General features: G+C 49.8%; 1 protein-coding gene across 3 annotated transcripts; it reads left to right on the forward strand.

The window, feature by feature from the left end:
• The first annotated feature begins 178,688 nt into the window (after nt 1-178,688).
• LOC140403691 (tolloid-like protein 2) lies at nt 178,689-905,502 on the forward strand. Of its 3 annotated transcripts, XM_072491868.1 has the most exons (21): nt 178,689-178,924; nt 491,424-491,534; nt 668,528-668,605; nt 717,459-717,599; nt 730,897-731,014; nt 731,875-732,053; nt 732,814-732,919; nt 743,919-744,043; nt 764,624-764,739; nt 777,542-777,644; nt 795,255-795,371; nt 800,678-800,823; nt 810,535-810,730; nt 830,963-831,088; nt 832,594-832,754; nt 838,161-838,341; nt 839,146-839,271; nt 844,214-844,341; nt 847,090-847,303; nt 876,305-876,555; nt 903,978-905,502. In XM_072491868.1, exons 1-21 carry the CDS (start codon nt 178,822-178,824, stop codon nt 904,110-904,112), a joined length of 2,961 nt encoding a protein of 986 aa, XP_072347969.1. In that variant the 5' UTR covers nt 178,689-178,821; the 3' UTR covers nt 904,113-905,502. The 3 variants fall into 3 exon arrangements, with proteins under 3 accessions (XP_072347969.1, XP_072347970.1, XP_072347971.1); XM_072491869.1 differs by lacking the exon at nt 668,528-668,605; XM_072491870.1 differs by lacking the exons at nt 178,689-178,924; nt 491,424-491,534 and adding an exon at nt 660,854-661,185.
• Nucleotides 905,503-1,153,433: the final 247,931 nt, after the last annotated feature.

Raw genomic sequence — 1,153,433 nt, forward strand, 5'->3', positions numbered from 1 at the left:
GAGATGGATTTGTAGTTTGAGTGGAAGTAAAGATAGCAGTTAAGGGTTACTGTGTCGCTGTATTGATTAGCATTGTTTGAGGGGTAAATGTAAGCTATTTTCTTAGTAATGTTAAAGATTTTTAACATTGTGTGAGTAATAAAGTTTGTTTTGTCATAGAATCACAGATGTTACAGAGCAGAAAGAGGCCATTTAGCCCATCGAGTCTGCACCGGCTCTTGGAAAGAGCCCACACCTCCACCCTGTCCCTGTAACCCAGTAACCCCACCTAATCCTTTTTTGGACACTAAGGGGCAATTGATCATGGCCAATCCACCTAACCTGGACATCTTTGGACTGTGGGAGGAAACCGGAGCACCCGGAGGAAACCCACGCACCCACGGGGAGGACGTGCAAACTCCGCACAGACAGTGACCCGAGTCGGGAATCGAACCTTGGACCCGGGAGCTGTGAAGCAACTGTGCTAACCACTGTGCTACCGTGCCGCCCATTTTAATACACTGTTCAGGACCTCCCTGTTTATTCCTCTATTTCCCTTTTCTTTTATTTTGCCCTTATTATTTTTGATCCATGGATGATAGTCCCAGTAGGATATGTATCTTAATCAAGCAGCAGAGAGAAAGAGGAATTCAGATGTCACAGGAGAGAACACTCTACTAGTTTCTGCTAGTTTGAATAGGAAACCCTAGACTTTTCAGCACCAGAGAGAGAGAGAGATGGGGCGGGAATCAGTTTGATGAATTGACCCAAAAGGCCGCACTCTGCCCGGTAACAGGCGGTGATTGGATCATGTCCCAGTGGAATGATTTTCAGAGTCTCAAGGAGCTCAGTTTGAGTCCCAGGCACAAAATGAACAGGACCTACACTCTCTCCCCCGTATTTCCTCCGGAAGGCTGGGAATGCTGTATTTCTGAACTGCAGAGAAACACAGAATCACCGACGCATGAAAAGCACCTGACCTGCCCACCGAACCCATTTTCCAGCACTGGGCCCACAGCCTTGAATGTTAAAATGTGCCAAGTGCTCACCCAGGTCCCCCTCGTAACTGACCCTTAAACTAAGGGGAACAGCTGCTCCCTATCCACCCTGTCCGTGCCCCTCAGAATCTTGTCCACCTCGATCAGGTCGCCCCTCAATTGTCAGAATGGGAACTTGAATGTATGAATCTGCAGTCTCTCTCTCTTCTCTCTTCGCTCTTCTCTCTCTCCCTCCTATTTTGTTTATGTTTTTTGTTATCCCTTTCCTCCCCTCTGTGTTTGTCTGTCTTGTGTGTGTAGAGAGTGGGCGGAGGGCAAGTTAAAGCAGGGAATTAGGAATTAGATAATAATATACCGGTTGTATTTACTGCAGATTTCATGACCGTTCTTATAATTAATAAAAAATAATTGTGTTTAAAGTTTCAAACCTTGTGACTGTAATTATGAGGCAGCCAAGGACCAAAGTCTTTGGGAACTTTTCGAAGAATAATTGGTTAATTCACTTGTATTGTGACTCGGGTCACAATGGGCTGGAATTGACCTCACGCTAGCCCAGGGTGTTGTAACAATATCATATCGATATTTGGCATGAAATGACTCCTGGAGAGAGATAGTCTTACAAAATCTAAATAAAATATTGGTGTTTCTGTGCAGTATCCTAGTCACTGTTAGGGTCTCATCTGGGATAATAAGAAGTGCTTGTTAGGTGAATTAGACATCCTGAATTCTCCCTCTGTGCACCCAAAGAGGCTCCGGAATGTGGGGACAAGGGAATTTTCACAGTAACTTCATTGCAGTGTTAATGTAAGCCTACTTTTGACACTAGTAAAGGTTATTATTATAAGAAGGCAACAATTCCTCACACTCACTGCCTATAAATTCAATAATCCCAAACCAACCGAGAAATTATATCTGTAATCCCGGAAAGGAGCCCCCAAAATTGTTAGGATACCGAACAAGATGTCAACATTTGTTAGGATCATGGACGATAACTCAAAAAAAATGTTTTATTTAACTTGTAAAACTGTGAGGAAAGGATATTTCAACCCAGGAGTGATGGGTCTGACGAGTAGGTATCTTTAACATTAAAACAAACTTTAATTTAACCAGAGAGTTAAACTACAGAGAGCATGTGGCGCAGTGGATAGCACTGGGACTGCGGCGCTGAGGACCTGGGTTCGAATCCTGGCCCTGGGTCACTGTCCGTGTGGCGTTTGCACACTGTCTGCGTGGGTTTCACCCCCACAGCCCAAAGATGTGCAGGTTAGGTGGAGTGGTCACAATATATTGCCCTTGAATTGGAAAAAAAAATAACTGGCTACTCTAAATCGTTTTTTTAAAATAAATTAGTAAATCACCTCCACTGGTTCTCCTTTGGGCAGCACGGTAGCATGGTGGTTAGCACAATTGCTTCACAGCTCCAGGGTCCCAGGTTCAATTCCGGCTTGGGTCACTGTCTGTGCGGAGTCTGCACATCCTCCCTGTGTGTGCGTGGGTTTCCTCCGGGTGCTCCGGTTTCCTCCCACAGTCCAAAGATGTGCAGGTTAGGTGGATTGGCCATGATAAATTGCCCTTAGTGTCAAAATTTGCCATTAGTGTTGGGTGGGGTTGCTGGGTTATGGGGATAGGGTGGAGGTGTTGACCTTGGGTAGGGTGCTCTTTCGAAAACCGATGGACCGAATGGCCTCCTTCTGCACTGTAAATTCTATGATAATCTATGAAAACAGGGTTACTTGCTTAGCTTGCGTTGAGATTTTTGGAGAGCGTTATTTCAAGAGCAGATTCAGTACATTTCTGTCTAGACAGACGCAATTCATGTGACAAATTGCAAAACTACCGACAGACCTGGCTCCTCCCATTTATTACATCATCTCTATCCCATTAAGTTCCATGATTCACTTAGCGAGGATGAAATGGAATCGTTCATACATTATCTACAGTCCAAGAAAGCGGCAGCGATCAAAACATGATTCAATTAGCCATTTACCTGTAACTACATAAGGGATTGGAGTGAATGATTATCACACCTTTATGATTCTTTAATGGCACCTTCAGCAGACATACTGCCTATATGTATCTTAAACCAGGGTTTTAAATATCATTACTGCAACAAATAAAACATATTATATATAACGATTTCCTATATTCATCATATGACGGTCAGACTGGCGCTATCCTGGGACATTGATGGTCAGAATGATTTTGTTCCAGGTCAGTCATAGTCAGTGTGTCTCTGTCCCGAACAGTGATGGTCAGTATGTTTGTCTCAGGACAGGAATGGTCAGTGTGTCTCTGACCCGGGATAGTGATAGTCAGTGAGTCACTGTCCCGGGACAGTGATGGTCAGTGTGTCTCTGTCCTGGGACAGTGAGGGTCAGTGTGTCTCTGTCCCGGGACAGTGAGAGTCAGTGAGTCACTGTCCCGGGACAGTGATGGTCAGTGTGTCTCTGTCCGGGACAGTAATGGTCAGTGTGCCTCTGTACCGGGACAGTGATGGTCAGTGTGTCTCTGTCCCAGGACAGTGATGGCCAGTGTGTCTCTATTCCAGGACAGTGGTGGTCAGTGTCTGTCTGTCCCGGGACAGTGATGGTCAGTGTGTCTCTGTCCCGGGACAGTGATGGTCAGTGTGTCTCTGTCCCTGGACAGTGATGGTCAGTGTGTCTCTGTCCCTGGACAGTGATGGTCAGTGTGTCTCTGTCCCGGGACAGTGATGCTCAGTGTGTCTCTGTCCCTGGACAGTGATGGTCAGTGTGTCTCTGTCCCGGGACAGTGATGGTCAGTGTGTCTCTGTCCCGGGACAGTGATGGTCAGTTTGTCTCTGTCCCGGGACAGTGATGGTCAGTGTCTCTGTCCTGGGTCAGTGATGGTCAGTGTGTCTCTGTCCTGGGTCAGTGTTGGCCAGTGTGTTTCTGTACAGGGACAGTGATGTTCAGTGTGCCTCTGTCCGGGGACAGTGATGGTCAGTGTGTCTCTGTCCCGGGATAGTGAGGGTCAGTGTGCCTCTGTCCCGGGACAGTGATCGTCAGTGGGTCTCTGACCCGGGACAGTGATGGTCAGTGTGATTCTGCCCAGGGACAGTGAGGGTCAGTGTGTTTCTATTTCGGGACAGTGATGGTCAGTGTGTCTCTCTCCCGGGACAGTGATGGTCAGTGTGTCTCTGTCCTGGGACAGTGATGGTCAGTGTGTCTCTGTGCTGGGACAGTGAGGGTCAGTGTGTCTCTGTCCTGGGACAGTGATGGTCAGTGTCTCTGTCCCAGGACAGTGATGGTCTGTGTGTCTCGGTCAGGGGACAGTGGTGGTCAGTGTCTCTGTCCTGGGGCACTGATGGTCAGTGTGTTTCTGTCCCGGGACAGTTATGTTTAGTGTGCCTCTGTCCCGGGACAGTGATGGTCAGTATGCCTCTGTCCGGGGACAGTGATGGTCAGTGTGTCTCTGTCCCGGGATAGTGAGCGTCAGTGTGTCTCTGTCCCGGGACAGTGATCGTCAGTGGGTCTCTGACCCGGGACAGTGATAGTCAGTTTGTCTCTGTCCCGGGACAGTGATGGTCAGTGTCTCTGTCCCAGGACAGTGATGGTCAGTGTGTCTCGGTCCGGGGACAGTGATGGTCAGTGTGTCTCTGTCCCGGGACAGTGATGGTCAGTGTGTCTCTGTCTCAGGATAGTGATGGTCAGTGTTTCTCTGTCCCAGGACAGTGAGGGTCAGTGTGCCTCTGTTCAGGGACAGTGATGGTGAGTGTGTATCTGTCCCGGGACAGTGATGGTCAGTGTGTCTCTGTCCCAGGACAGTGAGGGGCAGTGTGTCTCTCTCCCGGGACAGTGATGGTGAGTGTGTCTCTGTCCCGGGACAGTGATGGTCAGTGTGTCCCTGTTGCGGGACAGTGAGGGGCAGTGTGTCTCTGTCCCGGGACAGCGATGGTCTGTATGTCTCTGTCCCAGGACAATGTTGGTCAGTGTGTCCCTGTCACGGGACTGTGATGGTCAGTGTGTCTCTATCCCGGGACAGTGATGGTCAGTGTGTCTCTGTCCCAGGAAAGTGATGGTCAGTGTGTCTCTGTCCCGGGACAGTGATGGTCAGTGTCTCTGTCCCAGGACAGTGATGGTCAGTGTGTCTCGGTCCGGGGACAGTGGTGGTCAGTGTCTCTCTGTCCCGGGACAGTGATGGTCAGTGTGTCTCTGTCGCGGGACAGTGAGGGGCAGTGTGTCTCTGTCCCGGGACAGTGATGGTCTGTATGTCTCTGTCCCAGGACAATGTTGGTCAGTGTGTCCCTGTCACGGGACAGTGATTGCCAGTGTGTCTCTGTCCGGGACAGTGATGGTCAGTGTGTCTCTATCCCGGGACAGTGATGGTCAGTGTGTCTCTGTCCCAGGAAAGTGACGGTTAGTGTGTCTCTATCCCGGAACAGAGGTGGTCAGTGTATCTCTGTCAAGGGAGAGTGATGGTCAGTGTGTCCCTGTCACGGGACAGTGATGGTCAGTGTGTCTCTGCCCCGGGACAGTGATGGTCAGTGTGCCTCTGTCCCGGGACAGTGATGGTCAGTGTGTCTCTGTCCCGGGATAGTGAGGGTCAGTGCGCCACTGTCCCCGGACAGTGATGGTCAGTGTCTCTGTCCTGGGGCAGTAATGGTCAGTGTAGGTCTGTCCTGGGACAGTGTTGGTCAGTGTGTCTCTGTCCCGGGACAGTGATGTTCTGTGTGCCTCTGTCCCGGGACAGTGATGGTCAGTATGCCTCTATCCGGGGACAGTGATGGTCAGTGTGTCTCTGTCCCGGGATAGTGAGGGTCAGTGTGCCTCTGTCCCGGGACAGTGATGGTCAGTGTGCCTCTGTCCCGGGACAGTGATGGTCAGTTTGTCTCTGTCCCGGGACAGTGATGGCCAGTGTCTCTGTCCTGGGGCAGTGATGGTCAGTTTGTCTCTGTCCTGGGACTGTGATGGTCAGTGTGTCTCGGTCCTGGGACTGTGTTGGTCAGTGTGCCTCTGTCCTGGGACAGTGAGGGTCAGTGTGTCTCTGTCCTGGACTGTGTTGGTCAGTGTGTCTCTGTCCTGGGACTGTGTTGCTCAGTGTGCCTCTGTCCTGGGACAGTGATGGTCAGTGTGTCTCTGTCCCGGGACAGTGATGGTCAGTTTGTCTCTGTCCCGGGACAGTGATGGTCAGTGTCTCTGTCCCAGGACAGTGATGGTCAGTGTGTCTCGGTCCCGGGACAGTGGTGATCAGTGTCTCTCTGTCCCGGGACAGTGATGGTCAGTGTCTCTGTCCTGGGGCAGTGATGGTCTGTGTGTCTTTGGCCTGGGACAGTGTTGGTCAGTGTGTTTCTGTCCCGGGACAGTGATGTTCAGTGTGCCTCTGTCCCGGGACAGTGCTGGTCAGTATGCCTCTGTCCGGGGACAGTGATGGTCAGTGTGTCTTTGTCCCGGGATAGTGATCGTCAGTGGGTCTCTGACCCGGGACAGTGATAGTCAGTTTGTCTCTGTCCCGGGACAGTGATGGTCAGTGTCTCTGTCCCAGGACAGTGATGGTCAGTGTGTCTCGGTCCGGGGACAGTGATGGTCAGTGTGTCTCTGTCCCGGGACAGTGATGGTCAGTGTGTCTCTGTCTCACGATAGTGGTGGTCAGTGTTTCTCTGTCCCAGGACAGTGAGGGTCAGTGTGCCTCTGTTCCGGGACAGTGATGGTGAGTGTGTATCTGTCCCGGGACAGTGATGGTCAGTGTGTCTCTGTCCCGGGACAGGGAGGGGCAGTGTGTCTCTGTCCCGGAACTGTGATGGTGAGTGTGTCTCTGTCCCGGGACAGTGATGGTCAGTGTGTCTCTGTCGCGGGACAGTGAGGGGCAGTGTGTCTCTGTCCCGGGACAGTGATGGTCTGTATGTCTCTGTCCCAGGACAATGTTGGTCAGTGTGTCTCTGTCACGGGACAGTGATCGCCAGTGTGTCTCTGTCCCGGAGCAGTGATGGTCAGTGTGTCTCTGTCCCCGGACAGTGATGGTCACTGTATCTCTGTCCCTGGACAGTGATGGTCAGTGTGTCTCTGTCCGGGACAGTGATGGTCAGTGTGTCTCTATCCCGGGACAGTGATGGTCAGTGTATCTCTGTCCCGGGAGAGTGATGGTCAGTGTGTCTCTGTCCCGGGAAAGTGATGGTCAGTGGATCTCTGTCCCGGGACAGTGAAGGTCAGTGTCTCTGTCCCAGGACAGTGATGGTCAGTGTGTCTCTGTCCGGGGACAGTGGTGGTCAGTGTGCCTCTGTCCCGGGACAGTGATGGTCAGTGTGTCTCATTCCGGGACAGTGATGGTCAGTGTGTCTCTGTCGCGGGACAGTAAGGGGCAGTGTGTCTCTGTCCCGGGACAGTGATGGTCTGTATGTCTCTGTCCCAGGAAATTTGTTGGTCAGTGTGTCTCTGTCCGCGACAGTGATGGTCAGTGTGTCTCTATCCCGGGACAGAGGTGGTCAGTGTATCTATGTCCCGGGAGAGTGATGGTCAGTGTGTCTCTGTCCCAGGAAAGTGATGGTCAGTGTGTCTCTATCCCGGGACAGAGGTGGTCAGTGTATCTATGTCCCGGGAGAGTGATGGTCAGTGTGTCTCTGTCCCGGGAAAGTGATGGTCAGTGGGTCTCTATCCCGGGACAGTGATGGTCAGTGTGTCTCTGTCCGGGACAGTGATGGTCAGTGTGTCTCGGTCCGGGGACAGTGATGGTCAGTGTGTCTCTGTCCCGGGTCAGTGATGGTCAGAGTGTCTCTGTCTCAGCATAGTGATGGTCAGTGTTTCTCTGTCCCAGGACAGTGAGGGTCAGTATGCCTCTGTTCCGGGACAGTGATGGTGAGTGTGTATCTGTCCCGGGACAGTGAGGGGCAGTGTGTCTCTCTCCCGGGACAGTGATGGTCAGTGTGTCTCTGTCCCGGGACAGTGATGGTCAGTGTGTCTCTGTCCCGGGACAGTGATGGTCAGTGTGTCTCGGTCCGGGGACAGTGATGGTCAGTGTGTCTCTGTCCCGGGTCAGTGATGGTCAGAGTGTCTCTGTCTCAGCATAGTGATGGTCAGTGTTTCTCTGTCCCAGGACAGTGAGGGTCAGTATGCCTCTGTTCCGGGACAGTGATGGTGAGTGTGTATCTGTCCCGGGACAGTGATGGTCAGTGTGTCTCTGTCCGGGACAGTGATGGTCAGTGTGTCTCTATCCCGGGACAGTGGTGGTCAGTGTGTCTCTGTCCCGGGACAGGGATGGTCAGTGTCTCTGTCCCAGGACAGTGATGGTCAGTGTGTCTCGGTCCGGGGACAGTGGTGGTCAGTGTGTCTCGGTCCGGGGACAGTGGTGGTCAGTGTGTCTCTGTCGCGGGACAGTGAGGGGCAGTGTGTCTCTGTCCCGGGACAGTGATGGTCTGTATGTCTCTGTCCCAGGACAGTGATGGTCAGTGTGTCTCTGTCCCGGGACAGTGATGGTCTGTATGTCTCTGTCCCAGGACAGTGATGGTCAGTGTGTCTCTGTCCCGGGACAGTGATGGTCAGTGTGTCTCTGTCCGGGACAGTGATGGTCAGTGTGTCTCTGTCGCGGGACAGTGATGGTCTGTATGTCTCTGTCCCAGGAAAATGTTGGTCAGTGTGTCCCTGTCACGGGACAGTGATGGCCCGTGTGTCTCTGTCCCAGGAAAGTGATGGTCAGTGTGTCTCCATCCCGGGACAGAGGTGGTCAGTGTATCTCTGTCCTGGGAAAGTGATGGTCAGTGTGTCTCTGTCCCGGGAAATTGATGGTCAGTGGGTCCCTGTCCCGGGACAGTGATGGTCAGTGTGTCTCTGTCCGGGACAGTAATGGTCAGTGTGTCTCTGACCGGGGACAGTGATGGTCAGTGTGTCTCTGTCCTGGGACAGTGATGGTCAGTGTGCCTCTGTCCAGGGACAGTGATGGTCAGTGTGCCTCTGTCCCGGGACAGTGAGGGTCAGTGTGCCTCTCTGCCGGCACACTGAGGGTCAGTGTGCCTCTGTCCTGGGACAGTGATGGCCCGTGGGTCTCTGGCCCGGGACAGTGATGGTCAGTGTGTCCATGTCCTGGGACAGTGTTGGTCTGTGTGTCTCTGTCCCGGGACAGTGATGGTCAGGTTGCCTCTGTCCCGGGACAGTGATGGTCAGTATTCCTCTGTCCGGGGACAGTGATGGTCAGTGTGTCTCTGCCCCGGGATAGTGAGGGTCAGTGCGCCACTGTCCCCGGACAGTGATGGTCAGTGTCTCTGTCCTGGGGCAGTAATGGTCAGTGTAGGTCTGTCCTGGGACAGTGTTGGTCAGTGTGTCTCTGTCCCGGGACAGTGATGTTCTGTGTGCCTCTGTCCCGGGACAGTGATGGTCCGTATGCCTCTATCCGGGGATAGTGATGGTCAGTGTGTCTCTGTCCCGGGATAGTGAGGGTCAGTGTGCCTCTGTCCCGGGACAGTGATGGTCAGTGTGCCTCTGTCCCGGGACAGTGATGGTCAGTTTGTATCTGTCCCGGGACAGTGATGGTCAGTGTCTCTGTCCTGGGGCAGTGATGGTCAGTGTGTCTCTGTCCTGGGACTGTGTTGGTCAGTGTGCGTCTGTCCTGGGACAGTGATGGTCAGTGTGTCTCTGTCCCGGGACAGTGATGGCCAGTTTGTCTCTGTCCCGGGACAGTGATGGTCAGTTTGTCTCTGTCCCGGGACAGTGATGGTCAGTGTCTCTGTCCCAGGACAGTGATGGTCAGTGTGTCTCGGTCCCGGGACAGTGGTGATCAGTGTCTCTCTGTCCCGGGACAGTGATGGTCAGTGTCTCTGTCCTGGGGCAGTGATGGTTTGTGTGTCTTTGTCCAGGGACAGTGTTGGTCAGTGTGATTCTGACCCGGGACAGTGATATTCAGTGTGCCTCTGTCCCGGGACAGTGCTTTTCAGTATGCCTCTGTCCGGGGACAGTGATGGTCAGTGTGTCTCTGTCCCGGGATAGTGAGCGTCAGTGTGCCTCTGTCACGGGACAATGATCGCCAGTGTGTCTCTGTCCGGGACAGTGATGGTCAGTGTGTCTCTATCCCGGGACAGTGATGGTCAATGTGTCTCTGTCCCAGGAAAGTGATGGTCAGTGTGTCTCTATCCGGGGACAGATGTGGTCAGTGTATCTCTGTCCCGGGAGAATGATGGTCAGTGTGTCTCTATCCCGGGAAAGTGATGGTCAGTGTGTCTCTGTCCGGGACAGTGATGGTCAGTGTGTCTCTGTCCCGGGAAAGTGATGGTCAGTGTGTCTCTGTCCCGGGACAGTGATGGTCAGTGTGTCTCTGTCCGGGACAGTGATGGTCAGTGTGTCTCTGTCCCGGGAAAGTGATGGTCAGTGGGTCTCTGTCCCGGGACAGTGATGGTCAGTGTGTCTCTGTCCGGGACAGTGATGGTCAGTGTGTCTCTGTCCCGGGACAGTGATGGTCAGTGTGTCTCTGTCCCGGCACAGTGATGGTCAGTGTGTCTCTGTCCCGGGACAGTGATGGTCAGTGTGTCTCTGCCCCGGGACAGTGATGGTCAGTGTGCCTCTGTCCTGGGACAGTGATGGCCCGTGGGTCTCTGTCCCGGGACAGTGATGGTCTGTGTGTCTCTGTCCCGGGAAAGTGATGGTCAGTGTGCCTTTGTCCCGGAACAGTGATGGTCAGTATGCCTCTGTCCGGGGACAGGGATGGTCAGTGTGTCTCTGTCCCGGGATAGTGAGGGTCAGTGCGCCACTGTCCCCGGACAGTGATGGTCAGTGTCTCTGTCCTGGGGCAGTAATGGTCAGTGTAGGTCTGTCCTGGGACAGTGTTGGTCAGTGTGTCTCTGTCCCGGGACAGTGATGTTCTGTGTGCCTCTGTCCCGGGACAGTGATGGTCAGTGTGTCTCTGTCCCGGGATAGTGAGGGTCAGTGTGCCTCTGTCCCGGGACAGTGATGGTCAGTGTGCCTCCGTAACGGGACAGTGATGGTCAGTTTGTCTCTGACCCGGGACAGTGATGGTCAGTGTCTCTGTCATGGCGCAGTGATGGTCAGTGTGTCTCTGTCCTGGGTCTGTGATGGTCAGTGGGTCTCGGTCCTGGGACTGTGTTGGTCAGTGTGCCTCTGTCCCGTGACAGTGATGGTCACTGTGTCTCTGTCCTGGGACTGTGTTGGTCAGTGTGTCTCTGTCCTGGGACAGTGATGGTCAGTGTGTCTCTGTCCCGTGACAGTGATGGTCAGTTTGTCTCTGTCCCGGGACAGTGATGGTCAGTGTCTCTGTCCCAGGACAGTGATGGTCAGTGTGTCTCGGTCCCGGGACAGTGGTGATCAGTGTCTCTCTGTCCCGGGACAGTGATGGTCAGTGTCTCTGTCCTGGGTCAGTGATGGTCTGTGTGTCTTTGTCCTGGGACAGTGTTGGTCAGTGTGTTTCTGTCCCGAGACAGTGATGTTCTGTGTGTCTCTGTCCTGGGACTGTGTTGGTCAGTATGCCTCTGTCCGGGGACAGTGAGGGTCAGTGTGCCTCTGTCCAGGGACAGTGATCGTCAGTGGGTCTCTGACCCGGGACAGTGATAGTCAGTTTGTCTCTGTCCCGTGACAGTGATGGTCAGTGTCTCTGTCCCAGGACAGTGATGGTCAGTGTGTCTCGGTCCGGGGACAGTGATGTTAAGTGTGTCTCTGTCCCGGGACAGTGATGGTCAGTGTGCCACTGTCTCAGGATAGTGATGGTCAGTGTTTCTCTGTCCCAGGACAGTGAGGGTCAGTGTGCCTCTGTTCCGGGACAGTGATGGTGAGTGTGTGTCTGTCCCGGGACAGTGATGGTAAGTGTGTCTCTGTCCCGGGACAGTGATGGTCAGTGTGTCTCTGTCCCGGGACAGTGATGGTCAGTGTGTCTCTGTCCCGGGACAGTGATGGTCAGTGTGTCTCTGCCCCGGGACAGTGATGGTCAGTGTGTCTCTGTCCCAGGAAAGTGATGGTCAGTGTGTCTCTATCCCGGGACAGTGGTTGTCAGTGTATCTCTGTCCGGGACAGTGATGGTCAGTGTGTCTCTGTCCGGGACAGTGATGGTCAGTGTGTCTCTGTCCGGGACAGTGGTTGTCAGTGTGTCTCTATCCCGGGAGAGTGATGGTCAGTGTGTCTCTGTCCGGGACAGTGATGGTCAGTGTGTCTCTATCCCGGGACAGTGAGGGTCAGTGTGTCTCTGTCCCGGGAGAGTGATGGTCAGTGTGTCTCTGTCCGGGACAGTGATGGTCAGTGTGTCTCTGTCCCAGGACAATGATGGTCAGTGTGTCTCTGTCACGGGACAATGATCGCCAGTGTGTCTCTGTCCCGGGACAGTGATGGTCAGTGTGTCTCTGTCCCAGGACAATGATGGTCAGTGTGTCTCTGTCCGGGACAGTGATGGTCAGTGTGTCTCTGTCACGGGACAGTGATGGTCAGTGTGTCTCTGTCCGGGACAGTGATGGTCAGTGTGTCTCTGTCCGGGACAGTGATGGTCAGTGTGTCTCTGTCCGGGACAGTGATGGTCAGTGTGTCTCTATCCCGGGACAGTGAGGGTCAGTGTGTCTCTGTCACGGGACAATGATCGCCAGTGTGTCTCTGTCCGGGACAGTGATGGTCAGTGTGTCTCTGTCCCGGGACAGTGATGGTCAGTGTGTCTCTGTCCGGGACAGTGGTTGTCAGTGTATCCCTGTCACGGGACAATGATGGCCAGTGTGTCTCTGTCCGGGACAGTGATGGTCAGTGTGTCTCTATCCCGGGACAGTGATGGCCAGTGTGTCTCTGTCCCGGGAGAGTGATGGTCAGTGTGTCTCTGTCCCGGGAAAGTGATGGTCAGTGTGTCTCTGTCCCGGGACAGTGATGGTCAGTGTGTCTCTGTCCGGGACAGTGATGGTCAGTGTGTCTCTATCCCGGGACAGTGATGGTCAGTGTGTCTCTGTCCCAGGAAAGTGATGGTCAGTGTGTCTCTATCCCGGGACAGTGGTTGTCAGTGTATCTCTGTCCCGGGAGAGTGATGGTAAGTGTGTCTCTGTCCCGGGAAAGTGATGGTCAGTGGATCTCTGTCCCGGGACAGTGAAGGTCAGTGTCTCTGTCCCAGGAAAGTGATGGTCAGTGTGTCTCTACCCCGGGACAGTGGTGGTCAGTGTTTCTCTGTCCCGGGAGAGTGATGGTCAGTGTGTCTCTGTCCCGGGAAAGTGATGGTCAGTGGATCTCTGTCCCGGGACAGTGAAGGTCAGTGTCTCTGTCCCAGGACAGTGATGGTCAGTGTGTCTCTGTCCGGGACAGTGATGGTCAGTGTGCCTCTCTGCCGGCACACTGAGGGTCAGTGTGCCTCTGTCCTGGGACAGTGATGGCCCGTGTGTCTCTGTCCCGGGACAGTGATGTTCAGTGTGTCTATGTCCTGGGACAGTGTTGGTCTGTGTGTCTCTGTCCCGGCACAGTGATGGTCAGTGTGCCTTTGTCCCGGGACAGTGATGGTCAGTGTGTCTCTGTCCCGGGACAGTGATGGTCAGTGTGTCTCTGTCTCAGGATAGTGATGGTCAGTGTTTCTCTGTCCCAGTACAGTGAGGGTCAGTGTGCCTCTGTTCCGGCACAGTGATGGTGAGTGTGTATCTGTCCCGGAACAGTGATGGTCAGTGTGTCTCTGTCCCGGGACAGTGAGGGGCAGTGTGTCTCTCTCCCGGGACAGTGATGGTGAGTGTGTCTCTGTCCCGGGACAGTGATGGTCAGTGTGTCTCTGTCCCGGGACAGTGAGGGGCAGTGTGTCTCTGTCCCGGGACGGTGATGGTCAGTGTGTCTCTGTCCCAGGAAAGTGATGGTCAGTGTGTTTCTATCCCGGGACAGTGGTGGTCAGTGTATCTCTGTCCGGGATAGTGATGGTCAGTGTGTCTCTGTCCCGTGAAAGTGATGGTCAGTGCATCTCTGTCCCGGGACAGTGATGGTCAGTGTGTCTCTGTCCGGGACAGTGATGGTCAGTGTGTCTCTGTCCCGGGACAGTGATGGTCAGTGTGTCTCTGTCCCGGGACAGTGATGGTCAGTGTGTCTCTGTCCCGGGACAGTGATGGTCAGTGTGTCTCTGTCCCGGGACAGTGATGGTCAGTATGCCTCTGTCCGGGGACAGTGATGGTCAGTGTGTCTCTGTCCCGGGATAGTGAGGGTCAGTGCGCCCCTGTCCCCGGACAGTGATGGTCAGTGTCTCTGTCCTGGGGCAGTAATGGTCAGTGTAGGTCTGTCCTGGGACAGTGTTGGTCAGTGTGTCTCTATCACGGGACAGTGATGTTCTGTGTGCCTCTGTGCCGGGACAGTAATGGTCAGAATGCCTCTATCCGGGGACAGTGATGGTCAGTGTGTCTCTGTCCCGGGATAGTGAAGGTCAGTGTGCCTCTGTCCCGGGACAGTGATGTTCAGTGTGCCTCTGTCCCGGGACAGTGATGGTCAGTTTGTCTCTGTCCCGGGACAGTGATGGTCAGTGTCTCTGTCCTGGGGCAGTGATGGTCAGTGTGTCTCTGTCCTGGGACTGTGAAGGTCAGTGTGTCTGGGTCCTGGGACTGTGTTGGTCAGTGTGCCTCTGTCCCGGGACAGTGATTGTCAGTGTGTCTCTGTCCTGGACTGTGTTGGTCAGTGTGTCTCTGTCCTGGGATTGTGTTGGTCAGTGTGCCTCTGTCCTGGGACAGTGGTGGTCAGTGTTTCTCTGTCCCGGGACAGTGATGGTCAGTTTGTCTCTGTCCCGGGACAGTGATGGTCAGTGTCTCTGTCCCAGGACAGTGATGGTCCGTGTGTCTCGGTCCCGGGACAGTGGTGATCAGTGTCTCTCTGACCCGGGACAGTGATGGTCAGTGTCTCTGTCCTGGGGCAGTGATGTTCTGTGTGTCTTTGTCCTGGGAGAGTGTTGGTCAGTGTGTTTCTGTCCCGTCACAGTGATGTTCAGTGTGCCTCTGTCGCGGGACAGTGCTGGTCCGTATGCCTCTGTCCGGGGACAGTGATGGTCAGTGTGTCTCTGTCCCGGGATAGTGAGCGTCAGTGTGCCTCTGTCCCGGGACAGTGATCGTCAGTGGGTCTCTGACCCGGGTCAGTGATAGTCAGTTTGTCTCTGTCCCGGGACAGTGATGGTCAGTGTCTCTGTCCCAGGACAGTGATGGTCAGTGTGTCTTGGTCCGGGGACAGTGATGGTCAGTGTGTCTCTGTCCCGGGACAGTGATGGTCAGTGTGTCTCTGTCTCAGGATAGTGATGGTCAGTGTTTCTCTGTCCCAGGACAGTGAGGGTCAGTGTGCCTCTGTTCCGGGACAGTGATGGTGAGTGTGTATCTGTCCCGGGACAGTGATAGTCAGTGTGTCTCTGTCCCGGGACAGTGAGGGGCAGTGTGTCTCTGTCCCGGAACAGTGATGGTGAGTGTGTCTCTGTCCCGGGACAGTGATGGTCAGTGTGTCTCTGTCGCGGGCCAGTGAGGGGCAGTGTGTCTCTGTCCCGGGACTGTGATGGTCTGTATGTCTCTGTCCCAGGACAATGTTGGTCAGTGTATCCCTGTCACGGGACAATGATCGCCAGTGTGTCTCTGTCCGGGACAGTGATGGTCAGTGTGTCTCTATCCCGGGACAGTGATGGTCAGTGTGTCTCTATCCCGGGACAGTGATGGTCAGTGTGTCTCTGTCCGGGACAGTGAGGGTCAGTGTGTCTCTGTCCCGGGACAGTGATGGTCAGTGTGTCTCTATCCCGGGACAGTGATGGTCAGTGTGTCTCTGTCCCAGGAAAGTGATGGTCAGTGTATCTCTGTCCCGGGAAGTGATGGTCAGTGTGTCTCTATCCCGGGACAGTGGTTGTCAGTGTATCTCTGTCCCGGGAAGTGATGGTAAGTGTGTCTCTGTCCCGGGAAAGTGATGGTCAGTGGATCTCTGTCCCGGGACAGTGAAGGTCAGTGTCTCTGTCCCAGGAAAGTGATGGTCAGTGTGTCTCTACCCCGGGACAGTGGTGGTCAGTGTTTCTCTGTCCCGGGAGAGTGATGGTCAGTGTGTCTCTGTCCCGGAAAAGTGATGGTCAGTGGATCTCTGTCCCGGGACAGTGAAGGTCAGTGTCTCTGTCCCAGGACAGTGATGGTCAGTGTGTCTCGGTCCGGGGACAGTGGTGGTCAGTGTCTCTCTGTCCCGGGACAGTGATGGTCAGTGTGTCTCTGTCCGGGACAGTGATGGTCAGTGTGTCTCTGTCGCGGGACAGTGATGGTCAGTGTGTCTCTGTCCCGGGACAGTGATGGTCAGTGTGTCTCTGTCCCGGGACAGTGATGGTCAGTGTGTCTCTGTCCCGGGACAGTGATGGTCAGTGTGCCTCTGTCCCGGGACAGTGATGGTCAGTATGCCTCTGTCCGGGGACAGTGATGGTCAGTGTGTCTCTGTCCCGGGATAGTGAGGGTCAGTGCGCCCCTGTCCCCGGACAGTGATGGTCAGTGTCTCTGTCCTGGGGCAGTAATGGTCAGTGTAGGTCTGTCCTGGGACAGTGTTGGTCAGTGTGTCTCTATCCCGGGACAGTGATGTTCTGTGTGCCTCTGTGCCGGGACAGTAATGGTCAGAATGCCTCTATCCGGGGACAGTGATGGTCAGTGTGTCTCTGTCCCGGGATAGTGAGGGTCAGTGTGCCTCTGTCCCGGGACAGTGATGTTCAGTGTGCCTCTGTCCCGGGACAGTGATGGTCAGTTTGTCTCTGTCCCGGGACAGTGATGGTCAGTGTCTCTGTCCTGGGGCAGTGATGGTCAGTGTGTCTCTGTCCTGGGACTGTGAAGGTCAGTGTGTCTCGGTCCTGGGACTGTGTTGGTCAGTGTGCCTCTGTCCCGGGACAGTGATTGTCAGTGTGTCTCTGTCCTGGACTGTGTTGGTCAGTGTGTCTCTGTCCTGGGATTGTGTTGGTCAGTGTGCCTCTGTCCTGGGACAGTGGTGGTCAGTGTTTCTCTGTCCCGGGACAGTGATGGTCAGTTTGTCTCTGTCCCGGGACAGTGATGGTCAGTGTCTCTGTCCCAGGACAGTGATGGTCCGTGTGTCTCGGTCCCGGGACAGTGGTGATCAGTGTCTCTCTGACCCGGGACAGTGATGGTCAGTGTCTCTGTCTGGGGCAGTGATGTTCTGTGTGTCTTTGTCCTGGGAGAGTGTTGGTCAGTGTGTTTCTGTCCCGGGACAGTGATGGTCAGTGTGCCCCTGTCGCGGGACAATGCTGGTCCGTATGCCTCTGTCCGTGGACAGTGATGGTCAGTGTGTCTCTGTCCCGGGATAGTGAGCGTCAGTGTGCCTCTGTCCCGGGACAGTGATGGTCAGTGTCTCTGTCCCAGGACAGTGATGGTCAGTGTGTCTCGGTCCGGGGACAGTGGTGGTCAGTGTGTCTCTGTCGCGGGACAGTGAGGGGCAGTGTGTCTCTGTCCGGGACAGTGATGGTCAGTGTGTCTCTGTCGCGGGACAGTGAGGGGCAGTGTGTCTCTGTCCCGGGACAGTGATGGTCTGTATGTCTCTGTCCCAGGAAAATGTTGGTCAGTGTGTCCCTGTCACGGGACAGTGATCGCCAGTGTGTCTCTGTCCGGGACAGTGAGGGTCAGTGTGTCTCTATCCCGGGACAGTGATGGCCCGTGTGTCTCTGTCCCAGGAAAGTGATGGTCAGTGTGTCTCCATCCCGGGACAGAGGTGGTCAGTGTATCTCTGTCCTGGGAAAGTGATGGTCAGTGTGTCTCTGTCCCGGGAAATTGATGGTCAGTGGGTCCCTGTCCCGGAGCAGTGATGGTCAGTGTGTCTCTGTCCGGGACAGTAATGGTCAGTGTGTCTCTGACCGGGGACAGTGATGGTCAGTGTGTCTCTGTCCTGGGACAGTGATGGTCAGTGTGCCTCTGTCCAGGGACAGTGATGGTCAGTGTGCCTCTGTCCCGGGACAGTGAGGGTCAGTGTGCCTCTCTGCCGGCACACTGAGGGTCAGTGTGCCTCTGTCCTGGGACAGTGATGGCCCGTGGGTCTCTGGCCCGGGACAGTGATGGTCAGTGTGTCCATGTCCTGGGACAGTGTTGGTCTGTGTGTCTCTGTCCCGGGACAGTGATGGTCAGGTTGCCTCTGTCCCGGGACAGTGATGGTCAGTATTCCTCTGTCCGGGGACAGTGATGGTCAGTGTGTCTCTGCCCCGGGATAGTGAGGGTCAGTGCGCCACTGTCCCCGGACAGTGATGGTCAGTGTCTCTGTCCTGGGGCAGTAATGGTCAGTGTAGGTCTGTCCTGGGACAGTGTTGGTCAGTGTGTCTCTGTCCCGGGACAGTGATGTTCTGTGTGCCTCTGTCCCGGGACAGTGATGGTCCGTATGCCTCTATCCGGGGATAGTGATGGTCAGTGTGTCTCTGTCCCGGGATAGTGAGGGTCAGTGTGCCTCTGTCCCGGGACAGTGATGGTCAGTGTGCCTCTGTCCCGGGACAGTGATGGTCAGTTTGTATCTGTCCCGGGACAGTGATGGTCAGTGTCTCTGTCCTGGGGCAGTGATGGTCAGTGTGTCTCTGTCCTGGGACTGTGTTGGTCAGTGTGCGTCTGTCCTGGGACAGTGATGGTCAGTGTGTCTCTGTCCCGGGACAGTGATGGCCAGTTTGTCTCTGTCCCGGGACAGTGATGGTCAGTTTGTCTCTGTCCCGGGACAGTGATGGTCAGTGTCTCTGTCCCAGGACAGTGATGGTCAGTGTGTCTCGGTCCCGGGACAGTGGTGATCAGTGTCTCTCTGTCCCGGGACAGTGATGGTCAGTGTCTCTGTCCTGGGGCAGTGATGGTTTGTGTGTCTTTGTCCAGGGACAGTGTTGGTCAGTGTGATTCTGACCCGGGACAGTGATATTCAGTGTGCCTCTGTCCCGGGACAGTGCTTTTCAGTATGCCTCTGTCCGGGGACAGTGATGGTCAGTGTGTCTCTGTCCCGGGATAGTGAGCGTCAGTGTGCCTCTGTCCCGGGACAGTGATCGTCAGTGGATCTCTGTCCCGCGACAGTGAAGGTCAGTGTCTCTGTCCCGGGACAGTGATGGTCAGTGTGTCTCTGTCCGGGACAGTGATGGTCAGTGTGTTTCTGTCCCGGGACAGTGATGGTCAGTGTGTCTCTGTCCCGGGACAGTGATGGTCAGTGTGTCTCTGTCCCGGGACAGTGATGGTCAGTGTGTCTCTGCCCCGGGACAGTGATGGTCAGTGTGTCTCTGTCCCGGACAGTGATGGTCAGTGTGCCTCTGTCCCGGGACAGTGATGGTCAGTGAGTCTCTGTCCTGGGACAGTGATGGTCAGTGTGCCTCTGTCCCGGGAAAGGGATGGTCAGTGGGTCTCTGTCCCGGGACAGTGATGGTCAGTGTGTCTCTGTCCGGGACAGTAATGGTCAGTGTGTCTCTGTCCCTGGACAGTGATGGTCAGTGTGTCTCTGTCCCGTGACAGTGATGGTCAGTGTGTCTCTGTCCCGGGACAGTGATGGTCAGTGTCTCTGTCCTGGGGCAGTGATGGTCTGTGTATCTTTGTCCTGGGACAGTGTTGGTCAGTGTGATTCTGTCCCGGGACAGTGATATTCAGTGTGCCTCTGTCCCGGGACAGTGCTTTTCAGTATGCCTCTGTCCGGGGACAGTGATGGTCAGTGTGTCTCTGTCCCGGGATAGTGAGCGTCAGTGTGCCTCTGTCCCGGGACAGTGATCGTCAGTGGATCTCTGTCCCGGGACAGTGAAGGTCAGTGTCTCTGTCCCGGGACAGTGATGGTCAGTGTGTCTCTGTCCGGGACAGTGATGGTCAGTTTGTCTCTGTCCCGGGACAGTGATGGTCAGTGTGTCTCTGTCCCGGGACAGTGATGGTCAGTGTGTCTCTGTCCCGGGACAGTGATGGCCAGTGTGTCTCTGCCCCGGGACAGTGATGGTCAGTGTCTCTCTGTTCCGGACAGTGATGGTCAGTGTGCCTCTGTCCCGGGACAGTGATGGTCAGTGTGTCTCTGTCCTGGGACAGTGATGGTCAGTGTGCCTCTGTCCCGGGACAGTGAGGGTCAGTGTGTCTCTGTCCCGGGACAGTGAGGGTCAGTGTGCCTCTCTGCCGGCACACTGAGGGTCAGTGTGCCTCTGTCCTGGGAGAGTGAAGTCCCGTGGGTCTCTGTCCCGGGACAGTGATGGTCAGTGTGTCTATGTCCTGGGACAGTGTTGGTCTGTGTGTCTCTGTCCCGGGACAGTGATGATCAGTGTGCCTTTGTCCCGGGACAGTGATGGTCAGTGGGTCTCTGTCCCGGGACAGTGATGGTCAGTGTGTCTCTGTCCGGGACAGTGATGGTCAGTGCGTCTGGGTCCGGGGACAGTGATGGTCAGTGTGTATCTGTCCCGGGACAGTGATGGTCAGTGTGTCTCTGTCTCGGGAGAGTGATGGTCAGTGTGTCTCTGTCCCGGGAAAGTGATGGTCAGTGCATCTCTGTCCCGGGACAGTGATGGTCAGTGTCTCTGTCCCAGGACAGTGATGGTCAGTGTGTCTCGGTCCGGGGACAATGTTGGTCAGTGTGTCCCTGTCACGGGACAGTGATCGCCAGTGTGTCTCTGTCCGGGACAGTGATGGTCAGTGTGTCTCTATCCCGGGACAGTGATGGTCAATGTGTCTCTGTCCCAGGAAAGTGATGGTCAGTGTGTCTCTATCCGGGGACAGATGTGGTCAGTGTATCTCTGTCCCGGGAGAATGATGGTCAGTGTGTCTCTATCCCGGGAAAGTGATGGTCAGTGTGTCTCTGTCCGGGACAGTGATGGTCAGTGTGTCTCTGTCCGGGACAGTGATGGTCAGTGTGTCTCTGTCCTGGGAAAGTGATGGTCAGTGGGTCTCTGTCCCGGGACAGTGATGGTCAGTGTGTCTCTGTCCGGGACAGTGATGGTCAGTGTGTCTCTGTCCCGGGAAAGTGATGGTCAGTGGGTCTCTGTCCCGGGACAGTGATGGTCAGTGTGTCTCTGTCCGGGACAGTGATGGTCAGTGTGTCTCTGTCCCGGGACAGTGATGGTCAGTGTGTCTCTGTCCCGGCACAGTGATGGTCAGTGTGTCTCTGTCCCGGGACAGTGATGGTCAGTGTGTCTCTGCCCCGGGACAGTGATGGTCAGTGTGTCTCTGTCCCGGACAGTGATGGTCAGTGTGCCTCTGTCCCGGGACAGTGATGGTCAGTGAGTCTCTGTCCTGGGACAGTGATGGTCAGTGTGCCTCTGTCCCGGGAAAGGGATGGTCAGTGGGTCTCTGTCCCGGGACAGTGATGGTCAGTGTGTCTCTGTCCGGGACAGTAATGGTCAGTGTGTCTCTGTCCCTGGACAGTGATGGTCAGTGTGTCTCTGTCCCGTGACAGTGATGGTCAGTGTGTCTCTGTCCCGGGACAGTGATGGTCAGTGTCTCTGTCCTGGGGCAGTGATGGTCTGTGTATCTTTGTCCTGGGACAGTGTTGGTCAGTGTGATTCTGTCCCGGGACAGTGATATTCAGTGTGCCTCTGTCCCGGGACAGTGCTTTTCAGTATGCCTCTGTCCGGGGACAGTGATGGTCAGTGTGTCTCTGTCCCGGGATAGTGAGCGTCAGTGTGCCTCTGTCCCGGGACAGTGATCGTCAGTGGATCTCTGTCCCGGGACAGTGAAGGTCAGTGTCTCTGTCCCGGGACAGTGATGGTCAGTGTGTCTCTGTCCGGGACAGTGATGGTCAGTTTGTCTCTGTCCCGGGACAGTGATGGTCAGTGTGTCTCTGTCCCGGGACAGTGATGGTCAGTGTGTCTCTGTCCCGGGACAGTGATGGCCAGTGTGTCTCTGCCCCGGGACAGTGATGGTCAGTGTCTCTCTGTTCCGGACAGTGATGGTCAGTGTGCCTCTGTCCCGGGACAGTGATGGTCAGTGTGTCTCTGTCCTGGGACAGTGATGGTCAGTGTGCCTCTGTCCCGGGACAGTGAGGGTCAGTGTGTCTCTGTCCCGGGACAGTGAGGGTCAGTGTGCCTCTCTGCCGGCACACTGAGGGTCAGTGTGCCTCTGTCCTGGGAGAGTGAAGTCCCGTGGGTCTCTGTCCCGGGACAGTGATGGTCAGTGTGTCTATGTCCTGGGACAGTGTTGGTCTGTGTGTCTCTGTCCCGGGACAGTGATGATCAGTGTGCCTTTGTCCCGGGACAGTGATGGTCAGTGGGTCTCTGTCCCGGGACAGTGATGGTCAGTGTGTCTCTGTCCGGGACAGTGATGGTCAGTGCGTCTGGGTCCGGGGACAGTGATGGTCAGTGTGTATCTGTCCCGGGACAGTGATGGTCAGTGTGTCTCTGTCTCGGGAGAGTGATGGTCAGTGTGTCTCTGTCCCGGGAAAGTGATGGTCAGTGCATCTCTGTCCCGGGACAGTGATGGTCAGTGTCTCTGTCCCAGGACAGTGATGGTCAGTGTGTCTCGGTCCGGGGACAATGTTGGTCAGTGTGTCCCTGTCACGGGACAGTGATCGCCAGTGTGTCTCTGTCCGGGACAGTGATGGTCAGTGTGTCTCTATCCCGGGACAGTGATGGTCAATGTGTCTCTGTCCCAGGAAAGTGATGGTCAGTGTGTCTCTATCCGGGGACAGATGTGGTCAGTGTATCTCTGTCCCGGGAGAATGATGGTCAGTGTGTCTCTATCCCGGGAAAGTGATGGTCAGTGTGTCTCTGTCCGGGACAGTGATGGTCAGTGTGTCTCTGTCCGGGACAGTGATGGTCAGTGTGTCTCTGTCCTGGGAAAGTGATGGTCAGTGGGTCTCTGTCCCGGGACAGTGATGGTCAGTGTGTCTCTGTCCGGGACAGTGATGGTCAGTGTGTCTCTGTCCCGGGAAAGTGATGGTCAGTGGGTCTCTGTCCCGGGACAGTGATGGTCAGTGTGTCTCTGTCCGGGACAGTGATGGTCAGTGTGTCTCTGTCCCGGGACAGTGATGGTCAGTGTGTCTCTGTCCCGGCACAGTGATGGTCAGTGTGTCTCTGTCCCGGGACAGTGATGGTCAGTGTGTCTCTGCCCCGGGACAGTGATGGTCAGTGTGCCTCTGTCCTGGGACAGTGATGGCCCGTGGGTCTCTGTCCCGGGACAGTGATGGTCTGTGTGTCTCTGTCCCGGGAAAGTGATGGTCAGTGTGCCTTTGTCCCGGAACAGTGATGGTCAGTATGCCTCTGTCCGGGGACAGGGATGGTCAGTGTGTCTCTGTCCCGGGATAGTGAGGGTCAGTGCGCCACTGTCCCCGGACAGTGATGGTCAGTGTCTCTGTCCTGGGGCAGTAATGGTCAGTGTAGGTCTGTCCTGGGACAGTGTTGGTCAGTGTGTCTCTGTCCCGGGACAGTGATGTTCTGTGTGCCTCTGTCCCGGGACAGTGATGGTCAGTGTGTCTCTGTCCCGGGATAGTGAGGGTCAGTGTGCCTCTGTCCCGGGACAGTGATGGTCAGTGTGCCTCCGTAACGGGACAGTGATGGTCAGTTTGTCTCTGACCCGGGACAGTGATGGTCAGTGTCTCTGTCATGGCGCAGTGATGGTCAGTGTGTCTCTGTCCTGGGTCTGTGATGGTCAGTGGGTCTCGGTCCTGGGACTGTGTTGGTCAGTGTGCCTCTGTCCCGTGACAGTGATGGTCACTGTGTCTCTGTCCTGGGACTGTGTTGGTCAGTGTGTCTCTGTCCTGGGACAGTGATGGTCAGTGTGTCTCTGTCCCGTGACAGTGATGGTCAGTTTGTCTCTGTCCCGGGACAGTGATGGTCAGTGTCTCTGTCCCAGGACAGTGATGGTCAGTGTGTCTCGGTCCCGGGACAGTGGTGATCAGTGTCTCTCTGTCCCGGGACAGTGATGGTCAGTGTCTCTGTCCTGGGTCAGTGATGGTCTGTGTGTCTTTGTCCTGGGACAGTGTTGGTCAGTGTGTTTCTGTCCCGAGACAGTGATGTTCTGTGTGTCTCTGTCCTGGGACTGTGTTGGTCAGTATGCCTCTGTCCGGGGACAGTGAGGGTCAGTGTGCCTCTGTCCAGGGACAGTGATCGTCAGTGGGTCTCTGACCCGGGACAGTGATAGTCAGTTTGTCTCTGTCCCGTGACAGTGATGGTCAGTGTCTCTGTCCCAGGACAGTGATGGTCAGTGTGTCTCGGTCCGGGGACAGTGATGTTAAGTGTGTCTCTGTCCCGGGACAGTGATGGTCAGTGTGCCACTGTCTCAGGATAGTGATGGTCAGTGTTTCTCTGTCCCAGGACAGTGAGGGTCAGTGTGCCTCTGTTCCGGGACAGTGATGGTGAGTGTGTGTCTGTCCCGGGACAGTGATGGTAAGTGTGTCTCTGTCCCGGGACAGTGATGGTCAGTGTGTCTCTGTCCCGGGACAGTGATGGTCAGTGTGTCTCTGTCCCGGGACAGTGATGGTCAGTGTGTCTCTGCCCCGGGACAGTGATGGTCAGTGTGTCTCTGTCCCAGGAAAGTGATGGTCAGTGTGTCTCTGTCCGGGACAGTGATTGTCAGTGTGTCTCTATCCCGGGACAGTGGTTGTCAGTGTATCTCTGTCCGGGACAGTGATGGTCAGTGTGTCTCTGTCCGGGACAGTGATGGTCAGTGTGTCTCTGTCCGGGACAGTGATGGTCAGTGTGTCTCTGTCCGGGACAGTGATGGTCAGTGTGTCTCTGTCCCGGGACTGTGATGGTCTGTATGTCTCTGTCCCAGGACAATGTTGGTCTGTGTGTCTCTGTCACGGGACAATGATCGCCAGTGTGTCTCTGCCCCGGGACAGTGATGGTCAGTGTGTCTCTGTCCGGGACAGTGGTTGTCAGTGTATCCCTGTCACGGGACAATGATGGCCAGTGTGTCTCTGTCCGGGACAGTGATGGTCAGTGTGTCTCTATCCCGGGACAGTGATGGCCAGTGTGTCTCTGTCCCGGGAGAGTGATGGTCAGTGTGTCTCTGTCCCGGGAAAGTGATGGTCAGTGTGTCTCTGTCCCGGGACAGTGATGGTCAGTGTGTCTCTATCCCGGGACAGTGATGGTCAGTGTGTCTCTGTCCCAGGAAAGTGATGGTCAGTGTGTCTCTATCCCGGGACAGTGGTTGTCAGTGTATCTCTGTCCCGGGAGAGTGATGGTAAGTGTGTCTCTGTCCCGGGAAAGTGATGGTCAGTGGATCTCTGTCCCGGGACAGTGAAGGTCAGTGTCTCTGTCCCAGGAAAGTGATGGTCAGTGTGTCTCTACCCCGGGACAGTGGTGGTCAGTGTTTCTCTGTCCCGGGAGAGTGATGGTCAGTGTGTCTCTGTCCCGGGAAAGTGATGGTCAGTGGATCTCTGTCCCGGGACAGTGAAGGTCAGTGTCTCTGTCCCAGGACAGTGATGGTCAGTGTGTCTCTGTCCGGGACAGTGATGGTCAGTGTGCCTCTCTGCCGGCACACTGAGGGTCAGTGTGCCTCTGTCCTGGGACAGTGATGGCCCGTGTGTCTCTGTCCCGGGACAGTGATGTTCAGTGTGTCTATGTCCTGGGACAGTGTTGGTCTGTGTGTCTCTGTCCCGGCACAGTGATGGTCAGTGTGCCTTTGTCCCGGGACAGTGATGGTCAGTGTGTCTCTGTCCCGGGACAGTGATGGTCAGTGTGTCTCTGTCTCAGGATAGTGATGGTCAGTGTTTCTCTGTCCCAGTACAGTGAGGGTCAGTGTGCCTCTGTTCCGGCACAGTGATGGTGAGTGTGTATCTGTCCCGGAACAGTGATGGTCAGTGTGTCTCTGTCCCGGGACAGTGAGGGGCAGTGTGTCTCTCTCCCGGGACAGTGATGGTGAGTGTGTCTCTGTCCCGGGACAGTGATGGTCAGTGTGTCTCTGTCCCGGGACAGTGAGGGGCAGTGTGTCTCTGTCCCGGGACGGTGATGGTCAGTGTGTCTCTGTCCCAGGAAAGTGATGGTCAGTGTGTTTCTATCCCGGGACAGTGGTGGTCAGTGTATCTCTGTCCGGGATAGTGATGGTCAGTGTGTCTCTGTCCCGTGAAAGTGATGGTCAGTGCATCTCTGTCCCGGGACAGTGATGGTCAGTGTGTCTCTGTCCGGGACAGTGATGGTCAGTGTGTCTCTGTCCCGGGACAGTGATGGTCAGTGTGTCTCTGTCCCGGGACAGTGATGGTCAGTGTGTCTCTGTCCCGGGACAGTGATGGTCAGTGTGTCTCTGTCCCGGGACAGTGATGGTCAGTATGCCTCTGTCCGGGGACAGTGATGGTCAGTGTGTCTCTGTCCCGGGATAGTGAGGGTCAGTGCGCCCCTGTCCCCGGACAGTGATGGTCAGTGTCTCTGTCCTGGGGCAGTAATGGTCAGTGTAGGTCTGTCCTGGGACAGTGTTGGTCAGTGTGTCTCTATCACGGGACAGTGATGTTCTGTGTGCCTCTGTGCCGGGACAGTAATGGTCAGAATGCCTCTATCCGGGGACAGTGATGGTCAGTGTGTCTCTGTCCCGGGATAGTGAAGGTCAGTGTGCCTCTGTCCCGGGACAGTGATGTTCAGTGTGCCTCTGTCCCGGGACAGTGATGGTCAGTTTGTCTCTGTCCCGGGACAGTGATGGTCAGTGTCTCTGTCCTGGGGCAGTGATGGTCAGTGTGTCTCTGTCCTGGGACTGTGAAGGTCAGTGTGTCTGGGTCCTGGGACTGTGTTGGTCAGTGTGCCTCTGTCCCGGGACAGTGATTGTCAGTGTGTCTCTGTCCTGGACTGTGTTGGTCAGTGTGTCTCTGTCCTGGGATTGTGTTGGTCAGTGTGCCTCTGTCCTGGGACAGTGGTGGTCAGTGTTTCTCTGTCCCGGGACAGTGATGGTCAGTTTGTCTCTGTCCCGGGACAGTGATGGTCAGTGTCTCTGTCCCAGGACAGTGATGGTCCGTGTGTCTCGGTCCCGGGACAGTGGTGATCAGTGTCTCTCTGACCCGGGACAGTGATGGTCAGTGTCTCTGTCCTGGGGCAGTGATGTTCTGTGTGTCTTTGTCCTGGGAGAGTGTTGGTCAGTGTGTTTCTGTCCCGTCACAGTGATGTTCAGTGTGCCTCTGTCGCGGGACAGTGCTGGTCCGTATGCCTCTGTCCGGGGACAGTGATGGTCAGTGTGTCTCTGTCCCGGGATAGTGAGCGTCAGTGTGCCTCTGTCCCGGGACAGTGATCGTCAGTGGGTCTCTGACCCGGGTCAGTGATAGTCAGTTTGTCTCTGTCCCGGGACAGTGATGGTCAGTGTCTCTGTCCCAGGACAGTGATGGTCAGTGTGTCTTGGTCCGGGGACAGTGATGGTCAGTGTGTCTCTGTCCCGGGACAGTGATGGTCAGTGTGTCTCTGTCTCAGGATAGTGATGGTCAGTGTTTCTCTGTCCCAGGACAGTGAGGGTCAGTGTGCCTCTGTTCCGGGACAGTGATGGTGAGTGTGTATCTGTCCCGGGACAGTGATAGTCAGTGTGTCTCTGTCCCGGGACAGTGAGGGGCAGTGTGTCTCTGTCCCGGAACAGTGATGGTGAGTGTGTCTCTGTCCCGGGACAGTGATGGTCAGTGTGTCTCTGTCGCGGGCCAGTGAGGGGCAGTGTGTCTCTGTCCCGGGACTGTGATGGTCTGTATGTCTCTGTCCCAGGACAATGTTGGTCAGTGTATCCCTGTCACGGGACAATGATCGCCAGTGTGTCTCTGTCCGGGACAGTGATGGTCAGTGTGTCTCTATCCCGGGACAGTGATGGTCAGTGTGTCTCTGTCCCAGGAAAGTGATGGTCAGTGTGTCTCTATCCCGGGACAGTGGTTGTCAGTGTATCTCTGTCCCGGGAAGTGATGGTAAGTGTGTCTCTGTCCCGGGAAAGTGATGGTCAGTGGATCTCTGTCCCGGGACAGTGAAGGTCAGTGTCTCTGTCCCAGGAAAGTGATGGTCAGTGTGTCTCTACCCCGGGACAGTGGTGGTCAGTGTTTCTCTGTCCCGGGAGAGTGATGGTCAGTGTGTCTCTGTCCCGGAAAAGTGATGGTCAGTGGATCTCTGTCCCGGGACAGTGAAGGTCAGTGTCTCTGTCCCAGGACAGTGATGGTCAGTGTGTCTCGGTCCGGGGACAGTGGTGGTCAGTGTCTCTCTGTCCCGGGACAGTGATGGTCAGTGTGTCTCTGTCCGGGACAGTGATGGTCAGTGTGTCTCTGTCGCGGGACAGTGATGGTCAGTGTGTCTCTGTCCCGGGACAGTGATGGTCAGTGTGTCTCTGTCCCGGGACAGTGATGGTCAGTGTGTCTCTGTCCCGGGACAGTGATGGTCAGTGTGCCTCTGTCCCGGGACAGTGATGGTCAGTATGCCTCTGTCCGGGGACAGTGATGGTCAGTGTGTCTCTGTCCCGGGATAGTGAGGGTCAGTGCGCCCCTGTCCCCGGACAGTGATGGTCAGTGTCTCTGTCCTGGGGCAGTAATGGTCAGTGTAGGTCTGTCCTGGGACAGTGTTGGTCAGTGTGTCTCTATCCCGGGACAGTGATGTTCTGTGTGCCTCTGTGCCGGGACAGTAATGGTCAGAATGCCTCTATCCGGGGACAGTGATGGTCAGTGTGTCTCTGTCCCGGGATAGTGAGGGTCAGTGTGCCTCTGTCCCGGGACAGTGATGTTCAGTGTGCCTCTGTCCCGGGACAGTGATGGTCAGTTTGTCTCTGTCCCGGGACAGTGATGGTCAGTGTCTCTGTCCTGGGGCAGTGATGGTCAGTGTGTCTCTGTCCTGGGACTGTGAAGGTCAGTGTGTCTCGGTCCTGGGACTGTGTTGGTCAGTGTGCCTCTGTCCCGGGACAGTGATTGTCAGTGTGTCTCTGTCCTGGACTGTGTTGGTCAGTGTGTCTCTGTCCTGGGATTGTGTTGGTCAGTGTGCCTCTGTCCTGGGACAGTGGTGGTCAGTGTTTCTCTGTCCCGGGACAGTGATGGTCAGTTTGTCTCTGTCCCGGGACAGTGATGGTCAGTGTCTCTGTCCCAGGACAGTGATGGTCCGTGTGTCTCGGTCCCGGGACAGTGGTGATCAGTGTCTCTCTGACCCGGGACAGTGATGGTCAGTGTCTCTGTCTGGGGCAGTGATGTTCTGTGTGTCTTTGTCCTGGGAGAGTGTTGGTCAGTGTGTTTCTGTCCCGGGACAGTGATGTTCAGTGTGCCCCTGTCGCGGGACAATGCTGGTCCGTATGCCTCTGTCCGTGGACAGTGATGGTCAGTGTGTCTCTGTCCCGGGATAGTGAGCGTCAGTGTGCCTCTGTCCCGGGACAGTGATCGTCAGTGGGTCTCTGACCCGGGTCAGTGATAGTCAGTTTGTCTCTGTCCCGGGACAGTGATGGTCAGTGTCTCTGTCCCAGGACAGTGATGGTCAGTGTGTCTCGGTCCGGGGACAGTGATGGTCAGTGTGTCTCTGTCCCGGGACAGTGATGGTCAGTGTGTCTCTGTCTCAGGATAGTGATGGTCAGTGTTTCTCTGTCCCAGGACAGTGAGGGTCAGTGTGCCTCTGTTCCGGGACAGTGATGGTGAGTGTGTATCTGTCCCGGGACAGTGATAGTCAGTGTGTCTCTGTCCCGGGACAGTGAGGGGCAGTGTGTCTCTGTCCCGGAACAGTGATGGTGAGTGTGTCTCTGTCCCGGGACAGTGATGGTCAGTGTGTCTCTGTCGCGGGCCAGTGAGGGGCAGTGTGTCTCTGTCCCGGGACTGTGATGGTCTGTATGTCTCTGTCCCAGGACAATGTTGGTCAGTGTATCCCTCTCACGGGACAATGATCGCCAGTGTGTCTCTGTCCGGGACAGTGATGGTCAGTGTGTCTCTATCCCGGGACAGTGATGGTCAGTGTGTCTCTGTCCCAGGAAAGTGATGGTCAGTGTGTCTCTATCCCGGGACAGTGGTTGTCAGTGTATCTCTGTCCCGGGAGAGTGATGGTAAGTGTGTCTCTGTCCCGGGACAGTGAAGGTCAGTGTCTCTGTCCCAGGAAAGTGATGGTCAGTGTGTCTCTGTCCCGGGAAAGTGATGGTCAGTGGATCTCTGTCCCGGGACAGTGAAGGTCAGTGTCTCTGTCCCAGGACAGTGATGGTCAGTGTGTCTCGGTCCGGGGACAGTGGTGGTCAGTGTCTCTGTGTCCCGGGACAGTGATGGTCAGTGTGTCTCTGTCCGGGACAGTGATGGTCAGTGTGTCTCTGTCGCGGGACAGTAAGGGGCAGTGTGTCTCTGTCCCGGGACAGTGATGGTCTGTATGTCTCTGTCCAAGGACAATGTTGGTCAGTGTGTCCCTGTCACGGGACAGTGATCGCCAGTGTGTCTCTGTCCGGGACAGTGATGGTCAGTGTGTCTCTATCCCGGGACAGTGATGGTCAGTGTGTCTCTGTCCCAGGAAAGTGATGGTCAGTGTGTCTCTATCCCGGGACAGAGGTGGTCAGTGTATCTCTGTCCCGGGAGAGTGATGGTCAGTGTGTCTCTGTCCCGGGAAAGTGATGGTCAGTTGGTCTCTGTCCCTGGACAATGATGGTCAGTGTGTCTCTGTCCGGGACAGTGATGGTCAGTGTGTCTCTGTCCCGGGACAGTGATGATCAGTGTGTCTCTGTCCCGGGACAGTGATGGTCAGTGTGTCTCTGTCCCCGGACAGTGATGGTCAGTGTGCCTCTGTCCCGGGCAGTGATGGTCAGTGTGCCTCTGTCCCGGGACAGTGATGGTCAGTGTGTCTCTGTCCTGGGACAGTGATGGTCAGTGTGCCTCTGTCCAGGGACAGTGATGGTCAGTGTGCCTCTGTCCCGGGACAGTGAGGGTCAGTGTGCCTCTCTGCCGGCACACTGAGGGTCAGTGTGCCTCTGTCCTGGGACAGTGATGGTCAGTGTGCCGCTGTCCCGGGACAGTTATCGTCAGTGGGTCTCTGACCCGGGACAGTGATAGTCAGTTTGTCTCTGTCCCAGGACAGTGATGGTCAGTGTCTCTGGCCCAGGACAGTGATGGTCAGTGTGTCTCGGTCCGGGGACAGTGATGGTCAGTGTGTCTCTGTCCCGGGACAGTGATGGTCAGTGTGTCTCTGTCTCAGGATAGTGATGGTCAGTGTATCTCTGTCCCGGGAGAGTGATGGTAAGTGTGTCTCTGTCCCGGGAAAGTGATGGTCAGTGGATCTCTGTCCCGGGACAGTGAAGGTCAGTGTCTTTGTCCCAGGACAGTGATGGTCAGTGTGTCTCGGTCCGGTGACAGTGGTGGTCAGTGTCTCTCTGTCCCGGGACAGTGATTGTCAGTGTGTCTCTGTCCCGGGACAGTGATGGTCAGTGTATCTCTGTCCCGGAGCAGTGATGGTCAGTGTGTCTCTGTCCGGGACAGTGATGGTCAGTGTGTCTCTGTCCCGGGACAGTGATGGTCAGTGTGCCTCTGTCCGGGACAGTGAGGGTCAGTGTGTCTCTGTTCCCGGGCAGTGAGGGTCAGTGTGTCTCTGTCCCTGGGCAGTGATGGTCAGTGTGTCTCTGTCCGTGACAGTGAGGGTCTGTGTGTCTCTGTCCCAGGACAGTGATCGTCAGTGTGTCTCTGTCCCAGAACAGTGATGGTCCGTGTGTCTCTGTCCCGAGACAGTGAGGGTCAATGTGTCTCTGTCCCGGGACAGTGGTGGTGAGTGTGTCTCTGTCCGGGACAGTGATTGTCGGTGTGCCTCTGTCCTGGGACAGTGAAAGTCAGTGTGTCTTTGTCCGGGACAGTGAGTGTCAGTGGGTCTCTGTCCCCGGGCAGTGAGGGTCGCTGTGTCTCGGTTCCGGGACAGTGATGGTCAGTGTGTCTATGTCCCGGGACAATGATGGTCAGTGTGTCTCTGTCTGGGACAGTGAAGGTCAGTGTGTCTTTGTCCGGGACAGTGAGGATCAGTGTGTCTCTGTCCCGGAACAGTGATGGTCACTGTGTCTCGGTTCCGGGACAGTGATGGTCAGTGTGTCTAAGTCCCGAGACATTGATGGTCAGTGTGTCTCTGTCTGGGACAGTGATGATCAGTCTGTCTCTGACTTGGGACAGTGATGGTCAGTGTGTCTCTGTCTGGGATTGTGAGGGTCAGTGTGTCTCTCACCTGGGACAGTGATGGTCTGTGTGTCTCTGTCCCGGGACAGTGATGGTCAGTGTGGGTCTGTCCCGGGACTGTGATGGTCAGTGTGACACTACCCCAGGACAGTGAGGGTCAGTGTGTCTCTGTCCCGGGACAGTGATGTTCAGTGTGTCTCTATCCCGGGACAGTGAGGGTCAGTGTGTCTCTGTCCCGGGACAGTGATCGTCAGTGTGTCTCTGTCCCAGGACAGTGATGGTCAGTGTGTCTCTATCCCGGGACAGTGACGGTCTGTGTGTCTTTGTACAGGGACGGTGATCGTCAGTGTGTCTCTGTCCCAGGCCAGTGATGATCAGTGTGTCTCTGTCCCGGCACAGTGATGATCAGTGTGTCTCTGTCCCGGGACAGTTGTGGTCAGTGTGTCTCTATCCCGGGACAGTGATGGTCAGTGTGTCTTTGTCCGGGACAGTGATGGCCAGTGTGTCTCTGTCCCAGGACAGTGATGGTCAGTGTATCTCTATCCCGGGACAGTGATGGTCAGTGTGTCTCTGTTCGGGACAGTGATGGTCAGTGTGTCTCTGTCCCGGGACAGTGATGGTCAGTGTGCCTCTGTCCGAGACAGTGAGGGCCAGTGTGTCTCTGTCCCGGGACAGTGATGGTCAGTGTGTCTCTGTCCCTGGACAATGATGGTCAGTGTATCTCTGTCCCTGGACAGTGATGGTCAGTGTGTCTCTGTCCCGGGGCAGTGATGGTCAGTGTATGTCTGTCCCGGGACAGTGAGGGTCAGTGTGTCTCTGTCCGGGACAGTGAGGGTCAGTGTGTCTGTCCCGGGACAGTGATGATCAGTGTACCACTGTCGGAGACAATGAAGGCCAGTATGTCTCATTCCCGGCACTGTGATGGTCAGTGTGTCTCTGTTCCTGGACAATGATGGTCAGTGTGTCTCTGTCCCGGGACAGTTGTGGTCAGTGTGCCTCTGTCCCGGGACAGTGATGGTCAGTGTGTCTCTGTCCCAGGACAGTGACGGTCAGTGTGTATCTGTCCTGGGACAGTGTTGGTCAGTGTGTCTCTGTCCCTGGACAGTGATGGTCAGTGTGTCTCTATCCCGGGACAGTGATGGTCAGTGTGTCTCTGTCCCAGGACAGTGATCGTCAATGTGTCTCTGTCCGGGACAGTGTGGGCCAGTGTGTCTCTGTCCTGTAACAGTGATGTTCGACGTGTCTCTGTCCGGGACAGTGATGGTCAGTGTGGCTCTGTCCCGGGACAGTGATGGTCAGTATGTCTATGTCCCGGGACAGTGAGGGTCAGTGTGTTTCTGTCCCGGGACAGTGATGGTCAGTGTGTCTCTATCCCGGGACAGTGATGGTCAGTGTGTCTCTGTCCCAGGACAGTGATCGTCAATGTGTCTCTGTCCGGGACAGTGTGGGTCAGTGTGTTTCTGACTCGGGACAGTGATGGTCACTGTGTCTCTTTTCTGGGACAGTGAGGGTCAGTCTGTCTCACTCCCGGGACAGTCATGTTCAGTGTGCCTCTGTCCCAGGACAGTGGTGGTCAGTGTGTCTTTGTCCCTGGACAGTGATGCTCAGCGAGCCTCTTCCTGGCACAGTAAGGGTTAGTGTGTCTCTGTCCCGGGACAGTGATGGTCAGTGTTTCTCTATCCCGGGACAGAGATGGTCAGTGTTTCTCTGTCCCGGGACAGAGATGGTCAGTGTGTCTCTGTCCGGGACAGTGATGGTCAGTGTGTCTCTGTCCCGGACAGTGAAGGTCAGTCTGTCTCTATCCGGGACAGTCATTGTCAGTGTGTCTCTGTCCCGGGACAGTGATGGTCACTGTATCTCTGTCCCGGAGCAGTGATGGTCAGTGTGTCTCTGTCCGGGACAGTGATGGTCAGTGTGTCTCTGTCCCGGTACAGTGAGGTTCAGTGTGTCTCTGCCCGGGACAGTAATGCTCAGTGTGACTCCGACTCGGGACAGTGATGGACAGTGTGTCTCTGTCCCTGGGAAGTGATGTGCAGTGTGTGTCTGTCCCGGGACAGTGAGGGTCAGTGTGTCTCTGTCCGGGATAGTGAGGGTCAGTGTGTCTGTCCCGGGACAGTGATGGTCAGTGTGCCTCTGTCGGAGACAGTGATGGACAGTGTGTCTCAGTCCCGGCACTGTGATGGTCAGTGTGTCTCTGTTCCTGGACAATGATGGTCAGTGTGTCTCTGTCCCGGGACAGTGGTGGTCAGTGTGCCTCTGTCCCGGGACAGTGATGGTCAGTGTGTCTCTGTCCCAGGACAGTGACGGTCAGTGTGTACCTGTCCTGGGACAGTGTTGGTCAGTGTGTCTCTGTCCCTGGACAGTGATGGTCAGTGTGTCTCTGTCCCGGGTCAGTGATGGTCAGTGTGTCTCTGTCCCGTAACAGTGATGGTCTATGTGTCTCTGTCCGAGACAGTGATGGTCAGTGTGTCTCTGTCCCGGGACAGTGATGGTCAGTGTGTCTATGTCCCGGGACAGTGAGGGTCAGTGTGTTTCTGTCCCGGGACAGTGATGGTCAGTGGGTCTCTGTCCCGGGACAGTGATCGTCAATGTGTCTCTGTCCTGGACAGTGAGGGTCAGTGTGTTTCTGACTCGGGACAATGATGGTCACTGTGTCTCTGTTCTGGGACAGTGAGGGTCAGTCTGTCTCACTCCCGGGACAGTGATGGTCAGTGTGTCTCTGTCCCAGGACAGTGTTGGTCAGTGTGTCTTTGTCCCTGGACAGTGATGCTCAGCGAGCCTCTTCCTGGCACAGTGAGGGTCAGTGTGTCTCTGTCCCGGGACAGATATGATCAGCGTTTCTCTGTCCCGGGACAGAGATGGTCAGTGTGTCTCTGTCCGGGACAGTGATGGTCAGTGTGTCTCTGTCCCGAAGCACTGATGGTCAGTGTGTCTCTGTCCGGGACAGTGATGGTCAGTGTGTCTCTGTCCAGGACAGTGATGGTCAGTGTGTCTCTGTCCCGAGACAGTGATGGTCAGTGTGTCTCTGTCCCGGACAGTGAGGGTCAGTGTGTCTCTGTCCCCGGGCAGTGAGGGTCAGTGTGTCTCTGTCCCGGGGCAGTGATATTCAGTGTGTTTCTGTCCGTGACAGTGAGGGTCTGTGTGTCTCTGTCCCAGGACAGTGATCGTCAGAGTGTCTCTGTCCCAGTACAGTGATGGTCCGTGTGTCTCTGTCCCGAGACAGTGAGGGTCAATGGGTCTCTGTCCCGGGACAGTGATTGTCGGTGTGCCTCTGTCCTGGGACAGTGAAAGTCAGTGTGTCTTTGTCCGGGACAATGATGGTCAGTGTGTCTCTGTCCCGGGACAGTGATGGTCAGTGTATCTCTGTATTGGACAGTGATGGTCAGTGTGCCTCTGTCCGAGACAGTGATGGTCAGTGTGTCTCTGTCCCGGGACAGTGATGGTCAGTGTATCTCTGTCCCGGAGCAGTGATGGTCAGTGTGTCTCTGTCCGGGACAGTGATGGTCAGTGTGTCTCTGTCCCGGGACAGTGATGCTCAGTGTGTCTCTATCCCGGGACAGTGACGGTCTGTGTGTCTTTGTACAGGGACAGTGATCGTCAGTGTGTCTCTGTCCCAGGCCAGTGATGATCAGTGTGTCTCTGTCCCGGCACAGTGATGATCAGTGTGTCTCTGTCCCGGGACAGTTGTGGTCAGTGTGTCTCTATCCCGGGACAGTGATGGTCAGTGTGTCTTTGTCCGGGACATTGATGGCCAGTGTGTCTCTGTCCCAGGACAGTGATGGTCAGTGTATCTCTATCCCGGGACAGTGATGGTCAGTGTGTCTCTGTTCGGGACAGTGATGGTCAGTGTGTCACTGTCCCGGGACAGTGATGGTCAGTGTGACACTGCCCCACGACAGTGAGTGTCAGAGTGTCTCTGTCCCGGGTCAATGATATTCAGCGTGTCTCTATCCCGGGACAGTGAGGGTCAGTGTGTCTCTGTCCCGGGTCAGTGGTCGTCAGTGTGTCTCTGTCCCAGGACAGTGATGGTCAGGGTGTCTCAGTCCCGGGACAGTGATGGTCAGTGTGTCTCTGTCCCGGGCCAGTGATGGTCAGTGTGTCTCTGTCCGGGACAGTAATGGTCAGTGTGTCTCTGCCCCGGGACAGTTGTGGTCAGTGTGTCTCTGTCCGGGACAGTGATGGTCAGTGTGTCTCTGTCCCGGGACAGTGAGGGTCAGTGTGTCTCTGTCCCGGGACAGTGGTGGCCAGTGTGTCTCTATCCCGGGACAGTGATGGTCAGTGTGTCTCTGTCCCGGAGCACTGATGGTCAGTGTGTCTCTGTCCGGGACAGTGAAGGTCAGTGTGTCTCTGTCCGGGACAGTGATTGTCAGTGTGTCTCTGTCCCGGGACAGTGATGGTCAGTGTATCTCTGTCCCGGAGCAGTGATGGTCAGTGTGTCTCTGTCCCGGGACAGTGAGGGTCAGTGTGTCTCTGTCCCGTGACAGTGATGGTCAGTGTGTCTATGTCCCGGGACAGTGAGGGTCAGTGTGTTTCTGTCCCGGGACAGTGATGGTCAGTGTGTCTCAATCCCGGGACAGTGATGGTCAGTGTGTCTCTGTCCCGGGACAGTGATCGTCAATGAGTCTCTGTCCTGGACAGTGAGGTTCAGTGTGTTGCTGACTCGGGACAATGATGGTCACTGTGTCTCTGTTCTGGGACAGTGAGGGTCAGTCTGTCTCACTCCCGGGACAGTGATGGTCAGTGTGTCTCTGTCCCAGGACAGTGTTGGTCAGTGTGTCTTTGTCCCTGGACAGTGATGCTCAGCGAGCCTCTTCCTGGCACAGTGAGGGTCAGTGTGTCTCTGTCCCGGGACAGTGATGATCAGCGTTTCTCTGTCCCGGGACAGAGATGGTCAGTGTGTCTCTGTCCGGGACAGTGATGGTCAGTGTGTCTCTGTCCCAGGACAGTGATGGTCAGTGTGTCTCTGTCCGGGACAGTGATGGTCAGTGTGTCTCTGTCCCGGGACAGTGATGGTCAGTGTGTCTCTGTCCGGGACATTGATGGTCAGTGTGTCTCTGTCCGTGACAGTGAGGGTCAGTGTGTCTCTGTCCCGGGGCAGTGATGGTCAGTGTGTCTCTGTCCGTGACAGTGAGGGTCTGTGTGTCTCTGTCCCAGGACAGTGATCGTCAGTGTGTCTCTGTCCCAGGACAGTGATCGTCAGTGTGTCTCTGTCCCGAGACAGTGAGGGTCAATGTGTCTCTGTCCCGGGACAGTGGTGGTGAGTGTGTCTCGATCCCGGGACAGAGACACACTGACACTTAGTGTCCCGGGATAGAGACACAATGACCACCACTGTCCCGGGACAGTGGTGGTGAGTGTGTCTCTGTCCGGGACAGTGATTGTCGGTGTGCCTCTGTCCTGGGACAGTGAAAGTCAGTGTGTCTTTGTCCGGGACAGTGAGGGTCAGTGTGTCTGTCCCGGGACAGTGATGGTCAGTGTGCCTCTGTCCGAGACAGTGAGGGCCAGTGTGTCTCTGTCCCGGGACAGTGATGGTCAGTGTGTCTCTGTCCCTGGACAATGATGGTCAGTGTATCTCTGTCCCTGGACAGTGATGGTCAGTGTGTCTCTGTCCGGGACAGTGAAGGTCAGTGTGTCTCTGTCCCGGGACAGTGATTGTCAGTGTGTCTCTGTCCCGGGACAGTGATGGTCAGTGTGTCTCTGTCCGGGACAGTGATGGTCAGTGTGTCTCTGTCCCGGGACAGTGATTGTCAGTGTGTCTCTGTCCCGGGACAGTGAAGCTCAGTGTGTCTCTGTCCCGGTACAGTGATGGTCAGTGTGTCTCTCTCCGGGACAGTGAGGGTCAGTGTGTCTCTGTCCCGGGACAGTGGTGGCCAGTGTGTCTCTATCCCGGGACAGTGAGGGTCAGTGTGTCTCTGTCCCGGGACAGTGATCGTCAGTGTGTCTCTGTCCCAGGACAGTGATGGTCAGTGTGTCTCTGTCCCGGTACAGTGATGATCAGTGTGTCTCTGTCCCGGGACAGTTGTGGTCAGTGTGTCTCTATCCCGGGACAGAGACACACTGACCCTCACTGTCCCGGGACAGTGAGGGTCAGTGTGTCTCTGTCCCTGGAAAGAGGTGGTCAGAGTGTCTCTGTCCTGGGACATTGATTGTCGGTGTGCCTCTGTCCTGGGACATTGAAGATCAGTGTGTCTTTGTCCGGGACAGTGAGGGTCAGTGGGTCTCTGTCCCGGGACAGTGATGGTCAGTGTGCCTCTGTCCCGGCACTGTGATGGTCAGTGTGACACTACCCCAGGACAGTGATGGTCAGTGTGTCTTTGACCGGGACAGTGAGGGTCAGTGGGTCTCTGTCCCGGGACAGTGATGGTCAGTGTGCCTCTGTCCCGGCACTGTGATGGTCAGTGTGACACTACCCCAGGACAGTGAAGGTCAGTGTGTCTCTGTCCCGGGACAGTGATGTTCAGTGTGTCTCTATCCCGGGACAGTGAGGGTCAGTGTGTCTCTGTCCCGGGACAGTGATAGTCAGTGTGTCTCTGTCCCAGGACAGTGATGGTCAGTGTGTATCTGTCCTGGGACAGTGTTGGTCAGTGTGTCTCTGTCCCTGGACAGTGATGGTCAGTGTGTCTCTATCCCGGGACAGTGATGGTCAGTGTGTCTCTGTCCCAGGACAGTGATCGTCAATGTGTCTCTGTCCGGGACAGTGTGGGCCAGTGTGTCTCTGTCCTGTAACAGTGATGTTCGACGTGTCTCTGTCCGGGACAGTGATGGTCAGTGTGGCTCTGTCCCGGGACAGTGATGGTCAGTATGTCTATGTCCCGGGACAGTGAGGGTCAGTGTGTTTCTGTCCCGGGACAGTGATGGTCAGTGTGTCTCTATCCCGGGACAGTGATGGTCAGTGTGTCTCTGTCCCAGGACAGTGATCGTCAATGTGTCTCTGTCCGGGACAGTGTGGGTCAGTGTGTTTCTGACTCGGGACAGTGATGGTCACTGTGTCTCTTTTCTGGGACAGTGAGGGTCAGTCTGTCTCACTCCCGGGACAGTCATGTTCAGTGTGTCTCTGTCCCAGGACAGTGGTGGTCAGTGTGTCTTTGTCCCTGGACAGTGATGCTCAGCGAGCCTCTTCCTGGCACAGTAAGGGTTAGTGTGTCTCTGTCCCGGGACAGTGATGGTCAGTGTTTCTCTATCCCGGGACAGAGATGGTCAGTGTTTCTCTGTCCCGGGACAGAGATGGTCAGTGTGTCTCTGTCCGGGACAGTGATGGTCAGTGTGTCTCTGTCCCGGACAGTGAAGGTCAGTCTGTCTCTATCCGGGACAGTCATTGTCAGTGTGTCTCTGTCCCGGGACAGTGATGGTCACTGTATCTCTGTCCCGGAGCAGTGATGGTCAGTGTGTCTCTGTCCGGGACAGTGATGGTCAGTGTGTCTCTGTCCCGGTACAGTGAGGTTCGGTGTGTCTCTGCCCGGGACAGTAATGCTCAGTGTGACTCCGACTCGGGACAGTGATGGTCAGTGTGTCTCTGTCCCGGTACAGTGAGGTTCAGTGTGTCTCTGCCCGGGACAGTAATGCTCAGTGTGACTCCGACTCGGGACAGTGATGGACAGTGTGTCTCTGTCCCTGGGAAGTGATGTGCAGTGTGTGTCTGTCCCGGGACAGTGAGGGTCAGTGTGTCTCTGTCCGGGATAGTGAGGGTCAGTGTGTCTGTCCCGGGACAGTGATGGTCAGTGTGCCTCTGTCGGAGACAGTGATGGACAGTGTGTCTCAGTCCCGGCACTGTGATGGTCAGTGTGTCTCTGTTCCTGGACAATGATGGTCAGTGTGTCTCTGTCCCGGGACAGTGGTGGTCAGTGTGCCTCTGTCCCGGGACAGTGATGGTCAGTGTGTCTCTGTCCCAGGACAGTGACGGTCAGTGTGTACCTGTCCTGGGACAGTGTTGGTCAGTGTGTCTCTGTCCCTGGACAGTGATGGTCAGTGTGTCTCTGTCCCGGGTCAGTGATGGTCAGTGTGTCTCTGTCCCGTAACAGTGATGGTCTATGTGTCTCTGTCCGAGACAGTGATGGTCAGTGTGTCTCTGTCCCGGGACAGTGATGGTCAGTGTGTCTATGTCCCGGGACAGTGAGGGTCAGTGTGTTTCTGTCCCGGGACAGTGATGGTCAGTGTGTCTCTGTCCCGGGACAGTGATCGTCAATGTGTCTCTGTCCTGGACAGTGAGGGTCAGTGTGTTTCTGACTCGGGACAATGATGGTCACTGTGTCTCTGTTCTGGGACAGTGAGGGTCAGTCTGTCTCACTCCCGGGACAGTGATGGTCAGTGTGTCTCTGTCCCAGGACAGTGTTGGTCAGTGTGTCTTTGTCCCTGGACAGTGATGCTCAGCGAGCCTCTTCCTGGCACAGTGAGGGTCAGTGTGTCTCTGTCCCGGGACAGATATGATCAGCGTTTCTCTGTCCCGGGACAGAGATGGTCAGTGTGTCTCTGTCCGGGACAGTGATGGTCAGTGTGTCTCTGTCCCGAAGCACTGATGGTCAGTGTGTCTCTGTCCGGGACAGTGATGGTCAGTGTGTCTCTGTCCAGGACAGTGATGGTCAGTGTGTCTCTGTCCCGAGACAGTGATGGTCAGTGTGTCTCTGTCCCGGACAGTGAGGGTCAGTGTGTCTCTGTCCCCGGGCAGTGAGGGTCAGTGTGTCTCTGTCCCGGGGCAGTGATATTCAGTGTGTTTCTGTCCGTGACGGTGAGGGTCTGTGTGTCTCTGTCCCAGGACAGTGATCGTCAGAGTGTCTCTGTCCCAGAACAGTGATGGTCCGTGTGTCTCTGTCCCGAGACAGTGAGGGTCAATGGGTCTCTGTCCCGGGACAGTGATTGTCGGTGTGCCTCTGTCCTGGGACAGTGAAAGTCAGTGTGTCTTTGTCCGGGACAATGATGGTCAGTGTGTCTCTGTCCCGGGACAGTGATGGTCAGTGTATCTCTGTATTGGACAGTGATGGTCAGTGTGCCTCTGTCCGAGACAGTGATGGTCAGTGTGTCTCTGTCCCGGGACAGTGATGGTCAGTGTATCTCTGTCCCGGAGCAGTGATGGTCAGTGTGTCTATGTCCCGGGACAGTGAGGGTCAGTGTGTTTCTGTCCCGGGACAGTGATGGTCAGTGTGTCTCTATCCCGGGACAGTGATGGTCAGTGTGTTTCTGTCCCAGGACAGTGATCATCAATGTGTCTCTGTCCGGGACAGTGATGGTCAGTGTGTCTCTGTCTGGGATTGTGAGGGTCAGTGTGTCTCTCACCTGGGACAGTGATGGTCTGTGTGTCTCTGTCCCGGGACAGTGATGGTCAGTGTGGGTCTGTCCCGGGACTGTGATGGTCAGTGTGACACTACCCCAGGACAGTGAGGGTCAGTGTGTCTCTGTCGCGGGACAGTGATGTTCAGTCCGTCTCTATCCCGGGACAGTGAGGGTCAGTGTGTCTCTGTCCCGGGACAGTGATCGTCAGTGTGTCTCTGTCCCAGGACAGTGATGGTCAGTGTGTCTCTGTCCCGGGACAGTGAAGGTCAGTGTGTCTCTGTCCGGGACAGTGATGGTCAGTGTGTCTCTGTCCCGGGACAGTAATGCTCAGTGTGTCTCTATCCCGGGACAGTGACGGTCTGTGTGTCTTTGTACAGGGACAGTGATCGTCAGTGTGTCTCTGTACCAGGCCAGTGATGATCAGTGTGTCTCTGTCCCGGGACAGTTGTTGTCAGTGCGTCTCTATCCCGGGACAGTGATGGTCAGTGTGTCTTTGTCCGGGACAGTGATGGCCAGTGTGTCTCTGTCCCAGGACAGTGATGGTCAGTGTATCTCTATCCCGGGACAGTGATGGTCAGTGTGTCTCTGTTCGGGACAGTGATGGTCAGTGTGTCTCTGTACCAGGACAGTGATGGTCAGTGTGCCTCTGTCCGAGACAGTGAGGGCCAGTGTGTCTCTGTCCCGGGACAGTGATGGTCAGTGTGTCTCTGTCCCTGGACAATGATGGTCAGTGTATCTCTGTCCCGGGACAGTGATGGTCAGTGTGTCTCTGTCCGGGACAGTGAGGGTCAGTGTGTCTGTCCCGGGACAGTGATGGTCAGTGTACCTCTGTCGGAGACAGTGAGTGCCAGTATGTCTCATTCCCGGCACTGTGATGGTCAGTGTGTCTCTGTTCCTGGACAATGATGGTCAGTGTGTCTCTGTCCTGGGACAGTTGTGGTCAGTGTGCCTCTGTCCCGGGACAGTGATGGTCAGTGTGTCTCTGTCCCAGGACAGTGACGGTCAGTGTGTATCTGTCCTGGGACAGTGTTGGTCAGTGTGTCTCTGTCCCTGGACAGTGATGGTCAGTGTGTCTCTATCCCGGGACAGTGATGGTCAGTGTGTCTCTGTCCCAGGACAGTGATCGTCAATGTGTCTCTGTCCGGGACAGTGTGGGTCAGTGTGTCTCTGTCCTGTAACAGTGATGTTCGACGTGTCTCTGTCCGGGACAGTGATGGTCAGGGAGGCTCTGTCCCGGGACAGTGATGGTCAGTGTGTCTATGTCCCGGGACAGTGAGGGTCAGTGTGTTTCTGTCCCGGGACAGTGATGGTCAGTGTGTCTCTATCCCGGGACAGTGATGGTCAGTGTGTCTCTGTCCCAGGACAGTGATCGTCAATGCGTCTCTGTCCGGGACAGTGTGGGTCAGTGTGTTTCTGACTCGGGACAGTGATGGTCACTGTGTCTCTTTTCTGGGACAGTGAGGGTCAGTCTGTCTCACTCCCGGGACAGTCATGTTCAGTGTGTCTCTGTCCCAGGACAGTGGTGGTCAGTGTGTCTTTGTCCCTGGACAGTGATGCTCAGCGAGCCTCTTCCTGGCACAATGAGGGTTAGTGTGTCTCTGTCCCGGGACAGTGACGGTCAGTGTTTCTCTGTCCCGGGACAGAGATGGTCAGTGTGTCTCTGTCCGGGACAGTGATGGTCAGTGTGCCTCTGTCCCGGAGCACTGATGGTCAGTGTGTCTCTGTCCGGGACAGTGAAGGTCAGTGTGTCTCTATCCGGGACAGTGATTGTCAGTGTGTCTCTGTCCCGGGACAGTGATGGTCACTGTATCTCTGTCCCGGAGCAGTGATGGTCAGGGTGTCTCTGTCCGGGACAGTGATGGTCAGTGTGCCTCTGTCGTAGACAGTGAGGGACAGTGTGTCTCAGTCCCGGCACTGTGATGGTCAGTGTGTCTCTGTTCCTGGACAATGATGGTCAGTGTGTCTCTGTCCCGGGACAGTGGTGGTCAGTGTGCCTCTGTCCCGGGACAGTGATGGTCAGTGTGTCTCTGTCCCAGGACTGTGACGGTCAGTGTGTACCTGTCCTGGGACAGTGTTGGTCAGTGTGTCTCTGTCCCTGGACAGTGATGGTCAGTGTGTCTCTGTCCCGGGTCAGTGATGGTCAGTGTGTCTCTGTCCCGTAACAGTGATGGTCTATGTGTCTCTGTCCGAGACAGTGATGGTCAGTGTGTCTCTGTCCCGGGACAGTGATGGTCAGTGTGTCTCTATCCCGGGACAGTGATGGTCAGTGTGTCTCTGTCCCGGGACAGTGATCGTCAATGTGTCTCTGTCCTGCACAGTGAGGGTCAGTGTGTTTCTGACTCGGGACAATGATGGTCACTGTGTCTCTGTTCTGGGACAGTGAGGGTCAGTCTGTCTCACTCCCGGGACATAGAACATAGAACAATACAGCGCAGTACAGGCCCTTCGGCCCACGATGTTGCACCGAAACAAAAGCCATCTAACCTACACTATGCCATTATCATCCATATGTTTATCCAATAAACTTTTAAATGCCCTCAATGTTGGCGAGTTCACTACTGTAGCAGGTAGGGCATTCCACGGCCTCACTACTCTTTGCGTAAAGAACCTACCTCTGACCTCTGTCCTATATCTATTACCCCTCAGTTTAAAGTTATGTCCCCTCGTGCCAGCCATATCCATCCGCGGGAGAAGGCTCTCACTGTCCACCCTATCCAACCCCCTGATCATTTTGTATGCCTCTATTAAGTCTCCTCTTAACCTTCTTCTCTCCAACGAAAACAACCTCAAGTCCATCAGCCTTTCCTCATAAGATTTTCCCTCCATACCAGGCAACATCCTGGTAAATCTCCTCTGCACCCGCTCCAAAGCCTCCACGTCCTTCCTATAATGCGGTGACCAGAACTGTACGCAATACTCCAAATGCGGCCGTACCAGAGTTCTGTACAGCTGCAACATGACCTCCCGACTCCGGAACTCAATCCCTCTACCAATAAAGGCCAACACTCCATAGGCCTTCTTCACAACCCTATCAACCTGGGTGGCAACTTTCAGGAATCTATGTACATGGACACCTAGATCCCTCTGCTCATCCACACTTTCAAGAACTTTACCATGAGCCAAATATTCCGCATTCCTGTTATTCCTTCCAAAGTGAATCACCTCACACTTCTCTACATTAAACTCCATTTGCCACCTCTCAGCCCAGCTCTGCAGCTTATCTATATCCCTCTGTAACCTGCTACATCCTTCCACACTATCGACAACACCACCGACTTTAGTATCGTCTGCAAATTTACTCACCCACCCTTCTGCGCCTTCCTCTAGGTCATTGATAAAAATGACAAACAGCAACGGCCCCAGAACAGATCCTTGTGGTACTCCACTTGTGACTGTACTCCATTCTGAACATTTCCCATCAACCACCACCCTCTGTCTTCTTTCAGCTAGCCAATTTCTGATCCACATCTCTAAATCACCCTCAATCCCCAGCCTCCGTATTTTTTGCAATAGCCTACCGTGGGGAACCTTATCAAACGCTTTGCTGAAATCCATATACACCACATCAACTGCTCTACCCTCGTCTACCTGTTCAGTCACCTTCTCAAAGAACTCAATAAGGTTTGTGAGGCATGACCTACCCTTCACAAAGCCATGCTGACTATCCCTGATCATATTATTCCTATCTAGATGATTATAAATCTTGTCCCTTATACTCCCCTCCAAGACTTCACCCACTACAGACGTGAGGCTCACCGGTCTATAGTTGCCGGGGTTGTCTCTGCTCCCCTTTTTGAACAAAGGGACCACATTTGCTGTCCTCCAGTCCTCTGGCACTATTCCTGTAGCCAATGATGACATAAAAATCAAAGCCAAAGGTCCAGCAATCTCTTCCCTGGCCTCCCATAGAATCCTAGGATAAATCCCATCAGGTCCCGGGGACTTATCTATTTTCAGCCTGTCCAGAATTGCCAACACCTCTTCCCTACGTACCTCAATGCCATCTATTCTATTAGCCTGGGGCTCAGCATTCTCCTCCACAACATTATCTTTTTCCTGAGTGAATACTGACGAAAAATATTCATTTAGTATCTCGCCTATCTCTTCAGACTCCACACACAATTTCCCATCCCTGTCCTTGACTGGTCCTACTCTTTCCCTAGTCATTCGCTTATTCCTGACATACCTATAGAAAGCTTTTGGGTTTTCCTTGATCCTTCCTGCCAAATACTTCTCATGTCCCCTCCTTGCTCGTCTTAGCTCTCTCTTTAGATCCTTCCTCGCTACCTTGTAACTATCCATCGCCCCAACCGAAACTTCACACTTCATCTTCACATAGGCCTTCTTCTTCCTCTTAACAAGAGATTCCACTTCCTTGGTAAACCACGGTTCCCTCGCTCGACGCCTTCCTCCCTGTCTGACCGGTACATACTTATCAAGAACACGCAGTAGCTGATCCTTGATCAAGCCCCACTTATCCAGTGTGCCCAACACTTGCAGCCTACTTCTCCACCTTATCCCCCCCAAGTCACGTCTAATGGCATCATAATTGCCCTTCCCCCAGCTATAACTCTTGCCCTGCGGTGTATACTTATCCCTTTCCATCATTAACGTAAACGTCACCGAATTGTGGTCACTGTCCCCAAAGTGCTCTCCTACCTCCAAATCCAACACCTGGCCTGGTTCATTACCCAAAACCAAATCCAACGTGGCCTCGCCTCTTGTTGGCCTGTCAACATATTGTTTCAGGAAACCCTCCTGCACACACTGTACAAAAAACGACCCATCTATTGTACTCGAACTATATATTTTCCAGTCAATATTTGGAAAGTTAAAGTCTCCCATAATAACTACCCTGTTACTTTCGCTCATATCCAGAATCATCTTCGCCATCCTTTCCTCTACATCCCTAGAACTATTAGGAGGCCTATAAAAAACTCCCAACAGGGTGACCTCTCCTTTCCTGTTTCTAACTTCAGCCAATACTACCTCGGAAGAAGAGTCCCCATCTAGCATCCTCTCCGCCACCGTAATACTGCTCTTGACTAGCAGCGCCACACCTCCCCCTCTTTTGCCTCCTTCTCTGAGCTTACTAAAACACCTAAACCCCGGAACCTGCAACATCCATTCCTGTCCCTGCTCTATCCATGTCTCCGAAATGGCCACAACATCGAAGTCCCAGGTACCAACCCACGCTGCCAGTTCCCCTACCTTGTTTCGTATACTCCTGGCATTGAAGTAGACACACTTCAAACCACCTACCTGAACGCTGGCCCCCTCCTGCGACGTCAAATCTGTGCTCCTGACCTCTATACTCTCATTCTCCCTTACCCTAAAACTACAATCCAGGTTCCCATGCCCCTGCTGCATTAGTTTAAACCCCCCCAAAGAGCACTAACAAATCTCCCCCCCAGGATATTTGTGCCCCTCAGGTTCAGATGTAGACCATCCTGTCTGTAGAGGTCCCACCTTCCCCAGAAAGAGCCCCAGTTATCCAAAAATCTGAAACCCTCCAGCCTGCACCATCCCTGTAGCCACGTGTTTAAATGCTCTCTCTCCCTATTCCTCATCTCACTATCACGTGGCACGGGCAACAACCCAGAGATAACAACTCTGTTTGTTCTAGTTCTGAGCTTCCATCCTAGCTCCCTGAAAGCCTGCCTGACATCCTTGTCCCCTTTCCTACCTATGTCGTTGGTGCCAATGTGGACCACGACTTGGGGCTGCTCCCCCTCCCCCCTAAGGACCCGGAAAACACGATCCGAGACATCACGTACCCTTGCACCTGGGAGGCAACATACCAAACGTGAGTCTCTCACGCTCCCACAAAATCTCCTATCTGTGCCCCTGACTATAGAGTCCCCAATTACTCCTCTCCCCCCTTCCTTTCTGAGCAACAGGGACAGACTCCGTGTCATAGGCCCGTACCCCATGGCTTACCCCTGGTAAGTCGTCCCCCCCACAAGTATCCAAAGCGGTATACTTGTTTCTCAGGGGAACGACCGCAGGGGATCCCTGCACTGACTGTTTTTTCCCAGTCCCTCTTACAGTTACCCACCTATCTCCAATCTTTGGTGTAACTAATTCCCTGAAGCTGCTATCTATGACCCTTTCTGCCTCCCGAATGATCCGAAGTTCTTCCAACTCCAGCTCCAGTTCCCTAACTCGGTCTTGGAGGAGCTGGAGATGGCAGCACTTCCTGCAGGTAAAATCAGCAGGGACACTAACAGCATCCCTCACCTCAAACATCCTGCAGGAGGAACATTGCACTCCCTTCCCTGCCATTCCTCTCACTTTCTACCAAGATCTGGCTAACAACTAAATTAAATTTTTTATAAAAAATAATAATATAATAAAAATATGGTACTTACCTCAGACCAATGGGTTTTATTATTAGGTTAGAGGAGGAGGGTGGGTGGGAGACACTACACGTGTAGTGTCTCGGGTTTCCTCTCCACCAGAATTTATTGGTGAGGGTCTTCCCAGACGTCCGCGGGTCGACTTCCTGTTCCCGCCTAAAAAACTGATTTTAAAAAAAAAAGAAAAATTCTCAGCTCCTGCTGAAATTGACTAACCAGCGAGCTCCACTCCCGCCGAAATCGACTGGCCTGCCCCTGCAAAGAGAAGTGCTTTTAAAGGTTGATTTACCTCCCAGCAACCTCCTTCCGCAATGCTCCCGCTGAAATTGACTAACCAGCGAGCTCCACTCCCGCCGAAATCGACTGGCCTGCCCCTGCAAAGAGAAGTGCTTTTAAAGGTTGACTTACCTCCCAGCAACCTCCTTCCGCAATGCTCCCGCTGAAATTGACTAACCAGCGAGCTCCACTCCCGCCGAAATCGACTGGCCTGCCCCTGCAAAGAGAAGTGCTTTTAAAGGTTGACTTACCTCCCAGCAACCTCCTTCCGCAATGCTCCCGCTGAAATTGACTAACCAGCTGCTCTCACGCCGCCGAAATCGACTGGCCTGCCCCTGCAAAGAGAAGTGCTTTTAAAGGTTGACTTACCTCCCAGCACCCTCCTTCCGCAATGCTCCCGCTGAAATTGACTAACCAGCTGCTCTCACGCCGCCGAAATCGACTGGCCTGCCCCTGCAAAGAGAAGTGCTTTTAAAGGTTGACTTACCTCCCAGCAACCTCCTTCCGCAATGCTCCCGCTGAAATTGACTAACCAGCTGCTCTCACGCCGCCGAAATCGACAGTGATGGTCAGTGTGTCTCTGTCCCAGGACAGTGTTGGTCAGTGTGTCTTTGTCCCTGGACAGTGATGCTCAGCGAGCCTCTTCCTGGCACAGTGAGGGTCAGTGTGTCTCTGTCCCGGGACAGTGATGATCAGCGTTTCTCTGTCCCGGGACAGAGATGGTCAGTGTGTCTCTGTCCGGGACAGTGATGGTCAGTGTGTCTCTGTCCCGAAGCACTGATGGTCAGTGTGTCTCTGTCCGGAACAGTGATGGTCAGTGTGTCGCTGTCCGGGACAGTGATGGTCAGTGTGTCTCTGTCCCGAGACAGTGATGCTCAGTGTGTCTCTGTCCGGGACAGTGAGGGTCAGTGTGTCTCTGTCCCCGGGCAGTGAGAGTCAGTGTGTCTCTGTCCCGGGGCAGTGATGGTCAGTGTGTCTCTGTCCGTGACAGTGAGGGTCTGTGTGTCTCTGTCCCAGGACAGTGATCGTCAGTGTGTCTCTGTCCCAGAACAGTGATGGTCCGTGTGTCTCTGTCCCGAGACAGTGAGGGTCAATGGGTCTCTGTCCCGGGACAGATGTGGTGAGTGTGTCTCTGTCCGCGACAGTGATTGTCGGTGTGCCTCTGTCCTGGGACAGTGAAAGTCAGTGTGTCTCTGTCCGGGACAGTGAGGGTCAGTGTGTCTCTGTCCCCGGGCAGTGAAAGTCAGTGTTTCTTTGTCCGGGACAATGATGGTCAGTGTTTCTCTGTCCCGGAGCAGTGATGGTCAGTGTGTCTCTGTCCGGGACAGTGATGGTCAGTGTGCCTCTGTCCGAGACAGTGAGACAGTGTGTCTCTGTCCCAGAACAGTGATGGTCCGTGTATCTCTGTCCCTGGACAGTGACGGTCAGTGTGCCTCTGTCCGAGACAGTGAGACAGTGTGTCTCTGTCCCGGGACAGTGATGGTCAGTGTATCTCTGTCCCGGAGCAGTGATGGTCAGTGTGTCTCTGTCCGGGACAGTGATGGTCAGTGTGTCTGTCCCAGGACAGTGATGGTCAGTGTGTCTCGGTCCGGGGACAGTGATGGTCAGTGTGTCTCTGTCCCGGGACAGTGATGGTCAGTGTGTCTCTGTCTCAGGATAGTGATGGTCAGTGTTTCTCTGTCCCAAGACAGTGAGGGTCAGTGTGCCTCTGTTCCGGGACAGTGATGGTGAGTGTGTATCTGTCCCGGGACAGTGATGGTCAGTGTGTCTCTGTCCCGGGACAGTGAGGGGCAGTGTGTCTCTGTCCCGGAACAGTGATGGTGAGTGTGTCTCTGTCCCGGGATAGTGAGCGTCAGTGTGCCTCTGTCCCGGGACAGTGTTCGTCAGTGGGTCTCTGACCCGGGACAGTGATAGTCAGTTTGTCTCTGTCCCGGGACAGTGATGGTCAGTGTCTCTGTCCCAGGACAGTGATGGTCAGTGTGTCTCGGTCCGGGGACAGTGATGGTCAGTTTGTCTCTGTCCCGGGACAGTGATGGTCAGTGTGTCTCTGTCTCAGGATAGTGATGGTCAGTGTTTCTCTGTCCCAGGACAGTGAGGGTCAGTGTGCCTCTGTTCCGGGACAGTGATGGTGAGTGTGTATCTGTCCCGGGACAGTGATGGTCAGTGTGTCTCTGTCCCGGGACAGTGAGGGGCAGTGTGTCTCTGTCCCGGAACAGTGATGGTGAGTGTGTCTCTGTCCCGGGACAGTGATGGTCAGTGTGTCTCTGTCGCGGGCCAGTGAGGGGCAGTGTGTCTCTGTCCCGGGACAGTGATGGTCTGTATGTCTCTGTCCCAGGACAATGTTGGTCTGTGTGTCCCTGTCACGGGACAATGATCGCCAGTGTGTCTCTGTCCGGGACAGTGATGGTCAGTGTGTCTCTGTCCTGGGACTGTGAAGGTCAGTGTGTCTCGGTCCTGGGACTGTGTTGGTCAGTGTGCCTCTGTCCCGGGACAGTGATGGTCAGTGTGTCTCTGTCCTGGGACTGTGTTGGTCAGTGTGTCTCTGTCCTGGGACTGTGTTGGTCAGTGTGCCTCTGTCCTGGGACAGCGATGGTCAGTGTGTCTCTGTCCCGGGACAGTGATGGTCAGTTTGTCTCTGTCCCGGGACAGTGATGGTCAGTGTCTCTGTCCCAGGACAGTGATGGTCCGTGTGTCTCGGTCCCGGGACAGTGGTGATCAGTGTCTCTCTGACACGGGACAGTGATGGTCAGTGTCTCTGTCCTGGGGAAGTGATGTTCTGTGTGTCTTTGTCCTGGGAGAGTGTTGGTCAGTGTGTTTCTGTCCAGGGACAGTGATGTTCAGTGTGCCTCTGTCCCGGGACAGTGCTGGTCCGTATGCCTCTGTCCGGGGACAGTGATGGTCAGTGTGTCTCTGTCCCGGGATAGTGAGCGTCAGTGTGCCTCTGTCCCGGGACAGTGATGGTCAGTGTGTCTCTATCCCGGGACAGTGATGGTCAGTGTGTCTCTATCCCGGGACAGTGGTTGTCAGTGTATCTCTGTCCCGGGAGAGTGATGGTAAGTGTGTCTCTGTCCCGGGAAAGTGATGGTCAGTGGATCTCTGTCCCGGGACAGTGAAGGTCAGTGTCTTTGTCCCAGGACAGTGATGGTCAGTGTGTCTCGGTCCGGGGACAGTGGTGGTCAGTGTCTCTCTGTCCCGGGACAGTGATGGTCAGTGTGTCTCTGTCCGAGACAGTGATGGTCAGTGTGTCTCTGTCGCGGGACAGTAAGGGGCAGTGTGTCTCTGTCCCGGGACAGTGATGGTCTGTATGTCTGTCCCAGGACAATGTTGGTCAGTGTGTCTCTATCCCGGGACAGTGATGGTCAGTGTGTCTCTGTCCCAGGAAAGTGATGGTCAGTGTGTCTCTATCCCGGGACAGAGGTGGTCAGTGTTTCTCTGTCCCGGGAGAGTGATGGTCAGTGTGTCTCAGTCCCGGGAAAGTGATGGTCAGTGGGTCTCTGTCCCGGGACAGTGATGGTCAGTGTGTCTCTGTCCGGGACAGTGATGGTCAGTGTGTCTCGGTCCGGGGACAGTGATGGTCAGTGTGTCTCTGTCCCGGGACAGTGATGGTCAGTGTGTCTCTGTCTCAGGATAGTGATGGTCAGTGTTTCTCTGTCCCAGTACAGTGAGGGTCAGTGTGCCTCTGTTCCGGCACAGTGATGGTGAGTGTGTATCTGTCCCGGAACAGTGATGGTCAGTGTGTCTCTGTCCCGGGACAGTGAGGGGCTGTGTGTCTCTCTCCCGGGACAGTGATGGTGAGTGTGTCTCTGTCCCGGGACAGTGATGGTCAGTGTGTCTCTGTCGCGGGACAGTGAGGGGCAGTGTGTCTCTGTCCCGGGACAGTGATGGTCAGTATGTCTCTGTCCCAGGAAAGTGATAGAACATAGAACATAGAACAGAGAAAATACAGCACAGAACAGGCCCTTCGGCCCACGATGTTGTGCCAAACCTTTGTCCTAGATTAATCATAGATTATCATTGAATTTACAGTGCAGAAGGAGGCCATTCGGCCCCTTGAGTCTGCACCAGCTCTTGGAAAGAGCACCCTACCCAAACTCAACACCTCCACCCAACACCAAGGGCAATTTGGACACTAAGGGCAATTTATCATTGGCCAATTCACCTAACCCGCACATCTTTGGACTGTGGGAGGAAACCGGAGCACCCGGAGGAAACCCACGCAGACACGGGGAGGACGTGCAGACTCCGCACAGACAATGACCCAAGCTGGAATCGAACCTGGGACCATGGATCTGTGAAGCAATTGTGCTATCCACAATGCTACCGTGCTTCCCTTAAGAACAAATAAATCTACACTATATCATTTTCCCGTAATCCATGTACCTATCCAACAGCTGCTTGAAGGTCCCTAATGTTTCCGACTCAACTACTTCCACAGGCAGTGCATTCCATGCCCCCACTACTCTCTGGGTAAAGAACCTACCTCTGATATCCCTCCTATATCTTCCACCTTTCACCTTAAATTTATGTCCCCTTGTAATGGTGTGTTCCACCTGGGGAAAAAGTCTCTGACTGTCTACTCTATCTATTCCCCTGATCATCTTATAAACCTCTATCAAGTCGCCCCTCATCCTTCTCCGCTCTAATGAGAAAAGGCCTAGCACCCTCAACCTTTCCTCATAAGACCTACTCTCCATTCCAGGCAACATCCTGGTAAATCTTCTTTGCACCTTTTCCAGAGCTTCCACATCCTTCCTAAAATGAGGCGACCAGAACTGTACACAGTACTCCAAATGTGGCCTTACCAAGGTTTTGTACAGCTGCATCATTACCTCATGGCTCTTAAATTCAATCCCTCTGTTAATGAACGCGAGCACACCATAGGCCTTCTTCACAGCTCTATCCACTTGAGTGGCAACTTTCAAAGATGTATGAACATAGACCCCAAGGTCTCTCTGCTCCTCCACAATGCCAAGAACTCTACCGTTAACCCTATATTCCGCATTCATATTTGTCCTTCCAAAATGGACAACCTCACACTTTTCAGGGTTAAACTCCATCTGCCACTTCTCAGCCCAGCTCTGCATCCTATCTATGTCTCTTTGCAGCCGACAACAGCCCTCCTTACTATCCACAACTCCACCAATCTTCGTATCGTCTGCAAATTTACTGACCCACCCTTCAACTCCCTCATCCAAGTCATTAATGAAAATCACAAACAGCAGAGGACCCAGAACTGATCCCTACGGTACACCACTGGTAACTGGGATCCAGACTGAATATTTGCCATCCACCACCACTCTCTGACATCTATCGGTTAGCCAGTTCGTTATCCAACTGGCCAAATTTCCCACTATCCCATGCCTCCTTACTTTGTGCAGAAGCCTACCATGGGGAACTTTATCAAATGCCTTACTAAAATCCATGTACACTACATCCACTGCTTTACCTTCATCCACATGCTTGGTCACCTCCTCAAAGAATTCAATAAGATTTGTAAGGCAAGACCTACCCCTCACAAATCCGTGCTGACTATCCCTAATCAAGCAGTGTCTTTGCAGATGCTCAGAAATCCTATCCTTCAGTACCCTTTCCATTACTTTGCCTACCACCGAAGTAAGACTAACTGGCCTGTAATTCCCAGGGTTATCCCTAGTTCCTTTTTTGAACAGGGGCACGACATTCGCCACTCTCCAATCCCCTGGTACCACCCCTGTTGACAGTGAGGACGAAAAGATAATTGCCAACGGCTCTGCAATTTCATCTCTTGCTTCCCATAGAATCCTTGGATATATCCCGTGATGGTCAGTGTGTCTCTATCCCGGGACAGTGGTGGTCAGTGTATCTCTGTCCGGGATAGTGATGGTCAGTGTGTCTCTGTCCCGGGAAAGTGATGGTCAGTGCATCTCTGTCCCGGGATAGTGATGGTCAGTGTGTCTCTGTCCGGGACAGTGATGGTCAGTGTGTCTCTGTCCCGGGACAGTGATGGTCAGTGTGTCTCTGTCCCGGGACAGTGATGGTCAGTGTGTCTCTGTCCCGGGACAGTGATGGTCAGTGTGTATCTGTCCTGGGACAGTGATGGTCAGTGTGCCTCTGTCCTGGGACAGTGATGGTCAGTATGCCTCTGTCCGGGGACAGTGATGGTCAGTGTGTCTCTGTCCCGGGATAGTGAGGGTCAGTGCGCCACTGTCCCCGGACAGTGATGGTCAGTGTCTCTGTCCTGGGGTAGTAATGGTCAGTGTAGGTCTGTCCTGGGACAGTGTTGGTCAGTGTGTCTCTATCCCGGGACAGTGATATTCTGTGTGCCTCTGCCCCGGGACAGTAATGGTCAGTATGCCTCTATCCGGGGACAGTGATGGTCAGTGTGTCTCTGTCCCGGGATAGTGAGGGTCAGTGTGCCTCTGTCCCGGGACAGTGATGTTCAGTGTGCCTCTGTCCCGGGACAGTGATGGTCAGTTTGTCTCTGTCCCGGGACAGTGATGGTCAGTGTCTCTGTCCTGGGGCAGTGATGGTCAGTGTATCTCTGTCCTGGGACTGTGAAGGTCAGTGTGTCTCGGTCCTGGGACTGTGTTGGTCAGTGTGCCTCTGTCCCGGGACAGTGATGGTCAGTGTGTCTCTGTCCTGGGACTGTGTTGGTCAGTGTGTCTCTGTCCTGGGATTATGTTGGTCAGTGTGCCTCTGTCCCGGGACAGTGGTGGTCAGTGTGTCTCTGTCCCGGGACAGTGATGGTCAGTTTGTCTCTGTCTCGGGACAGTGATGGTCAGTGTCTCTGTCCCAGGACAGTGATGGTCCGTGTGTCTCGGTCCCGGGACAGTGGTGATCAGTGTCTCTCTGACCCGGGACAGTGATGGTCAGTGTCTCTGTCCTGGGGCAGTGATGTTCTGTGTGTCTTTGTCCTGGGAGAGTGTTGGTCAGTGTGTTTCTGTCCCGGGACAGTGATGTTCAGTGTGCCTCTGTCGCGGGCCAGTGAGGGGCAGTGTGTCTCTGTCCCGGGACTGTGATGGTCTGTATGTCTCTGTCCCAGGACAATGTTGGTCAGTGTATCCCTGTCACGGGACAATGATCGCCAGTGTGTCTCTGTCCGGGACAGTGAGGGTCAGTGTGTCTCTGTCCCGGGACAGTGATGCTCAGTGTGTCTCTGTCCGGGACAGTGAGGGTCAGTGTGTCTCTGTCCGGGACAGTGAGGGTCAGTGTGTCTCTGTCCCGGGACAGTGATCGTCAGTGTGTCTCTGTCCGGGACAGTGATGGTCAGTGTGTCTCTGTCCCGGGACAGTGAGGGTCAGTGTGTCTCTGTCCCCGGGCAGTGAGGGCCAGTGTGTCTCTGTCCGGGACAGTGACGGTCAGTGTGTCTCTGTCCCGGGACAGTGGTGGCCAGTGTGTCTCTATCCCGGGACAGTGAGGGTCAGTGTGTCTCTGTCCGGGACAGTGATGGTCAGTGTGTCTCTGTCCCGGAGCACTGATGGTCAGTGTGTCTCTGTCCGGGACAGTGATGGTCAGTGTGTCTGTCCCGGGACAGTGATGGTCAGTGTGCCTCTGTCCGAGACAGTGAGGGCCAGTGTGTCTCTGTCCCGGGACAGTGATGGTCAGTGTGTCTCTGTCCCTGGACAATGATGGTCAGTGTATCTCTGTCCCTGGACAGTGATGGTCAGTGTGTCTCTGTCCGGGACAGTGATTGTCATTGTGTCTCTGTCCCGGGACAGTGATGGTCAGTGTATCTCTGTCCCGGAGCAGTGATGGTCAGTGTGTCTCTGTCCGGGACAGTGATGGTCAGTGTGTCTCTGTCCCGGGACAGTGATGGTCAGTGTGTCTCTCTCCGGGACAGTGAGGGTCAGTGTGTCTCTGTCCCCGGGCAGTGAGGGTCAGTGTGTCTCTGTCCCGGGGCAGTGATGGTCAGTGTGTCTCTGTCCGTGACAGTGAGGGTCTGTGTGTCTCTGTCCCAGGACAGTGATCGTCAGTGTGTCTCTGTCCCAGGATAGTGATCGTCAGTGTGTCTCTGTCCCAGGACAGTGAAGGTCAGTGTGTCTCTGTCCCGGACAGTGATTGTCAGTGTGTCTCTGTCCCGGGACAGTGATGGTCAGTGTATCTCTGTCCCGGAGCAGTGATGGTCAGTGTGTCTCTGTCCCGGGACAGTTGTGGTCAGTGTGTCTCTATCCCGGGACAGTGATGGTCAGTGTATCTCTATCCCGGGACAGTGATGGTCAGTGTGTCTCTGTTCGGGACAGTGATGGTCAGTGTGTCACTGTCCCGGGACAGTGATGGTCAGTGTGTCTCTCTCCGGGACAGTGAGGGTCAGTGTGTCTCTGTCCCCGGGCAGTGAGGGTCAGTGTGTCTCTGTCCCGGGGCAGTGATGGTCAGTGTTTCTCTGTCCGTGACAGTGAGGGTCTGTGTGTCTCTGTCCCAGGACAGTGATCGTCAGTGTGTCTCTGTCCCAGGACAGTGATCGTCAGTGTGTCTCTGTCCCGGGATAGTGAGGGTCAGTGTGCCTCTGTCCCGGGACAGTGATGTTCAGTGTGCCTCTGTCCCGGGACAGTGATGGTCAGTTTGTCTCTGTCCCGGGACAGTGATGGTCAGTGTCTCTGTCCTGGGGCAGTGATGGTCAGTGTATCTCTGTCCTGGGACTGTGAAGGTCAGTGTGTCCCGGTCCTGGGACTGTGTTGGTCAGTGTGCCTCTGTCCCGGGACAGTGATGGTCAGTGTGTCTCTGTCCTGGGACTGTGTTGGTCAGTGTGTCTCTGTCCTGGGATTATGTTGGTCAGTGTGCCTCTGTCCCGGGACAGTGGTGGTCAGTGTGTCTCTGTCCCGGGACAGTGATGGTCAGTTTGTCTCTGTCCCGGGACAGTGATGGTCAGTGTCTCTGTCCCAGGACAGTGATGGCCCGTGTGTCTCGGTCCCGGGACAGTGGTGATCAGTGTCTCTCTGACCCGGGACAGTGATGGTCAGTGTCTCTGTCCTGGGGCAGTGATGTTCTGTGTGTCTTTGTCCTGGGAGAGTGTTGGTCAGTGTGTTTCTGTCCCGGGACAGTGATGTTCAGTGTGCCTCTGTCGCGGGCCAGTGAGGGGCAGTGTGTCTCTGTCCCGGGACTGTGATGGTCTGTATGTCTCTGTCCCAGGACAATGTTGGTCAGTGTATCCCTGTCACGGGACAATGATCGCCAGTGTGTCTCTGTCCCGGGACAGTGAGGGTCAGTGTGTCTCTGTCCCGGGACAGTGGTGGCCAGTGTGTCTCTATCCCGGGACAGTGAGGGTCAGTGTGTCTCTGTCCGGGACAGTGATGGTCAGTGTGTCTCTGTCCCGGAGCACTGATGGTCAGTGTGTCTCTGTCCGGGACAGTGAAGGTCAGTGTGTCTCTGTCCGGGACAGTGATTGTCAGTGTGTCTCTGTCCCGGGACAGTGATGGTCAGTGTATCTCTGTCCCGGAGCAGTGATGGTCAGTGTGTCTCTGTCCGGGACAGTGATGGTCAGTGTGTCTCTGTCCCGGGACAGTGAGGGTCAGTGTGTCTCTGTCCCCGGGCAGTGAGGGTCAGTGTGTCTCTGTCCCGGGGCAGTGATGGTCAGTGTGTCTCTGTCCGTGACAGTGAGGGTCTGTGATTCTCTGTCCCAGGACAGTGATCGTCAGTGTGTCTCTGTCCCAGCACAGTGATGGTCCGTGTGTCTCTGTCCCGAGACAGTGAGGGTCAATGTGTCTCTGTCCCGGGACAGTGGTGGTGAGTGTGTCTCTGTCCGGGACAGTGATTGTCGGTGTGCCTCTGTCCTGGGACAGTGAAAGTCAGTGTGTCTTTGTCCGGGACAGTGAGGGTCAGTGTGTCTGTCCCGGGACAGTGATGGTCAGTGTGCCTCTGTCCGAGACAGTGAGGGCCAGTGTGTCTCTGTCCCGGGACAGTGATGGTCAGTGTGTCTCTGTCCCTGGACAATGATGGTCAGTGTATCTCTGTCCCTGGACAGTGATGGTCAGTGTGTCTCTGTCCGGGACAGTGATTGTCAGTGTGTCTCTGTCCCGGGACAGTGATGGTCAGTGTATCTCTGTCCCGGAGCAGTGATGGTCAGTGTGTCTCTGTCCGGGACAGTGATGGTCAATGTGTCTCTGTCCCGGGACAGTGATGGTCAGTGTGTCTCTCTCCGGGACAGTGAGGGTCAGTGTGTCTCTGTCCCCGGGCAGTGAGGGTCAGTGTGTCTCTGTCCCGGGGCAGTGATCGTCAGTGTGTCTCTGTCCCAGGACAGTGAAGGTCAGTGTGTCTCTGTCCCGGACAGTGATTGTCAGTGTGTCTCTGTCCCGGGACAGTGATGGTCAGTGTATCTCTGTCCCGGAGCAGTGATGGTCAGTGTGTCTCTGTCCCGGGACAGTTGTGGTCAGTGTGTCTCTATCCCGGGACAGTGATGGTCAGTGTATCTCTATCCCGGGACAGTGATGGTCAGTGTGTCTCTGTTCGGGACAGTGATGGTCAGTGTGTCACTGTCCCGGGACAGTGATGGTCAGTGTGACACTGCCCCATGACAGTGTGTGTCAGAGTGTCTCTGTCCCGGGTCAGTGATATTCAGTGTGTCTCTATCCCGGGACAGTGAGGGTCAGTGTGTCTCTGTCCCGGGTCAGTGGTCGTCAGTGTGTCTCTGTCCCAGGACAGTGATGGTCAGTGTGTCTCTGTCCCGGGACAGTGATGGTCAGTGTGTCTCTGTCCCGGGCCAGTGATGGTCAGTGTGTCTCTGTCCCGGGCCAGTGATGGTCCGTGTGTCTCTGCCCCGGGACAGTTGTGCTCAGTGTGTCTCTGTCCGGGACAGTGATGGTCAGTGTGTCTCTGTCCCGGGCCAGTGATGGTCAGTGTGTCTCTCTCCCGGGACAGAGACACACTGACCCTCACTGTCCCGGGATAGAGACACACTGACCCTCACTGTCCCGGGACAGTGAGGGTCAGTGTGTCTCTGACCCGGGACAGTGGTGGCCAGTGTGTCTCTATCCCGGGACAGTGAGGGTCAGTGTGTCTCTGTCCGGGACAGTGATGGTCAGTGTGTCTCTGTCCCGGAGCACTGATGGTCAGTGTGTCTCTGTCCGGGACAGTGAAGGTCAGTGTGTCTCTGTCTGGGACAGTGATTGTCAGTGTGTCTCTGTCCCGGGACAGTGATGGTCAGTGTATCTCTGTCCCGGAGCAGTGATGGTCAGTGTGTCTCTGTCCGGGACAGTGATGGTCAGTGTGTCTCTGTCCCGGGACAGTGAGGGTCAGTGTGTCTCTGTCCCCGGGCAGTGAGGGTCAGTGTGTCTCTGTCCCGGGGCAGTGATGGTCAGTGTGTCTCTGTCCGTGACAGTGAGGGTCTGTGATTCTCTGTCTCAGAACAGTGATCGTCAGTGTCTCTCTGTCCCAGAACAGTGATGGTCCGTGTGTCTCTGTCTCGAGACAGTGAGGGTCAATGTGTCTCTGTCCCGGGACAGTGGTGGTGAGTGTGTCTCTCTCCGGGACAGTGATTGTCGGTGTGCCTCTGTCCTGGGACAGTGAAAGTCAGTGTGTCTTTGTCCGGGACAGTGAGGGTCAGTGTGTCTGTCCCGGGACAGTGATGGTCAGTGTGCCTCTGTCCGAGACAGTGCGGGCCAGTGTGTCTCTGTCCCGGGACAGTGATGGTCAGTGTGTCTCTGTCCCTGGACAATGATGGTCAGTGTATCTCTGTCCCGGGACAGTGATGGTCAGTGTGTCTCTGTCCCTGGACAATGATGGTCAGTGTATCTCTGTCCCTGGACAGTGATGGTCAGTGTATCTCTGTCCGGGACAGTGATTGTCAGTGTGTCTCTGTCCGGGACAGTGATGGTCAGTGTGTCTCTGTCCCGGGACAGTGAGGGTCAGTGTGTCTCTGTCCCCGGGCAGTGAGGGTCAGTTTGTCTCTGTCCCGGGGCAGTGATGGTCAGTGTGTCTCTGTCCGTGACAGTGAGGGTCTGTGATTCTCTGTCCCAGGACAGTGATCGTCAGTGTGTCTCTGTCCCAGCACAGTGATGGTCCGTGTGTCTCTTTCCCGAGACAGTGAGGGTCAATGTGTCTCTGTCCCGGGACAGTGGTGGTGAGTGTGTCTCTGTCCGGGACAGTGATTGTCGGTGTGCCTCTGTCCTGGGACAGTGAAAGTCAGTGTGTCTTTGTCCGGGACAGTGAGTGTCAGTGGGTCTCTGTCCCGGGACAGTGAGGGTCAGTGTGTCTGTCCCGGGACAGTGATGGTCAGTGTGCCTCTGTCCGAGACAGTGAGGGCCAGTGTGTCTCTGTCCCGGGACAGTGATGGTCAGTGTGTCTCTGTCCCTGGACAATGATGGTCAGTGTATCTCTGTCCCTGGACAGTGATGGTCAGTGTGTCTCTGTCCGGGACAGTGATTGTCAGTGTGTCTCTGTCCCGGGACAGTGATGGTCAGTGTATCTCTGTCCCGGAGCAGTGATGGTCAGTGTGTCTCTGTCCGGGACAGTGATGGTCAGTGTGTCTCTGTCCCGGGACAGTGATGGTCAGTGTGTCTCTCTCCGGGACAGTGAGGGTCAGTGTGTCTCTGTCCCCGGGCAGTGAGGGTCAGTGTGTCTCTGTCCCGGGGCAGTGATGGTCAGTGTGTCTCTGTCCGTGACAGTGAGGGTCTGTGTGTCTCTGTCCGTGACAGTGAGGGTCTGTGTGTCTCTGTCCCAGGACAGTGATCGTCAGTGTGTCTCTGTCCCAGGACAGTGATCGTCAGTGTGTCTCTGTCCCAGGACAGTGAAGGTCAGTGTGTCTCTGTCCCGGACAGTGATTGTCAGTGTGTCTCTGTCCCGGGACAGTGATGGTCAGTGTATCTCTGTCCCGGAGCAGTGATGGTCAGTGTGTCTCTGTCCCGGGACAGTTGTGGTCAGTGTGTCTCTATCCCGGGACAGTGATGGTCAGTGTGTCTTTGTCCGGGACATTGATGGCCAGTGTGTCTCTGTCCCAGGACAGTGATGGTCAGTGTATCTCTATCCCGGGACAGTGATGGTCAGTGTGTCTCTGTTCGGGACAGTGATGGTCAGTGTGTCACTGTCCCGGGACAGTGATGGTCAGTGTGACACTGCCCCACGACAGTGAGTGTCAGAGTGTCTCTGTCCCGGGTCAGTGATATTCAGTGTGTCTCTATCCCGGGACAGTGAGGGTCAGTGTGTCTCTGTCCCGGGTCAGTGGTCGTCAGTGTGTCTCTGTCCCAGGACAGTGATGGTCAGTGTGTCTCTGTCCCGGGACAGTGATGGTCAGTGTGTCTCTGTCCCGGGCCAGTGATGGTCAGTGTGTCTCTGTCCCGGGCCAGTGATGGTCAGTGTGTCTCTGCCCCGGGACAGTTGTGCTCAGTGTGTCTCTGTCCGGGACAGTGATGGTCAGTGTGTCTCTTTCCCGAGACAGTGAGGGTCAATGTGTCTCTGTCCCGGGTCAGTGGTCGTCAGTGTGTCTCTGTCCCAGCACAGTGATGGTCCGTGTGTCTCTTTCCCGAGACAGTGAGGGTCAATGTGTCTCTGTCCCGGGACAGTGGTGGTGAGTGTGTCTCTGTCCGGGACAGTGATTGTCGGTGTGCCTCTGTCCTGGGACAGTGAAAGTCAGTGTGTCTTTGTCCGGGACAGTGAGGGTCAGTGTGTCTGTCCCGGGACAGTGATGGTCAGTGTGCCTCTGTCCGAGACAGTGAGGGCCAGTGTGTCTCTGTCCCGGGACAGTGATGGTCAGTGTGTCTCTGTCCCTGGACAATGATGGTCAGTGTATCTCTGTCCCGGGACAGTGATGGTCAGTGTGTCTCTGTCCCTGGACAATGATGGTCAGTGTATCTCTGTCCCTGGACAGTGATGGTCAGTGTGTCTCTGTCCGGGACAGTGATTGTCAGTGTATCTCTGTCCCGGAGCAGTGATGGTCAGTGTGTCTCTGTCCGGGACAATGATGGTCAGTGTGTCTCTGTCCCGGGACAGTGATGGTCAGTGTGTCTCTATCCGGGACAGTGAGGGTCAGTGTGTCTCTGTCCCCGGGCAGTGAGAGTCAGTGTGTCTCTGTCCCGGGGCAGTGATGGTCAGTGTGTCTCTGTCCGTGACAGTGAGGGTCTGTGCGTCTCTGTCCCAGGACAGTGATCGTCAGTGTGTCTCTGTCCCAGGACAGTGATGGTCCGTGTGTCTCTGTCCCGAGACAGTGAGGGTCAATGTGTCTCTGTCCCGGGACAGTGGTGGTGAGTGTGTCTCGATCCCGGGACAGAGACACACTGACACTCAGTGTCCCGGGATAGAGACACAATGACCACCACTGTCCCGGGACAGAGACACACTGACCCTCACTGTCTTGGGACAGTGAAGGTCAGTGTGGGTGTGCCCCGGGAAAGTGGCGGTCAGAGTGTCTCTGTCCGGGACAGTGATTGTCGGTTTGCCTCTGTCCTGGGACAGTGAAAGTCAGTGTGTCTTTTTCCGGGAAAGTGAGTGTCAGTGGGTCTCTATCCCGGGACAGTGTGGGTCAGTGTGTCTCTGTCCCGGGACAGTGAGGGTCTATGTATCTCTGAACAGGTCCAGTGATGGTCAGTGTGTCTCTGCCCCGGGACAGTTGTGGTCAGTGTGTCTCTATCCCGGGACAGAGACACACTGACCCTCACAGCCCCGGGATAGAGACACACTGACCCTCACTGTCCCGGGACAGTGAGGGTCACTGTGTCTCTGTCCCGGGACAGTGGTGGCCACTGTGTCTCTATCCCGGGACAGTGAGGGTCAGTGTGTCTCTGTCCCGGGGCAGTGATGATCAGTGTGTCTCTGTCCGTGACAGTGAGGGTCTGTGTGTCTCTGTCCCAGGACAGTGATCGTCAGTGTGTCTCTGGCCCAGGACAGTGATCGTCAGTGTGTCTCTGTCCCAGGACAGTGAAGGTCAGTGTGTCTCTGTCCGGGACAGTGATTGTCAGTGTGTCTCTGTCCCGGGACAGTGATGGTCAGTGTATCTCTGTCCCGGAGCAGTGATGGTCAGTGTGTCTCTGTCCCGGGACAGTTGTGGTCAGTGTGTCTCTATCGCGGGACAGTGATGGTCAGTGTGTCTTTGTCCGGGACATTGATGGCCAGTGTGTCTCTGTCCCAGGACAGTGATGGTCAGTGTATCTCTATCCCGGGACAGTGATGGTCAGTGTGTCACTGTCCCGGGACAGTGATGGTCAGTGTGACACTGCCCCACGACAGTGAGTGTCAGAGTGTCTCTGTCCCGGGTCAGTGATATTCAGTGTGTCTCTATCCCGGGTCAGTGATGTTCAATGTGTCTCTGTCCCGGGACAGTGATGGTCAGTGTGTCTCTGTCCCGGGCCAGTGATGGTCAGTGTGTCTCTGTCCCGGGCCAGTGATGGTCAGTGTGTCTCTGCCCCTGGACAGTTGTGCTCAGTGTGTCTCTGTCCGGGACAGTGATGGTCAGTGTGTCTCTGTCCCGGGCCAGTGATGGTCAGTGTGTCTCTCTCCCGGGACAGTGAGGGTCAATGTGTCTCTGTCCCGGGACAGTGGTGGTGAGTGTGTCTCTGTCCGGGACAGTGATTGTCGGTGTGCCTCTGTCCTGGGACAGTGAAAGTCAGTGTGTCTTTGTCCGGGACAGTGAGGGTCAGTGTGTCTGTCCCGGGACAGTGATGGTCAGTGTGCCTCTGTCCGAGACAGTGAGGGCCAGTGTGTCTCTGTCCCGGGACAGTGATGGTCAGTGTGTGTCTGTCCCTGGACAATGATGGTCAGTGTATCTCTGTCCCGGGACAGTGATGGTCAGTGTGTCTCTGTCCCTGGACAATGATGGTCAGTGTATCTCTGTCCCTGGACAGTGATGGTCAGTGTGTCTCTGTCCGGGACAGTGATTGTCAGTGTGTCTCTGTCCCGGAGCAGTGATGGTCAGTGTGTCTCTGTCCGGGACAATGATGGTCAGTGTGTCTCTGTCCCGGGACAGTGATGGTCAGTGTGTCTCTATCCGGGACAGTGAGGGTCAGTGTGTCTCTGTCCCCGGGCAGTGAGAGTCAGTGTGTCTCTGTCCCGGGGCAGTGATGGTCAGTGTGTCTCTGTCCGTGACAGTGAGGGTCTGTGTGTCTCTGTCCCAGGACAGTGATCGTCAGTGTGTCTCTGTCCCAGGACAGTGATGGTCCGTGTGTCTCTGTCCCGAGACAGTGAGGGTCAATGTGTCTCTGTCCCGGGACAGTGGTGGTGAGTGTGTCTCGATCCCGGGACAGAGACACACTGACACTCAGTGTCCCGGGATAGAGACACAATGACCACCACTGTCCCGGGACAGAGACACACTGACCCTCACTGTCTTGGGACAGTGAAGGTCAGTGTGGGTGTGCCCCGGGAAAGTGGCGGTCAGAGTGTCTCTGTCCGGGACAGTGATTGTCGGTTTGCCTCTGTCCTGGGACAGTGAAAGTCAGTGTGTCTTTTTCCGGGAAAGTGAGTGTCAGTGGGTCTCTATCCCGGGACAGTGTGGGTCAGTGTGTCTCTGTCCCGGGACAGTGAGGATCTATGTATCTCTGAACAGGGCCAGTGATGGTCAGTGTGTCTCTGCCCCGGGACAGTTGTGGTCAGTGTGTCTCTATCCCGGGACAGAGACACACTGACCCTCACAGCCCCGGGATAGAGACACACTGACCCTCACTGTCCCGGGACAGTGAGGGTCACTGTGTCTCTGTCCCGGGACAGTGGTGGCCACTGTGTCTCTATCCCGGGACAGTGAGGGTCAGTGTGTCTCTGTCCCGGGGCAGTGATGATCAGTGTGTCTCTGCCCGTGACAGTGAGGGTCTGTGTGTCTCTATCCCAGGACAGTGATCGTCAGTGTGTCTCTGGCCCAGGACAGTGATCGTCAGTGTGTCTCTGTCCCAGGACAGTGAAGGTCAGTGTGTCTCTGTCCGGGACAGTGATTGTCAGTGTGTCTCTGTCCCGGGACAGTGATGGTCAGTGTATCTCTGTCCCGGAGCAGTGATGGTCAGTGTGTCTCTGTCCCGGGACAGTTGTGGTCAGTGTGTCTCTATCGCGGGACAGTGATGGTCAGTGTGTCTTTGTCCGGGACATTGATGGCCAGTGTGTCTCTGTCCCAGGACAGTGATGGTCAGTGTGACACTGCCCCACGACAGTGAGTGTCAGAGTGTCTCTGTCCCGGGTCAGTGATATTCAGTGTGTCTCTATCCCGGGTCAGTGATGTTCAATGTGTCTCTGTCCCGGGACAGTGATGGTCAGTGTGTCTCTGTCCCGGGCCAGTGATGGTCAGTGTGTCTCTGTCCCGGGCCAGTGATGGTCAGTGTGTCTCTGCCCCTGGACAGTTGTGCTCAGTGTGTCTCTGTCCGGGACAGTGATGGTCAGTGTGTCTCTGTCCCGGGCCAGTGATGGTCAGTGTGTCTCTCTCCCGGGACAGTGAGGGTCAATGTGTCTCTGTCCCGGGACAGTGGTGGTGAGTGTGTCTCTGTCCGGGACAGTGATTGTCGGTGTGCCTCTGTCCTGGGACAGTGAAAGTCAGTGTGTCTTTGTCCGGGACAGTGAGGGTCAGTGTGTCTGTCCCGGGACAGTGATGGTCAGTGTGCCTCTGTCCGAGACAGTGAGGGCCAGTGTGTCTCTGTCCCGGGACAGTGATGGTCAGTGTGTCTCTGTCCCTGGACAATGATGGTCAGTGTATCTCTGTCCCGGGACAGTGATGGTCAGTGTGTCTCTGTCCCTGGACAATGATGGTCAGTGTATCTCTGTCCCTGGACAGTGATGGTCAGTGTGTCTCTGTCCGGGACAGTGATTGTCAGTGTATCTCTGTCCCGGAGCAGTGATGGTCAGTGTGTCTCTGTCCGGGACAATGATGGTCAGTGTGTCTCTGTCCCGGGACAGTGATGGTCAGTGTGTCTCTATCCGGGACAGTGAGGGTCAGTGTGTCTCTGTCCCCGGGCAGTGAGAGTCAGTGTGTCTCTGTCCCGGGGCAGTGATGGTCAGTGTGTCTCTGTCCGTGACAGTGAGGGTCTGTGTGTCTCTGTCCCAGGACAGTGATCGTCAGTGTGTCTCTGTCCCAGGACAGTGATGGTCCGTGTGTCTCTGTCCCGAGACAGTGAGGGTCAATGTGTCTCTGTCCCGGGACAGTGGTGGTGAGTGTGTCTCGATCCCGGGACAGAGACACACTGACACTCAGTGTCCCGGGATAGAGACACAATGACCACCACTGTCCCGGGACAGAGACACACTGACCCTCACTGTCTTGGGACAGTGAAGGTCAGTGTGGGTGTGCCCCGGGAAAGTGGCGGTCAGAGTGTCTCTGTCCGGGACAGTGATTGTCGGTTTGCCTCTGTCCTGGGACAGTGAAAGTCAGTGTGTCTTTTTCCGGGAAAGTGAGTGTCAGTGGGTCTCTATCCCGGGACAGTGTGGGTCAGTGTGTCTCTGTCCCGGGACAGTGAGGATCTATGTATCTCTGAACAGGGCCAGTGATGGTCAGTGTGTCTCTGCCCCGGGACAGTTGTGGTCAGTGTGTCTCTATCCCGGGACAGAGACACACTGACCCTCACAGCCCCGGGATAGAGACACACTGACCCTCACTGTCCCGGGACAGTGAGGGTCACTGTGTCTCTGTCCCGGGACAGTGGTGGCCACTGTGTCTCTATCCCGGGACAGTGAGGGTCAGTGTGTCTCTGTCCCGGGGCAGTGATGATCAGTGTGTCTCTGTCCGTGACAGTGAGGGTCTGTGTGTCTCTATCCCAGGACAGTGATCGTCATTGTGTCTCTGGCCCAGGACAGTGATCGTCAGTGTGTCTCTGTCCCAGGACAGTGAAGGTCAGTGTGTCTCTGTCCGGGACAGTGATTGTCAGTGTGTCTCTGTCCCGGGACAGTGATGGTCAGTGTATCTCTGTCCCGGAGCAGTGATGGTCAGTGTGTCTCTGTCCCGGGACAGTTGTGGTCAGTGTGTCTCTATCCCGGGACAGTGATGGTCAGTGTGTCTTTGTCCGGGACATTGATGGCCAGTGTGTCTCTGTCCCAGGACAGTGATGGTCAGTGTATCTCTATCCCGGGACAGTGATGGTCAGTGTATCACTGTCCCGGGACAGTGATGGTCAGTGTGACACTGCCCCACGACAGTGAGTGTCAGAGTGTCTCTGTCCCGGGTCAGTGATATTCAGTGTGTCTCTATCCCGGGTCAGTGATGTTCAATGTGTCTCTGTCCCGGGCCAGTGATGGTCAGTGTGTCTCTGTCCCGGGCCAGTGATGGTCAGTGTGTCTCTGTCCCGGGCCAGTGAGTGTCAGAGTGTCTCTGTCCCGGGACAGTGATGGTCAATGTGTCTCTGTCCCGGGACAGTGATGGTCAGTGTGTCTCTGCCCCTGGACAGTTGTGCTCAGTGTGTCTCTGTCCGGGACAGTGATGGTCAGTGTGTCTCTGTCCCGGGCCAGTGATGGTCAGTGTGTCTCTCTCCCGGGACAGAGACACACTGACCCTCACTGTCCCGGGATAGAGACACACTGACCCTCACTGTCCCGGGACAGTGAGGGTCAGTGTGTCTCTGTCCCGGGACAGTGGTGGCCAGTGTGTCTCTATCCCGGGACAGTGAGGGTCAGTGTGTCTCTGTCCGGGACAGTGATGGTCAGTGTGTCTCTGTCCCGGAGCACTGATGGTCAGTGTGTCTCTGTCCGGGACAGTGATGGTCAGTGTATCTCTGTCCCGGAGCAGTGATGGTCAGTGTGTCTCTGTCCGGGACAGTGATGGTCAGTGTGTCTCTGTCCCGGGACAGTGAGGGTCAGTGTGTCTCTGTCCCCGGGCAGTGAGGGTCAGTGTGTCTCTGTCCCGGGACAGTGATGGTCAGTGTGTCTCTGTCCCGGGACAGTGAGGGTCAGTGTGTCTCTGTCCCCGGGCAGTCAGTGTCAGTGTGTCTCTGTCCCGGGGCAGTGATATTCAGTGTGTTTCTGTCCGTGACAGTGAGGGTCAGTGTGTCTCTGTCCCAGGACAGTGATCGTCAGTGTGTCTCTGTCCCAGAACAGTGATGGTCCGTGTGTCTCTGTCCCGAGACAGTGAGGGTCAATGTGTCTCTGTCCCGGGACAGTGGTGGTGAGTGTGTCTCTGTCCGGGACAGTGATTGTCGGTGTGCCTCTGCCCTGGGACAGTGAAAGTCAGTGTGTCTTTGTCCGGGACAGTGAGGGTCAGTGTGTCTGTCCCGGGACAGTGATGGTCAGTGTGCCTCTGTCCGAGACAGTGAGGGCCAGTGTGTCTCTGTCCCAGGACAGTGATGGTCAGTGTGTCTCTGTCCCTGGACAATGATGGTCAGTGTATCTCTGTCCCTGGACAGTGATGGTCAGTGTGTCTCTGTCCGGGACAGTGATTGTCAGTGTGTCTCTGTCCCGGGACAGTGATGGTCAGTGTATCTCTGTCCCGGAGCAGTGATGGTCAGTGTGTCTCTGTCCGGGACAGTGATGGTCAGTGTGTCTCTGTCCCGGGACAGTGATGGTCAGTGTGTCTCTGTCCGGGACAGTGAGGGTCAGTGTGTCTCTGTCCCCGGGCAGTGAGTGTCAGTGTGTCTCTGTCCCGGGGCAGTGATGGTCAGTGTGTCTCTGTCCCGGGACAGTGAGGGTCAATGTGTCTCTGTCCCGGGACAGTGGTGGTGAGTGTGTCTCGATCCCGGGACAGAGACACACTGACACTCAGTGTCCCGGGATAGAGACACAATGACCACCACTGTCCCGGGACAGAGACACACTGACCCTCACTGTCTTGGGACAGTGAAGGTCAGTGTGGGTGTGCCCCGGGAAAGTGGCGGTCAGAGTGTCTCTGTCCGGGACAGTGATTGTCGGTTTGCCTCTGTCCTGGGACAGTGAAAGTCAGTGTGTCTTTTTCCGGGAAAGTGAGTGTCAGTGGGTCTCTATCCCGGGACAGTGTGGGTCAGTGTGTCTCTGTCCCGGGACAGTGAGGATCTATGTATCTCTGAACAGGGCCAGTGATGGTCAGTGTGTCTCTGCCCCGGGACAGTTGTGGTCAGTGTGTCTCTATCCCGGGACAGAGACACACTGACCCTCACAGCCCCGGGATAGAGACACACTGACCCTCACTGTCCCGGGACAGTGAGGGTCACTGTGTCTCTGTCCCGGGACAGTGGTGGCCACTGTGTCTCTATCCCGGGACAGTGAGGGTCAGTGTGTCTCTGTCCCGGGGCAGTGATGATCAGTGTGTCTCTGCCCGTGACAGTGAGGGTCTGTGTGTCTCTATCCCAGGACAGTGATCGTCAGTGTGTCTCTGGCCCAGGACAGTGATCGTCAGTGTGTCTCTGTCCCAGGACAGTGAAGGTCAGTGTGTCTCTGTCCGGGACAGTGATTGTCAGTGTGTCTCTGTCCCGGGACAGTGATGGTCAGTGTATCTCTGTCCCGGAGCAGTGATGGTCAGTGTGTCTCTGTCCCGGGACAGTTGTGGTCAGTGTGTCTCTATCGCGGGACAGTGATGGTCAGTGTGTCTTTGTCCGGGACATTGATGGCCAGTGTGTCTCTGTCCCAGGACAGTGATGGTCAGTGTATCTCTATCCCGGGACAGTGATGGTCAGTGTGTCACTGTCCCGGGACAGTGATGGTCAGTGTGACACTGCCCCACGACAGTGAGTGTCAGAGTGTCTCTGTCCCGGGTCAGTGATATTCAGTGTGTCTCTATCCCGGGTCAGTGATGTTCAATGTGTCTCTGTCCCGGGACAGTGATGGTCAGTGTGTCTCTGTCCCGGGCCAGTGATGGTCAGTGTGTCTCTGTCCCGGGCCAGTGATGGTCAGTGTGTCTCTGCCCCTGGACAGTTGTGCTCAGTGTGTCTCTGTCCGGGACAGTGATGGTCAGTGTGTCTCTGTCCCGGGCCAGTGATGGTCAGTGTGTCTCTCTCCCGGGACAGTGAGGGTCAATGTGTCTCTGTCCCGGGACAGTGGTGGTGAGTGTGTCTCTGTCCGGGACAGTGATTGTCGGTGTGCCTCTGTCCTGGGACAGTGAAAGTCAGTGTGTCTTTGTCCGGGACAGTGAGGGTCAGTGTGTCTGTCCCGGGACAGTGATGGTCAGTGTGCCTCTGTCCGAGACAGTGAGGGCCAGTGTGTCTCTGTCCCGGGACAGTGATGGTCAGTGTGTCTCTGTCCCTGGACAATGATGGTCAGTGTATCTCTGTCCCGGGACAGTGGTGGCCAGTGTGTCTCTGTCCCTGGACAATGATGGTCAGTGTATCTCTGTCCCTGGACAGTGATGGTCAGTGTGTCTCTGTCCGGGACAGTGATTGTCAGTGTATCTCTGTCCCGGAGCAGTGATGGTCAGTGTGTCTCTGTCCGGGACAATGATGGTCAGTGTGTCTCTGTCCCGGGACAGTGATGGTCAGTGTGTCTCTATCCGGGACAGTGAGGGTCAGTGTGTCTCTGTCCCCGGGCAGTGAGAGTCAGTGTGTCTCTGTCCCGGGGCAGTGATGGTCAGTGTGTCTCTGTCCGTGACAGTGAGGGTCTGTGTGTCTCTGTCCCAGGACAGTGATCGTCAGTGTGTCTCTGTCCCAGGACAGTGATGGTCCGTGTGTCTCTGTCCCGAGACAGTGAGGGTCAATGTGTCTCTGTCCCGGGACAGTGGTGGTGAGTGTGTCTCGATCCCGGGACAGAGACACACTGACACTCAGTGTCCCGGGATAGAGACACAATGACCACCACTGTCCCGGGACAGAGACACACTGACCCTCACTGTCTTGGGACAGTGAAGGTCAGTGTGGGTGTGCCCCGGGAAAGTGGCGGTCAGAGTGTCTCTGTCCGGGACAGTGATTGTCGGTTTGCCTCTGTCCTGGGACAGTGAAAGTCAGTGTGTCTTTTTCCGGGAAAGTGAGTGTCAGTGGGTCTCTATCCCGGGACAGTGTGGGTCAGTGTGTCTCTGTCCCGGGACAGTGAGGATCTATGTATCTCTGAACAGGGCCAGTGATGGTCAGTGTGTCTCTGCCCCGGGACAGTTGTGGTCAGTGTGTCTCTATCCCGGGACAGAGACACACTGACCCTCACAGCCCCGGGATAGAGACACACTGACCCTCACTGTCCCGGGACAGTGAGGGTCACTGTGTCTCTGTCCCGGGACAGTGGTGGCCACTGTGTCTCTATCCCGGGACAGTGAGGGTCAGTGTGTCTCTGTCCCGGGGCAGTGATGATCAGTGTGTCTCTGTCCGTGACAGTGAGGGTCTGTGTGTCTCTATCCCAGGACAGTGATCGTCATTGTGTCTCTGGCCCAGGACAGTGATCGTCAGTGTGTCTCTGTCCCAGGACAGTGAAGGTCAGTGTGTCTCTGTCCGGGACAGTGATTGTCAGTGTGTCTCTGTCCCGGGACAGTGATGGTCAGTGTATCTCTGTCCCGGAGCAGTGATGGTCAGTGTGTCTCTGTCCCGGGACAGTTGTGGTCAGTGTGTCTCTATCCCGGGACAGTGATGGTCAGTGTGTCTTTGTCCGGGACATTGATGGCCAGTGTGTCTCTGTCCCAGGACAGTGATGGTCAGTGTATCTCTATCCCGGGACAGTGATGGTCAGTGTATCACTGTCCCGGGACAGTGATGGTCAGTGTGACACTGCCCCACGACAGTGAGTGTCAGAGTGTCTCTGTCCCGGGTCAGTGATATTCAGTGTGTCTCTATCCCGGGTCAGTGATGTTCAATGTGTCTCTGTCCCGGGCCAGTGATGGTCAGTGTGTCTCTGTCCCGGGCCAGTGATGGTCAGTGTGTCTCTGTCCCGGGCCAGTGATGGTCAGTGTGTCTCTGCCCCTGGACAGTTGTGCTCAGTGTGTCTCTGTCCGGGACAGTGATGGTCAGTGTGTCTCTGTCCCGGGCCAGTGATGGTCAGTGTGTCTCTCTCCCGGGACAGAGACACACTGACCCTCACTGTCCCGGGATAGAGACACACTGACCCTCACTGTCCCGGGACAGTGAGGGTCAGTGTGTCTCTGTCCCGGGACAGTGGTGGCCAGTGTGTCTCTATCCCGGGACAGTGAGGGTCAGTGTGTCTCTGTCCGGGACAGTGATGGTCAGTGTGTCTCTGTCCCGGAGCACTGATGGTCAGTGTGTCTCTGTCCGGGACAGTGAAGGTCAGTGTGTCTCTGTCCCGGGCCAGTGATGGTCAGTGTGTCTCTGTCCCGGGACAGTTGTGGTCAGTGTGTCTCTGGCCCAGGACAGTGATCGTCAGTGTGTCTCTGTCCCAGGACAGTGAAGGTCAGTGTGTCTCTGTCCGGGACAGTGATTGTCAGTGTGTCTCTGTCCCGGGACAGTGATGGTCAGTGTATCTCTGTCCCGGAGCAGTGATGGTCAGTGTGTCTCTGTCCCGGGACAGTTGTGGTCAGTGTGTCTCTATCGCGGGACAGTGATGGTCAGTGTGTCTTTGTCCGGGACATTGATGGCCAGTGTGTCTCTGTCCCAGGACAGTGATGGTCAGTGTATCTCTATCCCGGGACAGTGATGGTCAGTGTGTCACTGTCCCGGGACAGTGATGGTCAGTGTGACACTGCCCCACGACAGTGAGTGTCAGAGTGTCTCTGTCCCGGGTCAGTGATATTCAGTGTGTCTCTATCCCGGGTCAGTGATGTTCAATGTGTCTCTGTCCCGGGACAGTGATGGTCAGTGTGTCTCTGTCCCGGGCCAGTGATGGTCAGTGTGTCTCTGTCCCGGGCCAGTGATGGTCAGTGTGTCTCTGCCCCTGGACAGTTGTGCTCAGTGTGTCTCTGTCCGGGACAGTGATGGTCAGTGTGTCTCTGTCCCGGGCCAGTGATGGTCAGTGTGTCTCTCTCCCGGGACAGTGAGGGTCAATGTGTCTCTGTCCCGGGACAGTGGTGGTGAGTGTGTCTCTGTCCGGGACAGTGATTGTCGGTGTGCCTCTGTCCTGGGACAGTGAAAGTCAGTGTGTCTTTGTCCGGGACAGTGAGGGTCAGTGTGTCTGTCCCGGGACAGTGATGGTCAGTGTGCCTCTGTCCGAGACAGTGAGGGCCAGTGTGTCTCTGTCCCGGGACAGTGATGGTCAGTGTGTCTCTGTCCCTGGACAATGATGGTCAGTGTATCTCTGTCCCGGGACAGTGATGGTCAGTGTGTCTCTGTCCCTGGACAATGATGGTCAGTGTATCTCTGTCCCTGGACAGTGATGGTCAGTGTGTCTCTGTCCGGGACAGTGATTGTCAGTGTATCTCTGTCCCGGAGCAGTGATGGTCAGTGTGTCTCTGTCCGGGACAATGATGGTCAGTGTGTCTCTGTCCCGGGACAGTGATGGTCAGTGTGTCTCTATCCGGGACAGTGAGGGTCAGTGTGTCTCTGTCCCCGGGCAGTGAGAGTCAGTGTGTCTCTGTCCCGGGGCAGTGATGGTCAGTGTGTCTCTGTCCGTGACAGTGAGGGTCTGTGTGTCTCTGTCCCAGGACAGTGATCGTCAGTGTGTCTCTGTCCCAGGACAGTGATGGTCCGTGTGTCTCTGTCCCGAGACAGTGAGGGTCAATGTGTCTCTGTCCCGGGACAGTGGTGGTGAGTGTGTCTCGATCCCGGGACAGAGACACACTGACACTCAGTGTCCCGGGATAGAGACACAATGACCACCACTGTCCCGGGACAGAGACACACTGACCCTCACTGTCTTGGGACAGTGAAGGTCAGTGTGGGTGTGCCCCGGGAAAGTGGCGGTCAGAGTGTCTCTGTCCGGGACAGTGATTGTCGGTTTGCCTCTGTCCTGGGACAGTGAAAGTCAGTGTGTCTTTTTCCGGGAAAGTGAGTGTCAGTGGGTCTCTATCCCGGGACAGTGTGGGTCAGTGTGTCTCTGTCCCGGGACAGTGAGGATCTATGTATCTCTGAACAGGGCCAGTGATGGTCAGTGTGTCTCTGCCCCGGGACAGTTGTGGTCAGTGTGTCTCTATCCCGGGACAGAGACACACTGACCCTCACAGCCCCGGGATAGAGACACACTGACCCTCACTGTCCCGGGACAGTGAGGGTCACTGTGTCTCTGTCCCGGGACAGTGGTGGCCACTGTGTCTCTATCCCGGGACAGTGAGGGTCAGTGTGTCTCTGTCCCGGGGCAGTGATGATCAGTGTGTCTCTGTCCGTGACAGTGAGGGTCTGTGTGTCTCTATCCCAGGACAGTGATCGTCATTGTGTCTCTGGCCCAGGACAGTGATCGTCAGTGTGTCTCTGTCCCAGGACAGTGAAGGTCAGTGTGTCTCTGTCCGGGACAGTGATTGTCAGTGTGTCTCTGTCCCGGGACAGTGATGGTCAGTGTATCTCTGTCCCGGAGCAGTGATGGTCAGTGTGTCTCTGTCCCGGGACAGTTGTGGTCAGTGTGTCTCTATCCCGGGACAGTGATGGTCAGTGTGTCTTTGTCCGGGACATTGATGGCCAGTGTGTCTCTGTCCCAGGACAGTGATGGTCAGTGTATCTCTATCCCGGGACAGTGATGGTCAGTGTATCACTGTCCCGGGACAGTGATGGTCAGTGTGACACTGCCCCACGACAGTGAGTGTCAGAGTGTCTCTGTCCCGGGTCAGTGATATTCAGTGTGTCTCTATCCCGGGTCAGTGATGTTCAATGTGTCTCTGTCCCGGGCCAGTGATGGTCAGTGTGTCTCTGTCCCGGGCCAGTGATGGTCAGTGTGTCTCTGTCCCGGGCCAGTGATGGTCAGTGTGTCTCTGCCCCTGGACAGTTGTGCTCAGTGTGTCTCTGTCCGGGACAGTGATGGTCAGTGTGTCTCTGTCCCGGGCCAGTGATGGTCAGTGTGTCTCTCTCCCGGGACAGAGACACACTGACCCTCACTGTCCCGGGATAGAGACACACTGACCCTCACTGTCCCGGGACAGTGAGGGTCAGTGTGTCTCTGTCCCGGGACAGTGGTGGCCAGTGTGTCTCTATCCCGGGACAGTGAGGGTCAGTGTGTCTCTGTCCGGGACAGTGATGGTCAGTGTGTCTCTGTCCCGGAGCACTGATGGTCAGTGTGTCTCTGTCCGGGACAGTGAAGGTCAGTGTGTCTCTGTCCGGGACAGTGATTGTCAGTGTGTCTCTGTCCCGGGACAGTGATGGTCAGTGTATCTCTGTCCCGGAGCAGTGATGGTCAGTGTGTCTCTGTCCGGGACAGTGATGGTCAGTGTGTCTCTGTCCCGGGACAGTGAGGGTCAGTGTGTCTCTGTCCCCGGGCAGTGAGGGTCAGTGTGTCTCTGTCCCGGGGCAGTGATGGTCAGTGTGTCTCTGTCCCGGGACAGTGAGGGTCAATGTGTCTCTGTCCCGGGACAGTGGTGGTGAGTGTGTCTCGATCCCGGGACAGAGACACACTGACACTCAGTGTCCCGGGATAGAGACACAATGACCACCACTGTCCCGGGACAGAGACACACTGACCCTCACTGTCTTGGGACAGTGAAGGTCAGTGTGGGTGTGCCCCGGGAAAGTGGCGGTCAGAGTGTCTCTGTCCGGGACAGTGATTGTCGGTTTGCCTCTGTCCTGGGACAGTGAAAGTCAGTGTGTCTTTTTCCGGGAAAGTGAGTGTCAGTGGGTCTCTATCCCGGGACAGTGTGGGTCAGTGTGTCTCTGTCCCGGGACAGTGAGGATCTATGTATCTCTGAACAGGGCCAGTGATGGTCAGTGTGTCTCTGCCCCGGGACAGTTGTGGTCAGTGTGTCTCTATCCCGGGACAGAGACACACTGACCCTCACAGCCCCGGGATAGAGACACACTGACCCTCACTGTCCCGGGACAGTGAGGGTCACTGTGTCTCTGTCCCGGGACAGTGGTGGCCACTGTGTCTCTATCCCGGGACAGTGAGGGTCAGTGTGTCTCTGTCCCGGGGCAGTGATGATCAGTGTGTCTCTGCCCGTGACAGTGAGGGTCTGTGTGTCTCTATCCCAGGACAGTGATCGTCAGTGTGTCTCTGGCCCAGGACAGTGATCGTCAGTGTGTCTCTGTCCCAGGACAGTGAAGGTCAGTGTGTCTCTGTCCGGGACAGTGATTGTCAGTGTGTCTCTGTCCCGGGACAGTGATGGTCAGTGTATCTCTGTCCCGGAGCAGTGATGGTCAGTGTGTCTCTGTCCCGGGACAGTTGTGGTCAGTGTGTCTCTATCGCGGGACAGTGATGGTCAGTGTGTCTTTGTCCGGGACATTGATGGCCAGTGTGTCTCTGTCCCAGGACAGTGATGGTCAGTGTATCTCTATCCCGGGACAGTGATGGTCAGTGTGTCACTGTCCCGGGACAGTGATGGTCAGTGTGACACTGCCCCACGACAGTGAGTGTCAGAGTGTCTCTGTCCCGGGTCAGTGATATTCAGTGTGTCTCTATCCCGGGTCAGTGATGTTCAATGTGTCTCTGTCCCGGGACAGTGATGGTCAGTGTGTCTCTGTCCCGGGCCAGTGATGGTCAGTGTGTCTCTGTCCCGGGCCAGTGATGGTCAGTGTGTCTCTGCCCCTGGACAGTTGTGCTCAGTGTGTCTCTGTCCGGGACAGTGATGGTCAGTGTGTCTCTGTCCCGGGCCAGTGATGGTCAGTGTGTCTCTCTCCCGGGACAGTGAGGGTCAATGTGTCTCTGTCCCGGGACAGTGGTGGTGAGTGTGTCTCTGTCCGGGACAGTGATTGTCGGTGTGCCTCTGTCCTGGGACAGTGAAAGTCAGTGTGTCTTTGTCCGGGACAGTGAGGGTCAGTGTGTCTGTCCCGGGACAGTGATGGTCAGTGTGCCTCTGTCCGAGACAGTGAGGGCCAGTGTGTCTCTGTCCCGGGACAGTGATGGTCAGTGTGTCTCTGTCCCTGGACAATGATGGTCAGTGTATCTCTGTCCCGGGACAGTGATGGTCAGTGTGTCTCTGTCCCTGGACAATGATGGTCAGTGTATCTCTGTCCCTGGACAGTGATGGTCAGTGTGTCTCTGTCCGGGACAGTGATTGTCAGTGTATCTCTGTCCCGGAGCAGTGATGGTCAGTGTGTCTCTGTCCGGGACAATGATGGTCAGTGTGTCTCTGTCCCGGGACAGTGATGGTCAGTGTGTCTCTATCCGGGACAGTGAGGGTCAGTGTGTCTCTGTCCCCGGGCAGTGAGAGTCAGTGTGTCTCTGTCCCGGGGCAGTGATGGTCAGTGTGTCTCTGTCCGTGACAGTGAGGGTCTGTGTGTCTCTGTCCCAGGACAGTGATCGTCAGTGTGTCTCTGTCCCAGGACAGTGATGGTCCGTGTGTCTCTGTCCCGAGACAGTGAGGGTCAATGTGTCTCTGTCCCGGGACAGTGGTGGTGAGTGTGTCTCGATCCCGGGACAGAGACACACTGACACTCAGTGTCCCGGGATAGAGACACAATGACCACCACTGTCCCGGGACAGAGACACACTGACCCTCACTGTCTTGGGACAGTGAAGGTCAGTGTGGGTGTGCCCCGGGAAAGTGGCGGTCAGAGTGTCTCTGTCCGGGACAGTGATTGTCGGTTTGCCTCTGTCCTGGGACAGTGAAAGTCAGTGTGTCTTTTTCCGGGAAAGTGAGTGTCAGTGGGTCTCTATCCCGGGACAGTGTGGGTCAGTGTGTCTCTGTCCCGGGACAGTGAGGATCTATGTATCTCTGAACAGGGCCAGTGATGGTCAGTGTGTCTCTGCCCCGGGACAGTTGTGGTCAGTGTGTCTCTATCCCGGGACAGAGACACACTGACCCTCACAGCCCCGGGATAGAGACACACTGACCCTCACTGTCCCGGGACAGTGAGGGTCACTGTGTCTCTGTCCCGGGACAGTGGTGGCCACTGTGTCTCTATCCCGGGACAGTGAGGGTCAGTGTGTCTCTGTCCCGGGGCAGTGATGATCAGTGTGTCTCTGTCCGTGACAGTGAGGGTCTGTGTGTCTCTATCCCAGGACAGTGATCGTCATTGTGTCTCTGGCCCAGGACAGTGATCGTCAGTGTGTCTCTGTCCCAGGACAGTGAAGGTCAGTGTGTCTCTGTCCGGGACAGTGATTGTCAGTGTGTCTCTGTCCCGGGACAGTGATGGTCAGTGTATCTCTGTCCCGGAGCAGTGATGGTCAGTGTGTCTCTGTCCCGGGACAGTTGTGGTCAGTGTGTCTCTATCCCGGGACAGTGATGGTCAGTGTGTCTTTGTCCGGGACATTGATGGCCAGTGTGTCTCTGTCCCAGGACAGTGATGGTCAGTGTATCTCTATCCCGGGACAGTGATGGTCAGTGTATCACTGTCCCGGGACAGTGATGGTCAGTGTGACACTGCCCCACGACAGTGAGTGTCAGAGTGTCTCTGTCCCGGGTCAGTGATATTCAGTGTGTCTCTATCCCGGGTCAGTGATGTTCAATGTGTCTCTGTCCCGGGCCAGTGATGGTCAGTGTGTCTCTGTCCCGGGCCAGTGATGGTCAGTGTGTCTCTGTCCCGGGCCAGTGATGGTCAGTGTGTCTCTGCCCCTGGACAGTTGTGCTCAGTGTGTCTCTGTCCGGGACAGTGATGGTCAGTGTGTCTCTCTCCCGGGCCAGTGATGGTCAGTGTGTCTCTCTCCCGGGACAGAGACACACTGACCCTCACTGTCCCGGGATAGAGACACACTGACCCTCACTGTCCCGGGACAGTGAGGGTCAGTGTGTCTCTGTCCCGGGACAGTGGTGGCCAGTGTGTCTCTATCCCGGGACAGTGAGGGTCAGTGTGTCTCTGTCCGGGACAGTGATGGTCAGTGTGTCTCTGTCCCGGAGCACTGATGGTCAGTGTGTCTCTGTCCGGGACAGTGAAGGTCAGTGTGTCTCTGTCCGGGACAGTGATTGTCAGTGTGTCTCTGTCCCGGGACAGTGATGGTCAGTGTATCTCTGTCCCGGAGCAGTGATGGTCAGTGTGTCTCTGTCCGGGACAGTGATGGTCAGTGTGTCTCTGTCCCGGGACAGTGAGGGTCAGTGTGTCTCTGTCCCCGGGCAGTGAGGGTCAGTGTGTCTCTGTCCCGGGGCAGTGATGGTCAGTGTGTCTCTGTCCGTGACGGTGAGGGTCTGTGATTCGCTGTCCCAGGACAGTGATCGTCAGTGTGTCTCTGTCCCAGAACAGTGATGGTCCGTGTGTCTCTGTCCCGAGACAGTGAGGGTCAATGTGTCTCTGTCCCGGGACAGTGGTGGTGAGTGTGTCTCTGTCCGGGACAGTGATTGTCGGTGTGCCTCTGCCCTGGGACAGTGAAAGTCAGTGTGTCTTTGTCCGGGACAGTGAGGGTCAGTGTGTCTGTCCCGGGACAGTGATGGTCAGTGTGCCTCTGTCCGAGACAGTGAGGGCCAGTGTGTCTCTGTCCCAGGACAGTGATGGTCAGTGTGTCTCTGTCCCTGGACAATGATGGTCAGTGTATCTCTGTCCCTGGACAGTGATGGTCAGTGTGTCTCTGTCCGGGACAGTGATTGTCAGTGTGTCTCTGTCCCGGGACAGTGATGGTCAGTGTATCTCTGTCCCGGAGCAGTGATGGTCAGTGTGTCTCTGTCCGGGACAGTGATGGTCAGTGTGTCTCTGTCCCGGGACAGTGATGGTCAGTGTGTCTCTGTCCGGGACAGTGAGGGTCAGTGTGTCTCTGTCCCCGGGCAGTGAGTGTCAGTGTGTCTCTGTCCCGGGGCAGTGATGGTCAGTGTGTCTCTGTCCCGGGACAGTGAGGGTCAATGTGTCTCTGTCCCGGGACAGTGGTGGTGAGTGTGTCTCGATCCCGGGACAGAGACACACTGACACTCAGTGTCCCGGGATAGAGACACAATGACCACCACTGTCCCGGGGCAGAGACACACTGACCCTCACTGTCTTGGGACATTGAAGGTCAGTGTGGGTGTGCCCCGGGAAAGTGGCGGTCAGGCTGTCTCTGTCCGGGACAGTGATTGTCGGTTTGCCTCTGTCCTGGGACAGTGAAAGTCAGTGTGTCTTTGTCCGGGACAGTGAGGGTCAGTGTGTCTGTCCCGGGACAGTGATGGTCAGTGTGCCTCTGTCCGAGACAGTGAGGGCCTGTGTGTCTCTGTCCCGGGACAGTGATGGTCAGTGTGTCTCTGTCCCTGGACAATGATGGTCTGTGTATCTCTGTCCCGGGACAGTGATGGTCAGTGTGTCTCTGTCCCTGGACAATGATGGTCAGTGTATCTCTGTCCCTGGACAGTGATGGTCAGTGTGTCTCTGTCCGGGACAGTGATTGTCAGTGTGTCTCTGTCCGGGACAGTGATGGTCAGTGTGTCTCTGTCCCGGGACAGTGAGGGTCAGTGTGTCTCTGTCCCCGGGCAGTGAGGGTCAGTTTGTCTCTGTCCCGGGGCAGTGATGGTCAGTGTGTCTCTGTCCGCGACAGTGAGGGTCTGTGATTCTCTGTCCCAGGACAGTGATCGTCAGTGTATCTCTGTCCCGGGACAGTGATGGTCAGTGTGTCTCTGTCCCTGGACAATGATGGTCAGTGTATCTCTGTCCCTGGACAGTGAGGGTCAATGTGTCTCTGTCCCGGGACAGTGGTGGTGAGTGTGTCTCTGTCCGGGACAGTGATTGTCGGTGTGCCTCTGTCCTGGGACAGTGAAAGTCAGTGTGTCTTTGTCCGGGACAGTGAGGGTCAGTGTGTCTGTCCCGGGACAGTGATGGTCAGTGTGCCTCTGTCCGAGACAGTGAGGGCCAGTGTGTCTCTGTCCCGGGACAGTGATGGTCAGTGTGTCTCTGTCCCTGGACAATGATGGTCAGTGTATCTCTGTCCCGGGACAGTGATGGTCAGTGTGTCTCTGTCCCTGGACAATGATGGTCAGTGTATCTCTGTCCCTGGACAGTGATGGTCAGTGTGTCTCTGTCCGGGACAGTGATTGTCAGTGTATCTCTGTCCCGGAGCAGTGATGGTCAGTGTGTCTCTGTCCGGGACAATGATGGTCAGTGTGTCTCTGTCCCGGGACAGTGATGGTCAGTGTGTCTCTGTCCGGGACAGTGAGGGTCAGTGTGTCTCTGTCCCCGGGCAGTGAGGGTCAGTGTGTCTCTGTCCCGGGGCAGTGATGGTCAGTGTGTCTCTGTCCGTGACAGTGAGGGTCAATGTGTCTCTGTCCCGGGACAGTGGTGGTGAGTGTGTCTCTGTCCCGGGGCAGTGATGGTCAGTGTGTCTCTGTCCGTGACAGTGAGGGTCAATGTGTCTCTGTCCCGGGGCAGTGATGGTCAGTGTGTCTCTGTCCGTGACAGTGAGGGTCAGTGTGTCTCTGTCCCAGGACAGTGATCGTCAGTGTGTCTCTGTCCCAGGACAGTGATGGTCCGTGTGTCTCTGTCCCGAGACAGTGAGGGTCAATGTGTCTCTGTCCCAGGACAGTGATGGTCCGTGTGTCTCTGTCCCGAGACAGTGAGGGTCAATGTGTCTCTGTCCCGGGACAGTGGTGGTGAGTGTGTCTCGATCCCGGGACAGAGACATACTGACACTCAGTGTCCCGGGATAGAGACACAATGACCACCACTGTCCCGGGACAGAGACACACTGACCCTCACTGTCTTGGGACAGTGAAGGTCAGTGTGGGTGTGCCCCGGGAAAGTGTCGGTCAGAGTGTCTCTGTCCGGGACAGTGATTGTCGGTTTGCCTCTGTCGTGGGACAGTGAAAGTCAGTGTGTCTTTTTCCGGGAAAGTGAGTGTCAGTGGGTCTCTATCCCGGGACAGTGTGGGTCAGTGTGTCTCTGTCCCGGGACAGTGAGGGTCTATGTATCTCTGAACAGGGACAGTGATCGTCAGTGTGTCTCTGTCCCGGGCCAGTGATGGTCAGTGTGTCTCTGCCCCGGGACAGTTGTGGTCAGTGTGTCTCTATCCCGGGACAGAGACACACTGACCCTCACAGCCCCGGGATAGAGACACACTGACCCTCACTGTCCCGGGACAGTGAGGGTCAGTGTGTCTCTGTCCCGGGACAGTGGTGGCCAGTGTGTCTCTATCCAGGGACAGTGAGGGTCAGTGTGTCTCTGTCCCGGGACAGTGATCGTCAGTGTGTCTCTGTCCCAGGACAGTGATGGTCAGTGTGCCTCTGTCCGAGACAGTGAGGGCCAGTGTGTCTCTGTCCCAGGACAGTGATGGTCAGTGTGTCTCTGTCCCTGGACAATGATGGTCAGTGTATCTCTGTCCCTGGACAGTGATGGTCAGTGTGTCTCTGTCCGGGACAGTGATTGTCAGTGTGTCTCTGTCCCGGGACAGTGATGGTCAGTGTATCTCTGTCCCGGAGCAGTGATGGTCAGTGTGTCTCTGTCCGGGACAGTGATGGTCAGTGTGTCTCTGTCCCGGGACAGTGATGGTCAGTGTGTCTCTGTCCGGGACAGTGAGGGTCAGTGTGTCTCTGTCCCCGGGCAGTGAGGGTCAGTGTGTCTCTGTCCCGGGGCAGTGATGGTCAGTGTGTCTCTGACCGTGACAGTGAGGGTCTGTGTGTCTCTGTCCCAGGACAGTGATCGTCAGTGTGTCTCTGTCCCAGGACAGTGATGGTCCGTGTGTCTCTGTCCCGAGACACTGAGGGTCAATGTGTCTCTGTCCCGGGACACTGGTGGTGAGTGTGTCTCGATCCCGGGACAGAGACACACTGACACTCAGTGTCCCGGGATAGAGACACAATGACCACCACTGTCCCGGGGCAGAGACACACTGACCCTCACTGTCTTGGGACATTGAAGGTCAGTGTGGGTGTGCCCCGGGAAAGTGGCGGTCAGGCTGTCTCTGTCCGGGACAGTGATTGTCGGTTTGCCTCGGTCCTGGGACAGTGAAAGTCAGTGTGTCTTTTTCCGGGAAAGTGAGTGTCAGTGGGTCTCTATCCCGGGACAGTGTGGGTCAGTGTGTCTCTGTCCCGGGACAGTGAGGGTCTATGTATCTCTGAACAGGGACAGTGATCGTCAGTGTGTCTCTGTCTCGGGCCAGTGATGGTCAGTGTGTCTCTGTCCCGGGACAGTGGTGGCCAGTGTGTCTCTATCCCGGGACAGTGAGGGTCAGTGTGTCTCTGTCCCGGGACAGTGTTCGTCAGTGTGTCTCTGTCCCAGGACAGTGATGGTCAGTGTGTCTCTGTCCCGGTACAGTGATGATCAGTGTGTCTCTGTCCCGGGACAGTTGTGGTCAGTGTGTCTCTATCCCGGGACAGAGACACACTGACCCTCACTGTCCCGGGACAGTGAGGGTCAGTGTGTCTCTGTCCCTGGAAAGAGGTGGTCAGAGTGTCTCTGTCCTGGGACATTGATTGTCGGTGTGCCTCTGTCCTGGGACATTGAAGATCAGTGTGTCTTTGTCCGGGACAGTGAGGGTCAGTGTGTCTCTGTCCCGGGACAGTGGTGGCCAGTGTGTCTCTATCCCGGGACAGTGAGGGTCAGTGTGTCTCTGTCCCGGGACAGTGATGGTCAGTGTGCCTCTGTCCCGGCACTGTGATGGTCAGTGTGACACTACCCCAGGACAGTGAGTGTCAGTGTGTCTCTGTCCCGGGACAGTGATGTTCAGTGTGTCTCTATCCCGGGACAGTGAGGGTCATTGTGTCTCTGTCCCGGGACAGTGATAGTCAGTGTGTCTCTGTCCCAGGACAGTGATGGTCAGTGAGTCTCTGTCCCGGGACAGTGATGGTCAGTGTGTCTCCGTCTCGGGACAGTGATGGTCAGTGTGCCTCTCTCCTGGACAGTGATGGTCAGTGTGTCTCTGTCCCTGGGAAGTGATGGGCAGTGTGTGTCTGTCCCGGGACAGTGAGGGTCACTGTGTCTCGGTTCCGGGACAATGATGGTCACTGTGTCTCGGTTCCAGGACAGTGATGGTCAGTGTGTCTATGTCCCGGGACAGTGAGGATCAGTGTGTCTCTGTCCCCTGGCAGTGAGGCTCGCTGTGTCTCGGTTCCGGGACAGTGATGGTCAGTGTGACTAAGTCCCGAGACAGTGATGGTCAGTGTGTCTCTGTCTGGGACAGTGATGATCAGTCTGTCTCTGACTTGGGGCGGTGATGGTCAGTGTGTCTCTGTCTGGGACTGTGAGGGTCAGTGTGTCTCTCACCTGGGACAGTGATGGTCTGTGTGTCTCTGTCCTGGGACAGTGATGGTCAGTGTGTCTCTATCCCGGTACAGTGAGGGTCAGTGTGTCTCTATCTGGGGCAGTGATGGTCAGTGTGTCTCTGAACAGGGACAGTGATGGTCCGTGTGTCTCTGTCCCGAGACAGTGAGGGTCAATGTGTCTCTGTCCCGGGACAGTGGTGTCATGATATTCAAACACACACATCATGATAGACACACCAACAGACAAATCAGAACACACAACACCACAACCAATGACAGAAAGATATAAAAGCACAGACACGACCCCCGGTGGTCAGTATTAGCTGCAGAGGAGAACCAGGACACATCTATTGCCAAACACACGCAGGGAGACAGCACGTGCAGAGTATCCAGAACGAACTGTATTATAAGAGTTATAATAAAATAGAGTTGTACCACATACAACTGTGTTGGCTCATCTGTGCACCAGAGCACCCAACACCACATGGTACAGGAGTGGATCGATACCTGCCGGCATACTTCAGTGTACAGAGACAACCAGCAGTGCCCAGGCATGATGTACGAGCTCCCGGTTCCGCAGGCGCTCCAGTGCCACGGCGACCTCCACGAAAACTGGCGGCGATTCCGGCAAAATTTCGAATTGTTCCTGGTGGCAGCTGAACTCCAAGACCTGGATGATAGGGAAAAAATTGAATTTCTCCTCACCGTCGCCGGTGCAAGGGCAAGAGAAATATTCACAAGGTTCAGGTTCTTCAGGAGGCAGCAAAGGTACGATTACCAGGCAGTCCTGGGCAAATTCTCCAAGTACTGTGAAGAATACGCAATCCAATGGGCAAGTAAAGGTAAGAAAAGCTGCAGTACTCACCTCGTGGCTGGGATCCCGGAGCCCGAAATCCCGGGCCTGAGAGAAGGCTGGGTCGAGGTCGGCGGCCATCTTGCTAAAGGTATCACGCTAGCACAGTTGCGCGAGCAGTGCGCAGAACCGGAAGTTTCGTTTGCGCATGCGCGAGATGCTGCGCATGCGCAGTCAAGAAAACGGCCGTCGGTAAATGAACAGCGATCTGAGCATGCGCAGTCGCTTCCTACGTGCTACATACCGAGCGTCAGGATGTCAGAGGCCCCAGACTGCACCAATTTAAAAGGGAAATGTCCCAAATCCAATTTAAAAGGGAAACGTCCCAAATCAAAAAAACAAAAATCTGTTAAAGCTGTAAAACAACCTTCCCTCACCTGGAATGACAGCACAGTGCCGCAAATTGACCCAGGAGATGAATTTGACCTCCGAAGAACCCTCCGACAAGCAGTTACCTACGCACAAGCCGATGATTCCGACCTTGAATACTTCGATGACGATTTTTACAGTGTTTCCGGACCTCGCGAGCCCAATGATAGCTCCGTGGTCCTATATGACTATGACTCGGACGAACCTTTCGTGTTGCACATTGGCGGCCCCCACATTGAATCCGACGCAGATGCGGATTCATTTTTCGGATTTGAGGATCTTCAATCCAGCAGATATGACGTTCCAACTTATCAGTACCGGATGATGCTGCAGCCTGACATTAACAGACAGGGAGCGGTGCAAGCACACGGAGAGTGCCCTGCTGCCACACAGAGCGTGGTCCACGTCCCGCTCAACGTTCCCGACTCTATGAAAGAAGACATGCAAGACTCCAGAGTGCAGTCCTCGCATGAACCAGAAGTGACTCCAGTGTCACAAGCTTCCACAGCAAGCTCGTGGACAGACTCCACAATTGCAGAAATGCAAGACTCCAGAGCGCAGTCCTTGCACGGACAAGAAGTGACTCCAGTGTCACAAGCCTCCACAGAGAGCTCGTGGACAGCCTCCACGATAGAAGCAACGCAAGACTCCAGAGCGCAGTCCTTGCACGAACAAGAAGTGACTCCAGTGTCACAAGCCTCCACAGAGAGCTCGTGGACAGCCTCCACGATAGAAGCAACGCAAGACTCCAGAGCGCAGTCCTTGCACGAACAAGAAGTGACTCCAGTGTCACAAGCCTCCACAGAGAGCTCGTGGACGGACTCCACGATGGAAGGAACGCAAGACTCCAGAGCGCAGTCCTTGCAGGAACAAGACCATGAGGGTCTAGCAACCTCTCCTGACCAACCAGCGGCAGACGATGCAAGTCTGCCATGCTCACGTGAACAGCAAGAAGGCTATAACAGCCTACCATGCTCCACTACACAGCAGCATGACCATGACGGTCTCTCATGCTACAATGAAGGGCACAGCGCTGAAGACTGTTCAAGCCCAACTGAAGACAAGCCAAAGGAATCGCCTCGTCCAAGCCCGAAGAAAAAATGACCTTCAGGATCATTGTAGCCGAACAGAGATTAATAATGCTGCATGGCCACAGAAGGATGCTGAGGATTTGCTAACGAAATTAATTGAATGTTTAACTTGCAAGGAGCAGACTGAGAATTGCCAGTGTTTTAGTACGGATCGAAAAAATGGACAAGACATTGATCCTCAGGTAATGGAAATAACACAACCTGAATCATATCTACAGTAGGGACAAATGTCTCCCTTCAACACAATGCCGCAAAATCCCAACTTCGGAGACCAGCAGTTAGTCAGTAATGACTCTTCAAACCTTGAGGGGAACATTAATTGCATTGAACCTATACACACTCCACTGATTATTGAGCAGAACATTGGAGATAGAATCCTGAGGACACCGACATCGAGTAGCCAGATAACGAATTTAAAACCCACAGCAGTTTCAAGTGAACCAAGTGTGCTTTCCACTAATGGTGAAGATGCAGATAAGGTCGACCCGATTATCCATTGTACCACACTAACCCCAGTGATTAAGCAGTTATGCATGGGGAGTATAATGTGGGCAATTGAGAACAGTAAAAGAGAGACTGTGACCATGCCAGTCCCAGCAAAATCAGACCCAGAGACCATGAAGGCATGTACATTAAACAAAGTTACATATGAGGTACCTGAGAAGAAAAGTGAAACGGAATGTTCTTTGGAAAATGGTACAATGTCGATAGAAACAGTGGATCCTATATTCGAGACCATACATATGGGAGAATTTGGGGGTAATAAACAAGGTTCTGCAATGTCTGGGGGAAGATTTAAAGTTCCAAAGAAGAAAAGCCCAAATGAAGGACAATGGCAAGACAATGACAGTCCACCGACATGGTGTGCACCACCAGATGAAAACTCTGACAAGTTACCCAACCCTAGTGAACAGCAAGCTGCTAATGACGATCTATCCACGGGATGTGAGACGAGTGACGACAGCATCCCACTTCCCATGCAAAAGGTGCAAGGTGACAGACCTCGCCTAGTGCGTACCGAGGCACTCGACGATCACGGTGGGACCACTGACGACTGCGGTGGCGGCGCACCGCTTCCACCCTCGATGGCTCGAGCCTCTCCACTGGTTGGTGCATTCCTGCATGTTCCGACTCCAGAAGTGCAGCTTCAGGGAATCTCGGCTGCCTCCAGTGAACCTGTTGGGACTCCGGACGGGGGGCATCGACGGAAGGCAGACCGGACTCCAGATGGGGAGCAGCCAAGCGCCGACTCTGATTTGCGCACGCCAGACCTTGCTCCGGACGGGCGGTGTCGCGGCCTCGGTGATGGCACGCTCAGGGTGACGGCAGATGCCACGGCGACAGGGAATGGATCGCGTGGCAGTCCCACTGGGTCGGCAGTGGCAACCAGCACCGGCGGTCCAAGATGGACACACCAATTCGCGCCATCGCCAGACGTTGATGCGAGCAACAATTCTCTCTCCAAGGCGACATGCTTCGACGTTTCTCTGCGGAGTCGCCCTTCCGGCACAGCAGGTGGCCGGAACCAGCGTACACGGTCTCGGCCAACTTCCACATCTGGCACAGTCATCGCCTTGCATGATATTAGTGATGGTGCTACTTCGATGGCAACGACCCATCGGCTACAAGATGCCGTCCACCACAAACATAAAAAGAAAACAGACTCCACCTTGTTCCTGGCATGCAGGGCGGATGGATTGGTGCGTAGGCGCAATCAGCGGGCTTTGTGCCGCCTTCCACGCTCGCAACTACACCGTACGCACACGCCGGATCCTCCACTGGTTCCCAAGGATGACTTCGTGGAGATGCCACGGATCATGCCCCTTCCATCGCCACCAGAACCAAACCACAGCCAGGGCACCACTAACAAAGATGTTGAATGTTATATTTGCACGAATGAAAAAAACCAAGCACTGCACGAAGTACAACAAATGGTAAAGTAGAGACTTCGGCAACAGCATCACGTCCAACAGTCCAAGGTGAACCAGTGTGACCCCAAATCTCCACAGCTGAACCGGCTTGAGGACCAGCCCATTCTTGAGGCGGTCACCCATTAGACTGGACTTATAACGCTGTTCATACGTTCAAAAAGTCAAACACTTCTGTATTATAACCTGTTGTTGTTTATTGTTCCAGATATCGTCTGACCGGACCAATGTTCAAGTTTTTTTTTTTCTCTCGCATCCAAGTTTTGTTATGGTACAACCTTGTTAGTGTGACGCACCCGACATCGCCCCATGTAAATAGTTACGTCATAAACACACGCTGTACACAACACACACACACACTCTTAGATGCACTCACGACACAATTATATTTATAACCACGTAGGCACTTATCTTTGTAAAAAGGGGGGATGTCATGATATTCAAACACACACATCATGATAGACACACCAACAGACAAATCAGAACACACAACACCACAACCAATGACAGAAAGATATAAAAGCACAGACACGACCCCCGGTGGTCAGTATTAGCTGCAGAGGAGAACCAGGACACATCTATTGCCAAACACACTCAGGGAGACAGCACGTGCAGAGTATCCAGAACGAACTGTATTATAAGAGTTATAATAAAATAGAGTTGTACCACATACAACTGTGTTGGCTCATCTGTGCACCAGAGCACCCAACACCACAAGTGGTGGTGAGTGTGTCTCGATCCCGGGACAGAGACACACTGACACTCAGTGTCCCGGGATAGAGACACAATGACCACCACTGTCCCGGGACAGAGACACACTGACCCTCACTGTCTTGGGACAGTGAAGGTCAGTGTGGGTGTGCCCCGGGAAAGTGGCGGTCAGAGTGTCTCTGTCCGGGACAGTGATTGTCGGTTTGCCTCTGTCCTGGGACAGTGAAAGTCAGTGTGTCTTTTTCCGGGAAAGTGAGTGTCAGTGGGTCTCTATCCCTGGACAGTGTGGGTCAGTGTGTCTCTGTCCCGGGACAGTGAGGGTCTATGTATCTCTGAACAGGGACAGTGATCGTCAGTGTGTCTCTGTCCCGGGCCAGTGATGGTCAGTGTGTCTCTGCCCCGGGACAGTTGTGGTCAGTGTGTCTCTATCCCGGGACAGAGACACACTGACCCTCACAGCCCCGGGATAGAGACACACTGACCCTCACTGTCCCGGGACAGTGAGGGTCAGTGTGTCTCTGTCCCGGGACAGTGGTGGCCAGTGTGTCTCTATCCCGGGACAGTGAGGGTCAGTGTGTCTCTGTCCCGGGACAGTGATCGTCAGTGTGTCTCTGTCCCAGGACAGGGATGGTCAGTGAGTCTCTGTCCCGGTACAGTGATGATCAGTGTGTCTCTGTCCCGGGACAGTTGTGGTCAGTGTGTCTCTGTCCCGGGACAGTTGTGGTCAGTGTGTCTCTATCCCGGGACAGAGACACACTGACCCTCACTGTCCCGGGACAGTGAGGGTCAGTGTGTCTCTGTCCCGGGACAGTGGTGGCCACTGTGTCTCAATCCCGGGACAGTGAGGGTCAGTGTGTCTCTGTCCCGGGACAGTGGTGGCCACTGTGTCTCAATCCCGGGACAGTGAGGGTCAGTGTGTCTCTGTCCCGGGGCAGTGATGGTCAGTGTGTCTCTGCCCGTGACAGTGAGGGTCTGTGTGTCTCTGTCCCAGGACAGTGATCGTCAGTGTGTCTCTGTCCCAGGACAGTGATCGTCAGTGTGTCTCTGTCCCAGGACAGTGAAGGTCAGTGTGTCTCTGTCCGGGACAGTGATTGTCAGTGTGTCTCTGTCCCGGGACATTGATGGTCAGTGTATCTCTGTCCCGGAGCAGTGATGGTCAGTGTGTCTCTGTCCCGGGACAGTTGTGGTCAGTGTGTCTCTATCCCGGGACAGTGATGGTCAGTGTACCTCTATCCCGGGACAGTGATGGTCAGTGTGTCACTGTCCCGGGACAGTGATGGTCAGTGTGACACTGCCCCACGACAGTGAGTGTCAGAGTGTCTCTGTCCCGGGACAGTGATGGTCAATGTGTCTCTGTCCCGGGACAGTGATGGTCAGTGTGTCTCTGTCCCGGGCCAGTGATGGTCAGTGTGTCTCTGTCCCGGGCCAGTGATGGTCAGTGTGTCTCTGCCCCTGGACAGTTGTGCTCAGTGTGTCTCTGTCCGGGACAGTGATGGTCAGTGTGTCTCTGTCCCGGGCCAGTGATGGTCAGTGTGTCTCTCTCCCGGGACAGAGACACACTGACCCTCACTGCCCCGGGATAGAGACACACTGACCCTCACTGTCCCGGGACAGTGAGGGTCAGTGTGTCTCTGTCCCGGGACAGTGGTGGCCAGTGTGTCTCTATCCCGGGACAGTGAGGGTCAGTGTGTCTCTGTCCGGGACAGTGATGGTCAGTGTGTCTCTGTCCCGGAGCACTGATGGTCAGTGTGTCTCTGTCCGGGACAGTGAAGGTCAGTGTGTCTCTGTCCGGGACAGTGATTGTCAGTGTGTCTCTGTCCCGGGACAGTGATGGTCAGTGTGTCTCTGTCCGGGACAGTGATGGTCAGTGTGTCTCTGTCCCGGGACAGTGAGGGTCAGTGTGTCTCTGTCCCCGGGCAGTGAGGGTCAGTGTGTCTCTGTCCCGGGGCAGTGATGGTCAGTGTGTCTCTGTCCGTGACAGTGAGGGTCTGTGGTTCTCTGTCCCAGGACAGTGACCGTCAGTGTGTCTCTGTCCCGGGACAGTGAGGGTCAGTGTGTCTCTGTCCCGAGACAGTGAGGGTCAATGTGTCTCTGTCCCGGGACAGTGGTGGTGAGTGTGTCTCTGTCCGGGACAGTGATTGTCGGTGTGCCTCTGTCCTGGGACAGTGAAAGTCAGTGTGTCTTTGTCCGGGACAGTGAGGGTCAGTGTGTCTGTCCCGGGACAGTGATGGTCAGTGTGCCTCTGTCCGAGACAGTGAGGGCCAGTGTGTCTCTGTCCCGGGACAGTGATGGTCAGTGTGTCTCTGTCCCTGGACAATGATGGTCAGTGTATCTCTGTCCCTGGACAGTGATGGTCAGTGTGTCTCTGTCCGGGACAGTGATTGTCAGTGTGTCTCTGTCCCGGGACAGTGATGGTCAGTGTATCTCTGTCCCGGAGCAGTGATGGTCAGTGTGTCTCTGTCCGGGACAGTGATGGTCAGTGTGTCTCTGTCCCGGGACAGTGATGGTCAGTGTGTCTCTGTCCGGGACAGTGAGGGTCAGTGTGTCTCTGTCCCAGGGCAGTGAGGGTCAGTGTGTCTCTGTCCCGGGGCAGTGATGGTCAGTGTGTCTCTGACCGTGACAGTGAGGGTCTGTGTGTCTCTGTCCCAGGACAGTGATCGTCAGTGTGTCTCTGTCCCAGGACAGTGATGGTCCGTGTGTCTCTGTCCCGAGACAGTGAGGGTCAATGTGTCTCTGTCCCGGGACAGTGGTGGTGAGTGTAACTCGATCCCGGGACAGAGACACACTGACACTCAGTGTCCCGGGATAGAGACACAATGACCACCACTGTCCCGGGGCAGAGACACACTGACCCTCACTGTCTTGGGACATTGAAGGTCAGTGTGGGTGTGCCCCGGGAAAGTGTCGGTCAGAGTGTCTCTGTCCGGGACAGTGATTGTCGGTTTGCCTCTGTCCTGGGACAGTGAAAGTCAGTGTGTCTTTTTCCGGGAAAGTGAGTGTCAGTGGGTCTCTATCCCGGGACAGTGTGGGTCAGTGTGTCTCTGTCCCGGGACAGTGAGGGTCTATGTATCTCTGAACAGGGACAGTGATCGTCAGTGTGTCTCTGTCCCGGGCCAGTGATGGTCAGTGTGTCTCTGCCCCGGGACAGTGGTGGCCAGTGTGTCTCTATCCCGGGACAGTGAGGGTCAGTGTGTCTCTGTCCCGGGACAGTGATCGTCAGTGTGTCTCTGTCCCAGGACAGTGATGGTCAGTGTGTCTCTGTCCCGGTACAGTGATGATCAGTGTGTCTCTGTCCCGGGACAGTTGTGGTCAGTGTGTCTCTATCCCGGGACAGAGACACACTGACCCTCACTGTCCCGGGACAGTGAGGGTCAGTGTGTCTCTGTCCCTGGAAAGAGGTGGTCAGAGTGTCTCTGTCCTGGGACATTGATTGTCGGTGTGTCTTTGTCCGGGACAGTGAGGGTCAGTGGGTCTCTGTCCCGGGACAGTGATGGTCAGTGTGCCTCTGTCCCGGGACAGTGATGTTCAGTGTGTCTCTATCCCGGGACAGTGAGGGTCATTGTGTCTCTCTCCCGGGACAGTGATAGTCAGTGTGTCTCTGTCCCAGGACAGTGATGGTCAGTGTGTCTCTGTCCGGGACAGTATGGTCAGTGTGTGTCTGCCCCGGGAAAGAGGTGGTCAGAGTGTCTCTGTCCCGGGACAATGAAAGTCAGTGTGTCTTTGTCCGGGACAGTGAGGGTCAGTGTGTCTCTGTCCCGGGACAGTGATGGTCAGTGTGCCTCTGTCCCGGGACAGTGAAGCTCAGTGTGTCTCCGTCTCGGGACAGTGATGGTCAGTGTGTCTCTCTCCTGTACAGTGAAGCTCAGTGTGTCTCCGTCTCGGGACAGTGATGGTCAGTGTGTCTCTCTCCTGTACAGTGATGGTCACTGTGTCTCGGTTCCGGGACAGTGATGGTCAGTGTGTCTATGTCCCGGGACAGTGATGGTCAGTGTGTCTCTCTCCTGTACAGTGATGGTCACTGTGTCTCGGTTCCGGGACAGTGATGGTCAGTGTGTCTATGTCCCGGGACAGTGATGGTCAGTGTGTCTTTGTCCGGGACAGTGAGGATCAGTGTGTCTCTGTCCCCTGGCAGTGAGGGTCGCTGTGTCTCGGTTCCGGGACAGTGATGGTCAGTGTGACTAAGTCCCGAGACAGTGATGGTCAGTGTGTCTCTGTCTGGGACAGTGATGATCAGTCTGTCTCTGACTTGGGGCGGTGATGGTCAGTGTGTCTCTGTCTGGGACTGTGAGGGTCAGTGTGTCTCTCACCTGGGACAGTGATGGTCTGTGTGTCTCTGTCCCGGGACAGTGATGGTCAGTGTGGGTCTGTCCTGGGACTGTGATGGTCAGTGTGACACTACCACAGGACAGTGAGGGTCAGTGTGTCTCTTTCCCGGGACAGTGATCGTCTGTGTGTCTCTGTCGCAGGACAGTGAATGTCAGTGTGTCTCTGTCCGGGACAGTGATGGTCAGTGTGTCTCTGTCCCGGGACAGTGATGCTCAGTGTGTCTCTGTCCCGGGACAGTGATGCTCAGTGTGTCTCTATTCCGGGACAGTGACGGTCTGTGTGTCTCTGTCCCGGGACAGTGATGCTCAGTGTGTCTCTATTCCGGGACAGTGACGTTCTGTGTGTCTCTGTCCCGGGACAGTGATGTTCAGTGTGTCTCTATCCCGGGACAGTGATTTTCAGTGTGTCTCTATCCCGGGACAGTGATGCTCAGTGTGTCTCTATCCCGGGACAGTGACGGTCTGTGTGTCTCTGTCCCGGGACAGTGATGTTCAGTGTGTCTCTATCCCGGGACAGTGATGGTCAGTGTGTCTCTGTCCCGGGACAGTGATGTTCAGTGTGTCTCTGTCCCGGGACAGTGATCGTCAGTGTGTCTCTGTCCCGGTACAGTGATGATCAGTGTGTCTCTGTCCCGGGACAGTTGTGGTCAGTGTGTCTCTATCCCGGGACAGAGACACACTGACCCTCACTGTCCCGGGACAGTGAGGGTCAGTGTGTCGCTGCCCCGGGACAGTGATGGCCAGTGTGTCTCTGTCCGGGACAGTGAGGGTCAGTGTGTCTTTGTCCGGGACAGTGATGGCCAGTGTGTCTCTGTCCGGGACAGTGAGGGTCATTGTATCTCTATCCCGGGACAATGATGGTCAGTGTATCTCTATCCCGGGACAGTGATGGTCAGTGTGTCTCTGTCCGGGACAGTGAGGGTCAGTGTGTCTCTGTCCCCGGGCAGTGAGGGTCAGTGTGTCTCTGTCCCGGGGCAGTGATATTCAGTGTGTTTCTGTCCGTGACAGTGAGGGTCTGTGTGTCTCTGTCCCAGGACAGTGATCGTCAGTGTGTCTCTGTCCCAGGACAGTGATTGTCCGTGTGTCTCTGTCCCGAGACAGTGAGGGTCAATGTGTCTCTGTCCCGGGACAGTGGTGGTGAGTGTGTCTCTGTCCGGGACAGTGATTGTCGGTGTGCCTCTGTCCTGGGACAATGAAAGTCAGTGTGTCTTTGTCCGGGACAGTGAGTGTCAGTGGGTCTCTGTCCCCGGGCAGTGAGGGTCGCTGTGTCTCGGTTCCGGAACAGTGATGGTCAGTGTGTCTAAGTCCCGAGACAGTGATGGTCAGTGTGTCTCTGTCTGGGACAGTAATGGTCAGTGTGGGTCTGCCCCGGGAAAGAGGTGGTCAGAGTGTCTCTGTCCTGGGACAATGAAGGTCAGTGTGTCTTTGTCCGGGACAGTGATGGCCAGTGTGTCTCTGTCCCAGGACAGTGATGGTCAGTGTATCTCTGTACCGGGACAGTGATTGTCAGTGTGTCTCTGTCCTGGGACAATGAAGGTCAGTGTGTCTTTGTCCGGGACAGTGATTGTCAGTGTGTCTCCGTCTCGGGACAGTGATGGTCAGTGTGTCTCTCTCCTGGACAGTGATGGTCAGTGTGTCTCTGTCCCTGGACAATGATGGTCAGTGTGTCTCTGTCCCTGGGAAGTGATGGTCAGTGTGTCTCTGTCCCTGGACAATGATGGTCAGTGTGTCTCTGTCCCGGGACAGTGGTGGTCAGTGTATCTCTGTCCCTGGACAGTGATGGTCAGTGTGTCTCTGTCCGGGACAGTGAGGGTCTGTGATTCTCTGTCCCAGGACAGTGATCGTCAGTGTGTCTCTGTCCCAGAACAGTGATGGTCCGTGTGTCTCTGTCCCAAGACAGTGAGGGTCAATGTGTCTCTGTCCCGGGACAGTGGTGGTGAGTGTGTCTCTGTCCGGGACAGTGATTGTCGGTGTGCCTCTGTCCTGGGACAGTGAAAGTCAGTGTGTCTTTGTCCGGGACAGTGAGGGTCAGTGTGTCTGTCCCGGGACAGTGATGGTCAGTGTGCCTCTGTCCGAGACAGTGAGGGCCAGTGTGTCTCTGTCCCGGGACAGTGATGGTCAGTGTGTCTCTGTCCCTGGACAATGATGGTCAGTGTATCTCTGTCGCTGGACAGTGATGGTCAGTGTGTCTCTGTCCGGGACAGTGATTGTCAGTGTGTCTCTGTCCGGGACAGTGATGGTCAGTGTGTCTCTGTCCCGGGACAGTGATGGTCAGTGTGTCTCTGTCCCTGGACAATGATGGTCAGTGTATCTCTGTCGCTGGACAGTGATGGTCAGTGTGTCTCTGTCCGGGACAGTGATTGTCAGTGTGTCTCTGTCCGGGACAGTGATGGTCAGTGTGTCTCTGTCCCGGGACAGTGAAGGTCAGTGTGTCTCTGTCCCCGGGCAGTGAGGGTCAGTTTGTCTCTGTCCCGGGGCAGTGATGGTCAGTGTGTCTCTTTTCCTGACAGTGAGCGTCTGTGATTCTCTGTCCCAGGACAGTGATCGTCAGTGCGTCTCTGTCCCAGAACAGTGATGGTCCGTGTGTCTCTGTCCCGAGACAGTGAGGGTCAATGTGTCTCTGTCCCGGGACAGTGGTGGTGAGTGTGTCTCTGTCCGGGACAGTGATTGTCGGTGTGCCTCTGTCCTGGGACAGTGAAAGTCAGTGTGTCTTTGTCCGGGACAGTGAGGGTCAGTGTGTCTGTCCCGGGACAGTGATGGTCAGTGTGCCTCTGTCCGAGACAGTGAGGGCCAGTGTGTCTCTGTCCCGGGACAGTGATGGTCAGTGTGTCTCTGTCCCTGGACAATGATGGTCAGTGTATCTCTGTCCCGGGACAGTGATGGTCAGTGTGTCTCTGTCCCTGGACAATGATGGTCAGTGTATCTCTGTCCCTGGACAGTGATGGTCAGTGTGTCTCTGTCCGGGACAGTGATTGTCAGTGTATCTCTGTCCCGGAGCAGTGATGGTCAGTGTGTCTCTGTCCGGGACAATGATGGTCAGTGTGTCTCTGTCCCGGGACAGTGATGGTCAGTGTGTCTCTGTCCGGGACAGTGAGGGTCAGTGTGTCTCTGTCCCCGGGCAGTGAGGGTCTGTGTGTCTCTGTCCCGGGGCAGTGATGGTCAGTGTGTCTCTGTCCATGACAGTGAGGGTCTGTGTGTCTCTGTCCCAGGACAGTGATCGTCACTGTGTCTCTGTCCCAGGACAGTGATGGTCCGTGTGTCTCTGTCCCGAGACAGTGAGGGTCAATGTGTCTCTGTCCCGGGACAGTGGTGGTTAATGTGTCTCGATCCCGGGACAGAGACACACTGACACTTAGTGTCCCGGGATAGAGACACAATGACCACCACTGTCCCGGGACAGAGACACACTGACCCTCACTGTCTTGGGACAGTGAATGTCAGTGTGGGTGTGCCCCGGGAAAGTGGCGGTCAGAGTGTCTCTGTCCGGGACAGTGATTGTCGGTTTGCCTCTGTCCTGGGACAGTGAAAGTCAGTGTGTCTTTTTCCGGGAAAGTGAGTGTCAGTGGGTCTCTATCCCGGGACAGTGTGGGTCAGTGTGTCTCTGTCCCGGGACAGTGAGGGTCAGTGTGTCTCTGTCCCGGGACAGTGGTGGCCAGTGTGTCTCTATCCCGGGACAGTGAGGGTCAGTGTGTCTCTGTCCCGGGACAGTGATGGTCAGTGTGTCTCTGTCCCGGGACAGTGATGGTCAGTGTGTCTCTGCCCCGGGACAGTGAGGGTCAGTGTGTCTCTGTCCCGGGACAGTGGTGGCCAGTGTGTCTCTATCCCGGGACAGTGAGGGTCAGTGTGTCTCTGTCCCGGGACAGTGATCGTCAGTGTGTCTCTGTCCCAGGACAGTGATGGTCAGTGTGTCTCTGTCCCGGTACAGTGATGATCAGTGTGTCTCTGTCCCGGGACAGTTGTGGTCAGTGTGTCTCTGTCCCGGGACAGTTGTGGTCAGTGTGTCTCTATCCCGGGACAGAGACACACTGACCCTCACTGTCCCGGGACAGTGAGGGTCAGAGTGTCTCTGTCCCGGGACAGTGGTGGCCACTGTGTCTCTATCCCGGGACAGTGAGGGTCAGTGTGTCTCTGTCCCGGGGCAGTGATGGTCAGTTTGTCTCTGTCCGTGACAGTGAGGGTCTGTGTGTCTCTGTCCCAGGACAGTGATCGTCAGTGTGTCTCTGTCCCAGGACAGTGATCGTCAGTGTGTCTCTGTCCGAGGACAGTGAAGGTCAGTGTGTCTCTGTCCGGGACAGTGATTGTCAGTGTGTCTCTGTCCCGGGACAGTGATGGTCAGTGTATCTCTGTCCCAGGACAGTGATGGTCAGTGTATCTCTATCCCGGGACAGTGATGGTCAGTGTGTCTCTGTTCGGGACAGTGATTGTCAGTGTGTCACTGTCCCGGGACAGTGATGGTCAGTGTGACACTGCCCCACGACAGTGAGTGTCAGAGTGTCTCTGTCCCGGGTCAGTGATATTCAGTGTGTCTCTATCCCGGGACAGTGAGGGTCAGTGTGTCTCTGTCCCGGGTCAGTGGTCGTCAGTGTGTCTCTGTCCCAGGACAGTGATGGTCAATGTGTCTCTGTCCCGGGACAGTGATGGTCAGTGTGTCTCTGTCCCGGGCCAGTGATGGTCAGTGTGTCTCTGTCCTGGGCCAGTGATGGTCAGTGTGTCTCTGCCCCTGGACAGTTGTGCTCAGTGTGTCTCTGTCCCGGGTCAGTGATATTCAGTGTGTCTCTATCCCGGGACAGTGAGGGTCAGTGTGTCTCTGTCCCGGGATAGAGGAACACTGACCACACACTGGTCAGTGTGTCTTTATCCGGGACAGTGATGGCCAGTGTGTCCCTGTCCAAGGACAGTGATGGTCAGTGTATCTCTATCCCGGGACAGTGATGGTCAGTGTGTCTCTGTCCGGGACAGTGATGGTCAGTGTGTCTCTGTCAGGGACAGTGAGGGTCAGTGTGTCTCTGTCCCCGGGCAGTCAGTGTCAGTGTGTCTCTGTCCCGGGGCAGTGATATTCAGTGTGTTTCTGTCCGTGACAGTGAGCGTCTGTGTGTCTCTGTCCCAGGACAGTGATCGTCAGTGTGTCTCTGTCCCAGGACAGTGATTGTCCGTGTGTCTCTGTCCCGAGACAGTGAGGGTCAATGTGTCTCTGTCCGGGACAGTGATTGTCGGTGTGCCTCTGTCCTGGGACAGTGAAAGTCAGTGTGTCTTTGTCCGGGACAGTGAGTGTCAGTGGGTCTCTGTCCCCGGGCAGTGAGGGTCGCTGTGTCTCGGTTCCGGGACAGTGATGGTCAGTGTGTCTAAGTCCCGAGACAGTGATGGTCAGTGTGTCTCTGTCTGGGACAGTAATGGTCAGTGTGGGTCTGCCCCGGGAAAGAGGTGGTCAGAGTGTCTCTGTCCTGGGACAATGAAGGTCAGTGTGTCTTTGTCCGGGACAGTGAGGGTCAGTGTGTCTCTGTACCGGGACAGTGATGGTCAGTGTGACTCTGTCCGGGACAGTGAAGCTCAGTGTGTCTCCGTCTCGGGACAGTGATGGTCAGTGTGTCTCTCTCCTGGACAGTGATGGTCAGTGTGTCTCTGTCCCTGGGAAGTGATGGGCAGTGTGTCTCTGTCCCGGGACAGTGATGGTCAGTGTGTCTCTGTCCCTGGACAATGATGGTCAGTGTGTCTCTGTCCCCGGACAGTGGTGGTCAGTGTATCTCTGTCCCTGGACAGTGATGGTCAGTGTGTCTCTGTCCCGGGACAGTGATGGTCAGTGTGTCTCTATCCCGGGACAGTGATGGTCAGTGTGTCTCTATCTGGGGCAGTGATGGTCAGTGTGTCTCTGAACAGGGACAGTGATCGTCAGTGTGTCTCTGTCCCGGGCCAGTGATGGTCAGTGTGTCTCTGTCCCGGTACAGTGAGGTTCAGTGTGTCTCTGCCCCGGGACAGTTGTGGTCAGTGTGTCTCCGACTCGGGACAGTGATGGACAGTGTGCCTCTCTCCTGGACAGTGATGGTCAGTGTGTCTCTGTCCCTGGGAAGTGATGGGCAGTGTGTGTCTGTCCCGGGACAGTGAGGGTCAGTGTCTCTCTGTCCGGGACAGTGAGGGTCAGTGTGTCTCTGTCCGGGACAGTGATTGTCAGTGTGTCTCTGTCCCGGGACAGTGATGGTCAGTGTATCTCTGTCCCGGAGCAGTGATGGTCAGTGTGTCTCTGTCCGGGACAGTGATGGTCAGTGTGTCTCTGTCCGGGGCAGTGAGGGTCAGTGTGTCTCTGTCCCCGGGCAGTGAGGGTCAGTGTGTCTCTGTCCCGGGGCAGTGATGGTCAGTGTGTCTCTGTCCGTGACAGTGAGGGTCTGTGATTCTCTGTCCCAGGACAGTGATCGTCAGTGTGTCTCTGTCCCAGGACAGTGATCGTCAGTGTGTCTCTGTCCCAGGACAGTGATGTTCCGTGTGTCTCTGTCCCGAGACAGTGAGGGTCAGTGTGTCTCTGTCCCGGGACAGTGGTGGCCAGTGTGTCTCTATCTCGGGACAGTGAGGGTCAGTGTGTCTCTGTCCGGGACAGTGATGGTCAGTGTGTCTCTGTCCTGGAGCACTGATGGTCAGTGTGTCTCTGTCCGGGACAGTGAAGGTCAGTGTGTCTCTGTCCGGGACAGTGATTGTCAGTGTGTCTCTGTCCCGGGACAGTGATGGTCAGTGTGTCTCTGTCCCGGGACAGTGGTGGCCAGTGTGTCTCTATCCCGGGACAGTGAGGGTCACTGTGTCTCTGTCCGGGACAGTGAAGGTCAGTGTGTCTCTGTCCCAGGACAGTGACGGTCAGTGCATCTCTATCCCGGGACAGTGAAGGTCAGTGTGTCTCTGTCCGGGACAGTGATTGTCAGTGTGTCTCTGTCCCGGGACAGTGATGGTCAGTGTATCTCTCTCCCGGAGCAGTGATGGTCAGTGTGTCTCTGTCCGGGACAGTGATGGTCAGTGTGTCTCTGTCCCGGGACAGTGAGGGTCAGTGTGTCTCTGTCCCCGGGCAGTGAGGGTCAGTGTGTCTCTGTCCCGGGGCAGTGATGGTCAGTGTGTCTCTGTCCGTGACAGTGAGGGTCTGTGGTTCTCTGTCCCAGGACAGTGATCGTCAGTGTGTCTCTGTCCCAGAACAGTGATGGTCCGTGTGTCTCTGTCCCGAGACAGTGAGGGTCAATGTGTCTCTGTCCCGGGACAGTGGTGGTGAGTGTGTCTCTGTCCGGGACAGTGATTGTCGGTGTGCCTCTGTCCTGGGACAGTGAAAGTCAGTGTGTCTTTGTCCGGGACAGTGAGGGTCAGTGTGTCTGTCCCGGGACAGTGATGGTCAGTGTGCCTCTGTCCGAGACAGTGAGGGCCAGTGTGTCTCTGTCCCGGGACAGTGATGGTCAGTGTGTCTCTGTCCCTGGACAATGATGGTCAGTGTATCTCTGTCCCTGGACAGTGATGGTCAGTGTATCTCTGTCCGGGACAGTGAGGGTCAGTGTGTCTCTGTCCCCGGGCAGTGAGGGTCTGTGTGTCTCTGTCCCGGGGCAGTGATGGTCAGTGTGTCTCTGTCCATGACAGTGAGGGTCTGTGTGTCTCTGTCCCAGGACAGTGATCGTCACTGTGTCTCTGTCCCAGGACAGTGATGGTCCGTGTGTCTCTGTCCCGAGACAGTGAGGGTCAATGTGTCTCTGTCCCGGGACAGTGGTGGTTAATGTGTCTCGATCCCGGGACAGAGACACACTGACACTTAGTGTCCCGGGATAGAGACACAATGACCACCACTGTCCCGGGACAGAGACACACTGACCCTCACTGTCTTGGGACAGTGAATGTCAGTGTGGGTGTGCCCCGGGAAAGTGGCGGTCAGAGTGTCTCTGTCCGGGACAGTGATTGTCGGTTTGCCTCTGTCCTGGGACAGTGAAAGTCAGTGTGTCTTTTTCCGGGAAAGTGAGTGTCAGTGGGTCTCTATCCCGGGACAGTGTGGGTCAGTGTGTCTCTGTCCCGGGACAGTGATGGTCAGTGTGTCTCTGCCCCGGGACAGTGAGGGTCAGTGTGTCTCTGTCCCGGGACAGTGGTGGCCAGTGTGTCTCTATCCCGGGACAGTGAGGGTCAGTGTGTCTCTGTCCCGGGACAGTGATCGTCAGTGTGTCTCTGTCCCAGGACAGTGATGGTCAGTGTGTCTCTGTCCCGGTACAGTGATGATCAGTGTGTCTCTGTCCCGGGACAGTTGTGGTCAGTGTGTCTCTGTCCCGGGACAGTTGTGGTCAGTGTGTCTCTATCCCGGGACAGAGACACACTGACCCTCACTGTCCCGGGACAGTGAGGGTCAGTGTGTCTCTGTCCCGGGACAGTGGTGGCCACTGTGTCTCTATCCCGGGACAGTGAGGGTCAGTGTGTCTCTGTCCCGGGGCAGTGATGGTCAGTTTGTCTCTGTCCGTGACAGTGAGGGTCTGTGTGTCTCTGTCCCAGGACAGTGATCGTCAGTGTGTCTCTGTCCCAGGACAGTGATCGTCAGTGTGTCTCTGTCCGAGGACAGTGAAGGTCAGTGTGTCTCTGTCCGGGACAGTGATTGTCAGTGTGTCTCTGTCCCGGGACAGTGATGGTCAGTGTATCTCTGTCCCAGGACAGTGATGGTCAGTGTATCTCTATCCCGGGACAGTGATGGTCAGTGTGTCTCTGTTCGGGACAGTGATTGTCAGTGTGTCACTGTCCCGGGACAGTGATGGTCAGTGTGACACTGCCCCACGACAGTGAGTGTCAGAGTGTCTCTGTCCCGGGTCAGTGATATTCAGTGTGTCTCTATCCCGGGACAGTGAGGGTCAGTGTGTCTCTGTCCCGGGTCAGTGGTCGTCAGTGTGTCTCTGTCCCAGGACAGTGATGGTCAATGTGTCTCTGTCCCGGGACAGTGATGGTCAGTGTGTCTCTGTCCCGGGCCAGTGATGGTCAGTGTGTCTCTGTCCTGGGCCAGTGATGGTCAGTGTGTCTCTGCCCCTGGACAGTTGTGCTCAGTGTGTCTCTGTCCCGGGTCAGTGATATTCAGTGTGTCTCTATCCCGGGACAGTGAGGGTCAGTGTGTCTCTGTCCCGGGATAGAGGAACACTGACCACACACTGGTCAGTGTGTCTTTATCCGGGACAGTGATGGCCAGTGTGTCCCTGTCCAAGGACAGTGATGGTCAGTGTATCTCTATCCCGGGACAGTGATGGTCAGTGTGTCTCTGTCCGGGACAGTGATGGTCAGTGTGTCTCTGTCAGGGACAGTGAGGGTCAGTGTGTCTCTGTCCCCGGGCAGTCAGTGTCAGTGTGTCTCTGTCCCGGGGCAGTGATATTCAGTGTGTTTCTGTCCGTGACAGTGAGCGTCTGTGTGTCTCTGTCCCAGGACAGTGATCGTCAGTGTGTCTCTGTCCCAGGACAGTGATTGTCCGTGTGTCTCTGTCCCGAGACAGTGAGGGTCAATGTGTCTCTGTCCGGGACAGTGATTGTCGGTGTGCCTCTGTCCTGGGACAGTGAAAGTCAGTGTGTCTTTGTCCGGGACAGTGAGTGTCAGTGGGTCTCTGTCCCCGGGCAGTGAGGGTCGCTGTGTCTCGGTTCCGGGACAGTGATGGTCAGTGTGTCTAAGTCCCGAGACAGTGATGGTCAGTGTGTCTCTGTCTGGGACAGTAATGGTCAGTGTGGGTCTGCCCCGGGAAAGAGGTGGTCAGAGTGTCTCTGTCCTGGGACAATGAAGGTCAGTGTGTCTTTGTCCGGGACAGTGAGGGTCAGTGTGTCTCTGTACCGGGACAGTGATGGTCAGTGTGACTCTGTCCGGGACAGTGAAGCTCAGTGTGTCTCCGTCTCGGGACAGTGATGGTCAGTGTGTCTCTCTCCTGGACAGTGATGGTCAGTGTGTCTCTGTCCCTGGGAAGTGATGGGCAGTGTGTCTCTGTCCCGGGACAGTGATGGTCAGTGTGTCTCTGTCCCTGGACAATGATGGTCAGTGTGTCTCTGTCCCCGGACAGTGGTGGTCAGTGTATCTCTGTCCCTGGACAGTGATGGTCAGTGTGTCTCTGTCCCGGGACAGTGATGGTCAGTGTGTCTCTATCCCGGGACAGTGATGGTCAGTGTGTCTCGATCTGGGGCAGTGATGGTCAGTGTGTCTCTGAACAGGGACAGTGATCGTCAGTGTGTCTCTGTCCCGGGCCAGTGATGGTCAGTGTGTCTCTGTCCCGGTACAGTGAGGTTCAGTGTGTCTCTGCCCCGGGACAGTTGTGGTCAGTGTGTCTCCGACTCGGGACAGTGATGGACAGTGTGCCTCTCTCCTGGACAGTGATGGTCAGTGTGTCTCTGTCCCTGGGAAGTGATGGGCAGTGTGTGTCTGTCCCGGGACAGTGAGGGTCAGTGTCTCCCTGTCCGGGACAGTGATGGTCAGTGTGTCTCTGTCCCGGGACAGTGGTGGCCAGTGTGTCTCTATCCCGGGACAGTGAGGGTCACTGTGTCTCTGTCCGGGACAGTGAAGGTCAGTGTGTCTCTGTCCGGGACAGTGATTGTCAGTGTGTCTCTGTCCCGGGACAGTGATGGTCAGTGTATCTCTCTCCCGGAGCAGTGATGGTCAGTGTGTCTCTGTCCGGGACAGTGATGGTCAGTGTGTCTCTGTCCCGGGACAGTGAGGGTCAGTGTGTCTCTGTCCCCGGGCAGTGAGGGTCAGTGTGTCTCTGTCCCGGGGCAGTGATGGTCAGTGTGTCTCTGTCCGTGACAGTGAGGGTCTGTGGTTCTCTGTCCCAGGACAGTGATCGTCAGTGTGTCTCTGTCCCAGAACAGTGATGGTCCGTGTGTCTCTGTCCCGAGACAGTGAGGCTCAATGTGTCTCTGTCCCGGGACAGTGGTGGTGAGTGTGTCTCTGTCCGGGACAGTGATTGTCGGTGTGCCTCTGTCCTGGGACAGTGAAAGTCAGTGTGTCTTTGTCCGGGACAGTGAGGGTCAGTGTGTCTGTCCCGGGACAGTGATGGTCAGTGTGCCTCTGTCCGAGACAGTGAGGGCCAGTGTGTCTCTGTCCCGGGACAGTGATGGTCAGTGTGTCTCTGTCCCTGGACAATGATGGTCAGTGTATCTCTGTCCCGGGACAGTGATGGTCAGTGTGTCTCTGTCCCTGGACAATGATGGTCAGTGTATCTCTGTCCCTGGACAGTGATGGTCAGTGTGTCTCTGTCCGGGACAGTGATTGTCAGTGTGTCTCTGTCCGGGACAGTGATGGTCAGTGTATCTCTGTCCCGGAGCAGTGATGGTCAGTGTGTCTCTGTCCGGGACAATGATGGTCAGTGTGTCTCTGTCCCGGGACAGTGATGGTCAGTGTGTCTCTGTCCGGGACAGTGAGGGTCAGTGTGTCTCTGTCCCCGGGCAGTGAGGGTCTGTGTGTCTCTGTCCCGGGGCAGTGATGGTCAGTGTGTCTCTGTCCATGACAGTGAGGGTCTGTGTGTCTCTGTCCCAGGACAGTGATCGTCACTGTGTCTCTGTCCCAGGACAGTGATGGTCCGTGTGTCTCTGTCCCGAGACAGTGAGGGTCAATGTGTCTCTGTCCCGGGACAGTGGTGGTTAATGTGTCTCGATCCCGGGACAGAGACACACTGACACTTAGTGTCCCGGGATAGAGACACAATGACCACCACTGTCCCGGGACAGAGACACACTGACCCTCACTGTCTTGGGACAGTGAATGTCAGTGTGGGTGTGCCCCGGGAAAGTGGCGGTCAGAGTGTCTCTGTCCGGGACAGTGATTGTCGGTTTGCCTCTGTCCTGGGACAGTGAAAGTCAGTGTGTCTTTTTCCGGGAAAGTGAGTGTCAGTGGGTCTCTATCCCGGGACAGTGTGGGTCAGTGTGTCTCTGTCCCGGGACAGTGATGGTCAGTGTGTCTCTGCCCCGGGACAGTGAGGGTCAGTGTGTCTCTGTCCCGGGACAGTGGTGGCCAGTGTGTCTCTATCCCGGGACAGTGAGGGTCAGTGTGTCTCTGTCCCGGGACAGTGATCGTCAGTGTGTCTCTGTCCCAGGACAGTGATGGTCAGTGTGTCTCTGTCCCGGTACAGTGATGATCAGTGTGTCTCTGTCCCGGGACAGTTGTGGTCAGTGTGTCTCTGTCCCGGGACAGTTGTGGTCAGTGTGTCTCTATCCCGGGACAGAGACACACTGACCCTCACTGTCCCGGGACAGTGAGGGTCAGTGTGTCTCTGTCCCGGGACAGTGGTGGCCACTGTGTCTCTATCCCGGGACAGTGAGGGTCAGTGTGTCTCTGTCCCGGGGCAGTGATGGTCAGTTTGTCTCTGTCCGTGACAGTGAGGGTCTGTGTGTCTCTGTCCCAGGACAGTGATCGTCAGTGTGTCTCTGTCCCAGGACAGTGATCGTCAGTGTGTCTCTGTCCGAGGACAGTGAAGGTCAGTGTGTCTCTGTCCGGGACAGTGATTGTCAGTGTGTCTCTGTCCCGGGACAGTGATGGTCAGTGTATCTCTGTCCCAGGACAGTGATGGTCAGTGTATCTCTATCCCGGGACAGTGATGGTCAGTGTGTCTCTGTTCGGGACAGTGATTGTCAGTGTGTCACTGTCCCGGGACAGTGATGGTCAGTGTGACACTGCCCCACGACAGTGAGTGTCAGAGTGTCTCTGTCCCGGGTCAGTGATATTCAGTGTGTCTCTATCCCGGGACAGTGAGGGTCAGTGTGTCTCTGTCCCGGGTCAGTGGTCGTCAGTGTGTCTCTGTCCCAGGACAGTGATGGTCAATGTGTCTCTGTCCCGGGACAGTGATGGTCAGTGTGTCTCTGTCCCGGGCCAGTGATGGTCAGTGTGTCTCTGTCCTGGGCCAGTGATGGTCAGTGTGTCTCTGCCCCTGGACAGTTGTGCTCAGTGTGTCTCTGTCCCGGGTCAGTGATATTCAGTGTGTCTCTATCCCGGGACAGTGAGGGTCAGTGTGTCTCTGTCCCGGGATAGAGGAACACTGACCACACACTGGTCAGTGTGTCTTTATCCGGGACAGTGATGGCCAGTGTGTCCCTGTCCAAGGACAGTGATGGTCAGTGTATCTCTATCCCGGGACAGTGATGGTCAGTGTGTCTCTGTCCGGGACAGTGATGGTCAGTGTGTCTCTGTCAGGGACAGTGAGGGTCAGTGTGTCTCTGTCCCCGGGCAGTCAGTGTCAGTGTGTCTCTGTCCCGGGGCAGTGATGGTCAGTGTGTCTCTGTCCCGGGGCAGTGATATTCAGTGTGTTTCTGTCCGTGACAGTGAGCGTCTGTGTGTCTCTGTCCCAGGACAGTGATCGTCAGTGTGTCTCTGTCCCAGGACAGTGATTGTCCGTGTGTCTCTGTCCCGAGACAGTGAGGGTCAATGTGTCTCTGTCCGGGACAGTGATTGTCGGTGTGCCTCTGTCCTGGGACAGTGAAAGTCAGTGTGTCTTTGTCCGGGACAGTGAGTGTCAGTGGGTCTCTGTCCCCGGGCAGTGAGGGTCGCTGTGTCTCGGTTCCGGGACAGTGATGGTCAGTGTGTCTAAGTCCCGAGACAGTGATGGTCAGTGTGTCTCTGTCTGGGACAGTAATGGTCAGTGTGGGTCTGCCCCGGGAAAGAGGTGGTCAGAGTGTCTCTGTCCTGGGACAATGAAGGTCAGTGTGTCTTTGTCCGGGACAGTGAGGGTCAGTGTGTCTCTGTACCGGGACAGTGATGGTCAGTGTGACTCTGTCCGGGACAGTGAAGCACAGTGTGTCTCCGTCTCGGGACAGTGATGGTCAGTGTGTCTCTCTCCTGGACAGTGATGGTCAGTGTGTCTCTGTCCCTGGGAAGTGATGGGCAGTGTGTCTCTGTCCCGGGACAGTGATGGTCAGTGTGTCTCTGTCCCTGGACAATGATGGTCAGTGTGTCTCTGTCCCCGGACAGTGGTGGTCAGTGTATCTCTGTCCCTGGACAGTGATGGTCAGTGTGTCTCTGTCCCGGGACAGTGATGGTCAGTGTGTCTCTATCCCGGGACAGTGATGGTCAGTGTGTCTCGATCTGGGGCAGTGATGGTCAGTGTGTCTCTGAACAGGGACAGTGATCGTCAGTGTGTCTCTGTCCCGGGCCAGTGATGGTCAGTGTGTCTCTGTCCCGGTACAGTGAGGTTCAGTGTGTCTCTGCCCCGGGACAGTTGTGGTCAGTGTGTCTCCGACTCGGGACAGTGATGGACAGTGTGCCTCTCTCCTGGACAGTGATGGTCAGTGTGTCTCTGTCCCTGGGAAGTGATGGGCAGTGTGTGTCTGTCCCGGGACAGTGAGGGTCAGTGTCTCCCTGTCCGGGACAGTGAGGGTCAGTGTGTCTCTGTCCGGGACAGTGATTGTCAGTGTGTCTCTGTCCCGTGACAGTGATGGTCAGTGTATCTCTGTCCCGGAGCAGTGATGGTCAGTGTGTCTCTGTCCGGGACAGTGATGGTCAGTGTGTCTCTGTCCGGGGCAGTGAGGGTCAGTGTGTCTCTGTCCCCGGGCAGTGAGGGTCAGTGTGTCTCTGTCCCGGGGCAGTGATGGTCAGTGTGTCTCTGTCCGTGACAGTGAGGGTCTGTGATTCTCTGTCCCAGGACAGTGATCGTCAGTGTGTCTCTGTCCCAGGACAGTGATGTTCCGTGTGTCTCTGTCCCGAGACAGTGAGGGTCAGTGTGTCTCTGTCCCGGGACAGTGGTGGCCAGTGTGTCTCTATCTCGGGACAGTGAGGGTCAGTGTGTCTCTGTCCGGGACAGTGATGGTCAGTGTGTCTCTGTCCTGGAGCACTGATGGTCAGTGTGTCTCTGTCCGGGACAGTGAAGGTCAGTGTGTCTCTGTCCGGGACAGTGATTGTCAGTGTGTCTCTGTCCCGGGACAGTGATGGTCAGTGTGTCTCTGTCCCGGGACAGTGGTGGCCAGTGTGTCTCTATCCCGGGACAGTGAGGGTCAGTGTGTCTCTGTCCGGGACAGTGATTGTCAGTGTGTCTCTGTCCCGGGACAGTGATGGTCAGTGTATCTCTCTCCCGGAGCAGTGATGGTCAGTGTGTCTCTGTCCGGGACAGTGATGGTCAGTGTGTCTCTGTCCCGGGACAGTGAGGGTCAGTGTGTCTCTGTCCCCGGGCAGTGAGGGTCAGTGTGTCTCTGTCCCGGGGCAGTGATGGTCAGTGTGTCTCTGTCCGTGACAGTGAGGGTCTGTGGTTCTCTGTCCCAGGACAGTGATCGTCAGTGTGTCTCTGTCCCAGAACAGTGATGGTCCGTGTGTCTCTGTCCCGAGACAGTGAGGGTCAATGTGTCTCTGTCCCGGGACAGTGGTGGTGAGTGTGTCTCTGTCCGGGACAGTGATTGTCGGTGTGCCTCTGTCCTGGGACAGTGAAAGTCAGTGTGTCTTTGTCCGGGACAGTGAGGGTCAGTGTGTCTGTCCCGGGACAGTGATGGTCAGTGTGCCTCTGTCCCGGGACAGTGATGGTCAGTGTATCTCTGTCCCGGAGCAGTGATGGTCAGTGTGTCTCTGTCCGGGACAGTGATGGTCAGTGTGTCTCTGTCCCGGGACAGTGATGGTCAGTGTGTCTCTGTCCGGGACAGTGAGGGTCAGTGTGTCTCTGTCCCAGGGCAGTGAGGGTCAGTGTGTCTCTGTCCCGGGGCAGTGATGGTCAGTGTGTCTCTGACCGTGACAGTGAGGGTCTGTGTGTCTCTGTCCCAGGACAGTGATCGTCAGTGTGTCTCTGTCCCAGGACAGTGATGGTCCGTGTGTCTCTGTCCCGAGACAGTGAGGGTCAATGTGTCTCTGTCCCGGGACAGTGGTGGTGAGTGTGACTCGATCCCGGGACAGAGACACACTGACACTCAGTGTCCCGGGATAGAGACACAATGACCACCACTGTCCCGGGGCAGAGACACACTGACCCTCACTGTCTTGGGACATTGAAGGTCAGTGTGGGTGTGCCCCGGGAAAGTGGCGGTCAGAGTGTCTCTGTCCGGGACAGTGATTGTCGGTTTGCCTCTGTCCTGGGACAGTGAAAGTCAGTGTGTCTTTTTCCGGGAAAGTGAGTGTCAGTGTGTCTCTGTCCCGGGACAGTGTGGGTCAGTGTGTCTCTGTCCCGGGACAGTGGTGGCCAGTGTGTCTCTATCCCGGGACAGTGGTGGCCAGTGTGTCTCTATCCCGGGACAGTGAGGGTCAGTGTGTCTCTGTCCCGGGACAGTGAGGGTCAGTGTGTCTCTGTCCCTGGAAAGAGGTGGTCAGAGTGTCTCTGTCCTGGGACATTGAAGATCAGTGTGTCTTTGTCCGGGACAGTGAGGGTCAGTGGGTCTCTGTCCCGGGACAGTGATGGTCAGTGTGCCTCTGTCCCGGCACTGTGATGGTCAGTGTGACACTACCCCAGGACAGTGAGGGTCAGTGTGTCTCTGTCCCGGGACAGTGATGTTCAGTGTGTCTCTAACCCGGGACAGTGAGGGTCATTGTGTCTCTCTCCCGGGACAGTGATAGTCAGTGTGTCTCTGTCCCAGGACAGTGATGGTCAGTGTGTCTCTGTCCGGGACAGTATGGTCAGTGTGTGTCTGCCCCGGGAAAGAGGTGGTCAGAGTGTCTCTGTCCCGGGACAATGATAGTCAGTGTGTCTTTGTCCGGGACAGTGAGGGTCAGTGTGTCTCTGTCCCGGGACCGTGATGGTCAGTGTGCCTCTGTCCCGGGACAGTGAAGCTCAGTGTGTCTCCGCCTCGGGACAGTGATGGTCAGTGTGTCTCTCTCCTGTACAGTGATGGTCAGTGTGTCTCTGTCCCTGGGAAGTGATGGGCAGTGTGCCTCTGTCCGAGACAGTGAGGGTCAGTGTGTCTCTGTCCCGTGACAGTGATGGTCAGTGTGTCTCTGTCCCTGGACAATGATGGTCAGTGTATCTCTGTCCCTGGACAGTGATGGTCAGTGAGTCTCTGTCCCGGACAGTGATGGTCAGTGTGTCTCCGTCTCGGGACAGTGATGGTCAGTGTGCCTCTCTCCTGGACAGTGATGGTCAATGTGTCTCTGTCCCTGGGAAGTGATGGGCAGTGTGTGTCTGTCCCGGGACAGTGAGGGTCACTGTGTCTCGGTTCCGGGACAATGATGGTCACTGTTTCTCGGTTCCGGGACAGTGATGGTCAGTGTGTCTATGTCCCGGGACAGTGATGGTCAGTGTGTCTCTGTCTGGGACAGTGAAGATCAGTGTGTCTTTGTCCGGGACAGTGAGGATCAGTGTGTCTCTGTCCCCTGGCAGTGAGGGTCGCTGTGTCTCGGTTCCGGGACAGTGATGGTCAGTGTGACTAAGTCCCGAGACAGTGATGGTCAGTGTGTCTCTGTCTGGGACAGTGATGATCAGTCTGTCTCTGACTTGGGGCGGTGATGGTCAGTGTGTCTCTGTCTGGGACTGTGAGGGTCAGTGTGTCTCTCACCTGGGACAGTGATGGTCTGTGTGTCTCTGTCCCGGGACAGTGATGGTCAGTGTGGGTCTGTCCTGGGACTGTGATGGTCAGTGTGACACTACCACAGGACAGTGAGGGTCAGTGTGTCTCTTTCCCGGGACAGTGATCGTCTGTGTGTCTCTGTCGCAGGACAGTGATGGTCAGTGTGTCTCTGTCCGGGACAGTGATGGTCAGTGTGTCTCTGTCCCGGGACAGTGATGCTCAGTGTGTCTCTATCCCGGGACAGTGACGGTCTGTGTGTCTCTGTCCCGGGACAGTGATGTTCAGTGTGTCTCTATCCCGGGACAGTGATGTTCAGTGTGTCTCTATCCCGGGACAGTGATGCTCAGTGTGTCTCTATCCCGGGACAGTGACGGTCTGTGTGTCTCTGTCCCGGGACAGTGATGTTCAGTGTGTCTCTATCCCGGGACAGTGATGGTCAGTGTGTCTCTGTCCCGGGACAGTGATGTTCAGTGTGCCTCTGTCCCGGGACAGTGATCGTCAGTGTGTCTCTGTCCCGGTACAGTGATGATCAGTGTGTCTCTGTCCCGGGACAGTTGTGGTCAGTGTGTCTCTATCCCGGGACAGAGACACACTGACCCTCACTGTCCCGGGACAGTGAGGGTCAGTGTGTCTCTGCCCCGGGACAGTGAGGGTCAGTGTGTCTCTGTCCCGGGAGAGTGGTGGTCAGTGTGTCTTTGTCCGGGACAGTGATGGCCAGTGTGTCTCTGTCCCAGGACAGTGATGGTCATTGTATCTCTATCCCGGGACAGTGATGGTCAGTGTGTCTCTGTCCGGGACAGTGATGGTCAGTGTGTCTCTGTCCCGGGTCAGTGATATTCAGTGTGTCTCTATCCCGGGACAGTGAGGGTCAGTGTGTCTCTGTCCCGGGATAGAGGAACACTGACCACACACTGGTCAGTGTGTCTTTATCCGGGACAGTGATGGCCAGTGTGTCCCTGTCCAAGGACAGTGATGGTCAGTGTATCTCTATCTCGGGACAGTGATGGTCAGTGTGTCTCTGTCCCCGGGCAGTGAGGGTCAGTGTGTCTCTGTCCCGGGGCAGTGATATTCAGTGTGTTTCTGTCCGTGACAGTGAGGGTCTGTGTGTCTCTGTCCCAGGACAGTGATCGTCAGTGTGTCTCTGTCCCAGGACAGTGATTGTCCGTGTGTCTCTGTCCCGAGACAGTGAGGGTCAATGTGTCTCTGTCCCGGGACAGTGGTGGTGAGTGTGTCTCTGTCCGGGACAGTGATTGTCGGTGTGCCTCTGTCCTGGGACAGTGAAAGTCAGTGTGTCTTTGTCCGGGACAGTGAGTGTCAGTGGGTCTCTGTCCCCGGGCAGTGAGGGTCGCTGTGTCTCGGTTCCGGGACAGTGATGGTCAGTGTGTCTAAGTCCCGAGACAGTGATGGTCAGTGTGTCTCTGTCTGGGACAGTAATGGTCAATGTGGGTCTGCCCCGGGAAAGAGGTGGTCAGAGTGTCTCTGTCCTGGGACAATGAAGGTCAGTGTGTCTTTGTCCGGGACAGTGAGGGTCAGTGTATCTCTGTACCGGGACAGTGATGGTCAGTGTGACTCTGTCCGGGACAGTGAAGCTCAGTGTGTCTCCGTCTCGGGACAGTGATGGTCAGTGTGTCTCTCTCCTGGACAGTGATGGTCAGTGTGTCTCTGTCCCTGGGAAGTGATGGTCAGTGTGTCTCTGTCCCTGGACAATGATGGTCAGTGTGTCTCTGGCCCGGGACAGTGGTGGTCAGTGTATCTCTGTCCCTGGACAGTGATGGTCAGTGTGTCTCTGTCCGGGACAGTGAGGGTCTGTGATTCTCTGTCCCAGGACAGTGATCGTCAGTGTGTCTCTGTCCCAGAACTGTGATGGTCCGTGTGTCTCTGTCCCGAGACAGTGAGGGTCAATGTGTCTCTGTCCCGGGACAGTGGTGGTGAGTGTGTCTCTGTCCGGGACAGTGATTGTCGGTGTGCCTCTGTCCTGGGACAGTGAAAGTCAGTGTGTCTTTGTCCGGGACAGTGAGGGTCAGTGTGTCTGTCCCGGGACAGTGATGGTCAGTGTGCCTCTGTCCGAGACAGTGAGGGCCAGTGTGTCTCTGTCCCGGGACAGTGATGGTCAGTGTGTCTCTGTCCCTGGACAATGATGGTCAGTGTATCTCTGTCCCAGGACAGTGAGGGTCAGTGTGTCTCTGTCCCTGGACAATGATGGTCAGTGTATCTCTGTCGCTGGACAGTGATGGTCAGTGTGTCTCTGTCCGGGACAGTGATTGTCAGTGTGTCTCTGTCCGGGACAGTGATGGTCAGTGTGTCTTTGGCCCGGGACAGTGAGGGTCAGTGTGTCTCTGTCCCCGGGCAGTGAGGGTCAGTTTGTCTCTGTCCCGGGGCAGTGATGGTCAGTGTGTCTCTGTCCCCGGGCAGTGAGGGTCTGTGTGTCTCTGTCCCGGGGCAGTGATGGTCAGTGTGTCTCTGTCCATGACAGTGAGGGTCTGTGTGTCTCTGTCCCAGGACAGTGATCGTCAGTGTGTCTCTGTCCCAGGACAGTGATGGTCCGTGTGTCTCTGTCCCGAGACAGTGAGGGTCAATGTGTCTCTGTCCCGGGACAGTGGTGGTGAGTGTGTCTCGATCCCGGGACAGAGACACACTGACACTTAGTGTCCCGGGATAGAGACACAATGACCACCACTGTCCCGGGACAGAGACACACTGACCCTCACTGTCTTGGGACAGTGAATGTCAGTGTGGGTGTGCCCCGGGAAAGTGGCGGTCAGAGTGTCTCTGTCCGGGACAGTCATTGTCGGTTTGCCTCTGTCCTGGGACAGTGAAAGTCAGTGTGTCTTTTTCCGGGAAAGTGAGTGTCAGTGGGTCTCTATCCCGGGACAGTGTGGGTCAGTGTGTCTCTGTCCCGGGACAGTGAGGGTCTATGTATCTCTGAACAGAGACAGTGATCGTCAGTGTGTCTCTGTCCCGGGCCAGTGATGGTCAGTGTGTCTCTGCCCCGGGACAGTTGTGGTCAGTGTGTCTCTATCCCGGGACAGAGACACACTGACCCTCACAGCCCCGGGATAGAGACACACTGACCCTCACTGTCCCGGGACAGTGAGGGTCAGTGTGTCTCTGTCCCGGGACAGTGGTGGCCAGTGTGTCTCTATCCCGGGACAGTGAGGGTCAGTGTGTCTCTGTCCCGGGACAGTGATCGTCAGTGTGTCTCTGTCCCAGGACAGTGATGGTCAGTGTGTCTCTGTCCCGGTACAGTGATGATCAGTGTGTCTCTGTCCCGGGACAGCTGTGGTCAGTGTGTCTCTGTCCCGGGACAGTTGTGGTCAGTGTGTCTCTATCCCGGGAGAGAGACACACTGACCCTCACTGTCCCGGGACAGTGAGGGTCAGTGTGTCTCTGTCCCGGGGCAGTGATGGTCAGTTTGTCTCTGTCCGTGACAGTGAGGGTCTGTGTGTCTCTGTCCCAGGACAGTGATCGTCAGTGTGTCTCTGTCCCAGGACAGTGATCGTCAGTGTGTCTCTGTCCGAGGACAGTGAAGGTCAGTGTGTCTCTGTCCGGGACAGTGATTGTCAGTGTGTCTCTGTCCCGGGACGGTGATGGTCAGTGTATCTCTGTCCCGGAGCAGTGATGGTCAGTGTGTCTCTGTCCCGGGACAGTTGTGGTCAGTGTGTCTCTATCCCGGGACAGTGATGGTCAGTGTGTCTTTGTCCGGGACATTGATGGCCAGTGTGTCTCTGTCCCAGGACAGTGATGGTCAGTGTATCTCTATCCCGGGACAGTGATGGTCAGTGTGTCTCTGTTCGGGACAGTGATTGTCAGTGTGTCACTGTCCCGGGACAGTGATGGTCAGTGTGACACTGCCCCACGACAGTGAGTGTCAGAGTGTCTCTGTCCCGGGTCAGTGATATTCAGTGTGTCTCTATCCCGGGACAGTGAGGGTCAGTGTGTCTCTGTCCCGGGTCAGTGGTCGTCAGTGTGTCTCTGTCCCAGGACAGTGATGGTCAATGTGTCTCTGTCCCGGGACAGTGATGGTCAGTGTGTCTCTGTCCCGGGCCAGTGATGGTCAGTGTGTCTCTGTCCTGGGCCAGTGATGGTCAGTGTGTCTCTGCCCCTGGACAGTTGTGCTCAGTGTGTCTCTGTCCCGGGTCAGTGATATTCAGTGTGTCTCTATCCCGGGACAGTGAGGGTCAGTGTGTCTCTGTCCCGGGATAGAGGAACACTGACCACACACTGGTCAGTGTGTCTTTATCCGGGACAGTGATGGCCAGTGTGTCCCTGTCCAAGGACAGTGATGGTCAGTGTATCTCTATCCCGGGACAGTGATGGTCAGTGTGTCTCTGTCCGGGACAGTGATGGTCAGTGTGTCTCTGTCAGGGACAGTGAGGGTCAGTGTGTCTCTGTCCCCGGGCAGTCAGTGTCAGTGTGTCTCTGTCCCGGGGCAGTGATATTCAGTGTGTTTCTGTCCGTGACAGTGAGCGTCTGTGTGTCTCTGTCCCAGGACAGTGATCGTCAGTGTGTCTCTGTCCCAGGACAGTGATTGTCCGTGTGTCTCTGTCCCGAGACAGTGAGGGTCAATGTGTCTCTGTCCGGGACAGTGATTGTCGGTGTGCCTCTGTCCTGGGACAGTGAAAGTCAGTGTGTCTTTGTCCGGGACAGTGAGTGTCAGTGGGTCTCTGTCCCCGGGCAGTGAGGGTCGCTGTGTCTCGGTTCCGGGACAGTGATGGTCAGTGTGTCTAAGTCCCGAGACAGTGATGGTCAGTGTGTCTCTGTCTGGGACAGTAATGGTCAGTGTGGGTCTGCCCCGGGAAAGAGGTGGTCAGAGTGTCTCTGTCCTGGGACAATGAAGGTCAGTGTGTCTTTGTCCGGGACAGTGAGGGTCAGTGTGTCTCTGTACCGGGACAGTGATGGTCAGTGTGACTCTGTCCGGGACAGTGAAGCTCAGTGTGTCTCCGTCTCGGGACAGTGATGGTCAGTGTGTCTCTCTCCTGGACAGTGATGGTCAGTGTGTCTCTGTCCCTGGGAAGTGATGGGCAGTGTGTCTCTGTCCCGGGACAGTGATGGTCAATGTGTCTCTGTCCCTGGACAATGATGGTCAGTGTGTCTCTGTCCCCGGACAGTGGTGGTCAGTGTATCTCTGTCCCTGGACAGTGATGGTCAGTGTGTCTCTGTCCCGGGACAGTGATGGTCAGTGTGTCTCTATCCCGGGACAGTGATGGTCAGTGTGTCTCTATCTGGGGCAGTGATGGTCAGTGTGTCTCTGAACAGGGACAGTGATCGTCAGTGTGTCTCTGTCCCGGGCCAGTGATGGTCAGTGTGTCTCTGTCCCGGTACAGTGAGGTTCAGTGTGTCTCTGCCCCGGGACAGTTGTGGTCAGTGTGTCTCCGACTCGGGACAGTGATGGACAGTGTGCCTCTCTCCTGGACAGTGATGGTCAGTGTGTCTCTGTCCCTGGGAAGTGATGGGCAGTGTGTGTCTGTCCCGGGACAGTGAGGGTCAGTGTCTCTCTGTCCGGGACAGTGAGGGTCAGTGTGTCTCTGTCCGGGACAGTGAGGGTCAGTGTGTCTCTGTCCGGGACAGTGAGGGTCAGTGTGTCTCTGTCCGGGACAGTGATTGTCAGTGTGTCTCTGTCCCGGGACAGTGATGGTCAGTGTATCTCTGTCCCGGAGCAGTGATTGTCAGTGTGTCTCTGTCCCGGGACAGTGATGGTCAGTGTATCTCTGTCCCTGGACAGTGATGGTCAGTGTGTCTCTGTCCGGGACAGTGAGGGTCAGTGTGTCTCTGTCCCCGGGCAGTGAGGGTCAGTGTGTCTCTGTCCCGGGGCAGTGATGGTCAGTGTGTCTCTGTCCGTGACAGTGAGGGTCTGTGTGTCTCTGTCCCAGGACAGTGATCGTCAGTGTGTCTCTGTCCCAGCACAGTGATGTTCCGTGTGTCTCTGTCCCGAGACAGTGAGGGTCAGTGTGTCTCTGTCCCGGGACAGTGGTGGCCAGTGTGTCTCTATCCCGGGACAGTGGTGGTCAGTGTGTCTCTGTCCGGGACAGTGAGGGTCAGTGTGTCTCTGTCCGGGACAGTGATGGTCAGTGTGTCTCTGTCCGGGACAGTGAGGGTCAGTGTGTCTCTGTCCCCGGGCAGTGAGGGTCAGTGTGTCTCTGTCCCGGGGCAGTGATGGTCAGTGTGTCTCTGTCCGTGACAGTGAGGGTCTGTGTGTCTCTGTCCCAGGACAGTGATCGTCAGTGTGTCTCTGTCCCAGCACAGTGATGTTCCGTGTGTCTCTGTCCCGAGACAGTGAGGGTCAGTGTGTCTCTGTCCCGGGACAGTGGTGGCCAGTGTGTCTCTATCCCGGGACAGTGAGGGTCAGTGTGTCTCTGTCCGGGACAGTGATGGTCAGTGTGTCTCTGTCCGGGACAGTGAAGGTCAGTGTGTCTCTGTCCGGGACAGTGATTGTCAGTGTGTCTCTGTCCCGGGACAGTGATGGTCAGTGTGTCTCTGTCCCGGGACAGTGGTGGCCAGTGTGTCTCTATCCCGGGACAGTGAGGGTCACTGTGTCTCTGTCCGGGACAGTGAAGGTCAGTGTGTCTCTGTCCGGGACAGTGATTGTCAGTGTGTCTCTGTCCCGGGACAGTGATGGTCAGTGTATCTCTCTCCCGGAGCAGTGATGGTCAGTGTGTCTCTGTCCGGGACAGTGATGGTCAGTGTGTCTCTGTCCGGGACAGTGATGGCCAGTGTGTCCCTGTCCAAGGACAGTGATGGTCAGTGTATCTCTATCCCGGGACAGTGATGGTCAGTGTGTCTCTGTCCGGGACAGTGATGGTCAGTGTGTCTCTGTCCGTGACAGTGAGGGTCTGTGTGTCTCTGTCCCAGGACAGTGATCGTCAGTGTGTCTCTGTCCCAGGACAGTGATTGTCCGTGTGTCTCTGTCCCGAGACAGTGAGGGTCAATGTGTCTCTGTCCCGGGACAGTGGTGGTGAGTGTGTCTCTGTCCGGGACAGTGATTGTCGGTGTGCCTCTGTCCTGGGACAGTGAAAGTCAGTGTGTCTTTGTCCGGGACAGTGAGTGTCAGTGGGTCTCTGTCCCCGGGCAGTGAGGGTCGCTGTGTCTCGGTTCCGGGACAGTGATGGTCAGTGTGTCTAAGTCCCGAGACAGTGATGGTCAGTGTGTCTCTGTCTGGGACAGTAATGGTCAATGTGGGTCTGCCCCGGGAAAGAGGTGGTCAGAGTGTCTCTGTCCTGGGACAATGAAGGTCAGTGTGTCTTTGTCCGGGACAGTGAGGGTCAGTGTATCTCTGTACCGGGACAGTGATGGTCAGTGTGACTCTGTCCGGGACAGTGAAGCTCAGTGTGTCTCCGTCTCGGGACAGTGATGGTCAGTGTGTCTCTCTCCTGGACAGTGATGGTCAGTGTGTCTCTGTCCCTGGGAAGTGATGGTCAGTGTGTCTCTGTCCCTGGACAATGATGGTCAGTGTGTCTCTGGCCCGGGACAGTGGTGGTCAGTGTATCTCTGTCCCTGTACAGTGATGGTCAGTGTGTCTCTGTCCGGGACAGTGAGGGTCTGTGATTCTCTGTCCCAGGACAGTGATCGTCAGTGTGTCTCTGTCCCAGAACTGTGATGGTCCGTGTGTCTCTGTCCCGAGACAGTGAGGGTCAATGTGTCTCTGTCCCGGGACAGTGGTGGTGAGTGTGTCTCTGTCCGGGACAGTGATTGTCGGTGTGCCTCTGTCCTGGGACAGTGAAAGTCAGTGTGTCTTTGTCCGGGACAGTGAGGGTCAGTGTGTCTGTCCCGGGACAGTGATGGTCAGTGTGCCTCTGTCCGAGACAGTGAGGGCCAGTGTGTCTCTGTCCCGGGACAGTGATGGTCAGTGTGTCTCTGTCCCTGGACAATGATGGTCAGTGTATCTCTGTCCCAGGACAGTGAGGGTCAGTGTGTCTCTGTCCCTGGACAATGATGGTCAGTGTATCTCTGTCGCTGGACAGTGATGGTCAGTGTGTCTCTGTCCGGGACAGTGATTGTCAGTGTGTCTCTGTCCGGGACAGTGATGGTCAGTGTGTCTTTGGCCCGGGACAGTGAGGGTCAGTGTGTCTCTGTCCCCGGGCAGTGAGGGTCAGTTTGTCTCTGTCCCGGGGCAGTGATGGTCAGTGTGTCTCTGTCCCCGGGCAGTGAGGGTCTGTGTGTCTCTGTCCCGGGGCAGTGATGGTCAGTGTGTCTCTGTCCATGACAGTGAGGGTCTGTGTGTCTCTGTCCCAGGACAGTGATCGTCAGTGTGTCTCTGTCCCAGGACAGTGATGGTCCGTGTGTCTCTGTCCCGAGACAGTGAGGGTCAATGTGTCTCTGTCCCGGGACAGTGGTGGTGAGTGTGTCTCGATCCCGGGACAGAGACACACTGACACTTAGTGTCCCGGGATAGAGACACAATGACCACCACTGTCCCGGGACAGAGACACACTGACCCTCACTGTCTTGGGACAGTGAATGTCAGTGTGGGTGTGCCCCGGGAAAGTGGCGGTCAGAGTGTCTCTGTCCGGGACAGTCATTGTCGGTTTGCCTCTGTCCTGGGACAGTGAAAGTCAGTGTGTCTTTTTCCGGGAAAGTGAGTGTCAGTGGGTCTCTATCCCGGGACAGTGTGGGTCAGTGTGTCTCTGTCCCGGGACAGTGAGGGTCTATGTATCTCTGAACAGAGACAGTGATCGTCAGTGTGTCTCTGTCCCGGGCCAGTGATGGTCAGTGTGTCTCTGCCCCGGGACAGTTGTGGTCAGTGTGTCTCTATCCCGGGACAGAGACACACTGACCCTCACAGCCCCGGGATAGAGACACACTGACCCTCACTGTCCCGGGACAGTGAGGGTCAGTGTGTCTCTGTCCCGGGACAGTGGTGGCCAGTGTGTCTCTATCCCGGGACAGTGAGGGTCAGTGTGTCTCTGTCCCGGGACAGTGATCGTCAGTGTGTCTCTGTCCCAGGACAGTGATGGTCAGTGTGTCTCTGTCCCGGTACAGTGATGATCAGTGTGTCTCTGTCCCGGGACAGCTGTGGTCAGTGTGTCTCTGTCCCGGGACAGTTGTGGTCAGTGTGTCTCTATCCCGGGAGAGAGACACACTGACCCTCACTGTCCCGGGACAGTGAGGGTCAGTGTGTCTCTGTCCCGGGGCAGTGATGGTCAGTTTGTCTCTGTCCGTGACAGTGAGGGTCTGTGTGTCTCTGTCCCAGGACAGTGATCGTCAGTGTGTCTCTGTCCCAGGACAGTGATCGTCAGTGTGTCTCTGTCCGAGGACAGTGAAGGTCAGTGTGTCTCTGTCCGGGACAGTGATTGTCAGTGTGTCTCTGTCCCGGGACGGTGATGGTCAGTGTATCTCTGTCCCGGAGCAGTGATGGTCAGTGTGTCTCTGTCCCGGGACAGTTGTGGTCAGTGTGTCTCTATCCCGGGACAGTGATGGTCAGTGTGTCTTTGTCCGGGACATTGATGGCCAGTGTGTCTCTGTCCCAGGACAGTGATGGTCAGTGTATCTCTATCCCGGGACAGTGATGGTCAGTGTGTCTCTGTTCGGGACAGTGATTGTCAGTGTGTCACTGTCCCGGGACAGTGATGGTCAGTGTGACACTGCCCCACGACAGTGAGTGTCAGAGTGTCTCTGTCCCGGGTCAGTGATATTCAGTGTGTCTCTATCCCGGGACAGTGAGGGTCAGTGTGTCTCTGTCCCGGGTCAGTGGTCGTCAGTGTGTCTCTGTCCCAGGACAGTGATGGTCAATGTGTCTCTGTCCCGGGACAGTGATGGTCAGTGTGTCTCTGTCCCGGGCCAGTGATGGTCAGTGTGTCTCTGTCCTGGGCCAGTGATGGTCAGTGTGTCTCTGCCCCTGGACAGTTGTGCTCAGTGTGTCTCTGTCCCGGGTCAGTGATATTCAGTGTGTCTCTATCCCGGGACAGTGAGGGTCAGTGTGTCTCTGTCCCGGGATAGAGGAACACTGACCACACACTGGTCAGTGTGTCTTTATCCGGGACAGTGATGGCCAGTGTGTCCCTGTCCAAGGACAGTGATGGTCAGTGTATCTCTATCCCGGGACAGTGATGGTCAGTGTGTCTCTGTCCGGGACAGTGATGGTCAGTGTGTCTCTGTCAGGGACAGTGAGGGTCAGTGTGTCTCTGTCCCCGGGCAGTCAGTGTCAGTGTGTCTCTGTCCCGGGGCAGTGATATTCAGTGTGTTTCTGTCCGTGACAGTGAGCGTCTGTGTGTCTCTGTCCCAGGACAGTGATCGTCAGTGTGTCTCTGTCCCAGGACAGTGATTGTCCGTGTGTCTCTGTCCCGAGACAGTGAGGGTCAATGTGTCTCTGTCCGGGACAGTGATTGTCGGTGTGCCTCTGTCCTGGGACAGTGAAAGTCAGTGTGTCTTTGTCCGGGACAGTGAGTGTCAGTGGGTCTCTGTCCCCGGGCAGTGAGGGTCGCTGTGTCTCGGTTCCGGGACAGTGATGGTCAGTGTGTCTAAGTCCCGAGACAGTGATGGTCAGTGTGTCTCTGTCTGGGACAGTAATGGTCAGTGTGGGTCTGCCCCGGGAAAGAGGTGGTCAGAGTGTCTCTGTCCTGGGACAATGAAGGTCAGTGTGTCTTTGTCCGGGACAGTGAGGGTCAGTGTGTCTCTGTACCGGGACAGTGATGGTCAGTGTGACTCTGTCCGGGACAGTGAAGCTCAGTGTGTCTCCGTCTCGGGACAGTGATGGTCAGTGTGTCTCTCTCCTGGACAGTGATGGTCAGTGTGTCTCTGTCCCTGGGAAGTGATGGGCAGTGTGTCTCTGTCCCGGGACAGTGATGGTCAATGTGTCTCTGTCCCTGGACAATGATGGTCAGTGTGTCTCTGTCCCCGGACAGTGGTGGTCAGTGTATCTCTGTCCCTGGACAGTGATGGTCAGTGTGTCTCTGTCCCGGGACAGTGATGGTCAGTGTGTCTCTATCCCGGGACAGTGATGGTCAGTGTGTCTCTATCTGGGGCAGTGATGGTCAGTGTGTCTCTGAACAGGGACAGTGATCGTCAGTGTGTCTCTGTCCCGGGCCAGTGAGGTTCAGTGTGTCTCTGCCCCGGGACAGTTGTGGTCAGTGTGTCTCCGACTCGGGACAGTGATGGACAGTGTGCCTCTCTCCTGGACAGTGATGGTCAGTGTGTCTCTGTCCCTGGGAAGTGATGGGCAGTGTGTGTCTGTCCCGGGACAGTGAGGGTCAGTGTCTCTCTGTCCGGGACAGTGAGGGTCAGTGTGTCTCTGTCCGGGACAGTGAGGGTCAGTGTGTCTCTGTCCGGGACAGTGAGGGTCAGTGTGTCTCTGTCCGGGACAGTGATTGTCAGTGTGTCTCTGTCCCGGGACAGTGATGGTCAGTGTATCTCTGTCCCGGAGCAGTGATTGTCAGTGTGTCTCTGTCCCGGGACAGTGATGGTCAGTGTATCTCTGTCCCTGGACAGTGATGGTCAGTGTGTCTCTGTCCGGGACAGTGACGGTCTGTGTGTCTCTGTCCGGGACAGTGATGGTCAGTGTGTCTCTGTCCGGGACAGTGGTGGTCAGTGTGTCTCTGTCCGGGACAGTGAGGGTCAGTGTGTCTCTGTCCGGGACAGTGAGGGTCAGTGTGTCTCTGTCCCCGGGCAGTGAGGGTCAGTGTGTCTCTGTCCCAGCACAGTGATGTTCCGTGTGTCTCTGTCCCGAGACAGTGAGGGTCAGTGTGTCTCTGTCCCGGGACAGTGGTGGCCAGTGTGTCTCTATCCCGGGACAGTGAGGGTCAGTGTGTCTCTGTCCGGGACAGTGATGGTCAGTGTGTCTCTGTCCGGGACAGTGAAGGTCAGTGTGTCTCTGTCCGGGACAGTGATTGTCAGTGTGTCTCTGTCCCGGGACAGTGATGGTCAGTGTGTCTCTGTCCCGGGACAGTGGTGGCCAGTGTGTCTCTATCCCGGGACAGTGAGGGTCACTGTGTCTCTGTCCGGGACAGTGAAGGTCAGTGTGTCTCTGTCCGGGACAGTGATTGTCAGTGTGTCTCTGTCCCGGGACAGTGATGGTCAGTGTATCTCTCTCCCGGAGCAGTGATGGTCAGTGTGTCTCTGTCCGGGACAGTGATGGTCAGTGTGTCTCTGTCCGGGACAGTGATGGCCAGTGTGTCCCTGTCCAAGGACAGTGATGGTCAGTGTATCTCTATCCCGGGACAGTGATGGTCAGTGTGTCTCTGTCCGGGACAGTGATGGTCAGTGTGTCTCTGTCCGGGACAGTGAGGGTCAGTGTGTCTCTGTCCCCGGGCAGTGATGGTCAGTGTGTTTCTGTCCGTGACAGTGAGGGTCTGTGTGTCTCTGTCCCAGGACAGTGATCGTCAGTGTGTCTCTGTCCCAGGACAGTGATTGTCCGTGTGTCTCTGTCCCGAGACAGTGAGGGTCAATGTGTCTCTGTCCGGGACAGTGATTGTCGGTGTGCCTCTGTCCTGGGACAGTGAAAGTCAGTGTGTCTTTGTCCGGGACAGTGAGTGTCAGTGGGTCTCTGTCCCCGGGCAGTGAGGGTCGCTGTGTCTCGGTTCCGGGACAGTGATGGTCAGTGTGTCTAAGTCCCGAGACAGTGATGGTCAGTCTGTCTCTGTCTGGGACAGTAATGGTCAGTGTGGGTCTGCCCCGGGAAAGAGGTGGTCAGAGTGTCTCTGTCCTGGGACAATGAAGGTCAGTGTGTCTTTGTCCGGGACAGTGAGGGTCAGTGTGTCTCTGTACCGGGACAGTGATGGTCAGTGTGACTCTGTCCGGGACAGTGAAGCTCAGTGTGTCTCCGTCTCGGGACAGTGATGGTCAGTGTGTCTCTCTCCTGGACAGTGATGGTCAGTGTGTCTCTGTCCCTGGGAAGTGATGGGCAGTGTGTCTCTGTCCCGGGACAGTGATGGTCAGTGTGTCTCTGTCCCTGGACAATGATGGTCAGTGTGTCTCTGTCCCCGGACAGTGGTGGTCAATGTATCTCTGTCCCTGGACAGTAATGGTCAGTGTGTCTCTGTCCCGGGACAGTGATGGTCAGTGTGTCTCTATCCCGGGACAGTGATGGTCAGTGTGTCTCTATCTGGGGCAGTGATGGTCAGTGTGTCTCTGAACAGGGACAGTGATCGTCAGTGTGTCTCTGTCCCGGGCCAGTGATGGTCAGTGTGTCTCTGTCCCGGTACAGTGATGATCAGTGTGTCTCTGTCCCGGGACAGTTGTGGTCAGTGTGTCTCTATCCCGGGACAGAGACACACTGACCCTCACTGTCCCGGGACAGTGAGGGTCAGTGTGTCTCTGCCCCGGGACAGTGAGGGTCAGTGTGTCTCTGTCCCGGGAGAGTGGTGGTCAGTGTGTCTTTGTCCGGGACAGTGATGGCCAGTGTGTCTCTGTCCCAGGACAGTGATGGTCATTGTATCTCTATCCCGGGACAGTGATGGTCAGTGTGTCTCTGTCCGGGACAGTGATGGTCAGTGTGTCTCTGTCCCGGGTCAGTGATATTCAGTGTGTCTCTATCCCGGGACAGTGAGGGTCAGTGTGTCTCTGTCCCGGGATAGAGGAACACTGACCACACACTGGTCAGTGTGTCTTTATCCGGGACAGTGATGGCCAGTGTGTCCCTGTCCAAGGACAGTGATGGTCAGTGTATCTCTATCCCGGGACAGTGATGGTCAGTGTGTCTCTGTCCCCGGGCAGTGAGGGTCAGTGTGTCTCTGTCCCGGGGCAGTGATATTCAGTGTGTTTCTGTCCGTGACAGTGAGGGTCTGTGTGTCTCTGTCCCAGGACAGTGATCGTCAGAGTGTCTCTGTCCCAGGACAGTGATTGTCCGTGTGTCTCTGTCCCGAGACAGTGAGGGTCAATGTGTCTCTGTCCCGGGACAGTGGTGGTGAGTGTGTCTCTGTCCGGGACAGTGATTGTCGGTGTGCCTCTGTCCTGGGACAGTGAAAGTCAGTGTGTCTTTGTCCGGGACAGTGAGTGTCAGTGGGTCTCTGTCCCCGGGCAGTGAGGGTCGCTGTGTCTCGGTTCCGGGACAGTGATGGTCAGTGTGTCTAAGTCCCGAGACAGTGATGGTCAGTGTGTCTCTGTCTGGGACAGTAATGGTCAGTGTGGGTCTGCCCCGGGAAAGAGGTGGTCAGAGTGTCTCTGTCCTGGGACAATGAAGGTCAGTGTGTCTTTGTCCGGGACAGTGAGGGTCAGTGTATCTCTGTACCGGGACAGTGATGGTCAGTGTGACTCTGTCCGGGACAGTGAAGCTCAGTGTGTCTCCGTCTCGGGACAGTGATGGTCAGTGTGTCTCTCTCCTGGACAGTGATGGTCAGTGTGTCTCTGTCCCTGGGAAGTGATGGTCAGTGTGTCTCTGTCCCTGGACAATGATGGTCAGTGTGTCTCTGGCCCGGGACAGTGGTGGTCAGTGTATCTCTGTCCCTGGACAGTGATGGTCAGTGTGTCTCTGTCCGGGACAGTGAGGGTCTGTGATTCTCTGTCCCAGGACAGTGATCGTCAGTGTGTCTCTGTCCCAGAACTGTGATGGTCCGTGTGTCTCTGTCCCGAGACAGTGAGGGTCAATGTGTCTCTGTCCCGGGACAGTGGTGGTGAGTGTGTCTCTGTCCGGGACAGTGATTGTCGGTGTGCCTCTGTCCTGGGACAGTGAAAGTCAGTGTGTCTTTGTCCGGGACAGTGAGGGTCAGTGTGTCTGTCCCGGGACAGTGATGGTCAGTGTGCCTCTGTCCGAGACAGTGAGGGCCAGTGTGTCTCTGTCCCGGGACAGTGATGGTCAGTGTGTCTCTGTCCCTGGACAATGATGGTCAGTGTATCTCTGTCCCAGGACAGTGAGGGTCAGTGTGTCTCTGTCCCTGGACAATGATGGTCAGTGTATCTCTGTCGCTGGACAGTGATGGTCAGTGTGTCTCTGTCCGGGACAGTGATTGTCAGTGTGTCTCTGTCCGGGACAGTGATGGTCAGTGTGTCTTTGGCCCGGGACAGTGAGGGTCAGTGTGTCTCTGTCCCCGGGCAGTGAGGGTCAGTTTGTCTCTGTCCCGGGGCAGTGATGGTCAGTGTGTCTCTGTCCCCGGGCAGTGAGGGTCTGTGTGTCTCTGTCCCGGGGCAGTGATGGTCAGTGTGTCTCTGTCCATGACAGTGAGGGTCTGTGTGTCTCTGTCCCAGGACAGTGATCGTCAGTGTGTCTCTGTCCCAGGACAGTGATGGTCCGTGTGTCTCTGTCCCGAGACAGTGAGGGTCAATGTGTCTCTGTCCCGGGACAGTGGTGGTGAGTGTGTCTCGATCCCGGGACAGAGACACACTGACACTTAGTGTCCCGGGATAGAGACACAATGACCACCACTGTCCCGGGACAGAGACACACTGACCCTCACTGTCTTGGGACAGTGAATGTCAGTGTGGGTGTGCCCCGGGAAAGTGGCGGTCAGAGTGTCTCTGTCCGGGACAGTCATTGTCGGTTTGCCTCTGTCCTGGGACAGTGAAAGTCAGTGTGTCTTTTTCCGGGAAAGTGAGTGTCAGTGGGTCTCTATCCCGGGACAGTGTGGGTCAGTGTGTCTCTGTCCCGGGACAGTGAGGGTCTATGTATCTCTGAACAGAGACAGTGATCGTCAGTGTGTCTCTGTCCCGGGCCAGTGATGGTCAGTGTGTCTCTGCCCCGGGACAGTTGTGGTCAGTGTGTCTCTATCCCGGGACAGAGACACACTGACCCTCACAGCCCCGGGATAGAGACACACTGACCCTCACTGTCCCGGGACAGTGAGGGTCAGTGTGTCTCTGTCCCGGGACAGTGGTGGCCAGTGTGTCTCTATCCCGGGACAGTGAGGGTCAGTGTGTCTCTGTCCCGGGACAGTGATCGTCAGTGTGTCTCTGTCCCAGGACAGTGATGGTCAGTGTGTCTCTGTCCCGGTACAATGATGATCAGTGTGTCTCTATCCCGGGACAGTGAGGGTCAGTGTGTCTCTGTCCCGGGTCAGTGGTCGTCAGTGTGTCTCTGTCCCAGGACAGTGATGGTCAATGTGTCTCTGTCCCGGGACAGTGATGGTCAGTGTGTCTCTGTCCCCGGCCAGTGATGGTCAGTGTGTCTCTGTCCTGGGCCAGTGATGGTCAGTGTGTCTCTGCCCCTGGACAGTTGTGCTCAGTGTGTCTCTGTCCCGGGTCAGTGATATTCAGTGTGTCTCTATCCCGGGACAGTGAGGGTCAGTGTGTCTCTGTCCCGGGATAGAGGAACACTGACCACACACTGGTCAGTGTGTCTTTATCCGGGACAGTGATGGCCAGTGTGTCCCTGTCCAAGGACAGTGATGGTCAGTGTATCTCTATCCCGGGACAGTGATGGTCAGTGTGTCTCTGTCCGGGACAGTGATGGTCAGTGTGTCTCTGTCCGGGACAGTGAGGGTCAGTGTGTCTCTGTCCCCGGGCAGTGAGGGTCAGTGTGTCTCTGTCCCGGGGCAGTGATATTCAGTGTGTTTCTGTCCGTGACAGTGAGGGTCTGTGTGTCTCTGTCCCAGGACAGTGATCGTCAGTGTGTCTCTGTCCCAGGACAGTGATTGTCCGTGTGTCTCTGTCCCGAGACAGTGAGGGTCAATGTGTCTCTGTCCGGGACAGTGATTGTCGGTGTGCCTCTGTCCTGGGACAGTGAAAGTCAGTGTGTCTTTGTCCGGGACAGTGAGTGTCAGTGGGTCTCTGTCCCCGGGCAGTGAGGGTCGCTGTGTCTCGGTTCCGGGACAGTGATGGTCAGTGTGTCTAAGTCCCGAGACAGTGATGGTCAGTCTGTCTCTGTCTGGGACAGTAATGGTCAGTGTGGGTCTGCCCCGGGAAAGAGGTGGTCAGAGTGTCTCTGTCCTGGGACAATGAAGGTCAGTGTGTCTTTGTCCGGGACAGTGAGGGTCAGTGTGTCTCTGTACCGGGACAGTGATGGTCAGTGTGACTCTGTCCGGGACAGTGAAGCTCAGTGTGTCTCCGTCTCGGGACAGTGATGGTCAGTGTGTCTCTCTCCTGGACAGTGATGGTCAGTGTGTCTCTGTCCCTGGGAAGTGATGGGCAGTGTGTCTCTGTCCCGGGACAGTGATGGTCAGTGTGTCTCTGTCCCTGGACAATGATGGTCAGTGTGTCTCTGTCCCCGGACAGTGGTGGTCAATGTATCTCTGTCCCTGGACAGTAATGGTCAGTGTGTCTCTGTCCCGGGACAGTGATGGTCAGTGTGTCTCTATCCCGGGACAGTGATGGTCAGTGTGTCTCTATCTGGGGCAGTGATGGTCAGTGTGTCTCTGAACAGGGACAGTGATCGTCAGTGTGTCTCTGTCCCGGGCCAGTGATGGTCAGTGTGTCTCTGTCCCGGTACAGTGAGGTTCAGTGTGTCTCTGCCCCGGGACAGTTGTGGTCAGTGTGTCTCCGACTCAGGACAGTGATGGACAGTGTGCCTCTCTCCTGGACAGTGATGGTCAGTGTGTCTCTGTCCCTGGGAAGTGATGGGCAGTGTGTGTCTGTCCCGGGACAGTGATTGTCAGTGTGTCTCTGTCCCGGGACAGTGATGGTCAGTGTATCTCTGTCCCGGAGCAGTGATGGTCAGTGTGTCTCTGTCCGGGACAGTGATGGTCAGTGTGTCTCTGTCCGGGGCAGTGAGGGTCAGTGTGTCTCTGTCCCCGGGCAGTGAGGGTCAGTGTGTCTCTGTCCCGGGGCAGTGATGGTCAGTGTGTCTCTGTCCGTGACAGTGAGGGTCTGTGATTCTCTGTCCCAGGACAGTGATCGTCAGTGTGTCTCTGTCCCAGCACAGTGATGGTCCGTGTGTCTCTGTCCCGAGACAGTGAGGGTCAGTGTGTCTCTGTCCCGGGACAGTGGTGGCCAGTGTGTCTCTATCCCGGGACAGTGAGGGTCAGTGTGTCTCTGTCCGGGACAGTGATGGTCAGTGTGTCTCTGTCCCGGAGCACTGATGGTCAGTGTGTCTCTGTCCGGGACAGTGATTGTCAGTGTGTCTCTGTCCCGGGACAGTGATGGTCAGTGTATCTCTGTCCCGGAGCAGTGATGGTCAGTGTGTCTCTGTCCCGGAGCAGTGATGGTCAGTGTGTCTCTGTCCGGGACAGTGATGGTCAGTGTGTCTCTGTCCCGGGACAGTGAGGGTCAGTGTGTCTCTGTCACCGGGCAGTGAGGGTCAGTGTGTCTCTGTCCCGGGGCAGTGATGGTCAGTGTGTCTCTGTCCGTGACAGTGAGGGTCTGTGATTCTCTGTCCCAGGACAGTGATCGTCAGTGTGTCTCTGTCCCAGAACAGTGATGGTCCGTGTGTCTCTGTCCCGAGACAGTGAGGGTCAATGTGTCTCTGTCCCGGGACAGTGGTGGTGAGTGTGTCTCTGTACGGGACAGTGATTGTCGGTGTGCCTCTGTCCTGGGACAGTGAAAGTCAGTGTGTCTTTGTCCGGGACAGTGAGGGTCAGTGTGTCTGTCCCGGGACAGTGATGGTCAGTGTGCCTCTGTCCGAGACAGTGAGGGCCAGTGTGTCTCTGACCCGGGACAGTGATGGTCAGTGTGTCTCTGTCCCTGGACAATGATGGTCAGTGTATCTCTGTCCCTGGACAGTGATGGTCAGTGTGTCTCTGTCCGGGACAATGATGGTCAGTGTATCTCTGTCCCTGGACAGTGATGGTCAGTGTGTCTCTGTCCGGGACAGTGATTGTCAGTGTATCTCTGTCCCGGAGCAGTGATGGTCAGTGTGTCTCTGTCCGGGACAATGATGGTCAGTGTGTCTCTGTCCCGGGACAGTGATGGTCAGTGTGTCTCTATCCGGGACAGTGAGGGTCAGTGTGTCTCTGTCCCCGGGCAGTGAGAGTCAGTGTGTCTCTGTCCCGGGGCAGTGATGGTCAGTGTGTCTCTGTCCGTGACAGTGAGGGTCTGTGTGTCTCTGTCCCAGGACAGTGATCGTCAGTGTGTCTCTGTCCCAGGACAGTGATGGTCCGTGTGTCTCTGTCCCGAGACAGTGAGGGTCAATGTGTCTCTGTCCCGGGACAGTGGTGGTGAGTGTGTCTCGATCCCGGGACAGAGACACACTGACACTCAGTGTCCCGGGATAGAGACACAATGACCACCACTGTCCCGGGACAGAGACACACTGACCCTCACTGTCTTGGGACAGTGAAGGTCAGTGTGGGTGTGCCCCGGGAAAGTGGCGGTCAGAGTGTCTCTGTCCGGGACAGTGATTGTCGGTTTGCCTCTGTCCTGGGACAGTGAAAGTCAGTGTGTCTTTTTCCGGGAAAGTGAGTGTCAGTGGGTCTCTATCCCGGGACAGTGTGGGTCAGTGTGTCTCTGTCCCGGGACAGTGAGGATCTATGTATCTCTGAACAGGGCCAGTGATGGTCAGTGTGTCTCTGCCCCGGGACAGTTGTGGTCAGTGTGTCTCTATCCCGGGACAGAGACACACTGACCCTCACAGCCCCGGGATAGAGACACACTGACCCTCACTGTCCCGGGACAGTGAGGGTCACTGTGTCTCTGTCCCGGGACAGTGGTGGCCACTGTGTCTCTATCCCGGGACAGTGAGGGTCAGTGTGTCTCTGTCCCGGGGCAGTGATGATCAGTGTGTCTCTGTCCGTGACAGTGAGGGTCTGTGTGTCTCTATCCCAGGACAGTGATCGTCAGTGTGTCTCTGGCCCAGGACAGTGATCGTCAGTGTGTCTCTGTCCCAGGACAGTGAAGGTCAGTGTGTCTCTGTCCGGGACAGTGATTGTCAGTGTGTCTCTGTCCCGGGACAGTGATGGTCAGTGTATCTCTGTCCCGGAGCAGTGATGGTCAGTGTGTCTCTGTCCCGGGACAGTTGTGGTCAGTGTGTCTCTATCCCGGGACAGTGATGGTCAGTGTGTCTTTGTCCGGGACATTGATGGCCAGTGTGTCTCTGTCCCAGGACAGTGATGGTCAGTGTATCTCTATCCCGGGACAGTGATGGTCAGTGTGTCACTGTCCCGGGACAGTGATGGTCAGTGTGACACTGCCCCACGACAGTGAGTGTCAGAGTGTCTCTGTCCCGGGTCAGTGATATTCAGTGTGTCTCTATCCCGGGTCAGTGATGTTCAATGTGTCTCTGTCCCGGGACAGTGATGGTCAGTGTGTCTCTGTCCCGGGCCAGTGATGGTCAGTGTGTCTCTGTCCCGGGCCAGTGATGGTCAGTGTGTCTCTGCCCCTGGACAGTTGTGCTCAGTGTGTCTCTGTCCGGGACAGTGATGGTCAGTGTGTCTCTGTCCCGGGCCAGTGATGGTCAGTGTGTCTCTCTCCCGGGACAGAGACACACTGACCCTCACTGTCCCGGGATAGAGACACACTGACCCTCACTGTCCCGGGACAGTGAGGGTCAGTGTGTCTCTGTCCCGGGACAGTGGTGGCCAGTGTGTCTCTATCCCGGGACAGTGAGGGTCAGTGTGTCTCTGTCCGGGACAGTGATGGTCAGTGTGTCTCTGTCCCGGAGCACTGATGGTCAGTGTGTCTCTGTCCGGGACAGTGAAGGTCAGTGTGTCTCTGTCCGGGACAGTGATTGTCAGTGTGTCTCTGTCCCGGGACAGTGATGGTCAGTGTATCTCTGTCCCGGAGCAGTGATGGTCAGTGTGTCTCTGTCCGGGGCAGTGATGGTCAGTGTGTCTCTGTCCCGGGACAGTGAGGGTCAGTGTGTCTCTGTCCCCGGGCAGTGAGGGTCAGTGTGTCTCTGTCCCGGGGCAGTGATGGTCAGTGTGTCTCTGTCCGTGACGGTGAGGGTCTGTGATTCGCTGTCCCAGGACAGTGATCGTCAGTGTGTCTCTGTCCCAGAACAGTGATGGTCCGTGTGTCTCTGTCCCGAGACAGTGAGGGTCAATGTGTCTCTGTCCCGGGACAGTGGTGGTGAGTGTGTCTCTGTCCGGGACAGTGATTGTCGGTGTGCCTCTGCCCTGGGACAGTGAAAGTCAGTGTGTCTTTGTCCGGGACAGTGAGGGTCAGTGTGTCTGTCCCGGGACAGTGATGGTCAGTGTGCCTCTGTCCGAGACAGTGAGGGCCAGTGTGTCTCTGTCCCAGGACAGTGATGGTCAGTGTGTCTCTGTCCCTGGACAATGATGGTCAGTGTATCTCTGTCCCTGGACAGTGATGGTCAGTGTGTCTCTGTCCGGGACAGTGATTGTCAGTGTGTCTCTGTCCCGGGACAGTGATGGTCAGTGTATCTCTGTCCCGGAGCAGTGATGGTCAGTGTGTCTCTGTCCGGGACAGTGATGGTCAGTGTGTCTCTGTCCCGGGACAGTGATGGTCAGTGTGTCTCTGTCCGGGACAGTGAGGGTCAGTGTGTCTCTGTCCCCGGGCAGTGAGTGTCAGTGTGTCTCTGTCCCGGGGCAGTGATGGTCAGTGTGTCTCTGTCCCGGGACAGTGAGGGTCAATGTGTCTCTGTCCCGGGACAGTGGTGGTGAGTGTGTCTCGATCCCGGGACAGAGACACACTGACACTCAGTGTCCCGGGATAGAGACACAATGACCACCACTGTCCCGGGGCAGAGACACACTGACCCTCACTGTCTTGGGACATTGAAGGTCAGTGTGGGTGTGCCCCGGGAAAGTGGCGGTCAGGCTGTCTCTGTCCGGGACAGTGATTGTCGGTTTGCCTCTGTCCTGGGACAGTGAAAGTCAGTGTGTCTTTGTCCGGGACAGTGAGGGTCAGTGTGTCTGTCCCGGGACAGTGATGGTCAGTGTGCCTCTGTCCGAGACAGTGAGGGCCTGTGTGTCTCTGTCCCGGGACAGTGATGGTCAGTGTGTCTCTGTCCCTGGACAATGATGGTCTGTGTATCTCTGTCCCGGGACAGTGATGGTCAGTGTGTCTCTGTCCCTGGACAATGATGGTCAGTGTATCTCTGTCCCTGGACAGTGATGGTCAGTGTGTCTCTGTCCGGGACAGTGATTGTCAGTGTGTCTCTGTCCGGGACAGTGATGGTCAGTGTGTCTCTGTCCCGGGACAGTGAGGGTCAGTGTGTCTCTGTCCCCGGGCATTGAGGGTCAGTTTGTCTCTGTCCCGGGGCAGTGATGGTCAGTGTGTCTCTGTCCGCGACAGTGAGGGTCTGTGATTCTCTGTCCCAGGACAGTGATCGTCAGTGTATCTCTGTCCCGGGACAGTGATGGTCAGTGTGTCTCTGTCCCTGGACAATGATGGTCAGTGTATCTCTGTCCCTGGACAGTGAGGGTCAATGTGTCTCTGTCCCGGGACAGTGGTGGTGAGTGTGTCTCTGTCCGGGACAGTGATTGTCGGTGTGCCTCTGTCCTGGGACAGTGAAAGTCAGTGTGTCTTTGTCCGGGACAGTGAGGGTCAGTGTGTCTGTCCCGGGACAGTGATGGTCAGTGTGCCTCTGTCCGAGACAGTGAGGGCCAGTGTGTCTCTGTCCCGGGACAGTGATGGTCAGTGTGTCTCTGTCCCTGGACAATGATGGTCAGTGTATCTCTGTCCCGGGACAGTGATGGTCAGTGTGTCTCTGTCCCTGGACAATGATGGTCAGTGTATCTCTGTCCCTGGACAGTGATGGTCAGTGTGTCTCTGTCCGGGACAGTGATTGTCAGTGTATCTCTGTCCCGGAGCAGTGATGGTCAGTGTGTCTCTGTCCGGGACAATGATGGTCAGTGTGTCTCTGTCCCGGGACAGTGATGGTCAGTGTGTCTCTGTCCGGGACAGTGAGGGTCAGTGTGTCTCTGTCCCCGGGCAGTGAGGGTCAGTGTGTCTCTGTCCCGGGGCAGTGATGGTCAGTGTGTCTCTGTCCGTGACAGTGAGGGTCTGTGTGTCTCTGTCCCAGGACAGTGATCGTCAGTGTGTCTCTGTCCCAGGACAGTGATGGTCCGTGTGTCTCTGTCCCGAGACAGTGAGGGTCAATGGGTCTCTGTCCCGGGACAGTGGTGGTGAGTGTGTCTCGATCCCGGGACAGAGACATACTGACACTCAGTGTCCCGGGATAGAGACACAATGACCACCACTGTCCCGGGACAGAGACACACTGACCCTCACTGTCTTGGGACAGTGAAGGTCAGTGTGGGTGTGCCCCGGGAAAGTGGCGGTCAGAGTGTCTCTGTCCGGGACAGTGATTGTCGGTTTGCCTCTGTCGTGGGACAGTGAAAGTCAGTGTGTCTTTTTCCGGGAATGTGAGTGTCAGTGGGTCTCTATCCCGGGACAGTGTGGGTCAGTGTGTCTCTGTCCCGGGACAGTGAGGGTCTATGTATCTCTGAACAGGGACAGTGATCGTCAGTGTGTCTCTGTCCCGGGCCAGTGATGGTCAGTGTGTCTCTGCCCCGGGACAGTTGTGGTCAGTGTGTCTCTATCCCGGGACAGAGACACACTGACCCTCACAGCCCCGGGATAGAGACACACTGACCCTCACTGTCCCGGGACAGTGAGGGTCAGTGTGTCTCTGTCCCGGGACAGTGGTGGCCAGTGTGTCTCTATCCAGGGACAGTGAGGGTCAGTGTGTCTCTGTCCCGGGACAGTGATCGTCAGTGTGTCTCTGTCCCAGGACAGTGATGGTCAGTGTGCCTCTGTCCGAGACAGTGAGGGCCAGTGTGTCTCTGTCCCAGGACAGTGATGGTCAGTGTGTCTCTGTCCCTGGACAATGATGGTCAGTGTATCTCTGTCCCTGGACAGTGATGGTCAGTGTGTCTCTGTCCGGGACAGTGATTGTCAGTGTGTCTCTGTCCCGGGACAGTGATGGTCAGTGTATCTCTGTCCCGGAGCAGTGATGGTCAGTGTGTCTCTGTCCGGGACAGTGATGGTCAGTGTGTCTCTGTCCGGGACAGTGAGGGTCAGTGTGTCTCTGTCCCCGGGCAGTGAGGGTCAGTGTGTCTCTGTCCCGGGGCAGTGATGCTCAGTGTGTCTATGACCGTGACAGTGAGGGTCTGTGTGTCTCTGTCCCAGGACAGTGATCGTCAGTGTGTCTCTGTCCCAGGACAGTGATGGTCCGTGTGTCTCTGTCCCGAGACACTGAGGGTCAATGTGTCTCTGTCCCGGGACACTGGTGGTGAGTGTGTCTCGATCCCGGGACAGAGACACACTGACACTCAGTGTCCCGGGATAGAGACACAATGACCACCACTGTCCCGGGGCAGAGACACACTGACCCTCACTGTCTTGGGACATTGAAGGTCAGTGTGGGTGTGCCCCGAGAAAGTGGCGGTCAGGCTGTCTCTGTCCGGGACAGTGATTGTCGGTTTGCCTCGGTCCTGGGACAGTGAAAGTCAGTGTGTCTTTTTCCGGGAAAGTGAGTGTCAGTGGGTCTCTATCCCGGGACAGTGTGGGTCAGTGTGTCTCTGTCCCGGGACAGTGAGGGTCTATGTATCTCTGAACAGGGACAGTGATCGTCAGTGTGTCTCTGTCTCGGGCCAGTGATGGTCAGTGTGTCTCTGTCCCGGGACAGTGGTGGCCAGTGTGTCTCTGTCCCAGGACAGTGATGGTCAGTGTGTCTCTGTCCCGGTACAGTGATGATCAGTGTGTCTCTGTCCCGGGACAGTTGTGGTCAGTGTGTCTCTATCCCGGGACAGTGAGGGTCAGTGTGTCTCTGTCCCTGGAAAGAGGTGGTCAGAGTGTCTCTGTCCTGGGACATTGATTGTCGGTGTGCCTCTGTCCTGGGACATTGAAGATCAGTGTGTCTTTGTCCGGGACAGTGAGGGTCAGTGTGTCTCTGTCCCGGGACAGTGATGTTCAGTGTGTCTCTATCCCGGGACAGTGAGGGTCATTGTGTCTCTGTCCCGGGACAGTGATAGTCAGTGTGTCTCTGTCCCAGGACAGTGATGGTCAGTGAGTCTCTGTCCCGGGACAGTGATGGTCAGTGTGTCTCCGTCTCGGGACAGTGATGGTCAGTGTGCCTCTCTCCTGGACAGTGATGGTCAGTGTGTCTCTGTCCCTGGGAAGTGATGGGCAGTGTGTGTCTGTCCCGGGACAGTGAGGGTCACTGTGTCTCGGTTCCGGGACAATGATGGTCACTGTGTCTCGGTTCCAGGACAGTGATGGTCAGTGTGTCTATGTCCCGGGACAGTGAGGATCAGTGTGTCTCTGTCCCCTGGCAGTGAGGCTCGCTGTGTCTCGGTTCCGGGACAGTGATGGTCAGTGTGACTAAGTCCCGAGACAGTGATGGTCAGTGTGTCTCTGTCTGGGACAGTGATGATCAGTCTGTCTCTGACTTGGGGCGGTGATGGTCAGTGTGTCTCTGTCTGGGACTGTGAGGGTCAGTGTGTCTCTCACCTGGGACAGTGATGGTCTGTGTGTCTCTGTCCCGGGACAGTGATGGTCAGTGTGGGTCTGTCCTGGGACTGTGATGGTCAGTGTGACACTACCACAGGACATTGAGGGTCAGTGTGTCTCTTTCCCGGGACAGTGATCGTCTGTGTGTCTCTGTCCCAGGACAGTGATGGTCAGTGTGTTTCTGTCCGGGACAGTGATGGTCAGTGTGTCTCTGTCCCGGGACAGTGATGCTCATTGTGTCTCTATCCCGGGACAGTGACGGTCTGTGTGTCTCTGTCCCGGGACAGTGATGTTCAGTGTGTCTCTAATCCGGGACAGTGATGGTCAGTGTGTCTCTGTCCCGGGACAGTGATGTTCAGTGTGTCTCTGTCCCGGGACAGTGATCGTCAGTGTGTCTCTGTCCCAGGCCAGTGATGGTCAGTGTGTCTCTGTCCCGGTACAGTGATGATCAGTGTGTCTCTGTCCCGGGACAGTTGTGGTCAGTGTGTCTCTATCCCGGGACAGAGACACACTGACCCTCACTGTCCCGGGACAGTGAGGGTCAGTGTGTCTCTGCCCCGGGACAGTGAGGGTCAGTGTGTCTCTGTCCCGGGAGAGTGGTGGTCAGTGTGTCTTTGTCCGGGACAGTGATGGCCAGTGTGTCTCTGTCCCGGGACAGTGATGGTCAATGTGTCTCTGTCCGGGACAGTGATGGTCAGTGTGTCTCTGTCCCGGGTCAGTGATATTCAGTGTGTCTCTATCCCGGGACAGTGAGGGTCAGTGTGTCTCTGTCCCGGGGCAGTGATATTCAGTGTGTTTCTGTCCGTGACAGTGAGGGTCTGTGTGTCTCTGTCCCAGGACAGTGATCGTCAGTGTGTCTCTGTCCCAGGACAGTGATTGTCCGTGTGTCTCTGTCCCGAGACAGTGAGGGTCAATGTGTCTCTGTCCCGGGACAGTGGTGGTGAGTGTGTCTCTGTCCGGGACAGTGATTGTCGGTGTGCCTCTGTCCTGGGACAGTGAAAGTCAGTGTGTCTTTGTCCGGGACAGTGAGTGTCAGTGGGTCTCTGTCCCCGGGCAGTGAGGGTCGCTGTGTCTCGGTTCCGGGACAGTGATGGTCAGTGTGTCTAAGTCCCGAGACAGTGATGGTCAGTGTGTCTCTGTCTGGGACAGTAATGGTCAGTGTGGGTCTGCCCCGGGAAAGAGGTGGTCAGAGTGTCTCTGTCCTGGGACAATGAAGGTCAGTGTGTCTTTGTCCGGGACAGTGAGGGTCAGTGTGTCTCTGTACCGGGACAGTGATGGTCAGTGTGACTCTGTCCGGGACAGTGAAGCTCAGTGTGTCTCCGTCTCAGGACAGTGATGGTCAGTGTGTCTCTCTCCTGGACAGTGATGGTCAGTGTGTCTCTGTCCCTGGGAAGTGATGGGCAGTGTGTCTCTGTCCCGGGACAGTGATGGTCAGTGTGTCTCTGTCCCTGGACAATGATGGTCAGTGTGTCTCTGTCCCGGGACAGTGGTGGTCAGTGTATCTCTGTCCCTGGACAGTGATGGTCAGTGTGTCTCTGTCCTGGGACAGTGATGGTCAGTGTGTCTCTATCCCGGTACAGTGATGGTCAGTGTGTCTCTATCTGGGGCAGTGATGGTCAGTGTGTCTCTGAACAGGGACAGTGATGGTCCGTGTGTCTCTGTCCCGAGACAGTGAGGGTCAATGTGTCTCTGTCCCGGGACAGTGGTGTCATGATATTCAAACACACACATCATGATAGACACACCAACAGACAAATCAGAACACACAACACCACAACCAATGACAGAAAGATATAAAAGCACAGACACGACCCCCGGTGGTCAGTATTAGCTGCAGAGGAGAACCAGGACACATCTATTGCCAAACACACGCAGGGAGACAGCACGTGCAGAGTATCCAGAACGAACTGTATTATAAGAGTTATAATAAAATAGAGTTGTACCACATACAACTGTGTTGGCTCATCTGTGCACCAGAGCACCCAACACCACATGGTACAGGAGTGGATCGATACCTGCCGGCATACTTCAGTGTACAGAGACAACCAGCAGTGCCCAGGCATGATGTACGAGCTCCCGGTTCCGCAGGCGCTCCAGTGCCACGGCGACCTCCACGAAAACTGGCGGCGATTCCGGCAAAATTTCGAATTGTTCCTGGTGGCAGCTGAACTCCAAGACCTGGATGATAGGGAAAAAATTGAATTTCTCCTCACCGTCGCCGGTGCAAGGGCAAGAGAAATATTCACAAGGTTCAGGTTCTTCAGGAGGCAGCAAAGGTACGATTACCAGGCAGTCCTGGGCAAATTCTCCAAGTACTGTGAAGAATACGCAATCCAATGGGCAAGTAAAGGTAAGAAAAGCTGCAGTACTCACCTCGTGGCTGGGATCCCGGAGCCCGAAATCCCGGGCCTGAGAGAAGGCTGGGTCGAGGTCGGCGGCCATCTTGCTAAAGGTATCACGCTAGCACAGTTGCGCGAGCAGTGCGCAGAACCGGAAGTTTCGTTTGCGCATGCGCGAGATGCTGCGCATGCGCAGTCAAGAAAACGGCCGTCGGTAAATGAACAGCGATCTGAGCATGCGCAGTCGCTTCCTACGTGCTACATACCGAGCGTCAGGATGTCAGAGGCCCCAGACTGCACCAATTTAAAAGGGAAATGTCCCAAATCCAATTTAAAAGGGAAACGTCCCAAATCAAAAAAACAAAAATCTGTTAAAGCTGTAAAACAACCTTCCCTCACCTGGAATGACAGCACAGTGCCGCAAATTGACCCAGGAGATGAATTTGACCTCCGAAGAACCCTCCGACAAGCAGTTACCTACGCACAAGCCGATGATTCCGACCTTGAATACTTCGATGACGATTTTTACAGTGTTTCCGGACCTCGTGAGCCCAATGATAGCTCCGTGGTCCTATATGACTATGACTCGGACGAACCTTTCGTGTTGCACATTGGCGGCCCCCACATTGAATCCGACGCAGATGCGGATTCATTTTTCGGATTTGAGGATCTTCAATCCAGCAGATATGACGTTCCAACTTATCAGTACCGGATGATGCTGCAGCCTGACATTAACAGACAGGGAGCGGTGCAAGCACACGGAGAGTGCCCTGCTGCCACACAGAGCGTGGTCCACGTCCCGCTCAACGTTCCCGACTCTATGAAAGAAGACATGCAAGACTCCAGAGTGCAGTCCTCGCATGAACCAGAAATGACTCCAGTGTCACAAGCTTCCACAGCAAGCTCGTGGACAGACTCCACAATTGCAGAAATGCAAGACTCCAGAGCGCAGTCCTTGCACGGACAAGAAGTGACTCCAGTGTCACAAGCCTCCACAGAGAGCTCGTGGACAGCCTCCACGATAGAAGCAACGCAAGACTCCAGAGCGCAGTCCTTGCACGAACAAGAAGTGACTCCAGTGTCACAAGCCTCCACAGAGAGCTCGTGGACAGCCTCCACGATAGAAGCAACGCAAGACTCCAGAGCGCAGTCCTTGCACGAACAAGAAGTGACTCCAGTGTCACAAGCCTCCACAGAGAGCTCGTGGACGGACTCCACGATGGAAGGAACGCAAGACTCCAGAGCGCAGTCCTTGCAGGAACAAGACCATGAGGGTCTAGCAACCTCTCCTGACCAACCAGCGGCAGACGATGCAAGTCTGCCATGCTCACGTGAACAGCAAGAAGGCTATAACAGCCTACCATGCTCCACTACACAGCAGCATGACCATGACGGTCTCTCATGCTACAATGAAGGGCACAGCGCTGAAGACTGTTCAAGCCCAACTGAAGACAAGCCAAAGGAATCGCCTCGTCCAAGCCCGAAGAAAAAATGACCTTCAGGATCATTGTAGCCGAACAGAGATTAATAATGCTGCATGGCCACAGAAGGATGCTGAGGATTTGCTAACGAAATTAATTGAATGTTTAACTTGCAAGGAGCAGACTGAGAATTGCCAGTGTTTTAGTACGGATCGAAAAAATGGACAAGACATTGATCCTCAGGTAATGGAAATAACACAACCTGAATCATATCTACAGTAGGGACAAATGTCTCCCTTCAACACAATGCCGCAAAATCCCAACTTCGGAGACCAGCAGTTAGTCAGTAATGACTCTTCAAACCTTGAGGGGAACATTAATTGCATTGAACCTATACACACTCCACTGATTATTGAGCAGAACATTGGAGATAGAATCCTGAGGACACCGACATCGAGTAGCCAGATAACGAATTTAAAACCCACAGCAGTTTCAAGTGAACCAAGTGTGCTTTCCACTAATGGTGAAGATGCAGATAAGGTCGACCCGATTATCCATTGTACCACACTAACCCCAGTGATTAAGCAGTTATGTATGGGGAGTATAATGTGGGCAATTGAGAACAGTAAAAGAGAGACTGTGACCATGCCAGTCCCAGCAAAATCAGACCCAGAGACCATGAAGGCATGTACATTAAACAAAGTTACATATGAGGTACCTGAGAAGAAAAGTGAAACGGAATGTTCTTTGGAAAATGGTACAATGTCGATAGAAACAGTGGATCCTATATTCGAGACCATACATATGGGAGAATTTGGGGGTAATAAACAAGGTTCTGCAATGTCTGGGGGAAGATTTAAAGTTCCAAAGAAGAAAAGCCCAAATGAAGGACAATGGCAAGACAATGACAGTCCACCGACATGGTGTGCACCACCAGATGAAAACTCTGACAAGTTACCCAACCCTAGTGAACAGCAAGCTGCTAATGACGATCTATCCACGGGATGTGAGACGAGTGACGACAGCATCCCACTTCCCATGCAAAAGGTGCAAGGTGACAGACCTCGCCTAGTGCGTACCGAGGCACTCGACGATCACGGTGGGACCACTGACGACTGCGGTGGCGGCGCACCGCTTCCACCCTCGATGGCTCGAGCCTCTCCACTGGTTGGTGCATTCCTGCATGTTCCGACTCCAGAAGTGCAGCTTCAGGGAATCTCGGCTGCCTCCAGTGAACCTGTTGGGACTCCGGACGGGGGGCATCGACGGAAGGCAGACCGGACTCCAGATGGGGAGCAGCCAAGCGCCGACTCTGATTTGCGCACGCCAGACCTTGCTCCGGACGGGCGGTGTCGCGGCCTCGGTGATGGCACGCTCAGGGTGACGGCAGATGCCACGGCGACAGGGAATGGATCGCGTGGCAGTCCCACTGGGTCGGCAGTGGCAACCAGCACCGGCGGTCCAAGATGGACACACCAATCCGCGCCATCGCCAGACGTTGATGCGAGCAACAATTCTCTCTCCAAGGCGACATGCTTCGACGTTTCTCTGCGGAGTCGCCCTTCCGGCACAGCAGGTGGCCGGAACCAGCGTACACGGTCTCGGCCAACTTCCACATCTGGCACAGTCATCGCCTTGCATGATATTAGTGATGGTGCTACTTCGATGGCAACGACCCATCGGCTACAAGATGCCGTCCACCACAAACATAAAAAGAAAACAGACTCCACCTTGTTCCTGGCATGCAGGGCGGATGGATTGGTGCGTAGGCGCAATCAGCGGGCTTTGTGCCGCCTTCCACGCTCGCAACTACACCGTACGCACACGCCGGATCCTCCACTGGTTCCCAAGGATGACTTCGTGGAGATGCCACGGATCATGCCCCTTCCATCGCCACCAGAACCAAACCACAGCCAGGGCACCACTAACAAAGATGTTGAATGTTATATTTGCACGAATGAAAAAAACCAAGCACTGCACGAAGTACAACAAATGGTAAAGTAGAGACTTCGGCAACAGCATCACGTCCAACAGTCCAAGGTGAACCAGTGTGACCCCAAATCTCCACAGCTGAACCGGCTTGAGGACCAGCCCATTCTTGAGGCGGTCACCCATTAGACTGGACTTATAACGCTGTTCATACGTTCAAAAAGTCAAACACTTCTGTATTATAACCTGTTGTTGTTTATTGTTCCAGATATCGTCTGACCGGACCAATGTTCAAGTTTTTTTTTTTCTCTCGCATCCAAGTTTTGTTATGGTACAACCTTGTTAGTGTGACGCACCCGACATCGCCCCATGTAAATAGTTACGTCATAAACACACGCTGTACACAACACACACACACACTCTTAGATGCACTCACGACACAATTATATTTATAACCACGTAGGCACTTATCTTTGTAAAAAGGGGGGATGTCATGATATTCAAACACACACATCATGATAGACACACCAACAGACAAATCAGAACACACAACACCACAACCAATGACAGAAAGATATAAAAGCACAGACACGACCCCCGGTGGTCAGTATTAGCTGCAGAGGAGAACCAGGACACATCTATTGCCAAACACACTCAGGGAGACAGCACGTGCAGAGTATCCAGAACGAACTGTATTATAAGAGTTATAATAAAATAGAGTTGTACCACATACAACTGTGTTGGCTCATCTGTGCACCAGAGCACCCAACACCACAAGTGGTGGTGAGTGTGTCTCGATCCCGGGACAGAGACACACTGACACTCAGTGTCCCGGGATAGAGACACAATGACCACCACTGTCCCGGGACAGAGACACACTGACCCTCACTGTCTTGGGACAGTGAAGGTCAGTGTGGGTGTGCCCCGGGAAAGTGGCGGTCAGAGTGTCTCTGTCCGGGACAGTGATTGTCGGTTTGCCTCTGTCCTGGGACAGTGAAAGTCAGTGTGTCTTTTTCCGGGAAAGTGAGTGTCAGTGGGTCTCTATCCCTGGACAGTGTGGGTCAGTGTGTCTCTGTCCCGGGACAGTGAGGGTCTATGTATCTCTGAACAGGGACAGTGATCGTCAGTGTGTCTCTGTCCCGGGCCAGTGATGGTCAGTGTGTCTCTGCCCCGGGACAGTTGTGGTCAGTGTGTCTCTATCCCGGGACAGAGACACACTGACCCTCACAGCCCCGGGATAGAGACACACTGACCCTCACTGTCCCGGGACAGTGAGGGTCAGTGTGTCTCTGTCCCGGGACAGTGGTGGCCAGTGTGTCTCTATCCCGGGACAGTGAGGGTCAGTGTGTCTCTGTCCCGGGACAGTGATCGTCAGTGTGTCTCTGTCCCAGGACAGTGATGGTCAGTGAGTCTCTGTCCCGGTACAGTGATGATCAGTGTGTCTCTGTCCCGGGACAGTTGTGGTCAGTGTGTCTCTGTCCCGGGACAGTTGTGGTCAGTGTGTCTCTATCCCGGGACAGAGACACACTGACACTCACTGTCCCGGGACAGTGAGGGTCAGTGTGTCTCTGTCCCGGGACAGTGGTGGCCACTGTGTCTCTATCCCGGGACAGTGAGGGTCAGTGTGTCTCTGTCCCGGGGCAGTGATGGTCAGTGTGTCTCTGCCCGTGACAGTGAGGGTCTGTGTGTCTCTGTCCCAGGACAGTGATCGTCAGTGTGTATCTGTCCCAGGACAGTGATCGTCAGTGTGTCTCTGTCCCAGGACAGTGAAGGTCAGTGTGTCTCTGTCCGGGACAGTGATTGTCAGTGTGTCTCTGTCCCGGGACATTGATGGTCAGTGTATCTCTGTCCCGGAGCAGTGATGGTCAGTGTGTCTCTGTCCCGGGACAGTTGTGGTCAGTGTGTCTCTATCCCGGGACAGTGATGGTCAGTGTATCTCTATCCCGGGACAGTGATGGTCAGTGTGTCTCTGTTCGGGACAGTGATGGTCAGTGTGTCACTGTCCCGGGACAGTGATGGTCAGTGTGACACTGCCCCACGACAGTGAGTGTCAGAGTGTCTCTGTCCCGGGACAGTGATGGTCAATGTGTCTCTGTCCCGGGACAGTGATGGTCAGTGTGTCTCTGCCCCTGGACAGTTGTGCTCAGTGTGTCTCTGTCCGGGACAGTGATGGTCAGTGTGTCTCTGTCCCGGGCCAGTGATGGTCAGTGTGTCTCTCTCCCGGGACAGAGACACACTGACCCTCACTGTCCCGGGATAGAGACACACTGACCCTCACTGTCCCGGGACAGTGAGGGTCAGTGTGTCTCTGTCCCGGGACAGTGGTGGCCAGTGTGTCTCTATCCCGGGACAGTGAGGGTCAGTGTGTCTCTGTCCGGGACAGTGATGGTCAGTGTGTCTCTGTCCCGGGACAGTGAAGGTCAGTGTGTCTCTGTCCGGGACAGTGATTGTCAGTGTGTCTCTGTCCCGGGACAGTGATGGTCAGTGTATCTCTCTCCCGGAGCAGTGATGGTCAGTGTGTCTCTGTCCGGGACAGTGATGGTCAGTGTGTCTCTGTCCCGGGACAGTGAGGGTCAGTGTGTCTCTGTCCCCGGGCAGTGAGGGTCAGTGTGTCTCTGTCCCGGGGCAGTGATGGTCAGTGTGTCTCTGTCCGTGACAGTGAGGGTCTGTGGTTCTCTGTCCCAGGACAGTGATCGTCAGTGTGTCTCTGTCCCGGGACAGTGAGGGTCAGTGTGTCTCTGTCCCGAGACAGTGAGGGTCAATGTGTCTCTGTCCCGGGACAGTGGTGGTGAGTGTGTCTCTGTCCGGGACAGTGATTGTCGGTGTGCCTCTGTCCTGGGACAGTGAAAGTCAGTGTGTCTTTGTCCGGGACAGTGAGGGTCAGTGTGTCTGTCCCGGGACAGTGATGGTCAGTGTGCCTCTGTCCGAGACAGTGAGGGCCAGTGTGTCTCTGTCCCGGGACAGTGATGGTCAGTGTGTCTCTGTCCCTGGACAATGATGGTCAGTGTATCTCTGTCCCTGGACAGTGATGGTCAGTGTGTCTCTGTCCGGGACAGTGATGGTCAGTGTGTCTCTGTCCCGGGACAGTGATGGTCAGTGTATCTCTGTCCCGGAGCAGTGATGGTCAGTGTGTCTCTGTCCGGGACAGTGATGGTCAGTGTGTCTCTGTCCCGGGACAGTGATGGTCAGTGTGTCTCTGTCCGGGACAGTGAGGGTCAGTGTGTCTCTGTCCCAGGGCAGTGAGGGTCAGTGTGTCTCTGTCCCGGGGCAGTGATGGTCAGTGTGTCTCTGACCGTGACAGTGAGGGTCTGTGTGTCTCTGTCCCAGGACAGTGATCGTCAGTGTGTCTCTGTCCCAGGACAGTGATGGTCCGTGTGTCTCTGTCCCGAGACAGTGAGGGTCAATGTGTCTCTGTCCCGGGACAGTGGTGGTGAGTGTAACTCGATCCCGGGACAGAGACACACTGACACTCAGTGTCCCGGGATAGAGACACAATGACCACCACTGTCCCGGGGCAGAGACACACTGACCCTCACTGTCTTGGGACATTGAAGGTCAGTGTGGGTGTGCCCCGGGAAAGTGTCGGTCAGAGTGTCTCTGTCCGGGACAGTGATTGTCGGTTTGCCTCTGTCCTGGGACAGTGAAAGTCAGTGTGTCTTTTTCCGGGAAAGTGAGTGTCAGTGGGTCTCTATCCCGGGATAGTGTGGGTCAGTGTGTCTCTGTCCCGGGACAGTGAGGGTCTATGTATCTCTGAACAGGGACAGTGATCGTCAGTGTGTCTCTGTCCCGGGCCAGTGATGGTCAGTGTGTCTCTGTCCCGGGACAGTGGTGGTGAGTGTGTCTCTGTCCGGGACAGTGATTGTCGGTTTGCCTCTGTCCTGGGACAGTGAAAGTCAGTGTGTCTTTTTCCGGGAAAGTGAGTGTCAGTGGGTCTCTATCCCGGGACAGTGTGGGTCAGTGTGTCTCTGTCCCGGGACAGTGAGGGTCTATGTATCTCTGAACAGGGACAGTGATCGTCAGTGTGTCTCTGTCCCGGGCCAGTGATGGTCAGTGTGTCTCTGTCCCGGGACAGTGGTGGCCAGTGTGTCTCTATCCCGGGACAGTGAGGGTCAGTGTGTCTCTGTCCCGGGACAGTGATCGTCAGTGTGTCTCTGTCCCAGGACAGTGATGGTCAGTGTGTCTCTGTCCCGGTACAGTGATGATCAGTGTGTCTCTGTCCCGGGACAGTTGTGGTCAGTGTGTCTCTATCCCGGGACAGAGACACACTGACCCTCACTGTCCCGGGACAGTGAGGGTCAGTGTGTCTCTGTCCCTGGAAAGAGGTGGTCAGAGTGTCTCTGTCCTGGGACATTGATTGTCGGTGTGTCTTTGTCCGGGACAGTGAGGGTCAGTGGGTCTCTGTCCCGGGACAGTGATGGTCAGTGTGCCTCTGTCCCGGCACTGTGATGGTCAGTGTGACACTACCCCAGGACAGTGAGGGTCAGTGTGTCTCTGTCCCGGGACAGTGATAGTCAGTGTGTCTCTGTCCCAGGACAGTGATGGTCAGTGTGTCTCTGTCCGGGACAGTATGGTCAGTGTGTGTCTGCCCCGGGAAAGAGGTGGTCAGAGTGTCTCTGTCCCGGGACAATGAAAGTCAGTGTGTCTTTGTCCGGGACAGTGAGGGTCAGTGTGTCTCTGTCCCGGGACAGTGATGGTCAGTGTGCCTCTGTCCCGGGACAGTGAAGCTCAGTGTGTCTCCGTCTCGGGACAGTGATGGTCAGTGTGTCTCTCTCCTGTACAGTGAAGCTCAGTGTGTCTCCGTCTCGGGACAGTGATGGTCAGTGTGTCTCTCTCCTGTACAGTGATGGTCACTGTGTCTCGGTTCCGGGACAGTGATGGTCAGTGTGTCTATGTCCCGGGACAGTGATGGTCAGTGTGTCTCTGTCTGGGACAGTGAAGATCAGTGTGTCTTTGTCCGGGACAGTGAGGATCAGTGTGTCTCTGTCCCCTGGCAGTGAGGGTCGCTGTGTCTCGGTTCCGGGACAGTGATGGTCAGTGTGACTAAGTCCCGAGACAGTGATGGTCAGTGTGTCTCTGTCTGGGACAGTGATGATCAGTCTGTCTCTGACTTGGGGCGGTGATGGTCAGTGTGTCTCTGTCTGGGACTGTGAGGGTCAGTGTGTCTCTCACCTGGGACAGTGATAGTCTGTGTGTCTCTGTCCCGGGACAGTGATGGTCAGTGTGGGTCTGTCCTGGGACTGTGATGGTCAGTGTGACACTACCACAGGACAGTGAGGGTCAGTGTGTCTCTTTCCCGGGACAGTGATCGTCTGTGTGTCTCTGTCGCAGGACAGTGAATGTCAGTGTGTCTCTGTCCGGGACAGTGATGGTCAGTGTGTCTCTGTCCCGGGACAGTGATGCTCAGTGTGTCTCTATCCCGGGACAGTGACGGTCTGTGTGTCTCTGTCCCGGGACAGTGATGTTCAGTGTGTCTCTATCCCGGGACAGTGATTTTCAGTGTGTCTCTATCCCGGGACAGTGATGCTCAGTGTGTCTCTATCCCGGGACAGTGACGGTCTGTGTGTCTCTGTCCCGGGACAGTGATGTTCAGTGTGTCTCTATCCCGGGACAGTGATGGTCAGTGTGTCTCTGTCCCGGGACAGTGATGTTCAGTGTGTCTCTGTCCCGGGACAGTGATCGTCAGTGTGTCTCTGTCCCGGTACAGTGATGATCAGTGTGTCTCTGTCCCGGGACAGTTGTGGTCAGTGTGTCTCTATCCCGGGACAGAGACACACTGACCCTCACTGTCCCGGGACAGTGAGGGTCAGTGTGTCTCTGCCCCGGGACAGTGAGGGTCAGTGTGTCTCTGTCCCGGGAGAGTGGTGGTCAGTGTGTCTTTGTCCGGGACAGTGATGGCCAGTGTGTCTCTGTCCCAGGACAGTGATGGTCATTGTATCTCTATCCCGGGACAGTGATGGTCAGTGTGTCTCTGTCCGGGACAGTGATGGTCAGTGTGTCTCTGTCCGGGACAGTGAGGGTCAGTGTGTCTCTGTCCCCGGGCAGTGAGGGTCAGTGTGTCTCTGTCCCGGGGCAGTGATATTCAGTGTGTTTCTGTCCGTGACCGTGAGGGTCTGTGTGTCTCTGTCCCAGGACAGTGATCGTCAGTGTGTCTCTGTCCCAGGACAGTGATTGTCCGTGTGTCTCTGTCCCGAGACAGTGAGGGTCAATGTGTCTCTGTCCCGGGACAGTGGTGGTGAGTGTGTCTCTGTCCGGGACAGTGATTGTCGGTGTGCCTCTGTCCTGGGACAATGAAAGTCAGTGTGTCTTTGTCCGGGACAGTGAGTGTCAGTGGGTCTCTGTCCCCGGGCAGTGAGGGTCGCTGTGTCTCGGTTCCGGAACAGTGATGGTCAGTGTGTCTAAGTCCCGAGACAGTGATGGTCAGTGTGTCTCTGTCTGGGACAGTAATGGTCAGTGTGGGTCTGCCCCGGGAAAGAGGTGGTCAGAGTGTCTCTGTCCTGGGACAATGAAGGTCAGTGTGTCTTTGTCCGGGACAGTGATGGCCAGTGTGTCTCTGTCCCAGGACAGTGATGGTCAGTGTATCTCTGTACCGGGACAGTGATGGTCAGTGTGACTCTGTCCGGGACAGTGAAGCTCAGTGTGTCTCCGTGTCGGGACAGTGATGGTCAGTGTGTCTCTCTCCTGGACAGTGATGGTCAGTGTGTCTCTGTCCCTGGGAAGTGATGGTCAGTGTGTCTCTGTCCCTGGACAATGATGGTCAGTGTGTCTCTGTCCCGGGACAGTGGTGGTCAGTGTATCTCTGTCCCTGGACAGTGATGGTCAGTGTGTCTCTGTCCGGGACAGTGAGGGTCTGTGATTCTCTGTCCCAGGACAGTGATCGTCAGTGTGTCTCTGTCCCAGAACAGTGATGGTCCGTGTGTCTCTGTCCCAAGACAGTGAGGGTCAATGTGTCTCTGTCCCGGGACAGTGGTGGTGAGTGTGTCTCTGTCCGGGACAGTGATTGTCGGTGTGCCTCTGTCCTGGGACAGTGAAAGTCAGTGTGTCTTTGTCCGGGACAGTGAGGGTCAGTGTGTCTGTCCCGGGACAGTGATGGTCAGTGTGCCTCTGTCCGAGACAGTGAGGGCCAGTGTGTCTCTGTCCCGGGACAGTGATGGTCAGTGTGTCTCTGTCCCTGGACAATGATGGTCAGTGTATCTCTGTCCCGGGACAGTGATGGTCAGTGTGTCTCTGTCCCTGGACAATGATGGTCAGTGTATCTCTGTCGCTGGACAGTGATGGTCAGTGTGTCTCTGTCCGGGACAGTGATTGTCAGTGTGTCTCTGTCCGGGACAGTGATGGTCAGTGTGTCTCTGTCCCGGGACAGTGAAGGTCAGTGTGTCTCTGTCCCCGGGCAGTGAGGGTCAGTTTGTCTCTGTCCCGGGGCAGTGATGGTCAGTGTGTCTCTGTCCGTGACAGTGAGCGTCTGTGATTCTCTGTCCCAGGACAGTGATCGTCAGTGCGTCTCTGTCCCAGAACAGTGATGGTCCGTGTGTCTCTGTCCCGAGACAGTGAGGGTCAATGTGTCTCTGTCCCGGGACAGTGGTGGTGAGTGTGTCTCTGTCCGGGACAGTGATTGTCAGTGTGCCTCTGTCCTGGGACAGTGAAAGTCAGTGTGTCTTTGTCCGGGACAGTGAGGGTCAGTGTGTCTGTCCCGGGACAGTGATGGTCAGTGTGCCTCTGTCCGAGACAGTGAGGGCCAGTGTGTCTCTGTCCCGGGACAGTGATGGTCAGTGTGTCTCTGTCCCTGGACAATGATGGTCAGTGTATCTCTGTCCCGGGACAGTGATGGTCAGTGTGTCTCTGTCCCTGGACAATGATGGTCAGTGTATCTCTGTCCCTGGACAGTGATGGTCAGTGTGTCTCTGTCCGGGACAGTGATTGTCAGTTTATCTCTGTCCCGGAGCAGTGATGGTCAGTGTGTCTCTGTCCGGGACAATGATGGTCAGTGTGTCTCTGTCCCGGGACAGTGATGGTCAGTGTGTCTCTGTCCGGGACAGTGAGGGTCAGTGTGTCTCTGTCCCCGGGCAGTGAGGGTCTGTGTGTCTCTGTCCCGGGGCAGTGATGGTCAGTGTGTCTCTGTCCATGACAGTGAGGGTCTGTGTGTCTCTGTCCCAGGACAGTGATCGTCAGTGTGTCTCTGTCCCAGGACAGTGATGGTCCGTGTGTCTCTGTCCCGAGACAGTGAGGGTCAATGTGTCTCTGTCCCGGGACAGTGGTGGTTAGTGTGTCTCGATCCCGGGACAGAGACACACTGACACTTAGTGTCCCGGGATAGAGACACAATGACCACCACTGTCCCGGGACAGAGACACACTGACCCTCACTGTCTTGGGACAGTGAATGTCAGTGTGGGTGTGCCCCGGGAAAGTGGCGGTCAGAGTGTCTCTGTCCGGGACAGTGATTGTCGGTGTGCCTCTGTCCTGGGACAGTGAAAGTCAGTGTGTCTTTTTCCGGGAAAGTGAGTGTCAGTGGGTCTCTATCCCGGGACAGTGTGGGTCAGTGTGTCTCTGTCCCGGGACAGTGATGGTCAGTGTGTCTCTGCCCCGGGACAGTTGTGGTCAGTGTGTCTCTATCCCGGGACAGAGACACACTGACCCTCACAGCCCCGGGATAGAGACACACTGACCCTCACTGTCCCGGGACAGTGAGGGTCAGTGTGTCTCTGTCCCGGGACAGTGGTGGCCAGTGTGTCTCTATCCCGGGACAGTGAGGGTCAGTGTGTCTCTGTCCCGGGACAGTGATCGTCAGTGTGTCTCTGTCCCAGGACAGTGATGGTCAGTGTGTCTCTGTCCCGGTACAGTGATGATCAGTGTGTCTCTGTCCCGGGACAGTTGTGGTCAGTGTGTCTCTGTCCCGGGACAGTTGTGGTCAGTGTGTCTCTATCCCGGGACAGAGACACACTGACCCTCACTGTCCCGGGACAGTGAGGGTCAGTGTGTCTCTGTCCCGGGACAGTGGTGGCCACTGTGTCTCTATCCCGGGACAGTGAGGGTCAGTGTGTCTCTGTCCCGGGGCAGTGATGGTCAGTTTGTCTCTGTCCGTGACAGTGAGGGTCTGTGTGTCTCTGTCCCAGGACAGTGATCGTCAGTGTGTCTCTGTCCCAGGACAGTGATCGTCAGTGTGTCTCTGTCCGAGGACAGTGAAGGTCAGTGTGTCTCTGTCCGGGACAGTGATTGTCAGTGTGTCTCTGTCCCGGGACAGTGATGGTCAGTGTATCTCTGTCCCAGGACAGTGATGGTCAGTGTATCTCTATCCCGGGACAGTGATGGTCAGTGTGTCTCTGTTCGGGACAGTGATTGTCAGTGTGTCACTGTCCCGGGACAGTGATGGTCAGTGTGACACTGCCCCACGACAGTGAGTGTCAGAGTGTCTCTGTCCCGGGTCAGTGATATTCAGTGTGTCTCTATCCCGGGACAGTGAGGGTCAGTGTGTCTCTGTCCCGGGTCAGTGGTCGTCAGTGTGTCTCTGTCCCAGGACAGTGATGGTCAATGTGTCTCTGTCCCGGGACAGTGATGGTCAGTGTGTCTCTGTCCCGGGCCAGTGATGGTCAGTGTGTCTCTGTCCTGGGCCAGTGATGGTCAGTGTGTCTCTGCCCCTGGACAGTTGTGCTCAGTGTGTCTCTGTCCCGGGTCAGTGATATTCAGTGTGTCTCTATCCCGGGACAGTGAGGGTCAGTGTGTCTCTGTCCCGGGATAGAGGAACACTGACCACACACTGGTCAGTGTGTCTTTATCCGGGACAGTGATGGCCAGTGTGTCCCTGTCCAAGGACAGTGATGGTCAGTGTATCTCTATCCCGGGACAGTGATGGTCAGTGTGTCTCTGTCCGGGACAGTGATGGTCAGTGTGTCTCTGTCAGGGACAGTGAGGGTCAGTGTGTCTCTGTCCCCGGGCAGTGAGGGTCAGTGTGTCTCTGTCCCGGGGCAGTGATATTCAGTGTGTTTCTGTCCGTGACAGTGAGCGTCTGTGTGTCTCTGTCCCAGGACAGTGATCGTCAGTGTGTCTCTGTCCCAGGACAGTGATTGTCCGTGTGTCTCTGTCCCGAGACAGTGAGGGTCAATGTGTCTCTGTCCGGGACAGTGATTGTCGGTGTGCCTCTGTCCTGGGACAGTGAAAGTCAGTGTGTCTTTGTCCGGGACAGTGAGTGTCAGTGGGTCTCTGTCCCCGGGCAGTGAGGGTCGCTGTGTCTCGGTTCCGGGACAGTGATGGTCAGTGTGTCTAAGTCCCGAGACAGTGATGGTCAGTGTGTCTCTGTCTGGGACAGTAATGGTCAGTGTGGGTCTGCCCCGGGAAAGAGGTGGTCAGAGTGTCTCTGTCCTGGGACAATGAAGGTCAGTGTGTCTTTGTCCGGGACAGTGAGGGTCAGTGTGTCTCTGTACCGGGACAGTGATGGTCAGTGTGACTCTGTCCGGGACAGTGAAGCTCAGTGTGTCTCCGTCTCGGGACAGTGATGGTCCGTGTGTCTCTCTCCTGGACAGTGATGGTCAGTGTGTCTCTGTCCCTGGGAAGTGATGGGCAGTGTGTCTCTGTCCCGGGACAGTGATGGTCAGTGTGTCTCTGTCCCTGGACAATGATGGTCAGTGTGTCTCTGTCCCCGGACAGTGGTGGTCAGTGTATCTCTGTCCCTGGACAGTGATGGTCAGTGTGTCTCTGTCCCGGGACAGTGATGGTCAGTGTGTCTCTATCCCGGGACAGTGATGGTCAGTGTGTCTCTATCTGGGGCAGTGATGGTCAGTGTGTCTCTGAACAGGGACAGTGATCGTCAGTGTGTCTCTGTCCCGGGCCAGTGATGGTCAGTGTGTCTCTGTCCCGGTACAGTGAGGTTCAGTGTGTCTCTGCCCCGGGACAGTTGTGGTCAGTGTGTCTCCGACTCGGGACAGTGATGGACAGTGTGCCTCTCTCCTGGACAGTGATGGTCAGTGTGTCTCTGTCCCTGGGAAGTGATGGGCAGTGTGTGTCTGTCCCGGGACAGTGAGGGTCAGTGTCTCTCTGTCCGGGACAGTGAGGGTCAGTGTGTCTCTGTCCGGGACAGTGATTGTCAGTGTGTCTCTGTCCCGGGACAGTGATGGTCAGTGTATCTCTGTCCCGGAGCAGTGATGGTCAGTGTGTCTCTGTCCGGGACAGTGATGGTCAGTGTGTCTCTGTCCGGGGCAGTGAGGGTCAGTGTGTCTCTGTCCCCGGGCAGTGAGGGTCAGTGTGTCTCTGTCCCGGGGCAGTGATGGTCAGTGTGTCTCTGTCCGTGACAGTGAGGGTCTGTGATTCTCTGTCCCAGGACAGTGATCGTCAGTGTGTCTCTGTCCCAGCACAGTGATGGTCCGTGTGTCTCTGTCCCGAGACAGTGAGGGTCAGTGTGTCTCTGTCCCGGGACAGTGGTGGCCAGTGTGTCTCTATCTCGGGACAGTGAGGGTCAGTGTGTCTCTGTCCTGGAGCACTGATGGTCAGTGTGTCTCTGTCCGGGACAGTGAAGGTCAGTGTGTCTCTGTCCGGGACAGTGATTGTCAGTGTGTCTCTGTCCCGGGACAGTGATGGTCAGTGTGTCTCTGTCCCGGGACAGTGGTGGCCAGTGTGTCTCTATCCCGGGACAGTGAGGGTCAGTGTGTCTCTGTCCGGGACAGTGATGGTCAGTGTGTCTCTATCCCGGGACAGTGAGGGTCAGTGTGTCTCTATCCCGGGACAGTGAGGGTCAGTGTGTCTCTGTCCCGGAGCACTGATGGTCAGTGTGTCTCTGTCCGGGACATTGAAGGTCAGTGTGTCTCTGTCCGGGACAGTGATTGTCAGTGTGTCTCTGTCCCGGGACAGTGATGGTCAGTGTATCTCTCTCCCGGAGCAGTGATGGTCAGTGTGTCTCTGTCCGTGACAGTGATGGTCAGTGTGTCTCTGTCCCGGGACAGTGAGGGTCAGTGTGTCTCTGTCCCCGGGCAGTGAGGGTCAGTGTGTCTCTGTCCCGGGGCAGTGATGGTCAGTGTGTCTCTGTCCGTGACAGTGAGGGTCTGTGGTTCTCTGTCCCAGGACAGTGATCGTCAGTGTGTCTCTGTCCCAGAACAGTGATGGTCCGTGTGTCTCTGTCCCGAGACAGTGAGGGTCAATGTGTCTCTGTCCCGGGACAGTGGTGGTGAGTGTGTCTCTGTCCGGGACAGTGATTGTCGGTGTGCCTCTGTCCTGGGACAGTGAAAGTCAGTGTGTCTTTGTCCGGGACAGTGAGGGTCAGTGTGTCTGTCCCGGGACAGTGATGGTCAGTGTGCCTCTGTCCCGGGACAGTGATGGTCAGTGTATCTCTGTCCCGGAGCAGTGATGGTCAGTGTGTCTCTGTCCGGGACAGTGATGGTCAGTGTGTCTCTGTCCCGGGACAGTGATGGTCAGTGTGTCTCTGTCCGGGACAGTGAGGGTCAGTGTGTCTCTGTCCCAGGGCAGTGAGGGTCAGTGTGTCTCTGTCCCGGGGCAGTGATGGTCTGTGTGTCTCTGACCGTGACAGTGAGGGTCTGTGTGTCTCTGTCCCAGGACAGTGATCGTCAGTGTGTCTCTGTCCCAGGACAGTGATGGTCCGTGTGTCTCTGTCCCGAGACAGTGAGGGTCAATGTGTCTCTGTCCCGGGACAGTGGTGGTGAGTGTGACTCGATCCCGGGACAGAGACACACTGACACTCAGTGTCCCGGGATAGAGACACAATGACCACCACTGTCCCGGGGCAGAGACACACTGACCCTCACTGTCTTGGGACATTGAAGGTCAGTGTGGGTGTGCCCCGGGAAAGTGGCGGTCAGAGTGTCTCTGTCCGGGACAGTGATTGTCGGTTTGCCTCTGTCCTGGGACAGTGAAAGTCAGTGTGTCTTTTTCCGGGAAAGTGAGTGTCAGTGTGTCTCTGTCCCGGGACAGTGGTGGCCAGTGTGTCTCTATCCCGGGACAGTGAGGGTCAGTGTGTCTCTGTCCCGGGACAGTGATCGTCAGTGTGTCTCTGTCCCAGGACAGTGATGGTCAGTGTGTCTCTGTCCCGGTACAGTGATGATCAGTGTGTCTCTGTCCCGGGACAGTTGTGGTCAGTGTGTCTCTGTCCCGGGACAGTGGTGGTCATTGTGTCTCTATCCCGGGACACTGAGTGTCAGTGTGTCTCTGTCCCTGGAAAGAGGTGGTCAGAGTGTCTCTGTCCCGGGACATTGATTGTCGGTGTGCCTCTGTCCTGGGACTTTGAAGATCAGTGTGTCTTTGTCCGGGACAGTGAGGGTCAGTGGGTCTCTGTCCCGGGACAGTGATGGTCAGTGTGCCTCTGTCCCGGCACTGTGATGGTCAGTGTGACACTACCCCAGGACAGTGAGGGTCAGTGTGTCTCTGTCCCGGGACAGTGATGTTCAGTGTGTCTCTAACCCGGGACAGTGAGGGTCATTGTGTCTCTCTCCCGGGACAGTGATAGTCAGTGTGTCTCTGTCCCAGGACAGTGATGGTCAGTGTGTCTCTGTCCGGGACAGTATGGTCAGTGTGTGTCTGCCCCGGGAAAGAGGTGGTCAGAGTGTCTCTGTCCCGGGACAATGAAAGTCAGGGTGTCTTTGTCCGGGACAGTGAGGGTCAGTGTGTCTCTGTCCCGGGACAGTGATGGTCAGTGTGCCTCTGTCCCGGGACAGTGAAGCTCAGTGTGTCTCCGCCTCGGGACAGTGATGGTCAGTGTGTCTCTCTCCTGTACAGTGATGGTCAGTGTGTCTCTGTCCCTGGGAAGTGATGGGCAGTGTGCCTCTGTCCGAGACAGTGAGGGTCAGTGTGTCTCTGTCCCGTGACAGTGATGGTCAGTGTGTCTCTGTCCCTGGACAATGATGGTCAGTGTATCTCTGTCCCTGGACAGTGATGGTCAGTGAGTCTCTGTCCCGGACAGTGATGGTCAGTGTGTCTCCGTCTCGGGACAGTGATGGTCAGTGTGCCTCTCTCCTGGACAGTGATGGTCAATGTGTCTCTGTCCCTGGGAAGTGATGGGCAGTGTGTGTCTGTCCCGGGACAGTGAGGGTCACTGTGTCTCGGTTCCGGGACAATGATGGTCACTGTGTCTCGGTTCCGGGACAGTGATGGTCAGTGTGTCTATGTCCCGGGACAGTGGTGGTCAGTGTGTCTCTGTCTGGGACAGTGAAGATCAGTGTGTCTTTGTCCGGGACAGTGAGGATCAGTGTGTCTCTGTCCCCTGGCAGTGAGGGTCGCTGTGTCTCGGTTCCGGGACAGTGATGGTCAGTGTGACTAAGTCCCGAGACAGTGATGGTCAGTGTGTCTCTGTCTGGGACAGTGATGATCAGTCTGTCTCTGACTTGGGGCGGTGATGGTCAGTGTGTCTCTGTCTGGGACTGTGAGGGTCAGTGTGTCTCTCACCTGGGACAGTGATGGTCTGTGTGTCTCTGTCCCGGGACAGTGATGGTCAGTGTGGGTCTGTCCTGGGACTGTGATGGTCAGTGTGACACTACCACAGGACAGTGAGGGTCAGTGTGTCTCTTTCCCGGGACAGTGATCGTCTGTGTGTCTCTGTCGCAGGACAGTGATGGTCAGTGTGTCTCTGTCCGGGACAGTGATGGTCAGTGTGTCTCTGTCCCGGGACAGTGATGCTCAGTGTGTCTCTATCCCGGGACAGTGACGGTCTGTGTGTCTCTGTCCCGGGACAGTGATGTTCAGTGTGTCTCTATCCCGGGACAGTGATGTTCAGTGTGTCTCTATCCCGGGACAGTGATGCTCAGTGTGTCTCTATCCCGGGACAGTGACGGTCTGTGTGTCTCTGTCCCGGGACAGTGATGTTCAGTGTGTCTCTATCCCGGGACAGTGATGGTCAGTGTGTCTCTGTCCCGGGACAGTGATGTTCAGTGTGTCTCTGTCCCGGGACAGTGATCGTCAGTGTGTCTCTGTCCCGGTACAGTGATGATCAGTGTGTCTCTGTCCCGGGACAGTTGTGGTCAGTGTGTCTCTATCACGGGACAGAGACACACTGACCCTCACTGTCCTGGGACAGTGAGGGTCAGTGTGTCTCTGCCCCGGGACAGTGAGGGTCAGTGTGTCTCTGTCCCGGGAGAGTGGTGGTCAGTGTGTCTTTGTCCGGGACAGTGATGGCCAGTGTGTCTCTGTCCCAGGACAGTGATGGTCATTGTATCTCTATCCCGGGACAGTGATGGTCAGTGTGTCTCTGTCCGGGACAGTGATGGTCAGTGTGTCTCTGTCCCGGGTCAGTGATATTCAGTGTGTCTCTATCCCGGGACAGTGAGGGTCAGTGTGTCTCTGTCCCGGGATAGAGGAACACTGACCACACACTGGTCAGTGTGTCTTTATCCGGGACAGTGATGGCCAGTGTGTCCCTGTCCAAGGACAGTGATGGTCAGTGTATCTCTATCCCGGGACAGTGATGGTCAGTGTGTCTCTGTCCCCGGGCAGTGAGGGTCAGTGTGTCTCTGTCCCGGGGCAGTGATATTCAGTGTGTTTCTGTCCGTGACAGTGAGGGTCTGTGTGTCTCTGTCCCAGGACAGTGATCGTCAGTGTGTCTCTGTCCCAGGACAGTGATTGTCCGTGTGTCTCTGTCCCGAGACAGTGAGGGTCAATGTGTCTCTGTCCCGGGACAGTGGTGGTGAGTGTGTCTCTGTCCGGGACAGTGATTGTCGGTGTGCCTCTGTCCTGGGACAGTGAAAGTCAGTGTGTCTTTGTCCGGGACAGTGAGTGTCAGTGGGTCTCTGTCCCCGGGCAGTGAGGGTCGCTGTGTCTCGGTTCCGGGACAGTGATGGTCAGTGTGTCTAAGTCCCGAGACAGTGATGGTCAGTGTGTCTCTGTCTGGGACAGTAATGGTCAGTGTGGGACTGCCCCGGGAAAGAGGTGGTCAGAGTGTCTCTGTCCTGGGACAATGAAGGTCAGTGTGTCTTTGTCCGGGACAGTGAGGGTCAGTGTATCTCTGTACCGGGACAGTGATGGTCAGTGTGACTCTGTCCGGGACAGTGAAGCTCAGTGTGTCTCCGTCTCGGGACAGTGATGGTCAGTGTGTCTCTCTCCTGGACAGTGATGGTCAGTGTGTCTCTGTCCCTGGGAAGTGATGGTCAGTGTGTCTCTGTCCCTGGACAATGATGGTCAGTGTGTCTCTGTCCCGGGACAGTGGTGGTCAGTGTATCTCTGTCCCTGGACAGTGATGGTCAGTGTGTCTCTGTCCGGGACAGTGAGGGTCTGTGATTCTCTGTCCCAGGACAGTGATCGTCAGTGTGTCTCTGTCCCAGAACTGTGATGGTCCGTGTGTCTCTGTCCCGAGACAGTGAGGGTCAATGTGTCTCTGTCCCGGGACAGTGGTGGTGAGTGTGTCTCTGTCCGGGACAGTGATTGTCGGTGTGCCTCTGTCCTGGGACAGTGAAAGTCAGTGTGTCTTTGTCCGGGACAGTGAGGGTCAGTGTGTCTGTCCCGGGACAGTGATGGTCAGTGTGCCTCTGTCCGAGACAGTGAGGGCCAGTGTGTCTCTGTCCCGGGACAGTGATGGTCAGTGTGTCTCTGTCCCTGGACAATGATGGTCAGTGTATCTCTGTCCCGGGACAGTGAGGGTCAGTGTGTCTCTGTCCCTGGACAATGATGGTCAGTGTATCTCTGTCGCTGGACAGTGATGGTCAGTGTGTCTCTGTCCGGGACAGTGATTGTCAGTGTGTCTCTGTCCGGGACAGTGATGGTCAGTGTGTCTTTGGCCCGGGACAGTGAGGGTCAGTGTGTCTCTGTCCCCGGGCAGTGAGGGTCAGTTTGTCTCTGTCCCGGGGCAGTGATGGTCAGTGTGTCTCTGTCCCCGGGCAGTGAGGGTCTGTGTGTCTCTGTCCCGGGGCAGTGATGGTCAGTGTGTCTCTGTCCATGACAGTGAGGGTCTGTGTGTCTCTGTCCCAGGACAGTGATCGTCAGTGTGTCTCTGTCCCAGGACAGTGATGGTCCGTGTGTCTCTGTCCCGAGACAGTGAGGGTCAATGTGTCTCTGTCCCGGGACAGTGGTGGTGAGTGTGTCTCGATCCCGGGACAGAGACACACTGACACTTAGTGTCCCGGGATAGAGACACAATGACCACCACTGTCCCGGGACAGAGACACACTGACCCTCACTGTCTTGGGACAGTGAATGTCAGTGTGGGTGTGCCCCGGGAAAGTGGCGGTCAGAGTGTCTCTGTCCGGGACAGTCATTGTCGGTTTGCCTCTGTCCTGGGACAGTGAAAGTCAGTGTGTCTTTTTCCGGGAAAGTGAGTGTCAGTGGGTCTCTATCCCGGGACAGTGTGGGTCAGTGTGTCTCTGTCCCGGGACAGTGAGGGTCTATGTATCTCTGAACAGAGACAGTGATCGTCAGTGTGTCTCTGTCCCGGGCCAGTGATGGTCAGTGTGTCTCTGCCCCGGGACAGTTGTGGTCAGTGTGTCTCTATCCCGGGACAGAGACACACTGACCCTCACAGCCCCGGGATAGAGACACACTGACCCTCACTGTCCCGGGACAGTGAGGGTCAGTGTGTCTCTGTCCCGGGACAGTGGTGGCCAGTGTGTCTCTATCCCGGGACAGTGAGGGTCAGTGTGTCTCTGTCCCGGGACAGTGATCGTCAGTGTGTCTCTGTCCCAGGACAGTGATGGTCAGTGTGTCTCTGTCCCGGTACAGTGATGATCAGTGTGTCTCTGTCCCGGGACAGTTGTGGTCAGTGTGTCTCTGTCCCGGGACAGTTGTGGTCAGTGTGTCTCTATCCCGGGAGAGAGACACACTGACCCTCACTGTCCCGGGACAGTGAGGGTCAGTGTGTCTCTGTCCCGGGGCATGATGGTCAGTTTGTCTCTGTCCGTGACAGTGAGGGTCTGTGTGTCTCTGTCCCAGGACAGTGATCGTCAGTGTGTCTCTGTCCCAGGACAGTGATCGTCAGTGTGTCTCTGTCCGAGGACAGTGAAGGTCAGTGTGTCTCTGTCCGGGACAGTGATTGTCAGTGTGTCTCTGTCCCGGGACGGTGATGGTCAGTGTATCTCTGTCCCGGAGCAGTGATGGTCAGTGTGTCTCTGTCCCGGGACAGTTGTGGTCAGTGTGTCTCTATCCCGGGACAGTGATGGTCAGTGTGTCTTTGTCCGGGACATTGATGGTCAGTGTGTCTCTATCCCGGGACAGTGATGGTCAGTGTGTCTCTATCCCGGGACAGTGATGGTCAGTGTGTCTCTATCCCGGGACAGTGGTGGCCAGTGTGTCTCTGTCCCAGGACAGTGATGGTCAGTGTATCTCTATCCCGGGACAGTGATGGTCAGTGTGTCTCTGTTCGGGACAGTGATTGTCAGTGTGTCACTGTCCCGGGACAGTGATGGTCAGTGTGACACTGCCCCACGACAGTGAGTGTCAGAGTGTCTCTGTCCCGGGTCAGTGATATTCAGTGTGTCTCTGTCCCAGGACAGTGAGGGTCAGTGTGTCTCTGTCCCGGGTCAGTGGTCGTCAGTGTGTCTCTGTCCCAGGACAGTGATGGTCAGTGTGTCTCTGTCCCGGGACAGTGGTGGCCAGTGTGTCTCTATCCCGGGACAGTGAGGGTCAGTGTGTCTCTGTCCGGGACAGTGATGGTCAGTGTGTCTCTGTCCCGGAGCACTGATGGTCAGTGTGTCTCTGTCCGGGACAGTGAAGGTCAGTGTGTCTCTGTCCCGGGACAGTGATGGTCAGTGTATCTCTCTCCCGGAGCAGTGATGGTCAGTGTGTCTCTGTCCGGGACAGTGATGGTCAGTGTGTCTCTGTCCCGGGACAGTGAGGGTCAGTGTGTCTCTGTCCCCGGGCAGTGAGGGTCAGTGTGTCTCTGTCCCGGGGCAGTGATGGTCAGTGTGTCTCTGTCCGTGACAGTGAGGGTCTGTGGTTCTCTGTCCCAGGACAGTGATCGTCAGTGTGTCTCTGTCCCAGAACAGTGATGGTCCGTGTGTCTCTGTCCCGAGACAGTGAGGGTCAATGTGTCTCTGTCCCGGGACAGTGGTGGTGAGTGTGTCTCTGTCCGGGACAGTGATTGTCGGTGTGCCTCTGTCCTGGGACAGTGAAAGTCAGTGTGTCTTTGTCCGGGACAGTGAGGGTCAGTGTGTCTGTCCCGGGACAGTGATGGTCAGTGTGCCTCTGTCCCGGGACAGTGATGGTCAGTGTATCTCTGTCCCGGAGCAGTGATGGTCAGTGTGTCTCTGTCCGGGACAGTGATGGTCAGTGTGTCTCTGTCCCGGGACAGTGATGGTCAGTGTGTCTCTGTCCGGGACAGTGAGGGTCAGTGTGTCTCTGTCCCAGGGCAGTGAGGGTCAGTGTGTCTCTGTCCCGGGGCAGTGATGGTCAGTGTGTCTCTGACCGTGACAGTGAGGGTCTGTGTGTCTCTGTCCCAGGACAGTGATCGTCAGTGTGTCTCTGTCCCAGGACAGTGATGGTCCGTGTGTCTCTGTCCCGAGACAGTGAGGGTCAATGTGTCTCTGTCCCGGGACAGTGGTGGTGAGTGTGACTCGATCCCGGGACAGAGACACACTGACACTCAGTGTCCCGGGATAGAGACACAATGACCACCACTGTCCCGGGGCAGAGACACACTGACCCTCACTGTCTTGGGACATTGAAGGTCAGTGTGGGTGTGCCCCGGGAAAGTGGCGGTCAGAGTGTCTCTGTCCGGGACAGTGATTGTCGGTTTGCCTCTGTCCTGGGACAGTGAAAGTCAGTGTGTCTTTTTCCGGGAAAGTGAGTGTCAGTGTGTCTCTGTCCCGGGACAGTGGTGGCCAGTGTGTCTCTATCCCGGGACAGTGAGGGTCAGTGTGTCTCTGTCCCGGGACAGTGATCGTCAGTGTGTCTCTGTCCCAGGACAGTGATGGTCAGTGTGTCTCTGTCCCGGTACAGTGATGATCAGTGTGTCTCTGTCCCGGGACAGTGGTGGTCATTGTGTCTCTATCCCGGGACACTGAGTGTCAGTGTGTCTCTGTCCCGGGATCGAGTCACACTCACCACCACTGTCCCGGGACAGAGACACACTGACACTCACTGTCCCGGGACAGTGAGGGTCAGTGTGTCTCTGTCCCTGGAAAGAGGTGGTCAGAGTGTCTCTGTCCCGGGACATTGATTGTCGGTGTGCCTCTGTCCTGGGACATTGAAGATCAGTGTGTCTTTGTCCGGGACAGTGAGGGTCAGTGGGTCTCTGTCCCGGGACAGTGATGGTCAGTGTGCCTCTGTCCCGGCACTGTGATGGTCAGTGTGACACTACCCCAGGACAGTGAGGGTCAGTGTGTCTCTGTCCCGGGACAGTGATGTTCAGTGTGTCTCTAACCCGGGACAGTGAGGGTCATTGTGTCTCTCTCCCGGGACAGTGATAGTCAGTGTGTCTCTGTCCCAGGACAGTGATGGTCAGTGTGTCTCTGTCCGGGACAGTATGGTCAGTGTGTGTCTGCCCCGGGAAAGAGGTGGTCAGAGTGTCTCTGTCCCGGGACAATGAAAGTCAGTGTGTCTTTGTCCGGGACAGTGAGGGTCAGTGTGTCTCTGTCCCGGGACAGTGATGGTCAGTGTGCCTCTGTCCCGGGACAGTGAAGCTCAGTGTGTCTCCGCCTCGGGACAGTGATGGTCAGTGTGTCTCTCTCCTGTACAGTGATGGTCAGTGTGTCTCTGTCCCTGGGAAGTGATGGGCAGTGTGCCTCTGTCCGAGACAGTGAGGGTCAGTGTGTCTCTGTCCCGTGACAGTGATGGTCAGTGTGTCTCTGTCCCTGGACAATGATGGTCAGTGTATCTCTGTCCCTGGACAGTGATGGTCAGTGAGTCTCTGTCCCGGACAGTGATGGTCAGTGTGTCTCCGTCTCGGGACAGTGATGGTCAGTGTGCCTCTCTCCTGGACAGTGATGGTCAATGTGTCTCTGTCCCTGGGAAGTGATGGGCAGTGTGTGTCTGTCCCGGGACAGTGAGGGTCACTGTGTCTCGGTTCCGGGACAATGATGGTCACTGTGTCTCGGTTCCGGGACAGTGATGGTCAGTGTGTCTATGTCCCGGGACAGTGGTGGTCAGTGTGTCTCTGTCTGGGACAGTGAAGATCAGTGTGTCTTTGTCCGGGACAGTGAGGATCAGTGTGTCTCTGTCCCCTGGCAGTGAGGGTCGCTGTGTCTCGGTTCCGGGACAGTGATGGTCAGTGTGACTAAGTCCCGAGACAGTGATGGTCAGTGTGTCTCTGTCTGGGACAGTGATGATCAGTCTGTCTCTGACTTGGGGCGGTGATGGTCAGTGTGTCTCTGTCTGGGACTGTGAGGGTCAGTGTGTCTCTCACCTGGGACAGTGATGGTCTGTGTGTCTCTGTCCCGGGACAGTGATGGTCAGTGTGGGTCTGTCCTGGGACTGTGATGGTCAGTGTGACACTACCACAGGACAGTGAGGGTCAGTGTGTCTCTTTCCCGGGACAGTGATCGTCTGTGTGTCTCTGTCGCAGGACAGTGATGGTCAGTGTGTCTCTGTCCGGGACAGTGATGGTCAGTGTGTCTCTGTCCCGGGACAGTGATGCTCAGTGTGTCTCTATCCCGGGACAGTGACGGTCTGTGTGTCTCTGTCCCGGGACAGTGATGTTCAGTGTGTCTCTATCCCGGGACAGTGATGTTCAGTGTGTCTCTATCCCGGGACAGTGATGCTCAGTGTGTCTCTATCCCGGGACAGTGACGGTCTGTGTGTCTCTGTCCCGGGACAGTGATGTTCAGTGTGTCTCTATCCCGGGACAGTGATGGTCAGTGTGTCTCTGCCCCGGGACAGTGATGTTCAGTGTGTCTCTGTCCCGGGACAGTGATCGTCAGTGTGTCTCTGTCCCGGTACAGTGATGATCAGTGTGTCTCTGTCCCGGGACAGTTGTGGTCAGTGTGTCTCTATCACGGGACAGAGACACACTGACCCTCACTGTCCTGGGACAGTGAGGGTCAGTGTGTCTCTGCCCCGGGACAGTGAGGGTCAGTGTGTCTCTGTCCCGGGAGAGTGGTGGTCAGTGTGTCTTTGTCCGGGACAGTGATGGCCAGTGTGTCTCTGTCCCAGGACAGTGATGGTCATTGTATCTCTATCCCGGGACAGTGATGGTCAGTGTGTCTCTGTCCGGGACAGTGATGGTCAGTGTGTCTCTGTCCCGGGTCAGTGATATTCAGTGTGTCTCTATCCCGGGACAGTGAGGGTCAGTGTGTCTCTGTCCCGGGATAGAGGAACACTGACCACACACTGGTCAGTGTGTCTTTATCCGGGACAGTGATGGCCAGTGTGTCCCTGTCCAAGGACAGTGATGGTCAGTGTATCTCTATCCCGGGACAGTGATGGTCAGTGTGTCTCTGTCCCCGGGCAGTGAGGGTCAGTGTGTCTCTGTCCCGGGGCAGTGATATTCAGTGTGTTTCTGTCCGTGACAGTGAGGGTCTGTGTGTCTCTGTCCCAGGACAGTGATCGTCAGTGTGTCTCTGTCCCAGGACAGTGATTGTCCGTGTGTCTCTGTCCCGAGACAGTGAGGGTCAATGTGTCTCTGTCCCGGGACAGTGGTGGTGAGTGTGTCTCTGTCCGGGACAGTGATTGTCGGTGTGCCTCTGTCCTGGGACAGTGAAAGTCAGTGTGTCTTTGTCCGGGACAGTGAGTGTCAGTGGGTCTCTGTCCCCGGGCAGTGAGGGTCGCTGTGTCTCGGTTCCGGGACAGTGATGGTCAGTGTGTCTAAGTCCCGAGACAGTGATGGTCAGTGTGTCTCTGTCTGGGACAGTAATGGTCAGTGTGGGTCTGCCCCGGGAAAGAGGTGGTCAGAGTGTCTCTGTCCTGGGACAATGAAGGTCAGTGTGTCTTTGTCCGGGACAGTGAGGGTCAGTGTATCTCTGTACCGGGACAGTGATGGTCAGTGTGACTCTGTCCGGGACAGTGAAGCTCAGTGTGTCTCCGTCTCGGGACAGTGATGGTCAGTGTGTCTCCGTCTCGGGACAGTGATGGTCAGTGTGTCTCTCTCCTGGACAGTGATGGTCAGTGTGTCTCTGTCCCTGGGAAGTGATGGTCAGTGTGTCTCTGTCCCTGGACAATGATGGTCAGTGTGTCTCTGTCCCGGGACAGTGGTGGTCAGTGTATCTCTGTCCCTGGACAGTGATGGTCAGTGTGTCTCTGTCCGGGACAGTGAGGGTCTGTGATTCTCTGTCCCAGGACAGTGATCGTCAGTGTGTCTCTGTCCCAGAACTGTGATGGTCCGTGTGTCTCTGTCCCGAGACAGTGAGGGTCAATGTGTCTCTGTCCCGGGACAGTGGTGGTGAGTGTGTCTCTGTCCGGGACAGTGATTGTCGGTGTGCCTCTGTCCTGGGACAGTGAAAGTCAGTGTGTCTTTGTCCGGGACAGTGAGGGTCAGTGTGTCTGTCCCGGGACAGTGATGGTCAGTGTGCCTCTGTCCGAGACAGTGAGGGCCAGTGTGTCTCTGTCCCGGGACAGTGATGGTCAGTGTGTCTCTGTCCCTGGACAATGATGGTCAGTGTATCTCTGTCCCGGGACAGTGAGGGTCAGTGTGTCTCTGTCCCTGGACAATGATGGTCAGTGTATCTCTGTCGCTGGACAGTGATGGTCAGTGTGTCTCTGTCCGGGACAGTGATTGTCAGTGTGTCTCTGTCCGGGACAGTGATGGTCAGTGTGTCTTTGGCCCGGGACAGTGAGGGTCAGTGTGTCTCTGTCCCCGGGCAGTGAGGGTCAGTTTGTCTCTGTCCCGGGGCAGTGATGGTCAGTGTGTCTCTGTCCCCGGGCAGTGAGGGTCTGTGTGTCTCTGTCCCGGGGCAGTGATGGTCAGTGTGTCTCTGTCCATGACAGTGAGGGTCTGTGTGTCTCTGTCCCAGGACAGTGATCGTCAGTGTGTCTCTGTCCCAGGACAGTGATGGTCCGTGTGTCTCTGTCCCGAGACAGTGAGGGTCAATGTGTCTCTGTCCCGGGACAGTGGTGGTGAGTGTGTCTCGATCCCGGGACAGAGACACACTGACACTTAGTGTCCCGGGATAGAGACACAATGACCACCACTGTCCCGGGACAGAGACACACTGACCCTCACTGTCTTGGGACAGTGAATATCAGTGTGGGTGTGCCCCGGGAAAGTGGCGGTCAGAGTGTCTCTGTCCGGGACAGTCATTGTCGGTTTGCCTCTGTCCTGGGACAGTGAAAGTCAGTGTGTCTTTTTCCGGGAAAGTGAGTGTCAGTGGGTCTCTATCCCGGGACAGTGTGGGTCAGTGTGTCTCTGTCCCGGGACAGTGAGGGTCTATGTATCTCTGAACAGAGACAGTGATCGTCAGTGTGTCTCTGTCCCGGGCCAGTGATGGTCAGTGTGTCTCTGCCCCGGGACAGTTGTGGTCAGTGTGTCTCTATCCCGGGACAGAGACACACTGACCCTCACAGCCCCGGGATAGAGACACACTGACCCTCACTGTCCCGGGACAGTGAGGGTCAGTGTGTCTCTGTCCCGGGACAGTGGTGGCCAGTGTGTCTCTATCCCGGGACAGTGAGGGTCAGTGTGTCTCTGTCCCGGGACAGTGATCGTCAGTGTGTCTCTGTCCCAGGACAGTGATGGTCAGTGTGTCTCTGTCCCGGTACAGTGATGATCAGTGTGTCTCTGTCCCGGGACAGTTGTGGTCAGTGTGTCTCTGTCCCGGGACAGTTGTGGTCAGTGTGTCTCTATCCCGGGAGAGAGACACACTGACCCTCACTGTCCCGGGACAGTGAGGGTCAGTGTGTCTCTGTCCCGGGGCATGATGGTCAGTTTGTCTCTGTCCGTGACAGTGAGGGTCTGTGTGTTTCTGTCCCAGGACAGTGATCGTCAGTGTGTCTCTGTCCCAGGACAGTGATCGTCAGTGTGTCTCTGTCCGAGGACAGTGAAGGTCAGTGTGTCTCTGTCCGGGACAGTGATTGTCAGTGTGTCTCTGTCCCGGGACGGTGATGGTCAGTGTATCTCTGTCCCGGAGCAGTGATGGTCAGTGTGTCTCTGTCCCGGGACAGTTGTGGTCAGTGTGTCTCTATCCCGGGACAGTGATGGTCAGTGTGTCTTTGTCCGGGACATTGATGGCCAGTGTGTCTCTGTCCCAGGACAGTGATGGTCAGTGTATCTCTATCCCGGGACAGTGATGGTCAGTGTGTCTCTGTTCGGGACAGTGATTGTCAGTGTGTCACTGTCCCGGGACAGTGATGGTCAGTGTGACACTGCCCCACGACAGTGAGTGTCAGAGTGTCTCTGTCCCGGGTCAGTGATATTCAGTGTGTCTCTATCCCGGGACAGTGAGGGTCAGTGTGTCTCTGTCCCGGGTCAGTGGTCGTCAGTGTGTCTCTGTCCCAGGACAGTGATGGTCAATGTGTCTCTGTCCCGGGACAGTGATGGTCAGTGAGTCTCTGTCCCCGGCCAGTGATGGTCAGTGTGTCTCTGTCCTGGGCCAGTGATGGTCAGTGTGTCTCTGCCCCTGGACAGTTGTGCTCAGTGTGTCTCTGTCCCGGGTCAGTGATATTCAGTGTGTCTCTATCCCGGGACAGTGAGGGTCAGTGTGTCTCTGTCCCGGGATAGAGGAACACTGACCACACACTGGTCAGTGTGTCTTTATCCGGGACAGTGATGGCCAGTGTGTCCCTGTCCAAGGACAGTGATGTTCAGTGTATCTCAATCCCGGGACAGTGATGGTCAGTGTGTCTCTGTCCGGGACAGTGATGGTCAGTGTGTCTCTGTCCGGGACAGTGAGGGTCAGTGTGTCTCTGTCCCCGGGCAGTGAGGGTCAGTGTGTCTCTGTCCCGGGGCAGTGATATTCAGTGTGTTTCTGTCCGTGACAGTGAGGGTCTGTGTGTCTCTGTCCCAGGACAGTGATCGTCAGTGTGTCTCTGTCCCAGGACAGTGATTGTCCGTGTGTCTCTGTCCCGAGACAGTGAGGGTCAATGTGTCTCTGTCCGGGACAGTGATTGTCGGTGTGCCTCTGTCCTGGGACAGTGAAAGTCAGTGTGTCTTTGTCCGGGACAGTGAGTGTCAGTGGGTCTCTGTCCCCGGGCAGTGAGGGTCGCTGTGTCTCGGTTCCGGGACAGTGATGGTCAGTGTGTCTAAGTCCCGAGACAGTGATGGTCAGTCTGTCTCTGTCTGGGACAGTAATGGTCAGTGTGGGTCTGCCCCGGGAAAGAGGTGGTCAGAGTGTCTCTGTCCTGGGACAATGAAGGTCAGTGTGTCTTTGTCCGGGACAGTGAGGGTCAGTGTGTCTCTGTACCGGGACAGTGATGGTCAGTGTGACTCTGTCCGGGACAGTGAAGCTCAGTGTGTCTCCGTCTCGGGACAGTGATGGTCAGTGTGTCTCTCTCCTGGACAGTGATGGTCAGTGTGTCTCTGTCCCTGGGAAGTGATGGGCAGTGTGTCTCTGTCCCGGGACAGTGATGGTCAGTGTGTCTCTGTCCCTGGACAATGATGGTCAGTGTGTCTCTGTCCCCGGACAGTGGTGGTCAATGTATCTCTGTCCCTGGACAGTAATGGTCAGTGTGTCTCTGTCCCGGGACAGTGATGGTCAGTGTGTCTCTATCCCGGGACAGTGATGGTCAGTGTGTCTCTATCTGGGGCAGTGATGGTCAGTGTGTCTCTGAACAGGGACAGTGATCGTCAGTGTGTCTCTGTCCCGGGCCAGTGATGGTCAGTGTGTCTCTGTCCCGGTACAGTGAGGTTCAGTGTGTCTCTGCCCCGGGACAGTTGTGGTCAGTGTGTCTCCGACTCGGGACAGTGATGGACAGTGTGCCTCTCTCCTGGACAGTGATGGTCAGTGTGTCTCTGTCCCTGGGAAGTGATGGGCAGTGTGTGTCTGTCCCGGGACAGTGAGGGTCAGTGTGTCTGTCCCGGGACAGTGAGGGTCAGTGTGTCTCTGTCCGGGACAGTGATGGTCAGTGTATCTCTGTCCCGGAGCAGTGATGGTCAGTGTGTCTCTGTCCGGGACAGTGATGGTCAGTGTGTCTCTGTCCGGGGCAGTGAGGGTCAGTGTGTCTCTGTCCCCGGGCAGTGAGGGTCAGTGTGTCTCTGTCCCGGGGCAGTGATGGTCAGTGTGTCTCTGTCCGTGACAGTGAGGGTCTGTGATTCTCTGTCCCAGGACAGTGATCGTCAGTGTGTCTCTGTCCCAGCACAGTGATGGTCCGTGTGTCTCTGTCCCGAGACAGTGAGGGTCAGTGTGTCTCTGTCCCGGGACAGTGGTGGCCAGTGTGTCTCTATCCCGGGACAGTGAGGGTCAGTGTGTCTCTGTCCGGGACAGTGATGGTCAGTGTGTCTCTGTCCCGGAGCACTGATGGTCAGTGTGTCTCTGTCCGGGACAGTGAAGGTCAGTGTGTCTCTGTCCGGGACAGTGATTGTCAGTGTGTCTCTGTCCCGGGACAGTGATGGTCAGTGTATCTCTGTCCCGGAGCAGTGATGGTCAGTGTGTCTCTGTCCGGGACAGTGATGGTCAGTGTGTCTCTGTCCCGGGACAGTGAGGGTCAGTGTGTCTCTGTCACCGGGCAGTGAGGGTCAGTGTGTCTCTGTCCCGGGGCAGTGATGGTCAGTGTGTCTCTGTCCGTGACAGTGAGGGTCTGTGATTCTCTGTCCCAGGACAGTGATCGTCAGTGTGTCTCTGTCCCAGAACAGTGATGGTCCGTGTGTCTCTGTCCCGAGACAGTGAGGGTCAATGTGTCTCTGTCCCGGGACAGTGGTGGTGAGTGTGTCTCTGTACGGGACAGTGATTGTCGGTGTGCCTCTGTCCTGGGACAGTGAAAGTCAGTGTGTCTTTGTCCGGGACAGTGAGGGTCAGTGTGTCTGTCCCGGGACAGTGATGGTCAGTGTGCCTCTGTCCGAGACAGTGAGGGCCAGTGTGTCTCTGTCCCGGGACAGTGATGGTCAGTGTGTCTCTGTCCCTGGACAATGATGGTCAGTGTATCTCTGTCCCTGGACAGTGATGGTCAGTGTGTCTCTGTCCGGGACAGTGATTGTCAGTGTGTCTCTGTCCCGGGACAGTGATGGTCAGTGTATCTCTGTCCCGGAGCAGTGATGGTCAGTGTGTCTCTGTCCGGGACAGTGATGGTCAGTGTGTCTCTGTCCCGGGACAGTGATGGTCAGTGTGTCTCTGTCCGGGACAGTGAGGGTCAGTGTGTCTCTGTCCCCGGGCAGTGAGGGTCAGTGTGTCTCTGTCCCGGGGCAGTGATGGTCAGTGTGTCTCTGACCGTGACAGTGAGGGTCTGTGTGTCTCTGTCCCAGGACAGTGATCGTCAGTGTGTCTCTGTCCCAGGACAGTGATGGTCCGTGTGTCTCTGTCCCGAGACAGTGAGGGTCAATGTGTCTCTGTCCCGGGACAGTGGTGGTGAGTGTGTCTCGATCCCGGGACAGAGACACACTGACACTCAGTGTCCCGGGATAGAGACACAATGACCACCACTGTCCCGGCGCAGAGACACACTGACCCTCACTGTCTTGGGACATTGAAGGTCAGTGTGGGTGTGCCCCGGGAAAGTGGCGGTCAGAGTGTCTCTGTCCGGGACAGTGATTGCCGGTTTGCCTCTGTCCTGGGACAGTGAAAGTCAGTGTGTCTTTTTCCGGGAAAGTGAGTGTCAGTGGGTCTCTATCCCGGGACAGTGTGGGTCAGTGTGTCTCTGTCCCGGGACAGTGAGGGTCTATGTATCTCTGAACAGGGACAGTGATCGGCAGTGTGTCTCTGTCCCGGGCCAGTGATGGTCAGTGTGTCTCTGTCCCGGGGCAGTGGTGGCCAGTGTGTCTCTATCCCGGGACAGTGAGGGTCAGTGTGTCTCTGTCCCGGGACAGTGATCGTCAGTGTGTCTCTGTCCCAGGACAGTGATGGTCAGTGTGTCTCTGTTCCAGGACAGTGATGGTCAGTGTGTCTCTGTCCCGGTACAGTGATGATCAGTGTGTCTCTGTCCCGGGACAGTTGTGGTCAGTGTGTCTCTATCCCGGGACAGAGACACACTGACCCTCACTGTCCCGGGACAGTGTGGGTCAGTGTGTCTCTGTCCCTGGAAAGAGGTGGTCAGAGTGTCTCTGTCCTGGGACATTGATTGTCGGTGTGCCTCTGTCCTGGGACATTGAAGATCAGTGTGTCTTTGTCCGGGACAGTGAGGGTCAGTGGGTCTCTGTCCCGGGACAGTGATGGTCAGTGTGCCTCTGTCCCGGCACTGTGATGGTCAGTGTGACACTACCCCGGAACAGTGAGGGTCAGTGTGTCTCTGTCCCGGGACAGTGATGTTCAGTGTGTCTCTAACCCGGGACAGTGAGGGTCAGTGTGTCTCTGTACCGGGGCAGTGAGGGTCAGTGTGTCTCTGTCCCAGGACAGTGATGGTCAGTGTGTCTCTGTCCGGGACAGTATGGTCAGTGTGTGTCTGCCCCGGGAAAGAGGTGGTCAGAGTGTCTCTGTCCCGGGACAATGAAAGTCAGTGTGTCTTTGTCCGGGACAGTGAGGGTCAGTGTGTCTCTGTCCCGGGACAGTGATGGTCAGTGTGCCTCTGTCCCGGGACAGTGAAGCTCAGTGTGTCTCTGTCTCGGGACAGTGATGGTCAGTGTGTCTCTCTCCTGTACAGTGATGGTCAGTGTGTCTCTGTCCCTGGGAAGTGATGGGCAGTGTGCCTCTGTACGAGACAGTGAGGGTCAGTGTGTCTCTGTCCCGTGACAGTGATGGTCAGTGTGTCTCTGTCCCAGGACAGTGATGGTCAGTGTGTCTCTGTCCGGGACAGTATGGTCAGTGTGTGTCTGCCCCGGGAAAGAGGTGGTCAGAGTGTCTCTGTCCCGGGACAATGAAAGTCAGTGTGTCTTTGTCCGGGACAGTGAGGGTCAGTGTGTCTCTGTCCCGGGACAGTGATGGTCAGTGTGCCTCTGTCCCGGGACAGTGAAGCTCAGTGTGTCTCCGTCTCGGGACAGTGATGGTCAGTGTGTCTCTCTCCTGGACAGTGATGGTCAGTGTGTCTCTGTCCCTGGGAAGTGATGGGCAGTGTGCCTCTGTCCTGGGACAGTGATGGTCAGTGTGTCTCTGTCCCTGGACAATGATGGTCAGTGTATCTCTGTCCCTGGACAGTGATGGTCAGTGAGTCTCTGTCCCGGGACAGTGATGGTCAGTGTGTCTCCGTCTTGGGACAGTGATGGTCAGTGTGCCTCTCTCCTGGACAGTGATGGTCAGTGTGTCTCTGTCCCTGGGAAGTGATGGGCAGTGTGTGTCTGTCCCGGGACAGTGAGGGTCACTGTGTCTCGGTTCCGGGACAATGATGGTCACTGTGTCTCGGTTCCGGGACAGTGATGGTCAGTGTGTCTATGTCCCGGGACAGTGATGGTCAGTGTGTCTCTGTCTGGGACAGTGAAGATCAGTGTGTCTTTGTCCGGGACAGTGAGGATCAGTGTGTCTCTGTCCCCTGGCAGTGAGGGTCGCTGTGTCTCGGTTCCGGGACAGTGATGGTCAGTGTGACTAAGTCCCGAGACAGTGATGGTCAGTGTGTCTCTGTCTGGGACAGTGATGATCAGTCTGTCTCTGACTTGGGGCGGTGATGGTCAGTGTGTCTCTGTCTGGGACTGTGAGGGTCAGTGTGTCTCTCACCTGGGACAGTGATGGTCTGTGTGTCTCTGTCCCGGGACAGTGATGGTCAGTGTGGGTCTGTCCTGGGACTGTGATGGTCAGTGTGACACTACCACAGGACAGTGAGGGTCAGTGTGTCTCTTTCCCGGGACAGTGATCGTCTGTGTGTCTCTGTCCCAGGACAGTGATGGTCAGTGTGTCTCTGTCCGGGACTGTGATGGTCAGTGTGTCTCTGTCCCGGGACAGTGATGCTCAGTGTGTCTCTATCCCGGGACAGTGACGGTCTGTGTGTCTCTGTCCCGGGACAGTGATGTTCAGTGTGTCTCTATCCCGGGACAGTGATGGTCAGTGTGTCTCTGTCCCGGGACAGTGATGTTCAGTGTGTCTCTGTCCCGGGACAGTGATCGTCAGTGTGTCTCTGTCCCAGGCCAGTGATGGTCAGTGTGTCTCTGTCCCGGTACAGTGATGATCAGTGTGTCTCTGTCCCGGGACAGTTGTGGTCAGTGTGTCACTATCCCGGGACAGAGACACACTGACCCTCACTGTCCCGGGACAGTGAGGGTCAGTGTGTCTCTGCCCCGGGACAGTGAGGGTCAGTGTGTCTCTGTCCCGGGAGAGTGGTGGTCAGTGTGTCTTTGTCCGGGACAGTGATGGCCAGTGTGTCTCTGTCCCAGGACAGTGATGGTCATTGTATCTCTATCCCGGGACAGTGATGGTCAGTGTGTCTCTGTCCGGGACAGTCATGGTCAGTGTGTCTCTGTCCCGGGTCAGTGATATTCAGTGTGTCTCTATCCCGGGACAGTGAGGGTCAGTGTGTCTCTGTCCCGGGATAGAGGAACACTGACCACACACTGGTCAGTGTGTCTTTATCCGGGACAGTGATGGCCAGTGTGTCCCTGTCCAAGGACAGTGATGGTCAGTGTATATCTATCCCGGGACAGTGATGGTCAGTGTGTCTCTGTCCGGGACAGTGATGGTCAGTGTGTCTCTGTCCGGGACAGTGAGGGTCAGTGTGTCTCTGTCCCCGGGCAGTGAGGGTCAGTGTGTCTCTGTCCCGGGGCAGTGATATTCAGTGTGTTTCTGTCCGTGACAGTGAGGGTCTGTGTGTCTCTGTCCCAGGACAGTGATCGTCAGTGTGTCTCTGTCCCAGGACAGTGATTGTCCGTGTGTCTCTGTCCCGAGACAGTGAGGGTCAATGTGTCTCTGTCCCGGGACAGTGGTGGTGAGTGTGTCTCTGTCCGGGACAGTGATTGTCGGTGTGCCTCTGTCCTGGGACAGTGAAAGTCAGTGTGTCTTTGTCCGGGACAGTGAGTGTCAGTGGGTCTCTGTCCCCGGGCAGTGAGGGTCGCTGTGTCTCGGTTCCGGGACAGTGATGGTCAGTGTGTCTAAGTCCCGAGACAGTGATGGTCAGTGTGTCTCTGTCTGGGACTGTGAGGGTCAGTGTGTCTCTCACCTGGGACAGTGATGGTCTGTGTGTCTCTGTCCCGGGACAGTGATGGTCAGTGTGGGTCTGTCCCGGGACTGTGATGGTCAGTGTGACACTACCCCAGGACAGTGAGGGTCAGTGTGTCTCTGTCCCGGGACAGTGATGTTCAGTGTGTCTCTATCCCGGGACAGTGAGGGTCAGTGTCTCTCTGTCCCGGGACAGTGATCGTCAGTGTGTCTCTGTCCCAGGACAGTGATGGTCAGTGTGTCTCTGTCCCGGGACAGTGATGGTCAGTGTGTCTCTGTCCGTGACAGTGATGGTCAGTGTGTCTCTGTCCCGGGACAGTGATGCTCAGTGTGTCTCAATCCCGGGACGGTGACGGTCTGTGTGTCTTTGTACAGGGACAGTGATCGTCAGTGTGTCTCTGTCCCAGGCCAGTGATGATCAGTGTGTCTCTGTCCCGGCACAGTGTTGATCAGTGTGTCTCTGTCCCGGGACAGTTGTGGTCAGTGTGTCTCTATCCCGGGACAGTGATGGTCAGTGTGTCTTTGTCCGGGACATTGATGGCCAGTGTGTCTCTGTCCGTGACAGTGATGGTCAGTGTGTCTCTGTCCCGGGACAGTGATGCTCAGTGTGTCTCTATCCCAGGACAGTGACGGTCTGTGTGTCTTTGTACAGGGACAGTGATCGTCAGTGTGTCTCTGTCCCAGGCCAGTGATGATCAGTGTGTCTCTGTCCCGGCACAGTGTTGATCAGTGTGTCTCTGTCCCGGGACAGTTGTGGTCAGTGTGTCTCTATCCCGGGACAGTGATGGTCAGTGTGTCTTTGTCCGGGACATTGATGGCCAGTGTGTCTCTGTCCCAGGACAGTGATGGTCAGTGTATCTCTATCCCGGCACAGTGATGGTCAGTGTGTCTCTGTTCGGGACAGTGATGGTCAGTGTGTCTCTGTCCCGGGACAGTGATGGTTAGTGTGACACTGCTCCACGACAGTGAGCGTCAGTGTGTCTCTGTCCCGTGCCAGTGATCGTCAGTGTGTCTCTGTCCTGGTACAGTGAGGGTCAGTGTGTCTCTGCCCCGGGACAGTTGTGGTCAGTGTGCCTCTCTCCTAGACAATGATGGTCAGTGTGTTTCTGTCCCTGGGAAGTAATGGGCAGTGTGTGTCTGCCCGGGACAGTGATGGTCAGTGTGCCTCTGTCCGAGACAGTGATGGTCAGTGTGTCTCTGTCCCTGGACAATGATGGTCAGTGTGTCTCTGTCCCGGGACAGTGATGGTCAGTGTGTCTCTGTCCAGGGACAGTGATGGTCAGTGTGTCTCTATCCGGGACAGTGATCGTCAGTGTGTCTCTGTCCTAGACAGTGATGGTCAGTGTGTCTCTGTCCCTGGGAAGTGATGGGCAGTGTGTGCCTGTCCCGGGACAGTGATGGTCAGTGTGCCTCTGTCCGAGACAGTGAGGGCCAGTGTGTCTGAGTCCCGGGACAGTGATGGGCAGTGTGTCTCTGTCCCTGGACAATGATGGTGAGTGTGTCTCTGTTCCGGGACAGTGGTGGTCAGTGTGCCTCTGTCCCGGGACAGTGATGATCAGTGTGTCTCTGTCCCAGGACAGTGACGGTCAGTGTGAATCTGTCCTGGGACAGTGTTGGTCAGTGTGTCTCTGTCCCTGGACAGTGATGGTCAGTGTGTCTCTGTCCCGGGACAGAGACAGTCAGTGTGTCTCTGTCCCGTAACAGTGAAGGTCGATGTGGCTCTGTCCGGGACAGTGATGGTCAGTGTGTCTCTGTCCCGGGACAGTGATGGTCAGTGTGTCTATGTCCCGGGACAGTGAGGGTCAGTGTGTTTCTGTCCCGGGACAGTGATGGTCAGTGTGTCTCTATCCCGGGACAGTGATGGTCAGTGTGTCTTTGTCCCAGGACAGTGATCGTCAATGTGTCTCTGTCCGGGACAGTGAGGGTCAGTGTGTTTCTGACTCGGGTCAGTGATGGTCACTGTGTCTCTGTCCTGGGTCAGTGAGCGTCAGTGTGTCTCACTCCCGGGACAGTGATGGTCAGTGTGTCTCTGTCCCAGGACAGTGGTGGTCAGTGTGTCTTTGTCCCGGGACAGTAATGCTCAGCGAGCCTCTTCCTGGCACAGTGAGGGTCAGTGTGTCTCTGTCCCGGGACAGAGATGGTCAGTGCGTCTCTGTCCGGGACAGTGATTGTCAGTGTGTCTCTGTCCCGGGACAGTGATGGTCAGTGTGTCTCTGTCCTGGAGCACTGATGGTCAGTGTGTCTCTGTCCGGGACAGTGATGGTCAGTGTGTCTCTGTCCGGGACAGTGATGGTCAGTGTGTCTCTGTCCTGGAGCACTGATGGTCACTGTGTCTCTGTCCGGGACAGTGATTGTCAGTGTGTCTCTGTCCGGGACAGTGATGGTCAGTGTGTCTCTGTCCCGGGTCAGTGATATTCAGTGTGTCTCTATCCCGGGACAGTGAGGGTCAGTGTGTCTCTGTCCCGGGATAGAGGAACACTGACCACACACTGGTCAGTGTGTCTTTATCCGGGACAGTGATGGCCAGTGTGTCCCTGTCCAAGGACAGTGATGGTCAGTGTATATCTATCCCGGGACAGTGATGGTCAGTGTGTCTCTGTCCGGGACAGTGATGGTCAGTGTGTCTCTGTCCGGGACAGTGAGGGTCAGTGTGTCTCTGTCCCCGGGCAGTGAGGGTCAGTGTGTCTCTGTCCCCGGGCAGTGAGGGTCAGTGTGTCTCTGTCCCGGGGCAGTGATATTCAGTGTGTTTCTGTCCGTGACAGTGAGGGTCTGTGTGTCTCTGTCCCAGGACAGTGATCGTCAGTGTGTCTCTGTCCCAGGACAGTGATTGTCCGTGTGTCTCTGTCCCGAGACAGTGAGGGTCAATGTGTCTCTGTCCCGGGACAGTGGTGGTGAGCGTGTCTCTGTCCGGGACAGTGATTGTCGGTGTGCCTCTGTCCTGGGACAGTGAAAGTCAGTGTGTCTTTGTCCGGGACAGTGAGTGTCAGTGGGTCTCTGTCCCCGGGCAGTGAGGGTCGCTGTGTCTCGGTTCCGGGACAGTGATGGTCAGTGTGTCTAAGTCCCGAGACAGTGATGGTCAGTGTGTCTCTGTCTGGGACTGTGAGGGTCAGTGTGTCTCTCACCTGGGACAGTGATGGTCTGTGTGTCTCTGTCCCGGGACAGTGATGGTCAGTGTGGGTCTGTCCCGGGACTGTGATGGTCAGTGTGACACTACCCCAGGACAGTGAGGGTCAGTGTGTCTCTGTCCCGGGACAGTGATGTTCAGTGTGTCTCTATCCCGGGACAGTGAGGGTCAGTGTCTCTCTGTCCCGGGACAGTGATCGTCAGTGTGTCTCTGTCCCAGGACAGTGATGGTCAGTGTGTCTCTGTCCCGGGACAGTGATGGTCAGTGTGTCTCTGTCCGTGACAGTGATGGTCAGTGTGTCTCTGTCCCGGGACAGTGATGCTCAGTGTGTCTCAATCCCGGGACAGTGACGGTCTGTGTGTCTTTGTACAGGGACAGTGATCGTCAGTGTGTCTCTGTCCCAGGCCAGTGATGATCAGTGTGTCTCTGTCCCGGCACAGTTGTGGTCAGTGTGTCTCTATCCCGGGACAGTGATGGTCAGTGTGTCTTTGTCCGGGACATTGATGGCCAGTGTGTCTCTGTCCGGGACAGTGGTGGTCAGTGTGCCTCTGTCCCGGGACAGTGATGATCAGTGTGTCTCTGTCCCAGGACAGTGACGGTCAGTGTGTATCTGTCCTGGGACAGTGTTGGTCAGTGTGTCTCTGTCCCTGGACAGTGATGGTCAGTGTGTCTCTGTCCCGGGACAGAGACAGTCAGTGTGTCTCTGTCCCGTAACAGTGAAGGTCGATGTGGCTCTGTCCGGGACAGTGATGGTCAGTGTGTCTCTGTCCCGGGACAGTGATGGTCAGTGTGTCTATGTCCCGGGACAGTGAGGGTCAGTGTGTTTCTGTCCCGGGACAGTGATGGTCAGTGTGTCTCTATCCCGGGACAGTGATGGTCAGTGTGTCTTTGTCCCAGGACAGTGATCGTCAATGTGTCTCTGTCCGGGACAGTGAGGGTCAGTGTGTTTCTGACTCGGGTCAGTGATGGTCACTGTGTCTCTGTCCTGGGTCAGTGAGCGTCAGTGTGTCTCACTCCCGGGACAGTGATGGTCAGTGTGTCTCTGTCCCAGGACAGTGGTGGTCGGTGTGTCTTTGTCCCGGGACAGTAATGCTCAGCGAGCCTCTTCCTGGCACAGTGAGGGTCAGTGTGTCTCTGTCCCGGGACAGAGATGGTCAGTGCGTCTCTGTCCGGGACAGTGATTGTCAGTGTGTCTCTGTCCCGGGACAGTGATGGTCAGTGTGTCTCTGTCCTGGAGCACTGATGGTCAGTGTGTCTCTGTCCGGGACAGTGATGGTCAGTGTGTCTCTGTCCGGGACAGTGATTGTCAGCGTGTCTCTGTCCTTGGACAGTGATGGTCAGTGTATCTCTGTCCCGGAGCAGTGATGGTCAGTGTGTCTCTGTCCGGGACAGTGACGGTCAGTGTGTCTCTGTTCCCGGGCAGTGAGGGTCAGTGTGTGTCTGTCCCCGGGCAGTGATGGTCAGTGTGTCTCTGTCCGTGACAGTGAGGGTCAGTGTGTCTCTGTCCCGGGGCAGTGATGGTCAGTGTGTCTCTGTCCTGGGACAGTGAGGGGCTGTGTGTCTCTGTATGTAACAGTGAGGGTCAGGTTGTCTCTGTCCCGGGACAGTGAGTGTCAGTGTGTCTCTGTCCCGGGGCAGAGATGGCCAGTGTGTCTCTGTCCTGGGACATTGATGGTCAGTGTGTCTCTGTCCGGGACAGTGATGGTCCGTGTCCCTCTGTCCCGGGACAGTGATGGTCAGTGAGCCTCTGTCCTGGGACTGTGAATCTCAGTGTGTCTCTGTCCCGGGGCAGTGAGGGTCAGTGTGTCTCTGTCCCGAGACAGTGATGGTCAGTGTGTGTCTGTCCCGGGACAGTGATGGTTAGTCTATATCTGTCCCGGGTCTGTGATGGTCAGTTTGGGTCTGTCCCTGGACAGTGATGGCCAGTGTGTCGCTGTCCTGGGACAATGATGGTCAATTTGTCTCTGTCCCAGGACAGCGATCGTCAGTTTGGGTCTGTCCCGGGACAGTGATGGTCAGTGTGTCTCTGTCCCAGGACAGTGAGGGTCAGTGTGTCTCTGTCCCGGGACAGTGATGGTCAGTGTGCCTCTGTCCCGGGACAGTGATGGTCAGTGTGTCTCTGTCCCGAGACAGTGATGGTCAGTGTGTCTCTGTCCCGGGACAGTGATGGTCAGTGTGTTTCTATCTCGGGACAGTGATGGTCAGTGTGTCTCTGTCCCGTGACAGTGATGGTCAGTGTGTCTCTGTCCCAGGACAGTGATGCTCAGTGTGTCTCTATCTCGGGACAGTGATGCGCAGTGTGTCTCTGTCCCGTTACAGTGATGGTCAGTGTGTCTCTATCTCGGGACAGTGATGGTCAGTGTGTCTCTGTCCCGTGACAGTGATGGTCAGTGTGTCTCTGTTCCAGGACAGTGATGCTCAGTGTGTCTCTATCTCGGGACAGTGATGGTCAGTGTGTCTCTGTCCCGTGACAGTGATGGTCAGTGTTGGTCTGTCCCGGGCAATTCCGGGCCGCTGATTGGCTTTGCCGCGCATTAATGGGAGGAGCTGGGTGGAGTGGGACCGACCCGGGACAGAGAGGCTCAGAGAGCGGCTCAGACTGCAGCTCCGCCAGGGACCCAGCAGTTCCGCCAGGGAACCAGCAGCTCCGCCCGGGAACCAGCAGCTACACCTGGGATCCAGTTTCTCCCGGGATTCTGTCTCTCCCGGGATCCGGGATCCAGTCTCTCTCCCCCGGATTGGTGATGATTCTCTGGTTGATTCTGGCTCTCTGCTGGCGGGAGCTGGGATCGAGTCCCGGGCCGGACAGTCCAGATCAGATCGACTACAAGGATCCCTGTAAAGCGGGTGAGTGGGGACAGGGGGCGCGGCCCGGGGATCCGCTGGCATCTGGGATCCACCCGGGAACTGGGATCCACCCGGGGACTGGGATCCACCCGGGGAGTGGGATCATCCCGGGAAGTGGAATCATCCTGGAGTCTGGTATCATCCCGGAGTCTGGGATCATCCCGGGGAGTGGGATCATCCCGGAGTCTGGGATCATCCCGGGGTCTGGGCGCATGCCGGAGTCTGGGATCATGACGGTGTCAGGGATCATCCCACGGACTGGGCTCATCCTGGGGAGTGGGATCTCCCCTGGGACAGGGATCTCCAGATTCTGGAATCTCCGAGAGCTACGATTATTGGATTCTGAGATTTACAGATTCTGAAATTTCCGGATTCTGGGATCTCCGGGGTCAGTGATCTCCAGATTCTGGGATCTTCGGATTCTGAGATTTCCGGGGGTCTGGGATCCCTGGATTCAGGAATCTCCTGGGAAGTGAGATCCACCAGGATCTGGGATCTCTGGATTCTGGGAACTCCATATTCTGGAATCTCCAGATTCTGGGAACTCTGGGATCTGGGACACCCGGGGTCTGGGAGCTCTGCAATTTAGGATCTCTGGATTCTGGGATCACTAGGTTCTGGGATCTCCAGATTCTGGGAACTCCAGGGTCTGGGATCTTCGGATTCTGAGACTTCCAGGGGTCTGCGATCCCTGGATTCTGGGATCTCCTGGAAAGTGAGATCCCCCAGGGTTTGGGATCTCTGGATTATGGATCTCCGGAATATGGGATCTCCAGATTCATGGAATCTCCCGGGTTCTGGGATCTCCGGAATCTGGGATCTCCCAGGGTTTGGGATATCTGGCTTCTGGGATCTCCAGATTCTGGGATCTCTGGATTCAGGAAGCTCTGGATTTTGGGATCTCCCTGGGTCTGGTGTCTCCGGATCCTGGAATCTCCAGATTCTAGGTTCTCCTGGATCGGGAATCTACTGGGTCTGGGAATTCCAGATTCTGGGATCCCTGGATTCTGGGATTTCCAGATTCTGGGATCTCCGTATTCTGGGGCCTCCGGATTCTGGGATTTCCAGATTCTGGGTACTCCGGATTCTGGGATTTCAGGATTCTGGGATCTCCGGATTCTCGGGTCTCCGGATTCTGGGATTTCCAGATTCTGGGATTTCCGGATTCTGGGATCTCCGGATTCTGGAATCTCTGGATTCTGGGGTCTCTGGATTCTGGGATCTCCGGATTCTGGACTCTCCGAATTCTGGGGTCTCCGGATTCTGGGATCTCTGGATTCTGGAATCTCTGGATTCTGGGATCTCTGGATTCTGGGGTCTCCGGATTCTGGAATCTCCAGATTCTCGGATTTCCGGATTCTGGGGTCTCCGGATTCTGGGACTTCCAGATTCTGGGATCTCTGGATCCTGGGATCTCCGGATTCTGGAATCTCTGGATTCTGGACTCTCTGAATTCTGGGGTCTCCGGATTCTGGGATCTCCAAATTCTGGAATCTCTGGATTCTGGGATCTCTGGATTCTGGGGTATCCGGATTCTGGAATCTCCGGATTCTAGGATTTCTGGATTCTGGGGTCTCCGGATTCTGGGGTTTCCGGATTCTGGGATCTCAGGATTCTGGGGTCTCAGGATTCTGGGATTTCTGGATTCTGGGGTCTCTGGATTCTGGGATCTCTGGATTCTGGAATCTCCTGCTGATTTCTTTGCCCTGGTCTGTAGCCCCCCCTCCTCACGCCCTCTCTCTCTGAACCAGAGCCTGGGTTCCGGAGGAATGGCCACACTTTCCCTGCTCCTTCCCGGGAATAGAAAGCAGATCCCACATCCTTCCCAATCTACAAACATTGGAGAAACGAGAAACACTGAGTGTGGAGTTGGAGAGTGGTTTTGGGAACCTTTTGAGAGAGGTAAACAGGTTCTTGATTAATAAGGGGATCAGGGGTTATGGGGAGAAGGCAGGAGAATGGGGATGAGAAAATATCAGCCATGATTGAATGGCGGAGCAGACTCGATGGGCCGAGTGGCCTAATTCTGCTCCTATGTCTTGTCTCATGTTTGTGTCTCACTCTTTGCGTCCATAAACCTGGGACCAGGTGTGAGGGTCTCAGAGTGACTTCAGTTATCAGCCTGTTCAATGTGTTTCAAATCTCTCATCGTCACCCTGTGTGTGTGACCCTCAGTGTCTCTGACACTGTGTGTGTGACCCTCAGTGTCTCTGACACTGTGTGTGTGACCCTCAGTGCCTCTGACACTGTGTGTGTGACCCTCAGTGTCTCTGATACTGTGTGTGTGACCCTCAGTGCCCCTGATACTGTGTGTGTGACCCTCAGTGTCTCTGACACTGTGTGACCCTCAGTGCCTCTGACACTGTGTGTGTGACCCTCAGTGCCTCTGACACTGTGTGTGACCCTCAGTGCCTCTGACACTGTGTGTGACCCTCAGTGCCTCTGACACTGTGTGTGTGACCCTCAGTGCCTCTGACACTGTGTGTGTGACCCTCAGTGCCTCTGACACTGTGTGTGTGACCCTCAGTGCCTCTGACACTGTGTGTGACCCTCAGTGCCTCTGACACTGTGTGTGACCCTCAGTGTCCCTGACACTGTGTGACCCTCAGTGTCCCCGACACTGTCTGACCCTCAGTGTGCGTGTGACCCTCAGTGTCCCTGACACTGTGTGTGACCCTCAGTGTCCCTGACACTGTCTGACCCTCAGTGTCCCTGACACTGTGCGTGTGACCTCAGTCTCTCTGTTGGTTGTGGGGGAGGGGGGGGGGTCACTGTTTGTGTTTCCCAGTCTATTACCACTCGTGTGTTATTTTGTGAGGTTCATTTAAGTTTATTCACCACATTCGAAGACACGCTGGCATTAACCGCGTCCTCTCCATGATGTTTGACTAGCTACAACTCTATTGCGTTGCTACAGTTGATGATTGAATGGTGACTACACTGGACCCCCAATGCTTGATGTTTATCGGGTGTGTTTAGCCACCTGCAGCCTATGGAGCTGTAAAGCTTGTCTCAAAACTGACTTCCAGTCATCGAGTCTTGGGTGAGGAGTGAACAAGTTGAGAATGGGTTAAAAAAACGTCTGCAAGATCTTTGGTTTGATGAACTGAGACAGCGAGAGTCCGCTGCAGCAAAGTTGTGCAGAATGTTATCAACCAGTGTTCGGTGTGAACCGGGGTATGATGGCAACTTCGTTGCTCTGGGCTGTTAACAAGGGTGTAGAGTTGATTACCCCCCCCCCCCCCCCGGGAGGGGGAAGATCCCAGTCTGGGTAGACTGGAGAAGCCGGGATTGTTTCTGCTCCTTGGGAAGGGGAGAGGTGTTCATACCGTCCGTTGTGCTCGGAGCAAATGATCTTTCTCAAGTACTCATCCAATTTCTTTTAGAAAGTTACTCAAAATTTGCTTCCACTGCCCTTTCCATCAAGAGAACTCTACACCGCAGCGCGCTGAATCCACAACATCCCCCCCCCCCCCCCACCTGGGTGTTTTCTTGATTTGTGTTTATAACAAATCAGAAAAGGTTAGAAAACAAAGGAAAGATCTACATAAACATGAAGCGTAATCTCGGGAAACTCCAACTGATTGACTACAATAACCATATTATTAAGTGTAAACATGTTGCCCCGGGGTTTCAAACCAGTCCAGGTGTGTGTTTGAGGCCACAGAGGGGTAGGGGTAACCTGTAAGTTGCCGTGGCAGCAACATTAGGTTACTTCCCCCCTCAGTACCCCTTGGCCCCTTTGTTTTTGTTATCCTTGCCCTCTGGGCGTGGCCTCCCCTTCCCCCCTCCCTCTCCCCCCTCTCTATTCCCTTGTCTAGTTCGGTGTTACCCCCCCCCAACTCACACCCTGTCTCTCCCCCCGCCCCCCCAGTTAGTTGCTGGTCGCGGACAGGCCCTCGAGGCTGGTGAATTGCCTCCAGCACCTCCCTGAGGTACCTCCGTTCGACTGTCTTTCATGCATCGGTGCAAACTCGGTGGGCCAAAGGGACACTTTGTCTCTGTATTATTCTGTGACGCAGCTGAGGTCTCCCCTCAGGATGAGCTGGTGGGTGATGAGGTCGGGGATCTCTGCCATTGTTGCCCTTTATTAAGTCAGCGACGTCCCAGTTGGGGTCTATATATTTACAAACTCCACCGACGTCCCTTCCAGGATCTCGCTAACCATCATGTGTCGTCCCCCTCGGTCCGTCACAGTGTTTGTCCTCTTGCTAAACAGTATGGCCACCCCCCTTCGTCCTCATGTCGAATCACGCATGATAAGTCAGTCCTATCCAGCTTTTCCTTACCCGCAGTGGGTCCTCCTCCCTCAGGTCTGTCTCTTGGAGGAAGACAATGTCGGCCCTCAGGCTTTCTCGAAGGGCGAAGACTCTGGGTCTTTTCGCCGGCCTGTTAAGTCCTCTCACGTTCCAGGTGACAATTGTGATGGGGGTTTCTGCACCCCCCTCCTATGTGGCTGCCATACTTACCTGGCGGACGTGCCCCCTGCACGTTGATTTCCCTACATTCCTTGGCTATCCATGATTGCCACCATTGGATGGCCACCCTCCCCAGCCCCAGCCCCCCCCCCCCTCAGATCTTGCAGGTGTAAAGGGAACAAAACAAAAGTCAAGATTGAAAGTTACTGATTGTCTCTCATTGTTGCCTTTCAGTCCGTTCTTTCGGGTGGACCCGTCCGCTTCCTCTGCCACCTTAATGTTCTCCGCTGTTAAACGTGATCCACAGTCTCTCGGGGCACAACATGCCAAACAGCACCTTACTTTTAAATAAAGCCGCTTTGGCCCTGTTAAACCCCACCTGACACTTGGCTGTGTTGGCTCCAACATCTTGCTCGATGCAGAATGTGTGTCCTTCCCACATACACGACCGCCTGCTCCTCGCCCTGTTTAGCACCCGCTCTTTATCTTGAAACTTGTGCAGTTTCACCATTATTGCCTGCGGTGGTTATCCTGACTTGGGCTTTTTTCTGGAGCGACCAGTGGGCCTGGTCCACCTCTGGGGATTTGGTGACGCCTTCCTCTCCAACCAGTTTCCCGGGCATCCTTGTGACATACTCCGTCGGGTTCCTGTCCTCTGGTAGCCCGACGATTCTCAGGTTCAGTCGACGGGACCTGTTCTCCTGATCGTTGACATTCCCCTTGAACATAGAACATAGAAAAACAGCACAGAACAGGCCCTTCGGCCCACGATGTTGTGCCGAACCTTTGTCCTAGATTAATCATAGATTATCATAGAATTTACAGGGCAGAAGGAGGCCACTCGGCCCTTTGAGTCTGCACCGGCTCTTGGAAAGAGCACCCTACCCAAACTCAACACCTCCACCCAACACCAAGTGCAATTTGGACATTAAGGGCAATTTATCATGGCCAATCCACCTAACCCGCACATCTTTGGACTGTGGGAGGAAACCGGAGCACCCGGAGGAAACCCATGCACACACGGGGAGGACGTGCAGACTCCGCACAGACAGTGACCCAAGCCGGAATCGAACCTGGGACCCTGGAGCTGTGAAGCAATTGTGCTATCCACAATGCTACCGTGCTGCCCTTGAGAACAAATAAATCTACACTATATCATTTTACCTTAATCCATGTACCTATCCAATAGCCGCTTGAAGGTCCCTAATGTTCCCGACTCAACTACTTCCACAGACAGTGCATTCCATGCCCCCACTACTCTCTGGGTAAAGAACCTACCTCTGATATCCCTCCTATATCTTCCACCTTTCCCCTTAAATTTATGTCCCCTTGTAATGGTTTGTTCCACCCGGGGAAAAAGTCTCTGACTGTCTACTCTATCTATTCCCCTGATAATCTTATAAACCTCTATCAAGTCGCCCCTCATCCTTCTCCGTTCTAATGAGAAAAGGCCTAGCACCCTCAACCTTTCCTCGTAAGACCTACTCTCCATTCCAGGCAACATCCTGGTAAATCTTCTTTGCACCTTTTCCAAAGCTTCCACATCCTTCCTAAAATGAGGCGACCAAAACTGTACACAATACTCCAAATGTGGCCTAACCAAGATTTTGTACAGCTGCATCATCACCTCACGGCTCTTAAATTCAATCCCTCTGTTAATGAACGCGAGCACACCATAGGCCTTCTTCACAGCTCTATCCACTTGAGTGGCAACTTTCAACGATCTATGAACATAGACCCCAAGATCTCTCTGCTCCTCCACATTGCCAAGAACTCTACCGTTAACCCTGTATTCAGTATTCATATTTGTCCTTCCAAAATGGACAACCTCACACTTTTCAGGGTTAATCTCCATCTGCCACTTCTCAGCCCAGCTCTGCATCCTATCTATGTCTCTTTGCAGCCGATAACAGCCCTCCTTACTATCCACAACTCCACCAATCTTCGTATCGTCTGCAAATTTACTGACCCACCCTTCAACTCCCTCATCCAAGTCATTAATGAAAATCACAAACAGCAGAGGACCTAGAACTGATCCCTGCGGTACGCCACTGGTAACTGGGATCCAGGCTGAATATTTGCCATCCACCACCACTCTCTGACTTCTATCGGTTAGCCAGTTTGTTATCCAACTGGCCAAATTTCCCACTACCCCATGCCTCCTTACTTTCTGCATAAGCCTACCATGGGGAACTTTATCAAATGCCTTACTAAAATCCATATACACTACATCCACTGCTTTACCTTTGTCCACATGCTTGGTCACCTCCTCAAAGAATTCAATAAGATTTGTAAGGCAAGACCTACCCCTCACAAATCCGTGCTGACTATCCCGAATCAAGCAGTGTCTTTCCAGATGCTCAGAAATCCTATCCTTCAGTACCCTTTCCATTACTTTGCCTACCACCGAAGTAAGACTAACTGGCCTGTAATTCCCAGGGTTATCCCTAGTCCCTTTTTTGAACAGGGGCACGACATTCGCCACTCTCCAATCCGCTGGTACCATCCCTGTTCACAGTGAGGACGAAAAGATCATTGCCAACGGCTCTGCAATTTCATCTCTTGCTTCCCATAGAATCCTTGGATATATCCCGTCAGGCCCGGGGGACTTGTCTATCCTCAAGTTTTTCAAAATGCCCAACACATCTTCCTTCCTAACAAGTATTTCCTCGAGCTTACCAATCTGTTTCTCACTGTCCTCTCCAACAATATCGCCCCTCTCATTTGTAAATACAGAAGAAAAGTACTCGTTCAAGCCCTCTCCTATCTCTTCAGACTCAATACACAATCTCCCGCTACTGTCCTTGATCGGACCTACCCTCGCTCTAGTCATTCTCATATTTCTCACATATGTGTAAAAGGCCTTGGGGTTTTCCTTGATCCTACCCGCCAAAGATTGTTCATGCCCTCTCTTAGCTCTCCTAATCCCTTTCTTCAGTTCCCTCCTGGCTATCTTGTATCCCTCCAATGCCCTGTCTGAACCTTGTTTCCTCAGCCTTACATAAGTCTCCTTTTTCCTCTTAACAAGACATTCAACCTCTCTTGTCAACCATGGTTCCCTCACTCGACCATCTCTTCCCTGCCTGACAGGGACATACATATCAAGGACACGTAGTACCTGTTCCTTGAACAAGTTCCACATTTCACTTGTGTCCTTCCCTGCCAGCCTATGTTCCCAACTTATGCACTTCAATTCTTGTCTGACAACATCGTATTTACCCTTCCCCCAATTGTAAACCTTGCCCTGTTGCACGTACCTATCCCTCTCCATTACTAAAGTGAAAGTCACAGAATTGTGGTCACTATCTCCAAAATGCCCCCCCACTAACAAATCTATCACTTGCCCTGGCTCATTACCCAGTACTAAATCCAATATTGCCCCTCCTCTGGTCGGACAATCTACATACTGTGTTAGAAAAGCTTCCTGGACACACTGCACAAACACCACCCCATCCAAACTATTTGATCTAAAGAGTTTCCACTCAATATTTGGGAAGTTAAAGTCGCCCATGACTACTACCCTATGACTTCTGCACCTTTCCAAAATCTGTTTCCCAATCTGTTCCTCCACATCTCTGCTACTATTGGGGGGCCTATAGAAAACTCCTAACAAGGTGACTGCTCCTTTCCTATTTCTGACTTCAACCCATACTACCTCAATAGGGTGATACTCCTCGAACTGCCTTTCTGCAGCTGTTATACTATCTCTAATTAATAATGCCACCCTCCCACCTCTTTTACCACCCTCCCTAATCTTATTGAAACATCTATAACCAGGAACCTCCAACAACCATTTCTGCCCCTCTTCTATCCAAGTTTCCGTGATGGCCACCACATCGTAGTCCCAAGTACCGATCCATGCCTTAAGTTCACCCACCTTATTCCTGATGCTTCTTGCGTTGAAGTATACACACTTCAACCCATCTCCGTGCCTGCAAGTACTCTCCTTTGTCAGTGTTCCCTTCCCCACTGCCTCATTACACGCTTTGGCGTCCTGAATATCGGCTACCTTAGTTGCTGGACTACAAATCCGGTTCCCATTCCCCTGCCAAATTAGTTTAAACCCTCCCGAAGAGTACTAGAAAACCTCCCTCCCAGGATATTGGTGCCCCTCTGGTTCAGATGCAACCCGTCCTGCTTGTACAGGTCCCACCTTCCCCAGAATGCGCTCCAATTATCCAAATACCTGAAGCCCTCCCTCCTACACCATTCCTGCAGCCACGTGTTCAACTGCACTCTCTCCCTATTCCTAGCCTCGCTATCACGTGGCACCGGCAACAAACCAGAGATGACAACTCTGTCTGTCCTGGCTTTTAACTTCCAGCCTAACTCCCTAAACTTGTTTATTACCTCCACACCCCTTTTCCTACCTACGTCGTTGGTACCAATGTGCACCACTACTTCTGGCTGCTCCCCCTCCCCCTTAAGGATCCTGAAGACACGATCCGAGACATCCCTGGCCCTGGCACCCGGGAGGCAACATACCTTCCGGGAGTCTCACTCGCGACCACAGAATCTCCTATCTATTCCCCTAACCATTGAATCTCCTACAACTATTGCTTTTCTATTCTCCCCCTTTCCCTTCTGAGCCCCAGAGCCAGACTCAGTGCCAGAGACCTGGCCGCTAGGGCCTTCCCCCGGTAGGTCATCCCCCCCAACAGCATCCAAAACGGTATACTTGTTTTGAAGGGGAACGGCCACGAGGTATTCCTGCACTTTCTGCCTGTTTGTTTTTTTCCCCCTGACTGTCACCCAGCTATTCTTGTCCTGTACCTTGGGTGTGGTTACCTCCTTGTAACTCTTCTCAATCACCCCCTCTGCCTCCCGGATGATCCAAAGTTCATCCAGCTTCAGCTCCAGTTCCCTAACACGGTCTTTGAGGAGCTGAAGTTGGGTGCACTTCCCGCAGGTATAGTCAGTGGGGACACCGGTGGTATCCCTCACCACCCACATCCTACAGGAGGAGCATGTAACTGGCCGAGCCTCCATCCCCTCTTACCTGACAGAATATAACTGCCCTGTGGACTAACTAGATCTCCGCCCTCCGACCCTGCCCCCAGTCAGCTACACTTTCTGTAAACTCCTGGCTCTCTTCGCACTCTTTGCGGAAATGTCGGAAACAAAACGAAAGGAGCACCTTACTCCCTCCTCACCTAACTCCCTCGGTCACCAAACTCTTACTATAGCACTCAAATGCACCAAATTCAGCACTCCCTCGGTCACCAAACTCTTACTATAGCACTCAAATGCACCAAATTCAGCACTCAGTGCAAACAAAGTCTGCACTGTAGGGGATCACTTTTATACTGTGAATCTAGCCTCTGAAAACTGGCCTAATCCAATTAACTAATTAACAAGCTCCAGCTGCAAGTGCCTACAAGTAGAAGCCTGTTTAAAGCTTATTGAAAATTCACCTTCTTCTAAACCAAACAGCAACTTTTAAGTTAATTAACTAAATAAAAGAAAGACTAAACTTTAGATAAAAATGAAGCCTTATACTCCCTCGGTCACCAAACTCTCACTATCGCACTCAAATGCACCAAATTCAGCACTCAGTGCTTTCCGGGTGGAAACTAACCTTGCCACCTCGACCTCGAGCGAGGTGATTCCCTTGGCCTAGTCAGTGGTCTCTTTCTCCAGGTCGTGCACCCTCTCTTCCTGGGTCTTCAGCCTCCTTCATGGGGCCAGGACCAAAGTATGTATTTAGTTGCTCAGCCATTTCTTTTTCCCCCGATTATACATTCCCCAGTTTCTGACTGTAAGGGACCTACATTTGTATTCACCAATCTTTTTCTCTTCAAATACCTATAGAAACTTTTACAGTCAGATTTTATGTTCCCTGTAAGCTTACTCTTGTACAAAGAACAAAAAAATTACAGCACAGGAACAGGCCCTTCGGCCCTCCAAGCCTGCGCCGACCATGCTGCCCGACTAAACTAAAATCTTCTACACTTCCGGGGTCCGTATCCCTCTATTCCCATTTTATTCATATATTTGTCAAGGTGCCCCTTAAATGTCACTATCGTCCCTGCTTCCACTACCTCCTCCGGTAGCGAGTTCCAGGCACCCACTACCCTCTGTGTAAAAAACTTGCCTCGTACATCTACTCTAAACCTTGCCCCTTGCACCTTAAACCTGTGCCGCCTAGTAATTGACCCCTCTACCCTGGGAAAAAGTCTCTGACTATCCACTCTTGTCTATGCCCCTCATAATTTTGTAGACCTCTATCAGGTCGCCCCTCAACCTCCTTCGTTCCAGTGAGAACAAACCGAGTTTATTCAACCTCTCTTCATAGCTAATGCTCTCCATACCAGGCAACATCCTGGTAAATCTCTTCTGCACCCTCTCTAAAGCCTCCACATCCTTCTGGTAGTGTGGCAACCAGAATTGAACACTATACTGCAAGTGTGGCCTAACTAAGGTTCTATACAGCAGCAACATGACTTGCCAATGTTTAGACTCAATGCCCTGGCCAATGAAGGCAAGCATGCTGTACGCCTTCTTGACTACCTTCTCCACCTGTGTTGCCCCTTTCAGTGACCTGTGGACCTGTACACCTAGATCTCTCTGACTGTCAATACTCTCAAGGGTTCTATCATTCACTGTATATTCCCTACCTGCATTAGACCTTCCAAAATGCATTACCTCACATTTGTCTGGATTAAACTCCACCTGCCATCTCACCGCCTAAGTCTCCAAACAATCTAAATCCTGCTGTATCCTCTGACAGTCCTCATTGCTATCCGCAATTCCACCAACCTTTGTGTCGTGTGCAAACTTAGTAATCAGACCAGTTACATTTTCCTACAAATTATTTACATATACTACGAATAGCAAAGGTCCGAGCACTGATCTCTGTGGAACACCACTAATCACAGCCCTCCAATCAGAAAAGCACCCTTCCATTGCTACTCTCTGCCTTCTATGACCTAGATAGTTCTGTATCCATCTTGCCAGCTCACCTCTGATCTCGTGTGACTTCACCTTTTGCACCAGTCTGCCATGAGGGACCTTGTCAAAGGCCTTACATGTTTCTGTTGTCCATATAGACAACATCCACTACCTGCATCAATCATCTTTGTGACCTCCTCGAAAAACTCTATCAAGTTAGTGAGACATGACCTCCCCTTCACAAAACCGTGCTGCCTCTTGCTAATATGACCACTTACTTCCAAATGGGAGTAGATCCTGTCGCGAAGAATTCTTTCCAATAATTTCCCTACCACTGACGTAAGGCTCACTGGCCTGTAGTTCCCTGGATTATCCTTGCTACCCTTCTTAAACAGAGGAACAACATTGGCTATTCTCCAGTCATCCGGGACATCACCTGAAGACAGTGAGGATCCAAAGATTTCTGTCAAGGCCTCAGCAATTTCCTCTCTTGCCTCCTTCAGTATTCTGGGGTAGATCCCATCAGGCCCTGGGGACTTATCCACCTTAATATTTTTCAAAATGCCCAACACCTCGTCTTTTTGGATCTCAATGTGACCCAGGCTATCTACACACCCTTCTCCAGACTCAACATCCACTAATTCCTTCTCTTTGGTGAATACTGATGCAAAGTATTCATTTAGTACCTCGCCCATTTCCTCTGGCTCCACACATAGATTCCCTCCCCTGTCCTTCAGTGGGCCAACCCTTTCCCTGGCTACCCTCTTGCTTTTTATATACGTGTAAAAAGCCTTGGGATTTTCCTTAACCCTGTTTGCCAATGACTTTTCGTGACCCCTTTTAGCCCTCCTGCCTCCTTGCTCTATTTTTGCACTCTACTTTCCTCTTCTTAATCAATCCCTTTGTCCTCCTTTGCTGAATTCTAAACTGTTCCTAATCCTCAGACCTGTTGTTTTCTATCCAATTTGTATGCTACATCCTTAGATCGAATACGGTCACTAATTCCCCTTGTAAACCATGGATTAGCCACCTTTCCCATTTTAATTTTGTGCCAGACAGGAATAAACCGTTGTTGTAGTTCTTCCATACGCACCTTGAAGGTTTGCCATTGCCTAACCACTGTCATCCCTTTAAGTAACGTTCCCCAATCGATCAAAGACAATCCACGCCTCATATTATCACAGTTAAGATTCAGGAGCCTAGTCTCAGAATCAACTCCTTCACTCTCCATCTTGAGGGAGAATTCTATCATGTTATGGTCACTCATCCCCAAGGGGCCTCGCACAATTAGATTGCCAATGATTCCGTTCTCATTACACAGTACCCAGTCTAGGTTGGCCTGCTCTCTAGTTGGTTCGTCAACGTATTAGTCCAGAAAACCATCCTGTATACGCTCCAGGAATTCCTTGGTATTGTGGCTAATTTGATTTTCCCAATCTACATGCAGATTAAAATCACCCATAATTACAGATGTTCCTTTCTCGCATGCGTCTCTAATTTCCTGTTTAATGCCATTCCCAACATCACCACGGTAGCGTGAGGGCAGCATGGTAGCATTGTGGATAGCACAATTGCTTCACAGCTCCAGGGTCCCAGGTTCAAACAAAGAACAAAGAACAAAGAAATGTACAGCACAGGAACAGGCCCTTCGGCCCTCCAAGCCCGTGCCGACCATGCTGCCCGACTAAACTACAATCTTCTACACTTCCTGGGTCCGTATCCCTCTATTCCCATGCTATTCATGTATTTGTCAAGATGCCCCATAAATGTCACTATCGTCCCTGCTTCCACCACCTCCTCCGGTAGCGAGTTCCAGGCACCCACTACCCTCTGCGTAAAAAACTTGCCTCGTAAGTCTACTCTAAACCTTGCCCCTCTCACCTTAAACCTATGCCCCCTAGTAATTGACCCCTCTACCCTGGGGAAAAGCCTCTGACTATCCACTCTGTCTATGCCCCTCATAATTTTGTAGACCTCTATCAGGTCTCCCCTCAACCTCCTTCGTTCCAGTGAGAACAAACCGAGTTTATTCAACCGCTCCTCATAGCTAATGCCCTCCATACCAGGCAACATTCTGGTAAATCTCTTCTGCACCCTCTCTAAAGCCTCCACATCCTTCTGGTAGTGTGGCGACCAGAATTGAACACTATACTCCCAAGTGTGGCCTAACTAAGGTTCTATACAGCTGCAACATGACTTGCCAATTCTTATACTCAATGCCCCAGCCAATGAAGGCAAGCATGCCGTATGCCTTCTTGACTACCTTCTCCACCTGTGTTGCCCCTTTCAATGACCTGTGGACCAGTACTCCTAGATCTCTTTGACTTTCAATACTCTTGAGGGTTCTACCATTCACTGTATATTCCCTACCTGCATTAGACCTTCCAAAATGCATTACCTCACATTTGTCCGGATTAAACTCCATCTGCCATCTCTCCGCCCAAGTCTCCAAACAATCTAAATCCTGCTGTATCCTCTGACAGTCCTCATCGCTATCCTCAATTCCACCAACCTTTGTGTCGTCTGCAAACTTACTAATCAGACCAGTTACATTTTCCTCCAAATCATTTATATATACTACAAAGAGCAAAGGTCCCAGCACTGATCCCTGTGGAACACCACTGGTCACAGCCCTCCAATTAGAAAAGCATCCCTCCATTGTTACTCTCTGCCTTCTATGACCTAGCCAGTTCTGTATCCACCTTGCCAGCTCCCAACTGATCCCGTGTGACTTCACCTTTTGTACTAGTCTAGAACAAAGAACAAAGAACAAAGAAATGTACAGCACAGGAACAGGCCCTTCGGCCCTCCAAGCCCGTGCCGACCATACTGCCCGACTAAACTACAATCTTCTACACTTCCTGGGTCCGTATCCTTCTATTCCCATCCTATTCATATATTTGTCAAGATGCCCCTTAAATGTCCCTATCGTCCCTGCCTCCACTACCTCCTCCGGTAGTGAGTTCCAGGCACCCACTACCCTCTGCGTAAAAAACTTGCCTCGTACATCTACTCTAAACTTTGCCACTCTCACCTTAAACCTATGCCCCCTAGTAATTGACCCCTCTACCCTGGGGAAAAGCCTCTGACTATCCAAAAGGGTATGTATACCATGAGGGACCTTGTAAAAGGCCTTACTGAAGTCCATATAGACAACATCCACTGCCCTACCTGCATCCATCATCTTAGTGACCTCCTCGAAAAACTCTTATCAAGTTAGTGAGACACGACCTCCCCTTCACAAAACCATGCTGCCTCTCACTAATACGCCCATTTGCTTCCAAATGGGAGTAGATACTGTCTCGAAGATTCCGGCTTGGGTCACTGTCTGTGCGGAGTCTGCACATCCTCCCCGTGTGTGCGTGGGTTTCCTCCGGGTGCTCCGGTTTCCTCCCACAGTCCAAAGATGTGCAGGTTAGGTGGATTGGCCATGATAAATTGCCCTTAGTGTCCAGAATTGCCCTTAGTGTTGGGTGGGGTTACTGGATTATGGGGATAGGGTGGAGGTGTTGACCTTGGGTAGGGTGCTCTTTCTAAGAGCTGGTGCAGACTCGATGGGCCGAATGGCCTCCTTCTGCACTGTAAATTCTATGATATACAAAACCTGCATTTTTTGCTCCTTGGTGTTCACACGGGCAGGAAGACACACACGCACGTGCAAACACACACACGTGCAAACACACACACGAACAGACACACACACATACCCAGGCAGAGGCATACACACACACAGGCACACACACACACAGGCACACACAATCAGACATACAGGCAGGCACACACACAGGCACACATAGATACACAGGCACACACAGGCAGACCCACCTGTCTTCCAGCTGCCCTGGGTAGGTTCCCACATGGTGACACTGAAGGTCCCAGGTTCAGTCCCTGCTCTGTCCTGTACCAGCGGATCCCAAGACCACAAAGTCACAAGCTCTTCACCCCTACCCCCCGAAAGAACCCCCCATACCCCAAATGTGTGTAAGTGAAGGTGTGGCTTGTTTGTGATGCCCTTCATGGTTAACCAGCCTGCTGACGTTCATTCTGGTGATGGACCCTGGTCCAGTTACTGGGAGGCTGTGGATCAGACACAAGAGGTGGCCAATCAGCCCCTTTTCCATTCTGTCAGACCTGCTGGTCAACTCCAAGTCTCTGCATTTGCTCCAACTCTCTTGATACAAAAGTCAATCAGTGCGCGGATCACAGAAGCTTTAGCTGAGAGCTTGGCTTTTGCGATTGCAGTGTGTGTTGGTTGGGGCAGTATCAGGACAGAGGGACTGCCTCTCCCCCCAGCCCGTAGTGTGTTGTCTGGAGAGAGATGCTGCTCGGTTATCACTCCGCCTGTCTGACCCGGACCTGTTAGTGGCTGTGAGTGTTTGGGGCCGTCAGTGACATTGTGAGTGAGGGGGGGGCTGGGAGGAGTGCGGGATCTTTGTCTGTGTTGGGGGTTGTGATGTCTGCAACCTAATTTCTAGGTTGGAACTTTTAATAGGTGTAACAAAAGCAGGGGGGGGGAAGATCAAACGCAGCTTTATCGTTCCAGCTAGCTGTGTGCCCTTTACTGGGGAACGAAAACAGGAGCAGTTTTAATTAGAATTTGCCTTTCGAAGGAGACTGGAAAGATGAAGCGAGGTGTTAAGTGGAGCTTCCCATGAAGGCGGCGAGTGAGTGTTTGATACACCTCTTCAAACCAGCTGGCTGGGAAAAAAACTACCGTTAAAATAAATTCTTTAATTTAATAAATAAAACTACTTTAAATAAAATCCTGCTATAAACACTTGGCTCGTTTTAATGTCAAATATCCCCGATAAATATCTGTTCCTTAAATAACAATAATAATCTTTATTATTGTCACAAGTAGGCTTGCATTAACATTGCAATGACCTTACTGTGATAAATCCCCTAGTCGCCACACTCCGGCACCTGTTCGGGTACACAGAGGGAGAATTCAGAATGCCCAATTCACCTCACAGCAAGTCTTTCTGTGGGAGGAAACCGGAGCACCCGGAGGAAACCCACGCAGACACGGGGAGAATGTGCAGACTCCGCACAGACAGTGACCCGAGTCGGGAATCGATCCTGGGACCCTGGCGCTGTGAAGCAACAGTGCTAACCACTGTGCTGCAAATGTTCCCTTGACACAAAGTTTATAAAAACTAAATTTAGAGTATCCAGTTTTGTTTTTTTCCAATTAAGAGGCAATTTAGCATGGATGACCCACGTACCCTGCACATATTTTGGGTTGTGGGGGTGAGACTCACGCAGACATGGAGAGAATGTGCAAACTCCCCACGGACAGTGACCCGGGCCGGAGCGCTGTAGGCAGCAGTGCCGTGGTGCCACCCTCCCCTTAATACAAAGTGGCCCCTTAGCCCACCTCGCCCCCCTCCCCACCCAAGCTCCCCACCTTCCCCAGTCAGCTAAGATATGTTTTTTTTTAACAAATATGACAGATGTAAATTTCCCAGTGGGGAGCATGACAATGGGATATTGCGATTGATTGCTGAGATTTCTCTTCATGGGGAGCAGGTGCTGTCTGGAGGATGGGATGCGCTTCCTATTTTGTGTGGGGAGTCTTTGCAAGAACAGGGAAGTGTAGACAGGACCCAGCAAAGTGTCAGGAGCGCGGCCCAATGTCAGTGTCAGGAACAAAGAACGAAGAATAAAGAAAAGTACAGCACAGGAACAGGCCCTTCGGCCCTCCAAGCCCGTGCCGACCATGCTGCCCGTCTAAACTAAAATCTTCTACACTTCCGGGGTCCGTATCCCTCTATTCCCATCCTATTCATGTATTTGTCAAGATGCCCCTTAAATGTCACTATCGTCCCTGCTTCCACCACCTCCTCCGGCAGCGAGTTCCAGGCACCCACTACCCTCTGTGTAAAAAACTTGCCTCGTTCATCTCCTCTAAACCTTGCCCCCTCGCACCTTAAACCTATGCCCCCTAGTAATTGACTCCTCGATCCTAGGAAAAAGTCTCTGACTATCCACTCTGTCTATGCCCCTCACAATTTTGTAGACCTCTATCAGGTCGCCCCTCAACCTCCTTAGTTGAGGCAGGAGCGGAGCCCAGCCCAGTGTGAGGAGCGGGGCCTAGCCCAGTGTATGATATCAGACTTGTCTGGGCTAGTATGATGGCTGGAGTCCATTTTTCACTCGCAGTATAATTTCTATCCAGAACACGCTGCCCGCAGTTAAAGACTCTACTCCTCAGGTCGTACTCTCATTTAACATTTGTGTTTTTGATGTGTTTGATGCTGTTGCCTGACAATTTCCGAAGGGCACTGTCTTAATCCAAACAAAAGTCCACTGCCCCAAACTTTTATGATGCTTTAGTTGTGAGGATACAGTTTACTTGTATGTACAAGCTGGAGTAGGTAAGGATGTTAAAATCTTAAGGGATACAGAAGCAAGTCAATCTTTAATGGTGAGAGATAAGGAGATATGTAGTTCAGAAGGAGTACTACCAGAAAAGGTGGTAATATGTGGGATTAATGGTGAAGTGAGTAGCATTCCATTATGTAAGGTAAGGTTAGAGAGTCTGGTGAAAAGTGGTGACGTGGCGGTAAGAGTATTAGAGAAATTACTGTTTTCAGGGATAATGTATCCTGGGTAATGATATAGCTGGATCACAGGCGGGAGTGGTGCCTATTATGGTTGAAAATGGGCAGCACGGTAGCATAGTGGGTAGCACTGTTGCTTCACTGCTCCAGGGTCCCAGGTTTGATTCCCGGCTTGGGTCACTGTCTGTGCAGAGTCTGCACGTCCTCCCCGTGTGTGCGTGGGTTTCCTCCGGGTGCTCCGGTTTCCTCCCACAGTCCAAAGACGTGCAGGTTAGGTGGATTGGCCGTGATAAATTGCCCTTAGTGTCCAAAAAGGGTAGATCGAGTTACTGGGTTACGGGGATAGGGTGGAGGTAGGGGTGTAGGTAGGGTGCCCTTTCCAAGGGCCGGTGCAGACTCGATGGGCCAAATGGCCTCCTTCACTGTAAATTCTATGATTCTATGAAAAGCCGGTGGAAAGTCAAACAGTTGAGGTGTTGCAAGAAGCCTATCCTGGGGTCTTTCCAGATTGTGGGAACAAGATCACAAAGCAACAGGTTGAGACAGGAGGAAGAGAAATCAAGGAGGAAAGACAGAGAGGCTGAAGGTCAGGTATCAGTAATGACCTTTGGCCAGATTATTGATAAAGAACAAGGATGGTTCAGGAAAATTGGTGGAATTACAAATAACGGATCCAGAAATAGAGCAGTTGGGAAATATACAGTAAATGGCGGAACCCTTAAGAGTATTGACAGTCAGAGAGATCTAGGTGTACAGGTCCACAGGTCATTGAAAGGGGCAACACAGGTGGAGAAGGTAGTCAAGAAGGCATCCGGCATGCTTGCCTTCATTGGCCGGGGCATTGAGTATAAGAATTGGCAAGTCATGTTGCAGCTGTATAGAACCTTAGTTAGGCCACACTTGGAGTATAGTGTTCAATTCTGGTCGCCACACTACCAGAAGGATGTGGAGGCTTTGGAGAGGGTGCAGAAGAGATTTACGAGGATATTGCCTGGTATGGAGGGCATTAGCTATGAGTAGAGGCTGGATAAACTCGGTTTGGTCTCACTGGAACGACGGATGTTGAGGGGCGACCTGATAGAGGTCTACAAAATTATGAGGGGCATAGACAGAGTGGATAGTCAGAAGCTTTTTCCCAGAGTGGAAGAGTCAATTACTAGGGGGCATAGGTTTAAGGTGAGAGGGGCAAAGTTTAGAGGAGATGTGCGAGGGAAGGCTTTTACACAGAGGGTAGTGGGTGCCTGGAACTCGCTACTGGAGGAGGTGGTGGAAGCAGGTCCGATAGTGACGTTTAAGGGGCATCTTGACAAATAAATGAGTAGGATGGGAATAGAGGGATACGGACCCAGGAAGTGTAGAAGGTTTCAGGTTCGACGGGCAACATGGTCGGCGCAGGCTTGGAGGGCTGAAGGGCCTGTTCCTGTGCTGTACTTTTCTTTGTTCTTTGTATCAGAAAGCATACCTAGGAATAAAGTGTGAGTGTACACCACAGTGTCATTGCATTAAAAATAATGTATTAATGAGAAAGTGGAGACCTTTACGTATTCAGGCAGATGTGAAATGGGTAGAAGTTCATCAAGTTGCACTCCGGTGGGTTATGGAAAGGAGGCTTTGTAGGTTGCACATGAGGTTCCAGTAGGGGGGCATTGTCTGGAAATGTAAGGAAAACTCGAGCATAAATGCAAAAACATATTTATTGGCCTGGTCTGCATGAGGATGTCGTTGGATTTTGTCGTACATGTCAGGTGATAGGAAACCCTCAGGCGGTAATCAAACCACCCTTAATGCCCATTCTGGCATTTGAGGAATCTTTTACTAGGGTCCTAATTGATTGTGTGCCAATTGATGCGAGTGATGTGGGGTTTGGTGCTGTACTGTTACAAGAAGACGACAAAGGTATCGAAAGACCCATGTTTATTTTTCAAGAAAACTAAATGTTCATTAAAAGAAGTATTCGACCATCCAGAAGGGAGCATTGAGTTTGGTATTAACGTTGCAACATTTTGACATTTATGTTGCTAACAATTCATCAGAGGCAATTGGTTATACAGATCATAATATACTGAAGTTTCTGGAGAAGTTTAAAGATCGAAATTCAAGACCGATTATCTGGAGTTTAACTTGAAAGTTGCCATGTCTCAGGAAGAGAAAACATGACTGCAGATGCTTTATCAGGGCTTTGAGTTGTGAGACGTGTGATGAGTGTAAAAATAGTTATATATTGCACTGGATTTCCCGTTTGGGAGACTAAGTCCCCATGCCTGCATGAAAACAATGGTGTTTTACGCCAGGAAAACTGGTGCAAAGCGACCACCGACTCAGTACGTGGACCCGGACCACAAAAATAATACACCTCTTTGGCCGCTCGTGCGCCCCGGACCACCCCCCCACAGTGCCCCCAGCCCCGAATGAAGCTCCTCCTGCCCACGGATCAGCCCTCCCCCGACTGTGGCAGTGCCGGACTGAGTCCGCAGCCACCACGCTATGTTCACGATGGGTGAGACCATGAGAGTCCCACACCGTCGGGAATGCGGCCAGGCGGGACGGAGCATCACGGTTGCCTGAGGCCGTGGATACAGCATGCGGCATACTCCTAGAGTATTCCGCTTTTCAGGGGCGGAGCATCGCAAAAACGGCGCCACCCTCGATTTTGGCATCATCGGGGATTCTCTGCCCCCTCGCCAAACACGATTTTGGCATCGGGGATCGGAGAATCCAGCCCATTATATTTTATATCTGTGCAGTAATGATTTTAAAACGCCCTGGGTTATGGCATATATTTGTTGGAGTAACATTATTAAAGAACCTAGGTTAAGGTACCCAAACTGTGCATGTGCTAAAGCTGTAATTAAGGACTCGTAAAAGAGTGAGGTAATTATTGATTTTAATCACTTACATGTTGACAGATAAAGGGCTAATTTAATCGTGTTTTGATCTCTGGAGTTTCCCTTCAGTATAGATAAGTTATGAGGGGATTGGTGTTTGGTCCTAGCTAAGTAGGCCATGGAACTTAGTGGGTTACAGATGATGTAATTAATGGGAGGAGCCAGGTCTGTCAGTAGTTTTGCAGTTTGCCATATGAATTGAGTCATATGAAATTTGATCAACGGATCGCAGAACAAGAGTAGGTGCCAATGTTATCCCAAATGTAAGTCCCCTATAAGGGAACATTTATGTGTCACTATGATAAGTAACGGTTGTGACTCTGTAGCCACATTGATCTGTAGCTATGTCTTTGAAAAATCTATTTTGCTAAACTTTTGGCTTCCTGAGAGTCCAGCGAATAAACCTTCAATAAGTGGGAGAGGATAATGGTCAGCACACAATACTGGGTTGATTGTGCTTTTAAAATCCCCACATATTCCTCCAGAACCATCCCTCTTTAACACAGGAACGATTGGTGTCACCCATTCACAGATAATAACGGGCTCAACACACCTCTCAACTAACCTCTCAAGTTCTTCTTCTATTTTGGCTGGATGGCATAGGGTATGTACGTGCTTTAAAACCCTTAGGCACACTGCCTGCCTTGATCTTGAGCTTTACTTCCACTCTAGTCATGGATCCAAGTGACCCTTCTAATACCTTAGCATACTTATTCATGAGTGGCTGTAGATTGTAGAATCAACGAGTTGTTTTACAACGGCCCAGTTTAGCTTTATCTTCCTCAAACATGATCGACCAAACAAAGCTGGAACGTACCACTGGACAATGTGGGGAGGCAACTCTGCTTTTTGACTGTTAACTTCCACCTTGATGTGTCCCTTCAATAGCACAACCTCCTCGGTGTATGTCCGCAGGATTACCTTGCTGTTTGTAAAGGTCGATGTTTTAAGCTTCTGATTTTTATTGTCTCAGGCGTGAGTGAATTGCAGTGCCCCATACCCATTCCAATCTTGATTGTGTTGCATTGGTCACTGAAAGGGGCAACACAGGTGGAGAAGGTAGTCAAGAAGGCATACGGCATGCTTGCCTTCATTGGCCGGGGCATTGAGTATAAGAATTGGCAAGTCACGTTGCAGCTGTATAGAACCTTAGTTAGGCCACACTTGGAGTATAGTGTTCAATTCTGGTCGCCACACTACCAGAAGGATGTGGAGGCTTTAGAGAGGGTGCAGAAGAGATTTACCAGGATGTTGCCTGGTATGGAGGGCATTAGCTATGAGGAGCGGTTGAATAAACTCGGTTTGTTCTCACTGGAACGAAGGAGGTTGAGGGGCGACCTGATAGAGGTATACAAAATTATGAGGGGCATAGACAGAGTGGATAGTCAGAGGCTTTTCCCCAGGGTAGAGGGGTCAATTACTAGGGGGCATAGGTTTAAGGTGAGAGGGGCAAGGTTTAGAGTAGATGTACGAGGCAAGTTTTTTACGCAGAGGGTAGTGGGTGCCTGGAACTCGCTACCGGAGGAGGTAGTGGAAGCAGGGACGATAGGGACATTTAAGGGGCATCTTGACAAATATATGAATAGGATGGGAATAGAAGGATACGGACCCAGGAAGTGTAGAAGATTGTAGTTTAGTCGAGCTGCATGGTCGGCACGGGCTTGGAGGGCCGAAGGGCCTGTTCCTGTGCTGTACTTTTCTTTGTTCTTTGTACTTTGTTCTATTAAGTTTTGATGAACCCAAAAGCAATGCTGATCTCTTTCAACTGATAAGACACCAAGCTTGAATCCTTTAAGCTGAATTGACACATTGTACTCTAGTGAGTCTTCAGTTCCATCACTTAACTTGTAAACCAGTCTAGCAGACTGGGCTGTGTTTTTCCTGATACATTTCTTTTGGGCTGGTGAAGGTTGGTGTGACCAACATGCCTTGACGATGTGGCCTACTGTACCGCAACTTTTGCATTATTCTCATTACTTCAACATTCTCCTGCTGAATGTCCCACTTGAGCACAGCGATGACACGGTGGCTTTTTCGCAGACCTGCTTCTCTCAGTCTCCGCCTTGCAAACCTTTGCAGGCAGAGCAGGAAGGAGGGTACATGAGGTAGTGGATGAAATTCTGTGTGTGGATAGGGAGCAGTGAGTGATCCAATGCCAGAGTTCTTGGCGCACAGGAAGAAGCTGCACGTGCAGTTTGACCGACTGTCCACAGGATGGGTGGTGCGACATCCGTGGTGTTTAAAGGGGGCGGTCTATGGGGAGAAGGCTAGCCTCCAGTTCGCTCATTAGTTAAGGTGCCAATAGGCTGCCGGAGAGGTGGTGCAGTGCGGGAGCCCTGGGGGGGGGGGGGGGGGATTGTTTAGGTTACATTTCTGTTATTGGGGCTCCTGTTGCTGTTGTTGTTTATAATTTTTGATGCATGTGGTGGTGCAGTTTTAGTACAGACCGCAACAGCAGTGTTGGTACTGACTGTGCTGGCAGTGTTAGTAAAGACTGTGATGGCAGTGTTAGTAAAGACTGATGGCAGTGTTAGTAAAGACTGTGATGGCAGTGTTAGTAAAGACTGTGATGGCAGTGTTAGTAAAGACTGATGGCAGTGTTAGTAAAGACTGTGATGGCAGTGTCAGTAAAGACTGTGATGGCAGTGTTAGTAAAGACTGTGATGGCAGTGTTAGTAAAGACTGATGGCAGTGTTAGTAAAGACTGTGATGGCAGTGTTAGTAAAGACTGTGATGGCAGTGTTAGTAAAGACTGATGGCAGTGTTAGTAAAGACTGTGATGGCAGTGTCAGTAAAGACTGTGATGGCAGTGTTAGTAAAGACTGTGATGGCAGTGTTAGTAAAGACTGATGGCAGTGTCAGTAAATACTGTGATGGCAGTTTTAGTAAAGACTGATGGCAGTGTTAGTAAAGACTGATGGCAGTGTTAGTAAAGACTGTGATGGCAGTGTCAGTAAAGACTGTGATGGCAGTGTCAGTAAATACTGTGATGGCAGTTTTAGTAAAGACTGATGGCAGTGTTAGTAAAGACTGATGGCAGTGTTAGTAAAGACTGATGGCAGTGTTAGTAAAGACTGTGATGGCAGTGTTAGTAAAGACTGTGATGGCAGTGTTAGTAAAGACTGATGGCAGTGTCAGTAAAGACTGATGGCAGTGTTAGTAAAGACTGATGGCAGTGTTAGTAAAGACTGTGATGGCAGTGTTAGTAAAGACTGATGGCAGTGTCAGTAAAGACTGATGGCAGTGTTAGTAAAGACTGTGATGGCAGTGTTAGTAAAGACTGTGATGGCAGTGTTAGTAAAGACTGATGGCAGTGTTAGTAAAGACTGTGATGGCAGTGTTAGTAAAGACTGTGATGGCAGTGTTAGTAAAGACTGATGGCAGTGTTAGTAAAGACTGTTGGCAGTGTTAGTAAAGACTGATGGCAGTGTTAGTAAAGACTCATGGCAGTGTTAGTAAAGACTGATGGCAGTGTTAGTAAAGACTGATGGCAGTGTTAGTAAAGACTCATGGCAGTGTTAGTAATGACTGATGGCAGTGTTAGTAAAGACTCATGGCAGTGTTAGTAAAGACTGATGGCAGTGTTAGTAAAGACTGATGGCAGTGTTAGTAAAGACTCATGGCAGTGTTAGTAATGACTGATGGCAGTGTCAGTAAAGACTGATGGCAGTGTTAGTAATGACTGATGGCAGTGTTAGTAAAGACTGTTGGCAGTGTTAGTAAAGACTGATGGCAGTGTTAGTAAAGACTCATGGCAGTGTTAGTAAAGACTGATGGCAGTGTTAGTAAAGACTCATGGCAGTGTTAGTAATGACTGATGGCAGTGTTAGTAATGACTGATGGCAGTGTCAGTAAAGACTGTGATGGCAGTGTTAGTAAAGACTGATGGCAGTGTTAGTAAAGACTGTGATGGCAGTGTTAGTAAAGACGGTGATGGCAGTGTTAGTAAAGACTGATGGCAGTGTTAGTAAAGACTGTGATGGCAGTATTAGTAAAGACGGTGATGGCAGTATTAGTAAAGACGGTGATGGCAGTGTTAGTAAAGACTGATGGCAGTGTTAGTAAAGACTGTGATGGCAGTGTTAGTAAAGACTGTGATGGCAGTGTTAGTAAAGACTGTGATGGCAGTGTTAGTAAAGACTGATGGCAGTGTTAGTAAAGACTGATGGCAGTGTTAGTAAAGACTGATGGCAGTGTTAGTAAAGACTGTGATGGCAGTGTTAGTAAAGACTGATGGCAGTGTTAGTAAAGACTGATGGCAGTGTTAGTAAAGACTGATGGCAGTGTTAGTAAAGACTGATGGCAGTGTTAGTAAATACTGATGGCAGTGTTAGTAAAGACTGATGGCAGTGTCAGGAAAGACTGATGGCAGTGTTAGTAAAGACGGTGATGGCAGTGTTAGTAAAGACTGATGGCAGTGTTAGTAAAGACTGTGATGGCAGTGTTAGTAAAGACGGTGATGGCAGTATTAGTAAAGACTGTGATGGCAGTGTTAGTAAAGACTGATGGCAGTGTTAGTAAAGACTGATGGCAGTGTTAGTAAAGACTGATGGCAGTGTTAGTAAAGACTGTGATGGCAGTGTTAGTAAAGACTGTGATGGCAGTGTTAGTAAAGACTGTGATGGCAGTGTTAGTAAAGACTGATGGCAGTGTTAGTAAAGACTGATGGCAGTGTTAGTAAAGACTGATGGCAGTGTTAGTAAAGACTGTGATGGCAGTGTTAGTAAAGATTGTGATGGCAGTGTGAGTAAAGACTGATGGCAGTGTTAGTAAAGACTGATGGCAGTGTTAGTAAAGACTGTGATGGCAGTGTGAGTAAAGACTGATGGCAGTGTTAGTAAAGACTGATGGCAGTGTTAGTAAAGACTGATGGCAGTGTTAGTAAAGACTGATGGCAGTGTCAGTAAAGATTGTGATGGCAGTGTGAGTAAAGACTGATGGCAGTGTTAGTAAAGACTGATGGCAGTGTTAGTAAACACTGTGATGGCAGTGTCAGTAAAGATTGTGATGGCAGTATTAGTAAAGACTGTGTTGGCAGTGTTAGTAAAGACTGTGATGGCAGTGTCAGTAAAGATTGTGATGGCAGTGTCAGTAAAGACTGTGATGGCAGTATTAGTAAAGACTGATGGCAGTGTCAGTAAAGATTGTGATGGCAGTGTCAGTAAAGACTGATGGCAGTGTTAGTAAAGATTGTGATGGCAGTGTCAGTAAAGACTGTGATGGCAGTGTTAGTAAAGACTGATGGCAGTGTCAGTAAAGACTGTGATGGCAGTGTCAGTAAAGACTGATGGCAGTGTCAGTAAAGATTGTGATGGCAGTGTCAGTAAAGACTGTGATGGCAGTATTAGTAAAGACTGATGGCAGTGTCAGTAAAGATTGTGATGGCAGTGTCAGTAAAGACTGTGATGGCAGTATTAGTAAAGACTGATGGCAGTGTCAGTAAAGATTGTGATGGCAGTGTCAGTAAAGACTGATGGCAGTGTCAGTAAAGATTGTGATGGCAGTGTCAGTAAAGACTGTGATGGCAGTGTTAGTAAAGATTGTGATGGCAGTTGTCATGATATTCAAACACACACATCATGATGGACACACCAACAGGCAAATCAGAGCACACAACACCACAACCAATCACAGACAAGAACACCAACCACATAAAAAGCACGAGCACGACACCTGGTGTTCAGTAGGTCTGGGGACAAAGAAACAGAGAAGAGCTGTTACAACATCACAAGCAGGGAACCCCCACGTGCAGAGTGAAAAGACAAAACTGTACATAGTAAGTTTGAATAAAATAGCGTTGTACCATATACAACCGTGTTGGCTCATCTGTGTGTCAGAACACCCAACACCACATGGTACAGGAGTGGATCGATACCTGCCTACTAACCTGCCATTCTGGACATGGACCGCACCGACAAACCGCAGCCGTTGCAAGTCGCGGGGAACCTAGGTACCAATTGGAAGCTCTTCAGGCAGCGATTTGACCTGTACATCCGTGCCACCGAAAAACAGAGTGCCTCGGATGAAACGAAGATTGCAATGCTCCTCTTCTACGCAGGTCAGCACGCCACCGACGTCTTCAACTCACTGGTGTTCGAAGAAGGCGAAAACCAATCCAAATATGACACGGTCATCCTCAAACTGGACCAGCACTTTCAAGTTGAAGTAAATGAAAGTTTTGAAAGATACCTCTTTCAGCAACGCCTGCAAGGTAAGGAGGAGCTTTTTCAACCCTTCTTGACGCACCTCCGGATTCTAGCGCAGTCCTGCGGTTACGGCACCACCACAGAGTCCATGATCAGGGACCAGATTGTTTTTGGCGTTGCCTCTAGTGGCCTACGCCAGCAGCTTCTTAAAATAAAAAGCCTCACCTTAGCGTCTGCTGTGGAAGCCTGTGTCCTCCACGAAAATGCTACCTGCCGTTTTGCCCGATTTCAGGCGTCCGAGTTGGCACGGAGGGGGTCCCCAGCCGTCGAATCGGCAAGCCAGGCCGCCCACGACGTCGAACGCATCCAGGCCGTCGATTACTTCCCGACCCACGGCCCGGACGACAGCGGCCGCTTCCCGCGCTTTTCGCGGTCTCCCGCGCAGGTGCGCGCCAAAAACAACGGCCACAACGAGGGACGCACTGCGCAGGCGCGCCCACCGCAAGATCGCACTGCGCATGCGCAGTGGCGCAACGAACGCCGTGACGTCATGACGTGCGGCAATTGTGGAGCTCTACATTTAAAAGGGCAATGTCCTGCAAAAAACCGACAGTGCCTCAGATGTGGCAAGATGGGCCACTACGCAGCCCGCTGTCGTGCGGCTCAACCCATGGATCCGGCGCATCCTCGACAACCTCGCAGACAAGTCAGGACCGTCCAGCCCACGCATCAAGACTTCCAGTTAAGTGATGCAGATGACCAGGATGCCTTCCGCGTTTCCGTCATCGATGTCAACAAGGTCAATGCCATCAATCCAGCCGATGAGTGGTGTGCCACCCTGACGGTCAACCGATCGCGCGTCGCCTTCCGTCTGGACACCGGCGCATCCGCCAACCTGATTGCATATTATGCAGTCCAGGCCATGAAGGTCAAACCACCCATCACGCCATCCCGGCTCAAGATGGTTGACTATAACGGGAACGTCATCCCGTCCATAGGATCTTGCCAGCTACAGGTAACTCACAAGATGCACACGGCCACACTCCCCTTCGAAGTTGTCGGCTCATCAAAGGACTCGTTACTGGGCGCACAGGCGTGTAAGGTCCTTCACCTGGTACAGCGCATTATGTCTCTCTCTCCAGATGAGATATCCGACTTCCCGGATGCTGAGTTCCACGCAAATCTCCATTCCCTCCTTGCTCACAACCAGGAGGTTTTTGAAGGCATGGGGACATTGCCATACACGTACAAGATTCGACTCAGACCGGACGCCATCCCTGTCGTTCACGCACCTCGCAGGGTTCCTGCGCCACTCAAAGACCGCCTCAAGGTACAACTGCAGGTTCTTCAGGACCAAGGGGTCCTATCCAGGGTCACGGAGCCCACGCCATGGGTCAGCTCCATGGTCTGTGTAAAGAAGCCCTCTGGCGAGCTCCGTATATGTATAGATCCTAAAGATCTGAATAACAACATCATGCGGGAACACTATCCCATCCCGAAACGAGAGGACCTCACCAGCGAGATGGCGCGAGCCAAAATATTCACCAAATTGGATGCGTCCAAAGGATTTTGGCAGATCCAACTGGACCCGGCCAGCCGAAGACTATGCACATTCAACACCCCTTTTGGCAGATTCTGCTACAACCGGATGCCATTCGGCATCATTTCAGCATCTGAAGTTTTCCACCGCATTATGGAGCAGATGATGGAAGGCATCGAAGGGGTACGTGTATATGTGGACGATATCATCATTTGGTCCACCACTCCGCAGGAACACATGCATCGTCTACGACGTGTCTTCACCCGCATACGACAAAATGGCCTGCGTCTCAACCGTGCGAAGTGTGCCTTCGGCCAGACGGAGCTGAAATTCCTCGGGGACCACATCTCAAGGTCAGGGGTCCGTCCCGATGCAGACAAGGTTAGCGCCATCACAGCCATGCCACGACCGGCTGACAAGAAGGCTGTCCTAAGATTCCTGGGCATGGTCAACTTCCTTGGGAAGTTCATTCCCAACCTGGCTTCTCATACAACAAATATGCGCCATCTCGTAAAAAAATCGACAGAATTCAACTGGCACCAATCGCATCAGCGGGAATGGGAGGAGCTCAAGCACAAACTGGTCACGGCACCAGTGCTGGCCTTCTTTGACACGACTCGCCCTACAAAGATCTCAACAGACGCCAGCCAATCTGGTATTGGAGCGGTACTCCTGCAAAAAGACAGCACGCGTCATGGGCCCCGGTTGCATATGCCTCACGAGCCATGACCCCTACCGAACAGCGCTACGCGCAAATCGAAAAAGAATGCCTGGGCTTGTTAACTGGACTGGACAAGTTCCACGACTATGTGTATGGCCTGCCACGATTTACGGTCGAAACTGACCACCGCCCCCTGGTCAACATCATTAACAAAGACCTGAACGACATGACTCCTCGCCTCCAGCGCATCTTACTTAAACTCAGGAGGTACGATTTCGAACTGATCTACACTCCGGGGAAGGATCTCATCGTGGCGGACACTCTTTCCCGAGCAGTGAGCACACCACCAGATGCGGAGGGGTTCGTGCGTCAAATTGAGGCACACGTAACTCTGACAGCAGCAAATCTGCCAGCTGATGATCCTAGTCTGGCCCACATACGCGCAGAGACGGCAACTGACCCCCTTCTGCAGCGAGTGATGCGCCACATGACGGAAGGGTGGCTCAAAGGGCAGTGCCCCCAGTTTTATAATGTGCGAGATGATCTTACCAACATAGACGGGGTCCTTATGAAATCAGACAGGATCGTTATTCCGCACAGCGTGCGCCAGATGATTCTTCATCAACTACACGAAGGCCACTTGGGCATCGAAAAATGCAGACGAAGGGCCCGGGAGGCGGTATATTGGCCGGGTATTAATGAAGACATAGCCAACATGGTGCTCAACTGCACAACCTGTCAGAGGTTTCAGCCGGCGCAACCTCCGGAAACACTTCTACCACACGAGATGGTGACGTCCCCCTGGGCGAAGGTGGGTGTTGACCTATTTCACGCGCTCGGCAGAGATTACATCGTTATTATAGACTACTTCTCAAACTACCCGGAAGTCATGCCTCTCCATGATCTGACGTCGTCCGCAGTCATTGGGGCCTGCAAGGAAACATTTGCTCGCTATGGCATTCCAAGGACTGTCATGTCAGACAATGGACCCTGCTTCGCCAGCCGTGAATGGTCGTCCTTTGCCGCAGCATATGGTTTCACTCATGTGACATCCAGCCCTCTACATCCACAATCGAACGGGAAGGCTGAAAAGGGTGTCCACATCGCCAAGCGGCTCCTGTGCAAGGCGGCTGCTGCCGGATCGGACTTTAACCTTGCCTTGCTGGCCTATCGATCGGCCCCGTTATCCACGGGCCTCTCGCCAGCGCAGCTACTAATGGGTCGCTCCCTCAGGACGACGGTACCTTCCGTCCTGGCACCGACAACAGACCATGAGGCGGTTCTTCGGAACATGCAAATGCAGCGTGATCGCCAGAAAAGTCGGTACGACACACGAGCGACGGACCTGCCCCCCCTGTCCTCCGGAGACAAAGTACGCGTCCATCAACCGTATGGTGGCTGGTCAGCACCGGCCGAAGTCCTCCGACAAGTGGCTCCCCGCTCGTTCCTGGTTCGCATGCCGGATGGTTCAGTGCGTCGCCGCAATCGGCGCGCCCTTCGCCGACTTCCACGCTCACAGCCACACAGTACGCACACGCCAGATCCTCAACAGGCTTCCGAGGATGACTTTGTGGAGCTGCCGCACATCACGCCCTTTCCATCGCCACCCATGGCCATGCCTGCACAGCAGCCGGTGGTTCTTGATCCACCCTTGAGGCGGTCAACCCGAACTCGTCGCAAGCCCATTAGACTGGATTTATAATACCGTTCATATGTTTAACAAGTTGCACAATTTTACATGATAACCTGTTGTTGTTTATCGTTCCAGATGTCGTCTGACTGGACAACTGTTCAAGTTTTTTTTTTCTTCTTCTCTCGTTCGCATTTATGTTATGTTATGGTACAACTTGGTTCATGTGACGCACCCGACATCGCCCCATGTACATAGTTCCGTCATATGCACATGCTGCACACGACACACACACACTCTTAGATGCACTCACGACACGATCATATTTATTACCACGTAGGCACATATCTTTGTAAAAAGGGGGGATGTCATGATATTCAAACACACATATCATGATGGACACACCAACAGGCAAATCAGAGCACACAACACCACAACCAATCACAGACAAGAACACCAACCACATAAAAAGCACGAGCACGACACCTGGTGGTCAGTAGGTCTGGGGACAAAGAAACAGAGAAGAGCTGTTACAACATCACAAGCAGGGAACCCCCACGTGCAGAGTGAAAAGACAAAACTGTACATAGTAAGTTTGAATAAAATAGCGTTGTACCATATACAACCGTGTTGGCTCATCTGTGTGTCAGAACACCCAACACAGCAGTGTTAGTAAAGACTGTGATGGCAGTGTTAGTAAAGACTGTGATGGCAGTGTTAGTAAAGATTGTGATGGCAATGTCAGTAATGACTGTGTTGGCAGTGTCAGTAAAGATTGTGATGGTAGTGTTAGTAAAGACTGTGTTGGCAGTGTCAGTAAAGATTGTGATGGCAGTGTCAGTAAAGATTGTGATGGCAGTGTCAGTAAAGATTGTGATGGCAGTGTTAGTAAAGACTGATGGCAGTGTTAGTAAAGACTGATGGCAGTGTTAGTAAAGACTGATGGCAGTGATAGTAAATACTGTGATGGCAGTGTTAGTAAAGACTGATGGCAGAGTTAGTAAAGACTGATGGCAGAGTTAGTAAAGACTGTGATGGCAGTGTTAGTAAAGACTGATGGCAGTGATAGTAAATACTGTGATGGCAGTGTTAGTAAAGACTGATGGCAGAGTTGGTAAAGACTGATGGCAGTGTTAGTAAAGACTGATGGCAGTGTTAGTAAAGACTGTGATGGCAGTGTTAGTAAAGACTGTGATGGCAGTGTTAGTAAAGACTGTGATGGCAGTGTCAGTAAAGATTGTGATGGCAGTGTCAGTAAAGATTGTGATGGCAGTGTTAGTAAAGACTGATGGCAGTGTTAGTAAACACTGTGATGGCAGTGTCAGTAAAGACTGTGATGGCAGTGTTAGTAAAGACTGTGATGGCAGTGTTAGTAAAGACTGATGGCAGTGTCAGTAAAGACTGTGATGGCAGTGTCAGTAAAGACTGTGATGGCAGTGTTAGTAAAGACTGATGGCAGTGTTAGTAAACACTGTGATGGCAGTGTTAGTAAAGACTGTGATGGCAGTGTTAGTAAAGACTGTGTTGCCAGTGTCAGTAAAGACTGTGATGGCAGTGTTAGTAAAGACTGTGATGGCAGTGTTAGTAAACACTGTGATGGCAGTGTCAGTAAAGACTGTGATGGCAGTGTTAGTAAAGACTGTGATGGCAGTGTTAGTAAACACTGTGATGGCAGTGTCAGTAAAGACTGTGATGGCAGTGTCAGTAAAGACTGTGATGGCAGTGTTAGTAAAGACTGTGATGGCAGTGTTAGTAAAGACTGATGGCAGTGTTAGTAAAGACTGTGATGGCAGTGTTAGTAAAGACTGTGATGGCAGTGTCAGTAAAGACTGTGATGGCAGTGTTAGTAAAGACTGTGATGGCAGTGTTAGTAAAGATTGTGATGGCAGTGTTAGTAAAGACTGATGGCAGTGTTAGTAAACACTGTGATGGCAGTGTCAGTAAAGACTGTGATGGCAGTGTTAGTAAAGACTGTGATGGCAGTGTTAGTAAAGACTGATGGCAGTGTTAGTAAAGACTGTGATGGCAGTGTTAGTAAACACTGTGATGGCAGTGTCAGTAAAGACTGTGATGGCAGTGTTAGTAAAGACTGTGATGGCAGTGTTAGTAAAGACTGATGGCAGTGTTAGTAAAGACTGTGATGGCAGTGTTAGTAAAGACTGTGATGGCAGTGTCAGTAAAGACTGTGATGGCAGTGTTAGTAAAGACTGTGATGGCAGTGTTAGTAAAGACTGATGGCAGTGTTAGTAAACACTGTGATGGCAGTGTCAGTAAAGACTGTGATGGCAGTGTTAGTAAAGACTGATGGCAGTGTTAGTAAAGACTGTGTTGCCAGTGTCAGTAAAGACTGTGATGGCAGTGTTAGTAAAGACTGTGATGGCAGTGTTAGTAAACACTGTGATGGCAGTGTCAGTAAAGACTGTGATGGCAGTGTCAGTAAAGACTGTGATGGCAGTGTTAGTAAAGACTGTGATGGCAGTGTTAGTAAAGACTGATGGCAGTGTTAGTAAAGACTGTGATGGCAGTGTTAGTAAAGACTGTGATGGCAGTGTCAGTAAAGACTGTGATGGCAGTGTTAGTAAAGACTGTGATGGCAGTGTTAGTAAAGATTGTGATGGCAGTGTTAGTAAAGACTGTGATGGCAGTGTTAGTAAAGACTGATGGCAGTGTTAGAAAAGACTGTGATGGCAGTGTCAGTAAAGACTGTGATGGCAGTGTCAGTAAATACTGATGGCAGTGTCAGTAAAGATTGTGATGGCAGTGTTAGTAAAGACTGTGATGGCAGTGTTAGTAAAGACTGATGGCAGTGTTAGTAAAGACTGTGATGGCAGTGTCAGTAAAGATTGTGATGGCAGTGTTAGTAAAGACTGTGATGGCAGTGTGAGTAAAGACTGTGACGGCTGTGTTAGTAAAGACTGTAATGGCAGTGTTAGTAAAGACTGTGATGGCAGTGTGAGTAAAGACTGTGATGGCAGTGTTAGTAAAGACTGTGATGGCAGTGTCAGTAAAGACTGTGATGGCAGTGTTAGTAAAGACTGTGATGGCAGTGTTAGTAAAGATTGTGATGGCAGTGTTAGTAAAGACTGTGATGGCAGTGTTAGTAAAGACTGATGGCAGTGTTAGTAAAGACTGTGATGGCAGTGTCAGTAAAGACTGTGATGGCAGTGTCAGTAAATACTGATGGCAGTGTCAGTAAAGATTGTGATGGCAGTGTTAGTAAAGACTGTGATGGCAGTGTTAGTAAAGACTGATGGCAGTGTTAGTAAAGACTGTGATGGCAGTGTCAGTAAAGATTGTGATGGCAGTGTTAGTAAGGACTGTGATGGCAGTGTTAGTAAAAACTGTGATGGCAGTGTTAGTAAAGATTGTGATGGCAATGTCAGTAATGACTGTGTTGGCAGTGTCAGTAAAGATTGTGATGGTAGTGTTAGTAAAGACTGTGTTGGCAGTGTCAGTAAAGATTGTGATGGCAGTGTCAGTAAAGATTGTGATGGCAGTGTCAGTAAAGATTGTGATGGCAGTGTTAGTAAAGACTGATGGCAGTGTTAGTAAAGACTGATGGCAGAGTTAGTAAAGACTGATGGCAGTGTTAGTAAAGACTGATGGCAGTGTTAGTAAAGACTGTGATGGCAGTGTTAGTAAAGACTGTGATGGCAGTGTTAGTAAACACCGTGATGGCAATGTTAGTAAAGACTGATGGCAGTGTTAGTAAAGACTGATGGCAGTGTTAGTAAAGACTGTGATGGCAGTGTTAGTAAAGACTGTGATGGCAGTGTCAGTAAAGATTGTGATGGCAGTGTTAGTAAAGACTGATGGCAGTGTTAGTAAAGACTGATGGCAGTGATAGTAAATACTGTGATGGCAGTGTTAGTAAAGACTGTGATGGCAGTGTTATTAAAGATTGTGATGGTAGTGTTAGTAAAGACTGTGTTGGCAGTGTCAGTAAAGATTGTGATGGCAGTGTCAGTAAAGATTGTGATGGCAGTGTCAGTAAAGACTGATGGCAGTGTTAGTAAATACTGTGATGGCAGTGTTAGTAAAGACTGATGGCAGAGTTAGTAAAGACTGATGGCAGTGTTAGTAAAGACTGATGGCAGTGTTAGTAAAGACTGTGATGGCAGTGTTATTAAAGATTGTGATGGTAGTGTTAGTAAAGACTGTGATGGCAGTGTTAGTAAAGACTGTGATGGCAGTGTCAGTAAAGATTGTGATGGCAGTGTCAGTAAAGACTGATGGCAGTGTTAGTAAAGACTGATGGCAGTGTTAGTAAAGACTGATGGCAGTGTTAGTAAAGACTGTGATGGCAGTGTCAGTAAAGATTGTGATGGCAGTGTCAGTAAAGACTGATGGCAGTGTTAGTAAAGACTGTGATGGCAGTGTTAGTAAACACCGTGATGGCAATGTTAGTAAAGACTGATGGCAGTGTTAGTAAAGACTGATGGCAGTGTTAGTAAAGACTGTGATGGCAGTGTTAGTAAAGACTGATGGCAGTGTTAGTAAAGACTGTGATGGCAGTGTTAGTAAAGACTGTGATGGCAGTGTTAGTAAACACCGTGATGGCAATGTTAGTAAAGACTGATGGCAGTGTTAGTAAAGACTGATCGCAGTGTTAGTAAAGACTGTGATGGCAGTGTTAGTAAAGACTGTGATGGCAGTGTTAGAAAAGACTGATGGCAGTGTTAGTAAATACTGTGATGGCAGTGTCAGTAAAGACTGTGATGGCAGTGTTAGTAAAGACTGATGGCAGTGTTAGTAAAGACTGATGGCAGTGTTAGTAATGACTGATGGCAGTGTTAGTAAAGACTGATGGCAGTGTTAGTAAAGACTGATGGCAGTGTTAGTAAAGACTGATGGCAGTGTTAGTAAAGACTGTGATGGCAGTGTTAGTAAAGACTGTGATGGCAGTGTTAGTAAAGACTGTGATGGCAGTGTTCGTAATGACTGATGGCAGTGTCAGTAAAGATTGTGATGGCAGTGTTAGTAAAGACTGATGGCAGTGTTAGTAAAGACTGATGGCAGTGATAGTAAATACTGTGATGGCAGTGTTAGTAAAGACTGTGATGGCAGTGTTAGTAAAGACTGTGATGGCAGTGTTAGTAAAGACTGTGATGGCAGTGTTAGTAAAGACTGTGATGGCAGTGTCAGTAAAGATTGTGATGGCAGTGTTAGTAAAGACTGATGGCAGTGTTAGTAAAGACTGATGGCAGTGATACTAAAGACTGATGGCAGTGTTAGTAAAGACTGATGGCAGTGATAGTAAATACTGTGATGGCAGTGTTAGTAAAGACTGTGATGGCAGTGTTAGTAAAGACTGTGATGGCAGTGTTAGTAAAGACTGTGATTGCAGTGTTAGTAAAGACTGATGGCAGTGTTAGTAAAGACTGTGATGGCAGTGTTAGTAAAGACTGTGATGGCAGTGTTAGTAAAGACTGTGATGGCAGTGTCAGTAAAGACTGTGATGGCAGTGTCAGTAAAGATTGTGATGGCAGTGTCAGTAAAGATTGTGATGGCAGTGTCAGTAAAGACTGATGGCAGTGTTAGTAAAGACTGATGGCAGTGTTAGTAAAGACTGAGGGCAGTGTTAGTAAAGACTGATGGCAGTGTTAGTAAAGATTGTGATGGCAGTGTCAGTAAAGATTGTGATGGCAGTGTCAGTAAAGATTGTGATGGCAGTGTTAGTAAAGACTGATGGCAGTGTTAGTAAAGACTGATGGCAGTGTTAGTAAAGACTGTGATGGCAGTGTTAGTAAAGACTGTGATGGCAGTGTCAGTAAAGATTGTGATGGCAGTGTTAGTAAAGACTGATGGCAGTGTTAGTAAAGACTGATGGCAGTGTTAGTAAAGACTGTGATGGCAGTGTTAGTAAAGACTGTGATGGCAGTTTTAGTAAAGACTGATGGCAGTGTTAGTAAAGACTGATGGCAGTGTTAGTAAAGACTGATGGCAGTGTTAGTAAAGACTGATGGCAGTGTTAGTAATGACTGATGGCAGTGTTAGTAAAGACTGATGGCAGTGTTAGTAAAGACTGATGGCAGTGTTAGTAAAGACTGATGGCAGTGTTAGTAAAGACTGTGATGGCAGTGTTAGTAAAGACTGTGATGGCAGTGTTAGTAAAGACTGTGATGGCAGTGTTCGTAATGACTGATGGCAGTGTCAGTAAAGATTGTGATGGCAGTGTTAGTAAAGACTGATGGCAGTGTTAGTAAAGACTGATGGCAGTGATAGTAAATACTGTGATGGCAGTGTTAGTAAAGACTGATGGCAGTGTTAGTAAAGACTGTGATGGCAGTGTTAGTAAAGACTGTGATGGCAGTGTTAGTAAAGACTGTGATGGCAGTGTTAGTAAAGACTGTGATGGCAGTGTCAGTAAAGATTGTGATGGCAGTGTTAGTAAAGACTGATGGCAGTGTTAGTAAAGACTGATGGCAGTGATACTAAAGACTGATGGCAGTGTTAGTAAAGACTGATGGCAGTGATAGTAAATACTGTGATGGCAGTGTTAGTAAAGACTGTGATGGCAGTGTTAGTAAAGACTGTGATGGCAGTGTTAGTAAAGACTGTGATTGCAGTGTTAGTAAAGACTGATGGCAGTGTTAGTAAAGACTGTGATGGCAGTGTTAGTAAAGACTGTGATGGCAGTGTTAGTAAAGACTGTGATGGCAGTGTCAGTAAAGACTGTGATGGCAGTGTCAGTAAAGATTGTGATGGCAGTGTCAGTAAAGATTGTGATGGCAGTGTCAGTAAAGACTGATGGCAGTGTTAGTAAAGACTGATGGCAGTGTTAGTAAAGACTGAGGGCAGTGTTAGTAAAGACTGATGGCAGTGTTAGTAAAGATTGTGATGGCAGTGTCAGTAAAGATTGTGATGGCAGTGTCAGTAAAGATTGTGATGGCAGTGTTAGTAAAGACTGATGGCAGTGTTAGTAAAGACTGATGGCAGTGTTAGTAAAGACTGTGATGGCAGTGTTAGTAAAGACTGTGATGGCAGTGTCAGTAAAGATTGTGATGGCAGTGTTAGTAAAGACTGATGGCAGTGTTAGTAAAGACTGATGGCAGTGTTAGTAAAGACTGTGATGGCAGTGTTAGTAAAGACTGTGATGGCAGTTTTAGTAAAGACTGATGGCAGTGTTAGTAAAGACTGATGGCAGTGTTAGTAAAGACTGATGGCAGTGTTAGTAAAGACTGTGATGGCAGTTTTAGTAAAGACTGATGGCAGTGTTAGTAAAGACTGTGATGGCAGTGTTAGTAAAGTCTGATGGCAGTGTTAGTAAAGATTGTGATGGCAGTGTTAGTAAAGACTGTGATGGCAGTGTTAGTAAAGATTGTGATGGCAGTGTCAGTAAAGATTGTGATGGCAGTGTTAGTAAAGACTGATGGCAGTGTTAGTAAAGACTGATGGCAGTGTTAGTAAAGACTGTGATGGCAGTGTTAGTAAAGACTGTGATGGCAGTGTTAGTAAAGACTGATGGCAGTGTTAGTAAAGACTGATGGCAGTGTTAGTAAAGACTGATGGCAGTGTTAGTAAAGACTGTGATGGCAGTTTTAGTAAAGACTGATGGCAGTGTTAGTAAAGACTGTGATGGCAGTGTTAGTAAAGTCTGATGGCAGTGTTAGTAAAGATTGTGATGGCAGTGTCAGTAAAGATTGTGATGGCAGTGTTAGTAAAGACTGATGGCAGTGTTAGTAAAGACTGTGATGGCAGTGTTAGTAAAGACTGTGATGGCAGTGTTAGTAAAGACTGTGATGGCAGTGTCAGTAAAAATTGTGATGGCAGTGTCAGTAAAGATTGTGATGGCAGTGTCAGTAAAGATTGTGATGGCAGTGTTAGTAAAGACTGTGATGGCAGTGTTAGTAAAGATTGTGATGGCAGTGTCAGAAAAGACTGTGATGGCAGTGTTAGTAAAGACTGATGGCAGTGTTAGTAAAGACTGATGGAAGTGTTAGTAAAGACTGTGATGGCAGTGTTAGTAAAGACTGATGGCAGTGTTAGTAAAGACTGATGGAAGTGTGAGTAAAGACTGTGATGGCAGTGTTAGTAAAGACTGTGATGGCAGTGTTAGTAAAGACTGTGATGGCAGTGTCAGTAAAGATTGTGATGGCAGTGTCAGTAAAGACTGATGGCAGTGTCAGTAAAGATTGTGATGGCAGTGTCAGTAAAGATTGTGATGGCAGTGTTAGTAAAGACTGATGGCAGTGTTAGTAAACACTGTGATGGCAGTGTCAGTAAAGACTGTGATGGCAGTGTTAGTAAAGATTGTGATGGCAGTGTTAGTAAAGACTGATGGCAGTGTTAGTAAACACTGTGATGGCAGTGTCAGTAAAGACTGTGATGGCAGTGTTAGTAAAGACTGTGATGGCAGTGTTAGTAAAGACTGTGATGGCAGTGTTAGTAAAGATTGTGAATGCAGTGTTAGTAAAGACTGATGGCAGTGTTAGTAAACACTGTGATGGCAGTGTCAGTAAAGACTGTGATGGCAGTGTTAGTAAAGACTGATGGCAGTGTTAGTAAACACTGTGATGGCAGTGTTAGTAAAGACTGTGATGGCAGTGTTAGTAAAGACTGTGTTGCCAGTGTCAGTAAAGACTGTGATGGCAGTGTTAGTAAAGACTGTGATGGCAGTGTTCGTAAACACTGTGATGGCAGTGTCAGTAAAGACTGTGATGGCAGTGTCAGTAAAGACTGTGATGGCAGTGTTAGTAAAGACTGTGATGGCAGTGTTAGTAAAGACTGATGGCAGTGTTAGTAAAGACTGTGCTTGCAGTGTTAGTAAAGATTGTGATGGAAGTGTTAGTAAAGATTGTGATGGCAGTGTCAGTAAAGACTGTGATGGCAGTGTCAGTAAAGACTGTGATGGCAGTGTTAGTAAAGACTGTGATGGCAGTGTTAGTAAACACTGTGATGGCAGTGTCAGTAAAGACTGTGATGGCAGTGTTAGTAAAGACTGTGATGGCAGTGTTAGTAAAGACTGATGGCAGTGTTAGTAAACACTGTGATGGCAGTGTCAGTAAAGACTGTGATGGCAGTGTTAGTAAAGACTGTGATGGCAGTGTTAGTAAAGACTGATGGCAGTGTTAGTAAAGACTGTGTTGCCAGTGTCAGTAAAGACTGTGATGGCAGTGTTAGTAAAGACTGTGATGGCAGTGTTAATAAACACTGTGATGGCAGTGTCAGTAAAGACTGTGATGGCAGTGTTAGTAAAGACTGTGATGGCAGTGTTAGTAAAGACTGATGGCAGTGTTAGTAAACACTGTGATGGCAGTGTCAGTAAAGACTGTGATGGCAGTGTTAGTAAAGACTGTGATGGCAGTGTTAGTAAAGACTGTGATGGCAGTGTTAGTAAAGATTGTGAATGCAGTGTTAGTAAAGACTGATGGCAGTGTTAGTAAACACTGTGATGGCAGTGTCAGTAAAGACTGTGATGGCAGTGTTAGTAAAGACTGATGGCAGTGTTAGTAAACACTGTGATGGCAGTGTTAGTAAAGACTGTGATGGCAGTGTTAGTAAAGACTGTGTTGCCAGTGTCAGTAAAGACTGTGATGGCAGTGTTAGTAAAGACTGTGATGGCAGTGTTCGTAAACACTGTGATGGCAGTGTCAGTAAAGACTGTGATGGCAGTGTCAGTAAAGACTGTGATGGCAGTGTTAGTAAAGACTGTGATGGCAGTGTTAGTAAAGACTGATGGCAGTGTTAGTAAAGACTGTGATGGAAGTGTTAGTAAAGATTGTGATGGAAGTGTTAGTAAAGATTGTGATGGCAGTGTCAGTAAAGACTGTGATGGCAGTGTCAGTAAAGACTGTGATGGCAGTGTTAGTAAAGACTGTGATGGCAGTGTTAGTAAACACTGTGATGGCAGTGTCAGTAAAGACTGTGATGGCAGTGTTAGTAAAGACTGTGATGGCAGTGTTAGTAAAGACTGATGGCAGTGTTAGTAAACACTGTGATGGCAGTGTCAGTAAAGACTGTGATGGCAGTGTTAGTAAAGACTGTGATGGCAGTGTTAGTAAAGACTGATGGCAGTGTTAGTAAAGACTGTGTTGCCAGTGTCAGTAAAGACTGTGATGGCAGTGTTAGTAAAGACTGTGATGGCAGTGTTAATAAACACTGTGATGGCAGTGTCAGTAAAGACTGTGATGGCAGTGTTAGTAAAGACTGTGATGGCAGTGTTAGTAAAGACTGATGGCAGTGTTAGTAAAAACTGTGATGGCAGTGTTAGTAAAGACTGTGATGGCAGTGTCAGTGAAGACTGTGATGGCAGTGTTAGTAAAGACTGTGATGGCAGTGTTAGTAAAGATTGTGATGGCAGTGTTAGTAAAGACTGATGGCAGTGTTAGTAAACACTGTGATGGCAGTGTCAGTAAAGACTGTGATGGCAGTGTTAGTAAAGACTGTGCTTGCAGTGTTAGTAAAGATTGTGATGGAAGTGTTAGTAAAGATTGTGATGGCAGTGTCAGTAAAGACTGTGATGGCAGTGTTAGTAAAGACTGTGATGGCAGTGTTAGTAAAGACTGATGGCAGTGTTAGTAAAGACTGTGTTGCCAGTGTCAGTAAAGACTGTGATGGCAGTGTTAGTAAAGACTGTGATGGCAGTGTTAGTAAAGACTGTGATGGCAGTGTTAGTAAACACTGTGATGGCAGTGTTAGTAAACACTGTGATGGCAGTGTCAGTAAAGACTGTGATGGCAGTGTCAGTAAAGACTGTGATGGCAATGTTAGTAAAGACTGTGATGGCAGTGTTAGTAAACACTGTGATGGCAGTGTCAGTAAAGACTGTGATGGCAGTGTTAGTAAAGACTGTGATGGCAGTGTTAGTAAAGACTGATGGCAGTGTTAGTAAACACTGTGATGGCAGTGTCAGTAAAGACTGTGATGGCAGTGTTAGTAAAGACTGTGATGGCAGTGTTAGTAAAGACTGATGGCAGTGTTAGTAAAGACTGTGTTGCCAGTGTCAGTAAAGACTGTGATGGCAGTGTTAGTAAAGACTGTGATGGCAGTGTTAATAAACACTGTGATGGCAGTGTCAGTAAAGACTGTGATGGCAGTGTTAGTAAAGACTGTGATGGCAGTGTTAGTAAAGACTGTGATGGCAGTGTCAGTAAAGATTGTGATGGCAGTGTTAGTAAAGACTGTGTTGGCAGTGTTAGTAATGATTGTGATGGCAGTGTCAGTAAAGATTGTGATGGCAGTGTCAGTAAAGATTGTGATGGCAGTGTTAGTAAAGACTGATGGCAGTGTTAGTAAAGACTGATGGCAGTGTTAGTAAATACTGTGATGGCAGTGTTAGTAAAGACTGTGATGGCAGTGTTAGTAAAGACTGTGATGGCAGTGTCAGTAAAGACTGATGGCAGTGTTAGTAAAGACTGTGATGGCAGTGTTAGTAAAGACTGTGATGGCAGTGTTAGTAAAGACTGTGATGGCAGTGTTAGTAAAGACTGTGATGGCTGTGTCAGTAAAGACTGATGGCAGTGTTAGTAAAGACTGATGGCAGTGTTAGTAAATACTGTGATGGCAGTGTTAGTAAAGACTGTGATGGCTGTGTCAGTAAAGATTGTGATGGCAGTGTCAGTAAAGATTGTGATGGCAGTGTTAGTAAAGACTGATGGCAGTGTTAGTAAAGACTGTGATGGCAGTGTTAGTAAAGACTGTGATGGCAGTGTTAGTAAAGACTGTGATGGCAGTGTCAGTAAAGACTGATGGCAGTGTTAGTAAAGACTGATGGCAGTGTTAGTAAAGACTGATGGCAGTGTTAGTAAATACTGTGATGGCAGTGTTAGTAAAGACTGTGATGGCAGTGTTAGTAAAGACTGTGATGGCAGTGTTAGTAAAGACTGTGATGGCTGTGTCAGTAAAGACTGATGGCAGTGTTAGTAAAGACTGATGGCAGTGTTAGTAAATACTGTGATGGCAGTGTTAGTAAAGACTGTGATGGCTGTGTCAGTAAAGATTGTGATGGCAGTGTTAGTAAAGACTGATGGCAGTGTTAGTAAAGACTGATGGGAGTGTTAGTAAAGACTGTGATGGCAGTGTTAGTAAAGACTGTGATGGCAGTGTCAGTAAAGACTGATGGCAGTGTTAGTAAAGACTGATGGCAGTGTTAGTAAATACTGTGATGGCAGTGTTAGTAAAGAATGTGATGGCTGTGTCAGTAAAGATTGTGATGGCAGTGTTAGTAAAGACTGATGGCAGTGTTAGTAAAGACTGATGGCAGTGTTAGTAAATACTGTGATGGCAGTGTTAGTAAAGACTGTGATGGCAGTGTTAGTAAATACTGTGATGGCAGTGTTAGTAAAGACTGTGATGGCAGTGTTAGTAAAGACTGTGATGGCAGTGTCAGTAAAGATTGTGATGGCAGTGTCAGTAAAGATTGTGATGGCAGTGTCAGTAAAGATTGTGATGGCAGTGTTAGTAAAGACTGTGATGGCAGTGTCAGTAAAGATTGTGATGGCAGTGTCAGTAAAGACTGTGATGGCAGTGTTAGTAAAGACTGATGGCAGTGTTAGTAAAGACTGTGATGGCAGTGTCAGTAAAGACTGTGATGGCAGTGTTAGTAATGACTGTGATGGCAGTGTCAGTAAAGATTGTGATGGCAGTGTTAGTAAAGACTGTGTTGGCAGTGTTAGTAAAGACTGATTGCAGTGTTAGTAAAGACTGATTGCAGTGTCAGTAAAGATTGTGATGGCAGTGTTAGTAAAGACTGTGTTGGCAGTGTTAGTAAAGACTGATGGCAGTGTTAGTAAAGACTGTGATGGCAGTGTTAGTAAAGACTGATGGCAGTGTTAGTAAACACTGTCATGGCAGTGTCAGTAAAGATTGTGATGGCAGTGTTAGTAAAGACTGTGATGGCAGTGTTAGTAAAGACTGTGATGGCAGTGGGAGTAAAGACTGTGATGGCAGTGTTAGTAAAGACTGTGATGGCAGTGTTAGTAAAGACTGTGATGGCAGTGTTAGTAAAGATTGTGATGGCAGTGTCAGTAAAGACTGTGATGGCAGTGTCAGTAAAGACTGTGATGGCAGTGTTAGTAAAGATTGTGATGGCAGTGTCAGTAAAGACTGTGATGGCAGTGTCAGTAAAGACTGTGATGGCAGTGTCAGTAAAGACTGTGATGGCAGTGTTAGTAAAGACTGATGGCAGTGTTAGTAAACACTGTGATGGCAGTGTTAGTAAAGACTGTGATGGCAGTGTCAGTAAAGACTGTGATGGCAGTGTTAGTAAAGACTGTGATGGCAGTGTTAGTAAAGACTGTGATGGCAGTGTTAGTAAAGACTGTGATGGCAGTGTTAGTAAAGATTGTGATGGCAGTGTTAGTAAAGACTGATGGCAGTGTTAGTAAACACTGTGATGGCAGTGTCAGTAAAGATTGTGATGGCAGTGTTAGTAAAGACTGTGTTGGCAGTGTTAGTAAAGATTGTGATGGCAGTGTCAGTAAAGACTGTGATGGCAGTGTTAGTAAAGATTGTGATGGCAGTGTTAGTAAAGACTGTGATGGCAGTGTTAGTAAAGACTGTGATGGGAGTGTTAGTAAAGACTGATGGGAGTGTTAGTAAAGACTGTGATGGCAGTGTTAGTAAAGACTGTGATGGCAGTGTCAGTAAAGACTGATGGCAGTGTTAGTAAAGACTGATGGCAGTGTTAGTAAATACTGTGATGGCAGTGTTAGTAAAGAATGTGATGGCTGTGTCAGTAAAGATTGTGATGGCAGTGTTAGTAAAGACTGATGGCAGTGTTAGTAAAGACTGTGATGGCAGTGTTAGTAAAGACTGTGATGGCAGTGTTAGTAAAGACTGTGATGGCAGTGTCAGTAAAGATTGTGATGGCAGTGTCAGTAAAGATTGTGATGGCAGTGTCAGTAAAGATTGTGATGGCAGTGTTAGTAAAGACTGTGATGGCAGTGTCAGTAAAGATTGTGATGGCAGTGTCAGTAAAGACTGTGATGGCAGTGTTAGTAAAGACTGATGGCAATGTTAGTAAAGACTGTGATGGCAGTGTCAGTAAAGACGGTGATGGCAGTGTCAGTAAAGACTGTGATGGCAGTGTTAGTAAAGACTGTGATGGCAGTGTCAGTAAAGATTGTGATGGCAGTGTTAGTAAAGACTGTGTTGGCAGTGTTAGTAAAGACTGATTGCAGTGTTAGTAAAGACTGATTGCAGTGTTAGTAAAGACTGATTGCAGTGTCAGTAAAGATTGTGATGGCAGTGTTAGTAAAGACTGTGTTGGCAGTGTTAGTAAAGACTGATGGCAGTGTTAGTAAAGACTGTGATGGCAGTGTTAGTAAAGACTGATGGCAGTGTTAGTAAACACTGTCATGGCAGTGTCAGTAAAGATTGTGATGGCAGTGTTAGTAAAGACTGTGATGGCAGTGTTAGTAAAGACTGTGATGGCAGTGTGAGTAAAGACTGTGATGGCAGTGTTAGTAAAGACTGTGATGGCAGTGTTAGTAAAGACTGTGATGGCAGTGTTAGTAAAGATTGTGATGGCAGTGTCAGTAAAGACTGTGATGGCAGTGTCAGTAAAGACTGTGATGGCAGTGTCAGTAAAGACTGTGATGGCAGTGTCAGTAAAGACTGTGATGGCAGTGTCAGTAAAGACTGTGATGGCAGTGTTAGTAAAGATTGTGATGGCAGTGTCAGTAAAGACTGTGATGGCAGTGTCAGTAAAGACTGTGATGGCAGTGTTAGTAAAGACTGTGATGGCAGTGTTAGTAAAGACTGTGATGGCAGTGTTAGTAAAGACTGTGATGGCAGTGTTAGTAAAGATTGTGATGGCAGTGTTAGTAAAGACTGATGGCAGTGTTAGTAAACACTGTGATGGCAGTGTTAGTAAAGACTGTGATGGCAGTGTCAGTAAAGACTGTGATGGCAGTGTTAGTAAAGACTGTGATGGCAGTGTTAGTAAAGACTGTGATGGCAGTGTTAGTAAAGACTGTGATGGCAGTGTTAGTAAAGATTGTGATGGCAGTGTTAGTAAAGACTGATGGCAGTGTTAGTAAACACTGTGATGGCAGTGTCAGTAAAGATTGTGATGGCAGTGTTAGTAAAGACTGTGTTGGCAGTGTTAGTAAAGATTGTGATGGCAGTGTCAGTAAAGACTGTGATGGCAGTGTTAGTAAAGATTGTGATGGCAGTGTTAGTAAAGACTGTGATGGCAGTGTTAGTAAAGACTGTGATGGCAGTGTTAGTAAAGATTGTGATGGCAGTGTTAGTAAAGACTGATGGCAGTGTTAGTAAACACTGTGATGGCAGTGTTAGTAAAGACTGTGATGGCAGTGTCAGTAAAGACTGTGATGGCAGTGTTAGTAAAGACTGTGATGGCAGTGTTAGTAAAGACTGTGATGGCAGTGTTAGTAAAGACTGTGATGGCAGTGTTAGTAAAGATTGTGATGGCAGTGTTAGTAAAGACTGTGATGGCAGTGTTAGTAAAGACTGTGATGGCAGTGTTAGTAAAGACTGATGGGAGTGTTAGTAAAGACTGTGATGGCAGTGTTAGTAAAGACTGTGATGGCAGTGTCAGTAAAGACTGATGGCAGTGTTAGTAAAGACTGATGGCAGTGTTAGTAAATACTGTGATGGCAGTGTTAGTAAAGAATGTGATGGCTGTGTCAGTAAAGATTGTGATGGCAGTGTTAGTAAAGACTGATGGCAGTGTTAGTAAAGACTGATGGCAGTGTTAGTAAATACTGTGATGGCAGTGTTAGTAAAGACTGTGATGGCAGTGTTAGTAAAGACTGTGATGGCAGTGTCAGTAAAGATTGTGATGGCAGTGTCAGTAAAGATTGTGATGGCAGTGTCAGTAAAGATTGTGATGGCAGTGTTAGTAAAGACTGTGATGGCAGTGTCAGTAAAGATTGTGATGGCAGTGTCAGTAAAGACTGTGATGGCAGTGTTAGTAAAGACTGATGGCAGTGTTAGTAAAGACTGTGATGGCAGTGTCAGGAAAGACTGTGATGGCAGTGTTAGTAATGACTGTGATGGCAGTGTCAGTAAAGATTGTGATGGCAGTGTTAGTAAAGACTGTGTTGGCAGTGTTAGTAAAGACTGATTGCAGTGTTAGTAAAGACTGATTGCAGTGTCAGTAAAGATTGTGATGGCAGTGTTAGTAAAGACTGTGTTGGCAGTGTTAGTAAAGACTGATGGCAGTGTTAGTAAAGACTGTGATGGCAGTGTTAGTAAAGACTGATGGCAGTGTTAGTAAACACTGTCATGGCAGTGTCAGTAAAGATTGTGATGGCAGTGTTAGTAAAGACTGTGATGGCAGTGTTAGTAAAGACTGTGATGGCAGTGTGAGTAAAGACTGTGATGGCAGTGTTAGTAAAGACTGTGATGGCAGTGTTAGTAAAGACTGTGATGGCAGTGTTAGTAAAGACTGTGATGGCAGTGTTAGTAAAGACTGTGATGGCAGTGTTAGTAAAGATTGTGATGGCAGTGTCAGTAAAGACTGTGATGGCAGTGTCAGTAAAGACTGTGATGGCAGTGTTAGTAAAGATTGTGATGGCAGTGTCAGTAAAGACTGTGATGGCAGTGTCAGTAAAGACTGTGATGGCAGTGTCAGTAAAGACTGTGATGGCAGTGTTAGTAAAGATTGTGATGGCAGTGTCAGTAAAGACTGTGATGGCAGTGTCAGTAAAGACTGTGATGGCAGTGTTAGTAAAGACTGTGATGGCAGTGTTAGTAAAGACTGTGATGGCAGTGTTAGTAAAGACTGTGATGGCAGTGTTAGTAAAGATTGTGATGGCAGTGTTAGTAAAGACTGATGGCAGTGTTAGTAAACACTGTGATGGCAGTGTTAGTAAAGACTGTGATGGCAGTGTCAGTAAAGACTGTGATGGCAGTGTTAGTAAAGACTGTGATGGCAGTGTTAGTAAAGACTGTGATGGCAGTGTTAGTAAAGATTGTGATGGCAGTGTTAGTAAAGACTGATGGCAGTGTTAGTAAACACTGTGATGGCAGTGTCAGTAAAGATTGTGATGGCAGTGTTAGTAAAGACTGTGATGGAAGTGTTAGTAAAGACTGATGGCAGTGTTAGTAAAGACTGATGGCAGTGTTACTAAAGACTGATGGCAATGTTAGTAAAGACTGATGGCAGTGTTAGTAAAGACTGTGATGGCAGTGTTAGTAAAGACTGTGATGGCAGTGTCAGTAAAGACTGTGATGGCAGTGTCAGTAAATACTGATGGCAGTGTCAGTAAAGATTGTGATGGCAGTGTTAGTAAAGACTGTGATGGCAGTGTTAGTAAAGACTGATGGCAGTGTTAGTAAAGACTGTGATGGCAGTGTCAGTAAAGATTGTGATGGCAGTGTTAGTAAGGACTGTGATGGCAGTGTTAGTAAAAACTGTGATGGCAGTGTTAGTAAAGATTGTGATGGCAATGTCAGTAATGACTGTGTTGGCAGTGTCAGTAAAGATTGTGATGGTAGTGTTAGTAAAGACTGTGTTGGCAGTGTCAGTAAAGATTGTGATGGCAGTGTCAGTAAAGATTGTGATGGCAGTGTCAGTAAAGATTGTGATGGCAGTGTTAGTAAAGACTGATGGCAGTGTTAGTAAAGACTGATGGCAGAGTTAGTAAAGACTGATGGCAGTGTTAGTAAAGACTGATGGCAGTGTTAGTAAAGACTGTGATGGCAGTGTTAGTAAAGACTGTGATGGCAGTGTTAGTAAACACCGTGATGGCAATGTTAGTAAAGACTGATGGCAGTGTTAGTAAAGACTGATGGCAGTGTTAGTAAAGACTGTGATGGCAGTGTTAGTAAAGACTGTGATGGCAGTGTCAGTAAAGATTGTGATGGCAGTGTTAGTAAAGACTGATGGCAGTGTTAGTAAAGACTGATGGCAGTGATAGTAAATACTGTGATGGCAGTGTTAGTAAAGACTGTGATGGCAGTGTTATTAAAGATTGTGATGGTAGTGTTAGTAAAGACTGTGTTGGCAGTGTCAGTAAAGATTGTGATGGCAGTGTCAGTAAAGATTGTGATGGCAGTGTCAGTAAAGACTGATGGCAGTGTTAGTAAATACTGTGATGGCAGTGTTAGTAAAGACTGATGGCAGAGTTAGTAAAGACTGATGGCAGTGTTAGTAAAGACTGATGGCAGTGTTAGTAAAGACTGTGATGGCAGTGTTATTAAAGATTGTGATGGTAGTGTTAGTAAAGACTGTGATGGCAGTGTTAGTAAAGACTGTGATGGCAGTGTCAGTAAAGATTGTGATGGCAGTGTCAGTAAAGACTGATGGCAGTGTTAGTAAAGACTGATGGCAGTGTTAGTAAAGACTGATGGCAGTGTTAGTAAAGACTGTGATGGCAGTGTCAGTAAAGATTGTGATGGCAGTGTCAGTAAAGACTGATGGCAGTGTTAGTAAAGACTGTGATGGCAGTGTTAGTAAACACCGTGATGGCAATGTTAGTAAAGACTGATGGCAGTGTTAGTAAAGACTGATGGCAGTGTTAGTAAAGACTGTGATGGCAGTGTTAGTAAAGACTGATGGCAGTGTTAGTAAAGACTGTGATGGCAGTGTTAGTAAAGACTGTGATGGCAGTGTTAGTAAACACCGTGATGGCAATGTTAGTAAAGACTGATGGCAGTGTTAGTAAAGACTGATCGCAGTGTTAGTAAAGACTGTGATGGCAGTGTTAGTAAAGACTGTGATGGCAGTGTTAGTAAAGACTGATGGCAGTGTTAGTAAATACTGTGATGGCAGTGTCAGTAAAGACTGTGATGGCAGTGTTAGTAAAGACTGATGGCAGTGTTAGTAAAGACTGATGGCAGTGTTAGTAATGACTGATGGCAGTGTTAGTAAAGACTGATGGCAGTGTTAGTAAAGACTGATGGCAGTGTTAGTAAAGACTGATGGCAGTGTTAGTAAAGACTGTGATGGCAGTGTTAGTAAAGACTGTGATGGCAGTGTTAGTAAAGACTGTGATGGCAGTGTTCGTAATGACTGATGGCAGTGTCAGTAAAGATTGTGATGGCAGTGTTAGTAAAGACTGATGGCAGTGTTAGTAAAGACTGATGGCAGTGATAGTAAATACTGTGATGGCAGTGTTAGTAAAGACTGATGGCAGTGTTAGTAAAGACTGTGATGGCAGTGTTAGTAAAGACTGTGATGGCAGTGTTAGTAAAGACTGTGATGGCAGTGTTAGTAAAGACTGTGATGGCAGTGTCAGTAAAGATTGTGATGGCAGTGTTAGTAAAGACTGATGGCAGTGTTAGTAAAGACTGATGGCAGTGATACTAAAGACTGATGGCAGTGTTAGTAAAGACTGATGGCAGTGATAGTAAATACTGTGATGGCAGTGTTAGTAAAGACTGTGATGGCAGTGTTAGTAAAGACTGTGATGGCAGTGTTAGTAAAGACTGTGATTGCAGTGTTAGTAAAGACTGATGGCAGTGTTAGTAAAGACTGTGATGGCAGTGTTAGTAAAGACTGTGATGGCAGTGTTAGTAAAGACTGTGATGGCAGTGTCAGTAAAGACTGTGATGGCAGTGTCAGTAAAGATTGTGATGGCAGTGTCAGTAAAGATTGTGATGGCAGTGTCAGTAAAGACTGATGGCAGTGTTAGTAAAGACTGATGGCAGTGTTAGTAAAGACTGAGGGCAGTGTTAGTAAAGACTGATGGCAGTGTTAGTAAAGATTGTGATGGCAGTGTCAGTAAAGATTGTGATGGCAGTGTCAGTAAAGATTGTGATGGCAGTGTTAGTAAAGACTGATGGCAGTGTTAGTAAAGACTGATGGCAGTGTTAGTAAAGACTGTGATGGCAGTGTTAGTAAAGACTGTGATGGCAGTGTCAGTAAAGATTGTGATGGCAGTGTTAGTAAAGACTGATGGCAGTGTTAGTAAAGACTGATGGCAGTGTTAGTAAAGACTGTGATGGCAGTGTTAGTAAAGACTGTGATGGCAGTTTTAGTAAAGACTGATGGCAGTGTTAGTAAAGACTGATGGCAGTGTTAGTAAAGACTGATGGCAGTGTTAGTAAAGACTGTGATGGCAGTTTTAGTAAAGACTGATGGCAGTGTTAGTAAAGACTGTGATGGCAGTGTTAGTAAAGTCTGATGGCAGTGTTAGTAAAGATTGTGATGGCAGTGTTAGTAAAGACTGTGATGGCAGTGTTAGTAAAGATTGTGATGGCAGTGTCAGTAAAGATTGTGATGGCAGTGTTAGTAAAGACTGATGGCAGTGTTAGTAAAGACTGATGGCAGTGTTAGTAAAGACTGTGATGGCAGTGTTAGTAAAGACTGTGATGGCAGTGTTAGTAAAGACTGATGGCAGTGTTAGTAAAGACTGATGGCAGTGTTAGTAAAGACTGATGGCAGTGTTAGTAAAGACTGTGATGGCAGTTTTAGTAAAGACTGATGGCAGTGTTAGTAAAGACTGTGATGGCAGTGTTAGTAAAGTCTGATGGCAGTGTTAGTAAAGATTGTGATGGCAGTGTCAGTAAAGATTGTGATGGCAGTGTTAGTAAAGACTGATGGCAGTGTTAGTAAAGACTGTGATGGCAGTGTTAGTAAAGACTGTGATGGCAGTGTTAGTAAAGACTGTGATGGCAGTGTCAGTAAAAATTGTTATGGCAGTGTCAGTAAAGATTGTGATGGCAGTGTCAGTAAAGATTGTGATGGCAGTGTTAGTAAAGACTGTGATGGCAGTGTTAGTAAAGATTGTGATGGCAGTGTCAGAAAAGACTGTGATGGCAGTGTTAGTAAAGACTGATGGCAGTGTTAGTAAAGACTGATGGAAGTGTTAGTAAAGACTGTGATGGCAGTGTTAGTAAAGACTGATGGCAGTGTTAGTAAAGACTGATGGAAGTGTTAGTAAAGACTGTGATGGCAGTGTTAGTAAAGACTGTGATGGCAGTGTTAGTAAAGACTGTGATGGCAGTGTCAGTAAAGATTGTGATGGCAGTGTCAGTAAAGACTGATGGCAGTGTTAGTAAAGACTGTGATGGCAGTGTTAGTAAAGACTGTGATGGCAGTGTCAGTAAAGATTGTGATGGCAGTGTCAGTAAAGATTGTGATGGCAGTGTTAGTAAAGACTGATGGCAGTGTTAGTAAACACTGTGATGGCAGTGTCAGTAAAGACTGTGATGGCAGTGTTAGTAAAGATTGTGATGGCAGTGTTAGTAAAGACTGATGGCAGTGTTAGTAAAGACTGATGGAAGTGTTAGTAAAGACTGTGATGGCAGTGTTAGTAAAGACTGTGATGGCAGTGTCAGTAAAGATTGTGATGGCAGTGTCAGTAAAGATTGTGATGGCAGTGTTAGTAAAGACTGATGGCAGTGTTAGTAAACACTGTGATGGCAGTGTCAGTAAAGACTGTGATGGCAGTGTTAGTAAAGATTGTGATGGCAGTGTTAGTAAAGACTGATGGCAGTGTTAGTAAACACTGTGATGGCAGTGTCAGTAAAGACTGTGATGGCAGTGTTAGTAAAGACTGTGATGGCAGTGTTAGTAAAGACTGTGATGGCAGTGTTAGTAAAGATTGTGAATGCAGTGTTAGTAAAGACTGATGGCAGTGTTAGTAAACACTGTGATGGCAGTGTCAGTAAAGACTGTGATGGCAGTGTTAGTAAAGACTGATGGCAGTGTTAGTAAACACTGTGATGGCAGTGTTAGTAAAGACTGTGATGGCAGTGTTAGTAAAGACTGTGTTGCCAGTGTCAGTAAAGACTGTGATGGCAGTGTTAGTAAAGACTGTGATGGCAGTGTTCGTAAACACTGTGATGGCAGTGTCAGTAAAGACTGTGATGGCAGTGTCAGTAAAGACTGTGATGGCAGTGTTAGTAAAGACTGTGATGGCAGTGTTAGTAAAGACTGATGGCAGTGTTAGTAAAGACTGTGCTTGCAGTGTTAGTAAAGATTGTGATGGAAGTGTTAGTAAAGATTGTGATGGCAGTGTCAGTAAAGACTGTGATGGCAGTGTCAGTAAAGACTGTGATGGCAGTGTTAGTAAAGACTGTGATGGCAGTGTTAGTAAACACTGTGATGGCAGTGTCAGTAAAGACTGTGATGGCAGTGTTAGTAAAGACTGTGATGGCAGTGTTAGTAAAGACTGATGGCAGTGTTAGTAAACACTGTGATGGCAGTGTCAGTAAAGACTGTGATGGCAGTGTTAGTAAAGACTGTGATGGCAGTGTTAGTAAAGACTGATGGCAGTGTTAGTAAAGACTGTGTTGCCAGTGTCAGTAAAGACTGTGATGGCAGTGTTAGTAAAGACTGTGATGGCAGTGTTAATAAACACTGTGATGGCAGTGTCAGTAAAGACTGTGATGGCAGTGTTAGTAAAGACTGTGATGGCAGTGTTAGTAAAGACTGATGGCAGTGTTAGTAAACACTGTGATGGCAGTGTCAGTAAAGACTGTGATGGCAGTGTTAGTAAAGACTGTGATGGCAGTGTTAGTAAAGACTGTGATGGCAGTGTTAGTAAAGATTGTGAATGCAGTGTTAGTAAAGACTGATGGCAGTGTTAGTAAAGACTGTGATGGCAGTGTCAGTAAAGACTGTGATGGCAGTGTTAGTAAAGACTGATGGCAGTGTTAGTAAACACTGTGATGGCAGTGTTAGTAAAGACTGTGATGGCAGTGTTAGTAAAGACTGTGTTGCCAGTGTCAGTAAAGACTGTGATGGCAGTGTTAGTAAAGACTGTGATGGCAGTGTTCGTAAACACTGTGATGGCAGTGTCAGTAAAGACTGTGATGGCAGTGTCAGTAAAGACTGTGATGGCAGTGTTAGTAAAGACTGTGATGGCAGTGTTAGTAAAGACTGATGGCAGTGTTAGTAAAGACTGTGCTTGCAGTGTTAGTAAAGATTGTGATGGAAGTGTTAGTAAAGATTGTGATGGCAGTGTCAGTAAAGACTGTGATGGCAGTGTCAGTAAAGACTGTGATGGCAGTGTTAGTAAAGACTGTGATGGCAGTGTTAGTAAACACTGTGATGGCAGTGTCAGTAAAGACTGTGATGGCAGTGTTAGTAAAGACTGTGATGGCAGTGTTAGTAAAGACTGATGGCAGTGTTAGTAAACACTGTGATGGCAGTGTCAGTAAAGACTGTGATGGCAGTGTTAGTAAAGACTGTGATGGCAGTGTTAGTAAAGACTGATGGCAGTGTTAGTAAAGACTGTGTTGCCAGTGTCAGTAAAGACTGTGATGGCAGTGTTAGTAAAGACTGTGATGGCAGTGTTAATAAACACTGTGATGGCAGTGTCAGTAAAGACTGTGATGGCAGTGTTAGTAAAGACTGTGATGGCAGTGTTAGTAAAGACTGATGGCAGTGTTAGTAAAAACTGTGATGGCAGTGTTAGTAAAGACTGTGATGGCAGTGTCAGTAAAGACTGTGATGGCAGTGTTAGTAAAGACTGTGATGGCAGTGTTAGTAAAGATTGTGATGGCAGTGTTAGTAAAGACTGATGGCAGTGTTAGTAAACACTGTGATGGCAGTGTCAGTAAAGACTGTGATGGCAGTGTTAGTAAAGACTGTGATGGCAGTGTTAGTAAAGACTGATGGCAGTGTTAGTAAAGACTGTGATGGCAGTGTTAGTAAAGACTGATGGCAGTGTTAGTAAAGACTGTGCTTGCAGTGTTAGTAAAGATTGTGATGGAAGTGTTAGTAAAGATTGTGATGGCAGTGTCAGTAAAGACTGTGATGGCAGTGTTAGTAAAGACTGTGATGGCAGTGTTAGTAAAGACTGATGGCAGTGTTAGTAAAGACTGTGTTGCCAGTGTCAGTAAAGACTGTGATGGCAGTGTTAGTAAAGACTGTGATGGCAGTGTTAGTAAAGACTGTGATGGCAGTGTTAGTAAACACTGTGATGGCAGTGTTAGTAAACACTGTGATGGCAGTGTCAGTAAAGACTGTGATGGCAGTGTCAGTAAAGACTGTGATGGCAATGTTAGTAAAGACTGTGATGGCAGTGTTAGTAAACACTGTGATGGCAGTGTCAGTAAAGACTGTGATGGCAGTGTTAGTAAAGACTGTGATGGCAGTGTTAGTAAAGACTGATGGCAGTGTTAGTAAACACTGTGATGGCAGTGTCAGTAAAGACTGTGATGGCAGTGTTAGTAAAGACTGTGATGGCAGTGTTAGTAAAGACTGATGGCAGTGTTAGTAAAGACTGTGTTGCCAGTGTCAGTAAAGACTGTGATGGCAGTGTTAGTAAAGACTGTGATGGCAGTGTTAATAAACACTGTGATGGCAGTGTCAGTAAAGACTGTGATGGCAGTGTTAGTAAAGACTGTGATGGCAGTGTTAGTAAAGACTGTGATGGCAGTGTCAGTAAAGATTGTGATGGCAGTGTTAGTAAAGACTGTGTTGGCAGTGTTAGTAATGATTGTGATGGCAGTGTCAGTAAAGATTGTGATGGCAGTGTCAGTAAAGATTGTGATGGCAGTGTTAGTAAAGACTGATGGCAGTGTTAGTAAAGACTGATGGCAGTGTTAGTAAATACTGTGATGGCAGTGTTAGTAAAGACTGTGATGGCAGTGTTAGTAAAGACTGTGATGGCAGTGTCAGTAAAGACTGATGGCAGTGTTAGTAAAGACTGTGATGGCAGTGTTAGTAAAGACTGTGATGGCAGTGTTAGTAAAGACTGTGATGGCAGTGTTAGTAAAGACTGTGATGGCTGTGTCAGTAAAGACTGATGGCAGTGTTAGTAAAGACTGATGGCAGTGTTAGTAAATACTGTGATGGCAGTGTTAGTAAAGACTGTGATGGCTGTGTCAGTAAAGATTGTGATGGCAGTGTCAGTAAAGATTGTGATGGCAGTGTTAGTAAAGACTGATGGCAGTGTTAGTAAAGACTGTGATGGCAGTGTTAGTAAAGACTGTGATGGCAGTGTTAGTAAAGACTGTGATGGCAGTGTCAGTAAAGACTGATGGCAGTGTTAGTAAAGACTGATGGCAGTGTTAGTAAAGACTGATGGCAGTGTTAGTAAATACTGTGATGGCAGTGTTAGTAAAGACTGTGATGGCAGTGTTAGTAAAGACTGTGATGGCAGTGTTAGTAAAGACTGTGATGGCTGTGTCAGTAAAGACTGATGGCAGTGTTAGTAAAGACTGATGGCAGTGTTAGTAAATACTGTGATGGCAGTGTTAGTAAAGACTGTGATGGCTGTGTCAGTAAAGATTGTGATGGCAGTGTTAGTAAAGACTGATGGCAGTGTTAGTAAAGACTGATGGGAGTGTTAGTAAAGACTGTGATGGCAGTGTTAGTAAAGACTGTGATGGCAGTGTCAGTAAAGACTGATGGCAGTGTTAGTAAAGACTGATGGCAGTGTTAGTAAATACTGTGATGGCAGTGTTAGTAAAGAATGTGATGGCTGTGTCAGTAAAGATTGTGATGGCAGTGTTAGTAAAGACTGATGGCAGTGTTAGTAAAGACTGATGGCAGTGTTAGTAAATACTGTGATGGCAGTGTTAGTAAAGACTGTGATGGCAGTGTTAGTAAATACTGTGATGGCAGTGTTAGTAAAGACTGTGATGGCAGTGTTAGTAAAGACTGTGATGGCAGTGTCAGTAAAGATTGTGATGGCAGTGTCAGTAAAGATTGTGATGGCAGTGTCAGTAAAGATTGTGATGGCAGTGTTAGTAAAGACTGTGATGGCAGTGTCAGTAAAGATTGTGATGGCAGTGTCAGTAAAGACTGTGATGGCAGTGTTAGTAAAGACTGATGGCAGTGTTAGTAAAGACTGTGATGGCAGTGTCAGTAAAGACTGTGATGGCAGTGTTAGTAATGACTGTGATGGCAGTGTCAGTAAAGATTGTGATGGCAGTGTTAGTAAAGACTGTGTTGGCAGTGTTAGTAAAGACTGATTGCAGTGTTAGTAAAGACTGATTGCAGTGTCAGTAAAGATTGTGATGGCAGTGTTAGTAAAGACTGTGTTGGCAGTGTTAGTAAAGACTGATGGCAGTGTTAGTAAAGACTGTGATGGCAGTGTTAGTAAAGACTGATGGCAGTGTTAGTAAACACTGTCATGGCAGTGTCAGTAAAGATTGTGATGGCAGTGTTAGTAAAGACTGTGATGGCAGTGTTAGTAAAGACTGTGATGGCAGTGGGAGTAAAGACTGTGATGGCAGTGTTAGTAAAGACTGTGATGGCAGTGTTAGTAAAGACTGTGATGGCAGTGTTAGTAAAGATTGTGATGGCAGTGTCAGTAAAGACTGTGATGGCAGTGTCAGTAAAGACTGTGATGGCAGTGTTAGTAAAGATTGTGATGGCAGTGTCAGTAAAGACTGTGATGGCAGTGTCAGTAAAGACTGTGATGGCAGTGTCAGTAAAGACTGTGATGGCAGTGTTAGTAAAGACTGATGGCAGTGTTAGTAAACACTGTGATGGCAGTGTTAGTAAAGACTGTGATGGCAGTGTCAGTAAAGACTGTGATGGCAGTGTTAGTAAAGACTGTGATGGCAGTGTTAGTAAAGACTGTGATGGCAGTGTTAGTAAAGACTGTGATGGCAGTGTTAGTAAAGATTGTGATGGCAGTGTTAGTAAAGACTGATGGCAGTGTTAGTAAACACTGTGATGGCAGTGTCAGTAAAGATTGTGATGGCAGTGTTAGTAAAGACTGTGTTGGCAGTGTTAGTAAAGATTGTGATGGCAGTGTCAGTAAAGACTGTGATGGCAGTGTTAGTAAAGATTGTGATGGCAGTGTTAGTAAAGACTGTGATGGCAGTGTTAGTAAAGACTGTGATGGGAGTGTTAGTAAAGACTGATGGGAGTGTTAGTAAAGACTGTGATGGCAGTGTTAGTAAAGACTGTGATGGCAGTGTCAGTAAAGACTGATGGCAGTGTTAGTAAAGACTGATGGCAGTGTTAGTAAATACTGTGATGGCAGTGTTAGTAAAGAATGTGATGGCTGTGTCAGTAAAGATTGTGATGGCAGTGTTAGTAAAGACTGATGGCAGTGTTAGTAAAGACTGTGATGGCAGTGTTAGTAAAGACTGTGATGGCAGTGTTAGTAAAGACTGTGATGGCAGTGTCAGTAAAGATTGTGATGGCAGTGTCAGTAAAGATTGTGATGGCAGTGTCAGTAAAGATTGTGATGGCAGTGTTAGTAAAGACTGTGATGGCAGTGTCAGTAAAGATTGTGATGGCAGTGTCAGTAAAGACTGTGATGGCAGTGTTAGTAAAGACTGATGGCAATGTTAGTAAAGACTGTGATGGCAGTGTCAGTAAAGACGGTGATGGCAGTGTCAGTAAAGACTGTGATGGCAGTGTTAGTAAAGACTGTGATGGCAGTGTCAGTAAAGATTGTGATGGCAGTGTTAGTAAAGACTGTGTTGGCAGTGTTAGTAAAGACTGATTGCAGTGTTAGTAAAGACTGATTGCAGTGTTAGTAAAGACTGATTGCAGTGTCAGTAAAGATTGTGATGGCAGTGTTAGTAAAGACTGTGTTGGCAGTGTTAGTAAAGACTGATGGCAGTGTTAGTAAAGACTGTGATGGCAGTGTTAGTAAAGACTGATGGCAGTGTTAGTAAACACTGTCATGGCAGTGTCAGTAAAGATTGTGATGGCAGTGTTAGTAAAGACTGTGATGGCAGTGTTAGTAAAGACTGTGATGGCAGTGTGAGTAAAGACTGTGATGGCAGTGTTAGTAAAGACTGTGATGGCAGTGTTAGTAAAGACTGTGATGGCAGTGTTAGTAAAGATTGTGATGGCAGTGTCAGTAAAGACTGTGATGGCAGTGTCAGTAAAGACTGTGATGGCAGTGTCAGTAAAGACTGTGATGGCAGTGTCAGTAAAGACTGTGATGGCAGTGTCAGTAAAGACTGTGATGGCAGTGTTAGTAAAGATTGTGATGGCAGTGTCAGTAAAGACTGTGATGGCAGTGTCAGTAAAGACTGTGATGGCAGTGTTAGTAAAGACTGTGATGGCAGTGTTAGTAAAGACTGTGATGGCAGTGTTAGTAAAGACTGTGATGGCAGTGTTAGTAAAGATTGTGATGGCAGTGTTAGTAAAGACTGATGGCAGTGTTAGTAAACACTGTGATGGCAGTGTTAGTAAAGACTGTGATGGCAGTGTCAGTAAAGACTGTGATGGCAGTGTTAGTAAAGACTGTGATGGCAGTGTTAGTAAAGACTGTGATGGCAGTGTTAGTAAAGACTGTGATGGCAGTGTTAGTAAAGATTGTGATGGCAGTGTTAGTAAAGACTGATGGCAGTGTTAGTAAACACTGTGATGGCAGTGTCAGTAAAGATTGTGATGGCAGTGTTAGTAAAGACTGTGTTGGCAGTGTTAGTAAAGATTGTGATGGCAGTGTCAGTAAAGACTGTGATGGCAGTGTTAGTAAAGATTGTGATGGCAGTGTTAGTAAAGACTGTGATGGCAGTGTTAGTAAAGACTGTGATGGCAGTGTTAGTAAAGATTGTGATGGCAGTGTTAGTAAAGACTGATGGCAGTGTTAGTAAACACTGTGATGGCAGTGTTAGTAAAGACTGTGATGGCAGTGTCAGTAAAGACTGTGATGGCAGTGTTAGTAAAGACTGTGATGGCAGTGTTAGTAAAGACTGTGATGGCAGTGTTAGTAAAGACTGTGATGGCAGTGTTAGTAAAGATTGTGATGGCAGTGTTAGTAAAGACTGTGATGGCAGTGTTAGTAAAGACTGTGATGGCAGTGTTAGTAAAGACTGATGGGAGTGTTAGTAAAGACTGTGATGGCAGTGTTAGTAAAGACTGTGATGGCAGTGTCAGTAAAGACTGATGGCAGTGTTAGTAAAGACTGATGGCAGTGTTAGTAAATACTGTGATGGCAGTGTTAGTAAAGAATGTGATGGCTGTGTCAGTAAAGATTGTGATGGCAGTGTTAGTAAAGACTGATGGCAGTGTTAGTAAAGACTGATGGCAGTGTTAGTAAATACTGTGATGGCAGTGTTAGTAAAGACTGTGATGGCAGTGTTAGTAAAGACTGTGATGGCAGTGTCAGTAAAGATTGTGATGGCAGTGTCAGTAAAGATTGTGATGGCAGTGTCAGTAAAGATTGTGATGGCAGTGTTAGTAAAGACTGTGATGGCAGTGTCAGTAAAGATTGTGATGGCAGTGTCAGTAAAGACTGTGATGGCAGTGTTAGTAAAGACTGATGGCAGTGTTAGTAAAGACTGTGATGGCAGTGTCAGGAAAGACTGTGATGGCAGTGTTAGTAATGACTGTGATGGCAGTGTCAGTAAAGATTGTGATGGCAGTGTTAGTAAAGACTGTGTTGGCAGTGTTAGTAAAGACTGATTGCAGTGTTAGTAAAGACTGATTGCAGTGTCAGTAAAGATTGTGATGGCAGTGTTAGTAAAGACTGTGTTGGCAGTGTTAGTAAAGACTGATGGCAGTGTTAGTAAAGACTGTGATGGCAGTGTTAGTAAAGACTGATGGCAGTGTTAGTAAACACTGTCATGGCAGTGTCAGTAAAGATTGTGATGGCAGTGTTAGTAAAGACTGTGATGGCAGTGTTAGTAAAGACTGTGATGGCAGTGTGAGTAAAGACTGTGATGGCAGTGTTAGTAAAGACTGTGATGGCAGTGTTAGTAAAGACTGTGATGGCAGTGTTAGTAAAGACTGTGATGGCAGTGTTAGTAAAGACTGTGATGGCAGTGTTAGTAAAGATTGTGATGGCAGTGTCAGTAAAGACTGTGATGGCAGTGTCAGTAAAGACTGTGATGGCAGTGTTAGTAAAGATTGTGATGGCAGTGTCAGTAAAGACTGTGATGGCAGTGTCAGTAAAGACTGTGATGGCAGTGTCAGTAAAGACTGTGATGGCAGTGTTAGTAAAGATTGTGATGGCAGTGTCAGTAAAGACTGTGATGGCAGTGTCAGTAAAGACTGTGTTGGCAGTGTTAGTAAAGACTGTGATGGCAGTGTTAGTAAAGACTGTGATGGCAGTGTTAGTAAAGACTGTGATGGCAGTGTTAGTAAAGATTGTGATGGCAGTGTTAGTAAAGACTGATGGCAGTGTTAGTAAACACTGTGATGGCAGTGTTAGTAAAGACTGTGATGGCAGTGTCAGTAAAGACTGTGATGGCAGTGTTAGTAAAGACTGTGATGGCAGTGTTAGTAAAGACTGTGATGGCAGTGTTAGTAAAGATTGTGATGGCAGTGTTAGTAAAGACTGATGGCAGTGTTAGTAAACACTGTGATGGCAGTGTCAGTAAAGATTGTGATGGCAGTGTTAGTAAAGACTGTGATGGCAGTGTTAGTAAAGACTGTGATGGCAGTGTCAGTAAAGACTGTGATGGCAGTGTTAGTAAAGATTGTGATGGCAGTGTTAGTAAAGACTGTGATGGCAGTGTCAGTAAAGACTGTGATGGCAGTGTTAGTAAAGATTGTGATGGCAGTGTTAGTAAAGACTGATGGCAGTGTTAGTAAAGACTGTGATGGCAGTGTTAGTAAAGACTGATGGCAGTGTTAGTAAATACTGTGATGGCAGTGTTAGTAAAGACTGATGGCAGTGTTAGTAAAGACTGATGGCAGTGTTAGTAAAGATTGTGATGGCAGTGTCAGTAAAGACTGTGATGGCAGTGTTAGTAAAGACTGATGGCAGTGTTAGTAAAGACTGTGATGGCAGTGTCAGGAAAGACTGTGATGGCAGTGTTAGTAATGACTGTGATGGCAGTGTCAGTAAAGATTGTGATGGCAGTGTTAGTAAAGACTGATTGCAGTGTTAGTAAAGACTGATTGCAGTGTCAGTAAAGATTGTGATGGCAGTGTTAGTAAAGACTGTGTTGGCAGTGTTAGTAAAGACTGATGGCAGTGTTAGTAAAGACTGTGATGGCAGTGTTAGTAAAGACTGATGGCAGTGTTAGTAAACACTGTCATGGCAGTGTCAGTAAAGATTGTGATGGCAGTGTTAGTAAAGACTGTGATGGCAGTGTTAGTAAAGACTGTGATGGCAGTGTGAGTAAAGACTGTGATGGCAGTGTTAGTAAAGACTGTGATGGCAGTGTTAGTAAAGACTGTGATGGCAGTGTTAGTAAAGACTGTGATGGCAGTGTTAGTAAAGATTGTGATGGCAGTGTCAGTAAAGACTGTGATGGCAGTGTCAGTAAAGACTGTGATGGCAGTGTTAGTAAAGATTGTGATGGCAGTGTCAGTAAAGACTGTGATGGCAGTGTCAGTAAAGACTGTGATGGCAGTGTCAGTAAAGACTGTGATGGCAGTGTCAGTAAAGACTGTGATGGCAGTGTTAGTAAAGATTGTGATGGCAGTGTCAGTAAAGACTGTGATGGCAGTGTCAGTAAAGACTGTGATGGCAGTGTTAGTAAAGACTGTGATGGCAGTGTTAGTAAAGACTGTGATGGCAGTGTTAGTAAAGACTGTGATGGCAGTGTTAGTAAAGATTGTGATGGCAGTGTTAGTAAAGACTGATGGCAGTGTTAGTAAACACTGTGATGGCAGTGTTAGTAAAGACTGTGATGGCATTGTTAGTAAAGACTGTGATGGCAGTGTTAGTAAAGACTGTGATGGCAGTGTTAGTAAAGATTGTGATGGCAGTGTTAGTAAAGACTGATGGCAGTGTTAGTAAACACTGTGATGGCAGTGTCAGTAAAGACTGTGATGGCAGTGTTAGTAAAGACTGTGATGGCAGTGTTAGTAAAGACTGTGATGGCAGTGTTAGTAAAGATTGTGATGGCAGTGTTAGTAAAGACTGATGGCAGTGTTAGTAAACACTGTGATGGCAGTGTCAGTAAAGATTGTGATGGCAGTGTTAGTAAAGACTGTGATGGCAGTGTTAGTAAAGACTGTGATGGCAGTGTCAGTAAAGACTGTGATGGCAGTGTTAGTAAAGATTGTGATGGCAGTGTTAGTAAAGACTGTGATGGCAGTGTCAGTAAAGACTGTGATGGCAGTGTTAGTAAAGATTGTGATGGCAGTGTTAGTAAAGACTGATGGCAGTGTTAGTAAAGACTGTGATGGCAGTGTTAGTAAAGACTGTGATGGCAGTGTTAGTAAAGACTGATGGCAGTGTTAGTAAATACTGTGATGGCAGTGTTAGTAAAGACTGATGGCAGTGTTAGTAAAGACTGATGGCAGTGTTAGTAAAGACTGTGATGGCAGTGTCAGTAAATGCTGATGGCAGTGTCAGTAAAGACTGTGATGGCAGTGTTAGTAAAGACTGTGATGGCAGTGTTAGTAAAGACTGTGATGGCAGTGTTAGTAAAGACTGATGGCAGTGTTAGTAAAGATTGTGATGGCAGTGTTAGTAAAGACTGTGATGGCAGTGTCAGTAAATGCTGATGGCAGTGTCAGTAAAGACTGTGATGGCAGTGTTAGTAAAGACTGTGATGGCAGTGTTAGTAAAGACTGTGATGGCAGTGTTCGTAAAGACTGATGGCAGTGTTAGTAAAGATTGTGATGGCAGTGTTAGTAAAGACTGTGATGGCAGTGTCAGTAAAGACTGTGATGGCAGTGTTAGTAAAGATTGTGATGGCAGTGTTAGTAAAGACTGTGATGGCAGTGTCAGTAAAGACTGTGATGGCAGTGTCAGTAAAGACTGTGATGGCAGTGTTAGTAAAGACTGTGATGGCAGTGTTAGTAAAGACTGATGGCAGTGTTAGTAAAGACTGTGATGGCAGTGTCAGTAAAGACTGTGATGGCAGTGTCAGTAAAGACTGTGATGGCAGTGTTAGTAAAGACTGTGATGGCAGTGTTAGTAAAGACTGTGATGGCAGTGTTAGTAAAGACTGTGATGGCAGTGTTAGTAAAGATTGTGATGGCAGTGTCAGTAAAGACTGATGGCAGTGTTAGTAAAGACTGTGATGGCAGTGTTAGTAAAGACTGTGATGGCAGTGTTAGTAAAGACTGTGATGGCAGTGTCAGTAAAGACTGATGGCAGTGTTAGTAAAGACTGTGATGGCAGTGTTAGTAAAGACTGTGATGGCAGTGTTAGTAAAGACTGTGATGGCAGTGTCAGTAAAGACTAATGGCAGTGTTAGTAAAGACTGTGTTGGCAGTGTTAGTAAAGACTGATGGCAATGTTAGTAAAGACTGATGGCCGTGTTAGTAATGACTGATGGCAGTGTTAGTAAAGACTAATGGCAGTGTTAGTAATGACTGATAGCAGTGTCAGTAAAGACTGTGATGGCAGTGTTAGTAAAGTCTGATGGCAGTGTTAGTAAAGACTGATGGCAGTGTTAGTAATGACTGATGGCAGTGTTAGTCAATACTGTGATGGCAGTGTTAGTAAAGTCTGATGGCAGTGTTAGTAAAGACTGATGGCAGTGTTAGTAAAGACTGTGATGGCAGTGTTAGTAAAGACTGATGGCAGTGTTAGTAAAGTCTGATGGCAGTGTTAGCAATGACTGATGGCAGTGTTAGTAATGACTGATGGCAGTGTTAGTAAATACTGTGATGGCAATGTTAGTAAAGACTGATGGCAGTGTTCGTAATGACTGATGGCAGTGTCAGTAAAGGCTGTGATGGCAGTGTTAGTAAAGACTGATGGCAATGTTAGTAAAGACTGATGGCAGTGTTAGTAAAGACTGATGGCAATGTTAGTAATGACTGATGGCAGTGTCAGGAAAGACTGTGATGGCAATGTTAGTAATGACTGATGGCAGAGTTAGTAAAGACTGATGGCAGTGTTAGTAAAGTCTGATGGCAGTGTTAGTAAAGACTGTGATGGCAGTGTCAGGAAAGACTGTGATGGCAATGTTAGTAATGACTGATGGCAGTGTTAGTAAAGACTGATGGCAGTGTTAGTAAAGACTGTGATGGCAGTGTTAGTAAAGACTGTGATGGCAGTCTTAGTAAGAACTGATGGCAGTGTTAGTAAAGACTGTGATGGCAGTGTTAGTAAAGACTGATGGCAGTGTTAGTAAATACGGTGATGGCAGTGTCAGTAAACACTGTGATGGCAGTGTTAGTAAAGACTGACCTCAGTGTTAGTAAAGACTGATGGCAATGTCAGTAAAGACAGTCATGGCAGTGTTAGTAAAGACTGTGATGGCAATGTTAGTAAAGACTGATGGCAGTGTTAGTAAAGTCTGATGGCAGTGTTAGTAAACAGTGTGATGGCAGTGTTAGTAAAGACTGATGGCAGTGTTAGTAAAGACTGATGGCAGTGTTAGTAAAGACTGTGATGGGAGTGTTAGTAAAGTCTGATGGCAGTGTTAGTAATGACTGATGGCAGTGTTAGTAAAGACTGATGGCAGTGTTAGTAAAGACTGTGATGGCAGTGTTAGTAAAGACTGATGGCAGTGTTAGTAAAGACTGATGGCAGTGTTAGTAAAGACTGATGGCAGTGTCAGTAAAGACTGTGATGGCAGTGTTAGTAAAGACTGTGATGGCAGTATTAGTAAAGACTGATGGCAGTATTAGTAAAGACTGATGGCAGTGTTAGTAAAGACTGATGGCAGTGTGAGTAAAGACTCATGGCAGTGTCAGTAAAGTCTGTGATGGCAGTGTTAGGAAAGACTGATGGCAGTGTTAGTAAAGACATATGGCAGTGTTAGTAAAGACTGTTATGGCAATGTTAGTAAAGACTGATGGCCGTGTTAGTAATGACTGATGGCAGTGTTAGTAAAGACTAATGGCAGTGTTAGTAATGACTGATGGCAGTGTTAGTAAAGACTGTGATGGCAGTGTTAGTAAAGTCTGATGGCAGTGTTAGTAAAGACTGATGGCAGTGTTAGTAAAGACTGTGATGGCAGTGTTAGTAAAGTCTGATGGCACTGTTAGTCATGACTGATGGCAGTGTTAGTAATGACTGATGGCCGTGTTAGTAATGACTGATGGCAGTGTTAGTAAAGACTGATGGCAATGTTAGTAAAGACTGATGGCAGTGTTAGTAAAGACTGATGGCAGTGTTAGTAATGACTGATGGCAGGATCAGTAAAGACTGTGATGGCAGTGTCAGTAAAGACTGTGATGGCAGTGTCAGGAAAGACTGTGATGGCAATGTTAGTAAAGACTGATGGCAGTGTTAGTAAAGACTGATGGCAATGTTAGTAAAGACTGATGGCAGTGTTAGTAAAGACTGATGGCAGTGTTAGTAATGACTGTGATGGCAGTAGAAGTAAAGACTGATGGCAGTGTTAGTAAAGACTGATGGCAGAGTTAGTAAAGTCTGTGATGGCAGTGTTAGTAAAGACTGATGGCCGTGTTAGTAAAGTCTGATGGCAATGTTAGTAAAGACTGATGGCAGTGTTAGTAAAGTCTGATGGCAGTGTTAGTAAAGACTCTGATGGCAGTGTTAGTAAAGACTGATGGCAGTGTTAGTAAAGACTGATGGCAGTGTTAGTAAAGACTGATGGCAGTGTTAGTAAAGTCTGATGGCAGTGTTAGTAAAGACTCTGATGGCAGTGTTAGTAAAGACTGATGGCAGTGTTAGTAAAGACTGATGGCAGTGTTAGTAAAGTCTGATGGCAGTGTTAGTAAAGACTCTGATGGCAGTGTTAGTAAAGACTGATGGCAGAGTTAGTAAAGTCTGTGATGGCAGTGTTAGTAAAGACTGATGGCCGTGTTAGTAAAGACTGATGGCAGTGTTAGTAATGACTGATGGCAGTGTTAGTAAAGACTGATGGCAGTGTTAGTAAAGACTGTGATGGCAGTGTCATTAAAGACTGTGATGGCAGTGTCATTAAAGACTGTGATGGCAGTGTCAGGAAAGACTGTGATGGCAATGTTAGTAAAGACTGTGATGGCAGTGTCAGTAAAGACTGTGATGGCAGTGTCATTAAAGACTGTGATGGCAGTGTCAGGAAAGACTGTGATGGCAATGTTAGTAAAGTCTGATGGCAGTGTTAGTAAAGACTGATGGCAATGTTAGTAAAGACTGATGGCAGTGTTAGTAATGACTGATGGCAGTGTCAGGAAAGACTGATGGCAGTGTTAGTAAAGTCTGTGATGGCAGTGTTAGTAAAGACTGATGGCAGTGTCAGTAAAGTCTGTGATGGCAGTGTTAGTAAAGACTGATGGCAGTGTTAGTAAAGACTGATGGCAGTGTCAGTAAAGTCTGTGATGGCAGTGTTCGTAAAGACTGATGGCAGTGTTAGTAAAGACTGGTGGCAGTGTTAGCAAAGACTGTGATGGCAATGTTAGTAAAGACTGATCGCAGTGTTAGTAAAGTCTGATGGCAGTGTTAGTAAAGACTGATGGCAATGTTAGTAAAGACTGATGGCCGTGTTAGTAATGACTGATGGCAGTGTTAGTAAAGACTAATGGTAGTGTTAGTAATGACTGCTGGCAGTGTTAGTAAAGACTGTGATGGCAGTGTTAGTAAAGTCTGATGGCAGTGTTAGTAAAGACTGATGGCAGTGTTAGGAAAGAGTGATGGCAGTTTTAGTAATGACTGATGGCAGTGTTAGTAAAGACTGATGGCAGTGTTAGTAAAGACTGATGGCAGTGTTAGTAATGACTGATGGCAGTGTCAGTAAAGGCTGTGATGGCAGTGTTAGTAAAGTCTGATGGCAGTGTTAGTAAAGACTGATGGCAGTGTTAGTAAAGTCTGATGGCAGTGTTAGTAAAGACTGATGTCAGTGTTAGTAATGACTGATGGCAGTGTTAGTAATGACTGATGGCAGTGTTAGTAAAGACTGATGGCAGTGTTAGTAAAGACTGTGATGGCAGTGTTAGTAAAGACTGTGATGGCAGTGTTAGTAAAGACTGATGGCAGTGTTAGTAAAGACTGTGATGGCAGTGTTAGTAAAGACTGATGGCAGTGTTAGTAAATACTGTGATGGCAGTGTCAGTAAACACTATGATGGCAGAGTTAGTAAAGTCTGATGGCAGTGTTAGTAAAGACTGATGGCAGTGTCAGTAAAGACTGATGGCAGTGTTAGTAAAGACTGTGATGGCAGTGTCAGTAAAGACTGTGATGGCAGTGTTAGTAAAGACTGATGGCAGTGTTAGTAAAGACTGATGGCAGTGTTAGTAAAGTCTGATGGCAGTGTTAGTAAACACTGTGATGGCAGTGTTAGTAAAGACTGTGATGGCAGTGTTAGTAAAGACTCATGGCAGTGTTACTAAAGACTGATGGCAGTGTCAGTAAAGACTGATGGCAGTGTTAGTAAAGACTGATGGCAGTGTTAGTAAAGACTGATGGCAGTGTTAGTAAAGTCTGATGGCAGTGTTAGTAAAGACTGATGTCAGTGTTAGTAATGACTGATGGCAGTGTTAGTAAATACTGTGATGGCAGTGTTAGTAAAGACTGATGGCAGTGTTAGTAAAGACTGATGTCAGTGTTAGTAATGACTGATGGCAGTGTTAGTAAATACTGTGATGGCAGTGTTAGTAAAGACTGATGGCAGTGTTAGTAAATACTGTGATGGCAATGTTAGTAAAGACTGATGGCAATATTAGTAAAGACTGATGGCAGTGTTAGTAATGACTGATGGCAGTGTCAGTAAAGGCTGTGATGGCAGTGTTAGTAAAGTCTGATGGCAGTGTTAGTAAAGACTGATGGCAGTGTTAGTAATGACTGATGGCAGTGTCAGTAAAGACTGTGATGGCAGTGTCAGGAAAGACTGTGATGGCAATGTTAGTAAAGACTGATGGCAATGTTAGTAAAGACTGATGGCAGTGTTAGTAATGACTGATGGCAATGTTAGTAAAGACTGATGGCAGTGTTAGTAATGACTGATGGCAGTGTTAGTAAAGACTGTGATGGCAGTGTTAGTAAAGACTGTTATGGCAGTGTTAGTAAAGACTGTGATGGCAGTGTCAGTAAAGACTGATGGCAGTGTTAGTAAAGACTGATGGCAGTGTTAGTAAAGTCTGATGGCAGTGTTAGTAAAGACTGATGGCAGTGTTAGTAAAGACTGATGGCAGTGTTAGGAAAGAGTGATGGCAGTGTTAGTAAAGACTGATGGCAGTGTCAGTAAAGACTGTGATGGCAGTGTTAGTAAAGACTGTGATGGCAGTGTTAGTAAAGACTGATGGCAGTGTTAGTAAAGACTGTGATGGCAGTGTTAGTAAAGACTGATGGCAGTGTTAGTAAATACTGTGATGGCAGTGTCAGTAAACACTATGATGGCAGAGTTAGTAAAGTCTGATGGCAGTGTTAGTAAAGACTGATGGCAGTGTCAGTAAAGACTGTGATGGCAGTGTTAGTAAAGACTGATGGCAGTGTCAGTAAAGACTGATGGCAGTGTTAGTAAAGACTGTGATGGCAGTGTCAGTAAAGACTGTGATGGCAGTGTTAGTAAAGACTGATGGCAGTGTTAGTAAAGACTGTGATGGCAGTGTTAGTAAAGACTGATGGCAGTGTTAGTAAAGTCTGATGGCAGTGTTAGTAAACACTGTGATGGCAGTGTTAGTAAAGACTGATGGCAGTGTTAGTAAAGTCTGATGGCAGTGTTAGTAAACACTGTGATGGCAGTGTTAGTAAATACTGTGATGGCAGTGTCAGTAAACACTATGATGGCAGAGTTAGTAAAGTCTGATGGCAGTGTTAGTAAAGACTGATGGCAGTGTCAGTAAAGACTGTGATGGCAGTGTTAGTAAAGACTGATGGCAGTGTCAGTAAAGACTGATGGCAGTGTTAGTAAAGACTGTGATGGCAGTGTCAGTAAAGACTGTGATGGCAGTGTTAGTAAAGACTGATGGCAGTGTTAGTAAAGACTGATGGCAGTGTTAGTAAAGTCTGATGGCAGTGTTAGTAAACACTGTGATGGCAGTGTTAGTAAAGACTGTGATGGCAGTGTTAGTAAAGACTCATGGCAGTGTTAGTAAAGACTGATGGCAGTGTCAGTAAAGACTGATGGCAGTGTTAGTAAAGACTGATGGCAGTGTTAGTAAAGTCTGATGGCAGTGTTAGTAAAGACTGTGATGGCAGTGTTAGTAAAGACTCATGGCAGTGTTAGTAAAGACTGATGGCAGTGTTAGTAAAGACTGATGGCAATGTTAGTAAAGACTGATGGCCGTGTTAGTAATGACTGATGGCAGTGTTAGTAAAGACTAATGGCAGTGTTAGTAATGACTGATGTCAGTGTCAGTAAAGACTGTGATGGCAGTGTTAGTAAAGTCTGATGGCAGTGTTAGTAAAGACTGATGGCAGTGTTAGTAATGACTGATGGCAGTGTCAGTAAAGGCTGTGATGGCAGTGTTAGTAAAGTCTGATGGCAGTGTTAGTAAAGACTGTGATGGCAGTGTTAGTAATGACTGATGGCAGTGTTAGTAAAGACTGATGGCAGTGTTAGTAAAGACTGATGGCAGTTTTAGTAAAGACTGATGGCAATGTTAGTAAAGACTGATGGCAGTGTTAGTAAAGACTGATGGCAATGTTAGTAATGACTGATGGCAGTGTTAGTAAAGACTGATGGCAGTGTTAGTAATGACTGATGGCAGTGTTAGTAAAGACGGTGATGGCAGTGTTAGTAAAGACTGTGATGGCAGTGTTGGTAAAGACTGTGATGGCAGTGTCAGTAAAGACTGATGGCAGTGTTAGTAAAGACTGATGGCAGTGCTAGTAAAGACTGTGATGGCAGTGTTAATCAAGACTGATGGCAGTGTTAGTAAAGTCTGATGGCGGTGTTAGTAAAGACTGATGGCAGTGTTAGTAAAGACTGATGGCAGTGTTAGTAAAGACTGTGATGGCAGTGTTAGTAAGGACTGATGGCAGTGTTAGTAAAGACTGTGATGGCAGTGTTAGTAAAGACTGTGATGGCAGTGTTAGTAAAGACAGATGGCAGTGTTAGTAAAGACTGTGATGGCAGTGTTAGTAAAGACTGATGGCAGTGTTAGTAAAGTCTGATGGCGGTGTTAGTAAAGACTGATGGCAGTGTTAGTAAAGACTGATGGCAGTGTTAGTAAAGACTGTGATGGCAGTGTTAGTAAGGACTGATGGCAGTGTTAGTAAAGACTGTGATGGCAGTGTTAGTAAAGACTGATGGCAGTGTTAGTAAAGACTGATGGCAGTGTTAGTAAAGACTGATGGCAATGTCAGTAAAGACTGTAATGGCAGTGTTAGTAAAGACTGATGGCGGTGTTAGTAAAACTGATCGCAGTGTTAGTAAAGACTGATGGCAGTGTTAGTAAAGACTGTGATGGCAATGTTAGTAAAGACTGATGGCAGTGTTAGTAAAGTCTGATGGCAGTGTTAGTAATGACTGATGGCAGTGTTAGTAAAGACTGATGGCAGTGTTAGTAAAGACTGTGATGGCAGTGTTAGTAAAGACTGATGGCAGTGTTAGCAAAGACTGATGGCAGTGTTAGTAAAGACTGATGGCAGTGTCAGTAAAGACTGTGATGGCAGTGTTAGTAAAGACTGTGATGGCAGTATTAGTAAAGACTGATGGCAGTATTAGTAAAGACTGATGGCAGTGTTAGTAAAGACTGATTGCAGTGTTAGTAAAGACTGATGGCAGTGTTAGTAAAGACTCATGGCAGTGTTAGTAAAGACTGTGATGGCAGTGTTATTAAAGACTGTGATGGCAGTGTTAGTAAATACTGTGATGGCAGTGTTAGTAAAGACTGATGGCAGTGTTAGTAAAGACTGATGGCAGTGTTAGTAAATACTGTGATGGCAGTGTCAGTAAAGTCTGTGATGGCAGTGTTATTAAAGACTGTGATGGCAGTGTTAGTAAATACTGTGATGGGAGTGTTAATAAAGACTGATGGCAGTGTTAGTAAAGACATATGGCATTGTTAGTAAAGACTGATGGCAATGTTAGTAAAGACTAATGGCAGTGTTAGTAATGACTGATGGCAGTGTCAGTAAAGACTGTGATGGCAGTGTTAGTAAAGACTGATGGCAGTGTTAGTAATGACTGATGGCAGTGTTAGTAAAGACTGTGATGGCAGTGTTAGTAATGACTGATGGCAGTGTTAGTAATGACTGTGATGGCAGTGTCAGTAAAGGCTGTGATGGCAGTGTTAGTAAAGTCTGATGGCAGTGTTAGTAAAGACTGATGGCAGTGTTAGTAAAGACTGATGGCAATGTTAGTAAAGACTGATGGCAGTGTTAGTAAAGACTGATGGCAGTGTTAGTAATGACTGATGGCAGTGTCAGTAAAGACTCATGGCAGTGTCAGTAAAGTCTGTGATGGCAGTGTTAATAAAGACTGATGGCAGTGTTAGTAAAGACATATGGCATTGTTAGTAAAGACTGATGGCAATGTTAGTAAAGACTAATGGCAGTGTTAGTAATGACTGATGGCAGTGTTAGTAAAGACTGATGGCAGTGTTAGTAAAGACATATGGCATTGTTAGTAAAGACTGATGGCAATGTTAGTAAAGACTGATGGCAGTGTTAGTAATGACTGATGGCAGTGTCAGTAAAGGCTGTGATGGCAGTGTTAGTAAAGTCTGATGGCAGTGTTAGTAAAGACTGATGGCAGTGTTAGTAATGACTGATGGCAGTGTTAGTAAAGACTGATGGCAGTGTTAGTAAAGACTGATGGCAGTGTCAGTAAAGGCTGTGATGGCAGTTTTAGTAAAGACTGTGATGGCAATGTTAGTAAAGACTGATGGCAGTGTTAGTAAAGACTGATGGCAATGTTAGTAAAGACTGATGGCAATGTTAGTAATGACTGATGGCAGTGTCAGGAAAGACTGTGATGGCAATGTTAGTAAAGACTGATGGCAGTATTAGTAATGACTGAAGGCAGTGTTAGTAAAGACGGTGATGGCAGTGTTAGTTATGATTGTGATGGCAGTGTTGGTAAAGACTGTGATGGCAGTGTCAGTAAAGACTGATGGCAGTGTTAGTAAAGACTGATGGCAGTGCTAGTAAAGACTGTGATGGCAGTGTTAGTAAAGACTGATGGCAGTGTTAGTAAAGACTGATGGCAGTGTTAGTAAAGACTGTGATGGCAGTGTTAGTAAAGACTGATGGCAGTGTTAGTAAAGACTGATGGCAGTGTTAGTAAAGACTGATGGCAGTGCTAGTAAAGACTGTGATGGCAGTGTTAGTAAAGACTGATGGCAGTGTTAGTAAAGACTGATGGCAGTGTTAGTAAAGACTGTGATGGCAGTGTCAGTAAACACTGTGATGGCAGTGTTAGTAAAGACTGATGGCAGTGTTAGTAAAGACTGATGGCAGTGTTAGTAAATACTGTGATGGCAGTGTCAGTAAAGTCTGTGATGGCAGTGTTATTAAAGACTGTGATGGCAGTGTTAGTAAATACTGTGATGGGAGTGTTAATAAAGACTGATGGCAGTGTTAGTAAAGACATATGGCATTGTTAGTAAAGACTGATGGCAATGTTAGTAAAGACTAATGGCAGTGTTAGTAATGACTGATGGCAGTGTCAGTAAAGACTGTGATGGCAGTGTTAGTAAAGACTGATGGCAGTGTTAGTAATGACTGATGGCAGTGTTAGTAAAGACTGTGATGGCAGTGTTAGTAATGACTGATGGCAGTGTTAGTAATGACTGTGATGGCAGTGTCAGTAAAGGCTGTGATGGCAGTGTTAGTAAAGTCTGATGGCAGTGTTAGTAAAGACTGATGGCAGTGTTAGTAAAGACTGATGGCAATGTTAGTAAAGACTGATGGCAGTGTTAGTAAAGACTGATGGCAGTGTTAGTAATGACTGATGGCAGTGTCAGTAAAGACTCATGGCAGTGTCAGTAAAGTCTGTGATGGCAGTGTTAATAAAGACTGATGGCAGTGTTAGTAAAGACATATGGCATTGTTAGTAAAGACTGATGGCAATGTTAGTAAAGACTAATGGCAGTGTTAGTAATGACTGATGGCAGTGTTAGTAAAGACTGATGGCAGTGTTAGTAAAGACATATGGCATTGTTAGTAAAGACTGATGGCAATGTTAGTAAAGACTGATGGCAGTGTTAGTAATGACTGATGGCAGTGTCAGTAAAGGCTGTGATGGCAGTGTTAGTAAAGTCTGATGGCAGTGTTAGTAAAGACTGATGGCAGTGTTAGTAATGACTGATGGCAGTGTTAGTAAAGACTGATGGCAGTGTTAGTAAAGACTGATGGCAGTGTCAGTAAAGGCTGTGATGGCAGTTTTAGTAAAGACTGTGATGGCAATGTTAGTAAAGACTGATGGCAGTGTTAGTAAAGACTGATGGCAATGTTAGTAAAGACTGATGGCAATGTTAGTAATGACTGATGGCAGTGTCAGGAAAGACTGTGATGGCAATGTTAGTAAAGACTGATGGCAGTATTAGTAATGACTGAAGGCAGTGTTAGTAAAGACGGTGATGGCAGTGTTAGTTATGATTGTGATGGCAGTGTTGGTAAAGACTGTGATGGCAGTGTCAGTAAAGACTGATGGCAGTGTTAGTAAAGACTGATGGCAGTGCTAGTAAAGACTGTGATGGCAGTGTTAGTAAAGACTGATGGCAGTGTTAGTAAAGACTGATGGCAGTGTTAGTAAAGACTGATGGCAGTGTTAGTAAAGACTGTGATGGCAGTGTTAGTAAAGACTGATGGCAGTGTTAGTAAAGACTGATGGCAGTGTTAGTAAAGACTGATGGCAGTGCTAGTAAAGACTGTGATGGCAGTGTTAGTAAAGACTGATGGCAGTGTTAGTAAAGACTGATGGCAGTGTTAGTAAAGACTGATGGCAGTGTCAGTAAATACTGTGATGGCAGTGTCAGTAAACACTGTGATGGCAGTGTTAGTAAAGACTGATGGCAGTGTTAGTAAAGACTGATGGCAGTGTTAGTAATGACTGATGGCAGTGTTAGTAAAGACTGATGGCAGTGTTAGTAAAGACTGATGGCAGTGTTAGTAAAGACGGTGATGGCAGTGTTAGTTATGATTGTGATGGCAGTGTTGGTAAAGACTGTGATGGCAGTGTCAGGAAAGACTGATGGCAATGTTAGTAAAGACTGATGGCAGTGTTAGTAATGACTGATGGCAATGTTAGTAAAGACTGATGGCAGTGTTAGTAATGACTGATGGCAGTGTTAGTAAAGACTGATGGCAGTGTTAGTAAAGACTGATGGCAGTGTTAGTAAAGACGGTGATGGCAGTGTTAGTTATGATTGTGATGGCAGTGTTGGTAAAGACTGTGATGGCAGTGTCAGTAAAGACTGATGGCAGTGTTAGTAAAGACTGATGGCAGTGCTAGTAAAGACTGTGATGGCAGTGTTAGTAAAGACTGATGGCAGTGTTAGTAAAGACTGATGGCAGTGTTAGTAAAGTCTGATGGCAGTGTTAGTAAAGACTGATGGCAGTGTTAGTAAAGACAGATGGCAGTGTTAGTAAATACTGTGATGGCAGTGTCAGTAAAGACTGTGATGGCAGTGTTAGTAAAGACTGTGATGGCAGTGTTAGTAAAGACTGTGATGGCAGTGTTAGTAAAGACTGATGGCAGTGTTAGTAAAGACTGATGGCAGTGTTAGTAAAGACTGATGGCAGTGTCAGTAAAGACTGATGGCAGTGTTAGTAAAGACTGATGGCAGTGTCAGTAAAGACTGATGGCAGTGTTAGTAAAGACTCATGGCAGTGTTAGTAAAGACTGTGATGGCAGTGTTATTAAAGACTGTGATGGCAGTGTTAGTAAAGACTGTGATGGCAGTGTTAGTAAAGACTGATGGCAGTGTTAGTAAAGACTGATGGCAGTGTTAGTAAAGACTAATGGCAGTGTCAGTAAAGACTGATGGCAGTGTCAGTAAAGACTGATGGCAGTGTTAGTAAAGACTGTGATGGCAGTGTTATTAAAGACTGTGATGGCAGTGTTAGTAAAGACTGTGATGGCAGTGTTAGTAAAGACTGATGGCAGTGTTAGTAAAGACTGATGGCAGTGTTAGTAAAGACTCATGGCAGTGTTAGTAAAGACTGTGATGGCAGTGTTAGTAAAGACTGATGGCAGTGTTAGTAAAGACTGTGATGGCAGTGTTGGTAAAGACTGTGATGGCAGTGTTAGTAAATACTGTGATGGCAGTGTTAGTAAAGACTGATGGCAGTGTTAGTAAAGACTGATGGCAGTGTTAGTAAAGACTGATGGCAGTATTAGTAATGACTGAAGGCAGTGTTAGTAATGACTGATGGCAGTGTTAGTAAAGACGGTGATGGCAGTGTTAGTAAAGACTGTGATGGCAGTGTTGGTAAAGACTGTGATGGCAGTGTTAGTAAATACTGTGATGGCAGTGTTAGTAAAGACTGTGATGGCAGTATTATTAAAGACTGATGGCAGTATTAGTAAAGACTGATGGCAGTGTTAGTAAAGACTGATGGCAGTGTTAGTAAAGACTGATGGCAGTGTTAGTAAAGACTCATGGCAGTGTTAGTAAAGACTGTGATGGCAGTGTTAGTAAAGACTGATGGCAGTGTTAGTAAAGACTGATGGCAGTGTTAGTAATGACTGATGGCAGTGTCAGTAAAGACTGATGGCAGTGTTAGTAAAGACTGTGATGGCAGTGTTAGTAAGGACTGATGGCAGTGTTAGTAAAGACTGTGATGGCAGTGTTATTAAAGACTGATGGCAGTGTTAGTAAAGACTGATGGCAGTGTTAGTAAAGACTGATGGCAGTGTTAGTAAAGACTCATGGCAGTGTTAGTAAAGACTGTGATGGCAGTGTTATTAAAGACTGTGATGGCAGTGTTAGTAAATACTGTGATGGCAGTGTTAGTAAAGACTGTGTTGGCAGTGTTAGTAAAGACTGATGGCAGTGTTAGTAAAGACTGATGGCAGAGTCAGTAAAGTCTGTGATGGCAGTGTTAATAAAGACTAATGGCAGTGTTAGTAATGACTGATGGCAGTGTTACTAAAGACTGTGATGGCAATGTTAGTAAAGGCTGATGGCAGTGTTTGTAAAGACATATGGCAGTGTTAGTAAAGACTGATGGCAATGTGAGTAAAGACTGATGGCCGTGTTAGTAATGACTGATGGCAGTGTTAGTAAAGACTAATGGCAGTGTTAGTAATGACTGATGGCAGTGTTACTAAAGACTGTGATGGCAGTGTTAGTAAAGTCTGATGGCAGTGTCAGGAAAGACTGTGATGGCAATGTTAGTAAAGACTGATGGCAATGTTAGTAAAGACTGATGGCAGTGTTAGTAATGACTGAAGGCAGTGTTAGTAAAGACGGTGATGGCAGTGTTAGTAAAGACTGTGATGGCAGTGTTGGTAAAGACTGTGATGGCAGTGTCAGTAAAGACTGATGGCAGTGTTAGTAAAGACTGATGGCAGTGTTAGTAAAGTCTGATGGCAGTGTTAGTAATGACTGAAGGCAGTGTTAGTAAAGACGGTGATGGCAGTGTTAGTAAAGACTGTGATGGCAGTGTTAGTAAAGACTGTGATGGCAGTGTTAGTAAAGACTGTGATGGCAGTGTCAGTAAAGACTGATGGCAGTGTTAGTAAAGACTGTGATGGCAGTGTTAGTAAAGACTGTGATGGCAGTGTTAGTAAAGACTGATGGCAGTGTTAGTAAAGACTGATGGCAATGTCAGTAAAGACTGTGATGGCAGTGTTAGTAAAGACTGATGGCAGTGTTAGTAAAACTGATGGCAGTGTTAGTAAAGACTGATGGCAGTGTTAGTAAAGACTGTGATGGCAATGTTAGTAAAGACTGATGGCAGTGTTAGTAAAGTCTGATGGCAGTGTTAGTAAAGACTGATGGCAGTGTCAGTAAAGACTGTGATGGCAGTGTTAGTAAAGACTGTGATGGCAGTATTAGTAAAGACTGATGGCAGTATTAGTAAAGACTGATGGCAGTGTTAGTAAAGACTGATGGCAGTGTTAGTAAAGACTCATGGCAGTGTTAGTAAAGACTGTGATGGCAGTGTTATTAAAGACTGTGATGGAAGTGTTAGTAAATACTGTGATGGCAGTGTTAGTAAAGACTGTGTTGGCAGTGTTAGTAAAGACTGATGGCAGTGTTAGTAAAGACTGATGGCAGTGTCAGTAAAGTCTGTGATGGCAGTGTTAGTAAACACTGTGATGGCAGTGTTAGTAAAGACTGATGGCAGTGTTAATAAAGACTGATGGCAGTGTTAGTAAAGACTGTGATGGCAGTGTTAGTAAAGACTGATGGCAGTGTTAGTAAAGACATATGGCAGTGTTAGTAAAGACTGTGATGGCAATGTTAGTAAAGACTGATGGCAGTGTTTGTAAAGTCTGATGGCAGTGTTAGTAAAGACTAATGGCAGTGTTAGTAAAACTGATGGCAGTGTTAGTAAAGACTGATGCAGTGTTAGTAATGACTGATGGCAATGTTAGTAAAGACTGATGGCAGTGTTAGTAAAGACTGATGGCAGTGTTAGTAAAGACTGTGTTGGCAGTGTTAGTAAAGACTGATGGCAGTGTTAGTAAAGACTGATGGCAGTGTCAGTAAAGTCTGTGATGGCAGTGTTAGTAAACACTGTGATGGCAGTGTTAGTAAAGACTGATGGCAGTGTTAATAAAGACTGATGGCAGTGTTAGTAAAGACTGTGATGGCAGTGTTAGTAAAGACTGATGGCAGTGTTAGTAAAGACATATGGCAGTGTTAGTAAAGACTGTGATGGCAATGTTAGTAAAGACTGATGGCAGTGTTTGTAAAGTCTGATGGCAGTGTTAGTAAAGACAAATGGCAGTGTTAGTAAAACTGATGGCAGTGTTAGTAAAGACTGATGGCAGTGTTAGTAATGACTGATGGCAATGTTAGTAAAGACTGATGGCAGTGTTAGTAAAGACTGATGGCAGTGTTAGTAAAGACTGATGGCAGTGTTAGTAAAACTGATGGCAGTGTTAGTAAAGACTGATGGCAGTGTTAGTAAAGACTGATGGCAGTGTCAGGAAAGACTGTGATGGCAATGTTAGTAAAGACTGATGGCAGTGTTAGTAATGACTGACGGCACTGTTAGTAAAGACTGATGGCAGTGTTAGTAATGACTGATGGCAGTGTTAGTAAAGACTGTGATGGCAGTGTCAGTAAATACTGTGATGGCAGTGTTAGTAATGACTGATGGCAGTGTTCGTAATGACTGATGGCAGTGTCAGTAAAGGCTGTGATGGCAGTGTTAGTAAAGACTGATGGCAATGTTAGTATAGACTGATGGCAGTGTTAGTAAAGACTGATGGCAGTGTTAGTAAAGACTGTGATGGCAGTGTTAGTAAAGACTGATGGCAGTGTTAGTAAAGTCTGATGGCAGTGTTAGTAAAGACTGTGATGGCAGTGTCAGTAAAGATTGTGATGGCAGTGTTAGTAAAGACTGATGGCACTGTTAGTAAAGTCTGATGGCAGTGTTAGTAAAGACTGTGATGGCAGTGTTAGTAATGACTGATGGCAGAGTTAGTAAAGACTGATGGCAGTGTTAGTAAAGACTGATGGCACTGTTAGTAAAGTCTGATGGCAGTGTTAGTAAAGACTGTGATGGCAGTGTTAGTAAAGTCTGATGGCAGTGTTAGTAAAGACTGATGGCAGTGTTAGTAAAGTCTGATGGCAGTGTTAGTAAAGACTGATGGCAGTGTTAGTAAAGACTGATGGCAGTGTTAGTAAAGACTGTGATGGCAGTGTTAGTAAAGACTGATGGCAGTGTTAGTAAATACTGTGATGGCAGTGTCAGTAAACACTGTGATGGCAGTGTTAGTAAAGACTGATGGCAGTGTTAGTAAAGACTGATGGCAATGTCAGTAAAGACAGTGATGGCAGTATTAGTAAAGACTGATGGCAGTGTTAGTAAAACTGATGGCAGTGTTAGTAAAGACTGATGGCAGTGTTAGTAAAGACTGTGATGGCAATGTTAGTAAAGACTGATGGCAGTGTGAGTAAAGTCTGATGGCAGCGTTAGTAAAGACTGTGATGGCAGTGTTAGTAAAGACTGATGGCAGTGTTAGTAAAGACTGTGATGGCAGTGTTAGTAAAGACTGTGATGGCAGTGTTAGTAATGACTGATGGCAGTGTTAGTAAAGACTGATGGCAGTGTTAGTAAAGACTGTGATGGCAGTGTTAGTAAAGACTGATGGCAGTGTTAGTAAAGACTGATGGCAGTGTTAGTAAAGACTGTGATGGCAGTGTTAGTAAAGACAGATGGCAGTGTTAGTAAATACTGTGATGGCAGTGTCAGTAAACACTGTGATGGCAGTGTTAGTAAAGGCTGATGGCAGTGTTAGTAAAGACTGATGGCAATGTCAGTAAAGACTGTGATGGCAGTGTTAGTAAAGACTGATGGCAGTGTTAGTAAAACTGATGGCAGTGTTAGTAAAGACTGATGGCAGTGTTAGTAAAGACTGTGATGGCAATGTTAGTAAAGACTGATGGCAGTGTTAGTAAAGACTGATGGCAGTGTTAGTAAAGACTGATGGCAGTGTTAGTAAAGACTGATGGCAGTGTCAGTAAAGACTGTGATGGCAGTGTTAGTAATGACTGATGGCAGTGTTAGTAAAGACTGATGGCAGTGTTAGTAAAGACTGTGATGGCAGTATTAGTAAAAACTGATGGCAGTATTAGTAAAGACTGATCGCAGTGTTAGTAAAGACTGATGGCAGTGTTAGTAAAGACTCATGGCAGTGTTAGTAAAGACTGTGATGGCAGTGTTATTAAAGACTGTGATGGCAGTGTTAGTAAATACTGTGATGGCAGTGTTAGTAAAGACTGTGTTGGCAGTGTTAGTAAAGTCTGTGATGGCAGTGTTAATAAAGACTGATGGCAGTGTTAGTAAAGACATATGGCAGTGTTAGTAAAGACTGTGATGGCAATGTTAGTAAAGACTGATGGCAGTGTTTGTAAAGTCTGATGGCAGTGTTAGTAAAGACTGATGGCAATGTTAGTAAAGACTGATGGCCGTGTTAGTAATGACTGATGGCAGTGTTAGTAAAGACTGATGGCAGTGTCAGTAAAGTCTGTGATGGCAGTGTTAATAAAGACTGATGGCAGTGTTAGTAAAGACATATGGCAGTGTTAGTAAAGACTGTGATGGCAATGTTAGTAAAGACTGATGGCAGTGTTTGTAAAGTCTGATGGCAGTGTTAGTAAAGACTGATGGCAATGTTAGTAAAGACTGATGGCCGTGTTAGTAATGACTGATGGCAGTGTTAGTAAAGACTAATGGCAGTGTTAGTAAAGTCTGATGGCAGTGTTAGTAAAGACTGATGGCAGTGTTAGTTATGACTGATGGCAGTATCAGTAAAGGCTGTGATGGCAGTGTAAGTAAAGTCTGATGGCAGTGTCAGTAAAGACTGTGATGGCAGTGTTAGTAAACACTGTGTTGGCAGTGTTAGTAAAGACTGTGATGGCAGTATCAGTAAAGACTGTGATGGCAGTGTCAGTAAACACTGTGTTGGCAGTGTTAGTAAAGACTGTGATGGCAGTATCAGTAAAGACTGTGATGGCAGTGTCAGGAAAGACTGTGATGGCAATGTTAGTAAAGACTGATGGCAATGTTAGTAAAGACTGATGGCAATGTTAGTAAAGACTGATGGCAGTGTTAGTAATGACTGATGGCAGTGTCAGGAAAGACTGTGATGGCAGTGTTAGTAAAGACTGATGGCAGTGTTAGTAAAACTGATGGCAGTGTTAGTAAAGACTAATGGCAGTGTTAGTAAAGACTGATGGCAGTGTCAGGAAAGACTGTGATGGCAATGTTAGTAATGACTGATGGCAGTGTCAGGAAAGACTGTGATGGCAGTGTTAGTAATGACTGATGGCAATGTTAGTAAAGACTGATGGCAGTGTCAGGAAAGACTGTGATGGCAATGTTAGTAATGACTGATGGCAATGTTAGTAAAGACTGATGGCAGTGTTAGTAAAGACTGATGGCAGTGTCAGGAAAGACTGTGATGGCAGTGTTAGTAAAGACTGATGGCAGTGTTAGTAAAACTGATGGCAGTGTTAGTAAAGACTAATGGCAGTGTTAGTAAAGACTGATGGCAGTGTCAGGAAAGACTGTGATGGCAGTGTTAGTAATGACTGATGGCAATGTTAGTAAAGACTGATGGCAGTGTCAGGAAAGACTGTGATGGCAATGTTAGTAATGACTGATGGCAGTGTCAGGAAAGACTGTGATGGCAATGTTAGTAAAGACTGATGGCAGTGTTAGTAATGACTGATGGCAGTGTTAGTAAAGACTGATGGCAGTGTCAGTAAAGTCTGTGATGGCAGTGTTAATAAAGACTGATGGCAGTGTTAGTAAAGACATATGGCAGTGTTAGTAAAGACTGTGATGGCAATGTTAGTAAAGACTGATGGCAGTGTTTGTAAAGTCTGATGGCAGTGTTAGTAAAGACTGATGGCAATGTTAGTAAAGACTGATGGCCGTGTTAGTAATGACTGATGGCAGTGTTAGTAAAGACTAATGGCAGTGTTAGTAAAGTCTGATGGCAGTGTTAGTAAAGACTGATGGCAGTGTTAGTTATGACTGATGGCAGTATCAGTAAAGGCTGTGATGGCAGTGTAAGTAAAGTCTGATGGCAGTGTCAGTAAAGACTGTGATGGCAGTGTTAGTAAACACTGTGTTGGCAGTGTTAGTAAAGACTGTGATGGCAGTATCAGTAAAGACTGTGATGGCAGTGTCAGTAAACACTGTGTTGGCAGTGTTAGTAAAGACTGTGATGGCAGTATCAGTAAAGACTGTGATGGCAGTGTCAGGAAAGACTGTGATGGCAATGTTAGTAAAGACTGATGGCAATGTTAGTAAAGACTGATGGCAATGTTAGTAAAGACTGATGGCAGTGTTAGTAATGACTGATGGCAGTGTCAGGAAAGACTGTGATGGCAGTGTTAGTAAAGACTGATGGCAGTGTTAGTAAAACTGATGGCAGTGTTAGTAAAGACTAATGGCAGTGTTAGTAAAGACTGATGGCAGTGTCAGGAAAGACTGTGATGGCAATGTTAGTAATGACTGATGGCAGTGTCAGGAAAGACTGTGATGGCAGTGTTAGTAATGACTGATGGCAATGTTAGTAAAGACTGATGGCAGTGTCAGGAAAGACTGTGATGGCAATGTTAGTAATGACTGATGGCAATGTTAGTAAAGACTGATGGCAGTGTTAGTAAAGACTGATGGCAGTGTCAGGAAAGACTGTGATGGCAGTGTTAGTAAAGACTGATGGCAGTGTTAGTAAAACTGATGGCAGTGTTAGTAAAGACTAATGGCAGTGTTAGTAAAGACTGATGGCAGTGTCAGGAAAGACTGTGATGGCAGTGTTAGTAATGACTGATGGCAATGTTAGTAAAGACTGATGGCAGTGTCAGGAAAGACTGTGATGGCAATGTTAGTAATGACTGATGGCAGTGTCAGGAAAGACTGTGATGGCAATGTTAGTAAAGACTGATGGCAGTGTTAGTAATGACTGATGGCACTGTTAGTAAAGACTGATGGCAGTGTTAGTAATGACTGATGGCAGTGTTAGTAAAGACTGTGATGGCAGTGTTAGTAAAGACTGATGGCAGTGTTAGTAAAGGCTGATGGCAGTGTTAGTAATGACTGATGGCAGTGTTAGTAAATACTGTGATGGCAGTGTCAGTAAACACTGTGATGGCAGTGTTAGTAAAGACTGATGGCAGTGTTAGTAAAGACTGTGATGGCAGTGTTAGTAAAGACTGATGGCAATGTTAGTAAAGACTGATGGCAGTGTTCGTAATGACTGATGGCAGTGTTAGTAAAGACTGATGGCAGTGTTAGTAAAGACTGATGGCAGTGTTAGTAAAGACTGATGGCAGTGTTAGTAAAGACTGATGGCAGTGTCAGTAAAGGCTGTGATGGCAGTGTTAGTAAAGACTGTGATGGCAATATTAGTAAAGACTGATGGCAATGTTAGTAAAGACTGATGGCAATGTTAGTAATGACTGATGGCAGTGTTAGTAATGACTGATGGCAGTGTTAGTAATGACTGATGGCAGTGTTAGTAAAGACTGATGGCAGTGTTAGTAAAGACTGATGGCAGTGTTAGTAAAGACTGATGGCAGTGTTAGTAAAGACTGATGGCAGTGTTAGTAAAGACTGTGATGGCAGTGTTAGTAAAGACTGATGGCAGTGTTAGTAAAGACTGATGGCAGTGTTAGTAAAGACTGATGGCAGTGTTAGTAATGACTGATGGCAATGTTAGTAAAGACTGATGGCAGTGTTAGTAAAGACTGATGGCAGTGTCAGGAAAGACTGTGATGGCAATGTTAGTAAAGACTGATGGCAATGTTAGTAAAGACTGATGGCAGTGTTAGTAATGTCTGATGGCAGTGTTAGTAAAGACTGATGGCAGTGTTAGTAAAGACTGATGGCAGTGTCAGGAAAGACTGATGGCAGTGTTAGTAAAGACTGTGATGGCAGTGTTAGTAATGTCTGATGGCAGTGTTAGTAAAGACTGTGATGGCAGTGTTAGTAAAGACTGATGGCAGTGTTAGTAAAGACTGATGGCAGTGTTAGTAAAGACTGTGATGGCAGTGTTAGTAATGACTGATGGCAGTGTTAGTAAAGACTGTGATGGCAGTGTTAGTAAAGACTGATGGCAGTGTTAGTAAAGACTGATGGCAGTGTTAGTAAAGACTGTGATGGCAGTGTTAGTAAAGACAGATGGCAGTGTTAGTAAAGACTGATGGCAGTGTTAGTAAAGACTGTGATGGCAGTGTTAGTAAAGACTGATGGCAGTGTTAGTAAAGACTGATGGCAGTGTTAGTAAAGACTGATGGCAGTGTCAGGAAAGACTGTGATGGCAATGTTAGTAAAGACTGATGGCACTGTTAGTAAAGACTGTGATGGCAGTGTTAGTAAAGACTGATGGCAGTGTTAGTAAAGACTGATGGCAGTGTCAGTAAAGACTGTGATGGCAGTGTTAGTAAATACTGTGATGGCAGTGTCAGTAAAGACTGTGATGGCAGTGTTAGTAAAGACAGATGGCAGTGTTAGTAAAGACTGATGGCAGTATTAGTAAAGACTGATGGCAGTATTAGTAAAGACTGATGGCAGTGTTAGTAAAGACTGATGGCAGTGTTAGTAAAGACTGATGGCAGTGTTAGTAAAGACTGTGATGGCAGTGTTAGTAAAGACTGATGGCAGTGTTAGTAAAGACTGATGGCAGTGTCAGTAAAGACTGTGATGGCAGTGTTAGTAAATACTGTGATGGCAGTGTCAGTAAAGACTGTGATGGCAGTGTTAGTAAAGACAGATGGCAGTGTTAGTAAAGACTGATGGCAGTATTAGTAAAAACTGATGGCAGTATTAGTAAAGACTGATGGCAGTGTTAGTAAAGACTGATGGCAGTGTTAGTAAAGACTGATGGCAGTGTTAGTAAAGACTGTGATGGCAGTGTTAGTAAAGACTGATGGCAGTGTTAGTAAAGACTGATGGCAGTGTTAGTAAAGACAGATGGCAGTGTTAGTAAAGACTGATGGCAGTGTTAGTAAAGACTGATGGCAGTGTTAGTAAAGACAGATGGCAGTGTTAGTAAAGACTGATGGCAGTGTTAGTAAATACTGTGATGGCAGTGTCAGTAAAGACTGTGATGGCAGTGTTAGTAAAGACTGATGGCAGTGTTAGTAAAGACTGATGGCAGTGTTAGTAAAGACTGATGGCAGTGTTAGTAAAGACTGTGATGGCAGTGTTAGTAAAGACAGATGGCAGTGTTAGTAAAGACTGATGGCAGTGTTAGTAAAGACTGTGATGGCAGTGTTAGTAAAGACTGATGGCAGTGTTAGTAAAGACTGATGGCAGTGTCAGGAAAGACTGTGATGGCAATGTTAGTAAAGACTGATGGCAGTGTTAGTAATGACTGATGGCACTGTTAGTAAAGACTGTGATGGCAGTGTTAGTAAAGACTGATGGCAGTGTTAGTAAAGACTGATGGCAGTGTCAGTAAAGACTGTGATGGCAGTGTTAGTAAATACTGTGATGGCAGTGTCAGTAAAGACTGTGATGGCAGTGTTAGTAAAGACAGATGGCAGTGTTAGTAAAGACTGATGGCAGTATTAGTAAAGACTGATGGCAGTATTAGTAAAGACTGATGGCAGTGTTAGTAAAGACTGATGGCAGTGTTAGTAAAGACTGATGGCAGTGTTAGTAAAGACTGTGATGGCAGTGTTAGTAAAGACTGATGGCAGTGTTAGTAAAGACTGATGGCAGTGTTAGTAAAGACAGATGGCAGTGTTAGTAAAGACTGATGGCAGTGTTAGTAAAGACTGATGGCAGTGTTAGTAAAGACAGATGGCAGTGTTAGTAAAGACTGATGGCAGTGTTAGTAAATACTGTGATGGCAGTGTCAGTAAAGACTGTGATGGCAGTGTTAGTAAAGACTGATGGCAGTGTTAGTAAAGACTGATGGCAGTGTTAGTAAATACTGATGGCAGTGTTAGTAAAGACTGTGATGGCAGTGTTAGTAAAGACTGTGATGGCAGTGTTAGTAAAGACTGTGATGGCAGTGTCAGTAAAGACTGATGGCAGTGTTAGTAAAGACTGATGGCAGTGTTAGTAAAGACTGATGGCAGTGTTAGTAAATACTGATGGCAGTGTTAGTAAAGACTGTGATGGCAGTGTTAGTAAAGACTGTGATGGCAGTGTTAGTAAAGACTGATGGCAGTGTTAGTAAAGACTGTGATGGCAGTGTTAGTAAAGACAGATGGCAGTGTTAGTAAAGACTGATGGCAGTGTTAGTAAAGACTGATGGCAGTGTTAGTAAAGACAGATGGCAGTGTTAGTAAAGACTGATGGCAGTGTTAGTAAATACTGTGATGGCAGTGTCAGTAAAAACTGTGATGGCAGTGTTAGTAAAGACTGATGGCAGTGTTAGTAAAGACTGATGGCCGTGTTAGTAATGACTGATGGCAGTGTTAGTAAAGACTAATGGCAGTGTTAGTAAAGTCTGATGGCAGTGTTAGTAAAGACTGATGGCAGTGTTAGTTATGACTGATGGCAGTATCAGTAAAGGCTGTGATGGCAGTGTAAGTAAAGTCTGATGGCAGTGTCAGTAAAGACTGTGATGGCAGTGTTAGTAAACACTGTGTTGGCAGTGTTAGTAAAGACTGTGATGGCAGTATCAGTAAAGACTGTGATGGCAGTGTCAGTAAACACTGTGTTGGCAGTGTTAGTAAAGACTGTGATGGCAGTATCAGTAAAGACTGTGATGGCAGTGTTAGTAAAGACTGTGATGGCAGTATCAGTAAAGACTGTGATGGCAGTGTCAGGAAAGACTGTGATGGCAATGTTAGTAAAGACTGATGGCAATGTTAGTAAAGACTGATGGCAATGTTAGTAAAGACTGATGGCAGTGTTAGTAATGACTGATGGCAGTGTCAGGAAAGACTGTGATGGCAGTGTTAGTAAAGACTGATGGCAGTGTTAGTAAAACTGATGGCAGTGTTAGTAAAGACTGATGGCAGTGTTAGTAAAGACTGATGGCAGTGTTAGTAATGACTGATGGCAATGTTAGTAAAGACTGATGGCAGTGTTAGTAAAGACTGATGGCAGTGTTAGTAATGACTGATGGCAGTGTCAGGAAAGACTGTGATGGCAATGTTAGTAAAGACTGATGGCAGTGTTAGTAAAGACTGATGGCAGTGTTAGTAATGACTGATGGCAGTGTTAGTAAAGACTGTGATGGCAGTGTTAGTAAAGACTGATGGCAGTGTTAGTAAAGACTGATGGCAGTGTTAGTAATGACTGATGGCAGTGTTAGTAAATACTGTGATGGCAGTGTTAGTAAAGACTGATGGCAGTGTTAGTAAAGACTGATGGCAATGTTAGTAAAGACTGATGGCAGTGTTCGTAATGACTGATGGCAGTGTCAGTAAAGGCTGTGATGGCAGTGTTAGTAAAGACTGATGGCAATGTTAGTAAAGACTGATGGCAGTGTTAGTAAAGACTGATGGCAGTGTTAGTAATGACTGATGGCAGTGTTAGTAAAGACGGTGATGGCAGTGTTAGTAAAGACTGTAATGGCAGTGTCAGTAAAGACTGATGGCAGTGCTAGTAAAGACTGTGATGGCAGTGTTAGTAAAGACTGATGGCAGAGTTAGTAAAGACTGATGGCAGTGTTAGTAAAGACTGATGGCAGTGTTAGTAAAGTCTGATGGCAGTGTTAGTAAAGACTGATGGCAGTGTTAGTAATGACTGATGGCAGTGTTAGTAATGACTGATGGCAGTGTTAGTAAAGACGGTGATGGCAGTGTTAGTAAAGACTGTGATGGCAGTGTTGGTAAAGACTGTGATGGCAGTGTCAGTAAAGACTGATGGCAGTGTTAGTAAAGACTGATGGCAGTGCTAGTAAAGACTGTGATGGCAGTGTTAGTAAAGACTGATGGCAGTGTTAGTAAAGACTGATGGCAGTGTTAGTAAAGACTGTGATGGCAGTGTTAGTAATGACTGATGGCAATGTTAGTAAAGACTGATGGCAGTGCTAGTAAAGACTGTGATGGCAGTGTCAGTAAAGACTGATGGCAGTGTTAGTAAAGACTGATGGCAGTGTTAGTAAAGACTGATGGCAGTGTTAGTAAAGACTGATGGCAGTGTTAGTAAATACTGATGGCAGTGTTAGTAAAGACTGATGGCAGTGTTAGTAAAGACTGTGATGGCAGTGTTAGTAAAGACAGATGGCAGTGTTAGTAAAGACTGATGGCAGTGTTAGTAAAGTCTGATGGCCGTGTTAGTAAAGACAGATGGCACTGTCAGTAAAGACTGTGATGGCAGTGTTAGTAAAGACAGATGGCAGTGTTAGTAAAGTCTGATGGCAGTGTTAGTAAAGACTGATGGCAGTGTTAGTAAAGACTGATGGCAGTGTTAGTAAAGACTGTGATGGCAGTGTTTGTAATGACTGATGGCAGTGTTAGTAAAGACTGATGGCAGTGTTAGTAAAGACAGATGGCACTGTCAGTAAAGACTGATGGCAGTGTTAGTAATGACTGATGGCACTGTCAGTAAAGACTGTGATGGCAGTGTTTGTAAAGACTGATGGCAGTGTTAGTAAAGACTGATGGCAGTGTTACTAAAGACTGATGGCAGTGTTAGTAAAGACTGATGGCAGTGTTAGTAAAGACTGATGGCAGTGTTACTAAAGACTGATGGCAGTGTTAGTAAAGACTGTGATGGCAGTGTCAGTAAAGACTGATGGCAGTGTTAGTAAAGACTGATGGCAGTGTTACTAAAGACTGATGGCAGTGTTAGTAAAGACTGATGGCAGTGTTAGTAAAGACTGTGATGGCAGTGTTAGTAATGACTGATGGCAGTGTTAGTAAAGACTGTGATGGCAGTGTTAGTAAAGACTGATGGCAGTGATAGTAAAGACTGATGGCAATGTTAGTAAAGACTGATGGCAGTGTTAGTAAAGACTGATGGCAGTGATAGTAAAGACTGATGGCAATGTTATTAAAGACTGTGATGGCAGTGTTAGTAAAGACTGATGGCAGTGTTAGTAAAGACTGTGATGGCAGTGTTAGTAAAGACTGATGGCAGTGATAGTAAAGACTGATGGCAATGTTAGTAAAGACTGTGATGGCAATGTTAGTAAAGACTGATGGCAGTGTTAGTAAAGACTGATGGCAGTGTTAGTAAAGACTGATGGCAGTGTTACTAAAGACTGATGGCAGTGTTAGTAAAGACTGATGGCAGTGTTAGTAAATACTGTGATGGCAGTGTTAGTAAAGACTGATGGCAATGTTAGTAAAGTCTGATGGCAGTGTTAGTAAAGACTGATGGCAGTGTTAGTAAAGTCTGATGGCAGTGTTAGTAAAGTCTGATGGCAGTGTTAGTAAAGACTGATGGCAGTGTTAGTAAAGTCTGATGGCAGTGTTAGTAAAGACTGATGGCAGTGTTAGTAAAGACTGATGGCAGTGTTAGTAAAGTCTGATGGCAGTGTTAGTAAAGACTGATGGCAGTGTTAGTAAAGTCTGATGGCAGTGTTAGTAAAGACTGATGGCAATGTTAGTAATGACTGATGGCAGTGTTAGTAATGACTGATGGCAGTGTCAATAAAGGCTGTGACGGCAGTGTTAGTAAAGACTGATGGCAATGTTAGTAAAGTCTGATGGCAGTGTTAGTAAAGACTGATGACAGTGTTAGTAAAGACTGATGGCAGTGTTAGTAAAGTCTGATGGCAGTGTTAGTAAAGACTGAAGGCAATGTTAGTAATGACTGATGGCAGTGTTAGTAATGACTGATGGCAGTGTCAATAAAGGCTGTGACGGCAGTGTTAGTAAAGACTGATGGCAGTGTTAGTAAAGACTGATGGCAGTGTTAGTAAAGACTGATGGCAGTGTCAGGAAAGACTGTGATGGCAATGCTAGTAAAGACTGATGGCAATGTTAGTAAAGACTGATGGCAGTGTCAGGAAAGACTGTGATGGCAGTGTTAGTAAAGACTGATGGCAGTGTCAGGAAAGACTGTGATGGCAGTGTTAGTAAAGACTGATGGCAGTGTTAGTAAAGTCTGATGGCAGTGTTAGTAAAAACTGATGGCAGTGTTAGTAATGACTGAAGGCAGTGTTAGTAAAGACTGATGGCAATGTTAGTAATGACTGATGGCAGTGTTAGTAAAGACTGATGGCAGTGTCAGGAAAGACTGTGATGGCAGTGTTAGTAAAGACTGATGGCAGTGTTAGTAAAGTCTGATGGCAGTGTTAGTAAAAACTGATGGCAGTGTTAGTAATGACTGAAGGCAGTGTTAGTAAAGACTGTGATGGCAGTGCTAGTAAAGACTGTGATGGCAGTGTTAGTAAAGACTGATGGCAGTATTAGTAAAGACTGATGGCAGTGTTAGTAAAGACTGATGGCAGTGTTAGTAAAGACTGATGGCAGTGTTAGTAAAGACTGTGATGGCAGTGTTAGTAAAGACTGATGGCAGTGTCAGTAAAGACTGATGGCAGTGTTAGTAAAGACTGATGGCAGTGTCAGTAAAGACTGATGGCAGTGTTAGTAAAGACTGATGGCAGTGTTAGTAAAGACTGATGGCAGTTTTAGTAAAGACTCATGGCAGTGTTAGTAAAGACTGTGATGGCAGTGTTAGTAAATACTGTGATGGCAGTGTTAGTAAAGACTGTGTTGGCAGTGTTAGTAAAGACTGATGGCAGTGTTAGTAAAGACTGATGGCAGTGTTAGTAAAGACTGTGATGGCAGTGTTAGTAAAGACTGTGATGGCAGTGTTAGTAAATACTGTGATGGCAGTGTTAGTAAAGACTGTGTTGGCAGTGTTAGTAAAGACTCATGGCAGTGTTAGTAAAGACTGTGATGGCAGTGTTAGTAAATACTGTGATGGCAGTGTTAGTAAAGACTGTGTTGGCAGTGTTAGTAAAGACTGATGGCAGTGTCAGTAAAGTCTGTGATGGCAGTGTTAATAAAGACTGATGGCAGTGTTAGTAAAGACATATGGCAGTGTTAGTAAAGACTGTGATGGCAGTGTTAGTAAAGACTGTGATGGCAATGTTAGTAAAGACTGATGGCAGTGTTTGTAATGTCTGATGGCAGTGTTAGTAAAGACTGATGGCAATGTTAGTAAAGACTGATGGCCGTGTTAGTAATGACTGATGGCAGTGTTAGTAAAGACTGATGGCAGTGTTAGTAATGACTGATGGCAGTATCAGTAAAGGCTGTGATGGCAGTGTAAGTAAAGTCTGATGGCAGTGTCAGTAAAGACTGTGATGGCATTGTTAGTAAACACTGTGTTGGCAGTGTTAGTAAAGACTGTGATGGCAGTATCAGTAAAGACTGTGATGGCAGTGTGAGGAAAGACTGTGATGGCAATGTTAGTAAAGACTGATTGCAATGTTAGTAAAGACTGATGGCAGTGTTCGTAATGACTGAAGGCAGTGTTAGTAAAGACTGATGGCAGTGTTAGTAATGACTGATGGCAGTGTTAGTAAAGACGGTGATGGCAGTGTTAGTAAAGACTGTGATGGCAGTGTTGGTAAAGACTGTGATGGCAGTGTCAGTAAAGACTGATGGCAGTGTTAGTAAAGACTGATGGCAGTGTTAGTAAAGTCTGATGGCAGTGTTAGTAAAGACTGATGGCAGTGTTAGTAAAGACTGTGATGGCAGTGCTAGTAAAGACTGTGATGGCAGTGTTAGTAAAGACTGATGGCAGTGTTAGTAAAGACTGATGGCAGAGTTAGTAAAGACTGATGGCAGTGTTAGTAAAGACTGATGGCAGTGCTAGTAAAGACTGTGATGGCAGTGTTAGTAAAGACTGATGGCAGTGTTAGTAAAGTCTGATGGCAGTGTTAGTAAAGACTGATGGCAGTGCTAGTAAAGACTGTGATGGCAGTGTTAGTAAAGACTGATGGCAGTGTTAGTAAAGACTGATGGCAGTGTTAGTAAATACTGTGATGGCAGTGTCAGTAAACACTGTGATGGCAGTGTTAGTAAAGACTGATGGCAGTGTTAGTAAAACTGATGGCAGTGTTAGTAAAGACTGATGGCAGTGTTAGTAAAGACTGTGATGGCAATGTTAGTAAAGACTGATGGCAGTGTTAGTAAAACTGATGGCAGTGTTAGTAAAGACTGATGGCAGTGTTAGTAAAGACTGTGATGGCAATGTTAGTAAAGACTGATGGCAGTGTTAGTAAAACTGATGGCAGTGTTAGTAAAGACTGATGGCAATGTCAGTAAAGACTGTGATGGCAGTGTTAGTAAAGACTGATGGCAGTGTTAGTAAAACTGATGGCAGTGTTAGTAAAGACTGATGGCAGTGTTAGTAAAGACTGTGATGGCAATGTTAGTAAAGACTGATGGCAGTGTTAGGAAAGTCTGATGGCAGTGTTAGTAATGACTGATGGCAGTGTTAGTAAAGACTGATGGCAGTGTTAGTAAAGACTGTGATGGCAGTGTTAGTAAAGACTTATGGCAGTGTTATTAAAGACTGATGGCAGTGTCAGTAAAGACTGTGATGGCAGTGTTAGTAAAGACTGTGATGGCAGTATTAGTAAAGACTGTGATGGCAGTATTAGTAAAGACTGATGGCAGTATTAGTAAAGACTGATGGCAGTATTAGTAAAGACTGATGGCAGTGTTAGTAAAGACTGATGGCAGTGTTAGTAATGACTGATGGCAGTGTTAGTAAAGACTGTGATGGCAATGTTAGTAAAGACTGATGGCAGTGTTAGGAAAGTCTGATGGCAGTGTTAGTAATGACTGATGGCAGTGTTAGTAAAGACTGATGGCAGTGTTAGTAAAGACTGTGATGGCAGTGTTATTAAAGACTGTGATGGCAGTGTTAGTAAATACTGTGATGGCAGTGTTAGTAAAGACTGTGTTGGCAGTCTTAGTAAAGACTGATGGCAGTGTTAGTAAAGACTGATGGCAGTGTCAGTAAAGTCTGTCATGGCAGTGTTAATAAAGACTGATGGCAGTGTTATTAAAGACATATGGCAGTGTTAGTAAAGACTGTGATGGCAATGTTAGTAAAGTCTGATGGCAGTGTTTGTAAAGTCTGATGGCAGTGTTAGTAAAGACTGATGGCAATGTTAGTAAAGACTGATGGCCGTGTTAGTAATGACTGATGGCAGTGTTAGTAAAGACTAATGGCAGTGTTAGTAATGACTGATGGCTGTGTTAGTAAAGACTGTGATGGCAGTGTTAGTAAAGTCTGATGGCAGTGTTAGTAAAGACTGATGGCAGTGTTAGTAATGACTGATGGCAGTATCAGTAAAGGCTGTGATGGCAGTGTAACTAAAGTCTGATGACAGTGTCAGTAAAGACTGTGATGGCAGTGTTAGTAAACACTGTGTTGGCAGTGTTAGTAAAGACTGTGATGGCAGTATCGGTAAAGACTGTGATGGCAGTGTCAGTAAACACTGTGTTGGCAGTGTTAGTAAAGACTGTGATGGCAGTATCAGTAAAGACTGTGATGGCAGTGTCAGGAAAGACTGTGATGGCAATGTTAGTAAAGACTGATGGCAATGTTAGTAAAGACTGATGGCAGTGTTAGTAATGACTGATGGCAGTGTCAGGAAAGACTGTGATGGCAATGTTAGTAAAGACTGATGGCAGTGTTAGTAATGACTGATGGCAGTGTCAGGAAAGACTGTGATGGCAATGTTAGTAAAGACTGATGGCAATGTTAGTAATGACTGATGGCAGTGTTAGTAAAGACTGATGGCAGTGTTAGTAATGACTGATGGCAGTGTTAGTAAAGACTGTGATGGCAGTGTTAGTAAAGACTGATGGCAGAGTTAGTAAAGACTGATGGCAGTGTTAGTAAAGACTGATGGCAATGTTAGTAAAGACTGATGGCAGTGTTAGTAAAGACTGTGATGGCCGTGTTAGTAAAGACTGTGATGGCAGTGTCAGTAAAGACTGATGGCAGTGTTAGTAAAGACTGATGGCAGAGTTAGTAAAGACTGATGGCAGTGTTAGTAAAGACTGATGGCAGTGTTAGTAAAGACTGATGGCAGTGTTAGTAAAGACTGTGATGGCAGTGTTAGTAAAGACTGTGATGGCAGTTTTAGTAAGGACTGATGGCAGTGTTAGTAAAGACTGATGGCAGAGTTAGTAAAGACTGATGGCAGTGTTAGTAAAGACTGATGGCAGTGTTAGTAAAGACTGTGATGGCAGTGTTAGTAAAGACTGATGGCAGTGTTAGTAAAGACTGTGATGGCAGTGTTAGTAAAGACTGATGGCAGTGTTAGTAAAGACTGTGATGGCAATGTCAGTAAAGACTGTGATGGCAGTGTTAGTAAAGACTGATGGCAATGTTAGTAAATACTGTGATGGCAGTGTCAGTAAACACTGTGATGGCAGTGTTAGTAAAGACTGATGGCAGTGTTATTAAAGACTGTGATGGCAGTGTTAGTAAATACTGTGATGGCAGTGTTAGTAAAGACTGTGTTGGCAGTCTTAGTAAAGACTGATGGCAGTGTTAGTAAAGACTGATGGCAGTGTCAGTAAAGTCTGTCATGGCAGTGTTAATAAAGACTGATGGCAGTGTTATTAAAGACATATGGCAGTGTTAGTAAAGACTGTGATGGCAATGTTAGTAAAGACTGATGGCAGTGTTTGTAAAGTCTGATGGCAGTGTTAGTAAAGACTGATGGCAATGTTAGTAAAGACTGATGGCCGTGTTAGTAATGACTGATGGCAGTGTTAGTAAAGACTAATGGCAGTGTTAGTAATGACTGATGGCTGTGTTAGTAAAGACTGTGATGGCAGTGTTAGTAAAGTCTGATGGCAGTGTTAGTAAAGACTGATGGCAGTGTTAGTAATGACTGATGGCAGTATCAGTAAAGGCTGTGATGGCAGTGTAACTAAAGTCTGATGACAGTGTCAGTAAAGACTGTGATGGCAGTGTTAGTAAACACTGTGTTGGCAGTGTTAGTAAAGACTGTGATGGCAGTATCAGTAAAGACTGTGATGGCAGTGTCAGTAAACACTGTGTTGGCAGTGTTAGTAAAGACTATGATGGCAGTGTCAGTAAAGACTGTGATGGCAGTGTTAGTAAACACTGTGTTGGCAGTGTTAGTAAAGACTGTGATGGCAGTATCGGTAAAGACTGTGATGGCAGTGTCAGTAAACACTGTGTTGGCAGTGTTAGTAAAGACTGTGATGGCAGTATCAGTAAAGACTGTGATGGCAGTGTCAGGAAAGACTGTGATGGCAATGTTAGTAAAGACTGATGGCAATGTTAGTAAAGACTGATGGCAGTGTTAGTAATGACTGATGGAAGTGTCAGGAAAGACTGTGATGGCAATGTTAGTAAAGACTGATGGCAGTGTTAGTAATGACTGATGGCAGTGTCAGGAAAGACTGTGATGGCAATGTTAGTAAAGACTGATGGCAATGTTAGTAATGACTGATGGCAGTGTTAGTAATGACTGATGGCAATGTTAGTAAAGACTGATGGCAGTGTTAGTAATGACTGATGGCAGTGTCAGGAAAGACTGTGATGGCAATGTTAGTAAAGACTGATGGCAGTGTTAGTAAAGACTGATGGCAGTGTTAGTAAAGACTGATGGCAGTGTTAGTAATGACTGATGGCACTGTTAGTAAAGACTGATGGCAGTGTTAGTAATGACTGATGGCAGTGTTAGTAAAGACTGTGATGGCAGTGTTAGTAATGACTGATGGCAGTGTTAGTAATGACTGATGGCAGTGTTAGTAATGACTGATGGCAGTGTTAGTAAATACTGTGATGGCAGTGTTAGTAAAGACTGATGGCAGTGTTAGTAATGACTGATGGCAGTATCAGTAAAGGCTGTGATGGCAGTGTAACTAAAGTCTGATGACAGTGTCAGTAAAGACTGTGATGGCAGTGTTAGTAAACACTGTGTTGGCAGTGTTAGTAAAGACTGTGATGGCAGTATCAGTAAAGACTGTGATGGCAGTGTCAGTAAACACTGTGTTGGCAGTGTTAGTAAAGACTATGATGGCAGTGTCAGTAAAGACTGTGATGGCAGTGTTAGTAAACACTGTGTTGGCAGTGTTAGTAAAGACTGTGATGGCAGTATCGGTAAAGACTGTGATGGCAGTGTCAGTAAACACTGTGTTGGCAGTGTTAGTAAAGACTGTGATGGCAGTATCAGTAAAGACTGTGATGGCAGTGTCAGGAAAGACTGTGATGGCAATGTTAGTAAAGACTGATGGCAATGTTAGTAAAGACTGATGGCAGTGTTAGTAATGACTGATGGAAGTGTCAGGAAAGACTGTGATGGCAATGTTAGTAAAGACTGATGGCAGTGTTAGTAATGACTGATGGCAGTGTCAGGAAAGACTGTGATGGCAATGTTAGTAAAGACTGATGGCAATGTTAGTAATGACTGATGGCAGTGTTAGTAATGACTGATGGCAATGTTAGTAAAGACTGATGGCAGTGTTAGTAATGACTGATGGCAGTGTCAGGAAAGACTGTGATGGCAATGTTAGTAAAGACTGATGGCAGTGTTAGTAAAGACTGATGGCAGTGTTAGTAAAGACTGATGGCAGTGTTAGTAATGACTGATGGCACTGTTAGTAAAGACTGATGGCAGTGTTAGTAATGACTGATGGCAGTGTTAGTAAAGACTGTGATGGCAGTGTTAGTAATGACTGATGGCAGTGTTAGTAATGACTGATGGCAGTGTTAGTAATGACTGATGGCAGTGTTAGTAAATACTGTGATGGCAGTGTTAGTAAAGACTGATGGCAGTGTTAGTAATGACTGATGGCAGTATCAGTAAAGGCTGTGATGGCAGTGTAACTAAAGTCTGATGACAGTGTCAGTAAAGACTGTGATGGCAGTGTTAGTAAACACTGTGTTGGCAGTGTTAGTAAAGACTGTGATGGCAGTATCAGTAAAGACTGTGATGGCAGTGTCAGTAAACACTGTGTTGGCAGTGTTAGTAAAGACTATGATGGCAGTGTCAGTAAAGACTGTGATGGCAGTGTTAGTAAACACTGTGTTGGCAGTGTTAGTAAAGACTGTGATGGCAGTATCGGTAAAGACTGTGATGGCAGTGTCAGTAAACACTGTGTTGGCAGTGTTAGTAAAGACTGTGATGGCAGTATCAGTAAAGACTGTGATGGCAGTGTCAGGAAAGACTGTGATGGCAATGTTAGTAAAGACTGATGGCAATGTTAGTAAAGACTGATGGCAGTGTTAGTAATGACTGATGGAAGTGTCAGGAAAGACTGTGATGGCAATGTTAGTAAAGACTGATGGCAGTGTTAGTAATGACTGATGGCAGTGTCAGGAAAGACTGTGATGGCAATGTTAGTAAAGACTGATGGCAATGTTAGTAATGACTGATGGCAGTGTTAGTAATGACTGATGGCAATGTTAGTAAAGACTGATGGCAGTGTTAGTAATGACTGATGGCAGTGTCAGGAAAGACTGTGATGGCAATGTTAGTAAAGACTGATGGCAGTGTTAGTAAAGACTGATGGCAGTGTTAGTAAAGACTGATGGCAGTGTTAGTAATGACTGATGGCACTGTTAGTAAAGACTGATGGCAGTGTTAGTAATGACTGATGGCAGTGTTAGTAAAGACTGTGATGGCAGTGTTAGTAATGACTGATGGCAGTGTTAGTAATGACTGATGGCAGTGTTAGTAATGACTGATGGCAGTGTTAGTAAATACTGTGATGGCAGTGTTAGTTAAGACTGATGGCAATGTTAGTAAAGACTGATGGCAGTGTTCGTAATGACTGATGGCAGTGTCAGTAAACGCTGTGATGGCAATGTTAGTAAAGACTGATGGCAATGTTAGTAAAGACTGATGGCAATGTTAGTAATGACTGATGGCAGTGTTAGTAAAGACTGATGGCAGTGTTAGTAATGACTGATGGCAGTGTTAGTAAAGACTGTGATGGCAGTGTTAGTAAAGACTGATGGCAGAGTTAGTAAAGACTGATGGCAGTGTTAGTAAAGACTGATGGCAATGTTAGTAAAGACTGATGGCAGTGTTAGTAAAGACTGTGATGGCAGTGTTAGTAAAGACTGTGATGGCAGTGTCAGTAAAGACTGATGGCAGTGTTAGTAAAGACTGATGGCAGAGTTAGTAAAGACTGATGGCAGTGTTAGTAAAGACTGATGGCAGTGTTAGTAAAGACTGTGATGGCAGTGTTAGTAAAGACTGATGGCAGTGTTAGTAAAGACTGTGATGGCAGTGTTAGTAAAGACTGTGATGGCAGTTTTAGTAAGGACTGATGGCAGTGTTAGTAAAGACTGATGGCAGAGTTAGTAAAGACTGATGGCAGTGTTAGTAAAGACTGATGGCAGTGTTAGTAAAGACTGTGATGGCAGTGTTAGTAAAGACTGATGGCAGTGTTAGTAAAGACTGTGATGGCAATGTCAGTAAAGACTGTGATGGCAGTGTTAGTAAAGACTGATGGCAATGTTAGTAAATACTGTGATGGCAGTGTCAGTAAACACTGTGATGGCAGTGTTAGTAAAGACTGATGGCAGTGTTAGTAAAGACTGATGGCAATGTCAGTAAAGACAGTGATGGCAGTGTTAGTAAAGACCGATGGCAGTGTTAGTAAAACTGATGGCAGTGTTAGTAAAGACTGATGGCAGTGTTAGTAAAGACTGTGATGGCAATGTTAGTAAAGACTGATGGCAGTGTGAGTAAAGTCTGATGGCAGTGTTAGTAAACACTGTGATGGCAGTGTTAGTAAAGACTGATGGCAGTGTTAGTAAAGACTGATGGCAGTGTTAGTAAAGACCGTGATGGCAGTGTTAGTAAAGACTGTGATGGCAGTGTTAGTAATGACTGATGGCAGTGTTAGTAAAGACTGATGGCAGTGTTAGTAAAGACTGATGGCAGTGTCAGTAAAAACTGTCATGGCAGTATTAGTAAAGACTGATGGCAGTGTCAGTAAAGACTGTCATGGCAGTGTTAGTAAAGACTGTGATGGCAGTATTAGTAAAGACTGTGATGGCAGTATTAGTAAAGACTGATGGCAGTGTTAGTAAAGACTGATGGCAGTGTTAGTAAAGACTGATGGCAGTGTCAGTAAAAACTGTCATGGCAGTGTTAGTAAAGACTGTGATGGCAGTATTAGTAAAGACTGATGGCAGTGTCAGTAAAGACTGTCATGGCAGTGTTAGTAAAGACTGTGATGGCAGTGTTAGTAAAGACTGTGATGGCAGTATTAGTAAAGACTGTGATGGCAGTATTAGTAAAGTCTGATGGCAGTGTTAGTAAAGACTGATGGCAGTGTTAGTAAAGACTGATGGCAGTGTTAGTAAAGACTGATGGCAGTGTCAGTAAAAACTGTCATGGCAGTGTTAGTAAAGACTGTGATGGCAGTATTAGTAAAGACTGTGATGGCAGTATTAGTAAAGACTGATGGCAGTGTTAGTAAAGACTGATGGCAGTGTTAGTAAAGACTCATGGCAGTGTCAGTAAAGTCTGTGATGGCAGTGTTAGTAAAGTCTGTGATGGCAGTGTCATTAAAGGCTGTGAAGGCAGTGTTAGTAAAGACTGATGGCAGTGTTAGTAAAGACTGATGGCAGTGTTAGTAAAGACTGATGGCAGTGTTAGTAAAGACTGTGATGGCAGTGTTAGTAAAGACTGATGGCAGTGTTAGTAATGACTGATGGCAGTGTTAGTAATGACTGATGGCAGTGTTAGTAAACACTGTGATGGCAGTGTTAGTAAAGACTGATGGCAATGTTAGTAAAGACTGATGGCAGTGTTAGTAATGTCTGATGGCAGTGTCAGTAAAGGCTGTGATGGCAGTGTTAGTAAAGTCTGATGGCAGTGTTAGTAAAGACTGATGGCAGTGTTAGTAAAGACTGTGATGGCAGTGTTAGTAAAGTCTGATGGCAGTGTTAGTAAAGACTGATGGCAGTGTTAGTAAAGACTGTGATGGCAGTGTTAGTAATGACTGATGGCAGTGTCAGTAAAGGCTGTGATGGCAGTGTTAGTAAAGTCTGATGGCAGTGTTAGTAAAGACTGATGGCAGTGTTAGTAAAGACTGTGATGGCAGTGTTAGTAAAGACTGATGGCAATGTTAGTAAAGACTGATGGCAGTGTTAGTAATGACTGATGGCAGTGTCAATAAAGGCTGTGACGGCAGTGTTAGTAAAGTCTGATGGCAGTGTTAGTAAAGACTGATGGCAGTGTTAGTAAAGACTGATGGCAGTGTTAGTAATGACTGATGGCAGGATCAATAAAGACTGTGATGGCAGTGTCAGTAAAGACTGATGGCAGTGTTAGTAAAGACTGATGGCAATGTTTGTAAAGTCTGATGGCAGTGTTAGTAAAGACTGATGGCAGTGTTAGTAATGACTGATGGCAGTGTTAGTAAATACTGTGATGGCAGTGTTAGTAAAGACTGATGGCAGTGTTAGTAAAGACTGTGATGGCAGTGTTAGTAAAGACTGATGGCAGTGTGAGTAATGACTGATGGCAGTGTTAGTAATGACTGATGGCAGTGTCAGTAAAGGCTGTGATGGCAGTGTTAGTAAAGTCTGATGGCACTGTTAGTAATGACTGATGGCAGTGTTAGTAAAGACTGTGATGGCAGTGTTAGTAAAGACTGATGGCAATGTTAGTAAAGTCTGATGGCAGTGTTAGTAAAGACTGATGGCAGTGTTAGTAAAGACTGATGGCAGTGTTAGTAATGACTGATGGCAGGATCAGTAAAGACTGTGATGGCAGTGTCAGTAAAGACTGTGATGGCAGTGTCAGGAAAGACTGTGATGGCAATGTCAGTAAAGACTGATGGCAATGTTAGTAAAGACTGATGGCAGTGTTAGTAATGACTGATGGCAGTGTCAGGAAAGACTGTGATGGCAATGTTAGTAAAGACTGATGGCAGTGTTAGTAATGACTGATGGCAGTGTCAGGAAAGACTGTGATGGCAATGTTAGTAATGACTGATGGCAGTGTTAGTAAAGACTGATGGCAGTGTTAGTAATGACTGATGGCAGTGTTAGTAAATACTGTGATGGCAGTGTTAGTAAAGACTGTGATGGCAGTGTCAGGAAAGACTGTGATGGCAGTGTCAGGAAAGACTGTGATGGCAATGTTAGTAAAGACTGATGGCAATGTTAATAAAGACTGATGGCAATGTTAGTAAAGACTGATGGCAGTGTCAGTAAAGTCTGTGATGGCAGTGTTAGTAAAGACTGATGGCAGTGTGAGTAAAGACTGATGGCAGTGTTAGTAATGACTGATGGCAGTGTTAGTAAATACTGTGATGGCAATGTTAGCAAAGACTGTGATGGCAATGTTAGTAAAGACTGATGGCAGTGTTAGTAAAGTCTGATGGCAGTGTTAGTAAAGACTGATGGCAATGTTAGTAAAGACTGATGGCCGTGTTAGTAATGACTGTGATGGCAGTGTTAGTAAAGACTGTGATGGCAGTGTTAGTAAAGACTGATGGCAGTGTTAGTAAAGACTAATGGCAGTGTTAGTAATGACTGATGGCAGTGTTAGTAAAATCTGATGGCAGTGTTAGTAAAGACTGATGGCAGTGTTAGTAAAATCTGATGGCAGTGTTAGTAAAGACTGATGGCAGTGTTAGTAAAGACTGATGGCAGTGTTAGGAAAGAGTGATGGCAGTTTTAGTAATGACTGATGGCAGTGTTAGGAAAGAGTGATGGCAGTGTTAGTAATGATTGATGGCAGTGTTAGCAAAGTCTGATGGCAGTGTTAGTAAAGACTGATGGCAGTGTTAGTAAAGACTGATGGCAGTGGTAGTAATGACTGATGGCAGTGTTAGTAATGACTGCTGGCAGTGTTAGTAAATACTGTGATGGCAGTGTTAGTAAAGTCTGATGTCATTGTTAGTAAAGACTGATGACAGTGTTAGTAATGACTGATGGCAGTGTTAGTAAATACTGTGATGGCAGTGTTAGTAAAGTCTGATGGCAGTGTTAGTAAAGACTGATGGCAGTGTTAGTAATGACTGATGGCAGTGTCAGTAAAGTCTGTGATGGCAGTGTTAGTAAAGACTGATGGCAGTGTTAGTAAAGTCTGATGGCAGTGTTAGTAAAGACTGATGGCCGTGTTAGTAATGACTGATGGCAGTGTTAGTAAAGACTGTGATGGCAGTGTTAGTAAAGTCTGATGGCAGTGTTAGTAAAGACTGATGGCAGTGTTAGGAAAGAGTGATGGCAGTTTTAGTAATGACTGATGGCAGTGTTAGGAAAGAGTGATGGCAGTGTTAGTAATGATTGATGGCAGTGTTAGCAAAGTCTGATGGCAGTGTTAGTAAAGTCTGATGACAGTGTTAGTAAAGACTGATGGCAGTGTTAGGAAAGAGTGATGGCAGTGTTAGTAATGATTGATGGCAGTGTTAGCAAAGTCTGATGGCAGTGTTAGTAAAGACTGATGGCAGTGTTAGTAAAGACTGATGGCAGTGTTAGTAATGACTGATGGCAGTGTTAGTAATGACTGCTGGCAGTGTTAGTAAATACTGTGATGGCAGTGTTAGTAAAGTCTGATGTCATTGTTAGTAAAGACTGATGACAGTGTTAGTAATGACTGATGGCAGTGTTAGTAAATACTGTGATGGCAGTGTTAGGAAAGACTGATGGCAATGTTAGTAAAGACTGATGGCAGTGTTAGTAATGTCTGATGGCAGTGTCAGTAAAGGCTGTGATGGCAGTGTTAGTAAAGTCTGATGGCAGTGTTAGTAAAGACTGATGGCAGTGTTAGTAAAGACTGATGGCAGTGTTAGTAAAGACTGTGATGGCAGTGTTAGTAAAGACTGTGATGGCAGTGTTAGTAAAGACTGTGATGGCAGTGTCAGTAAAGACTGATGGCAGTGTTAGTAAAGACTGATGGCAGTGTTAGTAAAGTCTGATGGCAATGTTAGTAAAGACTGATGGCAGTGTTTGTAAAGTCTGATGGCAGTGTTAGTAATGACTGATGGCAGTGTTAGTAAAGACTGATGGCCGTGTTAGTAATGACTGATGGCAGTGTTAGTAAAGACTAATGGCAGTGTTAGTAATGACTGATGGCAGTGTTAGTAAAGACTGTGATGGCAGTGTTAGTAAAGTCTGATGGCAGTGTTAGTAAAGACTGTGATGGGAGTGTTAGTAAAGTCTGATGGCAGTGTTAGTAAAGACTGATGGCAGTGTTAGTAATGACTGATGGCAGTATCAGTAAAGGCTGTGATGGCAGTGTAAGTAAAGTCTGATGGCAGTGTCAGTAAAGACTGTGATGGCAGTGTTAGTAAAGACTGTGATGGCAGTATCAGTAAAGACTGTGATGGCAGTGTCAGGAAAGACTGTGATGGCAATGTTAGTAAAGACTGATGGCAATGTTAGTCAAGACTGATGGCAGTGTTAGTAAAGACTGATGGCAGTGTTAGTAATGACTGATGGCAGTGTTAGTAAATACTGTGATGGCAGTGTTATTAAAGTCTGATGGCAGTGTTAGTAAAGACTGATGGCAGTGTTAGTAATGACTGATGGCAATGTTAGTAATGACTGATGGCAGTGTTAGTAAACACTGTGTTGGCAGTGATAGTAATGACTGTGATGGCAGTATCAGTAAAGACTGATGGCAGTGTTAGTAAAGACTGTGATGGCAGTGTTAGTAAAGACTGTGATGGCAGTGTCAGTAAAGTCTGTGATGGCAGTGTTAGTAAAGACTGATGGCAGTGTTAGTAAAGTCTGATGGCAGTGTTAGTAAAGACTGATGGCAGTGTTAGTAAAGACTGATGGCAGTGTTAGTAAAGACTGTGATGGCAGTGTTAGTAAGGACTGATGGCAGTGTTAGTAAAGACTGTGATGGCAGTGTTAGTAAAGACAGATGGCAGTGTTAGTAAATACTGTGATGGCAGTGTCAGTAAACACTGTGATGGCAGTGTTAGTAAAGACTGATGGCAGTGTTAGTAAAGACTGATGGCAGTGTTAGTAAAGTCTGATGGCAGTGTTAGTAAAGACTGATGGCAGTGTTAGTAAAGACTGTGATGGCAGTGTTAGTAAAGACTGTGATGGCAGTGTTAGTAAAGACTGATGGCAGTGTTAGTAAAGACTGATGGCAGTGTTAGTAATGACTGATGGCAGTGTTAGTAAAGACTAATGGCAGTGTTAGTAATGACTGATGGCAGTGTTAGTAAAGACTGTGATGGCAGTGTTAGTAAAGTCTGATGGCAGTGTTAGTAAAGACTGATGGCAGTGTTAGTAATGACTGATGGCAGTATCAGTAAAGGCTGTGATGGCAGTGTAAGTAAAGTCTGATGGCAGTGTCAGTAAAGACTGTGATGGCAGTGTTAGTAAACACTGTGTTGGCAGTGTTAGTAAAGACTGTGATGGCAGTATCAGTAAAGACTGTGATGGCAGTGTCAGTAAACACTGTGTTGGCAGTGTTAGTAAAGACTGTGATGGCAGTATCAGTAAAGACTGTGATGGCAGTGTCAGGAAAGACTGTGTTGGCAATGTTAGTAAAGACTGATGGCAATGTTAGTAAAGACTGATGGCAATGTTAGTAAAGACTGATGGCAGTGTTAGTAATGACTGATGGCAGTGTCAGGAAAGACTGTGATGGCAATGTTAGTAAAGACTGATTGCAGTGTTAGTAAAGACTGATTGCAGTGTTAGTAAAGACTGATGGCAGTGTCAGGAAAGACTGTGATGGCAATGTTAGTAATGACTGATGGCAATGTTAGTAAAGACTGATGGCAGTGTTAGTAATGACTGATGGCAGTGTCAGGAAAGACTCTGATGGCCGTGTTAGTAATGACTGATGGCAGTGTTAGTAAAGACTAATGGCAGTGTTAGTAATGACTGATGGCAGTGTTAGTAAAGACTGATGGCAGTGTTAGTAAAGACTGTGATGGCAGTGTTAGTAAAGACTGATGGCAGTGTTAGTAAAGACTGATGGCAGTGTTAGTAATGACTGATGGCAATGTTAGTAATGACTGATGGCAGTGTTAGTAAACACTGTGTTGGCAGTGATAGTAAAGACTGTGATGGCAGTATCAGTAAAGACTGTGATGGCAGTGTCAGTAAACACTGTGTTGGCAGTGTTAGTAAAGACGGTGATGGCAGTATCAGTAAAGACTGTGATGGCAGTGTCAGGAAAGACTGTGATGGCAATGTTAGTAAAGACTGATGGCAATGTTAGTAAAGACTGATGGCAGTGTTAGTAATCACTGATGGCAGTGTCAGGAAAGACTGTGATGGCAATGTTAGTAAAGACTGATGGCAATGTTAGTAAAGACTGATGGCAGTGTTAGTAATGACTGATGGCAGTGTTAGTAAAGACTGATGGCAGTGTCAGGAAAGACTGTGATGGCAATGTTAGTAAAGACTGATGGCAGTGTTAGTAAAGACTGTGATGGCAGTGTTAGTAATGACTGATGGCAGTGTTAGTAAAGACTGATGGCAGTGTTAGTAATGACTGATGGCAGTGTCAGGAAAGACTGTGATGGCAATGTTAGTAAAGACTGATGGCAGTGTTAGTAATGACTGATGGCACTGTTAGTAAAGACTGATGGCAGTGTTAGTAATGACTGATGGCAGTGATAGTAAAGACTGTGATGGCAGTGTTAGTAAAGACTGTGATGGCAGTGTCAGTAAAGACTGATGGCAGTGTTAGTAAAGACTGATGGCAGTGTTAGTAATGACTGATGGCAGTGTTAGTAAATACTGTGATGGCAGTGTTATTTAAGACTGATGGCAATGTTAGTAAAGACTGATGGCAGTGTTCGTAATGACTGATGGCAGTGTCAGTAAACGCTGTGATGGCAGTGTTAGTAAAGACTGATGGCAATGTTAGTAAAGACTGATGGCAGTGTTAGTAAAGACTGATGGCAGTGTTAGTAATGACTGATGGCAGTGTTAGTAAAGACTGTGATGGCAGTGTTAGTAAAGACTGTGATGGCAGTGTTAGTAAAGACTGATGGCAGAGTTAGTAAAGACTGATGGCAGTGTTAGTAAAGACTGATGGCAGTGTTAGTAAATACTGTGATGGCAGTGTTAGTAAAGACTGTGATGGCAGTGTTAGTAAAGACTGATGGCAGTGTTAGTAAAGACTGTGATGGCAGTGTTAGTAAAGACTGTGATGGCAGTGTTAGTAAAGACTGTGATGGCAGTTTTAGTAAGGACTGATGGCAGTGTTAGTAAAGACTGTGATGGCAGTGTTAGTAAAGACTGATGGCAGTGTTAGTAAAGACTGATGGCAGTGTTAGTAAAGACTGATGGCAGTGTTAGTAAAGACTGTGATGGCAGTGTTAGTAAAGACTGTGATGGCAGTTTTAGTAAGGACTGATGGCAGTGTTAGTAAAGACTGTGATGGCAGTGTTAGTAAAGACTGATGGCAGTGTTAGTAAAACTGATGGCAGTGTTAGTAAAGACTGATGGCAGTGTTAGTAAAGACTGTGATGGCAATGTTAGTAAAGACTGATGGCAGTGTGAGTAAAGTCTGATGGCAGTGTTAGTAAAGACTGATGGCAGTGTTAGTAAAGACTGATGGCAGTGTTAGTAAAGACTGATGGCAGTGTTAGTAAAGACTGATGGCAGTGTTAGTAAAGACTGTGATGGCAATGTTAGTAAAGACTGATGGCAGTGTGAGTAAAGTCTGATGGCAGTGTTAGTAAACACTGTGATGGCAGTGTTAGTAAAGACTGATGGCAGTGTTAGTAAAGACTGATGGCAGTGTTAGTAAAGACTGTGATGGCAGTGTTAGTAAAGACTGTGATGGCAGTGTTAGTAATGACTGATGGCAGTGTTAGTAAAGACTGATGGCAGTGTTAGTAAAGACTGTGATGGCAGTGTTAGTAAAGACTGATGGCAGTGTTAGTAAAGACTGATGGCAGTGTTAGTAAAGACTGATGGCAGTGTTAGTAAAGACTGATGGCAGTGTTAGTAATGACTGATGGCAGTGTTAGGAAAGACTGTGATGGCAGTGTTAGTAAAGACTGATGGCAGTGTTAGTAATGACTGATGGCAGTGTCAGGAAAGACTGTGATGGCAATGTTAGTAAAGACTGATTGCAGTGTTAGTAAAGACTGATGGCAGTGTTAGTAATGACTGATGGCAATGTTAGTAAAGACTGATGGCAGTGTTAGTAAAGACTGTGGTGGCAGTGTTAGTAAAGTCTGATGGCAGTGTTAGTAAAGACTGATGGCAGTGTTAGTAATGACTGATGGCAATGTTAGTAAAGACTGATGGCAGTGTTAGTAAAGACTGTGGTGGCAGTGTTAGTAAAGTCTGATGGCAGTGTTAGTAAAGTCTGATGGCAGTGTCAGGAAAGACTGATGGCAGTGTTAGTAATGACTGATGGCAGTGTCAGTAAAGGCTGTGATGGCAGTGTTAGTAAAGTCTGATGGCACTGTTAGTAAAGACTGATGGCAGTGTTAGTAAAGACTGTGATGGCAGTGTTAGTAAAGTCTGATGGCAGTGTTAGTAAAGACTGATGGCAATGTTAGTAAAGACTGATGGCAGTGTTAGTAATGACTGATGGCAGTGTCAGGAAAGACTGTGATGGCAATGTTAGTAAAGACTGATTGCAGTGTTAGTAAAGACTGATGGCAGTGTTAGTAATGACTGATGGCAGTGTTAGTAAAGACTGATGGCAATGTTAGTAAAGACTGATGGCAGTGTTAGTAAAGTCTGATGGCAGTGTTAGTAAATACTGATGGCAGTGTTAGTAAAGTCTGATGGCAGTGTTAGTAAAGACTGATGGCAATGTTAGTAAAGACTGATGGCAGTGTTAGTAATGACTGATGGCAGTGTCAGGAAAGACTGTGATGGCAATGTTAGTAAAGACTGATTGCAGTGTTAGTAAAGACTGATGGCAGTGTTAGTAATGACTGATGGCAGTGTTAGTAAAGACTGATGGCAATGTTAGTAAAGACTGATGGCAGTGTTAGTAATGACTGATGGCAGTGTCAGGAAAGACTGTGATGGCAATGTTAGTAAAGACTGATTGCAGTGTTAGTAAAGACTGATGGCAGTGTTAGTAATGACTGATGGCAATGTTAGTAAAGACTGATGGCAGTGTTAGTAAAGACTGTGGTGGCAGTGTTAGTAAAGTCTGATGGCAGTGTTAGTAAAGACTGATGGCAGTGTTAGTAATGACTGATGGCAATGTTAGTAATGACTGATGGCAGTGTTAGTAAACACTGTGTTGGCAGTGATAGTAAAGACTGTGATGGCAGTATCAGTAAAGACTGTGATGGCAGTGTCAGTAAACACTGTGTTGGCAGTGTTAGTAAAGACTGTGATGGCAGTATCAGTAAAGACTGTGATGGCAGTGTCAGGAAAGACTGTGATGGCAATGTTAGTAAAGACTGATGGCAATGTTAGTAAAGACTGATGGCAGTGTTAGTAATGACTGATGGCAGTGTCAGGAAAGACTGTGATGGCAATGTTAGTAAAGACTGATGGCAATGTTAGTAAAGACTGATGGCAGTGTTAGTAATGACTGATGGCAGTGTTAGTAAAGACTGATGGCAGTGTTAGTAAAGACTGATGGCAGTGTTAGTAAAGACTGATGGCAATGTTAGTAAAGACTGATGGCAGTGTTAGAAAAGACTGTGATGGCAGTGTTAGTAATGACTGATGGCAGTGTCAGGAAAGACTGTGATGGCAGTGTTAGTAAAGACTGATGGCAGTGTCAGGAAAGACTGTGATGGCAGTGTTAGTAAAGACTGTGATGGCAGTGTTAGTAAAGACTGTGATGGCAGTGTTAGTAATGACTGATGGCAGTGTCAGGAAAGACTGTGATGGCAGTGTTAGTAAAGACTGTGATGGCAATGTTAGTAAAGACTGATGGCAGTGTTAGTAATGACTGATGGCAGTGTCAGGAAAGACTGTGATGGCAATGTTAGTAATGACTGATGGCAGTGTTAGTAATGACTGATGGCAGTGTTAGTAAAGACTGATGGCAATGTTAGTAAAGACTGATGGCAGTGTTAGTAATGACTGATGGCAGTGTCAGGAAAGACTGTGATGGCAATGTTAGTAAAGACTGATGGCAATGTTAGTAAAGACTGATGGCAGTGTTAGTAATGACTGATGGCAGTGTTAGTAATGACTGATGGCAGTGTTAGTAATGACTGAAGGCAGTGTTAGTAAAGACTGATGGCAGTGTTAGTAAAGACTGATGGCAGTGTTAGTAATGACTGATGGCAGTGTCAGGAAAGACTGATGGCAGTGTTAGTAATGACTGATGGCACTGTTAGTAAAGACTGATGGCAGTGTTAGTAAAGTCTGATGGCAATGTTAGTAAAGACTGTGATGGCAGTGTTAGTAAAGACTGATGGCAGTGTTAGTAAAGTCTGATGGCAGTGTTAGTAAAGACTGATGGCAGTGTTAGTAATGACTGATGGCAGTGTTAGTAATGACTGATGGCAGTGTTAGTAAAGACTGATGGCAATGTTAGTAAAGACTGTGATGGCAGTGTTAGTAAAGTCTGATGGCAGTGTTAGTAAAGACTGATGGCAGTGTTAGTAAAGACTGTGATGGCAGTGTTAGTAAAGTCTGATGGCAGTGTTAGTAAAGACTGATGGCAGTGTTAGTAATGACTGATGGCCGTGTTAGTAAAGACTGATGGCAGTGTTAGTAATGACTGATGGCAGTGTTAGTAATGACTGATGGCCGTGTTAGTAAAGACTGTGATGGCAGTGTTAGTAAAGTCTGATGGCCGTGTTTGTAAAGACTGATGGCAGTGTTAGTAATGACTGATGGCCGTGTTAGTAAAGACTGTGATGGCAGTGTTAGTAAAGTCTGATGGCAGTGTTAGTAAAGACTGATGGCAGTGTTAGTAATGACTGATGGCAGTGTTAGTAAAGACTGTGATGGCAGTGTTAGTAAAGTCTGATGGCAGTGTTAGTAAAGACTGATGGCAGTGTTAGTAATGACTGATGGCAGTGTTAGTAAAGACTGTGATGGCAGTGTTAGTAAAGACTGATGGCAGTGTTAGTAAAGACTGATGGCAGTGTTAGTAATGACTGAAGGCAGTGTTAGTAATGACTGATGGCAGTGTTAGTAAAGACTGATGGCAGTGTTAGTAATGACTGATGGCAGTGTTAGTAAAGACTGATGGCAGTGTTAGTAATGACTGATGGCAGTGTTAGTAAAGACTGTGATGGCAGTGTTAGTAAAGACTGATGGCAGTGTTAGTAAAGACTGTGATGGCAGTGTTAGTAAAGTCTGATGGCAGTGTTAGTAAAGACTGATGGCAGTGTTAGTAATGACTGATGGCCGTGTTAGTAAAGACTGTGATGGCAGTGTTAGTAAAGTCTGATGGCAGTGTTAGTAAAGACTGATGGCAGTGTTAGTAATGACTGATGGCAGTGTTAGTAAAGACTGTGATGGCAGTGTTAGTAAAGTCTGATGGCAGTGTTAGTAAAGACTGATGGCAGTGTTAGTAATGACTGATGGCAGTGTTAGTAAAGACTGTGATGGCAGTGTTAGTAAAGACTGATGGCAGTGTTAGTAAAGACTGATGGCAGTGTTAGTAATGACTGAAGGCAGTGTTAGTAATGACTGATGGCAGTGTCAGGAAAGACTGTGATGGCAATGTTAGTAAAGACTGATGGCAGTGTTAGTAAAGACTGATGGCAGTGTTAGTAAAGACTGATGGCAGTGTTAGTAATGAGTGATGGCAGTGTTAGTAAAGACTGATGGCAGTGTTAGTAAAGACTGATGGCAGTGTTAGTAAAGACTGATGGCAGTGTTAGTAAAGACTGTGATGGCAGTGTTAGTAAAGACTGATGGCAGTGTTAGTAAAGACTGTGATGGCAGTGTTAGTAATGACTGTGATGGCAGTATTAGTAAAGACTGATGGCAATGTTAGTAAAGACTGATGGCAGTGTTAGTAAAGACTGATGGCAATGTTAGTAATGACTGATGGCAGTGTTAGTAAAGACTGATGGCAGTGTTAGTAAAGACTGTGATGGCAGTGTTAGTAAAGACTGTGATGGCAGTGTCAGTAAAGACTGATGCCAGTGTTAGTAAAGACTGTGATGGCAGTGTTAGTAAAGACTGATGGCAGAGTTAGTAAAGACTGATGGCAGTGTTAGTAAAGACTGATGGCAGTGTTAGTAATGACTGATGGCAGTGTTAGTAAAGACTGTGATGGCAGTGTTAGTAAAGACTGTGATGGCAGTGTCAGTAAAGACTGATGGCAGTGTTAGTAAAGACTGTGATGGCAGTGTTAGTAAAGACTGTGATGGCAGTATTAGTAAAGACTGATGGCAGTGTTAGTAATGACTGATGGCAGTGTCAGGAAAGACTGTGATGGCAATGTTAGTAAAGACTGATGGCAGTGTTAGTAATGACTGATGGCAGTGTTAGTAAAGACTGATGGCAGTGTTAGTAAAGACTGTGATGGCAGTGTTAGTAAAGACTGTGATGGCAGTGTCAGTAAAGACTGATGCCAGTGTTAGTAAAGACTGATGGCAGTGCTAGTAAAGACTGTGATGGCAGTGTTAGTAAAGACTGATGGCAGAGTTAGTAAAGACTGATGGCAGTGTTAGTAATGACTGATGGCAGTGTTAGTAAAGACTGTGATGGCAGTGTTAGTAAAGACTGTGATGGCAGTGTCAGTAAAGACTGATGGCAGAGTTAGTAAAGACTGATGGCAGTGTCAGTAAAGACTGATGGCAGAGTTAGTAAAGACTGATGGCAGTGTTAGTAAAGACTGATGGCAGTGTTAGTAATGACTGATGGCAGTGTTAGTAAATACTGTGATGGCAGTGTCAGTAAACACTGATGGCAGTGTTAGTAAATACTGATGGCAGTGTTAGTAAAGACTGATGGCAATGTCAGTAAAGACAGTGATGGCAGTGTTAGTAAAGACTGATGGCAGTGTTAGTAAAACTGATGGCAGTGTTAGTAAAGACTGATGGCAGTGTTAGTAAAGACTGTGATGGCAATGTTAGTAAAGTCTGATGGCAGTGTTAGTAAAGACTGATGGCAGTGTGAGTAAAGTCTGATGGCAGTGTTAGTAAACACTGTGATGGCAGTGTTAGTAAAGACTGATGGCAGTGTTAGTAAAGACTGATGGCAGTGTTAGTAAAGACTGTGATGGCAGTGTTAGTAAAGACTGTGATGGCAGTGTTAGTAATGACTGATGGCAGTGTTAGTAAAGACTGATGGCAGTGTTAGTAAAGACTGTGATGGCAGTGTTAGTAATGACTGATGGCAGTGTTAGTAAAGACTGATGGCAGTGTTAGTAAAGACTGTGATGGCAGTGTTAGTAAAGACTGTGATGGCAGTATTAGTAAAGATTGTGATGGCAGTATTAGTAAAGACTGATGGCAGTGTTAGTAAAGACTGATGGCAGTGTTAGTAAAGACTGATGGCAGTGTTAGTAAAGACTGATGGCAGTGTTAGTAAAGACTGATGTCAGTGTTAGTAAAGACATATGGCAGTGTTAGTAAAGACTTTGAAGGCAATGTTAGTAAAGACTGATGGCAGTGTTAGTAAAGACTGTGAAGGCAATGTTAGTAAAGACTGATGGCAGTGTTAGTAAAGACTGATGGCAGTGTTAGTAAAGACTGATGTCAGTGTTAGTAAAGACATATGGCAGTGTTAGTAAAGACTGTGAAGGCAATGTTAGTAAAGACTGATGGCAGTGTTAGTAAAGACTGATGGCAGTGTTAGTAAAGACTGATGGCAGTGTTAGTAAAGACTGATGGCAGTGTTAGTAAAGACTGATGGCAGTGTTAGTAATGACTGATGGCAGTGTTAGTAATGACAGATGGCAGTGTCAGTAAAGTCTGTGATGGCAGTGTTAGTAAAGACTGATGGCAGTGTTAGTAAAGACTGATGTCAGTGTTAGTAAAGACATATGGCAGTGTTAGTAAAGACTGTGAAGGCAATGTTAGTAAAGACTGATGGCAGTGTTTGTAAAGTCTGATGGCAGTGTTAGTAAAGACTGATGGCAATGTTAGTAAAGACTGATGGCCGTGTTAGTAATGACTGATGGCAGTGTTAGTAAAGACTGATGGCAGTGTTAGTAAAGACTGTGATGGCAGTGTTAGTAAAGACTGTGATGGCAGTATTAGTAAAGACTGATGGCAGTGTTAGTAAAGACTGATGGCAGTGTTAGTAAAGACTGATGGCAGTGTTAGTAAAGACTCATGGCAGTGTCAGTAAAGTCTGTGATGGCAGTGTTAGTAAAGACTGATGGCAGTGTTAGTAAAGACTGATGTCAGTGTTAGTAAAGACATATGGCAGTGTTAGTAAAGACTGTGAAGGCAATGTTAGTAAAGACTGATGGCAGTGTTTGTAAAGTCTGATGGCAGTGTTAGTAAAGACTGATGGCAATGTTAGTAAAGACTGATGGCCGTGTTAGTAATGACTGATGGCAGTGTTAGTAAAGACTAATGGCAGTGTTAGTAATGACTGATGGCAGTGTTAGGAAAGACTGTGATGGCAGTGTTAGTAAAGACTGATGGCAGTGTTAGTAATGACTGATGGCAGTGTTAGTAATGACTGATGGCAGTGTCAGTAAAGGCTGTGATGGCAGTGTTAGTAAAGTCTGATGGCACTGTTAGTAAAGACTGATGGCAGTGTTAGTAATGACTGATGGCAGTGTTAGTAAATACTGTGATGGCAGTGTTAGTAAAGACTGATGGCAATGTTAGTAAAGACTGATGGCAGTGTTAGTAATGACTGATGGCAGTGTCAATAAAGGCTGTGACGGCAGTGTTAGTAAAGTCTGATCGCAGTGTTAGTAAAGACTGATGGCAGTGTTAGTAAAGACTGATGGCAGTGTTAGTAATGACTGATGGCAGGATCAGTAAAGACTGTGATGGCAGTGTCAGTAAAGACTGTGATGGCAGTGTCAGGAAAGACTGTAATGGCAATGTCAGTAAAGACTGATGGCAATGTTAGTAAAGACTGATGGCAATGTTAGTAAAGACTGATGGCAGTGTTAGTAATGACTGATGGCAGTGTCAGGAAAGACTGTGATGGCAATGTTAGTAAAGACTGATGGCAGTGTTAGTAAAGACTGATGGCAGTGTTAGTAAAGACTGATGGCGGTGTTAGTAATGACTGATGGCAGTGTTAGTAAAGACTGTGATGGCAGTGCTAGTAAAGACTGTGATGGCAGTGTCAGTAAAGACTGATGGCAGTGTTAGTAAAGACTGATGGCAGTGTTAGTAAAGACTGATGGCAGTGTTAGTAAAGACTGATGGCGGTGTTAGTAATGACTGATGGCAGTGTTAGTAAAGACTGTGATGGCAGTGCTAGTAAAGACTGTGATGGCAGTGTCAGTAAAGACTGATGGCAGTGTTAGTAAAGACTGATGGCAGTGTTAGTAAAGACTGTGATGGCAGTAGAAGTAAAGACTGATGGCAGTGTTAGTAAAGACTGATGGCAGAGTTAGTAAAGTCTGTGATGGCAGTGTTAGTAAAGGCTGATGGCCGTGTTAGTAAAGACTGATGGCCGTGTTAGTAAAGACTGATGGCAGTGTTAGTAAAGACTGATGGCAGTGTTAGTAATGACTGATGGCAATGTTAGTAACGACTGATGGCAGTGTTAGTAAAGACTGATGGCAGTGTTAGTAATGACTGATTGCAGTATCAGTAAAGACTGTGATGGCATTGTCAGTAAAGACTGTGATGGCAGTGTCAGGAAAGACTGTGATGGCAATGTTAGTAAAGACTGATGGCAATGTTAGTAAAGACTGATGGCAGTGTTCGTAATGACTGATGGCAGTGTCAGTAAAGACTGTGATGGCAGTGTCAGTAAACGCTGTGATGGCAGTGTTAGTAAAGACTGATGGCAATGTTAGTAAAGACTGATGGCAGTGTTAGTAAAGACTGTGATGGCAGTGTTAGTAAAGACTGATGGCAATGTTAGTAATGACTGATGGCAGTGTTAGTAAAGACTGATGGCAGTGTTAGTAATGACTGATGGCAGTGTTAGTAAAGACTGATGGCAATGTTAGTAAAGACTGATGGCAGTGTTAGTAAAGACTGTGATGGCAGTGTTAGTAAAGACTGATGGCAATGTTAGTAATGACTGATGGCAGTGTCAGTAAAGACTGATGGCAGTGTCAGTAAAGACTGATGGCAGTGTTAGTAAAGACTGATGGCAGTGTCAGTAAAGACTGATGGCAGTGTCAGTAAAGACTGATGGCAGTGTCAGTAAAGACTGATGGCAGTGTCAGTAAAGACTGATGGCAGTGTTAGTAATGACTGATGGCAGTGTCAGTAAAGACTGATGGCAGTGTCAGTAAAGACTGATGGCAGTGTTAGTAAAGACTGATGGCAGTGTCAGTAAAGACTGATGGCAGTGTTAGTAAAGACTGATGGTAGTGTTAGTAAAGACTGATGGCAATGTTAGTAATGACTGATGGTAGTGTTAGTAAAGACTGATGGCAGTGTTAGTAAAGATTGTGATGGCAGTGTCAGTAAAGACTGATGGCAGTGTTAGTAAAGACTGATGGCAGTGTTAGTAAAGACTGATGGCAGTGTTAGTAAAGACTGATGGCAATGTTAGTAATGACTGATGGTAGTGTTAGTAAAGACTGATGGCAGTGTTAGTAAAGATTGTGATGGCAGTGTCAGTAAAGACTGATGGCAGTGTTAGTAAAGACTGTGATGGCAGTGTTAGTAAAGACTGATGGCAGAGTTAGTAAAGACTGATGGCAGTGTTAGTAAAGACTGATGGCAGTGTTAGTAAAGACTGTGATGGCAGTGTCAAGAAAGACTGTGATGGCAGTGTCAGTAAAGACTGATGGCAGTGTTAGTAAAGACTGATGGCAGTGCTAGTAAAGACTGTGATGGCAGTGTTAGTAAAGACTGTGATGGCAGTGTTAGTAAAGACTGATGGCAGTGTTAGTAAATACTGTGATGGCAGTGTCAGTAAACACTGTGATGGCAGTGTTAGTAAAGACTGATGGCAGAGTTAGTAAAGACTGATGGCAGTGTTAGTAAAGACTGATGGCAGTGTTAGTAAAGTCTGATGGCAGTGTTAGTAAAGACTGATGGCAGTGTTAGTAAAGACTGATGGCAGTGTTAGTAAAGGCTGTGATGGCAGTGTTAGTAAAGACTGTGATGGCAGTGTTAGTAAAGACTGTGATGGCAGTTTTAGTAAGGACTGATGGCAGTGTTAGTAAAGACTGTGATGGCAGTGTTAGTAAAGACTCATGGCAGTGTTAGTAAAGACTGTGATGGCAGTGTTAGTAAAGACTGATGGCAGTGTTAGTAAATACTGTGATGGCAGTGTCAGTAAACACTGTGATGGCAGTGTTAGTAAAGACTGATGGCAGTGTTAGTAAAGACTGATGGCAATGTCAGTAAAGACAGTGATGGCAGTGTTAGTAAAGACTGATGGCAGTGTTAGTAAAACTGATGGCAGTGTTAGTAAAGACTGATGGCAGTGTTAGTAAAGACTGTGATGGCAATGTTAGTAAAGACTGATGGCAGTGTTAGTAAAGACTGATGGCAGTGTTAGTAAAGACTGATGGCAGTGTTAGTAAAGACTCATGGCAGTGTCAGTAAAGTCTGTGATGGCAGTGTTAGTAAAGACTGATGTCAGTGTTAGTAAAGACTGATGTCAGTGTTAGTAAAGACATATGGCAGTGTTAGTAAAGACTGTGAAGGCAATGTTAGTAAAGACTGATGGCAGTGTTTGTAAAGTCTGATGGCAGTGTTAGTAAAGACTGATGGCAATGTTAGTAAAGACTGATGGCCGTGTTAGTAATGACTGATGGCAGTGTTAGTAAAGACTAATGGCAGTGTTAGTAATGACTGATGGCAGTGTTAGGAAAGACTGTGATGGCAGTGTTAGTAAAGACTGATGGCAGTGTTAGTAATGACTGATGGCAGTGTTAGTAATGACTGATGGCAGTGTTAGTAATGACTGATGGCAGTGTCAGTAAAGGCTGTGATGGCAGTGTTAGTAAAGTCTGATGGCACTGATAGTAAAGACTGATGGCAGTGTTAGTAATGACTGATGGCAGTGTTAGTAATGACTGATGGCAGTGTTAGTAAATACTGTGATGGCAGTGTTAGTAAAGACTGATGGCAATGTTAGTAAAGACTGATGGCAGTGTTAGTAATGACTGATGGCAGTGTCAATAAAGGCTGTGACGGCAGTGTTAGTAAAGTCTGATCGCAGTGTTAGTAAAGACTGATGGCAGTGTTAGTAAAGACTGATGGCAGTGTTAGTAATGACTGATGGCAGGATCAGTAAAGACTGTGATGGCAGTGTCAGTAAAGACTGTGATGGCAGTGTCAGGAAAGACTGTAATGGCAATGTCAGTAAAGACTGATGGCAATGTTAGTAAAGACTGATGGCAATGTTAGTAATGACTGATGGCAGTGTCAGGAAAGACTGTGATGGCAATGTTAGTGAAGACTGATGGCAGTGTTAGTAAAGACTGATGGCAGTGTTAGTAAAGACTGATGGCGGTGTTAGTAATGACTGATGGCAGTGTTAGTAAAGACTGTGATGGCAGTGCTAGTAAAGACTGTGATGGCAGTGTCAGTAAAGACTGATGGCAGTGTTAGTAAAGACTGATGGCAGTGTTAGTAAAGACTGTGATGGCAGTGGAAGTAAAGACTGATGGCAGTGTTAGTAAAGACTGATGGCAGTGTCAGTAAAGGCTGTGATGGCAGTGTTAGTAAAGACTGATGGCAGAGTTAGTAAAGTCTGTGATGGCAGTGTTAGTAAAGGCTGATGGCAGAGTTAGTAAAGTCTGTGATGGCAGTGTTAGTAAAGGCTGATGGCCGTGTTAGTAAAGACTGATGGCCGTGTTAGTAAAGACTGATGGCAGTGTTAGTAAAGACTGATGGCAGTGTTAGTAAAGACTGATGGCAGAGTTAGTAAAGTCTGTGATGGCAATGTTAGTAAAGGCTGATGGCCGTGTTAGTAAAGACTGATGGCCGTGTTAGTAAAGACTGATGGCAGTGTTAGTAAAGACTGATGGCAGTGTTAGTAAAGTCTGATGGCAGTGTTAGTAAAGACTCTGATGGCAGTGTTAGTAATGACTGATGGCAATGTTAGTAAAGACTGATGGCAGTGTTAGTAATGACTGATTGCAGTATCAGTAAAGACTGTGATGGCATTGTCAGTAAAGACTGTGATGGCAGTGTCAGGAAAGACTGTGATGGCAATGTTAGTAAAGACTGATGGCAATGTTAGTAAAGACTGATGGCAATGTTAGTAAAGACTGATGGCAGTGTTAGTAATGACTGATGGCAGTGTCAGGAAAGACTGATGGCAGTGTTAGTAAAGACTGATGGCAGTGTCAGTAAAGTCTGTGATGGCAATGTTAGTAAAGACTGATGGCAGTGTTAGTAAAGACTGATGGCAGTGTGAGTAAAGACTGATGGCAGTGTTAGCAAAGACTGTGATGGCAATGTTAGTAAAGTCTGATGGCAATGTTAGTAAAGACTAATGGCAGTGTTAGTAATGACTGATGGCAGTGTTAGTAAAGACTGTGATGGCAGTGTTAGTAATGACTGATGGCAGTGTCAGTAAAGGCTGTGATGGCAGTGTTAGTAAAGTCTGATGGCAGTGTTAGTAAAGACTGATGGCAGTGTTAGTAATGACTGATGGCAGTGTTAGTAATGACTGATGGCAGTGTTAGTAAATACTGTGATGGCAGTGTTAGTAAAGACTGATGGCAATGTTAGTAAAGACTGATGGCAGTGTTAGTAATGTCTGATGGCAGTGTCAGTAAAGGCTGTGATGGCAGTGTTAGTAAAGTCTGATGGCAGTGATAGTAAAGACTGATGGCAGTGTTAGTAATGACTGATGGCAGTGTCAGTAAAGACTGATGGCAGTGTTAGTAAAGACTGATGGCAATGTTAGTAAAGACTGATGGCAGTGTTAGTAATGACTGATGGCAATGTTAGTAAAGACTGATGGCAGTGTTAGTAATGACTGATGGCAGTGTCAGGAAAGACTGTGATGGCAGTGTCAGGAAAGACTGTGATGGCAATGTTAGTAAAGACTGATGGCAATGTTAGTAAAGACTGATGGCAGTGTTAGTAATGACTGATGGCAATGTTAGTAAAGACTGATGGCAGTGTTAGTAATGACTGATGGCAGTGTCAGGAAAGACTGTGATGGCAATGTTAGCAAAGACTGATGGCAGTGTTAGTAATGACTGATGGCAGTGTTAGTAAAGACTGATGGCAGTGTTAGTAAAGACTGTGATGGCAGTGTTAGTAAAGACGGTGATGGCAGTGTTAGTAAAGACTGTGATGGCAGTGTTAGTAAAGACTGTGATGGCAGTGTTAGTAAAGACTGTGATGGCAGTGTCAGTAAAGACTGATGGCAGTGTTAGTAAAGACTGTGATGGCAGTGTTAGTAAAGTCTGATGGCAATGTTAGTAAAGACTGATGGCAGTGTTAGTAAAGACTGATGGCAGTGTTAGTAAAGACTGATGGCAGTGTCAGTAAAGACTGATGGCAGTGTTAGTAAATACTGTGATGGCAGTGTCAGTAAACACTGTGATGGCAGTGTTAGTAAAGTCTGATGGCAGTGTTAGTAAAGACTGATGGCAGTGTCAGTAAAGACTGATGGCAGTGTTAGTAAAGACTGTGATGGCAATGTTAGTAAAGACTGATAGCAGTGTTATTAAAGTCTGATGGCAGTGTTAGTAAACACTGTGATGGCAGTGTTAGTAAAGACTGATGGCAGTGTTAGTAAAGACTGATGGCAGTGTTACTAAAGACTGATGGCAATGTTAGTAAAGACTGATGGCAGTGTTAGTAAAGACTGTGATGGCAGTGTTAGTAAAGACTGTGATGGCAGTGTTAGTAAAGACTGATGGCAGTGTTAGTAAAGTCTGATGGCAGTGTTAGTAAAGACTGTAATGGCAGTCTAAGTAAAGACTGATGGCAATGTTAGTAAAGACTGATGGCAGTGTTAGGAAAGACTGTGATGGCAGTGTTAGTAAAGACTGTGATGGCAGTGTTAGTAAAGACTGATGGCAGTGTTAGTAAAGACTGATGGCAGTGTTAGTAAAGACTGTAATGGCAGTCTAAGTAAAGACTGATGGCAATGTTAGTAAAGACTGATGGCAGTGTTAGTAAAGACTGTGATGGCAGTGTTAGTAAAGACTGTGATGGCAGTGTTAGTAAACACTGTAATTGCAGTGTTAGTAAAGACTGATGGCAGTGTTAGTAAAGACTGATGGCAGTGTTAGTAAAGACTGTAATGGCAGTCTAAGTAAAGGCTGATGGCAATGTTAGTAAAGACTGATGGCAGTGTTAGTAAAGACTGTGATGGCAGTGTTAGTAAAGACTGTGATGGCAGTGTTAGTAAAGACTTATGGCAGTGTTAGTAAAGACTGATGGCAGTGTTAGTAATGACTGATGGCAGTGTTAGTAAAGACTGTGATGGCAGTGTTAGTAAAGACTGTGATGGCAGTGTCAGTAAAGACTGATGGCAGTGTTAGTAAAGACTGATGGCAGTGCTAGTAAAGACTGATGGCAGAGTTAGTAAAGACTGATGGCAGTGTTAGTAAAGACTGATGGCAGTGTTAGTAAAGCCTGATGGCAGTGTTAGTAAAGACTGATGGCAGTGTTAGTAAAGACTGTGATGGCAGTGTTAGTAAAGACTGTGATGGCAGTTTTAGTAAGGACTGATGGCAGTGTTAGTAAAGACTGTGATGGCAGTGTTAGTAAAGACTGATGGCAGTGTTAGTAAATACTGTGATGGCAGTGTCAGTAAACACTGTGATGGCAGTGTTAGTAAAGACTGATGGCAGTGTTAGTAAAGCCTGATGGCAATGTTAGTAAAGACTGTGATGGCAATGTTAGTAAAGACTGATGGCAGTGTTAGTAAAGACTGATGGCAGTGTTAGTAAAGACTGTGATGGCAGTGTTAGTAAAGACTGTGATGGCAGTGTTAGTAAAGACTGATGGCAGTGTTAGTAAAGACTGTGATGGCAGTGTTAGTAATGACTGATGGCAGTGTTAGTAAAGACTGTGATGGCAGTGTTAGTAAAGTCTGATGGCAGTGTTAGTAAAGACTGATGGCAGTGTTAGGAAAGAGTGATGGCAGTTTTAGTAATGACTGATGGCAGTGTTAGTAATGACTGATGGCAGTGTCAGTAAAGGCTGTGATGGCAGTGTTAGTAAAGTCTGATGGCAGTGTTAGTAAAGACTGATGGCAGTGTTAGGAAAGAGTGATGGCAGTTTTAGTAATGACTGATGGCAGTGTTAGTAATGACTGATGGCAGTGTCAGTAAAGACTGTGATGGCAGTGTCAGGAAAGACTGTGATGGCAATGTTAGTAAAGACTGATGGCAATGTTAGTAAAGACTGATGGCAGTGTTAGTAATGACTGATGGCAATGTTAGTAAAGACTGATGGCAGTGTTAGTAATGACTGATGGCAGTGTCAGGAAAGACTGTGATGGCAATGTTAGCAAAGACTGATGGCAGTGTTAGTAATGACTGATGGCAGTGTTAGTAAAGACTGTGATGGCAGTGTTAGTAAAGACTGTGATGGCAGTGTTAGTAAAGACTGTGATGGCAGTGTTAGTAAAGACTGTGATGGCAGTGTTAGTAAAGACTGTGATGGCAGTGTCAGTAAAGACTGATGGCAGTGTCAGTAAAGACTGATGGCAGTGTTAGTAAAGACTGATGGCAGTGTTAGTAAAGTCTGATGGCAATGTTAGTAAAGACTGATGGCAGTGTTAGTAAAGACTGATGGCAGTGTCAGTAAAGACTGATGGCAGTGTCAGTAAAGACTGATGGCAGTGTTAGTAAAGACTGATGGCAGTGTTAGTAAAGACTGTGATGGCAGTGTTAGTAAATACTGTGATGGCAGTGTCAGTAAACACTGTGATGGCAGTGTTAGTAAAGTCTGATGGCAGTGTTAGTAAAGACTGATGGCAGTGTCAGTAAAGACTGATGGCAGTGTTAGTAAAGACTGTGATGGCAATGTTAGTAAAGACTGATAGCAGTGTTATTAAAGTCTGATGGCAGTGTTAGTAAACACTGTGATGGCAGTGTTAGTAAAGACTGATGGCAGTGTTAGTAAAGACTGATGGCAGTGTTACTAAAGACTGTAATGGCAGTCTAAGTAAAGACTGATGGCAATGTTAGTAAAGACTGTGATGGCAGTGTTAGTAAAGACTGTGATGGCAGTGTTAGTAAACACTGTAATTGCAGTGTTAGTAAAGACTGATGGCAGTGTTAGTAAAGACTGATGGCAGTGTTAGTAAAGACTGTAATGGCAGTCTAAGTAAAGACTGATGGCAATGTTAGTAAAGACTGATGGCAGTGTTAGTAAAGACTGTGATGGCAGTGTTAGTAAAGACTGTGATGGCAGTGTTAGTAAAGACTGTGATGGCAGTGTTAGTAAAGACTTATGGCAGTGTTAGTAAACACTGTAATTGCAGTGTTAGTAAAGACTGATGGCAGTGTTAGTAAAGACTCTGATGGCAGTGTTAGTAAAGACTTATGGCAGTGTTAGTAAAGACTGATGGCAGTGTTAGTAATGACTGATGGCAGTGTTAGTAAAGACTGTGATGGCAGTGTTAGTAAAGACTGTGATGGCAGTGTCAGTAAAGACTGATGGCAGTGTTAGTAAAGACTGATGGCAGTGCTAGTAAAGACTGTGATGGCAGTGTTAGTAAAGACTGATGGCAGAGTTAGTAAAGACTGATGGCAGTGTTAGTAAAGACTGATGGCAGTGTTAGTAAAGTCTGATGGCAGTGTTAGTAAAGACTGATGGCAGTGTTAGTAAAGACTGTGATGGCAGTGTTAGTAAAGACTGTGATGGCAGTTTTAGTAAGGACTGATGGCAGTGTTAGTAAAGACTGTGATGGCAGTGTTAGTAAAGACTGATGGCAGTGTTAGTAAAGACTGATGGCAGTGTTAGTAAATACTGTGATGGCAGTGTCAGTAAACACTGTGATGGCAGTGTTAGTAAAGACTGATGGCAGTGTTAGTAAAGACTGATGGCAGTGTTAGTAAAGACTGATGGCAATGTCAGTAAAGACAGTGATGGCAGTGTTAGTAAAGACTGATGGCAGTGTTAGTAAAGACTGATGGCAGTGTTAGTAAAGACTGTGATGGCAGTGTTAGTAAAGACTGTGATGGCAGTGTTAGTAATGACTGATGGCAGTGTTAGTAATGACTGATGGCAATGTTAGTAAAGACTGATGGCAGTGTTAGTAATGACTGATGGCAGTGTCAGGAAAGACTCTGATGGCCGTGTTAGTAATGACTGATGGCAGTGTTAGTAATGACTAATGGCAGTGTTAGTAATGACTGATGGCAGTGTTAGTAAAGACTGTGATGGCAGTGTTAGTAAAGTCTGATGGCAGTGTTAGTAAAGACTGATGGCAGTGTTAGTAATGACTGATGGCAATGTTAGTAATGACTGATGGCAGTGTTAGTAAACACTGTGTTGGCAGTGATAGTAAAGACTGTGATGGCAGTATCAGTAAAGACTGTGATGGCAGTGTCAGTAAACACTGTGTTGGCAGTGTTAGTAAAGACTGTGATGGCAGTGTTAGTAAAGACTGTGATGGCAGTATCAGTAAAGACTGTGATGGCAGTATCAGTAAAGACTGTGATGGCAGTGTTAGTAAAGACTGTGATGGCAGTGTTAGTAAAGACTGTGATGGCAGTGTTAGTAAAGACTGTGATGGCAGTGTTAGTAAAGACTGTGATGGCAGTGTTAGTAAAGACTGTGATGGCAGTGTTAGTAAAGACTGTGATGGCAGTATCAGTAAAGACTGTGATGGCAGTGTCAGGAAAGACTGTGATGGCAATGTTTGTAAAGACTGATGGCAATGTTAGTAAAGACTGATGGCAGTGTTAGTAATGACTGATGGCAGTGTCAGGAAAGACTGTGATGGCAATGTTAGTAAAGACTGATGGCAATGTTAGTAAAGACTGATGGCAGTGTTAGTAATGACTGATGGCAGTGTCAGGAAAGACTGTGATGGCAGTGTTAGTAAAGACTGATGGCAGTGTTAGTAAAGACTGATGGCAGTGTTAGTAAAGACTGATGGCAGTGTTAGTAATGACTGATGGCAGTGTCAGGAAAGACTGTGATGGCAATGTTAGTAAAGACTGATGGCAGTGTTAGTAATGACTGATGGCACTGTTAGTAAAGACTGATGGCAGTGTTAGTAATGACTGATGGCAATGTTAGTAAAGACTGATGGCAGTGTTAGTAAAGACTGATGGCAGTGTCAGTAAACGCTGTGATGGCAGTGTTAGTAATGACTGTGATGGCAGTATTAGTAAAGACTGATGGCAGTGTTAGTAAAGACTGATGGCAGTGTCAGGAAAGACTGTGATGGCAGTGTTAGTAAAGACTGATGGCAGTGTTAGTAAAGACTGATTGCAGTGTTAGTAAAGACTGATGGCAGTGTTAGTAAAGACTGATTGCAGTGTTAGTAAAGACTGATGGCAGTGTTAGTAATGACTGATGGCAGTGTTAGTAAAGACTGATGGCAGTGTTAGTAATGACTGATGGCAGTGTTAGTAAAGACTGATGGCAGTGTTAGTAATGACTGATGGCAATGTTAGTAATGACTGATGGCAGTGTTAGTAAACACTGTGTTGGCAGTGATAGTAAAGACTGTGATGGCAGTATCAGTAAAGACTGTGATGGCAGTGTCAGTAAACACTGTGTTGGCAGTGTTAGTAAAGACTGTGATGGCAGTATCAGTAAAGACTGTGATGGCAGTGTCAGTAAACACTGTGTTGGCAGTGTTAGTAAAGACTGATGGCAGTGTTAGTAATGACTGATGGCAATGTTAGTAATGACTGATGGCAGTGTGAGTAAACACTGTGTTGGCAGTGATAGTAAAGACTGTGATGGCAGTGTCAGGAAAGACAGTGATGGCAATGTTAGTAAAGACTGATGGCAATGTTAGTAAAGACTGATGGCAGTGTTAGTAATGACTGATGGCAGTGTCAGGAAAGACTGTGATGGCAATGTTAGTAAAGACTGATGGCAATGTTAGTAAAGACTGATGGCAGTGTTAGTAATGACTGATGGCAGTGTTAGTGATGACTGATGGCAGTGTCAGGAAAGACTGATGGCAGTGTTAGTGATGACTGATGGCAGTGTCAGGAAAGACTGTGATGGCAATGTTAGTAAAGACTGATGGCAGTGTTAGTGATGACTGATGGCAGTGTCAGGAAAGACTGTGATGGCAATGTTAGTAAAGACTGATGGCAGTGTTAGTGATGACTGATGGCAGTGTCAGGAAAGACTGTGATGGCAATGTTAGTAAAGACTGTGATGGCAGTGTTAGTAAAGACTGATGGCAGTGTTAGTAATGACTGATGGCAGTGTTAGTAAAGACTGTGATGGCAGTGTTAGTAAAGACTGTGATGGCAGTGTTAGTAAAGACTGTGATGGCAATGTTAGTAAAGACTGATGGCAGTGTCAGAAAAGACTGATGGCAGTGTTAGTAAAGACTGATGGCAGTGTTAGTAAAGACTGATGGCAGTGTTAGTAATGACTGATGGCAGTGTTAGTAATGACTGATGGCAGTGTTAGTAAATACTGTGATGGCAGTGTTAGTAAAGACTGATGGCAGTGTTAGTAAAGACTGATGGCAATGTTAGTAAAGACTGTGATGGCAGTGTTAGTAATGACTGATGGCAGTGTTAGTAATGACTGATGGCAGTGTTAGTAATGACTGATGGCAGTGTTCGTAATGACTGATGGCAGTGTCAGTAAACACTGTGATGGCAGTGTTAGTAAAGACTGATGGCAGTGTTAGTAAAGACTGATGGCAGTGTTAGTAAAGACTGATGGCAGTGTTAGTAAAGGCTGTGTTGGCAGTGTTAGTAAAGACTGTGATGGCAGTGTCAGTAAAGACTGATGCCAGTGTTAGTAAAGACTGATGGCAGTGCTAGTAAAGACTGTGATGGCAGTGTTAGTAAAGACTGATGGCAGTGTTAGTAAAGACTGATGGCAATGTTAGTAAAGACTGATGGCAGTGTTAGTAAAGACTGTGATGGCAGTGTTAGTAAAGACTGTGATGGCAGTGTTAGTAAAGACTGTGATGGCAGTGTCAGTAAAGACTGTGATGGCAGTGTTAGTAAAGACTGATGGCAGTGTTAGTAAAGACTGTGATGGCAGTGTTAGTAAAGACTGATGGCAGAGTTAGTAAAGACTGATGGCAGTGTTAGTAAAGACTGATGGCAGTGTTAGTAAAGACTGATGGCAGTGTTAGTAAAGACTGATGGCAGTGTTAGTAAAGACTGTGATGGCAGTGTTAGTAAAGACTGTGATGGCAGTTTTAGTAAGGACTGATGGCAGTGTTAGTAAAGACTGATGGCAGTGTTAGTAAAGACTGTGATGGCAGTGTTAGTAAAGACTGATGGCAGTGTTAGTAATGACTGATGGCAGTGTTAGTAAATACTGTGATGGCAGTGTTAGTAAAGACTGATGGCAATGTTAGTAAAGACTGATGGCAGTGTTAGTAATGACTGATGGCAGTGTCAGTAAAGACTGATGGCAGTGTCAGTAAAGGCTGTGATGGCAGTGTTAGTAAAGTCTGATGGCACTGTTAGTAAAGACTGATGGCAGTGTTAGTAATGACTGATGGCAGTGTTAGTAAATACTGTGATGGCAGTGTTAGTAAAGACTGATGGCAATGTTAGTAAAGACTGATGGCAGTGTTAGTAATGACTGATGGCAGTGTCAATAAAGGCTGTGACGGCAGTGTTAGTAAAGTCTGATCGCAGTGTTAGTAAAGACTGATGGCAGTGTTAGTAAAGACTGATGGCAGTGTTAGTAATGACTGATGACAGGATCAGTAAAGACTGTGATGGCAGTGTCAGTAAAGACTGTGATGGCAGTGTCAGGAAAGACTGTAATGGCAATGTCAGTAAAGACTGATGGCAATGTTAGTAAAGACTGATGGCAATGTTAGTAAAGACTGATGGCAGTGTTAGTAATGACTGATGGCAGTGTCAGGAAAGACTGTGATGGCAATGTTAGTAAAGACTGATGGCAGTGTTAGTAAAGACTGATGGCAGTGTTAGTAAAGACTGATGGCGGTGTTAGTAATGACTGATGGCAGTGTTAGTAAAGACTGTGATGGCAGTGCTAGTAAAGACTGTGATGGCAGTGTCAGTAAAGACTGATGGCAGTGTTAGTAAAGACTGATGGCAGTGTTAGTAAAGACTGTGATGGCAGTAGAAGTAAAGACTGATGGCAGTGTTAGTAAAGACTGATGGCAGAGTTAGTAAAGTCTGTGATGGCAGTGTTAGTAAAGGCTGATGGCCGTGTTAGTAAAGACTGATGGCAGTGTTAGTAAAGACTGATGGCAGTGTTAGTAAAGTCTGATGGCAGTGTTAGTAAAGACTCTGATGGCAGTGTTAGTAATGACTGATGGCAATGTTAGTAAAGACTGTGATGGCATTGTCAGTAAAGACTGTGATGGCAGTGTCAGGAAAGACTGTGATGGCAATGTTAGTAAAGACTGATGGCAATGTTAGTAAAGACTGATGGCAGTGTTAGTAAAGTCTGATGGCAGTGTTAGTAATGACTGATGGCAGTGTCAGGAAAGACTGATGGCAGTGTTAGTAAAGACTGATGGCAGTGTTAGTAATGACTGATGGCAGTGTCAGGAAAGACTGATGGCAGTGTTAGTAAAGACTGATGGCAGTGTTAGTAAAGACTGATGGCAATGTTAGTAAAGACTGATGGCAGTGTTAGTAATGACTGATGGCAGTGTCAGGAAAGACTGATGGCAGTGTTAGTAAAGACTGATGGCAGTGTCAGTAAAGTCTGTGATGGCAGTGTTAGTAAAGACTTATGGCAGTGTGAGTAAAGACTGATGGCAGTGTTAGCAAAGACTGTGATGGCAATGTTAGTAAAGTCTGATGGCAGTGTTAGTAATGACTGATGGCAGTGTTAGTAAAGACTAATGGCAGTGTTAGTAATGACTGATGGCAGTGTTAGTAAAGTCTGATGGCAGTGTTAGTAAAGACTGATGGCAGTGTTAGGAAAGAGTGATGGCAGTTTTAGTAATGACTGATGGCAGTGTTAGTAATGACTGATGGCAGTGTCAGTAAAGGCTGTGATGGCAGTGTTAGTAATGACTGATGGCAGTGTTAGTAAAGACTGATGGCAATGTTAGTAAAGACTGATGGCAGTGTTAGTAATGTCTGATGGCAGTGTCAGTAAAAGCTGTGATGGCAGTGTTAGTAAAGTCTGATGGCAGTGTTAGTAAAGACTGATGGCAGTGTCAGGAAAGACTGTGATGGCAATGTTAGTAAAGACTGATGGCAATGTTAGTAAAGACTGATGGCAGTGTTAGTAATGACTGATGGCAATGTTAGTAAAGACTGATGGCAGTGTTAGTAATGGCTGATGGCAGTGTCAGGAAAGACTGATGGCAGTGTTAGTAAAGACTGTGATGGCAATGTTAGTAAAGACTGATGGCAGTGTTAGCAAAGACAGATGGCAATGTTAGTAAAGACTGATGGCAGTGTTAGTAATGACTGATGGCAGTGTTAGTAAAGACTGATGGCAGTGTTAGTAAAGACTGTGATGGCAATGTTAGTAAAGTCTGATGGCAGTGTTAGTAATGACTAATGGCAGTGTTAGTAATGACTGATGGCAGTGTTAGTAAAGACTGATGGCAGTGTTAGTAATGACTGATGGCAGTGTTAGTAATGACTAATGGCAGTGTTAGTAATGACTGATGGCAGTGTTAGTAAAGACTGATGGCAGTGTCAGGAAAGACTGTGATGGCAGTGTTAGTAAAGACTGATGGCAGTGTTAGTAATGACTAATGGCAGTGTTAGTAATGACTGATGGCAGTGTTAGTAAAGACTGATGGCAGTGTTAGTAATGACTGATGGCAGTGTTAGTAATGACTAATGGCAGTGTTAGTAAAGACTGTGATGGCAGTGTTAGTAAAGACTGTGATGGCAGTGTTAGTAAAGACTGATGGCAGTGTTAGTAATGACTGATGGCAGTGTTAGTAATGACTAATGGCAGTGTTAGTAAAGACTGATGGCAGTGTTAGTAATGACTGATGGCAGTGTTAGTAATGACTGATGGCAGTGTTAGTAAAGCCTGATGGCAATGTTAGTAAAGACTGATGGCAGTGTTAGTAATGACTGATGGCAGTGTTAGTAAAGACTGATGGCAGTGTTAGTAAAGACTGTGATGGCAATGTTAGTAAAGACTGATGGCAGTGTTAGTAAAGACTGTGATGGCAATGTTAGTAAAGACTGATGGCAGTGTTAGTAAAGACTGTGATGGCAGTGTTATTAAAGTCTGATGGCAGTGTTAGTAAACACTGTGATGGCAGTGTCAGTAAAGACTGTGATGGCAGTCTAAGTAAAGACTGATGGCAATGTTAGTAAAGACTGATGGCAGTGTTAGTAAAGACTGTGATGGCAGTGTTAGTAAAGACTGTGATGGCAGTGTTAGTAAAGACTGATGGCAGTGTTAGTAAAGTCTGATGGCAGTGTTAGTAAAGACTGATGGCAGTGTTAGTAAAGACTGTGATGGCAGTGTTAGTAAAGACTGTGATGGCAGTGTTAGTAAAGACTTATGGCAGTGTTAGTAAAGACTGATGGCAGTGTTAGTAATGAATGATGGCAGTGTTAGTAAAGACTGTGATGGCAGTGTTAGTAAAGACTGTGATGGCAGTGTCAGTAAAGACTGATGGCAGTGTTAGTAAAGACTGATGGCAGTGCTAGTAAAGACTGTGATGGCAGTGTTAGTAAAGACTGATGGCAGAGTTAGTAAAGACTGATGGCAGTGTTAGTAAAGACTGATGGCAGTGTTAGTAAAGTCTGATGGCAGTGTTAGTAAAGACTGATGGCAGTGTTAGTAAAGACTGTGATGGCAGTGTTAGTAAAGACTGTGATGGCAGTTTTAGTAAGGACTGATGGCAGTGTTAGTAAAGACTGTGATGGCAGTGTTAGTAAAGACTGATGGCAGTGTTAGTAAATACTGTGATGGCAGTGTCAGTAAACACTGTGATGGCAATGTTAGTAAAGACTGATGGCAGTGTTAGTAAAGACTGATGGCAATGTCAGTAAAGACAGTGATGGCAGTGTTAGTAAAGACTGATGGCAGTGTTAGTAAAACTGATGGCAGTGTTAGTAAAGACTGATGGCAGTGTTAGTAAAGACTGTGATGGCAATGTTAGTAAAGACTGATGGCAGTGTTAGTAAAGACTGATGGCAGTGTCAGTAAAGACTGTCAGGGCAGTGTTAGTAAAGACTGTGATGGCAGTATTAGTAAAGACTGATGGCAGTGTCAATAAAGACTGTCATGGCAGTGTTAGTAAAGACTGTGATGGCAGTATTAGTAAAGACTGTGATGGCAGTATTAGTAAAGACTGATGGCAGTGTTAGTAAAGACTGATGGCAGTGTTAGTAAAGACTGATGGCAGTGTTAGTAAAGACTCATGGCAGTGTCAGTAAAGTCTGTGATGGCAGTGTTAGTAAAGACTGATGGCAGTGTTAGTAAAGACTGATGTCAGTGTTAGTAAAGACATATGGCAGTGTTAGTAAAGACTGTGAAGGCAATGTTAGTAAAGACTGATGGCAGTGTTTGTAAAGTCTGATGGCAGTGTTAGTAAAGACTGATGGCAGTGTTAGTAATGACTGATGGCAATGTTAGTAAAGACTGATGGCCGTGTTAGTAATGACTGATGGCAGTGTTAGTAAAGACTAATGGCAGTGTTAGTAATGACTGATGGCAGTGTTAGGAAAGACTGTGATGGCAGTGTTAGTAAAGACTGATGGCAGTGTTAGTAAAGACTAATGGCAGTGTTAGTAATGACTGATGGCAGTGTTAGTAATGACTGATGGCAGTGTTAGGAATGACTGATGGCAGTGTTAGTAAATACTGTGATGGCAGTGTTAGTAAAGACTGATGGCAATGTTAGTAAAGACTGATGGCAGTGTTAGTAATGACTGATGGCAGTGTCAGGAAAGACTGTGATGGCAATGTTAGTAAAGACTGATGGCAATGTTAGTAAAGACTGATGGCAGTGTTAGTAATGACTGATGGCAGTGTCAGGAAAGACTGTGATGGCAATGTTAGTAAAGACTGATGGCAGTGTTAGTAAAGACTGATGGCAATGTTAGTAATGACTGATGGCAGTGTTAGTAAAGACTGATGGCAGTGTTAGTAAAGACTGATGGCAGTGTTAGTAATGACTGATGGCAGTGTCAGGAAAGACTGTGATGGCAATGTTAGTAAAGACTGATGGCAGTGTTAGTAATGACTGATGGCAATGTTAGTAAAGACTGATGGCAGTGTTAGTAATGACTGATGGCAGTGTTAGTAAAGACTGATGGCAGTGTTAGTAATGACTGATGGCAGTGTCAGGAAAGACTGATGGCAATGTTAGTAAAGACTGATGGCAGTGTTAGTAATGACTGATGGCACTGTTAGTAAAGACTGATGGCAGTGTTAGTAATGACTGATGGCAGTGTTAGTAAAGACTGATGGCAGTGTCAGGAAAGACTGTGATGGCAATGTTAGTAAAGACTGATGGCACTGTTAGTAAAGACTGATGGCAGTGTTAGTAAAGACTGATGGCAGTGTTAGTAAAGACTGTGATGGCAGTGTCAGTAAAGACTGATGGCAGTGTTAGTAAAGACTGATGGCAGTGTTAGTAAAGACTGATGGCAGTGTTAGTAAAGACTGATGGCAGTGTTAGTAAAGACTGATGGCAGTGTCAGTTAAGACTGTGATGGCAGTGTTAGTAAAGACTGATGGCAGTGTTAGTAAAGACTGATGGCAGTGTTAGTAAAGACTGATGGCAGTGTCAGTTAAGACTGTGATGGCAGTGTTAGTAAAGACTGATGGCAGTGTTAGTAATGACTGATGGCAGTGTCAGTTAAGACTGTGATGGCAGTGTTAGTAAAGACTGATGACAGTGTCAGTTAAGACTGTGATGGCAGTGTTAGTAATGACTGATGGCAGTGTTTGTAAATACTGTGATGGCAGTGTTAGTAAAGACTGATGGCAGTGTTAGTAATGACTAATGGCAGTGTTAGTAATGACTGATGGCAGTGTTAGTAAATACTGTGATGGCAGTGTTAGTAAAGACTGATGGCAATGTTAGTAAAGACTGATGGCAGTGTTAGTAATGACTGATGGCAGTGTCAGTAAAGGCTGTGATGGCAGTGTTAGTAATGACTGTGATGGCAGTATTAGTAAAGACTGATGGCAGTGTTAGTAAAGATTGATGGCAATGTTAGTAAAGACTGATGGCAGTGTTAGTAATGACTGATGGCAGTGTTTGTAAATACTGTGATGGCAGTGTTAGTAAAGACTGATGGCAGTGTTAGTAATGACTAATGGCAGTGTTAGTAATGACTGATGGCAGTGTTAGTAAATACTGTGATGGCAGTGTTAGTAAAGACTGATGGCAATGTTAGTAAAGACTGATGGCAGTGTTAGTAATGACTGATGGCAGTGTCAGTAAAGGCTGTGATGGCAGTGTTAGTAATGACTGTGATGGCAGTATTAGTAAAGACTGATGGCAGTGTTAGTAAAGATTGATGGCAATGTTAGTAAAGACTGATGGCAGTGTTAGTAATGACTGATGGCAGTGTTAGTAAAGACTAATGGCAGTGTTAGTAATGACTGATGGCAGTGTTAGTAAAGACTGTGATGGCAGTGTTAGTAATGACTGATGGCAGTGTTAGTAAAGACTAATGGCAGTGTTAGTAATGACTGATGGCAGTGTTAGTAAAGACTGTGATGGCAGTGTTAGTAAAGTCTGATGGCAGTGTTAGTAAAGACTGATGGCAGTGTTAGTAAAGACTAATGGCAGTGTTAGTAATGACTGATGGCAGTGTTAGTAAAGACTGTGATGGCAGTGTTAGTAAAGACTGATGGCAGTGTTAGTAATGACTGATGGCAGTGTTAGTAAAGACTAATGGCAGTGTTAGTAATGACTGATGGCAGTGTTAGTAAAGACTGTGATGGCAGTGTTAGTAAAGTCTGATGGCAGTGTTAGTAAAGACTGATGGCAGTGTTAGTAATGACTGATGGCAATGTTAGTAATGACTGATGGCAGTGTTAGTAAACACTGTGTTGGCAGTGATAGTAAAGACTGTGATGGCAGTATCAGTAAAGACTGTGATGGCAGTGTCAGTAAACACTGTGTTGGCAGTGTTAGTAAAGACTGTGATGGCAGTATCAGTAAAGACTGTGATGGCAGTGTCAGGAAAGACTGTGATGGCAATGTTAGTAAAGACTGATGGCAATGTTAGTAAAGACTGATGGCAGTGTTAGTAATGACTGATGGCAGTGTCAGGAAAGACTGTGATGGCAATGTTGGTAAAGACTGATGGCAATGTTAGTAAAGACTGATGGCAGTGTTAGTAATGACTGATGGCAGTGTCAGGAAAGACTGTGATGGCAATGTTAGTAAAGACTGATGGCAGTGTTAGTAATGACTGATGGCAATGTTAGTAAAGACTGATGGCAGTGTTAGTAATGACTGATGGCAGTGTTAGTAAAGACTGATGGCAGTGTTAGTGATGACTGATGGCAGTGTTAGTAATGACTGATGGCAGTGTTAGTAAAGACTGATGGCAGTGTTAGTGATGACTGATGGCAGTGTTAGTAATGACTGATGGCAGTGTCAGAAAAGACTGATGGCAGTGTTAGTAAAGACTGATGGCAGTGTTAGTAAAGACTGATGGCAGTGTTAGTAATGACTGATGGCAGTGTTAGTAAAGAATGATGGCAGTGTTAGTAAATACTGTGATGGCAGTGTTATTTAAGACTGATGGCAATGTTAGTAAAGACTGATGGCAGTGTTCGTAATGACTGATGGCAGTGTCAGTAAACGCTGTGATGGCAGTGTTAGTAAAGACTGATGGCAATGTTAGTAAAGACTGATGGCAGTGTTAGTAAAGACTGATGGCAATGTTAGTAATGACTGATGGCAGTGTTAGTAAAGACTGATGGCAGTGTTAGTAATGACTGATGGCAGTGTTAGTAAAGACTGTGATGGCAGTGTTAGTAAAGACTGTGATGGCAGTGTCAGTAAAGACTGATGCCAGTGTTAGTAAAGACTGTGATGGCAGTGTTAGTAAAGACTGATGGCAGAGTTAGTAAAGACTGATGGCAGTGTTAGTAAAGACTGATGGCAATGTTAGTAATGACTGATGGTAGTGTTAGTAAAGACTGATGGCAGTGTTAGTAATGACTGATGGCAGTGTTAGTAAAGACTGTGATGGCAGTGTTAGTAAAGACTGTGATGGCAGTGTCAGTAAAGACTGATGGCAGTGTTAGTAAAGATTGTGATGGCAGTGTCAGTAAAGACTGATGGCAGTGTCAGTAAAGACTGATGGCAGTGCTAGTAAAGACTGTGATGGCAGTGTTAGTAAAGACTGTGATGGCAGTGTTAGTAAAGACTGATGGCAGAGTTAGTAAAGACTGATGGCAGTGTTAGTAAAGACTGATGGCAGTGTTAGTAAAGTCTGATGGCAGTGTTAGTAAAGACTGATGGCAGTGTTAGTAAAGACTGTGATGGCAGTGTTAGTAAAGACTGTGATGGCAGTTTTAGTAAGGACTGATGGCAGTGTCAGTAAACACTGTGATGGCAGTGTTAGTAAAGACTGATGGCAATGTCAGTAAAGACTGATGGCAGTGTTAGTAAAGACTGATGGCAGTGTCAGTAAAGACTGTCATGGCAGTATTAGTAAAGATTGTGATGGCAGTATTAGTAAAGACTGATGGCAGTGTTAGTAAAGACTGATGGCAGTGTTAGTAAAGACTGATGGCAGTGTTAGTAAAGACTGTGATGGCAGTGTTAGTAAAGACTGATGGCAGTGTTAGTAAAGACTGATGGCAGTGTTAGTAAAGACTGATGGCAGTGTTAGTAAAGACTGATGGCAGTGTTAGTAAAGACTGATGGCAGTGTTAGTAAAGACTGTGATGGCAGTGTTAGTAAAGACTGTGATGGCAGTGTTAGTAATGACTGATGGCAGTGTTAGTAAAGACTGATGGCAGTGTTAGTAAAGACTGTGATGGCAGTGTTAGTAAAGACTGATGGCAGTGTTAGTAAAGACTGATGGCAGTGTTAGTAAAGACTGATGGCAGTGTCAGTAAAGACTGTCATGGCAGTATTAGTAAAGATTGTGATGGCAGTATTAGTAAAGACTGATGGCAGTGTTAGTAAAGACTGATGGCAGTGTTAGTAAAGACTCATGGCAGTGTCAGTAAAGTCTGTGATGGCAGTGTTAGTAAAGACTGATGGCAGTGTTAGTAAAGACTGATGTCAGTGTTAGTAAAGACTGTGAAGGCAATGTTAGTAAAGACTGATGGCAGTGTTTGTAAAGTCTGATGGCAGTGTTAGTAAAGACTGATGGCAATGTTAGTAAAGACTGATGGCCGTGTTAGTAATGACTGATGGCAGTGTTAGTAAAGACTAATGGCAGTGTTAGTAATGACTGATGGCAGTGTTAGGAAAGACTGTGATGGCAGTGTTAGTAAAGACTGATGGCAGTGTTAGTAATGACTGATGGCAGTGTTAGTAATGACTGATGGCAGTGTCAGTAAAGGCTGTGATGGCAGTGTTAGTAAAGTCTGATGGCACTGTTAGTAAAGACTGATGGCAGTGTTAGTAATGACTGATGGCAGTGTTAGTAATGACTGATGGCAGTGTTAGTAAATACTGTGATGGCAGTGTTAGTAAAGACTGATGGCAATGTTAGTAAAGACTGATGGCAGTGTTAGTAATGACTGATGGCAGTGTCAATAAAGGCTGTGACGGCAGTGTTAGTAAAGTCTGATCGCAGTGTTAGTAAAGACTGATGGCAGTGTTAGTAAAGACTGATGGCAGTGTTAGTAATGACTGATGGCAGGATCAGTAAAGACTGTGATGGCAGTGTCAGTAAAGACTGTGATGGCAGTGTCAGGAAAGACTGTAATGGCAATGTCAGTAAAGACTGATGGCAATGTTAGTAAAGACTGATGGCAATGTTAGTAAAGACTGATGGCAGTGTTAGTAATGACTGATGGCAGTGTCAGGAAAGACTGTGATGGCAATGTTAGTAAAGACTGATGGCAGTGTTAGTAAAGACTGATGGCAGTGTTAGTAAAGACTGATGGCGGTGTTAGTAATGACTGATGGCAGTGTTAGTAAAGACTGTGATGGCAGTGCTAGTAAAGACTGTGATGGCAGTGTCAGTAAAGACTGATGGCAGTGTTAGTAAAGACTGATGGCAGTGTTAGTAAAGACTGTGATGGCAGTAGAAGTAAAGACTGATGGCAGTGTTAGTAAAGACTGATGGCAGAGTTAGTAAAGTCTGTGATGGCAGTGTTAGTAAAGGCTGATGGCAGTGTTAGTAAAGACTGTGATGGCAGTGTTAGTAAAGACTGATGGCAGTGTTAGTAAAGACTGATGGCAGTGTTAGTAAAGTCTGATGGCAGTGTTAGTAAAGACTCTGATGGCAGTGTTAGTAATGACTGATGGCAATGTTAGTAAAGACTGATGGCAGTGTTAGTAAAGACTGATGGCAGTGTCAGTAAAGACTGATGGCAATGTTAGTAAAGACTGATGGCAGTGTCAGTAAAGACTGTGATGGCAGTGTCAGGAAAGACTGTGATGGCAGTGTTAGTAAAGACTGATGGCAGTGTTAGTAAAGACTGATGGCAATGTTAGTAAAGACTGATGGCAGTGTCAGTAAAGACTGTGATGGCAGTGTCAGGAAAGACTGTGATGGCAGTGTTAGTAAAGACTGATGGCAGTGTCAGTAAAGACTGATGGCAGTGTTAGTAAAGACTGATGGCAGTGTCAGTAAAGACTGTGATGGCAGTGTCAGGAAAGACTGTGATGGCAGTGTTAGTAAAGACTGATGGCAGTGTTAGTAAAGACTGATGGCAATGTTAGTAAAGACTGATGGCAGTGTCAGTAAAGACTGTGATGGCAGTGTCAGGAAAGACTGTGATGGCAGTGTTAGTAAAGACTGATGGCAATGTTAGTAAAGACTGATGGCAATGTTAGTAAAGACTGATGGCAGTGTTAGTAATGACTGATGGCAGTGTCAGGAAAGACTGATGGCAGTGTTAGTAAAGACTGATGGCAGTGTCAGTAAAGTCTGTGATGGCAGTGTTAGTAAAGACTTATGGCAGTGTGAGTAAAGACTGATGGCAGTGTTAGCAAAGACTGATGGCAATGTTAGTAAAGACTGATGGCCGTGTTAGTAATGACTGATGGCAGTGTTAGTAAAGACTAATGGCAGTGTTAGTAATGACTGTGATGGCAATGTTAGTAAAGTCTGATGGCAATGTTAGTAAAGACTGATGGCCGTGTTAGTAATGACTGATGGCAGTGTTAGTAAAGACTAATGGCAGTGTTAGTAATGACTGATGGCAGTGTTAGTAATGACTGATGGCAGTGTTAGTAAAGACTGATGGCCGTGTTAGTAAAGACTGATGGCAGTGTTAGTAAAGACTGATGGCAGTGTTAGCAAAGACTGATGGCAATGTTAGTAAAGACTGATGGCAGTGTTAGTAATGACTGATGGCAGTGTTAGTAATGACTGATGGCAGTGTTAGTAAAGACTGATGGCAGTGTTAGTAAAGACTGATGGCAGTGTTAGCAAAGACTGATGGCAATGTTAGTAAAGACTGATGGCAGTGTTAGTAAAGACTGATGGCAGTGTTAGCAAAGACTGATGGCAATGTTAGTAAAGACTGATGGCCGTGTTAGTAATGACTGATGGCAGTGTTAGTAAAGACTAATGGCAGTGTTAGTAATGACTGTGATGGCAATGTTAGTAAAGTCTGATGGCAGTGTTAGTAATGACTGATGGCAGTGTTAGTAATGACTGATGGCAGTGTTAGTAATGACTGATGGCAGTGTTAGTAAAGGCTGTGATGGCAGTGTTAATAAAGTCTGATGGCAGTGTTAGTAAAGACTGATGGCAGTGTTAGTAAAGACTGATGGCAGTGTTAGTAATGACTGATGGCAGTGTTAGTAAAGGCTGTGATGGCAGTGTTAATAAAGTCTGATGGCAGTGTTAGTAAAGACTGATGGCAGTGTTAGTAATGACTGATGGCAGTGTTAGTAATGACTGATGGCAGTGTTAGTAAATACTGTGATGGCAGTGTTAGTAAAGACTGATGGCAGTGTTAGTAATGACTGATGGCAGTGTTAGTAATGACTGATGGCAGTGTTAGTAAATACTGTGATGGCAGTGTTAGTAAAGACTGATGGCAATGTTAGTAAAGACTGATGGCAGTATTAGTAAAGACTGATGGCAGTGTTAGTAATGACTGATGGCAGTGATAGTAATGACTGATGGCAGTGTTAGTAAATACTGTGATGGCAGTGTTAGTAAAGACTGATGGCAGTGTTAGTAAAGTCTGATGGCAATGTTAGTGAAGACTGATGGCAGTGTTAGTAATGACTGATGGCAGTGTCAGTAAAGACTGATGGCAGTGTTAGTAAAGTCTGATGGCAATGTTAGTAAAGACTGATGGCAGTGTTAGTAAAGACTGTGATGGCAGTGTCAGGAAAGACTGTGATGGCAATGTTAGTAAAGACTGATGGCAATGTTAGTAAAGACTGATGGCAGTGTTAGTAATGACTGATGTCAATGTTAGTAAAGACTGATGGCAGTGTTAGTAATGACTGATGGCAGTGTTAGTAAAGACTGATGGCAGTGTTAGTAAAGACTGATGGCAGTGTCAGGAAAGACTGTGATGGCAATGTTAGCAAAGACTGATGGCAGTGTTAGTAATGACTGATGGCAGTGTTAGTAAAGACTGTGATGGCAGTGTTAGTAAAGACTGTGATGGCAGTGTCAGTAAAGACTGATGGCAGTGTCAGTAAAGACTGATGGCAGTGTTAGTAAAGACTGTGATGGCAGTGTTAGTAAAGACTGTGATGGCAGTGTCAGTAAAGACTGATGGCAGTGTTAGTAAAGACTGATGGCAGTGTTAGTAAAGTCTGATGGCAATGTTAGTAAAGACTGATGGCAGTGTTAGTAAAGACTGATGGCAGTGTTAGTAAAGACTGATGGCAGTGTCAGTAAAGACTGATGGCAGTGTTAGTAAAGACTGATGGCAGTGTTAGTAAAGGCTGATGGCAGTGTTAGTAAATACTGTGATGGCAGTGTCAGTGAACACTGTGATGGCAGTGTTAGTAAAGTCTGATGGCAGTGTTAGTAAAGTCTGATGGCAGTGTTAGTAAAGACTGATGGCAGTGTTAGTAAAGACTGTGATGGCAATGTTAGTAAAGACTGATGGCAGTGTTATTAAAGTCTGATGGCAGTGTTAGTAAACACTGTGATGGCAGTGTTAGTAAAGACTGATGGCAGTGTTAGTAAAGACTGATGGCAGTGTTACTAAAGACTGTAATGGCAGTCTAAGTAAAGACTGATGGCAATGTTAGTAAAGACTGATGGCAGTGTTAGTAAAGACTGTGATGGCAGTGTTAGTAAAGACTGTGATGGCAGTGTTAGTAAAGACTGATGGCAGTGTTAGTAAAGACTGATGGCAGTGTTAGTAAAGACTGTAATGGCAGTCTAAGTAAAGACTGATGGCAATGTTAGTAAAGACTGATGGCAGTGTTAGTAAAGACTGTGATGGCAGTGTTAGTAAAGACTGTGATGGCAGTGTTAGTAAAGACTTATGGCAGTGTTAGTAAAGACTGATGGCAGTGTTAGTAAAGACTGTGATGGCAGTGTTAGTAAAGACTGTGATGGCAGTGTCAGTAAAGACTGTGATGGCAGTGTTAGTAAAGACTGATGGCAGTGTTAGTAAAGACTGATGGCAGTGTTAGTAAAGACTGTAATGGCAGTCTAAGTAAAGACTGATGGCAATGTTAGTAAAGACTGATGGCAGTGTTAGTAAAGACTGTGATGGCAGTGTTAGTAAAGACTGTGATGGCAGTGTCAGTAAAGACTGTGATGGCAGTGTTAGTAAAGACTGTGATTGTCATGATATTCAAACACACACATCATGATAGACACACCAACAGACAAATCAGAACACACAACACCACAACCAATGACAGAAAGATATAAAAGCACAGACACGACCCCCGGTGGTCAGTATTAGCTGCAGAGGAGAACCAGGACACATCTATTGCCAAACACACTCAGGGAGACAGCACGTGCAGAGTATCCAGAACGAACTGTAGTATAAGAGTTATAATAAAATAGAGTTGTACCACATACAACTGTGTTGGCTCATCTGTGCACCAGAGCACCCAACACCACATGGTACAGGAGTGGATCGATACCTGCCGTCATACCTCAGTGTACACAGACAACCAGCAGTGCCCAGGCATGATGTACGAGCTCCCGGTTCCGCAGGCGCTCCAGTGCGACGGCGACCTCCACGAAAACTGGCGGCGATTCCGGCAAAATTTCGAATTGTTCCTGGTGGCAGCTGAACTCCAAGACCTGGATGATAAGGAAAAAATTGAATTTCTCCTCACCGTCGCCGGTGCAAGGGCAAGAGAAATATTCACAAGGTTCAGGTTCTTCAGGAGGCAGCAAAGGTACGATTACCAGGCAGTCCTGGGCAAATTCTCCAAGTACTGTGAAGAATACGCAATCCAATGGGCACTTAAAGGTAAGAAAAGCTGCAGTACTCACCTCGTGGCTGGGATCCCGGAGCCCGAAATCCCGGGCCTGAGAAAAGGCTGGGTCGAGGTCGGCGGCCATCTTGCTAAAGGTATAACGCTAGCACAGTTGCGCGAGAAGTGCGCAGAACCGGAAGTTTCGTTTGCGCATGCGCGAGATGCTGCGCATGCGCAGTCAAGAAAACGGCCATCGGTAAAGGAACAGCGATCTGAGCATGCGCAGTCGCTTCCTACGTGCTACATACCGAGCGTCAGGATGTCAGAGGCCCCAGACTGCACCAACTTAAAAGGGAAATGTCCCAAATCCAATTTAAAAGGGAAACGTCCCAAATCAAAAAAACAAAAATCTGTTAAAGCTGTAAAACAACCTTCCCTCACCTGGAATGACAGCACAGTGCCGCAAATTGACCCAGGAGATGAATTTGACCTCCGAAGAACCCTCCGACAAGCAGTTACCTACGCACAAGCCGATGATTCCGACCTTGAATACTTCGATGACGATTTTTACAGGGTTTCCGGACCTCGCGAGCCCAATGATAGCTCCGTGGTCCTATATGACTATGACTCGGACGAACCTTTCGTGTTGCACATTGGCGGCCCCCACATTGAATCCGACGCAGATGCGGATTCATTTTTCGGATTTGAGGATCTTCAATCCAGCAGATATGACGTTCCAACTTATCAGTACCGGATGATGCTGCAGCCTGACATTAACAGACAGGGAGCGGTGCAAGCACACGGAGAGTGCCCTGCTGCCACACAGAGCGTGGTCCACGTCCCGCTCAACGTTCCCGACTCTATGAAAGAAGACATGCAAGACTCCAGAGTGCAGTCCTCGCATGAACCAGAAGTGACTCCAGTGTCACAAGCTTCCACAGCAAGCTCGTGGACAGACTCCACAATTGCAGAAATGCAAGACTCCAGAGCGCAGTCCTTGCACGAACAAGAAGTGACTCCAGTGTCACAAGCCTCCACAGAGAGCTCGTGGACAGCCTCCACGATAGAAGCAACGCAAGACTCCAGAGCGCAGTCCTTGCACGAACAAGAAGTGACTCCAGTGTCACAAGCCTCCACAGAGAGCTCGTGGACAGCCTCCACGATAGAAGCAACGCAAGACTCCAGAGCGCAGTCCTTGCACGAACAAGAAGTGACTCCAGTGTCACAAGCCTCCACAGAGAGCTCGTGGACGGACTCCACGATGGAAGGAACGCAAGACTCCAGAGCGCAGTCCTTGCAGGAACAAGACCATGAGGGTCTAGCAACCTCTCCTGACCAACCAGCGGCAGACGATGCAAGTCTGCCATGCTCACGTGAACAGCAAGAAGGCTATAACAGCCTACCATGCTCCACTACACAGCAGCATGACCATGACGGTCTCTCATGCTACAATGAAGGGCACAGCGCTGAAGACTGTTCAAGCCCAACTGAAGACAAGCCAAAGGAATCGCCTCGTCCAAGCCCGAAGAAAAAAGGTTTATGCGCTGACCTTCAGGATCATTGTAGCCGAACAGAGATTAATAATGCTGCACGGCCACAGAAGGATGCTGAGGATTTGCTAACAAAATTAATTGAATGTTTAACTTGCAAGGAGCAGACTGAGAATTGCCAGTGTTTTAGTACGGATCGAAAAAATGGACAAGACATTGATCCTCAGGTAATGGAAATAACACAACCTGAATCATATCTACAGCAGGGACAAATGTCTCCCTTCAACACAATGCCGCAAAATCCCAACTTCGGAGACCAGCAGTTAGTCAGTAATGACTCTTTAAACCTGGAGGGGAACATTAATTGCATTGAACCTATACACACTCCACTGATTATTGAGCAGAACATTGGAGCAAGAATCCTGAGGACACCGACATCGAGTAGCCAGATAACGAATTTAAAACCCACAGCAGTTTCAAGTGAACCAAGTGTGCTTTCCACTAATGGTGAAGATGCAGATAAGGTCGACCCGATTATCCATTGTACCACACTAACCCCAGTGATTAAGCAGTTATGTATGGGGAGTATAATGTGGGCAATTGAGAACAGTAAAAGAGAGACTGTGACCATGCCAGTCCCAGCAAAATCAGACCCAGAGACCATGAAGGCATGTACATTAAACAAAGTTACATATGAGGTACCTGAGAAGAAAAGTGAAACGGAATGTTCTTTGGAAAATGGTACAATGTCGATAGAAACAGTGGATCCTATATTCGAGACCATACATATGGGAGAATTTGGGGGTAATAAACAAGGTTCTGCAATGTCTGGGGGAAGATTTAAAGTTCCAAAGAAGAAAAGCCCAAATGAAGGACAATGGCAAGACAATGACAGTCCACCGACATGGTGTGCACCGCCAGATGAAAACTCTGACAATTTACCCAACCCTAGTGAACAGCAAGCTGCTAATGACGATCTATCCACGGGATGTGAGACGAGTGACGACAGCATCCCACTTCCCATGCAAAAGGTGCAAGGTGACAGACCTCGCCTAGTGCGTACCGAGGCACTCGACGATCACGGTGGGACCACTGACGACTGCGGTGGCGGCGCACCGCTTCCACCCTCGATGGCTCGAGCCTCTCCGCTGGTTGGTGCATTCCTGCATGTTCCGACTCCAGAAGTGCAGCTTCAGGGAATCTCGGCTGCCTCCAGTGAACCTGTTGGGACTCCGGACGGGGGGCATCGACGGAAGGCAGACCGGACTCCAGATGGGGAGCAGCCAAGCGCCGACTCTGATTTGCGCACGCCAGACCTTGCTCCGGACGGGCGGTGTCGCGGCCTCGGTGATGGCACGCTCAGGGTGACGGCAGATGCCACGGCGACAGGGAATGGATCGCGTGGCAGTCCCACTGGGTCGGCAGTGGCAACCAGCACCGGCGGTCCAAGATGGACACACCAATTCGCGCCATCGCCAGACGTTGATGCGAGCAACAATTCTCTCTCCAAGGCGACATGCTTCGACGTTTCTCTGCGGAGTCGCCCTTCCGGCACAGCAGGTGGCCGGAACCAGCGTACACGGTCTCGGCCAACTTCCACATCTGGCACAGTCATCGCCTTGCATGATATTAGTGATGGTGCTACTTCAATGGCAACGACCCACCGGCTACAAGATGCCGTCCACCACAAACATAAAAAGAAAACAGACTCCACCTTGTTCCTGGCATGCAGGGCGGATGGATTGGTGCGTAGGCGCAATCAGCGGGCTTTGTGCCGCCTTCCACGCTCGCAACTGCACCGTACGCACACGCCGGATCCTCCACTGGTTCCCAAGGATGACTTCGTGGAGATGCCACGGATCATGCCCCTTCCATCGCCACCAGAACCAAACCACAGCCAGGGCACCACTAACAAAGATGTTGAATGTTATATTTGCACGAATGAAAAAACCAAGCACTGCACGAAGTACAACAAATGGTAAAGTAGAGACTTCGGCAACAGCATCACCTCCAACAGTCCAAGGTGAACCAGTGTGACCACAAATCTCCACAGCTGAACCGGCTTGAGGACCAGCCCATTCTTGAGGCGGTCACCCATTAGACTGGACTTATAACGCTGTTCATACGTTCAAAAAGTCAAACACTTCTGTATTATAACCTGTTGTTGTTTATTGTTCCAGATATCGTCTGACCGGACCAATGTTCAAGTTTTTTTTTTTCTCTCGCATCCAAGTTTTGTTATGGTACAACCTTGTTAGTGTGACGCACCCGACATCGCCCCATGTAAATAGTTACGTCATAAACACACGCTGTACACAACACAAACACACACTCTTAGATGCACTCACGACACAATTATATTTATAACCACGTAGGCACTTATCTTTGTAAAAAGGGGGGATGTCATGATATTCAAACACACACATCATGATAGACACACCAACAGACAAATCAGAACACACAACACCACAACCAATGACAGAAAGATATAAAAGCACAGACACGACCCCCGGTGGTCAGTATTAGCTGCAGAGGAGAACCAGGACACATCTATTGCCAAACACACTCAGGGAGACAGCACGTGCAGAGTATCCAGAACGAACTGTATTATAAGAGTTATAATAAAATAGAGTTGTACCACATACAACTGTGTTGGCTCATCTGTGCACCAGAGCACCCAACACCACAGAGATGGCAGTAATAGTAAAGACTGATGGCAGTGTCAGTAAAGACTGTGATGGCAGTGTTAGTAAAGACTGATGGCAGTGTTAGTAAAGACTGAGATGGCAGTATTAGTAAAGACTGTGATGGCAGTGTTAGTAAATACTGTGATGGCAGTGTTAGTAAAGACTCATGGCAGTGTTAGTAAAGACTCATGGCAGTGTTAGTAAAGACTGAGATGGCAGTATTAGTAAAGACTGTGATGGCAGTGTTAGTAAATACTGTGATGGCAGTGTTAGTAAAGACTGTGATGGCAGTGTTAGTAAAGACTGTGTTGGCAGTGTTAGTAAAGACTGATGGCAGTGTTAGTAAAGACTGATGGCAATGTGAGTAAAGACTGATGGCCGTGTTAGTAATGACTGATGGCAGTGTTAGTAAAGACTAATGGCAGTGTTAGTAATGACTGATGGCAGTGTCAGTAAAGACTGTGATGGCAGTGTTAGTAAAGTCTGATGGCAGTGTTAGTAAAGACTGATGGCAGTGTTAGTAATGACTGATGGCAGTGTCAGTAAAGGCTGTGATGGCAGTGTTAGTAAAGACTGATGGCAGTGTTAGTAAAGACTGATGGCAATGTTAGTAAAGACTGATGGCCGTGTTAGTAATGACTGATGGCAGTGTTAGTAAAGACTAATGGCAGTGTTAGTAATGACTGATGGCAGTGTCAGTAAAGACTGTGATGGCAGTGTTAGTAAAGTCTGATGGCAGTGTTAGTAAAGACTGATGGCAGTGTTAGTAATGACTGATGGCAGTGTCAGTAAAGGCTGTGATGGCAGTGTTAGTAAAGTCTGATGGCAGTGTTAGTAAAGACTGATGGCAGTGTTAGTAAAGACTGATGGCAATGTTAGTAAAGACTGATGGCAGTGTTAGTAATGACTGATGGCAGTGTTAGTAAAGACGGTGATGGCAGTGTTAGTAAAGACTGATGGCAATGTTAGTAAAGACTAATGGCAGTGTTAGTAATGACTGATGGCAGTGTCAGTAAAGACTGTGATGGCAGTGTTAGTAAAGTCTGATGGCAGTGTTAGTAAAGACTGATGGCAGTGTTAGTAAAGACTGATGGCAGTGTCAGTAAAGGCTGTGATGGCAGTGTTAGTAAAGTCTGATGGCAGTGTTAGTAAAGACTGATGGCAGTGTTAGTAATGACTGATGGCAGTGTTAGTAAAGACGGTGATGGCAGTGTTAGTAAAGACTGATGGCAGTGTTAGTAAAGACTGATGGCAGTGCTAGTAAAGACTGTGATGGCAGTGTTAGTAAAGACTGATGGCAGTGTTAGTAATGAGTGATGGCAGTGTTAGTAAAGACTGATGGCAGAGTTAGTAAAGACTGATGGCAGTGTTAGTAAAGACTGATGGCAGTGTTAGTAAAGACTGTGATGGCAGTGTTAGTAAGGACTGATGGCAGTGTTAGTAAAGACTGTGATGGCAGTGTTAGTAATGACTGATGGCAGTGTTAGTAAAGACTGATGGCAGTGTTAGTAAAGACTGATGGCAGTGTTCGTAATGACTGATGGCAGTGTCAGTAAACGCTGTGATGGCAGTGTTAGTAAAGACTGATGGCAATGTTAGTAAAGACTGATGGCAGTGTTAGTAAAGACTGATGGCAGTGTTAGTAAAGACTGTGATGGCAGTGTTAGTAAAGACGGTGATGGCAGTGTTAGTAAAGACTGTGATGGCAGTGTTAGTAAAGACGGTGATGGCAGTGTTAGTAAAGACTGTGATGGCAGTGTCAGTAAAGACTGATGGCAGAGTTAGTAAAGACTGATGGCAGTGTTAGTAAAGACTGATGGCAGTGTTAGTAAAGACTGATGGCAGTGTCAGTAAAGACTGTGATGGCAGTGTTAGTAAGGACTGATGGCAATGTTAGTAAAGACTGATGGCAGTGTCAGTAAAGACTGTGATGGCAGTGTTAGTAAAGACTGTGATGGCAGTGTTAGTAAGGACTGATGGCAGTGTTAGTAAAGACTGTGATGGCAGTGTTAGTAAGGACTGATGGCAGTGTCAGTAAAGACTGTGATGGCAGTGTTAGTAAAGACTGTGATGGCAGTGTTAGTAAATACTGTGATGGCAGTGTTAGTAATGACTGATGGCAGTGTTAGTAAAGACTGATGGCAGTGTTAGTAAAGACTGTGATGGCAGTGTTAGTAAAGACTGATGGCAGTGTTAGTAAAGACTGTGATGGCAGTGTTAGTAAAGACTGATGGCAGTGTTAGTAAAGACTGATGGCAGTGTCAGTAAAGACTGTGATGGCAGTGTTAGTAAAGACTGTGATGGCAGTATTAGTAAAGACTGTGATGGCAGTATTAGTAAAGACTGATGGCAGTGTTAGTAAAGACTGATGGCAGTATTAGTCAAGACTCATGGCAGTGTTAGTAAAGACTGTGATGGCAGTGTTATTAAAGACTGTGATGGCAGTGTTAGTAAATACTGTGATGGCAGTGTTAGTAAAGACTGTGATGGCAGTGTTAATAAAGACTGATGGCATTGTTAGTAAAGACTGATGGCAGTGTTAGTAAAGTCTGTGATGGCAGTGTTAGTAAACACTGTGATGGCAGTGTTAATAAAGACTGATGGCATTGTTAGTAAAGACTGATGGCAGTGTTAGTAAAGACTGATGGCAGTGTTAGTAAAGACTGATGGCAGTGTTAGTAAAGACTGATGGCAGTGTTAATAAAGACTGATGGCATTGTTAGTAAAGACTGATGGCAGTGTTAGTAAAGACATATGGCAGTGTTAGTAAAGACTGTGATGGCAATGTTAGTAAAGACTGATGGCAGTGTTTGTAAAGTCTGATGGCAGTGTTAGTAAAGACTGATGGCAGTGTTAGTAAAGACTGTGATGGCAATGTTAGTAAAGACTGATGGCAGTGTTTGTAAAGTCTGATGGCAGTGTTAGTAAAGACTGATGGCAGTGTTAGTAAAGACTGATGGCAGTGTTAGTAATGACTGATGGCAGTGTTAGTAAAGACATATGGCAGTGTCAGTAAAGACTGATGGCAGTGTTAGTAAAGACTGATGGCAATGTTAGTAAAGACTGATGGCCGTGTTAGTAATGACTGATGGCAGTGTTAGTAAATACTGTGATGGCAGTGTTAGTAATGACCGATGGCAGTGTTAGTAAATACTGTGATGGCAGTGTTAGTAATGACTGATGGCAATGTTAGTAAAGACTGATGGCCGTGTTAGTAAAGACTGATGGCAATGTTAGTAAAGACTGATGGCCGTGTTAGTAATGACCGATGGCAGTGTTAGTAAATACTGTGATGGCAGTGTTAGTAATGACTGATGGCAATGTTAGTAAAGACTGATGGCCGTGTTAGTAAAGACTGATGGCAATGTTAGTAAAGACTGATGGCAGTGTTAGTAAAGACTGATGGCCGTGTTAGTAAAGACTGATGGCAATGTTAGTAAAGACTGATGGCAGTGTTAGTAAAGACTGATGGCCGTGTTAGTAAAGACTGATGGCAATGTTAGTAAAGACTGATGGCCGTGTTAGTAATGACTGATGGCAGTGTTAGTAAAGACTGTGATGGCAGTGTTAGTAAAGACTGTGATGGCAATGTTAGTAAAGACTGATGGCCGTGTTAGTAATGACTGATGGCAGTGTTAGTAAAGACTGATGGCAGTGTCAGGAAAGACTGTGATGGCAGTGTTAGTAAAGACTGATGGCCGTGTTAGTAAAGACTGATGGCAGTGTTAGTAATGACTGATGGCACTGTTAGTAAAGACTGATGGCAGTGTCAGTAAAGACTGATGGCAGTGTTAGTAATGACTGATGGCAGTGTCAGTAAAGGCTGTGATGGCCGTGTGAGTAAAGACTGTGATGGCAATGTTAGTAAAGACTGATGGCAGTGTTAGTAAAGTCTGATGGCAGTGTTAGTAAAGACTGATGGCCGTGTTAGTAAAGACTGATGGCAGTGTTAGTAATGACTGATGGCAGTGTCAGTAAAGGCTGTGATGGCCGTGTTAGTAAAGACTGTGATGGCAATGTCAGTAAAGACTGATGGCAGTGTTAGTAAAGACTGATGGCAGTGTTAGTAAAGACTGATGGCAGTGTCAGTAAAGACTGTGATGGCAATGTTAGTAAAGACTGATGGCAGTGTTAGTAAAGACTGATGGCAGTGTTAGTAAAGACTGTGATGGCAATGTTAGTAAAGACTGATGGCAGTGTTAGTAAAGACTGATGGCAGTGTTAGTAAAGACTGATGGCAGTGTTAGTAAAGACTGATGGCAGTGTCAGTAAAGACTGTGATGGCAATGTTAGTAAAGACTGATGGCAGTGTTAGTAAAGACTGATGGCAGTGTTAGTAAAGACTGTGATGGCAATGTTAGTAAAGACTGATGGCAGTGTTAGTAAAGACTGATGGCAGTGTTAGTAAAGACTGATGGCAGTGTTAGTAATGACTGATGGCAGTGTTAGTAAAGACTGTGATGGCAGTGTTAGTAAAGACTGATGGCAGTGTTAGTAATGACTGATGGCAGTGTTAGTAAAGACTGATGGCAGTGTTAGTAAAGACTGATGGCAGTGTTAGTAAAGACTGATGGCAATGTTAGTAAAGACTGATGGCAGTGTTAGTAAAGACTAATGGCAGTGTTAGTAATGACTGATGGCAGTGTTAGTAAAGTCTGATGGCAGTGTTAGTAAAGACTGTGATGGCAGTGTTTGTAAAGACTGTGATGGCAGTGTTAGTAAAGACTGATGGCAGTGTTAGTAAAGACTGATGGCAGTGTCAGTAAAGACTGTGATGGCAGTGTCAGGAAAGACTGTGATGGCAGTGTTAGTAAAGACTGATGGCAGTGTTAGTAAAGACTGATGGCAGTGTCAGTAAAGACTGTGATGGCAGTGTTAGTAAAGACTGTGATGGCAGTGTTAGTAAAGACTGTGATGGCAGTATTAGTAAAGACTGATGGCAGTGTTAGTAAAGACTAATGGCAGTGTTAGTAATGACTGATGGCAGTGTTAGTAAAGTCTGATGGCAGTGTTAGTAAAGACTGTGATGGCAGTGTTTGTAAAGACTGTGATGGCAGTGTTAGTAAAGACTGATGGCAGTGTTAGTAAAGACTGATGGCAGTGTCAGTAAAGACTGTGATGGCAGTGTTAGTAAAGACTGTGATGGCAGTATTAGTAAAGACTGATGGCAGTGTTAGTAAAGACTGATGGCAGTGTTAGTAAAGACTAATGGCAGTGTTAGTAATGACTAATGGCAGTGTCAGTAAAGACTGTGATGGCAGTGTTAGTAAAGTCTGATGGCAGTGTTAGTAAAGACTGATGGCAGTGTGAGTAAAGACTGATGGCAGTGTTAGTAAAGACTGTGATGGCAGTGTTAGTAAAGACTGATGGCAGTGTTAGTAAAGACTAATGGCAGTGTTAGTAATGACTAATGGCAGTGTCAGTAAAGACTGTGATGGCAGTGTTAGTAAAGTCTGATGGCAGTGTTAGTAAAGACTGATGGCAGTGTGAGTAAAGACTGATGGCAATGTTAGTAAAGACTGATGGCAGTGTTAGTAAAGTCTGATGGCAGTGTTAGTAAAGACTGATGGCAGTGTGAGTAAAGACTGATGGCAGTGTGAGTAAAGACTGATGGCAGTGTTAGTAAAGTCTGATGGCAGTGTTAGTAAAGACTGATGGCAGTGTGAGTAAAGACTGATGGCAGTGTTAGTAATGACTGATGGCAGTGTCAGTAAAGGCTGTGATGGCAGTGTTAGTAAAGTCTGATGGCAGTGTTAGTAAAGACTGATGGCAGTGTGAGTAAAGACTGATGGCAGTGTTAGTAATGACTGATGGCAGTGTCAGGAAAGACTGTGATGGCAATGTTAGTAAAGACTGATGGCAGTGTTAGTAATGACTGATGGCAGTGTCAGGAAAGACTGTGATGGCAATGTTAGTAAAGACTGATGGCAGTGTTAGTAAAGACTGATGGCAGTGTTAGTAAAGTCTGATGGCAGTGTTAGTAATGACTGAAGGCAGTGTTAGTAAAGACTGATGGCAGTGTTAGTAAAGACTGATGGCAGTGTTAGTAAAGACTGATGGCAGTGTTAGTAATGACTGATGGCAGTGTCAGTAAAGGCTGTGATGGCAGTGTAAGTAAAGTCTGATGGCAGTGTTAGTAAAGACTGATGGCAGTGTTAGTAAAGTCTGATGGCAGTGTTAGTAAAGACTGATGGCAGTGTTAGTAAAGACGGTGATGGCAATGTTAGTAAAGACTGATGGCAATGTTAGTAAATACTGTGATGGCAGTGTTAGTAATGACTGATGGCAGTGTTAGTAAAGACTGATGGCAGTGTTAGTAATGACTGATGGCAGTGTTAGTAAAGACTGTGATGGCAGTGTTAGTAAAGACTGATGGCAGTGTTAGTAAAGACTGTGATGGCAGTGTTAGTAAAGACTGATGGCAGTGTTAGTAAATACTGTGATGGCAGTGTCAGTAAACACTATGATGGCAGAGTTAGTAAAGTCTGATGGCAGTGTTAGTAAAGACGGTGATGGCAATGTTAGTAAAGACTGATGGCAATGTTAGTAAATACTGTGATGGCAGTGTTAGTAATGACTGATGGCAGTGTTAGTAAAGACTGATGGCAGTGTTAGTAATGACTGATGGCAGTGTTAGTAAAGACTGTGATGGCAGTGTTAGTAAAGACTGATGGCAGTGTTAGTAAAGACTGTGATGGCAGTGTTAGTAATGACTGATGGCAGTGTCAGTAAAGGCTGTGATGGCAGTGTTAGTAAAGACTGATGGCAATGTTAGTAAAGACTGATGGCAATGTTAGTAAATACTGTGATGGCAGTGTTAGTAATGACTGATGGCAGTGTTAGTAAAGACTGATGGCAGTGTTAGTAAATACTGTGATGGCAGTATTAGTAATGACTGATGGCAATGTTAGTAAAGACTGATGGCAATGTTAGTAAATACTGTGATGGCAGTGTTAGTAATGACTGATGGCAATGTTAGTAAAGACTGATGGCAATGTTAGTAAAGACTGATGGCAATGTTAGTAAATACTGTGATGGCAGTGTTAGTAATGACTGATGGCAGTGTTAGTAAAGACTGATGGCAGTGTTAGTAAATACTGTGATGGCAGTATTAGTAATGACTGATGGCAATGTTAGTAAAGACTGATGGCAATGTTAGTAAATACTGTGATGGCAGTGTTAGTAATGACTGATGGCAATGTTAGTAAAGACTGATGGCAATGTTAGTAAATACTGTGATGGCAGTGTTAGTAATGACTGATGGCAGTGTTAGTAAAGACTGATGGCAATGTTAGTAAATACTGTGATGGCAGTATTAGTAAAGACTGTGATGGCAGTGTTAGTAAAGACTGATGGCAGTGTCAGTAAAGACTGTGATGGCAGTATTAGTAAAGACTGATGGCAGTGTTAGTAAAGACTGATGGCAGTGTTAGTAAAGACTGTGATGGCAGTATTAGTAAAGACTGATGGCAGTGTTAGTAAAGACTGATGGCAGTGTTAGTAAAGACTGATGGCAGTGATAGTAAAGACTGATGGCAGTGTTAGTAAAGACTGTGATGGCAGTATTAGTAAAGACTGATGGCAGTGTTAGTAAAGACTGATGGCAGTGTTAGTCAAGACTGATGGCAGTGATAGTAAAGACTGATGGCAGTGTTAGTAAAGACTGTGATGGCAGTGTTAGTAAAGACTGTGTTGGCAGTATTAGTAAAGACTGTGATGGCAGTATTAGTAAAGACTGATGGCAGTGTTAGTAAAGACTGTGATGGCAGTGTTAGTAAATTCTGTGATGGCAGTGTTAGTAAAGACTGTGTTGGCAGTATTAGTAAAGACTGTGATGGCAGTATTAGTAAAGACTGATGGCAGTATTAGTAAAGACTGATGGCAGTGTTAGTAAAGACTGATGGCAGTGTTAGTAAAGACTGATGGCAGTGTTAGTAAAGACGGTGATGGCAGTGTTAGTAAAGACTGATGGCAGTGTTAGTAAAGACTGTGATGGCAGTGTTAGTAAAGACTGTGATGGCAGTGTTAGTAAAGACTGATGGCAGTGTTAGTAAATTCTGTGATGGCAGTGTTAGTAAAGACTGTGTTGGCAGTATTAGTAAAGACTGTGATGGCAGTATTAGTAAAGACTGATGGCAGTATTAGTAAAGACTGATGGCAGTGTTAGTAAAGACTGTGATGGCAGTGTTAGTAAAGACTGATGGCAGTGTTAGTAAAGACTGTGATGGCAGTATTAGTAAAGACTGATGGCAGTATTAGTAAAGACTGATGGCAGTATTAGTAAAGACTGATGGCAGTGTTAGTAAAGACTGTGATGGCAGTGTTAGTAAAGACTGATGGCAGTGTTAGTAAAGACTGTGATGGCAGTGTTAGTAAAGACTGTGATGGCAGTGTTAGTAAAGACTGTGATGGCAGTGTTAGTAAAGACTGATGGCAGTGTTAGTAAAGACTGTGATGGCAGTGTTAGTAAATTCTGTGATGGCAGTGTTAGTAAAGACTGTGTTGGCAGTGTTAGTAAAGACTGTGATGGCAGTATTAGTAAAGACTGATGGCAGTATTAGTAAAGACTGATGGCAGTATTAGTAAAGACTGATGGCAGTGTTAGTAAATACTGTGATGGCAGTGTTAGTAAAGACTGATGGCAGTGATAGTAAAGACTGATGGCAGTGTGAGTAAAGACTGATGGCAGTGTTAGTAAAGACTGATGGCAATGTTAGTAAAGACTTTGATGGCAGTGTTAGTAAAGTCTGATGGCAGTGTTAGTAAAGACTGATGGCAGTGTTAGTAATGACTGATGGCAGTGTTAGTAATGACTGATGGCAGTGTCAGTAAAGACTGTGATGGCAGTGTTAGTAAAGTCTGATGGCAGTGTTAGTAAAGACTGATGGCAGTGTTAGTAATGAGTGATGGCAGTGTTAGTAATGACTGATGGCAGTGTTAGTAAAGACTGATGGCAGTGTTAGTAAATACTGTGATGGCAGTGTTAGTAAACACTGATGGCAATGTTCGTAAAGACTGATGGCAGTGTTAGTACTGACTGATGGCAGTGTCAGTAAAGGCTGTGATGGCAATGTTAGTAAAGACTGATGGCAATGTTAGTAAAGACTGATGGCAGTGTTAGTAATGACTGATGGCAGTGTTAGTAATGACTGATGGCAGTGTTAGTAAATACTGTGATGGCAGTGTTAGTAAAGTCTGATGGCAGTGTTAGTAAAGACTGATGGCAGTGTTAGTAATGAGTGATGGCAGTGTTAGTAAATACTGTGATGGCAGTGTTAGTAAAGACTGATGGCAATGTTAGTAAAGACTGATGGCAGTGTTAGTAATGACTGATGGCAGTGTCAGGAAAGACTGTGATGGCAATGTTAGTAAAGACTGATGGCAATGTTAGTAAAGACTGATGGCAGTGTTAGTAAATACTGTGATGGCAGTGTTAGTAAAGACTGATGGCAATGTTAGTAAAGACTGATGGCAGTGTTAGTAATGACTGATGGCAGTGTTAGTAAATACTGTGATGGCAGTGTTAGTAAAGACTGATGGCAATGTTAGTAAAGACTGATGGCAGTGTTAGTAAAGACTGATGGCAGTGTTAGTAATGACTGATGGCAGTGTTAGTAAAGACTGTGATGGCAATGTTAGTAAAGACTGATGGCAGTGTTAGTAAAGACTGATGGCAGTATTAGTAAAGACTGATGGCAGTGTTAGTAAAGACGGTGATGGCAGTATTAGTAAAGACTGATGGCAGTGTTAGTAAAGACTGTGATGGCAGTGTTAGTAAACACTGTGTTGGCAGTGTTAGTAAAGACTGTGATGGCAGTGTCAGTAAAGACTGTGATGGCAGTGTTAGTAAAGACTGTGATGGCAGTGTTAGTAAAGACTGTGATGGCAGTGTTAGTAAAGACTGTGATGGCAGTGTTAGTAAATACTGTGATGGCAGTGTTAGTAAAGACTGTGTTGGCAGTGTTAGTAAAGACTGATGGCAGTGATAGTAAAGACTGATGGCAGTGTTAGTAAAGACTGATGGCAGTGTTAGTAAAGACTGATGGCAATGTTAGTAAAGACTTTGATGGCAGTGTTAGTAAAGTCTGATGGCAGTGTTAGTAAAGACTGATGGCAGTGTTAGTAATGACTGATGGCAGTGTTAGTAATGACTGATGGCAGTGTTAGTAAATACTGTGATGGCAGTGTTAGTAAAGTCTGATGGCAGTGTTAGTAAAGACTGATGGCAGTGTTAGTAATGAGTGATGGCAGTGTTAGTAATGACTGATGGCAGTGTTAGTAAATACTGTGATGGCAGTGTTAGTAAAGACTGATGGCAATGTTAGTAAAGACTGATGGCAGTGTTAGTAATGACTGATGGCAGTGTCAGTAAAGGCTGTGATGGCAATGTTAGTAAAGACTGATGGCAATGTTAGTAAAGACTGATGGCAGTGTTAGTAATGACTGATGGCAGTGTTAGTAAATACTGTGATGGCAGTGTTAGTAAAGTCTGATGGCATGTTAGTAAAGACTGATGGCAGTGTTAGTAATGAGTGATGGCAGTGTTAGTAATGACTGATGGCAGTGTTAGTAAATACTGTGATGGCAGTGTTAGTAAAGACTGATGGCAATGTTAGTAAAGACTGATGGCAGTGTTAGTAATGACTGATGGCAGTGTCAGTAAAGGCTGTGATGGCAGTGTTAGTAAAGACTGATGGCAGTGTTAGTAAAGACTGATGGCAGTGTTAGTAATGACTGATGGCAGTGTTAGTAATGACTGATGGCAGTGTTAGTAAATACTGTGATGGCAGTGTTAGTAAAGTCTGATGGCAATGTTAGTAAAGACTGATGGCAGTGTTAGTAAAGACTGATGGCAGTGTTAGTAATGACTGATGGCAGTGTTAGTAATGACTGATGGCAGTGTTAGTAAATACTGTGATGGCAGTGTTAGTAAAGTCTGATGGCAATGTTAGTAAAGACTGATGGCAGTGTTAGTAAAGACTGATGGCAGTGTTAGTAATGAGTGATGGCAGTGTTAGTAATGACTGATGGCAGTGTTAGTAAATACTGTGATGGCAGTGTTAGTAAAGACTGATGGCAATGTTAGTAAAGACTGATGGCAGTGTTAGTAATGACTGATGGCAGTGTCAGGAAAGACTGTGATGGCAATGTTAGTAAAGACTGATGGCAATGTTAGTAAAGACTGATGGCAGTGTTAGTAAAGACTGATAGCAGTGTTAGTAAAGACTGATGGCAGTGTTAGTAATGACTGATGGCAGTGTTAGTGAAGACTGTGATGGCAGTGTTAGTAAAGACTGTGATGGCAGTGTTAGTAAAGACTGTGACGGCAGTGTCAGTAAAGACTGATGGCAGTGTTAGTAAAGACTGATGGCAGTGTTAGTAAAGACTGATGGCAGTGTTAGTAATGAGTGATGGCAGTGTTAGTAATGATTGATGGCAGTGTTAGTAAAGTCTGATGGCAATGTTAGTAAAGACTGATGGCAGTGTTAGTAAAGACTGATGGCAGTGTTAGTAATGAGTGATGGCAGTGTTAGTAATGACTGATGGCAGTGTTAGTAAATACTGTGATGGCAGTGTTAGTAAAGACTGATGGCAATGTTAGTAAAGACTGATGGCAGTGTTAGTAATGACTGATGGCAGTGTCAGGAAAGACTGTGATGGCAATGTTAGTAAAGACTGATGGCAATGTTAGTAAAGACTGATGGCAGTGTTAGTAAAGACTGATGGCAGTGTTAGTAATGACTGATGGCAGTGTTAGTAAAGACTGATGGCAGTGTTAGTAATGACTGATGGCAGTGTTAGTGAAGACTGTGATGGCAGTGTTAGTAAAGACTGTGATGGCAGTGTTAGTAAAGACTGTGACGGCAGTGTCAGTAAAGACTGATGGCAGTGTTAGTAAAGACTGATGGCAGTGTTAGTAAAGACTGATGGCAGTGTTAGTAAAGTCTGATCGCAGTGTTAGTAAAGACTGTGATGGCAGTGTTAGTAAAGACTGATGGCAGTGTTAGTAAAGACTGTGATGGCAGTGTTAGTAAAGACTGTGATGGCAGTGTTAGTTAAGACTGTGATGGCAGTGTTAGTTAAGACTGTGATGGCAGTGTTAGTAAAGACTGATGGCAGTGTTAGTAAAGACTGTGATGGCAGTGTTAGTAAAGACTGTGATGGCAGTGTTAGTAAAGACTGATGGCAGTGTTAGTAAATACTGTGATGGCAGTGTCAATAAACACTGTGATGGCAGTGTTAGTAAAGACTGATGGCAGTGTTAGTAAAGACTGATTGCAGTGTCAGTAAAGACTGTGATGGCAGTGTTAGTAAAGACTGATGGCAGTGTTAGTAAAGACTGATGGCAGTGTTAGTAAAGACTGTGATGGCAATGTTAGTAAAGACTGATGGCAGTGTTAGTAAAGTCTGATGGCAGTGTTAGTAAACACTGTGATGGCAGTGTTAGTTAAGACTGATGGCAGTGTTAGTAAAGACTGATGGCAGTGTCAGTAAAGACTGATGGCAGTGTTAGTAAAGACTGATGGCAGTGTTAGTAAAGACTGATGGCAGTGTCAGTAAAGACTGATGGCAGAGTCAGTAAAGACTGTGATGGCAGTATTAGTAAAGACTGTGATGGCAGTGTTAGTAAAGACTGATGGCAGTGTTAGTAAAGACTGATGGCAGTGTTAGTAAAGACTGTGATGGCAGTGTTAGTAAAGACTGTGATGGCAGTGTCATTAAATGCTGTGATGGCAGTGTTAGTAAAGACTGATGGCAGTGTTAGTAAAGACATATGGCAGTGCTAGTAAAGACTGTGATGGCAATGTTAGTAAAGTCTGATGGCAGTGTTAGTAAAGACTGATGGCAATGTTAGTAAAGACTGATGGCCGTGTTAGTAATGACTGATGGCAGTGTCAGTAAAGGCTGTGATGGCAGTGTTAGTAAAGTCTGATGGCAGTGTTAGTAATGACTGATGGCAGTGTTAGTAATGACTGATGGCAGTGTTAGTAAATACTGTGATGGCAGTGTTAGTAAAGTCTGATGGCAGTGTTAGTAAAGACTGATGGCAGTGTTAGTAAAGACTGATGGCAGTGTTAGTAATGACTGATGGCAGTGTTAGTAAATACTGTGATGGCAGTGTTAGTAAAGTCTGATGGCAATGTTAGTAAAGACTGATGGCAGTGTTAGTAATGACTGATGGCAGTGTCAGTAAAGGCTGTGATGGCAGTGTTAGTAAAGTCTGATGGCAGTGTTAGTAAAGACTGATGGCAGTGTTAGTAATGACTGATGGCAGTGTTAGTAATGACTGATGGCAGTGTTAGTAAATACTGTGATGGCAGTGTTAGTAAAGTCTGATGGCAGTGTTAGTAAAGACTGATGGCAGTGTTAGTAAAGACTGATGGCAGTGTTAGTAATGACTGATGGCAGTGTTAGTAAATACTGTGATGGCAGTGTTAGTAAAGTCTGATGGCAATGTTAGTAAAGACTGATGGCAGTGTTAGTAAAGACTGATGGCAGTGTTAGTAATGACTGATGGCAGTGTTAGTAATGACTGATGGCAGTGTTAGTAAATACTGTGATGGCAGTGTTAGTAAAGTCTGATGGCAATGTTAGTAAAGACTGATGGCAGTGTTAGTAAAGACTGATGGCAGTGTTAGTAATGAGTGATGGCAGTGTTAGTAATGACTGATGGCAGTGTTAGTAAATACTGTGATGGCAGTGTTAGTAAAGACTGATGGCAATGTTAGTAAAGACTGATGGCAGTGTTAGTAATGACTGATGGCAGTGTCAGGAAAGACTGTGATGGCAATGTTAGTAAAGACTGATGGCAATGTTAGTAAAGACTGATGGCAGTGTTAGTAAAGACTGATAGCAGTGTTAGTAAAGACTGATGGCAGTGTTAGTAATGACTGATGGCAGTGTTAGTGAAGACTGTGATGGCAGTGTTAGTAAAGACTGTGATGGCAGTGTTAGTAAAGACTGTGACGGCAGTGTCAGTAAAGACTGATGGCAGTGTTAGTAAAGACTGATGGCAGTGTTAGTAAAGACTGATGGCAGTGTTAGTAATGAGTGATGGCAGTGTTAGTAATGATTGATGGCAGTGTTAGTAAAGTCTGATGGCAATGTTAGTAAAGACTGATGGCAGTGTTAGTAAAGACTGATGGCAGTGTTAGTAATGAGTGATGGCAGTGTTAGTAATGACTGATGGCAGTGTTAGTAAATACTGTGATGGCAGTGTTAGTAAAGACTGATGGCAATGTTAGTAAAGACTGATGGCAGTGTTAGTAATGACTGATGGCAGTGTTAGTAATGACTGATGGCAGTGTTAGTAAATACTGTGATGGCAATGTTAGTAAAGACTGATGGCAATGTTAGTAAAGACTGATGGCCGTGTTAGTAAAGACTGATGGCAATGTTAGTAAAGACTGATGGCCGTGTTAGTAATGACTGTGATGGCAGTGTTAGTAAAGACTGATGGCAGTGTTAGTAATGACTGATGGCAGTGTTAGTAAAGACTGATGGCAGTGTTAGTAATGACTGATGGCAGTGTTAGTGAAGACTGTGATGGCAGTGTTAGTAAAGACTGTGACGGCAGTGTCAGTAAAGACTGATGGCAGTGTTAGTAAAGACTGATGGCAGTGTTAGTAAAGACTGATGGCAGTGTTAGTAAAGTCTGATCGCAGTGTTAGTAAAGACTGTGATGGCAGTGTTAGTAAAGACTGATGGCAGTGTTAGTAAAGACTGTGATGGCAGTGTTAGTAAAGACTGTGATGGCAGTGTTAGTTAAGACTGTGATGGCAGTGTTAGTTAAGACTGTGATGGCAGTGTTAGTAAAGACTGATGGCAGTGTTAGTAAAGACTGTGATGGCAGTGTTAGTAAAGACTGTGATGGCAGTGTTAGTAAAGACTGATGGCAGTGTTAGTAAATACTGTGATGGCAGTGTCAATAAACACTGTGATGGCAGTGTTAGTAAAGACTGATGGCAGTGTTAGTAAAGACTGATTGCAGTGTCAGTAAAGACTGTGATGGCAGTGTTAGTAAAGACTGATGGCAGTGTTAGTAAAGACTGATGGCAGTGTTAGTAAAGACTGATGGCAGTGTTAGTAAAGACTGTGATGGCAGTGTTAGTAAAGACTGATGGCAGTGTTAGTAAAGTCTGATGGCAGTGTTAGTAAACACTGTGATGGCAGTGTTAGTTAAGACTGATGGCAGTGTTAGTAAAGACTGATGGCAGTGTCAGTAAAGACTGATGGCAGTGTTAGTAAAGACTGATGGCAGTGTTAGTAAAGACTGATGGCAGTGTCAGTAAAGACTGATGGCAGAGTCAGTAAAGACTGTGATGGCAGTATTAGTAAAGACTGTGATGGCAGTGTTAGTAAAGACTGATGGCAGTGTTAGTAAAGACTGATGGCAGTGTTAGTAAAGACTGTGATGGCAGTGTTAGTAAAGACTGTGATGGCAGTGTCATTAAATGCTGTGATGGCAGTGTTAGTAAAGACTGATGGCAGTGTTAGTAAAGACATATGGCAGTGCTAGTAAGGACTGTGATGGCAATGTTAGTAAAGTCTGATGGCAGTGTTAGTAAAGACTGATGGCAATGTTAGTAAAGACTGATGGCCGTGTTAGTAATGACTGATGGCAGTGTTAGGAAATACTGTGATGGCAGTGTTAGTAAAGTCTGATGGCAGTGTTAGTAAAGACTGATGGCAGTGTTAGTAATGACTGATGGCAGTGTTAGTAATGACTGATGGCAGTGTCAGTAAAGGCTGTGATGGCAGTGTTAGTAAAGTCTGATGGCAGTGTTAGTAAAGACTGATGGCAGTGTTAGTAATGACTGATGGCAGTGTTAGTAATGACTGATGGCAGTGTTAGTAAATACTGTGATGGCAGTGTTAGTAAAGTCTGATGGCAGTGTTAGTAAAGACTGATGGCAGTGTTAGTAAAGACTGATGGCAGTGTTAGTAATGACTGATGGCAGTGTTAGTAAATACTGTGATGGCAGTGTTAGTAAAGTCTGATGGCAGTGTTAGTAAAGACTGATGGCAGTGTTAGTAAAGACTGATGGCAGTGTTAGTAATGACTGATGGCAGTGTTAGTAAAGACTGTGATGGCAGTGTTAGTAATGACTGATGGCAGTGTTAGTAATGACTGATGGCAGTGTCAGTAAAGGCTGTGATGGCAGTGTTAGTAAAGTCTGATGGCAGTGTTAGTAAAGACTGATGGCAGTGTTAGTAATGACTGATGGCAGTGTTAGTAATGACTGATGGCAGTGTTAGTAAATACTGTGATGGCAGTGTTAGTAAAGACTGATGGCAGTGTTAGTAATGACTGATGGCAGTGTCAGGAAAGGCTGTGATGGCAGTGTTAGTAAAGTCTGATGGCAGTGTTAGTAAAGACTGATGGCAGTGTTAGTAATGACTGAAGGCAGTGTCAGTAAAGACTGTGATGGCAGCGTCAGGAAAGACTGTGATGGCAATGTTAGTAAAGACTGATGGCAATGTTAGTAAAGACTGATGGCAGTGTTAGTAAAGACTGATGGCAATGTTACTAAAGACTGATGGCAGTGTTAGTAAAGACTGATGGCAGTGTTAGTAAAGACTGTGATGGCAGTGTTAGTAATGACTGATGGCAGTGTTAGTAAAGACTGATGGCAGTGTTAGTAAAGACTGTGATGGCAGTGTTAGTAAAGACTGATGGCAGTGTTAGTAAAGACTGTGATGGCAGTGTTAGTAAAGACTGTGATGGCATTGTTAGTAAAGACTGATGGCAGTGTCAGTAAAGACTGTGATGGCAGTATTAGTAAAGACTGATGGCAGTGTTAGTAAAGACTGATGGCAGTGTTAGTAAAGACTGTGATGGCAGTATTAGTAAAGACTGTGATGGCAGTATTAGTAAAGACTGATGGCAGTATTAGTAAAGACTGATGGCAGTGTTAGTAAAGACTGTGATGGCAGTGTTAGTAAAGACTGATGGCAGTGTTAGTAAAGACTGATGGCAGTGTTAGTAAAGACTGATGGCAGTGTTAGTAAAGACTGATGGCAGTGTTAGTAAAGTCTGATGGCAGTGTTAGTAAAGACTGTGATGGCAGTGTTTGTAAAGACTGTGATGGCAGTGTTAGTAATGACTGATGGCAGTGTTAGTAAAGACTGTGATGGCAGTGTTTGTAAAGACTGTGATGGCAGTGTTAGTAAAGACTCATGGCAGTGTTAGTAAAGACTGTGATGGCAGTGTTAGTAAAGACTGTGATGGCAGTGTTAGTAAATACTGTGATGGCAGTGTTAGTAAAGACTGATGGCAATGTTAGTAAAGACTGATGGCAGTGTTAGTAATGACTGATGGCAGTGTTAGTAAAGACTGATGGCAGTGTTAGTAAAGTCTGATGGCAGTGTTAGTAAAGACTGATGGCAGTGTTAGTAAAGACTGATGGCAGTGTTAGTAAAGACTGTGATGGCAGTGTTAGTAATGACTGATGGCAGTGTTAGTAAAGACTGTGATGGCAGTGTTTGTAAAGACTGTGATGGCAGTGTTAGTAAAGACTCATGGCAGTGTTAGTAAAGACTGTGATGGCAGTGTTAGTAAAGACTGTGTTGGCAGTGTCAGTAAAGACTGATGGCAGTGTTAGTAAAGTCTGATGGCAGTGTTAGTAAAGACTGTGATGGCAGTGTTTGTAAAGACTGTGATGGCAGTGTTAGTAAAGACTCATGGCAGTGTTAGTAAAGACTGTGATGGCAGTGTTAGTAAAGACTGTGTTGGCAGTATTAGTAAAGACTGTGATGGCAGTATTAGTAAAGACTGATGGCAGTATTAGTAAAGACTGATGGCAGTGTTAGTAAAGACTGTGATGGCAGTGTTAGTAAAGACTGATGGCAGTGTTAGTAAAGACTGATGGCAGTGTTAGTAATGACTGATGGCAGTGTTAGTAAAGTCTGATGGCAGTGTTAGTAAAGACTGTGATGGCAGTGTTTGTAAAGACTGTGATGGCAGTGTTAGTAAAGACTGATGGCAGTGTTAGTAAAGACTGATGGCAGTGTCAGTAAAGACTGTGATGGCAGTGTTAGTAAAGACTGTGATGGCAGTATTAGTAAAGACTGATGGCAGTGTTAGTAAAGACTGATGGCAGTGTTAGTAAAGACTAATGGCAGTGTTAGTAATGACTAATGGCAGTGTCAGTAAAGACTGTGATGGCAGTGTTAGTAAAGTCTGATGGCAGTGTTAGTAAAGACTGATGGCAGTGTGAGTAAAGACTGATGGCAGTGTTAGTAAAGACTGTGATGGCAGTGTTAGTAAAGACTGATGGCAGTGTTAGTAAAGACTAATGGCAGTGTTAGTAATGACTAATGGCAGTGTCAGTAAAGACTGTGATGGCAGTGTTAGTAAAGTCTGATGGCAGTGTTAGTAAAGACTGATGGCAGTGTGAGTAAAGACTGATGGCAATGTTAGTAAAGACTGATGGCAGTGTTAGTAAAGACTGATGGCAGTGTTAGTAAAGTCTGATGGCAGTGTTAGTAAAGACTGATGGCAGTGTGAGTAAAGACTGATGGCAGTGTTAGTAATGACTGATGGCAGTGTCAGTAAAGGCTGTGATGGCAGTGTTAGTAAAGTCTGATGGCAGTGTTAGTAAAGACTGATGGCAGTGTGAGTAAAGACTGATGGCAGTGTGAGTAAAGACTGATGGCAGTGTTAGTAATGACTGATGGCAGTGTCAGGAAAGACTGTGATGGCAATGTTAGTAAAGACTGATGGCAGTGTTAGTAATGACTGATGGCAGTGTCAGGAAAGACTGTGATGGCAATGTTAGTAAAGACTGATGGCAGTGTTAGTAATGACTGAAGGCAGTGTTAGTAAAGACTGATGGCAGTGTTAGTAAAGACTGATGGCAGTGTTAGTAAAGACTGATGGCAGTGTTAGTAAAGACGGTGATGGCAGTGTTAGTAAAGACTGATGGCAGTGTTAGTAATGACTGATGGCAGTGTCAGTAAAGGCTGTGATGGCAGTGTTAGTAAAGTCTGATGGCAGTGTTAGTAAAGACTGATGGCAGTGTTAGTAAAGACTAATGGCAGTGTTAGTAATGACTGATGGCAGTGTTAGTAAAGACTGTGATGGCAGTGTTAGTAAAGTCTGATGGCAGTGTTAGTAAAGACTGATGGCAGTGTGAGTAAAGACTGATGGCAATGTTAGTAAAGACTGATGGCAGTGTTAGTAAAGACTGATGGCAGTGTTAGTAAAGTCTGATGGCAGTGTTAGTAAAGACTGATGGCAGTGTGAGTAAAGACTGATGGCAGTGTTAGTAATGACTGATGGCAGTGTCAGTAAAGGCTGTGATGGCAGTGTTAGTAAAGTCTGATGGCAGTGTTAGTAAAGACTGATGGCAGTGTGAGTAAAGACTGATGGCAGTGTGAGTAAAGACTGATGGCAGTGTCAGTAAAGTCTGATGGCAGTGTTAGTAAAGACTGATGGCAGTGTGAGTAAAGACTGATGGCAGTGTTAGTAATGACTGATGGCAGTGTCAGTAAAGGCTGTGATGGCAGTGTTAGTAAAGTCTGATGGCAGTGTTAGTAAAGACTGATGGCAGTGTGAGTAAAGACTGATGGCAGTGTTAGTAAAGACTGATGGCAGTGTTAGTAATGACTGATGGCAGTGTCAGTAAAGGCTGTGATGGCAGTGTTAGTAAAGTCTGATGGCAGTGTTAGTAAAGACTGATGGCAGTGTGAGTAAAGACTGATGGCAGTGTTAGTAAAGACTGATGGCAGTGTTAGTAATGACTGATGGCAGTGTCAGTAAAGGCTGTGATGGCAGTGTTAGTAAAGTCTGATGGCAGTGTTAGTAAAGACTGATGGCAGTGTTAGTAAAGACTGATGGCAGTGTTAGTAAAGACTGATGGCAGTGTTAGTAAAGACGGTGATGGCAGTGTTAGTAAAGACTGATGGCAGTGTTAGTAATGACTGATGGCAGTGTCAGTAAAGGCTGTGATGGCAGTGTTAGTAAAGTCTGATGGCAGTGTTAGTAAAGACTGATGGCAGTGTTAGTAAAGACTGATGGCAGTGTTAGTAATGACTGAAGGCAGTGTTAGTAAAGACTGATGGCAGTGTTAGTAAAGACTGATGGCAGTGTTAGTAAAGACTGATGGCAGTGTTAGTAAAGACGGTGATGGCAGTGTTAGTAAAGACTGATGGCAGTGTTAGTAATGACTGATGGCAGTGTCAGTAAAGGCTGTGATGGCAGTGTTAGTAAAGTCTGATGGCAGTGTTAGTAAAGACTGATGGCAGTGTTAGTAAAGACGGTGATGGCAGTGTTAGTAAAGACTGATGGCAGTGTTAGTAAAGACGGTGATGGCAATGTTAGTAAAGACTGATGGCAGTGTTAGTAATGACTGATGGCAATGTTAGTAAAGACTGATGGCAATGTTAGTAAATACTGTGATGGCAGTGTTAGTAATGACTGATGGCAGTGTTAGTAAAGACTGATGGCAGTGTTAGTAAAGACTGATGGCAGTGTTAGTAAAGACTGTGATGGCAGTGTTAGTAATGACTGATGGCAGTGTTAGTAAAGACTGATGGCAGTGTTAGTAAAGACTGTGATGGCAGTGTTAGTAAAGACTGATGGCAGTGTTAGTAATGACTGATGGCAGTGTCAGTAAAGGCTGTGATGGCAGTGTTAGTAAAGACTGATGGCAATGTTAGTAAAGACTGATGGCAATGTTAGTAAATACTGTGATGGCAGTGTTAGTAATGACTGATGGCAGTGTTAGTAAAGACTGATGACAGTGTTAGTAAATACTGTGATGGCAGTATTAGTAATGACTGATGGCAATGTTAGTAAAGACTGATGGCAATGTTAGTAAATACTGTGATGGCAGTGTTAGTAATGACTGATGGCAATGTTAGTAAAGACTGATGGCAGTTTTAGTAAAGACTGTGATGACTGTGATGGCAGTGTTAGTAAAGACTGATGGCAGTGTTAGTAAAGACTGTGATGGCAGTGTCAGTAAAGACTGATGGCAATGTTAGTAAAGACTGATGGCAATGTTAGTAAATACTGTGATGGCAGTGTTAGTAATGACTGATGGCAGTGTTAGTAAAGACTGTGATGGCAGTGTTAGTAATGACTGATGGCAGTGTTAGTAAAGACTGATGGCAATGTTAGTAAAGACTGATGGCAATGTTAGTAAATACTGTGATGGCAGTGTTAGTAATGACTGATGGCAGTGTTAGTAAAGACTGTGATGGCAGTGTTAGTAATGACTGATGGCAGTGTTAGTAAAGACTGATGGCAATGTTAGTAATGACTGATGGCAATGTTAGTAAAGACTGATGGCAATGTTAGTAAATACTGTGATGGCAGTGTTAGTAAAGACTGTGATGGCAGTATTAGTAATGACTGATGGCAATGTTAGTAAAGACTGATGGCAATGTTAGTAAATACTGTGATGGCAGTATTAGTAAAGACTGTGATGGCAGTGTTAGTAAAGACTGATGGCAGTGTCAGTAAAGACTGTGATGGCAGTATTAGTAAAGACTGATGGCAGTGTTAGTAAAGACTGATGGCAGTGTTAGTAAAGACTGATGGCAATGTTAGTAAATACTGTGATGGCAGTATTAGTAAAGACTGTGATGGCAGTGTTAGTAAAGACTGATGGCAGTGTCAGTAAAGACTGTGATGGCAGTATTAGTAAAGACTGATGGCAGTGTTAGTAAAGACTGATGGCAGTGTTAGTAAAGACTGTGATGGCAGTATTAGTAAAGACTGATGGCAGTGTTAGTAAAGACTGATGGCAGTGTTAGTAAAGACTGATGGCAGTGATAGTAAAGACTGATGGCAGTGTTAGTAAAGACTGTGATGGCAGTATTAGTAAAGACTGATGGCAGTGTTAGTAAAGACTGATGGCAGTGTTAGTAAAGACTGATGGCAGTGATAGTAAAGACTGATGGCAGTGTTAGTAAAGACTGTGATGGCAGTGTTAGTAAAGACTGTGTTGGCAGTATTAGTAAAGACTGTGATGGCAGTATTAGTAAAGACTGATGGCAGTGTTAGTAAAGACTGTGATGGCAGTGTTAGTAAATTCTGTGATGGCAGTGTTAGTAAAGACTGTGTTGGCAGTATTAGTAAAGACTGTGATGGCAGTATTAGTAAAGACTGATGGCAGTATTAGTAAAGACTGATGGCAGTGTTAGTAAAGACTGATAGCAGTGTTAGTAAAGACTGATGGCAGTGTTAGTAAAGACGGTGATGGCAGTGTTAGTAAAGACTGATGGCAGTGTTAGTAAAGACTGTGATGGCAGTGTTAGTAAAGACTGTGATGGCAGTGTTAGTAAAGACTGATGGCAGTGTTAGTAAATTCTGTGATGGCAGTGTTAGTAAAGACTGTGTTGGCAGTATTAGTAAAGACTGTGATGGCAGTATTAGTAAAGACTGATGGCAGTATTAGTAAAGACTGATGGCAGTGTTAGTAAAGACTGTGATGGCGGTGTTAGTAAAGACTGATGGCAGTATTAGTAAAGACTGATGGCAGTATTAGTAAAGACTGATGGCAGTGTTAGTAAAGACTGTGATGGCAGTGTTAGTAAAGACTGATGGCAGTGTTAGTAAAGACTGTGATGGCAGTGTTAGTAAAGACTGATGGCAGTGTTAGTAAAGACTGTGATGGCAGTGTTAGTAAAGACTGTGATGGCAGTGTTAGTAAAGACTGTGATGGCAGTGTTAGTAAAGACTGATGGCAGTGTTAGTAAAGACTGTGATGGCAGTGTTAGTAAATTCTGTGATGGCAGTGTTAGTAAAGACTGTGTTGGCAGTGTTAGTAAAGACTGTGATGGCAGTATTAGTAAAGACTGATGGCAGTGTTAGTAAATACTGTGATGGCAGTGTTAGTAAAGACTGATGGCAGTGTTAGTAAAGACTGATGGCAGTGTTAGTAAATACTGTGATGGCAGTGTTAGTAAAGACTGATGGCAGTGTTAGTAAAGAATGATGGCAGTGTTAGTAAAGTCTGATGGCAGTGTTAGTAAAGACTGATGGCAGTGTTAGTAATGACTGATGGCAGTGTTAGTAATGACTGATGGCAGTGTCAGTAAAGACTGTGATGGCAGTGTTAGTAAAGTCTGATGGCAGTGTTAGTAAAGACTGATGGCAGTGTTAGTAATGAGTGATGGCAGTGTTAGTAATGAGTGATGGCAGTGTTAGTAATGACTGATGGCAGTGTTAGTAAAGACTGATGGCAGTGTTAGTAAATACTGTGATGGCAGTGTTAGTAAACACTGATGGCAATGTTAGTAAAGACTGATGGCAGTGTTAGTACTGACTGATGGCAGTGTCAGTAAAGGCTGTGATGGCAATGTTAGTAAAGACTGATGGCAATGTTAGTAAAGACTGATGGCAGTGTTAGTAATGACTGATGGCAGTGTTAGTAATGACTGATGGCAGTGTTAGTAAATACTGTGATGGCAGTGTTAGTAAAGTCTGATGGCAGTGTTAGTAAAGACTGATGGCAGTGTTAGTAATGAGTGATGGCAGTGTTAGTAAATACTGTGATGGCAGTGTTAGTAAAGACTGATGGCAATGTTAGTAAAGACTGATGGCAGTGTTAGTAATGACTGATGGCAGTGTCAGGAAAGACTGTGATGGCAATGTTAGTAAAGACTGATGGCAATGTTAGTAAAGACTGATGGCAGTGTTAGTAAATACTGTGATGGCAGTGTTAGTAAAGACTGATGGCAATGTTAGTAAAGACTGATGGCAGTGTTAGTAAAGACTGATGGCAGTGTTAGTAATGACTGATGGCAGTGTTAGTAAAGACTGTGATGGCAATGTTAGTAAAGACTGATGGCAGTGTTAGTAAAGACTGATGGCAGTATTAGTAAAGACTGATGGCAGTGTTAGTAAAGACGGTGATGGCAGTATTAGTAAAGACTGATGGCAGTGTTAGTAAAGACTGTGATGGCAGTGTTAGTAAACACTGTGTTGGCAGTGTTAGTAAAGACTGTGATGGCAGTGTCAGTAAAGACTGTGATGGCAGTGTTAGTAAAGACTGTGATGGCAGTGTTAGTAAAGACTGTGATGGCAGTGTTAGTAAATACTGTGATGGCAGTGTTAGTAAAGACTGTGTTGGCAGTGTTAGTAAAGACTGATGGCAGTGATAGTAAAGACTGATGGCAGTGTTAGTAAAGACTGATGGCAGTGTTAGTAAAGACTGATGGCAATGTTAGTAAAGACTTTGATGGCAGTGTTAGTAAAGTCTGATGGCAGTGTTAGTAAAGACTGATGGCAGTGTTAGTAATGACTGATGGCAGTGTTAGTAATGACTGATGGCAGTGTTAGTAAATACTGTGATGGCAGTGTTAGTAAAGTCTGATGGCAGTGTTAGTAAAGACTGATGGCAGTGTTAGTAATGAGTGATGGCAGTGTTAGTAATGACTGATGGCAGTGTTAGTAAATACTGTGATGGCAGTGTTAGTAAAGTCTGATGGCAGTGTTAGTAAAGACTGATGGCAATGTTAGTAAAGACTGATGGCAGTGTTAGTAATGACTGATGGCAGTGTCAGTAAAGGCTGTGATGGCAATGTTAGTAAAGACTGATGGCAATGTTAGTAAAGACTGATGGCAGTGTTAGTAATGACTGATGGCAGTGTTAGTAAATACTGTGATGGCAGTGTTAGTAAAGTCTGATGGCAGTGTTAGTAAAGACTGATGGCAGTGTTAGTAATGAGTGATGGCAGTGTTAGTAATGACTGATGGCAGTGTTAGTAAATACTGTGATGGCAGTGTTAGTAAAGACTGATGGCAATGTTAGTAAAGACTGATGGCAGTGTTAGTAATGACTGATGGCAGTGTCAGTAAAGGCTGTGATGGCAGTGTTAGTAAAGACTGATGGCAGTGTTAGTAAAGACTGATGGCAGTGTTAGTAATGACTGATGGCAGTGTTAGTAATGACTGATGGCAGTGTTAGTAAATACTGTGATGGCAGTGTTAGTAAAGTCTGATGGCAATGTTAGTAAAGAGTGATGGCAGTGTTAGTAAAGACTGATGGCAGTGTTAGTAAAGACTGATGGCAGTGTTAGTAATGACTGATGGCAGTGTTAGTAAATACTGTGATGGCAGTGTTAGTAAAGTCTGATGGCAATGTTAGTAAAGACTGATGGCAGTGTTAGTAAAGACTGATGGCAGTGTTAGTAATGAGTGATGGCAGTGTTAGTAATGACTGATGGCAGTGTTAGTAAATACTGTGATGGCAGTGTTAGTAAAGACTGATGGCAATGTTAGTAAAGACTGATGGCAGTGTTAGTAATGACTGATGGCAGTGTCAGGAAAGACTGTGATGGCAATGTTAGTAAAGACTGATGGCAATGTTAGTAAAGACTGATGGCAGTGTTAGTAAAGACTGATGGCAGTGTTAGTAAAGACTGATGGCAGTGTTAGTAATGACTGATGGCAGTGTTAGTGAAGACTGTGATGGCAGTGTTAGTAAAGACTGTGATGGCAGTGTTAGTAAAGACTGTGACGGCAGTGTCAGTAAAGACTGATGGCAGTGTTAGTAAAGACTGATGGCAGTGTTAGTAAAGACTGATGGCAGTGTTAGTAATGAGTGATGGCAGTGTTAGTAATGACTGATGGCAGTGTTAGTAAAGTCTGATGGCAATGTTAGTAAAGACTGATGGCAGTGTTAGTAAAGACTGATGGCAGTGTTAGTAATGAGTGATGGCAGTGTTAGTAATGACTGATGGCAGTGTCAGGAAAGACTGTGATGGCAATGTTAGTAAAGACTGATGGCAATGTTAGTAAAGACTGATGGCAGTGTTAGTAAAGACTGATGGCAGTGTTAGTAATGACTGATGGCAGTGTTAGTAAAGACTGATGGCAGTGTTAGTAATGACTGATGGCAGTGTTAGTGAAGACTGTGATGGCAGTGTTAGTAAAGACTGTGATGGCAGTGTTAGTAAAGACTGTGACGGCAGTGTCAGTAAAGACTGATGGCAGTGTTAGTAAAGACTGATGGCAGTGTTAGTAAAGACTGATGGCAGTGTTAGTAAAGTCTGATCGCAGTGTTAGTAAAGACTGTGATGGCAGTGTTAGTAAAGACTGATGGCAGTGTTAGTAAAGACTGTGATGGCAGTGTTAGTTAAGACTGTGATGGCAGTGTTAGTTAAGACTGTGATGGCAGTGTTAGTAAAGACTGATGGCAGTGTTAGTAAAGACTGTGATGGCAGTGTTAGTAAAGACTGTGATGGCAGTGTTAGTAAAGACTGATGGCAGTGTTAGTAAATACTGTGATGGCAGTGTCAATAAACACTGTGATGGCAGTGTTAGTAAAGACTGATGGCAGTGTTAGTAAAGACTGATTGCAGTGTCAGTAAAGACTGTGATGGCAGTGTTAGTAAAGACTGATGGCAGTGTTAGTAAAGACTGATGGCAGTGTTAGTAAAGACTGTGATGGCAATGTTAGTAAAGACTGATGGCAGTGTTAGTAAAGTCTGATGGCAGTGTTAGTAAACACTGTGATGGCAGTGTTAGTAAAGACTGATGGCAGTGTTAGTAAAGACTGATGGCAGTGTCAGTAAAGACTGATGGCAGTGTTAGTAAAGACTGATGGCAGTGTTAGTAAAGACTGATGGCAGTGTCAGTAAAGACTGATGGCAGAGTCAGTAAAGACTGTGATGGCAGTATTAGTAAAGACTGTGATGGCAGTGTTAGTAAAGACTGATGGCAGTGTTAGTAAAGACTGATGGCAGTGTTAGTAAAGACTGTGATGGCAGTGTTAGTAAAGACTGTGATGGCAGTGTCATTAAATGCTGTGATGGCAGTGTTAGTAAAGACTGATGGCAGTGTTAGTAAAGACATATGGCAGTGTTAGTAAATACTGTGATGGCAATGTTAGTAAAGTCTGATGGCAGTGTTAGTAAAGACTGATGGCAATGTTAGTAAAGACTGATGGCCGTGTTAGTAATGACTGATGGCAGTGTTAGGAAATACTGTGATGGCAGTGTTAGTAAAGTCTGATGGCAGTGTTAGTAAAGACTGATGGCAGTGTTAGTAATGACTGATGGCAGTGTTAGTAATGACTGATGGCAGTGTCAGTAAAGGCTGTGATGGCAGTGTTAGTAAAGTCTGATGGCAGTGTTAGTAAAGACTGATGGCAGTGTTAGTAATGACTGATGGCAGTGTTAGTAATGACTGATGGCAGTGTTAGTAAATACTGTGATGGCAGTGTTAGTAAAGTCTGATGGCAGTGTTAGTAAAGACTGATGGCAGTGTTAGTAAAGACTGATGGCAGTGTTAGTAATGACTGATGGCAGTGTTAGTAAATACTGTGATGGCAGTGTTAGTAAAGTCTGATGGCAGTGTTAGTAAAGACTGATGGCAGTGTTAGTAATGACTGATGGCAGTGTTAGTAAAGACTGTGATGGCAGTGTTAGTAATGACTGATGGCAGTGTTAGTAATGACTGATGGCAGTGTCAGTAAAGGCTGTGATGGCAGTGTTAGTAAAGTCTGATGGCAGTGTTAGTAAAGACTGATGGCAGTGTTAGTAATGACTGATGGCAGTGTTAGTAATGACTGATGGCAGTGTTAGTAAATACTGTGATGGCAGTGATAGTAAAGACTGATGGCAATGTTAGTAAAGACTGATGGCAGTGTTAGTAATGACTGATGGCAGTGTCAGGAAAGGCTGTGATGGCAGTGTTAGTAAAGTCTGATGGCAGTGTTAGTAAAGACTGATGGCAGTGTTAGTAATGACTGAAGGCAGTGTCAGTAAAGACTGTGATGGCAGCGTCAGGAAAGACTGTGATGGCAATGTTAGTAAAGACTGATGGCAATGTTAGTAAAGACTGATGGCAGTGTTAGTAAAGACTGATGGCAGTGTTAGTAAAGACTGTGATGGCAGTGTTAGTAATGACTGATGGCAGTGTTAGTAAAGACTGTGATGGCAGTGTTAGTAATGACTGATGGCAGTGTTAGTAAAGACTGATGGCAGTGTTAGTAAAGACTGTGATGGCAGTGTTAGTAAAGACTGATGGCAGTGTTAGTAAAGACTGTGATGGCAGTGTTAGTAAAGACTGTGATGGCAGTGTTAGTAAAGACTGATGGCAGTGTTAGTAAAGACTGTGATGGCAGTGTTAGTAAAGACTGTGATGGCAGTATTAGTAAAGACTGTGATGGCAGTATTAGTAAAGACTGATGGCAGTATTAGTAAAGACTGATGGCAGTGTTAGTAAAGACTGTGATGGCAGTGTTAGTAAAGACTGATGGCAGTGTTAGTAAAGACTGATGGCAGTGTTAGTAAAGACTGTGATGGCAGTGTTAGTAAAGACTGTGATGGCAGTATTAGTAAAGACTGATGGCAGTATTAGTAAAGACTGATGGCAGTGTTAGTAAAGACTGTGATGGCAGTGTTAGTAAAGACTGATGGCAGTGTTAGTAAAGACTGATGGCAGTGTTAGTAAAGACTGATGGCAGTGTTAGTAAAGACGGTGATGGCAGTATTAGTAAAGACTGATGGCAGTGTTAGTAAAGACTGTGATGGCAGTGTTAGTAAAGACTGTGATGGCAGTGTTAGTAAAGACTGATGGCAGTGTTAGTAAAGACTGATGGCAGTGTTAGTAAAGACTGATGGCAGTGTTAGTAAAGACGGTGATGGCAGTATTAGTAAAGACTGATGGCAGTGTTAGTAAAGACTGTGATGGCAGTATTAGTAAAGACTGATGGCAGTATTAGTAAAGACTGATGGCAGTGTTAGTAAAGACTGTGATGGCAGTGTTAGTAAAGACTGTGTTGGCAGTATTAGTAAAGACTGTGATGGCAGTATTAGTAAAGACTGTGATGGCAGTATTAGTAAAGACTGTGATGGCAGTGTTAGTAAAGACTGTGATGGCAGTGTTAGTAAAGACTGTGTTGGCAGTATTAGTAAAGACTGTGATGGCAGTATTAGTAAAGACTGATGGCAGTATTAGTAAAGACTGATGGCAGTGTTAGTAAAGACTGTGATGGCAGTGTTAGTAAAGACTGATGGCAGTGTTAGTAAAGACTGATGGCAGTGTTAGTAAAGACTGATGGCAGTGTTAGTAAAGACGGTGATGGCAGTATTAGTAAAGACTGATGGCAGTGTTAGTAAAGACTGTGATGGCAGTATTAGTAAAGACTGATGGCAGTATTAGTAAAGACTGATGGCAGTATTAGTAAAGACTGATGGCAGTGTTAGTAAAGACTGATGGCAGTGTTAGTAAAGACGGTGATGGCAGTATTAGTAAAGACTGATGGCAGTGTTAGTAAAGACTGTGATGGCAGTGTTAGTAAAGACTGTGATGGCAGTGTTAGTAAATACTGTGATGGCAGTGTTAGTAAAGACTGTGTTGGCAGTGTTAGTAAAGACTGATGGCAGTGTTAGTAAAGACTGATGGCAATGTTAGTAAAGACTTTGATGGCAGTGTTAGTAAAGTCTGATGGCAGTGTTAGTCAAGACTGATGGCAGTGTTAGTAATGACTGATGGCAGTGTTAGTAAAGTCTGATGGCAGTATTAGTAAAGACTGATGGCAGTGTTAGTAAAGACTGTGTTGGCAGTGTTAGTAAAGACTGATGGCAGTGTTAGTAAAGACTGATGGAAGTGTTAGTAAAGACTGATGGCAATGTTAGTAAAGACTTTGATGGCAGTGTTAGTAAAGTCTGATGGCAGTGTTAGTAATGACTGATGGCAGTGTTAGTAATGACTGATGGCAGTGTTAGTAAAGACTGATGGCAATGTTAGTAAAGACTGATGGCAGTGTTAGTAAAGACTGATGGCAGTGTCAGGAAAGACTGTGATGGCAATGTTAGTAAAGACTGATGGCAATGTTAGTAAAGACTGATGGCAGTGTTAGTAATGACTGATGGCAGTGTCAGTAAAGGCTGTGATGGCAGTGTTAGTAAAGACTGATGGCAATGTTAGTAAAGACTGATGGCAGTGTTAGTAATGACTGATGGCAGTGTCAGGAAAGACTGTGATGGCAATGTTAGTAAAGACTGATGGCAATGTTAGTAAAGACTGATGGCAGTGTTAGTAAAGACTGATGGCAGTGTTAGTAAAGACGGTGATGGCAGTGTTAGTTATGATTGTGATGGCAGTGTTAGTAAAGACTGATGGCAGTGTTAGTAATGACTGATGGCAGTGTTAGTAAAGACTGATGGCAGTGTTAGTAATGACTGATGGCAGTTTTAGTGAAGACTGTGATGGCAGTGTTAGTAAAGACTGTGACGGCAGTGTCAGTAAAGACTGATGGCAGTGTTAGTAAAGACTGTGATGGCAGTGTCAGTAAAGACTGATGGCAGTGTTAGTAAAGACTGATGGCAGTGTTAGTAAAGACTGATGGCAGTGTTAGTAAAGACTGTGATGGCAGTGTTAGTAAAGACTGATGGCTGTGTTAGTAAAGACTGATGGCAGTGTTAGTAAAGACTGTGATGGCAGTGTTAGTAAAGACTGATGGCAGTGTTAGTAAAGTCTGATCGCAGTGTTAGTAAAGACTGTGATGGCAGTGTTAGTAAAGACTGATGGCAGTGTTAGTAAAGACTGTGATGGCAGTGTTAGTTAAGACTGTGATGGCAGTGTTAGTAAAGAGTGATGGCAGTGTTAGTAAAGACTGTGATGGCAGTGTCAATAAACACTGTGATGTCAGTGTTAGTAAAGACTGATGGCAGTGTTAGTAAAGACTGATTGCAGTGTCAGTAAAGACTGTGATGGCAGTGTTAGTAAAGACTGATGGCAGTGTTAGTAAAGACTGATGGCAGTGTCAGTAAAGACTGTGATGGCAGTGTTAGTAAAGACTGTGATGGCAATGTTAGTAAAGACTGATGGCAGTGTTAGTAAAGTCTGATGGCAGTGTTAGTAAACACTGTGATGGCAGTGTTAGTAAAGACTGATGGCAGTGTTAGTAAAGACTGATGGCAGTGTTAGTAAAGACTGTGATGGCAGTGTTAGTTAAGACTGTGATGGCAGTGTTAGTAAAGACTGATGGCAGTGTTAGTAAAGACTGTGATGGCAGTGTCAATAAACACTGTGATGTCAGTGTTAGTAAAGACTGATGGCAGTGTTAGTAAAGACTGATTGCAGTGTCAGTAAAGACTGTGATGGCAGTGTTAGTAAAGACTGATGGCAGTGTTAGTAAAGACTGTGATGGCAGTGTTAGTTAAGACTGTGATGGCAGTGTTAGTAAAGACTGATGGCAGTGTTAGTAAAGACTGTGATGGCAGTGTCAATAAACACTGTGATGTCAGTGTTAGTAAAGACTGATGGCAGTGTTAGTAAAGACTGATTGCAGTGTCAGTAAAGACTGTGATGGCAGTGTTAGTAAAGACTGATGGCAGTGTTAGTAAAGACTGATGGCAGTGTCAGTAAAGACTGTGATGGCAGTGTTAGTAAAGACTGTGATGGCAATGTTAGTAAAGACTGATGGCAGTGTTAGTAAAGTCTGATGGCAGTGTTAGTAAACACTGTGATGGCAGTGTTAGTAAAGACTGATGGCAGTGTTAGTAAAGACTGATGGCAGTGTCAGTAAAGACTGATGGCAGTGTTAGTAAAGACTGATGGCAGTGTCAGTAAAGACTGTGATGGCAGTGTTAGTAATGACTGTGATGGCAGTGTTAGTAAAGACTGATGGCAGTGTTAGTAAAGACTGATGGCAGTGTTAGTAAAGACTGTGATGGCAGGGTTAGTAAAGACTGTGATGGCAGTGTTAGTAAAGACTGTGATGGCAGTGTCATTAAAGTCTGTGATGGCAGTGTTAGTAAAGACTGATGGCAGTGTTAGTAAAGACTGATGGCAGTGTTAGTAAAGACATATGGCAGTGTTAGTAAAGACTGTGATGGCAATGTTAGTAAAGTCTGATGGCAGTGTTAGTAAAGACTGATGGCAGTGTTAGTAATGACTGATGGCAGTGTTAGTAATGACTGATGGCAGTGTTAGTAAAGACTGATGGCAGTGTTAGTAATGACTGATGGCAGTGTTATTAAAGACTGATGGCAGTGTTAGTAAAGACTGATGGCAGTGTTAGTAATGACTGATGGCAGTGTTAGTAATGACTGATGGCAGTGTTAGTAAAGACTGATAGCAGTGTTAGTAATGACTGATGGCAGTGTTAGTAAATACTGTGATGGCAGTGTTAGTAAAGTCTGATGGCAGTGTTAGTAAAGACTGATGGCAGTGTTAGTAATGACTGATGGCAGTGTTAGTAATGACTGATGGCAGTGTTAGTAAAGACTGACGGCAGTGTTAGTAATGACTGATGGCAGTGTTAGTAATGACTGATGGCAGTGTTAGTAAATACTGATGGCAGTGTTAGTAAAGACTGATGGCAGTGTTAGTAATGACTGATGGCAGTGTTAGTAAATACTGTGATGGCAGTGTTAGTAAAGACTGATGGCAGTGTTAGTAATGACTGATGGCAGTGTTAGTAAAGACTGTGATGGCAGTGTTAGTAAAGACTGATGGCAGTGTTAGTAATGACTGATGGCAGTGTTAGTAAAGTCTGATGGCAGTGTTAGTAAAGACTGATGGCAGTGTTAGTAATGACTGAAGGCAGTGTCAGTAAAGACTGTGATGGCAGTGTCAGGAAAGACTGTGATGGCAATGTTAGTAAAGACTGATGGCAATGTTAGTAAAGACCGATGGCAGTGTTAGTAAAGACTGATGGCAGTGTTAGTAAAGACTGTGATGGCAGTGTTAGTAAAGACTGTGTTGGCAGTGTTAGTAAAGACTGATGGCAGTGTTAGTAAAGACTGATGGCAGTGTTAGTAAAGAGTCATGGCAGTGTTAGTAAAGACGGATGGCAGTGTTAGTAAATACTGTGATGGCAGTTGTGGTGTTGGGTGTTCTAACACACAGAAGAGCCAACACAGTTGCATATGGTACAACACTTGTTTATTTAAACTCACTATTTACAACTTGGTCTTTGCACTCTGCACGTGGGGGGCTCCCTGCTTGTGGTGTTTCAACAGCTCTTTCATGCTTCCTTCTCCCCAGACCTACTGACCTCCAGGTGTCGTGCTCGTGCTTTTTATGTGGTTGGTGTTCTTGTCTGTGATTGGTTGTGGTGTTGTGTACTCTGATTTGCCTGTTAGTGTGTCCATCATGATGTGTGTGTTTGAATATCATGACATCCCCCCTTTTTACAAAGATATGTGCCTACGTGGTAATAAATATGATCGTGACGTGAGTGCATCTAAGAGTGTGTGTGTGTCGTGTGCAGCATGTGTCTATGACGGAACTATGTACATGGGGCGATGTCGAGTGCGTCACATGAATCCAGTTGTACCATAACATAACAGAAATTCGAACGAGAGAAGAAGAAAAAAAATTTTGAACAGTTGTCCAGTCAGACGACATCTGGAACGATAAACAACAACAGGTTATCATGTAAAATTGTCCAACTTATTAAACATATGAACTGTATTATAAGTCCATTCTAATGGGTTTGCGACGAATTCGGGTTGACCGCCTTAAGGGTGGATCAAGAACCACCGGCTGCTGTGCAGGCATGGCCATGGGTGGCGATGGAAAGGGCGTGATGTGCGGCAGCTCCACAAAGTCATCCTCGGAAGCCTGTTGAGGATCTGGCGTGTTGTGTGGCTGTGAACGTGGAAGTCGGCGAAGGGCGCGCCGATTGCGGCGACGCACGGAACCATCCGGCATGCGAACCAGGAACGAGCGGGGAGCCACTTGTCGGAGGACTTCGGCCGGTGCTGACCAGCCACCATACGGTTGATGGACGCGTACTTTGTCTCCGGAGGACAGGGGGGGCAGGTCCGTCGCTCGTGTGTCGTACCGACCTTTCTGGCGATCACGCTGCAGTTGCATGTCCCGAAGAACCGCCTCATGGTCTGTTGTCGGTGCCAGGACGGAAGGTACCGTCGTCCTGAGGGAGCGACCCATTAGTAGCTGCGCTGGCGAGAGGCCCGTGGATAACGGGGCCGATCGATAGGCCAGCAAGGCAAGGTTAAAGTCCGATCCGGCATCAGCCGCCTTGCACAGGAGCCGCTTTGCGATGTGGACACCCTTTTCAGCCTTCCCGTTCGATTGTGGATGCAGAGGGCTGGATGTCACATGAGTGAAACCATATGCTGCGGCAAAGGACGACCATTCACGGCTGGCAAAACAAGGTCCATTGTCTGACATGACAGTCCTTGGAATGCCATGGCGAGCAAACGTTTCCTTGCAGGCCCCAATGACTGCGGACGACGTCAGATCATGGAGAGGCATGACTTCCGGGTAGTTTGAGAAGTAGTCTATAATAACAATGTAATCTCTGCCGAGCGCGTGAAATAGGTCAACACCCACCTTCGCCCAGGGGGACGTCACCATCTCGTGTGGTAGAAGTGTTTCCGGAGGTTGCGCCGGCTGAAACCTCTGACAGGTTGTGCAGTTGAGCACCATGTTGGCTATGTCTTCATTAATACCCGGCCAATATACCGCCGCCCGGGCCCTTCGTCTGCATTTTTCGACACCCAGGTGGCCTTCGTGTAGTTGACGAAGAATCATCTGGCGCACACTGTGTGGAATGACGATCCTATGCGATTTCATAAGGACCCCGTCTATATTGGTGAGATCATCTCGCACATTGTAAAACTGGGGGCACTGCCCTTTTAGCCACCCTTCCGTCATGTGGCGCATCACTCGCTGCAGCAGAGGGTCAGTCGCCGTCTCTGCGCGTATGTGGGCCAGACAAGGATCATCAGCTGGCATATTTGCTGCTGTCAGAGTCACGTGTGCCTCAATTTGACGCACGAACCCCTCCGCATCTGGTGGTGTGCTCACTGCTCGGGAAAGAGTGTCCGCCACTATGAGTTCCTTCCCCGGAGTGTAGATCAGTTCAAAATCGTACCTCCTGAGTTTGAGTAAGATGCGCTGGAGGCGAGGAGTCATGTCGTTCAGGTCTTTGTTAATGATGTTGACCAGGGGGCGGTGGTCAGTTTCGACCGTGAATCGTGGCAGGCCATACACATAGTCGTGGAACTTGTCCAGTCCAGTTAACAAGCCCAGGCATTCTTTTTCGATTTGCGCGTAGCGCTGTTCGGTAGGGGTCATGGCTCGTGAGGCATACGCAACCGGGGCCCATGATGACGTGCTGTCTTTTTGCAGGAGTACCGCTCCAATACCAGATTGGCTGGCGTCTGTTGAGATCTTTGTAGGGCGAGTCGCGTCAAAGAAGGCCAGCACTGGTGCCGTGACCAGTTTGTGCTTGAGCTCCTCCCATTCCTGCTGATGCGACTGGTGCCAGTTGAATTCCGTCGATTTTTTTACGAGATGGCGCATGTTTGTTGTATGAGAAGCCAGGTTGGGAATGAACTTCCCAAGGAAGTTGACCATGCCCAGGAATCTTAAGACAGCCTTCTTGTCAGCCGGTCGTGGCATGGCTGTGATGGCGCTAACCTTGTCTGCATCGGGACGGACCCCGGACCTTGAGATGTGGTCCCCGAGGAATTTCAGCTCCGTCTGGCCGAAAGCACACTTCGCACGGTTGAGACGCAGGCCATTTTGCCGTATGCGGGTGAAGACACGTCGAAGACGATGCATGTGTTCCTGCGGAGTGGTGGACCAAATGATGATATCGTCCACATATACACGTACCCCTTCGATGCCTTCCATCATCTGCTCCATAATGCGGTGGAATACTTCAGATGCCGAAATGATGCCGAATGGCATCCGGTTGTAGCAGAATCTGCCAAAAGGGGTGTTGAATGTGCATAGTCTTCGGCTGGCCGGGTCCAGTTGGATCTGCCAGAATCCTTTGGACGCATCCAATTTAGTGAATATGTTGGCTCGCGCCATCTCGCTGGTGAGGTCTTCTCGTTTTGGGATGGGATAGTGTTCCCGCATGATGTTGTTGTTCAGATCTTTTGGATCTATACATATACGGAGCTCGCCAGAGGGCTTCTTTACACAGACCATGGAGCTGACCCATGGCGTGGGCTCCGTGACCTTGGATAGGACCCCTTGGTCCTGAAGAATCTGCAGTTGTGCCTTGAGGCGGTCTTTGAGAGGCGCAGGAACCCTGCGAGGTGCGTGAACGACAGGGATGGCGTCCGGTCTGAGTCGAATCTTGTACGTGTGTGGCAATGTCCCCATGCCTTCAAAAACCTCCTGGTTGTGAGCGAGGAGGGAATGGAGATTCGCGTGGAACTCAGCATCCGGGAAGTCGGATATCTCATCTGGAGAGAGAGACATGATGCGCTGTACCAGGTGAAGGACCTTACACGCTTGTGCGCCCAGTAACGAGTCCTTTGATGAGCCCACAACTTCGAAGGGGAGTGTGGCCGTGTACCCCTTGTGAGTCACCTGTAGCTGGCAAGATCCTGCGGACGGGATAACGTTCCCGTTATAGTCAACCATCTTAAGCCGGGATGGTGTGATGAGTGGTTTGACCTTCATGGCCTGGACTGCAGAGTAAGCAATCAGGTTGGCGGATGCGCCGGTGTCCAGACGGAAGGCGACGCGCGATCGGTTGACCGTCAGGGTGGCACACCACTCATCGTCTGGATTGATGGCATTGACCTTGTTGACATCAATGACGGCAACTCTGAAGTCATCCTGGTCATCTGCATCACTTAACTGGAAGTCTTGATGCGTGGGCTGGACGGTCCTGACTCGTGTGCGAGGTTGTCGAGGATGCGCCGGATCCATGGGTTGAGCCGCACGACAGCGGGCTGCGTAGTGGCCTATCATGGCACATCTGTTGCACTGTTGGTATTTTGCAGGACATTGCCCTTTTAAGTGTAGACCTCCACACTTGCTGCACGTCATGACGTCACGGCGTTCGTTGCGCCACTGCGCATGCGCAGTGCGATCTTGCGGTGGGCGCGCCTGCGCAGTGCGTCCCTCGTTGTGGCCGTTATTCTTGGCGCGCACCTGCGCGGGAGACCGCGAAAAGCGCGGGAAGCGGCCGCTGTCGTCCGGGCCGTGGGGCGGGAAGAAATCGACGGCCTGGATGCGTTCAACGTCGTGGGCGGCCTGGCTTGCCGATTCGACGGCTGGGGACCCCCTCCGTGCCAACTCGGACGCCTGAAATCGGGCAAAACGGCAGGTCGCATTTTCATGGAGGACACAGGCTTCCACAGCAGACGCTAAGGTGAGGCTCTTTATTTTAAGAAGCTGCTGGCGTAGGCCACTGGAGGCAACGCCAAAAACAATCTGGTCCCTGATCATGGACTCTGTGGTGGTGCCGTAACCGCAGGACTGCGCTAGAATCCGGAGGTGCGTCAAAAAGGGTTGAAAAAGCTCCTCCTTACCTTGCAGGCGTTGCTGAAAGATGTATCTTTCGAAAGTTTCGTTTACTTCAGTTTGAAAGTGCTGGTCCATTTTGAGGATGACCGTGTCATATTTGGCCTGGTTTTCGCCTTCCTCGAACACCAGTGAATTAAAGACATCATTTGGGTGGGGGCCTGCGTAGAAGAGGAGCATTGCAATCTTCGTGTCATCCGAGACATTCTGTTTTTCGGTGGCACGGATGTACAGGTCAAATCGCTGCCTGTAGAGCTTCCAGTTGGTGCCTAGGTTCCCCGTGACTTGCATCGGCTGCGGTTTGCCGGTGTGGTCCATGTCCAGAATGGCAGGTTGGTAGGCAGGTATCGATCCACTCCTGTACCATGTGGTGTTGGGTGTTCTAACACACAGAAGAGCCAACACAGTTGCATATGGTACAACACTTGTTTATTTAAACTCACTATTTACAACTTGGTCTTTGCACTCTGCACGTGGGGGGCTCCCTGCTTGTGGTGTTTCAACAGCTCTTTCATGCTTCCTTCTCCCCAGACCTACTGACCTCCAGGTGTCGTGCTCGTGCTTTTTATGTGGTTGGTGTTCTTGTCTGTGATTGGTTGTGGTGTTGTGTACTCTGATTTGCCTGTTAGTGTGTCCATCATGATGTGTGTGTTTGAATATCATGACAGCAGTGTTAGTAAAGTCTGATGGCAGTGTTAGTAAAGACTGATGGCAATGTTAGTAAAGACTGATGGCAGTGTTAGTAAAGTCTGATGGCAGTGTTAGTAAAGACTGATGGCAGTGTTAGTAATGACTGATGGCAGTGTCAGGAAAGACTGTGATGGCAATGTTAGTAAAGACTGATGGCAATGTTAGTAAAGACCGATGGCAGTGTTAGTAAAGACTGTGATGGCAGTGTTAGTAAAGACTGTGTTGGCAGTGTTAGTAAAGACTGATGGCAGTGTTAGTAAAGACTGATGGCAGTGTTAGTAAAGACTGATGGCAGTGTTAGTAAAGAGTCATGGCAGTGTTAGTAAAGACGGATGGCAGTGTTAGTAAATACTGTGATGGCAGTGTTAGTAAAGTCTGATGGCAGTGTTAGTAAAGACTGATGGCAATGTTAGTAAAGACTGATGGCAGTGTTAGTAAAGTCTGATGGCAGTGTTAGTAAAGACTGATGGCAGTGTTAGTAATGACTGATGGCAGTGTTAGTAAAGACTGATGGCAGTGTTAGTAAAGACTGTGATGGCAGTGTTAGTAAAGACTGTGATGGCAGTGTTAGTAATGACTGTGATGGCAGTATTAGTAAAGACTGATGGCAGTGTTAGTAAAGACTGATGGCAGTGTTAGTAAAGACTGATGGCAGTGATAGTAAAGACTGATGGCAGTGTTAGTAAAGACTGTGATGGCAGTGTTAGTAAAGACTGATGGCCATGTTAGTAAAGACTGATGGCAGTGTTAGTAAAGACTGTGATGGCAGTATTAGTAAAGACTGATGGCAGTGTTAGTAAAGACTGATGGCAGTGTTAGTAAAGACTGATGGCAGTGATAGTAAAGACTGTGATGGCAGTGTTAGTAAAGACTGATGGCCGTGTTAGTAAAGACTGATGGCAGTGTTAGTAAAGACTGTGATGGCAGTGTTAGTAAAGACTGATGGCAGTGTTAGTAAAGACTGTGATGGCAGTATTAGTAAAGACTGGTGGCAGTGTGAGTAAAGACTGTGATGGCAGTGTTAGTAAAGACTGATGGCAGTGTTAGTAAAGACTCATGGCAGTGTTAGTAAAGGCTGTGATGGCAGTGTTAGTAAAGACTGTGATGGCAGTGTTAGTAAAATCTGTGATGGCAGTGTTAGTCAAGACTGATGGCAGTGTTAGTAAAGACTGTGATGGCAGTGTTAGTAAAGACTGATGGCAGTGTTAGTAAAGACTGATGGCAGTGTCAGTAAAGACTGTGATGGCAGTGTTAGTAAAGGCTGTGATGGCAGTGTTAGTAAAGACTGTGATGGCAGTGTTAGTAAATTCTGTGATGGCAGTGTTAGTAAAGACTGATGGCAGTGTTAGTAAAGACTGTGATGGCAGTGTTAGTAAAGACTGTGATGGCAGTGTTAGAAAAGACTGATGGCAGTGTTAGTAAAGACTGTGATGGCAGTGTTAGTAAAGACTGTGATGGCAGTGTTAGTAAAGACTGATGGCAGTGTTAGTAAAGACTGTGATGGCAGTGTTAGTAAAGACTGATGGCAGTGTTAGTAAAGACTGATGGCAGTGTTAGTAAAGACTGATGGCAGTGTCAGTAAAGACTGTGATGGCAGTGTTAGTAAAGGCTGTGATGGCAGTGTTAGTAAAGACTGTGATGGCAATGTTAGTAAAGGCTGTGATGGCAGTGTTAGTAATGACTGATGGCAGTGTTAGTAAAGACTGATGGCAGTGTCAGTAAAGACTGTGATGGCAGTGTTAGTAAATTCTGTGATGGCAGTGTTAGTAAAGACTGATGGCAGTGTTAGTAAAGACTGTGATGGCAGTGTTAGTAAAGACTGTGATGGCAGTGTTAGAAAAGACTGATGGCAGTGTTAGTAAAGACTGTGATGGCAGTGTTAGTAAAGACTGTGATGGCAGTGTTAGTAAAGACTGATGGCAGTGTTAGTAAAGACTGTGATGGCAGTGTTAGTAAAGACTGATGGCAGTGTCAGTAAAGGCTGTGATGGCAGTGTTAGTAAAGTCTGATGGCAGTGTTAGTAAAGACTGATGGCAGTGTTAGTAATGACTGATGGCAGTGTCAGGAAAGACTGTGATGGCAATGTTAGTAAAGACTGATGGCAGTGTTAGTAAAGACTTATTGCAGTGTTAGTAATGACTGATGGCAGTGTTAGTAAAGACTGATGGCAGTGTTAGTAATGACTGATGGCAGTGTTAGTAAAGACTGTGATGGCAGTGTTAGTAAAGACTGTGATGGCAGTGTTAGTAAAGACTGATGGCAGTGTTAGTAAAGACTGTGATGGCAGTATTAGTAAAGACTGATGGCAGTGTTAGTAAAGACTGATGGCAGTGTTAGTAAAGACTGTGATGGCAGTATTAGTAAAGACTGATGGCAGTGATAGTAAAGACTGATGGCAGTGTTAGTAAAGACTGTGATGGCAGTGTTAGTAAAGACTGATGGCCGTGTTAGTAAAGACTGATGGCAGTGTTAGTAAAGACTGTGATGGCAGTATTAGTAAAGACTGGTGGCAGTGTTAGTAAAGACTGTGATGGCAGTGTTAGTAAAGACTGATGGCAGTGTTAGTAAAGACTGTGATGGCAGTATTAGTAAAGACTGGTGGCAGTGTTAGTAAAGACTGTGATGGCAGTGTTAGTTAAGACTGATGGCAGTGTTAGTAAAGACTCATGGCAGTGTTAGTAAAGGCTGTGATGGCAGTGTTAGTAAAGACTGTGATGGCAGTGTTAGTAAAATCTGTGATGGCAGTGTTAGTAAAGACTGATGGCAGTGTTAGTAAAGACTGTGATGGCAGTGTTAGTAAAGACTGATGGCAGTGTTAGTAAAGACTGATGGCAGTGTCATTAAAGACTGTGATGGCAGTGTTAGTAAAGGCTGTGATGGCAGTGTTAGTAAAGACTGTGATGGCAGTGTTAGTAAATTCTGTGATGGCAGTGTCAGTAAAAACTGATGGCAGTGTTAGTAAAGACTGTGATGGCAGTGTTAGTAAAGACTGTGATGGCAGTGTTAGTAAAGACTGATGGCAGTGTTAGTAAAGACTGTGATGGCAGTGTTAGTAAAGAGTGTGATGGCAGTGTTAGTAAAGACTGATGGCAGTGTTAGTAAAGATTGTGATGGCAGTGTTAGTAAAGACTGATGGCAGTGTTAGTAAAGACTGATGGCAGTGTTAGTAAAGAGTCATGGCAGTGTTAGTAAAGACGGATGGCAGTGTTAGTTATGACTGATGGCAGTGTTAGTAATGACTGATGGCAGTGTTAGTAAATACTGTGATGGCAGTGTTAGTAAAGTCTGATGGCAGTGTTAGTAAAGACTGATGGCAGTGTTAGTAATGACTGATGGCAGTGTTAGTAAACACTGTGATGGCAGTGTTAGTAAAGACTGATGGCAATGTTAGTAAAGACTGATGGCAGTGTTAGTAATGACTGATGGCAGTGTCAGTAAAGACTGTGATGGCAGTGTTAGTAAAGACTGATGGCAGTGTTAGTAAAGACTGATGGCAGTGTCAGTAAAGACTGTGATGGCAGTGTTAGAAAAGACTGATGGCAGTGTTAGTAAAGACTGTGATGGCAGTGTTAGTAAAGACTGTGATGGCAGTGTTAGTAAAGACTGATGGCAGTGTTAGTAAAGACTGTGATGGCAGTGTTAGTAAAGACTGATGGCAGTGTTAGTAAAGACTGATGGCAGTGTCAGTAAAGACTGTGATGGCAGTGTTAGTAAAGGCTGTGATGGCAGTGTTAGTAAAGACTGTGATGGCAGTGTTAGTAAAGACTGTGATGGCAGTGTTAGTAAAGACTGTGATGGCAGTGTTAGAAAAGACTGATGGCAGTGTTAGTAAAGACTGTGATGGCAGTGTTAGTAAAGACTGTGATGGCAGTGTTAGAAAAGACTGATGGCAGTGTTAGTAAAGACTGTGATGGCAGTGTTAGTCAAGACTGGTGGCAGTGTTAGTAAAGACTGTGATGGCAGTGTTAGTAAAGACTGATGGCAGTGTTAGAAAAGACTGATGGCAGTGTTAGTAAAGACTGTGATGGCAGTGTTAGTAAAGACTGGTGGCAGTGTTAGTAAAGACTGTGATGGCAGTGTTAGTAAAGACTGATGGCAGTGTTAGTAAAGACTGATGACAGTGTTAGTAAAGAGACATGGCAGTGTTAGTAAAGACTGTGATGGCAGTGTTAGTAAATTCTGTGATGGCAGTGTTAGTAAAGACTGTGTTGGCAGTGTTAGTAAAGACTGTGATGGCAGTGTTAGTAAAGACTGTGATGGCAGTGTTAGTAAAGACTGATGGCAGTGTTAGTAAAGACGGTGATGGCAGTATTAGTAAAGACTGTGATGGCAGTGTTAGTAAAGACTGATGGCAGTGTCAGTAAAGACTGTGATGGCAGTGTTAGTAAAGACTGATGGCAGTGTTAGTAAAGACGTTGATGGCAGTATAAGTAAAGACTGTGATGGCAGTGTTAGTAAAGACTGATGGCAGTGTTAGTAAAGACTGTGATGGCAGTGTTAGTAAAGACTGATGGCAGTGTTAGTAAAGACTGATGGCAGTGTTAGTAAAGACTGTGATGGCAGTGTTAGTAAAGACTGATGGCAGTGTTAGTAAAGACTGATGACAGTGTTAGTAAAGAGACATGGCAGTGTGAGTAAAGACTGTGATGGCAGTGTTAGTAAATTCTGTGATGGCAGTGTTAGTAAAGACTGTGTTGGCAGTGTTAGTAAAGACTGTGATGGCAGTATGAGTAAAGACTGATGGCAGTATTAGTAAAGACTGATGGCAGTATTAGTAAAGACTGATGGCAGTGTTAGTAAAGACTGATGGCAGTGTTAGTAAAGACTGTGATGGCAGTGTTAGTAAAGACTGATGGCAGTGTTAGTAAAGACTGATGGCAGTGTTAGTAAAGACTGTGATGGCAGTGTTAGTAAAGACTGTGATGGCAGTGTTAGTAAATACTGTGATGGCAGTATTTGTAAAGACTGATGGCAGTGTTTGTAAAGACTGATGGCAGTGTTAGTAAAGACTGTGATGGCAGTGTTTGTAAAGACTGTGATGACAGTGTTAGTAATGACTGATGGCAGTGTTAGTAAAGACTGATGGCAGTGTTAGTAAAGACTGTGATGGCAGTGTTTGTAAAGACTGATGGCAGTGTTAGTAAAGACTGTGATGGCAGTGTTAGTAAAGACTGTGATGACAGTGTTAGTAAAGACTGATGGCAGTGTTAGTAAAGACTGATGGCAGTGTCAGTAAAGACTGTGATGGCAGTGTTAGTAAAGACTGATGGCAGTGTTAGTAAAGACGGTGATGGCAGTATTAGTAAAGACTGTGATGGCAGTGTTTGTAAAGACTGATGGCAGTGTTAGTAAAGACTGTGATGGCAGTATTAGTAAAGACTGTGATGTCAGTGTTAGTAAAGACTGATGGCAGTGTTAGTAAAGACTCATGGCAGTGTTAGTAAAGACTGAGATGGCAGTGTTAGTAAAGGCTGTGATGGCAGTGTTAGTAATTACTGTGATGGCAGTGTTAGTAAAGACTGTGTTGGCAGTGTTAGTAAAGACTGATGGCAGTGTTAGTAAAGACTTTGATGGCAATGTTAGTAAAGTCTGATGGAAGTGTTAGTAAAGACTGATGGCAGTGTCAGTAAAGGCTGTGATGGCAGTGTTAGTAAAGTCTGATGGAAGTGTTAGTAAAGACTGATGGCAGTGTTAGTAAAGACTGATGGCAGTGTTAGTAATGACTGATGGCAGTGTCAGTAAAGGCTGTGATGGCAGTGTTAGTAAAGTCTGATGGAAGTGTTAGTAAAGACTGATGGCAGTGTTAGTAAAGACTGATGGCAGTGTTAGTAAAGACTGATGGCAGTGTTAGTAATGACTGATGGCAGTGTTAGTAAAGACTTTGATGGCAATGTTAGTAAAGTCTGATGGAAGTGTTAGTAAAGTCTGATGGCAGTGTTAGTAAAGACTGATGGCAGTGTTAGTAATGACTGATGGCAGTGTCAGTAAAGGCTGTGATGGCAGTGTTAGTAAAGTCTGATGGCAGTGTTAGTAAAGACTGATGGCAATGTTAGTAATGACTGATGGCAGTGTTAGTAATGACTGATGGCAGTGTTAGTAAATACTGTGATGGCAGTGTTAGTAAAGTCTGATGGCAGTGTTAGTAATGACTGATGGCAGTGTTAGTAAAGACTGATGGCAGTGTTAGTAAAGACTGATGGCAGTGTTACTAATGACTGATGGCAGTGTTAGTAATGACTGATGGCAGTGTTAGTAAATACTGTGATGGCAGTGTTAGTAAAGACTGATGGCAGTGTCAGTAAATACTGTGATGGCAGTGTTAGTAAAGTCTGATGGCAGTATTAGTAAAGACTGATGGCAGTGATAGTAAAGACTGATGGCAGTGTTAGTAAAGACTGTGATGGCAGTGTTAGTAAAGACTGATGGCCGTGTTAGTAAAGACTGATGGCAGTGTTAGTAAAGACTGTGATGGCAGTATTAGTAAAGACTGGTGGCAGTGTTAGTAAAGACTGTGATGGCAGTGTTAGTAAAGACTGATGGCAGTGTTAGTAAAGACTGTGATGGCAGTATTAGTAAAGACTGGTGGCAGTGTTAGTAAAGACTGTGATGGCAGTGTTAGTTAAGACTGATGGCAGTGTTAGTAAAGACTCATGGCAGTGTTAGTAAAGGCTGTGATGGCAGTGTTAGTAAAGACTGTGATGGCAGTGTTAGTAAAATCTGTGATGGCAGTGTTAGTAAAGACTGATGGCAGTGTTAGTAAAGACTGTGATGGCAGTGTTAGTAAAGACTGATGGCAGTGTTAGTAAAGACTGATGGCAGTGTCATTAAAGACTGTGATGGCAGTGTTAGTAAAGGCTGTGATGGCAGTGTTAGTAAAGACTGTGATGGCAGTGTTAGTAAATTCTGTGATGGCAGTGTCAGTAAAAACTGATGGCAGTGTTAGTAAAGACTGTGATGGCAGTGTTAGTAAAGACTGTGATGGCAGTGTTAGTAAAGACTGATGGCAGTGTTAGTAAAGACTGTGATGGCAGTGTTAGTAAAGAGTGTGATGGCAGTGTTAGTAAAGACTGATGGCAGTGTTAGTAAAGATTGTGATGGCAGTGTTAGTAAAGACTGATGGCAGTGTTAGTAAAGACTGATGACAGTGTTAGTAAAGAGACATGGCAGTGTTAGTAAAGACTGTGATGGCAGTGTTAGTAAATTCTGTGATGGCAGTGTTAGTAAAGACTGTGTTGGCAGTGTTAGTAAAGACTGTGATGGCAGTATTAGTAAAGACTGATGGCAGTATTAGTAAAGACTGATGGCAGTGTTAGTAAAGACTGATGGCAGTGTTAGTAAAGACGGTGATGGCAGTATTAGTAAAGACTGATGGCAGTGTTAGTAAAGACTGTGATGGCAGTGTTAGTAAAGACTGTGATGGCAGTATTAGTAAAGACTGATGGCAGTATTAGTAAAGACTGATGGCAGTGTTAGTAAAGACTGTGATGGCAGTGTTAGTAAAGACTGATGGCAGTGTTAGTAAAGACTGATGGCAGTGTTAGTAAAGAGTCATGGCAGTGTTAGTAAAGACGGATGGCAGTGTTAGTTATGACTGATGGCAGTGTTAGTAATGACTGATGGCAGTGTTAGTAAATACTGTGATGGCAGTGTTAGTAAAGTCTGATGGCAGTGTTAGTAAAGACTGATGGCAGTGTTAGTAATGACTGATGGCAGTGTTAGTAAATACTGTGATGGCAGTGTTAGTAAAGACTGATGGCAGTGTTAGTAATGACTGATGGCAGTGTTAGTAAAGACTGTGATGGCAGTGTTAGTAAAGACTGTGATGGCAGTGTTAGTAAAGACTGTGATGGCAGTGTTAGTAAAGACTGATGGCAGTGTTAGTAATGACTGATGGCAGTGTTAGTAAAGACTGTGATGGCAGTGTTAGTAAAGACTGTGATGGCAGTGTTAGTAAAGACTGTGATGGCAGTGTTAGTAAAGACTGATGGCAGTGTTAGTAATGACTGATGGCAGTGTTAGTAAAGACTGTGATGGCAGTGTTAGTAAAGACTGATGGCAGTGTTAGTAAAGACTGTGATGGCAGTGTTAGTAAAGACTGTGATGGCAGTGTTAGTAAAGACTGTGATGGCAGTGTTAGTAAAGACTGTGATGGCAGTGTTAGTAAAGACTGATGGCAGTGTTAGTAAAGACTGTGATGGCAGTGTTAGTAAAGACTGATGGCAGTGATAGTAAAGACTGATGGCAGTGTTAGTAAAGACTGTGATGGCAGTGTTAGTAAAGACTGATGGCCGTGTTAGTAAAGACTGATGGCAGTGTTAGTAAAGACTGTGATGGCAGTATTAGTAAAGACTGGTGGCAGTGTTAGTAAAGACTGTGATGGCAGTGTTAGTAAAGACTGATGGCAGTGTTAGTAAAGACTGTGATGGCAGTATTAGTAAAGACTGGTGGCAGTGTGAGTAAAGACTGTGATGGCAGTGTTAGTAAAGACTGATGGCAGTGTTAGTAAAGACTCATGGCAGTGTTAGTAAAGGCTGTGATGGCAGTGTTAGTAAAGACTGTGATGGCAGTGTTAGTAAAATCTGTGATGGCAGTGTTAGTAAAGACTGATGGCAGTGTTAGTAAAGACTGTGATGGCAGTGTTAGTAAAGACTGATGGCAGTGTTAGTAAAGACTGATGGCAGTGTCAGTAAAGACTGTGATGGCAGTGTTAGTAAAGGCTGTGATGGCAGTGTTAGTAAAGACTGTGATGGCAGTGTTAGTAAATTCTGTGATGGCAGTGTTAGTAAAGACTGATGGCAGTGTTAGTAAAGACTGTGATGGCAGTGTTAGTAAAGACTGTGATGGCAGTGTTAGAAAAGACTGATGGCAGTGTTAGTAAAGACTGTGATGGCAGTGTTAGTAAAGACTGTGATGGCAGTGTTAGTAAAGACTGATGGCAGTGTTAGTAAAGACTGTGATGGCAGTGTTAGTAAAGACTGATGGCATTGTTAGTAAAGACTGATGGCAGTGTTAGTAAAGACTGATGGCAGTGTCAGTAAAGACTGTGATGGCAGTGTTAGTAAAGGCTGTGATGGCAGTGTTAGTAAAGACTGTGATGGCAGTGTTAGTAAAGACTGTGATGGCAGTGTTAGTAAAGACTGTGATGGCAGTGTTAGAAAAGACTGATGGCAGTGTTAGTAAAGACTGTGATGGCAGTGTTAGTAAAGACTGTGATGGCAGTGTTAGTAAAGACTGGTGGCAGTGTTAGTAAAGACTGTGATGGCAGTGTTAGTAAAGACTGATGGCAGTGTTAGTAAAGACTGATGACAGTGTTAGTAAAGAGACATGGCAGTGTTAGTAAAGACTGTGATGGCAGTGTTAGTAAATTCTGTGATGGCAGTGTTAGTAAAGACTGTGTTGGCAGTGTTAGTAAAGACTGTGATGGCAGTGTTAGTAAAGATTGTGATGGCAGTGTTAGTAAAGACTGATGGCAGTATGAGTAAAGACTGATGGCAGTATTAGTAAAGACTGATGGCAGTGTTAGTAAAGACTGATGGCAGTGTTAGTAAAGACGGTGATGGCAGTATTAGTAAAGACTGATGGCAGTGTTAGTAAAGACTGTGATGGCAGTGTTAGTAAAGACTGTGATGGCAGTGTTAGTAAAGACTGATGGCAGTGTTAGTAAAGACGGTGATGGCAGTATTAGTAAAGACTGTGATGGCAGTGTTAGTAAAGACTGATGGCAGTGTCAGTAAAGACTGTGATGGCAGTGTTAGTAAAGACTGATGGCAGTGTTAGTAAAGACGGTGATGGCAGTATAAGTAAAGACTGTGATGGCAGTGTTAGTAAAGACTGATGGCAGTGTTAGTAAAGACTGTGATGGCAGTGTTAGTAAAGACTGATGGCAGTGTTAGTAAAGACTGATGGCAGTGTTAGTAAAGACTGTGATGGCAGTGTTAGTAAAGACTGATGGCAGTGTTAGTAAAGACTGATGACAGTGTTAGTAAAGAGACATGGCAGTGTGAGTAAAGACTGTGATGGCAGTGTTAGTAAATTCTGTGATGGCAGTGTTAGTAAAGACTGTGTTGGCAGTGTTAGTAAAGACTGTGATGGCAGTATTAGTAAAGACTGATGGCAGTATTAGTAAAGACTGATGGCAGTATTAGTAAAGACTGATGGCAGTGTTAGTAAAGACTGATGGCAGTGTTAGTAAAGACTGTGATGGCAGTGTTAGTAAAGACTGATGGCAGTGTTAGTAAAGACTGATGGCAGTGTTAGTAAAGACTGTGATGGCAGTGTTAGTAAAGACTGTGATGGCAGTGTTAGTAAATACTGTGATGGCAGTATTAGTAAAGACTGATGGCAGTGTTTGTAAAGACTGATGGCAGTGTTAGTAAAGACTGTGATGGCAGTGTTTGTAAAGACTGTGATGACAGTGTTAGTAAAGACTGTGATGACAGTGTTAGTAAAGACTGTGATGGCAGTGTTAGTAAAGACTGTGATGGCAGTGTTTGTAAAGACTGATGGCAGTGTTAGTAAAGACTGTGATGGCAGTGTTAGTAAAGACTGTGATGACAGTGTTAGTAAAGACTGATGGCAATGTTAGTAAAGACTGATGGCAGTGTCAGTAAAGACTGTGATGGCAGTGTTAGTAAAGACTGATGGCAGTGTTAGTAAAGACGGTGATGGCAGTATTAGTAAAGACTGTGATGGCAGTGTGAGTAAAGACTGTGATGGCAGTGTTTGTAAAGTCTGATGGCAGTGTTAGTAAAGACTGTGATGGCAGTATTAGTAAAGACTGTGATGTCAGTGTTAGTAAAGACTGATGGCAGTGTTAGTAAAGACTCATGGCAGTGTTAGTAAAGACTGAGATGGCAGTGTTAGTAAAGACTGTGATGGCAGTGTTAGTAATTACTGTGATGGCAGTGTTAGTAAAGACTGTGTTGGCAGTGTTAGTAAAGACTGATGGCAGTGTTAGTAAAGACTTTGATGGCAATGTTAGTAAAGTCTGATGGAAGTGTTAGTAAAGACTGATGGCAGTGTCAGTAAAGGCTGTGATGGCAGTGTTAGTAAAGTCTGATGGAAGTGTTAGTAAAGACTGATGGCAGTGTTAGTAAAGACTGATGGCAGTGTTAGTAATGACTGATGGCAGTGTCAGTAAAGGCTGTGATGGCAGTGTTAGTAAAGTCTGATGGAAGTGTTAGTAAAGACTGATGGCAGTGTTAGTAAAGACTGATGGCAGTGTTAGTAAAGACTTTGATGGCAATGTTAGTAAAGTCTGATGGAAGTGTTAGTAAAGTCTGATGGCAGTGTTAGTAAAGACTGATGGCAGTGTTAGTAATGACTGATGGCAGTGTCAGTAAAGGCTGTGATGGCAGTGTTAGTAAAGTCTGATGGCAGTGTTAGTAAAGACTGATGGCAATGTTAGTAATGACTGATGGCAGTGTTAGTAATGACTGATGGCAGTGTTAGTAAATACTGTGATGGCAGTGTTAGTAAAGTCTGATGGCAGTGTTAGTAAAGACTGATGGCAGTGTTACTAATGACTGATGGCAGTGTTAGTAATGACTGATGGCAGTGTTAGTAAATACTGTGATGGCAGTGTTAGTAAAGACTGATGGCAGTGTTAGAAAAGACTGATGGCAGTGTCAGTAAATACTGTGATGGCAGTGTTAGTAAAGTCTGATGGCAGTGTTAGTAAAGACTGATGGCAATGTTAGTATAGACTGTGATGGCAGTGTTAGTAAAGACTGATGGCAGTGTCAGTAAATACTGTGATGGCAGTGTTAGTAAAGACTGATGGCAGTGTCAGTAAATACTGTGATGGCAGTGTTAGTAAAGACTGATGGCAGTGTTAGTAAAGACTGATGGCAATGTTAGTATAGACTGTGATGGCAGTGTTATTAAAGACTGTGATGGCAGTGTTAGTAAAGACTGTGATGGCAGTGTTAGTAAAGACTGATGGCAATGTTAGTAAAGACTGATGGCAGTGTCAGGAAAGACTGTGATGGCAATGTTAGTAAAGACTGATGGCAATGTTAGTAAAGACTGATGGCAGTGTTAGTAAAGACTGATGGCAGTGTTAGTAATGACTGATGGCAGTGTTAGTAAAGACTGATGGCAGTGTTAGTAAAGACTGATGGCAGTGTTAGTAAAGACTGATGGCAGTGTTAGTAATGACTGATGGCAGTGTTAGTAAAGACTGATGGCAGTGTTAGTAAAGACTGATGGCAGTGTTAGTAAAGACTGATGGCAGTGTTAGTAAAGACTGATGGCAGTGTTAGTAAAGACTGTGATGGCAGTGTCAATAAACACTGTGATGGCAGTGTTAGTAAAGACTGATGGCAGTGTTAGTAAAGACTGATGGCAGTGTCAGTAAAGACTGTGATGGCAGTGTTAGTAAAGACTGATGGCAGTGTTAGTAAAGACTGATGGCAGTGTTAGTAAAGACTGTGATGGCAATGTTAGTAAAGACTGATGGCAGTGTTAGTAAACACTGTGATGGCAGTGTTAGTAAAGACTGATGGCAGTGTCAGTAAAGACTGATGGCAGTGTTAGTAAAGACTGATGGCAGTGTCAGTAAAGACTGTGATGGCAGTATTAGTAAAGACTGTGATGGCAGTGTTAGTAAAGACTGATGGCAGTGTTAGTAAAGACTGTGATGGCAGTGTCAGTAAAGACTGATGGCAGTGTTAGTAAAGACTGATGGCAGTGTCAGTAAAGACTGTGATGGCAGTGTTAGTAAAGACTGATGGCAGTGTTAGTAAAGACTGATGGCAGTGTTAGTAAAGACTGATGGCAGTGTCAGTAAAGACTGATGGCAGTGTTAGTAAAGACTGATGGCAGTGTCAGTAAAGACTGTGATGGCAGTATTAGTAAAGACTGTGATGGCAGTGTTAGTAAAGACTGATGGCAGTGTTAGTAAAGACTGTGATGGCAGGGTTAGTAAAGACTGTGATGGCAGTGTTAGTAAAGACTGTGATGGCAGTGTTTGTAAAGACTGTGATGGCAGTGTTAGTAAAGACTCATGGCAGTGTTAGTAAAGACCGTGATGGCAGTGTTAGTAAAGACTGTGTTGGCAGTGTCAGTAAAGACTGATGGCAGTGTTAGTAAAGACTGATGGCAGTGTTAGTAAAGACTGTGATGGCAGTATTAGTAAAGACTGATGGCAGTGTTAGTAAAGACTGTGATGGCAGTGTTAGTAAATACTGTGATGGCAGTATTAGTAACGACTGTGATGGCAGTATTAGTAAAGACTGATGGCAGTGTTAGTAAAGACTGTGATGGCAGTGTTAGTAAAGACTGATGGCAGTGTTAGTAAAGACTGATGGCAGTGTCAGTAAAGACTGATGGCAGTGTTAGTAAAGACTGTGATGGCAGTGTTAGTAAATACTGTGATGGCAGTATTAGTAAAGACTGTGATGGCAGTATTAGTAAAGACTGTGATGGCAGTATTAGTAAAGACTGATGGCAGTGTTAGTAAAGACTGTGATGGCAGTGTTAGTAAAGACTGATGGCAGTGTTAGTAAAGACTGATGGCAGTGTTAGTAAAGACTGATGGCAGTGTCAGTAAAGACTGATGGCAGTGTTAGTAAAGACTGATGGCAGTGTTAGTAAAGACTGATGGCAGTGTCAGGAAAGACTGTGATGGCAGTGTTAGTAAAGACTGTGATGGCAGTATCAGTAAAGACTGATGGCAGTGTTAGTAAAGACTGATGGCAGTGTTAGTAAAGACTGATGGCAGTGTTAGTAAAGACAGTGATGGCAGTATCAGTAAAGACTGATGGCAGTGTTAGTAAAGACTGATGGCAGTGTTAGTAAAGACTGTGATGGCAGTATCAGTAAAGACTGATGGCAGTGTTAGTAAAGACTGATGGCAGTGTTAGTAAAGACTGTGATGGCAGTGTCAGTAAAGACTGATGGCAGTGTTAGTAAAGACTGATGGCAGTGTTAGTAAAGACTGATGGCAGTGTTAGTAAAGACATATGGCAGTGTTAGTAAAGACTGTGATGGCAATGTTAGTAAAGTCTGATGGCAGTGTTAGTAAAGTCTGATGGCAGTGTTAGTAAAGACTGTGATGGCAGTGTCAGTAAAGACTGATGGCAGTGTCAGTAAAGGCTGTGATGGCAGTGTTAGTAAAGTCTGATGGCAGTGTTAGTAAAGACTGATGGCAGTGTTAGTAATGACTGATGGCAGTGTCAGGAAAGACTGTGATGGCAATGTTAGTAAAGACTGTGATGGCAGTGTTAGTAATGACTGATGGCAGTGTCAGGAAAGACTGTGATGGCAATGTTAGTAAAGACTGATGGCAGTGTTAGTAAAGACTGTGATGGCAGTGTCAGTAAAGACTGATGGCAGTGTTAGTAAAGACTGATGGCAGTGTTAGTAAAGACATATGGCAGTGTTAGTAAAGACTGTGATGGCAATGTTAGTAAAGTCTGATGGCAGTGTTAGTAAAGACTGATGGCAGTGTCATTAAAGTCTGTGATGGCAGTGTTAGTAAAGACTGATGGCAGTGTTAGTAAAGACTGTGATGGCAATGTTAGTAAAGTCTGATGGCAGTGTTAGTAAAGTCTGATGGCAGTGTTAGTAAAGACTGATGGCAGTGTCATTAAAGTCTGTGATGGCAGTATTAGTAAAGACTGATGGCAGTGTTAGTAAAGACTGTGATGGCAATGTTAGTAAAGTCTGATGGCAGTGTTAGTAAAGTCTGATGGCAGTGTTAGTAATGACTGATGGCAGTGTTAGTAAAGTCTGATGGCAGTGTTAGTAAAGACTGATGGCAATGTTAGTAAAGACTGATGGCCGTGTTAGTAAAGACTGTGATGGCAATGTTAGTAAAGTCTGATGGCAGTGTTAGTAAAGTCTGATGGCAGTGTTAGTAATGACTGATGGCAGTGTTAGTAAAGTCTGATGGCAGTGTTAGTAAAGACTGATGGCAATGTTAGTAAAGACTGATGGCCGTGTTAGTAATGACTGATGGCAGTGTTAGTAAATACTGTGATGGCAGTGTTAGTAAAGACTGATGGCAGTGTTAGGAAAGACTGTGATGGCAGTATTAGTAAAGACTGTGATGGCAGTGTTAGTAAAGACTGATGGCAGTGTGAGTAAAGACTGTGATGGCAGGGTTAGTAAAGACTGTGATGGCAGTGTTAGTAAAGACTGTGATGGCAGTGTTTGTAAAGACTGTGATGGCAGTGTTAGTAAAGACTGTGATGGCAGTGTTAGTAAAGACTGTGATGGCAGGGTTAGTAAAGACTGCGATGGCAGTGTTAGTAAAGACTCATGGCAGTGTTAGTAAAGACTGTGATGGCAGTGTTAGTAAAGACTGTGATGGCAGTGTTAGTAAAGACTGTGTTGGCAGTCTCAGTAAAGACTGATGGCAGTGTTAGGAAAGACTGATGGCAGTGTTAGTAAAGACTGTGATGGCAGTATTAGTAAAGACTGATGGCAATGTTAGTAAAGACTGATGGCAGTGTTAGTAAAGACTGTGATGGCAGTGTCAGTAAAGACTGATGGCAGTGTTAGTAAGGACTGATGGCAGTGTCATTAAAGTCTGTGATGGCAGTGTTAGTAAAGACTGATGGCAGTGTTAGTAAAGCCTGATGGCAGTGTTAGTAAAGACTGATGGCAATGTTAGTAAAGACTGATGGCCATGTTAGTAAAGACTGTGATGGCAGTGTCAGTAAAGACTGATGGCAGTGTTAGTAAGGACTGATGGCAGTGTCATTAAAGTCTGTGATGGCAGTGTTAGTAAAGACTGATGGCAGTGTCAGTAAAGACTGATGGCAGTGTTAGTAATGACTGATGGCAGTGTCAGTAAAGACTGTGATGGCAGTGTTAGTAAAGTCTGTGATGGCAGTGTTAGTAAAGACTGATGGCAGTGTCAGTAAAGACTGATGGCAGTGTTAGTAATGACTGATGGCAGTGTCAGTAAAGGCTGTGATGGCAGTGTTAGTAAAGACTGATGGCAGTGTTAGTAAAGACTGATGGCAGTGTTAGTAATGACTGATGGCAGTGTTAGTAATGACTGATGGCAGTGTTAGTAAATACTGTGATGGCAGTGTTAGTAAAGTCTGATGGCAGTGTTAGTAAAGACTAATGGCAGTGTTAGTAAAGACTGATGGCAATGTTAGTAAAGACTGATGGCAGTGTTAGTAATGACTGATGGCAGTGTCATTAAAGGCTGTGATGGCAGTGTTAGTAATGACTGATGGCAGTGTCATTAAAGGCTGTGATGGCAGTGTTAGTAAAGACTGATGGCAGTGTTAGTAAAGACTGATGGCAGTGTTAGTAAAGACTGATGGCAGTGTTAGTAAAGACTGTGATGGCAGTGTTAGTAAAGACTGATGGCAATGTTAGTAAAGACTGATGGCAGTGTTAGTAAAGACTGATGGCAATGTTAGTAAAGACTGATGGCAGTGTTAGTAAAGACTGTGATGGCAGTGTTAGTAAAGACTGATGGCAATGTTAGTAAAGACTGATGGCAGTGTTAGTAAATACTGTGATGGCAGTGTTAGTAAAGACTGATGGCAATGTTAGTAAAGACTGATGGCAGTGTTTGTAAATACTGTGATGGCAGTGTTAGTAAAGACTGATGGCAATGTTAGTAAAGACTGATGGCAGTGTTAGTAAAGACTGATGGCAATGTTAGTAAAGACTGATGGCAGTGTTAGTAAAGACTGTGATGGCAATGTTAGTAAAGACTGATGGCAATGTTAGTAAAGACTGATGGCAATGTTAGTAAAGACTGATGGCAGTGTTAGTAAAGACTGTGATGGCAATGTTAGTAAAGACTGATGGCAATGTTAGTAAAGACTGATGGCAATGTTAGTAAAGACTAATTACAGTGTTAGTAAAGACTGATGGCAGTGTTAGTAAAGACTGATGGCAGTGTTAGTAATGACTAATGGCAGTGTTAGTAATGACTGATGGCAGTGTCAGTAAAGACTGATGGCAGTGTTAGTAAAGACTGTGATGGCAATGTTAGTAAAGACTGATGGCAATGTTAGTAAAGCCTGATGGCAGTGTTAGTAATGACTGATGGCAGTGTTTGTAAATACTGTGATGGCAGTGTTAGTAAAGACTGATGGCAGTGTTAGTAATGACTAATGGCAGTGTTAGTAATGACTGATGGCAGCGTTAGTAAATACTGTGATGGCAGTGTTAGTAAAGACTGATGGCAATGTTAGTAAAGACTGATGGCAGTGTTAGTAATGACTGATGGCAGTGTCAGTAAAGGCTGTGATGGCAGTGTTAGTAAAGTCTGATGGCAGTGTTAGTAAAGACTGATGGCAGTGTTAGTAATGACTGATGGCAGTGTTAGTAAACACTGTGTTGGCAGTGTTAGTAAAGACTGTGATGGCAGTATCAGTAAAGACTGTGATGGCAGTGTCAGGAAAGACTGTGATGGCAATGTTAGTAAAGACTGATGGCAGTGTTAGTAAAGACTGATGGCAGTGTTAGTAAAGACTGATGCCAGTGTTAGTAAAGACTGATGGCAGTGCTAGTAAAGACTGTGATGGCAGTGTTAGTAATGACTGATGGTAGTGTTAGTAAAGACTGATGGCAGTGTTAGTAATGACTGATGGCAATGTTAGTAAAGACTGTGATGGCAGTGTTAGTAAAGTCTGATGGCAGTGTTAGGAAAGACTGATGGCAGTGTTAGTAATGACTGATGGCAGTGTCAGTAAAGACTGTGATGGCAGTGTCAGGAAAGACTGTGATGGCAGTGTTAGTAAAGACTGATGGCAGTGTTAGTAAAGACTGATGGCAGTGTTAATAATGACTGATGGCAGTGTTAGTAAAGACTGTGATGGCAGTGTTAGTAAAGACTGATGGCCGTGTTAGTAAAGACTGATGGCAGTGTTAGTAAAGACTGTGGTGGCAGTATTAGTAAAGACTGATGGCAGTGTTAGTAAAGACTGTGATGGCATTGTTAGTAAAGACTGATGGCAGTGTTAGTAAAGACTCATGGCAGTGTTAGTAAAGACTGTGATGGCAGTGTTAGTAAAGACTGTGATGGCAGTGTTAGTAAATTCTGTGATGGCAGTGTTAGTAAAGACTGTGCTGGCAGTGTTAGTAAAGACTGTGATGGCAGTATTAGTAAAGACTGATGGCAGTATTAGTAAAGACTGATGGCAGTATTAGTAAAGACTGATGGCAGTGTTAGTAAAGACTGATGGCAGTCTTAGTGAAGACTGATGGCAGTGTTAGTAAAGACTTATGGCAGTGTTCGTAAAGACCGAGATGGCAGTGTTCGTAAAGACTGTGATGGCAGTGTTAGTAAAGACTGTGATGGCAGTGTTAGTAAAGACTGTGATGGCAGGGTTAGTAAAGACTGTGATGGCAGTGTTAGTAAATACTGTGATGGCAGTGCTAGTAAATACTGTGATGGCAGTGTTAGTAAAGACTGATGGCAGTGTTAGTAAATACTGTGATGGCAGTGTTAGTAAAGACTGTGATGGCAGTGTTCGTAAACACTGATGGCAGTGTTAGTAAATCCTGTGATGGCAGTGTTAGCAAAGACTGTGATGGCAGTGTTAGCAAAGACTGTGATGGCAGTGTTAGTAAATACTGTGATGGCAGTGTTAGTAAAGACTGTGATGGCAGTGTTAGTAAAGACTGATGGCAGTGTTAGTAAAGACTGTGATGGCAGTGTTAGTAAAGACTGATGGCAGTGTTAGTAAAGACTGATGGCAGTGTTAGCAAAGACTGTGATGGCAGTGTTAGTAAAGACTGATGGCAGTGTTAGTAAAGACTGATGGCAGTGTTAGTAAAGACTGTGATGGCAATGTTAGTAAAGACTGATGGCAGTGTTAGTAATGGCTGTGATGGCAGTGTTAGTAAAGACTGATGGCAGTGTCAGTAAAGACTGATGGCAGTGTTAGCAAAGACTGTGATGGCAGTGTTAGTAAAGACTGATGGCAGTGTTAGTAAAGACTGATGGCAGTGTTAGTAAAGACTGTGATGGCAGTGTTAGTAAAGACTGATGGCAGTGTTAGTAAAGACTGATGGCAGTGTTAGTAAGGACTGATGGCAGTGTCATTAAAGTCTGTGATGGCAGTGTTAGTAAAGACTGATGGCAGTGTCAGTAAAGACTGATGGCAGTGTTAGTAATGACTGATGGCAGTGTTAGTAATGACTGATGGCAGTGTTAGTAAATACTGTGATGGCAGTGTTAGTAAAGTCTGATGGCAGTGTTAGTAAAGACTAATGGCAGTGTTAGTAAATACTGTGATGGCAGTGTTAGTAATGACTGATGGCAGTGTTAGTAAATACTGTGATGGCAGTGTTAGTAAAGACTGATGGCAATGTTAGTAAAGACTGATGGCAGTGTTAGTAATGACTGATGGCAGTGTCAGGAAAGACTGTGATGGCAGTGTCAGGAAAGACTGTGATGGCAATGTTAGTAAAGACTGATGGCAATGTTAGTAAAGACTGATGGCAGTGTTAGTAAAGACTGATGGCAATGTTAGTAAAGACTGATGGCAGTGTTAATAATGACTGATGGCAGTGTTAGTAAAGACTGATGGCAGTGTTAGTAAAGACTGATGGCAGTGTTAGTAATGACTGATGGCAGTGTTAGTAAAGACTGATGGCAGTGTTAGTAATGACTGATGGCAGTGTTAGTAAAGACTGTGATGGCAGTGTTAGTAATGACTGATGGCAGTGTCAGGAAAGACTGTGATGGCAATGTTAGTAAAGACTGATGGCAGTGTTAATAATGACTGATGGCAGTGTTAGTAAAGACTGATGGCAGTGTTAGTAAAGACTGATGGCAGTGTTAGTAAAGACTGATGGCAGTGTTAGTAAAGACTGTGATGGCAATGTTAGTAAAGACTGATGGCAGTGTTAGTAAAGACTGTGATGGCAGTGTTAGTAATGACTGTGATGGCAGTATTAGTAAAGACTGATGGCAGTGTTAGTAAAGACTGATGGCAGTGTTAGTAATGACTGATGGCAGTATTAGTAAAGACTGATGGCAGTGTTAGTAAAGACTGATGGCAGTGTTAGTAATGACTGTGATGGCAGTGTTAGTAAAGACTGATGGCAGTGTTAGTAAAGACTGTGGTGGCAGTATTAGTAAAGACTGATGGCAGTGTTAGTAAAGACTGATGGCAGTGTTAGTAAAGACTGATGGCAGTGTTAGTAAAGACTGATGGCAGTGTTAGTAAAGACTGTGGTGGCAGTATTAGTAAAGACTGATGGCAGTGTTAGTAAAGACTGTGATGGCAGTGTTAGTAAAGACTGATGGCAGTGTTAGTAAAGACTGATGGCAGTGTTAGTAATGACTGATGGCAGTGTTAGTAAAGACTGATGGCAGTGTTAGTAATGACTGATGGCAGTGTTAGTAAAGACTGTGATGGCAGTGTTAGTAATGACTGATGGCAGTGTCAGGAAAGACTGTGATGGCAATGTTAGTAAAGACTGATGGCAGTGTTAGTAAAGACTGATGGCAGTGTTAGTAAAGACTGATGGCAGTGTTAGTAAAGACTGATGGCAGTGTTAGTAAAGACTGTGATGGCAGTGTTAGTAAATACTGTGATGGCAGTGTTAGTAAATACTGTGATGGCAGTGTTAGTAAAGTCTGATGGCAGTGTTAGTAATGACTGATGGCAGTGTTAGTAATGACTGATGGCAGTGTCAGTAAGGACTGTGATGGCAGTGTCAGGAAAGACTGTGATGGCAATGTTAGTAAAGACTGATGGCAATGTTAGTAAAGACTGATGGCAGTGTTAGTAAAGACTGATGGCAATGTTAGTAAAGACTGATGGCAGTGTTAGTAATGACTGATGGCAGTGTCAGGAAAGACTGTGATGGCAGTGTCAGGAAAGACTGTGATGGCAATGTTAGTAAAGACTGATGGCAATGTTAGTAAAGACTGATGGCAGTGTTAGTAAAGACTGATGGCAATGTTAGTAAAGACTGATGGCAGTGTTAATAATGACTGATGGCAGTGTTAGTAAAGACTGATGGCAGTGTTAGTAATGACTGATGGCAGTGTTAGTAAAGACTGATGGCAGTGTTAGTAAAGACTGATGGCAGTGTTAGTAATGACTGATGGCAGTGTTAGTAAAGACTGATGGCAGTGTTAGTAATGACTGATGGCAGTGTCAGGAAAGACTGTGATGGCAATGTTAGTAAAGACTGATGGCAGTGTTAATAATGACTGATGGCAGTGTTAGTAAAGACTGATGGCAGTGTTAGTAAAGACTGATGGCAGTGTTAGTAAAGACTGATGGCAGTGTTAGTAAAGACTGTGATGGCAATGTTAGTAAAGACTGATGGCAGTGTTAGTAAAGACTGTGATGGCAGTGTTAGTAATGACTGTGATGGCAGTATTAGTAAAGACTGATGGCAGTGTTAGTAAAGACTGATGGCAGTGTTAGTAATGACTGATGGCAGTGTTAGTAAAGACTGATGGCAGTGTTAGTAATGACTGATGGCAGTGTTAGTAAAGACTGTGATGGCAGTGTTAGTAAAGACTGATGGCAGTGTTAGTAAAGACTGATGGCAGTGTTAGTAAAGACTGATGGCAGTGTTAGTAATGACTGATGGCAGTGTTAGTAAAGACTGTGATGGCAGTGTTAGTAAAGACTGATGGCAGTGTTAGTAAAGACTGATGGCAGTGTTAGTAAAGACTGATGGCAGTGTTAGTAATGACTGATGGCAGTGTTAGTAAAGACTGTGATGGCAGTGTTAGTAAAGACTGATGGCAGTGTTAGTAAAGACTGTGGTGGCAGTATTAGTAAAGACTGATGGCAGTGTTAGTAAAGACTGATGGCAGTGTTAGTAAAGACTGATGGCATTGTTAGTAAAGACTGATGGCAGTGTTAGTAAAGACTGTGGTGGCAGTATTAGTAAAGACTGATGGCAGTGTTAGTAAAGACTGTGATGGCAGTGTTAGTAAAGACTGATGGCCGTGTTAGTAAAGACTGATGGCAGTGTTAGTAAAGACTGATGGCAGTGTTAGTAAAGACTGTGGTGGCAGTATTAGTAAAGACTGATGGCAGTGTTAGTAAAGACTGTGATGGCAGTGTTAGTAAAGACTGATGGCAGTGTTAGTAAAGACTGTGATGGCAGTATTAGTAAAGACTGATGGCAGTGTTAGTAAAGACTGTGATGGCAGTGTTAGTAAAGACTGATGGCAGTGTTAGTAAAGACTGATGGCAGTGTTAGTAAAGACTGATGGCAGTGTTAGTAAAGACTGTGATGGCAGTGTTAGTAAAGACTGATGGCAGTGTTAGTAAAGACTCATGGCAGTGATAGTAAAGACTGTGATGGCAGTGTTAGTAAAGACTGTGATGGCAGTGTTAGTAAATTCTGTGATGGCAGTGTTAGTAAAGACTGTGCTGGCAGTGTTAGTAAAGACTGTGATGGCAGTATTAGTAAAGACTGATGGCAGTATTAGTAAAGACTGATGGCAGTGTTAGTAAAGACTGATGGCAGTGTTAGTAAATACTGTGGTGGCAGTGTTAGTAAAGACTGTGATGGCAGTATTAGTAAAGAATGATGGCAGTGTTAGTAAAGACTGATGGCAGTCTTAGTGAAGACTGATGGCAGTGTTAGTAAAGACTTATGGCAGTGTTAGTAAAGACTGTGATGGCAGTGTTCGTAAAGAATGTGATGGCAGTGTTAGTAAAGACTGTGATGGCAGTGTTAGTAAAGACTGTGATGGCAGGGTTAGTAAAGACTGTGATGGCAGTGTTAGTAAATACTGTGATGGCAGTGCTAGTAAATACTGTGATGGCAGTGTTAGTAAAGACTGATGGCAGTGTTAGTAAATACTGTGATGGCAGTGTTAGTAAAGACTGTGATGGCAGTGTTCGTAAACACTGATGGCAGTGTTAGTAAATACTGTGATGGCAGTGTTAGCAAAGACTGTGATGGCAGTGTTCGTAAATACTGTGATGGCAGTGTTAGTAAAGACTGTGATGGCATTGTTAGTAAAGACTGATGGCAGTGTTAGTAAAGACTGTGATGGCAGTGTTAGCAAAGACTGTGATGGCAGTGTTAGTAAAGACTGATGGCAGTGTTAGTAAAGACTGATGGCAGTGTTAGTAATGACTGATGGCAGTGTTAGTAAAGACTGTGATGGCAGTGTTAGTAAAGACTGTGATGGCAGTGTTAGTAAAGACTGATGGCAGTGTTAGTAAAGACTGTGATGGCAGTGTTAGTAAAGACTGATGGCAGTGTTAGTAAATACTGTGATGGCAGTGTTAGTAAAGACTGATGGCAGTGTTAGTAAAGACTGATGGCAGTGTCAGTAAAGACTGTGATGGCAGTGTTAGTAAAGACTGATGGCAGTGTTAGTAAAGACTGATGGCAGTGTTAGTAAAGACTGTGATGGCAATGTTAGTAAAGACTGATGGCAGTGTTAGTAAAGTCTGATGGCAGTGTTAGTAAACACTGTGATGGCAGTGTTAGTAAAGACTGATGGCAGTGTTAGTAAAGACTGATGGCAGTGTCAGTAAAGACTGATGGCAGTGTTAGTAAAGACTGATGGCAGTGTCAGTAAAGACTGTGATGGCAATATTAGTAAAGACTGTGATGGCAGTGTTAGTAAAGACTGATGGCAGTGTTAGTAAAGACTGTGATGGCAGGGTTAGTAAAGACTGTGATGGCAGTGTTAGTAAAGACTGTGATGGCAGTGTTTGTAAAGACTGTGATGGCAGTGTTAGTAAAGACTGTGATGGCAGTGTTAGTAAAGACTGTGATGGGAGGGTTAGTAAAGACTGTGATGGCAGTGTTAGTAAAGACTCATGGCAGTGTTAGTAAAGACTGTGATGGCAGTGTTAGTAAAGACTGTGATGGCAGTGTTAGTAAAGACTGTGTTGGCAGTGTCAGTAAAGAATGATGACAGTGTTAGTAAAGACTGATGGCAGTGTTAGTAAAGACTGTGATGGCAGTATTAGTAAAGACTGATGGCAGTATTAGTAAAGACTGTGATGGCAGTGTCAGTAAAGACTGATGGCAGTGTTAGTAAAGACTGATGGCAGTGTCATTAAAGTCTGTGATGGCAGTGTTAGTAAAGACTGATGGCAGTGTTGTAAAGACTGATGGCAGTGTTAGTAAAGACATATGGCAGTGTTAGTAAAGACTGTGATGGCAATGTTAGTAAAGTCTGATGGCATTGTTAGTAAAGTCTGATGGCAGTGTTAGCAAAGACTGATGGCAATGTTAGTAAAGACTGATGGCCGTGTTAGTAATGACTGATGGCAGTGTTAGTAAATACTGTGATGGCAGTGTTAGCAAAAACTGAAGGCAGTGTTAGTAAAAACTTATGGCAGTGTCAGTAAAGACTGTGATGGCAGTATTAGTAAAGACTGTGATGGCAGTGCTGGTAAAGACTGATGGCAGTGTTAGTAAAGACTGTGATGGCAGGGTTAGTAAAGACTGTGATGGCAGTGTTAGTAAAGACTGTGATGGCAGTGTTTGTAAAGACTGTGATGGCAGTGTTAGTAAAGACTGTGATGGCAGTGTTAGTAAAGACTGTGATGGCAGGGTTAGTAAAGACTGCGATGGCAGTGTTAGTAAAGACTCATGGCAGTGTTAGTAAAGACTGTGATGGCAGTGTTAGTAAAGACTGTGATGGCAGTGTTAGTAAAGACTGTGTTGGCAGTGTCTGTAAAGACGGATGGCAGTGTTAGTAAAGACTGATGGCAGTGTTAGTAAAGACTGTGATGGCAGTATTAGTAAAGACTGATGGCAATGTTAGTAAAGACTGATGGCAGTGTTAGTAAAGACTGTGATGGCAGTGTCAGTAAAGACTGATGGCAGTGTTAGTAAGGACTGATGGCAGTGTCATTAAAGTCTGTGATGGCAGTGTTAGTAAAGACTGATGGCAGTGTTAGTAAAGACTGATGGCAGTGTTAGTAAAGACTGATGGCAGTGTTAGTAAAGACATATGGCAGTGTTAGTAAAGACTGTGATGGCAATGTTAGTAAAGTCTGATGGCAGTGTTAGTAAAGCCTGATGGCAGTGTTAGTAAAGACTGATGGCAGTGTTAGTAATGACTGATGGCAGTGTCAGTAAAGGCTGTGATGGCAGTGTTAGTAAAGTCTGATGGCAGTGTTAGTAAAGACTGATGGCAGTGTTAGTAATGACTGATGGCAGTGTCAGTAAAGGCTGTGATGGCAATGTTAGTAAAGACTGATGGCAGTGTTAGTAAAGACTGATGGCAGTGTTAGTAAAGACTGATGGCAGTGTTAGTAATGACTGATGGCAGTGTTAGTAATGACTGATGGCAGTGTTAGTAAATACTGTGATGGCAGTGTTAGTAAAGACTGATGGCAATGTAAGTAAAGACTGATGGCAGTGTTAGTAATGACTGATGGCAGTGTCAGTAAAGACTGTGATGGCAGTGTCAGGAAAGACTGTGATGGCAATGTTAGTAAAGACTGATGGCAATGTTAGTAAAGACTGATGGCAGTGTTAGTAATGACTGATGGCAGTGTTAGTAATGACTGATGGCAGTGTTAGTAAATATTGTGATGGCAGTGTTAGTAAAGTCTGATGGCAGTGTTAGTAAAGACTAATGGCAGTGTTAGTAATGACTGATGGCAGTGTTAGTAAATACTGTGATGGCAGTGTTAGTAAAGACTGATGGCAATGTTAGTAAAGACTGATGGCAGTGTTAGTAAAGACTGTGATGGCAGGGTTAGTAAAGACTGTGATGGCAGTGTTAGTAAAGACTGTGATGGCAGTGTTTGTAAAGACTGTGATGGCAGTGTTAGTAAAGACTGTGATGGCAGTGTTAGTAAAGACTGTGATGGCAGGGTTAGTAAAGACTGATGGCAGTGTTAGTAAAGACTCATGGCAGTGTTAGTAAAGACTGTGATGGCAGTGTTAGTAAAGACTCATGGCAGTGTTAGTAAAGACTGTGATGGCAGTGTTAGTAAAGACTGTGATGGCAGTGTTAGTAAAGACTGTGTTGGCAGTGTCAGTAAAGACTGATGGCAGTGTTAGTAAAGACTGATGGCAGTGTTAGTAAAGACTGTGATGGCAGTATTAGTAAAGACTGATGGCAGTGTTAGTAAAGACTGATGGCAATGTTAGTAAAGACATATGGCAGTGTTAGTAAAGACTGTGATGGCAATGTTAGTAAAGTCTGATGGCAGTGTTAGTAAAGTCTGATGGCAGTGTTAGTAAAGACTGATGGCAGTGTTAGTAAAGTCTGATGGCAGTGTCAGTAAAGACTGATGGCAGTGTTAGTAAAGACTGATGGCAGTGTCATTAAAGTCTGTGATGGCAGTGTTAGTAAAACTGATGGCAGTGTTAGTAAAGACATATGGCAGTGTTAGTAAAGACTGTGATGGCAATGTTAGTAAAGTCTGATGGCAGTGTTAGTAAAGACTGATGGCAATGTTAGTAAAGACTGATGGCCGTGTTAGTAATGACTGATGGCAGTGTTAGTAAATACTGTGATGGCAGTGTTAGTAAAGACTTATGGCAGTGTCAGTAAAGACTGTGATGGCAGTATTAGTAAAGACTGTGATGGCAGTGCTGGTAAAGACTGATGGCAGTGTTAGTAAAGACTGTGATGGCAGTGTTAGTAAAGACTGTGTTGGCAGTGTCAGTAAAGACGGATGGCAGTGTTAGTAAAGACTGATGGCAGTGTTAGTAAAGACTGTGATGGCAGTATTAGTAAAGACTGATGGCAATGTTAGTAAAGACTGATGGCAGTTTTAGTAAAGACTGATGGCAGTGTCAGTAAAGACTGATGGCAGTGTTAGTAAGGACTGATGGCAGTGTCATTAAAGTCTGTGATGGCAGTGTTAGTAAAGACTGATGGCAGTGTTAGTAAGGACTGATGGCAGTGTCATTAAAGTCTGTGATGGCAGTGTTAGTAAAGACTGATGGCAGTGTTAGTCAAGACATATGGCAGTGTTAGTAAAGACTGTGATGGCAATGTTAGTAAAGTCTGATGGCAGTGTTAGTAAAGCCTGATGGCAGTGTTAGTAATGACTGATGGCAGTGTTAGTAATGATTGATGGCAGTGTCAGTAAAGGCTGTGATGGCAGTGTTAGTAAAGTCTGATGGCAGTGTTAGTAAAGACTGATGGCAGTGTTAGTAATGACTGATGGCAGTGTTAGTAATGACTGATGGCAGTGTCAGTAAAGACTGATGGCAGAGTTAGTAAATACTGTGATGGCAGTGTTAGTAAAGTCTGATGGCAGTGTTAGTAAAGACTAATGGCAGTGTTAGTAATGACTGATGGCAGTGTTAGTAATGACTGATGGCAGTGTTAGTAAAGACTGTGATGGCAGTGTTAGTAAAGTCTGATGGCAGTGTTAGTAAAGACTAATGGCAGTGTTAGTAATGACTGATGGCAGTGTTAGTAATGACTGATGGCAGTGTTAGTAAATACTGTGATGGCAGTGTTAGTAAAGACTGATGGCAATGTTAGTAAAGACTGATGGCAGTGTTAGTAATGACTGATGGCAGTGTCAGTAAAGACTGTGATGGCAGTGTTAGTAAAGATTGTGATGGCAATGTTAGTAATGACTGATGGCAGTGTCAGTAAAGACTGTGATGGCAGTGTTAGTAAATACTGTGATGGCAGTGTTAGTAAAGTCTGATGGCAGTGTTAGTAAAGACTAATGGCAGTGTTAGTAATGACTGATGGCAGTGTAAGTAATGACTGATGGCAGTGTTAGTAAATACTGTGATGGCAGTGTTAGTAAAGACTGTGATGGCAGTGTTAGTAAAGACTGTGATGGCAGTGTTTGTAAAGACTGTGATGGCAGTGTTAGTAAAGACTGTGATGGCAGTGTTAGTAAAGACTGTGATGGCAGGGTTAGTAAAGACTGTGATGGCAGTGTTAGTAAAGACTCATGGCAGTGTTAGTAAAGACTGTGATGGCAGTGTTAGTAAAGACTGTGTTGGCAGTGTCAGTAAAGACTGATGGCAGTGTTAGTAAAGACTGATGGCAGTGTTAGTAAAGACTGTGATGGCAGTATTAGTAAAGACTGATGGCAGTGTTAGTAAAGACTGATGGCAGTGTCATTAAAGTCTGTGATGGCAGTGTTAGTAAAGACTGATGGCAGTGTTAGTAAAGACTGATGGCAGTGTTAGTAAAGACATATGGCAGTGTTAGTAAAGACTGTGATGGCAATGTTAGTAAAGTCTGATGGCAGTGTTAGTAAAGTCTGATGGCAGTGTTAGTAAAGACTGATGGCAATGTTAGTAAAGACTGATGGCCGTGTTAGTAATGACTGATGGCAGTGTTAGTAAATACTGTGATGGCAGTGTTAGTAAAGACTGATGGCAGTGTTAGTAAAGACTTATGGCAGTGTCAGTAAAGACTGTGATGGCAGTATTAGTAAAGACTGTGATGGCAGTGCTAGTAATGACTGATGGCAGTGTTAGTAATGACTGATGGCAGTGTCAGTAAAGGCTGTGATGGCAGTGTTAGTAAAGTCTGATGGCAGTGTTAGTAAAGACTGATGGCAGTGTTAGTAAAGACTGATGGCAGTGTTCGTAATGACTGATGGCAGTGTTAGTAATGACTGATGGCAGTGTTAGTAAATACTGTGATGGAAGTGTTAGTAAAGTCTGATGGCAGTGTTAGTAAAGAATAATGGCAGTGTTAGTAATGACTGATGGCAGTGTTAGTAAATACTGTGATGGAAGTGTTAGTAAAGTCTGATGGCAGTGTTAGTAAAGAATAATGGCAGTGTTAGTAATGACTGATGGCAGTGTTAGTAAAGACTGTGATGGCAGTGTCAGGAAAGACTGTGATGGCAATGTTAGTAAAGACTGATGGCACTGTCAGTAAAGGCTGATGGCAGTGTTAGTAATGACTGATGGCAGTGTCAGTAAAGACTGTGATGGCAGTGTCAGGAAAGACTGTGATGGCAATGTTAGTAAAGACTGATGGCAATGTTAGTAATGACTGATGGCAGTGTTAGTAATGACTGATGGCAGTGTTAGTAAATACTGTGATGGCAGTGTTAGTAAAGACTGTGATGGCAGTGTTAGTAATGACTGATGGCAGTGTCAGAAAAGGCTGTGATGGCAGTGTTAGTAAAGTCTGATGGCAGTGTTAGTAAAGACTGATGGCAGTGTTAGTAAAGACTGATGGCAGTGTTAGTAATGACTGATGGCAGTGTCAGTAAAGACTGTGATGGCAATGTTAGTAAAGACTGATGGCAATGTTAGTAAAGACTGATGGCAATGTTAGTAAAGACTGATGGCAATGTTAGTAAAGACTGATGGCCGTGTTAGTAAAGACTGATGGCAGTGTTAGTAAAGACTGATGGCAGTGTTAGTAAAGACTGTGGTGGCAGTATTAGTAAAGACTGATGGCAGTGTTAGTAAAGACTGATGGCAGTGTTAGTAAAGACTGATGGCAGTGTTAGTAAAGAATAATGGCAGTGTTAGTAATGACTGATGGCAGTGTTAGTAAAGACTGATGGCAGTGTTAGTAAAGAATAATGGCAGTGTTAGTAATGACTGATGGCAGTGTTAGTAAATACTGTGATGGAAGTGTTAGTAAAGTCTGATGGCAGTGTTAGTAAAGAATAATGGCAGTGTTAGTAATGACTGATGGCAGTGTTAGTAAAGACTGTGATGGCAGTGTCAGGAAAGACTGTGATGGCAATGTTAGTAAAGACTGATGGCACTGTCAGTAAAGGCTGATGGCAGTGTTAGTAATGACTGATGGCAGTGTCAGTAAAGACTGTGATGGCAGTGTCAGGAAAGACTGTGATGGCAATGTTAGTAAAGACTGATGGCAATGTTAGTAATGACTGATGGCAGTGTTAGTAATGACTGATGGCAGTGTTAGTAAATACTGTGATGGCAGTGTTAGTAAAGACTGTGATGGCAGTGTTAGTAATGACTGATGGCAGTGTCAGTAAAGGCTGTGATGGCAGTGTTAGTAAAGTCTGATGGCAGTGTTAGTAAAGACTGATGGCAGTGTTAGTAAAGACTGATGGCAGTGTTAGTAATGACTGATGGCAGTGTCAGTAAAGACTGTGATGGCAATGTTAGTAAAGACTGATGGCAATGTTAGTAAAGACTGATGGCAGTGTTAGTAATGACTGATGGCAATGTTAGTAAAGACTGATGGCAATGTTAGTAAAGACTGATGGCCGTGTTAGTAAAGACTGATGGCAGTGTTAGTAAAGACTGATGGCAGTGTTAGTAAAGACTGTGGTGGCAGTATTAGTAAAGACTGATGGCAGTGTTAGTAAAGACTGATGGCAGTGTTAGTAAAGACTGATGGCAGTGTTAGTAAAGACTGTGATGGCAGTGTTAGTAAAGACTGATGGCAGTGTTAGTAAAGACTCATGGCAGTGTTAGTAAAGACTGTGATGGCAGTGTTAGTAAAGACTGATGGCCGTGTTAGTAAAGACTGATGGCAGTGTTAGTAAAGACTGATGGCAGTGTTAGTAAAGACTGTGGTGGCAGTATTAGTAAAGACTGATGGCAGTGTTAGTAAAGACTGTGATGGCAGTGTTAGTAAAGACTGATGGCAGTGTTAGTAATGACTGATGGCAGTGTCAGTAAAGGCTGATGGCAGTGTTAGTAAAGACTGATGGCAGTGTTAGTAAAGACTGTGATGGCAGTGTTAGTAAATTCTGTGATGGCAGTGTTAGTAAAGACTGTGCTGGCAGTGTTAGTAAAGACTGTGATGGCAGTATTAGTAAAGACTGATGGCAGTATTAGTAAAGACTGATGGCAGTGTTAGTAAAGACTGATGGCAGTGTTAGTAAATACTGTGGTGGCAGTGTTAGTAAAGACTGTGATGGCAGTATTAGTAAAGACTGATGGCAGTGTTAGTAAAGACTGATGGCAGTCTTAGTGAAGACTGATGGCAGTGTTAGTAAAGATTTATGGCAGTGTTAGTAAAGACTGTGATGGCAGTGTTCGTAAATACTGTGATGGCAGTGTTCGTAAATACTGTGATGGCAGTGTTAGTAAAGACTGTGATGGCAGTGTTAGTAAAGACTGTGATGGCAGTGTTAGTAAAGACTGTGATGGCAGTGTTAGTAAAGACTGTGATGGCAGTGTTAGTAAAGACTGTGATGGCAGGGTTAGTAAAGACTGTGATGGCAGTGTTAGTAAATATTGTGATGGCAGTGCTAGTAAATACTGTGATGGCAGTGTTAGTAAAGACTGATGGCAGTGTTAGTAAATACTGTGATGGCAGTGTTAGTAAAGACTGTGATGGCAGTGTTCGTAAACACTGATGGCAGTGTTAGTAAATACTGTGATGGCAGTGTTAGCAAAGACTGTGATGGCAGTGTTAGTAAATACTGTGATGGCAGTGTTAGTAAAGACTGTGATGGCAGTGTTAGTAAAGAGTGATGGCAGTGTTAGTAAAGACTGTGATGGCAGTGTTAGTAAAGACTGATGGCAGTGTTAGTAAAGACTGATGGCAGTGTTAGCAAAGACTGTGATGGCAGTGTTAGTAAAGACTGATGGCAGTGTTAGTAAAGACTGATGGCAGTGTTAGTAAAGACTGTGATGGCAGTGTTCGTAATGGCTGTGATTGCATTGTTAGTAAAGACTGATGGCAGTGTTAGTAAAGACTGATGGCAGTGTTAGTAATGACTGATGGCAGTGTTAGTAAAGACTGTGATGGCAGTGTTAGTAATGGCTGTGATGGCAGTGTTAATAAACTCTGATGGCAGTGTTAGTAATGACTGATGGCAGTGTTAGTAAAGACTGTGATGGCAGTGTTAGTAATGACTGTGATGGCAGTGTTAGTAAAGACTGAAGGCAGTGTTAGTAAAGACTGATGGCAGTGTTAGTAAAGACTGTGATGGCAGTGTTAGTAAAGACTGTGATGGCAGTGTTAGTAAAGACTGTGATAACAGTGTTAGTAAAGTCTGATGGCAATGTTAGTAAAGACTGTGATGGCAGTGTTAGTAAAGACTGTGATGGCAGTGTTAGTAAAGACTGTGATGGCAGTGTTAGTAAATACTGTGATGGCAGTGTTAGTAAAGACTGATGGCAGTGTTAGTAAATACTGTGATGGCAGTGTTAGTAAAGACTGATGGCAGTGTTAGTAAATACTGTGATGGCAGTATTAGTAAAGACTGTGATGGCAGTGTTAGTAAAGACTGTGATGGCAGTGTTAGTAAATACTGTGATGGCAGTGTTAGTAAAGACTGATGGCAGTGTTAGTAAAGACTGTGATGGGAGTGTTAGTAAATACTGTGATGGCAGTGTTAGTAAAGACTGTGATGGGTGTGTTAGTAAAGACTGTGATGGCAGTGTAGTAAAGACTGTGATGGCAGTGTTAGTAAAGACTGATGGCAGTGTTAGTAAATACTGTGATGGCAGTGTTAGCAAAGACTGTGATGGCAGTGTTAGTAAATACTGTGATGGCAGTGTTAGTAAAGACTGATGGCAGTGTTAGTAAAGACTGTGATGGGAGTGTTAGTAAAGACTGTGATGGCAGTGTTAGTAAAGACTGTGATGGCAGTGTTAGTAAACACTGTGATGGCAGTGTTAGTAAAGACTGTGATGGCAGTGTTAGTAAAGACTGATGGCAATGTTAGTAAAGACTGATGGCAGTGTTAGTAAAGACTGATGGCAGTGTTAGTAAAGACTGATGGCAGTGTTAGTAAAGACTGTGATGACTGTGATGGCAGTGTTAGTAAAGACTGATGGCAGTGTTAGTAAAGACTGTGATGGCAGTGTTAGTAATGGCTGTGATGGCATTGTTAGTAAAGACTGATGGCAGTGTTAGTAAAGACTGATGGCAGTGTTAGTAATGGCTGTGATGGCAGTGTTAGTAATGGCTGTGATGGCAGTGTTAGTAAAGACTGTGATGGCAGTGTTAGTAAAGACTGATGGCAGTGTTAGTAAAGACTGTGATGGCAGTGTTAGTAAAGACTGTGATGGCAGTGTTAGTAAAGACTGTGATGGCAGTGTTAGTAAAGACTGTGATGGCAGTGTTAGTAAAGACTGTGATGGCAGTGTTAGTAAAGACTGATGGCAGTGTTAGTAAAGACTGATGGCAGTGTCAGTAAAGACTGTGATGGCAGTGTTAGTAAAGACTGATGGCAGTGTTAGTAAAGACTGATGGCAGTGTTAGTAAAGACTGTGATGGCAGTGTTAGTAAAGACTGAAGGCAATGTTAGTAAAGACTGATGGCAGTGTTAGTAAAGACTGATGGCAGTGTTAGTAAAGACTGATGGCAGTGTTAGTAAAGACTGATGGCAGTGTTAGTAAAGACTGTGATGGCAGTGTTAGTAATGGCTGTGATGGCATTGTTAGTAAAGACTGATGGCAGTGTTAGTAAAGACTGATGGCAGTGTTAGTAATGGCTGTGATGGCAGTGTTAGTAATGGCTGTGATGGCAGTGTTAGTAAAGACTGTGATGGCAGTGTTAGTAAAGACTGTGATGGCAGTGTTAGTAAAGACTGTGATGGCAGTGTTAGTAAAGACTGATGGCAGTGTTAGTAAAGACTGATGGCAGTGTCAGTAAAGACTGTGATGGCAGTGTTAGTAAAGACTGATGGCAGTGTTAGTAAAGACTGATGGCAGTGTTAGTAAAGACTGTGATGGCAGTGTTAGTAAAGACTGATGGCAGTGTTAGTAAAGACTGAAGGCAATGTTAGTAAAGACTGATGGCAGTGTTAGTAAAGACTGTGATGACTGTGATGGCAGTGTTAGTAAAGACTGATGGCAGTGTTAGTAAAGACTGTGATGGCAGTGTTAGTAAAGACTGATGGCAGTGTTAGTAATGACTGATGGCAGTGTTAGTAAAGACTGATGGCAGTGTTAGTAAAGATTGATGGCAGTGTTAGCAAAGACTGTGATGGCAGTGTTAGTAATGGCTGTGATGGCAGTGTTAGTAATGACTGATGGCAGTGTCAGTAAAGACTGATGGCAATGTTAGTAAAGACTGATGGCGGTGTTAGTAATGACTGATGGCAGTGTCAGTAAACACTGTGATGGCAGTGTTAGTAAAGACTGTGATGGCAGTGTTAGTAATGACTGATGGCAGTGTTAGTAAAGTCTGATGGCAGTGTTAGTAAAGACTGATGGCAGTGTTAGTAAAGTCTGATGGCAGTGTTAGTAAAGACTGATGGCAGTGTTAGTAAAGTCTGATGGCAGTGTTAGTAATGACTGATGGCAGTGTTAGTAAAGTCTGATGGCAGTGTTAGTAAAGACTGATGGCAGTGTTAGTAAAGTCTGATGGCAGTGTTAGTAATGACTGATGGCAGTGTTAGTAAAGACTGATGGCAGTGTTAGTAAAGTCTGATGGCAGTGTTAGTAAAGACTGATGGCAGTGTTAGTAAAGTCTGATGGCAGTGTTAGTAATGACTGATGGCAGTGTTAGTAAAGACTGATGGCAGTGTTAGTAAAGACTGATGGCAGTGTCAGTAAACACTGTGATGGCAGTGTTAGTAAAGACTGTGATGGCAGTGTTAGTAAAGACTGTGATGGCAGTGTTAGTAATGGCTGTGATGGCAGTGTTAGTAATGACTGATGGCAGTGTTAGTAAAGTCTGATGGCAGTGTTAGTAAAGTCTGATGGCAGTGTTAGTAAAGACTGTGATGGCAGTGTTAGTAATGACTGATGGCAGTGTTAGTAAAGTCTGATGGCAGTGTTAGTAAAGACTGATGGCAGTGTTAGTAAAGTCTGATGGCAGTGTTAGTAAAGACTGATGGCAGTGTTAGTAAAGTCTGATGGCAGTGTTAGTAATGACTGATGGCAGTGTTAGTAAAGTCTGATGGCAGTGTTAGTAAAGACTGATGGCAGTGTTAGTAAAGTCTGATGGCAGTGTTAGTAAAGACTGATGGCAGTGTTAGTAAAGACTGATGGCAGTTTTAGTAATGACTGATGGCAGTGTTAGTAAAGACTGTGATGGCAGTGTTAGTAATGGCTGTGATGGCAGTGTTAGTAATGACTGATGGCAGTGTTAGTAAAGTCTGATGGCAGTGTTAGTAAAGTCTGATGGCAGTGTTAGTAAAGACTGTGATGGCAGTGTTAGTAATGACTGATGGCAGTGTTAGTAAAGTCTGATGGCAGTGTTAGTAAAGACTGATGGCAGTGTTAGTAAAGTCTGATGGCAGTGTTAGTAAAGACTGATGGCAGTGTTAGTAAAGTCTGATGGCAGTGTTAGTAATGACTGATGGCAGTGTTAGTAAAGTCTGATGGCAGTGTTAGTAAAGACTAATGGCAGTGTTAGTAATGACTGATGGCAGTGTTAGTAATGACCGATGGCAGTGTTAGTAAAGACTGTGATGGCAGTGTCAGTAAAGACTGATGGCAGTGTTAGTAAAGACTGATGGCAGTGTTAGTAAAGACTGTGATGGCAGTGTCAGTAAAGACTGATGGCAATGTTAGTAAAGACTGATGGCAGTGTTAGTAAAGACTGATGGCAATGTTAGTAAAGACTGATGGCAGTGTTAGTAAAGACTGATGGCAGTGTTAGTAATGACTGATGGCAGTGTCAGTAAAGGCTGATGGCAGTGTTAGTAATGACTGATGGCAGTGTCAGTAAAGACTGTGATGGCAGTGTCAGGAAAGACTGTGATGGCAATGTTAGTAAAGACTGATGGCAATGTTAGTAAAGACTGATGGCAGTGTTAGTAAAGACTGATGGCAGTGTTAGTAATGACTGATGGCAGTGTCAGTAAAGGCTGTGATGGCAGTGTTAGTAAAGACTGATGGCAGTGTTAGTAATGACTGATGGCAGTATCAGTAAAGACTGTGATGGCAGTGTCAGTAAAGACTGTGATGGCAGTGTCAGGAAAGACTGTGATGGCAATGTTAGTAAAGACTGATGGCAATGTTAGTAAAGACTGATGGCAGTGTTAGTAATGACTGATGGCAGTGTCAGGAAAGACTGTGATGGCAATGTTAGTAAAGACTGATGGCAGTGTTAGTAATGACTGATGGCAGTGTTAGTAATGACTGATGGCAGTGTTAGTAAAGACTGATGGCAGTGTTAGTAAAGTCTGTGATGGCAGTGTTAGTAAAGACTGATGGCCGTGTTAGTAAAGACTGATGGCAGTGTTAGTAAAGACTGATGGCAGTGTTAGTAAAGACTGATGGCAGTGTCAGTAAAGACTGTGATGGCAGTGTTAGTAAAGACTGATGGCAGTGTTAGTAATGACTGATGGCAGTGTTAGTAATGACTGATGGCAGTGTTAGTAAAGACTGATGGCAGTGTTAGTAAAGTCTGTGATGGCAGTGTTAGTAAAGACTGATGGCCGTGTTAGTAAAGACTGATGGCAGTGTTAGTAAAGACTGATGGCAGTGTTAGTAAAGACTGTGGTGGCAGTATTAGTAAAGACTGATGGCAGTGTTAGTAAAGACTGTGATGGCAGTGTTAGTAAAGACTGATGGCAGTGTTAGTAAAGACTGTGATGGCAGTGTTAGTAAATTCTGTGATGGCAGTGTTAGTAAAGACTGTGCTGGCAGTGTTAGTAAAGACTGTGATGGCAGTGTTAGTAAAGACTGATGGCAGTGTTAGTAAAGACTGATGGCAGTGTTAGTAAATACTGTGGTGGCAGTGTTAGTAAAGACTGATGGCAGTATTAGTAAAGACTGATGGCAGTGTTAGTAAAGACTGATGGCAGTCTTAGTGAAGACTGATGGCAGTGTTAGTAAAGACTTATGGCAGTGTTAGTAAAGACTGTGATGGCAGTGTTCGTAAATACTGTGATGGCAGTGTTAGTAAAGACTGTGATGGCAGTGTTAGTAAAGACTGTGATGGCAGTGTTAGTAAAGACTGTGATGGCAGTGTTAGTAAATATTGTGATGGCAGTGCTAGTAAATACTGTGATGGCAGTGTTAGTAAAGACTGATGGCAGTGTTAGTAAATACTGTGATGGCAGTGTTAGTAAAGACTGTGATGGCAGTGTTCGTAAACACTGATGGCAGTGTTAGTAAATACTGTGATGGCAGTGTTAGCAAAGACTGTGATGGCAGTGTTAGTAAATACTGTGATGGCAGTGTTAGTAAAGACTGTGATGGCAGTGTTAGTAAAGACTGATGGCAGTGTTAGTAAAGACTGTGATGGCAGTGTTAGTTAAGACTGATGGCAGTGTTAGTAAAGACTGATGGCAGTGTTAGCAAAGACTGTGATGGCAGTGTTAGTAAAGACTGATGGCAGTGTTAGTAAAGACTGATGGCAGTGTTAGTAAAGACTGTGATGGCAGTGTTAGTAATGGCTGTGATTGCATTGTTAGTAAAGACTGATGGCAGTGTTAGTAAAGACTGATGGCAGTGTTAGTAAAGACTGTGATGGCAGTGTTAGTAATGGCTGTGATGGCAGTGTTAATAAAGACTGATGGCAGTGTTAGTAATGACTGATGGCAGTGTTAGTAAAGACTGTGATGGCAGTGTTAGTAATGACTGTGATGGCAGTGTTAGTAAACACTGAAGGCAGTGTTAGTAAAGACTGATGGCAGTGTTAGTAAAGACTGTGATGGCAGTGTTAGTAAAGACTGTGATGGCAGTGTTACTAAAGACTGTGATAACAGTGTTAGTAAAGTCTGATGGCAATGTTAGTAAAGACTGTGATGGCAGTGTTAGTAAAGACTGTGATGGCAGTGTTAGTAAGGACTGTGATGGCAGTGTTAGTAAATACTGTGATGGCAGTGTTAGTAAATACTGTGATGGCAGTGTTAGTAAAGACTGATGGCAGTGTTAGTAAATACTGTGATGGCAGTGTTAGTAAAGACTGTGATGGCTGTGTTAGTAAAGACTGTGGTGGCAGTGTTAGTAAATACTGTGATGGAAGTGTTAGTAAAGACTGATGGCAGTGTTAGTAAAGACTGTGATGGGAGTGTTAGTAAATACTGTGATGGCAGTGTTAGTAAAGACTGTGATGGCAGTGTCAGTAAAGACTGTGATGGCAGTGTTAGTAAAGACTGATGGCAGTGTTAGTAAATACTGTGATGGCAGTGTTAGCAAAGACTGTGATGGCAGTGTTAGTAAATACTGTGATGGCAGTGTTAGTAAAGACTGATGGCAGTGTTAGTAAAGACTGTGATGGGAGTGTTAGTAAAGACTGTGATGGCAGTGTTAGTAAAGACTGTGATGGCAGTGTTAGTAAAGACTGATGGCAGTGTTCGTAAAGACTGTGATGGGAGTGTTAGTAAAGACTGTGATGGCAGTGTTAGTAAAGACTGATGGCAGTGTTAGTACAGACTGATGGCAGTGTTAGTAAAGACTGATGGCAGTGTTCGTAAAGACTGTGATGGGAGTGTTAGTAAAGACTGTGATGGCAGTGTTAGTAAAGACTGATGGCAGTGTTAGTACAGACTGATGGCAGTGTCAGTAAAGACTGTGATGGCAGTGTTAGTAAAGACTGATGGCAGTGTTAGTAAAGACTGATGGCAGTGTTAGTAAAGACTGATGGCAGTGTTAGTAAAGACTGTGATGGCAGTGTTAGTAAAGACTGATGGCAATGTTAGTAAAGACTGATGGCAGTGTTAGTAAAGACTGTGATGACTGTGATGGCAGTGTTAGTAAAGACTGATGGCAGTGTTAGTAAAGACTGTGATGGCAGTGTTAGTGATGGCTGTGATGGCATTGTTAGTAAAGACTGATGGCAGTGTTAGTAAAGACTGATGGCAGTGTTAGTAAAGATTGATGGCAGTGTTAGTAATGGCTGTGATGGCAGTGTTAGTAAAGACTGATGGCAGTGTTAGTAAAGACTGTGATGGCAGTGTTAGTAAAGACTGATGGCAGTGTTAGTAAAGACTTATGGCAGTGTTAGTAAAGACTGTGATGGCAGTGTTCGTAAATACTGTGATGGCAGTGTTAGTAAAGACTGTGATGGCAGTGTTAGTAAAGACTGTGATGGCAGTGTTAGGAAAGACTGTGATGGCAGTGTTAGTAAAGACTGTGATGGCAGTGTTAGTAAATATTGTGATGGCAGTGCTAGTAAATACTGTGATGGCAGTGTTAGTAAAGACTGATGGCAGTGTTAGTAAATACTGTGATGGCAGTGTTAGTAAAGACTGTGATGGCAGTGTTCGTAAACACTGATGGCAGTGTTAGTAAAGACTGTGATGGCAGTGTTTGTAAAGACTGATGGCAGTGTTAGTAAAGACTGATGGCAGTGTTAGTAAAGACTGTGATGGCAGTGTTAGTTAAGACTGATGGCAGTGTTAGTAAAGACTGATGGCAGTGTTAGCAAAGACTGTGATGGCAGTGTTAGTAAAGACTGATGGCAGTGTTAGTAAAGACTGATGGCAGTGTTAGTAAAGACTGTGATGGCAGTGTTAGTAATGGCTGTGATTGCATTGTTAGTAAAGACTGATGGCAGTGTTAGTAAAGACTGATGGCAGTGTTAGTAAAGACTGTGATGGCAGTGTTAGTAATGGCTGTGATGGCAGTGTTAATAAAGACTGATGGCAGTGTTAGTAAAGACTGATGGCAGTGTTAGTAATGACTGATGGCAGTGTTAGTAAAGACTGTGATGGCAGTGTTAGTAATGACTGTGATGGCAGTGTTAGTAAAGACTGAAGGCAGTGTTAGTAAAGACTGATGGCAGTGTTAGTAAAGACTGTGATGGCAGTGTTAGTAAAGACTGTGATGGCAGTGTTACTAAAGACTGTGATAACAGTGTTAGTAAAGTCTGATGGCAATGTTAGTAAAGACTGTGATGGCAGTGTTAGTAAAGACTGTGATGGCAGTGTTAGTAAGGACTGTGATGGCAGTGTTAGTAAATACTGTGATGGCAGTGTTAGTAAATACTGTGATGGCAGTGTTAGTAAAGACTGATGGCAGTGTTAGTAAATACTGTGATGGCAGTGTTAGTAAAGACTGTGATGGCTGTGTTAGTAAAGACTGTGGTGGCAGTGTTAGTAAATACTGTGATGGCAGTGTTAGTAAAGACTGATGGCAGTGTTAGTAAAGACTGTGATGGGAGTGTTAGTAAATACTGTGATGGCAGTGTTAGTAAAGACTGTGATGGCAGTGTCAGTAAAGACTGTGATGGCAGTGTTAGTAAAGACTGATGGCAGTGTTAGTAAATACTGTGATGGCAGTGTTAGCAAAGACTGTGATGGCAGTGTTAGTAAATACTGTGATGGCAGTGTTAGTAAAGACTGATGGCAGTGTTAGTAAAGACTGTGATGGGAGTGTTAGTAAAGACTGTGATGGCAGTGTTAGTAAAGACTGTGATGGCAGTGTTAGTAAACACTGTGATGGCAGTGTTAGTAAAGACTGATGGCAGTGTTCGTAAAGACTGTGATGGGAGTGTTAGTAAAGACTGTGATGGCAGTGTTAGTAAAGACTGATGGCAGTGTTAGTACAGACTGATGGCAGTGTCAGTAAAGACTGTGATGGCAGTGTTAGTAAAGACTGATGGCAGTGTTAGTAAAGACTGTGATGGCAGTGTTAGTAAAGACTGATGGCAATGTTAGTAAAGACTGATGGCAGTGTTAGTAAAGACTGATGGCAGTGTTAGTAAAGACTGTTGGCAGTGTTAGTAAAGACTGATGGCAGTGTTAGTAAAGACTGTGATGACTGTGATGGCAGTGTTAGTACAGACTGATGGCAGTGTTAGTAAAGTCTGATGGCAGTGTTAGTAAAGACTGTGATGGCAGTGTCAGTAAAGACTGTGATGGCAGTGTTAGTAAAGACTGTGATGACTGTGATGGCAGTGTTAGTAAAGACTGATGGCAGTGTTAGTAAAGACTGATGGCAGTGTTAGTAAAGACTGTGATGGCAGTGTTAGTAAAGACTGATGGCAGTGTTAGTAAAGATTGATGGCAGTGTTAGTAAAGACTGATGGCAGTGTTAGTAAAGACTGATGGCAGTGTTAGTAAAGACTGATGGCAGTGTTAGTAAAGACTGTGATGGCAGTGTTAGTAAAGACTGATGGCAGTGTTAGTAAAGACTGATGGCAGTGTTAGTAAAGACTGATGGCAGTGTTAGTAAAGACTGTTGGCAGTGTTAGTAAAGACTGATGGCAGTGTTAGTAAAGACTGATGGCAGTGTTAGTAAAGATTGATGGCAGTGTTAGTAATGGCTGTGATGGCATTGTTAGTAAAGACTGATGGCAGTGTTAGTAAAGACTGATGGCAGTGTTAGTAATGGCTGTGATGGCATTGTTAGTAAAGACTGATGGCAGTGTTAGTAAAGACTGATGGCAGTGTTAGTAAAGATTGATGGCAGTGTTAGTAATGGCTGTGATGGCAGTGTTAGTAAAGACTGATGGCAGTGTTAGTAAAGACTGTGATGGCAGTGTTAGTAAAGACTGATGGCAGTGTTAGTAAAGACTGTGATGGCAGTGTTAGTAAAGACTGTGATGGCAGTGTTAGTAAAGACTGATGGCAGTGTTAGTAAATACTGTGATGGCAGTGTTAGTAAAGACTGATGGCAGTGTTAGTAAAGACTGTGATGGCAGTGTTAGTAAAGACTGATGGCAGTGTTAGTAAAGTCTGATGGCAGTGTTAGTAATGACTGATGGCAGTGTTAGTAAAGACTGATGGCAGTGTTAGTAAAGACTGTGATGGCAGTGTTAGTAAAGACTGATGGCAGTGTTAGTAAAGACTGATGGCAGTGTTAGTAAAGACTGATGGCAGTGTTAGTAAAGACTGTGGTGGCAGTGTTAGTAAAGACTGATGGCAGTGTTAGTAATGACTGATGGCAGTGTTAGCAAAGACTGTGATGGCAGTGTTAGTAAAGACTGATGGCAGTGTTAGTAAAGACTGATGGCAGTGTTAGTAAAGACTGTGATGGCAGTGTTCGTAATGGCTGTGATTGCATTGTTAGTAAAGACTGATGGCAGTGTTAGTAAAGACTGATGGCAGTGTTAGTAATGACTGATGGCAGTGTTAGTAAAGACTGTGATGGCAGTGTTAGTAATGGCTGTGATGGCAGTGTTAATAAACTCTGATGGCAGTGTTAGTAATGACTGATGGCAGTGTTAGTAAAGACTGTGATGGCAGTGTTAGTAATGACTGTGATGGCAGTGTTAGTAAAGACTGAAGGCAGTGTTAGTAAAGACTGATGGCAGTGTTAGTAAAGACTGTGATGGCAGTGTTAGTAAAGACTGTGATGGCAGTGTTAGTAAAGACTGTGATAACAGTGTTAGTAAAGTCTGATGGCAATGTTAGTAAAGACTGTGATGGCAGTGTTAGTAAAGACTGTGATGGCAGTGTTAGTAAAGACTGTGATGGCAGTGTTAGTAAATACTGTGATGGCAGTGTTAGTAAAGACTGATGGCAGTGTTAGTAAATACTGTGATGGCAGTGTTAGTAAAGACTGATGGCAGTGTTAGTAAATACTGTGATGGCAGTATTAGTAAAGACTGTGATGGCAGTGTTAGTAAAGACTGTGATGGCAGTGTTAGTAAATACTGTGATGGCAGTGTTAGTAAAGACTGATGGCAGTGTTAGTAAAGACTGTGATGGGAGTGTTAGTAAATACTGTGATGGCAGTGTTAGTAAAGACTGTGATGGGTGTGTTAGTAAAGACTGTGATGGCAGTGTAGTAAAGACTGTGATGGCAGTGTTAGTAAAGACTGATGGCAGTGTTAGTAAATACTGTGATGGCAGTGTTAGCAAAGACTGTGATGGCAGTGTTAGTAAATACTGTGATGGCAGTGTTAGTAAAGACTGATGGCAGTGTTAGTAAAGACTGTGATGGGAGTGTTAGTAAAGACTGTGATGGCAGTGTTAGTAAAGACTGTGATGGCAGTGTTAGTAAACACTGTGATCGCAGTGTTAGTAAAGACTGTGATGGCAGTGTTAGTAAAGACTGATGGCAATGTTAGTAAAGACTGATGGCAGTGTTAGTAAAGACTGATGGCAGTGTTAGTAAAGACTGATGGCAGTGTTAGTAAAGACTGTGATGACTGTGATGGCAGTGTTAGTAAAGACTGATGGCAGTGTTAGTAAAGACTGTGATGGCAGTGTTAGTAATGGCTGTGATGGCATTGTTAGTAAAGACTGATGGCAGTGTTAGTAAAGACTGATGGCAGTGTTAGTAATGGCTGTGATGGCAGTGTTAGTAATGGCTGTGATGGCAGTGTTAGTAAAGACTGTGATGGCAGTGTTAGTAAAGACTGATGGCAGTGTTAGTAAAGACTGTGATGGCAGTGTTAGTAAAGACTGTGATGGCAGTGTTAGTAAAGACTGTGATGGCAGTGTTAGTAAAGACTGTGATGGCAGTGTTAGTAAAGACTGTGATGGCAGTGTTAGTAAAGACTGATGGCAGTGTTAGTAAAGACTGATGGCAGTGTCAGTAAAGACTGTGATGGCAGTGTTAGTAAAGACTGATGGCAGTGTTAGTAAAGACTGATGGCAGTGTTAGTAAAGACTGATGGCAGTGTTAGTAAAGACTGTGATGGCAGTGTTAGTAAAGACTGAAGGCAATGTTAGTAAAGACTGATGGCAGTGTTAGTAAAGACTGATGGCAGTGTTAGTAATGACTGATGGCAGTGTTAGTAAAGACTGTGATGGCAGTGTTAGTAAAGACTGATGGCAGTGTTAGTAAAGACTGTGATGGCAGTGTTAGTAAAGACTGAAGGCAATGTTAGTAAAGACTGATGGCAGTGTTAGTAAAGACTGATGGCAGTGTTAGTAAAGACTGTGATGGCAGTGTTAGTAAAGACTGAAGGCAATGTTAGTAAAGACTGATGGCAGTGTTAGTAAAGACTGATGGCAGTGTTAGTAAAGACTGATGGCAGTGTCAGTAAAGACTGTGATGGCAGTGTTAGTAAAGACTGATGGCAGTGTTAGTAAAGACTGATGGCAGTGTTAGTAAAGACTGTGATGGCAGTGTTAGTAAAGACTGAAGGCAATGTTAGTAAAGACTGATGGCAGTGTTAGTAAAGACTGATGGCAGTGTTAGTAAAGACTGATGGCAGTGTTAGTAAAGACTGTGATGGCAGTGTTAGTAAAGACTGAAGGCAATGTTAGTAAAGACTGATGGCAGTGTTAGTAAAGACTGATGGCAGTGTTAGTAATGACTGATGGCAGTGTTAGTAAAGACTGATGGCAGTGTTAGTAAAGACTGATGGCAGTGTTAGTAAAGACTGATGGCAGTGTTAGTAAAGACTGTGATGGCAGTGTTAGTAATGGCTGTGATGGCATTGTTAGTAAAGACTGATGGCAGTGTTAGTAAAGACTGATGGCAGTGTTAGTAAAGACTGATGGCAGTGTTAGTAAAGACTGTGATGACTGTGATGGCAGTGTTAGTAAAGACTGATGGCAGTGTTAGTAAAGACTGATGGCAGTGTTAGTAAAGACTGATGGCAGTGTTAGTAAAGACTGTGATGGCAGTGTTAGTAATGGCTGTGATGGCATTGTTAGTAAAGACTGATGGCAGTGTTAGTAAAGACTGATGGCAAAGTTAGTAAAGACTGTGATGGCAGTGTTAGTAATGGCTGTGATGGCATTGTTAGTAAAGACTGATGGCAGTGTTAGTAAAGACTGATGGCAGTGTTAGTAATGGCTGTGATGGCAGTGTTAGTAATGGCTGTGATGGCAGTGTTAGTAAAGACTGTGATGGCAGTGTTAGTAAAGACTGTGATAGCAGTGTTGGTAAAGACTGTGATGGCAGTGTTAGTAAAGACTGTGATGGCAGTGTTAGTAAAGACTGTGATGGCAGTGTTAGTAAAGACTGATGGCAGTGTTAGTAAAGACTGATGGCAGTGTCAGTAAAGACTGTGATGGCAGTGTTAGTAAAGACTGATGGCAGTGTTAGTAAAGACTGATGGCAGTGTTAGTAAAGACTGATGGCAGTGTTAGTAAAGACTGTGATGGCAGTGTTAGTAAAGACTGATGGCAGTGTTAGTAAAGACTGATGGCAGTGTTAGTAATGACTGATGGCAGTGTTAGTAATGACTGAAGGCAGTGTCAGTAAAGACTGTGATGGCAGTGTTAGTAAAGACTGATGGCAGTGTTAGTAAAGACTGATGGCAGTGTTAGTAAAGACTGATGGCAGTGTTAGTAAAGACTGTGATGGCAGTGTTAGTAAAGACTGAAGGCAATGTTAGTAAAGACTGATGGCAGTGTTAGTAAAGACTGATGGCAGTGTTAGTAAAGACTGTGATGGCAGTGTTAGTAAAGACTGATGGCAGTGTTAGTAATGACTGATGGCAGTGTTAGTAAAGACTGATGGCAGTGTTAGTAAAGATTGATGGCAGTGTTAGTAAAGACTGTGATGGCAGTGTTAGTAATGGCTGTGATGGCAGTGTTAGTAATGACTGATGGCAGTGTCAGTAAAGACTGATGGCAATGTTAGTAAAGACTGATGGCGGTGTTAGTAATGACTGATGGCAGTGTCAGTAAACACTGTGATGGCAGTGTTAGTAAAGACTGTGATGGCAGTGTTAGTAAAGACTGATGGCAGTGTTAGTAATGACTGATGGCAGTGTTAGTAAAGTCTGATGGCAGTGTTAGTAAAGACTGATGGCAGTGTTAGTAAAGTCTGATGGCAGTGTTAGTAAAGACTGATGGCAGTGTTAGTAAAGTCTGATGGCAGTGTTAGTAATGACTGATGGCAGTGTTAGTAAAGACTGATGGCAGTGTTAGTAAAGACTGATGGCAGTGTCAGTAAACACTGTGATGGCAGTGTTAGTAAAGACTGTGATGGCAGTGTTAGTAAAGACTGTGATGGCAGTGTTAGTAAAGACTGTGATGGCAGTGTTAGTAATGACTGATGGCAGTGTTAGTAAAGTCTGATGGCAGTGTTAGTAAAGACTGATGGCAGTGTTAGTAAAGTCTGATGGCAGTGTTAGTAAAGACTGATGGCAGTGTTAGTAAAGTCTGATGGCAGTGTTAGTAATGACTGATGGCAGTGTTAGTAAAGTCTGATGGCAGTGTTAGTAAAGACTGATGGCAGTGTTAGTAAAGTCTGATGGCAGTGTTAGTAAAGACTGATGGCAGTGTTAGTAAAGACTGATGGCAGTTTTAGTAATGACTGATGGCAGTGTTAGTAAAGACTGTGATGGCAGTGTTAGTAAATACTGTGATGGCAGTGTTAGTAAAGTCTGATGGCAGTGTTAGTAAAGACTAATGGCAGTGTTAGTAATGACTGATGGCAGTGTTAGTAATGACCGATGGCAGTGTTAGTAAAGACTGTGATGGCAGTGTCAGTAAAGACTGATGGCAGTGTTAGTAAAGACTGATGGCAGTGTTAGTAAAGACTGTGATGGCAGTGTCAGTAAAGACTGATGGCAATGTTAGTAAAGACTGATGGCAGTGTTAGTAAAGACTGATGGCAATGTTAGTAAAGACTGATGGCAGTGTTAGTAAAGACTGATGGCAGTGTTAGTAATGACTGATGGCAGTGTCAGTAAAGGCTGTGATGGCAGTGTTAGTAAAGACTGATGGCAGTGTTAGTAATGACTGATGGCAGTATCAGTAAAGACTGTGATGGCAGTGTCAGGAAAGACTGTGATGGCAATGTTAGTAAAGACTGATGGCAATGTTAGTAAAGACTGATGGCAGTGTTAGTAATGACTGATGGCAGTGTCAGGAAAGACTGTGATGGCAATGTTAGTAAAGACTGATGGCAGTGTTAGTAAAGACTGATGGCAGTGTTAGTAATGACTGATGGCAGTGTTAGTAATGACTGATGGCAGTGTTAGTAAAGACTGATGGCAGTGTTAGTAAAGTCTGTGATGGCAGTGTTAGTAAAGACTGATGGCCGTGTTAGTAAAGACTGATGGCAGTGTTAGTAAAGACTGATGGCAGTGTTAGTAAAGACTGTGGTGGCAGTATTAGTAAAGACTGATGGCAGTGTTAGTAAAGACTGTGATGGCAGTGTTAGTAAAGACTGATGGCAGTGTTAGTAAAGACTGTGATGGCAGTGTTAGTAAATTCTGTGATGGCAGTGTTAGTAAAGACTGTGCTGGCAGTGTTAGTAAAGACTGTGATGGCAGTATTAGTAAAGACTGATGGCAATATTAGTAAAGACTGATGGCAGTGTTAGTAAATACTGTGGTGGCAGTGTTAGTAAAGACTGATGGCAGTGTTAGTAAAGACTGATGGCAGTCTTAGTGAAGACTGATGGCAGTGTTAGTAAAGACTTATGGCAGTGTTAGTAAAGACTGTGATGGCAGTGTTCGTAAATACTGTGATGGCAGTGTTAGTAAAGACTGTGATGGCAGTGTTAGTAAAGACTGTGATGGCAGTGTTAGTAAAGACTGTGATGGCAGTGTTAGTAAATATTGTGATGGCAGTGCTAGTAAATACTGTGATGGCAGTGTTAGTAAAGACTGATGGCAGTGTTAGTAAATACTGTGATGGCAGTGTTAGTAAAGACTGTGATGGCAGTGTTAGTAAAGACTGATGGCAGTGTTAGTAAATACTGTGATGGCAGTGCTAGTAAATACTGTGATGGCAGTGTTCGTAAACACTGATGGCAGTGTTAGTAAATACTGTGATGGCAGTGTTAGCAAAGACTGTGATGGCAGTGTTAGTAAATATTGTGATGGCAGTGCTAGTAAATACTGTGATGGCAGTGTTCGTAAACACTGATGGCAGTGTTAGTAAATACTGTGATGGCAGTGTTAGCAAAGACTGTGATGGCAGTGTTAGTAAATACTGTGATGGCAGTGTTAGTAAAGACTGTGATGGCAGTGTTAGTAAAGACTGATGGCAGTGTTAGTAAAGACTGTGATGGCAGTGTTAGTTAAGACTGATGGCAGTGTTAGTAAAGACTGATGGCAGTGTTAGCAAAGACTGTGATGGCAGTGTTAGTAAAGACTGATGGCAGTGTTAGTAAAGACTGATGGCAGTGTTTGTAAAGACTGTGATGGCAGTGTTAGTAATGGCTGTGATTGCATTGTTAGTAAAGACTGATGGCAGTGTTAGTAAAGACTGATGGCAGTGTTAGTAAAGACTGTGATGGCAGTGTTAGTAATGGCTGTGATGGCAGTGTTAATAAAGACTGATGGCAGTGTTAGTAAAGACTGATGGCAGTGTTAGTAATGACTGATGGCAGTGTTAGTAAAGACTGTGATGGCAGTGTTAGTAATGACTGTGATGGCAGTGTTAGTAAACACTGAAGGCAGTGTTAGTAAAGACTGATGGCAGTGTTAGTAAAGACTGTGATGGCAGTGTTAGTAAAGACTGTGATGGCAGTGTTACTAAAGACTGTGATAACAGTGTTAGTAAAGTCTGATGGCAATGTTAGTAAAGACTGTGATGGCAGTGTTAGTAAAGACTGTGATGGCAGTGTTAGTAAGGACTGTGATGGCAGTGTTAGTAAATACTGTGATGGCAGTGTTAGTAAATACTGTGATGGCAGTGTTAGTAAAGACTGATGGCAGTGTTAGTAAATACTGTGATGGCAGTGTTAGTAAAGACTGTGATGGCTGTGTTAGTAAAGACTGTGGTGGCAGTGTTAGTAAATACTGTGATGGCAGTGTTAGTAAAGACTGATGGCAGTGTTAGTAAAGACTGTGATGGGAGTGTTAGTAAATACTGTGATGGCAGTGTTAGTAAAGACTGTGATGGCAGTGTTAGTAAAGACTGATGGCAGTGTTAGTAAATACTGTGATGGCAGTGTTAGCAAAGACTGTGATGGCAGTGTTAGTAAATACTGTGATGGCAGTGTTAGTAAAGACTGATGGCAGTGTTAGTAAAGACTGTGATGGGAGTGTTAGTAAAGACTGTGATGGCAGTGTTAGTAAAGACTGTGATGGCAGTGTTAGTAAAGACTGATGGCAGTGTTCGTAAAGACTGTGATGGGAGTGTTAGTAAAGACTGTGATGGCAGTGTTAGTAAAGACTGATGGCAGTGTTAGTACAGACTGATGGCAGTGTTAGTAAAGACTGATGGCAGTGTTCGTAAAGACGGTGATGGGAGTGTTAGTAAAGACTGTGATGGCAGTGTTAGTAAAGACTGATGGCAGTGTTAGTACAGACTGATGGCAGTGTCAGTAAAGACTGTGATGGCAGTGTTAGTAAAGACTGATGGCAGTGTTAGTAAAGACTGATGGCAGTGTTAGTAAAGACTGATGGCAGTGTTAGTAAAGACTGTGATGGCAGTGTTAGTAAAGACTGATGGCAATGTTAGTAAAGACTGATGGCAGTGTTAGTAAAGACTGTGATGACTGTGATGGCAGTGTTAGTAAAGACTGATGGCAGTGTTAGTAAAGACTGTGATGGCAGTGTTAGTAATGGCTGTGATGGCATTGTTAGTGAAGACTGATGGCAGTGTTAGTAAAGACTGATGGCAGTGTTAGTAAAGATTGATGGCAGTGTTAGTAATGGCTGTGATGGCAGTGTTAGTAAAGACTGATGGCAGTGTCAGTAAAGACTGTGATGGCAGTGTTAGTAAAGACTGATGGCAGTGTTAGTAAAGACTTATGGCAGTGTTAGTAAAGACTGTGATGGCAGTGTTCGTAAATACTGTGATGGCAGTGTTAGTAAAGACTGTGATGGCAGTGTTAGTAAAGACTGTGATGGCAGTGTTAGTAAAGACTGTGATGGCAGTGTTAGTAAATATTGTGATGGCAGTGCTAGTAAATACTGTGATGGCAGTGTTAGTAAAGACTGATGGCAGTGTTAGTAAATACTGTGATGGCAGTGTTAGTAAAGACTGTGATGGCAGTGTTCGTAAACACTGATGGCAGTGTTAGTAAATACTGTGATGGCAGTGTTAGCAAAGACTGTGATGGCAGTGTTAGTAAATACTGTGATGGCAGTGTTAGTAAAGACTGTGATGGCAGTGTTAGTAAAGACTGATGGCAGTGTTAGTAAAGACTGTGATGGCAGTGTTAGTTAAGACTGATGGCAGTGTTAGTAAAGACTGATGGCAGTGTTAGCAAAGACTGTGATGGCAGTGTTAGTAAAGACTGATGGCAGTGTTAGTAAAGACTGATGGCAGTGTTAGTAAAGACTGTGATGGCAGTGTTAGTAATGGCTGTGATTGCATTGTTAGTAAAGACTGATGGCAGTGTTAGTAAAGACTGATGGCAGTGTTAGTAAAGACTGTGATGGCAGTGTTAGTAATGGCTGTGATGGCAGTGTTAATAAAGACTGATGGCAGTGTTAGTTAAGACTGATGGCAGTGTTAGTAATGACTGATGGCAGTGTTAGTAAAGACTGTGATGGCAGTGTTAGTAAAGACTGAAGGCAGTGTTAGTAAAGACTGATGGCAGTGTTAGTAAAGACTGTGATGGCAGTGTTAGTAAAGACTGTGATGGCAGTGTTACTAAAGACTGTGATAACAGTGTTAGTAAAGTCTGATGGCAATGTTAGTAAAGACTGTGATGGCAGTGTTAGTAAAGACTGTGATGGCAGTGTTAGTAAGGACTGTGATGGCAGTGTTAGTAAATACTGTGATGGCAGTGTTAGTAAATACTGTGATGGCAGTGTTAGTAAAGACTGATGGCAGTGTTAGTAAATACTGTGATGGCAGTGTTAGTAAAGACTGTGATGGCTGTGTTAGTAAAGACTGTGGTGGCAGTGTTAGTAAATACTGTGATGGCAGTGTTAGTAAAGACTGATGGCAGTGTTAGTAAAGACTGTGATGGGAGTGTTAGTAAATACTGTGATGGCAGTGTTAGTAAAGACTGTGATGGCAGTGTCAGTAAAGACTGTGATGGCAGTGTTAGTAAAGACTGATGGCAGTGTTAGTAAATACTGTGATGGCAGTGTTAGCAAAGACTGTGATGGCAGTGTTAGTAAATACTGTGATGGCAGTGTTAGTAAAGACTGATGGCAGTGTTAGTAAAGACTGTGATGGGAGTGTTAGTAAAGACTGTGATGGCAGTGTTAGTAAAGACTGTGATGGCAGTGTTAGTAAACACTGTGATGGCAGTGTTAGTAAAGACTGATGGCAGTGTTCGTAAAGACTGTGATGGGAGTGTTAGTAAAGACTGTGATGGCAGTGTTAGTAAAGACTGATGGCAGTGTTAGTACAGACTGATGGCAGTGTTAGTAAAGTCTGATGGCAGTGTTAGTACAGACTGATGGCAGTGTTAGTACAGACTGATGGCAGTGTCAGTAAAGACTGTGATGGCAGTGTTAGTAAAGACTGATGGCAGTGTTAGTAAAGACTGATGGCAGTGTTAGTAAAGACTGATGGCAGTGTTAGTAAAGACTGTGATGGCAGTGTTAGTAAAGACTGATGGCAATGTTAGTAAAGACTGATGGCAGTGTTAGTAAAGACTGATGGCAGTGTTAGTAAAGACTGATGGCAGTGTTAGTAAAGACTGTGATGACTGTGATGGCAGTGTTAGTAAAGACTGATGGCAGTGTTAGTAAAGACTGTGATGGCAGTGTTAGTAAAGACTGATGGCAGTGTTAGTAAAGACTGTGATGGCAGTGTTAGTAAAGACTGTGATGGCAGTGTTAGTAAAGACTGTGATGGCAGTGTTAGTAAAGACTGATGGCAGTGTTAGTAAAGACTGATGGCAGTGTCAGTAAAGACTGTGATGGCAGTGTTAGTAAAGACTGTGATGGCAGTGTTAGTAAAGACTGAAGGCAATGTTAGTAAAGACTGTGATGGCAGTGTTAGTAAAGACTGTGATGGCAGTGTTAGTAATGGCTGTGATGGCATTGTTAGTAAAGACTGATGGCAGTGTTAGTAAAGACTGATGGCAGTGTTAGTAAAGATTGATGGCAGTGTTAGTAATGGCTGTGATGGCAGTGTTAGTAAAGACTGATGGCAGTGTTAGTAAAGACTGTGATGGCAGTGTTAGTAAAGACTGTGATGGCAGTGTTAGTAAAGACTGATGGCAGTGTTAGTAAAGACTGTGATGGCAGTGTTAGTAAAGACTGTGATGGCAGTGTTAGTAAAGACTGTGATGGCAGTGTTAGTAAAGACTGATGGCAGTGTTAGTAAAGACTGATGGCAGTGTCAGTAAAGACTGTGATGGCAGTGTTAGTAAAGACTGTGATGGCAGTGTTAGTAAAGACTGAAGGCAATGTTAGTAAAGACTGATGGCAGTGTTAGTAAAGACTGATGGCAGTGTTAGTAAAGACTGATGGCAGTGTTAGTAAAGACTGATGGCAGTGTTAGTAAAGACTGATGGCAGTGTTAGTAAAGACTGTGATGACTGTGAAGGCAGTGTTAATAAAGACTGATGGCAGTGTTAGTAAAGACTGTGATGGCAGTGTTAGTAAAGACTGTGATGGCAGTGTTAGTAAAGACTGTGATGGCAGTGTTAGTAAAGACTGTGATGGCAGTGTTAGTAAAGACTGTGTTGGCAGTGTTAGTAAAGACTGATGGCAGTGTTAGTAAAGACTGATGGCAGTGTTAGTAAAGACTGATGGCAGTGTTAGTAAAGACTGATGGCAGTGTTAGTAAAGACTGTGATGGCAGTGTTAGTAAAGACTGAAGGCAATGTTAGTAAAGACTGATGGCAGTGTTAGTAAAGACTGTGATGGCAGTGTTAGTAAAGACTGATGGCAGTGTTAGTAAAGACTGATGGCAGTGTTAGTAAAGACTGTGATGGCAGTGTTAGTAATGGCTGTGATGGCATTGTTAGTAAAGACTGATGGCAGTGTTAGTAAAGACTGATGGCAGTGTTAGTAAAGACTGTGATGGCAGTGTTAGTAATGGCTGTGATGGCATTGTTAGTAAAGACTGATGGCAGTGTTAGTAAAGCCTGATGGCAGTGTTAGTAATGGCTGTGATGGCAGTGTTAGTAATGGCTGTGATGGCAGTGTTAGTAAAGACTGTGATGGCAGTGTTAGTAAAGACTGATGGCAGTGTTAGTAAAGACTGTGATGGCAGTGTTAGTAAAGACTGTGATGGCATTGTTGGTAAAGACTGTGATGGCAGTGTTAGTAAAGACTGTGATGGCAGTGTTAGTAAAGACTGTGATGGCAGTGTTAGTAAAGACTGATGGCAGTGTTAGTAAAGACTGATGGCAGTGTCAGTAAAGACTGTGATGGCAGTGTTAGTAAAGACTGATGGCAGTGTTAGTAAAGACTGATGGCAGTGTTCGTAAAGACTGATGGCAGTGTTAGTAAAGACTGTGATGGCAGTGTTAGTAAAGACTGAAGGCAATGTTAGTAAAGACTGATGGCAATGTTAGTAAAGACTGATGGCAGTGTTAGTAAAGACTGATGGCAGTGTTAGTAAAGATTGATGGCAGTGTTAGTAATGGCTGTGATGGCAGTGTTAGTAATGGCTGTGATGGCAGTGTTAGTAAAGACTGATGGCAGTGTTAGTAAAGACTGATGGCAGTTTTAGTAATGACTGATGGCAGTGTTAGTAAAGACTGATGGCAGTGTTAGTAAAGTCTGATGGCAGTGTTAGTAAAGACTAATGGCAGTGTTAGTAATGACCGATGGCAGTGTTAGTAAATACTGTGATGGCAGTGTTAGTAAAGACTGATGGCAATGTTAGTAAAGACTGATGGCAGTGTTAGTAATGACTGATGGCAGTGTCAGTAAAGGCTGATGGCAGTGTTAGTAATGACTGATGGCAGTGTCAGTAAAGACTGTGATGGCAATGTTAGTAAAGACTGATGGCAATGTTAGTAAAGACTGATGGCAGTGTTAGTAATGACTGATGGCAGTGTTAGTAATGACTGATGGCAGTGTTAGTAAATACTGTGATGGCAGTGTTAGTAAAGTCTGATGGCAGTGTTAGTAATGACTGATGGCAGTGTTAGTAAAGACTGTGATGGCAGTGTTAGTAATGACTGATGGCAGTGTTAGTAATGACTGATGGCAGTGTTAGTAAATACTGTGATGGCAGTGTTAGTAAAGTCTGATGGCAGTGTTAGTAATGACTGATGGCAGTGTTAGTAAAGACTGTGATGGCAGTGTTAGTAAAGACTGTGATGGCAGTGTTAGTAAAGTCTGATGGCAGTGTTAGTAATGACTGATGGCAGTGTAAGTAATGACTGATGGCAGTGTCAGTAAAGGCTGTGATGGCAGTGTTAGTAAATACTGTGATGGCAGTGTTAGTAAAGACTGATGGCAATGTTAGTAAAGACTGATGGCAGTGTTAGCAAAGACTGTGATGGCAGTGTTAGTAAAGACTGATGGCAGTGTTAGTAAAGTCTGATGGCAGTGTTAGTAATGACTGATGGCAGTGTTAGTAATGACTGATGGCAGTGTCAGTAAAGGCTGTGATGGCAGTGTTAGTAAAGTCTGATGGCAGTGTTAGTAAAGACTGATGGCAGTGTTAGTAATGACTGATGGCAGTGTTAGTAAAGACTGATGGCAGTGTTAGTAATGACTGATGGCAGTGTTAGTAATGACTGATGGCAGTGTTAGTAATGACTGATGGCAGTGTTAGTAATGACTGATGGCAGTGTTAGTAAAGACTGTGATGGCAGTGTTAGTAAAGTCTGATGGCAGTGTTAGTAATGACTGATAGCAGTGTCAGTAAAGGCTGTGATGGCAGTGTTAGTAAAGTCTGATGGCAGTGTTAGTAATGACTGATGGCAGTGTTAGTAAAGACTGTGATGGCAGTGTTAGTAAAGTCTGATGGCAGTGTTAGTAATGACTGATGGCAGTGTTAGTAAAGACTGTGATGGCAGTGTTAGTAATGACTGATGGCAGTGTTAGTAAAGACTGTGATGGCAGTGTTAGTAAAGTCTGATGGCAGTGTTAGTAAAGACTGATGGCAGTGTTAGTAAAGACTGATGGCAGTGTTAGTAATGACTGATGGCAGTGTTAGTAAAGACTGTGATGGCAGTGTTAGTAAAGTCTGATGGCAGTGTTAGTAATGACTGATGGCAGTGTTAGTAATGACTGATGGCAGTGTTTCTAAAGACTGTGATGGCAGTGTTAGTAAAGTCTGATGGCAGTGTTAGTAATGACTGATGGCAGTGTTAGTAAAGACTGTGATGGCAGTGTTAGTAAAGTCTGATGGCAGTGTTAGTAAAGACTGATGGCAGTGTTAGTAAAGACTGTGATGGCAGTGTTAGTAATGACTGATGGCAGTGTTAGTAAAGACTGTGATGGCAGTGTGAGTAAGGTCTGATGGCAGTGTTAGTAAAGACTGATGGCAGTGTTAGTAATGACTGATGGCAGTGTTAGTAATGACTGATGGCAGTGTCAGTAAAGGCTGTGATGGCAGTGTTAGTAAAGTCTGATGGCAGTGTTAGTAATGACTGATGGCAGTGTCAGGAAAGACTGTGATGGCAGTGTTAGTAAAGTCTGATGGCAGTGTTAGTAAAGACTGATGGCAGTGTTAGTAATGACTGATGGCAGTGTTAGTAATGACTGATGGCAGTGTCAGTAAAGGCTGTGATGGCAGTGTTAGTAAAGTCTGATGGCAGTGTTAGTAAAGACTGATGGCAGTGTTAGTAAAGACTGATGGCAGTGTTAGTAAACACTGTGATGGCAGTGTTAGTAAAGACTGATGGCAATGTTAGTAAAGACTGATGGCAGTGTTAGTAAAGACTGATGGCAGTGTTCGTAAAGACTGATGGCAGTGTTAGTAAAGACTGTGATGGCAGTGTTAGTAAAGACTGAAGGCAATGTTAGTAAAGACTGATGGCAATGTTAGTAAAGACTGATGGCAGTGTTAGTAAAGACTGATGGCAGTGTTAGTAAAGATTGATGGCAGTGTTAGTAATGGCTGTGATGGCAGTGTTAGTAATGGCTGTGATGGCAGTGTTAGTAAAGACTGATGGCAGTGTTAGTAAAGACTGATGGCAGTTTTAGTAATGACTGATGGCAGTGTTAGTAAAGACTGATGGCAGTGTTAGTAAAGTCTGATGGCAGTGTTAGTAAAGACTAATGGCAGTGTTAGTAATGACCGATGGCAGTGTTAGTAAATACTGTGATGGCAGTGTTAGTAAAGACTGATGGCAATGTTAGTAAAGACTGATGGCAGTGTTAGTAATGACTGATGGCAGTGTCAGTAAAGGCTGATGGCAGTGTTAGTAATGACTGATGGCAGTGTCAGTAAAGACTGTGATGGCAATGTTAGTAAAGACTGATGGCAATGTTAGTAAAGACTGATGGCAGTGTTAGTAATGACTGATGGCAGTGTTAGTAATGACTGATGGCAGTGTTAGTAAATACTGTGATGGCAGTGTTAGTAAAGTCTGATGGCAGTGTTAGTAATGACTGATGGCAGTGTTAGTAAAGACTGTGATGGCAGTGTTAGTAATGACTGATGGCAGTGTTAGTAATGACTGATGGCAGTGTTAGTAAATACTGTGATGGCAGTGTTAGTAAAGTCTGATGGCAGTGTTAGTAATGACTGATGGCAGTGTTAGTAAAGACTGTGATGGCAGTGTTAGTAAAGACTGTGATGGCAGTGTTAGTAAAGTCTGATGGCAGTGTTAGTAATGACTGAGGGCAGTGTAAGTAATGACTGATGGCAGTGTCAGTAAAGGCTGTGATGGCAGTGTTAGTAAATACTGTGATGGCAGTGTTAGTAAAGACTGATGGCAATGTTAGTAAAGACTGATGGCAGTGTTAGCAAAGACTGTGATGGCAGTGTTAGTAAAGACTGATGGCAGTGTTAGTAAAGTCTGATGGCAGTGTTAGTAATGACTGATGGCAGTGTTAGTAATGACTGATGGCAGTGTCAGTAAAGGCTGTGATGGCAGTGTTAGTAAAGTCTGATGGCAGTGTTAGTAAAGACTGATGGCAGTGTTAGTAATGACTGATGGCAGTGTTAGTAAAGACTGATGGCAGTGTTAGTAATGACTGATGGCAGTGTTAGTAATGACTGATGGCAGTGTTAGTAATGACTGATGGCAGTGTTAGTAATGACTGATGGCAGTGTTAGTAAAGACTGTGATGGCAGTGTTAGTAAAGTCTGATGGCAGTGTTAGTAATGACTGATAGCAGTGTCAGTAAAGGCTGTGATGGCAGTGTTAGTAAAGTCTGATGGCAGTGTTAGTAATGACTGATGGCAGTGTTAGTAAAGACTGTGATGGCAGTGTTAGTAAAGTCTGATGGCAGTGTTAGTAATGACTGATGGCAGTGTTAGTAAAGACTGTGATGGCAGTGTTAGTAATGACTGATGGCAGTGTTAGTAAAGACTGTGATGGCAGTGTTAGTAAAGTCTGATGGCAGTGTTAGTAAAGACTGATGGCAGTGTTAGTAAAGACTGATGGCAGTGTTAGTAATGACTGATGGCAGTGTTAGTAAAGACTGTGATGGCAGTGTTAGTAAAGTCTGATGGCAGTGTTAGTAATGACTGATGGCAGTGTTAGTAATGACTGATGGCAGTGTTTCTAAAGACTGTGATGGCAGTGTTAGTAAAGTCTGATGGCAGTGTTAGTAATGACTGATGGCAGTGTTAGTAAAGACTGTGATGGCAGTGTTAGTAAAGTCTGATGGCAGTGTTAGTAAAGACTGATGGCAGTGTTAGTAAAGACTGTGATGGCAGTGTTAGTAATGACTGATGGCAGTGTTAGTAAAGACTGTGATGGCAGTGTGAGTAAGGTCTGATGGCAGTGTTAGTAAAGACTGATGGCAGTGTTAGTAATGACTGATGGCAGTGTTAGTAATGACTGATGGCAGTGTCAGTAAAGGCTGTGATGGCAGTGTTAGTAAAGTCTGATGGCAGTGTTAGTAATGACTGATGGCAGTGTCAGGAAAGACTGTGATGGCAGTGTTAGTAAAGTCTGATGGCAGTGTTAGTAAAGACTGATGGCAGTGTTAGTAATGACTGATGGCAGTGTTAGTAATGACTGATGGCAGTGTCAGTAAAGGCTGTGATGGCAGTGTTAGTAAAGTCTGATGGCAGTGTTAGTAAAGACTGATGGCAGTGTTAGTAAAGACTGATGGCAGTGTTAGTAAACACTGTGATGGCAGTGTTAGTAAAGACTGATGGCAATGTTAGTAAAGACTGATGGCAGTGTTAGTAATGACTGATGGCAGTGTCAGTAAAGGCTGTGATGGCAGTGTTAGTAAAGTCTGATGGCAGTGTTAGTAAAGACTGATGGCAGTGTTAGTAAAGACTGTGATGGCAGTGTTAGTAAAGACTGATGGCAGTGTTAGTAAAGACGGTGATGGCAGTGTCAGGAAAGACTGTGATGGCAGTGTTAGTAAAGACTGATGGCAGTGTTAGTAAAGACTGATGGCAGTGTTAGTAAAGACTGTGATGGCAGTGTTAGTAAAGACTGATGGCAGTGTTAGTAAAGACTGTGATGGCAGTGTCAGGAAAGACTGTGATGGCAGTGTTAGTAATGACTGATGGCAGTGTTAGTAAAGACTGATGGCAGTGTTAGTAAAGTCTGATGGCAGTGTTAGTAATGACTGATGGCAGTGTTAGTAAAGACTGATGGCAGTGTTAGTAAAGACTGTGATGGCAGTGTTAGTAAAGACTGATGGCCGTGTTAGTAAAGACTGATGGCAGTGTTAGTAAAGACTGATGGCAGTGTTAGTAAAGACTGATGGCAGTGTTAGTAAAGACTGTGGTGGCAGTGTTAGTAAAGACTGTGATGGCAGTGTTAGTAAAGACTGTGATGGCAGTGTTAGTAAAGACTGTGATGGCAGTGATAGTAAAGACTGATGGCAGTCTTAGTGAAGACTGATGGCAGTGTTAGTAAAGACTCATGGCAGTGTTAGTAAAGACTGTGATGGCAGTGTTAGTAAATTCTGTGATGGCAGTGTTAGTAAAGACTGTGCTGGCAGTGTTAGTAAATACTGTGGTGGCAGTGTTAGTAAAGACTGTGATGGCAGTGTTAGTAAAGACTGTGATGGCAGTGTTAGTAAAGACTGTGATGGCAGGGTTAGTAAAGACTGTGATGGCAGTGTTAGTAAATATTGTGATGGCAGTGCTAGTAAATACTGTGATGGCAGTGTTAGTAAAGACTGATGGCAGTGTTAGTAAATACTGTGATGGCAGTGTTAGTAAAGACTGTGATGGCAGTGTTCGTAAACACTGATGGCAGTGTTAGTAAATACTGTGATGGCAGTGTTAGCAAAGACTGTGATGGCAGTGTTAGTAAATACTGTGATGGCAGTGTTAGTAAAGACTGTGATGGCAGTGTTAGTAAAGACTGATGGCAGTGTTAGTAAAGACTGTGATGGCAGTGTTAGTTAAGACTGATGGCAGTGTTAGTAAAGACTGATGGCAGTGTTAGCAAAGACTGTGATGGCAGTGTTAGTAAAGACTGATGGCAGTGTTAGGAAAGACTGTGATGGCAGTGTTAGTAAAGACTGATGGCAGTGTTAGTAAAGACTGATGGCAGTGTTAGTAAAGACTGTGATGGCAGTGTTAGTAAAGACTGTGATGGCAGTGTTAGTAATGGCTGTGATGGCAGTGTTAATAAAGACTGATGGCAGTGTTAGTAAAGACTGATGGCAGTGTTAGTAATGACTGATGGCAGTGTTAGTAAAGACTGTGATGGCAGTGTTAGTAATGACTGTGATGGCAGTGTTAGTAAAGACTGAAGGCAGTGTTAGTAAAGACTGATGGCAGTGTTAGTAAAGACTGTGATGGCAGTGTTAGTAAAGACTGTGATGGCAGTGTTACTAAAGACTGTGATAACAGTGTTAGTAAAGTCTGATGGCAATGTTAGTAAAGACTGTGATGGCAGTGTTAGTAAAGACTGTGATGGCAGTGTTAGTAAGGACTGTGATGGCAGTGTTAGTAAATACTGTGATGGCAGTGTTAGTAAATACTGTGATGGCAGTGTTAGTAAAGACTGATGGCAGTGTTAGGAAAGACTGATGGCAGTGTTAGCAAAGACTGTGATGGCAGTGTTAGTAAAGACTGATGGCAGTGTTAGTAAAGACTGATGGCAGTGTTAGTAATGGCTGTGATGGCAGTGTTAGTAATGGCTGTGATGGCAGTGTTAGTAAAGACTGTGATGGCAGTGTTAGTAAAGACTGTGATAGCAGTGTTGGTAAAGACTGTGATGGCAGTGTTAGTAAAGACTGTGATGGCAGTGTTAGTAAAGACTGTGATGGCAGTGTTAGTAAAGACTGATGGCAGTGTTAGTAAAGACTGATGGCAGTGTCAGTAAAGACTGTGATGGCAGTGTTAGTAAAGACTGATGGCAGTGTTAGTAAAGACTGATGGCAGTGTTAGTAAAGACTGATGGCAGTGTTAGTAAAGACTGTGATGGCAGTGTTAGTAAAGACTGATGGCAGTGTTAGTAAAGACTGAAGGCAGTGTTAGTAATGACTGATGGCAGTGTTAGTAATGACTGAAGGCAGTGTCAGTAAAGACTGTGATGGCAGTGTTAGTAAAGACTGATGGCAGTGTTAGTAAAGACTGATGGCAGTGTTAGTAAAGACTGATGGCAGTGTTAGTAAAGACTGTGATGGCAGTGTTAGTAAAGACTGAAGGCAATGTTAGTAAAGACTGATGGCAGTGTTAGTAAAGACTGTGATGGCAGTGTTAGTAAAGACTGATGGCAGTGTTAGTAATGACTGATGGCAGTGTTAGTAAAGACTGATGGCAGTGTTAGTAAAGATTGATGGCAGTGTTAGTAAAGACTGTGATGGCAGTGTTAGTAATGGCTGTGATGGCAGTGTTAGTAATGACTGATGGCAGTGTCAGTAAAGACTGATGGCAATGTTAGTAAAGACTGATGGCGGTGTTAGTAATGACTGATGGCAGTGTCAGTAAACACTGTGATGGCAGTGTTAGTAAAGACTGTGATGGCAGTGTTAGTAAAGACTGATGGCAGTGTTAGTAATGACTGATGGCAGTGTTAGTAAAGTCTGATGGCAGTGTTAGTAAAGACTGATGGCAGTGTTAGTAAAGTCTGATGGCAGTGTTAGTAAAGACTGATGGCAGTGTTAGTAAAGTCTGATGGCAGTGTTAGTAATGACTGATGGCAGTGTTAGTAAAGTCTGATGGCAGTGTTAGTAAAGACTGATGGCAGTGTTAGTAAAGTCTGATGGCAGTGTTAGTAATGACTGATGGCAGTGTTAGTAAAGACTGATGGCAGTGTTAGTAAAGTCTGATGGCAGTGTTAGTAAAGTCTGATGGCAGTGTTAGTAAAGACTGATGGCAGTGTTAGTAAAGTCTGATGGCAGTGTTAGTAATGACTGATGGCAGTGTTAGTAAAGACTGATGGCAGTGTTAGTAAAGACTGATGGCAGTGTCAGTAAACACTGTGATGGCAGTGTTAGTAAAGACTGTGATGGCAGTGTTAGTAAAGACTGTGATGGCAGTGTTAGTAAAGACTGTGATGGCAGTGTTAGTAATGACTGATGGCAGTGTTAGTAAAGTCTGATGGCAGTGTTAGTAAAGACTGATGGCAGTGTTAGTAAAGTCTGATGGCAGTGTTAGTAAAGACTGATGGCAGTGTTAGTAAAGTCTGATGGCAGTGTTAGTAATGACTGATGGCAGTGTTAGTAAAGTCTGATGGCAGTGTTAGTAAAGACTGATGGCAGTGTTAGTAAAGTCTGATGGCAGTGTTAGTAAAGACTGATGGCAGTGTTAGTAAAGACTGATGGCAGTTTTAGTAATGACTGATGGCAGTGTTAGTAAAGACTGTGATGGCAGTGTTAGTAAATACTGTGATGGCAGTGTTAGTAAAGTCTGATGGCAGTGTTAGTAAAGACTAATGGCAGTGTTAGTAATGACTGATGGCAGTGTTAGTAATGACCGATGGCAGTGTTAGTAAAGACTGTGATGGCAGTGTCAGTAAAGACTGATGGCAGTGTTAGTAAAGACTGATGGCAGTGTTAGTAAAGACTGTGATGGCAGTGTCAGTAAAGACTGATGGCAATGTTAGTAAAGACTGATGGCAGTGTTAGTAAAGACTGATGGCAATGTTAGTAAAGACTGATGGCAGTGTTAGTAAAGACTGATGGCAGTGTTAGTAATGACTGATGGCAGTGTCAGTAAAGGCTGTGATGGCAGTGTTAGTAAAGACTGATGGCAGTGTTAGTAATGACTGATGGCAGTATCAGTAAAGACTGTGATGGCAGTGTCAGGAAAGACTGTGATGGCAATGTTAGTAAAGACTGATGGCAATGTTAGTAAAGACTGATGGCAGTGTTAGTAATGACTGATGGCAGTGTCAGGAAAGACTGTGATGGCAATGTTAGTAAAGACTGATGGCAGTGTTAGTAAAGACTGATGGCAGTGTTAGTAATGACTGATGGCAGTGTTAGTAATGACTGATGGCAGTGTTAGTAAAGACTGATGGCAGTGTTAGTAAAGTCTGTGATGGCAGTGTTAGTAAAGACTGATGGCCGTGTTAGTAAAGACTGATGGCAGTGTTAGTAAAGACTGATGGCAGTGTTAGTAAAGACTGTGGTGGCAGTATTAGTAAAGACTGATGGCAGTGTTAGTAAAGACTGTGATGGCAGTGTTAGTAAAGACTGATGGCAGTGTTAGTAAAGACTGTGATGGCAGTGTTAGTAAATTCTGTGATGGCAGTGTTAGTAAAGACTGTGCTGGCAGTGTTAGTAAAGACTGTGATGGCAGTATTAGTAAAGACTGATGGCAGTATTAGTAAAGACTGATGGCAGTGTTAGTAAATACTGTGGTGGCAGTGTTAGTGAAGACTGATGGCAGTGTTAGTAAAGACTGATGGCAGTGTTAGTAAAGACTGTGATGGCAGTGTTAGTAAATTCTGTGATGGCAGTGTTAGTAAAGACTGTGCTGGCAGTGTTAGTAAAGACTGTGATGGCAGTATTAGTAAAGACTGATGGCAGTATTAGTAAAGACTGATGGCAGTGTTAGTAAATACTGTGGTGGCAGTGTTAGTGAAGACTGATGGCAGTGTTAGTAAAGACTTATGGCAGTGTTAGTAAAGACTGTGATGGCAGTGTTCGTAAATACTGTGATGGCAGTGTTAGTAAAGACTGTGATGGCAGTGTTAGTAAAGACTGTGATGGCAGTGTTAGTAAAGACTGTGATGGCAGTGTTAGTAAATATTGTGATGGCAGTGCTAGTAAATACTGTGATGGCAGTGTTAGTAAAGACTGATGGCAGTGTTAGTAAATACTGTGATGGCAGTGTTAGTAAAGACTGTGATGGCAGTGTTAGTAAAGACTGATGGCAGTGTTAGTAAATACTGTGATGGCAGTGCTAGTAAATACTGTGATGGCAGTGTTCGTAAACACTGATGGCAGTGTTAGTAAATACTGTGATGGCAGTGTTAGCAAAGACTGTGATGGCAGTGTTAGTAAATATTGTGATGGCAGTGCTAGTAAATACTGTGATGGCAGTGTTCGTAAACACTGATGGCAGTGTTAGTAAATACTGTGATGGCAGTGTTAGCAAAGACTGTGATGGCAGTGTTAGTAAATACTGTGATGGCAGTGTTAGTAAAGACTGTGATGGCAGTGTTAGTAAAGACTGATGGCAGTGTTAGTAAAGACTGTGATGGCAGTGTTAGTTAAGACTGATGGCAGTGTTAGTAAAGACTGATGGCAGTGTTAGCAAAGACTGTGATGGCAGTGTTAGTAAAGACTGATGGCAGTGTTAGTAAAGACTGTGATGGCAGTGTTAGTAATGGCTGTGATTGCATTGTTAGTAAAGACTGATGGCAGTGTTAGTAAAGACTGATGGCAGTGTTAGTAAAGACTGTGATGGCAGTGTTAGTAATGGCTGTGATGGCAGTGTTAATAAAGACTGATGGCAGTGTTAGTAAAGACTGATGGCAGTGTTAGTAATGACTGATGGCAGTGTTAGTAAAGACTGTGATGGCAGTGTTAGTAATGACTGTGATGGCAGTGTTAGTAAACACTGAAGGCAGTGTTAGTAAAGACTGATGGCAGTGTTAGTAAAGACTGTGATGGCAGTGTTAGTAAAGACTGTGATGGCAGTGTTACTAAAGACTGTGATAACAGTGTTAGTAAAGTCTGATGGCAATGTTAGTAAAGACTGTGATGGCAGTGTTAGTAAAGACTGTGATGGCAGTGTTAGTAAGGACTGTGATGGCAGTGTTAGTAAATACTGTGATGGCAGTGTTAGTAAATACTGTGATGGCAGTGTTAGTAAAGACTGATGGCAGTGTTAGTAAATACTGTGATGGCAGTGTTAGTAAAGACTGTGATGGCTGTGTTAGTAAAGACTGTGGTGGCAGTGTTAGTAAATACTGTGATGGCAGTGTTAGTAAAGACTGATGGCAGTGTTAGTAAAGACTGTGATGGGAGTGTTAGTAAATACTGTGATGGCAGTGTTAGTAAAGACTGTGATGGCAGTGTTAGTAAAGACTGATGGCAGTGTTAGTAAATACTGTGATGGCAGTGTTAGCAAAGACTGTGATGGCAGTGTTAGTAAATACTGTGATGGCAGTGTTAGTAAAGACTGATGGCAGTGTTAGTAAAGACTGTGATGGGAGTGTTAGTAAAGACTGTGATGGCAGTGTTAGTAAAGACTGTGATGGCAGTGTTAGTAAAGACTGATGGCAGTGTTCGTAAAGACTGTGATGGGAGTGTTAGTAAAGACTGTGATGGCAGTGTTAGTAAAGACTGATGGCAGTGTTCGTAAAGACGGTGATGGGAGTGTTAGTAAAGACTGTGATGGCAGTGTTAGTAAAGACTGATGGCAGTGTTAGTACAGACTGATGGCAGTGTCAGTAAAGACTGTGATGGCAGTGTTAGTAAAGACTGATGGCAGTGTTAGTAAAGACTGATGGCAGTGTTAGTAAAGACTGTGATGGCAGTGTTAGTAAAGACTGATGGCAATGTTAGTAAAGACTGATGGCAGTGTTAGTAAAGACTGATGGCAGTGTTAGTAAAGACTGTGATGGCAGTGTTAGTAAAGACTGATGGCAGTGTTAGTAAAGACTGATGGCAGTGTTAGTAAAGACTGTGATGGCAGTGTTAGTAATGGCTGTGATGGCATTGTTAGTGAAGACTGATGGCAGTGTTAGTAAAGACTGATGGCAGTGTTAGTAAAGATTGATGGCAGTGTTAGTAATGGCTGTGATGGCAGTGTTAGTAAAGACTGATGGCAGTGTTAGTAAAGACTGTGATGGCAGTGTTAGTAAAGACTGATGGCAGTGTTAGTAAAGACTTATGGCAGTGTTAGTAAAGACTGTGATGGCAGTGTTCGTAAATACTGTGATGGCAGTGTTAGTAAAGACTGTGATGGCAGTGTTAGTAAAGACTGTGATGGCAGTGTTAGTAAAGACTGTGATGGCAGTGTTAGTAAATATTGTGATGGCAGTGCTAGTAAATACTGTGATGGCAGTGTTAGTAAAGACTGATGGCAGTGTTAGTAAATACTGTGATGGCAGTGTTAGTAAAGACTGTGATGGCAGTGTTCGTAAACACTGATGGCAGTGTTAGTAAATACTGTGATGGCAGTGTTAGCAAAGACTGTGATGGCAGTGTTAGTAAATACTGTGATGGCAGTGTTAGTAAAGACTGTGATGGCAGTGTTAGTAAAGACTGATGGCAGTGTTAGTAAAGACTGTGATGGCAGTGTTAGTTAAGACTGATGGCAGTGTTAGTAAAGACTGATGGCAGTGTTAGCAAAGACTGTGATGGCAGTGTTAGTAAAGACTGATGGCAGTGTTAGTAAAGACTGTGATGGCAGTGTTAGTAATGGCTGTGATTGCATTGTTAGTAAAGACTGATGGCAGTGTTAGTAAAGACTGATGGCAGTGTTAGTAAAGACTGTGATGGCAGTGTTAGTAATGGCTGTGATGGCAGTGTTAATAAAGACTGATGGCAGTGTTAGTAAAGACTGATGGCAGTGTTAGTAATGACTGATGGCAGTGTTAGTAAAGACTGTGATGGCAGTGTTAGTAAAGACTGAAGGCAGTGTTAGTAAAGACTGATGGCAGTGTTAGTAAAGACTGTGATGGCAGTGTTAGTAAAGACTGTGATGGCAGTGTTACTAAAGACTGTGATAACAGTGTTAGTAAAGTCTGATGGCAATGTTAGTAAAGACTGTGATGGCAGTGTTAGTAAAGACTGTGATGGCAGTGTTAGTAAGGACTGTGATGGCAGTGTTAGTAAATACTGTGATGGCAGTGTTAGTAAAGACTGTGATGGCTGTGTTAGTAAAGACTGTGGTGGCAGTGTTAGTAAATACTGTGATGGCAGTGTTAGTAAAGACTGATGGCAGTGTTAGTAAAGACTGTGATGGGAGTGTTAGTAAATACTGTGATGGCAGTGTTAGTAAAGACTGTGATGGCAGTGTTAGTAAAGACTGATGGCAGTGTTAGTAAATACTGTGATGGCAGTGTTAGCAAAGACTGTGATGGCAGTGTTAGTAAATACTGTGATGGCAGTGTTAGTAAAGACTGATGGCAGTGTTAGTAAAGACTGTGATGGGAGTGTTAGTAAAGACTGTGATGGCAGTGTTAGTAAAGACTGTGATGGCAGTGTTAGTAAAGACTGATGGCAGTGTTCGTAAAGACTGTGATGGGAGTGTTAGTAAAGACTGTGATGGCAGTGTTAGTAAAGACTGATGGCAGTGTTCGTAAAGACGGTGATGGGAGTGTTAGTAAAGACTGTGATGGCAGTGTTAGTAAAGACTGATGGCAGTGTTAGTACAGACTGATGGCAGTGTCAGTAAAGACTGTGATGGCAGTGTTAGTAAAGACTGATGGCAGTGTTAGTAAAGACTGATGGCAGTGTTAGTAAAGACTGTGATGGCAGTGTTAGTAAAGACTGATGGCAATGTTAGTAAAGACTGATGGCAGTGTTAGTAAAGACTGATGGCAGTGTTAGTAAAGACTGTGATGGCAGTGTTAGTAAAGACTGATGGCAGTGTTAGTAAAGACTGATGGCAGTGTTAGTAAAGACTGTGATGGCAGTGTTAGTAATGGCTGTGATGGCATTGTTAGTGAAGACTGATGGCAGTGTTAGTAAAGACTGATGGCAGTGTTAGTAAAGATTGATGGCAGTGTTAGTAATGGCTGTGATGGCAGTGTTAGTAAAGACTGATGGCAGTGTTAGTAAAGACTGTGATGGCAGTGTTAGTAAAGACTGATGGCAGTGTTAGTAAAGACTTATGGCAGTGTTAGTAAAGACTGTGATGGCAGTGTTCGTAAATACTGTGATGGCAGTGTTAGTAAAGACTGTGATGGCAGTGTTAGTAAAGACTGTGATGGCAGTGTTAGTAAAGACTGTGATGGCAGTGTTAGTAAATATTGTGATGGCAGTGCTAGTAAATACTGTGATGGCAGTGTTAGTAAAGACTGATGGCAGTGTTAGTAAATACTGTGATGGCAGTGTTAGTAAAGACTGTGATGGCAGTGTTCGTAAACACTGATGGCAGTGTTAGTAAATACTGTGATGGCAGTGTTAGCAAAGACTGTGATGGCAGTGTTAGTAAATACTGTGATGGCAGTGTTAGTAAAGACTGTGATGGCAGTGTTAGTAAAGACTGATGGCAGTGTTAGTAAAGACTGTGATGGCAGTGTTAGTTAAGACTGATGGCAGTGTTAGTAAAGACTGATGGCAGTGTTAGCAAAGACTGTGATGGCAGTGTTAGTAAAGACTGATGGCAGTGTTAGTAAAGACTGTGATGGCAGTGTTAGTAATGGCTGTGATTGCATTGTTAGTAAAGACTGATGGCAGTGTTAGTAAAGACTGATGGCAGTGTTAGTAAAGACTGTGATGGCAGTGTTAGTAATGGCTGTGATGGCAGTGTTAATAAAGACTGATGGCAGTGTTAGTAAAGACTGATGGCAGTGTTAGTAATGACTGATGGCAGTGTTAGTAAAGACTGTGATGGCAGTGTTAGTAAAGACTGAAGGCAGTGTTAGTAAAGACTGATGGCAGTGTTAGTAAAGACTGTGATGGCAGTGTTAGTAAAGACTGTGATGGCAGTGTTACTAAAGACTGTGATAACAGTGTTAGTAAAGTCTGATGGCAATGTTAGTAAAGACTGTGATGGCAGTGTTAGTAAAGACTGTGATGGCAGTGTTAGTAAGGACTGTGATGGCAGTGTTAGTAAATACTGTGATGGCAGTGTTAGTAAATACTGTGATGGCAGTGTTAGTAAAGACTGATGGCAGTGTTAGTAAATACTGTGATGGCAGTGTTAGTAAAGACTGTGATGGCTGTGTTAGTAAAGACTGTGGTGGCAGTGTTAGTAAATACTGTGATGGCAGTGTTAGTAAAGACTGATGGCAGTGTTAGTAAAGACTGTGATGGGAGTGTTAGTAAATACTGTGATGGCAGTGTTAGTAAAGACTGTGATGGCAGTGTCAGTAAAGACTGTGATGGCAGTGTTAGTAAAGACTGATGGCAGTGTTAGTAAATACTGTGATGGCAGTGTTAGCAAAGACTGTGATGGCAGTGTTAGTAAATACTGTGATGGCAGTGTTAGTAAAGACTGATGGCAGTGTTAGTAAAGACTGTGATGGGAGTGTTAGTAAAGACTGTGATGGCAGTGTTAGTAAAGACTGTGATGGCAGTGTTAGTAAACACTGTGATGGCAGTGTTAGTAAAGACTGATGGCAGTGTTCGTAAAGACTGTGATGGGAGTGTTAGTAAAGACTGTGATGGCAGTGTTAGTAAAGACTGATGGCAGTGTTAGTACAGACTGATGGCAGTGTTAGTAAAGTCTGATGGCAGTGTTAGTAAAGACTGATGGCAGTGTTAGTACAGACTGATGGCAGTGTCAGTAAAGACTGTGATGGCAGTGTTAGTAAAGACTGATGGCAGTGTTAGTAAAGACTGATGGCAGTGTTAGTAAAGACTGATGGCAGTGTTAGTAAAGACTGTGATGGCAGTGTTAGTAAAGACTGATGGCAATGTTAGTAAAGACTGATGGCAGTGTTAGTAAAGACTGATGGCAGTGTTAGTAAAGACTGATGGCAGTGTTAGTAAAGACTGTGATGACTGTGATGGCAGTGTTAGTAAAGACTGATGGCAGTGTTAGTAAAGACTGTGATGGCAGTGTTAGTAATGGCTGTGATGGCATTGTTAGTAAAGACTGATGGCAGTGTTAGTAAAGACTGATGGCAGTGTTAGTAAAGATTGATGGCAGTGTTAGTAATGGCTGTGATGGCAGTGTTAGTAAAGACTGATGGCAGTGTTAGTAAAGACTGTGATGGCAGTGTTAGTAAAGACTGATGGCAGTGTTAGTAAAGACTGTGATGGCAGTGTTAGTAAAGACTGTGATGGCAGTGTTAGTAAAGACTGTGATGGCAGTGTTAGTAAAGACTGATGGCAGTGTTAGTAAAGACTGATGGCAGTGTCAGTAAAGACTGTGATGGCAGTGTTAGTAAAGACTGTGATGGCAGTGTTAGTAAAGACTGAAGGCAATGTTAGTAAAGACTGATGGCAGTGTTAGTAAAGACTGATGGCAGTGTTAGTAAAGACTGATGGCAGTGTTAGTAAAGACTGTGATGACTGTGATGGCAGTGTTAATAAAGACTGATGGCAGTGTTAGTAAAGACTGTGATGGCAGTGTTAGTAAAGACTGTGATGGCAGTGTTAGTAAAGACTGTGATGGCAGTGTTAGTAAAGACTGTGTTGGCAGTGTTAGTAAAGACTGATGGCAGTGTTAGTAAAGACTGATGGCAGTGTTAGTAAAGACTGATGGCAGTGTTAGTAAAGACTGATGGCAGTGTTAGTAAAGACTGTGATGGCAGTGTTAGTAAAGACTGAAGGCAATGTTAGTAAAGACTGATGGCAGTGTTAGTAAAGACTGATGGCAGTGTTAGTAAAGACTGATGGCAGTGTTAGTAAAGACTGTGATGGCAGTGTTAGTAATGGCTGTGATGGCATTGTTAGTAAAGACTGATGGCAGTGTTAGTAAAGACTGATGGCAGTGTTAGTAAAGACTGTGATGGCAGTGTTAGTAATGGCTGTGATGGCATTGTTAGTAAAGACTGATGGCAGTGTTAGTAAAGCCTGATGGCAGTGTTAGTAATGGCTGTGATGGCAGTGTTAGTAATGGCTGTGATGGCAGTGTTAGTAAAGACTGTGATGGCAGTGTTAGTAAAGACTGATGGCAGTGTTAGTAAAGACTGTGATGGCAGTGTTAGTAAAGACTGTGATGGCATTGTTGGTAAAGACTGTGATGGCAGTGTTAGTAAAGACTGTGATGGCAGTGTTAGTAAAGACTGTGATGGCAGTGTTAGTAAAGACTGATGGCAGTGTTAGGAAAGACTGATGGCAGTGTCAGTAAAGACTGTGATGGCAGTGTTAGTAAAGACTGATGGCAGTGTTAGTAAAGACTGATGGCAGTGTTCGTAAAGACTGATGGCAGTGTTAGTAAAGACTGTGATGGCAGTGTTAGTAAAGACTGAAGGCAATGTTAGTAAAGACTGATGGCAATGTTAGTAAAGACTGATGGCAGTGTTAGTAAAGACTGATGGCAGTGTTAGTAAAGATTGATGGCAGTGTTAGTAATGGCTGTGATGGCAGTGTTAGTAATGGCTGTGATGGCAGTGTTAGTAAAGACTGATGGCAGTGTTAGTAAAGACTGATGGCAGTTTTAGTAATGACTGATGGCAGTGTTAGTAAAGACTGATGGCAGTGTTAGTAAAGTCTGATGGCAGTGTTAGTAAAGACTAATGGCAGTGTTAGTAATGACCGATGGCAGTGTTAGTAAATACTGTGATGGCAGTGTTAGTAAAGACTGATGGCAATGTTAGTAAAGACTGATGGCAGTGTTAGTAATGACTGATGGCAGTGTCAGTAAAGGCTGATGGCAGTGTTAGTAATGACTGATGGCAGTGTCAGTAAAGACTGTGATGGCAATGTTAGTAAAGACTGATGGCAATGTTAGTAAAGACTGATGGCAGTGTTAGTAATGACTGATGGCAGTGTTAGTAATGACTGATGGCAGTGTTAGTAAATACTGTGATGGCAGTGTTAGTAAAGTCTGATGGCAGTGTTAGTAATGACTGATGGCAGTGTTAGTAAAGACTGTGATGGCAGTGTTAGTAATGACTGATGGCAGTGTTAGTAATGACTGATGGCAGTGTTAGTAAATACTGTGATGGCAGTGTTAGTAAAGTCTGATGGCAGTGTTAGTAATGACTGATGGCAGTGTTAGTAAAGACTGTGATGGCAGTGTTAGTAAAGACTGTGATGGCAGTGTTAGTAAAGTCTGATGGCAGTGTTAGTAATGACTGATGGCAGTGTAAGTAATGACTGATGGCAGTGTCAGTAAAGGCTGTGATGGCAGTGTTAGTAAATACTGTGATGGCAGTGTTAGTAAAGACTGATGGCAATGTTAGTAAAGACTGATGGCAGTGTTAGCAAAGACTGTGATGGCAGTGTTAGTAAAGACTGATGGCAGTGTTAGTAAAGTCTGATGGCAGTGTTAGTAATGACTGATGGCAGTGTTAGTAATGACTGATGGCAGTGTCAGTAAAGGCTGTGATGGCAGTGTTAGTAAAGTCTGATGGCAGTGTTAGTAAAGACTGATGGCAGTGTTAGTAATGACTGATGGCAGTGTTAGTAAAGACTGATGGCAGTGTTAGTAATGACTGATGGCAGTGTTAGTAATGACTGATGGCAGTGTTAGTAATGACTGATGGCAGTGTTAGTAATGACTGATGGCAGTGTTAGTAAAGACTGTGATGGCAGTGTTAGTAAAGTCTGATGGCAGTGTTAGTAATGACTGATAGCAGTGTCAGTAAAGGCTGTGATGGCAGTGTTAGTAAAGTCTGATGGCAGTGTTAGTAATGACTGATGGCAGTGTTAGTAAAGACTGTGATGGCAGTGTTAGTAAAGTCTGATGGCAGTGTTAGTAATGACTGATGGCAGTGTTAGTAAAGACTGTGATGGCAGTGTTAGTAATGACTGATGGCAGTGTTAGTAAAGACTGTGATGGCAGTGTTAGTAAAGTCTGATGGCAGTGTTAGTAAAGACTGATGGCAGTGTTAGTAAAGACTGATGGCAGTGTTAGTAATGACTGATGGCAGTGTTAGTAAAGACTGTGATGGCAGTGTTAGTAAAGTCTGATGGCAGTGTTAGTAATGACTGATGGCAGTGTTAGTAATGACTGATGGCAGTGTTAGTAAAGACTGTGATGGCAGTGTTAGTAAAGTCTGATGGCAGTGTTAGTAATGACTGATGGCAGTGTTAGTAAAGACTGTGATGGCAGTGTTAGTAAAGTCTGATGGCAGTGTTAGTAAAGACTGATGGCAGTGTTAGTAAAGACTGTGATGGCAGTGTTAGTAATGACTGATGGCAGTGTTAGTAAAGACTGTGATGGCAGTGTTAGTAAAGTCTGATGGCAGTGTTAGTAAAGACTGATGGCAGTGTTAGTAATGACTGATGGCAGTGTTAGTAATGACTGATGGCAGTGTCAGTAAAGGCTGTGATGGCAGTGTTAGTAAAGTCTGATGGCAGTGTTAGTAATGACTGATGGCAGTGTCAGGAAAGACTGTGATGGCAGTGTTAGTAAAGTCTGATGGCAGTGTTAGTAAAGACTGATGGCAGTGTTAGTAATGACTGATGGCAGTGTTAGTAATGACTGATGGCAGTGTCAGTAAAGGCTGTGATGGCAGTGTTAGTAAAGTCTGATGGCAGTGTTAGTAAAGACTGATGGCAGTGTTAGTAAAGACTGATGGCAGTGTTAGTAAACACTGTGATGGCAGTGTTAGTAAAGACTGATGGCAATGTTAGTAAAGACTGATGGCAGTGTTAGTAAAGACTGATGGCAGTGTTAGTAAAGATTGATGGCAGTGTTAGTAATGGCTGTGATGGCAGTGTTAGTAAAGACTGATGGCAGTGTTAGTAAAGACTGTGATGGCAGTGTTAGTAAAGACTGATGGCAGTGTTAGTAAAGACTTATGGCAGTGTTAGTAAAGACTGTGATGGCAGTGTTCGTAAATACTGTGATGGCAGTGTTAGTAAAGACTGTGATGGCAGTGTTAGTAAAGACTGTGATGGCAGTGTTAGTAAAGACTGTGATGGCAGTGTTAGTAAATATTGTGATGGCAGTGCTAGTAAATACTGTGATGGCAGTGTTAGTAAAGACTGATGGCAGTGTTAGTAAATACTGTGATGGCAGTGTTAGTAAAGACTGTGATGGCAGTGTTCGTAAACACTGATGGCAGTGTTAGTAAATACTGTGATGGCAGTGTTAGCAAAGACTGTGATGGCAGTGTTAGTAAATACTGTGATGGCAGTGTTAGTAAAGACTGTGATGGCAGTGTTAGTAAAGACTGTGATGGCAGTGTTAGTAAAGACTGATGGCAGTGTTAGTAAAGACTGTGATGGCAGTGTTAGTTAAGACTGATGGCAGTGTTAGTAAAGACTGATGGCAGTGTTAGCAAAGACTGTGATGGCAGTGTTAGTAAAGACTGATGGCAGTGTTAGTAAAGACTGATGGCAGTGTTAGTAAAGACTGTGATGGCAGTGTTAGTAATGGCTGTGATTGCATTGTTAGTAAAGACTGATGGCAGTGTTAGTAAAGACTGATGGCAGTGTTAGTAAAGACTGTGATGGCAGTGTTAGTAATGGCTGTGATGGCAGTGTTAATAAAGACTGATGGCAGTGTTAGTAAAGACTGATGGCAGTGTTAGTAATGACTGATGGCAGTGTTAGTAAAGACTGTGATGGCAGTGTTAGTAAAGACTGAAGGCAGTGTTAGTAAAGACTGATGGCAGTGTTAGTAAAGACTGTGATGGCAGTGTTAGTAAAGACTGTGATGGCAGTGTTACTAAAGACTGTGATAACAGTGTTAGTAAAGTCTGATGGCAATGTTAGTAAAGACTGTGATGGCAGTGTTAGTAAAGACTGTGATGGCAGTGTTAGTAAGGACTGTGATGGCAGTGTTAGTAAATACTGTGATGGCAGTGTTAGTAAATACTGTGATGGCAGTGTTAGTAAAGACTGATGGCAGTGTTAGTAAATACTGTGATGGCAGTGTTAGTAAAGACTGTGATGGCTGTGTTAGTAAAGACTGTGGTGGCAGTGTTAGTAAATACTGTGATGGCAGTGTTAGTAAAGACTGATGGCAGTGTTAGTAAAGACTGTGATGGGAGTGTTAGTAAATACTGTGATGGCAGTGTTAGTAAAGACTGTGATGGCAGTGTCAGTAAAGACTGTGATGGCAGTGTTAGTAAAGACTGATGGCAGTGTTAGTAAATACTGTGATGGCAGTGTTAGCAAAGACTGTGATGGCAGTGTTAGTAAATACTGTGATGGCAGTGTTAGTAAAGACTGATGGCAGTGTTAGTAAAGACTGTGATGGGAGTGTTAGTAAAGACTGTGATGGCAGTGTTAGTAAAGACTGTGATGGCAGTGTTAGTAAACACTGTGATGGCAGTGTTAGTAAAGACTGATGGCAGTGTTCGTAAAGACTGTGATGGGAGTGTTAGTAAAGACTGTGATGGCAGTGTTAGTAAAGACTGATGGCAGTGTTAGTACAGACTGATGGCAGTGTTAGTAAAGTCTGATGGCAGTGTTAGTAAAGACTGATGGCAGTGTTAGTACAGACTGATGGCAGTGTCAGTAAAGACTGTGATGGCAGTGTTAGTAAAGACTGATGGCAGTGTTAGTAAAGACTGATGGCAGTGTTAGTAAAGACTGATGGCAGTGTTAGTAAAGACTGTGATGGCAGTGTTAGTAAAGACTGATGGCAATGTTAGTAAAGACTGATGGCAGTGTTAGTAAAGACTGATGGCAGTGTTAGTAAAGACTGATGGCAGTGTTAGTAAAGACTGATGGCAGTGTTAGTAAAGACTGTGATGGCAGTGTTAGTAAAGACTGATGGCAATGTTAGTAAAGACTGATGGCAGTGTTAGTAAAGACTGATGGCAGTGTTAGTAAAGACTGATGGCAGTGTTAGTAAAGACTGTGATGACTGTGATGGCAGTGTTAGTAAAGACTGTGATGGCAGTGTTAGTAAAGACTGTGATGGCAGTGTTAGTAATGGCTGTGATGGCATTGTTAGTAAAGACTGATGGCAGTGTTAGTAAAGACTGATGGCAGTGTTAGTAAAGATTGATGGCAGTGTTAGTAATGGCTGTGATGGCAGTGTTAGTAAAGACTGATGGCAGTGTTAGTAAAGACTGTGATGGCAGTGTTAGTAAAGACTGATGGCAGTGTTAGTAAAGACTGTGATGGCAGTGTTAGTAAAGACTGTGATGGCAGTGTTAGTAAAGACTGTGATGGCAGTGTTAGTAAAGACTGATGGCAGTGTTAGTAAAGACTGATGGCAGTGTCAGTAAAGACTGTGATGGCAGTGTTAGTAAAGACTGTGATGGCAGTGTTAGTAAAGACTGAAGGCAATGTTAGTAAAGACTGATGGCAGTGTTAGTAAAGACTGATGGCAGTGTTAGTAAAGACTGATGGCAGTGTTAGTAAAGACTGTGATGGCAGTGTTAGTAAAGACTGTGATGGCAGTGTTAGTAAAGACTGTGATGGCAGTGTTAGTAAAGACTGTGATGGCAGTGTTAGTAAAGACTGTGTTGGCAGTGTTAGTAAAGACTGATGGCAGTGTTAGTAAAGACTGATGGCAGTGTTAGTAAAGACTGATGGCAGTGTTAGTAAAGACTGATGGCAGTGTTAGTAAAGACTGTGATGGCAGTGTTAGTAAAGACTGAAGGCAATGTTAGTAAAGACTGATGGCAGTGTTAGTAAAGACTGATGGCAGTGTTAGTAAAGACTGATGGCAGTGTTAGTAAAGACTGTGATGGCAGTGTTAGTAATGGCTGTGATGGCATTGTTAGTAAAGACTGATGGCAGTGTTAGTAAAGACTGATGGCAGTGTTAGTAAAGACTGTGATGGCAGTGTTAGTAATGGCTGTGATGGCATTGTTAGTAAAGACTGATGGCAGTGTTAGTAAAGCCTGATGGCAGTGTTAGTAATGGCTGTGATGGCAGTGTTAGTAATGGCTGTGATGGCAGTGTTAGTAAAGACTGTGATGGCAGTGTTAGTAAAGACTGATGGCAGTGTTAGTAAAGACTGTGATGGCAGTGTTAGTAAAGACTGTGATGGCATTGTTGGTAAAGACTGTGATGGCAGTGTTAGTAAAGACTGTGATGGCAGTGTTAGTAAAGACTGTGATGGCAGTGTTAGTAAAGACTGATGGCAGTGTTAGTAAAGACTGATGGCAGTGTCAGTAAAGACTGTGATGGCAGTGTTAGTAAAGACTGATGGCAGTGTTAGTAAAGACTGATGGCAGTGTTCGTAAAGACTGATGGCAGTGTTAGTAAAGACTGTGATGGCAGTGTTAGTAAAGACTGAAGGCAATGTTAGTAAAGACTGATGGCAATGTTAGTAAAGACTGATGGCAGTGTTAGTAAAGACTGATGGCAGTGTTAGTAAAGATTGATGGCAGTGTTAGTAATGGCTGTGATGGCAGTGTTAGTAATGGCTGTGATGGCAGTGTTAGTAAAGACTGATGGCAGTGTTAGTAAAGACTGATGGCAGTTTTAGTAATGACTGATGGCAGTGTTAGTAAAGACTGATGGCAGTGTTAGTAAAGTCTGATGGCAGTGTTAGTAAAGACTAATGGCAGTGTTAGTAATGACCGATGGCAGTGTTAGTAAATACTGTGATGGCAGTGTTAGTAAAGACTGATGGCAATGTTAGTAAAGACTGATGGCAGTGTTAGTAATGACTGATGGCAGTGTCAGTAAAGGCTGATGGCAGTGTTAGTAATGACTGATGGCAGTGTCAGTAAAGACTGTGATGGCAATGTTAGTAAAGACTGATGGCAATGTTAGTAAAGACTGATGGCAGTGTTAGTAATGACTGATGGCAGTGTTAGTAATGACTGATGGCAGTGTTAGTAAATACTGTGATGGCAGTGTTAGTAAAGTCTGATGGCAGTGTTAGTAATGACTGATGGCAGTGTTAGTAAAGACTGTGATGGCAGTGTTAGTAATGACTGATGGCAGTGTTAGTAATGACTGATGGCAGTGTTAGTAAATACTGTGATGGCAGTGTTAGTAAAGTCTGATGGCAGTGTTAGTAATGACTGATGGCAGTGTTAGTAAAGACTGTGATGGCAGTGTTAGTAAAGACTGTGATGGCAGTGTTAGTAAAGTCTGATGGCAGTGTTAGTAATGACTGATGGCAGTGTAAGTAATGACTGATGGCAGTGTCAGTAAAGGCTGTGATGGCAGTGTTCGTAAATACTGTGATGGCAGTGTTAGTAAAGACTGATGGCAATGTTAGTAAAGACTGATGGCAGTGTTAGCAAAGACTGTGATGGCAGTGTTAGTAAAGACTGATGGCAGTGTTAGTAAAGTCTGATGGCAGTGTTAGTAATGACTGATGGCAGTGTTAGTAATGACTGATGGCAGTGTCAGTAAAGGCTGTGATGGCAGTGTTAGTAAAGTCTGATGGCAGTGTTAGTAAAGACTGATGGCAGTGTTAGTAATGACTGATGGCAGTGTTAGTAAAGACTGATGGCAGTGTTAGTAATGACTGATGGCAGTGTTAGTAATGACTGATGGCAGTGTTAGTAATGACTGATGGCAGTGTTAGTAAAGACTGTGATGGCAGTGTTAGTAAAGTCTGATGGCAGTGTTAGTAATGACTGATAGCAGTGTCAGTAAAGGCTGTGATGGCAGTGTTAGTAAAGTCTGATGGCAGTGTTAGTAATGACTGATGGCAGTGTTAGTAAAGACTGTGATGGCAGTGTTAGTAAAGTCTGATGGCAGTGTTAGTAATGACTGATGGCAGTGTTAGTAAAGACTGTGATGGCAGTGTTAGTAATGACTGATGGCAGTGTTAGTAAAGACTGTGATGGCAGTGTTAGTAAAGTCTGATGGCAGTGTTAGTAAAGACTGATGGCAGTGTTAGTAAAGACTGATGGCAGTGTTAGTAATGACTGATGGCAGTGTTAGTAAAGACTGTGATGGCAGTGTTAGTAAAGTCTGATGGCAGTGTTAGTAATGACTGATGGCAGTGTTAGTAATGACTGATGGCAGTGTTAGTAAAGACTGTGATGGCAGTGTTAGTAAAGTCTGATGGCAGTGTTAGTAATGACTGATGGCAGTGTTAGTAAAGACTGTGATGGCAGTGTTAGTAAAGTCTGATGGCAGTGTTAGTAAAGACTGATGGCAGTGTTAGTAAAGACTGTGATGGCAGTGTTAGTAATGACTGATGGCAGTGTTAGTAAAGACTGTGATGGCAGTGTTAGTAAAGTCTGATGGCAGTGTTAGTAAAGACTGATGGCAGTGTTAGTAATGACTGATGGCAGTGTTAGTAATGACTGATGGCAGTGTCAGTAAAGGCTGTGATGGCAGTGTTAGTAAAGTCTGATGGCAGTGTTAGTAATGACTGATGGCAGTGTCAGGAAAGACTGTGATGGCAGTGTTAGTAAAGTCTGATGGCAGTGTTAGTAAAGACTGATGGCAGTGTTAGTAATGACTGATGGCAGTGTTAGTAATGACTGATGGCAGTGTCAGTAAAGGCTGTGATGGCAGTGTTAGTAAAGTCTGATGGCAGTGTTAGTAAAGACTGATGGCAGTGTTAGTAAAGACTGATGGCAGTGTTAGTAAACACTGTGATGGCAGTGTTAGTAAAGACTGATGGCAATGTTAGTAAAGACTGATGGCAGTGTTAGTAATGACTGATGGCAGTGTCAGTAAAGGCTGTGATGGCAGTGTTAGTAAAGTCTGATGGCAGTGTTAGTAAAGACTGATGGCAGTGTTAGTAAAGACTGTGATGGCAGTGTTAGTAAAGACTGATGGCAGTGTTAGTAAAGACGGTGATGGCAGTGTCAGGAAAGACTGTGATGGCAGTGTTAGTAAAGACTGATGGCAGTGTTAGTAAAGACTGATGGCAGTGTTAGTAAAGACTGTGATGGCAGTGTTAGTAAAGACTGATGGCAGTGTTAGTAAAGACTGTGATGGCAGTGTCAGGAAAGACTGTGATGGCAGTGTTAGTAATGACTGATGGCAGTGTTAGTAAAGACTGATGGCAGTGTTAGTAAAGTCTGATGGCAGTGTTAGTAATGACTGATGGCAGTGTTAGTAAAGACTGATGGCAGTGTTAGTAAAGACTGTGATGGCAGTGTTAGTAAAGACTGATGGCCGTGTTAGTAAAGACTGATGGCAGTGTTAGTAAAGACTGATGGCAGTGTTAGTAAAGACTGATGGCAGTGTTAGTAAAGACTGTGGTGGCAGTGTTAGTAAAGACTGTGATGGCAGTGTTAGTAAAGACTGTGATGGCAGTGTTAGTAAAGACTGTGATGGCAGTGATAGTAAAGACTGATGGCAGTCTTAGTGAAGACTGATGGCAGTGTTAGTAAAGACTCATGGCAGTGTTAGTAAAGACTGTGATGGCAGTGTTAGTAAATTCTGTGATGGCAGTGTTAGTAAAGACTGTGCTGGCAGTGTTAGTAAATACTGTGGTGGCAGTGTTAGTAAAGACTGTGATGGCAGTGTTAGTAAAGACTGTGATGGCAGTGTTAGTAAAGACTGTGATGGCAGGGTTAGTAAAGACTGTGATGGCAGTGTTAGTAAATATTGTGATGGCAGTGCTAGTAAATACTGTGATGGCAGTGTTAGTAAAGACTGATGGCAGTGTTAATAAATACTGTGATGGCAGTGTTAGTAAAGACTGTGATGGCAGTGTTCGTAAACACTGATGGCAGTGTTAGTAAATACTGTGATGGCAGTGTTAGCAAAGACTGTGATGGCAGTGTTAGTAAATACTGTGATGGCAGTGTTAGTAAAGACTGTGATGGCAGTGTTAGTAAAGACTGATGGCAGTGTTAGTAAAGACTGTGATGGCAGTGTTAGTTAAGACTGATGGCAGTGTTAGTAAAGACTGATGGCAGTGTTAGCAAAGACTGTGATGGCAGTGTTAGTAAAGACTGATGGCAGTGTTAGGAAAGACTGTGATGGCAGTGTTAGTAAAGACTGATGGCAGTGTTAGTAAAGACTGATGGCAGTGTTAGTAAAGACTGTGATGGCAGTGTTAGTAAAGACTGTGATGGCAGTGTTAGTAATGGCTGTGATGGCAGTGTTAATAAAGACTGATGGCAGTGTTAGTAAAGACTGATGGCAGTGTTAGTAATGACTGATGGCAGTGTTAGTAAAGACTGTGATGGCAGTGTTAGTAATGACTGTGATGGCAGTGTTAGTAAAGACTGAAGGCAGTGTTAGTAAAGACTGATGGCAGTGTTAGTAAAGACTGTGATGGCAGTGTTAGTAAAGACTGTGATGGCAGTGTTACTAAAGACTGTGATAACAGTGTTAGTAAAGTCTGATGGCAATGTTAGTAAAGACTGTGATGGCAGTGTTAGTAAAGACTGTGATGGCAGTGTTAGTAAGGACTGTGATGGCAGTGTTAGTAAATACTGTGATGGCAGTGTTAGTAAATACTGTGATGGCAGTGTTAGTAAAGACTGATGGCAGTGTTAGTAAATACTGTGATGGCAGTATTAGTAAAGACTGTGATGGCTGTGTTAGTAAAGACTGTGGTGGCAGTGTTAGTAAATACTGTGATGGCAGTGTTAGTAAAGACTGATGGCAGTGTTAGTAAAGACTGTGATGGGAGTGTTAGTAAATACTGTGATGGCAGTGTTAGTAAAGACTGTGATGGCAGTGTCAGTAAAGACTGTGATGGCAGTGTTAGTAAAGACTGATGGCAGTGTTAGTAAATACTGTGATGGCAGTGTTAGCAAAGACTGTGATGGCAGTGTTAGTAAATACTGTGATGGCAGTGTTAGTAAAGACTGATGGCAGTGTTAGTAAAGACTGTGATGGGAGTGTTAGTAAAGACTGTGATGGCAGTGTTAGTAAAGACTGTGATGGCAGTGTTAGTAAACACTGTGATGGCAGTGTTAGTAAAGACTGATGGCAGTGTTCGTAAAGACTGTGATGGGAGTGTTAGTAAAGACTGTGATGGCAGTGTTAGTAAAGACTGATGGCAGTGTTAGTAAAGACTGATGGCAGTGTCAGGAAAGACTGATGGCAGTGTTAGTAAAGACTGATGGCAATGTTAGTAAAGACTGATGGCCGTGTTAGTAATGACTGATGGCAGTGTTAGTAAAGACTGATGGCAGTGTTAGTAAAGACTGATGGCAGTGTTAGTAAAGATTGATGGCAGTGTTAGTAAAGACTGTGATGGCAGTGTCAGTAAAGACTGTGATGGCAGTGTTAGTAATGGCTGTGATGGCAGTGTTAGTAAAGTCTGATGGCAGTGTTAGTAAAGACTGTGATGGCAGTGTTAGTAAAGACTGATGGCAGTGTTAGTAAAGACTGTGATGGCAGTGTTAGTAAAGACTGTGATGGCAGTGTTAGTAAAGTCTGTGATGGCAGTGTTAGTAAAGACTGATGGCAGTGTCAGTAAAGACTGTGATGGCAGTGTTAGTAAAGACTGATGGCAGTGTTAGTAAAGACTGATGGCAATGTTAGTAAAGACTGTGATGGCAGTGTCAGTAAAGACTGTGATGGCAGTGTTAGTAAAGACTGATGGCAGTGTTAGTAAAGACTGTGATGGCAGTGTTAGTAAAGACTGTGATGGCAGTGTTAGTAAAGACTGATGGCAGTGTTAGTAAAGATTGATGGCAGTGTTAGTAAAGACTGTGATGGCAGTGTCAGTAAAGACTGTGATGGCAGTGTTAGTAATGGCTGTGATGGCAGTGTTAGTAAAGTCTGATGGCAGTGTTAGTAAAGACTGTGATGGCAGTGTTAGTAAAGACTGATGGCAGTGTTAGTAAAGACTGTGATGGCAGTGTTAGTAAAGACTGTGATGGCAGTGTTAGTAAAGTCTGTGATGGCAGTGTTAGTAAAGACTGATGGCAGTGTCAGTAAAGACTGTGATGGCAGTGTTAGTAAAGACTGATGGCAGTGTTAGTAAAGACTGTGATGGCAGTGTTAGTAAAGACTGTGATGGCAGTGTTAGTAAAGTCTGTGATGGCAGTGTTAGTAAAGACTGATGGCAGTGTTAGTAAAGACTGTGATGGCAGTGTTAGTAAAGACTGATGGCAGTGTTAGTAATGACTGATGGCAGTGTTAGTAAAGACTGTGATGGCAGTGTTAGTAAAGACTGTGATGGCAGTGTTAGTAAAGACTGATGGCAGTGTTAGTAAAGACTGTGATGGCAGTGTGAGTAAAGACTGTGATGGCAGTGTTAGTAAAGACTGTCAGGGCAGTGTTAGTAAAGACTGTGATGGCAGTGTTAGTAAAGACTGTGATGGCAGTGTTAGTAAAGACTGATGGCAGTGTTAGTAAAGACTGTGATGGCAGTGTTAGTAAAGACTGTGATGGCAGTGTTAGTAAAGACTGTGATGGCAGTGTTAGTAAAGACTGATGGCAGTGTTAGTAAAGACTGTGATGGCAGTGTTAGTAAAGACTGATGGCAGTGTTAGTAAAGACTGTGATGGCAGTGTTAGTAAAGACTGTGATGGCAGTGTTAGTAAAGTCTGTGATGGCAGTGTTAGTAAAGACTGTGATGGCAGTGTTAGTAAAGACTGATGGCAGTGTCAGGAAAGACTGTGATGGCAGTGTTAGTAAAGTCTGTGATGGCAGTGTTAGTAAAGACTGATGGCAATGTTAGTAAAGACTGATGGCAGTGTTAGTAAAGACTGTGATGGCAGTGTTAGTAAAGACTGATGGCAGTGTTAGTAAAGACTGTGATGGCAGTGTTAGTAAAGACTGTGATGGCAGTGTTAGTAAAGTCTGTGATGGCAATGTTAGTAAAGACTGATGGCAGTGTTAGTAAAGACTGATGGCAATGTTAGTAAAGACTGATGGCAGTGTTAGTAAAGACTGATGGCAGTGTCAGGAAAGACTGTGATGGCAGTGTTAGTAAAGTCTGTGATGGCAGTGTTAGTAAAGACTGATGGCAATGTTAGTAAAGACTGATGGCAGTGTTAGTAAAGATTGATGGCAGTGTTAGTAATGGCTGTGATGGCAGTGTTAGTAAAGACTGATGGCAGTGTTAGTAAAGTCTGTGATGGCAGTATTAGTAAAGACTGATGGCAGTGTTAGTAAAGACTGATGGCAGTGTTAGTAAAGATTGATGGCAGTGTTAGTAATGGCTGTGATGGCAGTGTTAGTAAAGACTGATGGCAGTGTTAGTAAAGTCTGTGATGGCAGTGTTAGTAAAGACTGATGGCAGTGTCAGTAAAGACTGTGATGGCAGTGTTAGTAATGACTGATGGCAGTGTTAGTAAAGGCTGTGATGGCAGTGTTAGTAAAGACTGTGATGGCAGTGTTAGTAAAGACTGATGGCAGTGTTAGTAAAGACTGTGATGGCAGTGTTAGTAAAGACTGATGGCAGTGTCAGTAAAGACTGTGATGGCAGTGTTAGTAATGACTGATGGCAGTGTTAGTAAAGGCTGTGATGGCAGTGTTAGTAAAGACTGTGATGGCAGTGTTAGTAAAGACTGATGGCAGTGTTAGTAAAGACTGTGATGGCAGTGTTAGTAAAGACTGTGATGGCAGTGTTAGTAAAGACTGATGGCAATGTTAGTAAAGACTGTGATGACTGTGATGGCAGTGTTAGTAAAGACTGATGGCAGTGTTAGTAAAGACTGTGATGGCAGTGTTAGTAAAGACTGTGATGGCAGTGTTAGTAAAGTCTGTGATGGCAGTGTTAGTAAAGACTGATGGCAGTGTTAGTAAAGACTGATGGCAGTGTTAGTAAAGACTGTGATGGCAGTGTTAGTAAAGTCTGTGATGGCAGTGTTAGTAAAGACTGATGGCAATGTTAGTAAAGACTGATGGCAGTGTTAGTAAAGACTGATGGCAGTGTTAGTAAAGACTGTGATGGCAGTGTTAGTAAATACTGTGATGGCAGTGTTAGTAAAGACTGATGGCAGTGTTAGTAATGGCTGTGATGGCAGTGTTAGTAAAGACTGTGATGGCAGTGTTAGTAAAGACTGATGGCAGTGTTAGTAATGGCTGTGATGGCAGTGTTAGTAAAGACTGTGATGGCAGTGTTAGTAAAGACTGATGGCAGTGTTAGTAAAGACTGATGGCAGTGTTAGTAATGGCTGTGATGGCAGTGTTAGTAAAGACTGTGATGGCAGTGTTAGTAAAGACTGTGATGGCAGTGTTAGTAAAGACTGATGGCAGTGTTAGTAAAGACTGTGATGGCAGTGTTAGTAAAGACTGTGATGGCAGTGTTAGTAAAGACTGTGATGGCAGTGTTAGTAAAGACTGATGGCAGTGTTAGTAAAGACTGATGGCAGTGTTAGTAAAGACTGTGATGGCAGTGTTAGTAATGGCTGTGATGGCATTGTTAGTAAAGACTGATGGCAGTGTTAGTAAAGACTGATGGCAGTGTTAGTAAAGATTGATGGCAGTGTTAGTAAAGACTGTGATGGCAGTGTTAGTAATGGCTGTGATGGCAGTGTTAGTAAAGTCTGATGGCAGTGTTAGTAAAGACTGTGATGGCAGTGTTAGTAAAGACTGAAGGCAATGTTAGTAAAGACTGATGGCAGTGTTAGTAAAGACTGATGGCAGTGTTAGTAAAGATTGATGGCAGTGTTAGTAAAGACTGTGATGGCAGTGTTAGTAATGGCTGTGATGGCAGTGTTAGTAAAGTCTGATGGCAGTGTTAGTAAAGACTGTGATGGCAGTGTTAGTAAAGACTGATGGCAGTGTTAGTAAAGACTGTGATGGCAGTGTTAGTAAAGACTGTGATGGCAGTGTTAGGGGCCTGTATTGTGCCACCTTTATACCCATTCAGGGTAGTGAAATATTTGGGAGTTTTTGGAATGCTTTGATATTTTTATGTGGGAGCTGCCTGTTCCTCAGCTGTAACCAGGTTTTAACCCCTCTCTCTTGCCGACGTCCCTAATGGCATTGTGTAAAATGTACCTTTAAGTCAGGCATCGTGGCTGGCTGGCCCAGTTTACAGCGGATTAATTGTTCTCATCTGGGTTTTTATTTGCAGTTCCAGTCCTGTGGTGTTGCTCTGTCTCAGTGAGAGGATTTGCCTCATTCATCATTGTTTAATTAGTATCTGAGATGTCGAGGGACTGGTTGTCATCACTTGTTGATTTTCTGCCTCATACCGCTTAATCCTTTAATGGGAGGGCTCACTGATTTCCAGGACTTTCTGAAGGCCAGTGGGGACCAAGCCAGCGGAAAGGTGTTTATTCAAGAAAGGTGGGCGATTCATAAAGAACGCTGATTCACATTTGGGTGAGAGGATCTAAACCATAACAGCTGCCCTGTAAGGAACATCAGAACTAGGAGCAGGAGTCGGCCATTCAGCCCCTCGAACCTGCTCCACTGTCCAATACTTTCATGGCTGATCTCCTCTCGGCCTCAACTCCACCGTCCTGCCCGTTCTCCATAATACTTCAACCCCCATCACTAATTAAAAATCTGTCTAATCTCCTCCTTGAATTTACTCACTGTCCCAGCATCCACCGATGAATTCCACAGATTCACGACCCTTTGGGAGAAGTAGTTTTTCCTCAAATTTGCTACCTCTTATCCTGAGACTATGACTTCCTGTTCTAGATAGCCCCACAAGAGGAAGCATCTTCCATAGAGTTACATAGAATTTACAGTGCAGAAAGAGGCCATTCGGCCCATCGAGTCTGCACCGGCTCTTGGAAAGAGCACCCTACCCAAGGTCCACACCTCCACCCTACCCCCATAATACAGTAACCCCACCCATCACTTAGGGCAATTTTGGACACTAGAGGCAATTTAGCATGGCCAATCCACCTATCTGCACAGCTTTGAACTGTGGGAGGAAACCGGAGCACCCGGAGGAAACCCACACGCACACTGGGAGAATGTGCAGACTCCGCACAGACAGTGACCCAAGCCGGGAACCGAACCTGGGACCCTGGAGCTGTGAAGCAATTGTGCTATCCACAATGCTACCGTGCTGCCTTTTTTTTGTGGATGCAGTGACCGCAATGCACTGATGCAATTTTTCCCCGCAACAGCCAATCAGCAGCTCTGCTCTACTGCCCTCTGCTGGATGCTTGCCTTGACTTGAACACCTAGGGTGTCTTGCTCAGGTACACTTTCTGGATGCAGTGATCGCAATGCACTGATGCAAATTTTCCCCGCAACAGCTAATCAGCAGCTCCACTCTACTGCCCTCTGCTCCACGTCTACTTTATCCATACCTTTTATTATCTTGTTTACCTCAATTATATGTCCCCTCATTCTTCTAAACTCGAGATTATCGGCCTAAACTGTTCAATCTCTCTTCATAAGACAGACCCTCATCTCTGGAATCAATCTCGTGACCCTCCTCTGAACTGCCTCCAGTGTAACTACATCAGGGCAGCACTGTAGCATTGTGGATAGCACAATTGCTTCACAGCTCCAGGGCCCCAGTTTCGATTCCGGCTTGGGTCGCTGTCTGTGCGGAGTCTGCACATCCTCCCCGTGTGTGCGTGGGTTTCCTCCGGGTGCTCCGGTTTCCTCCCACAGTCCAAAGATGTGCAGGTTGAGTGAATTGGCCATGCTAAATTGCACTTAGTGTCCAAAATTTGCCCTTAGTGTTGGGTGGGGTTACTGGGTTATGGGGATAGGGTGGAGGTGTTGACCTTGGGTAGGGTGCTCTTTCCAAGAGCCGGTGCAGACTCGATGGGCTGAATGGCCTCCTTCTGCACTGTAAATTCTATGAATCTACGATCCCGTCTCAAATAAGGTACCAAAACTGTGCACAATACTCCAGGTGCGGTCTCACCAGTGCCTTGTACATTTGCAGCAACAGTTCCCTACTTTTATACTCTGGCAATGAGGAGGGAGGTGATAGGGAGGGAGGTTATAGGGAGGGAGGATTTGGGGAGGGAGGGAATGGATAGGGAGGGGATGGTGATTGAGAGGGAGGTGTAGGCGAAGGAGGGGTTGGCAAGGGGAAGGGATGGGGAGGGAGGTGTTGGGGATGGAGGGCATGGTGATTGATGGCATCGGGATGGTGTTGGGGACAGAGGGGATGGTGATTGAGTGGATCAAGTTTGAGGAGATTGGGAAGGAGGTGTTGGGAAGGGAGGGGATGGTGATTGAGGGCATCGGGATTGAGGAGATTGTGAGGGAGGTGTTGGGAAGGGAGGGGATGGTGACTGAGGGGATCAGTATTGAGGAGATTGGGAGGGAGGTGTTGGGAAGGGAGGGGATGGTGACTGAGGGCATCGGGATTGAGGAGATTGGGAGGGAGGTGTTGGGAAGGGAGGGGATGGTGATTGAGGGGATCAGGATTGAGGAGATTGGGAGGGAGGTGTTGGGAATGAGGGGATGGTGACTGAGGGCATCGGGATAGAGGAGATTGGGAGGGAGGTGTTGGGAAGGGAGGGGATGGTGATTGAGGCAATCAGGATTGAGGAGATTGGGAGGGAGGTGCTGGGAATGGAGGGGATGGTGATTGAGGGGATCGGTATTGAGGAGATTGGGAGGGAGGTGCTGGGAAGGGAAGGGATGGCGATTGAGGGGATCGGTATTGAGGAGATTGGGAGGGAGGTGCGGGGAAGGGAGGAGATTAGTAATTGAGGGCATCGGGATTGAGGAGATTAGTGGGGAGGTGTTGGGAAGGGAGGGGATGGTAATTGAGGGCATCGGTATTGAGGAGATTGGGAGGGAAGTGTTGGGAAGGGAGGGGTTGGTGACTGAGGGCATCGGGATTGAGGAGATTGGGAGGGATGTGTTGGGAAGGGAGGGGGTGGTGATTGAGGGGATCAGTATTGAGGAGATTGGGAGGGAGGTGTTGGGAAGGGAGGGGATGGCGACTAAGGGCATCGGGATTGAGGAGATTGGGAGGGAGGTGCTGGGAAGGGAGGGGATGGCGACTAAGGGCATCGGGATAGAGGAGATTGGGAGGGAGGTGTTGGGAAGGGAGGGGATGGTGACTGAGGGCATCGGGATAGAGGAGATTGGGAGGGAGGTGTTGGGAAGGGAGGGGGTGGTGATTGAGGGGATCAGGATTGAGGAGATTGGGAGGGAGGTGCTGGGAATGGAGGGGATGGTGATTGAGGGGATCAGTATTGAGGAGATTGGGAGGGAGGTGTTGGGAAGTGAGGTGGTCCTGGCCTGGGGAGGGTGGTAGAAGCTGGGTTTATGCTCCTGTCCTTTTCTATGAAATACTGGGCGTGTCCTCCCTCCCACCAGACCGATTTCTGGTAGGGGGCGCCCCCGCCGGCAGTGGGATTTTCCGTCCGGGCAGCCAGCCAATGGGAAAATCCCCGAGCGGGGGCGTGCTGCCGGCGTAGCGGAGGATCCCGCCCACTGAATCCAACTGAATTGTGATCACCATCCCCGATACGGTCGCCAGCTGTCACTTCACTCACTTTACCCTCTTTCGTCCTCTCAGCACAGACTGGGAATTTCCTTTGGCACCTGTGTGCGGTCATTTAACTTTTCAGGCGAAGTCGGGTGGACTGTGCGACATGTTGGTCTCGCTCCCCGTGTTCCTGCCGTGCGCGGTGTGTGTGCAGAAGGCCCAGTTTCGTGACTGTGTTGATGACCAGTCCCGTGTCGGTTCCGGCACCCAGTGATGCCCGGGGGGTGGGGGTTTGTGTGTGTGTGTGGTGGGGGGGGGAGGTGCTTTCCGCTGCGACCGTCGCCGTTCTGACAGCGTGTTTTCGCAGGCGTTGAGCAGAGTGAGGGCAGTGCCCACTTGAGGAAGAATTTGCTTGAACTTTGGCGCCAGAGGCCTCGGCCGAGGCCGGTCAGCCCTCCACATACAGGGGCATAAACCCCAGAGTGAGGGGAAGTATTGTCGGGTCCATTGGGGGTGGTGGCACCAATATTTAATACTCTTAATTCACCATCTTATCACCATCGACTGGCACAGCCTGAGTTGCTTCACCCTGCACTGGCCAACAACTTGAAATGCTCCTGGCCAGGCTCACTTGGTTAATAGAATAGAACGTCCCTGCCGGATGATACCACTGCACATTACAAACTTCACACAGCTCCACTGACAGCTCCCAAAAAACTCCGACAAACTGAATTTACCAGGTATTGGTCAGGATCTTGGGCCGTATGGGTCGTCACTCTGACACTGCGAGTGGGAGGGATCCTGGTTGAGGATTGGAATGTTAGTCAGAGTCAGGCTAGCTGTGACAAAATGATGACCGGGGTTGTTAAAGGGGCCAAGTTCCAGGGATTCAATTTGGGGTTGTAAATTTGTTTGTCCACTGCTGTCAATGATCAGATTCTATACCAGAATAAGGGGGCGGCAGGTTTCTGTGGTAATACTGCAGCAGTTGTTGAACTGGAGAAGACCTTCAGCCCATCTAGCCCACCTATCCACAGTGGTGTAATTGTGTTTACATTTAGACTCACCTGAGGAAGGAGCAGTGCTCCGAAAGCTAGCGATTTGAAACAAACCTGTTGGACTTTAACCTGGTGTTCTCAGAACAAAGAACAAAGAAAAGTACAGCACAGGAACAGGCCCTTCGGCCCTCCAAGCCCGTGCCGACCATGCTGCCCGACTCAACTACAATCTTCTACACTTCCTGGGTCCGTATCCCTCTATTCCCATCCTATTCATGTATTTGTCAAGATGCCCCTTAAATGTCACTATCGTCCCTGCTTCCACCATCTCCTCCGGTCGCGAGATCCAGGCACCCACTACCCTCTGAGTAAAAGACTTGCCTCGTACATCTACTCTAAACCTTGACCCTCTCACCTTAAACCTATGTCCCCTGGTAATTGACCCCTCTACCCTGGGGAAAAGCCTCTGACTATCCACTCTGTCTATGCCCCTCACAATTTTGTAGACCTCTATCAGGTCGCCTCTCAACCTCCATCGTTCCAGTGAGAACATAGAATCATAGAATCATAGAAGTTTACAGCATGGAAACAGGCCCTTCGGCCCAACCAGTCCATGCCGCCAGTTTTTACCATTAAGCTAGTCCCAGTTGCCCGCACTTGGCCCATAACCCTCTATACCCATCTTACCCATGTAACTATCTAAATGTATTTTAAAAGACACAATTGTACCCGCCTCTACTACTACCTCTGGCAGCCCATTCCAGACACTCATTACCCTCTGACTGAAGAAATTGCCCCTCTGGGCCCTTCTGAATCTCTCCCCTCTCACCTTAAACCTATGCCCTCTAGTTTTAGACTCCCCTACCTTTGGGAAAAGATGTTGACTATCTACCTTATCTATGCCCCTCATTATTTTATAGACCTCTATAAGATCACCCCCTAAGCCTCCTACGCTCCAGGGAAAAAAGTTCCAGTCTATCCAGCCTCTCCTTATAACTCAAACCATCAAGTCCCGGCAACATCCTAGTAAATCTTTTCTGCACTCTTTCTAGTTTAATAATATCCTTTCTATAATAGGGTGACCAGAACTGCACACAGTATTCCAAGTGTGGCCGTACCAATGTCTTGTACAACTTCAACAAGACGTCCCAACTCCTGTATTCAATGTTCTGACCAATGAAACCCAGCATGCCGAATGCCTTCTTCACCACCCTGTCCACCTGCGACTCCACCTTCAAGGAGCTATGAACCTGTACTCCTAGATCTCTTTGTTCTATAACTCTCCCCAACGCCATACCATTAACTGAGTAGATCCTGGCCTGATTCGATCTGCCAAAATGCATCACCTCACATTTATCTAAATTAAACTCCATCTGCCATTCGTCGGCCCACTGGCCTAATTGATCAAGATCCCGTTGCAATCCTAGATAACCTTCTTCACTATCCACTGTGCCACCAATCTTGGTGTCATCTGCAAACTTACTAACCATGCCTCCTAAATTCTCATCCAAATCATTAATATAAATCACAAATAACAGTGGACCCAGCACCGATCCCTGAGGCACACCACTGGTCACAGGCCTCCAGTTTGAAAAACAACCCTCTACAACCACCCTCTGCCTTCTGTCATCCAGCCAATTTTGAATCCAATTGGCAACCTCACCCTGGATCCCGTGAGCTTTAACCTTCTGCAACAACCTACCATGCGGTACCTTGTCAAAGACTTTGCTAAAGTCCATGTAGACAACGTCTACTGCACTGCCCTCATCTACCTTCTTGGTCACCCCCTCAAAAAACTCAATCAAATTTGTGAGACATGATTTTCCACGCACAAAGCCATGCTGACTGCCCCGAATCAGTCCTTGCCTCTCTAAATGCTTGTAGATCCTGTCTCTCAGAATACCTTCTAGCAACTTACCTACTACAGACGTTAGGCTCACCGGTCTGTAGTTCCCAGGCTTTTCCCTGCTGCCCTTCTTAAACAAGGGCACAACATTCGCCACTCTCCAATCTTCAGGCACCTCACCTGTGGCTGCCGATGATTCAAATATCTCTGTTAGGGGACCTGCAATTTCCTCCCTAGCCTCCCACAACATCCTGGGATACATTTCATCAGGTCCCGGGGATTTATCTACCTTGATGCGCTTTAAGACTTCCAGCACCTCCTCCTCTGTAATATGCACACTTCTCAAGACATCACTATTTATTTCCCTTAGTTTCCTAACATCCATGCCTTTCTCCACCGTGAATACCGATGAGAAATATTCATTCAGGATCTCACCCAACTCTTGTGGCTCTGCACATAGATGTCCTTGTTGATCCTTAAGAGGCCCTACTCTGTCCCTAGTTACTCTTTTCCCCTTTATGTATCTGTAGAATCTCTTTGGATTCTCCCTTGCATTATTTGCCAAAGCAATTTCATGTCCCCTTTTTGCCCTCCTGATTTCCCTCTTAACTCTATTTCGACAATCTCTATACTCTTCAAGGGATCCACTTGATCCCAGTTGCTTATGTACGTCATATGCCTCCTTCTTTTTTTTGACCAGAGTCTCAATATCTCGAGTCATCCAGGGTTCCCTACTTCTACCAGCCTTGCCCTTCACTCTAAAGGGAATGTGCTTACCCTGCACCCTGGTTAACACATTTTTAAAAGCCTCCCATTTACCAGCCGTCCCTTTGCCTGCCAACAGTCTCCCCCAATCTACCTCTGCAAGTTCCTGTCTGATACCATCACAATTGGCCTTGCTCCAATTAAGAATTTTAACTCTTGGGCCAGACCTATCATTCTCCATAGCTATCTTAAAACTAATGGAGTTATGGTCACTTGTCCCAAAGTGATCCCTCACTAGCACTTCTGTCCCTTGCCCTTCCTTATTTCCCAAGACGAGGTCAAGTTTTGCCCCCTCTCTAGTCGGTCCATCCACATACTGAATGAGAAATTCCTCCTGAATACACTCAACAAATTTCCCTCCATCCAAGCCCCTAATGCTATGTCCCAGTCAATGTTGGGAAAGTTAAAATCCCCTACTACTACCACCCTATTATTCTTGCAGCTATCTGTAATCTCCTTACATATTTGCTCCTCAATTTCCCGCTGACTATTTGGGGGCCTGTAGTACAGTCCTACCAAGGTGATCTCTCCCTTCTTATTTTTCAGTTCCACCCATATAGACACAGTGGGCGAACCCTCGGATATATCCCCTCTAAGTACTGCCGTGATGTTCTCCCTAATCAAAAACGCCACCCCCCCCTCCTCTCTTACCTCCTGTTCTATCCTTTCTATAGCATCTGTACCCCGGAACATTGAGCTGCCAGTCCTGCCCCTCCCTTAGCCATGTTTCAGTCATAGCTATAATATCCCAGTCCCATGTGCTCGTCCATGCCCTGAGTTCATCCGCTTTGCCCGTCAGGCCCCTTGCATTGAAATAAATGCAGTTTAATGTAGACTTTCCTTGCTCTCTGCCCTGCTTTCTCTGGTCATGCTTTACACACTCTCCCTTCCTGCCTTTTGTTTCTGTCCCCACTGACTTCCTACATTGGTTCCCATCCCCCTGCCACATTAGTTTAAACCCTCCCCAACTGCACTAGCAAACACACCCCCGAGAACATTGGTTTCGGTCCCACCCAGATGCAGACCGTCCGATTTGTACAGGTCCCACCTCCCCCAGAACCGGTCCCAATGTCCCAGGAATTTGAAACCCTCCCTCTTGCACCATCTCTCAAGCCACGTATTCATCCTAGCTATCCTGTCATTCCTACTCTGACTATCACGTGGCACTGGTAGCAATCCTGAGATTACTACCTTTGTGGTCCTACTTTTTAGTTTAACTCCTAACTCCCTAAATTCAGCTTGTAGGACCTCATCCCATTTTTTACCTATATCGTTGGTGCCTATATGCACCACGACAGCTGGCTGTTCACCCTCCCCCTCCAGAATGCCCTGCAGCCGCTCCGAGACATCCTTGACCCTTGCACCAGGGAGGCAACATACCAACCTGGATTCTCGTTTGCGTCCGCAGAAACGCCTGTCTATTCCCCTTACAATTGAATCCCCTATCACTATAGCTCTGCCACTCTTTTTCCCGCCCTTCTGTGCAGCAGAGCCAGCCACGGTGCCATGAACCTGGCTGCTGCCACCTTCCCCTAGTGAGCCATCTCCCCCAACAGTTTCCAAAACGGTAAATCTGTTTTGGAGGGCGATGACCGCAGGGGATCCCTGCACTGCCTTCCTACTCTTCCTCTGTCTGTTGGTCACCCATTCCCTATCTGCCTCAGTAATTTTAATCTGCGGTGTGACCAACTCACTGAATGTGCTATCCACAACTTCCTCAGCATCGCGGATGCTCCAAAGTGAGTCCATCCTCAGCTCCAGAGCCATCAAGCGGTCTAACAGGAGCTGCAGTTGGACACACTTCTTGCAGATGAAGGAGTCAGGGACACCAGAAGGGTCCCTGACTTGCCACATCTCACAAGAGGAGCATGACACGGGTCTGAGCTCTCCTGCCATGACTTAAACCTGAAGTTAAATTTGAACGACACTACACAGCTAAGAGAAAGTCAAAGAGAGAGAAATCACTTACCAGTCACAAGCCAATCACTTACCTGCTGGCTGTGACGTAATTGCTCCCGAGACTCCCTCACAGGTCTGCTTCTCTGCACCTCCTTAAGATGAGCACCAAATTCCCTTAACTAGTTAATTAATTTACTTAATTAATTGGATTTTTTTTCTTTTTTGGGGGGGAAACTCAACCCCAAACACCAAACTCCAAAAAAAACCACAGCCCTCACTCACCTCTTACCCGAACTCAGCCTTACCCAAACTCAGATACACTCTGTTTGCCTCCAGCACTCTGTTTCTAAAGGCACTTCAGCCACACCCTTTGTATCTTTCCTGGTTTACAGTCAGCCAATAGGCCTGCTCCCAAAACTGATCTCCCGAAACTAACAGCTGACCTGCAAGGTAAGAAAGTTGTTAATCAGTACTTACCTCACCCAGGCCGCAACCTTTTAATCTGTCCCCACTGCCTCGCAGCTCCGGCGCTTTTTCAATCTCCCGCGCTGTTTCCAAAGTCCCGGCTCTCTCTCTCTCCCGAACTAACAGCTGACCTGCAAGGTAAGGAAGTTGTTAAGCAACAAACCGAGTTTAATCAACCGCTGCTCATAGCTTATGCCCTCCATACCAGGTAGACGTTGTCTACATGGACTTTAGCAAAGCCTTTGACAAGGTACCGCATGGTAGGTTGTTGCAGAAGGTTAAGGCTCACGGGATCCAGGGTGAGGTTGCCAATTGGATTCAAAATTGGCTGGACGACAGAAGGCAGAGGGTGGTTGTAGAGGGTTGTTTTTCAAACTGGAGGCCTGTGACCAGTGGTGTGCCTGAGGGATCGGTGCTGGGTCCACTGTTATTTGTGATTTATATTAATGATTTGGATGAGAATTTAGGAGGCATGGTTAGTAAGTTTGCAGATGACACCAAGATTGGTGGCACAGTGGACAGTGAAGAAGGTTATCTAGGATTGCAAAGGGATCTTGATCAATTAGGCCAGTGGGCCGATGAATGGCAGATGGAGTTTAATTTAGATAAATGTGAGGTGATGCATTTTGGCAGATCGAATCAGGCCAGGACCTACTCAGTTAATGGTATGGCGTTGGGGAGAGTTATAGAACAAAGAGATCTAGGAGTACAGGTTCATAGCTCCTTGAAGGTGGAGTCGCAGGTGGACAGGGTGGTGAAGAAGGCATTCGGCATGCTTGGTTTCATTGGTCAGAACATTGAATACAGGAGTTGGGACGTCTTGTTGAAGTTGTACAAGACATTGGTACGGCCACACTTGGAATACTGTGTGCAGTTCTGGTCACCCTATTATAGGAAGGATATTATTAAACTGGAAAGAGTGCAGAAAAGATTTACTAGGATGTTGCCGGGACTTGATGGTTTGAGTTATAAGGAGAGGCTGGATAGACTGGGACTTTTTTCCTTGGAGCGTAGGAGGCTTAGGGGTGATCTTATAGAGGTCTATAAAATAATGAGGTGCATAGATAAGGTAGATAGTCAACATCTTTTCCCAAAGGTAGGTCTAAAACTAGAGGGCATAGGTTTAAGGTGAGAGGGGAGAGATTCAGAAGGGCCCAGAGGGGCAATTTCTTCACTCAGAGGGTAGTGAGTGTCTGGAATGTGCTGCCAGAGGTAGTAGTAGAGGCGGGTACAATTGTGTCTTTTAAAAAACATTTAGATAGTTACATGGGTAAGATGGGTATAGAGGGTTATGGGCCAAGTGCGGGCAACTGGGACTAGCTTAATGGTAAAAACTGGGCGGCATGGACTGGTTGGGCCGAAGGGCCTGTTTCCATGCTGTAAACTTCTATGATTCTATTCTATTCTATAACATCCTGGTAAATCTCTTCTGCACCCTCTGTAAAGCCTCCACATCCTTCTGGTAGTGTGGCGACCAGAATTGAACACTATACTCCAAGTGTGGCCTAACTAAGGTTCTATACAGCTGCAACATGACTTGCCAATTTTTATACTCAATGCCCCGGCCAATGAAGGCAAGCATGCCGTATGCCTTCTTGACTACCTTCTCCACCTGTGTTGCCCCTTTCAGTGACCTGTGGACCTGTACACCTAGATCTCTCTGACTTTCAATACCCTTGAGGGTTCTACCATTCACTGTATATTCCCTACCTGCATTAGACCTCCCAAAATGCATTACCTCACATTTGTCCGGATTAAACTCCATCTGCCATCTCTCCGCCCAAGTCTCCAAATAATCTAAATCCTGGTGTATCCTCTGACAGTCCTCATCGCTACCCGTAATTCCACCAACGTTTGTGTCGTCTGCAAACTTACTAATCAGACCAGTTACATTTTCCTCCAAATCATTTATATATACTACAAACAGCAACGGCCCCAGCACTGATCCCTGCGGAACACCACTAGTCACAGCCCTCCATTTAGAAAAGCACCCTTCCATTGCTACTCTCTGCCTTCTATGACCTAGCCAGTTCTGTATTTACCTTGCCAGCTCACCCCTGATCCCGTGTGACTTCACCTTTTGTACTAGTCTACCATGAGGGACCTTGTCAAAGGCCTTACTGAAGTCCATAGAGACAACATCCACTGCCCTACCTGCATCAATCATCTTTGTGACCTCCTCGAAAAACTCTATCAAGTTAGTGAGACACGACCTCCCCTTCACAAAACCATGCTGCCTCTCACTAATCCGTCCATTTGCTTCCAAATGGGAGTAGATCCTGTCTCGAAGAATTCTCTCCAGTAATTTCCCTACCACTGACGTAATGCTCACCGGCCTGTAGTTCCCGGGATTATCCTTGCTACCCTTCTTAAACAGAGGAACAACATTGGCTATTCTCCAGTCCTCCGGGACATCACCTGAAGACAGTGAGGATCCAAAGATTTCTGTCAAGGCCTCAGCAATTTCCTCTCTAGCCTCCTTCAGTATTCTGGGGTAGATCCCATCAGGCTCTGGGGACTTATCTATCTTAATATTTTTCGAGACGCCCAACACCTCGTCTTTTTGGATCTCAATGTGACCCAGGCTATCTGCACACCCTTCTCCAGACTCAACATCTACCAATTCCTTCTTTTTGGTGAATACTGATGCAAAGTATTCATTTAGTACCTCGCCCATTTCCTCTGGCTCCACACATAGATTCCCTTGCCTATCCTTCAGTGAGCCAACCCTTTCCCTGGCTACCCTCTTGCTTTTTATGTACGTGTAAAAAGCCTTGGGATTTTCCTCAACCCTATTTGCCAATGACGTTTTGTGACCCCTTCTAGCCCTCCTGACTCCTTGCTTAAGTTCCTTCCTACTTTCCTTATATTCCACACAGGCTTCATCTGTTCCCAGCCTTTTAGCCCTGCCAAATGCCTCCTTTTTCTTTTTGACGAGGCCTACAATATCTCTCGTTATCCAAGGTTCCCGAAAATTGCCGTATTTATCCTTCTTCCTCACAGGAACATGCCGGTCCTGAATTCCTGTCAACTGACACTTGAAAGCCTCCCACATGTCAGATGTTGATTTACCCTCAAACATCCGCCCCCAATCTAGGTTCTTCAGTTCCCGCCTAATATTGTTATAATTAGCCTTCCCCCAATTTAGCACATTCACCCTAGGACCACACTTATCCTTGTCCACCAGCACTTTAAAACTTACTGAATTGTGGTCACTGTTCCCGAAATGCTCCCCTACTGAAACTTCTACCACCTGGCCGGGCTCATTCCCCAATACCAGGTCCAGTACCGTCCCTTCCCTAATTGGACTGTCTACATATTGTTTTAAGAAGCCCCCCTGGATGCTCCTTACAAACGTCTAAGCCCCTGGCACTAAGTGAGTCCCAGTCAATATTAGGGAAGTTGAAGTCTCCCATCAACACAACCCTGTTGTTTTTACTCCTTTCCAAAATCTGTCTACCTATCTGCTCCTCTATCTCCCGCTGGCTGTTGGTAAGCCTGTAGTAAACCCCCAACATTGTGACTACACCCTTCTTATTCCTGATCTCTACCCATTTCGCCTCACTGCACTCTGAGGTGTCCTCCCGTAGTACAGCTGTGATATCCTCCCTAACCAGTAGCGCAACTCTGCCACCCCTTTTACATCCCCCTCTATCCCGCCTGAAACATCTAAATCCTGGAACGTTTAGCTGCCAATCCTGCTCTTCCCTCAACTCAATTAGGAGTATTGCGTACAGTTCTGGTCACCGCATTATAGGAAGGACGTGGAGGCTTTGGAGCGGGTGCAGAGGAGATTTACCAGGATGTTGCCTGGTATGGAGGGAAAATCTTATGAGGAAAGGCTGATGGACTTGAGGTTGTTTTCGTTGGAGAGAAGAAGGTTAAGAGGAGACTTAATAGAGGCATACAAAATGATCATGGGGTTAGATAGGGTGGACAGTGAGAGCCTTCTCCCGCGGATGGAAATGGCTGGCACGAGGGGACATAGCTTTAAACTGAGGGGTAATAGATATAGGACAGAGGTCAGAGGTAGGTTCTTTACGCAAAGAGTAGTGAGGCCGTGGAATGCCCTACCTGCAACAGTAGTGAACTCGCCAACATTGAGGGCATTTAAAAGTTTATTGGATAAACATATGGATGATAATGGCATAGTGTAGGTTAGATGGCTTTTGTTTCGGTGCAACATCGTGGGCCGAAGGGCCAATACTGCGCTGTATCGTTCTATGTTCTCGCTCAATGCTCTCACCTTCTGACCTATTGCTCCCATGCCCACCCCCCTGCCATACTAGTTTAAACCCTCCCGTGTGACACTAGTAAACTTCGCGGCCAGGATATTTATGCCTGTCCAGTTTAGATGCAACCCGTCCTTCTTATTTCGGTCACACCTGCCCCGGAAAAGCTCCCAGTGATCCAGATAACGGAAACCCTCCCTCCTACACCAGCTGTTTAGCCACGTGTTTAGCTGCTCTATCTTCCTATTTCTAGCCTCACTGGCACGTGGCACAGGGAGTAATCCCGAGATTACAACCCTAGAGGTCCTGTCTTTTAACTTTCTGCCTAGCTCCCTGAACTCCTGCTGCAGGACCTCATGCCCCTTCCTGCCTATGTCGTTAGTACCAATATGTACAACGACCTCTGCCTGTTTGCCCTTCCCCTTCAGGCTGCCCTCTACCCGTTCGGAGACATCCTGGACCTTGGCACCAGGGAGGCAACATACCATCCTGGAGTCTCTTTCATGCCCACAGAAGTGCCTATCTGTGCCCCTGACTATAGAGTCCCCTATGACTATTGCTCTTCTGCGCTTTGACCCTCCCTTCTGAACATCAGAGCCAGCCGTGGTGCCACTGCTCTGGCTGCTGCTGTTTTCCCCTGATAGGCTATCCCCCCCGACAGTATCCAAAGGGGTATACCTGTTCGAGAGGGTGACAACCACAGGGGATTCCTGCACTGACTGCCTGCCCTTTCTGGTTGTCACCCATTTCTCTGCCTGCACCTTGGGTGTGACCACATTTATATAACTGCGATCTATGACGCTTTCCGCCACCTGCATGCTCCTAAGTGCATCCAATTGCTGCTCCAACCGAACCATGCGGTCTGTGAGGAGCTCCAGTTGGGTGCACTTTCTGCAGATGAAGCCATCCGGGACACTGGAAGACTTCTTACTGTGCTCACCCCAGTCCAACGCCGGCATCTCCACATCATGTTGAGACCATAAGATGGAGGAGCAGAAGTAGGCCATTCGGCCCATGGAATCTGCTCCACCATTCAGTGAGATCATAGCTGATCTGATATAATGCTCAACTCCCCTCTCCCCCTTATCCCCATAACCCTCGATTCCCTCACTGATTAAAAATCTGTCTATCTCAACCTCGAACATACTTAACGACCCAGCCTCTACAGCTTTCTGCGGGGCTGGTTTAGCACAGTAGGCTAAACAGCTGGCTTTTAATGCAGAACAAGGCCAGCAGCGCGGGTTCAATTCCCATACCTGCCTCCCCGAACAGGTGCCGGAATGTGGCGACTAGGGGCTTTTCACAGTAACTTCATTGAAGCCTACTCGTGACAACAAGCGATTATTATTATTATTATTATTATTATTATTATTATTAATAAAGAATTCCACAGATTCACTCCCCTCTGAGGGAAGAAATTCCTTCTCATCTCTGTCTTAAATGGGGGACTCCCTTATTCTGAGATTATGCCCTCTGGTCCGCGACTCTCCCACAAGGGAAACCTAGTGAACCTTCTCTGGACTGCCTCCAATGCCAAAATATCTTTCCTTGGATAAGGGGACCAAAACTGTTCCCAGTATTCCAGGTGTGGTGTATCAGCTTCTCCCCCACTGTCACCAGACTCCTAAATGACCCTCTTATGGACTGATTTCATTAACACTACACCCTGTATGCTTCATCCGATGCCAGTGCTTATGTACTTACATTGTATATGTTGTGTTGCCCTATTCTGTATTTTCTTTTATACCCTTTTCTTCTCATGTACTTAATGATCTGTTGAGCTGCTCGCAGAAAAATACTTTTCACTGTACCTCAGTACACGTGACAATAAACAAATCCAATCCAATCCAATCCAATCTTGTGCTTTGTATAGTTTTAGCAGTACTTCCCTATTTTTATCCTCCATTCCCTTTGAAATAAAGGCCAACATTCCATTTCATTTACCTTCCCCATTACCCACTGAACTCGTATGCTGCTTTTTGTGATTTATGCACGGGGACCCCCAGAGCCCCTCTGAGCCACAGCTTTCTGCAGTCTTTCTCCATTTATACAATATTCAGCTCATTTATTCTTCCTACCAAAGTGCTCAAAAGAACAAAGAACAATACGGCACAGGAACAGACCCTCCGGCCCTTCAAGCCTGTTCAACTTCACAGACCTGACCAGATTGGTTGATGAGAACTGGTCTCATTCCTTCTTGAAACACATTAAGGTTTCTTGCTGCATTTCCAGTGTCAATAACCTGCTCCAGAAGCGAATTGCCCTTTTAGTAACCCCCAACCCCCACCACCTTCTGCAATTCCTATTTTCAGTAATTGCCCTTAATTTGTAATTGCAGCTTCTGTACACAGCAGGAAAGCATATTTGGATTCAAAATGCCCAGACATGTTATAATTAGAAGCACTTCCATCAGGTGCCAGTATAGGGGAGGTATGGGTATCTGTGCCAGCGTGGAAAGGGAGAGATGTTGGCCATTGTTCCAGCTGTGACCCTGGTGTGCAGTGAGCCTCCCGTACAGGAGGGAGAGAAACCACATCATCAGGGCCTGTTCAACCCCAGAAAATCTCTATGTCTCATTGACACTAACCAGTGACAAAGATGTGGTTGCAGCAAAAAAACGTGAGTATTTGGGAAATTATTTATCGATCGACCCCGCTCATTGAACAGGAAATGGAATTTGACATTTACTGGAATCTATTACCCGAGACAGAATGGTGGAACACTTAATATCAATTAGTCAGAGAGTCAGCATGTCTGACTAAGCTACTCCGTTCTCTTGAGGAACTCACTTAGCACATGAACATCTGAGTGTCTATGAGTTTTTCTCAGTGGATGTTCAGAAGGTGTTTCATAAGGTGCTGAGCAAGAGGTTATTAACAATCATGAGAGCAAATGAAATGGAGGTAAACTTGTGACCTGTACAGGGGGCATGGCTGGGAGCCAGGAGACGGGGTAAAGAAATTGTGCTCTGAATAAAGGGGTTTGGCTTAAAGCAAATTACTGCGGATGTTGGAATCTGAAACCAAAAGTGAAAATGCTGGAAACTCTCAGCAGGCCTGGCAGCTTCTGTAGGGAGAGAAAAGAGCGAATGTTTTAGAACATAGAACATAGAAAAATACAGCACAGAACAGGCCCTTCGGCCCACGATGTTGTGCCGAACCTTTGTCCTAGATTAATCATAGATTATCATTGAATTTACAGTGCAGAAGGAGGACGTTCGGCCCATTGAGTCTGCACCGGCTCTTGGAAAGAGCATCCTACCCAAGGTCAACACCTCCACCCAACACTAAGGGCAATTTTGGACACTAAGGGCAATTTATCATGGCCAATCCACCTAACCTGCACATCTTTGGACCGTGGGAGGAAACCGGAGCACCCGAAGGAAACCCACGCAGACACGGGGAGGACGTGCAGACTCCACACAGACAGTGACCGAAGCCGGAATCGAACCTGGGACCCTGGAGCTGTGAAGCAATTGTGCTATCCACAATGCTACTGTGCTGCCCTTAAGAACCAATAAATCTACACTATATCATTTTACCGTAATCCATGTACCTATCCAATAGCTGCTTGAAGGTCCCTAATGTTTCCGACTCAACTACTTCCACAGGCAGTGCATGCCATGCCTCCACTACTCTCTGGGTAAAGAACCTACCTCTGACACCCCTCCCTATATCTTCCACCATTCACCTTAAATTTATGTCCCCTTGTAATGGTTTGTTCCACCCGGGGAAAAAGTCTCTGACTGTCTACTCTATCTATTCCCCTGATCATCTTATAAACCTCTATCAAGTCGCCCCTCATCCTTCTCTGTTCTAATGAGAAAAGGCCTAGCACCCTCAAACTTTCCTCGTAAGACCTACTCTCCATTCCAGGCAACATCCTGGTAAATTTCCTTTGCACTTTTTCCAAAGCTTCCACATCCTTCCTAAAATGAGGCGACCAGAACTGCACACAGTACTCCAAATGTGGCCTTACCAAAGTTTTGTACAGCTTCATCATCACCTCACGGCTCTTAAATTCAATCCCTCTGTTAATGAACGCTAGCACACCATAGGCCTTCTTCACAGCTCTATCCACTTGAGTGGCAACTTTCAAAGATGTGAACATAGACCCCAAGATCTCTCTGCTCCTCCACATTGCCTAGAGCTCTACTGTTAACCCTGTATTCCGCATTCATATTTGTCCTTCCAAAATGGACAACCTCACACTTTTCAGGGTTAAACTCCATCTGCCACTTCTCAGCCCAGCTCTGCATCCTATCAATGTCTCTTTTCAGCTGACAACAGCCCTCCTCACTATCCACAACTCCACCAATCTTCGTATCGTCTGCAAATTTACTGACCCACCCTTCAACTCCCTCATCCAAGTCATCAATGAAAATCACAAACAGCAGAGGACACAGAACTGATCCCTGCGGTACACCACTGGTAACGGGGATCCAGGCTGAATATTTGCCATCCAGCACCACTCTCTGACTTCTATCGGTTAGCCAGTTCGTTATACAACTGGCCAAATTTCCCACTATCCCATGCCTCCTTACTTTCTGCAGAAGCCTACCATGGGGAACCTTATCAAATGCCTTACTAAAATCCATGTACACTACATCCACTGCTTTACCTTCATCCACATGCTTGGTAACTTCCTCAAAGAATTTAATAAGACTTGTAAGGCAAGACCTACCCCTCACAAATCCGTGCTGACTATCCCTAATCAAGCAGTGTCTTTCCAGATGCTCAGAAATCCTATCCTTCAGTACCCTTTCCATGACTTTGCCTACCACCGAAGTAAGACTAACTGGCCTGTAATTCCCAGGGTTATCCCTAGTCCCTTTTTTGAACAGGGGCATGACATTCGCCACTCTCCAATCCCCTGGTACCACCCCTGTTGACAGTGAGGACGAAACGATCATTGCCAACGACTCTGCAATTTCATCTCTTGCTTCCCATAGAACCCTTGGATATATCCCCCGTCAGGCCCGGGGAACTTGTCTATCCTCAAGTTTTTCAAAATGCTCAACACATCTTCCTTCCTAACAAGTATTTCCTCGAGCTTACCAGTCTGTTTCACACTGTCCTCTCCAACAATATGGCCCCTCTCATTTGTAAATACAGAAGAAAAGTACTTGTTCAAGACCTCTCCTATCTTTTCAGACTCAATACACAATCTTCCGCTACTGTCCTTGATCGGACCTACCCTCGCTCTAGTCATTCTCATATTTCTCACATATGTGTAAAAGGCCTTGGGGGTTTTCCTTGATCCTACCCACCAAAGATTGTTCATGCCCTCTCTTAGCTCTCCTAATCCCTTTCTTCAGTTCCCTCCTGGCTATCTTGTATCCCTCCAACGCCCTGTCTGAACCTTGTTTCCTCAGCCTTACATAACTCTCCTTTTTCCTCTTAACAAGACATTCAAACTCTCTTGTCAACCATGGTTCCCTCACTCGACCATCTCTTCCCTGCCTGACAGGGACATATATATCAAGGACACGTAGTACCTGTTCCTTGAACAAGTTCCACATTTGACTTGTGTCCTTCCCTGCCAGCCTATGTTCCCAACTTATGCACTTCAATTCTTGTCTGACAACATCGTATTTACCCTTCCCCCAATTGTAAACCTTGCCCTGTTGCACGTACCTGTCCCTCTCCATTACTAAAGTGAAAGTCACAGAATTGTGGTCACTATCTCCAAAATGCTCCCCCACTAACAAATCCATCACTTGTCCTGGTTCATTACCAAGTACTAAATCCAATATTGCCCCTCCTCTGGTCGGACAATCTACATACTGTGTTAGAAAAGCTTCCTGGACACACTGCACAAACACCACCCCATCCAAACTATTTGATCTAAAGAGTTTCCACTCAATGTTTGGGAAGTTAAAGTCACCCATGACTACTACCCTGTGTCTTCTGCACCTTTCCAAAATCTGTTTCCCAATCTGTTCCTCCACATCTCTGCTACTATTGGGGGGCCTATAGAAAACTCCTAACAAGGTGACTGCTCCTTTCCTATTTCTGACTTCAACCCATACTACCTCAATAGGGTGATACTCCTCGAACTGCCTTTCTGCAGCTGTTATACTATCTCTAATTAATAATGCCACCCCCCCACCTCTTTTACCACCCTCCCTAATCTTATTGAAACATCTATAACCAGGGACCTCCAACAACCATTTCTGCCCCTCTTCTATCCAAGTTTCCGTGATGGCCACCACATCGTAGTCCCAAGTACCGATCCATGCCTTAAGTTCACCCACCTTATTTCTGATGCTTCTTGCGTTGAAGTATACACACTTCAACCCATCTCCGTGCCTGCAAGTACTCTCCTTTGTCAGTGTTCCCTTCCCCACTGCCTCATTACACGCTTTGGCGTCCTGAATATCGGCTACCTTAGTTGCTGGACTACAAATCCGGTTCCCATTCCCCTGCCAAATTAGCTTAAACCCTCCCGAAGAGTACTAGAAAACCTCCCTCCCAGGATATTGGTGCCCCTCTGGTTCAGATGTAACCCGTCCTGCTTGTACAGGTCCCACCTTCCCCAGAATGCGCTCCAATTATCCAAATACCAGATGAGTCCAGATGACCCTTTGTCAAAGCTAAAATGCACGGAAAGTGGGAGATATTTATACTGTGGGGTGAGGGAATGACAGATGAGTCATAGCCACATAAGCCCAGGGAAACCGGGTGCTAATAGCTACAGAAACCAAGAGGAAAGAGTGCAGTCCCCAGAGAGGACAAAAGGTGTAAAAGGCTAAACGGCAGAGAAACTAATATCAGAGGGTGAACTGTGACAGATGTGGGGGGAGGGGGGACATGGGTGGGAGAGAGGTAAAATGAGAAAAAGGGGGGAAGGGAGAAGCAAAGGGGAGAACATGTAAGGAAAGGAGGGATAAGATGGGGGAAAGTATGGGGGAAAATATATCTATAAAGAAGGACAAGCAAGAAATACAAGTAAAAGACAGTTAAAATGAAATGGGATGAAAACAAAGGGGTCGAGGTGGGGCAGAGCTGATCATCTGAAGTTGTTGAATTCGATGTTGAGATGGGAAGGCTGTAGCGTGCCGAACCGGAAGATGATGTTGTTTCTCCAGTTTGTGTAGAACTTCACTGGAACATTGCAGCAGGCCAAGAACGAATGATGCCACTTTCCAAAATGGTGCTTCGAAAATGTGTTCCTTCATCCTCAACCGTGATTTCCCACCTACAGTTGTGGACAGGGCCCTCAGCAATGTGCGGTCCATCTCCCGCGCCACTACCTTCGCCCCCTCCACTCCCTCCCAGAACAAGGATACAGTCCCCCTCGTTCTCACATTTCACCCCACCAGCCTCCGTATGCAAAGCATAATCCTCCGCCTTTTTCGCCAACTCCAGCGTGATGCCACCACCAAACACATCTTCCCTTCACTCCCTCTGTCAGCATTCCCCAGAGACCGTTCCCTCCGAGACAATCTAGTCCACTCCTCCACCATACCCAGTACCTCTCCCATCACCCATGGCACCTTCCCATGCAATCGCAGAAGGTGTAACACCTGCCCCTTTACCTCTTCCATGCTTAACATCCCAGGCCCAAAGCACTCATTCCAGGTTAAGCAGCGTTTCACTTGCACCTCTTTCAATTTGGTCTCTTGCATTTGCTGCTCCCAATGTGGTCTCCTCTATATCGGAGAGACCAAACGCAGACTGGGTGATCACTTTGGTGAGCACCTTCGAATTGTGTGCATTCAGGACCCTGACCTTCCCGTTGCTTGCCATTTTAACCAAAGACCCTGCCCCCATGCCCACATGTCTGTTCTTGGCCTGCTGCAATGTTCCAGTGAAGCTCAACGCAAACCGGAGGAACAACATCTCATCTTCCGGTTAGGCACGCTACAGCCTTCCGGACTGAACATCGAATTCAACACCTTCAGATGATCAGCTCTACCCCACCGCGACCCATTTGTTTTCATCCCATTTCATTTTAACTGTCTTTTACCTTTTATTTATTTCTTGTCTTTCTTTATATATATTTCCCCCCAACTCTTTCCCCCTATCTTATCTCCCCCTTTCCTTACCCTTTCTCCCTTTTGCTTCCCCCTTCCACCTTTTTTCTCATTTTACCTCTCTCCCACCCATGTCCCCCCTCCACCCACATCTAGATCTGTCACAGTTTACCCTCTGATTTTAGTTTTTCTGCTGTTTGGTCTTTCACACCTTTTATGCTCTCTGGGGACTGCCATTAGCACTCTTTCCCCTTGCTTTCCGTGGCTATGACTCATCTTTCATTCCCTCATCCTACAGTATAAATATCTCCCACCTGTAATTAAGTCTTTACAGGTCCAGACGGAGTGACTGGAGAGAGGGGTAATCCCAGGTTAAAGAGGTGTGAGTTGTCTCAGTTGGTAGGATTTTGCAAGCTCAGGCCAGATGTAGGGGGTGAATGTAATGCGACATGAATCCAAGTTCCCAGTTGAGGCCGCACTCATGTGCGCGGAACTTGGCTATAAGTTTCTGCTCGGCGATTCTGCGTTGTCACGCGTCCTGAAGGCTGCCTTGGAGAACGCTTACCCGGAGATCAGAGGCAGAATGCCCTTGACTGCTGAAGTGTTCCCCGACTGGAAGGGAACATTCCTGCCTGGTGATTGTCACACGATGTCCGTTCATTCGTTGTTGCAGCGTCTGCATGGTCTCGCCAATGTACCACGCTTCGGGACATCCTTTCCTGCAGTGTATGAGGTAGACAACGTTGGCCGAGTCGCACGAGATGTACCACGTACCTGGCGGGTGGTGTTCTCACGTGTAATGGCGGTATCCATGTCGATGATCTGGCACGTCTTGCAGAGATTGCCATGGCAGGGTTGTGTGGTGTCGTGGTCACTGTTCTGAAGGCTGGATAGTTTGCTGCAAACAATGGTCTGTTTGAGGTTGCGCGGTTGTTTGAAGGCAAGTAGTGGGGGGATGAGGGTGGTCTTGGCAAGGTGCTCGTCTTCATCGATGACGTGTTGAAGGTTGCGAAGAAGATGTTGTAGTTTCTCCGCACAGGCCGAGAATCGAACCTGGAACAAAGGACAAACAAAGAACAAAGAAATGTACAGCACAGGAACAGGCCCTTCGGCCCTCCAAGCCCATGCCGACCATACTGCCCGACTAAACTACAATCTTCTACACTGCTTGGGTCCGTATCCCTCTATTCCCATCCTGTTCATATATTTGTCAAGATGCCCCATAAATGTCACTATCGTCCCTGCTTCCACCACCTCCTCCGGCAGCGAGTTCCAGGTACCCACTACCCTCTGCGTAAAACCTTGGAGCTGTGAAGCTACAGTGCTAACCACTGTGCTACCGTGCTGCCTCTCTGCACCTCAACCCGCCAACAGGAAATCACAATTTCCCATCCCGTGGGCAGCACGGTAGCACAAGTGATTAGCACTGTGGCTTCACAGCGCCAGGGTCCCAGGTTCGATTCCCCGCTGGGTCACTGTCTGTGCGGAGTTTGCACGTTCTCCCCGTGTCCGCGTGGGTTTCCTCCGGGTGCTCCGGTTTCCTCCCACAGTCCAAAGACGTGCAGGTTAGGTGGATTGGCCATGATAAATTACCCGTAGTGTCCATAAGGGTTGGGAGGGGTTATTGGGTTGCGGGGATAAGGTGGAAGTGAGGGATTAATGTGGGTCGGTGCAGACTCGATGGGCCGAATGGCCTCCTTCTGCACTGTATGTTCTATGTAATTCTATGTAATTCTAAATCCCGTTTAAATAAGTTGTTGTGATCCCGGACCAGACCCCAACATTGGGGCTGGTTTAGCACAGGGCTAAATCGCTGGCTTTGAAAGCAGACCAAGGCAGGCCAGCAGCACGGTTCAATTCCCGTACCAGCCTCCCCGAACAGGCGCCGCAATGTGGCAACTAGGGGCTTTGCACAGTAACTTCACTGAAGCCTACTTGTGACAATAAGCGATTTTCATTTCAACATTTGTTAGGATTCCGGACAATAACCCCAAACACTTTTTAAAAAATTATAAAGCTGTGAGGAAAGGATACATCGCTGCAGGAGTGATTCCACTGACCAATAGGCATTTTTATATTAAAGCAAATTTTATTCTTAATGCAGGATTAAACACATTAATGTCACAGAAAACAGCTTTTCAGACAACAGTCAAACAATTCTTAAAATAAAAGGAAACATTGTTACTACTAACTTATACCTTCTCTATCTCCAATTAAGCAAAGCCCATTACAGGTCAAAAGCCACTTATAAATAAAGTTAGCAAACACAGGGTCACTTTCTGTAAAATCATAGAATCGCTACAGTGCAGAAGGATGCCATTCGACCCATTGGATCTGAACCAACCCCTCAGAAGAATACCCTACCTAGCCACCGCCCTGCCCTATCCCCTAACCCCACCTAACCTTTTGGACACAAAGGGGCAATTTAACATGGCCAATCCACCTAACCTGCATATCTATGGACTGTGGGAGGAAACCGGAGCACCTGGAGGAAACCCACGCAGGCATGGGGAGAAAGTCCAAACTGCACACAGACAGTCACCTGAGACTGGAATTGAACCCGGGTCCCTGGCGCTGTGAGGCATTGTGTTGCCCCACTTGTGTAGAGATTTCTTGTAGATCTCTGCTTGACAAGAGAGAGAGAGAAAGATCCTTTCAGATGCCAACTGCAAGGCTTGCTATCTTTGGGAGACTAAAGCTAAACATATTTACCACACTCAGATCCCCTGACCTGGTGACCTAAGTCTAAACACAATGTCTCAAATTATCTACTTTCCAAGGAAGCTCCAGCAATAACAAAGTTCCATTAGGCATCTCTTTGTAAACACATACATGGTTGGAATGAATGATGAACTCACGTTTACAACATCTTAATTGCACATTCTGCAGCCACAGAGTCTGGAAACCTTAACCTAGCCCAGCAGGATCTACCGATCCTGCCGTTGTCAATGGAATATCTCGGGGACAGCACCCTTCGTCACCGGGGAACCCGTGCGCTGGCGTGGAACTGGAATTTCCCACTGCCGTGAGCAGCCAGTAAATCACGCCCAATATTACTGCAACAGATGCAAAATACAATATATATACCGATTTTGCAAAGTCACCCCACACGCCACATTTCCCACCCTCTCCCGGAGTATAGAATGTGAGTCCAGCTAAGAGTACATTGGAATAGTCAAGTCTGGACGTAGCTCAGGCATGGATGAAGTTTCAACAGCAAAGGAGCAGAAATAGGGGTGGAGTTGGGAGATGTTACTGAGGTGGAAATAGGCAGTCTTGGTGTTCATAGAATCATAGAATTCCTACAGTGTAGAAGGAGGCCATTCAGCCTATTGGGCCTGTGTGATTCTGCTGAAAGAACATTCTGCTGAGTCCCAAAACCCTGTCCTATCCCCATAACCCAGTAACCCCACCTAACATTTGGACAGCACGGGGCAATTTAGCAAGGCCAATCCACCTAACCCACACATCTTTGGACTGTGGGCGGAAACTGGAGCACTTGGCGGAAACCCACGCAGAAACAGGGAGAAAGCACAATGGGTGGCATAGTGGTTAGCACTGCTACCTCACAGCTCCAGGGACCTGGGTTCAATTCTGGCCTCGGGTGACTGTGTGGAGTTTACACAGGGGCTGGTTTAGCACACTGGGCTAAATAGCTGGCTTGTAATGCAGAACAAGGCAGCAGCGCGGGTTCAATTCCTGTACCAGCCTCCCCGAACAGGCGCTGGAATGTGGTGACTAGGGGCTTTTCACAGCCTTCATTGAAGCCTACTTGTGACAATAAGCGATTGTTATTATTATTATTATACATTCTCCCCGTGTCTGCGTGGGTTTTGTCCGGGTGCTCCGGTTTCCTCCCACAGCCCAAAGATGTGCAGGTTAGGTGGATTGGCCATGCTAAGTTGCCGAGAAATGTCCAAAAGGTTAGGTGGGGTTACGGGGAAAGGGTGGAGACATGGGCTTAGATAGGATGGCCTTTCGTAGGGTCGGTACAGACTCGATAGGCCGAATGGCCTCCTTCTGCACTGAAGGGATTCAATGATTTAAAAAAAATAATCATTTTAAGTACCCAATTCATTTTTTCCAATTAAGGGGCAATTTAGCGCGGCCAATCCACCTACCCTGCACATCTTTGGGTTGTGGGGGCGAAACCCACGCAAACACGGGGAGAATGTGCAAACTCCACACGGACAGTGACCCAGAGCTGGGATCGAACCTGGGACCTGGGCGCCGTGAGGCAGCAGTGCTAACCACTGCGCCACCGTGCTGCCCTGGGATTCAATGCAGGGCGTAGTCTGTTGGACAGGAGGGTTGGGGGTGGGTTGTGAGTCTGCAACCCTGGCTCAGTGTGTGTCTACCAACCACCAACGCCCCACCCCGTCCACCCCGGATCCAATGTCTGTATCTCTGGATCTTTCTGCCCCTCGTCTCCTGTTAGATATGAGGTCTCGATGGAATTTTGCTCTGGATTATCGGTCTGCTTCCTTGCCCCTGGATAATATATTTGTCAACACTGTTTCCATGACGATGGTGTCCCTTTAACATCAACGGGTTCCCAGTGTGGCCTGTTTGCCTGAAGGGTTTGTTTTGACAGACCCCTGCGTATGAATGTGAAGTGTAGCAGTGCACGGTGCTGTGTCGATGGACAAACGCTCCATTGTGGAGGCACACCAGGCTGCCGCCGAAGGCTTTATTAATGTGACCTGAATATTTATCTGCTGACTGACTGCACTCCGGAAACACTGTTCATTTCAATGTTGTCTCTGTGGCTTTTGGGCTTTTTCAGTATTTGGAGTTAATTAACTTTTTTTCTGGTGATTGTCTTGCACTTCATGTGGTTCCCACTTAGAATGTGTCTTGAACAGCCAGAGCACTCAGCGATGTTTCCAGTCTCTGCTGACTGCACAGAAAGGATAACTTCATTATGTAGCACTTTTCACAACTTCCAGATGTCTCTTAAGTGCTTTACAGCTGGAATCTAACCAGCGCTTAATGAACGTCTTGCATAATATTCGTGCTTTTATCGTTCTGCACCTTTATCGATAAAGTCAAAGATCCCGGAAGCTTGGTTACTGCCTGCATCAACCTGTCCTGTTATGATTCCAGCTTGAGGCTGTTTTCGTTAGAGAGAAGAAGGTTAAGAGGTGACTTAATTGAGGCATACAAGATGATCAGAGGATTGGATAGGGTGGACAGTGAGAGCCTTTTTCCTCGGATGGTGATGTCTAGCACGAGGGGACATAGCTTTAAATTGAGGGGAGATAGATAGAGGACAGATGTCAGAGGTAGGTTCTTTACTCAGAGAGTAGTAAGGGCGTGGAATGCCCTGCCGGCAAGAGTAGTGGACTCGCCAACACTAAGGACATTCAAATGGTCATTGGATAAACATATGGATGATAAGGGAATAGTGTAGATGGGCTTTAGAGTGGTTTCACAGTTCGGCGCAACATCGAGGGCTGAAGGGCCTGTACTGCGCTGTAATGTTGTAGGTAAGAGTAGGGCCAGTCAAGAACAGTAGTGGGAAGTTGTGCTTGGAGTCCGAGGAGATAGGAGAGGTGCTAAATGAATATTTTTCATCAGTATTCACACAGGAAAAAGACAATGTTGTTGAGGAGAATACTGAGATTCAGGCTACTAGACTTGAGGTGCATAAGGAGGAGGTGTTAACAATTCTGGAAAGTGTGAAAATAGATAAGTTCCCTGGGCCGGATGGGATTTATCCTAGGATTCTCTGGGAAGCTAGGGAGGAGATTGCTGAGCCTTTGGCTTTGATCTTTAAGTCATCTTTGTTTACAGGAATAGTGCCAGAAGACTGGAGGGTAGCAAATGTTGTCCCCTTGTTCAAGAAGGGGAGTAGAGACAACCCCGGTAACTATAGACCAGTGAGCCTTACTTCTGTTGTGGGAAAAATCTTGGAAAGGTTTATAAGAGATAGGATGTATAATCATCTGGAAAGGAATAATTTGATTAGAGATAGTCAACACGGTTTTGTGAAGGGTAGGTCGTGCCTCACAAACCTTATTGAGTTCTTTGAGAAGGTGACCAAACAGGTGGATAAGGTTAAAGCTGTTGATGTGGTGTATATAGATTTCAGTAAAGCGTTTGATAAGGTTCCCCACAGTAGGCTACTGCAGAAAGTACGGAAGCATGGGATTCAGGGAGATTTAGCAGTTTGGATCATAAATTGGCTAGCTGGAAGAAGACAAAGGGTGGTGGTTGATGGGAAGTGTTCAGACTGGAGTCCAGTTACGAGTGGTGTGCCACAAGGATCTGCTTTGGGGCCACTGCTGTTTGTCATTTTTATAGATGACCTGGAGGAGGGCGCAGAAGAATGGGTGAGTAAATTTGCAGATGATACTAAAGTCGGTGGAGTCGTGGACAGTGCGGACGGATGTTACAAGTTACAGAGGGACATAGATAAGCTGCAGCGCTGGGCTGAGAGGTGGCAAATGGAGTTTAATGCAGAGAAGTGTGAGGTGATTCATTTTGGAAGGAATAACAGGAAGACAGAGTACTGGGCTAATGGTAAGATTCTTGGCAGTGTGGATGAGCAGAGAGATCTCGGTGTCCATGTACATAGATCCCTGAAAGTTGCCACTCAGGTTGAGAGGGTTGTTAAGAAGGCGTACGGTGTGTTAGCTTTTATTGGTAGAGGGATTGAGTTTCGGAGCAATGAAGTCATGTTGCAGCTGTACAAAACTCTGGTGCGGCCTCATTTGGAGTATTGCGTGCAATTCTGGTCGCCGCATTATAGGAAGGATGTGGAAGCATTGGAAAGGGTGCAGAGGAGATTTACCAGACTGATGCCTGGTATGGAGGGATGATCTTATGAGGAAAGGCTGAGGGACTTGAGGCTGTTTTCGTTAGAGAGAAGAAGGTTAAGAGGTGACTTAATTGAGGCATACAAGATGATCAGATGATTGGATAGGGTGGACAGTGAGAGCCTTTTTCCTCGGATGGTGATGTCTAGCACGAGGGGACATAGCTTTAAATTGAGGGGAGATAGATATGAGACAGATGTCAGAGGTAGGTTCTTTACTCAGAGAGTAGTAAGGGCGTGGAATGCCTTGCCTGCAACAGTAGTGGACTCGCCAACACTAAGGGCATTTAAATGGTCATTGGATAGACATATGGACGATAAGGGAATAGTGTAGATGGGCTTTAGAGTGGTTTCCCAGGTCGGCGCAACATCGAGGGCTGAAGGGCCTGTACTGCGCTGTAATGTTCTATATTCTATGTTCTATGTTCCTGTGCCTCTGCCTCAATAACAACTTGCCCCTCTATCGAACCTCGAACACAGTAAATCATGGCAATGTTTATCGGGGGCTGCAGAAGGATTTGGACAGGCTAGGAGAGTGAATAAAGAAGTGACAGATGGAATACAATGTGGAAAAGTGTGAGGTTATGCACTTTGGTAGGAGAAATGGAGGCATAGATAATTTTCTAATTGGGGAAATGCTTAGGAAATCAGAATCACAAAGACTTGGGAGTCCTTGTTCACGATTCTCTGAAGGTTACACGTGTAGGTTCAATCAGCAGTTCGGAAGACAAATGTAATGTTAGCATTCATGTCGAGAGGGCTAGAATACAAGACCAGGGATGTACTTCTGAGGCTGTATAAGGCTCTGGTCAGACCCCATTTGGAGTATTGTGAGCAAATTGGGCCCCTTATCTAAGGAAGGATGTGCTGGCCTTGGAAAGGGTCCAGAGGAAGTTCACAAGAATCATCTCCGGAATGAAGGACTTGTCGTGTGAGGAACATTTGAGGAATCTGGGGCTGTACTCATTGGAGTTTAGAAGGATGAGGGGGGGTCTTATTGAAACTTACAGGATACTGCGAGGCCTGGATAGAGTGGACGTGGAGAGGATGTTTCCACTTGTAGGAAAAACTAGAACCCGAGGACACAATCTCAGACTAAAGGGACGATCCTTCAAAGCAGAGATGAGGAGGAATTTCTTCAGCCAGAGGGTGGTGAATCTGTGGAACTCTTTGCCGCAGAAGGCTGTGGAGGCCAAATCACTGAGTGTCTTTAAGACAGAGATAGATAGGTTCTTGATTAATAAGGGGTCAGGGGTTATGGGCAGGAGAATGGGGATGAGAAAATATCAGCCATGATTGAATGGCGGAGCAGACTCGATGGGCCGAGTGGCCTAATTCTGCTCCTATGTCTTATGGTCTTATATCACAGCAGCATTATAAAACAAAGTTTGACAACAAGTCATATAAACAGACACGCGGGCAAAAGTAGGTTTTGATGCCGTGTTTCCCAAACTGTGGGCCGGGGGTCACGGGTTCTGGGGTTCAGCGCTCTGAGGCAGCAAGGGCTGCCATGCCCTTTTAAATGATTGTTTTCTTTGTCTTGGCCGGTGTGGTTTATTCGACAAATCTTCGAGGACTGATTGCTGCCGCAAAAAAAGGATAGGCGATATTTTTGTGAAGAAAATCTTGCCACTTGAACACTTTCTACCACGTCAGCTGACCCTCCCCCTCCTGGCCTCGCTCAACTGACCGAATTGGCCAGCAAGCCTCTGAGTTCAAGGGCAATTAAGTGTGGGCAATAAATGCGAGACCCACATGAATGCCTGACATCTGTTATTACCCTCCTTACTCTTTACCACATTTCCAAATTTCACATCCTCTGCAATTTGAAATGATACCACCTCCAGGTCTTTAATGTCAATCTATTGTTTGCACTGAGTGCTGAATTTGGTGCATTTGAGTGCTATAGTGAGAGTTTGGTGACTGAGGGAGTATAAGGCTTCATTTTTATCTAAAGTCTAGTCTTTCTTTTATTTAGTTAATTAACTTAAAAGTTGCTGTTTGGTTTAGAAGAAGGTGAATTTTCAATCAGCTTTAAACAAAGGTTCTACTTGTAGGTACTTGCAGCTGGAGCTTGTTAATTAGTTAATTGGATTAGGCCAGTTTTTCAGAGGCTAGATTCACAATATAAAAGTGATCCCCTACAGTGCAGACTTTGTTTGCACTGAGTGCTGAATTTGGTGCATTTGAGTGCTATAGTGAGAGTTTGGTGACTGAGGGAGTGCTGAATTTGGGTGCATTTGAGTGCTATAGTGAGAGTTTGGTGACTGAGGGAGTAAGGTGAGGAGGGAGTAAGGTGCTCCTTTCATTTTGTTTCCTACATTTCCACAAAGAGTGAGAAGAGAGCCAGGAGTTTACAGAGAGTGCAGCTGACTGGGAGCAGAGTCGGAGGGCGGAGATCCAGTTGGTCCACAGGGCAGCTATATTCTGTAAGGTAAGAGGGGATGGAGGCTAGGCCAGTTGCATGCTCCTCCTGTAGGATGTGGGTGGTGAGGGATACCACCCGTGTCCCCGCTGACTATACCTGCGGGAAGTGCACCCAACTCCAGCTCCTCAAAGACCGTGTTAGGGAACTGGAGCTGAAGCTGGATGAACTTCGGATCATCCGGGAGGCAGAGGGGGTGATAGAGAGGAGTTACAGGGAGGTAACCACACCCAAGGTACAGGACAAGAATAGCTGGGTTACAGTCAGGGGAAAAAAAAAAACAGGCAGACAGTGCAGGGATCCCTCGTGGCCGTTCCCCTTCAAAACAAGTATACCGTTTTGGATGCTGTTGGGGGGGATGACCTACCGGGGGAAGGCCCTAGCGGCTAGGTCTCTGGCACTGAGTCTGGCTCTGGGGCTCAGAAGGGAAGGGGGGAGAATAGAAAAGCAATAGTTGTAGGAGATTCAATGGTTAGGGGAATAGATTGGAGATTCTGTGGTCGCGAGCGAGACTCCCGGAAGGTATGTTGCCTCCTGGGTGCCAGGGCCAGGGATGTCTCGGATCGTGTCTTCAGGATCCTTAAGGGGGAGGGGGAGCAGCCAGAAGTTGTGGTGCACATTGGTACCAATGACGTAGGTAGGAAAAGTTGGTGTGGAGGTAATAAACGAGTTTAGGGAGTTAGGCTGGAAGTTAAAAGCCAGGACAGACAGAGTTGTCATCTCTGGTTTGTTGCCGGTGCCACGTGATAGCGAGGCTAGGAATAGGGAGAGAGTGCAGTTGAACACGTGGCTGCAGGAATGGTGTAGGAGGGAGGGCTTCAGGTATTTGGATAATTGGAGCGCATTCTGGGGAAGGTGGGACCTGTACAAGCAGGACGGGTTGCATCTGAACCAGAGGGGCACCAATATCCTGGGAGGGAGGTTTTCTAGTACTCTTCGGGAGGGTTTAAGCTAATTTGGCAGGGGAATGGGAACCGGATTTGTAGTCCAGCAACTAAGGTAGCCGATATTCAGGACGCCAAAGCATGTAGTGAGGCAGTGGGGAAGGGAACAAAGGAGGGTACTTGCAGGCACGGAGATGGGTTGAAGTGTGTATACTTCAACGCAAGAAGTATTCTCCTCCGCAAAGGGGATTTACCAGGATGTTGCCTGGAATGGAGAGTAGGTCTTGCGAGGAAAGGTTGAGGGTGCTAGGCCTTTTCTCATTAGGAATAAGGTGGGTGAACTTAAGGCATGGATCGGTACTTGGGACGATGATGTGGTGGCCATCACGGAAACTTGGATAGAAGAGGGGCAGAAATGGTTGTTGAAGGTCCCTGGTTATAGATGTTTCAATAAGATTAGGGAGGGTGGTAAAAGAGGTGGGGGGTTGGCATTGTTAATTAGAGATAGTATAACAGCTGCAGAAAGGCAGTTCGAGGAGTATCAGCCTACTGAGGTGGTATGGGTTGAAGTCAGAAATAGGAAAGGAGCAGTCACCTTGTTAGAAGTTTTCTATAGGCCCCCCAATAGTAGCAGAGATGTGGAGGAACAGATTGGGAAACAGATTTTGGAAAGGTGCAGAAGTCACAGGGTAGTAGTCATGGGTGACTTTAACTTCCCAAACATTGAGTGGAAACTTTTTAGATCAAATAGTTTGGATGGGGTGGTGTTTGTGCAGTGTGTCCAGGAAGCTTTTCTAACACAGTATGTAGATTGTCCGACCAGAGGAGGGGCAATATTGGATTTAGTACTTGGTAATGAACCAGGGTAAGTGATAGATTTGTTAGTGGGGGAGCATTCTGGAGATAGTGACCACAATTCTGTGACTTTCACTTTAGTAATGGAGAGGGATAGGTGCGTGCAACAGGGCAAGGTTTACAATTGGGGGAAGGGTAAATACGATGTTGTCAGACAAGAATTGAAGTGCATAAGTTGGGAACATAGGCTGTCAGGGAAGGACACAAGTGAAATGTGGAACTTGTTCAAGGAACAGGTGCTACGTGTCCTTGATATGTATGTCCCTGTCAGGCAGGGAAGAGATGGTCGAGTGAGGGAACCATGGTTGACAAGAGAGGTTGAATGTCTTGTTAAGAGGAAAAAGGAGACTTATGTAAGGCTGAGGAAACAAGGTTCAGACAGGGCGTTGGAGGGATACAAGATAGCCAGGAGGGAACTGAAGAAAGGGATTAGGAGAGCTAAGAGAGGGCATGAACAATCTTAGGCGGGTAGGATCAAGGAAAATCCCAAGGCCTTTTAAACATATGTGAGAAATATGAGAATGACTAGAGCGAGGGTAGGTCCGATCAAGGACAGTAGCGGGAGATTGTGTATTGAGTCTGAAGAGATAGGAGAGGTCTTGAACAAATACTTTTCTTCTGTATTTAAAAATGAGAGGGGCCATATTGTTGGGGAGGACAGTGTGAAACAGACTGGTAAGCTCGAGGAAATACTTGTTAGGAAGGAAGATGTGTTTGGCATTTTGAAAAACTTGAGGATAGACAAGTCCCCCGGGCCTAACGGGATATATCCAAGGATTCTATGGGAAGCAAGAGATGAAATTGCAGAGCCGTTGGCAATGATCTTTTCATCCTCACTGTCAACAGGGTGGTACCAGGGGATTGGAGAGTGGCGAATGTCGTGCCCCCGTTCAAAAAAGGGACTAGGGATAATCCTGGGAATTACAGGCCAGTTGGTCTTACTTCGGTGGTAGGCAAAGTCAAGGAAAGGGTACTGAAGGATAGGATTTCTGAGCATCTGGAAAGACACTGCTTGATTAGGGATAGTCAGCACGGATTTGTGAGGGGTAGGTCTTGCTTTACAAGTCTTATTGAATTCTTTGAGGAGGTGACCAAGCATGTGGATGAAGGTAAAGCAGTGGATGTAGTGTACATGGATTTTAGTAAGGCATTTGATAAGGTTCCCCATGGTAGGCTTCTGCAGAAAGTAAGGAGGCATGGGATAGTGGGAAATTTGGCCAGTTGTATAACGAACTGGCTAACCGATAGAAGTCAGAGAGTGGTGGTGGATTGCAAATATTCAGCCTGGATCCCAGTTACCAGTGACGTACCGCAGGGATCAGTTCTGGGTCCTCTGCTGTTTGTGATTTTTCTTGATGACTTGGATGAGGGAGTTGAAGGGTGGGTCAGTAATTTTGCAGACGAAACGAAGATTGGTGGAGTTGTGGATAGTGAAGAGGGCTGTTGTCGGCTGCAAAGAGACATAGATAGGATGCAGAGCTGGGCTGAGACGTGGCAGATGGAGTTTAACCCTGAAAAGTGTGAGGTTGTCCATTTTGGAAGGACAAATATGAATGCGGAATACAGGGTTAACGGTAGAGTTCTTGGCAATGTGGAGGAGCAGAGAGATCTTGGGGTCTATGTTCAGAGGTAGGTTCTTTACCCAGAGAGTAGTGGGGGCATGGAATGCACTGCCTGTGGTTACAGTGGTTAGCACTGCTGCCTCACAGCTCCAGGGTCCCAGGTTCGATTCCGGCTTGGGTCACTGTCTGTGCTGAGTCTGCACGTTCTCCCCGTGTCTGCGTGGGTTTCCTCCGGGTGCTCCGGTTTCCTCCCACAGTCCAAAGATGTGCAGGTTGGGTGGATTGAGTTGGGGAATGAGCCTGGGGAGGGTGCTCTTTCAGAGGGTCGGTGCAGACTCAAAGGAGCAAATGGCCTCCTTCTGCACTGGAGGGATTCTATCATTCTATGACTCTATCAATAGATAGGTCTGGGCAGGAGTGTGTTAATTATGAAGAGAGATTGGATAGACCGGGGTTGTTTTCCTTGGAGCAGAGGAGACTGAGGGAGGAGAGGATTGAGATGTATAAAATTATGAGGGGCATGGATAGAGTAGGCAGGGAGAAACCTTTCCCCTTGGTGGAGGGATCAATGATCAGGGGGTAGAGATTTAAGGTGAGGGGCAGGAGGTTTCCTAGAACATAGAACATAGAACAATACAGCGCAGTACAGGCCCTTCGGCCCACGATGTTGCACCGAAACAAAAGCCATCTAACCTACACTATGCCATTATCATCCATATGTTTATCCAATAAACTTTTAAATGCCCTCAATGTTGGCGAGTTCACTACTGTAGCAGGTAGGGCATTCCACGGCCTCACTACTCTTTGCGTAAAGAACCTACCTCTGACCTCTGTCCTATATCTATTACCCCTCAGTTTAAAGTTATGTCCCCTCGTGCCAGCCATTTCCATCCGCGGGAGAAGGCTCTCACTGTCCACCCTATCTAACCCCTGATCATTTTGTATGCCTCTATTAAGTCTCCTCTTAACCTTCTTCTCTCCAACGAAAACAACCTCAAGTCCATCAGCCTTTCCTCATAAGATTTTCCCTCCATACCAGGCAACATCCTGGTAAATCTCCTCTGCACCCACTCCAAAGCCTCCACGTCCTTCCTATAATGCGGTGACCAGAACTGTACGCAATACTCCAAATGCGGCCGTACCAGAGTTCTGTACAGCTGCAACATGACCTCCCGACTCCGGAACTCAATCCCTCTACCAATAAAGGCCAACACTCCATAGGCCTTCTTCACAACCCTATCAACCTGGGTGGCAACTTTCAGGGATCTATGTACATGGACACCTAGATCCCTCTGCTCATCCACACTTTCAAGAACTTTACCATTAGCCAAATATTCCGCATTCCTGTTATTCCTTCCAAAGTGAATCACCTCACACTTCTCTACATTAAACTCCATTTGCCACCTCTCAGCCCAGCTCTGCAGCTTATCTATATCCTTCTGTAACCTGCTACATCCTTCCACACTATCGACAACACCACCGACTTTAGTATCGTCTGCAAATTTACTCACCCACCCTTCTGCGCCTTCCTCTAGGTCATTTATAAAAATGACAAACAGCAACGGCCCCAGAACAGATCCTTGTGGTACTCCACTTGTGACTGTACTCCATTCTGAACATTTCCCATCAACCACCACCCTCTGTCTTCTTTCAGCTAGCCAATTTCTGATCCACATCTCTAAATCACCCTCAATCCCCAGCCTCCGTATTTTCTGCAATAGCCTACCGTGGGGGAACCTTATCAAACGCTTTGCTGAAATCCATATACACCACATCAACTGCTCTACCCTCATCTACCTGTTCAGTCACCTTCTCAAAGAACTCAATAAGGTTTGTGAGGCATGACCTACCCTTCACAAAGCCATGCTGACTATCCCTGATCATATTATTCCTATCTAGATGATTATAAATCTTCATAGATTATCATAGAATTTACAGTGCAGAAGGAGGCCATTCGGCAAGACCTACCCCTCACAAATCCGTTGGATATGTTCAAGAGGGAGCTGGACGTGGCCCTTGCGGCTAAAGGGATCAAGGGGTATGGAGAGAAAGCGGGAGTGGGATACTGAATTTGCACGATCAGCCATGATCATATTGAATGGTGGTGCAGGCTCGAAGGGCCGAATGGCCCACTCCGGCACCTATTTTCTATGTTTCTATGCTGCTGACAAGCCTGTTATGTGGCACTTTATTCAACACCTTTTGGAAGTCCTTGTGTATCTCATCTCAGGGCGGCACAGTGGGTTAGCACTGCTGCCTCACAGCGCCAGGGATTCGGGTTCAATTTGGGTGGCTGTGTGGAGTTTTCACTTTCTCCCCGTGTCTGCGTGGGTTTCCTCCGGGTGCTCCGGGTTCCTCCCACAGGCCAAAGATGTGCAGGTTAGGTGGAACGGCTATGATAGAATTGCCCTTAGTGTCCAGGGATATTCAGATTACGTGCGGTTAGGGTATAGGACTGGGGAGTGGACCTTGGTAAGATGCTCTTTCATCGATGCAGATCCGATAGGCTGAATGGCCTCCTCCTGCACTATAGAATTCTGTGGGTCATTGGCCACATTACCCTCCTTAACCATCTCTGTTACTTCACCAAATCTCCTTGAAGACCCCCCCACTGCTCATTTACAAGTTTACCTGGTAATCTCCGACCAGTTGAATCATATCCTCCCCATCGACTCTCTCACAACACTTCACACCTGCCTGTAGGAGATCTCCTGCTGTCCAGGACGCGCTGGTGTTGCCATTCCTCACACCTGAGCCATCCTGTACCTTTCTGTGGGAAGTTTGTACTTGTTGATTGTATTAATCTCTGAGTCCATGGCTCTGAACAATTGGTTTGTGATCATTTAATTGGAAAGCAATTTGTAGTGATATCATGGTTGTGTTGTAATTCATTGACTGACCGCTAGGAGTCTCATTAGTATTTAAGTGAATGTTAGAGTCAGGTGACCTAAGACTGACGAGGGAGCTGGAAGAGAGGTTGCTTGTGCATGTTCATACTGTTATTTATCTGGTGTTTTGTATAGAGTTGACTCACAGTTAATGCTAATAAATCGTTTATAGTTTTTGCTCCAAGTGTTCTTGTAATAGAAATCAGGCCATCCGACAAGACCATTACACAATTTTCAGCGATGACTTATTCACTGTGTCACCGAGTCCCTGCAGGAAAGATCTTGGAGATAATGGTTGAATGTTTGATGGGATGATCTGATTGGTGGGTTGTGACTCTGAAGACCTATTTTCGATCACTAGGTTGATGACATAAAGTGATCTTTCACTTAATAGAGTGGGCGTGTGAAGACTGTAATCTTCACTGGGGAGTACAAGGTGGGGGACATCAGTCCTGGTCCTCTGGAGCTGACTACTGTACAGAATCCACAGCCCAGCCATCAATGTCCAGCCAAAAGCTGCAATGCTGTGTCTCACAGGGAACCTCACATCAGCCCGAGGGCCCTCTCTCCCAATCCACTCCCCCATCCATTCACCATGATACTGCCACGCTCTGGGGAGCTTCCTCGAACGGAGGAAAAAAATCCACCAGGACCCCACTAACGTCTGTCAACATAGCTTAAAGTCACGCAAGTCCTTCTGCAACCCCGTGTTTCACCTCCAGCCATACGACTTCAATAATAATAATCGCTTATTGTCACAAGTAGGCTTCAATGCAGTTACTGTGAAAAGCCCCTAGTCTCCACATTCCGGCACCTGTTCAGGGAGGGCGGTACGGGAATTGATCCCACGCCGCTGCCTCGTTCTGCATTACAAGCCAGCTGTTTAAACCAGCTGTTTAGCCCACTGTGCTAAACCAGCCCCCTCAATTGAATAAGCTGGGACAACCCAATGGATGGACAAGAAGTCACAAACACTGCGTGAAAGACACAATGTGAAGTATCCCCAGCTTCGATTGTCCACCAGGCTCAGGGACCCCCCCCCCCCCCCCCCCCCTCCCCCCCCCTCCCGAAATCACAACCACACAAACGATGGAGCATGGCGATAAGCGATAGCGATAAGCGATGCACAAATGGAGAATCCAGTGCGATCGCCAAGAACAGGGTCAAAGGAAATCTAGCAACGTGGTGCCTGAATGCCAAACGCAAAGAGGTTATCGCGGTGAGACACTCCACAACCGACGGTACAATCACCCGGTTTAATCACCTGAACGCAAAATTAAAGTTACTGCCTGACATTGACGGATGAAAGAACAATGAGGCTCTTTAATGTACACTGCAGAACTCAGCTGCTTTCTCTGAATTACACTGCCCTTGTAGCTTTCTAAATACCTCAGAGTCAGCCAGCAGAGGGTATCTTGTTCAATGCACATGCTGCATTGAACTGGTATTTAACCCTTTCCTCATCTGTTAGTGAGAGTTCTAAAAATCTGCATTTTATTTGTTCTCCGCAATAGGAACTTACACTAACACAACACCTCGTAGTAAAACTGCCCCTCGGTATCTCACAGGGGCAATTAGTCAAAGCGACACCCCCACTCCGAGACACAGAGGGCAGCCGGCCAAAAACTTGTTCAAAGAGGCTGATTTTTTACAAATCATCGTATCAGACCGCAATTGGAGTATTGTGTTCAGTTCTGGGCACCTTATTTAAGGAAGGATGTTAATGCCCTGGAGAGAGTGCGGAGGAGATTTACTGGGATGATACAGGATTCTCCGTTGGTGGGATTCTCCGTTTCACCGGCAGCTCACTCACGGGTTTCCCGATGGTGTGGGGGGGTGACCACGATGGGAAACCCCATTGGCCAGCTGCCGGGAATCCCGCTGCCAGTGGGGGCGCGTCGCGCCGGAAAACAGGTGCAGCGGGACGGAGATCTCCACGCTTTCGGATGTGGGAGTCCCCAGGAGGGTGCGGAGGGGATTCACCAGAACGGCTGCGGGGAGGAGGGATTTTAGCTCCCAGGTTAGGGTTAGAACATAGAACATAGAACATTACAGCGCAGTACAGGCCCTTCGGCCCTCGATGTTGCGCCGACCTGTGAAACCACTCTAAAGCCCATCTACACTATTCCCTTATCGTCCATATGTATAGATTGTGGAAGCTGGTGGTGTTCTGGTTGGAGCGAAGGAGATTGAGGGGAGATTTGATCGAGATAAACAAGGTGATGGATAAGGTAGACAAAGAAGAGCTTTCCCATTGGCTGTTAATCCAATGACTAGGTGTCAAAGATCGTAGAATCCCTACAGTGCAGAAGGAGGCCATTCGGCCCATCGAGACTCTACACAGACCCTCCGAAAGATTCAAAAACAGCTTCTTCCCCGCTGTTACCAGACTCCTAAATGACCCTCTTATGGACTGACCTCATTAACACTGCACCCTGTATGCTTCATCCGATGCTTGTGTTTATGTATTTACATTGTGCACCTTGTGTTGTTATGTGCCAGGGTTTAGAGAACCCCAAAATGTATCATCATCAAGAAATCACATTATTTCCCATGGTATCGAGGGGTTCGGAAACTCCCCAATAACTTTTGTTTTCACATCCCGTGGGACCAGTCGACCCTGTCCGATTGTATGGCCAAGGAAAGTGACTTGGGCTTTTCCAAATTCACTTTTGGCTAGGTTTATCACCAAGCCCGCCTCCTGAAGTCGATCGAATAACTCCCTCAAATGCTTCAAATGTTCTGTCCATGTCTGACTAAAAATTACCAGATCGTCGATGTATACCGCACAATTAGGTAATCCTGAAATGACTTTGTTAGTTAACCATTGAAATGTGACTGGGGCGTTTTTCATACCAAATGGCATAACTTTGAATCGGTATATACCATCTGGAGTCACAAAAGCGGAAATCTCCTTCGCCCTTTCGGATAAAGGTACCTGCCAGTAACCTTTAAGTAAATCCAGTTTGGAAATAAAAACTGATTGTCCCACTTTCTCAATGCAATCCTCCAAACATGGGATAGGATAAAAGTCCGTTCTTGTAACTGCATTAACCTTTCTATAGCCCACACACAACCGTTGGGTACCGTCTGGTTTAGGCACCATCACTATGGGTGAGCTCCATTGGCTGCAACCCACTTCAATTATGCCATTTATAAGCATACACTCAATCTCTTTGTTAACCTGTGACAATTTTAAAGGGTTAAGTCTATATGGATGTTGTTTGATTGGAACAGCCTTTCCCACATCTACATCATGTATAGCCATTTTAGTACTTCCCAATTTATCTCCACAAACTTGCCCATGTGATTTCAATAACTCTTTCAGGTCAGTTTGTTTGTCCCCTGGAAGGTAACTTAACAATTCATCCAAATTTTTAAGAACAACCTCATTTTCCAATTTAATTTGAGGTATGTCAAATTCACAGTCATCTGGATTTGGTTCGTCACTTTGAGTTCGTATCATTAAAACCTCCTTTTTCTCTCCTCCCTTTCAAAGTACCTTTTAAGCATATTCACATGACACACTCGGTGAGTCTTCCTTCTATCTGGTGTTTTTACCACGTAATTCACCTCATTTAATTTCCTTTCAATCTGATACGGTCCACAAAACCTAACTTTTAAAGGTTCACCTACCACTGGTAACAACACTAAAACTTTATCCCCACTGGCAAAACTACAAACTTTGGATTTCTTGTCCGCTACCCGTTTCATCACATTTTGTGCAACTTTTAAATGTTGTCTAGCCAATTCACCTGCTCTATTTAATCATTCCCTAAAATTTGACACGTAATCCAATAATGTAATTTCTGATTTCTCACTCACCAATTTTTCCTTAATTAATTTAAGTGGTCCTCTTACCTCATGACCAAAAATTAGTTCAAAAGGACTGAATTTGGTTGACTCATTAGATGCATCCGTAATTGCAAACAGTACGAAAGGAATTTGTTTATCCCAATCCTGTGGATAATTGTGACAATAAGCCCTCAACATTGTCTTTAATGTCTGATGCCACCTTTCTAACACTCCCTGCGATTCTGGATGGTACGCAGTTGATTTAAATTGTTTTATTCCTAAGCTATCCATAACTTCTTTGAATAACCTTGAGGTAAAATTTGATCCTTGATCCGATTGTATATCTGTGGGTAGTCCATATCTAGTAAAGAATTTAAGTAACTCCTCCACAATCTTTTTAGCTGTAATATTAACTACTGGAATGGCCTCTGGAAACCTAGTAGACACATCCATTATAGTCAAAAGATTTTGATTCCCACTTTTCATTTTAGGAAGCGGTCCTATGCAATCAATTAGGACCCTTGTAAAAGGTTCCTCAAATGCTGGAATGGGTATTAAGGGCTCTGGTTTTATCACAGCCTGAGGTTTTCCTATCACTTGACATGTGTGACATGATTGACAAAATTTAACTATATCTTTATGTAGTCCAGGCCAATAAAAATGTTTCTGGATTTTAGCTTGAGTTTTCCTTATTCCCAAATGACCTCCCGCTGATACCTCATGTGCAACTCGCAACACCTCCTTTCTACACCCTACCGGCAATACTACTTGATGAACTTCTGCCCATTTTTCATCCGCCTGCATATGTAAAGGTCTCCATTTTCTCATCAAGACATCACTTTTAGGTTATAACACTCTGGTTATACACTCAGATTTCTCTTCCGTATATGCTTTCTGATACATCTGTTTTATTTCTACATCTTTCTGTTTGCAACTCCGCCAATTTCCTGAACTAAAAATATCCGCCTCATCCTCCACCTGTTCTTGTTCTTTTTCAACCATCTGATCAATAATCGTTTCTGATAATTGCACTTCTACTTCATCTTCACTCTTTGATTTCTCCTCTTGTCTTAACCTGTGACTTTGCGACCTTGTTACTACACAGGTGGATTGGCCATGCTAAATTTCCCTTAGTGTCCAAAATTGCCCTTAGTGGGGTTAGGGTGGAGGTGTTGACCTTGGGTAGGGTGCTCTTTCCAAGAGCTGGTGCAGACTCGAAGGGCCGAATGGCCTCCTCCTGCACTGTAAATTCTATGATCTATGATTGACAATCCGGAAAAATCCCAGGATTAGGGCAGCATGGTAGCATACATAGCTAGCACTTGGGCTTCACAGCGCCAGGGTCCCAGGTTCGATTCCCTGCTGGGTCACTGTCTGTGGGGAGTCAGCACGTTCTCCCCGTGTCTGCGTGGGTTTCCTCTGGGTGCTCTGGTTGCCTCCCACAGTCTAAAGTGCAGGTTAGGTGGATTGGCCATGCTAAATTGCCCTTAGTGTCCAAAAAGGTTGGGAGGGGTTATTGGGTTATGGGGATAGGGTGGAAGTGAGGGCTTAAGTGGGTCAGTGCAGATTCGATGGGCTGAATGGCCTCCTTCTGCACTGTATGTTCTATGTTCTAATGTTCTATGATACTCGTCCTTCAACACTTCAGTTGTTTGATTTTCCACTGGCTTATCAACCACAGTAGGTACAGTAGGAATCACTCCCACCTGCGATCCAGCTATATCATTCCCCAAGATAAACTGTATTCCTGGACACAATAGTTTCTCTATTGCTCCTACTACCACTTCACCACTCTTCACTGGACTTTCTACCTTACCTTATATAATGGAACACTACTGTTCTCACCCTGAATTCCACATATTACCACTTTTTCTGGTAATATTCTTCCCAAACTACATAACTCCTCATCTCTTACCATTAAAGATTGACTAGCTCCCGTATCTCTTAAAATTGTAACTTCTTTACCTGCTCCTCCTGGTACACATGAGTAAACTTTACCCACACAAGTAAATTATTTAAAGACATCTGGCACCTTCTTATCAATCACCTCTTGATCAAGCTGTACAATCTTTTGCACCTCCTCCGCTTCACTTGGACTTTCCTTTACCATTTTAACAAACCCCACTGTCTTATCCTGTTTTACCACATCAGCCTTCCCAGTGCTTTTCTTCAACCACCAACACTGTGACTTTACATGGCCTAGTTTATTACAGTGAAAACATTTGAAACTTTTCATTTCTTTTCCACCCCCCTGGATTTCTTTTTTAATCTGAGGTACACTCTCCTTATTATCTTCCATCAGATCACCTTTACCTTTCCCACTTGAGTATTTCTCATGTCCCCAGTTTCTATCTCTCACAGGCTGAAACTGATGTCAGAAACCAAGCTTTGATTTATGAACTAATTCATAATCATCTGCCATTTCTGCTGCTAATCTCGCAGTTTTAATCCTCTGCTCTTCCACATGAGTTCTCACTACATCAGGAATTGAATTTTTAAACTCCTCCAAAAGTATAATTTCTTTGAGGGCTTCATACGTTTGGTCTATTTTCAAAGCCCTCATCCACCTATCAAAATTACTCTGTTTGATCCTTTCAAACTCCATGTATGTTTGACCAGGTTATTTCCTTAAATTTCTAAACCTTTGTAGGCTTCAAGCACTCGTTCATATGCACCCAAGATGGATTTTGCACCTCCTCATACGTCCCAGACACCTCCTCCGGGAGTGATGCAAACACTTCACTAGCCCTACCTACCAGCTTTGTTTGAATCAGTAATATCCACATGTCTTGTGGCCATTTCATTTGTTTAGCCACCTTCTCAAATGAAATGAAAAAGGCTTCTACCTCCTTCTTGTCAAACCTTGGCAATGCATGGACATATTTAAATAGATCCCCACCAAGCTTTTGACTATGAAGCTTTTTCTCACTATCCTCATCAATATCATCCAAGTGTACGTTTCCCTTTAAACCTGCCAATTTTAACTGACTGTCATGTTTCATGGCTATTTTCCGAAGTTCAAACTCTCACTCTCTTTCTTTTTCCTCTCTCTCTCTTTCTTTTTTCTCTCTCTCTCTTTCATATTCAAGCCGCTTTAATTTTTTCTCATGTTCCATTTGTTTAATTTGCAACTGAATTTTTGCCATTTCCAATGAGTGAAACTGCATCTCAGGCAATTTTAAATGCTTAGCCACCGCCATAATTACCTCATCGTTTCGCATTTTGTCAGGTAATGTGAACTGCAATGTTTTTGCCAAATCTAACAGTCTGCTTTTAGTCTCTGTCCGTAAGGTACTGTGTGTGACCGTCTCCACCCCCAAAAACTTCAGAGCCTCTGAAAGAGCCATTGTCCACAACACACTCCCTACTTAAACTAGAATACCACACCTGAAAAGCAACCACAATATGCTCACCCCTCACTGTCTTTAAGTTCACTAAGACAATCCAATAGATTGACTTTTATCCCCCTCGAGCCCCCAATTTGTTATGGGCCAGGGTTTAGAGAACCCCAAAATGTATCATGGAATTCACCTGACCCACAACACTAAGTAATCCTTAAACTTTCCTTTTAGCATCCATAAATCATTTTTAAAAAACTTTTAACCGAAGACAACCGGTTGAAATTCACCAGTGAGAACAGTTATCACTCTGAATTCACCAAATGATCAAGAGATAGTCTTTACATGGCAGAGGGAACAACATTACACCTTCTGTGGCTGACTGCAGCTTCAACACTGAAACAAAACCAAAAAAAAAACACAGACACACCCAAGCTTTTCTCAAAGTGAAACTAAAAAGCAGAGCCAGAGCTCAGCTCCACCCACACTCTGACATCACTGCAGTAACATGAGCAGACAAACATTTCTTAAAGCGGCATTCTCATGACAACACAGGTGGAGAAGGTAGTCAAGAAGGCATACGGCATGCTTGCCTTCATTGGCCGGGGCATTGAGTATAAGAATTGGCAAGTCATGTTGCAGCTGTATAGAACCTTAGTTAGGCCACACTTGGAGTATAGTGTTCAATTCTGGTCGCCACACTACCAGAAGGATGTGGAGGCTTTAGAGAGGGTGCAGAAGAGATTTACCAGAATGTTGCCTGGTATGGAGGGCATTAGCTATGAGGAGCGGTTGAATAAACTCGGTTTGTTCCCACTGGAACGACGGAGGTTGAGAGGCGACCTGATAGAGGTCTACAAAATTATGAGGGGCATAGACAGAGTGGATAGTCAGAGGCTTTCCCCCAGGGTAGAGGGGTCAATTACCAGGGGACATAGGTTTAAGGTGAGAGGGGCAAGGTTTAGAATAGATGTACGAGGCAAGTTTTTTACTCAGAGGGTAGTGGGTGCCTGGAACTCGCGACCGGAGGAGGTGGTGGAAGCAGGGACGATAGTGACATTTAAGGGGCATCTTGACAAATACATGAATAGGATGGGAATAGAGGGATACGGACCCAGGAAGTGTAGAAGATTGTAGTTTAGTCGGGCAGCATGGTCGGCACGGGCTTGGAGGGCCGAAGGGCCTGTCCCTCTGCTGTACATTTCTTTGTTCTTTGTAATTGTCCAATTATGTATTTTCTTTTGATCTTCTTTTCTTTTCATGTTCTAAATGATCTATTTGAGCTGCTCGCAGAAAAATACTTTTCACTGTAACTCGGTAAACGTGACAATAAACAAATCGAAATCCAAAGAGCAGCCTACCTTGGCCCACTCCCCGGCCCTATCCACCTACCCCCACCTAGCCTGCACATCCCTGGGCTGTGGGATCTCAGAGACAATCAGAAGGAACGGACTGTCAGCCACATTCGCAAATTCTGTGCCCCCTCCCGGGGTGGGACGTATCCAGACCCACTGGCTGCTGGGATCGTCCGGTCCTGGACCATTACCACGGCTGGGAAATGCATGCTCCAATTATTCGGCGCAGTGTTTAATTTATTCGGCGCTGAAATCCACTCACGCTACTTTTGTCTCTGTCCTAACAGTGCGTTTCTGGGGAGATATCGCCTTGGATGAAGAAGACATGAAATATTTTCATATTGATGGAAGCGGAGGATTAACGAAACAGGAAGTCAGAGGAACGGAACATACACCTGGTAGGTGCTCCGAAACCAATACTTCTGGTGTGGGTGAGGGAAAAAGTCACAAACAAGGAGATTATTTAGGAGTGGAATATTTCATTGATGAAGGAGGTTGCTCCTAGTTTTAAGATACCGTGTTTGAAAACTTGAAACCAGTCAAAGAAGTCATTGTGATCGCGGTACTAATGAAAAGCTGCATCGGACGAAAAGGTTCAATAAGAGATGAATATAAAGCGAGACTTGTGAAAGGTGAGGTGGGAGGGGAGAATTGAAGACTTGTTGATGGAATTGGCGCTGATATTTAATTAATAATTCACGGTGATTTCTGTTGAAGAGAAGGATGTCAGAGGGGAAGTGAGGTGGTTCAGAGTGAGGTGAATGAATATTGTGTTGGATAAAAGGGAAGTTTCAGATTGGTTTGTGAAACCGACAAGAGATTAAAAAGCCAGGATCGAAGCGGACACATCCCCAGATCCTGATGGTGGATCCTCGAGAGATTCCCAGCAATCCTGGGCCGTGCTGAGGGCGGATTTTGTTACCACCTCGGGAGAGACCAGCACGTCGGTGAGTTTACAATAGGTTTGGCCAATCGTGGAGGAGTTGGAGGGACAAAGGTAGGTATGACCACCGGGGGACGGGGGGAAGAGGAGAGGGACACACCTGGCACTGCCCCCGGGCACAGATTGGCTCTGCCTGGTTGGTTCTGTGCTGGGGGCAGGTCCCAGTGTGAGCCACTTTGTTGGCGGCTGGGGGTGGGGGAGGGGGGGGGGTGAGGAGGTCATCATTTATGGGGGGTGGGCACTGAGAGGGGAGCAACGGCAATACTCCTACAGTGGTCTTGGGAGGAATAGTGGCGATGAATGTCGAGGGGGGTGGGGGGGGGGGGACAGCCGGTAATGAATGTAGGAGGTGGGGTGGGGGTGGAGGGAGGGGGGTAAGGGAATGGTGGTGATGATTATCGGGGGAAGGGAGGAGGGAAGGGGGAGGGGAAATTTGCGGGGCGGGGAAGGGCCAGGGGAATGCCGATGGTGAGGTTCCAGGGGGAGTACAGGATGGTGGGAGGGGATTGTCGGGGGGGAGCGAGGTGGGGGAGCTGAATGCCGATGATTAAGGCCGTGTGGGGGAGGGGAGTGGGGAGGGGAATGTCGGGGTGGGGGGGTGACTGAAGGGGAATGTTGGAAATGAAAGTTGACAGGGGTGGGGTGGGGAGCCACAAGGTTGAAGTTCTGACCCTTTGATGATGCCATCCTATGGTGGCACATGGCACAGTGGTTAGCACTGCTGCCTCACGGCGCCGAGGACCCTGGTTCGATCCCGGCTCCGGGTCACTGTCCGTGTGGAGTTTGCACATTCACCCCATCGTCTGCGTGGGTTTCACCCCCCACAACCCAAAGATGTGCAGGGTAGGTGGATTGGCCGCGCTAAATTGCCCCTTAATTGGAAAAAATAATTGGGTATTCTAAATTTATCAAAAAAGCTGGCGCCCTGATCTCTGTGGAGTCGGTTGGGGGTTCTATGAGGCCCCACCCTCCAGAGTGATGGCATAAACCATGCCCCCCTATTGTTTTCTTCAAAGAGGCTCAATATGTGGAGTCTGTGTAACTGGATGGTTACATTTTCAGTCTGAGCCTGACATTTCCCCAAATTCAGGTAAGATTTTGCCCAAAGGTTTTCAAAGCTCCGCCTCCGCACAAAAAAGTTTGGCTCCTCTGTTTCTAGAAGTTAACTTGACCACCAGCTGACAAAAGTGCACAACCAACTCAAGTCCATGGGTGCCGTCTTCACCAAAAATGGTGCACGCCGACAGAACTTCCACAACTCGGCCTGGATGATTCCATCCCACCAATGACTTTTCAGTTAACAGAATAACAGAAACAGCTGCAGCAACTGTGTATTTACTTATTCTCTGCTTCTGGATCTAGTCTCTGCCTTCATCCTGCCTGTACTGCACCATTGGACTCATCAACTGCTACTACCCAGCTTGGATGGCTCTAGTTCCCCTTCATACAGCCTCAACCAGTTTCACTGTGCCCAGGAATTTTGGTTTCCAAATCACAGTTTCAGGTTTTCTTTCCTTAGAAACTGGATAAGTCAGTTGCATTTCCCATTTCTTTTTTCAGTTTCCATCCTCAGTTAGCGTCTGCTTTGAAATCACAGATTCTATGTAATCCGGACCCTGGAGACTGGTTACCCTGGTAACTATTTATAAATAGGGAGAACAGGTTAATCTGAGCAGTTACGGGTCGGTTAGTTCAACAACTGTGGGAGGGAAAAATTATATCAGGAATGAAAGTTCCACATGTCTAAATAAAGATAAATTGAAGTAGCAACATGGATTTCTAAAGGAATTCTGATGGAATTCGTCGAGGAGGTAACAGACACCATTGATGGGAAATGGGGTGGATGTGGGGAACAGGGACTTGAGGAAAAACTTTGTGAAATTGACACTTGGGGGATTAATCGTGAGTATTAACGATATGGAATTAACGAGAGAACTGAAACCGGATTGAAAATGAGCTGAAAGGGAGAGATTAGTTCAGGGCAGTTTTTCAGAATGCTTGGAAGTGGGTAGGGGGCTCCCACAGGGGTCAGTTCTGAGATCACGTCTCTTCACTGTGAATATCAATGATTTGGTTGCGGGTCACGAGGGAGATGGGTCAAAACCCCCCAGGTAAATAAAAATGTTAAATTTTGATCACGGTGCGTGTGAAGTAGAAAAACAAAGAGTTAATGACATTCCAATATAAAACCTTCAGTCAGTAGCTTTGGATTCCAAACCAGAAAGAAGGAAAGACTTGGGCCAGACTTTTAGTAGTTTGTGCACAGCAAGCTCCCACAATTCTGCTTGAGGTCCGGACACCTGGGGTGAAAACTCCTCGCTCCTCTTCGAATAGGGGCTATGGGATCTTTTGCATTTTTGTGCAAAGACAGCCAGAACTTTGATTTCGCGCGGGCGCTGAAGATCTCGAGGATGTGGAATCTGTGAAGCGCAGATTCAGTCGGACGCACGAGAGAATAGAAATCATATGGAGAAGAAGTTATGAAATGGGCCTTTTAAAATAAGAACATTGCAGATTACAGAGCAATAGTAAGAACGCAAGAGTTAGAAGCAGGAATAGGCCATTCAGCCCCTCGAGCCCGCTCCACTATTCAAATGATATCATGGCTGATCTTCCACGATGACACCATTTTCCGCTACTATCCTCCACCAATCCCTTCATAGAACATAGAACGATACAGCGCAGTACAGGCCCTTCGGCCCACGATGTTGCACCGACATGGGAAGTCAAAAAACAAAAGCCATCTAACCTACACTATGCCATTATCATCCATATGCTTATCCAATAAACTTTTAAATGCCCTCAATGTTGGCGAGTTCACTACTGTTGCAGGTAGGGCATTCCACGGCCTCACCACTCTTTGCGTAAAGAACCTACCTCTGACCTCTGTCCTATATCTATTACCCCTCAGTTTAAGGCTATGTCCCCTCGTGCTAGCCATTTCCATCCGCGGGAGAAGGCTCTCACTGTCCACCCTATCTAACCCCCTGATCATTTTGTATGCCTCTATTAAGTCTCCTCTTAACCTTCTTCTCTCTAACGAAAACAACCTCAAGTCCATCAGCCTTTCCTCATAAGATTTTCCCTCCATACCAGGCAACATCCTGGTAAATCTCCTCTGCACCCGGCCCAAAGCTTCCACGTCCTTCCTATAATGCGGTGACCAGAACTGTACGCAATACTCCAAATGCGGCCGTACCAGAGTTTTGTACAGCTGCAACATGACCTCCTGACTCCGTAACTCAATCCCTCTACCAATAAAGGCCAACACTCCATAGGCCTTCTTCACCACCCTATCAACCTGGGTGGCAACTTTCAGGGATCTATGTACATGGACACCTAGATCCCTCTGCTCATCCACACTTTCAAGAACTTTTCCATTAGCCAAATATTCCACATTCCTGTTTTTCCTTCCAAAGTGAATCACCTCACACTTCTCTACATTAAACTCCATTTGCCACCTCTCAGCCCAACACTGCAGCTTATCTATATCCCTCTGTAACCTGCTACTTCCTTCCACACTATCGACAACACCACCGGCTTTAGTATCGTCTGCAAATTTACTCACCCACCCTTCTGCGCCTTCCTCTAGGTCATTGATAAAAATTACAAACAGCAACGGCCCCAGAACAGATCCTTGTGGTACTCCACTTGTGACAGAACTCCATTCTGAACATTTCCCATCAACCACCACCCTCTGTCTTCTTTCAGCTAGCCAATTTCTGATCCACATCTCTAAATCACCCTCAATCCCCAGCCTCCGTATTTTCTGCAATAGCCTACCGTGGGGAACCTTATCAAACGCTTTGCTGAAATCCATATACACCACATCAACTGCTCTACCCTCGTCTACCTGTTCAGTCACCTTCTCAAAGAACTCGATAAGGTTTGTGAGGCATGACCTACCCTTCACAAAGCCATGCTGACTATCCCTGATCATATTATTCCTATCTAGATGATTATAAATCTTGTCTCTTATAATCCCCTCCAAGACTTTACCCACTACAGACGTGAGGCTCACCGGTCTATAGTTGCCGGGGTTGTCTCTGCTCCCCTTTTTGAACAAAGGGACCACATTTGCTATCCTCCAGTCCTCTGGCACTATTCCTGTATCCAATGATGACATAAAAATCAAAGCCAATGGTCCAGCAATCTCTTCCCTGGCCTCCCAGAGAATCCTAGGATAAATCCCATCAGGTCCCGGGGACCTATCTATTTTCAGCCTGTCCAGAATTGCCAACACCTCTTCCCTACGTACCTCAATGCCATCTAATCTATTTACCTGGAGCTCAGCATTCTCCTCCACAACATTATCTTTTTCCTGAGTGAATACTGACGAAAAATATTCATTTAGTATCTCGCCTATCTCTTCAGACTCTACACACAACTTCCCATCCCTGTCCTTGACTGGTCCTACTCTGTCCCTAGTCATTCGCTTATTCCTGACATACCTATAGAAAGCTTTTGGGTTTTCCTTGATCCTTCCTGCCAAATACTTCTCATGTCCCCTCCTTGCTCGTCTTAGCTCTCTCTTTAGATCCTTCCTCGCTACCTTGTAACTATCCATCGCCCCAACTGAAACTTCACACCTCATCTTCACATAGGCCTCCTTCTTCCTCTTAACAAGAGATTCCACTTCTTTGGTAAACCACGGTTCCCTCGCTCGGCACCTTCCTCCCTGCCTGACCGGTACATACTTATCAAGAACACGCAGTAGCTGATCCTTGAACAAGCTCCACTTATCCAGTGTGTCCAACACTTGCAGCCTACTTCTTCACCTTATCCCCCCCAAGTCACGTCTAATGGCATCATAATTTCCCTTCCCCCAGCTATAACTCTTGCCCTGCGGTGTATACTTATCCCTTTCCATCCTTAACGTAAACGTCACCGAATTGTGGTCACTGTCCCCAAAGTGCTCACCTACCTCCAAATCCAACACCTGGCCTGGTTCATTACCCAAAACCAAATCCAATGTGGCCTCGCCTCTTGTTGTCCTGTCAACAAACTGTGTCAGGAAACCCTCCTGCACACACTGTACAAAATACGACCCATCTAATGTACTCGAACTATATCTTTTCCAGTCAATATTTGGAAAGTTAAAGTCTCCCATAATAACTACCCTATTACTTTCACTCTTATCCAGGATCATCCTCGCCATCCTTTCCCCTACATCCCTAGAACTATTTGGAGGCCTATAGAAAACTCCCAACAGGGTGACCTCTCCTTTCCTGTTTCTAACCTCAGCCCATACTACCTCGGAAGATGAGTCCCCATCTAGCATCCTCTCCGCCACCGTAATACTGCTCTTGACTAGCAGCGCCACACCTCCCCCTCTTTTGCCTCCTTCTCTGAGCTTACTAAAACACCTAAACCCCGGAATCTGCAACATCCATTCCTGTCCCTGCTCTATCCATGTCTCCGAAATGGCCACAACATCGAAGTCCCAGGTACCAACCCATGCTGCCAGTTCCCCTACCTTATTTCGTATACTCCTGGCATTGAAGTAGACACACTTCAAACCACCTACCTGAACACTGGCCCCCTCCTGCGACGTCAAATCTGAGCTCCTGACCTCTATACTCTCATTCTCCCTTACCCTAAAACTACAATCCAGGTTCCCATGCCCCTGCTGCATTAGTTTAAACCCCCCCCCCAAAGAGCACTAACAAATCTCCCCCCCAGGATATTTGTGCCCCGCAGGTTCAGATGTAGACCATCCTGTCTGTAGAGGTCCCACCTTCCCCAGAAAGAGCCCCAGTTATCCAGAAATCTGAATCCCTCCCGCCTGCACCATCGCTGTAGCCACGTGTTTAATTGCTCTCTCTCCCTATTCCTCATCTCACTATCACGTGGCACGGGCAACAACCCAGAGATAACAACTCTGTTTGTTCTCGTTCTGAGCTTCTATCCTAGCTCCCTGAAAGCCTGCCTGACATCCTTATCCCTATGTCGTTAGTGCCAATGTGGACCACGACTTGGGGCTGCTCCCCCTCCCCCTTAAGGACCCGGAAAACACGATCCGAGACATCACGTACCCTTGCACCTGGGAGGCAACATACCAAACGTGAGTCTCTCACGCTCCCACAAAATCTCCTATCTGTGCCCCTGACTATAGAGTCCCCAATTACTAATGCTCTGCTCCTCTCCCCCCTTCCCTTCTGAGCAACAGGGACAGACTCCGTGCCAGAGGCCCGTACCCCATGGCTTACCCCTGGTAAGTCGTCGTCCCCACAAGTATCCAAAGCGGTATACTTGTTTCTCAGGGGAACGACCGCAGGGGATCCCTGCACTGACTGTTTTTTCCCAGTCCCTCTTACAGTTACCCACCTATCTCCAATCTTTGGTGTAACTAATTCCCTGAAGCTGCTATCTATGACCCCTTCTGCCTCCCGAATGATCCGAAGTTCTTCCAACTCCAGCTCCAGTTCCCTAACTCGGTCTTGGAGGAGCTGGAGATGGCAGCACTTCCTGCAGGTAAAATCAGCAGGGACACTAACGGCATCCCTCACCTCAAACATCCTGCAGGAGGAACATTGCACTCCCTTCCCTGCCATTCCTCTAACTTTCTACCAAGATCTGGCTAACAACTAAATTACATTTTTTTATATATAAAAAAAAAAATTATTAATAACAATAATAAAATATGGTACTTACCTCACACCAAAGGGTTTTATTATTAGGTTAGAGGAGGAGGGCGGGTGGGAGACACTACACGTGTAGTGTCTCGGGTTTCCTCTCCACCAGAATTTATTGGTGAGGGTCTTCCCAGAAGTCCGCGGGTCGACTTCCTGTTCCCACCTTAAACACTAGAATTTTTAAAAAAAATTTAAAGGAGAAACTTACCTCCCAGAAATCACTTCTGCACTGCCCCCGCTGAAATGGACTAGCCTGCTCCGCTCCTGCTGAAATCGACTTGGCCTGCAAGGTAAGTAAGTTGTTAATCTGTACTCACCTCACCACAGACACCGACCTTTTAAATGGTCCCCTCTGCCTCGCAGCCCCCGCGCTTTTTCAAAATTCCCGCGCTGATTCTAAGGTCCTAGCTCTCACTCCCGAATGACAGGCCGGATCGATTCCCACTTAGCTCAGTGTCATAATATGCACCCATGCACATCATGAGGTAAAAGCAGGCAGTGACAGACACCCAGGTGAGCCAATCAACATACAGAACAGAACACAACCAATCACCAGACAAAACACTAGAGGGGGGCTTCCAACGAGAAAACACACGCGGCATCAGCACTCCGCCTCTTTCCACTGGTGACAACTGTAGTGACAGTCAGGGTGTACAAATCATTCAACACCTTCTACATGTGGATCAGAGCTAGCCTGGTCTAGATAGTTAACATTAGTTTACTTAGAGTACTAGAGAGTCAACCCACAGGCAGCTTCGTTACTGAAGTTCAATAAATCTTATATTGAACCAACGCCCACGTTTTGTGTATACTTGATCAGTTAACTACATCGTGTGCAGTCTGTGTTACCCCAGGGTGAACAACACGACACTCAGTGACCTTGTAAATACACCTGGCCCTGACCACATCATATCCAGCCATGCACAAGCCCAGCTCCCACACACTCTGACCCACCGAACACAAAGTGAAACAGAACAGGAGATACTATTAGACCAAGATTACTTTGGACAAATAATGCAAACTACTTGGCGTCGACATTATTCCAATGTGCCATTCTGCTTGGTCAGTCCAACGGCTATTTCAAACTGACACGAGCTCCGGGAAGGAAATCTGCCGTCCTTACCCGGTCTCGCCTACATGTGACTCCAGACTCACACACAGCGAATGCGGTTGACTCTTAACTGCACTCTCCCCCCCCCGCCCCCCCCCCCCCCCCCACCCCCCGCTGAACTGGCCGAGCGAGACACTCAATTCAAGGTGCAATTCGGGATGGGCAATAAATGATAACCCAGCCAGCGATGCCCAAATCGCAAGAACGAATCAAAGAGAGAATTTGCTCTGCATTGCGGAGAAGGCTTGGAATCCCCTGCAATTTGAATTAGCTGATAATCTTATCGTCCCTTGCTGTCGATTTGAGGATGATGTCTACTCCGGGGTGTGGGTTTCCGCTGTGGGTCTTCCTGTGACTGACCAGGTCAACTCTCAAGCTGCACACCGTGAGGCAGGACGTCCCGTGACGTGATGGGATCGGGAGTGCAGGATCGGCCTCCTATTCTTCCCTTCCCTGCCACTGTGCTGCTTCGCCATTGGGATGTTTTGATGCAGCCTGATGGATAAGTTGTCGCCATTTTGAATGTCTGCTAGCGAGCGCCTCCCCATCATCCCGTCAATGCTGCCGTTCTTCAAGGAGAGCTTCAGGGTGCCTTTGAAGAGTCTAGGGACGGGACACTCCCAGGACAGGATAGAGTATAGACACGGGACAGTCCCACTACAAGATAGAGTATAGAAACGGGACAGTCCCAGTACAGGATAGAGTATAGACACGGGGCAATCCCAGTATAGGATAGAGTATAGACACGGGACAGTCCCAGTACAGGGTAGAGTATAGACACGGGACAATCCCAGGACAGGATAGATTATAGACACGGGACAGTCCCAATACAGGATAGAGTATAGACACGGGACAGTCCCTGTACAGGATAGAGTATAGACACGGGACAATCCCAGGACAGGATAGATTATAGACACGGGACAGTCCCAGTACAGGATAGAGTATAGGCACGGGACTGTCCCAGTGAAGGATAGAATATAGACACGGGACAGTCCCAGTACAGGATAGAGAATAGACACGGGACAGTCCCAGTACAGGATAGAGAATAGACACGGGACAGTCCCAGTACAGGATAGAGAATAGACACGGGACAGTCCCAGTACAGGATAGAGTATAGACACGGGACAGTCCCAGTACAGGATAGAGTATAGACACAGGGCGGTCCCTGTACAGGATAGCGTACAGACACGGGACAGTCCCAGAGCAGGATAGAGTATAGTCACGGGACAGTACCAGTACAGGGTAGAGTATAGACACGGGACAGTCCCAGTACAGGATAGAGTGTAGACACGGGACAGTCCCAGTACAGGATAGAGTATAGACACGGGATAGTCCCAGTACAAGATAGAGTATAGTCACGGGACAGTCCCAGTACAGGATTGAGAATAGAAACGGGACAGTCCCAGTACAGGATAGAGTATAAACACGAGACAGACCGAGTACAGGATAGAGTATAGACATGGGACAGTCCGAGTACAGGATAGAATATAGACATGGGACAGTCCCAATAGAGGATAGAGTCTCGACACGGGATAGTACCTGTAAAGGATAGAGTATAGACATGGGACTGTCCCAGTACAGGATAGAGTATAGACACGGGACTGTACCAGTACAGGATAGAGTATAGACACGGGACAGTCCCAGTACAGGATAGAGTATAGTCACGGGCCCTTCCCAGTACAGGATAGAGTTTAGACAAGGGACAGTCCCAGTACAGGATAGAGTATAGACACGGGACAGTCCCAGTACAGGATAGAGTATAGACACGGCACAGTCCCAGAACAGGATAGAGTATGGACACGAGACAGTCCCAGTACAGGATAGAGTATAGACACGGGACAAGAGTATAGTCACGGGACAGTCCCAGTACAGGATCGAATATAGACACGGGACAGTCCCAGTACAGGATAGAGTATAGTCAAGGGACAGTCCCAGTACAGGATAGAGTATGGACATGGGACAAGAGTATAGTCACGGGACAGTCCCAGTACAGGATAGCGTATAGACACGGGACAGTCCCAGTACAGGATAGAGTATAGACACGGGACAAGAGTATAGTCACGGGACAGTCCCAGTACAGGATCGAATATAGACACGGGACAGTCCCAGTACAGGATAGAGTACAGTCAAGGGACAGTCCCAGTACAGGATAGAGTATGGAGACGGGACAAGAGTATAGTCACGGGACAGTCCCAGTACAGGATCGAATATAGACACGGGACAGTCCCAGTACAGGATAGAGTGTAGTCAATGGACAGTCCCAGTACAAGGTAGAGTAGAGACACGGGACACTCCCAGTACAGGATAGAGTATAGACATGGGACAAGCCGAGTACAGGATAGAGTATAGACACGGGATAGTCCCTGTACAGGATTAAGTATAGACATGGGACAGTCCCAGTACAGGATAGAGAAGAGACACAGGACAAGAGTATAGACACGGGACAGTCCCAGTACAGGATAGAGTATAGACACGGGACAGTCCCAGAACAGGATAGAGTATAGACACGGGACAGTCCCTGTACAGGGTAGAGTATAGACACGGGACAGTCCCAGTACAGGATAGAGTGTAGACATGGGACTGTCCCAGTACAGGATAGAGTATAGACACGGGACAGTTCCAGTACAGGTTTGAGAATAGAAACGGGACAGTCCCAGTACAGTGTAGAGTATAGACACGGGACAGTCCCAGTACAGGATAGAGTGTAGACATGGGACTGTCCCAGTACAGGATAGAGTATAGACACGGGACAGTCCCAGTACAGGATTGAGAATAGAAACGGGACAGTCCCAGTACAGGGTAGAGTATAGATACGGGACAGTCCCAGTACAGGATAGAGTATAGACACGGGATAGTCCCAGTACAGGATAGAGTATAGACACGGGACAGTCCCAGTGCAGGATAGAGTATAGACACGGGACAGTCCCAGTACAGGATAGAGTATAGTCACAGGACAATCCCAGTACAGGGTAGAGAAGAGACACGGGACAGTCCCAGTACAGGATAGAGTATAGACACAGTACAGTCCCAGTACAGGATAGAGTATAGAAACGGGACAGTCCGAGTACAGGGTAGAGTATAGTCACGGGACAGTCCCAGTACAGGGTAGAGTATAGACACGGGACAGTCCCAGTACAGGGTAGAGTATAGTCACGGGACAGTCCCAGTACAGGATTGAATATAGACTCGGGATAGTCCCAGTACAGGATAGAGTATAGACACGGGACAGTCCCAGCACAGGATAAAGAATAGACACGGGGCGGTCCCAATACAGGATAGAGAAGAGACACAGGACAAGAGTATAGACACGGGACAGTCCCAGTACAGGATAGAGTATAGACACGGGACAGTCTCAGAACAGGATAGAGTATAGACACGGGACAGTCCCTGTACAGGGTAGAGTATAGACACGGGACAGTCCCAGTACAGGATAGAGTATAGTCACGGGACAGTCCCAGTACAGGATTGAATATAGACTCGGGATAGTCCCAGTACAGGATAGAGTATAGACACGGGACAGTCCCAGCACAGGATAAAGAATAGACACGGGGCGGTCCCAATACAGGATAGAGAAGAGACACAGGACAAGAGTATAGACACGGGACAGTCCCAGTACAGGATAGAGTATAGACACGGGACAGTCCCAGAACAGGATAGAGTATAGACACGGGACAGTCCCAGTACAAGATAGAGTATAGACACGGGACAGTCCCAGTACAAGGTAGAGTATAGACACGGGACAGTCCCTGTACAGGGTAGAGTATAGTCACGGGACAGTCCCAGTACAGGGTAGAGTATAGTCACGGGACAGTCCCAGTACAGGATTGAATATAGACTCGGGATAGTCCCAGTACAGGATAGAGTATAGACACGGGACAGTCCCAGCACAGGATAAAGAATAGACACGGGGCGGTCCCAATACAGGATAAAGAATAGACACGGGGCGGTCCCTTTACAGGATAGCGTATAGACACGGGACAGTCCCAGAGCAGGATAGAGTATAGACACGGGACAGTCGCAGTAGAGGATAAAGTATAATCACGGGGCAGTCCCAGTACAGGATAGAGTATAGTCACGGGACTGTCCCATTACATGATTGAGTATAGACACGGGACAGTCCCAGTACAGGATAGAGTATAGACATGGGACAGTCCCAGAACAGGATAGAGTATAGACACGGGTTTCCATTATCTGGACCACTGGGAGCTCTTCCGGGGCAGGTGTGACCTGTATAAGAAGGACGGGTTGCATCTAAACCGGAGAGGCATAAATATCCTGGCCTCGAGGTTTGCTAGTGTCACACGGGAGGGTTTAAACTAGTATGGCAGGGGGGTGGGCACGGGAGCAATAGGTCAGAAGGTGAGAGCATTGAGGGAGAACTAGGGAATAGGGACAGTGTGGCTCTGAGGCAGAGCAGACAGGGAGAAGTTGCTGAACACAGCGGGTCTGGTGGCCTGAAGTGCATATGTTTTAATGCAAGAAGTATTACGGGTAAGGCAGATGAACTTAGAGCTTGGATTAGTACTTGGAACTATGATGTTGTTGCCATTACAGAGACCTGGTTGAGGGAAGGGCAGGATTGGCAGCTAAACGTTCCAGGATTTAGATGTTTCAGGCGGGAAAGAGGGGGATGTAAAATGGGAGGCGGAGTTGCGCTACTGGTTCGGGATAGAGGAGCAGATAGGTAGACAGATTTTTGAAAAGAGTAAAAACAACAGGGTTGTGGTGATGGGAGACTTCAACTTCCCCAATATTGACTGGGACTCACTTAGTGCCATGGGCTTAGACGGGGCGGAGTTTGTAAGGAGCATCCAGGAGGCCTTACTTCAGTGGTAGGGAAATTACTGGAGGGAATTCTTTGAGACAGGATCTACTCCCATTTGGAAGCAAATGGACGTATTAGTGAGAGGCAGCACGGTTTTGTGAAGGGGAGGTCGTGTCTCACTAACTTGATAGAGTTTTTCGAGGAGGTCACTAAGATGATTGATGCAGGTAGGGCAGTGGATGTTGTCTATATGGACTTCAGTAAGGCCTTTGACAAGGTCCCTCATGGTAGACTAGTACAAAAGGTGAAGTCACCCGGGATCAGGGGTGAGCTGGCAAGGTGGATACAGAACTGGCTAGGCCATAGAAGGCAGAGAGTAACAATGGAAGGATGCTTTTCTCATTGGAGGGCTGTGACCAGTGGTGTTCCACAGGGATCAGTGCTGGGACCTTTGCTCTTTGTAGTATATATAAATGATTTGGAGGAAAATATAACTGGTCTGATTAGTAAGTTTGCAGACGACACAAAGGTTGGTGGAATTGCAGATAGCGATGAGGACTGTCGGAGGATACAGCAGGATTTAGATTGTTTGGAGACTTGGGCAGAGAGATGGCAGATGGAGTTTAATCCGAACAAATGTGAGGTAATGCATTTTGGAAGGTCTAATGCAGGTAGGGAATATACAGTGAATGGTAGAACCCTCAAGAGTATTGAAAGTCAAAGAGATCTAGGAGTACAGGTCCACAGGTCATTGAAAGGGGCAACACAGGTGGAGAAGGTAGTCAAGAAGGCATACGGCATGCTTGCCTTCATTGGCCGGGGCATTGAGTATAAGAATTGGCAAGTCATGTTGCAGCTGTATAGAAACTTAGTTAGGCCACACTTGGAGTATAGTGTTCAATTCTGGTCGCCACACTACCAGAAGGATGTGGAGGCTTTAGAGAGGGTGCAGAAGAGATTTACCAGAATGTTGCCTGGTATGGAGGGCATTGGCTATGAGGAGCGGTTGAATAAACTCGGTTTGTTCTCACTGGAACGAAGGAGGTTGAGGGGAGACCTGATAGAGGTATACAAAATTATGAGGGGCATAGACGGAGTGGATAGTCAGAGGCTTTTCCCCAGGGTAGAGGGGTCAATTACTAGTGGCCATAGGTTTAAGGTGAGAGGGGCAAGGTTTAGAGTTGATGTACGAGGCAAGTTTTTTACGCAGAGGGTAGTGGGTGCCTGGAAGTCGCTACCGGAGGAGGTGGTGGAAGCAGGGACGAATAGGATGGGAATAGAGGGATACGGACACAGGAAGTGCAGAAGATTGTAGTTTAGTCGGGCAGCATGGTTGGCACGGGTTTGGAGGGCCGAAGGGCCTGTTCCTGTGCTGAACATTTCTTTGTTCTTTGTTCTTTGGGACAGTCCCAGTACAGGATAGAGTATAGACACGGGACAGTCCCAGTACAGGGTAGAGTATTGACACGGGACAGTCCCAGTACAGGATAGAGTATAGACACGGGACAGTCCCAGTACAGGATCGAAGATAGACAAGGGACAGTCACAGCACAGGATAGAGTATAGGCACGGGACAGTCCCAGTGCCGGATAGAGTATAGACACGAGACAGTCCCAGTACAGGATAGAGTATAGACACGGGTCAGTCCCAGTACAGGATAGAGTATAGTCACGGGCCAGTCCCAGTACAGGATAGAATATAGTCATGGTACAGTCCCAGTTCAGGGTAGAGTAGAGACACGGGACAGGCCCAGTACAGGATAGAGTATAGACACGGGACAGTCCCAGTACAGGGTAGAGTATTGACACGGGACAGTCCCAGTACAGGATAGAGTATAGACACAGTACAGTCCCAGTACAGGATCGAGTATAGTCACGGGCCAGTCCCAGTACAGGATAGAATATAGACACGGGACAGTCCCAGTACAGGATAGAGTATAGACACGGGACAGTCCCAGTACAGGATAGAGTATAGACACGGGTCAGTCCCAGTACAGGATTGAGAATAGAAACGGGACAGTCCCAGTACAGGATAGATTAATAACACGGGACAAGAGTATAGTCACGGGCCAGTCCCAGTACATGATAGAATATAGACACGGGACAGTCCCAGTACAAGGTAGAGTATAGACACGGGACAGTCCCGTACAAGATAGAGTATAGTCACGGGACAGTCCCAGTACAGGATAGAGTATAGACACGGGACAGTCCCAGTCCAGATGGAGTATAGTCACGGGACAGTCCCAGTACAGGATGGAGTAGAGTCACGGGAAAGTCCCAGTTCAGGGTAGAGTAGAGACACGGGACAGTCCCAGTACAGGATGGAGTATAGTCAGGGGACAGTCCCAGTTCAGGGTAGAGTAGAGACACGGGACAGTCCCAGTACTGGATAGAGTACAGACACGGGACAGTCCCAGTACAGGATGGAGTATAGTCAGGGGACAGTCCCAGTTCAGGGTAGAGTAGAGACAAGGGACAGTCCCAGTACAGGACAGAATATAGACACGGGATAGTCCCAGTACAGGATAGAATATAGACACGGGACAGTCCCAGTACAGGGTAGAGTAGAGACACGGGATAGTCCCAGTACAAGAGAGAGTATAGACACGGGACAGTCCCAGTACAGGGTAGAGTAGAGACACGGGATAGTCCCTGTACAAGAGAGAGTCTAGACACGGGACAGTCCCAGTACAGGATAGAGTATAGACACGGGACAGTCCCAGTACAGGGTAGAGTATAGACACGGGGCAGTCACAGTACAGGATAGAGTATAGACACGGGACAGTCCCTGTACAGGATAGAGTATAGACACGGGGCAGTCACAGTACAGGACAGAGTATAGAGACGGGACAGTCCCAGTACAGGGTAGAGTATAGACACGGGGCAGTCACAGTACAGGATAGAGTATAGACACGGGACAGTCCCAGTACAGGATAGAGTATAGACACGGGGCAGTCACAGTACAGGACAGAGTATAGACACGGGACAGTCCCAGTACAGGATAGAGGATAAACACGGGACAGTCCCTGTACAGGTTAGAGCATAGACATGTGACAGTCGCAGTAGAGGATAGAGTATAGACACGGGACAGTCCCAGTACAGGACAGACTATAGACACGGGACAGTCCCAGTACAGGATTGAGAATAGAAACGGGACAGTCCCAGTACAGGATAGAGTATAGACACGGGACAGTCCCAGTACAGGATAGAGTACAGACACGGGGCAGTCTCAGTAGAGGATTTCAGAAGGTGACTGAACAGGTAGATGAGGGTAGAGCAGTTGATGTGGTGTATATGGATTTCAGCAAAGCGTTTGATAAGGTTCCCCACGGTAGGCTATTGCAGAAAATACGGAGGCTGGGGATTGAGGGTGATTTAGAGATGTGGATCAGAAATTGGCTAGCTGAAAGAAGACAGAGGGTGGTGGTTGATGGGAAATGTTCAGAATGGAGTACAGTCACAAGTGGAGTACCACAAGGATCTGTTCTGGGGCCGTTGCTGTTTGTCATTTTTATCAATGACCGAGAGGAAGGCGCAGAAGGGTGGGTGAGTAAATTTGCAGACGATACTAAATTCGGTGGTGTTGTCGATAGTGTGGAAGGATGTAGCAGGTTACAGAGGGATATAGATAAGCTGCAGAGCTGGGCTGAGAGGTGGCAAATGGAGTTTAATGTAGAGAAGTGTGAGGTGATTCACTTTGGAAGGAATAACAGGAATGCGGAATATTTGGTTAATGGTAAAGTTCTTGAAAGTGTGGATGAGCAGAGGGATCTAGGTGTCCATGTACATAGATCCCTGAAAGTTGTCACCCAGGTTGATAGGGTTGTGAAGAAGGCCTATGGAGTGTTGGCCTTTATTGGTAGAGGGATTGAGTTCCGGAGTCAGGAGGTCATGTTGCAGCTTTACAGAACTCTGGTTCGGCCGCATTTGGAGTATTGCGTACAGTTTTGGTCACCACATTATAGGAAGGACGTGGAGGCTTTGGAGCGGGTGCAGAGGAGATTTACCACGGTGTTGCCTGGTATGGAGGGAAAATCTTATGAGGAAAGGCTGATGGACTTGAGGTTGTTTTCGTTGGAGAGAAGAAGGTTAAGAGGAGACTTAATAGAGGCATACAAAATGATCAGGGGGTTAGATAGGGTGGACAGTGAGAGCCTTCTCCCGCGGATGGAAATGGCTGGCATGAGGGGACATAACTTTAAACTGAGGGGTAATAGATATAGGACAGAGGTCAGAGGTAGGTTTTTTATGTAAAGAGTAGTGAGGCCGTGGAATGCCCTACCTGCTACAGTAGTGAACTCGCCAACATTGAGGGCATTTAAAAGTCTATTGGATAAACATATGGATGATAATGGCATAGTGTAGGTTAGATGGCTTTTGTTTCGGTGCAACATCGTGGGCCGAAGGGCCTGTACTGCACTGTATTCTTCTATGTTCTATGTTCTATGATAGAGTATAGACACGGGACAGTCCCAGTACAGGATTGAGAATAGAAACGGGACAGTCCCAGTACAGGATAGAGTATAGACACGGGACAGTCCCAGTACAGGATAGAGTATAAACACGGGACAGTCCCAGTACAGGATAGAGTATAGACACGGGAGAGTCCCAGTACAAGTTAGAGTATAGACACGGGACAGTCCCAGTACAGGATAGAGAATAGACACGGGACAGTCCCAGTACAGGATGGAGAATAGACACGGGACAGTCCCAGTACAGGATAGAGTATCGACACGGGACAGTCCCAGTACAGGATAGAGTGTAGACACGGGACAGTCCCAGTACAGGATAGAGTATAGACACGGGATAGTCCCAGTACAAGATAGAGTATAGTCACAGGACAGTCCCAGTACAGGATTGAGAATAGAAACGGGACAGTCCCAGTACAGGATAGAGTATAGACACGGGACAGTCCCAGTACAAGATAGAGTATAAACACGAGACAGACCGAGTACAGGATAGAGTATAGACATGGGACAGTCCGAGTACAGGATAGAATATAGACATGGGACAGTCCCAATACAGGATAGAGTCTCGACACGGGATAGTACCTGTACAGGATAGAGTATAGACATGGGACTGTCCCAGTACAGAATAGAGTATAGACACGGCACCGTACCAGTACAGGATAGAGTATAGACACGGGACAGTCCCAGTACAGGATAGAGTATAGTCACGGGCCTTTCCCAGTACAGGATAGAGTTTAGACAAGGGACAGTCCCAGTACAGGATAGAGTATAGACACGGGACAGTCCCAGTACAGGATAGAGAATAGACACGGCACAGTCCCAGAACAGGATAGAGTATGGACACGAGACAGTCCCAGTACAGGATAGAGTATAGACACGGGACAAGAGTATAGTCACGGGACAGTCCCAGTACATGATAGAATATAGACACGGGACAGTCCCAGTACAAGGTAGAGTATAGACACGGGACAGTCCCGTACAAGATAGAGTATAGTCACGGGACAGTCCCAGTACAGGATAGAGTATAGACACGGGACAGTCCCAGTCCAGATGGAGTATAGTCACGGGACAGTCCCAGTACAGGATGGAGTAGAGTCACGGGAAAGTCCCAGTTCAGGGTAGAGTAGAGACACGGGACAGTCCCAGTACAGGATGGAGTATAGTCAGGGGACAGTCCCAGTTCAGGGTAGAGTAGAGACACGGGACAGTCCCAGTACTGGATAGAGTACAGACACGGGACAGTCCCAGTACAGGATGGAGTATAGTCAGGGCACAGTCCCAGTTCAGGGTAGAGTAGAGACAAGGGACAGTCCCAGTACAGGACAGAATATAGACACGGGATAGTCCCAGTACAGGATAGAATATAGACACGGGACAGTCCCAGTACAGGGTAGAGTAGAGACACGGGATAGTCCCAGTACAAGAGAGAGTATAGACACGGGACAGTCCCAGTACAGGGTAGAGTAGAGACACGGGATAGTCCCTGTACAAGAGAGAGTCTAGACACGGGACAGTCCCAGTACAGGATAGAGTATAGACACGGGACAGTCCCAGTACAGGGTAGAGTATAGACACGGGGCAGTCACAGTACAGGATAGAGTATAGACACGGGACAGTCCCTGTACAGGATAGAGTATAGACACGGGGCAGTCACAGTACAGGACAGAGTATAGAGACGGGACAGTCCCAGTACAGGGTAGAGTATAGACACGGGGCAGTCACAGTACAGGATAGAGTATAGACACGGGACAGTCCCAGTACAGGATAGAGTATAGACACGGGGCAGTCACAGTACAGGACAGAGTATAGACACGGGACAGTCCCAGTACAGGATAGAGGATAAACACGGGACAGTCCCTGTACAGGATAGAGCATAGACATGTGACAGTCGCAGTAGAGGATAGAGTATAGACACGGGACAGTCCCAGTACAGGACAGACTATAGACACGGGACAGTCCCAGTACAGGATTGAGAATAGAAACGGGACAGTCCCAGTACAGGATAGAGTATAGACACGGGACAGTCCCAGTACAGGATAGAGTACAGACACGGGGCAGTCTCAGTAGAGGATTTCAGAAGGTGACTGAACAGGTAGATGAGGGTAGAGCAGTTGATGTGGTGTATATGGATTTCAGCAAAGCGTTTGATAAGGTTCCCCACGGTAGGCTATTGCAGAAAATACGGAGGCTGGGGATTGAGGGTGATTTAGAGATGTGGATCAGAAATTGGCTAGCTGAAAGAAGACAGAGGGTGGTGGTTGATGGGAAATGTTCAGAATGGAGTACAGTCACAAGTGGAGTACCACAAGGATCTGTTCTGGGGCCGTTGCTGTTTGTCATTTTTATCAATGACCGAGAGGAAGGCGCAGAAGGGTGGGTGAGTAAATTTGCAGACGATACTAAATTCGGTGGTGTTGTCGATAGTGTGGAAGGATGTAGCAGGTTACAGAGGGATATAGATAAGCTGCAGAGCTGGGCTGAGAGGTGGCAAATGGAGTTTAATGTAGAGAAGTGTGAGGTGATTCACTTTGGAAGGAATAACAGGAATGCGGAATATTTGGTTAATGGTAAAGTTCTTGAAAGTGTGGATGAGCAGAGGGATCTAGGTGTCCATGTACATAGATCCCTGAAAGTTGTCACCCAGGTTGATAGGGTTGTGAAGAAGGCCTATGGAGTGTTGGCCTTTATTGGTAGAGGGATTGAGTTCCGGAGTCAGGAGGTCATGTTGCAGCTTTACAGAACTCTGGTTCGGCCGCATTTGGAGTATTGCGTACAGTTTTGGTCACCACATTATAGGAAGGACGTGGAGGCTTTGGAGCGGGTGCAGAGGAGATTTACCACGGTGTTGCCTGGTATGGAGGGAAAATCTTATGAGGAAAGGCTGATGGACTTGAGGTTGTTTTCGTTGGAGAGAAGAAGGTTAAGAGGAGACTTAATAGAGGCATACAAAATGATCAGGGGGTTAGATAGGGTGGACAGTGAGAGCCTTCTCCCGCGGATGGAAATGGCTGGCATGAAGGGACATAACTTTAAACTGAGGGGTAATAGATATAGGACAGAGGTCAGAGGTAGGTTTTTTATGTAAAGAGTAGTGAGGCCGTGGAATGCCCTACCTGCTACAGTAGTGAACTCGCCAACATTGAGGGCATTTAAAAGTCTATTGGATAAACATATGGATGATAATGGCATAGTGTAGGTTAGATGGCTTTTGTTTCGGTGCAACATCGTGGGCCGAAGGGCCTGTACTGCACTGTATTCTTCTATGTTCTATGTTCTATGATAGAGTATAGACACGGGACAGTCCCAGTACAGGATAGAGAATAGACACGGGACAGTCCCAGTACAGGATGGAGAATAGACACGGGACAGTCCCAGTACAGGATAGAGTATCGACACGGGACAGTCCCAGTACAGGATAGAGTGTAGACACGGGACAGTCCCAGTACAGGATAGAGTATAGACACGGGATAGTCCCAGTACAAGATAGAGTATAGTCACAGGACAGTCCCAGTACAGGATTGAGAATAGAAACGGGACAGTCCCAGTACAGGATAGAGTATAGACACGGGACAGTCCCAGTACAAGATAGAGTATAAACACGAGACAGACCGAGTACAGGATAGAGTATAGACATGGGACAGTCCGAGTACAGGATAGAATATAGACATGGGACAGTCCCAATACAGGATAGAGTCTCGACACGGGATAGTACCTGTACAGGATAGAGTATAGACATGGGACTGTCCCAGTACAGAATAGAGTATAGACACGGCACCGTACCAGTACAGGATAGAGTATAGACACGGGACAGTCCCAGTACAGGATAGAGTATAGTCACGGGCCTTTCCCAGTACAGGATAGAGTTTAGACAAGGGACAGTCCCAGTACAGGATAGAGTATAGACACGGGACAGTCCCAGTACAGGATAGAGAATAGACACGGCACAGTCCCAGAACAGGATAGAGTATGGACACGAGACAGTCCCAGTACAGGATAGAGTATAGACACGGGACAAGAGTATAGTCACGGGACAGTCCCAGTACAGGATCGAATATAGACACGGGACAGTCCCAGTACAGGATAGAGTATAGTCAAGGGACAGTCCCAGTATAGGATAGAGTATGGACATGGGACAAAAGTATAGTCACGGGACAGTCCCAGTACAGGATAGCGTATAGACACGGGACAGTCCCAGTACAGGATAGAGTATAGACACGGGACAAGAGTATAGTCACGGGACAGTCCCAGTACAGGATCGAATATAGACACGGGACAGTCCCAGTACAGGATAGAGTATAGTCAAGGGACAGTCCCAGTACAGGATAGAGTATGGACACGGGACAAGAGTATAGTCACGGGACAGTCCCAGTACAGGATCGAATATAGACACGGGACAGTCCCAGTACATGATAGAGTGTAGTCAAGGGACAGTCCCAGTACAGGGTAGAGTAGAGACACGGGACACTCCCAGTACAGGATAGAGTATAGACATGGGACAGTCCGAGTACAGGATAGAGTATAGACATGGGACTGTCCCAGTACAGGATAGAATATAGACACGGGACTGTCCCAGTACAGGATAGAGTATAGACACGGGATAGTCCCTGTACAGGATTGAGTATAGACATGGGACAGTCCCAGTACAGGATAGAGAAGAGACACAGAACAAGAGTATAGACACGGGACAGTCCCAGTACACGATAGAGTATAGACACGGGACAGTCCCAGAACAGGATAGAGTATAGAAACGGGACAGTCCCAGAACAGTGTAGAGTATAGACACGGGACAGTCCCAATACAGGATAGAGTGTAGACATGGGACTGTCCCAGTACAGGATAGAGTATAGACACGGGACAGTCCCAGTACAGGATTGAGAATAGAAACGGGACAGTCCCAGTACAGGGTAGAGTATAGACACGGGACAGTCCCAGTGCAGGATAGAGTATAGACACGGGACAGTCCTAGTACAGGATAGAGTATAGACACGGGACAGTCCTAGTACAGGATAGAGTATAGTCACAGGACAGTCCCAGTACAGGGTAGAGAAGAGACACGGGACAATCCCAGTACAGGATAGAGTATAGACACAGTACAGTCCCAGTACAGGATAGAGTATAGACACGGGACAGTCCCAGCACAGGATAAAGAATAGACACGGGGCGGTCCCAGTACAGGATAAAGAATAGACACGGGGCGGTCCCTTTACAGGATAGCGTATAGACACGGGACAGTCCCAGAGCAGGATAGAGTATAGACACGGGACAATCGCAGTAGAGGATAAAGTATAATCACGGGGCAGTCCCAGTACAGGATAGAGTATAGTCACGGGACTGTCCCATTACATGATTGAGTATAGACACGGGACAGTCCCAGTACAGGATAGAGTATAGTCACGGGACTGTCCCATTACATGATTGAGTATAGACACGGGACAGTCCCAGTACAGGATAGAGTATAGACATGGGACAGTCCCAGAACAGGATAGAGTATAGACACGGGTTTCCATTATCTGGACCACTGGGAGCTCTTCCGGGGCAGGTGTGACCTGTATAAGAACGACGGGTTGCATCTAAACCGGAGAGGCATAAATATCCTGGCCTCGAGGTTTGCTAGTGTCACACGGGAGGGTTTAAACTAGTATGGCAGGGGGGTGGGCACGGGAGCAATAGGTCAGAAGGTGAGAGCATTGAGGGAGAACTAGGGAATAGGGACAGTGTGGCTCTGAGGCAGAGCAGACAGGGAGAAGTTGCTGAACACAGCGGGTCTGGTGGCCTGAAGTGCATATGTTTTAATGCAAGAAGTATTACGGGTAAGGCAGATGAACTTAGAGCTTGGATTAGTACTTGGAACTATGACGTTGTTGCCATTACAGAGACCTGGTTGAGGGAAGGGCAGGATTGGCAGCTAAACGTTCCAGGATTTAGATGTTTCAGGCGGGATAGAGGGGGATGTAAAATGGGAGGCGGAGTTGCGCTACTGGTTCGGGAGAATATCACATCTGTACTGCGAGAGGACACCTCAGAAGGCAGTGAGGCTATATGGGTAGAGATCAGGAATAAGAAGGGTGCAGTCACAATGTTGGGGGTTTACTACAGGCCTCCCAACAGCCAGCGTGAGATAGAGGAGCAGATAGGTAGACAGATTTTGGAAAAGAGTAAAAACAACAGGGTTGTGGTGATGGGAGAGTTCAACTTCCCCAATATTGACTGGGACTCACTTAGTGCCAGGGGCTTAGACTGGGCGGAGTTTGTAAGGAGCATCCAGGAGGGCTTCTTAAAACAATATGTAGACAGTCCAACTAGGGAAGGGGCGGTACTGGACCTGGTATTGGGGAATGAGCCCGGCCAGGTGGTAGATGTTTCAGTAGGGGAGCATTTCGGTAACAGTGACCACAATTCAGTAAGTTTTAAAGTACTGGTGGACAAGGATAAGAGTGGTCCTAGGATGAATGAGCTAAATTGGGGGAAGGCTAATTATAACAATATTCGGCGGGAACTGAAGAACATAGATTGGGGGCGAATGTTTGAGGGCAAATCAACATCTGACATGTGGGAGGCTTTCAAGTGGCAGTTGAAAGGAATTCAGGACCGACATATTCCTGTGAGGAAGAAGGATAAATACGGCAATTTTCGGGAACCTTGGATGACGAGAGATATTGTAAGCCTCGTGAAAATAAAAAGGAGGCATTTGTCAGGGCTAAAAGGCTCGGAACAGACGATGTTGTGAGGAATATAAGGAAAGTAGGAAGGAACTTAACCAAGGAGTCAGGAGGGCTAGAAGGGGTCACGAAAAGTCATTGGCAAATAGGGTTAAGGAAAATCCCAAGGCTTTTTACACGTACATAAAAAGCAAGAGGGTAGCCAGGGAAAGGGTTGGCCCACTGAAGGATAGGCAAGGGAATCTATGTGTGGAGCCAGAGGAAATGGGCGAGGTACTAAATGAATACTTTGCATCAGTATTCACCAAAGAGAAGAAATTGGTAGATGTTGAGTCTGGAGAAGGGTGTGTAGATAGCCTGGGTCACATTGAGATCCAAAAAGACGAGGTGTTGGGTGTCTTCAAAAATATTAAGGTAGACAAGTCCCCAGGGCCTGATGGGATCTACCCCAGAATACTGAAGGAGGCAGGAGAGGAAATTGCTGAGGCCTTGACAGAAATCTTTGGATCCTCGCTGTCTTCAGGGGATGTCCCGGAGGACTGGAGAATAGCCAATGTTGTTCCTCTGTTTAAGAAGGGTAGCAAGGATAATCCCGGGAACTACAGGCCGGTGAGCCTTACTTCAGTGGTAGGGAAATTACTGGAGAGAATTCTTCGAGACAGGATCTACTCCCATTTGGAAGCAAATGGACGTATTAGTGAGAGGCAGCACGGTTTTGTGAAGGGGAGGGCGTGTCTCACTAACTTGATAGAGTTTTTCGAGGAGGTCACTAAGATGATTGATGCAGGTAGGGCAGTGGATGTTGTCTATATGGACTTCAGTAAGGCCTTTGACAAGGTCCCTCATGGTAGGCTAGTACAAAAGGTGAAGTCACCCGGGATCAGGGGTGAGCTGGCAAGGTGGATACAGAACTGGCTAGGCCATAGAAGGCAGAGAGTAGCAATGGAAGGATGCTTTTCACATTGGAGGGCTGTGACCAGTGGTGTTCCACAGGGATCAGTGCTGGGACCTTTGCTCTTTGTAGTATACATAAATGATTTGGAGGAAAATGTAACTGGTCTGATTAGTAAGTTTGCAGACGACACAAAGGTTGGTGGAATTGCGGATAGCGATGAGGACTGTCGGAGGATACAGCAGGATTTAGATTGTTTGGAGACTTGGGCAGAGAGATGGCAGATGGAGTTTAATCCGGATAAATGTGAGGTAATGTATTTTGGAAGGTCTAATGCAGGTAGGGAATATACAGTGAATGGTAGAACCCTCAAGAGTATTGAAAGTCAAAGAGATCTAGGAGTACAGGTCCACAGGTCATTGAAAGGGGCAACACAGGTGGAGAAGGTAGTCAAGAAGGCATACGGCATGCTTGCCTTCATTGGCCGGGGCATTGAGTATAAGAATTGGCAAGTCATGTTGCAGCTGTATAGAACCTTAGTTAGGCCACACTTGGAGTATAGTGTTCAATTCTGGTCGCCACACTACCAGAAGGATGTGGAGGCTTTAGAGAGGGTGCAGAAGAGATTTACCAGAATGTTGCCTGGTATGGAGGGCATTGGCTATGAGGAGCGGTTGAATAAACTCGGTTTGTTCTCACTGGAACGAAGGAGGTTGAGGGGAGACCTGATAGAGGTATACAAAATTATGAGGGGCATAGACGGAGTGGATAGTCAGAGGCTTTTCCCCAGGGTAGAGGGGTCAATTACTAGGGGCCATAGGTTTAAGGTGAGAGGGGCAAGGTTTAGAGTTGATGTACGAGGCAAGTTTTTTACGCAGAGGGTAGTGGGTGCCTGGAACTCGCTACCGGAGGAGGTGGTGGAAGCAGGGACGATAGTGACATTTAAGGGGCATCTTGACAAATACATCAATAGGATGGGAATAGAGGGATACGGACAGAGGAAGGGTAGAAGATTGTAGTTTAGTCGGGCAGCATGGTCGGCACGGGCTTGGAGGGCCAAAGGGCCTGTTCCTGTGCTGTACATTTCTTTGTTCTTTGTTCTTTGGGACAGTCCCAGTACAGGATAGAGTATAGACACGGGACAGTCCCAGTACAGGGTAGAGTATTGACACGGGACAGTCCCAGTACAGGATAGAGTATAGACACGGGACAGTCCCGGTACAGGATCGAAGATAGACAAGGGACAGTCACAGCACAGGATAGAGTATAGACACGGGACAGTCCCAGTGCCGGATAGAGTATAGACACGAGACAGTCCCAGTACAGGATAGAGTATAGACACGGGTCAGTCCCAGTACAGGATAGAGTATATACACGGGACAGTCCCAGTACAGGATAGAGTATAGTCACGGGCCAGTCCCAGTACAGGATAGAATATAGTCACGGGACAGTCCCAGTTCAGGGTAGAGTAGAGACACGGGACAGTCCCAGTACAGGATAGAGTACAGACACGGGACAGTCCCAGTACAGGGTAGAGTATTGACACGGGACAGTCCCAGTACAGGATAGAGTATAGACACGGGACAGTCCCAGTACAGGATCGAAGATAGACAAGGGACAGTCACAGAACAGGATAGAGTACAGACACGGGACAGTCCCAGTGCCGGATAGAGTATAGACACGGGTCAGTCCCAGTACAGGATAGAGTATATACACGGGACAGTCCCAGTACAGGATAGAGTATAGTCACGGGCCAGTCCCAGTACAGGATAGAATATAGACACGGGACAGTCCCAGTACAGGATAGAGTATAGACACGGGACAGTCCCAGTACAGGATAGAGTCTCGACACGGGTCAGTCCCAGTACAGGATTGAGAATAGAAACGGGACAGTCCCAGTACAGGATAGAGTAATAACACGGGACAAGAGTATAGTCACGGGCCAGTCCCAGTACATGATAGAATATAGACACGGGACAGTCCCAGTACAGGATAGAGTATAGACACGGGACAGTCCCAGTACAGGGTAGAGTATAGACACGGGACAGTCCCAGTACAAGGTAGAGTATAGTCACGGGACAGTCCCAGTACAGGATAGAGTATAGACACGGGACAGTCCCAGTACAGGATGGAGTATAGTCACGGGACAGTCCCAGTACAGGATAGAGTATAGACACGGGACAGTCCCAGTACAGGGTAGAGTATTGACACGGGACAGTCCCAGTACAGGGTAGAGGAGAGACACGGGACAGTCCCTGTACTGGATAGAATATAGACACGGGACAGTCCCAGTACAGGATGGAGTATAGTCACGGGACAGTCCCAGTACAGGATGGAGTATAGTCAGGGGACAGCCCCAGTTCAGGGTAGAGTAGAGACACGGGACAGTCCCAGGACTGGATAGAGTGTAGACACGGGACAGTCCCAGTACAGGATGGAGTATAGTCAGGGGACAGCCCCAGTTCAGGGTAGAGTAGAGACACGGGACAGTCCCAGTACTGGATAGAGTATAGACACGGGACAGTCCCAGTACAGGATGGAGTATAGTCACGGGACAGTCCCAGTTCAGGGTAGAGTAGAGACACGGGACAGTCCCAGTACAGGATAGAATATAGACACGGGATAGTCCCAGTACAGGATAGAATATAGACACGGGACAGTCCCAGTACAGGGTAGAGTAGAGACACGGGATAGTCCCAGTACAAGATAGAGTATAGACACGGGACAGTCCCAGGACAGGGTAGAGTAGAGACACGGGACAGTCCCAGTACAGGATAGAGTATAGACACGGGACAGTCCCAGTACAGGATAAAGAATAAACACGGGACAGTCCCAGTACAGGATAGAGTATAGACATGGGACAGTCCCAGTACAGGATAGAGTATAGTCACGGGACAGTCCCAGTACAGGATGGAGTATAGTCAGGGGACAGCCCCAGTTCAGGGTAGAGTAGAGACACGGGACAGTCCCAGGACTGGATAGAGTGTAGACACGGGACAGTCCCAGTACAGGATGGAGTATAGTCACGGGACAGTCCCAGTTCAGGGTAGAGTAGAGACACGGGACAGTCCCAGTACAGGATAGAATATAGACACGGGATAGTCCCAGTACAGGATAGAATATAGACACGGGACAGTCCCAGTACAGGGTAGAGTAGAGACACGGGATAGTCCCAGTACAAGATAGAGTATAGACACGGGACAGTCCCAGGACAGGGTAGAGTAGAGACACGGGACAGTCCCAGTACAGGATAGAGTATAGACACGGGACAGTCCCAGTACAGGATAAAGAATAGACACGGGACAGTCCCAGTACAGGATAGAGTATAGACATGGGACAGTCCCAGTACAGGATAGAGTATAGACATGGGACAGTCCCAGTACAGGGTAGAGTATAGACACGGGGCAGTCACAGTACAGGATAGAGTATAGAAACGGGACAGTTCCTGTACAGGATAGAGTATAGACACGGGGCAGTCACAGTACAGGACAGAGTATAGAGACGGGACAGTCCCAGTACAGGGTAGAGTATAGACACGGAGCAGTCACAGTACAGGATAGAGTATAGACACGGGACAGTCCCAGTACAGGATAGAGTATAGACACGGGGCAGTCACAGTACAGGACAGAGTATAGACATGGGACAGTCCCAGTACAGGATAGAGTATAAACACGGGACAGTCCCTGTACAGGATAGAGCATAGACACGGGACAGTCGCAGTAGAGGATAGAGTATAGACACGGGACAGTCCCAGTACAGGACAGATTATAGACACGGGACAGTCCCAGTACAGGATTGAGAATAGAAACGGGACAGACCCAGTACAGGATAGAGTATAGACACGGGACAGTCCCAGTACAGGATAGAGTACAGACACGGGGCAGTCACAGTAGAGGATTTGAGAAGGTGACTGAACAGGTAGATGAGGGTAGAGCAGTTGATGTGGTGTATATGGATTTCAGCAAAGCGTTTGATAAGGTTCCCCACGGTAGGCTATTGCAGAAAATACGGAGGCTGGGGATTGAGGGTGATTTAGAGATGTGGATCAGAAATTGGCTAGCTGAAAGAAGACAGAGGGTGGTGGTTGATGGGAAATGTTCAGAATGGAGTACAGTCACAAGTGGAGTACCACAAGGATCTGTTCTGGGGCCGTTGCTGTTTGTCATTTTTATCAATGACCTAGAGGAAGGCGCAGAAGGGTGGGTGAGTAAATTTGCAGACGATACTAAATTCGGTGGTGTTGTCGATAGTGTGGAAGGATGTAGCAGGTTACAGAGGGATATAGATAAGCTGCAGAGCTGGGCTGAGAGGTGGCAAATGGAGTTTAATGTAGAGAAGTGTGAGGTGATTCACTTTGGAAGGAATAACAGGAATGCGGAATATTTGGCTAATGGTAAAGTTCTTGAAAGTGTGGATGAGCAGAGGGATCTAGGTGTCCATGTACATAGATCCCTGAAAGTTGTCACCCAGGTTGATAGGGTTGTGAAGAAGGCCTATGGAGTGTTGGCCTTTATTGGTAGAGGGATTGAGTTCCGGAGTCAGGAGGTCATGTTGCAGCTGTACAGAACTCTGGTTCGGCCGCATTTGGAGTATTGCGTGCAGTTTTGGTCACCACATTATAGGAAGGACGTGGAGGCTTTGGAGCGGGTGCAGAGGAGATTTACCAGGATGTTGCCTGGTATGGAGGGAAAATCTTATGAGGAAAGGCTGATGGACTTGAGATTGTTTTCGTTGGAGAGAAGAAGGTTAAGAGGAGACTTAATAGAGGCATACAAAATGATCAGGGGGTTAGATAGGGTGGACAGTGAGAGCCTTCTCCCGCGGATCGAAATGGCTGGCATGAGGGGACATAACTTTAAACTGAGGGGTAATAGATATAGGACAGAGGTCAGAGGTAGGTTCTTTACGCAAAGAGTAGTGAGGCCGTGGAATGCCCTACCTGCTACAGTAGTGAACTCGCCAACATTGAGGGCATTTAAAAGTTTATTGGATAAACAGATGGATGATAATGGCATAGTGTAGGTTAGATGGCTTTTGTTTCGGTGCAACATCGTGGGCCGAAGGGCCTGTACTGCGCTGTATTGTTCTATGTTCTATGTTCTATGATAGAGTATAGACACGGGACAGTCCCAGTACAGGATTGAGAATAGAAACGGGACAGTCCCAGTACAGGATAGAGTATAGACACGGGACAGTCCCAGTACAGGATAGAGTATCGACATGGGACAGTCCCAGAACAGGATAGAGTATAGGCACGGGACAGTCCCAGTACAGGATAGAGTATTGACACGGGACAGTCCCAGTACAGGATAGAGTATAGACAGGGGCCTGTCCCAGTACAGGGTAGAGTATTGACACGCGACAGTCCCAGTACAGGATAGAGTATAGACACGGGACAAGAGTATAGTCACGGGACAGTCCCAGTACAGGATCGAAGATAGACACGGGACAGTCCCAATACAGGATTGAGAATAGAAACGGGACAGTCCCAGTACAGGATAGAGTATAGACACGGGACAGTCCCAGTACAGGATAGAGTATAGACACGGGACAGTCCCGGTACAGGATAGAGTATAGTCACGGGACAGTCCCAGTACAGAATTGAGAATAGAAACGGGACAGTCCAAGTGCAGGATAGAGTATAGACACGGGACAGTCCCAGTGCAGGATAGAGTTTAGACACGGGACAGTCCCAGTACAGGATAGAGTATAGTCACGGGACATTCCCAGTACAGGATTGAGAATAGAAACGGGACAAACCCAGTACAGGATAGAGTATAGACACGGTATAGTCCCAGTACAAAATAGAGTATAAACACGAGACAGACCGAGTACAGGATAGAGTATAGACAGGGGACAGACCGAGTACAGGATAGAGTGTAGACACGGGATAGTCCCTGTACAGGATAGAGTATAGACATGGGACAGTCCCAGTACAGGGTAGAGTATAGACACGGGACAGTCTCAGTACACGATAGAGTATAGACACGGGACAGTCCCAGTACAGGGTAGAGTATAGACACGGGACAGTCCCAGTACAGGATAGATTATAGACATGGGACAGTCCCAGTATAGAATAGAGTACAGACACGGGACAGTCCCAGTACAGGGTAGAGTATAGACACGGGGCAGTCACAGTACAGGATAGAATATAGACAGGTAACAGTCCCAGTACAGGATAGAATATAGTCACGGGGCAGTCACAGTCCAGGACAGAGTATAGACACGGGACAGTCCCAGTACAGAATAGAGTATAGACACGGGACAGTCCCAGTACAGGATAGAGTATCGACATGGGACAGTCCCAGAACAGGATAGAGTATAGGCACGGGACAGTCCCAGTACAGGATAGAGTATTGACACGGGACAGTCCCAGTACAGGATAGAGTATAGACAGGGGCCTGTCCCAGTACAGGGTAGAGTATTGACACGCGACAGTCCCAGTACAGGATAGAGTATAGACACGGGACAAGAGTATAGTCACGGGACAGTCCCAGTACAGGATCGAAGATAGACACGGGACAGTCCCAGTACAGGATTGAGAATAGAAACGGGACAGTCCCAGTACAGGATAGAGTATAGACACGGGACAGTCCCAGTACAGGATAGAGTATAGACACGGGACAGTCCCGGTACAGGATAGAGTATAGTCACGGGACAGTCCCAGTACAGAATTGAGAATAGAAACGGGACAGTCCCAGTGCAGGATAGAGTATAGACACGGGACAGTCCCAGTGCAGGATAGAGTATAGACACGGGACAGTCCCAGTACAGGATAGAGTATAGTCACGGGACATTCCCAGTACAGGATTGAGAATAGAAACGGGACAAACCCAGTACAGGATAGAGTATAGACACGGGATAGTCCCAGTACAAAATAGAGTATAAACACGAGACAGACCGAGTACAGGATAGAGTATAGACAGGGGACAGACCGAGTACAGGATAGAGTGTAGACACGGGATAGTCCCTGTACAGGATAGAGTATAGACATGGGACAGTCCCAGTACAGGGTAGAGTATAGACACGGGACAGTCTCAGTACACGATAGAGTATAGACACGGGACAGTCCCAGTACAGGGTAGAGTATAGACACGGGACAGTCCCAGTACAGGATAGATTATAGACATGGGACAGTCCCAGTATAGAATAGAGTACAGACACGGGACAGTCCCAGTACAGGGTAGAGTATAGACACGGGGCAGTCACAGTACAGGATAGAATATAGACAGGTAACAGTCCCAGTACAGGATAGAATATAGTCACGGGGCAGTCACAGTCCAGGACAGAGTATAGACACGGGACAGTCCCAGTACAGAATAGAGTATAGACACGGGACAGTCCCAGTACAGGATTGAGAATAGAAACGGGACAGTCCCAGTGCAGGATAGAGTATAGACACGGGACAGTCCCAGTACAGGATAGAATATAGACATGGGACAGTCCCAGAACAGGATAGAGTATAGACACGGGACAGGCCCAGTACAGGATAGAGTATTGACACAGGACAGTCCCAGTACAGGATAGAGTATAGACACGGGCCAGTCCCAGTGCAGGGTAGAGTATTGACACGGGTCAGTCCCAGTACAGGATAGAGTATAGACACGGGACAAGAGGATAGTCACGGGACAGTCCCAGTACAGGATCGAAGATAGACACGGGACAGTCCCAGTACAGGATTGAGAATAGAAACGAGACAGTCCCAGTACAGGATAGAGTATAGACACGGGACAGTCCCAGTACAGGATATGGTATAGACACTGGACAGTCCCAGTACAGGATAGAGTATAGTCACGGGACAGTCCCAGAACAGGATTGAGAATAGAAACGGGACAGTCCCAGTAAAGGATAGAGTATAGACACGGGACAGTCCCAGTACAGGATAGAGTATAGACACGGGACAGTCCCAGTACAGGATAGAGTATAGACACGGGACAGTCCCAGTACAGGATAGAGTATAGTCACGGGACAGTCCCAGTACAGGATTGAGAATAGAAATGGGACAGTCCGAGTACAGGATAGAGTATAGACACGGGATAGTCCCAGTACAAGATAGAGTATAAACACGAGACAGACCAAGTACTGGATAGAGTATAGACAGGGGACAGTCCCAGTACAGGATAGAGTATCGACACGGGACAGTCCCAGTACAGGGTAAAGTATTGACACGGGACAGTCTCGGTACAGGATAGAGTATAGACACGGGACAGTCCCAGTACAGGGTAGAGTATAGACACGGGACAGTCCCAGTACAGGAGAGATTATAGACACGGGACAGTCCCAGTACAGGATAGAGTATAGACACGGGACAGTCCCAGTACAGGATAGAGTGTAGACATGGGACAGTCCCATTGCAGGATAGAGTATAGACACGGGACAGTCCCTGTACAGGATTGAGAATAGAAACGGGACAGTCCCAGTACAGGGTAGAGTATAGACACGGGACAGTCCCAGTACAGGATACAGTATAGACACAGGACAAGAGTATAGTCACGGGACAGTCCCAGTACAGGATAGAGTATAGAAACGGGACAGTCCCAGTACAGGATAGAGTATAGACACCGGACAGTGCCAGTACAGGGTAGAGTATAGACACGGGACAGTCTCAGTACAGGATAGGGTATAGACACGGGGCAGTCCCAGTACAGGATAGAGTATAGACACGGGACAGTCCCAGCACAGGATAGAGTATAGATACGGGACAGTCCCAGTACAGGATTGAGAATAGAAACGGGACAGTTCCAGTACAGGATAGAGTACAGGCGCAGGCAGTCCCAGTACAGGATAGAGTATAGACACGGGACAGTCCCAGTACAGGATAGAGTACAGACACGGGGCAGTCACAGTAGAGGATTTGAGAAGGTGACTGAACAGGTAGATGAGGGTAGAGCAGTTGATGTGGTGTATATGGATTTCAGCAAAGCGTTTGATAAGGTTCCCCACGGTAGGCTATTGCAGAAAATACGGAGGCTGGGGATTGAGGGTGATTTAGAGATGTGGATCAGAAATTGGCTAGCTGAAAGAAGACAGAGGGTGGTGGTTGATGGGAAATGTTCAGAATGGAGTACAGTCACAAGTGGAGTACCACAAGGATCTGTTCTGGGGCCGTTGCTGTTTGTCATTTTTATCAATGACCTAGAGGAAGGCGCAGAAGGGTGGGTGAGTAAATTTGCAGACGATACTAAATTCGGTGGTGTTGTCGATAGTGTGGAAGGATGTAGCAGGTTACAGAGGGATATAGATAAGCTGCAGAGCTGGGCTGAGAGGTGGCAAATGGAGTTTAATGTAGAGAAGTGTGAGGTGATTCACTTTGGAAGGAATAACAGGAATGCGGAATATTTGGCTAATGGTAAAGTTCTTGAAAGTGTGGATGAGCAGAGGGATCTAGGTGTCCATGTACATAGATCCCTGAAAGTTGTCACCCAGGTTGATAGGGTTGTGAAGAAGGCCTATGGAGTGTTGGCCTTTATTGGTAGAGGGATTGAGTTCCGGAGTCAGGAGGTCATGTTGCAGCTGTACAGAACTCTGGTTCGGCCGCATTTGGAGTATTGCGTGCAGTTTTGGTCACCACATTATAGGAAGGACGTGGAGGCTTTGGAGCGGGTGCAGAGGAGATTTACCAGGATGTTGCCTGGTATGGAGGGAAAATCTTATGAGGAAAGGCTGATGGACTTGAGATTGTTTTCGTTGGAGAGAAGAAGGTTAAGAGGAGACTTAATAGAGGCATACAAAATGATCAGGGGGTTAGATAGGGTGGACAGTGAGAGCCTTCTCCCGCGGATCGAAATGGCTGGCATGAGGGGACATAACTTTAAACTGAGGGGTAATAGATATAGGACAGAGGTCAGAGGTAGGTTCTTTACGCAAAGAGTAGTGAGGCCGTGGAATGCCCTACCTGCTACAGTAGTGAACTCGCCAACATTGAGGGCATTTAAAAGTTTATTGGATAAACAGATGGATGATAATGGCATAGTGTAGGTTAGATGGCTTTTGTTTCGGTGCAACATCGTGGGCCGAAGGGCCTGTACTGCGCTGTATTGTTCTATGTTCTATGTTCTATGATAGAGTATAGACACGGGACAGTCCCAGTACAGGATTGAGAATAGAAACGGGACAGTCCCAGTACAGGATAGAGTATAGACACGGGACAGTCCCAGTACAGGATAGAGTATCGACATGGGACAGTCCCAGAACAGGATAGAGTATAGGCACGGGACAGTCCCAGTACAGGATAGAGTATTGACACGGGACAGTCCCAGTACAGGATAGAGTATAGACAGGGGCCTGTCCCAGTACAGGGTAGAGTATTGACACGCGACAGTCCCAGTACAGGATAGAGTATAGACACGGGACAAGAGTATAGTCACGGGACAGTCCCAGTACAGGATCGAAGATAGACACGGGACAGTCCCAGTACAGGATTGAGAATAGAAACGGGACAGTCCCAGTACAGGATAGAGTATAGACACGGGACAGTCCCAGTACAGGATAGAGTATAGACACGGGACAGTCCCGGTACAGGATAGAGTATAGTCACGGGACAGTCCCAGTACAGAATTGAGAATAGAAACGGGACAGTCCCAGTGCAGGATAGAGTATAGACACGGGACAGTCCAAGTGCAGGATAGAGTTTAGACACGGGACAGTCCCAGTACAGGATAGAGTATAGTCACGGGACATTCCCAGTACAGGATTGAGAATAGAAACGGGACAAACCCAGTACAGGATAGAGTATAGACACGGTATAGTCCCAGTACAAAATAGAGTATAAACACGAGACAGACCGAGTACAGGATAGAGTATAGACAGGGGACAGACCGAGTACAGGATAGAGTGTAGACACGGGATAGTCCCTGTACAGGATAGAGTATAGACATGGGACAGTCCCAGTACAGGGTAGAGTATAGACACGGGACAGTCTCAGTACACGATAGAGTATAGACACGGGACAGTCCCAGTACAGGGTAGAGTATAGACACGGGACAGTCCCAGTACAGGATAGATTATAGACATGGGACAGTCCCAGTATAGAATAGAGTACAGACACGGGACAGTCCCAGTACAGGGTAGAGTATAGACACGGGGCAGTCACAGTACAGGATAGAATATAGACAGGTAACAGTCCCAGTACAGGATAGAATATAGTCACGGGGCAGTCACAGTCCAGGACAGAGTATAGACACGGGACAGTCCCAGTACAGAATAGAGTATAGACACGGGACAGTCCCAGTACAGGATAGAGTATCGACATGGGACAGTCCCAGAACAGGATAGAGTATAGGCACGGGACAGTCCCAGTACAGGATAGAGTATTGACACGGGACAGTCCCAGTACAGGATAGAGTATAGACAGGGGCCTGTCCCAGTACAGGGTAGAGTATTGACACGCGACAGTCCCAGTACAGGATAGAGTATAGACACGGGACAAGAGTATAGTCACGGGACAGTCCCAGTACAGGATCGAAGATAGACACGGGACAGTCCCAGTACAGGATTGAGAATAGAAACGGGACAGTCCCAGTACAGGATAGAGTATAGACACGGGACAGTCCCAGTACAGGATAGAGTATAGACACGGGACAGTCCCGGTACAGGATAGAGTATAGTCACGGGACAGTCCCAGTACAGAATTGAGAATAGAAACGGGACAGTCCCAGTGCAGGATAGAGTATAGACACGGGACAGTCCCAGTGCAGGATAGAGTATAGACACGGGACAGTCCCAGTACAGGATAGAGTATAGTCACGGGACATTCCCAGTACAGGATTGAGAATAGAAACGGGACAAACCCAGTACAGGATAGAGTATAGACACGGGATAGTCCCAGTACAAAATAGAGTATAAACACGAGACAGACCGAGTACAGGATAGAGTATAGACAGGGGACAGACCGAGTACAGGATAGAGTGTAGACACGGGATAGTCCCTGTACAGGATAGAGTATAGACATGGGACAGTCCCAGTACAGGGTAGAGTATAGACACGGGACAGTCTCAGTACACGATAGAGTATAGACACGGGACAGTCCCAGTACAGGGTAGAGTATAGACACGGGACAGTCCCAGTACAGGATAGATTATAGACATGGGACAGTCCCAGTATAGAATAGAGTACAGACACGGGACAGTCCCAGTACAGGGTAGAGTATAGACACGGGGCAGTCACAGTACAGGATAGAATATAGACAGGTAACAGTCCCAGTACAGGATAGAATATAGTCACGGGGCAGTCACAGTCCAGGACAGAGTATAGACACGGGACAGTCCCAGTACAGAATAGAGTATAGACACGGGACAGTCCCAGTACAGGATTGAGAATAGAAACGGGACAGTCCCAGTGCAGGATAGAGTATAGACACGGGACAGTCCCAGTACAGGATAGAGTATAGACATGGGACAGTCCCAGAACAGGATAGAGTATAGACACGGGACAGGCCCAGTACAGGATAGAGTATTGACACAGGACAGTCCCAGTACAGGATAGAGTATAGACACGGGCCAGTCCCAGTGCAGGGTAGAGTATTGACACGGGTCAGTCCCAGTACAGGATAGAGTATAGACACGGGACAAGAGGATAGTCACGGGACAGTCCCAGTACAGGATCGAAGATAGACACGGGACAGTCCCAGTACAGGATTGAGAATAGAAACGAGACAGTCCCAGTACAGGATAGAGTATAGACACGGGACAGTCCCAGTACAGGATATGGTATAGACACTGGACAGTCCCAGTACAGGATAGAGTATAGTCACGGGACAGTCCCAGAACAGGATTGAGAATAGAAACGGGACAGTCCCAGTAAAGGATAGAGTATAGACACGGGACAGTCCCAGTACAGGATAGAGTATAGACACGGGACAGTCCCAGTACAGGATAGAGTATAGACACGGGACAGTCCCAGTACAGGATAGAGTATAGTCACGGGACAGTCCCAGTACAGGATTGAGAATAGAAATGGGACAGTCCGAGTACAGGATAGAGTATAGACACGGGATAGTCCCAGTACAAGATAGAGTATAAACACGAGACAGACCAAGTACTGGATAGAGTATAGACAGGGGACAGTCCCAGTACAGGATAGAGTATCGACACGGGACAGTCCCAGTACAGGGTAAAGTATTGACACGGGACAGTCTCGGTACAGGATAGAGTATAGACACGGGACAGTCCCAGTACAGGGTAGAGTATAGACACGGGACAGTCCCAGTACAGGAGAGATTATAGACACGGGACAGTCCCAGTACAGGATAGAGTATAGACACGGGACAGTCCCAGTACAGGATAGAGTGTAGACATGGGACAGTCCCATTGCAGGATAGAGTATAGACACGGGACAGTCCCTGTACAGGATTGAGAATAGAAACGGGACAGTCCCAGTACAGGGTAGAGTATAGACACGGGACAGTCCCAGTACAGGATACAGTATAGACACAGGACAAGAGTATAGTCACGGGACAGTCCCAGTACAGGATAGAGTATAGAAACGGGACAGTCCCAGTACAGGATAGAGTATAGACACCGGACAGTCCCAGTACAGGCTATAGTATAGACACGGGACAGTCTCAGTACAGGATAGGGTATAGACACGGGGCAGTCCCAGTACAGGATGGAGTATAGACACGGGACAGTCCCAGCACAGGATAGAGTATAGACACGGGACAGTCCCAGTACAGGATTGAGAATAGAAACGGGACAGTCCCAGTACAGGATAGAGTACAGGCGCAGGCAGTCCCAGTACAGGATAGAGTATAGACACGGGACAGTCCCAGTACAGGATAGCGTATAGACACGGGATAGTCTCAGTACAGGATAGAGTATAGACACGGGACAGTCCCAGTACAGGATAGAGTATAGACACGGGATAGTCTCAGTACAGGATAGAGTATAGACACGGGACAATCCGAGCACAGGATAGAGTATAAACACGGGACAGTCCCAGTACAGGATAGAGTATAGACACGGGACAGTCCCAGTACAGGATAGAGTATAGACACGGGACAGTCGCAGTAAAGGAAAGAGTATAGTCACCGGGCAGTCCCAGTACAGGATAGAGTATAGACACGGGACAGTCCCAGTACAGGATAGAGTCTAGACATGGGACAGTCCCAGTACAGGATAGAGTCCACACACGGGACAGTCCCAGTACAGGATAGAGTATAGACACGGGACAGTCCCAGTACAGGATAGAGTATAGACACGGGACAGTCGCAGTAACGGAAAGAGTATAGTCACCGGGCAGTCCCAGTACAGGATAGAGTATAGACACGGGACAGTCCCAGTACAGGATAGAGTCTAGACATGGGACAGTCCCAGTACAGGATAGAGTCCACACACGGGACAGTCCCAGTTCAGGATAGAGTATAGACACGGGGCAGTCACAGTACAGGATAGAATATAGACACGGGACAGTCCCAGTACAGGATAGAATATAGTCACGGGGCAGTCACAGTCCAGGACAGGGTATAGACACGGGACAGTCCCAGTACAGGGTAGAGTATAGACACGGGGCAGTCACAGTCCAGGATAGAGTATAGACACGGGACAGTCCCAGTACAGGATAGAGTATAGACTTGGGGCAGTCACAGTAGAGGATAGATTATAGACACGGGACGGTCCCAGTACAAGATAGAGTATAGACACGGGACAGTCCCAGTACAGGATTGAGAATAGAAACGGGGCAGTCCCAGTGCAGGATAGAGTATAGACACGGGACAGTCCCAGTACAGGATAGAGTATAGACATGGGACAGTCCCAGCACAGGATAGAGTATAGACACGGGCCAGTCCCAGTGCAGGGTAGAGTATTGACCCGGGTCAGTCCCAGTACAGGATAGAGTATAGACACGGGACAAGAGGATAGTCACGGGACAGTCCCAGTACAGGATCGAAGATAGACACGGGACAGTCCCAGTACATGATTGAGAATAGAAACGAGACAGTCCCAGAACAGGATAGAGTATAGACACGGGACAGTCCCAGTACAGGATAGAGTATAGACACTGGACAGTCCCAGTACAGGATAGAGTATAGTCACGGGACAGTCCCAGAACTGGATTGAGAATAGAAACGGGACAGTCCCAGTAAAGGATAGAGTATAGACACGGGACAGTCCCAGTACAGGATAGAGTATAGACACGGGACAGTCCCAGTACAGGATAGAGTATAGACACGGGACAGTCCCAGTACAGGATAGAGTATAGTCACGGGACAGTCCCAGTACAGGATTGAGAATAGAAATGGGACAGTCCCAGTACAGGATAGAGTATAGACACGGGATAGTCCCAGTACAAGATAGAGTATAAACACGAGACAGACCAAGTACTGGATAGAGTATAGACAGGGGACAGTCCCAGTACAGGATAGAGTATCGACACGCGACAGTCCCAGTACAGGGTAGAGTATAGACACGGGACAGTCTCAGTACAGGATAGAGTATAGACACGGGACAGTCCCAGTACAGGATAGATTATAGACACGGGACAGTCCCAGTACAGGATTGAGTATAGACACGGGACAGTCCCAGTACAGGATAGAGTGTAGACATGGGACAGACCCATTGCAGGATAGAGTATAGACACGGGAAAGTCCCTGTACAGGATTGAGAATAGAAACGGGACAGTCCCAGTACAGGGTAGAGTATAGACACGGGACAGACCCAGTACAGGATAGAGTATAGACACGGGACAGTCGCAGTAACGGAAAGAGTATAGTCACCGGGCAGTCCCAGTACAGGATAGAGTATTGACACAGGACATTCACAGTACAGGATAGAGTATAGACACGGGCCAGTCCCAGTGCAGGGTAGAGTATTGACACGGGTCAGTCCCAGTACAGGATAGAGTATAGACACGGGACAAGAGGATAGTCACGGGACAGTCCCAGTACAGGATCGAAGATAGACACGGGACAGTCCCAGTACAGGATTGAGAATAGACACGGGACAGTCCCAGTACAGGATTGAGAATAGACACGGGACAGTCCCAGTACAGGATTGAGAATAGAAACGAGACAGTCCCAGAACAGGATAGAGTATAGACACGGGACAGTCCCAGTACAGGATAGAGTATAGACACTGGACAGTCCCAGTACAGGATAGAGTATAGTCACGGGACAGTCCCAGTACAGGATAGAGTATAGATACGGGACAGTCCCAGTACAGGATAGAGTATAGACACGGGACAGTCCCAGTACAGGATAGAGTATAGTCACGGGACAGTCCCAGTACAGGATTGAGAATAGAAATGGGACAGTCCCAGTACAGGATAGAGTATAGACACGGGATAGTCCCAGTACAAGATAGAGTATAAACACGAGACAGACCAAGTACTGGATAGAGTATAGACAGGGGACAGTCCCAGTACAGGATAGAGTATCGACACGCGACAGTCCCAGTACAGGGTAGAGTATAGACACGGGACAGTCTCAGTACAGGATAGAGTATAGACACGGGACAGTCCCAGTACAGGGTAGAGTATAGACACGGGACAGTCCCAGTACAGGATAGATTATAGACACGGGACAGTCCCAGTACAGGATAGAGTATAGACACGGGACAGTCCCAGTACAGGATAGAGTGTAGACATGGGACAGTCCCATTGCAGGATAGAGTATAGACACGGGAAAGTCCCTGTACAGGATTGAGAATAGAAACGGGACAGTCCCAGTACAGGGTAGAGTATAGACACGGGACAGACCCAGTACAGGATAGAGTATAGACACGGGACAGTCCCAGTACAGGATAGAGTATAGACACAGGACAAGAGTATAGTCACGGGACAGTCCCAGTACAGGATCGAATATAGACACGGGACAGTCCCAGTACAGGATAGAGTAGAGACACGGGACAGTCCCAGTACAGGATAGAGTATAGACATGGGACAGTCCCAGTACAGGATAGAGTATAGACACCGGACAGTCCCAGTACAGGGTAGAGTATAGACACGGGACAGTCCCAGTACAGTTTAGAATATAGACACGGGGCAGTCCCAGTACAGGATAGAGTATAGACACGGGACAGTCCCAGCACAGGATAGAGTATAGACACGGGACAGTCCCAGTACAGGATTGAGAATAGAAACGGGACAGTCCCAGTACAGGATAGAGTACAGGCGCAGGCAGTCCCAGTACAGGATAGAGTATAGACACGGGACAATCCGAGCACAGGATAGAGTATAGACTCAGTCCCAGTACAGGATAGAGTATAGACACGGGACAGTCGCAGTAAAGGAAAGAGTATAGTCACCGGGCAGTCCCAGTACAGGATAGAGTATAGACACGGGACAGTCCCAGTACAGGATAGAGTCTAGACATGGGACAGTCCCAGTACAGGATAGAGTCCACACACGGGACAGTCCCAGTACAGGATAGAGTATAGACACGGGACAGTCCCAGTACAGGATAGAGTCCACACACGGGACAGTCCCAGTACAGGATCGAGTCTAGACACGGGACAGTCCCAGTACAGGATAGAGTATAGACATGGGACAGTCACAGTACAGGATAGAGTCTAGACACGGGACAGTCCCAGTACAGGATAGAGTATAGACACGGGACAGTCCCAGTACGGGATTGAGAATAGAAACGGGACAGTCCCAGTACAGGATAGAGTATAGACACGGGATAGTCCCTGTACAGGATAGAGTATAGACATGGGTCAGTCCCAGTACAGGATAGCGTATAGACACGGGACAGTCCCAGAACATGATAGAGTATAGACACAGGGCGGTCCCTGTACAGGATAGCGTACAGACACTGGACCATCCCAGTGCAGGATAGAGTATAGACACGGGACAGTCCCAGTACAGGATAGAGTACAGGCACAGGCAGTCCCAGTACAGGATAGAGTATAGACACGGGACAATCCCAGCACAGGATAGACTATAGAGACGGGACAGTCCCAGTACAGGATAGAGTATAGACATGGTACAGTCGCAGTAGATGATAGAGTATAGTCACGGGGCAGTCCCAGTACAGGATAGAGTATAGACACGGGACAGTCCCAGTACAGGATAGAGTCTAGACACGGGACAGTCCCAGTACAGGATAGAGTATAGACACGGGACAGTCCCATTACAGGATAGAGTAGAGACACGGGACAGTCCCAGTACAGGATAGAGTATAGAAACGGGACAGTCCCAGTACAGGATAGAGTATAGACACCGGACAGTCCCAGTACAGGATAGAGTATAGACACGGGACAGTCCCAGTACAGGATAGAGTATAGAAACGGGACAGTCCCAGTACAGGATAGAGTATAGACACCGGACAGTCCCAGTACAGGGTAGAGTATAGACACGGGACAGTCCCAGTACAGTTTAGAATATAGACACGGGGCAGTCCCAGTACAGGATAGAGTATAGACACGGGACAGTCCCAGCACAGGATAGAATATAGACACGGGACAGTCCCAGTACAGGATTGAGAATAGAAACGGGACAGTCCCAGTACAGGATAGAGTACAGGCGCAGGCAGTCCCAGTACAGGATAGAGTATAGACACGGGACAATCCGAGCACAGGATACAGTATAAACACGGGACAGTCCCAGTACAGGATAGAGTATAGACACGGGACAGTCGCAGTAAAGGAAAGAGTATAGTCACCGGGCAGTCCCAGTACAGGATAGAGTATAGACACGGGACAGTCCCAGTACAGGATAGAGTCTAGACATGGGACAGTCCCAGTACAGGATAGAGTCCACACACGGGACAGTCCCAGTACAGGATAGAGTATAGACACGGGACAGTCCCAGTACAGGATAGAGTATAGACACGGGACAGTCGCAGTAACGGAAAGAGTATAGTCACCAGGCAGTCCCAGTACAGGATAGAGTATAGACACGGGACAGTCCCAGTACAGGATAGAGTCTAGACATGGGACAGTCCCAGTACAGGATAGAGTCCACACACGGGACAGTCCCAGTTCAGGATAGAGTATAGACACGGGGCAGTCACAGTACAGGATAGAATATAGACACGGGACAGTCCCAGTACAGGATAGAATATAGTCACGGGGCAGTCACAGTCCAGGACAGAGTATAGACACGGGACAGTCCCAGTACAGGGTAGAGTATAGACACGGGGCAGTCACAGTCCAGGATAGAGTATAGACACGGGACAGTCCCAGTACAGGATAGAGTATAGACACGGGGCATTCACAGTAGAGGATAGATTATAGACACGGGACAGTCCCAGTACAGGATAGAGTATTGACACAGGACATTCACAGTACAGGATAGAGTATAGACACGGGCCAGTCCCAGTGCAGGGTAGAGTATTGACACGGGTCAGTCCCAGTACAGGATAGAGTATAGACACGGGACAAGAGGATAGTCACGGGACAGTCCCAGTACAGGATCGAAGATAGACACGGGACAGTCCCAGTACAGGATAGAGTATAGACACTGGACAGTCCCAGAACAGGATAGAGTATAGACACGGGACAGTCCCAGTACAGGATAGAGTATAGACACTGGACAGTCCCAGTACAGGATAGAGTATAGTCACGGGACAGTCCCAGAACAGGATTGAGAATAGAAACGGGACAGTCCCAGTAAAGGATAGAGTATAGACACGGGACAGTCCCAGTACAGGATAGAGTATAGACACGGGACAGTCCCAGTACAGGATAGAGTATAGACACGGGACAGTCCCAGTACAGGATAGAGTATAGTCACGGGACAGTCCCAGTACAGGATTGAGAATAGAAATGGGACAGTCCCAGTACAGGATAGAGTATAGACACGGGATAGTCCCAGTACAAGATAGAGTATAAACACGAGACAGACCAAGTACTGCATAGAGTATAGACAGGGGACAGTCCCAGTACAGGATATAGTATCGACACGGGACAGTCCCAGTACAGGGTAGAGTATAGACACGGGACAGTCTCAGTACAGGATAGAGTATAGACACGGGCCAGTCCCAGTGCAGGGTAGAGTATTGACACGGGTCAGTCCCAGTACAGGATAGAGTATAGACACGGGACAAGAGGATAGTCACGGGACAGTCCCAGTACAGGATCGAAGATAGACACGGGACAGTCCCAGTACAGGATTGAGAATAGAAACGAGACAGTCCCAGAACAGGATAGAGTATAGACACGGGACAGTCCCAGTACAGGATAGAGTACAGACACTGGACAGTCCCAGTACAGGATAGAGTATAGTCACGGGACAGTCCCAGTACAGGATAGAGTATAGACACGGGACAGTCCCAGTACAGGATAGAGTATAGACACGGGACAGTCCCAGTACAGGATAGAGTATAGTCACGGGACAGTCCCAGTACAGGATTGAGAATAGAAATGGGACAGTCCCAGTACAGGATAGAGTATAGACACGGGATAGTCCCAGTACAAGATAGAGTATAAACACGAGACAGACCAAGTACTGGATAGAGTATAGACAGGGGACAGTCCCAGTACAGGATAGAGTATCGACACGCGACAGTCCCAGTACAGGGTAGAGTATAGACACGGGACAGTCTCAGTACAGGATAGAGTATAGACACGGGACAGTCCCAGTACAGGATAGAGTATAGACACGGGACAGTCCCAGTACAGGATAGAGTATAGACACGGGACAGTCCCAGTACAGGATAGAGTATAGTCACGGGACAGTCCCAGTACAGGATTGAGAATAGAAATGGGACAGTCCCAGTACAGGATAGAGTATAGACACGGGATAGTCCCAGTACAAGATAGAGTATAAACACGAGACAGACCAAGTACTGCATAGAGTATAGACAGGGGACAGTCCCAGTACAGGATATAGTATCGACACGGGACAGTCCCAGTACAGGGTAGAGTATAGACACGGGACAGTCTCAGTACAGGATAGAGTATAGACACGGGCCAGTCCCAGTGCAGGGTAGAGTATTGACACGGGTCAGTCCCAGTACAGGATAGAGTATAGACACGGGACAAGAGGATAGTCACGGGACAGTCCCAGTACAGGATCGAAGATAGACACGGGACAGTCCCAGTACAGGATTGAGAATAGAAACGAGACAGTCCCAGAACAGGATAGAGTATAGACACGGGACAGTCCCAGTACAGGATAGAGTATAGACACTGGACAGTCCCAGTACAGGATAGAGTATAGTCACGGGACAGTCCCAGTACAGGATAGAGTATAGACACGGGACAGTCCCAGTACAGGATAGAGTATAGACACGGGACAGTCCCAGTACAGGATAGAGTATAGTCACGGGACAGTCCCAGTACAGGATTGAGAATAGAAATGGGACAGTCCCAGTACAGGATAGAGTATAGACACGGGATAGTCCCAGTACAAGATAGAGTATAAACACGAGACAGACCAAGTACTGGATAGAGTATAGACAGGGGACAGTCCCAGTACAGGATAGAGTATCGACACGCGACAGTCCCAGTACAGGGTAGAGTATAGACACGGGACAGTCTCAGTACAGGATAGAGTATAGACACGGGACAGTCCCAGTACAGGGTAGAGTATAGACACGGGACAGTCCCAGTACAGGATAGAGTATAGACACGGTACAGTCGCAGTAGAGGATAGAGTATAGTCACGGGGCAGTCCCAGTACAGGAGAGAGTATAGACACGGGACAGTCCCAGTACAGGATAGAGTATAGACACGGGACAGTCCCAGTACAGGATAGAGTAGAGACACGGGACAGTCCCAGTACAGGATAGAGTATAGACATGGGACAGTCCCAGTACAGGATAGAGTATAGACACCGGACAGTCCCAGTACAGGGTAGAGTATAGACACGGGACAGTCCCAGTACAGTTTAGAATATAGACACGGGGCAGTCCCAGTACAGGATAGAGTATAGACACGGGACAATCCCAGCACAGGATAGAGTATAGACACGGGACAGTCCCAGTACAGGATTGAGAATAGAAACGGGACAGTCCCAGTACAGGATAGAGTACAGGCGCAGGCAGTCCCAGTACAGGATAGAGTATAGACACGGGACAATCCGAGCACAGGATAGAGTATAGACTCAGTCGCAGTACAGGATAGAGTATAGACACGGGACAGTCGCAGTAAAGGAAAGAGTATAGTCACCGGGCAGTCCCAGTACAGGATAGAGTATAGACACGGGACAGTCCCAGTACAGGATAGAGTCTAGACATGGGACAGTCCCAGTACAGGATAGAGTCCACACACGGGACAGTCCCAGTACAGGATAGAGTATAGACACGGGACAGTCCCAGTACAGGATAGAGTCCACACACGGGACAGTCCCAGTACAGGATCGAGTCTAGACACGGGACAGTCCCAGTACAGGATAGAGTATAGACATTGGACAGTCACAGTACAGGATAGAGTCTAGACACGGGACAGTCCCAGTACAGGATAGAGTATAGACACGGGACAGTCCCAGTACGGGATTGAGAATAGAAACGGGACAGTCCCAGTACAGGATAGAGTATAGACACGGGATAGTCCCTGTACAGGATAGAGTATAGACATGGGTCAGTCCCAGTACAGGATAGCGTATAGACACGGGACAGTCCCAGTACAGGATAGAGTATAGACACAGGGCGGTCCCTGTACAGGATAGCGTACAGACACTGGACCATCCCAGTGCAGGATAGAGTATAGACACGGGACAGTCCCAGTACAGGATAGAGTACAGGCACAGGCAGTCCCAGTACAGGATAGAGTATAGACACGGGACAATCCCAGCACAGGATAGACTATAGAGACGGGACAGTCCCAGTACAGGATAGAGTATAGACATGGTACAGTCGCAGTAGAGGATAGAGTATAGTCACGGGGCAGTCCCAGTACAGGATAGAGTATAGACACGGGACAGTCCCAGTACAGGATAGAGTCTAGACACGGGACAGTCCCAGTACAGGATAGAGTATAGACACGGGACAGTCCCATTACAGGATAGAGTAGAGACACGGGACAGTCCCAGTACAGGATAGAGTATAGAAACGGGACAGTCCCAGTACAGGATAGAGTATAGACACCGGACAGTCCCAGTACAGGGTAGAGTATAGACACGGGACAGTCCCAGTACAGTTTAGAATATAGACACGGGGCAGTCCCAGTACAGGATAGAGTATAGACATGGGACAGTCCCAGCACATGATAGAGTATAGACACGGGACAGTCCCAGTACAGGTTTGAGAATAGAAACGGGACAGTCCCAGTACAGGATAGAGTACAGGCGCAGGCAGTCCCAGTACAGGATAGAGTATAGACACGGGACAATCCGAGCACAGGATACAGTATAAACACGGGACAGTCCCAGTACAGGATAGAGTATAGACACGGGACAGTCGCAGTAAAGGAAAGAGTATAGTCACCGGGCAGTCCCAGTACAGGATAGAGTATAGACACGGGACAGTCCCAGTACAGGATAGAGTCTAGACATGGGACAGTCCCAGTACAGGATAGAGTCCACACACGGGACAGTCCCAGTACAGGATAGAGTATAGACACGGGACAGTCCCAGTACAGGATAGAGTATAGACACGGGACAGTCGCAGTAACGGAAAGAGTATAGTCACCAGGCAGTCCCAGTACAGGATAGGGTATAGACACGGGACAGTCCCAGTACAGGATAGAGTCTAGACATGGGACAGTCCCAGTACAGGATAGAGTCCACACACGGGACAGTCCCAGTTCAGGATAGAGTATAGACACGGGGCAGTCACAGTACAGGATAGAATATAGACACGGGACAGTCCCAGTACAGGATAGAATATAGTCACGGGGCAGTCACAGTCCAGGACAGAGTATAGACACGGGACAGTCCCAGTACAGGGTAGAGTATAGACACGGGGCAGTCACAGTCCAGGATAGAGTATAGACACGGGACAGTCCCAGTACAGGATAGAGTATAGACACGGGGCAGTCACAGTAGAGGATAGATTATAGACACGGGACGGTCCCAGTACAGGATAGAGTATAGACACGGGACAGTCCCAGTACAGGATTGAGAATAGAAACGGGGCAGTCCCAGTGCAGGATAGAGTATAGACACGGGACAGTCCCAGTACAGGATAGAGTATAGACATGGGACAGTCCCAGAACAGGATAGAGTATAGACACGGGACAGTCCCAGTACAGGATAGAGTATTGACACAGGACATTCACAGTACAGGATAGAGTATAGACACGGGCCAGTCCCAGTGCAGGGTAGAGTATTGACACGGGTCAGTCCCAGTACAGGATAGAGTATAGACACGGGACAAGAGGATAGTCACGGGACAGTCCCAGTACAGGATCGAAGATAGACACGGGACAGTCCCAGTACAGGATAGAGTATAGACACTGGACAGTCCCAGAACAGGATAGAGTATAGACACGGGACAGTCCCAGTACAGGATAGAGTATAGACACTGGACAGTCCCAGTACAGGATAGAGTATAGTCACGGGACAGTCCCAGAACAGGATTGAGAATAGAAACGGGACAGTCCCAGTACAGGATAGAGTATAGACACGGGACAGTCCCAGTACAGGATAGAGTATAGACACGGGACAGTCCCAGTACAGGATAGAGTATAGTCACGGGACAGTCCCAGTACAGGATTGAGAATAGAAATGGGACAGTCCCAGTACAGGATAGAGTATAGACACGGGATAGTCCCAGTACAAGATAGAGTATAAACACGAGACAGACCCAGTACAGGATAGAGTATAGACACGGGACAGTCCCGGTACAGGATAGCGTACAGACACGGGACAGTCCCAGAGCAGGATAGAGCATAGAAACGGGACAGTCGCAGTTAAGGATAGAGTCTAGACAAGGGACAGTCCCAGTGCAGGATAGAGTATAGACACGGGACAGTCCCAGTACAGGATAGAGTTTAGACACGAGACAGTCCCAGTACAGGATGGAGTATAGACACGAGACAGACCCAGTACCGGATTGAGAATAGAAATGGGACAGTCCCAGTACAGGGTCTAGAAGAGACACGGGACAGTCCCAGTACAGGATAGAGTATAGACACGGGACAGTCCCAGTACAGGAGAGAGTATAGTCACGGTACAGTCCCAGTACAGGATAGAGTATAGACCCGAGACATTCTCAGTACATGATAGTGTATTGACACGGGACAGTCCCAGTACAGGATAGAGTATAGTCACTGGACAGTCCCAGTACAGGATTGAGAATAGAAACGGGACAGTCCCAGTACAGGATAGAGTATAGACACGGGACAGTCCCAGTACAGGATAGGGTATAGACATGGGACAGTCCCTGTACAGGATTGAGAATAGAAACGGGACAGTCCCAGTAGAGGACAGAGTATAGACACGGGACAGTCCCAGTACAGGATAGAGTATAGTCACGGGACAGTCCCAGTACAGGATAGAGTATAGACATGGGACAGTCCCTGTACAGGATTGAGAATAGAAACGGGACAGTCCCGGTAGAGGATAGAGTATAGACACGGGACAGTCCCAGTACAGGATAGAGTATAGACACGGGGCGGTCCCAGTACAGGATAGAGTATAGACACGGGGCGGTCCCAGTACAGGATAGAGTCTAGACATGGGACAGTCCCAGTACAGGATAGAGTCCACACACGGGACAGTCCCAGTACAGGATAGAGTCTAGACACTGGACAGTCCCAGTACAGGATAGAGTATAGACATGGGACAGTCACAGTACAGGATAGAGTCTAGACACGGGACAGTCCCAGCACAGGATAGAGTATAGACACGGGACAGTCCCAGTACGGGATTGAGAATAGAAACGGGACAGTCCCAGTACAGGATAGAGTATAGACACGGGATAGTCCCTGTACAGGATAGAGTATAGACATGGGTCAGTCCCAGTACAGGATAGCGTATAGACACGGGACAGTCCCAGTACAGGATAGAGTATAGACACAGGGCGGTCCCTGTACAGGATAGCGTACAGACACGGGACCGTCCCAGAGCAGGATAGAGTATAGACACGGGACAGTCCCAGTACAGGATAGAGTACAGGCACAGGCAGTCCCAGTACAGGATAGAGTATAGACACGGGACAATCCCAGCACAGGATAGAGTATAGAGACGGGACAGTCCCAGTACAGGATAGAGTATAGACACGGGACAGTCGCAGTAAAGGAAAGAGTATAGTCACCGAGCAGTCCCAGTACAGGATAGAGTATAGACACGGGACAGTCCCAGTACAGGATAGAGTCTAGACATGGGACAGTCCCAGTACAGGATAGAGTCCACACACGGGACAGTCCCAGTACAGGATAGAGTATAGACACGGGGCAGTCACAGTACAGGATAGAATATAGACACGGGACAGTCCCAGTACAGGATAGAATATAGTCACGGGGCAGTCACAGTCCAGGACAGAGTATAGACACGGGACAGTCCCAGTACAGGGTAGAGTATAGACACGGGGCAGTCACAGTCCAGGATAGAGTATAGACACGGGACAGTCCCAGTACAGGATAGAGTATAGACACGGGGCAGTCACAGTAGAGGATAGATTATAGACACGAGACGGTCCCAGTACAGGATAGAGTATAGACACGGGACAGTCCCAGTACAGGATTGAGAATAGAAACGGGGCATTCCCAGTGCACGATAGAGTATAGACACGGGACAATCCCAGTACAGGATAGAGTATAGACATGGGACAGTCCCAGAACAGGATAGAGTATAGACATGGGACAGTCCCAGAACAGGATAGAGTATAGACACGGGACAGTCCCAGTACAGGATAGAGTATTGACACAGGACAGTCCCAGTACAGGATAGAGTATAGACACGGGCCAGTCCCAGTGCAGGGTAGAGTATTGACACGGGTCAGTCCCAGTACAGGATAGAGTATAGACACGGGACAAGAGGATAGTCACGGGACAGTCCCAGTACAGGATCGAAGATAGACACGGGACAGTCCCAGTACAGGATTGAGAATAGAAACGAGACAGTCCCAGTACAGGATAGAGAAAGACACGGGACAGTCCCAGTACAGGATAGAGTATAGACACTGGACAGTCCCAGTACAGGATAGAGTATAGTCACGGGACAGTCCCAGGACAGGATTGAGAATAGAAACGGGACAGTCCCAGTAAAGGATAGAGTATAGACACGGGACAGTCCCAGTACAGGATAGAGTCTAGACATGGGACAGTCCCAGCACAGGATAGAGTATAGAGACGGGACAGTCCCAGTACAGGATAGAGTATAGACACGGGACAGTCGCAGTAGAGGATAGAGTATAGTCACGGGCCAGTCCCAGTACACGATAGAGTATAGACACGGGACAGTCCCAGTACAGGATAGAGTCTAGACACGGGACAGTCCCAGTACAGGATAGAGTATAGACACGGGACAGTCCCAGTACAGGATAGAGTCTAGACACGGGACAGTCCCAGTACAGGATAGAATATAGACACGGGGCAGTCCCAGTACAGGATAGAGTATAGACACGGGACAGTCCCAGCACAGGATAGAGTATAGACACGGGACAGTCCCAGTACAGGATTGAGAATAGAAACGGGACAGTCCCAGCACAGGATAGAGTATAGTCACGGGATAGTCCCTGTACAGGATAGAGTATAGACATGGGACAGTCCCAGTACAGGATAGCGTATAGACACGGGACAGTCCCAGTACAGGATAGAGTATAGACACAGGGCGGTCCTTGTACAGGATAGCGTACAGACACGGGACAGTCCCAGAGCAGGATAGAGCATAGACATGGGACAGTCGCAGTACAGGATAGAGTCTAGACACGGGACAGTCCCAGTACAGGATAGAGTATAGACACGGGACAGTCCCAGTATAGGATAGAGTATAGACACGGGACAGTCCCAGTACAGGATAGAATGTAGACACGGGGCAGTCCCAGTACAGGATAGAGTATAGACACGGGACAGTCCCAGCACAGGATAGAGTATAGACACGGGACAGTCCCAGTACAGGATTGAGAATAGAAACGGGACAGTCCCAGTACAGGATAGAGTATAGACACGGGATAGTCCCAGTACAGGACAGCGTATAGACACGGGACAGTCCCAGCACAGGATAGAGTATAGACACGGGACAGTCCCAGTACAGGATTGAGAATAGAAACGGGACAGTCCCAGTACAGGATAGAGTATAGACACGGGACAGTCCCAGTACAAGATAGAGTATAAACACGAGACAGACCAAGTACTGCATAGAGTATAGACAGGGGTCAGTCCCAGTACAGGATATAGTATCGACACGGGACAGTCCCAGTACAGGGTAGAGTATAGACACGGGACAGTCTCAGTACAGGATAGAGTATAGACACGGGACAGTCCCAGTACAGGGTAGAGTATAGACACGGGACAGTCCCAGTACAGGATAGATTATAGACACGGGATAGTCCCAGTACAGGATAGAGTATAGACACGGGACAGTCCCAGTACAGGATAGAGTGTAGACATGGGACAGTCCCATTGCAGGATAGAGTATAGACACGGGAAAGTCCCTGTACAGGATTGAGAATAGAAACGGGACAGTCCCAGTACAGGGTAGAGTATAGACACGGGACAGACCCAGTACAGGATAGAGTATAGACACGGGACAGTCCCAGTACAGGATAGAGTATAGACACAGGACAAGAGTATAGTCACGGCACAGTCCCAGTACAGGATCGAATATAGACACGGGACAGTCCCAGTACAGGATAGAGTAGAGACACGGGACAGTCCCAGTACAGGATAGAGTATAGACACGGGACAGTCCCAGTACAGGATAGAGTATAGACACCGGACAGTCCCAGTACAGGGTAGAGTATAGACACGGGACAGTCCCAGTACAATTTAGAATATAGACACGGGGCAGTCCCAGTACAGGATAGAGTATAGACACGGGACAGTCCCAGCACAGGATAGAGTATAGACACGGGACAGTCCCAGTACAGGATTGAGAATAGAAACGGGACAGTCCCAGTACAGGATAGAGTACAGGCGGAGGCAGTCCCAGTACAGGATAGAGTATAGACACGGGACAATCCGAGCACAGGATAGAGTATAGACTCTGTCCCAGTACAGGATAGATTATAGACACGGGACAGTCGCAGTAATGGAAAGAGTATAGTCACCGGGCAGTCCCAGTACCGGATAGAGTATAGACACGGGACAGTCCCAGTACAGGATAGAGTCTAGACATGGGACAGTCCCAGTACAGGATAGAGTCCACACACGGGACAGTCCCAGTACAGGATAGAGTATAGACACGGGACAGTCCCAGTACAGGATAGAGTCCACCCACGGGACAGTCCCAGTACAGGATCGAGTCTAGACACGGGACAGTCCCAGTACAGGATAGAGTATAGACATGGGACAGTCACAGTACAGGATAGAGTCTAGACACGGGACAGTCCCAGTACAGGATAGAGTATAGACACGAGACAGTCCCAGTACGGGATTGAGAATAGAAACGGGACAGTCCCAGTACAGGATAGAGTATAGACACGGGATAGTCCCTGTACAGGATAGAGTATAGACATGGGTCAGTCCCAGTACAGGATAGCGTATAGACACGGGACAGTCCCAGTACAGGATAGAGTATAGACACAGGGCGGTCCCTGTACAGGATAGCGTACAGACACGGGACCATCCCAGAGCAGGATAGAGTATAGACACGGGACAGTCCCAGTACAGGATAGAGTACAGGCACAGCCAGTCCCAGTACAGGATAGAGTATAGACACGGGACAATCCCAGCACAGGATAGACTATAGAGACGGGACAGTCCCAGTACAGGATAGAGTATAGACACGGTACAGTCGCAGTAGAGGATAGAGTATAGTCACGGGGCAGTCCCAGTACAGGAGAGAGTATAGACACGGGACAGTCCCAGTACAGGATAGAGTCTAGACACGGGACAGTCCCAGTACAGGATAGAGTATAGGCACGGGACAGTCCCAGTACAGGATAGAGTCTAGACACGGGACAGTCCCAGTACAGGATAGAATATAGACACGGGGCAGTCCCAGTACAGGATAGAGTATAGACACGGGACAGTCCCAGCACAGGATAGAGTATAGACACGGGACAGTCCCAGTACAGGATTGAGAATAGAAACGGGACAGTCCCAGTACAGGATAGAGTATAGACACGGGATAGTCCCTGTACAGTTTAGAGTATAGACATGGGACAGTCCCAGTACAGGATAGCGTATAGACACGGGACAGTCCCAGTACAGGATAGAGTATAGACACAGGGCGGTCCTTGTACAGGATAGCGTACAGACACGGGACAGTCCCGGAGCAGGATAGAGCAGAGACATGGGACAGTCGCAGTACAGGATAGAGTCTAGACACGGGACAGTCCCAGTACAGGATAGAGTATAGACACGGGACAGTCCCAGTACAGGATAGAGTATAGACACGGGACAGTCCCAGTACAGGATTGAGAATAGAAATGGGACAGTCCCAGTACAGGATAGAGTATAGACACGGGACAGTCCCAGTACAGGATTGAGAATAGAAACGGGACAGTCCCAGTACAGGATAGAGTATAGACATGGGTCAGTCCCAGTACAGGATAGCGTATAGACACGGGACAGTCCCAGTACAGGATAGAGTATAGACACAGGGCGGTCCCGGTACAGGATAGCGTACAGACACGGGACAGTCCCAGAGCAGGATAGAGCATAGAAACGGGACAGTCGCAGTTAAGGATAGAGTCTAGACAAGGGACAGTCCCAGTGCAGGATAGAGTATAGACACGGGACAGTCCCAGTACAGGATAGAGTTTAGACACGAGACAGTCCCAGTACAGGATGGAGTATAGACACGAGACAGACCCAGTACCGGATTGAGAATAGAAATGGGACAGTCCCAGTACAGGGTCTAGAAGAGACACGGGACAGTCCCAGTACAGGATAGAGTATAGACACGGGACAGTCCCAGTACAGGAGAGAGTATAGTCACGGTACAGTCCCAGTACAGGATAGAGTATAGACCCGAGACATTCTCAGTACATGATAGTGTATTGACACGGGACAGTCCCAGTACAGGATAGAGTATAGTCACTGGACAGTCCCAGTACAGGATTGAGAATAGAAACGGGACAGTCCCAGTACAGGATAGAGTATAGACACGGGACAGTCCCAGTACAGGATAGGGTATAGACATGGGACAGTCCCTGTACAGGATTGAGAATAGAAACGGGACAGTCCCAGTAGAGGACAGAGTATAGACACGGGACAGTCCCAGTACAGGAGAGAGTATAGTCACGGGACAGTCCCAGTACAGGATAGAGTATAGACATGGGACAGTCCCTGTACAGGATTGAGAATAGAAACGGGACAGTCCCGGTAGAGGATAGAGTATAGACACGGGACAGTCCCAGTACAGGATAGAGTATAGACACGGGGCGGTCCCAGTACAGGATAGAGTATAGACACGGGGCGGTCCCAGTACAGGATAGAGTCTAGACATGGGACAGTCCCAGTACAGGATAGAGTCCACACACGGGACAGTCCCAGTACAGGATAGAGTCTAGACACTGGACAGTCCCAGTACAGGATAGAGTATAGACATGGGACAGTCACAGTACAGGATAGAGTCTAGGCACGGGACAGTCCCAGCACAGGATAGAGTATAGACACGGGACAGTCCCAGTACGGGATTGAGAATAGAAACGGGACAGTCCCAGTACAGGATAGAGTATAGACACGGGATAGTCCCTGTACAGGATAGAGTATAGACATGGGTCAGTCCCAGTACAGGATAGCGTATAGACACGGGACAGTCCCAGTACAGGATAGAGTATAGACACAGGGCGGTCCCTGTACAGGATAGCGTACAGACACGGGACCGTCCCAGAGCAGGATAGAGTATAGACACGGGACAGTCCCAGTACAGGATAGAGTACAGGCACAGGCAGTCCCAATACAGGATAGAGTATAGACACGGGACAATCCCAGCACAGGATAGAGTATAGAGACGGGACAGTCCCAGTACAGGATAGAGTATAGACACGGGACAGTCGCAGTAAAGGAAAGAGTATAGTCACCGAGCAGTCCCAGTACAGGATAGAGTATAGACACGGGACAGTCCCAGTACAGGATAGAGTCTAGACATGGGACAGTCCCAGTACAGGATAGAGTCCACACACGGGACAGTCCCAGTACAGGATAGAGTATAGACACGGGGCAGTCACAGTACAGGATAGAATATAGACACGGGACAGTCCCAGTACAGGATAGAATATAGTCACGGGGCAGTCACAGTCCAGGACAGAGTATAGACACGGGACAGTCCCAGTACAGGGTAGAGTATAGACACGGGGCAGTCACAGTCCAGGATAGAGTATAGACACGGGACAGTCCCAGTACAGGATAGAGTATAGACACGGGGCAGTCACAGTAGAGGATAGATTATAGACACGAGACGGTCCCAGTACAGGATAGAGTATAGACACGGGACAGTCCCAGTACAGGATTGAGAATAGAAACGGGGCATTCCCAGTGCAGGATAGAGTATAGACACGGGACAATCCCAGTACAGGATAGAGTATAGACATGGGACAGTCCCAGAACAGGATAGAGTATAGACATGGGACAGTCCCAGAACAGGATAGAGTATAGACACGGGACAGTCCCAGTACAGGATAGAGTATTGACACAGGACAGTCCCAGTACAGGATAGAGTATAGACATGGGCCAGTCCCAGTGCAGGGTAGAGTATTGACACGGGTCAGTCCCAGTACAGGATAGAGTATAGACACGGGACAAGAGGATAGTCACGGGACAGTCCCAGTACAGGATCGAAGATAGACACGGGACAGTCCCAGTACAGGATTGAGAATAGAAACGAGACAGTCCCAGTACAGGATAGAGTATAGACACGGGACAGTCCAAGTACAGGATAGAGAATAGACACTGGACAGTCCCAGTACAGGATAGAGTATAGTCACGGGACAGTCCCAGGACAGGATTGAGAATAGAAACGGGACAGTCCCAGTAAAGGATAGAGTATAGACACGGGACAGTCCCAGTACAGGATAGAGTCTAGACATGGGACAGTCCCAGTACAGGATAGAGTCCACACACGGGACAGTCCCAGTACAGGATAGAGTCTAGCCACGGGACAGTCCCAGTACAGGATAGAGTATAGACATGGGACAGTCACAGTACAGGATAGAGTCTAGACACGGGACAGTCCCAGTACAGGATAGAGTATAGACACGGGACAGTCCCAGTACGGGATTGAGAATAGAAACGGGATAGTCCCAGCACAGGATAGAATATAGACACGGGATAGTCCCTGTACAGGATAGAGTATAGACATGGGTCAGTCCCAGTACAGGATAGCGTATAGACACGGGACAGTCCCAGTACAGGAAAGAGTATAGACACAGGGCGGTCCCTGTACAGGATAGCGTACAGACACGGGACCGTCCCAGAGCAGGATAGAGTATAGACACGGGACAGTCCCAGTACAGGATAGAGTACAGGCACAGGCAGTCCCAGTACAGGATAGAGTATAGACACGGGACAATCCCAGCACAGGATAGAGTATAGAGACGGGACAGTCCCAGTACAGGATAGAGTATAGACACGGGACAGTCGCAGTAGAGCATAGAGTATAGTCACGGGCCAGTCCCAGTACACGATAGAGTATAGACACGGGACAGTCCCAGTACAGGATAGAGTCTAGACACGGGACAGTCCCAGTACAGGATAGAGTATAGACACGGGACAGTCCCAGTACAGGATAGAGTCTAGACACGGGACAGTCCCAGTACAGGATAGAATATAGACACGGGGCAGTCCCAGTACAGGATAGAGTATAGACACGGGACAGTCCCAGCACAGGATAGAGTATAGACACGGGACAGTCCCAGTACAGGATTGAGAATAGAAACGGGACAGTCCCAGTACAGGATAGAGTATAGTCACGGGATAGTCCCTGTACAGGATAGAGTATAGACATGGGACAGTCCCAGTACAGGATAGCGTATAGACACGGGACAGTCCCAGTACAGGATAGAGTATAGACACGGGACAGTCCCAGTATAGGATAGAGTATAGACACGGGACAGTCCCAGTACAGGATAGAATGTAGACACGGGGCAGTCCCAGTACAGGATAGAGTATAGACACGGGACAGTCCCAGCACAGGATAGAGTATAGACACGGGACAGTCCCAGTACAGGATTGAGAATAGAAACGGGACAGTCCCAGTACAGGATAGAGTATAGACACGGGATAGTCCCAGTACAGGACAGCGTATAGACACGGGACAGTCCCAGCACAGGACAGAGTATAGACACAGGGCGGTCCTTGTACAGGATAGCGTACAGACACGGGACAGTCCCAGAGCAGGATAGAGCATAGACATGGGACAGTCGCAGTACAGGATAGAGTCTAGACACGGGACAGTCCCAGTACAGGATAGAGTATAGACACGGGACAGTCCCAGTATAGGATAGAGTATAGACACGGGACAGTCCCAGTACAGGATAGAATGTAGACACGGGGCAGTCCCAGTACAGGATAGAGTATAGACACGGGACAGTCCCAGCACAGGATAGAGTATAGACACGGGACAGTCCCAGTACAGGATTGAGAATAGAAACGGGACAGTCCCAGTACAGGATAGAGTATAGACACGGGATAGTCCCAGTACAGGACAGCGTATAGACACGGGACAGTCCCAGCACAGGACAGAGTATAGACACGGGACAGTCCCAGTACAGGATTGAGAATAGAAACGGGACAGTCCCAGTACAGGATAGAGTATAGACACGGGACAGTCCCAGTACAGGATAGAGTACAGGCACAGGCAGTCCCAGTACAGGATAGAGTATAGACACGGGACAGTCCCAGTACAGGATAGAGTCTAGACACGGGACAGTCCCAGTACAGGATAGAATATAGACACGGGGCAGTCCCAGTACAGGATAGAGTATAGACACGGGCAGTCCCAGCACAGGATAGAGTATAGACACGGGACAGTCCCAGTACAGGATTGAGAATAGAAACGGGACAGTCCCAGTACAGGATAGAGTATAGACACGGGATAGTCCCTGTACAGGATAGAGTATAGACATGGGACAGTCCCAGTACAGGATAGCGTATAGACACGGGACAGTCCCAGTACAGGATAGAGTATAGACACAGGGCGGTCCTTGTACAGGATAGCGTACAGACACGGGACAGTCCCGGAGCAGGATAGAGCATAGACATGGGACAGTCGCAGTACAGGATAGAGTCTAGACACGGGACAGTCCCAGTACAGGATAGAGTATAGACACGGGACAGTCCCAGTATAGGATAGAGTATAGACACGGGACAGTCCCAGTACAGGATTGAGAATAGAAACGGGACAGTCCCAGTACAGGATAGAGTATAGACACGGGACAGTCCCAGTACAGGATAGAGTATAGACACGGGATAGTCCCTGTACAGGATAGAGTATAGACTTGGGTCAGTCCCAGTACAGGATAGCGTATAGACACGGGACAGTCCCAGTACAGGATAGAGTATAGACACAGGGCGGTCCCGGTACAGGATAGCGTACAGACACGGGACAGTCCCAGAGCAGGATAGAGCATAGAGACGGGACAGTCGCAGTTACGGATAGAGTCTAGACAAGGGACAGTCCCAGTACAGGATAGAGTATAGACACGGGACAGTCCCAGTACAGGATAGAGTTTAGACACGGGACAGTCCCAGTACAGGATGGAGTATAGACACGAGACAGACCCAGTACCGGATTGAGAATAGAAATGGGACAGTCCCAGTACAGGGTCTAGAAGAGACACGGGACAGTCCCAGTACAGGATAGAGTATAGACACGGGACAGTCCCAGTACAGGATTGAGAATAGAAACGAGACAGTCCCAGTACAGGATAGAGTATAGACACGGGACAGTCCCAGTACAGGATAGAGTATAGACACTGGACAGTCCCAGTACAGGATAGAGTATAGTCACGGGACAGTCCCAGGACAGGATTGAGAATAGAAACGGGACAGTCCCAGTAAAGGATAGAGTATAGACACGGGACAGTCCCAGTACAGGATAGAGTCTAGACATGGGACAGTCCCAGTACAGGATAGAGTCCACACACGGGACAGTCCCAGTACAGGATAGAGTCTAGCCACGGGACAGTCCCAGTACAGGATAGAGTATAGACATGGGACAGTCACAGTACAGGATAGAGTCTAGACACGGGTCAGTCCCAGTACAGGATAGAGTATAGACACGGGACAGTCCCAGTACGGGATTGAGAATAGAAACGGGATAGTCCCAGCACAGGATAGAGCATAGACATGGGACAGTCGCAGTACAGGATAGAGTCTAGACACGGGACAGTCCCAGTACAGGATAGAGTATAGACACGGGACAGTCCCAGTATAGGATAGAGTATAGACACGGGACAGTCCCAGTACAGGATAGAATGTAGACACGGGGCAGTCCCAGTACAGGATAGAGTATAGACACGGGACAGTCCCAGCACAGGATAGAGTATAGACACGGGACAGTCCCAGTACAGGATTGAGAATAGAAACGGGACAGTCCCAGTACAGGATAGAGTATAGACACGGGATAGTCCCAGTACAGGACAGCGTATAGACACGGGACAGTCCCAGCACAGGATAGAGTATAGACACGGGACAGTCCCAGTACAGGATTGAGAATAGAAACGGGACAGTCCCAGTACAGGATAGAGTATAGACACGGGACAGTCCCAGTACAGGATAGAGTACAGGCACAGGCAGTCCCAGTACAGGATAGAGTATAGACACGGGACAGTCCCAGTACAGGATAGAGTCTAGACACGGGACAGTCCCAGTACAGGATAGAATATAGACACGGGGCAGTCCCAGTACAGGATAGAGCATAGACACGGGACAGTCCCAGCACAGGATAGAGTATAGACACGGGACAGTCCCAGTACAGGATTGAGAATAGAAACGGGACAGTCCCAGTACAGGATAGAGTATAGACACGGGATAGTCCCTGTACAGGATAGAGTATAGACATGGGACAGTCCCAGTACAGGATAGCGTATAGACACGGGACAGTCCCAGTACAGGATAGAGTATAGACACAGGGCGGTCCTTGTACAGGATAGCGTACAGACACGGGACAGTCCCGGAGCAGGATAGAGCATAGACATGGGACAGTCGCAGTACAGGATAGAGTCTAGACACGGGACAGTCCCAGTACAGGATAGAGTATAGACACGGGACAGTCCCAGTATAGGATAGAGTATAGACACGGGACAGTCCCAGTACAGGATTGAGAATAGAAACGGGACAGTCCCAGTACAGGATAGAGTATAGACACGGGACAGTCCCAGTACAGGATAGAGTATAGACACGGGATAGTCCCTGTACAGGATAGAGTATAGACTTGGGTCAGTCCCAGTACAGGATAGCGTATAGACACGGGACAGTCCCAGTACAGGATAGAGTATAGACACAGGGCGGTCCCGGTACAGGATAGCGTACAGACACGGGACAGTCCCAGAGCAGGATAGAGCATAGAGACGGGACAGTCGCAGTTACGGATAGAGTCTAGACAAGGGACAGTCCCAGTACAGGATAGAGTATAGACACGGGACAGTCCCAGTACAGGATAGAGTTTAGACACGGGACAGTCCCAGTACAGGATGGAGTATAGACACGAGACAGACCCAGTACCGGATTGAGAATAGAAATGGGACAGTCCCAGTACAGGGTCTAGAAGAGACACGGGACAGTCCCAGTACAGGATAGAGTATAGACACGGGACAGTCCCAGTACAGGATTGAGAATAGAAACGAGACAGTCCCAGTACAGGATAGAGTATAGACACGGGACAGTCCCAGTACAGGATAGAGTATAGACACTGGACAGTCCCAGTACAGGATAGAGTATAGTCACGGGACAGTCCCAGGACAGGATTGAGAATAGAAACGGGACAGTCCCAGTAAAGGATAGAGTATAGACACGGGACAGTCCCAGTACAGGATAGAGTCTAGACATGGGACAGTCCCAGTACAGGATAGAGTCCACACACGGGACAGTCCCAGTACAGGATAGAGTCTAGCCACGGGACAGTCCCAGTACAGGATAGAGTATAGACATGGGACAGTCACAGTACAGGATAGAGTCTAGACACGGGTCAGTCCCAGTACAGGATAGAGTATAGACACGGGACAGTCCCAGTACGGGATTGAGAATAGAAACGGGATAGTCCCAGCACAGGATAGAGCATAGACATGGGACAGTCGCAGTACAGGATAGAGTCTAGACACGGGACAGTCCCAGTACAGGATAGAGTATAGACACGGGACAGTCCCAGTATAGGATAGAGTATAGACACGGGACAGTCCCAGTACAGGATAGAATGTAGACACGGGGCAGTCCCAGTACAGGATAGAGTATAGACACGGGACAGTCCCAGCACAGGATAGAGTATAGACACGGGACAGTCCCAGTACAGGATTGAGAATAGAAACGGGACAGTCCCAGTACAGGATAGAGTATAGACACGGGATAGTCCCAGTACAGGACAGCGTATAGACACGGGACAGTCCCAGCACAGGATAGAGTATAGACACGGGACAGTCCCAGTACAGGATTGAGAATAGAAACGGGACAGTCCCAGTACAGGATAGAGTATAGACACGGGACAGTCCCAGTACAGGATAGAGTACAGGCACAGGCAGTCCCAGTACAGGATAGAGTATAGACACGGGACAGTCCCAGTACAGGATAGAGTCTAGACACGGGACAGTCCCAGTACAGGATAGAATATAGACACGGGGCAGTCCCAGTACAGGATAGAGCATAGACACGGGACAGTCCCAGCACAGGATAGAGTATAGACACGGGACAGTCCCAGTACAGGATTGAGAATAGAAACGGGACAGTCCCAGTACAGGATAGAGTATAGACACGGGATAGTCCCTGTACAGGATAGAGTATAGACATGGGACAGTCCCAGTACAGGATAGCGTATAGACACGGGACAGTCCCAGTACAGGATAGAGTATAGACACAGGGCGGTCCTTGTACAGGATAGCGTACAGACACGGGACAGTCCCGGAGCAGGATAGAGCATAGACATGGGACAGTCGCAGTACAGGATAGAGTCTAGACACGGGACAGTCCCAGTACAGGATAGAGTATAGACACGGGACAGTCCCAGTATAGGATAGAGTATAGACACGGGACAGTCCCAGTACAGGATTGAGAATAGAAACGGGACAGTCCCAGTACAGGATAGAGTATAGACACGGGACAGTCCCAGTACAGGATAGAGTATAGACACGGGATAGTCCCTGTACAGGATAGAGTATAGACATGGGTCAGTCCCAGTACAGGATAGCGTATAGACACGGGACAGTCCCAGTACAGGATAGAGTATAGACACAGGGCGGTCCCGGTACAGGATAGCGTACAGACACGGGACAGTCCCAGAGCAGGATAGAGCATAGAGACGGGACAGTCGCAGTTACGGATAGAGTCTAGACAAGGGACAGTCCCAGTACAGGATAGAGTATAGACACGGGACAGTCCCAGTACAGGATAGAGTTTAGACACGGGACAGTCCCAGTACAGGATGGAGTATAGACACGAGACAGACCCAGTACCGGATTGAGAATAGAAATGGGACAGTCCCAGTACAGGGTCTAGAAGAGACACGGGACAGTCCCAGTACAGGATAGAGTATAGACACGGGACAGTCCCAGTACAGGATTGAGAATAGAAACGAGACAGTCCCAGTACAGGATAGAGTATAGACACGGGACAGTCCCAGTACAGGATAGAGTATAGACACTGGACAGTCCCAGTACAGGATAGCGTATAGTCACGGGACAGTCCCAGGACAGGATTGAGAATAGAAACGGGACAGTCCCAGTAAAGGATAGAGTATAGACACGGGACAGTCCCAGTACAGGATAGAGTCTAGACATGGGACAGTCCCAGTACAGGATAGAGTCCACACACGGGACAGTCCCAGTACAGGATAGAGTCTAGCCACGGGACAGTCCCAGTACAGGATAGAGTATAGACATGGGACAGTCACAGTACAGGATAGAGTCTAGACACGGGACAGTCCCAGTACAGGATAGAGTTTGGACACGGGACAGTCCCAGTACGGGATTGAGAATAGAAACGGGATAGTCCCAGCACAGGATAGAATATAGACACGGGATAGTCCCTGTACAGGATAGAGTATAGACATGGGTCAGTCCCAGTACAGGATAGCGTATAGACACGGGACAGTCCCAGTACAGGATAGAGTATAGACACAGGGCGGTCCCTGTACAGGATAGCGTACAGACACGGGACCGTCCCAGAGCAGGATAGAGTATAGACACGGGACAGTCCCAGTACAGGATAGAGTACAGGCACAGGCAGTCCCAGTACAGGATAGAGTATAGACACGGGACAATCCCAGCACAGGATAGAGTATAGAGACGGGACAGTCCCAGTACAGGATAGAGTATAGACACGGGACAGTCGCAGTAGAGGATAGAGTATAGTCACGGGCCAGTCCCAGTACACGATAGAGTATAGACACGGGACAGTCCCAGTACAGGATAGAGTCTAGACACGGGACAGTCCCAGTACAGGATAGAGTATAGACACGGGACAGTCCCAGTACAGGATAGAGTCTAGACACGGGACAGTCCCAGTACAGGATAGAATATAGACACGGGGCAGTCCCAGTACAGGATAGAGTATAGACACGGGACAGTCCCAGCACAGGATAGAGTATAGACACGGGACAGTCCCAGTACAGGATTGAGAATAGAAACGGGACAGTCCCAGTACAGGATAGAGTATAGTCACGGGATAGTCCCTGTACAGGATAGAGTATAGACATGGGACAGTCCCAGTACAGGATAGCGTATAGACACGGGACAGTCCCAGTACAGGATAGAGTATAGACACAGGGCGGTCCTTGTACAGGATAGCGTACAGACACGGGACAGTCCCAGAGCAGGATAGAGCATAGACATGGGACAGTCGCAGTACAGGATAGAGTCTAGACACGGGACAGTCCCAGTACAGGATAGAGTATAGACACGGGACAGTCCCAGTATAGGATAGAGTATAGACACGGGACAGTCCCAGTACAGGATAGAATGTAGACACGGGGCAGTCCCAGTACAGGATAGAGTATAGACACGGGACAGTCCCAGCACAGGATAGAGTATAGACACGGGACAGTCCCAGTACAGGATTGAGAATAGAAACGGGACAGTCCCAGTACAGGATAGAGTATAGACACGGGATAGTCCCAGTACAGGACAGCGTATTGACACGGGACAGTCCCAGCACAGGATAGAGTATAGACACGGGACAGTCCCAGTACAGGATTGAGAATAGAAACGGGACAGTCCCAGTACAGGATAGAGTATAGACACGGGACAGTCCCAGTACAGGATAGAGTACAGGCACAGGCAGTCCCAGTACAGGATAGAGTATAGACACGGGACAGTCCCAGTACAGGATAGAGTCTAGACACGGGACAGTCCCAGTACAGGATAGAATATAGACACGGGGCAGTCCCAGTACAGGATAGAGTATAGACACGGGACAGTCCCAGCACAGGATAGAGTATAGACACGGGACAGTCCCAGTACAGGATTGAGAATAGAAACGGGACAGTCCCAGTACAGGATAGAGTATAGACACGGGATAGTCCCTGTACAGGATAGAGTATAGACATGGGACAGTCCCAGTACAGGATAGCGTATAGACACGGGACAGTCCCAGTACAGGATAGAGTATAGACACAGGGCGGTCCTTGTACAGGATAGCGTACAGACACGGGACAGTCCCGGAGCAGGATAGAGCATAGACATGGGACAGTCGCAGTACAGGATAGAGTCTAGACACGGGACAGTCCCAGTACAGGATAGAGTATAGACACGGGACAGTCCCAGTATAGGATAGAGTATAGACACGGGACAGTCCCAGTACAGGATTGAGAATAGAAACGGGACAGTCCCAGTACAGGATAGAGTATAGACACGGGACAGTCCCAGTACAGGATAGAGTATAGACACGGGATAGTCCCTGTACAGGATAGAGTATAGACATGGTTCAGTCCCAGTACAGGATAGCGTATAGACACGGGACAGTCCCAGTACAGGATAGAGTATAGACACAGGGCGGTCCCGGTACAGGATAGCGTACAGACACGGAACAGTCCCAGAGCAGGATAGAGCATAGAGACGGGACAGTCGCAGTTACGGATAGAGTCTAGACAAGGGACAGTCCCAGTACAGGATAGAGTATAGACACGGGACAGTCCCAGTACAGGATAGAGTTTAGACACGGGACAGTCCCAGTACAGGATGGAGTATAGACACGAGACAGACCCAGTACCGGATTGAGAATAGAAATGGGACAGTCCCAGTACAGGGTCTAGAAGAGACACGGGACAGTCCCAGTACAGGATAGAGTATAGACACGGGACAGTCCCAGTACAGGATAGAGTATAGTCACGGTACAGTCCCAGTACAGGATAGAGTATAGACCCGAGACAGTCTCAGTACATGATAGTGTATTGACACGGGACAGTCCCAGTACAGGATAGAGTATAGTCACTGGACAGTCCCAGTACAGGATTGAGAATAGAAACGGGACAGTCCCAGTACAGGATAGAGTATAGTCACGTGACAGTCCCAGTACAGGATAGAGTATAGCCATTGGACAGTCCCTGTACAGGATTGAGAATAGAAACGGGACAGTCCCAGTAGAGGATAGAGTATAGACACGGGACAGTCCCAGTACAGGATAGAGTATAGACACGGGGCGGTCCCAGTACAGGATAGAGTATAGACACGGGGCGGTCCCAGTACAGGATAGCGTATAGACACGGGACAGTTCCAGTACAGGATAGAGTATAGACACGGGATAGTCCCAGTACAGGATAGAGTACAGACACGAGACAGACCGAGTACAGGATAGAGTATAGACACGGAACAGTCCCAGTACAGGATTGAGAATAGAAATGGGACAGTCCCAGTACAGGGTAGAGATGAGACACGGGACAGTCCCAGTACAGGATAGAGTATAGACACGGGACCGTCCCAGTACAGGATAGAGTATAGACACGGGACACTCCCAGTACAGGATAGAGTATAGACACGGGACAGTCCCAGTACAAGGTAGAGTATAGACACGGGACAGTCCCAGTACAGGATAGAGTATAGACACGGGACAGTCCCAGTACAAGGTAGAGTATAGACACGGGACAGTCCCAGTACAGGATAGAGTATAGACACGGGACAGTCCCAGTACAAGATAGAGTATAGACACGGGACAGTCCCAGTACAAGGTAGAGTATAGACACGGGACAGTCCCAGTACAGGATAGAGTATAGACACGGGACAGTCCCAGTACAAGGTAGAGTATAGACACGGGACAGTCCCAGTACAGGATAGAGTATAGACACGGGACAGTCCCAGTACAAGATAGAGTATAGACACGGGACAGTCCCAGCACAGAATAAAGTATAGACACGGGACAGTCCCAGTACAGGATAGAGTATAGACACGGGACAGTCCCAGTACAAGATAGAGTATAGACACGGGACAGTCCCAGCACAGGATAGAGTATTGACACGGGACAGTCCCAGGACAAGATAGAGTATAGACATGGGACAGTCCCAGCACAGGATAGAGTATAGACACGGGACAGTCTCAGTACAGGATAGAGTATAGACACGGGACAGTCCCAGTACAGGATAGAGTCTAGACATGGGACAGTCCCAGTACAGGATAGAGTCCACACACGGGACAGTCCCAGTACAGGATAGAGTCTAGCCACGGGACAGTCCCAGTACAGGATAGAGTATAGACATGGGACAGTCACAGTACAGGATAGAGTCTAGACACGGGACAGTCCCAGTACAGGATAGAGTATAGACACGGGACAGTCCCAGTACGGGATTGAGAATAGAAACGGGATAGTCCCAGCACAGGATAGAATATAGACACGGGATAGTCCCTGTACAGGATAGAGTATAGACATGGGTCAGTCCCAGTACAGGATAGCGTATAGACACGGGACAGTCCCAGTACAGGATAGAGTATAGACACAGGGCGGTCCCTGTACAGGATAGCGTACAGACACGGGACCGTCCCAGAGCAGGATAGAGTATAGACACGGGACAGTCCCGGTACAGGATAGAGTACAGGCACAGGCAGTCCCAGTACAGGATAGTGTATAGACACGGGACAATCCCAGCACAGGATAGAGTATAGAGACGGGACAGTCCCAGTACAGGATAGAGTATAGACACGGGACAGTCGCAGTAGAGGATAGAGTATAGTCACGGGCCAGTCCCAGTACAGGATAGAGTATAGACACGGGACAGTCCCAGTACAGGATAGAGTCTAGACACGGGACAGTCCCAGTACAGGATAGAGTATAGACACGGGACAGTCCCAGTACAGGATAGAGTCTAGACACGGGACAGTCCCAGTACAGGATAGAATATAGACACGGGGCAGTCCCAGTACAGGATAGAGTATAGACACGGGACAGTCCCAGCACAGGATAGAGTATAGACACGGGACAGTCCCAGTACAGGATTGAGAATAGAAACGGGACAGTCCCAGTACAGGATAGAGTATAGACACGGGATAGTCCCTGTACAGGATAGAGTATAGACATGGGACAGTCCCAGTACAGGATAGCGTATAGACACGGGACAGTCCCAGTACAGGATAGAGTATAGACACAGGGCGGTCCTTGTACAGGATAGCGTACAGACACGGGACAGTCCCAGAGCAGGATAGAGCATAGACATGGGACAGTCGCAGTACAGGATAGAGTCTAGACACGGGACAGTCCCAGTACAGGATAGAGTATAGACACGGGACAGTCCCAGTATAGGATAGAGTATAGACACGGGACAGTCCCAGTACAGGATAGAATGTAGACACGGGGCAGTCCCAGTACAGGATAGAGTATAGACACAGGGCGGTCCCGGTACAGGATAGCGTACAGACACGGAACAGTCCCAGAGCAGGATAGAGCATAGAGACGGGACAGTCGCAGTTACGGATAGAGTCTAGACAAGGGACAGTCCCAGTACAGGATAGAGTATAGACACGGGACAGTCCCAGTACAGGATAGAGTTTAGACACGGGACAGTCCCAGTACAGGATGGAGTATAGACACGAGACAGACCCAGTACCGGATTGAGAATAGAAATGGGACAGTCCCAGTACAGGGTCTAGAAGAGACACGGGACAGTCCCAGTACAGGATAGAGTATAGACACGGGACAGTCCCAGTACAGGATAGAGTATAGTCACGGTACAGTCCCAGTACAGGATAGAGTATAGACCCGAGACAGTCTCAGTACATGATAGTGTATTGACACGGGACAGTCCCAGTACAGGATAGAGTATAGTCACTGGACAGTCCCAGTACAGGATTGAGAATAGAAACGGGACAGTCCCAGTACAGGATAGAGTATAGTCACGTGACAGTCCCAGTACAGGATAGAGTATAGCCATTGGACAGTCCCTGTACAGGATTGAGAATAGAAACGGGACAGTCCCAGTAGAGGATAGAGTATAGACACGGGACAGTCCCAGTACAGGATAGAGTATAGACACGGGGCGGTCCCAGTACAGGATAGAGTATAGACACGGGGCGGTCCCAGTACAGGATAGCGTATAGACACGGGACAGTTCCAGTACAGGATAGAGTATAGACACGGGATAGTCCCAGTACAGGATAGAGTACAGACACGAGACAGACCGAGTACAGGATAGAGTATAGACACGGAACAGTCCCAGTACAGGATTGAGAATAGAAATGGGACAGTCCCAGTACAGGGTAGAGATGAGACACGGGACAGTCCCAGTACAGGATAGAGTATAGACACGGGACCGTCCCAGTACAGGATAGAGTATAGACACGGGACACTCCCAGTACAGGATAGAGTATAGACACGGGACAGTCCCAGTACAAGGTAGAGTATAGACACGGGACAGTCCCAGTACAGGATAGAGTATAGACACGGGACAGTCCCAGTACAAGGTAGAGTATAGACACGGGACAGTCCCAGTACAGGATAGAGTATAGACACGGGACAGTCCCAGTACAAGATAGAGTATAGACACGGGACAGTCCCAGTACAAGGTAGAGTATAGACACGGGACAGTCCCAGTACAGGATAGAGTATAGACACGGGACAGTCCCAGTACAAGGTAGAGTATAGACACGGGACAGTCCCAGTACAGGATAGAGTATAGACACGGGACAGTCCCAGTACAAGATAGAGTATAGACACGGGACAGTCCCAGCACAGAATAAAGTATAGACACGGGACAGTCCCAGTACAGGATAGAGTATAGACACGGGACAGTCCCAGTACAAGATAGAGTATAGACACGGGACAGTCCCAGCACAGGATAGAGTATTGACACGGGACAGTCCCAGTACAAGATAGAGTATAGACATGGGACAGTCCCAGCACAGGATAGAGTATAGACACGGGACAGTCTCAGTACAGGATAGAGTATAGACACGGGACAGTCCCAGTACAGGATAGAGTCTAGACATGGGACAGTCCCAGTACAGGATAGAGTCCACACACGGGACAGTCCCAGTACAGGATAGAGTCTAGCCACGGGACAGTCCCAGTACAGGATAGAGTATAGACATGGGACAGTCACAGTACAGGATAGAGTCTAGACACGGGACAGTCCCAGTACAGGATAGAGTATAGACACGGGACAGTCCCAGTACGGGATTGAGAATAGAAACGGGATAGTCCCAGCACAGGATAGAATATAGACACGGGATAGTCCCTGTACAGGATAGAGTATAGACATGGGTCAGTCCCAGTACAGGATAGCGTATAGACACGGGACAGTCCCAGTACAGGATAGAGTATAGACACAGGGCGGTCCCTGTACAGGATAGCGTACAGACACGGGACCGTCCCAGAGCAGGATAGAGTATAGACACGGGACAGTCCCGGTACAGGATAGAGTACAGGCACAGGCAGTCCCAGTACAGGATAGTGTATAGACACGGGACAATCCCAGCACAGGATAGAGTATAGAGACGGGACAGTCCCAGTACAGGATAGAGTATAGACACGGGACAGTCGCAGTAGAGGATAGAGTATAGTCACGGGCCAGTCCCAGTACAGGATAGAGTATAGACACGGGACAGTCCCAGTACAGGATAGAGTCTAGACACGGGACAGTCCCAGTACAGGATAGAGTATAGACACGGGACAGTCCCAGTACAGGATAGAGTCTAGACACGGGACAGTCCCAGTACAGGATAGAATATAGACACGGGGCAGTCCCAGTACAGGATAGAGTATAGACACGGGACAGTCCCAGCACAGGATAGAGTATAGACACGGGACAGTCCCAGTACAGGATTGAGAATAGAAACGGGACAGTCCCAGTACAGGATAGAGTATAGACACGGGATAGTCCCTGTACAGGATAGAGTATAGACATGGGACAGTCCCAGTACAGGATAGCGTATAGACACGGGACAGTCCCAGTACAGGATAGAGTATAGACACAGGGCGGTCCTTGTACAGGATAGCGTACAGACACGGGACAGTCCCAGAGCAGGATAGAGCATAGACATGGGACAGTCGCAGTACAGGATAGAGTCTAGACACGGGACAGTCCCAGTACAGGATAGAGTATAGACACGGGACAGTCCCAGTATAGGATAGAGTATAGACACGGGACAGTCCCAGTACAGGATAGAATGTAGACACGGGGCAGTCCCAGTACAGGATAGAGTATAGACACGGGACAGTCCCAGCACAGGATAGAGTATAGACACGGGACAGTCCCAGTACAGGATTGAGAATAGAAACGGGACAGTCCCAGTACAGGATAGAGTATAGACACGGGATAGTCCCAGTACAGGACAGCGTATAGACACGGGACAGTCCCAGCACAGGATAGAGTATAGACACGGGACAGTCCCAGTACAGGATTGAGAATAGAAACGGGACAGTCCCAGTACAGGATAGAGTATAGACACGGGACAGTCCCAGTACAGGATAGAGTACAGGCACAGGCAGTCCCAGTACAGGATAGAGTATATACACGGGACAGTCCCAGTACAGGATAGAGTCTAGACACGGGACAGTCCCAGTACAGGATAGAATATAGACACGGGGCAGTCCCAGTACAGGATAGAGTATAGACACGGGACAGTCCCAGCACAGGATAGAGTATAGACACGGGACAGTCCCAGTACAGGATTGAGAATAGAAACGGGACAGTCCCAGTACAGGATAGAGTATAGACACGGGATAGTCCCTGTACAGGATAGAGTATAGACATGGGACAGTCCCAGTACAGGATAGCGTATAGACACGGGACAGTCCCAGTACAGGATAGAGTATAGACACAGGGCGGTCCTTGTACAGGATAGCGTACAGACACGGGACAGTCCCGGAGCAGGATAGACCATAGACATGGGACAGTCGCAGTACAGGATAGAGTCTAGACACGGGACAGTCCCAGTACAGGATAGAGTCTAGACATGGGACAGTCCCAGTACAGGATAGAGTCCACACACGGGACAGTCCCAGTACAGGATAGAGTATAGACACGGGACAGTCCCAGTACAGGATAGAGTATAGACACGGGGCAGTCACAGTAACGGAAAGAGTATAGTCACCGGGCAGTCCCAGTACAGGATAGAGTATAGACACGGGACAGTCCCAGTACAGGATAGAGTCTAGACATGGGACAGTCCCAGTACAGGATAGAGTCCACACACGGGACAGTCCCAGTTCAGGATAGAGTATAGACACGGGGCAGTCACAGTACAGGATAGAATATAGACACGGGACAGTCCCAGTACAGGATAGAATATAGTCACGGGGCAGTCACAGTCCAGGACAGAGTATAGACACGGGACAGTCCCAGTACAGGGTAGAGTATAGACACGGGGCAGTCACAGTCCAGGATAGAGTATAGACACGGGACAGTCCCAGTACAGGATAGAGTATAGAAACGGGGCAGTCACAGTAGAGGATAGATTATAGACACGGGACGGTCCCAGCACAGGATAGAGTATAGACACGGGACAGTCCCAGTACAGGATTGAGAATAGAAACGGGGCAGTCCCAGTGCAGGATAGAGTATAGACACGGGACAGTCCCAATACAGGATAGAGTATAGACATGGGACAGTCCCAGAACAGGATAGAGTATAGACACGGGACAGTCCCAGTACAGGATAGAGTATTGACACAGGACATTCACAGTACAGGATAGAGTATAGACACGGGACAAGAGGATAGTCACGGGACAGTCCCAGTACAGGATCGAAGATAGACACGTGACAGTCCCAGTACAGGATTGAGAATAGAAACGAGACAGTCCCAGAACAGGATAGAGTATAGACACGGGACAGTCCCAGTACAGGATAGAGTATGTACACTGGACAGTCCCAGTACAGGATAGAGTATAGTCACGGGACAGTCCCAGAACAGGATTGAGAATAGAAACGGGACAGTCCCAGTAAAGGATAGAGTATAGACACGGGATAGTCCCTGTACAGGATAGAGTATAGACATGGGTCAGTCCCAGTACACGATAGCGTATAGACACGGGACAGTCCCAGTACAGGATAGAGTATAGACACAGGGCGGTCCCGGTACAGGATAGCGTACAGACACGGGACAGTCCCAGAGCAGGATAGAGCATAGAGACGGGACAGTCGCAGTTACGGATAGAGTCTAGACAAGGGACAGTCCCAGTACAGGATAGAGTATAGACACGGGACAGTCCCAGTACAGGATAGAGTTTAGACACGGGACAGTCCCAGTACAGGATGGAGTATAGACACGAGACAGACCCAGTACCGGATTGAGAATCGAAATGGGACAGTCCCAGTACAGGGTCTAGAAGAGACACGGGGCAGTCCCAGTACAGGATAGAGTATAGACACGGGACAGTCCCAGTACAGGATAGAGTATAGTCACGGTACAGTCCCAGTACAGGATAGAGTATAGACCCGAGACAGTCTCAGTACATGATAGTGTATTGACACGGGACAGTCCCAGTACAGGATAGAGTATAGTCACTGGACAGTCCCAGTACAGGATTGAGAATAGAAACGGGACAGTCCCAGTACAGGATAGAGTATAGTCACGTGACAGTCCCAGTACAGGATAGAGTATAGACATTGGACAGTCCCTGTACAGGATTGAGAATAGAAACGGGACAGTCCCAGTAGAGGATAGAGTATAGACACGGGACAGTCCCAGTACAGGATAGAGTATAGACACGGGGCGGTCCCAGTACAGGATAGAGTATAGACACGGGGCGGTCCCAGTACAGGATAGCGTATAGACACGGGACAGTTCCAGTACAGGATAGAGTATAGACACGGGACAGTCCCAGTACAGGATAGAGTACAGACACGAGACAGACCGAGTACAGGATAGAGTATAGACACGGGACAGTCCCAGTACAGGATTGAGAATAGAAATGGGACAGTCCCAGTACAGGGTAGAGATGAGACACGGGACAGTCCCAGTACAGGATAGAGTATAGACACGGGACCGTCCCAGTACAGGATAGAGTATAGACACGGGACACTCCCAGTACAGGATAGAGTATAGACACGGGACAGTCCCAGTACAAGGTAGAGTATAGACACGGGACAGTCCCAGTACAGGATAGAGTATAGACACGGGACAGTCCCAGTACAAGGTAGAGTATAGACACGGGACAGTCCCAGTACAGGATAGAGTATAGACACGGGACAGTCCCAGTACAAGATAGAGTATAGACACGTGACAGTCCCAGTTCAAGGTAGAGTATAGACACGGGACAGTCCCAGTACAGGATAGAGTATAGACACGGGACAGTCCCAGTACAAGGTAGAGTATAGACACGGGACAGTCCCAGTACAAGATAGAGTATAGACACGGGACAGTCCCAGCACAGAATAGAGTATAGACACGGGACAGTCCCAGTACAGGATAGAGTATAGACACGGGACAGTCCCAGTACAAGATAGAGTATAGACACGGGACAGTCCCAGCACAGGATAGAGTATTGACACGGGACAGTCCCAGTACAGGATAGAGTATAGTCACGGTACAGTCCCAGTACAGGATAGAGTATAGACCCGAGACAGTCTCAGTACATGATAGTGTATTGACACGGGACAGTCCCAGTACAGGATAGAGTATAGTCACTGGACAGTCCCAGTACAGGATTGAGAATAGAAACGGGACAGTCCCAGTACAGGATAGAGTATAGTCACGTGACAGTCCCAGTACAGGATAGAGTATAGCCATTGGACAGTCCCTGTACAGGATTGAGAATAGAAACGGGACAGTCCCAGTAGAGGATAGAGTATAGACACGGGACAGTCCCAGTACAGGATAGAGTATAGACACGGGGCGGTCCCAGTACAGGATAGAGTATAGACACGGGGCGGTCCCAGTACAGGATAGCGTATAGACACGGGACAGTTCCAGTACAGGATAGAGTATAGACACGGGATAGTCCCAGTACAGGATAGAGTACAGACACGAGACAGACCGAGTGCAGGATAGAGTATAGACACGGAACAGTCCCAGTACAGGATTGAGAATAGAAATGGGACAGTCCCAGTACAGGGTAGAGATGAGACACGGGACAGTCCCAGTACAGGATAGAGTATAGACACGGGACCGTCCCAGTACAGGATAGAGTATAGACACGGGACACTCCCAGTACAGGATAGAGTATAGACACGGGACAGTCCCAGTACAAGGTAGAGTATAGACACGGGACAGTCCCAGTACAGGATAGAGTATAGACACGGGACAGTCCCAGTACAAGGTAGAGTATAGACACGGGACAGTCCCAGTACAGGATAGAGTATAGACACGGGACAGTCCCAGTACAAGATAGAGTATAGACACGGGACAGTCCCAGTACAAGGTAGAGTATAGACACGGGACAGTCCCAGTACAGGATAGAGTATAGACACGGGACAGTCCCAGTACAAGGTAGAGTATAGACACGGGACAGTCCCAGTACAGGATAGAGTATAGACACGGGACAGTCCCAGTACAAGATAGAGTATAGACACGGGACAGTCCCAGCACAGAATAAAGTATAGACACGGGACAGTCCCAGTACAGGATAGAGTATAGACACGGGACAGTCCCAGTACAAGATAGAGTATAGACACGGGACAGTCCCAGCACAGGATAGAGTATTGACACGGGACAGTCCCAGTACAAGATAGAGTATAGACATGGGACAGTCCCAGCACAGGATAGAGTATAGACACGGGACAGTCTCAGTACAGGATAGAGTATAGACACGGGACAGTCCCAGTACAGGATAGAGTCTAGACATGGGACAGTCCCAGTACAGGATAGAGTCCACACACGGGACAGTCCCATTACAGGATAGAGTCTAGCCACGGGACAGTCCCAGTACAGGATAGAGTATAGACATGGGACAGTCACAGTACAGGATAGAGTCTAGACACGGGACAGTCCCAGTACAGGATAGAGTATAGACACGGGACAGTCCCAGTACGGGATTGAGAATAGAAACGGGATAGTCCCAGCACAGGATAGAATATAGACACGGGATAGTCCCTGTACAGGATAGAGTATAGACATGGGTCAGTCCCAGTACAGGATAGCGTATAGACACGGGACAGTCCCAGTACAGGATAGAGTATAGACACAGGGCGGTCCCTGTACAGGATAGCGTACAGACACGGGACCGTCCCAGAGCAGGATAGAGTATAGACACGGGACAGTCCCGGTACAGGATAGAGTACAGGCACAGGCAGTCCCAGTACAGGATAGTGTATAGACACGGGACAATCCCAGCACAGGATAGAGTATAGAGACGGGACAGTCCCAGTACAGGATAGAGTATAGACACGGGACAGTCGCAGTAGAGGATAGAGTATAGTCACGGGCCAGTCCCAGTACAGGATAGAGTATAGACACGGGACAGTCCCAGTACAGGATAGAGTCTAGACACGGGACAGTCCCAGTACAGGATAGAGTATAGACACGGGACAGTCCCAGTACAGGATAGAGTCTAGACACGGGACAGTCCCAGTACAGGATAGAATATAGACACGGGGCAGTCCCAGTACAGGATAGAGTATAGACACGGGACAGTCCCAGCACAGGATAGAGTATAGACACGGGACAGTCCCAGTACAGGATTGAGAATAGAAACGGGACAGTCCCAGTACAGGATAGAGTATAGACACGGGATAGTCCCTGTACAGGATAGAGTATAGACATGGGACAGTCCCAGTACAGGATAGCGTATAGACACGGGACAGTCCCAGTACAGGATAGAGTATAGACACAGGGCGGTCCTTGTACAGGATAGCGTACAGACACGGGACAGTCCCAGAGCAGGATAGAGCATAGACATGGGACAGTCGCAGTACAGGATAGAGTCTAGACACGGGACAGTCCCAGTACAGGATAGAGTATAGACACGGGACAGTCCCAGTATAGGATAGAGTATAGACACGGGACAGTCCCAGTACAGGATAGAATGTAGACACGGGGCAGTCCCAGTACAGGATAGAGTATAGACACAGGGCGGTCCCGGTACAGGATAGCGTACAGACACGGAACAGTCCCAGAGCAGGATAGAGCATAGAGACGGGACAGTCGCAGTTACGGATAGAGTCTAGACAAGGGACAGTCCCAGTACAGGATAGAGTATAGACACGGGACAGTCCCAGTACAGGATAGAGTTTAGACACGGGACAGTCCCAGTACAGGATGGAGTATAGACACGAGACAGACCCAGTACCGGATTGAGAATAGAAATGGGACAGTCCCAGTACAGGGTCTAGAAGAGACACGGGACAGTCCCAGTACAGGATAGAGTATAGACACGGGACAGTCCCAGTACAGGATAGAGTATAGTCACGGTACAGTCCCAGTACAGGATAGAGTATAGACCCGAGACAGTCTCAGTACATGATAGTGTATTGACACGGGACAGTCCCAGTACAGGATAGAGTATAGTCACTGGACAGTCCCAGTACAGGATTGAGAATAGAAACGGGACAGTCCCAGTACAGGATAGAGTATAGTCACGTGACAGTCCCAGTACAGGATAGAGTATAGCCATTGGACAGTCCCTGTACAGGATTGAGAATAGAAACGGGACAGTCCCAGTAGAGGATAGAGTATAGACACGGGACAGTCCCAGTACAGGATAGAGTATAGACACGGGGCGGTCCCAGTACAGGATAGAGTATAGACACGGGGCGGTCCCAGTACAGGATAGCGTATAGACACGGGACAGTTCCAGTACAGGATAGAGTATAGACACGGGATAGTCCCAGTACAGGATAGAGTACAGACACGAGACAGACCGAGTACAGGATAGAGTATAGACACGGAACAGTCCCAGTACAGGATTGAGAATAGAAATGGGACAGTCCCAGTACAGGGTAGAGATGAGACACGGGACAGTCCCAGTACAGGATAGAGTATAGACACGGGACCGTCCCAGTACAGGATAGAGTATAGACACGGGACACTCCCAGTACAGGATAGAGTATAGACACGGGACAGTCCCAGTACAAGGTAGAGTATAGACACGGGACAGTCCCAGTACAGGATAGAGTATAGACACGGGACAGTCCCAGTACAAGGTAGAGTATAGACACGGGACAGTCCCAGTACAGGATAGAGTATAGACACGGGACAGTCCCAGTACAAGATAGAGTATAGACACGGGACAGTCCCAGTACAAGGTAGAGTATAGACACGGGACAGTCCCAGTACAGGATAGAGTATAGACACGGGACAGTCCCAGTACAAGGTAGAGTATAGACACGGGACAGTCCCAGTACAGGATAGAGTATAGACACGGGACAGTCCCAGTACAAGATAGAGTATAGACACGGGACAGTCCCAGCACAGAATAAAGTATAGACACGGGACAGTCCCAGTACAGGATAGAGTATAGACACGGGACAGTCCCAGTACAAGATAGAGTATAGACACGGGACAGTCCCAGCACAGGATAGAGTATTGACACGGGACAGTCCCAGTACAAGATAGAGTATAGACATGGGACAGTCCCAGCACAGGATAGAGTATAGACACGGGACAGTCTCAGTACAGGATAGAGTATAGACACGGGACAGTCCCAGTACAGGATAGAGTCTAGACATGGGACAGTCCCAGTACAGGATAGAGTCCACACACGGGACAGTCCCAGTACAGGATAGAGTCTAGCCACGGGACAGTCCCAGTACAGGATAGAGTATAGACATGGGACAGTCACAGTACAGGATAGAGTCTAGACACGGGACAGTCCCAGTACAGGATAGAGTATAGACACGGGACAGTCCCAGTACGGGATTGAGAATAGAAACGGGATAGTCCCAGCACAGGATAGAATATAGACACGGGATAGTCCCTGTACAGGATAGAGTATAGACATGGGTCAGTCCCAGTACAGGATAGCGTATAGACACGGGACAGTCCCAGTACAGGATAGAGTATAGACACAGGGCGGTCCCTGTACAGGATAGCGTACAGACACGGGACCGTCCCAGAGCAGGATAGAGTATAGACACGGGACAGTCCCGGTACAGGATAGAGTACAGGCACAGGCAGTCCCAGTACAGGATAGTGTATAGACACGGGACAATCCCAGCACAGGATAGAGTATAGAGACGGGACAGTCCCAGTACAGGATAGAGTATAGACACGGGACAGTCGCAGTAGAGGATAGAGTATAGTCACGGGCCAGTCCCAGTACAGGATAGAGTATAGACACGGGACAGTCCCAGTACAGGATAGAGTCTAGACACGGGACAGTCCCAGTACAGGATAGAGTATAGACACGGGACAGTCCCAGTACAGGATAGAGTCTAGACACGGGACAGTCCCAGTACAGGATAGAATATAGACACGGGGCAGTCCCAGTACAGGATAGAGTATAGACACGGGACAGTCCCAGCACAGGATAGAGTATAGACACGGGACAGTCCCAGTACAGGATTGAGAATAGAAACGGGACAGTCCCAGTACAGGATAGAGTATAGACACGGGATAGTCCCTGTACAGGATAGAGTATAGACATGGGACAGTCCCAGTACAGGATAGCGTATAGACACGGGACAGTCCCAGTACAGGATAGAGTATAGACACAGGGCGGTCCTTGTACAGGATAGCGTACAGACACGGGACAGTCCCAGAGCAGGATAGAGCATAGACATGGGACAGTCGCAGTACAGGATAGAGTCTAGACACGGGACAGTCCCAGTACAGGATAGAGTATAGACACGGGACAGTCCCAGTATAGGATAGAGTATAGACACGGGACAGTCCCAGTACAGGATAGAATGTAGACACGGGGCAGTCCCAGTACAGGATAGAGTATAGACACGGGACAGTCCCAGCACAGGATAGAGTATAGACACGGGACAGTCCCAGTACAGGATTGAGAATAGAAACGGGACAGTCCCAGTACAGGATAGAGTATAGACACGGGATAGTCCCAGTACAGGACAGCGTATAGACACGGGACAGTCCCAGCACAGGATAGAGTATAGACACGGGACAGTCCCAGTACAGGATTGAGAATAGAAACGGGACAGTCCCAGTACAGGATAGAGTATAGACACGGGACAGTCCCAGTACAGGATAGAGTACAGGCACAGGCAGTCCCAGTACAGGATAGAGTATATACACGGGACAGTCCCAGTACAGGATAGAGTCTAGACACGGGACAGTCCCAGTACAGGATAGAATATAGACACGGGGCAGTCCCAGTACAGGATAGAGTATAGACACGGGACAGTCCCAGCACAGGATAGAGTATAGACACGGGACAGTCCCAGTACAGGATTGAGAATAGAAACGGGACAGTCCCAGTACAGGATAGAGTATAGACACGGGATAGTCCCTGTACAGGATAGAGTATAGACATGGGACAGTCCCAGTACAGGATAGCGTATAGACACGGGACAGTCCCAGTACAGGATAGAGTATAGACACAGGGCGGTCCTTGTACAGGATAGCGTACAGACACGGGACAGTCCCGGAGCAGGATAGACCATAGACATGGGACAGTCGCAGTACAGGATAGAGTCTAGACACGGGACAGTCCCAGTACAGGATAGAGTCTAGACATGGGACAGTCCCAGTACAGGATAGAGTCCACACACGGGACAGTCCCAGTACAGGATAGAGTATAGACACGGGACAGTCCCAGTACAGGATAGAGTATAGACACGGGGCAGTCACAGTAACGGAAAGAGTATAGTCACCGGGCAGTCCCAGTACAGGATAGAGTATAGACACGGGACAGTCCCAGTACAGGATAGAGTCTAGACATGGGACAGTCCCAGTACAGGATAGAGTCCACACACGGGACAGTCCCAGTTCAGGATAGAGTATAGACACGGGGCAGTCACAGTACAGGATAGAATATAGACACGGGACAGTCCCAGTACAGGATAGAATATAGTCACGGGGCAGTCACAGTCCAGGACAGAGTATAGACACGGGACAGTCCCAGTACAGGGTAGAGTATAGACACGGGGCAGTCACAGTCCAGGATAGAGTATAGACACGGGACAGTCCCAGTACAGGATAGAGTATAGAAACGGGGCAGTCACAGTAGAGGATAGATTATAGACACGGGACGGTCCCAGCACAGGATAGAGTATAGACACGGGACAGTCCCAGTACAGGATTGAGAATAGAAACGGGGCAGTCCCAGTGCAGGATAGAGTATAGACACGGGACAATCCCAATACAGGATAGAGTATAGACATGGGACAGTCCCAGAACAGGATAGAGTATAGACACGGGACAGTCCCAGTACAGGATAGAGTATTGACACAGGACATTCACAGTACAGGATAGAGTATAGACACGGGACAAGAGGATAGTCACGGGACAGTCCCAGTACAGGATCGAAGATAGACACGTGACAGTCCCAGTACAGGATTGAGAATAGAAACGAGACAGTCCCAGAACAGGATAGAGTATAGACACGGGACAGTCCCAGTACAGGATAGAGTATGTACACTGGACAGTCCCAGTACAGGATAGAGTATAGTCACGGGACAGTCCCAGAACAGGATTGAGAATAGAAACGGGACAGTCCCAGTAAAGGATAGAGTATAGACACGGGATAGTCCCTGTACAGGATAGAGTATAGACATGGGTCAGTCCCAGTACACGATAGCGTATAGACACGGGACAGTCCCAGTACAGGATAGAGTATAGACACAGGGCGGTCCCGGTACAGGATAGCGTACAGACACGGGACAGTCCCAGAGCAGGATAGAGCATAGAGACGGGACAGTCGCAGTTACGGATAGAGTCTAGACAAGGGACAGTCCCAGTACAGGATAGAGTATAGACACGGGACAGTCCCAGTACAGGATAGAGTTTAGACACGGGACAGTCCCAGTACAGGATGGAGTATAGACACGAGACAGACCCAGTACCGGATTGAGAATCGAAATGGGACAGTCCCAGTACAGGGTCTAGAAGAGACACGGGGCAGTCCCAGTACAGGATAGAGTATAGACACGGGACAGTCCCAGTACAGGATAGAGTATAGTCACGGTACAGTCCCAGTACAGGATAGAGTATAGACCCGAGACAGTCTCAGTACATGATAGTGTATTGACACGGGACAGTCCCAGTACAGGATAGAGTATAGTCACTGGACAGTCCCAGTACAGGATTGAGAATAGAAACGGGACAGTCCCAGTACAGGATAGAGTATAGTCACGTGACAGTCCCAGTACAGGATAGAGTATAGACATTGGACAGTCCCTGTACAGGATTGAGAATAGAAACGGGACAGTCCCAGTAGAGGATAGAGTATAGACACGGGACAGTCCCAGTACAGGATAGAGTATAGACACGGGGCGGTCCCAGTACAGGATAGAGTATAGACACGGGGCGGTCCCAGTACAGGATAGCGTATAGACACGGGACAGTTCCAGTACAGGATAGAGTATAGACACGGGACAGTCCCAGTACAGGATAGAGTACAGACACGAGACAGACCGAGTACAGGATAGAGTATAGACACGGGACAGTCCCAGTACAGGATTGAGAATAGAAATGGGACAGTCCCAGTACAGGGTAGAGATGAGACACGGGACAGTCCCAGTACAGGATAGAGTATAGACACGGGACCGTCCCAGTACAGGATAGAGTATAGACACGGGACACTCCCAGTACAGGATAGAGTATAGACACGGGACAGTCCCAGTACAAGGTAGAGTATAGACACGGGACAGTCCCAGTACAGGATAGAGTATAGACACGGGACAGTCCCAGTACAAGGTAGAGTATAGACACGGGACAGTCCCAGTACAGGATAGAGTATAGACACGGGACAGTCCCAGTACAAGATAGAGTATAGACACGTGACAGTCCCAGTTCAAGGTAGAGTATAGACACGGGACAGTCCCAGTACAGGATAGAGTATAGACACGGGACAGTCCCAGTACAAGGTAGAGTATAGACACGGGACAGTTCCAGTACAAGATAGAGTATAGACACGGGACAGTCCCAGCACAGAATAGAGTATAGACACGGGACAGTCCCAGTACAGGATAGAGTATAGACACGGGACAGTCCCAGTACAAGATAGAGTATAGACACGGGACAGTCCCAGCACAGGATAGAGTATTGACACGGGACAGTCCCAGTACAAGATAGAGTATAGACATGGGACAGTCCCAGCACAGGATAGAGTATAGACACGGGACAGTCTCAGTACAGGATAGCGTATAGACACGGGACAGTTCCAGTACAGGATAGAGTATAGACACGGGATAGTCCCAGTACAGGATAGAGTACAGACACGAGACAGACCGAGTACAGGATAGAGTATAGACACGGAACAGTCCCAGTACAGGATTGAGAATAGAAATGGGACAGTCCCAGTACAGGGTAGAGATGAGACACGGGACAGTCCCAGTACAGGATAGAGTATAGACACGGGACCGTCCCAGTACAGGATAGAGTATAGACACGGGACACTCCCAGTACAGGATAGAGTATAGACACGGGACAGTCCCAGTACAAGGTAGAGTATAGACACGGGACAGTCCCAGTACAGGATAGAGTATAGACACGGGACAGTCCCAGTACAAGGTAGAGTATAGACACGGGACAGTCCCAGTACAGGATAGAGTATAGACACGGGACAGTCCCAGTACAAGATAGAGTATAGACACGGGACAGTCCCAGTACAAGGTAGAGTATAGACACGGGACAGTCCCAGTACAGGATAGAGTATAGACACGGGACAGTCCCAGTACAAGGTAGAGTATAGACACGGGACAGTCCCAGTACAGGATAGAGTATAGACACGGGACAGTCCCAGTACAAGATAGAGTATAGACACGGGACAGTCCCAGCACAGAATAAAGTATAGACACGGGACAGTCCCAGTACAGGATAGAGTATAGACACGGGACAGTCCCAGTACAAGATAGAGTATAGACACGGGACAGTCCCAGCACAGGATAGAGTATTGACACGGGACAGTCCCAGTACAAGATAGAGTATAGACATGGGACAGTCCCAGCACAGGATAGAGTATAGACACGGGACAGTCTCAGTACAGGATAGAGTATAGACACGGGACAGTCCCAGTACAGGATAGAGTCTAGACATGGGACAGTCCCAGTACAGGATAGAGTCCACACACGGGACAGTCCCAGTACAGGATAGAGTCTAGCCACGGGACAGTCCCAGTACAGGATAGAGTATAGACATGGGACAGTCACAGTACAGGATAGAGTCTAGACACGGGACAGTCCCAGTACAGGATAGAGTACAGACACGGGACAGTCCCAGTACGGGATTGAGAATAGAAACGGGATACTCCCAGCACAGGATAGAATATAGACACGGGATAGTCCCTGTACAGGATAGAGTATAGACATGGGTCAGTCCCAGTACAGGATAGCGTATAGACACGGGACAGTCCCAGTACAGGATAGAGTATAGACACAGGGCGGTCCCTGTACAGGATAGCGTACAGACACGGGACCGTCCCAGAGCAGGATAGAGTATAGACACGGGACAGTCCCGGTACAGGATAGAGTACAGGCACAGGCAGTCCCAGTACAGGATAGTGTATAGACACGGGACAATCCCAGCACAGGATAGAGTATAGAGACGGGACAGTCCCAGTACAGGATAGAGTATAGACACGGGACAGTCGCAGTAGAGGATAGAGTATAGTCACGGGCCAGTCCCAGTACAGGATAGAGTATAGACACGGGACAGTCCCAGTACAGGATAGAGTCTAGACACGGGACAGTCCCAGTACAGGATAGAGTATAGACACGGGACAGTCCCAGTACAGGATAGAGTCTAGACACGGGACAGTCCCAGTACAGGATAGAATATAGACACGGGGCAGTCCCAGTACAGGATAGAGTATAGACACGGGACAGTCCCAGCACAGGATAGAGTATAGACACGGGACAGTCCCAGTACAGGATTGAGAATAGAAACGGGACAGTCCCAGTACAGGATAGAGTATAGACACGGGATAGTCCCTGTACAGGATAGAGTATAGACATGGGACAGTCCCAGTACAGGATAGCGTATAGACACGGGACAGTCCCAGTACAGGATAGAGTATAGACACAGGGCGGTCCTTGTACAGGATAGCGTACAGACACGGGACAGTCCCAGAGCAGGATAGAGCATAGACATGGGACAGTCGCAGTACAGGATAGAGTCTAGACACGGGACAGTCCCAGTACAGGATAGAGTATAGACACGGGACAGTCCCAGTATAGGATAGAGTATAGACACGGGACAGTCCCAGTACAGGATAGAATGTAGACACGGGGCAGTCCCAGTACAGGATAGAGTATAGACACGGGACAGTCCCAGCACAGGATAGAGTATAGACACGGGACAGTCCCAGTACAGGATTGAGAATAGAAACGGGACAGTCCCAGTACAGGATAGAGTATAGACACGGGATAGTCCCAGTACAGGACAGCGTATAGACACGGGACAGTCCCAGCACAGGATAGAGTATAGACACGGGACAGTCCCAGTACAGGATTGAGAATAGAAACGGGACAGTCCCAGTACAGGATAGAGTATAGACACGGGACAGTCCCAGTACAGGATAGAGTACAGGCACAGGCAGTCCCAGTACAGGATAGAGTATATACACGGGACAGTCCCAGTACAGGATAGAGTCTAGACACGGGACAGTCCCAGTACAGGATAGAATATAGACACGGGGCAGTCCCAGTACAGGATAGAGTATAGACACGGGACAGTCCCAGCACAGGATAGAGTATAGACACGGGACAGTCCCAGTACAGGATTGAGAATAGAAACGGGACAGTCCCAGTACAGGATAGAGTATAGACACGGGATAGTCCCTGTACAGGATAGAGTATAGACGTGGGACAGTCCCAGTACAGGATAGCGTATAGACACGGGACAGTCCCAGTACAGGATAGAGTATAGACACAGGGCGGTCCTTGTACAGGATAGCGTACAGACACGGGACAGTCCCGGAGCAGGATAGACCATAGACATGGGACAGTCGCAGTACAGGATAGAGTCTAGACACGGGACAGTCCCAGTACAGGATAGAGTCTAGACATGGGACAGTCCCAGTACAGGATAGAGTCCACACACGGGACAGTCCCAGTACAGGATAGAGTATAGACACGGGACAGTCCCAGTACAGGATAGAGTATAGACACGGGGCAGTCACAGTAACGGAAAGAGTATAGTCACCGGGCAGTCCCAGTACAGGATAGAGTATAGACACGGGACAGTCCCAGTACAGGATAGAGTCTAGACATGGGACAGTCCCAGTACAGGATAGAGTCCACACACGGGACAGTCCCAGTTCAGGATAGAGTATAGACACGGGGCAGTCACAGTACAGGATAGAATATAGACACGGGACAGTCCCAGTACAGGATAGAATATAGTCACGGGGCAGTCACAGTCCAGGACAGAGTATAGACACGGGACAGTCCCAGTACAGGGTAGAGTATAGACACGGGGCAGTCACAGTCCAGGATAGAGTATAGACACGGGACAGTCCCAGTACAGGATAGAGTATAGAAACGGGGCAGTCACAGTAGAGGATAGATTATAGACACGGGACGGTCCCAGCACAGGATAGAGTATAGACACGGGACAGTCCCAGTACAGGATTGAGAATAGAAACGGGGCAGTCCCAGTGCAGGATAGAGTATAGACACGGGACAGTCCCAATACAGGATAGAGTATAGACATGGGACAGTCCCAGAACAGGATAGAGTATAGACACGGGACAGTCCCAGTACAGGATAGAGTATTGACACAGGACATTCACAGTACAGGATAGAGTATAGACACGGGACAAGAGGATAGTCACGGGACAGTCCCAGTACAGGATCGAAGATAGACACGGGACAGTCCCAGTACAGGATTGAGAATAGAAACGAGACAGTCCCAGAACAGGATAGAGTATAGACACGGGACAGTCCCAGTACAGGATAGAGTATGTACACTGGACAGTCCCAGTACAGGATAGAGTATAGTCACGGGACAGTCCCAGAACAGGATTGAGAATAGAAACGGGACAGTCCCAGTAAAGGATAGAGTATAGACACGGGATAGTCCCTGTACAGGATAGAGTATAGACATGGGTCAGTCCCAGTACACGATAGCGTATAGACACGGGACAGTCCCAGTACAGGATAGAGTATAGACACAGGGCGGTCCCGGTACAGGATAGCGTACAGACACGGGACAGTCCCAGAGCAGGATAGAGCATAGAGACGGGACAGTCGCAGTTACGGATAGAGTCTAGACAAGGGACAGTCCCAGTACAGGATAGAGTATAGACACGGGACAGTCCCAGTACAGGATAGAGTTTAGACACGGGACAGTCCCAGTACAGGATGGAGTATAGACACGAGACAGACCCAGTACCGGATTGAGAATCGAAATGGGACAGTCCCAGTACAGGGTCTAGAAGAGACACGGGGCAGTCCCAGTACAGGATAGAGTATAGACACGGGACAGTCCCAGTACAGGATAGAGTATAGTCACGGTACAGTCCCAGTACAGGATAGAGTATAGACCCGAGACAGTCTCAGTACATGATAGTGTATTGACACGGGACAGTCCCAGTACAGGATAGAGTATAGTCACTGGACAGTCCCAGTACAGGATTGAGAATAGAAACGGGACAGTCCCAGTACAGGATAGAGTATAGTCACGTGACAGTCCCAGTACAGGATAGAGTATAGACATTGGACAGTCCCTGTACAGGATTGAGAATAGAAACGGGACAGTCCCAGTAGAGGATAGAGTATAGACACGGGACAGTCCCAGTACAGGATAGAGTATAGACACGGGGCGGTCCCAGTACAGGATAGAGTATAGACACGGGGCGGTCCCAGTACAGGATAGCGTATAGACACGGGACAGTTCCAGTACAGGATAGAGTATAGACACGGGACAGTCCCAGTACAGGATAGAGTACAGACACGAGACAGACCGAGTACAGGATAGAGTATAGACACGGGACAGTCCCAGTACAGGATTGAGAATAGAAATGGGACAGTCCCAGTACAGGGTAGAGATGAGACACGGGACAGTCCCAGTACAGGATAGAGTATAGACACGGGACCGTCCCAGTACAGGATAGAGTATAGACACGGGACACTCCCAGTACAGGATAGAGTATAGACACGGGACAGTCCCAGTACAAGGTAGAGTATAGACACGGGACAGTCCCAGTACAGGATAGAGTATAGACACGGGACAGTCCCAGTACAAGGTAGAGTATAGACACGGGACAGTCCCAGTACAGGATAGAGTATAGACACGGGACAGTCCCAGTACAAGATAGAGTATAGACACGTGACAGTCCCAGTTCAAGGTAGAGTATAGACACGGGACAGTCCCAGTACAGGATAGAGTATAGACACGGGACAGTCCCAGTACAAGGTAGAGTATAGACACGGGACAGTCCCAGTACAAGATAGAGTATAGACACGGGACAGTCCCAGCACAGAATAGAGTATAGACACGGGACAGTCCCAGTACAGGATAGAGTATAGACACGGGACAGTCCCAGTACAAGATAGAGTATAGACACGGGACAGTCCCAGCACAGGATAGAGTATTGACACGGGACAGTCCCAGTACAAGATAGAGTATAGACATGGGACAGTCCCAGCACAGGATAGAGTATAGACACGGGACAGTCTCAGTACAGGATAGAGTATAGACACGGGACAGTCCCAGTACAGGATAGAGTATAGACACCGGACAGTCCCAGTACAGGGTAGAGTATAGACACGGGACAGTCCCAGTACAGTTTAGAATATAGACACGGGGCAGTCCCAGTAGAGGATAGAGTATAGACACGGGACAGTCCCAGCACAGGATAGAGTATAGACACGGGACAGTCCCAGTACAGGATTGAGAATAGAAACGGGACAGTCCCAGTACAGGATAGAGTACAGGCGCAGGCAGTCCCAGTACAGGATAGAGTATAGACACGGGACAATCCGAGCACAGGATAGAGTATAGACTCAGTCCCAGTACAGGATAGAGTATAGACACGGGACAGTCGCAGTAAAGGAAAGAGTATAGTCACCGGGCAGTCCCAGTACAGGATAGAGTATAGACACGGGACAGTCCCAGTACAGGATAGAGTCTAGACATGGGACAGTCCCAGTACAGGATAGAGTCCACACACGGGACAGTCCCAGTACAGGATAGAGTATAGACACGGGACAGTCCCAGTACAGGATAGAGTCCACACACGGGACAGTCCCAGTACAGGATCGAGTCTAGACACGGGACAGTCCCAGTACAGGATAGAGTATAGACATGGGACAGTCACAGTACAGGATAGAGTCTAGACACGGGACAGTCCCAGTACAGGATAGAGTATAGACACGGGACAGTCCCAGTACGGGATTGAGAATAGAAACGGGACAGTCCCAGTACAGGATAGAGTATAGACACGGGATAGTCCCTGTACAGGATAGAGTATAGACATGGGTCAGTCCCAGTACAGGATAGCGTATAGACACGGGACAGTCCCAGTACAGGATAGAGTATAGACACAGGGCGGTCCCTGTACAGGATAGCGTACAGACACTGGACCATCCCAGAGCAGGATAGAGTATAGACACGGGACAGTCCCAGTACAGGATAGAGTACAGGCACAGGCAGTCCCAGTACAGGATAGAGTATAGACACGGGACAATCCCAGCACAGGATAGACTATAGAGACGGGACAGTCCCAGTACAGGATAGAGTATAGACATGGTACAGTCGCAGTAGAGGATAGAGTATAGTCACGGGGCAGTCCCAGTACAGGATAGAGTATAGACACGGGACAGTCCCAGTACAGGATAGAGTCTAGACACGGGACAGTCCCAGTACAGGATAGAGTATAGACACGGGACAGTCCCATTACAGGATAGAGTAGAGACACGGGACAGTCCCAGTACAGGATAGAGTATAGAAACGGGACAGTCCCAGTACAGGATAGAGTATAGACACCGGACAGTCCCAGTACAGGGTAGAGTATAGACACGGGACAGTCCCAGTACAGTTTAGAATATAGACACGGGGCAGTCCCAGTACAGGATAGAGTATAGACACGGGACAGTCCCAGCACAGGATAGAGTATAGACACGGGACAGTCCCAGTACAGGATTGAGAATAGAAACGGGACAGTCCCAGTACAGGATAGAGGACAGGCGCAGGCAGTCCCAGTACAGGATAGAGTATAGACACGGGACAATCCGAGCACAGGATAGAGTATAAACACGGGACAGTCCCAGTACAGGATAGAGTATAGACACGGGACAGTCGCAGTAAAGGAAAGAGTATAGTCACCGGGCAGTCCCAGTACAGGATAGAGTATAGACACGGGACAGTCCCAGTACAGGATAGAGTCTAGACATGGGACAGTCCCAGTACAGGATAGAGTCCACACACGGGACAGTCCCAGTACAGGATAGAGTATAGACACGGGACAGTCCCAGTACAGGATAGAGTATAGACACGGGGCAGTCACAGTAACGGAAAGAGTATAGTCACCGGGCAGTCCCAGTACAGGATAGAGTATAGACACGGGACAGTCCCAGTACAGGATAGAGTCTAGACATGGGACAGTCCCAGTACAGGATAGAGTCCACACACGGGACAGTCCCAGTTCAGGATAGAGTATAGACACGGGGCAGTCACAGTACAGGATAGAATATAGACACGGGACAGTCCCAGTACAGGATAGAATATAGTCACGGGGCAGTCACAGTCCAGGACAGAGTATAGACACGGGACAGTCCCAGTACAGGGTAGAGTATAGACACGGGGCAGTCACAGTCCAGGATAGAGTATAGACACGGGACAGTCCCAGTACAGGATAGAGTATAGAAACGGGGCAGTCACAGTAGAGGATAGATTATAGACACGGGACGGTCCCAGCACAGGATAGAGTATAGACACGGGACAGTCCCAGTACAGGATTGAGAATAGAAACGGGGCAGTCCCAGTGCAGGATAGAGTATAGACACGGGACAGTCCCAATACAGGATAGAGTATAGACATGGGACAGTCCCAGAACAGGATAGAGTATAGACACGGGACAGTCCCAGTACAGGATAGAGTATTGACACAGGACATTCACAGTACAGGATAGAGTATAGACACGGGACAAGAGGATAGTCACGGGACAGTCCCAGTACAGGATCGAAGATAGACACGGGACAGTCCCAGTACAGGATTGAGAATAGAAACGAGACAGTCCCAGAACAGGATAGAGTATAGACACGGGACAGTCCCAGTACAGGATAGAGTATGTACACTGGACAGTCCCAGTACAGGATAGAGTATAGTCACGGGACAGTCCCAGAACAGGATTGAGAATAGAAACGGGACAGTCCCAGTAAAGGATAGAGTATAGACACGGGACAGTCCCAGTACAGGATAGAGTATAGACACGGGACAGTCCCAGTACAGGATAGAGTATAGACACGGGACAGTCCCAGTACAGGATAGAGTATAGTCACGGGACAGTCCCAGTACAGGATTGAGAATAGAAATGGGACAGTCCCAGTACAGGATAGAGTATAGACACGGGATAGTCCCAGTACAAGATAGAGTATAAACACGAGACAGACCAAGTACTGCATAGAGTATAGACACGGGACAGTCCCAGTACAGGATAGAGTATAGACACGGGACAGTCCCAGTACAAGGTAGAGTATAGACACGGGACAGTCCCAGTACAGGATAGAGTATAGACACGGGACAGTCCCAGTACAAGATAGAGTATAGACACGGGACAGTCCCAGTTCAAGGTAGAGTATAGACACGGGACAGTCCCAGTACAGGATAGAGTATAGACACGGGACAGTCCCAGTACAAGGTAGAGTATAGACACGGGACAGTCCCAGTACAAGATAGAGTATAGACACGGGACAGTCCCAGCACAGAATAGAGTATAGACACGGGACAGTCCCAGTACAGGATAGAGTATAGACACGGGACAGTCCCAGTACAAGATAGAGTATAGACACGGGACAGTCCCAGCACAGGATAGAGTATTGACACGGGACAGTCCCAGTACAAGATAGAGTATAGACATGGGACAGTCCCAGCACAGGATAGAGTATAGACACGGGACAGTCTCAGTACAGGATAGAGTATAGACACGGGACAGTCCCAGTACAGGATAGAGTATAGACACCGGACAGTCCCAGTACAGGGTAGAGTATAGACACGGGACAGTCCCAGTACAGTTTAGAATATAGACACGGGGCAGTCCCAGTAGAGGATAGAGTATAGACACGGGACAGTCCCAGCACAGGATAGAGTATAGACACGGGACAGTCCCAGTACAGGATTGAGAATAGAAACGGGACAGTCCCAGTACAGGATAGAGTACAGGCGCAGGCAGTCCCAGTACAGGATAGAGTATAGACACGGGACAATCCGAGCACAGGATAGAGTATAGACTCAGTCCCAGTACAGGATAGAGTATAGACACGGGACAGTCGCAGTAAAGGAAAGAGTATAGTCACCGGGCAGTCCCAGTACAGGATAGAGTATAGACACGGGACAGTCCCAGTACAGGATAGAGTCTAGACATGGGACAGTCCCAGTACAGGATAGAGTCCACACACGGGACAGTCCCAGTACAGGATAGAGTATAGACACGGGACAGTCCCAGTACAGGATAGAGTCCACACACGGGACAGTCCCAGTACAGGATCGAGTCTAGACACGGGACAGTCCCAGTACAGGATAGAGTATAGACATGGGACAGTCACAGTACAGGATAGAGTCTAGACACGGGACAGTCCCAGTACAGGATAGAGTATAGACACGGGACAGTCCCAGTACGGGATTGAGAATAGAAACGGGACAGTCCCAGTACAGGATAGAGTATAGACACGGGATAGTCCCTGTACAGGATAGAGTATAGACATGGGTCAGTCCCAGTACAGGATAGCGTATAGACACGGGACAGTCCCAGTACAGGATAGAGTATAGACACAGGGCGGTCCCTGTACAGGATAGCGTACAGACACTGGACCATCCCAGAGCAGGATAGAGTATAGACACGGGACAGTCCCAGTACAGGATAGAGTACAGGCACAGGCAGTCCCAGTACAGGATAGAGTATAGACACGGGACAATCCCAGCACAGGATAGACTATAGAGACGGGACAGTCCCAGTACAGGATAGAGTATAGACATGGTACAGTCGCAGTAGAGGATAGAGTATAGTCACGGGGCAGTCCCAGTACAGGATAGAGTATAGACACGGGACAGTCCCAGTACAGGATAGAGTCTAGACACGGGACAGTCCCAGTACAGGATAGAGTATAGACACGGGACAGTCCCATTACAGGATAGAGTAGAGACACGGGACAGTCCCAGTACAGGATAGAGTATAGAAACGGGACAGTCCCAGTACAGGATAGAGTATAGACACCGGACAGTCCCAGTACAGGGTAGAGTATAGACACGGGACAGTCCCAGTACAGTTTAGAATAAAGACACGGGGCAGTCCCAGTACAGGATTGAGAATAGAAACGGGACAGTCCCAGTACAGGATAGAGGACAGGCGCAGGCAGTCCCAGTACAGGATAGAGTATAGACACGGGACAATCCGAGCACAGGATAGAGTATAAACACGGGACAGTCCCAGTACAGGATAGAGTATAGACACGGGACAGTCGCAGTAAAGGAAAGAGTATAGTCACCGGGCAGTCCCAGTACAGGATAGAGTATAGACACGGGACAGTCCCAGTACAGGATAGAGTCTAGACATGGGACAGTCCCAGTACAGGATAGAGTCCACACACGGGACAGTCCCAGTACAGGATAGAGTATAGACACGGGACAGTCCCAGTACAGGATAGAGTATAGACACGGGGCAGTCACAGTAACGGAAAGAGTATAGTCACCGGGCAGTCCCAGTACAGGATAGAGTATAGACACGGGACAGTCCCAGTACAGGATAGAGTCTAGACATGGGACAGTCCCAGTACAGGATAGAGTCCACACACGGGACAGTCCCAGTTCAGGATAGAGTATAGACACGGGGCAGTCACAGTACAGGATAGAATATAGACACGGGACAGTCCCAGTACAGGATAGAATATAGTCACGGGGCAGTCACAGTCCAGGACAGAGTATAGATACGGGACAGTCCCAGTACAGGGTAGAGTATAGACACGGGGCAGTCACAGTCCAGGATAGAGTATAGACACGGGACAGTCCCAGTACAGGATAGAGTATAGAAACGGGGCAGTCACAGTAGAGGATAGATTATAGACACGGGACGGTCCCAGCACAGGATAGAGTATAGACACGGGACAGTCCCAGTACAGGATTGAGAATAGAAACGGGGCAGTCCCAGTGCAGGATAGAGTATAGACACGGGACAGTCCCAATACAGGTTAGAGTATAGACATGGGACAGTCCCAGAACAGGATAGAGTATAGACACGGGACAGTCCCAGTACAGGATAGAGTATTGACACAGGACATTCACAGTACAGGATAGAGTATAGACACGGGACAAGAGGATAGTCACGGGACAGTCCCAGTACAGGATCGAAGATAGACACGGGACAGTCCCAGTACAGGATTGAGAATAGAAACGAGACAGTCCCAGAACAGGATAGAGTATAGACACGGGACAGTCCCAGTACAGGATAGAGTATGTACACTGGACAGTCCCAGTACAGGATAGAGTATAGTCACGGGACAGTCCCAGAACAGGATTGAGAATAGAAACGGGACAGTCCCAGTAAAGGATAGAGTATAGACACGGGACAGTCCCAGTACAGGATAGAGTATAGACACGGGACAGTCCCAGTACAGGATAGAGTATAGACACGGGACAGTCCCAGTACAGGATAGAGTATAGTCACGGGACAGTCCCAGTACAGGATTGAGAATAGAAATGGGACAGTCCCAGTACAGGATAGAGTATAGACACGGGATAGTCCCAGTACAAGATAGAGTATAAACACGAGACAGACCAAGTACTGCATAGAGTATAGACAGGGGACAGTCCCAGTACAGGATATAGTATCGACACGGGACAGTCCCAGTACAGGGTAGAGTATAGACACGGGACAGTCTCAGTACAGGATAGAGTATAGACACGGGACAGTCCCAGTACAGGGTAGAGTATAGACACAGGACAGTCCCAGTACAGGATAGATTATAGACACGGGACAGTCCCAGTACAGGATAGAGTATAGACACGGGACAGTCCCAGTACAGGATAGAGTGTAGACATGGGACAGTCCCATTGCAGGATAGAGTATAGACACGGGAAAGTCCCTGTACAGGATTGAGAATAGAAACGGGACAGTCCCAGTACAGGGTAGAGTATAGACACGGGACAGACCCAGTACAGGATAGAGTATAGACACGGGACAGTCCCAGTACAGGATAGAGTATAGACACAGGACAAGAGTATAGTCACGGGACAGTCCCAGTACAGGATCGAATATAGACACGGGACAGTCCCAGTACAGGATAGAGTAGAGACACGGGACAGTCCCAGTACAGGATAGAGTATAGACACGGGACAGTCCCAGTACAGGATAGAGTATAGACACCGGACAGTCCCAGTACAGGGTAGAGTATAGACACGGGACAGTCCCAGTACAATTTAGAATATAGACACGGGGCAGTCCCAGTACAGGATAGAGTATAGACACGGGACAGTCCCAGCACAGGATAGAGTATAGACACAGGACAGTCCCAGTACAGGATTGAGAATAGAAACGGGACAGTCCCAGTACAGGATAGAGTACAGGCGCAGGCAGTCCCAGTACAGGATAGAGTATAGACACGGGACAATCCGAGCACAGGATAGAGTATAGACTCAGTCCCAGTACAGGATAGATTATAGACACGGGACAGTCGCAGTAAAGGAAAGAGTATAGTCACCGGGCAGTCCCAGTACAGGATAGAGTATAGACACGGGACAGTCCCAGTACAGGATAGAGTCTAGACATGGGACAGTCCCAGTACAGGATAGAGTCCACACACGGGACAGTCCCAGTACAGGATAGAGTATAGACACGGGACAGTCCCAGTACAGGATAGAGTCCACACACGGGACAGTCCCAGTACAGGATCGAGTCTAGACACGGGACAGTCCCAGTACAGGATAGAGTATAGACATGGGACAGTCACAGTACAGGATAGAGTCTAGACACGGGACAGTCCCAGTACAGGATAGAGTATAGACACGGGACAGTCCCACTACGGGATTGAGAATAGAAACGGGACAGTCCCAGTACAGGATAGAGTATAGACACGGGATAGTCCCTGTACAGGATAGAGTATAGACATGGGTCAGTCCCAGTACAGGATAGCGTATAGACACGGGACAGTCCCAGTACAGGATAGAGTATAGACACAGGGCGGTCCCTGTACAGGATAGCGTACAGACACGGGACCATCCCAGAGCAGGATAGAGTATAGACACGGGACAGTCCCAGTACAGGATAGAGTACAGGCACAGGCAGTCCCCGTACAGGATAGAGTATAGACACGGGACAATCCCAGCACAGGATAGACTATAGAGACGGGACAGTCCCAGTACAGGATAGAGTATAGACACGGTACAGTCGCAGTAGAGGATAGAGTATAGTCACGGGGCAGTCCCAGTACAGGATAGAGTATAGACACGGGACAGTCCCAGTACAGGATAGAGTCTAGACACGGGACAGTCCCAGTACAGGATAGAGTATAGGCACGGGACAGTCCCAGTACAGGATTGAGTCTAGACACGGGACAGTCCCAGTACAGGATAGAATATAGACACGGGGCAGTCCCAGTACAGGATAGAGTATAGACACGGGACAGTCCCAGCACAGGATAGAGTATAGACACGGGACAGTCCCAGTACAGGATTGAGAATAGAAACGGGACAGTCCCAGTACAGGATAGAGTATAGACACGGGATAGTCCCTGTACAGGATAGAGTATAGACATGGGACAGTCCCAGTACAGGATAGCGTATAGACACGGGACAGTCCCAGTACAGGATAGAGTATAGACACAGGGCGGTCCTTGTACAGGATAGCGTACAGACACGGGACAGTCCCGGAGCAGGATAGAGCAGAGACATGGGACAGTCGCAGTACAGGATAGAGTCTAGATACGGGACAGTCCCAGTACAGGATAGAGTATAGACACGGGACAGTCCCAGTACAGGATAGAGTATAGACACGGGACAGTCCCAGTACAGGATAGAGTATAGACACAGGACAAGAGTATAGTCACCGGACAGTCCCAGTACAGGATCGAATATAGACACGGGACAGTCCCAGTACAGGATAGAGTAGAGACACGGGACAGTCCCAGTACAGGATAGAGTATAGACACGGGACAGTCCCAGTACAGGATAGAGTATAGACACCGGACAGTCCCAGTACAGGGTAGAGTATAGACACGGGACAGTCCCAGTACAATTTAGAATATAGACACGGGGCAGTCCCAGTACAGGATAGAGTATAGACACGGGACAGTCCCAGCACAGGATAGAGTATAGACACAGGACAGTCCCAGTACAGGATTGAGAATAGAAACGGGACAGTCCCAGTACAGGATAGAGTACAGGCGCAGGCAGTCCCAGTACAGGATAGAGTATAGACACGGGACAATCCGAGCACAGGATAGAGTATAGACTCAGTCCCAGTACAGGATAGATTATAGACACGGGACAGTCGCAGTAAAGGAAAGAGTATAGTCACCGGGCAGTCCCAGTACAGGATAGAGTATAGACACGGGACAGTCCCAGTACAGGATAGAGTCTAGACATGGGACAGTCCCAGTACAGGATAGAGTCCACACACGGGACAGTCCCAGTACAGGATAGAGTATAGACACGAGACAGTCCCAGTACAGGATAGAGTCCACACACGGGACAGTCCCAGTACAGGATCGAGTCTAGACACGGGACAGTCCCAGTACAGGATAGAGTATAGACATGGGACAGTCACAGTACAGGATAGAGTCTAGACACGGGACAGTCCCAGTACAGGATAGAGTATAGACACGGGACAGTCCCACTACGGGATTGAGAATAGAAACGGGACAGTCCCAGTACAGGATAGAGTATAGACACGGGATAGTCCCTGTACAGGATAGAGTATAGACATGGGTCAGTCCCAGTACAGGATAGCGTATAGACACGGGACAGTCCCAGTACAGGATAGAGTATAGACACAGGGCGGTCCCTGTACAGGATAGCGTACAGACACGGGACCATCCCAGAGCAGGATAGAGTATAGACACGGGACAGTCCCAGTACAGGATAGAGTACAGGCACAGGCAGTCCCAGTACAGGATAGAGTATAGACACGGGACAATCCCAGCACAGGATAGACTATAGAGACGGGACAGTCCCAGTACAGGATAGAGTATAGACACGGTACAGTCGCAGTAGAGGATAGAGTATAGTCACGGGGCAGTCCCAGTACAGGATAGAGTATAGACACGGGACAGTCCCAGTACAGGATAGAGTCTAGACACGGGACAGTCCCAGTACAGGATAGAGTATAGGCACGGGACAGTCCCAGTACAGGATTGAGTCTAGACACGGGACAGTCCCAGTACAGGATAGAATATAGACACGGGGCAGTCCCAGTACAGGATAGAGTATAGACACGGGACAGTCCCAGCACAGGATAGAGTATAGACACGGGACAGTCCCAGTACAGGATTGAGAATAGAAACGGGACAGTCCCAGTACAGGATAGAGTATAGACACGGGATAGTCCCTGTACAGGATAGAGTATAGACATGGGACAGTCCCAGTACAGGATAGCGTATAGACACGGGACAGTCCCAGTACAGGATAGAGTATAGACACAGGGCGGTCCTTGTACAGGATAGCGTACAGACACGGGACAGTCCCGGAGCAGGATAGAGCAGAGACATGGGACAGTCGCAGTACAGGATAGAGTCTAGATACGGGACAGTCCCAGTACAGGATAGAGTATAGACACGGGACAGTCCCAGTACAGGATAGAGTATAGACACGGGACAGTCCCAGTACAGGATTGAGAATAGAAATGGGACAGTCCCAGTACAGGATAGAGTATAAACACGGGACAGTCCCAGTACAGGATTGAGAATAGAAACGGGACAGTCCCAGTACAGGATAGAGTATAGACACGGGATAGTCCCTGTACAGGATAGAGTATAGACATGGGGCAGTCCCAGTACAGGATAGCGTATAGACACGGGACAGTCCCAGTACAGGATAGAGTATAGACACAGGGCGGTCCCGGTACAGGATAGCGTACAGACACGGGACAGTCCCAGAGCAGGATAGAGCATAGAAACGGGACAGTCGCAGTTAAGGATAGAGTCTAGACAAGGGACAGTCCCAGTGCAGGATAGAGTATAGACACGGGACAGTCCCAGTACAGGATAGAGTTTAGACACGAGACAGTCCCAGTACAGGATGGAGTATAGACACGAGACAGACCCAGTACCGGATTGAGAATAGAAATGGGACAGTCCCAGTACAGGGTCTAGAAGAGACACGGGACAGTCCCAGTACAGGATAGAGTATAGACACGGGACAGTCCCAGTACAGGAGAGAGTATAGTCACGGTACAGTCCCAGTACAGGATAGAGTATAGACCCGATACATTCTCAGTACATGATAGTGTATTGACACGGGACAGTCCCAGTACAGGATAGAGTATAGTCACTGGACAGTCCCAGTACAGGATTGAGAATAGAAACGGGACAGTCCCAGTACAGGATAGATTATAGACACGGGACAGTCCCAGTACAGGATAGGGTATAGACATGGGACAGTCCCTGTACAGGATTGAGAATAGAAACGGGACAGTCCCAGTAGAGGATAGAGTATAGACACGGGACAGTCCCAGTACAGGATAGAGTATAGTCACGGGACAGTCCCAGTACAGGATAGAGTATAGACATGGGACAGTCCCTGTACAGGATTGAGAATAGAAACGGGACAGTCCCAGTAGAGGATAGAGTATAGACACGGGACAGTCCCAGTACAGGATAGAGTATAGACACGGGGCGGTCCCAGTACAGGATAGAGTATAGACACGGGGCGGTCCCAGTACAGGATAGAGTCTAGACATGGGACAGTCCCAGTACAGGATAGAGTCCACACACGGGACAGTCCCAGTACAGGATAGAGTCTAGACACTGGACAGTCCCAGTACAGGATAGAGTATAGACATGGGACAGTCACAGTACAGGATAGAGTCTAGACACGGGACAGTCCCAGCACAGGATAGAGTATAGACACGGGACAGTCCCAGTACAGGGTAGAGTATAGACACGGGACAGTCCCAGTACAGGATAGATTATAGACACGGGACAGTCCCAGTACAGGATAGAGTATAGACACGGGACAGTCCCAGTACAGGATAGAGTGTAGACATGGGACAGTCCCATTGCAGGATAGAGTATAGACACGGGAAAGTCCCTGTACAGGATTGAGAATAGAAACGGGACAGTCCCAGTACAGGGTAGAGTATAGACACGGGACAGACCCAGTACAGGATAGAACATAGACACGGGACAGTCCCAGTACAGGATAGAGTATAGACACAGGACAAGAGTATAGTCACGGGACAGTCCCAGTACAGGATCGAATATAGACACGGGACAGTCCCAGTACAGGATAGAGTAGAGACACGGGACAGTCCCAGTACAGGATAGAGTATAGACACGGGACAGTCCCAGTACAGGATAGAGTATAGACACCGGACAGTCCCAGTACAGGGTAGAGTATAGACACGGGACAGTCCCAGTACAATTTAGAATATAGACACGGGCCAGTCCCAGTACAGGATAGAGTATAGACACGGGACAGTCCCAGCACAGGATAGAGTATAGACACGGGACAGTCCCAGTACAGGATTGAGAATAGAAACGGGACAGTCCCAGTACAGGATAGAGTACAGGCGCAGGCAGTCCCAGTACAGGATAGAGTATAGACACGGGACAATCCGAGCACAGGATAGAGCATAGACTCAGTCCTTGTACAGGATAGCGTACAGACACGGGACAGTCCCGGAGCAGGATAGAGCAGAGACATGGGACAGTCGCAGTACAGGATAGAGTCTAGATACGGGACAGTCCCAGTCCAGGATAGAGTATAGACACGGGACAGTCCCAGTACAGGATAGATTATAGACACGGGACAGTCGCAGTAAAGGAAAGAGTATAGTCACCGGGCAGTCCCAGTACAGGATAGAGTATAGACACGGGACAGTCCCAGTACAGGATAGAGTCTAGACATGGGACAGTCCCAGTACAGGATAGAGTCCACACACGGGACAGTCCCAGTACAGGATAGAGTATAGACACGGGACAGTCCCAGTACAGGATAGAGTCCACACACGGGACAGTCCCAGTACAGGATCGAGTCTAGACACGGGACAGTCCCAGTACAGGATAGAGTATAGACATGGGACAGTCACAGTACAGGATAGAGTCTAGACACGGGACAGTCCCAGTACAGGATAGAGTATAGACACGGGACAGTCCCAGTACGGGATTGAGAATAGAAACGGGACAGTCCCAGTACAGGATAGAGTATAGACACGGGATAGTCCCTGTACAGGATAGAGTATAGACATGGGTCAGTCCCAGTACAGGATAGCGTATAGACACGGGACAGTCCCAGTACAGGATAGAGTATAGACACAGGGCGGTCCCTGTACAGGATAGCGTACAGACACGGGACCATCCCAGAGCAGGATAGAGTATAGACACGGGACAGTCCCAGTACAGGATAGAGTACAGGCACAGGCAGTCCCAGTACAGGATAGAGTATAGACACGGGACAATCCCAGCACAGGATAGACTATAGAGACGGGACAGTCCCAGTACAGGATAGAGTATAGACACGGTACAGTCGCAGTAGAGGATAGAGTATAGTCACGGGGAAGTCCCAGTACAGGATAGAGTATAGACACGGGACAGTCCCAGTACAGGATAAAGTCTAGACACGGGACAGTCCCAGTACAGGATAGAGTATAGTCACGGGACAGTCCCAGTACAGGATTGAGTCTAGACACGGGACAGTCCCAGTACAGGATAGAATATAGACACGGGGCAGTCCCAGTACAGGATAGAGTATAGACACGGGACAGTCCCAGCACAGGATAGAGTATAGACACGGGACAGTCCCAGTACAGGATTGAGAATAGAAACGGGACAGTCCCAGTACAGGATAGAGTATAGACACGGGATAGTCCCTGTACAGGATAGAGTATAGACATGGGACAGTCCCAGTACAGGATAGCGTATAGACACGGGACAGTCCCAGTACAGGATAGAGTATAGACACAGGGCGGTCCTTGTACAGGATAGCGTACAGACACGGGACAGTCCCGGAGCAGGATAGAGCAGAGACATGGGACAGTCGCAGTACAGGATAGAGTCTAGACACGGGACAGTCCCAGTACAGGATAGAGTATAGACACGGGACAGTCCCAGTACAGGATAGAGCAGAGACATGGGACAGTCCCAGTACAGGATAGAGTATAGACACGGGATAGTCCCTGTACAGGATAGAGTATAGACATGGGTCAGTCCCAGTACAGGATAGCGTATAGACACGGGACAGTCCCAGTACAGGATAGAGTATAGACACAGGGCGGTCCCGGTACAGGATAGCGTACAGACACGGGACAGTCCCAGAGCAGGATAGAGCATAGAAACGGGACAGTCGCAGTTAAGGATAGAGTCTAGACAAGGGACAGTCCCAGTGCAGGATAGAGTATAGACACGGGACAGTCCCAGTACAGGATAGAGATTAGACACGAGACAGTCCCAGTACAGGATGGAGTATAGACACGAGACAGACCCAGTACCGGATTGAGAATAGAAATGGGACAGTCCCAGTACAGGGTCTAGAAGAGACACGGGACAGTCCCAGTACAGGATAGAGTATAGACACGTGACAGTCCCAGTACAGGAGAGAGTATAGTCACGGTACAGTCCCAGTACAGGATAGAGTATAGACCCGAGACATTCTCAGTACATGATAGTGTATTGACACGGGACAGTCCCAGTACAGGATAGAGTATAGTCACTGGACAGTCCCAGTACAGGATTGAGAATAGAAACGGGACAGTCCCAGTACAGGATAGAGTATAGACACGGGACAGTCCCAGTACAGGATAGGGTATAGACATGGGACAGTCCCTGTACAGGATTGAGAATAGAAACGGGACAGTCCCAGTAGAGGATAGAGTATAGACACGGGACAGTCCCAGTACAGGATAGAGTATAGTCACGGGACAGTCCCAGTACAGGATAGAGTATAGACATGGGACAGTCCCTGTACAGGATTGAGAATAGAAACGGGACAGTCCCAGTAGAGGATAGAGTATAGACACGGGACAGTCCCAGTACAGGATAGAGTATAGACACGGGGCGGTCCCAGTACAGGATAGAGTATAGACACGGGGCGGTCCCAGTACAGGATAGAGTCTAGACATGGGACTGTCCCAGTACAGGATAGAGTCCACACACGGGACAGTCCCAGTACAGGATAGAGTCTAGACACTGGCCAGTCCCAGTACAGGATAGAGTATAGACATGGGACAGTCACAGTACAGGATAGAGTCTAGACACGGGACAGTCCCAGCACAGGATAGAGTATAGACACGGGACAGTCCCAGTACGGGATTGAGAATAGAAACGGGACAGTCCCAGTACAGGATAGAGTATAGACACGGGATAGTCCCTGTACAGGATAGAGTATAGACATGGGTCAGTCCCAGTACAGGATAGCGTATAGACACGGGACAGTCCCAGTACTGGATAGAGTATAGACACAGGGCGGTCCCTGTACAGGATAGCGTACAGACACGGGACCGTCCCAGAGCAGGATAGAGTATAGACACGGGACAGTCCCAGTACAGGATAGAGTACAGGCACAGGCAGTCCCACTACAGGATAGAGTATAGACACGGGACAATCCCAGCACAGGATAGAGTATAGAGACGGGACAGTCCCAGTACAGGATAGAGTATAGACACGGGACAGTCGCAGTAGAGGATAGAGTATAGTCACGGGGCAGTCCCAGTACAGGATAGAGTATAGACACGGGACAGTCCCAGTACAGGATAGAGTCTAGACATGGGACAGTCCCAGTACAGGATAGAGTCCACACACGGGACAGTCCCAGTACAGGATAGAGTATAGACACGGGACAGTCGCAGTAAAGGAATGAGTATAGTCACCGAGCAGTCCCAGTACAGGATAGAGTATAGACACGGGACAGTCCCAGTACAGGATAGAGTCTAGACATGGGACAGTCCCAGTACAGGATAGAGTCCACACACGGGACAGTCCCAGTACAGGATAGAGTATAGACACGGGGCAGTCACAGTACAGGATAGAATATAGACACGGGACAGTCCCAGTACAGGATAGAATATAGTCACGGGGCAGTCACAGTCCAGGACAGAGTATAGACACGGGACAGTCCCAGTACAGGGTAGAGTATAGACACGGGGCAGTCACAGTCCAGGATAGAGTATAGACACGGGACAGTCCCAGTACAGGATAGAGTATAGACACGGGGCAGTCACAGTAGAGGATAGATTATAGACACGGGACGGTCCCAGTACAGGATAGAGTATAGACACGGGACAGTCCCAGTACAGGATTGAGAATAGAAACGGGGCATTCCCAGTGCAGGATAGAGTATAGACACGGGACAATCCCAGTACAGGATAGAGTATAGACATGGGACAGTCCCAGAACAGGATAGAGTATAGACACGGGACAGTCCCAGTACAGGATAGAGTATTGACACAGGACAGTCCCAGTACAGGATAGAGTATAGACATGGGCCAGTCCCAGTGCAGGGTAGAGTATTGACACGGGTCAGTCCCAGTACAGGATAGAGTATAGACACGGGACAAGAGGATAGTCACGGGACAGTCCCAGTACAGGATCGAAGATAGACACGGGACAGTCCCAGTACAGGATTGAGAATAGAAACGAGACAGTCCCAGTACAGGATAGAGTATAGACAAGGGACAGTCCCAGTACAGGATAGAGTATAGACACTGGACAGTCCCAGTACAGGATAGAGTATAGTCACGGGACAGTCCCAGGACAGGATTGAGAATAGAAACGGGACAGTCCCAGTAAAGGATAGAGTATAGACACGGGACAGTCCCAGTACAGGATAGAGTATAGACACGGGACAGTCCCAGTACAGGATAGAGTATAGACACGGGACAGTCTCAGTACAGGATAGAGTATAGACACGGGACAGTCCCAGTACAGGGTAGAGTATAGACACGGGACAGTCCCAGCACAGGATAGAGTATAGACACGGGACAGTCCCAGTACGGGATTGAGAATAGAAACGGGACAGTCCCAGTACAGGATAGAGTATAGACACGGGATAGTCCCTGTACAGGATAGAGTATAGACATGGGTCAGTCCCAGTACAGGATAGCGTATAGACACGGGACAGTCCCAGTACAGGATAGAGTATAGACACAGGGCGGTCCCTGTACAGGATAGCGTACAGACACGGGACCGTCCCAGAGCAGGATAGAGTATAGACACGGGACAGTCCCAGTACAGGATAGAGTACAGGCACAGGCAGTCCCAGTACAGGATAGAGTATAGACACGGGACAATCCCAGCACAGGATAGAGTATAGAGACGGGACAGTCAAAGTACAGGATAGAGTATAGACACGGGACAGTCGCAGTAGAGGATAGAGTATAGTCACGGGGCAGTCCCAGTACAGGATAGAGTATAGACACGGGACAGTCCCAGTACAGGATAGAGTCTAGACATGGGACAGTCCCAGTACAGGATAGAGTCCACACACGGGACAGTCCCAGTACAGGATAGAGTATAGACACGGGACAGTCGCAGTAAAGGAATGAGTATAGTCACCGAGCAGTCCCAGTACAGGATAGAGTATAGACACGGGACAGTCCCAGTACAGGATAGAGTCTAGACATGGGACAGTCCCAGTACAGGATAGAGTCCACACACGGGACAGTCCCAGTACAGGATAGAGTATAGACACGGGGCAGTCACAGTACAGGATAGAATATAGACACGGGACAGTCCCAGTACAGGATAGAATACAGTCACGGGGCAGTCACAGTCCAGGACAGAGTATAGACACGGGACAGTCCCAGTACAGGGTAGAGTATAGACACGGGGCAGTCACAGTCCAGGATAGAGTATAGACACGGGACAGTCCCAGTACAGGATAGAGTATAGACACGGGGCAGTCACAGTAGAGGATAGATTATAGACACGGGACGGTCCCAGTACAGGATAGAGTATAGACACGGGACAGTCCCAGTACAGGATTGAGAATAGAAACGGGGCATTCCCAGTGCAGGATAGAGTATAGACACGGGACAATCCCAGTACAGGATAGAGTATAGACATGGGACAGTCCCAGAACAGGATAGAGTATAGACACGGGACAGTCCCAGTACAGGATAGAGTATTGACACAGGACAGTCCCAGTACAGGATAGAGTATAGACATGGGCCAGTCCCAGTGCAGGGTAGAGTATTGACACGGGTCAGTCCCAGTACAGGATAGAGTATAGACACGGGACAAGAGGATAGTCACGGGACAGTCCCAGTACAGGATCGAAGATAGACACGGGACAGTCCCAGTACAGGATTGAGAATAGAAACGAGACAGTCCCAGTACAGGATAGAGTATAGACAAGGGACAGTCCCAGTACAGGATAGAGTATAGAGACTGGACAGTCCCAGTACAGGATAGAGTATAGTCACGGGACAGTCCCAGGACAGGATTGAGAATAGAAACGGGACAGTCCCAGTAAAGGATAGAGTATAGACACGGGACAGTCCCAGTACAGGATAGAGTATAGACACGGGACAGTCCCAGTACAGGATAGAGTATAGACACGGGACAGTCTCAGTACAGGATAGAGTATAGACACGGGACAGTCCCAGTACAGGGTAGAGTATAGACACGGGACAGTCCCAGTACAGGATAGATTATAGACACGGGACAGCCCCAGTACAGGATAGGGTATAGACACGGGACAGTCCCAGTACAGGATAGAGTGTAGACATGGGACAGTCCCATTGCAGGATAGAGTATAGACACGGGACAGTCCCTGTACAGGATTGAGAATAGAAACGGGACAGTCCCAGTACAGGGTAGAGTATAGACACGGGACAGACCCAGTACAGGATAGAGTATAGACACGGGACAGTCCCAGTACAGGATAGAGTATAGACACAGGACAAGAGTATAGTCACGGGACAGTCCCAGTACAGGATCGAATATAGACACGGGACAGTCCCAGTACAGGATAGAGTAGAGACACGGGACAGTCCCAGTACAGGATAGAGTATAGACACGGGACAGTCCCAGTACAGGATAGAGTATAGACACCGGACAGTCCCAGTACAGGGTAGAGTATAGACACGGGACAGTCCCAGTACAGTTTAGAATATAGACACGGGGCAGTCCCAGTACAGGATAGAGTATAGACACGGGACAGTCCCAGCACAGGATAGAGTATAGACACGGGACAGTCCCAGTACAGGATTGAGAATAGAAACGGGACAGTCCCAGTACAGGATAGAGTATAGACACGGGACAGTCCCAGTACAGGATAGAGTACAGGCGCAGGCAGTCCCAGTACAGGATAGGGTATAGACACGGGACAATCCGAGCACAGGATAGAATATAGACACGGGACAGTCCCAGTAAAGGAAAGAGTATAGTCACCGGGCAGTCCCAGTACAGGGTAGAGTATAGACACGGGACAGTCCCAGTACAGGATAGAGTCTAGACATGGGACAGTCCCAGTACAGGATAGAGTCCACACACGGGACAGTCCCAGTACAGGATAGAGTATAGACACGGGACAGTCCCAGTACAGGATAGAGTATAGTCACGGGGCAGTCCCAGTACAGGATTGAGAATAGAAACGGGACAGTCCCAGTACAGGATAGAGTATAGACACGGGATAGTCCCAGTACAGGATAGAGTATAGACACGGGACAATCCGAGCACAGGATAGAGTATAGACACGGGACAGTCCCAGTGCAGGATAGAGTATAGACACGGGACAGTCGCAGTAAAGGAAAGAGTATAGTCACCGGGCAGTCCCAGTACAGGATAGAGTATAGACACGGGACAGTCCCAGTACAGGATAGAGTCTAGACATGGGACAGTCCCAGTACAGGATAGAGTCCACACACGGGACAGTCCCAGTACAGGATAGAGTATAGACACGGGACAGTCCCAGTACAGGATAGAGTATAGTCACCGGGCAGTCCCAGTACAGGATAGAGTCTAGACATGGGACAGTCCCAGTACAGGATAGAGTCTAGACACGGGACAGTCCCAGTACAGGATAGAGTATAGACATGGGACAGTCACAGTACAGGATAGAGTCTAGACACGGGACAGTCCCAGTACAGGATAGAGTATAGACACGGGAGAGTCCCAGTACGGGATTGAGAATAGAAACGGGATAGTCCCAGTACAGGATAGAATATAGACACGGGATAGTCCCTGTACAGGATAGAGTATAGACATGGGTCAGTCCCAGTACAGGATAGAGTCTAGACATGGGACAGTCCCAGTACAGGATAGAGTCCACACACGGGACAGTCCCAGTACAGGATAGAGTATAGACACGGGGCAGTCACAGTACAGGATAGAATATAGACACGGGACAGTCCCAGTACAGGATAGAATATAGTCACGGGGCAGTCACAGTCCAGGACAGAGTATAGACACGGGACAGTCCCAGTACAGGGTAGAGTATAGACACGGGGCAGTCACAGTCCAGGATAGAGTATAGACACGGGACAGTCCCAGTACAGGATAGAGTATAGACACGGGGCAGTCACAGTAGAGGATAGATTATAGACACGGGACGGTCCCAGTACAGGATAGAGTATAGACACGGGACAGTCCCAGTACAGGATTGAGAATAGAAACGGGGCATTCCCAGTGCAGGATAGAGTATAGACACGGGACAATCCCAGTACAGGATAGAGTATAGACATGGGACAGTCCCAGAACAGGATAGAGTATAGACACGGGACAGTCCCAGTACAGGATAGAGTATTGACACAGGACAGTCCCAGTACAGGATAGAGTATAGACATGGGCCAGTCCCAGTGCAGGGTAGAGTATTGACACGGGTCAGTCCCAGTACAGGATAGAGTCCACACACGGGACAGTCCCAGTACAGGATAGAGTATAGACACGGGGCAGTCACAGTACAGGATAGAATATAGACACGGGACAGTCCCAGTACAGGATAGAATATAGTCACGGGGCAGTCACAGTCCAGGACAGAGTATAGACACGGGACAGTCCCAGTACAGGGTAGAGTATAGACACGGGGCAGTCACAGTCCAGGATAGAGTATAGACACGGGACAGTCCCAGTACAGGATAGAGTATAGACACGGGGCAGTCACAGTAGAGGATAGATTATAGACACGGGACGGTCCCAGTACAGGATAGAGTATAGACACGGGACAGTCCCAGTACAGGATTGAGAATAGAAACGGGGCATTCCCAGTGCAGGATAGAGTATAGACACGGGACAATCCCAGTACAGGATAGAGTATAGACATGGGACAGTCCCAGAACAGGATAGAGTATAGACACGGGACAGTCCCAGTACAGGATAGAGTATTGACACAGGACAGTCCCAGTACAGGATAGAGTATAGACATGGGCCAGTCCCAGTGCAGGGTAGAGTATTGACACGGGTCAGTCCCAGTACAGGATAGAGTATAGACACGGGACAAGAGGATAGTAACGGGACAGTCCCAGTACAGGATCGAAGATAGACACGGGACAGTCCCAGTACAGGATTGAGAATAGAAACGAGACAGTCCCAGTACAGGATAGAGTATAGACAAGGGACAGTCCCAGTACAGGATAGAGTATAGACACTGGACAGTCCCAGTACAGGATAGAGTATAGTCACGGGACAGTCCCAGGACAGGATTGAGAATAGAAACGGGACAGTCCCAGTAAAGGATAGAGTATAGACACGGGACAGTCCCATTACAGGATAGAGTATAGACACGGGACAGTCCCAGTACAGGATAGAGTATAGACACGGGACAGTCTCAGTACAGGATAGAGTATAGACACGGGACAGTCCCAGTACAGGGTAGAGTCTAGACATGGGACAGTCCCAGTACAGGATAGAGTCCACACACGGGACAGTCCCAGTACAGGATAGAGTATAGACACGGGGCAGTCACAGTACAGGATAGAATATAGACACGGGACAGTCCCAGTACAGGATAGAATATAGTCACGGGGCAGTCACAGTCCAGGACAGAGTATAGACACGGGACAGTCCCAGTACAGGGTAGAGTATAGACACGGGGCAGTCACAGTCCAGGATAGAGTATAGACACGGGACAGTCCCAGTACAGGATAGAGTATAGACACGGGGCAGTCACAGTAGAGGATAGATTATAGACACGGGACGGTCCCAGTACAGGATAGAGTATAGACACGGGACAGTCCCAGTACAGGATTGAGAATAGAAACGGGGCATTCCCAGTGCAGGATAGAGTATAGACACGGGACAATCCCAGTACAGGATAGAGTATAGACATGGGACAGTCCCAGAACAGGATAGAGTATAGACACGGGACAGTCCCAGTACAGGATAGAGTATTGACACAGGACAGTCCCAGTACAGGATAGAGTATAGACATGGGCCAGTCCCAGTGCAGGGTAGAGTATTGACACGGGTCAGTCCCAGTACAGGATAGAGTATAGACACGGGACAAGAGGATAGTCACGGGACAGTCCCAGTACAGGATCGAAGATAGACACGGGACAGTCCCAGTACAGGATTGAGAATAGAAACGAGACAGTCCCAGTACAGGATAGAGTATAGACAAGGGACAGTCCCAGTACAGGATAGAGTATAGACACTGGACAGTCCCAGTACAGGATAGAGTATAGTCACGGGACAGTCCCAGGACAGGATTGAGAATAGAAACGGGACAGTCCCAGTAAAGGATAGAGTATAGACACGGGACAGTCCCAGTACAGGATAGAGTATAGACACGGGACAGTCCCAGTACAGGATAGAGTATAGACACGGGACAGTCTCAGTACAGGATAGAGTATAGACACGGGACAGTCCCAGTACAGGGTAGAGTATAGACACGGGACAGTCCCAGCACAGGATAGAGTATAGACACGGGACAGTCCCAGTACGGGATTGAGAATAGAAACGGGACAGTCCCAGTACAGGATAGAGTATAGACACGGGATAGTCCCTGTACAGGATAGAGTATAGACATGGGTCAGTCCCAGTACAGGATAGCGTATAGACACGGGACAGTCCCAGTACAGGATAGAGTATAGACACAGGGCGGTCCCTGTACAGGATAGCGTACAGACACGGGACCGTCCCAGAGCAGGATAGAGTATAGACACGGGACAGTCCCAGTACAGGATAGAGTACAGGAACAGGCAGTCCCAGTACAGGATAGAGTATAGACACGGGACAATCCCAGCACAGGATAGAGTATAGAGACGGGACAGTCAAAGTACAGGATAGAGTATAGACACGGGACAGTCGCAGTAGAGGATAGAGTATAGTCACGGGGCAGTCCCAGTACAGGATAGAGTATAGACACGGGACAGTCCCAGTACAGGATAGAGTCTAGACATGGGACAGTCCCAGTACAGGATAGAGTCCACACACGGGACAGTCCCAGTACAGGATAGAGTATAGACACGGGACAGTCGCAGTAAAGGAATGAGTATAGTCACCGAGCAGTCCCAGTACAGGATAGAGTATAGACACGGGACAGTCCCAGTACAGGATAGAGTCTAGACATGGGACAGTCCCAGTACAGGATAGAGTCCACACACGGGACAGTCCCAGTACAGGATAGAATATAGACACGGGGCAGTCACAGTACAGGATAGAATATAGACACGGGACAGTCCCAGTACAGGATAGAATACAGTCACGGGGCAGTCACAGTCCAGGACAGAGTATAGACACGGGACAGTCCCAGTACAGGGTAGAGTATAGACACGGGGCAGTCACAGTCCAGGATAGAGTATAGACACGGGACAGTCCCAGTACAGGATAGAGTATAGACACGGGGCAGTCACAGTAGAGGATAGATTATAGACACGGGACGGTCCCAGTACAGGATAGAGTATAGACACGGGACAGTCCCAGTACAGGATTGAGAATAGAAACGGGGCATTCCCAGTGCAGGATAGAGTATAGACACGGGACAGTCCCAGTACAGGATAGAGTATTGACACAGGACAGTCCCAGTACAGGATAGAGTATAGACATGGGCCAGTCCCAGTGCAGGGTAGAGTATTGACACGGGTCAGTCCCAGTACAGGATAGAGTATAGACACGGGACAAGAGGATAGTCACGGGACAGTCCCAGTACAGGATCGAAGATAGACACGGGACAGTCCCAGTACAGGATTGAGAATAGAAACGAGACAGTCCCAGTACAGGATAGAGTATAGACAAGGGACAGTCCCAGTACAGGATAGAGTATAGACACTGGACAGTCCCAGTACAGGATAGAGTATAGTCACGGGACAGTCCCAGGACAGGATTGAGAATAGAAACGGGACAGTCCCAGTAAAGGATAGAGTATAGACACGGGACAGTCCCAGTACAGGATAGAGTATAGACACGGGACAGTCCCAGTACAGGATAGAGTATAGACACGGGACAGTCTCAGTACAGGATAGAGTATAGACACGGGACAGTCCCAGTACAGGGTAGAGTATAGACACGGGACAGTCCCAGTACAGGATAGATTATAGACACGGGACAGCCCCAGTACAGGATAGGGTATAGACACGGGACAGTCCCAGTACAGGATAGAGTGTAGACATGGGACAGTCCCATTGCAGGATAGAGTATAGACACGGGACAGTCCCTGTACAGGATTGAGAATAGAAACGGGACAGTCCCAGTACAGGGTAGAGTATAGACACGGGACAGACCCAGTACAGGATAGAGTATAGACACGGGACAGTCCCAGTACAGGATAGAGTATAGACACAGGACAAGAGTATAGTCACGGGACAGTCCCAGTACAGGATCGAATATAGACACGGGACAGTCCCAGTACAGGATAGAGTAGAGACACGGGACAGTCCCAGTACAGGATAGAGTATAGACACGGGACAGTCCCAGTACAGGATAGAGTATAGACACCGGACAGTCCCAGTACAGGGTAGAGTATAGACACGGGACAGTCCCAGTACAGTTTAGAATATAGACACGGGGCAGTCCCAGTACAGGATAGAGTATAGACACGGGACAGTCCCAGCACAGGATAGAGTATAGACACGGGACAGTCCCAGTACAGGATTGAGAATAGAAACGGGACAGTCCCAGTACAGGATAGAGTATAGACACGGGACAGTCCCAGTACAGGATAGAGTACAGGCGCAGGCAGTCCCAGTACAGGATAGGGTATAGACACGGGACAATCCGAGCACAGGATAGAGTATAGACACGGGACAGTCCCAGTAAAGGAAAGAGTATAGTCACCGGGCAGTCCCAGTACAGGGTAGAGTATAGACACGGGACAGTCCCAGTACAGGATAGAGTCTAGACATGGGACAGTCCCAGTACAGGATAGAGTCCACACACGGGACAGTCCCAGTACAGGATAGAGTATAGACACGGGACAGTTCCAGTACAGGATAGAGTATAGTCACGGGGCAGTCCCAGTACAGGATTGAGAATAGAAACGGGACAGTTCCAGTACAGGATAGAGTATAGACACGGGATAGTCCCAGTACAGGATAGAGTATAGACACGGGACAATCCGAGCACAGGATAGAGTATAGACACGGGACAGTCCCAGTACAGGATAGAGTATAGACACGGGACAGTCGCAGTAAAGGAAAGAGTATAGTCACCGGGCAGTCCCAGTACAGGATAGAGTATAGACACGGGACAGTCCCAGTACAGGATAGAGTCTAGACATGGGACAGTCCCAGTACAGGATAGAGTCCACACACGGGACAGTCCCAGCACAGGATAGAGTATAGACACGGGACAGTCCCAGTACAGGATAGAGTATAGTCACCGGGCAGTCCCAGTACAGGATAGAGTCTAGACATGGGACAGTCCCAGTACAGGATAGAGTCTAGACACGGGACAGTCCCAGTACAGGATAGAGTATAGACATGGGACAGTCACAGTACAGGATAGAGTCTAGACACGGGACAGTCCCAGTACAGGATAGAGTATAGACACGGGACAGTCCCAGTACGGGATTGAGAATAGAAACGGGATAGTCCCAGTACAGGATAGAATATAGACACGGGATAGTCCCTGTACAGGATAGAGTATAGACATGGGTCAGTCCCAGTACAGGATAGAGTCTAGACATGGGACAGTCCCAGTACAGGATAGAGTCCACACACGGGACAGTCCCAGTACAGGATAGAGTATAGACACGGGGCAGTCACAGTACAGGATAGAATATAGACACGGGACAGTCCCAGTACAGGATAGAATATAGTCACGGGGCAGTCACAGTCCAGGACAGAGTATAGACACGGGACAGTCCCAGTACAGGGTAGAGTATAGACACGGGGCAGTCACAGTCCAGGATAGAGTATAGACACGGGACAGTCCCAGTACAGGATAGAGTATAGACACGGGGCAGTCACAGTAGAGGATAGATTATAGACACGGGACGGTCCCAGTACAGGATAGAGTATAGACACGGGACAGTCCCAGTACAGGATTGAGAATAGAAACGGGGCATTCCCAGTGCAGGATAGAGTATAGACACGGGACAATCCCAGTACAGGATAGAGTATAGACATGGGACAGTCCCAGAACAGGATAGAGTATAGACACGGGACAGTCCCAGTACAGGATAGAGTATTGACACAGGACAGTCCCAGTACAGGATAGAGTATAGACATTGGCCAGTCCCAGTGCAGGGTAGAGTATTGACACGGGTCAGTCCCAGTACAGGATAGAGTATAGACACGGGACAAGAGGACAGTCACGGGACAGTCCCAGTACAGGATCGAAGATAGACACGGGACAGTCCCAGTACAGGATTGAGAATAGAAACGAGACAGTCCCAGTACAGGATAGAGTATAGACACGGGACAGTCCCAGTACAGGATAGAGTATAGACACTGGACAGTCCCAGTACAGGATAGAGTATAGACACGGGACAGTCCCAGTACAGGGTAGAGTATAGACACGGGACAGTCCCAGTACAGGATAGATTATAGACACGGGACAGCCCCAGTACAGGATAGGGTATAGACACGGGACAGTCCCAGTACAGGATAGAGTGTAGACATGGGACAGTCCCATTGCAGGATAGAGTATAGACACGGGACAGTCCCTGTACAGGATTGAGAATAGAAACGGGACAGTCCCAGTACAGGGTAGAGTATAGACACGGGACAGACCCAGTACAGGATAGAGTATAGACACGGGACAGTCCCAGTACAGGATAGAGTATAGACACAGGACAAGAGTATAGTCACGGGACAGTCCCAGTACAGGATCGAATATAGACACGGGACAGTCCCAGTACAGGATAGAGTAGAGACACGGGACAGTCCCAGTACAGGATAGAGTATAGACACGGGACAGTCCCAGTACAGGATAGAGTATAGACACCGGACAGTCCCAGTACAGGGTAGAGTATAGACACGGGACAGTCCCAGTACAGTTTAGAATATAGACACGGGGCAGTCCCAGTACAGGATAGAGTATAGACACGGGACAGTCCCAGCACAGGATAGAGTATAGACACGGGACAGTCCCAGTACAGGATTGAGAATAGAAACGGGACAGTCCCAGTACAGGATAGAGTATAGACACGGGACAGTCCCAGTACAGGATAGAGTACAGGCGCAGGCAGTCCCAGTACAGGATAGGGTATAGACACGGGACAATCCGAGCACAGGATAGAGTATAGACACGGGACAGTCCCAGTAAAGGAAAGAGTATAGTCACCGGGCAGTCCCAGTACAGGATTGAGAATAGAAACGGGACAATCCCAGTACAGGATAGAGTACAGGCGCAGGCAGTCCCAGTACAGGATAGGGTATAGACACGGGACAATCCGAGCACAGGATAGAGTATAGACACGGGATAGTCCCAGTACAGGATAGAGTATAGACAAGGGACAGTCGCAGTAAAGGAAAGAGTATAGTCACCGGGCAGTCCCAGTACAGGATAGAGTATAGACACGGGACAGTCCCAGTACAGGATAGAGTCTAGACATGGGACAGTCCCAGTACAGGATAGAGTCCACACACGGGACAGTCCCAGTACAGGATAGAGTATAGACACGGGACAGTCCCAGTACAGGATAGAGTATAGTCACCGGGCAGTCCCAGTACAGGATAGAGTCTAGACATGGGACAGTCCCAGTACAGGATAGAGTCTAGACACGGGACAGTCCCAGTACAGGATAGAGTATAGACATGGGACAGTCACAGTACAGGATAGAGTCTAGACACGGGACAGTCCCAGTACAGGATAGAGTATAGACACGGGACAGTCCCAGTACGGGATTGAGAATAGAAACGGGATAGTCCCAGTACAGGATAGAATATAGACACGGGATAGTCCCTGTACAGGATAGAGTATAGACATGGGTCAGTCCCAGTACAGGATAGCGTATAGACACGGGACAGTCCCAGTACAGGATAGAGTATAGACACAGGGCGGTCCCTGTACAGGATAGCGTACAGACACGGGACCGTCCCAGAGCAGGATAGAGTATAGACACGGGACAGTCCCAGTACAGGATAGAGTACAGGCACAGGCAGTCCCAGTACAGGATAGAGTATAGACACGGGACAATCCCAGCACAGGATAGAGTATAGAGACGGGACAGTCCCAGTACAGGATAGAGTATAGACACGGGACAGTCGCAGTAGAGGATAGAGTATAGTCACGGGGCAGTCCCAGTACAGGATAGAGTATAGACACGGGACAGTCCCAGTACAGGATAGAGTCTAGACACGGGACAGTCCCAGTACAGGATAGAGTATAGACACGGGACAGTCCCAGTACAGGATAGAGTCTAGACACGGGACAGTCCCAGTACAGGATAGAATATAGACACGGGGCAGTCCCAGTACAGGATAGAGTATAGACACGGGACAGTCCCAGCACAGCATAGAGTATAGACACGGGACAGTCCCAGTACAGGATTGAGAATAGAAACGGGACAGTCCCAGTCCAGGATAGAGTATAGACACGGGATAGTCCCTGTACAGGGTAGAGTATAGACATGGGACAGTCCCAGTACAGGATAGCGTATAGACACGGGACAGTCCCAGTACAGGATAGAGGATAGACACAGGGCGGTCCTTGTACAGGATAGCGTACAGACACGGGACAGTCCCAGAGCAGGATAGAGCATAGACATGGGACAGTCGCAGTACAGGATAGAGTCTAGACACGGGACAGTCCCAGTACAGGATAGAGTATAGACACGGGACAGTCCCAGTATAGGATAGAGTATAGACACGGGACAGTCCCAGTACAGGATAGAATGTAGACACGGGGCAGTCCCAGTACAGGATAGAGTATAGACACGGGACAGTCCCAGCACAGGATAGAGTATAGACACGGGACAGTCCCAGTACAGGATTGAGAATAGAAACGGGACAGTCCCAGTACAGGATAGAGTATAGACACGGGATAGTCCCAGTACAGGATAGCGTATAGACACGGGACAGTCCCAGCACAGGATAGAGTATAGACACGGGGCAGTCCCAGTACAGGATTGAGAATAGAAACGGGACAGTCCCAGTACAGGATAGAGTATAGACACGGGACAGTCCCAGTACAGGATAGAGTACAGGCACAGGCAGTCCCAGTACAGGATAGAGTATAGACACGGGACAGTCCCAGTACAGGATAGAGTCTAGACACGGGACAGTCCCAGTACAGGATAGAATATAGACACGGGGCAGTCCCAGTACAGGATAGAGTATAGACACGGGACAGTCCCAGCACAGGATAGAGTATAGACACGGGACAGTCCCAGTACAGGATTGAGAATAGAAACGGGACAGTCCCAGTACAGGATAGAGTATAGACACGGGATAGTCCCTGTACAGGATAGAGTATAGACATGGGACAGTCCCAGTACAGGATAGCGTATAGACACGGGACAGTCCCAGTACAGGATAGAGTATAGACACAGGGCGGTCCTTGTACAGGATAGCGTACAGACACGGGACAGTCCCGGAGCAGGATAGAGCATAGACATGGGACAGTCGCAGTACAGGATAGAGTCTAGACACGGGACAGTCCCAGTACAGGATAGAGTATAGACACCGGACAGTCCCAGTATAGGATAGAGTATAGACACGGGACAGTCCCAGTACAGGATTGAGAATAGAAACAGGACAGTCCCAGTACAGGATAGAGTATAGACACGGGACAGTCCCAGTACAGGATAGAGTATAGACACGGGATAGTCCCTGTACAGGATAGAGTATAGACATGGGTCAGTCCCAGTACAGGATAGCGTATAGACACGGGACAGTCCCAGTACAGGATAGAGTATAGACACAGGGCGGTCCCGGTACAGGATAGCGTACAGACACGGGACAGTCCCAGAGCAGGATAGAGCATAGAGACGGGACAGTCGCAGTTACGGATAGAGTCTAGACAAGGGACAGTCCCAGTACAGGATAGAGTATAGACACGGGACAGTCCCAGTACAGGATAGAGTTTAGACACGGGACAGTCCCAGTACAGGATGGAGTATAGACACGAGACAGACCCAGTACCGGATTGAGAATAGAAATGGGACAGTCCCAGTACAGGGTCTAGAAGAGACACGGGACAGTCCCAGTACAGGATAGAGTATAGACACGGGACAGTCCCAGTACAGGATAGAGTATAGTCACGGTACAGTCCCAGTACAGGATAGAGTATAGACCCGAAACAGTCTCAGTACATGATAGTGTATTGACACGGGACAGTCCCAGTACAGGATAGAGTATAGTCACTGGACAGTCCCAGTACAGGATTGAGAATAGAAACGGGACAGTCCCAGTACAGGATAGAGTATAGTCACGGGACAGTCCCAGTACAGGATAGAGTATAGACATTGGACAGTCCCTGTACAGGATTGAGAATAGAAACGGGACAGTCCCAGTAGAGGATAGAGTATAGACACGGGACAGTCCCAGTACAGGATAGAGTATAGACACGGGGCGGTCCCAGTACAGGATAGAGTATAGACACGGGGCGGTCCCAGTACAGGATAGCGTATAGACACGGGACAGTTCCAGTACAGGATAGAGTATAGACACGGGACAGTCCCAGTACAGGATAGAGTACAGACACGAGACAGACCGAGTACAGGATAGAGTATAGACACGGGACAGTCCCAGTACAGGGTAGAGATGAGACACGGGACAGTCCCAGTACAGGATAGAGTATAGACACGGGACCGTCCCAGTACAGGATAGAGTATAGACACGGGACACTCCCAGTACAGGATAGAGTATAGACACGGGACAGTCCCAGTACAAGGTAGAGTATAGACACGGGACAGTCCCAGTACAGGATAGAGTATAGACACGGGACAGTCCCAGTACAAGGTAGAGTATAGACACGGGACAGTCCCAGTACAAGATAGAGTATAGACACGGGACAGTCCCAGTACAAGATAGAGTATAGACACGGGGCAGTCCCAGTACAAGGTAGAGTATAGACACGGGACAGTCCCAGTACAGGATAGAGTATAGACACGGGACAGTCCCAGTACAAGGTAGAGTATAGACACGGGACAGTCCCAGTACAGGATAGAGTATAGACACGGGACAGTCCCAGTACAAGATAGAGTATAGACACGGGACAGTCCCAGCACAGAATAGAGTATAGACACGGGACAGTCCCAGTACAGGATAGAGTATAGACACGGGACAGTCCCAGTACAAGATAGAGTATAGACACGGGACAGTCCCAGCACAGGATAGAGTATTGACACGGGACAGTCCCAGTACAGGATAGAGTATAGACACGGGACAGTCCCAGTACAGGATAGAGTATAGACACGGGACAGTCCCAGTACAAGATAGAGTATAGACACGGGACAGTCCCAGTACAGGATAGAGTATAGACACGGGACTGTCGCAGTGGAGGATAGAGTATAGACACAGGGCGGTCCCGGTACAGGATAGCGTACAGACACGGGACCGTCCCAGTACAAGATAGAGTATAGACACGGGACAGTCCCAGTACAGGATAGAGTATAGACACGGGACAGTCCCAGTACAAGATAGAGTATAGACACGGGACAGTCCCAGTACAGGATAGAGTATAGACACGGGACAGTCCCAGTACAGGATAGAGTATAGACACGAGACAGACCGAGTACAAGACAGAGTATAAACACGGGACAGTCCCAGTACAAGATAGAGAATAGACACGGGACTGTCGCAGTGGAGGATGTTAGGAATGGGTTAACAGACCTTCCAATTTAATACTAATTTGATGGCAATTATCCAATGTAATTCACTGATATATTAAGGCCTTACAGGTGGCGCTAGTTGTTGGTGGAGATTTATGTGTGAAGCTGGATCAGTTTGTGGAGAAGCACAACTTTTGTCTCCTTTATTCTACAGCAACCCAGAAGCTGAAACACTGGTCGCAGAGGATGGTTCCTGTGCCAATGTAAGGTGTTGCAAGATACCTTTTCGGAAAGAAAGAAGGGAAAACTTTGCTCAAATTCCCAATCAAGAGAGGAGTGTGGAAGAAGACAACAATATGGCTGAAACCAGAATGAAAATGTTCGGATAGTGACTGTCCAGCATTAGTTGCACACATGGAACCGTGTGCTGAATGGAGAAGTGAAGTTCTCGTGTGGGCTCCCGGAACTGCCTTGGGCCATTGGGTCTGTCTTTTGCGAACCAAAGTTCAATGAGACGCAAAATGGTTTCTGAACTTGAGTTGGAACATTTGGACTTGGAAGCAGGTGTGGAGAATCTGTTGAATTCATGGATAAGATTTAGCGTGACTGATTAAGTGCGTATGACGCCTGGTCAGAATTTGATAGATTTTGGAAACCATGACATTTCTATTGAGGAGTATGTAATGGAATTTAGTAGACTATACAAAAATATGCACAAACACCGCCGGGAATTTCCACAGTCTCTATTGGCATTTCAGTTACTAGACTGTGCTGAAGTGACCAATATGGATAGGCTCCTGCTTTAGACAGGAGTTAAGTTTGCAGACACTAATTTGATCAAATGATTGAGGCCTTAAAACATTTTTGAAGGAAACATTCAATTCCTATGACTCTTATGACACAAATGGGTCAGTCAGCGGAATGTGGAACAGACACTATTAACAGGATGGTGAGAGGAAGAGCAGTCTACGAGAGTATGGAAGGAGACCGGGACCTGGAAATTGAGGACAGAATCTGCTTTAATACCTATAACAGGAGGAGGGACATGGAGAATTCTAAAAGGAAAATGCCCGGGGTATGATAAATCAATGAAGCTTTCAACTGTGCAACACATTATAATCGAGTGTTTGTGGGCAGCACAGTGGCACAGTGGGTTAGCCCTGCTGCCTCACGGCGCTGAGGTCCCAGGTTCGATCCCGACCCCAGGTCACTGTGGGGTTTGCACATTAGAACATAGAACATAGAACGATACAGCGCAGTACAGGCCCTTCGGCCCACGATGTTGCACCGAAACAAAAACCATCTAACCTACACTATGCCATTATCATCCATATGTTTATCCAATAAACCTTTAAATGCCCTCAATGTTGGCGAGTTCACTACTGTTGCCGGTAGGGCATTCCACGGCCTCACTACTCTTTGCGTAAAGAACCTACCTCTGACCTCTGTCCTATATCTATTACCCCTCAGTTTAAAGCTATGTCCCCTCGTGCCAGCCATTTCCATCCGCGGGAGAAGGCTCTCACTGTCCACCCTATCTAACCCCCTGATCATTTTGTATGCCTCTATTAAGTCTCCTCTTAACCTTCTTCTCTCCAACGAAAACAACCTCAAGTCCATCAGCCTTTCCTCATAAGATTTTCCCTCCATACCATTCTCCCCGTGTTTGCGTGGGTCTCACCCCCACAACCCAATGATGTGCGGGCTAGGTGGATTGGCCACGCTAAATTGCCCCTTAATTGGAAAAAATGAATTCGGTACTCTAAAATTAAAAGTTTAAAAAAATAGTGTTTAAAGCTACACATGACATGGAACAATCAGAAAAGAAAAAACATAGTGACCATTAAGAAGGCATTGTCCTATTTTGTTTCAAAAAATATTTTATTGAGTCAGTTATGATTTTATAATAACAAAAGTACAAAAACAATTGTAAGCATAATTCAGTACGTAACCCCACCCCCAAGCCAACAACCCTACCCAGCCGACTTGGCTTATACCCACAATTCCCCAGTCCTCCCCATCTCCCTTGCTGATCCCATCTGAACTAAACTAACTCCCCTGTTCCTTAACCCCCCCCTATCGTAACTGCTAGCAGTTTTAGTTTCCCCCAAAGTCGTCGCTAAACGGCTGCCACCTGCGAACGAACCCTAACGTTGATCCTCTTGGGGAGAACTTATGTTGCTAACCCCCCCCCCCCCCGCTTGATTTCGGGGGCTCCGAGTCCCTCCACGATAATAGGATCCGTCTCCGGGCTACCAAGGAGGCAAAGGCCAAAACGTCAGCCCCTCTTGCCCCCTGGACACCCGGGTCTTCCGACAATCGCCACCTCTGGACTCCGGGCCACCCTCGTTTATAACATTGTGGACATGACATCAACAAATCCCTGCAGAATCCCCTAAGCTTGAGACATGACCCAAATATGTGGACTCGGTTCGCTGGTCCACCCGCACACCTCACACACCTGTCCTCTATCCCCAAAAACCTGCTCATCCGGACCACTGTCAACCACTTTGAATTGTATCAGGCTGAGCCTGGCACATGATGAGGACGTGTTCACTCTGCTCAAAGCATCCTCCCACAGACCTGCCTCTAGCTCATCTTCCCACTTGCTCTTTACCTCCCGTCTGGCCCTCCCCTATCACCCCCGGAACACAAACCTCTATTCACGAGGCCAAAATCTTAGCCAGCAATTTGGCATCGACATTCAGTAGGGAGATTGGTCTGTATGACCCACATTGCTCTGGGTCCTTCCCCCGCTTCAGGGTCAATGAAATCGAGGCCTGTGACGTTGTTGGGGGAAGAACACTCCGCTCCCTTGCCTCATTAAATGCCCTCACCAGCAGCGGACCCAGCACCCCAGAAAACGTCTCATAAAATTCCACTGGATATCCGTCCGGTCCCGGGGCCTTGCCCGACTGCATGGCCTCCAGTCCCTCCACTACTTCCACAATCCAACAGACTTTATGGTGAAACAGTTGAGGAACAGTGGAGAACCTTCCAAGTGATTTTTCACAGTGCCCAGCAAAGGTTTATACCAACGAAAAGGAAGGACGGTAAAAAGAGGGAAAATCGACCGTGGATATCTAAGGAAATAAGGGAGAGTATCAAATTGAAGGAAAAAACATACAAAGTAGCAAAGATTAGTGGGAGACTAGAGGACTGGGAAATCTTTAGGGGGCAACAGAAAGCTACTAAAAAAGCTATAAAGAAGAGTAAGATAGATTATGAGAGTAAACTTGCTCAGAATATAAAAACAGATAGTAAAAGTTTCTACAAATATATAAAACAAAAAAGAGTGGCTAAGGTAAATATTGGTCCTTTAGAGGATGAGAAGGGAGATTTAATAATGGGAGATGAGGAAATGGCTGAGGAACTGAACAGGTTTTTTGGGTCGGTCTTCACAGTGGAAGACAGAAATAACATGCCAGTGACTGATGGAAATGAGGCTATGACAGGTGAGGACCTTGAGAGGATTGATATCACCAAGGAGGTAGTGATGGGCAAGCTAATGGGGCTAAAGGTAGACAAGTCTCCTGGCCCTGATGGAATGCATCCCAGAGTGCTAAAAGAGATGGCTAGGGAGATTGCAAATGCACTAGTGATAATTTACCAAAATTCACTAGACTCTGGGGGATTGGAAATTAGCAAACATGACACCACTGTTTAAAAAAGGAGGTAGGCAGAAAGTGGGTAATTATAGGCCAGTGAGCTTCACTTCGGTAGTAGGGAAGATGCTGGAATCTGTCATCAAGGAAGAAATAGCGAGGCATCTGGATGGAAATTGTCCCATTGGACAGACGCAGCATGGGTTCATAAAGGGCAGGTCGTGCCTAACTAATTTAGTGGAATTTTTTGAGGACATTAACAGTGCGGTAGATAACGGGGAGCCAATGGATGTGGTATATCTGGATTTCCAGAAAGCCTTTGACAAGGTGCCACACAAAAGGTTGTTGCATAAGATAAAGATGCATGGCATTAAGGGGAAAGTAGTAGCATGGATCGAGGATTGGTTAATTAATAGAAAGCAAAGAGTGGGGATTAATGGGTGTTTCTCTGGTTGGCAATCAGTAGCTAGTGGCATCCCTCAGGGATCAGTGTTGGGCCCACAACTGTTCACAATTTACATAGATGATTTGGAGTTGGGGACCAAGGGCAATGTGTCCAAGTTTGCAGACGACACTAAGATAAGTGGTAAAGCAAAAAGTGCAGAGGATACTGGAAGTCTGCAGAGGGATTTGGATAGGCTAAGTGAATGGGCTAGGGTCTGGCAGATGGAATACAATGTTGACAAATGTGAGGTTTTGGTAGGAATAACAGCAAAAGGGATTATTATTTAAATGATAAAATATTAAAACATGCTGCTGTGCAGAGAGACCTGGGTGTGCTAGTGCATGAGTCGTAGAAAGTTGGTTTTCAGGTGCAACAGGTGATTAAGAAGGCAAATGGAATTTTGTCCTTCATTGCTAGAGGGATGGAGTTTAAGACTAGGGAGGTTATGCTGCAATTGTATAAGGTGTTAGTGAGGCCACACCTGGAGTATTGTGTTCAGTTTTGGTCTCCTTACTTGAGAAAGGACGTACTGGCACTGGAGGGTGTGCAGAGGAGATTCACTAGGTTAATCCCAGAGCTGAAGGGGTTGGATTACGAGGAGAGGTTGAGTAGCCTGGGACTGTACTCGTTGGAATTTAGAAGGATGAGGGGGGATCTTATAGAAACATATAAGATTATGAAGGGAATAGATAGGATAGATGTGGGCAGGTTGTTTCCACTGGCGGGTAAAAGCAGAACTAGGGGTCATAGCCTCAAAATAAGGGGAAGTAGATTTAGGACTGAGTTTAGGAGGAACGTCTTCACCCAAAGGGTTGTGAATCTATGGAATTCCTTGCCCAGTGAAGCAGTAGAGGCTCCTTCATTAAATGTTTTTAAGATAAAGATAGATAGTTTTTTGAAGAATAAAGGGATTAAGGGTTATGGTGTTCGGGCCGGAAAGTGGAGCTGAGTCCACAAAAGATCAGCCATGATCTCATTGAATGGTGGAGCAGGCGCGAGGGGCCAGATGGCCTACCCCTGCTCCTAGTTCTTATGTTCTTATGTAATCCCAATCGGGGCTCCCAGCCTATCCACCAACCATTCCTCCACCTTCAGAAACTCCAAACCCTCCAAGAATTGCCTCATCCCCTCCACCGCAGCTGGGGGCTCTGACTCATACAGCCGACTGTAAAATTCCTTGAACACCCCGTTCACCCCCACTGGGTCCAAGACCGTGTTCCCCCCTCTGTCCTTCACTCGTCCTATCTCCCTTGCCGCCTCCCTCTTCCTAAGCTGGTCTGCTAACATCCTACTGGCCTTCTTCCCATATTCATAGACCGCCCCTCTCGCCTTCCTCAACTGCCCCATCGCCTTCCCTGTGGATATCAGACCAAACTCCATCTGCATCTTCTGCCGTTCCTTCAACAACCCCGCCTCCGGGACTTCAGAATACCTTCTGTCTGCCTGGAGTATCTCCCTAACCAGCCTATCCGTCTCTGCCCCCTCCACCTTCTCCCTATGAGCCCGTATCAAAATCAACTCCCCCCTAACTCACTGCCTTCAGCGCCTCCCATAGCGTTGCTGCCGAAACCTCCCCTGTGTCATTTATCTCCAATAATTCTAGATGGTGTCCCTCACCCACCCCCTCATCCGCTAACAGTCCTACATCCAGTCTCCATTGCGGGCGCTGACCCCCTCAGTAAATCCACCCAGTGTGGGGCATGGTCCGACACAGCAATCACCGAATACTCGGCGTCCACCAGTCCCGCTAGTAAAGCCCTGTCCAAAACCTGGGACTTCGATGTTGTGGCCATTTCGGAGACATGGATAGAGCAGGGACAGGAATGGATGTTGCAGGTTCCGGGGTTTAGGTGTTTTAGTAAGCTCAGAGAAGGAGGCAAAAGAGGGGGAGGTGTGGCGCTGCTAGTCAAGAGCAGTATTACGGTGGCGGAGAGGATGCTAGATGGGGACTCATCTTCCGAGGTAGTATGGGCTGAGGTTAGAAACATGAAAGGAGAGGTCACACTGTTGGGAGTCTTCTATAGGCCTCCAAATAGTTCTAGGGATGTAGAGGAAAGGATGGCGAGGATGATCCTGGATAAGAGCGAAAGTAACAGGGTAGTTATTATGGGAGACTTTAACTTTCCAAATATTGACTGGAAAAGATCTAGTTCGAGTACAATAGATGGGTCGTTTTTTGTACAGTGTGTGCAGGAGGGTTTCCTGACACAATATGTTGACAGGCCAACAAGAGGCGAGGCCACGTTGGATTTGGTTTTGGGTAATGAACCAGGCCAGGTGTTGGATTTGGAGGTAGGAGAGCACTTTGGGGACAGTGACCACAATTCGGTGACGTTTACGTTAATGATGGAAAGGGATAAGTATACACCGCAGGGCAAGAGTTATAGCTGGGGGAAGGGCAATTATGATGCCATTAGACGTGACTTGGGGGGGATAAGGTGGAGAAGTAGGCTGCAAGTGTTGGGCACACTGGATATGTGGAGCTTGTTCAAGGATCAGCTACTGCGTGTTCTTGATTAGTATGTACCGGTCAGGCAGGGAGGAAGGCGTCGAGCGAGGGAACCGTGGTTTACCAAAGAAGTGGAATCTCTTGTTAAGAGGAAGAAGGAGGCCTATGTGAAGATGAGGTGTGAAGTTTCAGTTGGGGCGATGGATAGTTACAAGGTAGCGAGGAAGGATCTAAAGATAGAGCTAAGACGAGCAAGGAGGGGACATGAGAAGTATTTGGCAGGTAGGATCAAGGAAAACCCAAAAGCTTTCTATAGGTATGTCAGGAATAAGCGAATGACTAGGGAAAGAGTAGGACCAGTCAAGGACAGGGATGGGAAGTTGTGTGTGGAGTCTGAAGAGATAGGCGAGATACTAAATGAATATTTTTCGTCAGTATTCACTCAGGAAAAAGATAATGTTGTGGAGGAGAATGCTGAGACCCAGGCTATTAGAATAGATGGCATTGAGGTACGTAGGGAAGAGGTGTTGGCAATTCTGGACAGGCTGAAAATAGATAAGTCCCCGGGGCCTGATGGGATTTATCCTAGGATTCTTTGGGTGGCCAGGGAAGAGATTGCTGGACCTTTGGCTTTGATTTTTATGTCATCATTGGCTACAGGAATAATGCCAGAGGACTGGAGGATAGCAAATGTGGTCCCTTTGTTCAAAAAGGGGAGCAGAGACAACCCCGGCAACTATAGACCGGTGAGCCAAGATTTATAATCATCTAGATAGGAATAATATGATCAGGGATAGTCAGCATGGCTTTGTGAAGGGTAGGTCATGCCTCACAAACCTTATCGAGTTCTTTGAGAAGGTGACTGAACAGGTAGACGAGGGTAGAGCAGTTGATGTGGTGTATTTGGATTTCAGCAAAGCGTTTGATAAGGTTCTCCACGGTAGGCTATTGCAGAAAATACGGAGGCTGGGGATTGAGGGTGATTTAGAGATGTGGATCAGAAATTGGCTAGCTGAAAGAAGACAGAGAGTGGTGGTTGATGGGAAATGTTCAGAATGGAGTTCAGTTACAAGTGGCGTACCACAAGGATCTGTTCTGGGGCCGTTGCTGTTTGTCATTTTTATCAATGACCTAGAGGAAGGCGCAGAAGGGTGGGTGAGTAAATTTGCAGACGATACTAAAGTCGGTGGTGTTGTCGACAGTGTGGAAGGATGTAGCAGGTTACAGAGGGATATAGATAAGCTGCAGAGCTGGGCTGAGAGGTGGCAAATGGAGTTTAATGTAGAGAAGTGTGAGGTGATTCACTTTGGAAGGAATAACAGGAATGCGGAATATTTGGCTAATGGTAAAGTTCTTGGAAGTGTGGATGAGCAGAGGGGTCTAGGTGTCCATGTACATAGATCCCTGAAAGTTGCCACCCAGGTTGATAGGGTTGTGAAGAAGGCCTATGGAGTGTTGGCCTTTATTGGTAGAGGGATTGTGTTACGGAGTCAGGAGGTCATGTTGCAGCTGTACAAAACTCTGGTACGGCCGCATTTGGAGTATTGCGTACAGTTCTGGTCACCGCATTATAGGAAGGACGTGGAGGCTTTGGAGCGGGTGCAGAGGAGATTTACCAGGATGTTGCCTGGTATGGGGGGAAAATCTTATGAGGAAAGGCTGATGGACTTGAGGTTGTTTTCGTTAGAGAGAAGAAGGTTAAGAGGAGACTTAATAGAGGCATACAAAATGATCAGGGGGTTGGATAGGGTGGACAGTGAGAGCCTTCTCCCGCGGATGGATATGGCTAGCATGAGGGGACATAGCTTTAAACTGAGGGGTAATAGATATAGGACAGAGGTCAGAGGTAGGTTCTTTACGCAAAGAGTAGTGAGGCCGTGGAATGCCCTACCTGCTACAGTAGTGAACTCGCCAACATTGAGGGCATTTTAAAGTTTATTGGATAAACATATGGATGATAATGGCATAGTGTAGGTTAGATGGCTTTTGTTTCGGTGCAACATCGTGGGCCGAAGGGCCTGTACTGCGCTGTATCGTTCTATGTTCTATGTTCTAAGGGCCGAGCAAACACGCCTTACCCAAGCAGCTTCTCGAACATACGTGGCACATATGCCGCTGCGTCTGATCCCTCGCTGCCCTCCAGGAGGCCAACAATCCTCAGGTTCTGCCCGCACAATCTGTTCTCCAAATCCTCCACTTTCTCTTGCAGCTTCTTCTGATGGTCCTTCATCGGCCCCATCTCCACCGCCATTGCGGCTAGCTGGTCATCGTGCTCAGCAACCGCCTCTTCCACCTTCTGGATCGCCAGTCCCTGGGATTTCAATCGTTGCCCCACCCGGTCAATCCCCGTCTTGATTGCATCCACGTATTGTTTCCTTTGCTGAGCAAAGCTCTCCTGGAGAAAGTCCACCAGCTGCTCCGTTGACCACTGGGCTGGCAATCCCAGTCCCTGAGCCTCTGCCATGTTCTCCTGTGCTTCAGACTCCACTCGCGTCTTCGACCAACAATCTCTCCTTTTCAGACCACTTCTGATCCACGAATCCAGACACTGGTGGGGAATCCTTCTCCTCTACTTCACCAGTCTGCTGTTTTGACAATCAAATCTACTGTAAATCAGGGAAAAAGGTCCCAAAGGTCCACCACGAGCAGGAGCTACCAAATAAGTGACCACTCGTCCATGGCCGCCACCGGAAGTCGGCATTGTCCTATTAACGAGAAGTTTGACTTTGGTAATGAGAGTGTTGGCTGCAGAATCCTTCAATTGTGCTGTATTGGGGATATTTTAGCACAGTGGGCTAAACAGCTGGCTTGTAATGCAGAATAAGGCAGCAGCACGGTTCAATTCCCGTACCGGCCTCCCCAAACAGGCGCCGGAATGTGGCGACTAGGGGCTTTTCACAGTAACTTCATTGAAGCCTACTTGTGACAATAAGCTATTATTATTAATATTATTATTATTAGGCATGGCTGCACATCTACTGTGTGGAATTGACTGGTTAAAATGTTACCTGGACTCTTTGAATGCTGAAAATCGTAACAAGGTTAAGGAATTTGAAAGTTCCACAAGTTTCAGGTTTGGGGATGATAATACTCTGAAGTCGCTGAAAAGAGTGGTGATCCCTTGCAATATTGCCGGGGTGAATCATTTCATTAGCACGGATGTTGTATCAAGTGAGATACCTTTGCTTCTGAGCAGACCGTCGATGAAGAAAGCACACATGAAACTGGATATGGAACAGGATAAGGCAACAGCTTTTGGAAAAACGGTGGACTTACAATTTACAGTCGGGACACTATTATTAATGACAAATAATATTTTGGGTAAAGATATTAAGGCAGCTGGAAATGGGACTTTAGCTGATAAAAAGCCTTTGCACATCCATCTCCTCGGAGGCTGAAACATTTATTCAAGGATACAGGGGTAAGGGATAAAGACGATACTAAGCTGATAGAACAAGTCAGTGATCGCTGTGAGGTTTGTTGGAAGTACAAAAGGACACCATCATGACCGAGAGTAACTCTACCCTTGGCCAGGGATTTTAATGACATTGTGGCCATGGACCTTAAGATCTGGGATAAAGCAAACAATATATTTATTTTGCATTTTGTAGATTTCGCAACCAGATTTAGTCAATCAACCATTGTACGTAGTAAAGAAAAGAGAGTAATTATGGATCAGATCATGGAAAAATGGATAGAGACAGGAATGGGCCCAGAGCAAAATTTCTTACAGACAATGGAGGGAAATTTACTAATAATGAGTTTAGGGATATGTGTGAAAACATGAATATCACAGTTATGAATGTGGCTGCGGAAAGCCCATTTAGTAATGGTATGTGTGAAAGAAACCGTGCTGTAATGGATGACATGCTCTGGAAAATTTTGCCAGATCGAAACTGTAAGTTAAATTCCACCTTTACTTGGGCGGTACATGTGAAGAGTTTGTTGCAGATGGTTGGGGGCTATAGTACCTATCAATTAGAAATCCTAAAATTCTGTCCATTTTGAATGACCAGCCTCCAGTTTGGGAGGGGACTACAATTAGCTCTACCTTTGCTGAGCATTTTAGTGCATTACATAGAAGTAGAAAGGCTTTTTTGGGAGCAGATGTCTCTGAAATAATTTGCAGAGCTTAAAGGCATAATGCACGGACATCAAATATTGTTTTTCAGCAAGGAGACATAGTAGACTATACGAGAGACAATTTTAATGAATGGAAAGGCCCAAGGAAGGTCATAGGCATAGATGGCGAAACAGTTGTTTTGCAACATGGCAATCAGACTGTTAGGGTACATTCATCAAGGAATGGGTACAGATTACAAACTTGCAAATTTTAGAAAGAGCAGACAAACTTGAGGAAGAACCAGGGTCATCTGATATGCACATGTTCACAGAACAATGAGGACCAGTTGACTATAATAGACAGGGTACCTGTAGAGGAACACAATAATTCTAATGAATTAGACCAGGCCATTTTTCCGTAAGGACAACTGCCAAAAGTTGGTACAAAAGTGACATACTTGCCTCAAGGGTCTAGTCAATGGAAGGATGCTACTGTTGTTAGTAGAGCAGGGACGGCCACTGGAAAATATAAACACCGGTTGAATATACAGCATTCAAGGGAGGGAGTCAAGACAATGGATTGGGAACACAAAGTTCAAAAATGGAGGGTATAGAAACTTAGTGCCAGTTCAGATAGTAAATCGGATAGTGAACAGTTTCACAGGAAAAGATCAGGAACTATTGAAAGGACATCCCGCAGCAGAAGGGAAAGATCAAGCAGTAGCAGTACAGGACGAGATACCAGACAGGATAGGGGACGTAGTTTATCAAGGTCTCGGAACATTGGTAAGACTATAAATACTACTCGGAGTAGAAGCCCACATGCACAAGATAATTTGGTGGCCTCCAAAAATTAGATGAAAAAGTTATCAAAGATGCTAAACAGCAAGAACTGCAATAAGGTGGATAAATCCCCAATGCCTGATGGGATCTACCCCAGAATACTGAAGGAGGCATGAGAGGATATTGCTGAGGCCTTGACAGAAATATTTGGATCCTCACTGTCTTCAGGTGATGTCCCGGAGGACTGGAGAATAGCCAATATTGTTCCTTTGTTTAAGAAGGGTAGCAAGGATAACCAGGGAACTACAGGCCGGTGAACCTTATGTCAGTGGTAGGGAAATTACTGAAGAGAATTCTTCGAGACAGGATCTACTCCAATTTGGAAGTAAGTGGTCGTGTTAGAGAGAGGCAGCACGGTTTTGTGAAGGGGAGGTCGTGTCTCACTAACTTCATAGAGTTTTTCGAGGAGGTCACAAAGATGATTGATGAAGGTAGGGCAGTGGATGTTGTCTATATGGACTTCAGTAAGGCCTTTGACAAGGTCCCTCATGGCAGACTGGTACAAAAGGTGAACTCACACGGGATCATAGGTGAGCTGGCAAGATGGATACAGAACTGGCTAGGTCATAGAAGGCAGAGAGTAGCAATGGAAGGGGTTTTTTCTAATTGGAGGGCTGTGACTAGTGGTGTTCCACAGGGATCAGTGCTGGGACCTTTGCTGTTCGTAGTATATATAAATGATTTGGAGGAAAATGTAACTGGTCTGATTAGTAAGTTTGCAGACGACACAAAGGTTGGTGGAATTGCGGATAGCGATGAGGAGGATAGCGATACGGCAGGATTTAGATTGTTTGGAGACTTGGGTGGAGAGATGGCAGATGGAGTTTAATCCGGACAAATGTGAGGTAATGCATTTTGGAAGGTCTAATGCAGGTAGGGAATATACAGTGAATGGTAGAACCCTCAAGAGTATTAACAGTCAGAGAGATCTTGGCGTACAGGTCCACAGGTCACTGAAAGGGGCAACACAGGTGGAGAAGGTAGTCAAGAAGGCATACAGCATGCTTGCCTTCATTGGCCGGGGCATTGAGTATAAGAATTGGCAAGTCATGTTGCAGCTGTATAGAACCTTAGTTAGGCCACACTTGGAGTATAGTGTTCAATTCTGGTCGCCACACTACCAGAAGGATGTGGAGGCTTTAGAGAGGGTGCAGAAGAGATTTACCAGGATGTTGCCTGGTATGGAGGGCATTAGCTATGAGGAGCGGTTGAATAAACTTGGTTTGTTCTCACTGGAACGAAGGAGGTTGAGGGGCGACCTGATAGAGGTCTACAAAATTATGAGGGGCATTGACAGAGTGGATAGTCATAGACTTTTTCCCAGGGTAAAGGGGTCAAATACTAGGGAGCATAGGTTTAAGGTGCAAGGGGCAAGGTTTAGAGTAGATGTACGAGGCAGGTTTTATACGCAGAGGGTAGTGGGTGCCTGGAACTCGCTGCCGGAGGAGGTGGTGGAAGCAGGGACGATAGTGACATTTAAGGGGCATCTTGACAAATACATGAATAGGATGGGAATAGAGGGATACGGACCCAGGAAGTGTAGAAGATTGTAGTTTAGTCGGGCAGCATGTTCGGCACAGGCTTGGAGGGCCGAAGGGCCTGTTCATGTGCTGTACTTTGTTCTTTGTTCTCTTTGCATAGTTGGAGTGAATTTGGGATATACATGGAAGTACCGGATAGGGGACAAAGAGCTCTATCTCACAGGTGGATTTGCACGGAAAAGGTTCTTCCAGGTGTAACTTATAAGGCAAAGGCCAGACTTGAAATGAAATGAAAATAAAATGAAAATCATTTATTGTCACAAGTAGGCTTCAAATGAAGTTACTGTGAAAAGCCCCTAGTCGCCACATTCCTGCGCCTGTTCGGGGAGGCTGGTACGGGAATTGAACCGTGCTGCTGGCCTGCCTTGGTCTGCTTTAAAAGCCAGCGATTTAGCCCAGTGTGCTAAACCAGCCCCTCATGAGAGCCTTGTGCCACGGGATTTGAAGAAAACGTAGAAGATCCCCGTACCAGCCTCCCCGAACAGGCTCCAGAATGTGGCGACTCGGGGCTTTTCACAGTAACTTCATTGAAGCCTACTCGTAATAAGAAGCGATTATTATAATTATTATTAGAACATAGAACATTACAGCGCAGTACAGGCCCTTCGGCCCTCGATGTTCCACCGACCTGTGAAACCACTCTAAAGCCCATCTACACTATTCCCTTATCGTCCATATGTCTATCGAATGACCATTTGAATGCCCTTAGTGTTGGCGAGTCCACTACTGTTGCAGGCAGGGCATTCCACGCCCTTACTACTCTCTGAGTAAAGAACCTACCTCTGACATCTGTCTTATATCTACCTCCCCTCAATTTAAAGCTATGGCCCCTCGTGCTAGACATCACCATCCGAGGAAAAAGGCTCTCACTGTCCGCCCTATCCAATCCTCTGATCATCTTGTATGCCTCAATTACGTCACCTCTTAACCTTCTTCTCTCTAACGAAAACAGCCTCAAGTCCCTCAGCCTTTCCTCATAAGATCTTCCCTCCATACCAGGCAACATTCTGGTAAATCTCCTCTGCACCCTTTCCAATGCTTCCACATCCTTCCAATAATGCGGCGACCAGAATTGCACGCAATACTCCAAATGCGGCCGCACCAGAGTTTTGTACAGCTGCAACATGACCTCATGGCTCCTAAACTCAATCCCTCTACCAATAAAAGCTAACACACCGTACGCCTTCTTAATAACCCTCTCAACCTGAGTGACAACATTCAGGGATCTATGTACATGGACACCGAGATCTCTCTGCTCATCCACACTGCCATGAATCTTACCATTAGCCCAGTACTCTGTCTTCCTGTTATTCCTTCCAAAATGAATCACCTCACATTTTTCTGCATTAAACTCCATTTGCCACCTCTCAGCCGAGCGCTGCAGCTTATCTATGTCCCTCTGTAACTTGTAACATCCTTCCGTACTGTCCACAACTCCACCGACTTTAGTGTCATCTGCAAATTTACTCACCCATCCTTCTACACCCTCCTCCAGGTCATTTATAAAAATGACAAACAGCAGTGGCCCCAAAACAGATCCTTGTGGTACACCACTAGTAACTGGACTCCAGTCTGAACACTTCCCATCAACCACCACCCTTTGGCTTCTTCCAGCTAGCCAATGTCTGATCCAAACTGCTAAATCGCCCTGACTCCCATGCTTCCGTATTTTCTGCAGTAGCCTACCGTGGGGAACCTTATCAAATGCTTTACTGAAATCCATATACACCACATCAACTGCTTTACCCTCATCCACCTGTTTGGTGACCTTCTCAAAGAACTCAATAAGGTTTGTGAGGCACGACCTACCCTTCACAAAACCGTGTTCACTATGTCTAATCAAATTATTCCTTTCCAGATGATTATACACCCTATCTCTTATAAACCTTTCCAAGATTTTGCCCACAACAGAAGTAACGCTCTATAGTTACCGAGGTTGTCTCTACGCCCCTTCTTGAACAAGGGGACAACATTTGCTATCCTCCAGTCTTCTGGCACTATTCCTATAGACAAAGATGACTTAAAGATCAAAGCCAAAGGCTCAGCAATCTCCTCCCTAGCTTCCCAGAGAATCCTAGGATAAATCCCATCCGGCCCAGAGGACTTATCTATTTTCACACTTTCCAGAATTGTTAACACCTCCTCCTTATGAACCTCAAGCCCTTCTAGTCTAGTAGCCTGAATCTCAGTATTCTCATCGACAACATTGTCTTTTTCCTGTGTGAATACTGACAAAAAATATTAATTTAGCACCTCTCCTATCTCCTCGGACTCCAAGCACAACTTCTCATTCCTGTCCTTGACTGGCCCTACTCCTACCCAAGTCATTCTTTTATTCCTGACATGTCTATAGAAAGCTTTAGGGTTATCCTTGATCCTACCTGCCAAAGACTTCTCACGTCCCCTCCTGGCTCTTCTTAGCTCTCTCTTTAGGTCCTCCCTAGCTAACTAGTAACTCTCGAGCGCCCTAACTGAACCTTCATGTCTCATCTTTGCATAAGCCTCCTTCTTCCTCTTGACAAGTGTTTCGACTGCCTTAGTAAACCGCGGTTCCCTCGCTCGACCACTTCCTCCCTGCCTGACAGGTACATACTTATCAAGGACACGCAGTAGCTGTTCCTTGATCAAGCTCCACATTTTCATTGTGCTTATCCCCTCCAGTTTTCCTCTCCATCTGATGCATCCTAAGTCTTGCCTCATCGCATCATAATTGCCTTTCCCCCAGATATAACTCTTGCCCTGCCGTATATACCTATCCCTTTCCATCACTAAAGTAAACGTAATCTAATTATGGTCACTATCACCAAAGTGCTCACCTGCCTCCAAATCTAACACCTGTCCTGGTTCATTACCCAGTACCAAATCCAATATGGGCTCGCTTCTCGTTGGCCGATCTACATACTGTGTCAGGAAACCCTCCTGCACACATTGGACAAAAACGGACCCATCTAAAGTACTCGAACTGTAGCGTTTCCAGTCAATATTTGGAAAGTTAAAGTCCCCCATAACAACTACCCTGTTGCTTTCGCTCCTATCCAGAATCATCTTTGCAATCCTCTCCTCTACATCTCTGGAACTTTTCAGAGGCCTATAGAAAACCCCTAACAGGGTGACCTCTCCTTTCCTGTTTCTAACCTCAGCCCATCCTACCTCAGTAGACGAGTCCTCATCAAACGTCCTTTCTGCCACCGTAATACTGTCCTTGACTAACAATGCCACCCCTCCCCCTCTTTTACCACCTTCCCTGAGCTTACTGAAATATCTAAACCCCGGTACCTGCAACAACCATTCCTGTCCCTGCTCTATCCATGTCTCCGAAACGGCCACAACATCGAAGTCCCAGGTACCAACCCATGCCGCAAGTTCACCCACCTTATTCCGGATGCTCCTGGCATTGAAGAAGACACACTTTAAACCACCTTCCTGCCTGCCGGTACACTCCTGCAACTTTGAAACCCTACTCATGACCTCACTACTCTCAACCTCCTGTATACTGGAGCTACAATTCAGGTTCTCAAGCCCCTGCCGAACTAGTTGAAACCCTCCCGAAGAGCATTAGCAAATTCCCCCCCCCCCCCCCCCCCCCCAGGATATTGGTACCCCTCTGGTCCAGGTGTAGACCATCCCGTTTGTAGAGGTCCCACCGACCCCAGAATGAGCCCCAATTATCCAGAAATCTGAAACCCTCCCTCCTGCACCATCCCTGTAGCCACGTGTTCAACTCCTCTCTTTCTCTATTCCTCGTCTCGCTATCACGTGGCACTGGTAACAACCCAGAGATAATAACTCTGTTTGTCCTAGATCTAAGTTTCCACCCTAGCTCCCTGAATTCCTGCCTTACATCCCTATCCCTTTTCCTACCTATGTCGTTGGTACCTATGTGGACCACGACTTGGGGCTGCTCCCCCTCCCCCTTAAGGATCCCGAAAACACGATCCGAGACATCACGCACCCTGGCACCTGGGAGGCAACGCACCAACCGCAAGTCTCTCTCGTTCCCACAGAATCTCCTATCTATCCCCCTAGCTATGGAGTCTCCAATGACTAATGCTCTACTCCCCCTTCCCTTCTGAGCAACAGGAACAGACTCTGTGCCAAAGACCTGCACCCCATGGCTTACCTCTGGTAAGTCCTCCCCCCCCCACCCCCCCAACAGTATCCAAAGTGGTATACTTGTTACTAAGGGGAACGGCCACAGGGAATCCCTGCACTGACTGCTTCCTCCCAGCCCCTCTCACCGTCACACATCTATCTTTATTCTTCAGAGTAACTACATCCCTGAAGCTTCTATCTATGACCACCTCTGCCTCCCGAATGATCCGAAGTTCATCCAGCTCCAGCTCCAGTTCCCTAACGCGGTTTCTGAGGAGCTGGAGATGGGTGCACTTCCCACAGATGAAATCAGCAGGGACACTGACAGCGTCCCTCACCTCAAACATTCTGCAGGAGGAACATTGCACTACCTTCCCTGCCATCCCCTCGAGATAAAAGAAAAAGAAAGAAAGAAAGAGCTTACCTGTTATTCACTCCCCTTCTCAGCAAGCACTCACTCAGCAACCTCTGCACGCTGCATGATAACACCTGAGGGAAAATAAAAGAAAAACTACTTGCCAGTCACCAGCGAATCCCTTACTGCTGGCTGCGATGTCACGGTTCAACTTCTTTCAACTTCTACCTGCCCTCGAGCCTTCCTCTTGATCTTTACAGCTGTTGTTGTTTTTTGGTTAGAGGAGGGGGTAGGGAGAGAAACCCTGAAGAAGTGTTTCGGGTTTAAGTGTCACTTGACAACAGCTCCTCCACAAACCACCTTCGAGTTAGGGTGACCACAATGGAGGTATGCAAATTTCCCTTACACCAGCCAATCAGCAGATGTGCTATACTGCCCTCTGCTGGATGCTTGTCTTCACTTGAACAGCTAGGGTCTCTAGCTCAGGTACACCTTCAAGTTAGGGTGACCACAACGGAGGTATGCAAATTTCCCTTGCACCAGCCAATCAGCAGCTCTGCTCTACTGCCCTCTGGTGGATTATTATTATTACGATCAGGATTTAAATGCAGAATCACCTACGGGAGGAAAGGTTATTTTAAAGATCTTCTTGGCTCTATGTCGACAAAGGCATGGGAATGCAAATCTATAGATATAAAAGCTGCCTTTTTGCAGGGGCATCAGTTCCAGAGAGACATTTTTCTCCGTCCTCCTAAAGAAGCAACTAACACAGAACACTCTGGAAGTTGAACAAATGTGTATATGGATTAAATGATGCGTCTAGAGTCTGGTACTTTTCGGTAAGGTCGGTTTTGGTAAAGTTAGGCTGTTGCCAGTTGAAATCAGATCTGGCAATGTTTTATTGGCACTATACAGGAAATCTTTCTGGCATCTTTATGATGCATGTCGGTGATTTTTTGTGTGATATTGTAATCTCTGGTTTGAGGAAAGGATTCCGGGTCGGAAGTCAGGCTTCCGGTGCATTTAAATATATTGGACTGGTAAACTTCACATCAGCAATCTTATCTGGAAAGCATCAGCCCAATAGCAATTAGTCGTGGCCGGGTTTTCACAAAAAGATGCAAGGTTTCAAAGATAGAAAAAGAGCAACTGCGAAGTTTAATTGGGCAACTGAACTGGTTAGGTAGACAGACTAGACCGGACGTGAGTTTTGATATCTTAGAGTTGAGTACAAAAATGAATGATCCTAAAGTGGAAGACCGAATGAAAGCAAATCAAGCAAATAAATGCAGGACAGAAGAAGCGGAAATTGTGTGTTTTGTATTTCTTGTATTTTCTATTTTTCTCGGAAAACCAATATTCATTAAAATATTTTTTTTCCTCCAAGGAAGAGAGGCTGTTAGGAATGGTTTAACAGACCTTCCAATTGAATACTAATTTGATATCAATTATCCAATAGCGGTCACTGATATAGAAAGGAGTTACAGGTGGCACTAATTGTTGGTGGAGATTTGTGTCACGATGGATCAAAGTAATAAAAGTGTTTTGTGGAGAAGTAGAACTCTTGTCTCCTTTACTCCAAAGAACCCAGAAGCTTAAACACAGGATAAAGAAGACACGGGACAGTCCCAGTACAGGATGAGTATAGACATGGGACAGTCCCAGTAGAGGATAGAGTATAGTCATGGGACAGTCCCAGTAGAGGATAGAGTATAGTCACGGGCCAGTCCCAGTACAGGATAGAGTATAGACATGGGACAGTCCCAGTAGAGTATAGACACGGGACAGTCCCAGTCGAGTATAGTCACGGGACAGTCCCAGTGCAGGATAGAGTAAAGTCACGGGACAGTCCCAGTACAGGATAGAGTATAGACACGGGACAGTCCCAGTACAGGGTAGAGTATAGACACGGGACAGTCCCAGTACAGGATGAATATAGACACGGGACAGTCCCAGTACAGGATGAGTATAGACATGGGACAGTCCCAGTACAGGATAGAGTATAGACACGGGACAGTCCCAGTCGAGTATAGTCACGGGACAGTCCCAGTGCAGGATAGAGTAAAGTCACGGGACAGTCTCAGTACAGGATAGAGTATAGTCACTGGACAGTCCCAGTACAGGATAGAGTATTGAGACGGGACAGTCCCAGTACAGGATAGAGTATAGACACGGGACAGTCCCAGTACAGGATAGAGTATAGACACGGGACAGTCCCAGTATCGGATAGAGTCTAGACACGGGACAGTCCCAGTACAGGATAGAGTATAGACACGGGACAGTCCCAGTACAGGATAGAGTATAGACATGGGACAGTCCCAGTATAGGATAGAGTATTGACACGGGACAGTCCCAGTACAGGATAGAGTATAGGCACGGGACAGTCCCAGTATCGGATAGAGTATAGACACGGGACAGTCCCAGTACAGGATAGAGTATAGACACGGGACAGTCCCAGTATCGAATAGAGTCTAGACACGGGACAGTCCCAGTACAGGATAGAGTATAGACACGGGACAGTCCCAGTACAGGATAGAGTATAGACACGAGACAGTCCCAGTACAGGATAGAGTATAGACACGGGACAGTCCCAGTACAGGATAGAGTATAGACACGGGACAGTCCCAGTACAGGGTAGAGTATAGACACGGGACAGTCCCAGTACAGGATGAATATAGACACGGGACAGTCCCAGTACAGGATGAGTATAGACATGGGACAGTCCCAGTACAGGATAGAGTATAGACACGGGACAGTCCCAGTCGAGTATAGTCACGGGACAGTCCCAGTGCAGGATAGAGTAAAGTCACGGGACAGTCCCAGTACAGGATAGAGTATAGACACGGGACAGTCCCAGTACAGGGTAGAGTATAGACACGGGACAGTCCCAGTACAGGATGAATATAGACACGGGACAGTCCCAGTACAGGATGAGTATAGACATGGGACAGTCCCAGTACAGGATAGAGTATAGACATGGGACAGTCCCAGTAGAGTATAGACACGGGACAGTCCCAGTAGAGGATAGAGTATAGTCACGGGCCAGTCCCAGTACAGGATAGAGTATAGACATGGGACAGTCCCAGTAGAGTATAGACACGGGACAGTCCCAGTAGAGTATAGTCACGGGACAGTCCCAGTGCAGGATAGAGTATAGACACGGGACAGTCCCAGTACAGGATAGAGTATAGACACGGGACAGTCCCAGTACAGGATGGAGTATAGACATGGGACAGTCCCAGTACAGGATAGAGTGTAGACATGGTACAGTCCCAGTACAGGATAGAGTATAGACACGGGACAGTCCCAGTACAGGATGGAGTATAGACATGGGACAGTCCCAGTACAGGATAGATTATAGACACGGGACAGTCCCAGTACAGGATAGAGTATAGACACTGGACAATCCCAGTACAGGATAGAGTATAGACACGGGACAGTCCCAGTACAAGATAAAGTATAGACACGGGACAGTCCCAGTACAGGATAGAGTATAGACAGGGGACAGTCCCAGTACAGGATAGAGTATAGACACGGGACTGTCCCAGTACAGGATAGAGTATAGACACAGGACAGTCCCAGTACAGGATAGAGTATAGACACGGGATAGTCTCAGTACAGGATAGAGTATAGTCACTGGACAGTCCCAGTACAGGATAGAGTATAGACACGGGACAGCCCCAGTACAGGATAGAGTATAGACACGGGACAGTCCCAGTACAGGATAGAGTATAGACATGGGACAGTCCCAGTACAGGATAGAATATAGACACGGGACAGTCCCAGTACAGGATAGAGTATAGACACGGGACAGTCCCAGTACAGGATAGAGTATAGACATGGGACAGTCCCAGTACAGGATAGAGTATAGACATGGGACAGTCCCAGTATAGGATAGAGTATTGACACGGGACAGTCCCAGTACAGGCTAGAGTATAGACACGGGACAGTCCCAGTATCGGATAGAGTATAGACACGGGACAGTCCCAGTACAGGATAGAGTATAGACACGGGACAGTCCCAGTATCGAATAGAGTCTAGACACGGGACAGTCCCAGTACAGGATAGAGTATAGACACGGGACAGTCCCAGTACAGGATAGAGTATAGACACGAGACAGTCCCAGTACAGGATAGAGTATAGACACGGGACAGTCCCAGTACAGGATAGAGTATAGACACGGGACAGTCCCAGTATAGGATAGAGTATAGACACGGGACAGTCCCAGTACAGGATAGAGTATAGACACGGGACAGTCCCAGTACAGGATAGAGTATAGACACGGGACAGTCCCAGTACAGGATAGAGTATAGACACGGGACTGTCCCAGTACAGGATAGAGTCTAGACACGGGACAGTCCCAGTACAGGATAGAGTATAGACACGGGACAGTCCCAGTATCGGATAGAGTCTAGACACGGGACAGTCCCAGTACAGGATAGAGTATAGACACGGGACAGTCCCAGTACAGGATAGAGTATAGACATGGGACAGTCCCAGTAGAGTATAGGCACGGGACAGTCCCAGTAGAGTATAGTCACGAGACAGTCCCAGTGCAGGATAGAGTAAAGTCACGGGACAGTCCCAGTACAGAATAAAGTATAGACACGGGACAGTCCCAGTACAGGATAGAGTATAGTCATGGGACAGTCCCAGTACAGGATAGAGTGTAGACACGGGACAGTCCCAGTACAGGATAGAGTATAGACACGGGACAGTCCCAGGACAGGATGGAGTATAGACACGGGACAGTCCCAGTACAGGATAGATTATAGACACGGGACAGTCCCAGTACAGGATAGAGTATAGACACTGGACAATCCCAGTACAGGATAGAGTATAGACACGGGACAGTCCCAGTACAGGATAGAGTGTAGACACGGGACAGTCCCAGTACAGGATAGAGTATAGACACGGGACAGTCCCAGGACAGGATGGAGTATAGACACGGGACAGTCCCAGTACAGGATAGATTATAGACACGGGACAGTCCCAGTACAGGATAGAGTATAGACACTGGACAATCCCAGTACAGGATAGAGTATAGACACGGGACAGTCCCAGTACAGGATAAAGTATAGACACGGGACAGTCCCAGTACAGGATAGAGTATAGACACGGGATAGTCTCAGTACAGGATAGAGTATAGTCACTGGACAGTCCCAGTACAGGATAGAGTATAGACACGGGACAGTCCCAGTACAGGATAGAGTATTGACACGGGACAGTCCCAGTACAGGATAGAGTACAGACACGGGACAGTCCCAGTATCGGATAGAGTATAGACACGGGACAGTCCCAGTACAGGATAGAGTATAGACACGGGACAGTCCCAATATCGAATAGAGTCTAGACACGGGACAGTCCCAGTACAGGATAGAGTACAGACACGGGACAGTCCCAGTACAGGATAGAGTATTGAGACGGGACAGTCCCAGTACAGGATAGAGTATAGACACGGGACAGTCCCAGTACAGGATAGAGTATAGACACGGGACAGTCCCAGTATCGGATAGAGTCTAGACACGGGACAGTCCCAGTACAGGATAGAGTATAGACACGGGACAGTCCCAGTACAGGATAGAGTATAGACATGGGACAGTCCCAGTATAGGATAGAGTATTGACACGGGACAGTCCCAGTACAGGATAGAGTATAGGCACGGGACAGTCCCAGTATCGGATAGAGTATAGACACGGGACAGTCCCAGTACAGGATAGAGTATAGACACGGGACAGTCCCAGTATCGAATAGAGTCTAGACACGGGACAGTCCCAGTACAGGATAGAGTATAGACACGGGACAGTCCCAGTACAGGATAGAGTATAGACACGAGACAGTCCCAGTACAGGATAGAGTATAGACACGGGACAGTCCCAGTACAGGATAGAGTATAGACACGGGACAGTCCCGGTATAGGATAGAGTATAGACACGGGACAGTCCCAGTACAGGATAGAGTATAGACACGGGACAGTCCCAGTACAGGATAGAGTATAGACACGGGACAGTCCCAGTACAGGATAGAGTATAGACACAGGACAGTCCCAGTACAGGATAGAGTATAGACACGGGACAGTCCCAGTACAGGATAGAGTACAGACACGGGACAGTCCCAGTACAGGATAGAGTATAGACACGGGACAGTCCCAGTACAGGATAGAGCAGAGACACGGGACAGTCCCAGTACAGGATAGAGCAGAGACAGGGGTCTGTCCTCTGATGTCTGTGGGCCGGCCGACTTGACCCATCCCTGCCCAGCAGGACTCCTCCAACGACCCTACCCTAGACTTTACCTGGAAGTGGAAGTGGTCCGACCCAGATGTCTGACCGTGACCCGGCTCTCGCAGCGCCTGACCTGACTTGCGAAGCGGCGCCCGCCCCCGAAATGCCCGATCCAGATTCCGGACTGCAAGGCCCGGCCCGATCCGGAGAGACCCGGCCAGCTTCCCGACATACCGGCAGACGGAGGAAAGGTGGAGAATCCAGGTGCAGGCCCGACCAGGCCAATTCCAGGGGCGCCCAACCAGACCACCAACATTGGAAGCGAACACTGGACGCGGCCCAACCTGGCCCAGGAAGACCCTGCCAGCGACCCAAACCTGGACTAAAGACCGCCAAATTGGTGGAGACTGCATGCAAGGACCCGAACACGTTGCAAGGTCGACCATTCCTCGCGGAACCCCGGGACCCGACCAGATCGCAAATATGCCCCCACCAAACGCGACCCGGAATTCGCAAAAAAATGCTCCGGACTCCACCAGCCATACCCACTTACCTTCCACAAGATCAGACTGCTCCCATCGGATCCCAGGACCATCCAGCCTCAGCCGCCGACCGAGGAAGCGAGGGAAACGCGACGGTCTGCAGGTTAGACTGAAGCAACGCGGTTTCAAGACCCCTCTCCCCAGCATACTCCTGGCAAACGTCCAAGCGATCGAAAACAAGCTGGATGGACTTAACGCCAGACTTACCTCTCAGAGGGAAGTAAGAGACTGCTGTGTGCTCTGTTTCACAGAGACATGGCTCACCCCCGCCTCACCGGACTGTGCCATACAACCTGAAGGCTTCTCAATTCACCGGGCGGACCGCACGGCATCATCAGGCAAAGCGAAGGGTGGAGGGGTTTGCCTCCTCATCAACTCCTCCTGGTGCTTGGATGTGGCGACGCTGGCGACCTACTGCTCCCAGACCTGGAATACCTGACCGTGAAGTGCCGCCAGTAATACTTTCCATGGGAGTTCACTTCTGACATCGTCTCGGCGGTCTACATCTCACCCCAGACGTCAGTGAAGATGGTGCTTGAAGAATTATACACCACAGAATACCCGGGGACTTCTACCAGGCCAACCTCAAGAGTGGACTGCCCCAATTCCACTAACACATCTGTTCCACCAGAGGTGCCAGCATCCTTGACCACTGCTACTCAAAAATCAAGGGCGCCTACCGATCCATCTCCCAATCGCACTTCGGAAAATTGGGCCACAAGACGATGCTCCTTCTCCCGGCATACAAGCAGAAACTCAAGCGGGAGAATCCGGTTAAGAAGGGCGTGCATCGCTGGTCCGAGGCAACGGAAGAGCTCCTACGTGACTGCTTGGAATCAGTGGACTGGTCCATATTCAAGAACTCGGTGGCCAACCTAATCGGTTATGCCACCATCGTCACAGACTTCATCAGTAAGTGTGTGGACGACTGCGTGCCAAAGAAAGCAATACGTACGTTCCCCAACCAGAAACCATGGTTTCATCGGGAGATTGACTCCCTACTGAAGGACAGGTCTGAGGAATTCAAGGCAGACAACCCTGCCCAATACAAGAAATCCAGGTACGACCTCCGCAAAGTGATCAGGGATGTTAAGAGACAATACCAGACTAAGCTAGAGTCACAGACTAATGTCACAGACTCTCATCGGCTTTGACAAGGCTTAAACAACATAAGGGGCTACAAAGCAAAGCTGAGTAAAATCTCTGGCAGCAGGGCCCCCCTCCCCAATGAACTCAATGTATTCTATGCTTGTTTCAACCAGGAAACCATCAATCTGCTGTCAACTGCCCTAGCATCCTCGGACACACCCATACCCACCGTCACCGCTTCCGAAGATAGATCGGTCTTCTTGAAAGTGAACCCTCGGAAAGCAACGGGTCCTGACTGAGTTCCTGGTCGTGCACTCCGAGCCTGCATGGCCCAGTGGCAGATGATTTTGCAGACATCTTCCACCTCTCCCTTCTCCGTCCCGAGATTACCACCTGCTTCAAGAAGACCACCATCATGCCGAAGCCTAAGAAGACACAGGCAACGTGCCTCAATGACGACCGTCCAGTGGTCTTGACATCTATCATTATGAAGTGCTTCGAGAAGTTAGTCATAAGACACATCAACTCCATACTCCCAGAATGCCTAGATCCACTGCAATTCGCACACCACCACAACTGGTCATAGAGTCATCCATCTTTCCAGCACGGAAACAGGCCCTTCAGCCCAGCTCGTCCATGCCGCCCAGTTTCTATCACTAAGTTAGTCCCACTTGCCCGTGTTTGGCCCATATCCCGCGATACCCACCCTGCCCATGTAACTGTCTAACTCTTTTTTTAAAGGACAAAATTGTACCCGCCTCTACCACTGCCTCTGGCAGCCCGTTCCCGATGCTCATCACCGTCTGTGTGAAGAAATTTCCCCTCCGGTCTCTTTTGTATCTCTCTCCTCTCACCTTATACCCATGCCCTCTAGTCCTAGACTCCTCTACCTTTTGAGGAAAGATGTTGACTATCTACCTTATTGCTGCTCCTCATTATTTTATAGACCTCTATAAGATCACCCCTAAGCCTCCTACACTCCAGGGAAAAAAGTCCCAGCCTATCCAGCCTCTCCTTATAACTCAGACCATCAAGTCCTGATAGCATCCTGGTAAATCTCTTCTGCACTCTTTCTATGATGTGGAGATGCCGGTGTTGGACTGGGGTGAGCACAGTACGAAGTCTTACAACACCAGGTTAAAGTCCAACGGGTTTGTTTCAAATCACTAGCTTTTGGAGCACTGCTCCTTCCTCAGGTGATTCACTCTTTTAAGTTTAACAATATCCTTCCTATAATAAGGTGACCAGAACTGAACACAGTATTCTATGTGTGGTCTTACCAATGTCTTGTCCAACTTCAACAAAAAGTCCCAATTCCTGTATTGAATATTCTGACCAATAAAACCTAGCATGCTGAATGCCTTCTTCACCACCCTGTTCACCTGCGACTCCACCTTCAAGGAACTATGAACCCATACCCCGAGATCTCTTTGTTCTGTAACTCTCCCCAATTCCCTACCATTAACTGAATAGGTCCTGCCCTATCACCTCACATTTATCCAAATTAAACTCCATCTGCCATTCATCGGCCCACTGACCCAATTGGTCAAGATCCTGTTGCAATCTTATATAACCTTCTTCACTGTCCACTCTGCCACCAATGTTGGTGTCATCTGCTAACCTACTAACCATGCCTCCTACATTCTCATCCAAATCATTAATATAAATCACAAATAACAGTGGACCCAGCACCGATCCCCGAGCCACACCGCTGGTCACAGGCCTCCAGTTTGAAAAACAACCCTCCACAACCACCCTTTGGCTTCGGTCACCAGGCCAATTTTGTATCCAATTGGTGACCTCACACTGGATTCCGTGAGATTTAATTTTTTGCACCAACCTACCATGCGGTACCTTGTCAAAGGCCTTGCTAAAGTCCATGCAGACAACGTCGATTGCACTGCCCTCATCTACCTTCTTGGTTGCCCCTTCAAAAATCTCAATCAAATTGGTGAGACATGACTTTCCCCTGACAAAGCCATGCTGACTTTCCCTAATTAGCCCTTGCCTCTCTAAATGCCTGTAGACCCTGTCCCTCAGAATACCTTCTAACAACTTACCCACCACAGAAATAAGACTAACCGGTCTGTATTCCCAGGCTTATCCCTACAGCCCTTCTTAAACAAGGGCTCAACATTTGTTACCCTCCAATCTTCAGGCACCTCTCCTGTGGCTGTCGATGATTCAAATATCTCAACAAGGGGGCCAGTAATTTCCTCCCTAGTCTCCCACAACGTCCTGGGATACATTTCATCAGGTCCTGGAGATTTATCTCTCTTGATGTGATTTAATACGTCCAGCACCTCTTTCTCTGTAATATGTACACTCCTCAGGACATCACTTTTTATTTCCCCAACAATTTTCCTGACAGTAAATACTGATGAGAAATATTGATTTAGGATCTCTCCCATCCCTTATGGATCTGCACATTGATCACCTTGTTTATCCTTAAGAGGCCCTACCCTCTCCCTAGTCACCCTTTTACCCATTATGTATCTGTGAAAGCTCTTTGCATTTTCCTTTGCCGTATCTGCCAAGACAATCGCATGCCCCCTTTTGCCCTCCTGATTTCTCTCTTAACTCTACTTCTAGGGTTTGCACTGAGAGCTGAATTTGGTGCTTTTTGAGTGCTATAGTAAGAGTTTGGTGACCGAGGGAGTATAAGGCTTCATTTTTATCTAAAATGTAGTCTTTTATTTAGTTAATTAACTTAAAAGTTGCTGTTTGGTTTAGAAGAAGGTGAATTTTCAATCAGCTTTAAACAGGCTTCTACTTGTAGGCACTTGCAGCTGGAGCTTGTTAATTAGTTAATTGGATTAGGCCAGTTTTTCAGAGGCTAGATTCACAGTATAAAAGTGATCCCCTACAGTGCAGACTTTGTTTGCACTGAGTGCTGAATTTGGTGCATTTTGAGTGCGATAGTGAGAGTTTGGTAACCGAGGGAGTGCTGAATTTGGTGCATTTTGAGTGCTATAGTAAGAGTTTGGTGACCGAGGGAGTGCTGAATTTGGTGCATTTTGAGTGCTATAGTAAGAGTTTGGTGACCGAGGGAGTTAGGTGAGGAGGGAGTAAGGAGCTCCTTTCATTTTGTTTCCGACATTTCTGCAAAGAGTGAGAAGAGAGCCAGGAGTTTACAGAAAGTGTAGCTGACTGGGAGCAGAGTCGGAGGGCGGAGATCCAGTTGGTCCACAGGGCAGCTATATTCTGTCAGGTAAGAGGGGATGGAGGCTAGGCCAGTTGCATGCTCCTCCTGTAGGATGTGGGTGGTGAGGGATACCACCGGTGTCCCCGCTGACTATACCTGCGGGAACTGCACCCAAATTCAGCTCCTCAAAGACCGTGTTAGGGAACTGGAGCTGAAGATGGATGAACTGCGGATCATCCGGGAGGCAGAGGGGGTGATTGAGAAGAGTTACAGGGAGGTAACCACACCCAAGGTACAGGACAAGAGTAGCTGGGTTACAGTCCGGGGAAAGAAAACAAACAGGCAGACAGTGCAGGGATCCCTCGTGGCCGTTCCCCTTCAAAACAAGTATACCGTTTTGGATGCGGTTGGGGGGGGGGGGGGGGGGTGACCTACCGGGGGAAGGCCCTAGCGGCCAAGTCTCTGGCACTGAGTCTGGCTCTGGGGCTCAGAAGGGAAGGGGGGAGAATAGAAAAGCAATAGTTGTAGGAGATTCAATGGTTCGGGGAATAGATAGGAGATTCTGTGGTCGCGAGCGAGACTCCCGGAAGGTATGTTGCCTCCCGGGTGCCAGGGCCAGGGATGTCTCGGATCGTGTCTTCAGGATCCTTAAGGGGGAGGGGGAGTAGCCAGACGTCGTGGTGCACATTGGTACCAACGACGTAGGTAGGAAAAGGGGTGTGGAGGTAATAAATGAGTTTAGGGAGTTAGGCTGGAAGGAAAAAGCCAGGACAGACAGAGTTGTCATCTCTGGTTTTTGCCGGTGCCACGTGATAGCGAGGCTAGGAATAGGGAGAGAGTGCAGCTGAACACGTGGCTGCAGGAATGGTGTAGGAGGGAGGGCTTCAGGTATTTGGATAATTGGAGCACATTCTGGGGAAGGTGGGACCTGTACAAGCAGGACGGGTTGCATCTGAACAAGAGGGGCACCAATATCCTGGGAGGGAGATTTTCTAGTACTCTTCGGGAGGGTTTAAACTAATTTGGCAGGGGAATGGGAACCGGATTTGTAACCCAACAACTAAGGTAGCCGATATTCAGGACGCCAAAGCGTGTAATGAGGCAGTGGAGAAGGGAACACTGACAAAGGAGAGTACTTGCAGGCACGGAGATGGGTTGAAGTGTGTATACTTCAACGCAAGAAGCATCAGGAATAAGGTGGGTGAACTTAAGGCATAGATCGGTACTTGGGACTACGATGTGGTGGCCATCACGGAAACTTGGATAGAAGAGGGGCAGAAATGGTTGTTGGAGGTCCCTGGTTATAGATGTTTCAATAAGATTAGGGAGGGTGGTAAAAGAGGTGGGGGGGGGGGGTGGCATTGTTAATTAGAGATAGTATAACAGCTGCAGAAAGGCAGTTCGAGGAGTTTCACCCTATTGAGGTAGTATGGGTTGAAGTCAGAAATAGGAAAGGAGCAGTCACCTTGTTAGGAGTTTTCTATAGGCCCCCCAATAGTAGCAGAGATGTGGAGGAACAGATTGGGAAACAGATTTTGGAAAGGTGCAGAAGTCACAGGGTAGTAGTCATGGGTGACTTTAACTTCCCAAACATTGAGTGGAAACTCTTTAGATCAAATAGTTTGGATGGGGTGGTGTTTGTGCAGTGTGTCCAGGAAGCTTTTCTAACACAGTATGTAGATTGTCTGACCAGAGGAGGGGCAATATTGGATTTAGTACTTGGTAATGAACCAGGGCAAGTGATAGATTTGTTAGTGGGGGAGCATTTTGGAGATAGTGACCACAAGTCTGTGACTTTCACTTTAGTAATGGAGAGGGATATGTGCGTGCAACAGGGCAAGGTTTACAATTGGGGGAAGGGTAAATACGATGTTGTCAGACAAGAATTGAAGTGCATAAGTTGGGAACATCGGCTGTCAGGGAAGGACACAAGTCAAATGTGGAACTTGTTCAAGGAACAGGTACTACGTGTCCTTGATATGTATGTCCCTGTCAGGCAGGGAAGAGATGGTCGAGTGAGGGAACCATGGTTGACAAGAGAGGTTGAATGTCTTGTTAAGAGGAAAAAGGAGACTTATGTAAGGCTGAGGAAACAAGGTTCAGACAGGGCATTGGAGGGACACAAGATAGCCAGGAGGGAACTGAAGAAAGGGATTAGGAGAGCTAAGGGAGGGCATGAACAATCTTTGGCGGGTAGGATCAAGGAAAACCCCAAGGCCTTTTACACATATGTGAGAAATATGAGAATGACTAGAGCGAGGGTAGGTCCGATCAAGGACAGTAGCGGGAGATTGTGTATTGAGTCTGAAGAGATAGGAGAGGACTTGAATGAGTACGTTTCTTCTGTATTTACAAATGAGAAGGGCGATATTGTTGGAGAGGACAGTGTGAAACAGATTGGTAAGCTCGAGGAAATACTTGTTAGGAAGGAAGATGTGTTGGGCATTTTGAAAAACCTGAGGATAGACAAGTCCCCCGGGCCTGACGGGATATATCCAAGGATTCTATGGGAAGCAAGAGATGAAATTGCAGAGCCGTTGGCAATGATCTTTTCGTCCTCACTGTCAACAGGGGTGGTACCAGGGGATTGGAGAGTGGCGAATGTCGTGCCCCTGTTCAAAAAAGGGACTAGGGATAACCCTGGGAATTACAGGCCAGTTAGTCTTACTTCGGTGGTAGGCAAAGTAATGGAAAGGGTACTGAAGGATAGGATTTCTGAGCATCTGGAAAGACACTGCTTGATTAGGGATAGTCAGCACGGATTTGTGAGGGGTAGGTCTTGCCTTACAAGTCTTATTGAATTCTTTGAGGAGGTGACCAAGCATGTGGATGAAGGTAAAGCAGTGGATGTAGTGTACATGGATTTTAGTAAGGCATTTGATAAGGTTCCCCATGGTAGGCTTCTGCAGAAAGTAAGGAGGTATGGGATAGTGGGAAATTTGGCCAGTTGGATAACGAACTGGCTAACCGATAGAAGTCAGAGTGGTGGTGGATGGCAAATATTCAGCCTGGATCCCAGTTACCAGTGGCGTACCGCAGGGATCAGTTCTGGGTCCTCTGCTGTTTGTGATTTTCATTAATGACTTGGATGAGGGAGTTGAAGGGTGGGTCAGTAAATTTGCAGACGATACGAAGATTGGTGGAGTTGTGGATAGTGAGGAAGGCTGTTGTTGGCTGCAAGGGACATAGATAGGATGCAGAGCTGGGCTGAGAAGTGGCAGATGGAGTTTAACCCTGAAAAGTGTGATGTTGTCCATTTTGGAAGGACAAATATGAATGCGGAATACAGGGTTAACGGTAGAGTTCTTGGCAATGTGGAGGAGCAGAGAGATCTTGGGGTCTATGTTAATACATCTTTGAAAGTTGCCACTCAAGTGGATAGAGCTGTGAAGAAGGCCTATGGTGTGCTCGCGTTCATTAACAGAGGGATTGAATTTAAGAGCCGTGAGGTGATGATGCAGCTGTACAAAACTTTGGTAAGGCCACATTTGGAGTACTGTGTACAGTTCTGGTCACCTCATTTTAGGAAGGATGTGGAAGCTTTGGAAAAGGTGCAAAGAAGATTTACCAGGATGTTACCTGGAATGGAGAGTTGGTCTTACGAGGAAAGGTTGAGGGTGCGAGGCATTTTCTCATTAGAACGGAGAAGGATGAGGGGCGACTTGATAGAGGTTTATAAGATGATCAGGGGAATAGATAGAGTAGACAGAGACTTTTTCCCCAGGTGGAACAAACCATTACAAGGGGACATAAATTTAAGGTGAAAGGTGGAAGATATAGGAGGGATATCAGAGGTAGGTTCTTTACCCAGAGAGTAGTGGGGGCATGGAATGCACTGCCTGTGGAAGTAGTTGAGTCGGAAACATTAGGGACCTTCAAGCAGCTATTGGATAGGTACATGGATTACGGTCAAATGATATAGTGTAGATTTATTTGTTTTTAAGGACAGCACGGTAGCATTGTGGATAGCACAATTGCTTCACAGCTCCAGGGTCCCAGGTTCGATTCCGGCTTGGGTCACTGTCTGTGCGGAGTCTGCACGTCCTCCCCGTGTCTGCGTGGGTTTCCTCCGGGTGCTCCGGTTTCCTCCCACAGTCCAAAGATGTGCAGAGTAGGTGGATTGGCCATGATAAATTGCCCTTAGTGTCCAAAATTGCCCTTGGTGTTGGGTGGAGGTGTTGATTTTGGATAGGGTGCTCTTTCCAAGAGCCAGTGCATACTCGGGGGGCCGAATGGCCTCCTTCTGCACTGTAAATTCAAGGATAATCTATGATTAATCTAGGACAAAGGTTCGGCACAACATCGTGGGCCGAAGGGCCTGTTCTGTGCTGTATTTTCTATGTTCTATGTTCTACAAGCCCTCTGCTCTTTAAAAAGCGCGGGAGCTGCGAGTCGGAGCGGAGATTTAAAAAGCGCGGGAGCTGCGAGTCGGAGCGGAGATTTAAAAAGCACGGGAGCTGCGAGTCAGAGCGGAGATTTTAAAAGCGCGGGAGCTGCGAGTCGGAGCGGAGATTTAAAATGCGCGGGAGCTGCGAGTCGGAGCGGAGATTTAAAAAGCGCGGGAGCTGCGAGTCGAAGCGGAGATTTAAAAAGCGCGGGAGTTGCGAGTCAGAGCGGAGATTTAAAAAGTGCAGGAGCTGCGAGTCGGAGCGGAGATTTAAAAAGAGCGGGAGCTGCGAGTCGGAGCGGAGATTTAAAAAGCGCGGGAGCTGCGAGTCGGAGCGGAGATTTAAAAAGAGCGGGAGCTGTGAGTCGGAGCAGAGATTTAAAAAGCGCGGGAGCTGCGAGTCGGAGCAGAGATTTAAAAAGCGCGGGAGCTGCGAGTCGGAGCGCAGATTAAAAAAAGCGCGGGAGCTGCGAGTCAGAGCGGAGATTTAAAAAGCGCGGGAGCTGCGAGTCGGAGCGGAGATTTAAAAAGCACAGGAGCTGCGAGTCGGAGCGGAGATTTAAAAAGCGCGGAGCTGCGAGTCGGAGCGGAGATTTAAAAAGCGCGGGAGCTGCGAGTCGGAGCGGAGATTTAAAAAGCGCGGGATCTGCGAGTCGGAGCGGAGATTTAAAAAGAGCATGAGCTGCGAGTCGGAGAGGAGATTTAATAAGCGCGGGAGCTGGGAGTCGGAGCGGAGATTTAAAAAGAGTCAGAGCGGAGATTTAAAAAGCGCGGGAGCTGCGAGTCGGAGCGGAGATTTAAAAAGCGCGGGAGCTGCGAGTCGGAGCGGAGATTTAAAAAGCGCGGGAGCTGCGAGTCGGAGCGGAGATTTAAAAAGATCGCGGCCTAGTTTCAGGAGCCGTTCGGAGGAGGAGGAGCAGTCTCTGTCAGGGAGAGAACCTGAGAACATCTGAGACCCTCAGAAGGTAAGAAGGTAAGTAAGTGATTTTTACTCATTTTTACTTTTATTACCTTTTCAAATATTGTGTGTGTCGGGGGGGGGGGGAACTGAACTGACATCACAGAAAAGCTGTGACCTGAGTGGCTGGTTGGGAATCTACACTAAATTAAAAAAATTAAGCATTGGTAACTAATTAAACATAATTACTTAATTATAATTTAGAGGGGTATCTGAGCCAGAGATCGGAGAGTACTATATTTAGCTTTCACATTTATAGTAGAAATCTAGTGCTAGGAAACAGATAGTTAACAGTAACTTAAAATTTTTTTAAAAAAAAACTTTTTAATTTTAATTTACAAATTAATAGACGCAATGTCAGTTAGAGGGGTGCAGTGCTCTGGCTGTGAGATGTGGCAGGTCCGGGAGGCTTCCAGCGTCCCGGATGGCTTCATCTGCAGAAAGTGCACCCAACTGGAGCTCCTCACAGACCACATGGTTCGGTTGGAGCAGCAATTGGATGCACTTAGGAGCATGCAGGTGGTGGAAAGCATCATAGATAGCAGTGATATAAATGTGGTCACACCCAAGGTGCAGACAGAGAAATGGGTGACCACATGAAAGGGCAGGCAGTCAGTGCAGGAATCCCCTGTGGTTGTCCCCCTCTCGAACAGATATACCCCTTTGGATACTGTCGGGGGGGGGATAGCCTATCGGGGAAAACAGCAGCAGCCAGAGCAGTGGCACCACATTGAGATCCAAAAAGACGAGGTGTTGGGCGTCTTAAAAAATATTACGGTAGATAAGTCCCCAGAGCCTGATGGGATCTACCCCAGAATACTGAAGGAGGCTGGAGAGGAAATTGTTGAGGCCTTGACAGAAATCTTTGGATCCTCACTGTCTTCAGGTGATGTCCCGGAGGACTGGAGAATAGCCAATGTTGTTCCTCTGTTTAAGAAGGGTAGCAATGATAATCCCGGGAACTACAGGCCGGTGATCCTTAATTCAGTGGTAGGGAAATTACTGGAGAGAATTCTTCGAGACAGGATCTACTCCCATTTGGAAACAAATGGACGTATCAGTGAGAGGCAGCACGGTTTTGTGAAGGGGAGGTCGTGTCTCACTAACTTGATAGAGTTTTTCGAGGAGGTCACAAAGATGATTGATGCAGGTAGGGCAGTGGATGTTGTCTATATGGACTCCAGTAAGGCCTTTGACAAGGTCCCTCATGGTAGACTAGTACAAAAGGTGAAGTCACACGGGATCAGGGGTAAGCTGACAAGGTGGATACAGAACTGGCTAGGCCATAGAAGGCAGAGAGTAGCAATGGAAGGATGCTTTTCTAATTGGAGGGCTGTGACCAGTGGTGTTCCGCAGGGGTCAGTGCTGGGACCTTTGCTCTTTGTAGTATATATAAATGATTTGGACGACAATGTAACTGGTCTGATTAGTAAGTTTGCAGGCGACACAAAGGTTGGTGGAATTGCGGATAGCGATGAGGACTGTCTGAGGATACAGCAGGATTTAGATTGTTTGGAGACTTGGGCGGAGAGATGGCAGATGGAGTTTAATCCGGACAAATGTGAGGTAATGCATTTTGAAAGGTCTAATGCAGGTAGGGAATATACAGTAAATGGTAGAACCCTCAAGAGTATTGAAAGTCAGAGAGATCTAGGAGTCACTGAAAGGGGCAACACAGGTGGAGAAGGTAGTCAAGAAGGCATACGGCATGCTTGCCTTCATTGGCCGGGGCATTGAGTATAAGAATTGGCAAGTCATGTTGCAGCTGTATAGAAAATTAGTTAGGCCACACTTGGAGTATAGTGTTCAATTCTGGTCGCCACACTACCAGAAGGATGTGGAGGCTTTAGAGAGGGTGCAGAAGAGATTTACCAGAATGTTGCCTGGTATGGAGGGGATTAGCTATGAGGAGCGGTTGAATAAACTCGGTTTGTTCTCACTGGAACGAAGGAGGTTGATGGGCGACCTGATAGAGGTATACAAAATTATGAGGGGCATAGACAGAGTGGATAGTCAGAGGCTTTTCCCCAGGGTAGAGGGGTCAATTACTCGGGGGCATAGATTTAAGGTGCGTGGGGCATGGTTTAGAGTAGATGTACGAGGCACGTTTTTTACACACAGGGTAGTGGGTGCCTGGAACTCGCTACCGGTGGAGGCGGTGGAAGCAGGGACGATAGTGACATTTAAGGGGCATCTTGACAAATACATGAATAGGATGGGAATAGAGGGATACGGACCCAGGAAGTGTAGAAGATTGTATTTTAGTCGGGCAGCATGGTCGGCACGGGCTTGGAGGGCCGAAGGGCCTGTTCCTGTGCTGTACTTGTCTTTGTTAGAACATAGAACATAGAACGATACAGCGCTGTACAGGCCCTTCGGCCCACGATGTTGCACCGAAACAAAAGCCATCTAACCTGCACTATGCCATTATCATCCATATGCTTATCCAATAAACTTTTAAATGACCTCAATGTTGGTGAGTTCACTACTGTTGCAGGTAGGGCATTCCACGGCCTCACCACTCTTTGTGTAAAGAACCTACCTCTGACCTCTGTCCTATATCTATTACCCCTCAGTTTAAAGCCATGTCCCCTCGTGCCAGCCATTTCCATCCGCGGGAGAAGGCTCTCACTGTCCACCGTATCTGACCCCCTGATCATTTTGTATGCCTCTATTAAGTCTCCTCTTAACCTTCTTCTCTCCAACGAAAACAACCTCAAGTCCATCAGCCTTTCCTCATAAGATTTTCCCTCCATACCAGGCAACATCCTGGTAAATCTCCCCTGCACCCGCTCCAAAGCCTCCACGTCCTTCCTATAATGCGGTGACCAGAACTGTACGCAATACTCCAAATGCGGCCGTACCAGAGTTCTGTACAGCTGCAACATGACCTCCTGACTCCGGAACGCAATCCCTCTACCAATAAAGGCCAACACTCCATAGGCCTTCTTCACAACCCTATCAACCTGGGTGGCAACTTTCAGGGATCTATGTACATGGACACCTAGATCCCTCTGCTCATCCACACTTCCAAGAGCTTTACCATTAGCCAAATATTCCGCATTCCTGTTATTCCTTCCAAAGTGAATCACCTCTCACTTCTCTACATTAAACTCCATTTGCCACCTCTCAGCCCAGCTCTGCAGTTTATCTATGTCCCTCTGTAACCTGCTACATCCTTCCACACTGTCGACAACACCACCGACTTTAGTGTCGTCTGCAAATTTACTCACCAACCCTTCTGCGCCCTCCTCTAGGTCGTTGATAAAAATGACAAACAGCAACGGCCCCAGAACAGATCCTTGTGGTACGCCACTTGTAACTGAACTCCATTCTGAACATTTCCCATCAACCACCACCCTCTGTCTTCTTTCACCTAGCCAATTTCTGATCCACATCTCTAAATCACCCTCAATCCCCAGCCTCCGTATTTTCTGCAATAGCCTACCATGGGGAACCTTATCAAATGCTTTACTGAAATCCATATACACCACATCAACTGCTCTACCCTCGTCTACCTGTGCAGTCACCTTCTCGAAGAACTCGATAATGTTTGTGAGGCATGACCTACCCTTCACAAAGCCATGCTGACTATCTCTAATCATATTATTCCTATCTAGATGATTATAAATCTTGTCTCTTATAATCCCCTCCAAGACTTTACCCACTACAGACGTGAGGCTCACCGGTCTATAGTTGCCGGGGTTGTCTAAACTCCCCTTTTTTGAACAAAGGGACCACATTTGCTGTCCTCCAGTCCTCTGGCACTATTCCTGTAGCCAATGATGACATAAAAGCCAAAGGCCCAGCAATCTCTTTCCTGGCCTCGCAGAGAATCCTAGGATAAATCCCATCAGGCCCCGGGGATATATCTATTTTCAGCCTGTCCAGAATTGCCAACACCTCTTCCCTACGTACCTCAATGCCATCTATTCTAATAGCCTGGGTCTCAGCATTCTCCTCCACAACATTATCTTTTTCCTGAGTGAATACTGACGAAAAATATTCATTTAGTATCTCGCCTATCTTTTCAGACTCCACACACAACTTCCCATCGCTGTCCTTGACTGGCCCTACTCTTACCCTAGTCATTCGCTTATTCCTGACATACCTATAGAAAGCTTTTGGGTTTTCCTTGATCCTACCTGCCAAATACTTCTCATGTCCCCTCCTTGCTCGTCTTAGCTCTCTCTTTAGATCCTTCCTCGCTACCTTGTAACTATCCATCGCCCCAACTGGAACTTCACACCTCATCTTCACATAGGCCTCCTTCTTCCTCTTAACAAGAGATTCCACTTCTTTGGTAAACCACGGTTCCCTCGCTCTATGCCTTGCGCCCTCTGAATCCCTTGCCTGACCGGTACGTACTTATCAAGAACACGCAGTAGCTGTTCCTTGAACAAGCTGCACTTATCCAGTGTGCCCAACACTTGCAGCCTACTTCTCCAACCTACCCCCCCCAAGTCACGTCTAATGGCATCATAATCGCCCTTCCCCCCAGCTATAACTCTTGCCCTGCGGTGTATACTTATCCCTTTCCATCACTAACGTAAACGTCACCGAATTGTGGTCACTGTCCCCAAAGTGCTCTCCTACCTCCAAATCCAACACCTGGCCTGGTTCATTACCCAAAACCAAATCCAACGTGGCCTCGCCTCTTGTTGGCCTGTCAACATATTGTGTCAGGAAACCCTCCTGCACACACTGTACAAAAAACGACCCATCTAATGAACTCGAACTATATCTTTTCCAGACAATATTGTTCTTTGTTCTTTGTTCAAAGGATCCACTTGATCCCAGCTGCCTCTGCATGTCCTATGTCTCCTTCTTCCTTTTGACCATGACCTCAATATCCCGAGTCATCCAGGGTTCCCTCTTTCTACCAGCCTTACCCTTCACTCGAAGAGGAATGTGTTCACCCTGGACTCTGGTTAACACACTTTTGAAAGTCTCTCACTTACCAGCTGTCCCCTTGCCTGTAAAAAGACTACCCCGATCAACTTTCGAAAGTTCTGGCCTAATACCGAAATTGGCCTTGCCCCAATTTAGAATTGTAACTTTTGGGCCAGAACTATCATTCTCCATAGCTATCTTAAAACTAATGGAATTCTGGTCACTGGTCCCAAAGTGATCCCTCACGAACACATCCATCACCTGCCCTTCCTTATTCCCCAAAAGGAGGTTAGGTTTTGCCCCATCCCTGGTCGGGCCATCTACACATTGAATGAGGAATTCCTCCTGAATACACTCGACAAATTTCTCTGCATCCAAACCCCCAGTGCTATGTCTGTCCCAGTTAATGTTGGGAAAGTTAAAGTCCCCAACAATTACCACCCTATTTTTCCGGCAGCTGTCTGTAATCTCTTTACATATTTGCTCCTCAATATCCCGCCGACTATTTGGGGGCCTATAGTACAGTCCTATCAAAGTTATCTCACCCTTCTTATTTTTCAGTTCTCCCCATATAGACTCAGTGAGCGAACCCTCGGATATATCCCCACGGATATACTTCCGTGATACTGTCCCGAATCAAAAACACAACTCCCCCTCCTCTCTTACCTCCTGGTCTACATTTCCTATAGCATCTGTACCCCGGAACATTCAGCTGCCAGTCCTGCCCCTCTGTTATAACCTGCCTACTTACCATTGGCTGGGGACTAATGACTATCCCACAATCCTGTGGGAGTATGAGCTTCCCCAATGAGGGGGGCGGAGAAACCATTAGTAAACTCCTAGTATAAATAAAGCTGGCCAGTTCAAGAACCGGGAGGAAGGAGTATGTAGCAAGGGAAGTTACTGCTACTGTTATGTATATATGTTATTACTTTGTATCCTTAAACTCGTGCTGGATTCTTCGTGGCCCTCACAAAACTGGCGACGAAGGTAAAAGTGAATAGCTGTCTACACTGCTGAAGCCACCTCCCTGGATTTTTGTTGGATACAGGTTGGAAGTTTTTTTCTATTATACCATGTCTCTGTACGGACGTTTGGATGTTTTTGATGCTGCGCTGGAAAGCTGGAACCAGTACGCACAACGGATGCATTACTATTTCCGGGCAAACAATATCACCGACAACGAGCGCCAGGTGGTCATATTGCTCACCGCCTGCGGCCCGCATACGTTTGGGGTGATTAGGAGCCTTACGTACCCAGCTGCGCCGGACACCAAAACGTTTGATGAACTTGTGAATATAGTGGGGCAACATTTTAACCCAACCCCATCCACGATAGTCCAGCGTTACCGGTTTAATACCGCTGAGAGGACCCCAGGAGAATCCCTTGCCGATTTTCTATCCAGGCTATGCAGGATTGCGGAGTACTGTGACTATGGTGAGACCTTGTCAGAAATGTTACGCGACCGTTTGGTTTGCGGTATTAACAATGCGGCCACCCAGAGAAAGTTGTTAGCGGAGCCAACATTGACTTTTCAACAGGCCATTCAAATAGTATTGTCCCGAGAGAGCGCAGAACGAGGAGTACAGGAGCTACAGGGAATGGAAGTGCATGCCTTGGGGCGGAGGACGACTGCCTGCAGCTGCATTGTGTGTCAGCTCCCCGTGTGGCCCCCATTAAGGTGACAGTACGGGTCAATGGTCACCCGCTTGAGATGGAGTTGGACACTGGCGCAGCGGTCTCCGTGATCGCCCAGAGGACATTCGACCGCATCAAGCAGGGTATACAGACCCTTACATTAACCGACTCACAGGCCAGGTTGGCCACCTACACGGGGGAACCACTGGACATTGCAGGAACTACAATGACCCCTGTTGTCTATGGACGCCAGGAGGGGCGTTTCCCGCTTATTGTGGTGCGCGGCCATGGGCCCAGCCTGTTGGGTCGGGACTGGTTGCGCCATTTGCGGTTGCAGCGGCAGCACATCCTCCAAACAGTTTCTGAAGGGTTGACTGCGGTGCTAGGACGATACCCAGGTGTATTCCAGCCTGGTTTGGGGAAAATAAAAGGGGCCGTAGCCCGTATCCAAGTCGAACCAGGAGCCACGGCGCGCTATTTCTGGGCGCGCCCAGTGCCTTACGCCTTGCTCGAGAAGGTAGAAGGGGAGCTCACTCGTTTGGAGAGTTTGGGTATTATCAGGCCCGTCCGTTTTGCTGACTGGGCAGCACCAATTGTACCTGTAATGAAGCCAGATGCCACAGTTCGCTTGTGTGGCGACTATAAACTTACAGTGAATACAGTTTCCCGACTCGACCGATAGCCAATGCCTCGCATAGAGGATCTCTACGCGAAACATGCAGGTGGACTCTCGTTCACAAAATTAGATATGAGTCACGCCTACCTGCAGTTGGAGCTGGACCCTGCCTCCCGACCATATGTAACGATTAATACACACCGGGGCCTGTATGAATATACACGGTTTTGGAGTATCCTCTGCCTGCGCAATTTTTCAACGTGTTATGGAGGGCATTTTGAGAGGTTTACCACGTGTGGCTGTCTACCTAGATGACGTTTTGATTACAGGGACGTCGGAGCAGGAACATTTGGAAAATCTGGAGGCTGTCCTTAGACGCCTTTCGGAGGCAAGAGTCCGTTTACGTTGCATAAAGTGCGTATTTCGGGCAAAGGAAGTAGTCTACTTAGGTTATCGGGTGGACCGCGAAGGTCTGCACCCCGTCGCAGAGAAGGTGCGTGCAATTCAACAGGCCCCCGCCCCAACTGACACTTCGCATCTTCGTTCTTTTCTCGGTCTCGTAAACTATTACGGGAAGTTCCTCCCCAATCTGGCAACTACGCTGGCCCCCTTACACCTGCTGCTAAAGAAAAATCACACCTGGGTTTGGGGTCAGCCGCAAGAAACCGATTTCCGGCGGGTAAAGCAACAATTGTCGTCTGGGTTACTGACCCACTATGATCCTGGAAAGCCTTTGCTCATCACATGTGATGCATCCCCGTATGGTATTGGGGCCGTCCTGTCCCACAAGATGGAGAACGGGGCCGAACGACCGATAGCTTTAGCCTCCCGCACATTGACTGCAGCGGAGAAAAAGTACGCGCAGATCGAGAAGGAGGGCCTGGCAGTGGTTTTTGCGGTGAAACACTTCCACCAGTACGTGTACGGCCGCCATTTCACTATCGTGACTGATCATAAGCCTCTTCTGGGACTTTTCAGAGAGGATAAGCCAATACCGCCCATTGCTTCTGCACGGATCCAGCGCTGGGCTTTGTTGCTTGCTGCATACGAGTATTCTCTGGAGCACAAACCAGGTACGCAGATAGCAAATGCCGACGCACTGAGCCGATTGCCTTTATCGACCGGCCCCATGTCGACCCCCACGACCGGTGAGGTGGTTGCAACCCTAAATTTTATGGACACCTTGCCTGTCACGGCATCACAGATCCGTGAGTGGACCCAGACGGAGCCAGTCCTGTCAAAGGTTCGGCACATAGTCCTGTATGGTGGGCAGCATAGACAGCTCCCAGGCGAGTTGCAGGCATTTTCCTCAAAGCTGTCAGAATTCAGCGTGGAAGACGGCATCCTCTTGTGGGGGACGCGTGTGATTGTCCCGGAAAAAGGCCAGGAGCTGATACTAACAGACTTGCACAATGGGCATCCAGGCGTGACCAAACTGAAAATGTTGGCCCGGAGTTATGTCTGGTGGCCAGGCCTCGACACCGACATTCAGAAGGTGGCCCAAAACTGCTCCATTTGCCAGGAGCATCAGAAGCTTCCGCCGGCCGTGCCCCTACATAACTGGGAATGGCCAGGGCGGCCTTGGGCACGCTTGCATGCAGATTTCGCAGGCCCTTTTCAAGGATCCATGTTCCTTCTACTAATTGACGCCCAGTCTAAATGGCTGGAGGTGCATAAGATGCAGGGACAACGTCCTGCGCAACAATTGAAAAGATGCATTTATCGTTTAGTACGCATGGCCTCCCCGAGGTGCTGGTCATGGATAACGGCACTCCATTCACGAGTGAGGAGTTTGCGAGGTTCACGAAGATGAACGGCATCCGCCATATCCGCACTGCCCCTTACCACCCGGCTTCAAATGGGTTGGCAGAGCGCGCAGTGCAGACATTCAAAAGAGGCCTAAAGAAGCAGTCTTCCGGATCAATGGACACGAGACTGGCTCGCTTTTTGTTTACGTACAGGACCACCCCCCATGCAGTGACTGGGGTAGCTCCCGCAGAACTCCTAATGGGCCGGAGACTTCGCACCCGCCTCAGTATGGTTTTCCCGGACATTGGCGCAAAAGTACGCCGCACACAAGAACGGCAGGGACAGGGATTTTCTCGGCATCGGCCGATTCGGCAGTTTGCGCCCGGTGACCCAGTGTTCGTTCGGAATTTTGCTAGTGGTGCCCAATGGGTTCCTGGTGTAATCTTTCGCCAAACGGGCCCTATATCTTACCAGGTGCAAGCCCAGGGTCGTCTCCAGCGAAAACATGTAGACCATAGAACATAGAACATAGAACAATACAGCGCAGTACAGGCCCTTCGGCCCACGATGTTGCACCGAAACAAAAGCCATCTAACCTACACTATGCCATTATCATCCATATGTTTATCCAATAAACTTTTAAATGCCCTCAATGTTGGCGAGTTCACTACTGTAGCAGGTAGGGCATTCCACGGCCTCACTACTCTTTGCGTAAAGAACCTACCTCTGACCTCTGTCCTTTATCTATTACCCCTCAGTTTAAAGCTATGTCCCCTCGTGCCAGCCATTTCCATCCACGGGAGAAGGCTCTCACTGTCCACCCTATCCAACCCCCTGATCATTTTGTATGCCTCTATTAAGTCTCCTCTTAACCTTCTTCTCTCCAACGAAAACAACCTCAAGTCCATCAGCCTTTCCTCATAAGATTTTCCCTCCATACCAGGCAACATCCTGGTAAATCTCCTCTGCACCCGCTCCAAAGCCTCCACGTCCTTCCGATAATGCGGTGACCAGAACTGTACGCAATACTCCAAATGCGGCCGTACCAGAGTTCTGTACAGCTGCAACATGACCTCCCGACTCCGGAACTCAATCCCTCTACCAATAAAGGCCAACACTCCATAGGCCTTCTTCACAACCCTATCAACCTGGGTGGCAACTTTCAGGGATCTATGTACATGGAGTCCTAGATCCCTCTGCTCATCCACACTTTCAAGAACTTTACCATGAGCCAAATATTCCGCATTCCTGTTATTCCTTCCAAAGTGAATCACCTCACACTTCTCTACATTAAACTCCATTTGCCACCTCTCAGCCCAGCTCTGCAGCTTATCTATATCCCTCTGTGACCTGCTACATCCTTCCACACTATCGACAACACCACCGAATTTAGTATCGTCTGCAAATTTACTCACCCACCCTTCTGCGCCTTCCTCTAGGTCATTGATAAAAATGACAAACAGCAACGGCCCCAGAACAGATCCTTGTGGTACTCCACTTGTGACTGTACTCCATTCTGAACATTTCCCATCAACCACCACCCTCTGTCTTCTTTCAGCTAGCCAATTTATGATCCACATCTCTAAATCACCCTCAATCCCCAGCCTCCGTATTCTCTGCAATAGCCTACCGTGGGGAACCTTATCAAACGCTTTGCTGAAATCCATATACACCACATCAACTGCTCTACCCTCAAATGCGACCATGTTCGGTCCAGAAGACTATCCCCTCAAAAGATTCCCCGCCCCCGGAGCTCATTTCTACAAATGCTGACATGACGGAGACAGCAGACTCTGACTCCGAAATGGAGACACAGGATACATCAGAGGGGGAATCCTCGGGTCCACGGGCCGTGGATGTACAACCATTGCGCCGTTCATCACGGAAGCGCCGGTCTCCGTCTCGTTACACGCCGCCTGATCCAGCGCCGCGTGCAAATGGTGTCCGGCCTGCGGCCAAACGAGTCCGACGCCCTCCTTCGCCAGGATCTTCGGTGGATTCCTTGGACTTTGCGGGGGAGGGATGTTATAACCTGCCTACTTACCATTGGCTGGGGACTAATGACTATCCCACAATCCTGTGGGAGTCTGAGCTTCCCCAATTTGGGGGGCGGAGAAACCACTAGTAAACTCCTAGTATAAATAAAGCTGGCCAGTTCAGGAACCGGGAGGAAGGAGTATGTAGCAAGGGAAGTTACTGCTACTGTTCTGTATATATGTTATTGTAAATAAATGTTATTACTTTGTATCCTTAAACTTGTGCTGGATTCTTCGTGGCCCTCGCAAAACCCTCCTTTAGCCATGTTTCGGTAATAGCTATAATATCCCAGTCCCATGTACCCATGCCCTGAGTTCATCTGCCTTGCCCGTTAGGCCTCTTGCATTGAAATAAACGCAGTTCAATCTGTTTCTCTGCCTTCCACTTTTCTGCCTTTTGTTTCTATCCCCTCTTTACTACCCTCCGACTTCCTGCATTGGTTCCCATCCCCCTGCCACATTAGTTTAAACCCTCCCCAACAGCATTGGGAAATAACCCCCCGAGGACATTGGTTCCAGTCCTGCCCAGGTGTAGACCATCCAATTTTTAATGGTCCCACCTCTCCCAGAACCAGTTCCAATCTCCCAAAAAATCTGAATCCCTCCCTCCTGCACCATCTGCATGGTCCACAGCAGGCACTATCTCCCTGGCCTTGTATTCATCCCGGAGCATCTCTACAACAAGGATTCCTACATCAGACTCCTATTTATTGACGACAGCCCCGCCTTCAAAACCATAATCCCAGCCAAGCTCATATCAAAACTCCAAAACCTTAGACTTGGTTCCTCCCTCTGCAACTGGGTCCTCAACTTACTGACCCATAGACCACAATCAGTAAGGATAAACAACAACACCTCCTCCACAATAGTCCTCAATATCAGGGCCCCGCAAGGCTGCGTACTTCGTCCCCTACTATACCCCCCATACACACACGACTGCGTGGCAAAATTTGGTTCCAACTCCATCGACAAGTTTATTGATGACACGGCCATAGTGGGCTGGATCTTGAATAACGACGAGTCAGAATACAGGAGGGAGATTGAGATCCTACAAGCATGGTGCAATAACAACAATCTCCCCCTCAACGTCAGCAAAACTGAGGAGCTGGTCATTGACTTCAGGAAGCAAAGTACTGTACACACCCCTGTCAGCATCAATGGGGCCGAGGTGAAGATGGTTAGCAGTTTCAAATTCCTAGGGGTGCACGTCTCCAAAAATCTGTCCTGGTCCACCCACGTCGACGCTACCACCAAGAAAGCACAACAGCGCCTATACTTCCTCAGGAAACTAAGGAAATTCGGCATGTCCACATTAACTCTTGCCAACTTTTACAGATGCACCATAGAAAGCATCCTATCGGGCTGCATCACAGCCTGGTATGGCAACTGCTCGGCCCAGGACCGCAAGAAACTTCAGAGAGTCGTGAACACCGCCCAGTCCATCACACAAACCTGCCTCCCATCCATTGACTCCATCTACACCTCCCGCTGCCTGGGGAAAGTGGGCAGCATAATCAAAGATCCCTCCCACCTGGCTTCCTCACTCTTCCAACTTCTTCCATCGGGCAGGAGATACAGAAGTCTGAGAACATGCACGAACAGACTCAAAACAGCTTCTTCCCCACTGTCACCAGACTCCTAAATGACCCTCTTATGGACAGACCTCATTAACACTACACCCTGTATGCTTCACCCGATGCCAGTGTCTATGTATTTACATTGTGTATTTATCGTATGTCCTATGTTTCTAGGTGTATGGAACGATCTGCCTGGACTGTACACAGAACAATTTTCACTGTACCTCAGTACACGTGACAATAACTAAAATTCAAATTCAATCCTCGCACAGAGTATAGACCCGGGACAGTCCCAGTACAGGATAGAGTATAGACACGGGACAGTCCCAGTACAGGATAGAGTATAGACACGGGATAGTCCCTGTACAGGATAGAGTATAGACACTGGACAGTCCCAGTACAGGATAGAGTATAGACACGGGACAGTCCCAGTACAGGATAGAGTATAGACACGGGACACTCCCAGTACAGGATAGAGTATAGACACGGGACACTCCCAGTACAGGATAGAGTATAGACACGGGATAGTCCCTGTACAGGATAGAGTATAGACACGGGACAGTCCCAGTACAGGATAGAGTATAGACACGGGACAGTCCCAGCACAGGGTAGAGCATAGACACGGGACAGTCCCAGTACAGGATAGAGTATAGACACGGGACAGTCCCAGTACAGGGTAGAGTATAGACACGGGACAGTCCCAGTACAGGGTAGAGTATAGACACGGGACTGTCCCAGTACAGGGTAGAGTATAGACACGGGACAGTCCCAGTACAGGATAGAGTATAGACATGGGACAGTCCCAGTACAGGATAGAGTATAGACACGGGACAGTCCCAGTACAGGATCGAGTATAGACACGGGACAGTCCCAGTGCCAGATAGAGTATAGACATGGGACTGTCCCAGTACAGGATAGAGTATAGACACGGGACAGTCCCAGTACAGGGTAGAGCATAGACAAGGGACAGTCCCAGTACAGAATAGAGTATAGACACGGGACAGTCCCAGTACAGGATAGAGTATAGACACGGGACAGTCCCAGTGCCGGATAGAGTATAGACATGGGACAGTCCCAGTGCCGGATAGAGTATAGACATGGGACAGTCCCAGTACAGGATAGAATATAGACACGGGACAGTCCCAGTAGATGTGGCGTCCAGGAAATATGCAACCCTCACAATCCCCTGTGGGTATTATGAAGCCACCAGGCTTCCATTTGGAGTACGATCCACCTGCACGAACATCAGGCGGTTATGGAGAGCATCCTTCAAGGGCTCCCGAGGGGGGCTGTCTACCTGGATGACGGATGGATTACAGGAGCCTCCGAGAAGGAACACCTGGACAATTTAGAGGAAGTCCTCCGCCCTTTCTGGGAGGTAGGTTTCCGCCTGAAAAGGGGCAAGTGCGTCTTCCAGGCGGGAGAGGTGATCTTGGCGATTGGGTTGACAAGGACGGTTTGCACCTGGTGGAAGAGAAGGTTCAAGCTATCGAGCAGGCCCCAACACCAGAAAATACACCAGAGCTAAGGCTCATTAATTATTCTGGAAAGACCATTCCAAATCTGGCAACTACTGGCATCGTTATATGCACTCTTACCAAAACACCAGAAATGGGCATGGAAGGCGGCACAAGAGGAGGCATTTGGCAAAATAAAACGCCAACTATTATTCTCTAAGCTACTAACACACCACGACCCATCTGAACCTCATCATCACGTCCGATCCCTCCCCATATGGCATTGGGCCTGTGTTGGCCCTTCGCTGGGATGACAGAGTGTAGATAGTGTATAGACACTGAACAATCCCAGTACAGGATAGAGCAGCCTACACTTCAAGAACCTTGGCTGAAGCAGAGTGCCGGTGGTCTCAGATTGAAACGGAGGGACTGGCTGTGATTGTCATGGTTAAAAATATGTCATCAGTACGTCTTTGGACGGCACTTTGCAATCATCATGGACCACAAGCCCTTATTCAGCCTTTCCACAGCAGACAAAGTGATATCACCGATATAGCGTGGGCTGGATTCTCCGCCCCGCCACGTCACATTGCTGCCTCGCCCCGCCGGCGGGATTTCCGTTACTCCGGCCGGTCAATGGGGTTTCCCATTGTGGAGCAGCCCCACGCCATCGGGAAACCCCCGGAGCACCGGCAAAACGGAGCATCCCGCCGGCGGAGAATCCCGCCCATAATGTATATATGATGCTACGAGGAGAGATTGGAGAGGTTGGGGTTATTTTCCTTGAAACAAAGAAGGCTGAGGGGTGACTTAATTGAGGTGTAAAAAATTATGAGGGGAAGACAGTGGACAGGATGAAATTGTTTCCCTTGGCGGAGAATTCTAGAACCAGGGACATAGATTCAGGATAAGTGGCAGAAGGTGCAGAGGGCACAGAGGGTAGTGGGAGTTTGGAATTCGCTGCCCGAGTTGGTGGTGGAGGCAGAGACCCTAAACTCTTTTAAAAAGTACCTGGATCGCCACCTTATGCTGTGAGCTGCAGGGCTGTGGACCGGGAGCAGGAAGGCGGGATCAAAAAGGACACCTGGGAGTCCTCGGGCTGACACGGACAAGATGGGCTGAATGGCCTCCTTCTGTGCAGTAACTTTTCTATGATTCTATTCTATAGCTTGGTGTTAGAGACATCATTCTCCTGTGGAGAGCCCCAGTATTCTGAGGCAAAGCAGAAAAACCATTCTACACATTGGACATCCGGGGGTGTTCAAAATGAAGATGTTTGCCAGGAGAAAGTGTGGTGGCCAGTGCTCGATGGTGGTATCGGGAGGTTGGTGTGCCGCCTGCCGGAAGCATCAAAAACTCCCCCCGTCAGCCTCGCTCCAGCCCGGGAATGGCTGGGGTGGCCCTAGGTGCGGTTACACGCCAACTTCACTGGGTTCTTCCTGGGGTCAGTGTTTCAACTACTAATTGACGGCCACTCGAAATGGATCATGTCCACCACTTCGCAGACCATCATAGAGAAGCTATAGCAATCATTCAGAGTCCATGGCATCTGGGAGGTGCTCGCCACCTCCACTCGCGACGAATTCTTGAGAATGGAGTTATCACATTCGGACCGCCACAAACCATCCCTTTTCAAACGGTCCAGTTGAGCGGTGTGGTGGTATGTATTAGGGGTAGTACGGTACCCAGTGATGCCGAGAGGCTATTGGTGGGCAGACACTGGGTCCTGATTGGATCTGCTGCCTGCTGGCTCCACCCAGTAAGGCGGAGTATAAGAACCCGGGTTCTCCCAGCAGCCACATTCTGTAACCGAGCTGCTGGGGAACAAGTCTGCGTAATAAAGCCTTTGATTGACTTCATCTCTTCTCGCCTCGTGAGTGATTGATTGTGCTACAAGCCGGCATTAGAAAGAGGGGCATAAAGCAACAAGGCACAGGGTCACTTGAGACGAAACTGGCACGCTTTTGTCCAACTATCGGACCACGCCACACATGACAACCGGGGTAGCACCGGCAGAACTATTGATGGACCGACGGCTGCAAACCCGTCTAAGCTCAGCGTTTCCCAGCCTTGGCGGGAAGGTGGAGAACAAGCAAGGTCTCCAGAAGAGACCTCATGACCACCACGAGCAGGACAGAGGGTTCAACGTCCGGAATTGTGAGGACGGCACCCAGTGGATTCTGGGGTCCATTGTGAAGAAGACATGACCTGCCTCTTCCACACAGAGGGTTGTACACAAACGCGTGGCCCAAGTCAAAGGCAGCGAGCCCAGCCCCGCCAGATGAATTTGGCCCTTGTCTCTCTTGCCCACCATCCATGATCCAGGGGGCAATGCTCCCCAAGGGCCTGGACACAGGTCCACACGAGATGGAACACTCTGCATCAGCTGTGGACACGGAACCCTCCAGGGAGGGAGCGCTGACGGGATCTCCCCGACAATCGGCACGGAAGTGACGCTCCCCGATGTGTTAGACACCCCTGACCCGGCCCTACAGCCACTGGAACGGCGGCCAACAGGCAAAGCTGTGAGGGAGATCTCCGACGCCTCCAACAACAGAGGGACCTGGGGGGGGGTCCCCCCCCCGCTGGGTCACTGTCTGTGGGAGTCTGCACGTTCTCCCAGTGTCTGCGTGGGTTTCCTCCGGCTGCTCCGGTTTCCTACCACAGTCCAAAGATGTGCAGGTTAGGTGGATTGGCCATGCTAACCTAAGTGTCCAAAAAAAGATTAGGTGTGGTTACTGGGTTACGGGTGGAGGTGTGGGCTTAAGTAGGTGCTCTTTCCAAGGGCCGTTGCAGACTCGATGGGCTGAATGGCCTCCTTCTGCACTGTAAATTCTATGATTCTTTATGAACAGCAGCTCCACTTCCTAAAGATTCCTTTGCCTCAGAGATTGTCATTTTCAGATTGTGTCTGGGTGAAGAGGTTGGGGTTGTTGTCCGACGTTCGCAGTGCTGGAACCACTTGCTGTAAAACTCCTTCGATTGAACAGACCATCTTTGTGCTGGCTTTTTCAACTCAATCTTCCGGGCCCATTCAAAGCTAAAAGAGGCAGGGAGACAGCAAACAAACGGCATCTGAAAGGCAGCTGCTCGCTCTATTGTCATTGACGCTGGGAGTGCGGAGGCTGGTCAATAGCCCGTACTGTGTGCTGTGTGGTACTTACTGCTTACTTAGTGAATGGACTGTGTCCTCACATTGAGGACGAGGCAGAGTGAACGTCTCTGAACATCAGTTGTCAGAGCTGCTGCCTCGCCCCACTTTCGTCAAGGATCTTTCATCTAAACTCTGGTCCCTGTCCCATTGTACACGCAATCCTTTATCACAGGGAAAAGTACTGAATGAGTGATGTCGTAGCTGCCTATTTCCTTCACCAAATGGAGCCTGGGGATTTATTCAATAGCCTGAAAACCATGCAGGCGACCTCTTGGTCGAACAGCTTGCCGGCTGTCAGGGTTCTCCTGTGGCCTTCAGGAGCTGCCTTTCAGCCATCCTAATGATTGTCTTTCTGCACACTCTCTCTCTCACTCTTTGCCTGCGGAAGAGGACCCAGCTGGGGTCCGAGGAGGATGACAGACGGACCTTTTTGTGAACACTGCCTGCCTCCTCGTGGGATGCGGATTGACCGCACAACGGGGCAAGGTCAAAATGTCACAAGAGGCCTCGCACAAAATGGCTGCCCTCAAGACGGCTCAAACCTGCATTGAAAAGACTAACATGGCAGCTGGATAGACGCACAGATATCTCCCTCGCCACTGGAACACAAAGACACGGGAAGCTGTGATTGGAGGATTCCTGTCCCCTCTGTCTGACCCTCCACCACATCCTCCTGAGAATCCTCCACCCTCTGTGTAAGCATTTCTTTGCTCGTGTTAATTTTGGTTCTTTTGCCAAACGCCTCAAACCCGTGTTCTTTCACATGGTTAGGGAACAGTTTATCCATTCTATCGGGTAGCAGATACCCCTCACCAGGCTGCGTTTCTCAGTTGCTCGGAAGAAGGCCCCATTCATTATTTCAGTGTGAGTGCGGCTCGAGAAAAGCCTGAATTTTACATTCCGGTGTCGAGTGCACACCCACCTTGAACACACGTAGAATTGTGCAAATGGACGGTGGGTGTGTATCCTGATGTCATCGCGCGCACACCTGCAATATTGAGGTCGGCAGGCGAACGCGGGAGTCGGAGCAACGCCCTCCGACAATCAAGGTGACAAGCCCTTGTTGTACTCGAGGTGCGTTTGGGTTAGGTTTGTGGGTGCTGCGTGTTAGTGCTCCCCCCTCGCTGGTAGCAGCAATGGAGGCAGCCCGCTGACTGCCATCCTAGAGGCCGTGATGACTTCGGAGGCCTTCCTCAGGCCTCTAGCACCTGAGTATGCTCCACCTGGGGTGGGAGGACCGTCCAGCCCCTTGGGTGGGAGGAGCATCCAGCCCCTTGGGTGCTCACTCCTCGGTCACCATAGCATCATCAGATGTGCTTGGTGCTCAGGATGGACGCAGAGCTCATGCTCCACATGGACCCCTCCATGTCAGAGACCATGGTGTCCAGATCCTCCTGGATCTCTGCCAGAGCTCCCCGCTGGACCAGCATCTCCCGCTTGATGGACGGTTCCAGAGGCTCATCATCTGCCTCGGACTCGGCCTGTTCCTGGTCTGCAGCAGTCCTCCCGCTGCCAGTGCCCTGGGATGTCTCCGCCTCTGCCAGCTCATGCCAGTGTGATGCGCCCTCACCATGGTGCAGTACCAGCGGAGCCGGCAACCTGATGCCCATTGATGTGTTAGTATCTGCGCTGGTGACTGGTGACAGAGGGTTTTGATGCAAATGTGTCTTCCTCTGAGCTTTTAATGGGGGCTCCTCAGGGCCACCAGCTGCAAAATATCGGAATCCACTCATGACTTGGCGGGCTGGTGATGGGGGCCTGCAGCATGGCGCCATCTGCATTGGAGCTTCAATGGCGACTCTGGCTGTGACATTCCCATCCCGGATGAGAAGGACTCACAACGTTTGCACTTGCCACTGCACGAGCATCTGTGCAACTGCACACTTACCTTCATCCGAGACCCTCCCTCACCGTGACGGGTGGAGTGAGCTGGGCGGGGGTACTCCAGCTCCAGTGTGTCACTCTGGTATCAGCTGGGGACGTGCAGATTGGGACCTCCACTGCCCGTTCTTCGCCGCTCCACCACGCTATGGAAAGAGAATTCATCATTGGTGCTCCCTCTCCCTGAGGGTCCACTCCAGCTTGCCCCCGCCCTCCCTCCCTCCACAGCCAGTTAGCGGGTGTGTTACAATCGCGCACCTCGCCCTCCAACACACTGAGGCCAATGGTGCTGACAACCGAGGCACAGGCTTCAGTAATAGCTGGCACGCAGACTCTTCGCTCCCTGAGTGTTCGGAGGAATGGGCAGCCGGCTACTCTCCTCCAGGGAGTCCCATTACATCTCTGTGCGTAACCCTCATCAACCGTAGAAGATCATGAAATCTTTGGTGGCACTGAAGCACTCTGCTGTGCCCACTGGCCTGGGCGGCAACCCCTTCTCTTGTTGGTGCCCTTCTCCGGCTGTCCCAGGGCACCAAAATGTCCCACCGGGCAACGACCTCCACCAGAACTCTGAGGCATTCACCAGAAAAATGGGGGGGGGGGGGGGGCAGTGTGCCCATCGGACGTGTCCACCAGGTGCTGAGGCCATCATCACAGACAATGGGCTGGATTCTCCATTTTGGAGACAAAGTGCTCACGCCAGCGTGAAGACGGGGGTCTTTTACGCCAGGAAAACCGGTGTCAAAAGGCCACGGATTCGCCGTTTTGCTGGGGGTGAGCAGGGAGGCAGCGCAAGAGCTCGCAGCTCCAGCTGCCGATTTGGCCCCCAGCACTTCCGGTTCAGAGGCCGCGCACGCACACGGTGGCGGCCTGCAGGGGCGACGCTGTGCTCCATAGCGGACTCAGCCTGCGGACCTGGACCGCCAAAGATTGGCCACTCGCCCGCGGGCCCCGGGTTGTCCGCCCAGACTTCCCGGCCCGTTGGCTTTGCGCGCACACCGAACGCGAAATTCAGCATTGCTTCTCGTTGCCTCCTGAAGTTGTGCCGTCACCACAGACTCTGCCGTTGGCAATTGCTCATAGCCTTGAGCTTGGCATCCTATCTGGGCCTTGGGTGACCCTCAAAAGGGCAGGAACGACCCTCCACTGTGGTCTCAAATGGAAGTTACATATCTCCTGATTTTGGTCACCTCAACAAATCTTCTTTCAACCTTCTCTCTCTGAGCACAACTGTCCCAACTTTTCCAATCTATATCCATAACTGATGTTCCTCACTCCGGAACCACACATACACACCGTACAATTCCGGCAGTGCAGCAGTAGGCCATTCGGCCCATCGTGTCTGCATAGACCCTCTGAAAGAGCCCCCTACCTAGGCCCATTCTGCCATCCTATCCCCATAACCCCACCCAACCTGCACATCTTTGGACTGTGGGAGGAAACCGGAGCGCCCGGAGGAGACCCACGCAGACAGGGGCGGCGGAATTCTCCATCGGAGGGAATCCTCTGGTCCGCCTCTGCACACCCAACCCATTTCCAATGGCTTGAGGTGCCCACAATGAGAATCTCCATTGGCCTGCTGCGGGAACGGAGAATCCCGCAGCCGGTGGGAGCGGGCCACGCTGGAAAACGCCCCGGGGAGAAGGTGCAAATTCCACCCAGACAGCCGCCAGAGGCCGGAATTGAACCCGGGTCCCTGGCGCGGTGAGGCAGCAGTGCTAACCACTCTTTTATGCACTCTCTCTAAAGAGTGTGGTGCCCAGTGTTGAACACAATGCTCCAGTTGGGGATGGTCCAGTGTTTAGAAAGGTTTATCATTCCTTGCCTTTTTAATCATTGGTTTTATAAACCCCTGGATTCCATAACCAACCTATCCGACCATCCTGGGTGATTTGTGAACATATACCCTCCCCAGATCCCTATGGCCCTGCACCCCCTTCAGAATTAGACCCTGTTACAGAATATTCTTATAAGCCTTTCTCCCTTCTGAGCATATGCGGGCTTTTAGGGAAGGTGGGGGGGGGGGGGGAAGGGGGGGAGGTTTAAGGCTGCAAGAGAATCCTGCGAGTCTAGGCCTGACTGATATGGTGTTCCTGGTTTGTTTTGTTACTCCTGTTGTATTAAACTTTTGTCATTTATTTATAGAAGGAAGATTTTAACAATGCATTCGACAACTTGTGGAATCAGGTTCCCACACGCCCTTTATATTGTCTCTCCATTTGTTTCAGGTGGGACGACGGAGTTGGCGGGAAATGTGCACCGCAACACCACACTGGGAACCGGACGCAGCAGGAACGTTCGAAAGGGTAATGTGTTACCGCAGCCACAGCTTTGGGTATCTTTTGCTTCCATTTTTGCTGCTCGCCGTGGTTAAAGGTCACAGTCCGAGCATCAGCTTCAAGCTGAATTTACAGAAGCTGATTAATTTCTTCACGAAATGAAAATTGCTTATTGTCACAAGTAGGCTTCAAATGAAGTTACTGTGAAAAGCCCCTAGTCGCCACATTCCGGCGCCTGTTCGGGGAGGCTGGTACGGGAATTGAACCGCGCTGCTGGCCTGCCTTGGTCTGCTTTAAAAGCCAGCGATTTAGCCCTGTGCTAAACCAGCCCTCAATAATTGTGATGCTCGAAGCAACTTATCCAATATTTAAACTTTAAATGCCGCTTTGAAACAATGCAACTGGTTTTCAAATCAACAATAGCTTTAGGCAATGTTTGATATTGCTCATTCATTTTTTACTCTTTATCTCTCCACCTCCCTCTCTCTCTCTACCTTTCTCTACTTCGCTCTCCATCTCTTTCTCTTTTTCATTTGCTCTCTCTCCCTTTCTCCATTTCACTCTCTCTCTCTCTCTCTCTCTCTCTCTATTTCGCTCTCTATCCCTTTCTCTGTTTCGTTCTCTCTATCTTTTTTATTTTGCTCTCGCTTTCTTTCTCTCTTTGGCTCGCTCCCTCTTTATTTGGCCCTCGCTTTCTTTATTTTGTTCTCTCAATCTCCGCTCCCCAATTGCTTGCTTCCTTAATTCGGGATAAATTTTAGCACGCTGGGCTAAATCGCTGGCTTTGAAAGCAGACCAAGGCAGGCCAGCAGCACGGTTCAATTCCCGTACCCGCCTCCCCGAACAGGCGCCGGAATGTGGCGACTAGGGGCTTTTCACAGTAACTTCATTTGAAGCCTACTTGGGACAATAAGCGATTTTCATTTCATTTCATCAGGGGGAACATCTTACCTGCATCTACCCTGCCTATCCCTTTCAGTATTTTGGAGGTTTCACCTGTCATTCTCTGAAATTCTTGAGAATACCGGCCCAGTTTGCCCAGTCTCTCTTCATACGACAGTCTCACTACCCTGGAAATAAATCTGGTGAACCTTTGTTTCAATTCCTCTATGGGGGATAATATCCTTCCACATTCCAGTACTCCAATGAACAACATCTGGTTCTTTCCAGGTTGGAGCAGTTAATGTTGGCAACATTTCCCCTTCTGCTGTTTACTGTTGTGTAAGGGGGGCCCCGAGACTGCAAGAGATTCAAATATGTTTCATTCACCCTTGCCAGATAGAAACAATATCCACTGAATGGCCCGACACTGGGAAGTTCCGAGGAAGAAAGGGACCTTGGTGTGTTTGTCCACAGATCTCTGAAGGCAGAGGGCAGGTTAATAGGGGGGTGAAAAAGGCATATGGGACACTTGCCTTTATCAATCAGGGCACAGATTACAAAAGCAGGGAGGTCATGTTGGAGTTGTAGAGAACTTTGGTGAGGCCACAACTGGAGCACTGTGTGCAGTTCTGGTCGCCACATTATAGGAAGGATGTGATTGCACTGGAGGGGGTGCAGAGGAGATTCACCAGGATGGTGCCTGGGATGGAGCATTTCAGTAATGAAGAGAGGTTGGGGCTTGGGTTGTTTTCTCTGGAGCAGAGAAGACTGAGGGGAGACCTGATCGAGGTGTACAAGATTCTGAGGGACATGGACAGGGTGGATAGGGAGCAGCTGTTCCCCTTAGTTGAAGGGTCGGTTACGAGGGGGACACAAGTTCAGGGTGAGGGGCAGGAGGTTCAGGAGGGATTTGAGGAAGAAGGTTTTTTACCCAGAGGGGGTTTTCGGGAACCATGGATGACGAGAGATATTGTAGGCCTCGTCAAAAAGAAAAAGGAGGCATTTGTCAGGGCTAAAAGGCTGGGAACAGACGAAGCCTGTGTGGAATATAAGGAAAGTCGGAAGGAACTTAAACAAGGAGTCAGGAGGGCTAGGAGGGGTCACGAAAAGTCATTGGCAAATAGGGTTAAGGAAAATCCCAAGGCTTTTTACACGTACATAAAAAGCAAGAGTGTAGCCAGGGAAAGGGTTGGCCCACTGAAGGATAGGCAAGGGAATCTATGTGTGGAGCCAGAGGAAATGGGCGAGGTACTAAATGAATACTTTGCATCAGTATTCACCAAAGAGAAGAAATTGGTAGATGTTGAGTCTGGAGAACGGTGTGTAGATAGCCTGGGTCACATTGAGATCCAAAAAGACGAGGTGTTGGGTGTCTTAAAAAATATTAAGGTAGATAAGTCCCCAGGGCCTGATGGAATCTACCCCAGAATACTGAAGGAGGCTGGAGAGGAAATTGCTGAGGCCTTGACAGAAATCTTTGGATCCTCGCTGTCTTCAGGGGATGTCCCTGAGGACTGGAGAATAGCCAATGTTGTTCCTCTGTTTAAGAAGGGTAGCAAGGATAATCCCGGGAACTACAGGCCGGTGAGCCTTACTTCAGTGGTAGGGAAACTACTGGAGAGAATTCTCCGAGACAGGATCTACTCCCATTTGGAAGCAAATGGACGTATTAGTGAGAGGCAGCACGGTTTTGTGAAGGGGAGGTCGTGTCTCACTAACTTCATAGAGTTTTTCGAGGAGGTCACTAAGATGTTTGATGCAGGTAGGGCAGTGGATGTTGTCTATATGGACTTCAGTAAGGCCTTTGACAAGGTCCCTCATGGTAGACTAGTACAAAAGGTGAAGTCACACGGGATCAGGGGTGAGCTGGCAAGGTGGATACAGAACTGGCTAGGCCATAGAAGGCAGAGAGTAGCAATGGAAGGATGCTTTTCTCATTGGAGGGCTGTGACCAGTGGTGTTCCACAGGGATCAGTGCTGGGACCTTTGCTCTTTGTAGTATATATAAATGATTTGGAGGAAAATGTAACTGGTCTGATTAGTAAGTTTGCAGACGACACAAAGGTTGGTGGAATTGCGGATAGCGATGAGGACTGTCAGAGGATACAGCAGGATTTAGATTGTTTGGAGACTTGGGCAGAGAGATGGCAGATGGAGTTTAATCCGGATAAATGTGAGGTAATGCATTTTGGAAGGTCTAATGCAGGCAGGGAATATACAGTGAATGGTAGAACCCTCAAGAGTATTGAAAGTCAAAGAGATCTAGGAGTACAGGTACACAGGTCATTGAAAGGGGCAACACAGGTGGAGAAGGCAGTCAAGAAGGCATACGGCATGCTTGCCTTCATTGGCCAGGGCATTGAGTATAAGAATTGGCAAGTCATGTTGCAGCTGTCTAGAACCTTAGTTAGGCCACACTTGGAGTATAGTGTTCAATTCTGGTCGCCACACTACCAGAAGGATGTGGAGGCTTTAGAGAGGGTGCAGAAGAGATTTACCAGAATGTTGCCTGGTATGGAGTGCATTAGCTATGAGGAGCGGTTGAATAAACTCGGTTTGTTCTCACTGGAACAAAGGAGGTTGAGGGGAGACCTGATAGAGGTATACAAAGTTATGAGGGGCATAGACAGAGTGGATAGTCAGAGGCTTTTCCCCAGGGTAGAGGGGTCAATTACTAGGGGGCATAGGTTTAAGGTGAGAGGGGCAAGGTTTAGAGTAGATGTACGAGGCAAGTTTTTTACGCAGAGGGTAGTGGGTGCCTGGAACTCGCTACCGGAGGAGGTAGTGGAAGCAGGGACGATAGGGACATTTAAGGGGCATCTTGACAAATACATGAATAGGATGGGAATAGAGGGATACGGACATAGGAAGTGTAGAAGATTGTAGTTTAGTCGGGCAGCATGGTCGGCACGGGCTTGGAGGGCCGAAGGGCCTGTTCCTGTGCTGTACATTTCTTTGTTCTTTGGGGTGACAGTCTGGAACGCGCTGCCTGGGAGGGTGGGAGAGGCGGGTCTGGGACGCGCTGCCTGGGAGGGTGGGAGAGGCGGGTCTGGGACGCGCTGCCTGGGAGGGTGGGAGAGGCGGGTCTGGGACGTGCTGCCTGGGAGGGTGGGAGAGGCGGGTCTGGGACGCGCTGCCTGGGAGGGTGGGAGAGGCGGGTCTGGAACGCGCTGCCTGGGAGGGTGGGAGAGGCGGGTCTGGGACGCGCTGCCTGGGAGGGTGGGAGAGGCGGGTCTGGAACGCGCTGCCTGGGAGGGTGGGAGAGGCGGGTCTGGGACGCGCTGCCTGGGAGGGTGGGAGAGGCGGGTCTGGGACGCGCTGCCTGGGAGGGTGGGAGAGGCGGGTTGCCTCACCTCCTTTACAAAGTACCTGGGTGAGCGCTGGGCCTATTGCTATTTGTTATCTCTATCAAAGATTTGGATGAGAACGTAGACGGCACGATCAGCAAGTTTGGCGATGACACTAAAATAGGTGGTATTGTCGACAGTGAGGAAGGTTATCAAAAATTGCAGAAGGATCTTAATCAGCCGGGAAGAGGGCCGAGAAATGGCAAATGGAGTTCAATACAGATAAGTGAGAGGTGTTGCATTTTGGAAAGTCAAATCAAGGTCAGTCTTTCATGGTGAATAGTCGGACCTCAGAGCATCGTGGAACAGAGGGTCCTTCGAGTTCAGGTGCACAGTTATCTAAAGGTGGAATCACAGGTAGATAGGACAGTGAATTTCATAGAATTTCATAGAATTTACAATGCAGAAGGAGGCCATTCGGCCCATCGAGCCTGCACTGGCTCTTGGAAAGAGCACCCTACCCAAGGTCAACACCTCCAGCCTATCCCCATAACCCAGTAACCCCACCCAACACTGAGGGCAATTTTGGACACTAAGGGCAATTTATCATGGCCAATCCACCTAACCTGCACATCTTTGGACTGTGGGAGGAAACCGGAGCACCCGGAGGAAACCCACGCACACACGGGGAGGATGTGCAGACTCCGCACAGACGGTGACCCAAGCCGGGAATCGAACCTGGGACCCTGGAGCTGTGAAGCGATTGTGCTAACCACCATGATACCGTGCTGCCCTTTCCAGAAGGGGGCTTTTAGCCTGCTGGCCTTCATCAGTCAGGGCATTGAGTATAGACGTTGGGAGGTTATGTTGCAGTTGTACAGGACGTTGGTGAGGTCGCACCTGGAGTATTGTGTTCGGTTTTGGTCGCCTTGCTGTCGGAAAGATGTTGTTAAACTGGAGAGAGTGCAGAAGAGATTTACAAGAATGTTGCCAGGGCACAAGGTACTGAGTTATAGGGAGAGATCGGACAGGCTGGGACTTTTGGAGCTTAGGAAGCTGAGGGGTGATCTTATAGAGGTGGATAAGATGACGAGAGGCATGGATAGGGTGAATGCACAGTCTTTTTCCCAGATTCTTTTTCCACTGTGCTAACTTGCCGCTTTGTGCATTCCCTCAGGCCTGTCGAGTTGCTGCTCTTTGCCTGGTCCAGTACCTGCTGGTTGCAGTACGGCTGCTGGAAGGTCACTGACCTTCAATTGTCGAGACTGCACGTGGACGACATTGAGAGCTCTGGCTCTCAAAGGCCCAGCTTTGTACAGCTCCACCTTGGCGTGGGCGACAACTGCCCATGTCGGCTGGTTGGCAGCAGGCATGGCAGAGTGTGGCAGCTGTGGGCGAGCGCAGTTTTCACCTGGTGCTTGCCTCAAGCTGGGCCGATTCTCTTGTGGGTTTCGCTCTCATCTTGATGTGCCGCTGCCTCTGCTCTGCTCACTGCTACGTCTAAGATAGGCTATGACATCTCTCTGGGGACAGAATGTTCCGGAGTCTCTTCTGAGTGTCTAGCACTCTGATGTCATTGTTGCATCATGGCCTGCATCGCTCATTATCACAACGATTCTATGAGCTAATTACACTCGAGATACTCCACAAACTGTCACTCCCCCAGGGAGGTACCTCAGCATTCGTATCAATCCTTGGAAGACAGATTTCTGGTGTGCAAAACTCTTGGAACACTAGTACCTGCAGCTATGGCGACAGTAACTCAAGTGTTGACTGAAGCACGCTTACACCCATAGTGAGAGCTTGGTGACCGAGGGAGTATAAGGCTTCATTTTTATCTAAAGTCTAGTCTTTCTTTTATTTAGTTAATTAACTTAAAAGTTGCTGTTTGGTTTAGACCTTTTGTAGGGTCTCACTGCTCTAATTTATGTTTTTGTGTATGTGTTTTTTGTGAATCTCTGTCCTGCCCGTTTATCCACACGTGCAGGATTGGGGCAGCATTCGCCACTGAGACTGGCCTGATGCTGGGAGTGCAAACCACGCAAAAGAACATAAAGGAACTGATGGAAAAAACAAAAGAGGGGAGTGCCCCAAAACAGCGAGTGGAGCTCAGCCCAAAAGGAACAAGAAAGGAAACCAAAACTTATCCAAAACCCGTCAACTTAAAGTGTGAGAATCGGGGTGGATGAGGCAGTCCGACCCCCGCGGTGCCCACCGAGCCCGCAAGGCCTCGAGTGTGCCCGTGGACACCACATGCTCCCTCTCCAGGGACACCCGGCCACGAACGAGGCCGCCGGAGATGGGCAGACAGTCAGGCTGGACAACCCCCTCGGTCGCCCGCTGACTGGACCTAGAAATGGCAAGTTTGGCCAGGCCCAGGAGCAGGTTCACGAGGAGACCCTCCGCCCTCCCCGCCCCCTTCCGCACCAGCTGTCTGTAGATCAGGAGCGTGGGGCTGAAGTGCAAAGAAAACCTCAACAACAACGTTGTCAAGAAACCAAAAAGGGAGAGCAGCCTGGGACAGACAACATAAACGTGCTCCACGATCTCCACCAGGCCGCAAAAGTGGCAGGTCTCTGGCAGAGCCGTGAAGTGATTTAGACAATGGTTGTATGGCACCGCCATGCGCTGCACCCTCCACCCCAGGTCCCCCCGTTTTATGGGGAGGACTCCTCCACAGAGGGACCTCCAGTGGGGGCCTCCATCGCTGGACGGCAACAAGGCCCGCCAAGGCGTGTCCGGGCGGCGGGCGAGGGCAAGGAGGTGGAAGGTATGCAACAGCAGGCCGTACAGGAAACCCCTCCGCATAGTGCCAAAGGGCATGGAGGGTATTTCCGCGAGGCGGCTGTGGCGCACCAACACCCGGGGGCCAATGTGTAATTCTGTCTGAGCGGGGGTCCGCTCAGACGGGATGCCGTCGCACAACTGCGCCGTCTCAAGCCCAAGTGCGCCCACGGGGCCGAGCACGACCTTTTTGAGGCCTTGGGTGGCACCGTACAGACACCGCTCCGTGCCTGGCAAGCTCGTAGGGTGTCGTCCAGCCCGCCCCTCCGCCACCCAGCATGTCCCCGATCCTGGTCACCCCGGCATCTACTGCCCTCCACTCCGCCAGCCACCCGAATGGATATTGGCGGAGGTTCGGATTCCTGACCAGTGGCTCCCTTACGAGAGCCACCCCTCCTGACGGGGGAGAGCTGCGGCGCGTGGCGACCGTGTTCCAGACTTTGAGAAAGTCCTGGTACAAGACGGGCAGCGCCAACAAAGAGTTCCGAAGAGCATTCCGGTCAACGAACAGGAGCTGCACGTCGTAGTTCAGGCCGTGGCACCTGGCGGAAGAAGTCCGTCGCCAGGGCACCATCGTGGAGGAGGCTCGACGGACAGGTAACGCTGCAGAGTCTGAAGCCAGAAAGTCGCCAAACCGCCCTCCACAATCTGGATGCTCAAGACCTCCGCAGCGACTCAGTGCAACCGATTGTCCCAGAGGAACCGAAGCTGGGTTCTCTGGATGCGTGTGACAAAGTCAGGGGGAGGGGTCAAAGTGACCAGCCGATACCACAGCATAGAGGCGATCAGCTGGTTTATGACGAGAACTCGACCCCTGTGGGACAGCACTCGGAGCCGTCCTGTCCAGCGTCCCAGGCCAGCGGTGACCTTGGTCGCCAACTCCTGCCCGTTCGCCGGCCAGGCTTCCTCTGCCGGGCAATGATGGACTCCCAAGTAGAGGCTGTTGGGCCGACTCCAGCTGAAGGGCCTGAGCTGCTCCGGGAGGGGGTCCATCTGCCACGGACCGACCAGGAGTCCGGAACATTTAGCCCAGTTGATCCGTGCGGAAGACGCGGCGGAGTAGACAGCTCGGCTCTCTCGCATCCTCCGCAGGTCACCGGGGTCAGTGACCATGAGGAACACGTCATCAGCGTACGCCGAGAGGACCACCCCCACGTCCGGCTCGCGCAGAACCAGCCCCGACAACCTCCTCCGCAGGAAAGGCTCCACGCAGAGAGAATAAAGTTGGCCGGACAGGGGGCAGCCCTGACGCACTCCTCTCCCAAAGCGAAGGGGCGCCGTCAGGGACCCGTTAACCTTAATCAGACACTCCGAGGCGGCGGACAGTAATCGGATCCGGCGACAACGTGCGTCCCGAAGCCGAAAGCTCGCAGAGTCCCGAGCAAATCCCCGGGCCCCACCCTGTCGAACGCCTTCTCCTGGTCAAGAGACAGGGAGACGCTCAACATACCAGTCCTCTGGGTGAAATGAATAATGTCCCGGACCAGATGGATGTTGTCATAAATGGTGCGGTCCGGGACTGTAGGACTGGTCAGGGTGGATCATGTGGTTGGGCACGGAGCCAAGGCGTAAAGACAGCACCTTGGCAAAGATTTTATAGTCCGTGCTGAGGAGGGAGACCGGTCGCCAGTTTTTAAGTCGGCGGAGATCCCCCTTCTTGGGCAGCAGGGCAATGATGGCCCTGCGCCCCGAAAGGGGCATCTCTCCGGTCGCGATACATTCCCCCAGGACCCCCGCATAGTCGCTCCCCAGGACGTCTCAGACCACCCTGAAGAACTCCACGGTCAGCCCGTCCAGCCCTGGGGATTTGCCACGTGAGAGGCTGTCCAGGGCGCCGGTCAGCTCTTGGAGGTTGATGGCATTATCGAGCTTCCCGGCACCCTCCGGGCCCACCTGCGGCAGGTCCTCCCACAGAACTCTGCAAGCGTCCTCGCTGGACGGATCCGGAGAGAAGAGGTCGGAGTAAAAGTCCCTGATCAGGGTCCTGACCCCCTCCGGATCCGAGACGAGGGACCCGTCGTCGACCAGCTGCGTAGAAATCAGCCGACCCGGCCCCGCGTCCTCTTTCCAGTGAGTAGAAGAAGGGGCAGCGGTGGTCCATGTCCGTTAGGAGACGGATCCGCAACCTCACGTACGTACCCGGCGAGTTGCAGGTCCCACAGTGCGGCCCGCTTCTCCCTGTACACCAGCCTCATCGGGCTGAGTCCTCATCGGGCTGAGCGAGACGTGACTCCAGATCGAAGAGTTCCTCAGCCAATTTGGCGATCGTGGAGTTCCGCCCCGGCATCGACCCCTTTGTGTACCCCTGACAGAAGGCACGGTTCTGGGCCTTGCCCACGTCCCACCGTAGCCTCAAGGAGGGGAAGCCACCCCGCTTCCTTCTCCAGCCGGCCCAGAAACGGCGAAGCGAGTCCAGGAACCGCTCGGCCTCCAGCAGCAGGTTGTTAAAGTGCCAGTACGCGGACCGTGTCTGAGCGCGGGACGGGGCGAGACCCGCCCACACCAGGTGGTGATCCGAGCACGGCAGCTGATCCACAGAGGCCGTCGGAACGCTGGCAAATACGTCTTGGAAATATAAAGACGGTCGATTCTGGACGCTCTGAACGCGCACAAAGGTGTCCACCCGCAATTCAGGATGGAGAGTCCGCCAGACGTCCACCAAGTCGAAGGACCTGACCAGGTCCCTCAACTTCACCACCACCGCCGAACTTCCCTGGACTCCACGATGGTCCTTGTCCTGGAGGGTGCAATTAAAATCCCCTCCGGGGACGATGCACTCGCCCACCGGGATGGTGCCGAGACGAGTGGACACTTTTTTGTAGAAAGTCACCTACTGCGGCCCGACCAAAGTGAAGCTCCACATCCCCGTCGCGGGCCGTTCAGTGCAACAGTCCTCCGGCTGAAAATGTGGAGCCAACAAGATAGCCGCCCCGCCCGAACGTGGGGCCAGGTGACTCATGAAGACTCCTCCTTGCCCCTCCAGGGTCCACTGAGCTTCGTCACCCGGATGGCCTGGGTTTCCTGCAGGAGGCACATCCCGTACTTTCCGTCCCGGAGGATAGACAAGAACTGGAGACGGTGGTGCGCGTTGCTGCTGCCGTTGATGTTGAGGCTATGGTTACCTCCATGTCAGTTGTAATGTTTATCCTTCACCAACACCTTTATACAGTGCACAGAGGGAGTAGAGGTTCAACTCCACTCTCTCAGGAGCCCCGCGAGGAAGAGAACAGCTTGGCGCTGCTCCTCCTGGTCCTGATCGAAATCCCGCACTCTCTGGCATAGCCGCGGGCGGACGCAAGGAGCGGCCCCAGATTTCCCCAGCTGTCACGGGCCAGCCGCACACAGTCCTGGCGACCGTGATGCTTTTTCAGAAATGCTCGGAGTTCCCCCGAGGAGATGAGGGGAGACTCGGTGCTGGGTGTGAGGGTGCCCTCTGCCTCGCTGCAGAGAGCGTCTAAATCCTCCTCCTCCGAGTGGTCACCACCTGAGCCCGAGTCCCCTGCCACGTGCGGCGGGCAACTCGGGCCCACCGGTTAACCTAGGCCCGAGTCGATCCCACTCCCATTTTCATCCTCAGGCGGGTCCCTCGCAGGCTCCCCCCGCGATTCAGGGTCTGTGGGCGGCGGCGGCTCCGACCCCGCCTCCACCGTCGATGCCGGGCCCTCGGAGAGACCTGGGAAAAGCCCGGGAACAGCTCGGGGATGGAGCCTGGGCTCCCTGGCATCTTCTGTTTTGGTGTTGGGGAGCCTTCCTCGCCGTTGCCCACGACCCGAAGATCTCGAGGCTCTGGTGGCCGCCGGCCCCCGACGACGAACAGAAGGAGGCGACCGGGGAGTAAAACTCCACCGGGCGGAACACTCCCTCGGGGGGTCACGTCTCCGCCCGACCCTGCTCGGGGGACAACAGCAGCTCGACTGGCTGGGGGCCCTCGAAGGCCTCCCTGGCCTTGCTTTTCTTTTTCATTTGCATGGGACCGGGTATTAGGGGGTTGGGAACGAACACTGGACATCCCCCCCCCCCCCCCCTTACCTGGGGAGGGGGCAGCAAGATCCACCCCCCCCCCCCTCCTGCCCGGACAGATGGCGCTTGCGGGGAGGAGGTGGCTCGGGATCACCCTGCTGCACGGCCTCCATTTCCGGATGAGCTCTCGGCAGCATCCCCTCTCCCCACGTCGCCCGGCCCCTGGGATTGCGAGGAGGGCTGATCCTCACCCGCCTCGGGACCGTAAGCAGTGTCACCGCCGCCCCCTGGAGCCCGGTCGGTGGTCTCCCCGGGCCCCTCCGGTTGTTCCAGGGAGGTGGCGTCCCGAGACTAGGCTGTGGCCTCTGAGCTGGTCTGGACAGGCGCGGGGACAGTGTCCGGGCCTAGGACTTGGACGGCCCGGTCCAATCGCCGCACCCCTGCGCGCTTTGCCTTTTTCGATTTACGCTGTTCTAGCGGAGGCTCTCCCCCACCTCCCCGAAGGCCGAGCATCTGCGGCGCCGTCCCGGTCCTGACCTCCCCCAGTAGGCTGAGATGGGGGAGGAGGAGCTCGGTGGGGAGGTCGGGCGGGACGTTTGAAAGAACAACACGCTCGGCGGTGGCCTCCAGCGTTCTTCAGCCCGGGAGGTGCCTAAAACAATGTCCAGGCTGCCCCACGCCCGCCACAGGTGGTCCCACGCTCTTCAGCTCTGTGGGGGCCCGAAACAAAGCCTTTGCCACAGCCCCGGGTGGTCCCACTCCCACCTCAGGTAGAGGGGTGAGAGGACAGAAGGTGGGGTAGGTAAGGTTGGGGATTGGGCAGGAGACGGTGGAGCATTCATCTACAAGTTGTTTGTTTGGAAGAAGGTGAATTTTCAATCAGCTTTAAACAAAGGTTCTACTTGTAGGCACTTGCAGCTGGAGCTGGTTAATTAGTTAATTGGATTAGGCCAGTTTTCAGAGGCTAGATTCACAGTATAAAAGTGATCCCCTACAGTGCAGACTTTGTTTGCACTGAGTGCTGAATTTGGTGCATTTGAGTGCGATAGTGAGAGTTTGGTGACCGAGGGAGTGCTGAACTTGGGTGCATTTGAGTGCTATAGTGAGAGTTTGGTGACCGAGGGAGTGCTGAACTTGGGTGCATTTGTGTGCTATAGTGAGAGTTTGGTGACCGAGGGAGTTAGGTGAGGAGGGAGTAAGGTGCTCCTTTCATTTCACTTACTACATTTCCGCAAAGAGCGAGAGGGGAGCCAGGAGTTTACAGAGAGTGCAGCTGACTGGGAGCAGGGTCGGAGGGCGGAGATCCAGTTGGTCCACAGGGCAGCTATATTCTGTAAGGTAAGAGGGGATGGAGGCTAGGCCAGTTGCATGCTCCTCCCGTAGGATGTGGGTGGTGAGGGATACCACCGATGTCCCCGCTGACTATACCTGCGGGAAGTGCACCCAACTCCAGCTCATCAGAGACCGTGGAAGGGAACTCGAGCTGGATGAACTTCGAATCATCCGGGAGGCAGAGGGGGTGATTGAGAAGAGTTACAGGGAGGTAACCACACCCAAGATACAGGACAAGAGTAGCTGGGTTACAGTCAGGGGAAAGAAAACAAACAGGCAGACAGTGCAGGGATCCCTCGTGGCCGTTCCCCTTCAAAACAAGTATACCGTTTTGGATGCTGTTGGGGGGAATGACCTACCGGGGGATGGCCCTAGCATGAGCGAGACTCCCGGAAGGTATGTTGCCTCCCGGGTGCCAGGGCCAGGGATGTCTCGGATCGTGTCTTCAGGATCCTTAAGGAGGAGGGGGAGCAGCCAGAAGTCGTGGTGCACATTGGTACCAACAATGTAGGTAGGAAAAGTTGGTGTGGAGGTAATAAACAAGTTTAGGGAGTTAGGCTGGAAGTTAAAAGTCAGGACAGACAGAGTTGTCATCTCTGGTTTGTTGCCGGTGCCACGTGATAGCGAGGCTAGGAATAGGGAGAGAGTGCAGTTGAACACGTGGCTGCAGGAATGGTGTAGGAGGGAGGGCTTCAGGTATTTGGATAATTGGAGCGCATTCTGGGGAAGGTGGGACCTGTACAAGCAGGACGGGTTGCATCTGAACCAGAGGGGCACCAATATCCTGGGAGGGAGGTTTTCTAGTACTCTTCGGGAGGGTTTAAACTAATTTGGCAGGGAAATGGGAACCAGATTTGTAGTCCAGCAACTAAGGTAGCCGATATTCAGGACGCCAAAGCGTGTAATGAGGCAGTGGGGAAGGGAACACTGACAAAGGAGAGTACTTGCAGGCACGGAGAGGGGTTGAAGTGTGTATACTTCAACGCAAGAAGCATCAGGAATAAGGTGGGTGAACTTAAGGCATGAATCGGTACTTGGGACTACGATGTGGTGGCCATCACTGAAACTTGGATAGGAGAGGGGCAGAAATGGTTATTGGAGGTACCTGGTTCTAGATGTTTCATTAAGATTAGGGAGGGTGGTAAAAGAGGTGGAGGGTTGCATTGTTAATTAGAGATAGTATAACAGCTGCAGAAAGGCAGTTCGAGGAGTATCACCCTATTGAGGTAGTATGGGTTGAAGTCAGAAATAGGAAAGGAGCAGTCACCTTGTTGGGAGTTTTCTATAGGCCCCCCAATAGTAGCAGAGTTGTGGAGGAACAGATTGGGAAACAGATTTTGGAAAGGTGCAGCAGTCACAGGGTAGTAGTCATGGGTGACTTCAACTTCCTAAATATTGAGTGGAAACTCTTTAGATCAAATAGTTTGGATGGAGTGGTGTTTGTGCAGTGTGTCCAGGAAGCTTTTCTAACACAGTATGTAGATTGTCCGACCAGAGGGGAGGCAATATTGGATTTGATACTTGGTAATGAACCAGGGCAAGTGATAGATTTGTTAGTGGGGGGAGCATTTTGGAGATAGTGACCACAATTCTGTGACTTTCACTTTAGTAATGGAGAGGGACAGGTGCGTGCAACAGGGCAAGGTTTACAATTGGGGGCAGGGTAAATACGATGTTGTCAGACAAGAATTGAAGTGCATAAGTTGGGAACATAGGCTGTCAGGGAAGGATACAATTGAAATGTGGAACTTGTTCAAGGAACAGGTACTACGTGTCCTTGATATGTATGTCCCTGTCAGGCAGGGAAGAGATGGTCGAGTGAGGGAACCATGGTTGACAAGAGAGGTTAAATGTCTTGTTAAGAGGAAGAAAGATACTTATGTAAGGCTGAGGAAACAAGGTTCAGACAGGGCATTGGAGGGATACAAGATAGCCAGGAGGGAACTGAAGAAAAGGATTAGGAGAGCTAAGAGAGGGCATGAACAATCTTTGGTGGGTGGGATCAAGGAAAACCCCCAAGGCCTTTTACACAGATGTGAGAAATATGAGAATGACTAGAGCGAGGGTAGGTCCGATCAAGGACAGTAGCGGGAGATTGTGTATGGAGTCTGAAGAGATAGTAGAGGTCTTGAACGAGTACTTTTCTTCAGTATTTACGAATGAGAGGGGCCATATTGTTGGAGAGGACAGTGTGAAACAGACTGGTAAGCTCGAGGAAATACTTGTTAGGAAGGAAGATGTGTTGGGCATTTTGAAAAACTTGAGGATAGACAAGTCCCCTGGGCCTGACGGGATATATTCAAGGATTCTATGGGAAGCAAGAGATGAAATTGCAGAGCCGTTGGCAATGATCTTTTCGTCCTCACTGTCAACAGGGGTGGTACCAGGGGATTGGAGAGTGGTGAATGTTGTGCCCCTGTTCAAAAAAGGGAATAGCGATAACCCTGGGAATTACAGGCCAGTTAGTCTTACTTCGGTGGTAGGCAAAGTAATGGAATGGTAGTGAGGGATAGGATTTCTGAGCATCTGGAAAGACACTGCTTGATTAGGGATAGTCAGCATGGATTTGTGAGGGGTAGGTCTTGCCTCACAAGTCTTATTAAATTCTTTGAGGAGGTGACCAAGCATGTGGATGAAGGTAAAACAGTGGATGTAGTGTACATGTATTTTAGTAAGGCATTTGATAAGGTTCCCCATGGTAGGCTTATGCAGAAAGTAAGGAGGCATGGGATAGTGGGAAATTTGGCCAGTTGGAAAATGAACTGATAGAAGTCAGAGAGTGGTGATAGATGGCAAATATTCAGCCTGGATCCCAGTTACCAGTGGCGTACCGCAGGGATCAATTCTGGGTCCTTTGCTGTTTGTGATTTTCATTGATGACTTGGATGAGGGAGTTGAAGGGTGGGTCAGTAAATTTGCAGATGATACAAAGATTAGTGGAGTTGTGGATAGTGAGGAGGGCTGTTGTCGGCTGCAAAGAGACATAGATAGGATGCAGAGCTGGGCTGAGAAGTGGCAGATGGAGTTTAACCCTGAAAAGTGTGAGGTTGTCCATTTTGGAAGGACAAAAATGAATGCGGAATACAGGGTTAACGGTAGAGTTCTTGGCAATGTGGAGGAGCAGGTGGATCTTGGGGTCTATGTTCATACATCTTTGAAAGTTGCCACTCAAGTGGATAGAGCTGTAAAGAAGGCCTATGGTGTGCTAGTGTTCATTAACAGGGGGATTGAATTTAAGAGCCGTGAGTTGATGATGCAGCTGTACAAAACTTTGGTAAGGCCACATTTGGAGTACTGTGTACAGTTCTGGTCGCCTCATTTTAGGAAGGCTGTGGAAGCTTTGGAAAAGGTGCAAAGGAGATTTACCAGGATGTTGCCTGGAATGGAGAGTAGGTCTTACGAGGAAAGGTTGAGGGTGCTAGGCCTTTTCTCATTAGAACGGAGAACGATGAGGGGCGACTTGATAGAGGTTTATAAGATCATCAGGGGAATAGATAGAGTAGACAGTCAGAGACTTTTTCCCCGGGTGGAACAAACCATTACAAGGGGACATAAATTTAAGGTGAAAGGTGGAAGATATAGGGGGGATGTCAGAGGTAGGGTCTTTACCCAGAGAGTAGTGGGGGCATGGAATGCACTGCCTGTGGAAGTAGTTGAGTCAGAAACATTAGGGGCCTTCAAGTGGCTATTGGATAGGAACATGGATTACGGTAGAATGATGGGGTGTAGGTTAATTTGTTCTTAATCTAGGACAAAAGTTCGGCACAACATTGTGGGCCGAAGGGCCTGTTCTGTGCTGTATTTTCTATGTTTGATGTTCTATGCACACTGAGTGGGTTCTGTTTGAGTAGCAGTGGAAGTGGAGGCTTCAGCCTGGAGACATCATGGTTGAGTCTGTAACCTCTACCCTGGATTGGTGGGCTCCAAGCTTGGCAATTCCCTTTGGTCCTGGCCACATGCCCGTCGATGCACCAACTGTTTTATTCTGCACATCCAAAGTGTTGATCTGAATCCTCAGCAGCAGAACAGGTCCCCTTGGGAAGACCCTCTGATATTAATTGCCGCTTCGGAAATCTCTCCATTCCTCCGGTTCTGTTGACAAATGTGGCAGCATGGCTCCTGGGTAAGGGAGGGGAAGGTTTCGGACATCTACCGGGAACTTCAGGAGGTGGAGGAAGCCCCAGTGGAGGAGCTTAAGGGCAAATGGGAAGAGGAGCTAGGTGGGGAGCTGGATGCGGGCCTGTGGGCGGATGCCCTAAATAGAGTCAATTCCTCTTCTTCATGTTAAGCTTAGCTTAATCCAGTTTAAGGTGGTCTACCGAGCGCACATGACGGCAACCAGGATGAGCAAGCTCTTTGGGGTTGAGGATAAATGTGCGAGGTGTGCGGGAAGCCCTGCAGATCATGTCCCTATGTCCTGGGCATGCCCGGCTCTTCAGGGATTCTGGCAGAGTTTTGCTGAGGCAATGTCCAAGACCTTAGACACGCGGGTGGTGCCCAGTCCAGAGGTAGCGATCTTTGGTATGTCAGATGATCTGGGAGTTCAGGGGGCGAAAGAGGCCGACGTCTTGGCCTTTGCCTCCCTGGTAGCCCGGAGACGGATCTTGTTAATGTGGAGGGACCCAAGCCCCCGAGTGTAGAGACCTGGGTTAGTGACATGGCTGGGTTCCTCAGTCTCGAGAAAATAAAGTTTGCCTTGAGAGGGTCCATGACGGGTTTCTCTCGGAGGTGACAGCCGTTCGTTGACTTTCTAGGAGAGCAGTAAAGGTCAGCAGCAGCAGCATCCTGGGGGGGATCGTTACGTTGTATTGTTCTTTTCCTCGTATATATGGTTAACATTTATTTTGCGTACGGTTATGCAAAAATTTTGTTTTTGCCAAAAATTTTAATAAAAATAATTTGTTTTTAAAAGACAAACGTGGCAGGTATTTTGCATGCAGCAAAGGTTCCACAATCAGCAATCGAATAAGTAACTGTTAATCTGTTTTTGATGGGTGCTGGTCAGGGCTGGAAGAACCGCTCGCCCTCCCTACTGCATTGATACGCAACAATATGGAAATTTAATGGGACAAGTTGATCTCACAAATTCTGACGCAGATTCTGAAGGAATCCAGCAAGATGTAGACTATCGGAATGAACAGATAGGCCCATTGTGATTTACAGTTCCGAATCAGCCCATTTGGCCCGTCAGGTCTTTGATTGAAGGAAGGGGGCATTGTCTACACTCTGGCCAATGTCCAGTGCCTTACCCTGATTGAAATGCCCACCCAATCGCTAGAAAAAATGAATTGGCCTCAACGTCAAGCGGCCCTGAGTCGACATCACCTCCAATCCTCAGCCTCTCTCCTCGCTCCCAGTTTTTATAATTGATAGGCTCGTTCCTCCCCTCTCCCCTGTAATAATTCAATTCCTTGATCCTCTTTAATAACAGATTTGAGAAGCTAGACATGGTAACTAGTCTGGCATTTAACTTCAATCCATTATTGATTCAAAACATTCATTTTAAGAATACTTACTGCGGGCAACTGGGACTAGCTTAATGGTAAAAACTGGGCGGCATGGACTGGTTGGGCCGAAGGGCCTGTTTCCATGCTGTAAACTTCTATGATTCTATGATTCTAGACTGAGTCCGACAGTCGAATCCTTCCAGAGTATCTCCAGCATGCCAAACTAGGCAACTGCTGTGGTTGTCCTTGAACACAATAACAGATATTTCGGTGTACACCTGTACCTGTACCAGAGGGATCATTTTTACCTGCTTTTCCTATCAGCAACAACCTGCATTTCTATAGCACCTTCAATAAAATATCCCATTTCACTTCTCAGGAGCATTACAAAACAAAATTTAACAACTCCCGACAGGCAGATAAGGTGGTTAGGAAGACCTATGGGATACTTACCTTTATTAACTGAGGCATTGACTAGGAGAGCAGGGAGGTTATGATGGAGCTGTATAAATAGCTGATTAGGCCACAGCTGGAGCACTGTGTACAGTTCTGGTCGCCACATTGTAGGAAGGATGTGATTGCACTGGAGAGGGTGCAGAGGAGATTCACCAGGATGGTGCCTGGGCTGGAACATTTCAGTTATGAAGGGAGACTGGTTAGGCTGGTGTTGTTTGCCGTGGAGCGGAGAAGGGGGGGGGCTGATTGAGGTGTTCAAAGTTACGAGGGGCACAGATAGAGTAGACAGGACGAAGCTTTTCCCCTCAGCAGAGAGGTCAATAACCAGGGGGTAGGTTTATGGTAAGGGGCAGGAGATTCAGAGGGGATTTGAGGAAAACCCTTTCCACCCACAGGGTGGAGGGAATCTGGAACTCGCTGCTTGAAAGGGAGGTCGAGGAGGGAACCCTCCCAACATTTAAGAAGCATTTAGATGAGCATTTAAAATGCCGTAGCCTATAAGGCTGCAGACCAAGGGCTGGAAAATGGGATTAGAATAGATGGGTGTTTAATGGCCGGCACAGACGCGATGGGCTGAAGGGCCTCTTTCTGTGTAAAACTCTCTGGCTGACCCACAGAAAATCACAGAAACTGGGAAAAAGAGGTAGGTTTGAAGGAGTATCTTAAAAGCAGGAAGCAGGGAAGACGGACAGAGAGAGATGTGGAGTCCAGTCCAGAGCTCAGAACCCAGGAAACGAAGGCTACGACTGGTGAAGTAATTCAAATCAGGAATGTTCGATGAGGCTTGTGTTCCAGGAAGGAGGGGGTTATTTTAAACTGCGCTGATCTTTCCTCTCAACATCCCCTGTAAACAGAAAGGTGTTTCGATTGATTTGACTTCCTCCTTTACAAGCAGCAGTGTATTCCCCACTCTTTGGTTTTGGGCCACCTTGGCTTTGCTAATCACCCCACAGTGAATGCGAGATAGGATGGACTCAAAGATCTAGCTCAAATAAAATAAGAATTCCGGTTTCACATGAGTCCAGAGTTCAGAATCGCAGGGTACATTCCTTCACAAGAGGATGGCAGGGTGAAAACTGATGCTGGATAATTCACTTTTCCAGGAGGGATGACTTCCACAATGGGGATAGGTATCGAGAGATTAACTAGTCTTTCAAGCGATGGCTCAGAAGTTCAGAAGTCCCCATGGAAACAGTGTAGACGGGGGTCAGGCATTTACTAGGACAGCACTCTGATTCTATCTTCACAGGTGGGTAATCTCCATTGGTGGGTACTGGCCTGTGAACGATAATCCCTTGGAATTAATCTCTCCAGTCACAGGGTGAACAGCACCTCATCAGAGATAACGAATGCCAGAAAGTTCCTTTTGTTTGAGTCATGGTCAGTCATACCTCCAATCATTTTACAGCCTTTGTCCAGTTTTTATGATTTTTAAGTTAACCACGATGATAGACATTTATATATATTTTATTGAACAAAAGGTGCGAGGGGCAAGGTTTAGAGTAAATGTGCGAGGGAAGTTTTTTACACAGAGGGTAGTGGGTGCCTGGAACTCGCTACCGGAGGAGGTGGTGGAAGCAGGGACGATAATGACATTTAAGGGGCATCTTGACAAATACATGAATAGGATGGGAATAGAGGGATACGGACCCAGGAAGTGTAGAAGATTGTAGTTTAGACGGGCAGCATGGTCCGGAATTGAACTCCAAGACCGGAATTGAACTCGGGTCTCTGCCGCTGTGAGGCAGCAGTGCTAACCACTGTGCCGCCATCCCCTGCCTTCTTTCCATAACCCCTGATCTCTTTATTAATCAAGAATCTATCTGTGGCTTAAAGACACTCAGTGATTTGGCCTCCACAGCCTTCTGCAAAGAGTTCCGCAGATTCACCACCCTCTGGCTGAAGAAATTCCTCCTCATCTCTGTTTTAAAGGATCGTCCCTTCAGTCTGAGATGGTCTCCTCTGAATCTAGTTTTTCCTACAAGTGGAAACATCCTCTCCACGTCCACTCTATCCAGGCCTCGCAGTATCCTGTAAGTTTCAATAAGATCCCCCCTCATCCTTCTAAACTCCAACGAGTACAGACCCAGAGTCCTCAACCGTTCCTCATACGACAAGCTCTGGAACTGCTGCAGCCTCTGGATCAAGAGTTGAAAAGTGAGATTGGGTCAGATAGCTAACTTGTTGGCCAGTTCGAACAGAATGGGCCTAATTGCCAACCTCTCTGTTGAACGTCTCTGTGACCCTCTGATTAAATAATCTCCAACTCTGCGAACCACAGAACGATTTGTCCTTGTGAGGTGCAGCCACTGATTCTGAGTACCCGGCAGTGTCAGCCTCGAGCCACAGTCTGGCCGGACACTGATAGACAGGACTGGGGCAGCACGGTAGCATAGTGGTTACCACTATTTCTACACAGCTCCAGGGTCCCAGGTTCGATTCCCCGCTGGGTCACTGTCTGTGCAGAGTCTGCACGTTCTCCCCGTGTGTGCGTGGGTTTCCTCCGGGTGCTCCGGTTTCCTCCTACAGTCCAAAGATGTGCGGGTTAGCTGGATTGGCCATGATAAATAGCCCTTAGTGTCCAAAAAAGGTTCGGTGCAGACTCGATGGGCCGAATGGCCTCCTTCTGCACTGTAAATTCTAAAGACTGCCCAACACACACAGCTTCCCTCCGTCTCTGTGACCTTAACATCCGACCCTGAGAGTTCGAACACCCAGCTCTAAGCCACTGCATATCTGTGGAGAGAATTAGAGACACAGAGTGTAGCAGAGGCCTCAAACCCATCGAGCCTGCACCAATATGTGAAAAACGCCCACGTTACCTACCAAATCCCAGAAGTCAGCACCAATTTCATATTCCTATGTAGCGTCACGAATCCGGTGTAACCCTGTCATCCTGCCTGTTGTCTGGAGAAGACACACCCAAATAATTTGTGTTTATCATTTGCAGTGAAATATTAATTACTTTTGGCATTCCTCAGGGACAGAAAATTCTCCAGATTCCAATTATTGTTTACAAGAAAACTGGCTGAACCGTCAACATTTAACCCTCTCACGAAGAAAACGTTGTTAGTCTGTGTGCTGAAAAGTAATAATTTTGGATAAACCCTCCGTTATTACCCTCCCCCCGGGCCTGTCTGCAAAGGGAAAACAAATCCCGCTCCACGAAAACAAGACACTCCAGCTGCTCACCAACAGGAGGCTGACTCATCGAGCTGGAGTTCCAAGATGGAGGAAGCACCGAGGGCGGCAATACCACAGAATGGACTCTGGCTGAGGGCCCTCAATTCAAACAGATCCAGCAACTCCAGACTGGGCCTCCATGAGGTGCTGTGGGCCATCAGCAGCAGCAGAATTATATTCAACTAAAATCTGCAGCTTCATGGCCCAGCATATCCCCCACTCGACCATTGGCACCAAGCCAGGGGATCAGCCCTGGTCCAATGAAGACATGCCAGGAGCAACACCAGGCATACCGAAAAATGAGGGGTGGAATTCCCCCCCCCCCCCCCCACGCCGGGTGGGAGAATCGCCGGGGCGCAGCGTGTGTCCCGCCACGCTTCCCCGACACCCGCATGCGATTCTCCTCCCCCCCCCCCCCCCCCCCCACCCAAACCGGCCAGCCGGAAATCACGGCTGTCCGCTGGGAGAATCGCTGCTCGTCGTTTGCAACGGGCAAGCGGCGATTCTCCGGCACGAATGTGCCGAGCGGCTTGCCCAGTACGCCGTCACCATCCACGCATGGTCGCTGCCGGTGGGAACAGCGCGGGAACACTGGGGGGGGGGGGGGCCTCAAATAGGGTCTGGCCTGCGATCGGTGCCCACCGATCGGCGGGCCGGCCTCTCTGAAGGAGGACCTCCTTTCCTCCGCGCCCCGCAAGATCTATCCGACATCTTCTTGCGGGGCGGCCTCGGGGAGGACGGCAACCGCGCATTTATGCGGCGCCGGTCGCGTCATTTACGCGGCGCCAAGGCCCGGCGCGCGTCAATGATGTGACGCCGCTCCTAGCCCCCCGGGGCTAGGAGCGGCCTCCGACGCTGGAGTGAAACTCCGGCGTCGGGACTTAGTCTCCCGATGGGAGAATTGCTCCCCCTGGGCAGCACGGTAGCCTTGTGGATAGCACAATTGCTTCACAGCTCCAGGGTCCCAGGTTCGATTCCCGGCTTGGGTCACTGTCTGTGCGGAGTCTGCACGTTCTCCCCGTGTGTGCGTGGGTTTCCTCCGGGTGCTCCGGTTTCCTCCCACAGTCCAAAGATGTGCAGGTTAGGTGGATTGGCCATATTAAATTGTGTTCAAAATTGCCCTTAGTGTTGGGTGGGGTTACTGGGTTGTGGGGATAGGGTGGAGGTGTTGACCTTGGTTAGGGTGCTCTTTCCAAGAGCCGGTGCAGACTCGATGGGCTGAATGGCCTCCTTCTGCACTGTAAATTCTGTGTCAACCTAGGGAAGCTACAACACAGGACTACATGTGTTCCAAACAGCATAAGCAGCAAGTAATAGAGAGAGCGAAGCGTTCCTATAACCCACGGACAGATCTAAGCTCTGCAGTCCTGCCACATCCAGTCGTGAATTGTGGTGGACTATTGAACAACTCACTGGAGGAGGAGACTCCACAAATATCCTCCCCCTCCATGATGGAGGAGCCCAGCACATCAGACAAGGCTGAGGCATTGGCAATAATCTTCAACCAGCAATGCCGAGTGGATGATCCATCTCGGTCTCCTCCAGAGGTCCCCAGCATCGCAGATGTCAGTTTTCAGCCAATACAATTCACTCCACGTGATTTCAAGAGGCGACTGAAGGCACTGGAGACTGCGAAGGCTGTGGGCGGGGAGAGCTCATGAGATCTCCGCTCCCTCTGCTCAGGATCAGCCACAGGAGTGTCAACAACACGAGTGAGGCCCGTCTGTTCTGGAATGGGGGTCACCACCACCCCAGCTCCTCAAATGATCAACATTCTTCTCGAGGGTCCCACCATTGACACTCACCACGTAAAACACGGGTCCCGATCGGGGGACAATCCGACGGGCCAGCCAGAGTGGGCCCAAAGCAAAATTTCGAACTACAACCAGGTCGCCCGCCTGGTATGATCCGTTGGCCTTTCGCGCATTACGTTAATTTCTCTGGGAGGCCTGACGTGCCTCCACCCTCCGCGCCAAGTTAGGAAACATCAAATCCAAGTTAGTTCTGAGGTGACGGCCCATCAATAATTCAGGGGTTATGACCCCTGTGCTGGCGTGGGGGGTGGTGTAGGATAACATGAAATTGGCACTTTCTGACTGTTTCCTAGACGTTTTTAAAAGTCGGCATTGCCCTTTCAACCAATCCGAGAGATGCAGGGTGATACGGGACCGCTCTGGTGTGTCGAATGGCGTTTATCCAGGTGAATTGGTGGAAATCGTCCCCAGTAAAAGGGGTACCATTATCGGACACAATGGATTCTGGTCGTCCCTGTGTGGCGAACACGCAGCGTAAGGCGCCCACAGTAGCCGCTGAGGCTGTGGTCTCCATCTCCTGTGTGGACAACCACTTGGAGGGAGCATCCACTAAAACTAAGAACAACCTGCCCAAGAACGGGCTCCCGTGGTCAACGTAGACCCTGGTCCATGGATGACCCGGCCACTCCCAGGGTTGGAGACTGGCCGATGGAGGCAGTGATTGTTGAGTCTGACGGGATATATTTCTGTACCATTTCTTCAATGTCTTTATCAATTCCGGGCCACTGTGTACGGCTGCAAGGCGGCATCACCTTTCTTTACCCGAGGTGGGCTGTAACTCTTGGAAGGGGGCTCCCTTGCTGGCAGTGGAGCGACGACTTGTGAGCCCCACAGGATCACGCCGTCCTCCCCGGTAAGTTCATCTCAGCGAGTTCAATAGCATCTACTCCGACTTCTCCTCGTGCCATCCGGTCTGTATCACCAGCTTTACCTTCAACAATACTGGATCCCGGTGGATCAGCCGACACTGGCAAGGTTTCCAACAATTTCAGCATCAAGGTGACCTCTCGGGGAACTGGCGACGGTGGCGCGCTTTTCAGTGCGGGGGTGGGCGGGGGCGAGGGGGGGGGCGGCGAGGGGGGGGGGCGGCGAGGGGGGGGGGGGCGGCGAGGGGGGGGGGTGCGGCGGCGGCAGGCACAGCTCAATGTGTCCGCGTTGGGGATTTGAGTGCCAGGTCTGAGCTGGAAAATAATTGTAGGCCACTAGCAACAAGGCTTAACGTTGCACCCTAGCAAAGGCAATTGGGGGCATTGGTGTGTCCTCTCTCAAGAGGCCAAATGGTGGCTTATGGTTGGTGATTATCACTAATCACCGTCCATAGATCTATTGGGAGAACTTTTCCACACCATAGATGTCGGCTAGTCCCTCTTTCTCAAATTGAGCACAGCTTCGCTCCGGTTCCGAGTGAGTCCTTGAGGCAAAGGCAATGGGAGTTCCCAGATTCATACTCCATCTTGTGGGACATCCTCCATCTTGTGGGACATCCTCCATCTAGGAGTTCTCCCAGTGAGCCAGGGAAGACACAGCCAGAGTGAGACAGCAAAGAGTGAGTTTGGGAATTTGAATCTAGGTGGGAATTGATTCCAATCAAATCAGTAAGGCAGCTCCTTTTAAATTCCAGGAGTTTAAATTAATTTAAATTAAGCTAGTATTGTGCAGTGTGGGTTAACAAGGGCTGCCCCACCCACTCACATAACTGGTTGGCAGTTAAGTGTCAGTCACTTTAATCTACTTTGATCTAAAAGCAGGTGGGGGAGGGGAGTCAACTCAGGCCAATTGAAAAAGAGCAACTTGTAACTCACTCCCAGTGAGTTCTCCCAGTGAGCCAGAGAGAAGACACAGCCAGAGTGAGACAGCAAAGAGTGAGTTTGGGAATTTGAATCTAGGTGGGAATTTGAAGCTGGGGGGTGGGGGTGGGGAGGAGGTGCTTTTTTATCCCTGGTAAGTGACTGGTAAGTAGTTTTTCTTTTCATTGTCTAACTTATTTATTTTTCTTTCGTTTTTTGGAATTGTAGTTGTATAAGTTAACCTAAGGTTTAAGACATGGCAGGAGATCTCAGACCCGTGTCATGCTCCTCGTGTGCGATGTGGGAGCTTGGGGACACATCCACTGTCCCTGGCTCCTTCACGTGCAAGAAGTGTGTCCAGTTGCAGCTCCTGTTAGACCGCTTGACGGCTCTGGAGCTGCGGATGGACTCATTTTGGAGCATCCGCGATGCTGAGGACGTTGTGGATAGCACGTTTAGCGAGTTGGTCACACCGCAGGTGAAAGGTACTGAGGGAGATAGTAAATGGGTGACCAAAAGACAGAGCAAGAGTAGGAAGGCAGTGCAGGTGTCCTCTGCGGTCATCTCCCTGCAAAACAGATATACCGCTTTGAATACTGTTGAGGGAGATGGCTCACCAGGGGAAGGCAGCAGCAGCCAGGTTCATGGCACCATGGCTGGCTCTGCTGTGCAGCTGGGCAGGAAGAAGAATGGCATGGCTATAATGATAGGGGACTCAATTGTAAGGGGAATAGACAGGCGGTTCTGCGGACGCAATCGAGACTCCAGGATGGTATGTTGCCTCCCTGGTGCAAGGGTCAAGGATGTCTCAGAGCAGCTGCAGGGCATTCTGGGGGGGGGAGAGGAGGGTGAAGAGCCAGCTGTCGTGGTGCACATAGGCACCAATGATACAGGTAAAAAACGGGACGAGGTCCTACAAGCTGAATTCAGGGAGTTAGGAGTTAACCTAAAAAGTAGGACCTCAAAGGTAGTAATCTCAGGATTGTTACCAGTGCCACGAGTTAGTCAGAGTAGGAATGTCAGGATAGATAGGATGAATGCGTGGCTTGATAGATGGTGCAAGAAGGAGGGATTCAAATTCCTGGGGCATTGGAACCGGTTCGGGGGGAGGTGGGACCAGTACAAACCGGACGGTCTGCACCTGGGCAGGACTGGAACCGATGTCCTTGGGGGGGGGGGGGGGTTTGCTAGAACTGTTGGGGAGAATTTAAACTAATGTGGCAGGGGGATGGGAACCGATGCAGGAAGTTGGAAGGTAGCAAAACAGGGACAGAAACAAAAGGCAGTAAGGGGGAAAGTGTAAGGCAGAGAAGCCATAGTCAAAAATCAAAAAGGGCGACAGTACAAGGTACAGTGACTGAGGGGAGCTCAGTGAATAGGACCAGGAATACTAAAAGGAATAAAATGGGAAGTAAAAAATAAATGGTAAGCAACGCAACAGGTTGTTACATGAAGATATGGGTTCAACAACAAGGAAAATTAGGAGAAAAGTTAAGAGGAAACACAACTTAGGAGAGGTTACTGATCGAGATGTTAAGATTCAGAACAGAGGTAAAAAAGCCAACATAAGTGTACTTTACCTGAATGCTCGTAGTGTTCGGAATAAGGTAAATGAGTTGATGGCGCAAATCATCGTGAATGACTATGATTTAGTGGCCATTACTGAAACATGGTTAAAGGATGGTCACGACTGGGAGTTAAATATCCAAGGATATCCAACTATTCGGAAGGACAGAGTGGATGGTAAGGGAGGTGGTGTAGCTCTGTTATTTAAGGATGACATCCGGGCAATAGTAAGGGATGACATCGGTGCTATGGAGGATAAGGTTGAATCCATTTGGGTGGAAATCAGGAATAGTAAGGTGAAAAAGTCACTGATAGGAGTAGTCTATAGGCCACCAAATAGTAACATTATGGTGGGGCAGGCAATAAACAAAGACATAACGGATGCATGGAAAAATGGTACAGCAGTTATCATGGGGGATTTTAATCTACATGTCGATTGGTTTAACCAGGTCGGTCAAGGCAGCCTTGAGGAGGAGTTTATAGAATGTATCCGCGATAGTTTCCTAGAACAGTATGTAATGGAACCTACGAGGGAACAAGCGGTCCTAGATCTGGTCCTGTGTAATGAGCCAGGATTGATTCATGATCTCATAGTTAGGGATCCTCTCGGAAGGAGCGATCACAATATGGTGGAATTTAAAATACAGATGGAGGGTGAGAAGGTAAAATCAAACACTAGTGTTTTGTGCTTAAACAAAGGAGATTACAATGGGATGAGAGAAGAACTAGCTAAGGGAGACTGGGAGCAAAGACGTTATGGTGAAACAGTTGAGGAACAGTGGAGAACCTTCCAAGCAATTTTTCACAGTGCTCAGCAAAGGTTTAGACCAACAAAAAGGAAGGCGGTAGAAATAGGGAAAATCGACCGTGGGTATCTAAGGAAATAAGGGAGAGTATCAAATTGAAGGAAAAAGCATATAAAATAGCAAAGATTTGTGGGAGACTAGAGGACTGGGAAATCTTTAGGGGGCAACAGAAATCTACTAAAAAAGCTATAAAGAAGAGTAAGATAGATTATGAGAGTAAACTTGCTCAGAATATAAAAACAGATAGTAAAAGTTTCTACAAATATACAAAACAAAAAAGAGTGGCTGAGGTAAATATTGGTCCTTTAGAGGATGAGAAGGGAGATTTAATAATGGGAGATAAGGAAATGGCTGAGGAACTGAACAGGTTTTTTGGGTCGATCTTCACAGTGGAAGACACAAATAAGATGCCAGTGACTGGTGGAAATGAGGCTATGACAGGTGAGGACCTTGAGAGGATTGTTATCACTAAGGAGGTAGTGATGGGCAAGCTAATGGGGCTAAAGGTAGACAAGTCTCCTGGCCCTGATGGAATGCATCCCAGAGTGCTAAAAGAGATGGCTCGGGAAATTGCAAATGCACTAGTGATAATTTACCAAAATTCACTAGACTCTGGGGTGGTCCCGGCGGATTGGAAATTAGCAAACGTGACACCACTGTTTAAAAAAGGAGGTAGGCAGAAAGCGGGTAATTATAGGCCAGTGAGCTTAACTTCGAAAGTAGGAAAGATGCTGGAATCTATCATCAAGGAAGAAATAGCGAGGCATCTGGATGGAAATTGTCCCATTGGGCAGACGCAGCATGGGTTCATAAAGGGCAGGTCGCGCCTAACTAAATTCGTGGAATTTTTTGAGGACATTACCAGTGCGGTAGATAACGGGGAACCAATGGATGTGGTATATCTGGTTTCCAGAAAGCCTTTGACAAGGTGCCACACAAAAGGTTGCTGTGTAAGATAAAGATGCATGGCATTCAGGGGAAAGTAGTCGCATGGATAGAGGATTGGGTAATTAATAGAAAGCAAAGAGTGGGGATTAATGGGTGTTTCTCTGGTTGGCAATCAGTAGCTAGTCGTGTCCCTCAGGGATCAGTGTTGGGCCCACAATTGTTCACAATTTACATAGATGATTTGGAGTTGGGGACCAAGGGCAATGTGTCCAAGTTTGCAGACGACACTAAGATGAGTGGTAAAGCAAAAAGTGCAGAGGATACTGGAAGTCTGCAGAAGGATTTGGATAGGCTAAGTGAATGGGCTAGGGTCTGGCAGATGGAATACAATGTTGACAAATGTGAGGTTATCCATTTTGGTAAGAATAACGGCAAAAGGGATTATTATTTAAATGATAAAATATTAAAACATGCTGCTGTGCAGAGAGACCTGGGTGTGCTCGTGCATGAGTCGCAGAAAGTTGGTTTTCAGGTGCAACAGGTGATTAAGAAGGCAAATGGAATTTTGTCCTTCATTACTAGAGGGATGGAGTTTAAGACTAAGGAGGTTATGCTGCAATTGTATAAGGTGTTAGTGAGGCCACACCTGGAGTATTGTGTTCAGTTTTGGTCTCCTTACTTGAGAAAGGACGTACTGGCACTGGAGGGTGTGCAGTGGAGATTCACTTGGTTAATCGCAGAGCTGAAGGGGTTGGATTACGAGGAGAGGTTGAGTAGACTAGGACTGTACTCGTTGGAATTTAGAAGGATGAGGGGGGAACTTATAGAAACATATAAAATTATGAAGGGAATAGATAGGATAGATGCGGGCAGGTTGTTTCCACTGGCGGGTGAAAGCAGAACTTGGGGGCATAGCCTCAAAATAAGGGGAGGTAGATTTAGGACTGAGTTTAGGAGGAACTTCTTCACCCAAAGGGTTGTGAATCTATGGAATTCCTTGCCCAGTGAAGCAGTAGAGGCTCATTCATAAAATGTTTTTAAGATAAAGATAGATAGTTTTTTGAAGAATAAAGGGATTAAGGGTTATGGTGTTCGGGCCGGAAAGTGGAGCTGAGTCCACAAAAGATCAGCCATGATCTCATTGAATGGTGGAGCAGGCTCGAGGGGGCAGATGGCCTACTCCTGTTCCTAGTTCTTATGTTCTTATGTTCTGATCTTGTGAGACAGCACTGCCCCTATCCCCTATGGAGACACATCGCATGTAAGGTTTCCCAGGGTCGAAATGAACCAAATGGCTTGAGATTACAGAGCTTGTTTTACCAAGTGGAAAGCTTTTTCTTGCGGTCCCTCTATTGCCACCATCGGTGTTTCTATAGCAGCTGGTGTCACAGTGCCAGAGCTGTGGCCAAATTCGGAATGAACATGCGGCAATAGCTGACCATGCCAAGGAAGGATTTCAGTTTGGCCGCATTCCTGGGTGCTGGGACCTCTCGGCTAGCTTTGCCATTTTCCTCGGGGGGGGGGGGATGTTGAACCGTCGCATCCACTCGGAACCCGGAGCGCGTACGCTCCGAGGCCAGGAATGGACACTTTTCACATTGGAGGCGGACTCCCGCATCTCTGAATCGCTCTTCCAGGCTTGGCCCGCGCTCTCCGTCAATAGTCCCAGTGACGAAAGGTCGAGGTAGACCATCACTTTTGGGATACCCTGAAGGAGGTTTCCATGGTACACAGGCGTAGGGATTGCTGACCGATAACCTCATGGACTGGAATAGCCCCTTCTGTGTATTGATTGTGGCCAGGCTTTGGGCCTCTTTGTCTAGTTCCAACTGTAGGTACATATGGCTGAGACCCAATTTGGAGCGGGTAAGGCCAGCTTGATGTAGAGTTCTTCAATCCTGGGGATCAGGTACCTACCCACTTGGACAGCCTGCTTGATTGTTACTTTATAGTCCCCACAGTTTCTTATGGACTGATCTGGCTTTAGGGGACGATTGGGCCTGTCCACTCGGAGAACTGCTCTGGTTTAATTATACCCAATTCTTCAAATCATATATATAACTTACAGTGCAGAAGGAGGCCATTCGTCCCATCAAGTCTGCACCGGCTCTTGAAAAGAGCACCCTATCCAAGGTCAACACCTCCACCCTATCCCCATAACCCAGTAACCCCACCAAACAGGCAGCAAGGTAGCATGGTGGGTAGCACAATTGCTTCACAGCTCCAGGGTCCCAGGTTCGATTCCCCGCTGGGTCACTGTCTGTGCGGAGTCTGCACATCCTCCCCGTGTCTGCGTGGGTTTCCTCCGGGTGCTCCGGTTTCCTCCCACAGTCCAAAGATGTGCAGGTTAGGTGGATTGGCCATGATAAATTGCCCTTAGTGTCCAAAATTGCCCTTAGTGTTTGGTGGGGTTACTGGGTTATGGGGATAGGGTGGGGGTTTGGGTAGGGTGATCTTTTCAAGCGCCGGTGCAGACTCCATGGGCCGAATGGCCTCCTTCTGCACTGTAAATTCTATGAAACATTAAGTGCAATTTTGGACACTATGGGCAATTTATCGCGGCCAATCCACCTAACCTACACATCTTTGGACTATGGGAGGAAACCGGAGCACCCGGAGGAAACCCACGCACACACGGGGAGGATGTGCAGACTCCGCACAGACAGTGACCCAAGCCGGGAATCAAACCTGGGACCCTGGAGCTGTGAAGCAATTGTGCTATCCACAATGCTACCGTGCTGCCCAAGTTTTAATTTGAATCGTTTTAATTCAGCTTTTGATTCAGGGATTCAGGACTGGTCTGGCTCCCAAAAACCTGTGACAAATCAGGATTAACATAAATTTTGGCCTTCGGGCCCTTGTTCCGGCCTAACTCACAGTGAAGCACATCCTCGTATCTTCGCAGGACGTCTTGCTGTTTGAGATTTTAAACATTTCCAGCCAATTGAGTTTGGTTTTCTGTCAGCAGTTCCTTCCCGTTAGACTGGGCCTGTGCCCCTCGAAGACAAACAGGGCCAGCCTGGCCTCCTGCTCTTCATAGGACACTGGTGTGCTGGTGGTCCCAAGGATTTTCAGGGTTTCCCCCTGTGTAAGTCGACGGTTTGGGTATGAGCCACTTCTCGAATGTATCAAAGGGCTGCTCCCCCACAACTGTCGCTGAGGCTCCGCTGTCGACTTTCATTTTCAAAGGTCTCCCATTCTCACAGGGAATGATCCCGATGGGGGATGTTCTCTTTATATGGACGACATTCAAGCAGCACATTGCACGCTCCTCCTCGGACGTCTTCTCCACTTGGTTCAGTGGTGGCCGGGACTACTGCTGCAGTTGTGTTTTTTTTTGCATTGGCACACTCTGCCTTGTGTGGCACCATGCTTGAATATGACCCCTACATTAACAGAGGAAACACACAAACCCTCGACTCTGGGCAATGGTCTGCCCCACATCGATAACACTCCCCCTCTGTGTTAAGTTGGCGACCCATTCTTTTCCCAGTCTACTGACTTCAGTCCGGTCCCGTGTCTGATTCGCCGCCCGCCCTGCCCCCTCACTGCCATACCGCCCCAGAGTTGGTAAACCTCCCCGTTTGCTGTGCTTTGGAGCTGAGTGGCGCCTTTTTCAGCGCACCCCGTTCCCTGAGCTATCTCAGTCACCTTTTCTAACCTGATTTTAGCCTGGAGCTTCTTTTGGATGTTGAGGTTCCACAAACTAACCGGTCACGCAGCATATCATTAAGTGCGGCCCCGATCCCGCAATGCTCAGCGAGGTGGTGAATTCTGGCTATGAAGGTTACTGGGCTCTTTAAGGTCACCAACAGCGGAATTGAATTTGTACCACTGGAGGATGACTGAGGGCCTTGGGTTAAAATATTTCTTGAGCAACTTGACTAACTGGTCAAAGGTTTTTGAGTCGGTAGCCTACGTGGGACGTTAGATTTCTTATCAGGTTGTAGGTTTGAGGCCCCCAAACCATCAGAAATATCAGGGTCTGTATTTTCTCGCCTGGGATCTCATTTGCAGTGAAGAAATAGCGGATCCCGGCTCCGATCTTTGGCCCCCTGGTCAAGTGGGTCTAGTTTCTCGATTATAGGTATTTTCTGGTCAACGGTTCCTGACTCTCTTTTATCTTTTTGACGCTTCTTCATTCCCACCTCGAGTTGTGAAGAGCTGCTGACGGCAATCGAACCGATTACCTCGTCGCCAGTGTGATGGCTCCAGACAGGACACTGGAGGCTCCCAGTAACAACAAAGGGGGTTTATAAATAGGCAAAGAGCAGTATATATAGACGCAGAGCGTGAAGGGTAAAGCCTTTATTCTCTGACTCTGGGGTCCACTCTGTCCAGGCCCCTGCTCCCAGGGCCCTGCACTTACTCGGATTGGTCGGGCTTCGTGCTGCCCGTACCTTGTGATTGGCCCAAATCGGGCACGTGATCCACCAGGTCTGCCTTCTTAAAGAGGCAACACTACCACATCTCCGCTGGTTGGGGTCATACCCGGCACAAAGGAAGGTGGTTGTGATGGTGGAGGTCAATCATCTCAGCTCCAGGACATCACTGCAGGAGTTCCTCAGGGTAGTGTCCTGGACTGCAGTTTTCAGCTGCTTCATCAATGACCTCCCTTCCATCTTAAGGTCAGAAGTGGGGGTGTTTGCGGATGACTGCACAATGTTCAGCACCATTCGCAACTCCTCAGATAATGAAGCAGTCCCTGTCCAAACGCAGCAAGACCCGGACAATATCCAGGCTCGGGCTGTAATGTGGCAAGTTATATTCCACACATTAATCTTACACATTCACTCCCTCCATCACTGACGTACAGTGACAGCCGTCTGTGCCATCTACAAGTTGCTTTGCAGGAACTTACCAAAGGCTCTCACTTCGGAACGCATCTTCCTAACCCAAGAGCTGTACCACCGAGAAGGACAAGGGCAGCAGGTGCATTGGAGCACCATCGCCTGCAGATTCTCCTGGATTCACTCACCAGCCACACCTGTCGCTGGGTTGAATACCTGGAATTCCCTCCCTAACATCATTGTGGGTGCGCCTACACCACATGGAGCGATTCAAGACAGCACCTTCTGTAAAGCAACTGGGGTTGAACAATAAATGGTGGCCTAACCAGCGACGTCCACATTCCGTGAATGAAAAGGGTCAGAGAGAATTGGATTTAATCTAATAGCATCTTCCGAAGCTTTAACTTAAAAGGGTAAGTCATGGCAGGAGAGCTCAAAGCGTTGGTTTGATCACCTTGCTCCACCTGCGAGGTAGGGAACATTTCCAGTGCCCAGGTTGAGCATGTGCGCAGGAAGTGTCTCCAGCTACAGCTCCTGGAAGCCCAGGTTTCGGAGCTGGAGCGGCGACTGGAGACACTGTGCAGCATCCGCGAGTCGGAGAGCATCGTGGATAGCACGGAGAGAGAGGTGGTCACACTGCAGGTTATAACTCTGCAGGCAGGAAGGGAATGGGTGACCACCAGACCGAGCAAGAGAGCGAGGCAGGCAGTGCAGGAATCTCCTGTGGTCATTCCCCTGAAAAACAGACATACCGCTCTGGATACTGTTGAGGGGAATGGCCTCTCGGGAAAGCAGCAACAGCCACACCCGGTCCTTCACACCCTCTGCTGCAGAGGGAGGAATAAAATATGTGGGAATGCAATAGTTTTAGAGATTTGATTGTACAGAGAATAGACAGGCGTTTCTGTGGCCGCAAACGAAACTCCAGGATGATATGCTGCCTCCTTGGTGCGAGGGTCAAGGATGTCTCGGAGCAGGGCAGCACGGTGGCACAGTGGTTAGCACTGGGACTGAGGTGCTGAGGACCCGGGTTCAAATCCCCAGCCCTGGGTCACTGTCCGTGTGGAGTTTGCACATTCTCCCCGTGTCTGCGTGGGTTTCACCCCCACAACCCAAAGATGTGCAGGGTAGGGGGATTGGCCACGCTAAATTGCCCCTTAATTGGAAAAAAAATAATTGGGCACTCGAAATTATTTTTTAAAAGGTTGTCTCGGAGCGGCTACAGGACATTCTGGAGGGGGAGGGTGAACAGCCAGTGGTCGTGGTACCAACGACATAGGTTAAAAAAAAGGGATGGGTTCCTGAAAGCAGAATATAGGGATTTAGGAAGAACATTGAGAAGTCGGACCTCCAAGGGAGTTATCTCAGGATTACTACCAGTGCCTCGTGCTAATCAGAGTATCGGATGGATATGTGGCTGAAGATATGGTGCGAGGGGGAGGGTTTCACATTCCTGGGGCATTGGGACTGGTTCTGGGGGAGGTGGGACCTGTACAAACTGGACGGGTTACACCTGGGCAGGACTGGGACTGATGTCCTCGGGGGGGGGAGGGGGGGGAGAGAGAGACTTGCTACAGCGGTTGGGGAGTTTTTAAACAAATATGGCAGGGAGATGGGAACCTATGTAAGGATTCAGAGCAGGGGGAATCAATAACAAGAGAAAATGACAGCAAGGAGAATAAGAAAAGCGATTGGCAGAGAAATCAAGGTCCAGGACCAGATAATAACGTTGTAAAAAATAGTAGGGACGGGACAAGGCACGGTAAAAGGACTAGCTTTAAGGTTTTGTACCTGAACGCTCGGAGCATTGGAAATAAAATGGATGAATTAGTTGCGTAGATAGATGTAAAGGAATATGACACAGTTGGGATTACGAAGACGTGGCTCCAAGGTGACCAAGGATGGGAACTAAACATTGAGGGCAGTTTTTAGGAAGGACAGGCAGAAAGGAAAAGTTGGTGGAGTTGCATTGTTGATTAAAGAAGATATTGATACGGGCCGCACGGTGGCACAGTGGTTAGCACTGCTGCCTCACGGCGCTGAGGACCCGGGTTCGATCCCTGCTCTGGGTCACTGTCCGTGTGGAGTTTGCACATTCTCCCCGTGTTTGCGTGGGTCTCACCCCCCACAACCCAAAGATGTGCAGGTTAGGTGGATTGGCCACGCTAAATTGCCCCTTAATTGGAAAAAATGAATTGGGTACTCTAAATGTATTAGAAGAAGATATTGATACAATATTGAGGAAGGATATTAGTCCAGATGATGTGGAATCAGTATGGGTCAGAAGAACAAAGGGCAAAAAACATTCGTAGGGGAGGGATACAGATCACAAAACTGCAGTGGTGATGTTGGGAATAGCATTAAACAGGAAATCAGAGATGCATGTGATAAAGGAGCATCTGTAGTTATGCGTGACTTTAATCTGCATATGGATTGGGTGAATCAAATTAATCACAGGACAGTAGAGGAGGAATTTCTGGAGTGTGTACAGGATGTTTGAGGTGAGGGATGCCGTTAGTGTCCCTGCTGATTTTACCTGCAGGAAGTGCTGCCATCTCCAGCTCCTCCAAGACCGAGTTAGGGAACTGGAGCTGGAGTTGGAAGAACTTCGGATCATTCGGGAGGCAGAGGGGGTCATAGATAGCAGCTTCAGGGAATTAGTTACACCAAAGATTGGAGATAGATGGGTAACTGTAAGAGGGACGGGGAAAAAACAGTCAGTGCAGGGATCCCCTGCGGTCGTTCCCCTGAGAAACAAGTATACCGCTTTGGATACTTGTGGGGGGGACGACTTACCAGGGGAAAGCCATGGGGTACGGACCTCTGGCACAGAGTCTGTCCCTGTTGCTCAGAAGGGAAGGGGGGAGAGGAGCAGAGCATTAGTAATTGGGGACTCTATAGTCAGGGGCACAGATAGGAGATTTTGTGGGAGCGTGAGAGACTCACGTTTGGTATGTTGCCTCCCAGGTGCAAGGGTACGTGATGTCTCGGATCGTGTTTTCCGGGTCCTTAAGGGGGAGGGGGAGCAGCCCCAAGTCGTGGTCCACATTGGCACTAAAGACATAGGTAGGAAAGGGGATAAGGATGTCAGGCAGGCTTTCAGGGAGCTAGGATGGAAGCTCAGAACTAGAACAAACAGAGTTGTTATCTCTGGGTTGTTGCCCGTGCCACGTGATAGTGAGATGAGGAATAGGGAGAGAGAGCAATTAAACACGTGGCTACAGGGATGGTGCAGGCGGGAGGGATTCAGATTTCTGGATAACTGGGGCTCTTTCTGGGGAAGGTGGGACCTCTACAGACAGGATGGTCTACATCTGAACCTGCGGGGCACAAATATCCTGGGGGGGAGATTTGTTAGTGCTCTTTGGGGGGGTTTAAACTAATGCAGCAGGGGCATGGGAACCTGGATTGTAGTTTTAGGGTAAGGGAGAATGAGAGTGTAGAGGTCAGGAGCTCAGATTTGACGTCGCAGGAGGGGGCCAGTGTTCAGGTAGGTGGTTTGAAATGTGTCTACTTCAATGCCAGGAGTATACGAAATAAGGTAGGGGAACTGGCAGCATGGGTTGGTACCTGGGACTTCGATGTTGTGGCCATTTCGGAGACATGGATAGAGCAGGGACAGGAATGGATGTTGCAGGTTCCGGGGTTTAGGTGTTTTAGTAAGCTCAGAGAAGGAGGCAAAAGAGGGGGAGGTGTGGCGCTGCTAGTCAAGAGCAGTATTACGGTGGCGGAGAGGATGCTAGATGGGGACTCATCTTCCGAGGTAGTATGGGCTGAGGTTAGAAACAGGAAAGGAGAGGTCACCCTGTTGGGAGTTTTCTATAGGCCTCCAAATAGTTCTAGGGATGTAGAGGAAAGGATGGCGAGGATGATCCTGGATAAGAGCGAAAGTAATAGGGTAGTTATTATGGGAGACTTTAACTTTCCAAATATTGACTGGAAAAGATATAGTTCGAGTACATTAGATGGGTCGTTTTTTGTACAGTGTGTGCAGGAGGGTTTCCTGACACAGTTTGTTGACAGGCCAACAAGAGGCGAGGCCACATTGGATTTGGTTTTGGGTAATGAACCAGGCCAGGTGTTGGATTTGGAGGTAGGTGAGCACTTTGGGGACAGTGACCACAATTCGGTGACGTTTACGTTAAGGATGGAAAGGGATAAGTATACACCGCAGGGCAAGAGTTATAGCTGGGGGAAGGGAAATTATGATGCCATTAGACGTGACTTGGGGGGGATAAGGTGGAGAAGTAGGCTGCAAGTTTTGGACACACTGGATAAGTGGAGCTTGTTCAAGGATCAGCTACTGCGTGTTCTTGATAAGTATGTACCGGTCAGGCAGGGAGGAAGGTGCCGAGCGAGGGAACCGTGGTTTACCAAAGAAGTGGAATCTCTTGTTAAGAGGAAGAAGGAGGCCTATGTGAAGATGAGGTGTGAAGTTTCAGTTGGGGCGATGGATAGTTACAAGGTAGCGAGGAAGGATCTAAAGAGAGAGCTAAGACGAGCAAGGAGGGGACATGAGAAGTATTTGGCAGGAAGGATCAAGGAAAACCCAAAAGCTTTCTATAGGTATGTCAGGAATAAGCGAATGACTAGGGACAGAGTAGGACCAGTCAAGGACAGGGATGGGAAGTTGTGTGTAGAGTCTGAAGAGATAGGCGAGATACTAAATAAATATTTTTCGTCAGTATTCACTCAGGAAAAAGATAATGTTGTGGAGGAGAATGCTGAGCTCCAGGTAAATAGATTAGATGGCATTGAGGTACGTAGGGAAGAGGTGTTGGCAATTCTGGACAGGCTGAAAATAGATAAGTCCCCGGGACTTGATGGGATTTATCCTAGGATTCTCTGGGAGGCCAGGGAAGAGATTGCTGGACCATTGGCTTTGATTTTTATGTCATCATTGGATACAGGAATAGTGCCAGAGGACTGGAGGATAGCAAATGTGGTCCCTTTGTTCAAAAAGGGGAGCAGAGACAACCCCGGCAACTATAGACCGGTGAGCCTCACGTCTGTAGTGGGTAAAGTCTTGGAGGGGATTGTAAGAGACAAGATTTATAATCATCTAGATAGGAATAATATGATCAGGGATAGTCAGCATGGCTTTGTGAAGGGTAGGTTATGCCTCACAAACCTTATCGAGTTCTTTGAGAAGGTGACTGAACAGGTAGACGAGGGTAGAGCAGTTGATGTGGTGTATATGGATTTCAGCAAAGCGTTTGATAAGGTTCCCCACGGTAGGCTATTGCAGAAAATACGGAGGCTGGGGATTGAGGGTGATTTAGAGATGTGGATCAGAAATTGGCTAGCTGAAAGAAGACAGAGGGTGGTGGTTGATGGGAAATGTTCAGAATGGAGTTCTGTCACAAGTGGAGTACCACAAGGATCTGTTCTGGGGCCGTTGCTGTTTGTCATTTTTATCAATGACCGAGAGGAAGGCGCAGAAGGGTGGGTGAGTAAATTTGCAGACGATACTAAAGTCGGTGGTGTTGTCGATAGTGTGGAAGGAAGTAGCAGGTTACAGAGGGATATAGATAAGCTGCAGTGCTGGGCTGAGAGGTGGCAAATGGAGTTTAATGTAGAGAAGTGTGAGGTGATTCACTTTGGAAGGAAAAACAGGAATGTGGAATATTTGGCTAATGGAAAAGTTCTTGAAAGTGTGGATGAGCAGAGGGATCTAGGTGTCCATGTACATAGATCCCTGAAAGTTGCCACCCAGGTTGATAGGGTGGTGAAGAAGGCCTATGGAGTGTTGGCCTTTATTGGTAGAGGGATTGAGTTCCGGAGTCAGGAGGTCATGTTGCAGCTGTACAGAACTCTGGTACGGCCGCATTTGGAGTATTGCGTACAGTTCTGGTCACCGCATTATAGGAAGCACGTGGAGGCTTTGGAACGGGTGCAGAGGAGATTTACCAGGATGTTGCCTGGTATGGAGGGACAATCTCATGAGGAAAGGCTGATGGACTTGAGGTTGTTTTCGTTAGAGAGAAGAAGGTTAAGAGGAGACTTAATAGAGGCATACAAAATGATCAGAGGGATAGATAGGGTGGACAGTGAGAGCCTTCTCCCGCGGATGGAAATGGCTAGCACGAGGGGACATAGCCTTAAACTGAGGGGTAATAGATATAGGACAGAGGTCAGGGGTAGGTTCTTTACGTAAAGAGTAGTGAGGCCGTGGAATGCCCTACCTGCTACAGTAGTGAACTCGCCAACATTGAGGGCATTTAAAAGTTTATTGGATAAGCATATGGATGATAATGGTATAGTGTAGGTTAGATGGCTTTTGTTTCGGTGCAACATCGTGGGCCGAAGGGCCTGTACTGCGCTGTATTGTTCTATGTTCTATGATGGTTTCTGGACCAGTTTGAGGAACCAACAAGGAAACAGGCCACCCTGGACTGGGTGTTGTGCAATGAGAAAGGATTAGTTGTGAGGGAATTCTTGGGGATGAATGAGCATAATATGGTAGAATTCTTTATCAAGGTGGATAACGAGGTAGCTGATTCTGAGACCAGGGTCCTGAACCTCAATAAAAGGTAACAATGATGGTGTGAGGTATGAGCTGGCTATGACGGACTGGGAAACATTACTGAAAGGAAGGACAGTGGACAAGCAATGGCAGGTATTCCAGGAATGAATAGATGAACTCCAAAAGTTGCTTCTTCCTACTTGGCGCAAGAGTAGAAAGGGAACTGTGGCCAAAACATGGCTTTTGAGGGAAATTAGAGATAGTATTAGATTCAAAGAAGAGGCTTACAAATTAGCAAGAAAACGCAATAGGCCTGAGGATTGGGAACAGTTTAAAATTCAGCAAAGACGGACCAAGGGGCTGATTAAGAAGGGGAAAATACAATTTAAAAGTAAACTAGCGGGGAACATAAAAACTGACTGTAAAAGTTTCTATAGGTATGTAAAGGGACAAAGATTAATAAAAACTAATCTAGATCCCTTACAATCAGAAACGGGGGAATTCTGGGTCACTGTCCGTGTGGAGTTTGCACATTCTCCCCGTGTCTGCGTGGGTTTCACCCCCACAACCCAAAGATGTGCAGGGTAGGTGGATTGGACACGCTAAATTGCCCCTTAATTGGAAAAATAATAATTGGGTATACTAAATTTATTTAAAAAAAGAAACAGTGGGATTCATATCAGGGAACAAAGAAATGGCTGAGGAGCTAAATTCACACTTTGCTTCTGTCGTCACAAAGGAAGACATGAATAATGTACCGGACGGTCTGAGAAACACACATTTTAGTGAGGAGCTGAAGGAAATTAGTATCAGTAAAGAAATGATTGGGGGAAATTAATGGGACTGAAGGTGGATAAATCTCCAGGGCCGGATAATCTTCATCCCAGAATACTTAAGGAAGTGGCCCTAGAAATAGTAGATCCATTGGTGGTCATTTTCAAATTCTTTGGACTCTGGAATGGTTCTTACAGACTGGAGGGTAGCAAATGTAATCCCCGCTATTCAAAAAGGGAGGTCGAGAGAAAACGGGACTCTAGACCAGTGAGCCTAACGTCGGTAGTGAGCCGTTAAAGTCCATTATCAAGGATTTCATAGCACAGCATTTGGAAAGCAGTGGTGTAATCAGACAGTCAGCATGGAGTTATGGAAAATAAATCATACTTGATAAATCTACTAGAATTCTTTGAAGATGTAACTAATAGAGTTAACGAAGGAGAACTGGTGGATGTGGTTTATTTAGACTTTCAGAAGGCTTTTGACAAGGTCTCACATAGCAGATTACTATGTAAAGGTAAAGAGCATGGGGTTGGGGATAGTGTTTTGAGACGGATAGAAAGCTGGTTAGCAGACAGGAAGCAAAAAGTTGGAATAAATGCGCCTTTTTCCAATTGGCAGGCAGTGACTAGTGGGGTACCGCAGGGATCTGTGTTAGGACCCCAACTGTTCACATTATATATTAATGATTTGGACGAGGGAACAAAATGTATTACCTCCAAATTTGGGTGGGAGGGGAGCTGTGAGGAGGATGCAGAGGTGCTTCAGTGGGATTTGGACAGGCTGAGTGAGTGGGTGTATGCACGGCAGATGCAGGATAATGTGGATAAATGTGAGGTTATCCGATTCGGTAGCAAAAATAGGAAGCAGATTATTATTTGAATGGGTGTAAATTGAGAGAGGTGGATACTCAGAGAGACCTTGGTGTCCTCGTGAATCAATCACTGAAAGTAAGCGTGCAGGTACAGCAGGCAGTAAAAAAGGCAAATGGTATGTTGGCCTTCATAGCGAGAGGATTTGAGTATAGGAATAGAGATGTTTTACTGCAATTGATTGGGGTGAGCTTCGCCCAGAGAGAGGTAAATCTGTGGAATTCACTACCACTGAAAGTAGTTGAGGCCAAAATGTTCTGTAATTTTACAAAGGAATTAGATATAGTTCTTGGGGCTAAAGGGATCCAGGGATATGGGGGAAGGCAGGATCAGGGTATTGAACTTGATGATCGGCCATGATTGTAATGAATGGGGCAGCAGGCTCGAAGGGCCGAATGGCCTCCTCCTGCTGCTATTTTCTAACCACACTGGGATTACAGGCCTGTCTACAGCTGGGTACAGCTGGGTAGTGGGTGCCTGGAACTCGCTACCGGAGGAGGTAGTGGAAGCAGGGACGATAGGGACATTTAAGGGGCATCTTGACAAATATATGAATAGGATGGGAATAGAAGGATACGGACCCAGGAAGTGTAGAAGATTGTAGTTTAGTCGGGCAGCATGGTCGGCACGGGCTTGGAGGGCCGAAGGGCCTGTTCCTGTGCTGTACATTTCTTTGTTCTTTGTTCTTTGTTAGGCGGGGGCCTAGTGATTTTGTCACTGCATTAGTAATGTCGAGACCCAGGGTAATGCTCTGGCGTCCCTGGTTCCAATCCCACGGTTAGCACTTTTAAATTAGCAAGTGATCTGAAGACAATCTTTTTCATGAAGAGAGAGATCAAAATTACACCTTGTTTGGCTGGATGCAGCTCCAACTCTGAAAACCAAACTAAACACACACTGTAGCTGCCAGCTCAGACACAAAACTAAAGCAGACAGACAGATGGTGAAATTTGAATTCAATAAATAACAATCTGGAATTAACTCTGCTGATGACCATGAAAACATTGCCGATTATCATCAAAACCCATCAGATTCAATAATGTCCTTCGGGAAGGAAATCTGCTGACCTTACCTGGTCTGGCCTACGTGTGACACCAGCGAAGCGGTTGACTCTGGACTGCTGGCCACTGAAATGGCCGAACAAACCACTCAGCTCAAGGGCAATTAAGAATGGGCAACAAATGAGCCATGCCCACGTCCCAAGGACGAATTAAAAAAATTGAATAAAATAACCAACCTGGAGTTACAGGCCTGTCTAATTCAGCTGGAGTTACAGGCCTGTAACTCTCTGTATTCTCTGACAGTCCTCATCGCTATCCGCAATTCTACCAACCTTTGTGTCGTCTGCAAACTTGCTAATCAGACCAGTTACATTTTCCTCTAAATCATTTATATATACTACGAACAGCAAAAGTCCCAGCACTGATCCCTCCGGATCACCACTCATAACAGCCCTCCAATCAGAAAAGCACCCTTCCATTGTTACTCTCTGTCTTCTATGGCCTAGCCAGTTCTGCATCCATGTTGCCAGCTCACCCCTGATCCCGTGTGACTTCACCTTTTGTACCAGTCTGCCATGAGGGACCTTGTCAAAGGCCTTACTGAAATCCATATAGACAATATCCACTGCCCTACCTGCATTAATCATCTTTGTGACATCCTCGAAAAACTCTATCAAGTTAGTGAGACACAACCTCCCCTTCACAAAACCATGCTGTCTCTCGCTAATACGTCCATTTGCTTCCAAATGGGAGTAGATCCTGTCTCGAAGAATTCTCTCCATTAATTTCCCTACCACTGACGTAAGGCTCACCGGCCTGTAGTTCCCTGGATTATCCTTGGTATCCTTCTTAAACAGAGTAACAACATTGGCTATTCTCCAGTCCTCCGGGACATCACCTGAAGACAGTGAGGATCCAAAGATTTCTGTCAATTGTTTTCAGCAATTTCCTCTCTCGCCTCCTTCAGTATTCTGGGGTAGATCCCATCAGGCCCTGGGGACTTATCTACCTTAATATTTTTCAAGACGCCCAACACCTCGTCTTTTTGGATCCCAATGTGACCCAGGCTATCTACACACCCTTCTCCAGACTCAACATCCACCAATTCCTTCTCTTTGGTGAATACTGATGGAAAGTATTCATTTAGTACCTCGCCCATTTCCTCTGGCTCCACATATAGATTCCCTTGCCTATCCTTCAGTGGGCCAACCATTTCCCTGGCTACCCTCTTGCTTTTTATGTACGTGTAAAAAGCCTTGGGATTTTCCTTAACCCTATTTGCCAATGACTTTTCATGAGCCCTTTTACCCCTCCTGACTCCTTGCTTAAGTTCCTTCCGACTTTCCTTATATTCCACACTGGCTGTAATCCAGCCTTCTAGCCCTGACAAATGCCTCCTTTTTCTTTTTGACGAGGCCTACAATATCTCTCGTTTTCCTAGGTTCCCAAAATTTGCCATCTTTATCCTTCTTTCGCACAGGAACATGCCGGTCCTGAATTCCTTTCAACTGCCACTTGAAAGCCTCCCACTCGTCAGATGTTGATTTACCCTCAAACATCCGCCCCCAATCTAGGTTCTTCAGTTCCCATCTAATATTGTTATAATTAGCCTTCCCCCAATTCAGCACATTCACCCTAGGACCACTCTTATCCTTGTCCACCAGCACTTTAAAACCTACTGAATTGTGGTCACTGTTCCCGAAATGCTCCCCTACTGAAACTTCTACCACCTGGCCGGGCTCATTCCCCAATACCAGGTCCAGTACAGCCCCTTCCCTAGTTGGACTGTCTACATAATGTTTGAAGAAGCCCTCCTGGATGCTCCTTACAAACTCTGCCCTATCCAAGCCCCTCACATTAAATGAGTCCCAGTCAATATTGGGGAAGTTGAAGTCTCCCATCACAACAACCCTGTTGTTTTTACTCCTTTTCCAAAATCTGTCTACCTATCTGCTCCTCTATCTCCCGCTGGCTATTGGGAGGCCTGTAGTAAACCCCCAACATTGTGACTGCACCCTTCTTATTCCTGATCTCTACCCATATAGCCTCGCTGCCCTCTGAGGTGTCCTCCTGTAGTTCAGCTGTGATATTCTCCCGAACAAGTAGCGCAACTCCGCCTCCCCTTTTACATCCCCTTCTATCCCGCCTGAAACATCTAAATCCTGGAACGTTTAGCTGCCAATCCTGTTGTTCCCTCAACCAGGTCTCTGTAATGGCAACAACATCGTAGTTCCAAGTACTAATCCAAGCTCTAAGTTCATCTGCCTTACCCGTAATACTTCTTGCATTAAAACATATGCACTTCAGGCCAACAGACCCGCTGTGTTCAGCAACATCTCCCAGTCTGCTCTTCCTCAGAGCCACACTGGCCCTATTCCCTAGTTCTCCCTCAATGTTTTCACCTTCTGACCTATTGCTCCCGTGCCCACCCTCCTGCCATACTAGTTTAAACCCTCCCGTGTGACACCAGCAAACCTTGCGGCCAGAATATTTATCCCTCTCCAGTTTAGATGCAACCCAGCTGTTTAGCCACGTGTTTAGCTGCTCTATCTTCCTATTTCAAGCCTCATTGGCACGTGGCACAGGGAGTAATCCCGAGATTACAACCCTAGAGGTCCTGTCTTTTAACTTTCTGCCTAGCTCCCTGAACTCCTGCTGCAGGACCTCATGCCCCTTCCTGCCTATGTCGTTAGTACCAATATGTACAACGACCTCTGCCTGTTTGCCCTCCCCCTTCAGGGTGTCCGCTACCCGCTCTGAGACATCCTGGACCCTGGCACCAGGGAGGCAACATACCATCCTGGAGTCTCTTTCACGTCCACAGAAGCGCCTATCTGTGCCCCTGACTATAGAGTCCCCTATCACTATTGCTCTTCTGCGCATTGATCCTCCCTTCTGAACATCAGAGCCAGCCGTGGTGCCACTGCTCTGGCTGCTGCTGTTTTCCCCTGATAGGCTATCCCCCCGACAGTATCCAAAGGGGTATACCTGTTTGAGAGGGGGACAACCACAGGGGATTCCTGCACTGACTGCCTGCCCTTTCTGGTGGTCACCCATTTCTCTGCCTGCACCTTGGGTGTGACCACATTTATATAACTGCGATCTATGACGCTTTCCGCCACCTGCATGCTCCTGAGTGTATCCAATTGCTGCTCCAACCGAACCAGGCAGTCTGTGAGGAGATGCCATTGGTTACACTTGCTGCAGGTGTAGTCGAACGGAACGCCATATCTCACAGTTGGAGCACTGCACCCCGCTGAGTGACATTTAAGCACTAATTAATTAATTTAAAATAAACACTTGAATTATTGTTCGACTGAATTTCAATTAACTATGTGGCCCTGACGCTGGATGATTTTTACTGTAAAATTAAATGCTAAATACCGATTACTGCCCTAAATGGGTGTGTATATAAATATATCTGTAGTGAGATTACCTTTAAGAAATGGGTGTTTATTACTGCAGTGATGTCAGAGAGTGGGTGGAGCTGGGCTCTCTGTCAGCTTTTTACTCTCGTTTTAGGCTGTTTGCTGCAGGGTGCGTTTTAGTTTCGGTTTCAGAGCTGGATAGCTGCAGTCACAGCCAGAAGTATCTCTCTAATGTAAAGACTGTAAATTGATCCTTTGGTGATTTAAAACTAATAACTGCTCTCAGTAGTGACTTTAACCTGATGTGCTTCTGTTAAAGGTTTTTTTGAAGTCTTATGGATGTTAAAAGGACAGCGTAAGGATTACTTAGTGTTGTATTCTTTGGGGGTTATATTTGAATTGATGGTTGCTAAGATGTTCACTGTATGTTTTAAAAGGTTAACTTGAGTTCATGGAATAAACATTATTTTGCTTTAAAAAATACTTTTCCATTTCTGCTGTACCACACCTGTAGAGTGGGCCGTGTGCTCCCCATACCACAATCTATTAAAAGTTGTGGGTCAGGTGAACTCCATGATACACTTTGTGATTCTCTACACCACACTGTAGTTACAGACCTGTCTCATCAAGCTGGAGTTACACGCCCATTTAAACAAGCACTATCCTGCCCACACGTCACTCTCCTGCCCACACGTCACTCTCCTGCCCACACGTCACTCTCCTGCCCACACGTCACTCTCCTGCCCACACGTCACTCTCCTGCCCACACGTCACATTCCTGCCCACACGTCACACTCCTGCCCACACGTCACACTCCTGCCCACATGTCACTCTCCTGCCCACATGTCACTCTCCTGCCCGCATGTCACTCTCCTGCCCACACGTCACTCTCCTGCCCACACGTCACACTCCTGCCCGCATGTCACACTCCTGCCAACATGTCACTCTCCTGCCCAAGCGTCATTCTCCTGCCCACACGTCACTCTCCTGCCCACACGTCTCTCTCCTGCCCACACGTCACACTCCTGCCCACACGTCACTCTCCTGCCCACACGTCTCTCTCCTGCCCACACGTCACTCTCCTGCCCACACGTCACACTCCTGCCGACACGTCTCTCTCCTGCCCACACGTCACTCTCCTGCCCACACGTCACTCTCCTGCCCACACGTCTCTCTCCTGCCCACACGTCTCTCTCTCCTGCCCACACGTCACTCTCCTGCCCGCACATCACTCTCCTGCCCGCACGTCACTCTCCTGCCCGCACGTCACACTCCTGCCCGCACGTCACTCTCCTGCCCGCACGTCACTCTGCTGCCCACACGTCTCTCTCCTGCCCACACATCACTCTCCTGCCCGCACGTCACTCTGCTGCCCACACGTCTCTCTCCTGCCCACACATCACTCTCCTGCCCCCACGTCTCTCTCCTGCCCCCACGTCTCTCTCCTGCCCACACGTCTCTCTCCTGCCCACACATCACACTCCTGCCCACATGTCACTCTCCTGCCCACATGTCACTCTCCTGCCCGCATGTCACTCTCCTGCCCACACGTCACTCTCCTGCCCACACGTCACACTCCTGCCCGCATGTCACACTCCTGCCAACATGTCACTCTCCTGCCCAAGCGTCATTCTCCTGCCCACACGTCACTCTCCTGCCCACACGTCTCTCTCCTGCCCACACGTCACACTCCTGCCCACACGTCACTCTCCTGCCCACACGTCTCTCTCCTGCCCACACGTCACTCTCCTGCCCACACGTCACACTCCTGCCGACACGTCTCTCTCCTGCCCACACGTCACTCTCCTGCCCACACGTCACTCTCCTGCCCACACGTCTCTCTCCTGCCCACACGTCTCTCTCTCCTGCCCACACGTCACTCTCCTGCCCGCACGTCACTCTCCTGCCCGCACGTCACTCTCCTGCCCGCACGTCACTCTCCTGCCCGCACGTCACACTCCTGCCCGCACGTCACTCTCCTGCCCGCACGTCACTCTGCTGCCCACACGTCTCTCTCCTGCCCACACATCACTCTCCTGCCCGCACGTCACTCTGCTGCCCACACGTCTCTCTCCTGCCCACACATCACTCTCCTGCCCCCACGTCTCTCTCCTGCCCCCACGTCTCTCTCCTGCCCACACGTCTCTCTCCTGCCCACACGTCACTCTCCTGCCCCCACGTCACACTCCTGCCCCCACGTCTCACTCCTGCCCACACGTCACACTCCTGCCCGCACGTCACACTCCTGCCCGCACGTCACTCTCCTGCCCGCACGTCACTCTCCTGCCCGCACGTCACTCTCCTGCCCCCACGTCACACTCCTGCCCACACGTCACACTCCTGCCCACACGTCACACTCCTGCCCCCACGTCACTCTCCTGCCCACACGTCACTCTCCTGCCCGCACTTCACGCTCCTGCCCGCACGTCTCTCTCCTGCCCACACGTCACACTCCTGCCCACACGTCTCTCTCCTGCCCGCACGTCACACTCCTGCCCACACGTCTCTCTCCTGCCCACACGTCTCTCTCCTGCCCACACGTCACACTCCTGCCCACACGTCACACTCCTGCCCACACGTCACACTCCTGCCCACACGTCACTCTCCTGCCCACACGTCACACTCCTGCCCCCACGTCACTCTCCTGCCCGCACGTCACTCTCCTGCCCGCACGTCACTCTCCTGCCCGCACGTCACTCTCCTGCCCGCACGTCACTCTCCTGCCCGCACGTCACGCTCCTGCCCGCACGTCACTCTCCTGCCCGCACGTCACTCTCCTGCCCGCACGTCACACCCCTGCCCGCACGTCACACTCCTGCCCGCACGTCACTCTCCTGCCCGCACGTCACACCCCTGCCCGCACGTCACACCCCTGCCCGCACGTCACACCCCTGCCCGCACGTCACTCTCCTGCCCGCACGTCACACCCCTGCCCGCACGTCACACCCCTACCCGCACGTCACACTCCTGCCCACACGTCACTCTCCTGCCCACACGTCACACTCCTGCCCACACATCACTCTCCTGCCCACACGTCACTCTCCTGCCCACACGTCACTCTCCTGCCCACACGTCTCTCTCCTGCCCCCACGTCTCTCTCCTGCCCACACGTCACTCTCCTGCCCACACGTCACTCTCCTGCCCACACGTCACTCTCCTGCCCACACGTCACTCTCCTGCCCACACGTCACTCTCCTGCCCACACGTCACTCTCCTGCCCGCACGTCACACTCCTGCCCGCACGTCACACCCCTGCCCGCACGTCACACCCCTGCCCGCACGTCACACCCCTGCCCGCACGTCACTCTCCTGCCCGCACGTCACACCCCTGCCCACACGTCTCTCTCCTGCCCACACGTTTCTCTCCTTCAAAGAGAGAAGCTTTGTGAATTAATGGAAGTTCTCCTGCTCTTTCAGGGAACATCAACACGAGACGGAAGAACCAACGACATCAAACAGCCCCTTCCCGGAGCAGAGTGGGACGGGCCGCTACCTCACGGGCAGAACGGATATGGCCCGGGGGAATCATTCCCTACGTCATTGGAGGAAATTTCACTGGTCAGTGTGAGACAGACAGACCCTGTTATTGTACCATTTTCACAGTCGGACAGTCGTGTGTGAGTCTTACAGAAAAATGACAGCATTAATCAGAACCAGAAAAGCAACACTGCAGTGAATGATTGAACGATCTAGAGGGAACTTTGCTCTGTATCTAACCCCGTGCTGTATCTGTCCTGGGAGTGTTTGATGGGGACAGTGTAGAGGGAGCTTTACTCTGTATCTAACCCTGTGCTGTACCTGTCCTGGGAGTGTTTGATGGGGACGGTGTAGAGGGAGCTTTACTCTGTATCTAACCCCGTGCTGTACCTGTCCTGGGAATGTTTGATGGGGACAGTCTAGAGGGAGCTTTACTCTGTATCAAACCCCGTGCTGTACCTGTCCTGGGAGTGTTTGATGGGGACGGTGTAGAGGGAGCTTTGCTCTGTATCTAACCCCGTGCTGTACCTGTCCTGGGAATGTTTGATGGGGACAGTCTAGAGGGAGCTTTACTCTGTATCTAACCCCGTGCTGTACCTGTCCTGGGAATGTTTGATGGGGACAGTCTAGAGGGAGCTTTACTCTGTATCAAACCCCGTGCTGTACCTGTCCTGGGAGTGTTTGATGGGGACAGTGTAGAGGGAGCTTTACTCTGTATCTAACACCATGCTGTACCTGTCCTGGGGGTGTTTGATGGGGACAGTGTTGAGGAAGCTTTACTCTGCATCTAACCCCGTGCTGTACCTGTCCTGGGAGTGTTTGATGGGGACAGTGTAGAGGGAGCTTTACTCTGCATCTAACCCTGTGCATCATAGAGGTATATAGCACAGAAATGCCTCTTGGCCCGTCGCATCTGCTTGGGTCAAAAACAGCCACCTAACGTTTCCATTTGCCACTGATCAGCCCGTCTGACCATCCCGTCTATATCCTCCTGTAATCGAAGGCTATCCTCCTCACTATTTACCACCCCACCAACATTTTTATTGTCCGCGAACTTACCGATCAACCCTGCTACATTCGTATCTAAATCATTTCTACAAATCACAACACAGATCCCTGGGGGACCCATTGGACACAGGCTTCCAGTCAGAAAAACACCCCCGACCATCACGTCCTGCTTCCTGACACTCAGCCAATTCTGGACCCAATTTGCCAAATTTCCATGGATCCCGGTACACCTTCTGTGTGAGCACTCTTTGTTCAAGTGCGGAGACTTAAACTGTCTGCACTATTCCAGATGTGGTCTGATTAACGCCCTGAACAACTGCAGCAAACCTTGACGAATTTTATATTTCCCTGTCAATAAACACCAAATATCTATTTGCTTTCTGAATCACTTTCTCTAACTGCTGAGTAACTTTCCGTGATTCATGTCCCAAGACACCCAGATCCCTCTGTAGTTCAGAGTTCGGAAATCCTTCTCCATTTAAATAATAATTTTGTTTTATTCTTTCTATCCAAGTGGACAAGTTAATGTTTGCCCACATTATACCCTGTTGCCACTTTTTTGCCAGTTCACTTAACCCGGATATATTTCTTTACAGACTCTCCACCCTCTCGTGACTGCTTACTTTCCTATCTCTCGTGATATCATTGGCAAATTTAGGCACACACTTTCCGTTCCTTCACCCCCCCCCCCCCCCACCCCCCCCCCCCCCCGACACACCTTTGACTCGGCACCTTCTCAAATGTCCTTCGGAAATCCAAATACCACCACATCCACAGATTCCCCTTTATCCAGCTTCCATATTGCTTCCTCAGAAAGCTGATACATTAAATCCTTTCCCTTTTGCAAAGCCCTGTCGAATCTGTCTGATCACATTCTGATTTTCTAAATACCCTCCTGTATCAATGGATTTTAGCATTTTCCTGATGACAGGTGTTAGGCTGACTGGTGGAAATGAGGCTATGACAGGTGAGGACCTTGAGAGGATTGTTATCACCAAGGAGGTAGTGGTGGGCAAGCTAATGGGGCTAAAGGTAGACAAGTCTCCTGGCCCTGATGGAATGCATCCCAGAGTGCTAAAAGAGATGGCTAGGGAAATTGCAAATACACTAGTGATAATTTACCAAAATTCACTAGACTCTGGGGTGGTCCCGGCGGATTGGAAATTAGCAAACGTGACACCACTGTTTAAAAAAGGAGGTAGGCAGAAAGCGGGTAATTATAGGCCAGTGAGCTTAACTTCGGTAGTAGGGAAGATGCTGGAATCTATCAGCAAGGAAGAAATAGCGAGGCATCTGGATGGAAATTGTCCCATTGGACAGACGCAGCATGGGCTCATAAAGGGCCAGGGTGTTTCTCTGGTTGGCAATCAGTAGCTAGTCGTGTCCCTCAGGGATCAGTGTTGGGCCCACAATTGTTCACAATTTACATAGATGATTTGGAGTTGGGGACCAAGGGCAATGTGTCCAAGTTTGCAGACGACACTAAGATAAGTGGTAAAGCAAAAAGTGCAGAGGATACCGGAAGTCTGCAGAGGGATTTGGATAGGCTAAGTGAATGGGCTAGGGTCTGGCAGATGGAATACAATGTTGACAAATGTGAGGTTATCCATTTTGGTAAGAATAACGGCAAAAGGGATTATTATTTAAATGATAAAATATTAAAACATGCCGCTGTGCAGAGAGACCTGGGTGTGCTCGTGCATGAGTCGCAGAAAGTTGGTTTTCAGGTGCAACAGGTGATTAAGAAGGCAAATGGAATTTTGTCCTTCATTGCTAGGGGGATGGAGTTTAAGACTAGGGAGGTTATGCTGCAATTGTATAAGGTGTTAGTGAGGCCACACCTGGAGTATTGTGTTCAGTTTTGGTCTCCTTACTTGAGAAAGGACGTACTGGCACTGGAGGGTGTGCAGAGGAGATTCACTAGGTTAATCCCAGAGCTGAAGGGGTTGGATTACGAGGAGAGGTTGAGTAGACTGGGACTGTACTCGTTGGAATTTAGAAGGATGAGGGGGGATCTTATAGAAACATATAAAATTATGAAGGGAATCGATAGGATAGATGCGGGCAGGTTGTTTCCACTGACGGGTGAAAGCAGAACTAGGGGGCATAGCCTCAAAATAAGGGGAAGTAGATTTAGGACTGAGTTTAGGAGGAACTTCTTCACCCAAAGGGTTGTGAATCTATGGAATTCCTTGCCCAGTGAAGCAGTAGAGGCTCCTTCATTCAATGTTTTTAAGATAAAGATAGATAGTTTTTTGAAGAATAAAGGGATTACGGGTTATGGTGTTCGGGCCGGAAAGTGGAGCTGAGTCCACAAAAGATCAGCCATGATCTCATTGAATGGCGGAGCAGGCTCGAGGGGCCAGGTGGCCTACTCCTGCTCCTAGTTCTTATGTTCTTATGGTCTGTACTTATCTGCTTCCTGTCTCCCTCCTTTCTTGAATAAAGTTACCACTTGGGTGACACGGTGGCACAGTAGTCAGCACCGTTACTTCATGGGGCGGCATGGTTAGCACTGCTGCCTAACGGCACTGAGGACCCCGGTTCGATCCCGGCTTGGGTCACTGTCCGTGCGGAGTCTGCACGTTCTCCCCGTGTCTGCGTGGGTTTCCTCCGGGTGCTCCGGTTTCCTCCCACAGTCCAAAGATTGTGCAGGTTAGGTGGATTGACCATGATCAATTGCCCCTAGTGTCCAGAAAGGTTAGATTATTATAGAATTTACAGTGCAGAAGGATGCCATTCGGCCCATCGAGTCTGCACCGGCTCTTGGAAAGAGCACCCTACCCAAGGTCAACACCTCCACCCTATCCCCATCTCCCAGTAACCCCATCCAACACTAAGGGCAATTTTGGACACTAGAGGCAATTTAGCACGGCCAATCCACCTAACCTGCACATCTTTGGACTGTGGGAGGAAACCGGAGCACCCGGAGGAAACCCACGCACACACGGGGAGGACGTGCAGACTCCGCACAGACAGTGACCCAAGCCGGAATCGAACCTGGGACCCTGGAGCTGTGAAGCAATTGTGCTAACCACAATGCTACCGTGCTGCCCAAAGGTTAAGAGGGGTTATTGGGTTATGGGGATAGGGTGGAAGTGAGGGCTTAAGTGGGTCGGTGCTGACTCGATGGGCCGAATGACCTCCTTCTGCAGTGTATGGTCTATGTTCCTTTAAGCCCCTCCCTCCCTTTCAGCTCTTGGTTTTCGAGTATCTTTGGGAAGTTTTCTAAATCGTGCACAGTGAAGACAGACACAAAATTCTTGGTCAATGCTCCACTTTATCCGACCTCAATTCCCCAGAATCACTCTGTGGAAGACTCGCTGTAATTCCTCTTTTCCCATTGAAATACTTCCTATCTGTTTTTATACTATGAGCTACCTTTCTCTTGGACTCTGCTTTCTGCCTCGGTATCTCTTTTAAGTCATTCTTTGCTGGTTCTTACAGTCTGACTCATTTTTTGATCTACCAGTAATCCTTTCAGGTTTGTACCGTGTTTCTTCAATGTAATTCTTCTATATTCGGCCACAGATGCTGCATCGTTCTCAAAGAGTCTTTCTTTCTCACTGGGATAAATCTTTGCTGAGGTTATTAAGTATCTCCTTCAAAGACCACCACTATCTTTTAAACTAGTTTCCCAGTTCACTTTCGCTGGCTCTGCGTTCATATCCTAATAATGATCTTCATTCAGGTTTAGATCACTAGTCTTAGACCCATGCTTCTCCCCTTCAAACTGAATATAACTTTCTATCATGTTATGATCGCTGTTGCCTAGTGCCTCCTTTACCATGAGGTTATTGATTAATCCTGTCTCACTGCTCATTATCAGGTTTAGAATAGCTACTTCCCGATTGGCTCCATGTGCTGCTCAAAGACATTGTCCCCGAAACACTCGGCAAACTAATTTTCCAAGCTACCTTTTCCAATCTGATTCGCCCAATCTATACATAGAGAAAAGCTGCCCATGATTATTGCGTTTTCTTTTTTACACGCTCCATTTATTTCTTCCTGTAAACTCTGTCCTTTGGTGCAACTACTGTTCGGGCACCTATCAACTACCCCCTCAGGTGTCCGCGTTCTTTCCCAATTTCCACCCAAACTGGCTCTACACCTTCTTCATTTGAGCTAAGGTCACCTCTCACGACTGTACTGACGACATCCTTAATTAACAAAGCTACCTCGCCACCTTTTCCCAGCTTCCCATCATTTCAAAGTGTCAAATACCCTTCAATATTCAGGTCCCAGCCTTGGTCACCCTGCAACCCTGGCCAGAAATTCATGTTTCCCTCTGGGCGGGTTCTGAGGCGGCAGGAGAGTAAAATGCCACAGACAGGATTCCCTCCCGGATCCGGCCCGCCTGACCCGGATGTGATTTTAAGGCAGGGGTGATAGGACCTCAGACCAGAAGCCCATACTTGCTCCAATTAAGGTCCTTAAGTGGCCACTTAATGGCCTTTCCCTGCCCAACCTGAGATCTACACCCTCTTCCGACCCCCGCAGGGCATCCCCTAACCTTCCCTCTCCTTGACCCGTTATACTGACCAGAACTGTTGACCCGGGACTAAGTCTTGGGCGTGGCTCTGCAGTACCTCTTCCAGCCACTGCAGCGCTGTGCCTGAGGTACATCGGCCAACCTGATTGGCCGACAGCTATCCAAGGTGGGGCTATCCAGGTGAGGACGGGTGTCCTGCTTTCTGCCAATCGACGGCCAGATTTCCAGATGACTGACACCAAACACTTGCCACCTTGAAAATTCAAGCCCGTGTCTCTTGTCTGCCGTTGTGATCTTTGGTTTTCGCTCGTTGTCCCTTCCTGTTGCATTCTGGTCATCATTCCCCATGCCGCTACCCTTCACTCATCGACTCCCTTTGGTTCACTACACCTGCTCTCGCATGAACCCTTCTTTCTTAGTCCGATCAATGTCTGTGGTGCCAACATGGACGATGACAACTGGAGGCCCAGCCCCCACTGCAGGTTCCTCTCCAGCCCCGAGCAGATGTTCTGAAGCTTGGCCCAGGCAGATGTCACAGCCGGCTGAGATCACCCTCTCGGGTATGTAAACCTGTGGTAATCCTCCTGGCCATGCTGTCCCCTATCCCCACTACATTCCTATTGACTACCCCACTGTAACGGCTTCCTCTACCATGCTCAGTTTGTTTCCACTCCCTGCCTTCGTCCCCACATGATGCAGGAACCTAACACCTGCTGTGCATGGGCGTCACAGTGGTTTGCATTGCCGCCTCACAGTGCCAGGTAACCAGGATTCCCGGCTTGGCTCACTCACTGTGCGGAGTCTGCACGTTCTCCCCGTGTGTGCGTGGGTTTCCTCCGGGTGCTCCGGTTTCCTCCCACAGTCCAAAGATGTGCAGGTTAGGTGGATTGGCCATCATAAATTGCCCTCAGTGACCAAAAGGTTAGGTGGGGTTTACTGGGTTATGGGGGTAAGGCGGGGAGTGGGCCTAGATCAGGTGCTGTTTCGGAGAGTCGGTGCAGACTCGATGGGCCGAATGGCCTCCTTCTGTATTGGAGTGATTCTATGAATTGCAAAGGCTCCTCCACAACTACCATTCCGGTCACCTCACCTGCCTTACTCACAGTCACACCATACTGTCCTTGACCACTGACCGAACCAGAAGACGCTGGCCGAGGGGAGTGACCACCTCCTGATACAAAGTGTCCAGGTAATTCTTGCCCTCCCTGATTTGTCTTCGTGTCTGCAGCTCTGCCTCCAGCTCAGAGTCTCTGAGCCAGAGGCCCTGGAGCGTCTGAGCCAGAGCCCCTGGAGCGTCTGAGCCAGAGGCCCTGGAGCGTCTGAGCCAGAGCCCCTGGAGCGTCTGAGCCAGAGCCCCTGGAGCGTCTGAGCCAGAGCCCCTGGAGCGTCTGAGCCAGAGCCCCTGGAGCGTCTGGGCCAGAGCGTCTGGAGCGTCTGAGCCAGAGCCCCTGGAGCGTCTGAGCCAGAGCCCCTGGAGCGTCTGGGCCAGAGCCCCTGGAGCGTCTGAGCCAGAGCCCCTGGAGCGTCTGAGCCAGAGCCCCTGGAGCGTCTGAGCCAGAGGCCCCTGGACGTCTCAGCCAGAGGCCCTGGAGCGTCTGAGCCAGAGGCCCTGGAGCGTCTGAGCCAGAGCGTCTGGAGCGTCTGAGCCAGAGCGTCTGGAGCGTCTGAGCCAGAGCGTCTGGAGCGTCTGAGCCAGAGCCCCTGGAGCGTCTGAGCCAGAGGCCCTGGAGCGTCTGAGCCAGAGCCCCTGGAGCGTCTGGGCCAGAGCGTCTGGAGCGTCTGAGCCAGAGCCCCTGGAGCGTCTGAGCCAGAGGCCCTGGAGCGTCTGAGCCAGAGCCCCTGGAGCGTCTGAGCCAGAGCCCCTGGAGCGTCTGAGCCAGAGCCCCTGGAGCGTCTGAGCCAGAGCCCCTGGAGCGTCTGAGCCAGAGCGTCTGGAGCGTCTGAGCCAGAGCCCCTGGAGCGTCTGAGCCAGAGGCCCTGGAGCGTCTGAGCCAGAGGCCCCTGGAGCGTCTGAGCCAGAGGCCCTGGAGCGTCTGAGCCAGAGGCCCTGGAGCGTCTGAGCCAGAGCCCCTGGAGCGTCTGAGCCAGAGCCCCTGGAGCGTCTGGGCCAGAGCGTCTGGAGCGTCTGGGCCAGAGCCCCTGGAGCGTCTGAGCCAGAGCCCCTGGAGCGTCTGGGCCAGAGCCCCTGGAGCGTCTGAGCCAGAGCCCCTGGAGCGTCTGAGCCAGAGCCCCTGGAGCGTCTGAGCCAGAGCGTCTGGAGCGTCTGAGCCAGAGCGTCTGGAGCGTCTGAGCCAGAGCCCCTGGAGCGTCTGAGCCAGAGCCCCTGGAGCGTCTGGGCCAGAGCGTCTGGAGCGTCTGGGCCAGAGCGTCTGGAGCGTCTGAGCCAGAGCCCCTGGAGCGTCTGAGCCTGAGCCCCTGGAGCGTCTGGGCCAGAGCCCCTGGAGCGTCTGAGCCAGAGCGTCTGGAGCGTCTGAGCCAGAGCGTCTGGAGCGTCTGAGCCAGAGCGTCTGGAGCGTCTGAGCCAGAGCCCCTGGAGCGTCTGAGCCAGAGGCCCCTGGACGTCTCAGCCAGAGCGTCTGAGCCAGAGCGTCTGGAGCGTCTGAGCCAGAGCGTCTGGAGCGTCTGAGCCAGAGCCCCTGGAGCGTCTGAGCCAGAGGCCCCTGGACGTCTCAGCCAGAGCGTCTGAGCCAGAGGCCCTGGAGCGTCTGAGCCAGAGGCCCTGGAGCGTCTGAGCCAGAGGCCCTGGAGCGTCTGAGCCAGAGGCCCTGGAGCGTCTGAGCCAGAGGCCCTGGAGCGTCTGAGCCAGAGGCCCTGGAGCGTCTGAGCCAGAGGCCCTGGAGCGTCTGAGCCAGAGGCCCTGGAGCGTCTGAGCCAGAGGCCCTGGAGCGTCTGAGCCAGAGCCCCTGGAGCGTCTGAGCCAGAGGCCCTGGAGCGTCTGAGCCAGAGGCCCTGGAGCGTCTGAGCCAGAGCCCCTGGAGCATCTGAGCCAGAGCGTCTGGAGCGTCTGAGCCAGAGCGTCTGGAGCGTCTGAGCCAGAGCGTCTGGAGCGTCTGAGCCAGAGCGTCTGGAGCGTCTGAGCCAGAGCCCCTGGAGCGTCTGAGCCAGAGCCCCTGGAGCGTCTGAGCCAGAGTGTCTGGAGCGTCTGAGCCAGAGCGTCTGGAGCGGCTCACACTCACGGCAGACGTGTTTATCCTGGATCACGCTGGTCTGCGGGAACTCCTACATTCTGCAGTTGCCACCTTTATTCTGTTTTAACTAATAATTATTTTATAATATATTGAACCTAATACTCCTAATGATCTTTAGAACATAGAACACAGAACGATACAGCGCAGTACAGGCCCTTCGGCCCACGATGTTGCACCGAAACAAAAGCCATCTAACCTACACTATGCCATTATCATCCATATGTTTATCCAATAAACTTTTAAATGCCCTCAATGTTGGCGAGTTCACTACTGTTGCAGGTAGGGCATTCCACGGCCTCACTACTCTTTGCGTAAAGAACCTACCTCTGACCTCTGTCCTATATCGATTACCCCTCAGTTTAAAGTTATGTCCCCTCGTGCCAGCCATTTCCATCCGCGGGAGAAGGCTCTCACTGTCCACCCTATCTAACCCCATGATCATTTTGTATGCCTCTATCAAGTCTCCTCTTAACCTTCTTCTCTCCAACGAAAACAACCTCAAGTCCATCAGCCTTTCCTCATAAGATTTTCCCTCCATACCAGGCAACATCCTGGTAAATCTCCTCTGCACCCGCTCCAAAGCCTCCACGTCCTTCCTATAATGCGGTGACCAGAACTGTATGCAATACTCCAAATGCGGCCGTACCAGAGTTCTGTACAGCTGCAACATGACCTCCTGACTCCGGAACTCAATCCCTCTACCAATAAAGGCCAACACTCCACAGGCCTTCTTCACAACCCTATCAACCTGGGTGGCAACTTTCAGGGATCTATGTACATGGACACCTAGATCCCTCTGCTCATCCACACTTCCAAGAACTTTACCATTAGCCAAATATTCCACATTCCTGTTATTCCTTCCAAAGTGAATCACCTCACACTTCTCTACATTAAACTCCATTTGCCACCTCTCAGCCCAGCTCTGCAGCTTATCTATATCCCTCTGTAACCTGCTACATCCTTCCACACTGTCGACAACACCACCGACTTTAGTATCGTCTGCAAATTTACTCACCCACCCTTCTGCGCCCTCCTCTAGGTCATTGATAAAAATGACAAACAGCAACGGCCCCAGAACAGATCCTTGTGGTACTCCACTTGTAACTGAACTCCATTCTGAACATTTCCCATCAACCACCACCCTCTGTCTTCTTTCAGCTAGCCAATTTCTGATCCACATCTCTAATTCACCCTCAATCCCCAGCCTCCGTATTTTCTGCAATAGCCTACCGTGGGGAACCTTATCAAACGCTTTGCTGAAATCCATATACACCACATCAACTGCTCTACCCTCGTCTACCTGTTCAGTCACCTTCTCAAAGAACTCGATAAGGTTTGTGAGGCATGACCTACCCTTCACAAAGCCATGCTGACTATCCCTGATCATATTATTCCTATCTAGATGATTATAAATCTTGTCTCTTATAATCCCCTCCAAGACTTTACCCACTACAGACCTGAGGCTCACCGGTCTATAGTTGCCGGGGTTGTCTCTGCTCCCCTTTTTGAACAAAGGGACCACATTTGCTGTCCTCCAGTCCTCTGGCACTATTTCTATAGCCAATGATGACATAAAAATCAAAGCCAAAGGTCCAGCAATCTCTTCCCTGGCCTCCCAGAGAATCCTAGGATAAATCCCATCAGGCCCCTTTAGTACTGGTAGTAAACCATAGGACCATAGAAAAGCTCTGGTGCAAAAAGGGTCCATTCAGCCCATCATGTCTGCACTAGCCGCTCGAGGGCCTCATTTTCAGATCTCCATATTGAGCCGCTTCACACAGATCGATGAAGGTGATTATGCTCCAGGTGACACACCAGTGACTATCTGACATTTCTTGTTTCCTCGATACTTTTCCTCTGCAGTATTCCTGATAATAATCACAAACCGTTTGTCTCTTGTAAACCTGACTGGACCAACCTGTTGTAGTTAGTTCTTCATCAAATCCGTCTGGTGTAATCTCTCCAATGGCCATCTGGACCGGCTCGGTTTGCTTTTTTCTAGCCAAGACTTGTGTGCGAAATGATTCTGCCTCTTGCTGTTAAAACGTTGCTTTTCCTCATGCTGAACAGTTCCTCTTGTTCCGTGCACCCTGCCCACTGTAATACTTGCATCCTGCCCTTTGTCTGCAATTGCATTTCTCTTTCCGGCTTCTCTAGCTCACTGTATAATTTGGATAAGTGTGAGGTTATTTATTTTGGAAGCAAAAACAGGAAGGCAGATTAGTACCTGAATGTTTGTAAATTGGGGGAGGGGAGTGTGCAGCGGGACCTGGGTGTCCTTGTGCACCAGTCGCTGAAGGTAAGCATGCAGGTGCAGCAGGCGGTAAAGAAGGCAAATGGTATGTTGGCCTTCATTGCGAGAGGTTTCGAGGACAGGAGCAGGGATGTGTTGCTGCAATTGTACAGGGCCTTGGTGAGGCCACACCTGGAGTATTGTGGGCAGTTTTGGTCTCCTCTGAGGAAGGATGTTCTTGCTCTCGAGGGAGTGCGGCGAAGGTTTACCAGGCTGATTCCAGGGATGGCGGGACTGTCATATGAGGAGAGATTGACTAGGTTGGGATTGTTCGCGCTGGAATTCCGAAGAATGGGGGGGGATCTCATAGAGACTTATAAAATTCTAACAGGACTGGACAGGGTAGATGCAGGAAGATGTTACCAATGATGGGTGTGTCCAGAACCAGGGGTCACAGCCTGAGGATTCAGGGTAAACCATTTCGGACAGAGATAAGGAGACACTTCACCCAAAGAGTGGTGAGCCTGTGGAATTCATTACCACCGGAAGTAGTTGATGCTAAAACATTGAATATATTCAAGAGGCGGCTGGATATAGCACTTGGGGAGAATGGGATCAAAGACTATGGGGAGACAGCAGGATTAGGCTATTGAGTTGGATGATCAGCCATGATGGTGATGAATGGCGGAGCAGGCTCGAAAGGCCAAAAGGCCTCCTCCTGCTCCTATCTTCTATGTATCTTTGTATCGATGTATCTCCTGCTCCGCCCTGCCATACAAACACTCTAGCTGACATTTCACAGCTTCCACATTTTGACTCACACCTATTGCTTTCATTAGCGTCAGTTTCTCATCTTTCAGTTAACTTGCACTCACCAAGGGGTCCCTCAGGCCGAGGACCAATCTATCTTTAATCAGATCATCATGTACCTGTCCAAATTCACATGATTTTTCCAGATGTATTACTGCCATGACATACCGTTCAGTGGTCTTGATTACACTCTGAACTCTGGTGTTGAATACATATCATTCATATGTAACATTCATTCAGGGATGAAAATGTACATTCAAAGCTTTCAAAATCTCTGCTGCCTGTTGCCTTTGCTCGCCTGTTGGATTTAAGGTGGTGTACACGTTGTGGCAGTCCTTCTCCAGTAGCATTAACACTGTGGCTATTCTTATCTTTTCAGTTTTGCTGATTGAGTCTGTTGCAATCTCAGAGTTGCACCATTGTAAATGGGAAAACTGCAAGTTTTTCCTGCATCATTTTTAAACTGGACTGGAGATCCCAAACAATCAGAAGCTTTATTTTTCTGCTTCATCTTACTCTGCATGCTTCTAGCTAACCAGGGGACTCTAGATTTGGCCATTCCATCAAATCCCCCCACAAATACTGCAGAATTTGAAAGACAAATGAGCAAACTATTCACCTTTATTGCTTCCCTCTTCTCTCACTGCATCAAATTCCCTAACTCACTAAACTCCCAAGCTCAGTCACGGTGACAAGCTGCACTCTGTTCTTTCGGGAGGTTTCAGCCAAGCCATTACATAGAATCCTGACAATGCAGAAGGAGGCTATTCAGCCCATCTAGTCTGCACCAATCCTCTGAAAGAGGACCCGTCAGGGACCCGGATCCCTGGCGCTGAGGCAGCAGCGCTAACCAGTGTGCCACCGTGCTGCCCTGAATAACATTTCTAGGCTTTCATAGAATCATAGAATGCCTACAGTGCAGAAGGAGGCAATTCGGCCCATCAAGTCTACACCGATCCCGTGAAGGAGCAGCCGACCTTGGCCCAGTCCCCGACCCTATCCCTGTAATCCCATCTAGGGGCAATTTATCACGGCCAATCCACCTAACCTGCACATCTTTGGACTGTGGGAGGAAACCGGAGCACCCGGAGGAAACCCACGCAGCCACAGGGAGAAAGTGCAAACTCCACATAGACAGTCACTCGAGGCCGGAATGAACCCCGGGTCCCTGGCGCTGTGAGGCAGTAGTGCTAACCACTGTGCTACTGTGCCGCCCTAGGTTTACAGAATTGCCACCACACCCCTATCTGAATGGAATCTATAACAGTGAGAAGAATGCACATGAACACAACCTGGGCAGGCCGGGATCCACCACATCCTGCCCAGAAACTGAAGGTGCCGCTCACTGGGGGCGAGTTCCTGCTCCCCACCCTGGGGTTGGCGGGGGGTGGGGTAGGAGGCGGCTTGCCATTGGCCGGCGGTGGGCCCTGTTGTTGGCACCCTCTGCCACTGGGGAGCGCACAGCGAGGGGTCGGCAGCGACGGGACTGGAAGACCATACCCGTGGGAAGGGCTGGAAAACGGAAAAATGGGATTGATTGTCACTGATTATACTGCGAGCTGTGGATGTGACAGCCCCCCACCCCCCCCCCCCCCCCTCCCCCCCGCTCAGCCCGCCTCAATGACCACTGTGTTTGAAATGGTTTAGGAACACAGAGAGCCATATTTAAACAAGCAATGAGACACTGGGAGAAGTTTACCTGTGTGACATTTGTGGAGCGAAGCAGCGAGGAAAGTTTCATCGTTTTCACGTACAGGCCATGTGGGTAAGTGTATTTGAATCGAAAGGTTGGGTTTTGACCGGTGGCAAAATTCTTATTTTGTGGCGATACCACAGAGCGAGGGAACGGTAATGTTGAATAATCCAGAGGCCTACACGATCGCTCTTGAGGAGAGTTCAAATCCCATAAATTTGTTGAGTATAGACATCTAATAAAAAGCAAGTATGAATAAGGGTGACCATTCATTTAAGAATTCACTGATGAGAACGCCCAGGGTTGTTGCCCCGGAGCAGGCAGTCTCACCATTGCCCCAGACAACATTTAATCCTGGACGATTTGGTCATTTCCCTCATCGAATCATAGAATTTACAGTACAGGTGGAGGCCATTCGGCCCATCGAGTTTGCACCGGCTCTTGGAAAGAGCACCCTACTCAAGCCAAAACCTCCACCCTATCCCCGTGACCCAGTAATCCAACCTAACCTTTTTTGGGAAATGCTAAGGGCAATTTATCACGGCCAATCCACCTAACCTGCACGTCTTTGGACTGTGGGAGGAAACCGGAGCACCCGGAGGAATCCCACGCAGACACGGGGAGAACACGCAGACTCTGCACAGACAGTGACCCAAGCCGGGAATCAAATCCGGGTCCCTGGTGCTGTGAGAGCCGCAGTGCTAACCACTGTGCTACCATGACACCCTCCTGCGCTATCTGTGGGATCTTCCTGTGCGACAATCGGCTGTAACATGTCCTATATTAGAACTGTAACCACATTTCAGAAGTATTGTGTTGGTTGTAAACCACATTCAGTGGTCAGATTTCCATTTTGGGCAGAGTATATTTTGGGGAGGACGGAGACACACTGAGCATGTGCTGAGGGAAGCTGTACTCTGATTGGTCTCCAGGTGCTGTTCCTATGTCGGTCGGCGAGGGGGCGGTCCCCAGGCCATCTCCATCGGCAAAAACTGCGATAAGTTTGGGATTGTCGTTCACGAGTTGGGACATGTGATCGGGTTCTGGCACGAACACACCAGGCCGGACAGAGACGCTCATGTCAGCATCATCCGGGAAAACATTCAGCCTGGTAAGAGGCCTCATCCCCCCCGAAGACCATGTTCGCAGTGTGGAGGCACGGGGAATCCCAGAGGGAGCACAGCTGGGCCGGAGCCTGGGGAATCCCAGAGGGAGCACAGCTGGGCCGGAGCCTGGGGAATCCCAGAGGGAGCACAGCTGTGCCGCAGCCTGGGGAATCCCAGAGGGAGCACAGCTGGGCTGCAGCCTGGGGAATCCCAGAGGGAGCACAGCTGGGCCGGAGCCTGGGGAATCCCGGAGGGAGCACAGCTGGGCCGGAGTCTGGGGAATCCCAGAGGGAGCACAGCTGGGCCGCAGCCTGGGGAATCCCAGAGGGAGCACAGCTGGGCCGCAGCCTGGGGAATCCCAGAGGGAGCACAGCTGGGCCGGAGTCTGGAGAATCCCAGAGGCAGCACAGCTGGGCCGGAGCCTGGGGAATCCCAGAGGGAGCACAGCTGGGCCAGAGTCTGGGGAATCCCAGAGGGATGAATGGTGAATTTGCAAAATGGCTGCTTCCCAAAATCATCTCACCGATTTGATTGGTTAGTTCCTTGTTATTTGCCAGTTTTGATTGGTTGGAGCAGTTGGACGAGTTTCCTTGCTGACTTCTCCCTGGTTGAAAACGGCCGAGGTTGTCAACCTGCTGCTGGCCAATCCGATGTTGGCAGTGGTGCCTTTGGGAAGTGAGGTTCACTAGCCAAGCCGTCAAACCGGCAATTCAGTTCACAGCCTCTCCCGGTGTCATGGTAACGCTGATTGTTGTTGTGTCACAGGGCAGGAGTACAACTTCCTGAAGATGGAGCCTGCGGAAGTCAATTCCTTGGGAGAGACGTATGACTTTGACAGTATCATGCATTATGCCAGAAACACCTTCTCCAGGTTGGCCATCAAGGTTTTGTTGATTTTGTTCTTCCTGTAAATGGTAACCAGCGATTGTAGATTATCAGTGCTGCTGAACTGGGAGCGAGACCCTCACTGGGAATTGTTGCTTTGATCATCTTTTCATAGATAGATTCATAGAATTTACAGTGCAGAAGGAGGCCATTCGGCCCATCGAGTCTGCACCGGCTCTTGGAAAGAGCACCCTACCCAAGGTCAACACCTCCACCCTATCCCCATAACCCAGTAACCCAACACTAAGGGCAATTTTGGGCACTAAGGGCAATTTACCATGGCCAATCCACCAAACCCGCACATCTTTCGACTGTGGGAGGAAACCGGAGCACCCGGAGGAAACCCACGCACACACGGGGAGGATGTGCAGACTCCGCACAGACAGTGACCCAAGCCGGAATCGAACCTGGGACCCTGGAGCTGTGAAGCAATTGTGCTATCCACAATGCTACCCTGCTGCCCTTGTCCTCCTCCCCTCACCTCTGATTCCCAGATTTCACCGTCTCGGCCTGTGTCAATTGGATTGAGGATTTGTGTTTGAATCCCATTAAAGGAGCAACTTGGGATGGAGGCCGGGGGAATAACATTCCCGAGGGATTTTGAGTGTCCAGTTTCTGTGTCCCATTGTTGCAAGTTAGCATCATTCCGATGAGGGGCTCCAGCAAGGCTCTTTCCTCCTGCCTTGCCCATTCCATCAGGTGTAAAGGTTCCTGTGCACCACAGGAGGAAGAGTAGGAGCGCTCCTCCTGTGTCTTAGCCAGCACCACCCCAAAACAGAGAAACTCACCCGTTTACTCATTACTGCTGATGGGATCTTGCTCTGCTGCGACATCAGAAATAGAGACACAGGACTTTACAGCACAGAAAGAAGCTCTTCTGCCCATTGGCCCATCATGTCTGTGCTGGCCATCGACCACCTATCCCAATCTATCCCAATCCCATTTTCCAGCACTGGCTCCGTAGTTTTGTCTGCTCTGGCATTTCAAGTGCTGATCTAAATACTTCTTAAATGTTGTGAGGGTTCCCGCCTCCTCCACCCTTTCAGGCAGCGAGTCCCAGACTCCCACCGGCCTCCGGGTGAAAAGGTTGTTCCTCACACCCCCTCTGAATCTCCTGCTAACCCTGTGCCCCCTGGTCATTGACCCCTCTACTAACGGGAAAAGTTCCTTCCTATCAACCCTATCGACGTCCCTTATAATTTTATACATCTCAATCCTGTCCCCCTCTCAGTTTCCTCTGCTCCAAGAAAACAACCCCAGTCTATCCAATCTCTTCACAGCTAAAAGTCTCCCGCCCAGGCAGCATCCTAACCGAGATATTTGAATCATCGGCAGCCACAGGTGAGGTGCCTGAAGATTGGAGAGTGGCGAATGTTGTGCCCTTGTTTAAGAAGGGCAGCAGGGAAAAGCCTGGGAACTACAGACCGGTGAGCCTAACGTCTGTAGTAGGTAAGTTGCTAGAAGGTATTCTGAGAGACAGGATCTACAAGCATTTAGAGAGGCAAGGACTGATTCGGGGCAGTCAGCATGGCTTTGTGCGTGGAAAATCATGTCTCACAAATTTGATTGAGTTTTTTGAGGGGGTGACCAAGAAGGTAGATGAGGGCAGTGCAGTAGACGTTGTCTACATGGACTTTAGCAAAGCCTTTGACAAGGTACCGCATGGTAGGTTGTTGCAGAAGGTTAAAGCTCACGGGATCCAGGGTGAGGTTGCCAATTGGATTCAAAATTGGCTGGACGACAGAAGGCAGAGGGTGGTTGTAGAGGGTTGTTTTTCAAACTGGAGGCCTGTGACCAGTGGTGTGCCTCAGGGATCGGTGCTGGGTCCACTGTTATTTGTGATTTATATTAATGATTTGGATGAGAATTTAGGAGGCATGGTTAGTAAGTTTGCAGATGACACCAAGATTGGTGGCACAGTGGATAGTGAAGAAGGTTATCTAGGATTGCAACGGGATCTTGATCAATTAGGCCAGTGGGCTGACGAATGGCAGATGGAGTTTAATTTAGATAAATGTGAGGTGATGCATTTTGGCAGATCGAATCAGGCCAGGACCTACTCAGTTAATGGTATGGCGTTGGGGAGAGTTATAGAACAAAGAGATCTAGGAGTACAGGTTCATAGCTCCTTGAAGGTGGAGTCGCAGGTGGACAGGGTGGTGAAGAAGGCATTCGGCATGCTTGGTTTCATTGGTCAGAACATTGAATACAGGAGTTGGGACGTCTTGTTGAAGTTGTACAAGACATTGGTACGGCCACACTTGGAATACTGTGTGCAGTTCTGGTCACCCTATTATAGAAAGGATATTATTAAACTAGAAAGAGTGCAGAAAAGATTTACTAGGATGTTACCGGGACTTGATGGTTTGAGTTATAAGGAGAGGCTGGATAGACTGGGACTTTTTTCCCTGGAGCGTAGGAGGCTTAGGGGTGATCTTATAGAGGTCTATAAAATAATGAGGGGCATAGATAAGGTAGATAGTAAACATCTTTTCCCAAAGGTAGGGGAGTCTAAAACTAGAGGGCATAGGTTTAAGGTGAGAGGGGAGAGATTCAGAAGGGCCCAGAGGGGCAATTTCTTCACTCAGAGGGTAGTGAGTGTCTGGAATGGGCTGCCAGAGGTAGTAGTAGAGGCGGGTACAATTGTGTCTTTTAAAAAGCATTTAGATAGTTACATGGGTAAGATGGGTATAGAGGGTGATGGGCCAAGTGCGGGCAACTGGGACTAGCTTAATGGTAAAAACTGGGCGGCATGGACTGGTTGGGCCGAAGGGCCTGTTTCCATGCTGTAAACTTCTATGATTCTATGATTCTATCCTGGTAAATCTCCTCTGCTCCCTTTCCAGTGGATTCCAGAACTGCTCACAATACTCTGGCTGTGGCCTAACCAACATTTTATAAAGTTCCAGCATAATCTCCCTGCTCTTAAACTCTGTCCCTCGGCGAATAAGGGCAAGTATTGGCCTTGTGAACCACACCTACCTGTCCTGCTGCCTTCTGCGATCTATGGACTATCACCCCAAGGTCCCTCTGGCCCTCTGTACTTCCTGGGGTCCGAACATTCATTGTATCTTCCCTTCCCTTGTTAATCCTCCCAAAATGCATCACCTCGCGCTTTTCAGGGTTAAATCGCAGTTGCCGCTGTTCTGCCCGTCTAACCAGTCCGTCTATATTGTTCTGTAATCTAAGTCTTTCTTCCTCGCTATTGACCACACCACCAATTTTTGTGTCGCCTGCAAACTCACTGATCAGATCCCCCACATTAACGTCCTGATCATTAATCTACACTAAAAACAGCAAGCGACCCAGCATCGATCCCTGTGGAACACCCACTGGACCACAGGCTTCCAGTCACAAAAACAATCTTCAACCATCATCCTCTGCTTCCTGCCACTGAACTGATTTTGGGCAAATTAGCCAAATTAGACCATTAGACATAGGAGCAGAATTAGGCCACTCGGCCCATCGAGTCTGCTCCGCCATAAAATCATGGCTGATATTTTCTCATCCCCATTCTCCTGCCTGCTCCCCATAACCCCTGATACCCTTATTTTCTTATGTTCTTCTTAAATTTAGAGTACCCAATCATTTTTTCCAATTAAGGGCCAATTTAGTGTGGCCAATCCACCTCCCCTGCACATCTTTGTGTTGTGGGGGCGAAACCCACGCAAACACGGGGAGAATGTGCAAACTCCCCACGGACAGTGACCCAGAGCCGGGATCGAACCTGGGACCTCGGTGCCGCGAGGCAGCAGTGCTAACCCACTGCGCTATCATGCTGCCCCGCCCTGACCCCTTATTAATGAAGAACCTATCTATCTCTGTCTTAAAGACAGTCAGTGATTTGGCCTCCACAGCCTTCTGCGGCAAAGAATTCCACAGATTCACCACCCTCTGGCTGAAGAAATTCCTCCATCTCTGTGTTAAAGGATCGCCCCTTCAGTCTGAGATGGTGTCCTCTGGTTCTAGTTTTTCCCACAAGTGGAAACATCCTCTCCACGTCCACTCTATCCAGGCCTCGCAGTATCCTGTAAGTTTCAATAAGATCCCCCCTCATCCTTCTAAACTCCAACGAGTACAGACCCAGAGTCCTCAAATGTTCCTCATATGACAAGTTCTTCATTCCAGGGATCATTCTTGAGAACCTCCTCAGGACCCTTTCCAAGGCCAGCACATTCATTCTGAGATACGGGGCCCAAAACTGCTCACAATACTCCAAATGGGGTCTGACCAGAGCCTGATACAGCCTCAGAAGTACATCCCTGGTCTTGTATTCTAGCCCTCTTGACATGAATGCTAACATTGCATTTGCCTTCCTAACTGCTGACTGACCTGCGCGTTAACCTTAAGAGAATCGTGAACAAGGACTCCCAAGTCCCTTTGTGCTTCTGATATCCGAAGCATTTCCCCAGTTAGAAAATAGTCTGTGCCTAGATTCCTCCTTCCAAAGTGCATAACCTCACACTTTTACACATTGTATTCCACCTGCCACTTCATTGCCCACTCTCCTAGCTTGTCCAAATCCTTCTGCAGCCCCCTTGCTTCCTCAATACTACCTGTCCCTCTACAGATCTTTGTATCATCTGCAAATTTAGCAACAGTGCCTTCAGTGCCTTCTTCCAGATCATTAATGTTTATTGTAAAAAGTTGTGGTCCCAGCACCGACCCCTGAGGCTCACCACTAGTCACCGGCTTCCACGGTTGAAAGCCTTACTGAAGTCCATGTAGACTACATCAACTGCACTGCCCTCATCTACACACCTAGTCACCTTCTTGAAAAATGTAATCAAATTTGTTGGGCATGATCTCCGCCTGACAAACCCACGCAGACTATCCTTCATTAATCCTCGCCTCTCCAAGTGAACATTAATTCTGTCCTCAGAATTTTTTCCAATAATTCCCCTATCACTGATGTAAGACTCGCTGGCCTGTAATTACCTGCTTTTATTTAGTTCCACTTCCAGTGGGGAACACGAGGCTGAGGCCGCACGTAGACCCTTCCTGTGCACTGAGGAGCTCGGCTAAATGTCATCCTGATCTCTGGAGCACCCGAAGCAACCCCTGAACCCCCTCCCGTGCCCCATCTCACCATGGGAGGGTCCCCAGGTCCCCCAGGACTCCCCAACACCCAGGGCACCCCAGACCTGATCATCGCTGCAAAGAAAATGCCAGCTTGGCATCACCAACTCAGCATTGGCCCTGCCAGCTAGCAGAGCCACTTTGGCAGTGCCAGTCTGGCACCCAGGTGGTACTGCAAGAGCACCTGGGCAGCACCAGCCATGCCAGGGTATCACCTTGCCCGTGTACATGGGGCCTCGGATCCCCTGGGAGGTCCCGCGAGTGCTGTCCCACTCACAATGCGGAGTGCCGTTCCCCATTTGTGGAGACCAGTTTTTTTTGTTCAAAAAAATATACATTATTCATAAAATTTATCATAAGCATTACAGGACATTTCGAATTGTCTTGACTGTACATTTCCGGCAGAGTTACACATTGCCTTGACTTTCTTCCATTCAATTTTGATATTCTTATACACATATCACTCTTTACATTACAATTCCTTCTCAAATATTTACATTGTCATGTTTGTTTTATACATTGGAGTGTTGGTGGCCCAGACCGAGGGGGGTTTACACTGTTACCCGCCCCTCGGTGTACATTTGCTGGAGAGACCTTACACAGTGGTCTTTCCCCATTGCGCCTTGGCGGCAGCTGCCCCAAGCTTGAGTGCGTCCCTCAGCACGTAGTCCTGGACCTTGGAATGTGCCAGTCTGCAACACTCGGTCGAGGACAATTCTTTGCACTGGAAGATCAGCAAGTTTCGGGCAGACCAAAGAGCGTCTTTCACCGAGTTGATGACCTTCCAGCAGCAGTTGATATTTGTCTCGGTGTGTGTCCCTGGAAACAGTCTGTAGAGCACAGAGTCCTGTGTCACAGATCTGTTCGGGATGAATCTTGACAAATACCACTGCACCTCTCTCCAGACCTTCTTTGCAAAGGCACATTCCACAAGGAGGTGGGTGACCGTCTCATTTCCCCCACAGCCACTCCGAGGGCAGCGTGCATTGGCGCAGAGCCTTCGGGTGTGCATGAAGAATCTGACAGGGAGGGCCCTTCTCACCACCAGCCAAGCTAGGTCTTGGTGCTTGTTTGAAAGTTCTGGTGATGAGGCGTTCTGCCAGATGACTCTGGCAGTCTGCTCAGGGAACCATCCAACGTCCTCCATGGTCTCCTTTTCCCTGAGGGCCTTGAGGACATTACGTGCTGACCACTGCTTCATTGCCTTGTGGTCAAAGGTGTTTTTCTTCAAAAACTTTTCCACGAAGGACAGGTGGTGCGGTACGGTCCAACTACTTGGAGCGTTCCGCGGCAATGAGGCCAGGCCCATCCTTCCTAACACCGGGGACAGGTAGAACCTCAGTATGTAGTGACACTTGGTGTTTGCATACTGGGGGTCCACGCACAGCTTGATGCAGCTGGACACAAAGGTGGCCAACAGGATGAGGGAGACGTTGGGTACGTTCCGCCCTCCCTTCTCTAGAGGTTTGTACATGGTGTCCCTTCGGACATGGTCCATCTTGGATCTCCAGATGAATTTGAAGATGGCTCGGGTGACTGCTGCGGCGTAGGGTCGGGTTATGGGCCAGACCTTCGCCACGTGCAGTAGCACCGAGAGTACCTCACACCGGATGACCAGGGTTTTGCCCGCAATGGAGAGGGAGCGTTGCTCCCACCAGCCCAGTTTCTGTCTTACCTTTCCTATGCGATCCTCCCAGTTTTTGGTGCACGCCCCAGCAGCTCCGAACCATATCCCCAGCACCTTCAGGTAATCTGACCTGACAGTGAAGGGGACAAAGGACCGGTCGGCCCAGTTCCCAAAGAACATGGCCTCGCTCTTGCCCCGGTTTACCTTGGCTCCCGAGGCCAGTTCAAACTGGTCGCAGGCATTCAACAGCCTGCGTACAGATGCGGGATCCGAGCAGAAGACGGCAACGTCGTCCATGTACAGGGAGGCCTTGACTTGCATGCCTTCGCTGTCTGGGATCGTCACTCCTCTTATACCCGGATCCTTCCTGATGGACTCGGCAAAAGGTTCTATGCAGCACACAAAAAGGGCAGAGGAGAGAGGGCAGCCCTGCCTGACTCCGGATTTGATCTGGAACTTTTCTGATTCCCATCCATTGATTGAGACTGCGCTATAGATGTTTGTGTAGAGCAGTTTGGTCCAATTGCGAATTCCCTTCCCAAACCCCATTTTGGAGAGCACATCCATCATGTAGGTGTGTGATATTCTGTCAAAAGCCTTCTCCTGGTCAAGGCTGATGAGGCAGGTGTCCACCCTCCTGTCCTGCACGTGGGCGATCATATCCCTGAGTAGCACGAGGCTATCAGAGATCTTCCTGCCGGGTACAGCACAGGTCTGGTCAGGGTGGATCACCGACTCCAGAGCAGAACAGCAGCCGCCCGAGGTCTCTGAGGTGAAGGGAATAGCTCCCAGCGCCTCGGGTACACCGGGAATCTGCACATTAAAGTGAGACTAGCTGTCTGGCTCTGATATGCAGATTAGCTAAAAGGGCTGGATTTACATCGCAACATCTCGTGAGATCGTGTTAGATCTCCGGAGGCATTGCGAGTCGGGTAGATCCCAGGCGCAGAGTCTCCCGGCTTCTATTGGCTACGCTGCGCTGCGGTGAGATCTTTCCTGGAGCAGCGTGGCCGTAAAATCGCGGTCCTATCTCCCAACAGCTACTCAACTCAACTGCTTGGCCAGAATTGTACACTCCCCCTCTGAGCAGGTTCTGAAGCTGGGGGGATGGTTGGGGGCTGGGCGGGGGGGAGATGGGAGTGGGAAATCCCATTGACGGGTTCCAGGGTCCAGGTTCCAGACCCCGGCCGTGGTTTTATGTTGTGGTAGGGGCTGTTGGGCCTTGCCTGGGATGCCCAGCCCACCCTTGCCCCAATTAAGACCATCAAGTGGCCAAACCTGCAGCTACGTCAGGGTCCTTTTCCGCAAAGCCTCAATGATTAGGCTGACGGGTGGATGGGAGAATCTCGGATAGAATCGCGCGCTGCTTGATCTCGGATAGAAAGGAGCAGAGGCCGCCTCCATCAGAAGGCCCCTTCTGACTGTGGATATCCTACCCTTAAGACCCAGTGACCTCCACTGACCTCCTTCCTTCCCTGGCCTATCCCCCGAGATCCAGATCACCCACCTCGCAAACCCCCCTCCTCCGCACCCCCAAATTGTTTCCTACTCTCGCTGCCCTGGGACCACTGTCACATGCCTGTCCCCTTGGACTTGGGTTGCAGGTAGCTCCCTGCAGTCCCTCTTCCGGCCACTGCAGCGCTGTGCCTGGAGAGGTGCTGGCCAATCTGGCTGGGGCTGCTGGAGCCAGCGGGATGAGTTCTCCCGCTGAGCCCCCTAAGAATCCTAAGAATTGAGGCCTTTGAACTTGCCCTCAATCACTTCTGCTCCCTCCCCTCTCACCCCTGCCCTTTGAGGGAAGCACGTTTGGTCACGTAACGAGCACCCTTTCCGTGAAAGCAGGTACACTCAAGCTGGGTTCCATATTTAATTAACTTCATAGAGTCGACTGTGCTTTTGTGCAGAACCCTTTGCCAAGCCAGTTTGTGTGGAGGGTTCCTTCATTCCCATTGGCCCATTGCAAAGTCTGTGTATCTCCGATCCCCTTCAATTCACTCTTCAGCCTCACCAACAGAAATCTGATCCTTGACCTTTCCTCAGCCGGGGGTGGGGGGGTGGGGGGGGGGGGGTGGGGGGGTGGGGGGGGTGGGGGTCCCAGTCCCAGTCCCAGTCCCAGTCCCAGTCCCAGTCCCAGTCCCAGTCCCAGTCCCAGACATTTGATTTCACTGCTGAGCTCTGGTGACAAGCGAACATTTAGCCCCGTTGATGCCATTTCTGATTTATAATTGAACCTGAGCCCATCCAGATCTACGTACATGGCCAACGCCTGCCCAGGTGTGTACACGAGGGACAATGCCCGTCTAAATGTGTGTGAACAAGAAAGTGGCTATTCAGATGTTTTAAAATGGAGCATTTTCAGTCCAGATATGTGGACAGGGGGGAGTCTCCAACCAGATGTGTACACACGGGGATTCTCTCTCCAGATGTGTACACATGGGGATTCTCTCTCCAGATGTGTACACACGGGGCTTCTCTCTCCAGATGTGTACACACGGGGATTCTCTCTCCAGATGTGTACACACGGGGCTTCTCTCTCCAGATGTGTACACACGGGGATTCTCTCTCCAGATGTGTACACACGGGGATTCTCTCTCCAGATGTGTACACACGGGGATTCTCTCTCCAGATGTGTACACACGGGGATTCTCTCTCCAGATGTGTACACACGGGGATTCTCTCTCCAGATGTGTACACACGGGGATTCTCTCTCCAGATGTGTACACATGGGGATTCTCTCTCCAGATGTGTACACACGGGGATTCTCTCTCCAGGTGTTTACACACGGGGATTCTCTCTCCAGGTGTGTACACACGGGGATTCTCTCTCCAGATGTGTACACACGGGGATTCTCTCTCCAGATGTGTATACACGGGGATTCTCTCTCCAGATGTGTACACACGGGGATTCTCTCTCCAGATGTGTACACACGGGGATTCTCTCTCCAGATGTGTACACACGGGGATTCTCCCTCCAGATGTGTGCACCTGGGGAGTCTCTCTCCAGATGTGTACACATGGGGAGTCTCTCTCCAGATGTGTACACATGAGGAGTCTCTCTCCAGATGTGTACACCTGGGAATTCTCTCTCCAGATGTATTCACACGGGGATTCTCCCTCCAGATGTGTGCACACAGAGTATTCTCAGTCTAGATGTGTACACATGAGGCAGTACCTATGTGCTGCTTGGGCCGTGCGGTCAATGTCCACAGGATGTTTGGGTTGGGCATTTCTTAATCCTGCTTGTTGCCTTTATTCACAACGGAAAAATCCGCCATTAAATTGGAATCCAGCGAGGCTCTGGACAGGATTCTCCTCAGGCATTGGGTGGGATGGCGATGGAAGATTTGTATGCTAGGACTAACCTCCTGCATAATAATAATAAGGGCAGCACGGTAGCACAGTGGTTAGCACAGTTGCCTCACAGCTCCAGGGTCCCAGGTTCGATTCCCGGCTTGGGTCACTGTCTGTGCGGAGTCTGCACGTTCTCCCCGTGTGTGCGTGGGTTTCCTCCGGGCGCTCCGGTTTCCTCCCACAGTCCAAAGATGTGCAGGTTAGGTGGATTGGCCGTGATAAATTGTCCGTAGTGTCCAAAATTGCCCTTGGTGTTGGGTGAGGTTACTGGGTTATGGGGATAGGGTGGAGGTGTGGACTTGGGTAGGGTGCTCTTTCCAAGGGCCGGTGCAGACTCGATGGGCTGAATGGCCTCCTTCTGCACTGTAAATTCTATGATTCTATGACTGCGATCAAGATTGCCATAGATTCCCAGGATGTGACAGGAAAGGCCCTGCAGTAGCCTCCTCTGCTATCATGCCTGTACCCCGTACAGCCTCCGGCCTACAACAGGAGGGCCAGTCTGGTTTCCGGGGTGATTCTGCATCTATGACTCCATCACCTGCTGCTCCTCAGTTTACATAGAATTTACAGTGCAGTTCAACTCCGAACACATCCAACCTCTACAGGATGTGAGCGAAAGGGAAAGAGAAAGAGAGAAATAAAGGAGGTGAGAGAAACACAGACCTGATGGAGGAGGGAGATTGAAAGAAGTAAAATTAACCTTTCCAAAGAACACAAAAATTGCCAAATAGATTGGGAGTTGGGTGCAGCGTTTAAACACGATTCTACCCGATCGTGAGTAAATCAGTCACAACCTGCCCACTAATACGGTCAGAAACATCCCACGCACTGCTCCAATTACTTTTGTGTTTGTCACTCAAATTCTTATTTGATTGATCCAAACCCGTTATGTTTGCAATGACCCCGCTCTCCGTTCATTCCTAAAGGGGCGTTTTCTTGGATACTATCCTTCCTCGGACGGATGAAAACGGCATGAGGCCTCCCATTGGGCAGAGAGTAAGACTGAGTCAAGGTGACATCACCCAAGCCAAGAAATTGTACCGATGTCCAGGTAACCAGCCAAGAACCTGGCTATGTGAATGTTCCCTGCATGCATGGAGGCGATGTCTTTGTCTTTGAACTGATCAGAGAACATACGGCTTTGTAAATGAAAAAAACTGTTTATTAACTAACTAAAACACTAAAGGGTTTCTCTGATGTCTACTATGATTACAGTTGGATACTATGGCTAAATAAAAATAACTGTGATTAACTAGTATTAATTACTATTGACTAAGGAGCTACTCGATATGCGACTGGATCTGCTGTCCACGTCCGCCTCTCATGTGTCTGTGTTCCAGTAACACCCTCCTGTCGCCACGCCACCTGTGGTCGGATGCTAGAATTGTAATCTATGCATGCAGGCACTAATGTTTATATACAGTTTGGTTATTATATTATCTACACAGATGATAGTTCACATATCATCACAGCTACAATTCTTTGAAACCTTTTGAGATCTAGATAGAAAAATATATAATTCATGCATCTCAGCATCGGCTCAGTGTGAATGTGACCTATGTGCATGTGATCAGGGGATATCCAACGATTGGCCAATTACTGACCTTAGAAATGGATAGGACACAGTTGGATTCATGTGACTTTGAGACAATGTAAAATGGACGTGAGTGTGTAAAATGGCCTGAGCGTGTAAAGTGGACATGAGTGTGTAAAATGGGTGATAAGGAATCTATTGATTTCAGTGTAAATAATGAAAATATGTGTAAACTTTGTGCTCTCCTGATAGTACTTTGTGTTAATATGTAAATCCTGCACAATTGGATTGGTAGCAATAAATACATGCCCAGACCCATGAGCTGTCTCAGTGAGAACCAATCTTATAAACCTGTCTGACTGCACTCAGAACACTGACAGGATCTGATCCCACATTTCAGTAGGGATATAACCTCCACTGGGAGTGTGCAGGGAGTTGGGCCAACATTCCAAATGTATAGACATGACAAGCATGTCTTCCACCCTGGGGAAAAGCCTCTGACTATCCACTCTGTCTGTGCCCCTCATAATTCTGTAGACCTCTATCAGGTCGCCCCTCAACCTCCGTCGTTCCAGTGAGAACAAACCGAGTTTATCCAACCGCTCCTCATAGCTAATGCTCTCCATACCAGGCAACATCCTGGTAAATCTCTTCTGCACCCTCTCTAAAGCCTCCACATCCTTCTGGTAGTGTGGCGACCAGAATTAAACACTTTATTCCAAGTGTGGCCTAACTAAGGTTCTATACAGCTGCAACATGACTTGCCAATTCTTATACTCAGTGCCCCGGCCAATGAAGGCAAGCATGCCGTATGCCTTCTTGACTACCTTCTCCACCCGTGTTGCCCCTTTCAGTGACCTGTAGACTTGTACACCCAGATTCCTCTACCTGGCAATAAAGGGTTCTCACATTTACTGTATATTTCCCATCTGTATTAGACCTTCCAAAATGCATTACCTCACATTTGTCCGGATTAACTACATCTGCCATCTCTCCGCCCAAGTCTCCAAACAATCTAAATCCTGCTGTATCCTCTGACAGTCCTCATCGCTATCCGCAATTCCACCAACCTTTGTGTCGTCTGCAAACTTATTAATCAGACCAGTTACATTTTCCTCCAAATCATTTATATATACTACAAACAGCAAAGGTCCGAGCACTAATTCTAATTATGCTAATTATAACAATATTAGGCGGGAACCGAAGAACATAGATTGGGGGCGGATATTTGAGGGCAAATCAACATCTGACATGTGGGAGGCTTTCAAGTGTCAGTTGAAAGGAATGCAGGACCGGCATGTTCCTGTGAGGAAGAAGGATAAATACGGCAATTTTCGGGAACCTTGGATAACGAGAGATATTGTAGGCCTCGTCAAAAAGAAAAAGGAGGTATTTGTCAGGGCTAAAAGGTTGGGAACATACGAAACCTGTGTGGAATATAAGGAAAGTAGGAAGGAACTTAAGCAAGGAGTCAGGAGGGATAGAAGGGGTCACGAAAAGTCATTGGCAAATAGCGTTAAGGAAAATCCCAAGGCTTTTTACACGTACATAAAGAGCAAGAGGGTAGCCAGGGAAAGGGTTGGCCCACTGAAGGATAGGCAAGGGAATCTATGTGTGGAGCCAGAGGAAATGGGCGAGGTACTAAATGAATACTTTGCATCAGTATTCACCAAAGAGAAGAAATTGGTAGATGTTGCGTCTGGAGAACGGTGTGTAGATAGCCTGGGTCACATTGAGATCCAAAAAGACGAGGTGTTGGGTGTCTTAAAAAATATTAAGGTAGATAAGTCCCCAGGGCCTGATGGGATCTACCCCAGAATACTGAAGGAGGCTGGAGAGGAAATTGCTGAGGCCTTGACAGAAATCTTTGGATCCTCACTGTCTTCAGGGGATGTCCCAGAGGACTGGAGAATAGCCAATGTTGTTCCTCTGTTTAAGAAGGGTAGCAAGGATAATCCAGGGAACTACAGGCCGGTGAGCCTTACTTCAGTGGTAGGGAAATTACTGAAGAGAATTCTTCGAGACAGGATCTACTCCCATTTGGAAGCAAATGGACGTATTAGTGAGAGGCAGCATGGTTTTGTAAACTGGAGGTCGTGTCTCACTAACTTGATAGAGTTTTTCGAGGAGGTCATAAAGATGATTGATGCAGGTAGGGCAGTGGATGTTGTCTATATGGACTTCAGTAAGGCATTTGACAAGGTCCCTCATGGTAGACTAGTACAAAAGGTGAAGTCACACGGGATCAGGGGTGAGCTGGCAAGGTGGATACAGAACTGGTTAGGTCATAGAAGGCAGAGAGTAGCAATGGAAGGATGCTTTTCTAATTGGAGGGCTGTGACCACTGGTGTTCCACAGGGATCAGTGCTGGGACCTTTGCTGTTTGTAGTATATATAAATGATTTGGAGGAAAATGTAACTGGTCAGATTAGTAAGTTTGCAGACGACACAAAGGTTGGTGGAATTGCGGATAGGGATGAGGACTGTCAGAGGATACAGCAGGATTTAGATTGTTTGGAGACTTGGGCGGAGAGATGGCAGATGGAGTTTAATCCGGACAAATGTGAGGTAATGCATTTTGGAAGGTCTAATGCAGGTAGGGAATATACAGTGAATGGTAGAACCCTCAAGAGTATTGAAAGTCAAAGAGATCTAGGAGTACAGGTCCACAGGTCACTGAAAGAGGCAACACAGGTGGAGAAGGTAGTCAAGAAGGCATACGGCATGCTTGCCTTCATTGGCCGGGGCATTGAGTATAAGAATTGGCAAGTCATGTTGCAGCTGTATAGAACCTTAGTTAGGCCACACTTGAAGTATAGTATTCAATTCTGGTCGCCACACTACCAGAAGGATGTGGAGGCTTTAGAGAGGGTGCAGAAGAGATTTACCAGAATGTTGCCTGGTATGGAAGGCATTAGCTATGAGGAGTGGTTGAATAAACTCGGTTTGTTCTCACTGGAACGAAGGAGGTTGAGGGGCGACCTGATAGAGGTATACAAAATTATGAGGGGCATAGACAGAGTGGATAGTCCAAGGCTTTTCCCCGGGATAGAGGGGTCAATTACTAGGGGGCATAGGTTTGAGGTTAGAGGGGCAAGGTCTAGAGTAGATGTACGAGGCAAGTTTTTTTACACAGAGGGTAGTGGGTGCCTGGAACTCGCTACCGGAGGAGGTGGTGGAAGCAGGGACGATAGTGACATTTAAGGGGCATCTTGACAAATACATGAATAGGATGGGAATAGAAGGATACGGACCCAGGAAGTGTAGAAGATTGTAGTTTAGTCGGGCAGCATGGTCGGCACGGGCTTGGAGGGCCGAAGGGCCTGTTCCTGTGCTGTACATTTCTTTGTTCTTTGTCACTGATCCCTGCGGAACACCACTAGTCACAGCCCTCCAATCAGAAAAGCACCCTTCCATTGCTACTCCCTGCCCTCTATGACCTAGCCAGTTCTGTATCACTTTGAACAATCTGTTGTATGCTGGCTATATGTTAAAAATATCGAACTATTCCATTTGATTTTAAAATTACTTCCTTATCCACCAATCACTTATTTGCTCTCATTCTCCTTCAGTTTCTCACTATTATTCTTATAAATCTCATTTCCTCTTCAATTGATGTGAACCCATTGTGTTTTGTATTTGTTATGGGATGTCAAGGCCAATATTTACTGCTCTTCAATAGTTCCCCTGAAGCACTGCTGTCCATGTCGTGTGGGTGTGTCCCATGGCCTGTGTTATGGGCCAGGGTTTAGAGAATCCCAAAGTGTATCATGGCGTTCATCTGACTCACTTTTACTAGATTGTGGTATGGGGAGCACACGGCCCACTCTACAGGTGTGGTAGAGAGAAATGGAAAAGTATTTTTTAAAGCAAAACAATGTTTATTCTATGAACTCAAGTTAACCTTTTTAAAACAAACAGTGAACATCTTAGCAACCATCAATTCAAATACAACCCCCAAAGAACACAATACTAAGTAATTCTTACTTTCCTTTTAACATCTATAAGACTTAATGCAAAACCTTTCAACAGAAGCACATCAGGTTAAAGTCACTACTGAGAGCAGTTACTAGTTTTAAATCACCAAAGGATTGATTTACAGTCTTTAGATTACAGAGAGAGACTCTAATACACCTTCTGGCTGTGACTGCAGCTATCCAGTTCTGAAAACAAAACTAAAACACACCCTGCAGCAAACAGCCTAAAACGAAAGTAAAAAGCTGACAGACAGTCCAGCTCCACCCACTCTCTGACATCACTGCAGCAATAAACACCCATTTCTTAAAGGTACTCTCACCTGACACCTGTTAGAGAAGGAGTTCCTGGAACATCTGGTCGGGAATGTGGAGCTGGTGTTCCCATGCGCCTGTTGCCCTCGTCCATTCACGTGGCGCAGGTTAGGGTTTGGGCGATGATACCCTTGGTGAATCGAGCAGTGCTCAATGGTCATTTGCCGACGCTTTTGTGTGGAGTGACTGCCTGGTGTCACTCACCAGCCTGGGCCTGGGCCTTGCTGCTCGAGCAATAATTATTTCAGCGTCACGGGGAGTTGCAAGGGAGGCTGAAAGAATAACTGTCTCCGCTGATGTCATATCTTTAGCAGAGGAAAGAAGCCCAAGGTCTGTCGCAGAGACACTGACAGACAAAAATGGACATCCAGTCAGAGAACGAGTGACTCACCTGAGGAAGGAGCTGTGCTCCGAAAGCTAGTGATTCCAAACAAACCTGTTGGACTTTAACCTGGTGTTGTAAGACTTCTTACTGTGCTCACCCCAGTCCAATGCCGGCATCTCCACATCATTGGTTCCTTTACTATGGCATGCCATATCTCTATTGTACCAATGCTCTATATCTCCTCCCCCGCCAATCTAGTTTAAACAAGTCCCAATGGCACCAACAAACCCACCTGTAAGGATGTTAGTACAGCTCTGCGTCAGGTGCAGACTGTCCCACCCTCCCCAGAAACTGACCCAGTGATCCATAAATCTGAAACCCTCCCTCCACTGCACCCACTCTTGAGCCACACATTCATCTACGCTATTCTCCTATTTCTGGACCCACAAGCACGCGGCACTGGGAGTAATCCAGAGATTACAACCTTTGAGGCCCTCAATCTTTGAGTATTTGTGGATGGGGAGCTAATCAAGCTTTGTCCTGGATGGTGTCGAGCTTCTTGAGTGTTGTTGGAGCTGCGCTCATCCAGGCAAACGGACAGTATTCCATTACGCTCCTGACTTGTGCCTTGGAGATGGTGGACAGGCTTTGGGGGGTCAGGAGGTGAGTTACTCTCCGCAGGATTCCAGCCTCTGATCTGTCCTGGTAGCCACAGTATTTATACGGCTAGTCCAGTTCAGTTTCTGATCAATGGTAACCCCCAGGATGTTGATAGTGAGGATTCAACAATGGTAATGCCATTGAAGTCATGGACGATGATTGCATATACTCTTGTTGGAGATGGTCATTGCCTGGCACTTGTCTGGTGGGACAATTCAAGCCTGGATATTGTCCAGATCTTGCTGAGGAGGAACTACTTCTCGCAGAGGGTGGTGAGTTTGTGGAACCCGCTGCCCCATTGTGCGGTAGAATCTGAATCATTAAATGGTTTTAAGAGGGAGATAGATATATTTCTGATTTTAAAAATGGGTTGAAGGGATATGGGGAACAGGTGGGGAGGTGGATTTGAGACCAAGAAGAGATCAGCCAGGGTCTGATTGAATGGCGGGGCAGGGTCGAGAGGCTGAATTGACGATTTGTGCGCCTAATTCCCATGTACCCAAGTTCATTTGAATATGGACTGTTTCAGAATCTGTGGACCATAAGACACAGAAACATAGATACATCGAAAATGGAAGCAGGAGGAGGCCATTCGGCCCTTCGAGCCTGCTCCCCCATTCATTGTGATCATGGCTGATCATCAAGTTCAATACCCTGATCCCGCCTCCCCCCCCATATCCCTCGATCCCTTTAGCCCCAAGAGCTGTATCTAATTCCTTCTTGAAATTACACAACGTTTTGGCCTCAGCTACTTTCTGTGGTAGCGAATTCCACAGATTCACCGCTCTCTGGGTGAAGAAATTTCTCCTCACCTCAGTCCTAAAAGGTTTACCCCTTATCCTCAAACTATGACCCCTAGTTCTGGACTCCCCCACCATCGGGAACATTCTTTCTGAATCTTCCCTTTCTGAATCTGCAAGAAGACTAATCCTGTTAGAATTTTGTAAGTTTCTATGAGATCCCCTCTCACTCTTCCAAACTCCAATGAATATCGTAGAATCATACAGTGCAGAAGGAGGCCATTCGGCCCATCTAGTCTGCACTACCCTTGGAAAGAGCATCCTACAAGCCCACGCTTGCACCCTATCCCTGTAAACCTACTAAGGTGCAATTTATCACGGCCAATCCACCTAATCTGGACATCTTTGGACTGTGGGAGGAAATCGGAGCACCCGGAGGAAACCCACGCGCACACGGGGGGAAAAAGTGCAAACTCCACAACCTTTGAGTATTTGTTGGAGCTGCGCTCATCCAGGCAAGTGGAGAGTATTCCATCACACTCCTGACTTGTGTCTTGTAGATGGTGGACAGGCTTTGGGGAGTCAGGAGGTGAGTTATTTACCGCAGGATTCCGAGCCTCTGACCTGCTCTGATAGCCACAGTGTTTATGCGGCTAGTCCAGTTCAGTCAAGGTCGGAATTGAACCCAGATTCCTGGTTCTGTGAGGCAGTAGTGCTAACCTTTGTGCTACCGTGCTGCCCTCCTAACCGATCCTAACCGACTTAGTCTCTCCTCATATGGCAGTCCCACCATCCCAGGAATCAGCCTGGTGAACCTTCGCTGCTCTCCCTCCACAGCAAGAACACCCTTCCTCAGATAAGGACCCTAAAACTGCCCACAATGCCCCCGGTGTGGCCGCACCAATGCCCTGTACAAATGCAGTAAAACATCTCTATTCCTAAACCAGGGACTGGTTTAGCACAGTGGGCTAAACCGCTGACTTGTAATGCAGAACAAGGCCAGCAGCGCGGGTTCAATTCCGGCCTCCTCGAACAGGCGCCGGAATGTGGCAACTAGGGGCTTTTCACAGCAACTTCATTGAAGCCGACTTGTGACAATAAGCGATTATTATTATTATTATTATTATTATTATTATTATTATTATTATTATTACTCAAAGCCTCTCGCTATGAAGGCCAACATACCATTTGCCTTCTTTACTGCCTGCTGTACCTGCGTGCTCACTTTCAGCGACTGATGCACAAGGTCTCGCTGAGTGTCCACCTCTCTCAATTTATACCCATTCAAATAATAATCTGCTTCCTATTTTTGCTACTGAAGCGGATAAGCTCACATTTATCCCCATTATCCTGCATCTGCCGTGCGTGTGCCCACTCACTCAGCCTGTCCAAATCCCGCTGAAGCATCTCTGCATCCTCCTCACAGCTCACCCTCCCACCCAACTTTATATCATCTGCAAATTTGGAGATAATACATTTAGTTCCCTCGTCCAAATCATTGACATATAATGTGAACAGTTGGGGTTCCAGCACAGATCCCTGCGGTACCCCACTAGTCACTGCCTGCCAATCAGAAAAAGACCCCGAGATTCCGATCCTTGCTGCCTGTCTGCTGACCAACATGGAAGCAGAATTAGGCCATTTGCCCATCAAAGCTGCTCCAGCATTCAATCGTTTTCCACTCGAGGGGTCGACCCGAGGAAGCTGCAAGATGGGGACTGCTCCTGAACCCCCCTCAGATCGGAGCATTTCCGAGCGACGAATCGGGGATCCCTGTGTGTTTGTGCGAGTGAGTGCGAGTGAGTGAGTGTGTGAGTGAGTGTGTGAGTGAATGTGGGAGTGTGTGAATGTGTGAGTGAGTGTTCACAATTTCATACGGTATCAGAGCAGAATTAGGCCACTCGGCCCATCGAGTCTGCTCCGCCATTCAATCATGGCTGATATTTTTCTCATCCCCATTCTCCTGCCTTCTCCCCATAACCCCTGATCCCCTTATTAATCAAGAACCTATCTATCTCTGTCTTAAAGACACTCAGTGATTTGGCCTCCACAGCCTTCTGCGGCAAAGAGTTCCACAGATTCACCCCCCTCTGGCTGAAGAAATTCCTCCTCATCTCTGTTTTAAAGGATCGTCCCTTTAGTCTGGGTGGCTGTTATAAACCTGCCTGGGACTCATCCATCTGAGGATGATTGTTCCCTCGTGCTGATTGGGTTGTGAGTTAACCAGCACGAGTGTAACAGGTCAGCTGCTGTAGCAGCTGACGGAGAGGAGTGAGGACCCTGAAATGTGTCACCGGGTCCTGTGTAAATATTGCTGTTATGCCGAATAAACATCTTTCTTATGAACTCTTCAGTCTCCCCTTTGCTGTTTACTTCAATGGCAAAATCAGCCAGAGCATTTCCTCCCTAGAACACATGACCTGGTAGCGGGAGTCGGCAATTTAGCCTCCCGAGCCTAACGTCCTCAATGTGATCATAAGAACATAAGAACTAGGAGCAGGAGTAGGCCATCTGGCCCCTCGAGCCTGCTCCACCATTCAATGAGATCATGGCTGATCTTTTGTGGACTCAGCTCCACTTTCCGGCCCGAACACCATAACCCGTAATCCCTTTATTCTTCAAAAAACTATCTATCTTTATCTTAAAAACATTTAATGAAGGAGCCTCTACTGCTTCACTGGGCAAGGAATTCCATAAATTCACAACCCTTTGGGTGAAGAAGTTCCTCCTAAACTCAGTCCTAAATCTACTTCCCCTTATTTTGAGGCTGTGCCCCCTAGTTCTGCTTTCCCCGACCAGTGGAAACAACCTGCCCGCATCTATCCTATCTATTCCCTTCATAATCTTATATGATTCTATAAGATCCCCCCCCCCCCCCCCCCCCCCGCATCCTTCTAAATTCCAACGAGTACAATCCCAGTCTATTTAACCTCTCCTTGTAATCCAACCCCTTCAGCTCTGGGATTAACCTAGTGAATCTCCTCTGCACACCCTCCAGCGCCAGTACGTCCTTTCTCAAGTAAGGAGACTAAAACTGAACACAATACTCCAGGTGTGGCCTCACTAACACCTTATACAATTGCAGCATAACCTCCCTAGTCTTAAACTCCATCCCTCTAGCAATGAAGGACAAAATTCCATTTGCCTTCTTAATCACCTGTTGCACCTGTAAACCAACTTTTTGTGACTCATGCACTAGCACACCCAGGTCTCTCTGCACAGCAGCATGTTTTAATATTTTATCATTTAAATAATCCCTTTTGCTGTTATTCCTACCAAAATGGATAACCTCACATTTGTCAACATTGTATTCCACCTGCCAGACCCTAGCCCATTCACTTAACCTATCCAAATCCCTCTGCAGACTCCCAGTATCCTCTGCACTTTTTGCTTTACCACTCATCTTAGTGTCGTCTGCAAACTGGGACACATTGCATTTGGTCCCCAACTCCAAATCATCTATGTAAATTGTGAACAATTGTGGGCCCAACACTGATCCCTGAGGGACACCAGTAGCTACTGATTGTCAACCAGAGAAACACCCATTAATCCCCACTCTTTGCTTTCTATTAATTAACCAATCCTCTATCCATGCTACTACTTTCCCCTTAATGCCATGCATCTTTATCTTATGCAGCAACCTTTTGTGTGGCACCTTGTCAAAGGCTTTCTGGAAATCCAGATATACCACATCCATTGGCTCCCCGTTATCTGCCGCACTGTTAATGTCCTCAAATAATTCCACTAAATTAGTTAGGCACGACCTGCCCTTTATGAACCCATGCTGCGTCTGCCCAATGTGATCATGGCTAATCCCATCCTGGCTTCAACTCCACCGTCCTGCCCGTTCTCTGTAAACGTTCAACCCATTCCCAATTATAAATCGGTCTAACTCCTCCTTAAATTCACTGTCCCAGCATCCACTGCATTTTGGGATAGCGAATTCCACAGACTCACAACCCTTTGGGAGATTAGTCTCTCCTGAACTCCAATTTGAATTTTCTACTTCTTAGCCTAAGATTATGACCTCTCGTTCTAGAATGTCCCACAAGAGGAAGTATCAGCTCCGCGTCTACTTAACCATATCTTTTATCACCTTATCTACCTCAATTTGATCTTCCCTCATTCTTCTAAACTTGAGAGAGTATCAGCCTAAACTGTTCAATCTCTCCTCATACGACAAACCCTCATCTCTGGGATCAATCCAGTGACCCTGCTCTGAACTGCCTCCAATGTCACTACATCTTTCCTCAAATAAGGGGACCAAAACTGTGCTCAATACTCCCGGTACGGTCTCACCAATACCGTGTGTGAGACTGAGTATGTGTGGGTGAGTGAGTGTGAGTGTTTGTGAGTGAGCGTTTGTGAGTGAGTGAGTGTGAGCGTTAGTGAGTGTGTGTGAGTGTGTGTGAGTGAGTGAGTGTGAGCATTTGTGAGTGAGTGTGAGCGTTTGAGTGAGTGTGAGCGTTAGTGAGTGAGTGTGTGAGTGTGAGCGTTTGAGTGAGTGTGAGCGTTAGTGAGTGAGTGTGTGTGTGAGTGAGTTAGTGTGTGAGTGAGTTAGTGTGAGCGTTTGTGAGTGAGTGTGAGTGAGTTTGTGACCCCAGTGTACATGTCAGATTGTTCAGTGGCAGTGGGGGGGGGGGGGTGTAAATAAGGCTGATCCACTAACCTATCCCAAATCCTGGAATATCCTGATCTGACTATCGGGGGCTGGTTAATGGGCCAGTGGCACACAGACCCCCGGGTTAACTGTTGCTGCTGTCCACTGCTGGGAACGATCTGTGAAGCAGCAGTGCGCAATCAGCTGGAGGGAACTCGACACAAAGGCTCTTTGAACAATTCATTAACCGGCCTTAATTGCTGGAGCGTTCCAGCCATGCTTCTTGTAAACCATTGATCAAAGGGGAAGCGGCCGTTCCCCTCCAGCTGTGACTGGTATTGACAGGTGTCTGCTGTGAGGTCTGCTCCCTGAGCACCGCCTGTTAAAGTATCAAAGCCCAACGCGTTAACAAACGGAAAGCACGGGGGTGCATTTTAGTGTGAAACAGCCCACTGAGCAAACCATTCGGAGAGGTTCCCGCCTCGATCAACAGCTGGTGGAGTGTGAATGTTCAACCTTCCCCTAATGTGTTACATTGCTCAGTTTATTTGTGATTTATTTCTCTGGTGCCCCCGATGGCGGTTCCTGTTGGATTATTGAGTTGCGGGCGTTGGCTCAGGAAACCCTCGCTTCATTAGTTTAGTCGGTCAGGTGGAGGCAGTCTTGTGTTTAGCAGCCTCAGCAGTTTCTCTCATCTTGGACTGACTGGAGAAGAACAAAGAGTCCAAACGCTGTGAGCTTGTGACTGATCTTTCCTATCCTTCCACGTGGGCCCCTGGCTAATTAGTGGCCAACGCTCTGGCCGGGAGCTTAGAACATAGAGAACATTACAGCGCAGTACAGGCCCTTCGGCCCTCGATGTTGCGCCGACCTGTGAAACCACTCTGAAGCCCATCTACACTATTCCCTTATCGTCCATATGTCTATCCAATTACCATTTGAATGCCCTTAGTGTTGGCGAGTCCACTACTGTTGTAGGCAGCTTATTCACGTCCCGTTCTGCGATGACCCTCACGAGGACCACGGTGGGTGTGGGTGGGGGGGGGGGTGGTATCTCGTGGGGCCCGGGGAGTAGGGGTTCCCATGGTAACGGGCGGGGGCCCGCCCGGCGGGGTCGAGTTAAATACTGTCCCAGACCCCGGGCGGGGTCACCGGTGTCGTGGGCCGCGGTGTGGCTTTACTTTGGAGTTAGCTGAGTACAGAGCGGTGGGGGGGGGGGGGGGGGGAGTGCTACGCTGCCGGTGGCGCCACCTTATCGATCAAACGTTAACCCGAGGCCCCTGCTTGTCCGCGCAGGATGCTGTGCCACAATGTGGCCTTCAGCGGGGGAGCCATCATTCACCCCCAACCCCCGCGGGATCCTGGCCAACATTTACCTCTCAAACCAACATCACTAATCCTGGGGGTTACCAGCGATCAGAAACTGACCTGGACTAGCCACATTAATACTGTGGCTGCCAGGGCAGGTCAAAGGCTGGGAATCCTACAGCGAGTAACTCAGATCCTGACCCCCCAAATCCTGTCCACCATTTACAAGGCACAAGTCAGGAGTGTGATGGAATACTCCCCACTTGCCTGGGTGAGTGCAGCTCCAACAACACTCAAGAAGCTCAACACCATCCAAGACAAAGCAGCCGCTTGAACGGTCCCCCTCCACAAACATTCACTCCCTCCACCCCTAACGCACGGTGACAGCCGTGTGTACCATCTACAAGATGCACTGCAGTAACTCACCAAGGTTCCTCAGACAGCACCTTCCAAAACCACGACCACTACCACCTAGAAGGACAAGAGCAGCAGATACCTGGGAACCCCACCACCTGGAGGTTTCCCTCCAAGTCACTCACCATCCTGACTGGGAAATATATCGGCCGTTCCTTCACTGTCGCTGGGTCAACATCCTGGAGCTCCCTGGTCTGGAGGGTGTGAGCTCTGCGGAGAGGCTGAATAGACTCGGACTGTTTTCATTCGAACGACGGAGGTTGAGGGGCGACCTGATCGAGGTCTACAAGATTATGAGGGGCATGGATAGAGTGGATGGGCAGGCACTCTTTCCCAGGGTGGAGGGGTCAGTCACCAGGGGGCATAAGTTTAAGGTGCGTGGGGCAAAGTTTAGAGGGGATGTGCGAGGCAGGTTTTTTTACGCAGAGGGTGGTGAGTGTCTGGAACCCGTTGCCAGGGGAGGCTGTGGAAGCAGATACATTAACGGCGTTCAAAAGGCATCTTGACAAACACATGGATAGGATGGGTATAGAGGGATACGGCACTAGGAAGTGCTGAGGGTTTTGGCCAAGGGTTGTAGGGCCGAAGGGCCTGTTCCTATGCTGTATTCTTCTTTGTTCCCTCCCTAACAGCACAGTGGCTGTGCATACACCTCAAGGAATGCAGCAGTTCAAGAAGGCAGCTCATCTGCACCTTGTGAAGGGGAATTCCAGATGGGGAATAAATGTCGGCCTAACCAGCGACGCCCACATCCCGTCAATGAATTATTTAAAAAACTAAGAATAGATGGTCTGGTCATGAGTTCATTGCTGTTTGTGGGATCTTGCTGTGCACCGATTGACTGAACCATTTCCTGCATTGCAGAATTGGCTTCACCTCAGAAATACTTCAAAGTATTCCACAAACAAAGTGCTTGGGAAGATTTCATTCGACGTTGTCAAACCCGGATGCTCTATTCTGTGAACCTTCAGCAGCCCTCAGCCCTCCTCCCAACCGAGTGAAGTCGATGCACCTGCGGACAGGGCTGGGTGGGTGGAGCATTCAGTCAGTGGGTCAATGACCTGTACCCTGCCCTAGGGACTGTGCTGTCCACTCCCTACTCCGCGCAGATCCTCTGGTGGGATCCAACAGCCAACCCACACTGGAGGGTCCTTCCAACCCAAATTCTGACGCAATTTGAATCTGATTGGCCGGCAGGGACCTCAGCCAGCGGGACCTCCTCCTCGTGGTCATTGATCCGGGCGGAGGCGCACTGCTGTCCAGTTAACTTGCCAATTGTCACCCCCCACAACGAGACTCTCACCGGCTGTCCAGCCAGTGAAGCGGATCCTCGTCACCACCACTAAATACCACCCACAGCTCGCTCCCAGAGCCGCCCTGCTCTTCCGAGACCGCTGACTAATGGTGGGCAGGTTTCTGATAATGACTCTGCAAAACCACCCCTCACCAACGGTCAGCATCATCAGGGCTGCTCAACTGTGATAGGCTGCACTGAGTAATCTAATTCTGGCAGCCACACAGCCCTCTCCTGTGGGGGGTCCCAGCGGAATTTTAAGTCCTGAGGGAGCGCTGCACTGTAAGAGGGTCAGTACTGAGGGAGCGCCGCACTGTCAGAGGGTCAGTACTGAGGGAGCGCTGCACTGTAAGAGGGTCAGTGCTGAGGGAGTGCTGCACTGTCAGAGAGCCAGTACTGAGGGAGTGCTGCACTGTGGGAGGGTCCGTACGGAGGGAGTGCCGCACTGTCAGAGGGTCAGTGCTGAGGGAGTGCTGCACTGTCAGAGAGTCAGTACTGAGGGAGTGCTGCACTGTCAGAGGGTCAGTACTGAGGGAGTGCTGCACTGTCAGAGGGTCAGTACTGAGGGAGTGCTGCACTGTCAGAGGGTCAGTACTGAGGGAGTGCTGCACTGTCAGAGAGTCAGTACTGAGGGAGTGCTGCACTGTCAGAGGGTCAGTACTGAGGGAGTGCTGCACTGTCAGAGGGTCAGTACTGAGGGAGTGCTGCACTGTCAGAGGGTCAGTACTGAGGGAGTGCTGCACTGTCAGAGCGTCAGTACTGAGGGAGTGCCGCACTGTCAGAGGGTCAATACTGAGGGAGTGCTGCACTGTCAGAGGGTCAGTACTGAGGGAGTGCCGCACTGTCAGAGGGTCAATACTGAGGGAGTGCTGCACTGTCAGAGGGTCAGTACTGAGGGAGTGCCGCACTGTCAGAGGGTCAGTACTGAGGGAGTGTCGCACTGTCAGAGGGTCAGTACTGAGGGAGTGCTGCACTGTCAGTACTGAGGGAGTGTCGCACTGTCAGAGGGTCAGTACTGAGGGAGTGCTGCACTGTCAGAGCGTCAGTACTGAGGGAGTGCCGCACTGTCAGAGGGTCAATACTGAGGGAGTGCTGCACTGTCAGAGGGTCAGTACTGAGGGAGTGCCGCACTGTCAGAGGGTCAATACTGAGGGAGTGCTGCACTGTCAGAGGGTCAGTACTGAGGGAGTGCCGCACTGTCAGAGGGTCAGTACTGAGGGAGTGCCGCACTGTCAGAGGGTCAATACTGAGGGAGTGCTGCACTGTCAGAGGGTCAGTACTGAGGGAGTGCCGCACTGTCAGAGGGTCAGTACTGAGGGAGTGTCGCACTGTCAGAGGGTCAGTACTGAGGGAGTGCTGCACTGTCAGTACTGAGGGAGTGTCGCACTGTCAGAGGGTCAGTACTGAGGGAGTGTCGCACTGTCAGAGGGTCAGTACTGAGGGAGTGCTGCACTGTCAGAGGGTCAGTACTGAGGGAGTGCTGCACTGTCAGAGTGTCAGTACTGAGGGAGTGCCGCACTGTCAGAGGGTCAGTACTGAGGGAGTGCTGCACTGTCAGAGGGTCAGTACTGAGGGAGTGCCGCACTGTCAGAGGGTCAATACTGAGGGAGTGCTGCACTGTCAGTACTGAGGGAGTGCTGCACTTTCTATGCAGTTGCAGCACGACTTGCAAATTTTTATATTCAATGTCCCTGCCAATGTCTTAGGTTGGGGACTGAAAATTCAAATTGAGCGAAACCAGTGTCTCAATCTGGAGATAAAAGAATGGAAAGTATCTCCGTGGGTTAAAGAAATCCAAGGGCTGTACTGGGAAGGTAAAGAGGCAGAATCACCGTCTCAACTGCAACTTTCCTTCTCACAGATAAAGCCCGTCACATTGAGTCAATTTGTGCTGTCCAGGTCCTGTTTGCTGGAGATAAGAGATCCTGAATTAAGCGGTGCTGTGATTTTTCAATCACAATCCGAGAATTCAGGAGGGTTTGGGATTTATAATCTGTCAATGAGTGTGATTAACCGCAAGCACGGTGTTTAATCTATTCTTTGGGACAACAAATGTGTTGGGTTCTATTTGATTAATTTCTTGATCATTTGAAGCCGGTTCACATCGGCTCACATTGCAAACGGGAACTTGTAATCCCGCTTCACACTCACTGCACTGCTCCCTCACACCCTCTCCCTCCTCACACTCACTGCACTGCTCCCTCACACCCTCTCCCTGTTCACACTCACTGCACTGCTCCCTCACACCCTCTCCCTCCTCACACTCACTGCACTGCTCCCTCACACCCTCTCCCTCCTCACACTCACTGCACTGCTCCCTCACACACTCTCCCTCTTCACATTCACTGCACTGCTCCCTCACACCCTCTCCCGCTTCACACTCACTGCACTGCTCCCTCACACCCTCTCCCTCCTCACACTCACTGCACTGCTCCCTCACACCCTCTCCCTGTTCACACTCACTGCACTGCTCCCTCACACCCTCTCCCTCCTCACACTCACTGCACTGCTCCCTCACACCCTCTCCCTCCTCACACTCACTGCACTGCTCCCTCACACACTCTCCCTCTTCACATTCACTGCACTGCTCCCTCACACCCTCTCCCTCCTCACACTCACTGCACTGCTCCCTCACACCCTCTCCCTCCTCACACTCACTGCACTGCTCCCTCACACACTCTCCCTCTTCACATTCACTGCACTGCTCCCTCACACCCTCTCCCTCTTCACACTCACTGCACTGCTCCCTCACACCCTCTCCCGCTTCACACTCACTGCACTGCTCCCTCACACCCTCTCCCTCCTCACACTCACTGCACTGCTCCCTCACACCCTCTCCCGCTTCACACTCACTGCACTGCTCCCTCACACCTTCTCCCTCCTCACACTCACTGCACTGCTCCCTCACACCCTCTCCCGCTTCACACTCACTGCACTGCTCCCTCACACCCTCTCATTCTTCACACTCACTGCACTGCGCCCTCACACCCACTCCCTCTTCACACTCACTGCACTGCTCCCTCACACCCTCTCCCTCCTCACACTCACTGCACTGCTCCCTCACACCCTCTCCCTCTTCACACTCACTGCACTGCGCCCTCACACCCTCTCATTCTTCACACTCACTGCACTGCGCCCTCACACCCTCTCATTCTTCACACTCACTGCACTGCTCCCTCACACCCACTCCCTCTTCACACTCACTGCACTGCTCCCTCACACCCTCTCCCTCCTCACACTCACTGCACTGCTCCCTCACACCCTCTCCCGCGTCACACTCACTGCACTGCTCCCTCACACCCTCTCCCTCCTCACACTCACTGCACTGCTCCCTCACACCCTCTCATTCTTCACACTCACTGCACTGCGCCCTCACACCCGCTTCACACCCACTGCACTGCTCCCTCACACCCTCTCCCGCGTCACACTCGCTGCACTGCTCCCTCACACAATCTCCCTCTTCACACTCACTGCACTGCTCCCTCACACCCTCTCCCTCTTCACACTCACTGCACTGCTCCCTCACACCCTCTCCCTCTTCACACTCACTGCACTGCTACCTCACACCCTCTCCCTCTTCACACTCACTGCACTGCTCCCTCACACCCGCTTCACACCCACTGCACTGCTCCCTCACACCCTCTCCCTCCTCACACTCACTGCACTGCTCCCTCACACACTCTCCCACTTCACACTCACTGCACTGCTCCCTCACACCCTCTCCCTCCTCACACTCACTGCACTGCTCCCTCACACCCTCTCCCGCTTCACACTCACTGCACTGCTCCCTCACACTCTCTCCCGCTTCACACTCACTGCACTGCTCCCTCACACCCGCGTCACACTCACTGCACTGCTCCCTCACACCTTCTCCCGCGTCACACTCACTGCACTGCTCCCTCACACCCTCTCATTCTTCACACTCACTGCACTGCTCCCTCACACCCTCTCCCTCTTCACACTCACTGCACTGCTCCCTCACACCCTCTCCCTCTTCACACTCACTGCACTGCTCCCTCACACCCTCTCCCGCTTCACACTCACTGCACTGCTCCCTCACACCCTCTCCCGCTTCACACTCACTGCACTGCTCCCTCACACCCTCTCCCTCTTCACACTCACTGCACTGCTCCCTCACACCCTCTCATTCTTCACACTCACTGCACTGCTCCCTCACACCCTCTCCCTCTTCACACTCACTGCACTGCTCCCTCATACCCTCTCCCGCTTCACACTCACTGCACTGCTCCCTCACACCCGCTTCACACTCACTGCACTGCTCCCTCACACCCTCTCCCGCTTCACACTCGCTGCACTGCTGCATCACACTCGCTTCACACTCACTGCACTGCTCCCTCACACCCTCTCCCGCTTCACAATCACTGCACTGCTCCCTCACACCCTCTCCCGCTTCACACTCACTGCACTGCTCCCTCACACCCTCTCCCCCTTCACACTCACTGCACTGCTCCCTCACACCCTCTCCCTCCTCACACTCACTGCACTGCTCCCTCACACCCTCTCCCGCTTCACATTCACTGCACTGCTCCCTCACACCCTCTCCCTCTTCACACTCACTGCACTGCTCCTTCACACCCTCTCCCTCTTCACACTCACTGCACTGCTCCCTCACACCCTCTCCCTGTTCACACTCACTGCACTGCTCCCTCACACCCTCTCCCTCTTCACACTCACTGCACTGCTCCCTCACACCAACTCCCACTTCACACTCACTGCACTGCTCCCTCACACCCTCTCCCTGTTCACACTCACTGCACTGCTCCCTCACACCCTCTCCCTCTTCACACTCACTGCACTGCTCCCTCACACCAACTCCCACTTCACACTCACTGCACTGCTCCCTCACACCCTCTCCCTCCTCACACTCACTGCACTGCTCCCTCACACCCTCTCCCTCTTCACACTCACTGCACTGCTCCCTCACACCCTCTCCCTCCTCACACTCACTGCACTGCTCACTCACACCCTCTCCCTCCTCACACTCACTGCACTGCTCCCTCACACCCTCTCCCTCTTCACACTCACTGCACTGCTCCCTCACACCCTCTCATGCTTCACACTCACTGCACTGCTCCCTCACACCCTCTCCCTCCTCACACTCACTGCACTGCTCCCTCACACACTCTCCCTCTTCACACTCACTGCACTGCTCCCTCACATCCTCTCATGCTTCACACTCACTGCACTGCTGCATCACACCCTCTCCATCTTCACACTCACTGCACTGCTCCCTCACACCCTCCCCCGCTTCACACTCACTGCACTGCTCCCTCACACTCTCTCCCTCTTCACACTCACTGCACTGCTCCCTCACATCCTCTCCCGCTTCACACTCACTGCACTGCTCCCTCACACTCTCCCTCTTCACACTCACTGCACTGCTCCCTCACACCCTCGTCACACTCACTTCACTGCTCCCTCACACTCTCTCCCTCTTCACACTCACTGCACTGCTCCCTCACACCCTCTCCCTCCTCACACTCACTGCACTGCTCCCTCACACCCTCTCCCGCTTCACACTCACTGCACTGCTCCCTCACACCCTCTTCACACTCACTGCACTGCTCCCTCACACCCTCTCCCTCCTCACACTCACTGCACTGCTCCCTCACACCCTCTCCCTCCTCACACTCACTGCACTGCTCCCTCACACTCTCCCTCTTCACACTCACTGCACTGCTCCCTCACACCCTCGTCACACTCACTGCACTGCTCCTTCACACCCTCTCCCTCCTCACACTCACTGCACTGCTCCCTCACACCCTCTCCCTCAAACCTCCCCTCACAACCTCTCCCTCTAAACCCCTCACACCCTCTCCCTCTAATCCCCTCACACCCTCTCCCTCTAAACCCCTCACACCCTCTCCCTCTAATCCCCTCACACCCTCTCCCTCTGAACCCCTCACACCCTCTCCCTCTAAACCCCTCACACCCTCTCCCTCTAAACCCCTCACACCCTCTCCCTCGAAACCCCTCACACCCTCTCCCTCTAAACCCCTCACACCTCTCCCTCTAATCCCTCACACCCTCTTCCTCTAATCCCTCACACCCTCTTCCTCTAAACCCCTCACACCCTCTCCCTCGAAACCCCTCACACCCTCTCCCTCTGAACCCCTCACACCCTCTCCCTCGAAACCCCTCACATCCTCTCCCTCGAAACCCCTCACATCCTCTCCCTCTAATCCCCTCACACCCTCTCCCTCTAAACCCCTCACACCCTCTCCCTCTAATCCCCTCACACCCTCTCCCTCTAAACCCCTCACTTCCTCTCCCTCTAATCCCCTCACACACACCCTCTCTTTCCCAATCCCCTCACTCTCACGACCCGGCATCTCTAACCTTTGTCGATCGGTTGATCCTCTAACTCCCTTCTCCGTCCCCTTGGTGATTATCGGGCGTTCTCTCAGATTCTTGCTGCTCAAAGCTGCTGTTATTTTGTTTTCCAGCCTGTGGCGAAAGTTTGCAGGATTCTGTTGGGAATTTCTCATCCCCGGGCTTTCCGAACGGGTATCCGACCTTCACGCACTGTATTTGGAGAATATCTGTGACCCCGGGAGAGAAGGTGAGGCCATGCCTGGGGCCTGTGTCTGTTGGGATGGAGGATTCCGGGCTCCGGCGTGTCGTGCGGACCAGGTCTTGTGGCATATGGGGTCGGACCAACGTCACGTCACCGGGACCGACCGACTGACCACAGACCAGCTGTTGTGGAAATTGGGGGAATGTCTGACATCTGGCGGTAGCTAATCTGGAGGGCGATGATTTTGGATCACATTGAGGTCATTGCAACATTTCACAACACACACTCTTGTAGCTTCCTGATTGATATTAAGATTCATTTCACTCCCACCTGAGCATTCATTCCAGATGTTAGTCAGTTCTTTGTGCAAAAAAAACTTTTCCTAAATGCATCTTTCAAACCCTGCTCTGTACCTGTAATTTAGTTAAAATTAATATTGTGGTTTATTTATTCAAGTCACGTCACTATCATAGAACATAGAACATAGAACATAGAACGATACAGCGCAGTAAAGGCCCTTCGGCCCACGATGTTGCACCGAAACAAAAGCCATCTAACCTACACTATGCCCTTATCATCCATATGTTTATCCAATAAACTTTTAAATGCCCTCAATGTTGGCGAGTTCACTACTGTAGCAGGTAGGGCATTCCACGGCCTCACTACTCTTTGCGTAAAGAACCTACCTCTGACCTCTGTCCTATATCTATTACCCCTCAGTTTAAAGCTATGTCCCCTCGTGCCAGCCATTTCCATCCGCGGGAGAAGGCTCTCACTGTCCACCCTATCCAACCCCCTGATCATTTTGTATGCCTCTATTAAGTCTCCTCTTAACCTTCTTCTCTCCAACGAAAACAACCTCACATACATCAGCCTTTCCTCATAAGATTTTCCCTCCATACCAGGCAACATCCTGGTAAATCTCCTCTGCACCCGCTCCAAAGCCTCCACGTCCTTCCTATAATGTGGTGACCAGAACTGTACGCAATACTCCAAATGCGGCCGTACCAGAGTTCTGTACAGCTGCAACATGGCCTCCTGACTCCAGAACTCAATCCCTCTACCAATAAAGGCCAACACTCCACAGGCCTTCTTCACAACCCTATCAAACTGGGTGGCAACTTTCAGGGATCTATGTACATGGACACCTAGATCCCTCTACTCATCCACACTTCCAAGAACTTTACCATTAGCCAACTATTCCGCATTCCTGTTATTCCTTCCAAAGTGAATCACCTCACACTTCTCTACATTAAACTCCATTTACCACCTCTCAGCCCAGCTCTGCAGCTTATCTATATCCCTCTGTAACCTGCTACATCCTTCCACACTATCGACAACACCACCGACTTTAGTATCGTCTGCAAATTTACTCACCCACCCTTCTGCGCCTTCCTCTAGATCATTGATAAAAATGACAAACAGCAATGGCCCCAGAACAGATCCTTGTGGTACTCCACTTGTAACTGAACTCCATTCTGAACATTTCCCATCAACCACCACCCTCTGATTTCTTTCAGCTAGCCAATTTCTGATCCACATCTAAATCACCCTCAATCCCCAGCCTCCGTATTTTCTGCAATAGCCTACCGTGGGGAACCTTATCAAACGCTTTGCTGAAATCCATATATACCACATCAACTGCTCTACCCTCATCTACCTGTTCAGTCACCTTCTTAAAGAACTCGATAAGGTTTGTGAGGCATGACCTACCCTTCACAAAGCCATGCTGACTATCCCTGATCATATTATTCCTATCTAGATGATTATAAATCTTGTCTCTTATAATCCCCTCCAAGACTTTACCCACTACAGACGTGAGGCTCACCAGTCTATAGTTGCCAGGGTTGTCTCTGCTCCCCTTTTTGAACAAAGGGACCACATTTGCTGTCCTCCAGTCCTCTGGTACTATTCCTGTAGCCAATGATGACATAAAAATCAAAGGTCCAGCAATCTCTTCCCTGGCCTCCCAGAGAATCCTAGGATAAATCCCATCAGGACCCGGGGACTTATCTATTTTCAGCCTGTCCAGAATTGCCAACACCTCTTCCCTACGTACCTCAATGCCATCTATTCTATTAGCCTGGGTCTCAGCATTCTCCTCCACAACATTATCTTTTTCCTGAGTGAATACTGACGAAAAATATTCATTCAGTATCTCGCCTATCTCTTCAGACTCCACACACAACTTCCCATCCCTGTCCTTGACTGGTCCTACTCTTTCCCTAGTCATTCGCTTATTCCTGACATACCTATAGAAAGCTTTTGGGTTTTCCTTGATCCTCCCTGCCAAATATTTCTCATGTCCCCTCCTTGCTCGTCTTAGCTCTCTCTTTAGATCCTTCCTCGCTACCTTGTAACTATCCATCGCCCCAACTGAAACTTCACACCTCATCTTCACATAGGCCTCCTTCTTCCTCTTAACAAGAGATTCCACTTCCTTGGTAAACCACGGTTCCCTCGCTCGACGCCTTCCTCCCTGCCTGACCGGTAAGTACTTATCAAGAACACGCAGTAGCTGATCCTTGAACAAGCTCCACTTATCCAGTGTGCCCAACACTTGCATCGCTCTTGTCAGTTTCTCCCTCAGAAAGTCACTCTGGAGGATAATAATAATAGTCTTTATTGTCACAAGTAGGCATACATTAACACTGCAATGAAGTTACTGTGAAAAGCTCCGAGTCGCCACACTCCGGGGCGCCTGTTCGGGTACACAGAGGGAGAATTCAGAATGTCCAATTCACCTAACAGCACGTCTTTGGACTGTGGGAGGAAACCGGAGCACCCGGAGGAAACCCACGCACACACGGGGAGGATGTGCAGACTCCGCACAGACAGTGACCCAAGGCGGGAATTGAACCTGGGACCCTGGAGCTGTGAAGCCACAGTGCTAACCACTGTGCTACCGTGCCACCGGGGTTGTGAATCTGTGGAATTCGCCACCCCAGAGTGCGGTAGATGCTGGGACAGTGAGTAAATGTATGGAGGAGGTAGAGAGATTTTTAATTAGTGACGGGTTGAAGGGTTATGGAGAACGGGCAGGACGGTGGAGTTGAGACCAAGAGGAGATCAGCCATGATAGTATTGCATGGCGGAGCGGGCTCAAGGGGCTGAATGGCCGACTCCTGCTCCTAGTTCTTATGTTCTACGGAATCCATGTTTGTTGGTGGTGGTGTCTCGCTGGATGTGGGTGATAAAGGCGGTCTTGACATCACCTTGGGCCATTATAAATTGCCCTTCATGTCCAAAACGTTTAGGTGGCGTGACTGGGTTACGGGGATAGGGTGGAGGCGTGGGGCTTAAGTGGGGTGCTCTTTCCAAGGGGCGGTGCAGACTCGATGGGCCGAATGGCCTCCTGCACTGTAGATTCTATGTTCTATCAAGAGGAGGAAGAGATGTCGAGGAGGCAGTGTCACATGTCACGAGCCCGCACTCTGCCAACTCGCAAACCAGCACACCGCAGGGATGTAGCACAGGCCGAGATTCAGTGGCACAGGATGAATGTGGCGCAGGAGGAGGCGTCAGAGTCAGGGACATCGGCACGGTAACCCCTAGGAGGCGGGGGGGGGGAAAGTCACGATGATGCCCCAGTGGATGTGGAGCAGTTTCCTGAGGCTCTTGGGTTGCGGAAGGAGGAATCCATCGTCATAATGAACTCCACATTGTCCCAGGCCCTCAGCAGCTTGTGCATTGACCGTGAGAGATTGGCCCATCCTGCAGAGAGACACATGCAGAAGGACTACCTCTTCCTACCTCCCGGCCTGGGAGAGGGTATAGGCCTCACTCAGTAACCTGGATCAGTCTGAACAGATTATAAGAATGCATGAGGGGTGCTGTACCACACCGGCTGAGGTTATTCATGAAGGCCGCACCTTCTGAACCGCGCCCCACACGTGAGGTATGGTGACCCTCAGGTTAAATCGCCACCAGTCAGCTCTCCCCCTCAAGGGCAAATCTGACTATGGTCATCTGGGACCACGGCCACTTTACCTTTAACAGGCCGGTCACCGTTGCTGAGGTGTCAGAATCTAGGTTATTTGTGATTGGCAATGATTTGGAGGGATTTCTCCTTCTCTACCCTTAGCGCATACGTTTCCAGAGGTCAAAGGCTCAAGCACTGAGATACTCCTTAAGTCCGCCATTGTCCATTCAAACCTGACTTTAAAAAAGGCTCGGTGGTCAGACTCCACAAACAGAAGCTTAAGAAAGCTGTGTGTCGCGTCAGCAATATTGACCGTCTGCTGTGCCCATCACTTTGGCTGAGTTTGCATTCCAGGTGTCACATGATGTACTCGGTGTGGAAAGCAGAGGTTTATGGAAGCCAGCAATGTTGTGTATGTCCACAGCCCTGCAGCTCACAGCTGGGGCGATCCAGGTACTGTTTAAAAGAGTTTAGGGCCTCTGCCTCCACCACCAACTCGGGCAGCGAATTCCAGACTCCCACTACCCTCTGTGTAAAAACATTCTTCCTCACGCCCCCTCTGCACCTTCTGCCGCTTATCCTGAATCTATGTCCCTGGTTCTAGAATTCTCCACCAAGGGAAACAATTTTATCCTGTCCACTCTGTCTCTTCCCCTCATAATGTTGTCCACCTCAATTCAGTCACCCCTCAGCCTTCTTGGTTTCGATGAAAATAACTCCAATCTCTCCAATTTCTCCTCGTAGCTACAATTTTCCAGCCCTGGCAACATTCTTGTAAACCTCCTCTGCCCTCTCTCCAGAGCAATAACGTCCTTCCTGTAATGTGGTGACCAGAACTGCGCACAATACTCCAGTTGTGGCCTCACCAGTGTTTTATAGAATTCCAACATTATATCCTTGCTTTTATATTCTATACCTCTGCCAGTGAAGGAGAGAATTCCATCTGCTTTCTTTACAACCCTGTCTACTTGATCTGCTGCCTTTAGGAGCCTGTGTACCTGTACGCCAAGATCCCTCACTTCATCAACCTCTCAGTATATTCCCAGTTATTGTTTTACTCCCTTTAACACGGCAGCACGGTAGCCTTGTGGATAGCACAATTGCTTCACAGCTCCAGGGTCCCAGGTTCGATTCTGGCTTGGGTCACTGTCTGTGCGGAGTCTGCACATCCTCCCCGTGTGTGCGTGAGTTTCCTCCGGGTGCTCCGGTTTCCTCCCACAGTCCAAAGATGTGCGGGTTAGGTGGATTGGCCATGATAAATTGCCCTTAGTGTCCAAAATTTCCCTTAGTGTTGGGTGGGGTTGCTGGGTTATGGGGATAGGGTGGCGGTGTTGACCTTGGGTGGGGTGCTCTTTCCAAGAGCCGGTGCGGACTCGATGGGCTGAATGGCCTCCTTCTGCATTGTAAATTCTATGAAAATATAAATAATTCTATGAAAACTGTTTGACCTCCCGAAATGCTGACCTCACACTTCTCTGTGTTAAATTCCATCTGCCACTTTACCGCCCACTCCACCAACCCATCTATATTGTTTTAGAACATAGAAACACAGTACAGGCCCTTCAACCCACAATGTTGTGCCGACCATTTATCCTAATCTAAGATCAACCTAACCTCCACCCCTTCAATTTATTGCTGTCCATGTGCCTGTCTAAGAGTCGCTTAAATGTCCCGAATGACTCTGACTCCACCACCTCTGCTGGCAGTGCGTTCCACACACCCACCACTCTCTGTGTAAAGAACCTCTGACATCTCCCCTATACCTTCCTCCAATCACCTTAAAATTATGTCCCCTCGTGACAGCCATTTCCACCCTGGGGAAAAGTCTCTGGCTATCCACTCTATCCATGCCTCTCATCACCTTGTACACCTCTATCAAGTCACCTCTCTGCCTTCTTCGCTCCAGTGAGAAAAGCCCTAGCTCCCTCAACCTTTCTTCATAAGACATGCCCCCCCGTCCAGGCAGCATCCTGGTAAATCTCCTCTGTACCCTCTCCAAAGCATCCACCTCCTTCCTATAATGAGGCGACCAGAACTGGACACAATATTCCAAGTGTGGTCTAACTGGAGTTTTACAATGCTGCAGCAAAACCTCACGGCTCTGAAACTCAATCCCCCTGTTAATGAAAGCCAACACACCATACTCCTTCTTAACAACCCTATCAACCTGGGTGACAACTTTGAGGGATCCATGTATGTGGACCCCAAGATCCCTCTGTTCCTCCGCACTTCCAAGAATCCTGCCTTTAACCCTGTATTCAGCATTCAAATTTGACCTTCCAAAATGAATCACTTCACATTTATTTAAGTTGAACGCCATCTGCCACTTCTCAGCCCAGCTCTCCATCCTGTCAATGTCCTGTTGTAACCTGCAACAACCCTCAACACTGTCTACAACTCCACCAACCTTTGTGTCATCGGCAAACTTATTAACCCACCCTTCCATTTCCTCATCCAAGTCATTTATAAAAACCACAAAGAGCAGAGGTCCCAGAACAGATCCTTGCCGGACACCACTGGTCACCGACCTCCAGGCGGAATACTTTCCAGCCAGTACCACTCGCTGTCTTCTTTCGGCCAGCCAATTCTGTATCCAGACAGCCAAATTTCCCTGTATCCCATGCCCCCTAACTTTCTGAATGAGCCTACCATGGGGAACCTAATCAAATGCCTTACTGAAATCCATATACACCACATCCACTGCTCGACCTTCATCAATGTGTCTCGTCACATCCTCAAAGAATTCAATGAGGCTTGTGAGGCATGACCTGCCCCTCACAAAGCCATGCTGACTATCTTGAATCAAACTATGTTTTTCTAAATAATCATAAATCCTATCTCTTAGAATCCTTTCCAATATTTTGCTCACCACAGATGTAAGACTGATGGGTCTGTAATTCCCAGGGATTTCCCTATTCCCTTTCTTGAACAGGGGAACAACAGCAGCACGGTAGCCTTGTGGATAGCACAATTGCTTCACAGCGCCAGGGTCCCAGGTTCGATTCCGGCTTGGGTCACTGTCTGTGCGGAGTCTGCACATCCTCCCCGTGTGTGCGTGGGTTTCCTCCGGGTGCTCCGGTTTCCTCCCACAGTCCAAAGATGTGCAGGTTAGGTGGATTGGCCATGATAAATTGCCCTTTGTGACCAAAATTGCCCTTAGTGTTGGGTGGGGTTACTGGGTTATGGGGCTAGGGTGGTGGTGTTGACCTTGGGTAGGGTGCTCTTTCCAAGAGCCGGTGCAGACTCGATGGGCCGAATGGCCTCCTTCTGCACTGTAAATTCTATGAAAAATTCGCCTCCCTCCAATCATCCGATTCTACTCCAGTGGAGAGTGAGGACGCAAAGATCATCGCCAACGGCGCAGCAATCTCCTCCCTCGCTCCCCTGAGTAACCTTGGGGATATCCCGTCAGGCCCAGGGGACTTATCTATCCTGATGCTTTTCAAAATTTCCAGCACATCCTCCTTCTTAATATCAATCTGTTTGAGTCTATTAACCTGGTTTGCGCTGTTCTCATGGGCAACAAGGTCCCTCTCTAGTGAATACTGAAGCAAAGTATTAATTTCGGGCCTCCCCCATCTCCTCAGACTCTAGGCACAAGTTCCCTCCACTATCCCTGATCGGCCCTACTCTCACTCTGATCATCCTTTTATTTCTCACATGAGTATAGAACGCCTAGGGGTTTTCCCTAATCCTTCCCGCCAGGGCTTTTTCATGCCCCCTTCTAGCTCTCCTCAGTCCATTTTTGAATTCCTTCCTGGCTACCTTGTAACCCTCTAGAGCCGAGTCAGATCCTTGCTTCCTCAACCTTACGCAAGCTTCCTTCTTCCTCTGGACTAGAAGCTCCACTTCTCTTGTCATCCAAGGTTCCTTCACCTTACCATTCGTTCCACGTCTCAGTGGGACAAAACTATCCAGCACTCGCAGCAAGTGCTCCTTAAACAACCCCCACATTACTGGTTCTAGCTATCCCCTACACTGTCACACCTTTGTGTCATCTGCCAATTTGCAATGGAGGACATGTAGGCCAGAGCAGATAAGGGCGACAAATTCCCTTCCCCAAAGGGCATTAGGGAACCAAATGGGTTTGAAGTTAACTTTCAATTCCCGATGTTTTGTTGATCTTTTACGTTCCACCATCTGGGCTGTAGTGGGATGTGATCCCGGGTCTGCGAGGATCACCCTGGGTCTCTGGGTGACTAATCCTGTGGCAATACCACTGCCACGTCCCTTCAAGAAGCTTGTGGCTGTGGGTTCACTCTGCACGAGCCGCCTTGTCTGCATGTTTGCCAAAACCTACAATCCTCAGCATGTCTGGGGTTTGAACTCTGATATCAGGTCACCCTCAGCATTGTGGGTGTGGTTTGGATTTGGGCAATTTGGCAGCAGGGGCCCCCGTTTATAGCCTTTGGTGTTTATGTGAGGAGGCGGCCAGGTTGTGAATGAAGTGTGTTTGGGACATGATGAAGACCAGGGTCAGGATGCCATGGGTTTCGGCCAGAAGACGGTGACTGAGTCCAACTCAGTGATGTTTATTCCCTCCCTTGCGGGGGATGGGCTGTCCGCTGAGTAATTGGGAAGTCAGTGTCCAAGGTAGTGTAGCTGAAATATGTTGGCAGTGATTGGCTGGTGGCCATTATGATCTGGGAGGACCTTATGAGAATCATAGAATCTCAGAATAATACAGCGCAGAACAGGCCCTTCGGCCCATCGAGTCTGCCCCGCTGCATGAAAACCCCCCGACCTGCCCACCTCACCCCATCCACCAGCACTGGGCCCACAGCCTGGAATGTTAGGCCGTGCCCAGCGCTCACCCAGGTACTTTGTAAAGGAGGTGAGGCAACCCGCCTCTCCCACCCTCCCAGGCAGCGCGTCCCAGACCCGCCTCTCCCACCCTCCCAGGCAGCGCGTCCCAGACCCTCACCACCCTCTGGGGAAAAAGGATTTCCTCAAATCCCTCCTGAACCTCCTGCCCCTCACCCTGAACCTGTGTCCCCCTCGTAACCGACCCGTCAACTAAGGGGAACAGCTGCTCCCTATCCACCCTGTCCCTGATAATCTTGTCCACCTCGATCAGGCCGCCCCTCAGTCTTCTCTGCTCCAGAGAAAACAACCCCAGCCCCAACCTCTCTTCATAACTGAAATGCTCCATCCCAGGCACCATCCTGGTGAATCTCCTCTGCACCCCCTCCAGTCCAATCACATCCTTCCTATAATGTGGTGACCAGAATTGCACACAGTGCTCCAGCTGTGGCCTCACCAAAGTTCTGTACAACTCCAACATGACCTCCCTGCTTTTGTAATCTACGCCCCGATTGATAAAGGCAAGTGTCCCATATGCCTTTTTCACCCCCCTATTAACCTGCCCTTCTGCCTTCAGAGATCTATGGACAAACACGCCAAGGTCCCTTTGTTCCTCGGAACTTCCCAGTGTGCTGCCATCTATTTTGAACGAGAGTCTTTCTGACGGTGATCCTCTCCTGCACAGAGTCAGCCCTGGATACACGGCCGTGACTCCCACTGGTGTCTCTTCATGTTCACCTGTTTCAGAATCTTTGAATGAACCACCGAGAGTGGAACTCTGCCCGTGGTGTACTGTCATTGATTTGTCTACCCGTCACTGCGCAATGTCGGTGCAGTGTGCAGCACGTGGCTGGGGCACATTGCAGAGCTCCACCTGAGCGACCAGGGCACCTGAAGCACATCTTCAAAATGTCAGTGGCCTGATCGATGGTATTCCTGGGAACGATACGGCTGCTGTTACGCTTGAGCTCAGCTTTCATTTGCGGCTTCCTGAAGGTGTTGGGGAGGGGGGTGACAAAGATGTCCACGTGTCGAGCTGGGGCCTTTCTGGCACCCTGAGTGCAATCAGTAACCCGCTGCCCCTGAGGGAAGCTTGCTATTTGGCCCTAAGTATGTGAGATGTCAAATCTATCAGGATGTTGACTCTTTGTCAAAGGCAACAGACAGAGAAAGTGGGAAATATTTATACTGTGGAGTGAGAATGAAAGATGAGTCATAGCCACAGAAACCCAGGGAAACCAGGTGCTAATGGCCACAGAAACCCAGGGAAACCAGGTGCTAATGGTCACAGAAACCCAGGGAAACCGGGTGCTAATGGCCACAGAAACCCAGGGAATCCGGGTGCTAATGGCCACAGAAACCCAGGGAAACCGGGTGCTAATGGCCACAGAAACCCAGGGAAACCGAGTGCTAATGGCCACAGAAACCAAGGGGAAAGATGCTAATGGCAGTCCCCAGAGAGGACAGAAGATGTGAAAGGTCAAACTGCAGGGAAACTAACATCAGAGGATGAACCGTAGATGTGGAGGGAGGGGAAGGGGGAAGCAAAGAGGAGAAAGGGTAAGGAAAGGTGGATAAGATATTGGGGGTGGAGATTTAAATGTATATTAAGAAAGAAAGAAATGGTAAAAGACAGTTAAAATGAAATGGGATGAAAACAAATGGGTCGAGATGGGGTAGAGCTGATCATCTGAAGTTGTTGAATTCGATGTTCAGTCCGGAAGGCTGTAGCGTGCCTAACCGGAAGATGAGATGTTGTTCCTCCGGTTTGCGTTGATCTTCACTGGAACATTGCAGCAGGCCAAGGACAGACATGTGGGAATGGGAGCAGGGTCTTGTGTTAAACTGGCAAGCAACAGGAAGGTCAGGGTTCTGAATGCACACAGACCGAAAATGCTCTTTGACGAAGGGTCATCGGACTCGAAATGTTCGCTCTTTTCTCTCCCTACAGATGCTGCCAGACCTGCTGAGATTTTCCAGCATTTCCTCTTTCGTTTCAGATTCCAGCATCCGCAGTAATTTGCTTTTATCTATCAGGATGTTAATGTGTTAAATGAGCAATCAAGGTACGAATTACAGCTTTGTGCTACCGACTGGGATATACTGACAGGTCTCCCGAAGATCCTTGGAAAGATCCCGAGGAAAAGAGATTGTGAGCAATGGTTAAACACAGTCGCTGGCGGGTCAAGGGGGTGGAGGAATTGGGACATGAGGTCCTGCTGGGACAAGACAGTGTCTCTCACTATCTCATGGCTTAGCCTCCGTCACCTTCAACACTGACTCCCGGCATATTGAGGTGGGGATGTCAGGAGGGGCGAACATAATTGCCCTGTGAGACCAGGAACACCACCTGTTCGCACTCCCTGGGATGGATTCTCCGCTCCAGAAATGGGAGTGGCCCAGGTTTGTGGATTCTCCGGCCCCTGGAATGTGCGCCGATTATCCACAGCCCCGGGCCATTGCCTGAGGCCCGCCCCGCGATCCTCCGTCTCTGTCCGGCTGAGTTCCCGACAGCGTGGGACCCTCATGGTCTCAGCCATCCAAGATCCTCGGCATGGCAGCTGCGGAACTCAGTGTGGGGCCGCCACAGTCGGGGGGGGGGGGGGGGGGGCGATCCGTGGGCAGGAGGGGCTTCATCCAAGGGTGGGGGCAATGTGGTCCAGGGTGCGCGAGCGGTCGGAGTGGGGCAATACTTTGGCGGTCCAGGTCCGCGGGCTCAGTCCGCCATGGAGCACGGCGTGGCCGATGCAGGCCTCCGCTCTGCGCATGCGCGGCCTCGGACCAGAAGTGTTGAGGGCCGTATCGGCTGCTAGAACTGCGAGCTCTACGCTGCCTCCCTGCCAGCCCCCAGCAAAATGGGGAATCAGTGACCAGGTTTCCTGGGGTAAAAGACCACCGTTTTCACGGCGGCTTGAGGACTTAGCCTCCAAAACGGAGAATCCAGCCCCGTGGGTTTAGGGAAAGACAGTTGGAATTAGTTTAATGCTGTTTCTGGGGCAGTGAATAACAGTTTTAAGGGGTTTCGACCCCTCCAAAGGAGTCCCCTGGCTATCCAAAGACCTGCTCCTAGTAACTCTACTTTCCACTAGTTGGGTTCCTCACTCCCGGGCTACCAAAATCCGACTGGAGCAGAGGCAGCTCCGCAGGTAAACAGTGCATGTGTGAAACACCCTCATGACCACCCCTGGAAACCTGGCAGATGCCATGTTCGGGGCACGACTTTCTGCTATTTTCACCAAATCTGGGTCAGTGAGACAATGATGTTCCTCACATTCAGTTCCCCACTGCTCACAGGTCCCAGTCACTCATCACCCTGACTTGGAAATATATCGGCCGTTCCTTCGCTGTCGCTGGGGCAAAATCCTGGAACACCCTCTCTAACAGCACTGTGGGTGTACCTACACCTCAAGGACTGCAGCGGGTCAAGAAAGCAGCTCACCCCTACCTTCTGTAGGATAATTAGGGACGGGCAGCAAATGCCGGCCTAACCAGCGACGTCCACATCCCGTAAAGTTATTTTTAAATCACAGCGCTGTTCAACGTGCTCAGTGTCGCATCGCGGGTATTCACTGAATCACCAGGGGCCACTTCAGTCCCACTTGAACTTTGCACATGTTGAATCCTACGGTGCAGGAGGAGGCCATTCGGGCCATTGATCTGCACCGACCCTCTGAAAGAGCTCCCTCCCTGGGCCCACTCTCCTGTCCTATCCCCATAACCTCAGGACACAAATGGACAATTTATCACGGCCAGACCACCTAGCCTGCACATCATTAGCCCCGTGGGAGGAAACCGGAGCACCCGGAGAAAACGCACGCAGACACTGGGAGAACGTGCAGACTCCGCACGGACAGTGACTCAGCGGGGAATCGAACCTGGGACCCTGGCGCTGTGGGATAGCAGAGCAAACCACTGTGCCACCGTGCCTATTGGCTATAAAGGAACATGAATGGCACAGTAAGATCCCAAAGGAGCTTCACAGGAGAATAATGAAACAAGGTTTGAAATCAAGTCCCATTAAAAGATATGAGGACATGTAGCTAAAAGCTCAGTCAGTTACACATTTTAAAGAGGTGGCGATATCCGGATACAGTTTGAACAAATTTGCTGTGTGTCTTGCAGATCATTTTAAACTTCACAACCATGGACCTGTACAAGAGCAGTCTGTGCTGGTATGATTACATTGAGGTACGGAATGGCTATTGGAGGAAGGCACCACTCCTGGGTATGATATCTCTCACCTGTGTTGTGTTCTGTGTTATGAGCTTGATATTGATGTACACAGAACATCGACTTGTTTAACTAGGAAGATGATTTATTAACAAACACGTGGAAAGATCACTAATGAACTATAATACAGACGGTGGCTACGAAATGAATTCCGTGAATTCGACTGGAGCTACTCTTAAATGCGATTATCCTTTTGCACGACATACTACCAACTGCTGGGCGTCTCAAGTCACATAGTGGATCTCTATCGCCACTGCTGGTTGGAGGTCGTACTGCTAACTATATACTTTGATAAACTATATACATTCATGTATATTTGGGCAGCAAGGCAGCACAAGTGGCTAACACTGTGGCTTCACAGCGGCAAGGTCCCAGGTTCGATGCCCCGCTGGGTCACTGTCTGTGCGGAGTCTGCACGTCCTCCCCGTGTTTGCGTGGGTTTCCTCCGGGTGCTCCGGTTTCCTCCCACAGTCCAAAGACGTGCAGGTTAGGTGGATTGGCCATGATAAAATTGCCCTTAGTGACCAAAAAGGTTCAGAGGGGTTATGGGGATAGGGTGGAAGTGAGGGCTTAAGTGGGTCGGTGCAGACTCGATAGGCCGAATGGCCTCCTTCTGCGCTGTATGTTGTATGTTCTATGCTCTGTGTGCACAGGAATAATCACCACAACCTGTGCCGTGAGAGCCTCTTGGGCAATGCGGGTTTCTCCGGTTGAAGCTGATATTTCTCTATCTTTCCCGCAATGTTTCAGCCGTCATTATGGCGGAGTTAGGAGCACTGCGGTTTCTGAATCACAAGATTCCAGGTTAAGGCCCCACTCCAGTGCACAGCCAAAAATCGAGGCCCACATTCTGGTGCGATTCTGAGGGAGTGCTGCACTGTCAGAGGGTCAGTACTGAGGGCGCCCCGCACTGTCAGAGGGTCAGTACTGAGGGAGCGCCGCACTGTCAGAGGGTCAGTACTGAGTGAGTGCTGCACTGTCAGAGGGTCAGTACTGAGGGAGCGCTGCACTGTCAGAGGGTCAGTACTGAGGGAGTGCCGCACTGTCAGAGGGTCAGTACTGAGGGAGTGCCGCACTGTCAGAGGGTCAGTTCTGTGGGAGTGCCGCACTGTCAGAGGGTCAGTACTGAGGGAGCCCCGCACTGTCAGAGGATCAGTACTGAGGGAGTGCTGCACTGTCAGAGGGTCAGTACTGAGGGAGTGCTGCACTGTCAGAGGGTCAATACTGAGGGAGTGCTGCACTGTCAGAGGGTCAGTACTGAGGGAGTGCCGCACTGTCAGAGGGTCAGTACTGAGGGAGTGCTGCACTGTCAGAGGGTCAGTACAGAGGGAGTGCCGCACTGTCAGAGGGTCAGTACTGAGGGAGCGCTGCACTGACAGAGGGTCAGTACTGAGGATATGCCGCACTGTCAGAGGGTCAGTACTGAGGGAGTGCTGTACTATCAGAGGGTCAGTACTGAGGGAGTGCTGCACTGTCAGAGGGTCAGTACTGAGGGAGCGCTGCACTGACAGAGGGTCATTACTGAGGATATGCCGCACTGTCAGAGGGTCAGTACTGAGGGAGTGCTGTACTATCAGAGGGTCAGTACTGAGGGAGTGCTGCACTGTCAGAGGGTCAGTACTGAGGGAGTGCTGCACTGTCAGAGGGTCAGTACTGAGGGAGTGCTGCACTGTCAGAGGGTCAGTACTGAGGGAGTGCTGCACTTCCAGAGGGTCAGTACTGAGGATATGCCGCACTGTCAGAGGGTCAGTACTGAGGGAGTGCTGCACTGTCAGAGAGTCAGTACTGCGGGAGCGCTGCACTGTCAGAGGGTCAGTACTGAGGGAGTGCCGCACTGTCAGAGGGTCAGTACTGAGTGAGTGTGGCACTGTCAGAGGGTCAATACTGAGGGAGTGCTGCACTGTCAGAGGGTCAGTACTGAGGGAGTGCTGCACTGTCAGAGGGTCAGTACTGAGGGAACGCCGCACTGTCAGAGGGTCAGTACTGAGCGAGTGCAGCACTGTTAGAGGGTCAGTACTGAGGGAGCGCTGCACTGTCAGAGGGGCAGTACTGAGGGAGCGCTGCACTGTCAGAGGGTCAGTACTGAGGGAGTGCTGCACTGTCAGAGGATCAGTACTGAGGGAGTGCCGCACTGTCAGAGGGTCAGTACTGAGGGAGTGCTGCACTGTCAGAGGGTCAGTACTGAGGGAGTGCTGCACTGTCAGAGGGTCAGTACTGAGGGAGTGCCGCACTGTCAGAGGGTCAGTACTGAGGGAGTGCCGCACTGTCAGAGGGTCAGTACTGAGGGAACGCCGCACTGTCAGAGGATCAGTACTGAGGGAGTGCTGCACTGTCAGAGGGTCAGTACTGAGGGAGTGCCACACTGTCAGAGGGTCAGTACTGAGGGAGTGCCGCACTGTCAGAGGATCAGTACTGAGGGAGTGCTGCACTGTCAGAGGGTCAGTACTGAGGGAGTGCTGCACTGTCAGAGGGTCGGTACTGAGGGAGTGCTGCACTGTCAGAGGGTCAGTACTGAGGGAGTGCTGCACTGTCAGAGGGTCAGTACTGAGGGAGCGCCGCACTGTCAGAGGGTCAGTACTGAGGGAACGCCGCACTGTCAGAGGGTCAGTACTGAGGGAGTGCTGCACTGTCAGAGGTTCAGTACTGAGGGAGTGCCGCACTGTCAGAGGGTCAGTACTGAGGGAGTGCCGCACTGTCAGAGTGTCAGTACTGAGGGAGTGCTGCAGTGTCAGAGGGTCAGTACTGAGGGAGCGCCGCACTGTCAGATGGTCAGTACTGAGGGAGTGCCGCACTGTCAGAGGGTCAGTACTGAGGGAGTGCCGCACTGTCAGAGGGTCAGTACTGAGGGAGCGCTGCACTGTCAGAGGGGCAGTACTGAGGGAGCGCTGCACTGTCAGAGGGTCAGTACTGAGGGAGTGCTGCACTGTCAGAGGATCAGTACTGAGGGAGTGCCGCACTGTCAGAGGGTCAGTACTGAGGGAGTGCTGCACTGTCAGAGGGTCAGTACTGAGGGAGTGCTGCACTGTCAGAGGGTCAGTACTGAGGGAGTGCCGCACTGTCAGAGGGTCAGTACTGAGGGAGTGCCGCACTGTCAGAGGGTCAGTACTGAGGGAACGCCGCACTGTCAGAGGATCAGTACTGAGGGAGTGCTGCACTGTCAGAGGGTCAGTACTGAGGGAGTGCCACACTGTCAGAGGGTCAGTACTGAGGGAGTGCCGCACTGTCAGAGGATCAGTACTGAGGGAGTGCTGCACTGTCAGAGGGTCAGTACTGAGGGAGTGCTGCACTGTCAGAGGGTCGGTACTGAGGGAGTGCTGCACTGTCAGAGGGTCAGTACTGAGGGAGTGCTGCACTGTCAGAGGGTCAGTACTGAGGGAGCGCCGCACTGTCAGAGGGTCAGTACTGAGGGAACGCCGCACTGTCAGAGGGTCAGTACTGAGGGAGTGCTGCACTGTCAGAGGTTCAGTACTGAGGGAGTGCCGCACTGTCAGAGGGTCAGTACTGAGGGAGTGCCGCACTGTCAGAGTGTCAGTACTGAGGGAGTGCTGCAGTGTCAGAGGGTCAGTACTGAGGGAGCGCCGCACTGTCAGATGGTCAGTACTGAGGGAGTGCCGCACTGTCAGAGGGTCAGTACTGAGGGAGTGCCGCACTGTCAGAGGGTCAGTACTGAGGGAGTGCAGCACTGTCAGAGGGTCAGTACTGAGGGAGTGCCGCACTGTCAGAGGGTCAGTACTGAGGGAGTGCCGCACTGTCAGAGGGTCAGTACTGAGGGAGTGCCGCACTGTCAGAGGGTCAGTACTGAGGGGGTGCCGTACTGTCAGAGGGTCAGTACTGAGGGAGTGCCACACTGTCAGAGGGTCAGTACTGAGGGAATGCTGCACTGTCAGAGGGTCAGTGCTGAGGGAGTGCCGCACTGTCAGAGGGTCAGTACTGAGGGAGTGCTGCACTGTCAGAGGGTCAGTACTGAGGGAGTGCCGCACTGTCAGAGTGTCAGTACTGAGGGAGTGCCGCACTGTCAGAGTGTCAGTACTGTGGGAGTGCCGCACTGTCAGAGGGTCAGTACTGAGGGAGTGCCGCACTGTCAGAGGGTCAGTTTGAGTGAGTGCCGCACTGTCAGGGGGTCAGTACTGAGGGAGTGCCGCACTGTCAGAGGGTCAGTACTGAGGGAGTGCCGCACTGTCTGAGGGTCAGTACTGAGGGAGTGCCGCACTGTCAGAGGGTCAGTGCTGAGGGAGTGCCGCACTGTCAGAGGGTCAGTACTGAGGGAGTGCCGCACTGTCAGAGGGTCAGTACTGAGGGAGTGCCGCACTGTCAGAGGGTCAGTACTGAGGGAGTGCCGCACTGTCAGAGGGTCAGTGCTGAGGGAGTGCCGCACTGTCAGAGGGTCAGTACTGAGGGAGTGCCGCACTGTCAGAGGGTCAGTACTGAGGGAGTGCTGCACTGTCAGAGGGTCAGTACTGAGGGAGTGCCGCACTGTCAGAGGGTCAGTACTGAGGGAGTGCTGCACTGTCAGAGGGTCAGTACTGAGGGAGTGCTGCACTGTCAGAGGGTCAGTACTGAGGGAGTGCTGCACTGTCAGAGGGTCAGTACTGAGGGAGTGCCGCACTGTCAGAGGGTCAGTACTGAGGGAGTGCTGCACTGTCAGAGGGTCAGTACTGAGGGAGTGCTGCACTGTCAGAGGGTCAGTACTGAGGGAGTGCCGCACTGTCAGAGGGTCAGTACTGAGGGAGTGCTGCACTGTCAGAGGGTCAGTACTGAGGGAGTGCTGCACTGTCAGAGGGTCAGTACTGAGGGAGTGCCGCACTGTCAGAGGGTCAGTTTGAGTGAGTGCCGCACTCCCCGGATGTAAAGAATCCATTGGTGCTATTTCGGAGCAGGGAAGCTGTCCCAGGTGTTTGGAGTTCCTCAATCGCCATCACAGAATGAAACCAAAGTCAGGGCTCTGTGGCTCAACAGGGAGAGAAAGGTTGTGACAAAAGAAGAGTGCATGTCACGTAAATTGTTCAAGTGTGATCCAGGCTAAATACAGTCGGGTAAGAGTCGAGGTGATGGGCAGCACGGTGGCACAGTGGGTTAGCACTGCTGCCTCACGGCGCCGAGGTTCCAGGTTCGATCCCGGCCCCGGGTCACTGTCCGTGTGGAGTTTGCACATTCTCCCCGTGTTTGCGTGGGTTTCACCCCCACAACCCAAAGATGTGCAGGCTAGGTGGATTGGCCACGCTAAATTGCCCCATAATTGGAAAAAATGAATTGGGTACTCTAAATTTATATTAAAAAAAGAATGGAGGTGAAGCGGAAATTAAACTTGCAAAGGCAGAGTGTGAGAATAGATTAGCAGAGAGTAAAAATAAAAAATCTACCAGCAGATAAATAATGAGCAGGCAGAAAGAGATGGCGCGGATCCTACTCAGGCGAAGGAGGGTGATGTGTACTCAGAGACGCAGGGCAAGTTTATAATATGTCTACTTTGTCCACTAAAGGAGAGTGAATCTGGATAGATATCAGCAGAAGCAGAGGTCAGGGGTGGGGTGAGAATTGACAGGCAAGAGGTGCTGGAAAGACTGGGCTTCGCTCAGGGCAGATAGGTCACCATGTCCGGGTGACATGCGTCACAGGTTGGTGAAGGAGGTGAGAGTGGGGGCTGCAGAAGGGATTTTCAAAGTCTTCCAATATTTCCCAGATGTGGGGGAGGTGACGGAGGATTGTTAAATGCGGCACCCATACTCAACAAAGGGCAGTCTGAGCAATGACTGGGCAGAGAGTTTAACAAAAACAGGGAGAAGGTGTTCAAGACCGAAATCAGAGAAAGATGGACAGGACTTGGAGAGGTTTGAGTTAGTTACAGAGCAGTTTGAGTTAGTAACAGAGCAGTTTGAGTTAGTTACAGAGCAGTTTGAGTGAGTTACAGAGCAGTTTGAGTTAGTTACAGAGCAGTTTGAGTGAGTTACAGAGCAGTTTGAGTTAGTTACAGAGCAGTTTCAGTGAGTTACAGAGCAGTTTGAGTTAGTTACAGAGCAGTTTCAGTTATTCAAGGAGAGGTTTGAGTTAGTTACAGAGCAGTTTGAGTGAGTTACAGAGCAGTTTGAGTTAGTTACAGAGCAGTTTCAGTTATTCAAGGAGAGGTTTGAGTTAGTTACAGAGCAGTTTGAGTTAGTAACAGAGCAGTTTGAGTTAGTTACAGAGCAGTTTGAGTGAGTTACAGAGCAGTTTGAGTGAGCTACAGAGCAGTTTGAGTTAGTTACAGAGCAGTTTGAGTTATTCAAGGAGAGGTTTGAGTTAGTTACAGAGCAGTTTGAGTTAGTAACAGAGCAGTTTGAGCTGGTTACAGAGCAGTTTGAGTTAGTAACAGAGCAGTTTCAGTTAGTAACAGAGCAGTTTGAGTGAGTTACAGAGCAGTTTGAGTGAGTTACAGAGCAGTTTGAGTGAGTTACAGAGCAGTTTGAATTAGTAACAGAGCAGTTTGAGTTAGTTACAGAGCAGTTTGAGTTAGTTACAGAGCAGTTTCAGTTATTCAAGGAGAGGTTTGAGTTAGTTACAGAGCAGTTTGAGTTAGTTACAGAGCAGTTTGAGTTAGTAACAGAGCAGTTTCAGTTAGTTACAGAGCAGTTTGAGTGAGTTACAGAGCAGTTTGAGTTAGTAACAGAGCAGTTTCAGTTAGTAACAGAGCAGTTTGAGTTAGTTACAGAGCAGTTTGAGTGAGTTACAGAGCAGTTTGAGTTAGTAACAGAGCAGTTTCAGTTAGTAACAGAGCAGTTTGAGTTAGTTACAGAGCAGTTTGAGTGAGTTACAGAGCAGTTTGAGTTAGTAACAGAGCAGTTTGAGTGAGTTACAGAGCAGTTTGAGTTAGTTACAGAGCAGTTTGAGTGAGTTACAGAGCAGTTTGAGTTAGTAACAGAGCAGTTTGAGTGAGTTACAGAGCAGTTTGAGTTAGTAACAGAGCAGTTTGAGTTAGTTACAGAGCAGTTTCAGTTATTCAAGGAGAGGTTTGAGTTAGTAACAGAGCAGTTTGAGTTAGTAACAGAGCAGTTTCAGTTAGTTACAGAGCAGTTTGAGTGAGTTACAGAGCAGTTTGAGTTATTCAAGGAGAGGTTTGAGTGAGTTACAGAGCAGTTTGAGTGAGTTACAGAGCAGTTTGAGTTAGTAACAGAGCAGTTTCAGTTAGTTACAGAGCAGTTTCAGTTAGTTACAGAGCAGTTTGAGTTAGTTACAGAGCAGTTTGAGTGAGTTACAGAGCAGTTTGAGTTAGTAACAGAGCAGTTTCAGTTAGTAACAGAGCAGTTTGAGTTAGTTACAGAGCAGTTTGAGTGAGTTACAGAGCAGTTTGAGTTAGTAACAGAGCAGTTTGAGTGAGTTACAGAGCAGTTTGAGTGAGTTACAGAGCAGTCTGAGTTAGTTACAGAGCAGTTTGAGTTAGTTACAGAGCAGTTTTAGTTAGTTACAGAGCAGTTTGAATTAGTTACAGAGCAGTTTGAGTTAGTTACAGAGCAGTTTTAGTTAGTTACAGAGCAGTTTGAGTTAGTTACAGAGCAGTTTCAGTTATTCAAGGAGAGGTTTGAGTTAGTTACAGAGCAGTTTGAGTTAGTAACAGAGCAGTTTCAGTTAGTAACAGAGCAGTTTGAGTGAGTTACAGAGCAGTTTGAGTGAGTTACAGAGCAGTTTGAGTGAGTTACAAAGCAGTTTGAATTAGTAACAGAGCAGTTTGAGTTAGTTACAGAGCAGTTTAAGTGAGTTATAGAGCAGTTTCAGTTATTCAAGGAGAGGTTTGAGTTAGTTACAGAGCAGTTTGAGTTAGTAACAGAGCAGTTTCAGTTAGTTACAGAGCAGTTTGAGTGAGTTACAGAGCAGTTTGAGTTAGTAACAGAGCAGTTTCAGTTAGTAACAGAGCAGTTTGAGTTAGTTACAGAGCAGTTTGAGTGAGTTACAGAGCAGTTTGAGTTAGTAACAGAGCAGTTTGAGTGAGTTACAGAGCAGTTTGAGTTAGTTACAGAGCAGTTTGAGTGGGTTACAGAGCAGTTTGAATTAGTAACAGAGCAGTTTGAGTTAGTAACAGAGCAGTTTGAGTGAGTAACAGAGCAGTTTGAGTGAGTAACAGAGCAGTTTGAGTGAGTTACAGAGCAGTTTGAGTTAGTAACAGAGCAGTTTGAGTTAGTTACAGAGCAGTTTGAGTTAGTAACAGAGCAGTTTGAGTTAGTTACAGAGCAGTTTCAGTTATTCAAGGAGAGGTTTGAGTTAGTAACAGAGCAGTTTGAGTTAGTAACAGAGCAGTTTCAGTTAGTTACAGAGCAGTTTGAGTGAGCTACAGAGCAGTTTGAGTTATTCAAGGAGAGGTTTGAGTGAGTTACAGAGCAGTTTGAGTGAGTTACAGAGCAGTTTGAGTGAGTTACAGAGCAGTTTGAGTGAGTTACAGAGCAGTTTGAGTGAGTTACAGAGCAGTTTGAGTGAGTAACAGAGCAGTTTGAGTGAGTTACAGAGCAGTTTCAGTTAGTAACAGAGCAGTTTGAGTTAGTTACAGAGCAGTTTGAGTGAGTTACAGAGCAGTTTGAGTTAGTAACAGAGCAGTTTCAGTTAGTTACAGAGCAGTTTGAGTTAGTTACAGAGCAGTTTGAGTTAGTTACAGAGCAGTTTGAGTGAGTTACAGAGCAGTTTGAGTTAGTAACAGAGCAGTTTGAGTTAGTTACAGAGCAGTTTGAGTGAGTTACAGAGCAGTTTGAGTTAGTAACAGAGCAGTTTGAGTGAGTTACAGAGCAGTTTGAGTGAGTTACAGAGCAGTCTGAGTTAGTTACAGAGCAGTTTGAGTTAGTAACAGAGCAGTTTGAGTGAGTTACAGAGCAGTCTGAGTTAGTAACAGAGCAGTTTGAGTTAGTTACAGAGCAGTTTGAGTGAGCTACAGAGCAGTTTGAGTTATTCAAGGAGAGGTTTGAGTGAGTTACAGAGCAGTTTGAGTGAGTTACAGAGCAGTCTGAGTTAGTTACAGAGCAGTTTGAGTGAGTTACAGAGCAGTTTGAGTTATTCAAGGAGAGGTTTGAGTGAAGAAGAGGTTTGAGTGAGTGAAGGCGAAGAGTTGTAATCGAGAGGTTAGAGCTAGTTAAGCAGGGGTTTGAGTTAATTGCAGAGATCATAGAATCTTTACAGTGCAGGAAGCCATTTGACCCATCAGCCTTGCACCGACCCTCTGAAGGGCCCACTGCCCTATCCCCTTAATCCCATAGCCTAACCTGCACATCTTTGGACTGTGGGAGGGAACCGGAGCACCCGGAGGAAACCCACGCACACACGGGGAGAACGTGGAGAGTCCGCACAGACAGTGACCCAAGCTGGAATCGAACCTGGGACCCTGGCGCTGTGAGGCAGCAGTGCTAACCGCCCTGGCACTGTGAGGCAGCAGTGCTAACCGCCCTGGCACAGTGAGGCAGCAGTGCTAACCGCCCTGGCACTGTGAGGCAGCAGTGCTAACCGCCCTGGCACTGTGAGGCAGCAGTGCTAACCGCCCTGGCACTGTGAGGCAGCAGTGCTAACCGCCCTGGCACTGTGAGGCAGCAGTGCTAACCGCCCTGGCACTGTGCCGCCCAAGATGTTTGAGTTGAGGAGAGGTTTGAGTTAATTAATTTTTTAATGAAGTAACAGAGAATTTGATGACGATGAAGTTGAGGGCCGGCACAGGGGTTAGCACGGGCAGCACGGGCAGCACGGGCAGCACGGTGACACAGTGGTTAGCACGGGCAGCACGGGCAGCACGGGCAGCACGGTGGCACAGTGGTTAGCACGGGCAGCATGGTGACACAGGGGTTAGCACGGGCAGCACGGTGGCACAGGGGTTAGCACGGGCAGCACGGGCAGCACGGTGACACAGGGGTTAGCACGGGCAGCACGGTGACACAGTGGTCAGCACGGGCAGCACGGTGGCACAGGGGTTAGCACGGGCAGCACGGGCAGCACGGGCAGCACGGGCAGCACGGTGACACAGGGGTTAGCACGGGCAGCACGGTGACACGGGTTAGCACGGGCAGCACGGTGACACAGTGGTCAGCACGGGCAGCACGGTGGCACAGGGGTTAGCACGGGCAGCACGGGCAGCACGGGCAGCACGGTGGCACAGGGGTTAGCACGGGCAGCACGGTGGCACAGGGGTTAGCACGGGCAGCACGGTGACACAGGGGTTAGCACGGGCAGCACGGTGGCACAGGGGTTAGCACGGGCAGCACGGTGGCACAGGGGTTAGCACGGGCAGCACGGGCAGCACGGTGGCACAGTGGTTAGCATGGGCAGCACGGTGACACAGTGGTTAGCACGGGCAGCACGGGCAGCACGGTGGCACAGGGGTTAGCACGGGCAGCACGGTGGCACAGGGGTTAGCACGGGCAGCACGGGCAGCACGGTGGCACAGGGGTTGGCACGGGCAGCACGGTGGCACAGGGGTTAGCACGGGCAGCACGGGCAGCACGGTGGCACAGGGGTTAGCACGGGCAGCACGGGCAGCACGGGCAGCACGGTGGCACAGGGGTTAGCACGGGCAGCACGGTGACACAGGGGTTAGCACGGGCAGCACGGTGACACAGGGGTTAGCACGGGCAGCACGGGCAGCACGGGCAGCACGGTGGCACAGGGGTTAGCACGGGCAGCACGGTGGCACAGTGGTTAGCACGGGCAGCACGGGCAGCACGGTGACACAGGGGTTAGCACGGGCAGCACGGGCAGCACGGTGACACGGGTTAGCACGGGCAGCACGGGCAGCACGGGCAGCACGGTGGCACAGTGGTTAGCACGGGCAGCACGGGCAGCACGGTGACACAGGGGTTAGCACGGGCAGCACGGGCAGCACGGTGACACGGGTTAGCACGGGCAGCACGGGCAGCACGGGCAGCACGGTGGCACAGGGGTTAGCACGGGCAGCACGGTGACACAGGGGTTAGCACGGGCAGCACGGTGACACAGGGGTTAGCACGGGCAGCACGGTGGCACAGGGGTTAGCACGGGCAGCACGGGCAGCACGGTGACACAGGGGTTAGCACGGGCAGCACGGTGACACAGGGGTTAGCACGGGCAGCACGGTGACACAGGGGTTAGCACGGGCAGCACGGTGACAGAGTGGTTAGCACGGGCAGCACGGGCAGCACGGTGACACAGGGGTTAGCACGGGCAGCACGGGCAGCACGGTGACACAGGGGTTAGCACGGGCAGCACGGTGACACAGGGGTTAGCACGGGCAGCACGGTGACACAGTGGTTAGCACGGGCAGCACGGTGACACAGTGGTTAGCACGGGCAGCACGGTGACACAGTGGTTAGCACGGGCAGCACGGGCAGCACGGGCAGCACGGTGACACGGGTTAGCACGGGCAGCACGGGCAGCACGGGCAGCACGGGCAGCACGGTGACAGGGGTTAGCACGGGCAGCACGGTGGCACAGGGGTTAGCACGGGCAGCACGGGCAGCACGGTGACACAGGGGTTAGCACGGGCAGCACGGTGACACAGGGGTTAGCACGGTGACAGAGTGGTTAGCACGGGCAGCACGGTGACACAGGGGTTAGCACGGGCAGCACGGTGACACAGGGGTTAGCACGGGCAGCACGGTGACAGAGTGGTTAGCACGGGCAGCACGGTGACACAGGGGTTAGCACGGGCAGCACGGTGACAGAGTGGTTAGCACGGGCAGCACGGGCAGCACGGTGACACAGGGGTTAGCACGGGCAGCACGGTGGCACAGGGGTTAGCACGGGCAGCACGGGCAGCACGGTGACACAGGGGTTAGCACGGGCAGCACGGTGACACAGGGGTTAGCACGGGCAGCACGGTGACACAGGGGTCAGCACGGGCAGCACGGGCAGCACGGGCAGCACGGTGACACAGGGGTTAGCACGGGCAGCACGGTGACACAGGGGTTAGCACGGGCAGCACGGGCAGCACGGTGGCACAGGGGTTAGCACGGGCAGCACGGTGACACAGGGGTTAGCACGGGCAGCACGGGCAGCACGGGCAGCACGGTGGCACAGTGGTTAGCACGGGCAGCACGGTGACACAGGGGTTAGCACGGGCAGCACGGGCAGCACGGGCAGCACGGTGACACAGGGGTTAGCACGGGCAGCACGGTGGCACAGGGGTTAGCACGGGCAGCACGGTGGCACAGTGGTTAGCACGGGCAGCACGGTGGCACAGTGGTTAGCACGGTGACACAGGGGTTAGCACGGTGACACAGGGGTTAGCACGGGCAGCACGGGCAGCACGGTGACAGGGGTTAGCACGGGCAGCACGGTGACACAGTGGTTAGCACGGGCAGCACGGGCAGCACGGGCAGCACGGTGACACAGGGGTTAGCACGGGCAGCACGGGCAGCACGGTGACACAGGGGTTAGCACGGGCAGCACGGTGACACAGGGGTTAGCACGGGCAGCACGGTGACACAGGGGTTAGCACGGTGACACAGGGGTTAGCACGGGCAGCACGGTGGCACAGGGGTTAGCACGGGCAGCACGGGCAGCACGGGCAGCACGGGCAGCACGGTGACACAGTGGTTAGCACGGTGACACAGGGGTTAGCACGGGCAGCACGGTGACACAGGGGTTAGCACGGGCAGCACGGTGGCACAGGGGTTAGCACGGGCAGCACGGGCAGCACGGGCAGCACGGGCAGCACGTTGACACAGTGGTTAGCACGGTGACACAGGGGTTAGCACGGGCAGCACGGGCAGCACGGTGGCACAGGGGTTAGCACGGGCAGCACGGTGACACAGGGGTTATCACGGGCAGCACGGGCAGCACGGTGGCACAGGGGTTAGCACGGGCAGCACGGTGACACAGTGGTTACCACGGGCAGCACGGTGGCACAGGGGTTAGCACGGGCAGCACGGTGACACAGGGGTTAGCACGGGCAGCACGGTGGCACAGGGGTTAGCACGGGCAGCACGGTGGCACAGGGGTTAGCACGGGCAGCACGGTGACACAGGGGTTAGCACGGGCAGCACGGGCAGCACGGTGACACAGGGGTTAGCACGGGCAGCACGGGCAGCACGGTGGCACAGGGGTTACCACGGGCAGCACGGTGGCACAGGGGTTAGCACGGGCAGCACGGGCAGCACGGGCAGCACGGTGGCACAGGGGTTAGCACGGGCAGCACGGTGGCACAGGGGTTAGCACGGGCAGCACGGTGACACAGGGGTTAGCACGGGCAGCACGGTGACACAGGGGTTAGCACGGGCAGCACGGGCAGCACGGTGGCACAGTGGTTAGCACGGGCAGCACGGTGACACAGGGGTTAGCACGGGCAGCACGGGCAGCACGGTGGCACAGTGGTTAGCACGGGCAGCACGGTGACACAGGGGTTAGCACGGGCAGCACGGGCAGCACGGGCAGCACGGTGGCACAGGGGTTAGCACGGGCAGCACGGTGACACAGGGGTTAGCACGGGCAGCACGGTGACACAGGGGTTAGCACGGGCAGCACGGGCAGCACGGGCAGCACGGTGGCACAGGGGTTAGCACGGGCAGCACGGGCAGCACGGTGGCACAGTGGTTAGCACGGGCAGCACGGTGGCACAGAGGTTAGCACGGGCAGCACGGTGACACAGGGGTTAGCACGGGCAGCACGGTGACACAGGGGTTAGCACGGGCAGCACGGGCAGCACGGTGGCACAGGGGTTAGCACGGGCAGCACGGTGACACAGGGGTTAGCACGGGCAGCACGGTGACAGGGGTTAGCACGGGCAGCACGGTGGCACAGTGGTCAGCACGGGCAGCACGGTGACACAGGGGTTAGCACGGGCAGCACGGTGACAGGGGTTAGCACGGGCAGCACGGTGACACGGGTTAGCACGGGCAGCACGGTGACAGGGGTTAGCACGGGCAGCACGGTGGCACAGTGGTTAGCACGGGCAGCACGGTGACACAGGGGTCAGCACGGGCAGCACGGGCAGCAAGGGCAGCACGGTGACACAGGTGTTAGCACGGGCAGCACGGTGACAGAGTGGTTAGCACGGGCAGCACGGTGGCACAGTGGTCAGCACGGGCAGCACGGTGACACAGGTGTCAGCACGGGCAGCACGGTGACAGAGTGGTTAGCACGGGCAGCACGGTGGCACAGTGGTCAGCACGGGCAGCACGGTGACACAGGGGTTAGCACGGGCAGCACGGTGGCACAGGGGTTAGCACGGGCAGCACGGTGACACAGGGGTTAGCACGGGCAGCACGGTGACACAGTGGTTAGCACGGGCAGCACGGTGACACAGTGGTTAGCACGGGCAGCACGGGCAGCACGGTGACAGAGTGGTTAGCACTACTGCTCACAGCACCATGGAGCCGGGTTTGATTCCCCGCTGGGTCGCTGTCTGTGCGGAGTCTGCACGTTCTCCCAGTGTGTGCGTGGGTTTCCTCCGGGTGCTCCGGTTTCCTCCCACAGTCCAAAGATGTGCAGGTTAGGTGGATTGGCCATGATAAATTGCCCTTAGTGTCCAAATAGGTGGGGTTACTGGGTTACGGGGATAGGGTGCATGGGTGAGCTAAAGTAGGGTGCTCTTTCCAAGGGCAGGTGCAGACTCGATGGGCCGAATGGCCTCCTTCTGCACTGTAGTTTCTATGATTGATGTGAGGCAACCGCCCCTACCACCCTCCCAGGCAGCGCGGTCCAGACCCTAACCACCCTCTGGGTAAAAACATTTTTCCTCAAATCCCCCCTAATCTTCCTGCCCCTCACCTTGAACTTGTGTCCCCCTCGTAACCGACCCTTCAACTAAGGGGAACAGCTGCTCCCTATCCACCCTGTCCATGCCCCTCAGAATCTTGTCCACCTCGATCAGGCCGCCCCTCAGTCTTCTCCGCTCCAGAGAAAACAACCCAAGCCTATCCAACCTCTCTTCATAACTGAAATGTTCCATCCCAGGCACCATCCTGGTGAATCTCCTCTGCACCCCCTCCAGCACAATCACATCCTTCCTATAATGTGGTGACCAGAATTGCACACAGTGCTCCAGCTGTGGCCTCACCAAAGTTCTGTACAACTCCAACATGACCTCCCTGCTTTTGTAATCTACGCCCCGATTGATAAAGGCAAGTGTTCCATATCCCTTTTTCACCCCCCTATTAACCTGCCCTTCTGCCTTCAGAGATCTGTGGACAAACACACCAAGGTCCCTTTGTTCCTCGGAACTACCCAGTGTCGGGCCATTCATCGTCTACTTCCTTGTCACATTACTCCCTCCAAAACCTATCACCTTCAGGGTTAAATTCCATCGGCCACTTTTCTGCCCATTTGACCATCCGGTCTGTATCTTCCTGTGACCGAGACACTCGGCCTCACTGTTAACCACTCGGACAATCGTTGTGCAAACTTACTGACCCTACCCCCAAACATAGTCATCTGTGTAATTTATAACAATGGTGAATAATACTTTGGCTACAGGAATTGGCTACAGGAATAGTGCCAGAGGACTGGAGGATAACAAATGTGGTCCCTTTGTTCAAAAAGGGGAGCAGAGACAACCCCGGCAACTATAGACCGGTGAGCCTCACGTCTGTAGTGGGTAAAGTCTTGGAGGGGATTATAAGAGACAAGATTTATAATCATCTAGATAGGAATAATATGATCAGGGATAGTCAGCATGGCTTTGTGAAGGGTAGGTCATGCCTCACAAACCTTAGAGTTCTTTGAGAAGGTGACTGAACAGGTAGATGAGGGTAGAGCAGTTGATGTGGTGTATATGGATTTCAGCAAAGCGTTTGATAAGGTTCCCCACGGTAGGCTATTGCAAAAAATACGGAGGCTGAAGATTGAGGGTGATTTAGAGATGTGGATCAGAAATTGGCTAGCTGAAAGAAGACAGAGGGTAGTGGTTGATGGGAAATGTTCAGAATGGAGTAGTCACAAGTGGAGTACCACAAGGATCTGTTCTGGGGCCGTTGCTGTTTGTCATTTTTATCAATGACCTAGAGGAAGGCGCAGAAGGGTGGGTGAGTAAATTTGCAGACGATACTAAAGTCGGTGGTGTTGTCGATAGTGTGGAAGGATGTAGCAGGTTACAGAGGGATATAGATAAGCTGCAGAGCTGGGCTGAGAGGTGGCAAATGGAGTTTAATGTAGAGAAGTGTGAGGTGATTCACTTTGGAAAGAATAACAGGAATGCGGAATATTTGGCTAATGGTAAAGTTCTTGAAAGTGTGGATGAGCAGAGGGATCTAGGTGTCCATGTACATAGATCCCTGAATGTTGCCACCCAGGTTGATAGGGTTGTGAAGAAGGCCTATGGAGTGTTGGCCTTTATTGGTAGAGGGATTGAGTTCCGGAGTCGGGAGGTCATGTTGCAGCTGTACAGAACTCTGGTACGGCCGCATTTGGAGTATTGCGTACAGTTCTGGTCACCGCATTATAGGAAGGACGTGGAGGCTTTGGAGCGGGTGCAGAGGAGATTTACCAGGATGTTGCCTGGTATGGAGGGAAAATCTTATGAGGAAAGGCTGATGGACTTGAGGTTGTTTTCGTTGGAGAGAAGAAGGTTAAGAGGAGACTTAATAGAGGCATACAAAATGATCAGGGGGTTGGATAGGGTGGACAGTGAGAGCCTTCTCCCGCGGATGGATATGGCTGGCACGAGGGGACATAGCTTTAAACTGAGGGGTAATAGATATAGGACAGAGGTCAGAGGTAGGTTCTTTACGCAAAGAGTAGTGAGGCTGTGGAATGCCCTACCTGCTACAGTAGTGAACTCGCCAACATTGAGGGCATTTAAAAGTTTATTGGATAAACATATGGATGATAATGGCATAGTGTAGGTTAGATGGCTTTTGTTTCGGTGCAACATCGTGGGCCGAAGGGCCTGTACTGCGCTGTATCGTTCTATGTTCTATGTTCTATGTTCTAATAGTGGGCCCAGCTCCGATCCCTGTGGTACGTCACTGGTCAGTGGATTCCAGTCACTAAAGCAGCCGTTTGTCATCACCCTCATAAGTCTCCCATGTGGGACCTTGTCAAAGGCTTTGCTGAAATCCATGTAAACTACATCAACTGCACTACCCTCATCTACACACCTGCACAACCGCACTACCCTCATCTACACACCTGATCACATGCTCAAACAATTCAATCAAATTTGTTCGGCATGAGCTCCCTCTGACAAAGCCACGCTGACTATTCTTGATCAAACCGCGCCTCTCCAAGTGGAGATAGATTCTCTCCTTCAGAATCTGGGAATATACAAGTGTCTACACAGAGGTCGGTCACTGTTGTAGGAACAGGGCAGCCCAGAAACAGCGATGTGATAATTGACCAGATTTTGGTCATGTTATTTGAGGGGTAAATATGGAGCGGTCAATGGGGGGTGGGGGGTGGGGGGGGGGGGGGTACGGTCGGCTTCCTTCCCCGTTGCTCTTCTTCAAATTGCGTCACAGGGTCTTGTACACGGGAGACAGTAAATAAGAATTTAAACATCCTGTCTGAGGACCAGCCCCTGTATCATTCCCACTGGCAGCCTCGCCCTGGATCTGGTGCTCGAGCTCCCGGAGCGGGACTTCAGCCGATGATTTTGTGATTTGGGTGGAAGAAAGCAACTCATTCTTTTAAAAGAAAATGTGCCTCCCAGGTTGAGTCCTTGGCCGGTGGTGACTGTTGTTCTTGTGTCTTTCAGGACGGTTTTGCGGTGAGAAGCTGCCAGAAACGCTTGTTTCCAATGAGAGTCGACTGTGGATTGAATTCCGAAGCAGCGGCAACTGGGTGGGAAAAGGCTTCTCTGCTGTTTATGAAGGTACGAACGTTATTCAGCTAAATCCTGTCGTCGAAGGTGACATTTTGCCAAATTATTCCGACTAACAGAAGAGTTACTGTTTAGGCCCATGTGACAATCGCATCTTTGAGACCAATGATTTTGAAGTGGGTGGGACCAGTTGAATCGCCCGCTCAGAGATCTGGCCCAGATGTGATGGGCTGAGTGACCTACTTCGGTGACATGTCCGAGGAGCCTTTCTCCAGGCGTGCAGAAGCTGCGATGGCTGAGAGAATCCCTTCTCCCACATGTAACAGGTGAATGACCTCTTCCCCCCGTGACTGTGCTGGTGGCGATTCAGCTGTCTCGGGACCTGAGCCCCCACCCCTGTGCCCACAGTTTCCCGGCTGCGTCCTTGTCTGGGCGAGATGGTGAAGTCCCAGGTGATGGGCGGTCCGCAGTTATTGGGAAGATACAGTTACCTCCAGGTGGGGCCTGGAAGAACAGGGATTCATCCCGAGGGAACGCAATCTGGCACAGGTGACGGAAGTGGGTATATCCGGAGGGAGTGGGCAGTGGTGCCTGGTTTTAGACTCAGAGCTAGCATTCACACTGCAACCTGTGCAGTTGAACCTGGACAATATCCAGGCTCGGGGCTGACAAGGGGCAAGTTACATTCGTGCCACACAAGTGCCAGGGAATGACCATCTCCTACAAGAGAGGATCAAACCACCGCCCCTTGACATTCAGTTCTGGGTCCTCTGCTGTTTGTGATTTTCATTAATGACTTGGATGAGGGAGTTGAAGGGTGGGTCAGTAAATTTGCAGATGATACTAAGATTGGTGGAGTTGTGGATAGTGAGGAGGGCTGTTGTCGGCTGCAAAGCGACATAGATAGGATGCAGAGTTGGGCTGAGAAGTGGCAGATGGAGTTTAACCCTGAAAAGTGTGAGGTTGTCCATTTTGGAAGGACAAATATGAATGTGGAATATAGGGTTAACGGTAGAGTTCTTGGCAATGTGGAGGAGCAGAGAGATCTTGGGGTCTATGTTCATACATCTTTGAAAGTTGCCACTCAAGTGGATAGAGCTGTGAAGAAGGCCTATGGTGTGCGAGCGTTCATTAACAGAGGGATCGAATTTAAGAGCCGTGAGGTGATGATGCAGCTGTACAAACCTTGGTAAGGCCACATTTGGAGTACTGTGTACAGTTCTGGTCGCCTCATTTTAGGAAGGCTATGGAAGCTTTGGAAAAGGTGCAAAGGAGATTTACCAGGATGTTGCCTGGAATGGAGAGTAGGTCTTACGAGGAAAGGTTGAGGGTGCTAGGCCTTTTCTCATTAGAACGGAGAAGGATGAGGGGCGACTTGATAGAGGTTTATAAGATGGTCAGGGGAATAGATAGAGTAGACAGTCAGAGACTTTTTCCCCGGGTGGAACAAACCATTACAAGGGGACATAAATTTAAGGTGAATGTGGAAGATATAGGAGGGATGTCAGAGGTAGGTTATTTACCCAGAGAGTAGTGGGGGCATGGAATGCACTGCCTGTGGAAGTAGTTGAGTCGGAAACATTAGGGATCTTCAAGCAGCTATTGGATAGGTACATGGATTACGGTAGAATGATATAGTGTAGATTAATTTGTTCTTAAGGGCAGCACGGTAGCATTGTGGATAGCACAATTGCTTCACAGCTCCAGGGTCCCAGGTTCGATTCCGGCTTGGGTCACTGTCTGTGCGGAGTCTGCACATCCTTCCCGTGTGTGCGTGGGTTTCCTCCGGATGCTCCGGTTTCCTCCCACAGTCCAAAGATGTGCAGATTAGGTGGATTGGCCGTGATAAATTGCCCTTAGTGTCCAAAATTGCCCTTAGTGTTGGGTGGAGGTGTTGATCTTGGGTAGGGTGCTCTTTCCAAGAGCCGGTGCAGACTCAATGGGCCGAATGGCCTCCTTCTCCACTGTAAATTCTATGATAATCTATGATTAATCTAGGACAAAGGTTCGGCACAACATCGTGGGCCGAAGGGCCTGTTCTGTGCTGTATTTTTCTATGTTCTATTGGAAAGAGCAGAGAGGAGATTTACCAGAATGTTGCCTGGTATGGAGGGAAGATCTTATGAGGAAAGGCTGAGGGACTTCAGGCTGTTTTCGTTGGAGAGAAGACGGTTAAGAGGTGACTTAATTGAGGCATACAAGATGATCAGAGGGTTGGATAGGGTGGCCAGTGAGAGCCTTTTTCCTCGGATGGTGATGTCTAGCACGAGTGGACATAGCTTTAAATTGAGGGGAGATAGATATAAGACAGATGTCAGAGGTAGGTTCTTTACTCAGAGAGTAGTAAGGGCGTGGAATGCCTGGCCTGCAACAGTAGTGGACTCGCCAACATTAAGGGCATTTAAATGGTCATTGGATAAACATATGGATGATAAGGGAATAGTGTAGATGGGCTTTAGAGTGGTTTCACAGGTCAGCGCAACATCGAGGGCCTAAGGGCCTGTACTGCGCTGTAATGTTCTACGTTCTATAGGTATGTCAGGAATAAGCGAATGACTAGGGAAAGAGTAGGACCAGTCAAGGACAGGGATGGGAAATTGTGTGTGGAGTCTGAAGAGATAGACGAGATACTAAATGAATATTTTTCGTCAGTATTCACTCAGGAAAAAGATAATGTTGTGGAGGAGAATGCTGAGCTCCAGGTAAATAGATTAGATGGCATTGAGGTACGTAGGGAAGAGGTGTTGGCAATTCTGGACAGGCTGAAAATAGATAAGTCCCCGGGACCTGATGGGATTTATCCTAGGATTCTCTGGGAGGCCAGGGAAGAGATTGCTGGACCATTGGCTTTGATTTTTATGTCATCATTGGCTACAGGAATAGTGCCAGAGGACTGGAGGATAGCAAATGTGGTCCCTTTGTTCAAAAAGGGGAGCAGAGACAACCCCGGCAACTATAGACCGGTGAGCCTCACGTCTGTAGTGGGTAAAGTCTTGGAGGGGATTATAAGAGACAAGATTTATAATCATCTAGATAGGAATACTATGATCAGGGATAGTCAGCATGGCTTTGTGAAGGGTAGGTCATGCCTCACAAACCTTATCGAGTTCTTTGAGAAGGTGACTGAACAGGTAGATGAGGGTAGAGCAGTTGATGTGGTATATATGGATTTCAGCAAAGCGTTTGATAAGGTTCCCCACGGTAGGCTATTGCAGAAAATACGGAGGCTGGGGATTGAGGGTGATTTAGAGATGTGGATCAGAAATTGGCTAGCTGAAAGAAGACAGAGGGTGGTGGTTGATGGGAAATGTTCAGAATGGAGTTCAGTCACAAGTGGAGTACCACAAGGATCTGTTCTGGGGCCGTTGCTGTTTGTCATTTTTATCAATGACCTAGAGGAAGGCGCAGAAGGGTGGGTGAGTAAATTTGCAGACGATACTAAAGTCGGTGGTGTTGTCGATAGTGTGGAAGGATGTAGCAGGTTACAGAGGGACATAGATAAGCTGCAGAGCTGGGCTGAGAGGTGGCAAATGGAGTTTAATGTAGAGAAGTGTGAGGTGATTCACTTTGGAAGGAATAACAGGAATGTGGAATATTTGGCTAATGGTAAAGTTCTTGAAAGTGTGGATGAGCAGAGGGATCTAGGAGTCCATGTACATAGATCCCTGAAAGTTGCCACCCAGGTTGATAGGGTTGTGAAGAAGGCCTATGGAGTGTTGGCCTTTATTGGTAGAGGGATTGCGTTCCGGAGTCATGAGGTCATGTTGCAGCTGTACAAAACTCTGGTACGGCCTCATTTGGAGTACTGCGTACAGTTCTGGTCACCGCATTATTGGAAGGACGTGGAGGCTTTGGAGAGGGTACAGAGGAGATTTACCAGGATGTTGCCTGGTATGGAGGGAAAATCTTATGAGGAAAGGCTGATGGACTTGAGGTTGTTTTCGTTGGAGAGAAGAAGGTTAAGAGGAGACTTAATAGAGGCATACAAAATGATCAGGGGGTTGGATATGGTGGACACTGAGAGCCTTCTCCCGCGGATGGAAATGGCTGGCACGAGGGGACATAGCCTTAAACTGAGGGGTAATAGATATAGGACAGAGGTCAGAGGTAGGTTCTTTACGCAAAGAGTAGTGAGGCCGTGGAATGCCCTACCTGCAACAGTAGTGAACTCACCAACATTGAGGGCATTTAAAAGTTCATTGGATAAACATATGGATGATAATGGTATAGTGTAGGTTAGATGGCTTTTGTTTCGGTGCAACATCGTGGGCCGAAGGGCCTGTACTGCGCTGTATTGTTGTATGTTCTATGTTCTATGTTCTATTTCCAAGCAGGGTGGTGAGTGTCTTGGAGGGGAACCTCCAGGTGGTGGGGTTTCCAGGTATCTGCTGCTCTTGTCCTTCTAGATGGTCGTGGTTGTGGGTTTGGAAGGTTCTATCTGAGGAGCCTTGGTGAGTTACTGCAGTGCATCTTGTCGATGGTACACACGCCTGCTCCTGTTCGCCGATAATAGAGGGACTGAATGTTTATGGAAGGGGGAGCAATCAAGCGGGGCTGCTTTGTCCTGGATGGTGTCGAGCTTCTTGAGTGTTGTTGGAGCTGCGCTCATCCAGGTAAGTGGATTGGATTGGATTGGATTTGTTTATTGCCACGTGTACCGAGGGACAGTGAAAAGTATTTTTCTGCGAGCAGCTCAACAGATCATTAAGTACATGGGAAGAAAAGGGAAGAAAAGAAAATACATATTAGGGCAACACAACATATACAATGTAATAATGTTAGGTTTAGAATTAAATTTTAAAAGACTAGAACGAGTATAAGTTAAGTAAAAAGTGGATCTGTTTGTGAGAGCTCGCAGAGAGTTGCCTCGCTCCGGCGCCATCCGGAGTATTCTTGTGCCTTGTAGATGGTGGACAGGCTTTGGGGAGTCAGGGGGTGAGTTATTTGCCGCAGGATTCCCAGCCTCTGACCTGCTCTGGGAGCCACAGTATTTATATGTCTAGTCCAGTTCAATTTCTGGTCAATGTAAGATGTTGATTCAGCGATGGTGATGCCATTGAATGTCAAGGTGCAATCGTTTGATTCTCTCCTGTATGAGATGGTCATTGACTGGCATTTGTGTGGCACAAATGCAACTTGCCACTTGTCCGCCCGAGCCTGCATATTGTCCAGGTCTTGCTGCATTTGGACAGGGACTGCTTCAGTGTCTGAGGAGTTGCGAATGGTGCTGACAAATTTCGCCAGGATGTTTTACAAAGTGTCTAACTGTATAACTACCAGTTGCTACAATCTGTATGGATATTTCTTCCCAGTGGAGTACCGGACTTGTATCAAACTCTCTCCTCTTTATGGCACAGCCATCTGTGGAGGGGATATTCAGAAGGACACAGGACAGATTCAGTCTCCAAATTACCCAGATGACTACCGACCATCCAAGGAATGCATTTGGACCATCACGGTTGATGAGGATTATAAGGTCGGGCTTGTCTTCCAGGCCTTTGAGGTAAAACTCCTCTCTTATTATTTATTTGTCATTTATTCTTTCCAAGGGGAGGATAGTTGAGTGGTTCCCGTGAACAGGATTCAAGACGGTGTTATCTTGGGACTGGGTTATCGTCCATGCCAGTATAACAGCTGTAAGCCTCTCTCCGGTCACATAGAAAATAGAAGCAGGAGGAGGCCATTCGGCCCTTCGAGCCTGCTGCCCCATTCATTGTGATCATGGCTGATCATCAAGTTCAATACCCTGATCCTGCCTTCCCCCATATCCCCTGGTCCCTTTAGCCCCAAGAGCTAAATCTAATTCCTTCTTGAAATTACACAACGTTTTGGTCTCAATTACTTTCAGTGGGAGTGAATTCCACAGATTCACTGCTCTCTGGGTGAAGAAATGTCTCCTCACCTCAGTCCTAAAAGGCTTACCCCTTATCCTCAAACTATGACCCCTAGTTCTGGATTCCCCCACCATCGGGAACATTCTTTCTGAATCTTCCCTGTATAATCCTGTTAGAATTTTATAAGTTCCTATGAGATCCCAGTAACCAGTGGGGTACCACAGGGATCGGTGCTGGGACCCCGGCTATTCACAATATATATTAATGATTTGGATGAGGGAACAAAATGTAACATCTCAAAGTTTGCAGATGATACCAAATTAGGTGGGAGGGTGAATTGTGACGAGGATGCAGGGATCCTACAGCAAGATCTGGACAGGTTGGGCGAGTGGGCAAACCAATGGCAGATGCAGTATAATTCGGATAAGTGTGAGGCGATTCACTTTGGAAGCAAATACAGGAATGGTTGTAAATTGGGAGAGGGGAGTGTGCAGCGGGACCTGGGTGTCCTCGTGCACCATTCGCTGAAGGTAAGCATGCAGGTGCAGCAGGCGGTAAAGAAGGCTAATGGTATGTTGGCCTTCATTGCGAGAGGTTTCGAGTACAGGAGCAGGGATGTGTTGCTGCAATTGTACAGGGCCTTGGTGAGGCCACACCTGGAGTATTGTGGGCAGTTTTGGTCTCCTTCTCTGAGGAAGGATGTTCTTGCTCTCGAGGGAGTGCAGCGAAGGTTTACCAGACTGATTCTAGGGGTGGCGGGACTGTCATATGAGGAGAGATTGACTCGGTTGGGATTGTTCTCGCCAGAGGTCAGAAGAATGAGGGGGGATCTCATAGAGACTTATAAAATTCTAACAGGACTAGACAGGGCAGATGCAGGAAGATGTTACCAATGATGGGTGTGTCCAGAACCATACAGAACATACAGTGCAGAAGGAGTGTTTCAGGCAGTGGGTCCCTGCACCGTGTGTGTCATAGGCAGTGGGTCCCTGCACCGTGTGTGTTTCAGGCAGTGGGTTCCTGCACCGTGTGTGTTTCAGGCAGTGGGTTCCTGCACCGTGTGTGTTTCAGGCAGTGGGTCCCTGCACCGTGTGTGTCACAGGCAGTGGGTTCCTGCACCGTGTGTGTTTCAGGCAGTGGGTCCCTGCACCGTGTGTGTTTCAGGCAGTGGGTCCCTGCACCGTGTGTGTTTCAGGCAGTGGGTCCCTGCACCGTGTGTGTTTCAGGCAGTGGGTCCCTGCACTGTGTGTGTCATAGGCAGTGGGTCCCTGCACCGTGTGTGTTTCAGGCAGTGGGTTCCTGCACCGTGTGTGTTTCAGGCAGTGGGTTCCTGCACCGTGTGTGTTTCAGGCAGTGGGTTCCTGCACCGTGTGTGTTTCAGGCAGTGGGTCCCTGCACCGTGTGTGTTTCAGGCAGTGGGTCCCTGCACCGTGTGTGTTTCAGGCAGTGGGTCCCTGCACCGTGTGTGTTTCAGGCAGTGGGTCCCTGCACCGTGTGTGTTTCAGGCAGTGGGTCCCTGTACCGTGTGTGTCACAGGCAGTGGGTCCCTGCACCGTGTGTGTTTCAGGCAGTGGGTTCCTGCACCGTGTGTGTTTCAGGCAGTGGGTCCCTGCACCGTGTGTGTCACAGGCAGTGGGTCCCTGCACCGTGTGTGTTTCAGGCAGTGGATTCCTGCACCGTGTGTGTCATAGGCAGTGGGTTCCTGCACCGTGTGTGTCATAGGCAGTGGGTCCCTGCACCGTGTGTGTTTCAGGCAGTGGGTCCCTGCACCGTGTGTGTCACAGGCAGTGGGTCCCTGCACCGTGTGTGTTTCAGGCAGTGGGTTCCTGCACCGTGTGTGTCATAGGCAGTGGGTCCCTGCACTGTGTGTGTCACAGGCAGTGGGTCCCTGCACCGTGTGTGTTTTGAGCAGTGGGTCCCTGCACCGTGTGTGTTTTGAGCAGTGGGTCCCTGCACCGTGTGTGTTTTGAGCAGTGGGTCCCTGCACCGTGTGTGTTTCAGGCAGTGGGTCCCTGCACCGTGTGTGTTTCAGGCAGTGGGTTCCTGCACCGTGTGTGTTTCAGGCAGTGGGTCCCTGCACCGTGTGTGTTTCAGGCAGTGAGTCCCTGCACCGTGTGTGTCACAGGCAGTGGGTTCCTGCACCGTGTGTGTTTCAGGCAGTGGGTCCCTGCACCATGTGTGTTTCAGGCAGTGGGTCCCTGCACCGTGTGTGTTTTGAGCAGTGGGTCCCTGCACCGTGTGTGTTTCAGGCAGCGAGTCTCTGCACCGTGTGTGTCACAGGCAGTGGGTTCCTGCACCGTGTGTGTTTCAGGCAGTGGGTCCCTGCACCGTGTGTGTTTCAGGCAGTGGGTCCCTGCACCGTGTGTGTTTCAGGCAGTGGATCCCTGCACCGTGTGTGTTTTGAGCAGTGGTTCCCTGCACCGTGTGTGTTTCAGGCAGTGAGTCCCTGCACCGTGTGTGTTTCAGGCAGTGGGTCCCTGCACCGTGTGTGTTTCAGGCAGTGGGTCCCTGCACCGTGTGTGTCACAGGCAGTGGGTTCCTGCACCGTGTGTGTTTCAGGCAGTGGGTCCCTGCACCGTGTGTGTTTCAGGCAGTGGATCCCTGCACCGTGTGTGTTTCAGGCAGTGAGTCCCTGCACCGTGTGTGTTTCAGGCAGTGGGTCCCTGCACCGTGTGTGTTTCAGGCAGTGGGTCCCTGCACCGTGTGTGTTTCAGGCGGTGGATATGTGGCTCGGGGCTGGATTGCCAGTTCATTGTTGTTGTTCCCTCAATAACGACGCTAGAGAGTAAAACGGTAAAGAAGGCTTTAATAAGCTAAGAACTAGCCTGGTGCCGAGACGGGTGCTGACTGGGTGCCGCCTGCAAGGCGGACGCTTATATACGGCTCCCAGGAGGGCGGGGCCGGAGGCGGAGTCCCCCCAGATTTCCAAGCCCGGTCTTAAAGGGGACATCACCTTTCATGATGATAAAGGTACAGTAACGCAGTAACCGTTCATCACATTCACCCCGTCCGACAGGGGTGAAGTGACATCACAAGTCCATTTGTTTCAGCGGCCTGATCGTCCTCACCGACCTCCTCAACTCGGGCAGACATGGACGACTTAGTTGAGGGTAGGTCCGGGTGCACGGTGGTCGGAGCCTTGGTCCGGGTCGGGGTAGGGGATCGGGACGCAGGGTAAATAGCTGAGGCTGGGGATAGTGGTGCCGGCGCCGGCGGGGGGCGTAGAGGGGGGCACGCGCAGTCGGCGTCCACCGACGGGGAGTTGGACCGGGGGGGCGGGGGGTGGAATAGTGGGTGCCAGATCCTGCAGGGGATCCATGAGGGAGGGGGCGTCTGTAGTGGGGGAACCAGCGGGTGCCAGATCCCGGAGGAAAATCGTATCTTGCCTGCCGTCGACGTAGGTGTATCGGGGGCTCGCCTGTAGTACTCGGACCCTCTCGACCAGGCGGTCCGTTTTATGGCTCCTCGCGTGCCTCCGGAGAAGAACTGGTCCCGGAGCCGTCAGCCAAGGTGGAAGCGAGACCCCGGAGGTAGACTTCCTGGGGAAGACAAACAATCGGTTATGAGGGGTCTCATTCGTGGCCGTGCAGAGGAGTGACCTAATGGAGTGTAGGGCATCGGGTAGGACCTCCTGCCAGCGGGTGGTTGGGAGATTTCTCGACCGCAGGGCCAGAAGGATAGCCTTCCACACGGTCGCGTTCTCCCTCTCCACCTGCCCGTTTCCCCGTGGGTTATAACTGGTCGTTCTGCTGGAGGCGATGCCTTTGCTGAGCAGATACTGACGCAGTTCATCGCTCAAGAACGATGTACCCCGGTCGCTGTGGATATAAGCAGGGAAACCGAACAGGGTGAAGATACTGTGCAGTGCCTTAATCACGGTGTCCGAAGTCATGTCGGGACAGGGGACAGCGAATGGGAAGCGGGAGAACTCGTGACGGTGAGGAAGTAGACATTGCGTTTGGTGGATGGGAGGGGACCCTTGAAGTCCATGCTTAGTCGCTCAAAGGGGCCCGAGGCCTTCACGAGACGAGCCTTGTCTGGCCGGTAGAAGTGCGGTTTGCACTCCGCACAGACCTGGCAGGCCCTGACCATGGCCTTGACCTCCTTGGTTGAGTAAGGTAGGTTGCGGGACTTGATGAAATGGACGAATTGGGTAACCCCCGGGTGGCAGAGGTCATTGTGGATGGCTTGCAGGCGGTCCTCCTGCGCGTTGGTGCATGTGCCGCAGGCAGGGTATCTGGGGGCCCGTTGAGCTCCCCTGGACGGTACTTGATATCGTATCAGTAGGTGGAGAGTTCGATCCTCCACCTCCACCTAGGACCCCGTCTTCCACGACATAGCCGAGGATGGCCAGCCGGGTGGTGTGGAAAACGCATTTTCCCGCGTTATAGGTCAGGTTGAGGACCCGGGCGGTCCGGAGGAAATTTTTGAGGTTAGCGTCATGGTCCTGCTGATCATGGCCGCAGGTGGTGACATTGTCCAATTACGGGTATGTAGCCCGCAAACCGTACTGGTCCACCATTTGGTCCATCGTCCTCTGGAAGACGGAGATCCCATTTGTGATGCCGAAGGGGACCCTGAGGAAGTGGAAGAGCCGGCCGGCTGCTTCGAAGGCAGCCTGGGTCGGTCTTTCGGACGGATAGGGAGCTGGTGGTAGGCGGATTTGAGGTCGACCGTGGAAATTACCCGGTAATGGGCGATCCGATTTACCATTTCCGCGATGCGAGGAAGGGGGAACGCATTGAGCTGCGTGAAGCAGTTTATGGTCTGGTTATAATCCACGACCATCCGTTTCTTCTCCCCGGACCGGACTACCACCACTTGCGCTCTCCAAGGGCTGTTGCTAGCCTCGATGACCCCCTCTCCCAGTAAACGCTGGACCTCTGACTTGATAAAAGCCATGTCTTGGGCACTGTGCCGCCGGCTCCTGGTGGCGACGGGCTTACAGTCAGGAGTGAGGTTCGCGAATAGCGAGGGGGGTGCGACTTTCAGTGTCGCAAGGCAGCACACCATGAGGGGGGGCAAGGGTCCGCCGAACTTCAGTGTCAGGCTTCGGTGGCTGCACTGGAAATCCAGTCCGAGCAGCAGGGGGTGCAGAGGCGAGGGAGGATGTACAGTTTGAAACGGGTATATTCGGTGCCCTGGATCGAGAGATCCGCAATACAATACCCTGTGATTTGGACCGAGTGGGACCCGGGTGCGAGGGCTATGGTTTGGGACGCGGGATGGGTGCGTAGGGAGCAGCGCCTTACCGTTTCAGGGTGGATAAAGCTCTCCGTGCTCCCGGAGTCGAAGAGGCATGCAGTGTCACGCCCTTTAACCTGTACTGCATCATAGAGTTCTGCAGGTGTTTTGGCCGCGTTTGGTCGAGGGTGATCGCACCCACTCGCGGGTAGTCGGAGTCCTCTGCCGAGTCGGATTCGTAAAATGGCCGCCGCCGCCGTCAGTCGCACGTGTCGGGTCGAGAAGATGGCCACCACCAAGATGGCCGCCACCATGATTCGCACGAGGCAGGTGACGCGTCAGAAGGGAGCGTGTCGGGTCGATGCGCAGCCGCATTGCGAGGCCTGCGGGCCTGAGAGCCTGATTTTCGGGCCGGCTGTTCTTTGTGTTTCTGGTCCTTGGGCCTGGCCAGGCAGACCCTGGCAAAATGCTCCTTTTTCCCGCAGATGGCGGAGCTGGCTGGGCAGCGTGGGCGTGGGTGCTGCCCCTGCCCACAGAAATAGCACGGTGTGCCCCCGGTCTGGGCGAGTCGCCGTGCGGCGCAGACCCGTAACGTGGCCGAGTCTGGGGAAGTCCGAGGGGGGTTCGCGGGGTGCCTAAATTATGTTGGTCCACTTCCAGCGAGGAGGCGAGCGTTAGTGTGTCCTGGAGGTCTTTTGCCCCGTTTTTGAGTAGTCGCTGCCGGATGAAGGTCGAGTGGATGCCGGACACGAAAGCATCTCTGATGTGCAGGTTTATATGGACTTCCCCTGTCACATCCTGATGGTCACAGTCCCTGGCAAGCGCGGTGCGTTTTTCTACAAATTCGTCTCGCGTTTCCGCCAAGCGCTGCCGGCAGGTAGAGAGCAGATGCCGGGCGTGCACCTTGCTGATGGGTTTGACAAAACGCTTGCGTAGTATCTCGACCGCCTCTTCGTAGGTAGTCGGCATTTTGAGCGAGGCGGAGATTCTGTGACTCACCCGGGCGTGGAGTAGGCTCGGCTTGCGCGGCCCCAGGATGGGAATCTCTGAAGAGTCCAGGTAGGCCTCGAAGCATCGGAGCTAGTATTAAAAAATTTACTTTGCCTCCGGTGTCCGTGCTTCCAGATTGAGCTTCTCTGGTTTTAGGCCTGCGTCCATCCTGATGTGGTTTAGCTTATTAAATTGTTGTACCCTCAATAACGATGCTCGAGAGTAAAACGGTAAAGAAGGCTTTAATAAGCTAAGAACTAGCCTGGTGCCGAGACGGGTGCTTACTGGGTGCCACCTGCAAGGCGGCCCCTTATATACGGCTCCCAGGTGGGCGGAGCCGGAGGCGGAGTCCCCCAGGGTTCCAAGCCCGGTCTTAAAGGGGACATCACCTTACATGATGATAAAGGTACACTAATACAATAACTGTTCATCACAATTGTATCGGGCTGGGATTAGGAGGACAATTTCAACAATTCAGCTCCATCCATTTTATAGGAGAAAAGCCCCAAGCACCGTTTGAGGGCTTTGAGGCTGCGGGGGAGGGGAACTTCCTTAAGGGGGCGCATGCGGTCAGGGTCGGGACCTAGGACCCCGTCTTCCACGACATAGCCGAGGATGGCCAGCCGGGTGGTGTGGAAAATGCATTTTCCCTCGTTATAGGTCAGGTTGAGGACCCGGGCGGTCCGGAGGAAATTTTTGAGGTTAGCGTCATGGTCCTGCTGGTCATGGCCGCAGATGGTGACATTATCCAAGTACGGGTATGTAGCCCGCAAACCGTACTGGTCCACCATTTGGTCCATCGTCCTCTGGAAGACGGAGATCCTATTTGTGATGCCGAAGGGGACCCTGAGGAAGTGGAAGAGCCGGCCGGCTGCTTCGAAGGCAGCCTGGGTCGGTCTTTCGGACGGATAGGGAGCTGGTGGTAGGCGGATTTGAGGTCGACCGTGGAAATTACCCGGTAATGGGCGATCCGATTGAACCATATAAATGATTTGGAGGAAAATGTAACTGGTCTGATTAGTAAGTTTGCAGACGACACAAAGGTTGGAGGAATTGCGGATAGCGATGAAGACTGTCAGAGGATACAGCAGGATTTAGATTGTTTGGAGACTTGGGCGGAGAGATGGCAGATGGAGTTTAATCCGGACAAATGTGAGGTAATGCATTTTGGAAGGTCTAATGCAGGTAGGGAATATACAGTGAATGGTAGAACCCTCAAGAGTATTGACAGTCAGGGAGATCTAGGTGTACAGGTCCACAGGTCACTGAAAGGGGCAACACAGGTGGAGAAGGTAGTCAAGAAAGCATACGGCATGCTTGCCTTCATTGGCCGGGGCATTGAGTATAAGAATTGGCAAGTCATGTTGCTGCTGTATAGAACCTTAGTTAGGCCACACTTGGAGTATAGTGTTCAATTCTGGTCGCCACACTACCAGAAGGATGTGGAGGCTTTAGAGAGGGTGCAGAAGAGATTTACCAGAATGTTGCCTGGTATGGAGGGCATTAGCTATGAGGAGCGGTTGAATAAACTTGGTTTGTTCTCACTGGAATGACGGAGGTTGAGGGGCGACCTGATAGAGGTCTACAAAATTATGAGGGGCATAGACCGAGTGAATAGTCAGAGGCTTTTCCCCAGGGTAGAGGGGCCAATTATTAGGGGGCATAGGTTTAAGGTGAGAGGGGCAAGGTTTAGAGTAGATGTACTAGGCAAGTTTTTTACACAGAGGGTAGTGGGTGGCTGGAACTCGCTGCTGGAGGAGGTGGTGGAAGCAGGGACGATAGTGACATTTAAGGGGCATCTTGACAAATACATGAATAGGATGGGAATAGAAGGATACGGACCCAGGAAGTGTAGAAGATTGTAGTTTAGTCGGGCAGCATGGTCGGCACGGGCTTGGAGGGCCGAAGGGCCTGTTCCTGTGCTGTACATTTCTTTGTTCTTTGTTCTTTGGCTCTCTGCACAGCAGCATGTTTTAATATTTTATCATTTAAATAATAATCCCTTTTGCTGTTATTCCTACCAAAATGGATAACCTCACATTTGTCAACATTGTATTTCATCTGCCAGACCCTAGCCCATTCACTTAGCCTATCCAAATCCCTCTGCAGACTTCCAGTATCCTCTGCACTTTTTGCTTTACCACTTATCTTAGTGTCGTCTGCAAACTTGGACACATTGCCCTTGGTCCCCAACTCCAAATCATCTATGTAAATTGTGAACAGGTGTGGGCCCAACACTGATCCCTGAGGGACACCACTAGCTACTGATTGCCAACCAGAGAAACACCCATTAATCCCCTCTCTTTGCTTTCTATTAATTAACCAATCCTCTACCCATGCTACTACTTTCCCCTTAATGCCATGCAATTTTCGCTAAATTATCTTATGCAACAACCTTTTGTGTGGCACCTTGTCAAAGTCTTTCTGGAAATCCAGATATACCACATCCATTGGCTCACCGTTATCTACCGCACTGTTAATGTCCTCAAAAAATTCCACTAAATTAGTTAGGCACGACCTTCCCTTTATGAACCCATGCTGCGTCTACCCAATGGGACAATTTCCATCCAGATGCCTCGCTATTTCTTCCTTGATGATAGATTCCAGCATCTTCCCTACTACCGAAGGTAAGCTCACTGGCCTATAATTACCCGCTTTCTGCCTACCTCCTTTTTTAAACAGTGGTGTCACGTTTGCTAATTTCCAATCCGCCGGGACCACCCCAGAGTCTAGTGAATTTTGGTAAATTTTCACTAGTGCATTTGCAGTTTCGCTAGCCATCTCTTTTAGCACTCTGGGATGCATCCCATCAGGGCCAGGAGACTTGTCTACCTTTAGCCCCATTAGCTTGCCCATCACTACCTCCTTGGTGATAACAATCCTCTCAAGGTCCTCACCTGTCATAGCCTCATTTCCATCAGTCACTGGCATGTTATTTGTGTCTTCCACTGTGAAGACCGACCCAAGAAACCTGTTCAGTTCCTCAGCCATTTCCTCATCTCCCATTATTAAATCTCCCTTCTCATCCTCTAAAGGACCAAATTTACCGTAGCCACTCTTTTTTGTTTTATAAGGGATTGATTTCCCAGCACTCTCTGCGATGTTCGCGCAGTCTGTGTTTTTCGCTAAATTATCACTTGTTGCTCCTCAGATTCTGGACCGTTCTGGACACAAACGCCTTCCTCATTTCTGTTTCCCTTTTCCAGATCGAACGACACGACAGCTGCGCGTACGATTACCTGGAGATCCGCGATGGTGACAGCGCAGACGCCGCTCTGATTGGTCAATTCTGCGGCTACAACAAGCCGAGCGACATCAAGTCCAGCTCCAACAAGCTCTGGCTGAGGTTTATAGCGGACGGTTCAATCAACAAGGCCGGATTTGCAGCCAACTACTTCAAGGGTGTGTTTGGCACTTCTCACTGAATCAGAGAATAGGAAGAGGAGGCCATGCGGCCCATCGAGTCCGCGATGGCTCTTTGGAGAGCCAAGCAGTTAGTCCCACCCACTTACTCATTCCCCAGCACCCTGAAAACGCTCAGGGTTTCAGCAATTCCCTTTTGAAAATTCCCTGTTGGGTTTGCCCTTTCACCGAGTCAGACACCGCCCAGCGCAGAAAAGGCCCTTCGGCCCATCGAGTCTGCACTGACAATAACTCCCCCTATCCTGCACTAACCCCACTTACCAGCACCTGTCCCATATCCTTCAATGTTTCAAGGGCTCATCCAAGTGCTTTTTAAAGGTTGTGAGGTTTCCGGCCTCCATTCCCTTCCCAGGCCGCACATTCCCGATTCTCAGCACCCTGAGTGAAAATAAATCTCCACTCAGGATCTCCTGCCCCTCACCCTAAAACTACCCCCTTGTGATTGCCCCTCAACCAAGGGGAACAGCTGCTTCCTATTTACCCTGTCCAAACCCCTCATAACCTTCTACACCTCAATCACATCCCCCCTCAGCCTTCTCTGCTCGAAGGGAAACAATCCAAACCTCCCCTAATCGCTCAGAGGCTCCATCCCAGGCACCATCCTGGTGAATCTCCTCTGCACCCCCTCCAGTCCAATCACATCCTTCCTATAATGTGGTGACCAGAATTGCACACACTGCTCCAGCTGTGGCCTCAACAAAGTTCTGTACAACTCCAACATGATGCACGATCAATTAAACTCAAAGACGAGGTTGTAACATAACTGAAGACTTTAATAGACTAGATCTGTTTGTTTGTTCTTTGTAGATCTGTTCCCCAGCAGCTTCAGTACAGAATGAGGGCTGCTGGGACGGCACCGGTTCTTATACCCCGCCTGTCAGGGCGGAGCTACATACCAAAGAGGCAATGGTAAACTCCTAGGTTTACCCAATGGTCTACAGCCTCTCGGGTACTGCAATACCTGATACTACCACACAACATAACCTCATTGCTCTGATATTCTATGGCACGATTGATAAAAGGCAAGTGTCCCATGTGCGTTAACTACCTTGTTCACCAGCTCTGCCGCCTCCAGGGATCTGTGAACAAGTATCGCAAAGTCCAACTGTTCCTCTGAGCTTCCTCGTGTGCTGCCGTTCATTGCATACTCCCCTGTCCTGCTTCTTCTTCCAAAGTGCATCACCCCACACTTATCAGAGTTAAACACCATCTGCCACTGCCCTGCCCATCTGACCAACCCATCTGTCCCGCCCTCCTCTTCACTGTTAACCACCTGCCAATCTTGCTGTCGTCTGCAAACTTACCTATCATTCCCCCCCCACCTTCTCGCCTAAGGACACGATCTAACTGAATTCCAACAGAGTCCCGTGTCCCCCGTGTCGAGCGCGTTTAGCCGGATGTTTTCCGGAGCTCGCAGCGCCTGGAAAGACCCCGCTATCGAACGGGACTTTGTTGCAATCCAGGGCCTCGGTGAGGAACGCCAGGCCGAGGCCGCACTTCGCCCTGTTTCCAGAACTCCTCAGAGCAGGAGGAGTTATCCAAGAGCTCCACCTGCTGTGCTGATGTGGAACTGTCGATTGTGTCACAGAATCTGGAGCTCAATTAAACTACGTCCATGGCTCTTTCCCTGCTCCACGTCCCGCCCGTGGCGATCCTACAGCGGGCAGGGCAGAAGAATCCAGCCCTAAGTGTTATTTTGGACATGTTTTGGAGGGTGTTTCCCCACAGTTTTTTGGGTGAGACCCATACCGTATTCACACACACTCAGGGGGTGATCGGCCGGTCACGGACCGCCGGAACCGGGGCGCAACGCGGGCAGCAGATCCCGGGAGACGCCTCCCCCAAGAGGTACCCAGGTGGCACTGCCAGGGCTCCAGGCTGGTATTTCGCCCTTGCTGGGATCAGGCTCGGGGTTACCCTGACTGTATAAAGTGCAGTGCGGATGGACTCGATTGCCCCCTTGTAGGTGATTTGGGGCATTGGCAGGGCGGGGGGGGGGGTGTCCAGGGGCTGTGACGGGGGGGGGTAGCAATCTCTTCCTGCACCGAGCAGCTCCTCAGTGCAGGAAATCACACTGAGTGCAGCCTTGTGCGCGTGTGCGCACATGCGTGCGAGTGGGTGCATGCGTGTGCGTGCGTGCGTGAGCGCGTGCGTGCGTGCATGTGCATGTGTGTGGGTGCGTGCATGCGTGTGTGCGCGTGTGTGCATGCATGTGTGTGTACGCGTGTGTGCATGTGTGCGTGTGTGTATGTGTGCGTGTGCACATGCATGTGTGCGTATGCATGTGTGTGCGCGTGTGTGTGTGCATGCATGTGTGTGTGCGTGTGTGTGTGCGTGTATGTGTACGTGTGCATGTGTGCATGCATGTGTGCATGCATGTGTGTGTGTGTGTGTGCATGCATGTGCGTGTGTGCATGTGTGCATGCATGTGTGTGCAACAGGAACGACCCCGCTAATCCTGGTCCCCCACCCACTGTCGCCCACCCCCACATGGGCATTACCCCACAACCCTCCAAGTGAGGACACCCTGTCATGGGGTCGCTGAGGGATTCCCTTGTCAGATGTCCCCCCCCCCACCCCCCTTTTGGGACCCCCGCCCTTCACCCCCCACAACCTTTATGTGGCCCCTTCATACCCGCCCTTCACCCCTCACCCTCCTTTCATGGGCATGGCCCCTCCCAGGCCCTGACCCTTGACAGTGAATCGTCGAGATGAGGTAAATCACTCCCAGAGTTTTCTCCACTTCACTTCCAGTCTCGTTTCTCTTCATTTTCACTATCCTCCCATTTATTGTGTGTTCCATTTGCTCTATTTGTGATTTTTATCAATGACTTGGAGGAGGGGGCTGAAGGGTGGGTCAGTAAATTTGCTGATGACACCAAGATTGGTGGAGTAGTGGATGAGTCGAGGGCTGTTGTAGGCTGCAAAGAGACATTGATAGGATGCAGAGCTGGGCTGGAAAATGGCAGATGGAGTTTAACCCTGATAAGTGCGAGGTGATTCATTTTGATAGGACAAATGTGAATGCGGATTACAGGGTTAACGGCAGGGTTCTGAAGAATGTGGAGGAGCAGAGAGATCTCGGAGTTCATGTCCATAGATCTCTCAAAGTTTCCACCCAAGTGGATAGAGCCGTGAAGAAAGCCTATAGTGTGTTGCATTTATTAACGGGGGGATTGAGTTTAAGAGCCGTGAGGTTAAGCTGCAACTGTACAAGACCTTGGTTAGACCACATTTGGAGTATTGTGTGCAGTTCTGGTCACCTCATTATAGGAAGGATGTGGAAGCATTGGAAAGGGTACAAAGGAAATTTACCAGGATGCTGCCTGGTTTGCAGGATAGGTCTTATGAGGAAAGGTTGAGGGAGCTGGGGCTTTTCTCTTTGAGCGAAGGAGGATGAGAGGCGACTTAATAGAGGTTTATAAGATGATGAGGGGGATAGATAGAGTGGACGTTCAGAGACTATTTCCTCGGGTGGATGTAGCTGTTACAAGGGGGCATAACTGTAAGGTTCAGGGTGGGAGATATAGGAGGGATGTCCGAGGTAGGTTCTTTACTCAGAGAGTGGTTAGGGTGTGGAATGGACTGCCTGCTGTGATAGTGGAGCCGGACACTTTAGGAACTTTCAAGCGGTTATTGGATAGGCACATGGAGCACACCAGAGTGACAGGGAGTGGGGTAGCTTGATCTTAGTTTCGGACAATGCTCGGTACAACATCGAGGGCCTAAGGGCCTGTTCTGTGCTGTACTGTTCTATGTTCTATGTTCCCCTCGCCACACTCTCTGGCTTGAATTCCATTTGACACATTTCTGTCCACCTAACCAGTACATAGATATATATCATCTTGTAGTCTGGGGTGGCACTGTTGCTTCACAGCCCCAGGTTCGATTCCCCGCTGGGTCACTGTCTGTGCGGAGTCTGCATGTTCTCCCCGTGTGTGCGTGGGTTTCCTCCGGGTGCTCCGGTTTCCTCCCACAGTCCAAAGACGTGCAGGTTAGGTGGATTGGCCACGCTAAATTGCCCTTAGTTTCCAAAGCGTGGCGGGGGGTTACAGGGATAAGGCGGGGGACTGGGCCTCGTTGGCTGCTCTTTCAGAGGGTCAGTACAAACTCGATATGCTGAATGGTCTCCTTCTGCACGGTGGGGTCATATGGATGGACTCTTACAGCAGCCCTCACTATCAGCCACAGGGTCAATTCCTCTGTCCGCGACAAACCTCCTCATCAAAACCCTCCTGCATTCAACCCAAGTCATGGATATAAAGGACAAAAAGCGAGGGGCCCGGAGCCCTGCCCGAGGGGCCCGGACCCCTGCCCGAGGGGCCCGGAGCCCGGAGCCCTGCCCGAGGGGCCCGGAGCCCGGAGCTCTGCCCGATCCATCGTGTCCACACCGGCTCCCGGAAGAGCTACCCGGCTAGTCCCATTCCCCAGCCCTTTCTCCGTAACCGTCTACATTCACCACTTTCAAATATATACCCAGCTCTCCTTTGAACCCTCCTATGGTATCCACCTCCAGCACTCTCTCAGGTAGTGCATCACGTCCTGGCTTTTATTCTCTGTGCCTCTGTTTATAAACCCAAGGATGCTCTCCGCCTTCTTAACAACTGTTTCAACTTGTCTGGCCACCTTCAGGGAACTATGCACGTGTACCCCGGGGTCCCTCTGCTCCTGGACACCCCTCAAAGTTGTACCTTGAGCCTGTTTTGTCTCCCATGTTTCCAAAATGCAGTCCCTCACATTTCGCTGCGTTGGCGTTTATCTGCCAGGTATCTGCCCATTCGGCCAACTTGTCAAAGTCCCTCTGAAGTTGCTCAGCGCCATCCTCACAATTCACTATTCCCCCTCGCTTAGTATCATCTGCAAATTTAGAGATTTTACCCTCAACACCCACTTCTAAATCATTGATATAGATCAGAAAAAGCAAAGGTCCCAAAACTGGGGAACACCACTTTCTACTTGTCTCCAGCCTGAGAAATGCCCACCGATACCCACCCTCTCTTTCCTGTCTCTCAGACAACTTCTAATCCATGCTGCCAACCATTTTTAATCTGCTAACCAGCCTGTCATGTGGCACCGTATCAAATGCTTTCTGAAAGTCCAAATATACAACATCCACGGCACCACCTTCACCCACTGCCTGTGCCACCTCGTCAAAGAACTCAATTAAATTTGTCAGACATGACCTGTCCTTGACTAAGCCACGTTGACTGTCTGTATTAACTCATTTTTCTCTGTGTATATTTATCTCATCCCGTATTATGGCCTCCATCAGTTTTCCCACTATTATCCTTTGCCCCTTTCTTATACAATTACATTTACAATCCTCCAGTTCCCCGGGGCTAATCCTGTGTTCAGAGGGACCTGGACAATTTCTGTCAATGGCTCCGCAATTTGCTCCCTTACCTCTGTCAGCAATCTAGGAGCATCCCATCCGGGCCTGGCAACTTCACTCCCTGGAGTGCTGCCAGTCTTTTTAGCACCTCTTCTTTATCTATCACTAAACTGCTCAATTGCTCAATACCCACATTTTCAACTGGGCCATTGTCACCACCTTCTAATTTGGTGAAGAAAGAAGCAAAATACTCATTTAGTATCACAGCCATACCCTCCGCATCAGTGAGCAGTTTACCCTGCTTGTTCCTTATGGGCCCCACTCTATCCTTCACTAATCTTGTACCATGAATATGCCTGAAGAAGATTTTGCTATTTGTTTTAGCACAGCCTGAATCCTTTCCTCCTGCTTCCTCTTAGCTTTCCTTATTTCCAGCCTTAGCCTCTCTCCTGCATTCGAGATACTCTTCCTGATTGCTATTGCTATTATTGTTCCAGCATGTGCCATGTGCCTCTTTTTTCTTATTTTACCATCGCTACCCTTAGTCACCCAGGGTACTCTAGCTTTGGACACCCCGGGCAGGATCCTCTGACCCTCCGAGCTGGAATCGGGCTTGGCGCGGAGGCGGAGAATAGCCGTTCACGTTGGAAATCCGGGGCGATGGCGCTTCCGCGATTCTCCACGGACCTGCCAGTCACGTGCGGTCAACGTGCCGCCAGTCCGGGGATCCCGCGGCGACTCTCCACGGTCGACCGGCCGAACTCCCGCCGGCGTGGTCCTCATCTGGTACCAACAGGCGGGAACTCGGACCTACGGCCACGGTGGCGGTCCTGGTGGGGGGGCGGGGGGAATTTGACCCGGGGGGGGGGGGGTGCTCAGTGTTGGCCAGGCCCGCGATTGGGGTCCACCGATCGGCGGGCCATCGCGATCTGGGAGGGACCGACCTTCCTCCGCGCGGGCCCGCGGTGTGGCTCCGCCCGATCGGCGGCGTGCGCGCCGAAGTGAGCTGCAGCTCTGGTGGCCGGCGGGGCCTTGCTAGCCCCCTAGAAATGGGGGAATCACCCCGGACTTTCGGGGAATAAGTCCGGAGTGATTCTCGCCCATTTTCCGGCGGGCATGGGACTTAGTCCCCAAAAGGGAGAATCCCGCCCCTGTATTTATTTCCCATGGGTACGTTTCCAGCTTGCACCCTAATCATCTCTCCTTTGATAGTCTCCCATTTACTAACTGACAGAAAACAAAGAGAGGGGATTAATGGGTGTTTCTCTGGTTGGCAATCAGTAGCTAGTGGTGTCCCTCAGGGATCAGTGTTGGGCCCACAACTGTTCACAATTTACATAGATGATTTGGAGTTGGGGACCAAGGGCAATGTGTCCAAGTTTGCAGATGATACTAAGATGAGTGGTAGAGCCAAGTGTGCAGAGGACACGGAAAGTCTGCAGAGGGATTTGGATAGTTTAATTGAGTGGGCAAGGGTCCGGCAGATGGAGTTCAATGTTGGTAAATGTGAGGTCATCCATTTTGGTTGGAATAACAGCAAAATGGGCTATTAGTTAAATGGTAAAACATTGCAGCATCTGCTGTGCAGAGAGACCTGGATGTGCTAGTGCATGAATCACAAAAAGTTGGTTTGCAGGTGCAACAGGTAATTAAGAAGGCGAATGGAATTTTGTCCTTCATTGCTGGAGGGATGGAGTTTAAAAACAGGGAGGTTATGTTGCAGCTGTAGAGGCTACTGGTGAGGCCACACCTGGAGTACTGTGTTCTGTTTTCATTTGCTTACTTGAGAAAGGCACTAGAGGGGATGTACTGACACTGGAGGGGGCGCAGAGGAGATTCACTCGGTTGATTCCGGAGTTGAGAGGATTGGGTTATGAGGAGAGGTTGAGTAGACTGTGACTGTACTCAGTGGAATTTAGAAGAATGAGGGGGGATCTTATAGAAACATATAAAATTGTGAAGGGAATATACAAGATCGAAGCAGAGAGGATGCTCCCACTGATGGGTAAAAGCAGAACTAGTGGGCATAGCCTCAAAATAAGGGGGAGCAGATTTCGGACTGAGTTGAGGAGGAACTTCTTCACCCAAAGGGTTGCGAATCTGGGGAATTCCCGGCCCAGTGAAGCAGTTGAGGCTTTCTGTTTTTAAATGTTTTTGTGGCAAAGGTAGATAGATTATTGAACAGTAAAATAATTAATGGCGAGAGTGAGCGGGTGGGTAAGTGGAGCTCAGTCCACAAAAAAAATCAGCCATGATCTCATTGAATGGCGGAGCAGGCTCGAGGGGCCAGATGGCCTACTCCTGCTCCTAGTTCTTATGTTCTTATATTCTTATTCTTCATCAACTTTTATCCACCAAAATGCATTTCCAATCAACCAGCTCCAGTTCAGCTTTTAGATCCCTAAAATTTGCTCTTTTCCAGTCTGGGCTCTTAATCCGTGACTGACTTTAATCTTTTTCCAACTTAATAATGAATCGTATTATATTATGATCGCTACTTCCCAACTGCTCCCCCACTCTGACATTCTTCACCTGCCCTGCCTCAATTCCTAGGACCAAGTCCTGCACAGTTTGCTTCCTGGTCAGACTGGAAATGTACTGTTCCAGTAAGTTCTCCTGCATATACTGCAGGAATCTCCCCCCTTCCGTGCCCCAGTCTACCTCAGAGTAATTGACATCCCCAACTATCACAACCCTACTTGGAGGTGTACAGCAAACACCAAACAAGGTCACTGCTCCCTTCCTGGTTCTCACCTCTAACCATACAGATTCTAATTCAGGAACTGAATCTCATTCAAGAGCTCTGATACTACCTTTGATCAAGATTGCTACACCTTCCTTTTACCCACACTGTTCCTGCTAAAGACTTTCTAACCTGGGATGTTAAGTATCCAGTCTTGCTCTGGCCTGAGTCATGTTTCTGTCAATGCTACTATGTCATGTGCCCCGAGAGCAATTTCTGTTTCCAATCCCCCAATTTTGTTGACTATAGTGCGTGCATTTACAAACACACAATTTACACACAGGGGTTGGTTTAGCACAGGGCTAAATCGCTGGCTTTGAAAGCAGACCAAGGCAGGCCAGCAGCACGGTTCAATTCCCATACCAGCCTCCCCGAACAGGCGCCGGAATGTGGCGACTAGGGGCTTTTCACAGTAACTTCATTTGACGCCTACTTGTGACAAGAAGCGATTTTCATTTCAGTTTTTCATTTTAACCCTGCTCTTTTATCTTAGACCATAAGACCATAAGACATAGGAGCGGAAGTAAGGCCATTCGGCCCATCGAGTCCACTCCACCATTCAATCATGGCTGATTTCAACTCCATTTACCCGCTCTCTCTCCATAGCCCTTAATTCCTCGAGAAATCAAGAATTTATCAACTTCTGTCTTAAAGACACTCAACGTCCTGGCCTCCACCGCCCTCTGTGGCAATGAATTCCACAGACCCACCACTCTCTGGCTGAAGAAATTTCTCCTCATCTCTGTTCTAAAGTGACTCCCTTTTATTCTAAGGCTGTGCCCCCGGGTCCTAGTCTCACCTGCTAATGGAAACAACTTCCCTACATCCATCCTATCTAAGCCATTCATTATCTTGTAAGTTTCTATTAGATCTCCCCTCAACCTCCTAAACTCCAATGAATATAATCCCAGGATCCTCAGACGTTCATCGTATGTTAGGCCTACCATTCCTGGGATCATCCGTGTGAATCTCCGCTGGACCCTCTCCAGTGCCAGTATGTCCTTCCTGAGGTGTGGGGCCCAAAATTGCTCACAGTATTCTAAATGGGGCCTAACTAATGCTTTATAAAGCTTCAGAAGTACATCCCTGCTTTTATATTCCAAGCCTCTTGAGATGAATGACAACATTGCATTTGCTTTCTTAATTACGGACTCAACCTGCAAGTTTACTTTTAGAGAATCCTGGACTAGGACTCCCAAGTCCCTTTGCACTTCAGCATTATGAATTTTGTCACCGTTTAGAAAATAGTCCATGCCTCTATTCTTTTTTCCAGAGTGCAAGACCTCGCACTTGCCCACGTTGAATTTCATCAGCCATTTCTTGGACCACTCTCCTAAAGGGTCTAAATCTTTCTGCAGCCTCCCCACCTCCCCCATACTACCTGCCCCATCACCTATCTTTGTATCATCGGCAAACTGAGCCAGAATGCCCCCAGTCCCGTCATCTAGATCGTTAATATATAAAGAGAACAGCTGTGGTCCCAACACTGAACCCTGCGGGACACCACTCGTCACCGGTTGCCATTCCGAAAAAGAACCTTTTATCCCAACTCTCTGCCTTCTGCCTGACAGCCAATCGTCAATCCATGTTAGTACCTTGCCTCGAATACCATGGGCCCTTATTTTACTCAGAAGTCTCCCGTGAGGCACCTTATCAAAGGCCTTTTGGAAGTCAAGATAGATTTTTTTTTTTTTTAAATAATATTTTATTGAAAATTTTTGGTCAACCAACACAGTACATTGTGCATCCTTTACACAACATTATAACAATACAGATAATAATGACCTTTTTTATTTAAACAAGAACAAAAGAAAACAACAACAAATAAATAAATATTAAATAACAAAAATAAAAACTAGCCCTAATTGGCAACTGCCTTGTCTCAGGCCACACCCCCCCCCCCCCCCCCCCCCACCCCCCACACCCCAAGTTCTGGGCTGCTGCAGCTGCCTTCTTTGTTCTCCCCTATCTATCTTTCCGCAAGATATTCGACGAACGGTTGCCACCGCCTTGTAAACCCTTGAGCCGACCCCCTTAGGACGAACTTAATCCGCTCTAACTTTATGAACCCCGCCATATCATTTATCCAGGTCTCCACCCCCGGGGGCTTGGCTTCTTTCCACATTAGCAATATTCTGCGCCGGGCTACTAGGGACGCAAAGGCCAAAACATCGGCCTCTTTCGCCTCCTGCACTCCCGGCTCTTGTGCAACCCCAAATATAGCCAACCCCCAGCTTGGTTCGACCCGGACTCCTACTACTTTCGAAAGCACCTTTGTCACCCCCATCCAAAACCCCTGTAGTGCCGGGCATGACCAAAACATATGGGTATGATTCGCTGGGCTTCTCGAGCACCTCGCACACCTATCCTCCACCCCAAAAAATTTACTGAGCCGTGTTCCAGTCATATGTGCCCTGTGTAATACCTTAAACTGAATCAGGCTTAGCCTGGCGCACGAGGACGACGAGTTTACCCTGTTTAGGGCATCTGCCCACATCCCCTCCTCAATCTCCTCCCCTAGCTCTTCTTCCCATTTCCCTTTTAGTTCGTCCATCATAGTCTCCCCTTCGTCTCTCATTTCCCTATATATATCCGACACCTTACCGTCCCCCACCCATTTCTTTGAGATGACTCTGTCCTGCACCTCTTGTGTCGGGAGCTGCGGGAATTCCCTCACCTGCTGCCTCGCAAAAGCCCTCAATTGCATGTACCTGAATGCATTCCCTTGGGGCAACCCATATTTCTCGGTCAGCGCTCCCAGACTCGCAAACTTCCCATCCACAAATAGATCTTTCAATTGCGTTATACCTGCTCTTTGCCACATTCCATATCCCCCATCCATTCCCCCCGGGGCAAACCTATGGTTGTTTCTTATCGGGGACCCCCCCAGTGCTCCGGTCTTTCCCCTATGTCGTCTCCACTGTCCCCAAATCTTCAGTGTAGCTACCACCACCGGACTCGTGGTATAGTTCCTTGGTGAGAACGGCAATGGGGCTGTCACCATAGCCTGCAGGCTGGTCCCCCTACAGGACGCCCTCTCTAATCTCTTCCACGCCGCTCCTTCCTCCTCTCCCATCCACTTACTCACCATTGAAATATTAGCGGCCCAATAATACTCACTTAGGCTCGGTAGTGCCAGCCCCCCCCTATCCCTACTACGCTGTAAGAATCCCTTCCTCACTCTCGGAGTCTTCCCGGCCCAAACAAAACCCATAATACTCTTTTCTATCCTTTTGAAAAAAGCCTTCGTGATCACCACCGGGAGACACTGAAACACAAAAAGGAATCTCGGGAGGACCACCATCTTAACTGCCTGCACCCTCCCTGCCATTGACAATGCTACCATGTCCCATCTCTTGAAATCTTCCTCCATCTGTTCCACCAACCGCGTCAAATTTAGCCTGTGCAATGTGCCCCAATTCTTAGCTATCTGGATCCCCAGGTAACGAAAGTCTCTTGTTACCTTCCTCAACGGTAGGTCTTCTATTTCTCTACTCTGCTCCCCTGGATGCACCACAAACAGCTCACTCTTTCCCATGTTCAATTTATACCCTGAAAAATCCCCAAACTCCCCAAGTATCCGCATTATTTCTGGCATCCCCTCCGCTGGATCCGCCACATATAGTAGCAGATCATCCGCATATAAAGATACCCGGTGTTCTTCTCCTCCCCTAAGTATTCCCCTCCATCCCTTGGAACCTCTCAGCGCTATCGCCAGGGGCTCAATCGCCAGTGCAAACAGTAATGGGGACAGAGGACATCCCTGCCTTGTCCCTCTGTGGAGCCGAAAATATGCCGATCCCCGTCCATTCGTGACCACACTCGCCACTGGGGCCCTATACAACAGCTGCACCCATCTAACATACCCCTCTCCGAACCCAAATCTCCTCAACACCTCCCACAGATAATCCCACTCCACTCTATCAAATGCTTTCTCGGCATCCATCGCCACTACTATCTCCGTTTCACCCTCTGGTGGGGCCATCATCATTACGCCTAACAACCTCCGTATGTTCGTGTTCAGCTGTCTCCCCTTCACAAACCCAGTTTGGTCCTCATGAACCACCCCCGGGACACATTCCTCTATTCTCATTGCCATTACCTTGGCCAAGACCTTGGCATCTACATTGAGGAGGGAGATTGGTCTGTAGGACCCGCATTGTAGCGGATCCTTTTCCTTCTTTAAAAGAAGCGATATCGTTGCTTCTGACATAGTCGGGGGCAGTTGTCCCCTTTCCTTTGCCTCGTTGAAGGTCCTCGTCAGTAGCGGGGCGAGCAAGTCCAAATATTTTCTGTAAAATTCAACTGGGAATCCGTCCGGTCCCGGGGCCTTTCCCGTCTGCATGTTCCTAATTCCTTTCACCACTTCTTCTACCGTGATCTGTGCTCCCAATCCCATCCTTTCCTGCTCTTCCACCTTGGGAATTTCCAGCCGATCCAAAAACTCCATCATTCTCTCCCTCCCATCCGGGGGTTGAGCTTCATACAATTTTTTATAAAATGTCTTGAACACTTCATTCACTCTCTCCGCTCCCTGCTCCGTCTCTCCATCTTCGTCTCTCACCCCCCTGAAGTCAAGATAGATAACATCCATTGGCTCTCCTTGGTCTAACCTATTTGTTATCTCTTCAAAGAACTCTAACAGGTTTGTCAGGCACGACCTCCCCTTACTAAATCCATGCTGACTTGTCCTAATCTGACCCTGCACTTCCAAGAATTTAGAAATCTCATCCTTAACAATGGATTCTAGAATCTTGCCAACAACCGAGGTTAGGCTAATTGGCCTATAATTTTCCATCTTTTTCCTTGTTCCCTTCTTGAACAAGGGGGTTACAACAGCGATTTTCCAATCCTCTGGGACTTTCCCTGACTCCAGTGACTTTTGAAAGATCATAACTAACGCCTCCACTATTTCTTCAGCTAGCTCCTTTAGAACTCTAGGATGTAGTCCATCTGGGCCCGGAGATTTATCAATTTTTAGACCTCTTAGTTTCTGTAGCACTTTCTCCTTTGTGATGGCTACCCTATTCAACTCTGCCCCCTGACTCTCCGGAATTGTTGGGATATTACTCATGTCTTCTACTGTGAAGACTGACGCAAAGTACTTATTCAGTTCCTCAGCTATTTCCTTGTCTCCCATCACAAAATTACCAGTGTCATTTTGGAGCGGCCCAATGTCAACTTTTGCCTCCCGTTTGTTTTTAATGTATTTAAAGAAACTTTTTTACTATCATTCCTAATGTTACTGGCTAGCCTACCTTCATATTTGATCCTCTCTTTCCTTATTTCTCTCTTTGTTATCCTCTGTTTATTTTTGTAGCCTTCCCAATCTTCTGACTTCCCACTACTCTTTGCCACATTATAGGCTTTCTCTTTTGCTTTGATGCATTCCCTAACTTCCTTTGTCAGCCATGGCTGCCTAATCCCCCCTCTGATAACCTTTCTTTTCTTTGGGATGAACCTCTGTACTGTGTCCTCAATTACTCCCAGAAACCCCTGCCATTGCTGTTCTACTGTCTTTCCCACTAGGCTCTGCTCCCAGTTGATTTTCGTCAGTTCCTCCCTCATGCCCCTGTAGTTACCTTTATTTAACTGTAACACCTTTACATCTGATTCTACCTTTCTTTCAAATTGGAGATTGAATTCGACCATATTATGATCACTGTCTCCTAAGTGCTCCCTTACTTTAAGATCTTTAATCAAGTCTGGCTCATTACATAACACTAAGTCCAGAATGGCCTGTTCCCTCGTGGGCTCCATCACAAGCTGTTCCAAAAAGCCCTCCTGTCAACATTCAATGAATTCCCTTTCCTTGGGTCCACTGGCAGCATTATTTACCCAGTCCACCTGCATATTAAAGTCCCCCATGATCACTGTGACCTTGCCTTTCTGACATGCACTTTCTATTTCGTGGTGCATTTTGTGCCCCCGGTCCTGACCACTGTTAGGAGGCCTGTACATAACTCCCATTATGGTTTTTTTGCCTTTGTGGTTCCTCAACTCTACCCACACAGACTCCACATCATCTGACCCTATGTCGTTTAGTGCTATTGATTTAATTTCATTCCTAATTAACAAGGCAACCCCGCCCCCTCTGCCCACCTCTCTGTCTTTTCGATAGGTTGTGAATCCCTGGATGTTTAAATGCCAGTCCTGAACCCCCTGCAACCATGTCTCTGTGATGCCTACCACATCATACCTGCCAGTCACAATCTGGGCCACAAGCTCATCTACCTTGTTCCGTACACTGCGCGCATTTAAATATAACACCTTTAATTCTCTATTGACCGTCCCTTTTTGTTTTCTTAGTGTGGTGGACCTTAGTTTACTGAGCCTTTCCATACACTGTGTCATATTTTGTGGGATGGAACTATCGTAACCTCTCCTGAGTTTTGTCTGTTCGTGTTTTTTTGTATTCCTAAGCAGCTACGCTCCCCACTGATTACTTCACCTCTTGGTTCCCTGACTTTCCCTTCCCCCCCAATCTTTAGTTTAAAGTCCTATTGACCACCCTATTTACTCTCTTCGCCAGAACACTGGTCCCAGCTCGGTTCAGGTGGAGGCCATCCCAACGGTATAGGTCCCCCCTGTCCCAAAACTGATGCCAGTGTCCCATGAAAAGGAACCCCTCTTTCCCACACCACTCTTTCAGCCACGTGTTAACTTCCCTTATTCTTGCCTCCCTATGCCAATTTGCACGTGGCTCGGGCAGTAATCCGGAGATTATGACCCTTGAGGACCTGTTTTTTAATTTGAATCCTAGCTCTTTATAATCTCTAAACAGTCCTCTTTCCTAGACTTGCCTATGTTGTTGGTACCGACATGGACCACAACAACTGGATCCTCCCCCTCCCTCTCCAGTATCCTTTCAAGCCGGTCAGAGATGTCCCGCACCCTAGCACCGGACAGGCAACATACCATGCGGGACTCTTTATCCTGCTCACAAAGGATACTATCTATCCCCTGATAATAGAATCCCCTACAACTACAACTTGCCTATTTACTCCCTCCCCTTGAATGGCCTGCTGAACCATGGTGCCTTGGTCAGCTGACTAATCCTTCCTGCAGCCCTGTTCGCCATCCACACAGGGAGCAAGGGCTTCGTACCTGTTGGACAGAGTCAAGGGCTGAGGCTCCTGAGTTCCTGACTGCTGGTTCCCTTTCCCTGCCTGACTTGCAGTCACACCCTGCTGTCCCTGGCCACTGGCAGGATTTAAACTACTTACTCTGACAGGTGTGACTGCCTCCTGAAACACAGTGTCCAGGTAAGTCTCCCCCTCCCAGATGTGCCTCAGTGTTTGAAGCTCAGACTCCAGCTCATCAACTCTGAGCCGGAGCTCTTCGAGCAGCCAACACTTACTGCAGATGTGGTCGCTGCAGCTCGCAATGGGATCTGCCAGCTCCCACATCAAGCAGCTCAAGCACATCACCTGACCAGCCATCACTAATTAATTAATTAGTTTAATTTAAGTTTATGAGTTTAGCTGTGTTTTTTTTTTAATTTGGGGCAGATTTGCTATCAACCAATCAGATCACAGCTTCCCTCTGACATCACTTTTGGAAAAAAAAAACTGGAAAACAGGAAGTTACCGTTAGGTTTTTATACTCACAGAGACTGCTCCTCCTCCTCCGAACGGCTCCCGAACTTCGGCCCGAAGATAGAGAGAGAACAAAACAGTAGGGAAAAAGCACCTTCTCCCACTCTGCACCGAATTACCTCACTGCACCAAATTACCAAATTCTCACTCAGTCTGTATCTCTCTCACTCAGGCTGTGACTCCTTGACCTGCGCAATGCTTCTTTCTTGCCCTTTGACTGTTAACACTCAAACCCACTCTCGCTTCCCTTTCCCTATTCCCCATCCTCTGTCTTTTGCCCTTTGACCCCGCTGCTACTAAAACTAGGCCCATTAGTCAACCCCCTCCCCACCTTCCACATTTAAATGTTGGAGATTGTGTTGGAGGAGATGACAGAGAGAGGGAGAGGAGAGGCAATGGCGAGATTTGGGAACGAGGATGAGCTGATTGATGTGGAGCCGAAGCTGACGTCAGGAATGATGCCAGACCAGGAACGGGGCTGAGATTGGATATGGACAGCAGGGTTATTAATAAACAGAAGTGGGCAAAGACTGGGGGATTGGAGTCATAGAATCATAGAATCATAGAATTTACAGTGCAGAAGGAGGCCATTCGGCCCATCGAGTCTGCACCGGCTCTTGGAAAGAGCACCCTACCCAAGGTCAACACCGCCACCCTATCCCCATAACCCAGTAACCCCACCCAACACTAAGGGCAAATTTGGACACTAAGGGCAATTTATCATGGCCAATCCACCTAACCTGCACATCTTTGGACTGTGGGAGGAAACCGGAGCACCCGGAGGAAACCCACGCACACACGGGGAGGACGTGCAGACTCCGCACAGACAGTGACCCAAGCCGGAATCGAACCTGAGACCCTGGAGCTGTGAAGCAATTGTGCTATCCACAAGGCTACCCTGCTGCCCGGAGACTGGTTGGGACGGCGGAGTTGAGTCTGGAGGTGACAAAGGTTCAGATAAAGACAATTGATCATCACAATCAATAGTTTCCAGATTGATTACAATCATTGGGGATTAAGCCGGGTTAATTCCCCCGGCAGTGTCGAGCAGCTTCTTCCCAAATTCCCAATGTTTGTGCTTGACGTTGTCAGAACCACCTTTCTCTATGCCCACTCTCCCCCTCCCCAACACCCCCTCCCCCACTCTCCCCTCCCCAACTCTCCCCCTTCCCCACTCTCCCCTCCCCCACTCTCCCCTCCCCCACTCTCCCCTCCCCCACTCTCCCCCTCCCCCACTCCACCTCCCCCTCCCCCACTCTCCCCCTCCCCCTCCCCCACTCTCCCCCTCCCCCACTCTCCCCTCCCCCACTCTCCCCCTCCCCCACGCTCCCCCTTCCCCACTCTCCCCTCCCCCACTCTCCCCTCCCCAACACCCCCTCCCCCACTCTCCCCTCCCCCACTCTCCCCCTCCCCCACTCCACCTCGCCTTCCCCCACTCTCCCCCTCCCCCACTCTCCCCCTCCCCCACTCTCCCCCACCACACTCTCTCCCTCCCCCACTCTCCCCCACCCCACTCTCTCCCTCCCCCACTCTCCCCCTCCCCGACACCCCCTCCCCCATTCTCCCCCTCCCCCACTCTCCCCCTTCCCCACTCTCCCCTCCCCCACTCTCCCCTCCCCCACTCTCCCCCTCCCCCACTCTCCCCCTTCCCCACTCTCCCCTCCCCCACTCTCCCCTCCCCAACTCTCCCCCTTCCCCACTCTCCCCCTTCCCCACTCTCCCCTCCCCCACTCTCCCCCTCCCCCACTCTCCCCCTTCCCCACTCTCCCCTCCCCCACTCTCCCCCTCCCCCACTCCACCTCCCCCTCCCCCACTCTCCCCCTCCCCCTCCCCCACTCTCCCCCTCCCCCACTCTCCCCCTCCCCCACTCTCCCCACCACACTCTCTCCCTCCCCCACTCTCTCCCTCCCCCACTCTCCCCCACCCCACTCTCTCCCTCCCCCACTCTCCCCCACCCCACTCTCTCCCTCCCCCACTCTCCCCCTCCCCGACACCCCCTCCCCCACTCTCCCCTCCCCCACTCTCCCCCTCCCCGACACCCCCTCCCCCACCCTCCCATCCCCCAATCTCCCCCTCCCCGACACCCCCTCCCCCACTCTCCCCCTCCCCACTCTCCCCCTCCCCCACTCTCCCCCTCCCCCACTCTCCCCCTCCCCCACTCTCCCCCTCCCCCACTCTCCCCCTCCCCCACTCTCCCCTCCCCCCTCCTCCACTCTCCCCCTCCCCCACTCCCCCCTCCCCCCTCCTCCACTCTCCCCCTCTCCCACTCCCCCCTCCCCCACTCTCCCCTCCCTAATCTCCCCCTCCCCACTCTCCCCCTCCCCACTCTCCCCCTCCCCACTCTCCCCCTCCCCACTCTCCCCTCCCCACTCTCCCCCTCCCCACTCTCCCCCTCCCCACTCTCCCCCTCCCCACTCTCCCCCTCCCCACTCTCCCCCTCCCCACTCTCCCCCTCCCCACTCTCCCCCTCCCCACTCTCCCCCTCCCCACTCTCCCCCTCCCCACTCTCCCCCTCCCCCACTCTCCCCCTCCCCCACTCTCCCCCTCCCCCACTCTCCCCCTCCCCCACTCTCCCCCTCCCCCACTCTCTCCCTCCCCCACTCTCTCCCTCCCCCACTCTCTCCCTCCCCCACTCTCTCCCTCCCCCACTCTCCCCCTCCCCCTCCCCCACTTTCCCCTCCCCCACTTTCCCCTCCCCCACTCTCCCCCCCCACTTTCCCCCCCCACTTTCCCCTCCCCCACTCTCCCCCTCCCCCACTCTCCCCCTCCCCCACTCTCCCCCTCCCCCACTCTCCCCCTCCCCCACTCTCCCCCTCCCCCACTCTCCCCCTCCCCCACTCTCCCCCTCCCCCACTCTCCCCCTCCCCCACTCTCCCCCCCCACTTTCCCCTCCCCCACTTTCCCCTCCCCCACTTTCCCCTCCCCCACTCTCCCCTCCCCCACTCTCCCCTCCCCCACTCTCCCCTCCCCACTCTCCCCTCCCCCACTCTCCCCTCCCCCACTCTCCCCCTCCCCCACTTTCCCCCTCCCCCACTCTCCCCTCCCCCACTCTCCCCTCCCCCACTCTCCCTCCCCCACTCTCCCTCCGCCACTCTACCCCTCCCCAATCTCCCCACTCTCCCCCTCCCCCACTCTCCGCTCCCCCACTCTCCGCTCCCCCACTCTCCGCTCCCCCACTCTCCCCTCCCCCACTCTCCCCTCCCCCACTCTCTCCCTCCCCACTCTCTCCCCCTCCCCACTCTCCCCCTCCCCACTCTCCCCCTCCCCACTCTCCCACTCCCCCACTCTCCCACTCCCCCACTCCCCCACTATCCCACTCCCCCACTCTCCCCTCCCCCACTCTCCCCTCCCCCACTCTCCCCTCCCCCACTCTCCCCTCCCCCACTCTCCCCTCCCCCACTCTCCCCTCCCCCACTCTCCCCTCCCCCACTCTCCCCTCCCCCACTCTCCCCTCCCCCACTCTCCCCTCCCCCACTCTCCCCTCCCCCACTCTCCCCTCCCCACTCTCCCCCTCCCACACTCTCCCCCTCCCCCACTCTCCCCCTCCCCCACTCTCCCCCTCCCCCACTCTCTCCCTCCCCCACTCTCTCCCTCCCGCACTCTCCACCTCCCGCACTCTCCACCTCCCCCACTCTCCCCTCCCCCACTCTCCCCTCCCCCACTCTCCCCTCCCCCACTCTCCCCTCCCCCACTCTCTCCTCCCCCACTCTCCCCTCCCCCACTCTCCCCTCCCCCACTCTCCCCTCCCCCACTCTCCCCTCCCCCACTCTCTCCCTCCCCCACCCTCCTCCTCCCCCACTCTCCCCTCCCCCACTCTCCCCTCCCCCACTCTCCCCCTCCCCCACTCTCCCCCTCCCCCACTCTCCCCCTCCCCCACTCTCTCCCTCCCCCACTCTCCCCTCCCCCACTCTCTCCCTCCCCCACTCTCTCCCTCCCCCACCCTCTCCCTCCCCCACCCTCTCCCTCCCCCACCCTCCTCCTCCCCCACTCTCTCCCCCACTCTCCCCCACTCTCCCCCTCCCCCACTCTCCCCTCCCCATTCTGCCCCTCCCCCACCCCCCCTCCCCCCTCCCCCACTCTCTCCATCCCCCACTCTCCCCTCCCCCACTCTCCCCCTCCCCCACTCTCCCCTCCCCCTCCCCCACTCCCCCCTCCCCCACTCTCCCCTCCCCCTCCCCACTCCCCCCTCCCCCACTCTCTCCATCCCCCACTCTCCCCTCCCCCACTTTCCACCTCCCCCACTCTCCCCCTCCCCCACTCTCCCCTCCCCCACTCTCCCCTCCCCCACTCTCGCCTCCCCCACTCTCCCCTCCCCACTCTCCCCTCCCCCACTCTCCCCTCCCCCACTCTCCCCTCCCCCACTCTCCCCTCCCCCAATCTCCCCTCCCCCACTCTCCCCCTCCCCCACTCTCCCCCACTCTCCCCTCCCCACTCTCTCCCTCCCCACTCGCTCCCTTCCCACTTTTTTTTTGGTTAGAGGAGGAGGTCGGGAGGGAAACACTGAAGAAGTGACCCCTCTATTTATCTTTCCGTTATAGAAGTTGATGAGTGTGCCCGCCCAGACCGTGGCAGCTGCCACCAGCGATGTGTCAACACCTTGGGCAGCTACAGGTGTGCGTGTGAACCCGGGTATGAGTTGGGGCCGGATCGACGGACCTGTGAAGGTAAAAGACATCGAAACACACCCCCTCCCTCCCTCTCTCCTTCCCTCCCTCCCCCTCTCTCCCCATCTCGCTTCCTCTCAGGCTCTCCCTCCCTTTCTATCTCCATCCCTCTATTTCTCTCTCCCCTCATCATCCCCCTCTCTCTCTCTCCCTCTCTCTTCCTCTCCCTCCCTCTCTCTCCCTCTCGCTTCCTCGCCCTCCCTCTCTCTCCCTCTCTCTTCCTCTCCCTCCCTCTATCTCCCTCTCTCTTCCTCTCCCTCCCTCTATCTCCCTCTCTCTTCCTCTCCCTCCCTCTCTCTCCCTCTCTCTCCCTCTCTCTTCCTCTCCCTCCCTCTCTCTCCCTCTCCCTCCCTCTCTCTCCCTCTATCTCCCTCTCTCTTCCTCTCCCTCCCTCTATCTCCCTCTCTATGAATAATGAAATGAAATGAAAATCGTTTATTGCCACAAGTCGGCTTCAATGAAGTTGCTGTGAAAAGCCCCTAGTCACCACATTCCGGCGCCTGTTCGGGGAGGCTGGTACGGGCTGGTCTCTCTCTCTCTCTCTCCCCCTTTCTCTCTCTTTCTCTCTCCCTCACTCTCTCTCCCCTTTACCATCCTCTCTCTCTCCCTTTCTCCTCTCTCTCCACCTCTCCCTCAATCTCTCTTTCTCACTCCCTCCATCTCTCGACCTCTCTCCCTCTCTCTGTCTATCTCCCTTTCTCTCCCTCTTTCACATTTTCTATCTCTCTCTCTCCCTCTATCTCTCCCCCTCTCTCCTTCTCTCCCCCTCTCTCTCCCTCTTTCCCTCTCCCCTCTCTATCCCTCTCTCTCCCTCTCTCCCTCTTCCCCTCTCTCTCCCTCTTTCCCTCTCCCCTCTCCCTCTCTCCCTCTCTCTCCCTCTCTCTACGTCTCGTTCAACCTCTCTTTCATAGAATCATAGAATTCACAGTGCAGAAGGAGGACCTTCGCCCCCTCGAGTCTGTACTGACCCTTGGAAAGAGCACCCTACCCAAGCCGACACTTTACCCTATCCCCGTAATCCACCCTATCCCCATGGGATTCAGGGTGATCCAGTAACCCCAACTAACCTATTTTATTGGACACTAAGGGGAGTTTATCACGGCCAATCCACCTAACCTGCACGTCTTTGGACTGTGGGAGGAAACCGGAGCACCCGGAGGAAACCCACGCACACACGGGGAGGATGTGCAGACTCCGCACAGACAGTGACCCAAGCCGGAATTGAACCTGGGACCCTGGAGCTGTGAGGCAGATGTGCTAACCACTGTGCCACCATGCTGCCCTAAAATAGAACCTTTTAGTAAATTATCAAAATAAAGACGGGACTTTGCATAAAAATTAATCCTGAATTAACCCTTCATTTCCCACAGTTTAAGCATTCTGCTGCAGCAAAGCCAGCACTCCAAAACAATGTTTGAATTCAGCTCTGAGGTGCTGCTGTGCGATTGACGGGGATTCTGGTCTCTGTTGCCGCTGACGGTGATTTGTTTTCTGTTCTGTCACAGCCGCGTGTGGCGGTTTTCTCACCAAGCTCAACGGCACCTTCACCAGCCCAGGGTGGCCGAGGGAATACCCCACCAACAGGAACTGTGTGTGGCAGCTGGTGGCCCCGGCACAGTACCGCATCTCACTGCAGTTTGAGGCCTTCGAGTTGGAGGGAAATGATGTGAGTAACAATTAGTTATACACACACCCTCACACACACCCACATACACCCCCTCACACCCCCCTCACACACGCCCTCACACACGCCCTCACACACGCCCTCACACACACCCTCACACACACCCTCACACACACCCTCACACACACACTCACACACACCCACATACGCGCCCTCACACACCCCCTCACACACCCTCACACACGCCCTCACACATGCCCTCACACACACCCTCACACACACCCTCACACACACCCTCACACACACCCACATACACGCCCTCACACACACCCTCACACACACCCTCACACACACCCACACACACCCCCTCACACACGCCCTCACACACACCCTCACACACACCCACATACACCCCCTCACACACCCCCTCACACACGCCCTCGCACACGCCCTCGCACACGCCCTCACACACACCCTCACACACACCCACATACACCCCCTCACACACCCCCTCACACACGCCCTCACACACGCCCTCACACACGCCCTCACACACACCCTCACACACGCCCTCACGCCCACCCACATACACCCCCTCACACACACCCTCACACACACCCTCACACACCCCCTCACACACACCCTCACACACCCCCTCACACACCCCCTCACACACCCCACCCCCTCACACACCCCCTCACACACCCCCTCACACACACACCCACACACACACCCTCACACACACCCTCACACACACCCTCACACACGCCCTCACACATACCCTCACACACGCCCTCACACACGCCCTCACACACCCCCTCACACACGCCCTCACACACGCCCTCACACACGCCCTCACACACACCCTCACACACACCCACATACACGCCCTCACACACGCCCTCACACACACCCTCACACACCCTCACACCCCCTCACACCCTCACACACACCCTCACACACACCCTCACACACGCCTTCACACACCCCCTCACACACGCCCTCACACACACACACCCTCACACACACCCTCACACACACCCTCACACACACCCACATCCACCCCCTCACACACACCCTCACACACCCCCTCACACACGCCCTCACACACCCCCTCTCACACACCCTCACACACACCCTCACACACACCCACATACACGCCCTCACACACGCCCTCACACATGCCCTCACACACACCCTCACACACACCCTCACACACCCTCACCCCCTCACACACACCCTCACACACGCCCTCACACACGCCCTCACACACGCCCTCACACACGCCCTCACACACCCCCTCACACACGCCCTCACACACGCCCTCACACACGCCCTCACACACCCCCTCACACACGCCCTCACACACGCCCTCACACACGCCCTCACACACACCCTCACACACACCCTCACACACACCCACATACACGCCCTCACACACGCCCTCACACACACCCTCACACACCCTCACCCCCTCACACACACCCTCACACACGCCCTCACACACGCCCTCACACACGCCCTCACACACACCCTCACACACCCCCTCACACACGCCCTCACACACGCCCTCACACACGCCCTCACACACGCCCTCACACACACCCTCACACACCCCCTCACACACGCCCTCACACACGCCCTCACACACACCCTCACACACACACACCCTCACACACACCCTCACACACACCCACATACACGCCCTCACACACGCCCTCACACACACCCTCACACACCCTCACACACCCTCACACACGCCCTCACACACGCCCTCACACACGCCCACACACACGCCCTCACACACGCCCTCACACACACCCTCACACACACCATCACTCACACCCACATGCACGCACTCACACACACCCTCACACACACCCACATACACGCCCTCACACACACCCACATACATGCCCTCACACACACCCTCACACACACCCTCACACACACCCTCACACACACCCTCACACACACCCACATACACACCCTCACACAGCCTCACACACAGCCTCACACACACCCACATACACACCCACATACACGCCCTCACAAACGCCCTCACACACGCCCTCACACACGCCTACATACACGCCCTCACACACACCCTCACACACGCCCTCACACACACCCACATACACACCCTCACACACACCCTCACACACGCCCTCACATGCCCTCACACACCCTCACACGCCCTCACACACACCCACGCCCTCACACACCCTCACACACGCCCTCACACAGACGCTCACGCTCTCACACACGCCCTCACACACGCCCTCACACACGCCCTCACACACACCCTCTCACACACCCACATACACACCCACATACACACCCTCACACACACCCTCACACACGCCCACATACACGCCCTCACACCCGCCCTCACACCCCCACACACACGCCCTCACGCATGCCCTCACACACACCCTCACACACACCCTCACACACGCCCTCACACACACCCTCACACACCCTCACACACCCTCACACACGCCCTCACACACGCCCTCACACACGCCCACACACACGCCCTCACACACGCCCTCACACACACCCTCACACACACCATCACTCACACCCACATGCACGCACTCACACACACCCTCACACACACCCACATACACGCCCTCACACACACCCACATACATGCCCTCACACACACCCTCACACACACCCTCACACACACCCTCACACACACCCTCACACACACCCACATACACACCCTCACACAGCCTCACACACAGCCTCACACACACCCACATACACACCCACATACACGCCCTCACAAACGCCCTCACACACGCCCTCACACACGCCTACATACACGCCCTCACACACACCCTCACACACGCCCTCACACACACCCACATACACACCCTCACACACACCCTCACACACGCCCTCACACGCCCTCACACACCCTCACACGCCCTCACACACACCCACGCCCTCACACACCCTCACACACGCCCTCACACAGACGCTCACGCTCTCACACACGCCCTCACACACGCCCTCACACACGCCCTCACACACACCCTCTCACACACCCACATACACACCCACATACACACCCTCACACACACCCTCACACACGCCCACATACACGCCCTCACACCCGCCCTCACACCCCCACACACACGCCCTCACGCATGCCCTCACACACACCCTCACACACACCCTCACACACCCCCACTCACTCCCTCACACACCCCCCACACACGCCCTCGCACACGCCCTCACACACGCCCTCACCCCTCACACACGCCCTCACACACGCCCTCACACATGCCCTCGCACACGCCCTCGCACACGCCCTCGCACACGCCCTCGCACATGCCCTCGCACACGCCCTCGCACACACCCTCACACACACCCTCGCACACCCCCTTGCACACACCCTCGCACACCCCCACACACACATCCTCGCACACCCCCACACACACACACACACACCCTCGCACACCCCCACACACACACCCTCGCACACCCTCACACGCGCCCTCAAACACGCCCTCACACACACCCTCGCACACACCCTCGCACACGCCCTCGCACACGCCCTCGCACACGCCCTCGCACACCCCCACACACCCCCACACACACACCCTCGCACACGCCCACACACACACCCTCACACGTGGACGTCCCATTGGGAAACCCGTGGGCGGTGGTGGGGGGGGGGTGGTCGTGTGAGCTGCTGACTGGAAAGTGAATCGCAAAGACCGGAGTATCCCGGCCCACAAAACCATCGTCAATTATCTTAAAAACCATCTGGTTCACTAATGTCTAGGGAAGGAAATCTGCCGCCCTTACCCGGCCTGGCCTACACGTGACTCCAGACCCACAGCAATGTGGCTGACTCTTAACTGCCCAGCAGGCCACTCAGGTGAAGGCCAATTAGAGATGGGCCAGAAATGTTGGCCCAGCCACTTCCCGAGAATATATGTTTGAATAATTCACACAGCAAGTTGTGATGAGGTGAATTTTACCACCAATCCCACCGCACCCAATCCCAAACCATCTGGCCCTTGTGTAAAGTGCTGCACATCAATCTAAAAACCCAGGATAATAACTCATCAGGGTGTTTGTTAAGTTGTGTGAGAGAGAGGTGTGTAAAACACCTTCTGAAGGTACTCCGCCCCTCACAGCACAAGAACAGTAAACGTACTCCATGTGACCCTGGGCTGGATTCACCGATTCTGGGGTTATGCCCCACATCGCCGTGGGAACGGTGGTGTTTTACGTCTGAAAGAAAGGCACAAAATGGCCACTGATTGACCGTTTTGCTGGGGTCTCGCAAGGAGGCAGCGTAGAGCACCCGGCTCTAGCTGCCGACACTCCGCGGAGAATTGCCGTCTCCGAGGCTGCGCATGGCGGAGGCCACTCGCAGACCCGGCCCACAAAATAGTGCCCCTCCTTCGGCCGGCTCGCCCGCCCCAGACTGCCCCACCACAGTGCCCCCCCCCGCCCTGAATAATGCCCCCCGCCCGTGGATCGCCCTCCCACGACTGTGGCGGCGCTGGACTGAGTCCGCAGCCGCCGCGCCGAGTTCCCGACGGGTGAGACCGTGACAGCCCCACGCCGTCGCGAACCCGGAAGTCCTGAGGCCTTCGATACGTGGCGTGGCGAACTCGCAGAAGCGATTTGATCAGGAACTCGGATTCTCCGGCCATTCGTTTTGGCATTGGTGAGCGGAGAATCCAGGCCCCCGAAGCTTCCGCTCCCTGGACATTGGCCAAGACATTAGTCAGGTGGAGAGGAGAGAGTCACCCAGCGGCCAACACAAAACCCCCATTACATAGAAAATAGAACATAGAACATAGAACGATACAGCGCAGTACAGGCCCTTCGGCCCACGATGTTGCACCGAAACAAAAGCCATCTAACCTACACTATGCCATTATCATCCATATGTTTATCCAATAAACTTTTAAATGCCCTCAATGTTGGTGAGTTCACTACTGTAGCAGGTAGGGCATTCCACGGCCTCACTACTCTTTGCGTAAAGAACCCATTGACCGTCTGCAACTCCATCAAAGATATCCTTCAGTGGACTGAGGAATGTGATAAATCAGCGGGTGAATCGTGCCTGCAGCCCCTGTTGAAAGAATTCCTGCAGGAGGCCATTCGGCCCATCGAGTCTGCACCGACCCTCTGAAAGAGCACCCTACCTAGGCCCACTCCCCCACCCTACCCCCGTGATCCCACCTAACCCGCACATCTTTGGACTGTGGGAGGAAACCGGAGCACCCGGGGGAAACCCACGCACACACGGGGAGGACGTGCAGACTCCGCACAGACAGTGACCCAGCGGGGAATCGAAGCTGGGATCCTGGAGCTGTGAAGCAACAGTGCTAACCACTGTGCCACCGTGCTGCCCCTTGTATTGTGTGGGCTGCGGAGTGGATACTGAGGGAGATGTGTTTGCTTTACCAGGTCTGTAAATATGATTACGTCGAGGTCCACAGCGGACTTTCCTCAGATTCCAAACTGCACGGCCGATTCTGTGGCCCCGAGACGCCTGGCATCATAACATCGCAATTCAACAACATGAGGATCGAGTTTAAATCTGACAACACTGTGTCCAAAAAGGGATTCAAAGGCCACTTCTTCTCAGGTGAGCCTGCAAGCGTTGGCAGAGGCCAGAAACGGCCCAACTGAAACCTGTCTGAGGCCCTGTCCCCAAAACTGGGCTGTCCTGAATGTGGCCACGGCTCCACGCCAACCACCAACGTTGCTAAAAAAGACCAGCTTCTGCCTTTAAAGAAATACCCTGACTGGCTCCACAGCAGCCCAGCAGGACATGGCCAGTCCCCACACTGCTCCCAGTGCACTCCCTGCCAACAATCCTCCCCTGGACAAAACCCAGGGCTGCGAGGGCCCAGCGTATACACTCAGTCTCCGGGGAGTTTTCCAATAATTCACGGTGCCATCCTCAGCTCAGCAATCATAGATCAGAATCATAGAATCCGTACCGTGCAGAATGAGGCTATTCGACCCATCAAGTCTGCACCGACCCTTTGAACGTACACACTACCTCGGCCCAATCCTTCGTCCTATTCCTGCAACCCCACCCTAAGCGGCAATTTATCACGGCCAATCCACCTAACCTGCACGGCTTTGGACTGTGGGAGGAAACCGGAGCACCCGGAGGAAACCCACGCAGACACGGGGAGGATGTGCAGACTCCGCACAGACAGTCACCCGAGGTCGGAATCGAACCTGTGACCCTGGAGCTGTGAGGCAGCAGTGCTAACCACTGTGTCACCATGCCGTCTTCAGTCAAATGAAAATGAGGTGGCGGTTTTATCTTTTATCCCAGCCAACGCCCCCCCCCCGGTCTCAGTCCCTCTCTTGACTCTCCGTGAAGAGGGGCAGGTTCCGATGTTGACACTAACAATGTCTCAATGTTCCCCCGCAGATAAGGACGAGTGTTCCGTGGACAATGGCCGTTGTCAGCAGCAGTGCCTGAACACGCTCGGGAGTTATGTCTGCCAATGTCGCCACGGCTTTGCGCTGCACGAGAATGGCCTGGATTGTAAAGAAGGTCAGTGGGTTTGACTCGGCATTCCTCCCGTGGACACGGGAAAGCCGGGAATCATTGAGCTTGGACCCTGCCCATTGAGCTCAGTAATCCCGTCCACAGGCTCCCCCTTAGCTCGTTACGTTGTAATGTAGGGGGTTCTGTGCTGACCTTCAGTGTCACAAAAACCCCGAGGTGTTTCACTGAGGGTCAATAAACAAACGGGGAGTAAGAGGAGTGGAAAGGGTAACCAAACATTTGGCCAAAGACCGGGGCTGGATTCTCCGTTTCAGCGGCAAAGTGTCGGCTCAAATGAAGAATTGGCGGGCGTTTTACGACGGCAAAATCGGCACCGGTTCCGGAACCGGTGAGAGGCTGGCGGAACACCCGGCACCCGTGCCGAAAACGGCTGGAGAATGGCCGGGTCCCTGGCCGCGCGTGGACCCGTCCCGCCATCCGCGACCCCACAGGTCACCCCCCTGGCCACACCCCACCAGTTCCCCCAGGTCTCGCGGAAGCCCCACCGGCCGGCGGCATGGATCCTGGGCAAGTGTGGCAACGCTGGACACAGTCCGCAGCGGCCAACCACTGAGGTCACACGTCAACCGCGCGGTCGGGGGGCGGAGCATTGCGGGAGGATCCTCCAATAACGCACCGATCCTGCCACGCAATCGTGGGGGCGGAGCTTGGCTGACCGTCGTCAATCCGGCGCCGGCCCTGATTCGGGGACCGTCCTCCGCCCAATCGCCCATTACAATATCGTCACCGCGCAGTGCAGAATCCCAGCCTTGGTTTTAAACGAGGTGGTGAGGGGGGAGACTGCGCAGTGTGGGGCCGAGGCGAGCGATATGCCCAAAGCCAGGGTCAGAGGGACGGACAGTTTGTTGGGAAGGGCTGTGAGGCTGGAGGAGGTTCCAGAGATAAGGAGGGGAGAGAGCTCCTGGAAGAATTTGAACCCCAGGGGGAATGTTCCAAATACAACCAGTTCAGGATCCAGTGAGCTCAGGGGAAATGGGTGAATGGGGATTGGCTGGGAACAGGAGAGTCTGGGATGAATTGAGGAAGAGTGAAACGGACCAGGAGGTCCAATCTGGCTGTACAAGACCCCTTGGGGATGAGCGACCATAACATGTAGAATTTTTTATCAAGATGGAGAGTGAAGTAGTTGATTTGGAGACCAGGGTGTTGAATCTTAATGAAGGGAACTATGAAGCTATGAGGCGTGAGTTGGCCTTGATAGATTGGGGAGAGTTACTTACAGGGATGACAGTGGATAGGCAATGGCAAACATTCAAGAAACGCATGGGGAACTGCAGCAACTGTTCATTACTGTCTGGCACAAAAGCAAAATGGCAGGAACTAGCAGGGTACTACAGGGATCGGTGCTGGGACCCTGACTATTCACAATATATATTAATGATTTGGATGAGGGAGCGAAATGTACAATCTCAAAGTTTGCAGATGATACCAAATTAGGTGGGAGGGTGAATTGTGACGAGGATGCAGGGATCCTACAGCAGGATCTGGACAGGTTGGGCGAGTGGGCAAACCAATGGCAGATGCAGTATAATTTGGATAAGTATGAGGTTATTCACTTTGGAAGCAAAAACAGGAAGGCAGATTACTACCGGAATGGTTGTAAATTGGGAGAGGGGAGTGTGCAGCGGGACCTGGGTGTCCTTGTGCTGAAGGTAAGCATGCAGGCGGTAAAGAAGGCTAATGGTATGTTGGCCTTCATTGCGAGAGGTTTCGAGTATAGGAGCAGGGATGTGTTGCTGCAATTGTACAGGGCCTTGGTGAGGCCACACCTGGAGTATTGTGGGCAGTTTTGCTCTCCTCTGAGGGAGGATGTTCTTGCTCTCGAGGGAGTGCAGCGAAGGTTTACCAGACTGATTCCAGGGATGGCGGGACTGTCATATGAGGAGAGATTGACTAGGTTGGGATTGTTCTCGCTCGAGTTCAGAAGAATGGGGGGGGATCTCATAGAGACTTATAAAATTCTAACAGGACTGGACAGGGTAGATGCAGGAAGATGTTACCAATGATGGGTGTGTCCAGAACCAGAGGTTACAGCCTGAGGATTCAGGGTAAACCATTTCGGACAGAGATAAGGAGACAGTTCTTCACCCAAAGAGTGGTGAGCCTGTGGAATTCATTACCACAGGAAGTAGTTGATGCTAAAACTTTGAATATATTCAAGAGGCGGCTGGATATAGCACTTGGGGAGAATGGGATCAAAGGCTATGGGGAGAAAGCAGGATTAGGCTATTGAGTTGGATGATCAGCCATGATGGTGATGAATGGCGGAGCAGGCTCGAAGGGCCAAAAGGCCTCCTCCTGCTCCTATCTTCTATGTATCTATGTATGTGAGAATGCGTTTGAGTTAATGTGTGTGTGTGCGTGTGTAAGAGTGGAAGTGAATGTGTGTGTCAAAGTGTGTGAATTTGTGTGTTAGTGAACATGTGCTTGTGTGAGTCAGTGCGTGTGTGTCAATGTGTGTGTGCTTGTCAATGTGTGTGAGTGTGTATGCGTGAGTGTGTGTGGACGTGTGTGTGAGGGTGTGTGTGTGTGTGAGGGTGTGTGTGTGTGTGAGGGTGTGTGTGTGTGTGAGGGAGTGTGTGTGTGAGGGTGAGTGTGTGTGAGTGTGAGGGTGTGTGTGTGTCTGTGTGTGTGTGTGTGTGTCAGTGTGTGTGTGTGTGTCAGTGTGTGTGTGTGTGAGGGAGTGTGAGTGTGAGGGAGTGTGTGTGTGAGGGAGTGTGTGTGAGTGTGTGTGCGAGGGTGTCTGTGTGTGAGGGTGTGTGTGTGCCAGTGTGTGTGTGTGAGGGAGTGTGTGTGTGTGTGTTTGAGGGAGTGTGTGTGTGTACGCGTGTGTATGTGTGTGTGAGTGAATGTGTGTGTGTGAGTGAATGCGTGTGTGTGTGAGTGAATGCGTGTGTGTGTGAGTGAATGCGTGTGTGTGTGAGTGAATGCGTGTGTGTGAGTGAATGCGTGTGTGTGTGAGTGAATGTGTGTGTGTGAGTGAATGCGTGTGTGTGAGTGAATGCGTGTGTGTGAGTGAATGCGTGTGTGTGTGAGTGAATGCGTGTGTGTGTGAGTGAATGCGTGTGTGTGTGAGTGAATGCGTGTGTGTGAGTGAATGCGTGTGTGTGAGTGAATGTGTGTATGTGAGTGAATGCGTGTGTGTGAGTGAATGCGTGTGTGTGTGAGTGAATGTGTGTGTGTGTGAGTGAATGCGTGTGTGTGAGTGAATGCGTGTGTGTGAGTGAATGCGTGTGTGTGAGTGAATGAGTGTGTGTGAGTGAATGCGTGTGTGTGAGTGAATGCGTGTGTGTGAGTGAATGTGTGTGTGAGTGAATGTGTGTGTGAGTGAATGTGTGTGTGTGAGTGAATGCGTGTGTGTGAGTGAATGTGTGTGTGTGAGTGAATGTGTGTGTGTGAGTGAATGTGTGTGTGTGAGTGTGTGTGTGTGAGTGAATGTGTGTGTGAGTGAATGTGTGTGTGTGAGTGAATGTGTGTGTGTGAGTGAATGTGTGTGTGTGTGAGTGAATGTGTGTGAGTGAATGTGTGTGAGTGAATGTGTGTGAGTGAATGTGTGTGTGTGAGTGAATGTGTGTGTGTGTGAGTGAATGCGTGTGTGAGTGAATGTGTGTGTGAGTGAATGCGTGTGTGTGAGTGAATGCGTGTGTGTGTGAGTGAATGCGTGTGTGTGTGTGAGTGAATGTGTGTGTGTGTGAGTGAATGTGTGTGTGTGAGTGAATGCGTGTGTGTGTGAGTGAATGCGTGTGTGTGTGAGTGAATGCGTGTGTGTGAGTGAATGTGTGTGTGAGTGAATGTGTGTGTGTGTGAGTGAATGTGTGTGTGTGTGAGTGAATGTGTGTGTGTGTGTGAGTGAATGTGTGTGTGTGTGAGTGAATGCGTGTGTGTGAGTGAATGCGTGTGTGTGTGTGAATGCGTGTGTGTGTGAGTGAATGCGTGTGTGTGTGTGAGTGAATGCGTGTGTGTGAGTGAATGTGTGAGTGAATGCGTGTGTGTGTGAGTGAATGCGTGTGTGTGTGTGAGTGAATGCGTGTGTGTGAGTGAATGTGTGAGTGAATGCGTGTGTGTGTGAGTGAATGCGTGTGTGTGAGTGAATGCGTGTGTGTGTGAGTGAATGCGTGTGAGTGAATGCATGTGTGTGAGTGAATGCGTGTGTGTGAGTGAATGCGTGTGTGTGAGTGAATGTGTGAGTGAATGCGGATGTGTGAGTGAATGTGCGTGTGTGTGTATGTGTGTGAATATATGTGTTAGTGAATCTATATCCATCTGTATCTCCTCTTCACTTCCTGCTTTCCCACCTATTTTTGTATCATCCGCAAATGTTGCTATTACACTCTGTCCCTGTTTGCAGATCATTTCTATAGATTGTAAAGAGTTGAGGTCTGAGGACTGACATCAGCAGCATCCCATGTCGGTGCAACATCGTGGGCCGAAGGGCCTGTACTGCGCTGTATCGTTGTATGTTCTATCCCGCCAGTTACCTATCACCAGCCAGAGTAGGTTCATTACTCAGAGAGTGGTTAGGGTGTGGAATGGACTGCCTGCTGTGATAGTGGAGTCGGACACTTTAGGAACTTTCAAGCGGTTATTGGATAGGCACATGGAGCACACCAGAATTACAGGGAGTGGGATAGCTTGATCTTGGTTTCGGACAAGGCTCGGCACAACATCGAGGGCCGAAGGGCCTGTTCTGTGCTGTACTGTTCTATGTTCCATGTTCCATGTTCTATGTCTCCCAATCCTCCAGTGAAACACGAGCTTCTGCAGTATGGTATGTCCTAGTTTTGGCCTTTATGTCTTTAATGTGTGCGGCTGGGTTGTTCTGCAGTGGCTAACTCTCACCGTCACGAGGAAGATGTTGAAATTCTGAATTGAATTTAGATGGAACCTGTATCAGTTTTATCAAATCCCATCCACTGTTTCCCGACAGCTGGCTGTGAGCATCAAATAAGCAGCCCCGAGGGAGTCATTGCCAGCCCAAACTGGCCGGACAAGTACCCGAGTCGTAAGGAATGTACCTGGGCCATATCTGCCACCCCTGGACACAGAGTCAAACTGGTAAATGTCTTCAATTTATACTGAGCTGCTCTTCAACTCTGGATGTGATTCAGGAAGAAAGAAATCTTTTTAACAAATTAATTTGGGGATATCAGTGTCATTCTCCATCCCTTGTCGCCCTTCAGAAGGTGGGGGCCTTCTTGAACCGCTGCAGTCCCTGAGGTGTAGGTTCACCCACTGTGCTGTTAGGGAGGAAGTTCCAGGATGTTGACCCAGCGACAGTGTAGGAACGGCCGATATATTTCCCAGTCAGGGTGGTGAGTGACTTGGAGGGGAACCTCCAGGTGGTGGGGTTCCCAGGTATCTGCTGCTCTTGTCCTTCTAGGTGGTAGTGGTCGTGGGTTTGGAAGGTGCTGTCTGAGGAACCTTGTTGAGTTACTGCAGTGCATCTTGTAGATGGTACACACGGCTGTCACTGTGCGTCAGTGGTGGAGGGAGTGAATGTTTGTGGAAGGGGAGCGATCAAGCGGGGCTGCTTTGTCCTGGATGGTGTTGAGCTTCTTGAGTGTTATTGGAGCTGCACTCATCCAGGCAAGTGGAGAGTGTTTCATCACTGTCCTGACTTGTGCCTTGTAGATGGTGGACAGGCTTTGGGGGGTCAGGAGGTGAGGTACTCACCGTAGGATTCCTAACCTTTGACCTGCCCTGGTAGCCACAGTATTTATGTGGCTGGGTCCAGTTCAGTTTCTGATCGATGGTAACCCCCAGGATGTTGATAGTGGGGGATTGAACCCATTCCACACCGCCGGGAAACCCCCAGGGTTTTACGCTGCTGGTGGGGCCAAAGAATCCCACCGCCAGCAAAGTTCCGGAGAATTCCGGACGCGAGAGACTATGTGGAAATTGTATGAAACTGGAGAATTGCATCCAGACTTTAGGAAGGATCATGGAAATGCTGCTGGGAAGATTAACCGGAATGGTACGCGGAATGAGGGATTAGGGTCACGTGGAGACAGTGGAGAATCCGCGATCGTTCTCCTCGCAGCAGAGACGGCTGAGAGGAGATTTAATGCAGTAACCAATGCCGACAGCTGAGGAGTCGGCAATCAGAGGCCAGAGATTGAAGGTGATTGGGTACAAGAACTGGCAACGAGGGCGCAAACCCGTTGTCCGCAGCGATTGGTTGGGATTTGGGACACGCAGAACGTGGTAAATACACATTGAATAGAAGCTTCCAAAAAGGAATTGAATACAAACTGGAGTGAGGAGTTATTTTTGGGATGTGGAGCAAGGGCACGGAGTGGGAATCGAACTGGATTGTCCGATGAAAGATCTAGGAGTGACTCAATGGGCCGAATGGCATGCTCCTGAACAATTCAGTGATAAATAATGGCCAGAAATCCCCGACTCTTCAAATAACGCCACAGAGTCTCTGACATCGAGAGATGCCGCAGTTTAATATCCCACCTGATAGACGGCACACGTGGCAGTGCGGCATTCCCTCGCTGCTACACTCTGGTGTTCACGTTTCTGGGATGGGGAATGAAGCCTGTAACAAGGCAGCAGGGTAGCATTGTGGTTAGCACAATTGCTTCACAGCTCCAGGGTCCCAGGTTCGATTTCGGCTTGGGTCACTGTCTGTGCGGAGTCTGCACGTCCTCCCCGTGTGTGCGTGGGTTTCCTCCGGGTGCTCCGGTTTCCTCCCACAGTCCAAAGTTGTGCAGGTTAGGTGGATTGGCCATGATAAATTGCCCTTCGTGTCCAAAATTGCCCTTAGTGTTGGGTGGGGTTTCTGGGTTATGGGGATAAGGTGGAGGTGTTGACCTTGGGTAGGGTGCTCTTTCCAAGAGCCGGTGCAGACTCGATGGGCCGAATGACCTCCTTCTGCACTGTAAATTCGCTGATAATCTATGATAACCTTGAAGATGAGAGGGCGACGATCGACACTAACGGAGAAAGGTCTCCGTGTTGTACTCCGGGTTTACAGCCCAGCGCTCGCCTGAGGCAGGTGAAGGACTCACATCCCCATTTATACTGTGGATCCTCATTCATTCTGTCTCCATTATTACCCACAGATACATCCTGCTGAATGGGTCACATCTGATCAGAAGTATTTCGGTGCAGGTCACAGTCACCCAAGGTGCTCCTTCTGTCTGCCCAGGACAGAGCCCTGTGTGAAGCTGCTGCTCCTCCCCCACCCCCCACCCAGTTCCTTGCATTCTTGGCTTCGAAATGTTGGCAATCCCACTGGGTTGTCATTTAGGAAGTTTGACAATACCATGAACAGAGAACAATACAGCACAGGAACAGGCCCTTCGGCCCTCCAAACCTGTACTGGTCATGATACCAACCTTGGCCAAAGCACTCAGCACTCCCTCAGTGCCGTGTCCCTCTATACCCGTCCTATCCATGTATTTGTCAAGATGTCTTTTGAACGCCGTTAATGTATCTGTTTCCACAGCCTCCCCTGGCAACGGGTTCCAGGCACTCACCACCCTCTGTGTAAACACCTGCCTCACACATCTCCTCTAAACTTTGCCCCACGGACCTTAAACCTCTGCCCCCTGGTGACTGACCCCCCCACCCTGGGAAAGAGTACCCGCCCATCCACTCTATCCATGCCCCTCATAATCCTGTAGACCTCTATCAGGTCACCCCTCAACCTCCATCGTTCGAATGAAAACAGTCCGAGTCATTGATTAGTTGGGAATGGGGTGAGGGGTCACTGTTTGAAGGAAGATGAGAAGGACAGAGAGCAGGACTGAATCATTTCTCATGTACTAATCCCGCGGAACCATTGCCCCACAGGCCTTCAACGAGTTTGAAATGGAACAGCACCAGGAATGCGTTTATGATCACCTGGAGGTGTATGACGGGGCTGGCGAGAAGGCGCCTATTCTGGGGCGTTACTGCGGGAGCCAGACGCCGGAGCCCCTCGTCAGCTCGGGAAACAAAATGTTCATCAAATTCCAGTCGGATGCTTCCGTTCAGAGGAAAGGCTTTGAAGCTAAGCACAGCACAGGTGAGGCAGCAACCTCGCACAATAAGCTCGCCTCAAACAGACGGCGGGCGGGATTCGCGAGTCCCTCACCCTCGTGGATCTCGGCGCTGTGCTGTTCGCTGGCGGGATTCTATACCCATTCCGCTTGTCCATGGGGTTTCCCAATAAACCCCCCTACGTCTCCGGGAAACCAGCGGGAACGTAGAATCCCAACGGCCGGACAACTCCAGCCACTATCTCCATAAGAGAATTGTCCATCTTTTCCGTGAGTTTCCAAAATCAGTCATGGATCTCGCACTCCGAGGACTGTCACTGATTACCCAGTTTCCTGAGATGGATCAGGTCACCATTCTTCAGGCACTCCCTCTTCATTTTTAACGTAGTACTAAAACCTCACCAAACTGGCCACCGTCTGCGGAAATCAGGCAGCACGGTAGAACAGTACATACAAATCAGAACATTACAGCGCAGTACAGGCCCTTCGGCCCTCGATGTTGCGCCGACCTGTGAAACCACTCTAAAGCCCATCTACACTATTCCCTTATCGTCCATATGTCTATCCAATGACCATTTGAATGTCCTTAGTGTTGGTGAGTCCACTACTGTTGCAGGCAGGGCATTCCACGCCCTTACTACTGTCTGAGTAAAGAACCTACCTCTGACATCTGTCCTATATCTATCTCCCCTCAATTTAAAGCTATGTCCCCTCGTGCTAGACATCACCATCCGAGGGAAAAGGCTCTCACTGTCCACCCTATCTAATCCTCTGACCATCTTGTATGCCTCAATTAAGTCACCTCTTAACCTTCTTCTCTCTAACGAAAACAGCCTCAAGTCCCTCAGCCTTTCCTCATAAGATCTTCCCTCCATACCAGCAACATTCTGGTAAATCTCCTCTGCACCCTTTCCAATGCTTCCACATCCTTCCTATAATGCGGCGACCAGAATTGCACGCAATACTCCAAATGCGGCCGCACCAGAGTGTTGTATAGCTGTAACATGACCTCATGGCTCCTAAACTCAATCCCTCTACCAATAAAAGCTAACACACCGTACGCCTTCTTAACAACCCTCTCAACCTGGGTGGCAACTTTCAGGGATCTATGTACATGGACACCGAGATCTCTCTGCTCATCCACACTGCCAAGAATCTTACCATTACTCAGTCTTCCTTTTATTCCTTGCAAAATGAATCACCTCACACTTTTCTGCATTAAACTCCATTTGCCACCTCTCAGCCCAGTGCTGCAGCTTATCTATGTCCTTCTGTAACTTGTAACATCCTTCCGCACTGTCCACAACTCCACTGACTTTAGTGTCATCTGCAAATTTACTCACCCATCCTTCTACACCCTCCTCCAGGTCATTTATAAAAATGACAAACAGCAGTGGCCCCAAAACAGATCCTTGTGGTACACCACTAGTAACTGGACTCCAGTCTGAACATTTCCCATCAACCACCACCCTTTGTCTTCTTCCAGCTAGCCAATTTCTGATCCAAACTGCTAAATCACCCTGAATCCCATGCCTCCGTTTTTTCTGCAGTAGCCTACCGTGGGGAACCTTATCAAACGCTTTACTGAAATCCATATACACCACATCAACTGCTTTACCCTCATCCACCTGTTTGGTCACCTTCTCAAAGAACTCTATAAGGTTTGTAAGGCACGACCTACCCTTCACAAAACCGTGTTGACTATCTCTAATCAAATTATTCCTTTCCAGATGATTATACATCCTATCTCTTATAAATCTTTCCAAGATTTTTCCCACAATAGAAGTAAGGCTCACTGGTCTATAGTTGCCGGGGTTATCTCTACTCCCCTTCTTGAACAAGGGGACAACATTTGCTGTCCTCCAGTCTTCTGGCACCATTCCTGTAGACAAAGATGACTTAAAGATCAAGGCCAAAGGCTCAGCAATCTCCTCCCTAGCTTCCCAGAGAATCCTAGGATAAATCCCATCTGGCCCAGGGAACTTACCTATTTTCACACTTTCCAGATTTGCTAACACCTCCTCCTTATGAACCTCAAGCCCTTCTAGTCTAGTAGCCTGAATCTCCGTATTCTCCTCGACAACATTGTCTTTTTCCTGTGTGAATACTGACGAAAAATATTCATTTAGCACCTCTCCTATCTCCTCGGACTCCAAGCACAACTTCCCACTACTGTCCTTCACTGGCCCTACTCTTACCCGAGTCATTCTTTTAAACCTGACATATCTATAGAAAGCTTTAGGGTTATCCTTGATCCTACCTGCCAAAGACTTCTCATGTCCCCTCCTGGCTCTTCTTAGCTCTCTCTTTAGGTCCTTCCTAGCTAACTTGTTACTCTCGAGCGCCCTAACTGAACCTTCATGTCTCATCTTTACATAAGTCTCCTTCTTCCTCTTGACAAGTGTTGCAACTGCTTTAGTAAACCACGGTTCCCTCACTCGACCACTTCCTCCCTGCCTGACAGGTACATACTTATCAAGGACACGCAGTAGCTGTTCCTTGAACAAGCTCCACATTTCCATTGTGCCTATCCCCTGCAGTTTTCCTCTCCATCCGATGTATCCTAAGTCTTGCCTCATCGCATCATAATTGCCTTTCCCCCAGATATAACTCTTGCCCTGCGGTATATACCTATCCCTTTCCATCACTAAAGTAAAGGTAATCGAATTGTGGTCACTATCACCAAAGTGCTCACCTACCTCCAAATCTAACACCTGTCCTGGTTCATTACCCAGTGCCAAATCCAATATGGCCTCGCCTCTCGTTGGCCTATCTACATACTGTGTCAGGAAACCTTCCTGCACACATTGGACAAAAACAGACCCATTTAATGTACTCAAACTATAGCGTTTCCAGTCAATATTTGGAAAGTTAAAGTCCCCCATAACAACTACCCTGTTGGTTTCGCTCCTATCCAGAATCATCTTTGCAATCCTTTCCTCTACATCTCTGGAACTTTTCGGAGGCCTATAGAAAACCATTAACAGGGTGACCTCTCCTTTCCTGTTTCTAACCTCAGCCCATCCTACCTCAGTGGACGAGTCCTCATCAAACGTCCTTTCTGCCACCGTAATACTGTCCTTGACTAACAATGCCACCCCTCCCCCTCTTTTACCACCTTCCCTGAGCTTACTGAAATATCTAAACCCCGGCACCTGCAACAGCCATTCCTGTCCCTGCTCTATCCATGTCTCTGAAATGGCCACAACATCGAAGTCCCAGGTACCAACCCATGCCGCAAGTTCACCCACCTTATTCCGGATGCTCCTGGCATTGAAGAAGACACACTTTACACCACCTTCCTGCCTGCCGGTACGCTCCTGCAACTTTGAAACCCTACTCATGACCTCACTACTCTCAACCTCCTGTATACTGGAGCTACAATTCCCCAGCCCCTGCTGAACTAGTTTAAACCCTCCCGAAGAGCATTAGCAAATTTCCCCCCCAGGATATTGGTACCCCTCTGGTCCAGGTGTAGACCATCCCGTTTGTAGAGGTCCCACCGACCCCAGAATGAGCCCCAATTATCCAGAAATCTGAAACCCTCCCTCCTGCACCATCCCTGTAGCCACGTGTTCAACTCCTCTCTCTCCCTATTCCTCGTCTCGCTATCACGTGGAACGGTTAACAACCCAGAGATAATAACTCTGTTTGTCCTAGATCTAAGTTTCCACCCTAGCTCCCTGAATTCCTGCCTTACACCCCTATCCCTTTTCCTTCCTATGTCGTTGGTACCTAAGTGGACCACGACTTGGGGCTGCTCCCCCTCCCCCTTAAGGATCCTGAAAACACGATCCGAGACATCACGCACCCTGGCACCTGGGAGGCAACACACCAACCGTGAGTCTCTCAGTAGTTAGCACTGTTGCTTCATAGCGCCCAAGGTCCCAGTTTTGATTCTCAACTTGGGTCACTGTCTGTGCGGAGTCTGCGTGGGTTTCCTCCGGGTGCTCCGGTTTCCTCCTGAAAGACATGCTGTTAGGTGAATTGGACATTCAGAATTCTCTGTGTACCCGAACAGGCGCCGGAATGTGGCGATTAGAGGATTTTCATAGTAACTCCATTGAAATGTTAATGTAAGCCTACTTGTGACAATAAATATTATTATTATTATCGCCTCCTCAAGTGGACAGAGCTTTAGGACGAGACGGGAGAGTTTGCTGCTCATAATAATCTTTCAGAAAGGGGAATATTCACAATGCAAGTACCAACGGGCAGATATTTGAAAAATGCAGTTTCCTGATCTTCTTGGACACGCACGGACTGCACAGCCAGCACAGTCAGTACAGTCCGCACAGACAATACAGTCAGCACAGACAATACAACCAGCACAGTCAGCACAGACAATACAACCAGCACAGTCAGCACAGCCAGTGCAGCCAGTACAGTCAGTACAGCCAGAACAGTCAGCACAGCCAGAACAGTCAGCACAGTCATTACAGTCAGCATAATTAGTACAGCCAGCACAGTCAGTAGAGTCAGCACAGACAGCACAGTCAGTACAGACAGCACAGTCAGCACAATTAGTACAGCCAGCACAGTCAGTACAGTCAGCACAGTCGCTACAGCCAGAAAAGTCAGTACAGCTGGAACAGTCAGTACAGCCGGCACAGTCAGTACAGTCAGCACAGCCAGTACAGTCAGAACAGTCAGTACAGCTGGAACAGTCAGCACAGTCAGTACAGACAGCACAGTCGGCACATTCAGTACAGTCATTACAGCCAGTACAGCCAGCACATTCAGTACAGTCAGCACAGCCAGTACAGTCAGTACAGCCAGCACATTCAGTACAGTCAGCACAGTCAGTACAGTCAGCACAGCCAGTGCAGCCAGTACAGACAGTACAGTCATCACAGTCAGCAGTCAGTACAGTAAGTACATCCAGCAGAGCCAGTACAGTCAACATAGTCAGTACAGTCAGTACAGCCAGCACAGTCAGTACAGTCAACACAGTCAACACAGTCAACACAGTCAGTACAGTCAGTACAGTCAGTACAGTCAGCACAGTCAGTACAGTCAGTACAGCCAGCACAGCCAGCACAGCCAGCACAGTCAACACAGTCAGCACAGTCAACACAGTCGGCACAGTCCGTACAGTCAACACAGTCAACACAGTCAGTTCAGTCAGTTCAGTCAACACAGACAGTACAGACAGTACAGTCAGTACAGTCAGTACAGTCAACACTGTCAGTACAGTAAGTACAGTCAGTACAGTAAGTACAGTAAGTACAGTCAGTACAGACAGCACAGTCAGTACAGTCAGTACAGTCAGCACAGTCAACACAGTCAGTACAGTCAGTACAGTCAGTACAGTCAGTACAGTCAGTACAGTCAGTACAGTCAGTACAGTCAGTACAGTCAACACAGTCAACACAGTCAACACAGTCAACACAGTCAGTACAGTCAGTACAGTCAGTACAGTCAGTACAGTCAGTACAGTCAGTACAGTCAGTACAGTCAGTACAGTCAGTACAGTCAGTACAGTCAGTACAGTCAGTACAGTCAGTACAGTCAGTACAGTCAGTACAGTCAGTACAGTCAGTACAGTCAGTACCGTCAGTACAGTCAGTACCGTCAGTACCGTCAGTACCGTCAGTACCGTCAGTACCGTCAACACCGTCAGTACAGTCAGTACAGTCAGTACAGTCAACACAGTCAACACAGTCAGTTCAGTCAGTTCAGTCAGTACAGTCAGTACAGTCAGTACAGTCAGTACAGTCAGTACAGTCAGCACAGTCAGCACAGTCAGCACAGTCAGCACAGTAAGTACAGTCCGTACATCCAGCAGAGTCAGTACAGTCAACATAGTCAGTACAGTCATCACAGTCAGTACATCCAGCAGAGTCAGTACAGTCAGCACAGTCAGTACAGTCAACACAGTCAGTACAGTCAGCAGTCAGTACAGTAAGTACAGTGTGCACAGTCAGTACAGTCAACACAGTCAGTACAGTAAGTACAGTCAACACAGTCAGTACAGTCACTACAGTCAGCACAGTCAGCACAGTAAGCACAGCCAGCACAGACTGTACAGTCAGCACAGCCAGCACAGCCAGCACAGTCAGCACAGCTAGCACAGACTGTACAGTCGGCACAGTTAGTACAGTCAGCACAGTCAGTACAGTCACTACAGTCAGCACAGTCAGCACAGTAAGCACAGCCAGCACAGACTGTACAGTCAGCACAGCCAGCACAGTCATCACAGTCAGCTCAGCCAGCACAGACTGTACAGTCGGCACAGTCAGTACAGTCAGCACAGCTAGCACAGCCAGCACAGTCATCACAGTCAGTACAGTCAGCACAGCTAGCAAAGTCAGTACAGTCAGTACAGCCAGCACAGTCAGCACAGCCAGCACAGTCATCACAATCAGCACAGTCAGCACAGACAGTACAGTCAGCACAGTCATTACAGCTAGCACAGTCAGCACAGCCAGCACAGTCAGTACAGCCAGCACAGTCAGTACAGCCAGTACAGTCAGCACAGTCACTACAGACAGCACAGTCAACACAGACAGTACAATCAGCACAGTCAGCCCACAGTCAGTACAGTCAACACATTAAGTACAGTCAGTACAGACGGCACAGTCAACACAGTCAGTACAGTCAGTACAGTCAGTACAGTCAGTACAGTCAGTACAGTCAGCACAGTCAGTACAGTCAACACAGTCAACACAGTCAACACAGTCAGTACAGTCAGTACAGTCAGCACAGTCAGCACAGTCAGCACAGTCAGCACAGCCAGCACAGTCAGTACAGTCAGCAGTCAGTACAGTCAGTACAGCCAGCACAGTCAGTACAGTCAGTACAGTCAGTTCAGTCAACACAGACAGCACAGTCAGTACAGTCAGTACAGTCAGTACAGTCAGTACAGTCGGCACAGTCGGCACTGTCGGCACAGTCAGTACAGTCAACACAGCCAGCACAGTCAGTACAGACAGCACAGTCAGCACAGTCAACACAGTCAGCACAGTCAGTACAGTCGGCACAGTCGACACAGTCAGCAGTCAGTACAGTAAGTACAGTCATCACAGTAAGCACAGTCAGTACATCCAGCACAGTCAACACAGTCAGTACAGTCAGCAGTCAGCACAGTCAGCACAGCTAGCACAGTCAGCACAGTCAACACAGTCAGTTCAGTCAGTACAGTCAGTACAGTTAACACAGTCAGTACAGTCAACAAAGTCAGTACAGTAAGTACAATCAGTACAGACAGCACAGTCAGTACAGTCAGTACAGTCAGTACAGACAGCACAGTAAGTACAGTCAGTACAGCCAGCACAGTCAACACAGTAAGTACAGTCAGTACAGTCAGTACATCCAGCAGATTCAGTACAGTCAGCACAGTCATTAAGCCAGCACAGTCAACAAAGTCAGTACAGTAAGTACAGTCAGTACAGCCAGCACAGTACAGTCAACAGTCAGTACAGTAAGTACAGTCAGTACAGCAAGCACAGTCAGTACAGTCAGTACAGTCAGCAGTCAGTACAGTCAGTACAGCCAGCACAGTCAGCACAGTCAGCACAGTCAGTACAGTCAGTACAGCCAGCACAGTCAGTACAGTCAGTACAGTCAGTACCGTCAACACAGTCGGCACAGTCGGCACAGTCAGTACAGTCAGCACAGTCAGTACAGTCAACACAGTCAGTACAGTCGGCACAGTCAGTACAGTCAGTACAGTCGGCACAGTCAGTACAGTCGGCACCGTCAGTACAGTCAACACAGTCAGTACAGTCGGCACAGTCGGCACAGTAAGTACAGTCAACATAGTCATCACAATCAGCACAGTCAGCACAGACAGTACAGTCAGCACAGTCACTACAGCCAGCACAATCAGCACAGTCTGCACAATCAGCACAGTCAGCACAGTCAGTACAGCCAGCACAGTCAGTACAGTAAGTACAGTCAGCACAGTCAGTACAGCCAGCACAGTCAGTACAGTCAGCACAGTCAACACAGTCAGTACAGTCAGTACAGTCAGCACAGTCAGCACAGTCAGCACAGTCAGCACAGTCAGCACAGTCAGTACAGTCAACACAGTCAGTACAGTCAGTTCAGTGAACACAGTCAGTGCAGACAGCACATTCAGTACAGTCAGTACAGTCAACACAGTCAACACAGTCGGCACAGTCAGTACAGTCAGTACAGACAGCACAGTCAGCACAGTCAGCACAGTCAGTACAGTCAACACAGCCAGCACAGTCAGTACAGACAGCACAGTCAGCACAGTCAACACAGTCAGTACAGTAAGTACAGTCAGCACAGTCAGTACAGCAATCACAGTCAGTACAGTCAGTACAGTCAGCAGTCAGTACAGTCAGTACAGCCAGCACAGTCAACACAGTCAGTACCGTAAGTACAGTCAGTACAGCCAGCACAGCCAGCACAGTCAGTACCGTCAACACAGTCGGCACAGTCGGAACAGTCAGCACAGTCAGCACAGTCAGTACAGTCAGTACAGTCGGCACAGTCGGCACAGTCAGTACAGTCAACACAGTCGGCACAGTCAGTACAGTCGGCACAGTCAGTACAGTCGGCACAGTCAGTACAGTCGGCACAGTCAGTACAGTCGGCACAGTCAACACAGTCGGTACAGTCGGCACAGTAAGTACAGTCAACACAGTCATCACAGTCAGCACAGACAGTACAGTCAGCACAGTCACTACAGCCAGCACAGTCAGCACAGTCTGCACAGTCTGCACAATCAGCACAGTCAGCACAGACAGTACAGTAAGTACAGTCAGTACAGCCAGCACAGTCAGTACAGTCAACACAGTAAGTACAGTCAGTACAGCCAGCACAGTCAGTACAGTCAGTACAGTCAGTTCAGTGAACACAGTCAGTACAGACAGTACAGTCAACACAGTCAGTACAGTAAGTACAGTCAGTACAGACAGCACAGTCAGTACAGTCAGCACAGTCAGTACAGTCAACACAGCCAGCACAGTCAGTACAGACAGCACAGACAGCACAGTCAGCACAGTCAACACAGTCACTACAGTCAGCACAGTCAGTACAGCCAGCACAGTCAGCACAGTCAGCACAGTCAACTCTGTCAGTACAGTAAGTACAGTCAGCACAGTCAGTACAGCCAGCACAGTCAACACAGTAAGTACAGTAAGTACAGTCAGCACAGTCAGCACAGTCAGCACAGACAGCACAGACAGCACAGTCAGTACAGTCAACACAGTCAGCACAGTCAGCACAGTCAGTACAGTCAGCACAGTCTGCACAGTCTGCACAGTCAGCAGTCAGTACAGTAAGTACGGTCAGCACGGTCAGCACAGTCAACACAGTCAACACAGTCAGTACAGTAAGTACAGTCAGTACATCCAGCAGAGTCAGTACAGTCAGTACAGTCAGTACAGTCAGTACAGTCAGTACTGTCAGCACAGCCAGTACAGTCAGTACAGTCAGTACAGTCAGTACAGTCAGTACAGTCAGTACAGTCAACACAGTCAACACAGTCGGCACAGTCGGCACAGTCGGCACAGTCGGTACAGTCGGCACAGTCGGCACAGTCGGTACAGTCAACACAGTCGGCACAGTCAGTACAGTCAGCACAGACAGCACAGTCAACACAGTCAACACAGACAGTACAGTCAGCACAGTCAGCCCACAGTCAGTACATCCAGCAGAGTCAGCACAGTCAGTACAGTCAGCGCAGTCTGTACATCCAGCAGAGTCCGTACAGTCAGCACAATCAGCACAGTCAGTACAGACAGCACAGTCTTTACATCCAGCAGAGTCAGTACAGTCAGCACAGTCAGTACAGTCAGCACAGTCAGTACAGTCAACACAGACAGTACAGTCAGCACAGTCAGCCCACAGTCAGGACAGTCATCACAGAAAGCACAGTCAGTACATCCAGCAGAGTCAGTACAGTCAACACAGTCAGTACAGTCAGCACTGTCAGTACAGTCATCACAGTCAGTACAGTCAGCACAGTCAGTACATCCAGCAGAGTCAGTACAGTCAGCACAGTCAACACAGTCAGTACAGTCAGCACAGTCAGTACAGTCAGCACAGTCAGTACAGTCAGCACAGTCAGCACAGTCAACACAGTCAGCACAGTCAGTACAGCCAGCACAGTCAGTACAGTAAGTACAGTCAGCAGAGTCAGTACAGCCAGCACAGTCAGCACAGTCAGCAGTCAGTACAGTAAGTACAGTCAGCACAGTCCATACAGTAAGTACAGTCAGCACAGTCAGCACAGTCAGCACAGTCAGTACAGCCAACACAGTCAGTACAGTCAGTACAGTCAGTACAGTCAACACAGTCAACACAGTCAACACAGTCAGTACAGTCAGTACAGTCAGCACAGTCAGCACAGTCAACACAGTCAGTACAGTCAGTACAGTCAGTACAGTCAGTACAGTCAGCACAGTCAACACAGTCAACACAGTCAACACAGTCAACACAGTCAGTACAGTCAGCACAGTCAGCACAGTCAGTACAGTCAGCACAGTCCATACAGTAAGTACAGTCAGCACAGTCAGCACAGTCAGTACAGCCAACACAGTCAGTACAGTCAGTACAGTCAGTACAGTCAGTACAGTCAGTACAGTCAGTACAGTCAACACAGTCAACACAGTCAGTACAGTCAGTACAGCCAGCACAGTCAGCACAGTCAACACAGTCAGTAAAGTAAGTACAGTCAGTACAGCCAGCACAGTCAGTACAGTCAACACAGTCAGTACAGCCAGCACAGTCAGTACAGCCAGCACAGTCAGTACAGTCAACACGGTCAGTACAGTCAGTACAGTCAGCAGTCAGTACAGTCGGCACAGTCGACACAGTCGACACAGTCAGTACAGTCAGTACAGTCAGTAGTCAGTACAGTAAGTACAATAAGCACAGTCAGTACATCCAGCAGAGTCAGTACAGTCAACACAGTCAGCACAGTCAGTACAGTCAACACAGTCAGCACAGTCAGCACAGTCAGTACAGTCAACACAGTCAGTACAGTCAACACAGTCAGCACAGTAAGTACAGTCAGCACAGTCAGTTCAGTAAGTACAGTCAGCACAGCCAGCACAGTCAGCACAGTCAACACAGTCAGTACAGTCAGCACTCAGTACAGTAACTACAGTCAGCACAGTCATTACAGCCAGCACAGTCAACAGTCCGTATAGTCACCACAGTCAACACAGTCAGTACAGTAAGTACAGTCAGTACAGACAGCACAGTCAGTACAGTCAGTACAGTCAGTACAATCAACACGGTCAACACAGTCAGTACATTCAGTACATTCAGTACATTCAGTACAGTCAGTACAGTCAGTACAGTCAACACAGTCAGCAGTCAGCACAGTCAGTACAGTAAGTACAGTCAGCACAGCCAGCACAGTCAGCACAGTCAGTACAGTCAACACAGTCAGTACAGTCAGCAGTCAGTACAGTAAGTACAGACAGCACAGTCAGTACAGCCAGCACAGCCAGCACAGTCAACAGTCAGTATAGTCACCACAGTCAACACAGTCAGTACAGTAAGTACAGTCAGTTCAGACAGCACAGTCAGTACAGTCAGTACAGTCAACACAGTCAACACAGTCAGTACAGTCAGTACAGTCAACACAGTCAGCAGCCAGTACAGTAAGTACAGTCAGCACAGTCAGTACAGTCAGTACAGTCAGCAGTCCGTACAGTCAGTACAGCCAGCACAGCCATCACAGTCAGTACAGTCAACACAGTCAGTACAGCCAGCACAGTCAGTAGTCAACACAGTCAGTACAGTCAACACAGTCAGTTCAGTCAACACAGTCAGTACAGACAGCACAGTCAGTACAGTCAGCACAGTCAGTACAGTCAGCACAGTCAACACAGTCAACACAGTCAGCACTGTCAGCACAGTCAGTACAGTCAACACAGTTAGTACAGTCAGTACAGACAGCACAGTCAACACAGTCAGTACAGTCAACACAGTCAACACAGTCGGCACAGTCGGCACAGTCGGCACAGTCAGCACAGTCAGTACAGTCAACACAGTCAGTACAGTCAGTACAGTAAGTACAGTCAGCACAGTCAGTACAGTCAGCACAGTCAACACAGTCAACACAGTCAACACAGTCAACACAGTCAGTACAGTCAGCACAGTCAGCACAGTCAGTACAGTCAGTACAGTCAGCACAGTCAGCACAGTCAGCACAGTCAGTACAGTCAGTACAGTCAGCACAGGCAGTACAGGCAGTACAGCCAGCACAGTCAGCATAGTCAGCACAGTCAGCACAGTCAACACAGTCAGTACAGTAAGTACAGTTAGTACAGCCACCACAGTCAGTACAGTCAACAGTCAGTACAGTCAGCACAGTCAGTACAGTCAGCACAGTCAGTACAGTCAACACAGTCAGTACAGTCAGTACAGTCAGTACAGTCAGCACAGGCAGTACAGGCAGTACAGCCAGCACAGTCAGCACAGTCAACACAGTCAACACAGTCAGCACTGTCAGCACAGTCAGTACAGTCAACACAGTTAGTACAGTCAGTACAGACAGCACAGTCAACACAGTCAGTACAGTCAACAGTCAGTACAGTCAGTACAGTCAGTACAGTCAGTACAGTCAGTACAGTCAGTACAGTCAGTACAGTCAGCACAGTCAGTACAGTCAGCACAGTCAGCACAGTCAGCACAGTCAACACAGTCAGTCCAGTCAGTACAGTCAGATCAGTCAACACAGTCAGTACAGTCAGTACAGTCAGCAGTCAGTACAGGCAGTACAGGCAGTACAGCCAGCACAGTCAGCATAGTCAGCACAGTCAACACAGTCAGTACAGTAAGTACAGTTAGTACAGCCACCACAGTCAGTACAGTCAGTACAGTCAACAGTCAGTACAGTAAGTACCGTCAGTACAGCCAGCACAGTCAGTACGGTCAGTACAGTCAGTACAGTCAGTACAGTCAGCAGTCAGTACAGACAGCACAGTCGGCACAGTCGGCACAGTTGACACAGTCAGTACAGTCAGTACAGTCAGTACAGTCAGTACAGTCAGTACAGTCAGTACAGTCAGTACAGTCAGTACAGTCATCACAGAAAGCACAGTCAGTGCATCCAGCAGAGTCAGTACAGTCAACACAGTCAGTACAGTCAGCACAGTAAGTACAGTCATCACAGTAAGCACAGTCAGTACATCCAGCAGAGTCAGTACAGCCAACACAGTCAGTACAGTCAGCACAGTCAGTACAGTCATCACAGTCAGCACAGTCAGTACATCCAGCAGAGTCAGTACAGTCAGTACAGTCAGTACAGTCAGCACAGTCAGTACAGTCAGCACAGTTAGTACAGTAAGTACAGTCAGCACAGTCAGTACATTCAACACAGTCAGTACAGTAAGTACAGTCAGCACAGTCAACACAGTCAGTACAGTCCGTGCAGTCAGCACAGTCAGCACAGTCAGTACAGTCAACACAGTCAGTACAGTCAGCACAGTCAGTACAGTAAGTACAGTCAGCACAGTCAGCACAGCCAGCACAGTCAGCACAGTCAGTACAGTCAACACAGTCCGTACAGTCAGCAGTCAGTACAGTAAGTACAGTCAGCACAGCCAGCACAGCCAGCACAGTGAACAGTCAGTACAGTCAGTACAGTCAGTACAGTCACCACAGTCAGTACAGTCAGTACAGTCAGTACAGTCAACACAGCCAACACATTCAGTACAGTAAGTACAGTCAGTACAGACAGCACAGTCAGCACAGTCAGTACAGTCAGCACATTCAGCACAGTCAGTACAGTCAACACAGTCAGCAGTCAGTACAGTCAGTACAGCCAGCACAGTCAGTAGTCAACACAGGCAGTACAGTCAACACAGTCAGTACAGTCAGTTCAGTCAACACAGTCAGTACAGACAGCACAGTTAGTACAGTCAGTACAGTAAGTACAGACAGCACAGTCAGTACAGTCAAAACAGTCTGCACAGTCAGTACAGTCAACACAGTCAGGACAGTCAGTACAGTCAACACAGCCAGTACAGACAGTACAGTCGGCACAGTCAGCACAGTCAACACAGTCAGCACAGTCAGTACAGTCGGCACAGTCGGCACAGTCGGTACAGTCAGCACAGTCAACACAGTCGGTACAGTCGGCACAGTCGGCACAGTCGGTACAGTCGGCACAGTCAAAACAGTCGGTACAGTCGGTACAGTCGGCACAGTCAACACAGTTGGCACAGTCGGCACAGTCAGTACAGTCAACACAGTCAGCACAGTCAGCACAGTCAACACAGTCAGTACAGTCAGTACAGTCAACACAGTCAACACAGTCAACACAGTCAGTACAGTCAGTACAGTCAGTACAGTCAGTACAGTCAACACAGTCAGTTCAGTCAGTTCAGTCAGTTCAGTCAACACAGACAGTACAGTCAGTACAGTCAGTACAGTCAGTACAGTCAGCACAGTCAGCACAGTCAGCACAGTCAGTACAGTCAGCACAGTCAGTACAGTCAGCACAGTCGGCACAGTCAACACAGTCGGCACAGTCGGCACAGTCGGCACAGTCAACACAGTTAGTACAGTCAGCAGTCAGTACAGTAAGTACAGTCCGTACATCCAGCAGAGTCAGTACAGTCAACATAGTCAGTACAGTCAGTACAGTCATCACAGTCAGTACATCCAGCAGAGTCAGTACAGTCAGCACAGTCAGTACAGTCAGCAGTCAGTACAGTAAGTACAGTGTGCACAGTCAGTACAGCCAGTACAGCCAGCACAGACAGCACAGTCAGTACAGTCAACACAGTCAGTACAGTAAGTACAGTCAACACAGTCAGTACAGTCACTACAGCCAGCACAGTCAGCACAGTAAGCACAGACTGTACAGTCAGCACAGCCAGCACAGCCAGCACAGTCAGCACAGCTAGCACAGCCAGCACAGTCATCACAGTCAGCTCAGCCAGCACAGACTGTACAGTCGGCACAGTTAGTACAGTCAGCACAGTCAGTACAGTCAGCACAGCTAGCACAGCCAGCACAGTCATCACAGTCAGCACAGTCAGTACAGTCAGCACAGTCAGTACAGTCAGCACAGCTAGCACAGCCAGCACAGTCATCACAGTCAGTACAGTCAGCACAGCTAGCAAAGTCAGTACAGTCAGTACAGCCAGCACAGTCATCACAATCAGCACAGTCAGCACAGACAGTACAGTCAGCACAGTCATTACAGCTAGCACAGTCAGCACAGCCAGCACAGTCAGTACAGCCAGCACAGTCAGTACAGTCAGTACAGCCAGTACAGTCAGCACAGTCACTACAGACAGCACAGTCAACACAGACAGTACAATCAGCACAGTCAGCCCACAGTCAGTACAGTCAACACAGTAAGTACAGACGGCACAGTCAACACAGTCAGTACAGTCAGTACAGTCAGTACAGTCAGCACAGTCAACACAGTCAACACAGTCAACACAGTCAGTACAGTCAGTACAGTCAGCACAGTCAGCACAGTCAGCACAGTCAGCACAGTCAGTACAGTCAGCAGTCAGTACAGTCAGTACAGTCAGCACAGTCAGCACAGTCAGTACAGTCAACACAGTCAGTACAGTCAGTTCAGTCAACACAGACAGCACAGTCAGTACAGTCAGTACAGTCAGTACAGTCAGTACAGTCAGTACAGTCGGCACAGTCGGCACAGTCGGCACAGTCAACACAGCCAGCACAGTCAGTACAGACAGCACAGTCAGCACAGTCAACACAGTCAGCACAGTCAACACAGTCAGCACAGTCAGTACAGTCGGCACAGTCGACACAGTCAGCAGTCAGTACAGTAAGTACAGTCATCACAGTAAGCACAGTCAGTACATCCAGCACAGTCAACACAGTCAGTACAGTCAGCAGTCAGCACAGCTAGCACAGTCAGCACAGTCAACACAGTCAGTTCAGTCAGTACAGTTAACACAGTCAGTACAGTCAACAAAGTCAGTACAGTAAGTACAATCAGTACAGACAGCACAGTCAGTGCAGTCAGTACAGACAGCACAGTAAGTACAGTCAGTACAGCCAGCACAGTCAACACAGTAAGTACAGTCAGTACATCCAGCAGATTCAGTACAGTCAGCACAGTCATTAAGCCAGCACAGTCAACACAGTCAGTACAGTAAGTACAGTCAGTACAGCCAGCACAGTACAGTCAACACAGTCAGTACAGTAAGTACAGTCAGCACAGTCAGTACAGCAAGCACAGTCAGTACAGTCAGTACAGTCAGCAGTCAGTACAGTCAGTACAGCCAGCACAGTCAGCACAGTCAGCACAGTCAGTACAGTCAGTACAGTCAGTACAGCCAGCACAGTCAGTACAGTCAGTACAGTCAGTACCGTCAACACAGTCGGCACAGTCAGCACAGTCAGTACAGTCAACACAGTCAGTACAGTCGGCACAGTCAGTACAGTCGGCACAGTCAGTACAGTCGGCACCGTCAGTACAGTCGGCACAGTCAGTACAGTCAACACAGTCAGTACAGTCGGCACAGTCGGCACAGTAAGTACAGTCAACATAGTCATCACAATCAGCACAGTCAGCACAGACAGTACAGTCAGCACAGTCACTACAGCCAGCACAATCAGCACAGTCTGCACAATCAGCACAGTCAGCACAGTCAGCACAGTCAGCACAGTCAGCACAGTCAGCACAGTCAGTACAGTCAGTACAGTCAGTACAGCCAGCACAGTCAGTACAGTCAGTACAGTCAGTACCGTCAACACAGTCGGCACAGTCGGCACAGTCAGTACAGTCAGCACAGTCAGTACAGTCAACACAGTCAGTACAGTCAACACAGTCAGTACAGTCGGCACAGTCAGTACAGTCGGCACAGTCAGTACAGTCGGCACCGTCAGTACAGTCGGCACAGTCAGTACAGTCAACACAGTCAGTACAGTCGGCACAGTCGGCACAGTAAGTACAGTCAACATAGTCATCACAATCAGCACAGTCAGCACAGACAGTACAGTCAGCACAGTCACTACAGCCAGCACAATCAGCACAGTCTGCACAATCAGCACAGTCAGCACAGTCAGTACAGCCAGCACAGTCAGTACAGCCAGCACAGTCAGTACAGTAAGTACAGTCCGCACAGTCAGTACAGCCAGCACAGTCAGTACAGTCAACACAGTCAGTACAGTCAGTACAGTAAGTACAGCCAGCACAGTCAGCACAGTCAACACAGTCAACACAGTCAGCACAGTCAGCACAGTCAGCACAGTCAACACAGTCAACACAGTCAGTACAGTTAGTACAGTCAGCACAGTCAGCATAGTCAGCACAGTCAACACAGTCAGTACAGTAAGTACAGTTAGTACAGCCACCACAGTCAGTACAGTCAACAGTCAGTACAGTCAGCACAGTCAGTACAGTCAGCACAGTCAGTACAGTCAGTACAGTCAACACAGTCAGTACAGTCAGTACAGTCAGCACAGGCAGTACAGGCAGTACAGGCAGTACAGCCAGCACAGTCAGCACAGTCAACACAGTCAACACAGTCAGCACTGTCAGCACAGTCAGTACAGTCAACACAGTTAGTACAGTCAGTACAGACAGCACAGTCAACACAGTCAGTACAGTCAACACAGTCAACACAGTCAGTACAGTCAGTACAGTCAGTACAGTCAGTACAGTCAGTACAGTCAGTACAGTCAGTACAGTCAGTACAGTCAGTACAGTCAGCACAGTCAGTACAGTCAGCACAGTCAGCACAGTCAGCACAGTCAACACAGTCAGTACAGTCAGTACAGTCAACACAGTCAGTACAGTCAGTACAGTCAGCAGTCAGTACAGGCAGTACAGGCAGTACAGCCAGCACAGTCAGCATAGTCAGCACAGTCAACACAGTCAGTACAGTAAGTACAGTTAGTACAGCCACCACAGTCAGTACAGTCAGTACAGTCAACAGTCAGTACAGTAAGTACCGTCAGTACAGCCAGCACAGTCAGTACAGTCAGTACAGTCAACACGGTCAGTACAGTCAGTACAGTCAGTACAGTCAGCAGTCAGTACAGTCAGTACAGACAGCACAGTCGGCACAGTCGGCACAGTCGGCACAGTTGACACTGTCAGTACAGTCAGTACAGTCAGTACAGTCAGTACAGTCAGTACAGTCATCACAGAAAGCACAGTCAGTGCATCCAGCAGAGTCAGTACAGTCAACACAGTCAGTACAGTCAGCACAGTAAGTACAGTCATCACAGTAAGCACAGTCAGTACATCCAGCAGAGTCAGTACAGTCAACACAGTCAGTACAGTCAGCACAGTCAGTACAGTCATCACAGTCAGCACAGTCAGTACATCCAGCAGAGTCAGTACAGTCAGTACAGTCAGCACAGTCAGTACAGTCAGCACAGTTAGTACAGTAAGTACAGTCAGCACAGTCAGTACATTCAACACAGTCAGTACAGTAAGTACAGTCAGCACAGTCAACACCGTCAGTACAGTCCGTGCAGTCAGCACAGTCAGCACAGTCAGTACAGTCAACACAGTCAGTACAGTCAGCACAGTAAGTACAGTCAGCACAGTAAGTACAGTCAGCACAGTCAGCACAGCCAGCACAGTCAGCACAGTCAGTACAGTCAACACAGTCCGTACAGTCAGCAGTCAGTACAGTAAGTACAGTCAGCACAGCCAGCACAGCCAGCACAGTGAACAGTCAGTACAGTCAGTACAGTCAGTACAGTCACCACAGTCAGTACAGTCAGTACAGTCAGTACAGTCAACACAGCCAACACAGTCAGTACAGTAAGTACAGTCAGTACAGACAGCACAGTCAGCACAGTCAGTACAGTCAGCACATTCAGCACAGTCAGTACAGTCAACACAGTCAGCAGTCAGTACAGTCAGTACAGCCAGCACAGTCAGTAGTCAACACAGGCAGTACAGTCAACACAGTCAGTACAGTCAACACAGTCAGTACAGTCAGTTCAGTCAACACAGTCAGTACAGACAGCACAGTTAGTACAGTCAGTACAGTAAGTACAGACAGCACAGTCAGTACAGTCAAAACAGTCAGCACAGTCAGTACAGTCAACACAGTCAGGACAGTTAGTACAGTCAACACAGCCAGTACAGACAGTACAGTCGGCACAGTCAGCACAGTCAACACAGTCAGCACAGTCAGTACAGTCAGCACAGTCGGCACAGTCGGTACAGTCGGCACAGTCAACACAGTCGGTACAGTCGGCACAGTCGGCACAGTCGGTACAGTCGGTACAGTCGGCACAGTCGGCACAGTCGGTACAGTCGGTACAGTCGGCACAGTCGGCACAGTCAGTACAGTCAACACAGTCAGCACAGTCAACACAGTCAGTACAGTCAACACAGTCAACACAGTCAACACAGTCAGTACAGTCAGTACAGTCAGTACAGTCAACACAGTCAGTTCAGTCAACACAGACAGTACAGTCAGTACAGTCAGTACAGTCAGTACAGTCAGTACAGTCAGTACAGTCAGTACAGTCAGTACAGTCAGCACAGTCAGCACAGTCAGTACAGTCAGCACAGTCAGTACAGTCAGCACAGTCGGCACAGTCAACACAGTCGGCACAGTCGGCACAGTCGGCACAGTCGGCACAGTCAGTACAGTCAGCAGTCAGTACAGTAAGTACAGTCATCACAGTCCGTACATCCAGCAGAGTCAGTACAGTCAACATAGTCAGTACAGTCAGTACAGTAATCACAGTCAGTACAGTCAGTACAGCCAGTACAGCCAGCACAGACAGCACAGTCAGTACAGTCAACACAGTCAGTACAGTAAGTACAGTCAACACAGTCAGTACAGTCACTACAGCCAGCACAGTCAGCACAGTAAGCACAGACTGTACAGTCAGCACAGCCAGCACAGCCAGCACAGTCAGCACAGCTAGCACAGCCAGCACAGTCAGCTCAGCCAGCACAGACTGTACAGTCGGCACAGTTAGTACAGTCAGCACAGTCAGTACAGTCAGCACAGCTAGCACAGCCAGCACAGTCATCACAGTCAGCACAGTCAGTACAGTCAGCACAGTCAGTACAGTCAGCACAGCTAGCACAGCCAGCACAGTCATCACAGTCAGTACAGTCAGCACAGCTAGCAAAGTCAGTACAGTCAGTACAGCCAGCACAGTCATCACAATCAGCACAGTCAGCACAGACAGTACAGTCAGCACAGTCATTACAGCTAGCACAGTCAGCACAGCCAGCATAGTCAGTACAGCCAGCACAGTCAGTACAGTCAGTACAGCCAGTACAGTCAGCACAGTCACTACAGACAGCACAGTCAACACAGACAGTACAATCAGCACAGTCAGCCCACAGTCAGTACAGTCAACACAGTAAGTACAGTCAGTACAGACGGCACAGTCAACACAGTCAGTACAGTCAGTACAGTCAGTACAGTCAGTACAGTCAGCACAGTCAACACAGTCAGTACAGTAAGTACAGTCAGCACAGTCAGCACAGTCAGCACAGTCAGCACAGTCAGTACAGTCAGTACAGTCAGCAGTCAGTACAGTCAGTACAGTCAGTACAGTCAGCACAGTCAGTACAGTCAACACAGTCAGTACAGTCAGTTCAGTCAACACAGACAGCACAGACAGCACAGTCAGTACAGTCAGTACAGTCAGTACAGTCGGCACAGTCGGCACAGTCGGCACAGTCGGCACAGTCGGCACAGTCAGTACAGTCAACACAGCCAGCACAGTCAGTACAGACAGCACAGTCAGCACAGTCAGCACAGTCAACACAGTCAGCACAGTCAGTACAGTCGGCACAGTCGACACAGTCAGCAGTCAGTACAGTAAGTACAGTCATCACAGTAAGCACAGTCAGTACATCCAGCACAGTCAACACAGTCAGTACAGTCAGCAGTCAGCACAGCTAGCACAGTCAGCACAGTCAACACAGTCAGTTCAGTCAGTACAGTCAGTACAGTTAACACAGTCAGTACAGTCAACAAAGTCAGTACAGTAAGTACAATCAGTACAGACAGCACAGTCAGTACAGTCAGTACAGACAGCACAGTAAGTACAGTCAGTACAGCCAGCACAGTCAACACAGTAAGTACAGTCAGTACATCCAGCAGATTCAGTACAGTCAGCACAGTCATTAAGCCAGCACAGTCAACACAGTCAGTACAGTAAGTACAGTCAGTACAGCCAGCACAGTACAGTCAACACAGTCAGTACAGTCAGTACAGTCGGCACAGTCAGTACAGTCGGCACCGTCAGTACAGTCGGCACAGTCAGTACAGTCAACACAGTCAGTACAGTCGGCACAGTCGGCACAGTAAGTACAGTCAACATAGTCATCACAATCAGCACAGTCAGCACAGACAGTACAGTCAGCACAGTCACTACAGCCAGCACAATCAGCACAGTCTGCACAATCAGCACAGTCAGCACAGTCAGCACAGTCAGTACAGTTAGTACAGCCAGCACAGTCAGTACAGTCAGTACAGTCAGTACAGTCAGTACAGTCAGTACCGTCAACACAGTCGGCACAGTCGGCACAGTCAGTACAGTCAGCACAGTCAGTACAGTCAACACAGTCAGTACAGTCGGCACAGTCAGTACAGTCAGTACAGTCGGCACAGTCAGTACAGTCGGCACCGTCAGTACAGTCGGCACAGTCAGTACAGTCAACACAGTCGGTACAGTCGGCACAGTCGGCACAGTAAGTACAGTCAACATAGTCATCACAATCAGCACAGTCAGCACAGACAGTACAGTCAGCACAGTCACTACAGCCAGCACAATCAGCACAGTCTGCACAATCAGCACAGTCTGCACAATCAGCACAGTCAGCACAGTCAGTACAGCCAGCACAGTCAGTACAGCCAGCACAGTCAGTACAGTAAGTACAGTCCGCACAGTCAGTACAGCCAGCACAGTCAGTACAGTCAACACAGTCAACACAGTCAGTACAGTCAGTACAGTAAGTACAGCCAGCACAGTCAGCACAGTCAGCACAGTCAGCACAGTCAACACAGTCAACACAGTCAACACAGTCAGTACAGTCAGCACAGTCAGCACAGTCAGTACAGTCAACACAGTCAGTACAGTCAGTTCAGTGAACACAGTCAGTGCAGACAGCACATTCAGTACAGTCAGTACAGTCAACACAGTCAGTACAGTCGGCACAGTCAGTACAGTCAGTACAGTCAGTACAGACAGCACAGTCAGTACAGACAGCACAGTCAGCACAGTCAACACAGTCAGTACAGTAAGTACAGTCAGCACAGTCAGTACAGCAAGCACAGTCAGTACAGTCAGCAGTCAGTACAGTCAGTACAGCCAGCACCGTCAACACAGTCAGTACCGTAAGTACAGTCTGTACAGCCAGCACAGCCAGCACAGTCAGTACCGTCAACACAGTCGGCACAGTCGGAACAGTCAGCACAGTCAGTACAGTCAGTACAGTCGGCACAGTCGGCACAGTCAGTACAGTCAACACGGTCGGCACAGTCGGCACAGTCAGTACAGTCGGCACAGTCAGTACAGTCGGCACAGTCAACACAGTCAGTACAGTCGGCACAGTAAGTACAGTCAACACAGTCATCACAGTCAGCACAGACAGTACAGTCAGCACAGTCACTACAGCCAGCACAGTCTGCACAGTCTGCACAATCAGCACAGACAGTACAGTAAGTACAGTCAGTACAGCCAGCACAGACAGTACAGTCAACACAGTCAGTACAGTCAGTACAGCCAGCACAGTCAGCACAGTCAGTACAGTCAGTTCAGTGAACACAGTCAGTACAGACAGTACAGTCAACACAGTCAGTACAGTAAGTACAGTCAGTACAGACAGCACAGTCAGTACAGTCAGTACAGTCAGCACAGTCAGTACAGTCAGTACAGTCAACACAGTCAGTACAGACAGCACAGACAGCACAGTCAACACAGTCAGCACAGTCAACACAGTCAGCACAGTCAACTCTGTCAGTACAGTAAGTACAGTCAGCACAGTCAGTACAGCCAGCACAGTCAACACAGTCAGTACAGTAAGTACAGTCAGCACAGTCAGCACAGTCAGCACAGACAGCACAGTCAGTACAGTCAGTACAGTCAACACAGTCAGCACAGTCAGCACAGTCAGCACAGTCTGCACAGTCTGCACAGTCAGCAGTCAGTACAGTAAGTACGGTCAGTACGGTCAGCACGGTCAGCACGGTCAGCACAGTCAACACAGTCAGTACAGTAAGTACAGTCAGTACATCCAGCAGAGTCAGTACAGTCAGTACAGTCAGTACAGTCAGTACAGTCAGCACAGTCAGTACAGTCAGTACAGTCAGTACAGTAAGTACAGCCAGCACAGTCAGCACAGTCAACAGAGTCAGCACAGTCGGCACAGTCGGCACAGTCGGCACAGTCGGCACAGTCGGCACAGTCGGTACAGTCAACACAGTCGGCACAGTCGGCACAGTCGGCACAGTCGGCACAGACAGTACAGTCAGCACAGTCACTACAGCCAGCACAGTCAGCACAGTCAGTACAGACAGCACAGTCAACACAGACAGTACAGTCAGCACAGTCCGCCCACAGTCAGTACATCCAGCAGAGTCAGCACAGTCAGTACAGTCAGCGCAGTCTGTACATCCAGCAGAATCCGTACAGTCAGCACAGTCAGTACAGTCAACACAGTCAGCACAGTCAGTACAGCCAGCACAGTCAGTACAGTAAGTACAGTCAGCAGAGTCAGTACAGCCAGCACAGTCAGCACAGTCAGCAGTCAGTACAGTCAGCACAGTCCATACAGTAAGTACAGTCAGCACAGTCGGCACAGTCAGCACAGTCAGCACAGTCAGTACAGCCAACACAGTCAGTACAGTCAGTACAGTCAGTACAGTCAACACAGTCAACACAGTCAACACAGTCAGTACAGTCAGTACAGTCAGTACAGTCAGTACAGTCAGTACAGTCAGCACAGTCAACACAGTCAGTACAGTCAGTACAGTCAGTACAGTCAGTACAGTCAGTACAGTCAGTACAGTCAGCACAGTCAGCACAGTCAGCACAGTCAGCACAGTCAACACAGTCAACACAGTCAACACAGTCAGTACAGTCAACACAGTTAGCAGTCAGTACAGTAAGTACAGCCAGCACAGTCAGCACAGTCAACACAGTCAGTCAAGTAAGTACAGTCAGTACAGCCAGCACAGTCAGTACAGTCAACACAGTCAGTACAGTAAGTACAGTCAGTACAGCCAGCACAGTCAGTACAGTCAACACGGTCAGTACAGTCAGCAGTCAGTACAGTCGGCACAGTCGACACAGTCGACACAGTCAGTACAGTCAGTACAGTCAGTAGTCAGTACAGTAAGTACAGTAAGTACAGTAACCACAGTAAGCACAGTCAGTACATCCAGCAGAGTCAGTACAGTCAGTACAGTCCGTACAGTCAGCACAGTCAACACAGTCAGCACAGTCAGTACAGTCAGCACAGTCAGTACAGTCAACACAGTCAGCACAGTCAGTACAGTCAACACAGTCAGTACAGTCAACACAGTCAGCACAGTAAGTACAGTCAGCACAGTCAGTTCAGTAAGTACAGTCAGCACAGTCAGCACAGTCAACACAGTCAGTACAGTCAGCACTCAGTACAGTAACTACAGTCAGCACAGTCATTACAGCCAGCACAGTCAACAGTCAGTATAGTCACCACAGTCAACACAGTCAGTACAGTAAGTACAGTCAGTACAGACAGCACAGTCAGTACAGTCAGTACAGTCAGTACAGTCAGTACAGTCAGTACAGTCAGTACGGTCAGTACAGTCAACACGGTCAACACAGTCAGTACATTCAGTACATTCAGTACAGTCAGTACAGTCAGTACAGTCAACACAGTCAGCAGTCAGCACAGTCAGTACAGTAAGTACAGTCAGCACAGCCAGCACAGTCAGCACAGTCAGTACAGTCAACACAGTCAGTACAGTCAGCAGTCAGTACAGTAAGTACAGTCAGCACAGTCAGTACAGCCAGCACAGCCAGCACAGTCAACAGTCAGTATAGTCACCACAGTCAACACAGTCAGTACAGTAAGTACAGTCAGTTCAGACAGCACAGTCAGTACACTCAGTACAGTCAACACAGTCAACACAGTCAGTACATTCAGTACAGTCAGTACAGTCAACACAGTCAGCAGTCAGTACAGTAAGTACAGTCAGCACAGTCAGTACAGTCAGTACAGTCAACAGTCCGTACAGTCAGCACAGCCAGCACAGTCAGTACAGTCAACACAGTCAGTACAGTAAGTACAGTCAGTACAGCCAGCACAGTCAGTAGTCAACACAGTCAGTACAGTCAACACAGTCAGTTCAGTCAACACAGTCAGTACAGACAGCACAGTCAGTACAGTCAACACAGTTAGTACAGTCAGTACAGACAGCACAGTCAACACAGTCAGTACAGTCAACACAGTCGGCACAGTCGGCACAGTCAGCACAGTCAGTACAGTCAGTACAGTCAACACAGTCAGTACAGTCAGTACAGTCAGTACAGTCAGTACAGTCAGTACAGTCAGTACAGTCAGCACAGTCAGCACAGTCAGTACAATCAACACAGTCAGTACAGTCAGATCAGTCAACACAGTCAGTACAGTCAGTACAGTCAGCAGTCAGTACAGGCAGTACAGGCAGTACAGCCAGCACAGTCAGCATAGTCAGCACAGTCAACACAGTCAGTACAGTAAGTACAGTTAGTACAGCCACCACAGTCAGTACAGTCAGTACAGTTAACAGTCAGTACAGTAAGTACCGTCAGTACAGCCAGCACAGTCAGTACAGTCAGTACAGTCAACACGGTCAGTACAGTCAGTACAGTCAGCAGTCAGTACAGTCAGTACAGTCAGTACAGACAGCACAGTCGGCACAGTCGGCACAGTTGACACAGTCAGTACAGTCAGTACAGTCATCACAGAAAGCACAGTCATTGCATCCAGCAGAGTCAGTACAGTCAACACGGTCAGTACAGTCAGTACAGTCAGCAGTCAGTACAGTCGGCACAGTCGGCACAGTCGACACAGTCGACACAGTCAGTACAGTCAGTAGTCAGTACAGTAAGTACAGTAAGTCAGTAATCACAGTAAGCACAGTCAGTACATCCAGCAGAGTCAGTACAGTCAGTACAGTCAACACAGTCAGTACAGTCATCACAGTCAGCACAGTCAGCACAGTCAGTACAGTCAACACAGTCAGTACAGTCAGCACAGTAAGTACAGTAAGTACAGTCAGTACAGTCCGTACAGTCAGCACAGTCAACACAGTCAGCACAGTCAGTACAGTCAACACAGTCAGCACAGTCAGTACAGTCAACACAGTCAGTACAGTCAACACAGTCAGCACAGTAAGTACAGTCAGCACAGTCAGTTCAGTAAGTACAGTCAGCACAGCCAGCACAGCCAGCACAGTCAGCACAGTCAACACAGTCAGTACAGTCAGCACTCAGTACAGTAACTACAGTCAGCACAGTCATTACAGCCAGCACAGTCAACAGTCAGTATAGTCACCACGGTCAACACAGTCAGTACATTCAGTACATTCAGTACAGTCAGTACAGTCAGTACAGTCAACACAGTCAGCAGTCAGCACAGTCAGTACAGTAAGTACAGTCAGCACAGCCAGCACAGTCAGCACAGTCAGTACAGTCAACACAGTCAGTACAGTCAGCAGTCAGTACAGTAAGTACAGTCAGCACAGTCAGTACAGCCAGCACAGCCAGCACAGTCAACAGTCAGTATAGTCACCACAGTCAACACAGTCAGTACAGTAAGTACAGTCAGTTCAGACAGCACAGTCAGTACAGTCAGTACAGTCAACACAGGCAACACAGTCAGTACATTCAGTACAGTCAGTACAGTCAACACAGTCAGCAGTCAGTACAGTAAGTACAGTCAGCACAGTCAGTACAGCCAGCACAGCCAGCACAGTCAGTACAGTCAACACAGTCAGTAGTCAACACAGTCAGTACAGTCAACACAGTCAGTTCAGTCAACACAGTCAGTACAGACAGCACAGCCAGTACAGTCAGTACAGTAAGTACAGACAGCACAGTCAGTACAGTCAGCACAGTCAGCACAGTCAGCACAGTCAGCACAGTCAGCACAGTCAACACAGTCAACACAGTCAGCACTGTCAGCACTGTCAGCACAGTCAACACAGTTAGTACAGTCAGTACAGACAGCACAGTCAACACAGTCAGTACAGTCAACACAGTCAACACAGTCAGTACAGTCAGTACAGTCAACACAGTCAGTACAGTCAGCACAGTCAGTACAGTCAGCACAGTCAGCACAGTCAACACAGTCAGCACAGTCAGTAGTCAGATCAGTCAACACAGTCAGTACAGTCAGTACAGTCAGCAGGCAGTACAGGCAGTACAGCCAGCACAGTCAGCATAGTCAGCACAGTCAACACAGTCAGTACAGTAAGTACAGTTAGTACAGCCACCACAGTCAGTACAGTCAGTACAGTCAACAGTCAGTACAGTAAGTACCGTCAGTACAGCCAGCACAGTCAGTACAGTCAGTACAGTCAACACGGTCAGTACAGTCAGTACAGTCAGTACAGTCAGCAGTCAGTACAGTCAGTACAGTCAGTACAGACAGCACAGTCGGCACAGTCGGCACAGTTGGCACAGTTGACACAGTCAGTACAGTCAGTACAGTCAGTACAGTCATCACAGAAAGCACAGTCATTGCATCCAGCAGAGTCAGTACAGTCAACACAGTCAGTACAGTCAGCACAGTAAGTACAGTCATCACAGTAAGCACAGTCAGTACATCCAGCAGAGTCAGTACAGTCAACACAGTCAGTACAGTCAGCACAGTCAGCACAGTCAGTACAGTCATCACAGTCAGCACAGTCAGTACATCCAGCAGAGTCAGTACAGTCAGCACAGTCAGTACAGTCAGCACAGTTAGTACAGTAAGTACAGTCAGCACAGTCAGTACATTCAACACAGTCAGTACAGTAAGTACAGTCAGCACAGTCAACACAGTCAGTACAGTCCGTGCAGTCAGCACAGTCAGCACAGTCAGCACAGTCAGTACAGTCAACACAGTCAGTACAGTCAGCACAGTAAGTACAGTCAGCACAGTCAGTACAGTAAGTACAGTCAGCACAGTCAGCACAGCCAGCACAGTCAGCACAGTCAGTACAGTCAACACAGTCCGTACAGTCAGCAGTCAGTACAGTAAGTACAGTCAGCACAGCCAGCACAGCCAGCACAGTGAACAGTCAGTACAGTCAGTACAGTCACCACAGTCAGTACAGTCAGTACAGTCAGTACAGCCAACACAGTCAGTACAGTAAGTACAGTCAGTACAGACAGCACAGTCAGCACAGTCAGCACAGTCAGTACAGTCAGCACATTCAGCACAGTCAGTACAGTCAACACAGTCAGCAGTCAGTACAGTCAGTACAGCCAGCACAGTCAGCACAGTCAGTAGTCAACACAGTCAGTACAGTCAACACAGTCAGTACAGTCAACACAGTCAGTACAGTCAGTTCAGTCAACACAGTCAGTACAGACAGCACAGTTAGTACAGTCAGTACAGTAAGTACAGACAGCACAGTCAGTACAGTCAAAACAGTCAGCACAGTCAGTACAGTCAACACAGTCAGGACAGTCAGTACAGTCAACACAGCCAGTACAGACAGCACAGCCAACACAGTCAGTACAGTCGGCACAGTCAGCACAGTCAACACAGTCAGCACAGTCAGTACAGTCAGCACAGTCAGCACAGTCGGCACAGTCAGTACAGTCGGTACAGTCAGCACAGTCAACACAGTCGGTACTGTCGGCACAGTCAGCACAGTCAACACAGTCAGCACAGTCGGCACAGTCAGAACAGTCGGCACAGTCAAAACAGTCGGTACAGTCGGCACAGTCAACACAGTCGGCACAGTCGGCACAGTCGGCACAGTCAGTACAGTCAACACAGTCAACACAGTCAACACAGTCGGCACAGTCCGTACAGTCAACACAGTCAATACAGTCAACACAGTCAGTACAGTCAGTACAGTCAGCACATTCAGCTTTGCCCTTCATCCCGAGCCTTTTATCCTGAGCAATTCCTTGCTTTTCAGAGTGTGGAGGACATCTCCGGGCCGAGATCCGGACTAAACATCTGTACTCCCACGCCCAATTTGGAGACAATAATTACCCAGGCCAGTCGCAGTGTGACTGGGTGATTGTGGCAGACGATGGTTATGGGGTCGAGCTGATATTTCAGACCTTTGAAACGGAGCAGGAAGCAGGTTGTGGCTATGACTACATGGAGATTTATGATGGCAACGAGAGCGTTGCCCCGAGACTCGGCAGGTTCTGCGGACCAGGGGTAAGGTTCAAAATAACTGGGTGTGGAACCCTCTCTCCTCCCTCTTTCACCCCCCCTCCCCATCTTCAATGGCAAATGAATGACTGTGGCACTCATTTTTATAAAATATAAATTTAGCATGACCAATCCAAGTAGCCTGCACTTGGGGGTGAAACCCACGCAAACACGGGGAGAATGTGCAGACTCCACATGGACAGTGACCCAGAGCCAGGATTGAACCTGGGACCTTGATGCCGAGAGGCAGCAGTGCTAACTCACTGTGCCACCGTGCTGCTCTGTCTGTGGCACTCATGACACACACACCACTGTCTGTATCACTGAGACACACACACACCAGTGTCTGTATCACTGAGACACACATATACACACATGGGTTTGCACTGAATGCTGAATTTGGTGCATTTGAGTGCTATAGTGAGAGTTTGGTGGCTAAGGGAGTGCTGAATTTGGTGCTTTTTGAGTGCTATAGTGAGAGTTTGGTGACCGAGGGAGTTAGGTGAGGAGGGAGTAAGGTGCTCCTTTCATTTTGTTTCCTACATTTCCGCAAAGAGCGAGAAGAGAGCCAGGGGTTTGCAGAGAGTGCAGCTGACTGGGAGCAGAGTCGGAGGGTGGAGATCCAGTTGGTCCACAGGGCAGCTATATTCTGTAAGGTAAGAGGGGATGGAGGCTATGCCAGTTGCATGCTCCTCCTGTAGGATGTGGGTGGTGAGGGATACCACCGGTGTCCCCGCTGACTATACCTGGGGAAGTGCACCCAACTCCAGCTCTTCAAAGACCGTGTTAGGGAACTGGAGCTGAAGCTGGACGAACTTCGGATCATCCGGGAGGCAGAGGGGGTAATAGCCAAGAGTTACAGGGAGGTAACCACACCCAAGATAGAGGACCAGAGTAGCTGGGTTATAGTCAGGGGAAAGAAACAAACAGCCAGACAGCGCAGGGATCCCTCGTGGCCGTTCCCCTTCAAAACAAGTATACCATTTTGGATGCTGTTGGGGGGGATGACCTACCGGGGGAAGGCCCTAGCGGCCAGGTCTCTGGCACGGAGTCTGGCTCTGGGGCTCAGAAGGGAAGGGGGGAGAATAGAAAAGCAATTGTTGTAGGAGATTCAATGGTTAGGGGAATAGATAGGAGATTCTGTGGTCACGAGCGAGACTCCCGGAAGGTATGTTGCCTCCCGGGTGCCAGGGCCAGGGATGTCTCGGATCGTGTCTTCAGGATCCTTAAGGGGGAGGGGGAGCAGCCAGAAGTCGTGGTGCACATTGGTACCAACGACATAGGTAGGAAAAGGGGTGTGGAGGTAAAAAACAAGTTTAGGGAGTGAGGCTGGAAGTTAAAAGCCAGGACAGACAGAGTTGTCATCTTTGGTTTGTTGCCGGTGCCACGTGATAGCGAGGCTAGGAATAGGGAGAGAGTGCAGTTGAACACGTGGCTGCAGGAATGGTGTAGGAGGGAGGGCTAGAGGTATTTGGATAATTGGAGCGCATTCTGGGGAAGGTGGGACCTGTACAAGCAGGACGGGTTGCATCTGAACCAGAGGGGCACCAATATCCTGGGAGGGAGGTTTTCGAGTACTCTTCGGGAGGGTTTAAACTAATTTGGCAGGGGAATGGGAACCGGATTTGTAGTCCAGCAACTAAGGTAGCCGATATTCAGGACGCCAAAGCGTGTAATGAGGCAGTGGGGAAGGAACACTGACAAAGGAGAGTATTTGCAGGCACGGAGATGGGTTGAAGTGTGTATACTTCAACGCAAGAAGCATCAGGAATAAGGTGGGTGAACTTAAGGCATGGATCGGTACTTGGGACTACGATGTGGTGGCCATCACGGAAACTTGGATAGAAGAGGGGCAGAAATGGTTGTTGGAGGTCCCTGGTTATAGATGTTTCAATAAGATTCGGGAGGGTGGTAAAAGAGGTGGGGGGGGTGGCATTGTTAATTAGAGATAGTATAACAGCTGCAGAAAGGCAGTTTGAGGAGTATCGCCCTATTGAGGTAGTATGGGTTGAAGTCAGAAATATGAAAGGAGCAGTCACCTTGTTAGGAGTTTTCTATAGGCCCCCAAATAGTAGCAGAGATGTGGAGGAACAGATTGGGAAACAGATTTTGGAAAGGTGCAGAAGTTATAGGGTAGTTGTCATGGGCGACTTTAACTTCCCAAATATTGAGTGGAAACTCTTTAGATCAAATAATTTGGATGGGGTGGTGTTTGTGCAGTGTGTCCAGGAAGCTTTTCTAACACAGTATGTAGATTGTCCGACCAGAGGAGGGGCAATATTGGATTTAGTACTGGGTAATGAACCAGGGCAAGTGATAGATTTGTTAGTGGGGGAGCATTTTGGAGATAGTGACCACAATTCTGTGACTTTCACTTTAGTAATGGAGAGGGATATGTGCGTGCAACAGGGCAAGGTTTACAATTGGGGGAAGGGTAAATACGATGTTGTCAGACAAGAATTGAAGTGCCTAAGTTGGGAACATAGGCTGTCAGGGAAGGACACAAGTGAAATGTGGAACTTGTTCAAGGAACAGGTACTACATGTCCTTGATATGTATGTCCCTGTCAGGCAGGGAAGAGATGGTTGAGTGAGGGAACCATGGTTGACAAGAGAGGTTGAATGCCTTGTTTAGACAAAAAAGGAGACTTATGTAAGGCTAAGGAAACAAGGTTCAGACAGGGCGCTGGAGGGATACAAGATAGCCAGGAGAGAACTGACTAAAGGGATTAGGAGAGCTAAGAGAGGGCATGAACAATCTTTGGCGGGTAGGATCAAGGAAAACCCCAAGGCCTTTTACACATATGTGAGAAATATGAGAATGACTAGAGCGAGGGTCGGTCCGATCAAGGACAGTAGCGGGAGATTGTGTATTGAGTCTGAAGAGATAGGAGAGGTCTTGAACGAGTACTTTTCTTCTGTATTTACAAATGAGAGGGGCGATATTGTTGGAGAGGACAGTGTGAAACAGACTGGTAAGCTCGAGGAGATACTTGTTAGGAAGGAAGATGAGTTGGGTATTTTGAAAAACTTGAGGATAGACAAATCCCCCGGGCCTGACGGAATATATCCAAGGATTCTATGGGAAGCAAGAGATGAAATTGCAGAGCCGTTGGCAATGATCTTTTCGTCCTCACTGTCAACAGGGGTGGTACCAGGGGATTGGAGAGTGGCGAATGTCATGCCCCTGGTCAAAAAAGGGACTAGGGATAACCCTGGGAATTACAGGCCAGTTAGTCTTACTTCGGCAAAGTAATGGAAAGGGTACTGAAGGATAGGATTTCTGAGCATCTGGAAAGACACTGCTTGATTAGGAATAGTCAGCACGGATTTGTGAGAGGTAGGTCTTGCCTTACAAGTCTTATTGAATTCTTTGAGGAGGTGACCAAGCATGTGGATGAAGGTAAAGCAGTGGATGTAGTGTACATGGATTTTAGTAAGGCATTTGATAAGGTTCCCCATGGTAGGCTTCTGCAGAAAGTAAGGAGGCATGGGATAGTGGGAAATTTGGCCAGTTGGATAACGAACTGGCTAACCGATAGACGTCAGAGAGTGGTAGTGGATGGCAAATATTCAGCCTGGATCCCAGTTACCAGTGGCGTACCGCAGGGATCAGTTCTGGGTCCTCTGCTGTTTGTGATTTTCATTAATGACTTGGATGAGGGAGTTGAAGGATGGGTCAGTAAATTTGCAGACGATACGAAGATTGGTAGAGTTGTGGATAGTGAGGAGGGCTGTCGTCGGCTGCAAAGAGACATAGATAGGATGCAGAGCTGGGCTGAGAAGTGGCAGATGGAGTTTAACCCTGAAAAGTGTGAGGTTGTCCATTTTGGAAGGACAAATATGAATGCGGAATACAGGGTTAACGGTAGAGTTCTTGGCAATGTGGAGGAGCAGAGAGATCTTGGGGTCTATGTTCATACATCTTTGAAAGTTGCCACTCAAGTGGATAGAGCTGTGAAGAAGGCCTATGGTGTGCTAGCGTCCATTAACAGAGGGATTTAATTTAAGAGCCATGAGGTGATGATGCAGCTGTACAAAACTTTGGTAAGGCCACATTTGGAGTACTGTGTACAGTTCTGGTCGCCTCATTTTAGGAAGGATGTGGAATCTTTGGAAAAGGTGCAAAGGAGATTTACCAGGATGTTGCCTGGAATGGAGAGTAGGTCTTACGAGGAAAGGTTGAGGGTGCAAGGCCTTTTCTCATTAGAACGGAAAAGGATGAGGGGCGACTTGATAGAGGTTTATAAGATGATCAGGGGAATAGATAGAGTAGACAGTCAGAGACTTTTTCCCCGGGTGGAACAAACCATTACAAGGGGACATAAATTTAAGGTGAATGGTGGAAGATATAGGAGGGATATCAGAGGTCGGTTCTTTACCCAGAGAGTAGTGGGGGCATGGAATGCACTGCCTGTGAAAGTAGTTGAGTCGGAAACATTAGGGACCTTCAAGCAGCTATTGGATAGGTACATGGATTACGGTAAAATTATATAGTGTAGATTTATTTGTTCTTAAGGGCAGCACGGTAGCATTGTGGATAGCACAATTGCTTCACAGCTCCAGGGTCCCAGGTTCGATTCCAGCTTGGGTCACTGTCTTTGCGGAGTCTGCACATCCCCCCCGTGTGTGTGGGGGTTTCCTCCGGGTGCTCCGTTTCCTCCCACATTCCAAAGATGTGCAGGTTAGATGGATTGGCCATGATAAATTGCCGTTAGTGTCCAAAATTGCCCTTAGTGTTGGGTGGAGGTGTTGACTTTGGGTAGGGTGCTCTTGGAAAGAGCACCCTACCCAGACTCAATGGGCCGAATGGCCTCCTTCAGCACTGTAAATTCTATGATAATCTATGATTAATCTAGCACAAAGGTTCGGCACAACATCGTGGGCGGAAGGGCCTGTTCTGTGCTGTATTTTTCTATGTTCTATCACTGAGACACACACACACACACCACTGTCTGGGTAACGGAGACACACACACACCATTGTCTGTATTACTGAGACACACACACACCACTGTCTGTATCACTGAGACACACACACACCACAGCCTGGGTCACTGACACAGACACGCACCACAGTCTGGGTCACTGAGACACACACACCACTGTCTGTAACACTGAGACAGACACACAGTGCTGTCTGTATCATTGAGACACACACACCACTGTCTGTAACACAGAGGCACACACACAAACCACTCTCTGTATCACTGAGATACACACACACACCACTGTCTGTAACACTGAGACACACACACACCGCTGTCTGTAACACTGAGACAGACACACAGCACTGTCTGTATCACTGAGACACACACACACACCGCTGTCTGTAACACTGAGACAGACACACACACCGCTGTCTATAACACTGAGACACACACACACACTACTGTCTGTATCACTGAGACACACACACACACTACTGTCTGTATCACTGAGACACACACACACACACCACTGTCTGTAAAACTGAGACACACACACATACCACTCTCTGTATCACTGAGACACACACACACACCACTGTCTGTATCACTGAGACACACAAACACCACTCTCTGGGTCATTCAGACACAGACACACCACTGTCTGTATCACTGAGACACACACACCACTGTCTGGGTCACTGTGACATACACACACCGCAGTCTGTATCACTGAGACACACATCTCTGTCTGTATCACTGAGAGAAACACACACACACCGCTGTCTGGGTCACTGAGACATACACACACCGCAGTCTGTATCACTGAGACACACATCTCTGTCTGTATCACTGAGAGAAACACACACACACCACTGTCTGGGTCACTGAGACACACACACGCCACTGTCTGTAACACTGAGGCACACACACACACCACTGTCTGTAACACTGAGACGCACACACATACCAATCTCTGTATCACTGAGACACACACACACCACTGTCTCAGTAACGGAGACACACACACACCGCTGTCTGTATCACGGAGACACACACACACCACTGTCTGGGTCACTGAGACACACAGACACACCGCTGTCTGTATCACTGAGACAAACACACACACCGCTGTCTGTATCACTGAGACACACACACACACCACTCTCTGGGTCACTGAGACGCACACACACACCACTGTCTGGGTCACTGAGACGCACACACACACCACTGTCTGGGTCATTGAGATACACAGACACCACTCTCTGTATCACTGAGACACACACACACCGCTGTCAGTATCACAGAGACACACACACACACACACCACTGCCTGTATCACGGAGACACACACACACACCGCTGTCTGTATCACTGAGACACACACAGACACCACTGTCTGTATCACTGACACACACACACACACACTGCTGTCTGTATCACTGAGACACACACACACCACTGTCTGGGTCACTGAGATACACACACACCACTGTCTGTATCACTGAGAAACACACACACACCACTGTCTGTATCACTGAGACACACACACACTGCTGTCTGTATCACTGAGACACACAGACACCATTGTCTGTATCACTGAGACACACACACCACTGTCTGTATCACTGAGACACACACACACACCACTGTCTGTATCACTGAGACACACGCACACCATTGTCTGTATCACTGAGACACACACACCACTATCTGTATCACTGAGACACACACACACCACTGTCTGGGTCACTGAGATATACACACACCACAGTCTGTATCACTGAGACACACACACACCACTGTCTGTATCACTGAGACACACACACACACCACTGTCTGGGTCACTGAGACATACACACACCACAGTCTGTATAACTGAGACACACACACCAGTGTCTGTATCACTGAGAGAGACACGCACCACTGTCTGGCTCATTGAGACACACAAACACACCGCTGTCTGTATCACTGAGAGACACGAACACCATTGTCTGTATCACTGAAACACACACACCAGTGTCTGCATCACTGAGAGAGACACGCACCACGGTCTGGCTCATTGAGACACACAAACACACCGCTGTCTGTATCGCTGAGACACACGAACACCATTGTCTGTATCACTGAGACACACACACCAGTGTCTGTATCACTGTGACACACACACACACCACTGTTGGGGTCATTGAGACACACACACACACCGCTGTCTGTATCACTGAGACACACACACACCACTGTCTGCGTCACTGAGACACACACACACCACTGTCTGGGTACTGAGACACACACACAGCACTGGCTGGGTCACTGAGACACACACAAACCACTCTCTGTATCACTGAGACACACACACAGCACTGTCTGGGTCACTGAGACACACACACGTCACAGTCTGGGTCACTGAGACACGAACACACAGCACTGTCTATGTTACGGAGACACACACACACCACTGTCTGTATCACTGAGACACACACACACACCACTGTCTGTACCACTGAGACACACAGCACTGTCTGGGACACTGAGACACACAGACATACCACTGCCTGTGTCACTGAGACACACACACACACCACTGTCTGTATCACAGAGACACACACACACCACCGTCTGTATCACTGAGACACACACACACCACTGTTTGGATCGCTGAGACACACACACACCACTCTCTGTATCACTGAGACACACACACACACACTGCTGTCAGTATCACAGAGACGCACACACACTACTGTCTGTATCACTGAGACACACACACACCACTGCCTGTATCACGGAGAAACACACACACACCGCTGTCAGTATCACAGAGACGCACACACACACACACTACTGTCTGTATCACTGAGACACACACACACACCACTGCGTGTATCACTGAAACACACACACACACCACTGTCGGTATCACTGAGACGCACACACACACTGCTGTCTGTATCACTGAGACACACACACACCACTGTCTGGGTCACTGAGATACACACACACCACTGTCTGTATCACTGAGACACACACACACCATTGTCTGTATCACTGAGACACACACACCACTGCCTGTATCACTGAGACAAACACACACCACTGTCTGGGTCACTGTGACACACACACACCACTGTCAGTATCACTGAGACACACACACCACTGTCTGGGTCATTCAGACACACACACACCACTGTCAGTATCACTGAGACACACACACACACACCACTGTCTGTATCACTGAGCCACACACACACCGCTGTCTGTATCACTGAGACACACACACCACTGCCTGGGTCACTGAGACATACACACACCACAGTCTATATCACTGAGACACACACACCAGTGTCTGTATCACTGAGAGAGACACGCACCACTGTCTGGCTCATTGAGACACACAAACACACCGTTGTCTGTATCACTGAGAGACACGAACACCATTGTCTGTTTCACTGAGAGACACACACCAGTGTCTGTATCACTGAGAGAGACACGCACCACTGTCTGGGTCACTGAGACATACACACACCACAGTCTGTATCACTGAGACACACACACACACCAATGTCTGGGTCATTGAGAGAAACACACACACACTGCTGTCTGTATCACTGAGACACACACACCAGTGTCTGTATCACTGAGAGAGACACGCACCACTGTCTGGCTCATTGAGACACACAAACACACCGCTGTCTGTATCGCTGAGACACACACACCAGTGTCTGTATCACTGAGACACACACACACGCCACTGTTGGGTCATTGAGACACACACACACAGCTGTCTGTATCACTGAGACAGACACACACACCACCGTTGGGGTCATTGAGACACACACACACACCGCTGTCTGTATCACTGAGACACACACACACCGCTGTCTTTATCACTGAGACACACACACCAGTGTCTGTATCACTGAGACACACACACACGCCACTGTTGGTGTCATTGAGACACACACACACACCGATGTCTGTATCACTGAGACACACACACACCACTGTCTGGGTCACTGAGACACACACACACCACTGTCTGGGACACTGAGACACACAGACACACCTCTGTCTGTATCACTGAGACACACACACACCACCGTCTGGGTCACTGAGACACACACACACCACTGTCTGTATCACTGAGACACACACACACACCACTGTCTGTATCACTGAGACACACACACACACCACTGTCTGGGTCACTGAGACACACACACACTACCGTCTGGGTCACTGAGACACACACACACACACACCACTGTCTGGGTCACTGAGACACACACACACCACCGTCTGGGTCACTTAGAGACACACACACCACTGTCTGGGTACTGAGACACACACACACTGCTGTCTGTGTCACTGAGACACACACACACCACTGTCTGGGTACTGAGACACACACACACTGCTGTCTGTATCACTGAGACACACACACACCACTGTCTGTATCACTGAGACACACACACACACCGCTGTCTGTATCACTGAGACACACACACACACCACTGTCTGTATCACTGAGAGAGACACACACCACTGTCTATATCACTGAGACACACTCACACACCACTGTCTGGGTCACTGAGACACACACACACTACCGTCTGGGTCACTGAGACACACACACACACACACCACTGTCTGGGTCACTGAGACACACACACACCACCGTCTGGGTCACTTAGAGACACACACACACCACTGTCTGGGTCACTGAGACACACACACACCACTGTCTGGGTACTGAGACACACACACACTGCTGTCTGGGTCACTGAGACACACACACACCACTGTCTGGGTACTTAGACACACACACACTGCTGTCTGTATCACTGAGACACACACACACCACTGTCTGTATCACTGAGACACACACACACACCGCTGTCTGTATCACTGAGACACACACCACTGTCTGTATCACTGAGAGAGACACACACCACTGTCGATATCACTGAGACACACACACACACCACTGTCCGTATCACTGCGACACACACACATCTCTGTCTGTATCACTGAGACACACACACACACACCACTGTCTGTATCACTGAGACACACACACACACACCACTGTCTGTATCACTGAGAGAGACACACACCACTGTCCGTATCACTGAGACACACACACATATCTCTGTCTGTGTCACTAAGACACACACACACCACTGTCTGTATCAGTGAGACACACACACACCACTGTTTGGATCGCTGAGACACACACACACCAGTGTCTGTATCACTGAGACACACACACACCACTCTCTGTATCACTGAGACACACACACACACCGCTGTCAGTATCACAGAGACGCACACACACACACTACTGTCTGTATCACTGAGACACACACACACCACTGCCTGTATCACGGAGACACACACACACACCGCTGTCTGTATCACTTAGACACGCACACACCACTGTTTGGATCACTGACACACAAACACCACTGCCTGTATCACTGAGACACACATACACACACCACTGTCTGTATCACTGAGACACACACACACCACTGTCTGGGTCACTGAGATACACACACACCACTGTCTGTATCACTGAGAAACACACACACACCACTGTCTGTATCACTGAGACACACACACACTGCTGTCTGTATCACTGAGACACACACACACCACTGTCTGGGTCACTGAGGCACACACACACACCGCTGTCTGTATCTCTGAGACACACACACACCACTGTCTGGGTCACTGAGACACACACACACCACTGTCTGGGTCACTGTGACACACACACACCACTGTCAGTATCACTGAGACACACACACCACTGTCTGGGTCATTGAGACATACACACACCACTGTCTGTATCACTGAGACACACACACACCACTGTCTGGGTCATTGAGACACACACACACCACTGTTAGTATCACTGAGACACACACACCACTGTCTGGGTCATTCAGACACACACACACCGCTGTCTGTATCACTGAGACACACACACAGCACTGTCTGGGTCACTGAGACATACACACACCACAGTCTGTATCACTGAGACACACACACCAGTGTCTTAATCACTGAGAGAGACACGCACCACTGTCTGGCTCATTGAGACACACAAACACACCGCTGTCTGTATCACTGAGATACACGAACACCATTGTCTGTATCACTGAGACACACACACCAGTGTCTGTATCACTGAGAGAGACACGCACCACTGTCTGGGTCACTGAGACATACACACACCACAGTCTGTATCACTGAGACACACACATACACCAATGTCTGGGTCACTGAGAGAAACACACACACGCTGCTGTCTGTATCACTGAGACACACACACCAGTGTCTGTATCACTGAGAGAGACACGCACCACTGTCTGGCTCATTGAGACACACAAACACACCGCTGTCTGTATCGCTGAGACACACACACACGCCACTGTTGGGGTCATTGAGACACACACACACACCGCTGTCTGTATCACTGAGACACACACACACCACTGTCTGGGTCACAGACACACACACACCACTGTCTGGGTCACAGACACACACACACAAACCACTCTCTGTATCACTGAGACACACCACTGTCTATCACTGAGACACACACACAGCACTGTCTGGGTCACTGAGACACACACACAGCACTGTCTGGGTCACTGAGACACACACACAGCACTGTCTGGGTCACTGAGACACACACACAGCACTGTCTGTATGACTCAGACACACACACACACCACTGTCTGTATCACAGAGACACACACACACCACTGTCTGTATCACAGAGACACACACACACCACTGTCTGTATCACTGAGACACAAACACACCACTGTCTGTATCACTGAGACACACACACGCACCACCGTCTGGGTCACTGAGACACACACACACACCGCTGTCTGTATCACTGAGATACACGAACACCATTGTCTGTATCACTGAGACACACACACCAGTGTCTGTATCACTGAGAGAGACACGCACCACAGTCTGTATCACTGAGACACACACACACACCAATGTCTGGGTCACTGAGAGAAACACACACACGCTGCTGGCTGTATCACTGAGACACACACACCAGTGTCTGTATCACTGAGAGAGACACGCACCACTGTCTGGCTCATTGAGACACACAAACACACCGCTGTCTGTATCGCTGAGACACACACACACGCCACTGTTGGGGTCATTGAGACACACACACACACCGCTGTCTATATCACTGATACACACACACACACCACTGTCTGGGTCACAGACACACACACACCACTGTCTGGGTACTGAGACACACACACAGCACTGTCTGGGTCACAGAGACACACACAAACCAATCTCTGTATCACTGAGACACACCACTGTCTGTATCACTGAGACACACACACAGCACTGTCTGGGTCACTGAGACACACACACAGCACTGTCTGGGTCACTGAGACACACACACAGCACTGTCTGTATGACTCAGACACACACACACCACTGTCTGTGTTACGGAGACACACACACACACCACTGTCTGTATCACTGAGACACACACACACCACTGTCTGGGTCACAGACACACACACACCACTGTCTGGGTACTGAGACACACACACAGCACTGTCTGGGTCACTGAGACACACACAAACCAATCTCTGTATCACTGAGACACACCACTGTCTGTATCACTGAGACACACACACAGCACTGTCTGGGTCACTGAGACACACACACAGCACTGTCTGGGTCACTGAGACACACACACAACACTGTCTGTATGACTCAGACACACACACACCACTGTCTGTGTTACGGAGACACACACACACACCACTGTCTGTGTTACGGAGACACACACACACACCACTGTCTGTATCACTGAGGCACACACACACCACTGTCTGTATCACTGAGACACACAGCACTGTCTGGGACACTGAGACACACAGACACACCACTGCCTGGGTCACTGAGACACACACACACACCACTGTCTGTATCACAGAGACACACACACACCACTGTCTGTATCACTGAGACACACACACACCACTGTCTGTATCACTGAGACACAAACACACCACTGTCTGTATCACTGAGACACACACACACACCACCGTCTGGGTCACTGAGACACACACACACCACTGTCAGTATCACTGTGACACACACACACCGCTGTCTGGGTCACTGAGACACACACACACCACTGTCTGGGTACTGAGAGACACACACACTGCTGTCTGGGTCACTGAGACACACACACACCACTGTCTGGGTACTGAGACACACACACACTGCAGCCTGTACCACTGAGACACACACACACCACTGTCTGTATCACTGAGACACACACACACCACTGTCCGTATCACTGAGACACACACACACCACTGTCTGTATCACTGAGACACACACACACACCACCGTTGGGGTCATTGAGACACACACACACACCGATGTCTGTATCACTGAGACACACACACACCACTGTCTGGGTCACTGAGACACACACACACCACCGTCTGGGTCACTGAGACACACACACACACTGCTGTCTGTATCACTGAGACACACACACACACCACTGTCTGTATCACTGAGACACACACACACACCACTGTCTGGGTCACTGAGACACACACACACTACCGTCTGGGTCACTGAGACACACACACACACACAAAACACTGTCTGGGTCACTGAGACACACACACACCACCGTCTGGGTCACTTAGAGACACACACACACCACTGTCTGGGTCACTGAGACACACACACACCACTGTCTGGGTACTGAGACACACACACACTGCTGTCTGGGTCACTGAGACACACACACACCACTGTCTGGGTACTTAGACACACACACACTGCTGTCTGTATCACTGAGACACACACACACACCACTGTCTGTATCACTGAGACACACACACACACCGCTGTCTGTATCACTGAGACACACACACACCACTGTCTGTATCACTGAGAGAGACACACACCACTGTCGATATCACTGAGACACACACACCACTGTCCGTATCACTGCGACACACACACATCTCTGTCTGTATCACTGAGACACACACACACACACCACTGTCTGTATCACTGAGACACACACACACACACCACTGTCTGTATCACTGAGAGAGACACACACCACTGTCCGTATCACTGAGACACACACACATATCTCTGTCTGTGTCACTAAGACACACACACACCACTGTCTGTGTCACTGAGACACACTCACACCACTGTCTGTATCACTGAGAGACACACACACATCTCTGTCTGTATCAGTGAGACACACACACACCACTGTTTGGATCGCTGAGACACACACACACCAGTGTCTGTATCACTGAGACACACACACACCACTCTCTGTATCACTGAGACACACACACACACCGCTGTCAGTATCACAGAGACGCACACACACACACTACTGTCTGTATCACTGAGACACACACACACACCACTGCCTGTATCACGGAGACACACACACACACCGCTGTCTGTATCACTTAGACACGCACACACCACTGTTTGGATCACTGACACACAAACACCACTGCCTGTATCACTGAGACACACATACACACACCACTGTCTGTATCACTGAGACACACACACACCACTGTCTGGGTCACTGAGATACACACACACCACTGTCTGTATCACTGAGAAACACACACACACCACTGTCTGTATCACTGAGACACACACACACTGCTGTCTGTATCACTGAGACACACACACACCACTGTCTGGGTCACTGAGGCACACACACACACCGCTGTCTGTATCTCTGAGACACACACACACCACTGTCTGGGTCACTGAGACACACACACACCACTGTCTGGGTCACTGTGACACACACACACCACTGTCAGTATCACTGAGACACACACACCACTGTCTGGGTCATTGAGACATACACACACCACTGTCTGTATCACTGAGACACACACACACCACTGTCTGGGTCATTGAGACACACACACACCACTGTCAGTATCACTGAGACACACACACCACTGTCTGGGTCATTCAGACACACACACACCGCTGTCTGTATCACTGAGACACACACACAGCACTGTCTGGGTCACTGAGACATACACCCACCACAGTCTGTATCACTGAGACACACACACCAGTGTCTTAATCACTGAGAGAGACACGCACCACTGTCTGGCTCATTGAGACACACAAACACACCGCTGTCTGTATCACTGAGATACACGAACACCATTGTCTGTATCACTGAGACACACACACCAGTGTCTGTATCACTGAGAGAGACACGCACCACTGTCTGGGTCACTGAGACATACACACACCACAGTCTGTATCACTGAGACACACACATACACCAATGTCTGGGTCACTGAGAGAAACACACACACGCTGCTGTCTGTATCACTGAGACACACACACCAGTGTCTGTATCACTGAGAGAGACACGCACCACTGTCTGGCTCATTGAGACACACAAACACACCGCTGTCTGTATCGCTGAGACACACACACACGCCACTGTTGGGGTCATTGAGACACACACACACACCGCTGTCTGTATCACTGAGACACACACACACCACTGTCTGGGTCACAGACACACACACACCACTGCCTGGGTCACAGACACACACACACAAACCACTCTCTGTATCACTGAGACACACCACTGTCTATCACTGAGACACACACACAGCACTGTCTGGGTCACTGAGACACACACACAGCACTGTCTGGGTCACTGAGACACACACACAGCACTGTCTGGGTCACTGAGACACACACACAGCACTGTCTGTATGACTCAGACACACACACACACCACTGTCTGTATCACAGAGACACACACACACCACTGTCTGTATCACAGAGACACACACACACCACTGTCTGTATCACTGAGACACAAACACACCACTGTCTGTATCACTGAGACACACACACGCACCACCGTCTGGGTCACTGAGACACACACACACACCGCTGTCTGTATCACTGAGATACACGAACACCATTGTCTGTATCACTGAGACACACACACCAGTGTCTGTATCACTGAGAGAGACACGCACCACAGTCTGTATCACTGAGACACACACACACACCAATGTCTGGGTCACTGAGAGAAACACACACACGCTGCTGGCTGTATCACTGAGACACACACACCAGTGTCTGTATCACTGAGAGAGACACGCACCACTGTCTGGCTCATTGAGACACACAAACACACCGCTGTCTGTATCGCTGAGACACACACACACGCCACTGTTCGGGTCATTGAGACACACACACACACCGCTGTCTATATCACTGATACACACACACACACCACTGTCTGGGTCACAGACACACACACACCACTGTCTGGGTACTGAGACACACACACAGCACTGTCTGGGTCACAGAGACACACACAAACCAATCTCTGTATCACTGAGACACACCACTGTCTGTATCACTGAGACACACACACAGCACTGTCTGGGTCACTGAGACACACACACAGCACTGTCTGGGTCACTGAGACACACACACAGCACTGTCTGGGTCACTGAGACACACACACAGCACTGTCTGTATGACTCAGACACACACACACCACTGTCTGTGTTACGGAGACACACACACACACCACTGTCTGTATCACTGAGACACACACACACCACTGTCTGGGTCACAGACACACACACACCACTGTCTGGGTACTGAGACACACACACAGCACTGTCTGGGTCACTGAGACACACACAAACCAATCTCTGTATCACTGAGACACACCACTGTCTGTATCACTGAGACACACACACAGCACTGTCTGGGTCACTGAGACACACACACAGCACTGTCTGGGTCACTGAGACACACACACAGCACTGTCTGTATGACTCAGACACACACACACCACTGTCTGTGTTACGGAGACACACACACACACCACTGTCTGTGTTACGGAGACACACACACACACCACTGTCTGTATCACTGAGGCACACACACACCACTGTCTGTATCACTGAGACACACAGCACTGTCTGGGACACTGAGACACACAGACACACCACTGCCTGGGTCACTGAGACACACACACACACCACTGTCTGTATCACTGAGACACACACACACCACTGTCTGTATCACTGAGACACAAACACACCACTGTCTGTATCACTGAGACACACACACACACCACCGTCTGGGTCACTGAGACACACACACACCACTGTCAGTATCACTGTGACACACACACACCGCTGTCTGGGTCACTGAGACACACACACACCACTGTCAGGGTACTGAGAGACACACACACTGCTGTCTGGGTCACTGAGACACACACACACCACTGTCTGGGTACTGAGACACACACACACTGCTGCCTGTACCACTGAGACACACACACACCACTGTCTGTATCACTGAGACACACACACACCACTGTCCGTATCACTGAGACACACACACACCACTGTCTGTATCACTGAGACACACACACACACCACCGTTGGGGTCATTGAGACACACACACACACCGATGTCTGTATCACTGAGACACACACACACACCACTGTCTGGGTCACTGAGACACACACACACTACCGTCTGGGTCACTGAGACACACACACACACACCACCGTCTGGGTCACTTAGAGACACACACACACCACTGTCTGGGTCACTGAGACACACACACACCACTGTCTGGGTACTGAGACACACACACACTGCTGTCTGGGTACTGAGACACACACACACTGCTGTCTGGGTCACTGAGACACACACACACCACTGTCTGGGTACTGAGACACGCACACACTGCTGTCTGTATCACTGAGACACACACACACCACTGTCTGTATCACTGAGACACACACACACCGCTGTCTGTATCACTGAGACACACACACACACCACTGTCTGTATCACTGAGAGAGACACACACCACTGTCTATATCACTGAGACACACACACACACCACTGTCCGTATCACTGCGACACACACACATCTCTGTCTGTATCACTGAGACACACACACACACACACCACTGTCTGTATCACTGAGACACACACACACACCACTGTCTGTGTCACTGAGACACACTCACACCACTGTCTGTATCACTGAGAGACACACACACATCTCTGTCTGTATCAGTGAGACACACACACACCGCTGTTTGGATCGCTGAGACACACACACACCAGTGTCTGTATCACTGAGACACACACACACCACTCTCTGTATCACTGAGACACACACACACACCGCTGTCAGTATCACAGAGACGCACACACACACACTACTGTCTGTATCACTGAGACACACACACACCACTGCCTGTATCACGGAGCCACACACACACACACACCGCTGTCTGTATCACTGAGACACACACACATCACTGTTTGGATCACTGACACACAAACACCACTGCCTGTATCACTGAGACACACATACACACACCACTGTCTGTATCACTGAGACACACACACACCACTGTCTGGGTCACTGAGATACACACACACCACTGTCTGTATCACTGAGAAACACACGCACACCACTGTCTGTATCACTGAGACACACACACACTGCTGCCTGTATCACTGAGACACACGCACACCATTGTCTGTATCACTGAGACACACACACCAGTGTCTGTATCACTGAGACACACACACACACTGCTGTCTGTATCACTGAGACACACACACACCACTGTCTGGGTCACTGAGGCACACACACACCAGTGTCTGTATCACTGAGACACACACAGACCACTGTCTGGGTCACTGAGGCACACACACACACCGCTGTCTGTATCTCTGAGACACACACACACCACTGTCTGGGTCACTGAGACACACACACACACCACTGTCTGGGTCACTGTGACACACACACACCACTGTCAGTATCATTGAGACACACACACCACTGTCTGGGTCATTGAGACACACACACACCGCTGTCTGTATCACTGAGACACACACACAGCACTGTCTGGGTCACTGAGACATACACACACCACAGTCTGTATCACTGAGACACACACACCAGTGTCTGTATCACTGAGAGAGACACGCACCACTGTCTGGGTCACTGAGACATACACACACCACAGTCTGTATCACTGAGACACACACACACACCAATGTCTGGGTCACTGAGAGAAACACACACACGCTGCTGTCTGTATCACTGAGACACACACACCAGTGCCTGTATCACTGAGAGAGACATGCACCACTGTCTGGCTCATTGAGACACACAAACACACCGCTGTCTGTATCACTGAGACACACACACACGCCACTGTCGGGGTCATTGAGACACACACACACCAATGTCTGGGTCACTGAGAGAAACACACACACGCTGCTGTCTGTATCACTAAGACACACACACCAGTGTCTGTATCACTGAGAGAGACATGCACCACTGTCTGGCTCATTGAGACACACAAACACACCGCTGTCTGTATCACTGAGACACACACACACGCCACTGTTGGGGTCATTGAGACACACACACACACCGCTGTCTGTATCACTGAGACACACACACACTCCACTGTCGGGGTCACAGACACACACACACCACTGTCTGGGTCACTGAGACACACACACAGCACTGTCTGGGTCACTGAGACACATACAAACCACTCTCTGTATCACTGAGACACACCACTGTCTGTATCACTGAGACACACACACAGCACTGTCTGGGTCACTGAGACACACACACAGCACTGTCTGGGTCACTGACACACACACACAGCACTGTCTGGGTCACTGAGACACACACACAGCACTGTCTGTATGACTCAGACACACACACACCACTGTCTGTATCACAGAGACACACACACACCACTGTCTGTATCACTGAGACACAAACACACCACTGTCTGTATCACTGAGACACATACACGCACCACCGTCTGGGTCACTGAGACACACACACACACCGCTGTCTGTATCACTGAGATACACGAACACCATTGTCTGTATCACTGAGACACACACACCAGTGTCTGTATCACTGAGAGAGACACGCACCACAGTCTGGGTCACAGACACACACACACCACTGTCTGGGTACTGAGACACACACACAGCACTGTCTGGGTCACTGAGACACACACAAACCAATCTCTGTATCACTGAGACACACCACTGTCTGTATCACTGAGACACACACACAGCACTGTCTGGGTCACTGAGACACACACACAGCACTGTCTGGGTCACTGACACACACACACAGCACTGTCTGGGTCACTGAGACACACACACAGCACTGTCTGTATGACTCAGACACACACACACCACTGTCTGTGTTACGGAGACACACACACACACCACTGTCTGTATCACTGAGACACACACACACCACTGTCTGGGTCACAGACACACACACACCACTGTCTGGGTACTGAGACACACACACAGCACTGTCTGGGTCACTGAGACACACACAAACCAATCTTTGTATCACTGAGACACACCACTGTCTGTATCACTGAGACACACACACAGCACTGTCTGGGTCACTGAGACACACACACAGCACTGTCTGGGTCACTGAGACACACACACAGCACTGTCTGTATGACTCAGACACACACACACCACTGTCTGTGTTACGGAGACACACACACACACCACTGTCTGTATCACTGAGACACACAGCACTGTCTGGGACACTGAGACACACAGACACACCACTGCCTGGGTCACTGAGACACACACACACACCACTGTCTGTATCACAGAGCCACACACACACCACTGTCTGTATCACTGAGACACACACACACCACTGTCTGTATCACTGAGACACAAACACACCACTGTCTGTATCACTGAGACACACACACACACCACCGTCTGGGTCACTGAGACACACACACACCACTGTCAGTATCACTGTGACACACACACACCGCTGTCTGGGTCACTGAGACACACACACACCACTGTCTGGGTACTGAGAGACACACACACTGCTGTCTGGGTCACTGAGACACACACACACCACTGTCTGGGTACTGAGACACACACACACTGCTGCCTGTATCACTGAGACACACACACCACTGTCTGTATCACTGAGACACACACACACGCCTCTGTCTATATCACTGAGGCACACACACACACCACTGTCTGTTTCACTGCGACACACACACACACACACACACCACTGTCTGTATCACTGAGACACACACACACGCCACTGTCTGTATCACTGAGACACACACACACACCGCTGTCTGTATCACTGCGACACACACACACATCTCTGTCTGTATCACTGAGACATACACACACACACACCACTGTCTGTATCACTGAGACACACACACACATCTCTGTCTGTATCACTGAGACATACACACACACACACCACTGTCTGTATCACTGAGAGAGACACACACCACTGTCCGTATCACTGAGACACACACACATATCTCTGTCTGTATCACTAAGACACACATATACCACTGTCTGTATCACTGAGACACATGCACACCACTGTCTGGGTCACTGAGACACACATACGCCACTGTCTGGGTCACTGAGAGAGACACACACCACTGTCTGTATCACTGAGAGACGCACACACATCTCTGTCTGTATCAGTGAGACACACACACACCACTGTCTGGGTCACTGAGACACACACACACCAGTGTCTGTATCACTGAGAGAGACACACACCAGTGTCTGTATCAGTGAGACACACATATACCACTGTCTGTATCACTGAGACACACACACCACTGTCTGTATCACTGAGACACAAACACACTACTGTCTGTATCACTGAGACGCACACACACCACTGTCTGGGTCACTTAGAGACACACACACACCACTGTCTGTATCACTGAGACACACACACACACCGCTGTCTGTATCACTGAGACAGACACACATACCACTGTCTGTATCACTGAGAGAGACACACACCACTGTCCGTATCACTGAGACACGCTCACATCTCTGTCTGTATCACTGAGACACACACACACACACACACACCACTGTCTGTATCACTGTGACACACACACACACAACTGTCTGTATCACAGAGACACACATATGGATGTGTGTGGATATATGATGGAAAGGGATAAGTATACACCGCAGGGCAAGAGTTATAGCTGGGGGAAGGGCAATTATGATGCCATTAGATGTGACTTGGGGGGATAAGGTGGAGAAGTAGGCTGCAAGTGTTGGGCACACTGGATAAGTGGAGCTTGTTCAAGGATCAGCTACTGCGTGTTCTTGATAAGTATGTACCGGTCAGGCAGGGAGGAAGGCGTCGAGCGAGGGAACCGTGGTTTACCAAGGAAGTGGAATCTCTTGTTAAGAGGAAGAAGGAGGCCTATGTGAAGATGAGGTGTGAAGTTTCGGTTGGGGCGATGGATAGTTACAAGGTAGCGAGGAAGGATCTAAAGAGAGAGCTAAGACGAGCAAGGAGGGGACATGAGAAGTATTTGGCAGGAAGGATCAAGGAAAACCCAAAAGCTTTCTATAGGTATGTCAGGAATAAGCGAATGACTAGGGAAAGAGTAGGACCAGTCAAGGACAGGGATGGGAAATTGTGTGTGGAGTCTGAAGAGATAGGCGAGATACTAAATGAATATTTTTCGTCAGTATTCACTCAGGAAAAAGATAATGTTGTGGAGGAGAATGCTGAGCCCCAGGCTAATAGAATAGATGGCATTGAGGTACGTAGGGAAGAGGTGTTGGCAATTCTGGACAGGCTGAAAATAGATAAGTCCCCGGGACCTAATGGGATTTATCCTAGGATTCTCTGGGAGGCCAGGGAAGAGATTGCTGGACCTTTGGCTTTGATTTTTATGTCATCATTGGCTACAGGAATAGTGCCAGAGGACTGGAGGACAGCAAATGTGGTCCCTTTGTTCAAAAAGGGGAGCAGAGACAACCCCGGCAACTATAGACCGGTGAGCCTCACGTCTGTAGTGGGTAAAGTCTTGGAGAGGATTATAAGAGACAAGATTTATAATCATCTAGATAGGAATAATATGATCAGGGATAGTCAGCATGGCTTTGTGAAGGGTAGGTCATGCCTCACAAACCTTATTGAGTTCTTTGAGAAGGTGACTGAACAGGTAGACGAGGGTAGAGCAGTTGATGTGGTGTATTTGGATTTCAGCAAAGCGTTTGATAAGGTTCCCCACGGTAGGCTATTGCAGAAAATACGGAGGCTGGGGATTGAGGGTGATTTAGAGATGTGGATCAGAAATTGGCTAGCTGAAAGAAGACAGAGGGTGGTGGTTGATGGGAAATGTTCAGAATGGAGTTCAGTCACAAGTGGAGTACCACAAGGATCTGTTCTGGGGCCGTTGCTGTTTGTCATTTTTATCAATGACCTAGAGGAAGGCGCAGAAGGGTGGGTGAGTAAATTTGCAGACTATACTAAAGTCGGTGGTGTTGTCGATAGTGTGGAAGGATGTAGCAGGTTACAGAGGGATATAGATAAGCTGCAGAGCTGGGCTGAGAGGTGGCAAATGGAGTTTAATGAAGAGAAGTGTGAGGTGATTCACTTTGGAAGGAATAACAGGAATGCGGAATATTTGGCTAATGGTAAAGTTCTTGAAAGTGTGGATGAGCAGAGGGATCTAGGTGTCCATGTACATAGATCTATGTACATGGACACCTAGATCCCTGAAAGTTGCCACCCAGGTTGATAGGGTTGTGAAGAAGGCCTATGGAGTGTTGGCCTTTATTGGTAGAGGGATTGAGTTCCGGAGTCGGGAGGTCATGTTGCAGCTGTACAGAACTCTGGTACGGCCGCATTTGGAGTATTGCGTACAGTTCTGGTCACCGCATTATAGGAAGGACGTGGAGGCTTTGGAGCGGGTGCAGAGGAGATTTACCAGGATGTTGCCTGATATGGAGGGAAAATCTTATGACGAAAGGCTGATGGACTTGAGGTTGTTTTCGTTGGAGAGAAGAAGGTAAAGAGGAGACTTAATAGAGGCATACAAAATGATCAGAGGGTTAGATGGGGTGGACAGTGAGAGCCTTCTCCCGCGGATGGAAATGGCTGGCACGAGGGGACATAGCTTTAAACTGAGGGGTAATATATATAGGACAGAGGTCAGAGGTAGGTTCTTTACGCAAAGAGTAGTGAGGCCGTGGAATGCCCTACCTGCTACAGTAGTGAACTCGCCAACATTGAGGGCATTTAAAAGTTTATTGGATAAACATATGGATAATAATGGCATAGTGTAGGTTAGATGGCTATTTGTTTCGGTGCAACATCGTGGGCCGAAGGGCCTGTACTGCGCTGTATTGTTCTATGTTCTATGTTCTATATACCACTGTCCGTATCACTGAGACACACACACATATCTTTGTCTGTATCACGAAGGCACACTCACACCACTGTCTGTGTCACTGAGACACACACACACCACTGTCTGGGTCACTGAGAGAGACACACACCACTGTCTGTATCACTGAGAGACACACAGCACTGTCTGTATCACTGAGACACACACACACAGCACTGTCCGTATCACTGAGACACACACACATATCTTTGTCTGTATCACGAAGGCACACTCACACCACTGTCTGTGTCACTGAGACACACACACACACCACTGTCTGGGTCACTGAGAGAGACACACACCACTGTCTGTATCATTGAGACACACACACACCACTGTCAGTATCAAAGGGTGCAGGGAGTAAGGGGAGAGTGGGATTAGACTGGGTGGATTATAAAAGGGTGCGGGGAGTGAGGGGAGAGTATGATTAGACTGGGTGGGATATTAAAGGGTGCGGGGAGTGAGGGGAGAGTATGATTAGACTGGGTGGGATCTTAAAGGGTGCGGAGAGTGAGATTAGTCCCCGTGGGATGTTAAAGGGTGCGGGGAGTGAGGGGAGAGAGGGATTAGACTGGGTGGGATATTAAAGGGTTCGGGGAGTGAGGGGAGAGTGAGATTAGACTGGGTGGGATATTAAAGGGTGCGGGGAGAGAGGGGGAGAGTGGGATTAGACTGGGTGGGATATTAAAGGGTGCGGAGAGAGAGGAGAGAGTTGGATTAGACTGGGTGGGATATTAAAGGGTGAGGGGAGAGTGGGATTAGACAGCGTGGGATATTAAAGGGTACGGGAGTGAGGGATTAGACTGGGTGGGATATTAAAGGGTGCGGGGAGTGAGGGGGAGAGTGGGATTAGACTGGGTGGGATATTAAAGGGTGCGGGGAGTGAGGGGAGAGTGGGATTAGACTGGGTGGGATATCAAAGGGTGCGGGGAGTGATAGGGAGAGTGGGATTAGACTGGGTGGGATATTAAAGGGTGTGGGGAGTGAGGGGAGAGTGGGATTAGACTGGGTGGGATATTAAAGAGTGAGGGGAGAGAGGGATTAGACTGGGTGGGATATTAAAGGGAGTGGGGTGTGAGGGGAGAGAGGGATTAGACTGGGTGGGATATTAAAGGGAGTGGGGAGTGAGGGGAGAGTGGGATTAGACTGGGTGGGATATTAAAGGGTGCAGGGAGTTCGGTGAGAGTGGGATTAGACTGAGTGGAATATTAAAGGGTACGGGGAGAGTGGGATTAGACTGGGTGGAATATTAAAGGGTGCAGGGAGTGAACGGAGGGTGGGTTTAGACTGGGTGTGATATTTAAGGGTGCGGGGAGTGAGGGGAGAGTGGGTTTAGACTGGGTGTAATATTAAAGGGTGCGGGGAGTGAGGGGGGAGAGTGGGATTAGACTGGGTGTGATATTTAAGGGTGCGGGGAGTGAGGGGAGAGTGGGTTTAGACTGGGTGTGATATTTAAGGGTGCGGGGAGTGAGGGGAGAGTGGGTTTAGACTGGGTGTGATATTTAAGGGTGCGGGGAGTGAGGGGAGAGTGGGATTAGACTGGGTGGGATATTAAAGGGTGTGGGGAGTGAGGGGAGAGTGAGAATAGACTGGGTGGGATATTTAAGGGTGCGGGGAGTGAGGGGAGAGTGGGTTTAGACTGGGTGTGATATTTAAGGGTGCGGGGAGTGAGGGGAGAGTGGGATTGGACTATGTGGGATATTAAAGGATGCGGGGACTGAGGGGAGAGTGGGTTTAGACTGGGTGTGATATTTAAGGGTGCGGGGAGTGAGGGGAGAGTAGGTTTAGACTGGGTGGGATATTAAAGGGTGTGGGGAGTGAGGGGAGAGTGGGTGGCCACACTTGGAGTATAGTGTTCAATTCTGGTCACCACACTACCAGAAGGATGTGGAGGCTTTAGAGAGGGTGCAGAAGAGATTTACCAGAATGTTGCCCTGTTGCCCAGAATGGAGGGCATTAGCTATGAGGAGCGGTTGAATAAACTCGGTTTGTTCTCCTGGAACAAATGAGGTTGAGGCTAGACCTGGTAGAGGTCTAAAAAATTATGAGGGGCATAGACAGAGTGGATAGTCAGAGGCTTTTCCCCGGGGTAGAGGAGTCAATTACTAGGGGGCATAGGTTTAAGGTGCGAGGGGCAAGGTTTAGAGTAGATGTACGAGGCAAGTTTTTTACGTAGAGGGTAGTGGGTGCCTGGAACTCGCTACCGGCGGAGGTGGTGGAAGCAGGGACGATAGTGACATTTAAGGGGCATCTTGACAAATACATGAATAGGATGGGAATAGAGGGATACGGACCCAGGAAGTGTAGAAGATTGTAGTTTAGTCGGGCAGCATGGTCGGCACGGGCTTGGAGGGCCGAAGGGCCTGTTCCTGTGCTGTACATTTCTTTGTTCTTTGTTCTTTGTTTGTCTATGGATGTGGGCGTCGCCGTGTGGGCCAACAGTTGCTGCCCATCCCTAATTGCCCCTTGAAAAGGTGGTTGTGAGCTGCCTTCTTGAACCACTGCAATGGTGTAGGTACACCCACAATGCTGTTGGAGAGGGAGCTGCGGGATGTTGCCCCAGCGACAGTGCAGGAGCGGCTGATATATTTCCAAGTCGGGGTGGTGAGTGACTTGGAGGGGAACCTCCAGTTGGTGGGGTTCCCAGGTATCTGCTGCTCTTGTCTTTGTGGATGGTCGTGGTCGTGGGTTTGGAAGGTGCTGTCTGAGGAGCCTTGGTCAGTTACTGCAGTGCATCTTGTAAATGGTACACACGGCTGTTACTGTTCGCCGGTGGTGGGGGGAGGGAGGGAGTGTTTGTGGAAGGGGAAGCGATCAAGCGGCTGCTTTGTCCTGGATGGTGTTGAGTTTCTCGAGTGTTGTTGGAGCTGCACTCATCCAGGCAAGTGGAGAGTGCTCCATCACACTCCACTTTGGCTTCACCAGAGAAGTTTGAATCTTTCTGCTCTGGGATTGATGTTTGAACTCTGTCACTAACATCCCTGACCTCAAATTCAGACATGAAAGAGTCCTTCCATGAGCAAGCAGCTGCTTTGTGTGGATTCAACTCCAGTCAGCTCTGCTGAACAATCAGATTCATTCTCATTTGTGTTTGCTTAGCCCCAGGAGGAGATTTATTCTGCTGGAGACTCGATAATGATTCGATTTCACACGGACGACACCATCAATAAGAAAGGTTTCCATGTTCGCTACACCAGCACTGAATTCCAGGATGAGTTACACATGAGGAAGTAACCGGATAACAGGGACTTCTCTGAGGACATTGTGGTTTGCTGCCCATGAACCTTCGACCCCGGGGAATCGCACCTGAGCCAATGATTGGTTTACTCAAATCAACAATGATTCAGGACCAGAAAACAGAGCTTCTCTGTATTCAAAATACTTTCTGATCTCGTCTATAATTTTAGAAAACATTTTGTTTATCCAATTATTGTAGCTCTAAGCAAACTAAAATAAAACACTGACTTCTTACATTTAGATTCCCAATCCCGTTCACTCCCATCCCAGTCCCACCAACCCGTTCACTTGCATCCCACTCCCTCCCAACCCAGTCCCACCGATCCCATTCACTCCCATATGATTCACTCCCATCCCATTAACTCCCATTCCATTCACTCCCATCGCTTTGACTCCCATCCTGTTTATTCTCATCCCAGTCACTCCAATGCCAGTCGGTAAAGGATTCCTCCTCCATGTTTTTAGGACAAGCTCTCTATGTGCTCTCTATGATATGCAGAAGCATCGTGTTTCAAACCACTCCCGTGGAACAGTGACATTCCTACACTGCCTGCTGATGAACTCTGGAAGGGTTTGGAATCCTGGTCACCCCGTCACACAGGCATCCCAAATATCGAGAAGCCGGGAGCAGATCTTTCATCTCTTCAATGTTACAGCAAATTGAGGTGGCGAGATTAACCATTACGACTGAAACAAACATGTTAACAAGCTGTTAAACTCCTCAATCACTAAACACGCTGCATTTGAGAATGAACAACTATCGTCTATCGTCAAAAATAGTTGTAGAGATGTAACATTTGGAAAGGTCTGTCGGGCCTTAATGGAAACTGCTGGTGATTCAGTCCCGAAAGCTGTTTTTAATACAACAGATATGCATGAAAAAGCCTTAATCCTAGAGAAATGTTAGACAGAACTGTCTGCTGCTCCGTGTATGTTTGTAGCTGTATTGGGGAGCGTTTGATAGATGGGTGTAGACACTCAGTGTAGTTTAATAATATTCTGTTTATTATTTATTCCTAAGAAGAAACACAGTTTTGCAGGTGTGTGTGGATAGGTGTGTTATTGCTTCAAGCCATCATATTGTTGTTTTGTATGGAAAGGAGTGAAGTGGTCTTTGCAAATATATGGAATGAACACGAAACAGACCAGACCAACTCTGTACAGCCATGCTGCAGAAACCTATCTTTCCCCTTAAAACTTACACCATCGCCTTGTTATAAAACACGCAGTGAAGGATGATTTTCACGGCTGTCGACAGAGTGTAAGTGCCTGAAAGGTACGATGTTTTACCAAAAATGCTTTTATTCTTGATTTAGTAGTTTCTTTTTGTCTGTTGAACTGAAATTTAAAAAAATATTGCTTTTTCAAGGGTTCATTAAAGCTTTGACATAGACCATTTATTCATGAATGCAATGCTATAAAGATGGAGCGAGGGCATCAACATGGATTCCATGGGTGGCAGGTATACGTATCGCAGATGTTAGCACAGCTCCAGGGTCCCAGGTTCGATTCCCCGCTGGGTTGCTGTCTGTGCGGAGTCTGCACGTTCTCCCCGTGTGTGCGTGGGTTTCCTCCGGGTGCTCCGGTTTCCTCCCACAGTCCAAAGATGTGCAGGTTAGGTGGATTGACCATAATAAATTGCCCCTTAGTGTCCAGGGATGTGCAGGTTAGGTGAAGGGATTACGGGGATAGCAGGAGGGGAGAGGGGGGGGGGGGCGGTCCTAGACAGAGAGGTCGGCGCGGATTCAATGGGCCGAATGGCCTCCTTCTGCACTATAGGGATTCTATGGCTCTACGAACAGCCTCCGCCTGTGTTACAGGTAACTGTGATCAGCTCTTTATGTGGGAATGAAGTTTGACATCCGGCCATATAGTATTTGCTCAGAAGATAAGCACAGTGCTACTTGAACGAAAGACAGGAAGTCACAGTAAAGGAGGTGATGCAGGCAGCCAGCGGCAGATCAACCACCCCATTAGTGGCAATGCCGCCTGACCAAGGGTGGCATCGATAGAGGGGCAGATGCTGAATCAATGCTGGAAGCATTGAACCATCCGTATGCACCGGCTGAGAGCACAGCCATGAATGGGAAAGTTGATATTTGCATAAAATATCTCTCAAACAACGAGGCTATAAAAGCAGGGATGAAATGCTGGAACTGTGTACATAAGAACATAAGAACTAGGAGCAGGAGTAGGCCATCTGGCCCCTCGAGTCTGCTCTGCCATTCAATGAGATCATGGCTGATCTTTGTGGACTCAGCTCCACTCTCCGGCCCGTACACCATATCCCCAAATCCCTTTATTCTTTAGAAAGGCATCTATCTTTTTCTTAAAAACGTTTAAAGAAGGAGCCTCAACTGCTTCACTGGGCAAGGAATTCCAGAGATTCACAACCCTTTGGGTGAAGAAGTTCCTCCTACACTCCGTCCTAAATCTACCTCCCCTTATTTTGAGGCTATGCCCCCTAGTTCTGCTTTCCCCGACCAGTGGAAACAATCTGCCCGCATCTATCCTATCTATTCCCTTCATAATTTTATATGTCTCAATAAGATCCCCCCGCATCCTTCTAAACTCCAATGAGTACAGTCCCAGTCTACTCAACCTCTCGTCATAATCTAATCCCCTCAACTCTGGGATCAACCTAGTGAATCTCCTCTGCACTCCCTCAGTGCCAATATGTCCTTTCTCAGGTAAGGAGACCAAAACTGAACACACTACTCCAGGGTCGGCCTCACCAACACCCTATACAATTGCAGCATAACCTCACTCTCGCAATGAAAGACAAAACTCGATTTGCCTTCTTAATCACCTGTTGCACCTGCACACCAACTTTTTGCGACTCGTGCACCAGCACACCCAGGTCCCTCTGCACAGCAGCATGTTTTAACATCTTACCGCTTAAATAATAATCCATTCTGCTGTTATTCCTCCCAAAATGGATAGCCTCACACTTGGCAACATTGAATTCCATCTGCCAGACCCTAGCCCATTCACCTAACCTATCCAAATCCTTCTGCAGACTTCCGGTATCCTCTGACCTTTTTGCTTTACCACTCATCTTAGTGCAAACTTTGACACATTGCACTTGGTCCCCAACTCCAAATCGTCTATGTAAATTGTGAACAACTGCGGGCCCAACACTGATCCTTGAGGGACCCCATTAGTTACAGGTTGCCAACCAGAGAAACACCCATTTATCCCCACTCTCTGCTTTCTGTTAGTTAACCAATCCTCTATCCATGCTACTACTTTACCCTTGGTGCCATGCATCTTTAATTTATGCAGCAACCTTTTGTGTGGCACCTTGTCAAAATCTTTCTGGAAATCCAGATATACCACATCCATTGGCTCCCCGTTATCTACTGCACTGGTAACGTCCTCAAAAAATTCTACCAAATTAGTCAGACACGATCTACCCTTTGTGAACCCATGCTGCGTCTGCCCAATGGGACAATTTCTCTCCAGGTGCCCCGCTATTTCCTCCTTAATGATAGATTCCAGCATTTTCCCTACAACCAAAGTTAAGCTTACCGGCCTATAATTACCCGCTTTCTGCCGACCTCCTTTTTTAAACAGTGGTGTCAGGTTTGCTACTTTCCAATCCTCTGGGACCACCCCAGAGTCTAGTGAATTTTGATAAATTATCACTTGTGCGTTTACAATTTCCCTAGCCATCTCTTTTAACACTCTGGGATGCATCCCATCAGGGCCAGGAGACTTGTCTACCTTTAGCCCCATTAGCTTGCCCAATACTGCCTCCTTAGTGATTACAATCATCTCAAGGTCCTCACCTATCATATCTTTATTTCCATCAGTCACTGGCATGTTATTTGTGTCCTCCACTGTGAAGACTGACCCAAAAAACCTGTTCAGCTCCTCAGCCATTTCCCCGTCTCCTATTATTAAATCTCCCTTCTCATCTTCCAAAGGACCAATATTTACCTTAGCCACTCTTTTTTGTCTTATATATTTGTGGAAGCTTTTACTATCTGCTTTTATGTTCTGAGCCAGTTTACTTTCATAGTCTACCTTACTCTTCTTTATGGCTTTTTTAGTAGCTTTCTGTTGTCCCCTAAAGACTTCCCAGTCCTCTAGTCTCCCACTAATTTTTGCCACTTTGTATGTTTTTTCCTTCAATTTGATACTCTCCCTCACCTCCTTAGATATCCACGGGCGATTTTTCCCCTTTCTACCGTCTTTCTTTTTTGTCGGTATGAACCTTTTCTGAACACTGTGAAAGATCGCTCGGAAGGTTCTCCACTGTTCCTCAACTGCTTCACCATGAAGTCTTTGCTCCCAGTCTACCTTAGCTAGTTCTTCTCTCATCCCATTGTAATCGCCTTTGTTTAAGCACAAAACACTAGTGTTTGATTTTACCTTGTCATCCTCCAACTGTATTTTAAATTCCACCATATTGTGGTCGCTCCTTCCAAGAGGATCCAGAACTATGAGATCATTAATCAATCCTGCCTCATTACACAGGACCAGATCTAGGACTGCTTGTTCCATTGTAGGTTCCATTACATACTGTTCCAGGAAATTATCCCGGGCACATTCTATAAACTCCTCCTCAAGGCTGCCTTTACCAACCTGGTTAAACCAATCGATATGCAGATTAAAATCTCCCATGATAACCGCTGTACCATTTCTACATGCATCCGTTATTTCTTTGCTTATTGCCTGCCCTACCATCCTGTTACTATTTGGTGGCCTATAGACTACTCCTATCAGTGACCTTTTCGCCTTACTATTCCTGATTTCCACCCAAATTGATTCAACCTTGTCCTCCATAGCACCAATATCATCCCTTACTATTGCCCGGATGCCATCCTTAAACAACAAAGCTGGTTCGGACACAGCTGGAGTTTGGAGCACAGTTCTGGTTACCAAATTACAGGAAGGACATTCGGGCTGGATTCTCCATCGCCGGGATCCTCTGCTTCGCCGGCAGCAGAGCCAGAAGAAAATGGAGTGGAGGTACTAAATAAATACTTTGCATCAGTATTCACCAAAGAGAAGGAATTGGTAGACGTTGAGTCTGGAGAAGGGGGTGTAGATAGCCTGGGTCACATTGTGATCCAAAAAGACGAGGTGTTGGGTGTCTTAAAAATATTAAGGTAGATAAGTCCCCAGGGCCTGATGGGATCTACCCCAGAATACTGAAGGAGGCTGGAGAGGAAATTGCTGAGGCCTTGACAGAAATCTTTGGATCCTCACTGTCTTCAGGGGATGTCCCGGAGGACTGGAGAATAGTCAATGTTGTTCCTCTGTTTAAGAAGGGTAGCAAGGATAATCCAGGGAACTACAGGCCGGTGAGCCTTACTTCAGTGGTAGGGAAATTACTGGAGAGAATTCTTCGGGACAGGATCTACTCCCATTTGGAAGCAAATGGACGTGTTAGTGAGAGGCAGCATGGTTTTGTGAAGGGGAGGTCGTGTCTCACTAACTTGATAGAGTTTTTCGAGGAGGTCACTAAGATGATTGATGCAGGTAGGGCAGTGGATGTTGTCTATATGGACTACAGTAAGGCCTTTGACAAGGTCCCTCATGGTAGACTAGTACAAAAGGTGAATTCACACAGGATCAGGGATGAGCTGGCAAGGTGGATACAGAACTGGCTAGGTCATAGAAGGCAGAGAGTAGCAATGGAAGGATGCTTTTCTAATTGGAGGGCTGTGACCAGTGGTGTTCCACAGGGATCAGTGCTGGGACCTTTGCTGTTTGTAGTATATATAAATGTTTTGGAGGAAAATGTAACTGGTCTGATTAGTAAGTTTGCAGACGACACAAAGGTTGGTGGAATTGCGGATAGCGATGAGGACTGTCGGAGGATACAGCAGGATTTAGATTGTCTGGAGACTTGGGCGGAGAGATGGCAGATGGAGTTTAATCCGGACAAATGTGAGGTAATGCATTTTGGAAGGTCTAATGCAGGTAGGGAACATACAGTGAATGGTAGAACCCTCAAGAGTATTGAAATTCAAAGAGATCTAGGAGTACGGAGTACAGGTCCACAGGTCATTGAAAGGGGCAACACAGGTGGAGAAGGTAATCAAGAAGGCATACGGCATGCTTGCCTTCATTGGCCGGGGCATTGAGTATAAGAATTGGCAAGTCATGTTGCAGCTGTATAGAACCTTAGTTAGGCCACACTTGGAGTATAGTGTTCAATTCTGGTCGCCACACTACCAGAAGGATGTGGAGGCTTTAGAGAGGGTGCAGAAGAGATTTACCAGAATGTTGCCTGGTATGGAGGGCATTAGCTATGAGGAGCGGTTAAATAAACTCGGTTTGTTCTCACTGGAACGACAGGGGTTGAGGGGAGACCTGATAGAGGTCTACAAAATTATGAGGCGCATAGATAGAGTGGATAGTCAGAGGCTTTTCCCCAGGGTAGAGGGGTCAATTACTATGGGGCATAGGTTTAAGGTGCGAGGGGCAAAGTTTGGAGGAGATGTACGAGGGAAGTTTTTTTACACAGAGGGTAGTGAGTGCCTGGAACCCGCTGCCGAAGGAGGTGGTGGAGGCAGGATGCTGCCTGGACTGGAGGGCATGTCTTACGAAGAAAGGTTGAGGGAGCTAGGGCTTTTCTCACTGGAGCGAAGAAGGCAGAGAGGTGACTTGATAGAGGTGTACAATGTGATGAGAGGCATGGATAGAGTGGATAGCCAGAGACTTTTCCCCAGGGTGGAAATGGCTGTCACGAGGGGACATAATTTTAAGGTGATTGGAGGAAGGTATAGGGGAGATGTCAGAGGTTCTTTACACAGAGAGTGGTGGGTGTGTGGAATGCACGGCCAGCAGAGGGGGTGGAGTCAGAATCATTCGGGACATTTAAGCGACTCTTGGACAGGCACATGGACAGCAGTAAATTGAAGGGGTGGAGGTTAGGTTGATCTTAGATTAGGATAAGTGGCCGGCACAACATCGTGGGCCGAAGGGCCTGTACTGTGCAGGACTGTTGTATGTTCTAATAGTGACATTTGAGGGCGTCTTGACAAATACATGAATAGGATGGGAATAGAAGGATACGGACCCAGGAAGTGTAGAAGATTGTAGTTTAGTCGGGCAGTATGGTCGGCACGGGCTTGGAGGGCCGAAGGGCCTGTTCCTGTGCTGTACTTTATTTTGTTCTTTGTTCTGGTGAAAGGTTATCAATTGAAAACATTAACCCGGTTTCCCCATCCACATGTGCTCCACACAGGCTGAGGTGCCACAGCGGACACTCAGTCCATTTCAGATTTCCACCTTTGGCAATCTTTTGCTTTTATTTTGGCACAAAACTATCTCGAGGGCCGAATAGCCTCCGCCCACAGACAGCCGGCTCCGTTCCTGCGCTCTGCCCGCTGGTCTCAGCCCGGGGCGATGGTGTGGAGTGGAACGGAGCAGGAGTCGGCCATCTGGCCCCTCGAGCCTGCTCCACCATTCACTGAGATCGCCAGTGAGGATCAGAACCTTTTAATGAGGGGAGGGGGCTCGATGAGGGCTGGGTTCCCATATCTGGTGGTCCCGGTCGGAAACGTGTATTAATTTTAAGAAGTCGAGCCCTTTAACACTCACTGTCCAACTTTAGTTGTGATTGCTGCCTGTCAGTGTCCAGCGAGGGTCAGTGTCCAGTGAGGGTCAGTGTCCAGTGAGGGTCAGTTTCCAGTGAGGGCCAGTGCCCAGCGACGGTCAGTGTCCAGTGAGGGTCAGAGCCCAGGGACGGTCAGAGCGCAGTGAGGGTCGTGTCCAGTGAGGGTCAGTGTCCAGTGAGGGTCAGTGTCCAGCGAGGGTCAGAGCCCAGTGAGGGTCAGAGCCCAGCGACGGTCAGAGCACAGTGAGGGTCAGTGTCCAGTGAGGGTCATGTCCAGTGAGGGTCAATGTCCAGTGAGGGTCAATGTCCAGCGAGGGTCAGTGTCCAGCGAGGGTCAGTGTCCAGCGAGGGTCAGTGTCCAGTGAGGGTCAGAGCCCAGTGAGGGTCAGTGTCCAGTGAGGGTCAGAGCCCAGTGAGGGTCAGTGCCCAGTGAGGGTCAGTGTCCAATGAGGGTCAGAGCCCAGTGAGGGTCAGTGTCCAGTGAGGGTCAGTCCCCAGTGAGGGTCAGTCCCCAGTGAGGGTCAGTGTCCAGCAAGGGTCAGTGTCCAGTGAGGGTCAGAGCCCAGTGAGGGTCAGTGCGCAGTGAGGGTCAGTGCCCAGTGAGGGTCAGTGCCCAGTAAGGGTCAGTGTCCAGTGAGGGTCAGTGTCCAGTGAGGGTCAGTCCCCAGTGAGGGCCAGAGCCCACTGAGGGTCAGTGTCCAGTGAGGGTCAGTGTCCAGTGAGGGTCAGTGTCCAGTGAGGGTCAGTGTCCAGTGAGGGTCAGTGTCCAGTGAGGGTCAGTGTCCAGTGAGGGTCAGTGTCCAGTGAGGGTCAGAGCCCAGTGAGGGTCAGAGTCCAGTGAGGGTCAGTGTCCAGTGAGGGTCAGTGTTCAGTGAGGGTCAGAGCCCAGTGAGGGTCAGAGCCCAGTGAGGGTCAGTGTCCAGTGAGGGTCAGTGTCCAGTGAGGGTCAGTGTTCAGTGAGGGTGAGAGCCCAGTGAGGGTCAGAGCCCAGTGAGGGTCAGTGTCCAGTGAGGGCCAGTGTCCAGTGAGGGTCAGTGTCCAGTGAGGGTCAGAGCCGAGTCAGGGTCAGTGTCCAGTGAGGGTCACTGTCCAGCGAGGGTCAGTGTCCAGTGAGGGTCAGTGTCCAGTGAGGGTCAGTGTCCAGTGAGGGTCAGCATCCAGTGTGGGTCAGTGTCCAGTGTGGGTCAGTGTCCAGTGAGGGTCAGTGCCCAGTGAGGGTCAGAGCCCAGAGAAGGTCTGTGCCCAGCGAGGGTCAGCGTCCAGTGAGGGTCACAGCCCAGAGAAGGTCAGTGCCCGGCGATGGTCAGTGCCCAGAGAAGGTCAGTGTCCAGTGTTGGTCAGTGCCCAGAGAAGGTCAATGCCCAGTGAGGGTCAGTGCCCAGCGAGGGTCAGTGTCCAGTGTTGGTCAGTGCCCAGAGAAGGTCAGTGCCCGGCGATGGTCAATGCCCTGAGAAGGTCAATGCCCAGAGAGGGTCAGTGCCCAGAGAAGGTCAGTGCCCAGCGAGGGTCAGTGTCCAGTGAGGGTCAGTGCCCAGCGAGGGTCAGAGCCCAGAGAAGGTCAGTGACCTGCGAGGGTCAGCGTCCAGTGAGGGTCAGTGCCCAGAGAAGGTCAGTGCTCAGTGAGGGTCAATGCCCAGTGAGGGTCAGTGTCCAGTGTGGGTCAGTGCCCAGAGAAGAACAGTGCCCAGCGAGGGTCAGTGTCCAGCGAGGGTCAGAGCCCAGAGAAGGTCAGTGCCCAGCGAGGGTCAGTGTCCAGTGACGGTCAGAGCCCAGAGAAGGTCAGTGCCCAGCGACGGTCAGCGTCCAGTGAGGGTCAGTGCCCAGAGAAGGTCAGTGCCCAGTGAGGGTCAGTGCCCAGTGAGGGTCAGCGTCCAGTGAGGGTCAGCGCCCAGTGAGGGTCAGTGTCCAGTGAGGGTCAGTGACCAGTGAGGGTCAGCGCCCAGTGAGGGTCAGTGCCCAGTGAGTGTCAGTGACCAGTGAGGGGCAGTGTCCAGTGAGGGGCAGTGTCCAGTGTGGGTCAGTGTCCAGTGAGGGTCAGTGTCCAGAGAAGGTCAGAGCCCAGTGAGGGTCAGTGCCCAGTGAGGGTCAGTGTCCAGTGAGGGTCACTGTCCAACGAGGGACAGATTCCAGTGAGGGTCAGTGTCCACCGAGGGTCAGAGCCCAGTGAGTGTCAGTGTCCAGCGAGGGTCAGTGTCCAGCAAGGGTCAGTGTCCAGTGAGGATCAGTGTCCAGTGAGGGTCAGTCTCCAGTGAGGGTCCGAGCCCCAGCGAGGGTCAAAGCCCAGTGAGGGCCAGTGTCCAGTGAGGGCCAGTGTCCAGTGACGGTCAGTCCCCAGTGAGTGTCAGTGTCCAGTGAGGATCAGTGTTCCGTGAGGGTCAGAGCCCAGTGAGGGTCAGTGTCCAGTGTTGGTCAGTGCCCAGAGAAGGTCAGTGCCCGGCGATGGTCAATGCCCTGAGAAGGTCAATGCCCAGTGAGGGTCAGTGCCCAGAGAAGGTCAGTGCCCAGCGAGGGTCAGTGTCCAGTGAGGGTCAGTGCCCAGCGAGGGTCAGAGCCCAGAGAAGGTCAGTGACCTGCGAGGGTCAGCGTCCAGTGAGGGTCAGTGCCCAGAGAAGGTCAGTGCCCAGCGAGGGTCAGTGTCCAGTGACGGTCAGAGCCCAGAGAAGGTCAGTGCCCAGTGAGGGTCAGTGCCCAGTGAGGGTCAGTGTCCAGCATGGGTCAGAGCCCAGTGACGGGCAGTGTCCAGTGATGGTCTGTGTCCAGTGAGGATCAGTGTCCAGAGAATGTCAGTGCCCAGCGAGGGTCAGTGTCCAGTGAGAGTCTGTGTCCAGTGAGGGTCAGCGTCCAGTGAGGGTCAGCGCCCAGTGAGGGTCAGTGTCCAGTGAGTGTCAGTGACCAGTGAGGGGCAGTGTCCAGTGAGGGGCAGTGTCCAGTGTGGGTCAGTGTCCAGTGAGGGTCAGTGTCCAGAGAAGGTCAGAGCCCAGTGAGGGGCAGTGTCCAGTGAGGGTCAGTGCCCAGTGAGGGTCAGTGTCCAGTGAGGGTCACTGTCCAACGAGGGACAGATTCCAGTGAGGGTCAGTGTCCATCGAGGGTCAGAGCCCAGTGAGTGTCAGTGTCCAGCGAGGGTCAGTGTCCAGCAAGGGTCAGTGTCCAGTGAGGATCAGTGTCCAGTGAGGGTCAGTCTCCAGTGAGGGTCCGAGCCCCAGCGAGGGTCAAAGCCCAGTGAGGGCCAGTGTCCAGTGACGGTCAGTGTCCAGTGACGGTCAGTGTCCAGTGAGGGTCAGTCCCCAGTGAGTGTCAGTGTCCAGTGAGGATCAGTGTTCCGTGAGGGTCAGAGCCCAGTGAGGGTCAGTGTCCCGTCAGGGTCAGAGCCCAGTGAGGGTCAGTGTCCAGCGAGGGTCAGTGTCCAGCGAGGGTCAGTGTCCAGCGAGGGTCAGTGTCCAGCGAGGGTCAGTGTCCAGCGAGGGTCAGTGTCCAGTGAGGGTCAGTGTCCAGTGAGGGTCAGTGTCCAGTGAGTGTCAGAGCCGAGTCAGGGTCAGTGTCCAGTGAGGGTCACTGTCCAGCGAGGGTCAGTGTCCAGTGAGGGTTAGTGTCCAGTGAGGGTCAGTGTCCAGTGAGGGTCAGTGTCCATTGAGGTTCAGTGTCCAGTGAGGGTCAGTGTCCAGTGAGGGTCAGCGTCCAGTGAGGGTCAGTGCCCAGTGAGGGTCAGTGCCCAGTGAGGGTCAGTGCCCAGTGAGGGTCAGTGCCCAGTGAGGGTCAGTGTCAAGTGTGGTTCAGTGTCCAGTGAGGGTCAGTGCCCAGTGTGGGTCAGTGCCCAGTGAGGGTCAGAGCCCAGAGAAGGTCAGTGTCCAGCGAGGGTCAGCGTCCAGTGAGGGTCAGTGCCCAGCGACAGTCAGTGCCCAGCGAGGGTCAGCGTCCAGTGAGGGTCAGAGCCCAAAGAAGGTAAGTGCCCAGCGAGGGTCAGCGTCCAGTGAGGGTCAGTGCCCAGAGAAGGTCAGTGCCCAGCGAGGGTCAGTGTCCAGTGTGTGTCAGTGCCCAGAGAAGGTCAGTGCCCAGCGAGGGTCAGTGGTCAGTGAGGGTCAGTGCCCAGTGAGGGATAGCGCCCAGAGAAGGTCAGTGCCCAGCGAGGGTCAGCGTCCAGTGAGGGTCAGTGCCCAGAGAAGGTCAGTGCCCAGAGAAGGTCAGTGCCCAGTGAGGGTCAGAGCCCAGTGAGGGTCAGTGCCCAGTGAGGGTCAGTGTCCAGTGAGGGTCAGTGCCCAGTGAGGGTCAGTGTCCAGTGAGGGTCACTGTCCAGCGAGGGTTAGTGCCCAGCGAGGGTCAGTGTCCAGTGAGGGTCAGTGCCCAGCGAGGGTCAGTGCCCAGCGAGTGTCAGTGCCAAGCGAGGGTCAGTGCCCAGCGAGGGTCAGTGTCCAGTGAAGGTCAGAGCCCAGCGAGGGTCAGTGCCCAGCGAGGGTCAGTGCCCAGCGAGGGTCAGTGCCCAGCGAGGGTCAGTGCCCAGCGAGGGTCAGTGTCCAGTGAGGGTCAGCGTCCAGTGAGGGTCAGAGCCCAACGAGGGTCAGTGCCCAGTGAGGGTCAGAGCCCAGTGTGGGTCAGTGTCCAGGGAGGGTCAGAGCCCAGAGAAGGTAAGTGCCCAGAGAAGGTCAGTCCCCAGTGAGAGTCAGAGCCCAGTGAGGGTTAGTGTCCAGTGATCGTCAGTGTCCAGCAAGGATCAGTGCCCAGTGAGGGTCAGTGCCCAGTGAGGGTCAGTGTCCAGCGAAGGTCAGCGTCCAGTGAGGGTCAGCGTCCAGTGAGGGTCAGCATCCAGTGCGGGTCAGCGTCCAGTGAGGGTCAGTGTCCAGTGAGGGTCAGTGTCCAGTGAGGGTCAGAGCCCAGTGAGGGTCAGTGACCAGTGAGGATAAGTGTCCAGTGAGGGTCAGAGCCCAGTGAGGGTCAGTGCCCAGAGAGGGTCAGTGTCCAGTCAGGGTCAAAGCCCAATGAGGGTCAGAGCACAGTGAGGGTCAGAGCACAGTGAGGGTCAGTGTCCAGTGAGGGTCAGTGCACAGCGAGGGTCAGTGTCCAGTGAGGGTCAGTGTCCAGTGAGGGTCAGAGCCCATTGACGGTCCGAGGCCAGCGAAGGTCAGTCCAGCGAGAGTCAGTCCCCAGTGATGGTCAGAGCCCAGTGTGCGTCAGTGTCCAGTGAGGGTCAGTGTCCAGTGTGGGTCAGATCTCAGTGAGGGTCAGTGTCCAGCGAGGGTCAGTGTCCAGCGAGGGTCAGTGTCCAGCGAGGATCAGTGTCCAGCGAGGGTCAGAGCCCAGTGAGGGTCAGTGTCCAGTGAGGATCAGTGTCCAGTGAGGGTCAGAGCCCAGTGAGGGTCAGTGTCCAGTGAGGATCAGTGTCCAGTGGGGGTCAGAGTTCAGTGAGGGTCAGAGCTCATTGAGGGTAAGTGTTCAGTGAGGGTCAGTGTCCAGTGAGGGTCAGTGTCCAGTGACGGTCAGAGCCCAGCGAGGGTCAGAGCCCAGTGAGGGTCAGTGCCCAGAGAAGGTCAATGCCCAGTGAGGGTCAGTGTCCAGAGAAGGTCAGTGTCCAGTGAGGGTCAGTGCCCAGAGAAGGTCAGTGTCCAGTGAGGGTCAGCATCCAGTGAGGGTCAGCGCCCAGTGAGGGTAAGTGACCAGTGAGGGTCAGTGTCCAGTGAGGGTCAGTGTCCAGTGAGGGTCAGTGTCCAGAGAAGGTCAGAGCCCAGTGAGGGTCAGTGTCCAGTGAGGGTCAGTGCCCAGTGAGGGGCAGTGTCCAGTGAGGGGCAGTGTCCAGTGAGGGGCAGTGTCCAGTGAGGGGCAGTGTCCAGTGAGGGGCGGTGTCCAGTGAGGGGCGGTGTCCAGTGAGGGTCAGTGTCCAGAGAAGGTCAGAGCCCAGTGAGGGTCAGTGTCCAGTGAGGGTCAGTGTCCATCGAGGGTCAGAGCCCAGTGAGTGACAGTGTCCAGTGAGGGTCAGTGTCCAGCAAGAGTCAGTGTCCAGCGAGGGTCAGTGTCCAGTGAGGGTCAGTGTCCAGTGAGGGTCCGAGCCCCAGCGAGGGTCAAAGCCCAGTGAGGGTCAGTCTCCAGTGAGGGCCAGTGTCCAGTGACGGTCAGTGTCCAGTGACGGTCAGTGTCCAGTGAGTGTCAGTGTCCAGTGAGGATCAGTGTTCAGTGAGGGTCAGAGCCCAGTGAGGGTCAGTGTCCCGTGTGGGTCAGAGCCCAGTGAGGGTCAGTGTCCGGCGAGGGTCAGTGTCCAGTGAGGGTCAGTGTCCAGTGAGGGTCAGTGTCCAGCGAGGGTCAGAGCACAGTGAGGTTCAGTGTCCAGTAAGGGTCAGTCCCCAGTGAGGGTCAGTGCCCAGTGAGGGTCAGAGCCCAGAGAAGGTCAGTGCCCAGCGAGGGTCAGCGTCCAGTGAGGGTCAGTGCACAGCGACAGTCAGTGCCCAGCGAGGGTCAGCGTCCAGTGAGGGTCAGAGCCCAGAGAAGGTCAGTGCCCAGCGAGGGTCAGCATCCAGTGAGGGTCAGTGCCCAGAGAAGGTCAGTGCCCAGCGAGGGTCAGTGTCCAGTGTGGGTCAGTGCCCAGAGAAAGTCAGTGCCCAGCGAGGGTCAGTCCCCAGTGAGTGTCAGTGTCCAGTGAGGATCAGTGTTCAGTGAGGGTCAGAGCCCAGTGAGGGTCAGTGTCCCGTGTGGGTCAGAGCCCAGTGAGGGTCAGTGTCCGGCGAGGGTCAGTGTCCAGTGAGGGTCAGTGTCCAGTGAGGGTCAGTGTCCAGCGAGGGTCAGAGCACAGTGAGGTTCAGTGTCCAGTAAGGGTCAGTCCCCAGTGAGGGTCAGTGCCCAGTGAGGGTCAGAGCCCAGAGAAGGTCAGTGCCCAGCGAGGGTCAGCGTCCAGTGAGGGTCAGTGCACAGCGACAGTCAGTGCCCAGCGAGGGTCAGCGTCCAGTGAGGGTCAGAGCCCAGAGAAGGTCAGTGCCCAGCGAGGGTCAGCATCCAGTGAGGGTCAGTGCCCAGAGAAGGTCAGTGCCCAGCGAGGGTCAGTGTCCAGTGTGGGTCAGTGCCCAGAGAAAGTCAGTGCCCAGCGAGGGTCAGTGGTCAGTGTGGGTCAGTGCCCAGTGAGGGTCAGTGCCCAGTGAGGTTCAGAGCCCAGTGAGGGTCAGTGCCCAGTGAGGGTCAGCGTACAGTGAGGGTCAGTGCCCAGAGAAGGTCAGTGCCCAGTGAGGGTCAGAGCCCAGTGAGGGTCAGTGCCCAGTGAGGGTCAGTGTCCAGTGAGGGTCAGTGCCCAGTGAGGCTCAGTGTCCAGTGAGGGTCACTGTCCAGCGAGGGTTAGTGCCCAGCGAGGGTCAGTGTCCAGTGAGGGTCAGTGCCCAGCGAGGGTCAATGCCCAGCGAGGGTCAGTGTCCAGCGAGGATCAGTGCCCAGCGAGGGTCAGTGCCCAGCGAGGGTCAGTGGCCATTGAGGGTCAGCCTCCAGTGAGGGTCAGAGCCCAGTGAGGGTCAGTGTCCAGTGAGGGTCAGTGTCCAGTGAAGGTCAGAGCCCATCGAGGGTCAGTGCCCAGTGAGGGTCAGTGTCCAGTGAGGGTCAGTGTCCAGCGAGGGTCAGAGCCCAGCGAGGGTCAGTGCCCAGCGAGGGTCAGTGCCCAGCGAGGTTCAGTGTCCAGTGAGGGTCAGCGTCCAGTGAAGGTCAGAGCCCAGTGAGGGTCAGTGTCCAGTGAAGGTCAGAGCCGAGTGAGGGTCAGTGCCCAGTGAGGGTCAGAGCCCAGTGAGGTTCAGTGCCCAGGGAGGGTCAGAGCCCAGAGAAGGTCAGTGCCCTGCGAGGGTCAGCGTCCAGTGAGGGTCAGTGTCCAGTGAGGGTCAGAGCCCAGAGAAAGTCAGTCCCCAGTGAGAGTAAGAGCCCAGTGAGGGTCAGTGTCCAGTGAGGGTCAGTGTCCAGCAAGGATCAGTGCCCAGTGAGGGTCAGATCCCAGCAAAATCAGTGTCCAGTGAGGGTCAGTGTCCAGTGAGTGTCAGCGTCCAGTGAGGGTCAGTGCCCAGTGAGGGTCACTGTCCAGCGAGGGTCAGAGCCCAGTGAGGGTAAGTGTCCAATGAGGGTCAGTCCCCAGTGAGGGTCAGTGTCCAGTGAGGGTCAGTGTCCAGTGACAGTCAGAGCCCAGTTAGGGTCAAAGCCCAGTGAGGGTCAGTGTCCAGTGAGGGTCAGCGTCCAGTGAGGGTCAGCGCCCAGTGAGTGTCAGTGTCCAGAGAAGGTCAGTGCCCAGCGAGGGTCAGTGTCCAGTGAGGGTCAGCGTCCAGTGAGGGTCAGCGTCCAGTGAGGGTCAGCGCCCAGTAAGGGTCAGTGTCCAGTGAGGGTCAGTGTCCAGTGAGGGTCAGTGCCCAGTGAGGGCCAGTGCCCATCGAGGGTCAGAGCCCAGTGAGGGTCAGTGCCCAGTGAGGGTCAGTGTCCAGCAAGGGTCAGTGTCCAGCGAGGGTCAGTGTCCAGCGAGGGTCAGTGTCCAGTGAGGGTCAGTGTCCAGTGAGGGTCAGTGTCCAGTGAGGGCCAGTCCCCAGTGAGGGCCAGTGTCCAGCGAGGGTCAGTGTCCAGCGAGGGTCAGTGTCCAGTGACGGTCAGTGTCCAGTGACGGTCAGTGTCCAGTGAGGGTCAGTGTCCAGTGAGGGTCAGAGCCCAGTGAGGGTCAGTCCCCAGTGAGGGTCAGTGTCCAGTGATGATCAGTGTTCAGTGAGAGTCAGAGCCCAGTGAGGGTCAGAGCCCAGTGAGTGTCAGTGTCCAGTGAGGGTCAGTGTGCAGTGAGGGTCAGTGTCCAGTGAGGTTCAGAGCCTAGTCAGGGTCAGTGTCCAGTGAGGGTCACTGTCCAGCGAGGGTCAGAGCCCAGCGGGGGTCAGTGTCCAGTGAGGGTCAGTGTCCAGTGAGGGTCAGTGTCCAGTGAGTGTCAGCATCCAGTGTGGGTCAGTGTCCAGTGTGGGTCAGTGTCCAGTGAGGGTCAGTGCCCAGTGAGGGTCAGAGCCCAAAGAAGGTCAGTGCCCAGCGAGGGTCAGCATCCAGTGAGGGTCAGAGCCCAGAGAAGGTCAGTGCCCGGCGATGGTCAGTGCCCAGAGAAGGTCAGTGTCCAGTGTGGGTCAGTGCCCAGAGAAGGTCAATGCCCAGTGAGGGTCAGTGCCCAGCGAGGGTCAGTGTCCAGTGTTGGTCAGTGCCCAGAGAAGGTCAGTGCCCGGCGATGGTCAATGCCCTGAGAAGGTCAATGCCCAGTGAGGGTCAGTGTCCAGCAAGGGTCAGAGCACAGTGAGGGGCAGTGTCCAGTGATGGTCTGTGTCCAGTGAGGATCAGTGTCCAGAGAAGGTCAGTGCCCAGCGAGGGTCAGTGTCCAGTGAGAGTCTGTGTCCAGTGAGGGTCAGCGTCCAGTGAGGGTCAGCGCCCAGTGAGGGGCAGTGTCCAGTGAGTGTCAGTGCCCAGTGAGGGTAAGTGCCCAGTGAGGGTAAGTGACCAGTGAGGGGCAGTGTCCAGTGAGGGGCAGTGTCCAGTGAGGGTCAGTGTCCAGTGAGGGTCAGTGTCCAGAGAAGGTCAGAGCCCAGTTAGGGTCAGTGTCCAGTGAGGGTCAGTGCCCAGTGAGGGTCAGTGTCCAGTGAGGGTCAGTGCCCAGCGAGGGTCAGAGCCCAGAGAAGGTCAGTGACCAGCAAGGGTCAGCGTCCAGTGAGGGTCAGTGCCCAGAGAAGGTCAGTGCTCAGTGAGGGTTAATGCCCAGCGAGGGTCAGTGTCCAGTGAGGGTCAGAGCCCAGAGAAGGTCAGTGCCCAGCGAGGGTCAGTGTCCAGTGACGGTCAGAGCCCAGTGAAGGTCAGTGCCCAGCGAGGGTCAGCGTCCAGTGAGGGTCAGTGCCCAGAGAAGGTCAGTGCCCAGTGAGGGTCAGTGCCCAGTGAGGGTCAGTGTCCAGCATGGGTCAGAGCCCAGTGAGGGGCAGTGTCCAGTGATGGTCTGTGTCCAGTGAGGATCAGTGTCCAGAGAAGGTCAGTGCCCAGCGAGGGTCAGTGTCCAGCGAGAGTCTGTGTCCAGTGAGGATCAGTGTCCAGAGAAGGTCAGTGCCCAGCGAGGGTCAGTGTCCAGCGAGGGTCAGTGTCCAGCGAGAGTCAGTGTCCAGTGAGGGGCAGTGTCCAGTGTGGGTCAGTGTCCAGTGAGGGTCAGTGTCCAGAGAAGGTCAGAGCCCAGTGAGGGTCAGTGTCCAGTGAGGGTCAGTGCCCAGTGAGGGTCAGTGTCCAGTGAGGGTCAGTGTCCAGTGAGGGCCAGTCCCCAGTGAGGGCCAGTCCCCAGTGAGGGCCAGTCCCCAGCGAGGGTCAGTGTCCAGCGAGGGTCAGTGTCCAGCGAGGGTCAGTGTCCAGTGAGGGTCAGTGTCCAGTGACAGTCAGTGTCCAGTGACGGTCAGTGTCCAGTGAGGGTCAGTGTCCAGTGAGGGTCAGAGCCCAGTGAGGGTCAGTCCCCAGTGAGGGTCAGTGTCCAGTGAGGATCACTGTTCAGTGAGGGTCAGAGCCCAGTGAGGGCCAGTGTCCAGCGAGGGTCAGTGTCCAGTGAGGGTCAGTGTCCAGTGAGGGTCAGTGTCCAGTGAGGGTCAGTGTCCAGTGACAGTCAGTGTCCAGTGACAGTCAGTGTCCAGTGACGGTCAGTGTCCAGTGAGGGTCAGTGTCCAGTGAGGGTCAGAGCCCAGTGAGGGTCAGTCCCCAGTGAGGGTCAGTGTCCAGTGATGATCAGTGTTCAGTGAGAGTCAGAGCCCAGTGAGGGTCAGAGCCCAGTGAGTGTCAGTGTCCAGTGAGGGTCAGTGTGCAGTGAGGGTCAGTGTCCAGTGAGGTTCAGAGCCTAGTCAGGGTCAGTGTCCAGTGAGGGTCACTGTCCAGCGAGGGTCAGAGCCCAGCGGGGGTCAGTGTCCAGTGAGGGTCAGTGTCCAGTGAGGGTCAGTGTCCAGTGAGTGTCAGCATCCAGTGTGGGTCAGCGTCCAGTGTGGGTCAGTGTCCAGTGAGGGTCAGTGCCCAGTGAGGGTCAGAGCCCAAAGAAGGTCAGTGCCCAGCGAGGGTCAGCATCCAGTGAGGGTCAGAGCCCAGAGAAGGTCAGTGCCCGGCGATGGTCAGTGCCCAGAGAAGGTCAGTGTCCAGTGTGGGTCAGTGCCCAGAGAAGGTCAATGCCCAGTGAGGGTCAGTTCCCAGCGAGGGTCAGTGTCCAGTGTTGGTCAGTGCCCAGAGAAGGTCAGTGCCCGGCGATGGTCAATGCCCTGAGAAGGTCAATGCCCAGTGAGGGTCAGTGTCCAGCAAGGGTCAGAGCACAGTGAGGGGCAGTGTCCAGTGATGGTCTGTGTCCAGTGAGGATCAGTGTCCAGAGAAGGTCAGTGCCCAGCGAGGGTCAGTGTCCAGTGAGAGTCTGTGTCCAGTGAGGGTCAGCGTCCAGTGAGGGTCAGTGCCCAGTGAGGGGCAGTGTCCAGTGAGTGTCAGTGCCCAGTGAGGGTAAGTGACCAGTGAGGGGCAGTGTCCAGTGAGGGGCAGTGTCCAGTGAGGGTCAGTGTCCAGTGAGGGTCAGTGTCCAGAGAAGGTCAGAGCCCAGTTAGGGTCAGTGTCCAGTGAGGGTCAGTGCCCAGTGAGGGTCAGTGTCCAGTGAGGGTCAGTGCCCAGCGAGGGTCAGAGCCCAGAGAAGGTCAGTGACCAGCAAGGGTCAGCGTCCAGTGAGGGTCAGTGCCCAGAGAAGGTCAGTGCTCAGTGAGGGTTAATGCCCAGCGAGGGTCAGTGTCCAGTGAGGGTCAGAGCCCAGAGAAGGTCAGTGCCCAGCGAGGGTCAGTGTCCAGTGACGGTCAGAGCCCAGTGAAGGTCAGTGCCCAGCGAGGGTCAGCGTCCAGTGAGGGTCAGTGCCCAGAGAAGGTCAGTGCCCAGTGAGGGTCAGTGCCCAGTGAGGGTCAGTGTCCAGCATGGGTCAGAGCCCAGTGAGGGGCAGTGTCCAGTGATGGTCTGTGTCCAGTGAGGATCAGTGTCCAGAGAAGGTCAGTGCCCAGCGAGGGTCAGTGTCCAGTGAGAGTCTGTGTCCAGTGAGGATCAGTGTCCAGAGAAGGTCAGTGCCCAGCGAGGGTCAGTGTCCAGCGAGAGTCAGTGTCCTGTGAGGGGCAGTGTCCAGTGTGGGTCAGTGTCCAGTGAGGGTCAGTGTCCAGAGAAGGTCAGAGCCCAGTGAGGGTCAGTGTCCAGTGAGGGTCAGTGCCCAGTGAGGGTCAGTGTCCAGTGAGGGTCAGTGTCCAGTGAGGGTCAGTGTCCAGTGAGGGCCAGTCCCCAGTGTGGGCCAGTCCCCAGTGTGGGCCAGTGTCCAGCGAGGGTCAGTGTCCAGTGAGGGTCAGTGTCCAGTGAGGGTCAGTGTCCAGTGACAGTCAGTGTCCAGTGACGGTCAGTGTCCAGTGAGGGTCAGTGTCCAGTGAGGGTCAGAGCCCAGTGAGGGTCAGTCCCCAGTGAGGGTCAGTGTCCAGTGAGGATCACTGTTCAGTGAGGGTCAGAGCCCAGTGAGGGTCAGAGCTCAGTGAGTGTCAGTGTCCAGTGAGGGTCAGTGTCCAGTGAGGGTCAGTGTCCAGTGAGGTTCAGAGCCTAGTCAGGGTCAGTGTCCAGTGAGGGTCACTGTCCAGCGAGGGTCAGAGCCCAGCGGGGGTCAGTGTCCAGTGAGGGTCAGTGTCCAGTGAGGGTCAGTGTCCAGTGAGGGTCAGTGTCCAGTGAGGGTCAGCATCCAGTGTGGGTCAGTGTCCAGTGTGGGTCAGTGTCCAGTGAGGGTCAGTGCCCAGTGAGGGTCAGTGCCCAGCGAGGGTCAGAGCCCAGAGAAGGTCAGTGCCCGGCGATGGTCAGTGCCCAGAGAAGGTCAGTGTCCAGAGAAGGTCAGTGTCCAGTGTTGGTCAGTGCACAGAGAAGGTCAGTGCCCGGCGATGGTCAATGCCCTGAGAAGGTCAATGCCCAGTGAGGGTCAGTGTCCAGCCGGGTCAGAGCCCAGTGAGGGTCAGAGCCCAGTGAGTGTCAGTGTCCAGTGAGGGTCAGTGTGCAGTGAGGGTCAGTGTCCAGTGAGGTTCAGAGCCTAGTCAGGGTCAGTGTCCAGTGAGGGTCACTGTCCAGCGAGGGTCAGAGCCCAGCGGGGGTCAGTGTCCAGTGAGGGTCAGTGTCCAGTGAGGGTCAGTGTCCAGTGAGTGTCAGCATCCAGTGTGGGTCAGTGTCCAGTGTGGGTCAGTGTCCAGTTAGGGTCAGTGCCCAGTGAGGGTCAGAGCCCAAAGAAGGTCAGTGCCCAGCGAGGGTCAGCATCCAGTGAGGGTCAGAGCCCAGAGAAGGTCAGTGCCCGGCGATGGTCAGTGCCCAGAGAAGGTCAGTGTCCAGTGTGGGTCAGTGCCCAGAGAAGGTCAATGCCCAGTGAGGGTCAGTGCCCAGCGAGGGTCAGTGTCCAGTGTTGGTCAGTGCCCAGAGAAGGTCAGTGCCCGGCGATGGTCAATGCCCTGAGAAGGTCAATGCCCAGTGAGGGTCAGTGTCCAGCAAGGGTCAGAGCACAGTGAGGGGCAGTGTCCAGTGATGGTCTGTGCCCAGTGAGGGTCAGCGTCCAGTGAGGGTCAGTGCCCAGTGAGGGGCAGTGTCCAGTGAGTGTCAGTGCCCAGTGAGGGTAAGTGACCAGTGAGGGGCAGTGTCCAGTGAAAGGCAGTGTCCAGTGAGGGTCAGTGTCCAGTGAGGGTCAGTGTCCAGAGAAGGTCAGAGCCCAGTTAGGGTCAGTGTCCAGTGAGGGTCAGTGCCCAGCGAGGGTCAGAGCCCAGAGAAGGTCAGTGACCAGCAAGGGTCAGCGTCCAGTGAGGGACAGTGCCCAGAGAAGGTCAGTGCTCAGTGAGGGTTAATGCCCAGCGAGGGTCAGTGTCCAGTGAGGGTCAGAGCCCAGAGAAGGTCAGTGCCCAGCGAGGGTCAGTGTCCAGTGACGGTCAGAGCCCAGTGAAGGTCAGTGCCCAGCGAGGGTCAGCGTCCAGTGAGGGTCAGTGCCCAGAGAAGGTCAGTGCCCAGTGAGGGTCAGTGCCCAGTGAGGGTCAGTGTCCAGCATGGGTCAGAGCCCAGTGAGGGGCAGTGTCCAGTGATGGTCTGTGTCCAGTGAGGATCAGTGTCCAGAGAAGGTCAGTGCCCAGCGAGGGTCAGTGTCCAGTGAGAGTCTGTGTCCAGTGAGGATCAGTGTCCAGAGAAGGTCAGTGCCCAGCGAGGGTCAGTGTCCAGCGAGAGTCAGTGTCCAGTGAGGGGCAGTGTCCAGTGTGGGTCAGTGTCCAGTGAGGGTCAGTGTCCAGAGAAGGTCAGAGCCCAGTGAGGGTCAGTGTCCAGTGAGGGTCAGTGCCCAGTGAGGGTCAGTGTCCAGTGAGGGTCAGTGTCCAGTGAGGGTCAGTGTCCAGTGAGGGCCAGTCCCCAGTGTGGGCCAGTGTCCAGCGAGGGTCAGTGTCCAGCGAGGGTCAGTGTCCAGCGAGGGTCAGTGTCCAGTGAGGGTCAGTGTCCAATGACAGTCAGTGTCCAGTGACGGTCAGTGTCCAGTGAGGGTCAGTGTCCAGTGAGGGTCAGAGCCCAGTGAGGGTCAGTCCCCAGTGAGGGTCAGTGTCCAGTGAGGATCACTGTTCAGTGAGGGTCAGAGCCCAGTGAGGGTCAGAGCCCAGTGAGTGTCAGTGTCCAGTGAGGGTCAGTGTCCAGTGAGGGTCAGTGTCCAGTGAGGTTCAGAGCCTAGTCAGGGTCAGTGTCCAGTGAGGGTCACTGTCCAGCGAGGGTCAGAGCCCAGCGGGGGTCAGTGTCCAGTGAGGGTCAGTGTCCAGCATGGGTCAGAGCCCAGTGAGGGGCAGTGTCCAGTGATGGTCTGTGTCCAGTGAGGATCAGTGTCCAGAGAAGGTCAGTGCCCAGCGAGGGTCAGTGTCCAGTGTGGGTCAGTGTCCAGTGTGGGTCAGTGTCCAGTGAGGGTCAGTGCCCAGTGAGGGTCAGTGCCCAGCGAGGGTCAGAGCCCAGAGAAGGTCAGTGCCCGGCGATGGTCAGTGCCCAGAGAAGGTCAGTGTCCAGAGAAGGTCAGTGTCCAGTGTTGGTCAGTGCACAGAAAAGGTCAGTGCCCGGCGATGGTCAATGCCCTGAGAAGGTCAATGCCCAGTGAGGGTCAGTGTCCAGCAAGGGTCAGAGCACAGTGAGGGGCAGTGTCCAGTGATGGTCTGTGTCCAGTGAGGATCAGTGTCCAGAGAAGGTCAGTGCCCAGCGAGGGTCAGTGTCCAGTGAGAGTCTGTATCCAGTGAGAGTCTGTGTCCAGTGAGGGTCAGCGTCCAGTGAGGGTCAGCGTCCAGTGAGGGTGAGTGCCCAGTGAGGGGCAGTGTCCAGTGAGTGTCAGTGCCCAGTGAGGGTAAGTGACCAGTGAGGGGCAGTGTCCAGTGAGGGGCAGTGTCCAGTGAGGGGCAGTGTCCAGTGAGGGTCAGTGTCCAGTGAGGGGCAGTGTCCAGAGAAGGTCAGAGCCCAGTGAGGGTCAGTGTCCAGTGAGGGTCAGTGCCCAGTGAGGGTCAGTGTCCAGTGAGGGTCAGTGCCCAGCGAGGGTCAGAGCCCAGAGAAGGTCAGTGACCAGCGAGGGTCAGCGTCCAGTGAGGGTCAGTGCCCAGAGAAGGTCAGTGCTCAGTGAGGGTCAATGCCCAGCGAGGGTCAGTGTCCAGTGAGGGTCAGAGCCCAGAGAAGGTCAGTGCCCAGCGAGGGTCAGTGCCCAGCGACGGTCAGAGCCCAGTGAAGGTCAGTGCCCAGCGAGGGTCAGCGTCCAGTGAGGGTCAGTGCCCAGAGAAGGTCAGTGCCCAGTGAGGGTCAGTGCCCAGTGAGGGTCATTGTCCAGCATGGGTCAGAGCCCAGTGAGGGGCAGTGTCCAGTGATGGTCTGTGTCCAGTGAGGATCAGTGTCCAGAGAAGGTCAGTGCCCAGCGAGGGTCAGTGTCCAGTGAGAGTCTGTGTCCAGTGAGGATCAGTGTCCAGAGAAGGTCAGTGCCCAGCGAGGGTCAGTGTCCAGTGAGAGTCAGTGTCCAGTGAGGGGCAGTGTCCAGCGTGGGTCAGTGTCCAGTGAGGGTCAGTGTCCAGAGAAGGTCAGAGCCCAGTGAGGGTCAGTGTCCAGTGAGGGTCAGTGCCCAGTGAGGGTCACTGTCCAACGAGGGACAGATTCCAGTGAGGGTCAGTGTCCATCGAGGGTCAGAGCCCAGTGAGTGTCAGTGTCCAGCAAGGGTCAGTGTCCAGTGAGGATCAGTGTCCAGTGAGGGTCAGTCTCCAGTGAGGGTCCGAGCCCCAGCGAGGGTCAAAGCCCAATGAGAGCCAGTGTCCAGTGACGGTCAGTGTCCAGTGAGGGTCAGTCCCCAGTGAGTGTCAGTGTCCAGTGAGGATCAGTGTTCCGTGAGGGTCAGAGCCCAGTGAGGGTCAGTGTCCCATCAGGGTCAGAGCCCAGTGAGGGTCAGTGTCCAGCGAGGGTCAGTGTCCAGTGAGGGTCAGTGTCCAGTGAGGGTCAGTGTCCAGTGAGTGTCAGAGCCGAGTCAGGGTCAGTGTCCAGTGAGGGTCACTGTCCAGCGAGGGTCAGAGCCCAGTGAGGTTCAGTGTCCAGTGAGGGTCAGTCCCCAGTGAGGGTCAGTGTCCAGTGAGGGTCAGAGCCCAGTGAGGGTCAGTCTCCAGTGAGGGTTAGTGTCCAGTGAGGGTCAGCGTCCAGTGAGGGTCAGTGCCCAGTGAGGGTCAGTGCCCAGTGTGGGTCAGTGTCCAGTGAGGGTCAGTGCCCAGTGTGGGTCAGTGCCCAGTGAGGGTCAGAGCCCAGAGAAGGTCAGTGCCCAGCGAGGGTCAGCGTCCACTGAGGGTCAGTGCCCAGCGACAGTCAGTGCCCAGCGAGGGTCAGCGTCCAGTGATGGTCAGAGCCCAGTGAAGGTAAGTGCCCAGCGAGGGTCAGCGTCCAGTGAGGGTCAGTGCCCACAGAAGGTCAGTGCCCAGCGAGGGTCAGTGTCCAGTGTGGGTCAGTGCCCAGAGAGGGTCAGCGTCCAGTGAGGGTCAGTGCCCAGAGAAGGTCAGTGCCCAGCGAGGGTCAGTGTCCAGTGTGGGTCAGTGCCCAGAGAAGGTCAGTGCCCATCGAGGGTCAGTGGTCAGTGAGGGTCAGTGCCCAGTGAGGGTTAGCGCCCAGAGAAGGTCAGTGCCCAGCGAGGGTCAATGTCCAGTGAGGGTCAGTGCCCAGAGAAGGTCAGTGCCCAGAGAAGGTCAGTGCCCAGTGAGGGTCAGAGCCCAGTGAGGGTCAGTGCCCAGTGAGGGTCAGTGTCCAGTGAGGGTCAGTGCCCAGTGAGGGTCAGTGTCCAGTGAGGGTCACTGTCCAGCGAGGGTTAGTGCCCAGCGAGGGTCAGTGTCCAGTGAGGGTCAGTGCCCAGCGAGGGTCAGTGCCAAGCGAGCGTCAGTGTCCAGTGAGGGTCAGTGTCCAGTGAGGGTCAGTGTCCAGAGAAGGTCAGAGCCCAGTGAGGGTCAGTGTCCAGTGAGTGTCAGTGTCCAGTGAGGGTCAGTGTCCAGCAAGGGTCAGTGTCCAGTGAGGATCAGTGTCCAGTGAGCGTCAGTCTCCAGTGAGGGTCCGAGCCCCAGCGAGAGTCAAAGCCCAGTGAGGGCCAGTGTCCAGTGAGGGCCAAAGACCAGTGACGGTAAGTGTCCAGTGAGGGTCAGTCCCCAGTCAGTGTCAGTGTCCAGTGAGGATCAGTGTTCCGTGAGGGTCAGAGCCCAGTGAGGGTCAGTGTCCCATCAGGGTCAGAGCCCAGTGAGGGTCAGTGTCCAACGAGGGTCAGTGTCCAGTGAGGGTCAGTGTCCAGTGAGGGTCAGTGTCCAGTGAGTGTCAGAGCCGAGTCAGGGTCAGTGTCCAGTGAGTGTCACTGTCCACCGAGGGTCAGAGCCCAGTGAGGTTCAGTGTCCAGTGAGGGTCAGTCCCCAGTGAGGGTCAGTGTCCAGTGAGGGTCAGAGCCCAGTGAGGGTCAGTGTCCAGTGAGGGTTAGTGTCCAGTGAGGGTCAGTGTCCAGTGAGGGTCAGCGTCCAGTGAGGGTCAGTGTCCAGTGTGGGTCAGTGTCCAGTGTGGGTCAGTGTCCAGTGAGGGTCAGTGCCCAGTGTGGGTCAGTGCCCAGTGAGGGTCAGAGCCCAGAGTGGGTCAGTGCCCAGTGAGGGTCAGAGCCCAGAGAAGGTCAGTGCCCAGCGAGGGTCAGCGTCCAGTGAGGGTCAGTGCCCAGAGACAGTCAGTGCCCAGCGAGGGTCAGCGTTCAGTGAGGGTCAGAGCCCAGAGAAGGTAAGTGCCCAGCGAGGGTCAGCGTCCAGTGAGGGTCAGTGCCCAGAGAAGGTCAGTGCCGAGCGAGGGTCAGTGTCCAGTGTGGGTCAGTGCCCAGAGAAGGTTAGTGCCCATCGAGGGTCAGTGGTCAGTGAGGGTCAGTGCCCAGTGATGGTTAGCGCCCAGAGAAGGTCAGTGCCCAGCGAGGGTCAGCGTCCAGAGAAGGTCAGTGCCCAGAGAAGGTCAGTGCCCAGTGAGGGTCAGAGCCCAGTGAGGGTCAGTGCCCAGTGAGGGTCAGTGCCCAGTGAGGGTCAGTGTCCAGTGAGGGTCAGTGTCCAGTGAGGGTTAGTGCCCAGCGAGGGTCAGTGTCCAGTGAGGGTCAGTGCCCAGCGAGGGTCAGTGCCAAGCGAGGGTCAGTGTCCAGTGAGGGTCAGTGTCAAGTGAAGGTCAGTGCCCAGCGAGGGTCAGTGCCCAGCGAGGGTCAGTGCCCAGTGAGGGTCAGCGTCCAGTGAGGGTCAGAGCCCAGCGAGGGTCAGTGCCCAGTGAGGGTCAGAGCCCAGTGAGGGTCAGTCTCCAGTGAGGGTCAGTGTCCAGTGAAGGTCAGAGCCGAGTGAGGGTCAGTGCCCAGTGTGGGTCAGAGCCCAGAGAAGGTCAGTGCCCAGCGAGGGTCAGCCTCCAGTGAGGGTCAGTGTCCAGTGAGGGTCAGTGTCCAGTGAGGGTCAGAGCCCAGTGAGGGTCAGTGCCCAGAGAGGGTCAGTGTCCAGTGAGGGTCAGTGTCCAGTGAGGGTCAGAGCTCAGTGAGGGTCAGTGTCCAGTGAGGTTCAGTGACCAGCGAGGGTCAGTGTCCAGTGAGGCTCAGTGTCCAGTGAGGGTCAGAGCTCAGTGAGGGTCAGTGACCTGTGAGGGCCAGAGCCCGGTGAGGGTCAGTGTGCAGTGAGGGTCAAAGCCCAATGAGGGTCAGTGCACAGCGAGGGTCAGTGTCCAGTGAGGGTCAGTGTCCAGTGAGGGTCAGAGCCCATTGACGGTCCGAGGCCAGCGAAGGTCAGTCCAGCGAGGGTCAGTCCCCAGTGATGGTCAGAGCCCAGTGAGGGTCAGTGTCCTGTGAGGGTCAGTGTCCAGTGAGGGTCAGAGCCCAGTGAGGGTCAGTGTCCAGTGAGGGTCAGTGCCCAGCGAGGGTCAGAGCTCAGTGAGGGTCAGAGCCCAGCGAGGGTCAGAGCCCAGTGAGGGTCAGTGTCCAGCGAGGGTCAGTTTCCAGTGAGGGTCAGTGTCCAGCGACGGTCAGTGTGCAGTGAGGGTCAGTGTCCTGTGAGGGCCAGAGCCCAGTGAGGGTCAGTGTCCAGTGAAGGTCAGTGTCCAGTGTGCGTCAGTGTCCAGTGTGGGTCAGAGCTCAGTGAGGGTCAGTGTCCGGTGAGGGTCAGTGTCCAGTGAGTGTCAGTGTCCAGCAAGGGTCATTGTCCAGTGAGGGTCACTGTCCAGCGAGGGTCAGAGCCCAGTGAGGTTCAGTGTCCAGTGAGGGTCAGTCCCCAGTGAGGGTCAGTGTCCTGTGAGGGTCATAGCCCAGTGAGGGTCAGAGCCCAGTGAGGGTCAGTGTCCAGTGAGGGTCAGTCCCCAGTGAGGGTCAGTGTCCTGTGAGGGTCATAGCTCAGTGAGGGTCAGTGTCCAGTGAGGGTTAGTGTCCAGTGAGGGACAGAGCTCAGTGAGGGTCAGTGTCCAGTGAGGGTCAGTGTCCAGTGAGGGTCAGTGTCAAGTGAGGGTCAGTGTCCAGTGAGGGTCAGTGTCCAGTGAGTGTCAGTGTGCAGTGAGGGTCAGTGTCCAGTGAGGGTCACTGTCAAGCGAGGGTCAGTGTCCAGTGAGGATCAGTGTCCAGTGAGTGTCAGTGTGCAGTGAGGGTCAGTGTCCAGTGAGGGTCACTGTCAAGCGAGGGTCAGTGTGCAGTGAGGATCAGTGTCCAACAACAACAAAGAAATGTACAGCACAGGAACAGGCCCTTCGGCCCTCCTAGCCCGTGCCGACCATGCTGCCCGACTAAACTACAATCTTCTACACTTCCTGGGTCCGTATCCTTCTATTCCCATCCTCTTCATATATTTGTCAAGATGCCCCTTAAATGTCCCTATCGTCCCTGCCTCCACTACCTCCTCCGGTAGTGAGTTCCAGGCACCCACTACCCTCTGCGTAAAAAACTTGCCTCGTACATCTACTCTAAACCTTGCCCCTATCACCTTAAACCTATGTCCCCTAGTAAATGACCCCTCTACCCTGGGGTAAAGCCTCTGACTATCCACTCTGTCTTTGCCCCTCATAATTTTGTAGACCTCTATCAGGTCTCCCCTCAACCTCCTTCGTTCCAGTGAGAACAAACCGAGTTTATTCAACCGCTCCTCATAGCTAATGCCCTCCATACCAGGCAACATTCTGGTAAATCTCTTCTGCACCCTCTCTAAAGCCTTCACATCCTTCTGGTAGTGTGGCGACCAGAATTGAACACTATACTCCAAGTGTGGCCTAACTAAGGTACTATACAGTGCCCAGAGCCCAGTGAGGTCCAGTGAGTGTCAGAGCCCAGTGAGGGTCAGTGTCCAGCGAGCGTCAGAGCCCAGTGAGGGTCAGTGTCCAGTGAGGTTCGATCCCCAGTGAGGGTCAGATCTCAATGAGGGTCAGTGCCCAGTGAGGGTCAGTGTCCAGTGAGGGTCAGAGTCCAGTGGGGGTCAGTGTCCAGTGAGGGTCAGTGTCCAGTGTGGGTCAGTGTCCAGTGTGGGTCAGAGCTCAGTGAGGGTCAGTGTTCAGTGAGGGTTTAGAGCTCAGTGAGGGTCAGGGTCCAGTGAGGGTCAGTGTCCAGTGAGGGTCAGTGTCCAGTGACGGTCAGTGTCCAGTGAGGGTCAGTGTCCAGTGAGGGTCAGTGTCCAGCGAGGGTCAGTCTCCAGTGAGGGTCAGTCTCCAGTGAGTGTCACTGTCAAGCGAGGGTCAGTGTCCAGTGAGGGTCAGTGTCCAGTGAGGGTCAGAGTCCAGTGAGGGTCAGTGTCCAGTGAGGGCCAGAGCCCAGTGAGGGTCATTGCCCAGTGAGGGTCAGAGCCCAGTGAGGGTCAGCGTCCAGTGAGGGTCAGTGTCCAGTAAAGATCAGAGCACAGTGAGGGTCAGTGTCCAGTGAGGGTCAGTGTCCAGTGAGGGTCAGTGTCCAGTGACTGTCCGAGCCCAGCGAGGGTCAGTCCAGCGAGGGTCAGTCCCCAGTGAGTGTCAGAGTCCAGTGAGGGTCAGTGTCCAGCAAGGATCAGTGCCCAGTGAGGGACAGTGTCCAGTGAGGATCAGTGTCCAGTGAGGATCAGTGTCCAGTGAGGAACAGTGTCCAGCGAGGGTCAGTGTCCAGTGAGGGTCAGTGCCCAGCGAGGGTCAGAGCTCAGTGAGGGTCAGAGCCCAGCGAGGGTCAGAGCCCAGTGAGGGTCAGTGTCCAGCGAGGGTCAGTTTCCAGTGAGGGTCAACGTCCAGTGAGGGTCAGAGCCCAGAGAAGGTAAGTGCCCAGCGAGGGTCAGCGTCCAGTGAGGGTCAGTGCCCAGAGAAGGTCAGTGCCCAGCGAGGGTCAGTGTCCAGTGTGGGTCAGTGCCCAGAGAAGGTCAGTGCCCATCGAGGGTCAGTGGTCAGTGAGGGTCAGTGCCCAGTGAGGGTTAGCGCCCAGAGAAGGTCAGTGCCCAGCGAGGGTCAGCGTCCAGTGAGGGTCAGTGCCCAGAGAAGGTCAGTGCCCAGAGAAGGTCAGTGCCCAGTGAGGGTCAGTGCCCAGTGAGGGTCAGAGCACAGTGAGGGTTAGTGCCCAGTGAGGGTTAGTGCCCAGTGAGGGTCAGTGTCCAGTGAGGGTCAGTGCCCAGTGAGGGTCAGTGTCCAGTGAGGGTCACTGTCCAGCGAGGGTTAGTGCCCAGCGAGGGTCAGTGTCCAGTGAGGGTCAGTGCCCAGTGAGGGTCAGTGCCAAGCGAGGGTCAGCATCCAGTGAGGGTCAGTGTCCAGTGAGGGTCAGTGTCCAGTGAGGGTCAGAGCCCAGTGAGGGTCAGTGTCCAGTGAGGATCAGTGTCCAGTGAGGGTCAGAGCCCAGTGAGGGTCAGTGCCCAGAGAGGGTCAGTGTCCAGTGAGGGTCAGTGTCCAGTGAGGGTCAGAGCTCAGTGAGGGTCAGTGCCCAGTGAGGGTCAGTGTCCAGTGAGGATCAGTGACCAGCGAGGCTCAGTGTCCAGTGAGGCTCAGTGTCCAGTGAGGCTCAGTGTCCAGTGAGGGTCAGAGCTCAGTGAGGGTCAGTGACCTGTGAGGGCCAGAGCCCAGTGAGGGTCAGTGTGCAGTGAGGGTCAGTGTCCAGTGAGGGTCAGAGCACAGTGAGGGTCAGTGTCCAGTGAGGGTCAGTGCACAGCGAGGGTCAGTGTCCAGTGAGGGTCAGTGTCCAGTGAGGGTCAGAGCCCATTGACGGTCCGAGGCCAGCGAAGGTCAGTCCAGCGAGGGTCAGTCCCCAGTGATGGTCAGAGCCCAGTGAGGGTCAGTGTCCAGCGAGGGTCAGAGCCCAGTGAGGGTCAGTGTCCAGTGAGGGTCAGAGCCCAGCGAGGGTCAGAGCCCAGTGAGGGTCAGTGTCCAGCGAGGGTCAGTTTCCAGTGAGGGTCAGTGTCCAGCGACGGTCAGTGTCCAGTGAGGGTCAGTGCCCAGTGAGGGTCAGTGTCCAGTGAGGGTCACTGTCCAGCGAGGGTTAGTGCCCAGCGAGGGTCAGTGTCCAGTGAGGGTCAGTGCCCAGTGAGGGTCAGTGTCCAGTGAGGGTCACTGTCCAGCGAGGGTTAGTGCCCAGCGAGGGTCAGTGTCCAGTGAGGGTCGGAGCCCAGTGAGGGTCAGTGTCCAGTGAGGGTCAGAGCCCAGTGAGGGTCAGCGTCCAGTGAGGGTCAGTGTCCAGTAAGGGTCAGTGTCCAGTGAGGGTCAGTGCCCAGCGAGGGTCAGTGTCCAGTGAAGGTCAGTGTCCAGTGTGCGTCAGTGTCCAGTGTGGGTCAGTGTCCAGTGTGGGTCAGAGCTCAGTGAGGGTCAGTGTCCGGTGAGGGTCAGTGTCCAGTGAGGGTCAGTGTCCAGCGAGGGTCAGTGTCCAGCGAGGGTCAGTGTCCAGCGAGGGTCAGTGTCCAGTGAGGGTCAGTGTCCAGTGAGGGTCAGTGTCCAGTGAGGGTCGGAGCCCAGTGAGGGTCAGTGTCCAGTGAGGGTCAGAGCCCAGTGAGGGTCAGCGTCCAGTGAGGGTCAGTGTCCAGTAAGGGTCAGTGTCCAGTGACTGTCCGAGCGCAGCGAGGGTCAGTCCAGCGAGGGTCAGTCCCCAGTGAGTGTCAGAGCCCAGTGAGGGTCAGTGTCCAGCGAGGGTCAGTGTCCAGTAAGGGTCAGTGTCCAGTGACTGTCCGAGCGCAGCGAGGGTCAGTCCAGCGAGGGTCAGTCCCCAGTGAGTGTCAGAGCCCAGTGAGGGTCAGTGTCCAGTGAAGGTCAGTGTCCAGTGTGCGTCAGTGTCCAGTGTGGGTCAGTGTCCAGTGTGGGTCAGAGCTCAGTGAGGGTCAGTGTCCGGTGAGGGTCAGTGTCCAGTGAGTGTCAGTGTCCAGCGAGGGTCAGTGTCCAGCGAGGGTCAGTGTCCAGTGAGGGTCAGTGTCCAGTGAGGGTCAGTGTCCAGTGAGGGTCAGTGTCCAGTGAGGGTCGGAGCCCAGTGAGGGTCAGTGTCCAGTGAGGGTCAGAGCCCAGTGAGGGTCAGCGTCCAGTGAGGGTCAGTGTCCAGTAAGGGTCAGTGTCCAGTGAGGGTCAGAGCCCAGTGAGGGTCAGTGTCCAGTAAGGGTCAGTGTCCAGTGAGGGTCAGAGCCCAGTGAGGTCAGTGTCCAGTGAGGGTCAGTGTCCAGTGAGGGTCAGTGTCCAGTGAGGGTCAGAGCCCAGTGAGGGTCAGAGCCCAGTGAGGGTCAGCGTCCAGTGAGGGTCAGTGTCCAGTAAGGGTCAGTGTCCAGTGACTGTCCGAGCGCAGCGAGGGTCAGTCCAGCGAGGGTCAGTCCCCAGTGAGTGTCAGAGCCCAGTGAGGGTCAGTGTCCAGCGAGGGTCAGTGTCCAGTGAGGGTCAGTGTCCAGTGAGGGTCAGTGTCCAGTGAGGGTCAGTGTCCAGCAACGATCAGTGTCCAGTGAGGGTCAGAGCTCAGTGACAGTCAGTGTCCAGTGAGGATCAGTGTCCAGCGAGGGTCAGAGCCCAGTGAGGGTCAGAGCCCAGTGAGGGTCAGAGCCCAGTGAGGATCAGTGTCCAGTGAGGATCAGTGTCCAGTGAGGGTCAGAGCCCAGTGAGGGTCACTATCCAGTGAGGATCAGTGTCCAGTGAGGGTCAGAGCTCAGTGAGGGTCAGTGTCCAGTGAGGGTCAGTGTCCAGTGAGCGTCAGTGTCCAGTGAGGGTCACATCTCAATGAGGGTCAGTGCCCAGCGAGGGTCAGAGTCCAGTGGGGGTCAGAGTTCAGTGAGGGTCAGAGCTCATTGAGGGTAAGTGTTCAGTGAGGGTCAGTGTCCAGTGAGGGTCAGTGTCCAGTGACGGTCAGAGCCCAGCGAGTGTCAGAGCCCAGTGAGGGTCAGTGTCCAGTGAGTGTCAGTGTCCAGCGAGGGTCAGTGTCCAGCGAGGGTCAGTGTCCAGTGAGGGTCAGTGTCCAGTGAGGGTCAGTGTCCAGTGAGGGTCGGAGCCCAGTGAGGGTCAGTGTCCAGTGAGGGTCAGAGCCCAGTGAGGGTCAGCGTCCAGTGAGGGTCAGTGTCCAGTAAGGGTCAGTGTCCAGTGACTGTCCGAGCGCAGCGAGGATCAGTCCAGCGAGGGTCAGTCCCCAGTGAGTGTCAGAGCCCAGTGAGGGTCAGTGTCCAGCGAGGGTCAGTGTCCAGTGAGGGTCAGTGTCCAGTGAGGGTCAGTGTCCAGTGAGGGTCAGTGTCCAGCAACGATCAGTGTCCAGTGAGGGTCAGAGCTCAGTGACAGTCAGTGTCCAGTGAGGATCAGTGTCCAGCGAGGGTCAGAGCCCAGTGAGGGTCAGAGCCCAGTGAGGATCAGTGTCCAGTGAGGATCAGTGTCCAGTGAGGGTCAGAGCCCAGTGAGGGTCACTATCCAGTGAGGATCAGTGTCCAGTGAGGGTCAGAGCTCAGTGAGGGTCAGTGTCCAGTGAGGGTCAGTGTCCAGTGAGGGTCAGTGTCCAGTGAGGGTCACATCTCAATGAGGGTCAGTGCCCAGCGAGGGTCAGAGTCCAGTGGGGGTCAGAGTTCAGTGAGGGTCAGAGCTCATTGAGGGTAAGTGTTCAGTGAGGGTCAGTGTCCAGTGAGGGTCAGTGTCCAGTGACGGTCAGAGCCCAGCGAGTGTCAGAGCCCAGTGAGGGTCAGTGTCCAGTGAGGGTCAGAGCCCAGTGAGGGTCAGAGCCCAGTGAGGGTCAGTGTCCAGTGAGGGTCAGTGTCCAGTGAGGGTCAGTGCCCAGCGAGTGTCAGTGTCCAGCGAGGGTCAGTGTCCAGTGAGGGTCAGTGTCCAGTGAGGGTCAGTGTCCAGCGAGGGTCAGAGCCCAGCGAGGGTCAGAGCCCAGTGAGGGTCAGTGTCCAGTGAGGGTCAGTGTCCAGCAAGGGTCAGTGTCCAGTGAGGGTCAATGTCCAGTGAGGGTCAGTGCCTAGCGAGGGTCAGAGCCCAGCGAGGGTCAGAGCCCAGCGAGGGTCAGAGCCCAGTTAGGGTCAGTGTCCAGTGAGGGTCAGTTTCCAGTGAGGGTCAGTGTCCAGGGAGGGTCAGAGCCCAATGAGGGTCAGAGCCCAGCGAGGGTCAGAGACCAGTGAGTATCAGTGTTCCGTGAGGATCAGTGTCCAGTGAGGATCAGTGACCAGCGAGGGCCAGTGTCCAGCGACAGTCAGTGTGCAGCGAGGGTAAGTGCCCAGTGAGGGTCAGTGCCCAGCGAGGGTCAGTGTCCAGCGAGGGTCAGAGCCCAGAGAAGGTCAGTGCCCAGCGAGAGTCAGTGCCCAGCGAGTATCAGTGTCCAGTGAGGGTCAGAGCCCAGTGAGGGTTCGTGTCCTGTGAGGGTCATAGCCCAGTGAGGGTCAGAGCCCAGTGAGGGTCAGTGTCCAGTGAGGGTTAGTGTCCAGTGAGGGTCAGAGCTCAGTGAGGGTCAGTGTCCAGTGAGGGTCAGTGTCCAGTGAGGGTCAGTGTCAAGTGAGGGTCAGTGTCCAGTGAGTGTCAGTGTGCAGTGAGGGTCAGTGTCCAGTGAGGGTCACTGTCAAGCGAGGGTCAGTGTCCAGTGAGGATCAGTGTCCAACAACAACAACGAACAAAGAAATGTACAGCACAGGAACAGGCCCTTCGGCCCTCCAAGCCCGTGCCGACCATGCTGCCCGACTAAACTACAATCTTCTACACTTCCTGGGTCCGTATCCCTCTATTCCCATCCTATTCATATATTTGTCAAGATGCCCCTTAAATGTCCCTATCGTCCCTGCTTCCACCACCTCCTCCGATAGCGATTTCCAGGCACCCACTACCCTCTGCGTAAAAAACTTGCCTCGTACATCTACTCTAAACCTTGCCCCTCTCACCTTAAACCTATTGTCCCCTAGTAATTGACCCCTCTACCCTGGGGAAAAGCCTCTGACTATCCACTCTGTCTATGCCCCTCATAATTTTGTAGACCTCTATCAGGTCTCCCCTCAACCTCTTTCGTTCCAGTGAGAACAAACCGAGTTTATTCAACCGCTCCTCATAGCTAATGCCCTCCATACCAGGCAACATTCTGGTAAATCTCTTCTGCACCCTCTCTAAAGCCTTCACATCCTTCTGGTAGTGTGGCGACCAGAATTGAACACTATACTCCAAGTGTGGCCTAACTAAGGTACTATACAGTGCCCAGAGCCCAGTGAGGTCCAGCGAGCGTCAGAGCCCAGTGAGGGTCAGTGTCCAGTGAGGTTCGATCCCCAGTGAGGGTCAGATCTCAATGAGGGTCAGTGCCCAGTGAGGGTCAGTGTCCAGCGAGGGTCAGAGTCCAGTGGGGGTCAGTGTCCAGTGAGGGTCAGTGTCCAGTGTGGGTCAGTGTCCAGTGTGGGTCAGAGCTCAGTGAGGGTCAGTGTTCAGTGAGGGTCAGGGTCCAGTGAGGGTCAGTGTCCAGTGAGGGTCAGTGTCCAGTGAGGGTCAGTGTCCAGTGAGGGTCAGTGTCCAGCGAGGGTCAGTCTCCAGTGAGGGTCAGTGTCCAGTGAGTGTCACTGTCAAGCGAGGGTCAGTGTCCAGTGAGGGTCAGTGTCCAGTGAGGGTCAGAGTCCAGTGAGGGTCAGTGTCCAGTGAGGGCCAGAGCCCAGTGAGGGTCATTGCCCAGTGAGGGTCAGAGCCCAGTGAGGGTCAGCGTCCAGTGAGGGTCAGTGTCCAGTAAAGATCAGAGCCCAGTGAAGGACAGTGTCCAGTGAGGGTCAGTGTCCAGTGAGGGTCAGTGTCCAGTGACTGTCCGAGCCCAGCGAGGGTCAGTCCAGCGAGGGTCAGTCCCCAGTGAGTGTCAGAGTCCAGTGAGGGTCAGTGTCCAGCAAGGATCAGTGCCCAGTGAGGGACAGTGTCCAGTGAGGATCAGTGTCCAGTGAGGATCAGTGTCCATCGAGGGTCAGAGCCCAGTGAGGGTCAGTGTCCAGTGAGGGTCAGTGCCCAGCGAGGGTCAGAGCTCAGTGAGGGTCAGAGCCCAGCGAGGGTCAGAGCCCAGTGAGGGTCAGTGTCCAGCGAGGGTCAGTTTCCAGTGAGGGTCAGCGTCCAGTGAGGGTCAGAGCCCAGAGAAGGTAAGTGCCCAGCGAGGGTCAGCGTCCAGTGAGGGTCAGTGCCCAGAGAAGGTCAGTGCCCAGCGAGGGTCAGTGTCCAGTGTGGGTCAGTGCCCAGAGAAGGTCAGTGCCCATCGAGGGTCAGTGCTCAGTGAGGGTCAGTGCCCAGTGAGGGTTAGCGCCCAGAGAAGGTCAGTGCCCAGCGAGGGTCAGCGTCCAGTGAGGGTCAGTGCCCAGAGAAGGTCAGTGCCCAGAGAAGGTCAGTGCCCAGTGAGGGTCAGTGTCCAGTGAGGGTCAGTGTCCAGTGAGGGTCACTGTCCAGCGAGGGTTAGTGCCCAGCGAGGGTCAGTGTCCAGTGAGGGTCAGTGCCCAGTGAGGGTCAGTGTCCAGTTAGGGTCAGTGTCCAGTGAGGGTCAGTGTCCAGTGAAGGTCAGAGCCCAGCAAGGGTCAGTGCCCAGCGAGGGTCAGTGCCCAGCGAGGGTCAGTGCCCAGCGAGGGTCAGAGACCAGCGAGGGTCAGTGCCCAGTGAGGGTCAGAACCCAGTGAGGGTCAGTGTCCAGTGAGGGTCAGTGTCCAGTGAAGGTCAGAGCCGAGTGAGGGTCAGTGCCCAGTGTGGGTCAGAGCCCAGAGAAGGTCAGTGCCCAGCGAGGGTCAGCCTCCAGTGAGGGTCAGTGTGCAGTGAGGGTCAGAGCCCAGAGAAGGTCAGTCCCCAGTGAGAGTCAGAGCCCAGTGAGGGTCAGTGTCCAGTGAGGGTCAGTGTCCAGCAAGGATCAGTGTCTAGTGCCGGTCAGTGTCCAGCGAAGGTCAGCGTCCAGTGAGGGTCAGCATCCAGTGAGGGTCAGTGTCCAGTGAGTGTCAGTGTCCAGTGAGGATCAGTGTCCAGTGAGGCTCAGAGCCCAGTGAGGGTCAGTGCCCAGAGAGGGTCAGTGTCCAGTGAGGGTCAGTGTCCAGTGAGGGTCAGAGCTCAGTGAGGGTCAGTGCCCAGTGAGGGTCAGTGTCCAGTGAGGATCAGTGTCCAGTGAGGGTCAGTGACCAGCGAGGGTCAGTGTCCAGTGAGGCTCAGTGTCCAGTGAGGGTCAGAGCTCAGTGAGGCTCAGTGTCCAGTGAGGGTCAGAGCCCAGTGAGGGTCAGTGTGCAGTGAGGGTCAAAGCCCAATGAGGGTCAGAGCACAGTGAGGGTCAGTGCCCAGTGAGGGTCAGAGCACAGTGAGGGTCAGTGTCCAGTGAGGGTCAGTGCACAGCGAGGGTCAGTGTCCAGTGAGGGTCAGTGTCCAGTGAGGGTCAGAGCCCATTGACGGTCCGAGGCCAGCGAAGGTCAGTCCAGCGAGGGTCAGTCCCCAGTGATGGTCAGAGCCCAGTGAGGGTCAGTGTCCTGTGAGGGTCAGTGTCCAGCGAGGGTCAGAGCCCAGTGAGGGTCAGTGTCCAGTGAGGGTCAGTGCCCAGCGAGGGTCAGAGCTCAGTGAGGGTCAGAGCCCAGCGAGGGTCAGAGCCCAGTGAGGGTCAGTGTCCAGCGAGGGTCAGTTTCCAGTGAGGGTCAGTGTCCAGTGAGGGTCACTGTCCAGCGAGGGTCAGAGCCCAGTGAGGTTCAGTGTCCAGTGAGTGTCAGTGTCCAGCGAGGGTCAGTGTCCAGTGAGGGTCAGAGCCCAGTGAGGGTCAGTGTCCAGTGAGGGTTAGTGTCCAGTGAGGGTCAGTGTCCAGTGAGGGTCAGCGTCCAGTGAGGGTCAGTGCCCAGTGAGGGTCAGTGTCCAGTGAGGGTCAGTGCCCAGTGTGGGTCAGTGCCCAGTGAGGGTCAGAGCCCACAAAGAGTCAGTGCCCAGCGAGGGTCAGCGTCCAGAGAGGGTCAGTGCCCAGCGACAGTCAGTGCCCAGCGAGGGTCAGCGTCCAGTGAGGGTCAGAGCCCAGAGAAGGTAAGTGCCCAGCGAGGGTCAGTGTCCAGAGAGGGTCAGTGCCCAGAGAAGGTCAGTGCCCAGCGAGGGTCAGTGTCCAGTGTGGGTCAGTGCCCAGAGAAGGTCAGTGCCCATCGAGGGTCAGTGGTCAGTGAGGGTCAGTGCCTTGTGAGGGTTAGCGCCCAGAGAAGGTCAGTGCCCAGCGAGGGTCAGCGTCCAGTGAGGGTCAGTGCCCAGAGAAGGTCAGTGCCCAGAGAAGGTCAGTGCCCAGTGAGGGTCAGAGCCCAGTGAGGGTCAGTGCCCAGTGAGGGTCAGTGTCCAGTGAGGGTCAGTGCCCAGTGAGGGTCAGTGTCCAGTGAGGGTCACTGTCCAGCGAGGGTTAGTGCCCAGCGAGGGTCAGTGTCCAGTGAGGGTCAGTGCCCAGCGAGGGTCAGTGCCAAGCGAGGGTCAGTGTCCAGTGAGGGTCAGTGTCCAGTGAAGGTCAGAGCCCAGCGAGGGTCAGTGCCCAGCGAGGGTCAGTGCCCAGCGAGGGTCAGTGTCCAGCGAGGGTCAGCGTCCAGTGAGGGTCGGAGCCCAGCGAGGGTCAGTGCCCAGTGAGGGTCAGAGCCCTGTGAGGGTCAGAGCCGAGTGAGGGTCAGTGCCCAGTGTGGGTCAGTGTCCAGGGAGGGTCAGAGCCCAGAGAAGGTCAGTGCCCAGCGAGGGTCAGCCACCAGTGAGGGTCAGTGTCCAGTGAGGGTCAGAGCCCAGAGAAGGTCAGTCCCCAGTGAGAGTCAGAGCCCAGTGAGGGTCAGTGTCCAGTGAGGGTCAGTGTCCAGCAAGGATCAGTGCCCAGTGAGGGTCAGTGCCCAGCAAAGATCAGTGTCTAGTACCGGTCAGTGTCCAGCGAAGGTCAGCGTCCAGTGAGGGTCAGTGTCCAGTGAGGGTCAGTGTCCAGTGAGGGTCAGTGTCCAGTGAGGATCAGAGTCCAGTGAGGGTCAGAGTCCAGTGAGGGTCAGAGCCCAGTGAGGGTCAGAGCCCAGAGAGGGTCAGTGTCCAGTGAGGGTCAGTGTCCAGTGAGGGTCAGTGCTCAGTGAGGGTCAGTGCCCAGTGAGGGTCAGTGTCCAGTGAGGATCAGTGACCAGCGAGGGTCAGTGTCCAGTGAGGCTCAGTGTCCAGTGAGGGTCAGAGCTCAGTGAGGGTCAGTGACCTGTGAGGGCCAGAGCCCAGTGAGGGTCAGTGTGCAGTGAGGGTCAAAGCCCAATGAGGGTCAGAGCACAGTGAGGGTCAGTGTCCAGTGAGGGTCAGTGCACAGCGAGGGTCAGTGTCCAGTGAGGGTCAGTGTCCAGTGAGTGTCAGAGCCCATTGACGGTCCGAGGCCAGCGAAGGTCAGTCCAGCGAGTGTCAGTCCCCAGTGATGGTCAGAGCCCAGTGAGGGTCAGTGTCCTGTGAGGGTCAGTGTCCAGCGAGGGTCAGAGCCCAGTGAGGGTCAGTGTCCAGTGAGGGTCAGTGCCCAGCGAGGGTCAGAGCTCAGTGAGGGTCAGAGCCCAGCGAGGGTCAGAGCCCAGTGAGGGTCAGTGTCCAGCGAGGGTCAGTTTCCAGTGAGGGTCAGTGTCCAGCGACGGTCAGTGTGCAGTGAGGGTCAGTGTCCTGTGAGGGCCAGAGCCCAGTCAGGGTCAGTGTCCAGTGAAGGTAAGTGTCCAGTGTGCGTCAGTGTCCAGTGTGGGTCAGTGCCCAGTGAGGGTCAGTGTCCAGTGAGGGTCAGTGCCCAGTGAGGGTCAGTGTCCAGTGTGGGTCAGTGTCCAGTGTGTGTCAGAGCTCAGTGAGGGTCAGTGTCCGGTGAGTGTCAGTGTCCAGCGAGGGTCAGTGTCCAGCGAGGGTCAGTGTCCAGCGAGGGTCAGTGTCCAGCGAGGGTCAGTGTCCAGCGAGGGTCAGAGTCCAGTGAGGGTCAGTGTCCAGTGAGGGTCGGAGCCCAGTGAGGGTCAGTGTCCAGTGAGGGTCAGAGCCCAGTGAGGGTCAGCGTCCAGTGAGGGTCAGTGTCCAGTAAGGGTCAGTGTCCAGTGACTGTCCGAGCGCAGCGAGGGTCAGTGTCCAGTGAGTGTCAGTGTCCAGCGAGGGTCAGTGTCCAGCGAGGGTCAGTGTCCAGCGAGGGTCAGTGTCCAGTGAGGGTCAGTGTCCAGTGAGGGTCAGAGTCCAGTGAGGGTCAGTGTCCAGTGAGGGTCGGAGCCCATTGAGGGTCAGTGTCCAGTGAGGGTCAGAGCCCAGTGAGGGTCAGTGTCCAGTGAGGGTCAGTGTCCAGTGAGGGTCAGTGTCCAGTGAGGGTCAGTGTCCAGTGAGGGTCAGAGTCCAGTGAGGGTCAGTGTCCAGTGAGGGTCGGAGCCCAGTGAGGGTCAGCGTCCAGTGAGGGTCAGTGTCCAGTAAGGGTCAGTGTCCAGTGAGGGTCAGTGTCCAGTGAGGGTCAGTGTCCAGTGAGGGTCAGTGTCCAGTGAGGGTAGACCTCTATCAGGTCTCCCCTCAACCTCCTTCGTTCCAGTGAGAACAAACCGAGTTTATTTAACCGCTCCTCATAGCTTATGCCCTCCATACCAGGCAACATTCTGGTAAATCTCTTCTGCACCCTCTCTAAAGCCTCCACATCCTTCTGGTAGTGTGGCGACCAGAATTGAACACTATACTCCAAGTGTGGCCTCACTAAGGTACTATACAGTGCCCAGAGCCCAGTGAGGTCCAGTGAGTGTCAGAGCCCAGTGAGGGTCAGTGTCCAGCGAGCGTCAGAGCCCAGTGAGGGTCAGTGTCCAGTGAGGTTCGATCCCCAGTGAGGTTCGATCCCCAGTGAGGGTCAGATCTCAATGAGGGTCAGTGCCCAGTGAGGGTCAGTGTCCAGCGAGGGTCAGAGTCCAGTGGCGGTCAGTGTCCAGTGAGGGTCAGTGTCCAGTGTGGGTCAGAGCTCAGTGAGGGTCAGTGTTCAGTGAGGGTTTAGAGCTCAGTGAGGGTCAGGGTCCAGTGAGGGTCAGTGTCCAGTGAGGGTCAGTGTCCAGTGAGGGTCAGTGTCCAGTGAGGGTCAGTGTCCAGTGAGGGTCAGAGTCCAGTGAGGGTCAGTGTCCAGTGAGGGCCAGAGCCCAGTGAGGGTCATTGCCCAGTGAGGGTCAGAGCCCAGTGAGGGTCAGCGTCCAGTGAGGGTCAGTGTCCAGTAAAGATCAGAGCCCAGTGAAGGACAGTGTCCAGAGAGGGTCAGTGTCCAGTGAGGGTCAGTGTCCAGTGACTGTCCGAGCCCAGCGAGGGTCAGTCCAGCGAGGGTCAGTCGCCAGTGAGTGTCAGAGTCCAGTGAGGGTCAGTGTCCAGCAAGGGTCAGTGCCCAGTGAGGGACAGTGTCCAGTGAGGATCAGTGTCCAGTGAGGATCAGTGTCCAGTGAGGATCAGTGTCCAGTGAGGATCAGTGTCCAGTGAGGGTCAGAGCCCAGTGAGGGTCAGTGTCCAGTGAGGATCAGAGCCCAGTGAGGGTCAGTGTCCCGTGAGGGTCAGTGTCCAGTGAGGGTCGATCCCCAGTGAGGTTCAGATCTCAATTAGGGTCAGTGTCCAGTGAGGGTAAGTGTTCAGTGAGGGTCAGTGTCCAGTGAGGGTCAGTGTCCAGTGAGGGTCAGTGTCCAGTGAGAGTCAGAGCTCAGTGAGGGTCAGAGTTCAGTGAGGGTCAGAGCCCAGTGAGGGTCAGTGTCCAGTGAGGGTCAGAGCCCAGTGAGGGTCAGTGTCCAGTGAGGGTCAGTGTCCAGTGAGGGTCAGTGCCCAGCGAGGGTCAGAGCCAGTGAGGGTTAGAGCCCAGTGAGGGTCAGTGTCCAGTGAAGGTCAGTGCCCAGTGAGGGTCAGTGTCCAGTGAGGGTCAGTGTCCAGTGAGAGTCAGTGTCCAGTGAGGGTCAGTGTCCAGTGAGGGTCAGAGCCCAGCGAGGGTCAGTGCCCAGTGAGGGTCAGTGTCCAGTGAGGGTCAGTGTCCAGTGAGGGTCAGAGTCCAGTGAGGGTCAGTGTCCAGTGAGGGTCAGAGCCCAGTGAGGGTCAGCGTCCAGTGAGGGTCAGTGTCCAGTAAGGGTCAGTGTCCAGTGAGGGTCAGAGCCCAGCGAGGGTCAGTGTCCAGTGAGGGTCAGAGCCCAGTGAGGGTCAGTGTCCAGTGAGGGTCAGTGTCCAGTGAGGGTCAGAGCCCAGCGAGGGTCAGTGCCCAGTGAGGGTCAGTGCCCAGTGAGGGTCAGTGTCCAGTGAGGGTCAGTGTCCAGTGAGGGTCAGAGTCCAGTGAGGGTCAGTGTCCAGTGAGGGTCGGAGCCCAGTGAGGGTCAGTGTCCAGTGAGGGTCAGAGCCCAGTGAGGGTCAGCGTCCAGTGAGGGTCAGTGTCCAGTGAGGGTCAGTGTCCAGTGACTGTCTGAGCGCAGCGAAGGTCAGTCCAGCGAGGGTCAGTCCCCAGTGAGTGTCAGAGCCCAGTGAGGGTCAGTGTCCAGTGAGGGTCAGTGTCCAGAGAGGGTCAGAGCCCAGTGATGGTCAGAGCCCAGTGAGGGTCAGTGTCCAATGAGGATCAGTGTCCAGTGAGGGTCAGAGCCCAGTGAGGGTCACTGTCCAGTGAGGGTCAGAGCTCAGTGAGGGTCAGAGCTCAGTGAGGGTCAGTGCCCAGTGAGGGTCAGTGCCCAGTGAGGGTCAGTGTCCAGTGAGGGTCAGTGTCCAGTGGGGGTCAGTGTCCAGTGAGGGTCACATTTCAAAGAGGGTCAGTGCCCAGCGAGGGTCAGAGTCCATTGGGGGTCAGAGCTCATTGTGGGTAAGTGTTCAGTGAGGGTCAGTGTCCAGTGAGGGTCAGTGTCCAGTGACAGTCAGAGCCCAGCAAGGGTCAGAGCCCAGTGAGGGTCAGTGTCTAGTGAGGGTCAGTGTCTAGTGAGGGTCAGAGCCCAGTGAGGGTCAGAGCCCAGTGAGGGTCAGTGTCCAGTGAGGGTCAGTGTCCAGTGAGGGTCAGAGCCCAGTGAGGGTCAGTTTCCAGTGAGGGTCAGTGCTCATCGAGGGTCAGTGTCCAGTGAGGGTCAGTGTCCAGTGAGGGTCAGTGTCCAGTGAGGGTCAGTGTCCGATGAGAGCCAGTGCCCAGCGATGGTCAGTGTCCAGCGAGGGTCAGAGCCCAGCGAGGGTCAGTGTCCAGCGAGGGTCAGAGCCCAGCGAGGCTCTGTGCCCAGCGAGGGTCAGTGCCCAGCGAGGGTCAGCGTCCAGCGAGTGTCAGAGACCAGCGGGGGTCAGAGTTCAGTGAGTGTCAGAGCCCAGTGAGGGTAAGTGTTCAGTGAGGGTCAGTGTCCAGTGAGGGTCAGTGTCCAGTGAGAGTCAGAGTTCAGTGAGGGTCAGAGTTCAGTGAGGGTCAGAGCCCAGTGAGGGTCAGTGTCCAGTGAAGTTCGATCCCCAGTGAGGGTCAGATCTCAATGAGGGTCAGTGTCCAGCGAGGGTCAGAGTCCAGTGGGGGTCAGTGTCCAGTGAGGGTCAGTGTCCAGTGTGGGTCAGAGCTCAGTGAGGGTCAGTGTTCAGTGAGGGTTTAGAGCTCAGTGAGGGTCAGGGTCCAGTGAGGGTCAGTGTCCAGTGAGGGTCAGTGTCCAGTGAGGGTCAGTGTCCAGTGACGGTCAGTGTCCAGTGACGGTCAGTGTCCAGTGAGGGTCAGTGTCCAGTGAGGGTCAGTGTCCAGCGAGGGTCAGTCTCCAGTGAGGGTCAATGTCCAGTGAGTGTCACTGTCAAGCGAGGGTCAGTGTCCAGTGAGGGTCAGTGTCCAGTGAGGGTCAGGGTCCAGTGAGGGTCAGTGTCCAGTGAGGGCCAGAGCCCAGTGAGGGTCATTGCCCAGTGAGGGTCAGAGCCCAGGGAGGGTCAGCGTCCATTGAGGGTCAGTGTCCAGTAAAGATCAGAGCCCAGTGAAGGACAGTGTCCAGTGAGGGTCAGTGTCCAGTGAGGGTCAGTGTCCAGTGACTGTCCGAGCCCAGCGAGGGTCAGTCCAGCGAGGGTCAGTCCCCAGTGAGTGTCAGGGTCCAGTGAGGGTCAGTGTCCAGCAAGGGTCAGTGCCCAGTGAGGGACAGTGTCCAGTGAGGATCAGTGTCCAGTGAGGATCAGTGTCCAGTGAGGATCAGTGTCCAGTGAGGATCAGTGTCCAGTGAGGGTCAGAGCCCAGTGAGGGTCAGTGTCCAGTGAGGATCAGAGCCCAGTGAGGGCCAGTGTCCAGTGAGGGTCGATCCCCAGTGAGGTTCAGATCTCAATTAGGGTCAGTGCCCAGTGAGGGTCAGCGTCCAGCGAGGGTCAGAGACCAGCGGGGGTCAGAGTTCAGTGAGGGTCAGAGCCCAGTGAGGGTAAGTGTTCAGTGAGGGTCAGAGCCCAGTGAGGGTCAGAGCCCAGTGAGGGTCGGAGCTCAGTGAGGGTCAGAGCTCAGTGAGGGTCAGTGTCCAGTGGGGGTCAGTGTCCAGTGAGGGTCACATTTCAAAGAGGGTCAGTGCCCAGCGAGGGTCAGAGTCCAGTGGGGGTCAGAGTTCAGTGAGCGTCAGAGCTCATTGAGGGTAAGTGTTCAGTGAGGGTCAGTGTCCAGTGAGGGTCAGTGTCCAGTGACAGTCAGAGCCCAGCGAGGGTCAGAGCCCAGTGAGGGTCAGTGTCCAGTGAGGGTCAGTGTCCAGTGAGGGTCAGTGTCCAGTGAGGGTCAGAGCCCAGTGAGGGTCAGAGCCCAGTGAGGGTCAGTGTCCAGTGAGGGTCAGTGTCCAGTGAGGGTCAGAGCCCAGTGAGGGTCAGTGTCCAGTGAGGGTCAGTGCCCATCGAGGGTCAGTGTCCAGTGAGGGTCAGTGTCCAGTGAGGGTCAGTGTCCAGTGAGGGTCAGTGTCCAGTGAGGGTCAGTGTCCGATGAGAGCCAGTGCCCAGCGAGGGTCAGAGCCCAGCGAGGGTCAGAGCCCAGCGAGGGTCAGTGTCCAGCGAGGGTCAGTGTCCAGTGAGGGCCAGAGCCCAGTGAGGGTCAGTGTCCAGTAAAGATCAGAGCCCAGTGAAGGACAGTGTCCAGTGAGGGTCAGTGTCCAGTGAGGGTCAGTGTCCAGTGACTGTACGAGCCCAGCGAGGGTCAGTCCAGCGAGGGTCAGTCCCCAGTGAGTGTCAGAGTCCAGTGAGGGTCAGTGTCCAGCAAGGGTCAGTGCCCAGTGAGGGACAGTGTCCAGTGAGGATCAGTGTCCAGTGAGGATCAGTGTCCAGTGAGGATCAGTGTCCAGTGAGGATCAGTGTCCAGTGAGGGTCAGAGCCCAGTGAGGGTCAGTGTCCAGTGAGGATCAGTGCCCAGCGACAGTCAGTGCCCAGCGAGGGTCAGCGTCCAGTGAGGGTCAGAGCCCAGAGAAGGTAAGTGCCCAGCGAGGGTCAGTGTCCAGGGAGGGTCAGTGCCCAGAGAAGGTCAGTGCCCAGCGAGGGTCAGTGTCCAGTGTGGGTCAGTGCCCAGAGAAGGTCAGTGCCCATCGAGGGTCAGTGGTCAGTGAGGGTCAGTGCCTTGTGAGGGTTAGCGCCCAGAGAAGGTCAGTGCCCAGCGAGGGTCAGCGTCCAGTGAGGGTCAGTGCCCAGAGAAGGTCAGTGCCCAGAGAAGGTCAGTGCCCAGTGAGGGTCAGAGCCCAGTGAGGGTCAGTGCCCAGTGAGGGTCAGTGTCCAGTGAGGGTCAGTGCCCAGTGAGGGTCAGTGTCCAGTGAGGGTCACTGTCCAGCGAGGGTTAGTGCCCAGCGAGGGTCAGTGTCCAGTGAGGGTCAGTGCCCAGCGAGGGTCAGTGCCAAGCGAGGGTCAGTGTCCAGTGAGGGTCAGTGTCCAGTGAAGGTCAGAGCCCAGCGAGGGTCAGTGCCCAGCGAGGGTCAGTGCCCAGCGAGGGTCAGTGTCCAGTGAGGGTCAGCGTCCAGTGAGGGTCAGAGCCCAGCGAGGGTCAGTGCCCAGTGAGGGTCAGAGCCCAGTGAGGGTCAGTGTCCAGTGAGGGTCAGTGTCCAGTGAAGGTCAGAGCCGAGTGAGGGTCAGTGCCCAGTGTGGGTCAGTGTCCAGGGAGGGTCAGAGCCCAGAGAAGGTCAGTGCCCAGCGAGGGTCAGCCTCCAGTGAGGGTCAGTGTCCAGTGAGGGTCAGAGCCCAGAGAAGGTCAGTCCCCAGTGAGAGTCAGAGCCCAGTGAGGGTCAGTGTCCAGTGAGGGTCAGTGTCCAGCAAGGATCAGTGCCCAGTGAGGGTCAGTGCCCAGCAAAGATCAGTGTCTAGTACCGGTCAGTGTCCAGCGAAGGTCAGCGTCCAGTGAGGGTCAGTGTCCAGTGAGGGTCAGTGTCCAGTGAGGATCAGAGTCCAGTGAGGGTCAGAGCCCAGTGAGGGTCAGAGCCCAGCGAGGGTCAGAGCCCAGAGAGGGTCAGTGTCCAGTGAGGGTCAGTGTCCAGTGAGGGTCAGTGCTCAGTGAGGGTCAGTGCCCAGTGAGGGTCAGTGTCCAGTGAGGATCAGTGACCAGCGAGGGTCAGTGTCCAGTGAGGCTCAGTGTCCAGTGAGGGTCAGAGCTCAGTGAGGGTCAGTGACCTGTGAGGGCCAGAGCCCAGTGAGGGTCAGTGTGCAGTGAGGGTCAAAGCCCAATGAGGGTCAGAGCACAGTGAGGGTCAGTGTCCAGTGAGGGTCAGTGCACAGCGAGGGTCAGTGTCCAGTGAGGGTCAGTGTCCAGTGAGTGTCAGAGCCCATTGACGGTCCGAGGCCAGCGAAGGTCAGTCCAGCGAGTGTCAGTCCCCAGTGATGGTCAGAGCCCAGTGAGGGTCAGTGTCCTGTGAGGGTCAGTGTCCAGCGAGGGTCAGAGCCCAGTGAGGGTCAGTGTCCAGTGAGGGTCAGTGCCCAGCGAGGGTCAGAGCTCAGTGAGGGTCAGAGCCCAGCGAGGGTCAGAGCCCAGTGAGGGTCAGTGTCCAGCGAGGGTCAGTTTCCAGTGAGGGTCAGTGTCCAGCGACGGTCAGTGTGCAGTGAGGGTCAGTGTCCTGTGAGGGCCAGAGCCCAGTCAGGGTCAGTGTCCAGTGAAGGTAAGTGTCCAGTGTGCGTCAGTGTCCAGTGTGGGTCAGTGCCCAGTGAGGGTCAGTGTCCAGTGAGGGTCAGTGCCCGGTGAGGGTCAGTGTCCAGTGTGGGTCAGTGTCCAGTGTGTGTCAGAGCTCAGTGAGGGTCAGTGTCCGGTGAGTGTCAGTGTCCAGCGAGGGTCAGTGTCCAGCGAGGGTCAGTGTCCAGCGAGGGTCAGTGTCCAGTGAGGGTCAGTGTCCAGTGAGGGTCAGAGTCCAGTGAGGGTCAGTGTCCAGTGAGGGTCGGAGCCCAGTGAGGGTCAGTGTCCAGTGAGGGTCAGAGCCCAGTGAGGGTCAGTGTCCAGTGAGGGTCAGTGTCCAGTAAGGGTCAGTGTCCAGTGACTGTCCGAGCGCAGCGAGGGTCAGTGTCCAGTGAGTGTCAGTGTCCAGTGAGTGTCAGTGTCCAGCGAGGGTCAGTGTCCAGCGAGGGTCAGTGTCCAGCGAGGGTCAGTGTCCAGTGAGGGTCAGTGTCCAGTGAGGGTCAGTGTCCAGTGAGGGTCAGAGTCCAGTGAGGGTCAGTGTCCAGTGAGGGTCGGAGCCCAGTGAGGGTCAGTGTCCAGTGAGGGTCAGAGCCCAGTGAGGGTCAGCGTCCAGTGAGGGTCAGTGTCCAGTGAGGGTCAGTGTCCAGTGAGGGTCAGTGTCCAGTGAGGGTCAGTGTCCAGTGAGGGTCAGAGTCCAGTGAGGGTCAGTGTCCAGTGAGGGTCGGAGCCCAGTGAGGGTCAGCGTCCAGTGAGGGTCAGTGTCCAGTAAGGGTCAGTGTCCAGTGAGGGTCATTGTCCAGTGAGGGTCAGTGTCCAGTGAGGGTCAGTGTCCAGTAAGGGTCAGTGTCCAGTGAGGGTCAGTTTCCAGTGAGGGTCAGTGTCCAGTGAGGGTCAGTGTCCAGTGAGGGTCGGAGCCCAGTGAGGGTCAGTGTCCAGTGAGGGTCAGTGTCCAGTGAGGGTCAGAGCCCAGTGAGGGTCAGCGTCCAGTGAGGGTCAGTGTCCAGTAAGGGTCAGTGTCCAGTGAGGGTCAGTCCATCGAGGGTCAGTCCCCAGTGAGTGTCAGAGCCCAGCGAGGGTCAGAGCCCAGTGAGGGTCAGTGTCCAGTGAGGGTCAGAGCCCAGTGAGGGTCAGTGTCCAGTGAGGGTCAGTGTCCAGTGAGGGTCAGTGTCCAGTGAGGGTCAGAGCTCAGTGAGGGTCAGTGTCCAGTGAGGGTCAGTGCCTATCGAGGGTCAGTGTCCAGTGAGGGTCAGTGTCCAGTGAGGGTCAGTGCCCAGCGAGTGTCAGTGTCCAGCGAGGGTCAGTGTCCAGTGAGGGTCAGTGTCCAGCGAGGGTCAGAGCCCAGTGAGGGTCAGAGCCCAGTGAGGGTCAGTGTCCAGTGAGGGTCAGTGTCCAGCAAGGGTCAGTGTCCAGTGAGGGTCAATGTCCAGTGAGGGTCAGTGCCCAGCGAGGGTCAGAGCCCAGCGAGGGTCAGAGCTCAGTGAGGGTCAGAGCCCAGTTAGGGTCAGTGTCCAGTGAGGGTCAGTTTCCAGTGAGGGTCAGAGCCCAATGTGTGTCAGAGGCCAGTGACGGTCAGTGTCCAGCGAGGGTCAGAGCCCAATGAGGGTCAGAGCCCAGCGAGGGTCAGAGACCAGTGAGTATCAGTGTTCCGTGAGGATCAGTGTCCAGTGAGGATCAGTGACCAGCGAGGGCCAGTGTCCAGCGACAGTCAGTGTGCAGCGAGGGTAAGTGCCCAGTGAGGGTCAGTGCCCAGCGAGGGTCAGTGTCCAGTGAGGGTCAGAGCCCAGAGAAGGTCAGTGCCCAGCGAGGGTCAGTGCCCAGCGAGTATCAGTGTCCAGTGAGGGTCAGAGCCCAATAAGGGTCAGTGTGCAGTGAGGGTCAGAGCCCAGTGAGGGTCCGTGTCCTGTGAGGGTCATAGCCCAGTGAGGGTCAGAGCCCAGTGAGGGTCAGTGTCCAGTGAGGGTTAGTGTCCAGTGAGGGTCAGTGTCCAGTGAGGGTCAGTGTCCAGTGAGGGTCAGTGTCCAGTGAGGGTCAGTGTCCAGTGAGGGTCAGTGTCAAGTGAGGGTCAGTGTCCAGTGAGGGTCACTGTCAAGCGAGGGTCAGTGTCCAGTGAGGGTCAGTGTCCAGTGAGGGTCAGTGTCCAGTGAGAGTCAGAGCTCAGTGAGGGTCAGAGTTCAGTGAGGGTCAGAGCCCAGTGAGGGTCAGTGTCCAGTGAGGGTCAGAGCCCAGTGAGGGTCAGTGTCCAGTGAGGGTCAGTGTCCAGTGAGGGTCAGTGCCCAGCGAGGGTCAGAGCCCAGTGAGGGTTAGAGCCCAGTGAGGGTCAGTGTCCAGTGAAGGTCAGTGCCCAGTGAGGGTCAGTGTCCAGTGAGGGTCAGTGTCCAGTGAGGTTCAGAGCCCAGCGAGGGTCAGTGCCCAGTGAGGGTCAGTGTCCAGTGAGGGTCAGTGTCCAGTGAGGGTCAGAGTCCAGTGAGGGTCAGTGTCCAGTGAGGGTCGGAGCCCAGTGAGGGTCAGTGTCCAGTGAGGGTCAGAGCCCAGTGAGGGTCAGCGTCCAGTGAGGGTCAGTGTCCAGTAAGGGTCAGTGTCCAGTGACTGTCTGAGCGCAGCGAAGGTCAGTCCAGCGAGGGTCAGTCCCCAGTGAGTGTCAGAGCCCAGTGAGGGTCAGTGTCCAGTGAGGGTCAGTGTCCAGAGAGGGTCAGAGCCCAGTGAGGGTCAGAGCCCAGTGAGGGTCAGTGTCCAATGAGGATCAGTGTCCAGTGAGGGTCAGAGCCCAGTGAGGGTCACTGTCCAGTGAGGGTCAGAGCTCAGTGAGGGTCAGAGCTCAGTGAGGGTCAGTGCCCAGTGAGGGTCAGTGTCCAGTGAGGGTCAGTGTCCAGTGGGGGTCAGTGTCCAGTGAGGGTCACATTTCAAAGAGGGTCAGTGCCCAGCGAGGGTCAGAGTCCAGTGGGGGTCAGAGTTCAGTGAGCGTCAGAGCTCATTGTGGGTAAGTGTTCAGTGAGGGTCAGTGTCCAGTGAGGGTCAGTGTCCAGTGACAGTCAGAGCCCAGCGAGGGTCAGAGCCCAGTGAGGGTCAGTGTCTAGTGAGGGTCAGTGTCTAGTGAGGGTCAGAGCCCAGTGAGGGTCAGAGCCCAGTGAGGGTCAGTGTCCAGTGAGGGTCAGTGTCCAGTGAGGGTCAGAGCCCAGTGAGGGTCAGTGTCCAGTGAGGGTCAGTGCCCATCGAGGGTCAGTGTCCAGTGAGGGTCAGTGTCCAGTGAGGGTCAGTGTCCAGTGAGGGTCAGTGTCCGATGAGAGCCAGTGCCCAGCGATGGTCAGTGTCCAGCGAGGGTCAGAGCCCAGCGAGGGTCAGTGTCCAGCGAGGGTCAGAGCCCAGCGAGGGTCAGTGCCCAGCGAGGGTCAGTGCCCAGCGAGGGTCAGCGTCCAGCGAGGGTCAGAGACCAGCGGGGGTCAGAGTTCAGTGAGTGTCAGAGCCCAGTGAGGGTAAGTGTTCAGTGAGGGTCAGTGTCCAGTGAGGGTCAGTGTCCAGTGAGAGTCAGAGCTCAGTGAGGGTCAGAGTTCAGTGAGGGTCAGAGCCCAGTGAGGGTCAGTGTCCAGTGAAGTTCGATCCCCAGTGAGGGTCAGATCTCAATGAGGGTCAGTGTCCAGCGAGGGTCAGAGTCCAGTGGGGGTCAGTGTCCAGTGAGGGTCAGTGTCCAGTGTGGGTCAGAGCTCAGTGAGGGTCAGTGTTCAGTGAGGGTTTAGAGCTCAGTGAGGGTCAGGGTCCAGTGAGGGTCAGTGTCCAGTGAGGGTCAGTGTCCAGTGAGGGTCAGTGTCCAGTGACGGTCAGTGTCCAGTGACGGTCAGTGTCCAGTGAGGGTCAGTGTCCAGTGAGGGTCAGTGTCCAGCGAGGGTCAGTCTCCAGTGAGGGTCAGTGTCCAGTGAGTGTCACTGTCAAGCGAGGGTCAGTGTCCAGTGAGGGTCAGTGTCCAGTGAGGGTCAGGGTCCAGTGAGGGTCCGTGTCCAGTGAGGGTCATTGCCCAGTGAGGGTCAGAGCCCAGGGAGGGTCAGCGTCCAGTGAGGGTCAGTGTCCAGTAAAGATCAGAGCCCAGTGAAGGACAGTGTCCAGTGAGGGTCAGTGTCCAGTGAGGGTCAGTGTCCAGTGACTGTCCGAGCCCAGCGAGGGTCAGTCCAGCGAGGGTCAGTCCCCAGTGAGTGTCAGGGTCCAGTGAGGGTCAGTGTCCAGCAAGGGTCAGTGCCCAGTGAGGGACAGTGTCCAGTGAGGATCAGTGTCCAGTGAGGATCAGTGTCCAGTGAGGATCAGTGTCCAGTGAGGGTCAGAGCCCAGTGAGGGTCAGTGTCCAGTGAGGATCAGAGCCCAGTGAGGGCCAGTGTCCAGTGAGGGTCGATCCCCAGTGAGGTTCAGATCTCAATTAGGGTCAGTGCCCAGTGAGGGTCAGCGTCCAGCGAGGGTCAGAGACCAGCGGGGGTCAGAGTTCAGTGAGGGTCAGAGCCCAGTGAGGGTAAGTGTTCAGTGAGGGTCAGAGCCCAGTGAGGGTCAGAGCCCAGTGAGGGTCGGAGCTCAGTGAGGGTCAGAGCTCAGTGAGGGTCAGTGTCCAGTGGGGGTCAGTGTCCAGTGAGGGTCACATTTCAAAGAGGGTCAGTGCCCAGCGAGGGTCAGAGTCCAGTGGGGGTCAGAGTTCAGTGAGCGTCAGAGCTCATTGAGGGTAAGTGTTCAGTGAGGGTCAGTGTCCAGTGAGGGTCAGTGTCCAGTGACAGTCAGAGCCCAGCGAGGGTCAGAGCCCAGTGAGGGTCAGTGTCCAGTGAGGGTCAGTGTCCAGTGAGGGTCAGAGCCCAGTGAGGGTCAGAGCCCAGTGAGGGTCAGTGTCCAGTGAGGGTCAGTGTCCAGTGAGGGTCAGTGTCCAGTGAGGGTCAGTGTCCAGTGAGGGTCAGTGCCCATCGAGGGTCAGTGTCCAGTGAGGGTCAGTGTCCAGTGAGGGTCAGTGTCCAGTGATGGTCAGTGTCCGATGAGAGCCAGTGCCCAGTGAGGGTCAGAGCCCAGCGAGGGTCAGTGTCCAGCGAGGGTCAGTGTCCAGTGAGGGCCAGAGCCCAGTGAGGGTCAGTGTCCAGTAAAGATCAGAGCCCAGTGAAGGACAGTGTCCAGTGAGGGTCAGTGTCCAGTGAGGGTCAGTGTCCAGTGACTGTACGAGCCCAGCGAGGGTCAGTCCAGCGAGGGTCAGTCCCCAGTGAGTGTCTGAGTCCAGTGAGGGTCAGTGTCCAGCAAGGGTCAGTGCCCAGTGAGGGACAGTGTCCAGTGAGGATCAGTGTCCAGTGAGGATCAGTGTCCAGTGAGGATCAGTGTCCAGTGAGGATCAGTGTCCAGTGAGGGTCAGAGCCCAGTGAGGGTCAGTGTCCAGTGAGGATCAGAGCCCAGTGAGGGTCAGTGTCCAGTGAGGGTCGATCCCCAGTGAGGTTCAGATCTCAATTAGGGTCAGTGCCCAGTGAGGGTCAGCGTCCAGCGAGGGTCAGAGACCAGCGGGGGTCAGAGTTCAGTGAGGGTCAGAGCCCAGTGAGGGTAAGTGTTCAGTGAGGGTCAGTGTCCAGTGAGGGTCAGTGTCCAGTGAGGGTCAGTGTCCAGTGAGAGTCAGAGCTCAGTGAGGGTCAGAGTTCAGTGAGGGTCAGAGCCCAGTGAGGGTCAGTGTCCAGTGAGGGTCAGAGCCCAGTGAGGGTCAGTGTCCAGTGAGGGTCAGTGTCCAGTGAGGGTCAGTGCCCAGCGAGGGTCAGAGCCCAGTGAGGGTTAGAGCCCAGTGAGGGTCAGTGTCCAGTGAAGGTCAGTGCCCAGTGAGGGTCAGTGTCCAGTGAGAGTCAGTGTCCAGTGAGGGTCAGTGTCCAGTGAGGGTCAGAGCCCAGCGAGGGTCAGTGCCCAGTGAGGGTCAGTGTCCAGTGAGGGTCAGAGTCCAGTGAGGGTCAGTGTCCAGTGAGGGTCGGAGCCCAGTGAGGGTCAGTGTCCAGTGAGGGTCAGTCCATCGAGGGTCAGTCCCCAGTGAGTGTCAGAGCCCAGCGAGGGTCAGAGCCCAGTGAGGGTCAGTGTCCAGTGAGGGTCAGAGCCCAGTGAGGGTCAGTGTCCAGTGAGGGTCAGTGTCCAGTGAGGGTCAGTGTCCAGTGAGGGTCAGAGCTCAGTGAGGGTCAGTGTCCAGTGAGGGTCAGTGCCTATCGAGGGTCAGTGTCCAGTGAGGGTCAGTGTCCAGTGAGGGTCAGTGCCCAGCGAGTGTCAGTGTCCAGCGAGGGTCAGTGTCCAGTGAGGGTCAGTGTCCAGCGAGGGTCAGAGCCCAGTGAGGGTCAGAGCCCAGTGAGGGTCAGTGTCCAGTGAGGGTCAGTGTCCAGCAAGGGTCAGTGTCCAGTGAGGGTCAATGTCCAGTGAGGGTCAGTGCCCAGCGAGGGTCAGAGCCCAGCGAGGGTCAGAGCTCAGTGAGGGTCAGAGCCCAGTTAGGGTCAGTGTCCAGTGAGGGTCAGTTTCCAGTGAGGGTCAGAGCCCAATGTGTGTCAGAGGCCAGTGACGGTCAGTGTCCAGCGAGGGTCAGAGCCCAATGAGGGTCAGAGCCCAGCGAGGGTCAGAGACCAGTGAGTATCAGTGTTCCGTGAGGATCAGTGTCCAGTGAGGATCAGTGACCAGCGAGGGCCAGTGTCCAGCGACAGTCAGTGTGCAGTGAGGGTCAGTGTCCAGTGAGGGTCAGTGTCCAGTGAGGGTCAGTGTCCAGTGAGGGTCAGTGTCCAGTGAGGGTCAGTGTCCAGTGAGGGTCACTGTCAAGCGAGGGTCAGTGTCCAGTGAGGGTCAGTGTCCAGTGAGGGTCAGTGTCCAGTGAGAGTCAGAGCTCAGTGAGGGTCAGAGTTCAGTGAGGGTCAGAGCCCAGTGAGGGTCAGTGTCCAGTGAGGGTCAGAGCCCAGTGAGGGTCAGTGTCCAGTGAGGGTCAGTGTCCAGTGAGGGTCAGTGCCCAGCGAGGGTCAGAGCCCAGTGAGGGTTAGAGCCCAGTGAGGGTCAGTGTCCAGTGAAGGTCAGTGCCCAGTGAGGGTCAGTGTCCAGTGAGAGTCAGTGTCCAGTGAGGGTCAGTGTCCAGTGAGGGTCAGAGCCCAGCGAGGGTCAGTGCCCAGTGAGGGTCAGTGTCCAGTGAGGGTCAGAGTCCAGTGAGGGTCAGTGTCCAGTGAGGGTCGGAGCCCAGTGAGGGTCGGAGCCCAGTGAGGGTCAGTGTCCAGTGAGGGTCAGAGCCCAGTGAGGGTCAGCGTCCAGTGAGGGTCAGTGTCCAGTGACTGTCTGAGCGCAGCGAAGGTCAGTCCAGCGAGGGTCAGTCCCCAGTGAGTGTCAGAGCCCAGTGAGGGTCAGTGTCCAGTGAGGGTCAGTGTCCAGTGACAGTCAGAGCCCAGCGAGGGTCAGAGCCCAGTGAGGGTCAGCGTCCAGTGAGGGTCAGTGTCCAGTAAGGGTCAGTGTCCAGTGACTGTCTGAGCGCAGCGAAGGTCAGTCCAGCGAGGGTCAGTCCCCAGTGAGTGTCAGAGCCCAGTGAGGGTCAGTGTCCAGTGAGGGTCAGTGTCCAGAGAGGGTCAGAGCCCAGTGAGGGTCAGAGCCCAGTGAGGGTCAGTGTCCAATGAGGATCAGTGTCCAGTGAGGGTCAGAGCCCAGTGAGGGTCACTGTCCAGTGAGGGTCAGAGCTCAGTGAGGGTCAGAGCTCAGTGAGGGTCAGTGCCCAGTGAGGGTCAGTGTCCAGTGAGGGTCAGTGTCCAGTGGGGGTCAGTGTCCAGTGAGGGTCACATTTCAAAGAGGGTCAGTGCCCAGCGAGGGTCAGAGTCCAGTGGGGGTCAGAGTTCAGTGAGCGTCAGAGCTCATTGTGGGTAAGTGTTCAGTGAGGGTCAGTGTCCAGTGAGGGTCAGTGTCCAGTGACAGTCAGAGCCCAGCGAGGGTCAGAGCCCAGTGAGGGTCAGTGTCTAGTGAGGGTCAGTGTCTAGTGAGGGTCAGTGTCTAGTGAGGGTCAGAGCCCAGTGAGGGTCAGAGCCCAGTGAGGGTCAGTGTCCAGTGAGGGTCAGTGTCCAGTGAGGGTCAGAGCCCAGTGAGGGTCAGTGTCCAGTGAGGGTCAGTGCCCATCGAGGGTCAGTGTCCAGTGAGGGTCAGTGTCCAGTGAGGGTCAGTGTCCAGTGAGGGTCAGTGTCCGATGAGAGCCAGTGCCCAGCGATGGTCAGTGTCCAGCGAGGGTCAGAGCCCAGCGAGGGTCAGTGTCCAGCGAGGGTCAGAGCCCAGCGAGGGTCAGTGCCCAGCGAGGGTCAGTGCCCAGCGAGGGTCAGCGTCCAGCGAGGGTCAGAGACCAGCGGGGGTCAGAGTTCAGTGAGTGTCAGAGCCCAGTGAGGGTAAGTGTTCAGTGAGGGTCAGTGTCCAGTGAGGGTCAGTGTCCAGTGAGAGTCAGAGCTCAGTGAGGGTCAGAGTTCAGTGAGGGTCAGAGCCCAGTGAGGGTCAGTGTCCAGTGAAGTTCGATCCCCAGTGAGGGTCAGATCTCAATGAGGGTCAGTGTCCAGCGAGGGTCAGAGTCCAGTGGGGGTCAGTGTCCAGTGAGGGTCAGTGTCCAGTGTGGGTCAGAGCTCAGTGAGGGTCAGTGTTCAGTGAGGGTTTAGAGCTCAGTGAGGGTCAGTGTCCAGTGAGGGTCAGTGTCCAGTGAGGGTCAGTGTCCAGTGACGGTCAGTGTCCAGTGACGGTCAGTGTCCAGTGACGGTCAGTATCCAGTGAGGGTCAGTGTCCAGTGAGGGTCAGTGTCCAGCGAGGGTCAGTCTCCAGTGAGGGTCAGTGTCCAGTGAGTGTCACTGTCAAGCGAGGGTCAGTGTCCAGTGAGGGTCAGTGTCCAGTGAGGGTCAGGGTCCAGTGAGGGTCAGTGTCCAGTGAGGGCCAGAGCCCAGTGAGGGTCATTGCCCAGTGAGGGTCAGCGTCCAGTGAGGGTCAGCGTCCAGTGAGGGTCAGTGTCCAGTAAAGATCAGAGCCCAGTGAAGGACAGTGTCCAGTGAGGGTCAGTGTCCAGTGAGGGTCAGTGTCCAGTGACTGTACGAGCCCAGCGAGGGTCAGTCCAGCGAGGGTCAGTCCCCAGTGAGTGTCTGAGTCCAGTGAGGGTCAGTGTCCAGCAAGGGTCAGTGCCCAGTGAGGGACAGTGTCCAGTGAGGATCAGTGTCCAGTGAGGATCAGTGTCCAGTGAGGATCAGTGTCCAGTGAGGATCAGTGTCCAGTGAGGATCAGTGTCCAGTGAGGGTCAGAGCCCAGTGAGGGTCAGTGTCCAGTGAGGATCAGAGCCCAGTGACGGTCAGTGTCCAGTGAGGGTCGATCCCCAGTGAGGTTCAGATCTCAATTAGGGTCAGTGCCCAGTGAGGGTCAGCGTCCAGCGAGGGTCAGAGACCAGCGGGGGTCAGAGTTCAGTGAGGGTCAGAGCCCAGTGAGGGTAAGTGTTCAGTGAGGGTCAGTGTCCAGTGAGGGTCAGTGTCCAGTGAGGGTCAGTGTCCAGTGAGAGTCAGAGCTCAGTGAGGGTCAGAGTTCAGTGAGGGTCAGAGCCCAGTGAGGGTCAGTGTCCAGTGAGGGTCAGAGCCCAGTGAGGGTCAGTGTCCAGTGAGGGTCAGTGTCCAGTGAGGGTCAGTGCCCAGCGAGGGTCAGAGCCCAGTGAGGGTTAGAGCCCAGTGAGGGTCAGTGTCCAGTGAAGGTCAGTGCCCAGTGAGGGTCAGTGTCCAGTGAGAGTCAGTGTCCAGTGAGGGTCAGTGTCCAGTGAGGGTCAGAGCCCAGCGAGGGTCAGTGCCCAGTGAGGGTCAGTGTCCAGTGAGGGTCAGAGTCCAGTGAGGGTCAGTGTCCAGTGAGGGTCGGAGCCCAGTGAGGGTCAGTGTCCAGTGAGGGTCAGAGCCCAATGAGGGTCAGCGTCCAGTGAGGGTCAGTGTCCAGTAAGGGTCAGTGTCCAGTGACTGTCTGAGCGCAGCGAAGGTCAGTCCAGCGAGGGTCAGTCCCCAGTGAGTGTCAGAGCCCAGTGAGGGTCAGTGTCCAGTGAGGGTCAGTGTCCAGTGAGGGTCAGAGCCCAGTGAGGGTCAGTGTCCAGTGAGGATCAGTGTCCAGCGAGGGTCAGAGCCCAGTGAGGGTCAGTGTCCAGTGAGGATCAGTGTCCAGTGAGGGTCAGAGCCCAGTGAGGGTCAGTGTCCAATGAGGATCAGTGTCCAGTGAGGGTCAGAGCCCAGTGAGGGTCACTGTCCAGTGAGGGTCAGAGCTCAGTGAGGGTCAGAGCTCAGTGAGGGTCAGTGCCCAGTGAGGGTCAGTGTCCAGTGAGGGTCAGTGTCCAGTGGGGGTCAGTGTCCAGTGAGGGTCACATTTCAAAGAGGGTCAGTGCCCAGCGAGGGTCAGAGTCCAGTGGGGGTCAGAGTTCAGTGAGCGTCAGAGCTCATTGTGGGTAAGTGTTCAGTGAGGGTCAGTGTCCAGTGAGGGTCAGTGTCCAGTGACAGTCAGAGCCCAGCGAGGGTCAGAGCCCAGTGAGGGTCAGTGTCTAGTGAGGGTCAGAGCCCAGTGAGGGTCAGAGCCCAGTGAGGGTCAGTGTCCAGTGAGGGTCAGTGTCCAGTGAGGGTCAGTGCCCAGTGAGGGTCAGTGTCCAGTGAGGGTCAGTGCCCATCGAGGGTCAGTGTCCAGTGAGGGTCAGTGTCCAGTGAGGGTCAGTGTCCAGTGAGGGTCAGTGTCCAGTGAGGGTCAGTGTCCGATGAGAGCCAGTGCCCAGCGATGGTCAGTGTCCAGCGAGGGTCAGTGTCCAGCGAGGGTCAGTGTCCAGCGAGGGTCAGAGCCCAGCGAGGGTCAGTGTCCAGCGAGGGTCAGTGTCCAGCGAGGGTCAGAGCCCAGCGAGGGTCAGTGCCCAGCGAGGGTCAGTGCCCAGCGAGGGTCAGCGTCCAGCGAGGGTCAGAGACCAGCGGGGGTCAGAGTTCAGTGAGGGTCAGAGCCCAGTGAGGGTAAGTGTTCAGTGAGGGTCAGTGTCCAGTGAGGGTCAGTGTCCAGTGAGGGTCAGTGTCCAGTGAGAGTCAGAGCTCAGTGAGGGTCAGAGTTCAGTGAGGGTCAGAGCCCAGTGAGGGTCAGTGTCCAGTGAAGTTCGATCCCCAGTGAGGGTCAGATCTCAATGAGGGTCAGTGTCCAGCGAGGGTCAGAGTCCAGTGGGGGTCAGTGTCCAGTGAGGGTCAGTGTCCAGTGTGGGTCAGAGCTCAGTGAGGGTCAGTGTTCAGTGAGGGTTTAGAGCTCAGTGAGGGTCAGGGTCCAGTGAGGGTCAGTGTCCAGTGAGGGTCAGTGTCCAGTGACGGTCAGTGTCCAGTGAGGGTCAGTGTCCAGCGAGGGTCAGTCTCCAGTGAGGGTCAGTGTCCAGTGAGTGTCACTGTCAAGCGAGGGTCAGTGTCCAGTGAGGGTCAGTGTCCAGTGAGGGTCAGAGTCCAGTGAGGGTCAGTGTCCAGTGAGGGCCAGAGCCCAGTGAGGGTCATTGCCCAGTGAGGGTCAGAGCCCAGTGAGGGTCAGCGTCCAGTGAGGGTCAGTGTCCAGTAAAGATCAGAGCCCAGTGAAGGACAGTGTCCAGTGAGGGTCAGTGTCCAGTGAGGGTCAGTGTCCAGTGACTGTCCGAGCCCAGCGAGGGTCAGTCCAGCGAGGGTCAGTCCCCAGTGAGTGTCAGAGTCCAGTGAGGGTCAGTGTCCAGCAAGGGTCAGTGCCCAGTGAGGGTCAGTTTCCAGTGAGGATCAGTGTCCAGTGAGGATCAGTGTCCAGTGAGGATCAGTGTCCAGTGAGGATCAGTGTCCAGTGAGGGTCAGTGTCCAGTGAGGATCAGAGCCCAGTGAGGGCCAGTGTCCAGTGAGGGTCGATCCCCAGTGAGGTTCAGATCTCAATTAGGGTCAGTGCCCAGTGAGGGTCAGCGTCCAGCGAGGGTCAGAGACCAGCGGGGGTCAGAGTTCAGTGAGGGTCAGAGCCCAGTGAGGGTAAGTGTTCAGTGAGGGTCAGAGCCCAGTGAGGGTCAGAGCCCAGTGAGGGTCAGAGCTCAGTGAGGGTCAGAGCTCAGTGAGGGTCAGTGTCCAGTGGGGGTCAGTGTCCAGTGAGGGTCACATTTCAAAGAGGGTCAGTGCCCAGCGAGGGTCAGAGTCCAGTGGGGGTCAGAGTTCAGTGAGCGTCAGAGCTCATTGAGGGTAAGTGTTCAGTGACAGTCAGAGCCCAGCGAGGGTCAGAGCCAAGTGAGGGTCAGTGTCCAGTGAGGGTCAGAGCCCAGTGAGGGTCAGAGCCCAGTGAGGGTCAGTGTCCAGTGAGGGTCAGTGTCCAGTGAGGGTCAGAGCCCAGTGAGGGTCAGTGTCCAGTGAGGGTCAGTGCCCATCGAGGGTCAGTGTCCAGTGAGGGTCAGTGTCCAGTGAGGGTCAGTGTCCAGTGAGGGTCAGTGTCCGATGAGAGCCAGTGCCCAGTGAGGGTCAGTGTCCAGTGAAGGTCACTGCCCAGCGAGGGTCAGTGTCCAGTGAGAGTCAGTGTCCAGTGAGGGTCAGAGCCCAGTGAGGGTCAGAGATCAGTGAGGGTCAGAGCCCAGTGATGGTCAGTGTCCAGTGAAGGTCAGTGTCCAGTGTGCGTCAGTGTCCAGTGTGGGTCAGTGTCCAGTGTGGGTCAGAGCTCAGTGAGTGTCAGTGTCCAGCGAGGGTCAGTGTCCAGCGAGGGTCAGTGTCCAGCGAGGGTCAGTGTCCAGCGAGGGTCAGTGTCCAGTGAGTGTCAGAGTCCAGTGAGGGTCAGTGTCCAGTGAGGGTCGGAGCCCAGTGAGGGTCAGTGTCCAGTGAAGGTCAGAGCCCAGTGAGGGTCAGTGTCCAGTGAGGGTCAGTTTCCAGTAAGGGTCAGTGTCCAGTGACTGTCCGAGCGCAGCGAGGGTCAGTCCAGCGAGGGTCAGTCCCCAGTGAGTGTCAGAGCCCAGTGAGGGTCAGTGTCCAGTGAGGGTCAGTGTCCAGTGAGGGTCAGAGCTCAGTGACAGTCGGTGTCCAGTGAGGGTCAGAGCCCATTTAGGGTCAGTGTCCAGTGAGGATCAGTGTCCAGTGAGGGTCAGAGCTCAGTGAGGGTCAGTGCCCAGTGAGGGTCAGTGTCCAGTGAGGGTCAGAGCTCAGTGACAGTCGGTGTCCAGTGAGGGTCAGAGCCCATTGAGGGTCAGTGTCCAGTGAGGATCAGTGTCCAGTGAGGGTCAGAGCTCAGTGAGGGTCAGTGTCCAGTGAGGGTCAGTGTCCAGTGAGGGTCAGAGCTCAGTGACAGTCGGTGTCCAGTGAGGGTCAGAGCCCAGTGAGGGTCAGTGTCCAGTGAGGGTTAGTGCCCAGTGAGGGTCAGTGTCCAGTGAGGATCAGTGTCCAGTGAGGGTCAGAGCCCAGTGAGGGTCAGTGCCCAGTGAGGGTCAGTGTCCAGTGAGGGTCAGAGCTCAGTGAGGGTCAGTGCCCAGTGAGGGTCAGTGTCCAGTGAGGGTCATTGTCCAGTGAGGGTCAGCGTCCAATGAGGATCAGTGTCCAGTGAGGGTCAGAGCCCAGTGAGGGTCACTGTCCAGTGAGGATCAGTGTCCAGTGAGGGTCAGAGCTCAGTGAGGGTCAGAGCTCAGTGAGGGTCAGAGCCCAGTTAGGGTCAGTGTCCAGTGAGGGTCAGTTTCCAGTGAGGGTCAGAGCCCAATGTGTGTCAGAGGCCAGTGACGGTCAGTGTCCAGCGAGGGTCAGAGCCCAATGAGGGTCAGAGCCCAGCGAGGGTCAGAGACCAGTGAGTATCAGTGTTCCGTGAGGATCAGTGTCCAGTGAGGATCAGTGACCAGCGAGGGCCAGTGTCCAGCGACAGTCAGTGTGCAGCGAGGGTAAGTGCCCAGTGAGGGTCAGTGCCCAGCGAGGGTCAGTGTCCAGTGAGGGTCAGAGCCCAGAGAAGGTCAGTGCCCAGCGAGGGTCAGTGCCCAGCGAGTATCAGTGTCCAGTGAGGGTCAGAGCCCAATAAGGGTCAGTGTGCAGTGAGGGTCAGAGCCCAGTGAGGGTCCGTGTCCTGTGAGGGTCATAGCCCAGTGAGGGTCAGAGCCCAGTGAGGGTCAGTGTCCAGTGAGGGTTAGTGTCCAGTGAGGGTCAGAGCTCAGTGAGGGTCAGTGTCCAGTGAGGGTCAGTGTCCAGTGAGGGTCAGTGTCCAGTGAGGGTCAGTGTCAAGTGAGGGTCAGTGTCCAGTGAGGGTCACTGTCAAGCGAGGGTCAGTGTCCAGTGAGGGTCAGTGTCCAGTGAGGGTCAGTGTCCAGTGAGAGTCAGAGCTCAGTGAGGGTCAGAGTTCAGTGAGGGTCAGAGCCCAGTGAGGGTCAGTGTCCAGTGAGGGTCAGAGCCCAGTGAGGGTCAGTGTCCAGTGAGGGTCAGTGTCCAGTGAGGGTCAGTGCCCAGCGAGGGTCAGAGCCCAGTGAGGGTTAGAGCCCAGTGAGGGTCAGTGTGCAGTGAAGGTCAGTGCCCAGTGAGGGTCAGTGTCCAGTGAGAGTCAGTGTCCAGTGAGGGTCAGAGCCCAGTGAGGGTCAGCGTCCAGTGAGGGTCAGTGTCCAGTAAGGGTCAGTGTCCAGTGACTGTCTGAGCGCAGCGAAGGTCAGTCCAGCGAGGGTCAGTCCCCAGTGAGTGTCAGAGCCCAGTGAGGGTCAGTGTCCAGTGAGGGTCAGTGTCCAGTGAGGGTCAGTGTCCAGAGAGGGTCAGAGCCCAGTGAGGGTCAGAGCCCAGTGAGGGTCAGTGTCCAATGAGGATCAGTGTCCAGTGAGGGTCAGAGCCCAGTGAGGGTCACTGTCCAGTGAGGGTCAGAGCTCAGTGAGGGTCAGAGCTCAGTGAGGGTCAGTGCCCAGTGAGGGTCAGTGTCCAGTGAGGGTCAGTGTCCAGTGGGGGTCAGTGTCCAGTGAGGGTCACATTTCAAAGAGGGTCAGTGCCCAGCGAGGGTCAGAGTCCAGCGGGGGTCAGAGTTCAGTGAGCGTCAGAGCTCATTGTGGGTAAGTGTTCAGTGAGGGTCAGTGTCCAGTGAGGGTCAGTGTCCAGTGACAGTCAGAGCCCAGCGAGGGTCAGAGCCCAGTGAGGGTCAGTGTCTAGTGAGGGTCAGTGTCTAGTGAGGGTCAGAGCCCAGTGAGGGTCAGAGCCCAGTGAGGGTCAGTGTCCAGTGAGGGTCAGTGTCCAGTGAGGGTCAGAGCCCAGTGAGGGTCAGTGTCCAGTGAGGGTCAGTGCCCATCGAGGGTCAGTGTCCAGTGAGGGTCAGTGTCCAGTGAGGGTCAGTGTCCAGTGAGGGTCAGTGTCCGATGAGAGCCAGTGCCCAGCGATGGTCAGTGTCCAGCGAGGGTCAGAGCCCAGCGAGGGTCAGTGTCCAGCGAGGGTCAGAGCCCAGCGAGGGTCAGTGCCCAGCGAGGGTCAGTGCCCAGCGAGGGTCAGCGTCCAGCGAGGGTCAGAGACCAGCGGGGGTCAGAGTTCAGTGAGTGTCAGAGCCCAGTGAGGGTAAGTGTTCAGTGAGGGTCAGTGTCCAGTGAGGGTCAGTGTCCAGTGAGGGTCAGTGTCCAGTGAGAGTCAGAGCTCAGTGAGGGTCAGAGTTCAGTGAGGGTCAGAGCCCAGTGAGGGTCAGTGTCCAGTGAAGTTCGATCCCCAGTGAGGGTCAGATCTCAATGAGGGTCAGTGTCCAGCGAGGGTCAGAGTCCAGTGGGGGTCAGTGTCCAGTGAGGGTCAGTGTCCAGTGTGGGTCAGAGCTCAGTGAGGGTCAGTGTTCAGTGAGGGTTTAGAGCTCAGTGAGGGTCAGTGTCCAGTGAGGGTCAGTGTCCAGTGACGGTCAGTGTCCAGTGACGGTCAGTGTCCAGTGACGGTCAGTGTCCAGTGAGGGTCAGTGTCCAGTGAGGGTCAGTGTCCAGTGAGGGTCAGTGTCCAGCGAGGGTCAGTCTCCAGTGAGGGTCAGTGTCCAGTGAGTGTCACTGTCAAGCGAGGGTCAGTGTCCAGTGAGGGTCAGTGTCCAGTGAGGGTCAGGGTCCAGTGAGGGTCAGTGTCCAGTGAGGGCCAGAGCCCAGTGAGGGTCATTGCCCAGTGAGGGTCAGAGCCCAGGGAGGGTCAGCGTCCAGTGAGGGTCAGTGTCCAGTAAAGATCAGAGCCCAGTGAAGGACAGTGTCCAGTGAGGGTCAGTGTCCAGTGAGGGTCAGTGTCCAGTGACTGTCCGAGCCCAGCGAGGGTCAGTCCAGCGAGGGTCAGTCCCCAGTGAGTGTCAGGGTCCAGTGAGGGTCAGTGTCCAGCAAGGGTCAGTGCCCAGTGAGGGACAGTGTCCAGTGAGGATCAGTGTCCAGTGAGGATCAGTGTCCAGTGAGGATCAGTGTCCAGTGAGGGTCAGAGCCCAGTGAGGGTCAGTGTCCAGTGAGGATCAGAGCCCAGTGAGGGCCAGTGTCCAGTGAGGGTCGATCCCCAGTGAGGTTCAGATCTCAATTAGGGTCAGTGCCCAGTGAGGGTCAGCGTCCAGCGAGGGTCAGAGACCAGCGGGGGTCAGAGTTCAGTGAGGGTCAGAGCCCAGTGAGGGTAAGTGTTCAGTGAGGGTCAGAGCCCAGTGAGGGTCAGAGCCCAGTGAGGGTCGGAGCTCAGTGAGGGTCAGAGCTCAGTGAGGGTCAGTGTCCAGTGGGGGTCAGTGTCCAGTGAGGGTCACATTTCAAAGAGGGTCAGTGCCCAGCGAGGGTCAGAGTCCAGTGGGGGTCAGAGTTCAGTGAGCGTCAGAGCTCATTGAGGGTAAGTGTTCAGTGAGGGTCAGTGTCCAGTGAGGGTCAGTGTCCAGTGAGGGTCAGTGTCCAGTGAGGGTCAGAGCCCAGTGAGGGTCAGAGCCCAGTGAGGGTCAGTGTCCAGTGAGGGTCAGTGTCCAGTGAGGGTCAGAGCCCAGTGAGGGTCAGTGTCCAGTGAGGGTCAGTGCCCATCGAGGGTCAGTGTCCAGTGAGGGTCAGTGTCCAGTGAGGGTCAGTGTCCAGTGATGGTCAGTGTCCGATGAGAGCCAGTGCCCAGCGAGGGTCAGAGCCCAGCGAGGGTCAGTGTCCAGCGAGGGTCAGTGTCCAGTGAGGGCCAGAGCCCAGTGAGGGTCAGTGTCCAGTAAAGATCAGAGCCCAGTGAAGGACAGTGTCCAGTGAGGGTCAGTGTCCAGTGAGGGTCAGTGTCCAGTGACTGTACGAGCCCAGCGAGGGTCAGTCCAGCGAGGGTCAGTCCCCAGTGAGTGTCTGAGTCCAGTGAGGGTCAGTGTCCAGCAAGGGTCAGTGCCCAGTGAGGGACAGTGTCCAGTGAGGATCAGTGTCCAGTGAGGATCAGTGTCCAGTGAGGATCAGTGTCCAGTGAGGATCAGTGTCCAGTGAGGGTCAGAGCCCAGTGAGGGTCAGTGTCCAGTGAGGATCAGAGCCCAGTGAGGGTCAGTGTCCAGTGAGGGTCGATCCCCAGTGAGGTTCAGATCTCAATTAGGGTCAGTGCCCAGTGAGGGTCAGCGTCCAGCGAGGGTCAGAGACCAGCGGGGGTCAGAGTTCAGTGAGGGTCAGAGCCCAGTGAGGGTAAGTGTTCAGTGAGGGTCAGTGTCCAGTGAGGGTCAGTGTCCAGTGAGGGTCAGTGTCCAGTGAGAGTCAGAGCTCAGTGAGGGTCAGAGTTCAGTGAGGGTCAGAGCCCAGTGAGGGTCAGTGTCCAGTGAGGGTCAGAGCCCAGTGAGGGTCAGTGTCCAGTGAGGGTCAGTGTCCAGTGAGGGTCAGTGCCCAGCGAGGGTCAGAGCCCAGTGAGGGTTAGAGCCCAGTGAGGGTCAGTGTCCAGTGAGGGTCAGAGCCCAGCGAGGGTCAGTGCCCAGTGAGGGTCAGTGTCCAGTGAGGGTCAGAGTCCAGTGAGGGTCAGTGTCCAGTGAGGGTCGGAGCCCAGTGAGGGTCAGTGTCCAGTGAGGGTCAGAGCCCAATGAGGGTCAGCGTCCAGTGAGGGTCAGTGTTCAGTAAGGGTCAGTGTCCAGTGACTGTCTGAGCGCAGCGAAGGTCAGAGCCCAGTGAGGGTCAGTCCCCAGTGAGTGTCAGAGCCCAGTGAGGGTCAGTGTCCAGTGAGGGTCAGTGTCCAGTGAGGGTCAGTGTCCAGTGAGGGTCAGTGTCCAGTGAGGGTCAGTGTTCAGTAAGGGTCAGTGTCCAGTGACTGTCTGAGCGCAGCGAAGGTCAGAGCCCAGTGAGGGTCAGTCCCCAGTGAGTGTCAGAGCCCAGTGAGGGTCAGTGTCCAGTGAGGGTCAGTGTCCAGTGAGGGTCAGTGTCCAGCGAGGGTCAGTCCCCAGTGAGTGTCAGAGCCCAGTGAGGGTCAGTGTCCAGTGAGGGTCAGTGTCCAGTGAGGGTCAGAGCCCAGTGAGGGTCAGTGTCCAGTGAGGATCAGTGTCCAGCGAGGGTCAGAGCCCAGTGAGGGTCAGTGTCCAGTGAGGATCAGTGTCCAGTGAGGGTCAGAGCCCAGTGAGGGTCAGTGTCCAATGAGGATCAGTGTCCAGTGAGGGTCAGAGCCCAGTGAGGGTCACTGTCCAGTGAGGGTCAGAGCTCAGTGAGGGTCAGAGCTCAGTGAGGGTCAGTGCCCAGTGAGGGTCAGTGTCCAGTGAGGGTCAGTGTCCAGTGGGGGTCAGTGTCCAGTGAGGGTCACATTTCAAAGAGGGTCAGTGCCCAGCGAGGGTCAGAGTCCAGTGGGGGTCAGAGTTCAGTGAGCGTCAGAGCTCATTGTGGGTAAGTGTTCAGTGAGGGTCAGTGTCCAGTGAGGGTCAGTGTCCAGTGACAGTCAGAGCCCAGCGAGGGTCAGAGCCCAGTGAGGGTCAGTGTCTAGTGAGGGTCAGAGCCCAGTGAGGGTCAGTGTCCAGTGAGGGTCAGTGTCCAGTGAGGGTCAGTGCCCAGTGAGGGTCAGTGTCCAGTGAGGGTCAGTGCCCATCGAGGGTCAGTGTCCAGTGAGGGTCAGTGTCCAGTGAGGGTCAGTGTCCAGTGAGGGTCAGTGTCCGATGAGAGCCAGTGCCCAGCGATGGTCAGTGTCCAGCGAGGGTCAGTGTCCAGCGAGGGTCAGAGCCCAGCGAGGGTCAGTGTCCAGCGAGGGTCAGTGTCCAGCGAGGGTCAGAGCCCAGCGAGGGTCAGTGCCCAGCGAGGGTCAGTGCCCAGCGAGGGTCAGCGTCCAGCGAGGGTCAGAGACCAGCGGGGGTCAGAGTTCAGTGAGGGTCAGAGCCCAGTGAGGGTAAGTGTTCAGTGAGGGTCAGTGTCCAGTGAGGGTCAGTGTCCAGTGAGAGTCAGAGCTCAGTGAGGGTCAGAGTTCAGTGAGGGTCAGAGCCCAGTGAGGGTCAGTGTCCAGTGAAGTTCGATCCCCAGTGAGGGTCAGATCTCAATGAGGGTCAGTGTCCAGCGAGGGTCAGAGTCCAGTGGGGGTCAGTGTCCAGTGAGGGTCAGTGTCCAGTGTGGGTCAGAGCTCAGTGAGGGTCAGTGTTCAGTGAGGGTTTAGAGCTCAGTGAGGGTCAGGGTCCAGTGAGGGTCAGTGTCCAGTGAGGGTCAGTGTCCAGTGACGGTCAGTGTCCAGTGAGGGTCAGTGTCCAGTGAGGGTCAGTGTCCAGCGAGGGTCAGTCTCCAGCGAGGGTCAGTGTCCAGTGAGTGTCACTGTCAAGCGAGGGTCAGTGTCCAGTGAGGGTCAGTGTCCAGTGAGGGTCAGAGTCCAGTGAGGGTCAGTGTCCAGTGAGGGCCAGAGCCCAGTGAGGGTCATTGCCCAGTGAGGGTCAGAGCCCAGTGAGGGTCAGCGTCCAGTGAGGGTCAGTGTCCAGTAAAGATCAGAGCCCAGTGAAGGACAGTGTCCAGTGAGGGTCAGTGTCCAGTGAGGGTCAGTGTCCAGTGACTGTCCGAGCCCAGCGAGGGTCAGTCCAGCGAGGGTCAGTCCCCAGTGAGTGTCAGAGTCCAGTGAGGGTCAGTGTCCAGCAAGGGTCAGTGCCCAGTGAGGGTCAGTTTCCAGTGAGGATCAGTGTCCAGTGAGGATCAGTGTCCAGTGAGGATCAGTGTCCAGTGAGGGTCAGTGTCCAGTGAGGATCAGAGCCCAGTGAGGGCCAGTGTCCAGTGAGGGTCGATCCCCAGTGAGGTTCAGATCTCAATTAGGGTCAGTGCCCAGTGAGGGTCAGCGTCCAGCGAGGGTCAGAGACCAGCGGGGGTCAGAGTTCAGTGAGGGTCAGAGCCCAGTGAGGGTAAGTGTTCAGTGAGGGTCAGAGCCCAGTGAGGGTCAGAGCCCAGTGAGGGTCAGAGCTCAGTGAGGGTCAGAGCTCAGTGAGGGTCAGTGTCCAGTGGGGGTCAGTGTCCAGTGAGGGTCACATTTCAAAGAGGGTCAGTGCCCAGCGAGGGTCAGAGTCCAGTGGGGGTCAGAGTTCAGTGAGCGTCAGAGCTCATTGAGGGTAAGTGTTCAGTGAGGGTCAGTGTCCAGTGAGGGTCAGTGTCCAGTGACAGTCAGAGCCCAGCGAGGGTCAGAGCCCAGTGAGGGTCAGTGTCCAGTGAGGGTCAGAGCCCAGTGAGGGTCAGAGCCCAGTGAGGGTCAGTGTCCAGTGAGGGTCAGTGTCCAGTGAGGGTCAGTGTCCAGTGAGGGTCAGTGCCCATCGAGGGTCAGTGTCCAGTGAGGGTCAGTGTCCAGTGAGGGTCAGTGTCCAGTGAGGGTCAGTGTCCGATGAGAGCCAGTGCCCAGTGAGGGTCAGTGTCCAGTGAAGGTCACTGCCCAGCGAGGGTCAGTGTCCAGTGAGAGTCAGTGTCCAGTGAGGGTCAGAGCCCAGTGAGGGTCAGAGATCAGTGAGGGTCAGAGCCCAGTGATGGTCAGTGTCCAGTGAAGGTCAGTGTCCAGTGTGCGTCAGTGTCCAGTGTGGGTCAGTGTCCAGTGTGGGTCAGAGCTCAGTGAGTGTCAGTGTCCAGCGAGGGTCAGTGTCCAGCGAGGGTCAGTGTCCAGCGAGGGTCAGTGTCCAGCGAGGGTCAGTGTCCAGTGAGTGTCAGAGTCCAGTGAGGGTCAGTGTCCAGTGAGGGTCGGAGCCCAGTGAGGGTCAGTGTCCAGTGAAGGTCAGAGCCCAGTGAGGGTCAGTGTCCAGTGAGGGTCAGTGTCCAGTAAGGGTCAGTGTCCAGTGACTGTCCGAGCGCAGCGAGGGTCAGTCCAGCGAGGGTCAGTCCCCAGTGAGTGTCAGAGCCCAGTGAGGGTCAGTGTCCAGTGAGGGTCAGTGTCCAGTGAGGGTCAGAGCTCAGTGACAGTCGGTGTCCAGTGAGGGTCAGAGCCCATTGAGGGTCAGTGTCCAGTGAGGATCAGTGTCCAGTGAGGGTCAGAGCTCAGTGAGGGTCAGTGCCCAGTGAGGGTCAGTGTCCAGTGAGGGTCAGAGCTCAGTGACAGTCGGTGTCCAGTGAGGGTCAGAGCCCATTGAGGGTCAGTGTCCAGTGAGGATCAGTGTCCAGTGAGGGTCAGAGCTCAGTGAGGGTCAGTGTCCAGTGAGGGTCAGTGTCCAGTGAGGGTCAGAGCTCAGTGACAGTCGGTGTCCAGTGAGGGTCAGAGCCCAGTGAGGGTCAGTGTCCAGTGAGGGTTAGTGCCCAGTGAGGGTCAGTGTCCAGTGAGGATCAGTGTCCAGTGAGGGTCAGAGCCCAGTGAGGGTCAGTGCCCAGTGAGGGTCAGTGTCCAGTGAGGGTCAGAGCTCAGTGAGGGTCAGTGCCCAGTGAGGGTCAGTGTCCAGTGAGGGTCATTGTCCAGTGAGGGTCAGCGTCCAATGAGGATCAGTGTCCAGTGAGGGTCAGAGCCCAGTGAGGGTCACTGTCCAGTGAGGATCAGTGTCCAGTGAGGGTCAGAGCTCAGTGAGGGTCAGTGCCCAGTGAGGGTCAGTGTCCAGTGAGGGTCAGTGTCCAGTGAGGGTCATTGTCCAGTGAGGGTCACATCTCAATGAGGGTCAGTGCCCAGCGAGGGTCAGTGTCCAGTGAGGGTCAGTGTCCGATGAGGGTCAGTGTCCAGTGAGGGTCAGAGCCCAGTGAGGGTCAGAGCCCAGTGAGGGTCACTGTCCAGTGAGGGTCAGTGCCCAGTGAGGGTCAGTGCCCAGTGAGGGTCAGAGCCCAGTGAGGGTCAGTGTCCAGTGAGGGTCAGTGTCCAGTGAGGGTCAGTGTCCAGTGAGGGTCAGTGCCCAGTGAGGGTCACTGTCCAGTGAGGGTCAGTGCCCAGTGAGGGTCAGTGCCCAGTGAGGGTCAGAGCCCAGTGAGGGTCAGTGTCCAGTGAGGGTCATAGCCCAGTGAGGGTCAGTGCCCAGTGAGGGTCAGTGCCCAGTGAGGGTCAGAGCCCAGTGAGGGTCACTGTCCAGTGAGGGTCAGTGCCCAGTGAGGCTCAGTGTCCAGTGAGGGTCAGTGTCCGATGAGGGTCAGAGCCCAGTGAGGGTCAGTGTCCACTTGGGCCAAAGGCCGCTCACTGGGGGCCAGTGTCCAGCTGTTAGAAGGGAACATTGAACGAGAGTGAAGCTCAATGTCTGCGATGCCGTGTCCTGGAACATCCTTTCCCGGCGGATTCAGGGTTCCCATCCGAACCTTTGCTCCTGATGCTTCACTTCCTCTAACCAAACAATGTCACAGTGGGAGGAAAACACATTGTTTGCAACCGGTTGCTGGAGTCATTTCACATGCAAAGTGTTTTAATGATGCCCATACACAGATGGAGAAATTCGAGGCGTTTAACTTCCTCATTAATTTGCAAGCTTGCACTCCTTCTCGACTCTTTGACCTTCGAGCCGAGCTCCGCTTAGACCCAGCAACAAATGTTCATCGTTCAGCCTGCGCAACTTCCAAAATTCGGGGATGGTGAGTGATCAGCTTCTCGCTCGCTGCTGTTTTGTGAGGATGTGGAGATGCCGGCGCTGGACTGGGGTGAGGAGGTTGCTTGAAGGAGGCGGTGTGAGCGGCTGGGTATTGACTACACAGTTAATAACGTTCAGTACCAAGAGAGGGAAAAGCTATCAGACAGCTCAGACTGATTTACAACTTTAGACTTGGCATCGATCTGCCCCAAAGAAGGCTGAGGGGTGACTGAATTGAGGCGGACAACATTAGGAGGGGAAGCGATAGAGCGAGCAGGATAAAATTGTTTCCCTTGGTAGAGAATTCGAGAACCAGGGACATAGATTCAGGATAAGCGGCAGAAGGTGCCGAGGGGATGTGAGGAAGAACGTTTTTACACAGAGGGTAGTGGGAGCCTGGAATTCGCTGCCCGAGTTGGTGGTGGAGGCAGAGACCCTAAACCCTTTTAAACAGTACCTGGATCGCCACCTTAAGCGCTGTGAGCTGCAGGGCTGTGGACCGGGAGCAGGAGGGTGGGATCAGAAAGGACACCTGGGAGTCCTCGGGCTGACACGGACAAGATGGGCCGAATGGCCTCCTTCTGTGCAGTAACTAGTCTCTGGTTCTAATGATTCTGCGATGCTAGGATGGAAGTGTGTCACTGTTTGTTTCAAGCCAGTTGATGCCGTGCTGTTGTGCAGTAAACCCAGAGGCACAAATCATCACTCCACAGCTGGCTGGCCACTTGTTGTTATGTTGGGCGACCAACACTCTTACCAAAACCAACGGGGGTTGTTCAATATAATAGTGCCATGATCCTATGATGCAAACTTGGGCTGCTTGGTAGAAAGTTCCAACGCTATATAAAGGGAACTCACTTCTATCACAATAAACTTTTGACAGATATCTCTGATATCCGAGGTATTTTTGAGTGTGGACCTTTTGCTTCATTTTGCCTGCACTAGCTGGATTCCAATTGAGGGACTCTGGCTGTTTCTCCAAATGGGATGGCTTTGGCTATCCGATCCTGGCTGGAGTACCCCTCAACAGCGGGGAGACCTCAGGGGAGGAAGGGGGGAGCATCCAGAAGTGTCTCTAAGACACACACAGCCATGCACAAGGAAGCAGTGTATCTGCAGGAAAGTTTCACAAAGCTCTTGTGACACATAAACCACATCAGGCCTGTGTTGGCTAATGTTACCTTCGATGTCAACATGCTTCTTCCCGCTCTTGGATTTGGCGTGTGCACACTGGGGTGTACACATGGATCAAGGTATACACATAGATTGGGATGTACACATGGATTAAGAGTGTACACATGAATTTGGGTGGATTTACTGATTAGGATGTACACAGGGATTGGCATGTACATACAGATTGGTGTGTATACACTGGAGCGTACACATAGATTGAGGTGTCCGCACAAATTGGTGTGTACACAGGGATTGGGGTGTACACAGGCGTTGGTGTGTACACAGGGAGTGGGGTGTACACAGGGAGTGGGGTGTACACAGGGATTGGGGTGTACACAGGCGTTGGTGTGTACACAGGCGTTGGTGTGTACACAGGGGTTGGGAAGTACACAGGGAGTGGGATGTACACAGGGAGTGGGGTGTACACAGGGGTTGGGAAGTACACAGGAACTTGGTGCAGAGACTGATTTGGGTGTGCACACTGATTGGGTTATATACAGGGATTGAGGTGTACACACTGATTGGGGTACATACAGTGATTGGGGTGTACACACTGATTGGGGTACATACAGTGAATGGGGTGTACACACTGATTGGGGTACATACAGTGATTGGGGTGTACACACTGATTGGGGTACATACAGTGAATGGGGTGTACACACTGATTGGGGTACATACAGTGAATGGGGTGTACACACTGATTGGGGTACATACAGTGAATGGGGTGTACACACTGATTGGGGTACATACAGTGATTGGGGTGTACACACTGATTGGGGTACATACAGTGATTGGGGTGTACACACTGATTGGGGTACATACAGTGATTGGGGTGTACACACTGATTGGGGTACATACAGTGAATGGGGTGTGCACACTGATTGGGGTACATACAGTGAGTGGGGTGTGCACACTGATTGGGGTACATACAGTGATTGAGGTGTACACACTGATTGGGGTACATACAGTGATTGGGGTGTACACACAGATTGGGGTACAAACAGTGAATGGTGTGTACACACTGATTGGGGTACATACAGTGAATGGGGTGTACACACTGATTGGGGTACATACAGTGATTGGGGTGTACACACTGATTGGGGTACATACAGTGATTGGGGGGTACACACTTATTGGGGTACATACAGTGATTGGGGGGTACACACTGATTGGGGTACATACAGGGATTGGGGTGTACACACTGATTGGGGTACATACAGTGAATGGGGTGTACACACTGATTGGGGTACATACAGTGAATGGGGTGTACACACTGATTGGGGTACATACAGTGAATGGGGTGTACACACTGATTGGGGGACATACAGTGATTGGGGTGTACACACTGATTGGGGTACATACAGTGATTGGGGTGTGCACACTGATTGGGGTACATACAGTGAATGGGGTGTACACACTGATTGGGGTACATACAGTGATTGACGTGTACACACTGATTGGGGTACATACAGTGATTGGGGGGTACACACTGATTGGGGTACATACCGTGATTGGGGTGTACACACTGATTGGGGTACATACAGTGATTGGGGTGTACACACTGATTGGGGTACATACAGTGATTGGGGTGTACACACTGACTGGGGTACATACAGTGATTGACGTGTACACACTGATTGGGGTACATACAGTGATTGGGGGGTACACACTGATTGGGGTACATACAGTGATTGGGGTGTACACACTGATTGGGGTACATACAGTGAATGGGGTGTACACACTGATTGGGGTACATACAGTGATTGGGGTGTACACACTGATTGGGGTACATGCAGTGAATGGGGTGTACACACTGATTGGGGTACATACAGTGAATGGGGTGTACACACTGATTGGGGTACATACAGTGAATGGGGTGTACACACTGATTGGGGTACATACAGTGAATGGGGTGTACACACTGATTGGGGTACATACAGTGAATGGGGTGCACACACTGATTGGGGTACATACAGTGATTGGGGTGTACACACTGATTGGGGTACATACAGTGAATGGGGTATACACACTGATTGGGGTACATACAGTGAATGGGGTGCACACACTGATTGGGGTACATACAGTGATTGGGGGGTACACACTGATTGGGGTACATACAGTGAATGGGGTGTACACACTGATTGGGGTACATACAGTGAATGGGGTGTACACACTGATTGGGGTACATACAGTGAATGGGGTGTACACACTGATTGGGGTACATACAGTGATTGGGGTGTACACACTGATTGAGGTACATACAGTGAATGGGGTGTACACACTGATTGGGGTACATACAGTGATTGGGGTGTACACACTGGGGTACATACAGTGATTGGGGTGTACACACTGATTGGGGTACATACAGTGATTGGGGTGTACACACTGATTGGGGTACATACAGTGATTGAGGTGTACACACTGATTGGGGTACATACAGTGATTGGGGTGTGCACACTGATTGGGGTACATACAGTGATTGGGGTGTACACACTGATTGGGGTACATACAGTGATTGGGGTGTACACACTGATTGGGGTACATACAGTGATTGGGGTGTACACACTGATTGGGGTACATACAGTGATTGGGGGGTACACACTGATTGGGGTTCATACAGTGATTGGGGTGTACACACTGATTGGGGTACATACAGTGAATGGGGTGTACACACTGATTGGGGTACATACAGTGATTGGGGTGTACACACTGATTGGGGTACATACAGTGATTGGGGTGTACACACTGATTGGGGTACATACAGTGATTGGGGTGTACACACTGATTGGGGTACATACAGTGATTGGGGTGTACACACTGATTGGGGTACATACAGTGATTGGGGTGTACACACTGATTGGGGTACATACAGTGAATGGGGTGTACACACTGATTGGGGTACATACAGTGATTGGGGTGTACACACTGATTGGGGTACATACAGTGATTGGGGTGTACACACTGATTGGGGTACATACAGTGATTGGGGTGTACACACTGATTGGGGTACATACAGTGATTGGGGGGTACACACTGATTGGGGAATATAGAGGGATTTGGGTGTATTCCTGAAATGAAATTGTCACAAGTAGGCTGCAATGAAGCTACTGTGAAAAGCCCCTAGTCGCCACATTCCGGCACCTGTTCGGGAAGGCCGGTACGGGAAATAAGCTGTGTACAGGTGGCAGGGTTCAAGGGTGTTATGGGGTTCATTATGGGCTGCACGGTAGCACAGTGGTTAGCACTGTTGCTTCACAGCTCCAGGGTCCCGGGTTCAATTCCCGGCTTGGGTCACTGTCTGTGCGGAGTCTGCACGTTCTCCCCGTGTCTGCGTGGGTTTCCTCCGGGTGCTCCGGTTTTATCCCACAAGCCCCGAAAGACGTGCTGTACGGTGAGTTGGACATTCTGAATTCTCCCTCCATCTACAAAATTATGAGGGGAATAGACAGAGTGGATAGTCAGAGGCTTTTCCCCAGGGTATAGGAGTCAATTACTAGGGGGCATAGGTTTAAGGTGCGAGGGGCAAGGTTTAGAGTAGATGTACGAGGCAGGTTTTTTACGCAGAGGGTAGTGGGTGCCTGGAACTCGCTGCCGGAGGAGGTGGTGGAAGCAGGGACGATAGGGACATTTATGGGGCATCTTGACAAATACATGAATAGGATGGGAATAGAATTAGCGTCAATTGGCTGACAGCTCAACACACTTGCTAGGCAAAGATGTCCTAGGGTCAAATTGGGCACTCATGCTGTAGCCCATCGGAGCAGGACGAAATAACTTGCATTTATATAGCGCCTGTGCATGCTCAAAGCAACTCACCCAAGTTCCTCCAATTACATCTTCCAAACCCACATTGACTCCCATCTAGAAGGACAAGAGCAGCAGTTACCTGGGAAGCCCATCAACTGAAGGTTCCCCTCCAAGTCACTCTCTACCCTGACTCGGAAACATATCGCCGTTCCTTCACTGTCGCTGGGGCAACATCCAGGAACACCCTCCCTAATAGCACAGTGGGAGTACCTACACCATATGGTTTGCAGCGATTCCAGAAGGCAGCTCACCCCCATCATCTGAAGGAGGAACTAGGGATGGGCAATAAATAGAACATAGAACATAGAACAATACAGCGCAGTACAGGCCCTTCGGCCCACGATGTTGCACCGAAACAAAAGCCATCTAACCTACACTATGCCATTATCATCCATATGTTTATCCAATAAACTTTTAAATGCCCTCAATGTTGGCGAGTTCACTACTGTAGCAGGTAGGGCATTCCACGGCCTCACTACTCTTTGCGTAAAGAACCTACCTCTGACCTCTGTCCTATATCTATTACCCCTCAGTTTAAAGTTATGTCCCCTCGTGCCAGCCATATCCATCCGCGGGAGAAGGCTCTCACTGTCCACCCTATCCAACCCCCTGATCATTTTGTATGCCTCTATTAAGTCTCCTCTTAACCTTCTTCTCTCCAACGAAAACAACCTCAAGTCCGTCAGCCTTTCCTCATAAGATTTTCCCTCCATACCAGGCAACATCCTGGTAAATCTCCTCTGCACCCGCTCCAAAGCCTCCACGTCCTTCCTATAATGCGGTGACCAGAACTGTACGCAATACTCCAAATGCGGCCGGACCAGAGTTCTGTACAGCTGCAACATGACCTCCCGACTCCGGAACTCAATCCCTCTACCAATAAAGGCCAACACTCCATAGGCCTTCTTCACAACCCTATCAACCTGGGTGGCAACTTTCAGGGATCTATGTACATGGACACCTAGATCCCTCTGCTCAGCCACACTTTCAAGAACTTTACCATTAGCCAAATATTCCGCATTCCTGTTATTCCTTCCAAAGTGAATCAACTCACACTTCTCTACATTAAACTCCATTTGCCACCTCTCAGCCCAGCTCTGCAGCTTATCTATATCCCTCTGTAACCTGCTACATCCTTCCACACTATCGACAACACCACCGACTTTAGTATCATCTGCAAATTTACTCACCCACCCTTCTGTGCCTTCCTCTAGGTCATTGATAAAAATGACAAACAGCAACGGCCCCAGAACAGATCCTTGTGGTACTCCACTTGTGACTGTACTCCATTCTGAACATTTCCCATCAACCACCACCCTCTGTCTTCTTTCAGCTAGCCAATTTCTGATCCACATCTCTAAATCACCCTTAATCCCCAGCCTCCGTATTTTTTGCAATAGCCTACCGTGGGGAACCTTATCAAACGCTTTGCTGAAATCCATATACACCACATCAACTGCTCTACCCTCATCTACCTGTTCAGTCACCTTCTCAAAGAACTCAATAAGGTTTGTGAGGCATGACCTACCCTTCACAAAGCCATGCTGACTATCCCTGATCATATCATTCCTATCTAGATGATTATAAATCTTGTCCCTTATAATCCCCTCCAAGACTTTACCCACTACAGACGTGAGGCTCACCGGTCTATAGTTGCCGGGGTTGTCTCTGCTCCCCTTTTTGAACAAAGGGACCACATTTGCTGTCCTCCAGTCCTCTGGCACTATTCCTGTAGCCAATGATGACATAAAAATCAAAGCCAAAGGTCCAGCAATCTCTTCCCTGGCCTCCCATAGAATGCTAGGATAAATCCCATCAGGTCCCGGGGACTTATCTATTTTCAGCCTGTCCAGAATTGCCAACACCTCTTCCCTACGTACCTCAATGCCATCTATTCTATTAGCCTGGGGCTCAGCATTCTCCTCCACAACATTATCTTTTTCCTGAGTGAATACTGACGAAAAATATTCATTTAGTATCTCGCCTATCTCTTCAGACTCCACACACAATTTCCCATCCCTGTCCTTGACTGGTCCTACTCTTTCCCTAGTCATTCGCTTATTCCTGACATACCTATAGAAAGCTTTTGGGTTTTCCTTGATCCTTCCTGCCAAATACTTCTCATGTCCCCTCCTTGCTCGTCTTAGCTCTCTCTTTAGATCCTTCCTCGCTACCTTGTAACTATCCATCGCCCCAACCGAAACTTCACACTTCATCTTCACATAGGCCTCCTTCTTCCTCTTAACAAGAGATTCCACTTCCCTGGTAAACCACGGTTCCCTCGCTCGACGCCTTCCTCCCTGTCTGACCGGTACATACTTATCAAGAACACGCAGTAGCTGATCCTTGAACAAGCCCCACTTATCCAGTGTGCCCAACACTTGCAGCCTACTTCTCCACCTTATCCCCCCCAAGTCACGTCTAATGGCATCATAATTGCCCTTCCCCCAGCTATAACTCTTGCCCTGCGGTGTATACTTATCCCTTTCCATCATTAACGTAAACGTCACCGAATTGTGGTCACTGTCCCCAAAGTGCTCTCCTACCTCCAAATCCAACACCTGGCCTGGTTCATTACCCAAAACCAAATCCAACGTGGCCTCGCCTCTTGTTGGCCTGTCAACATATTGTTTCAGGAAACCCTCCTGCACACACTGTACAAAAAACGACCCATCTATTGTACTCGAACTACATCTTTTCCAGTCAATATTTGGAAAGTTAAAGTCTTGGGGCTGCTCCCCCTCCCCCCTAAGGACCCGGAAAACACGATCCGAGACATCACGTACCCTTGCACCTGGGAGGCAACATACCAAACGTGAGTCTCTCACGCTCCCACAAAATCTCCTATCTGTGCCCCTGACTATAGAGTCCCCAATTACTAATGCTCTGCTCCTCTCCCCCCTTCCCTTCTGAGCAACAGGGACAGACTCCGTGCCAGAGGCCCGTACCCCATGGCTTACCCCTGGTAAGTCGTCCCCCCCACAAGTATCCAAAGCGGTATACTTGTTTCTCAGGGGAACGACCGCAGAGGATCCCTGTACTGACTGTTTTTTCCCAGTCCCTCTTACAGTTACCCACCTATCTCCAATCTTTGGTGTAACTAATTCCCTGAAGCTGCTATCTATGACCCCTTCTGCCTCCCGAATGATCCGAAGTTCTTCCAACTCCAGCTCCAGTTCCCTAACTCGGTCTTGGAGGAGCTGGAGATGGCAGCACTTCCTGCAGGTAAAATCAGCAGGGACACTAACTGCATCCCTCACCTCAAACATCCTGCAGGAGGAACATTGTACTCCCTTCCCTGCCATTCCTCTAACTTTCTACCAAGATCTGGCTAACAACTAAATTAAATTTTTATAAAAAATAATAATAATATAATAAAAATATGGTACTTACCTCAGACCAATGGGTTTTATTATTAGGTTAGAGGAGGAGGGCGGGTGGGAGACACTACACGTGTAGTGTCTCGGGTTTCCTCTCCACCAGAATTTATTGGTGAGGGTCTTCCCAGACGTCCGCGGGTCGACTTCCTGATCCCGCCTAAAAAACTAATTTAAAGAAAAGAGAAAAAGTCTCAGCTCCTGCTGAAACTGACTCACCAGCTGCTCTCACGCCGCCGAAATCGACTGGCCTGCCCCTGCAAAGAGAAGTGCTTTTAAAGGTTGACTTACCTCCCAGCAATGCTTCGGAAATGTGATCAATGGAGGAAATCCGATGCCGGTGCTTATGTAGTTACGTTGTATATGTTGTGTTGCCCTATTATGTATTTTCTTTTGTACCCTTTTCTTCTCATGTATTTAATGATCTGTTGAGCTGCTCGCAGAAAAATACTTTTCACTGTACCTCGGTACACGTGACAATAAACAAACACAATCCAATCCAATCCAATCCAAAATGTAACAGCCAAATTTGCACACAGCAAGATCCCACAGCAGCACTGGGACAATGGCCAGACCAACCTTTCTTCGAAGAGTGCCGAGTGATCCATTATATTCAGCAGTCACTCACTCACTATCCACTCACTCGCCATCCACTCACTCACCACCCACTCACTCACCACCAACTCACTCACCATCCACTCACTCACCATCCACTCACTCACCATCCACTCCCTCACTATCCACTCACTCACTATCCACTCACTCACTATCCACTCACTCGCTATCCACTCACTCACCACCCACTCACTCACCACCCACTCACTCACCAAGCACTCACTCACTATCCACTCACTCACTATCCACTCACTCGCTATCCACTCACTCGCCATCCACTCACTCACCATCCACTCACTCTCCCTCCACTCACTCACCACCCACTCACTCACCATCCACTCACTAACTATCCACTCACTCACCATCCACTCACTCACCATCCACTCACTCACCATCCACTCACTCACCATCCACTCACTCACTATCCACTCACTCACCATCCACTCACTAACTATCCACTCACTCACCATCCACTCACTCACCATCCACTCACTCACCATCCACTCACTCACTATCCACTCACTCACCATCCACTCACTAACTATCCACTCACTCACCATCCACTCACTCGCCATCCACTCACTCACCACCCACTCACTCACCATCCACTCACTCACCACCCACTCACTCACCATCCACTCACTCACTATCCACTCACTCACCATCCACTCACTAACTATCCACTCACTCACCATCCACTCACTCACCATCCACTCACTCACCATCCACTCACTCACCATCCACTCACTCACTATCCACTCACTCACCATCCACTCACTAACTATCCACTCACTCACCATCCACTCACTCACCACCCACTCACTCACCATCCACTCACTCACCATCCACTCACTAACTATCCACTCACTCACCATCCACTCACTCACCATCCACTCACTCACCATCCACTCACTCACCATCCACTCACTCACTATCCCCTCACTCACTATCCACTAACTCGCCATCCACTCACTCACCATCCACTCACTCACCATCCACTCACTCACCATCCACTCACTCACCATCCACTCACTCACTATCCACTCACTCACCATCCACTCACTCACCATCCACTCACTCACCATCCACTCACTCACTATCCACTCACTCACCATCCACTCACTAACTATCCACTCACTCACCATCCACTCACTCGCCATCCACTCACTCACCACCCACTCACTCACCATCCACTCACTCACCATCCACTCACTAACTATCCACTCACTCACCATCCACTCACTCACCATCCACTCACTCACCATCCACTCACTCACCATCCACTCACTCACTATCCACTCACTCACCATCCACTCACTAACTATCCACTCACTCACCATCCACTCACTCACCACCCACTCACTCACCATCCACTCACTCACCATCCACTCACTAACTATCCACTCACTCACCATCCACTCACTCACCATCCACTCACTCACCATCCACTCACTCACCATCCACTCACTCACTATCCCCTCACTCACTATCCACTAACTCGCCATCCACTCACTCACCATCCACTCACTCACCATCCACTCACTCACCATCCACTCACTCACCATCCACTCACTCACCATCCACTCACTCACTATCCCCTCACTCACTATCCACTAACTCGCCATCCACTCACTCACCATCCACTCACTCACCATCCACTCACTCACTATCCACTTACTCACTATCCACTCCCTCACCACCCACTCACTAACCATCCGCTCACTCACCATCCACTCACTCACTATCCACTCACTCACCATCCACTCACTCAGCATCCACTCACTCACCATCCACCCAGTAACCATCCACTCACTCACCATCCACTCACTCACCATCCACTCACTAACTGTCTACTCACTCACCATCCACTCACTCACTATCCACTCACTAACTATCCACTCACTCACTATCCACTCACTCACTATCCACTCACTCACCATCCACTCACTCACCATCCACTCACTCACCATCCACTCACTCACTATCCACTCACTCACTATCCACTCACTCACCATCCACTCACTCATCATCCACTCACTCACTATCCACTCATTAACTATCCACTCACTCACTATCCACTCACTCATCATCCACTCACTCACCATCCACTCACTCATCATCCACTCACTCACTATCCACTCATTAACTATCCACTCACTCACTATCCACTCACTCACCATCCACTCACTCACTATCCACTTACTCATCATCCACTCACTCACTATCCACTCACTCACTATCCACTCACTCACCATCCACTCACTCACTATCCTCTCACTCACCATCCACTCACTCACTATCCACTCACTCACTATCCTCTCACTCACCATCCACTCACTCACTATCCACTCACTCACCATCCACTCACTCACTATCCACTCATTAACTATCCACTCACTCACTATCCACTCACTCATCATCCACTCACTCACCATCCACTCACTCATCATCCACTCACTCACTATCCACTCATTAACTATCCACTCACTCACTATCCACTCACTCACCATCCACTCACTCACTATCCACTTACTCATCATCCACTCACTCACTATCCACTCACTCACTATCCACTCACTCACCATCCACTCACTCACTATCCTCTCACTCACCATCCACTCACTCACTATCCACTCACTCACTATCCTCTCACTCACCATCCACTCACTCACTATCCACTCACTCACCATCCACTCACTCACCATCCACTCACTCACCATCCACTCACTCACCATCCACTCACTCACCATCCACTCATTCACCATCCACTCACTCAGTTTCCACTCACTCACTATCTTCTCACTCACCATCCACTCACTCACTATCCACTCAGTCACCATCCACTCACTCACCATCCACTCACTCACCATCCACTCACTCACCATCCACTCACTCACCATCCACTCATTCACCATCCACTCACTCACTATCCTCTCACTCACCATCCACTCACTCACTATCCACTCACTCACCATCCACTCACTCACCATCCACTCACTCACCATCCACTCACTCACCATCCACTCACTCACTATCCTCTCACTCACCATCCACTCACTCACCATCCACTCACTCACCATCCACTCACTCACCATCCACTCACTCACGATCCACTCACTCACCATCCACTCACTCACCATCCACTCACTCACCATCCACTCACTCACCATCCACTCACTCACTATCCATTCACTCACCATCCACTCACTCACCATCCTCTCACTCACCATCCACTCACTCACTATCCACTCACTCACCATCCACTCACTCACGATCCACTCACTCACCATCCACTCACTCACCATCCACTCACTCACTATCCACTCACTCGCCATCCACTCACTCACCATCCACTCACTCACTATCCACTCACTCACTATCCACTCACTCGCCATCCACTCACTCACCATCCACTCACTCACTATCCACTCACTCACCATCCACTCACTCTCCATCCACTCACTCACCATCCACTCACTCACCATCCACTCACTCACTATCCACTCACTCGCCATCCACTCACTCACCATCCACTCACTCACTATCCACTCACTCACCATCCACTCACTCACTATCCACTCACTCACCATCCACTCACTCACCATCCACTCACTCACTATCCATTCACTCACCATCCACTCACTCACTATCCACTCACTCACTATCCACTCACTATCCATTCACTCACTATCCACTCACTCACCATCCACTCACTCACCATCCACTCACTCACTATCCATTCACTCACTATCCACTCACTCACCATCCACGTACTCACCATCCTCTCACTCACTAACCACTCACTATCTATCCACTCACTCACTATCCACTCACTCACCATCCACTCACTCACCACCCACTCACTCACTATCCACTCACTCAACATCCACTAACTCATAATCCACTCCCTCACCATCCACTCACTCACCATCCACTCACTCACCATCCACTCACTCACCATCCACTCACTCACCATCCACTCACTCACCATCCACTCATTCACCATCCACTCACTCACTATCCACTCACTCACTATCCTCTCACTCACCATCCACTTACTCACTATCCACTCAGTCACCATCCACTCACTCACCATCCACTCACTCACCATCCACTCACTCACCATCCACTCACTCACCATCCACTCATTCACCATCCACTCACTCACTATCCTCTCACTCACCATCCACTCACTCACTATCCACTCACTCACCATCCACTCACTCACCATCCACTCACTCACCATCCACTCACTCACCATCCACTCACTCACTATCCTCTCACTCACCATCCACTCACTCACTATCCACTCACTCACCATCCACTCACTCACCATCCACTCACTCACCATCCACTCACTCACGATCCACTCACTCACCATCCACTCACTCACCATCCACTCACTCACCATCCACTCACTCACCATCCACTCACTCACTATCCATTCACTCACCATCCACTCACTCACCATCCTCTCACTCACCATCCACTCACTCACTATCCACTCACTCACCATCCACTCACTCACGATCCACTCACTCACCATCCACTCACTCACCATCCACTCACTCACTATCCACTCACTCGCCATCCACTCACTCACTATCCACTCACTCACTATCCACTCACTCGCCATCCACTCACTCACCATCCACTCACTCACTATCCACTCACTCACCATCCACTCACTCACCATCCACTCACTCACCATCCACTCACTCACCATCCACTCACTCACTATCCACTCACTCGCCATCCACTCACTCACCATCCACTCACTCACTATCCACTCACTCACCATCCACTCACTCACCATCCACTCACTCACCATCCACTCACTCACCATCCACTCACTCACTATCCATTCACTCACCATCCACTCACTCACTATCCACTCACTCACTATCCACTCACTCACTATCCATTAGCTCACTATCCACTCACTCACCATCCACTCACTCACCATCCACTCACTCACTATCCATTCACTCACTATCCACTCACTCACTATCCACTCACTCACCATCCACGTACTCACCATCCTCTCACTCACTAACCACTCACTATCTATCCACTCACTCACTATCCACTCACTCACCATCCACTCACTCACCACCCACTCACTCACTATCCACTCACTCAACATCCACTAACTCATAATCCACTCCCTCACCATCCACTCACTCACCATCCACTCACTCACCATCCACTCACTCACTATCCACTCACTCACCATCCACTCACTAACCATCCACTCACTCACTATCCACTCACTCACCATCCACGTACTCACCATCCACTCACTCACCATACACTCACTCACTATCCATTCACTCACTATCCACTCACTCACCATCCACTCACTCTCCATCCACTCAATCACCATCCACTAACTCACTATCCACTCACTGTCTATCCACTCACTCACTATCCACTCACTCACCATCCACGTACTCACCATCCTCTCACTCACTAACCACTCACTATCTATCCATTCACTCACTATCCACTCACTCACCATCCACTCACTCACCATCCACTCACTCACTATCCATTCACTCACTATCCACTCACTCACCATCCACTCACTCACCATCCACTCACTCACTATCCACTCACTCACCATACTCTCACTCACTAACCACTCACTCACTATCCATTCACTCACCATCCACTCACTCACCATCCACTCACTCACCATCCACTCACTCACTATCCACTCACTCACCATCCACTCACTAACCATCCACTCACTCACTATCCACTCACTCACCATCCACGTACTCACCATCCACTCACTCACCATACACTCACTCACTATCCATTCACTCACTATCCACTCACTCACCATCCACTCACTCTCCATCCACTCAATCACCATCCACTAACTCACTATCCACTCACTGTCTATCCACTCACTCACTATCCACTCACTCACCATCCACGTACTCACCATCCTCTCACTCACTAACCACTCACTATCTATCCATTCACTCACTATCCACTCACTCACCATCCACTCACTCACCATCCACTCACTCACCATCCACTCACTCACCATCCACTCACTCACCATCCACTCACTCACCATCCACTCACTCACCATCCACTCACTCACTATCCACTCACTCACCATCCACTCACTCTCCATCCACTCAATCACCATCCACTAACTCACTATCCACTCACTGTCTATCCACTCACACACTATCCACTCACTCGCCATCTACTCACTCACTATCCACTCACTCACTATCCACTCACTCACCACCCACTCACTCACCATCCACGCACTCACCATCCAATCACTCACCATCCACTCACTCACTATCCACTCACTCACATCCACTCACTCACTATCCACACACTCACCATCCACTCACTCAACATCCACTCACTCGACATCCACTCACTCACTATCCACTCACTCACTATCCACTCCCTCAACATCCACTCACTCACCATCCACTCACTCACCATCCACTCACTCACCATCCACTCACTCACTATCCACTCACTCACTATCCACTCACTCACCATCCACTCACTCTCCATCCACTCAATCACCATCCACTCACTCACTATCCACTCACTCACCATCCACTCACTCACCATCCACTCACTCACCATCCACTCACTCACCATCCACTCACTCACTATCCACTCACTCACTATCCACTCACTCACTATCCACTCACTCACCATCCACTCACTCACCATCCACTCACTCACTATCCACTCACTCACCATCCACTCACTCGCCATCCACTCACTCACCATCCACTCACTTACCATCCACTCACTCACCATCCACTCACTCACTATCCACTCACTCACTATCCACTCACTCACCATCCACTCACTCACCATCCACTCACTCACCATCCACTCACTCACCATCCACTCACTCACCATCCACTCACTCTCCATCCACTCAATCACCATCCACTAACTCACTATCCACTCACTGTCTATCCACTCACACACTATCCACTCACTCGCCATCTACTCACTCACTATCCACTCACTCACTATCCACTCACTCACCACCCACTCACTCACCATCCACGCACTCACCATCCAATCACTCACCATCCACTCACTCACTATCCACTCACTCACATCCACTCACTCACTATCCACACACTCACCATCCACTCACTCACTATCCACTCACTCTCCCTCCACTCACTCGACATCCACTCACTCACTATCCACTCACTCACTATCCACTCCCTCAACATCCACTCACTCACCATCCACTCACTCACCATCCACTCACTCACCATCCACTCACTCACTATCCACTCACTCACTATCCACTCACTCACCATCCACTCACTCACCATCCACTCAATCACCATCCACTCACTCACTATCCACTCACTCACCATCCACTCACTCACTATCCACTCACTCACCATCCACTCACTCACCATCCACTCACTCACTATCCACTCACTCACCATCCACTCACTTACCATCCACTCACTCACTATCCACTCACTCACTATCCACTCACTCACCATCCACTCACTTACCATCAACTCACTCACCATCCACTCACTCACCATCAACTCACTCACTATCCACTCACTCACCACCCACTTACTCACCATCCACTCACTCACCATCAACTCACTCACTATCCACTCACTCACCATCCACTCACTCACCATCCACTCACTCACCATCCACTCACTCACCATCCACTCACTCACCACCCACTCACTCACCATCCACTCACTCACCATACACTCACTCACCATCCACTCACTCACCACCCACTCACTCACCATCCACTCACTCACCATCCACTCACTCACCATCCACTCACTCACTATCGACTTACTCACCATCCACTCACTCACCATCCACTCACTCACTATCCACTCACTCACATCCACTCACTCACTATCCACTCACTCACTATCCACTCACTCACTATCCACTCACTCACTCACTCACCAGCCACTCACTCACATACCACACACTCACCATCCACTCACTCACCATCCACTCACTCACCATCCACTCACTCACTATCCACTCACTCACTATACACTCACTCACTAACCACTCACTCACCATCCACTCACTCACTATCCACTCACTCGCCATCCACTCACTTGCCATCCACTCACTCTCCATCCACTCAATCACCAACCACTAACTCACTATCCACTCACTGTCTATCCACTCACTCACTATCCACTCACTCGCCATCCACTCACTCACTATCCACTCACTCACTATCCACTCACTCACCACCCACTCACTCACCATCCACGCACTCACCATCCACTCACTCACCGTCCACTCACTCACTATCCACTCACTCACATCCACTCACTCACTATCCACTCACTCACCATCCACTCACTCAACATCCACTCACTCATCATCCACTCACTCAATATCCACTCACTCACCATCCACTCACTCACTATCCACTCACTCACCATCCACTCACTCACTATCCACTCACTCACCATCCACTCACTCACTATCCACTCATTCACCATCCACTAACTCACCATCCACTCACTCACTATCCACTCACTCACCATCCACTCACTCACCATCAACTCACTCACCATCCACTCACTCACCATCCACTCACTCACCATCCACTCACTCACAATCCACTCACTCACCATCAACTCACTCACCATCCACTCACTCACCATCCACTCACTCACCATCCACTCACTCACTATCCACTCACTCACCATCCACTCACTCACTATCCACTCATTCACCATCCACTAACTCACCATCCACTCACTCACTATCCACTCACTCACCATCCACTCACTCACTATCCACTCAGTCACTATCCACTCACTCATCATCCTCTCAGTCACTATCCACTTATTCACTATCCACTCCCTCACCATCCACTCACTCACCATCCACTCACTCATCATCCACTCACTCACTATCCACTCACTCACCATCCACTCACTCACTATCCTCTCACTCACCATCCACTCACTCACAATCCACTCACTCACTATCCTCTCACTCACCATCCACTCACTCACTATCCACTCACTCACCATCCACTCACGCGCGATCCACTCACTCACCATCCACTCACTCACCATCCATTCACTCACCATCCACTCACTCACCATCCTCTCACTCACCATCCACTCACTCACTATCCACTCACTCACTATCCACTCACTCACCATCCACTCACTCTCTATCCACTCCCTCACTATCCTCTCATTCACCATCCACTCACTCACTATCCACTCACTCACTATCCACTCACTCACTATCCACTCACTCACCATCCATTCACTCACCATCCACTCACTCACCATCCTCTCACTCACCATCCACTCACTCACCATCCACTCACTCACTATCCACTCACTCACCATCCACTCACTCACTATCCTCTCACTCACCATCCACTCACTCACTATCCACTCACTCACCATCCACTCACTCACGATCCACTCACTCACCATCCACTCACTCACTATCCACTCACTCGCCATCCACTCACTTGCCATCCACTCACTCTCCATCCACTCAATCACCAACCACTAACTCACTATCCACTCACTGTCTATCCACTCACTCACTATCCACTCACTCGCCATCCACTCACTCACTATCCACTCACTCACTATCCACTCACTCACCACCCACTCACTCACCATCCACGCACTCACCATCCACTCACTCACCGTCCACTCACTCACTATCCACTCACTCACATCCACTCACTCACTATCCACTCACTCACCATCCACTCACTCAACATCCACTCACTCATCATCCACTCACTCAATATCCACTCACTCACCATCCACTCACTCACTATCCACTCACTCACCATCCACTCACTCACTATCCACTCACTCACCATCCACTCACTCACTATCCACTCATTCACCATCCACTCACTCACTATCCACTCACTCACCATCCACTCACTCACCATCAACTCACTCACCATCCACTCACTCACCATCCACTCACTCACCATCCACTCACTCACAATCCACTCACTCACCATCAACTCACTCACCATCCACTCACTCACCATCCACTCACTCACCATCCACTCACTCACTATCCACTCACTCACCATCCACTCACTCACTATCCACTCATTCACCATCCACTAACTCACCATCCACTCACTCACTATCCACTCACTCACCATCCACTCACTCACCATCAACTCACTCACCATCCACTCACTCACCATCCACTCACTCACCATCCACTCACTCACCACCACTCACTCACTATCCACTCACTCACATCCACTCACTCACTATCCACTCACTCAACATCCACTCACTCACCATTCACTCACTCACGATCCACTCACTCACCATCCACTCACTCACTATCCACTCACTCACTATCCACTCACTCACTATCCACTCACTCACTATCCACTCACTCACTATCCACTCACTCACTATCCACTCACTCACTATCCACTCTCTCACTATCCACTCACCCACTCACTCACCATCCTCTCACTCACTATCCACTCACTCACTATCCACTCACTCACCATCCACTCACCAACTATCCACTCACTCACTATCCACTCACTCACCATCCTCTCACTCACTATCCACTTATTCACTATCCACTCCCTCACCAGCCACTAACTCACCATCCACTCACTCACTATCCACTCACTCACCATCCACTCACTCACCATCAACTCACTCACCATCCACTCACTCACCATCCACTCACTCACCATCCACTCACTCACAATCCACTCACTCACTATCGACTTACTCACCATCCACTCACTCACCATCCGCTCACTCACCATCCACTCACTCGCCATTCACTCACTCACCATCCACTCACTCACTATCCACTCACTCACATCCACTCACTCACTATCCACTCACTTAACATCCACTCACTTACCATTCACTCACTCACGATCCACTCACTCACCATCCACTCACTCACCATCCACTCACTCACTATCCACTCACTCACTATCCACTCACTCACTATCCACTCACTCACTATCCACTCACTCACTCACTCACCATCCACTCACTCACATACCACACACTCACCATCCACTCACTCACTATCCACTCACTCACCATCCACTCACTCACTATCCACTCACTCACTATACACTCACTCACCATCCACTCACTCACTATCCACTCACTCACCATCCACTCACTCACCATCCACTCACTCACTATCCACACACTCACTATCCACTCACTCACCATCCACTCACTCACCATCCACTCACTCACTATCCACTCATTAACTATCCACTGACTCACCATCCACTCACTCACTATCCACTCACTCACTATCCACTCACTCACCATCCACTCACTCACCATCAACTCACTCACTATCCACTCATTAATTATCCACTCACTCACTATCCACTCACTCACCATCCACTCACTCACTATCCACTCACTCACTATCCACTCACTAACTATCCACTCACTCACTATCCACTCACTCACCATCCACTCACTCACTATCCACTCACTCACTATCCACTCACTCATCATCCTCTCAGTCACTATCCACTTATTCACTATCCACTCCCTCACCATCCACTCACTCACCATCCACTCACTCATCATCCACTCACTCACTATCCACTCACTCACCATCCACTCACTCACTATCCTCTCACTCACCATCCACTCACTCACAATCCACTCACTCACTATCCTCTCACTCACCATCCACTCACTCACTATCCACTCACTCACCATCCACTCACGCGCGATCCACTCACTCACCATCCACTCACTCACCATCCATTCACTCACCATCCACTCACTCACCATCCTCTCACTCACCATCCACTCACTCACTATCCACTCACTCACTATCCACTCACTCACCATCCACTCACTCTCTATCCACTCCCTCACTATCCTCTCATTCACCATCCACTCACTCACTATCCACTCACTCACGATCCACTCACTCACGATCCACTCACTCACCATCCATTCACTCACCATCCACTCACTCACCATCCTCTCACTCACCATCCACTCACTCACCATCCACTCACTCACTATCCACTCACTCACCATCCACTCACTCACTATCCTCTCACTCACCATCCACTCACTCACTATCCACTCACTCACCATCCACTCACTCACGATCCACTCACTCACGATCCACTCACTCACTATCCACTCACTCAACATCCACTCACTCACCATCCACTCACTCACTATCCACTCACTCACCATCCACTCACTCACCATCCACTCACTCACTATCCACTCACTCACCATCCACTCACTCACTATCCACTCACTCACCATCCACACACTCACCATCCACTAACTCACCACCCACTCACTCGCCATCCACTCACTCACCATCCACTCACTCACCATCCACTGACTCACTATCCTCTCACTCACTATCCTCTCACTCACTATCCACTCACTCACTATCCACTCACTCACTATCCACTCACTCACCATCCACTCACTCACCATCCACTCACTCACCACCCACTCACTCACCATCCACTCACTCACCATCCACTCAGTCACCATCCACTCACTCACAATCCACTCACTCACTATCGACTTACTCACCATAGAACATAGAACATAGAACAATACAGCGCAGTACAGGCCCTTCGGCCCACGATGTTGCACCGAAACAAAAGCCATCTAACCTACACTATGCCATTATCATCCATATGTTTATCCAATAAACTTTTAAATGCCCTCAATGTTGGCGAGTTCACTACTGTAGCAGGTAGGGCATTCCACGGCCTCACTACTCTTTGCGTAAAGAACCTACCTCTGACCTCTGTCCTATATCTATTACCCCTCAGTTTAAAGTTATGTCCCCTCGTGCCAGCCATATCCATCCGCGGGAGAAGGCTCTCACTGTCCACCCTATCTAACCCCCTGATCATTTTGTATGCCTCTATTAAGTCTCCTCTTAACCTTCTTCTCTCCAACGAAAACAACCTCAAGTCCGTCAGCCTTTCCTCATAAGATTTTCCCTCCATACCAGGCAACATCCTGGTAAATCTCCTCTGCACCCGCTCCAAAGCCTCCACGTCCTTCCTATAATGCGGTGACCAGAACTGTACGCAATACTCCAAATGCGGCCGGACCAGAGTTCTGTACAGCTGCAACATGACCTCCCGACTCCGGAACTCAATCCCTCTACCAATAAAGGCCAACACTCCATAGGCCTTCTTCACAACCCTATCAACCTGGGTGGCAACTTTCAGGGATCTATGTACATGGACACCTAGATCCCTCTGCTCAGCCACACTTTCAAGAACTTTACCATTAGCCAAATATTCCGCATTCCTGTTATTCCTTCCAAAGTGAATCACCTCACACTTCTCTACATTAAACTCCATTTGCCACCTCTCAGCCCAGCTCTGCAGCTTATCTATATCCCTCTGTAACCTGCTACATCCTTCCACACTATCGACAACACCACCGACTTTAGTATCGTTTGCAAATTTACTCACCCACCCTTCTGCGCCTTCCTCTAGGTCATTGATAAAAATGACAAACAGTAACGGCCCCAGAACAGATCCTTGTGGTACTCCACCTGTGACTGTACTCCATTCTGAACATTTCCCATCAACCACCACCCTCTGTCTTCTTTCAGCTAGCCAATTTCTGATCCACATCTCTAAATCACCCTCAATCCCCAGCCTCCGTATTTTTTGCAATAGCCTACCGTGGGGAACCTTATCAAACGCTTTGCTGAAATCCATATACACCACATCAACTGCTCTACCCTCGTCTACCTGTTCAGTCACCTTCTCAAAGAACTCAATAAGGTTTGTGAGGCATGACCTACCCTTCACAAAGCCATGCTGACTATCCCTGATCATATTATTCCTATCTAGATGATTATAAATCTTGTCCCTTATAATCCCCTCCAAGACTTTACCCACTACAGACGTGAGGCTCACCGGTCTATAGTTGCCGGGGTTGTCTCTGCTCCCCTTTTTGAACAAAGGGACCACATTTGCTGTCCTCCAGTCCTCTGGCACTATTCCTGTAGCCAATGATGACATAAAAATCAAAGCCAAAGGTCCAGCAATCTCTTCCCTGGCCTCCCATAGAATGCTAGGATAAATCCCATCAGGTCCCGGGGACTTATCTATTTTCAGCTTGTCCAGAATTGCCAACACCTCTTCCCTACGTACCTCAATGCCATCTATTCTATTAGCCTGGGGCTCAGCATTCTCCTCCACAACATTATCTTTTTCCTGAGTGAATACTGACGAAAAATATTCATTTAGTATCTCGCCTATCTCTTCAGACTCCACACACAACTTCCCATCCCTGTCCTTGACTGGTCCTACTCTTTCCCTAGTCATTCGCTTATTCCTGACATACCTATAGAAAGCTTTTGGGTTTTCCTTGATCCTTCCTGCCAAATACTTCTCATGTCCCCTCCTTGCTCGTCTTAGCTCTCTCTTTAGATCCTTCCTCGCTACCTTGTAACTATCCATCGCCCCAACCGAAACTTCACACTTCATCTTCACATAGGCCTTCTTCTTCCTCTTAACAAGTTATTCCACTTCCTTGGTAAACCACGGTTCCCTCGCTCGACGCCTTCCTCCCTGTCTGACCGGTACATACTTATCAAGAACACGCAGTAGCTGATCCTTGAACAAGCCCCACTTATCCAGTGTGCCCAACACTTGCAGCCTACTTTTCCACCTTATCCCCCCCAAGTCACGTCTAATGGCATCATAATTGCCCTTCCCCCAGCTATAACACTTGCCCTGCGGTGTATACTTATCCCTTTCCATCATTAACGTAAACGTCACCGAATTGTGGTCACTGTCCCCAAAGTGCTCTCCTACCTCCAAATCCAACACCTGGCCTGGTTCATTACCCAAAACCAAATCCAACGTGGCCTCGCCTCTTGTTGGCCTGTCAACATATTGTTTCAGGAAACCCTCCTGCACACACTGTACAAAAAACGACCCATCTATTGTACTCGAACTATATATTTTCCAGTCAATATTTGGAAAGTTAAAGTCTCCCATAATAACTACCCTGTTACTTTCGCTCATATCCAGAATCATCTTCGCCATCCTTTTCTCTACATCCCGAGAACTATTAGGAGGCCTATAAAAAACTCCCAACAGGGTGACCTCTCCTTTCCTGTTTCTAACTTCAGCCAATACTACCTCGGAAGAAGAGTCCCCATCTAGCATCCTCTCCGCCACCGTAATACTGCTCTTGACTAGCAGCGCCACACCTCCCCCTCTTTTGCCTCCTTCTCTGAGCTTACTAAAAACACCTAAACCCCGGAACCTGCAACATCCATTCCTGTCCCTGCTCTATCCATGTCTCCGAAATGGCCACAACATCGAAGTCCCAGGTACCAACCCACGCTGCCAGTTCCCCTACCTTGTTTCGTATACTCCTGGCATTGAAGTAGACACACTTCAAACCACCTACCTGAACGCTGGCCCCCTCCTGCGACGTCAAATCTGTGCTCCTGACCTCTATACTCTCATTCTCCCTTACCCTAAAACTACAATCCAGGTTCCCATGCCCCTGCTGCATTAGTTTAAACCCCCCCAAAGAGCACTAACAAATCTCCCCCCCAGGATATTTGTGCCCCTCAGGTTCAGATGTAGACCATCCTGTCTGTAGAGGTCCCACCTTCCCCAGAAAGAGCCCCAGTTATCCAAAAATCTGAAACCCTCCCGCCTGCACCATCCCTGTAGCCACGTGTTTAAATGCTCTCTCTCCCTATTCCTCATCTCACTATCACGTGGCACGGGCAACAACCCAGAGATAACAACTCTGTTTGTTCTAGTTCTGAGCTTCCATCCTAGCTCCCTGAAAGCCTGCCTGACATCCTTGTCCCCTTTCCTACCTATGTCGTTGGTGCCAATGTGGACCACGACTTGGGGCTGCTCCCCCTCCCCCCTCAGGACCCGGAAAACACGATCCGAGACATCACGTACCCTTGCACCTGGGAGGCAACATACCAAACGTGAGTCTCTCACGCTCCCACAAAATCTCCTATCTGTGCCCCTGACTATAGAGTCCCCAATTACTAATGCTCTGCTCCTTTCCCCCCTTCCCTTCTGAGCAACAGGGACAGACTCCGTGCCAGAGGCCCGTACCCCATGGCTTACCCCTGGTAAGTCCCCCCCCCCACAAGTATCCAAAGCGGTATACTTGTTTCTCAGGGGAACGACCGCAGAGGATCCCTGCACTGACTGTTTTTTCCCAGTCCCTCTTACAGTTACCCACCTATCTCCAATCTTTGGTGTAACTAATTCCCTGAAGCTGCTATCTATGACCCCTTCTGCCTCCCGAATGATCCGAAGTTCTTCCAACTCCAGCTCCAGTTCCCTAACTCGGTCTTGGAGGAGCTGGAGATGGCAGCACTTCCTGCAGGTAAAATCAGCAGGGACACTAACTGCATCCCTCACCTCAAACATCCTGCAGGAGGAACATTGTACTCCCTTCCCTGCCATTCCTCTAACTTTCTACCAAGATCTGGCTAACAACTAAATTAAATTTTTATAAAAAATAATAATAATATAATAAAAATATGGTACTTACCTCAGACCAATGGGTTTTATTATTAGGTTAGAGGAGGAGGGCGGGTGGGAGACACTACACGTGTAGTGTCTCGGGTTTCCTCTCCACCAGAATTTATTGGTGAGGGTCTTCCCAGACGTCCGCGGGTCGACTTCCTGATCCCGCCTAAAAAAACTAATTAAAAAAAAAAGAAAAATTCTCAGCTCCTGCTGAAATTGACTAACCAGCGAGCTCCACTCCCGCCGAAATCGACTGGCCTGCCCCTGCAAAGAGAAGTGCTTTTAAAGGTTGACTTACCTCCCAGCACCCTCCTTCCGCAATGCTCCCGCTGAAATTGACTAACCAGCTGCTCTCACGCCGCCGAAATCGACCATCTACTCACTCACCATCCGCTCACTCACCATCCGCTCACTCACCATCCACTCACTCACCATCCACTTACTCACCATTCACTCACTCGCCATCCACTCACTCACCATCCACTCACTCACTATCCACTCACTCACTATCCACTCACTCACTATCCACTCAGTCACTATCCACTCACTCACTCACTCACCATCCACTTACTCACCATTCACTCACTCGCCATCTACTCACTCACCATCCACTTACTCACCATTCACTCACTCGCCATCCACTCACTCACTATCCACTCACTCACTATCCACTCACTCACTATCCACTCACTCACTCACTCACCATCCACTTACTCACCATTCACTCACTCGCCATCCACTCACTCACTATCCACTCACTCACTATCCACTCACTCACTATCCACTCACTCACTCACTCACCATCCACTCACTCACTATCCACTCACTCACTATCCACTCACTCACTATCCACTCACTCACTCACTCACCATCCACTCACTCACTATCCACTCACTCACTATCCACTCACTCACTATCCACTCACTCACTATCCACTCACTCACTATCCACTCACTCACTCACTCACCATCCACTCACTCACCATTCACTCACTCACCATCCACTTACTCACCATTCACTCACTCACCATCCACTCACTCACCATCCACTCACTCACTATCCACTCACTCACCATCCACTCACTCACCATCCACTTACTCACCATTCACTCACTCACCATCCACTCACTCACTATCCACTCACTCACTATCCACTCCCTCACCATCCACTCACTCACCATCCACTCACTCACCATCCACTCACTCACTATCCACTCCCTCACCATTCACTCACTCACCATCCACTTACTCACCATTCACTCACTCACCATCCACTCACTCACCATCCACTCACTCACTATCCACTCACTCACCATCCACTCACTCACCATCCACTCCCTCACCATCCACTCACTCACCATCCACTCACTCACCATCCACTCACTCACCATCCACTCACTCACCATCCCCTCACTCACCATCCACTCACTCACTATCCACTCCCTCACCATCCACTCACTCACCATCCACTCACTCACCATCCACTCACTCACCATCCACTTACTCACCATTCACTCACTCACCATCCACTCACTCACCATCCACTCACTCACTATCCACTCACTCACTATCCACTCACTCACTATCCACTCACTCACAATCCACTCCCTCACCATCCACTCACTCACCATCCACTCACTCACCATTCACTCACTCACTATCCACTCACTCACTATCCACTCACTCACTATCCACTCACTCACAATCCACTCCCTCACCATCCACTCACTCACCATCCACTCACTCACTATCCACTCACTCACTATCCACTCACTCACCATCCACTCACTCACCATCCACTTACTCACCATTCACTCACTCACCATCCACTCACCCACTATCCACTCACTCACCATCCACTCACTCACGATCCACTCATTCACCATCCACTCACTCACTATCCACTCACTCACTATACACTCACTCACCATCCACTCACTCGCCATCCACTCACTCACCATCCACTCACTCACCATCCACTCACTCACTATCCACTCACTCACTATCCACTCACTCACTATCCACTCACTCACCATCCACTCACTCACCATCCACACACTCACCATCCACTCACTCACTATCCACTCACTCACCAACCACTAACTCACCATCCACTCACTCACCATCGACTCACTCGCCATCCACTCACTCACCATCCACTCACTCACTATGCACTCCCTCACCATCCACTCACTCACCATCCACTCACTCACTATCCTCTCACTCACCATCCACTCACTCACCATCCACTCACTCACCATCCACTCACTCACTATACACTTACTCACCATCCACTCACTCACCATCCACTCACTCACTATCCATTCACTCACCATCCACTCACTCACTATCCACTCACTCACCATCCACGTACTCACCATCCTCTCACTCACTAACAACTCACTATCTATCCACTCACTCACTATCCACTCACTCACCATCCACTCACTCACCACCCACTCACTCACCATCCACTCACTCAACATCCACTAACTCACTATCCACTCACTCACCATCCACTCACTCACCATCCACTCACTCACCATCCACTCACTCACTATCCACTCACTCACCATCCACTCACTACCCATTCACTCACTCACCATCCACTCACTCACTATTCACTCACTCACCATCCACTCACTTACCATCCACTCACTCACCATCCACTCACTCACTATCCACTCACTCACTATCCACTCACTCACCATCCACTCACTCATCATCCACTCACTCACCATCCACTCACTCACCATCCACTCACTCACCATCCACTCACTCTCCATCCACTCACTCACTATCCACTCACTCACCATCCACTCACTCACTATCCACTCACTCACCATCCACTCACTCACTATCCACTCACTCACCATCCACTCACTCACTATCCATTCACTCACCACCCACTCACTCGCCATCCACTCACTCTCCATCCACTCAATCATCATCCACTCCCTCACCATCCACTCACTCACCATCCACTCACTCACCATCCACTCACTCACTATCCACTCACTCACCATCCACTCACTAATCATTCACTCACTCACCATCCACTCACTCACTATTCACTCACTCACCATCCACTCATTTACCATCCACTCACTCACTATCCACTCACTGTCTATCCACTCACTCACTATCCACTCACTCGCCATCCACTCACTCACTATCCACTCACTCACTATCCACTCACTCACCACCCACTCACTCACCATCCACGCACTCACCATCCACTCACTCACCATCCACTCACTCACTATCCACTCACTCACTATCCACTCACTCACATCCGCTCACTCACTATCCACTCACTCACCATTCACTCACTCAACATCCACTCACTCAACATCCACTCACTCACTATCCACTCACTCACCATCCACTCACTCACTATCCACTCACTCACTATCCACTCACTCACATCCGCTCACTCACTATCCACTCACTCACCATCCACTCACTCACTATCCACTCACTCAACATCCACTCACTCACTATCCACTCACTCACCATCCACTAACTCACCATCCACTCACTCACCATCCACTCAATCACCATCCACTCACTCACTATCCACTCACTCACCATCCACTCACTCACTATCCACTCACTCACCATCCACTCACTCACCATCCACTCACTCACTATCCACTCACTCACCATCCACTCACTCACCATCCCCTCACTCACTATCCACTCACTCACCATCCACTCACTCACAATCCACTCACTCACTATCGACTTACTCACCATCCACTTACTCACCATTCACTCACTCACCATCCACTCACTCACTATCCACTCACTCACATCCACTCACTCACTATCCACTCACTCAACATCCACTCACTCACCATTCATTCACTCACGATCCATTCACTCACCATCCACTCACTCACCATCCACTCACTCACTATCCACTCACTCACTATCCACTCACTCACTATCCACTCACTCACTATCCACTCACTCACTCACTCACCATCCACTCACTCACATACCACACACTCACCATCCACTCACTCACTATCCACTCACTCACCATCCACTCACTCACTATCCACTCACTCACTATACACTCACTCACTAACCACACACTCACCATCCACTCACTCACTATCCACTCACTCACCATCCACTCACTCACTATCCACTCACTCACTATACACTCACTCACCATCCACTCACTCACTATCCATGCACTCACCATCCACTCACCAACTATCCACTCACTCACTATCCACTCACTCACCATCCTCTCACTCACTATCCACTTATTCACTATCCACTCCCTCACCATCCACTCACTCACCATCCACTCACTCAGTATCCACACACTCACTATCCACTCACTCACCATCCACTCACTCACCATCCACTCACTCACTATCCACTCATTAACTATCCACTCACTCACTATCCACTCACTCACTATCCACTCACTCACCATCCACTCACTCACCATCCACTTACTCACTATCCACTCATTAACTATCCACTCACTCACTATCCACTCACTCACCATCCACTCACTCACTATCCACTCACTCAATATCCACTCACTAACTATCCACTCACTCACTATCCACTCACTCACCATCCACTCACTAACTATCCACTCACTCACCATCCACTAACTCACCATCCACTCACTCGCCATCCACTCACTCACCATCCACTCACTCACCATCCACTCACTAACTATCCACTCACTCACCATCCACTAACTCACCATCCACTCACTCGCCATCCACTCACTCACTATCCACTCACTCACCATCCACTCACTCACTATCCTCTCACTCACTATCCACTCACTCACTATCCACTCACTCACTATCCACTCACTCACCATCCACCTCCTCACCATCCTCTCACTCACTATCCACTCACTCACTATCCACTGACTCACTATCCTCTCACTCACTATCCACTCACTCACCATCCACTAACTCACCATCCACTCACTCGCCATCCACTCACTCACCATCCACTCACTCACCATCCACTCACTCACTATCCTCTCACTCACTATCCACTCACTCACTATCCTCTCACTCACCATCCACTAACTCACCATCCACTCACTCGCCATCCACTCACTCACCATCCACTCACTGACCATCCAATTACTCACCATCCTCTCACTCACCATCCACTCACTCACTATCCTCTCACTCGCTATCCACTCACTCACTATCCACTCACTCACTATCCACTCACTCACTATCCACTCACTCACCATCCACTCACTCACTATCCACTCACTCACCATCCACTCACTCACCATCCACTCACTCACTATCCACTCACTCACCATCCACTCACTCACCATCCATTCACTCACCATCCACTCACTCACCATCCACTCACTCACTATCCACTCACTCACCATCCACTCACTCTCTATCCACTCCCTCACTATCCTCTCACTCACCATCCACTCACTCACTATCCACTCACTCACGATCCACTCACTCACGATCCACTCACTCACTATCCACTCACTCACCATCCACTCACTCACCATCCACTCACTCACCATCCACTCACTCACTATCCACTCACTCACCATCCACTCACTCACCATCCACTCACTCACTATCCACTCACTCACCATCCACGCACTCACTATCCACTCACTCACCATCCACTCACTCACCATCCACTCACTCACTATCCACTCACTCACCATCCACTCACTCACTATCCACTCACTCACCACCCACCCTCTCACTATCCTCTCACTCACTATCCACTCACTCACCATCCACACACTCACCATCCACTAACTCACCATCCACTCACTTGCCATCCACTCACTCACCATCAACTCACTCACCATCAACTCACTCACTATCCTCTCACTCACTATCCACTCACTCACTATCCACTCACTCACCATCCACTCACTCACTATCCACTCACTCACCATCCACCCACTCACCATCCACTCACTCACCATCCACTCACTCACCATCCACTCACTCACTATCCTCTCACTCACTATCCACTCACTCACTATCCACTCACTCACCATCCTCTCACTCACTATTCACTCACTCACCATCCACTCACTCACTATCCTCTCACTCACTATCCACTCACTCACTATCCACTCACTCACTATCCACTCACTCACCATCCACTTACTCACCATCCTCTCACTCACTAACCGCTGACTATCTATCCACTCACTCACTATCCACTCACTCACCATCCACTCACTCACCACCCACTCACTCACTATCCACTCACTCACCATCCACTAACTCAACATCCACTCACTCACCATCCACTCACTCACCACCCACTCACTCACTATCCACTCACTCACCATCCACTCACTCACCATCAACTCACTCACCACCCACTCACTCACCACCCACTCACTCACTATCCACTCACTCACCATCCACTCACTCACCACCCACTCACTCACTATCCACTCACTCACCATCCACTAACTCAACATCCACTCACTCACCATCCACTCACTCACCATCCACTCACTCACCATCCACTCACTCACCATCCACTCACTCACTATCCACTCACTCACGATCAACTCACTCACGATCCACTCACTCACCATCCACTCACTCGCCATCTACTCACTCTCCATCCACTCACACACCATCCACTCACTCACTATCCACTCACTGTCTATCCACTCACTCACTATCCACTCACTCGCCATTCACGCACTCACTATCCACTCACTCACCATCCACTCACTCACTATCCACTCACTGTCTATCCACTCACTCACTATCCACTCACTCGCCATCCACGCACTCACTATCTACTCACTCACCATCCACTCACTCACTATCCACTCACTGTCTAACCACTCACTCACTATCCACTCACTCACCATCCACTCACTGACTATCCACTCATTCACCACCCTCTCACTCACTATCCACTCACTGTCTATCCACTCACTCACTCACCACACACTCACTCACCATCCACTCACTCACATTCCACTCACTCACCATCCACTCACTCACCATCCACTCACTCACTATCCACTCACTCACCATTCACTCACTCACGATCCACTCACTCACCATCCAATCACTCGCGATCCACTCACTCACCATCCACTCACTCACCATCCACTCACTCACCATCCACTAACTCACCAACCACTCACTCACCATCCACTCACTCACCATCCACTCACTCACTATCCACGCACTCACCATCCACTAACTCACCATCCACTCCCTCACCATCCACTCACTCACCACCCACTCACTCACTATCTACTCACTCACCATCCACTAACTCACCATCCACTCACTCACCATCCACTCACTCACCATCCACTCACTCACCATCCACTCACTCACCATCCACTCACTCACCATCCACTCCCTCACCATCCACTCACTCACCATCCACTCACTCACCATCCACTCACTCACTATCCACTCACTCACCATCCACTCACCAACCATTCACTCACTCACCATCCACTCACTCACTATTCACTCACTCACCATCCACTCACTCACCATCCACTCACTCACCATCCACTCACTCACCGTCCACTCACTCACCATCCACTAACTCACCATCCACTCCCTCACCATCCACTCACTCACCATCCACTCACTCACCATCCACTCACTCATTATCGACTCACTCGCCATCCACTCACTCACCATCCACTCACTCACCATCCACTCACTCACCATCCACTCACTCAACATCCACTCACTCAACATCCACTCACTCAACATCCACTCTCTCACTATCCACTCACTCACCATCCACTCACTCACCATCCACTCACTCACTATCCACTCACTCACTATCCACTCACTCACCATCCACTCACTCACCATCCACTCACTCACCATCCACTCACTCACCATCCACTCACTCACCATCCACTCACTCACTATCCTCTCACTCACCATCCACTCACTCACTATCCACTCACTCACCATCCACTCACTCACGATCCACTCACTCACCATCCACTCACTCAACATCCACTCACTCAACATCCACTCACTCACCATCCTCTCACTCACCATCCACTCACTCACCATCCACTCACTCACTATCCACTCACTCACCATCCACTCACTCACTATCCTCTCACTCACTATCCACTCACTCACCATCCACACACTCACCATCCACTAACTCACCATCCACTCACTCACCATCCACTCACTCACCATCCACTCACTCACCATCCACTCACTCACTATCCTCTCACTCACTATCCACTCACTCACCATCCGCTCACTCACCATCGACTCACTCACCATCCACTTACTCACCATCCACTTACTCACCATCCTCTCACTCACTAACCGCTGACTATCTATCCACTCACTCACTATCCACTCACTCACCATCCACTCACTCACCACCCACTCACTCACTATCCACTCACTCACCATCCACTAACTCACCATCCACTCACTCACCACCTACTCCCTCACCATCCACTCACTCACCATCCACTCACTCACCATCCACTCACTCACTATCCACTCACTCACCATCCACTCACTCAACATCCACTCACTCACCATCCACTCACTCACTATCCACTCACTCACGATCAACTCACTCACGATCCACTCACTCACCATCCACTCACTCGCCATCTACTCACTCGCCATCCACTCACTCTCCATCCACTCACACACCATCCACTCACTCACTATCCACTCACTGTCTATCCACTCACTCACTATCCACTCACTCGCCATCCACGCACTCACTATCCACTCACTCACCATCCACTCACTCACTATCCACTCACTGTCTATCCACTCACTCACTATCCACTCACTCGCCATCCACGCACTCACTATCCACTCACTCACCATCCACTCACTCACTATCCACTCACTGTCTATCTACTCACTCACTATCCACTCACTCGCCATCCACTCACTCACTATCCACTCACTGTCTATCTACTCACTCACTATCCACTCACTCACCATCCACTCACTCACTATCCACTCACTGTCTATCTACTCACTCACTATCTACTCACTCACCATCCACTCACTCACTATCCACTCACTGTCTATCCACTCACTCACTCACCACCCACTCACTCACCATCCACTCACTCACCTTCCACTCACTCACCATCCACTCACTCACTATCCACTCACTCACCATTCACTCACTCACGATCCACTCACTCACCATCCACTCACTCACGATCCACTCACTCACCATCCACTCACTCACCATCCACTCACTCACCATCCTCACACTCACCATCCACTCACTCACCATCCACTAACTCACCATCCACTCACTCACCATCCACTCACTCGCCATCCACTCACTCACCATCCACTCACTCACTATCCACTCACTCACCATCCACTCACTCGCCATCCACTCACTCACCATCCACTCACTCACCATCCACTCACTCACCATCCTCACACTCACCATCCACTCACTCACCATCCACTCACTCACCATCCGCACACTCACCATCCACTCACTCACCATCCACTAACTCACCATCCACTCACTCACCATCCACTCACTCACCATCCTCACACTCACCATCCACTCACTCACCATCCACTCACTCACTATCCCCTCACTCACTATCCACTCACTCACTATCCACTTACTCACCATCCACTCACTCACCATCCACTCACTCACCATCCACTCACTCACCATCCACTCACTCACCATCCACTCACTCACTATCCACTCACTCACCATCCACACACTCACCATCCACTAACTCACCATCCACTCACTCACCATCCACTCACTCACCATCCACTCACTCACTATCCACACACTCACCATCCACTCACTCACCATCCACTCACTCACCATCCACTCACTCACCATCCACTCACTCACTATCCACACACTCACCATCCACTCACTCACCATCCTCTCACTCACCATCCACTCACTCACCATCCACTCACTCACTATCCCCTCACTCACTATCCACTCACTCACCATCCACTCACTCACCATTCACTCACTCACCATCCACTCACTCACTATCCACTCACTCACCATCCACACACTCACCATCCACTAACTCACCATCCACTCACTCACCATCCACTCACTCACCATCCACTCACTCACTATCCACACACTCACCATCCACTCACTCACCATCCTCTCACTCACCATCCACTCACTCACCATCCACTCACTCACTATCCCCTCACTCACTATCCACTCACTCACTATCCACTCACTCACTATCCACCCACTCACTATCCACTCACTCACTATCCACTTACTCACCATCCACTCACTCACCATCCACTCACTCACTATCCTCTCACTCACTATCCACTCACTCACTATCCTCTCACTCACCATCCACTAACTCACCATCCACTCACTCGCCATCCACTCACTCACCATCCACTCACTCACCATCCACTTACTCACCATCCTCTCACTCACCATCCACTCACTCACTATCCTCTCACTCGCTATCCACTCACTCACTATCCACTCACTCACTATCCACTCACTCACTATCCACTCACTCACCATCCACTCACTCACTATCCACTCACTCACCATCCACTCACTCATCATCCTGTCAGTCACTATCCACTTATTCACTATCCACTCCCTCACCATCCACTCACTCACCATCCACTCACTCACAATCCACTCACTCACTATCCTCTCACTCACCATCCACTCACTCACCATCCACTCACTCACCATCCACTCACTCACCATCCACTCACTCACTATCCACTCACTCACCATCCACTCACTCACCATCCATTCACTCACCATCCACTCACTCACTATCCACTCACTCACTATCCACTCACTCACCATCCACTCACTCTCTATCCACTCCCTCACTATCCTCTCACTCACCATCCACTCACTCACTATCCACTCACTCACGATCCACTCACTCACGATCCACTCACTCACTATCCACTCACTCACCATCCACTCACTCACCATCCACTCACTCACCATCCACTCACTCACTATCCACTCACTCACCATCCACTCACTCACCATCCACTCACTCACTATCCACTCACTCACCATCCACTCACTCACTATCCACTCACTCACCATCCACTCACTCACCATCCACTCACTCACTATCCACTCACTCACCATCCACTCACTCACTATCCACTCACTCACCACCCACCCTCTCACTATCCTCTCACTCACTATCCACTCACTCACCATCCACACACTCACCATCCACTAACTCACCATCCACTCACTTGCCATCCACTCACTCACCATCAACTCACTCACCATCAACTCACTCACTATCCTCTCACTCACTATCCACTCACTCACTATCCACTCACTCACCATCCACTCACTCACTATCCACTCACTCACCATCCACCCACTCACCATCCACTCACTCATCATCCACTCACTCACCATCCACTCACTCACTATCCTCTCACTCACTATCCACTCACTCACTATCCACTCACTCACCATCCTCTCACTCACTATTCACTCACTCACCATCCACTCACTCACTATCCTCTCACTCACTATCCACTCACTCACTATCCACTCACTCACTATCCACTCACTCACCATCCACTTACTCACCATCCTCTCACTCACTAACCGCTGACTATCTATCCACTCACTCACTATCCACTCACTCACCATCCACTCACTCACCACCCACTCACTCACTATCCACTCACTCACCATCCACTAACTCAACATCCACTCACTCACCATCCACTCACTCACCACCCACTCACTCACTATCCACTCACTCACCATCCACTCACTCACCATCAACTCACTCACCACCCACTCACTCACTATCCACTCACTCACCATCCACTAACTCACCATCCACTCACTCACCATCCAAACCTCACCATCCACTCACTCACCATCCACTCACTCACCATCCACTCACTCACTATCCACTCACTCACCATCCACTCACTCACCATCCACTCACTCACTATCCACTCACTCACGATCAACTCACTCACGATCCACTCACTCACCATCCACTCACTCGCCATCTACTCACTCGCCATCCACTCACTCTCCATCCACTCACACACCATCCACTCACTCACTATCCACTCACTGTCTATCCACTCACTCACTATCCACTCACTCGCCATTCACGCACTCACTATCCACTCACTCACCATCCACTCACTCACTATCCACTCACTGTCTATCCACTCACTCACTATCCACTCACTCGCCATCCACGCACTCACTATCTACTCACTCACCATCCACTCACTCACTATCCACTCACTGTCTAACCACTCACTCACTATCCACTCACTCACCATCCACTCACTGACTATCCACTCATTCACCACCCTCTCACTCACTATCCACTCACTGTCTATCCACTCACTCACTCACCACACACTCACTCACCATCCACTCACTCACCTTCCACTCACTCACCATCCACTCACTCACCATCCACTCACTCACTATCCACTCACTCACCATTCACTCACTCACGATCCACTCACTCACCATCCAATCACTCACGATCCACTCACTCACCATCCACTCACTCACCATCCACTCACTCACCATCCACTCACTCACCATCCACTCACTCACCATCCACTAACTCACCAACCACTCACTCACCATCCACTCACTCACCATCCACTCACTCACTATCCACGCACTCACCATCCACTAACTCACCATCCACTCCCTCACCATCCACTCACTCACTCACTATCTACTCACTCACCATCCACTAACTCACCATCCACTCACTCACCATCCACTCACTCACCATCCACTCACTCACCATCCACTCACTCACCATCCACTCACTCACCATCCACTCCCTCACCATCCACTCACTCACCATCCACTCACTCACCATCCACTCACTCACTATCCACTCACTCACCATCCACTCACCAACCATTCACTCACTCACCATCCACTCACTCACTATTCACTCACTCACCATCCACTCACTCACCATGCACTCACTCACCATCCACTCACTCACCGTCCACTCACTCACCATCCACTAACTCACCATCCACTCCCTCACCATCCACTCACTCACCATCCACTCACTCACCATCCACTCACTCACTATCGACTCACTCGCCATCCACTCACTCACCATCCACTCACTCACCATCCACTCACTCACCATCCACTCACTCAACATCCACTCACTCAACATCCACTCTCTCACTATCCACTCACTCACCATCCACTCACTCACCATCCACTCACTCACCATCCACTCACTCACCATCCACTCACTCACCATCCACTCACTCACTATCCTCTCACTCACCATCCACTCACTCACTATCCACTCACTCACCATCCACTCACTCACGATCAACTCACTCACGATCCACTCACTCACCATCCACTCACTCAACATCCACTCACTCAACATCCACTCACTCACCATCCTCTCACTCACCATCCACTCACTCACCATCCACTCACTCACCATCCACTCACTCACTATCCACTCACTCAACATCCACTCACTCACTATCCTCTCACTCACTATCCACTCACTCACCATCCACACACTCACCATCCACTAACTCACCATCCACTCACTCACCATCCACTCACTCACCATCCACTCACTCACCATCCACTCACTCACTATCCTCTCACTCACTATCCACTCACTCACCATCCGCTCACTCACCATCGACTCACTCACCATCCACTTACTCACCATCCACTTACTCACCATCCTCTCACTCACTAACCGCTGACTATCTATCCACTCACTCACTATCCACTCACTCACCATCCACTCACTCACCACCCACTCACTCACTATCCACTCACTCACCATCCACTAACTCACCATCCACTCACTCACCACCTACTCCCTCACCATCCACTCACTCACCATCCACTCACTCACCATCCACTCACTCACTATCCACTCACTCACCATCCACTCACACACCAGCCACTCACTCACTATCCACTCACTGTCTATCCACTCACTCACTATCCACTCACTCGCCATCCACGCACTCACTATCCACTCACTCACCATCCACTCACTCACTATCCACTCACTGTCTATCCACTCACTCACTATCCACTCACTCGCCATCCACGCACTCACTATCCACTCACTCACCATCACCTCACTCACTATCCACTCACTGTCTATCTACTCACTCACTATCCACTCACTCGCCATCCACGCACTCACTATCTACTCACTCACCATCCACTCACTCACTATCCACTCACTGTCTATCCACTCACTCACTCACCACCCACTCACTCACCATCCACTCACTCACCTTCCACTCACTCACCATCCACTCACTCACTATCCACTCACTCACCATTCACTCACTCACGATCCACTCACTCACCATCCACTCACTCACGATCCACTCACTCACCATCCACTCACTCACCATCCACTCACTCACCATCCTCACACTCACCATCCACTCACTCACCATCCACTAACTCACCATCCACTCACTCACCATCCACTCACTCGCCATCCACTCACTCACCATCCACTCACTCACTATCCACTCACTCACCATCCACTCACTCGCCATCCACTCACTCACCATCCACTCACTCACCATCCACTCACTCACCATCCTCACACTCACCATCCACTCACTCACCATCCACTCACTCACCATCTTCACACTCACCATCCACTCACTCACCATCCACTAACTCACCATCCACTCACTCACCATCCACTCACTCACTATCCCCTCACTCACTATCCACTCACTCACTATCCACTTACTCACCATCCACTCACTCACCATCCACTCACTCACCATCCACTCACTCACCATCCACTCACTCACCATCCACTCACTCACTATCCACTCACTCACCATCCACACACTCACCATCCACTAACTCACCATCCACTCACTCACCATCCACTCACTCACCATCCACTCACTCACTATCCACACACTCACCATCCACTCACTCACCATCCACTCACTCACCATCCACTCACTCACCATCCACTCACTCACCATCCACTCACTCACTATCCACACACTCACCATCCACTCACTCACCATCCTCTCACTCACCATCCACTCACTCACCATCCACTCACTCACTATCCCCTCACTCACTATCCACTCACTCACTATCCACTTACTCACCATCCACTCACTCACCATCCACTCACTCACCATCCACTCACTCACCATCCACACACTCACCATCCACTAACTCAGCATCCACTCACTCACCATCCACTAACTCACCATCCACACACTCACCATCCACTAACTCACCATCCACTCACTCACCATCCACTCACTCACCATCCACTCACTCACTATCCACTCACTCACGATCAACTCACTCACCATCCACTCACTCACCATCCACTCACTCGCCATCTACTCACTCGCCATCCACTCACTCAACATCCACTCACTCACTATCTACTCACTAACGATCAACTCACTCACCATCCACTCACTCACTATCCTCTCACTCATCATCCACTCACTCACTATCCACTCACTGTCTATCCACTCACTCACTATCCACTCACTCGCCATCCACGCACTCACTATCTACTCACTCACCATCCACTCACTCACTATCCACTCACTCCCCATCCACTCACTCACTATCCACTCCGCCATCCACTCACTCACCATAGACTCACTCACTATCCACTCACTCGCCATCCACTCACTCACCATCCACTCACTCACCATCGACTCACTCACTATGCACTCACTCGCCATCCACTCACTCACCATCCACTCACTCACCATCCACTCACTGACTATCCACTCACTTATTATCCACTCACTCACCATCCACTCACTTATTATCCTCTCACTCACCATTCACTCACTCACTATCCATTAACTCGCCATCCACTCACTCACCATCCACTCACTCACCATCCACTCAGTCACCATCCATTCACTCACCATCCACTCACTCACCATCCACTCACTCGCCATCCACTCACTCACCATCCACTCACTCACCATCCACTCACTCGCCATCCACTCACTCACCATCCACTCACTCACCATCCACTCACTCACCATCCACTCACTCACCACCCACTCACTCACCATCCATTCACTCACCATCCACTCACTCACCATCCACTCACTCACCATCCACTCACTCACCACCCACTCACTCACCATCCACTCACTCACCATCCACTCACTGACTATCCACTCACTTATTATCCACTCACTCACCATTCACTGACTCACTATCCATTAACTCGCAATCCACTCACTCACCATCCACTCACTCACCATCCACTCACTCATCATCCATTCACTCATCATCCATTCACTCACCATCCACTCACTCACCATTCACTCACTCACTATCCATTAACTCGCAATCCACTCACTCACCATCCTCTCACTCACTATCCACTCACTCACCATCCACTCACTCACCATCCACTCACTCACTATCCACTCACTCACCATCCACTCACTCACCATCCACTCACTCACCATCCACTCACTCACTATCCACTCACTCACCATCCATTCACTCACCATCCACTCACTCACTATCCACTCACTCACCATCCACTCACTCACCATCCACTCACTCACTATCCACTCACTCACCATCCACTCACTCACCATCCACTCACTCACCATCCACTCACTCACCATCCACTCACTCACCATCCACTCACTCACTATCCCCTCACTCACTATCCACTCACTCACTATCCACTTACTCACCATCCACTCACTCACCATCCACTCACTCAACATCCACTCACTCACCATCCACTCACTCACCATCCACACACTCACCATCCACTAACTCACCATCCACTCACTCACCATCCACTCACTCACCATCCACTCACTCACTATCCACTCACTCACCATCCACACACTCACCATCCACTCACTCACCATCCACTCACTCACCATCCACTCACTCACCATCCACTCACTCACCACCCACTCACTCACCATCCACTCACTCACCATCCACTCACTCACTATCCATTAAATCGCAATCCACTCACTCACCATCCACTCACTCACCATCCACACACTCACCATCCACTAATCACCATCCACTCACTCACCATCCACTCACTCACCATCCACTCACTCACTATCCACTCACTCACCATCCACACACTCACCATCCACTAACTCACCATCCACTCACTCACCATCCACTCACTCACCATCCACTCACTCACCATCCACTCACTCACTATCCCCTCACTCACTATCCACTCACTCACTATCCACTTACTCACCATCCACTCACTCACCATCCACTCACTCACCATCCACTCACTCACCATCCACTCACTCACCATCCACACACTCACCATCCACTCACTCACCATCCACTCACTCACTATCAACTCACTCACCATCCACTCACTCACCATCCACTCACTCACTATCCACTCACTCACCATCCACACACTCACCATCCACTCACTCACCATCCACTCACTCACCATCCACTCACTCACCATCCACTCACTCACCACCCACTCACTCACCATCCACTCACTCACCATCCACTCACTCACTATCCATTAACTCGCAATCCACTCACTCACCATCCACTCACTCACCATCCACACACTCACCATCCACTAATCACCATCCACTCACTCACCATCCACTCACTCACCATCCACTCACTCACTATCCACTCACTCACCATCCACACACTCACCATCCACTAACTCACCATCCACTCACTCACCATCCACTCACTCACCATCCACTCACTCACCATCCACTCACTCACTATCCCCTCACTCACTATCCACTCACTCACTATCCACTTACTCACCATCCACTCACTCACCATCCACTCACTCACCATCCACTCACTCACCATCCACTCACTCACCATCCACACACTCACCATCCACTCACTCACCATCCACTCACTCACTATCAACTCACTCACCATCCACTCACTCACCATCCACTCACTCACCATCCACTCACTCACCATCCACTCACTCACCATCCACTCACTCACCATCCACTCACTCACCATCCACTCACTCACCACCCACTCACTCACCATCCACTCACTCACCATCCACTCACTGACTATCCACTCACTTATTATCCACTCACTCACCATTCACTCACTCACTATCCATTAACTCGCAATCCACTCACTCACCATCCACTCACTCACCATCCACTCACTCATCATCCATTCACTCATCATCCATTCACTCACCATCCACTCACTCACCATTCACTCACTCACTATCCATTAACTCGCAATCCACTCACTCACCATCCTCTCACTCACTATCCACTCACTCACCATCCACTCACTCACCATCCACTCACTCACTATCCACTCACTCACCATCCACTCACTCACCATCCACTCACTCACCATCCACTCACTCACTATCCACTCACTCACCATCCATTCACTCACCATCCACTCACTCACTATCCACTCACTCACCATCCACTCACTCACCATCCACTCACTCACTATCCACTCACTCACCATCCACTCACTCACCATCCACTCACTCACCATCCACTCACTCACCATCCACTCACTCACCATCCACTCACTCACTATCCCCTCACTCACTATCCACTCACTCACTATCCACTTACTCACCATCCACTCACTCACCATCCACTCACTCACCATCCACTCACTCACCATCCACTCACTCACCATCCACACACTCACCATCCACTAACTCACTATCCCCTCACTCACTATCCACTCACTCACTATCCACTTACTCACCATCCACTCACTCACCATCCACTCACTCACCATCCACTCACTCACCATCCACTCACTCACCATCCACACACTCACCATCCACTCACTCACCATCCACTCACTCACTATCAACTCACTCACCATCCACTCACTCACCATCCACTCACTCACTATCCACTCACTCACCATCCACACACTCACCATCCACTCACTCACCATCCACTCACTCACCATCCACTCACTCACCATCCACTCACTCACCACCCACTCACTCACCATCCACTCACTCACCATCCACTCACTCACTATCCATTAACTCGCAATCCACTCACTCACCATCCACTCACTCACCATCCACACACTCACCATCCACTAATCACCATCCACTCACTCACCATCCACTCACTCACCATCCACTCACTCACTATCCACTCACTCACCATCCACACACTCACCATCCACTAACTCACCATCCACTCACTCACCATCCACTCACTCACCATCCACTCACTCACCATCCACTCACTCACTATCCCCTCACTCACTATCCACTCACTCACTATCCACTTACACACCATCCACTCACTCACCATCCACTCACTCACCATCCACTCACTCACCATCCACTCACTCACCATCCACACACTCACCATCCACTCACTCACCATCCACTCACTCACTATCAACTCACTCACCATCCACTCACTCACCATCCACTCACTCACCATCCACTCACTCACTATCCACTCACTCACTATCCACTCACTCACCATCCACTAACTCACCATCCACTCACTCACCATCCACTCACTCACCATCCACTCACTCACCATCCACTCACTCACCATCCACTCACTCACCACCCACTCACTCACCATCCACTCACTCACCATCCACTCACTGACTATCCACTCACTTATTATCCACTCACTCACCATTCACTCACTCACTATCCATTAACTCGCAATCCACTCACTCACCATCCACTCACTCACCATCCACTCACTCATCATCCATTCACTCATCATCCATTCACTCACCATCCACTCACTCACCATTCACTCACTCACTATCCATTAACTCGCAATCCACTCACTCACCATCCTCTCACTCACTATCCACTCACTCACCATCCACTCACTCACCATCCACTCACTCACTATCCACTCACTCACCATCCACTCACTCACCATCCACTCACTCACCATCCACTCACTCACTATCCACTCACTCACCATCCATTCACTCACCATCCACTCACTCACTATCCACTCACTCACCATCCACTCACTCACCATCCACTCACTCACTATCCACTCACTCACCATCCACTCACTCACCATCCACTCACTCACCATCCACTCACTCACCATCCACTCACTCACCATCCACTCACTCACTATCCCCTCACTCACTATCCACTCACTCACTATCCACTTACTCACCATCCACTCACTCACCATCCACTCACTCACCATCCACTCACTCACCATCCACTCACTCACCATCCACACACTCACCATCCACTAACTCACCATCCACTCACTCACCATCCACTCACTCACCATCCACTCACTCACTATCCACTCACTCACCATCCACACACTCACCATCCACTCACTCACCATCCACTCACTCACCATCCACTCACTCACCATCCACTCACTCACCACCCACTCACTCACCATCCACTCACTCACCATCCACTCACTCACTATCCATTAACTCGCAATCCACTCACTCACCATCCACTCACTCACCATCCACACACTCACCATCCACTTATCACCATCCACTCACTCACCATCCACTCACTCACCATCCACTCACTCACTATCCACTCACTCACCATCCACACACTCACCATCCACTAACTCACCATCCACTCACTCACCATCCACTCACTCACCATCCACTCACTCACCATCCACTCACTCACTATCCACTCACTCACTATCCACTCACTCACCATCCACTCACTCACCATTCACTCACTCACTATCCATTAACTCGCAATCCACTCACTCACCATCCTCTCACTCACTATCCACTCACTCACCATCCACTCACTCACCATCCACTCACTCACTATCCACTCACTCACCATCCACTCACTCACCATCCACTCACTCACCATCCACTCACTCACTATCCACTCACTCACCATCCATTCACTCACCATCCACTCACTCACTATCCACTCACTCACCATCCACTCACTCACCATCCACTCACTCACTATCCACTCACTCACCATCCACTCACTCACCATCCACTCACTCACCATCCACTCACTCACCATCCACTCACTCACTATCCCCTCACTCACTATCCACTCACTCACTATCCACTTACTCACCATCCACTCACTCACCATCCACTCACTCACCATCCACTCACTCACCATCCACTCACTCACCATCCACACACTCACCATCCACTAACTCACCATCCACTCACTCACCATCCACTCACTCACCATCCACTCACTCACTATCCACTCACTCACCATCCACACACTCACCATCCACTCACTCACCATCCACTCACTCACCATCCACTCACTCACCATCCACTCACTCACCACCCACTCACTCACCATCCACTCACTCACCATCCACTCACTCACTATCCATTAACTCGCAATCCACTCACTCACCATCCACTCACTCACCATCCACACACTCACCATCCACTAATCACCATCCACTCACTCACCATCCACTCACTCACCATCCACTCACTCACTATCCACTCACTCACCATCCACACACTCACCATCCACTAACTCACCATCCACTCACTCACCATCCACTCACTCACCATCCACTCACTCACCATCCACTCACTCACTATCCACTCACTCACTATCCACTCACTCACCATCCACTCACTCACCATCCACTCACTCACCATCCACTCACTCACCATCCACTCACTCACTATCCACTCACTCACTATCCACTTACTCACCATCCACTCACTCACCATCCACTCACTCACCATCCACTCACTCACCATCCACTCACTCACCATCCACAAACTCACCATCCACTCACTCAACATCCACTCACTCACTATCAACTCACTCACCATCCACTCACTCACCATCCACTCACTCACCATCCACTCACTCACTATCCACTCACTCACTATCCACTCACTCACCATCCACTAACTCACCATCCACTCACTCACCATCCACTCACTCACCATCCACTCACTCACTATCAACTCACTCACCATCCACTCACTCACCATCCACTCACTCACCATCCACTCACTCACCATCCACTCACTCACCATCCACTCACTCACCATCCACTCACTCACCATCCACACACTCACCATCCACTAACTCACCATCCACTCACTCACCATCCACTCACTCACCATCCACTCACTCACCATCCACTCACTCACTATCCCCTCACTCACTATCCACTCACTCGCTATCCACTTACTCACCATCCACTCACTCACCATCCACTCACTCACCATCCACTCACTCACCATCCACTCACTCACCATCCACACACTCACCATCCACTCACTCACAATCCACTCACTCACTATCAACTCACTCACCATCCACTCACTCACCATCCACTCACTCACCATCCACACACTCACCATCCACTCACTCACCATCCACTCACTCACTATCAACTCACTCACCATCCACTTACTCACCATCCACTCACTCACCATCCACTCACTCACCATCCACTCACTCACCATCCACACACTCACCATCCACTCACTCACTTCCACTCACTCACCATCCACTCACTCACTATCAACTCACTCACCATCCACTCACTCACCATCCACTCACTCACCATCCACTCACTCACTATCCACTCACTCACCATCCACTCATTCACCATCCACTAACTCACCATCCACTCACTCACCATCCACTCACTCACCATCCACTCACTCACTATCCACTCACTCACTATCCACTCACTCACTATCCACTCACTCACCATCCACTCACTCACCATCCACTCACTCACCATCCACTCACTCACCATCCACTCACTCACCATCCACTCACTCACCATCCACTAACTCAACATCCACTCACTCACCATCCACTCACTCACTATCCACTCACTCACGATCAACTCACTCGCCATCCACTCACTCTCCATCCACTCACACACCATCCACTCACTCACTATCCTCTCACTCATCATCCACTCACTCACTATCCACTCACTGTCTATCCACTCACTCACTATCCACTCACTCGCCATTCACGCACTCACTATCTACTCACTCACCATCCACTCACTCACTATCCACTCACTCACCATCCACTCACTCACTATCCACTCCGCCATCCACTCACTCACCATAGACTCACTCACTATCCACTCACTCGCCATCCACTCACTCACCATCCACTCACTCACCATCGACTCACTCACTATGCACTCACTCGCCATCCACTCACTCACTATCCACTCACTCACCATCCACTCACTCACCATCCACTCACTCACCATCCACTCACTCACCATCCACTCACTCACCATCCACTCACTCACCATCCACTAACTCAACATCCACTCACTCACCATCCACTCACTCACTATCCACTCACTCACGATCAACTCACTCGCCATCCACTCACTCTTCATCCACTCACACACCATCCACTCACTCATTATCCTCTCACTCATCATCCACTCACTCACTATCCACTCACTGTCTATCCACTCACTCACTATCCACTCACTCGCCATCCACGCACTCACTATCTACTCACTCACCATCCACTCACTCACTATCCACTCACTCACCATCCACTCACTCACTATCCACTCCGCCATCCACTCACTCACCATAGACTCACTCACTATCCACTCACTCGCCATCCACTCACTCACCATCCACTCACTCACCATCGACTCACTCACTATGCACTCACTCGCCATCCACTCACTCACCATCCACTCACTCACCATCCACTCACTTATTATCCTCTCACTCACCATTCACTCACTCACTATCCATTAACTCGCCATCCACTCACTCACCATCCACTCACTCACCATCCACTCACTCACCATCCATTCACTCGCCATCCACTCACTCACCTTCCACTCACTCACCATCCACTCACTGACTATCCACTCACTTATTATCCACTCACTCACCATCCACTCACTTATTATCCTCTCACTCACCATTCACTCACTCACTATCCATTAACTCACCATCCACTCACTCACCATCCACTCACTCACCATCCACTCACTCACCATCCACTCACTCACCATCCACTCACTCACCATTCACTCACTCACTATCCATTAACTCACCATCCACTCACTCACCATCCACTCACTCACCATCCATTCACTCACCATCCACTCACTCACCATCCACTCACTCACCATCCACTCACTCACCACCCACTCACTCACCATCCACTCACTCACTATCCACTCACTTATTATCCACTCACTCACCATCCACTCATTTATTATCCACTCACTTACCATCCACTCACTCACTATCCACTAACTCGCCATCCACTCACTCAACATCGACTCACTCACTATCCACTCACTCGCCATCCACTCACTTCCCATCGACTCACTCACCATCCACTCACTCACCATCGACTCACTCACCACCCACTCACTCACCATCCACTCACTGACTATCCACTCACTTATTATCCACTCACTCACCATTCACTCACTCACTATCCATTAACTCGCAAACCACTCACTCACCATCCACTCACTCACTATCCACTCACTCACCATCCACTCACTCACCATCCACTCACTCACTATCCACTCACTCACCATCCACTCACTCACCATCCACTCACTCACCATCCACTCACTCACCATCCACTCACTCACTATCCACTCACTCACCATCCATTCACTCACCATCCACTCACTCACTATCCACTCACTCACTATCCACTCACTCACCATCCACTCACTCACCATCCACTCACTCACCATCCACTCACTCACCATCCACTCAGTCACCATCCATTCACTCACCATCCACTCACTCACTATCCACTCACTCACCATCCACTCACTCACCATCCACTCATTCACTATCCACTCACTCACCATCCACTCACTCACTATCCACTCACTCACCATCCACTCACTCACTATCCACTCACTCACCATCCACACACTCACCATCCACTCACTCACCATCCACTCACTCACCATCCACTCACTCACCATCCACTCACTCACTATCGAATTACTCACGATCCACTCACTCACCATTCACTCACTCACCATCCACTCACTCACTATCCACTCACTCACTATCCACTCACTCGCCATCCACTCACTCACCATCCACTCACTCACTATCCGCTCACTCATTATCCACTCAGTCACCATCCACTCACTCAGTATCCACTCATTCACCATCCACTCACTCACCCTCCACTCACTCACCCTCCACTCACTCACCATCCACTCACTCACCATCAACTCACTCACCATCCACTCACTTACCATCCACTCACTCACTATCCAATCACTCGCCATCCACTCACTCACCATCGACTCACTCACCATCCACTCACTCATCATCCACTCACTCCATCCACTCACTCACCATCCACTCAATCACTACCCACTCACTCACCATCCACTCACTCACCATCCACTCACTCACCATCCACTCACTCACTATCCACTCACTCACCATCCACTCACTCACCATCCACTCACTCACTATCCACTCACTCACCATCCACTCACTCCATCCACTCACTCACCATTCACTCACTCACCATCCACTCACTCACCATCCACTCACTCATTATCCACTCACTCACCATCCATTCACTCACCATCCACTCAATCACCATCCACTCACTCACTATTCAATCACTCACCATCCACTCACTCACCATCCACTCACTCACTATTCACTCACTCACCATCCACTCACTCACCATCCACTCACTCACTATTCACTCACTCACCATCCACTCACTCACCATCCACTCACACACTATCCTCTCACTCACCATCCACTCACTCACCATCCACTCACTCACTATCCTCTCACTCATCATCCACTCACTCGCCATCCACTCACTCACCATCCACTCACTCACTATCCATTCACTCACCATCCACTCACTCACCATTCACTCACTCGCCATCCACTCACTCACTATCCATTCACTTACTATCCACTCACTCACCATCCACTCACTAACCATTAACTCACTCACCATCCACTCACTCACTATTCACTCACTCACCATCCACTCACTCACCATCCACTCACTCACCATCCACTCACTCACTATCCTCTCACTCACAATCCACTCACTCACCATCCACTCACTCACCATCCACTCACTCACCATTCACTCATTCGCCATCCATTCACTCACTATCCACTCACTCACCATCCACTCACTAACCATTGACTCACTCACCATCCACTCACTCACTATTCACTCACTCACCATCCACTCACTCACCATCCACTCACTCACTATCCTCTCACTCACCATCCACTCACTCACCATCCACTCACTCACTATTCACTCACTCACCATCCACTCACTCACCATCCACTCACTCACCATCCACTCACTCACTATTCACTCACTCACCATCCACTCACTCACCATCCACTCACTCATCATCCACTCACTCGCCATCCACTCACTCACCATCCACTCACTCACCATCCACTCACTCACCATCCTCTCACTCACCATTCTCTCACTCACCATCCACTCACTCACCATCCACTCACTCACCATCCACTCACTCACTATTCACTCACTCACCATCCACTCACTCACCATCCACTCACTCATCATCCACTCACTCACCATCCACTCACTAACCATTCACTCACTCAACATCCACTCACTCACTATCCTCTCACTCAACATCCACTCACTCACCATCCACTCACTCACCATTCACTCACACACCATCCACTCACTCACTATCCACTCACTCACCACACACTCACTCACCATCCACTCACTCACTATTCACTCACTCACCATCCACTCACTCACCATCCACTCACTCACCATCCACTCACCCACCATCCACTCACTCACCATCCACTCACTCACCATCCACTCACTCATCATCCACTCATTCGCCATCCACTGACTCACCATCCACTCACTCGCCATCCACTCACTCACTATCCACTCACTCACCATCCACTCACTAACCATTCACTCACTTACCATCCACTCACTCACTATCCACTCACTCACTATCCACTTACTTACCATCCACTCACTCACCATCCACTCACTAACCATTCACTCACTCACCATCCACTCACTCACTATCCACTCACTCATTATCCACTCACTCACCATCCACTCACTCACCATCCACTCACTCACTATCCACTCACTCACTATCCACTCACTCATTATCCACTCACTCACTATCCACTCACTCACCATCCACTCACTAACCATCCACTCACTCACCTTCCACTCACTAACCATTCACTCACTCACCATCCACTCACTCACCATCCACTCACTCATTATCCACTCACTCACCATCCACTCACTCACCATCCACTCACTCACTATCCACTCACTCACCATCCACACACTCACTATCCTCTCACTCACTATCCACTCACTCACCATCCACTCACTCACCATCCACTCACTCACCATCCACTCACTCACTATCCACTCACTCACCATCCACTCACTCACCATCCACTCACTCACCATTCACTCACTCACCATCCACTCACTCACTATCCACTCACTCACTATCCACTAACTCACCTTCCACTCACTAACCAATCACTCACTCACCATCCACTCACTCACTATCCACTCACTCATTATCCACTCATTCACCATCCACTCACTCACTATCCACTCACTCACTATCCACTCACTCACCATCCACTCACTCATCATCCACTCACTCACTATCCACTCACTCACCATCCACTCACTCACTATCCACTCACTCACTATCAACTCACTCACTATCCACTCACTCACCATCCACTCACTCACTATCCACTCACTCACCAGCCACTCACTCACTATCCACTCACTCATTATCCACTCACTCACCATTCACTCACTCACCATCCACTCACTCACTATCCACTCACTCACCAGCCACTCACTCACTATCCACTCACTCACTATCCACTCACTCACCATCCACTCACTCACCATCCACTCACTCACTATCCACTCACTCACCAGCCACTCACTCACTATCCACTCACTCACTATCCACTCACTCACCATCCACTCACTCACCATCCACTCACTCACCAACCACTCACTCACCATCCACTCACTCAAAATTCACTCACTCACCATCCACTCACTCACCATCCACTCACTCACCATCCACTCACTCACTATCCACTCACTCACCATCCGCTCACTCACCATCCACTCACTCAGCATCCACTCACTCACTATCCACTCACTCACCTTTCACTCACTCACCATCCACTCACTTACTATCCACTCACGCATTATCCACTTACTCAACATCCACTCACTCACTATCCACTCACTCATTATCCACTGACTCACCATCCACTCACTCGCCAATCACTCACTCACCATCCACTCACTCGCCATCCACTCACTCACCATCCACTCACTCATTATCCACTCACCCACCATCCACTCACTCACTATCCACTCACTCACTATCCACTCACTCTCCCTCCACCCACTCACCATCCACTCACTCACCATCCACTCACTCACCATCCACTCACTCACCATCCACTCACTCACCATCCACTCACTCACTATCCACTCACTCACCATCCACTCACTCACTATCCACTCACTCACCATCCACTCACTCACTATCCACTCACTCTCCCTCCACTCACTCACCATCCACTCACTATCCACTCACTCACCATCCACTCACTCACTATCCACTCACTCACCATCCACTCACTCACCATCCACTCACTCACCATCCACTCACTCATTATCCACTCACTCACCATCCACTCACTCATTATCCACTCACCCACCATCCACTCACTCACTATCCACTCACTCACCATCCACTCACTCACCATCCACTCACTCGCCATCCACTCACTCACCATCCACTCACTCACCATCCACTCACTCACCATCCACTCACTCACCATCCACTCACTCACTATCCACTCACTCACCATCCACTCACTCACCATCCACTCACTCACTATCCATTCACTCTCCATCCACTCACTCACCATCCACTCACTCACTATCCACTCACTCACCATCCACTCACTCACCATCCACTCACTCACCATCCACTCACTCACCATCCACTCACTCATTATCCACTCACTCACTATCCACTCACTCACCATCCACTCACTCACCATCCACTCACTCACCATCCACTCACTCACTATCCACTCACTCACCATCCACTCACCCACCATCCACTCACTCACTATCCACTCACTCACTATCCACTCACTCACCATCCACTCACTCACCATCCACTCACTCAGCATCGACTCACTCACCATCCACTCACTCTCCCTCCACTCACTCACCATCCACTCACTCACCATCCACTCACTCACCATCCGCTCACTCACCATCCACTCACTCACCATCCACTCACTCACCATCCACTCACTCACCATCCACTCACTCACTATCAACTCACTCACCATCCACTCACTCACCATCCACTCACTCACCATCCACTCACTCACTATCCACTCACTCATTATCCACTCACTCACCATCCACTCACTCACTATCCATTCACTCACCATCCACTCACTCACTATCAACTCACTCACCATCCACTCACTAACCATCCACTCACTCACCATCCACTCACTCACCATCCACTCACTCATTATCCACTCACTCACTATCCACTCACTCGCCATCCACTCACTCACCATCGACTCACTCACTATCCACTCACTCGACATCCACTCACTCCCCATCCACTCACTCACCATCCACTCACTCACTATCCACTCACTCATTATCCACTCACTCACCATCCACTCACTTACTATCCATTCACTCACCATCCACTCACTCACCATCCACTCACTCACCATCCACTCACTCACCATCCACTCACTCACTATCCACTCACTCATTATCCACTCACTCACCATCCACTCACTTACTATCCATTCACTCACCATCCACTCACTCACTATCAACTCACTCACTATCCACTCACTCATTATCCACTCACTCATTATCCACTCACTTATTATCCACTCACTCACCATCCACTCACTCACCATCAACTCGCTCACCATCTACTCCCTCTCCATCCACTCACTCACCATCCACTCACTCACTATCCACTCACTCACCATCCACTCACTCACCATCCACTCACTCACCATTCACTCACTCATCATCTACTCACTCACTATCCACTCACTCACTATCCACTCACTCACCTTCCACTCACTAACCATCCACTCACTCACCATCCACTCACTCATTATCCACTCACCCACCATCCACTCACTCACTATCCACTCACTCACTATCCACTCACTCTCCCTCCACTCACTCACCATCCACTCACTCACCATCCACTCACTCACCATCCACTCACTCACCATCCACTCACTCACCATCCACTCACTCACCATCCACTCACTCACCATCCACTCACTCACCATCCACTCACTCAGCATCGACTCACTCACCATCCACTCACTCACCATCCACTCACTCACCATCCACTCACTCACCATCCACTCACTCACTATCCACTCACTCATTATCCACTCACTCACCATCCACTCACTCACTATCCATTCACTCACCATCCACTCACTCACTATCAACTCACTCACCATCCACTCACTAACCATCCACTCACTCACCATCCACTCACTCACCATCCACTCACTCATTATCCACTCACTTATTATCCACTCACACACCATCCACTCACTCATTATCCACTCACTTATTATCCACTCACTCACCATCCACTCACTCACCATCCACTCACTCACTATCCACTCACTTATTATCCACTCACTCACCATCCACCCACTCACTATCCACTCACTCGCCATCCACTCACTCACCATCGACTCACTCACTATCCACTCACTCGACATCCACTCACTCACCTTCCACTCACTCACCATCCACTCACTCACCATCCACTCACTCACTACCCACTCACTCATTATCCACTCACTCACCATCCACTCACTTACTATCCATTCACTCACCATCCACTCACTCACTATCAACTCACTCACCATCCACTCACTAATCATCCACTCATTCGCCATCCACTCACTCACCATCCACTCACTAACCATTCACTCACTCACCATCCACTCACTCACTATCCACTCACTCACCATCCACTCACTCACCATCCACTCACTCACCATTCACTCACTCACCATCCACTCACTCACTATCCACTCACTCACTATCCACTCACTCACCTTCCACTCACTAACCATTCACTCACTCACCATCCACTCACTCACTATCCACTCACTCATTATCCACTCACTCACCATCCACTCACTCACCATCCACTCACTCACTATCCACTCACTCACCAGCCAATCACTCACTATCCACTCACTCACTATCCACTCACTCACCATCCACTCACTCACCATCCACTCACTCACTATCCACTCACTCACCATCCACTCACTCACTATCCACTCACTCACTATCCACTCACTCACTATCCACTCACTCACCATCCACTCACTCACTATCCACTCACTCACCAGCCACTCACTCACTAGCCACTCACTCATTATCCACTCACTCACCATTCACTCACTCACCATCCACTCACTCACTATCCACTCACTCACCAGCCACTCACTCACTATCCACTCACTCACTATCCACTCACTCACCATCCACTCACTCACCATCCACTCACTCACTATCCACTCACTCACCAGCCACTCACTCACTATCCACTCACTCACTATCCACTCACTCACCATCCACTCACTCACCATCCACTCACTCACCAACCACTCACTCACCATCCACTCACTCAAAATTCACTCACTCACCATCCACTCACTCACCATCCACTCACTCACCATCCACTCACTCACTATCCACTCACTCACCATCCGCTCACTCACCATCCACTCACTCAGCATCCACTCACTCACTATCCACTCACTCACCATCCACTCACTCACTATCCACTCACTCACCATCCACTCACTCACTATCCACTCACTCTCCCTCCACTCACTCACCATCCACTCACTCACCATCCACTCACTCACTATCCACTGATTTATTATCCACTCACTCACCATCCACTCACTCACCATCCATTCACTCACCATCCACTCACTCACCATCCACTCACTCATTATCCACTCACCCACCATCCACTCACTCACTATCCACTCACTCACTATCCACTCACTCTCCCTCCACTCACTCACCATCCACTCACTCACCATCCACTCACTCACCATCCACTCACTCACCATCCACTCACTCACTATCCACTCACTCATTATCCACTCACTCACCATCCACTCACTTACTATCCATTCACTCACCATCCACTCACTCACTATCAACTCACTCACCATCCACTCACTAATCATCCACTCATTCGCCATCCACTCACTCATTATCCACTCACTTATTATCCACTCACTCACCATCCACTCACTCACCATCCACTCACTCACCATCAACTCGCTCACCATCCACTCACTCTCCATCCACTCACTCACCATCCACTCACTCACTATTCACTCCCTCACCATCCCCTCGCTCCATCCACTCACTCACCATCCACTCACTCACTATCCACTCACTCACCACCAACTCACCATCCACTCCCTCACCAACCACTCGCTTACTTTCCTCTCACTCACCACCCACTCACTCTCCCTCCACTCACTCACCATCCACTCACTCACCATCCACTCACTCACCATCCACTCACTCACCATCCACTCACTCACTATCCACTCACTCACAATCGACTTACTCACCATGCACTCACTCAATATCCACTCACTCACCATCCACTCATTCACCATCCACTCACTCACTATCCACTCACTCACAATCCGCTCACTCACCATCCACTCACTCACCATCCACTCACTCACTATCCATTCACTCACTATCCACTCACTCACCATCCACTCACTCACCATTCACTCACTCACCATCGACTCAATCACCATCCACTCACTCACTATCCATTCACTCATTGTCCACTCACTCACCATCCACTCACTCACCATCCACTCACTCACCATCCACTCACTTACTATCCACTCACTCACCATCCACTCACTCAACATTCACTCACTCACCATCGACTCACTCACCATCCACTCACTCACTATCCATTCACTCACTATCCACTCACTCACCATCCACTCACTTATTATCCACTCACTCACCATCCACTCACTCACCATCAACTCACTCACTATCCACAGACTCACCTCCACTCACTCACCATCCACTCACTCACCATCCACTCATTCGCCATCCACACACTCACTATTCACTCCCTCACCATCCCCTCGCTCCATCCACTCACTCACCATCCACTCACTCACCATCCACTCACTCACCACCCACTCACTCTCCCTCCACTCACTCACCATCCACTCACTCACTATCCACTCACTCACCATCCACTCACTCACCATCCACTCACTCACCATCCACTCATTCACCATCCTCTCACTCACCACCCACTCACTCTCCCTCCACTCACTCTCCCTCCACTCACTCACCATCCACTCACTCACTATCCACTCACTCACTATCCACTCACTCACCATCCGCTCACTCACCATCCACTCACTCACCAACCACTCACTCACCATCCACTCACTCACCATCCACTCCCTCACCATCCACTCACTCACTATCCACTCACTCACCATCCACTCACTCACCATCCACTCACTCACCATCCACTCACTCACTATCCATTCACTCACTATCCACTCACTCACCATCCACTCACTCACCATTCACTCACTCACCATCGACTCACTCACCATCCACTCACTCACTATCCATTCACTCACTATCCACTCACTCACCATCCACTCACTCACCATCCACTCACTCACCATCCACTCACTCACCATCCACTCACTCACCATCCACTCACTCACCATCCACTAACTCAACATCCACTCACTCACCATCCACTCACTCACTATCCACTCACTCACGATCAACTCACTCGCCATCCACTCACTCTCCATCCACTCACACACCATCCACTCACTCACTATCCACTCACTGTCTATCCACTCACTCACTATCCACTCACTCGCCATCCACGCACTCACTATCTACTCACTCACCATCCACTCACTCACTATCCACTCACTCACCATCCACTCACTCACTATCCACTCCGCCATCCACTCACTCACCATAGATTCACTCACTATCCACTCACTCGCCATCCACTCACTCACCATCCACTCAATCACCATCGACTCACTCACTATGCACTCACTCGCCATCCACTCACTCACCATCCACTCACTCACCATCCACTCACTTATTATCCTCTCACTCACCATTCACTCACTCACTATCCATTAACTCGCCATCCACTCACTCACCATCCACTCACTCACCATCCATTCACTCACCATCCACTCACTCACCATCCACTCACTCACCATCCACTCACTCACCATCCACTCACTCACCATCCACTCACTCGCCATCGACTCACTCACCATCCACTCACTTATTATCCTCTCACTCACCATTCACTCACTCACTATCCATTAACTCGCCATCCACTCACTCACCATCCACTCACTCACCATCCACTCACTCACCATCCATTCACTCGCCATCCACTCACTCACCATCCACTCACTCACCATCCACTCACTGACTATCCACTCACTTATTATCCACTCACTCACCATCCACTCACTTATTAACCTCTCACTCACCATTCACTCACTCACTATCCATTAACTCACCATCCACTCACTCACCATCCACTCACTCACCATCCACTCACTCACCATCCACTCACTCACCATTCACTCACTCACTATCCATTAACTCACCATCCACTCACTCACCATCCACTCACTCACCATCCATTCACTCACCATCCACTCACTCACCATCCACTCACTCACCATCCACTCACTCACCACCCACTCACTCACCATCCACTCACTCACTATCCACTCACTTATTATCCACTCACTCACCATCCACTCATTTATTATCCACTCACTTACCATCCACTCACTCACTATCCACTAACTCGCCATCCACTCACTCAACATCGACTCACTCACTATCCACTCACTCGCCATCCACTCACTTCCCATCGACTCACTCACCATCCACTCACTCACCATCGACTCACTCACCACCCACTCACTCACCATCCACTCACTGACTATCCACTCACTTATTATCCACTCATTCACCATTCACTCACTCACTATCCATTAACTCGCAATCCACTCACTCACCATCCACTCACTCACCATCCACTCACTCATCATCCATTCACTCATCATCCATTCACTCACCATCCACTCACTCACCATTCACTCACTCACTATCCATTAACTCGCAATCCACTCACTCACCATCCACTCACTCACTATCCACTCACTCACCATCCACTCACTCACCATCCACTCACTCACCATCCACTCACTCACCATCCACTCACTCACTATCCACTCACTCACCATCCATTCACTCACCATCCACTCACTCACTATCCACTCACTCACTATCCACTCACTCACCATCCACTCACTCACCATCCACTCACTCACCATCCACTCACTCACTATCCACTCACTCACCATCCATTCACTCACCATCCACTCACTCACTATCCACTCACTCACCATCCACTCACTCACCATCCACTCACTCACCATCCACTCACTCACCATCCACTCAGTCACCATCCATTCACTCACCATCCACTCACTCACTATCCACTCACTCACCATCCACTCACTCACCATCCACTCACTCACCATCCACTCACATACCATCCACTCACTCACTATCGAATTACTCACGATCCACTCACTCACCATTCACTCACTCACCATCCACTCACTCACTATCCACTCACTCACTATCCACTCACTCACCATCCACTCACTCGCCATCGACTCACTCACCATCCACTCACTCACTATCCGCTCACTCATTATCCACTCAGTCACCATCCACTCACTCAGTATCCACTCATTCACCATCCACTCACTCACCCTCCACTCACTCACCCTCCAATCACTCACCATCCACTCACTCACCATCAACTCACTCACCATCCACTCACTTACCATCCACTCACTCACTATCCAATCACTCGCCATCCACTCACTCACCATCGACTCACTCACCATCCACTCACTCATCATCCACTCACTCCATCCACTCACTCACCATCCACTCAATCACTACCCACTCACTCACCATCCACTCAGTCACCATCCACTCACTCACCATCCACTCACTCACTATCCACTCACTCACCATCCACTCACTCACCATCCACTCACTCACTATTCACTCACTCACCATCCTCTCACTCACCATCCACTCACTCACCATCCACTCACTCCATCCACTCACTCCATCCACTCACTCACCATCCACTCACTCCATCCACTCACTTACCATCCACTCACTCACTATCCAATCACTCACCATCTACTCCCTCACCATCCACTCACTCGCCATCCACTCACTCACCATCCACTCACTCCATCCACTCACTCACCATCCACTCACTCGCCATCCACTCACTCACCATCCACTCACTCCATCCACTCACTAACTATCCACTCACTGGCCATCCACTCACTCACTATCCACTCACTCATTATCCACTCACTCACCATCCATTCACTCACCATCCACTCACTCACCATCCACTCACTCACTATTCAATCACTCACCATCCACTCACTCACCATCCACTCACTCATTATCCACTCACTCACCATCCATTCACTCACCATCCACTCACTCACCATCCACTCACTCACTATTCAATCACTCACCATCCACTCACTCACCATCCACTCACTCATTATCCACTCACTCACCATCCACTCACTCACCATCCACTCACTCACCATCCACTCACTCACTATTCACTCACTCACCATCCACTCACTCACCATCCACTCACTCACTATTCACTCACTCACCATCCACTCACTCACCATCCACTCACACACTATCCTCTCACTCACCATCCACTCACTCACCATCCACTCACTCACTATCCTCTCACTCATCATCCACTCACTCACCATCCACTCACTCACTTTTCACTCACTCGCCATCCACTCACTCACCATCCACTCACTCACTATCCATTCACTCACCATCCACTCACTCACCATTCACTCACTCGCCATCCACTAACTCACTATCCTCTCACTCATCATCCACTCACTCACCATCCACTCACTCACTATTCACTCACTCACCATCCACTCACTCACCATCCACTCACTCACTTTTCACTCACTCGCCATCCACTCACTCACCATCCACTCACTCACTATCCATTCACTCACCATCCACTCACTCACCATTCACTCACTCGCCATCCACTCACTCACTATCCACTCACTCACTATCCACTCACTCACCATCCACTCACTAACCATTAACTCACTCACCATCCACTCACTCACTATTCACTCACTCACCATCCACTCACTCACCATCCACTCACTCACCATCCACTCACTCACTATCCTCTCACTCACAATCCACTCACTCACCATCCACTCACTCACCATCCACTCACTCACCATCCACACACTCACTATCCTCTCACTCACTATCCACTCACTCACCATCCACTCACTCACCATCCACTCACTCACCATCCACTCACTCACTATCCACTCACTCACCATCCACTCACTCACCATCCACTCACTCACCATTCACTCACTCACCATCCACTCACTCACTATCCACTCACTCACTATCCACTCACTCACCTTCCACTCACTAACCAATCACTCACTCACCATCCACTCACTCACTATCCACTCACTCATTATCCACTCATTCACCATCCACTCACTCACTATCCACTCACTCACTATCCACTCACTCACCATCCACTCACTCACCATCCACTCACTCACTATCCACTCACTCACCATCCACTCACTCACTATCCACTCACTCACTATCAACTCACTCACTATCCACTCACTCACCATCCACTCACTCACTATCCACTCACTCACCAGCCACTCACTCACTATCCACTCACTCATTATCCACTCACTCACCATTCACTCACTCACCATCCACTCACTCACTATCCACTCACTCACCAGCCACTCACTCACTATCCACTCACTCACTATCCACTCACTCACCATCCACTCACTCACCATCCACTCACTCACTATCCACTCACTCACCAGCCACTCACTCACTATCCACTCACTCACTATCCACTCACTCACCATCCACTCACTCACCATCCACTCACTCACCAACCACTCACTCACCATCCACTCACTCAAAATTCACTCACTCACCATCCACTCACTCACCATCCACTCACTCACCATCCACTCACTCACTATCCACTCACTCACCATCCGCTCACTCACCATCCACTCACTCAGCATCCACTCACTCACTATCCACTCACTCACCTTTCACTCACTCACCATCCACTCACTTACTATCCACTCACGCATTATCCACTTACTCAACATCCACTCACTCACTATCCACTCACTCATTATCCACTGACTCACCATCCACTCACTCGCCAATCACTCACTCACCATCCACTCACTCGCCATCCACTCACTCACCATCCACTCACTCATTATCCACTCACCCACCATCCACTCACTCACTATCCACTCACTCACTATCCACTCACTCTCCCTCCACCCACTCACCATCCACTCACTCACCATCCACTCACCCACCATCCACTCACTCACTATCCACTCACTCACTATCCACTGACTTATTATCCACTCACTCACCATCCACTCACTCACCATCCACTCACTCACTATCCACTCACTCACCATCCACTCACTCACTATCCACTCACTCACCATCCACTCACTCACTATCCACTCACTCTCCCTCCACTCACTCACCATCCACTCACTATCCACTCACTCACCATCCACTCACTCACTATCCACTCACTCACCATCCACTCACTCACCATCCACTCACTCACCATCCACTCACTCACCATCCACTCACTCACTATCCACTCACTCACCATCCACTCACTCACCATCCACTCACTCACCATCCACTCACTCACCATCCACTCACTCACCATCCACTCACTCACTATCCACTCACTCACCATCCATTCACTCACCATCCACTCACTCACTATCCACTCACTCACTATCCACTCACTCACCATCCACTCACTCACCATCCACTCACTCACCATCCACTCACTCACTATCCACTCACTCACCATCCATTCACTCACCATCCACTCACTCACTATCCACTCACTCACCATCCACTCACTCACCATCCACTCACTCACCATCCACTCACTCACCATCCACTCAGTCACCATCCATTCACTCACCATCCACTCACTCACTATCCACTCACTCACCATCCACTCACTCACCATCCACTCACTCACCATCCACTCACATACCATCCACTCACTCACTATCGAATTACTCACGATCCACTCACTCACCATTCACTCACTCACCATCCACTCACTCACTATCCACTCACTCACTATCCACTCACTCACCATCCACTCACTCGCCATCGACTCACTCACCATCCACTCACTCACTATCCGCTCACTCATTATCCACTCAGTCACCATCCACTCACTCAGTATCCACTCATTCACCATCCACTCACTCACCCTCCACTCACTCACCCTCCAATCACTCACCATCCACTCACTCACCATCAACTCACTCACCATCCACTCACTTACCATCCACTCACTCACTATCCAATCACTCGCCATCCACTCACTCACCATCGACTCACTCACCATCCACTCACTCATCATCCACTCACTCCATCCACTCACTCACCATCCACTCAATCACTACCCACTCACTCACCATCCACTCAGTCACCATCCACTCACTCACCATCCACTCACTCACTATCCACTCACTCACCATCCACTCACTCACCATCCACTCACTCACTATTCACTCACTCACCATCCTCTCACTCACCATCCACTCACTCACCATCCACTCACTCCATCCACTCACTCCATCCACTCACTCACCATCCACTCACTCCATCCACTCACTTACCATCCACTCACTCACTATCCAATCACTCACCATCTACTCCCTCACCATCCACTCACTCGCCATCCACTCACTCACCATCCACTCACTCCATCCACTCACTCACCATCCACTCACTCGCCATCCACTCACTCACCATCCACTCACTCCATCCACTCACTAACTATCCACTCACTGGCCATCCACTCACTCACTATCCACTCACTCATTATCCACTCACTCACCATCCATTCACTCACCATCCACTCACTCACCATCCACTCACTCACTATTCAATCACTCACCATCCACTCACTCACCATCCACTCACTCATTATCCACTCACTCACCATCCATTCACTCACCATCCACTCACTCACCATCCACTCACTCACTATTCAATCACTCACCATCCACTCACTCACCATCCACTCACTCACTATTCACTCACTCACCATCCACTCACTCACCATCCACTCACTCACTATTCACTCACTCACCATCCACTCACTCACCATCCACTCACACACTATCCTCTCACTCACCATCCACTCACTCACCATCCACTCACTCACTATCCTCTCACTCATCATCCACTCACTCACCATCCACTCACTCACTTTTCACTCACTCGCCATCCACTCACTCACCATCCACTCACTCACTATCCATTCACTCACCATCCACTCACTCACCATTCACTCACTCGCCATCCACTCACTCACTATTCACTCACTCACCATCCACTCACTCACCATCCACTCACTCACTTTTCACTCACTCGCCATCCACTCACTCACCATCCACTCACTCACTATCCATTCACTCACCATCCACTCACTCACCATTCACTCACTCGCCATCCACTCACTCACTATCCACTCACTCACTATCCACTCACTCACCATCCACTCACTAACCATTAACTCACTCACCATCCACTCACTCACTATTCACTCACTCACCATCCACTCACTCACCATCCACTCACTCACCATCCACTCACTCACTATCCTCTCACTCACAATCCACTCACTCACCATCCACTCACTCACCATCCACTCACTCACCATCCACACACTCACTATCCTCTCACTCACTATCCACTCACTCACCATCCACTCACTCACCATCCACTCACTCACCATCCACTCACTCACTATCCACTCACTCACCATCCACTCACTCACCATCCACTCACTCACCATTCACTCACTCACCATCCACTCACTCACTATCCACTCACTCACTATCCACTCACTCACCTTCCACTCACTAACCAATCACTCACTCACCATCCACTCACTCACTATCCACTCACTCATTATCCACTCATTCACCATCCACTCACTCACTATCCACTCACTCACTATCCACTCACTCACCATCCACTCACTCACCATCCACTCACTCACTATCCACTCACTCACCATCCACTCACTCACTATCCACTCACTCACTATCAACTCACTCACTATCCACTCACTCACCATCCACTCACTCACTATCCACTCACTCACCAGCCACTCACTCACTATCCACTCACTCATTATCCACTCACTCACCATTCACTCACTCACCATCCACTCACTCACTATCCACTCACTCACCAGCCACTCACTCACTATCCACTCACTCACTATCCACTCACTCACCATCCACTCACTCACCATCCACTCACTCACTATCCACTCACTCACCAGCCACTCACTCACTATCCACTCACTCACTATCCACTCACTCACCATCCACTCACTCACCATCCACTCACTCACCAACCACTCACTCACCATCCACTCACTCAAAATTCACTCACTCACCATCCACTCACTCACCATCCACTCACTCACCATCCACTCACTCACTATCCACTCACTCACCATCCGCTCACTCACCATCCACTCACTCAGCATCCACTCACTCACTATCCACTCACTCACCTTTCACTCACTCACCATCCACTCACTTACTATCCACTCACGCATTATCCACTTACTCAACATCCACTCACTCACTATCCACTCACTCATTATCCACTGACTCACCATCCACTCACTCGCCAATCACTCACTCACCATCCACTCACTCGCCATCCACTCACTCACCATCCACTCACTCATTATCCACTCACCCACCATCCACTCACTCACTATCCACTCACTCACTATCCACTGACTTATTATCCACTCACTCACCATCCACTCACTCACCATCCACTCACTCACTATCCACTCACTCACCATCCACTCACTCACTATCCACTCACTCACCATCCACTCACTCACTATCCACTCACTCTCCCTACACTCACTCACCATCCACTCACTCACCATCCACTCACTCACCATCCACTCACTCACCATCCACTCACTCACCATCCACTCACTCACCATCCACTCACTCACCATCCACTCACTCACCATCCACTCACTCACCATCCACTCACTCACCATCCACTCACTCACCATCCACTCACTCACTATCCACTCACTCACTATCCACTCACTCACCATCCACTCACTCACCATCCACTCACTCACCATCCACTCACTCACCATCCACTCACTCACCATCCACTCACTCACTATCCACTCACTCACCATCCACTCACTCACCATTCACTCACTCACCATCCACTCACTCACCATCCACTCACTCACCATCCAGTCACTCATTATCCACTCACTCACTATCCACTCACTCACCATCCACTCACTCATCATCCACTCACTCACCATCCACTCACTCACTTTTCACTCACTCGCCATCCACTCACTCACCATCCACTCACTCACTATCCATTCACTCACCATCCACTCACTCACCATTCACTCACTCGCCATCCACTCACTCACTATTCACTCACTCACCATCCACTCACTCACCATCCACTCACTCACTTTTCACTCACTCGCCATCCACTCACTCACCATCCACTCACTCACTATCCATTCACTCACCATCCACTCACTCACCATTCACTCACTCGCCATCCACTCACTCACTATCCACTCACTCACTATCCACTCACTCACCATCCACTCACTAACCATTAACTCACTCACCATCCACTCACTCACTATTCACTCACTCACCATCCACTCACTCACCATCCACTCACTCACCATCCACTCACTCACTATCCTCTCACTCACAATCCACTCACTCACCATCCACTCACTCACCATCCACTCACTCACCATCCACACACTCACTATCCTCTCACTCACTATCCACTCACTCACCATCCACTCACTCACCATCGACTCACTCACCATCCACTCACTCACCATCCACTCACTCACTATCCTCTCACTCACAATCCACTCACTCACCATCCACTCACTCACCATCCACTCACTCACCATCCACACACTCACTATCCTCTCACTCACTATCCACTCACTCACCATCCACTCACTCACCATCCACTCACTCACCATCCACTCACTCACCATCCACTCACTCACTATCCACTCACTCACCATCCACTCACTCACCATCCACTCACTCACCATTCACTCACTCACCATCCACTCACTCACTATCCACTCACTCACTATCCACTCACTCACCTTCCACTCACTAACCAATCACTCACTCACCATCCACTCACTCACTATCCACTCACTCATTATCCACTCATTCACCATCCACTCACTCACTATCCACTCACTCACTATCCACTCACTCACCATCCACTCACTCACCATCCACTCACTCACTATCCACTCACTCACCATCCACTCACTCACTATCCACTCACTCACTATCAACTCACTCACTATCCACTCACTCACCATCCACTCACTCACTATCCACTCACTCACCAGCCACTCACTCACTATCCGCTCACTCATTATCCACTCACTCACCATTCACTCACTCACCATCCACTGACTCACTATCCACTCACTCACCAGCCACTCACTCACTATCCACTCACTCACTATCCATTCACTCACCATCCACTCACTCACCATCCACTCACTCACTATCCACTCACTCACCAGCCACTCACTCACCATCCACTCACTCACCAACCACTCACTCACCATCCACTCACTCAAAATTCACTCACTCACCATCCACTCACTCACCATCCACTCACTCACCATCCACTCACTCACTATCCACTCACTCACCATCCGCTCACTCACCATCCACTCACTCAGCATCCACTCACTCACTATCCACTCACTCACCTTTCACTCACTCACCATCCACTCACTTACTATCCACTCACGCATTATCCACTTACTCAACATCCACTCACTCATTATCCACTGACTCACCATCCACTCACTCGCCAATCACTCACTCACCATCCACTCACTCGCCATCCACTCACTCACCATCCACTCACTCATTATCCACACACCCACCATCCACTCACTCACTATCCACTCACTCACTATCCACTCACTCTCCCTCCACCCACTCACCATCCACTCACTCACCATCCACTCACTCACCATCCACCCACTCACCATCCACTCACTCACCATCCACTCACTCACTATCCACTCACTCTCCCTCCACCCACTCACCATCCACTCACTCACCATCCACTCACTCACCATCCACTCACTCACCATCCACTCACTCACTATCCACTCACTCACCATCCACCCACTCACCATCCACTCACTCACCATCCACTCACTCACCATCCACTCACTCACCATCCACTCACTCACCATCCACCCACTCACCATCCACTCACTCACCATCCACTCACTCACTATCCACTCACTCTCCCTCCACCCACTCACCATCCACTCACTCACCATCCACTCACTCACCATCCACTCACTCACCATCCACTCACTCACTATCCACTGACTTATTATCCACTCACTCACCATCCACTCACTCACCATCCACTCACTCACCATCCACTCACTCACCATCCACTCACTCACCATCCACTCACTCACCATCCACTCACTCACTATCCACTCACTCACCATCCACTCACTCACCATCCACTCACTCACCATCCACTCACTCACTATCCATTCACTCACCATCCACTCACTCACCATCCACTCACTCACCATCCACTCACTCACCATCCACTCACTCACCATCCACTCACTCACTATCCACTCACTCACCATCCACTCACTCACCATCCACTCACTCACCATCCACTCACTCACTATCCACTCACTCACTATCCACTCACTCACCATCCACTCACTCACCATCCACTCACTCACTATCCACTCACTCACTATCCACTCACTCACCATCCACTCACTCACTATCCACTCACTCTCCCTCCACTCACTCACCATCCACTCACCATCCACTCACTCACCATCCACTCACTCACTATCCATTCACTCACCATCCACTCACTCACCATCCACTCACTCACCATCCACTCACTCATTATCCACTCACTCACCATCCACTCACTCATTATCCACTCACCCACCATCCACTCACTCACTATCCACTCACTCACCATCCACTCACTCACCATCCACTCACTCGCCATCCACTCACTCACCATCCACTCACTCACCATCCACTCACTCACCATCCACTCACTCACCATCCACTCACTCACTATCCACTCACTCACCATCCACTCACTCACCATCCACTCACTCACTATCCACTCACTCACTATCCACTCACTCATTATCCACTCACTCACCATCCACTCACTCACCATTCACTCACTCACCATCCACTCACTCACCATCCACTCACTCACCATCCACTCACTCATTATCCACTCACTCACTATCCACTCACTCACCATCCACTCACTCACCATCCACTCACTCACCATCCACTCACTCACTATCCACTCACTCACCATCCACTCACTCAGCATCGACTTACTCACCATCCACTCACTCTCCCTCCACTCACTCACCATCCACTCACTCACCATCCGCTCACTCACCATCCGCTCACTCACCATCCACTCACTCACCATCCACTCACTCACCATCCACTCACTCACCATCCACTCACTCACTATCAACTCACTCACCATCCACTCACTCACCATCCACTCACTCACCATCCACTCACTCACTATCCACTCACTCATTATCCACTCACTCACCTTCCACTCACTCACTATCCATTCACTCACCATCCACTCACTCACTATCAACTCACTCACCATCCACTCACTAACCATCCACTCACTCACCATCCACTCACTCACCATCCACTCACTCATTATCCACTCACTCACTATCCACTCACTCGCCATCCACTCACTCACCATCGACTCACTCACTATCCACTCACTCGACATCCACTCACTCACCTTCCACTCACTCACTATCCACTCACTCACCATCCACTCACTCACCATCCACTCACTCACTATCCACTCACTCATTATCCACTCACTCACCATCCACTCACTTACTATCCATTCACTCACCATCCACTCACTCACTATCAACTCACTCACTATCCACTCACTCATTATCCACTCACTCATTATCCACTCACTTATTATCCACTCACTCACCATCCACTCACTCACCATCAACTCGCTCACCATCCACTCCCTCTCCATCCACTCACTCACCATCCACTCACTCACTATCCACTCACTCACCATCCACTCACTCACCATCCACTCACTCACCATTCACTCACTCATCATCCACTCACTCACTATCCACTCACTCACTATCCACTCACTCACCTTCCACTCACTAACCATCCACTCACTCACCATCCACTCACTCATTATCCACTCACCCACCATCCACTCACTCACTATCCACTCACTCACTATCCACTCACTCTCCCTCCACTCACTCACCATCCACTCACTCACCATCCACTCACTCACCATCCACTCACTCACCATCCACTCACTCACCATCCACTCACTCACTATCAACTCACTCACCATCCACTCACTCACCATCCACTCACTCAGCATCGACTCACTCACCATCCACTCACTCACCATCCACTCACTCACCATCCACTCATTCACCATCCACTCACTCACTATCCACTCACTCATTATCCACTCACTCACCATCCACTCACTCACTATCCATTCACTCACCATCCACTCACTCACTATCAACTCACTCACCATCCACTCACTAACCATCCACTCACTCACCATCCACTCACTCACCATCCACTCACTCATTATCCACTCACTTATTATCCACTCACACACCATCCACTCACTCATTATCCACTCACTTATTATCCACTAACTCACCATCCACTCACTCACCATCCACTCACTCACTATCCACTCACTTATTATCCACTCACTCACCATCCACCCACTCACTATCCACTCACTCGCCATCCACTCACTCACCATCGACTCACTCACTATCCACTCACTCGACATCCACTCACTCACCTTCCACTCACTCACCATCCACTCACTCACCATCCACTCACTCACTATCCACTCACTCATTATCCACTCACTCACCATCCACTCACTTACTATCCATTCACTCACCATCCACTCACTCACTATCAACTCACTCACCATCCACTCACTAATCATCCACTCATTCGCCATCCACTCACTCACTATCCACTCACTCACCATCCACTCACTCACCATCCACTCACTAACCATTCACTCACTCACCATCCACTCACTCACTATCCACTCACTCACCATCCACTCACTCACCATCCACTCACTCACCATTCACTCACTCACCATCCACTCACTCACTATCCACTCACTCACTATCCACTCACTCACCTTCCACTCACTAACCATTCACTCACTCACCATCCACTCACTCACTATCCACTCACTCATTATCCACTCACTCACCATCCACTCACTCACCATCCACTCACTCACTATCCACTCACTCACCAGCCAATCACTCACTATCCACTCACTCACTATCCACTCACTCACCATCCACTCACTCACCATCCACTCACTCACTATCCACTCACTCACCATCCACTCACTCACTATCCACTCACTCACTATCCACTCACTCACTATCCACTCACTCACCATCCACTCACTCACTATCCACTCACTCACCAGCCACTCACTCACTAGCCACTCACTCATTATCCACTCACTCACCATTCACTCACTCACCATCCACTCACTCACTATCCACTCACTCACCAGCCACTCACTCACTATCCACTCACTCACTATCCACTCACTCACCATCCACTCACTCACCATCCACTCACTCACTATCCACTCACTCACCAGCCACTCACTCACTATCCACTCACTCACTATCCACTCACTCACCATCCACTCACTCACCATCCACTCACTCACCAACCACTCACTCACCATCCACTCACTCAAAATTCACTCACTCACCATCCACTCACTCACCATCCACTCACTCACCATCCACTCACTCACTATCCACTCACTCACCATCCGCTCACTCACCATCCACTCACTCAGCATCCACTCACTCACTATCCACTCACTCACCATCCACTCACTCACTATCCACTCACTCACCATCCACTCACTCACTATCCACTCACTCTCCCTCCACTCACTCACCATCCACTCACTCACCATCCACTCACTCACTATCCACTGATTTATTATCCACTCACTCACCATCCACTCACTCACCATCCATTCACTCACCATCCACTCACTCACCATCCACTCACTCATTATCCACTCACCCACCATCCACTCACTCACTATCCACTCACTCACTATCCACTCACTCTCCCTCCACTCACTCACCATCCACTCACTCACCATCCACTCACTCACCATCCACTCACTCACCATCCACTCACTCACCATCCACTCACTCACTATCCACTCACTCATTATCCACTCACTCACCATCCACTCACTTACTATCCATTCACTCACCATCCACTCACTCACTATCAACTCACTCACCATCCACTCACTAATCATCCACTCATTCGCCATCCACTCACTCATTATCCACTCACTTATTATCCACTCACTCACCATCCACTCACTCACCATCAACTCGCTCACCATCCACTCACTCTCCATCCACTCACTCACCATCCACTCACTCACTATTCACTCCCTCACCATCCCCTCGCTCCATCCACTCACTCACCATCCACTCACTCACTATCCACTCACTCACCACCAACTCACCATCCACTCCCTCACCAACCACTCGCTTACTTTCCTCTCACTCACCACCCACTCACTCTCCCTCCACTCACTCACCATCCACTCACTCACCATCCACTCACTCACCATCCACTCACTCACCATCCACTCACTCACTATCCACTCACTCACAATCGACTTACTCACCATGCACTCACTCAATATCCACTCACTCACCATCCACTCATTCACCATCCACTCACTCACTATCCACTCACTCACAATCCGCTCACTCACCATCCACTCACTCACCATCCACTCACTCACTATCCATTCACTCACTATCCACTCACTCACCATCCACTCACTCACCATTCACTCACTCACCATCGACTCAATCACCATCCACTCACTCACTATCCATTCACTCATTGTCCACTCACTCACCATCCACTCACTCACCATCCACTCACTCACCATCCACTCACTCACCATCCACTCACTTACTATCCACTCACTCACCATCCACTCACTCAACATTCACTCACTCACCATCGACTCACTCACCATCCACTCACTCACTATCCATTCACTCACTATCCACTCACTCACCATCCACTCACTTATTATCCACTCACTCACCATCCACTCACTCACCATCAACTCACTCACTATCCACAGACTCACCTCCACTCACTCACCATCCACTCACTCACCATCCACTCATTCGCCATCCACACACTGACAATCCACTCACTCACCATCCACTCACTCACTATTCACTCCCTCACCATCCCCTCGCTCCATCCACTCACTCACCATCCACTCACTCACCATCCACTCACTCACCACCCACTCACTCTCCCTCCACTCACTCACCATCCACTCACTCACTATCCACTCACTCACCATCCACTCACTCACCATCCACTCACTCACCATCCACTCATTCACCATCCTCTCACTCACCACCCACTCACTCTCCCTCCACTCACTCTCCCTCCACTCACTCACCATCCACTCACTCACTATCCACTCACTCACTATCCACTCACTCACCATCCGCTCACTCACCATCCACTCACTCACCAACCACTCACTCACCATCCACTCACTCACCATCCACTCCCTCACCATCCACTCACTCACTATCCACTCACTCACCATCCACTCACTCACCATCCACTCACTCACCATCCACTCACTCACTATCCATTCACTCACTATCCACTCACTCACCATCCACTCACTCACCATTCACTCACTCACCATCGACTCACTCACCATCCACTCACTCACTATCCATTCACTCACTATCCACTCACTCACCATCCACTCACTCACCATCCACTCACTCACCATCCACTCACTCACCATCCACTCACTCACCATCCACTCACTCACCATCCACTAACTCAACATCCACTCACTCACCATCCACTCACTCACTATCCACTCACTCACGATCAACTCACTCGCCATCCACTCACTCTCCATCCACTCACACACCATCCACTCACTCACTATCCACTCACTGTCTATCCACTCACTCACTATCCACTCACTCGCCATCCACGCACTCACTATCTACTCACTCACCATCCACTCACTCACTATCCACTCACTCACCATCCACTCACTCACTATCCACTCCGCCATCCACTCACTCACCATAGATTCACTCACTATCCACTCACTCGCCATCCACTCACTCACCATCCACTCACTCACCATCGACTCACTCACTATGCACTCACTCGCAATCCACTCACTCACCATCCACTCACTCACCATCCACTCACTTATTATCCTCTCACTCACCATTCACTCACTCACTATCCATTAACTCGCCATCCACTCACTCACCATCCACTCACTCACCATCCATTCACTCACCATCCACTCACTCACCATCCACTCACTCACCATCCACTCACTCACCATCCACTCACTCACCATCCACTCACTCGCCATCGACTCACTCACCATCCACTCACTTATTATCCTCTCACTCACCATTCACTCACTCACTATCCATTAACTCGCCATCCACTCACTCACCATCCACTCACTCACCATCCACTCACTCACCATCCATTCACTCGCCATCCACTCACTCTCCATCCACTCACTCACCATCCACTCACTGACTATCCACTCACTTATTATCCACTCACTCACCATCCACTCACTTATTAACCTCTCACTCACCATTCACTCACTCACTATCCATTAACTCACCATCCACTCACTCACCATCCACTCACTCACCATCCACTCACTCACCATCCACTCACTCACCATTCACTCACTCACTATCCATTAACTCACCATCCACTCACTCACCATCCACTCACTCACCATCCATTCACTCACCATCCACTCACTCACCATCCACTCACTCACCATCCACTCACTCACCACCCACTCACTCACCATCCACTCACTCACTATCCACTCACTTATTATCCACTCACTCACCATCCACTCATTTATTATCCACTCACTTACCATCCACTCACTCACTATCCACTAACTCGCCATCCACTCACTCAACATCGACTCACTCACTATCCACTCACTCGCCATCCACTCACTTCCCATCGACTCACTCACCATCCACTCACTCACCATCGACTCACTCACCACCCACTCACTCACCATCCACTCACTGACTATCCACTCACTTATTATCCACTCACTCACCATTCACTCACTCACTATCCATTAACTCGCAATCCACTCACTCACCATCCACTCACTCACCATCCACTCACTCATCATCCATTCACTCATCATCCATTCACTCACCATCCACTCACTCACCATTCACTCACTCACTATCCATTAACTCGCAATCCACTCACTCACCATCCACTCACTCACTATCCACTCACTCACCATCCACTCACTCACCATCCACTCACTCACCATCCACTCACTCACCATCCACTCACTCACCATCCACTCACTCACTATCCACTCACTCACCATCCATTCACTCACCATCCACTCACTCACTATCCACTCACTCACTATCCACTCACTCACCATCCACTCACTCACCATCCACTCACTCACCATCCACTCACTCACTATCCACTCACTCACCATCCATTCACTCACCATCCACTCACTCACTATCCACTCACTCACCATCCACTCACTCACTATCCACTCACTCACCATCCACTCACTCACCATCCACTCAGTCACCATCCATTCACTCACCATCCACTCACTCACTATCCACTCACTCACCATCCACTCACTCACCATCCACTCACTCACCATCCACTCACATACCATCCACTCACTCACTATCGAATTACTCACGATCCACTCACTCACCATTCACTCACTCACCATCCACTCACTCACTATCCACTCACTCACTATCCACTCACTCACCATCCACTCACTCGCCATCGACTCACTCACCATCCACTCACTCACTATCCGCTCACTCATTATCCACTCAGTCACCATCCACTCACTCAGTATCCACTCATTCACCATCCACTCACTCACCCTCCACTCACTCACCCTCCAATCACTCACCATCCACTCACTCACCATCAACTCACTCACCATCCACTCACTCACCATCCACTCACTCACCATCCACTCACTCACTATCAACTCACTCACCATCCACTCACTCACCATCCACTCACTCAGCATCGACTCACTCACCATCCACTCACTCACCATCCACTCACTCACCATCCACTCATTCACCATCCACTCACTCACTATCCACTCACTCATTATCCACTCACTCACCATCCACTCACTCACTATCCATTCACTCACCATCCACTCACTCACTATCAACTCACTCACCATCCACTCACTAACCATCCACTCACTCACCATCCACTCACTCACCATCCACTCACTCATTATCCACTCACTTATTATCCACTCACACACCATCCACTCACTCATTATCCACTCACTTATTATCCACTAACTCACCATCCACTCACTCACCATCCACTCACTCACTATCCACTCACTTATTATCCACTCACTCACCATCCACCCACTCACTATCCACTCACTCGCCATCCACTCACTCACCATCGACTCACTCACTATCCACTCACTCGACATCCACTCACTCACCTTCCACTCACTCACCATCCACTCACTCACCATCCACTCACTCACTATCCACTCACTCATTATCCACTCACTCACCATCCACTCACTTACTATCCATTCACTCACCATCCACTCACTCACTATCAACTCACTCACCATCCACTCACTAATCATCCACTCATTCGCCATCCACTCACTCACTATCCACTCACTCACCATCCACTCACTCACCATCCACTCACTAACCATTCACTCACTCACCATCCACTCACTCACTATCCACTCACTCACCATCCACTCACTCACCATCCACTCACTCACCATTCACTCACTCACCATCCACTCACTCACTATCCACTCACTCACTATCCACTCACTCACCTTCCACTCACTAACCATTCACTCACTCACCATCCACTCACTCACTATCCACTCACTCATTATCCACTCACTCACCATCCACTCACTCACCATCCACTCACTCACTATCCACTCACTCACCAGCCAATCACTCACTATCCACTCACTCACTATCCACTCACTCACCATCCACTCACTCACCATCCACTCACTCACTATCCACTCACTCACCATCCACTCACTCACTATCCACTCACTCACTATCCACTCACTCACTATCCACTCACTCACCATCCACTCACTCACTATCCACTCACTCACCAGCCACTCACTCACTAGCCACTCACTCATTATCCACTCACTCACCATTCACTCACTCACCATCCACTCACTCACTATCCACTCACTCACCAGCCACTCACTCACTATCCACTCACTCACTATCCACTCACTCACCATCCACTCACTCACCATCCACTCACTCACTATCCACTCACTCACCAGCCACTCACTCACTATCCACTCACTCACTATCCACTCACTCACCATCCACTCACTCACCATCCACTCACTCACCAACCACTCACTCACCATCCACTCACTCAAAATTCACTCACTCACCATCCACTCACTCACCATCCACTCACTCACCATCCACTCACTCACTATCCACTCACTCACCATCCGCTCACTCACCATCCACTCACTCAGCATCCACTCACTCACTATCCACTCACTCACCATCCACTCACTCACTATCCACTCACTCACCATCCACTCACTCACTATCCACTCACTCTCCCTCCACTCACTCACCATCCACTCACTCACCATCCACTCACTCACTATCCACTGATTTATTATCCACTCACTCACCATCCACTCACTCACCATCCATTCACTCACCATCCACTCACTCACCATCCACTCACTCATTATCCACTCACCCACCATCCACTCACTCACTATCCACTCACTCACTATCCACTCACTCTCCCTCCACTCACTCACCATCCACTCACTCACCATCCACTCACTCACCATCCACTCACTCACCATCCACTCACTCACCATCCACTCACTCACTATCCACTCACTCATTATCCACTCACTCACCATCCACTCACTTACTATCCATTCACTCACCATCCACTCACTCACTATCAACTCACTCACCATCCACTCACTAATCATCCACTCATTCGCCATCCACTCACTCATTATCCACTCACTTATTATCCACTCACTCACCATCCACTCACTCACCATCAACTCGCTCACCATCCACTCACTCTCCATCCACTCACTCACCATCCACTCACTCACTATTCACTCCCTCACCATCCCCTCGCTCCATCCACTCACTCACCATCCACTCACTCACTATCCACTCACTCACCACCAACTCACCATCCACTCCCTCACCAACCACTCGCTTACTTTCCTCTCACTCACCACCCACTCACTCTCCCTCCACTCACTCACCATCCACTCACTCACCATCCACTCACTCACCATCCACTCACTCACCATCCACTCACTCACTATCCACTCACTCACAATCGACTTACTCACCATGCACTCACTCAATATCCACTCACTCACCATCCACTCATTCACCATCCACTCACTCACTATCCACTCACTCACAATCCGCTCACTCACCATCCACTCACTCACCATCCACTCACTCACTATCCATTCACTCACTATCCACTCACTCACCATCCACTCACTCACCATTCACTCACTCACCATCGACTCAATCACCATCCACTCACTCACTATCCATTCACTCATTGTCCACTCACTCACCATCCACTCACTCACCATCCACTCACTCACCATCCACTCACTCACCATCCACTCACTTACTATCCACTCACTCACCATCCACTCACTCAACATTCACTCACTCACCATCGACTCACTCACCATCCACTCACTCACTATCCATTCACTCACTATCCACTCACTCACCATCCACTCACTTATTATCCACTCACTCACCATCCACTCACTCACCATCAACTCACTCACTATCCACAGACTCACCTCCACTCACTCACCATCCACTCACTCACCATCCACTCATTCGCCATCCACACACTGACAATCCACTCACTCACCATCCACTCACTCACTATTCACTCCCTCACCATCCCCTCGCTCCATCCACTCACTCACCATCCACTCACTCACCATCCACTCACTCACCACCCACTCACTCTCCCTCCACTCACTCACCATCCACTCACTCACTATCCACTCACTCACCATCCACTCACTCACCATCCACTCACTCACCATCCACTCATTCACCATCCTCTCACTCACCACCCACTCACTCTCCCTCCACTCACTCTCCCTCCACTCACTCACCATCCACTCACTCACTATCCACTCACTCACTATCCACTCACTCACCATCCGCTCACTCACCATCCACTCACTCACCAACCACTCACTCACCATCCACTCACTCACCATCCACTCCCTCACCATCCACTCACTCACTATCCACTCACTCACCATCCACTCACTCACCATCCACTCACTCACCATCCACTCACTCACTATCCATTCACTCACTATCCACTCACTCACCATCCACTCACTCACCATTCACTCACTCACCATCGACTCACTCACCATCCACTCACTCACTATCCATTCACTCACTATCCACTCACTCACCATCCACTCACTCACCATCCACTCACTCACCATCCACTCACTCACCATCCACTCACTCACCATCCACTCACTCACCATCCACTAACTCAACATCCACTCACTCACCATCCACTCACTCACTATCCACTCACTCACGATCAACTCACTCGCCATCCACTCACTCTCCATCCACTCACACACCATCCACTCACTCACTATCCACTCACTGTCTATCCACTCACTCACTATCCACTCACTCGCCATCCACGCACTCACTATCTACTCACTCACCATCCACTCACTCACTATCCACTCACTCACCATCCACTCACTCACTATCCACTCCGCCATCCACTCACTCACCATAGATTCACTCACTATCCACTCACTCGCCATCCACTCACTCACCATCCACTCACTCACCATCGACTCACTCACTATGCACTCACTCGCAATCCACTCACTCACCATCCACTCACTCACCATCCACTCACTTATTATCCTCTCACTCACCATTCACTCACTCACTATCCATTAACTCGCCATCCACTCACTCACCATCCACTCACTCACCATCCATTCACTCACCATCCACTCACTCACCATCCACTCACTCACCATCCACTCACTCACCATCCACTCACTCACCATCCACTCACTCGCCATCGACTCACTCACCATCCACTCACTTATTATCCTCTCACTCACCATTCACTCACTCACTATCCATTAACTCGCCATCCACTCACTCACCATCCACTCACTCACCATCCACTCACTCACCATCCATTCACTCGCCATCCACTCACTCTCCATCCACTCACTCACCATCCACTCACTGACTATCCACTCACTTATTATCCACTCACTCACCATCCACTCACTTATTAACCTCTCACTCACCATTCACTCACTCACTATCCATTAACTCACCATCCACTCACTCACCATCCACTCACTCACCATCCACTCACTCACCATCCACTCACTCACCATTCACTCACTCACTATCCATTAACTCACCATCCACTCACTCACCATCCACTCACTCACCATCCATTCACTCACCATCCACTCACTCACCATCCACTCACTCACCATCCACTCACTCACCACCCACTCACTCACCATCCACTCACTCACTATCCACTCACTCACCATCCACTCACTTATTATCCTCTCACTCACCATTCACTCACTCACTATCCATTAACTCGCCATCCACTCACTCACCATCCACTCACTCACCATCCATTCACTCACCATCCACTCACTCACCATCCACTCACTCACCATCCACTCACTCACCATCCACTCACTCACCATCCACTCACTCGCCATCGACTCACTCACCATCCACTCACTTATTATCCTCTCACTCACCATTCACTCACTCACTATCCATTAACTCGCCATCCACTCACTCACCATCCACTCACTCACCATCCACTCACTCACCATCCATTCACTCGCCATCCACTCACTCTCCATCCACTCACTCACCATCCACTCACTGACTATCCACTCACTTATTATCCACTCACTCACCATCCACTCACTTATTAACCTCTCACTCACCATTCACTCACTCACTATCCATTAACTCACCATCCACTCACTCACCATCCACTCACTCACCATCCACTCACTCACCATCCACTCACTCACCATTCACTCACTCACTATCCATTAACTCACCATCCACTCACTCACCATCCACTCACTCACCATCCATTCACTCACCATCCACTCACTCACCATCCACTCACTCACCATCCACTCACTCACCACCCACTCACTCACCATCCACTCACTCACTATCCACTCACTTATTATCCACTCACTCACCATCCACTCATTTATTATCCACTCACTTACCATCCACTCACTCACTATCCACTAACTCGCCATCCACTCACTCAACATCGACTCACTCACTATCCACTCACTCGCCATCCACTCACTTCCCATCGACTCACTCACCATCCACTCACTCACCATCGACTCACTCACCACCCACTCACTCACCATCCACTCACTGACTATCCACTCACTTATTATCCACTCACTCACCATTCACTCACTCACTATCCATTAACTCGCAATCCACTCACTCACCATCCACTCACTCACCATCCACTCACTCATCATCCATTCACTCATCATCCATTCACTCACCATCCACTCACTCACCATTCACTCACTCACTATCCATTAACTCGCAATCCACTCACTCACCATCCACTCACTCACTATCCACTCACTCACCATCCACTCACTCACCATCCACTCACTCACCATCCACTCACTCACCATCCACTCACTCACCATCCACTCACTCACTATCCACTCACTCACCATCCATTCACTCACCATCCACTCACTCACTATCCACTCACTCACTATCCACTCACTCACCATCCACTCACTCACCATCCACTCACTCACCATCCACTCACTCACTATCCACTCACTCACCATCCATTCACTCACCATCCACTCACTCACTATCCACTCACTCACCATCCACTCACTCACTATCCACTCACTCACCATCCACTCACTCACCATCCACTCAGTCACCATCCATTCACTCACCATCCACTCACTCACTATCCACTCACTCACCATCCACTCACTCACCATCCACTCACTCACCATCCACTCACATACCATCCACTCACTCACTATCGAATTACTCACGATCCACTCACTCACCATTCACTCACTCACCATCCACTCACTCACTATCCACTCACTCACTATCCACTCACTCACCATCCACTCACTCGCCATCGACTCACTCACCATCCACTCACTCACTATCCGCTCACTCATTATCCACTCAGTCACCATCCACTCACTCAGTATCCACTCATTCACCATCCACTCACTCACCCTCCACTCACTCACCCTCCAATCACTCACCATCCACTCACTCACCATCAACTCACTCACCATCCACTCACTTACCATCCACTCACTCACTATCCAATCACTCGCCATCCACTCACTCACCATCGACTCACTCACCATCCACTCACTCATCATCCACTCACTCCATCCACTCACTCACCATCCACTCAATCACTACCCACTCACTCACCATCCACTCAGTCACCATCCACTCACTCACCATCCACTCACTCACTATCCACTCACTCACCATCCACTCCTCACCATCCACTCACTCACTATTCACTCACTCACCATCCACTCACTCACCATCCACTCACTCACCATCCACTCACTCCATCCACTCACTCCATCCACTCACTCACCATCCACTCACTCCATCCACTCACTTACCATCCACTCACTCACTATCCAATCACTCACCATCTACTCCCTCACCATCCACTCACTCGCCATCCACTCATCACCATCCACTCACTCCATCCACTCACTCACCATCCACTCACTCGCCATCCACTCACTAACCATCCACTCACTCGCCATCCACTCACTCATCAACCACTCACTAACTATCCACTCACTGGCCATCCACTCACTCACCATCCACTCACTCACCATCCACTCACTCATTATCCACTCACTCACCATCCATTCACTCACCATCCACTCACTCACCATCCACTCACTCACTATTCAATCACTCACCATCCACTCACTCACCATCCACTCACTCACCATTCACTCACTCACCATCCACTCACTCACCATCCACTCACTCATTATCCACTCACTCACCATCCATTCACTCACCATCCACTCACTCACCATCCACTCACTCACTATTCACTCACTCACCATCCACTCACTCACCATCCACTCACTCACTATTCACTCACTCACCATCCACTCACTCACCATCCACTCACTCACTATTCACTCACTCACCATCCACTCACTCACCATCCACTCACACACTATCCTCTCACTCTCCATCCACTCACTCACCATCCACTCACTCACTATCCTCTCACTCATCATCCACTCACTCACCATCCACTCACTCACTTTTCACTCACTCGCCATCCACTCACTCACCATCCACTCACTCACTATCCATTCACTCACCATCCACTCACTCACCATTCACTCACTCGCCATCCACTCACTCACTATTCACTCACTCACCATCCACTCACTCACCATCCACTCACTCACTTTTCACTCACTCGCCATCCACTCACTCACCATCCACTCACTCACTATCCATTCACTCACCATCCACTCACTCACCATTCACTCACTCGCCATCCACTCACTCACTATCCACTCACTCACTATCCACTCACTCACCATCCACTCACTAACCATTAACTCACTCACCATCCACTCACTCACTATTCACTCACTCACCATCCACTCACTCACCATCCACTCACTCACCATCCACTCACTCACTATCCTCTCACTCACAATCCACTCACTCACCATCCACTCACTCACCATCCACTCACTCACCATTCACTCATTCGCCATCCATTCACTCACTATCCACTCACTCACCATTGACTCACTCACCATCCACTCACTCACTATTCACTCACTCACCATCCACTCACTCACCATCCACTCACTCACTATCCTCTCACTCACCATCCACTCACTCACCATCCACTCACTCACTATTCACTCACTCACCATCCACTCACTCACCATCCACTCACTCACCATCCACTCACTCACTATTCACTCACTCACCATCCACTCACTCACCATCCACTCACTCATCATCCACTCACTCGCCATCCACTCACTCACCATCCACTCACTCACCATCCACTCACTCACCATCCTCTCACTCACCATTCTCTCACTCACCATCCACTCACTCACCATCCACTCACTCACCATCCACTCACTCACTATTCACTCACTCACCATCCACTCACTCACCATCCACTCACTCATCATCCACTCACTCACCATCCACTCACTAACCATTCACTCACTCAACATCCACTCACTCACTATCCTCTCACTCAACATCCACTCACTCACCATCCACTCACTCACCATTCACTCACTCACCATCCACTCACTCACTATCCACTCACTCACCACACACTCACTCACCATCCACTCACTCACTATTCACTCACTCACCATCCACTCACTCACCATCCACTCACTCATCATCCACTCACTCGCCATCCACTCACTCACCATCCACTCACTCACCATCCACTCACTCACCATCCACTCACTCACCTCCACTCACTCACCATCCAGTCACTAACCATTCACTCACTCGCCATCCACTCACTCACTATCCACTCACTCACTATCCACTCACTCACCATCCACTCACTAACCATTCACTCACTCACCATCCACTCACTAACCATTCACTCACTCGCCATCCACTCACTCACTATCCACTCACTCACTATCCACTCACTCACTATCCACTCACTCACCATCCACTCACTAACCATTCACTCACTCACCATCCACTCACTCACTATTCACTCACTCACCATCCACTCACTCACCATTCACTCACTCACCATCCACTCACTAACCATTCACTCACTCGCCATCCACTCACTCACTATCCACTCACTCACCATCCACTCACTCACCATGCACTCACTCACCATCCACTCACTCACCATCCACTCACTCACCATCCACTCACCCACCATCCACTCACTCACCATCCACTCACTCACCATCCAGTCACTCACCATCCACTCACTCATCATCCACTCATTCGCCATCCACTGACTCACCATCCACTCACTCGCCATCCACTCACTCACTATCCACTCACTCACCATCCACTCACTAACCATTCACTCACTCACCATCCACTCACTCACTATCCACTCACTCACTATCCACTCACTTACCATCCACTCACTCACCATCCACTCACTAACCATTCACTCACTCACCATCCACTCACTCACTATCCACTCACTCATTATCCACTCACTCACCATCCACTCACTCACCATCCACTCACTCACTATCCACTCACTCACTATCCACTGACTCACTATCCACTCACTCACTATCCACTCACTCACCATCCACTCACTAACCATCCACTCACTCACCATCCACTCACTCACCATCCACTCACTCACCTTCCACTCACTAACCATTCACAAACTCACCATCCACTCACTCAACATCCACTCACTCATTATCCACTCACTCACCATCCACTCACTCACCATCCACTCCTCACTATCCACTCACTCACTATCCACACACTCACTATCCACTCACTCACTATCCACTCACTCACCATCCACTCACTCACCATCCACTCACTCACCATCCACTCACTCACTATCCACTCACTCACCATCCACTCACTCACCATTCACTCAGTCACCATCCACTCACTCACTATCCACTCACTCACTATCCACTCACTCACCTTCCACTCACTCACCATCCACTCACTCACTATCCACTCACTCATTATCCACTCACTCACCATCCACTCACTCACCATCCACTCACTCACTATCCACTCACTCACCAGCCACTCACTCACTATCCACTCACTCACTATCCACTCACTCACCATCCACTCACTCACCATCCACTCACTCACTATCCACTCACTCACCATCCACTCACTCACTATCCACTCACTCACTATCCACTCACTCACTATCCACTCACTCACCATCCACTCACTCACTATCCACTCACTCACCAGCCACTCACTCACTATCCACTCACTCATTATCCACTCACTCACCATTCACTCACTCACCATCCACTCACTCACTATCCACTCACTCACCAGCCACTCACTCACTATCCACTCACTCACTATCCACTCACTCACCATCCACTCACTCACCATCCACTCACTCACTATCCACTCACTCACCAGCCACTCACTCACTATCCACTCACTCACTATCCACTCACTCACCATCCACTCACTCACCATCCACTCACTCACCAACCACTCACTCACCATCCACTCACTCAAAATTCACTCACTCACCATCCACTCACTCACCATCCACTCACTCACCATCCACTCACTCACTATCCACTCACTCACCATCCGCTCACTCACCATCCACTCACTCAGCATCCACTCACTCACTATCCACTCACTCACCATTCACTCACTTACCATCCACTCACTTACTATCCACTCACGCATTATCCACTTACTCAACATCCACTCACTCACTATCCACTCACTCATTATCCACTGACTCACCATCCACTCACTCGCCAACCACTCACTCACCATCCACTCACTCGCCATCCACTCACTCACCATCCACTCACTCATTATCCACTCACCCACCATCCACTCACTCACTATCCACTCACTCACCATCCACTCACTCTCCATCCACTCACCCACCATCCACTCACTCACCATCCACTCACTCGCCAACCACTCACTCACCATCCACTCACTCGCCATCCACTCACTCACCATCCACTCACTCATTATCCACTCACCCACCATCCACTCACTCACTATCCACTCACTCACCATCCACTCACTCGCCAACCACTCACTCACCATCCACTCACTCACCATCCACTCACTCACCATCCACTCACTCACCATCCACTCACTCACCATCCACTCACTCACCATCCACTCACTCACTATCCACTCACTCACCATGCACTCACTCACTATCCACTCACTCTCCCTCCACTCACTCACCATCCACTCACTCACCATCCACTCACTCACTATCCACACACTCACCATCCACTCACTCACCATCCACTCACTCACCATCCACTCACTCACCATCCACTCACTCACTATCCACACACTCACCATCCACACACTCACTATCCACTCACTCACCATCCACTCACTCACCATCCACTCGCTCACCATCCACTCACTCACCATCCATTCACTCACCATCCACTCACTCACCATCCACTCACTCACCATCCACTCACTCACTATCCACTCACTCTCCCTCCACTCACTCACCATCCACTCTCCCACCATCCACTCACTCACTATCCACTCACTCACCATCCACTCACTCACTATCCACTCACTCTCCCTCCACTCACTCACCATCCACTCACTCACCATCCACTCACTTACCATCCACTCACTCACCATCCACTCACTCACTATCCACTCACTCACTATCAACTCACTCACCATCCACTCACTCACCATCCACTCACTCACTATCCACTCACTCTCCCTCCACTCACTCACCATCCACTCACTCACCATCCACTCACTTACCATCCACTCACTCACCATCCACTCACTTACCATCCACTCACTCACTATCCATTCACTCACCATCCACTCACTCAGCATCGACTCACTCACTATCCATTCACTCACCATCCACTCACTCACCATCCACTCACTTACCATCCACTCACTCACTATCAACTCACTCACCATCCACTCACTCAGCATCGACTCACTCACCATCCACTCACTCACCATCCACTCACTCACCATCCACTCACTTACCATCCACTCACTCACTATCCATTCACTCACCATCCACTCACTCACTATCAACTCACTCACCATCCACTCACTCACCATCCACTCACTCACCATCCACTCACTCATTATCCACTCACTCACCATCCACTCACTCACTATCCATTCACTCACCATCCACTCACTCACTATCAACTCACTCACCATCCACTCACTCATTATCCACTCACTTATTATCCACTCACTTATTATCCACTCACTCACCATCCACTCACTCACCATCCACTCACTCATTATCCACTCACTCACCATCCACTCACTCACTATCCATTCACTCACCATCCACTCACTCACTATCAACTCACTCACCATCCACTCACTCACCATCCACTCACTCACCATCCACTCACTCATTATCCACTCACTCACCATCCACTCACTCACTATCCATTCACTCACCATCCACTCACTCACTATCAACTCACTCACCATCCACTCACTCATTATCCACTCACTTATTATCCACTCACTCACCATCCACTCACTCACTATCCACTCACTTATTATCCACTCACTCACCATCCACTCACTCACTATCCACTCACTCGCCATCCACTCACTCACCATCGACTCACTCACTATCCACTCACTCGACATCCACTCACTCACCTTCCACTCAATCACCATCCACTCACTCACCATCCACTCACTCACCATCCACTCACTCACCATCCACTCACTCACTATCCACTCACTCATTATCCACTCACTCACCATCCACTCACTCACCATCCACTCACTTACTATCCATTCACTCACCATCCACTCACTCACTATCAACTCACTCACCATCCACTCACTAATCATCCACTCATTCGCCATCCACTCACTCACTATCCACTCACTCACCATCCACTCACTCATTATCCACTCACTTATTATCCACTCACTCACCATCCACTCACTCATTATCCACCCACTTATTATCCACTCACTCACCATCCACTCACTCACCATCAACTCGCTCACCATCCACTCACTCTCCATCCACTCACTCACCATCCACTCACTCACTATTCACTCCCTCACCATCCCCTCGCTCCATCCACTCACTCACCATCCACTCACTCACTATCCACTCACTCACCACCAACTCACTCACCATCCACTCCCTCACCAACCACTCGCTTACTTTCCTCTCACTCACCACCCACTCACTCTCCCTCCACTCACTCACCATCCACTCACTCACCATCCACTCACTCACCATCCACTCACTCACCATCCACTCACTCACTATCCACTCACTCACAATCGACTTACTCACCATGCACTCACTCAATATCCACTCACTCACCATCCACTCATTCACCATCCACTCACTCACTATCCACTCACTCACAATCCGCTCACTCACCATCCACTCACTCACCATCCACTCACTCACTTTCCATTCACTCACTATCCACTCACTCACCATCCACTCACTCACCATTCACTCACTCACCATCGACTCACTCACCATCCACTCACTCACTATCCATTCACTCACTATCCACTCACTCACCATCCACTCACTCACCATCCACTCACTCACCATCCACTCACTCACCATCCACTCACTTACTATCCACTCACTCACCATCCACTCACTCAACATTCACTCACTCACCATCGACTCACTCACCATCCACTCACTCACTATCCATTCACTCACTATCCACTCACTCACCATCCACTCACTTATTATCCACTCACTCACCATCCACTCACTCACCATCAACTCACTCACCATCCACTCACTCACCATCCACTCATTCGCCATCCACACACTGACAATCCACTCACTCACCATCCACTCACTCACTATTCACTCCCTCACCATCCCCTCGCTCCATCCACTCACTCACCATCCACTCACTCACCATCCACTCACTCACCACCCACTCACTCTCCCTCCACTCACTCACCATCCACTCACTCACTATCCACTCACTCACCATCCACTCACTCACCATCCACTCACTCACTATCCACTCACTCACTATCCACTCACTCACCATCCGCTCACTCACCATCCACTCACTCACCAACCACTCACTCACCATCCACTCACTCACCATCCACTCCCTCACCATCCACTCACTCACTATCCACTCACTCACCATCCACTCACTCACCATCCACTCACTCACCATCCACTCACTCACTATCCATTCACTCACTATCCACTCACTCACCATCCACTCACTCACCATTCACTCACTCACCATCGACTCACTCACCATCCACTCACTCACTATCCATTCACTCACTATCCACTCACTCACCATCCACTCACTCACCATCCACTCACTCACCATCCACTCACTCACTATCCACTCACTCACCATCCACTCACTTACTATCCACTCACTCACCATCCACTCACTCAACATTCACTCACTCACCATCGACTCACTCACCATCCACTCACTCACTATCCATTCACTCACTATCCACTCACTCACCATCCACTCACTCACTATCCACTTACTCAACATCCACTCACTCACTATCCACTCACTCACTATCCACTCACTCACCATCCACTCACTCGTGAACCACTCACTCACCATCCACTCACTCGCCATCCACTCACTCACCATTCACTCACTCACCATCCACCCACTCACTATCCACTCACTCACCATCCACTCACTCACTATCCACTCACTCATTACCCACTCACTCACCATCCACTCACTCACCATCCACTCACTCACTATCCACTCACTCGCCATCCAATTACTCAACATCCACTCACTCACTATCCACTCACTCACCATCCACTCACTCACCATCCACTCACTCCCAATCCACTCACTCACCACCCACTCACTCAGCACCCACTCACTCACCATCCATTCCCTCACCATCCACTCCCTCACCATCCACTCACTCCATCCACTCCCTCACCATTCACTCACTCACTATCCACTCACTCACCATCCACTCACTCACCATCCGCTCACTCACCGTCTACTCACTCACCATCAACTCACTCACTACCCACTCACTCACCATCCACTCACTGACCATCCACTCACTCACTATCCACTCACGCATTATTCACTCACTCACCATCCACTCACTCACTATCCACTCGCGCATTATTCACTCACTCAACATCCACTCACTCACTATCCACTCACTCACTATCCACTCACTCACCATCCACTCACTCACCATCCACTCACTCACCATCCACTCCCTCACCATCCACTCACTCACCATCCACTCACTCACTATCCACTCACTCATTATCCACTCACTCACCATCCACTCACTCACTATCCACTCTCTCACTATCCACTCACTCACACTTCACTCACTCACCATCCACTCACTCACCATCCACTCACTCACCATCCACTCACTCACCATCCACTCACTCACTATCCACTCACTCACTATCCACTCACTCACCATCCACTCACTCACTATCCACTCACTCACCATCCACTCACTCGCCATCCACTCACTCGCCATCCACTCACTCACCATCCACTCACTCACTATCCACTCACTTATTATCCACTCACTCACCATCCACTCACTCGCCATCCACTCACTCATCATCCACTCACTCACTACCCACTTACTCACTATCCACTCATTCACCATCCGCTTGCTCACCATCCACTCACTCACCATCCACTCACTCACCATCCACTCACTCACCACCCACTCACTCACCATCCACTCACTCGCCATCCACTCACTCACTATCCATTCACTCACTATCCACTCACTCGCCATCCACTCACTCGCCATCCACTCACTCACCAATCACTCACTCACTATCCACTCACTCATTATCCACTCACTCACCATCCACTCACTCACTATCCACTCACTCACTATCCACTCACTCACTCACCATCCACTCACTCACCATCCACTCACTCACCATCCACTCACTCACCATCCACTCACTCACCATCCACTCATTCACCATCCACTCACTAACCATCCACTCACTCACTATCCACTCACTCGCCATCCACTCACTCACCATCGACTCACTCACCATCCAAAGAACAAAGAAATGTACAGCATAGGAACCGGCCCTTCGGCCCTCCAAGCCCGTGCCGACCACACTGCCCGACTAATCTACAATCTTCTACACTTCCTGGGTCCGTATCCTTCTATTCCCATCCTATTCATATATTTGTCAAGATGCCCCTTAAATGTCCCTATCGTCCCTGCTTCCACTACCTCCTCCGGTAGTGAGTTCCAGGCACCCACTACCCTCTGCGTAAAAAACTTGCCTCGTACATCTACTCTAAACCTTGCCCCTCTCATCTTAAACCTATGCCCCCTAGTAATTGACCCCTCTACCCTGGGGAAAAGCCTCTGACTATCCACTCTGTCTATGCCCCTCATAATTTTGTATACCTCTATCAGGTCGCCCCTCAACCTCCTTCGTTCCAGTGAGAACAAACCGAGTTTATTCAATCGCTCCTCATAGCTTATGCCCTCCATACCAGGCAACATCCTGGTAAATCTCTTCTGCACCCTCTCTAAAGCCTCCACATCCTTCTGGTAGTGTGGCGACCAGAATTGAACACTATACTCCAAGTGTGGCCTAACTAAGGTTCTATACAGCTGCAACATGACTTGCCAATTCTTATACTCAATGCCCCGGACAATGAAGGCAAGCATGCCGTATGTCTTCTTGACTACCTTCTCCACCTGTGTTGCCCCTTTCAATGACCTGTGGACCTGTACTCCTAGATCTCTTTGACTTTCAATACTCTTGAGGGTTCTACCATTCACTGTATATTCCCTACCTGCATTAGCCCTTCCAAAATGCATTACCTCACATTTGTCCGGATTAAACTCCATCTGCCATCTCTCCGCCCATGTCTCCAGACAATCTAAATCCTGCTGTATCCTCAGACAGTCCTCATCGCTATCCGCAATTCCACCAACCTTTGTGTCATCTGCAAACTTACTAATCAGACCAGTTACATTTTCCTCCAAATCATTTATATATACTACAAACAGCAAAGGTCCCAGCACTGATCCCTGTGGAACACCACTGGTCACAGCCCTCCAATTAGAAAAGCATCCCTCCATTGCTACCCACTGCCTTCTATGGCCTAGCCAGTTCTGTATCCACCTTGCCAGTTCACCCCTGATCCCGTGTGACTTCACCTTTTGTACTAGTCTACCATGAGGGACCTTGTCAAAGGCCTTACTGAAGTCCAGAGACAACATCTACTGCCCTACCTGCATCAATCATCTTAGTGACCTCCTCGAAAAACTCTTTCAAGTTAGTGAGACACGACCTCCCCTTCACAAAACCGTGCTGCCTCTCGCTAATACGTCCATTTGCTTCCAAATGGGAGTAGATCCTGTCTCGAAGAATTCTCTCCAGTAATTTCCCTACCACTGAAGTAAGGCTCACCGGCCTGTAGTTCCCGGGATTATCCTTGCTACCCTTCTTAAACAGAGGAACAACATTGGCTATTCTCCAGTCCTCCGGGACATCCCCTGAAGACAGCGAGGATCCAAAGATTTCTGTCAAGGCCTCAGCAATTTCCTCTCCAGCCTCCTTCAGTATTCTGGGGTAGATCCCATCAGGCCCTGGGGACTTATCTACCTTAATATTTTTTAAGACACCCAACACCTCGTCTTTTTGGATCACAATGTGACCCAGGCTATCTACACCCCCTTCTCCAGACTCAACATCTACCAATTCCTTCTCTTTGGTGAATACTGATGCAAAGTATTCATTTAGTACCTCGCCCATTTCCTCTGGCTCCACACATAGATTCCCTTGCCTATCCTTCAGTGGGCCAACCCTTTCCCTGGCTACCCTCTTGCTTTTTATGTACGTGTAAAAAGCCTTGGGATTTTCCTTAACCCTATTTGCCAATGACTTTTCATGACCCCTTCTAGCCCTCCTGACTCCTTGCTTAAGTTCCTTCCTACTTTCCTTATATGCCACACAGGCTTCGTCTGTTCCCAGCCTTTTAGCCCTGACAAATGCCTCCTTTTTCTTTTTGACGAGGCCTACAATATCACTCGTCATCCAAGGTTCCCGAAAATTGCCGTATTTATCTTTCTTCCTCACAGGAACATGCCTGTCCTGTATTCCTTTCAACTGACACTTGAAAGCCTCCCACATGTCAGATGTTGATTTGCCCTCAAACATCCGCCCCCAATCTATGTTCTTCAGTTCCCGCCGAATATTGTTATAATTAGCCTTCCCCCAATTTAGCACATTCATCCTCGGACCACTCTTATCCTTGTCCACCAGTACTTTAAAACTTACTGAATTGTGGTCACTGTTACCGAAATGCTCCCCTACTGAAACATCTACCAACTGGCCGGGCTCATTCCCCAATACCAGGTCCAGTACCGCCCCTTCCCTAGTTGGACTGTTTACATATTGTTTTAAGAAGCCCTCCTGGATGCTCCTTACAAACTCCGCCCCGTCTAAGCCCCTGGCACTAAGTGAGTCCCAGTCAATATTGGGGAAGTTGAAGTCTCCCATCACCACAACCCTGTTGTTTTTACTCTTTTCCAAAATCTGTCTACCTATCTGCTCCTCTATCTCCCGCTGGCTGTTGGGAGGCCTGTAGTATACCCCCAACATTGTGACTGCACCCTTCTTATTCCTGATCTCTACCCATATAGCCTCACTGCCCTCTGAGGTGTCCTCTCGCAGTATAGCTGTGATATTCTCCCGAACAAGTAGCGCAAATCCGCCTCCCCTTTTACATCCCCCTCTATCCCGCCTGAAACATCTAAATCCTGGAACGTTTAGCTGCCAATCCTGCCCTTCCCTCAACCAGGTCTCTGTAATGGCAACAACATCATAGTTCCAAGTACTAATCCAAGCTCTAAGTTCATCTGCCTTACCCGTAATGCTCCTTGCATTAAAACATATGCACTTCAGGCCACCAGACCCGCTGTGTTCAGCAACTTCTCCCCGTCTGCTCTGCCTCAGAGCCACACTGTCCCTATTCCCTAGTTCTCCCTCAATGCTCTCACCTTCTGACCTATTGCTCCCGTGCCCACCCCCCTGCCATACTAGTTTAAACCCTCCCGTGTGACACTAGCAAACATCGCGGCCAGGATATTTATGCCTCTCCGGTTTAGATGCAACCCGTCCATCTTATACAGGTCACACCTGGCCCGGAAGAGCTCCCAGTGGTCCAGATAACGGAAACCCTCCCTCCTACACCAGCTGTTTAGCCACGTGTTTGTCTGCTCTATCTTCCTATTTCTAGCCTCACTGGCACGTGGCACAGGGAGTAATCCCGAGATTACAACCCTCGAGGTCCTGTCTTTTAACTTTCTGCCTAGCTCCCTGAACTCCTGCTGCAGGACCTCATGCCCCTTCCTGCCTATGTCGTTAGTACCAATATGTACAACGACCTCTGCCTGTTTGCCCTCCCCCTTCAGGATTCCCTCTACCCGTTCGGAGACATCCTGGACCCTGGCACCAGGGAGGCAACATACCATCCTGGAGTCTCTTTCACGTCCACAGAAGCGCCTATCTGTGCCCCTGACTATAGAGTCCCCTATTACTATTACTCTTCTGCGCTTTGACCCTCCCTTCTGAACATCAGAGCCAGCCGTGGTGCCACTGCTCTGGCTGCTGCTGTTTTCCCCTGATAGGCTATCCCCCCCAACAGTATCCAAAGGGGTATATCTGTTCGAGAGGGGGACAACCACAGGGGATTCCTGCACTGACTGCCTGCCCTTTCTGGTGGTCACCCATTTCTCTGCCTGCACCTTGGGTGTGACCACATTTACATAACTGCGATCTATGACGCTTTCCGCCACCTGCATGCTCCTAAGTGCATCCAATTGCTGCTCCAACCGAACCATGCGGTCTGTGAGGAGCTGCAGTTGGGTGCACTTTCTGCAGATGAAGCCATCCGGGACGCTGGAAGCCTCCCGGACCTGCCACATCTCACAGTCAGAGCACAGCACCCCTCTAACTGACATTGCGTCAATTAATTAAAATTAAAATTTGTCTTTTTTTTTCAAATACTTTTTTTAAAAATTGCAAAGTTACTGTCAACTATCTGTTTCCTAGCACTAGATTTCTAATAGAAATGCGATAGCAAACTATAATACTCTCCGATCTCTGGCTTAGATATCCTCTAAATTATAATTAAGTTATTATGTTTAATTAGTTCCGAAATACTCAATTTTTTTTAAATTTAGGTTAGAATCCCAACCAGCCACTCAGGCCACAGCTTTTCTGTGATGTCACTTCAGTTTCCCCCCGACACACACAATTTGAAAAAAGGTATAAAAGTAAAAATCACTTACTTACCTTCTTACCTTCTGAGTGTCTGAGATGTTCTCAGGTTCTCTCGCTGACAGAGACTGCTCCTCCACCTCCGATCCTTGACCTGCACAATGCTAATAATATAATAATATAATATGGCACTTACCTTACACCAATGGGTCTTATTATTAGGTTAGAGGAGGAGGGCGGGTGGGAGACACTACACGTGTAGTGTCTCGGGTTTCCTCTCCACCAGAGTTTATTGGTTCGGGGGGGGGACTTGCCAGAGGTCCGCGGGTCGAACTTCCGGTTCCCGCCTTATATAAAAACAAATAAAACTGAAAAGAAGAACAGACACGGGACCAGGCAAGGCTTTTTAAATTCACTACTCACCTCCCAGGAGGCCCCTGCGCACCGCTGCCACCGATCCACTCACTCACCATCCACTCACTCACCATCGACTCACTCACCACCCACTCACTCACCATCCACTCACTCACCATCGACTCACTCACCATCCACTCACTCCATCCACTCACTCACCATCCACTCACTCACCATCCACTCACTCACCATCCACTCACTCACCATCCACTCACTCACTATCCACTAACTCGCCATCCACTCACTCACCATCGACTCACTCACATTCCACTCACTCACCATCCACTCACTCACCATCCACTCACTCACCATCCACTCACTCACCATCCACTCACTCACTATCCACTCACTCACCATCCACTCACTCTCCATCCACTCACTCACTATCCACTCACTCACCATCCACTCACTCACCATCCACTCACTCACTATCCACTCACTCGCCATCCACTCCCTCACCACCAACTCACTCACCACCCACTCACTCACCATCCACTCACTCACCATCGACTCACTCACCATCCACTCACTCACTATCCACTCACTCACCATCCACTCACTCGTGAACCACTCACTCACCATCCACTCACTCGCCATCCACTCACTCACCATCCACTTACTCACAATCCACTCACTCATTATCCACTCACCCACCATCCACTCACTCACTATCCACTCACTCACTATCCACTCACTCTCCCTCCACTCACTCACCATCCTCTCACTCACCATCCACTCACTCACCATCCACTCACTCACCATCCACTCACTCACTATCTACTCACTCACCATCCACTCACTCACCATCCACTCACTCACCATCCACTCACTCACCATCCACTCACTCACTATCCACTCACTCATTACCCACTCACTCACCATCCACTCACTCACCATCCACTCACTCACTATCCACTCACTCGCCATCCACTCACTCACCATCGACTCACTCACTATCCACACACTCATTACCCACTGACTCACTATCCACTCACTCGCCATCCACTCACTCACCATTCACTCACTCACCATCCACCCACTCACTATCCACTCACTCACCATCCACTCACTCACTATCCACTCACTCACTATCCACTCACTCACCATCCACTCACTCACTATCCACTCACTCATTACCCACTCACTCACTATCCACTCACTCGCCATCCAATTACTCAACATCCACTCACTCACTATCCACTCACTCACCATCCACTCACTCACCATCCACTCACTCCCAATCCACTCACTCACCACCCACTCACTCACCACCCACTCACTCACCATCCATTCCCTCACCATCCACTCCCTCACCATCCACTCACTCCATCCACTCCCTCACCATTCACTCACTCACTATCCACTCACTCACCATCCACTCACTCACCATCCGCTCACTCACCGTCTACTCACTCACCATCAACTCACTCACTATCCACTCACTCACCATCCACTCACTGACCATCCACTCACTCACTATCCACTCACGCATTATTCACTCACTCACCATCCACTCACTCACTATCCACTCGCGCATTATTCACTCATTCAACATCCACTCACTCACTATCCACTCACTCACTATCCACTCACTCACCATCCACTCACTCACCATCCACTCCCTCACCATCCACTCACTCACCATCCACTCACTCACTATCCACTCACTCATTATCCACTCACTCACCATCCACTCACTCACTATCCACTCTCTCACTATCCACTCACTCACACTTCACTCACTCACCATCCACTCACTCACCATCCACTCACTCACCATCCACTCACTCACCATCCACTCACTCACTATCCACTCACTCACCATCCACTCACTCACTATCCACTCACTCACCATCCACTCACTCGCCATCCACTCACTCGCCATCCACTCACTCACCATCCACTCACTCACTATCCACTCACTTATTATCCACTCACTCACCATCCACTCACTCGCCATCCACTCACTCATCATCCACTCACTCACTACCCACTTACTCACTATCCACTCATTCACCATCCGCTTGCTCACCATCCACTCACTCACCATCCACTCACTCACTATCCACTCACTTATTATCCACTCACTCACCATCCACTCACTCACTATCCACTCACTCACCATCCACTCACTCACCACCCACTCACTCACCATCCACTCACTCGCCATCCACTCACTCACTATCCATTCACTCACTATCCACTCACTCGCCATCCACTCACTCGCCATCCACTCACTCACCAATCACTCACTCACTATCCACTCACTCATTATCCACTCACTCACCATCCACTCACTCACTATCCACTCACTCACTATCCACTCACTCACTCACCATCCACTCACTCACCATCCACTCACTCACCATCCACTCACTCACCATCCACTCACTCACCATCCACTCATTCACCATCCACTCACTAACCATCCACTCACTCACTATCCACTCACTCGCCATCCACTCACTCACCATCGACTCACTCACCATCCAAAGAACAAAGAAATGTACAGCATAGGAACCGGCCCTTCGGCCCTCCAAGCCCGTGCCGACCACACTGCCCGACTAATCTACAATCTTCTACACTTCCTGGGTCCGTATCCTTCTATTCCCATCCTATTCATATATTTGTCAAGATGCCCCTTAAATGTCCCTATCGTCCCTGCTTCCACTACCTCCTCCGGTAGCGAGTTCCAGGCACCCACTACCCTCTGCGTAAAAAACTTGCCTCGTACATCTACTCTAAACCTTGCCCCTCTCATCTTAAACCTATGCCCCCTAGTAATTGACCCCTCTACCCTGGGGAAAAGCCTCTGACTATCCACTCTGTCTATGCCCCTCATAATTTTGTAGATCTCTATCAGGTCGCCCCTCAACCTCCTTCGTTCCAGTGAGAACAAACCGAGTTTATTCAATCGCTCCTCATAGCTTATGCCCTCCATATCAGGCAACATTCTGGTAAATCTCTTCTGCACCCTCTCTAAAGCCTCCACATCCTTCTGGTAGTGTGGCGACCAGAATTGAACACTATACTCCAAGTGTGGCCTAACTAAGGTTCTATACATCTGCAACATGACTTGCCAATTCTTATACTCAATGCCCCGGACAATGAAGGCAAGCATGCCGTATGTCTTCTTGACTACCTTCTCCACCTGTGTTGCCCCTTTCAATGACCTGTGGACCTGTACTCCTAGATCTCTTTGACTTTCAATACTCTTGAGGGTTCTACCATTCACTGTATATTCCCTACCTGCATTAGCCCTTCCAAAATGCATTACCTCACATTTGTCCGGATTAAACTCCATCTGCCATCTCTCCGCCCATGTCTCCAGACAATCTAAATCCTGCTGTATCCTCAGACAGTCCTCATCGCTATCCGCAATTCCACCAACCTTTGTGTCATCTGCAAACTTACTAATCAGACCAGTTACATTTTCCTCCAAATCATTTATATATACTACAAACAGCAAAGGTCCCAGCACTGATCCCTGTGGAACACCACTGGTCACAGCCCTCCAATTAGAAAAGCATCCCTCCATTGCTACCCTCTGCCTTCTATGGCCTAGCCAGTTCTGTATCCACCTTGCCAGTTCACCCCTGATCCCGTGTGACTTCACCTTTTGTACTAGTCTACCATGAGGGACCTTGTCAAAGGCCTTACTGAAGTCCAGAGACAACATCTACTGCCCTACCTGCATCAATCATCTTAGTGACCTCCTCGAAAAACTCTTTCAAGTTAGTGAGACACGACCTCCCCTTCACAAAACCGTGCTGCCTCTCGCTAATACGTCCATTTGCTTCCAAATGGGAGTAGATCCTGTCTCGAAGAATTCTCTCCAGTAATTTCCCTACCACTGAAGTAAGGCTCACCGGCCTGTAGTTCCCGGGATTATCCTTGCTACCCTTCTTAAACAGAGGAACAACATTGGCTATTCTCCAGTCCTCCGGGACATCCCCTGAAGACAGCGAGGATCCAAAGATTTCTGTCAAGGCCTCAGCAATTTCCTCTCCAGCCTCCTTCAGTATTCTGGGGTAGATCCCATCAGGCCCTGGGGACTTATCGACCTTAATATTTTTTAAGACACCCAACACCTCGTCTTTTTGGATCACAATGTGACCCAGGCTATCTACACCCCCTTCTCCAGACTCAACATCTACCAATTCCTTCTCTTTGGTGAATACTGATGCAAAGTATTCATTTAGTACCTCGCCCATTTCCTCTGGCTCCACACATAGATTCCCTTGCCTATCCTTCAGTGGGCCAACCCTTTCCCTGGCTACCCTCTTGCTTTTTATGTACGTGTAAAAAGCCTTGGGATTTTCCTTAACCCTATTTGCCAATGACTTTTCATGACCCCTTCTAGCCCTCCTGACTCCTTGCTTAAGTTCCTTCCTACTTTCCTTATATGCCACACAGGCTTCGTCTGTTCCCAGCCTTTTAGCCCTGACAAATGCCTCCTTTTTCTTTTTGACGAGGCCTACAATATCACTCGTCATCCAAGGTTCCCGAAAATTGCCGTATTTATCTTTCTTCCTCACAGGAACATGCCTGTCCTGTATTCCTTTCAACTGACACTTGAAAGCCTCCCACATGTCAGATGTTGATTTGCCCTCAAACATCCGCCCCCAATCTATGTTCTTCAGTTCCCGCCGAATATTGTTATAATTAGCCTTCCCCCAATTTAGCACATTCATCCTCGGACCACTCTTATCCTTGTCCACCAGTACTTTAAAACTTACTGAATTGTGGTCACTGTTACCGAAATGCTCCCCTACTGAAACATCTACCAACTGGCCGGGCTCATTCCCCAATACCAGGTCCAGTACCGCCCCTTCCCTAGTTGGACTGTTTACATATTGTTTTAAGAAGCCCTCCTGGATGCTCCTTACAAACTCCGCCCCGTCTAAGCCCCTGGCACTAAGTGAGTCCCAGTCAATATTGGGGAAGTTGAAGTCTCCCATCACCACAACCCTGTTGTTTTTACTCTTTTCCAAAATCTGTCTACCTATCTGCTCCTCTATCTCCCGCTGGCTGTTGGGAGGCCTGTAGTATACCCCCAACATTGTGACTGCACCCTTCTTATTCCTGATCTCTACCCATATAGCCTCACTGCCCTCTGAGGTGTCCTCTCGCAGTATAGCTGTGATATTCTCCCGAACAAGTAGCGCAAATCCGCCTCCCCTTTTACATCCCCCTCTATCCCGCCTGAAACATCTAAATCCTGGAACGTTTAGCTGCCAATCCTGCCCTTCCCTCAACCAGGTCTCTGTAATGGCAACAACATCATAGTTCCAAGTACTAATCCAAGCTCTAAGTTCATCTGCCTTACCCGTAATGCTCCTTGCATTAAAACATATGCACTTCAGGCCACCAGACCCGCTGTGTTCAGCAACTTCTCCCCGTCTGCTCTGCCTCAGAGCCACACTGTCCCTATTCCCTAGTTCTCCCTCAATGCTCTCACCTTCTGACCTATTGCTCCCGTGCCCACCCCCCTGCCATACTAGTTTAAACCCTCCCGTGTGACACTAGCAAACATCGCGGCCAGGATATTTATGCCTCTCCGGTTTAGATGCAACCCGTCCATCTTATACAGGTCACACCTGGCCCGGAAGAGCTCCCAGTGGTCCAGATAACGGAAACCCTCCCTCCTACACCAGCTGTTTAGCCACGTGTTTGTCTGCTCTATCTTCCTATTTCTAGCCTCACTGGCACGTGGCACAGGGAGTAATCCCGAGATTACAACCCTCGAGGTCCTGTCTTTTAACTTTCTGCCTAGCTCCCTGAACTCCTGCTGCAGGACCTCATGCCCCTTCCTGCCTATGTCGTTAGTACCAATATGTACAACGACCTCTGCCTGTTTGCCCTCCCCCTTCAGGATTCCCTCTACCCGTTCGGAGACATCCTGGACCCTGGCACCAGGGAGGCAACATACCATCCTGGAGTCTCTTTCACGTCCACAGAAGCGCCTATCTGTGCCCCTGACTATAGAGTCCCCTATTACTATTACTCTTCTGCGCTTTGACCCTCCCTTCTGAACATCAGAGCCAGCCGTGGTGCCACTGCTCTGGCTGCTGCTGTTTTCCCCTGATAGGCTATCCCCCCCAACAGTATCCAAAGGGGTATATCTGTTCGAGAGGGGGACAACCACAGGGGATTCCTGCACTGACTGCCTGCCCTTTCTGGTGGTCACCCATTTCTCTGCCTGCACCTTGGGTGTGACCACATTTACATAACTGCGATCTATGACGCTTTCCGCCACCTGCATGCTCCTAAGTGCATCCAATTGCTGCTCCAACCGAACCATGCGGTCTGTGAGGAGCTGCAGTTGGGTGCACTTTCTGCAGATGAAGCCATCCGGGACGCTGGAAGCCTCCCGGACCTGCCACATCTCACAGTCAGAGCACAGCACCCCTCTAACTGACATTGCGTCAATTAATTAAAATTAAAATTTGTCTTTTTTTTTCAAATACTTTTTTTAAAAATTGCAAAGTTACTGTCAACTATCTGTTTCCTAGCACTAGATTTCTAATAGAAATGCGATAGCTAACTATAATACTCTCCGATCTCTGGCTTAGATATCCTCTAAATTATAATTAAGTTATTATGTTTAATTAGTTCCCAAATACTCAATTTTTTTTAAATTTAGGTTAGAATCCCAACCAGCCACTCTGGCCACAGCTTTTCTGTGATGTCACTTCAGTTTCCGCCCGACACACACAATTTGAAAAAAGGTATAAAAGTAAAAATCACTTACTTACCTTCTGAGTGTCTGAGATGTTCTCAGGTTCTCTCGCTGACAGAGACTGCTCCTCCACCTCCGATCCTTGACCTGCACAATGCTAATAATATAATAATATAATATGGCACTTACCTTACACCAATGGGTCTTATTATTAGGTTAGAGGAGGAGGGCGGGTGGGAGACACTACACGTGTAGTGTCTCGGGTTTCCTCTCCACCAGAGTTTATTGGTTGGGGTGGGGGGACTTGCCAGAGGTCCGCGGGTCGAACTTCCGGTTCCCGCCTTATATAAAAACAAATAAAACTGAAAAGAAGAACAGACACGGGACCAGGCAAGGCTTTTTAAATTCACTACTCACCTCCCAGGAGGCCCCTGCGCACCGCTGCCACCGATCCACTCACTCACCATCCACTCACTCACCATCGACTCACTCACCATCCACTCACTCACCATCCACTCACTCACCATCGACTCACTCACCATCCACTCACTCCATCCACTCACTCACCATCCACTCACTCCATCCACTCACTCACCATCCACTCACTCACCATCCACTCACTCACCATCCACTCACTCACCATCCACTCACTCACTATCCACTAACTCGCCATCCACTCACTCACCATCGACTCACTCACATTCCACTCACTCACCATCCACTCACTCACCATCCACTCACTCACCATCCACTCACTCACTATCCACTCACTCACCATCCACTCACTCTCCATCCACTCACTCACTATCCACTCACTCACTATCCACTCACTCACCATCGACTCACTCACCATCCACTCACTCACTATCCACTCACTCACCATCCACTCACTCACTATCCACTCACTCGCCATCCACTCCCTCACCACCCACTCACTCACCACCCACTCACTCACCATCCACTCACTCACCATCGACTCACTCACCATCCACTCACTCACCATCCACTCACTCACCATCCACTCACTCACCATCCACTCACTCACTATCCACTAACTCGCCATCCACTCACTCACCATCCACTCACTCACCATCCACTCACTCACTATCCACTCACTCACTATCCACTCACTCACCATCCACTCACTCACTATCCACTAACTCGCCATCCACTCACTCACCATCCACTCACTCACCATCCACTCACTCACCAACCACTCACTCACTATCCACTAACTCGCCATCCACTCACTCACCATCGACTCACTCACTATCCACTCACTCACTATCCACTCACTCACTATCCACTCACTCGCCATCCACTCCCTCACCATCCACTCACTCACCATCGACTCACTCACCATCCACTCACTCACCATCCACTCACTCACCATCCACTCACTCACTATCCACTAACTCGCCATCCACTCACTCACCATCGACACACTCACTATCCACTCACTCACTATCCACTCACTCACTATCCACTCACTCACCATCCACTCACTCACTATCCACTAACTCACCATCCACTCACTCACCATCGACTCACTCACTATCCACTCACTCACCATCCACTCACTCACCATCCACTCACTCGCCATCCACTCACTCGCCATCCACTCACTCACCAACCACTCACTCACCATCCACTCACTCACCATCCACTCACTCACCATCCACTCACTCATTATCCACTCACTCACCATCCACTCACTCACTATCCACTCACTCACTATCCACTCACTCACCATCCGCTCACTCACTATCCACTCACTCACCATCCACTCACTCACCATCCGCTCACTCACTATCCACTCACTCACCATCCACTCACTCACCATCCACTCACTCACCTCCACTCACTATCTGTCCACTCATTCACCATCCACTCACTCACCATCCACTCACTCACCATCCACTCACTCACCATCCACTCACTCACCATCCACTCACTCACCATCCACTTACTCACCTCCACTCACTATCTGTCCACTCACTCACCATCCACACACTCACCATCCACTCACTCACCATCCATTCCCTCACCATCCACTCCCTCACCATCCACTCCTTAACCATCCACTCACTCACCATCCACTCACTCACCATCCACTCACTCACCATCCACTCACTCACCATCCACTCACTATCTATCCACTCACTCACCATCCACTCACTCACCATCCACTCACTCACCATCCACTCACTCACAATCCACTCACTATCTATCCACTCACTCACAATCCACTCACTCACTATCCACTCACTCACCATCCACTCACTCTCCATCCACTCACTCACAATCCACTCACTCACTATCCACTCACTCACCATCCACTCACTCACCATCCACTCACTCACTATCCACTCACTCACCATCCACTCACTCACCATCCACTCACTCTCCATCCACTCACTCGCCATCCACTCACTCACTATCCACTCACTCACCATCCACTCACTCACCATCCACTTACTCATTATCCACTCACTCACTATCCATTCACTCATTACCCATTCACTCATTATGCACTCACTCACCATCCACTCACTCACCATCCACTCACTCACCATCCACTCACTCACCATCCACTCACTCACCATCCACTCACTCACCATCCACTCACTCACCATCCACTCACTATCTATCCACTCACTCACCATCCACTCACTCACCATCCACTCACTCACCATCCACTCACTCACCATCCACTCACTATCTATCCACTCACTCACAATCCACTCACTCACTATCCACTCACTCACCATCCACTCACTCTCCATCCACTCACTCACAATCCACTCACTCACTATCCACTCACTCACCATCCATTCACTCACCATCCACTCACTCGCTATCCACTCAATCACCATCCACTCACTCACCATCCACTCACTCACTATCCACTCACTCACCATCCACTCACTCACCATCCACTCACTCTCCATCCACTCACTCGCCATCCACTCACTCACCATCCACTCACTCACCATCCACTCACTCACTATCCACTCACTCACCATCCACTCACTCACCATCCACTCACTCTCCATCCACTCACTCGCCATCCACTCACTCACCACCCACTCACTCACCATCCACTCACTCTCCATCCACTCACTCGCCATCCACTCACTCACTATCCACTCACTCACCATCCACTCACTCACCATCCACTCACTCACCATCCACTCACTCTCCATCCACTCACTCACAATCCACTCACTCACCATCCACTCACTATCTATCCACTCACTCACCATCCATTCACTCACCATCCACTCACTCACTATCCACTCACTCACCATCCACTCACTCACCATCCACTCACTCACTATCCACTCACTCAGCATCCACTCACTCACCATCCACTCACTCACCATCCACTCACTCACCATCCACTCACTCACTATCCATTCACTCACCATCCACTCACTCGCCATCCACTCACTCGCCATCCACTCACTCACTATCCACTCACTCACTATCCACTCACTCACCATCCACTCACACACCATCCACTCACACACCATCCACTCACTCACCATCCACTCACTCATTATCCACTCACTCACTATCCACTCACTCACCATCCACCCACTCACCATCCACTCACTCACCATCCACTCACTATCTATCCACTCACTCACAATCCACTCACTCACCATCCACTCACTCACCATCCACTCACTCACCATCCACTCACTCACTATCCACTCACTCACCATCCACTCACTCACTATCCACTCACTCACCATCCACTCACTCACCACCCACTCACTCACCATCCACCCACTCACCATCCACTCACTCACCATCCACTCACTATCTATCCACTCACTCACAATCCACTCACTCACTATCCACTCACTCACCAACCACTCACTCACCATCCACTCACTCACCATCCACTCACTCTCCATCCACTCACTCACTATCCACTCACTCACCATCCACTCACTCACTATCCACTCACTCACCATCCACTCACTCACTATCCACTCACTCACCATCCACTCACTCACCATCCACTCACTCACCATCCACTCACTATCTATCCACTCACTCACAATCCACTCACTCACTTTCCACTCACTCACCATCCACTCACTCACCATCCACTCACTCACTATCCATTCACTCACTATCCACTCACTCACTATCCACTCACTCACCATCCACTCACTCACCATCCACTCACTCACTATCCACTCACTCACCATCCACTCACTCGCCATCCACTCACTCACCATCCACTCACTCACCATCCACTCACTCTCCATCCACTCACTCACTATCCACTCACTCACCATCCACTTACTCACCATCCACTCACTCACCATCCACTCACTCACCATCCGCTCACTCACTATCCATTCACTCACTATCCACTCACTCACCATCCACTCACTCACCATCCACTCACTCACAATCCACTCACTCACTATCCACTCACTCACCATCCACTCACTCGCCATCCACTTAGTCATTATCCACTCACTCACTATCCACTCACTCACCATCCACTCACTCACTATCCACTCACTCACCATCCACTCACTCACCATCCACTCACTCACCATCCACTCACTCACCATCCACTCACTCACCATCCACTCACTCACCATCCACTCACTCACCATCCACTCACTCATTATCCACTCACTCACCATCCATTCCCTCACCATCCACTCACTCACCATCCACTCACTCACCATCCACTCACTCACCATCCACTCACTCACCATCCACTCACTCACCATCCACTCACTCACCTCCACTCACTATCTATCCACTCACTCACCATCCATTCCCTCACCATCCACTCACTCACCATCCACTCACTCACCATCTACTCACTCACCTCCACTCACTATCTATCCACTCACTCACCATCCACTTCCTCACCATCCACTCACTCACCACCCACTCACTCACCATCCACCCACTCACCATCCACTCACTCACCATCCACTCACTATCTATCCACTCACTCACAATCCACTCACTCACTATCCACTCACTCACCATCCACTCACTCACCATCCACTCACTCTCCATCCACTCACTCACTATCCACTCACTCACCATCCACTCACTCACTATCCACTCACTCACCATCCACTCACTCACCACCCACTCACTCACCATCCACCCACTCACCATCCACTCACTCACCATCCACTCACTATCTATCCACTCACTCACAATCCACTCACTCACTATCCACTCACTCACCAACCACTCACTCACCATCCACTCACTCACCATCCACTCACTCACCATCCACTCACTCACCATCCACTCACTCACTATCCACTCACTCACCATCCACTCACTCACTATCCACTCACTCACCATCCACTCACTCACTATCCACTCACTCACCATCCACTCACTCACCATCCACTCACTCACCATCCACTCACTATCTATCCACTCACTCACAATCCACTCACTCACTTTCCACTCACTCACCATCCACTCACTCACCATCCACTCACTCACTATCCATTCACTCACTATCCACTCACTCACTATCCACTCACTCACCATCCACTCACTCACCATCCACTCACTCACCTTCCACTCACTCACCATCCACTCACTCACTATCCACTCACTCACCATCCACTCACTCACCATCCACTCACTCACTATCCACTCACTCACTATCCACTCACTCACTATCCACTCACTCACCATCCACTCACTCACCATCCACTCACTCGCCATCCACTCACTCACTATCCACTCACTCACCATCCACTCACTCTCCATCCACTCACTCACTATCCACTCACTCACCATCCACTTACTCACCATCCACTCACTCACCATCCGCTCACTCACTATCCATTCACTCACTATCCACTCACTCACCATCCACTCACTCACCATCCACTCACTCACAATCCACTCACTCACTATCCACTCACTCACCATCCACTCACTCACCATCCACTTAGTCATTATCCACTCACTCACTATCCACTCACTCACCATCCACTCACTCACCATCCACTCACTCACCATCCACTCACTCACCATCCACTCACTCACCATCCACTCACTCACCATCCACTCACTCATTGTCCACTCACTCACCATCCACTCACTCACCATCCACTCACTCACCATCCACTCACTCACCATCCACTCACTCACCATCCACCCACTCACTATCCACTCACTCACCATCCACTCACTCACTATCCACTCACTCACCATCCACTCACTCACCATCCACTCACTCACCATCCACTCACTCACCATCCACTCACTCACCATCCACTCACTCACTATCCACTCACTCACTATCCACTCACTCACCATCCACTCACTCACCATCCACTCACTCTCCATCCACTCACTCACCATCCACTCACTCACCATCCACTCACTCACCATCCACTCACTCACCATCCACTCACTCACCATCCACTCACTCACCATCCACTCACTCACTATCCACTCACTCACTATCCACTCACTCACCATCCACTCACTCACCATCCACTCACTCTCCATCCACTCACTCACCATCCACTCACTCACCATCCACTCACTCACCATCCACTCACTCACTATCCACTCACTCACCATCCACTCACTCACCATCCACTCACTCACCATCCACTCACTCACCATTCACTGACTCACCATCCACTCACTCACTATCCACTCACTCACTATCCACTCACTCACCTTCCACTCACTAACCATTCACTCACTCACCATCCACTCACTCACTATCCACTCACTCATTATCCACTCACTCACCATCCACTCACTCACCATCCACTCACTCACTATCCACTCACTCACCAGCCACTCACTCACTATCCACTCACTCACTATCCACTCACTCACCATCCACTCACTCACCATCCACTCACTCACTATCCACTCACTCACCATCCACTCACTCACTATCCACTCATTCACTATCCACTCACTCACTATCCACTCACTCACCATCCACTCACTCACTATCCACTCACTCACCAGCCACTCACTCACTATCCACTCACTCATTATCCACTCACTCACCATTCACTCACTCACCATCCACTCACTCACTATCCACTCACTCACCAGCCACTCACTCACTATCCACTCACTCACTATCCACTCACTCACCATCCACTCACTCACTATCCACTCACTCACCAGCCACTCACTCACTATCCACTCACTCACTATCCACTCACTCACCATCCACTCACTCACCATCCACTCACTCACCAACCACTCACTCACCATCCACTCACTCAAAATTCACTCACTCACCATCCACTCACTCACCATCCACTCACTCACCATCCACTCACTCACTATCCACTCACTCACCATCCGCTCACTCACCATCCACTCACTCAGCATCCACTCACTCACTATCCACTCACTCACCATTGACTCATTCACCATCCACTCACTTACTATCCACTCACGCATTATCCACTTACTCACCATCCACTCACTCACCATCCACTCACTCACCATCCACTCACTCACCATCCACTCACTCACCATCCACTCACTCACCATCCACTCACTCACTATCCACTCACTCACTATCCACTCACTCACCTTCCACTCACTAACCATTCACTCACTCACCATCCACTCACTCACTATCCACTCACTCATTATCCACTCACTCACCATCCACTCACTCACCATCCACTCACTCACTATCCACTCACTCACCAGCCACTCACTCACTATCCACTCACTCACTATCCACTCACTCACCATCCACTCACTCACCATCCACTCACTCACTATCCACTCACTCACCATCCACTCACTCACTATCCACTCACTCACTATCCACTCACTCACTATCCACTCACTCACCATCCACTCACTCACCAGCCACTCACTCACTATCCACTCACTCATTATCCACTCACTCACCATTCACTCACTCACCATCCACTCACTCACTATCCACTCACTCACCAGCCACTCACTCACTATCCACTCACTCACTATCCACTCACTCACCATCCACTCACTCACCATCCACTCACTCACTATCCACTCACTCACCAGCCACTCACTCACTATCCACTCACTCACTATCCACTCACTCACCATCCACTCACTCACCATCCACTCACTCACCAACCACTCACTCACCATCCACTCACTCAAAATTCACTCACTCACCATCCACTCACTCACCATCCACTCACTCACCATCCACTCACTCACCATCCACTCACTCACTATCCACTCACTCACCATCCGCTCACTCACCATCCACTCACTCAGCATCCACTCACTCACTATCCACTCACTCACCATTCACTCATTCACCATCCACTCACTTACTATCCACTCACGCATTATCCACTTACTCAACATCCACTCACTCACTATCCACTCACTCATTATCCACTGAGTCACCATCCACTGACTCGCCAACCACTCACTCACCATCCACTCACTCGCCATCCACTCACTCACCATCCACTCACTCATTATCCACTCACCCACCATCCACTCACTCACTATCCACTCACTCACTATCCACTCACTCTCCCTCCACTCACTCACCATCCACTCACTCACCATCCACTCACTCACCATCCACTCACTCACCATCCACTCACTCACTATCCACTCACTCACCATCCACTCACTCACTATCCACTCACTCTCCCTCCACTCACTCACCATCCACTCACTCACCATCCACTCATTCACCATCCACTCACTCACTATCCACTCACTCTCCCTCCACTCACTCACCATCCACTCACTCACCATCCACTCACTCACCATCCACTCACTCACTATCCACTCACTCTCCCTCCACTCACTCACTATCCACTGACTTATTATCCACTCACTCACCATCCACTCACTCACTATCCACTCACTCACCATCCCCTCACTCACTATCCACTCACTCACCATCCACTCACTCACTATCCACTCACTCACTATCCACTCACTCACTATCCACTCACTCTCCCTCCACTCACTCACCATCCACTCACTCACCATCCGCTCACTCACCATCCACTCACTCACCATCCGCTCACTCACCATCCACTCACTTACCATCCACTCACTCACCATCCACTCACTCACCATCCACTCACTCTCCCTCCACTCACTCACCATCCACTCACTCACCATCCACTCACTCACCATCCACTCACTCACCATCGACTCACTCACTATCCACTCACTCACTATCAACTCACTCTCCCTCCACTCACTCACTATCCTCTCACTCACCATCCACTCACTCACCATCCACTCACTCTCCCTCCACTCACTCACTATCCTCTCACTCACCATCCACTCACTCACCATCCACTCACTCACCATCCACTCACTCTCCCTCCACTCACTCACCATCCACTCACTCACCATCCGCTCACTCACCATCCACTCACTCACCATCCACTCACTCACTATCCACTCACTCACCATCCACTCACTCACCATCCACTCACTCTCCCTCCACTCACTCACCATCCACTCACTCACCATCCACTCACTCACCATCCGCTCACTCACCATCCACTCACTCACCATCCACTCACTCACCATCCACTCACTCACCATCGACTCACTCACTATCCACTCACTCACTATCCACTCACTCTCCCTCCACTCACTCACCATCCACTCACTCACCATCCACTCACTCACCATCCACTCACTCTCCCTCCACTCACTCACCATCCACTCACTCACCATCCACTCACTCACCATCCGCTCACTCACCATCCACTCACTCACCATCGACTCACTCACTATCCACTCACTCACTATCCACTCACTCTCCCTCCACTCACTCACCATCCACTCACTCACCATCCACTCACTCACCATCCGCTCACTCACCATCCACTTACTCACCATCCACTCACTCACTATCCACTCACTCACCATCCGCTCACTCACCATCCACTTACTCACCATCCACTCACTCACTATCCACTCACTCACCATCCACTCACTCACCATCCACTCACTCACTATCCACTCACTCACCATCCCCTCACTCACTATCCACTCACTCACCATCCACTCACTCTCTATCCACTCACTCACCACCCACTCACTCACTATCTACTCACTCACCATCCACTCACTCACCATCCACTCACTCACTATCCACTCACTCACTATCCACTCACTCACTATCCACTCACTCACCATCCCCTCACTCACTATCCACTCACTCACCATCCACTAACTCACCATCCACTCACTCACCATCCACTCACTCACCATCCACTAACTCACCATCCACTCACTCACCATCCACTCACTCACCATCCACTCACTCACCATCGACTCACTCACTATCCACTCACTCACTATCCACTCACTCTCCCTCCACTCACTCACCATCCACTCACTCACCATCCACTCACTCACCATCCACTCACTCTCCCTCCACTCACTCACCATCCACTCACTCACCATCCACTCACTCACCATCCGCTCACTCACCATCCACTCACTCACCATCGACTCACTCACTATCCACTCACTCACTATCCACTCACTCTCCCTCCACTCACTCACCATCCACTCACTCACCATCCACTCACTCACCATCCGCTCACTCACCATCCACTTACTCACCATCCACTCACTCACTATCCACTCACTCACCATCCACTCACTCACTATCCACTCACTCACCATCCCCTCACTCACTATCCACTCACTCACCATCCACTCACTCACCATCCACTCACTCACTATCCACTCACTCACCACCCACTCACTCACTATCTACTCACTCACCATCCACTCACTCACCATCCACTCACTCACTATCCACTCACTCACTATCCACTCACTCACTATCCACTCACTCACCATCCCCTCACTCACTATCCACTCACTCACCATCCACTAACTCACCATCCACTCACTCACCATCCACTCACTCACTATCCACTCACTCACTATCCACTCACTCACTATCCACTCACTCACCATCCCCTCACTCACTATCCACTCACTCACCATCGACTCACTCACTATCCACTCACTCACCATCCACTCACTCACTATCCACTCACTCACTATCCACTCACTCACCATCCCCTCACTCACTATCCACTCACTCACTATCAACTCACTCACCATCCACTCACTCACCATCCACACACTCACCATCCACTCACTCACTATCCACTCACTCACTATCCACTCACTCACTATCCACTCACTCACCATCCCCTCACTCACTATCCACTCACTCACTATCAACTCACTCACCATCCACTCACTCACCATCCACTCACTCACCATCCACTCACTCACCATCCACTCACTCACTATCCCCTCACTCACCATCAACTCACTCACCATCCACTCACTCACCATCCACTCACTCACCATCCGCTCACTCACCATCCACTCACTCACTATCCACTCACTCTCCCTCCACTCACTCACCATCCACTCACTCACCATCCACTCACTCACTATCCACTCACTCACCATCCACTCACTCACCATCCACTCACTCACCATCCACTCACTCACTATCCACTCACTCTCCCTCCACTCACTCACTATCCACTCACTCTCCCTCCACTCACTCACCATCCACTCACTCACCATCCACTCACTCACTATCCACTCACTCACCATCCGCTCACTCACCATCCACTCACTCACCATCCACTCACTCACTATCCACTCACTCACTAACCACTCACTCACTATCCACTCACTCACTATCCACTCACTCACCATCCACTCACTCACTATCCACTCACTCTCCCTCCACTCACTCACCATCCACTCACTCACCATCCACTCACTCACTATCCACTCACTCTCCCTCCACTCACTCACCATCCACTCACTCACCATCCACTCACTCACTATCCACTCACTCTCCCTCCACTCACTCACCATCCACTCACTCACCATCGACTCACTCACTATCCACTCACTCACCATCCACTCACTCACCATCCACTCACTCACTATCCACTCACTCTCCCTCCACTCACTCACCATCCACTCACTCACCATCCACTCACTCACCATCCACTCACTCACCATCCGCTCACTCACCATCGACTCACTCACCATCCACTCACTCACCATCCACTCACTCACCATCGACTCACTCACCATCCACTCACTCACCATCCACTCACTCACCATCCACTCACTCACTATCCACTCACTCACTATCCACTCATTCACCATCCACTCACTCACTATCCACTCACTCACTATCCACTCACTCACCATCCACTCACTCACTAACCACTCACTCACTATCCACTCACTCACTATCCACTCACTCACCATCCACTCACTCACTATCCACTCACTCTCCCTCCACTCACTCACCATCCACTCACTCACCAACCACTCACTCACTATCCACTCACTCTCCCTCCACTCACTCACCATCCACTCACTCACCATCCACTCACTCACTATCCACTCACTCTCCCTCCACTCACTCACCATCCACTCACTCACCATCGACTCACTCACTATCCACTCACTCACCATCCACTCACTCACCATCCACTCACTCACTATCCACTCACTCTCCCTCCACTCACTCACCATCCACTCACTCACCATCCACTCACTCACCATCCACTCACTCACCATCCGCTCACTCACCATCGACTCACTCACCATCCACTCACTCACCATCCACTCACTCACCATCGACTCACTCACCATCCACTCACTCACCATCCACTCACTCACCATCCACTCACTCACTATCCACTCACTCACTATCCACTCACTCACCATCCACTCACTCACTATCCACTCACTCACCATCCACTCACTCACTATCCACTCACTCACCATCCACTCACTCACTATCCACTCACTCACTATCCACTCACTCACTATCCACTCACTCACTATCCACTCACTCACTATCCACTCACTCACCATCCACTCACTCACTATCCACTCACTCACCATCCACTCACTCACCATCCACTCACTCACCATCCACTCACTCACTATCCACTCACTCACCATCCACTCACTCACCATCCACTCACTCTCCATCCACTCACTCACTATCCACTCACTCACTATCCACTCACTCATTATCCACTCACTCTCCCTCCACTCACTCACCATCCACTCACTCACCATCCACTCACTCACCATCCACTAACTCTCCCTCCACTCACTCACCATCCACTCACTCACCATCCACTCACTCACCATCCACTAACTCACTATCCACTCACTCTCCCTCCACTCACTCACCATCCACTCACTCACCATCCACTCACTCACCATCCACTCACTCACCATCCACTCACTCACCATCCACTCACTCACTATCCACTCACTCTCCCTCCACTCACTCACCATCCACTCACTCTCCCTCCACTCACTCACCATCCACTCACTCACCATCCACTCACTCACCATCCACTCACTCACCATCCACTCACTCACTATCCACTCACTCTCCCTCCACTCACTCACCATCCACTCACTCTCCCTCCACTCACTCACCATCCACTCACTCACCATCCACTCACTCACCATCCACTCACTCACCATCCACTCACTCACCATCCACTCACTCACCATCCACTCACTCACCATCCACTCACTCACTATCCACTCACTCACCATCCACTCACTCACCATCCACTCACTCACCATCCACTCACTCACTATCCACTCACTCACTATCCACTCACTCACCATCCACTCACTCACCATCCACTCACTCACCATCCACTCACTCACCATCGACTCACTCACATTCCACTCACTCACCATCCACTCACTCACCATCCACTCACTCACCATCCACTCACTCACCATCCACTAACTCTCCCTCCACTCACTCACTATCCACTCACTCTCCCTCCACTCACTCACCATCCACTCACTCTCCCTCCACTCACTCACCATCCACTCACTCACCATCCACTCACTCACCATCCACTCACTCACCATCCACTCACTCACCATCCACTAACTCTCCCTCCACTCACTCACCATCCACTCACTCACCATCCACTCACTCACCATCCGCTCACTCACCATCCACTCACTCACTATCCACTCACTCACCATCCACTCACTCACTATCCACTCACTCACCATCCACTCACTCACCATCCACTAACTCTCCCTCCACTCACTCACCATCCACTCACTCACTATCCGCTCACTCACTATCCGCTCACTCACTATCCACTCACTCATTATCCACTCACTCACTATCCACTCACTCATTATCCACTCACTCACCATCCACTCACTCACCATCCACTCACTCACCATCAACTCGCTCACCATCCACTCACTCACCATCCACTCACTCAATATCCACTCACTCACCATCCACTCATTCACCATCCACTCACTCACTATCCACTCACTCACAATCCGCTCACTCACCATCCACTCACTCACCATCCACTCACTCACTATCCATTCACTCACTATCCACTCACTCACCATCCACTCACTCACCATCCACTCACTCACCATCCACTCACTCACTATCCACTCACTCACTATCCACTCACTCACAATCCACTCACTCACCATCCACTCACTCACCATCCACTCACTCACCAACCACTCACTCACTATCCACTCACTCACTATCCACTCACTCACTTTCCATTCACTCATTATCCACTCACTCACCATCCACTCACTCACCATCCACTCACTCACCATCCACTCACTCACCATCCACTCACTCACCATCCACTCACTCACCATCCACTCACTCAACATTCACTCACTCACCATCGACTCACTCACCATCCACTCACTCACTATCCATTCACTCACTATCCACTCACTCACCATCCACTCACTTATTATCCACTCACTCACCATCCACTCATTCGCCATCCACACACTGACAATCCACTCACTCACCATCCACTCACTCACTATTCACTCCCTCACCATCCCCTCGCTCCATCCACTCACTCACCATCCACTCACTCACCACCCACTCACTCTCCCTCCACTCACTCACCATCCACTCACTCACTATCCACTCACTCACCATCCACTCACTCACCATCCACTCACTCACCATCCACTCATTCACCATCCTCTCACTCACTACCCACTCACTCTCCCTCCACTCACTCACCATCCACTCACTCACTATCCACTCACTCACTATCCACTCACTCACCATCCGCTCACTCACCATCCACTCACTCACCAACCACTCACTCACCATCCACTCATTCACCATCCACTCACTCAATATCAACTCACTCACCATCCACTCACTCACCATCCACTCACTCACCATCCACTCATTCACCATCCTCTCACTCACCACCCACTCACTCACCAACCACTCACTCACCATCCACTCACTCACCATCCACTCCCTCACCATCCACTCACTCACTATCCACTCACTCACCATCCACTCACTCACCATCCACTCACTCACCATCCACTCACTCACTATCCATTCACTCACTATCCACTCACTCACCATCCACTCACTCACCATTCACTCACTCACCATCGACTCACTCACCATCCACTCACTCACTATCCATTCACTCACTATCCACTCACTCACCATCCACTCACTCACCATCCACTCACTCACCATCCACTCACTCACCATCCACTCACTCACCATCCACTCACTCACCATCCACTCACTCACCATCCACTAACTCAACATCCACTCACTCACCATCCACTCACTCACTATCCACTCACTCACGATCAACTCACTCGCCATCCACTCACTCTCCATCCACTCACACACCATCCACTCACTCACTATCCTCTCACTCATCATCCACTCACTCACTATCCACTCACTGTCTATCCACTCACTCACTATCCACTCACTCGCCATCCACGCACTCACTATCTACTCACTCACCATCCACTCACTCACTATCCACTCACTCACAATCCACTCACTCACTATCCACTCCGCCATCCACTCACTCACCATAGACTCACTCACTATCCACTCACTCGCCATCCACTCACTCACCATCCACTCACTCACCATCGACTCACTCACTATGCACTCACTCGCCATCCACTCACTCACTATCCACTCACTCGCCATCCACTCACTCACCATCCACTCACTCACCATCCACTCACTTATTATCCTCTCACTCACCATTCACTCACTCACTATCCATTAACTCGCCATCCACTCACTCACCATCCACTCACTCACCATCCATTCACTCACCATCCACTCACTCACCATCCACTCACTCACCATCCACTCACTCACCATCCACTCACTCACCATCCACTCACTCGCCATCGACTCACTCACCATCCACTCACTTATTATCCTCTCACTCACCATTCACTCACTCACTATCCATTAACTCGCCATCCACTCACTCACCATCCACTCACTCACCATCCACTCACTCACCATCCATTCACTCGCCATCCACTCACTCACCATCCACTCACTCACCATCCACTCACTGACTATCCACTCACTTATTATCCACTCACTCACCATCCACTCACTTATTAACCTCTCACTCACCATTCACTCACTCACTATCCATTAACTCACCATCCACTCACTCACCATCCACTCACTCACCATCCACTCACTCACCATCCACTCACTCACCATCCACTCACTAACCATTCACTCACTCACTATCCATTAACTCACCATCCAATCACTCACCATCCACTCACTCACCATCCATTCACTCACCATCCACTCACTCACCATCCACTCACTCACCATCCACTCACTCACCACCCACTCACTCACCATCCACTCACTCACTATCCACTCACTTATTATCCACTCACTCACCATCCACTCATTTATTATCCACTCACTTACCATCCACTCACTCACTATCCACTAACTCGCCATCCACTCACTCAACATCGACTCACTCACTATCCACTCACTCGCCATCCACTCACTTCCCATCGACTCACTCACCATCCACTCACTCACCATCGACTCACTCACCACCCACTCACTCACCATCCACTCACTGACTATCCACTCACTTATTATCCACTCACTCACCATTCACTCACTCACTATCCATTAACTCGCAATCCACTCACTCACCATCCACTCACTCACCATCCACTCACTCATCATCCATTCACTCATCATCCATTCACTCACCATCCACTCACTCACCATTCACTCACTCACTATCCATTAACTCGCAATCCACTCACTCACCATCCACTCACTCACTATCCACTCACTCACCATCCACTCACTCACCATTCACTCACTCACTATCCACTCACTCACCATCCACTCACTCACCATCCACTCACTCACCATCCACTCACTCACTATCCACTCACTCACCATCCATTCACTCACCATCCACTCACTCACTATCCACTCACTCACCATCCACTCACTCACCATCCATTCACTCACCATCCACTCACTCACCATCCACTCAGTCACCATCCATTCACTCACCATCCACTCACTCACTATCCACTCACTCACCATCCACTCACTCACCATCCACTCACTCACCATCCACTCACTCACTATCGAATTACTCACGATCCATTCACTCACCATTCACTCACTCACCATCCACTCACTCACTATCCACTCACTCACTATCCACTCACTCACCATCCACTCACTCGCCATCCACTCGCTCACCATCCACTCACTCACTATCCGCTCACTCATTATCCACTCAGTCACCATCCACTCACTCAGTATCCACTCATTCACCATCCACTCACTCACCCTCCACTCACTCACCCTCCACTCACTCACTATCCAATCACTCGCCATCCACTCACTCACCATCGACTCACTCACCATCCACTCACTCATCATCCACTCACTCCATCCACTCACTCACCATCCACTCAATCACTACCCACTCACTCACCATCCACTCACTCACCATCCACCCACTCACCATCCACTCACTCACTATCCACTCACTCACCATCCACTCACTCACCATCCACTCACTCACTATTCACTCACTCACCATCCACTCACTCACCATCCACTCACTCACCATCCACTCACTCCATCCACTCACTCCATCCACTCACTCACCATCTACTCCCTCACCATCCACTCACTCGCCATCCACTCACTCACCATCCACTCACTCCATCCACTCACTCACCATCCACTCACTCGCCATCCACTAACTCACCACCCACTCACTCACCATCCACTCACTCACCATCCACTCACTAACTATCCACTCACTCCATCCACTCACTCACCATCCACTCACTCACCATCCACTCACTCACTATTCACTCACTCACCATCCACTCACTCACCATCCACTCACTCACTATTCACTCACTCACCATCCACTCACTCACTATCCTCTCACTCATCATCCACTCACTCACCATCCACTCACTCACCATCCACTCACACACTATCCTCTCACTCACCATCCACTCACTCACCATCCACTCACTCACTTTTCACTCACTCGCCATCCACTCACTCACCATCCACTCACTCACTATCCATTCACTCACCATCCACTCACTCACCATTCACTCACTCGCCATCCACTCACTCACTATTCACTCACTCACTATCCACTCACTCACCATCCACTCACTAACCATTAACTCACTCACCATTAACTCACTCACCATCCACTCACTCACTATTCACTCACTCACCATCCACTCACTCACCATCCACTCACTCACCATCCACTCACTCACTTTTCACTCACTCGCCATCCACTCACTCACTATCCTCTCACTCACAATCCACTCACTCACCATCCACTCACTCACCATTCACTCATTCGCCATCCATTCACTCACTATCCACTCACTCACCATCCACTCACTAACCATTGACTCACTCACCATCCACTCACTCACTATTCACTCACTCACCATCCACTCACTCACCATCCACTCACTCACTATCCTCTCACTCACCATCCACTCACTCACCATCCACTCACTCACTATTCACTCACTCACCATCCACTCACTCACCATCCACTCACTCACCATCCACTCACTCACTATTCACTCACTCACCATCCACTCACTCACCATCCACTCACTCATCATCCACTCACTCGCCATCCACTCACTCACCATCCACTCACTCACCATCCACTCACTCACCATCCTCTCACTCACCATTCTCTCACTCACCATCCACTCACTCACCATCCACTCACTCACCATCCACTCACTCACTATTCACTCACTCACCATCCACTCACTCACCATCCACTCACTCACTATTCCCTCACTCACCATCCACTCACTCACCATCCACTCACTCATCATCCACTCACTCACCATCCACTCACTCACCATCCACTCACTCACCATCCACTCACTCACCATCCACTCACTCACTATTCACTCACTCACCATCCACTCACTCACCATCCACTCACTCATCATCCACTCACTCACCATCCACTCACTCACCATTCACTCACTCACCATCCACTCACTCACTATCCACTCACTCACCACACACTCACTCACCATCCACTCACTCACTATTCACTCACTCACCATCCACTCACTCACCATCCACTCACTCACCATCCACTCACTCGCCATCCACTCACTAACTATCCACTCACTGGCCATCCACTCACTCACCATCCACTCACTCCATCCACTCACTCACCATTCACTCACTCACCATCCACTCACTCACCATCCACTCACTCATTATCCACTCACTCACCATCCATTCACTCACCATCCACTCACTCACCATCCACTCACTCACTATCCACTCACTCACCATCCACTCACTCACCATCCACTCACTCACTATTCACTCACTCACCATCCACTCACTCACCATCCACTCACTCACTATTCACTCACTCACCATCCACTCACTCACTATCCTCTCACTCATCATCCACTCACTCACCATCCACTCACTCACCATCCACTCACACACTATCCTCTCACTCACCATCCACTCACTCAGCATCCACTCACTCACTATCCTCTCACTCATCATCCACTCACTCACCATCCACTCACTCACTTTTCACTCACTCGCCATCCACTCACTCACCATCCACTCACTCACTATCCATTCACTCACCATCCACTCACTCACCATTCACTCACTCGCCATCCACTCACTCACTATTCACTCACTCACTATCCACTCACTCACCATCCACTCACTAACCATTAACTCACTCACCATCCACTCACTCACTATTCACTCACTCACCATCCACTCACTCACCATCCACTCACTCACCATCCACTCACTCACTTTTCACTCACTCGCCATCCACTCACTCACTATCCTCTCACTCACAATCCACTCACTCACCATCCACTCACTCACCATTCACTCATTCGCCATCCATTCACTCACTATCCACTCACTCACCATCCACTCACTAACCATTGACTCACTCACCATCCACTCACTCACTATTCACTCACTCACCATCCACTCACTCACCATCCACTCACTCACAATCCTCTCACTCACCATCCACTCACTCACCATCCACTCACTCACTATTCACTCACTCACCATCCACTCACTCGCCATCCACTCACTCACCATCCACTCACTCACTATTCACTCACTCACCATCCACTCACTCACCATCCACTCACTCATCATCCACTCACTCGCCATCCACTCACTCACCATCCACTCACTCACCATCCACTCACTCACCATCCTCTCACTCACCATTCTCTCACTCACCATCCACTCACTCACCATCCACTCACTCACCATCCACTCACTCACTATTCACTCACTCACCATCCACTCACTCACCATCCACTCACTCATCATCCACTCACTCACCATCCACTCACTAACCATTCGCTCACTCAACATCCACTCACTCACTATCCTCTCACTCAACATCCACTCACTCACCATCCACTCACTCACCATTCACTCACTCACCATCCACTCACTCACTATCCACTCACTCACCACACACTCACTCACCATCCACTCACTCACTATTCACTCACTCACCATCCACTCACTCACCATCCACTCACTCATCATCCACTCACTCGCCATCCACTCACTCACCATCCACTCACTCACCATCCACTCACTCACCATCCACTCACTCACCTCCACTCACTCACCATCCAGTCACGAACCATTCACTCACTCGCCATCCACTCACTCACCATCCACTCACTCACTTTTCACTCACTCGCCATCCACTCACTCACCATCCACTCACTCACTATCCATTCACTCACCATCCACTCACTCACCATTCACTCACTCGCCATCCACTCACTCACTATTCACTCACTCACTATCCACTCACTCACCATCCACTCACTAACCATTAACTCACTCACCATCCACTCACTCACTATTCACTCACTCACCATCCACTCACTCACCATCCACTCACTCACCATCCACTCACTCACTTTTCACTCACTCGCCATCCACTCACTCACTATCCTCTCACTCACAATCCACTCACTCACCATCCACTCACTCACCATTCACTCATTCGCCATCCATTCACTCACTATCCACTCACTCACCATCCACTCACTAACCATTGACTCACTCACCATCCACTCACTCACTATTCACTCACTCACCATCCACTCACTCACCATCCACTCACTCACTATCCTCTCACTCACCATCCACTCACTCACCATCCACTCACTCACTATTCACTCACTCACCATCCACTCACTCACCATCCACTCACTCACCATCCACTCACTCACTATTCACTCACTCACCATCCACTCACTCACCATCCACTCACTCATCATCCACTCACTCGCCATCCACTCACTCACCATCCACTCACTCACCATCCACTCACTCACCATCCTCTCACTCACCATTCTCTCACTCACCATCCACTCACTCACCATCCACTCACTCACCATCCACTCACTCACTATTCACTCACTCACCATCCACTCACTCACCATCCACTCACTCACTATTCCCTCACTCACCATCCACTCACTCACCATCCACTCACTCATCATCCACTCACTCACCATCCACTCACTCACCATCCACTCACTCACCATCCACTCACTCACCATCCACTCACTCACTATTCACTCACTCACCATCCACTCACTCACCATCCACTCACTCATCATCCACTCACTCACCATCCACTCACTCACCATTCACTCACTCACCATCCACTCACTCACTATCCACTCACTCACCACACACTCACTCACCATCCACTCACTCACTATTCACTCACTCACCATCCACTCACTCACCATCCACTCACTCACCATCCACTCACTCGCCATCCACTCACTAACTATCCACTCACTGGCCATCCACTCACTCACCATCCACTCACTCCATCCACTCACTCACCATTCACTCACTCACTATCCACTCACTCACCACACACTCACTCACCATCCACTCACTCACTATTCACTCACTCACCATCCACTCACTCACCACACACTCACTCACCATCCACTCACTCACCATCCACTCACTCCATCCACTCACTCACCATTCACTCACTCACCATCCACTCACTCACCATCCACTCACTCATTATCCACTCACTCACCATCCATTCACTCACCATCCACTCACTCACCATCCACTCACTCACTATCCACTCACTCACCATCCACTCACTCACCATCCACTCACTCACTATTCACTCACTCACCATCCACTCACTCACCATCCACTCACTCACTATTCACTCACTCACCATCCACTCACTCACTATCCTCTCACTCATCATCCACTCACTCACCATCCACTCACTCACCATCCACTCACACACTATCCTCTCACTCACCATCCACTCACTCACCATCCACTCACTCACTATCCTCTCACTCATCATCCACTCACTCACCATCCACTCACTCACTTTTCACTCACTCGCCATCCACTCACTCACCATCCACTCACTCACTATCCATTCACTCACCATCCACTCACTCACCATTCACTCACTCGCCATCCACTCACTCACTATTCACTCACTCACTATCCACTCACTCACCATCCACTCACTAACCATTAACTCACTCACCATCCACTCACTCACTATTCACTCACTCACCATCCACTCACTCACCATCCACTCACTCACCATCCACTCACTCACTTTTCACTCACTCGCCATCCACTCACTCACTATCCTCTCACTCACAATCCACTCACTCACCATCCACTCACTCACCATTCACTCATTCGCCATCCATTCACTCACTATCCACTCACTCACCATCCACTCACTAACCATTGACTCACTCACCATCCACTCACTCACTATTCACTCACTCACCATCCACTCACTCACCATCCACTCACTCACAATCCTCTCACTCACCATCCACTCACTCACCATCCACTCACTCACTATTCACTCACTCACCATCCACTCACTCGCCATCCACTCACTCACCATCCACTCACTCACTATTCACTCACTCACCATCCACTCACTCACCATCCACTCACTCATCATCCACTCACTCGCCATCCACTCACTCACCATCCACTCACTCACCATCCACTCACTCACCATCCTCTCACTCACCATTCTCTCACTCACCATCCACTCACTCACCATCCACTCACTCACCATCCACTCACTCACTATTCACTCACTCACCATCCACTCACTCACCATCCACTCACTCATCATCCACTCACTCACCATCCACTCACTAACCATTCGCTCACTCAACATCCACTCACTCACTATCCTCTCACTCAACATCCACTCACTCACCATCCACTCACTCACCATTCACTCACTCACCATCCACTCACTCACTATCCACTCACTCACCACACACTCACTCACCATCCACTCACTCACTATTCACTCACTCACCATCCACTCACTCACCATCCACTCACTCATCATCCACTCACTCGCCATCCACTCACTCACCATCCACTCACTCACCATCCACTCACTCACCATCCACTCACTCACCTCCACTCACTCACCATCCAGTCACGAACCATTCACTCACTCGCCATCCACTCACTCACCATCCACTCACTCACTATTCACTCACTCACCATCCACTCACTCACCATCCACTCACTCACTATTCACTCACTCACCATCCACTCACTCACTATTCACTCACTCACCATCCACTCACTCACCATCCACTCACTCATCATCCACTCACTCGCCATCCACTCACTCACCATCCACTCACTCACCATCCACTCACTCACCATCCACTCACTCGCCATCCACTCACTCACCATCCACTCACTCACTATCCACTCACTCACTATCCACTCACTCACCATCCACTCACTCCATCCACTCACTCGCCATCCACTCACTCACCATCCACTCACTCACTATCCACTCACTCACTATTCACTCACTCACCATCCACTCACTCACCATCCACTCACTCATCATCCACTCACTCGCCATCCACTCACTCACCATCCACTCACTCACCATCCACTCACTCACCATCCTCTCACTCACCATTCTCTCACTCACCATCCACTCACTCACCATCCACTCACTCACCATCCACTCACTCACTATTCACTCACTCACCATCCACTCACTCACCATCCACTCACTCATCATCCACTCACTCACCATCCACTCACTAACCATTCACTCACTCAACATCCACTCACTCACTATCCTCTCACTCAACATCCACTCACTCACCATCCACTCACTCACCATTCACTCACTCACCATCCACTCACTCACTATCCACTCACTCACCACACACTCACTCACCATCCACTCACTCACTATTCACTCACTCACCATCCACTCACTCACCATCCACTCACTCATCATCCACTCACTCGCCATCCACTCACTCACCATCCACTCACTCACCATCCACTCACTCCATCCACTCACTCACCATTCACTCACTCACCATCCACTCACTCACCATCCACTCACTCATTATCCACTCACTCACCATCCATTCACTCACCATCCACTCACTCACCATCCACTCACTCACTATTCAATCACTCACCATCCACTCACTCACCATCCACTCACTCACCATCCACTCACTCACCATCCACTCACTCACTATCCTCTCACTCATCATCCACTCACTCACCATCCACTCACTCACTTTTCACTCACTCGCCATCCACTCACTCACCATCCACTCACTCACTATCCATTCACTCACCATCCACTCACTCACCATTCACTCACTCGCCATCCACTCACTCACTATTCACTCACTCACCATCCACTCACTCACCATCCACTCACTCACTTTTCACTCACTCGCCATCCACTCACTCACCATCCACTCACTCACTATCCATTCACTCACCATCCACTCACTCACCATTCACTCACTCGCCATCCACTCACTCACTATCCACTCACTCACTATCCACTCACTCACCATCCACTCACTAACCATTAACTCACTCACCATCCACTCACTCACTATTCACTCACTCACCATCCACTCACTCACCATCCACTCACTCACCATCCACTCACTCACTATCCTCTCACTCACAATCCACTCACTCACCATCCACTCACTCACCATCCACTCACTCACCATTCACTCATTCGCCATCCATTCACTCACTATCCACTCACTCACCATCCACTCACTCACCATTCACTCATTCGCCATCCACTCACTCACTATCCTCTCACTCACCATCCACTCACTCACCATCCACTCACTCACTATTCACTCACTCACCATCCACTCACTCACCATCCACTCACTCACCATCCACTCACTCACTATTCACTCACTCACCATCCACTCACTCACCATTCACTCACTCATCATCCACTCACTCGCCATCCACTCACTCACCATCCACTCACTCACCATCCACTCACTCACCATCCTCTCACTCACCATTCTCTCACTCACCATCCACTCACTCACCATCCACTCACTCACCATCCACTCACTCACTATTCACTCACTCACCATCCACTCACTCACCATCCACTCACTCATCATCCACTCACTCACCATCCACTCACTAACCATTCACTCACTCAACATCCACTCACTCACTATCCTCTCACTCAACATCCACTCACTCACCATCCACTCACTCACCATTCACTCACTCACCATCCACTCACTCACTATCCACTCACTCACCACACACTCACTCACCATCCACTCACTCACTATTCACTAACTCACCATCCACTCACTCACCATCCACTCACTCATCATCCACTCACTCGCCATCCACTCACTCACCATCCACTCACTCACCATCCACTCACTCACCATCCACTCACTCACCTCCACTCACTCACCATCCAGTCACTAACCATTCACTCACTCGCCATCCACTCACTCACTATCCACTCACTCACTATCCACTCACTCACCATCCACTCACTAACCATTCACTCACTCACCATCCACTCACTAACCATTCACTCACTCGCCATCCACTCACTCACTATCCACTCACTCACTATCCACTCACTCACTATCCACTCACTCACCATCCACTCACTAACCATTCACTCACTCACCATCCACTCACTCACTATTCACTCACTCACCATCCACTCACTCACCATTCACTCACTCACCATCCACTCACTAACCATTCACTCACTCGCCATCCACTCACTCACTATCCACTCACTCACCATCCACTCACTCACCATGCACTCACTCACCATCCACTCACTCACCATCCACTCACTCACCATCCACTCACCCACCATCCACTCACTCACCATCCACTCACTCACCATCCAGTCACTCACCATCCACTCACTCATCATCCACTCATTCGCCATCCACTGACTCACCATCCACTCACTCGCCATCCACTCACTCACCATCCACTCACTCACTATCCACTCACTCACTATTCACTCACTCACCATCCACTCACTCACCATCCACTCACTCATCATCCACTCACTCGCCATCCACTCACTCACCATCCACTCACTCACCATCCACTCACTCACCATCCTCTCACTCACCATTCTCTCACTCACCATCCACTCACTCACCATCCACTCACTCACCATCCACTCACTCACTATTCACTCACTCACCATCCACTCACTCACCATCCACTCACTCATCATCCACTCACTCACCATCCACTCACTAACCATTCACTCACTCAACATCCACTCACTCACTATCCTCTCACTCAACATCCACTCACTCACCATCCACTCACTCACCATTCACTCACTCACCATCCACTCACTCACTATCCACTCACTCACCACACACTCACTCACCATCCACTCACTCACTATTCACTCACTCACCATCCACTCACTCACCATCCACTCACTCATCATCCACTCACTCGCCATCCACTCACTCACCATCCACTCACTCACCATCCACTCACTCCATCCACTCACTCACCATTCACTCACTCACCATCCACTCACTCACCATCCACTCACTCATTATCCACTCACTCACCATCCATTCACTCACCATCCACTCACTCACCATCCACTCACTCACTATTCAATCACTCACCATCCACTCACTCACCATCCACTCACTCACCATCCACTCACTCACCATCCACTCACTCACTATCCTCTCACTCATCATCCACTCACTCACCATCCACTCACTCACTTTTCACTCACTCGCCATCCACTCACTCACCATCCACTCACTCACTATCCATTCACTCACCATCCACTCACTCACCATTCACTCACTCGCCATCCACTCACTCACTATTCACTCACTCACCATCCACTCACTCACCATCCACTCACTCACTTTTCACTCACTCGCCATCCACTCACTCACCATCCACTCACTCACTATCCATTCACTCACCATCCACTCACTCACCATTCACTCACTCGCCATCCACTCACTCACTATCCACTCACTCACTATCCACTCACTCACCATCCACTCACTAACCATTAACTCACTCACCATCCACTCACTCACTATTCACTCACTCACCATCCACTCACTCACCATCCACTCACTCACCATCCACTCACTCACTATCCTCTCACTCACAATCCACTCACTCACCATCCACTCACTCACCATCCACTCACTCACCATTCACTCATTCGCCATCCATTCACTCACTATCCACTCACTCACCATCCACTCACTCACCATTCACTCATTCGCCATCCACTCACTCACTATCCTCTCACTCACCATCCACTCACTCACCATCCACTCACTCACTATTCACTCACTCACCATCCACTCACTCACCATCCACTCACTCACCATCCACTCACTCACTATTCACTCACTCACCATCCACTCACTCACCATTCACTCACTCATCATCCACTCACTCGCCATCCACTCACTCACCATCCACTCACTCACCATCCACTCACTCACCATCCTCTCACTCACCATTCTCTCACTCACCATCCACTCACTCACCATCCACTCACTCACCATCCACTCACTCACTATTCACTCACTCACCATCCACTCACTCACCATCCACTCACTCATCATCCACTCACTCACCATCCACTCACTAACCATTCACTCACTCAACATCCACTCACTCACTATCCTCTCACTCAACATCCACTCACTCACCATCCACTCACTCACCATTCACTCACTCACCATCCACTCACTCACTATCCACTCACTCACCACACACTCACTCACCATCCACTCACTCACTATTCACTAACTCACCATCCACTCACTCACCATCCACTCACTCATCATCCACTCACTCGCCATCCACTCACTCACCATCCACTCACTCACCATCCACTCACTCACCATCCACTCACTCACCTCCACTCACTCACCATCCAGTCACTAACCATTCACTCACTCGCCATCCACTCACTCACTATCCACTCACTCACTATCCACTCACTCACCATCCACTCACTAACCATTCACTCACTCACCATCCACTCACTAACCATTCACTCACTCGCCATCCACTCACTCACTATCCACTCACTCACTATCCACTCACTCACTATCCACTCACTCACCATCCACTCACTAACCATTCACTCACTCACCATCCACTCACTCACTATTCACTCACTCACCATCCACTCACTCACCATTCACTCACTCACCATCCACTCACTAACCATTCACTCACTCGCCATCCACTCACTCACTATCCACTCACTCACCATCCACTCACTCACCATGCACTCACTCACCATCCACTCACTCACCATCCACTCACTCACCATCCACTCACCCACCATCCACTCACTCACCATCCACTCACTCACCATCCAGTCACTCACCATCCACTCACTCATCATCCACTCATTCGCCATCCACTGACTCACCATCCACTCACTCGCCATCCACTCACTCACTATCCACTCACTCACCATCCACTCACTAACCATTCCCTCACTCACCATCCACTCACTCACTATCCACTCACTCACTATCCACTCACTTACCATCCACTCACTCACCATCCACTCACTAACCATTCACTCACTCACCATCCACTCACTCACTATCCACTCACTCATTATCCACTCACTCACCATCCACTCACTCACCATCCACTCACTCACTATCCACTCACTCACTATCCACTCACTCACTATCCACTCACTCACCATCCACTCACTAACCATCCACTCACTCACCTTCCACTCACTAACCATTCACTCACTCACCATCCACTCACTCACCATCCACTCACTCATTATCCACTCACTCACCATCCACTCACTCACCATCCACTCACTCACTATCCACTCACTCACCATCCACACACTCACTATCCACTCACTCACTATCCACTCACTCACCATCCACTCACTCACCATCCACTCACTCACCATCCACTCACTCACTATCCACTCACTCACCATCCACTCACTCACCATCCACTCACTCACCATTCACTCAGTCACCATCCACTCACTCACTATCCACTCACTCACTATCCACTCACTCACCTTCCACTCACTAACCATTCACTCACTCACCATCCACTCACTCACTATCCACTCACTCATTATCCACTCACTCACCATCCACTCACTCACCATCCACTCACTCACTATCCACTCACTCACCAGCCACTCACTCACTATCCACTCACTCACTATCCACTCACTCACCATCCACTCACTCACCATCCACTCACTCACTATCCACTCACTCACCATCCACTCACTCACTATCCACTCACTCACTATCCACTCACTCACTATCCACTCACTCACCATCCACTCACTCACTATCCACTCACTCACCAGCCACTCACTCACTATCCACTCACTCATTATCCACTCACTCATCATTCACTCACTCACCATCCACTCACTCACTATCACCTCACTCACCAGCCACTCACTCACTATCCACTCACTCACTATCCACTCACTCACCATCCACTCACTCACCATCCACTCACTCAAAATTCACTCACTCACCATCCACTCACTCACCATCCACTCACTCACCATCCACTCACTCACCATCCACTCACTCACTATCCACTCACTCACCATCCGCTCACTCACCATCCACTCACTCAGCATCCACTCACTCACTATCCACTCACTCACCATTCACTCACTCACCATCCACTCACTTACTATCCACTCACGCATTATCCACTTACTCAACATCCACTCACTCACTATCCACTCACTCATTATCCACTGACTCACCATCCACTCACTCGCCAACCACTCACTCACCATCCACTCACTCGCCATCCACTCACTCACCATCCACTCACTCATTATCCACTCACCCACCATCCACTCACTCACTATCCACTCACTCACTATCCACTCACTCTCCCTCCACTCACTCACCATCCACTCACTCACCATCCACTCACTCACCATCCACTCACTCACCATCCACTCACTCACTATCCACTCACTCACTATCCACTCACTCACCATCCACTCACTCACTATCCACTCACTCACCATCCACTCACTCACTATCCACTCACTCACTATCCACTCACTCATTATCCACTCACTCACCATCCACTTACTCACCATCCACTCACTCACGATCCACTCACTCACCATCCACTCACTCACTATCCACTCACTCACCATCCTCTCACTCACTATCCACTCACTTATTATCCACTCACTCACCATCCACTTACTCACCATCCACTCACTCACTATCCACTCACTCACCATCCACTCACTCACCATCCATTCACTCTCCCTCCACTCACTCACCATCCACTCACTCACCATCCACTCACTCACCATCCACTCACTCACCATCCACTCACTCACTATCAACTCACTCACCATCCATTCACTCTCCCTCCACTCACTCACCATCCACTCACTCACCATCCACTCACTCATTATCCACTCACTCACTATCCACTCACTCACCATCCATTCACTCTCCCTCCACTCACTCACCATCCACTCACTCACCATCCACTCACTCATTATCCACTCACTCACCATCCACTCACTCACCATCCACTCACTCACCATCCACTCACTCACCATCCACTCACTCACTATCAACTCACTCACCATCGACTCACTCACCATCCACTCACTCACCATCCACTCACTCACCATCCACTCACTCACCATCCACTCACTCACTATCCACTCACTCATTATCCACTCACTCACCATCCACTCACTCACTATCCATTCACTCACCATCCACTCACTCACTATCAACTCACTCACCATCCACTCACTCACCATCCACTCACTCACCATCCACTCACTCACCATCCACTCACTCACCATCGACTCACTCACTATCCACTCACTCATTATCCACTCACTTATTATCCACTCACTCACCATCCACTCACTCACTATCCACTCACTTATTATCCACTCACTCACCATCCACTCACTCACTATCCACTCACTCGCCATCCACTCACTCACCATCGACTCACTCACTATCCACTCACTCGACATCCACTCACTCACCTTCCACTCAATCACCATCCACTCACTCACCATCCACTCACTCACCATCCACTCACTCACTATCCACTCACTCACCATCCACTCACTCACTATCAACTCACTCACCATCCACTCACTAATCATCAACTCATTCGCCATCCACTCACTTATTATCCACTCACTCACCATCCACTCACTCATTATCCACTCACTTATTATCCACTCACTCACCATCCACTCACTCACCATCAACTCGCTCACCATCCACTCACTCTCCATCCACTCACTCACCATCCACTCACTCACTATTCACTCCCTCACCATCCCCTCGCTCCATCCACTCACTCACCATCCACTCACTCACCATCCACTCACTCACCATCCACTCACTCACCATCCACTCACTCACCATCCCCTCGCTCCATCCACTCACTCACCATCCACTCACTCACTATCCACTCACTCACCACCAACTCACTCACCATCCACTCCCTCACCAACCACTCGCTTACTTTCCTCTCACTCACCACCCACTCACTCTCCCTCCACTCACTCACCATCCACTCACTCACCATCCACTCACTCACCATCCACTCACTCACCATCCACTCACTCACTATCCACTCACTCACAATCGACTTACTCACCATGCACTCACTCAATATCCACTCACTCACCATCCACTCATTCACCATCCACTCACTCACTATCCACTCACTCACAATCCGCTCACTCACCATCCACTCACTCACCATCCACTCACTCACTTTCCATTCACTCAATATCCACTCACTCACCATCCACTCACTCACCATTCACTCACTCACCATCGACTCACTCACCATCCACTCACTCACTATCCATTCACTCACTATCCACTCACTCACCATCCACTCACTCACCATCCACTCACTCACCATCCACTCACTCACCATCCACTCACTTACTATCCACTCACTCACCATCCACTCACTCAACATTCACTCACTCACCATCGACTCACTCACCATCCACTCACTCACTATCCATTCACTCACTATCCACTCACTCACCATCCACTCACTTATTATCCACTCACTCACCATCCACTCACTCACCATCAACTCACTCACCATCCACTCACTCACCATCCACTCATTCGCCATCCACACACTGACAATCCACTCACTCACCATCCACTCACTCACTATTCACTCCCTCACCATCCCCTCGCTCCATCCACTCATTCACCATCCACTCACTCACCATCCACTCACTCACCACCCACTCACTCTCCCTCCACTCACTCACCATCCACTCACTCACTATCCACTCACTCACCATCCACTCACTCACCATCCACTCACTCACCATCCACTCATTCACCATCCTCTCACTCACCACCCACTCACTCTCCCTCCACTCACTCACCATCCACTCACTCACTATCCACTCACTCACTATCCACTCACTCACTATCCACTCACTCACCATCCACTCCCTCACCATCCACTCACTCCATCCACTCCCTCACCATTCACTCACTCACTATCCACTCACTCACCATCCACTCACTCACCATCCGCTCACTCACCGTCTACTCACTCACCATCCACTCACTCACTATCCACTCACTCACCATCCACTCACTGACCATCCACTCACGCATTATTCACTCACTCACCATCCACTCACTCACTATCCACTCGCGCATTATTCACTCACTCAACATCCACTCACTCACTATCCACTCACTCACTATCCACTCACTCACCATCCACTCACTCACCATCCACTCCCTCACCATCCACTCACTCACCATCCACTCACTCACTATCCACTCACTCATTATCCACTCACTCACCATCCACTCACTCACTATCCACTCTCTCACTATCCACTCACTCACACTTCACTCACTCACCATCCACTCACTCACCATCCACTCACTCACCATCCACTCACTCACCATCCACTCACTCACTATCCACTCACTCACCATCCACTCACTCACTATCCACTCACTCACCATCCACTCACTCGCCATCCACTCACTCGCCATCCACTCACTCACCATCCACTCACTCACTATCCACTCACTTATTATCCACTCACTCACCATCCACTCACTCGCCATCCACTCACTCATCATCCACTCACTCACTACCCACTTACTCACTATCCACTCATTCACCATCCGCTTGCTCACCATCCACTCACTCACCATCCACTCACTCACTATCCACTCACTTATTATCCACTCACTCACCATCCACTCACTCACTATCCACTCACTCACCATCCACTCACTCACCACCCACTCACTCACCATCCACTCACTCGCCATCCACTCACTCACTATCCATTCACTCACTATCCACTCACTCGCCATCCACTCACTCGCCATCCACTCACTCACCAATCACTCACTCACTATCCACTCACTCATTATCCACTCACTCACCATCCACTCACTCACTATCCACTCACTCACTATCCACTCACTCACTCACCATCCACTCACTCACCATCCACTCACTCACCATCCACTCACTCACCATCCACTCACTCACCATCCACTCATTCACCATCCACTCACTAACCATCCACTCACTCACTATCCACTCACTCGCCATCCACTCACTCACCATCGACTCACTCACCATCCAAAGAACAAAGAAATGTACAGCATAGGAACCGGCCCTTCGGCCCTCCAAGCCCGTGCCGACCACACTGCCCGACTAATCTACAATCTTCTACACTTCCTGGGTCCGTATCCTTCTATTCCCATCCTATTCATATATTTGTCAAGATGCCCCTTAAATGTCCCTATCGTCCCTGCTTCCACTACCTCCTCCGGTAGTGAGTTCCAGGCACCCACTACCCTCTGCGTAAAAAACTTGCCTCGTACATCTACTCTAAACCTTGCCCCTCTCACCTTAAACCTATGCCCCCTAGTAATTGACCCCTCTACCCTGGGGAAAAGCCTCTGACTATCCACTCTGTCTATGCCCCTCATAATTTTGTATACCTCTATCAGGTCGCCCCTCAACCTCCTTCGTTCCAGTGAGAACAAACCGAGTTTATTCAATCGCTCCTCATAGCTAATGCCCTCCATACCAGGCAACATCCTGGTAAATCTCTTCTGCACCCTCTCTAAAGCCTCCACATCCTTCTGGTAGTGTGGCGACCAGAATTGAACACTATACTCCAAGTGTGGCCTAACTAAGGTTCTATACAGCTGCAACATGACTTGCCAATTCTTATACTCAATGCCCCGGACAATGAAGGCAAGCATGCCGTATGTCTTCTTGACTACCTTCTCCACCTGTGTTGCCCCTTTCAATGACCTGTGGACCTGTACTCCTAGATCTCTTTGACTTTCAATACTCTTGAGGGTTCTACCATTCACTGTATATTCCCTACCTGCATTAGCCCTTCCAAAATGCATTACCTCACATTTGTCCGGATTAAACTCCATCTGCCATCTCTCCGCCCATGTCTCCAGACAATCTAAATCCTGCTGTATCCTCAGACAGTCCTCATCGCTATCCGCAATTCCACCAACCTTTGTGTCATCTGCAAACTTACTAATCAGACCAGTTACATTTTCCTCCAAATCATTTATATATACTACAAACAGCAAAGGTCCCAGCACTGATCCCTGTGGAACACCACTGGTCACAGCCCTCCAATTAGAAAAGCATCCCTCCATTGCTACCCTCTGCCTTCTATGGCCTAGCCAGTTCTGTATCCACCTTGCCAGTTCACCCCTGATCCCGTGTGACTTCACCTTTTGTACTAGTCTACCATGAGGGACCTTGTCAAAGGCCTTACTGAAGTCCAGAGACAACATCTACTGCCCTACCTGCATCAATCATCTTAGTGACCTCCTCGAAAAACTCTTTCAAGTTAGTGAGACACGACCTCCCCTTCACAAAACCGTGCTGCCTCTCGCTAATACGTCCATTTGCTTCCAAATGGGAGTAGATCCTGTCTCGAAGAATTCTCTCCAGTAATTTCCCTACCACTGAAGTAAGGCTCACCGGCCTGTAGTTCCCGGGATTATCCTTGCTACCCTTCTTAAACAGAGGAACAACATTGGCTATTCTCCAGTCCTCCGGGACATCCCCTGAAGACAGCGAGGATCCAAAGATTTCTGTCAAGGCCTCAGCAATTTCCTCTCCAGCCTCCTTCAGTATTCTGGGGTAGATCCCATCAGGCCCTGGGGACTTATCTACCTTAATATTTTTTAAGACACCCAACACCTCGTCTTTTTGGATCACAATGTGACCCAGGCTATCTACACCCCCTTCTCCAGACTCAACATCTACCAATTCCTTCTCTTTGGTGAATACTGATGCAAAGTATTCATTTAGTACCTCGCCCATTTCCTCTGGCTCCACACATAGATTCCCTTGCCTATCCTTCAGTGGGCCAACCCTTTCCCTGGCTACCCTCTTGCTTTTTATGTACGTGTAAAAAGCCTTGGGATTTTCCTTAACCCTATTTGCCAATGACTTTTCATGACCCCTTCTAGCCCTCCTGACTCCTTGCTTAAGTTCCTTCCTACTTTCCTTATATGCCACACAGGCTTCGTCTGTTCCCAGCCTTTTAGCCCTGACAAATGCCTCCTTTTTCTTTTTGACGAGGCCTACAATATCACTCGTCATCCAAGGTTCCCGAAAATTGCCGTATTTATCTTTCTTCCTCACAGGAACATGCCTGTCCTGTATTCCTTTCAACTGACACTTGAAAGCCTCCCACATGTCAGATGTTGATTTGCCCTCAAACATCCGCCCCCAATCTATGTTCTTCAGTTCCCGCCGAATATTGTTATAATTAGCCTTCCCCCAATTTAGCACATTCATCCTCGGACCACTCTTATCCTTGTCCACCAGTACTTTAAAACTTACTGAATTGTGGTCACTGTTACCGAAATGCTCCCCTACTGAAACATCTACCAACTGGCCGGGCTCATTCCCCAATACCAGGTCCAGTACCGCCCCTTCCCTAGTTGGACTGTTTACATATTGTTTTAAGAAGCCCTCCTGGATGCTCCTTACAAACTCCGCCCCGTCTAAGCCCCTGGCACTAAGTGAGTCCCAGTCAATATTGGGGAAGTTGAAGTCTCCCATCACCACAACCCTGTTGTTTTTACTCTTTTCCAAAATCTGTCTACCTATCTGCTCCTCTATCTCCCGCTGGCTGTTGGGAGGCCTGTAGTATACCCCCAACATTGTGACTGCACCCTTCTTATTCCTGATCTCTACCCATATAGCCTCACTGCCCTCTGAGGTGTCCTCTCGCAGTATAGCTGTGATATTCTCCCGAACAAGTAGCGCAAATCCGCCTCCCCTTTTACATCCCCCTCTATCCCGCCTGAAACATCTAAATCCTGGAACGTTTAGCTGCCAATCCTGCCCTTCCCTCAACCAGGTCTCTGTAATGGCAACAACATCATAGTTCCAAGTACTAATCCAAGCTCTAAGTTCATCTGCCTTACCCGTAATGCTCCTTGCATTAAAACATATGCACTTCAGGCCACCAGACCCGCTGTGTTCAGCAACTTCTCCCCGTCTGCTCTGCCTCAGAGCCACACTGTCCCTATTCCCTAGTTCTCCCTCAATGCTCTCACCTTCTGACCTATTGCTCCCGTGCCCACCCCCCTGCCATACTAGTTTAAACCCTCCCGTGTGACACTAGCAAACATCGCGGCCAGGATATTTATGCCTCTCCGGTTTAGATGCAACCCGTCCATCTTATACAGGTCACACCTGGCCCGGAAGAGCTCCCAGTGGTCCAGATAACGGAAACCCTCCCTCCTACACCAGCTGTTTAGCCACGTGTTTGTCTGCTCTATCTTCCTATTTCTAGCCTCACTGGCACGTGGCACAGGGAGTAATCCCGAGATTACAACCCTCGAGGTCCTGTCTTTTAACTTTCTGCCTAGCTCCCTGAACTCCTGCTGCAGGACCTCATGCCCCTTCCTGCCTATGTCGTTAGTACCAATATGTACAACGACCTCTGCCTGTTTGCCCTCCCCCTTCAGGATTCCCTCTACCCGTTCGGAGACATCCTGGACCCTGGCACCAGGGAGGCAACATACCATCCTGGAGTCTCTTTCACGTCCACAGAAGCGCCTATCTGTGCCCCTGACTATAGAGTCCCCTATTACTATTACTCTTCTGCGCTTTGACCCTCCCTTCTGAACATCAGAGCCAGCCGTGGTGCCACTGCTCTGGCTGCTGCTGTTTTCCCCTGATAGGCTATCCCCCCCAACAGTATCCAAAGGGGTATATCTGTTCGAGAGGGGGACAACCACAGGGGATTCCTGCACTGACTGCCTGCCCTTTCTGGTGGTCACCCATTTCTCTGCCTGCACCTTGGGTGTGACCACATTTACATAACTGCGATCTATGACGCTTTCCGCCACCTGCATGCTCCTAAGTGCATCCAATTGCTGCTCCAACCGAACCATGCGGTCTGTGAGGAGCTGCAGTTGGGTGCACTTTCTGCAGATGAAGCCATCCGGGACGCTGGAAGCCTCCCGGACCTGCCACATCTCACAGTCAGAGCACAGCACCCCTCTAACTGACATTGCGTCAATTAATTAAAATTAAAATTTGTCTTTTTTTTTCAAATACTTTTTTTAAAAATTGCAAAGTTACTGTCAACTATCTGTTTCCTAGCACTAGATTTCTAATAGAAATGCGATAGCTAACTATAATACTCTCCGATCTCTGGCTTAGATATCCTCTAAATTATAATTAAGTTATTATGTTTAATTAGTTCCCAAATACTCAATTTTTTTAAAATTTAGGTTAGAATCCCAACCAGCCACTCAGGTCACAGCTTTTCTGTGATGTCACTTCAGTTTCCCCCCGACACACACAATTTGAAAAAAGGTATAAAAGTAAAAATCACTTACTTACCTTCTGAGTGTCTGAGATGTTCTCAGGTTCTCTCGCTGACAGAGACTGCTCCTCCACCTCCGATCCTTGACCTGCACAATGCTAATAATATAATAATATAATATGGCACTTACCTTACACCAATGGGTCTTATTATTAGGTTAGAGGAGGAGGGCGGGTGGGAGACACTACACGTGTAGTGTCTCGGGTTTCCTCTCCACCAGAGTTTATTGGTTGGGGGGGGGGGACTTGCCAGAGGTCCGCGGGTCGAACTTCCGGTTCCCGCCTTATATAAAAACAAATAAAACTGAAAAGAAGAACAGACACGGGACCAGGCAAGGCTTTTTAAATTCACTACTCACCTCCCAGGAGGCCCCTGCGCACCGCTGCCACCGATCCACTCACTCACCATCCACTCACTCACCATCGACTCACTCACCACCCACTCACTCACCATCCACTCACTCACCATCGACTCACTCACCATCCACTCACTCACCATCCACTCACTCACCATCGACTCACTCACCATCCACTCACTCCATCCACTCACTCACCATCCACTCACTCCATCCACTCACTCACCATCCACTCACTCACCATCCACTCACTCACCATCCACTCACTCACCATCCACTCACTCACCATCCACTCACTCACTATCCACTAACTCACTATCCACTAACTCGCCATCCACTCACTCACCATCGACTCACTCACATTCCACTCACTCACCATCCACTCACTCACCATCCACTCACTCACCATCCACTCACTCACCATCCACTCACTCACTATCCACTCACTCACCATCCACTCACTCTCCATCCACTCACTCACTATCCACTCACTCACTATCCACTCACTCACCATCGACTCACTCACCATCCACTCACTCACTATCCACTCACTCACCATCCACTCACTCACCATCCACTCACTCACTATCCACTCACTCGCCATCCACTCCCTCACCACCCACTCACTCACCACCCACTCACTCACCACCCACTCACTCACCATCCACTCACTCACCATCCACTCACTCATCATCCGCTCACTCACCATCCACTCACTCACCATCCACTCACTCACCATCCACTCACTCACTATCCACTAACTCGCCATCCACTCACTCACCATCCACTCACTCACCATCCACTCACTCACTATCCACTCACTCACTATCCACTCACTCACCATCCACTCACTCACTATCCACTAACTCGCCATCCACTCACTCACCATCCACTCACTCACCATCCACTCACTCACCAACCACTCACTCACTATCCACTAACTCGCTATCCACTCACTCACCATCGACTCACTCACTATCCACTCACTCACTATCCACTCACTCACTATCCACTCACTCGCCATCCACTCCCTCACCATCCACTCACTCACCATCGACTCACTCACCATCCACTCACTCACCATCCACTCACTCACCATCCACTCACTCACTATCCACTCACTCACTATCCACTCACTCACTATCCACTCACTCACCATCCACTCACTCACTATCCACTAACTCGCCATCCACTCACTCACCATCGACTCACTCACTATCCACTCACTCACCATCCACTCACTCACCATCCACTCACTCGCCATCCACTCACTCGCCATCCACTCACTCACCAACCACTCACTCACCATCCACTCACTCACCATCCACTCACTCACCATCCACTCACTCATTATCCACTCACTCACCATCCACTCACTCACTATCCACTCACTCACTATCCACTCACTCACCATCCGCTCACTCACTATCCACTCACTCACCATCCACTCACTCAACATTCACTCACTCACCATCGACTCACTCACCATTCACTCACTCACTATCCATTCACTCACTATCCACTCACTCACCATCCACTCACTTATTATCCACTCACTCACCATCCACTCACTCACCATCAACTCACTCACCATCCACTCACTCACCATCCACTCATTCGCCATCCACACACTGACAATCCACTCACTCACCATCCACTCACTCACTATTCACTCCCTCACCATCCCCTCGCTCCATCCACTCATTCACCATCCACTCACTCACCATCCACTCACTCACCACCCACTCACTCTCCCTCCATTCACTCACCATCCACTCACTCACTATCCACTCACTCACCATCCACTCACTCACCATCCACTCACTCACCATCCACTCATTCACCATCCTCTCACTCACCACCCACTCACTCTCCCTCCACTCACTCACCATCCACTCACTCACTATCCACTCACTCACTATCCACTCACTCACCATCCGCTCACTCACCATCCACTCACTCACCAACCACTCACTCACCATCCACTCACTCACCATCCACTCCCTCACCATCCACTCACTCACTATCCACTCACTCATCATCCACTCACTCACCATCCACTCACTCACCATCCACTCACTCACTATCCATTCACTCACTATCCACTCACTCACCATCCACTCACTCACCATTCACTCACTCACCATCGACTCACTCACCATCCACTCACTCACTATCCATTCACTCACTATCCACTCACTCACCATCCACTCACTCACCATCCACTCACTCACCATCCACTCACTCACCATCCACTCACTCACTATCCACTCACTCACCATCCACTCACTTACTATCCACTCACTCACCATCCACTCACTCACCATCGACTCACTCACCATCCACTCACTCACTATCCATTCACTCACTATCCACTCACTCACCATCCACTCACTCACTATCCACTTACTCAACATCCACTCACTCACTATCCACTCACTCACTATCCACTCACTCACCATCCACTCACTCGTGAACCACTCACTCACCATCCACTCACTCGCCATCCACTCACTCACCATCCACTTACTGACAATCCACTCACTCATTATCCACTCACCCACCATCCACTCACTCACTATCCACTCACTCACTATCCACTCACTCTCCCTCCACTCACTCACCATCCTCTCACTCACCATCCACTCACTCACCATCCACTCACTCACCATCCACTCACTCACCATCCACTCACTCACCATCCACTCATTCACTATCCACTCACTCATTACCCACTCACTCACCATCCACTCACTCACCATCCACTCACTCACTATCCACTCACTCATTACCCACTCACTCACCATCCACTCACTCACCATCCACTCACTCACTATCCACTCACTCGCCATCCACTCACTCACCATCGACTCACTCACTATCCACTCACTCATTACCCACTGACTCACTATCCACTCACTCGCCATCCACTCACTCACCATTCACTCACTCACCATCCACCCACTCACTATCCACTCACTCACCATCCACTCACTCACTATCCACTCACTCATTACCCACTCACTCACCATCCACTCACTCACCATCCACTCACTCACTATCCACTCACTCGCCATCCACTCACTCACCATCGACTCACTCACTATCCACTCACTCATTACCCACTCACTCACCATCCACTCACTCACCATCCACTCACTCACTATCCACTCACTCACTATCCACTCACTCACCATCCGCTCACTCACCATCCACTCACTCACCAACCACTCACTCACCATCCACTCACTCACCATCCACTCCCTCACCATCCACTCACTCACTATCCACTCACTCACCATCCACTCACTCACTATCCACTCACTCACCATCCACCCACTCACTATCCACTCACTCACCATCCACTCACTCACTATCCACTCACTCATTACCCACTCACTCACCATCCACTCACTCACCATCCACTCACTCACTATCCACTCACTCACCATCCACTCACTCACCATCCACTCACTCCCAATCCACTCACTCACCACCCACTCACTCACCACCCACTCACTCACCATCCATTCCCTCACCATCCACTCCCTCACCATCCACTCACTCCATCCACTCCCTCACCATTCACTCACTCACTATCCACTCACTCACCATCCACTCACTCACCATCCGCTCACTCACCGTCTACTCACTCACCATCAACTCACTCACTATCCACTCACTCACCATCCACTCACTGACCATCCACTCACTCACCATCCACTCACTCACTATCCACTCACGCATTATTCACTCACTCACCATCCACTCACTCACTATCCACTCGCGCATTATTCACTCACTCAACATCCACTCACTCACTATCCACTCACTCACTATCCACTCACTCACCATCCACTCACTCACCATCCACTCCCTCACCATCCACTCACTCACCATCCACTCACTCACTATCCACTCACTCATTATCCACTCACTCACCATCCACTCACTCACTATCCACTCTCTCACTATCCACTCACTCACACTTCACTCACTCACCATCCACTCACTCACCATCCACTCACTCACCATCCACTCACTCACCATCCACTCACTCACCATCCACTCACTCACCATCCACTCACTCACTATCCACTCACTCACCATCCACTCACTCGCCATCCACTCACTCGCCATCCACTCACTCACCATCCACTCACTCACTATCCACTCACTTATTATCCACTCACTCACCATCCACTCACTCGCCATCCACTCACTCATCATCCACTCACTCACTATCCACTCACTTATTATCCACTCACTCACCATCCACTCACTCACTATCCACTCACTCACCATCCACTCACTCACCACCCACTCACTCACCATCCACTCACTCGCCATCCACTCACTCACTATCCATTCACTCACTATCCACTCACTCGCCATCCACTCACTCGCCATCCACTCACTCACCAATCACTCACTCACTATCCACTCACTCATTATCCACTCACTCACCATCCACTCACTCACTATCCACTCACTCACTATCCACTCACTCACTCACCATCCACTCACTCACCATCCACTCACTCACCATCCACTCACTCACCATCCACTCACTCACCATCCACTCATTCACCATCCACTCACTAACCATCCACTCACTCACTAGCCACTCACTCGCCATCCACTCACTCACCATCGACTCACTCACCATCCAAAGAACAAAGAAATGTACAGCATAGGAACCGGCCCTTCGGCCCTCCAAGCCCGTGCCGACCACACTGCCCGACTAATCTACAATCTTCTACACTTCCTGGGTCCGTATCCTTCTATTCCCATCCTATTCATATATTTGTCAAGATGCCCCTTAAATGTCCCTATCGTCCCTGCTTCCACTACCTCCTCCGGTAGTGAGTTCCAGGCACCCACTACCCTCTGCGTAAAAAACTTGCCTCGTACATCTACTCTAAACCTTGCCCCTCTCACCTTAAACCTATGCCCCCTAGTAATTGACCCCTCTACCCTGGGGAAAAGCCTCTGACTATCCACTCTGTCTATGCCCCTCATAATTTTGTATACCTCTATCAGGTCGCCCCTCAACCTCCTTCGTTCCAGTGAGAACAAACCGAGTTTATTCAATCGCTCCTCATAGCTAATGCCCTCCATACCAGGCAACATCCTGGTAAATCTCTTCTGCACCCTCTCTAAAGCCTCCACATCCTTCTGGTAGTGTGGCGACCAGAATTGAACACTATACTCCAAGTGTGGCCTAACTAAGGTTCTATACAGCTGCAACATGACTTGCCAATTCTTATACTCAATGCCCCGGACAATGAAGGCAAGCATGCCGTATGTCTTCTTGACTACCTTCTCCACCTGTGTTGCCCCTTTCAATGACCTGTGGACCTGTACTCCTAGATCTCTTTGACTTTCAATACTCTTGAGGGTTCTACCATTCACTGTATATTCCCTACCTGCATTAGCCCTTCCAAAATGCATTACCTCACATTTGTCCGGATTAAACTCCATCTGCCATCTCTCCGCCCATGTCTCCAGACAATCTAAATCCTGCTGTATCCTCAGACAGTCCTCATCGCTATCCGCAATTCCACCAACCTTTGTGTCATCTGCAAACTTACTAATCAGACCAGTTACATTTTCCTCCAAATCATTTATATATACTACAAACAGCAAAGGTCCCAGCACTGATCCCTGTGGAACACCACTGGTCACAGCCCTCCAATTAGAAAAGCATCCCTCCATTGCTACCCTCTGCCTTCTATGGCCTAGCCAGTTCTGTATCCACCTTGCCAGTTCACCCCTGATCCCGTGTGACTTCACCTTTTGTACTAGTCTACCATGAGGGACCTTGTCAAAGGCCTTACTGAAGTCCAGAGACAACATCTACTGCCCTACCTGCATCAATCATCTTAGTGACCTCCTCGAAAAACTCTTTCAAGTTAGTGAGACACGACCTCCCCTTCACAAAACCGTGCTGCCTCTCGCTAATACGTCCATTTGCTTCCAAATGGGAGTAGATCCTGTCTCGAAGAATTCTCTCCAGTAATTTCCCTACCACTGAAGTAAGGCTCACCGGCCTGTAGTTCCCGGGATTATCCTTGCTACCCTTCTTAAACAGAGGAACAACATTGGCTATTCTCCAGTCCTCCGGGACATCCCCTGAAGACAGCGAGGATCCAAAGATTTCTGTCAAGGCCTCAGCAATTTCCTCTCCAGCCTCCTTCAGTATTCTGGGGTAGATCCCATCAGGCCCTGGGGACTTATCTACCTTAATATTTTTTAAGACACCCAACACCTCGTCTTTTTGGATCACAATGTGACCCAGGCTATCTACACCCCCTTCTCCAGACTCAACATCTACCAATTCCTTCTCTTTGGTGAATACTGATGCAAAGTATTCATTTAGTACCTCGCCCATTTCCTCTGGCTCCACACATAGATTCCCTTGCCTATCCTTCAGTGGGCCAACCCTTTCCCTGGCTACCCTCTTGCTTTTTATGTACGTGTAAAAAGCCTTGGGATTTTCCTTAACCCTATTTGCCAATGACTTTTCATGACCCCTTCTAGCCCTCCTGACTCCTTGCTTAAGTTCCTTCCTACTTTCCTTATATGCCACACAGGCTTCGTCTGTTCCCAGCCTTTTAGCCCTGACAAATGCCTCCTTTTTCTTTTTGACGAGGCCTACAATATCACTCGTCATCCAAGGTTCCCGAAAATTGCCGTATTTATCTTTCTTCCTCACAGGAACATGCCTGTCCTGTATTCCTTTCAACTGACACTTGAAAGCCTCCCACATGTCAGATGTTGATTTGCCCTCAAACATCCGCCCCCAATCTATGTTCTTCAGTTCCCGCCGAATATTGTTATAATTAGCCTTCCCCCAATTTAGCACATTCATCCTCGGACCACTCTTATCCTTGTCCACCAGTACTTTAAAACTTACTGAATTGTGGTCACTGTTACCGAAATGCTCCCCTACTGAAACATCTACCAACTGGCCGGGCTCATTCCCCAATACCAGGTCCAGTACCGCCCCTTCCCTAGTTGGACTGTTTACATATTGTTTTAAGAAGCCCTCCTGGATGCTCCTTACAAACTCCGCCCCGTCTAAGCCCCTGGCACTAAGTGAGTCCCAGTCAATATTGGGGAAGTTGAAGTCTCCCATCACCACAACCCTGTTGTTTTTACTCTTTTCCAAAATCTGTCTACCTATCTGCTCCTCTATCTCCCGCTGGCTGTTGGGAGGCCTGTAGTATACCCCCAACATTGTGACTGCACCCTTCTTATTCCTGATCTCTACCCATATAGCCTCACTGCCCTCTGAGGTGTCCTCTCGCAGTATAGCTGTGATATTCTCCCGAACAAGTAGCGCAAATCCGCCTCCCCTTTTACATCCCCCTCTATCCCGCCTGAAACATCTAAATCCTGGAACGTTTAGCTGCCAATCCTGCCCTTCCCTCAACCAGGTCTCTGTAATGGCAACAACATCATAGTTCCAAGTACTAATCCAAGCTCTAAGTTCATCTGCCTTACCCGTAATGCTCCTTGCATTAAAACATATGCACTTCAGGCCACCAGACCCGCTGTGTTCAGCAACTTCTCCCCGTCTGCTCTGCCTCAGAGCCACACTGTCCCTATTCCCTAGTTCTCCCTCAATGCTCTCACCTTCTGACCTATTGCTCCCGTGCCCACCCCCCTGCCATACTAGTTTAAACCCTCCCGTGTGACACTAGCAAACATCGCGGCCAGGATATTTATGCCTCTCCGGTTTAGATGCAACCCGTCCATCTTATACAGGTCACACCTGCCCCGGAAGAGCTCCCAGTGGTCCAGATAACGGAAACCCTCCCTCCTACACCAGCTGTTTAGCCACGTGTTTGTCTGCTCTATCTTCCTATTTCTAGCCTCACTGGCACGTGGCACAGGGAGTAATCCCGAGATTACAACCCTCGAGGTCCTGTCTTTTAACTTTCTGCCTAGCTCCCTGAACTCCTGCTGCAGGACCTCATGCCCCTTCCTGCCTATGTCGTTAGTACCAATATGTACAACGACCTCTGCCTGTTTGCCCTCCCCCTTCAGGATTCCCTCTACCCGTTCGGAGACATCCTGGACCCTGGCACCAGGGAGGCAACATACCATCCTGGAGTCTCTTTCACGTCCACAGAAGCGCCTATCTGTGCCCCTGACTATAGAGTCCCCTATTACTATTACTCTTCTGCGCTTTGACCCTCCCTTCTGAACATCAGAGCCAGCCGTGGTGCCACTGCTCTGGCTGCTGCTGTTTTCCCCTGATAGGCTATCCCCCCCAACAGTATCCAAAGGGGTATATCTGTTCGAGAGGGGGACAACCACAGGGGATTCCTGCACTGACTGCCTGCCCTTTCTGGTGGTCACCCATTTCTCTGCCTGCACCTTGGGTGTGACCACATTTACATAACTGCGATCTATGACGCTTTCCGCCACCTGCATGCTCCTAAGTGCATCCAATTGCTGCTCCAACGGAACCATGCGGTCTGTGAGGAGCTGCAGTTGGGTGCACTTTCTGCAGATGAAGCCATCCGGGACGCTGGAAGCCTCCCGGACCTGCCACATCTCACAGTCAGAGCACAGCACCCCTCTAACTGACATTGCGTCAATTAATTAAAATTAAAATTTGTCTTTTTTTTTCAAATACTTTTTTAAAAAATTGCAAAGTTACTGTCAACTATCTGTTTCCTAGCACTAGATTTCTAATAGAAATGCGATAGCTAACTATAATACTCTCCGATCTCTGGCTTAGATATCCTCTAAATTATAATTAAGTTATTATGTTTAATTAGTTCCCAAATACTCAATTTTTTTTAAATTTAGGTTAGAATCCCAACCAGCCACTCAGGTCACAGCTTTTCTGTGATGTCACTTCAGTTTCCCCCCGACACACACAATTTGAAAAAAGGTATAAAAGTAAAAATCACTTACTTACCTTCTGAGTGTCTGAGATGTTCTCAGGTTCTCTCGCTGACAGAGACTGCTCCTCCACCTCCGATCCTTGACCTGCACAATGCTAATAATATAATAATATAATATGGCACTTACCTTACACCAATGGGTTTTATTATTAGGTTAGAGGAGGAGGGCGGGTGGGAGACACTACACGTGTAGTGTCTCGGGTTTCCTCTCCACCAGAGTTTATTGGTTGGGGGGGGGGACTTGCCAGAGGTCCGCGGGTCGAACTTCCGGTTCCCGCCTTATATAAAAACAAATAAAACTGAAAAGAAGAACAGACACGGGACCAGGCAAGGCTTTTTAAATTCACTACTCACCTCCCAGAGGGCCCCTGCGCACCGCTGCCACCGATCCACTCACTCACCATCCACTCACTCACCATCCACTCACTCACCATCCACTCACTCACTATCCACTAACTCGCCATCCACTCACTCACCATCCACTCACTCACCATCCACTCACTCACTATCCACTCACTCACTATCCACTCACTCACCATCCACTCACTCACTATCCACTAACTCGCCATCCACTCACTCACCATCCACTCACTCACCATCCACTCACTCACCAACCACTCACTCACTATCCACTAACTCGCCATCCACTCACTCACCATCGACTCACTCACTATCCACTCACTCACTATCCACTCACTCACTATCCACTCACTCGCCATCCACTCCCTCACCATCCACTCACTCACCATCGACTCACTCACCATCCACTCACTCACCATCCACTCACTCACCATCCACTCACTCACTATCCACTAACTCGCCATCCACTCACTCACCATCGACTCACTCACTATCCACTCACTCACTATCCACTCACTCACTATCCACTCACTCACCATCCACTCACTCACTATCCACTAACTCGCCATCCACTCACTCACCATCGACTCACTCACTATCCACTCACTCACCATCCACTCACTCACCATCCACTCACTCGCCATCCACTCACTCGCCATCCACTCACTCACCATCCACTCACTCACCATCCACTCACTCACCATCCACTCACTCATTATCCACTCACTCACCATCCACTCACTCACTATCCACTCACTCACTATCCACTCACTCACCATCCGCTCACTCACTATCCACTCACTCACCATCCACTCACTCACCATCCGCTCACTCACTATCCACTCACTCACCATCCACTCACTCACCATCCACTCACTCACCTCCACTCACTATCTGTCCACTCATTCACCATCCACTCACTCACCATCCACTCACTCATTATCCACTCACTCACCATCCACTCACTCACTATCCACTCACTCACTATCCACTCACTCACCATCCACTCACTCACCATCCACTCACTCACCATCCACTCACTCACCATCCACTTACTCACCTCCACTCACTATCTGTCCACTCACTCACCATCCACTCACTCACCATCCACTCACTCACCATCGATTCCCTCACCATCCACTCACTCACCATCCACTCACTCTCCCTCCACTCCCTCACCATCCACTCCCCAACCATCCACTCACTCACCATCCACTCACTCACCATCCACTCACTCACCATCCACTCACTCACCATCCACTCACTCACCATCCACTCACTATCTATCCACTCACTCACCATCCACTCACTCACCATCCACTCACTCACCATCCACTCACTCACCATCCACTCACTATCTATCCACTCACTCACAATCCACTCACTCACTATCCACTCACTCACCATCCACTCACTCTCCATCCACTCACTCACAATCCACTCACTCACTATCCACTCACTCACCATCCACTCACTCACCATCCACTCACTCACTATCCACTCACTCACCATCCACTCACTCACCATCCACTCACTCTCCATCCACTCACTCGCCATCCACTCACTCACTATCCACTAACTCGCCATCCACTCACTCACCATCGACTCACTCACATTCCACTCACTCACCATCCACTCACTCACCATCCACTCACTCACCATCCACTCACTCACCATCCACTCACTCACTATCCACTCACTCACCATCCACTCACTCTCCATCCACTCACTCACTATCCACTCACTCACTATCCACTCACTCACCATCGACTCACTCACCATCCACTCACTCACTATCCACTCACTCACCATCCACTCACTCACCATCCACTCACTCACTATCCACTCACTCGCCATCCACTCCCTCACCACCCACTCACTCACCACCCACTCACTCACCATCCACTCACTCACCATCGACTCACTCACCATCCACTCACTCACTATCCACTCACTCACCATCCACTCACTCGTGAACCACTCACTCACCATCCACTCACTCGCCATCCACTCACTCACCATCCACTTACTCACAATCCACTCACTCATTATCCACTCACCCACCATCCACTCACTCACTATCCACTCACTCACTATCCACTCACTCTCCCTCCACTCACTCACCATCCTCTCACTCACCATCCACTCACTCACCATCCACTCACTCACCATCCACTCACTCACTATCTACTCACTCACCATCCACTCACTCACCATCCACTCACTCACCATCCACTCACTCACCATCCACTCACTCACTATCCACTCACTCATTACCCACTCACTCACCATCCACTCACTCACCATCCACTCACTCACTATCCACTCACTCGCCATCCACTCACTCACCATCGACTCACTCACTATCCACTCACTCATTACCCACTGACTCACTATCCACTCACTCGCCATCCACTCACTCACCATTCACTCACTCACCATCCACCCACTCACTATCCACTCACTCACCATCCACTCACTCACTATCCACTCACTCATTACCCACTCACTCACCATCCACTCACTCACCATCCACTCACTCACTATCCACTCACTCGCCATCCAATTACTCAACATCCACTCACTCACTATCCACTCACTCACCATCCACTCACTCACCATCCACTCACTCCCAATCCACTCACTCACCACCCACTCACTCACCACCCACTCACTCACCATCCATTCCCTCACCATCCACTCCCTCACCATCCACTCACTCCATCCACTCCCTCACCATTCACTCACTCACTATCCACTCACTCACCATCCACTCACTCACCATCCGCTCACTCACCGTCTACTCACTCACCATCAACTCACTCACTATCCACTCACTCACCATCCACTCACTGACCATCCACTCACTCACTATCCACTCACGCATTATTCACTCACTCACCATCCACTCACTCACTATCCACTCGCGCATTATTCACTCACTCAACATCCACTCACTCACTATCCACTCACTCACTATCCACTCACTCACCATCCACTCACTCACCATCCACTCCCTCACCATCCACTCACTCACCATCCACTCACTCACTATCCACTCACTCATTATCCACTCACTCACCATCCACTCACTCACTATCCACTCTCTCACTATCCACTCACTCACACTTCACTCACTCACCATCCACTCACTCACTATCCACTCACTCACCATCCACTCACTCACTATCCACTCACTCACCATCCACTCACTCGCCATCCACTCACTCGCCATCCACTCACTCACCATCCACTCACTCACTATCCACTCACTTATTATCCACTCACTCACCATCCACTCACTCGCCATCCACTCACTCATCATCCACTCACTCACTACCCACTTACTCACCATCCACTCACTCACCATCCGCTCACTCACTATCCACTCACTCACCATCCACTCACTCACCATCCACTCACTCACCTCCACTCACTATCTGTCCACTCATTCACCATCCACTCACTCACCATCCACTCACTCATTATCCACTCACTCACTATCCACTCACTCACTATCCACTCACTCACCATCCACTCACTCACCATCCACTCACTCACCATCCACTCACTCACCATCCACTTACTCACCTCCACTCACTATCTGTCCACTCACTCACCATCCACTCACTCACCATCCACTCACTCACCATCGATTCCCTCACCATCCACTCCCTCACCATCCACTCCCCAACCATCCACTCACTCACCATCCACTCACTCACCATCCACTCACTCACCATCCACTCACTCACCATCCACTCACTCACCATCCACTCACTATCTATCCACTCACTCACCATCCACTCACTCACCATCCACTCACTCACCATCCACTCACTCACCATCCACTCACTATCTATCCACTCACTCACAATCCACTCACTCACTATCCACTCACTCACCATCCACTCACTCTCCATCCACTCACTCACCATCCACTCACTCACCATCCACTCACTCACCATCGATTCCCTCACCATCCACTCCCTCACCATCCACTCCCCAACCATCCACTCACTCACCATCCACTCACTCACCATCCACTCACTCACCATCCACTCACTCACCATCCACTCACTCACTATCCACTCACTCACCATCCACTCACTCACCATCCACTCACTCTCCATCCACTCACTCGCCATCCACTCACTCACTATCCACTAACTCGCCATCCACTCACTCACCATCGACTCACTCACATTCCACTCACTCACCATCCACTCACTCACCATCCACTCACTCACCATCCACTCACTCACCATCCACTCACTCACTATCCACTCACTCACCATCCACTCACTCTCCATCCACTCACTCACTATCCACTCACTCACTATCCACTCACTCACCATCGACTCACTCACCATCCACTCACTCACTATCCACTCACTCACCATCCACTCACTCACCATCCACTCACTCACTATCCACTCACTCGCCATCCACTCCCTCACCACCCACTCACTCACCACCCACTCACTCACCATCCACTCACTCACCATCGACTCACTCACCATCCACTCACTCACTATCCACTCACTCACCATCCACTCACTCGTGAACCACTCACTCACCATCCACTCACTCGCCATCCACTCACTCACCATCCACTTACTCACAATCCACTCACTCATTATCCACTCACCCACCATCCACTCACTCACTATCCACTCACTCACTATCCACTCACTCTCCCTCCACTCACTCACCATCCTCTCACTCACCATCCACTCACTCACCATCCACTCACTCACCATCCACTCACTCACTATCTACTCACTCACCATCCACTCACTCACCATCCACTCACTCACCATCCACTCACTCACCATCCACTCACTCACTATCCACTCACTCATTACCCACTCACTCACCATCCACTCACTCACCATCCACTCACTCACTATCCACTCACTCGCCATCCACTCACTCACCATCGACTCACTCACTATCCACTCACTCATTACCCACTGACTCACTATCCACTCACTCGCCATCCACTCACTCACCATTCACTCACTCACCATCCACCCACTCACTATCCACTCACTCACCATCCACTCACTCACTATCCACTCACTCATTACCCACTCACTCACCATCCACTCACTCACCATCCACTCACTCACTATCCACTCACTCGCCATCCACTCACTCGCCATCCACTCACTCACCATCCACTCACTCACCATCCACTCACTCACTATCCACTCACTCGCCATCCAATTACTCAACATCCACTCACTCACTATCCACTCACTCACCATCCACTCACTCACCATCCACTCACTCCCAATCCACTCACTCACCACCCACTCACTCACCACCCACTCACTCACCATCCATTCCCTCACCATCCACTCCCTCACCATCCACTCACTCCATCCACTCCCTCACCATTCACTCACTCACTATCCACTCACTCACCATCCACTCACTCACCATCCGCTCACTCACCGTCTACTCACTCACTATCCACTCACGCATTATTCACTCACTCACCATCCACTCACTCACTATCCACTCGCGCATTATTCACTCACTCAACATCCACTCACTCACTATCCACTCACTCACTATCCACTCACTCACCATCCACTCACTCACCATCCACTCCCTCACCATCCACTCACTCACCATCCACTCACTCACTATCCACTCACTCATTATCCACTCACTCACCATCCACTCACTCACTATCCACTCTCTCACTATCCACTCACTCACACTTCACTCACTCACCATCCACTCACTCACCATCCACTCACTCACCATCCACTCACTCACCATCCACTCACTCACTATCCACTCACTCACCATCCACTCACTCACTATCCACTCACTCACCATCCACTCACTCGCCATCCACTCACTCGCCATCCACTCACTCACCATCCACTCACTCACTATCCACTCACTTATTATCCACTCACTCACCATCCACTCACTCGCCATCCACTCACTCATCATCCACTCACTCACTACCCACTTACTCACTATCCACTCATTCACCATCCGCTTGCTCACCATCCACTCACTCACCATCCACTCACTCACTATCCACTCACTTATTATCCACTCACTCACCATCCACTCACTCACTATCCACTCACTCACCATCCACTCACTCACCACCCACTCACTCACCATCCACTCACTCGCCATCCACTCACTCACTATCCATTCACTCACTATCCACTCACTCGCCATCCACTCACTCGCCATCCACTCACTCACCAATCACTCACTCACTATCCACTCACTCATTATCCACTCACTCACCATCCACTCACTCACTATCCACTCACTCACTATCCACTCACTCACTCACCATCCACTCACTCACCATCCACTCACTCACCATCCACTCACTCACCATCCACTCACTCACCATCCACTCATTCACCATCCACTCACTAACCATCCACTCACTCACTATCCACTCACTCGCCATCCACTCACTCACCATCGACTCACTCACCATCCAAAGAACAAAGAAATGTACAGCATAGGAACCGGCCCTTCGGCCCTCCAAGCCCGTGCCGACCACACTGCCCGACTAATCTACAATCTTCTACACTTCCTGGGTCCGTATCCTTCTATTCCCATCCTATTCATATATTTGTCAAGATGCCCCTTAAATGTCCCTATCGTCCCTGCTTCCACTACCTCCTCCGGTAGTGAGTTCCAGGCACCCACTACCCTCTGCGTAAAAAACTTGCCTCGTACATCTACTCTAAACCTTGCCCCTCTCATCTTAAACCTATGCCCCCTAGTAATTGACCCCTCTACCCTGGGGAAAAGCCTCTGACTATCCACTCTGTCTATGCCCCTCATAATTTTGTATACCTCTATCAGGTCGCCCCTCAACCTCCTTCGTTCCAGTGAGAACAAACCGAGTTTATTCAATCGCTCCTCATAGCTTATGCCCTCCATACCAGGCAACATCCTGGTAAATCTCTTCTGCACCCTCTCTAAAGCCTCCACATCCTTCTGGTAGTGTGGCGACCAGAATTGAACACTATACTCCAAGTGTGGCCTAACTAAGGTTCTATACAGCTGCAACATGACTTGCCAATTCTTATACTCAATGCCCCGGACAATGAAGGCAAGCATGCCGTATGTCTTCTTGACTACCTTCTCCACCTGTGTTGCCCCTTTCAATGACCTGTGGACCTGTACTCCTAGATCTCTTTGACTTTCAATACTCTTGAGGGTTCTACCATTCACTGTATATTCCCTACCTGCATTAGCCCTTCCAAAATGCATTACCTCACATTTGTCCGGATTAAACTCCATCTGCCATCTCTCCGCCCATGTCTCCAGACAATCTAAATCCTGCTGTATCCTCAGACAGTCCTCATCGCTATCCGCAATTCCACCAACCTTTGTGTCATCTGCAAACTTACTAATCAGACCAGTTACATTTTCCTCCAAATCATTTATATATACTACAAACAGCAAAGGTCCCAGCACTGATCCCTGTGGAACACCACTGGTCACAGCCCTCCAATTAGAAAAGCATCCCTCCATTGCTACCCTCTGCCTTCTATGGCCTAGCCAGTTCTGTATCCACCTTGCCAGTTCACCCCTGATCCCGTGTGACTTCACCTTTTGTACTAGTCTACCATGAGGGACCTTGTCAAAGGCCTTACTGAAGTCCAGAGACAACATCTACTGCCCTACCTGCATCAATCATCTTAGTGACCTCCTCGAAAAACTCTTTCAAGTTAGTGAGACACGACCTCCCCTTCACAAAACCGTGCTGCCTCTCGCTAATACGTCCATTTGCTTCCAAATGGGAGTAGATCCTGTCTCGAAGAATTCTCTCCAGTAATTTCCCTACCACTGAAGTAAGGCTCACCGGCCTGTAGTTCCCGGGATTATCCTTGCTACCCTTCTTAAACAGAGGAACAACATTGGCTATTCTCCAGTCCTCCGGGACATCCCCTGAAGACAGCGAGGATCCAAAGATTTCTGTCAAGGCCTCAGCAATTTCCTCTCCAGCCTCCTTCAGTATTCTGGGGTAGATCCCATCAGGCCCTGGGGACTTATCTACCTTAATATTTTTTAAGACACCCAACACCTCGTCTTTTTGGATCACAATGTGACCCAGGCTATCTACACCCCCTTCTCCAGACTCAACATCTACCAATTCCTTCTCTTTGGTGAATACTGATGCAAAGTATTCATTTAGTACCTCGCCCATTTCCTCTGGCTCCACACATAGATTCCCTTGCCTATCCTTCAGTGGGCCAACCCTTTCCCTGGCTACCCTCTTGCTTTTTATGTACGTGTAAAAAGCCTTGGGATTTTCCTTAACCCTATTTGCCAATGACTTTTCATGACCCCTTCTAGCCCTCCTGACTCCTTGCTTAAGTTCCTTCCTACTTTCCTTATATGCCACACAGGCTTCGTCTGTTCCCAGCCTTTTAGCCCTGACAAATGCCTCCTTTTTCTTTTTGATGAGGCCTACAATATCACTCGTCATCCAAGGTTCCCGAAAATTGCCGTATTTATCTTTCTTCCTCACAGGAACATGCCTGTCCTGTATTCCTTTCAACTGACACTTGAAAGCCTCCCACATGTCAGATGTTGATTTGCCCTCAAACATCCGCCCCCAATCTATGTTCTTCAGTTCCCGCCGAATATTGTTATAATTAGCCTTCCCCCAATTTAGCACATTCATCCTCGGACCACTCTTATCCTTGTCCACCAGTACTTTAAAACTTACTGAATTGTGGTCACTGTTACCGAAATGCTCCCCTACTGAAACATCTACCAACTGGCCGGGCTCATTCCCCAATACCAGGTCCAGTACCGCCCCTTCCCTAGTTGGACTGTTTACATATTGTTTTAAGAAGCCCTCCTGGATGCTCCTTACAAACTCCGCCCCGTCTAAGCCCCTGGCACTAAGTGAGTCCCAGTCAATATTGGGGAAGTTGAAGTCTCCCATCACCACAACCCTGTTGTTTTTACTCTTTTCCAAAATCTGTCTACCTATCTGCTCCTCTATCTCCCGCTGGCTGTTGGGAGGCCTGTAGTATACCCCCAACATTGTGACTGCACCCTTCTTATTCCTGATCTCTACCCATATAGCCTCACTGCCCTCTGAGGTGTCCTCTCGCAGTATAGCTGTGATATTCTCCCGAACAAGTAGCGCAAATCCGCCTCCCCTTTTACATCCCCCTCTATCCCGCCTGAAACATCTAAATCCTGGAACGTTTAGCTGCCAATCCTGCCCTTCCCTCAACCAGGTCTCTGTAATGGCAACAACATCATAGTTCCAAGTACTAATCCAAGCTCTAAGTTCATCTGCCTTACCCGTAATGCTCCTTGCATTAAAACATATGCACTTCAGGCCACCAGACCCGCTGTGTTCAGCAACTTCTCCCCGTCTGCTCTGCCTCAGAGCCACACTGTCCCTATTCCCTAGTTCTCCCTCAATGCTCTCACCTTCTGACCTATTGCTCCCGTGCCCACCCCCCTGCCATACTAGTTTAAACCCTCCCGTGTGACACTAGCAAACATCGCGGCCAGGATATTTATGCCTCTCCGGTTTAGATGCAACCCGTCCATCTTATACAGGTCACACCTGGCCCGGAAGAGCTCCCAGTGGTCCAGATAACGGAAACCCTCCCTCCTACACCAGCTGTTTAGCCACGTGTTTGTCTGCTCTATCTTCCTATTTCTAGCCTCACTGGCACGTGGCACAGGGAGTAATCCCGAGATTACAACCCTCGAGGTCCTGTCTTTTAACTTTCTGCCTAGCTCCCTGAACTCCTGCTGCAGGACCTCATGCCCCTTCCTGCCTATGTCGTTAGTACCAATATGTACAACGACCTCTGCCTGTTTGCCCTCCCCCTTCAGGATTCCCTCTACCCGTTCGGAGACATCCTGGACCCTGGCACCAGGGAGGCAACATACCATCCTGGAGTCTCTTTCACGTCCACAGAAGCGCCTATCTGTGCCCCTGACTATAGAGTCCCCTATTACTATTACTCTTCTGCGCTTTGACCCTCCCTTCTGAACATCAGAGCCAGCCGTGGTGCCACTGCTCTGGCTGCTGCTGTTTTCCCCTGATAGGCTATCCCCCCCAACAGTATCCAAAGGGGTATATCTGTTCGAGAGGGGGACAACCACAGGGGATTCCTGCACTGACTGCCTGCCCTTTCTGGTGGTCACCCATTTCTCTGCCTGCACCTTGGGTGTGACCACATTTACATAACTGCGATCTATGACGCTTTCCGCCACCTGCATGCTCCTAAGTGCATCCAATTGCTGCTCCAACGGAACCATGCGGTCTGTGAGGAGCTGCAGTTGGGTGCACTTTCTGCAGATGAAGCCATCCGGGACGCTGGAAGCCTCCCGGACCTGCCACATCTCACAGTCAGAGCACAGCACCCCTCTAACTGACATTGCGTCAATTAATTAAAATTAAAATTTGTCTTTTTTTTTCAAATACTTTTTTTTAAAATTGCAAAGTTACTGTCAACTATCTGTTTCCTAGCACTAGATTTCTAATAGAAATGCGATAGCTAACTATAATACTCTCCGATCTCTGGCTTAGATATCCTCTAAATTATAATTAAGTTATTATGTTTAATTAGTTCCCAAATACTCAATTTTTTTTAAATTTAGGTTAGAATCCCAACCAGCCACTCTGGCCACAGCTTTTCTGTGATGTCACTTCAGTTTCCCCCCGACACACACAATTTGAAAAAAGGTATAAAAGTAAAAATCACTTACTTACCTTCTGAGTGTCTGAGATGTTCTCAGGTTCTCTCGCTGACAGAGACTGCTCCTCCACCTCCGATCCTTGACCTGCACAATGCTAATAATATAATAATATAATATGGCACTTACCTTACACCAATGGGTCTTATTATTAGGTTAGAGGAGGAGGGCGGGTGGGAGACACTACACGTGTAGTGTCTCGGGTTTCCTCTCCACCAGAGTTTATTGGTTGGGGTGGGGGGACTTGCCAGAGGTCCGCGGGTCGAACTTCCGGTTCCCGCCTTATATAAAAACAAATAAAACTGAAAAGAAGAACAGACACGGGACCAGGCAAGGCTTTTTAAATTCACTACTCACCTCCCAGGAGGCCCCTGCGCACCGCTGCCACCGATCCACTCACTCACCATCCACTCACTCACCATCGACTCACTCACCATCCACTCACTCACCATCCACTCACTCACCATCGACTCACTCACCATCCACTCACTCCATCCACTCACTCACCATCCACTCACTCCATCCACTCACTCACCATCCACTCACTCACCATCCACTCACTCACCATCCACTCACTCACCATCCACTCACTCACCATCCACTCACTCACTATCCACTCACTCACTATCCACTAACTCGCCATCCACTCACTCACCATCGACTCACTCACATTCCACTCACTCACCATCCACTCACTCACCATCCACTCACTCACCATCCACTCACTCACCACCCACTCACTCACTATCCACTCACTCACCATCCACTCACTCTCCATCCACTCACTCACTATCCACTCACTCACTATCCACTCACTCACCATCGACTCACTCACCATCCACTCACTCACTATCCACTCACTCACCATCCACTCACTCACCATCCACTCACTCACTATCCACTCACTCGCCATCCACTCCCTCACCACCCACTCACTCACCACCCACTCACTCACCACCAACTCACTCACCATCCACTCACTCACCATCCACTCACTCATCATCCGCTCACTCACCATCCACTCACTCACCATCCACTCACTCACCATCCACTCACTCACTATCCACTAACTCGCCATCCACTCACTCACCATCCACTCACTCACCATCCACTCACTCACTATCCACTCACTCACTATCCACTCACTCACCATCCACTCACTCACTATCCACTAACTCGCCATCCACTCACTCACCATCCACTCCCTCACCATCCACTCACTCACCATCGACTCACTCACCATCCACTCACTCACCATCCACTCACTCACCATCCACTCACTCACTATCCACTAACTCGCCATCCACTCACTCACCATCGACTCACTCACTATCCACTCACTCACTATCCACTCACTCACTATCCACTCACTCACTATCCACTAACTCGCCATCCACTCACTCACCATCGACTCACTCACTATCCACTCACTCACCATCCACTCACTCGCCATCCACTCACTCACCAACCACTCACTCACCATCCACTCACTCACCATCCACTCACTCACCATCCACTCACTCATTATCCACTCACTCACCATCCACTCACTCACTATCCACTCACTCACTATCCACTCACTCACCATCCGCTCACTCACTATCCACTCACTCACCATCCACTCACTCACCATCCGCTCACTCACTATCCACTCACTCACCATCCACTCACTCACCATCCACTCACTCACCTCCACTCACTATCTGTCCACTCATTCACCATCCACTCACTCACCATCCACTCACTCATTATCCACTCACTCACCATCCACTCACTCACTATCCACTCACTCACTATCCACTCACTCACCATCCACTCACTCACCATCCACTCACTCACCATCCACTCACTCACCATCCACTTACTCACCTCCACTCACTATCTGTCCACTCACTCACCATCCACTCACTCACCATCCACTCACTCACCATCCATTCCCTCACCATCCACTCCCTCACCATCCACTCCCCAACCATCCACTCACTCACCATCCACTCACTCACCATCCACTCACTCACCATCCACTCACTCACCATCCACTCACTCACCATCCACTCACTATCTATCCACTCACTCACCATCCACTCACTCACCATCCACTCACTCACTATCCACTCACTCACCATCCACTCACTCACCATCCACTCACTCACCATCCACTCACTCACCATCCACTCACTCATTATCCACTCACTCACTATCCACTCACTCACCATCCACCCACTCACCATCCACTCACTCACCATCCACTCACTATCTATCCACTCACTCACAATCCACTCACTCACCATCCACTCACTCACCATCCACTCACTCACCATCCACTCACTCACTATCCACTCACTCACCATCCACTCACTCACTATCCACTCACTCACCATCCACTCACTCACCACCCACTCACTCACCATCCACCCACTCACCATCCACTCACTCACCATCCACTCACTATCTATCCACTCACTCACAATCCACTCACTCACTATCCACTCACTCACCAACCACTCACTCACCATCCACTCACTCACCATCCACTCACTCTCCATCCACTCACTCACTATCCTCTCACTCACCATCCACTCACTCACTATCCACTCACTCACCATCCACTCACTCACTATCCACTCACTCACCATCCACTCACTCACCATCCACTCACTCACCATCCACTCACTATCTATCCACTCACTCACAATCCACTCACTCACTTTCCACTCACTCACCATCCACTCACTCACCATCCACTCACTCACTATCCATTCACTCACTATCCACTCACTCACTATCCACTCACTCACCATCCACTCACTCACCATCCACTCACTCACTATCCACTCACTCACCATCCACTCACTCGCCATCCACTCACTCACTATCCACTCACTCACCATCCACTCACTCTCCATCCACTCACTCACTATCCACTCACTCACCATCCACTTACTCACCATCCACTCACTCACCATCCGCTCACTCACTATCCATTCACTCACTATCCACTCACTCACCATCCACTCACTCACCATCCACTCACTCACAATCCACTCACTCACTATCCACTCACTCACCATCCACTCACTCACCATCCACTTAGTCATTATCCACTCACTCACTATCCACTCACTCACCATCCACTCACTCACTATCCACTCACTCACCATCCACTCACTCACCATCCACTCACTCACCATCCACTCACTCACCATCCACTCACTCACCATCCACTCACTCACCATCCACTCACTCACCATCCACTCACTCATTATCCACTCACTCACCATCCATTCCCTCACCATCCACTCACTCACCATCCACTCACTCACCATCCACTCACTCACCATCCACTCACTCACCATCCACTCACTCACCTCCACTCACTATCTATCCACTCACTCACCATCCATTCCCTCACCATCCACTCACTCACCATCCACTCACTCACCATCTACTCACTCACCTCCACTCACTATCTATCCACTCACTCACCATCCACTTCCTCACCATCCACTCACTCACCACCCACTCACTCACCATCCACCCACTCACCATCCACTCACTCACCATCCACTCACTATCTATCCACTCACTCACAATCCACTCACTCACTATCCACTCACTCACCATCCACTCACTCACCATCCACTCACTCTCCATCCACTCACTCACCATCCACTCACTCACCATCCACTCACTCACTATCCACTCACTCACCATCCACTCACTCACCATCCACTCACTCACCATCCACTCACTCACCATCCACTCACTCATTACCCACTCACTCACTATCCACTCACTCACCATCCACCCACTCACCATCCACTCACTCACCATCCACTCACTATCTATCCACTCACTCACAATCCACTCACTCACCATCCACTCACTCACCATCCACTCACTCACCATCCACTCACTCACTATCCACTCACTCACCATCCACTCACTCACTATCCACTCACTCACCATCCACTCACTCACCACCCACTCACTCACCATCCACCCACTCACCATCCACTCACTCACCATCCACTCACTATCTATCCACTCACTCACAATCCACTCACTCACTATCCACTCACTCACCAACCACTCACTCACCATCCACTCACTCACCATCCACTCACTCTCCATCCACTCACTCACTATCCACTCACTCACCATCCACTCACTCACTATCCACTCACTCACCATCCACTCACTCACTATCCACTCACTCACCATCCACTCACTCACCATCCACTCACTCACCATCCACTCACTATCTATCCACTCACTCACAATCCACTCACTCACTTTCCACTCACTCACCATCCACTCACTCACCATCCACTCACTCACTATCCATTCACTCACTATCCACTCACTCACTATCCACTCACTCACCATCCACTCACTCACCATCCACTCACTCACTATCCACTCACTCACCATCCACTCACTCGCCATCCACTCACTCACTATCCACTCACTCACCATCCACTCACTCTCCATCCACTCACTCACTATCCACTCACTCACCATCCACTTACTCACCATCCACTCACTCACCATCCGCTCACTCACTATCCATTCACTCACTATCCACTCACTCACCATCCACTCACTCACCATCCACTCACTCACAATCCACTCACTCACTATCCACTCACTCACCATCCACTCACTCACCATCCACTTAGTCATTATCCACTCACTCACTATCCACTCACTCACCATCCACTCACTCACTATCCACTCACTCACCATCCACTCACTCACCATCCACTCACTCACCATCCACTCACTCACCATCCACTCACTCACCATCCACTCACTCACCATCCACTCACTTATTATCCACTCACTCACCATCCATTCCCTCACCATCCACTCACTCACCATCCACTCACTCACCATCCACTCACTCACCATCCACTCACTCACCATCCACTCACTCACCTCCACTCACTATCTATCCACTCACTCACCATCCATTCCCTCACCATCCACTCACTCACCATCCACTCACTCACCATCTACTCACTCACCTCCACTCACTATCTATCCACTCACTCACCATCCACTTCCTCACCATCCACTCACTCACCACCCACTCACTCACCATCCACCCACTCACCATCCACTCACTCACCATCCACTCACTATCTATCCACTCACTCACAATCCACTCACTCACTATCCACTCACTCACCATCCACTCACTCACCATCCACTCACTCTCCATCCACTCACTCACTATCCACTCACTCACCATCCACTCACTCACTGTCCACTCACTCACCATCCACTCACTCACCACCCACTCACTCACCATCCACCCACTCACCATCCACTCACTCACCATCCACTCACTATCTATCCACTCACTCACAATCCACTCACTCACTATCCACTCACTCACCAACCACTCACTCACCATCCACTCACTCACCATCCACTCACTCACCATCCACTCACTCACTATCCACTCACTCACCATCCACTCACTCACTATCCACTCACTCACCATCCACTCACTCACTATCCACTCACTCACCATCCACTCACTCACCATCCACTCACTCACCATCCACTCACTATCTATTCACTCACTCACAATCCACTCACTCACTTTCCACTCACTCACCATCCACTCACTCACCATCCACTCACTCACTATCCATTCACTCACTATCCACTCACTCACTATCCACTCACTCACCATCCACTCACTCACCATCCACTCACTCACCATCCACTCACTCACCATCCACTCACTCACTATCCACTCACTCACCATCCACTCACTCACCATCCACTCACTCACTATCCACTCACTCACTATCCACTCACTCACTATCCACTCACTCACCATCCACTCACTCACCATCCACTCACTCGCCATCCACTCACTCACTATCCACTCACTCTCCATCCACTCACTCACTATCCACTCACTCACCATCCACTTACTCACCATCCACTCACTCACCATCCGCTCACTCACTATCCACTCACTCACCATCCACTCACTCACTATCCATTCACTCACTATCCATTGACTCACTGTCCACTCACTCACCATCCACTCACTCACCATCCCCTCACTCACATTCCACTCACTCACCATCCACTCACTCACCATCCACTTAGTCATTATCCACTCACTCACTATCCACTCACTGTCTATCCACTCACTCACTATCCACTCACTCACCATCCACTCACTCACCATCCACTCACTCACCATCCACTCACTCACCATCCACCCACTCACTATCCACTCACTCACTATCCACTCACTCACCATCCACTCACTCACCATCCACTCACTCTCCATCCACTCACTCACCATCCACTCACTCACCATCCACTCACTCACCATCCACTCACTCACTATCCACTCACTCACCATCCACTCACTCACCATCCACTCACTCACCATCCACTCACTCACTATCCACTCACTCACCATCCACCCACTCACTATCCACTCACTCACCATCCACTCACTCACTATCCACTCACTCACTATCCACTCACTCACCATCCACTCACTCTCCATCCACTCACTCGCCATCCACTCACTCACAATCCACTCATTCCCTCATCTTGAGATTCCAACCCTCTCTGAATAACTATAACTAAGGGCTCCTCGCCTGATTGGTCGCAGGCGAATCAGTGATTTAAATGGCCCACTGCAGTGTAAGCCCTCCTACAGCCCACAACCCACCTGCCCCCTTCCCCTCCCATAAAATTGCATTGCAAAGGCTTTGGAAACATCCAGATGTAAAGATCATTCGTAAGTAGCGCACTGGAATGTAGAAGGCTGTATGTGCAACAGCCCCGAAGCGTGTGTGCTTCCTGTCCGTAAGACAAAGGAAAGTGTGACAGGAAGCACACAGTGAGGTTGAGTAATGTATTTGGAACAATGACAGAGTCCGAGGCAGTGTATCAAACTGCAGCCTGATACTAAAGACAAGACCCATTGGGGCTGTGTTTAAGATATCATCGTCTTCTGCCATCCTGGCTGTTGTCCATTGGCCTATTTCTCTATCCAATGGCAGGAATTTCAAATTCCCTTTCATGACAGGAAATGCTATCTGATGATGAGAAAGCCCCTAATGGCCGGCTTACCAATACCTCTTCATTGGAAAGGGGCAATAGCAGACTCCCCATGGTGGGGCTCAGGGTAGCTGATCTTTATATTCCTAATGGGTGTCCCAGTCCAAGCTGGAGACTTAAAAAAGTCAATATTCGGCCCCCTTGCCAACACTGGCCCGCTCTGCCTTGCCAATTTTGACCAACTGTTGAGCACATTCTCACACCCGACATGGGCCTCTGGGAAAGATTGGGCTGGATTTCCGTATTGGGCCTTCCTGACCAAAGCCCATCAGCTCGCCCACACCCTCCATATTTTCATCTTCTGAAGATGGAAGGTATGTGTTTCCCGAGTCTCGAGGCAGTGTTGGACAAGCCCAGGTGCCGTTCTAGCAGAGCGCTAACTCAAACACCCCCTTTCGTACTGGTATAAAAATCAAAAGAGCCAAGAAAAATAAATTCATCACCTCAAGTGGTTCATCAAACAGGCTAATCCTTCCAGATCTTCGTGACGCAGTTGAACTATGTTCAGAGCCAAGCATTCATTATGGGCTCAGCCGCCAAAAGAAAGCATTGCAATTGGAAACTATGAACAGGCCGGTCTTTTTTTAAGCCATAGTGGACAACATGTCATTCAAAACATCCCGGGATCCGCTGACTTGTTTTTCTCGATGCGAAGGCCGCAGACCAGTTTATTTCACCAAGTTTGAAACACGGTAAACACCGAAATCACTTCAGACCATGATGTTAAAATTCCCAAACACTGGCCGGGATTCTCTGACCCACCACGCCAAATTCGCGTTCGGTGCGGGGGGGGGGGGGGGTGGAGAATGGGGTTTCAGACCCACGATCGGCTCCGATGCCGGGACGCGATTCTCCGCGGACCGAGAATCGCCACCAGCCGCGCCAGCGGGGTCGACGCGGCGCCGGTCGGGGGGCCGTTGAAAGAGGCCCCAGCGGCGATTCTCCGCGGTCGACCAGCCGGATCCCCGCCGAGTTCCGCCAGTCTGGTTCCAACCTGGTTCCACCCGGCGGGAGCTCGGACCCGTGGCCGCGCTCGCCGTCCTGGTGAAGGGGCTGGGGGTTCAGACTCCGCGGGGGGGGCCTCCACGAGGGCCAGGCCCGCGAATGGGGGCTACCGATCGGCGGCCGCATGCGACCCTGGGGGGAGGCCTATCTTCTGCGTCGGCCCGTTGTGTGGCTCCACCATGTTGCGCGGGGGCCGGCCCAAAAACGGCCGCCATGCGCATGCGCGGATCGGCGGGCAGAAGTGCAGGGCCCCGTATCGGCAGCAGGAGCTACGCAGCGCACGCCAGGACCCTGCTATCCCTCTTGAAATCAGAGAATCACTCCGGACTTTTTGAAAAAAGTCTGTAGTGATTCGTGCCTGTTTGCCGATGGGCGTGGGGACATAACCCCATTTTCAGAGAATCCCGACCAGTACTGTTTTCTCCCCTTTTCAATGCACAATAGCAATTTTTCCCATGGGAAAAGTACTCTAATGCATCTCCAAACTTCGAGAATGTTGATCAATTTAATGGTCAATGCAGGTCTGCAGGACACAGCCCTGTGATGAAACATTGTAGTAAATACACATCTCATTTCGAATACAGAATCGAACAATGACATTTGAAGCTGTAGAAAGATTCAGCACCTGTCTCTCAGAATGTTCCCAAATCCTCGGCAGATTCAACCCCTAAAATTTACAAATTCTCAAACAAGGTGGGTTTTCAAAAGCCTTCCTAACCTGATAAAAATTCTGGGGGACTAATTTCCTCTTTGTGGAGTCTGCACGTTCTCCCCGTGTGTGCGTGGGTTTCCTCCGGGTGCTCCGGTTTCCTCCCACAGTCCAAAGATGTGCAGGTTCGGTGGATTGACCATGATAAATTGTCCAAAGATTGGGTGGGGATACGGGGCTCGAGCGGGCATTGGGCTCTTTCGGAGGATCAGCGCAGACTCGATGGGCCGAATGGCCTCCTTCTGCACTGTAGGGACTCTATTCTTTGATCTTGACTGTCAATGGTGACCCCAACATCACAGGGCATTCATGCGGGGTCATGACCCCAACGAACTCCAAACCTCTTCCCACCCGTGGGAAGCTTGTGTGGGCTGTGTTTCCGATGGTTAGGTGCGGTCTCACAGACTCACTCTCCTTGGCCACACTGACACCCAGTTCCAACGTTTTGCGACACATAAATCCAGGCCCTTGTCTTCACCGAGGCCAGGCTCGCTTATCCATGGGAGCTAAAAACAGGCCGACTCTCAAATCCAGGACTAAAGTGAAAATGAAATGAAAATGAAAATCGCTTATTGTCACAAGTAGGCTTCAAATGAAGTTACTGTGAAAAGCCCCTAGTCGCCACATTCCGGCGCCTGTTCGGGGAGGCTGGTACGGGAATTGAACCGTGCTGCTGGCCTGCCTTGGTCTGCTTTCAAAGCCAGCGATTTAGCCCAGTGCTAAAATTATGTAAGAAACACTCAATGCTGCCACCTGCAGGGAGCTGGGACCTCATGGGGGAGGTTGGAGAGTCTCCGGGGGTGGGGGTACGAAGTGTCAGACAGCTGATGAAGGATTAGTGGGGGGGGGGGGCGGTTATCAAGACCAGAGTGTTGTCAGTGTTGGGAGCTCCACGCAAGTGTGCTGTGTGTGTGCCCAGAGGCTAACGGGGAAGATAACAGTGGTCGGAAGAACTAAGCGGTTCTGAGTGTGTTTGTGTGTTTGGACTGTCCTGTGAGGGGTGGGGGGCTGTGTGTGTGTGTGTGGTGGGGGGGGGGGGGGGGGGGGGGGGCTGTGGGGGAGTTAGGGGGTGGGGGGAGGATGGGTTGGTGTGCAAGTTTTGCGAGGAGATTAGTCCAGCGTGCGAGACGAGAGGAAAGAGAACTCCGGGTGAGAGGGGAAGTTGGTGAAATAGAGGAAGTGTTTACAGAGCTGAGGTATGATACAATTGAGAGAATGGATGCAGTTTGAGGCAGAATGTTGTTTGCGGTAATTTTGGAAACTTGGCAGGTGTTGTGTGTGACGGTGGGGGGGTTCGGTCCGGCTGGGAGGAGGGGCAGGGGTGCTGGGTGACAGTCCGGTGACCCTGCCCTCCACCATCTTCAGAGGCAGAGTTCCAAAGTTGCCCATCCCTCTGGGAGAAACATTCTCCTCATCTCGAACGACCTCTAACAGTGTCCCCTGCTTCTGGATTCACCCACAAGGGGAAAATCCTTTCCACATCCACCTTGTCAAGACCACTCAGAATCTTATGTACTGCAATCAAGTCACCCTTCACTCTTCGAAACTCCAGGGGAAACAAGCCTGGTCTGTCCAATCTATCCTCAGGAGACAACTCGCTCCTTCCCAATATTAATCCAGTAAATCTCCTCTGAACCGCCTCTGACGCATTTCCATCCTTCTTTAAGTAAGGAGACCAAAACTGCAACACAATATTCAATGTGTGGTCTTGCCAACGCCCTTTCTAACTGAACAACAAAGAACAAAGAAATGTACAGCACAGGAACAGGCCCTTCGGCCCTCCAAGCCCGTGCCGACCATGATGCCTGACTAAAAACAAAACCTTCTGCCCTTACTCGGTCCGTATCCCTCTATTTCCTCCCTATTCATGGACCCATCCAGATGCCTCTTAAATGTTGCTAATGTGCTGCTTCCACCACATCCTCTGGCAGCGCGTTCCAGGCACCCACCACTCTGTGTGAAAACTTACCCCGCACATCTCCCTTAAACTTTCCCCCTCTCGCCTTGTACCTGTGCCCCCTAACCAAGGTTTTATATAGCTGCAACATGATCTCCCAACTCCTGTCCTCAATGCCCCGGCTGATGAAGGCAAGTATGCCATCTGCCTTCTTAATCACCTTGGCCACCTGTGTTGCCACTTTTAGGGAACTGTGGACCTGCACGCCCAGATCCCTCTGTTAATCTTTCTCAGGGTTCTGCCATTTTCAGTCGAATTCATACCTAGATTTGATCCTCCAAAATGCATCACCTTGCATTTGTCCGGATTAAACTCCATCTGCCATTTCTGTGCCCAAGTCTCCAACCCATCTATATCCTGCTGTATCCTCTGACAGTCCTCGGCACTATCAGCAACTCCGTCAATCTTCGCCAATCAAGGAAAACCCCAAGGCCTTTTACACATATGTGAGAAATATGAGAATGACTAGAGCGAGGGTCGGTCCGATCAAGGACAGTAGCGGGAGATTGTGTATTGAGTCTGAAGAGATAGGAGAGGTCTTGAACGAGTACTTTTCTTCTGTATTTACAAATGAGAGGGGCGATATTGTTGGAGAGGACAGTGTGAAACAGATTGGTAAGCTCGAGGAAATACTTGTTAGGAAGGAAGATGTGTTGGGCATTTTGAAAAACTTGAGGATAGACAAGTCCCCCGGACCTGACGGGATATATCCAAGGATTCTATGGGAAGCAAGAGATGAAATTGCAGGACCGTTGGCAATGATCTTTTCGTCCTCACTGTCAACAGGGGTGGTACCAGGGGATTGGAGAGTGGCGAATGTCGTGCCCCTGTTCAAAAAAGGGACTAGGGATAACCTTGGGAATTACAAACTAGTTAGTCTTACTTCGGTGGTAGGCAAAGTAATGGAAAGGGTACTGAAGGATAGGATTTCTGAGCATCTGGAAAGACACTGCTTGATTAGGGATAGTCAGCACGGATTTGTGAGGGGTAGGTCTTGCCTTACAAGTCTTATTGAATTCTTTGAGGAGGTGACCAAGCATGTGGATGAAGGTAAAGCAGTGGATGTAGTGTACATGGATTTTAGTAAGGCATTTGATAAGGTTCCCCATGGTAGGCTTATGCAGAAAGTAAGGAGGCATGGGATAGTGGGAAATTTGGCCAGTTGGATAACAAACTGGCTAACCGATAGAAGTCAGAGAGTGGTGGTGGATGGCAAATATTCAGCCTGGATCCCAGTTACCAGTGGCGTACCGCAGGGATCAGTTCTGGGTCCTCTGCTGTTTGTGATTTTCATTAATGACTTGGATGAGGGAATTGAACGGTGGGTCAGTAAATTTGCAGACGATACGAAGATTGGTGGCGTTGTGGATAGTAAGGAGGACTGTTGTCGGCTGCAAAGAGACATAGATAGGATGCAGAGCTGGGCTGAGAAGTGGCAGATGGAGTTTAACCCTGAAAAGTGTGAGGTTGTCCATTTTGGAAGGACAAATATGAATGCGGAATATAGGGTTAACGGTAGAGTTCTTGGCAATGTGGAGGAGCAGAGAGATCTTGGGGTCTATGTTCATACATCTTTGAAAGTTGCCACTCAAGTGGATAGAGCTGTGAAGAAGGCCTATGGTGTGCTCCCATTCATTAACAGAGGGATTGAATTTAAGAGCCATGAGGCGATGATGCAGCTGTACAAAACTTTGGTAAGGCCACATTTGGAGTACTGTGTACAGTTCTGGTCGCTACATTTTAAGAAGGATGTGGAAGCTTTGGAAAAGGTGCAAAGAAGATTTACCAGGATGTTGCCTGGAATGGAGAGTAGGTCTTACGAGGAAAGGTTGAGGGTGCTAGGCCTTTTCTCATTAGAACGGAGAAGGATGAGGGGCGACTTGATAGAGGTTTATCAGATGATCAGGGGAATAGATAGTGTAGACAGTCAGAGACTTTTTCCCCGGGTGGAACAAACCATTACAAGGGGACATAAATTTAAGGTGAAAGGTGGAAGATATAGGAGGGATATCAGAGGTAGGTTCTTTACCCAGAGAGTAGTGGGGGCATGGAATGCACTGCCTGTGGAAGTAGTTGAGTCGGAAACATTAGGGACCTTCAAGCAGCTATTGGATAGGTACATGGATTACGGTAAAATGATATAGTGTAGATTTATTTGTTCTTAAGGGCAGCACGGTAGCATTGTGGATAGCACAATTGCTTCACAGCTCCAGGGTCCCAGGGTCGATTCCGGCTTGGGTCACTGTCTGTGCGGAGTCTGCACATCCTCCCCGTGTCTGCGTGGGTTTCCTCCGGGTGCTCCGGTTTCCTCCCACGGTCCAAAGATGTGCGGGTTAGGTGAATTGGCCAATGATAAATTGCCCTTAATGTCCAAAATTGCCCTTGGTGTTGGGTGGAGGTGTTGAGTTTGGGTAGGGTGCTCTTTCCAAGAGCCGGTGCAGACTCAGGGGGCCGAATGGCCTCCTTCTGCACTGTAAATTCAATGATAATCTATGATTAATCTAGGACAAAGGTTCGGCACAACATCGTGGGCCGAAGGGCCTGTTCTGTGCTGTATTTTCTATGTTCTATGTCCCTTGGTTATTGGCCCTCTACCCTGGGAAAGAGTGCCTGCACATCCACTCTATCCATGCCCCTCATAATCTTGTAGACCTGATGGTCGCCCCTCAACCTCCGTCGTTCGAATGAAAACGATGAAGTGAGAGTCTGTACATTGGGCCTCTACGCTGTGGAAGCCCTTCTTTGGTTTGGGGGTAGACGTGATGGGGGAGTTGGGAACCCTCCTCCAAGTGATCTTATTTAGTGCTTTCTGCCCCCTCAATGTGGTTGGCTCTTCCATGGGGGAGGCAGTGGTTTTGTCACTATTGAAGCAGCACTGCTCTATTCTCTAGCATCCTCTTTACAATGGCATATGGTACTGGTCTCCGGCGAACATTCCCGGGTTAATCCGGCTGTTCCTCCGTTGGTGGGGGCGGTTTCTCCTCGACCCCTGAGTGAGCAGTGTGCTGTTATAAACCCTGTTTTGGTCCAGTGGGGGTTATGGGTTATGGGGAGTTCCTGGGGGAAGAAATCGGCCCCCTCCCAAAATGCCCAATTATTGGGTGTCTTGACGATTCGTCCTCTCTGGGGTCTCCTCAGTTGTCGGTGGGGTTAGTGCGCTTGTTGGGTGAGGTGCAGGCCTGGCTGGGTGTGGTGTGCGGTGGGTGCCCTGGGAGTACTGACTGACCCCAGGGTCAGAGTGTGCGGACTAGGCCCGGAACTGACCCCAGGGTCAGAGTGTGCGGACTAGGCCCGGAACTGACCCCAGCGTCAGAGTGTGCGGACTAGGCCCGGAACTGACCCCAGCGTCAGAGTGTGCGGACTAGGCCCGGAACGGACCCCAGCGTCAGAGTGTGCGGACTAGGCCCGGAGCTGACCCCAGCGTCAGAGTGTGCGGACTAGGCCCGGAGCTGACCCCAGCGTCAGAGTGTGCGGACTAGGCCCGGAGCTGACCCCAGCGTCAGAGTGTGCGGACTAGGCCTGGAACTGACCCCAGCGTCAGAGTGTGCGGACTAGGCCCGGAGCTGACCCCAGCGTCAGAGTGTGCGGACTAGGCCCGGAACTGACCCCAGCGTCAGAGTGTGCGGACTACAAACAAAAAGAACAAAGAACAAAGAAATGTACAGCACAGGAACAGGCCCTTCGGCCCTCCAAGCCCGTGCCGACCATACTGCCCGACTAAACTACAATCTTCTACACTTCCTGGGTCCGTATCCCTCTATTCCCATCCTATTCATGTATTTGTTAAGATGCCCCTTAAATGTCGCTATCGTCCCTGCTTCCACCACCACCTCCGGTAGCGAGTTCCAGGCACCCACTACCCTCTGCGTAAAAAACTTGCCTCGTACATCTACTCTAAACCTTGCCCCTCTCACCTTAAACCTATGCCCCCTAGTAATTGACCCCTCTACCCTGGGGAAAAGCCTCTGACTATCCACTCTGTCTATGCCCCTCATAATTTTGTAGACCTCTATCAGGTCTCCCCTCAACCTCCGTCGTTCCAGTGAGAACAAACCGAGTTTATTCAACCGCTCCTCATAGCTAATGCCCTCCATACCAGGCAACATCCTGGTAAATCTCTTCTGCACCCTCTCTAAAGCCTCCCCATCCTTCTGGTAGTGTGGCGACCAGAATTGAACACTATACTCCAAGTGTGGCCTAACTAAGGTTCTATACAGCAAAGACTAGGCCCGGAACTGACCCCAGCGTCAGAGTGTGCGGACTAGGCCCGGGTTCTGATCCTCTCTTACCCTGTGACCTCCTGCTCCTGGTAGTTCTCCCTCTTTGTTTTACCCTGTCTTGATCGCGTTGTTCGGAAGCATTGATGGCCTTTTTCAACATTCGGGAAAATTCGTTAAACTCTGTTCCCTCGCTCCTGACTCCCATTTTTATTGATCTCTG

The sequence above is a fragment of the Scyliorhinus torazame genome, chromosome 28, assembly GCF_047496885.1.
Source record: "Scyliorhinus torazame isolate Kashiwa2021f chromosome 28, sScyTor2.1, whole genome shotgun sequence".
Taxonomy (NCBI): domain Eukaryota; kingdom Metazoa; phylum Chordata; class Chondrichthyes; order Carcharhiniformes; family Scyliorhinidae; genus Scyliorhinus; species Scyliorhinus torazame.

What these genes read in the sequence shown, in the direction of transcription:
- LOC140403691 (XM_072491868.1), top strand. Translation starts at nt 178,822, where the DNA reads ATGATTCTCTGGTTGATTCTGGCTCTCTGCTGGCGGGAGCTGGGATCG. An exon ending in CAAGGATCCCTGTAAAGCGG is followed by an intron (nt 178,925 to 491,423) that starts GTGAGTGGGGAC and finishes CTGTCCTAACAG; the next exon opens with TGCGTTTCTGGGGAGATATC. An exon ending in TGAAGCTAAGCACAGCACAG is followed by an intron (nt 847,304 to 876,304) that starts GTGAGGCAGCAA and finishes CTTGCTTTTCAG; the next exon opens with AGTGTGGAGGACATCTCCGG.